Raw genomic sequence first — 1,153,433 nt, 5'->3', positions numbered from 1 at the left:
TTCTATATTTAGTTTTATGAGGTATTTCCATACTGGTTTCCATAGTGTTTGTACCAATTTACAATCCCACCAATGATAAAAAATGAAAAAAAAAGATGAATGGATAAAGAAGATATGGTATACCTATACAGTGGAATATTAGCCATAAAAAATAATGTGCTCTTGCCATGTACAGCCACAGACATGGTCCTGGAAGGTATTAGACTACATGTAATAAATTTACATTTAGGAAAAAAAACTGTATGACTTCACTTAAAACTGGAATCTTAAAAAAAAAAAAATGAACAAACAGGACTCAGAGTGGAGTTCCTGCTGTGGCCCAACAAGATTTGCTCCATCTCTGAAGCACTGGGATGCAGGTTCAATCTCCAGCCTAGCACAGTGGATCAAGGATCCAGTGTGATGTGGCTGCAGTGTAGCTCACAATGGTGGTTCATATCTGATCCCTGGCCTGGGAACTCCATATACTGTGGGACTCCCCCCCTCCTCCTGCAACCGGAAAAAAAAAAAAAAAAAAAAGGGACGGGGGAGAAATAGACTCATACATACAGAGAACTGGTGGTTACCAGAGGGTTGGGATTTAGGGGGGGCAGACAAAATAAGTGAAGGGGACTAAAAGGTACAAAGATCCAGCTAGAGAATAAATGTTATGGACATGTAGTGGATACATAGTGAATATTAGTCAATAATATTGTGGGAACTTTGTATGATGACGAATGGTTACCAGACTTATTGTGGTGATCATTTCACGATACATGAAAATATTAAATCACTATGTTGTATACTTGAAACTAATATAATATTGTTTGTTAATTATAGCTCAATTACAATTTTAAAATAAAAAATAAAATACCGATTCCCAGACCCCTCCTCCCCAGCATGCTCTGAACCAGGAGCTCTGGGACAAGTCATGGAAACGCATATTTTTCACAAGCCACTGGGTAATTTTATAACCAGGAGTGTTTAGGGATCATCACTTTAAAGTGTTCAAAGTGCTTATGTGTCCGCTATATAATGAAACCAGCGTAATGGGTGATTTATTGTCCCAGTTTTACAGGAAAGGTAACTATGGCCCAATAAAGCACAGCAGTATGTAGGAACCTGGCCACATTCAGAAGAGCTAATTGTTAAATATGCAAGGAATTTTCATTTCAGTTGTTAAACCAATCATAGCTTTAAACTGGCCAGGTAAGTAGTTGCAATACAGTTGTCTCTTGGCCAGAGAGCTCAGAGGTGCTCAGGTCTGTTTCCTCCAGAACAACGCAGGAATTGATTGACATGAACATTTTTTGACTGTTCTCTGGTTTGGGGTTTATGGCTCACTTTGCGAATTGTCTTTTTCTCTGTAAACTCTAAACAAGCAGGATTTTTTTTCTTTTTTTCCCCAGAGCTGGTTTACTAGCACAGCAGCAAATATAATGAATTTACCTTGCTATTTCTAACTGAACAGAGTTCACCTGTGTCTTCACTTCTAGTCCTCAGCTTTCTCTTAGTGCAGTGAACATCCTTTATTATCCCAGACCCTGCAGTCCAGGATAGATTTATTAAGGGCTCAAATTCTACAAAGGACCAACCAGGGTAGAGTTCATTCAGATATTCTAGTTAAAGAATCCAAGTGTTGACTTTACACAATAGGTTCATGTCTCCCTCTAGTGGATAGGACAGGATAAGACAAGTCAGATTTCTATTGGTTATTAGATCAGAAAACTTTGTATGATTTGTCTGCATCATGTGTGATACATGTAACATGTGTTGAAACAATATATAGTAGCTTATTCAGCTAAGGCTAAAGAGCAGCATGGAAGTGTCCTTTTTTTTCATTCATTCAATATTTGTCATTTATTTAACTATGTGCCAGATGTTGAAGTATAAAGATATAAATAACATCATGCAACGGCAAAAAAAAAAAAAAAAGAGAAAACTCACTATATACTGAGATGGAAAGATAACCAAATAAAGATAAAAAAGAATCATAGTACAGGATGGTATGAATAATATGCTACTATTAGTTTATAAAGGGGGAAGTAATAATACACACATACATGCTCATCTACTATTTCCTAAAAGATAGTTTTTAAAAACTCTTAATGTTATTTGATTCCCACCTAAAAGGGCAACAGTACATCTGGAAAAAAGAGTTTTCACAGTATTCCTTTTTGTATATTTTAAATTGTGAACCATGTGAAGATATGATCTAATCAAAACTAAACAAACTTTGAAAATTAATGACAGAAATGAATGAGGCAGGTCCTGCATTCAGTTACTTTAGAGGAAATTCACATACATGTACAAAAGAGGGAGTAAAAGCAGAAAAGGTCATTAGAGACCAGGTCCAGGAGGACCTTCTATGCCAAAGCTAAAGAGCTTTTTCTCCGGGAGTTCCTGTCATGGCGCAGTGGAAACGAATCTGACTAGAAACCATGAGGTTGCAGGTTCGATCCCTGGCCTTGCTCAGTGGCTTAAGGATCCAGTGTTGCTGTGAGCTGTCGTGTAGGTTGCAGACATGGCTCAGATCTAGCCTACACCACATCCCTGTGGTGTAGGGTGGCAGCTACAGCTCCGATTAGACCCCTAGCCTGGGAACCTCCATATGCCGCTGGTGCAACCCTAAAAAGACAAGAATGACAAAAAAAAAAAAGCTTTTGCTCTGTTTTAGAGACAACAAACCATTCAAAGACTTCATTCAAAAATAGGAAAGTAATGAGTAGATTCACATTTTAAAAGATCTGTCTGGTGGCAATGTTGAGAGGGAGATTCAAGGAGATTTAGACTAGAGCAGAGTAAAATCAAACTCCTTTTCGATAATAGGGTCAGAGCATCTCAAGGTAAGAACAGAAATAAGCTTGGTTTAGTTTAAAGATAATTTATGGAGTCTTTACTCAGATAACTTGTTCTTGATCTGGAGAGGAAATTATCCAGGAATTATACTTATCCAGGAGTGCCCTAGGCACATTAGCAAGTACATATCAAATGACACCTCATTAGTCTTCACAATAATCCTATAAAGTAGGTCCCATTATTCTGCTAAACTTTACAGATAAGAAGATTGAGACCCAAGCAGGTTGATCAACTCACCCAAGGTAAGATGGAAAGATAACCAAATAAAGATAAAAAAGAATGGATTTGAGCCCGCATCTGATTTAGAAGCCCATGTTTTCAAGTATCAGTATACACAAATCCCCCTTGAATTGTTCAACAGAAAGCCTTGCCCTCTCTCAGTGCCCAAACCTGCCTTCTAAAATATCCCCCTTCCTTTCAGCCCTAGGCAAAATAGCAGAAAGGGCAGTTGTACTTGTCCTCATTTCCTTTTCCAGCTCTATCCAACTCCCCTCATCTCCATTGTTCTTCCTTCATGTCCATCCATCTCCCCTCACATCCATCCCACCTCCCCAATTCTCTATCCTATCCTGCTCATCTCCATCCTATCCCACCTTCACCCCAGCTCCCCCATTCTCCATCCTACCCTCATCTCCATCCAGTTCCCTCATCTCCACCCCATCTCCCCTTATCTCCATCACTTCTCCCCTCATCTCCTTATAGTTCCCCCTTTTCCAGTACAGCTCCATTCATGTCTCTCTCATCTCCGCTATGCCCTGTGGTTCTTCCTCCCTGTTGCCCTGCAAACCTAAGTCTTTCTGCTCCTTGTCTAAATTTAAATCTTTTCTCAGGAAGTACCAAAACATGAAGATAGATTAGAATTGAAATTTAAGGTAAAGTTCTAAAAGTTAATTTCACGCATACTCCAGCACTGAGAACTGGGTGGGGACTGAAGTCAGTCAGTCCCAATACAGATTGACAGGACAAGTCCTCCCTGGTGCCTCTTCTGTCACCCCCAAGGCTCCTCACTCCATTTAACTATCTCTTAAAAAGGGAAAACATATAGACTGATGTCCATATGATTCTTTCCCCCCTTGCCTAGTTTTCAACAACAAAAACAAGAGGGAGAAGAGGAAGAGGAAATTAGCCAGGGATAGCTCAGATCAAATGTTTCTGCAGCGACCGCTAGAGCAGCCTCAAGAACTGAGAGCCCCTCCTTTTTTTTTAAATTACTCAATGAATTTTATTACATTTGTAGTTGTACAACAATTGTCACAACCAAATTTTATAGAATTTCCATCCCAAAACCTCAGTGCATCCCTCCACCCCACAACCTGTCTCATTTGGAAATCTTAAGTTTTTCAAAGTCTGTGAGTCAGTATCTGTTCTGCAAAGAAGTTCATTGTGTTCGTTTTTGAGATTCCACATGTAAGTGATAGCATTTGATGTTGGTGTCTCGTTGTCTGACTGACTTCACTTAGCATGGTAATTTCTGGGTCCATCCATGTTACTGCAAATGCTGTTGTTTCTTTCCTTTTAATGGCTGAGTAATATTCCATTGTGTATATGTACCACATCTTATTGATCCACTCCTCTGTCAATGGACATTTAGGTTGTTTCCATGTCTTGGCTAGTGTATATACTGCTGCAATGAACATTGAGTACATTTTTTGAGTCATGGTTTTCTCTGGATAGATGCCCAGGAGTGGGATGGCCGGATCAAATGGTAATTCTATTTTTATTTTCTAAGGCATTTCCATACTGTTTTTCTCCCATTCTGTGTGTTGTCTTTTTGTTTTGTTTAGGGTTTCCTTTGCTGTGCAGAAACTTTTGAGTTTAATTAAGTCCCACTGTTTATTTTTATTTTTATTGTCATTGCTGTAGGAGGTAGATCTGAGAAGATGTTGCTGTGGTTTATGTCAGAGTGTTTGGCCCATGTTTTCCTCCAAGAGTTTTATAGTGTCTGGTCTTATATCTAGGTCTTTAATCCATTTTGAGTTTTTTTTTTTGTGTGTGTGTGTATGGTGTTAAGAAGTGTTCTAATTTCATTCTTTTACATGTGGCTGTCCAGTTTTCCCAGCACCACTTATTGAAGGGGCTGTCTTTTCTCCATTGAATATTCTTGCCTCCTTTGTCATAGATCAGTTGACTGTAGGTGTGTGGGTTCAATTCTGGGTTTGTATCCTGTTCCACTGATCTATATTTCTGTCTTTGTGTCAATGCCATATAGTTTTGATAACTGTAGCTTTTTAGTATAGTCTGAAGTCAGGGAATCTGATTCCTCCAGTTCCATTTTTCTTTCTCAGGATATCTTTGGCTATTCTGAGTCTTTTGTGCTTCCAAACAAACTTTGAAATATTTTTTTCAAGTTCTGTGAAAAATGTCCTTGGTAATTTGATAGGGATTGCAGTGAATCTGTAGATTGCCTTGGGTAGTATAATCATTTTGATAATATTGATTCTTCCAATCCAAGAGCATGATATATCTTCCCATCTGTGTCATCTTTGATTTCCTTCATAGTGTCTTATAGTTTTTAGAGTACAGGTCTTTTGTCTCTTTAGATAGGCTTATTCCTAAGTATTTTATTCTTTTTGATGAGATGGTAAAAGGAATTTCTTCCCTAATTTCTCTTTCTAATCTTTCACTGATAGTATATAGAAATGCAGTCAGTTTCTGCATATTAATTTTGTACCCTGTGACTTTGTGAAATTCATTGATGGGCTCTAACAGTTTTCTGGTAGAGTCTTTAGGATTCTCTAGGTATAGTATCATGTCATCTGCAGATGCTGATAGTTTTTCTTCTTCCTTTCCAATCTGGATGGATTCATTTTATCTCTTTTACCTCTCTGATTGCTGTGGCTAGGACTTCCAAAATTATGTTGAGTAGTAGTGGTGAAAGTGGACATTCTTGTCTTATTCCTGATCTCAGCAGGAATTCTTTCAGCTTTTCACAATTGAGAATGATGTTAGCTCTGGGTTTGTCATATACAGCCTTTATTATGTTGAGGTAGCTTCCCTCTATCCCACTTTCTGATTATGCCCACTTTCTGTTTTTTTTTTTTTATCAGAAATGGGTGTTGGATTTTGTCAAAGGCTTTTCCTGCGTCTATTGAGAGGATCATATGATTTTTATTCTTCAGTTTGTTAATGTGGTGTATCACACTGATTGATTTATGGATATTGAAGAATCCTTACATCCCTGGGATAAATCCCACTTGATCATAATGTACAATCCTTTTAATGTATTGTTGGATGCAGTTTGTTAGTATTTTGTTGAGGATTTCTGCATTGATATTCATCAGTGAAATTGGCCTGTAATTTTCTTTTTTTTGTGGTATCTTTGTCTGGTTTTGGTATCAGGATGACAGTGGCCTCAAGAATGAATTTGGGGGTGTTCCTTCTGCAATTTTTTGGAATAGTTTCAGATGGAGAGGTGTTAGCTCTTCTCTGATAGAATTCGCCTGTGCAGCCATCTGGTCCTGGACTTTTGTTTGTTGGAAATTTTTAAATCACAGTTTCAATTTCAGTACTTGTGATTTGTCCATGCAGATTTTCTATTTCATCTTGGTTTAGTCTTAGAAGATTGTACTTTTCTAAGAATTAGTCCATTTCTTCTATGTTTTCCATTTTATTGGCATATAGTTGCATACAGTAGTCTCTTATGATCCTTTGTATTTCTGTGATGTCTGTTGTTATGTCTCCTTTTTCATTTCTAATTTGATTGATTTGAGTCCTCTTTTTTTCTTGATAAGTCTAAGGGTTTATCGATTTTGTTGGTCTTTTAAAAGAACCAGCTTTTCGTTTCCTTGATCTTTTCTATGGATTTCTTCGCTTTTATTTCATTGATTTCTGCTCTGATCTTTATGGTTTCTTTCCTTCTACTAACTTTAGCTCTTGTCTGTTCTTCTCTCTCTAGCTACTTTAGATGTAAATTTAGGTTGTTTATTTGAGCTTTTTCTTGCTTCCTGAGGTAGGCTTGTATTGCTATAAACTTTCCTCTTAGAATGGCTATTGCTGTATCCCATAGATTTTTGAGTATTGTGTCTTTGTTGTCATTTTCTTCTAGGTATTTTTAAATTTCCTCTTTGATTTCTTCCAGTGATCCATTGGTTGTTTAGTAGCATGTTGTTTAGTCTCCACGTGTTTGTGTTTTTTGCATTTTTTTTCTTGTTGTTGATTTCCAGTTGTATAGATAGCATTGTGGTTGGAAAAGATGCTTGATATGATTTCAACTTTCTTAAAGTTACTGAGGCTTGATTTGTAGCCCAGGATGTGATCTTAGAGAATGTTCCATGTACACTTGAGAAGAATGTGTATTCTGTTGCTTTTGGATGGAATGTCCTATAAATATCTATTACGTCCATCTGGTCTAATGCTTCATTCAGGGCCTGTGTTTCCTTGTTGAATTTCTGTCTGGATGATCTGTCCATTGCTATAAGTGGGGGGTTAAAGTCCCCCACTATTATTGTGTTATTGTCATTTCTCCTTTTAAGGTTATCAGTTGCCTTATATATGGTTGTGATCCTATGTTGGGTGCATAACTATATAAAATTGTTATATCTTCTTCTTGGATTGATCCTTTGATCATTATGTAATGTCCTTCCTTGTCTCTTAAAATATTCATTTTAAGGTCTATTTTATCTGATATGAGTATGGCTACTCCAACTTTCTTTTGATTCTTGTTTGCGTGGAATATTTTGTTCCACCCTCTCACTTTCAATTTCTATATGTCCTTAGAAGTGAAGTGGGTCTCTTGAGGACAGCATATTTATGGGTCTTGTTTTTGTATCCATTCAGCCAGTCTATGTCTTTTGGTTGGGGCATTTAGTCTATTAAAATTTAAGGTAATTATTTATATGTATGCTCTTATCACCATTTTATTAACTGTTTTGTATTTGGTTTTGCTGCTCTTTTTTCTTCCATTCTTCTCTTGTTCTCTCATCTTGTGGTTTGATGACTATCTTTAGTGTTGTATTTGAGTTGATTTTTCTTATTTGTGTATCAATTATAGATTTTTGGTTTGCAGTTACTCTGAAGTTTTAATAAGAGTCTATATGTATATGTGATTGTTTTAAGTTGTTGTTCTCTTAATTGCAAGTGCATCTCCAGTGTCCTGCATTTGTAACTTCCTCTTCTCATAATTTATAATTGTGCATAGATGATTTCCTATCTTCACTGTATATATGCCTTTATTGGTGAGCCTTGTCATTTGTGATATTTTTGTTTCTGGTTGTGGCCTTTTCTTTTCTGCCTAGAGAAAATTCTTTTAGTATTTGTTGTAGAGCTGGTTTAGTGTTGCTGAATTCTCTTAGCTTTTGCTTATCTGTAAATCTTTTGATTTCTCCTTCAAATCTGAGTGAGAGCCTGCTGGATAAAGTAGTCCTGGTTGGAGGATTTTCCTTTCATCATGTTAAGTACATCATGCCACTCCTTTCTGGCCTGCAGAGTTTCTGATGAAAAATCTGCCAGTAACCTTTTTGGGGTTCCCTTGTATGTTTTTTATTTCTTTCCCCTAGCTGCTTTCAGTATTTTCTCCTTGTCTTTAATTTTGGTCACTTTGATAAATATGTGTCTCAGGGTGTTCCTCCTTGGGTTTATTTTATATGGTACTCTTTGCACTTTCTGGATTTGAGTGAGTGGTTCCTTTTTCATGTTAGGAAAGTTTTCAGCTATTATCTCTTCAAATATTTTTTCTGTTCCTTTGTCTCTCTCTTCTCCTTCTGGCACCCCTATAACATGGATGTTGGTACATTTAATGTTATCCCAGGTTTCTCTGAGACTCTCTTCATTTGTTTTCAATATTTTTTTCTCTTTTCTGTTCCACATCAGTGATTTCCACTGGTCTGTCCTCCACCTCATTTATTCAGTCTTCTGCCTCCTGTACTCTGCTGTTGTTGCTTCTAATGAATTTTTTATTCCAGTTATTGTATTTGGCATCTCTGCTTAAGTTTTAAGTCTTGTATTTCTTTGCTCAATGTTTGCTTTAAATTATCAATCTTTGCCTCCAGTTTATTTCCAATGTCTTGCATCATATTCATCATCATTAGTCTAAAGTCTTTTTCCTGGAGGCTGAGAATCTCCAGATCACTTAGTAGTTTCTCTGGTTTTTTTTCTTTCTCCCTTATCTGAATTATAGTTCTCTGTCTTTTCATTTTTGTAGGTTTTTGGTATGGTGTCCTTTTTGCAGACAATAGAGTTGTAACCTCTCTTACTTCTGATGTCTATCCCCCTTGTGGCTGAAGTTGGTACAGGAGCTTGCTCTAGGCTTCCTCATGTGAGGGACTGGTGCCTGCCCACTGGTAGGTACAGTTGATTGCTATCCCTCTGGTTTCCCTTTGTTTCTGGGTGAGATTAGAGGTGGTTGTGTGCCTGGGGTGTCTTTAGGCAGCTTTTTTTGATGGATGGGGCTGTGATCCCCCCCTGGATTATTGTTTGGCCTGGGGCTTCTCAGCACTGATGGATGAGGCCAGATTTTCCCAAAATGGCCACCTACAGAGAAAAGTACACTGATGAATATTCCCGAGACTTCTACGTCCAATGTCCTTCCCCCACAGCGAGCCACAGTCACCTGCTGTTTTCCCAGGAAATCTTCCAAGAACTGCAGTCAGATTGACTCAGATTCCTATGGAGACTTTGCTTTGCCCTGGGACCCAGTGCACATGAAAGCCTGTGTGTGCCTTTCAAGAATGGGATCTCCATTTTCCCAATCCCGTGGAGCTCCTGTGCACAAGCTCCACTGGCCTTCAATACCAGATGCTCTGGGGCTCTTCCAATGCCAGATCCCCAGGCATAGGGACCTGACGTGGGGCTCAGAACTCTCACTCCTGTAGGTGAGTCTCTGTGATACAGTTATTTCCCAGTCTGTGGACTTCCCATCTGGGAGTTATGGTGTCACTTATATCATGTAATTTCCTCTCCTACTTCTTGATGTGGCCTCCTCTTTGTCTTCTGGAGTAGGATATCTTTTTGAAAGTTTCCAGTCCATTTGGTTGAAGGTTTCTCAGAATTTGGTTGTAATTTTGTTGTTTTTATGAGAAAAGTTGAGCTCCAGTCCTTCTATTTTGCCATCTTAATCCCTTCTCTGAGACTTTCTCCTTCATGCTGTCTCTAACTTTTCAGGGCCTCAGACAGCATGTGAATTAAGGCTCACTTGACACATTTCAAATTTTTAAACATGATAAATAAGCTAACAAATTGTTAAAGAAAATGTATTATATAAATATATTTTGCAAAAATGCTTTTGAAATTGCAAAATTGAAAATTATATGTAAAATCATGGTTTGCTAGCACTGGAAGTTGGAAAATATCAAAAGATAACTAAATTTAATTATTGTACACATTTGGGTTCTGCTGATGAGACAAAAAAAGATTGGATAAATAATAACATGTGAATGAGCAATAATATGAAAACATACGTAATTCACAATTGCTTCCTAAAAGTTATTGTTTTAGTCTTTTGGAGCTGCTATAACACAGTACCATAGACTGTGTAGCTTATAAACAAAAGAAATTTTTCCTCAGAGTTCTGGAGGCTAGAAATACAAGAGCAGGGTACAGCATGGTCAAATTTTAGTGAAAGCAGACTGGTGGCTTCTCATTGTGCCCTCACATGGTAAAAGGGGTGAGGCAGCTTTCTGGGGTGGGGTATTTGATAAGGGTGATAATCCCATTCTTGAGGGCTCCACCCTTCCTCATGATCAATCACCCCCCAAAGGCCCCACCCCCTAATACCATCACCTAGGACATTAGGTTTCAACACAGGACTTTTGAGGGGAACACAAACATGAGCCCATAGCCGTTATATTTCTTGCCTTTGTTTTAGAAATTCACCAATTATTTTGTTACAATTGAATTTATATATAATTTATTATCTAAAAAATAAAAACAAAATGTAATTTTTTTTTTTGCCGCATCTGTGGCATGCAGAAGTTCTCAGGCTGGGGATCAAACCCACACCACAGTAGTGACTGGAGCTACAGCAATGACAACATCAGATCTTTAACCCACTGAGCCACCAGAGAACTCCAAAAATGTAATTAATTTTTAAATAGTAACTTAAAAGTAAATAAAATGTGGATATAAATTTACCGAAAAAATAAATTAGTTAAAAGTGCTTTTAAATGCTTTCAAAGAGTTACTTTCTTCTAAAATATTAAAAACTGCTTATGAAAATAGGCAAAATACAAGTTAATTTTAAAAAAGTCAAGATTTTAATCTAAAACGATGTAAAGCTTAATTTAAAATTAATCATTTCACATGAAATATTGTATAGAAATAAAACTCATAATTCAAGTGTTTAATGTCTATCTGATTGATGCAGTAAAGAAGCATGTCAGTTATGTCTAGACCTACATATACAAATTTAAGAGCTAATTTGGGGAGATCAAGCTGGCAGAGTAGGATATTGTGCTCATCTTCCCCCACAAACATATCAACCTACATCTACTACATCAGTGGGACAATTCTCACTGAAAACAAACTGGAGACTTGCAGAAAGGCTGTTACACAACCAAGGATGTAAATAAAGATCCACACAGAATAGGGTAGGAAGAGAAGACGAATGATCAGGGTGGGACCTGTGAGGTGACACTTAAGTGGGGGGGGTGTTATTAGATGGGTTTAAAGATCCTTCCTGGGGGCTGAGTAGTTTGAACCACATATTGGTCATCCTAACCCTAGTCTCAGGCACTGGGAAGATGAATCCCTTTAACTGGTTTAGGAAACCAGTGGCACCAATAGGAGGGCCGTAAGAAATCTAGATTCAGTTCACGAAGCATGTGCACAAGCCTGATTACTGCCAGGAACAAGGGGGAGGAAGCAGATAGAAACTGCCTATGACTCTGGCTAGTTTCCCATGCTTGCTCCGGTGTACATCCTGGCCCATGCTCAGCTCCCACTCTGGTAGCTCTTGCTCCAGCGCAGCTCCCCACCAAGGCAAAGGCTGTGAGGGACCAAAGAAAGTGCTCATTTGTGGCAGACAGGGCAGGGGTGGACCTGGTACTGCATGTGGAGGGGGTGAGGGTAGCCATTACTGGTATTCACAGAGACAATGGATTAGGAATTGCCTTGGGAAATCAAAAAAACCCTCAAGACTAATGGAATTAAAAACACAACTTTACAAAGTCTATGGGACACAGCAAAAGCAGGTCTAAGATGGAACTTCATAGTGATGCAGGCCTACTTCAAGAAATAAAGAATCTCAAATAGGAGGTCCCGTTGTGGCTCAGTGTAAATGAACTTGACTAGTATACATGAGGATGTGGCTTTGATCCCTGAACTCACTCAGTGGGTTAAGGATCCAGTGTTGCCATGAGCTTTGGTGTAGGTTGCAGGTGCAGCTCAGATCCTGCATTGCTGTGGCTGTGGCATAGGCCGGCAGCTGCAGATCAAATTCGATCCCTAGCCTGGGAACTTCCATATGCTGCAGGTGTGGCCCTAAAATAAGAACAAAAACAAAAACTCAAACAACCTAACTTACCGTCTAAAGGAATGAGAAAAAGAACTCCATATCTGCGGGTGCAGCCATAAAAGATTTAAAAAAATGTACATATACCTAAAGCAACCTACAGATTTAATGCAATCCTTATTAAGAAAATGACATTTTTTATAGAACTAGGACAAATAATCCTAAAAGTTACATTTAGAACTATAGAGGAGCAAAGTAATCTTAGAAAATATACAGCTGGAGGAATCACACTTTCTGACTTCAGGCTATACCACAAATCTACAGTCATCAAAATGGTATGGTCTGGCACAAAAACAGACAAAGATCAAGGGAAGAGTCTAGAAAGCCAAGAAATAAACCCACATTTGTGGTCAATTCATCTATGACAAAGGAGGCAAGACAATCTCTTCAATCAATGTTGCCAGGAAAACTGGACAGCTACTTATAAAATAATGAAATTAGAACATTCCTTCACACTATACACAAAAATAAATTGAAAATGGGATTAAGATCTAAATGTAGTACCAGAAACCATAAAACTGCTAGAGGAAAATAGGCAGAACACTCTTTGACATAAATCATTGCAATATTTTTTTTGAATCTATTTCCCAAGACAAAGGAAACAAAAGCAAAAATAAACAAATAGGACATAATTAAACTTAAAATCTTTAGCACAGCAAAGTAAACCATGGACAAAACCAAAAGACAACCTACTAAATGGGAGAAAATATTTGAGATGATATGACCAATAAGGGCTTAATATCCAACATGCATAAACAGGTCATATAACTTAAAATTCAAAAAAAAAACCTGATTAAAAAATGGGCAGAAGACCCAAAAAGGATTGTTCCAAAAAGATATACAGGTGGCCAACAGGCACATGAAAAGATGCTCAACATCACTAATCATCAGAGAAATGCAAATCAAAACTACAATGAGATATGACCTCACACCTGTCAGAATAGCCATCATCAGAAAGATCACAAATAACAAATGTTAGTGAGGATGCGGAAAAAAGGGAACCTTGTTATACTCTTGGTAGGAATATAATTTGGTGCAGCCACTGTGGAAAACAGTATGGAGGTTTCTCAAAAAACTAAAAACTATCATATCATCCAGCAATTTCATTCCTAGGTATTTATCCAAAGAAAATGAAAACACTAATTCGAAAAGACTCATGAACCTTAGTGTCCATAGCAGCATTATTTATGATAGCCAAGATATGGAAGCGACTTAAGTACTCATGAGCAACAGATGAGTAGATAAAAAGGATACGTAAGAGTTCCCGTTGTCGTGCAGCAGAAAAAATCCGACTAGGAACCATGAGGTTTCGAGTCCAATCCTTGGCCTAACTCAGTGTGTTAAGGATCCAGCGTTGCTGTGATCTGTGGTGTAGGTCACAGACATGGCTCAGATCTGGCATTGCTGTGGCTGTGGCATAGGCCAGTGGCTACAGCTCCGATTAGACCCCTAGTCTGGGAACCTCCATATGCTGCAGGTGTGGCCCTAAAATAAAAAGGAGAAAAAGACGAAAAAAAAAGGGTATATATGTGTGTGTGTGTGCATATACACATACACACATATACACAATGGAATATTACTCAGTCATAAAAAGAACGAAATTTTATCATTTGCCTCAACATGGATGGACCTGGAAGGTATCGTGCTTAGTGAAATAAATCAGAGAAAGACAAATATTATTTGTTACTACTAGTATGTGGAATCTAGAAAATAAAACAAATAAATCTATATAGCAAAACAGATGCAGTCTCACAGACATAGAGAACAAACCAGTGTTGCCAGTGGAAAGACGGAAGAAGGGGGGGCAATGTTAAGTAGGGGATTTTTTTTTTTTGGCCGCATCTGCCCATAGCATAGACGTTCCCCAAGCAGGGGATGGAATCTGAGCCACAGCTGTGACCTATGCGAGAGCTGTGGCAATGCTAGATCCTTAAACCACTGTGCTGTGGCAGGAACTCTGAAGTAAGGGATTAAGAGGTACAAACTACTATGTCCATGACTTTGTTTCTGTTTCACAGATTCATTTGTGTCATATTTTAGACTCCACATATAAGTGATACCCACGGTATTTGCCTTTCTCTAACTTCACGTAATATGAGAATCTCTAGTTCCATTCATGTTGCTGCAGATGGCATTATTTTGTTCTTTTTATGCCTGAGTCATATTCCATTGTATATATGTACCACATTTGAAAATGATTTTTATTTTTCCAGTTATAGCTGGTTTACAATTTTCTACAGTATAGCAAGGTGACCCAGTGACACATACATATATACATTCTTTTTCTCAGATTATTCTCCATCATGCTCCACCATAAGTGACTAGAAATAGTTCCCAGTGCTATATGGCAGGATCTCTTGCTTATCCATTCCAAAAGCAATAGTTTGCATTTATTAACCCCAACTTCCCAGTCCATCCCACCCCCCATCTTCTTTGGCAATCACAAGTCTGTTCTCCATGTCCATGATTTTCTTTTCTGTGGAAAGATTCGTTTGTGCCTTATATTAGATTTCTGATATAAGTGATACCATATGGTATTTGGCTTTCTCTTTCTAAGTTCACCTAGTATGAGAGTCTCTAGTTCCATCCATGTTGCTGCAAATGGCATTATTTTATTCTTTTTTGTGGCTGAGTAGTGGTCCATCATGTATATATGCCACATCTTCTTAATCCATTCATCTGTTGATGGACATTTAGGTTGTTTCCACATCTTCGCTATTGTGAATTGTGCTGCAGTGAACATACAGGTACATGTGTTTATTTCAAGGAAAGTTTTGTTTGGATATATGCCCAAGGAATCATGAGGTAGTTCTATATTTACTTTTCTGAGGTACCTCCATACTGTTTTTCCATAGTAGTTGTATGTACCAGTCTTTATCCATTCATCTGTTTTTTTTTTTTTTGTCTTTTTGCCATTTCTTGGGCTGCTCCCATGGCACATGGTGGTTCCCAGGCTAAGGGTCGAATTGGAGCTATAGCCACTGGCTTACACCAGAGCCACAGCAACACCAGATCCGAGCCACATCTGCAACCTACACCACAGCTCATGGCAACGCTGGAACCTTAACCCACTGAGTGAGGCCAGGGCTCGAACCTGCAACCTAGTGGTTTCTAGTCAGATTCGTTAACCACTGAGCCACGGCAGGAACTCCTTTATCCATTAATTTGTTGATGAATATTTAGGTTATTTCCATGTCTTGACCATTTTGAATTGTGCTGCTATGAACATAGGGGTACATGTATTTCTGAATGAAAGCTTTGTCAGGATATATGCCCAGGAGTGGGATTACTGGATCATATGGTAAATCTATCCTTAGTTTTTTGAAGAACCTCCTTACTGTTTTCCACAGTGGTTGCACCAACAGTGTAGGAAGGTCCCTTTTTTTCCACATCCTCTTTAGCATTTATTTTTAGATTTTTAATGATGGCCATTCTGACTGGTTTGAAGTGATAACCCACTGTAGTTTTAATTTTCATTTCTCTAATAATTAGAGATGTTGGGCATTTTTTTCATGTGCCTGTTGGCCATCTGTATGTCTTTAGAGAAATGGCTATTTAGGTATTATGCCCATTTTTGACTGGATTATTATTGATTTTGATTTTGAGTTGTATGAGTTGTTTTATATTTTGGAAATTAAGCCTTGGTTGGTCACATAATTTATGAATATTTTCTCCCATTTTGCTTGTTGTCTTTTCATTTTGTTTATGGTTTCTTTTGATGTGAAAAAGCTTTTAAGTTTAATTAGCTCCAATTTTTATTTTCACTTTGTTTTCCATTACTCTAGGAGACAGATCCAAAAATAAAAATATTGCAGCAATTTATGTCAGAGTGTTCAGCCTATGTTTTCCTGTAGAAGTTTCATAGTATCTGGTCTTGAATTTAGGTCTTTAATCATTTTGAGTTTTCATTTATATATGGTATTAGAGAATGCTCTAATTTCATTATTTTACATATAGCTGTCCACTTTTCCCAGTACTACTTATTGAAAAGTCTTTCTCTATTGTTGAAGAATGACTGTAGGTGTTTGGGTTTTTTTCTGGGCTCCTATTTTGTGCCATGGATCCATATGTCTATTTTTGTGCCACTATCACATGTTTTTTACTACTGTACTTTGTAGTATTTTCTGAGGTCTGACAGGATTATGACTCTAGCTTTATTTCCTCAGAATTGCTTTGGTAATTCTGGATTTTTTGTGGTTCCATATACATTTTAGGATTATTTATTCTAGTTCTGTGAAAAATATCATGAGTAACTTGATAAGGATTGGATTAATTTGTAGATTGCTTTGTTTAGTATAGCCATTTTAACTAATTTTTCCAATTAAAGTGCATGGAATATATTTCAATTTCTTTGAATCATCTTTAGTTTCTTTTATCAATGTTTTATTGTTCTCAATGTGTAAGTGTTTCATCTCCTTGGTCAGTTTTATTAAATGTTTTTTGGATACAATTTTAAATTGTATTTTTTTCTTTCTGATATTTCATTGTTAAAGAAATGCAAGATAATTTTTTTTTTAATATTTTATCCTGTCATCTTGCTGAATTTTTTTTATCAGTTCTTATAGTTTTTGTGTGGAGTCTTTAGAGGCTTTCTCTATAGAGTATCCTGTCATATGCTTATAATGATAATTTTACCTATTCCCTTACAATTTGGATAATTTTTTTTGTATTTTTGCCATTTTCTTGGGCTGCGCCCATGGCATATTGAGGTTCCCAGGCTAGGGGTCAAATCGGAGCTGTAGCCACTGGCCTACACCAGAGCCACAGCAATACGGGATCCTAGCCACATCTGCAACCTACACCACAGCTCATGGCAATGCTGGATCGTTAACCCACTGAGCAAGGCCAGGGATTGAACTGCAACCTCATGGTTCCTAGTCAGATTCTTTAACCACTGAGCCATGATGGGAATTCCAATTTGGATAATTTTTAATTTCTTTTCCTAGTCTGATTGCTGTGGCTAGGACTTCTAATACTATATTGAATAGAATTGGTGAGAGTGGGTATCCTTTTCTTGTTCCAGAATTTAGTAGAAGGCTTTTACATTTTAAAATTCAGTATTCTGTTGGCTGTGGGTTTATCATAAATAGCTTTTATTATGTGGATATTTCCCTCTATACCCCTTTGGTGATAGCCTTTTATCATGAATTGATGTTGAATTTTATCAAATGCTTTTTCTGCATCTATTGATATGATCATGTAGTTTTTGTCTTTTGTTGATGTAGTATATCACATTGATTATTTTGTGTATGCTGAGCCATCCTTGTGATCCTGGATGAATCCAACTTGATTATGGTGTATCATCTCTTTTATGCATTGTTGGATTTGATTTGCTAATATTTTGTTAAAGATTTTTGCATCTATTTTCATCAAAGATATTGGCTGTAATTTTCTTTTTCTTGTAGTGTTTTTGTCTGGTTTTGGTATCAAGGTGATGGTGGCTTCATAGAATGACTAGGAGTATTCTCCCTGTCTTCAATCTTTTCCAAGATTTTAAAAAGAATCAGCATAAATTCTTTTTATATTTGATAAAATTCCCTAGTGAAGCCATCTGGTCCTGGAGTTTTGTTTGCAGGGAGTTTTTGGTTTCTGTTTTTTCCATCTTTCATTTCACTTTTATGATTAGTCTAGTAAAGTTATCTATTTCTTCTTCAGTTTTTCTGGGTTTTTGTTTTGTTTTGTTTTGTTTTTTGTTTTGTTTAGTTTTTGTCTTTGCCATTTCTAGGGCCGCTCTTGCAGCATATGGAGGCTGCCAGGCTAGGGGTCTAATTGGAGCTGTAGCTGCCGGCCTGCACCAGAGCCACAGCAACTCAGGATCCGAGCCGTGTCTGCAACCCACACCACAGGTCACAGCAAGGCCAGGAATCCAACCTGCAACCTCATGGCTCCTAGTCGGATTTGTTAACCACTGCGCCACGAGGGAACTCCATGGGTTGTTTTTAGAACTTGTTCAGTTCTTCTATGTTGTTCGATTTGTTGGCATATAGTTGTTCATACTATTACCTTATGATTTTTTTTATTTATGTGGTATTAGTTATTTCTCTACTTTCATGTCTTATTTAAAGTCTTCTCTTTTTTCTTCTTGGTAAGCCTGGCCAAAGGTTCATCAATTTTGTTTGTCCTTCACAAAACCAGCTCTTGATTTTGATTTTTTTCTCTTCTTTTTAAAATCTCTATTTTATTTATTTCCTCACTGATCTTCATAATTTCCTTCCTTCTGCTTACTTTAGGATGTTTTGGTTGTTCTTTTTTTAATTATTTTAGGTGGTTGGTTAGGTTATTTATGAGATTTTTCTTGCGTTTTAAGGAAGACCTGTATCACTGTCAATTTCCCTCTTAGGACTGATTTTGCTGCATCCCATCGATATGTGTTTGCTTGTGTTTTTGAAGAGATTCAAAATTTACCAAATTTACCCATGCAGTTACTATTTCTAGTATAGATATAGGTTCCTTTATAGATAAAGATTTCCATCTGGTATCCTTTTCCTTCTGCCTGTAAAACCTATATTTCAGAGAAGTGAGGTATTAAGCCTCAAAAAGACATGGAGGAACCTTAAATATATATTTTAAGTGAAAGAAGCCAGCCTGACAAGTCTACGTACTGTGTGTTTCCAACCATACAACAATCTGGAAAAGGCAAAATTATGAAGACAATATGATCAGTGTCGCCCAGGGCTTTAGGGAGAGGAAGGGGAGCAGAGAGCACTTTTAGAGCAGTGAAAATATTCCGCATTATACTGTAATAGTATATACATGAATATGCATTTGTTAAAAGCCATAAAGCTATGCAATAGAAAGAGTAAATCCTTACATAAACAATGGACTTTAATGTATTAATACAAGCTTATCAACTGTAATGAATGTACCACACTAATGCAAGATGTTAATAATAAGAGAAACTGTGAGGTAAGGGAGAAAATATAAAGGAACTCTGCACTTTCTGTGCAATTTTCTATAAACCTAAAACTGTAAATATTAAGGTCTATTAAAAAAACACACATGTATTTCTTAACAGTGCAGATCTGTGGTGATTTATTCTTTCAACTTTAGTATGTTTGAAAAATATTTATCTTACCTTTATTTTTGAAGGATATTTGTAGTGGTTATATATAATTTCTAGGTTGACAGATTTTTTTTTTGGTACTTTATAGGTGTTCCTCCACTATCTTCTCACTGAATGTTTTACAATGAAAAATCTACAGCCTTTCTTATCTTTATTTCTCCATGCATAATGTTCTTTCTTTCCTGACTGCTTTTTAAACTATTATTTTTGTCTTTTCTAGGGCCACACCTGTGGCATATGGAGGTTCCTAGGCTAGGGGTCTAATTGGAGCTGTAGCCGCTGGCCTACACCAGAGCCACAGCAACACCAGATCTGAGCCATGTCTGTGACCTATACCACAGCTCACAGCAACACCAGATCCTTAACCCACTGAGCGAGACCAGGGATAAAACCCGCAACCTCATAATTCCTAATTGGATTCGTTAACCACTGAGCCACAACTGGAACTCCCTTTCCTAACTGCTTTTAACAGTTTCTCTTATCACTGTGTATCATTAAAGGTTCAAGCAGAGAATCAGAACTGGTGAGAAATATATATTCAGAGAGTTATTGCATGTAATTGTCTTATGTGATTGTGGGGGCTGGCTAGACAAGTTCAAAACCATAGTTCAGGTCATTAGGAAGAACACTGAAACTCTCAGACCCATGCTGAAGCTGCTGTCCACAGGCAGAGTTTCATTTCTTCTAGGAACAAGCTACATCCAACACCTCCTTGGGAAGGCATTAGGTGTGGTGGACCACTTCTCTCCTGGACTGTGTACTTGACTTCCAGATCCCTTCTGATCTGTTTCAGATACTTTTTGCCTTTTGGCATTTTTAGTAGAGTCTGCAATTCTACCTCCATTCCCAGTATATTTTGTGGAAATAAGGTGGATGTGAGAAACATTAAGAAACATACATATAGTTTCAGCTGTTTCTAGTGTATCATGGTCCAGTATTTTGTTTCAGAACCTGGAAAGAAAGGGCCACTTCCACTAGCTTGTACTATGGGGATTTATCTCTTCTCTGACACAGGGCAGCAAAGAAAGGGAGAAACTAACATATGTGGGACTAGAGCAGCAATGAAAAAGGAAACGGACTGTTGGGTATGGAACCAAAAATATCTGCTACAAATAGGAAACCAATTTCTTGAGATATAATCAGCCTGCTTAGAATTCCTGCATTGAAATGTAGCATAATAAAGGACAGATTAACCTCACTAAGTTTGTGTCCAGCTAAAAGCTATTAAGGAAAACCCAGAATGGTAACAATAAGAAGACAGTAAGATGTTACAAGATGAAAATTAGCATCATGTGTATTTTTTTTTTTTGGTATTTTTAGGGCCACATCTATGGCATATAGAAGTTCACAGGCTAGGGGTTGAATCAGAGCTGTAGCTGCTGGCCTACACCACAGCCACAGCAATGCCAGATCAAAGCTACATCTGTGACCTACATGGCAGCTCATGGCAACACCAGATCCTTAACCCACTGAGCAAGGTCGGGGATTGAACCTTCATCCTCATGAATACTAGTTGGGTTTATTACAAATGAGCTACAATGGGAACTACAGTGTCATGTGTATTTAATGTACAATTATTTTATGTACAATTATAAACCCCTTGTTCTAAAGGCAAAATTAAGAGGGAGATCAAGATGGTGCAGGAATAAGACATGGCATTCACCTAATCCTGCAAACACATTAAAAAAATCTACATGTATACCTTAGAAATCTATACATAGAACTTCCATATGACCCCACAATCCCACTCTTGGGCATCTATCCGGACAAAACTCTACTTAAAAGAGACACATGCACCCGCAGTGTTCATTGCAGCACTATTCACAATAGCCAGGACATGGAAACAACCCAAATGTCCATCGAACAGATGATTGGATTCGGAAAATGTGGTATATATACACAATGGAATACTCCTCAGCCATAAAAAAGAATGATATAATGCCATTTGCAGCAACATGGATGGAACTAGAGACTCTCATACTGAGTGAAATGAGCCAGAAAAACAAAGACAATACCATATGATATCACTTATAACTGGAGTCTAATATCCAGCACAAATGAACATCTCCTCAGAAAAGAAAATCATGGATTTGGAGAAAAGACTTGTGGCTGCATGATGGGAGAGGGAGGGAGTGGGAGAGTGCAGGAGCTTGGGGTTATCAGATACAACTTAGAATAGATTTACAAGGAGATCCTGCTGAGTAGCATTGAGAACTGTCTAGGTACTCATTGCAACATAACAAAGGGTAGGGGAAAAAATGTATACATGTAAGGATAAGTTGATCCCCATGCTGTATAGTGGGAAAAAAATAGATAAAAAAGAAAAAAAAATCTAGATGTAGAACAATTCTCACAGAACATTTACTGAGCACTGGCAGAAGACCTTCAATCTCCCAAAAACAACAAGAAACCCTTATCTAACTGTGTAGAACAAAAAGAAAAAAGAGAGAGAGAGAGAGAAAAGCAATCAGGACAGGACTGGCACTCCTAAGAGGGAGCTGTGAAAGAGTAAAGGGACCCACACCCTGCGAAGCAACCTAGCTGACAAGGAACTCAACCAAGATGGAGAGACCTCAAAGTTTTGGAGAAAAGTGCAGCAGCCAGACTGAGGAAGGCAAAGCAGAGTGATATCTCCACAGATCATTGGTACCACTGACCCCAATGCCACAGCCTGAGATACTCAGACAGGAGCTGGGTGCTGAGACTCAGGCTCTGGGGGCTAGTTCCAGGGAGTGGACTAGGGTTGGCTGTGGGGATAAAGCCTAAGGGGCTAGGGAGCAGTGCACCAGAGGCTAGGCAGTTGAGCACCACAGATAAGGGAACCCAGGAGAAGCAAGCCAGCATTGTTGGGGAGGGCAAGAGGAGGAGAGGTGGACTGTTAAAGGAATACCTTTCCCTGTGCATGCATGGACTCTCAGAGGGTGGGGTGCCTCTGGCACAGGCTGCAGGTGTCAAGGCACCACTTGTGCTAGCTATGGGTGATGAGATGCCTCTTGTGCAGGCTATGGGTGGCTGGGCACCTCTTGTGTGGACTAAGGGCAGAGGTGGCCTAAGCATGATGCAGCACCTCTTGTGTGGTCTGCAGGAGGCGAGGACAAACCATAGCAGTCATCTCAAAAACTGGAGGGGGGGCATGGGATGCCAACACTAGGGGTCTATGAACAGGCACAACCTGCAGCCCCAGACACCTCAGAGGTTGGCAAAGAAGAGGGCACCACAACCGAGCACCACATGTTGCTCTCAATCCCCTGGGAATACACATGTTCTGCTGCTGCCACTGTCAAATGCTCCAGGCACTGCTGACACCTGCCTGAAGATCACTGTCACTTCCCAGGGCCCTACAACTAGGAGCAGCCTGTGGATCCTTGCCATTGTCAAGGGCCCAGCAACAAGGCACTGGCTTCTAGCCCTGCCCTATTGTCTCCATTTCCCTGGAGGCATGCACAGCAACCTAAAAATAAAGAGTAAGGCCTCACAAAATTCCCAGGGGTGCTCACGCATATATATTAGCCCTCCAAGATTACAGTAGTTTTTTTCTTAAGCTCACAGAATAAGAAAAATATAAGCAAAATGAAGATAATCACATATCATTCCCAGTTAAAAGCACAGAATTCACCTGAAAGAGCAAACAATGAAACAGAAGGCACCAAGTTCAAAAAGGAGATAGTGACAATACTAAAGGAATTGAGAGTAAATATGAAGGAATTAAGAGCAGTTATGAACAGTAATACAGATTACATTAGAAGGGAACTAGAAAATATGAGGATCCAAGAAAAACTAGAAAAGTCATTTGCAGAGACATAAGCTGAGTTAAAGGCTCTGAAGAGCAGATTGAAAAATGCAGAGGAATGAATTAGTTGGAAGAGAGAATTATGGAAATTACTCAATAAGGACAATAGACAGAAAACCAAATGAAAAAATATGAAAGCAATAGCAATATAAGAGATCTATGGGATAATATAAAGTGGGCCAACCTATGTATGATAGGGATTTCAGAAGAAGAAAAGAAAAAGGGATTGAAAATATATCTGAAGAAATTATGGCTGAAAACTTTCCAAATCTAAAGGAAACAGATATAAAGATACAGGAAGCACAGAGGACCTCAAACAAGGTGAACCCAAACAGGCCCACAACAAGACATAATCAAAATGGCAAAAATTGAAGAGAGAATTCTAAAGGCAGCAAGAGAGAAAGAGTTAATTACAAGGGAACCCCCCATAAGGCTATCTGCTGATTTCTCTACAAAAACACTGCATACCAGAACAGAGTGGCAAGATATACTCAAAATTCTAAAAGGGAAAAATTTGCAGCCTAGCATACTCTACCCAGCAATAATGTAATTTAAAATAGAAACAGAAATAAAGAATTTCTCCAACAAACAAAAACTAAAAGAGTGCAGGAATAGTAAACTAATTCTAAAAGAAATACTGAAAGGGCTCCTCTAAATAAAAAAGAAGTAAAAAGAAATAGGATGGAGGAAATCACAACTGGAAAGCAATCACTTAAATAAGCTAGTATACAGATCAAACAAGAAAAAAAAACCTATTGTCAAATTGAAAAAACACAAGGAATAGAAAAAGGACAAACATGAAGATGTTAAAAAGGATTTTTAAATCATAACGTGTGGGAAAGGAAAGTAAGAAAATCTAGATTCTTTTTTTTAATATATATGACTATAAGGCTAAAGCAAGCAGATACAGGAAGGGGTTAATATACTTGAAAAAACCACAAATCAAAACCAAACATTACATCCACAAAAATTACAAAGAGGACACAAGCATAAAATAAAAGGAAATTATCCAACCAAAAAAAAAAAAAAAAAAGAAGAAGAAGAAAGGAACAATGGAGAAACAGAATCAAATGGAAAACAAAGTTTAAAATGGCAATTAATACATATTTACCAGTAATTGCCTTAAATGTCAATGGACTGAATGCTCCAATCAAAAGACATAGAGTGGCAAACTGGATTAAAAAAACAAGAGCCTACCATATGCTATATATAAGGTACTCACTTTAGGTCAAGGGACACATATAAGTTGAAAGTGAGGGGATAGAAAAAGATATTTCCTGAGAATGGAAAAGAAAGGAAAGCAGGAGTTGCAATACTCATATCAGAAAAAAATAGACTTCAAAATGAAGGCCATAAAGAGAGACAAAGAAGGACACTATTTAATGGTTAAAAGATCCATTCAAGAAGAGGATATTACAATCATTGATATATATGCCCCTAATATAGGATCACCCAGATACATACAAAAAATACTAACACACATAAAAGGAGAAATCAATGGGAATACAATCATATTAGGAGACTTTAACACTCCATCCACATCAATGGACAGGTCCTCTAGACAGAAAATCAGTAAGGCAGAATCCTAGGAAGGAAACAATAAGAAAGTTAGACTTAATTGACATTTTTCAGTACACTGCATCCCAAAAAAATCAGAATATACATTCTTTTCAAGTGCACATGGAACATTATTAAGGATTGACCATGTACTGGGACACACAACTAACCTCAACAAATTTAAGAGTATAGAAATTATTTCAAGCATCTTCTCTGACCACAATGGTATAAAACAAGAAATCAACCACAGGAACAGAAATGACAAAAAACTCTGACTACATGGAGATTAAACAACATGCTACTAAAAAAACCAATGGGCCAACGAGGAAATCAAAAGGGAAATTAAAAAATACCTCAAGAAAAATGATAATGAAAACATGACCATTCAAAATCTATGGGAAGCTGCAAAAGTAGTTCTTAGAGGGAAGTTCATAGCAATACAGGCTTTCCTCAGAAAAGAAGGATAATCTCAAATCAACAACTTAACCTGCCACCTAAAAGAATTAGAAAAAGAAGAACAAACAAAACCTAAAGTCAGCAGAAGGAAGGAAATCAATAAATAGAGATTCAAAAAAAAAAAGGAAAAATTGATAAAGCCAAGAGCTGCTTCTTTGAAAGGGTAAACAAAACTGACACACCTCTGGCTAGACTCACCAAGAAGAGAAGGGAAAAAACTCAAAATAAATGAAAAAGGATAAATCTCAACAGATACTTCAGAAATATAAAAAACCAAAAGAGAATACTATGAACAATTATATGCCAACAAATTGGACAACCTAGAAAAAATGGACAACTTTACAGAGACATATAGCCTGCCAAAACTGAATCAAGAAGAAATAGTTGAGAGGAGACAAGATGGCAGAAGAGTAGGGGGACACACTTGCCCTCTCCCACAAACACAACAAAAAAACCCCACATCTACAGGATAAATGACTCACACAGAACAGCAACCAATCACTGGCAGAAGAACCTAAACTCCAATAACAGCAAGAAGTTTGTGACATTACTAGGTAAAACAAGAAAAAAGAGGAGAGTGAGAGAAGATGAATCTGAGCTGGACAGGTGCTCCCGAAAGGGAACTGCAGAGGAGAAAGGGATGTTACCCTGGAAAGTCACCTACTCAGGGGAAAGATCAAACGAACTGGAGGAATCTCCAGATACAGAGAAGAATGTAGCAGTAAGTCAGCTGGGAGGTTAGTCCCTGGGAAAGGGCTGGGGGGGTGGGATGGAGTGGAGACTGCTTAGGAGGTCTAGAAACCAGTCTGTCAAGTTTGACGGGGAAGAGACTGCCTGGGAGACTAGAAAACAAAGCTGTTGCAGAGGAAGGGAGCAATATTCTAGGGGCGGGGAAGTGGAAAGACACATCAGAGGAAATCTGGGAGAAGAGCCTGGTCTGTGCCCATGCTGGGGAGGGGAGAGAGAAGAAGGGGTGGGTCCCCATAGAATACTCCCAATGCCACAGGAAGCTTACCGGCCCACTAGCTAGCAGAAAGCTGTGCTTTCCAGTGCACCCCACCCCCGCCACCCCCTACGCACTCACTGGACCTGGGGCTGCTTGCCATCCGGGAGGGCTGACCTCAACAACTGCCTGAAGCCTACCACTGCAGGGCTGTCCCTGCACAGGCCTGCTTGCCCTTTGGAGGGGCTACACCCCCACAGAGCAGCACCAAACACCACCAGCCACCAAGAAAAGGCCTGCAGCCCAGAAAAGCTAGAACAAGCCTAGCCAGGCTGTGAAAAGATCTGCCTAATTCTTGGACAGTCTTTTCGAGTCGGCCTGCCCTGGGGAAGAGCCTCTTGGGTTGGCAGTGACCCGAGCTAGCAACCAAAGCCCTCAGTGGGGAGGGGGGGGGCCGAGCTCTCACGGATCAGCTACAAAGGACTGCCAGCTCCAGGCAGGACCCCCTGCAGCCCAGAAAAGCTGCAACAAGCCTGGCCGGGCTGTGAAAAGACCTGCCTAATTCTCGCATGGTCTTTCTGAGTCGGACTGCCCTGGGGAAGAGCCTCTTGGGTTTTCAGTGGCCCAGCTAGCAGCTCCAGCCCTCAGGGGGAGCCACACTCTTGTGGAACAGCTACAAAGGACTGCCAGCTCTCTGCAGGACCCCCTGCAGCCCAGAAAAGCTACAACAAGCTTGGCCAGGCTGTGAAAAGATCCGCCTACATTCTCAGGCCGTCCTTCTAGGTTGGGCTGCCCTAGGGAAGAGCTTCCTGGGTTCTCAGTGACCCAGATAGCTGCTATAGCCCTCAGGGGGTGCTGCACTCCTGAGGAACAGCTGCCCAACACCGCCAACCCCCTGCAAGAACCCCACAGCCTAAAAACACCAGAGCAAGCTCTGCATGACCAAGTGAAATCTGCTACCATCGTGGTGTGGACCTCCCAGTCCTGTCTGCCCTCAGGAAGTCCTCCTTTGCTTCAAAGAAACACTGTTAGCCCCATCAACACTCCAGAAAAGCCACACTGCCTCAAAAAAGACTGACCAACAACGCCAGCCCTCAGGAAATATTCCACGGCAGTGACAAGGCAAACACTGCCCGATAACGGAGAGTACAACTCCCTCAGGAGAAAGAAAACAACAAGCAAGATGAAGAAGCTGAGAAACCACCCCCAGTCAAACCAACAGGAGAACTCACCTAAAACAGTCAACAATGAAACAGATCTCGGCAGTCTGACAGACCTGGAGTTCAAAAGAGAACTAGTGAAAATACTGAAGGAATTAAGAGAAGATATGAACAGTAATGCAGATACCCTCAGAAAGGAACTAGAAAAGATAAGGAGGAGCCAAGAAAAACTAGAACATTCATTTGCAGAGATGCAAACTGAACTAAGGGCAGTAAAAACCAGAATGGATAATGCAGAAGAACGAATCAGTGATATGGAAGATAGAATAATGGAAATCACCCAATCAGGTCAACAGACAGAAAACCGAATCAAAAAACTGGAAAGCAATATAAGAGACCTATGGGATAATATAAAGCCGGCCAATCTACACATAATAGGAATTCCAGAAGGAGTAGAAAATATAAGGGAATGGAAAATATATTTGAAGAAATTATCGCTGGAAACTTCCCAAATCTAAAGGATACTGGGTTCAAGATACAAGAAGCACAGAGGGCCCCAAACAAACTGAACCCAAACAGACCCACACCAAGACACATCATACTAAAAATGGCAAAAGTTAGTGATAAAGAGAGGATCCTAAAGGCAGCAAGAGAAAAACAGAATGTTACCTACAAGGGAACCCCCATAAGATTATCAGCTGATTTCTCTACAGAAACACTACAGGCCAGGAGGGAATGGCAAGAGATATTTAAAGTGCTAAAAGGAAAAAATCTGCAACCTAGAATACTCTATCCAGCAAGAATATCATTAAAAATAGAAGGGGAAATACAAATTTTTTTCCAACAAACAAAAACTTAAAGAATACTGCAACACAAAACCCAGGTTAAAGGAAATATTGAAAGGGCTTCTCTAAACCAAAAAGAAAGGAAGGAAAGGGAGGAAAAAAGAAAAGAAAAAAAAAAAGAAGAGGAAGAACTAGGACTGAGGAAACCACAATCAGAGAGCAGTCACTCAAATAAGCCAGCATACAGATTTAATCATGAACATGCTTCAAACAAAATAAAATTAAAAAGAAAAAAATAAAAAAGAGTCATCAAAACCATAAAATGTGGGCAAGGGATGTTAGGAAGTAAATAACCCTTTTTGTTTGTTAGTTTGTATGTTTCTCTTCTTAATTTGAATATAGTAATGAAGTGTTTGAACTTACAGTTCAATCAGGCTAAAACACACAATTATGGGAAGGGGTTAGCATACTTAAAAAACAGGGCAACCACAAGCCAAAACCAAATATTGCATTTGCAAAAAATGAAAAAAAAATACACTCAAGCAGATAATAACAGGAGACCATCCAACCAAAAAAAAAAAAAAAAGAAAAAGAAAGGACGGAAGAATGGAGAACCATAGAATCAACTGGAACACGAGGTTCAAATGGCAATAAATAATCATCTATCAATTATCACCTTAAATGTCAATGGACTGAATGCCCCAATCAAAAGACACAGAGTGGCTGAGTGGATAAAAAGGCAACAACCTTCAATATGCTGCCTACAAGAAACTCACCTTAGGACAAAAGATACATATAGATTGAAAGTGAAAGGGTGGGGATAAATATTTCACGCCAATAGACATGACAGAAAAGCAGGAGTCGCAACACTCATATCAGACAAAATAGACTTTAAAACGAAAGACATAAAGAAAGACAAAGAAGGACACTACTTAATGATTAAGGGATCCATCCAAGGAGAGGATGTAACTATCGTCAACATATATGCCCCAAATACAGGAGCACCCAAATACATACAACAAATATTAACAGACATAAAGGGAGATATTGATGAGAATACAATCATAGTAGGAGACTTTAATACCCCCCTCACATCAATGGACAGATCCTCTAGACAGAAAACCAATAAAGCAACAGAGATCCTAAAGGAAACAATAGAAAAGTTAGACTTCATTGATATCTTCAGGACACTACATCCAAAAAAAGCAGAATACACATTCTTCTCAAATGCTCGTGGAACATTCTCAAGAATCGACCACATATTGGGACACATAGCTAACCTCAATAAATTTAGGAGCATAGAAATTATCTCAAGTATCTTCTCTGACCACAATGCCATGAAATTAGAAATCAACCATGGGAAAAGGAAAGAGAAAAAAACCTACTACATGGAGGCTGAACAACATGCTACTAAAAATCCAATGGGTCAATGAGGAAATCAAGAAGGAAATTAAAAACTACCTTGAAACAAATGATAATGAAGACACAACCGCTCAAAATCTATGGGATGCTGCGAAAGCAGTGCTCAGAGGGAAATTTATAGCACTACAGGCCTTTCTCAAAAAAGAAGAAAGAGCCCAAATTGTCAACTTAACCCTTCACCTAAACGAACTAAGAAAAGAACAAAAAAGTCCTAAAGTCAGCAGAAGGAAGGAAATTATAAAGATCAAAGAAGAAATCAATAAAATAGAGACTCAAAAAACAACAGAGAAAATTAATAAAACCAAGAGCTGGTTCTTTGAAAAGGTAAACAAAATTGACAAACCCCTGGCCAGACTCACTAAAAAGAGGAGAGAAAGAACCCAAATAACCAAAATTAGAAATGAAAAAGGAGAAATCACAACAGATACAGCAGAAATACAAAAAACCATAAGAGAATACTATGAACAACTATATGGCAACAAGTTTGACAATCTGGAAGACATGGACAGTTTTCTAGAATCTTACAGCCTGCCAAAACTGAATCAAGTAGAAACAGGGAGTTCCCATCATGGCGCAGTGGTTAACGAATCCGACTAGGAACCATGAGGTTGCGGGTTTGGTCCCTGGCCTTGCTCAGTGGGTTAACAATCCAGCGTTGCCGTGAGCTGTGGTGTAGGTTGCAGATGCGGCTCAGATCCCGCGTTGCTGTGGCTCTGGTGTAGGCCGGTGGCTACAGGTCCAATTCGACCCCTAGCCTGAGAACCTCCATATGCCACGGGAGCAGCCCAAGAAATAGCAAAAAGACAAAAAAAAAATGCAACATGGATGGAGCTAGAGAACCTCATACTGAGTGAAATGAGCCAGAAAGACAAAGACAAATACCATAGGATATCACTTATAACTGGAATCTAATATCCAGCACAAATGAACATCTCCTTAGAAAAGAAAATCATGGACTTGGAGAAGAGACTTGTGGCTGCCTGATGGGAGGGGGAGGGAGTGGGAGGGATCGGGAGCTTGGGCTTATCAGACACAAGTTAGAATAGATTTACAAGGAGATCCTGCTGAATAGCATTGAGAACTTTGTCTAGATACTCACGTTGCAACAGAAGAAAGGCTGGGGGAAAAATGTAATTGTAATGTATACATGTAAGGATAACCTGACCCCCTTGCTGTACAGTGGGAAAAAAATAATAAATAATTAAAAAAATAAAAATAAAAATTAGAAATACAAAAAAAAACTGAATCAAGTAGAAACAGACCAACTGAACAGACTGATCACTAGAAATGAAATGGAAGAGGTCATAAAATCACTCCCTACAAATAAAAGTCCAGGACCAGATGGCTTCACAGGTGAATTTTATCAAACATATAAAGAGGAATGGGTGCCCATCCTCCTTAAACTCTTTCAAAAGGTTGAAGAAGAAGGAATACTCCCAAAGACATTCTATGATGCCACCATCACCCTCATTCCAAAACCAGACAGAGATAACCACCAAAAAAGAAAACTATCGCCCAATATCATTGATGGATATAGATGCAAAAATTCTCAACAAAATCTTAGCCAACTGAATCCAACAACATATCAAAAAAATTATACACCATGACCAGGTGGGGTTCATCCCAGGTTCACAAGGATGGTTCAACATACGCAAATCAATCAGCATCATACACCACATTAACAAAAAAAAGTCAAAAATCATATGATCATCTCAATAGACGCAGAAAAAGCATTTGACAAAGTCCAACATCCATTCATGATCAAGACCCTCGCCAAAGTGGCTATAGAGGGAACACTCCTGAATATAATCAAAGCCATTTATGAGAAACCCACAGCAAATATAATCCTCAATGGGGAAAAACTGAAAGCCTTCTCACTCCAATCTGGAACAAGACAGGGATGCCCACTCTCACCACTGCTCTTCAACATCGTTTTGGAAGTCCTAGCCACAGCAATTAGACAAACCAAAGAAATCAAAGGCATCCATATAGGAAGAGAAGAGATCAAACTGTCACTGTATGCAGATGACATGATACTATACATAGAAAACCCTAAGGACTCCACCCCAAAACTCCTTGAACTGATTCATAAATTCAGCAAAGTAGCAGGATATAAGATTAACATTCAGAAGTCAGCTGCATTTCTGTATACCAGCAATGAAATATTAGAAAAGGAATACAAAAATACAATACCTTTTAAAATTGCACCTCACAAAATCAAATACCTCGGAATACACCTGACCAAGGAGGTAAAGGACCTATATGCCGAGAACTATAAAACTTTCATCAAAGAAATCAAAGAAGTTGTAAAGAAATGGAGAGATATTCCATGTTCCTGGATTGGGAAAATCAATATTGTAAAAATGGCCATCCTACCCAAAGCAATCTACAGATTCCATGCAATCCCTATCAAATTACCCATGACATTTTTCACAGAACTAGAACAAACAACCCAAACATTTATATGGAACAACAAAAGACCCAGAATCGCCAAAGCAATCCTGAGAAACAAAAACCAAGCAGGAGGCATCACTCTCCCAGACTTCAAGAAATACTACAAAGCCACAGTCATCAAAACAGTGTGGTAGTGATATCAAAACAGACAGACAGACGAATGGAACAGAATAGAGAACCTGGAAATAAGCCCTGACACCTATGGTCAATTAATCTTTGACAAGGGAGGCAAGAACATCAAATGGGAAAAAGAAAGTCTATTCAGCAAGCATTGCTGGGAAACCTGGACAGCTGCATGCAAAGCAATGAAACGAGAACACACCCTCACACCATGCACCAAAATAAACTCCAAATGGTGGAAAGACTTCAATATACGACAGGACACCATCAAACTCCTAGAAGAAAACATAGGCAAAACACTCTCTGACATCAACATCATGAATATTTTCTCAGGTCAGTCTCCCAAAGCAATAGAAATCAGAGCAAAAATAAACCCATGGGACCTCATCAAACTGAAAAGCTTTTGCACAGCAAAGGAAACCCAAAAGGAAACAAAAAGGCAACTTTCAGAATGGGAGAAAATAGTTTCAAATGATGCAACCGACAAGGGCTTAATCTCTAGAATATATAAACAACTTATACAACCCAACAGCAAAAAAGCCAATCAATCAATGGAAAAATGGGCAAAAGACCTGAATAGACTGTTCTCCAAAGAAGATATACAGATGGCCAACAAACACATGAAAAAATGCTCAACATCGCTGATTATAAGAGAAATGCAAATCAAGACTACCATGAGCTACCACCTCACACCAGTCAGAATGGCCATCATTAATAAATCCACAAAGAACAAGTGCTGGAGGGGGTGTGGAGAAAAGGGAACCCTCCTGCACTGTTGGTGGTAGTGTAAGCTGGTACAACCACTATGGAGAACAGTATGGAGGTACCTTAGAAAAGTATACATAGAACTACCATATGACCCAGCTATCCCTCTCTAAGGCATATATGCAGACAAAACTTTCCTTAGAAAAGACACATGCACCCTTATGTTCATTGCATTACTAGTCACAATAGCCAAGACATGGAAACAACCCAGATGTCCATCAATAGATGATTGGATTAGGAAGATGTTATATATATACACAATGGAATACTACTCAGCCATAAAAAAACCAAAATAATGCCATTTGCAGCAACATGGATGGAACTAGAGACTCTCATACTGAGTGAAGTAAGTCAGAAAGAGTAAGACAAAAACCACATGATATCACTTATACTGGAATCTAATATATGTCACAAATGAACCCTTCCACAGAAAATCATGAAGTTGGAGAACAGACTTGTGGTTGTCAAGGGGGAGGGAGTGGGGTGGATTGGGAGCTTGGGGTTAATGGATGCAAACTCTTGCTTTTGGAATGGATTAGCAATGAAATCCTGATGTGTAGCACTGAGAACTATGCCTAGTTACTTATGATGAAGCATGATAATGTGAGAAAAAAGATTGTATACATGTATGTGTAACTGGGTCATCATGCTTCACAGCAGAAAAAAATTGTATTGGGGAAATAACAATAATAATAATAAAAAACAAAACCAACCAACCAACCAAAAGACAAGGATGCCCCCTCTCACCACTTTTATTCAACATAGTATTGGAAACCCTAGCCACAGCAACTGGACTAATAAAAGAAATAAAATGTATCCAAATTGGAAGATAAGAGGTAAAATTGTCACTTTATTCGGATGACATGATATTTAATAGAGAAAACCCTAAGGACTCTACACAAAAATTACTCAAATTGGTCAAAAAATTCAGCAAAGTAGTAGGATATAAGATTAACATTCAGGAACCAGAGGCATTTCTGTACACTAACAATGAAATATTAGAAAAGGAATATAAAAATACCATACCTTGAAAATCACACCCCTCAAAAAATACTTAGGAATAAACCTAAGAAGGTGAAAGACATATGCTGAGAACTATAAAATGGTAATCAAGGAAATTAAAGAAGACTCAAAGAAATGGAAAGATATGGCATGTTCCTGGATTGGAAGAATCAATATTGTTAAAATGGCCATACTACCCAAAGCAATCTACAGATTCAGTGCAATTCCTATCAAATTACTGATGACATTTTTCAGAGAACTAGAACAAACAATCCAAAAATGTATATGGAACCACAAAAGACCCAGAATTGCCAAAGAAATCCTGAGGAAATAAAAAACATCAGGAGGCATAACTCTTCCAGACTTCAGACAATATCACAAAGCTACAGTAATCAAGACATTGTGATAGTGGTACAAATACAGGCATTAGACCAACAGAACAGAATAGAGAACCCAGTATAAACCCAGACACCTATGGTCAATTAACCTTTGACAAAGGAGGCAAGAATATAAAATGGGAATAAGACAGTCTCTTCAGCAAGTGGTACTGGGATAGCTGACCAGCTGCATGTAAATCAGTGAAACTAGAACATGCCCTCACAACATTCACAAAAATAAAATGGCTTAAAGACTTAAACATAAGATAAGAAACATAAAACTCATAGAAGAGAACATAGGGAAAACATTCTCTGACATCAATTTGCATTATTTTCCTAGGTTAGTCTCCCAAGGCAATAGAAATAAAAACAAAAATAACAAACGGGACCTAATAAAACTGATAAGATTTTGCACAGCAAAGGAAATCATAAAAAAAGACAAACTATGGAATGGGAGAAAATAGTTTCAAACAATGCAACTGACTGTTTAATCTCTAAAATGTACAAACAACTCAAAAGCAAAAAAACCAACAACCCAATTGAAAAATGGGCAGAAGACCTGAATAGACACTTCTCCAAAGAAGATGTACAGATGACGAACAGGCACATGAAGCTCAACATCACTAATTATTAGAGAAATGCAAATCAAAACTACAATGAAGTACCAGCGCACAGTGGTAAAAACCCTCCTTCACTATTGGTGGGAATGTAAATTGGTACAACCACTCTGCAAAAAATAATGGAGGTTCCTCAGAAAGCTAAATATAGAATTACCATATGAGCCAGCATTATCCCACTCCTGGGCATATATCTGGACAAAACTTGCATTGAAAAAGATACATGTGCCCCTATATTCATTGCAGCACTATTCACAGTAGCCAAGACATGGAAACAACCTAAATGTCCATTGACAGATGAATGGATTAAGAAGATGTGGTATATATATACACAATGGAATACTACTCAGCCATAAGAAAGAACAAAATAATGACATTTGTAGCAAAATGGATGGAACTAGAGACTCTACTATGTGAAGCAAGTAAGAAAGAGAAAGATCAATATTATATGGTATCACTTATATGTGCAATCTAAAATATGGCACAAATGAATGTATCTACAGGACAGAAGCAAACTCATGGACATGGAGAACAGACTTGTGGTTGCCAAGGGGGAGGGAAAGGAGAGGGATTGGGATGGACTGGGAGTTCACGATTAGTAGATGTAAACTATAGCATTTGGAATGGATAAGCAATGAGATCCTTCTGTATCACACAGGAAACTATGTTTAGTCACTTGTGATGGATCGTGATGGAGGATAATGTGAGAAAAATAATATATGTACATATATGTGTGTGTGTATATATATATATAATATATATATATATATGACTGGGTCGCTTTGCTGTACAGCAGAAATTGACAGAACAATGTAAATCAACTATAATAAAAATAAAATAAATTAAAAAAGACAAAATCAAATGAGTGCACTTTGCCTTTTTCAAGATATTCTGGGGGAACTTTTACATACAGCCCTTCCATTTGTGTTAGCAGGGCTAAACAAAGGAGTATTAGATCTTTCCATTCTGCCTCTATCCTTAAAAGTCTGTGTTAAATGCAACAAAAATGGCACATCGATTTCAAAATCTCATTTACAGTGCATTCAAAGTACTTAACAATTCAATCTGTCTGACTGACTCCCACATCCATGTTCATAGTCATTCTCTGTCATGTATGCCCTTCCCCACAAAATGATGCTTTTTTGGGGCATTAGATTTTTGCTCACAATTCCCCCAAATCATTTCAACTTGCATCTCTGCTTGGGAGACTGGAGGATGTTAAAATTACAGAGAAAGGACATTGACCTATGGATTGATTTTAAAATAATTATGGGGCACTACTGGTTTAGAGAATGTTAAGGCATGCTAAAGAAAATTATATTAAAATGGATTAAGAGAGAGCTTATATTACTTCTTAGAACACTAACTTAAAAGTCATGTTTAGGTCTCTTATCATTTCAAAACCTACTGTTTGATTCCCAGCTAGAATACGTTTACTTTGATTTAAAAATATACATTCTCTCTAGCTTTTATTTTCTCTACTAACTACTGCACAAAGATAACAATCAACACTGATTAATATTGAAGACTTCAAGAAGTCTCACACCTGTGCTATAAAACGTATACTGATTCGAGGTGTTGGACAATGCATTGTTTATAAAAACACTGCTATAAAAGCTAGGTGAACTCAAAGAAGGAAATTACTAGGGAAAAATAGAATATGGACTACTTCTTAGGCAGAATAGTCATATTTATTTCATAGAAGAAGTGTGTGTGTGTGCGTGCGTGTGTGTGCATGTGCGTGTGTGCGTGCTTGTGTGACATGGTCATTCCCTCTGACTAAATTGAAAGGATTTTAAAATACAAACTAACAATCTCAGACCATTTATTTCAGGTTATTGGACCAATCAATGTAGCTATGAGAAATAGATGTTACATTCTTGTCAGGAAGAATTAAGGGCATGATTTATTTATTAAAGTCATCATTTGAATGCACGCTTATACTTGATTGTTTGCAGTGTTTCTCTTCTATTTATTCATTTGTCTGTGAAGTCAAATACAGTGTTGAGACATTTATAATTATCCAAAAGCAGATCTGTCTGTAAACTGCCTTGGAATAATTAAATGACCATATTTTATTTGTCAAATAAAACTTCATGTACAAGTATCTACTTACAAATGAAATTGAGGGCAAGTATTTTGCTATTACAGAAATAGTCTGCTCTAAGTCAAATACTTAAAACATTTTTACATATTCAAAGTATGTATTCACCAAGCATCTCAGGCCACTGAATGCAATTAAGATTTGCCAAAAGGACAACAATGATCTTACAGTAATAGTGACACTTTATCATGTCAGAAATGATTTTGCCATAATACATCAGCAAGATATAAACCACATAGTAATATAAAAAACTTGGAGATTTGTACTCCTGAAACATAGAGTAGATATACTTTTCCCTACTGTTCCTACTACTTAGGTACAACTAAAAACTCTGGACATTGTGTATAAAACATAAGAGGACTCTGAAATGTGGAGGGAAGAAAGCAGACCAGCAAGGGAATGCAGGCCCTGAGGAACGAATTTAGATGCCTGGATTGTTTTTTTTTTTTTACTATCTCATATATCCCAGATTTTCAAAAGAAGAAATTGGCTGCCCAGAAGCACCCACATCTAAAAAACAACAAAGGAATATTATTCTCAGTTCATTTGGGTTGCTATAACAAAATACCACAAGCTGGGTAGCAATGCAGTTTTATTTCTCACAGCTCTAGAGGCTAGAAAGCGCAGGCTGTGTCCTCACATGGTGGAAGGAGATGAGGACTCTCTCCAGAGCCTCTTTTATAAGGGTAATAATTTAATTCATGAGGGATCTTCCCTCATGACCCAATCATCTCTCAAAGTCCCCATCTCCCAGTACCATCACATGGTATATTAGGGCTTTAACCCTAATGGTTTGGGTTGGGGGAAATGCCAATATTCAAACCAGAAGACATTACCAACAAACTCCACACATATAAACTTGACAACTTAGGTGAAATGGACCAATTCTTTGAAAAACAGAATCCACCACAACTCATCTAATATTAAGTAGATAATAGTAATTGCCCTCTACATCTTAAGGAAATTGGACTTATAATTTAAACCCCCTCTGAAAGCAAACAAAAACTCCAGGTCCAGATGACTTAATTTGAGAATTCTACCAAACATTTAAAGATGAGTTAATATCAATTCTGTATCTTCCAAGAGAAAGAAAAGGAAAGAATACTTTCAATTCATTTTAAAGTATTTTTGTCTTTTTAAAAAAATTGAGATGAAATTGACATATGCCATATGATTCAATGTTCACTAGATAATGTTTTTTGAACATTTTTATCTTAAAATATCATTTAAAAAATCCTGTGAGAATTTAAACCAAGGAATGAGTGTGGTTATTTCTGAGTTGTGCAAGGAGTTATGTTTTCTTTTATTTATCCATATATTCTGTTTCTACAATGCACATGTATTCATTTTTACAGATGAAGAAGGTTCTTTTTTAACTTTTAAAATTGTAGTCAACTATGCAAAGCAAAATTTGTCATTGTAACTATGTTGCAGTATACAATTCAGTTTTATAATGAACATTTACCCTCTTATAGAACCACTACCATCATCTATCTCCAGAACTTTTTCATCTTCCCAAACAGAAACTATGTGCTCATTAAACAGTAATTCCCTTTTTCTTCCTCTCCACGGCTGATGGTAACCATGCTTCTGCTTTCTATCTTGTGAATTTGACTACTCAAGGTATCTCATGTAAGCAAAATTACATAACATTTGCCCTTTGTATCTGGCTTAGTTCACTTAGCATGTCTTCACAGTTCATCCTTTGATATATATCACGTTTAAAATTTTTTGAAATTTAAAGAGATATTCATTTATTGACATTTGGGCTATTTCTGTAGTTTTTAAAAAGCCACCCTTTAATTATGCCCTTGGCTCTACAGTTGCAAAACCTCTTTGAATATCCATATTTTAGTTAAACCTTCAGAAAGCTCGGAAGGTGAGCAGAAGTCACAGGCCTCTTTTTTGCTGCTGTAGAAACTGATAAAGGCTGTAAGGTGACCCTGGCTCCTACTCCTTTCCCCTGCCCCCTTGTAGTTCTTTTGAACCATTAAGTTTAAAAGAGACCCCAAACAACCAGGCCAAGTAGAAGTAGAGTGGTATAGTGGGGAAAAAATTCTTTAGTCTCTATTCGTTTTTTCCTATAAAAATAGAACTTTTTTTTTAGGTGTACAACACAATGATTTGGCACAATTCATTTCATGAAGCTAGTATTATTCTGATACCAAAATACAAAATAATAGCAGGCCAATATACCTCATGAGTAACACAGAAGTTCTTAACAAAATGGTAGCATATCAAATTTAGCAATATGTAAAGAAGTATATACCATGACCAAGTTTAGTGAATTCTAAAGGTGCAAGAGTGGCTCAACATTCAATCAACATAACCCACCATGTTACACTGGTAATAAAATTCACTTATAATAAAAACTCAGAAAAATATAAATACAATCTGCCTGTAGTTCCACCATTTTCAGAATGTCATTTGAATGGGATCACACAGGAGGTAATTTTTGATCTGGCTTATTAGCTCAGCATAATCCCTTTGAGCTTCAGCCATGTCTTTTGTGAATCAAGAATTCATTCCTTTCTTCTGTTGAATAGTATTTCACCCAGTGGATGTAGATGGAAAGCAGATCATATATGCCAAGTGTTAAGGTTAAGGGAAGTCTTTAACTACAAAGGGAACTTGGAGGGGTCATGATGGAATTGCTGGAATTGTGATTGTTGTGGTGGCTGTATGACTCTATCATTTGTTAAATATCTTTAAACTGCATGCAGAAAACAGCTAACTTTGCTGAATGGAAAATACAAATAATTTTTTTTAAAGTTGTAAATGTGAAAAGAATACTTTTTTAGAGCAGTTTAAGGTTCACAGCAAAACTGAGGAGAAGAAAAAGAGATTTCTTATGTACTGCCTTCCCCACACCTGCATAGCTTCTTCCATTATCAACCTTCCCTATCAGAATGGTGCATTTATTACAATTGGTGAATCTACCCTGGCACATCATAATCATCCAAAGTCCATTTTACATTATAGTTCACTCTTTGTATTGTACCTAGAGCAGAATTTCCTAATTTTAATGAGATTCAACTTATCAATTTTTTTCTTTCATGAATTATACTTTTGGTGTTGTATCTATAAAGTCATCTCCAAAATAACCTGGATTTTTTCTATGTTATCTTTTAGGAGTTTCAGAGTTAATGTATTGTATTTGGGTCTGTGATCCATTTTGAGTTAATTTTTATGAAAAGTGTGAAGTTTGTGTCTAGATTTATCTACTTATTTTTGTATGTGGATATCAGATTGCTCCAGCACTGTTTTTGGAAAAGACTATCCTTTCTTCATTGAATTGCCTTTGTTCTTTTGTCAAAGATCAATTGACTACGGGTCCATTCTGGGCTCTCTATTCTGTTCCATCGATCTGTGTGTCCATTTTTCACCCCTACCATACTGTTTTGATGACTCTAACTTTATAGTAAATCTTGAGGTTGGTTAGTGGCAGTCCTACAACTTTGTTCTTAGTATTGTGTTGGCTATTCTGGGTCTTTTGCCTTTCAGTATAAACTTCACAATCAGTTTGTTGATATCCACAAAGGCAACATGCTGGGATTTTGATTGGGAGTGTGTTGTATCTATAGATTAAGTTGGAAAGAACTGACATTTAATAATATTGAGTGAGCTTTCCTATGCATGAGCATTGACTCTGCATTTATTTAGATCTTTGATTTCTTTCATAAAAGGACTTTAGTTTTCCTCATAGTGATCTTATACATATTTTGATAAATTTATACCTAAGTATTTCTCTTTGATTACTGCTAATTTAAATAGTATTGAGCTTTTAATTTCAAGTCATTCATTACTGGCACATAGAAAGCAACTGATTTTTTTGATGTTAACCTTGTATCCTATAACCTTGCTATAATTGCATATTAATTCCAGGAGTACTTTGTTGATTTCTTTGAGCTCCTCTATATAGACAGTTATATCATTTGCTAATGAATATATCTTTTTTTAACAATTTGTATTTATTTTATTTCCTTTTATTGCTTTATTGTACTGGCTAGATCTCCCAGCACTGTATTGAATAAGAATGATGAGCACAGACATCCTCATCCCAATCTTAGAGGAAATGCATTCAGTTTTCCACAATTAAGTATAACAGTAGATGTATATTTTTGGTAGCTATTTTTTTATTGAATTGGGGAAATTATCTTGTATTTCTACTTTTCTAAGTTTTTATTATAAGTGAGTGTTGCATTTGGTCAAATAGGTTTTCTGTGTCTCTTGATATGATCACATGATTTTTTTGTTCTAGCCTGTTAACATGGTGGGTTACACTGATGTTTGAATGTTGAACCACTCTTGCACCTTTAGAATTCACTAAACTTGGTCATGGTATATAGTTCTTTACATATTGCTAAATTTGATATGCTACCATTTTGTTAAGAACTTCTGTGTTATTCATGAGGTATATTGGCCTGCTATTATTTTGTATTTTGGTATCAGAATAATACTAGCTTCATGAAATGAATTGTGCCAAATCATTGTGTTGTACACCTAAAAAAAGTTCTATTTTTATAGGAAAAAAATTAAGTTAAAAATAGAAAACAGAATAAACAATGAATAGAGACTAAAGAATTTTTTCCCCACTACACCACTCTACTTCTACTTGCCTAGATGTTTGGGGTCTCTTTTAAACTTAATGGTCCAAAAGAACTACAAGAAGGAGGAAGAGAAGGAGTAACCTTAAATGTGTATTGCTAATATAAAATAATTTTATATTTTACATTTAGGCTTTTTCCACTTTTTAAAGTTTTAATGAAGTATAGTTGATTTACAATGTGATGAAAGTAAAATATTGATTAAACAAAATTCTGTTCAGTAAGAGACACTGGTAAGAAAATGAAAAGATAAAACACTAATTGGGGGATAATCTTTGCAAAATACATATCGTTAAAAGACTGGTATCCAAAAATACAAAGGAATCTTAAAACTTAACAATAAGAAAACATACAACATAATTTAAAAATGGGTAAAAGTTCTGAAGAGTACTTCACCAAAGAAGATATACAGATAGCAAAGGAGCGTATGCATATATGCTAAACATCGTATGTCCCCAGGGGATTAAAAATAAAATAATGAAATAACACTATACAACTATTAGAATGACTGAGATCCAAAACAGTGAGAACACCAAATGCTGATGAGGGTATGGAAAAATAGGAATTGTCATTCACTGCAGAGAATGCAAATAGCACAGCCACTTTGGAAAGCATTTTGAGAGTTTCTTAGAAAACTGAAAATACTCTTACTATATAATCTAGCAATAACATTCCTTGAAATTTACCCAAATGAGCTGAAAATTTATGTCCACACAAAAACCTGTACATGAATGTTTATTGTAGCTTATTCATAACTGCCAAAACTGGAAGCAACCAAGATTCACCAATGGGTGAATGAATAACCAAATTGGTATATCCACACAATAGAATATTATTCAGTGATAAAAAGCAATAAGCTATCCAGCCACAAAAAAGACATGAAGTAGCCTTAAATGCATATTGCTAAGTGAATGAAGCCAGTCTAAAAATGATACATGCTATATGATTCCAAATATATGACATTCTGGAAAAGTCAATACTATAGCAATAAATAAAAGATCACTCTCTGCTAAAGCTTTGTGGGGAGAGGAGGAATAAATAGATGGAACATGGGACATTATTAGAGCCTTAAGATTATTTTGTATGATACTTGAAAGGTGGCTAAATATCATTATACATTTGTCAAAACAACACCAAGAAAGGAGGCCGAGGGAAGATGGCAGAGTAGTAGGATGTGAGACTCATCTACTCACAGAAATACTTTCAAAATACATCTGCATGTGGAACTATTCCCACAGAAAATTTGTAAAAACTGACAAAAGACCTCAGGATTATGATAGAGTAAGAAAAACTTCACAAAACCAGATAGGATGAAATAAACAGAAAGAAGGTAAAGAAATGAAAGGAAGTGAGACAGGACCTGCACCCCTAGGAGGGAGCTGGAAAGAGGAAAAGCTCCTGCTCCCTGGAAAGTTCCCCCATCAGCTAGGAGATCAACCAAAACAGAGGAGGAACTCTAGACAATCAGCATGAAGCACTTAAAACAGAAACAATGTTCCATAAACTGTCAGTGCTACCTGCAACTCTAAGTGGGTGCCAGTAAGTGTTGGGAACTAAAACTCTGGCTTTAGAATTTAGACTCAAAGAGGTAGCTGGAGCTGGCTAGTGGGGAAAAACCAGGACTGGCTGCACAGAGCAGCCCGGAGGGACTAGAGTATAAGGTGACCACAATTGAGGGTGTGAAAGTGGAAGCACCCAGTCAGGTTTAGAGGCAAGATGCCATTGTTTAGGAGTTTGAAAGGGGCAGGATCCACCATTACACCCTTGGTTCACTGATGCGCTTTTTCAAGCTGCAGGTCTTCCTCAGCTCTGGAAGCCACTCTGCAGCAGTGGCTGCCTAACAATAGCTGGGAAGCAGCCCTGCTCTCAGGGCTACAGGGTTCTCAAAGCAGGTGGAATAAACCCCTGGGGGAATACACAGGCTTCTGACTCCTGCCAGTGGCCCCTGCTTACCTATACCAGAAGAGCTGTGGCAGTGGCACCCATTTCCTGTGAGAGCAGTAATCTGTATGACCAAGGAAAACACAAGCATAGCAGCTCTTCCTGGTGGTTTGGAAGGGCATCATGCTAGTGGCGCTCATTCCAAAAGACCCAAGAGAAGGTCACCAGCACCTGTTCCCCAAGGGATCTGTAAATTGCCCTACAGGGAAAAGCACAAGCCCTATGGCTCTGCCTTGTTGTCCTGCAGGGGCTTACACTAGCTGCTCCTGATCTGCACCAGAAAGAGCCAAGAGAGGACTGCAAGTTCATGTTCCCTGCTAAAGCCATGGGCTGCCCAGCTGTAGAAAGCACAACCTAAAGGGCTCCTGCTAGTGGTCCTGTGAAGGCCCATGTCAAGTAGCACTTGTTCCACATCAAAGGAGCCATGAGAGGCCCATTAACCTACATTCTGACCCACAGCAGCTACAGAGAGTACTCCTACCAACAACCAGAAGTGGGGAGGGGCCACCAGAAGTGTATGCCCTGCAGCTACAGAGATAGAATTTTAGAAACAGTTAGGAAGAAGCCCCCTGTCCTGGGGCTTTAGCGAGATCCCTAGAGTGGCCAATCAAGGGGAGTGATGGCATAATGGTGGCACCTCCCCCTACAGATACAGAGAGCAGTCCCTAGAGCCTTCCCAGCAAAAGGAGGGGCAGCAGGAGCAACTGCTGACATTGTAAGCTACAGGATATAGTCCTAAAATCTACCTGATAGCACGAAGTATTGCAGGAGATACTGATACCCCCTTGTGCTACAAAAGCCAGCCTGTGAACTGTGAATCACTGCCACCTGCCTCACAGACTCTATCCCTAGCAGCCTGAGCTCCAGGAAAGGGAGTGTGATTCTGCTGTTCCCAACACATGCTCTGGGTACATGTGAATCAATACCACCCCTGAGAACTCCAGGATTGGGTGCCTGCTGCTCCATCTATATACGTAATTTCAAGGGGACTATAAACAGAAAAGTAGACATTTGAGACAACAAAGAAGTATCTTTCAGACAAAGGATCAAGACTAAAACACACAAAACCCATAAAATGATGAGAAGATAGGCAATCTACCTGAAAAAGAATTTAGAGCGATGGTAATAAAAATGATTCAAGATCTTGGAAAAAGAATGGAGGCACAGATCAAGACCTTAGAAGAGATGTTTAACAAAGAGCTAGAGTATTTAAAAAGCAAGATGACTGGCATAATATCTGAGATGAAAAATACTCTAGAAGAAACCAAGAGTAGATTAACGGAAGCAGAAGAAAGAAGAAGGTGGTAGAAAGAGCGGTGGAAACTACTGCCACAGAAAAGAGTAAAGAAAAAAGAATGAAAAGAACTGAGGAAGAGTCTAAGAGACCTCTGGAACAACATTAAATAAACATTCACATCAGAGGGGTTCTAGATGGAGAAGAGAAAGGGCCAGAGAAAATATTTGAAGCGATTACAGCCAAAAAATTCCCTAATATGGGAAAGGAAACACTCACTCAAGTTGAGGAAGCACAAAGAATTCCATAGAAAATAAACCCAAGAAGAAACACAGTGAGATAACATACTAATCGAATGGGCAAAAATTAAGTACAAAGAAAAAATATTAAAAACCACAAGGGAAAAGCAACAAATCACATATAAGGGAACCAATGTAAGGATAACAGCTGTTTTTACAGCAGAAACTACAAGCCAGAGGGAGTGGCAAGATATATTTGAGGTGATGAAGAAGAGGAATCTAGAACCGAGAATACCCATCAAATCTCTCATTCATATTTGATAGAGAGATTTTGATGAGCAAAAGCTAAGAGAATTCAGTACCTCCAAACCAGCTCTACATCAACTCTAAAGGAAATTCTCTAAGCAGAAAAGGAAAAGCCACAATCAGAAACAAGAATATTACAAATGAAAAAGCTCACTGGTAAAAGCAAAGATAATATAAAAGTAGGAAATTGACCACTGACAAATATGATATAAAACTAGCAAGCATGAGGAGAGAAGAGGACAAAGGCAGAATGTTGAAAATACATTTAAATTTAGATACCAGCAACCAGAAACAATTCTGCACACATATAGATGGTTATATCAAAGTACAATGGGAACCACAAAACAAATAAGTATAATGGTCACACACATAAAATAGAAAAAGAAGGCCAAACATAACACTAAAGATAGCCAGCAAATCAAGAGAAGATAAAAAAGAGGAAGTGAAAAAATGACCAAAATAGCAATCCAAAAAAATTAAGAAAATGACAATAAGTACATACTTATGTAATAATTACATTGCATGTAAATGTATTAAATGCTCCAACTAACAGACACAGACTGGCTGAATGGATACAAAAACAAGACCCATATATCTGTTACTTTCAAGAGACCCACTTCAGTTCTAAGGACACATACAGACTGAAAGTGAGGGGATGCAACAAAATATTCCATGCAAATGGAAATTATAGAAAAGCAATGAGTTCCTTTCATGGTTCAATGGTTAATGATCCTGACTAGGATCCATGAGGATGCAGGTTCTATCCCTGGCCTTCCTCAGTGAATTAAGGATCTGGCCTTTTCATAAGCTGTGTAGGTTGCAGACACAGTTCAGATCCAGTGTTGCTGTGGCTGTTGCACAGGCTGGTATCTGCAGCTTAGATTTGACCTCTAGCCTGGGAACTTCCATATGCCATGAGTGCATGCCTAAAAAGCAAAAAGAAAAGAAAAGAAATTATAGAAAAGCAGGAGTAGAAATACTCATATAAGACAAAATGGATTTAAAAAAAAGGAAATAAGGAAGGTCACAAGAGACAAAGAAGAACATTACAAAATGATTAAAGGATCAATCCAAGAAGATATAACAATTGTAAATATATATATGCACCCAACATAGAAACAGCACAATTTATAAGATGACTACTAACTCCATAAAAGGAGAAATTGATAGTAACAAATAATAGTGGGGGACTTTATCACCCAACTTAAAGCAATGGACAGATTATCCAGACAGAAAATCCACAGGGTAACACAAGCTTTAAATGATATACTAGGTCAAATAGACTTAACTGATATCTACAGAACTTTTCGCCCCAAAGTAGCAGAATATACCTACTTCTCAAGTGCACATGGAACATTCTCCAGTACAGTTTACATCTTCAGACACAGATCAAGACTTGGTAAATTAAAAAAAATTTAAATTATTTCAAACATTTTCTCTGACCACAATGCTATGAGACTAGAAATCAACTACAAAAATAAAACAGCAAAAACCACAAACTCCTGTAAGCTAAACAGTATGCTGCTAAACAACCAATGGATCATTGAAGAAATCAAAGAGGAAATTAAATGATACTTAGGGACAAATGACAGTAAGATACAACAATCCAAAACCTATGGGACACAGAGAAAGCATTTCTGAGAGCAAAGTTTATAGCCATACAGTATTATTTCAGGAAAGAAGAAAAAACTCAAATAAACAACCTAACTTTATACCTTAAACATATAGAGTAGGAAGAACAAAGCCCAAAATTACTAGAAGGAAAGTAATCCTTAATATTAGAGAATAAATTAATAACATAGAGGCAAAAAGAAAAAAAAAAACAAGAGAAGATCAATGAAACCAAAAGTTTGTTCTTGGAAAAGATAAACAAAATTGATAAAACTTTAGCCAAACTCATCAAGAAAAAAATGGAGAAGGTTCAAATCAATAAAATTAGAAGTGCAAAAGTAGAAGTTACCACTGACATCACAGAAATACAAATGATCATGAGAAATTACTATGAACAATTGCATGCCAAAAAAAAGGGACAACCTAGAAGAAATGGATAGTTTCTTACAAATGTACAAGCTACAAAGACTGAACCAGGGAGAAATAGAGAATATGACTAGATTCATCACAAGTGCTGAAATTGAAAATGCGACTTAAAAACTTCCAAAAAACAAAAGTCCAGGACCTGTGTGGCTGCACAGGAGAATTCTAACGAACATTCAGAGAAGAGTTAATACCTCTTCTTCTTATATTTTTACAAAAAATTTCAGACTCCCAAGCTCATTCTATGAAGCCACTATCACCCTGATACCAAAATCAGACCAAGATACCACAAAAAAGGGAAAATTACAGGCAAATATCACTGATGAACACAGATGCAAAAATCCTCAACAAAATATTAGCAAACTGCGTGCAAATATATATTAAAAATGTCATATACCATAATCAAGTAGGATTTATCCCAGGGAAGCAAGTATTCTTCAATATCCACAAATCTATCAATGTGATACACCACATCAACAAAATGAAAAATAATAATCTTATGATCATCTCAATAGATACAGAACAAACTTTTGACAAAGTTCAACACCCATTCCTGGTAAAAACTCTCCAGAGAGTGGGCATAGAGGGGAACTACCTCAATATAATAAAAGTTGTTTATGACAAACCCACAGTCAACATCATTCTCAATGAAAAACTGAGAGAATTTCCACTAAGATCAGGAACAAGACAAGGATGTCTACTTTTACCACTACTATTCAATATGGTTTTGGATGTCCTAGCCATGGCAATCAGAGAAGAAGAAATAAAAGGAATCCAAATTGGAAAAGAAGAAGTAAAACTATCACTGTTTGCAGATGACATGATGCTATACCTAGTAAGTCCTAAAGACACTACTACCAGAAAACTATTAGAGCTCATAAATCAATTTGGCAAAGTTGCAGGATACAAAAATCAATACACAGAAGTTGATTGCATTTCTATATATCAACAATAAAAGATCAGAAAGAGAAATCAGAGAAACCATCCCACATACCATTGCATCGAAAAGAATAAAATACCTAGGAATAAAGCTACCTAAAGAGACAAAAAACCTATACTATGAAAACTATCAAATTCCAACAAAAGAAATAAGGATGACACAAAATAGATGGAAAGATATACCATGCTCTTGGATTGGAAGAAACAATACAGTCAAAATGACAATATTATCTAAGGCAATCTACAGAGTCAATGAAATTCCTATCAAATCACCAATGGCATTCTTCACAGAACCAGAACAATGTATCTTAAAATTTGTATGGAAACACAAAAGACCCTAAATAGCAAAAGCAATATTGAAAAGAAAAAAATGGACCTGGAGGAACCAGGCTCCCTGTCTTTAGACAATACTTACAAAGCTATAGTCATCAAAACAGTATGGTACTTTCACAAAAACAGAAATATAGATCAATGGAACAGGATAAAAAGCCTGGAAATAAACCAAAGCACCTATGGTCAACTAATATATGACAAAGGAGGAATGGACACACAGTGGAGGAAAGATAGTCTCTTAATAAATGGTGCTGGGATAACTGGAAAACTGCATGTAAGAGAATGAAATTAGAACATTTTCTAACATCATACACTAAAATAAATTCAAAATGGGTTAAAAACCTAAATGTAAGGTCAGATACTACAAAACTCCTAGAGGAAAACATAGGCAAAATGCTCTTTGACATAAATCACAGCAATATCTTGTTTGACCCACCTCTTAGAATAATGGCCATAAAAACAAAAATAAACCAATGGGACTTAATTAAACACAAAAACTTCTGCATAGCAAAGGAATCCATTAAAAAAATGAAAAGACAACACACAGAATGTGAGGAAATCTTTGCAAATGATTCAGACAATAGAGGTTTAATCTCCAAAATATAAAAACAACTCATAAAACTCAACAACAAAAAAACCAAACAACCCAATTGAAAAATGGGCAGAAGAACTAAATAGACATTTTTCCAAAGAAGACATACAGATGGCCAGCAGACACATGAAAAATGCTCAACATCACTTATTATTAGAGAAATGCAAAGCAAAACTATGATGAGGTACCACCTCACACCAGTTAGAGTGGCCATCATTAAAAAGTCAACAAGCAACAAATGCTACAGAGGATGTGGAGAATCGGGAACCCTTCTTCACTGTTGGTGAGAATGTAAATTGGTAGAACCTCTATGGAAAACAGCATGGAAGTACTTCAGAAAACTAAATATAGAACTACTATATGATCCAGCAATCCCACTCCTGAGCATATATCTGGACAAAACTTTCATTGAAAAAGATGCATGAACTTTATGTTCATGGCAGCACTATTTCACAATAGCCAAGACATGGAAACATCCTAAATGTCAATTGACGGATGAATGGATTATGAAGATGTGGTATATATACACACGATGGAATACTATTCAGCCATTAAAAGGAAAAATAATGCTATTTGAAGCAATATGGATGGAACTAGAGACTCTCATATTAAGTGAAGTAAGTCAGAAAGAGAAAGACAGACACCATAAGATATCACTTAAATGTGGAGTTTAAAATATGGCACAAGGAGTATCCATCATTGCTCAGTAGAAATGAAACTGACTAGTATCCATGAGGATACATGTTCGATCCTTTGTCTTGCTCAGTGGGTTAAGGATCCGGCGTTGCTGTGACTGTGGTGCAGAATGGCAGCTACAGCTCCAATTTGACCCCTAGCCTGGGAACCTCCATATGCCACAGGTGCAGCACTAAAAAGACCCCCCCCCCAAAAAAAAATGGCACAAATGATTTATCTACAAAACATAAACAGATCATGGACATGGAAGGCAGACTTGTGTTTGCCAGGGGAGAGGGGCAAGAGGGGAGGACTGATGGAGAATTTTGAGTTGGTAGATGCAGACTGTTACATTTAGAATGTATGGCTGATGGGGTCAGCACAGGGAACTGTATCCAGTCTCTTGGGTAAGAACCTGATGGAAAATGAAAAAATATGTGTGTGGGGGTGGGTGGCTAGATAATTTTGCTGTACAGGAGAAAGTGAAGGAACATTGTAAATCAACTATACTTTCACAAAAATTAAAACAAAACACCAATAACTTCAGTTAATAACAATGTATCAAAACAGACTCATCAATTATAACAAATATACCACACTAAAACAGATGTTACTAATAGGAGAAACTTCTGTGTATAGGGGAGGGAGTGTAAGGGAACTCTGTAATTTATATTTGTTTTTTTTCCTCTGAACCTAAAATGCTCTAAAAATTGCCTATTAATTTTTAAAAATGTGCATATTAATTTTAAAAAATGTGTTATTTTTCAAGATTGTTTCAACTACTCAAGGGTCCTTGAAATGTCATTACTATATGAAATAATTAAAAAAACAAAATAGTGATACATACTTCAACATGGAGGAACTTCAGAAATATGACCCTGAATAAAAGCAACTAGATGCAAAACCTACATACTGCAGTCATTTATTTCTATAAAATGTGCAGAAAATGAGATTCTATAGACAGAAAGCAGATTGGTGGTTGCCTGCACTAATGGTAGGAGGGGGAGGGGCAAGGACTGCATATGGTCAAAAGTGACCATTTGGGGGTGATGGAAATATTCTAAAACTTGACTGGGGTGGTGTTTGCACAACTCCATAAATATGCTAAAAAAATCACTGAATTGTGTATTTTAAAAAGTGAATATTATAATGTAAATTATAACTAAATTGAGCTGTTTAAAAAACACAAATAAATGGTTAGTCATTAAATACTTCTGACTTATTATAGGTGTAGGGAATAAAGCAAAAAAGGGTAAAAAATGAAATATCAGAATAAACACTTTTCATGGCCCAAATGATGAGACATGGACTAAGTAGTTTAATTCAAACTTCTACACCAAGAGTTTTATAGTTTTAGGTATTACATTTAGGTCTTTGATCCATCTTGAGTTAATTTTTGTATACAGTGTTAGGTAAGTGTCCAACTTCATTCTCTTACATGTGGATATCCAGATTTCCCAGCACCATTTGTTGAGAAGATTGTTCTTTCTCTATTGAAAGGTTTTGTTACTCTTGTCAAAAATCATTTGGTCATACATATGAAGGTTTATTTCAGGGTTCTCTATTCTATTTCATGGGTCTATATGTATGTCTTTATGCCAGTACCACACTATTCTGATTACTGTAGCTTTGCGATATGTTTTGAAGTCATTAAGTGTAAGGCTTTGTTATTTTTCAAGATTGTTCTAGCTACTCAAGTTTCCTTGAAATTACTATGAATTTTAGGACTTGTTTTTTCTCTTTCTGCCAAAAATGTGATTTGGATTTTGATAGGGATTATGTTGAATCTTAATAATATTAATCACTTCAATCCATGAACTTGTATGTATTTCCACTTATACGTCTTTTCTAATTTCAGCTGTTTCATAGTTTTCACTGTATAAGTTAATTATATAAGTTACAATTTATAAGTTAATCTTTGGTTAATTCCTAAGTATTTTATTGTTTGATGTTATTGTAAAAGGAATTGTCTTCATAATTTCCTTTTCAGACTGTTCAGGTGGTGTGCAGAAGTGCAGCTAATTTTTCCATATTAATTTTATATCCTACTACTTTACTGAATTCATTTATTAGTTCTAACAGCTTTTGGTAGGGGTGAATCTTTAGGATTTTCTACATAAAAGAGCATGCTGTCTGTAGACAAAGATGATTTTACTTCTTCCTTTTGGATTTAGATGCCTTTTACCTCTTTTTAAAATTTGTTTTTCTTGCCTAATTGCTGTAACTAGAACTTCCAGTACTATGTTGAATAGAAGTGGCAAAAGTATTAGTTTGTATCAATATATGTGTAACTGGGTCTCCATGCTGTACAGTGGGAAAAAAAAAGTGTGTAGGGGGAAATATCAATAAAAAATAAATTAAAAAAATTAAAAAAAAGAAGTGGCAAAAGTAGACATCCTTGTCTTTCACAAGGAAAGTGTAATTTTTTAAAATGGTCACTCAATAAATATCAAATGAATGAATAAATAGGCCACTGAAGAGCAAAACAAATGAGTGTGGTTGCTTGATCTAGGGAAAGCTAGCTGTCATGGTGTGAACAGGCCTATGAAGAGGTCTAGAACAAACCATTCAAGCATTCAGATGATTGCAGCTTCAGCCAATATTTTATTTTTAATTTTTAAAATTCATAGCGCATTATCAGCATCAGTTGTGCTGATAATGTTCTTGTTTTTCCTCCTTTTAAAAAACTTCTTTATATTTTTTCTACTGCACAGCATGGTGACCCAGTTACACATATATGTAAACATTATTTTTTCTCACATTACATATTCCATCATAATTAACTAGACAGAGTTCCCAGAGTTCCACAGGATCCCATTGCTAATCCATCCCAAAGTCAACATTCTGCATCTATTTACCCCAAGCTCCCAGTCCCTCCCCTTCCCCCTTTCAGCCAACATTTTAACTGCAACCTCACAAGAAATCCTTAGCCAGAACCCTCCAGGCCAACCAGTCGGCTCCTAGGTACAAACAGATTCTATGGTCAAAGAATTCCTGACTCTAGAATCTGTATGAGGTAATAAATATTTCTTGTTTTAAGCTGCTGGGTTTTAGGGTAATTTGTTATGCAGTAATAGGTAATATAGAGAGCGAATAAGTGAATGAACATGAAATGAGACTGCATGGCTATTGTCAAAACAGTATAACAGAGGAAGTTCCCCTGTGGCAGAGCAGGTTGAGGATCTGGCGTTGCCACAGCTGTGGCACAGGCCACAACTGTGGCACGGGTTTGACTTTGACCTGGGAATTTCTACATGGTGTGAGTGCAGCCAAAAACAAAAATAAAAATGCAACAGTATAATATAGGTTTAAGTGATGCAGTTTTCTGAGGAGGTAATGAAATAGTATCAGCTTATAAAAATAAATGATACCACATTTTACTTCCTATCCTGTTTTAGCAATGACTTGGTCTTTACAGATGAAAGGAAAGGAAAAGAATAAAAACAATGATCTACATGGTCGTTATTGAAATTTACCATCAAAGGACCTCTGACAATACCTAACATATCTAGGAAACACAGTGCCTGATATTCAGCTGTTAGGTCATTCCTTTGTGTTCCTTTTCCTATATCATTTTTTAAAGTACATTAAGAATTACATATAAATGATCTCACATCAAATATCAAATATGTACACAATGAAAAAGTATAAGATACAAAAAAGGGACGGATTTTTTGGTAAAGATGAAGGCATCACTTTAAGGATTTACAACTGTTTTCCTTCACTTTCCCAATCTTAGGTGAAATGTAAATATTTTTATCACTTTTCTATAATAATAAAAATTAAGTTATTAATGTTACAATGATATGTAATCATTTCTTTGCCCAAATTAACATTTACCATTTGGGGAAGTCTTTCATCTTTTTTTAGGGCTGCACCTGCAGCATTTGCAAGTTCCCAGGCTAGGGCTGAATGGGAGCTGTAGCCACTGGCCTATGCCACAGCAACACCAGACCTGAGCCATGTCTTTGACCTATACCACAGCTCATGGCAATGCCAAAGCCTTAACCCACTGAGGAAGGCCAGGGAATGAACCTGCGTCCTCATGGACACTAGTCAGATTCATTTCTGCTGAGCTGCTATGGGAACTCCTGGGAAAGTATTTTTTTTAAATCTAAGGTTCTTAGAAACGTTTTATTGAAGTATGGCTAATTTACAAGGCTGTGATAATTTTTTTTATAATTTTTTTTATTTTCCCACTGTACAGCAAGGGGTCAGGTTATCCTTACATGTATACATTACAATTACATTTTTTCCCCCAGCCTTTCTTCTGTTGCAACATGAATATCTAGACAAAGTTCTCAATGCTATTCAGCAGGATCTCCTTGTAAATCTATTCTAACTTGTGTCTGATAAGCTCAAGCTCCCGATCCCTCCCACTCCCTCCCCCTCCCATCAGGCAGCCACAAGTCTCTTCTCCAAGTCCATGATTTTCTTTTCTAAGGAGATGTTCATTTGTGCTGGATATTAGATTCCAGTTATAAGTGATATCATATGGTATTTGTCTTTGTCTTTCTGGCTCATTTCACTCAGTATGAGATTCTCTAGCTCCATCCATGTTGCTGCAAATGGCATTATGTCGTTCTTTTATATGGCTGAGTAGTATTCCATTGTGTATATATACCATGTCTTCCGAATCCAATCATCTGTCGATGGACATTTGGGTTGTTTCCATATCCTGGCTATTGTGAATAGTGCTGCCATGAACATGTGGGTGCACGGGTCTCTTTTAAGTAGAGTTTTGTGCGGATAGATGCCCAAGAGTGGGATTGCGGGGTCATGTGGAAGTTCTATGTATACTTTTCTAAGGTACCTCCATACTGTTCTCCATAGTGGCTGTACCAGTTGACATTCCCACCAACAGTGCAGGAGGGTTCCCTTTTCTCCACACCCCCTCCAGCACTTGTTATTTGTGGATTTATTAATGAGGGCCATTCTGACTGGTGTGAGGTGATATCTCATGGTAGTTTTGATTTGCCTTTCTCTTATAATCAGCGATGTTGAGCATTTTTTCATGTGTTTGTTGGCCATCTGTATATCTTCTTTGGAGAAATGTCTATTCAGGTCTTTTGCCCATTTTTCCATTGATTGATTGGCTTTTTTGCTGTTGGGTTGTATAAGTTGTTTATATATTCTAGAGATTAAGCCCTTGTCGGTTGCATCATTTGAAACTATTTTCTCCCATTCTGAAAGTTGCCTTTTTGTTTCCTTTTGGGTTTCCTTTGCTGTGCAAAAGCTTTTCAGTTTGATGAGGTCCCATGGGTTTATTTTTGCTCTGATTTCTATTGCTTTGGGAGACTGACCTGAGAAAATATTCATGATGTTGATGTCAGAGAGTGTTTTGCCTATGTTGTCTTCTAGGAGTTTGATGGTGTCCTGTCGTATATTGAAGTCTTTCCGCCATTTGAGTTATTTTGGTGCATGGTGTGAGGGTGTGTTCTCGTTTCATTGCTTTGCATGCAGCTGTCCAGGTTTGCCAGCAATGCTTGCTGAATAGACTTTCTTTTTCCCATTTGATGTTCTTGCCTCCCTTGTCAAAGATTAATTGACCATAGGTGTCAGGGCTTATTTCCGGATTCTCTATTCTGTTCCAATGGTCTGTCTGTCTGTTTTGATACCAGTACTGCACTGTTTTGATGACTGTGGCTTTGTAGTATTTCTTGAAGTCTGGGAGAGTGATGCCTCCTGCTTGGTTTTTGTTTCTCAGGATTGCTTTGGCGATTCTGGGTCTTTTGTTGTTCCATATAAATGTTTGGATTGTTTGTTCTAGTTCTGTGAAAATGTCATGGGTAATTTGATAGGGATTGCATGGAATCTGTAGATTGCTTTGGGTAGGATGGCCATTTTTACAATATTGATTTTCCCAATCCAGGAACATGGAATATCTTTCCATTTCTTTCTATTTTCTTTGATTTCTTTGATGAAAGTTTTATAGTTCTCGGCATATAGGTCCTTTCCTCCTTGGTCAGGTGTATTCGAGGTATTTGATTTGTGAGGTGCAATTTAAAAGGTATCGTATTTTTGTATTCCTTTTCTAATATTTCATTGCTGGTATACAGAAATGCAGCTGACTTCTGAATGTTAATCTTATCCTGCTACTTTGCTGCATTTATGAATCAGTTCAAGGAGTTTTGGGGTGGAGTCCTTAGGGTTTTCTATGTATATCATGTCATCTGCATACAGTGACAGTTTGATCTCTTCTCTTCCTATATGGATGCCTTTGATTTCTTTTTGTTTCTAATAGCTGTGGCTAGGACTTCCAAAATGATGTTGAAGAGCAGTGGTGAGAGTGGGCATCCCTGTCTTGTTCCAGATTGGAGTGAGAAGGCTTTCAGTTTTTCCCCATTGAGGATTATATTGCTGTGGGTTTCTCATAAATGGCTTGATTATATTCAGGAGTGTTCCCTCTATAGCCACTTTGGCGAGGGTCTTGATCATGAATGGATGTTGGACTTTGTCAAATGCTTTTTCTGCGTCTATTGAGATGATCATATGATTTTTGACTTTTTTTTTTGTTAATGTGGTATGATGCTGATTGATTTGCGTATGTGAACCATCCTGTGAACCTGGGATGAACCCAACCTGGGCATGGTGTATAATTTTTTTGATATGTTGTTGGATTCGTTGGCTAAGATTTTGTTGAGAATTTTTGCATCTATATTCATCAATGATATTGGGCGATAGTTTTCTTTTTTGGTGGTATCTCTGTCTGGTTTTGGAGTGAGGGTGATGGTGGCATCATAGAATGTCTTTGGGAGTATTCCTTCTTCTTCAACCTTTTGAAAGAGTTTAAGGAGGATGGGCACCCATTCCTCTTATAGTTTGATAGAATTCACACCTGTGAAGCCATCTGGTCCTGGACTTTTATTTGTAGGGAGTGATTTTATGACCTCTTCCATTTCATTTCTAGTGATGGGTCTGTTCAGTTGGTCTGTTTTTACTTGATTCAGTTTTTTTTTTGTCTTTTTGTCTTTTTGCTATTTCTTGGGCCGCTCCCGCAGCATATGGAGATTCCCAGGCTAGGGGTCTAATCGGAGCTGTAGCCACTGGCCTACACCAGAGCCACAGCAATGTGGGATCCGAGCCGCATCTGCAACCTACACCACAGCTCACGGCAACGCTGGATTGTTAACCCACTGAGCGAGGGCAGGGACCAAACCCGCAACCTCATGGTTCCTAGTCGGATTCGTTAACCAATGCGCCATGACGGGAACTCCCTGTTTCTACTTGATTCAGTTTTGGCAAGCTGTAAGATTTTAGAAAACTGTCTATTTCTTCCAGATTGTCAAACTTGTTGCCATATAGTTGTTCATAGTATTCGCTTATGGTTTTTTGTATTTCTGCTGTATCTGTTGTGATTTCTCTTTTTTCATTTCTAATTTTGGTTATTTGGGTTCTTTCTCTCCTCTTTTTAGTGAGTCTGGCCAGGGGTTTGTCAATTTTGTTTACCTTTTCAAAGAACCAGCTCTTGGTTTTATTAATTTTCTCTGTTGTTTTTTGAGTCACTATTTTATTGATTTCTTCTTTGATCTTTATAATTTCCTTCCTTCTGCTGACTTTAGGACTTTTTTGTTCTTTTTTTAGTTCATTTAGGTGAAGGGTTAAGTTGACAATTTGGGCTCTTTCTTCTTTTTTGAGAAAGGCCTGTAGTGCTATAAATTTCCCTCCGAGCACTGCTTTCGCAGCATCCCATAGATTTTGAGAGGTTGTGTCTTCATTATCATTTGTTTCAAGGTAGTTTTTAATTTCCTTCTTGATTTCCTCATTGACCCATTGGATTTTTAGTAGCCTGTTGTTCAGCCTCCATGTAGTAGGTTTTTTTCTCTTTCCTTTTCCCATGGTTGATTTCTAATTTCATGGCATTGTGGTCAGAGAAGATACTTGAGATAATTTCTATGCTCCTAAATTTATTGAGGTTAGCTATGTGTCCCAATATGTGGTCGATTCTTGAGAATGTTCCATGAGCATTTGAGAAGAATGTGTATTCTGCTTTTTTTGGATGTAGTGTCCTGAAGATATCAATGAAGTCTAACTTTTCTATTGTTTCCTTTAGGATCTCTGTTGCTTTATTGGTTTTCTGTCTAGAGGATCTGTCCATTGATGTGAGGGGGGTATTAAAGTCTCCTACTATGATTGCATTCTCATCAATATCTCCCTTTATGTCTGTCAATATTTGTTGTATGTATCTGGGTGCTCCTATATTTGGGGCATATATGTTGATGATAGTAACATCCTCTCCTTGGATGGATCCCTTAATCATCAAGTAGTGTCCTTCTTTGTCTTTCTTTATGTCTTTTGTTTTAAAGTCTATTTTGTCTGATATGAGTGTTGCGACTCCTGCTTTTCTGTCATGTCTATTGGCGTGAAATATTTTTCCCCACCTTTTCACTTTCAATCTATATGTATCCTTTGTCCTAAGGTGAGTTTCTTGTAGGCAGCATATTGAAGGTTGTTGCCTTTTTATCCACTCAGCCACTCTGTGTCTTTTGATTGGGGGCATTCAGTCCATTGACATTTAAGGTGATAATTGATAGATGATTATTTATTGCCATTTGAACCTCGTGTTCCAGTTGATTCTATGGTTCTTCATTCTTCCGTCCTTTTATTTTATTTTATTTTTTTTGGTTGGATGGTCTCCTGTTATTATCTGCTTGAGTGTATTTTTTTTTCATTTTTTGCAAATGCAATATTTGGTTTTGGCTTGTGGTTGCCCTGTTTTTTAAGTATGCTAACCCCTTCCCATAATTGTGTGTTTTAGCCTGATTGAACTGTAAGTTCAAACACTTCATTACTATATTCAAATTAAGAAGAGAAACATACAAACTAACAAACAAAAAGGGTTATTTACTTCCTAACATCCCTTGCCCACATTTTATGGTTTTGATGACTCTTTTTTATTTTTTTCTTTTTAATTTTATTTTGTTTGAAGCATGTTCATGATTAAATCTGTATGCTGGCTTATTTGAGTGACTGCTCTCTGACTGCGGTTTCCTCAGTCCTAGTTCTTCCTCTTCTTCTTTTTTTTTTCTTTTCTTTTTTCTTCCCTTTCCTTCCTTTCTTTTTGGTTTAGAGAAGCCCTTTCAATATTTCCTTTAACCTGGGTTTTTGTGTTGCTGTATTCTTTAAGTTTTTGTTTGTTGGAAAAAATTTTTATTTCCCCTTCTATTTTTAATGATATTCTTGCTGGATAGAGTATTCTAGGTTGCAGATTTTTTCCTTTTAGCACTTTAAATATCTCCTGCCATTCCCTCCTGGCCTGTAGTGTTTCTGTAGAGAAATCAGCTGATAATCTTATGGGGGTTCCCTTGTAGGTAACATTCTGTTTTTCTCTTGCTGCCTTTAGGATCCTCTCTTTATCACTAACTTTTGCCATTTTTAGTATGATGTGTCTTGGTGTGGGTCTGTTTGGGTTCAGTTTGTTTGGGGCCCTCTGTGCTTCTTGTATCTTGAACCCAGTATCCTTTAGATTTGGGAAGTTTCCAGCGATAATTTCTTCAAATATATTTTCCATCCCCTTATATTTTCTACTCCTTCTGGAATTCCTATTATGTGTAGATTGGCCAGCTTTATATTATCCCATAGGTCTCTTATATTGCTTTCCAGTTTTTTGATTCGGTTTTCTGTCTGCTGACCTGATTGGGTGATTTCCATTATTCTATCTTCCATATCACTGATTCGTTCTTCTGCATTATTCATTCTGGTTTTTACTGCCCTTAGTTCAGTTTGCATCTCTGCAAATGAATGTTCTAGTTTTTCTTGGCTCCTCCTTATCTTTTCTAGTTCCTTTCTGAGGGTATCTGCATTACTGTTCATATCTTCTCTTAATTCCTTCAGTATTTTCACTAGTTCTCTTTTGAACTCCAGGTCTGTCAGACTGCCGAGATCTGTTTCATTGTTGACTGTTTTAGGTGAGTTCTCCTGTTGGTTTGACTGGGGGTGGTTTCTCAGCTTCTTCATCTTGCTTGTTGTTTTCTTTCTCCTGAGGGAGTTGTACTCTCCGTTATCGGGCAGTGTTTGCCTTGTCACTGCCGTGGAATATTTCCTGAGGGCTGGCGTTGTTGGTCAGTCTTTTTTGAGGCAGTGTGGCTTTTCTGGAGTGTTATGGGGCTAACAGTGTTTCTTTGAAGCAAAGGAGGACTTCCTGAGGGCAGACAGGACTGGGAGGTCCACACCACGATGGTAGCAGATTTCACTTGGTCATGCAGAGCTTGCTCTGGTGTTTTTAGGCTGTGGGGTTCTTGCAGGGGGTTGGCGGTGTTGGGCAGCTGTTCCTCAGGAGTGCAGCACCCCCTGAGGGCTATAGCAGCTCTCTGGGTCAATGAGAACTAAGAGGCTCTTCCCTAGGGCAGCCCAACTCAGAAGGACGGCCTGAGAATGTAGGAGGATATTTTCACAGTCTGGCCAAGCTTGTTGTAGCTTTTCTGGGCTGCAGGTGGTCCTCCAGGTGGCTGGTGGTGCTGAGCAGCTATTCCGTGGAAGTGGGGCACCCCCTGGGTCTTGGGCGGGTAGCAGGGCCGTTGGAAACCCAAGAGGCTCCTCCCCGGGGCAGCTTGACTCAGAAAAACCGTCCGAGAATTAGGCAGATCTATTCACGTCCTGGCTCGGCTTTTTCTACCTTTTCTGGGCTGCAGGCCTTGATAATTTCTGTTGGACAACATAGTGACCCATTCATTATTTCACTCTTTTTATGGCTGAGTAATATTCCACTGCGTGTATATACCACATATTCTTTATTCTGTCCTCCACTGATGGACATTTAGGTTGCTTCCATGTCTTGGCTATTGTAAATAGTGTCACAATGAACATTGTGGTGAAAGTATCTTTTTGACTGAGAGTTTTGTCTGGATACATGCCCGAGAGTAGGATTGCTGGGTCATACGGTAGTTCTATGTATAGTTTTCTAAGGTACCTCCATACTGTTTTCCATAGTGGTTGTAAGAATTTACATTCCCACCAAGAGCGAAGGAGTGTTCCCTTTTCTCGACACCCTCTCCAGCATTTATTATTTTTGAATTTTTGATAATGGCCATTTTGGCTGGCATAAGGTGATATCTCATAGTAGATTTGATTTGCAGTTCTCTAATAATTAGTGATGCTGAGCATTGCTTTCATATGTTTTTAGGCCATCTATATGGCTTCTTTGGAGAAATGTTTATTTAGGTCTTCTAACTATTTTTGATTGGGTCGTTTGTTCTTTTTTATATTAAGCTGCAGGAGGTGTTAGTGTATTTTGGAGCTTAATCCCTTATCCATTGCTTCATTTGCAAATATTTTCTCCCATTCTATGTGTTATCTTTTAATTTGTTTAGGGCTTTCTTTGCTATGCAAAAACTTTTAATTAGGTCCCATTTATTTATTGTTGTTTTTATTGTCATTTCTCTAGGAGGTGCATCTGAGAATATTGCTGTAGTTTACATCAGACTGTGTTCAGCTTATGTTTTCCTCTAAGAGTTTTATATTATCAGGTCTTACATTTAGGTTTTTAATCCATTTTGAGTTTATTTTTGTGTATGGTGTTAAAGAATAATCTAATTTCAGTTTTCCAAGCACTGCTAATTGAAGAGACTGTCTTTCTCCATTGTATATTCTTGCCTTCTTTGTCATAGATTAATTGACCAAAGATGCTTGGGTTTATTTCTGGGCTTTCTATTCTGTTCCATTGATCTATGTGTCTGTCATTTAAGGTCTGTGTTTCTTTTGTTGATTTTTTGTCTGGATGATCTGTCACTTGATATAAGCTGGGGTGTTAAAGTTCCCTACTATTGTTATGTTATTGTTGATTTCTCCTTTTAGGGCTATTAGCAGTTATCTTATTATTGTAGTGTTCCTATGTTGGGTGCATATATATTTGCAATTGTTATATCTTCTTGGATTGATCTTTGGTCATTATGTAATGACCTTCTTTGTCTTTTATAACCTTATTGTGAAGTCTACTTTGATGTTGCTATCCCAGCTTTCTTTTGATTTCCATTTGCATGGAATGTTTTCTCCTATCCCCTCATTTTGTTTGAATGTGTCTTTAGAATTGAAGTGGGTCTCTTGTAAAGAGAACATACATTGATCTTGTTTTTGTATCCATTCAGCCAGTCTATGTCCTTTGGTTGGAGCATTTAGTCCATTTACATTTAAGGTTGTTATTGAGACATAAGTTCTTTTCACCATTTTGCTGTTTTGGATTTTTTTCTTTATCTTTTTTCCTCCCTTCTCCTGCTCTCTTAAGATTTGAGGACTATCCTTAGAGCTGTATATGGATTGGTTTTTCTTATTCATTCATGCATTTATTACAGGTTTTTGGTTTGTGGTTACCATAAAGTTTTGGTATGGGGTGTATACATATACAATATTGTTTTAAGTTGTTTTTTAATTGAAAATGCATCTCCCACATCCTACATTTGTATCCACATCTTCTCACAATTTCTGGCTTTGATATCATACTTGTGTGTGGGTTATTTCCTACCTTTTACTATATGATTGCCTTTACTTGTGAGCCCTCTCATTTATAATTTTCTTGCTGCTGGTTTTGGCCTTTTATTTTCCATCTAGAGAAGTTTCCTTAGCATTAGCTGTAAATCTGGTTTAGTGGTGCTGAATTCTCTTAGTTTTTGTTCATCTATAAAGCTTTTGATTTCTCCTTCAAGTCTGAATAAAAGCCTTGCTTGGTAGAGTATTCTTAGAAAATTTTCCCTTTTTTAAGTATATCATTTCCCTCCCTCTGGCCTGCAGGGTTTCTGCTGAAAAAGAAACTGATAACCTTGTCGGGGTTCCCTTGTATGTTGTTTCTTTTCCCTAGCTGCTTTCAGTATTTTCTCTTTGCCTTAAATTTTGGTCAGTGGGATTAATGTGTGTCTTGGGGTGTTCCTCCTTGGGTTTATTTTATGTGGTATTCACTGTGCTTCCTGGATTTGGGTGAGTGATTCCTTTTCCATGTTACAGAAGTTTTCAGCTATTACCAATGACTCTTTCTATCTTCACCTTCTGGCATCCCTATAATGTGAATGTTGGTGTGTTTAAGGTTGTCCCAGAGTTCCCTTAGATGGTCCTCATTTCTTTTTATTCTTTATTATTTCTTGCATAAGTGATTTCCAACAGTCTGTCTTTCACCTTGCTTATTCATTCTTCTGCCTCCTGTAATCTGCTATTTGTTCCTTCTAGTGAATTCTTTATTTTGGTTATTGAATTTTAGATCTCTGCTTATTTAATTTTTAAGATTTCTCTTTCTTTAATTTCTCATAATATATTAATTCTTGCCTCCAGTTTTTTTCCCCCAAGATCTTGGATCACCTTTACTATCATTACGCAAGATTTTTTTTCATGGAGGTTGCTAATATCAGGTTCACTTAGCTTTTTTTCTGGAGTTTTGTCTAGTTTCCTCATCCAGCTTATATTCCTCTGCCTTTTCATTTTGTATAGCTTTTATCTTGTCTCCTTTTTGCAGGTTAGAGGTTTGTAGCTTCTCTTCTGGTGTCTTCCCTCTTGTGGGGTAAGTTGGTACAGGGGCTTGTTAGAAGCTTCCTGATGGGAGGGACTGATGCCAGCTCACTGGTAGGTGGAGCCGATTCTTGTCCTTCTGGTGGATGGGGCTTTGTTTCTTGGTGTGATTAGGTGCAGCTGTGTGCCTAGGAGGACTTTAGGCAGTATGTTTGCTGATGGGTGGGGCTGTGTTCCCACCCTGTTTGTAGTTTGGCCTGGGGCTTCTCAGCCCTGATGGTGGTACCAGAATTTTCCAAAATGGCAACCTCCAGGGGAGCTCATGCTGATAATTACTCCAAAGACCACTGCCTCCAATGTCCTGCCCCCACAACAAGCCACAGCTGCCCCATTTTCCAAGGAGATCCTCCAAGACCTGCAGGTAGGTCTGATCCAGATTCTTATTGAGTCCCTGCTTTTCCCTGGGACCCAGTGAACATGGAATCCTGTGTGTGCCATTTAAGAATGGAATCTCTACTCCCCAGTCCCATGGAGGTCCTATGCTCACACCCTGCTGGCCTTCAATGCCAAATGCTCTGGGGGATCCTCCTCTCAAGGCCAGACCCCCAGGCTGGCAAACCTGATGTGGGGTTTATAATTCTCACTGCTGTGGGAGATCCTCTGTGTTATAGTTATTTTCCAGTCTGCAGGTCATCCACCTGTTGAGTATGGGATTGCTTATATTGAAAAAGCACTCTTTCCACCATCTTTATGTGGCTTCTTCTTGTCTTTGGGTGTGGGATATCTTCTTTTGGTAGTTTCAAGTCTATTTTATTGATGCTTGTTCAGCAGTTAGTTGTAATTTTTATGTTTTTTTGAGAGAAGGTGAAATTAAGTCCTTCTACTCTACCATCTTGTCCACCTTTTCCTTAAGTCTTTCTTGAAAAAAGTCACTGAAATCAATTTTTCCCTTCAGATATTTCAAGAGTCTTTTTGTTTCCTATGCTTTTCTTCAGCCTGAGATGATTCATAAACACTTAATTCATAAAGATGGTGCATCTGCACTGCACCATTTGCTGAGTGAGCATCTGAATTTCCTACTGAAGATCTTTTCTCTATAGCAAAAGAAAAAAAGCACTTCCTGATGGTTATCAGTTCTGTTTATAGTGGCTAAATCAAAATTAATATTCAGAGTTGCAGAGTTTACAAAATTGGCTAATATCAAAATCTAGATCTTTAAAAAGAAACAAATTTGAAAGAGTAACACATGTATCTGTCAATACATTTATAGACTTTAAAGATTGCTCATTTGCACCAGTTTCCATAATCTGCTCTTTCATAGATTCCCCATTGTTGGTATGGGTTTAACAGTTTTGCTGCTAAGAGCAGACTATTGACCATGGAATTTCTGATAGTGGGATCATGCAGTTTTAGTTTCCCAGCAGAATAAATATGGAAGTCCATCTAACTTAGGTATTTGTTTTTCCTTATGGATCAAATCCTGTTGACATTTATCGCAAATTTTCTGCCCATCTTTTGGTCCTTCAGAATGAAAAATGTCTCTTTTAAAGTTCTTGGCCAGAATAGTTTCATCTTTATCCAAAATATGCTGACACACATGTAAACTTCCCACTTAGATTTTAATATGAAGTTACCTATTTTCCTCCTTTTGAAATATAAATATAGTCGTAGCATGAAACCTCAGGACAGAAAACCCCACATAGAAAGACTTAAAGAGTCATCAAACTGGAATGGTAACAGGTGTTGAAATGAGGGTACTGGGAAACAATATGTAGAATTCAGTAACTGAGTATAGAGAAGGAAAATTTTTAAGGCTACCAATAAGATAAAAGAAGACAGTAGGTTTTAGCTTAATAAAAATAAGAATTTTCTTACAGTTAGAGCTGTCTGAAAATGTAATGGCTTTTGAAGGGAGGGACAGTAAGTTCCTTGTCACTAGAAATATCAAAATGGAGGAAGATAAATACCTGTAAGGAATGTTGATTGAGAAATTGGTATATGAGGGAGTTAACTTTGTGGCTCAGTGGTTAACAAATCTGACTAGGATCCATGAGGATGCGGGTTTGATCCCTGGTCTCATTAGGTGGGTTAAGGATCTGGCACTGTCATTAGCTGTGGTGTAGGTCACAGGTTCGGCTTGGATCCAGCATTGCTGTAGTGTAGGCTGGTGGCTACAGCTCCAATTTGACCCCTAGCCTGGGAATGTCCACATGCTGCAAGTGTGGTCCTAAAATAACAAAAAAGTAAAAATAAAAATAAAAAATAAAAAATAAAAAAGAGAGAAACTGGTGTATCAATTTTAGTATTACTTCTACTTCTAAGTTTTTGTGTTTCTGTGCTACAGTTAAAAACTTCTAGTTAGGATCAAAAATCACAGTTCATATTAGAGTTGAGAATTAGAATATAAGATTTCTACATCCTGACAATACTCTGATCCAGAGTTTGATAAATGTCATGTAGTTTAGCATAAGTATGACAAAGAAGCCAAAGAATTTTTGAAGCCTATGTCAAGTGAATAAGTGAGAGGACAATAAAAGTTCTCTAAGCAAGACAGGGTAGAAGAGGAAATCTCTAAAGAACAAAAATTAACAAAGCAAAATAATAAATTTACCATTATATTTGTATTTTAATTCAATACGTGTTTGGTGCACTCTGTAGCATATATAACATAGTGCTACATACTCCTGAGGATATAAATAAATTAGTGTCTTCACTACATTAATAAGTATAATAAGGCAAAATATATGTGCCATAATGAAGTAGAAATATTTTCTATGTGAATTGGAAAAAAAAAAGATCACTTGGAATAGAGATGACCCAAGGGACCAAAGTAAATTTCCAAAAACAGAGAGTACTTGAGATAGTTCTTGAAAAGTGGATTTATTCATTCAACCAACAAATTCACCACATTGCAGAGCAGGTTTGGTCATTCATTCATTCTGGCAAATGTCTAAATATTTTAGAAATATAACTAAATCTGAATCTCTGCTAAATTTCAAACATTGTTCTGGCTCCAAGTATTCATCAGTGAACAAAATAGATAAAAATCTTAGGAGAAAAATATGATGGTGGAGGAGTAGGATGTGAGGCTCACCTATTCCCACAAATATATTGAAAACTCCTCTATATGTGCAACTATTCACACAAAATTTGCTGAATGCTGACAAAAGCCCCCAGGATTCCAATAGAGCAAGAAAATATTCATGAAATTGGGTGGGACAAAAGAAGAAAAAGGGAGAGAGAAAAAAGAAATGAAGCAGGTCAGGATCTGCATCCCTAGGAGGGAGCTGGAAAGATGAAAAACTCCTGCCCCTGGGAAGTCCTCCTGCCAGTGAGGAGAACAGCCAGAAGAGAGGAGGGACTTTAAGTACTGGAGGAGAACACAGCAATCGGTGTAAAGCAGTTAAAATGGAAACGGCCCTCTACAAATGGCAATAACCATAGTTCTGGTGCTGTTAGGAGTTGGAAACTGAAGCTCCAGCTTTGGAGCTTAGATATAGAGAGAGAGCTGGGGCTGGCTATGTGGGAAAAGACTGGGGTTAGTACCACAGAGACAGCCTGGAGGGACTAGAGTCTGAAGTTACCACATTCGAGGTTGTAAACTGAGGAAACCCAGTCAGGCTTGGAGGCTTAGCACCACTGTTAGGGGGTGCTAGAGGAAAGGAGCAGGATCTACCACTATAGCCTTACCTCCTGCAAGCACCCCCAGGTTTTAAGGCACCAACAGTTCCAGCTCTAGGATATATCCTTGATCAGCTACTGCTTAGCAATAGTTGGGGAGCAGCCCTCTGCCCTTAAGGCTACAGAGAAAGTAGAACAAGAAGAGGGAATTATTGGAGCAGGTGGGGAGAACTCGGGAATAGCACAGGCCCCACAACCACAGCTAGCAGGCAGGTGGGGAATGCTGAAGTGTGCAGGCAAAGTGATTGCTGAAACAGTACAGAAGGCTTGGAGAGTCATGGATGGCCCAACGTTCATGTGAAGAGGCTCAATCTGCCTAGGGGGTGGATAAATTTATTTTGGAAACTGTGTGGATTGTCCCCATAGTAGCAAAGGGCCTATTGGGCTGTCTTAGAGTCAAGATTTGTCCAGAGGGTGGAAAGAGAATTAATAAACAGTTCGAATGGTCCCTCAAATCACAAAAAGCCTGGTGGGCAAGCAGAGAACTGCAGAAACCTATTGAATTTTATTTCAGAAACACCCTAGTCCTGGGACTCACAAAAGGCCTGGTGTGTTGGGAGAGAGCCACAAAGGGCCCAGTGAGGGGGCAAAGTGAATTTGGAAATAGCACATACTTCCCAGGAGTCATGAACAGCCTGGCAGGTCAGCAGAGTGATCTCAGGAATAGTACAACCTCCATTATCCTTGCTAACAACCAAGTAGGGGACCATGAAAGTCATGTATGTTGCATGGTTAGCCAAAGGAGCTGAGAGGGGCCCGCTGGCACAGGTTTACTTTGCAGTGACTACAGGGATTAGCCTGATAGGGGGAGGGACTGCAGGGACAGTGCAGGTCCTACAGCTACAGGGAGCACCTTTAAGCAACAGTTAGGGATCAGCCCCCATCCTTGGGGCTACAGAGAATGCTCTATAGACCAGCCAAACAAAGGGAGTGCCTACTCTACAGCTACAGAGAGCAGTCCCGAGAGCCTTCTGGACAAAGGGAGGAACTGCAGGAACAGCTGATGTTGTTGCCAGCTACAGGAAATCACCCTGAAAGCTACTTGGCAGCAGGATGGGTCACAGTAGCCAGTGCTGTTCCACCCCCTTTTGAAAAGGAGTCCTGTGAATCATGAACCACTGCCACCTTTCTCATGGACCCAATTCTTAGCAGCCCCACAGCTCCAGGGGATGTAGCATAATACCACTGCTCCCATCATGTGCTCTGGGTACACATGAGGTGCTAACACCTCTGAGAACTCTAGGACCAGGCACCAACTGCTACATCTACATACCTATTCTCAAGGGGGCAATAAACATACCAAGTCAGACAATATGAGGTAACAAAGAAATAGCTTTCTTACAAAGAAACAAGACAAAAAAAAAATAAAAACACCTAAATGAAGAGATAGGTAATCTACCTGAAAAAGAATTCAGAGTGATGATAGTAAAGATGATCCAAGATATTGGGAAAAAATGGAGGCACAGATAGGTAAGTTATAAGAAACGTTTAACAAAGAGTTAGGTGACTTAAAGAACAAGCAAATTAAGATGGGTAACAATATCTGAAATGAAAATACACTAGAAGGAATCAACAGCCAGATAACAGAGGCAAAGAATAAACAATTGAGGTGGAAGACAGAGTGGTGGAGGTTGCTGCCACAGGAAAAAAAAAAAAGAAGGAAAAGGACTAAGGAGAATATAAGAGATCTCTGGGGCAACACTAAAAGGACCAACATTCACATCATAGGGGTTCCAGAAGGAGAAGAGAGAGAAAAAGGGCCAGAGAAAATATTCCAAGAGATTATAGCTGAAAACTTTCCTAATATGTGAAGGGAGACAATGAAGTTGAGGAAGCACAGAGAATCCCACGTAGGATAAACCAAAGGAAAAACAAAGTGAGGCATGTAATAATCAAACTGACAAAAAAGAGAGAGAAAGAAAAAAAATATTAAAAGCACAAGAGAAGAGCAACAAATAACATACAAAAAAACTCCTGTAAGGATAATAGCTGATCTTTTAGCAGAAACCATGTAAGTTAGAAGGGAGTGGCAAGATATATTTAAGGTGATGAAGGGGAGGCAATCTAGAACCCAGAATACTATATCCAGCAAGGCACTCATTCAGATTCCATGGAGAGATCAAAATATTTTCAGGCAAGCAAAAGCTAAAAGAATTCAGCAGCTCCAAACTAGTCTACAACTACCAAAGGAACTTCTCTAGGCAGAAAAGAAAAAGCCGCAATTTGAAACAGGAAAATTAAAAATGAGAAAACTCCAGGACCAGATGGCTTCACAGGTGAATTTTATCAAACATATAAAGAGGAATGGGTGCCCATCCTCCTTAAACTCTTTCAAAAGGTTGAAGAAGAAGGAATACTCCCAAAGACATTCGATGATGCCACCATCACCCTAACTCCAAAACCAGACAGAGATACCACCAAAAAAGAAAACTATCGCCCAACATCATTGATGAATATAGATGCAAAAATTCTCAACAAAATCTTAGCCAACTGAATCCAACAACATATCAAAAAAATTATACACCATGACCAGGTTGGGTTCATCCCAGGTTCACAAGGATGGTTCAACATACGCAAATCAATCAGCATCATACACCACATTAACAAAAAAAAAGTCAAAAATCATATGATCATCTCAATAGACGCAGAAAAAGCATTTGACAAAGTCCAACATCCATTCATGATCAAGACCCTCGCCAAAGTGGCTATAGAGGGAACACTCCTGAATATAATCAAAGCCATTTATGAGAAACCCACAGCAAATATAATCCTCAATGGGGAAAAATTGAAAGCCTTCTCACTCCAATCTGGAACAAGACAGGGATGCCCACTCTCACCACTGCTCTTCAACATCGTTTTGGAAGTCCTAGCCACAGCAATTAGACAAACCAAAGAAATCAAAGGCATCCATATAGGAAGAGAAGAGATCAAACTGTCACTGTATGCAGATGACATGATACTATACATAGAAAACCCTAAGGACTCCACCCCAAAACTCCTTGAACTGATTCATAAATTCAGCAAAGTAGCAGGATATAAGATTAACATTCAGAAGTCAGCTGCATTTCTGTATACCAGCAATGAAATATTAGAAAAGGAATACAAAAATACGATACCTTTTAAAATTGCACCTCACAAAATCAAATACCTCGGAATACACCTGACCAAGGAGGTAAAGGACCTATATGCCAAGAACTATAAAACTTTCATCAAAGAAATCAAAGAAGTTGTAAAGAAATGGAAAGCTATTCCATGTTCCTGGATTGGGAAAATCAATATTGTAAAAATGGCCATCCTACCCAAAGCAATCTACAGATTCCATGCAATCCCTATCAAATTACCCATGACATTTTTCACAGAACTAGAACAAACAATCCAAACATTTATATGGAACAACAAAAGACCCAGAATCGCCAAAGCAATCCTGAGAAACAAAAACCAAGCAGGAGGCATCACTCTCCCAGACTTCAAGAAATACTACAAAGCCACAGTCATCAAAACAGTGCAGTACTGGTATCAAAACAGACAGACAGACCATTGGAACAGAATAGAGAATCCGGAAATAAGCCCTGACACCTATGGTCAATTAATCTTTGACAAGGGAGGCAAGAACATCAAATGGGAAAAAGAAAGTCTATTCAGCAAGCATTGCTGGGAAACCTGGACAGCTGCATGCAAAGCAATGAAACGAGAACACACCCTCACACCATGCACCAAAATAAACTCCAAATGGCGGAAAGACTTCAATATACGACAGGACACCATCAAACTCCTAGAAGACAACATAGGCAAAACACTCTCTGACATCAACATCATGAATATTTTCTCAGGTCAGTCTCCCAAAGCAATAGAAATCAGAGCAAAAATAAACCCATGGGACCTCATCAAACTGAAAAGCTTTTGCACAGCAAAGGAAACCCAAAAGGAAACAAAAAGGCAACTTTCAGAATGGGAGAAAATAGTTTCAAATGATGCAACCGACAAGGGCTTAATCTCTAGAATATATAAACAACTTATACAACCCAACAGCAAAAAAGCCAATCAATCAATGGAAAAATGGGCAAAAGACCTGAATAGACATTTCTCCAAAGAAGATATACAGATGGCCAACAAACACATGAAAAAATGCTCAACATCGCTGATTATAAGAGAAAGGCAAATCAAAACTACCATGAGATATCACCTCACACCAGTCAGAATGGCCCTCATTAATAAATCCACAAATAACAAGTGCTGGAGGGGGTGTGGAGAAAAGGGAACCCTCCTGCACTGTTGGTGGGAATGTAAACTGGTACAGCCACTATGGAGAACAGTTTGGAGAGACCTTAGAAAAGTATACATAGAACTTCCACATGACCCCGCAATCCCACTCTTGGGCATCTATCCGGACAAAACTCTACTTAAAAGAGACACGTGCACCCACATGTTCATGGCAGCACTATTCACAATAGCCAGGATATGGAAACAACCCAAATGTCCATCGACAGATGATTGGATTCAGAAGACATGGTATATATACACAATGGAATACTACTCAGCCATAAAAAGAACGACATAATGCCATTTGCAGCAACATGGATGGAGCTAGAGAATCTCATACTGAGTGAAATGAGCCAGAAAGACAAAGACAAATACCATAGGATATCACTTATAACTGGAATCTAATATCCAGCACAAATGAACATCTCCTTAGAAAAGAAAATCATGGACTTGGAGAAGAGACTTGTGGCTGCCTGATGGGAGGGGGAGGGAGTGGGAGGGATCGGGAGCTTGGGCTTATCAGACACAACTTAGAATAGATTTACAAGGAGATCCTGCTGAATAGCATTGAGAACTTTGTCTAGATACTCATGTTGCAACAGAAGAAAGGCTGGGGGAAAAGTGTAATTGTAACGTATACATGTAAGCATAACCTGACCCCCTTGCTGTACAGTGGGAAAATAAAAAAAAAAAAGGGAAAACTCAGTGCTAAAGAGAAAGATAATATAAAGGTAAAAAAATCACCCATTTGCAAATATGATATTAAAACTAGCAAGTATGAGAAATGGAGAAGAAAAATTCAGAACATTGAAAGTACATTGGAAAATAAGAAAACCACACCAAACAATTTTGAACATACATAGATGGTTATATCAAAATCTAATGGGAACCACAAAGCAAAAATCTATAATGGACAAACACACATAAAAAAAAAAAGGAATCTAAACACAACACTAAAGATAGTCAGCAAAACCCAAGAGAAGACAACAAAAGAGGAAGGAAAGAAAAAAGGCCCAAAGTAGCAATCCAAAGTAAGTAACAAAATGGCAATAAGTAATACTTCTGCATAATTACACTGAATGTAAATCATTAAATGCTCCAACCAAAAGACACAGAGGCTGGATGGATACAAAAACAAGACACACCTATATGCTGCTTACAAGAGACCCACTTCAGTCCTAAGGACACATACAGATTGAAAGCAAGGGGATGGAAGAAGGTAATACTTGCAAATGGAAGTCAAAGAAAAGTGTGAGTAGCAATACTCCTATTGGACAGAACAGACTTTAAAATAAAGGAAGTCACAAGAAACAAAGAAGGGCACTTCAAAATGATCAAAGGATCAATCTAAGAAAAAGATGTAACAATTGCAAATATATATACACCCAACATAGGAAAACCATAAGACAACTGCTGACAGTCATAAAAGGAGAAATTGACAACAACAACAATAATTGTGGGGGGATTTAACACAAAAAAGTGGGGGACTTTAACACACAACTTACAGCAATGGACAGATCATCCAGAAAGAAAATCCACAAGGGAACACAGGCCTTAAATGACACCCTAGAGCAGATAATATTAACAGATATTTATGGAAAATTCCATCCCAAAGCAGCAGAATATACATTCTTCTCATGTACACATGGAACATTCTCCAAGATAGATCACATCTTGGGACACAGATCAATCCTTGGGATATTCAAAAAGTTGAAATTATTACAAACACTTTCTCAGACCACAATGCTATTAGATTAGAAATCAACTACAAGAAAAAAAACAGCAAAAAATATAAACTCCTGGAACCTCAACAATATCATACTGAGCAACAAATATATCACAGAAGAAATCACAGAGGAAATCAAAAGATACTTGGATACAAATGACAATAAAGATACAATTATCTAAAACCTATGGGACACAGCAAAAGCAGTTCTGAAATGGAAGTTCATAGCAATAAAATCTTATCTCAGAAAAGAAAAAGCTCAAATAAATAACCTAAACTTACACCTAAAAGCAACTAGAGAAGGAATAACAAAGCCCAAATTTAGTAGAATGAAATAATAAAGATCAGAACAGAAATAAACAAAAGAGATAAAGAAAACAACAGAGAAGATCAATGAAGCTAAAAGTTGGTTCTTTGAAAGGATCAACAAAATTGATAAACCCTTAGCCAGACTCATCAAGGAAAAAAGGGAGATGGTTCAAATGAATAAAATTAGAAATGAGGGAGTTCCCATCGTGGCTCAGTGGTTAACAAATCTGACTAGGAACCATGAGGTTGAAGGTTCAATCCCTCTCCTCACTCAGTGGGTTAAGGATCTGGCATTGCCGTGAGCTGTGGTGTAGTTTGCAAACATGGCTCAGATCTGGTGTGTCTGTGGCTCTGGTATAGGCTGGTGGCTACAGCTCTGGTTTAGACCCCTAGCCTGGGAACCTCCATATGCCACGGGTGCAGCCCTAGAAGAGAAAAAAAGACAAAAAAAATTAGAAATGAAAAAGTGGAAGTTACAACTGGCTCCAAAGAAATACAAAGGATTTTAAGAGACTATTATAAACAAATATATGCTGATAAAATGGACAACATAGAAGCAATGGACAGATTCTTAGAAAAGTACGATCTTCCAAGACTAAATCAGGAAGAAATAGAAAAGATGAATGGACTAACTCTAAGACTAAATCAGGAAGAAATAGAAAAAATGAATGGACCAATCACAAGTACTGAAATTGAAAATGTGATTTAAAAACTTCCAACAAACAGAAGTTCAGGACCTGATGACTACATAGACAAATTCTAACAAACATTCAAGGAGGAGTTAACACCTATTCTTCTGAAACTCTTTCAAAAAATAGCAGAGGAAGGAATACTCCCCAGCTCATTCTGTGAGGCCACCATTGCCCTGATACCAAAACCAGAGAAGGATACCACAAAAAAATAAAATTACAGGCCAATATCACTGATGAACATAGATGCAAAAACCCTCAATAATATATTAGCAAACCACACACATGCATATATTAATAGGAACATATAATATAGTCAAGTGGGATTTATCCTAGGGATGAAAGTATTCTTCAATATCCACAAATCAATGTGATACACTACATCAGCAAAATGAAAAACAAAAATCATATGACCACCTCAATAGATGCAGAAAGTGCCTTTGACAAAATTCAACACCCATTCCTGATAAAAACTCTCAAGAGAGATGGCAGAGAGGGGAAATACCTCAATATAATAATGCCATTTAAGAAAAACCCACGGCTAACATCATTCTCAATGGTGAAGAACTGAAAGAATTTCCACTAAGATCAGGAACAAGACAAGGATATCTACTTTCACCACTGCTATTCAACATAGTTTTGGAAGTCCTAGCCCTGGCAATCAGAGAAAAAGAAATAAAAGGAATCCAAATTGGAAAAGAAGAAGTAAAACTATCACTGTCTGCAGATGCCATGATACTATACCTAGAAAATCCTAAACACACCACCAGAAAACTCTTAGAGCTCATCAATGAATTTGGCAAAGTTGCAGGATACAAAAATCAATACATAGAAATAGATTGCATTTCTATATACCAACTATGAAAAATCAGAGAAATTGGTTACCATCCCATTTACCATCACATCAAAAAGAATAAAATACCTGGGAATAAACCTACCTAAAGGGACAAAAGGCTTGTACTCTGAAAACTATAAGACATTGATGAAAGAAATCAAAGATGACACAAACAGAAAAATATACCATGTTCTTGGATTGGAAGAGTCAATATTGTCAAAATGACTACACAACTCATGGCCATCTACAGATTCAGTGTAATCTCTATAAAATTACCAATGGAATTTTTTGCAGAACCAGAACAAAATATTTTAAAATTTGTATGAAAACACAAAAGACCCCAAATAGCTAAAGCAATCCTGAGAAAGAAAAATGAACTGGAAGAATCAGGCTCCTTGATTTCAGATAATACTACAAAGCTATAGTTATCAAAACAATATGGTCCTGGCACAAAAACAGAAATATAGATCAAGGGAATAGGATAGAAAGCCTGGAAATATACCCAAGCACCTATGGTCAATTAATCTATGACAAAGGAGGCAAGAATATATAGTGGAAGGAAGATAATTTCTTCAATAAGTGGTGCTGAGAAAATTAGAAGATCTACATGTAAAAGAATGAAATTAGCATACTCTCTAATACCATACACAAAAGTAAACTTGAAATATATTAAAGATTATAACGCCAGATACCATAAAACTGCTATACCTAGAAAGGAAATCATAGGCAGATCACTCTGACATAAATCACAGCAACATCTTATTTGATCCACCTCCTAGAACAAGGTCAATAAAAACAAAAATAAATTAATGGAACCTAATTAAACTCAAAAACTTTTGCACAGCAAAGGAAACCATTAAAAAAACAAAAAGGCAGCCCACAGGATGGGCCAAGATCTTTGCGAAATATGCAACAGACAAGGGCCTAATCCAAAATATACAAACAACTCATGTAACTCAACCACCACCACAACAACAAAAAACCCAAATGACCCAATTGGAAAATGGTTGGAAGACCTAAATGGACATTTTTCCAAAGAAAACATACAGATAGCCAGCAGGCACATGGAAAATTCTCAACATCACTAATTATTAGAGAAATGCAAATCAAAATTACAATGATGTATCACTTCACACTGGTCAGAATGGCCATCATTAACAAGTCAACAAATAACAAATGCTGAAAAGGGTGTAGAGAAAAGGGAACTCTCCTACACTGTTGGTGGGGATGTATATTGGTTCCACCACTATGGAAAACAGTGTGGTGGTACCTCAGTAAACTAAATATAGAACTACTGTATGATCCAGCAATTCCACTCTTGGGCATATATCCAGACAAAACTTTCATTCAAAAATATACCATGCACTCCTATATTCATAGCAGCACTATTCACAATAGCCAAGACATGGAAACAACCTAAATGTCCATTGACAAAAAATGTATGGATTAAGAAGATGAGGTACATATATAGAATGGAATGCTACTCAGCCACAGAAAAGGACAAAATAATGCTATTTGCAGTAACAAGGATGGAACTAGAGACTCTCATGTGAAGTGAAGTAAGTCAGAAAGCAAAAGTCAAATACCGTATTATTTCATTTACATGTGGAATCTAAAATATGGCACAAATGATCCTATGCACAAAACAAAGACAGATCATGACCATGGAGATCAGACTTGTGGTTGCCAGGTGGGGGAGGGTAGAGGGAGTGGGATGGATGGGGAGTTGGGGGTTGGTGGATGCAAACTGTTACATTTGGAATGGATTGGCAATGGAGTCCTAGTGCAAAGCACAGGGAACTGTGTATGACTGGGTCACTTTGCTGTACAACAGAAATGAAAGAAACATTGTAAATCTGTTATACTTTAATAGAAAAATATATTTGTAACTTAAAAAAACAAATCTTTGTCATCATGGTACTTATACCCAACAGGAAGGAAGAGTGGAATAGAAACTAAGTTAAACCAATAAATCATATAGTGTATATTTGACAGAAATAAGTACTTTGGAGAAAAATAAAATAGGGAATGGGGACAGTGAGTGTGGGAAAGGTGAAGGAAGAATTGCAATTTCAAACTGAGTTGTCAGGGAAGGCCTCTCCAAGAACGTGACTTTGAGAAAATATTTGAAAGAGCTGGTGAGAGAGTAAGCCTTGCAGATAGCTGGAGGGAGAGCTGTAGAAAGTGGGAACAGCAAATGAAGAGGCTTGATGTGGAAGTGTGTATGTGTGTTTGAGGACTGGTGTGACTAGAGTGAGACAGAGAAAGCATAAGGAGGTAAGATCTGAGGAGACAGGAACCGTAGAGTGGTAAGACCTTGCAGACCAGTCTGAGGCCACTGTAAGGAGTTTAGCTAAAATTTCCACAGGAGTGAGCATAGTCTAAACAGATGGAAAAGCAAGAACAAAAACAGAGAAGAAGTAGTAAGCAGGGAAATTTTGAGAAGCACAAGAACTGTTTCCATGATCATAGTATATTGAGGAGTAGAGAGATAAATAAAGGTGGAAAACATAATAGTAAAGGTCTAGATATAACACTGAAGCATTGGAATTTAATTTGTGAGTCAATGTGGAACCATTAAAAGTATGAGTGATAACAGTGAACCTGTACATTACAACAGTTAGGATGGTAAGAATAATAGAGCCTAGGAGCTAAAAAGTACAGAACAAATAATTTTAAATATCAGTATTTTGCCGTTACTAATGAAATAATTCAGGCAAGGCTCCTCAATGAACGCTAAAGCCATTAAGTGAAAAACTGATGGGAAATGATTTCATAGTGATTTAATAATGGTTATAAAGTATCATATAAATGACAACCTCAATGATGCCAAAGTTTAAAATGAGAGAATCCAGGAAATAGAGAACAAAATGAAAGGGCAAAAACAATAAAATTCTCATTTTACTAAAGATCAGTAGGTATCATAGATGAGAGAACAAGAAGAGGGGATCAAAATGGCAGAGGAGTAGGATGCAGCAGTCACCTTCTTGCACAAACACATTAAAAAATAATCATCTACATTAGAACAATTCACACAGAACATCTACTGAACACTGAGAGAAGAGCTGAGACTTCCAAAAAGGGCATGAAACCCTCCACATGACTGGGTAGAACAAAGGGAAGAAAAAAGAGAAAGAGAGAAGATAAAAAGAGGAATCAGGATGGGACCAGCACTCCTGAGAGGGAGCTGTGAAAGAAGAAAAAAATATGCATCCTGGGAGGCCACTTAACTGATGGTGAGATCAACCAGGATGGAGTATAAGCCTTAAAGCCTCAGATAAAATCACAGTAGCTGGTGTGAAAGAGGGGAAAGCAGAGAGAGAGCTGCACAGACCATAAGTACCACTGCCTGAGGCACTACAGCCCAATACACATGGGCAGGGTATTGACACTTTGGACTTGACTTTGGAGGGCAGTTCCAAGGAAAGGAGTGGGATTGGCTGTGTGGAGACAGCCTGAAGGGGCTAAGGAGCAGTGTGCCACTGCTGAGGGAGTGCAGGAAGAGGTCTGGGCCTACCAAAGAAGCAAGGCAACATTCTTGGGGACTGTGAGAGGAGAGGGGGCAGGACTGTCATAGAAACTGCCTTCTCTGTGTACATGTGGGCTCTTGGGCAGTAGGGCACCTCTTGTGTGGGCTATGGTGGCAGGTACAAACTGTGGAAACCATCTCAGATTAGAGAGGTGGTCATGGCACAGGACCACCATGATCAGGCACTGCTTGCAGTTCCAGGTAGCTCAGGGGTTGGAGCAGAGGAAGGCCCTGCAACCGAGTGCCACCTGTTGCCCTCACCTCCATGGGAACACATATGCCCTTTCATTGCCAAGGCCAAGGGCTCTGGGCACCACCTCCACCTCCCTGAGGGTCACTGCCACTGCCCAGGGCCCTGCACAAGGAGTAGCCTGCTGCCCCCATCTCCTCATGGGACCCCCACCACTGCCAAGGGCCCGGTGATTAGGTGCTGCCTCCAGGTGCAACCCATTGTCCCTACCTCCCTGAAATTATGTGCAGGCCATATACCTTCACACCCTCTATCAAGGAAATAATGACCTGCACACACTGAGGAAAGAGACAGCATCCAAACAAAAAGCATCCCTCATGCCAGAAAAAAAAGTAGCCCTTACAAACTACCCAAGGATGCTCCCACATATAAATAGCACTTGAAAACTACAATAGATAATTATTTTCATCAAATTCATATAGTAAGAAAATATAAGCAAAATTAAGAAGCACAGGAACCATTCCCAGTGAAAAGAGCAAGATAATTCCCCTGAAGGATCAAACAATGAAACAGACCTTTGCAGTCTAACAGGCATAGAGTTCAAAAAAGAGGTAATGAAAATACTTAAGGAATTAAGAATTGATATCAAGAGTAACATAGATTACTTTAAAAAGGAACTAGAAACTATGAGGTGGAGCCAAGTAAAATTAGAAAATTCATTTGCAGATTTAAAGGCATTGAACAGCAGAATGAATAATGCAGAGGAACTAATAAGTGACTTGGAAGTTAAAATAATAGAAACCACCCAATCAGGACAACAGACAGAAAGCCAAATGAAAAAACAAAACAAAACAAAAAAAACAAAGAAAGAAAACAATTTAAGATATCTATGGGATAATATAAAGCATGTCAATCTAGGCATAATAGAGATTCCAAAAGGAGAAGAAAAGGGAGATTGAAAATGCATTTGAAGAAATTATGGTTGAAAAGTTTCCAAATCTAAAGAAGGGAACAGATATCCAGATTCAGGAAGCACAGAGGACCCCAAACAAGTTGAACCCAAACAGACCTACACTAAGACATAATAAAAATGGCAAAATTTAAAAATAAGGAGATGATTCTAAAGGCAGGAAGAGAAAAACAGAGTTAGTTATAAGGGAATCTTCATAAAGCTATCTGCTGACTTCTCTACAGAAATGCTATAGGCCAGAAGAGAGTGGCAAGATCTATTCAAAATTCTAAAAGGGAAAGACTTGAAACCTAGAATACCCTACCCAGCAAGATTATCATTAAAATAGAAGGAGAAATAAAGAATTTCTCAAACAAAACTAAAAGAATACAGCAATATTAAACCTATCCTAAAAGAAACATTGAAAGTTCTCTAAGTAGAAAAGAGTAAGAAGGTATAGGATGGAGGAACTCAAAATTGGAAAGTAATTACTTAACCCAGTGTATAGATCAAAAAGAAAAAAACAAAACCAAAAAACTTATTTGTGAAAATGATGATAAACACAAGGAATAGCTAAAGGATAAACATGAAGATGTAAAAATGGATATCAAAAATCATAAAATTTGGGGAAGGAGGGCAAGAAAATCTAGACTCTTTTTTAAAGAATGTGTTTGACCCTATTTGACTATTTGTCTAAAGTAAGCAGACATAGGAAGGAGTTAACATACTTGAAAAACAGGGCAACCACAAATCAAAACCAAACAACAGATTTACAAAAACCAAAAATAAGAGGATACAAGCAGAAAAAGAAGTCATCCAACCCAAAGAAAGAAAGAAAGAAGAAAAAAGGAACAAAGGAGAAACAGAGTCAACTGGAAAACTAGGTTTAAAATAGACTGAGTGCTCCAATCAAAAGACATAGAGTGGAATTCTGGATTAAAAAAAAACCAAAAGCCTATAATATGCTGCCTACAAGATACCCATCTTAGGGAAAGGATACTTATAAATTGAAAGTGAGGGAATGGAAAAAAGATATTTCATGCTAATGGAAATGACAGGAAAGCAGGAGTCACAATACTCATATAAGACAAAATAGGCTTTAAAACAAAGGCCATAGGAGTTCCCGTCACAGCTCTGAAGGTTTAATCCCTGGCCCTTCTCAGTGGGTTAAGGATCTGGTGTTGCTGTGAGTTGTGGTGTAGGTTGCAAATGCAGCATGGATCCTATGTTGCTATGTTATACACCGGCAGCTGCAGCTCTAATTCAACCCCTAGCATGGGAATTCCATATGCTGCATCTGTGGCTCTTAAAAAAAAGGCCATAAAAAGGAAGAAGGACACTATTTACTGGTAAAAGGATTAATTCAAGAATAGGATATTACACTGGTCAAAACACATGCCTCTAATATAGGAGGCACCGAAATACACAAAACAAATACTAACAGACACAAAAGGAGAAATTGATGGGAATACAATAATAGTATGAGAATTTAACACCCCACCTACATCAATGGACAGATCCTCTAGAAAGAAAATCAATAAAGCAACAGAGATTCTAAGTTACATTAATAGAACAATTAGACTTAATTGATATTTTCAGGACATTACATCCAAAAAACCCAGAATATACATTCTTTTCAAGTGCGTGTGAAACATTCCATAGGATTGACAACATACTAAGGCAGAAAACCAACCTCAAAAAATTTAAGAATATAGAGGAGTTCTGTCATGGCTCAGTGGAAATGTATCTGACTAGGAACCATGAGGTTTCAGGTTTGATCCCTGGCCTTGCTCAGTGGGTTAAGGATTCAGCATTGCTGTGAGCTCTGGTGTAGGTTGCAGATGTGGCTTGGATCCCATGTTGCTATGGCTCTGGTGTAGGCTGGCAGCTGCAGCTCCAATTGGACCCCTAGCCTGGGAACCTCCATATGCCACAGTTGTGGCCCTAAAAAGACAAAAAAAATTAAGAGTATAGAAATTATTTCAAGAATCTTCTCTGACTACAATGACATAAAACTAGAAATCAACCACAGGAAAAGAAATGAGGGAAAAAACCAACTACATGGAGACTAAACAACATGCTACTAAAAAACCAATGGGTCAACGAGGAAATAAAAAGGGAAATTAAAAAATACCTTGAGAAAAACAACAATGAAAACACAACCATACAATAACTATGGAATGCCACAAAAGCAGTTCCTAGAGGGAAGACCATAGCTATACAGGCCTTCTTCAAAAAAGAAGAAAAATCTCAAATCAACGACCTAAGCTGCCAGCTAAAAGAATTAGAATAAGAAGAAAAAACAAAAACCTAAAGTCAGCAAAAGAAAGGAAGTCATAAAGATCAAAGAGGAAATCAATAAAATAGAGATAAATAGGAAAAAAAATGAGTCAAACCAAGAGCTTGTCCTTTGAAAGGGTAAAGAAAATTGGAAAACCTCTGGCTAGACTCACCATGAAGAGAGACAGAACCTAAATAAAGAAATTAAGAAATGAAAAGGGACAAACCTCAACTGATACTGTAGAAATACAAAAAAAAAAAAAACCAAAAAAACAAAAGAGGAGTTCTCATCATGCCTCAGTGGTTAATGAATCTGACTAGCATCCATGAGGACACAGGTTTGATCCCTGGCCTTGCTCAGTGGGTTAAGGATCTGGCGTTGCCCTGAGCTCTGGTGTGGGTTGCAGACACAGCTTGGATCCCATGTTGCTGTGGCTGTTGCATAGGCTGGTGGCTACAGCTGCCAATTGGACACCTAGCCTGGGAACCTCCATATGCCATGGATGCAGTGCTAAAAATATTAAAAGAGAGAGAGAGAGAATAGTATGAACAAATATATGCCAACAAATTAGACAACCTAGAATAAATGGACAATTTTCTAGGAATATTCAGCCCACTAAAATTGAAGTAAGAAGAAATAAATTGAACAGACTCATTTTATCACTAGAAACAAAAATAAACAGACTGATTATTAGAAACTAGTGATAAAAACACTCTTTACAAACAAAAGTTCAGGACCAGATGGCTTTATAGGCAAATTCTACCAAAAATACTAAGAAGAACTTATATGCATTTTCTAAAAGTTTGAAGAAGGAGGAATAATCCAAAGACATTCAATGAGGTCATCATCACACTAATACCAAAACCAAAGATACTACAAAAAAGGAAAATTATAGGCCAATATCTTTGATGAATATAGATAGAAAAATTCTCAACAAAATTTTAGCCAACCAAATCCAACAACACATAAAAAAGATCATGCACCATGACCAAGTGGGATTCCTCCCAAGTTCACAAGGATGGTTCAACATATGCAAAATCAATGTAATATACCACATTAACAAAAGAAAAGTCAAAACCAAATTATCTACTCAATAGGTGCAGAAAAAGCATTCGATAAAATCCAACATCCGTTCATGATAAAAGCACTTACTAAAGTGGATATAGAGGGAACATATTTCAACATAATAAAAATCACTTATGACAAATCCACAGGGAATGTAATACTCAACAGTGAGTGAGTGAAAGTATTTCCACTCAAATCTGGAACAAGACAAGGATGCCCACTCTTACCAATTCTATTCAACATAATATTGGAAATACTAGCCATAGCAATCTGACAAAAGAAATAAATGGTATTGAAATTGGAAGACAGGAGGTATAATTGTCACTCTATGCAGATGACATGCTACACATAGTATCATTTCTCTATATAATAGAAAATCCCTAAAAAATAAATGTAAAACTAAATTAAAAAAAGAAAACCCTAAGGACTCAACATGAAAACTGCTAAAACTGGTGACCAAACTTAACACAGTAGCAAGATACAAGATTAACATTCAGAAATATTTTAGAAAGAATATAAAAATATTTTAGAAAGAATATAAAAAAGCCATAACTTTTAGAATCACACCCCCAAAATTAGATACCTGGAATAAACCTGACCTAGGAGGAGAAAGACTTATACACCAAGAACTATAAAACATTAATCAAAGAAGTTAAAGAGGATTTAAAAAAATGGAAAAATATTCCATACTCTTGGATTGGAAGAATTAATATTGATAAAATGGGCATAATACCCAAAGCAATCTACAGATCTAATGCAATCCATATCAAATTACCCATGACATTTTTCACAGAACTAGAACAAATGATCCAAAAATTTATAGGGAACTATAAAAGACCCAGAATTACCAAAGAAATCCTAGGGGAAAAAACAAAGCAGGAGGCATAAGTCTCCCAGACTTCAGACAGTATTACAAAGCTACGGTAATCAGGACAGTGTGTTACTGGTACCAAAACAGACATACAGGTCAATGGAACAGAATAGAGAACCCAGAAATAAATACAGACACCTAGGTCAATTGATCTTTGACCAAGGAGGCAAGAATATAAAATGGGAAAAATATAAATTGGGAAAAAGACAGTCTTTTCAGGAAATGATGCCAAGAAAACTGGACAGTCATGTAAATCAATGAAACTAGAGTTCATCTTTGCACCATTCACAAAAATAAACTCAAAATGGCTTAAAAACTCAAGCAGACATGAAACCATAAAACTCCTAGAAAAGAACATAGGCAAAATGTTCTCTGACATCAACTACATGAGTGTTTTCTTAGGTCAATTTCCCCAGGCAACAGAAATACAAACAAAAATAAATAAATGGGACCTAATCAAACTGAGAAGCCTTTGTACAGCAAAGAAAACCATAAGAAAAATGAAAAGACAGCCTAGGGAATGGGAGAAAGCAGTTACAAATGATGCAACCAACAAAAGCTTAATCTCCAAAATATAGAGACAACTCATGCAACTCAACAACAACAAAAAGAATGCAATCAAAAAATTCTGGCAGAAGACTTAAATAGACATTTCTCTGAAGAAGGCATATGGATAGCCAGTAGGCATGTGAAAAAAATTGCTCAATATCAGTAATTATTAGTGTAATGCATATCGAAAGTACTATGAGGTACCACTTCACACTGGTCAGAATGGCCCTCATTAATAAGCCAAAAAAATAAATGCTGGAAAGGGTGTGGAGAAGAGGGAACTCTCCTATTGTTAGTAGGAATGTAAATTGGTACAACCACTATGGGAAACCGTATGGAGGTACCTCAGAAAACTGAATGTTGAACGATCATATGATCCAGCAATCCCACTCCTAGGGATATATCCAGACAAAACTTTCATTGAAAAAGATACGTGCATCCCTATGTTCATAGCAGCACTATTCACAATAGCCAAGATCTGAAAACAACCTAAATGTCTATCAACAGACGAATGGATTAAGAAGATGTGGTATATATACACAATGGAATACTACTCAGACATGAAAAGGACAAAATAATGCTATTTACAGCTACATGGATGCAGGTAGAGATTCTTATACTAAGTGAAGTAAGTCAGAAAGAGACAAATACCATATGATAGCATTTATATGTGAAATCGAAAATATGGAACAAATGATCCAATATACAAAACAGATACAGACTCACAGACATAGAGAACAGATTCGTAGTTGCTGAGGGGGAGGAGGAGGGAGTGGTATGGACCAAGAGTTTGGGGTTAGTAGTTGCAAACTATTATATTTAGAATGGATAAGCAATGAGGTCCTACTGCATAGCACAGGGAACTCTATCCAGTCTCTTGGGATAGAACATTATGGAAGATAATATGAGAAAAAATGTGTACATATAAATAACTGGGTCATTTTTCTATACACCAGAAATTGCCACAGCACTGTAAATCAACAAAAAATTAAATAGGACCCGTGTACAGCACAGGGATATTTATTCAATACTGTGTAATAACTTATATGGGAAAAGAATCTGAAAAGGAATGGATATATGTCTAACTGATTCGCTTTGCTGTATGCCTAAAAAGAATACAACTTTGTAAGTCAACTAAATTTCAATAAAATAAAAAAAATAAAGAACACATGGGTTCTGGGACTCATGACCCCTGTAAGGAGGACACCCAACAGGAAAGCCTCTTGACACTTAGAGTGAAGTTGGGGGAAACTAGTGGCTGTACAGATGCTCTGGAAACTGGGCACAATATTCCGGATTGCTCTGCTGTCCAGGGCTCTTCCCCCCCAACCCCACTGGGGCATGTTGCTTGGCTGAGGAGAGAACCCAAGTCTGGCAAGGAAGCCAGAGAGAGTGGGAGGTGGAACAGGAAAAGAGGTTAAGGGTCCACTGGGCTCAGAGGGGCTGAATGGGAGCAGAATGTGGGAGAACCATCCACAGCCTCCAGCATGCTCTCAGGAGGATGTGCCCAGCCAGGGCTCAGTGAAGGGGTCCTCCAGCATCCTCGTGGGTGGGGGAGTTGGAATTGCCGCTGGCCCAGAGGAGACCTGTGTGAGTGCTTTCAATCTCCAGGAAGCTGCTGGCTGGCTGCCAAATGTGAATATGCTAGAAGAAGAGCTTCTGTCCCAGCTGCTTCCTACTTGCCACAGTTTGTGGGAGAAGAAATCATGGCACTGGGGTTACTGCTCCTGTGATCTGTGATTCCACCTGGGGTCTTTCTGGAGCAGCCTTGAAGGCTGTGTACTCAGAGTGTCATTCCCCAGAGAAAGGTCATGGGGATATTGAAGGTCAAGGGCAGACTGGTTACATAGAACTCTCCCATTGTTTGCTCTGAGGAAGAGAATATTCCTGTCTCACAGATGATACAACCTAGGCTCAGAGATGTCAAGTGACTTGTCCAAGGTTACACAGCTATAGGAATTTCAACTGAGTCTGGATGAAACCTAAGTCTGGGCTATTTTTCTTTCCTGGACACAGCCCAGCATTGGCTTCTCTCAGACCCACAGGTTTGGATTCTGTTTCTCAGGCTCTACCTTCATGGATATAGACCACTCACAGAGTGAACACAGATTCATTTCCTCCATTGTCATGGCCTGTTCTGGGGATCCCTTGGACTGTGTCCCCATGTGGTTTCTAGGAACTGAGCTCCTCAGCCCTGGGCAGAGGAGATTCAATGAAATACACAATATGTAGCCATGTGGTCCATCTGCCCATCTGTCCGTGACTGTGGATCGAGGTCGCATTTACAATGATGCCCAAATGATGAAGCTCCAGGCTACTTATCTCCCCCCAAAAGAACTTAGCCTCCCCTGGTCCCCTGCCTCATCCAAGTTCCTCCAGTCATTTTGGGGAGATCTCAAAGGGAGCCTACACACGTCCAGTGTGTTGGGGGCACCCCCACTCAGCACTCACACCTTTTTCCTTGACTGTTCCAGTTTCCCAGCCTTCCTGCTGTGAATTTTTAACCATGTTATGAATAGAATCACATTATTATTAACCATGACAGTGGACTGTCTGAAGAGTGATCTTTGTGCCATTGTCTGTGCCAGTGGGGCCTATCCAGTGCCCAGAAGACCCTTGTTCATTCGCAGAACCTCCCAATGGCTCTGATGAATTGACTTGGAGCTCTCACTTCAAAGGTCTCAATTCCTCTCCAGAGGCTAGGTGGGCACAGGTGCTTTGCCATTCTCCCTTGAACCTCCCACCTCCTGATAGCATCTGGTTACAACCACACAGCCTCCTTTCCCTGGCAGATCAGAGGATGCAAAGAACTCTTAGTGGACACATTACTAACGTCTACACAAGTCTCCAGAGTTTGTTTTTCTTATGGCCACACCTGTGCCATATGGAAATTCCCAGGCCAGGGATTGAATCTGAGCCACAGCTGAGATCTACCCCATAGCTGCAGCCACACCAGATCTTTAACCCTCTGTGCTGAGCACAGAATCCAGCCCTACAATAACTTGAGCCACTGCAGTCAGATTCTTAACCCACTGCACCACACCAAGAAGTTCTTCAGAGTTTTTTAAATTGCACATTCCTATCAGTACATCTAAAAGTCTTATATCCCTACTAGATGCAAATCTGTTTACTCATCATATACACACGTGGCACTGAACTTATATATAATGTGCACTAAATCATGCACAAAATAAAAGTGCACAAGGATTTTTTCATCAATTAGAAATATTTGTTTATTTATGTATTACATCCATGAAACCATATGTTAAAATAGGAATGTAAAGGAAAGGTGTGGGATAAATATGAGAATTTCTTTACTTCCTCCCCTCCAGTGTGTCTGCTCTCCTCCACATCCCATTTTAGAGATGACAACCCCTGTCCCCACCAGCACACTTACTAGATGTCATTTCACACACATGATTCACTCAAGCTGCATGGCTGCCCCAGGCGGTATGTGTTTCTCCCTCTGTTTTGTACATCGGATTGGGAGACAGGCTCATAGAGGGGGCCCCTGTCATGAGGTTTGGAGCCTGGGGTTGACTCCTGCTCAGGCTGCTAGAAAAAAACACCTTGGATCGGGCAGCTTGAACAACAGATATTTATTTCCCACAGTTGCAGAGGCTGCATGTCCAAGATCAAGCTGCCAGCACTGCCAGTTTCTCCTGAGGCCATTCTCCCATTATGTCCTTACATGATCTTTCCTCTGTGTTTGTGCATCACAGGTTTTCCCCTCCTCTCTCATCAGGACATAAATATGGTCAGGTGAGGGCCCCACCCTCATGACCTCATTTAACCCTATTAACTATTTAAAGGACTGTCTGTCTCCAAGTACTGTCACTGTCTAAGGTCCCAGGGTTAGGGCTTCACCGTGTGAATATGGGGGACAATTCAGTACAAAACAAGCCCCAAGCCTGTGCTCTTTGGGGTACTGGGCTTCCCTGCTTGACTGGTCTGGGGGTGTTACCTGGGAGCACTCACCTGGAAGGTCACCTTGTTATGGCCTCCCAGGAGACAGCTTCAGCAGCATCTCCATGCTCCCATGGGGAGCCCCTTCATGCCTGCTACCAGCATCTTGCTCAACCAACCCCTCTGCCCAGAATTCCCTACCCTCTGCTCTCAACAGCCCCCTTGCCCTCCCCCCAACCTCTACCCATCAAAGTCCTACCTGTTCTTCCTTCCAGCAGACTCAAACACTACCTTCTCCATGAAGCTGTTCACAGAGAAGCAGGCTGAACCCTGCATGGGGCTGCCCAGCTGAGCGGGTGAGGAGGTGGTGTGCTCAAAGCCAGCTTGCTCTTTGTTTCCCAAGCCTAGAGCCTGTTACCCAGTTCACGCTTGGACCAATTGCCGCACAACAGGCCAATAAACCGAGAGATGAGTTGCTGGGACAAGGAATCATGACTTTATGCGAAAACGAGCTGGCTGCGAAGATGGCACATTAATATCCCAAAAAACCATCTTCGCTGTATTGGCAATCAGGCTCCTTTTATACTAAAGGGGGCAGGGCGGGGCTTGCGGAGGAAGTCTGGGTTCTGACCAGACTCTGGAGGGGAAGAGGGATGCGTTAATCTTGCCTGCAGCCAATCAGGATGGGGCCTGCTCAGGATGTTTCCTGTGAGTGCAACAAATGTATTTTAGCTTAATATGTCTTACCTTGGAAGCAGGGTTCCCAGAGATGGGCCATTATGTATAATTTACCCTTATAGGTAACATCCCTTTAGTGATTAACTTGTAATAGAACACAGTTTCTTCCCTATCACAGGTCCAGGCACTGCGTCTGTCAAGGTGGACTTCTTCCAATTTGCACAGACTCCCAATGGTATCATAGCTACTTTTTTTTTTTTTTTGCCCCTGGACCACCTTCCTGCCTAGAAGCTGAGTCTGAGTGTGCAGAGGTTCTGTCTTATTTCTCTGAGTCTTTTCATAGTATCCAGTACTTCATCATTCATTCACTCAGTCCCTCACTCCCTCAGTCCCTCACTCCCTCACTCACTCCAGACTCAGTGGTGTAAATTCAAGTTTGTTGAATGAATGTGTGAGTGAAATATTCCCTTTGCCTGGGAGGCATGTTCTTCCAGCCATTCCTGAGGATCAAAGTCCCTGTAGAGCTGGCCTGGGGGTGTGTGGTCAGGAAGCATCAGCAGTGAGTGATACCTGACACGTCCATGGGTTCCTGCAGCCTCTTCATGTCTGCCTGGTGCTCTTTTTCCCAAAGTCCATCTGCCCTCCTTCTCCAGAGGCATTCCCCACCCCCACTCCACACACCCCTCCCACATCCTAGGATCGCTGTTCCAGCAGGTGATGTAGATAGAGCCCATACATTCCCATGTTCCCTCAAAGGGTGGGTGGAGGCCCTCAAAGAAATGAAAGACAGGGAGATGGACCTCAGTCCTGGGGTAGGATCCTAGCTCTGAGCAGATGCCCCCTAAGCTTTGCTTGGAGTTACTAGAAATTAACCACAGCTGATAACTTCTGGGAGAGTGAGGGAGAGGCAGAGAGAGAAAGGGACGGAGGGAGAAATGCACTTCAAATTAAGAGAATTGTGTCAGAGCACCCCCTAAAAAATAAACACCACACCAGTCAGGAAATTGATTTTGTTCAAACTATTGCAATAGGTAGTGTACCCAAGATCCAAAGATTCAAGAGTCTTGTGGGGCAGAGTAGGAATTCCCTTAGGAGTTCCTGCTGTGGCGCAATGGTGTCAGTGGCATTTCTGTAACGCTGGGAGGCAGGTTCAATCCCCTGCTGGGCACAGTGGGTTAAGAATCTGGCATTGCCACAGCTGCAGTGTGGGTTGCAACTGGGGCTTAGATCTGATCCCTAGCCCAGAAACTCCATATGCCAGAGGATGGCCAAAAAAGGAAAAAAGAAAAAAAAATCCTTAAACTTGTCTAGGGAGGAGCAGACAAGTTATCAGTGGGGTGACTGTGATCAGGAAGCATCTCAGGCAGCTGGAAAGGAAATGTTTATGTCTAGCTAGTTTCAGGGGCACCCACAGGGTATGCAATCATTTGTGAGACACACTTATGTGATTGGTTTCACCACAGGTAATTAGGGGGTGTGTCTGTGAGTCATGAGAGAGAGTGAACAGCAAGTCTTAGCTAAGTCACATGGGAAACATGATCCTTTGCAGAGCTGTTTCCCAGGAGGCAGAAGGGTGGGAGGGCTTTGGAACACACCAGTTTTGGGTGGGAGGAATTTCTTCACTGTCTTTGTTTTCTGGAAGAACAAGGTTTGGGTCAGTTCAGCATTGTCATATTCTCCCAGTGACCTTGCCTGATGGGTGTTATCAGATTAACTATATAACCTTCTGCTAGGATTGAATACAATGCCCTGGTCTCTGCTCAGAAGCACTGGGAAATCACTCCTAACTGGGAAGAAGGGTGGGAAAGCTCAGGTCTCAAGACGCTGATGCTCTGAGGGATTCTTCTCTTGTGCTTCTGAGGAGAGGGTGCTGGGGGCGGGGTCTGTGTGGTGTTGGAGACAGGGCGGGAGGGTGTTATTAGGAGCAGATTATGAAAGAGGGCAATTGCAGAAATGATGGCTCAGTTTGACTTATCTGCACATTTGTTTGACTGTTCCATCGACATCACACTCCGCTGACTCTTCTTTCATTAGCAAATCATTTTACCAAGAAGTGGAATTAAATTTCTGTGCAGTGCAAGGAATCTTTCTTTTTTTGCCAAAGGAACTGTAAAAAAATTAATAATGAAAATCGAGTTGAGGAGTTCCCATCGTGGTGCAGCAGAAATGAATCTGACTAGGAACCATAAGGTTGCGGGTTCAATCCCTGGCCTTGCTCAGTGGGTTGAGGATCCAGCGTTGCCGTGACCTGTGGTATAGGTTGCAGTTGCAGCTCGGATCTGGTGTTGCTGTGGCTGTGGCATAGGCCGGCGGCTACAGCTCTGATTAGACCCCTAGCCTGCGAACTTCCATATGCTGCAGGTGTGGCCCTAAAAAGAAAAAAAGACAAAAAAAGACCAAAAAAAAAATAGAGTTGAGAGACCAGAGGAGGGTAGCTCTCAGGCTTTGCAGAACCCGGTAGGAAGAAGAGAGACCCCCCTTTTTGCCTGTAGGAGCTCAGCCAATGAGAGATAGGCGCAACTCAGTCCATGCCCCTCTATAAAAGAATATTTCCTCTCCATGTTTTGCTCAGGACTTCCACATGGCTCATCATGGTGCACACCCCCAAACTGCAATTCTCTATGGATCCTGAATAAACCCATTTTGCTGGAGAAATAATTGGCAGTCTATTTGTTTAAGGTCAATGGAGCATACACTTTTTGAGTCTTAAATCACACTTGAGAAAGTTTGGACTTGAGGGAAGATTCAAAGTGGGTTAGAAATAAGCTTATAAAGGTCATTTCTCAACATGTATCAGACACCTCAGAAATGTGCACATCCTTCTACTTAGGACTTTCATTTCTAGGGATTAATTGGATAATGTCCAAAGATGTTCATAGTAAAGGAACTACTGTATTCTTTACACTGATGAAGAATTGGAAGTTCAATAACAGTTTGCTAAATAAATTATAGAGATATCAACGTGATAAAAACATGTGACCATTCATGGAGTTCCCATTGTGGCTCAGAGGAAACGAATCTGACTAGTATCCATGAGGACACAGGTTTGATCCCTGGCCTCCCTCAGTGGGTAAAGGATCTGGTGTTGCCGTGAGCTGTGGTGCAGGTTGAAGACGTGGATTGGATCTGGTGTTGCTGTGGCTGTGGGTAGGCTGGTGGCTACAGCTCCGATTTGACTCCTAGCCTGGGAATCTCCATATGCCGTGGGTGTGGCCTTAAAAAGACAAAAAAAAAAAAGTGATCATTCAAAAGAGAGCACAGAGGCATATAAACATTGTTTATACAGTGTAGGGGAAAATTTGTGCCTCAGTTGAAAATTAGGCATTGTGTGGAGTGCAGCCCCCTGGAGTAGCTGATTCTGACTCTATGGAGTTCCATGATCTTTTGGCCATTTTGTATCTCTGCAAATGATAGCAATGCAAGTAATTCTTAACAGATATGCTGATAAATTCTGTCCAGTGGAGGTTCGTTTGACTAGCCACACCCTAGTGGAAGAAATCACTTTTGTCTCCAATTGCAAATCCAATACTGATCCCTTATCTACAGGTGTCTGCTTTGTTGACTCCTCTTCTGTAACCTCTTAAGTGTTCCCTCATTTTTTTGACATTATGATTTTCTTTTTATTGTTAAATATACAATTATGTAAAAGGATAAGACTGTGAAGTTATTTCTCCAAGTAATGTACAAACTCTGAAATGCATTTTCACATAGCATAAGTACACTACAAACAGGATGAAAATAAAAATCTATGAATTTTTGAAGTTCAGCTCCTTAATATAAATATTTAATTATATTTTACTGATGGCTTAGAAGCAAAAATGGGGCCAGAAAGGCATAGGTATTTCAATAGTCCAAAACATGGTGGCAACCAGCAAAATTCAAATTAGAATAAAGAACCAACACAGAATTGTAAGGAATCTATGGGTAGCTGCTGCTGCTTTTTTTTTTTTTTTGGCCGCCCCTCGAATATGGAGTTCCTGGGCAAGGGATCAGATCTGAGCCATAGTTGCAACCTAAGCGGCTACTGCAATACCAGATCCTTAAAGCACTGTGCTGGGCTGGGGATCAAACCTGTGTCCCAGAGCTCCCAAGATGCTGCTGATCCAGTTGTGCCACAGCAGGATCTCCAATTGTGAGGAATCTAATTATCCCTTCCTACAGGTGTTTTGCAATTTCATAATCATGGTCATAATCTCTATAATTATCAGTATATAAAAAATACAATGTAATAGAATTACCAAGTTACTATGTCTACAAATGAATTTCTTAGCAGAACATATACTGACTCACAGACTTTGAAAAACTTATGGTTTCCAAATGAGACAGGTTGGGGATGGGGGGAAATACACTGGGGGTTTGGGATGGAAATGATATAAAATTGGGTTGTGATGATCATGGTACAACTATAAATGTAATAAAGTTCATTGAGTAATAAAAAAAAGAATTGCACGTGACAATTTTTATGGCATTCTTGGTATTTGTTCACTCAAAACTTTTAAAATGATAAACCATCAGTCACTTCATATAAAATGTGGATGAGCCCTTTATCAATACCAGAATTTAGTGCATAATACAAATAAGAAATGTACATGGCTGGTATCAGAATGTGTATTTCCCACTTAAACGCTTCCTTCGTTAATAATGACTTAAAATCTTTAACATGTGTTCAATTTGTATATGTAGGAGAGTCATAATTTTATCTTTAAAAAATTATCTTTTAACTATTGAAAGTTATTTGTGAACATTGTTAAATAATAAAACAGGTTACAAACAGTATATCTTATAATGCACAGAAATAAAAAGTTCAGTGCAGTATACACCAAAATGTAGGAGTGTTTATCTCAGGATAGTTTCATGGATGAAGAATTTAGTTGTCTTCATGCTTATCTTATTTCTTAGGCTCAACATATACTACTTGTGAATAAAAACATTTAAATACCAAAGAAGCACTAATCAAAATCCTTTCTAACCAAATTCCCATGGGGCTCATATCTCCCCTCCTCCCAGTCTGGCAGGTGGAAAGTCAGGAGGTGACTTCCCTTCTAGAGGAGAATAAGGTGGCTGACTTGTAAGAAGCCCTGAAGAGCCTTTATGGCTGGGGTTTCCCTCCGGCTGCAAGCCCAGAAGCTCTGGGTTGGTCTCTTGGGTGAGGAGATGGGGGTATGGAGTGGAGGCTTCTGAGGATAATATTTGAGACTCTTAGGCTGTGGCTGCACACACAAAAATTTGAGGAAACCACTGGTTTATATAACATGGATTGATAATTTATGCCTGACTCTCCAGAAAATGCTGTTGAGAAGTAAAATTTTGCCAACCATACCAGTAAACAAAGGATGTCACAGAAATGAGATTGCAGCCACCTTTGACTCTGGTGAGCCCTGAGGGAACTCAGGAAGGAAACAAAGAATACTTGCCTTGTAGCAGCCATCAGACTGCAGCCATTCCCTTGGTGAGCCCTCAGGATGTGAAAACACAGGATGCTGGCCCCAGGTAGCAGAGATGCATATCAAAGGAATGATTCTAGTGAGCCCAGACTTTGAATCTTCCCAAAAGTAGAAAAACACTCCATTCCTTAACTTGAGAAATCTGGTTTTCTTTGATTAACAGTAATCTTTTTTTCCTACCACCTTACTTTGTTGCAAATCTCCTATACATGCCAGCTCCCTCTCCCCACCTCTGAGCGATTTTCTCTGGTTACTAGAGATGCTGCCTCTCGGGCTTAAGTCCTCAGTTTTGTCCTTTGAATAAAACATAACTCTCAATTTCTAGGTTGTGCATATTTTTTTGAGTGAACACTTCCATCAGGGGAGATGTGGATACTCTGAGTTGAGGAAGGGTGCAAGGGTCACATACTCCACTAGCCCCACAGGGAGAAGCAGGTGGGCAGACCTGGCTGGGTGGGCAGGCTCCTTGAAGATGCTGAGTGAAGTCATCAGATGCCACTACCAGGTGCTATCTCAGCCCAGGGAATACAGGTACTCGGTCCCTTTGCTGGGGGGTAGGGGATGGGGGTGGGAGCGGGGATGGGGAGGAACGTTAGTGCCCAGAAAAGCTGCTTTGCCTTGGGAGAAACTGGTAACCCCTAATTGGGTAGTCTCTGCCAGAAATGAAATGTGTATCTTTTGCTCTCCAACTTCTGTTCTATTTTCAGGCTAATTCATAACTAATACATGAAATAAGCGATGGGAAGGCACTTAGCACTGACACTGGCTCAGCACAGTACTTTCCTCCTCCCTCCTTTTCTTCTTCATCAGACTCTGTGGGGCCAGAAGGTAGGCGCTGACTCTCAGAGCCTTGTTCAAAGGGCTATTTTCTGCAGGTAATTACCTGGGCAGCAGGTCACAGTAACGGTTCTGCCCTGGGGAAGAACCTGCCCAGCTCCTGGCTCCCTGCCACGCTGTCCCGAGCTTCTCGGAGCTCAAGACGCCACAAATGTGCCCTCTGGCGGCTACAGCCCCACATATTCTCAGGCTGCCAAGTCTCTGCCCTCGCAGGCAGCTTTGCGGTTTTTTTCACTGCCAAGCCATCCATGTCCGCCTAGTAGGATGTCCTGCTTTGGACAGAATCACTGGGCAAGACTGCAAGATGACTTGCTAATGCCATCAAACAAGAAAGGATGTCATGTGGAGCTTGAGAGGGAGGGGAGAAGCACTTTCATATACCCTTAAAATACAAGTGCACCTCTTCCTTGTTCCTCAAAATTTTATTATAAACTTTCTAAGATACCTAAAAGTTCAAAGAATTTTACAGTGGACAAGCATATATCTATCACCCAGATTTGCCCATTAGCATTTTTTTTGACTTGTTTCATTGCATACCTATCCATCACCCATCCCCTCCCCCCCATCAAAACATCTTATTTTTCTGATGCATTGCAAAGCAGGTTGCAGATTCTTCCTTCTAAACATCTCAGTCCTGTTTGCTTTTCATTTCCCTGACAACTAGTGGGGTTGAGTGTCTTTCAACGTTCATCAAATCCATTTGCATATCTTCCTTGGAGAAAGGTCTATTCAGATGCTTTGTCCAGTTTTTAACTGAGCTATTCATCTTTTTATTGTTGAGTTATTTCTCTGTGGGTTTCAGCGAGGTGAAATTGGGCTGGCTGAATTAGTTGAACCATTTGCAGATAGGTGGATCAGAGAACACACATCCCAGAAAATCAGATTTTCTGATTTTGAAAATCAGAAGTTCAAAGTATATGCAAGGGGAGGGATAGTAGATACTCATGTCCTGGAGGAAGAAGGGACAGAATATTTGTCTGACCCTTCCCCCTCAGGCTGCCTCTCCCCTCCAAGCACAGGTCTGTGGGGGATGTGGCTAGGGCAGTGGCAGGAATTGGGAAATGTACAAACTTGCCTTGGAAGCCGAGAGCCTTGCAAAAGGAGAAGGACTGACATTCCAACTGTTTCTGGAGTTCAAATATAGGGAGACTGGGGAGGAGGGGCTAAAGGGGGTCCTGACTAAGGCCTTGCGTAGAAAAAGATCCCAAGGGCATCAAAGTGGGAGCTCACTATGAGAGAAGTAGACGCAGTGCTGGGTGCTACCCCAGGCCCTCAGTGTCTGTGAGCTGGCTTGGGTCTGGCCCTGAACTCATGGTGTCTGTGAATCCAAACTCCCGGGTGTGTCTTTGTGTTTTGGGGGAGCAATGGCAGAGCCTGTGAATGTGAACTAGGACAGTATGACCTTGAAGTTCAAGTGTGGAATACCACTCTTGCTTGGATAGATCTGGGCTAACAAGACTCTTAGCTGGAAATAGACAAGTGTACCTTATAAGTGTGCACTGGGTCAGTGTTCAAGAGGGACAGCAAGTGACCATTCAGAAGCCACCATGCCAGTGGACCAGTTGGACTCTCCTCTCCTTAGCTCTTTTCCTTTGATACCCTTTCCTCTTCTCCTTGTCCTCCTCCTCTTCTTCTGCTACAATCACCCCTTTCTTCTTTTCTCTCTCTCTTTCCAACTGGTATTGGGAAGTAGAATTGATCCCTTTGGGCAATTTAAGCTGGGAATAGGGAAGAAGGGGGTAAGCCTCAAGAGGAGATGTTGAAATTCCAGCTAATAGGATAGGTGGATACTTAAATGGGTCACTGGACCATTTTCAATAGAAAAATGAAAAATAAAATATAAAAATTGTTCTTACCATCTGTGGAATGATCTTGACAGAAATTCAAGCCAATGATTGAATAACTTGACCACACTATTAGTTAGGAAATGCTAATTTCTTTAGCAAAAACCCCACAAATAGTGGGGTTTAAAATATATAGATATAGATAGGTATTGGTGGATATATAGAGATATAGATATATATATATAGATAGATAGATGTAATACATGACAACAGTGGTACAAATAACCCGGCATGTTAATGAAAGCATAATATTGCAAGTTTCTTACATTTTATGGGAAACCACTAAAAATGTTTGGCTCAAAAACCAATAGGGGAATTAAAACAGAATAAAAAAAAATTGATTAGCCCAAAATACAATAGAAAAGGAGGAACAGATGATCAACAAAGAGATAGGACAAATAGAAAACAAACAATAAGATGGTAAACCTAAACCCCAAATATCACTATTTGTATTAAATGCAAGTGGACAGAGCAGACCAGCTGAAAGGCAGAGATTGTCAAACTGATGGAAACATAATATAGGTATTCCTACTTTTTGAAAGTTACACCACTTTGCTTTTATAAAAGCCCTATATCAGTACATGTTTTTGCTAACAGAAATCTGAAGAGGATTTTTGCTTCAACAAAAAAAGGCAAAACATGAAAATGTGCTCAACATTAGTTCTATAACAAGCAGTTATAGAGGTATAATGCACCCTGAGCAATGAGAGGGGCGCCATGAGCTCCTTCCCTGGAAGCTACACTCAGCATCTCAGCATCAAGCCACCACAGCTTTGAACTGTGCCTGAAGCATCTGTGCTTTATCTCATTTTACCTTGTGCATCTGTAAGCAAGGTGTGTCCTAATCTTCTTTGCCTCAATTACTTCATAAAGCAAAGAATCCAGCATGGTTAATGAAATCATAATATTGCAAGTTTCTTACATTTTATGGGAAACCGCTAAAAATGTGTGACTTAAAAACCAATAGGGGAATTAAAACAGAATACCAAAAAAAAAAATTGATTAGCCCAAAATACATTTTTTCATTTTATGCCTTTCCAGCTTATAAAAGTTTTCATAGGAATGCCCTACTTTTGGATAGCAGGGAAAATCTTAATTCCTCTTCATGCTGAGTACAAGAGACACACTTTTATTATAAAGACACATATGAAAGAATTGGAAAAGATTGTGAAAACAGTAAGTATAAGAAAGCTGGAGGGACTATAATAATATTAGATAAAATAGATGTCAAAGCAAGGATTATTGCAAAAGATGACAAGGATCATTTCAAAATGATTAAAGGATGAATTCATCAGGAAATCTGTATGTGTATGTGCCTAATGACAGAGCTTCCAATGTATGAAACACAAATTGGGAAAACTGAAAGGAGAACTAGGCAGGTACACAGTGACAGTTGAAGATTTGTAACACCTCTTTCTCAGTAATTGATAGAACAACTAGACAAAAATAACTGTCATTGTGTAGAAAATTAGAACACAATTGCTTTGATCTCACTGATCTGAGAAAACACTATATTCAACAAGAGCAAAATACATATTTTTTTCAAATGTGCCTGGAATATTGGCCAACCCAGACCATATCCTGGGTCATAAAATAAATTTCAATAAAAGTCAGAAGACTAGGAAAAAAAAATAAAAGGTCAATAGTGCAGGTTGGTGGACTGATGGTCAAGCAACTCATTGAACCACAACCTCAAAGCCAAGTGGGAGAGATGTATGTCTAGAAGGGACATGTACAAGTCATGGGTTGATCCAGGCAGCACTTTGCATAAGGGATGAATGGACGTAGAAACTGGATTTGAAATAAATCCCTCCTATTGTCCAGTCTGCCTTTCACGGTGCCTGAGAATATTTGATGATTTACTTACCACTGATTTGGGAATAAAGGGAGATTAAACTGGCCTGACTCTCTAATTTCCATCTCCAGACTTTTCTGTTTTTTTTTTTTTCAGCACCTGAGAAGAATGCTAATTATTCATAATGGAATCAATCACATTGACACAATATTAAAAATATATATTTTTACTGAAGGGGCACATTGGGTCATAAAATGTGACATTCTATATCCCTGTATATTCAGATGTGACATCTTGTAACTTCTAGCCATGGAAAGCCTGCAAAGGCTAGTAATGGTTGATAATTTTTTCTCTTTCTCCCAAATTGGAATTTTTTGCCCCAATCCCTATCTATGTCCTCATCTTTCTGTGCTTTAATCATCATCATTGTGACTGTGAAAAGTGCTTTGGGTGTTTTAATAATAAAACTGTTCAGTGTGATGGATGCCATGGAAAGTAATTCTTAAGGTTATTGGAAATTCACAGGACCAGCTCCTTAGAGTAACTGAAATGAACAATTTTATTCTGACACTTAAGCATCATATTCTGTCTTATTTTCCTTCACATGTCTTTCTCCATCTTTGCCCTTGATATCCACACCAGAAGCAGACTCCTCAGTTACTGTAATAATGTGGGAAAATGATAGAAGGGAAAAGTAAAAGTTCAAAGTTAATCTCCCACATGGGAATCAGCCTGTCTAGTACCAGAGAGTTTTAAAAGGTTGGAAACAAAAGGAGGGTCTGAGTGTCTAATACTTTTTTTTTGTAAAAGGCTTTGGAATTTCCCAGTAGTGGGGGCAGGGTAAGCTCAGAATGTCAGCTCAGCTGTTCAACCTTGGATTTCTTTTAAAGCTACTTTTCCTTAAAGTGAGCCCACAAGAGGCTTATATTTGATTCTTTATCACTCATGGCATTGGTGTGGGAGGGGCACTTATCTCTTCCATGATCTTTCTAAGTCTTATTCGAAGTCATTTGCAGTAGCTATAATGTAACTTATGGACTATTTTTAAATGTGTATAACTGATATCATGGTGGCCAAAGAATGATTAGTGTTACCTGAATTGCTCCCTTTCCACTCGGACCATTACAGATTGTGCAGACTCTACCACTATTGCCATGTGAACCCACACTTCAAGACTAGCTCCCTTTTAGAGGCTCCAGTGACAGACAGATAGGAGACTCTCCTGTTATCACAAGGACCCCCCTCCCCAACCTAATGTCTTATTTAGGCAATTTCCTATTTATTGGCATATATCAAATGTACACAGGGCAAATTTCCATCATGTAAGTGAAGTATGTTGCAAATGGTACAAATTATTAAATAAACTTCTCTTACTATAATAAGAAAAAAGTAGCTTCTTTTTATTGAGTTCAGGGCCAGCTTCTTCAACTCAAACTGATAAGGTGGCATTGTCCTTATTTTAGAGATGAGAAAATGGAGAGTCAGTGAACTTAAGTGATTTGCCTAAACTCACCTAGTAAGTCATCTAGTCATACAGATTCTTTCCACCACACCGTGCTGTCTCAGAGTGGTAAAATGAGAGTCTGTAAGTTTGTTGATTACACAAGACTATTGACCTGGCCCTTGATGGATTGAATCATTAATGCTCACCTGGCCATGCAGGCTGTGAAATGTTCCAAGTTGAGATATGAATTTGTAAGGCTCTTACTTTGCATTTGTGAATTTGATCTTCACTGATGTATCCAGTACCATTAATCTCTTTGTGACAAATACAAAGAGCCCTATTCAGTTCATGAGCTCATGCTGCCCTGAACATCATTTTGATTGTTATCTGTAGCCAGGGTTTCTTAGGTGGAACAGTGCAAAGCCATGAAGATGTGTGTGATCTGACTTAACTGCTCCGTTAATGAAGGGAATCATCCGGAGGTACAGAGTTGTGCCTCTAAAGATTAATGGTTGTTCTTTTTTTTTTCTAAATTATTTTTTATTTTTATTTTTTGCTTTTTAGGGTCTCACCTGTGGGATATGAGGTTCCCAGGCTAGGGGTCGAATCGGAGCTACAGCTGCTGGCCTACACCACAGCCACAGCAACGTCAGATCCGAGCCACCTCTACAACCTACACCACAGCTCAAGGCAATGCTGGATTTTTAACCCACTGAGTAAGGCCAGGGATCAAATCCACAACCTCATGGTTCCTAGTGGGATTCATTTCCGCTGCGCTACAACGGGAACTCCAATGGTTGTTCTTTCACTCCTTTTGCCACCTGCTTTAAAGCCTCACAGACTTGATTCCATTTTAGCATTTAATCTTCCATCTTTCCTCATAAAAAAATGCAAGCCAACAGTGACTCCCCCTGACTTCCTGCCCACTTTGTCTCTACCCAAGACACATCTGCATCTCCACTCATTCTTGCCTCTTTCTCTCTAGTCAAAGCAGGAGAGGTAGCGCTCCTCCTGGATGTATTAGTCAGGGTCCAGACAGGAAATGACATTCAGGTGGTTTGAATGAGGAGATTTCTTTGCTTTTCTTTTTTTAAAATATAGTTGATTTAAAGTGTTGTGCCAGTTTCTGCTGTACAGCAAAGTGACCCAGTCATACATATATACACTCTATTTCTTAAATTATCTTCCATCATGTTTTATCCCAACAGATTGGATATAATTCTCTGTGATGTACAGTAGGACCTCACTGCTTATCTATTCTAAATGTTTGCATCTACTAACATCACATTTCCAGTCTATCCTCTTCCCTCCCCAACCTGAGCAACCACAAATCTGTTCTCCATGTCTGTGAGTCTGTTTCTGGTTTGTAGATAGGTTCATTTGTGTTATATTTTAGATTCTGCAAGGAAGTGATATCATATGGTATTTGTCTTTCTCGTTCTGACTGACTTCACTTAGTATGAGAATCTCTAGTTGCATCCATGTTGCTGCAAATGGCATTATTTTCTTCTTTTTTATGACTGAGTAGTATTCTAAATGAGGAGAATTTTTTTGATGGGCAAGGAATAGATTTTTTAAGATAGGATGCTTGTGAGAATGCAAGTGGGCAGGCAAGGAGGCTCTGCTTAAATGAGGAGATTTATAGAGCATGTTAAGGGTCTAATTATAGAGCATGTTAGTGGACAGGGTTTAGAGGAACAAACAAATATGCTAAACACCTAGACCTGGCAATCATGAACATCATCATCACCCTAGAGATGAAGACACCATGGGAAGAAATCTTGTTACCAGCACCTTTGAGATCTGGAGTCATGGGAGGGGTTATGGTCATGGGGAGATAGTAGTGCTGCCAGAGGGGTGGGGCAGAGCCCAATTGGAAGGTAGCTGTATTAGTCAGGGGTCAGCAGAGGAACAGAATATGTATGTATGTATGTGTGCATGACTGTGTTTACTGTGAAAGGAGGTTGAGAAGTCCCAAGATCTATAGTTGGGAAGCTGGAGGCCCAGGAAAGCTAATGGTGACAGTTTTAGTCTAAATGCAGGACACTGCTGTCCTGGCTAAAGCAGTCAAGCCAGAGAAGCTCCCTCTTAGTCAGCCTTTGGTTCTATTTAGGGTATCAATTGATTGGCTGAGACCCACTACATTGGGAAGGGCAATTGGCTTTACTTAGTCTGTTAATGCAAATGTTGATTTCATCCAAAAACACCCTCACAGACACACCCAGGATAATATTTGACCAAATATCTGGGCGTTTCCTGGCCCAATCAAGTTAACACCTCAAATTAAATCATCACAGTGGCCATCTTGGGAGCTGATATGCTGCAGTCTGTAGGAATCCATCTCCAGGAGCCCTGAGCAGGGCAAGGAGCCACAGAAACTGGATCAGGGTAGAGAATGAATGGAGAACAATCAGCAGAACAGTTTTACCAGATGGATGGAACTCTGTAGGAGGCAATTAGAGATTGGTTTGGTTTTTTCCTCATCACTATTTTCAATTATGTTCCAAGTGATCTTGGGCAAAGCCTATTCTTTTTTTAGCCACTATGGGACCCAATTAGTCTCTTTTAAAACATTAAAGAGATCCAATCCCATCTGAAACAAGGCATCAGTTTCTCAGGCTGTTCAAATATTTTTCTTTCATCAGCCTCCAGGGGCAAGTGAGTTCTTTCTCTCCTGTCCCACGTCACACCCTCTGCCTCAGGGCTGGCTTTCCTAGGCTGGATACCAGAGGGAACATGAATGGGACCTGGTTCAAGTTCTTTTGACTTAGCTAAGCTTGTGTTCCTGCTTCTTCTTTAGGCACTGAATGCCCCCTGCCAATCACAAGTCCTGGTGGGGCATGCTATTAGCTTCCTCTGAGACGCCCCACAGGAGTGGAAGGCCCAAGCTTCTCTGCCTCTGTGCCTGGGCCCACGCCTTGCCTACTGCTGGACTGCTTTCCTGAACTCTCCTCGGTCTTTGTGATGGTTATGTCACCTCCTCTGTGAGGCCTTGCATGGCCTCACAGAAGTATGGACCCTTGCCTTGATTGTACTCACTGAGTCACCCACATAGCTCTAGTCCAGCATCCCTGACCCTGGGGAGGGAGTGAGGGTATGTTACCCCAAACCCAGTGCCTTATGACAACACAAACTGATTCTCTTTTACAGTCTGGAGGGCAGAGAACTAAGATCAAGGTGTCAGCCAGGCTCCATTTCCTCTGGAGGCGTTAGGGGAGAGTCTATTTCCTTTCCTTTTGCAGCTGCCAGAGGGCGCCTGCCTTCTGTGGCTCATGGCCCCTTCCCCTCATTCCTCTAATCTCTCTGCTGTCATCACATCTTCTCCTACTGGCACCATCCCTCCTGCCACTTCTTGTGAGGACTGCTGGGATGATATGGGGCCTATCCTGATAATCCAGTGTCATGTCCCATCTCAGGATGCTTGGCTTTTATCCTGTTTGCAAAGTTCCTTTTGCCATGGAAGATCATGTGGCCACAGGTTCCAGGGATGACCTGTGAGCATCTTTGGGGGTCCTGGCCATACTGTCCAGGCCAGAGTTGCATGCACTGTTTCACCCTGACTGCTTAGCACGAGGCTGAACATGAAGTCAGCCCTTGAAGTGCTCTCGTTGCATTGAAGAGAATTCACAAGGCCAGAACTTACCTGCCTGGAAGCTTTGCTATTCGTGTTGGGGGTCAGTCCTGGGAGTGCTGCATGTCACATCCCAGTCCCTCTGCACTTGAGTAGATGCCAAGACAGAATCCTTCCGGGTGGAATGGTGAGGAGGGAAATGTTGCAGGTTGACCGACTTCCTCCTATCATTCCCTTTTCCTGAGTCTAATCACTTTCATTAAAATGCACCACATGTTTCCGGGGTATTAAAAATATATTTGGTTTTATGCAGCACATGTCTTCAAAACCCGAGAAAAAAACCCACGCTGCACAACTTTGAACCAGTAATGTGGCTTTACATTCCCACAGTTTGCAGGAAATAGAGATCTGAGCAGTTCAGGCTGATTTATCCAACCCCAGAGAACAGACAAATTCCAGAAATATCCCCACTCTGCTAGCCCTCCCCTGGCTCTCCCAGTTGCCTCAGCATCTATTTACAACATGTGGTGGTTTGCCTGCCATTTTTGGAGCAGGATGGGTGGTGGTGGGAGCCAGGGTCAGCCTGCCAGACTGCGCAGAGGGTGGCCTCCCTCTGAGTCCAGGCAGGTTCTTTTGGATCTTCTATTCTGGGTTTTGGATCCAGTCTTCCTGGGTAAATGCAGAAGAAATGCCTAAATGGAAGCTACATTTAGTAATGGGGGGTGATTAATGTTCATGGAAATGTTTGAGTGCAATGCCAAATTAATGTGTTTTAAAAGCTCTATGTATCAGCTAAATATTTTGACAGAGAAATAAAAATAACTGTGGAGACCCCTCCATCTGGCTCCCCCCTGTTTACTGCATGAATATTTACACTGATGCTTTGGAAATTTCACCGATTCAAGAATAATGGGCAAAAAAATATCTGCCTCCTGGCTAGAGTGGGAGACAAATTTTTGTCCCAAGAATTGAGGATAAGGAGAGAAAATGTAAGCATAGGCCACCCCTGAGGGATTCCGTCTACTCTTCCTTCCTTTTCACATCCGGGACAAATGTCAGCCCCTGTCCCTTTTTTTAAAAAAAATTATAATTGATTTACGATGTTGTGCCCATTTCTGTGGTACAGAGAAGTGACTCAGTTACACACATATATAACATTCCCTTTTATATGTTATCTTCCATCATCTTCTATCCCGAGAGACTGGATATAGTTCCCTGTGCTATACAGTAGGACCTCACTGCTTATCCATCCTAAATGTAGTAGTTCGCATCTACTAACTCCAAATTTCCCATCCATCCCACTCCAGATTCTTTACCAATGTTTTGCTGTTAGTATGGCTAGATGCAGATGTGGTTGTTACTTGTAGGGGTCTGAGTGGCAGTGATTAAAAAACCTTGAATAGATGTTAGTAGATAGGACCAAGGGGAGAAGATGTTGCTCATATTTAAGGAATTTCAGATCTATGGATCTGAGAAGAAACACACAGAACTTTTTTGGAATGTCTGTACAAGGTACTTAGGGGAGAGTTGGAAGTCAGGGATGGCTTCCTTCAAGAGTCAGTGTGGCTCAGAGCGGGGTGCTGTGAGACAGAGCTGAGTGTCCAAGAGTGAAGGGCCTGACTTAGCAGTCCCACTGAACTGAACCCTGAGGCTGCCCTGTCCTGGATCCCTGTATTTGGCCTCCTTCCATCTGCAAGGCTGCCATCTTGTTACCTGGCCAGCTTTCACTCTCCAGCCTCACCTCAAAAAAATGATGAGAAACCCACATTTTTCCTTTTTGGTGTTAAACCTCCTTTGGTGGCAAATCCTGAGCCACCACGTGGCTGTTGATTGTCTTTATTTCACTTTTACTCCTCTTGAGTTTTGCTGAAAAAGTATGGGTATGTTTGATGATAGGTGACATCTCAGACCCTGGTGGAAATAGTAGGAAATATCTAATACACAAGCTGGTTACTTTCCTAAAATCTATCAAATGCAGAATTCCAAACCCATCTGGACCAAGTAAACATTTTGATTAAGGGATCGGGGACCTGGGTCTTTGTCACAGTAACTGCCCCAAGCATTCCTGTACTTTGTTGAGAAGTCTGTCTCTCTAGGAGCTCATGAGCCTAAGAAAAGGAGCCCAGTTTCATCTTCATATACCAGGACCCTCAAATGGGTCAGGTCCGTTAGCATTATGAATATTGGTTGACAGATCACTCTTTAGAGATATTCACTGAGTGTGACACTCTTTTACTGTATCAGCAGGTAGGATGACAAGGCAGAAGTGTAGGGGGTGGCTGTGGCCACAAGATGCTGCACAGTTGGACCAGGCAGATGTGGCAAGCTCTGCCCGGGCATGGAGGGTGAGTGCAGGTCACAGCCTGAGACCAGCAGGCAGATGGTGGTATGGACCCTGAGGACCTGCCCCAAGAGGACCTGCACATGAGTCCTCTGGAACTTGGATAATGTGGGCAGAAGGCCCGGATTTACTGATACCAACTTTCTGCTCCTCAATGGAATGAGGAAGCTCATTTATGGAAAACCAAAGAAAACTTACTTCTCTCATCCCTACGTTTCACGCTGGCTGAACAAATGAGTAAAATGAGGTTTGTTCTCCTACATGTCAGGTGTTAGTTTATTTTTGTCATTGTATGTGACATCCAGGGGACCTCCACAGGAGTTCCTGACTTATTTAGAGCTAGGTATGGGTTAACAGGGCAGAACGTCGGAAAGTAAGATGGAACGCCAGCATCGAATCTGATGCGCGACTTGATTTCTCTATGTGGGAAGTAAAGATTTTCAAAAAACTTGGTTGAACCAACAAACAACTCAGAGAAAGAGGTGACCTTCGTGGTTACCAAAGACTGGGGTGGAGGAAGCAGGAAGCAGATGAGGGTGATCAAAACTCTTCCAGCTATAAGATAAGTAAGTACTAGGTGTGTAATGTATGACATGAGAAATATAATTAACATTGATATATGTTATATATGAAAGTGCTAAGGGAGTACATTCTGAGTTCTCATTATAAGGAAAAATACATTTTTTTCTTTTTCTCTTATTTTGAAACTATGTGAGATGATGGATGATCACTAACTAAACTTAGTGTGGTGATCATTTCACAACGTACGTAAGTTAGCATCTTGAACTTACACAGTGCTGTACAAATGTCAGTTATATCTCAGTGAAACTGGAAGAAAAAAACAAACCTTGGTTTAAGTAGATATTGGTGGAAGAGCCCTAGAAGTTTTGAAGGAGAACACCAGACATCTAAAAGAAAAAAAAAAAAAGAAAGAAAGAAAAAAGTAAAAAGAGAAAGAAAAATCCTCTCTTATCCAACATTGTGTAGTTGGGGGACTGCAGCATAACTCCTGCCTCACTAGATGGTACTGCTGATCCACGGTTGGAGTACCTGGGTCCTGTCTCTATGGTAACAAGTTTACAAATTGATGGGGAGAATCTGCCTTGTCCTCTGGGTGCAGGTCTGTGTGTATGAAGCAGTTTTGAGTGTTCAGAAAAGTCGCTCTGTGAAGCAGGGATGGTTGATATGTAGCTGTCAAAGAGAGAAAGCAAATTTGGAAAACGTTATCATATTGTGTGAGGCAATGAGGAATGCGCAATCAGAGAAATCTCTCCTTTTAATACAGTTACAGACTACCTCCCCTCATGTTCTTTAATGCATGCAGCTTGGAAGCAGGGATCCGAGGCATGCTGGGAGCCTGGGGGTGGACTGCAGGCTGGATTTGCTTTTGTGCAAGATAGCACCACGGGCTCTCAGCCTGGGGCGGGCGGGGGGGAGCTGGGGTTGCTTGAATTGTGGGTGTTCTAGGATGTTCTATTATGTAAAATACAACATAAGCCCAGACACCCAGTTCTGTGTGTTATTTTAAGTCTAGCTCTTTATGATGGTTCGATGGTGAATGTGGATACTCTATGCTCTCTGTGTAAAATGTGTTTCCAGAGTGCGGCTCTGCTAGCCCTCGAGACCCCTCTTGGCTTGATCAAAAGCCCAGCTTCATGATCTTTCTCTCCCTCATGCAGTGGTGTCTCACTGCAGGGTGCCAGGGTGCTCTGTATTCACTGCGTGCTGTAGTGACACCCTTGGACTCTGGACCAAGATTGGGTTGAGGGGGTGTCGCTCTCACACCTACTGGGATGAAGAGATGCTTTACATGCTGACAGTGAGTAAATGCTGCTCTGGAGGAAAACCACCCACCCCAAATACAGTTTCTCAGCAGTAAGGGAGCCTTTTGGTGTCTCCTGTGTGGGTCCTACCTGGTGCCCCACTGGTAAACAGGTTACAACTGCAGAGGGCTTGAGTGGATGTAGAATTTGTGTTGCTTTTCAGCAATACCAGCCTATTAGGTAGAGCCAAATCATTCTTTAGTTTTCCTGGAGAGAAGGGAAAGAAAAAAAGAATTATTAAAAAAAAAAAAAAGATTATAGTTGCTTTTTACTTGATGGTGGCTTGATTTTTTTTTTTTTCCTTTTCTTGCTATTGTGAGTCAGTGGCTTGCAGTTGAAAGTTTTTTTACTTCTGGGAATCATGACTGTTTCTTAAATGACTGGCAGATCTGATGATGGAAAAAATACATAAATCCACACAAACCTGGATTCAAAACCCAAACTTGCCAGTTCCTAGATGTGTGACCTGGAGGACATTAACTCACTTCTTTGAGCAACAGTTTCCTTTATAAAATGTGGATTATAATCTGAGTCTTGGAAAGTCAGTATGAGGATAAGTGAGATAGAAAATGTCCAAAAAAAGGCTTATCTACCACAGGGCCTGGTGGGAGTAGCTCTTTATGCAATTTCCCCCATTCCCAGGGGGAATTCTTTTATATTAAAAATATTCTCCACAAAGAACAAATGCTGGAGAGGGTGTGGAGAAAAAGGAACCCTTCTGCTCTGTTGGTGAGAATGTAAATTGGTACAAGCACTATGGAGAACAGTATGGAGCTACCTTAGAAAACTATACATAGAACTACCATATGACCCAGCAATCCCACTCTTGGGCATATATCCAGACAAAACTTTCCTTGAAAAAACACATGCACCTGCATGATCATTGCAGCACTATTCACAATAGCCAAGACATAGAAACAACCTAAATGTCCATTGACAGATGAATGGATTAATAAGATGTGGTATATATACACAGTGGAATACTATTCAGCCATAAAAAAGAACAAAATAATGCCATTTGCAGCAACACGGATGGAACTAGAGACTCTCATACTAAGTGAGTAAGTCAGAAAGAGAAAGACAAATATCATATGATATCACCTCTATCTGGAATCTAATATATGGCACAAATGAACCTTTCCACAGAAAAGAAACTCATGGACATGGAGAACAGACTTTTGATTGCCAAGGGGGAAGGGAAGGGAGTGGAATGGACTGGGAGTCTAGGGTTAATAGATACAAACTATTGCCTCTGGAACGGATAAGCAATGAGATTCTGCTATACAGCACTGGGAACTATATCTAGTCAATTATGATGGAGCATGATAATGTGAGAAAAAAGAATGTATATATGTATGTATGACTGGGTCACCTTGCTGTATACTAGAAAATTGACAGAACACTGTAAACCAGCTGTAATGGAAAAAAAATAAAAATATTCAAGAATATTCAAAATACTTGAAGATGTGTTTTTATTCTCTTAGATTTAAACCACAAAGTAGCTTAAGTAAACTTTTTTTTTTTTTTTTTTTTTGCTTTTTAGGGCTGGTCTTGTGGCACATGGAGGTTACCAGGCTCGGGGTCTAATTGGAGCTACAGCTTCTGGCCTACGTCACATCCATAGTAACACCAGGTCTGAGCCACATCTGCGACCTGTACCACAGCTCATGGCAAGGCGGGATCCTTAACCCACTGAGTGAGGTTAGGGATCGAACCTGCAAACTCATGGTTTCTAGTTTTCTCTGCGGATTTGTTTTCGCTGTGCCATGATGGGAACTCCTAAGTAAACTTTTAAAGACTGTTCATTACCTCAACTTTTTCAACCATTGTAAACATATAAAATATCTCTATAGCTTTTTATTTTTATATGTTAATCCCAAACTCCTAGTTTATCCAGCCCCTCTTCCCCTTTGGTAACCATAAGTTTGTTTTCTATGTCTGTGAGTCTGTTTCTCTTCTGTAAACAAGTTCATTTGTATCATTTTTTTGATTTCACATATGAGTAATATCATACGGTATTTGTCTTTCTAAATCTGGCTGACTTTGATAATCTCTAATCCATCCATGTTATTGCAAATTGCATGATTTCATTCGTTTTTATGGCTATTATTCCATTATACATACACCCAGACACACGCCACTTTTTAATCCATTCATCTGTCAGTGGATATGTAGGTTGCTTCCATATCTTGGCTACTTTAAATGGTGTTGCTATGAACATGAGAGTGCAACATCTTTTTGAATTAGGGTGTTCTCTGGATATATGTCCAGGAATGAGATTGCTGGATCATACAGCAACTCTACTTTTAATCCTTCCCCCTCCCCCCACACTGGCAGCATGTGGAATTACCTGGGCCAGGGATCAGGCCTGAGCCACAGCAATGGCAATGCTGGATCCTTAACCAGCTGGTTTCCTGGTGGCAACCAGGGAATTCCTATTTTTTTTAAAAGGAACCTCCATACTATTGTCCGAAGTGGTGCTTTTTTTTAAATCAAGGTTTTATTTTGAGGTCATCGTAGGTTCCTATGCAGTTATAAGACATAGCACAGGGAGATTTCATGAACCCTTTACACTGTTCCTCCATTGGTAGAATCTTGCAAAACACTAGTACATCACAGCCACGATACTGACATTAAGATAGCCAAGATGCAGAACGTTTCTGTCACCACAAGCATCCCTGCTCTTGTGTTTATAGTCACACCTACTTCTTTCCCTCCTCTATCTCCTCCTTAACCTCTGTCAACCATGAATCTTTTCTCCATTTCTATAATTACATCTTTTTGAAAATCTTATATATGTGGAATTGTACAGTATGTAACCTTTTGGGATTGGTTTTTTTCACTCGGCGTAATTCCCTGGAGATTCGTGTGGTATTGGGAAGGGTTTTTGCTTGTTGATGGCTGAGTAGTATTGATTCCAAGGTCTGCTACTCTCTGTAACTTTTGTGTTTCCACCAAAAGTGAATACTTGAGGAAAGAAATCTTTGAAAACCCTTTTAAAAATGAAAGTTCAGAAATGCTAAGATTTCATTATTTTCAAATATGAGGGAATTAAAAATAAAAACAATTCTCCAGAAATAAGATGTTGAAAGAGGAGAATTTCCCAACAAATGATGAAATATCATTTTAGAATGACATCTCTAATTATACATAACATTGAGGTGTAATTTTTCTCAAAACTGCTGATTCTGTAAAATGAAGAAAAACAAAACCAGGAAGAGTTGTTTGGTGAATCCCACAAATCTATCTTAGGTTTTTCCTTTTTTTTTTGCACTTATACTTTGCACTTCCTTCAGCTATAGAATCTAATAAAGACACCATCAACCCCAAGTAACTATAAAGGAAGCTGTGATTGGCAGACTTACCTGATAATACATGATGTAAAAACTCAAGTTATGTCGCTGCAGGACATTTAGCACCTAAGTGAATAAATGAACTCTTTTTTTTAAGTGGACGTTTGACTCTTCCTTCCACATCCCTAGAAATTGCATATTCATCTTGACTCCCAAACCTTTAAAAAATAACATATTCTCATTACAGAAGTGGGACATCACTTTGTACTTGGCTGTCAGGGAAAGGCTCCTGCCCCTCTCTGCTCTGGGGTAAGAATTTAAGTACTTATCCTATGGCCATTTAACATCTGATGCAGCAGAGGCAGAGCATAACAAAATAAATGTAGAAACAGGGCAGCAGGTTGGGAGCTGATTTGCATTAGAATTTCCCTGAACAATTCGAGTTTGCAATTTTTAGGATGCCCTGAGTTGGTCTGTAGGAAGGAAATTTGACTCTAGTTTGCTCCCCATTTCAACCTCAGGCATGTTTAAGCTATCCAGAAAAATCTCATCAGGGTTCTAACAATGTAATTTATTTTCTCCATTAGTATTTACTCCTGAATGCTGATTCGGATATTGCTTGCTCCGCCTTGGGAAGAGATGGGACCATTTGACATTATGGGTTTTGGCTTTGCCACTAGTTGAATTAGCGGCCCTGGGAATCTGACAGTCTTTCTGATCGTCACGTTTTCTCATTTGCACTAAGGAAGGTGACTGTACCCTTCAATATCACTTCAGGATAAGTGCATTGACCAACAGGTACGTCCTGGGCTTAAGCAGAGTTCCCCAAAGGCTGTTCACCTGTCCCGCAGACCTCTGACCCCACCAAGGCTTTGTCTATCCCTCCCTCCTGCTGAAATGGCAGGTGGAGAAAGAGCTTATGTTTCTTAGGCCAGCTCTTTCTGAGAACTCCCAGTAGGACACCTGTGTGCAGGAGTGTGTGTGTGTGTGTGTGTGTGTGTGTGCATGTCCCTAGTGGATGAGTCCCTTCCTTGGAACCCAGTCCTCTTCTTCCCAGACTGTCAGACACTGAGGGTGCAGGTGGGACAGTGACAGTTTAGGCAGTCTCTTGCTGCACTTGGCCTGCCTCCTACAGTGTCCTGGCCCTGGTTTCAGCTGGACATCTGGTGTACCTGGGCTCATTTTTGCCTTGGGCCCCAAGGTCAGTCTCACCTAGGGGACCCCCAGCCCAGCAGAAGATCTGTATGGGTCTGAACCCCAAATGTGAGACAGGCTCAAATCTTTTCTCATAGGATGCCCAAAACTCTGAGCGCATCAAGATAGCAGCCGTACCCAGGCTTTGTCTCCCATATTCAGTGACAGTCCTCAGTTGGCCTCCAGGGAGCAGTATTGTGGGTCTCTTCATGTAGCCCTGTCCCACCAGCCCAGGCCTATAAGACCTGGTGGGTGGGGCATGTTCAAGTTCAGAGCCACACACAACAGCTGGGATCCCAGCCCCTACAACTGCTGTGGCTACTATTTTCCTTCTTCTCCCTAGATCTCAACTACAGGTGGCAAAGGCCTTATATCTTCTAAGCCCAGGAAGTAACTCTCCTTCATGGGACTCCTTAGCACTAGCATCTGGAGATCTTGCTTTGCATTTGGCATATTCTGGCATTTATTGTGGTTTTTGTTTTTAGTGTAACTTATCTCTACATTTAGTTTTATGTTTCCGGAAAGAAGAAATGCATTTTCATTTTTCTTTGATTCATCACCATCTCTGCCAGCCAACAGCCTCCCACCTGCCAAACAATAGCTAACTTGGCACTAGGTTCAAACAGGGTCTCGGTGTTTTTGCTGATGATGGGGTGATGGTGGCAGGAGTGGAGTGTGGAAACCATGAGACCCAGGGGATTCTCTGGACCTAGTATTTGTGGGTACACCCAGGTATTCCTAAACCCATAGCCCTTCCATCCTGGCTCATTCCTCACTCTTCTGTTTCCTTATCTATGACATGGAGACAGTGCTGATTCATATTGGCCCCATTGTCCATAATTTGAAAAGGACATGCTTTACCTATAACTTCTTCAGTGGCTGTAGGATGAAAAGAAGAGTCAAAAGTGGCAGTTAAGATCTGAAGGCCTGTTTAGGAGGCGACCTGACACTGCTTTCGAAAGCCTCCTGTCTCAGGGCTGACCACCTTGATAGGGTCACGAGCATGGCTCTGTGGCCAGTGCGTGGGGCTTCTCTGGGTCACTGATGGTGCCTGACAATGTCCAGGGGCCTTGAAGCTGCTTATGAGAATGCAGCCTGGTGATGCTGCTGGCAGCACGTGACCCTAAGCCTTGGAGCTGGGTCGTGGTTCTTTGGGCTTGTGTCATGTCTCTGTTTTGTGTTTTTGGACACCCTCTCAGATCTTTTTCTGTTTGGTGTTACCCAGCCTGTTGTGGGAGCCGGAACGTTTGTCAGGGAGCCCCACCCAGAGTCACTGAGCTGATAGTGGAGGAATCAGGACAAGCCTCCTGGACCTTCCGTGCTCCTTTTCAGTTTCACTCCTGCTCAGTGGTAGAGATGGGGGGCTTCAGGTGGGCAGCCCTTGCTCTGAGTACAGGGGTCAGGTTCACTGCAGGAAACCTACCCCCCCACCCCAAGGGCCTCCTTAAGACCCTCAGGCTGACTTTAGGCCCGTAGCCCTTGGGCAATCTGTCTGCGCCTTTCCCCATTCACAAGGCCACCTCAAACCTTTTATTCTCCTGCTGACCCTGTCCTTTAAGTGCGCAGTCTTCCACAGCACTGATCCAAGCCAGACAATCAGCTGATAGTCTAGTCCTATCCCCTAATGCAAAGACAAAGGATCCTGCTTTATTAATAGCATAAATCCAAGAGTCATCTTCAGACTTAATTCCTAAGCCTCAAGGGCCCAAGTGTTCATGAACATGCTCTCAAGATGTGCCAGAAGCCCCTCTGCCATGGGGCACCTCCTCCTGTAAACACACATGCCCACACGTGGAAAGCATTGTCTTCAAGGGAATGGTGTCAATTTGGACCTAACTGAATTCAGCCTAATGCAAAATTCATGCTAGACGATGAAGATAGTTTATTAATGCAGCATAGTCAAGGCTCCTGAGAAATGCTCAGGCGGCAGCAGCCCATGAATATTCTTTATGCTAATTGGACTGTGTTTCAGGCTTCTGCTGGGCAGAGGCGGGAGGGGGTTCAAAATTCCCTTTGGAAGCAGAGGAGTTGTGCCTGGCCATGAGTGGCAGGCTTCCGTGTTGACCACCTCCTGGACTGTGGCCCAGATAAGGGAGCGGTGTCCTAGCCCCATCTGGACAGTCAGATCACCGCTCTCTTGGGCATATATCAGTCAGTCTGTCCCCTGTGTTCCCTCCTATAACTGCTCTCACATTGGGTCTGTATGGAGGCGTTGACTCCATAGGAGTCAGTGGCAGTGGTCAATGGCGTCCCAGCTCTGTACCCACCAGCCGGGTGGCTTCAAGGACATTATTTCCCCCTGCTGGCTTTAGATTCCTCCTTCGTCACAATATTCTTGGGACTACGGAGTTAATGTGTGCCGAATTCCTTGGTGAGTCCTCAGGACATGGTAGCTGTGTCACACTGACTCCCTGGTGGTCCCCGCTGATCCACCTCCTGTTAGTCACCCTCATGTATTAACCCTTCCCTCTGAGTGTGGCCCAGGCTAGTGACTTGCTTTAAAAGTGTTTTGCACTCTTTTTTTAGAATAGTTTTAAGGTCTTGGCCAAACTAAGAGGAAGGTGCAGAAATGTCCATAGACATATCCACCCCGACTGCACGCACAGCCCCTCCCCCACTATCAACATCCACCACCAGGGTGGTGTATTTGTTACAACTGATGAACATACACTGACACAACATTATCACCCAAAGTCTGTTGTTCACATTAGAATTCACTCTTGGTATTGCACGTTCTACATGTATCCATCATTATCATAGCACACATGATATTCTCACTGCCCTAAGAACCCTCTGTGCTTCCCCCACTCACCCTCCCTTCCTTCCAACTCCTCAAGACCACTGAAAGGATATTTTTACTCTCTCCATAGTTGTGCCTTTTTCTAGAATGTCATATACTTGGAATTATACAGTATGTAGCCTTTACAGATTGGCTTCTTTCGCTTAGTAATATGAATTTAAATTTTTTCCATGTCTTTTCATATCTTGATGGCTCATTTCTTTTTGGCATTGAATAATACTTCATTGTCTGCATATATCACAGTTTTTTTTTTAATCCACTCACCTACTGAAGGATATCTTAGTTGCTTCCAAGTTTTGACAGTTATGAATAAAGCTGCTATAAGCATCTGTATGCAGGTTTTTGTGTGGACATATGTTTTCAACTTCTCTGGATGAATGCCAAGGAGCATGATTGCTGAATTGTATGGTAAGAGTCTGTTTAATTTTATAAGAAATCACCAAACTGTCTTCCAAAGTGGCTGTACCATTTTGCATTCCCACCAGCAATGAACAAGAGTTCCTGCTGCTCCGAGTCCTCCCCAGCATTTGGTGTTGCCAGTGCTCTAGATGTGGATTATTCTAATGGGTGTGTAATGGTACCTCATGTTGTTTTAGTGACTTTATTTAATAAATAGAACACCACAAAAGAGATGGAGCACCCTTTCTGTGATTAGGTTACAAGACACAGTGACTCCCATCTTGTTGTCTCTCTCCCTCTCTTGCTGGCCTTCTGTCTGCTCGCTCTCATGCTGCCATGTGGTGAGCTGCCCCACAGAGAGGTCCACATGACAAGGACCAGGGGAAGGTCTCCAGGCAACAGCCATTGAGGAAAGAGTCCGTCAGAATCCTGCCACCAGTCACTCAAGTGAGCTTGGAGTCAGGTTCAACCCTTGGCCAAGCTTTAGGTCCTCGTAGCCCCAGGTGTACCTCCAGTATAGCCTGGGAGAGACCCAGACTTGGAGCAGCCAGTTGGATTCTGGACCCACAGAAACTGCTGAAGACAGTGAACTTGGGGATAGTTTGTCATACAGCCATAGGTAATTGACACCGTAGCCATTCTAGTAAGTTAATTATTTTAATTGTCCTAACCCAGGCTAATGATATTAACTGGGGGCACAACTGAATCACAGGGAAGTGGGACTTCTGGAATACTAATTCTCAGCCCCCAGGCTGACTTAGTACATCTGGGTTGAGCCCCTGGGGGAGGCTGATATGCATCCCCAGCAGAAAAATGTTGTTGTAGGTCACTGGCTGACTGTGGCAACGAAGCAAGCAACTTTGAAAAAGTGCTGAGTTCTGGGCCTCATTGAAGAAGATTCTGATTCAGTGGGCTAAGAGTCAAGGCAGGGATCTGAAGTTGAAAAAATGGCCTCAGAAGTTTCTGACCATCATTCTGAGTTGGGAACTCCTGAGTTAGGAGATGTTTGCACTATTTAGCTAATGGGCACATTTCCTGAATTGTCTGCCTGATACTCAAACAGTGGTTTTTCATTCCTGACTGCACATGATGACCACTGGGGGAGCTCTTAAAAAAATTTCTTTACCTGGGCCCCACCTCAACCCAATTAAGTCTCTGGGGCAGGGGGGGTCTGGTCTAGTATTTTTTTTTTAATAATTTTTTTATTTTCCCACTGTACAGCAAGGGGGTCAGGTTATCCTTACATGTATACATTACAATTACATTTTTTCCCCCACCCTTTGTTCTGTTGCAACATGAGTATCTAGAGAAAGTTCTCAATGCTATTCAGCAGGATCTCCATTTTTTAAAAGCTCCCCTGTTAAATCTAACGTGCAACCAGGTTTGAGAACCTCTATGCTAAACCTTTAGAGAACCCATAGAATTTACTCATCAGCTACAGTTGGAGGCTGCATTTGATTATTCTCTGTTTTTAGTAGAGTTAGTTTGTTATTCAAGATGTGAGTTTTCTACTGTGGCTTGCTTTGCTTAAAGTACATTGGGTCTGTATCTCTCTTTGTTTTGAAGGCTAGACTTCCAGAAAGGTGGTTAAAGAGGGCTCTTGGCTTTAAAAAAACAGTTTTTTTTTTGGGGGGGTACAGCTTCACCCATCATTTTGGCTGATTCATTGGGCTTCTGGAAGACCTGAGCCCTGGTATATTTTCCACACATACTGGTGTTGAAATGGTCTCCTCTATCAAGTGTTTTTATTTTTTTATTTTTATGGCCACACCCATGGCATATAGAAATTCCCCAGCCAGGGATTGAATCCAAGCCACAGCTACAACTTAGGCCACACCTGCAGCAATGACGGATCCTTTAACCTACTGCATTTGGTCAGGGATCAAACCCCACACCTCGCCGTGACCTGAGTTGCTGCAATTAGATTCCTAACCCACTGCACCACAGTGGGAACTCCTATCAAGTATTTTTGCTGGTGAATAATTTTGATGGTGGTGACCAGGGATACAGCAGGCCTGGGGCCTGGGGCCTGGAGAGCTGGTGGGGTGGTCCTTTAGGGCAGGTGAATAAAACAAGTGTACCTATCTCACTGGGCTTAAGCTGTGCTTGCTGGATCAGCAGAACCCAGCTAGATTCCAGTCCCCCAGTCCCTGGACACACCTCTGTCAGGGCATGAACTGTTTAACCCCATTGCAGCAATAGGGATAGAGTAGGCACAGGTGGCTGTAGAAGTCTCAATAGGGGATCATAGATAAAGAAGGAAACCTGGGGGAGATTGGGAGACCACTGTAAGTTCAAGAAAACCATCAGAACAAGGCTGCTTGCTTAACTAGTGGAGGTGCAAGAATTGCCTCAGGTCATTGGGTGGGGAATGGGATGAGGCATGCATTCAGATTCAGACCAAGAGCTAGAGTTTGAGGACTGCCCTTCAGCTGATTTGAATACACACCTTACTGGATACTAAGGAGGAGCTACTACTCCCAGAAAGGAAGGGGCAGGCCTTTCCAACCCCCACTCCCCTTGGATGATAAACTGTGGCCCACTGGATCCTCAGGCAGAGCTTCCTTGCCTGCCCACTTGCATCTCTTACAAGTGTCCTATCCTAATAAATCTGTTTCTGGCCTATCACTTTGTCTTTCGCTGAATTCCTTATGTGCTGAGGCATAAAGGACCTGAGCCTTGGTGAGTCCAGACACAGGGTGAGTACCTCGAATTTAAACTATGGGTTTAAGTTCCGGGATTTCCTGCCGTAGTGCAGTGGTTAATGAATCTGACTGGGAACCATGAGGTTGCGGGTTTGGTCCCTGGCCTCGCTCAGTGGATTAAGGATCTGGTGTTGCTGTGAGCTGTGGTGTGGTTCAAAAACTCGGCCCAGATCCTGCGTTGCTGTGGCTGTGGCATGGGCCGGCGGCTGCAGCTCTGATTAGACCCCTAGCCTGGGAAACCCATATGGCGAGAGTGTGGCCCTGGAAAAGGTGAAAAGACAAAAAACAAAACAAACAAACAAAAAAACCATGGGTTTAAGTTCCAATCTGGCTTTAGGCTGGGTTCAAGTCCTGGCACATGAGTTTAAGTCCTAATCTGGGTTTTGGCTGGGTTTAAGTCCTGGCATGTGGGTTCAAGTCCCAATCTGGGTTTTGGCTGAGTTCAAGTCCCATTTCGTGTTCTGGCTAGGTTCAGGTCATTAGTACTGTCAGTTTCAGCAGGAGTGAGGCCCACATGGACCACATGGACCAGGGTAGTGGGGAAGAGGGGATCCCCAAAGGGAAACTGAGATGCTTCTCTCCAGAGATGGGGATGGTTGGGTTGGCAAAACAGTGCTGCCCTCAGACCTGAACATGCATTTTGGGGGCGCTAATCTACCCACTACACGCTGTGACATGCCTTTAGGAAGAACTTTGCTGCCTGCTCTTAGAGGTGCCTCAGTCTCACACATGCTTGTGTCAGCTCCAAGGCTGGAGCGAGGAGTGTGTAGGGTGGAGTGGGGGATGTCAGGAAGGTATTTTCTCGCCTGTCAGTTACCTGCTAGGTGCTTCCCTGGTACTTATGGTGATTACTCCTTCAAACATTGGTTCCCAAAGTATGGTACCAAGACCAGCAGCATCAGCATCACCTAGGAACTTGTTAGAAATGCATATTCTCAGGTCGCCTGAGCTCTGCTGAATCAGAAACTCTGGGGCTGGTCCTCCAAAAGTCCATGTTTTAACCCTCCTGGTCTTCAAGTTTGAGAAACGCTTTCTAAAATATCCTTGATCTTTAACACCACCCTATGTATCATTATTGCTATGTGAATAATGAGCCCTTAGGAAGGTGATGAGTCCAAGTTGCCCCATGAGGAAAGCGCCACGAAAAGCTGAAATGCACACCCAAGCTGGCCTAGACCCGGAGTTCTGGAGCATGAACCACTTCCATCCTGCCTGCAAAGAAAATGTAGAATCTATTGTTTTTTTCTCTTCATGGTGGCACCTGCAGCACTTGGAGTTCCCACGTTAGGGGTCGGATCAGAGCTTCAGCTGAGGGCTATGCCACAGCCATAGTGACATCAGATCTGAGCTGCCTCTGCGACCTATGTGGCAGCTTGGAGCAACACCAAATCCTCAACCCACTGAGTGAGGCCAGGGATTGAATCTATATCCTCACGCACATTACTTCTGGTCCTTAACCTACTGAGTCACAAGCAGTACTCCCAGAATCTATTTTTATTTCCAGCTCCCCCTAGCATTCTCTTTTTCTGGCAAGGAGTCCACCCCTCCCCCCTCCTCATGGTTGCCTCCTCATTCCTCCTGCACCTGCTTCCTGAGTTTTGTCTGGGAACCAGTTAGAGGTTTGGAGAGGTGATATCATAAGTGCCCAGGATCATTTTTAGTAGACTTCTAGAATAAGAAAACGATGCCAACAAGTCAATCTGGTGTGCAAATTGCAGTGAAATCACATTAACTAGCTCCCCGTTTCCAGTTTTATAGAATAAATCAGTGACAGTTCTGCAAGGCCCGATAATTTTAAAGGTCAAAGATACTGGGTTTCCAGGGAGTGGGTTGAGGGATGGAGGCTGCGTTTCACCGGTGCTGCATCTGGAAGGAAGTGAACAGAAGGGCTTAAACCTTTCACCTCCAGTGTCTTAGCCCCCAGGAGAAGGAAGGCAGCTCATTAGCATAAGGTGACCCTGAGGGCCTTGCTTCCATCATTCTTAGATCCACGAGATGGCAGCAGCCACTAAATCATCACACACATTGTTCCTGCTGCTCCAGGAATGTCCAGCTTTAAAAATACCCGCAATCTGGCAATCTGGAGAAGACCATGGAAGATCATCCATTCTGGTCCTTCCTCCATCCTTCCAGAATTGTCCATGTCAGAATCTCTGTGAGCACACTGGGCATAAAGCTGTTAGGGAAAGGAGTTTCCCAAATCACTTTTTTTTTTAATCAATTGATTAACTTGTTTACTTATTTCCCATCCTCCCAGTTTTTTATGCTAAAAAATTCAAACCTATAGACAAGCAGGTAGATGAACCCTGGCTTGCTTTTTACTCTGATCCTTAGACTATTAACTACTGATCTCACCTCTCTCTTGCTCCCTTTTTTGGTTGAAATATTTGAAAAGTAAGTCACTTCCCAGTAATTCAACATGAATGAAGACATCATTTTTCCACAGGAGCATGACATCATTATCACTCTCAAAAAGTTTATCACTGACACATTAATATTATATAATACACAGTCCATATTTAAATAACACCAATCCCAGATATGTTCTATTTTTCTATTTTTTTTTTTTGGCCATGTCTACTGCATGTAGAAATTGACCTGTGCCATAGCCGTGACAACCAACCCCAAATCCTTAACCACTAGGCTACCAGGGAACTCCCCAGATATGTAGGGATTTTTCAATCCCCCTCCAGAATCCATTTGAGAATCTTAAATTGTATTTAGTGGTCACATCTCTTTAGTTACTTTTTTTTTTTTTTTAAGAGCTGTCCTTCCTCTTTTCTGGGAGGACTTTCCAGGTTTTGACCTTTTTTATACAGTCTAGTTGACTTGTTTTGTAGAATACCTGTTATTCCGGATCTGGATCTTGTGGTTTCTGTATGATTAGAGTCAAGTTCAATATTTTGGCACGAATGCTTCTGGGGTGAGCTGGTGTCCTTCCTTCTGTGCCACTGTGGCTGGTACATGGTGTTATGTGGTTCAGTTAGTGGAGATGCTGAGCTGGGCCTCCTGGCTAGGGTACTCACTTCATACGAGAACCTTTTCTGTGGCTCCTGTAGTGCTGAGCTGTAGGCGGGCCTCCTGCAGTCTGTTCTCTCCCCACAGGGCAGGGAGCTTAGTCTGTCACATCAGGATCTTCCTTCTTACCCCTGCCCCATGGCCTCCATTGTGCCCAGAGTAAATTCCAGATGCCTTGCCACAGCTCCAGCTGCTGGGCCATTTTCCTGTGTTTTTGGAGACACCACCCTCTGTGCAACCTTGGTTCTCTGTACTCTTGATGTTCTGGCAGGCTGGCTAATTCCCTCCTATCCTCAGATCTCAGTTCAGGTGTCATATTTCCATCCCTATTTTATTTTTCTCCTTTTTGTCCACGGAGAACCAGTCATCATTTGAAGTTATCTGTTAACTTATCCATTCACTTGACAAGTTTATCATTTGCCCCACATCCCACAGGCCCACAAGCCTCATGAAGGCCAACACCTGGCCTTGCCACCCCAGAATAAATACTGGCACATAGTAACTGCTCAATTAACATTTGTGAGTACATGGATGGATGAAGTCAGTGTGACATCATATTGGGGCATCGTTTTAGATTCTAAGATGGGCAAATAAAGAAGATATGGTTCCTGTCCACTATGGCTCCTGGTTTGGTGCAGACAGTTTCCTGGAAAAGGATAGCTGGAGTCCTTTCTATTAAGTGCTGTGTGCTCTGGGTGTACGGAGGACAAGGTGGCCAATGATCCTCGGAGGAAGGGAAGTTTTCCAATGGTGTTGACTGCAGAGATCATTGATGTGCTTGTCATGCAGATTTTCTCCATGGGTGCCATGGTGGCCCCGTTGGCACAGTGTCCTGGGAGGCAGAAGACGCAAATGCTGGGTCCAGCTGTGTGACCACAGACCAGACACTTAACCCCCTTGAGCCCTAGTTTGCTCTTTTGTAAGCAAAGGGTTTGGATGTCAGAATGTGTAGATTCCTTTGGTTCCAATATTATCTGAGACCAAGTTCTACTCTTTGTGAGCAGCTGCCCCTAAACATCTCTTCCTTTTGGGCCTCAATCGCTTCAGCTGTGAAATGGGACTATTAACATTCAATTCAGTTGCTACCTACCTCATTCAATTGCTATGAGGAACCGTGTGATAGTGAATCAAAAGTAAAGGTTAGTTCTTACTCAGGGACAGTTTTCCTGAAACAAAGGAATCTCAGAAATTTCTTCCTGCAGCTGCTCCAGCAAGAAAAACTAGTATTTTAGTCCAGACTGTTTCTCTGGAAGCCTTGGCATTTTGAGCTGAAGCATCATTAAAAGACCAGATGGTGGAAAAACCTTTTAGATTATGTTTCCAGAAGCTCCGTGGTTCAGTTAGAAACCCTGGTGCTCTGGCATTGCCCTCCAGAAATGAAGATCAATAATGCCATGTGCAGTCAATGAGTCTCCGCCTGTTCTAGCCACAGCTGCCCACCTGCTTTGGAGGCAAGGAGCAGAAACAAGGAGTGGACCTGTCACATGTCACCATGGCAACTGTAGTGATGTGTTCCCCTGCTGCCCACCAGCCAGCTGTGGGGAGGGGCAGTGCCCCAGAGCCTCTGGAGGGGCCAGTGGGGAAGTCAGGGGCAGGCATGGGAGGGTCTGTGTGGGAAACAGAATAGCAACTTTTCCTTCTCTCTCTCTATTTCTATTTTTATTGAGACAGAATTCAGGTAGTATAAAATCCACCCTTTTAAAGTGTACAATTCAATGGGTTTTCAGTATATTCAAAAATGATAAAACCATCACAACTACCTAATTCTAGGACATTTTTCTTCACCCCAATAGAAATCTTATACCTTTTATCAGCCACTATTCATGGATATCCCTATCCTGGGCATTTTGCATATGTGAAATCATGTAATCGTTGCCCTGTGTGCCTGCCCTCTTTCACTTAGTATAATGTTCCTAGATTTCATCCAGATTGTGGCATGTAGCAGCACCTCATTTCTTTTTTAGGGTTGAATAATATTCCATTGCTTGGATACACCACACTTTATTATCCATTCATCCACTGATGATCATTTGAGTTGTTTCTATTTTTTGATTCTTGTGAATACTGCTGCCATGAACATCTGTGTCCGAGTTTGTGTGTGAACACATTTTCATTTCTTTTGGGTATACACCCATGAGTGGAATTGTTGGGTTCTCTTCCATTATTTTTTGCTGACCCACAGTGTTCTCATGCTGTAGTCCAGTACATAGAGGGTCTGTGGGATTAGGGGGGCATGTGGACCCTCTGACCACTGAAGTTGTGCTTTTGTGACTAATGGGTTCTATAGGTAGAGGAGAGCTACCTATGTGGCAAATGACCCATTTCCAGTTCTGCTTTGCACACAGCTGTATTCTCCTGCTTCCCCAGGTCACATGTAGCCATGTGATTTCATTCCTGCCGGTGGCGGACACCATTTCCAGGCCTGGCACAGCTCTCTTTGCCTCTCCTCTCCTGTGTCTGTGAGTGAGCATGGAGGACCAGGGATTCTGTCCTGAGGGATGCAGAGCCACTACACAGAAGGGGCCCACAGCCCTGAATGTGGCACTGGACCCCTGCTAGCCCCTACTTGTCACATGAACAAAGAATCAGCCACTGAGATTTGGGGGCTGTTTCTTATCCCTGGGAGTCTGTCCTGCCTAGTATGGGTTCTTTATGTGAGAAGTGTCTATTCAGTTTCTAGAACTGTGTGCAGGTTCATCTGCTTCCAAATTGCAGCTCAGAATTAATTGCTATCCTGATCTGCCTCCTGGCCATGGGCTATTGGGTTGCATGAAATGATATTTTTTAGAAGCTGTCCAGTGGGGAAGAACAAAGCTGGGCTTGGTTTAGGAAGAGGATGGAGATAAGAGGAACAGCCCAGGGGGTGGGGCCAGCTGAAGGGATAGACATATGCACAGGGCTCTGTCTTGAGCCTTCATGGCTTTGGAGCCCCAGCCAGTGACAGTGTGGCAGAAACAGTGGAGAGGACTGGAAGGAGTAAGGAAGGGAGTCTGAGCCCCAGCTAAGCGAGTTCAGAGCTGGGATCCTTTCCAGTGGGAATCCTAATTGGGAAAGCAGGAGAGAAACTTGTGGCAATAGACTTGTCAGCAGGACAGGGCTTATTAAAGCTGAGAATCCTGGCTCCATGAGATGTCAGGGCTCCACCTGGGCTCCCCAGACAGTGGGTCTGTGGCTGTATGATTTGTTCCAGATAATCTCCAATTATCCCCCCTGCCTTGATGAGGCCAAGCGGGGGCCACATGGCTGGAGTCAGTGCTTGCTTTCTTCCCAATATATTGTGAACCAGAATCCCTGAGTTTGAGCAAGCTCTTCTGGACCTGCCTTAGACCTTCTGCCATAATCATGCTCTCCCTCTGTCTTCTGTGTGGAGCCCATGATCAGATCATGACCTTGGATCCATAACAGTAATTGGTGACTGAGCTGACTCTAACTCATACTAACTGTGTGACCTTGGGTAAGTCACAATCTCATCAGACTTGTTTATAGAAACTAACAAGCTGATTTTAAATGTATATGGAAGAGAAAAGGCACTGGAGAAGCCAAAATAATTTTGGAAAAAAAAAACACTCAAAAAACAAATTTGGAGGACTCCAACCATCTGATTTTGAGATGTACTATAAAACTACAGTAATCAAGACCATGCAATATTGGAAAAAGGATAGACACATGGATCAATGGAATAGAACACAGTTCAGAAATAGACAGCCCATATATGGCCAATTGGTTTCGACAAAGATGTCAAGGCAGTTCAATGGGGAAAGGATGGTCTCTTCAACAAATGAGGGGGGAAAATTGGATCTCCATTTGCCAAAAAATGAACTTTAAACTATACTTTGTACCCTATGCAGAAATTAACTCAAGATAAAATCACAGACCTAAATGTAAAATCTAAAGCTGTATAACTTGTTGATAAAGGCATAGGAGAAATATTTGTGACCTTGGGTTATACAAAGATTTCTTACATAGGACACTAAAAACATGACCCATAAAAGAAAAGAAAAGTTGGACTTAATCAGAATTAAAAACTCATGCTCTTCAAAAGACACTCTTTTTAAAGAAAAAAAGATAGACTTGGAGAAGATATTTGCAAAATATGTATCTGATAAAAGATTAGTATTCTGGTATTAACTTTGTGAGTAAAGAACTGGAATAAAGGACTCTCACAATTGAAAATAAGAAAGCAAGTAACCCAGTTTTTAGAAAAAAATGGGCAAAAGACTTAAGCAGATACTTCACTGAGGAAAATATATGGGTAGAAAATGAGACATGAAAAGATGCTCAGCGTTAGTAGTTATAAGAGAAGTGCAAATTAAAATCTCAATCAGATGCCACTCCATACCTGTTAGAATGGCTGACCATCCTCAGTTCCTGCCAGTCTGACCGATGTTGGCAAAAATGTGGGACCAGAGCTCTCATAAGCTTCTGCAGGGAACACAAAGTCAAACAGTCACTTTGGAAACTAGTTCAGCAATTTCTTATAAAGTTAAACACATTTATTTTACCACCCAGTGACCCCGCTAGGCATTTATCCAAGAGAAATGAAAATACGCACCTGCGTAAAAACCTATTTGAAAATGTTTATAGTAGCTTTATTAATAACCACCCAAAACTGGAAACGACCCAATTGTCTAACCACTGGTGAAGGAATAAAAAAAAGTGATGAATCCATACATTGGAATTCTGTTCACCAATAAATAGGAACAAAAAGCTTGTGCACACAAGACGTGGGTGCCTCTCAAGTGTATGATGACTAAGCGAAAGAAGCCAGACTTGGAAGATGACATCCTGTGTGATCCCACCCCTTTGGCATTCTAGAGAAATGTATAGGGGCAACAAATGGATCTGGGGTTGCAAGAGGCTGGGGGTTGGGCTAGGGGCTGACTACACAGGGCGTGAGGGGAACTTTTTGGCATTACATCGATGCTCTGTATCTTGGTGGTGGAGGTGGTTGTTGACTGTGCCTTTGCCAACACTCATAGAACTATATGTGAAAAAGTTTGAATTTCACTGCGTGTAAAAAACCTGACTATAAACTTAACACTTTCCTTGAAATTATAGTTTTCTGTCAATCAAAAGTGGTCAAATAGCTGCTGTTTCATGCGGTCTAATGTGTAACATGATAGATCGCATAGGGGTGATATAAATAACAAGGCTTAAGTCAACTGACAGGGAAGAGTGTTTTGTAGTCTATAGTATAAGAAGGATGACCCAGCAGGACCATCTGGCAGGAAGGGAATTCTCTGCTCATCAGGGTGACTGGGAAATGCCATCCAGAGCTCCGACTCTTCCTGAACTGAACCTCGTCATGCAAACACAACATCAAGCCCTTTCTCCGAAGTCAAGTCCTTCTTCTGGAGCAGGGGCCTGAGTGTATTCCGGACAACACTGCGCCCTGTGGACTCCAGGCTTTACGTCTCACTGCCCTTTTGTCCGCCAGCTGCCTCGGCTGCCAGTGCATCACATGGCTATTTCCTCTGAGCTGACAAGCAAAAAGCCAATACTTCTCTGTCAAGCCCAAGCTATTCTCACAGCAAACCACTGAATGGTCATTTTGGAGGGGATAAAGCATAGGAACTGTCCTTACAGCTTGCCTGACGGGAGAGATTTAGGAACACAGAAGGGTATTATTGGGCTGCACCTTTGCTAGAGGAACATTCAATGACAGGTATTACATGGTTAGAGATAAAATCCCTAATATCTTCATGCTTTACCTCCTCGTGGATTTGCTTCTTCCATGGCAGACAAAGTCCCTATCAAGAACTATTTCCTTTCATGAGGGTAAGCAGCTGCACAGAGTACACTTTTGTCTTCAGAAAAATAGGTCCATTTTTGAATGACTTGCTTCAACATTGGTAAAGAAAAAAGCCCTTTTATCTCCCTTGAAGCCCTTTTTGGCTTTGAGCTCAAGTTAGCTGGATTTGCAACATCCCCTGACCCCATCAGAACCAGGCTGGTTCTCAAAGAGTCTCCGCCAGACACTTAATAAAAGGTAAGTAACAGACGCAACCCCCAAAGCTCTCCCCAACCTTAAGGAGTCTTTCTAGACTCAAAAATGTATCTGACGGATGCAGTGTCAGGAAATAGAAATCTGTTTTGGAGGAACATCTATTTTATCATATTTTAGGGGAAAATCGAAGAAGGGAAGGCATTTGCATATTGCTTTACCTTCACATGGCTTCTGTTAATTTTCTATGAGGGATCCAGGACTTGAATGGATGTGTCATAGTTCTTCTTTCTACCAACCTGAACATTTCTCTGTATTCCCCGTGTACAGCACAGTGTTGGAAATGAAGTAAGGAGAGGGAAGGAGATGACTATTTATTGAGCATCTACTATATAGTTTGGTTCTACGGGAGATTCCTTAAGAGTGTGTGTGTATAGATACAGGTTATCTATTGGTTATTGGTTATCTATTGCAACAGTCCTGCTGTGTAACAAATAATCCCAAAGCTCAGTAGCCTAAAAAAAGCCTCGATCATTTATTATTATTTCTATTGTCCAGGGGTTGGCTGATCTCAGCTGAGTAGGGCTGGGCTTGGATAGGTGTTTCTTCTTGTAGGTCTGTGAGTTATCCAGGATAGCTTTGTTTTTGGCTCTGGTCATTGGGGTGGCTCTGCTCCACCTGTCTCTCATCCTCCCAGGCCAGTAGTCTAGCCAAGGCACACTCTTCCTTTGGCTATGATGAAGGGACAAGAGACCAGGTGGAAACAAGCTTAGCCTCTTGTCCACAGCCTCTGCTAGGAATAAGTACACCGTCCTGTTCACCTCATTTAATGTACCAACACAAGTGACGTGGCCAAACCCAAAGTCAAAGGGTGGGGAAGGGGTGGTGAATTGGGAGTGGGGAACTTCAAACTCACATGGCAAAACATGAGGGAGAAATGAAGGCAGAGGCCAAAGGTGCAATCCACAATAATGTTTAATCCTGCCAACCCTACATGTTAGAAATGATATTATTCCTATTTTACGATGAGGAGATTGAGCGAGAGGGAAGCCAGGCCCAGATTTCAGACTTGTTCTCTTTCTACCATACCGTTCTCTCTGCCTGGTATTATGATGTATAGACATACATTGCATATGGGTGAATACATAAAAAGCCACAAGTCCAGCTTAAAACAATTTGACCAAGAAACTCTTAGGAGGACCAAATTCTGGTTTGTCTGCAGTTTCCCGCATGCACTTATTTTGGGTCTCTGTCATCTCCACATCCTGGTACTGTTCAGAGTTTAACCAGCTGGGCTGTCCTAGATCTTGTGCCATGCCCTGCTCTGTCTGGAGCTATTAGATAGGAAGGCACACAGACCAGGGGCCCCAGTGTAGGAGGTGCCCTCTACTCCCCCCCCGCCTTTTTTTTTTTTTTTTTGCCAAAATGACCCTGTTTGCTGGAGAACAACTTCAAGGCTGCACTGGCTGGATTTCTTAATCAAAATGGGTTATGCCAACATAAAGGAATGTGTCCTTCTAGCTCAGCTGCCAAATGTCCCAATCATTTCACAGAATTAGGATGGTCAGAAGTTCTATTTACTTCACTTCTGTCAACACCAACTCAGCAGCTCCTGGTGGCCTCGGGTGGTCTCACACAAGAGCTTGGCAGAGTCCGAGGAGGAGATTTTGGAGAGAAGCAGGGCCTGCTGCTGGCCAGGGCAGCATTGGTGACTCAGGAGGGGACAGTCTCCTCTCTGAGTCATGGAAGAGCTCTGGGAAGTGCCCCGTGGGAGTCTCCGTTTTGCCAGATGCAGGCGTTGTGTTGTTCTTGTCAGCAAAATTGTTTCTTTGCCTCCATGGGGCCACGAGCAGGCTGCTCTCAGCGTAGATGCCCACAGAAAAGCCAATGGTCCATGTGACAACACTGAAGGCTGAAATCTCAGCTCAGCCCCATCAGGGAGAAGCACCCAGAAGTCAGGGGATGGAGGTTCCTTGGGGGTGCCTTGTTTGGGGACGTCTCACATGTGCCCCTAACCATTGGCCAGATTTTGAACCGTTGCCTCTGATACCCTGCCGATATCCCAGGCATCAATGTGATCTGCCTCTCCTGACCCTCTCTAATCCCTGTGGATGTAGCTCCCTACGAGGTCTCTGAGGCAGCTCTGTGGATGCTGTGTTTCTCATGGGGAGGATGGTGGAGACATCAGCCCACAGATGAGCAAAACGCTTGTTTCTTGGGAGAAGAATGAAATGCGGTTTTGGAAATATTTCTGAGCGACTTTGAAAATGTTGGTGGGTGAACGGGGCAGTGGTAACGTCCGTCATCTTTATGTACTCATTCCTCACCGCTGCTTGTAACAGCCCCTCGGAACCTGAGGAGGAAATTGGTTTCTCAGTGATTTCTCTTTTCACCCTGGATAGTTCCTATAGGATTATTTGCAAGTCCTCAAATCTTTGTCAGAGTTCATTGGTGAAGTGCTTTATTTAAATAATGTGGTTTTATTTCATTCCCAGGGTGCTGCCTTCTTGGAGCTGGTTCACTGGAATGAGGGAGGGGAAGGAGGTCTGCATGCAGACCATATAGCTGACACTTTCATGTCAATTACTGCATTTTATTCCTCTCACTAATCTGTGGGGTGGGCACCTGGATTCCCATTTCGCAGATGAGGAAGCTGAGATTACATACATGGGGCTAGCTAATAACCTGGAAACAAACAGGAGTTGGGATTCAAATCTGAGTCTTCCTGAATCCAAACCGGGCCCATGTTTGCTTCCACTTACAGAACCCATGTCCTTCTTACCAGTTAGCCTGGGAAGCGTTTTTCTTCCTTCCATCATTGAAACAACCACAGCATCGCCCCATCATCATCTGGACAAAGAGCTGTGACTTTGTCTTCAACTCATTTATGTTTTTCAATATTCTACTCCCCAGATTTCCCCTGGAGTTAGATTTGGGCTTAAACACAGGAAAAATAATGATTTCTCACTGCAGGTGCCCAAAGGATATTCTTAACTAGCATCTTCCCAGCCCTTTAGGTGGTTCCTTTGGCTGCTCCCAGGCCTTTATCAGCAAAATGTAAATGATGCCCTACAGTTCAGGGGCTAAAATGGGGCCACACCCACAGCAATTTAACCCATATGGTGGAGCACCTGAACTTGGAGAGATTTCCATCTGGGGCGGCCTGGGTCCTAAAGCACAGACCCCAGGTGGACGACCAAAGAAAAGCTGCATGGATATAGTTGGTAAATAAAACCTTTTCACCATGTTCAGGTGAAGGAGTGAACCAAGTGAAATTTATTCTGGAAATAAGATCCCAAATCTGGCTATTTATACAGCTTTTCATCTCAGGAGATTATAACCAGACAAAATGAAGGCATTTCATTAGAGAGCACAGATTTCATTCCCTTTGCAAACTGGCCTTTGACCTGGCTTATTTTTCCATATGTCCCACATCCGACAGCCATCCCTATTTGTTCTCTATCCCAGCTTTTTTCATAGTGAGAATGCCCAGAGGTCTGATTCTTGAGGTGACGCTCAGTGAGAATGATGGCCAAGGTGACTCCTCTATCTCTAAACTTTCTCCTGTGTATTCATGATCTTCATGACTGGCTCCCTGAGTCCTCCTACCCTGTGTGGACACCAGCTGGTGTGGGTGGGGAGGATGTGGAGGGACCAAATTGGGGACATCATTTGTGATGCTGTTGTAGGGACTGCAAAGGAGAGCAGAATTGCTGACAGAGCTCCTTTCCCTCTGCAGCTGACCAGAACCAATGTTCTCTTTCTTCCAGCTGCGATCAGGACCACTTTCTTGAGATTCCTCCCACTGGGCTTGTTTGAGATGTGTAAGCTAGACTCTGAATCAGCACTGCTCACACTTGAATGTGCCTCAAGCCTCTTGGTGGGCTCCTGCAGATGGCTTGCTGAGCTCCTCCCTCAGTCTGAGAATGGGGCCTGGAAACCTGCATTTCTCACTAGTTCTCAGCTGCTGGCCTGGGAACCCCCCTTCGAGAACTGCTGTCTTCGACCAGAGTGTCTCAAATTTAAGGTGCGTGGGAATCATCTATGGATCTTGTTAGAATACAGGTTCTGATTCAGGAGGTCTGGGGTGGGGCCTGAGAATCTGCATAGTGTCAAACCCCCTGGGTGATGCCGATGCTGTTCCAGTAAGGACCTCTTTGAGTAGCACTGCCCTATGTTGTGCTGCCTTTAGCCTCTGGCTGGCTGGAGGTCAAGGGTTCCTCTCTGCCGAGGAAGAAATACCCTTATTCTCTGCCCAGCCGTCATCACCCCACGTCCCAGCCTGGAGCCGAGCTGCCCAGTCAGCTGTGGGGGCACCTATAGCCACACGGCTAGAGGGACAGTTAAGCCTCATTGGGCTCCAGCCTTACTGGCTGCTGCAGGGCTGCGGTCAGACGCCTGTGCCCTCTCGGTCCCCAGGGCCTGCTCTGCCCTTCCCAGGCTGGCAGTGATTGCCTTGAGTACCAGCTGTTCCTTTGCCCTTGAAACCAGCCCCACTAGACTCCTCTCCTGGCTTTGCAGTTGTCCCTGGCCACTGGAATGACTCTATGCTCCAAAACGGGCTTGGGGCAGCCAGGCTGGCAGCTGCTCTGGCCAAGGGGTAGGAGGAACTGGGAAGGGGTTCAAATAAGGAGAGGCTTCAAAGACACAGGAGGGAGAAGGAAAGAGGAACGGGAGTCAGTGCACACAATGAGATTTGCTATTTTCAGGGTTGGAATTATGTAGGCTGTCAGCCGAATCAGCACCATGATGGACTTAGGGGAGGTTTCCTGTGGGGCGAGGTAGTGGGAAAGAAAATGATTTGGAATTCAGGAGTCCCGAGTTCTAGTCCTTATTATGGCACCAGTCAAGAACCCCCCTGGCCCCACTGTTCTCATTTATAAGAAGAGAGGAATGGATAAAACTAATTTTGAGGAAACACATATCTTAAAAAGTCACTTGTTTTTAGGAGGATTATCAAGCGGGGCTGGGAAAGCTCTGGGCTTTGTAATTAGAAGGATCTAAATTTCAATCCCTGCCTGTCTCCCTCCACGTCTGGGAGGCACTGGGCACATCTCAGCCACTCTGAGCTGCCTCTTTACCAGTGAGGATGAAATAAAACAACAAATAAAAAGAGCAGCTACAGAGTGAGTGTGCTCTCAAGAAACAGATGCTCATATTATGACAGTCACTAAAAATGGGGAAAATCTGTACCTTTTCACTGTAGTCCATTTAGTCAGACAGAAAGGCTCAAAAGTGTATTACTATTTCCCCTCTAAAAACACTCCAATTCTGTGCTTCCCACACTAACCCCTTAGGTGGTCTGTGTTTGCTCAACTCAGACTACAAGAAAACAGGTTCCAAAATCTTGGAACAAGAGGATAACAACAATCAAAGCAGCATGTTGCCTTACTTAGCATATTTTAGCGAATTATTTAAAACTAAATTGCAGGAAAACTGGCTGAAACATAACCTATGCCAGCAGCTCCTGTGGGCCCTATAACTCAGAGAAAATGTTTAAGAACAGGGCAAGGAGTACAGGACAAAATTTTTTTTTTTACTGTCTCTTTCTCTGGAGATGCTTGACAAGGAATGCTGAAGACACAGTGGGTGGTCATTCAATGGTTCTCTTTCTTTAATTTTATCAGAGTATAGTTGACTTTCAGTGTTATATTAATTTTGGGTGTACAGCAAAGTGAATCAGTTACACATGCATTTATACATTCTTTTTCAGATTCTTTTCCCATATAGGTTACTACAGAATAGTGAGTAGATTTCCCCTTGCTATACAGTAGGTTCTTGTTAGTTATCTATTTTATATATAGTAGTATGTATCTGCCAATCCCAAATGCCTAATTTATCCTTCCCTCCACATTTCCCCTTTGATAACCATAAATTTGATTTCAAAATCTCATTCAATGGTTCTTGATCAAAAGAAGGATGTTCTAGAAACTTAAATGTTTCATGCCCTTGAGATTATGGTATATCCTGAAGGTGACTGTCACATTCATTCATAGCCTGATGTTTATTTAGTTCTCCCCCTCCTTTTTGTTGGCCACCCTGAGGCATATGGAGTTCTCTAGCCAGGGTCAGAATCTGAGCTAGAGCTGCAACCTGTTTATTTAGTTCTAATTTAGGGCCCAAAGGAAGCAGGCATTTGTTTGTAAGCAACAGAGACTGAGTCTGGCTAATTTATATGGTTTTTTGGAGTTTACAGTTGCACAGAGAAGGCTGGAGAGTCAGGGTTGGTAAAGAACAGAAATCCAGGACTTACCTGACAGGCACTTCTGTAGGGATGAATCAGTTCTGATGAATCAAAGGTTCTGAATATTTCTGATCACTTAAGGGAATAGACCTGGCGTTTTTGAAGGGGCCACTCCCTCAGGCTCAGCTCCCAAATGTGAATGCCCCCATCAGGATTCTGATATCAGCTGCTGACAAGGTGACAGTGTCACGTCAGAGAGCTAGCCCATATATTACACTTATGCCCAGCAGTTACACTATGATGCTATTCCTTACAAGGTACAACAGACATGAGGACAATCCTGTGAGTCATATGTTCGATATTCAGCCCAATGGGTGATCTCTGGGTATTGGGTAGTTAATTTCCTATCTCACTGGTGGTGTTTAGTTGTTTTGTGCCTAATACGTTTGGGGTTTATGAATAAAAGCTTACTTAGCACAGTGTACCCACAAAGAACCACCTATGATCTGTATGATAACCTCAGGGGATTGCATTGGCTGAACAACCCCATCCACTGACAGAATTATTTCCATGGGACACTGCACTCATGTTTGAATCTGACTAGGGCACTGTGGTCTCCTGTGCCTCATCTCCCCAACTATATTCTTCTATATTCTTTTTTGTTTGTTTGTTTGGCCATGCCCACAGCATGTGGAAGTTCCCAGGCCAGGGATGGAACCTGATCTATAGCAGTGAAGATGCTGAATCCTTAACCACTAGGCCACCAGGGAACTCTCCCAATTATATTCTGAATTGGGCAAAAGAGAGCCTCCATGGTGGATTTATTGTATTATATTGTATAGTATATTCATCACACCTGATGTAGTAAGAAATGATATAAAAGACAAGGATTATAATTTTACATTCCTTCGATGACTTCCCCACCCCTGTGTAATAAGCAGTGATTAAATCTTTCGGCTTATAGCAAAAGATTTAAGGCAGGAGGAAGGTGAAAGAAGGGAAGGTGGCTGCATTCTTGGCCTGTAAATCTCTCACGGTACAGGACTGAGTTCTCACACCTGAGTCATTGGCGCTCCCTCACTCCCCATCCATGTTTTTGCCCTCTCAGTCCTCCTAACCATTCCCCTGCTGGCTCAAGAGTGATGTGTCTTCACTATTTTTTTAAAAAAAGAAATTATGTATTATTTTGTGTGAAAATGACAACATAGATATTATTTTTAATAAAGCCTAATAATTTATTTCTTTCCCCATACCCCTCTGCTGGATGCCAAGTCCCCAAAGAGAGAGAAATAGTTAATTTGTCTGGGCTTCAGCTAGGGGGAGGATGTCACTTGGTTTATGGTTCTACCAGGAAAATTAGGGCATGTTGATGTTCATAAAAGGAAACTGGGTCACAGCTGAAAAGAGTACAAAGAGGCAATGCAGTGGGTGTGCAAAACTTCTAAATCTCCAACACAGAGTTTGGAGCATATACACCTACAAAATGACAAAGCCCAGTAAAGAAATGACTCCAAGACAGCAGTTGAGATTTGGACCAAAAAAAAAAAAAAAAAAAGAAAGAAAGACTAAGAAATGGCATAGTTTAATCATTTTGTTACATATGTACCTATGTCATTACATACATGACATGCATATATACTGATCAGGTCTTTATTCAAAATTAGCTGTCCAAAATGATTTAACCTTTATGGAATTAATAAATTTAAGTTTATGCAGTAGCCTTCTTTTCTTCTGTGGCAGGCTTCTTTTCCACAGGCTTCTTTTCAGCTTCTGGTTTCTTGGTCACTACAGCCTTTTTCCCCACCAAAGGCTTCTTCTGCTTCTTAACGCCAACAGCCTTCTTGCCAGTAGCCTTCTTTCCTTTCTTCTCTACCACAGGCTTATTGTCTGGAACCTCCTCACCTGATTTGGCTTCCAGTGCTGCTGCTGCCTTATTCATCCAGATTTTGCGATCCCTGGCCTGGCGAAGAATGGTGTTTCAGCACATTGTCTGTGCATACAGGTTTAGCTTCAACATGATTCTGAGGTTTTTCAGTGGATTCTTCTTCAAAACTCTACGATAAATTTTCTTGCATGGTGCATGGAGGGCTCTTTGGATCTCCGGGCTTTTCAAGATTCTGCTAAGGTCTGTATTGAACATCTTATGCATGGGAAGGTTGTAGTTACTCTTGAGGGAAGTGGCTTTACTCCAAGTGCACATAGCTTATCTAACTTGTGGAAAACACTTTCAGTCCAAATGCAGAAACGTCCCACATGCCCACCAGGAGCAAGTTTCAAAATGTTCAGTTTGCTTACATTAAGCAGAGTAATTCCAGGGATGTTTCTGAAGGCCTTGATGATACCATTGTCATCATCATAGATGATGCAGGATCCCCTGCGCTGGATACGGTGATGGTTTCTCATTTTGCCTTTACCAGCTCTCATTTGCTGAGAGGCATAGACCTTTTTTGATATCATTCCAGACCTTAAGCTTCTTCAAAAGCAGAACAGCCTCCTTGGTCTTTTTGTAACTTTCAACTTTATCTTCAACCACCAAAGGTAGTTCAGGAACTTCTTCAATCCGATGACCTTTAGACATGACCAGCGCTGGTAAGGCCAAGGCAGCCAGTGCAGAGAAGATGGCATATCGCTTCTGTGTTGCCTTCACTCTGTGGTGCCAATGTCACCAGGTCTTGGTTGGTGCAAACATGTGGCCCCCACGACACATATTTCCAAAACACCCTGCCCAGAACAGTGAGTCCCGCCACCTTGAACCCTGGGAATTCGAGCCTCAGCTCTGCCAGTACCCCAAGTAGAGTGGAATATTTTGTACAGACATGATTTGTTGAGGTCACCCATTACTAACAGACACTTATCTGTTGGCATAATTTGTTTGAGGCTCTCACACTCCTGCCCAGCTCCCGCTGCTTGCTGCCTTTGTCGATCAGTCTGTCTGGCTTTTCTATTATGTAACAGTGCTGTGGAAGGGTCTGTCACCAAGATGAGTCCAGGAACCAACCTGGACTTGCCAGGGAGACTCAAGTCATTGAAGACAAACAGATGGGTGAGTGGCTAGGTTCCATGTGGCCTGCAACCTCAGGGATGCCAGAGCTGGATGTGGTGGTACACGGGTGGTGGGACAGCCTGTGGCGCCGGGACTCCAGGGACTAAGGCACTTACTCATCTCCTGCTGGCTTCCTAGGCTTTCCTCAGCCTCAGACCTTCACTTTCCTTCCTTTGGTATCCCACGTCTCACTTGCACAAACCCAATGCCAGCTGGCTGGGCGAGCTCAGTGCCAGGAGGTTGTGGTGGGCAGTGGAGACAGGCTGCGCTGCCCAGGGGACATGTGCACTGGCCAGGTTAGGATGGATCCAGGGCATCCAGGAGCGGGATGGGGCCATCTTTTGCCCCACTTCCTCTCTTATCTGTGCCCCACCCCCTCGCTTCGTCTGCAAGTCTTTGCCAGTCTTAGAGGATTCCAAAAGGCCAGTTCCTCACCCAGCTTTTTGGACAGCTCCCCTTCCTTCTGGGAGACACCAGGCACTCCTTGCTACCCATCAGGTGATCCAAGACCTGCCTTGGAAGCCCTGTGGGGTGGCTTGATTACTGTGCAGTGTAAGGGGGCAGATATTATCCAGGCTCCTTTTTGCATCTGCTCTTCTTGGAGAGAGGCCAACCAGAGGAATGTGGATAGATTTTATTTAATTTCACTTCTATTCATTTTCAAGCCTCCAAAGCAATGGGATTGACTCCTTTACTTTTGCATCAGGCTCAGGAGGATGATAGATGTCTCATTAACTCAGAAAATCTCTGAAGTATCTTCTTAAGCCCTGCTTTGATCCTGTCCCCCTCCTGCTCTGAACACTTTACTCTCCTTCCTGCATGAGGAGACAGCCCAAACCCTTCCTCCTGCCATTTGAGACCCATTACAGGAAGTGAGCCCCTAGCCAGTTACACCTCCTGGTCCATCCTTCCTCATCCTCTGTTCCAGCCACACTGGGCTCCACTCCATCGCCCAAACATGCCTCCTCTTTGCTCCTTTGGGCCCTTTACCCAGAGTGCCTTGCCTTCTTTTCTCACTGCTTCACATCCCACTCAGTTTTTGGGGCTCGGTTCAGATGCCACTTCTGTCAGGAAGCCTTGGCTTTCTCCAATTGGAGACTCTCTCTTTCCTTTGAGGGCATTGGCGTGCGCCTCTCTCTTACTCTTCCCATTCTAATTTGCATTCTGGATAACCTGCCCGTTTTCCTCACTATATCCCATTTCTTATTTAGGTTACCAGACACTCAGGACATTCAGTTCCCCTCTTAGCATTGCTTCACTCACCCATCAGTTCTGCTGATTTTATCTGCTCAATGTTTCTTGAGCTCACCCCATACTCTCTGTTGTAATTGTTGGCTCAGAGGCTGGGTCCTTGTCACTGCTACCAGAGGTCACTTCAGTCACCTTCCTGCTGGATTCGCTGCTGTGGCCTGCTGGGCTCAAATCCATCGTTCCCAAAGAACTGGTAGCTTTGGGTTTCTCTCCCGTGTTAGTCCAGCAACTTCCTCAGTAGCAACCACACTGTGGTTATGGGGGGGTCTGGTGCCTAATAGGTGCTTCATAAACACTGGGGTTTCTGACGTGGTGCAGTGGGTTAATGATCTGGCTTGTCTCTGAGGAAGCACTGGTTCGATCCCTAGCCTGGTGCAGTGGGTTAAGGATCTGGCATTGCTGCAGCTGTGGTATAGGTGGCAGCTCTGGCTGAGATTCAGCCCCTGGCCTGGGAACTTCCATATGCCCCAGGTGTGGCCAAAAAAGAAAAAAAAAAAAAGAAGAAGGATACAGCATTGAGTGAATGAAGGATGAATAAGTAATGTAATAAGTAATAGGTGATGTTGTTTGAGATTTGGGGGGGGCAAACCAGCCCGGATGAGGGGATATCACAGAATCCTGGGCCCTTTATTTACATGGGCATCCTCCCCTTCCTCTGTGGCTCCATTTACATCATCTATTACCTGACAGTGATGATCTTTTTTATGAGGTCCAATCAGGGACCCAGTTTTCCCCAGTTCATTTACCTTTGTCTCATAATTAGGCAAACACCTTAAATTATAGTGATTGGAGGGGTACTGTAAGAGATAACTTTTTTCTCATTAAAGAATGCTTCCTTCTCATTTTGGCTTGTTCCTTGGGTCAGCTAAGTGTTGATTCTCTTTTGAGGTGGACAGGTGCTCTTGCTGATGGGACAGAACACAAGGGAAAGTCTTGCTCATCAGGTGTGTGACTCTTCCCTCCTCTCCTCACCTGGCTGGATCTCTCAGATTCCATGACCCAGGGTCAAGTTAGAGGGTGTCAGGAAAATCTGCTTAGATATAAAAATCAACCAAGGAAAAGGAAGCAAGGCTGATTTTAAACTACAAATTATGTAATTCAGGGGGTGAATACACATGGCTCCCTCTTTTAAAGACCGTGGAAGGTGGAAATCTGAAGTGTTAATTCAACAGTTGAGGGGAATGACAATAATGATTATGCCAGGAAATATTTCCCTGTGTAATGACTGAGAAAATGTGCAGACAACAGGCACAGTAGTTACATGCTTTACCTTTAAATTTTTTACCCCGAATCCCCTTCCTGAATTCAAATATTCTGTCCTCTCACTTTCAGAAGTGTGTATTAGGCTCAGTTCAATTGGGATAATATGATCATTGCAGGAATAGATCTTGGAAAGTTTTTTTTTTAAAATTGTATCTATAAATAATCGCTTCTTGGCCTTTTGGCTAAGATCAAGTGTAAAATTATTTTCTTTATTTGTTTTATTAAAGTATAGTTGATTTACAATGTTGTGCATACCTATAAATTATTTATTTATTTATTTATTTAATTAAATACATATTATCTTCCATCATGTTCTATCCCAAGAGACTGGATATAGTTCCCTGTGCTATACAGCAGGACCTCAGTGCTTATCCATGCTAAATGTAATAGTTTGCATCTGCTAATCCCAAACTCCCAGTCCATCCTACTCCCTCCCCCCTCTGCCTTGGAAACCACAAATCTGTTCTCTATGTCTGTGAGTCTGTTTCTGTTTTGTAGATAGGTTCATTTGTGCCATATTTTAGATTCCACACATAATTTATACCATATGGTATTTGTCTTTCTCTTTCTGACATATTTCACTTAGTATAAGAATCTCTGGGAACTCCCTTAGGTGACTCTTGCTTTGGCTGCCTGCACTGTCACCACAGGTATTCTCCCTTGGGGCCAAGAAATGTTTGCATCCTTCCAATTCAGGAGGCATTTGGGAATGGCCATCCAGAGGCTCAGGAATGGAGACACTGCCCTCAGAGAAGCTGTATGTGTGTGTGTGTGTGTGTGTGTGTGTGTGTGTGTGTGTGACTTTGCAGCATTGTCTGTGAATTTATTTGCTGTCCATCCTTTGTGGTGGCCATATAAGAGGATGACAGTGGACACTTTCACCACCCTCAGCACATCGATCTGTCCCCAAGGGCTTTATCTTTGGAGAAAAACCTCATTGCATGTAAGGTGGAAAAGTATTTATGACACATGCTATGATAAAAATTCAATTTGGTATTTGGGGGACTGACACCAAAGAAAATGTCCTTCCCCTCTCCAGGTGTGTAGGAAGGACAGGGAAGAGGCCACAGTGGGAACCCCTTGTTCCATAATTAATTCTGACGGCTGAGGTTCTCACCCCAAAGGGAGGAGGAGGGCAAGGTGAGTGCTTAGGTGTCTGCAATGGTAGGGGAGACTCTGGACATGTATTCTGTAGCAGCTGCCTGTACTGCACATTTCCTATAAACTTCCTTTATTGACTGTCAGCCTAGGGATCAAAACCCTGGCCTGGGTCTCTGCTGCACAGCCTGCGTTTGGGTGTCTGGGCAGAAGTCGATCATGGGCTCATCCATGTGAGTGGCAATCTGCCTCCGCCTCTGAGCTGGTTATCAGATTGCACTGTTCTACTCCATCCAGGAGGCTGGAGTGTGCGGTGCATTTCATTCCAGCTCATCAGATGGACTCTATTTGGGGGCTCATCTATGGCCCCATCTTGCCACATAGGCCCCACAGTTCTCCAAATGTGCAGTTCGCAGCTGTCATAGGGTATTTTCCACACTGCTCTGTGCAGTACCTGAAATCCAGGGAGGGAGGCTACAGACAAACCTTTGGGGAACAACCGGGATGCACAGAGTTCTGCCCTTTCCAGGTGGGGTTGTGAGACTTTGGCTCTGGATCTGAGTGGAGCAGCACTAGGGACACAAATGGAATATCTGGTCTCTTGGAACCCTTCTAGCTTTGTGATGGTCTAAGTCTAACTCAGAAAGAGAATGGGAAGGGGAAGGCTGAACAGGTAGAGATTTGCTCCTGTTTATTAGAGAGAATGGACATTCAGAATCACTGCTGGGAGAAATGTTCTCCTTGTCCATGGAGAATGTTCATGGGTGACTATTTGTGTCTGTTGCTTGCATGCTCTATGGTCATAGCGGTTCGTGATGTGAGGGGCAAATTTTATTCCTTTGCTATTTTGCACAGCTTTAGTAGCTTTGCACAACAAAGAAAGTCTTAGAGAATTGATATCAAGGGGAACTGATGCAAAGACATCCCTGGAAATTCATATATGTCCTCACTAAGCTGCATTGCTGTAGTGAGGCACCATTCCTGCTGACTGTGGTGAAGAACATGGTGGGGAAATATATTATTTAATCACATCTGGGGTTAACTGGGGATAAGGCCGGCTGTGCATCACCTCAGGTACCCCAAGACATCCTGGCACTGTATCCAGCCCTCACTGTGTTCTGAGAGTCATAAGAACAAATGGACTCCAGTATTCAAATGGATGCGAAAGTGGCCCAGGACATATTTCTGCTCCAACAGTAGGAAAGCAACCTGTGACCTGTGAACTGAGGTCACAGGTGTCTTGAGGTGTCACTTCCTGCCCCTCAAGTGATTAAACATTATTTTCCATGTGTTTTCTATATTTTTGCATTCTTATACTACTCTTATTCCATGGGGCTGGTGTAATTTTGTATAATCCCTATACAATATGTGAGAGGTATAATTAGCCTTGCTTCCTACATTCAGAGACCGAGACTCAGAGCAGAAAAACAACTTTCTCAAGTCACACATTTCATGCTGGCAGAGTCTGAGGCATGATTTTCTATCTCCTGATTCTCAGGTACATGCTGTTTTTGCTGGACTCAGAGTATTAAAGAACAGAGGCACTTTATTTGGAAGTAATGAGGGATTCCAAAAATAGTCTTAGTGATGCTTAACAAATTGGAAAGACAAAAGGAACTGAGGCCAAAGAAGATTGAGATAGGTGAAATGTTTCATTGTATACATTTTCATTAACCTGGTTAATAATAATGGATGTGGCACTTATATGTGCCAATATCTTAAATTAAAATAGTGGAGATTTGATTCAAGATCAAATATGACACAATGAATTGTCTCTCAAATTGTGCTAACTTCAAATAAGAAGCTCACGGTGACTGAGATTTTGCAAAATTGATTTATTAAAAAGAAATGCATTCAACTGGCAAAGGCTACATTAGGAACAGTTGCTAATGAGCTGAACCTCTCAGAGTTGCCTGGCTGGGTGCACTGTAGGTGCATGATGAGTGATGTTGGATGGATGGACCAATGAAGTTCGCAGTTGGCCTCCATCCCAAGGACCATGGTGCTTTCATGTGTGAGCTGCCATGACATTCTAAAAGTGAATCAGCCTATACATTTAAACACTTATTTGGGAAAATTTCAAACTTATAAATGATATAGAGAATAGTATATTATTCCCCTAGGTATCCTTCCCCAGCTTCAAGACTTATCCATATCCTATTATTTTTGTTTATCTATCTCTTTCATACACACACACACACATTCTTTTTATTTGGAATACTATATGAGAAATTCCAAATATCATATTAATCACCCATGAAAAGGTCTGTGTGAATCTTCAATACATATACAATATCACCATCTAAACAAAAATAACAATCATTCTTTAATATTACAGAATACCTCTTTTCTGTTTAAGGTTCTATGATTATCTCAAAATGGTGCTCTTTTGGTTTGATTCTTCTAATCAAATTTCAAACATCTTCATGCTGTATTTGGTTGGTCCAGCTCTTAACATCTCTTTCAGTCTATGACTGTTTCTCTTCCCCTCTAGAAAGAAGAGTTAGGTCTAGAGGCTTGACTAGATTCAAGTAGATTTTAATTTTTTTTAAAATCACATAGATAAAATTTTATACTTTCTTTAACAAAAGAATTTTGAAAAATTCTAAGCTTCGTAAATATGCATTTATTTCAGGTCCTAATTCTTGGACAGAACTGATAATGTGAGGAATGTTTTGAGAAGATGACATGGAGACATGGTTCTTTATCACACCTGTGGGGTCTGCTTCCTAGAAATCACGGCCATCCAGGAGACGGCTACTGGGAATGGAAGTGGGCCACAGGATGCTGGATGCAGCCATCATGTTTGTCTCTCTGGAAGGATTTGAGGCAGAGAGGAGGCCTCAGTTCAGGGCCTGTTTTCTCTCACTTTACACACAATTCTTTTTTTTTTTTTCCCTTTGAGGGCCGCACCCGCAGCATATGGAAGTTCCCAGGGTAGGGGTTGAGCCACAGTCACAGCCATAGCAACTTGGGATCCAAGCCTACACATCTGTGACCTACACCACAGCTCACAGCATCCCTTACGGCATTGCTGGATCCTTGACCCACTAAGCGAGGCCAGGGATCAAACCTGCATCCTCTTGGATACTAGTTGGATTCATTTTCCACTGCTTCATGACAGGAACTCCCTACACACACTTCTAAGAAGCTTCATTTTTTTTGGCAACCCATAGTAAATTTGAAATGGAAAATTTAAAGGAGCATGTGGTCCAGAATGGCAGCTATATGATCAAGAAGAAAACAGAAGAAAAATGGGAAACAAAAACAAGAACTAGAGAAAGCTTGACATGAAGGATACATTGATACAGAGACCAGGAAACTTCCTCTTCCTATTAGTGGGTACATCATGCTTGTCTGTTTATTTGCACCATCTAATTAATCAATTAATTAATTAATTTTTTTATGGCCACACTGCAGCATATGGAAGTTCCAGGGCCAGGAATTGGATCTGAACCCAGCTGTGGCAATGCTGGATCCTTTAACCCACTACACTGGGCTGGGGATCAAATCCGTACCTTCACAGCAACCTGAGCCACTACAGTTGGATCCTTAACCCTCTGCACTGCGGTGGGAACTCCTGCATTATCTATTTTAATTGTCACATCAACCTTCTGAGGTAGGTACTGTTTTGTTCTGTATTTCATAGATTAAAAAAAAATTAAGAAATATTCCTAAAGGCACCCAGTTAGGAAGGAAATCCCAAAGAGCACTGTCTCATTGCTCTGTGTGCATAGGCATCGCTGTGACACTGAGAGAGGAAGACCCTGCATCTCTTGGTTAAGCAGGCAAAAAAACCACATGATGTGTTTTGGAATGTACTGACTCCCCCACAAAATGGGAAAAATAAAAATCGCTGTTATCACTTTAAATAGCTTCATGTTTCTGAAAAATTTATATACCTTGAAGTCCAGGTATAAATGTTTATAACTCTGTACTCTGAAAAAATTTTCAAACCAGAAACACAGAGATATTACGGCAATAGTTACATTCACAGATTTGCTTATCTTGAAGTGTTACCTGCTGACTTTTCAATGATATTGATGTTGCCTATTTTCTCTGTCAGCCTGGATTTTTCCTTTTGTTTTCTAGAATTTTCATTGAGATGTTTTCCTGCCAGAGCCAATATGCTCTCTTTGAGAATCTAATTTTGTCTTTTTTCCCTTGTAAGTCAAGTCTCTTTAGATCAGTAGGACTGGGTTTCCCCATCACACTCTATAAATGAATGTGACTATTAAAGAAGTGATCTCTGCTTTAGTCTCTTCTGAAGAAAGAAAAGACTGGTTCTCTCTTCAGAAGAGACTAAAGAGAGCCCTTTAGAGTGGATACATTCTATATGATGATCCATGTATGTCTTAACCAATTCTTACTGAAGATCAGGAATTTGGGGAAGATAAATGCTTCATCATCAGAAATGATACTTTGTAAGTCACCCTGGCATCAGGTAACCTGGGTGAGGCTCAGTCTTTTAGAGTCCACCTGAGAGTCCGGAAACAGAGAACTCAAGTTCAAGGTCATTATCAGGCATTATCGAGCACCATTAGAGGCAACTCAATGAAGAGACAGATAACCCTGTCCAGTTCAAGCTTCTAGGTCCTCAGTAAATAATTTTTGGCTTCCATAGTGATGATTCTGAATGAGCAAGCCACCTATGTTTAATGGGGAAATGGTAAGGTAAGCAAATAAAAAACTTTTGCTGCTTAACTTACCTTTAGTTCTCTGGAAAACTTAGCAATCCAGCAATGATTCATTTCCTGACCATTTCAGCTAACCAAAGTTTTATGTTGTGGTGCTTTTGGAAAAAAAAAAAAAGCGTCTTCTGTTTCACTGGAAGAGAAATTCTGAACTAGTCTCACCTGACATGACATTTCTTCTGTGCTTCTGACAATTTTCACAGCATATTGATTCTTCATTTCGCTCAGACATATCAGTTAATTAGCTAATTTGGGTTTTGATTCACACGTATTAAACACCATATTTTTTGAGCACACAAAAACCCCCTTATGTGAAATAAATGGCATTATGTCCAAAAGAATGGTGTTAGATTATCTTTTGCTTTGGAAGAAAAGGAGGTACTTAGTTTGATATATATTTTTTCGTTTGCAGATGTTAATGCCATTTTCACCACTGAAGGAAAGGTGGATGGCTGTGGCCAGTCTCTGCTCTTGGTTTTTGTGGCTCTGACATTATATGAAAGGAGTTTGGGGAAATGGAATGGAGTAAAAAGTCCTCAGTTGAATATGTGGATAAATAGTGTTCTTAAGATTTCAACAAAATCTAAAAGAGTTTGCAATTCATATAGCTTTTCTGAAAGGCTGCCAAGAAGGATATTTTCAATAGATTGGCGGAATGAGGAATTAAATGCAAATTATTCTGGAAAAGATTGGAATTTAATATAACATTTGAACAGGTTAAATTTATAACAGTAAAATACCAGGTGGAGGATGAGACTATTTAATTTCTAGCACACAGAACATTTCTAACATAACATTTCTAGAAAGGATGAATGCAGTGTAGGTTGCCACCATAGGCTTCTGTGTTCATTTTGAACACTTTTCAAAGGCAGCCTGAGAAATTTCTGCCATTCTTTGGAATTCAAGGCTGTGGCAAATCTGTGTTCAGATGTGATGGATTACGCAGCCAATTTGCTTGAAGTTTGTGGTTCATTAATCCAGCTCTTTAAATTTCAGAGAACTGCGGTGATGTCCTTTGGAACATACATTCACAGAAAATTAATGGGGTTCCTTGGTCAGAAGTGAGAACTAAGACAATGTGATAGGGAAAAGGGGGGTTAGTGTTACTAATGGCCGAGAAGTGGGGAGCCTGGCTTCCAAAGGGAAAGCCTGCCTAGCCATTCAGAACCCCCCCTCTCCCCAGATCCTATAGGCTCTGAGGGAGCCTCTTTGTGGGTCAGCCTCACCAGGAATGAGAAAATGCAAAGCGTTGCTTATTCAAGTAGTTCCCAAGAATTCAGCAGCATCAGAAGTGGTTAAAAGGTTTAGTCTATCTAATTCAATACAGCAGAGCCGACTGTTTCCTTATGTCTCCAGTTCCCCAGCCCACTACTCCATCTGGGTCACGTTGGTAGGGCTGGTGTGAGCCCTGCCCAGAAGCGTGCTTTGCTGATGTTGGATACTTCCCACGATTGACTGGGCTTTAAGGCCTGAGGCAGAGTGGCAGAAGGGACACTGAATCACTGCCAAAGAGGCAGGCTGGGAAAGTGGACCAAGAGGGGGTCTCAGGAAAGAGCCAATGAAATACGAGAACAGGAAGGGAATAGACATTTAAGGAGCTTGCACTCTGCCAAGCTGTGTGCAAGGTGCTATCACTGTTCAGTGGATCATTATAGCGACTTTCTGTGAGAGCAATAGAAATATAGCCCCTCGTGCAAAGTGGACATTTTTTTAAAATAAAGACAATAAAAAAGGCAACAAAACAAACCCCCAAACTCCAAAACCCTAAAAACTGTTCAGTTAGATGATAATATTGTCCTTCCTTTTCAAATGAGGAAACTGCTCATATAGTAAGAGAGTTCTATTCTTTGTACCTTGTAAACTGCAAATACGCTCTTCAAATGTTAGCTTTCCTTACTGCATCACTGAATAAGCCTATTTCCTTAAAGACTCTGCCTTGGGAAGTGCCTGAAACAGCTATCAATTCAATACCTATTTGTTGACTGAATGACTCATTGACCATTGGGCAAGAGGGGCTGATGGTATCTTAATGGGATTGTCACCTCATGAGAAGAGAGATGAGGATTTTGACACAGATACACAATCCACCACTATACAGGGTGAGTTGCCAATGTTGTGTAAGAAAGTCAAAGTTAGTCATCTATTAAAAAAGATGAGGTGGATTTTTTCAGGATGATTTTCCCCTTGGAAATCTTGACTTTGACTTAGATCCCTTGAAAACTCCATTAGGACTCAAAATGTAATAGTATTTTTACTGGTTAACAATACAGTCTGAAAGAATGAAAAATCTGTTTGATAGTGTTGATGAGGGCTTTATTTTGTATGAATGGTGGAATGTAATATGGACAGTAGTTGTTGGTGCCTATATGCTTATTAGTTCTTGAGTGTGATTCTAACTCTATAGTATTTTATTTCTTCCTTAAGCAGTAACTACTCTTTCATTTTAAATACATTTATGATATCACATGTATGCTTAATGACACGATAAAAATAAATTCATAAAAAAAATTCCAAAAAGTTTTATACATTCTTACTTCTAGACCTCATTTCCACTTAGAGTTGGATAGTCTTGGACGTAGCCACTAAAAGTTGGTCAATAAATGCAGTTTTAAAATCCAGGGAGAGAAATGGAGTTCCCATTGTGGCTCAGGGGAAACAAATCTGACTAGTAACCATGAGGTTCAAGGTTCGATCCCTGGCCTCTCTTAGTGGGTTAAGGATCCGGTGTTGCTGTGAGCTGTGGTGTAGGCTACAGACACATCTCGGAATCTGAGTTGCTGTGACTGTGGCATAGGCCGGCAGCTACAGCTGATTCAACCCCTAGCCTAGAAACCTCCATAAGCCACGTGTGCAGCTGTAAAAAGAAAAGAATCCAGGGAGAGAAAGCTTTAAATGAGAAGCCCAGATTCTGTGTTCATTCTCTCTGGGGGCTGTCTTTCTCTGTCCATGATTGGGCTTCGGTATCCTGACAGGAGTTGGATCCTCACTAGCAACTGATAAGGTAGAAACTCAGTTGTAGGTAGAAAGTCTCCATATGCTTTTCACAAATTAAAACAGAACATTTACATGGATTTGATCAGTACAAAATGTAGAGAGAATAGTTTTATGAACACTCCATGCCCTTGCCCAGATCCAACAATTATCACTGTTTTGCCCATCTTTTTTTATCTCTTTACTCCATTTATTTTTTTGTGCATTATTTTAAAACAGATCTCATGTCATTTCACCTATAAGTAGTTTGATGTAAATTTATATTAAGGACTTTTAAAAAACCGCATTGCAATGATCACACCCCAAAAAATTGTTTCTCTTAGTATCGTCTAATATGCTGCCTATATAAAAATTTCCCTGATTGTTTTAAAGGTGTCATTTGTGGTTGGTTGGTTGGTTTGAATCAGGATCCAATTATTGAATGTTTTTCCTGAAGCACAGATACCTCCCTGGAGCTACCTTAGGTGTCTTTGTATGTTCTGAGACTAGAACTAAGGCAACTAAGGTAAAAGGCTCTAAGGCATCATGGGTCCATCTGCTAGTTGGGACTGAGTGTAGGGAGAGTTAGCTAGGAGTTGGCTAAGAGAGTTAGCTAGGAGAGTTAGGAGTTAGCTAGGAGAGTTAATTAGGAGTTAGCCAGGAGACAATAAACACGGCCTCTTGGGCTGGATTGGGAGAGGGTATCTGAAAGGACCTGCCACAATGACCAATTGGCAGAGCAGTCTCATTCTTAATTAGCAGTGGACTATGCCGTGTTGTTCCATCCTGTGGTTGTAAAGACAGCAGTGGGATCCTCTAGAGCCTGATAGGAAATGGTGGTTACTCTAAGAGCTTCACCAGAAAAAGGCAGCAAAATGTCAGGTCTCGTGGGGTGGGGAGGATGACCCCAGCACCCCAGCCCAATAAGGAGTATTTGTAGGAAGTAGAACAGCAGGCAAAGCATGAGACAAAAGGGTCTGGACGGGAGATGGGGAGTCATCCCATGCTGGGGAGAATGTTGCTGGTTCTGATAGGGATAGAGTAGGCACAGGTGGCTGTAGAAATCCTAATATGGGATCTTAGATAAAGAAGGAAACCTGGGAGAAATTGGGAGAAAGTTCAAGAACACCATCAGAACAAGGCTGCTTGCTTAACTAGTGGAGGTGCAAGAATTGCCTCAGGTCATTGGGTGGGGAATGGGATGAGGCATGCATTCAGATTCAGACCAAGAGCTAGAGTTTGAGGACTGCCCTTCAGCTGATTTGAATACACACCTTACTGGATACTAAGGAGGAGCTACTACTCCCAAAAAGGGAGAGGCAGGCCTTTCCAACCCCCACTCCCCTTGGATGATAAACTGTGGCCCACTGGATCCTCAGGTAGAGAGAGCTTCCTTGCCTGCCCGCTTGTATCTCTTACAAGTGTCCTATCCTAATAAATCTGTTTCTGGCCTATCACTTTGTCTTTCGCTGAATTCCTTATGTGCTGAGGCATAAAGGACCTGAGCCTTGGTGAGTCCAGACACAGGGTGTGTAACTTGAATTTAAAACTGTGGGTTTAAGTTTCAGTCTGGCTTTCGGTTGGGTTCAAGTCCTGGCATGTGGGTCCAGGTCCCAATCTGTGTTCTGGCTAGGTTCAGGCTGTTAGTGCTGTCAGTTTCAGTTCTGTAGCTCTCCCAGGACACTAGCTCTCAGGGATGTTTGGTTTATAGGAGCCTAATACTGGGATCTGGCCATTGGGTCCCAGTTCAGAAAACACGACTTCATTTCAAGCCCCGCTGGAAGGGAGTGGAGGAGCGAGGTATTATTATTATTATTTCTTTCATCTTCACAAAAACCCTGTCCCTTAAAAACTGGCTGATGTTAACTGAACTTTGACTATGTGCCGAAGTCTGTGCTGGGTGCTTTGTTGTCTTGTGTGATACTCTCCCTTTTTCGAGGGGTTTTATCTTTAAAATCTCTTACTTCTTGTATTGGACAGGGTTCATCTCAAGAATTAGAATAAACTGGAATTCCCATCGTGGCTCAGTTGTAACGAATCTGACTACTATCCATTAGGATGTGGGTTTGATTCCTGGCTTCACTCAGTGGGTTAGGTATCCAGTGTTGTTGTGAGCTGTGGTGTAGGTCATAGACACTGCTTGGATCCCAGGTTGCTGTGGCTGTGGTACAGGCCGGCAGCTGTAGCTCTGATTCAGCCCCTAGCCTGGGAACTTCCATACACCCTGAGTGCGGCCCTAAAAAGAAAAGAAAAAAGGAGGGGAAAAAAAAGAATCAGAATAAATATATAATTCATTTTCTACAGGGAATTGGCTTGTGCTATTATGAACACTGGATGAGCAGTCCCTGCAAGCCTGTCTTAGTCCAGAGCTAGAGTGTGGAATCCCCGGACAGGTGGTTAGAAAGGGAAGATCACAAGCACAATTTCTGTGCTACAAAATAGCTGCCACCTCCCTTCTAATTTTCCCCAGAGAACCTCTCTTGGAGCCCGTGCTAACAGGAAACCCACAAGAAAATGGAATTCTGGGAAATATAGTTCAGGCTAACTGAGCAGGCACAGAGTCTGCACACCTGGTCTAGAGTGTGCACAAGGTGGGTGGGTCAGTGTGAGAGGCCAGGAGTAGGGTTTCTCTGCAGCACTCAGAGGGATGATGTTAAGTTAAACTAGACCTTAGTGACCACATTAAACCTTCCACTACCGCGAAAGGAACTTCACGCTGTAGGCCCCGCTTTCCTGATATATTCCACTGCACTGAAAGTTAGCAGGGAAGTTTGGAGTGCCAGCCTACGTAAGCTAGAGAGTTTTTCATTCGTTCAGTAACTATTTGCTGGCTCTGATGGGGTGGTGGTGCTCTGTTCCTTCTGCTTCTCAGGGGACATCCAACTTTACATGGAGGGACAACTGAATCCTTTGGTGTCCCAGTTGTAAGCAGCTGATTGTCACAGACTCCTTACCCCAGCAGGGCTGTCTGTGCCTAGCCGACTGTTTGCCTCAACTTGATGGGCCCCTGGCCTGTCACAGCATCTTCCCTCAGCCACCAAGTTTCCCACTTGGCTGTGGGAAATGTCTTTCTTAGCAAATTTGGGCTCAGGTAAAGAGCTTAACAGGGCCAGGCCAGCTCTCATCCACCTTGGCTCTGGGTGACATGCCTTTTGGGAATCTGTCCCCTGAAAGCTGAGGGGAGGGACTCTGTCTCAGCTGGTGTGAATGTACGTGGAGGAGGAAGCGGCTGGCATTTCCTCCTGGGTCTTAGAAGGGACAGGCGACTTGGAGTCACCTTTGAGATCAAGAGCAGAGATTAAGCAGCCTGGTCAGCATCCAGCTGACCCCTGAGGATGAGTGTGGGGACGTTTGCATCGCAGAGCTGATTCCACAGCCCAGGACGGCGAGCAGGTGCATGGTGCCTTCAGGTCTGAGGCAACTCTGAGCGCCTGGAGCAGGATTGCAGGTGCTGCCAGCACGCCAACATCAGTGTGTTCCCCAGGAGTTTCTTGCCATTAGTAATCTTTGTTCTTTGATCTTTGCTTAATGGAAAAGAAACCTTTGTGTGTTTGCTGGAGGATCTGCCTTCCTGGAGTGGGAATTGGAGCTCAGGCAGGCTGACTCGAGACTTGTCTAGGGCTGTAAATTCATGTATTTTACTTCGCTGGCAGGCCTTATTCATTGGCCCAGGGTAGGTGATGATTTTCTAGGGCTTTTAATATAAACAGATATAGATAATTGTATCTAACATCTCACTCTCTGGCCTTATCACAGAGGAAGGGAGTGGGGTTGCTCAGAGACATGTGCTTTGACTGCTGACAAATAGGCTGCATTTTGGTCCCGGTAAGAGGAGGCTCCAGACATAGACAGGGCTCTAGGGAGGCACAGATGTCATCTTGAAAGTAAGCTGGTTTCCTCTTCTGAGAGGATTTCGTTAGTTATTATATTCATTCCCTCTGAACTGATCAGCTGTGCCCCGAGGACCTGGAGTTTTCACTGAGCACCACTGGGGACATTTGAGAGAATGAGGTTTTTTGGGGGAGCTTGGGCAGAGGTATGCTTCCAGTTCATTTCTGACAGCTCCTGTGACATCAAAGATGCCCAGCCTGAGGGTTTTACATGTCCTGGCCTTTTATTTTTTATATTAAAACTTTTTCTTGGGGAGGCACACCTGTGGTTTACGGAAATTCCCTGTCCAGGGATATAATCCAGGACAGGGATCTAATCTAAGTTGCAGTTGGAAAAAAAAAAAAAAGGCAGTAAAGGCAAAGAAAAGATCTGATCTGTTCTCAAATTGTGATTTGTTTCTTCCAGTGGAAAGGTGCTTACAGATGGCCCCTACTGAGAGGGGCAGTAAAGAGGCGACCCCCTGCTCCCAGGGTTATTTGCAACAGTTGTAGAAGGACCATTAGCAGCCACTGGGCTCCTCTGCTTTGCTAAGCACCTCTCTGCTCTGCCCTTTTGCCAATCAACTTTCAGTCAACTCAGGAAAGTCCTTTGAGCAGTAGAGAAAGTCTGGGTGAGGTAGACTGGGCATTAAGAAAGGTGGTTCATTTGCTGGATGCGAGTCTCTCAGGAAATGCCTCAAGAAATGTCTAGAGAGTTTGAAAACTTTTGGACAGATGGACTAAAAAAATATCTAAAAGAACTGTATACCACTGTCTTGCTAGCCTTCCCCATTTGAAGGTACTTATAATTATTTCCCTGTGATTTTTCTTGACTTTTTTTGGGGGGGGGGGCGGTGGTTCTTACTTGGAACTAAATTTATTTTGAGAAGCATGGGGCTTAGTGTTGAAAAGACAGGTTTGCTCACCCCTTCAGACGTGGGTTCAAATCATGATGCTGTTACTCATTGCCTCGGACAAATTCATTTCCCTTTCTCTCTTCTAATCTGTAAAGTGATATAACGACACTTTCCTTGGAGCTTTGTGTGAGAGTGTGTGTGTGTGAATAAAACAAAGGAATGGGTAGAAAGCACAGGTCACTGAGCACAGCCCAGAGCAGCTGATGGACTTGTCATTGGCATTATTGCCAGATCTGGGCAGAGAGGGAAGAGCTCTTATTTAGGACTCAAAAGATTCCATTCTCCTACAGGCTGAATGAGCTCAGCGATCCCCAACCTCCCCATGCCCTGTGGGGTTAATAGTATCACTTTGCCTACCTTACCAAGTTGTTATGAAAATACACAGAGTAATGGAGAGAAAGGGCATGGTGAACTGTAAAGCATTATCCAAGTGGAAGATGACTTTTCTGGGGTCAGGTTTATTGAGAAATAATTAACATGCAGTAAAATCTGCCCTTTTAAGCTATAGAGTTAGATAAGTTTTGGCAAATGCCTTCAGTGGTATAGCCATGACTGTGGTCAAGATATGGGACAGTTCCGTCACTCCAAAAAAATTCCCTCTTGCTCTTTTGCAGTAAATCCCATTCGCCAACACCCAACCCTTGGCAACTGCTGAGAGGCTCTCTGTTCCTGTAGTTTTGCCTTTTGTAGAATGCTATATAAATGAAATCACAAAGTACATAGTCTTCTCTTTGGCATCTTTTACTTAGCATAATGTTTTGAGATTCACCCACATGGTAGTGTATATCAATCTGTTATTTTTATTATTGAGTGGTATCCCATTGTACCGTGCTAGAAACTGACTTCTGTCCTCTGCAAATTCATCTGTTGAAGCTCTAACTCCATAAGTGTGATAGTTTGCCAAGAAGTCACTGGGAGATAATTAGGTTTACACAAGACCATGAGGGTTGTGCCTTCATGATGGAATCAGTGCCCTTAAGAGAAACTAGTGAACTCTCTCTCATTCTGGGTCTCAGTCATGTGTGGACACAGGGAGAAGGTGGCCTTCTGCCAGGCAGGAAGAAAGTTCTCACCCAACCATGCTGATACCCTCATCTCAAATCCCCAGCCTCCAGAACTATGGGAAAATACATTTCTGACTTTTAAGCCACTCAGTCTATGAATTTTATTATGGCAGCCTAAACTGACGAAGACATATGGATAGAATTTTTTTAAAAAAGAAATTATGAAATATTTCAAATATTTACATTTTTCATATTAACACATATAAAAATATTTGATTATAAATATGCTGTTCACAAGATAATCACAACATGCAAAAATATGAATTCAGGGCTCTGGGTTGGAAGACATAAAATTTCAAGTGCTGCCACTGCCTTGATATCTTTGAGCCTTACAGGTCCCCAGTGCCTCACCAACTGTGCCCCCCACCCAGCAGGGAAGGTTCCCTACCAACCAGACCAGCTGTGCCCCATGGAGTCCTTTGCATTATGGTTTCACCTCACTGCCGACCCAGGGAGCTATTTCAGCAAGTCAACCACATCCTCCCATGGGAACCCATGGTCACTTCACCTTCTTGTTACTGCAAAGCCCTCCCCTCACAGTTCCTGGTGGCCCACTCTGCTCCCTAGTGCAATCACCTGAGGCTGTGCATGGGGCGGGTTCCTCCCCCCGGGCTCTGATTTTATAGGGATAAACTGCTGCCAGGCTCATCTGTCTGATGTAGGGAGTGTTGTCAGGATGTTGTGTGTTTACTTGGGCCTGGGGGTCCCTCCTTCCCCAGTGAGGAGATCAGAACAAGCTCATAGAAGATTCTGTGGTTTGGTAACAGGATTTTAAGGTTAATATCCTCACTGGTTATCTTTTTTTTTTTTTTGGTCTTTTTGCCTTTTCCAGGGCCACTCCTGTGGCATATGGAGGTTCCCAGGCTAGGGGTCTAATTGGAGCTGTAGCCGTCGGCCTATACCAGAGCCATGGCAACGTGGGATCTGAGCCGAGTCTGCAACCTACACCACAGCTCACGGCAATGCCGGATCCTTAACCCACTGAGCGAGGCCAGGGATCAAACCTGCAACCTCATGGTTCCTAGTTGGATTTGTTAACCACTGAGCCACGATGGGAACTCCTGCTTATCTTTCTTTAATCTTCGGCTGTGGTTCTATGAGGCTGTGCTTGGCCCCATTTGCAGATAAGGTTAAAAGGCTTAATTTGTAACCTTCTTGAACAGGGGACACATTCAAATGATACTGGGAAGGGTTGTCTTGAACCATTTTGTGACCCTGCCCTTTCCACAGGTCCAAAAAAATCTCCTGACCAGGGTTATCCGGGGGCTAGAAGATTGCTCCTGAGGAGAAAGGTGAAAGGCCTTCATGGTGAAAGGAACATCACCGGTGAAGAAAAACTGGTCCATTCTCCACTCAATACCAGCATACGATTCCAAACTGGCTTTACTTTTTCCAGGTCAGTGATCTCCGCACAGCAAGTCATGGTCCTTGTGAATCAGAGAGTGTGACCCGTGAATAGGGATTGTCTGCTCTAACAATCTGCTTGAAATTCTCAACTCCCTGTCCCTCACTCCCAGCTCTCGAATGGCCTTCATGAACCTCTTTGTGCCTGATTGGACAGGGTTCTCCAGAGAAATAGACTCAATTGGAAGATTTTATACACACACACTCACACACACACACACACACACACACACACACACACACACACGAAGGGAAAGAGAGAGACAGGGAGAGAAAGCAGAAAAATCGATTTTAAGGAATTGGCTGACATAATTATGGAAGTTATCAGGTCCAAAATCTGCAAAACACTAGGCTAGAGATCCATGAAAGAGCCAATGTTGCAGTTCAAGTCCAAAGACCTTCTGTTGCAGAATCCCTTTTTGCTCAAGGGAGGTCAGCCTTTGTTCTGTTAAGCACTTCAACTGATTGGGTCAGGCCCACCCACATTATGGAGAGCAGTCTGCTTTACTCAAAACCCACTGATTTAAATGTTAATGTTATCCAAGAAAACACCCTCCCAGAAACATCCAGAATAATGTTTGACCAAATATTTGGACACTGTGCCTTAGCCAGGTTGATACATAAGAGTAACCATTATAGTCCCCATGCTGGGCTGCTGAGCTTGGCCAGAGGAAGTCATACCACAGTACTGTCTGGATTGACTTAAATACATCATCTTAAAATGGCCTCTCTACAGCCTGTCCTATGTCCTGAGAGGAATGTAAACTCTCTTCTTGGACTGTCTACCTTCCCCTCTTCACTCTCTTTCTCCCCTGATGTGCCTACTTTGAATATCAGCTCAGCTGTGATCCTCCCTCTCTCTCTAGTGCCCACCTAAGTACCCACCTGTATCTGGACCAACCCTCTTGCTCTTGCAGGTGGTTACCATAAAGAAGTATCCCTCCTTCTACTAGAAGACAGCCCCTCCCACCAGGGCTCTCAATCTTTCCAGCCTCTGGATAATTCTGCCCTACCTCCTTCTCAAGGACCTCACTCTTTGGTTGGTTCCTTCCTCTCCTCCACCATCAAGCTCTCTTGCACCATCATTCTCAGCAGCATTCACATGCTCAGGGATCCCCCAACTTAACTAGCCCCACTGGAGCCAAGTTCTCCAGGTGTGCTCCATTTCTCCGCTCCCAGCATAACCAGACTTCTTGAAAAGCTTCCCTATCCCTGCTCTCTTCACTCATCAGCATATCCACTCTGGTTTTTGCCTTCAACCCCCAGCTGAAGAATTTTCCTGTCTGAATCTCCAGTCATCCCTATGTCCTTATGGTTGGTGGCCTCCTGCAGCATCCTGCATGACTCCCTATTCACACTTTCCTTGGAACATTCTGTTGTCCCAGTTTTGGACCATTTTGCCTTTCTCCTGTTTCACTGGCTGCTTCATATTTGTTAAAATTATCCTTTTTAATCATCATTAATCACAAGACACATAAAACTGATGGAAAGTTTTAGGGACAAGAGATCGGAAAAGCCAGAAGGACACCAAAAAATACCATTGCTTAGAGAAAAGGAAGGATAATCTTCAGAAGTCTCCAAGAGAGAGAATTAGGAATCAGAGAGAAAAAGACTTTGTGTGCTAAGGCAGATGATTTTAATTGAACCCTTTACTTCATATATTCTTATTTCTGCTGAATCTTATCATGCTAAAGCAAGATGTTAAGCACATTCTTTAAAGTTTATATAAGAGCTAAGCTTCCTCTTGGATGCTTTACTTGATGTCATTTAGGATGAGTCAAGGAAGGGAGGGGTCTGGCTGGAAAACATGGGAGAGAGAGGTGTGGTTGCCAAAAAAAAAAAAAAGAAAAAGAAAAAGAAAAAGAGGGGGATCAAATATTAGTCACACAAAAAATTTTCCAGAGAACCTCAGCCTAGAGTTAAAAATGGGGTCATTATTTTGTTATGAAACAGTATTTCACTGGGTCTGTCTCCCTCTGCTAAATGTGAAATCCAGTCTCTCTTAGAGTCTTGCAAGTGGTCAAATGAGTGTCCACACATGCCTGGGAGGGAAGTTGTTTGCTTGATTCCCTGAGGCATCTAGTATTTTCCTCTCCAGCTGAGGCATTCTGATGATTGTGGTGCCTAAGGAAGGCTTGGACCCAAAATTATCCATCCTGGGGAAGCCATTAGTTTTCCCAAGTCTTTCTTGCATCCAGGGTGGTTTGAAGTCTATATGTCCATGGTGTGGGGTTGCAGGAAAGGCACAGCTTTTGGAGACAGATAGACCTGAGTTCAGTCTTTCACCTGCCACCAATCAGTTGCATAATAACCTTGGATGAGTGACTTAGCCTCTATGAGACACCATCAAACCTTTCAGTGTCTTGTCACCTCTCCATCAAAAGGGGCCTCTCCATTTCATATTCTCAGAGAGATTGAAAGGAAACCACTCTCTCTGCTTTATGTCCTCCTAGATGGCAGTCCTTGTGTTCTAGGACTCAGGACTCCATGAGGGGCTGTCCCACTGCATTTTCTGTTTGCCCAAGTCTGAGGAATATTCAAAGCATGCCCTTCCTTTGCCTCTTTCAAGCCTGTGTGCCTGTCACTCTCTCGTCTGAGGACGGTTCTTCCTGGGAGGTCCCCAACTCCCTAGAGAGCTCTGGGGATGCTTCCACCATGGCTCCCACAGCTGCCGAGTTCTATTTGACATCCAGGTAAACACAGCACTGGTTCAAGCCAAGGCCCCCCTCAAAGTAGAACTTGCTTTCTTCTTTCATCCTTTCTAAGCATGTTTAAAGGCTTTATTGAGCAAAGAGCAACAGTGTTGGTATTGAATGGGCAGACAGCAGCTGTGGTCACCTGTGTTGGAGATTTACCTGCTCACGGCTGACTTCGGAGCTGATCTGAGGGGCAAATGAGGCCAGGGTCATGGCACTGTTGGCTTCTTCTTCAGCAATGCTCAAGTGCTGAGTCAGAATGAAACCCAAGAGGAAGAAGGAAATTGGAGAAAGGAAAGAGGAGATTTCATGTAAAATTTAAAAAACTTAATGGGACTTTAAGGCCACTCTTGCTGGACACTCACTGCTGAGCTGGACAGTCTCAAATTCTGTTGGATCTCCAGGCCAGGCACAGATGAACCTGGGAAAGTGGCAAGAGGACCTTTCTTGTCTCTGGGGTCTCACTGAGCTGGGTGACTGTACCACAGGAAAAAAGCAACATATTTCCCCCTTTGTTACAAACTGCACTGCAAACCTTTCACACATTCGATGTCCCTCTGCTGCCTGTGTGTTAGTGTAACCACTTCCCAGCCTGGCCTCAATTTCTACAGTCTTTGGCTCACCTGCCCTCTGCATATTCTCTCACTGCACACACAGCATCTGCAAAAGTGTCCTGCACCCCAGCCTCTGTTCCTCTTATAATTGCTCTGTTGTTCTCCCCTCATGCAGTGAATGCTCTCCTCACACCCACGTCTGTGAAAACCCTACTCATTCATCGGGTGGTCCAGATCAGGATCTTACATCACCTTTGTGTGCCTCTGCCCAGCTGAAAGTTGCCTGTTCTGGGTTCTTGCCCTTCCATAGTACACTGTCGTCTTGTTGGAGAATCAGAGAACCTGTTCCTACATGTCATAGTTATAACATAGCTTGTTTTATCCTCCAGTTGTAAAGTCCTTGTAAGTGGCTATTGATCCTACTCATTTTTTCCAAATTACCTTGTACTTTGTTCTGCTCATAATAGGTGCGTAAAACATTTTTTTAGTTGAATAGTTTGCCCCAGGCTGTGAAAACACACTGTTTAATGACTCTAGAAGGCTGGACCAGGCAGCACATCTGAAATTGTGCTGTCCCAAGGGGTGGCCAAAGTAGGATGGGGACTCAGATTCTAGGGGCAGTTTAGATAGCATCACAAAATGAGTCTGCTTTGTCATAGTCACTTAGAGTTAAGCTTGGATTCAATCCTTAAAAAGAAAATAAAACAGAGAAGAAGTAAATGAAAATTTAAAGTGTGTTTCAATTATTAATAGGAGTATTGGGGTTATGAATAATGAAATGCTAAATCGACTTGAATACTCATTATTCATTCAATCCAATAAGCATGCACTGGACAAGTACTTACCTCCAATGTGCTGTGCCCACTGTGTGTGGCATGCAGGGGTGACTGATATGGGCATAACCCCTGACCTCACAAGGCACATGTAGGAGAAGCTATGATGTCCCAGGCACTTGTTGCCTCTGGGCACATGACAATGATCAAAGCAACTTCCAGCCACCTCGTGCCCTTACTAACATAAGGGGCTGCTGGGAGAGGCAGATGGGTTAATCTTGGATTTCACTGCAGTGTGACAAGGACTGGGAGTGGGGTAAGCACAGTTCAATAAGGGGTGTTAAGGGCAGGAACTGAGCCCAGGCTGTGGAGGGACAGGAGCTCCTCCTAGACTTGAGGGAACAGAGGACATTCCTGGGGGTTAGTGAGCTCACAGACTGGGGAGCTGGAGGGAAAACATAGATATGGCTTACCTATCTGATGGGTCTGGGATATAAATCCCAGCTCTGCAAAAGTGGGTTGCTGTGACTAGTATGTCTATGACAACATGCCCAGGTATACGAGCAAGTGAGCAGGGCATGTTCAGGGAGTTCAGATCAGCATAGTCTGAGTGAAGAGTCTGAGGGGTCAGGTGCTCCTTTAAGAGCCCAGAACCAAGATCACCTTGAGCCCATGAGCTCCCAGTGGCTGTGACCTGGAGGAACAATTGCCTTGTTGACAAAAGGAGGCCTTGGTGAAAACACACCTTGTGTGCTTTTGCTTTGTAGGCGGACGTGATCTGTACTTGGTATGCCACCATGGCCATCCAGACCCGGGCTGTGACAGCCACACTCAGGTAGCCTTGAGGATGCTGGGTTTCTCTTCTTGGTCTTGTCCGTCTCCTGGCTTTTGCTCTAATCTTGAGAGAGCCAGTGCTAGGATCAGTGCAGGCTTCCCCTCCCATCACCATCTCCCAGCTCACAGGCGCTGCTCTTTCCTGCACATCAGAAACCTCTTGGGCCATTTGTTCCCTGGGGAGAGGCAGGGTGGCACTGGTATGTCAATGCCAGCCCAGGAGTAGCAAAACCACAAACTATTGTCATGGACTGAGAGGAGACCGTCTCCCCACCCACTTGAGTTGGAGGATGGAGTCAGGGATGGAAAGGGCGGGGGGGTGGTATTTGGCCCTAGCCATTGTAACAAAGTTCAATTTAGGCTTCTGATATGCACTCCAGAGGAGCTTGTACTCAGGATGGTATCTTTTCAATGAAAGTATAATCACTGTGTTGCCCTAGTTCTTGTTTTTTTCATAGGTTTGCTCTGACCCCTCTGGGCTCCAAATGGAGGTGGCCCAAGTCTCTCCCAACACATGTGTGGTTCTTTCAGGCTTACAGGTGGCTCTGATGGGTCTAATGCATTTCCAGGTTGGTCATCACCTGAGTGCATAGGGAAAACACCTGCAGGAACCTGATGTCAGGCTGAAAAGCTGGGTGAAGAAGAAAGCAAGAGCAGCTGGGATGAAGGGGCTATGAGGATGAATTTGCCCATGCAATTTTCTTCTGCTTTTTTTTGCTCTCTCTTGCATGTCTACCACTGCTGTTCTTAAAGGACAGTTCTTGGGGCATCTGGTCTTGGCAGAGACCTGCTCAAGCCTAACAGAGCATTTAGCTGTTCACTGGGCACTGGGAGTGGAGATCAGTGCATCTTTTGACCCTGCACGTTGCTGAGGTCCAGCCTTGACTATATAGAGGTGAAAGCTAAATATTTGAAATGGATACAAAAGTAACTATTCAACCAGCACCAGAAAGAAAATACAGTATATTGTTTTACACTGATGAACCCAGAATACAAGGCATTCATTTTAAAACAGTCAGTCTTGGGAGCAAGAAGCTAAGGAAATTTAGCTTCCTTGCTCTTTTACTTACAGAGGCTGCAGCTGGGAACGAGGATTGAGGAGCCCAGTTCCAGGATGAGAGGCCATTCACGGTCAGCCAGAACCTGTGCTGAGGAAGGGACCAGGTGACCACCTGTCCTGGCTTGTCTGGTCTGAGGGGTTCTCAAGGAGTAGGACTCTCAGGGTTAAAACCAGGGAAGTCCCAGGTAAACCAGGCCAATTTGGCCACCCAAAGGACTCATAGAGTCTCGTCAACTTCAGGGTGATGGGACCCATTACTTGGCCAAATTATGAGGCATCCATTGTGGATGTCAGATGTGCCTAGTGAAGAGTATGGCAAAGTCAACCCAATTTCCCAGAGCAAGCCATTTATGTCTCATCCTTAAACTGTTTCCCTTTGTTTATGAAATGTATCAACTTGCTTCCTTTGTGATTTCTTCCTCTGGGAGTCTTGTTTCCACTGAGGAGATGCCTTGCTGGGCATTTCTAAATAAGAATCACGGGAGTTCCCTGGTGGCTCAGTGGGTTAAGGATCCAGTGTTGTTATTGCAGGGGCTTGGGTCACTGCTGTGGCATGGGTTCAATCCCTGGCTGGGGAAATTCCACATGCTGTAGGTGAGGCAAAAAAAAAAAAAAAAAAACCCAAAAACAAAACAAAACTCCCTGTTGTTTTCCTGTTGAGACAGACTGTGGCCCATCATACCCTGGCTCTCTATCAGCCAGAGTATTTCTGACTCTATCTCCTCTGACTGCCAGGCTTCTACTGAGACGAACATCTACTTAAGCCTTGGAAATTAAAAAGAAAAAAATTCTTTAATTTGTTTTCCTTGCCTTCCAGAGTAAAAGGGGGTTTTGAGAGAAAAACTCCTGGGGGAGGGAGAGTGAGAGAGAGAAGTGAGGTCAAGTTCTTCTGATGAGAGAAGTGTGTACAGGGAACACACTGACAATGGAAGCAAACACAGGTGGAAGGAGGAGGCCTTTGGGAGATGGAGCCCACATTCACGTCCTGGAAAACATGACATCTTTTCTTTGCCCTAATTCTTTCTTTCTCTCCTCTTTTTTATAAAGCCTTTAACTTTGACACACTCCCTCTCCCTTCCCTTTTCTTTCATTTGTCAGTTGTGAGTGTTTTGGTTTGACTCAAGAGAAACAGACAGCTGGTGCAGCCTCATTGCTTCAATAACACCCGGCTGTTTATGTTCACACTTTCCATCCGACGAGGGAGTGGGTGTTCAGGAAAGCAGCTCCATGTTCCGAACTTTTGTGGTTTGGTTGGGGGTGTGCCATAGGGAGAATGGCCTCCTCCAAGTTCAAGGTCAGATTGGAGAGCCCTAGGGAGGTGTGTAAGAGAGGTGAATGGAGTGTGTGTGTGTATGCTTGGGGGGGGGGGGTGCGCATGGGAGAACATCGGAGTGGTGGACAACTGAAATCATTTGATATCTGGGATCATGCCAGATGGCAACTTTCAAAGGAGGCCAGGTCACCATGGTTGTGTAGGTGCTAATGGGGAGAGTAATGATTTTGGGGGGAAGCTTCCAGTAAGGATGGTGTCATCATGAATTTCACTCATCTCAGCAGCACATGGGGACCTGACTTCCCTCTCCTTACTATTCTCAGGACTGCCCATGGCTCCCAGAGCAGTGTTTGCAGCCTTGGTTGCACACTTGAGTTATCCAGAGGCTTAAACAGCTATGGATGCCTGAGGACAATCCTGGAGCTGCAGATTTATTTGGTGTGGGGTGAAGACTGGGCATCAGGATTCTTAAAAGTTCCCCAGGTGGCTATAATGTGCAGCAAAATTTGAGAACTGTTGTCTTAGAGTCTCAAAGGGAACGTATTAGAAATGCAGGATCTCAGGACCCACCCCAAACTGAATCAGAATCTGCGTTTTAATAAGGTCCCCAGGCACAGTTAAGATTGAGAAACAAATAAGATCCTGTGTCCCTAGGCAAGTGGGACTGGCCAATAATTTTGCTAAGTTGTATTAATTAAAAGGCATAGAATGGGTAAAACCATGGGTTTTGAGGTCCTCTGTGCCTGGATTCAAACCCTTGCTCTTCTGCTTATTAGCTGTGAGGTACTGAGCAAGTCAGCAACCTCTTGGTATTTCAGTTTCCTCACCTGTAAAATGGGGGCAATTTACACACCTGTCTCCCAGGATGGCTGTAAAGAAAAGTTACATGCTTTCCACAGTGCCTGGCAAGCAACAAGGGCTGTGTTAGTTACTCCTGCTAATATGAAGATGTGCCAATTTGATTGCTGAGATTGAGGATTTTAAATACACACACACACAAAAAATAATTCCTTGGGGAATTAAACAGTGACTGGATGGGAGAGAGGTTAATTTTAGTTAAGCTATAATATTTTGTTTTGATTTTCTGATAATTTCTACATTTCCAGCAAGTGTTATCTGAGACTAGCAGATACTAAAAAGGCAATCTTTTTTTTTTTTTTTCCCTTGATAGTTTCAGAGATGTATTCTGGGAACTGGGTGTTGAAACATCAGAGACAAATCACCCCCTGGATCTCTTCAGGTTATAGCCCCTGATGAACCCATTTCCCCATCCCCAGGGCCAGACAGCCTGCTTCTGGGAAGCTGCAGACATTCTTCTACTATATGTGAGGAGGCCCAGAGCCAACCGGAGGTTCTTGGCCCAGTAAAAAGAATACAATCCTCAGCAGGGCCTGGCCTCAATGACTCACTGTTCTAAAGAATATAATTCACATGTCTAGATGGGAGGCTCATATATTTGCTGGACACTGTTGCAATGAGTGGAGTGTTACTGATAGCCAATCAGGATCATTGGCCAAAAGTATGATCTCAATTCCAGCCAATCAGGCAGTTTGCTGAAGACCTGACCCTTCCACAGGTTTCCTGTCATTTGTAACTTACTTGGAGGACAAGGGTCAGGGACACAGGTAGAACAAACTGCTGGAGACCCTAGTTTCTTTTACTTTGTAAATCTAGGGACATAAGTGTTTGGAAAAAGAGTTTTATAAAGTGGAGCCAGGAGATGCTACTTGGAAAAAGTGTTTTGCAGTTGCAGAATTTGAGGACTGCTGCCTACTGCATCCTTCTCATGGTGACTTAGCCTGCAATTAGCATATGGCAGACTTGGAGTGGTCATGCTATAAAGAAAACTCTGCAGCTTTGTTTTACTCATGTTTTTATAAGAATCTGTGTGATGGATTTATATGTTAAAATAATGTCTAGTGAGCCTCTGGCTAAACTAGTTGGGAACTGCTTAGAGAATTCTGAACTCTGCAGCAAGCAATGCTTCTGCAATTTATATTACCTTCAATCAACTAATCAATTACTTAATTTAACTCTGGATTCTGGGGCTACTTTACAGAGTGTCATTTTGGGGGGGGGCAGTTTGAGGAGCTTCCATTTAAGCTGAACCTTGAAGGATGAGAAGAAACCAGCCTTATGAAGAGACAGGGAGGAGCATTGCAGCTGAAGGGAAGGAGTAACAGACAATAGCAGATATGTAGAAAGGAACTAGAATATGCAGGTCCTTCTGGGCTCTAGCACAATGCCTGGATTTCTCCCTCATTGGGATGAGAAGACATTTAAGGATTCCCAGCAAGAATGTAACATGACTTGGTTAATTTTAGAAATGAAATATTGCTTACTCAATAGAAATTTGTTTACAGAGAAACAAAATTAAAAGGGAGTAGGACAGGTTATGTTTTTCAAATATGGCCACAAACAATAAATTCCATCCCACATGCTCTTCTAGAAGCTTCAGAGGTTCCACCAGGAGAATGAAGTCTAACTGTCCCCTACCCCCTCCCTCTGGCCCCTGAACTTAGGCAAGGTTTGACTTGTCTGTAATCAACAGAAGGCTGCAGAGGAAGTTAGACTCTCCTTCCCTCCCAGGCTGCCATGCTGTGAGGAAATAAGAATAAGTAAGAGGCTCCATGGAGGTGCTCCGGTTGGCAGCCTCAGTCTTTGAGTTCTCCAGCCCAATGGCCAGACATATGAGTGAACAAGGTTTCAGATGATTTTAGCTTCCAGCTTTCAAGATATCACTGGCCTTTGCATCTTCCCAGCTGAGCCCCATACATCAGGGAGTAGAGACAAGCGTCCTTGCCATGCCCTTTCCAAATTCCTGATCAACAGAATCATGAGCAAATTAAAGTGGTTGCTTCAAGCTGCTGAGTCTTGAGCTAATTTGTTATGCAGCAATAGTAAGCAGAACAGGGGGCATAGGTGGGTGGCTGTGGCAATGGCTTGGACAGGAGAGATGCTATCTTGAATTTATTTGAGGACTGTCAATTCCTATCAACTATAGCTCAAACCAGGAATACAGATATATTAAAAAAAAGTTAGATGTACTACCTGCAGCAGCAAAGGAGCCTGCACACCATGGGAACAATGGAGTGTCTCAGAAGAGGTCAAGTAAGGAAGGGGTACTTAGAAGGTTTGGGGTGCTAGAATCTGTCATGAATGGTCTCGGTGGGAATTGACCAGAATATTGTTCTCTTGGTGAGTGGTTTTATATTGAAACTCATGAATCTGTGTACAGAACATGTTAGTTTGTCTCTAAGATCAGCATCTGGTCTTGCAACACGAGGGTCTGAGCGGACTGGAGTTAAGAAGGGTTTGTGCTTTACATAGTGTATGATGTACGTCATGGTTTGGTCTAGCACCGACTCTCTGTTTATAAGTCAGGGTACATTTTGCAAGTCGTGGCTTCTGTTTCAAATCTAAATTCTCCTCAGCAGCTTCGCCAACCAGCTGTTCATTTTAGGAGTGAAATTGAGATTAAGTTTTTTTAAAAAAAGACTCCTGATCTTTAAGAGATACAAATGGAAATATTGACAGTGTAAATCGTCAGTTCGCAAATGTTTTGGTCTCAGGATATGTATCTACTTAAAAAGTTATTGAAGAGTCCAAAGGGCATTTTTTATGTGGGTTATGGTGGTTGGTATTTCCTTATTGAAAATGAAAACAAAAAATTAATATTTAATTAATAACATTTATTTGCATTTATAACCCAACTGACATTTTAACTATAACTATTTTAAAATAGTTATATTAAAAGTTATTTTAACTATAAATAACTTATAAATAACTGTATTTTAAAAACTAGTGAATAGAGTGCCATTATTTTACATTTTTACAAAACTTTTGGTATTCTGGTTAATAGGAGGCAGCTGGATTCCCATATCTGCTTCTGAATTTAATGTGTTGCAATATGTTGCTTTGGTTGGAGTTTATGAAAAAATTTGACCTCATAAAATACATAGTTGGTAAAGGCAGGGGTAGATTAATAGTCTTTTTCAGATTATTGTGTGTATTCTTGATACCACACGAAAAGTGATATTTTCTATTTGTAATCATCTTAATGAAATTTTGTGCTCTGCTACCTTACAGTCCATTGGTCTATCTTGTACTTTAAATGGATCTTTTACCCATGTGAGATTTATATTATCATTCATTGGTCATTTACAAATATTGCTTTACTGAACATTCAGATATTCCAAATGATGGTACATTTCAGTATATAATATGCAAAAAAATCACTTTTGTTAATATCACTGGAAATCTGGAAGCTGTCAATCCATTGTTGGCAGACACAATTTTTCTAAATTTCTAATTTTCACTTCAAAGTTTGAATTTTACTTTGGCAACAAATGCTGTCAGTTGTTTCCCTTGAAATGTCAGTCTCATTTTATTTATTTTTAGAGGCTGTATGTCAAATGCCTGAGTATGAATAACCAGAGTTTGTCTGTTAGTTAAACTTTCAAGTAAAAATTGTATTCCTTGAAAAAAGTGGCTAGTTTAGCTGGTTGCTCAAATATTTGCACAAGTGGTTTTCCCTCACACTATTATACTTTGATGTGCAGCATAAGCACATTATGTGTACTTCCATTTTGTTGAACACAATATTAAAAAATGTGAACTCAAAGGCTAAGACTTAAACAATCATTATTACTACTTCATCAAGGACCTCTTAAGTGCATCTGGTGTTTTGTTTCAATGCAAGTGAGTACAGTAAAGAATAAAATGTCTCCACACTGCCTTGATTTATACTAAGGACCAGCAATTTACCCACCATTGCTTTTGCACCATTAGTGAGTGGTAATACAGTGAAAATGGCAGCTAATATTTTAATGCTGTAATAAGAAAAGATTTTTCTTTTTCTGAAAGGGTCTTAGGGACTTCTAGGAGTCCATGGACTGTACTTTGAGATCTGGGCTATGCTTCAAGATAATACAGGAGGAAGAAAAGGGATGAGAACCTAGATGAATTAAGAGTGACCTTGAGCTGATAACTGCTGATGTTGGGTCATGGGTATGTAGGGGTTCATTAAACTAATCTGTTTTTGTCCCTCTTTGAACTTTTCTGTAATATAAAGTGAAAAGAAAAAAATTGAATTTTAGGACTCTAGTTTTCATATCTGAGTGGACAATAGGGCTATTTATTAATGAGAAAGACTCAGAGAGTAGGGACAAGTTTGGATGGGGCAATTTAGGAATTCTGTTTAGGACATATTACCTTTAGGATTCCAATGAAATATCCACTTTAGGTATATGAGTTTGGAGCATCAAATCTTTAGCATATAATGCATAAGTCATGTTTTAAGGCATGGAAATGGCCCTTAGGGAAAAGTGTGGAGAGAGGGGAAAGCCCATTTAAAAAGCCTCCCTCTGATGGAGCCTGGGCTAAATCCCTCCAACTCTGAGAACCTGCCTAGGCTTTCCTCTGCTCTGGACACTTGGCACTGTTGCCTTGGAATTTAGCATCATCCTCTGGTGTTATGATTATCTCCTGGATTAGAGGGCATTAGGAAGGCAGAGGGAAAGAAGCCAGCTTTTGGATTTCCTTGAAAAGCTCTGAGATCTCACCCCCTCTCAATCTGCTATGATGAGAGTTATTGGGAGGGGCTGAGATCACCAGAAAGTATAAATTCACAGAAACACTTTAAGCCTAATTTTGGTTAATGTTTGCAAAGTCCATCCACCAAAATATTTGCTGGAACTGTCCAGAGTTTAGAAGTTGTCATGCTTGAGGCTAGTCTGGTGGTGAAGAGCTTAACATCTGGAATTCAATCAACCTGGATTCAAATCCCCATCCTCCCCCTTCCTGGCCATGTAACCTGGGGCCAGTTGCTAAACTTCAAGTCTTAATTTCCTCAAGTCTAATATAGACAGCAATACATAAAAAAAGAATACCAAAACATGGAGAATTTAAAAAGCACTTTCTTCATTGATATGGATGGAAGACCACTGAGGCAATGCATTCAGCTTTTTAGCACTTGGCAGTTATTGGCTGATATGGGTTTGCTTTTTCCCCTTTACTCTATCCTTGCCCCTTCCAAGAATGCACTTCAGGTCAAGCAGTAAGATGGAACCAAGAGGGGAAACCGTGACTCATGCAGGTGACCAGGTGGCTTTAGGAGTGGCCGTTTTTATTGCTCTTGGACCTTCCTTACCATCCTTTCAGCCAAGAGTTTCCAGACCCAGCTCTAAATGACTCATCAAAGAGGAAAACAGATCCATCTGGAGCCCAGCGAGGTCCTTCAGTCTGAAACATCTGGGAGCCCCTAGGGCCCTGAAGAGAACCCCTACCTCCCAGGGGCAAAATGAATGAGGCAAGGCAGCATAGGCTGCTCCTACTTTGCTTGGTTTGGCAGAGTCTTTGTGCTGAGGCAACCCTTGAAGTCCAAGTTTCTGCATGTTGTTAGAACTGCCTCATGCTCAGCATGTGCTCTCTGCTCTGAGTCACTATCTTTGGGTTGTTACCATTAAAAACTTGCCATTGAGAAGAATCAGACTCCTGTCCAGCATGTGTTGGAGAGACTTTTGCCAATTAAACTCTTAGTGCCACATGATCTCTTGTCTTGGCATCTTGGGAGCACCTGGTGTGCATCTTGGGGTTTGTTTGATTCAAAGTCTGTTGCCTTGCATTTATTTCTGATCGTTGTTCAGCAACAGATGTGTCCTTATTTTGTCTTTTCAAGATCTGAGTCCTATGGCATTCCTGATCCTAGGTGACATGTGAAGGTATGGACTGATCATTGAGAAAAGCATCAAGGAAGTAACTGCTTAGGTAACTATGTTTGGTCAGACATGGGAGGGTGTCAAGATGACTGAAGTTCAAGATCATCTGGGGTTACCTTCCCACAGTTGAACTAAGATCCCCTAAAAGTCTTCAAGTTATCCTTTTAATTTTTGATTGTGCCAACTCCTAGTGTCTTTCTACAGTTTTGTTTGCTAAGAACATGCTTTATGACAGACGCTAACATAATCATTGAGAATACAGAAATGCATGTCACTTTTCTGTCCTTGCTGTGTTCTCTCTCTAATGGGCTGGGCAGATAAGGGAGGGGGTGGAGTCGTACATGTTCCTTTTTAAATATCCACATGGGCCAATAAGTAACACAAAAGAGAGGTGGGGCTGGTGTGAGCAATACTGTTCTCTTAACCAAAAGGAAATACATAATGAGATCATGATGAATGCCGGCTGCTGCCGCTCCTTTGTGTCAGGTGACGATAGGGATGCTGGCCAGCATCTTCTGAAACAGCAAGGAATGGCTCTCTTTGTCTCCACTCCATTAACAGGACCCAGACAGGCTGGCCCATTGTAGGCACTCAGTAACTTTGATGGATAGATGATGGAACATTGGATGGTGATGAGAAGGAGAGCATATGCCCTGTTTAAAGGGATCCCCAGCAACTCAGTTCCAGTCTGTTTAGCAATGTAGGAATGTGGGGCCAGTGTTATCAAATCTTCTGACTTTTTTTTTTCCCCAAAGACAGACAGAAATCCTGATTTTTTAGGTGAAATCTCCAGGTTAAAAATATTGATAAACTTAAAATATACAAACCATCTGAGGGCAGGCCAAATAAATTTATCTGGAGGCCAAATATAGCTTTCAGGCTGTGTTTTTTGTTTTTTGTTTTTTTTTCAGCTGCATCTATGGCATATGGAAGTTCCTGGGTCAGGAACTGAATCTGAGCTGAAGTTGTGACCTATACCACAGCCCAGGAATGTGGGATCCTTAACCCATGGTGCCACAGCGGGAACTCTCAGGCTATTGTTTTCAGGCTCTGCAGAGACACTCCTGTAATAAAGCATCAACAAAAGAATTGAGATGAAGGGCCATATTGACAGAGGCAGGGTTGCTCCTGGCTTGGAGGTGGTGTGGGGGACTCTGATCAGTGCTGAAAGAAGCCAAGATAAGACCTGGGGCCTAGGTTGGGTGCAGAGACCACCCACAAGAAAATGGATCTTTTTTTTTTGTCTTTTCTAGGGCCGATCTTGCAGCATATGGAGGTTCCCAGGCTATGGATCTAATTGGAGCTGTAGCCACTGGCCTACACCAGGGCAATAGCAACTCAGGGTCTGAGCTGTGTCTGCGACCTACACCACAGCTCACACCAACACGGGATCCTTAACCCACTGAGCAAGGCCAGGGATCAAACCTGCAACCTCATGGTTCCTAGTCAGATTCATTAACCACTGCGCCAGGACGGGAACTCCGAGAAAATGAATCTTTTTTTGTATTATTTGCCTTTTCTGAGTTTTTACCTGAAGGCCCATTTTTCATGGCAAAAGACACCGAAGAAGCATTCAAAGTCATATTTTATTATGGGTTCAGTTTTAGGCTAAGATCTATCAAGCCTAGTGGGAGCTGAGGTGGCTTCAGTGAAGCTGGAAACATGCACATTCAGAAATGCATGCATACAGATGCATTTCTGTAGCCCTCCTCGTAGAGGGAGGAGATCCTTAGAGATGGTGCCTGCAGTGCCAAGGTGGCAGGAAGAAAATCATAAAACTGCAAGCTGGCCTTGCTTCTCAGAGACCTGAGTCCTGAGCCCAGAGTGGCAGGCCAGCTCCAAGTAGTGAAACCAAGTAGCGTGTGAAGAGCAGGCTGGTAAGAGGATGCTGGTTGGCTCGTGGGGCTCTGCATGTCTGCTCTGGGGAACTCTATTTATACCAGTGCTCACCAGCAACTTCTGCAGTGCCACAGGATGAGCTGACTGTGGAGGACATCTGAGGTTGTTGGTCCTTAGCTGGGTTCACAGGAGGAGGCACTGATGCTTTGCCCTCTGTACAGCCATTAACCACCCGTAGGAATGGAGGACATGGACTATGTGTCCAGTCTCCTTCCGGGTATGAGAGTGAAAATCAATGCAACTCCAGGATACCAGATCTGGGAAGACTGATGATTCTGCTGGGATTTTCATGAATGCTGTAGTGCTGTGTTCATCTCAGATAGCCTGTGGCTTAGAACCAATGCACAGACGGGGTGATGGACGTGTTCAAACTTGTCTCTGCTCCCTGACTAGAAAAGGGCTACAAAGAAGAGGCAGGAGATCTCCATGTTCTCAACAGGTCTGCAGGTGATTCAGAGTTCTCTTCATCCAGGGAGGCTAGAGGAGGGGACCTGGTGGCTCCCCTGACTGTGTTTGGTAAGGATGACAAGGTTGCAGCTGCAGTGCTCGTCCAACACCAGCAAGGGAGGCAAGACCATCACATTGATCCCCATTTTGATGAGAACTTCTTGGGGGCTAATCCTAAATACTCAGCTACTTCCGGCCTTTTTTGCCTTGGTGCTTCAGAATCTGCCACATGCTTTTCATCCCTGTGGAACTGAGCACAGTTCTCATTACCTAGTGGATATGCACCATTAAAAAAATAAATAACATTTAGTGTTCACTCTGGCTGGCATGTGACATCCTGTGTCTCCAAGCTGCTCAACAGATGTGGAAAGTAACTGTTATCCCATTTTACAGAGGAGGAAACAGAGGCTCACAGAGCTTGTGCACACTTTCATTGTAGTGACAGTGTTGATTTTTACCCATCCTGAAAAAGAGCAAAGATTCAAGAAAGCTCCCCTGCCTTGTCTCTGGTTTACTGTCAGATCAGGACAACTCCACACATTCACCCTGTTCATCTATTTCTCCCACTCCTGGTTCTTCTTAGCCTTGTTCTCTCCTCCGTATAAAAGCAGAGTTCCTGTCCCCTTAACCCTCAGGACATTTCCATATCTCATGGTTGGAATGTTCTTTCTATTGTAGTTGTCTTCCTCCTTCTGTTATAACAAGAGCATCTTCACCCCAACCCCCAAGTCCAGAGTTGTTTTTATTTTGACAGTAGCTTACATTTATTGTGTGCTTATTTTGGGCCAACCAGGCCCTCTACTAAACACTGAATAGACCATATGTCATTTATTTCTTAAAAGAAAACTCTATGCTTGTTTCCTTACTGTCCTTGCATTTTAAAGATGAAGACTAGAGCCCAACGTGGCTCACTGGGGATTTTAGAACCAATGTCAGTCTGGCTTTTATATTTGACTCCATCATGCCTGATGATAACCCAGAGTGCATTCTTGGGTCCCCACAAGGAGGCTGATAAAGAAAAGGATGTAACAAATAGGGGCAGAGGAGGTGGGTATCATCCAAAGTTAAATTATCACTGGAATAACTCAGATCCCTAGGTGAGAAGCCTGGCATTTGTTTAACACTCAGATGATTCTTTGATGGAACATGACCTTGGCTATAGGTTCAGCAGATGTCATGGAGAAGTACACCCATAGGACTGATGCTTTGTCTTTGGGTCCAATTACCTCCTGGGTCCATGTGTCATTTCTCCCTGCACCTGTGTCATGTGGGGAACCATCTCACCCATTTAGCATGTATCTGGGGAGAACCAGAAAATGGGAAATTTCTGCCATTAAGATGAATAACTGATCAGCAACCACACTTACTTGGTAGCCCTAGGATTTTGACTATAAAATTCCTGCAGAAGGGTTGGTAGTGTTTGTAGCTGAGCACAACAGCCCTCATTGCTATATTTCTGAGCCTCTCACATACCCTTCCTGCAGGGCTTCTTTAGAAGTCACTTGTACATGACTGATTTCTTCTCCTTGAATAAGATATCATTTGGCCTTAGCAGTGGCCTGCCTGATGAGACAATCATCCGACTGGACCATGGGAGGTGAAAGGATGAGTAGGCAAGCCTAACGGGTCTATCAGTCTCCTCAAGGGCCAATGTCAAGATCAAAGACTTTAAATACTAGAATCTGAGAGGGGGCTCTGACAGTTGTCAGAAAGGCATCTCTGTGGAAAATGCCAGGATGATTAAGTGTAGGTGAATTAAAGGAACAGAAATTTATATTTTTGAGCACTAAGTGCTATGATAGATCTTTCACACACATTCTCACAAAAGCATTATAAGTCAATAATGCATTATGGATCCTGAGACCCCCAAGCCCAGGCATTTTGTCCATAATTACTGTCTTGAATTTCACATCTCCCAGGATTTCATCTACTCATTCTAATCAAGTTCAATCCCCATTGCCCCCTTAAATAATTTTTATTAAGGTCACCAATGATGCGACTTGCCAAGCTAAGGCCCCTTCCTTATGTAATTCCATTTCTCAGCTGCATTGGACACAGCTGACAACTTCCTTCTTGAAACCCTTTCTTCCTATGCCTCTTGCTATCTTGCCAGATATTCCCTCTTAGTCTTTGTTGGCTCCTTCCTTTGGGCCAAACTCCTGAATGTTGGAAACAGACCTGGGTCCTCTTCTCTTCTGTAGTTTCATTCTCTCTACAGGGGATCCTGTTCAGCCCCACCTGTTTATTGGTGACAACAATTTCATTTTCTCTACCCAGACATTTCCCTTGAGCTGTGGTCTTATATATTCAATTGCTTACTTGACATTCCCACTTGGATGTTAAAATGATGTCTAACACTCAACATGGACAAAATAGAAGTATTGATCACCACCTTGTATGTGATACTCATCCAATAGGGAATAAGGGAGATGTTTTATCAGCCTTTACTCACTTCTCCCTGCTTCCCTTCTCCCTTTCTTTTCACTTAATTCAGTACCATGCACTATAAACTTTAGATCCTGAAATTGGAAGTGGTTTGGCGATTTGCTACTCAAATACCTTCATTTTACTGATGAGGAAACTGAGACATAGTGATGAGGTCAATGTCTTGCCATTATTTTACAGCAGAGCTGAGACTGAAACAAGGTTTCCTGACTTGTAGTTTTTATTTTACTGACACTATTTTTCACTTTCTCTTTTGAGCACTTGCATGTGAAGGAAAGAGTATCTTTGGCTGCTTACTTTTTTAGTTGTCTTCTGGCCTCACCTGTTAGCTTCTCAACAGCCCTGATCATTTTGAAACCTGACCTTATTTTGTAGAATCCTACAATCTAGATCAGAGATGGTAAAGACCTGGCCCATGTGCAGTCACTTCCTCAGAAGAGTCCATGGCAGACATCACTAATCAATCAGTATAATTTTTCCTGCTGAGCTACTGTAACCTCAGAAGGCTTCACAATACAGTGCTCTAAGCTGCTGCTATCAACTGATTGGGGTTGACTTTAGATAAGTCCTATTTGTTATTCACCAGTAAATCTTTTCCTCTATACAATTTCAAACTCAATCCATTGCCATCTGATCTCACTTTTTCTCCTGCATTTGTTTTGGAGGCTAGGTAACTTGATCTAGGCTGAGATGTTACATTTTAGCAGTAACATCTGGAAACAATGCTCACCCAAAGACCCAAAGACATACCAATTTTATAGGGAAAAAGTCAGGTTCTGAGGCAGGTAGTCTATTGCTTTCCAGTTACACCATTGAGACAAATGGCTTCTGAGCACAAATTCAAGCCTAAGCAATTTACCAGCAGTGTAACTTTGGACAAAACACTTAATCTCTCTGAGCTCCACTTCATCTTCTAAATGTGAATAACAGTAAACTATTGTGTTTACTATACATAAAGAAGGCTTGGACCCAAAAGTGATCCATCCCTGGAAAGCCATTATCTTTCCCAAGTCTTTCTTAGCATCCAGGGTGGTTTGAAGCTGTATGTGGCCATGATGTGGAGTTGTAGGAAGAGCACAGCTTTTGGAGTCAGACCTGAGTTCAGTCTTGTATCTGCCCCCAACTAGTTGCATAATGACCTTGGATGAGGGACTCAATCTTTCCAGGACTACATTGAACCTTATAGAATCCTTAAAATGTTTCAGCGCATGGTGCCTGGCATGTAGTAGATCCATACTAATAAATGAATAAATAAGTAATGCATGAATAAATATGGCCAAATAATATTAACTGAGCATCTACAATGGACCAGGAATGCTGTTGGTGATTAGGCGACCCATGAGGCAGATAGAAAAAGATCCTTACGGAACTTACGAAGCAGCTTATGCTTATATAGATAATTAGTGATGATCTCTCCTAGGCAGAAACAAACTTGTGCTTTACTCAGGGCTTCAAGCTCTCTCAGCACGCTGTGCCCCTGGCTTGGTACCATATCTGGGAGAGAAATATCATGATGTATATTGTCTCTCTGCAACATTTTCTCATAGAAGGATAGAGAAATTTGCCCAGATGCCCTAGTGTTGGACTGGAGCTGGGCTACAGTGGTGCTGCCCCAGACTGGCGAGAGGCCCAGGCCCAGGAGGCCATGTCACATCTGTGCCCAGCTTTGGCTGTTTCTTGACTCCTTTGGAGGCACATGGTGCCGAATGTTTCTGCCAACTCAAAAGCCATCCAAGCAAAGAGCAGAACTTCCCAGGAATGGCTGTAATTTCTTGGTGGGGAGTTTAATTGTGTGGCAACAGTGCAAGGTTCTGCGGAACGAATACATGTCAATGCTATTTAATAATACGGTAACCACTGACCATCTAATTACACGGTAATTGTCACTTAGTGGCTGGGTAATTGCATAGTAAGTGCCATCTAATTTCAGGGTAAAGGGTAAATACATGATTATTTCAGCCTCCTTAGGCACAATATAGGTCACTCAGGAATTAGGTTTAGATTGACTAAGTATAAATTACCTAGAAATCTGTTCTCAGATGACTACCCCTGTCATCCTTTCTCGACAAAGCCCCTAATGGTTACCGTACAATTAAAGAGAGATTTTGAGATTTTCAGTCTCAGGAACTTAAAGGGACACTGTTTCATTTAAAATCAATCATTACCTGTTGTGCAAGAGATGTTGCTTGAATAGGTAGGAGATGGAGAGAGAGGTGCTTAAAATTCCACGCTATTCTACGGGAGTTCCCTTTGTAACGCAGTGGTTAATGAACCCAACTAGGATCTGTGAGGATGTGGGTTCAATCCCTGGCCTCGCTCAGTGAGTTAAGGATCTGGCATTGCCATGAGCTGTGGTGTAGGTCGCAGATGCGGCTTGGGTCCCATGTTGTTGTGGCTGTGGTGTAGGCCAGCAGCTGTAGCTTTGATTCGACCCCCTAGCCTGGAAACTTCCACATGTCTCAGGTACAGCCCTTAAAAAAAAAAAAAAAAAACAGAATTGGCAGCAGAATTTTATTCATTTGTTGTGGTTGATTCAACACTTGGTGCGGAAAGTCGGGGCATATGGCATCACAAGATGTGACTCCATGGCCTGCATGGCCTCTTGTCATGATACCTGGGCTAGAAACAGGGATGGTCTTAACAGTAGACTAAATGGTAACTCTCCCCAAAAGGTATGTCTGCCTTTTTATCCCCAAAACCTGTGAATGTAGCTTACTTGGAAAAAGCATCTTTGTAGATGCACTTAAGGATTTTTTTTTGTCTTTGTAGGGCCATACCCATGGCATATGGAGGCTCCCAGTCTTCTGGTCCAATCAGAGCTGTAGCTGCTGGCCTACGCCAGAGCCACAGCAGTGTGGGATCCGAGCTGCGTCTACAACCTACACCAGAGCTCATGGCAATGCCGGATCCTTAACCCACTCACTGAGGCCAGGGATTGAACCTGCATCCTCATGGATGCTAGTTGGGTTCGCTAACTGCTGAGCCACGAAGGGAATTCCCTGCACTTAAAAATTTTACAAGAGATGGAGGAGGAGGCACAGACCAGAGAGGAGAAGGCAAAGCTTAGAGTGATGCAGTCACAAGCCAAAGGGAGCCTGGAGCCACCCAAATCTGGAAAAGGCAAAGAATGGAATCTCCCCTGGAGCCTCAGGAGGGACCATGGCCCTGGTGACATCTGGGTTTCAGACTTGTGGCTTCCAGAACACCAGAACTGTGAGAGAACAAATTTCTGTTTTTAATGCCACCTAGTTTGGTAAATTGAATCAGCAGCCTCAGGAAACACACATAGTCTCTAAGGGGCTGTGGGACAACAGGGCTCCTGGTCTCACCAGCATTAGTCCTTCCTCCAGGTGCTGGTTTGGTTGGAGATGGAAACTGACCAGAGATAGAAGAGAAGTCTGAGCAGCTCCAGTCTTGTCCCCAGAGTTCCTACCAGAGTGGAGCCACCAGAGAGACTCCAGGAAGGAAAGAGAGCCCAACATTGATCTGTTCGTGGCCTCCTATGTTTGCTGGGATGTTATGTGGAAGGCAATTTACAAAAACAGGTTTAATTTTCATCAGTATGAAATAAATTTACCACCCTCCTGGACCCATACAAAATGTTTTTAAAAAAATACCCAAACTCCCAGAATTCAGATATAATCCCACTAATTTATTTCCTTCTAATCATTTGTGTTGGACATCACTAATTGTTCTGCACAGCAGGAAGAATGAAAGTGCAAGTTTGGGGTCAGACAGGCAGGGATTTAAATCCTGGTGCTACCACTCAGAAACTGCACAAGTGACTTAATGTTTCTGTCTTTCAAGTTTAGATAATATAATTTACACTGTAGGGTGTTGGTTTACTGAGATTTATATATGTGCGTGTGTGTGTGTGTTCATGTGTGTATAAAATAGCTATTATCTCTATACTGAATATAGAGGGCAGCGTGGAATAAGCAATTCCCATGTTATTATAAACTCTCCATAGATGTTTGTAAATGACTGCATCACAGATCATCAAATATATGTGGCAGAGACAAAATTGATGTTGAGATTATGTATATATGTGTGTGTGTGTATAAAATAGCTATTATCTCTACACTGAATATACAGGGCAGCGTGAAATAAGCAATTCTCTTGTTATTATGAACTCTCCGTAGATGTTTGTAAATCACTGCATCACAGATCATCAAATAGATGTGGCAGAGACAAAATTGATCTTGACAGCTGCATCGTCTCCCCCAAGTCACTTAATGAGCTTGTGCTAATTGCATAGTTCTCTGCCTCTGCTACCTTCTTTCCCCACCCCTGCCATGAGCTCAAGGTTTTGGAAGGCATAGAAATCAGCTACCCTGCATCCATATTTTGGGTACTCTGGGCACTCAAGTTTAGACAAACAAGTGCTTGGAGGCAGAGAATAAGGCCCCCAAATAGCCCATCCGAGATTGCACCTAGCTTTATGATCCTGCAAGAAGAAACTATCCAGTCAATAGGAGGATTAACCAATAAAAGATTTAAAAGACCCTCACTAAATAAAAATAACATGAACCATTCTCCAGGAGGCCTCCCGAGTCCTCACTGCATTTAAGTGCTGCAAGTGAAGTCTGGTTTATTTTTATGGGTTTTTGAGTTATTTTCTCCCATAACCCTCCTTGTTCTTATAACAACTCTCTCTGCTTGGTTACCAGTGGTATTCTGCATACTTGTCAATCTGGACTATGTGGAAGGTGCTGTTATCAAGGGCTAGTGGTCACCCAGGGTACCTTGGTTGTCAGTTCTGATCTGTGGTCTAGCATCTCAATGTTTCATATTGTTATCAGGGAAGATGCTATCTTGGGGTAGAGTCAGGAAAAGAGTGTTGCTTAAAAGAAAAATAGCAAAGAGAAGCTTCCTTTACTGGATTTTTCTACCACACAGGCATTTGCTAGGATTTTCATATATACTTTCTTGTTTAATGATCACAACAAATTTATAAGGACGGCTTTGTCATCTCCATTTCTCTAGGCCATGTGACTCTGCTAAGGGCCACATGGCTAATAAAGGGAGAGGTAGGGATTCAGACAAACCACGAGCCCCACACTATTCCAGTCCTTTGGGCACGTGGATGGTGGGGGATGAGTCCTTTTAGCTTCAGAACACAATCTTTTTGGGGTGACAGGTTATGTGGTTCTCTGTGCACACTGAGGAGACCAGTAATTGGCTGGGGGTCTCATCTTGAGTCCTCTTCCATCCAAGAGTTTTCAAAATCTGTACTGAGGGGAATAATACTAATGTATCAGGAGGCTTGCCTGATGATATGCATGTTATGATATCCTCTAGGTGAGTAGTTTTAAAACTTGGCTTGGCACCAGAATTATCCAGTGAATCAGATTCCCAGGGATGGGGCCCAACCATCTGTATTTTTTTCATGGTGGTCCCCAGGTGATCCTGATATAGCTAGTCCATGGACTAGGATTTGGGGACCACTGCTTGAAATATTTCATATCTTATCTGTGGATTAAGTTTCATCATTAGAGAGCTGTAAACCAACTGACATCTGTTTAGCTTTGAAAATCACAGCTTTTACCATCCTGCGTAGCCACTGGTTAAAAATCAAGGATTTGTAAAATATAGCCCTCTATAATTCAGAACTAAACAGTTTGTTTATGGGATGAAGGACATTGCCAAGGATATAAATTCAGTAATCAGACAAGTCTCTTAATTAACTTTCTCTTCGGCTTTAGTATCAGCAATAGCATTGCTTATTCTTAAGAGCTCTTCCTTCTGTCCATGGGGAAATTGTGCTCTGTAACTGATGGGGTTTCTTTCTTTAAATTGGTTACTAGGAAGCCCAGAACAAAACCTCCCATTAGCAAACCATAAAGAATCTTATGTTTTGTTTCTTATTGACCTCTGGGTTCTTTTTCCTTCTGTGCTTTTCTTCTTTTCTTAACATTCCCACAATTGCCTCATCAAACACCATTTTTTTTTTGACTTATATTCTGTAGTTGTTCACTCATGACATGGAGCTTCCTTTCATACTTAAATTTTTCAGAAATTGGGATGGGACCTACAATTAATGCACGTATTGAATGTGACAGTGTGTTAGTTTCCTCGGGCTCTCATAATAAATGCATCCAACATGGGCTTGCTTAAAACCCGGAAGTTTATTGTCTCCCAGTTCTGGAGGCTAGAAGTCCAAGATTAAGGTGTTGGCAGGGCCATTCTCCTAGATGGCTCTGAAAGAAGCCTTCCTTATCTCTTCTAGCTTCTGGCATTTCCTGGAAATCGTTGGCACTTTTTGACTGGAAGAGGCAAGGAATGTTGCCTCTTCTCCCTGTGTAGTGACATTGCCTCCCTCTGTATGTGTCTAGTACCTCCCTCCTCACCACCCCCCATAAGCACACTGGACATTTTGGATTAAGACTCACCCTCAAGACCTCATTTTGACCACGGCTATAAATACCCAGTTTCCAAATAAGGTCACCTTCTTGTATATTAAAGATTAGGACTCCAACTTTTATTTTTATTTTTATATTTTGAGGGAGATACAATCTAACCCACACCATTGTATTTCCTTTCCTTGCCATCTTTTCATGACCATTTTCCTAGTGGTCACTTGGTAGGGTAAGAATATTGAGTGTCAATACCTTTTTTTTTTTCATTTTTTTTTTTTAAAGGCTGCACCCGAAGCCTATGGAAGTTCTCAGGCTAGGGGGAAAGTCAGAGCCTCATCTGCAACCTATACCATAGCTCATGGCAACTCCAGATCCTTAAGCTACTGAGCAAGGCCAGAGATTGAACTCACATCCTCATGGATACTAGTTGGGTTCTTAACCTGATGAGCTGCAACGGGAACTACTGAGCGTCAATACCATTTTAAAAATTAAAATGAGCTTAATTACCCTGACTTCCTGGTCCCTAATAGCCTGAATCATTGATTGGTAATTAACTGTCCACATATCAGAGACATATCAGAGATTGGAAAGAAACCGAGTGGGTCAACTTCTTGAAGATCATCCAGAAAGGGTGATGGGACAAAATCACCAACTGTTTTTGCTGCTCTTTCAGTTTTTATCTGGCTTAGACAGCTTGGGCTGAGGTAACAAAATACTAGAGACTGGGTGGCTTAAAGAGCATATATTTATTTTCTCATTGTCCTGGAGCCTAGGAAGTCTAAGATCAAGGTGCTGGCAGATTCCCTTCTTGATGAGGGCTCTCCTCCTGGCTGGCAGCAGCTACTTTCTCACCGAGTCTTCACACAGCCTTTCCTTTGTGTTTGGGCATGGAGGTATCGTTCTCTCTCCTTCTTATATGGACACTAAGCCCATCATGAGGGGCCCACCCTCATGACTCCATCTTTTCTTGATTACACCCCAAAGGCTCCACCTCCAAATACCACCACATTTTGGGGGTTAGGGCTTCAACAGATGAATTGGGCTGGGAGGAACACAAACATTCAACCCATAACTGTTATCCTTCCCATATTGCTTGCTGGGTGACTTCATGACTTTCACTGGAGAGCACCAATTATCCCTTGTACCATTTTTATAATAAATGCATAAGTAGTTTGAGTTTTTTTATTATTATTATTAGGCTGAAGAGCCAGGCAAGAAATTGGGTTGTTTGAAAATTTTAAGTTCCCCACCCTGCATATTTTATGATGGTAAATAAAAATTGCCTTCATTGCTGACTGTGGAATATAAACAAGCACCAGCCATCTTAGGAAAGAGGCACCATTTGATTTAATTGCAAATTAAAAAACATAAACCACCTTAAACAGGGAGCTAAGGTTGCCTCAAATCAATACAATAATTGCACCAGGGCATTTGAGAGACACCCAGAGTTTCCCATACCTTGAATACTAAAACTATTCACTAGGAGGGTTGGTGAGCTCTATTGAATGGCGGGCTGTCGTGGGACTAGACTGGCTGAGTTCTTCATTGCCTGTGGCAGCACAAAGGAAGGGTCTTTGTCCTTCAAAAGCAGTTAATAGCTCTTTTTGTGTGTTGGGCTGAAGAAGTCCTTGCAGTTTCATAGTCAGGGGAAGAAAGGGGTGCTCCTGGGTCTTGCAATGCCTTGTGTTGAGCGTTGATTCTCTCGAGACCCTGTAACTGTTCATTTACAGACCTGACACGTTGTGGGAGCTACATTATGCCAGTGGACTATGCCTGACTGACAGCTCCCGAGTCCGCTGTGCTCTGTTGAGCCACTCAGGTGACACCAGACTTTTGTTTAGGCCTGGAGTACAGAGCAGGCACTGGCAGGCTCCACTCCAGGTTGCTTTTATTCTCTTAAAGTGGTCCTCAGTTTTTTCCATAACTGACCTGTGATGAAAGATGGGCAAACCAGGTAATCCCATTTGTCATGGGGTTTGAAGGGTACAGAGAAGGTCTCCTGTCCCAAATGGCTCTCTTCAATCATCCTGTCACCATCCTGAAATAACTTCCTATAGACATGTATTCCTTTGAGTGTCTGAACCGCCAGTTAAAAGGAAATTGCCCCTGGGAAGGGTGAACAAATTAAACAATTAACAGCTATTCATACCACAATGTCAAGTTGATTCAAGAGGAAACATCCTCTGTGCCCCCATGAGGTGTTCATGAAGTAATGCCTGAGAGTGTGTCTCAGTTTATCAAATTAGCCAGTCACTTAGCCAGAACCTGAGGAAATGGGACATTTCACATGCATGGACTGGAGGAGGCTTCGGTCTCATCTCCCGGGCCTTCCCTGCTTCCTGGCCCTGAGGGTGGCGGGGAGGGGTGGGAGTGGGGGTGTTGCTCTCTACAGCCTGGCCACTGCGGCAGATGCTCAGGTGTACATGCTGGTGGGGGCTGAGTGCCCACAAGCCTTATTTATCTTCCCTAGGGCCCTGCCCCTGTGTGCCCCTGAAACTGCACACCTCAGATAGGACTCAAACACACACTCTCCCAGCTGAAATGGCACACCTGGTCTTAGGACTTACTGAAGCTCAGGTTCTTTATGTCTCAGCACAGAAGGAATTCAGCAAGAGGCCAAGCGATAGGTAAGAAGTAAATTTATTGAGAGAGATACACACTCCTTAGACAGAGTGTGGGCCATTTCACAAGGTGAGAGCAACTCAAAATATGGATGGTTAGTTCTTATTGGCTGGGTAATTCCTTAGGCTAATGAGTGGGGGGCTTATTCCACTTATTTTGGGGAAGGGATGGGGATTTCCAGGAATTGGGCCACCACCCACTTTTTTGCCTTTTCGTGGTTGGCCTCAGAACTGTCACGGCACCTGTGGGTGTGTTTTAGCTGATGTATTGCAATGAGAGCATAAGGAGGCTCAAGGTCCACTGGAAGTTGAACCTTCTGCCATGTTGGATCTAGTAGGTTCTAACGAGTATTGTAGTATCCCCAGTGATGATGTCATTCTTTATGGGCTGTGCCCTGCCCCTCCCCTCCTGTCTCATCCCCAGTGTGAGCTGGGCCTGTAGCCCATTCTCATCTGTGTCCCCCACTTTTTCTTGGGGCCTCTTCTGCTCTCAGCTCACATGGTTGCACCAACAGCTACGTCAGTAGCATTCACCATTCTTGTTTTTTGAGGGCCAGACCTGCTCTTTGTATTCCCAGCTCTGGTTAGTCTGAGCCCACATGAAGAAAACCAGGGCTGGCTTCACACTACCAGCTCCAGACATGCTTCCCCCTCCACAACCAGATTAGAACCCTCCCTTGGGTTCTTCAAGAATCTACACAGAGCCAAATTGGGTCCATTCCTTTGAAACCTATTACTTTTATTTAAAAATTTGATTTATTTATTGAATAGGTAATTTGTTTTTATAGTACATTAAATCAAAAGGCACCAAGAATATACAGTGAAATTATGTCTTCTGGCCCAGTGCTCTACTTCTGTTTTTGAGGCAACCACTATTGATACTTTTTAATATATCCTTCTGGAAATATGAAATGCATGTGTGCATGTGTGCATACAAGCATACATACGTGGGTAACTTCTCTCTTCCCCAACGTAAAAGAATATTATTCATATCTTACCTTTTTAAGACTTTATTTATTTATTCACTTATTTATTTAAAAATAGGCTTTGCTTTTTATTTATTTTTATTATTATTATTTTTTAATTAATTAATTTATTATTCCACTGTACAGCATGGGGGCCAAGATACACTTATACGTATACATTTTTTTTCCACCCTTCATTCTGTTACAGGGTAAGTATCTAGACATAGTTCTCAATGCTACTCAGCAGGATCTCATTGTAAATCTATTCCAAGTTGTATCTGATAACCCCAGGATCCCGATCCTTCCCATTCCCTCCCTCTCCCCCCAGGTGACCACAAGTCTATTCTCCAGGTCCATGATTTTCTTTTCTGTGGAAATGTTCATTTGTGCTGTATATTAGATTCCAGTTGTAAGTGAAATCATACGGCATTCGTCTTTCTCTTTCTGACCTATTTCACTGAGTATGAGATTCTCTAGTTCCACCCATGTTGCTGCAAGTGGCATTATGTCGTTCTTTTATATGGCTGAGGAGTATTCCATTGTGTATATATACCATGTCTTCCGAATCCAATCATCTGTCGATGGACATTTGGGTTGTTTCCATGTCTTGGCTATTGTGAATAGTGCTGCAATGAACATGAGGGTGCATGTGTCTCTTTTAAGTAGAGTTTTGTCCGGATAAATGCCCAAGAGTGGGATTGCGGGGTCATGTGGAAGTTCTATGTATAGATTTCTAAGGTATCTCCAAACTGTTCTCCATAGTGGCTGTACCAGTTTACATTCCCACCAACAGTGCAGGAGGGTTCCCTTTTCTCCACAGCCCCTCCAGCACTTGTTCTTTGTGTATTTATTAATGATGGCCATTCTGACTGGTGTGAGGTGATATCTCATGGTAGTTTTGATTTGCATTTCTCTTATAATCAGCGATGCTGAGCATTTTTTTCATGTGTTTGTTGGCCATCTGTATATCTTCCTTGGAGAACAGTCTATTCAGGTCTTTTGCCCGTTTTTCCATTGGTTTATTGGCTTTTTTGCTGTATATTCTAGAGATTAAGCCCTTGTCCGTTGCATCATTTGAAACTGTTTTCTCCCATTCTGAAAGTTGTCTTTTTGTTTTCTTTTGGGTTTCCTTTGCTGTGCAAAAGCTTTTCAGTTTGATGAGGTCCCATGGGTTTATTTTTGCTCTAATTTCTATTGCTTTGGGAGACTGACCTGAGAAAATATTCATGATGTTGATGTCAGAGAGTGTTTTGCCTATATGTTTTCTTCTAGGAGTTTGATGGTGTTCTGTCGTCTATTTAAGTCTTTCAGCCATTTGGAGTTTATTTTGGTGCATGGTGTGAGGGTGTGTTCTCGTTTCATTGCTTTGCATGCAGCTGTCCAGGTTTCCCAGAAAGTGCTGTATAGACTTTCTTTTTCCCATTTGATGTTCTTGCCTCCCTTGTCAAAGATTAATTGACCATAGGTGTCTGGGTTTATTTCTGGGTTCTCTATTCTGTTCCATTGGTCTGTCTGTCTGTTTTGATCCCAGTACCACACTGTTTTGATGACTGTGGCTTTGTAGTATTTCTTGAAGTCTGGGAGAGTTATGCCTCCTGCTTGGTTTTTGTTTCTCAGGATTGCTTTGGCGATTCTGGGTCTTTTGTGGTTCCATATAAATGTTTGGGTTGTTTGTTCTAGTTCTGTGAAAAATGTCCTGGGTAATTTGATAGGGATTGCATTGAATCTGTAGATTGCTTTGGGTAGTATGGCCATTTTTACAATATTGATTTTCCCAATCCAAGAACATGGAATAGCTTTCCATTTCTTTACATCTTCTTTGATTTCTTTGATGAAAGTTTTATAGTTCTCGGCATATAGGTCCTTTCCCTCCTTGGTCAGGTGTATTCCGAGGTATTTGATTTTGTGAGGTGCAATTTTAAAAGGTATCGTATTTTTGTATTCCTTTTCTAACATTTCATTGCTGGTATACAGAAATGCAACTGACTTCTGAATGTTAATCTTATATCCTGCTACTTTGCTGAATTTATGAATCAGTTCAAGGAGTTTTGGGGTTGAGTCCTTAGGGTTTTCTATGTATAGTATCATGTCATCTGCATACAGTGACAGTTTGATCTCTTCTCTTCCTATATGGATGCCTTTGATTTCTTTGGTTTGTCTAATTGCTGTGGCTAGGACTTCCAAAACGATGTTGAAGAGCAGTGGTGAGAGTGGGCATCCCTGTCTTGTTCCAGATTGGAGTGAGAAGGCTTTCAGTTTTTCCCCATTGAGGATTATATTTGCTGTGGGTTTCTCATAAATGGCTTTGATTATATTCAGGAGTGTTCCCTCTATACCCACTTTGGCGAGGGTCTTGATCATGAATGGATGTTGGACTTTGTCAAATGCTTTTTCTGCGTCTATTGAGATGATCATATGATTTTTGACTTTTTTTTTGTTAATGTGGTGTATGATGCTGATTGATTTGCGTATGTTGAACCATCCTTGTGAACCTGGGAGGAACCCAACCTGGTCATGGTGTATAATTTTTTTGATATGTTGTTGGATTCAGTTGGCTAAGATTTTGTTGAGAATTTTTGCATCTATATTCATCCATGATATTGGGCGATAGTTTTCTTTTTTGGTGGTATCTCTCTCTGGTTTTGGAATGAGGGTGATGGTGGCATCATAGAATGTCTTTGGGAGTATTCCTTCTTCTTCAACCTTTTGAAAAAGTTTAAGGAGGATGGGTACCAGATCCTTTTTATATGTTTGGTAGAATTCACCTGTGAAGCCATCTGGTCCTGGACTTTTATTTGTAGGGAGTGTTTTTATGATATCTTCAATTTCATTTCTTGTGATGGGTCTGTTCAGTTGGTCTGTTTCTTCTTGATTCAGTTTTGGCAGGCTGTAAGATTCTAGAAAACTGTCCGTTTCTTCCAGATTGTCAAACTTGTTGCCGTAGAGTTGTTCGTAGTATTCTCTTATAGTATTTTGCATTTCTGCAGAATCCGTTGTGATTTCTCCTTTTTCATTTCTAATTTTGTTTATTTGGGTTCTTTCTCTCCTCTTCTTAGTAAGTCTAGGCAGGGGTTTTGCCGGAGTCCAGCGCCAGTGGCCAGGGAGTGCACTTTTCCCGAAGGAGATGGACAGCATCAGCGGTTGCACATGGAGACAGCCTCCTTGTCCCTTCTTTCAGGGTGCTGGACTGCTCAAATTTTATTGGCATAAGTGGTTGATTATACAGATAGTTTTTTACTACAGATTAAATCATAGTGTTAAAAGTACATGGATTAACTATTAGACTTTGTTTTTTGATCACATGGTACAATAGCAATACATCATGTTCTAAAATCTTCAGTTTAACTAAATTTAATGTGTACAATTTAAGGACAAACAGGCACAACATATCATGTGGGAGAGAGGAGATGCAGTACACATCATCCTATGGCCAGCCAGTCTTTACAGGTTGAAGAGGTCACAGACACAAGAATTTGGCATTTACAAATCTTGTTTTTAGACTAATGTTTATCTTTAAAGCGTTATGGCAGGGAGACAGTATAAGAAAATATTAATGAACTTAACTAGCTACCGCTTAGAAGCTTCTAAAATCAAGGACAAAACTCACAGCTGGGTTTCTTTTGATCAAGAATAATATATTTCTAACTTCTATGAACCTCATTAAAATCCTAACTCTAAAGTTTACTGTATAACTAGTTAGTAGATAAACGCTATGTTTTTAATTAAGTTGGATTTGAATAGGGGAAAGTCCTTCAGGATGAAATTCTTATTATATTATTGTTATAATTTTGTTAAATCACAAATCACCACAGGAAAATAAGAATGGAAAATAATAATAAGTAAGTAATCAGGAAAGACTGAGGAAAAAAACTTAATAACAAATAAAACAACAGGAAAGACTAGGTCACCCGAGAAACAATCCATGTTCTCCAGTGCAAACATGGAAATTGTTTTCCCAGGAAAGCCCCAATTCTTCCCCATCAACATCAACATGAGAGCCATCTAACCTGAGGCCTGCCCTCGGATTGCACTGTACAGGCAGGTCTCAGGCTGTCCTTGGTTTTTCACTGTACAGGCAGGCCTAAGCCTGCCCTTCCTTGGTTTTTCACCGTACAGACAGGCTTCTATCCTGACCAGAAGCCCACCTTCAGCTTGCACTGTTCAGGTGAGCTCCCTTCCTTGGTTAGGAACCTGCCTTCAGGTTTTTCTGCCATCAGGCAAGGTCTCTTCCTTGAGTCCCTCCATCTCCTCGGCTCCCCGCAGGGTTTGTCAATTTTGTTTACCTTTTCAAAGAACCAACTCTTGGTTTTATTAATTTTCTCTATTGTTTTTTGAATCTCTATTTTATTGATTTCTTCTTTGATCTTTATAATTTCCTTCCTTCTGCTGACTTTAGGTCTTTTTTGTTCTTCTTTTTCTAATCCGTTTAGGTGGAGGGTTAATTTGTCAATTTGAGATTTTTGTTCTTTTTTTGCGAAAGGCCTGCATTGCTATGAATTTCCCTCTGAACACTGCTTTTGCAGTGTCCCATAGATTTTGAGAGGTCATGTCTTCATTATCATCTGTCTCCAGGTATTTTTTAATTTCCTTCTTGATTTCCTCATTGACCCATTGGATTTTTAGTAGCATGTTGTTTAGTCTCCATGTAGTAGGTTTTTTTTTTTTTCATTTCTTTTCCTATGGTTGATTTTTAGTTTCACGCCATTGTGGTCAGAGAAGATACTTGAAATAACTTCTATGCTTCTAAATTTGCTGAGGTTAGCTTTGTGTTCCAATATATGGTTGATTCTTGAGAATGTTCCATGTGCACTTGAGAGGAATGTGTATTCTGCTTTTTTTGGATGTAGTGTCCTGAAGATATCAATGAAGTCTAACTTTTCTATTGTTTCCTTTAGGATCTCTGTTGCTTTATTGGTTTTCTGTCTAGAGGATCTGTCCATTGGTGTGAGGGGGGTATTAAAATCTCCTACTATGATTGTATTCCCATCAATTTCTCCCTTTATGTCTGTTAATATTTGTTGTACGTATCTGGGTGCTCCTATATTTGGGCCCTATATGCTGACGATAGTAATATCCTCTTCTTGGATGGATCCCTTAATCATTAAATAGTGTCCTTCTTTGTCTTTCTTTATGTCTTTTGTTTTAAAGTCTATTTTGTCTGATATGAGTATTGCAACTCTTGCTTTCCTGTCATGTCTATTGGCATGAAATATTTTTTCCCACCACTTCACTTTCGATCTATATGTGTCCTTTATCCTAAAGTGGGTTTCTTGTAGGCAGCAGATTGAAGGTTTTTGATTTTTTTATCCACTCAGCCACTCTGTGTATTTTGATTGGAGCATTCAGTCCATTGACATTTAAGGTGATAATTGATAGATGATTATTTATTGCCATTTTAAACCTCGTGTTCCAGTTGATTCTATGATTCTCCATTCTTCCATTCTTTTTTTGGTTGGATGGTATCCAATTATTTTCTGCTTGAGTGTTTTTCTTTTCATTTTTTGCAAATGCAATGTTTGGTTTTGATTTGTGGTTTCCCTGTTTTTAAAGAATGCTAACCCCTTGCTATAATTATATGTTTTAGCCTGATGGTCCTGTAGGTTCAAACACTTCATTACTATATTAAAATTAAGAAGAGAAACAGACAAAAAAAAAGAGAAATAAATAAAGGAAAAAAATTTAAAAAAGGAGAATTTATTTCCCCATGTCTCTTGCCCACATTTTTTGAGTTTGATGACTCTTTTTTTTCTTTTTAATTTTATTTTGTTTGAAGCATGTTCATGATTAAATCTGTATGCTGGCTTATCTGAGTGACTGCTCCCTGATTGTGGTTCCTTGATCCTTTATTTTTGGTTTAGAGAAGCCCTTTCAATATTTCTTTTAGCCTGAGTTTTGTATTGCTGTATTCTTTTAGCTTTTGTTTGTTGGAAAAAATTTCTATTTCCCCTTCTATTTTAAATGATATTCTTGCTGGATAGAGTATTCTAGGTTGCATATTTTTTCCTTTTAGCACTTAAAATGTCTCTTGCCATTCCCTCCTGGCCTGTAGAGTTTCTGAAGAGAAATCAGCTGATAACCTTATGGGGGTTCACTTACAGGTAACATTCTGCTTTTCTCTTGCTGCCTTTAGGATCCTCTCTTTATCATTAACTTTTGCTATTTTTACTATAATGTGTCTTGGTGTGGTCCTATTTGGGTTCAACTTGTTTGGGGCCCTCTGTGCTTCCTGTATCTTGAAATCAGTATCCTTTAGCTTTGGGAAGTTTCCAGTGATAATTTCTTCAAATATATTTTCAATCCCCTTATCTTTTTATGCTCCTTCTGGAATTGCTATTATGCGTAGATTGGCCCGCTTTATATGATCCCATAGGTCTCTTATATTGCTTTCACGTTTTTTCATTTGGTTTTGTCTGCTGTCCCATTTGAGTGATTTCCATTATTCTATCTTCCACATCACTAATTCGTTCTTCTGCATTATTCATTCTGGTTTTTATTGCCCTTAGTTCAGTTTGCATCTCTGCAAATGAATGTTCTAGTTTTTCTTGGCTCCTCCTTATATTTTCTAGCTCCTTTCTGAGGGCATCTGCATTACTGTTCATATCTTCTCTTAATTACTTCAGTATTTTCACTATTTCTCTTTTGAGCTCCAAGTCTGTCAGACTGCATAGGTCTGTTTCATTGTTGACTGCTTTAGGTGAGATCTCCTGTTGGTTTAACTGGGGGTGGTTTCTCAGCTCCTTCATCTTGCTTGTTGTTTTATTTTTCTTGGTGGAGTTGTACTCCCCGTGGCCGGGCAGGGTTTGCATAGGCACTGCTGTGGAATGTTTCCCTGGGGGGCTGGCTTTGTTGGTCATCTACTTTGAGGCAATGTGGGTTTTCTTGGGGGTGGGAGGGGCTGACAGGGTCTCTCTGAAGCAAAGGAGGACTTCCTGAGGGCAGACAGGACTGCGAGGTCCGCACTGCGATGGAAGCAGATTTCATGTGGCTGGGCAGAGCTTTCTCTGGTGTTACTGGGCTGTGGAGCTCTTCTAGGGGGCTGGCGGTGCTGGTTAGCTGTTCCACGGGAGTGCAGCACCCCCCAAGGGCGGAGGCAGCCAGCTGGGTCCCTAAGAACCCAAGGGGCTCTTCCCCAGGGCAGCATATATTGGCAGGATCACTCCGCAATAGAGGCAGATTTACACAGCCAGGCCAAGGTTGTACTAGCTTTTCTGGGCTGCAGGCCTTTTCCTGGGGGCTGGCGGTGCTGGGTGCTGCTCTGCGGGGGTGTAGCCCCTCCAGAGTGCAGGCAGGCCAGGGCAGGGAAAGCCCCTTCAGTGGTCGGCTTCCTGCAAATGGTGAGGCCAGCCCTCTGGGATGGTAGGCAGCCTCAGGTCCGGAGCACTCGCACAGGGTAGGGGGAGGGGGCGATGCACTGGGAAGCACAGCTTTCTGATAGCTGGTGGGCAAGTGAGTTCACTGTAGTGTGGGGAGTATTCTCTGGTGGCCCACCTCTCCTCCTCTCCCCTCCCTGATACTGGTGCCTTGTCTCTCCTGCAGATCCAACTCTTCTTCCAGGTTCCCTCTGATGTGGCTTTCCACCCCCCAGCCCTTAGCATATTGCTCCCTGTACCTGCAATGCTCAGCTTCCTAGTCTCCCAGGCAGTCTCTCCTCTGAGAACTGGAAAGACCAGTTCTTGGTCCCCCAAGCAGTCTCAGCACCTCCCACCCCAGCCCGTTCCAGGGGACTAACCTCTGGAGCCAAGGTCTTGGTGCCCAGCCCCTACCCAAGCATCTCGGTTTTTGGTGACTGTGCCAGTAGTTCAGATGATCTGTTCTGTTCTCACTCTGATCTTCAGATCTCAGACTTACTACTGTGCTCTTCTCTGCATCTGGAGATCCCTCCGAATCAGTTGATCTTTCCATAGAGTAGATGACTTTCTAGGGTGTGGGATCCCTTTCTCCTCCATAGTTCCCTTTTGGGAGTGCCAGTCCAACCCCGATTCCCCTTCTCTCACTCTCCTCTTTTCTCTTGTTTTACCCAGTTATGTCATGAGATTCTTGCCATTATTGGAGTTTAGGTTCTTCTGCCAGTGATTAATTGCTGTTCTGTGCGAGTCGTTTAACCTGTAGATGTGTTTTTTTTCTTGTTGTGTTTGTGGGAGAGGATGAGCATGTCCCCGAGTCTTCTGCCATCTTGCCTTTCTCAGGCTTTGCTTTTTAGGGTAGTTTTAGGTTTGCAGCAAAATTGAGAGGCAGGTACAAAGATTTCCCATATATTTTCTGGACCTACTCATGCACAGCCTCCCTATGATCAATATCCTTCACCAGAGGGTGCCCTTGTTATAAGGAATGAACCTACATGGACATGTGATTATCATTCAGAGTCCATAGTTCACATTGGGGGTCAGTCTGCGTGTTATTCATTCAGTGGGTTTGGACAAATGTATAATGACATGTATCCATTTTATAGTATCATATGGAGTGTTTTTAGTGCCTTAAAAATCCTCTGTGTTCTACATGTTCATCCCTCCTTCCCTAAACCATGCTTTTTGCTAAAAATTTAATCTTGGGGATCATTCCATATCAGCATACAGCAAGCTGCGTCGTTGTTTTTTAATGACTACATAGTATTTCACTACATGGATGGACTATAAAGTATAGGCTGTTTTCAGTCTGTTGCTTTGATAAACAATGCTGCCATGAATGTCCTTTTCCCATAGACCAAATGTTTAGAATGAATACCTAGAAATAGAATTACTACCCAAAGAACATAGGCATCTTAACTTTTAATTGAAATATTGCCAAATTGTCCACTGCACCTTATGATTATTAATGCCCTGCACATCAAACCCATCCATTCCCAGATCGGATTCACATGCAGGTCATTTCCTGCTTCTTCACTTTTTTGGGGGGCTGTGATTGCATTATACTTGCGGCTGAATCTGTGGCTCAGCCAACAGATAATTGATATTTGAATAGAGGGCAAAATATCCCCCAAGTGGGAAAGAGGCAGGACAGGAAGGGGAGGTGGGAGGCCATGAAGGGAGAGGAGAGAAGGAGCTGATGTGCACTGAGCATCCAGCTGAAGCTTCCTGTGAATCTCATCAGAGTGTTAACAGCAGCTGCGTGAAGTAGGTCATAGGACCATTTCTTCTGGGCAAGGAAGCCGAGGCTCAGAGAGGTTAATCAAGTTAACTAAAGTCAGCATTCCCTTGTGGCTCAGCATGTTAAGAACCCGACATCATCTCCATGAGGATTCAGGTTTTGATCCCTGGCCCTGCTCAGTGGGTTAAAGATTCTGTGTTGCCATGAACTGTGGCATAGTTCGCAGAGGTAGCTTGGATCCTGCGTTGCTGTGGCTGTGGTGTCGGCTGACAGCTGCAGCTCCAATTTGACCCCTAGTCTGGGGCTCTAAAAAGAAAAAAAAAAAAAGAAAAATGTTAACAAAAGTCACTCAGCTAGGGTTATGGGTTGAATTTTATCCCCTCAAAAACACAGGCTCAAGCCTTAAGCCTGCTCCCCCATGTCCTCCAGTCCCTCAGAATGTCATTCTGTTTGGAAATAGGGTGGTTGAAGATATAATTAGTTAAGATGGGGCTCTATGGAGTAGAGTGTGCCCTAAATCCAATATGACTGCTGTCCTTATAAGAAAAGGGAGATTTGGGTACAGACACAGAGGGGAGCGGCCACGGGAAGATGGAGGCGGAGATTGGAATTATGCTTCCAGAGGCCAAAGAACCCTTGGCTAGCAGAAGCCTGAAGAGGCAATAGGAGGACCCTCCCCCCAGCGTTTGAAGGGGTCAAGATCTGTCAGAACCTTAGTATAGACCTCCAGGCTCCAGAACTATGAAGGAATGCAAGCCTGTATGCTGTTGGTGGGGTTTTGCTATGACACCTGGGAAACTAACAGAACTGGTACATGGCCAAGACAGAAATGCAACCTAAGCCAGTCTGGATTTAAGCCCCAAGCTCACTCCAGCCAGGTAACTTGGAGTTTCCTGCCCATGAAATTTCAGTGGACTTGGAAGTCAAGGCCTTCCTTACAGCCCTCTGTCTTCCATGACTCAGAAGTGGTGAAGCTGACATCCCATACTGGCCATTTGGTGGCTCCTCACCCTCTTGGAGGATATATCTTGTGCAGGCCCCCCGAGCAGTACTCTGTTTCAAATTCCCTCTCGGTCAGGACTGGACTCTCAATAAACAAATCCACCTGCTATGTGACGACGTCAGGATTATCAAAGCTAATCCAGGCCTTGCTAACATGATATGAGAGCAAGAGATGGGCCCTGATTCTCACTGCCCGCCCATCAGGGAGGCCATGCCCTTTAGGACGGGCCTGGGGCTGGCAAGGCTGCTCTGTTGCTGTTTCCAGGGTTGCCAGTGGAGGAAAACACTGCTGACTGTCTCGTTTCTGTGGCAACATGAAGTCAGACATGTTCCAACTTCAGAGGACGCTGCTGCCTGCAAACAGTCTCTGGGGCTGCAGGGAACAGCGAGGTGTCCTTGCTTGGGCTGCTTGTTGAGAGGCAGGACGCAGGACCCAACAGGGAAGGCAAAGAAACCAGCGTCCAAGTCCTGGCATCTGATTTCAGCTGACCTGGAGTTCACTGGCAAATCAGAAATCACCCCAGCTTTTAAAGGAAGGGAAAATGGGGAGTCTCAGCGGACAGGATCTGGGCTGGATGTGCCCATAGCAGTGTTTGCAATACAATCCTTGAGAGTGAAAAAGGAAATGATAGAACTTTGGATTAGATGTCTGCCCTATCTCCACTCAAGAGTTTTTACTTTGTGTATATTCTTTATAAAATTCATCATATATTAATAAACTCGGAATGTAGAAGACAAGTGATGTATTGGAACACATACTCAATTTTTGAAAACCGATAAAGGTGTATGATGAAAGGAATTTGGAGACATTATTTAGAAGATAAAGCCATCAATCCATAGCCTGACATTCAGGGTCCTTCCCCCCATCTTTCACACACATCTTCCTCCCCTGTTTAATTTCTCTGTCCACTGAACCTCAAACTGAGCCTCCGGGTTTTAATACATGCTATTGTCCATCTGCCCTGAATGTTGTATGTATGTGCACACAGTGTGAAGACTGGCTTTGGAGCATATACTTGAAGGAATGACTCTTGCCTCTACCACTTACCAGCTGTGGGGCCTATGGAATGTTTCTTCTTGGGCTAGAACTTGATGGGAGATGCTATGAGAAAAAGAATGTATATGTATGTATGATGGGGTCACTGCTGGACAGGAGAAACTGACACAACACTGTAAATAACTATACTTTAATAAAAAAAGAAAAAGTTTCCTAGTCGTATCTCTGAGCCTGTTTTCTCCTGTAAACATGGGCATAACGACCTTTACCTTGTAACGTGTTGTTAGGAGAAGGAGGTGTGATTGCAGCCAACACAAGGCAGGACTGAGTGCAAAAGGACTTTTGACATGCAGTGTTCTTCTCACTACAGTGTGAGTGCTATGTTTCCATTTGCATTGACCATTTTATTAGGGTGCCCATTCTGAGTGGCTCAGAAATGCATACTCCAAAATGTTTGATTCTCATCAGGGTGACTAAAGCCATGTGTGTATGCTTTCAAATAGTAGGAATAAGCAGAACTAAACCAGAACCATCACCAACAAACTCTTCTATACAATCATCCTTTTTTTTTTAATGTGCAAGTCCCTATACTAAGCATTTATCTATGTTAGCACCTTTATTGCTTATGAAATGGGGTATGTCCAGTTATTATCCCCATTTTATAGATGGGGATACTGAAGAACAGAGACTATCAGACTCCAAGATCAGTTTATAAATGCTGGACTCAGGAAAAATCCAGTCATTTGTCCAGGTGCTAAGGTGACAAATATCTAGACATTTGGAACTATTTGGAATTTCAGGTCCATGCAGCTGTATCCAGGAAATAAGAGTTATCCAGGTTGGTGAAGGTCAGGGCTACATCCCTTGGAGCAAAGTCAGATCCTACCATCATGCAGCAGAAACAGTTTAGTAATAACGCTTCTGTGAGGCTGAGGATTCTGAAGCATTGCTTCATTTAGCAGTTCTACCCAATCCTGGGTATTTTTGACTGAGAAAGCAACACAAGTTTTAGGGTCAAAAGTTATCTTGCTCTTTGTTCGAAATGGAGATTCAAGAGATGTCAGAACAGTGATCATACCTGACCCTGTTGCAACTTTTCTCCTCACATTAGTTTAAAGTTGCCTTCTCCCTTTGGGGCTGTGCTCACCTTCGCAGGTATGCCTGAGTTCTGTGAAAGACAAATGTTGGAGCTCAACAGTCTCTAAACCCAGGTTGAACTTCTCAATGATGGTGATATAAAAAAGGAAAGTTTTGATGCCAACTAGGAGGTCACTGTGCTGGACAGTAGAAATTGACACAACACTGTAAATAACTATACTTTAATAAAAAAGAAAGTTTTGCTGTACCCCAGGGGTACAGTCTGACTTTCAGACTTATTTTGTTTAGCCTGAATCATGTTTTATACTTTAGCAATTTCACATTAAAATCTGGACTTCTGGCTTCTTTTGGAAAATCACAAGAGCCAGAACTTGGATCTGGAGCTTTGAATGAATATATCCTGCTATCTGAAGATGAATAGAACTAACTCTTTTAGGTGGGATCCGTGCCCTCTGTTTTCTCAAATACCCCACCATGCCCTGCATTCTCTTATAGCTGGTATATGTCACTCCTTTGTGACAACTTCCTGACGCTATAAGAATTTATATTTCCAACTAGCTTTAAGGGATGTTTTGTGGATAGGAACTAGGCACTTGTTAGTGCCTCATTTCCCAAATGAGATTGGGTATGAACAATGGGGCTCTCTTAGTCAGCTTGGGCTGCTAAAACAAAAATATCATGGACTAGGTGGCTTATAAACAACAGGAATTTATTTCCCACAGTTACTGGAAGCCTGAGATCAGGTTGTCAGCGAGGTTGGATGGTTGCAAAAGCTTTCTTCTGAATTCCAAACTCACAGCTTCTTCTCCCAACCTTACACAGTAGAGAACAAAATTTTCTCATGACTCTTAAAAGGACATTAATCCCTTTCATCTCATCTTGATCACCTGGCCTGGCAAAGGCTCTACTTCTTAATCGCATGACCCTGGGGTGGGGGGTACAGTCTCAGGAGATGACATTAATCCCTTTCATCTCATCTTGATCACCTGGCCTGGCAAAGGCTCTACTTCTTAATTGCATGGCCCTGGGGTGGGGGGTACAGTCTCAGGAGATGAATTTTGGGGAGACACAAACATTTAGTTCCCAATAGGGAGAGTGGGAGCATTAATGAGAAAGTGGGGTGGATAAGGCAGGAAAGGGGGGAAGTGAGGGGAAAGTGGAGCTTCTGTTAAGTGAAGCTCCTTGACATGTTTTCTGCTTTAGACCGAAGGGGAGGGATTTTCCACTGGGCTGTCTCCTGATGGGGATGGTGGGTGAGAAGACAGATTCAAACACCAGGTTTGAACTGAGACATTCAGGGCCAGAGATGGGGAAGATGGTTAGGAGACGATGACCTGAATTTCCTTGTTTTGAGGAAAATACAATTCTGTTCCTGAATGTTGTGAAGGAAAGGCAATAGAGCGCCACCACAAAGTGACCCCTCTACCTCCACAGAGCTCTTGGTCTCTCTAGCAGGTTGAAATGAGAGTAGCTGCCTCCTCTGGTTGCTATAGAGACTGGGCAACCTCCTCGAAGCTGGTGAGCAGAGAGGGTGGAGGTTTGCTCTCCCTGTCCCTGGAATGAGAAGTGTTCCTCGGTACATGTGAAGGGTCTGCTCTAGGATTTATTTTGCTCTGTAAGACTCCCAAAGGTGATTACATCCTGAGAGGCCAAAGATACCATCTCTAAAGATACCACAGATGGAGATAAACTTCAGAACTTCATGGGTTTATTTCCATGAAAGTTTTATTTCCATTCCCATGACCTATCCATCAAAGATCAGCCCATACACGACAGGGAACATTCTTATTGTTACTGCTGAGAGTCCTTCATGATACTTATAGGGCCCCATCATAGGAGCTGGTGAACAAAGAAATTATAATATTAGAAAAAGCAATGGACTTTTTAATGTTACAGATCAGACAAAATTTTATCAGATAGGATTTTATCATCAGAAAACTATATCTTGGCTCAGGCTCCTGGTCCTTTTGGAACCTACTTAAATGAAGCTAAACTCCAACTTGGCTGCCTATCCATTTATTAGCACATTTTTCATGATTCCTTGCCATGGAACCTTTGCTTCTTGATGGTCCTCTGTAATTTGTGGGTGAAGTTGTGATTTCTGGCATCACATTACAGCTGCAAGGTCTTTTGCTTAAATCCTCAGGAGGGGGACATTCATTTCCCTGAAATGTGTGAGGGATTTTTTTCTATCCAGCTTCAGTGTCTCTGAGCACATCTGCAGCCACTTCCTCCGTGTTGCTTCAGGCTGACACCAATCTGTCCTTCCAAAGTCAGCCCAGGTGCTGCCTGCTCTATCAACCTTCCTGATGGCCCAGAACTTCACCTTTCCACCCTGGCTCCTATAGAACCATGTGTTCACTTCTCTTTTGTATTTATTAATTTCTACTTGTCTGAGTATCTCCCAACCCACCTGTCAGCCCTGAGGGCGGGGCTGTGTTTTGTTTTTCCGAGTAGATTTCTCTTGACCAGATACTTCTCTTTGCATCCACTCCTGCCTGGGTCAGATGCCTCTTCTCTGGGTTTTCCCTCAGCTTTCCTAAACCCATATCAATACCATCTGTTTGCGTGACTGCATCCAGACTGTTCTTCCTTGTTCCTCTTTGTAGCCGAACACCTGTGTCCTAAGTCTCCGCACGTTGTCAGTGACTGATGCGTCCTGGTTTGCTTGAGCCTTTCCTGGTTTGAAGTGTCACAGTTCCACTCCTGGGTGTACACCTGAAAAAGTGGAGTCTGGTGTTCAGGTATGGGCCTGTACACCCACAGTCATAGCAGCACTGCTCAACTTGGTCAAAAGATGGAAACAGCCCAAATGCCATCACTGGATGAATGGCTAAACAAAATGTGGTCTATCTATACCATGGAATAGTATTCCATCATAAAAAGGAGTGAAATACTGGAATTCCCTTCACGGCTCAGTTGCTAACAAACCCGACTAGGATTCATGAGGACGTGGGTTCAATCCCTGGCCTCGCTCAGTGGGTAAAGGATCTGGCATTGCTGTGAGCTGTGGTGCAGTTCCCAGAAGAGGCTCGGATCCCATGTTGCTGTGGCTGTGGTGTAGGTCAGCAGCTGTAGCTTCAATTTGACCCCTAGCCTGGGAACTTCCATATGCCAGGGGTGCAGCCCTAAAAAACAAACAAACAAAAACAAACAAACTAAGGAGTAAAATATATGCTAAGCATGGATGAACCTGCAAGATGTTGTGCTAACTCAAAGAAGTCAGACATGAAATGTCGCTTTCTGAATGATTCCATTTCCATGAAATGTTCAGAAGAGGCAAATCCTCAGAGATAGAACACAGTCTGGTGGCTGCTTGGGGCTGGGAGGAGGAGGGACAGTGGGAAGGGGCTGTTTACTGAGAACAGAATTTCCTTTTTCAGCGGTGAAAATATTCTGGATACAGCAGAAATTGGCACAACATTGTAATCCAACTATACTTTAATAAAAAATAAAAAATTAAAAAATATTTTGGAGGTAGATGGAGGTTTTAGTCACATAACATTGTGAATTTTCTAAAGGCCACTGAATTGCCCACTTTCTAATGATCGATTTTATGTTATGTGAATTTCATCTTATATAATAAAAGCCAGCCAACCAACCAACCAAACAAACAAGACTTGTAGACCCTCATTGTAGGGTCAATGCCTATCTCTTGAAAAAAAGACTAAGAGAAGGAAGGGAACCCCGTTTCCTTGGTGAGGTCAAACCCAAGACTTTTCAAGCCTTCTTAAGTAGCATTTGCTGGTGGGGGTGGAAGGCTTGGCACCCTGATGCTCCTATGGGGAGTTCTCCTGACCCCCTGTGGCCTCCACCCTGGATCCTGTGTGGCCTTAAGCCTCCTTTCATGGTCAGGCCCCAGCAGAGACAAAGCTCCCTCTGGTTCTGCTCAGCCCAGCCGGGCAGCTTGGATTTTCAAAGGCCGGCTTGAGAGGATATCAAAAGGAAACCAACACAGTGAGTAGGAGAGGAATTTCAAGTGCATAGGCTTCTGCTCTTAGAGTTACCTGCCTGGGGCTGATTTGCAGGCTCATACCTGCCTCATGTTATCCCAGGAAAATAAAGACAGGCCCCAGAAATGTCCAATACTTAATCCTATATTAGAATAAGTAAACTGGAAAAGCTTCCTCTTTCTGGCTGGATTTCCCCCACCTCCAAGAGGTGAGATACTGTGGAAGACCCCCAAGGCACTTGGCACATGTGGGGAGGTGGAAGCGGGCATTGATGGCTCTGAGGGCTTTGAGACCTCCAGGGAGTTTTGGTGGCAGAGCCTCAGGCTCTGGAAAGAGACTGTACTTTCCAGAATCTTACTTTGCAATTGGTTGGTTTGACTGGACTTGAGAGATAATGACCCTGGAGTGAGCTTGCCTGAGCCTGGTGGGTTCTGGGGGAAACCCGTCTGCAGGGAGCTGGGCCCACTCCTGCCTGCCTTTCTGTACCCGGTGGGAGTGAGGTCATGAGCAGCTTGAGAATTTCTGGCCTTGAGGCTGAACGAGTGCTGGTCTGGCTTTCCTTGTCGCTTGCTGGCTGGCAAGCTCAGCAGCGTCCATGCTGAACAGGGCCGGGTCCTCCCACGCTTTCAGGGCTGTCTCTGCTCAGGGCTCCTCAACAGCTGTGACTGAGCCCTGGCGAGCAGAGGAGGGGAAATAAAACCCATGCAAAGTCCTGTCATTCTGTACACCTCAGTGAGCATATGCCATTCCCAAACCCCCAGTCCATCCCTCCCACCCCCACCTGTGCCCTATGGTAACCATAAGTTTTTCAAAGTCTGTGAGTCTGTTTCTGTTCTGCAAATAAGTTCATTTGTATACTTTTTAGGATTCCACATATAAGTGATATCATATGATGTTTGTCTCTCACTGTCTATTTAGTATAATAATCTCTAGGTCCATCCATGTTGCTGCAGATGGAATTAACACACACACACATACACGTGCATACACACATGTGCATACACGCACACACACACACACACACACGCAAAGGAACCCAGGAGCTTTAGAGCCAACTGCAAAACAAAAGAAGAGGTGCCTGAAAGAGAAGAAGCTGGGAAAGACCATCTTAGCAAAAATAATATTTTGCTGTAATTTTGAGTCTTCGAGACGTGAAGTAACAAATCACCACAAAGGTGGTGGCTTGAAATCATAGAAATTCATTCTCTCAGAGCTCTGGAGGCCATAATTTTAAATTCAAGGTGTCAGCAAGCCCATGCTCCCTCGGAAGGATTAAGAGGAGAAAGCATCTTTGCCTCTTCAGCTTCTGGTGGCTTCTGGCACTCCTTGGTGAGTCTGGCTTATGGATGTGTAACACTCATCTGTCCTCCACTGTCCCATGGCCTTCTTCTCTGCTCCTCCTGCCCCTCTCCTTCTCTCTCAGACACCAGTTCTTGGATCAGGGCCCATCCTAATCCAGCATGACTGATCCAGACTAATTCTATGTGCAAAGACCCTCTTTCCAAGTAAGGTCACATTTCGAGGTTCTGGGTAGACATAATGTGGAGGACACGGTCAACCCACTATGTTGTGAAGGGAGACTTAGGCACAGCAGAAAAAGACTTTTGGTACTAAAAGGGTATAGTTTGCCAACTAAGAAACCCAAGAGATAAACTGAATGAGAGATTAGACCTGAATTAGTGGCCTGGGAGACCGAGAGGAAGACATAACTTGAACAGAGCAAAAATGCAAAACAAAAACAAAAACAAAAAACCAAGAAACATTCTCATGGAGCAAGATATGAGTCTAGGAGGATGGACTCAGGAAACTTGATGTTATTTATACAAAGTGAAGGAGAAACAGAAGGAGCAGAGTGAGAAGGAAAACAAATAATACAAAAATAAAACATTGCTTAAGCAAAAGAAAAATTTTTGAATCTTTGAATCAAGAGGTTTTGCTGAACTCCAGACAAGATTGTTAAAACTGAAACAGACTTATGCATAATCAGGGAAAATTTCTGGTAAACTTCAAGGATAAAGAAAAATCCCTCAATCTAAAAGACAGGCATTCAGCCCAAGGACCACTTCTTCTGATATTTTTCTATTTCTCAGTAGACTGGTTTGTTAGGCCATTGGTTATTATTTAACTTGCCATGTTTCCCTGACAAGTTTTCAAGTTCTTGATGGTAAAGACTATGTTTTATTCATATGTCTACCTGTCTTAATATCTGCCCATCCAAAAAATTGATGCATAAGACAGGAGAAATAGGATACCCTAAAATTCAGTTTACAGTCGTCCATGAGGTACATAGGCAATATTGAGAACTGCAGATGGGGCTAGGGGTCTGGGAAGTCCTGGTGCTTAGTGTTGAGATGGTGATAGAAAATAAGAAGGTCCTAAGTGGGCCAGAGCCCAGGGAAACCCACATGCCATCCTTCAGTCTACTCAAGACTGACTGGGAGGAGGAGATCCTGCTCTGGTGGAATGGAATTGGCGGTGTTTCTGGAACCCTGAAAAGTAGGTTCAATTCCCGGCCCAGCACAGAGGGTTAAGGATCTGTTGCAACTGATGCTTGGATCTGATCCCTGGCCTGGGAACTCCATATGCCATGGGGTGGCCAACAAAGGAAAAAAAAAAAGGATATTCCATTTTTGCTGTACAGCAGAAACTAGCACAACATTGTAAATCAACTATAGTTTTAAAAAAATATTGAAAAGATTGACTGGGTGGGGGGCAAGCCTCATTGTAAGATAATCACTCTCAGCATCACTCTCAAAATTGAGGCCTGAGAGAGAAGGTGCAGCCTCCTGGAAAGAGGGGTTTTCAAGAGCTAGGCAGGGAGGTTCAGCTTTCTACCTCTGAGGTATGGCCCCAGATCCTGGTATGACGTGAGCTAATCAGGAAATTAGCACAAGCCCAGGCACATAGATTTGATAAAACCTGTGAAAGGCAGAGTTTGGAAAAGACTGCAGTTCATTTGGCAAAGTTGGTACTCCAGGTCACCCCAGCTTGGGGTCAGGGCCTGGGGATCAGGTAGGTCTGAGTGCAATGCTGGGCAAGTGCTTACACTCTCCAAGAATTGTCAGAAGGATGAAAAGGCTCTTAAATAAATAGAACATAAAAATAAATCAAAGTGCTGGTGCAGTTTTAGGTACACGGTAAGGAGTCAACAAATGGTATTAGTTTATGAATGGTGTTGGTTTCTTTTTCTTTTCTTTTTCTCTCTCTTTTTTTTTTTTTAAATTAACAAATAGTGACCAGGCTGTTTCTGGATTTCAAACCCGATGGGCCGGGCTGGCTCCAGAATCCTCCATCCAGATTGGAGCTGACTTGTACTGCATCAGAGGTTGAGGTTTTGGGGGAGGGTTGGGGGAGGGTCAGCAGCATCTGACAATGGCCCATTCCCCTGAAGACACCTCATTTAGGTGTCACAGAGCAGAGAGAAGAGTTGCCACTCTTCATTTTTGGTTCTTTATTTTGCAGTCATGACACTGGTCATCACTGGCTCCAAAGTTTTTATTTCCTGGAGGCCTTAGAAAACAATTCTCTTATTGTCTCTCCTTTTTAAGAAAACAATTGCTCACAAGTGACATATAAATGTGCATGATTTTCCTAAGTAAAAACATTATTAAAGACACCAGGTACCATTTTAATGTTTATTTATTTTCTTTTTTTTAAAAAACCCCATCTATTAATGTAATAAGTACTGAGTTTTTGTTCAGTGAAATACACTGAAGTTAGTTTTGTGGAAGATGTCAAAATGAATAAGACCCAATCTTTACTCTCAAAGTATTCACTGATTAATAGGGGAAGATAAAAAGTACACAGAAAGAAAGTGATTATAGATAGATTGGTTGATAGATGATAGATAGGTAGATAGAAAGGCTCTGAAATATACAAATATGTTGTTAAGGGAGGCCAGAGGCGAAAGCAATCCCTTCCAGCTAAATATAATCAAGGAACTGTGTCTGATAATGATACCTGCCATATGCTAGCTGGGCTAGAGATTGAACTAGTGCTATGGAATGTACTTATCAGAGTAGCCCGAGGTCCAGAAACTAAGATGGAATATTACTCAGCCATAAAGAATGAAATACTACCATTTTCAGCAACATGGATGAACCTACAGATGGCTTTCTTATGAGTGCAGCAGGCTTTTCCTCTAGAAAGAGTCTTCCTTCTGAACTTAATTTGCATACACTTCTTCCAGGCTATGGCAGAAAAGATGGCAGCCCCGGCCTTGGAATTACTACCACTAAATCAGCATTTCTCAGACTTCCCATCAAAGTTGACTGGAAAGAACACAATTCAGTTTGCCCCAAGCATATAATTTCTTAGAATATTTTTATCTTTTATTTGAATTTTTAATTTTGTGTTCATCTCTCTGTCTCTCTCTTTTTTTCTTTTTTCTTTTTCTTTTTTAACATGACTGCACCTGTGTCATATAGGAGTTCCTGGGCTAGGGGTCTAATAGGAGCTGTAGCTGCAGGCCACAGCCACAGTCACAGATACAGCAACACCACATCTGAGCTGTGTTTGTGAGCTACACCACAGCTCACAGCAATGCTGGATCCTTAACCCACTGACTGAAGCTAGGCATTGAACCTGCATCCTCACAGAGACAATGTTGTGTTCTTAACCGACTGAGCCACAACAGGAATTCCTATTCATGTCTCTTTTAATATCAAATAATGCCTTAAATTATCATCAGGTAAAACATATAACTAGCTATTTTTTTCTAACCAAATCATTGAATAAATATGCTCTGTGTGTACAGAGACTTTATGACTCCATGAGAAGGGTTGGGATGGGCAGGAAGAAGAATGACTCCAGGCAGCTGTTGGCTCCGGAGATCCACAAAGCTGGGGGATTTATGTTGCTAGGACTTGTCCATTGTGTCCACTAGTGGACCGGAACTCTTCCCAGATAGAGAGAGCTCATTTCCTGGGAGTTGAGGGCTGTGAAATGGCAACGGGAGAAACACTGGACTAGGTTGACTCTCATCAGTTTTTGTTTATGGGTCTAGATGGTGCTGGCAGATGCCTTGCATTAGCATTATTTAGACATTAAGAGATTCTAATTGGAGACTAACATGTGTCTTCATCACAGTTGACCTTATTTATGGATTGGCTGACATCTGAATGTCAAATTTGCATCCGTGAATTCTCTCCTCTAATAACCACTTTAATATGTAAATAACTGATTTGCAGCAGGGACAAATATACATGATATTCTGATGATTGCTTGGAATGTGTGGCTTCCTTCCTTCCGTACACAGTGACTGAAGAGCTGGGAGGTTCCTCTCTTAATTATGAGACATTGGCTAAAAGCTTGAGACAGAAAGAAAGATATATTTTACCTCAAATCAGCAGATACATAGAGTTTCTACTTTGTTGACTTCCTTGGCTAAGTAAAGGGAGACCAAGCTGAGGGAGACAGGTTCTATCCCCAGAAAACTTGAAGCTCTTATCAGGTCGCCTAAAAAAGGTACACAAGTCAATACATTTCAGTGTCGTTATGATAAAGTCATAAGGGAGACACATAAACAATACAACTTTGCCATTCTCTCATTTTGCCAGAAAGGGGGTACTCAGAAGGTTGTATTAAATAGGGATGACTATATCCAAAACCCGGCAAGCCCTACTTAAGTGACTTAAGTGGATAGGCTGGAGTCATGTCATGCCAGAAGAGGTCTTGGGTAGGTAGTCCAGGGCAGGTAGAGACTCTTACTACCTTTTCTACTTCAGCACCCTTTGTGTGAAGGCTTTAATACTATGTTTATTTCTTCATGGTTGCACAATGGCTACGTCATCTCCAGCCCTTAGGTCCACATTCCAGGCAGTTAGAAGGAACTGGGAATGGTAAAGGGGAGAAAAAGGCCTTCTCTTCAAGAGGATTTTTTTTTTTAAAATTCTGGATGTTAAGCCCTTCTCAGCAGATTTGTAACTATGTCTAATTGACCAGAACTGTCATAGGCCAGCCCCAGTTGGAAGTTATTCAAGGAGGAGAGGATTGTGGATGAGGATTGGGATAAACGGTGTCCACACAGATACCTTGGAGGAAAAACTGATGCTACGGTGCAGGTAGAGACTTTGACAAATGTGTAGGTGTGTGGAGGATGAGCAGGAGGGAAAATAGAAAAATGTGACAGATATTTTAAAAAGAAGCTGGCAGAGATGGGGATGGAGTAGATGACAGAGCAAAGGCTAGCTGACTTTTACGTGCTTTTTTGGGCATAAAAGGAAGCAGGATTGCCCTCTTCTGTGTGTTGGTGGGGGGAGAGGAGATTTACAGAATGAGCTGTGGGTCTGGGTCAGAGGGCCCTGGCGTAGTCTGACCTGACCCCATCACAGGCAGTGCTGGGGTTCTAGAACTTCTCTGTTCAGAAGGATTGATTGAGCTTGTCTAGTCTGTATGCATGGTAGCTGGGTTCCAACCAAATTGTCACACTGCATGGAGAGAGAAAGCTCTCCCCAAATTCCATCTTAAAACATCTGCATTCCTAGAGAAATGGGATAAAGCTAAACAAAAAGCAATAAGAGAATAACTCACATAGATCCGGGCAAATTGACTGCTAACATATTTAGTTATTTGTTTAGCAATATTTCTGGAGTGCCTATTATACAGCACTGGGCTTGGTTCTAAATAAGTGCCACGCCAGGCAGGTCTCTGTCTGCCAAGGGCTGTCAGTCTGATAAAGAAGGCAAAGCAGAATTAGGAAGCATTTTGGGTAGCATGGGATAAATTCCTCAAATGGGTGGTTCAGACAGAACATTTACAGGTGGGAGCTTAAAAAATTAGATCATCATGTCCGGTGGTACAGTGAGAAAGGCCTTGTGGAGGAGGTGACATTTAATATGTGGATCTTGAAAAGATGGTAGAATTTGGATGAAAAGTGTGTAGATCACTCTGAGTCAGGGAAGAAGCTGAGAAAGGAGGTGATGGAGGGAGGGCTAGGCTATCACCCACATGGAGCAGTGGGAGGGACTGGATTGGTCCAGCTGAGTGCTGGGGAAGGATGGAGCCAAAGTAACATGGCTGTGGAGCTCTAAGTTAGGTCTTAAAGGAAAGAGGAACTGGGTGATGGGATGGCCCTGGGATTGAATCCTGGTTCCACTCACCACCCACCACTTGTGAGTCCTTGACAACCTAATTGATCTTTTCAGAAGCTCAGAAGTGCCTATACATAGAAGCAATACTACTGACATAGAGGGTAGCACCATGGTAAACTGTTGCAGTGCTTTAAAGTTAAAAGCTGATATTCTGGGGTGAAGGAGACCTAAGTCTTATCTTGATCATTACATGATCTTGGGCAAACAACCTTATTTCCCTGAGATTTTATGTTCTTTTTTAGAAAATGAGGATATAAATAGCCTATTATGTATTATAATAATTTCATCTGCATAACTGTCAGGATTCATATAGTACTTGAGACTCACAGAAATGTTATTCTTGAATTTCAGCCGAAGAAGAGTTTGTTAAAATGTTATGGAGCCCCTGACTTTCTCAGGAGGGCTGAAGAGCTGGGTCTGGAAGGCACACAGCCTACACTGAGGCCTTCCTTACACCTGAGCTGGGCAGCTTGTCCTGACAGGCAGGTACTAGGTACTATTACCTGTATCCCTGGCATTGAACATGGATGTTCCCCTGATGCCACCCTTTCCACAGTGGCTTTCATATTTTAACTGCTGCTTTGGGCCACTAGCTTCCCAAAGGAAATTTTTTGGGTCCATCTGACTGGCAGAGATTGAGTCACACACCTGTGCTCTAGTTGCACAGAAGGTTGGAAAGATGATGTCCAGGACTCTTGCTTGGGGAGAAGAGTTCTCCAAAGGTGGAAAGTCCCTGAACAAAGTTCAGGTGTTCAAAGAGGCTGGATACCAGAAGAAGAACAAGAATCCTTCCAAAGTAGATCACCAGCTTCTTGCAAGGACTAAACAATAGGATTCATGGCAAGCATTGGTGCCTGGCATGGAAAGCCAGCAGGAAATGCTAGTTATGAGTATCATTGATTGTTAACAACAAGTGCAGAATTGCTGAGATGAAGACACATGCAGTAAGTGTAGTTGTGAAAGCAGAGGCTGACAGTCAACCAAGCAGCCACTTAGAGCCAGGAATCCACCACAGCCCATGACCTGGCCTTTGCACCATAGACTTTGAAAGGTGACTCAACAGCACATGGGGCCTGAATTTGTCTCAGGAGCAGGCCTCTCCCTGCATGGGGTGATTTTAATTCATTGAATTACAGTGAGATATGTAACCATCCTTTTCCTCTATTTCTCCCCCAGTGGACCTGTCCATCACATGGACCATTCTCATGAGAAAGTTCCATGCAAAGCTGTTTGAGTCAGAAGTTTACTTGGTGAGCATGAACTCAGAGCCCAGAATTTAGACACGGGGGTTAGATGACTAAGGGTTCTTTGGACCCTTCATTCCCACACCAGGGATTCAGGGATACCTAGAGGCTGGACAGGTTCTGTAATTGGACCAACAAAACCTCTGGACCAGTAGCATACTGGTAAACAATTGAGGAAAGAGGTTCTCACTTTGCAGCATTTGCCAATTTCCATGTCATAAATAGTGCTGCTATGGTTAATTTCAAGCTGCCAACTTGACATGATGTCATGGAATGAAGAGTTGGGCAAAGCACCCAGCATGCTCTTATGATCCCGAGCTGGTTCCAACACATCACTCCCCAGGACTAAACTGGGATGGGCTCTACTGAGGGTAATCTCTAGAAATTTTTACTTTTTCTTCTTTTTAATTACGCATTTTTTTGGCTCTAATTGCAAAAGGCCTGTTGTAGAACATTGAACTAAGGAGAGATTAAAAAAAAAGAAAAAAGGAAAACAAGAAAAAGAAAGGTCAGCAAAGTAAACTACAACTTAAAATTTTAATTTTTTCATTTATGGTATTTTTTTCTCCTTTGACTTGTATCATATGAAATTGACGATATCCAACTGCTTTGACCTATAAAAAAGAAATTTTATATATGATCCAACAGAATGCATTACCCATTATATATAAAGTTTATGGCCTATTCTGCATATACTGTTATATCATAAACATTTCCTTATGTTATTAAATTTTCTTTGAAGGCATAGTGTTTAATGGCTGTCTTCTAGTAAATTGGATATGTGGGTATAATTTCTTTAACCATTTACTTTATTGTAGGATATTGGAATTTTTTTCTCCTCCTTTTCCCTTCCTCCCACCCTCTCTCTCTCCCTTTCTCCCTTCCTTTTTTCTTCCCTCCATCTACCCCTTCTTCTCTCTCTCTTTTTGTTGCTATTATAAATAATGCTGATATAACATTCTTGTAACCACGTTAATTTCTGTGCTTATCTTTGATTATTTCCTTAGGGTAAAAACTTAGAAGAGGGTCAAAGGGTTTGAGTAATTTAAAAAATCTCAATATGTTAAGGCCAGAAGGCTTTCCCTTAATTGTGCTAATTTTTCCTCTAAGCAGCAACATATGAAAGTTCAGGTTTCACTGTAAAATGTTCAGCAAAGAATGTTACCTTTTATTTATTTTGTTATTATCTTTTCCAGACACACTGGAGGAAAATGGTAGAGTTAGAGTAAGTTTGTTTAAGTGTAAAGTTTTGTAGCAATGAATAGAGAGGAAAGAGTGAGGGGAGATTTCTGTCTGAACCTGTATGCTGACCATCTGTCTTCAACTTCCATGCTGACTTCAAAAAGATGGGACAAAGCCCAAGTCATAGACCCATGGTCCAAAGCCATTTAGTGCCATCCCTCCATCCATGACCTCTACCCATCCAACTTGCATGCTCTTTCTGCCAACAGTGTGTCAATAGGTGGACCTAAGAGGTGAGTGAGCCTGTGACCAGATGGCTGCTCATTTTGTATCTTTGCCACCATTGAGCTGAATTATTATCATTTGGTGTAGGTGACTCAGCAGTGCAATCAGGACACATTGTCAGGAGTAGAAAGAACGGCTGTGGGTGGCTTGTAGGCCTTGGGCTCAGAGCCTTATCATGGTGCCGCAGCCTGCTGGTTTCCATGCATTTCCAAGTGTAACAAATAACCTCCAGCACTGCCAAATCTGACTTTTAATTTCCACCTGTGCCTTGGGGGTTGGGGTGAGGGGAAGGCAGGTAGAAGGGGAGGAATGGAACAGGAAGGTCTGGGTTGGCAGGAGCAGAGTGAGAACATGCCTGGGGGTGGAGGGAGGAATGAGCCTTGAGATGCTAATTTAATTCCTCTGATTTGGTTCTGATGATCAAATATGAAAACTCACATTGACTATGTGGGAGCCTTTGTTCTACCACCAGTGAAGGGTATTAGCAGCTGTTTGCGCATTTAAGCAAAAAAAAGGGTAGAACTGTGAGCTCTTACAGAGAAAGGGGTCATGCAAACCAGGTTTCCTAACCCAGATAGCTCACTGGATCCATGAGAGGAGTGTCTCTTTTTTGGCCATGGCCACTGCAGCTTGTGTCTTCTGCTGTCTGGTCTCTAGTAGAGAGTGCTTGGTGTTCGATGTCGTAATCTGGGGTGGGGAACAGTCTGGCTAGACCTTGCTGTGCTGAAATGAGCACTGGCTGGCAGGGTCAGTCACACTGGGTGACACTAGAGGCACTGGGTGGGTGGTTACATAATATCTCCATAAACAAAGGGTGAAAGTTATCTTATTTGGCTTCTGGGAGGATTAAGATATGATGCTTCTCTAAAGCCTTTTGGAAATAAGGTCTAAATATGTATTTTTTTTTAAGTTTATTTTCTTATTGTGGTAAAGTATATATTATATAAAATTTAAGCATCTTTATCATTCCTAAGTGTCCAGTTCAGTTGCATTCAGTCCATTCTCATTGTTGTGCAACCATTCATTTGTGGAACTTTTTTATCATCCCCAACTGGAACTCTGCACCCATTAAACACTAATGCCCTCTTTGCGTCCCCTTCTTGCATCCCACCCCCTAGCCTCTGGTAAAATTCTATTTTATATTCTATGTATTTGACTACTCGAGGTACTTCACGTAAATGAAATCAAATAATGTTTGTCCTTTTGTGCCTGGCTTATTTCATTTAGTTTAATGTTTTCAAGTTTCATCCATATGGTAGTGTGTTTCAGAATTTCTTTCCTTTTTAAAGGCTGAATAATGTTCCACCATATGTATACACCCCATTCTGCTGATCCATTCATCCATTGATGGACAAATGGTTGTTTCTATCTTTTAGCTATTATGGAGAATGCTGCCATGAACATGGGTGTAGAAATATCTATTTTGAGTTCCTGCTTTCAGTTCCTTTGGATATATGCCTAGGAGTGGAGTTGCTGAATCATGTGGAAATTATATGTTTGTAAATACATATGTTTTAAAAATGATTGGGTAGGGCAGTGTCTTAGCCTTTTTGGGCTTCTATCACACAAATAGCACAAAATGGGTGGCTTATAAACAAAGTATTTTTCATGGTTCTGAAGGCTGGGAAGCCCAAGATCAACATGCCAGTAGGTTCAGTGTCTGGTGAAAGCATGTTTCTTGGTTCAGATGGCTATCTTTTTGCTATGACTCACAAGGTGGAAAGGTCAAGCTGACTTTCTGGGGTCTCTCTCTCTCTTTTTTTCTTTTTTGGCCACCCCATGGTAGATGGAGTTCCTGGGTCAGGGATCAGATTCAAGCTGCAACTATGACCTAAGCTGCAGCTTTGGCAATGCGGGATCCTTAACCCACTGTACCTGGCTGGGGTTCGAATCTGTATCCTAGCATTGTTTCCGAGATGCTGCCAAACCCATTGCACCACAGAAGGAACTCTGGTGTCTCTTTTATAAAGCCACTGATCCCATTTATGAGGAATTTCTCTTCATGACCTAATCACCTCTCAAAGTCCTCATCTCCAAATGCCATCACATTGGGGATTGGGTTTCAACATACGAATTTTTGTGGGGCTCACAATCATTCTTCTTATTGAGGGCAGTGAAACTGATCTATATGACACCGTAAGGGAGGATATATGACATTACATATTTGTCCAAAACCAGAGAACTGTGCAACACAAGCGTTGTGAAGAGTGAGCCCTAATGTGAACTAAGGACTTTAGTTAATACTTCTGTCTCAATATTGGCTCATTGATCCTAGCAAATGTAGCACATGGGAAGCAAAGATGTTAATTACAGAGGAAACTTGGGGGATGGGGAGGGAGAGGGGGCATATAGGAACTCTCTGGACTTTGGGTTCAACTGTTCTGTAAACTCAAAGCTGCTCTGAAAATAAAGCCCATTACTTTGTGGGCTCCTTCCTTGAGCAGTTCCCATGTAGATGCTTCCCCTTTTCTCTTACTCTGTCCTCTGCAGGACCCCTGCCTTGCCTGGCCATCAGATGTCCCGGGCACTGTCCTCTTCCGAGAGCCTGTGAAAGGCATGCTAGGGAGAGGACGGCAATCCTGCTCCCCCCTCACACTTATGGGGTCCACTCTCTGGCACCCGGGGTCCAGTCTTGGTACAGCACTCCTAGTGTCAGACCCTTCCTCTTACTTGCAGGGACTTCTCTCCAGTCCTGCCTCATCCTTTCGTGTCAGAGAGGAGGTGCTTACTCATTAGGGAGGAGGACCTGGAGCTCGAGAGAACTCTAGTGAGCTCCTCAGGTCCCAGAGGGTATTCAGAGCAGCTCCAGGACCAGCCCCCATCTCCAGGATGCCACTGGAGTGCTGGTTTCAAAGCAGACATTTTTCAGTGACCAGCATTGTGAGTGAAAAGGGTCACTGTGGCATCTTTTAGGCCCCCTGCTTTTCCTTATGAAAAAAAATCAAAATGATTTACTGTGATTTCTAAATCTCTGCCTGGAGTTTCCAGCAACTCTGTGCTAGTTTGTTGGCTGCAAGACACTGATATTTTGTACAAGATGAAACAATACAAAGTGACTGAGCTTGAAAGAAAGGAAAGGGAACTTCCAGGTGTCATAACCCAAAAGGCAATTGAAGTCTGGTGAAAACATTTTACTGCCAGTGGCTGGCTGAGGTTTTAAACTGGATGGAGGTTCTGTGAATTAAAGTCTGAGGTGCTATTTCCTATTCAGTGATAAAAGGTCTGACTGGGGGCCTCTGAATGCAGGGAGGAATAGCGAGCAGAGACATTTTCCCTTCACAAAACCCAGAGCCTCAAAGAGCTCCTTAGCCCTGAGAACCAGGAAAGCTCTACCCACCAGCATAAAGGTTATTGAAGGAAAACAAAACTTCAGACCTCTATCCAAACTGGGTATGGAGTCCAGATTCGCTGAAAGGTAAGATATTAATATAAAAGTGGTCCAGACCACTGAAGTTCCCATAGCCAAAAAAGAGCAAACCCCACAGTACTTAGTAATGATGTTTTACAACCCAGAGTACATCAAAATCCTAGCAGGTATACAGTACTTACTGAAGATGAGCTAACAATAACAATATTAAAAGACAAGCTGCACAAGTAAACTACCAAGAGGACGAGTGCTGAAACAACTAACAAAGATTAGTACCCCAAGAGATAAAAGTGATAGAATAAGATGGAAAAAAACCCCAATTCTGTAAAATAAGTAAGTTTGGAATAATAAGCAAAGGAAAAGGAATAACAGGAAGAAGAGAATTCTAATAGGTGAAAAAACTTTCTATTTTTTCCTCACCAGACTTGAGCCCTTTGTGATAGAGTCTCATCTTATTTCATTTCCTCTCTCCAGTGAGAGCCCAGGATCCCATAAGGCTCCGTGGACATTTGAGCCCATGAGTGTCTCTTCCTCACTGCCCTTGGAGGAAGGAATCTGAGCGCATTTGTTATGTATCTAGATCCTGTGTCTTACTTTTCTGTGTGAGTCAAAGGTAGGACAGGCAAGTCGTCTACAGGAAATAGTTCTGGGGTCTTCTATCTGCAGACCCTTTGCCTTCAGGAGTGTAAGGGTGTTAACCACAGAACCCAGCACTCCCTCGTTTTATAAGTTGGCTCAAGGATAAATGAAATAGAGTAAAAGTAACTTTTTATTCAGACTGACCATTGGTACCAGGAAACCCAGTTTTCTTCTTAAAAGACAAAGCACCTTGCAAAACTCTGTGCCCATGTGCACACAGAGCTCCCAGCTGTCCATGTGTCCTTCCAGCCAATCCCCTGGGCAACCTGTTAAAGGAAAGCCTTGGACTTGCACCAGACGACTTGGGTTAGAGTTATGCCCCGGGCATCCTTAACCTGGTCCTTGTGTAAATCTCTCAACTTCTTGGGGCTTCAGTTCATTTGTTGGATGGGGTGGATGAGACATGATCCACCGATCTCTCAGGGTGGCTGGGAAGCAGGAATAAGGAGTGGAGACACTTTAAAAAGTTAAAGCTCAATAATCTCCAAGGGAGGCTCATCCCTGACATGGAGCACATGCTACACTCTGTAGTATCCAGCCTGTGGCAACAGAGGATTGCAGTGAGGGCCAATATGATGTGCAGACATGACTCCCTGGAGGAGGTCATGTCTACGGCAAGATTAGAAGGAAGACTAGAACTAGCCAAGAAAATGGGGAAGGGGAGAAAAACACTGGCTGAGGGAAGAGCAGGAACGAAGGTCTAGAGAAGAAACCACATGGCATTCTGGAGGGAAGACCAGTGTGGTGGGGTTACTTTCTGTTCTTCCTGCTGCCTCCCTCAGGTCTGTGCAGGGAACTTTCTAGGTTTTGTCAACTTCAGCGGTTGATCAATGAGTGCTCTCCCCTGCCCCACACACCCCATTGTCTTTCCAGGTATCCTCCCTCCTGCCCCAGCATTTCTGGTACTAAACGCTCTAATTTCACCTCAATCTTTGCCACCTTCTGTCATTAAATTCAGATGTACCTAGCCCCAGAGCTTTGTCTCTCCCCTCCCAATTCTGCCTCCTCTCCCCAGATACACCTGCAAACTTTCTATTCCTGCCTCTTTTTATGATCCTCTTCCCCATTCACTGATCATCTTCCCAGCTACCATTTTATTTTAAATGATTGGTGAGCAGATATTAAACAAGGTTAATTTCACAGCCAATCTGCATAACACATGTGCTGAAGGTTTATGAGAAAAAGCATCTTAGGAAAGTTCAATAAGGCTCAGAAGAGGTATTCCTAATATTAGGCTTGGAAGCATTGAATCTGGAAGGAGACAGAGATAAGGAAATCAAATCAGGATGAGCAAACAGTCCTCATTAGTTAGCTAAGCAACATGTTTTCTTATACATAAGGCATTGTATTGGATGTTGAGGGAGATACTAAAATGCCTAAGATATGGTCTCTGCCAGAAGGATGTTATAATTTATTTTGAAGCGATAAGAGGAAATTAGGAAGAAAATAGAAAGAGCAAACTGTCAACATTTCAGACAGTTTATTAAAGTCCTTTTTCATGCACTTAACTCCAAGCTAAAGAGATTATTTTCCTCAACCCTGCTGTTGAGTTTTGTTCTGGACATAGTTGACTAGCATGTCATGGGCTGTGCTGAGACTGCATGCTCACAGATGACACTGTGTCTGGTGCTCAGAATGTCAGGACAAGAGGGGGCTGGGTTTGCTGTGACTGGAGCAGCTGCTTCTTTGGGCTTTAGTGAGTGGACTCTCTTACAATCACCTGTGGGGAGATATTTACAATCACAGAAACAGAGCTTCAAGAGTCACCTGGTATAGGCTCCCAGCTAAGGATGGAATCCCTTCCATGGTAACCCTCTCAGGGAATCAATGGATTTCCAGACATAAAACTTTGGATTTGGAGTCACATGGATTTGATCCAGGACTCAGTTTTATCACTTATTAACTATATGACCAGTTACTAAAATTTTCTAAGGCTGGAATTCCTAAAAAATCAGGATTCTTGGTTGTAAGTGACAGAAAATCCCATTGGAATGGGTTTACAGGGTGTTTTCTTCTGACACCAAATGTGATGCTTTTTTTTCTATATCAATTGCCAATTCTCTGACACCAACCAGGTGTCCAGTGAGTCAGTTCAATTCAGTTCTGATATTGACTATTCAGAGTTAGGGCAGACCCCACAGGTTAAGGACTCAGCCCCACCAGACTGACATCCCACTTCAGATGCTGGTCTTAAGGCCCAGCGGCTACCTGGACCCCATGACTAACCAGCTATAAAAGATAAATACAAGGGTTCCCACAACTCTCTCCAATTCAGACTCGATAATTTGGTCAAAAGATTCACAGAACTCAGAAAAGCACTGTACTTACCGCTACCGGTTTAATATGAAGGTATAACTCAGGATACAGTGTGTGTGTATATGTGTGTGTGTGTGTGTGTGTGTGTGTGTGTGTGTGTGTGTGTGTAGCTTCCATGCCCTTTCAGGTATGTCACCCTCTCAGCACTAATGTATGATAGCTGATGTCCTCACTCACCCAGAAGCTCCCCAAATCTCATTCAAGAGTTTTTGGTGAGCTCAATCTCCAGCCATTCCTTCTTCCTGAAGGTCAGTCGCAGGGGCTAAAGGTTCCAATCCTCTAATCACTGGCTCTTTCTGGTGGCCAGTCCCACACTGAGGCCACTTAGAAGTCCTACTCTGAGTCATCTCATTAGCATAAAAGCAGGTGAGACTGAAAACGGCTCTGTATGGATAACCAAAGCCACTCCCATCTCTCAGGAAATTCCAAGAATTTTAGGGACTCCATGCCAGGAAGTAGGCACAAAGACCAAATGTATGCTATCATTATGCCACAGGGCTTAATTATGACAAAGGGTTTTGGGAATTTTGGGCTTACGTAATTGAGTTTACAGAATAGAAACAAACTCACAGATTTCAAAACCAATCTTATGGTTACCATAGATGAAACTGTTGGGGGGAGAGAAGAATTGGGAGGGTGGTAATAACATTTATACACTAATGTATAAAATAGAGCACAGGAAAATCTACTCAATTGTAATAACCTGTATGGGAAAAAGAACGGATATATTTATATATATGACTGATTCACTTTTCTCTACACCTGAAACTAATCAAACATTGGAAGTAAACTATCCTCCAATAAGATTAAATAAAAAATCTAACCTCTTACCAATGGAATAAAAAAGAAATATCCATTGTTCATTCCAGCTAGAGACCTGACTAGTTTTTCAGTTCATTTTCTTCTACTTCTCAGCCTCAGCATACTTTTGCGTTGGCTACATTCTTAGGTAGGGTCTCCACAAGAAAAAACTGACTGCTGAAAGTCTGAGACTTCTTAGAGCTTGGAAACTTATACAGACAGAAGATTTTTCTTCCCCAATTATTTCAGAAAAAAATCTCAGAATTGCTCTCTCTGGTCTAGCATGGGCTACATGTTCAGCCCTGAGCTAATCACGTGCCCAAAGAAAAAGGCGGATTCACTATAAATCCCTGACCTTAGGTGTGGCCTCCACCCAAACTGCAAGAACCAAGAGTGGTGGATGGGAGGTTTCTTGATGGAAAGTAGAGTTTGTCTCAGCAGCAGGAAGGGAGGAACAGGGTGGCTGCAAAAGAATTGCTGCTTAGTCTCTTTTCCCCATTTGTAACATCAGGATACCCATTTTTCCCTTGGCTCAGTCGTTTCCTCCAACTCCTCTTCTGCAATAATCTACACACCTAGGACCCTCTACTTCATGCATGGGGTGTGTTCTCTGAGTCTTTGTCCAGCTCTATGTGATAGAACTGCCAGCAATTCCTTCAGGAAGATGAAACCAAGGTTTAAGAAAATTTCTCGGAGTTTCCGTTGTGGTGCAGTGGTTAACGAATCCGACTAGGAACCATGAGGTGGTGGGTTCGATCCCTGCCCTTGCTCAGTGGGTTAATGATCCGGCGTTGCCGTGAGCTGTGGTGTAGGTTGCAGACTTGTCTCGGATCCTGCGTTGCTGTGGCTCTGGCGTAGGCTGGCAGCTATAGCTCCGATTCAACCCCTAGCCTGGGAACCTCCATGTGCCGTGGGAGCAGCCCAAGAAATGTCAAAGACAAAAAAAAAAAAAAAAAGGAAAAGAAAATTTCTCATTGGACAAAGTTTCCCCACATCTTTCTAGACTGAAATGTAGACAGCCCCCCTCCTGGTTCTACCCTGAGAATTTACAGAGTGCAAATATTCTTCCCCAGCCCATATCATTTCACTACTTGATGTATTTTTCATTTGAGCCTGTATTTCATTTGAAAATGTCAAAATACTGCCCACACATGGCCAGAACCCAGCAGAGAAGAGAGTCACTTTATAAGATCTGCCAAATAGGGCTTGGTACTTATTTGATCATGAATCATGAAAGCTTTTAGGACAGATGGTGTAATCATATCCAAGAACGATGCCCTTTCAGAGCAATGCTAATTGGATCATGTGGCATAAGAGTTTCACATCTGTTGCATGAGCAATCACACATGGCACAGACAAAGTTTTCTTAAACTTTGGTTGGTTTGTATCCTGGGAGTGGTTAGGGCTTACTTTAGTGTGTTCAGAAACACTTGCAGGGTGCTAACTTCATTGACTGATTGATTGATTGATTGATTGACCTATTCATCCATCCAGTACATGGATTCTCAGTTCCTTCTGTATGCTAGGCTCTATTCTATATGTTTTCACACCATGAACTTTTCCTTCTAGTTGGAGAGGATGAGTAATAAATAATAAGTAGAGTGATAAATAAATAATATGAATGCAGATAACGATAACCTGTATGAAGACACCAATAAGGTGGTCCTGAGTGTGTTTGAGTGTGGGTAGGAGATGGATGTGGGGAAGCTAATGGGGACAACGTAGTGACATTTCTGCAATGATGAGAAGGAACCAACTGGGAGGAGAGAACAGCAAAGGCTGAGCTCAAAGTGAACGTGGCCTGTTTAAAGATCCAGAGGTTCAGGTAGTTATTACCTGGTAAGTGAGGGCACAGTGGAGCAAAATGAAGACAGAGACATAATCAGGGGCCACAGTAATGAGACTGGATTTTATATTAATAAAACCTAGTATTTGTGAAGGTTTACCCTACACCACTTGACATGTAGGAACTCACTGAATCCTCATGAAAACAGTATGAAATAGGTACAATTAGGACCCTCATTTCACAGAACAGAAAAGGGAGGCACAGGGGAGTTAAGATTTGCACTCAGATCAGAACCTGGGACTTGGCTGCACAGCTGTGCTCTCAGCCACTGTGAATAAAAGGAATGCTAAGTGGTTTATAGTGGGATAACATATTTACTTCACACTTTTCAGAGGTCTCTGGCTGCAGTAGATGATAGAGGAGCAAGAGTGAACAGGAGGAGGAATTTCTGTCATGGCTCAGTGGTAATGAACCCAACTAGTATACAGGACTAACTTGGTGCTATTCTTGGCTTATTCCTCATGCATTCTTGGGAATAACTTATCCCACAAGGAGGGGGTGCATCTTCATCAGAGAGGGCTTTGAGTGGACACATACATGTTTGTTTTACCTGGTCCTTCCCACCCAGGACTCGGCATCTCCAAATAGCCAAGGAAGCCACATATATAAATATCCATCCAGCCCCAGTAACCCCAGAGATGGTGTCTGGGGGACTGCATTAGAGCCTTTAGCTGATGGCCCAAGTCCACAGAGGCCAGATGGCTTTATTCTCTGTGAGTCCTGGACTCCCCTGTCTCTTGAACACTCCAGGCTCCTGGCTCCTCCAGCCCTTTCACCTGTGCACTCCCCTTTCCCAAAGTCTGCTCTCCTCTGCTGCCTGCCCTCCTCCTCACCCTTTACATCTCAACTCAGCACCTGCCTCCTCTGTGGGGCCTCCTTGACTTCCCCCAGCAAACTAGCCCTTAGTCCTGCTCCTCCTCTGTGTTCCTACTTTACTTTGGAGATGATTCCAGGTTGGCAATTGTATCAGTGAATTCTAACAGTCCTCCTAGACTGCAGACTTCTCAAGAGTTGGGTGTGTGTGTGTGTGTGTGTGTGTTTGTGTGTACCTGTGTGATTGTGTACATACACATGCCCATGCGTGCATGTGTGTGACGGTGTGATTGTGTTTTTATACGTGTGTTGGTGTGCATTGGTGTATTTCGTGTTGATATCTCCATGTCTAGCAGAACAAGTGTCACGCAGGAGCAAGGAGGTGCCATGCTGCCGAAGGAGATTTTAGCTTAGGAACAAAGATGTCAAGGGAGATCAGCAAAGGGATAGAGAAGGAGCTGTAAAGGTAAAAGTTATACTTCAGCATCTGTAAAAGGACCTGGGATGACTTCATTGTGTCCTTGGCTCCCTGAGGAGGTAGATGTGTGGGAAACCAGAGGAGACATTAACCCTGATGGATCTGGCTCTTTCTCAGGGCAAACCCTGTATTCTGGCAGGTCAGGTTGGGAGGTCTTTTATTTTCATAGTAGCTTACTGTGAACTGGCTTTTCTAGTGAAATGTTCCATCATTTTGCCTCCATTAGTTTTCTTCCCTGGGGCCAATTTACCTGCACACAATAATTAACTTTATTCAGATTCTTCCAAAATGTCATTGGGTTTGATAGCAGCTGAGTTGAATTTGCACTTCCTCATGCCAGCAGCATTGAGTCCCTTCACCCGGGCAAACAGGAGGACTGTGCCAGGATTTACTCTCCATTATACAGAATGGGCAAAATGGAGAAAAATGAGGGGAAAGTAGGTAGGTTGGAGAAAAGAAAACTGGTTTCTGGGGGAAAAAAAGCTTTTTAAGAAAAGAAAAAATGAAAGATTGAGTACATTATTAATTATATTACTAAATTTTGTGCATTCAAATGCATTCTTTTTAGCTATCTTTAGTTCATTCATTCATTCATTTGTTTGTTCATCACTTTTCTCAATAGGCTTTCATGGTGCATAGCCCACAGGTTAAAGGAAAAAGGTCCATAGACTTAGGACTCAGAAGTAAGATTTTGCCATTTGTGAGAACTGCATTTTTGGAAAGGATGGGAGGTGTGCACATCAGCCAGCTCCTTCACACATAAAAAGGTCAGGGCCAACTTCAGAAAAAATATTTGGGGACTTGATTTGAAACACGGATTTGAATGTGGCCGCCATATTTGTCCCAACAAATATTTAGGGTCACAACAGCTTATAGTATTTGTAGAAAGAAATTCCCTAGAGGAGTCACTGCGTTTGTTCAGGGGAACAAAACATGACCTTCAGGATCTAATTTGCTGGGTAGGCTATTTTTGACTTTCTGTAGGTAACTCAAGGGTCTAAATTTACAGAGGGGCTGATTTTCTGGCCACATGCTCCAGCACCATGGGAACATCAAATATCACGTCCGTGGTCCCCATCCTATAGGTGTTCCTAGTCTGGTGGGGGAGACACATGAGCAAATGGACCATTACATGGTGGGTGGGGAGGTATGATAGGAGTGATAGAAATCACCCTGTGTTGGGAGTGTTTAGTGGGGAATAATTTACTTAGGCTGAGGGTATGGGGGTGTTTGCATAGAGGAGACCATGCCCAAGTTATGTTTTTATGGATGAGTGGATGTATTTCAGGCACAATGGGAAGGATCACAAAACATAAAAGGGTACTCCAGTGGAAGCAATAGCACATGGAAGGGCAAAGCATCATCTCTGGGCTGGTCTATCAGGGACCCATGAGAAGTTCAATGGTGCTGGCCCAGGAGGGCTTGATGAAGAGTTCTGGGAGGCCATGCTGGAGGAGGCGACGAGAGCCTTGGAGGCCAAGCTGGGGCACCTGAATCTACTTCCAAGCAATAGCATTCTAGAGCAGTTTGCTAGGGCTGCTGTAGCAAAGTACTGCTAACTCAGTGGCTTTTTAACTGTCTCACAGTTCTGGAAACAAGAAGTCAATGTGTTGGCAGGGTGGCTTCTAAGGAAACTTTTAAGCTTCTCTCTTAACTTCTGGTGGTTTTCTGGCAAACTTTGATACTCCTTGGCTTGTAGAAACAGCACCTCCATCACCGCTTTCATTTTCAAGCAGAGTTCCTTCTATGTGTGTCTGCCTTTATATGTCCCCTTTTATAATGACACCAGTGTCACTGGATTAGGACCCACTCTAATGACCTTGGTATCTCACTGGACTTAGTGCTCAAAAGCAGCAATGAAGGCTGTTGGTACATCAGACAGACCTGCACTTATATTTTGAGGATACCGAGTATACTTGTGGACATTTAGCTTATAGTCTATCTTCCTGTGAGATAACCAATATCCTTTAATAATTCCTTTTTCAATTTAAATTAGCCAAAGTGGACTCTGTTGTTTGCAGCTGAAAACCGTTACTGGTACACTTGTGCATGTAAAATACTTTGTGCTAAATAAAAGGATGAAAAATGGAAGGAAGAAAGGGAAAAATAAAAAGAAAGGCTGACCAGTGGACTGGGAATCTGGATGCTCTGGTTATTGGGCAGTGGCTTTGGGTAAGTTGTTTCCCATTCCTGATCTCTAGAGAATTCGTAGTATTATACATGGGTTTTAAAGGTCCCTTCTGGGGAGTTCCCATCATGGTGCAGTCGAAACAAATCCAACTAGGAGTCATGAGGTTGCGGGTTCGATCCCTGACCATGCTCAGCAGGTTGAGGATCTGGCGTTGCTGCAAGCTGTGGTGTAGGTCGCCTTAAGAGCAAAGACTGAAGTCTCCTGAAAACTAATATAGAAAACTGGCCCAAGTTTCCAGTCTGCTGCAACATGGAACTTTTACCTGAATTTCCAGCCTGCTCTAGAGATTTCAGACTCACCATCCCCCACAGTCTCATGAACCAATTCCTGACATCTCTGTTTTGCTCTGTACATATCTAATTTGTATCTATAGATTTCCCATTGGTTCCATTTCTCTGAAGAACCCTTCTGACTAATATACCAGCCTGGTTGTTTCCCCCACAGAGCTTGTTTTCTCCCCAGTGTATTGTCAGTTCTCTCATCTGTAAAATGGGTATAAGATAATATTCCTATTAGGTCCCTTAAGAGTTTTTGAAAATATGCTCCTTCATCTCCTGTGTTCGGATCTCTTCCCAGGCTGCACTTTGGAATCAGCTTTGCAGCCTTTCAGTAATATGAATGCCTGAGCTCTTCTCTGGAGATTCTGGGTCAGCAGGCTTGGGGTGGTCACTGTGTGTTCAGAGAACTTAGTATGCCCCCGGGGATTTTGATGTAACTGAAGTTGAGCACCATAGGCTTGGTAATGACATCCAACTTCCTTAGCATCCAAACACTGTCACAATCTGATATCTTTCACCATTTCACACTCCAGTCTAAACAAAAAGACCCCTCACACCCTCCTCTCCTTGGGATTTCACACACTCTTTCATTTCGTTGAAATCCACCCCACCATACATACATACCCCAGTTGGAAAAATCCTATTAATCCTTTAAGCCTCAATAGAAAGGTGACACTTTTCCAAACCTCCAGACCCCCTACCCGTACGTCTAATATCTCTGTTGTGATGTTGATCACGCTAAATTACCATCTAACCACACTTCTCTATTTGGCTGCAAACTTGAAAGTTGGGCATCACATCTTGTGTTCTCATTACCCAGCATGATCCTGACATATAAAGCTCAATAAATTTTTGCTGAATTTAAATTACAGAGCAAATGCCTCTTATATGGATTCCACGCTCACCAAGCAACCTTTTGATAATTTGACTTCCCCAGTAGCTGCCATGGATGGAGCAAATGCACATCCCGTCAGATAAATGTGAGCGTCTGGGCCACATGACAGTACATTCATTTTTTGCAGGAAATTAATAAATTGTGGTCCTGGTTTACACATACAAAGTTTGTTGAATAAATGGCTTGCTTATGGTCATAGCTCAATTATCTAAATACAGGTGATCCTCCTAGCCTATTATCTGCAGAACGTTTTTTATTTATGGTCTTGAATTTGAGCTCTTTCTGACACTAACTAGTCCCTTTCCCCTTCCTTGGGTGGATAATTGAAAACTGGCACTGAATGTGACCCTATCAGGGAGATGATTTTATGAAACATCAGTGTTATGTCATTATTAATGTCCCTGATGGTTTGGGCTACATATCAAGGGCAGAATCAACCAGATGTTGTCACACTGGGTTCCCCTATCCCATTCCTGATTGACTGAGGCTGCTGAAACAACATCTAGCTCAGAGCAGTGGCCGTGTGAGTCTGTCAGGAAGATAGCACTACCCCCACTCCCTTTCTCATCTCAAAGCTGAGTGATGGGAGTTCCTGCTGTGGTGTAATGGGATCAGTGGCATCTTGGGAGCCCTGGGATGCAGGTTCAATCCTGGCCCAGTCTCAGGGGGTTAAGGATCAGGCGTTGCCACATCTGTGGCATATGTCACAGTTGTGTCTTGGATATGATGCCTGGCTGGGGGACTCCATATGCTGTGGGGCAGCCAAAAAAGGAAAAAAAAAAAAAAAGAAGAAGAAAGCTGGATGATGGAGTGTAGGTCAGGCTGGCTTATAAGCAGACACTGGTCTTTCTTACATTTAGGTTTGACAGGCCATCTCGTGTATTTTGCTGTCGGAGGTAGCCCTGGCTGCTGATGTTTGCATTTTAGCAACAGAGCACAGAGCAGGCTCTTTCTGGTAGCTGGTGTGGCTACAGGGTGCTGGGTCTGGTTATGCCCCCACAGCCCAGTGAGGCTTCTGCACCATTGGAACATGTCTTGCTTCCATTCTTTCTCCCATGTGTAATTCTACAGCCCACTCCCCTTGCCCAGGCCACAGGCCTGCAGCCATGGCAAGCCCCCCTCATAGCCCATGCCTCTGCACCTCTTCTTTTCATGTGGCTGCCGCCCTGAGGAGTTATTGATCTTATGGTGGGATGAGGAGTAACCAGAGCTTCTGTTTTTAGGACTTGCTTAAGGCCACAGCTGCACTGGAAACCAAGGAACCCTTTTCTAATCCTCTGCCTTTTCTTTATGAACATTTGACTTTAGAGGTGGAGCTGGGGTGCTAAGGACTGGAGCAGGGTCCTTTAGAAGCTGAGCTTGGAGGGCTCTGCATCCTATAGGATGGCAAGAAGGTGAATTTGAGAAGCCAGAGGGGCTGAGAGTTATCAGGGAGAGTAGATGCAAAGCGAAGCCCAAAGTCTGGGGCAGGGGTATCAATGTGGGCAAAGGCCAGACTGGAGAGAGAACATGCCTGCAGCTGGTGACAGAAGGACAGGACACAAGGGAGTGGGTGGGCGGGCCATGGTGTAGAGCATGGTTACGAAGTCACCTGGACACTGTACTGGACAGTGAACCTGACAATCTACCATGAAGACTAGAGATGGCTCTTCTAGTCGCTCCCCCTCAGGCCTCAGCCAGGGGCTGCCTCATCCAGGAAGCTTCTATGACTCCCCATCACTCACAATCACAATGGAAGTGAAATAACCAGGGGAAACACTGGATCAGTGATTCATAACCAAAGAGCTTTATGAGGTACAGATACCTGGGGCCCCGTCCATATCTACTGAATTATAATCTGTAGGGGAGGGGCCCAGGCATAGGTATATTTTTTCAAAAAGCTTTCTAGGTAATGCTCACATATCTCTCCAAGGGACCATAAGAACAAGCATATTTTATAGTATGTTACAGCTTACCAAGTCCACGGACATAGCCTCAGTTTTTTCTGGCATCACTTTGAATGTAGTACATCCCCTTGCACCATATACTCTAACTAACTGCCTGGTTCTTCTGTTGTTTCACTCTTACCTGAGCCAGAGAAGCAGGCTCCATACTTTATTTACTTTTTAAATTTTATTTTAATTTTTTCTTTTTTTTAATTTTCCCAATTCATTTTTTTTCTACTGTACAGCATTGTTGACCCAGTTACACATACATGTATACATTCTTTTTTCTCGCATTATCACGCTCCATCATAAGTGACTAGACATAGTTCCCAGTGCTGCCCAGCAGGATCTCATTGCTAATCCATTCCAAAGGCAATATATTTTTTTCTCTCTCTTTTTTTTTTTGTTGTTGTTGTTGCTATTTCTTGGGCCGCTCCCGCTGCATATGGAAGTTCCCAGGCTAGGGGTTGAATCGGAGCTGTAGCCACCGGCCTACTCCAGAGCCACAGCAACGCGGGATCCGAGTCGCGTCTGTAACCTACACCACAGCTCACGGCAACGCCGGATAGTTAACCCACTGAGCAAGGGCAGGGACCAAACCCTCAACCTCATGGTTCCTAGTCGGATTCGTTAACCACTGCGCCACGACGGGAACTCCCCAAAGGCAATATTTTTTATGGCCACATCTGCCCCTGGCCAGGAAGTGAATCTGAGACACAACTGCAGCAATGCCAGATCCTCAACCTGCTATGCCGGGCTAGGGATTGAACTTGCGCCTCTGTGACCTAAGCTGCTGCAGTCAGATTCTTAACCCACTGCACCAGAGTGGGAACTTATTTACTTTTTATTGTTTATGGTACTTGCTTTTATGAACAGTGCTGGGGAAAGACCAAGAGCTCTGTAAATACTTAATGATAGGTGCCAGGCTGGGGGATTAAAGGCTACAGTGAACATATACACAGATGCACAGATGCTCACACAGTTTCTGTTACACAAGAGAGACATATACACTTCAGAAAAATGAAAAAGCACAAATAAGAGTAAAATGAAAATGAAAATTACCCGTATTCATATTCACTCCCTGTGTGAAAAAATATCAATTCCAGATGTAGGTGTGTATGTATGTGTGTGTGTGTTTGTGTGCGTGTGTGTGTGTGTGTATGTATGTACATCAAAATGGGATCATATCTGTGTGTGCTTTTTTATACCTATGTTTGAACTTTAATAGTAGATTATCATGAATTATATTTTTAAAAGTATTAACATAGCATTAGGTCCTAAGCAGATATTTCACCAGGAAATCATCACCAAAAATATCTCCAAGATGAGATCTCGGAATCCCAATTTAGATATTTTGAGTTTTCCCTTACCAATATATAATTGACTTTTATGTACTTCAGTGAACACTGTCAAAACACATCCTTGAAAGTTAAATGTTTAGTTTGAACACAGAGATCATAGGCACTTTACTATTTTCATTGTCATTTCTCTGCTCCATTTCATGACTCTTTCTTCTCTTTATGCCCTCCTTCTCTGCCTGTATAACTACCCCCTAATCCTAATGTAAACACTTTCCATGTCAATAAATAGGACACTGTTTCTGTTATGTGTTACTGTGTAACAAACTTCTGCACAATTTGATAGCTTAAAACAATTTTTCATTTCTCATGGTTCTTTAGATCAGCAATTCAGGCTAGCTTCTTTAGCTTCTGCTAAACTCACCTGTAGTATTTTTAGATTTAGCAGACAAAAATACAAGACACCCAGTTAAATTTGAATTCCAGATCCACAATGAATAATTTCAAAGTATAAGCATGTCCATGTGATAGTTGAGACACAATTATGTTAAAACATTACTCATTGTTTATCTGCAAAGAAAATTTAATTGGTTATCCTGTGTTTTAACTTGCACCATTATTCCCTTGGGGTCATTTGGCAGTAAGAGGGCTTTGGTTCTCCTCCATGTCGCCTCTGTCCCCCAGTAAGCTGGATGGTGACTTCACATGGTGCACTCAGGGCAGCATTTCAAAAGGGCAAAGATGGAAGCTGCTTTGGGGACCTAGCATTAGGTATCCTACGACATCACTTTCCTCTCATCTTATTGGTCAAACAAGTTACAAGGCCAGCTCACATTCAACTGACAGGAAACAGGGTTGGACATCTTATGGGAAGAACAGTAGCATGACATTGCAAAGGGTCATGTCTCCCTCCAGGGATGAGAGGATTTGCTGCAGCCCTTTTGGCAGACAGTCAACATCCTTCTCTAACAAGAAGAAAACACTACCTTTTATTCCACTGTGCCATAATTTTTACCCATTGTCCATATTTGCTATTTAGATTATTTCTTTCTATGCTATTATGAATCTAGTTGCATAAAATCCAGAGATTTTTGAACATTTGTCCAATTTTGCATATCTTTATCATGCGAGAGTTAGAAATCACTGCTAGTTCAGAACCCAGCTTTGTCACTTACCAGCTGTATGTCTAGGGAAAATCTCTTTGCTTCTCTGGGCCTCAGTTTCCTCATCTGCCAAATGGAGACAAAAAATAAGTCATTTCATCTCTTACTGGGAAGATAAGGTAGATTCTGAATGTAAAATGATCTATAACTATTGGTCATTATTAAATTCTGAGAAGTGAAATTATTAGATCAAAAGGTATAGAGGTATTTAACACATTTGCTACATAGTAATAAACTGAAGGGACCATGTTTCAAATTAAGAAAAACAAGTCCAAGTTCTAGAGCCCAGTGATTAACAACTAAGACTTTAGAAAAGGGCTCAGCAAGCAACTGGGGCTTGTTTTTGTGAAGAAGCTTTTACCGGGATATGACTCTGCCCTTTGGCTTATGTATCAGCTATTACCGCATTTGAACTACAACAGCAGAGTTGAGGAATGTGGCAGAGACCAATTGGCCCCCAAAATTACATTTTACCATCTGACTCTTTGGAGAAAGTTTTCCAACCTCTGCAAGAGAGGCCTGAGCAGGAATCTTCCCTCTGTCCTACACCCCCTGTATTGATGGCATGGTACTTAGTGAAAGACGACACCCGGATTTTGATCTACTACCTTGGTGGATCCTGACTTTATCTACAACCCATGAAATGGCCCTGTAGAGTTGCAGCTGCTTAAATACAAGGTTTTATGTGTGCATATGTGTATGTGTAACAGTGTGTTTATGTGTGCCTGTGTGTAGAGGTATATCTGTATGTATACGTATCCATGTGAATGTATATATATGTAAATATGTATACATGTGTGTGTTTATGTGTGCATGTGTGTGTAGCCAGAGGACAGGGGGGTAGTCATTCTCCATGAGCAGTTTGTACACTTTTTTGCATTTTGAATAGAACTATTGACAGGATGATTGCTGAGCATGGTTGAAAGCTGCCAGGGGAAGCAGTGTGAAAACCTGACATGGAAAAGAGGTAAACAAGGTCCCCCTTTTTTTGTTGTTGTTGTTGTTCTTTTAGGGCCACACCTGTGGCACATGAAATTTCCCAGGTTAGGGGTTGAATCGGAGCTGTAGTTGCTGGCATACACTACAGCCACAGCAATGAGGGATCCAAGCCACATCTGCAAACTACACCACAGCTCACAGCAATGCCAAATCATTAACCCACTGAGCAAGGCCAGGGGTCAAACCTGCATCCTTATGTATACTAGTCAGATTTGTTTCCACTGAGCCATGACGGGAACTCCAGGAGTCTTTTTGATGTGCCTACTTACCCAACAACCAGCAGCATCAGCCGTCCTTGCTGGTCCTGGCCCTGTCCAATAGAGAGCCTCCCCCTGCCTCCCCACTCCTAATGCTCCCCACTCCTGATCCTCTGTACCCCTCTCGCTGCCTAAGTGAAACTGTGTTGCTTTCTTACTGTTGACTCTCCAGTCCGTGGCCAGAGCAGGGGTATTTGGTAAGTTCCGAGCATTACACTCTAAGCTGAGCATGGATAAATGTGGACACTCCAGGTGTGCTAGTGCCTTTCATCTTTGCACCAACACTATCTTTATAGATTCAGAAGCAGAGGCTCAGAAAAGTCAAATAATTTTCATAAAGCCACACAGCCATGTAAGGATTGGAGCTAGGGGTGGAATCTATGTGATCCCAAAAGCTTGTTCTTTCTACTGGGATGGAAATCAACAGTCTTGCAGAAAAGAGGCTATGGTACAAACATAATGAAGTCAGCATAAGCTATATTCCTTATAAGAGGTAGATAAAAGGGTTCAAAAGAAAAAAGGGAAACTTTCTATAGATGGAAAAATTTGCACTTGATTGTAATTTCATATGACTAAGAAAATATGTTTTTCCTTCAAATCTGAGGTCTCAGGTAAAATGAAGGGGAAAAGATGAAATATTGGGTAAAGATTTGGGAAGTAGTTGACAATCTTTACTTACCTGGAGAAGTTGACTTCGGAGTATGTAAAGGGTTGGCCTTTGCTGCAGGCCTTCTGGAAGGACCCACATGTGACTGTCCCTAGTTGTGACTTTAGGAACAAGTCCATCCTGGATCCAAGGAAACGTTTTAGGCAGATCCATCAGGTCCTTTTTCTTGGTTTCCTAGTCACCTGGTGATCTTTGCTGCATTTGCTGATGGTGGAGCCCATCCTGTTGCCAGGGCTGGGTTCTGAGTGGACTAGTCCAGTCTTGTGAGGGAAGGATGGTAATTCTGCACCACTCTTCAGAGAGCAGTTGGGAACCAGGGCCAGCAGCACTGAGAGTTTACGATTTGTCTGTGGACACTGTTCCCCAACCCATACACCTGCTAACTGGGGTCTCCTGGACCCACTTCTCTGGTTTAAATAAAAGCTAAAGGGGCATTTCTCACTGAACATCATACAGGTGCTAAAATACAGGTACATGGGCCCAGCCCAGGATGCAGCAAGGAGAAGAGCTGGGGACCGGTCTGTTGAAAGAAGGAGAGAACATACATGTGAAAGCAGCTCAGTGTCTCTCACTAATTGCTGGGCTCACTGCTATGCACATCTGAAGCATTTTATTTTCAAATTAAGATTCCCTGCTTGGGTGTTCAAACCGGAACCTGATGAGATTATAGACGGTTCAGTTTAGCCTCAGACAGCCTGATTTCACTGCGCTGGGAAGGAGCCTGGCAATGGTTCTTTTAAAAGGCTCCCTCAGTGCTTCTGAAATGCTGTCAGGACTGAGAATCACTCAGATGTGATTCAGTTCGAATTCTCCCAATTTGCACATGAGGAAACTGAGGCCAGAGAAAGTCCTGCTATAGGAAGCAGCCTGCCATGACACAAAGTACAGAAAATCTGCTCCGCACACTGGGCATTTCTTTCATTTTTTTCCCCTTGCTCCTCCTTTCTCTGAATGTATGGGGAGGGACAGAATTGAATTTGACCCAGTGGTCAGGGCCTGTTATCTACCCCCTTCCTTCCCTGGACCCTCTGTGACCCTGTGGCTGTTCCTGCCCACTTTCTCTTTCCCAAGTGGCTTGGGTTCCGCTTTTGTTTTAACTGATACATGTCCCTCCTGGAATGTCATGTCTATTTCTTCTGTTCTGCCTCCTGGAAGCAAATGGAAAAGATTTATGATTCCTTGTAAAACCCCAGCCTTGTTTAGAAATTGCTTGTGATTGATTAAGTAATAAAAATGCTTTTAAGACAGGGAGGTAAATCTCCCTGCTAATTGCTCTGCGCTTTACATTAGAACCTTGTTACACTGCCTGATGGTCTCCAGGGCTGGACAACTTGGTAATTTCCATCACCCTGAAAAGTCACATTGGCATCATTGTCTGCAGCTTTTTTTTTTTTTTTTTCAGGACCAGTACTGTTAAAAGGCATAGACAAATAAGTAATTGGCTAATAAACACAACCAGCAAAGTGTTTGAAATGAGAGCAAATCCCTTCTTCCCTTGGCAGGTGAGTCCCAGTGCTCATCTGGGTATGTGGCCAGGATCCACAGCTGGAGGAAGGGGGGGTCCAGGTGGGATATGGAAGGACCTCATTTCCACCTTCCTCTCCCTCTATCTATCACAATAGTTTTGGGGACCCTAAATGATAGATAGATTACTTGCTGGCTTTGAGTCAGAAGGGTATGGAACTTGCACCCCAGTGGGGGGAGGGGTCATGTTTCAGGGCAGGGAAAAGGGCACAGAGCAGGTGCAGTGTTTGGTGTAGGGAGCCTGGATTAGATGGGTGACCATTTGGTCTCTGGAGGATACAATGATTCGGCCATTGCCAAGTTCACCCTTGGTTTCTGCCAGAGAGTCATTATACCTTTATATAGTCCTCTGCAGTTTTCCAAACTTATCAAACCCGCAGGTAAGTGGGTATGAGAGTTAAACGGTTCTTGTTCCTCTTCTGACCAAGCTGTTTTCAATCAGTCTGGGAGTCTGGGGAATGTTCCTTGTGGGAGGAGCGACACAGGTGTGATATATTAAGAAAGATATTTGGTCTTTGTCCCCAGTTCCTGGTACAGAGCTTCTAAAATCCTTGGAGTTTCTTGAGTGAAGGGTAAGAGAAGTGCTTTTTGTTCTAATGGAGGAATCAGGTTCTTAGAGAACTTCAGGATGTATAGTCAGGAATATCAAGCCTTGATTAGAAGCTTGTAACTTTCAGCCCTAACTCCCCATCTTCTAGAAGGGGAGAGGGGCTGGAGGTTAAGTTAATTGTCAATGGCCAGTAATTTAACCAATCATGCCTACTTAATAAAATCTGCAGAAAACACCCAAACACCAGGTTTGGAGAGCTTCAAAAGAGAACACAGCCGCATACGGGGAGGGTTGTGCACCCAGATCCAGGGGGACAGAAGCTCCGGTCCTTGGGAATCTCCTGACTTCATTCCACATACCCCTGCATCTGACTGTAAGTTGCATCCTTAATCATGAACAGGTACTAGTAAGGAAAATGTTTTCTGGAGTTTTATGAACCATTCTAGGAAAGCATCAAACCTGAAAAGAGGGATTGTAAGAACCCCCTGACTTTGTAGCCAAGTCAGACAGGGGTGTGGGTCACGTGGGGAGCCCAGACCTACCAGGGACATCTTAACTGAGGGCTGTCTTGGGGGCCAGAGCCCCTAAACCTGTGAGTTTATGCCCAACCTGGGAAGTTAGTGTTTGAACTGAACTGAGCTGTAGAAGTGACTGGTGTGAGACAAAAACTTCACACATTTGGTGTCAGAAGTGTTGTGAGTAAAACTTGCTCAGGGAGTTCCTGTTGCTGCTCACTGGTAAAGAACCTGACTAGTATCTATGAGGTGGCAGGCTTGATCCCTGGCCTAGCTCAGTGGGTTAAGGATCCAGTGTTGCTGTGAGCTGTGGTGTAGGTTGCAGGCTCAGCTCAGATTTTGCATTGCTGTGGCTGTGGCATAGGCTGGCATCTGCAGCTCTGATTCGACTCCTAGCCCAGGAACTTCCATATGCTGTAGGTGTGGCCCTAAAAAAGACAAAAAAAACAAAAACTAGCTCAGAAGCATGAGGGAAGTATAACTCAAGGGGTGCTTAGACCAGGAGACACTTCTTGTCTCACCCAGAGCCAAGGTCAGCTCACCCTCTCCCAGCCCCCATCCTGCTTCTAAACTTCAGCATTTTCAAAGCAGATTTGCCATGGGGAGATCCCATCACCCAGCATATTCTGCCTGGCATAGATGTTATGGATAGCAAGTGACTGAAAAAAAAAAAAAAAAAACAAGATGAAGAATTGGTAATGGGTCCATGGAGAACTGGGGAGATCCCCCAGTTAAGTAAAACTTGGAAAATTGTGTGTCATGTGAGCACCTTTCTGGAGAAGGTCCACTTCCTTCATCAAAGCCTAAGGATTCACCATCCAAACATGATTTTAAAACATCCCCGAGTTGAACTAAAGCCATTAGAAATGTGGTAGGAGAATTCATTCTGGCTCAGAGGCATCCCTGGTCTTTCTGGACTGGCTTCCATAGAAAGTTATTCTGCTCTGACAAGTGACTGAGGGACGATCCATTCCCGGGGAGGTTTTCAGGCTTTGATTGTCACCTTCTGGGGGCTTCTAACCTGTCTCAGGGACAGTCTGTGGGGCAACTGACCAGGACAGATCATGAGTATGGATATTTCACTATGCTTTTGTCAGTGTTTGTTAGCCTTTCCATTTTGTGATGGATAAGAGATACCCCAACTTTAAATTACAAGGAAGGGTGATTAGCTTCAGACAGGTGATGGTGGTTCCTATCAGGTGTCTCACATCCTGGAAAACTGGAGGTCAAAGGGCCAGAGCTCCTCGACCCCTCAGTGTGATAACAGGCTCATGATGAGGATACTCAGCCAAGGAAAGGGCTTGGTTTCTAGAGTGCTGCCCCTCGGATTATGGCTCAGGTTAAGTCTTGGGAGGAATGAGAGCCTTTAAGCTAATGGCATAATTGCAGACAGACAGAGAGCTCCCTACCACGACTGTTTTCCTTCTGACCCATTCTGCTCGACTGGCTTGTTCTGGTCCTAGGCAAGGCTTTGAGTTCTTTCCAGGTGGTGGGCCAAGTTGTCACTACTATGTCCTCCCACGCAAGGCAGAAATTGGGGAGCGTTAAAGAAACAGAAGGTCCCTGCCTCCCAGGGCTCAGCTCATGCAACAGTTCTTGTATAGGTTTTTTTGGCATCTAGTAGTGTGTCAGAAAGTAAAGACATCTCTCAAAAGTATCAACTCAGAGAAGTTTAAAAGACGTAATGTCATCCCTAAAAAGATAGGGACATACGTCAAAGGTATTTTTCTACTCTTTGTACGTGCAGCATGTGAAAGATGTGTCCTGAAATTGTGTCCACGGATTGAGTATCTGTAAACTTCGGTAGATGGGGGTGTATTGAAGGTGTGTGTAAGCAGGGAAATAATGTGATTTGATTTGTGAACTCTTGTTCAACAACTGACGATTATAATTAGCACTTTCTGCTTAATTGTGATGTCCTTGAGGAGAAAGAATGAAGCCTTCTTTGCTTTTGCATCCTTAGCTCCAAGCAAACAGGTGCCACACACTTTCTTGATACTTAGTAAATCTTGAATGAAGGAAGGAATGTGAAGGAAAGTGTCTGTAAGTGCAAGCAGGGGATCAGAGGCTGCGATTTGGAAGCTGGAATGGGCTACAGTCAGAAGAGGCCAGGGGACCTCAAACACAAGGCTGGGTATGTGCATGTGTGTGTTTTAGAAAAGGGCTGTGGGAAGGGAGAAAATTGGGTGGATGTAGGATGTGCTGTACAAGCAAAATGGGCACTTATGTCTATGGTCTAGAGGAGACCCATGTGGCAGAACAGTGCTATCCAATAGAAGCTTCTTTTTTTAAAAAAATTTTATTCTATTGAAGTTTAGTTGATTTACAATGCTATGTTAATTTCTGCTGCACAGCACAGTGATTCAGTTATGCATATATATCTATATATCTATATATTTTTTAAATCCAGTTTTTGCATGGATTTAAAAATATATATACACACATGCACTGATTTTAAAAATACACACACATACACATCTTTTTAAAAATTTAAGTATATCTTTTTTGTGTGTGTGTTTTTAGGGCCATAACTGTGGCATATGGAAGTTCCTAGGCCAGGGGCTGAATCAGAGCTGCAGCTGCTGGCCTACACCACAGCCACATCAGTGCTCTGCGACCTACACCACAGATCACGGCAATGTTGGGTCCTTTAGCCCACTGAGTGAAGCCAGGGATCAAACCCGCATCCTGATGGCTACTAACCAGGTTTGTTACCACTGAGCCACAACAGGAACTCCTGAAGTATAGCTGATTTACAAGGTTGTATTAGTTTTAGGTATACAGCAAAGTGACTCGGTTATACACATATGTATCTTTTTTGAGATCCTTTTCCCTTATAGGTTATTATAACATATTGAGTATAGTTCTCTCTGCTATATAGTAGATCCTTGTTTGCTACCTATTTTATACATAGTAGTGTATACATGTTAATCTTCAAATAATGATGGAAATGTCCTATATATACATTGACTAATATGGAAGCCATCAGCCTTATGTGGCTGTTGGGCACTTGAAGTATGTCTAAAGTAACTGAGGAACTGAATTTTTAGTTAAAAATGTTATAATTAAATATTCACATGGGGCTAGTAGCTATCATATATCATAGGACCATATATTTTATTATCCCCAAATCTCAAGGAAAGGCTTTGTGCTTTCAGAAAAAAAGGTGGGGGAGAAATTGGCCTACACCACAGCCACAGTATTTCCTATACTCAGTGATAGTTTTGAAGATAACTATAGTAGCAGGAACTTCTGCTGTGACATCCCAGGTTTGGGCTCTTCAGTGTAGGTGCAAACTTGGTGGAGAAGAAATAAAATTTGAGTCTCCCAAAGGTTGTCTATCATATCCTTGACATATTAGCTGACTTGTAGCCTGAGTCATTTATTCCTTAGTTTTATGATCTGAAATAGAAGTATTACAAATGCTCTGCTTCTCTGGCATCCATCCTGGTCCAGGTGAGGGCGCCATCCATCTCCTATTTCAATCTATCATGCAGGGGTGTGTGGATGAGGTATCACTGGGGAGGGATAATCCAAACCTGCCGAATTTAGCTGGGCTTTTCATGCACTTACAGAAAATGAACCCAAATTTTCTTTAGCAGGGGGAGGGTTTTATTTTGCTGGCATCATGTACTTGTAATAAAAGTGCTCCTTTTAATCAAAATCAATAACTCTAAATACATAGTAAATGCTGCAACATTAATAAAACACACTATACGTTAAATCCAACCTTACTATGCAATGCACACTATTTACAACTCACATTTCAGGCCTGATCATGTTTCCAATGGAGAATGAAATGGCCTAAAACATCCGTCAGATGGTGTGAGAGGAATGTAGATATGGGGGAAACAAAGCTCAGATGAACCCTGCATGTTCTTCCTCAGCCCTAGGTAACTCAGGTTGAGTGGATGACCTGGAGCCATTTGTGCTATGTCATTCACCTTTCTCCATCCATTTCTCTCTCTTTTCTTCTCTCATTTTCTCCTCCCTTCTTACTATGTAAGCAGAACTTAAGGAATACAAAAGAAAGTAACAGCATCTCTTGCTTTCTAGGGCTTAACGTATCATTAGATTAAATATTAACTATATACATGATACAATTTTTCAGTGGCTCTCTGACATTTAAAGGATATGGATTTCTAGTTTGTTCTAAGCGCTATTTCCTCTGCCTGTCACAATTGCCTTGCCATTCCTTCCTCACATGGAAAACTCCTACTCACCCTTTAAGACCCAAACCAAAGGGACTCTCCTCTATGAAGGCTTCCTTGACCCTCAGGCAAAGTCCATAACTATATCTTTTGTGCTCCCACGCTGTTTTTCCATTTTTCAATTATAGTGATTATGACCCACACTCTTTAGTGAAATTCCTTGTCTTCATTTCTTTTCTCTTTTTTTTTTTTTTTGTCTTTTTAGGGCAGCATCCTTGGTGGCATATGGAAGTTCCCAGGCTAGGGGTTGAGTCAGAGCTGTAGCTGCTGGCCTGTAGCCAGATCTGAGCCATGTCTGCAACCTACACCACAGCTCATGGCAATGCCCAATGCTTTTCCTGCTGAGCAAGGCCAGGGATCGAACCTGTGTCCTCATGGATACAGTCAGATTCCTTTCCCCTGAGCCAAGACAGGAACTCTCCTTGTCTTCATTTCTGTGACTTCCTTTCTGCAAACTTGAAAGGCATGTATTCAGATGTGCAGATTTTTTGCAACTTTGTCTCTTACTTTGCCTTGCCTATGGAAAGTCCACAAGAAATTCTTCTTTCATATGAGTTTGGTAACAAATACAAGGCAATGTCACTGTAGCTGAACTAGGTATGGGGGAATTTGGAGGAAATGATCTGGTCATTCTGTGTGACATATTGTTTAGTTAAGAACCTTAAAATGCCCTCATTACCCAAAGTGATGGGCCTCTGTCCTGTGGCTCCATCATTCTGAACATTGGGCTTCCAAGGTCACTGTACTTGACATTATCTAGCTGGTAGATGGGAAAGAAGCTGAGGTTTGTGAGGTGGTACTGGTGGGGTGGGCGGGGCAGGGGTGGTAAGGGATGATTCCATACCATTTGACTCATGTTCCCCTGCCTACAATGCAGTCATATGGCCACACCTGATTGTAAGAGGCTAGGATATGGAGTTCAGCTATGTGCCCAGAGGAAATGAGTTTGGTGCTCACATGACCAGTTTAGGGAGACATATAAGATCTCAAGTTCATGTCCAAACATTTTCGTCCTTATATATGATGCCCAGAACCACCGGCTATCTGGATTTTCTTTGGGAAAGTCAATATCCTCTTTACATTTTCTGTTCCCTCTGCCTGGGACCTTTTTTCCTCAGGTCCCCTTGATCTCAAGTAGTTTATACTGCCCTCCCACCAGGTCCCCTCTAGCCTGTTACCCTCTCTGTGGCCTTCACTGCACTCAGTACTCATTGCAGCTATACTGTCATTTACCTCCTGTGGCTTGTGAGTTCCAGGAAGGCACTGCCCTTCTTGCAGTAGGCCAGTGGGTGCGCAGGTGCATTCTGAGGTTCAATCCCTGGAGAAAGGCAGTGTTTCCTCTGGAGGGCAACCTGGTCATCTATTTTTCATCATATGGAAGGGTCTCCCATCTTCTCTTGTGTTTAAAGAACAACTGATATGGGGTATGGATAAGGAGATACAGATGTCAAAGGAGCAGCCCCACTCTAAATAGAAACTGAAGACATTACACATTCTATAGAAATGACTATGATAAGCTCTGCCCTGACTGGTCAAATTAAAAGTTGAGATTTTGGAGTCCAGCGCCTTTCTGGTTTATGTGACCTTGGGAAATTACTTAACCTCTTTAGATTCAGGTTTTGGTAAATGGAATAACAATGCAGATGTGGTGATACTTATGAAACATTGGGACTATGCCTCAGGTTGAATAGGAACTCAGTATGTAGCCCTCTTCCACGTCTCCTTCCTTCTCCTTTCCCTCTACTTTTTCTTCCTCCTCCATGTTTTTCCACAATGAGGGTCTTGCCTGAATATCTCATAGGTGCCTCCACTTGCTTCTCTCCACCTATAAGGACCCTCCCATGGCCTTGCTGAGTTGCCTTGTCTACCACTTGCAGTCCAGACAAACCTTCCCAGGAGACTGTGTAAAAGCAGATTTCTAACGCCATTAAAAATTTAGCAGGTGATAGGTTAAGAGGTTTCTGGGGACCCAACTTGGCCCATATTTAGAATGGAATAATGACTTGGGCTTTAATTGGTTTTCCCTCATTTGGTGGCCCTGGGAACATAATTTCCTCAAATTCTCAGTAGGACCTGTGATTAGAACAGTCACTGAAGGCAGCTTCAGCTGGAATGCATGTGAAAGGCCCTTTTAGGACAAAACCCAGAGCTCTGTTCTTTTCCACAACTGGGGGCACAAACGCAATGCCCTGCATGCCTGCTACATGACAAATCCAATCCTGAGAGAGGCTCTTTTAACTCAGCCATTGACCACTGCCTTTGCTCCATTAGTCAGGTGTCCATGACAATGTGGCTCTTTGGATAATGCAAGTACTATGCAGACGGTAGGATAAAAAAGTTTTAATCTGATTATTGGATCTTGGTTTCGATGAACAATAAAAAGATGATCTGAGAAGTGACATGAAGGCTGTCCGAGTTCCATCCAAATGGACGCAAACCCAAGGTTTGGTTCTCATGTGAGCATCTTCAGGGCTGGGTTGATGTCTTTTTTCCCTTTGCCTTGCAGAGCTGCCTATTACATAATAGATGCCTAATAGATACTTGATGAAATAAGATGAAAAAATTCCCAGGGCTTTAAGATTAGAAAGGGCTGCTTGATATAACAATACATTCAAATACATATTGAATGTATTTTCGTTATGTCTTGAAATATCTCCTCTCTTTTTCTGTGATGATTGTACCTAGAGGGCATTAACTAAATGAGATGGAGAAGGGGAGGGAGCTAGACGACTCAGACATTTTCTGTTGGTTTTGTTTTGGTTCTGAGGGCCTACTAGAAGCCAGCCAATTTTTACCAGGTACTTTTACAAATGTTGCTGTGGTTCTTCTCATTTATAGATGTGGAAAATAAGGCCTAGAGAGTTTAACAAACGTAGTAAGGCCATAGAGCAGAGCCAGCATTGAAATCACAGGTACCTCCTTCACAAATGGATGCTCTTCTCACTCGAGCCATACTCAGTGGAGCTGGGGAGGCAGGGAATGAGAAGTGGAGCGCCAAATACTCTGATCCTGTGGTCTCCCAGCCTGTGGAATCTGGAAATCCTTCCGGGCTGATCCTAAATGAGCTCTTCTCTCTCCTCCCACTTTCTCCTGGCAGCCTCTCTGTTCACAGCTCTGGTTATGTCCTGGGAGGTGCAGGGATTAAAAAGCTGATGTCTATTTGCACAGGTAATGGGTAGACCTGGGGATGGCCCCCCCTTACCTTTAGAAACTCAGGTCTTAGGAGGTCAGTGCAATTCTACTGGGACAAAGGAGGTAAGAGGTTTAGATCTTCACTCCCACTGTTGGCCAGTTGCTCAGAGGGGATGATGGTGATAAATGGAAGACACAGTCCAGTGGTGTGCAGTTGTGTGCAGCTCCTGGCTTCAGCTCCCCAGGCAGCTTGGGAATAGCTTCTCTTCTCGTGAGTTCCTCCAAACCTCTGGACCTGAGTTCTGACAGTCCTCAGCCACAGGAACTCCCGTAACCTGCAGCAACCTCCTCTATCCACCCTCTCTGGGCCATTAAGATCACATCAGGCCTGGGCTACATGAAGCTGTCTGGGTCTGAACTCTAGTCCCATTAGAGTGACCACTGTCTTTGAGAAGAGGCAGCGTGGTGGTTCATGAGGAAGCAGGAGGCTGAGGCTGAGCCTGAGGCTGGAACTGCAGCAGCATTGCACCTCGCCCCCACCCCCCACCCCTGACCCCGGCTCTGCTCTGCCCTGCCCTGCTTATCTCACCCTTACTCACATGGGACAAAAGTCCTTTCCTTGACTAAGCTCTAATCAGGCTCCTGTGAATCCTCTCTCCAAGTGGGCCTGGACCTTTGGACTTCTGTGTTCCCCTCTCTGTGGGGTCCAAGTTTGACAAGAATCCCTTAAGTCCAATTAGCAAGAATTCCCCCATTCCTTTGATGTCTGATCAGGTTGCTTACCCTCTGCCACCCCCCCAGTGATGTTTGAATATCCTGGCCTGCCTTTAGCAAGCATCCTGAGAGGTTGGTTCACCTGGAATCCCTCCCTCCCCCTTGTGTTTCTTCTGAGTAATTTTCCACCCACCAACCCCCACCTGCTCCGTCTTGATTCCCTCTTTTCCTGAACCCATCTCTTTCCTCCTACAAAACCCCATTATAATAGCCTGCTCACATAAGTCTGTCTTATGTTCCTTATCAAGCATCATGAATAATTTTTTCTTTAATAGTACTGTTTCTCTAGAGCACTTCCAATTCGACTTTTGCGTGAAAATCTCAGAATCCTTTTTTTTCCTCAAGACTTCTCCTATTTAATATTTGAATCTCCTTTTCAATAGGGTAAACCAACCTCCAAGCCCTCATGAGACAAGGAGCTTTCCCTACTTTCCATAAGATCCAAACTGCTTTGCAGACAGTTCTAATAACGAGAAAGCTTTAAAAAATAATATCTAACACTTATTTATTCTTTACAAAGTATTTCTATAGATCTTATTTCTCCTGAGCTAAGGCAAATCTTATTAATAGCCCTGTTTTACAGAAGAACAATTCCAGGAAAATCAAAGAAATTAAGCAACTGGCCCAAGATTACTTAAGAGATTGAAATTAGAGACATACATCTCCAAATTGGTGATAATGCTTTTTTTTTTTTTTTTTTTGCTAATTCCTTTTTAAAGAAAACTGGATTTGGATGACTTTAGTCTTGTGTATCATGTCATGACTGCTACCACGCCTTATTCTTTTAAGATGACGTCACACATTTAAGTCACCTATCTAGGTTCAGGAGACAATTTGAATTCAGGACACATCATTTATAAGTGGTGGAGACAGGGGTCAACCTCTGGCACCCTCACTTCGGAGCCAATTAATACTTTAGCATATCATGCCAACTGTTTTTAAATTCTTACTTTCTCTTATTTCCAGGTCACACTACAAGTAGAAAATCTATCTTGTGTGTGACAATCTTTTAGTTACTCCCTGAGCCTTCTTTCCCCTGGTTAGGCTCTCCACCCCCTCTATCATTCCTTATGGGCTGTTTATAATATTGTGATTTATAATAAGCAATATATATTTGGTCTTAGTCCCCTTTCTGGCACAGAGTTCCTTAAACCCTTGGAATTTCCTAAGAGATGAGAGCAATAAATATGTATTTTATTATGTTAATGAGGTGACCTTTAGACCTGCCTGAGGTGAGGGGCTGGTTGCCAGGAGAAACAACCAGGTGATTAAAAGATTGGAACTTTCAGAGGAGGACTGGTGGGGGTGGGCTGGAGGTTGAGTCAACTGTCAATGGCCAGTGATGTAATTAATCATGCTTAGGGAATGAAGCCTTCAAAAAACCCAAAGGACAGAGTTCAGAGAGCTTCTTGGGTGGTGAATACATGACGGTGCAAGGAGAGTGGACCATCTGGAGAACGTGGACACTGCCCACCTTTTCACTTACCTTGGCCTCTGCAGCTCTTCCATTTGGCTGTTTCTGAGTTATGTCCTTTTATAATAAACCAGTAATCTAATAAGTACAGTAAACTGTTTCTCTGAATTCTGTGAGGTTCTCTGGCCAAAAAATTGAAACCAAGGAGGGGATTGCTGGAATCTCTGTTTTCTAGACAGTTGGTCAAAAGCCCAGTTAACAACCTGGACCTGTGATTGGCATCTGGAGTGGGAACAGTCTCATGGGCTGAGCCTTGTGGCATCTGATGCTATGTTCAGGGAGAGAGTGTCAGAATTGAGATGATTGTTGGAGAATTGTTTGGTGTGGAAAAAAATCTCTGCACATTGGAATTTGGGGTCAGAATCACGTAATGGTTATGTGTTTGCATGCTACATTGGGTCCACTTACCTGGATGGACTATGGTTTGGTGATAACGCTCTCAAGTGGTTCTAGAACTTGCTAAGATAGTCTGGATGCAATCTGGTTAGTGCAGAGTAGTTTTGCTTTTTGTTTTTGCTTTTTGTGGCTATGCCTGCAGCATATGGAAATTCCCAGGCTAGGGGTTGAATCAGAGCTACAGTTGCTGGCCTATGCCACAGACACAGCAATGCAAGATCCAAGCCACATCTGTGACCTACATCACAGCTCATGGCAACTCAAACGAAGCCAGGGATCAAACCCTCATTCTCACGGATACTAGTCGGTTTCATTTCCATTGTGCCACAATGAGAACTCCAGAGTAGTTTAACTGAAGCTCACTGAATTCCAGATCACTGCAATCCAGGTTTTATGTTTGGTCACATAACTTCACAGATCTTGTAAGTATTTAAGTGCTCTGCTCAACCAGGAGAAATGAGCATCATGTGAGAGCGTGTCTCTACTTTATTATCTCTCTTAAAGTTTATGTGTTCAAATATGGTCTGGTGATGAGTTAACAATACAAGAACAATCAATACCAGTCTCTGAAAAGAACTCACAACATGTCCATAAAATGAAATTAGCGTCATAAAACAATTACGGATTCAAGTTTTATTTCTTACCTTGGCAAGGGGTGTGGTTGTCCCTGTGCTCCTAAATTAAAATGTTAATGCTTTCAAAATCCATATTGCTTTTTGGAGAGGTGTGTGCAGAATTCTACCTTTATCTGAGGTCAGCTGCACTGGCTCTATTTGCAGGAAAATAATAACAAGAGCTCACACATATTGGGGGCCATGTGTGCCAGTAACAGATAACTGTGCAAACAATGTTATAGGCATTTTCTCATTTCATCCTCAGGACACTCCCAGAAGAGGGAGGTAGAGTTGCTGTGTAACTCACCCCCTCACTCTTACGAGGGGCTGCCAGCACTTGATCCTGGTAGTGGCCTTTCTCTATAATAATTTGGATGTTCGCTCTTCCTCTGTCTGGTGTCTGAGCCTATCACACAATTGGTCTTGAACAAAGATAACCTTTATAGTTCACGGAAAACTTAAACTCTCAGCAGAAGAGCCTGGAGGGGACATGGCTTTATGGATCTAGTTCTGTTCTCTCCCCACCCCATACTTTCATGCTTCCTGCCTGGGATACACTCTAAATTCCCGATGGTAATGAACCCTCTCCACTCTAGCCTCAGAATAAACATTAGATGTTTTCAAAATTATAGGGAAAGAAGAGGAAGAAGGGGGGCAGACTAAGGAAAATGTTAGCAATTTAATTTTATAAGAATTATTTTGTCACTTCATTAAAAAATTTCCTTTAGAGGCACGAGTTCAAGAAATCTAGGCAGAGGCTCAAACTTCCAAAGGAAAATGGCAGGCCATTGATTTTTAATATCCCATATATTACCTCCATAAGGTAATGACCAATTTTATAAGCTGCCTGAGAGGATGTGGCTAGGCAGACTGTGAGTGAAACATGAAGTGATTCTTTCTGAGGTGCATTTCCAAACATCTTTTATAAATACCTGTCGAGGCTTTAGCGGGCTTGTCAATTGTAACTGCTGCCGGTGCCATTCCTATGGGAGATGCCTTTTTTTTTTTTTTTTTTAAACTGTCTCGTGGCCCTAATGGAGAACCATTTTGAGGGATTCTTTCCCACACCTTGACAACTTGGCTTGAGGAGGAAAGGCCAGAAACCATTTAAAGAGGTTGACGTAGTTCTTTTTATGGAAGCAATAATACTTGCTCTTGAAATGTCATTGCAGATGGTTTCCTTATATACTGATGATACATTTAGTATGTACACAGTGTGATCTGGGGTGAAAGTCTCCACAGTGCCTCCTTCAGAAGAAGGCCTACTTTCTTGGCCCCAGTGATGTTTCCAGAATGTTTGGATAGCTGTCTTCCACTCTTTGGTCGCTTACTTGTGAAGTGTGACTGGGCGGGTGAGAGTTCCCTTTTATGGAGCAGAAAGGCATGTTATTCCTTTGTGTCCTTGTCCCTGTGATCGTTGGTGACTCTGTAAGAAAGCAGAATATATCCTTGTTTCCCAAGGGGATTGGGGATGAAAGCAGAAGGTCCGGAATAAAGTTCAGGTGATGGAAAGAAATGCAATCTGATTGGGTCTCATTATGACTCTGCAGGAAACACATGACACCATTTCTCTGCCAAGAGCCTGATTTTTCCTGTTCCAACCAGTCTTATTTCCATGGTGAAAACATTTGGGAACATATGGCTCACTTGTCCCCGCCCATCAGTGTAGATGGGATGTAGGTATTTGATTTCCTCCTCTCACCTTGGCATGGCCAGTATGCCTGTGGACCCTGATGGTTCAGGTTCATATCCCATCTTCTACTTCTCCATCATGGGACTTCAGTCCATTCACCTTTCCTTGCAAAATACCAATAATAATAGGTCTAGTGTTAGAAAGTTCTAAGCAAGCAGTGAAGTGAAATCAAACAGATGAGAATTTGAATTTCTTCTTTGCCAGTTACTCATTTTCTGATCTTGAATTCATTTATCTGTAAAATGGGTGTATTAACACTATCATCTATTCACAGGACTTGGGGTGGGGATTGATGATGATAACATATGCTCTGTACTTAGGTACTTAGCATAAGAACACTCACCAAACAGTAATTTTATTTTATGATCAATATAATTGCTGTTTTATTTAAAAATTTTTTTAAATCTAGGAGCATGGTGGTGGCATCCAATTTGATACCGGGTTATTACAAGAGCCTAGGAGCTTAGGGGAGGCAGCAACACTAACCTCAGTGAAATAGAGGGTCTGCTGCCCATCTGGTGGAAAAGGGGACAGTATAGGGAGAGGAAGGGGAGGGGCCGGGGCTATGGAACTGAGCAGTTTCTGGGGAAGGTGCCACTGCCAGACTGTCTGCAAATAAGCACCTGTGTGCGCCACCTCCAGCCCAGTGACATTTTAAAAACATAGTTGATCATGGACCTCTGCTGTCACACGGTTCCAAGTTGAAACGTGAGCCTCTAGGTGCCAAGGGCATGTTCACAAGTCCCACTGGCCCCTGGCGCAGGCTGGAGGCCAGAGTCAGCACTGGTTTTGAGACCAATTCACAGGCTATAACAAAGGCAGCATTGAATCCCCTTCCAGGATTGATGCTTAAGAGCCTTTCCAGGGTCTGGGGAAAGGGAGTGTGAGCCCCTGCATTCGGCTATACATTGGCTATTTCACTTTTATAATGTGCCACCGTCATCTTTCCAGGAGGAATGGATTAATAATTTACATAAGGCATTTAATTAAAAATGTGTCATCACCTCATTAATGTCTCTTTGGAGGATGCATCATTTTTTTCTTCGGCTAATGGATGCGCTGTGCCAGCCTGCCCGCCCAGCCCACGAGGCCGCATGCCCGCCTGCAGCTGCAGGTGAAGGAAGGAGGGAACGTGGGAGAGGAAGGATGTGGAGGAGAGGAGGCCTGTCCTAGTCCTGCCTTTACAGGTTCTGCTCCAAGGTGCCAAAGAGGGCAACCTTTCTGGTCTGCTCTCCCAGTTGGGTTTCCTTCCGCTGCTCAGCCCTGCAGGGGTCTGACCCTGCCCTCGGTGGGGAGCCAGGATCCAGAGCATGTGAAGGCGGCTGGCCCTCCAGGGCAGTGTCTCTCAGACTAGATGGAGAGAGACGTGGAAGCCCCACAGAGCGGAAGTCCCCAGCCCCAAGCTTCCTTTCACAAGTAAGTACAAGGAAGCAGAAAGGAGCACAGAGGGGCCCCAGAGGAAGGTTCATGCATTATGGATCTCCTAGCCTGGGCTCACAGTGACCCCCTCCTTCCCTTTCCGACAGGCAGCCGGTGGGAAAGGCCCTTCACTCAGGGCTTGAATGACTGCATCTGAATGGCTGCGGGATCCATTTCAAAGCTGCACTTAGAATTTGCCTATTTAAAAAAAAAAAAAAAAAAAGGAGCAGCCCAATTTGTTTCAGAAGCTACACCAGAAATGAACGAGGGCTCTTCCAACTCTGTTGGCTATTTAAAAAAAAAAAAAAAAAAAAAAAAAGCTTCTCACAGAGCAACTCTTTTAATTAAATCAATAATTATGTTTTACTGGATTCACTACACTTCAGCAAAAAAATCAGCACAGAGCCTCTCTGCCTTTAGAAAACTTAATTTAAGCCAACAGTGGGTTGCAGGAGGGAGGGTGGCTGGGGAAGGGTGTGGCTTCAGGAGCGAACTGGAGAGAGAAGGGACCATTTCATCAGACCTGTTAGAATTTCTCCCCCAGCACGGAGAAGGGCCCCACTAGGAGTCTATCTTAGGTTTCCTGAGAAGCAGGTATATTTTGTGGGGAGTGGGGTAGGGTTAGTCCAGGTTCTGCTGCTCACCATGCAAAAGCCAATGATTTGAGAGGCAAGCGTCAATAGAAAGGAAAGGTGCTCCAGTCAGAAAAGCCAGTACTCTGGGGAGAAGGTAGATTCTTGTTTTGAGGCAAACTCTGAAGATTATTCTCTTCCTCCCTCCCTCCTTTCTTTCCTTCCTTTCTTCCTCCCTCTCTTCTTCCTTTGTTTTCTTTTCATATTCTTTGCCATTATGGCTTATTACAGGCTATTGAATATAGTCCCCTGTGTTGTACAATAGGACCTTGTTGTTTATCCATCCTCTGTATAATAGTTTGCATCTGCTGACCCCAAAGTCCTAATCCTTTCCTCCCCCCCACCCCTTTGGCAACCACAAGCCTGCTTTCCATGTCTGTGAGTCTATTTCTGTTTTATAGCTAAGTTCCTCTGTGTTGTATTTTAGATTCCACGTATAAGTGGTATCATATAGTACTTTAGGAGATAACTTTTTGAATCCAAGCTTCCCAATAGCAGTTTTTATTCTGGCTCCAGGAACCCTCCACGGCCTCAAGGCAGCTGATGGAAGTGTTCTTCTTTTTGCCTTTGCTGGCTGTTTCTAGCTGATGGCTCCACAGATAGGTAATAGTGGGTAGAGACTTTGGTCTCTCTCTCTCTCTCTCTTTTAATTGCAGTTTTAGGCTAGAATATGGATTATTGGCAGTAACCTCTTAACTGGTGTCCCTGGCTCCATTCTGAGGTCTCCTTCAACCTCAGACTCTCTCAAGTTAAACTGTATGAAAAGTAGATCTGATGCCATCACCTTCCTCCTTCCTCTCTTCTGTGACTACCTGTTGCTCCAATTTACCTACTCATTTGCTTAATCCCAGGTGGGCAGGTGACATTGATAACTGAGCAGGCAGTGTGGGGACTGTGACAAACTGGAGAGCAGCATTCCTTGGTCTAAAAGGTGTGGCCGAAGCTCAGCTCCAACTAATTGCTGCCCTGTGGAAACAGAGTCTCACATTGCCAGCTATTTTTTTTTTTCCAATAAAACCTAGAAATCTTGACTTCTCTGTGAAGTCTGTCATTTTAAATATTGGCTCCTGTGGCAAAGAAAGTATTTGTTCCAAATATCCACAATCCGTTCTTAGCAGCCCCAACTTGCCCAAGGCAATCTATTGACATGGGCTTAGTTATATGCCATGATTTGGCCAATGGAACAAGAGTGAAATTGATCTGTGCCATGGTTGAGCAGAAGCTGTAGGATCCATTTTCAGTCCTATCATCATTCTTTTCCCTCTGCTACAAGAATGCACACCCCAGACAGGCCCTGCTTCCTCGGCCTTTGCGTCAGAATGAACATGTTTCCAAACTCAGGTTCAGCTGCTCACTGTGCTAAAGCCGATGCTTTGAGAGGGAAGTGTCAGTAGAAAGGAAAAGTGCTCGAAACAGAAAAGCCAGCACTCTGGGGAGAAGGTGGATTCTTGTTTTGAGACCAACTCTGAAGATTCTGCTTAGCCCTGACTATATTTTAAAGGGGTAAAATGGGGAAGAATCTCGGTGAATGACTGGAGTTGGATTCTGCAGCATTTTCTAGTGTGTGCCTACTGGGTGACTCTTTGTTTCAGTTTATCTTGCCCACATACTCTGCCTGTAGGATTGCTAAGGGGGCCGATGCTTAATTCTTCATTCTTACTCCTTTTTATGTAGGAAAAGAACCAACAGGTTAGGCAAGGCATAGTGTGCCTTCAAGAGAGCATAAGTCAGGGGTTAGGTTAAATTGCCTAGTGATCTCATTCCTCTAATTAGGCTCTATTAAGATTAGAGGGGAACACAAATGGGCAAACAGCAAAGGGACAAAAGAGCTGCTTTCAAACAGATTGTGGAATAAAGCTGGGGTCAACCTTCAACAGACTTGAATGTTAGCAAGCAAGAAAGTACAATGATATTACAGGTCATTTGTTGCTGTACATACATTTACTAGTTAAATATTTTGGAAGCATATGGTGAAAACTAAAAACTGTAAATCTATGAGTCATCCATTTTCAACTTGTGCTCTGCAGGACAAAGCCTAGCTTTCTGATCATAACTTGTGGAGCCCTTTCCTAGCTGTGCATGCTCAAGTGTCTGGATCTCCACTCTGCACTAGCCATTTCATACTCTTTGCAGATTGCTTTGCACAATGAGTGTTTTGCACAAGCCTGCACATGTTGTAGCTTCTGCTTGAATATCCTCCCTCTCTTGGCTAAATCCTTACCCTCAAGATGCAGCTCATTTTCTACCCTCTTTGAATCTACTTTCTTGCCCTTATATTCCCTAATTTTTGGTGGGACTATTTCCCTACTAAACACCCTGTTCAGTCTTTGCTTTTCCATATCTCTTATGACCCGTTATTGTAATTATTTGCATGGATTTTTTTTAATCTGTCTTGACCCACTAGAATTTTGAACTCCTTGATGGTATGATCTATGCTGGACTTGTTCATTGCTGACACTCAACAAATGTTAAGTGAATGAGTTTCCCAAGAAGAAGAAAATGGACTACTAGAATTTCTGTCAGAGCTCTTGCCATAATTGCCTATGTTCCTGAATAAAATAGGTAGTACAAAACCCTCAAAAGAAATCTGATATGTTTTTAGGCATTGCAAGAATAGAACTTTACACCAACTCAGACACACTTCACGAGAGTATATAGAATTTTAATTCAAATGGGGTGCAGATGTATACTAAGAGTTTGAACTACATAGATCAAAATTATATGGCTTTTATAGCCCTTGAGAAGTTCAGAGGAGCATAATGAATAGATCTTTTAGTTAGGTCCATAAAGAACACGTTACTTTTCAGGAGAGAAATAAGGGTAGTTAGTGACCAGTGAGGCAGAATGAAAAATAATTTGAATTTAAAAAGTGGATACCCCAAATTAGGGGGCTCTCCTGGCTCCCATCCTGGATTTTAAATCTCCATTAGGCCAGCAAATGGGACACTTCATGGTCTAATAAAGGCTACCCCTTACAACACCTTCAGTGAGCAGAGCTGGTTCTGGAGGGTGATGAACAGGTATGTGTAGGAACCATGGATCCTCTAGGGAAGAAAGGGATCAGATGTGTGACTTTGCTCCTGGGAGGTTCCTCAACTCTAGGACATCTCTACTGGCTTGAGAAAGTTTCTATAGAGGAAGGAAAACACTCAGGGTCCCCATTGTGCCATTTATCCTGCTGGCAGGGGTCAGTATCAGGGTCTGGACATTTATTCCAGAAGGTTGGTCTCTGAAACTTGCAGCTCTTCTGGACTTAGCCATCCTGATGGAGTGATATCGTTTTGAGCTCAGTAGCTGAGCACTTATTTAAAAAGCTTTGTAGGGAGTTCCCATTGTGGTCCAGTGATAATGAATCCAGTTAGTATCCATGAGAATGCAGATTTATTTCTTGGCCTCGTTCAGTGGGTTAAGGATCCAGCTTTGCCTGAGCTGCGGTATAGGTCACAGATGCAGCTCCGATCCCATGTCGCTGTGGCTATGGGTGGTGTAGGCCAGCAGCTGCAGCTCTGATTTGACACCTACCCTGGGAACTTCCATGTGCTACAAATGCAGCCCTGAAAAGCAAAAAAAAAAAAAAAAAAAAAGTCGGGGGCTTTGTAATCTTGATCCCTTAGAAAGGGATCAAGTCTGGGGCTATCAGAGTCTGTGGAAGGACCCAAGGACATCATTACAACAGTAGATAAAAGCACATCTTCCTGGAGGGATCCAGTTTTCAATAGTGACACTGTTCAGAAACCATAGGAAAAATGGCCATGGAAGATCGACACCTTCTAGTGAATTGACCACTGATTACTTACTTCTGGATAGTAGGTAATGATTTGGAACAAGACATTTAAAACAAGAACTGACGAAATTCTCTGGACCAAATGTGCTCCTAGTTTCTTAATGTTTCACGGGCAGTGGCATGGGTATGTGTTATGAGATTGGTTTTCTTGTTAATATCTTCCAGGCATGATTCCAGACAGTTTACATACAAATCTTATCACAATTCTTTAAGGGAGGTACCGTCATAATTCTTATTTATCAGATGAGGGATTGGATTTACAGAGAGGTTAAGTATTTCCCCTAAGGTCATACAGCTGGTAATAAAGTCACCATACCTTGAGTAAGCAGAGCTGGTTCTGGAGGGTGATGGACAGGTATGCCTAGGAACCATGGATCCTCTAGGGAGGAAAAGGATCAAGCCTTCAAATCCAGGCAGACTGAAGTCAGACATTATAATGTTAACTGGGAAAATAAAAATAGCCATGTCTGTCCCTGAAGCTAATGACAAGGGTCATGTGGGTTACATTAGATGTGAAATGCAATTCAATAATTCATTTCAATTCAACCCAATTCAATGAACAAATTTGTACTGAGCGAAAATTCTTTTTAAATTATCACAACTCCTCTAGGGATTCAAATATCAAACTATTCCCTTTGATTTTTGGCCAAAAGTGATTCTGTGCTTTGTCTCTGTTCAGACAGCAACTTAAAACTGATGGTGAGACCACACTTTCTCAGGGAAAACATGCACTGAAAAAAAAGAGCAGCCATTAGAATGCCTACTGATGAGAAAACAAATAACGACCAAAGGAAGCACCTGACAGGGTGGGCCATGCACCCCTGCAGGGAAACACTCCACAGGGGCATGTTTTAAAAGCCCCTTCCATTACAATGTTGTCAAGCTGTGACCACTGCAGAGAGCTCTCCTGCAGCTCAGAAACTCCTTAGATGCCGAGGGGTGCTCAGGAAAATCAGATGTTTAGCTATCTTTATGGAGCACCTTGTATATGTGTATCTTTAATGGGATCCAGCTGCTCTGACAGAATATCAGAGACTGGGTGGCTTAGAAATAACAGCAGTTTACTTCCCACAGTTCTGGAGGCTGGGAAGCCCAAGATCAAGGTGCCAGTATACTCGGTATCTGGTTGAGGGCCGACTCCCTGGTCCTTAGACAGCTGCTTTTTCTCTGTGTCCTCACATGGCTGAAGGGGAGAGAAAGCTCAGGGTCCTTTATAAGAGCACTAATCCCATGCACAAGCACTCCACCCCAGAGCCTCCTCAATTCTCAAAGACCCTGCCTCCACTGGAGAAGGAACGGAAGTTCTGTGCCCATGCTCCCCTCCTCCAGTGCTTTACCCTGGCAGCTCTCCCACTGGCTGTTCCTGAGTTCTGTCCTTTATAGTAAACTGGTATTTGTAAGCAAAGAGCTTTCCTGAGTTTTGTGAGTCATTCTAGTGAATTATCAAACCTGAAGTGGGGTATTGTGGGACTCTTGAACCTGTAGTTTGTTGGATGAAGTTGGATAGCCTGGGGACCCCATATGTAGTTGGCATCTGAAGTGGGGGCTCTCTTGTAGGATCAAGCCTTTAACCTGCTGGGTCTGTACTAACTCTGAGTAGTTAGTGTCTAAATAGAATTGAATGATGGGTCACCTAGTTGGTGTTAGAGAAATGGTTGTTGTTTGGAAAAAAGCACATACAGTTATTATTAACTAAATTCCAGACTTTATTTAGATTTCACCAACTTTCCCACCAATATCCTCTTTATGTTCCGAGATCCAACTGATGATATTATATTGCATTTAGTTATCATACCTACCTGATATTCTCAGGTATTTGACAGTTTTCAACCTTGCTTTGTTTTCCATGAGAGTTTTGAGGAATTGAGTATTTTGTAGTATGTCCCTCTATTTTTTTTTTGCATTTTCTTTTTTTTTTTTTATTACTCAAATGAATTTATCACTTCTGTAGTTGTATAATGATCATAACAATCTAATTTCAGAGGATTTCCATCCCATAACCCAAGCACATACCTCCACCCACCAAACTGTCTCTTCCAGAGACCATAAGTTTTTCAATGTCTGTGAGTCAGCATTTGTTCTGCAAAGAAGATCAGTCTGTCCTTTTTTCAGATTCCACATGTCAGTGAAAGCATTTGATGTTGGTGTCTCATTGTATGGCTGACTTCACTTAGCATGATAATTTCTAGGTCTATCCATGTTGCTAAAAATGCCAGTATTTCATTTCTTTTCATGGCTGAGTAATATTCCATGGTGTATATGGACCATATCTTCTGGATCCACTCCTCTGTCGATGGACATTTAGGTTGTTTCCATGTCTTGGCTATTGCAAATAGTGCTGTAATGAACATCAGAGTACATGTGTCTTTGCAAGTCGTGGTTTTCTCTGGATAGATGTCCAGGAGTGGGATTTCTGGATCAAATGGTAGTTCTCTGTTTAGTTTTCTGAGGCATCTCCATAGTGTTTTCCACAGTGGTGTACCAATTTACAATCCCACAAACAGTGTAACAAGGTTCCTTTTTCTCCACACCCTCTCCAGCACTTTCTGTTTATAAACTTTTTGATGATGGCCATTCTGGCTGGTGTAAGGTGGTACCTCATTGTGGTTTTGATTTGCATTTCTCTACTAATGAGTGATGTTGAACATCTTTCATGTGTTTCTCAGCCATCTGTATGTCTTCTTTGGAGAACTGTCTGTTTAGATCTTCTGCCCATTTTTGGATGGGGTTGTTTATTTTTTTGGTATTGAGCTGCAGAAGGTATTTATAAATTTTGGAGATTAATCCCTTGCCAGTTGATTCACTTGCAAATATCTTTCCCATTCTGTGGGTTGTCTTTTTGTGTTGTTTAGGGTTTCCTTTGCTGTGCAGAAACTTTGAAGTTTGATTAGGTCCCATTTGTTTATTTTTATTTTAATTACTATAGGAGGTGGATCTGAGAAGATGTCCTTGTGGTTTATGTCGGAGAATGTTTTCCTCTAAGAGTTTTATAGTGTCTGGTCTTATATATAGGTCTTTAATCCATTTGGAGTTTATTTTTGTGTATGGTGTTAAGGAGTGTTCTAATCTCATTCTTTTCCATGTGGCTGTTCAGTTTTCCCAGCTCCACTTATTGAACAGTCTGTCTTTTCTCCATTGTATAGTCTTGCCTCCTTTGTCATAGATTGGTTGACTGTAGGTGCGTGGGTTTAATTCTGGGCTTTCTATCCTGTTCCACTGATCTATATTTCTGTCTTTGTGCCAGTACCATACAGTTTTGATGACTGTTGCTTTGTAGTATAGTCTGAAGTCCGGGAGCCTGATTCCTCCAGCTCCATTTTTCTTTTTCAGGATCTCTTTGGCTATTCTGGGTCTTTGTGCTTCCAAACAAACTTGAAAATATTTTGTTTGAGTTCTGTGAAAAATGTCCTTGGTACTTTGATAGGGATTGCATTGAATCTGTAGATTGCCTTGGGTAGTATAGTCATTTTGATAATATTGACTCCTCCAATCCAAGAGCATGGTATATCTTTCCATCTATTTGTGTCATCTTTGATTTCTTTCATCAGCCTCTTATAGTTTTCAGAGTAGAGTTCTTTTGAATTTGGCATAGTCACAGGATACAAAATTAATACACAGAAATCAACGGCATTTCTATATACTAACAATGAAAGACCAGAAAGAGAAATTAGGAAAGCAATCCCATTTACCATCACATCCAAAGGAATAAAATACCTAGGAGTAAATCTGCCTAAAGAGACAAAAGACCTGTACTCTGTCCTCAGTGTTTTTAACCAACTGTTCCTTTTACTGGTCAGCACTTCATGAACAAATCCTCTACTTTAGTAGGGTGTCTTCTAATGGGAGAAGCTTGTTTGGAATGTTTTTATATGGATTTCCATACCCTGCAAATCTTGTTTCCCTAAGGCTTTCTCAGAGGAGGGCAGAGAACCCCTATAACAATGAAGCCTGTGCTATGCTTTGATTGTCAATTTAGATTTCTGTTTTAAATAGAATCAAGCAAAGGAGGACCATCTCAGTGTCAGACTACTGGCAGTTTTAACAAGCATGGTGAAAGTGAGCTATATGGTTGCAGTGAGACCTATGGAAGAAGGCTCTTGATGTGTTGGGGAAAAAAGGGAGATGAATCTCTAATCCTAAGGGATTATGGACAGAAAGAGAGCAGTGGGAAAAGAAGGGCATGTGACCCTATGTTGGGATCACCCTCATGGGCATGAATTTTGAGTGGAAGAGGAGCTCTGGGGCAGCTTTGTGCATTCATGTTTGGGATTCTGAAAAGACATCACCTCCCAGGTTGCCCTGCAAGACTTTGTGAAGGACACTTCTATCCCAGTGTGCCTAGAGCTTTCTTGAGCTGCCCTAGGTTCCCATGTGTCATAGATGGATTCCTGAACTGCCATGCATGCTCTGGAATGAGGGGGTTGCAGGGTTTGTGTTGGCAGCAGCTGGACCTCCAGCTCATCATGGCAAAGAGTGAGCAGAGGTTTCTGGAGCCAAGGCCAGGGGCCAGGGAGCAGGTGAGGATGTGGCAGAGACTCATATTTTAATTCCCCCCGATGATTTATGATTGTTTCATTGATACCTAACTGAACAGCAATGAAAAAAATATTGAAGTGTGATTGATATGTAAAAAGCTGTACTTGTTCAATGCATACACCTTAATGAGTTTGGGGGTACCGATACACTCTTGAAACCACAACCAATATCAAGGCCATAAACATATCTGTCACCCATCAATGTTTTATTTCATCCCCTTTAACAATATCATTATTGTGTGTTTGTGGTCAGAAAGCTTAAGATCTACTTTGTTGGCAAATCTTGAGTGTATGATACAGTATTGTCAGCTCTAGGCACTATGCTATATAGTAGATCTACAGAACTTAATTATCTTGCATAATTAAAATCTGAAATTTTCTACCCTTTAACTATCACCTCCCAATTTCCCCCTCGGTGCCTCTTGTCCATAAAAACCCTTTCCTTCATAGGTCTCCTATCGTGATAGTAGTTCTCAAGCCTGGATGCATATTTGGGTTGACATTTTAAAAATTCCTATGCTACCATCCCATGCCCAACCAACTCAATCAGAAATTCCAAGGATGGGATCAGGCATCACCTAGGTGATTGGAATGTGCAGCCAGGTTTGTGGACCACTGGATTTGAAGGGTCTAAACTGCACAATCTACTTCCTGATTATGTTCTCTTGTGAATAGGTGCTGTATTTTTCCATCTGTGTAGACCTTACCATGTCAACAAGACAACTTAGACATTGAAGGCAGGAGTTTACTTTTTTTTTTTGTCTTTTTGCTTTTTAGGGTCTCATTTGTGGCATATGGAGGTTCCCAGACCAAGGGTCTAATCACAGCTACAGCTGCCAGCCTACGCCAGAGCCACAGCAATGCAGGATCTGAGCTGTGTCTGCAAGCTACATGACAGCTCATGGCAACGCTAGATCCTTAACCCACTGAGCAAGGCCAGAGATTGAACCTGCAATCTCATGTTTCCTAGTTGGATTCGTTTCTCCTGCGCCATGATGTTACTTTTACTGTGCATGATGGTGTCTACATTTCTGTTTATTGCATGGTATTTACTTGGATTTAAGCTCTGTTCCCAGGAAGGATTCTGTTGTATACTCTCTATGGAGAGAGGCATTGGCATAGCCAAGACATGGTATGGGTAAACCTGGGAAGTGGAGCATGGCTCTCTGGTCTCAAAGTCTATGAATGTACAACCTTGTAATGTGGTTGTAGATGTCTGTGACTAAACTTTGCATTATCCACCCTTTTGATGATAATGGCAACTTCAGGTCTACAGAATGAGGTTCGACTTTGTAATCTGGCCATTATGACCTGGTCTCAATTTACCTACTTGTTCCAGCCTTCCTTCTCTGAAGTACCACCCTACACCTTAGGTTATTGTTATAGTCACATAGTGTTTCTCTCTCTAAACCTCCCCCTCTGTACTTTCTTGAATTGTCCCATTTGTTTCAGAATTCCCTGTTCATCTCTTCTACTGAATTCTTTGCCAAGTTCTTTATGCATTGCTTCCAGGCTAGGAAGTCTTCCCATTTCCTCCCTGCCCACCTTCTACCCAAAGAATCTGCACACACAGTCTGAGTTCATTCCCATCAAGGCATAGCTACCTGGAACAGAATGAACAAGGTCAATGTGATTTGGTCTTTTGAGAGAAACAAAGTTGGAGGGAAAGGATTATGTGTAGAGAAAATGAGACTATCTTTTTTCTGATGGTTTTCAGATTTTCAGTTCTAGTCATTCATTCATCCATCTACCATTCACCCACCCACCTGCTCATTCATCCATCTTTCCTTCCCTCCCTCCCTCCTTCCTTCCATTGAACAATCATATACTGAGTAAATACTGTGGGCCAGGTCTTATTGTAGACAATGGAAATATAAAAAATAGAAGCAATAACATTTTTGCCCTCATGGATCTTACAAATGGAGCAAATAGTCAATAAATGAAATTGTCAGGTGTTGGTAAGTACAATGGAGAAGACTTAAGCTAAGTAAAGGTGATAATGAATCTTGGAACAAGAGCTATTTTATGGAAAGTGTCCAGAGAAGGATTCTTTAATAGGGTATTTCAGCAGTAGCCTGAAAAAAATAAGGAAGCCTGTGATGTACATATCTATGGGGGATGATGCTCCAGGAAGAAGTAGGGGCAAGTGGAAGAGCTCAAAGACAACTTTCGTGGTGTCTTGACAGAAGGCTGAGGAGGTGTTTGGGGCTGGAGCAGAGTGAACACATGGTACAGTGATGCAAAATTAGGACCAGGAGCATCAGGGCCTTGGAGGCTACAGTGTGGGCTTCAGCTTTTACTCTGAGTAAGATTGGGTGACATGGAAAGAGCATGGCCTGATGTTGGCTTAAAGGGATCATTTGAGCTGTTGAATGGAGGATAAACTTTGGGAAGGCAGGAGCAGAAGCAGGGAGGCCACAGGTGTGAAAGAGAGTTGGAGTCTGTGACTTTTCAGGTAGAGAATACATACATGCTGGTGGATTTGAATTAAGTGTGACTATGAGAGAAAGAGTGGGGTCTAGATGAGAAATGGGAAGAATGGAGTTTCAGTTTTTGAGATGGAGAAGAATGGAGAGGTCAGGTGTGTGGATAAGAATCAAGAGACTTGCCATGTCTGTGGTAAATGGGTGCTACTCTTCGACATCTAAATGGAGATGATGCAAAAGCTGTTGGATAAATTGGGTATGAGTCTGCAGTATCCTTGGTTTTTCCCCTTCTCTCACATGCCACATCTAATCATAGGACACCTGCTTTAAACCCTCCAAAAGGGTTTCCTTTCCTTCAAAGTCAAAGCCAAAAATCCTTGCCCTGATGTTGACGTCCAGCGACTGGCCTCCCTTTGCCTCTGGCCTTGTCTCCTATGGATGTCCCCTTGCCCACAGGTCTGGGCCTCCCTTGCCTCCTGGCTGTTCCTAAAGCAGGCCTGGTCAGTCCCTGGGACTGGACTTTGTGCTGGCTGGTCCTCTGACAGGAACGTTCTTTTCTTAGGCAGCAGTAATGCTTACTCCCTCACCTCCCTCAAGACTTTGCTGAAAAAAATACTTTCTGGGTGAAGTTCTCCATCATCACCCTGCTCATCTACACACTTGTCCATCTCTGCTGCATGGTCTCATCTCCTAATACGCTACACATCTTACTAATCTTGTTTGTTTGTTTATTTTTGGCCACACCCATAGCATGCAGTGGTTCCAGGGCCAAAGACTGAACCTGAGCCATGGCAGTGATCACACCAAATCCTCAACTGCTAGGCCATCAGGGAATTTCACTAATTTTATTTATTATCTGTCTCCTTCCACCAGGATAGGATGAAGTTTTGTCCCTATAGTTCATTACTATATTCTCAGTGCCTGGTGCACAGCAGGCACTCCATAACTGTTGAATAAATGAATGAACTTGACTCTCTTCTCACTTTGGAGGCTTGTGAAATACTTCAGTAGCTTTATAGCAAGTTCCTTTTCATTCAAGTTAGTGCGAGTGGGATTTTCTTTCTCTTCACAGAATGTTGTCTGTCTTCTAAGGAATCCTCCTCCTTCCTTGTTAGGTGGATCCATAACAGTTTGTAGCTCTGCCAGGGGTCTGGTACATTCTTTACCAAAGGGATTTTTGTCATTGGCCTGTGTCCTCATGAGACTGTAAGTGCACTAACCCCGAGGACTCCACAGAAGCCCAGCCCAGTACCTGCATCACAATCTTAGCAGCCATCATTTGCAAAATGAAATAATTTTAGGCTAAATTTATTTCCCTCTCACTCTAAAGGTGAGACAAATTGTAAGAGAAAAACATCTACCCAAAATGTTTAGGTAGACATTCTGCAGATAGGAAGCCAAATTTGTCCTTAATGGGAAGTCATGATGAGGGGGAAGGCTCAACTACTTGGGAAGAATATTTGGCTAAAACTGGACAAAAATAGCAATAATATTTACATGTTAGGAGCCATTCTAAGGACTTCGAACATACTGATTGATGTAATCCTCACAACAATTCTATTGGAATGGGTGTATCATGCTGGCTGTACAGGTGAGGATGCCAAGCCTCAGAGAAGTGAAGCATCTTGTTCAAGGTCATACACCTAGTTAGGCCAGTAAGTGGAGAGACAGAGTTGGGCTCAGATAGACTGGCTTCAGATCCCATCCTTTAAGAAAACCCATGGCTACAGAGGGGATGTGTGTCACCAGGGTAACCTTCCATGAAAGCTGGAATCAGAACAGTTTGAGATGGAAAATCACAGGGTGGAAGAAAGGAAGAACACAGACTGGACCCCCTTCAGTGCCTGGTTTTTCCTCACAGAGTACCAACCTCGTATCTCTCAAAACAGAACTTGCTGCTAGAAGTGGGGATGACCTGGCAGGTGGGCCAGACTTTCAGAGTTAACTCTTGAACCAGTTTCAGCCATGTTGACCAGACTGGTGGTACCTTTAGTTACTCTGCTTCTGGCTCCCTTTTCTTGTTGATCCATTAACCCTGTCAGCCCTTCTGCCTCATTTCTTGGATGTCAGCCAGCTTGCCCCTGTGGGCCCAGTGTGTCTACCCCCACGCAAAGCCCTGGACACCCGGGTACATAACTTTCCTTGTGGGGTCTAGCCTGGCTTATTTTATGGTCAGATTCTGGAAGGGATAACTTGACTTTTTCTCTTCTACACACCTTGCTCTTCTTCTGTCCTACAGGGTAATGATGGGGGACCACTGAGCGTAAGACCTTCTTGAACACAACCAACTAACTAATAGGCAGACACCTCTGAGCACCCAATGCTTCCTCATCATTAGGTGAAGTGCCATAGAGAAGAATTCAGAAACAAGCTCAGTGTCTTGTCTTTAAGCAGTCCCATATTTATTAGGGAGATAATACTGGTACAGTAAACAATTTTTGGGCAAGGAGACAGTGTGAGATGAATTATTAAATTGCACAGCAATGCTATACAGAGCTGGAGGTCTGAAAGTAGACACATCAGAATGGCCTGGAGCAAATCATAACATGTCACAATTGAGGGAGACCTTAAATATCACCGTTGCTTTCTGAAGTGGAAAAGGAAAGTGTGGTGAACTCAAGCCACATCAAAGGGCTGGCCAAGCTGGTGTGGGGCCCTGGTTCTCCTGAGCCTGAGCCTAATGCTCTTCTCATTCACCTGTGATGCCTTATCTTGAGAGGATAACAAGGAAAAGAGATAGCAAGTGAGAAAGACAGCAGGCTTGGGAGGACCCTGTGGTTAGAAGGATTTCCATAAGCCAGGAGATTGAAAGAGAGGGTACACAGGACAGAAAGGAGTAACCAAAACAAACATAAGAGGAGAAAAACCATCCATGAGGGAGACATGAATGAAGAAACCTACTCTTGACCAAGCCCAGTGGCTCAAATGCTGTGACAGTGGATCCTGCCTGGCCGTTAAAGTTATGTCATTAACTGAGTATCTTATCTTCTCAGAGTGCCACTTGCCCATCCTGAAGATGCTGCCAACCAAACAGCCCACCTCATGGGATGATGGATAGATGCTTACAGGCAGTAAAGCTACTGTGGAGAAAGGTGCAGCAGAGTCAGTGGATGGATAATTTCCCAAGGAATGCAGTGACAGTGCCACTACCGGCATCATTTAATTCTTTCAACTGGAGGCAGGTTTTGACAGGCTTCACAGAAGCTCACCCAAGCGTTCCTGCTCCTCCAGGAACAGACCTCCTCCAAGGGATGTTGGGGGGCAGCTAGTGGTCCATGGATCTGGCTACCTCCATCATGTGGTTCCCACGTGTATTTATTTATACAGCCACACTGCACTGGGGAGGCAGAATGTGCTTGCCTTCTTTCCCAAATATTTTGTTCTGTTTCTCAATGACAAGATTTGATAGGATAGTGTCACACATACTTATGGCTCTTCTGAGAGGCTGGGGGTGATGCCAAAAGCAATGGAATGGAAATTAGGTAAAACACATTCTGGGTTCTGCCATGGACCAGCTGGGTGACCTGTGACAAATGACTTACCCTCTCTGGGCCTCAGATGGTTCAGACTAGATTATCTTGAATGTCCATTTTGATCCTAATATTTTATGAGCCTAAGAAGGCAATATTATAAGAGAACATTCCACAATCAGATGGGCTGGGTTCTGAATTACAGTTCTGAGTCTTATTAACTGTATGCCCCTGGGAAAGTTGCTTAATTGTTCTGAGCCTAAGGTTTTTTTTCAATATATAAAATATAATGAGGGAAATAAAAGAAAGTGCTTATAATAATACCAGATACACACATATATTTAATAAGTGTTGGTTCTTTTCTTTCCTTTCTCTTTTATCTGTCTGTAGCAACCTAAGGAAGCCAGCTAACCTTCATGTAAAAGTAAGTCTTCTGCCTCCCTCCCGCCTCCATCCTTTCTTCTTTTCTTCCACATACATCTCCTGAGCATCTGTTTGTTTCAGGTCCCGAATTAGCACTGGAGATGCACAGATGAGTATGATCTTGTTCACGATGCTAAGCCTGGTCCAGGCTGGTTTGGGTGATTGTTGGTGAATAGTATAATGGAGATAAGGCACACTTCTGATGCTGCAGAGGTGAAACCATGGTCTCTTTCCCAGAGGGGGCTCTGGGATTGCTTTATATGAGAGGTAGATCTTTGGCTGGTTTCTGATGGAACTTTGCTGAAGTAGAGAAGATGGAGTGTGTGTGTCTGGGCATGTATATGTGCCAGTGAGGATGGAGACCTTTGTGATGTGGCTTTGGGCAAGGGATTGGTGGAGTGAGCACATACAGGTCTGCTGGGGTCAGAGTCTTTGCAAGAAGAGCTGGCAAGGGCAGCCTGGGGTTGAGACAGGACCTTCTTAAGTTTCTTAAGGCCCAGGTGGATTGTGCATATTTCCCAGGGAAGGCAATGGGGCTGAACGGTCAGAGATAGGTGTGTTGGTTTAGCTAGGCCAAGTGGGCTACGCAGGTCCCCAGAATCCCGAACCAGATCATGGCACCAGTGGTGCCACCTCTGCTTTGGGAAATGCCTGCCATTCCAAGAAGGACAATTTAGGGGCCTTCAGAACTAGTGTCTCAACATCTTGGCTTTGCCTCTGTCTGGCCCTGGCCACCCCACATAGCCTTGGGCCGTTGTAGAGGTGAACTGATGGTGTGTGTCCCCACCAAAGGTCAGTGGGCATTGCAACAAGCTTGTAACTCTATCCAGGCTGGAGTGACAGAACCTGAGCCCCTGGCTGAGCCAGCCCTTTCCCTTTTGTATGACATTCGAGCTACTGGCTCACTGCTAAGTAGTAGTAACCTAAGGATCCGAGAGGGTCCACCTAGTCCAAGTGTTTATTTTCTTCTGCTGACAACTTGCCTTGCCTCAGGGGTGGGCACTGTGAGCCATTCTTTTCCCTCAAATTTGTTAATTCTTTCCACAGTGATTTACACTGGGGCAGCCTCTGTTTTGGGGGGAAGCCTTTAAGTGGGAAGGTTAATGAGTTTGGATTTTTCTGCTATGAGTATGCTTTGTTACCTACTTGGATACAAGAGTCAATGACAACTAAGTCAAGTCCTTGACTTGAAGCCAGCACCCGTTCTGCTCATTTGCCTCTGTTTGCCATTTGCAACCAGGGAAGTAATTTCATTTCCTATATAGGAAACATTTCTTCTCTTCCTCCTCTTTTCTCTTCCTTGTGATAAGAGGAGATTTTCTTGCAGAATGGAAAGTATTTTCTTCATCTGCAAAGTATTTGCTTCATCTGAACTTAGAGCTGGTGGCTTTTGTGTTCTGAGCAGAAGGTCACTGGGAGAAGTGGGGAGGGGAGAGTAAGACCCAGGAAGTCCTTACCTGGAGCTGGAAGCCACATGAATGCCAAGGCCTCCATCTTGCTGTGGGGGTAGGAATTTGCCCCCTGGAGGGGACAACTAATCCCTCACAGGGCAGCGGCGCTTCTTATTTTCCTCTGAAAATTCATGCTGCAGAAATGGATAGTTTCTTACAGCTTTCCTGACAGGTACAATTGTTGCCAGAAACAGAATAAAGAGACAGTGCAAAATAGCTTCTACAAGCTGCCTTTAATTGGCTCTTAAAGTCACTTTCCTGAGATGGATTAATCACATCAAGACACTGTGTGCTAGCGTGGCTCATCAACCTTGCTTTTCCCGATCATTTTGGAGGGTGAGGAGATACTCTGGGCCACTCTTGGTCCTTATGTCAAGCCCTGTTATTAGATTTTATAGGGGCCAGCCGATGGAACACACCCATCCAGGTTCTGGCACTCAAAGTCCAGTGGACAGGTGTGGACTAATCCCACAGGCAGGCTTTCTTTCCATCGTAAAGAGCACATCAAATTCTCTTGACTCGTGGGAAATAACAGACTCCAAAGTCACCATTCTTCCAGCACTGGCAGGGGGTTTCAGGTATTAATGCAAACTTCTTCGAGCTTATCATTAAAATTCTATTTCTTATTCAAATATGTGTCTATGTGAGTATCGACGCTACCATCTTGGGGTTGAGGGTGCTTCCCAAGTGTAACTGGGCAGCTTCCTTCCCTAAAAGGAGTGAATCTAAAGAAATCCACTGGATGTGGCAGATCTTTGCATTTTTGTTTTAAAGCTCTGTTACTTGGGGCAGAAAACTATGGAGGCTCAGCTTCCATGAAGAATTTAAGGCTGAAATAAAAGAAAAACTTGTACAAGTTTAACCTTAAACACTTAATGGTATGCAAATTTGAGCTCCCATTCATGTAAATCACTGTAATGAGAATTGGTTTCCACCAGCCAGATCAGACATTGTGGTTTTTCTCTTTTGTTGGTATGAGTGATGGGCAGGCAAGTGCATCATTTCCCCTGGATTCATGTGCAGGGGAGTAGATTGCTGGAGGGGTAGGGACAGGGATGGGGCTGAAGGACAGATGGGAGACCAGCTGGGCTAGGATGGTCTGTTCACAGCCATGGTTTCCTCCACAGACTTCAGTTTAATCCTCCTCAGGCTGCCAGCATAGTGGTGAAGAGGGTGGGGGCTGGAGGGGCTGGATTCAGGCTTGTGGCTATGTAACAGAGGGCTCTGCTTCTTGCTGGCTATCTGCTGGAGGCTGCCCACAGTTCCTTGTCACATGGCTTTTCCAACTTGACCACTTACTTCCTCAGGCCATCACAGAGAGTCTCCATAGCTAACCTGCCAGCAAAGTGGAGTCATGGAATATAACACGATTGTGGGAGCTCCATCTTACCACTCTGTCATGTTCCGTTAGTTAGAAGCAAGTTCTAGGTCCTGCCCACATTCAAGAGAAGAGGATTTATTACATAAAGGTGTGATCATCAGGAGGTGTGAGGATCCTGGAGGGAGTGGGGATCTTAGAGTCTTTCCTTTCATTTCCTTATGGAGTCTACTCCCAAGTATTCTCAGGGGTTAGGCAATATCAACTTCCACATCACCTTAAAAGGACATCTGAAGTTATGTCAAGATTATTGAGGGTTGGTTCTCCTTACCTTTTAAATATTTCCACCTCTTACAGGTGATGAATAATTCTCTAAAATGAGTTGACATCTTTTGTTGCTATAGCTGACAGATGATAGAAGACTTACATCTAAAATCCTTCTCTGAGGTTATTCATGACTGAATTTAGTCATGCCAACTGGTCACCATGGTTTTCATGGCTAACATCAGATCATCATTTATCAGTATGGGAAAGGAAGTGGGTTAGACAAATTTCCATGGATGAAGGGTGGGTAAAACTAAGAAGGAGGTCAAGGGATTTTGTCATTTCCTTGGCTCTTGAATGAAACTAGAACACACCCTCAGGCCATGCACAAAAATAAACTCGAGATGGCTTAAAGACTTAAATGTAAGACAAGACACCATAAAACTCCTGCAAGAGGTTTTATGTCAGCAAAACATTCTCTGACATCAACTGTACAAATGTTTTCTTAGGTCAGTCTCCCAGGGCAACAGAAATAAAAACAAAAATAAACCAATGGAAACTAATCAAACTGACAAGCTTTTGCACAGCAAAGGAACCATTAAAAAAAAAAAAGACAAACTACAGAATGGGAGAAAATAGTTTTTTTTTGTTTTGTTTTTTTTTGGTGTTTTGTCTTTTTAGGGCCACATTTGTGGCATATGGAAGTTCCCAGGCTAGGGGTCTAATTGGAGCTATCGCTGCCTACAGCAATGCCAGATCCGAGCCGCGTCTGTGACTTACACCACAGCTCATGGCAATGCCAGATCCTTAACCCACTGCGCCAGGATGGGAACTCCTGAAAATAGTTTTCATTGATTCAACTGAAAAAGGCTTAATCTCTAAAATATACAAACAACTTATACAATTCAATGGCAAAAAAACCCAACAACCCAATTGAAAAATGGCCAGAAGACCTGAATAGACATTTCTCCAAAGAAGACATGCAGATGACCAATAGGCACATGAAAAAATGCTCAATGTCACTAATTATTAGAGAAATGCAAATCAAAACTACGATGAGGTACCACCTCATACCAGTCAGAATGGCCATCGTTAATAGATCTACAAATAACAAATGCTGGAGAGGGTGTGGAGAAAAGGGCACCCACCTTCACTATTGGTGGGAATGTAAATTTGTAAAATCACTGTGGAAAACAGTATAGAAGTACCTCAGAAAACTATACATAGAACTACCATATGACCCAGCTATTCCACTCCTGGGCATATATACATGGCGCTTGTTCCCTACTTACAGGCAATCAGGCTATGAATAATAGTATTATGGCTTTGAACTATTGCAAGTGCAGATAGCTCAGTGAAAGTGTTGGTCATAATGTCTCAAAAGGGAACTCCAGAGTCTCGAATATGTTCACAAAGTAATGGGTATCCCAAGTTAGCTCTATCAGAAGTTGTTGATCAATTGTTTAACTGATAAAGAGACCCTTTCATTGTAGTGACCTTATTAGGCACAATCTGTAAAGATGATAAAGAGGATTTGGGAAGATCCCTGGAAACTCAAAAGACTCCCTTCATCTCCTAGATAATACCCTGGATTTTAATTCTTCTTTGGTAAACTGTAAATTCTCCTGCTGAAGCCCTGCATCAGGCCTTCTCTCATTCACACTAGGCTGTGAATGACTGATAAGGGGGACATAAATTTGCCATCCTTCACTGCATGTGCAATAGGAGAAAGCTCACATTTCCGTGGAGGGAGAAGAACTTCAAACATGAAAATGATGTCCCGTCCCTTCTCTGCTCACAGACTTTCACTTGGATCTCATCTCACATTTTGGGAATCAAAGCTATTTTATTTGGCCTGGCTTATCTTGACAGCTTCATGGTGAGGTCTCTATCACTTGTATACCAACCCCTCATGATATCAAGTATCCTAAATTCCCTTACACAGATAGGCCTTTCACATACTCTTCTGCCTAGAATGACCCTCTGCTCTCTTCAACCTGGAAACTCTCTGATGTCCAGTGCTAGGACCATATTCTTTGGGGAAACTTTCCTCAACTTCTCCAAGCAGGAGAGGTTGCTTTTTCTGGGGGGCTCCCACTAGGTAGCTGCATGGTCAGATCACACTGGAAAAGCTTGTATGGAGGTCCATCTCTCCCACTAACCTAAGAGATCTTTGAGGCAGGAACTTAAAAATCTTTAATATAGTTTTTCACCTTAATCAATTTGATGCCATCTCAGGGCCCGATAATAACTAACACCTGTAAAGCATTTATTATATGTCAGACACTGACCTGAAAATTGTAAACGCATTACTCATTTGGTCATTGCAACCCTTTGTGTTACTATCACTGTCTTAGTAATGGGAAAATGAGGTATGGAAAATTTATATAACTTGTTAAGTCTTGCAACTAGAATTGGCTGAACCAGCATGTGAATCTAAACTGTCTTATTCTGGAGATTTTGCCCCTAGCTATCATGTTATGGTATGTTTCTGATTGTAGAACTAGGATGAATACATGTTAGTGGAGTAAACGGCTGAATGAATGTGTCACAAGCTGCAGCATGGCCTTGTCTTCATAACCCCTCCCCACCAAAGCCATGCCCCTGTCCAGTTTGGCATTTAGTTCTTATAGTCTTGGCTTGCAGTCTCCTGAGCCTTCATTGAAGCAGAAGGAAGCATCTGGACTGGTGGCCTTGATGGCTGATATCTCTATTTCTCCCCCACCCCACTCTGGGCAGCTTTACCTTAGGAGCCCTTGGTTCCAGCATGTGTGTGACCTGATACTTAAGCTTTGGGGCCCAGAAGCCACAAGCCTCTGGGCTGGCCCAGATGCAAGTGCCTGATGAACATTCCACACCTGTCAGCACTCCAGGTCTGGCCACTGATGGGACCGGATTGGGCAGGAGGATGGGGATTATCTTAGTATGCCGTGAAGAACTTCGTCAGGTGTCTATGGCAACAAAGCCTCAAATGGATGCTGAGCAGAGTGTTGGCTCTCTACCTCATTGGGCCAAGGATATAATGACCTTTGAGCTGCCACTTGCTGACAAGGCTGGAATACTGGCCTGTAGCTAGCCCAAAGGTGGGCTCTCTCCTTCATCAGAGGCTATGGGAACTATTTTCTGCCAACTATACACGCCTGGCACTGTGCTGGGTATTATGGATATAGAGGGCTTCCCTGGACACTGGAAGTCTTTAAGCCTAATGGCACAGGTGTCCACACAAACTAATTACTGTTAACATTATCATCAGTACTATGTTAAATATGTACGTGTTCTGGAGAAACAGAAAAGGGAGTATTTAATTTTGCCAGCAGACAGAATGGTGTTAGGGTAAGCTGCCCAAAGATGAGATGGTTTAGTATGAAATAAGTAAAACTCTTGCACAGTGGCTGGCACATAGTAGTGTAAGCACAATACTTGACAAATAGTAGGTGCTCAAGGATGACAGATGTTATTAGCAGCAGTAACAGTATCTCAAGATCTAGAAGAATGGGTGAGTGATTTTTCAGGCACAGAAATCAACAAAGGGATTAACACACATTTAAGAGGAGAAAATGTTATTCCCAAGGAAAAAATGTAGAAAAAGTATTGGAAAAACAATGCAGTTTCAAGTTAAAAAATTGGGAAGACACTAGCCTCTGCTCAGGGGATTTGGCTGTCATTTCAGTTGGCAATGACTATCCGTGTGCATTGAGTAAATTCTTCTTTCCCATGGATTCCTTTAAAAAATTTTTAAAGGCAAAAAAGTGGAACATGTGTTTTCCAAGTGTCCTTCTTGTAGAAGAATATATAATCTCCACAATACATCGATTAGAATGTCTTGCAATCAATAAAGCATTACTAGACATATATAGAAACTGGAAAATGTATTCCATAGCCAAGAGAAAAAGCAGCCAATAAAAACTAACTCTGAGATATTGGAATTAGCTGACTAGGACTTCAAAGATTTTATTTTAAATGTGCTCAAGAAATTAAAGAAAAACATGGTTGTAATGAACAAACAGATAGGCAATAGTAGAGAAATGAAAAGTATAAAGAACCTGATGGGTTCTATAAACTCTAATATTAAAACACTTGGAATTTAAAAATGACAGGCAAGTGAACTTGGAAAATTAATAGAAACCACTTAATGTGAAGAACAGAGAAAAAATGGAGTCTCAGGAAATTGTTGTACCACATTAAGTAATCTAAGATCTATTTGATTGGAATCCATGCTGGAGAGTAGAAAGAAGAAAGGAAGAAACAATATCTGGAAAGAAAGAAAAGCCAAAAGTGTCCAAAACTAGGTGGAAAACATGAACTTACAGATTTGAAGAACTCAAAGAAATCAAGCAGGATGTACATACAAAGGAAGCTGTATTTAGGTACTACATTGTAAATCTGCCAAAAGTCAAAGAGAAGAATTCTTTGAAAGCAGCCAAAGAAAAATGACATATTACAGACTGGGAACATTGATACAGATGATGACTAACTTTTCTTTAAAAAGAGAGGAGGCAAGAACACTGAATGACGTCCATAAAGGGCTGAAAGAAAAAAGAAAAACCATCAGTCAAGTATGCCAGAATTCCACATTCTTCAATAATGATAGAAAAATAAGTACATTTTCCGATAAGTGAAAACAAAGAGTGTTTTCCAATAGGTTACAACTTCAGAAATGCTGAAGAAATTTTTTCAAACTGAAGGAATATGATACCTGAAATAAAACCATATTGGTACGAAGGAATAATAAGCACTGGGAATAGTAAGTGCATGGGAAATTATAGAAGGCTATATACTTTATCTTTTCATAATTTCTTTAATAGACATATGCATGACTATCTTAAGCATAACATTGTGTGGGTTTCATAAGGTACTAGTTATTACAACAATATCAAAAGTATAGGTAGTGGAAGGCAAATGGAGCTATTCTGCTATATTGTTATCATATTTTACATGAAGTGGTACTATATAAACTCTAACCAGACTGTGATAGGTCAAGGATGCATAAAATAGTTCTTTGAGCAAGCACTAAAATACAGTGCACAGAGGTAGAGCTGAAAAAGCCAATCACAGAATTAAAATGGAATCCTAAAAAATTATTTGATTAGCCCAAAAGAATGCAGAAAAGGAGGGGGGAAGAATGAGACAAAGAGAAAAACAATGGCACAATGAAAAAACCATCCATATCAATAACTACATTAAATGTAAATAAAATTTTGTAATACCCAAATTAAAAGGCAGAGATTGTCATATTGAACAACAAAAAACAAAAAAGTATATATTTTTTCTATAAGAGGTAATGTTAAGTGTAGAATACAGATGAATTAAAAATAAAGGATGAAAAAAGATGTAACAAGTAAACAATAGCATAAAAAAGCTATCATTTACTTAAAAAATGCAGTGCAGGAGTACAGTGCAGGAATAACTATTCTAAGACAGTATGGGAGTAACTATATTGATATGAGACAAAATAGTCTTTGAGAGAGTATTTCCAAACATAGAGGGACATTTCATTATGATAAAAGCATACACTTATCAAAAGGACAATCATAAATGTGTATTTGCCTAATAACAGAACTTAAAAATACATGTAGCCAAAGTTTACGGAACTAAAGATAGAGATAAATCTCTATTCATAGTATATAGAATATCTGAGCAATACTGTACCTTGACCTAATTGACATTTAGAGTATGCTGTATCCAACAACTACAGAATAGACATTCTTTACATAAACACATAGAATTTTTTTCAAGATAGACCAAACACTGGGTCAAAATTGTGTTAATAAATTTGAAAAAAAGTTGAAAAGACTGAAAATTTATAACCTTTTAGAATACCTTCTCTGTCTATAATGGAATTAACTAGAAACTAAATTTACAACAGTAGAAACTCTGGTGAAGTTCCAATATTTGTATATTAACACATCTAACTAACTCATATGTCAAATACTAGAAATATTTTGAACTGAATGATAATGAATACATGGAAATTTATGGGAAGCAGCTAAAGCAGTACCTAGAGGGAGATTTATACCTTTCTATGCTTCTATAAGCAAAGAAGAAAAAAAATTAAAGGCAGTGATCTGAGTTTCCACATTAAGAAGCTAGAAAAATACAATCAATGTAAGTATAATGAAAGACATTATAAAGAACAGAAATTAATGAAGTAAAAAATAAACAATAGGGGCTATTACAGAGCCAACTGTCCTTCTGATATTCTTTAATAGAAATAACTCAATTGAACTACCATGTATTTGCTTCTAGAACAAATGATCCTTTTTGTGGCAATAACAATCCTTTAGAGTTGTAGAATAACTTAAGAAAAGTCTGAGAAAACTTTGGAAGATTTCAAAAATGCTTCTTATTATTTTCTAACAGAAAATATACTCTACATAAAAACAAGTTTTAAGAGCCTGTCTAAAAAAGAATACATTGCAAAGCAATGCTTTACTTGGTTCACAAGAAACTCCTTGTGGAAGCAAAATATTATATAGTCACCTTCCTGGGTTAGCTCCTCCTGATTGTAATTATAATCCTTATCACTCCACACCAAATAGCAAAGGGGGGGTACTTGGGAGTGAGGGCAGGACCAGCAATATTAAGAGAAGGAGGATAAATCAGCTGCCACTTCGGCCCCCTTCACTGTTCTAGAAAGGCCCAGCTTTTGCATTCCCCCCTCCCCCTCCCCCGGCCCCAATTCATCCTGAAGGACCTGGATTCTGTTTCACACAGAAAGAAGGGAAGGAGTTCCTGTCGTGGCTCGGTGGTTAATGAACCCAACTAGCATCCATGAGGACGTGGGTTTGGGTTTCTGGCCTCGCTCAGTGGGTTAAGGATCCGGCATTGCCATAAGCTGTGGTGAAGATTGCAGATGTGGCTCAGATCCCGCGTGGCCGTGTCTGGGGCTGGGGCTGGTGCCAGCGGCTACAGCTCCGATTAGACCCCTAGCCTGGGAACCTCTATGTGCTGTGGGGTGCAGCCCTAGAAAGAGATAAAAAAAAAAAGGAAGGGAAGAATATTCTAAGACAGTGCTGGATGGAGAATTCAGTTATCACCTGAATGCCTTTTAGTGGATCAGGGTTTATAGCTAAGAAAAGGCAGAGTGATGAGTGTCTCAGGCTTGGACAGATAGGACTAAAGATTCTGATAATGAAATTGGTGGAGGAGTGGTCAAGAATGTTCTCTCAATGCCAAGGAAAACCATCTTATTATAAGCTCCAAATTTATGCCAGACATTTTCAGCAAGGATGGTTTTTCCCCTGTTTTTTCAGCTCTGGCTCCCCGACTCTAATAGCTAGATAAGAAATGGTCCAGATATAATAATTTGAATAATTCTCTGAGTGTTTATGGGTTGGTGAAAAATGGTCAAATTCACTGTCATTTGAGAATAATACACAATTTTAAAGACATAGCTGAATATAACACACTGCATAGAGAATTGAGTAGATTCAATTTTTCTCCATTTCAAAGGGTAGTTTCTCCTCACAGTATACCTGGGGGAACAGTCTTGATTTTGGTGCTGCCTGGAGATGGTCTTTCTCCTCCCCTATGTCATGTCCTGTGCTCCTCTTGTCACCAAGTCTGGTGGTGGCTGAGATGGCTATATTGATTCAGACCCCTCACCTTTAATGTCTGAATTAGTCCTTGCTCAAAGGGCAAAATACCCAGTGTTGCTCAAGCTGTGTCTCCTGCAGGTCTGGCTTGCCTCGGGCCCCAGTCCATAGTAGGTGGTGCTGTGTCTCTTACCCTTCAACCAGAAGGATGCTGGGGTCTTATCTGCATCTCCTATGCATTGTCTGCTTTCTGAGCTCAGGCAGCTGCAGACTTTTATGGTGTTTGCAGTTGTGCAGGTTCCTTGTAGTTATGGGGATTCATTTCAGAGATGCTTTGGGATGTCGAGAGTTTTCTTCATTGGGCAGAAATATGGGTGACAAGTCATTTCCTCTATCCAGTGCCCTCTAATTTAGCAGGAGTCTAGGGAATTATGGCTCAATAATTTTATACCATTCACCACCTGAATCACTTCCACATATTTTTGCTCATTTAACCCTCCTACCAATTAGTTGAGGCAGGTTTTATTGAATCTGTAACAAAGGTATCATCATGATAACATCAATAACATCTGCATGCACTGAGGGCTTACTAGTTGGCAAAAACTGTGCTAAGAACATTGTGCTATTACATGGAATCCTCCTGGCAACCCTACAAGGTAGGTAGCCATTAACATCCCCCCATTGAACAGATGAAAACCTGAGGCCCGGAGAGTTTAGGTCACTTTCTCATAGTCACATTACTAATAGGCAAGGGAGCAGAAGTCTGATCCCAGGTTCTCTGGTGTAGAGAGGAGAGAGGCTTGTCAGAGGGCTGGTCTCCTGTGGAGTGATGGAGGAAGTCTGTTTGCACGCACCCTCTCTGCCTCAGATGCCTGCATTTGAGCCACCACATCTTTCTAGACCAGCTAAGACTCCTGGGGGCTGCACTCCCATCCTCACTACTATCTATACTCTCCTCTATTCTCAGGAAAGCATCTGCATTTGTCACTTATGAATGTAAATCCATTGAGAATTTCCCTTCCTGGGACTCCTGCACCTTCAGCCTCTCTTCTCATTGGAGGGCAAGGCCATGGTGCCTGACATATCCAGGATGAAATCCCTGCAAAATACCCTCAGGTGATATAACCTTAGTTTTCTCATCTGGAAGTGGGAATAAAGTCTGACTCAGAGGGATAGGACAAGGATTACTTTAGGTAATGTAACTAAAACAGCAGCTCTTGGACACACATTTCTTTCCCTCTGTTCTTCTGCTCCCAACACACTCCTTTTAGGAATTTGGTGCATTAGGAGAAGGTGAAGAAAATCTTTTGAGGGTCCGTAGGGAAAGCTTATTAACTCTGCTATATTGTCAAGGCAGCCTTGTTCTGATTGGCAGAAGGTTGCCAATGAGGTGTGTGTTCATGTGTGCAGGCACCAGTGTGTACGAACATTGTGTGCTGGAGTTGGGGCAGGGGACACCAGGAAAGTGAAAATGCAGAAAACCAGAGCATGAAATGGAGAGCTTAGAGACAGTAACATTGTATGTAAATCACCATGATAGGTACCCTGGTCACTTGGGGGGCATGGGTAAATCTTTACACCAATCAGCTTAAAATGCGTCTGAGGAAAGAGGGCATTAGCTATTATTTGAAAGAGATGTGGTCTCACTATAGGATAGGGAAAAGATCATCTGAGCTGAGTATTAGACAAGAAGCACAGAGCAACGTAACCCTGTTGTAATTGCAGCTGTTAACCTCCCTCCCTCCCTGGAGATTTTTGCCATGTCTGGGAGCCACATGTACTATTATTCCCTTAATGCTTTTCATCACCTTGACTCACTTTTATACTTTAACCTTTATCATGAGAATTAATACCTGAGAAAACATGGTTTTATTGCTAGGGAGATATTTTTTTCTAACAAGGCTGAGAGGCTGAGATATAGCTTATCTACTGAAATGTAAACCTATTTATCCAAGTTCCACCCAAATCATCACATATGCTGCCTGGCAGAGTGGGACACATTCTAGAGGGCAGATTAGAAGGGAGGATTCTTTCCAGCTTTGCTGTCTCCTGGTTGTGTGACCTGGAGCTAGGGAGCACCTCTCTAGGTCTTTCTCCTCACCCCATCAAGTCCGTGAACATAGGGCCTGTGAAAGTCACCCAGTCCTGGAATTCCCTCCAGAACCTTCTGACCAAATGGCCTTTTGGTTCCTGTTGGGCAGGGAAATAGTCCGAACCAGCTCAGGGTAGTTTGGCACCTGCCCCATGTCAGCTTCTGATAACCCTACCGTTTGCTTCTATTTCTTGCCTTCAGAACTCATGCCTCCTCCACATCCTTTCCAGTCTGGTGATAGCTATCATGCATCTAAAGGCTGTTGATCAGGACTGGGGTCACCTCTATTGTGGTTATGACTCTTCTAATGGTGATGTACATAATAATACTACTCCCTAACACCTATCATTGATGGGCAATTCCTCTGTGCCAGGCACCACGCTGAGCTTCTGCACAGGTGGGACCTCAGTGCAACTTCACTGCTGTCCTGGTTACAGACACAACATTTGCCCCCTTTTAAAGGTGATGGCATTAGATTGGAAAGACACTTTGGGATACGGGGACACGCGGATACTCACATGGTTCTTCCCTCTGGCTAAACCGCCAAGCCTTTTCATTTTCAGCTTTGTGTAGCCAAGTCTATTACCTTATTTTTGCACAGTTGGTGTTGAGGATCCAGGGGAAGAAGCTTCCAGCTGGCTCTGTTATGTTTCATCCTGTAGGATATGGTCCATTACTCAAGGCTGCTGAAATCTTTTTGGATCCCAACTATGTCATCTGACATATTTCCATCTTTCTCAATTGGGTGTCATCAGAAAATCTGATAAGCTACCAGTATTTATTTTCATCCAAGTCATTGATAAAAGTGTTGAATAGGAAGAACCAAGGAATTGAATTCTGTGAATGCTATTAGGAAACTCCCTCTGCATCAGCATCAATTTATTAATCACCACTCTTTGAGTACTGGCATTCTATTAGCTATTGTGTCCTCCTAATTATACAAGCCTGTGCTTATTTCTCCAGCTTATTTACAAGACATTATGAGATTTTTGGGCTTGAGATTATGGGACAAGAGGGCAGGTGTGCAGTAAAGATAATAGAGATCTGAAACAAGCCAGAAGCAAGCACTAATTTTTTTAAAGAAAATCAGAGGGCAAAACCAGCACTTTATTCCTTGTCTGGGATCCATGTGTATCCATATGCACAAGTGGGTGATGACTCCCCAGAGAACGGAGCTTTGTCAGGGGTGAAGGGGAAGTGCTTTCAACCTGAGTGTGTGTGGGACAGATTTGTTGCCAAAGAAATCCTTGCCTTACTTCTTACTGAAAATTAGGTTCATGGTGCTGCAGGGGAAAGGGCTTGCCGACTAGAAGAGAGTTACCCTTTTTAGGCATGAGGTTTTCACCTCAGCTCTGCCTTACACAATTCTAGCAAGCTGGACCAAGATACCTGTTTAAATGGGGCTGATTTTACATTAATGCTAACATAAGGGACTGTCACTGCAAAAAATATCTTTGGTTATGTCCTTAGAGGCTGTTTTTGTCTCTATGGAAGTGACTTTTTTCTTTGAACTATTTTTTAGCTGTATATTGGGAGGGAAGTTTTAGTTTGCCTTCTGCCCCTCTCAGAAGGTGGGAATACTTCAGGGCCTTTATTTCTTCCTTCCTGTCATCAGAGTTGGTGGGAAGTGTAGGGATAAACTCCCCTCCCCCTATCCCCATCCTCCATACATGTGAACTGTTGTAGTCTATTCCCAGCATGGAAGGTCTTCATATTTAAAGCCATTAAGAGTAGAAGTTTCTGAATAGCAGGAACCACATGAATTTCATCCTTGAATTTGAGGGCTTGGCCAGGCCTGGCAATGAGAGGGAATAACCTAGATGCTGTCTGTCTCCTGACTTGGGAACATTTTGGCCAAGTAGGATCAGGAAATGCAAGCTCCCTTTCCTCAGCCGCCACAAACGTGCTTGGGCAGCTTCCAGCTGGATGCTGCGATGCTCATGAAAGCTCCCCAAACTCTGCATGGGGTGTTGGCTGTGAGCCCAGGCCCTCCCGCCTAGCTGGTCGGTCATGAACTTCAGTGAGCTCACTCTCCAATTTCACACGTGAGAGTTGTGCTTGGAGCTGGCTGGGTGCTAGCGATGGGACAAAAATCTTCAGGCATCCAACACATGGGCAGTTTGTGGCCATGGCATCAATGTGTTCAAAATTGGGACACTTCCAATTTTAATCCTCCAGTAATTTTTGTAACCAGCTGTGGAATCCCCCAGGGATCTGGTGAACCAGCAGATGCTGATTCAGAATCTCTTGGTCCAGGCTAACAAGCTGCCAAGGGATGCTCCAACCACACTGTGAGAAACCAGAGCCTAAAGGACTGCGGACACAGAGGTGCTGAGTCGGGAGGGGGAGAAGGTGGCCATTTTAGCTACTAAAACTCTCCTGACACATTCTGAGTAGAAGCCAGAGAGAGATGGAGGAAATCAGCCAGGGCATCACCCTCCCTGAGGTGGGGGGCGGGGCTTCCGGCTGTCATTCCTTTGATGTCTGTGTCTGCATCAGCAAGGGGCAGGATGGGGCTCTGGTCAGTGCCTGTGCATTTGCGCCAGTTTGCCTGTCCGAGGCCTGGCATTTGCTGCTAACATCTCTGTGCCCAACATCGCTGGGCTTCGGTTCTCTCACTTGGAAAAAGGGGGTCGGGGGCTTGGTACTAATAACAGCACGTCTGTAATCTGTAGGGTTATTGTGAAGGGTAACAGGTGGTAGAAAGGACCTAGTGGCAGAAAATGTCCAGAGCAGCTCTCTTCCTTCTCAACCAGTCCCTAAGCCTGGGACCTCAGGGGGCCTGGGCTTCTCTGCCTGCAGATCCCGAGTTGTGCAAGCCCTCTCGGGTCTCTTGTTACCCGGGAGCCGGCAACAGACAAAAATAAAGGGGAGGGGGGGTGCAGCGGGGAGGGCCGAGCGAGCCTCGGCAGGGAGCCTGCCCAGGTCAGCTGGGAATGCCTGGCGGCCATCCAGGGTGGCTCCTGCGTGGCCTGGAGGTGGCGGAGTGACTCAACGCCGTTGCCCTCCCTGCCCCCATGCCCGAATGCTCAGCCCTCCCCTGCCGGGGCTCACCTAATCCCCGCAGTGGGAGTCGGGGGGCATCCGCGCAGGCCCAGGGCTAGGGTTGCAGCACGGTCACTTCACACTCGGCAGGCAGCATGTGCAGCTGAGGCCCCTCTCCGGGCTGCAGTCTCCCTCGAGGCGGGCAGCGAGGTCAGCCTGGCAGCCACTGCCTCTCTCCAGCCCAGATCTGGCCTCAGGCAGCCGATTCCCGGACCCGAGGAAGTGATGGCGGAACAGGAAGCCAGTGGGTTGCAGGTCCTGCTGCAAACACTCCAGGTAGGAAGGGGCAGAAGGTTGCAGGACCCCACCGGCTGGGGCTTTGTGGCCAGGCCTGCCTTGGAGCCCTGCTCCCTGCAGTCACCTCTGGCACCAGTGGTCGGGTTTGCTAACCAACAGTAAGGCCAGAGTCAGCAGCAGTTCTCACCTTGAAGCTAAGTGATGCTAGAGTGTTTAAATATTCAACCTGAGCATGTTGATGAGTGCTCTGCTTAAATTATTGAACCTGGCGGGGGTTAGAGGTTCAGGCTAAAAGATCCAGGTTTGTTAGAGATGGGAAAGATGGAGAAAAAGGCTATTTGGTAAATGCCTATTAAGTTTCTCCCTGAGCAGGGCAGAGGCCCCAGGGGAGAGTATGCAGAACTACCTAGGAGGAAAGGGGCTGCAGGGCAGAGGTCTCCTCTGGGCTTCAGCCAATGGCCATTACCAGGTTCCCAAGAGTGGTCTGTGTTATAATTACCTATAGTGTTTGCTAACAGTGCCTCTTAAGTGGATCTGGCTAGAAGGAATCGTAGTCACTGGGGGCAGGAGCCTGGGAACCTGCCTTGCCCTCTTCGTGATTCTTCCACTCCTAATTTTGAGAATTCTTGTTCCAGAGCACTGGTTTGCTTGTCTGGAGATGAAAAACCCTTGAGGATGTTAAAAAAAATACTGACACCCGAAACCTAACCACCAAAATTTGGATTTAATGGGTCTGGGGTGCAACCCAGCATTGGAATTTTGAAAATTCTCCAGGTGGTCTCAAAGTGTAGCGAAGGGCCCAAACCACTGCTCCTTAGATTTGGGTAGATGTCTGCACTTGACTGGATACAGGGCTGCCAGGAATCAAAGGGGCCTAAGAATTCTTCTACTCTGTGACCCCCATCCCAGCTCTGAAAAGCTTAGGATTCCTCAGATTTTTAAGGAAATCTATATCCCTAAAAAGTTGAAGAGCCAATAAAACCAACCTTCCAGTGTATGGATAAGGAAACTGAGTCTCAGAGGCAAAATAGTTTCCCCAAGATCAAGTGCGACTACTTAACAGGGGAACTGGGAACTAAAGAATTTCAATATCTGGTGGACCTAATGTCTGGCTCATTCTATCCTGTGCATCAAAGGCAAGAGTGCATCTGGGCTAGGAGTATTGGGGGTAGGAATGAACCTCAAAATAAATTTGCAGTTGACCTTGAAGTCACTGAAGGATGAATACAATCTCCTATCTTCCCATCAGTGAGGGTTTCTAATTGATATTTAGAATGAATGTTCCTGGGCATTGCAAGATTCTTCATCATCAAGGAAAGATTTAATTATGTTCAATATACTCTACTTAGTTCCCAATTAACCAGAAAGCTAAAATATTCAAAACAGGCTTCCCCTGTGCACCCTGGTTGATCAGAATCTGGTGGTGGAATTGACTTGGGTTCCCGACCTCACCCTGAGTCAGTCCTCTCCAAGTGCCCCCCTAAGCCCAGTTCCTATCTTGATAGCAGAAATCAGAACTCTGGCATACTTTAAAAAAAGAACCCCAAGCAGATATTGTGTGGGATGATGTTTCATGATGGGTTTGATGCCCTACCCCCATCCCTATTTCCCATGGACTAGAAGAGCCTGAAGAATTTTTGAGATGGGGTTAGGAAAAGCTTTTGATCAAGGATCCCAAAGGTCTTAGGGATTCAAGCCTGTCCTTCTTTCCTTGTGCAAAAAATGAGAAACCAAAAGCATTGTACCCAAACCTCTGGACAAGACAGTGGTGATTTCTGAACAGAATGTGAGCTCAGAATGTGAGTTCCCCATGCCTTTCTGGAGCACCCCAGAACATGGCCAAGGGAAGGGAGAAAGAGACCAGATGACCAGGAAGAACAAGCTCAGAGATGGCAATGACCCCATTATGTGACAGCAGAAGTCCCCTATCCCAGAGCATCACCACTTCTGCCGCTTTGGGGACACAATGACAAAATAAACTAGATCATTAAGAAATATCAGTTTGCTGCCTATTACATTTTCCTGTACAGATGGGATAGCAGAAAGTGATTTTTTTCCCCCTACCTCACTTAAGCACAGCCTTATCTCTGTCCTGAGAGCATAAAGATCAGATTTCTACCCAGACATTTTCCAAGTCCCTGACTTTTACCTTTTGAGTTTGAAGCAGAAGTCACATTGACTCATGAGGGCCTGGGTGAAAGGGGAGGAGCAAGAGCACAGGTGAAAGAGAGAAAGACCTAAATCCCACCCCGTTTCTGGCACCTACTAGCTGTATATCCTTTGGCAAATCCCTCACCCTCTGTGAGCCTTCATTTCCAGATCTGTAAAAGGGGGAAATAAAAATTCTTTCCTTAGCCCTTTGTGCCAGGATTAAGAGAACCCATTGAAAAGTGCTTGTAAAGTATAAACAGCTGTTCAGATGACTCTTGGTTTTTATGGTTTCCCCAGTTGAGTGCACAGGAGGAGAGGCTGGGAACACTTGCCTAGGCTTTCATCAAGCTGCCCTGCTTTTTTCCTGGGTGGACTCCAATACACTTGGAAAAAAAGGAAGGTGTCTCATTCGTCCCGCTGTCATTTCTCCATGTGGTTTGAGCTAATGGGGAAGATGGGGAGCTGCCAGGGTAGCAGGATGCGGGTTCCATGCCAGCCATGATGCCGGAAGCCCTCACCCAGCGGCGTCCCACAAAATGCCAATGAAATCCCTTATTGAGACATGAAAAATGTATAATTATTTGGTCAACTTTGGCACACTCTGAGCTGTGATATGGGCACCTTTTCGCTGTTTGCATTTGGACTGTATTATTTTCTGTTATAGCTGTTCGAACCAAATCCCAGGTCTGCATCTTGGCAAAATGTGCATAGCGAACTCTTTTTCTGGACTTGGGCTCCAGGAACATCATCTATTATGGATTGTGAATGTGGCTGAAGGATGTGGGGCTTCCTGTCTTAGAGTTACATTCAGCTTAGATAATAGAAAACCTGGAGGAGTGACAACTCTACTTTTCCCCTTGGACTTGTCCCTCTAAGGATTATTTCTAAGACAACTGGTGATTCCAGCCTCTGGGCTGCAAAGAGGGGATGGGTGGAGAAATGATGACTGATAAGTTTCATTCAAAGCACTTGGGAGTTTTGTTCCAAAACACGTGTTTAAAAATTTCCTTTCTAGAATTCTCCACAGAGAATGTAGAAATATCCATCCATTCTACATCCATAGGGCCAGGTGTAGCAGAAACTGAGCTTTCCCCTTGGGCACAAATAGAAAGGTCTGGAAAAATCAAGAGAAAAATTCACCTTTTAGATAGCAAACATTGTGTAGAAATTCTAAACATCACAGGATTTCTCTGTTTGGTGTATTTTAAGGCTTTCTGAGTTTTTTCTTTCTTTCTTTTTCTTTTTTTTTTTTTTTCCCGAGACTCTTGTCTCAACTTCAAGTCAAACATGGAAATACATTGAAATCTGTCTTAATTTCAAGCATCAGTGGAAATAAAGAAAAAGAACACCCTCTAGGACAGGTGCCAAATTGAAAAGGGACAAAACTGGCAAGAAATAGCATCTTTTAGTGTCTAAGAAATGACTTGGTGCCAAACTGGGAGATCAAAGGGGTTATGGAGCCATGGATCCATGTGCTGAGCTGGGAGTGGGGAGAAGACCTTATATGGTGTCTTGCTTTTTAAGGCCTTGTTGCTTTCAGTTTTTAAAATTCTTTGCCATTAGAAACTGAAAAAAAAACAAACATTGATTAAGTGTTCACTCTATGCCAACTGCTCACATTCATTACCTAGCATCACTGTGTCTGCCACCTATGAGGGAGTTGTGGCTGGTCTGTTTTACAGATGATGACACTGACCCTTGTGAAATATTCAAGGCTCAATGATTGAAATCAGTAAATCCCTAGAGAAGAGGTATGAAGCCGATCCTGTCCCTCCAAAGTCCTTCCACTGTTCTGCATTACTTACATGACGTAGGGGGATATCCATCTGCTCTTTATCTTGAGGCTATTACCTTGGCCTGACTGAACCTGAAGGTCATGGGATTATTGATTCTCTATAACAGAGGGAGGCTTATTTAGAACAAAAATAATCTTTTGCTTCCTATTTTGGTATGTGGTTTAATAACTGCTGACCTAGGAAGGCAACATTTTTGATTTGGGTCAATTGGATATTTAAAATGTCCATCCGTCCATCCATCCATAGCTTTCCATGTGCTAGAATAGATTCAGAGTAGACTATTGTGTAGGATGATATGTCAAAAAGAGCAAGGTCTTTGGATTTTGGTTCAATCACCCAAAACTTGTGTGACTTAGGACAAATTATTGAGCTGCTCTTTACTGAAATTTTTTCATCTGTGAAATGAGAATTATAATACCTACCATATTTAGAGAAAATGCAGGTAAAAGTAAACCACATCATGGTATGTGCCTGACAAACAGCAGTGATTATACTTCAACACAGTCCCTGCCTTCATGAAATTGCAACATTAAAAAGGAAAAGTAGAAGGATGAAAATATTTCTAGAGTGAGTTTGCATGTGATGGATGTCATAGTAAAGGTAAACATCAAAAGAAAACTTGATGTAAATTGGGAGAAGAAACTCCTCCTGGCTGGATATTCAGGGAAGACCTTGGAAAATGGGTCAGATTTCAGCAGGAGAAGCTGTGGTTAAGAGGGGAAGGAGGATGCCCAATGACATTCCTTGTGTCAGGAAGGTGTGGAGAATATTCAGGATTTGCCATAGCACTGAGTTTGATTAAAACAAAATTCATGAGGGGAGGAGATGGGAATTTGCCCAAATGCTAGGGAGTCTTGAGTGACAGACTTCAAATCCACCCATACTCTTGATAGTGGCTGCCTCCCTCTAAATGTAGGTGATGAAACTACAGGATATTCAGCCATGGGGAGGGTTTTGAAGATATATGGACTGGGGGACATTTGGCATGACTGTGTCTCTGCTTTTTGTTGTCAAGTAATGTGGTGTATCCCCCACAACCTCCCATCCTTATCTGCCTTTTGTCCTGGTTCTCTTCCTATCCCTTACCCACCCTCCAGTCCCCACCTTCAGCCCTTTCCTGTCACTTAACTCTGCATGTCACCCTCCCCTCAGCCACTGTCCAGCCCTAATCCCCCCTCCAGGGGGAAGGGCTGAGATGGATTAAGGCTCAGGGTTTGGAGAAGGAGAAATGTTTAAACTTTATTTTTTTAATATTAAATTTGGAAGAAACAAATTATTTCAGAGGCAGCATTAAAATGTCCTTGTATCAAAACAGCACTGATAATGTTGCTGCATTAAAACAAGCAGAGTTGAATCAAAAAGTCCCATCCTCATTTGGGAGTTGGGAACAGCCAGCATTTCCATCCTCTGAGCCCAGATTCTAGATCTGACTATCCCCCTGAACACCTGCCTCTGCAGGACAGCAGTTGATGGACAGAGAGCAGCCAGCATGGCTTTGAGGTATGATTGGAGATTTGGCATTGCTGGTGACATGTTGAAGCAAATGGCCAACAGGGAGACCCACACTCTCAGTGGAAATTCATAACCTAGCACCATTTACTCCATAATATGCTCAGTTACTCTAACGGGTACCACTCTTATGAAAGCCAAACATAGTCTGGGTTTGAGCCCTAGGAGCTGGGAAATATACTGGGGAAGAGCAGTTGGTCTGGATTAATAATCACTGTACTTATCAGTAAGCATGGGACAGGCAGCTATGAATCAAACAGACAAGGAACTTCTTTATTAGCAGAAGTGGGCACTTGGAAATGCATCCTCTTGGGTGGGACCTCTCCTTTTGCCAGACCTGATAAAGGAAGTGGAAGGTTTGTGGAATATGTGCTTTTTCACTTGAGCAAATACTATGTGAAGGGTCCACAAATCAGGTTCTCCTTAGAGAAAAAGATGTGCAGGGAGAGGGGGAGAGTGATAACAGAGATGCCAGGAATAAAATAATGAGTAGAACAAAGGGTGTGGAAGAAAATAGGATGCCACAGAGTATGTGCTCAAAAATATTTGTCTTTCCTCCTCCCTTCCTTCCTTCTTCTCTCTCCTTTTCTTTGAATACAATTTTGCAAACAGTTCACCCATGTAACCCACACTCAGATGAAGTAACAATGAACTCAGCATCTCAGGAGACCACTTACAGCCCATGTCTGGTCACTCCCCTAATGTAACCCCCACGCTGATTTCTGACACCACAGATTAGCCTTGCATGCCTTGTGCTTCATGTCGTTAGAACCCCACAGTCAATCCTCTTTTAGGTCTGCCTCCTCTCACTCAGTGTTGTGAGATTTCTCCCATGTTGTTGATGCAGTTGAAGATTGTTCTCATTTTAATTGCTGAAGAGTGTTCCATTGTATCAATGAACCAAGGTTTACACGTCCATTCTAGAACTCAGGATATTTGGGGTAGTTTACTTTTTTAGCTGTAAAAAATAGTGTGGCTAGAAACATTCTAGTACATGTTTTGTAAAGGTGAGTACACATATATCTAGAGTGGGTTTCAGGAGTCACAAGAATACACATATGGTCGGCTGTAGAAGATGATATTTTTCAAAAGTGATATATTTCAAAAACATATTTCTTCCATCCTGTTCTAGCCCAAGAGACTGGATATATAGTTCCCTGTGCTGTACAGTAGGACCTCGTTGCTTATCCATTCTAAATGTAATAGTTTGCATCTACTAACCCCAAACTCCCAGTCCACCCCACTCTCTCCTTTTCCCCCATGGCAACCACAAGTCGATTCTCCATGTCTGTGAGTCTGTTTCTGTTCTGTAGATAGGTTCATTGTGCCATATTTTAGATTCCATATAGAAGTGATATCATATGGTATTTGTCTCTTTATGCCTTGCTTCACTGTGTTGTACAACAGAAATGGACACAACACTGCAAATCAACTATATTTTAATAAAAATAAAATATTAAAAAATAAACTAAAATAAAAAGATGCATGCATTCCAGTGTTCATAGAAACATTATTCATAGTAGCCAAAAAAAAAAAAAAAGATTGCTCCAAAATAAATGCCTATTAGCCATGTTAATACCATTAGCTTATGAGAGTCCTGGATTCTCCACAGCCCTGCCCTAACTTGTTTAATTCATATGTATTCATTGAAAGTGGCTGGAGATGCTTTCCATGGAGGGACTTTGTCAGACTCGTATTTTATGTGTCTAAGTCCCTCTACTTGGTCCCTTTCATGATAATAGTAAAATAATAACTAATTTTTTTAAACAGTTTCTGCAGGTAAGGAGTGGGTGGAGTTCTTCCCATGTATCATCTCATTTAATCCTTACAACAACCCTATGAGGCGGGTGGTATTATTATCCTCATTGTCAAGCTCCCAAGTGGAGTGTTGGAGAGGTGAACACATTTCTCACGGTCACAGAGTGAGTGAGTGGCATAGCTGGAATTTGAGAGGAGGGAATCTGACACCAGTGGATGTGCTCTCGCCAGGTGTATTACTTCTCTGGGGGAGAGTCAGGCCATTGAGAAGATTCTGGACAGATATTCCCAGGTGGTAGGTGTCTGTTGAGGAGAATGGGGACCTCCTACCTGGCCCCTCTCAGAGGCTAGAGGCAAGGCTGGGGGAACTGGCCCAGTGGACAGAAAACAGGGCCTGGGAGCAGGGTCAACAAACTCTCAGGGCCTAATAGCAGTTTTTAGGTTTCTTGCCACAAGATCTTTGTTACAACTTCTTTTAAAAAAAAAAAATTTTATGAGTGTAGTTGATGTATAATGTTGTGCCAATTTCTGCTGTCAGCATAGTGACCCAGTCATGCATATATATATATATATACACACATTCCTTATTTGTCACAACTTCTCAACCCTGCAACAATATGCAAATGAGTGGGCATGGCTTTGTTCCAATAAAATTTATGTACAAAACCAGGTCCTGGGCTGGCCTTGGCTGTTGGCAGTAGACCACTGACCCCAGGCTGGAGCCGTAGGGGTGAGGAATGTGTGGAAAGAGAGTGATGGAGGGGTTGTCAGGTTCCAGTAGGAACCTCCCTCCTCTGCCAGTGGTGTCCTCAACTTCCAGGAAGTGCATTGAATGATCCCCTGAGTTCCTCTGGGGGCAAGTCTTACAGAATTTGAAATGCATAGTTCAGAATGTCCTTTCCAGTTGCTGCTGCCTCCGCTTTTCTCAATGCCTGTGGAAACAATGATTGGGTCCATCAATCCTTCATGGTGGGCTTTTAGGTTATTTTAGCAACACTTACCAGGGTAATAGGCACCTGTTCTGCAGAGAGTGTCCTCACTTAACAGCACTGTTAGAAAAAGCATGGTCAGTCCAATGCTTCTCAAACTGGGTTCCACAGAACACCGGTGTTTCCTGGGATGCCAGTGAGTGTCCCATTCAGAAAGGAGCCTGGTGATAGATGGATCTGAGATGTCAGGGTAAATAAATTACTAGATTTCCTTACTGAAAGATCATCAATCTTAAAATCTTTTCAAAAATTATGACCTACAACTCTCAGTTTAATATCTTTTACTCAGAGAGGACTACTCTGAAGTCCGATTAGCTACTCAGTCACTGTAAGTCCCACCTCCCTAGTTTGACTCTGCAGAGAACCTGCCACTTCCTGAAGCTTGTTTGTGTCTTCCCTCCCTTCTTCCACCAGGGTAGGAATCTCATCTGTTTTGTTCACATTTATCCCTACTACCAAATCATAATCTGAGACATAGTAGGTGTTCAATAAATATTTGTTGATTGAATAATAAAATGAATGGGCATGGTCTACCATCAAGTTAGGCATACAATAACTAGCATTTCCAAACCATCTTAGAGATGGGATAATTTGTGTGGCAAAAACTCACGAGGGTCCCACTGAACATTAGGACTCCATAGAGCTCATTTGGGAAACAATGTTTGGAGACCAATGCCATGTTACATCACTGCTGGCCTGTGAAGCTTGAATTTCTACTGGTTTGGAAACTGACCTCTGATATGTTGAAACTTTTCTGATCTGAGTTGATATGAAATTAATTCTGTTGGAGACCTAGGGTCATTCCTCTGCTTGGTGAATTCCACTAGCTGATGACTCTGCAAGCCATCTGTAGACCTTGAGTTGACATGAATTCCAATCCTTACTTGATTGGGAGAGAAAACACAAGTGACAGATGGGAAAGTTTAGAAAAAGGTTCTTCCTAGAGGCTCAAGAGAACTGTTCTGCTTCTGATCTTGAGGCCAGATGGTGATAAGGATGGGTGTTAGGCTCAGGTTTCAAGATGAAAGGCAGGGTCAGATTTCACAGTGGGGGTATCTGATGAAACTTTCCCTAGGGAATATGAAGAGAAGGCAGCTTCTTCAATAAATGGTTAGTAATGAATTCTCCCCTACCTTAAAAAAAAAAAATTACACCGAGCCCCAAACCCAATATGTGTTAACATCTCTAAGCTATGGATTCCACCAATCAATACAGCACAATGCCCTACATTTCTGACCTGCAGGCATCCTTAACCCATTTTGCTTACAACTCAAATTAATCCAAGAAACCCCCATGATAATGCAGCTATCTTTTACTTTTCACAATATGTAGATTAAGGAGAGGCTTTAAGAAAAATCCCATTTCCTCCTTGACTTTCATTATTAAATCATAAATTATGTATGTCCTAAAGGAAAAAAAATTCCCCAAATGACAGCTAAAATTTTAGACTATGGAAGGAGCTAAAATATTTGAATAGGTATTATTTGAAAATGGATATTAAAATTCAAGAAGTGTTTTTGTCAAGTTGCTCCCATTTAGTGAGCGCTTGCTATGTGCTGGGAAGCGTTCTGAGCATTTTACATATGTTAGCTCATGTCATTCTTACAGCAAGCCTATGAAGTATGTATGACTATTATCTCCATTTTACAGGTAGGGAACACAAGGTGTTTGCTCAGGATCACACAGCCTTTAAGTGGCAGACTATGAATTTAAACTCGGGCACAGTCTGACTCTAGCTTGCTTATTACTTGTTGCTATTACTCATCAGGCTACAGAGTCCCTTTTCCTTTTACCTGTATTTCTCACCTTTAAACACTTCATTTCTTGCTTAAAGAAGTAATACAAGCTCATGATTTTAAAAATTTAATTATTATATAGATATAAATTTTAGGGAGTCAAAATCCCCCTATCAAATCCTACTCCCTAAGACAACTGCACCAGGAGCTGCTGTGTATTATATGTTTTCATGCATACAGAAATATGTATATTTCTATAAACGATGTGTCTATGTCTAGGTGTGTATTTCATTTTTGTTTTTCAATTTTTGTTTGTTTTTGTCTTTTTAGGGCTGCACCTGCAGCATATGGAGATTCCCAGCCTAGGGGTCCAATCGGAGCTACAGCGGCTGGCCTACCTTACAGCCACAGGAATGTGGGATCCCAGCCATGTCTGTGACTTACACCACAGCTCACAGCAATGTCGGATCCTTAACCCACTGAGCGAGGCCAGGGATCGAACCCGCAACCTCATGGTTCCTAGTCGGATTAGTTTCTGCTGCACCTCAATAGGAAACCCATAGGTGTGTATCTCATTTTAACACACTGTCATTCAATTTGCTTTTCTTCTATATCAATATAATTGCTTATCTTTCAAGCCAGCACATATAGACTCCACTCAGTCTTTTGTGATAGTTATATAGTAGTTTAGTCTATGGATGTACCATAATTTAAATATATAGGAGTTTATTTTCTTCTAGTGTTTTACTTAAATTTGTCTTGGTTTGTGTTTATTTTCTTTTTGAATGTTTTATGTGTTCCATTTTAATAGTCTACTTTATCAAATTTTTCTTTTGGAGTTCCCGTTGTGGCGCAGTGGTTAACGAATCCGACTAGGAACCATGAGGTTGCGGGTTCGGTCCCTGCCCTTGCTCAGTGGGTTAACGATCCGGCGTTGCCGTAAGCTGTGGTGTAGGTTGCAGACGCGGCTTGGATCCTATGTTGCTGTGGCTCTGGCATAGACTGGTGGCTACAGCTCTGATTAGACCCCTAGCCCGGGAACCTCCATATGCCGCGGGAGTGGCCCAAGAAATAGCAAAGAGACAAAAAAAAAAAAAATTCTTTCATGGATTATTTTTGGCTATGATACACTTTCCCCAGGATCTAATTGTTACATTAATGATGCTTAAATTTAACTACATACCTTCTCTTTTTCTTAAGTATTGTTGTTTTCATAGAGCTTCTCTGCCCTACCACAATGTATGTGGTAATGTAAACAGTATGTTGCAATGTAAACAAATTTATACCTTTAAAATTTCTTTTACTGGGAAATCCCAGTTCTATAACATCTAATAGAGCTTGCTTGAGGATATTTGGAAATTTTACACTTGAAAAATATTTAAATTTGTTTATTTAAAATGAATATATACACATTTCTTGGCTGGGCTCTGAGAGGCCAGAGTTGATTTTTGGACACTGCCACTGTCTCTACTTTTGACTTGAATCCCCTGGGCCAGTATCCTCTGTTTTGATGGTTTGCAGACTTAGGTGCTAGGAGATATGCCCAGCAATATTGTCTGTTTCCTTGGTGTATTATAACTCTCTTGTTAATGGCTCATTCATTTATTGAATGCTTCCTTCACGCCAGAGGCTGTGCCAGGTAGTGGGTGGCAAGGTTCAAGAATCTTATTAGTCAGACACTTCCCTACTGAAATTCTTCCAAATGTTAATGACTCATGTCAGGAAGAAAGAGATCCAGGATGCTGTAGTCACATCTGCCCTGCATCTTTGCTCCACGGGTCATTTTATTTTGTGGCGACTTGCTGAGAACACAGTATTATTCAAATCCCTGGGGAGCCTCTGACATCACAGTAACTGTAATGTGTTCAGCTGCACCTATGTCATTTTTTTTTTTTAAACTCCAGGGCAGTGATTCTTAATCTTTTAATTCTTTTTTTTCCCCCTGGGAATGGGGCATCACAGATCTTCTTTTTTCATGCCTCTGAAAGCTAAAGACACTTTCCCCAGATAAGTGCTCATACAAATTTTGGGGAACAATTTCAGGGGAATAAGCCACACCATAATATTTCAGTCTCTCAAGGTGTTTACATGGGTTTTGTTTCATGGAATGGGGCTCCTTAATAGTGGAGTAGTAGGGCCAGTTCTGATCCCATACAGGAAAACCTAAAATTCTGCCCAATTGTGACATATCCCTTATGCCTCCAAACAGAATAAAAGACAATATTTTTTTTATCTCCACATTTCAACTTTGTCTTAAATATTTTTCGCATCTGATCTATGCTTGTGGAAATTATAAATAGCTTTGATGGATCAACTGTAATATTGCATTTCAAAAAAAACCTCTTGATAAATTGTGTACATGATATTTTTCTGTCTCTTCTCAAGTAACATCCAAGCATCTGTACCTCTCTCTTAAGTCATCTATGAATAGCTTTATTATAGTTCTTCATTTTCAGAAAGTCTTTATTGGGAAGTGAGAATCCCAAAATAAATGTGACATGGTCCTTGTCCTTCCAGAGCTCACTGTATTCGTGGAACCAGGTATACATTTGAGAATGTCGTGAAAGTTACAGACCTACTCCTTAGATAATCATAAACATGCACTTTAACTAAGAATTTAAATCTTATATTTGCCTATAGTTTAAAATAAACTGCCATGTGATTGCTTGGATTGACATATGAACAAGTAATTAAAAGGTTTTATTACAAATGAAAAGATAGCAACTGTGTATTCGTGGAAGAAGAGGCATCTCAAACAATCTCTAATCTTCCATGACCTTCTCTTTCTGAGAAATAAATTGATTAGATAATTCAGACTGACCTTTGATTTGGAGACAGTGAAAATTAGATACAATATAAATATATTTTTCTAAAAAACATCTATGTTCTAATGAGATAATGAACATTTAATGATGTGAGGTCAGGAGAGGTAGGAAATTGAGAGAGATGAGCAAAACTCTGGTACTTTGGCCTTGGAGGCATTTACTGTTTTGGAAGGTGTGGCTAGAAAGATAGGATAGCATGTTCTCTAGCCTTGCAAGTCTAGGAGAACAGGGGTTGGCATTTAGGGCTTTTCAAGAATGAGGACCCTGGTAAACTACTTACTGCTTTGGGGCTGAGACCTGAAGGGATGCTCTGTAGAAATAAAGGCAAACCATTCATAAGCCAGTCTTCATACTGAGCCATTCTTCAACTCACCTAGGTGGTCCAGAAAATCCTAAGACTTGAACAGGTGGTCTCAGATTCCTACAGCTCCTAGGTGCCTTGTGGTAGTAAATTAAAATCCCCATCAGTGGAATACAATGTCATGCTAGACTTTACATTAATTCTACAAATAATTTGAAAACCAGGGACAAGGAGAGATAAATCAAAATGAGTAAACACCAGCAGAAATAATAGATGACAGAATTAGACCCACTGGTACTCCAGAAAATGCAATTACCAGACACAGAATGTAAGAAGGCTTTGGTTAGTATGTTCAAAGGGGTTGAAGTCAAGTTTGAAAAATTTGGTGGTGAACTATAATCTATGTACTATGATATAGCAGATTTGAAAAGGAACCAAATATAAATTATTGAACAGAAAAATAACCACAATTAAGAACTGAATGGATAGGTTTAACTGCAGATTTACACTTAGCTGAAGAAAGAATTAAAAATCATATCATAAGAAGCTATTCAGAATGAAGCACTAATGGCTGAAATATGCAGCAGTGCAGGTAAGAGATTTAGGGGATAGAGAATGTATAACATACATTTGATTAGAGTTCTGGAAGGACAGAAGAGGATGAGGCTTCAACAGTGTTTCAAGAAATAATGAGAGTCCTAACCCTTTAATACACTGCTCACTCCTTGCTAATAGAGCTAGTATCTTTCTTAAGTCTGTGTTCCGTGAAATGCTTAACAGGAATTAAGTGTGTGTTGAATTTGTTATGTGAAGAAACGCCCCTATATGTTGTATTCCATTTTATATTTTTGTAATTATGTCAGAAGTTCTCTTAAAATAGTACTCTTTAAAACAATATTATAAAATCACTGTCTATTGTGCATATACATTCAAATATCCAAATTCCTCTATTTGCAGTTGTCACTTCAAAATTTGAGCTAAATCTACAACTGACACTACAGCTGAAGATTAAGTTCTTATTTGCAAATTGATAGTTCATTTTTGACAAAAAAATCTCCTCAAATTCATATATGCTGCCTATGGCTACACTCTTTTTTCTTTTCTTTCTTTTTAAACTTTATAGCATGCTCTGGTAATGAGTTATAAAATTTTAATCTTGTCATAACTAATTAGAATATTATATTTGCTTGCTTTTCCTCTGTTCTTTTTAATGATGTGGTATTTTGGTAAGTAACTTCATTTTTTTCCCTTAAAAATAGAGAGAAAACTTGATGTTTCATAGGTTCCCTGGGAAACAGCTTCTGAGATGAAGATGTGAATGTAGGAGGTGTACTGGGGAATGCCTCAGGTCCTCACACTGGGGAATGAAGGAAGCTGGCCTGGGCAGCAGGAGGTGTTGAAATACAGTGTAGTCATAGCAAAGGCCCAAGCCAATGCCACAGGGAGTTTCAGAACCTGGATGATACTTTAGCAGTTGTCTTGTCTTATGGCAGCTGTTGAACCTTTATACCTACCCCCCTGCACCATTGACAGTCATTGGTTACAGGTTGCCTCCTGTTAGGGGGCATGACTTTGGGGACTGTCCTTACCTGATAGCAATTCCTGGAGAGGGACCAAGTTGAGCACTGTCAACCACTAATATCCCCTTTGGCAGGGGCCTGAGAGCCTAAATCCTGAGGAGATGTAGGAGGCGCACCCGCAGCCTCCGCTATGGTGATAACTGGACTGGGCATCAGGAACCTAAGTTCAAATCCCGGCTTTGCTGCTAGTTGACTGTGCGATCTTGAGAAAGCCATGTAACTCCTTGGATCACAGTTTCCGCATATTTATTTTTTTATTTTTAATTAAAAAATTGTAGTTGATTTACAATGTATTTCAGGTGTACAGCAAAGTGATTGTTTTACACACACACAACACACACATGCATTCTTTTCAGATTCTCTTCCCCTCTAAATTATTACAAGATATTGAGTATAGTTGCCTGTGCTATAAAGTAGGTCTTTGTTGGTTATTTCTATATAGGAATGTGTATAAATTAATCCCAACCTCCTAATTTATCCATCCCTGTACCCCTTCCCCTTTGGTAACTGTAGATTTTTATCTATATTTGTGCATCTATTTCCATTGTGTAAATAATTTCATTTGTATCATTTTTATAGATTCCATATGTTTCCTCATCTTTAAAAAAAAAAAAGGAATGAGATGATATTTCCCTCAACTTTAATCATTTGTGTGCCACTTTATCATGATTTTTTTCATATTTTGGATCAACAATATTATTAACATGATATATTTTGGCAAATTTATTCATTTTAACTTTACAAAAGGTGGCACTTTACATACAACTATAAATATAGCACTTGTACATAGCAAAAATAGAGAGTAGCAGCAAAAATACATTTTTTTTTTTTTGGCTGCTCTTGCAGCATGTGGAAATTCCCAGGCCAGGGATGGAACCTGCACCATAGTAGTGACCTGAGCTGCTGCAGTGACAATGCTGATCCTTAACCACTAGGCCACCAGGGAATTTAATATAAACAAATTTAATATAAAATAGCAAATGCAATGCTATTAAAGTCCAGCTAGACACTGGCCTGGTGAGTCTCTGAGCTGAGGCTTCTCTCGTTTTCTAAAAAGATTAGCAACCATTGGAGAAAAATTGGAAATTTTTACTGATAACTAAGCTTTGAACAGACATTTCCCAAAGGAAGAATGAACACTTTACTGAGAATAAACATTTTTCTTCATGTGATTCTGTGAAATTTAATTTTGTGTCTCCTGTGACCCCTAAATCCATGTCAGACACTCTGTCGGAGATTTCTGACCTTTCAAGGAAATACTGGATGAGGTCATCTTTAGGGTAAAATTATATTATTCCACAATTCTCTCCTTAAGGGGGAAGAATATTAAAAGATATTTATGAGTTATATATATTTTTATGTCATACATCTGTTAGATTGAGGACCAGCCAGAAGCTTGGGGAATTAAATTGACTGGGTCAGGTTCCTAAATAGCAGGAGGCCTCTCTGAAGGGTAGGCATGATGACTAGTGATGAGAAGGCAATGCTTCAGTTCTCCAACAGTCTTGGGAGAAAGAGCCTCACACAGTAAGTCCATGCTCCTGCCCTGAGTAGCGCAGCCCAGGCCCATGCCCCAGCTTCTGCTCCTCTGTCCTAAGGATCTGAAGTAGCTCATTGTATGGGCCCCTCATCCTGACATCACCAGTTTCTTATTCAGAGGCTGTTTCCATGCCAACTGGGAGTTGGCCAATTTATCCCAGGACACTGAGACATTGATAAGAGGGGCCTAGAACATTCTTCCTGAATACCTTCTAGATATTAGACCCTATTCAGGGTTGCCCAAAATGCCTAAGCTGATTTCCGTGTTCAATCACCTCTGAATGGTGTTGATCACAACCAGGAGCAGAGCTCTGTCTTCTCGTGCACTTTAGCTGTTTCTAAGCCTAACCATGGTTACTGTGTCTGAGTCTTCACTCCGCTATGTTCATAGATATTTCATCCTAGTCTTGGCATCCTTTCTCCCCCCACCCACCCCCATGTTAGGATTTGGCCTCTTCTATGGAATTTGCCTGTACTAGCCAATTGGGATGGGCGGAATTCTATGTCAGTACCATTTCCCATAAACAAATCAAGAAAACTATCTTCTTTGAGGCAAGTAAAGGCATTCACCTAATGGAGCCACCACCCTACATTGTGCTAGTTCTGTGTTCTGAATATCCCCCGGGAATTGAGCCCATGAGACCTCCTTGTTTCTATCATAAAACCAATTTATGTCAATATGTAAATAGCGATGACAGTGACATTAGCATCTTAATAGCAGAGGAGGAAGAAGATGAAGAGAGTGAGGAGGAGATGCAAGAAGAGGAGAGAAGCATGGGAGTTCCCATTGTGACTTAGTGGGTTAAGACCTGACATAGCATTCGTGCGGATGCAGGTTTGACCCCTAGCCTCACTCAGTAGGTTAAGGATCTGGTGTTGCCACAGTCGCTGCTCAGTGTAGGCTGGCAGCTGCAGCTCAGATTTGACCCCTATCCTGGGAACTTCCATATGCCAGGGGTATGGCTGTTTAAAAAAAAAGAGAAGCAGAGGGGAGAGACTCTTTGAGTGTGTATTCAGCCTTTCCCAAAGGGAGGACCAATAGCCTTTGAATACAGATGCCTCAATGTGATGAAATAAACCCTCAAGTTTTAGAGCTCAGGTGTGACTGAACAAACTAGTGTGTCTTATTCTCTAATGGACCAACCCAGTCTTGGCTATTTAATGGCTCTTTCTGTCTCTTCTTGGTAGGCAGTCAGTCCTCTGACCCAATTCAATGAGGTTTGTGAAAGTAACTGGGTTTTATATATACAGTTTTTTTTTTTCATTTTTTTTATTACTCAAATGAATTTATCACATCTGTAGTTGTATAATGATCATCACAATCCAATTTCACAGGATTTCCATCCCACAGCCCAAGCACATCCCCTTACCCCCCAAACTGTCTCCTCCGGAGACCATAAGTTTTTCAATGTCTGTGAGTCAGCATCTGTTCTGCAAAGAAGATCCGTCTGTCCTTTTTTCAGGTTCCACATGTCAGTGAAAGCATTTGATGTTGGTGTCTCATTGTATGGCTGACTTCACTTAGCATGATAGTTTCTAGGTGCATTCGTGTTGCCAAAAATGCTGGTATTTCGTTCTTTTTGATGGCTGAGTAATATTCCATGGTGTATATGGACCACCTCTTCTTGATCCACTCCTTTGTCGATGGACATTTAGGTTGTTTCCATGTCTTGGCTATTGCAAATGGTGCTGCAATGAACATCAGAGTACGTGTGTCTTTGTGAGTTGTGGTTTTCTTTTTCTCTGGATAGATGCCCAGGAGTGGGGTTGCTAGATCAAATGGTAGTTCTCTGTTTAGTTTTCTGAGGAATCTCCATACTGCTTTCCACAGTGGTTGCACCAATTTACAATCCCACCAACAGTGTACTAAGGTTCCTTTTTCTCCACACCCTCTCCAGCACTTATTGTTCGTAGACGTTTTGAAGATGGCCATTCTGGCTGGTGTAAGGTGGTACCTCATTGTGGTTTTGATTTGCATTTCTCTACTAATGAGTGACGCTGAACATCTTTCATGTGTTTTTTGGCCATCTGTATGTCTTCTTTGGAGAATTGTCTGCCTAGATCTTCTGCCCATTTTTGGATGGGGTTGTTTGTTTTTTTGGTATTGAGCTGCAGAAGGTGTTTATAAATTTTGGAGATGAATCCCTTGTCAGTCGATTCATTTGCAAATATTTTCTCCCATTTTGTGGGTTGTCTTTTTGTGTTGTTTAGGGTTTCCTTTGCTGTGCAGAAACTTTGAAGTTTGATTAGGTCCCATTTGTTTATTTTTCTTTTTATTGTCAATACTCTGATAGGTGGATCTGAGTATATACAGTTTTTATTAGGTGTTACTTACGGGTCTCAAGGAGTGTCTGAAGCTCTGCTAGTATTCACAGGGTGACCTGCCAACTCAGCCTCTAGCTCTTCAATTCATATCTGAGAATCCCTTTTCTCTTCCAAACATCTTTCTCCCTATGCTGCTATTTAACTCTGAAAATGGCACAGGAACAAAATTTATATGAGCAGTATGTGCAAATAGATGTGTGTTCAGCCTTTGTATGGGTGGCTTCTCTGGTGTATTGTAATCCACTGCTCTGTTATATTTGTCAAGTGCTTGGATCTAAAGACAGAACATCATGGGTTCACTGTTCGGTGAACTTGGTGCTTATGTTACAAGTACTTGGTCTTGGTTAAGATTTGGTTCATAAAAGTGTTCTGGGGGAAAGCTAATTCCTTACCACTCAGGACAGAAATGCATTTGGGTGCACTCCAAGGTACCTGGGGTTAAGGCAGTTTTCATGCGTGACATTTCAGAGCTGCATGAGGATGGCGACATGTCAGGGGTGCATGAGGATGATGACATGTCAGGGATTCATGAAGATGTGCACTGGTATGATGCAGAAGACTCTGGACCTATCTTGAGTCCTGATCAGAACTAGGAAGCCTCCATTTGATTTTCAGGTAATACCTACTTTTCAGTTGATTCCAATAATTGTCAACTTGGGATAATTTTGCCCCCCCCCCCTGCCCCCGGGGACATTTGGCATTTGATTGTCACAATTGTGGGGGATACTGCTGGCTAAACGTCTCGTAATGCTTAGCATCCCAGTGCTGCTAATTGCCAAATGTCCCAGCATGCACAAAATATGCTCCCCCCAAATTACCCAGTCTAAAATGTTAGCATGCCAAGATTAGAGCCCTGCTCTAGTCAATCAGCCCTTTATTCATTTTACACATTGAGGCTGAAATTTAAGATGGCACAATACCAGATAGCACAGTGTAATTTGGTCCAAATGATACTTTCTCTGAGAAAGATTGTCATACCGTCCTTGCTGATTCTTGGATTTGCTCACAGAAGAATCAGGCTGGTGAATCTCAGGACATTTTCTCTGCCTCCTCCCCCTCACTCGCACTGCCAGTGTGCTTTTGAGCCCAGAGAATCAAATGGCAGTGATCAGTGCAATTTGTTTTGATGGATTCCTGGGGCCAGAAGGATTGTTGAACTACTGAGTGACACATGCCTGGAGGCCAAGTGTATTACAATTCACAAATGGGAGAAGGAGACCAATTAGAGTTGATTAAAAACAGAACACATGATGGGAAACATTTGGGGTCCAAAATCATCTGGAAAGCAAATTCATGCACATCAAGATCCAGGCATGGCCAAAAGGAGGATGCCCAGCATGCCCTATGGTTTACAAGTGCACAGGAGATCAGAGATGAAGGTAAGATACAAGAATTTTACAAACAACTACAGTCCTCCATGATTTTTATCCCCTTCTTATTTCTTCTGCAGCGTAGTTAAAGACTATAGAGCTTAATTTTGATCTATAGTGGCCAGACATGGGGTTTAGCTCCAGAGAGAGCTGAATTTCATACTAGTTCTACTACATGCAACCTGTGTGCTCTAGGCAAGGCATCTAACTTCCTTAAACCTCAGTTTCCTCCTCTATATCATGAGGAAAATGATATTTTACCTGTGGCGAAGATGTAAAGTGGTATTTGTGAACACGCTCTGATGGTCTTCGCACATACTACCGCTGGTCCCCAACGTACAATGATTTGATTTGTGATTTTTTGACTTTATGATAATGTGAAAGTAATATGCATCTTGCAGAAGCCCTACTTTGAGTTTATTTATTTATCTTTTGCTTTTTAGGGCCGCACTCATGGCATATGGAGGTTCCCAGGCTAGGGGTCAAATCTGAGCTACAGCCGCTGGATCCAAGCAACAGCAATGCAGGATCCAAGCCATGTCTGTGACCTACATACACCACAGCTCACAGCAACACCAGATTCTTAACCCACTGATTGAGGCCAGGGACCCAAAACCTCATGGTTCCTAGTCAGATTTGTTTCTGCTGCACCACGATGGGAACTCTCCTACTATGAATTTTGAATTGGGATCTTCCCTTGGCTAGTGGTGTATAAGATACTCTCTCTTGATGCTGGGTGTAATGAACCTCAGCTCCGAGTCAGCCATGTGATCACAAAGGGAAACAATCAATATGCTTAGAACCATTCTATACATAGACAACTCTGATGTTTTCCCCTCTCTGCACAGTATTCCAAAAACTGCATGAGATATTCAACACTTTGTTATAAAATAGCCTTTAGATTATTTTGCTCAATTGTGGGTGAATGTAAGTGTTCTGAGCATGTGGAAGGTAGGCTAGGCTAAGCGATGGTATTTGGTAGGTTATGTGTATTTAATGCATCTTGGACTTGTGATATTTTCAACTCAGAATGGGTTTATCAGGATGTAACTTCACTGTAAGCTGAGGAAGATCTGTAGATGTTCCATGAATATTCCGCTATCTTTTCCCTCCAGCACTTGAAGCAATGCCAGGTCTCCCACTCTACCAAAATGCTGAGCTTCTCAGAAGCTGTTTCTGGGAAGAATTTTGGATGTGCTTCAGAGTGGAAGGCACACTCCAGAGTTGCTCAGTGGACACAGGAGGATAGTTTTCTATCACTGCTTTATTCTTCACGTTTTACCGGCATTCTCTCTTCTTCTGTTATTGGTAGTTGGCAGGGAGGGAGAAATGGGAGGAAGAAGGATGGCAAACCCTTGGTTCAAGTCTCCTCTGTGGGTTAGAAAATGAGACTCTCTAGGAATGGATTGGCTACTGTTTTTTCCTCTCAGTGCTTCTCAGGGCCTCATGCATCCACATGGATTCCAGTTCTGATTACTAGTATAGCAACACCTCACTTTTCATAACTCACTTTTTCAGGATGGTCCAGTATTTTGAAAAATAATTGAGAATCAAGACAATGACCAATTAATGAATGGAAAGAACCCAGACTGATGCCATGATATAAAATCCATACACAGTGTTAGGAGACCTCCATGCTCCCATAAGCAAGTTGCCTTACTCTTATTTTACATGCAGTTAAACATACCTTTTGATCTAATGTTTGAATCCCTTATCTCACTGGGACCAGTAGATTAAAGATTAAAGAGGAAGGTACTATAGCTCCTTTGATAAAAAACAAGAAGTGGTAATTCTGTGCCTGAAAATAGACTTCAGATTACACATTGACCATAATAATTAATTTTCAGGATAATGAGCATGCATTCTCTTCAAGGCAAAACAATTTTGTGCGTCTTCTTTTAAAAGGGAGATGGGAAAATTTCAAAATTTATATATGTGATGAAATAAATGGAAATAAAATGATGAAATGAATTGAAAGGGATAATATACCCATTAGAGCTCCTGAGTGTGCTTAGATGTTACTTGTTAAACATTGCTATTCATATAAAATATTGTGATATTATCATCAGGAGTGGACCTAGGTTTTGAAGGACCTGAAGCTCATATAACTTTGGGATCCCTCATTGAGAAAAAGAATGCAAAATTACAAATACAAAATTGAATATGAATGGGACTATTTATTTAGAATAAGAAATCTTTACAAAGTAATGCTTTTTAAAAAGCAGACAAATACCACAAACATCACATAATCCAGAAAAATAATGTATTTTTTAATTGACTTCCTGGCATTTCTTTATAGTCCTTTTTATCATTACCTTTTTGGCTGAATATTTTTTGATTGCCCTACTCACAAGGCATTTTATAATACCCACTTCCAAGAATAAGAACAATTCAACCTCTTCCTAGCATGACTGATCAAAGTTAATTTTTTGCTACTGATAATTAAAAATTTCTTTTAGTGTCACAACTTGTTTGGGGCCATATCAGGTTAACTTTTAGGATTATGTCAACTTTGGGAAAACCTCTATTGAGTTTCTTTTAAAATAGCTGTAAGTTTTGAAAAGACGTGTCATCGAACAAATTCTGGCTCTGTCTACTGCATGCCTTGTTTCTCCTCCATTATCCACATCCAGGGCTGTATGCCATAGGCAACATCCCCATAGTGATGGAACCTTCATGTCATGATGTTGATGAGTCAGCCCAGGTGGGAACATTTCTGGAAGCCATTGCTGTGCCAGGATGACTAGCAGTAACTTAACTATACACATAGGAATAAATGCAGCTAAACCTGGATTAACTAGATCTTCTCAACTCAACTCCAGTGTTATTCCACAAGTGGGCAAAGTGTAGAAAGTTGAGGTTGAAGAGGAAAGAAATTTGGATCTAAACTGTGGTCAAAATATCTTCCTTCTGCAAATTATACAAAAACATATTACCATGTAAAAATGTAGCTAGGATACCTCTCAGGTTTTGAAAGAATCCAATGCAAGTGAAGGACTCTGAAGTTTAAGCTCCATAAGATTCATGGTCAATATACCTGTCTGAGAAGATAATGAGTAGACTTTGGCCACCAGTTTGCTTGGGAACTAGTTATCTTTTTTATAGGGCCACACCTATTGCATATGGAAATTCCCAGGCAAGGGGTTCAATCAGAGCTGCAGCTGCTGGCCTATGCCACAGCCACATCAATGCCAGATCCGAGCTGCAGCTGCTGGCCTATGCTGCACCTTGTGGCAATGCCGGATCCTTAACCCACTGAGCAAGGACATGGATCTAACTCATATCTTCATGGATACTAGTTGGGTTCATTTCCATGGAGCTACAAGGGAAACTCCATCAGAGAAATCATCCATTTTTAATGGACCTTCCTTCCCATTTTTAAAGTAAATATGATGAGGAATTCTGGATACTCAAAGCAGCCGGTGACTCTGAGAGCTGGTTTCTGAGCAAGCCTAGTGGGGTCAGGGAGGATGGAAAAGAGCCAGAAGAAGTAGTTATTGCATTAATACCATTCCTCCCTCCCTCTCTCCTTCAGCAGAGGTTTGCTTAGCAAATGGATCCTGAGTTTCCCCAGCACAGCAGAGCTATGGAAATTCTCTGTCACTGAGTATTGCTGCCATTACTGGCTATGGTAGACCTAATTTTTATTTTCCCAGGAGCAGGATGTAAGGAGTGAACTGGATTGTCCAAGTGACTAACTGAGGCATTCCTCTTTTGAAAGTTATCAAGGCAAAAGGAGAATTGTCATGAAGGCAGTAGGGCTCAGGCCACTTCCCTGGATGGTCTGGAGCAATTCTAGTGTATGAGGGAGCACCTGGAAGTCAGACCATAGTGTTAAGTTTGGGAGGCTTCCTTCTCTCTTTACCTCTTGATCTTTAATCGCTTTCCTTGGATGGATGGAGTGGGAGTGGGAGAAAAGTGGATGGTGACTGGTCTTTCTTGAACAATATGCCCTTTGAATGTACTTTAGTATTAAAAATCTTTTCTTAAAAACTTAAATCCATCCCAATCTTAGCCAGCTTGAACATACCTAAAATTATTTTCCCAAGATTCCTTTCCACAAATATACAACTTTTTTGTATCCATTTAATTTTTGCCCTGTGTTATTTCTCTTTTTTCATTCTGGAACAAGAAGTCATTTTATATACTTCTTGTACACACTTGTTTCCTTTCATATGTTTCTAAGTAGTTTTAATTACACATGTTGATTATACTTCTTAACTCTTAGAATTCTTTCTTCCTAGAAATAAGCAATTGTGGACTAGCAAATGTTTAAACATATTTTGTGATTTCTAGAAGTATATTCTTCCTCATAGTAAATTTTTCATGGTGGCACAAACATGTTTACTAAAAGACCCAAATATCCTTTGTTCCTCTATAAAAGGAAACTAAAAGTGGATGAATCTATGGTCAGTAAATAAAGTTTCAGAATTTTGTCTTATTTGGAAATAAACTAGATAGTCAGTGAACATTATTTATCTCAGTATAACTTGGTTATTTTTTTAAGGTTGTTTTTTAAGTAAACATACCATAAAGCAGAATTACTGTTGAAAAGTTAACATAAACCTTCTTCAAACCTACATCTATTTTATTTATTTTTTATTAAAAATTATGTTTAGTTTATTATTTGTTGTTACTCAAATGAATTTATCACATCTGTAGTTGTATAATGATCATCACAATCCAATTTCACAGGATTTCCATCCCATAACCCAAGCACATTCCCCTACCCCCAAACTGTCTCCTCCGGAGACCATAAGTTTTTCAATGTCTGTGAGTCAGCATCTGTTCTGCAAAGAAGATCCGTCTGTCCTTTTTTCAGGTTCCACATGTCAGTGAAAGCATTTGATGTTGGTGTCTCATTGTATGGCTGACTTCACTTAGCATGATAGTTTCTAGGTGCATTCGTGTTGCCAAAAATGCTGGTATTTCGTTCTTTTTGATGGCTGAGTAATATTCCATGGTGTATATGGACCACCTCTTCTTGATCCACTCCTTTGTCGATGGACATTTAGGTTGTTTCCATGTCTTGGCTATTGCAAATGGTGCTGCAATGAACATCAGAGTACGTGTGTCTTTGTGAGTTGTGGTTTTCTTTTTCTCTGGATAGATGCCCAGGAGTGGGGTTGCTAGATCAAATGGTAGTTCTCTGTTTAGTTTTCTGAGGAATCTCCATACTGCTTTCCACAGTGGTTGCACCAATTTACAATCCCACCAACAGTGTACTAAGGTTCCTTTTTCTCCACACCCTCTCCAGCACTTATTGTTCGTAGACGTTTTGAAGATGGCCATTCTGGCTGGTGTAAGGTGGTACCTCATTGTGGTTTTGATTTGCATTTCTCTACTAATGAGTGACGCTGAATATCTTTCATGTGTTTTTTGGCCATCTGTTTGTCTTTGGAGAATTGTCTGCCTAGATCTTCTGCCCATTTTTGGATGGGGTTGTTTGTTTTTTTGGTATTGAGCTGCAGAAGGTGTTTATAAATTTTGGAGATGAATCCCTTGTCAGTCGATTCATTTGCAAATATTTTCTCCCATTTTGTGGGTTGTCTTTTTGTGTTGTTTAGGGTTTCCTTTGCTGTGCAGAAACTTTGAAGTTTGATTAGGTCCCATTTGTTTATTTTTGTTTTTGTGGTCAGTACTCTGAGAGGTGGATCTGAGATGTTGCTGTCGTTTATGTCAGAGAGTTTGGCCTATGTTTTCCTCTAAGTTTTATAGTGTCTGGTCTTATATCTAGGTCTTTAATCCATTTGGAGTTTATTTTTGTGTATGGTGTTAGGGAGTGTTCTAATTTCATTCTTTTCTATGTGGCTGTCCAGTTTTCCCAGCTCCACTTATTGAACAAGCTGTCCTTTATCTATTGTATAGTCTTGCCTCCTTTGTCATAGATTAGTTGGCTGTAGGTGCGTGGGTTAATACTGGGCTTTCTATCCTGTGCGCTGATCTATATGTCTGGCTTTGTGCAAGTACCATGCGGTTTTGATGACTGTTGCTTTGTAGTATAGTCTGAAGTCAGGGAGCCTGATTCCTCCAGCTCCATTTTTCTTTTTCAGGATGTCTTTGGCTATTCTGGGTCTTTTGTGCTTCCAAACAAACTTTAAAATATTTTGTTCAAGTTCTTTGAAAACTGTCCTCGGTAATTTGATAGGGATTGCATTGAATCTGTAGATGGCCTTGGGTAGTATAGTCATTTTGATAATATTGACTCCTCCAATCCAAGAGCATGGTATATCTTTCCATCTATTTGTGTCATCTTTGATTTCTTTCATCAGTGTCTTATAGTTTTCAGAGCACAGGTCTTTTGTCTCTTTAGGTAGGTTTACTCCTAGGTATGTTATTGTTTTGGATGCAATGGTAAACGGGATTGCTTCCCTAATTTCTTTTTCTGTTCTTTCATTGTTAGGGTATAGAAATGCCATTGATTTCTGTGTATTGATTTTGTATCCTGTGACTTTGCCAAATTCGCGGATGAGCTCTAACAGTTTCCTGGTAGAGTCTTTAGGGTTCTCTAGGTATGGTATCATGTCATCTGCAAAAAGTGACAGTTTTATTTCTTCCTTTGTGATTTGGATTCCTTTTATTTCTTTTACTTCTCTGATTGCCGTGGCTAGGACTTCCAGACCTACGTTGAAGAGTAGTGGCGAGAGTGGACATCCTTGTCTTGTTCCTGATCTCAGCAGGAATTCTTTCAGATTTTCACTATTGAGAATGTTGTTCGCTGTGGGTTTGTCATATGTGTCCTTTATTATGTTGAGGTAGGTTCCCTCTATGCCCACTTTCTGAAGGGTTTTTATCAGAAATGGATATTGGATTTTGTCAAAGGCTTTTTCTGCATCTATCGAGAGGATCATATGGTTTTTATTCTTCAGATGTTAATGTGGTGTATCACACTGATGGATTTGCAGATATTGAAGAATCCTTGCATCGCTGGGATAAATCCTACCTGATCATGATGTACAATCCTTTTAATGTATTGTTGGATGCGGTTTGCTAGTATTTTGTTCAGGATTTTTGTGTCGATGTTCATTAGTGAAATTGGCTTGTAGTTTTCTTTTTGTGTGGCACGTTTGTCTGGTTTTGGTATCAGGGTGAGGGTGGCCTCATAGAATGAGTTTGGGAGTATCCCTTCCTCTGCAATTTTTTTGGAATAGTTCCAGAAGGAGTGGCATTAGCTCTTCTCTAAATGTCTGATAGAATTCACCTGTGAAGCCATCTGGTCCTGGACTTTTGTTTGTTGGAAGTTTTTTAATCACGGTTTCAATTTCAGTGCTTGTGATTGGTCCATTCATCTGTTCTATTTCCATCTTGGTTTAGTCTTGGGAGATTGTACTTTTGTAAGAATTTGTCCATTTCCTCTAGGTTTTTCATTTTATTGGCATATAGTTGCATATAGTAGTCTCTTATGATCCTTTGTATTTCTGTGATGTCTGTTGTTACTTCTCCTTTTTCATTTCTAATTTTATTGATTTGAGTCCTCTCTCTTTTTTTCTTGATAAGTCTGGCTAAGGATTTATCCATTTTGCTGATCCTGTCAAAGAACCAGCTTTTCATTTCATTGATCTTTTCGATGGTTTTCTTTGTTTCTATTTCACTGATTTCTGCTCTGAGCTCTATGATTTCTTTCCTTTTGCTAACTTTAGGTCTTGTCTGTTCTTCTCTCTTGAGCTGCTTTAGATGTAAAGTTAGGTTGTTTATTTGAGCTTTTTCTTGTTTTGTGAGGTGGGCTTGTATTGCTATGAACTTTCCTCTTAGAACGGCTTTTGCTGCATCCCATAGGTTTTGGAGTGTCATATCTTCATTGTCATTTGCTTCTAGGTGTTTTTTAATTTCCTCTTTGATTTCTTCAGTGATCCATTGGTTGTTTAGTAGCGTGTTGTTTAGTCTCCACATGTTTGTGTTTCTTGCAGTATTTTTCTTGCTGTTGATTTCTAGTCGTGTAGCGTTGTGGTCGGAAAAGATGCTTGATATGATTTCAATTTTCTTAAAGTGGCTGAGGTTGGATTTGTAGCCCAGGATGTGATCCATCTTAGAGAATGTTCCATGTGCACTTGAGAAGAATGTGTATTCTGTTGCTTTTGGATGGAATGTCCTATAAATATCTTTTAAGTCCATCTGGTCTAATGCTTCATTCGGGGCCTGTGATTCCTTATTGATTTTCTGTCTGGTTGATCTGTCCATTGCTATAAGTGGGGTGTTAAAGTATCCCACTATGATTGTGTTATTGTTGATTTGTCCTTTTAAGGTTGTTAGCAGTTGCCTCATATATTGTAGTGAACCTATGTTGGGTGTGTAGATATTTAAAATTGTTATATCTTCTTCTTGGATTGATCCTTTGATCATTAGGTAATGACCTTATCTGTCCCTTAAAATGTTCTTCATTTTAAGGTTTATTTTGTCTGATATGAGTATTGCTCCTCCAGCTTTCTTTTGATTCCCGTTTGCATGGAATATTTCCTTCCATCCTCTCACTTTCAATTTGTATGTGTCCCTAGAAGTGAAGTGGGTCTCTGGAAGACAGCATATATATGGGTCTTGTTTTTGATGCATTCAGCCAGTCTATGTCTTTTGGTTGGGGCGTTTAGTCCATTAACATTTCAGGTAATTATTGATATGTATGTTCTTATTGCCATTTTATTGATTGCTTCGGATTTGTCTTTGTTGCTCTTTTTTCTTTCCTTCTTCTCTTGTTCTCTCCTCTTCTGGTTTGATGACTATCTCTAGTGTTGTATTTGAGTTGATTTTTCTTATTTGTGTATCAGTTGTAGATTTTTGGTTTTTAGTTATTTGCCCTGAAGTTTTGATATAAGAGTCTGTATGTATATGAGGTTGTTTTAAGTTGTTGTTCTCTTAATTGCAAGTTCATCTCCAGTGTCCTGCATTTGTACTCACCTCTTCTTATGATTTCTGATTTTGGTATAATTGTGCATGGACGATTTCGTATCTTTACTGTCTATATACCTTTACTGGTGAGCCTTGTCATTTGCAGCATTTTTGTTTCCTGTTGCTGTCTTTTCTTTGCTGTCTAGAGAAGTTCCGTTAGTATTTGTTGTAAAGCTGGTTTAGTGTTGTGGAATTCTCTCAACTTTTATTTATCTGTGAAGGTTTTGATTTATCCTTCAAATCTGAATGAGGGCCTTGCTGGGTAAAGTAATCTTGGTTGGAGGTTTTTTCCTTTCATCACATTAAGTATATCATGCCACTCCCTTCTGGCCTGCAGAGTTTCTGTTGAAAACCTCCTGATAACCTTATTGGGGTTCCATTGTATGTTATTTGATTCTTTTCCGTAGCTGCTTTCAAGATTTTCTCTTTGTCTTTATTTTTGGTCAGTTTGATTAATATGTGTCTTGGTGTATTCCTCCTTGGGTTCATTTTATATGGTACTCGTTGTGCTTCCTGGATTTGAGTGACTGGTTCCTTTCCCATGTGAGGGAAATTTTCAGCTATTACCTCTTGGGATATATTTTCTGTCCCCCCTCTCTCTCTTCTCCTTCTGGCACCCCTATATTACAGATGTTGGTGCGTTTAACATTGTCCCAGAGTTTTCTGAGACTCTCTTCATTTTTTTTCAATCTTTTTTCTCTTTTCTGTTCTGCATCCATAATTTCTTCTAATCTGTCCTCCACCTCACTTATTCATTCTTCTTCCTCCTATATTCTGCCGTTAGCTGCTTCTAGTGAATTTTTTATTTCAGTTATTGTATTTTGCATCTGTTCTTGTTTAAGTTTTATATCTTGTATCTCTTTGCTCAGTGTTTTCTGTAAGTTGTCCTTCTTTGCCTCCAGTTTATTTCCAGTGTCTTGCCCATCATCTTTATCATCAACAATCTAAAGTCTTTTTCCTGGAGGCTGAGAATCTCCTCATCACTTAGCTGATTTTCTGGGGTTTTTCCTTTCTCCCTCATCCGAGTTATAGTTCTCTGTCTTTTCATTTTTATAGGTTTTTGGTGTGGTGACCTTTTTATAGATAATAGAGTTGTAGCCTCTCCTACTTCTGGTGTCTGCCCCACTTGTGGCTGAAGGTCGATATAGGGGCTTGCTGTAGGCTTCCTGATGGGAGGGGCTGATGCCTACCCACTGGTAGGTGGAGCTGATTCTAATCCCTCTGGTGGGTGGGGCTTAGTCTCTGGATGGGTTTATAGGCAGCTGTGTACCTGAGGCTCTTTAGGTAGCCTGTTTACTGAGGGGTGGGGCTGTGATCCCACCTGGATTGTTGTTTTCTCTAGAGCTTCTCAGTGCTGACTGACGGGTGGGGCCAGATTTTTCCAAAATGGCCACCTCCAGGGAAAGGCATGCTGCTGAATATTCCCAAGAGCTTTGCTTCCAATGTCCTTCCCTCACAACAAGCCACATTCACCCCTGTTTTCCAGGGGTGTCCTCCAAGAACTGCAGTCAGGTTTGACCCAGATTCCCATGGAGACTTTGCTTTGCCCTGGGACCCAGTGCAGGTGAAAGTCTGTGTGTGCCTTTTAAGAATGGGGTCTCTGTTTCCTCCAGTCCTGTGGAGCTCCTATGCACATGCCCCACTGGCCTTCAATGCCAGATTTTCCAGGGGCTCTTTCTCCCAGTGCCAGATCCCCACACGTGAGAGTTTGATGTGGGGCTTAGAACTCTCACTCTTGTAGGTGAGTCTCTGTGAACCAGTTAGTTTCCAGGCTGTGGGGCTTTCCACCTGGGAGGTATGGGGTTGTTTATATCATGAAATCACTACTCCTACCTCTTGATGTGGCCTCCTCTTTTTCTTCTGGAGTAGGGTATCTTTTTTAAGGTTTCCAGTCCATTTGGGTGGAGATTGCTTAGCCTTTAGTTGTGAATTTTGTTGTTTTTAGGAGAGAAGTTGAGCTCTAGTCCTTCTATTCTGCCATCTCAATCCCATCTCCTAGATTATTTATAAAAGTTTCATGAGGCATGAAACAGCTAACCACCATCTTATCTTTCTTGCTGACAAATTCTGTAACATAGGAAACATGAGATTATTTCACTTTTGGTAAACTTATGTAGAATAAAACTTTTATATTTAAAGCTGATAATTCCAAAGACATGCTTATTTTAATTAAACCAACTAACTTAAACTAACTTTTATTTACAAAAGATTATTCCAGACCAAATGAACTTGAAAAACATTTGGGTTGCTTTCTATATTTCTGAGAGTACCCTTGATTTTTATACTGCTGGTTTGTCTTTAAGCCAATTAAACAGAGCTCATTATAAATTAATTTTGGCCTTATGATCTGGAGGTGATAACAAAATCACACATCTATGACATACATACATGGACATCCACATAAATGCAAATGAAGATCTTATAGCTTCTTTTGAACATTTTAGCTATGACCCGTGACAGATTGACAATGCAAAACTCACTAATTTTTAAAAGAACAGTTGGATCAAAGCTATTTGTCTGGCCGATGGAGTAAGTTAAGGTTACCTACTCAAATGGCCAAAGCTTTTTACTAATATTTGTGGAAGAGACTTTTAAGATTTTTTGTCGGTCTATTTTTCAAAATAGGCTTTCCATTTTTTTTTCCTTCTGATAAGAACCTACCTTAGTTCATAGAGAAGGACCAAGTGGCTACTTGCCTTTCAAAAGGCACAGAGAAAGAAGACAAGTTTTACCAAGAAGAGTTTTTATTCCCTAAATCTATATCTTTTATACTATGTGCATGCCTTTTGAAAGATATAGGGATGGTTTGGGGATTGGTAGAGGGATAGGTGGGCTTCAACTTTTTCCAGAGCTACATTTCTGTTCTTGTTGAAATTTGAGCTATAAGACAAGTATAGTTGTTTTGAATTACTCAAAGAATCAGCTGCAATTCTTCTTCTTCCTCTTCCTCATCTTCTTAATGGCCACACTGCAGCATATGGAAGTTCCTGGGCTAGGAGTGGAATCAGAGCTGCAGTTGCAGGCCTACACCACAGCCACAGCAATGCTGGATCCAAGCCACATCTGTGACCTCTGCACATAGCAATGCTGTGTCCTTAATCTAATTAAGTGAGGCCAAGGGTCAAACCTTCATCCTCATGGACACTATGTCAGCTTCTTAACCCACTGAACCACAATGGGAACTCCTGCAATTCTTGAATAATATCAGTTGTCTTCTTCAATTTGCTTTTTAATATCAGGGAGAAGATCTTCAACTAAGGTGAAATAAAAAATTGTTATGTTCTAGATTAAGAATTTTGTGTTTTTGGAATGTGTCTTTGTGAATTCTTCCACAAAGCCTTCAGAATATTTTTCTTTCCCGTTGGGTACATAGTTTTATTTTGGTTTAGGGAAGGAGGCCTAAAATGTTCCTATCTGGCTGGGATGATCAGTTTCCAGTCAAAGAAACTGATAGAGCTATTTAAATACAAATTATTTCAAATATCTTGTCAGGTTTTGGCCAGGACAAAGAGTAAATCTTTTTAAATACAAATTATTTCAAATATCTTGTCAGGTTTTGGCAAGGACAAAGAGTAAATCTTTTTATCATTACTGAAAAATCCTGTGGATGCAAGAGGCATCTGCAAAGAGAGTGCAAAAGATACAACCATCCCAGGATAACTGAAACAAAGGCAATTCCCCTGAGAGCTGGAAAGAGTTGGCAGGAGCCCAGCCAGATGCAAATGGGGTGCAATCCGTATTTCTGTCTGGCTGTATTTTGGGGACCCCAACCTGATAGTTGCCAAGTTAAGTTCTCAGGATACAAAACGAGACAAACAAGAAGGCAATAGGTATCCCTAGGAGAGAAAGAATCAACTACCAGTGGATACTCTAAAGGAAATTTATAAGCCTCAATTGGAAGACCTAGTAATACACATATTTTTTTTCCACCCATCAGAATTTGGGGAGGAAGGAACAAAGCAAAATTTTACCGTCCTCTTTTGACCAGACCCACAGAGAGATCTGACTTTGGTAAGGATCTCCCCTGTTGCTAGCTTCTGCCAGTTTTCCCAGGATGTCATCTGTAGGTTCTGGAGCAAGTGCAGTGTCCTGGCAGTTCTCATCCTGCTCACCAGAAACCATAGAGGAGGAAAAATAATGTTCCCTCTACCTTTTATGGTGAGGGCTTGGCTGAGAACTCTTCTTCTAGAATGCTTCATAAATGGATAAAGTTGTTTAGGTCAAAAGCTCTTCATTGTGGCCACTATAACTCAAGATTATCTTTGTAAGGTTAACCACTTGCTCAGCCTCAAAACAAAATTTTATCCACCTGAGGCCTCACACTCAGCCCAGTCCAGATTAAGTTAAACCTGGTTTGACCCAGACTCAGTCTGACCTGCTCTAATCAGTTTCTAAGTCAGATCCAGGCCAACACTGGCCAGTTTCAAGACCCAGTCTGGAAAAAGAAGTGCTCAAATAAAGTCTGAAAGTTCAAAATGTGAAAGCTGGGGAGCTAGGATCTGAGAAAGACTTACCCATCACCTCCAGAGGCAGCAAGAAAGCAGTGAGCTGAAGGAGCTCAGCAGGTACCTACACCTGGTGTGTTGTTGCTCTTGGAGGCTGTCAGTTGTCTTCTTCAATTCCCATTTCTGATACCAAAACTGTTAAAACATAAACTAAGGTGGATTAAAAATTAGTTTATTTGAGGAAAGATTGATTTAAATGGGGCAGCATCCAATCTAGCAGATAGGCAGGAGCTCTGTGGAGCCATACGAAATGAAAGACTCATAGGCAGAAGGGAGCAGGGATGAGGAAGCTATTCTAGGTTAAAAAGCAGGTTGGTTATTGCAACATCATTTTCCTTTGGGGGATGACAGGGTCTACCAGGCAGATGACCTCACTAGTGCTAGATCAGATTATTCCTCATTGACTAGTTTAAGATTCCATTTCTGGGAGAGCTGAAAGTATAATTAAGTGAAGTCTTGGTTTAGTGACATGAGGCTTAGCATAAGCAACTCCATTTTGAGTCTATTGTCTTGTTTTTAACAAGTGACATTTTGAAGAGACAGTAGAAGTTTCATAGGAGATCAAGGCACAGTAGAAAGGCGAAGGTATGTACTGAATTGTCACGGACAAATAAAGACTGTCCTAGGCTGGAAAGGCTGAGAACAATCTATAGGTGTTTATATCATTCCAAACTTTGTTCTGTGTTCCATATATATGCATATTTAAACAAAAAACTGGACATGCTACAAATGTATACATTTATTAATACAACATGAATATCTTGCATTAATAAAATGTCCTACAACAACATCATTATCAATGATTGAATATCATTCCATTGTATTATGGCAATTTACTTAATGTTAGACATTCAGAGTGCTTTCATTTTTTCCATGACTAGCAACAGTGATGAAGTGATGAAGATCTTTGCAAATAGATGTTTATCTCCATCCCTTAGGAATAATTGCAGTGGAATTGTTGGGTCAAAGGGTCTGTACATTTTAAAGGTTTCTGATTAAGTATTTCTAAATTGCCCATGCTGAAAAGTTGGAACAATTTAAGCTCTCTTCAGCTCTGTAGAAGAATACCCATTTCCTTTCACCCTCACTAGGGCTAGATTTTATCATGCTTTTAAATCTTTGCCCAATTGAGAGGGGAAAGATGGTAATTTGTTTTAATTTGCATTTCTTTGATTACTAGTGTGATTGAGCAGTTTTTTTTTTTTAAATAAGCTTATTAGCCATTTGCATTTCTGCTTTTGTAAATTGCCAGTTTTTCTTTCAGGCAAGAAAATCTTCTCCTTTAGGAAACCTTCCCTAAGATACTAGGATCAGATTTATACTACATCGCCTTTTTTTCTCACACTTCAAAAACATGCTTCCTGTTGAAAAAAGGAAGAGACAGTCTATGGGCGAAAGGATGTTCTTCTTAGCAAGAGGTGAGTCCAGGAATGGGGTCGGGAGCAGAATTCTTGCCTTGACCCTTAGCTCTTGCCTCTGAGTTACCTCTCAGGGTAATTTATTTCTATTCATGGCTGTATATTACATCTCTGATGTACCCAGAGGTGGTAGCCAAACACTGTCTTATAGTCTAGATATTTGAGTATCTATATCAAATAGATATAGTATACTATATTGCATAGTTTATATCATGTAGTTTATATTAATTATCAAATTAATAATTGATGGGGCAGTATCCCACCCTATCCTATGTTATAAGCTCCTAAGAGGCAGGGAAAATTTCTTCTTCATCTTTTAATGTCCTGCCACACCCAACACAGTGGTGTGTCTATAATGGATATTCTCTAATGTGGGATGCATATGTATTACACCACCTCCCAATGATGCCATTTTAATTCTTATGAATTTTGACTTTTCTGGTCTTTCTTCAAACTTATGAGGTAGTCCTAGAAAAATTACCCAATTTTAGAGTACTTCTCATTCTCCAGGCCCCAAAGGAAAGACTGGTAATATTTGTTTACAAGTTTCTGTGTGTTCTACCGGTTCTTTGAAAATGCTGAGAATTATTAGACTGCTAAAAACAATTAAGAGAATTCTGCACATCAGTCATTAACTACACTTGAAATAAAATGCATGAGTTACTACTGACATTTCAAGGACTATATTTGCTAATAACCAAGGCTTGACAAATTGAAATTATTTACAAACTTGGCTGAAATGGGAATCCAATACTGTTTCTAGTCTTGTTGAACAATCCAATTAAGGAACTCTCTATATAGAATATGTGTGCCATTTTCTATTTGAAATAGTATGATGATGCTACATTGGAAATCTCAAACTGATTTTTTTTTCATTTTTTTAAATTTTTTTTTATTTTTTTATTTTCCCACTGTACAGCAAGGGGGTCAGGTTATCCTTACATGTATACATTACAATTACATTTTTTCCCCCAGCCTTTCTTCTGTTGCAACATGAGTATCTAGACAAAGTTCTCAATGCTATTCAGCAGGATCTCCTTGTAAATCTATTCTAAGTTGTGTCTGATAAGCCCAAGCTCCCGATCCCTCCCACTCCCTCCCCCTCCCATCAGGCAGCCACAAGTCTCTTCTCCAAGTCCATGATTTTCTTTTCTGAGGAGATGTTCATTTGTGCTGGATATTAGATTCCAGTTATAAGTGATATCATATGGTGTTTGTCTTTGTCTTTCTGGCTCATTTCACTCAGTGTGAGATTCTCTAGCTCCATCCATGTTGCTGCAAATGGCATGATGTCGTTCTTTTTATGGCTGAGGAGTATTCCATTGTGTATATATACCACTTCTTCCGAATCCAGTCATCTGTCGATGGACATTTGGGTTGTTTCCATGTCTTGGCTATTGTGAATAGTGCTGCAATGAGCATGCGGGTGCACGTGTCTCTTTTAAGTAGAGTTTTGTCCGGATAGATGCCCAAGAGTGGGATTGTGGCGTCATATGGAAGTTCTCTGTATAGATTTCTAAGGTCTCTCCAAACTGTTCTCCATAGTGGCTGTACCAGTTTACATTCCCACCAACAGTGTAGGAGGGTTCCCTTTTCTCCACACCCCCTCCAGCACTTATTATTTGTGGATTTATTAATGATGGCCATTCTGACTGGTGTGAGGTGATCAAACTGATTTTTGACAGCGGTTCGGTCTCTTCAGACTCGGGCTTTGTGGGGTTGGGGGCAGGTGGGGGGTGGGGGGTTAAGGAGCAAGTTGACACTCTCTTGGCCACTTGCATCTCTTCCATTGAAGAAGCAAGAGCTCAGAGATGCCATTTCCAATTGAACCTGTGGAAAGTCCCCTCCATCCTCCACCCTAGTCTCCTCATGTGTACTTGGCAGGCAGGAGCCACTCCCTGTTGATGATCCAGTGGGATTCCTGGAGCCTTGCTTTTGTGAAAAGTCATAGCAACTTGGCTCCTTATGGTCCAAATGTTGACTTGACCCCATCATAGCACAGATATATTACTTGCAATGGAGAATTTCTCTGCATGAGCTTGACCTCTGAAAAAAGAGGTTGGAAGTTTCCAGGAAGGGTCTGTTCTTTTCACTGATATCACAGTCAGTTTCATGCATCTGAATCTCGTCAAACTGCAGAACTTTCTGTCTTAAGGATTCTACATACTGAAATACGGCCAGTAAGATAACTGTGTGCTAGCTGAATTTGGTGCAAATGGCAAGTCATATCTTGCTTGCCTACTTTACAATTAAATGTCTGCTGGTTTATTCTGTCACCTATCCATACCAATGCTGGAGTCCTTCAAGAAGTTCCCTTCTTGGGAGTTCCCGTCATGGCGCAGTGGTTAACGAATCCGACTAGGAACCATGAGGTTGCGGGTTTGATCCGTGTCCTTGCTCAGTGGGTTAACGATCCGGCATTGCCATGAGCTGTGGTGTAGGTTGCAGACGTGGCTTGAATCCCGAGTTGCTGTGGCTCTGGCGTAGGCCGGCATCTACAGTTCCAATTAGACCCTGAGCCTGGGAACCTCCATATGCTGTGGGAGCAGCCCCAGAAAAGGCAAAAAAGACCAAAAAAAAAAAAAGTTCCCTTCTCAGTGAATTCACTTAGAATCTGGTGGGAGTGGCAGATTTCCATGAGTTTGTCTCTTTTGTTGAGCTCCATGATAATCTCTAATGTGAAAAGTGTAGAAAAATTGCTGCCACTTTTCTGCTAGTTGTTCATCATTGGGTTATGGGTAAGCACCTGCCTGACATATGGAATGAGGGGAATGAGGACAAGGTAATGTCCTGATGTCTAAAAAATAGCTACTACCATCTCAAAATGACACAAGGAAGTTACTTTTGCTTTCTTGAAAATATATGTCTTGAAAGATGCTTAAGTCCTTCTCTGGGTGGTGCTGTGATATCCACCTGACTGCTAATCCCATGACCCAGATGAGCTCTGTAAGGTCATAGTGGGGGACTGAGACTGTAAAGATGGAATTTGAACAGTGGCATGCATCCCTGTCTCATCTAGACCTGCCTGTTAAACACAGTGCCACTAGGTTGTGCTAGAGTATAAATGTAGCACTGATGTGCATTTCCTGGTTAATCTTCACTTCATTGGCTATTTCTTTCATTCTTTCATTAAAAAAGTAAAAAAACCCAGCTCTTCTTCAAGGCTTGGGAGAACATATCAGAAACACTGATCACTGTTCTTTGAAATGAAGGACCTTTGAATGGCTCTATTGTGAATTTGTAAAAGCCTGGAGTAGTGAGATGCTCACGCCTGGGTACCACTTAGTCACTTCATCTGGTGCCCTGGGGTGAGGACCACTGCTTTCTCCTCCATTTTCTTACCAGCTCCTCACTTTCGGCCTGACTTACCAACACTGAAAGCTCAAGGATCCTCTTGGCTACCTGTACCTTCTTTTCTCTATATACTATCCTAGATTTTCTTCCTCAGTCACATGACATCTATATGTTAGTAATGCCCCCAACTATATCTCTAATCCCCACTTTGCCACAAAACTCCAGATTACCATACCCAGGATGACCAAACATTCCAGCTTTCTGGGACAGTACCAATTTGTGCTTGTTGTCGTATTATAATTATTAGTAACATCCCATCTCTCAAAAGTTATCATTTATGTCATCCTATACATGTCTCTGCAAATTTGACATCTTCACTTGACTACCTTATAGACATCCCAATTGCTATGTCTGAAACTAAGCTCTTAAATTTCCGTCCAATTCCCTTATTTCTTCCCAGTTAATGGAATCGACATCTATCAGTTGTTTAAGCCAGTTATCTAGTACTTTTAGTAATTATTATATTTCCGCTGATCCAATCCATCAATAAACTCTGTAGGCTCTTCATTTAAAATACATCCCTATCTATCTAATTCTACTCCTCCTCCTCCACCACAATTCTAGTCTATCCACAAGCATCTCTTACTTGGATAGATCTTAAAATCCATTCCCCACATGGTAATCATTTTGGCATTAAATAAGATCATGTTGCTTTCTTGCCTAAAATCCTCTTACAAGAAGGGAAATAAATAATTGGGAACAACAATAGAATTTAATATGCCACCAAAGCAAGCAGAGAACCTAGAATTTATTGAGTATCATCGTGCTAGGTTATTTGTATTTATTCTGTCATTTAATTTCAGCTTCATCTCATCTCTATTTTGTGGGTATTATTTCAGTTTATTTCAGCTAAAACAAAGCAAAAATAAAATAAGCAACAAAAAAGGAAAGTGAGCCCCAGAAAGACAGAAATAACTTGCTTAATGTCACACAGCTAGTAAGTGTTAAAGCAAAATTTGAATCTTATTTCTCTCCAGTGCTCAAGTCCAGGAAATATCTGTTTGTTTCTCTCAGTCACTTTGTTGTCAACCAGTCATCATTCTTCATCTGGCCTCAGGAATACTTTGTTGGAGGTTTTTTATATTATGTGGGCCATTTGCCTAATAATTTATCAACTGTCATCATCACAGTCTTGTTGAAGTTTTTCCGTGGGTTATTGTATTAAGATTAGTTTTTTGACTGTGGATAATAAAAACTAAAAATCACTGTTTTATTCTATTTCAAATAAAGAAATTTAGAGGTAAGGAGGCCTGAGCTATCATGGGGCTCCATTCTCACGATGTCTCTGGCTTTCTTTCTGCCCTGATATTGCAGTGCATGGTTGCCTTCCTTACAATCACCCTACGTTTCAAGATGCTGGCTGGGAAGTCCCACTAAAATTGGTTCTGCTACCAAGGAAGAAGAGGAAAAACCAGCTGTCTCTGCTAGGGTGACTAACATTGCTTTCCTTATTTCTCATTATTTGGGATTTTTTTTTTCAATGGGAATCTGAGTATGTAAAAAATAAAGTGTAGAATAAGGTTGATTTGGCATCAGATTGGCCTGGCTATTGGGCAAGTTGTATAATTTCTATCAGCGTGGTGCTTTACACAATCACCTCATTTAACTCTTACTAAGGCCCCCAAAGTATATACTATATCTGTTTTATAGATGTGAAAACTAAGGCTCAGAATGTATTAGTATCTATCAAGTAATGATCAATGTGCAATGATGAACACTTCACCCTGGCATGCAAGGTATTCAAAACACTTGTTTACCTTGTTTAAATCCAGTTTTCTTTTTGATTATCAAATAGTACCCTTCATCCTTCATTTTTTCTATTTGTCAAGGTTTCTGTAGAAAAAAAAAAAGCTTAACATGATGAGAGATGATAGGACAATGTAATAGGGCTCTATAAAAATTCATGGGTCTGAAACCCAACCCTAGGGACTTCTGATTGAGTAGGCTTGTGATATCTGTAGTTTAAAAAGTTGATGTATATCTCCAAGGGTGAGATTCTGGCACAAGAAGAATAGCTTTCTGGAAACGCCTTGTTGGTCTTAATTTCATATCTTCTTCTTGGAGAGAAAAGTCTTTGCCTATTCCAATGTTTATGCTGTCCTATTAAACAGCAATCTCTAAATTTCTTGTCACACTGACATTCTTATTGCCCTCCAGGGGAGAGTCAGTATAATCTTTCTATTCAGATTCACCCTAGGATTTCTCTTTCCAAAGATGACTCTCACCTCTGCTGGGGTGGGCTCAGTTCTCCATTTGCAGATGCTGCCCAGACTGTGAGAGCTGCTAACATTTGGGGTGCCAGGAACCCTAAGTTCATCTTGCCCTTTCCCCTGTGCTTCTCTCTGGGGTTATTAAGGCTGGTAGGGGAGAATGAGAAAAAAACATAAACACTCCAAAAAGGAAGGTTGGATTTCAAAGAGCAAAAACCATATTCAAGGCATAGCTCCTCTCTGTTTATGCTGACAAAAGGCTGTCTTTGCAAGAACTCTGCAGCATCACGTACAGTGTTGGCCCTCTGCGAATCAGCACCAATGACAACATTATAATTACGCTTCAAAAACAAAGGCAGCGAGAAACTGCATTTTAAATATCCTTTATTTGGTTGCTCTGGGGGGGTGCCTGTGTAAGTTCAGTGCTGGAGAGCAGGTGCAAAGATTAAAAATATACTCAACAAAACCTAGAGCCCAGTGCCTCACTTTCTGCCATATCCATCATGAATGTGAATGCCTTCCTGGAGGCCTGGGCATGAGGGAGGCGGTGGGGCAGAAGGGGGTTCCTCTTCTCTTGGATTCTGTTCATAATACAGTAATGCAAGGATAAGGGAGACTAAAGCTTTAGGGGGGAAGGGTGGAGGGAGAAAGCAAATTTGTACCAGTAACTAATTATCCATTTCTCATGTACTCAGAGAGTTGAACAACTATGTTAGAAAGGGTTTCCTAGTGTGGTGTAATCAGAGCAATTCCATTTTAGCACCCACTCTTTGCAGGCTACTAGGGATTTCATTGCCATGATTTCTAGTTCCCACAACAAGATTGTGGGGACTACTGTATAATTCTCTGGGAGTCTTTGAGAGAGCACCCAAAGGGGTGCATAGCCAGTACATGGCGGATCACCATCCAAACCCACAGGAATCTGAAGTCTTTGCTATTTGCTTTAGGTGGCACTTTGCCTCTGGCTCCAGTAGAGCTCATTGGATTGCCAGCCACTGAAGCTCTGGTCTGGATTCCATCAAATCTCAATGAAACTATACTTTAATCAAATTCTTTAAACCCAACTCCAGTTTACATACACAAGGGAATTTAGCGCAGAGTTCCAGAGGCTTTCTAACCAGATGCTAAAGTAGTTCTGAGTCTCTGGAGTGAACTAGAACTGATGCTTAACTCTAGACAGGACTCATGCTGTTCTTTCTTTGTTTTTGCTCTTCTGTACCCCTCAGTTCACTCTTCCTTCTTCCTATCAATGGGCTTCTCCCGGCTCTTTCTGCTGACCCTCCTCATGTACTTCCAATAGTTCCTGAGTTTAACATGACATAGTCCTGGCACCAGAGGTAGATACCAGCTTCAACAGCCCAGAAAAATGGATTGACTTGTCCAGCTGGGCCAGAGAAAGGTTAAGTTGTATAGATATGGCTGAACCCATGGTGACCAGTGGCTAGGAATTCTGTAGAAAATTGGATGAGGCTAAAGCAGATCTCAGAGGACTGTGGGGTGTGTGTGTGTGTGTGTACATTGCATGTATATCTGTATGTAGAAACCAGACAGGCAAAAGTTGTCCAGTACATCTGTGCAGATTGAAGGTGTCTACTAGTTTTGTTGTCCTGATGGGGGTGCAGTTTGCCACACTACCACTTTTAATCCTGTCCCTGAGGATGGCTCCCCAAAGGAATGTGAGTGGAAGGATTTGCGTGGTAGTTGAAGGAAAGCCAGGCAAGAGAAGAATTTGTTCATAATCCTTTCTTAGCATCAATTCTAAATATACATTAACTCTTAATAAATCATTTTTCAGACCATTTTTACTTTCCCCCATATGTGCTTGGAGTTCTAGTACAAAATACAGTGCTCCTTTGTTTTGCTTACATGATAAGTGGGCATGATTTGACTTCAAGGCAGAGTTCCAGCATTATCTTCCTATCTTCTTGGCCATACACTCTCTTACCCCCAAAGCAGAGTTAAGTGATGTTCCCATAATACTTAGTGGGGCTGTCTTCAGAGTTGCCCCTAACTTGAGGGGTACCCATATACCAGTGAGGAAAAAAATGTCCCTTCCTGGACATACTGTATTATAAAATGCTGGAAAATTGTAGTGAGTATGTAAATCTGAGCTGATTATGATACAGTCATGCCATTTAGACCTGGAGCCATTGAGCACAGCACAAACAGCAGGATTGGAAGCAATGGCCATGATCCACCTCCACTGTGGAAGCAACAGCCTGAATCCATCTGCTTGCTTGATTGTCTCCACCCTTGTGCCATGAGCACAAATGATATGTCACTAATTGTGCATCCTTAGTGCCTCATTCTTGGCATATTGTGGGTTCTCAATAATGTGCTGAATCAGTGCAAAATGAGTAAAGTATAAGGCATGGATGACTGCAGGGCAGGAACAGTAAGTGCTATAGAGGTACCACTTCAGTAAAGATGTGCTTCTTACCCCAAGGAGAGTAGAAGCTTTGGGGACCACGTATTTCTCACTACCTACTTCCCTCTCCCCTTCCATCCTCATTTACTTTTGGCATTTTTTTTTTAATATGAGAGAACTCTAAGGTCATTTTAGAAAAATTAGAAAATTGGGTAAGAAAAGTAATTTGTAATCTCACTACTCAGGAATAACTGTCATTAATATCTGCATCCCCAGATATTTTTCTATGCAAATAGACATTGCTGTGGGATATTTTGAACACAAAAATTAATCATTCTTTTAAAAATAGAGATTAAAGAGATATGTAAATCCTAAAGAAATACCCCAAGCCTAAGGATGACCTTCTTTAAAATTAGAATTTCAAACCATGGTGTAAGCTGTATTGGGAGATACAGAGTTCCCTATTTCTGGATTTTTTTCTTTTAAACACGAGAAAATTTCTCATCTGATAATAGCCAGATTAAGGCAGGTGATAGATTGGCTCTAGGCTAGACACTGACAAACAGCCACCTGTTTATCCCATTTGAGGTAGGAGACATGTAGTCTTCAGGATAGCCATTTACAACCAGCCACCTGTTTATACTTTGAGATAGAAACAACAGCAGGACAAAGTAAATAACTGGACTGTACCTTCTGTGGACAGTTTAAACAATGGTTATGGTAGGGGTAGAGAGGGGCTAAGTCCTGCTTGGGCAGAAGATCAAGAGATCACATATTTCCCATCCTTGGGGTCAGGGAGAACCCAACTACACATGCACAGATGGGGCACCAGGCCGTAATAAGTCCTGCTAACCATCTCATAGGCCCTTGCTCTGGAATCCGTCTTGGCCAAAAGATGTGCACGCATACTGGGGAGGGCCTTGGGTTGAATCAGGTATGAGAGATAAATAAGATAATTCGCCAAAGGAAAACAACGACCTGTGGTTTCATTCACCTCTCTCGTGGGCTCCTCATTCAGGGGGATGCCCACACCTGTACTCCTCCTTTGGATGTGTGTTACTGCTTTGCTTCCGCCTAAGATAAATAGACTGCTTCTCTTTGTGCTCTCCCACTTGTTGACTGTATTTCTAACAATAAACTTTGTACCTGTTTTCACAGTCTTTGCTTCCTTGAAGCATTCCTGCTTTCAATGGGGGCAAGAATCAGGGTGACTCTGCTTTTAGCCTCTACCTGATCTAGTGACTAGGACTCCTGGTTTTCATCCAGGTTGCCCAGGTTCGATTCCTGAGGAGGGAATTAAGATCTAGCTTCAAGCCATCACTCATTGCTGTCTCTCTAATATCATGGTTAGAGAACTCCTAAAGTCAGAGAGTCTGATCTGTTTGGAGAATTCTCATGGATTTCAAGTGGAACCCTTGTTTTAAGAAGTGTGTGCTGCATTGAGAGCCAGGACACATAGTTTTCTGCCACCCTGTCTCGATCAGCTTAAAACTCAAAGGCAGCCTTTCACAGGCTAATCTTTGAACACATTCTTAGGCTGACCGACACTTTCCATGTTGGTGGAGGAATTTTTGTTTCATAGTGTGTCTAGGGATTCCTAATGTAGTCAATGCACAATTAGCATTAAATATGTTATAGGATAAAATGAAACAAATTTGACTTTTTGAAAATGGGGACTTTCATACAAGGTCCAACTTGAAAGAAAGTCAGAGAACATTTCAACTCAAAAAGTAATTTACTTTGCAAAAGAAAGTAGGAAAATTACCACCCATCATACCTAATTAGTGCATGCATTTGCATTTGAATGAGAGCTCTCTCTCCAAGGAACTGCCTCCAAGTTCCTTACATGTCACCTCTCAGCCACGAGAATCCACTGCTGATGGCAAAACAGTCATTGGAGCAACATGATATTGTCCATTTCCTGATACAGTCACGGGAGGTACTAACAGATTGAGTGTTGCAGAAAGTCCTGTCCCAAGGAAGTAATGGGCAGTGATTATGAAAAATAGGATGGAAGAGAATGCAGATACTCCCATGAAAGCTGAATGCCCTGAATGTATTTCTCCCTCAGTGTCAAGAATTTAAAGAATTCTTATAGATACTCCCCCTTCCAAGAGATGGGGCTTAATTTCACCCCTTCTGCTCCAGTGTAGAATAGACTTAATGACTTGCTTCCAAAACACAGAGTATAGAAAGGGAGCACTAGTAACTAGTCATTTTATCCCAGTGTTAAATCAAGTGATGATGTCATCAATGATATCATGTGGGTATTATGCACTCAATATATAACGGTAAGGGCACTTCCCTCTGAAGACTCATAAACCTGGTCAGAAATGAGAAAAGACTGAGCAAACCCAAATTGGAGGGGCCATTCTACAGGATACCTTTTCAGTACTCCTCAAGACTGTCAAGGTCATGGGAAAAAAGGAAAGACTGAGAAACTGTCATAGACCAGAAGAGACTAGATGTGACCGTGAAATGCAATGTGATACTCTCTCTAGTTGAGAACATAGAACAGAATGAAGACATTAGTGGAAGAATCGTCAAAATCCAAGATAGTCTAGAGTTTACTTAATAATAATGCACCACTGTCAGTGTCTTAGTCTTGACAAAGGTACCATGCTATTATAAGATGTAAGCAATGGGGAAGAAAGGTGATAGGTAACTTTGCAATATTTCTGCCAATTTAAAACTATGCTAAATTAAAACGTTTTATTAAAAATTTCCAAGTTTTTTTTTCCTCTGTGCTATTTCATTAGGGGACTTGGTCCTTCATCTGATACTGAACCATCTGATGGTTTTAAGAAAATCAGTATATTCTTCACAAGGGGTGACTGCATTTCTAAACATATGGCTCAAACTGTAATTGTTTTTTTTAAATTCCAGAATCATTTTCTTTCTTGAGTGAATCATCATGCTGCTATTTTGAACTAGAAGATAATTGGATCATATTCCCCTTGAGGCATCTCCTATGGCTTCATTTTTTAAAATTATTCATTGAATTTTATTACATTTATAGTGGCACAATGATCATCACAACCAAATTTTATAGCATTTCCATCGCAAATCCTCAGTGCGTCCTCCCATCCCAACCTGGCTCATTTGGAAACCATAAGTTTTTCAATGTCTGAGAGTCAGTATCTGTTGTGCAAAGAAGTTCATTGTGTCCTTTTTTTTAGATTTCCCCTGTAAGTGATAGCATTTGATGTTGGTATCTCATTGTCTGACTGACTTCACCTAGCATGATAATTTCTGTGTCCATCCATGTTCCTGCAAATGCCATTATTTCTTTCCTTTTAATGGATGAGTAATATTCCATTGTGTATATGTACCACATCTTCTTGATACACTCCTCTGTTGATGGGCATTTAGGTTGTTTCCATGTCTTGGCTATTGAAAATAGTGCTGCAATGAACATCAGAGTACATGCATCTTTGCAAGTTATGGTTTTCTCTGGATAGATGCCCAGGAGTGGGGTTGCTAGATCAAATGGTAGTTCTATTTTTAGCTTATGAGGCATCTCCATACTGTTTTCCACAGTGGTTGCACCAATTTACAATCCCACCAACAGTGTAATATGGTTCCTTTTTCTCCACACCCTCTCCAGCACTTATTGTTTGTAAACTTTTAGATGATGGCCATTCTGACTGGTGTAAGGTAGTACCTCATAGTGGTTTTGATTTGCATTTCTCTAATGATGAGTGATGTTGAACATCTTTTCATGTGTTTTTTTGGTCATCTGTATGTCTTTGGAGAATTGTCTGTTTAGATCTTCTGCCCATTTTTGGATGGGGTTGTTTGTTTTTTTGGTATTGAGCTGCAGAAGGTGTTTATAAATTTTGGAGATTAATCCCTTGTCATTGCTTCATTTGCAAAGATTTTTCTCCCATTTTGTGGGTTGTCTTTTCATTTAGTTTAGGGTTTCCTTTGCTGTGCAGAAACTTTTAAGTTTAATTAAGTCCCATTTGTTTATTTTTGTTTTTATCATCATTACTTTAGGAGGTGGATCCGAAAAGATGTTGCTGTCATTTATGTTGTAGAGTGTTTGGCCTATGTTTTCCCCTAAGAGTTTTATAGTATCTGGTCATATGTTTAGGTCTTTAATCCATTTTGAGTTTATTTTTGTGTATGGTGTTAGGGAGTGTTCTAATTTCACTCTTTTCCATGTGGCTGTCCAGTTTTCCCAGCACCACTTATTGAAGGGGCTGTTCCTGCCTCCTTTGTCGTCGATCAGTTGACTGTAGATGTGTGGGTTTAATTCTGGGCTTTCTACCCTGTTCCACTGATCTATATGTCTGTCTTCGTGCCAGTACCATAAGGTTTTGATTACTGTAGCTTTGTAGTACAGTCTGAAGTCAGGGAGCCTGATTCCTCCAGCTCCATTTTTCTTTCTAAGGATGGCTTTGGCTATTCTGGGTCTTTTGTGCTTCCAAACAAACTTTACAGAGTTCATGTCATGGCACAGTGGAAATGAATCTGACTAGGAACCATGAGGTTGTAGCCTCACTCAGTGGTTAAGGATCCAGAATTGCCATGAGCTGTTGTGTAGGTCGCAGATGTGGCTTGGATCTAGCATTGCTATGGCTGTGGCATAGGCCAGTGGCTACACCTCTGATTAGACCCCTAGCCTGGGAACCTCCATTACCCCAGTGAGGCCCTCAAAAGACAAAAAAAAAAAAAAAAACACCAGCAACAACTAAAAAAACCAAACTAACTTTACAATATTTTGTTTTAGTTTCTGTGAAAAATGTCCTTGGTAACTTGAGATGGATTGCATTGAATCTATAGATGGCCTTGAGTAGTATAGTCCTCTTGATAATATTGACTCTTCCAGTCTAAGAACATGGTATGTCTTTCCATCTGTTTGTGTCATTTTTGAATTCTTTCATCGATGTCTTATAGTTTTCAGAGTACAGGTCTTTTGTCTCTTTAGGTAGGTTTATTCCTAAGTATTTTATTCTTTTTGATGCGATAGTAAATGGGATTGTTTCCCTAATTTCTCTTTCTGATCTTTTGTATTTAGTATATAGAAATGCAACTGGTTTCTATGTATTCATTTTGTATCCTGTGACTTTGCCAAGTTCATTGATGAGCTCTACCAGTTTTCTGGTAGTGTTTAGGATTCTCTAGGTATAGTATCATGTCATCTGCAAAAAGTGACAGTTTTACTTCTTCCTTTCCAATTTGGGTGGATTCCTTTTATTTATTTATTTTCTACCCTGATTGCTGTGGTTAGGACTTCCAAAACTATGTTGAATAGCAGTGGCAAGAGCAGACATCCTTGTCTTGTTCCTGATCACAATGGGAAATCTTTCAGCTTTTCACCATTGAAAATGATATTCACTGTGGGTTTGTCATATATGGCCTTTATTATGATGAAGTAGGTTCCCGCTATGCCCACTTTCTGAAGGGTTTTTATCAGAAATGGATATTGGATTTTGTCAAAGGCTTTTTCTGCCTCTATTGAGGGGATCATATGGTTTTTATTCTTCAGTTGTTAATGTGGTATATCACACCGATTGACTTGCAGATATTGAAGAATCCTTGCATCCCTGGGATAAATCCTACCTGATCATGATGTACAATCCTTTTAATGTATTGTCAGATGCGATTTGCTAGTATTTTGTTCAGGATTTTTGCATCTATGTTTGTCAGTGAAATTGGCCTGTACATTATTTTTTGTGTGGTATCTTTGTCTGGTTTTGGTATCTGGGTGAGGGTGGCTTTATAAAATGTGTATGAGAATGTGTGGCTTCATAGAATGTGTTCCTTCCTCTGCAATGCTTTGGAATAGTTCCAGAAGGAGTGGCATTAGCTCTTCTCTAAATGTCTGATAGAATTCGCCTGTGAAGCCATCTGGTCCTGGACTTTTGTTTGTTGGAAGTTTTTTAATCACGGTTTCAATTTCAGTGCTTGTGATTGGTCCATTCATCTGTTCTATTTCCATCTTGGTTTAGTCTTGGGAGATTGTACTTTTGTAAGAATTTGTCCATTTCCTCTAGGTTTTTCATTTTATTGGCATATAGTTGCATATAGTAGTCTCTTATGATCCTTTGTATTTCTGTGATGTCTGTTGTTACTTCTCCTTTTTCATTTCTAATTTTATTGATTTGAGTCCTCTCTCTTTTTTTCTTGATAAGTCTGGCTAAGGATTTATCCATTTTGCTGATCCTGTCAAAGAACCAGCTTTTCATTTCATTGATCTTTTCGATGGTTTTCTTTGTTTCTATTTCACTGATTTCTGCTCTGAGCTCTATGATTTCTTTCCTTTTGCTAACTTTAGGTCTTGTCTGTTCTTCTCTCTTGAGCTGCTTTAGATGTAAAGTTAGGTTGTTTATTTGAGCTTTTTCTTGTTTTGTGAGGTGGGCTTGTATTGCTATGAACTTTCCTCTTAGAACGGCTTTTGCTGCATCCCATAGGTTTTGGAGTGTCATATCTTCATTGTCATTTGCTTCTAGGTGTTTTTTAATTTCCTCTTTGATTTCTTCAGTGATCCATTGGTTGTTTAGTAGCGTGTTGTTTAGTCTCCACATGTTTGTGTTTCTTGCAGTATTTTTCTTGCTGTTGATTTCTAGTCGTGTAGCGTTGTGGTCGGAAAAGATGCTTGATATGATTTCAATTTTCTTAAAGTGGCTGAGGTTGGATTTGTAGCCCAGGATGTGATCCATCTTAGAGAATGTTCCATGTGCACTTGAGAAGAATGTGTATTCTGTTGCTTTTGGATGGAATGTCCTATAAATATCTTTTAAGTCCATCTGGTCTAATGCTTCATTCGGGGCCTGTGATTCCTTATTGATTTTCTGTCTGGTTGATCTGTCCATTGCTATAAGTGGGGTGTTAAAGTATCCCACTATGATTGTGTTATTGTTGATTTGTCCTTTTAAGGTTGTTAGCAGTTGCCTCATATATTGTAGTGAACCTATGTTGGGTGTGTAGATATTTAAAATTGTTATATCTTCTTCTTGGATTGATCCTTTGATCATTAGGTAATGACCTTATCTGTCCCTTAAAATGTTCTTCATTTTAAGGTTTATTTTGTCTGATATGAGTATTGCTCCTCCAGCTTTCTTTTGATTCCCGTTTGCATGGAATATTTCCTTCCATCCTCTCACTTTCAATTTGTATGTGTCCCTAGAAGTGAAGTGGGTCTCTGGAAGACAGCATATATATGGGTCTTGTTTTTGATGCATTCAGCCAGTCTATGTCTTTTGGTTGGGGCGTTTAGTCCATTAACATTTCAGGTAATTATTGATATGTATGTTCTTATTGCCATTTTATTGATTGCTTCGGATTTGTCTTTGTTGCTCTTTTTTCTTTCCTTCTTCTCTTGTTCTCTCCTCTTCTGGTTTGATGACTATCTCTAGTGTTGTATTTGAGTTGATTTTTCTTATTTGTGTATCAGTTGTAGATTTTTGGTTTTTAGTTATTTGCCCTGAAGTTTTGATATAAGAGTCTGTATGTATATGAGGTTGTTTTAAGTTGTTGTTCTCTTAATTGCATGGGCATATCCAGTGTCCTGCATTTGTACTCTTCTCTTTCCCTGATTTCTTATTTTGGTAGCATAATTGTGCATGGATGATTTCCTATCTTTACTATCTATATGCCTTTACTCATGAGACTTGTCATTTGTGGTATTTTGGCCTTTTCTTTTCTGCCCAGGGAAGTTCCGTTAGTATTTGTTGTAAAGCTGGTTTAGTGGTGCTGAATTCTCTTAGCTTTTGCTTATCTGTAAAGCTTTCCATTTCTTCTTCAAATCTGAGTGACAGCCTTGCTTGGTAAAGTAATCTTGGTTGGAGGTTTTTTCCTTTCATCACGTAAAGTATATCATGCCACTCCTTTCTGGCCTGCAGTGTTTTTGCTGAAAAATCTGCTGACAACTTTATTTGGGTTCCCTTGTATGTTATTTTTTTTTCCCCTAGCTGCTTTCAGTATTTTCTCTTTTTCGTTAATTTTGGTCAGTTTGGTTAATATCTGTCTTGGTGTGTTCCTTCTTGGGTTTATTTTATATGGTACTCATTGTGTTTTCTGGATTTGAGTGAGGGGCTCCTTTCCCATGTTTGGGAATTTTTTGGCTATTATCTCTGAATATTTTTTCTGTCCCTTTCTCTTTCTCCTGGCACCCCTATAATATGGATATTGGTGTTCTAATGTTGTTCCAGAATTGTCTGAGACTCTCTTCATTTGTTTTCAATCTTTTTTCTCTTTTCTGTTCCGTATCTGTGATTTCCACTAGTACGTCCTCCCCCTCGCTTATTTGTTCTGCCTCCTGTATTCTGCTGTTGGTTGCTTCTAATGAATTTTTTATTTCAGTTATTGTATTTTGCATCTTGGCTTGCTTAAGTTTTAAAGCTTATATTTCTTTGCTCAGTGTTTCCTGTAAATTATCCATCTTTGCCTCTTGTTTATTTCCAATGTTCTTCACATTCTTCAGCATCATCAGTCTAAAGTCTTTTTCCTGGAGGCTGATAATCTCTAGATCACTTATCTGTTTTTCTTGAGTTTTCTATTTCTTCCTTATCTGAATTATAGTCCTCTACCTTTTCATTTTTGTAGGTTTTTGGTATCATGTCCTTTTTGCAGATAGTAGAGTTGTAGCCTCTATTACTTCTGATGTCTGCCCCCCTTGTGGCTAAATTTGGTAATGGGGCTTGCTGTAGGCTTCCTCATGGGAGGAACTGGTGCCTTCCCATCGGGAGATGGGGCTGATTCCTCTCCCTCTGATGGGTATGGCTTTATTTCTGGGTGAGATTAGATGTGGCTGTGTGCTGGGGGGTCTTTAGGCAGTCTGTTTACTGATGGGTGGGGCTGTGTTCCCACCCAGATTATTGTTTGACTTGGGACTTCTCAGCACTGATGTATGGGGCCAGATTTTCCCAACATGGCCACCTCCAGAGAAACCCATGCTGATGAATATCCCCGAGAGCTTTGCCTCCAATGTCCTTCCCCCACAATGAGTCACAGTCACCCCCTGTTTCCCCAGGAGATCTTCCAAGGACTGCAGTAAGGTCTGACCTGAATTCCTATGGAGCCTCTGCTTTGCCTTGGGACCCAGTGCACATGAAAGCCTGTGTGTGCCTTTCAAGAATCGAGTCTACATTTCTCCCAGTCCCATGGAGCTCTTGCACACCAGCCCCACTGGCCTTGAATAGCAGATGCTCCAGGGGAATCTTTCTCCCAATGCCAGATCCCTAGGCATGTGGACTTGATGTGGGGGCTCAGAACTCTCACTCCTGTAGGAAAGTCTCTGTGATAAAGTTACTTTCCAGTTTGTGGGCTTCCAATGCAGCATGTATGGGATTGCTTATATTGCATAACCGCCCCTTCTACCTCTTGATGTGACCTCCTTTTTGTCTTCTGGGTTAGGATATCTTTTTGAAAGTTTCCAATCCATTTGGTTGAAGGTTTTTTAGCGTTTGGTTGTAATTTTGTTGTTTTTATGATATAAGATGAGCTGCAGTCCTTCTATTCTGCCATTTTTTTAAAAATATTTTTTACGGCCACACCAGCAGCATATGGAGGTTCCGAGGCTAGGGGTCCAATTGGAGCTGTAGACACTGGCCTACACCACAGCCACAGCAACGTGGGGATCCAAGCCTCATCTGTGACCTATACCACAGCTCATGTCAATGCAGTATCCTTAACCCACTGAGCAAGGCCAGGCATCGAACCTGCATCTTCATGGATGCTAGTCAGATTCTTTTCCACTGAGCCACAATGAGAACTCCTATTCTGCCATCTTAATCCTGTCTCAAACACTAACTTTTTAATTGAATTTCTTAAGGGTAAAAGCTGAGAGTGATTGTTCATCATCTAATGCCTGACAATTGACCATGGAGACTGAAAAAACAGAAGAAGGACATGATGCTTAACCTAATTATGTATAAACTTACAATAGTTGGTAGAAAACAGCATGACACAATTATAATTACCCTTGGTCAATGTGTGTAAAACTGGTTGTTGTTAAAATGATGGGTTTTATTTTGTGGAGAAATGAATAAAAGAAACTTTATAACTAAATTGATCAAACATCCCTCCAATGTGCAACAATATCTTTATAGAAACTGACTGATTGAAGGCTCCCTGATTTTGCTTATCTAGCTAATTCATATCTTCATGATGAGAAAGAAAAACTGATTTACAATCATGGCAAATCTGGTGCTTTATTCACATTATTGGTTGACATTGTTCAAGAAAATGAAAGTCAAAACTTAAGTCAGAGACAGAATCAATTCATAAGGTTTTTAGAAGATGTTTTGATGCTAAAATTGGGATAGATGTGGCTAACCAAAACAACTGGTTGCCTTGATTTAGAAATAATTTCCATCTTCCTCATTGTACATCTCTATTCATTTTGTTTTCATAATGAAGATTCTGGCAGTTAGTTTCCCCCTCTTCTCACATACCTTTCTCTGAACTCCTGTTTATCATTCTCATATATTAAATTCAGTATGGACTAGATAACATGTCAGTATTTATGTATCATTTTGGGCTTGTTTTGAAGATGGGTTGAGAACTGCCATACTGGTGGCATTCTTTGAAACTTCCTCATCCATAGCTTGGTGTATTGTTTTACTTATTTTAATTTTATTTATTTATTTATTTATTTATTTATTTTTGCTTTTCAGGGCCATACCTGCGGCACATGGAAGTCCCCAGGCTAGGGGTTGAATCAGAGCTATAGCTGCCAGCCTACACCACAGCTATGGCAATGTGGGATCCAAGCTCCATCTGTGACCTACATCATAGCTCACAGCAATGCCAGATCCTTAACCGGCTGAGTCAGGCCAGGGATCAAACCCACATCCTCATGGATCCTGGTCGGATTTGTTAACCACTGAGCCATGACAGGAACTCCTATATCTTAGTGTATTAAGGAATATAAAATAATTTTAATAAACAGTTGATTGAATGGGTGTATGAAAGAACAGATCAGAGGACATTTTGTCAACTTATTGCTTATGAAGCCAGTCACAACTTGGTGAATGTAATTCTTGGTGACCTTCAATCAGTAAACTTCATTTCATCCCTCTTCACCCTACCCAGGGAATTGCCACCATATCTCTGAGTACTCATGTGCCAGCAGTGTCTCTCAGATTCATTCATGTCTCTCAGATTCTCAGATATTTATTTGATAGTTCAGCAGAAAGTTGAATTCCAGAAAGGTAAATTCAAACAGATTTGTCCCCCTTAAGTGGGAGCATTTAACTGAGAGCTTACTGAGTGTCTCCTTAGTTGTTGGAATTCAGCCCTGGTAATTAGAGGAGAGTTGCCTGATGTCCTCTTTATGGGTTATGTGATCCTACACAGCTGCAGACTCTTTTCCGGACTATTAAAATTGTGACTTAACTGGCTACTTGCCAAACATTCAGGGCTTGGTTGCTGAATCTTTTGATAGACTCTTTTCTCCCCACCATACCATTACAATCTCTGACCCTTGAAGCCTTGGTAGAGGAGCTGTCACTACTACCCTTTGAAGCTCTTTTTTTTTTTTTTCTTCTTACCTTCTCCACTTGTTTAACCTCTCAGCTCCCATCAATTTTATAACCCAGCTGACTAACATTGTTTTTCTGGAAACTTCTGGTTTCTTGGATATGAGCTGTGAAAAAACAAACCATTATTTTGTATTCCACATCATCTTTAACTCTCTCTCTCCCACCTGCTCCCTCTACTTCATGAAATAAAGTTTAAGTGCTCAAAAAATCCACAGTGAAATCATCAACAACCAAGAGGAATGTCCTTCAAGTCAGCACAATGTTCCTGGTAGAGTTCTAGGGTGACATCAGTGGGTCTGTATGTCTTCAGTGTGGGATTTCACATTTCCAGAGAGGCATCCAGGATATTCCACAAATAGATGGTAGAGTCTGTGTGAATTTAACAATGCATTAAACAGAAGTTCCTATTGGTGAGGAATCAGCCTTTTCTAGGAAGATGTGTTATAAAATAAGCTCGTCTGCCCAAGTTACCTAGTGATGATTAAATTTTGAATACCTTTATTCACCAAAGAAGAGATCAACAGGAATTGTAATAGAGATACAGATGAAAATTATGTTCTTAACTAAGTGTTTGGTCTTTGGGTGTCCTGGAAATGAAGCTATAAAGTATTTGGAAAGATAAGTAGGTTGCCTAATTAATTTCCAGACTGTTGTTTTTTGTTTAGCAGTTGCATTGTGATTATAATTCAACAAATCTTATAACTAATTCCCAACACAGCTGCCCACATAGCACTGAGATTCCTGGGTATATTTGGTTGGAAGCATTTTGCTTTGAAGATGAGAATCAACAGGATGGAGGTCACAGTTGAGGTACCTCCAGAGGTATTTGGTATGGGCCCTCAGGTCCAAAAGGCTTGTGGCGGGTTTGAAATACCTCTGAAATGTGCCTCATGAGATGCTATTCAGACAGCATGAATAATTACTTTTTACAGAACCTTAAAACTGAGTATTGACAAGTAATTTCCAAGGTGCTCACCTATATTCTGGCCTTCAAATAAGGAAAGAACTACAGGGATTCTTAATGTTCATTCCTGAGTATTTTTGCCCTTAGCTGTTGATGACTACTTTTTAAGAGGTAACTCATGCAGAAGTTTAGAGGCTTTGTGTTTTCAACCTTGGCTCTAGGATGTATTATATACCAAATCATTCTTGCAGTTTGTGTTTTCTTCTCATGTAACAATGTGCTTGTTATTGAGCTTGAAGTTTTGGTACTTCCCCAAGGGTGTACTTGATACCAGAGTAAATTTTTCTTGAATGGGGTGGGTCTTCATACAGGAAATGAGAACTTGAAAAATTGCCTCAAATGCAGGATGGTAACTCCAATGTCTCCTGATCTTGCTCACTTTGGCTTATAGTTTAGCGAGTCTCAGCATAATGGAGGGTGACCCCAGGTGGCAAGGAAAAGATGTCATCTGCCAGCAGGAGGCCAGCCAATGGCATGGTGGGAGATCATACCTCTTGGAAATCCTAAGTGGAAGATGAGGAAACTATACTATATAGTCAGAAACAACCTAACTATCTACCAAACCTGCTTTCCTCTCCTTTTAACACAACATCTGGAGTCATGTGCAGTTTATCTCCTGATTCTATAACTTGCTATTCTCACAGCTTTGGAGGAATATAAATGCCCAGGATCAGAGAGTTAATCTCTGAGTTGCAATGGTCCATGTGGTTTTCCCCTAACCCCATCCCCACACACAAGCCAGCCTTATAGTGTTTGGGCCTTATTTTATAAATGGAGGCAGGGCATTTCTAGGTAGTTCATGCTAACTCCTCCATATGCCTTTTTCTTATCTAAGTTAAAAGAGCTCATTTCCTGGAGCTGGGAAGCAGTAGATACTTATGCAGCAGGATGGCAGGAACTGGGGCGTATAATCATTAGGTCTACTCATCTTACTATTACCAAAGCTAGTTAAGCAAACACTTTGTGGACTGAGAACTAGGACATTACTGGTTTGTCTACAGCTACCTCTGTGACATGGTGTGGCTACTCCATACCTATCCTCCAGTTATGTTAGCTCAGTGCTTTCAATAACTGAGACAGTCATGGGTACATCAAGAAGAATATTGGAAATACAGCAAAGAAGAAATCTTAGTCTTTACCTTCTGGAATGTTCCTGGAGGTGCTCTTTCAATATAACAGAATCAATCACTCTATTCAAAAATAGATGGGATATTCCCAAGCTAGACCAAAGCCACATCCTTATTTTCATTCTTGGTTGTTGATTCACTCTCAAGCAGTTGAGTAGTTGGCAGAATTAAAAACAGAGTGAAATCTGCTAAATTAAAATACTTTGCTATTTGAAAGTTTGTGTGTGGGCAAGTATGTGTGTGTATGAATCTGATTGATCATATGTCTGGTCCAAAAAATCTAGTGCTGGATTTGAATGAAAGAAGAAAGTAGACAGTGGTCTGGGAAAAGTAATGTGTGGGATGACCAAAAAGATCCAGATGGAAGAAATATCTCTCACACTTGGCTTTTCACTGATCCCTGAAACAGGAAAGCTTTATTCCTTTGGTTTATGTCATTATTAAATACACTAGGAGGAATATGATGTTATATAAAAATTAGTCATTAATGCATAGTACAGTGGTTCTTGACCAGTGCCAGCTCTGAACTTGGCAGTGTTGTAGACATTTCTGGTTGTCACAGCTGGGCAGTAGGGTGAGCTACACACTGGCATCCATTGGCTAGAAACCAGAGATATTGCTAAACTCCTCCAAAGCACAAGAGAGCATCTCCCCACCCACCTCAGTAAATAATTATCTAGCCCCAAACATCAGCACTACTAAGGTGCCCAATCATTGCCAGATCATTCTGAGAAGACTGTTGGCAGAGCAGAAGGTTTTGTGAGAGAGTGGGTAATGTGGACAGAAAGGTATTCATAGAAAACAGTGAAGCTGGATGATGAATGCTGAGATATCTTTAGGCCTCAGAGTTACTGGTCAACATCTGTCAACTGAAAGTAAAGAATTCCTCCTTCCTGGAAAAAATGCAAAATGTAGAGCTGTTCTTTTCTTTTGTATTATTTCATTTTATATTTATTTATTTATTTGCGTTTTAGGGCCTCACTTGTGACATAAGGAAGTTCCTAGGCTAGGGGTCAAATTGGAGCCCCAGCTACAGTAATGTGGGATCTGAGCTGTGTCTGAGCTACACCATGGCTCACAGCAACTCTGGATCCTTAACCCACTGAGCAAGGCCAGAGATTGAACCTGCATCCTCAGGGACACTAGTCAGATTTGTTTCCACTGCACCACAATGGGAACTCCCTAATTTTTTTATTATAGTTGATTTACATTGTTCTGTCATAGTGCTATCTCCAGTAAACAAAGGTAAGGAGAGTTTGGGTTGTGGGGGCAAGTGTAGGGTTCATTGACCTGAAGTTAACACTGGCCTCTTTTACATGCCTCTCTGGTTTATTCTGGATCCTGGGGGATGTCTTTATAAGAGCATCATACCCTATCCTAGATCTCCAAGGGTCCATCTGTCTTCTGAGATTCTTGGGTGTATTTCCAGGCAATGAACAGATACCATCTCTCTCATATCCCTCATTTTCAGAGTCTGAACCACTTTTAAGCAGTCACTCTTGGCCCTCAATACCAAAATTAGACAACTGACCTCTTAGCACGAGGGTCTTCTCTTTACCTCAGTCTGACATCACTGAATGCCACAGGGTCATAAACTTGGAAGGAACCTGAGAAATCATCTCTTCTTATTCACTTAGTTGAAGCATGAGGAAAGCAAGTAAAGGCCACAGAAGGTAACTGCTTTATCTAAAGTCAATGGAAAAATTGCATTAGAACTAGGTTTACCGCCTCCAAGTCTGATCTTTTGTCTGTTCTCTACCATGTCATTTGTAAGAAATCTATAAAAGAAGCTTGGAAAAATCTCTGTAATATTTTGCAGTGTAAATGGTCCAGATCCTTGTTTGTTTATTTGTTTTTTAACTGCCATGCATTCCAAATTCAGTTTTTTAGAAATCAAATTTTCAGTGCTTTTTATTGATCTGCTTTTGAGATTGGTTTGCATTTCAGTTACTATTGTCATGTAACAAATTATCCCAGTCTCAGTGGCTTAAACATTTATTTTTCTCACAGTTTGGAAAGGACTCAGCAGAGTAGCTCTTGCTTGGGGTCTCTTGTGTGTTTAATTGGAAGTTGACCAGGGCTGCAATTATCTGAAGGTTCAACTCATCTGGGCATATAAGATTTCTTGCTCTTATGATTCAAAGCAGATGCTGAGTGATCCCAGTTGAGCTGAGAACTTAATCGAGGCTGTTTACTATCTACCAGTCACCATGTGGGTCCTTCCACATTGTCTGGGATTTCTTAGGGTGGGCAGTAAATTCACATGGTAGGTCAAGGCTCCAGATGCCAAGATCCCAGTGTCCTAGATATGAATTATGGCCTGGCCTTGGAAGTTAAGCAGTTTCACTTCCACTGCAGTCTATTTGGTAATGAGGGTCACCTGGCCAAGATTCAAAACTATGGGCCACAGGTTCCACCTCTTGGTGATACATAAGATAAAGCATCTGCAGACATGTTTTAAAATTGTCAATTTCGGAGTTCCTGTTGTGGCTCAGTGGTTAACGAATTCGACTAGGAACCATGAGGTTGCAGGTTCGATCCCTGGCCTTGCTCAATGGGTTAAGGATCCGGTGTTGCCGTGAGCTGTGGTGTAGTTCGCAGACGCGGCTCGGATCCCGCATTGCTGTGGCTCTGGCGTAGGTTGGTGGCTACAGCTCTGATTTGACCCCTAGCCTGGGAACCTCCATATGCCACGGGAGCGGCCCTAGAAAAGGCAAAAAAAGACAAAAATAAAAAAAAATTTAAAACTGTCAATTTCTTTTCTAGAATCAGAGAGTTTTCACCAAATAAATATTAATATAGTTACTTGAGAGTGTCCAAAATTTCTTTTTCAAACTTGCTAGCATTCAAAACTCAATGCAGAAAATATGAAGAAAAGCTACTCTTGCTCTTAAGCAAATTATTCCTTTTCTTTTGGTGTCAGCCTCCTCATCAGTACAGTCAGAATAAAGATCAAAATTGCATGATGGTTTTCAGGGTTAAGCAGTAAGTGATATCTGAAGCCAAATGGGCACTCCATGGTAACAGTCATAGTATTATGGGCTTTGTGGAATGCCCATTCATAATTTTATGCCTAATTTTTAACTCTCAGGCTGTACAGAATATCTCTGAGAAGCAGCTTTTCAGAGTGGGTGGGGAAGGCCATTACTTACCAGTTTAGAGAATGCCCAAGTGCTGCAGCAAGGCCGTGAGATGGCAGGGCCTCTGAAATAGAAGACAGTAGAGTCCAATGTTTTTTGCTTCATGATTGTGCTTTAGACCAGCTGTTTATGACTTGGGTGGATCACCTGGAAAGGAGCATCTTCTCAGTGTTTCTGGAAAATGCTTGGTTCAGTGGCCTTGCCAAGGCAGGATTAGGCCTCCCTACATGGGTGCTTCCAATTTTTCTTGTGTGTTTTGGAGGTTGATGGATTCAGAGAGCATCAAGGTGATGAAAGGCAGCTGCTGATTAAACAGGAAGGCAGCAACTCACTTCCTCGACATTGGTACTGAGCCTTGGTGGCAGGCACCTGGACGTGTTATTTACTTGCCGTGTTTGGAATCCATTCAGAAAAGCTGAACACTGTTTGGCACTTCTTTTCAGTAATCCTTAATTCTAACCTGCAAGTTTTGTGCTGTAATTTGTCAACTGTGCTTTGGAGAGACTTCATGGCCTTCCTAGAAATAGAGACAGAGTGCGCTTTCCAATGAGTGTCATCGAAAAGAAATCAGAGAGTATTTTAAGGATGTTATGATGTTGATTGCTGTCATTATTATTATGACTCAGAGTCTTCACTATTTACCCAGTGACACAAGTGTGCTAGACATTGACAAAGCACAGGATTCCAAATTGTTTCCACCCAGATGACATAACCTCATCATTTTCCTATGCTTTGTTTATGGTTCCCTCCTCCTTCAGAGTATTCTGCTAAATTGGGAACGTTGTGATCCGGGTGAAAGTTGATCCAGGAAGATGCATTTCTAAGACTTTTCAGATCTGTTTTTTGATCATTCACCTTGTGTTAGGCATGGTTATGGCCATATTTATTTAGCACAATATTTATTATAACAGAGGCAGAGACCTAATTGTTTTATCTGCATTATTGTATTTCCAACCCAATTGTACCCAAGAGCTAGGTACAATAATTAGTCCAATATTATGGGGAAGAAATTAAATCATACAGAGGCTATGGTAACCAACGTATGTCTGAATTAAAAGTACATCCCTTAAACATCCTCTCCCTTTCTCTATCTCAGCCTCACTGGCTTTCTTTATATCTGTCATCTTTGCCATGTTTCTACCAGCCATAGGATTCTGTATGCTACTATTCTCTTTTGCCCAGTTTGTCCTGGGCATTCTTCTCTCTGGTATTCTCCTACTTGAAGCTTGCTTATCCTTTACCTCTCAGCTTAAGTGTTACTTCTTTTTTTATTTTTGTCTTTTTCAGTTGCACCCACAGACTATGGAAATTCCTGGGCCAGGAATTGTATCCGATCCAGCTATGACCTAAGCCACAGCTGCAGTAACTCCATATCCTTAACCCAGTGCACCAGGCCAGGGATTGAACCAGGCTGCCACAGAGACAAGCCGGGTCATTAACTCCCTGCACCACAGCAGGAATTCCAAGTGTTACTTCTTAAAGGAATCCTTCTCTGACTCATGTCAAATAGCCTTATTTTATGGTCACATGATGTAATAAACTGGGCACTTATCTTCCATTGCATTATTATTCTCCTTTGAGTGACTGTAGATAATATCTGCATCTCCAGTGAGTCATGAGGACAGGGACTGTGTATATTTATGCTGCTTGTGGTGCTCCTGGCACGTAACCCAGTGCCTGGTACATAGTAAGTGCTCAACAATAATTTGCCAAATGAATAAAAAATGGATCACATTCTAACTTTACCCCATGGTAGGCCATGAATACCCTTTTACTCAGGAAGAAGAACATTGGCATTCTTAGCAATTAATTTTGTAAGACCCAATATATGCCTGGGACATTTATTAAAATCTGGGGTCAAGGATTCTGAGGAAAGATCCTGGTGGGATTGTTCTTTCTCGAGGTTCATCTAAGATGGAAAGCATTGCATACTATTTCCTTTTATTTATAATGCTTATTTTGTTTTGTAGTGTTATAAAACCACATCACCCAGCTTCAGTATGTCGTCAGACTTCTCATTTATATGCCTCACTAGTTCCACCCCAACCTCCATCATATTGAAACAAATCTTATTTCGTTTCATTCACAGATATTTTCAGTCTATACTCTTTCAAAACTCCTCTCTCTTTTGAACCCACTTTAACCCTAACGAGAACTTTTTCCTTCCACCTAAACTAAATTTCTGATGATGCAGCTTCTGCCAGTTTCCTCTTGTGTGAAGACAGAGAGCTGCTGGTCACTATTTTGATTGTTATAACCAGTTTTAGTAATTGAAGTTTGTGATTAGTACTCCCTTTTGTCATTCATTGCCAACTCCAAATTTAATAATGTCTTTTCTTTAGCCAATGGACCCTTTCTAGTGAGTGTTCAAACTGCATGACTGGAAGAACAAATTTATTTTTGGCAATATGATTTTCTTGGGCTATGAGCTGTGTCCTGCGCTCTTGGCTCCTGACTTTGGAAGAGATTCTGTCTTAGCCTTTAGAGACCAAGAATTAAAATTTCATGTGCTTGTCCTTTCCATCCGTGGGAATAGAGTAGCAGAGTATAGCACTCCATTTTTGTGATTTCAGGGCTGTTACACAAAGTGGGTCAGGGATGGACTTTTTCTCCCTGTTGAGTAAAATTGGTCCTACATTTGAGAAAACCGAGAGTGGCAAAGGATGCTTCTTTTTCCTCCACTTTGAGTCTGGGTTGATACTGATGTTTTCTATTCATTAACACAGTGCTTGACACATGATAGGCATCCTAAAAATGCCTGATCAGTTGCTGGATTGGTAGAAAAATTGAGCTGTGTACCTCAGAAACTTCTGTAACAATGGTCTCACTGGAATATACTTTGAGGTAAATCCTGTCATCAAAGAGGATATGGTAGCAAGCCTCCAGCAGATTGTGTATTAAGTTTCCTTCCACCCCATCCCATCCTATCCCATCCCAGTCCACAGTTTACCAAATGCCTACTCTGTGCAGGATCCTGGGCTAGTGTCTGGAAGTACCAAGGGGAACAAGACAGACACTTGCTCTAGAAGAGCTCACAGTCTAAAAGGAATATGGAAGATTAAAAATGGCTGAAAATTCTTTTCTATTTATCTAATTGAGAGATAGAGACAGTTTCTCTCCACTTGAATCTGGGCTGTCATTAGGAAACTGACTGACAGAAAAAATGCAGCAGAGGTGATGGTTGGTCTTTTGAAGTCAAGTCAAAATAGCCCTCGCAACTTCATCCTTGGAATGCTAGGTCTGCCATGTATGAAGTTCAAGTACCTTATGACTGTCATGCTAAAAAGGCTGCTTGAAGGCATTCAGATCAACAGTCCATGGTGATCCTAGCCCTTCACCCTATCAAGGTGACACCATCCCTGTTGAATTGTCAGATATCATAGACTCTCCAGGTCAGCCATCCCAATTGTCAGCTGAGTGCCACCCAATGACCTTAGTTGATACCATGGAAAGTAGAATATCCTAGCTAAGCACTGCCCAAATTCCCTATGCACAAGATCAAGAGATGTAATAAAAAGACTGTTGTTTTAACCCCTTAGATATTGAGATTGTTACTCTGCAATAGACAGAACAGAGAGGTAAGAAAATAACCAGGGTTTAGTAAGAATTCTAATAAAGGTATGTACAAAGTGGGTCATGGGAAAACAGATGATTAGAGCAAATGATTTTGTTTTGGAGAGCCTAGACCACTGTGTCACACCACTTTTGGAGGGCACTGATGATGCTGTGGTCCTTGTGAATGGCACCCCCTCGAGTTGTGCAGCACCAATATGTGCAGACATGGGGCAATTTGGAGAAGGCAGGTTGGCTGGGAAGGCTTTAAAAAAGGGAACTTGAGCTTGGAATTGAAATATGAGAAGGTTACATGGGCTAAGAAAGAGGGAGGAGAAATAATACTCCAGCAGTTGAAGCAATGTGAGCAGAACTTTGAAGGCACAGGAACCCATAATGGGCTTAAAGCATGGTGACTGGTGCAGTGTAGTAGTCAGTAGTGCTTGGGACTGGAGTGGGAGGAGTGGCTGCAGAAAAGCCTCCAAAGGCGGCTGAGTGATGTGAAGGGTCATATTTACATACCTTCATGTGGAGTCAGGAGGAGGAAGGTCAAAGGCAACATGTTTCAAAGCAAAGGAACAATGAATTCAAAACAGTGTTTGAGAAAATAGTAGTTCAAAACCCCCTAGACTGGGAAAGACACTGTTTGTTCTTCCAGCTGCCTGGCTCTCCCTGAAAGCTCTGCAGATCTACTTTTTATAGGAAAAGTCTTAAACAACAGGGGATTACTCATGATTCATTTAAAAAGATCATTAAAGGAAAATCAAGGCACGTGGCATCCTGCCTTCTTTAATTGCTCATTTATTATTACTGTGGGTGAGATAACGGCTTTTTGTTATTCTTCTAAATAGTGTAAAATATTTATCGGTAAATATAGCAGTGCATAAATTAATGCCAATCGAGATTTTGTGGCGCATTTTCCTCCCTCTACTGACACCAATAATTCCTACCTAAAGAAAAACAATGCTGTGCTGATGCATCCTGTCTCAGGGCAGTGTGAGAACGTTATGAACTCAACATCTGTATGGCAATACTGTCTCTGTCGATGGAATGGCAGGATTCTCTTGGTGAGCTGGCCCTATAGTTTGTGAAATCACTTTTCTTTCTTGTTAATTAAGACTCATACTTGGGAAGAGGGGAAGCAGAGGTGTAAAATTTTCTTTCTTTTTTTGGTTAAGTTTTATTGAAGTATAGTTGATTTACAATGTTGTGATAATTTCTTCTGTACACCAAAGTGATTCAGTTATACATATACATACATCCATTCCCTTTCAGATTCTTTTCCCACATAGATTATCATAGACTATTGGGTAGAGCTCTCTGTGCTGCACAGCAGGTCCCTGTTGGCCAGTCATTCCATAGACCTCAGTGTGCATATGCCAATCCTAAACCCCCTGTCAATCCCTCCCATCCCCCAAAACTTGTCCCCTTTAGTAACCATAACTTTTTCAGTCTGTGAGTCTGTTTCTGTTTTCCAAATAACTTATTTGTATCCCCCCCTTTTTTTAGATTCCACACATAAGTGATATCATATGATGTTTGTCTTTCACTGTCTGACTAACCTCACCTAATATGGTAATGTCTAGGTCCATCCATTTCATTAGTGTCCAGAATAACAGGATCTCTTGATGGGCTTGGTCTAGAGTTTGTGAAATCACTTTCTCTCCTGTTTATTAAGACTTATGCTTGAGGAGTTCCCATTGTGGTTCAGTGCAAAATGAATCTGACTTGTACCCATGAAGATGTGGGTTGTATCCCTGGCCTCACTCAGCGGGTTGGAGATCCTGTGTTGCCATGAGCTATGGTGTAGGTCGCAGACACACCTGGGATCCCACATTGCTGTGGCTCTGGTGTAGGCCGACAGCTGTAGCTCTGATTTGACCCCTAGCCTGGGAACTTCCATATGCCAAGTGTGCAGCCCTGAAAAAACAAAAAACAAACAAACAAAAAGACTTATGCTTGGGAAGAGGTGCAGTTAGAGGTGTAACATTTTCTTTTCTCCATCTTCATGACAAACTACCCAACTGAAAGTAGCCTTATTAAGGATACTTACTATGTCATGTACCTGAGAGTCTATGGGTAGGTGGTTCCACACAGTTGGCTTGGTGGCTTAACAATGTCACCAATGACCCAGGGTCATGCCTTCATACCACAATGTCCAAAATAGGAAAGAGAGAGGTTTTTTTTTTTGTTTTTTGGGTTTTTTTGACTTTGTTTTTGTTTTTAATGTTTTCTTTTTAATACCAGATAAAAATCTTTTCTGGCATCTCTTAGCAGACTTCTACTCAGGTTTCCTTATCCAGGTCTGGTCTCAGACTCAGCCCTAAACCACTCATAGGAAAGGGAGAAAGACTTGGAGGTGATGAACAGAGGCCCGTTCCATGGGCAGGGGAGAGTGGCAAGTGCTTGCTCTGTCAGCACACTGCTGTCTCATACTTGACACAAATGGGGTTTCTTAGAAGCAAGCAGAGAGGAGCAGCTCCTGTGTGTGCAGCCAACTGTGTTGGCCATGGGTCAAACCAATTGAGGGGTGGTGATGCAGTACATTCTGTATGCCCAGATCTAGAACCCTACTGCCAGGTACAGAAGCCTCCAAAAATAACACTCGTTCTCAGAAAACCTGAGTAGGCATTGTACCCAAAGCAGGCAATTCTCTAGCTTGAGAAATTAATTCAATATAATATACTGAATATCTATCACAACTTAGGAGGTGGGAGTGCTGCAACGAGTAAGACCTAGTTCTTGCCCACAGACATTCACAGTCCTTTTCACCATCTGCTTCATCCTAGAAGCAGTTTTTCCCCCCACCCCCAGTGTCACATGCTCTGTCATGCTTCCCTCTGAGCATGCAGTGGGGCTGCAATGCAACTGGGACCTTCCCCTGGCCCCTTCTGCCTGGGTTCTTAGATTTATCACCCATGGACCTGGCTGGGTTAAATGCTCCTTCCCTGGATTCTTCCAGCATTTATGCTTATCTCTGTCTCAGCCCTTAAGCATTCCGGTCCTAATTGTCTGCCAGTTGTTCACCTCCGCCAGGCCTGGAGTGCCATGAAGGAAGATTGCGTTTCCAGCAATTTGTGTCCCAGCCTGGTGACTGGAACACAAATGATTTCCAGTGAATGTTTGCGGGGTGAATGCATGAATAATTGAATAAAAGGAAATTAAATCTGCATCTTTTATACCTCTTCAATCAGTTTCTACTTTATGAGGTTTTCTCTCCCCCTTTTTTCTTTCCTCTTTTTCTCGTCTCTGTTTCCTCTCTTATTTTCCTTTTCTTTGCTCATTATTCACAGATAACTAATGAATCCTCCATTTTACAAGTTACACAATTTTGCACAGCCTTGCTTTTAGCTTGGGGGGTCCTGCAAGTGGATCCAGAAACCTCTGTGCTGACCGGTGACACTGTTACAGGAACTGTGTTGTCTACTGTGAGCCATCCTTGGGTCCATTTTCTTTCTTTTTGCTTTTTAGGGCTGCACCCGAGGCACGTGGAAGTTCCCAGATTAGAGGTTGATGGGAGCTATAGTGGCCAGCCACAGCAACGTGGGACCAAGCCATATTTGCGACTTACACCACAGCTCACGGCAACACTGGATCCCCAACCCACTGAGCAAGGCAAGGGATCAAACCTGCATCCACATGGACACTAGTCAGGTTTTTAACCTGCTGAGCCACAATGGGAACTCCTGGGTCCACTTTCAAAAGGCTGGAGCCCTGCTGTGATATTGTCATTTATAGTAAGGAATATATATTTGGTCTTCCTCTCGTTTCTGGCACAGAACTACCAAGACACTTTAAAGGTTCTAAGAGAAAAGAGCAATAGAGTTGTCTTTTGTTATGTTCATGAGGTGACTTTTGGACTGTGCCTGATGATGAGGACTAGTTGCCAAGAGACCCAACCAGGAGATTAGGGTTGAGACTTTCAGTGTGTTGTCTGGCTCCCCAGCAGGCACCCAATCCCCCACCTCTGGGGAAAGGAGAAAACTCAGAAGTTGAATCTATAGACTATGTAAGGAAACCTCCATGAGCCCTGGAAAGATGGGCCTAGAGAGATTCTGGGTGGGTGGGGTGCTGGGGGGACTGTTTCTGGAGAGGGTAGGCAGGTTCTGTGGACATTCCCACACCTTACCCTGGGCAGCTCCTCCACCTGGCTGTTTCTGAGTTGTATCTTTTTCCAATAAATGAGCAATCTAGAAAGCAAAATGATTCTCTGAGTTCTGTGAGTTGTTTTTACAAATGAATCAAACCCAAAGAGGAGGTCATGGGAGCCTTTCATTTATAGCCAGTCAGGTAACAATCTGGACTTGTGATTGGTGCCCTGAGTTAGAGGGGATCTTGGGAACATCAGATTTATACTGAGTTAGCCGGTCAGAAGTACAGCTAACAACTTGGGCCTGTCACTTGGGTCAGAAGTGAGGGAGGGCAGTCTTGCAGGGCTGAGTCCCGAACCCGTGGGATCCGATGTAATCTCTGAACGGAGCATGTCAGAACTGAGTTGCGGTTGCGGACAAGATGGCGGAAGAGTAGGGGGACACGCTCACCCTCTCCCACAAATACAACAAAAAAAGTACATCTACAAAACAAATAACTTGCACAGAACAGCAACCAATCGCTGGCAGAAGAAACTAAACTCCATAAAGGCAAGAAGTTCATGACATTACGGGGCAGAATGGGAGAAAAGAGGAGAGAGAAGGTGAATCCAGGGGGACGGGCGCTCCCGAAAGGGGAACTGAGGAGGAGAAAGGGATCCCGCACCCTGGAAAGTCACCTAGTCAGGGGAAAGATCAAGTGAACTGGAGGAATCTCCAGATGCAGAGAAGAGTGTAGCAGTAAGTTGGAGTGCTGAAAAGCTGATCAAGAACCGAACGGACCATCTGAACTATGGGCACAGTCACCAAAAATTGAGACGCCTGGGTGGGGGCTGGGCACCGAGTCCTCTGCTCCGAAGGGTAGTCCCCGAGAAAGGGCTGGGGGGGGGGCGGGGCGGAGCAGAGACTGCTTGGGAGGTCTAGAAACCAGTCTGTCAAGTTTGACGGGGCAGAGACTGCCTGGGAGACTAGAAAACAAAGCAGTTGCAGAGGAAGGGAGCAATACTCTAGGGGCAGGGAAGTGGAAAGCCGCATCAGAGGGAACCTGGGAGAAGAGCCTGGTCTGCAACCGTGCTGGGGAGGGGAGAGAAGAAGGGGTGGGTCCCCATAGAATACCCCCCACGCCACAGCAAGCTTACAGGCCCGCTAGCTAGCTGAAAGCTGTGCTTCCCAGTGCATCCCCACCCCCCACCCCCGCCACCCCCTACACTCTCACTGAAACTGGGGCTGCCTGCCATCCAGGAGGGCTGGCCTCAACAATTGCCTGAAGCCTACCACCAGGGGCTGTCCCTGCACAGGCCTGCTTGCCCTTTGGAGGAGCTGTGCCTCTGCAGAGCAGCACCAAACACCACCAGCCCCAGAGAAAAGGCCTGCAGCCCAGAAAAGCTAGAACAAGCCTAGCCAGGCCGTGAAAAGATCAGCCTAATTCTCAGATGGTATTTCTGAGTCGGGCTACCCTGGGGAGGAGCCTTTTGGGTATTCAGCGGCCCTGCTAGCCACCCAAGCCCCCCAGGGGGTGCTGAGCTGTAGCAGACCAGCTGCATAGGACTGCCAGCTCCAGGCAGGACCCCTGCAGCCCAGAAAAGCTGCAACAAGCCTGGCTGGGCTGTGAAAAGATCTGCCTACGTTCTCAGGTCACCCTTCTGAGTTGGGCTGCCCTAGGGAAGAGCCTCTTAGGTTCTCAGTGACCCAGATAGCTGCTCCAGCCCCCAGGGGGTGCTGCACTCCTGAGGAACAGCTGCCCAACACCACCAACCCCCTGCAAGAACCCCACAGCCTAAAAACACCAGAGCAAGCTCTGCATGACCAAGTGAAATCTACTACCATCGTGGTGTGGACCTCCCAGTCCTGTCTGCCCTCAGGAAGTCCTCCTTTGCTTCAAAGAAACACTGTTAGCCCCATCAACACTCCAGAAAAGCCACACTGCCTCAAAAAAGATTGACCAACAACACCAGCCCTCAGGAAATATTCCACGGCAGTGACAAGGCAAACACTGCCCGATAACGGAGAGTACAACTCCCTCAGGAGAAAGAAAACAACAAGCAAGATGAAGAAGCAGAGAAACCACCCCCAGTCAAACCAACAGGAGAACTCACCTAAAGCAGTCAACAATGAAACAGATCTCTGCAGTCTGACAGACCTGGAGTTCAAAAGAGAAGTAGTGAAAATACTGAAGGAATTAAGAGAAGATATGAACAGTAATGCAGACTCCCTCAGAAAGGAGCTAGAAAATATAAGGAGGAGCCAAGAAAAACTAGAACATTCATTTGCAGAGATGCAAACTGAACTAAGGGCAGTAAAAACCAGAATGAATAATGCAGAAGAACGAATCAGTGATATGGAAGATCGAATAATGGAAATCACCCAATCAGGTCAGCAGACAGAAAACCAAATGAAAAAAATTGAAAGCAATATAAGAGACCTATGGGATAATATAAAGCGGGCCACTCTACACATAATAGGAATTCCAGAAGGAGTAGAAAATATAAGGGGATGGAAAATATATTTGAAGAAATTATCGCTGGAAACTTCCCAAATCTAAAGGATACTGGGTTCAAGATACAAGAAGCACAGAGGGCCCCAAATAAATTGAACCCAAATAGACCCACACCAAGACACATCATAATAAAAATGGCAAAAGTTAATGATAAAGAGAGGATCCTAAAGGCAGCAAGAGAAAAGCAGAATGTTACCTACAAGTGAACCCCCATAAGATTATCAGCTGATTTCTCTACACAAACACTACAGGCCAGGAGGGAATGGCAAGAGATATTTAAAGTGCTCAAAGGAAAAAATCTGCAACCTAGAATACTCTATCCAGCAAGAATATCATTTAAAATAGAAGGGGAAATAAAAATTTTTTCCAACAAACAAAAACTTAAAGAATACTGCAACACAAAACCCAGGTTAAAGGAAATATTGAAAGGGCTTCTCTAAACCAAAAACAAAGGAAGGAAAGGGAAGAAAAAAGAAAAGAAAAAAAAAGAAGAAGAGGAAGAACTAGGACTGAGGAAACCACAATCAGAGAGCAGTCACTCAAATAAGCCAGCATACAGATTTAATCATGAACATGCTTCAAACAAAATAAAATTAAAAAGTAAAAATAACGAAGTCATCAAAACCATAAAATGTGGGCAAGGGATGTTAGGAAATAAATAACCCTTTTTGTTTGTTAGTTTGTATGTTTCTCTTCTTAATTTGAATATAGTAATGAAGTGTTTGAACTTACAGGACCATCAGGCTAAAACACACAATTATGGGAAGGGGTTAGCATACTTAAAAAACAGGGCAACCACAAGCCAAAACCAAATATTGCATTTGCAAAAAATGAAAAAAAAAAAAACCAAAACAATCAAACAGATAATAACAGGAGACCATCCAACCAAAAAAAAAAAAAAAAGGAAGAATGGAGAACCATAGAATCAACTGGAACATGAGATTCAAAATGGCAATAAATAATCATCTATCAATTATCACCTTAAATGTCAATGGACTGAATGCCCCAATCAAAAGACACAGAGTGGCTGAGTGGATAAAAAGGCAAAAACCTTCAATATGCTGCCTGCAAGAAACTCACCTTAGGACAAAGGATACATATAGATTGAAAGTGAAAGGGTGGGGAAAAATATTTCACGCCAATAGACATGACAGAAAAGCAGGAGTCACAACACTCATATCAGACAAAATAGACTTTAAAACAAAAGACATAAAGAAAGACAAAGAAGGACACTACTTAATGATTAAGGGATCCATCCAAGGAGAGGATATTACTATCGTCAACATATATGCCCCAAATATAGGAGCACCCAGATACATACAACAAATATTAACAGACATAAAGGGAGATATTGATGAGAATACAGTCATAGTAGGAGACCTTAATACCCCCCTCACATCAACGGACAGATCCTCTAGACAGAAAACCAATAAAGCAACAGAGATCCTAAAGGAAACAATAGAAAAGTTAGACTTCATTGATATCTTCAGGACACTACATCAAAAAAAGTGGAATACACATGCTTCTCAAATGCTCATGGAACATTCTCAAGAATCGACCACATATTGGGACACAAAGCGAATCTCAATAAATTTAGGAGCATAGAAATTACCTCAAGTATCTTCTCTGACCACAATGCCATGAAATTAGAAACCAACCATGGGAAAAGGAAAGAGAAAAAACCTACTGCATGGAGACTAAACAACATGATACTAAAAAACCAATGGGTCAATGAGGAAATCAAGAAGGAAATAAAAACTACCTTGAAACAAATGATAATGAAGACACAACCGCTCAAAATCTATGGGATGCTGCAAAAGCAGTGCTCAGAGGGAAATTTATAGCAATACAGGCCTTTCTCAAAAAAGAAGAAAGATCCCAAATTGACAACTTAACCACCCTCCACCTAAATGAAGTAGAAAAAGAAGAACAAAAAAGTCCTAAAGTCAGCAGAAAGAAGGAAATTATAAAGATCAAAGAAGAAATCAATAAAATAGAGACTCAAAAAACAATAGAGAAAATTAATACAACCAAGAGCTGGTTCTTTGAAAAGGTAAACAAAATGGACAAACCCCTGGCCAGACTCACTCAAAAGAGGAGAGAAAGAACCCAAATAACCAAAATTAAAAATGAAAAAGGAGAAATCACAACAGACACTGCAGAAATACAAAAAACCATAAGAGAATACTATGAACAACTCTACGGCAACAAGTTTGACAATCTGGAAGAAACGGACAGTTTTCTAGAATCTTACAGCCTGCCATAAACTGAATCAAAAAGAAACAGACCAACTGAACAAACCCATCACTAGAAATGAAATTGAAGAGGTCATAAAATCACTCCCTACAAATAAAAGTCCAGGACCAGATGGCTTCACAGGCGAATTCTACCAAACATATAAAGAGGAATTGGTGCCCATCCTCCTTAAACTCTTTCAAAAGGTTGAAGAAGAAGGAATACTCCCAAGGACATTCTATGATGCCACCACCACCCTCATTCCAAAACCAGACAGAGATATCACCAAAAAAGAAAACTATTGCCCAATATCATTGATGAATATAGATGCAAAAATTCTCAACAAAATCTTAGCCAACCGAATCCAACAACATATCAAAAAAATTATATACCATGACCAGGTAGGGTTCATCCCAGGTTCACAAGGATGGTTCAACATATGCAAATCAATCAGCATCATACACCACATTAACAAAAAAAAAGTCAAAAATCATATGATCATCTCAATAGACGCAGAAAAAGCATTTGACAAAGTCCAACATCCATTCATGATCAAGACCCTCGCCAAAGTGGGTATAGAGGGAACATTCCTGAATATAATCAAAGCCATTTATGAGAAACCCACAGCAAATATAATCCTCAATGGGGAAAAACTGAAAGCCTTCTCACGCAAATCTGGAACAAGACAGGGATGCCCACTCTCACCACTGCTCTTCAATATCGTTTTGGAAGTCCTAGCCACAGCAATTAGACAAACCAAAGAAATCAAAGGCATCCATATAGGAAGAGAAGAGATCAAACTGTCACTGTATGCAGATGACATGATACTATACATAGAAAACCCTAAGGACTCAACCCCAAAACTACTTGAACTGATTCATACATTCAGCAAAGTAGCAGGATATAAGATTAACATTCAGAAGTCAGCTGCATTTCTGTATACCAGCAATGAAATATTAGAAAAAGAATACAAAAATATGATACCTTTTAAAATTGCACCTCACAAAATCAAATACCTCGGAATACACCTGACCAAGGAGGTAAAGGACCTATATGCCGAGAACTATAAAACTCTCATCAAAGAAATCAAAGAAGATGTAAAGAAATGGAAAGCTATTCCATGTTCCTGGATTGGGAAAATCAATATTGTAAAAATGGCCATCCTACCCAAAGCAATCTACAGATTCAATGCAATCCCTATCAAATTACCCATGACATTTTTCACAGAACTAGAACAAACAATCCAAACATTTCTATGGAACCACAAAAGACCCAGAATCGCCAAAGCAATCCTGAGAAACAAAAACCAAGCAGGAGGCATAACTCTCCCAGACTTCAGGGAATACTACAAAGCCACAGTCATCAAAACAGTGCAGTACTGGTATCAAAACAGGCAGACATAACAATGGAGCAGAATAGAGAACCCAGAAATAAACCCTCACACCTATCTTTGACAAGGGAGGCAAGAGCATAAAATGGGAAAAAGAAAGTCTATTCAGCAAGCATTGCTGGGAAACCTGGACAGCTGCATGCAAAGCAAAGAAACTAGAACACACCCTCACACCATGCACCAAAATAAACTCCAAATGGCGGAAAGACTTAAATATACGACAGGATACCATCAAACTCCTAGAAGAAAACATAGGCAAAACACTCTCTGACATCAACATCATGAATATTTTCTCAGGTCAGTCTCCCAAAGCAATAGAAATTAGAGCAAAAATAAACCCATGGGACCTCATCAAACTGAAAAGCTTTTGCACAGCAAAGGAAACCAAAAAGAAACCCAAAAGACAACTTTCAGAATGGGAGAAAACAGTTTCAAATGATGCAACCAACAAGGGCTTAATCTCTAGAATATATAAGCAACTTATACAACCCAAGAGCAAAAAAAGCCAATCAATCAATGGAAAAATGGTCAAAAGACCTGAATAGACATTTCTCCAAAGAAGATATACAGATGGCCAACAAACACATGAAAAAATGCTCAACATCACTGATTATAAGAGAAATGCAAATCAAGACTACCATGAGATATCACCTCACACCAGTCAGAATGGCCATCATTAATAAATCCACAAAGAACAAGTGCTGGAGGGGCTGTGGAGAAAAGGGAACCCTCCTCCACTATTGGTGGGAATGTAAACTGGTACAGCCACTATGGAGAACAGTTTGGAGATACCTTAGAAATCTATCCATAGAACTTCCATATGACCCCGCAATCCCACTCTTGGGCATCTATCCGGACAAAACTCTACTTAAAAGAGACACGTGCACCCGCATGCTCATTGCAGCACTATTCACAATAGCCAAGACATGGAAACAACCCAAATGTCCATCGACAGATGACTGGATTCGGAAGAAGTGGTATATATACACAATGGAATACTCCTCAGCCATAAAAAGAACGACATCATGCCATTTGCAGCAACATGGATGGAGCTAGAGAATCTCACACTGAGTGAAATGAGCCAGAAAGACAAAGACAAATACCATATGATATCACATAACTGGAATCTAATATCCAGCACAAATGATCATCTCCTTAGAAAATAAAATCATGGACTTGGAGAAAAGACTTGTGGCTGCCTGATGGGAGGGGGAGGGAGTGGGAGGGATCGGGAGCTTGGGCTTATCAGACACAACTTAGAATAGATATACAATGAGATCCTGGTGAATAGCATTGAGAACTTTGTCTAGATACTCATGTTGCAACAGAACAAAGGGTGGGGGGGAAAATGTAAATGTAATGTATACATGTAAGGATAAACTGACCCCCTTGCTGTACAGTGGGAAAACAAAAAAAAATTAAAAATTAAAAAAAAAATAAAAAAGCTAGTTTGCCAAAAAAAAAAATTTAGTATAGTTTAAAGAAAAAAAAAAAGAACTGAGTTGTGTTGTAGAGCACCCAGCCGTTGTCCAGAGCATTGTTTGCTGGTGTGGGGAATCCTCCCCTACAGTGGAAATGATACCAGAAACTGAGGCTAACAAAAGTCTTGAAATGGTAGACCCGTTGTTGTGCTGCTCCTTGGCTCTGATACCCAGATTTGGGGAGGCTAAGGAGGGGCAGGTAGAACTGACATAGTGCATGGGTCACCTTTTCTGGAGGCTGGCTCAGCCCTGGGGAATTGAAGAATGGTGCCTTCTTTTAATGTGCAGTGGAGCTGATGGGAGGCATCAGACAAACATGTGACAAAGCTTTTAGTGGAGAAGATCTGAGGGCACACCCAAGTTCCTGGGTTTCCTTCCTGCCTCTTCCTACTTAAATATAGACATCAAATAACTGTCAATCCCCAGATGTCTCATCTCATCTGGAACAGGAGTTAAAGTGTTAAATTTTGGCATTTTGTTCATCATGGATTTTTTTTTGGGGGGGGCATTGTTTAATGTGAAAAAATATAACATTAAAATGTTATATTATTTACTGCATTTTAAATTTAAAAGTTTTTGCCCAAGGTAGTGCCTCCCTTGACTCACCTTAGGCTTGGCCCTGGCTTTTAAAGTGTGACCTCCTGGAATTGAAGAAAGCCAAGCCTGGCTTTGCCTTGGGTGTGATGTTGGACTTCATGGTTCCCTTGAATTTTTTATGGTTGCATTTGGTTTGATTCTGAAAAATATTTATTGCACCCATGCTCTGGAACAGCCTCTGTTCCAGGTGCTGGGAATACAATTGAGTCAAAACCTGGTCCCTTCTTTAAGGAGTAATATTGAATGGGGGGTGGCATGGGAAGCAAGATTACACACCCTGATGCCAACACCATGTGGTGCATACACTTGCTGTCAGAGCTGAGCACAGAGTGATATGGAGACAGAAGAGACCCCCAACCCAGCTCATGAGTGGGAAAGGAATCTTTCAGGAATGATAGTGCCCTTGAAGGAGGAGTTATCATTGACCAGGCTTCAGGAAGAGGGAATAGAATGATCAAAATATGGAGGCAAGAAATGACATGGTTTGAGCAGGAAATTATAAGCAGTTCCACGTTGCTGAAGCATGTATTTGGTCAGAGGTGTTGCGATGAATAATGAGCTGGAGAGAGAAGCAGAAAAGATCATGAGGAGCTTGAGAATTCCTATTAGTGAGCTGTGCCTTTATCTTCTATGTCATGGGGAGTTACTGAGGTCTTTGAAGCAGATGATGAACATGAGGCTTATTTATTGGAAGATTCAAGCTCTGCCTTAAATAATATACCTAAAAATAGCATATTAGGATTCCACTTTCTCCACGTCCTTGCTAACATTTACTATCTCTTATTTTTTTGATAAGAGCCATGTAGCAGGTATGGGGTCCTTATCTCACTCTAGTTTAGATTTGCATTTCCCTGATGATTAGTGATGTTGAGCATCTTTTCATTTATCTATTGACTATCTGTACATCTTCTCTGGAAAATGTCTCTTCAGGTCTGTTCCCTATTTTTAACTGGGTTATTTGTTTCTTTTTGTTGTTCTTGCATTGTATGGAGTTTTTAATATAGTTTGGGTATTAATCCCTTATCAGATACTTGGTTTTTGAATATTTCCTCTCATTCTGTCACCTTTTCAATTTGTTGTTATTTCCCTTGCTGTGCAAAAGCTCTTGAGTTTAACGTAGTCTCACTTGTTTATTTTAGTTTGTGTTGCCTGTGGTTTTGGTGTCTCACCAAAGAAATCATTGCTAAGATTAATCAGGGATTTTTTTCCCCCTATGATTTCTTTTAGGAATTTTATGGTTTTAGGTCTTAGATTTAAATCTTTGATCTCTTTTGAGTGAATTTTTGTGAGTGGTATAAAATAAGACTCTTGGTTATATCCAAAGGAACTGAAACCATTATCTCAAGATGGTATCTTCATGCTCATTCACTGCAGCATTTTTCATAATAGCTAAGGTATGGAAGCAACCTAATTGTCCATCAATAGATGAATGGATAAAGAAGATGTATATACACACAATGGAATATTATTCAGCCATGAGAAAAAGAATGCTGCCAACTTTAACAAGACAGATGGACCTTGAAGTCATTATGGGAAGTGAGATAAGTCAAAGAGAGAAAGATGAATACTGTATGTTATCACATATATGAAATCTGAAAAAGCTGAACTTGCAAAAATAGAGAGTAGAACAATGGTTCCAGTAGAATAATGGAAGTGGGGGATTTGGGGAGATGGTGTTTACAGATGCAACCTTGCAACTAGTAGATAAATAATGTATTGAGATCTAAAAATAAACAACACATCACAGTGCAAAGACCACTGGCTAACTTTTGGGAACAGCCTGGGCTGCACTTCTGGCCTCACTGTGGGGTCACCACAGGGGAATTGAAGTCCTCTCTTCTGCTAAATCTCAGTGTTCTCTTCTACATAACAAAGGGTGGAGAGTCAGGATTTACCAGGATCCCATGGAGCATCTACATAATGAGATTTGGTGATACCCTAGGTTTCTCTTGAGAAAATGAAAATTCATCCTTGTCAGTGAGGGAAGTTTTTACATCAGAGCCTTTGAGCGGACTTGTGTCCCTGCTCTCTGCTTTGCATTCAACAGTAATCCAAGCCTACTGAAATAGGTCAGAACTGTGCTACCTTGGCCCAAAAAGTCCCTTTTCATTTTCTGTTTCTGCAAAAACGACCAATGTTTATTCTTCTTCTCACCTTGCTTATGTTACTGTGACATGGCTCCCCAAAGAGGAGTCCTGAAGACTAAATATGGAGGCAGAACCCCAGAGACCCTTAACTCAGTGAGTCCCCTCACTGTCATTATTTAAGGAGCAACCCTTCAACCACTTTGTTTGCTCCTGTGGTATGTGGAAGTTTCCAGGCCAGAGACTTGAACCTGCACCACAGAAATTGCCCAAGCCACAGCAGTGACAATGGCTACCAGGGAACTCCTCGACCACTTTTTATGGAAGAAAGTCTTTCTTAGTGGAAGGAAACACAGCCTTACCATTTCCACATGGACCCCTGGCCCTGCCACCTCCCTTCTTTTGCATTCTTTCTAAAGATGGTGGCCTGTGTTTTCATTGCAGAGTTCCTCTGACAAGGAGTCAATCCTGACCATCCTCCAGGTCCTTGGAGATCTGCTTTCCGTTGGTGAGTAGGCCACACCCTCAGCCCTCAGGGCATGGGAACATGCAGCTCTGATGTCTCCCAGGAGCCTGTGTGGCCTGGGGATTTGCTCCAGCTCAGGTTTTCTGTGAGAGACAGAGTATCCTCAGGGTGGTTGTGCTTTGGGCTCCTCAGTCTTGTTGCCCACCCTGCAGTGATCCAAACTCAGGAAGGCATTAGACTCTGGGTGGTTATCCTCTGACAGCTTCACTCTGAGGCCAAGGACTCCCAGCCCTCAATGATTCTCTCTCCTCCCCTGCATCCCTCACTGTGGCCCATGTCAAGAACAAGGTATTGGCCTTTCCTTTATATCTGTCAGGTGGAGACAGGAATGAGGCCAGGGCTGGGCTTCCAGTGTGGTCAGCCATTGCATTTTCAGAGATAAGATGAGAGTTGACTGTATTAGGCATCAACTGAGTTAACTGGGCAGTGCCTCTATTAGCTCATTTCCACATGAGGGTCTTAGAAAACAGTTTCTTGGCCATTCCAACATTCACTCAGTTTTCATTTCTATGTTGTGAGCCACATTGCATTAAAAGACATTAGCACAAGATGGACAATATCAAACCTAATGTTTCTCCAAAGCCACATAATCTCAGGTCATACTTTTGGAAAGAAGGGTCAACTGGTGCTCAGATTTTCCTGTTGGTGCCCTGCCCTCCAATGGCAGCCTGACTTCCTCTCCTCCAAGTGAGGTACCTTCTGTAGGTGAAGCCCACTTGTCTTCTGGGCTAGTTCTGCCTTCAGTTTGGCCAGTGGTGTATGGAACTCTGAGCATGAAACCTTAGAGTTCTTCTGCTAAATGTATTGATTATCGCTCCTTTAGAAGAGGAGGAAAAATCAGAAGATCTTCTTTGGGGATGATCTCCCATCCTGCTGGCCACCTTGGTTGGGTGCCCCAGGTCCAGTGCGTAGAGAATCAGATGGGTCCCCTTCCAAGTTGTAATTGTTGCTTTTGAGCTTTTCATGGCCCAAATGGGGGAGGTTCCCACTCAAAACTAGTCTTAGGTAGAAAGACCAATATACTTTATACTAGCCCCAGAACCTATTTAAAACTCCCTACATACATGATTAGAAGTTTGTTTCTCAAGGGATTACTCTAGTTGTTTCCATCTTTTCCTCCCATCAGTTACTGAAGGCCAGCACCAAATAATCATTAATACCATCCATGAAATTATTCCAGATAAACTACCAACCCAATCCTTTTTATAGATGATTCAAACCTGTAGTGGAGGGATACTGATAGTCTGTCTTCTATTATATGATTATACAAAAGCCTATATGCATATTTCTTTCTTTCTTTCTTTCTTTTTTTTTTTCAGAGCCATGCCTGCAGCATATGGAAACTCCCAGGCTAGGGGTTAAATTGGAGCTACAGCTGCTGGCCTATGCTATAGCCACAGCAACGCCAGATCTGAGATGTGTCTGTGACCTACACCACAGCTCACGGCACCTCCTGATCCTTAACCCATTGAGTGAGGCCAGGGATCGAACCTGTGTCCTCATGGATACTAGTTAAGTCTGCAACCTGCTGAGCCACAATGGGAACACCCCTCCTTTTTTTTTAATAGGCGTATTTCTTAACATGCACACACAAGTCCACACATACAGTGCGACTCAGCAGGTTCTCAGTCCAGTAGATTCTAGACTTAGTTTATTTCAGCTCCTGTAAGTTTTTAAATATTCCATGACTTCTCCATTTCATACCCTCCTCCCACCTCTAACCTTGGATCCTTACCTATTAGCACAACTTTACACAAATTGCTTCAAACACTACACAGTTTTGGTTTCTGGGGTGCAGTGAACAGATCCTTGCTATATTTATAGCTAGGAGGTTCTTGCTCTGAGGAAATTCTGGTGGTTATTACAGACTCAGTGTAACTCTGCTTCCCCCTCAGGCACAGACCGGAGGATTCGCTACATGATCAGCAAGGGTGGCAGCGAAGCCCTTCTGCAGACCCTGGTGGACACTGCCCGGACGGCTTCTCCAGACTATGACATCCTGCTGCCCCTCCTCCGGCTGCTGGCCAAAGTTGGCCTGCGAGGTACCCACACCCCACCACCAGCTCTGAAGATGGCTGAAGGAGTATCTGGATATGCCGTCATGAGGGCCCCGGGGAGGCTTTTGTGGGGGAATCCAGAGAGGATGCATCAAGAAGGTCTAGACACCTCAGCAGAGATGGCAGGACCAGCCCTACTGGAGAGATGCTTGGATGTCAGCAAAGCCAGGGTCCCTAGGTGCTTGGGACAGGGCAAGGGTGGGCATGGGGCAGAGGGGGCTGGAGGGCTACTCTAAGGAGGTTTCCAGTCACTTTAACAATAAATGGAGCATCTCACACAGAAGTTCTTTATGTAAGTGCTTTACTTTCCTGGGGCTGCCATAAGGAATCACCACAAACTGGGTGGTTTAGGACAGCAGAAATTAATTTACTCCTAGTTCTGAAGGGCAGGTGTCTAGAATTCAGGGGTTGGATGGATTGGTTCCTTCTGGAGGCTCTGAGGGAGCATCTCCTAGATTCTCATTGTTTCCAGCCATTCTTGGTGTTTATTGTCTTATAGATACATCACCCCAATTTCTGCCTCCATCTTCACATGGTCTTCTACTCTAATGCCTTTCTTTGTGTCCTCTCTTCTTATAAGGATATTGGTCATTGGGTTTAGGGCCCAGCCAAATCTGTATGAGATTTTTCTTAACTAATAAAGTCTACAAACATTCTATTTTCAAATAAGATACATTCTGACGTTCCAGGCAGACAGGAATTTGAGGGGGACAGTTTTCAACTCACCACAATAAGCCACATGGAGGTGAAACTTTCCTGGTTGAAGGGAAGATGGGGCCTAGAATTCTTTCCATTTATGCTCCATATCTATTTCTCTTTCCTCATAGAAGACCCTAAAATACTCTCCCCATATTCGGGACCTTCTTGGAGCACAGTAGAAAAAGCCTGGGCACTTGGGGTGCATGCAAACATTGCAAATTAACCATAACAGTTAAGCTCTGATTTTACGTAGGTCATAGTCAAAAAGCTCAAGTCCTCTGAAACAGAACTTAGATTTTTGGTGCAGGGCTCTGGGGTGCTCTTTTCTCTCAGTGTGTAGAGCTATAGTTTGATTTCATTCAACAATCCACAAGTGACTGAGACCCAGGCATCAGCCAGCACCTGTATGAGCCTGTTCTAGACAAAACCAATAGAATTCATTCATTGAATATTCAACATATTACTCCATGTTTCCAAGGGCTGTGTGCTGTTCTAGGCATTGGGAACACCACAGTGACCAGGACAGATAAAGGGCCTACTCTAATGGCACTTATATTCAAGTGGGGAAGGGCATAAAGTAAATAATTAATGAGATAATCACAGACAATAATAATTAGATGATAACTGGAAGAGAAACTGGTATGGTCAGAGAGAGGTGACATTTGAGTCCAAACTGAAAGCATGAGAAGTCAGAAAAGCAAAGAATTGGCCAAGTGAACTCCAGGAAAAGACAGAGGAGATATGATATATACCCTGGTTGTAAATGGCATCAGCTGGGAAGTCAGATCTGGGTGTCAGGCCTGGCTCAGACACTTATTAGTGTGACCTTGGGCTAATTGCCATTGGGCTGTTGTTTGCAAAATGGAGGTATCAGTACATAATTCTTGGATTTCTGTAAGGATTAAGCACAGTTGTATGTTACCTGCTGGGCACACGGGGCCAGAGTCCTGACAAACACGAGTCATCTAAGTTTCGTAGGAGAAAGAGAGATGAGTCGTGCTCCAAGGCAGTGACTTCCGAGTTATGGACCTTGATATTACTATTGTCATAATCACATCGCCCTGCCTTCTGCCATCAAAGATTGTAGCCCTTGATGTTGAATTCAAACTGTCAGGGGCTGACCTGAACAGAACAGAAATGAGATTGGATGGAGCCATATAGATATCTTTTTTTTTTTTTTTTCTGATAAAAGGAATGGGTCCTATGAGTTCAGTCACAATCTCTTTGCCAGTGTCCTTTGATCCCAAGGTAAATATTGGTAAACCAGGTTTAGGATGTTTTCTCTGTTTTACTCATTTCCACCTATGATAAATCTGATAGTGATTATAAATTCTTGCAAAAAAAATGATGATTTGGGTATTAAACTTCGGAAGGGACACAAACAAATGTGACAGGTGACAGAGTCCCTGGCTATCCTAGTGGAAGCCAAGAACATAGAATAAAAAGTACTTTCCCCTTATTCTTATGCTTATTTATTAATAATTAAAATAATAATGACTTACAAGACTGAATATCAGATTATTTAGATCAATAATTTAAAGTTGGGGAGAACTTTTTATTTTCTGAAATTATGTTTTCACCTGTTATTACAAACTTCTCTTCCATAAAGAAGGATGACCTTTTAGATACCTCTTAGCTCTAACCATAACTAACATTTTGCTATATTTCCATCACTTACTTATTTTTATTTGAAATATTATAAGGAGAATTACAACATTTTCCTCTTAAATAGTTTTGAATGCATTTCTTTGGAGAGAGACATTTTCCTATATTATCACAATAGCATGAATACAAATCTAACAAAATTAACAATGCAAGCATAATTTATACTCATTCTAGTTTCTCCAGTGTTCCCAGCATGTCTTTTTCAGACAGGTTCAGAGAAAGATCCAATCAAGGTCCATTCACTGCATTGGAATGCTAGGTAACTTAAGTATCTTTAATTCCAGAACTGTCTAAAATGAAGAAATTTATTCCCAGCTGAACTCATGTTTGAGGACCACCAGAAACATCCTTACATCTAGGAGATGGGAGTCATACAACTCACAAGGCTTCATGTAAATACGACTTGAAGAATAATGGACCATATATGTACCCTCAATTAGCTCTTCAGAGCCATCTAGTCCCAAAGGGGACAGACTTAGTAGCATTTTCTACTAGATCTGAAAATTATCATTGGCTATGATTATCCTCTTCCCTCTACCATCTTTGCCTTCCTCTCTCCTGTGTATCACACAAGCTTCATAATTCATGTGAAACACAACTAAGATGGATTGATTTGTGTTCATAGATAAAAAGTTTGGACAGAAGGCACTGGAATTGGAAGCACTTGATGTGACATTGATTCTGGCCAGGAAAAACCTGTCCCATAGCCAGAACCTCCTGCACTGTCTCTGGGCTCTGCGTGTGTTCACTTCTAGTGGTAAGTACCTCCATTGTGGCTCTCTGGGCTGGCTTCCAGACCTGGGCCAGGACACCTGGAAACCATTTAGGGGTGTGGATGGAAGGAGGGCATGAGTGGAGGACACATGTCATCCCCAAAAGATAAATAAACTGTGAAGGACCTCATATTCTCAAGGCCGTAGAGGTGAGAAGTTATTTCCTCATTGCCTCCTCGGCCATGGGAAATTCTTGAGGCTGTTCCTGAAGTTAGAGGTTCATATTGTTTTCCCTGGAGCTAGAGATGGTAATATTCACATCTCTCTATTAGTACCACAAGGCGAGAAAGGTCTATGACAGGGGAGAGCAAGCTTTATTCAAGGCACAGGGTGATGTGTTACAGCTGTTAAGGGTGCCCTTCACATTACAGATCTCTCCACTGTGTCCCAGGGTCACAACATCCTTTACCAGATTTTATGTCACAATACTTCTCAACATAGTCCTTAAGGTAATTAGATCTGCCATGGCACATGGGTTGATGTTATTTGCCATCTCCTGCTTTGGATTATTTCTGATTATCAGAACCATCCTGTATGTACATGTAACATCTTGCAGCAAAGAAAAGGAAAGTGAAGCTTTGAAGAGAGAAAAAATTGCTCGAGTTCCTACAGATAAGTCATGAGGGCTGAGTTGCTAGCTGCAAAACCCATGTTTCTTCTACTCTCATATGGAGATAGTTTTTATTAATAGATTTGATTCTATACCACCTATTTCGGCTATAATGAACACAGACTTTTATTTCTCCTATCTGAGCCCCTTTCTTGCAGAATGAAAGTGGCAGTTACTTAGATTAAATGCTTTCTAGAGAAAGGAACATGAGCCGAAAGCCGGGAAGACTTGGGTTTGACTCTGACTTCATTTCCTAGGAGTCATATGACGTGGGTACTTAACCTATTTAAACTCAGTTTCTTCCTTTGTAAAATTAGAGTTATAATAAAAGCTCATTGACTTAGTGATGGGATAAGTAAGCTAATATTCATGGATAAGCTTGTCACATAGCAGTTGCTCAATAAGTGTTAGTTTTTCTCCTCTGCTCTATGCTTTCCCCTTAGCTCTTTGAAATAATAGGAAGAGCACATATATGGGAATAAATAAGTGACCTTTTCCCATAATTATGCTCAGAACTACCAAAATAGTAGGGACATATTTCATTGATTCATTCCATTAATGAGCATGTATTTCTAGGGAATAATGAGATAGAACCTTGAATGCATGTTCACAAACAGATTCTCTATTCAGACTCATATATGTTGACCAGACAATCAGAGAAGATTTGAGAGAGGCTGAAAGAATCTGTATATACCCATCTTTAATAAAGGAAACTCGACATGAGAAGCTGTGGCTTTGTGTAAAGGACAACTCTCATTAATGAGTAGCCAGAAATTGCATCACCCCCATTTGAGGCTTGTCACTTGAGGCTTGCCAGCAGCACAAGATTTGAAGTATCTTATCTTGGTTTCATAAAGAATAGTTAAGCTGAATATCTTACCTTCCTTATTATAGACTTTGATTATAGAGATCTTCAAGAATTCCTTCAAGAGGGAGCTCTGAAAATATGCTAAGATTTGTCTGTGAGATTGAGGAGGTGGCCATTCATCTAGTAGTCTAAGACAATTTTTATTGTATGAACTGTTTCACATGATATTAACAACTCTGCAATCACTCTCTATACATTGACTTTACTGATGCGAGATAAATAGAAGTCACAAAGCCCATGGGTTGCTGTCTCTTTGGTGAATTGTTAGCCACTGTTGAATGTTCCAGCAAGCTTTCTAAACAGTGCCTATCTACAGAGGGAGTTGGCTGGAACCATAATGCATCTGTGACAGCCAATGAAGCCTCCAGCAGCTCTCTGCTGGCCAATAGGGATGTTTGTGAGCTGCCAGAGGTCTAACCTTGGGTGGGTATCCAGCATAGAAGAATTCAGGGAGGATTTGTTTTATTGTTATCCTCTCTTGATTTCAAGTCCAAAATTGTCCATGCTTGAATTTGTGCTCTTAAAACTATTTCTTCCTTAACTCTACTTAATACTAGAATTTTGCAGAATTGTTTGCCAGGAATTTACTATGTTTTCCCAATTTAGAAATAAGGACTGAGTGAATATCTGTGAAGGGAAGATTGATGGGCAAGACTAGGATGCCCAGTTCCTGAATTTTGACTTAGGCCATGACCGCCTGTACCAGCATCAGTAGAAATGTATGCGTAGAGGGTGTTCTGGGAACACACACTCCTTGTGACAGCTAAAGCATCAGCCTCAGCCTCTCTGATGACTGGTGCTGGGATGAACTATATTAGAGACTCCAGTTTCACAGTTATCTTCCAAGCCAGTATAAGCCTCCCTTACTTCTCTCTTTGCTTACCCAAAACCCCCTTGTTTCCACTCATATTTCTGGAACAAGGCTGGCCCAAAGCAAAAGGCATCTCTAGGTCTCTGTTTTACAACAGTCCAGTGAGAGAAATAAAGAAGAGTCACACCCTGGAAGATAATCTTTCCTTCTCCCCTTGAGTGTTTTGTCCCTTGTCAAAGTGATTCCATTGTGTATCCTGTGGATGCCTCCTCTTCTTTTTTGACATAACCAGAGCTCTTCCTAAAGAGCAGAGCAGAGTGGGGTCCTAGGGATAATGCAGAGAGGCTAGGGCATCACTGGAGGTGAGAGTGACATCCAGAGGTCTGGGATCCAAAATGCTTGCCCAATACTCCCTAGAGTCTCTTTCTGTCATTCAGAACTATCGCTGTGTTTTTATTATCATCCAACTGATCAAAAAAGCAGACATTTCTGATAGTTACCCCTGAGCAGGACCAAATGATTCTTCCTTTGCCATTCTAATGGATAGTGGCATAGTCTGTTCTTAACCTCAGTGATAGGAGATCCAAGTGCAAAAGTAGGGGAGCTAGGAGCCAGGGTGGACAGAAAGAGCACTAACTTCTTTATGAGGCTGCCCCTTAAAGTTTTATTTTATTTTATTTATTTATTTTGTCTTTTTTGTCTTTTTAGGGCCACATCTACAGCATATGGAGGCTCTCAGGCTAGGGGTCTAATTGGAGCTGTTGCTGCCGGCCTACACCAGAGCCACAGCAATGCCAGATCCTGACCCAGTGTCTGCAACCTACACCACAGCTCACAGCAATGCCGGATCTTTAACCCACTGAGTGAGGCCAGGGATCAAACTGGAAACCTCATGGTTCCTAGTCGGATTTGTTTCCACTGTGCCATAATGGGAACGCCAGCTCCTTAAAGTTTTAAAGGAGTCAGTCCAAGTTGTATTGGACCTTAACCCACCCACTTATGGTTTTTTTTTCGTTGCGAGGTCTCCAAATAGGAAGATATGCCTAAAAAAGTGGTTTTAAGATGCAGTGTGCATGTGCCTCTGTGTGTGTGTGTGTGTATCTCTGTGTACACACATGTTTGTATCATATGAAAAGTTGGTGGTGAGTGAAACAGTTTGAATTGAAATTCATTGCTGGAAAACCAAAGATTTCCTTACAGGAAAATCTGCTCAGCAATCGACTTGACTCTTCTGATTAAAATAAGTGGAATAGGGCAATGGGCCATCCAAAAATGAAAAGTATAATTTTGCAGCTTGGGCCCTCTTTGAGAAGAAGATGGTGTGAGAAGACAATGTGTGTATTTACTTCCAAGCCAGGGATGAAAGACCATAGACTTTTTCTGCTTTTAAGCTGCCCTTGACAAGGAAGATGATGGACCTACCCTGTTGTTTAGGCTCATTCTATAATGCTGAAAATTACACTTGGTTCAGTTGGGTCAATAACTACTGTGCTTTTTCTTTCTCAGTCACCACAGGAGCCATGCTAGGAATTAATGGAGCAATGGAACTGCTTCTCAAGGTCATCACCCCTTACACCCAGAAGCACACCCAAGTAATCAGGTATCAAGTACTTTAGTACTTTTGCACTTTTTTTGTCGCATACAGAGATGGGAATGGTTTCATAGATATTCTTCTGGTACTTCCAGTTCACTTAGCAATGACATGCCCGCCCCCCTTGTAGATATGGTACAATGACTTTATCTTTTCTCAACCTGCATCCCTCCCCACCTAGGCATCATTTCTTCTTATCTCCATAACAGCCCTTAGTGGATATAATAGCTTCCTCATTTTCAGGTGAGGATACTAAAATGTGGAGGGGGTCTTATCCAAGGTCACAGTGTTAGGAAAAGGCAGAGGTGGGATTTGATTTCCGATCTGGTTGACCCCAAAGCCCTTGTTTTTGGCCTGAAGCCTTTGGGTATCTCTTTTCATCATAGTGATTCTGCCATAGTGATTACCATCCTTAAAAGAAAGTTTAGAAATTACAGAGAAAGGCGATGCTCTCACGGTCTCTGAAGAGTCAGCTAGCTAAATTTCTGATATGAAATTCTGGTTGCACGCTGGTTTTGAGATGTATTTTTACAATTGAAAAGTGAAACTCAGCCCATTCTCCCTGGCCCTGCCTGCTAGAGTGGAGTGAATCACAACCTTAAAAAGGGAGATGGTTAGATGTGAAGGCTTTAGAGATTTTTGGAACCATTAAGATCCATCATTTATGGGAGTCACTCAGTGAGGACCCTGAAAGAATATTAGAAAAAATTCAGCCAATTTCCAAGATATATGTGGTCGTTTGGCAAAGTAGCATTTCCATGCCTGGCCATGATATTTCCCACATCCCAGCATCAATCTTAGGCTCACGTTCCACCTGCTTATTTTTCTCTTGGGTCACCCCAGTAATGCCATTATCATCCATTCTCACCTGCAGCTCCCTACAACAGCATTTCCTAGAGTAAAAAACATTATACCTCAGTAAAAAACTCCTCGTCAGACATACTGAGAAGTCCTTGGTTAAACAAAGTTAGGTATATTTCTTTACTGTAAGATTTCTCAGGGCCTTGGTAAAGCCAACACATGTTCAGAATATTCAAGTCAGGTATCTAGCATGTAGTTTTCCAACATGTATTTGGGTAGGGAACGCTTTTTTTTTTTGGGTGGGGGAGACCACCATTTGGGAAGTTAGTGTTCCCTGAACCTCATTTGAGAAATCTCTTCTCTGAAGTGCAAATGCATTGCAAGATGGGATTCAAATAAATTCCATCAAGGGATCTTCATCTAGGAAGTACGAAAGTTCAGAGTCACAAAAGTTTGGTGACAAAAACATCAACTTTCCTGATTTTTCTGTAATTATGCTTTATTTCCCTCTTAAACTTCCATTTTTCTATTTGAATACATTTGACTCAGACATTTCTGGTTTTTTATCATGGTATAAAGGCCTTTGCTGCTGACATCTGCATTCTTAATGTGTCCTGTGGTCAACAATCCAGGAACTGTATCTTTTTGCCTTACTCACAAGGCCTCTCCTAAACTGAGGCTGTTTCCATGTGTCTCTTTGGCAGCTCAGGAGCATCTGATTGCTTCCCCTACATTGTGTGAAAGTCTAGCAGTGTCTCCTTGGCCCATCCATGTACTGGTCTCACTCAGTACTCATCCGGGTACTGTGCAGTTTGACGAGTTTCTCTAGGCAACCCCTTCCCAGCTCACCTCAGCACTAAGCACTAGGCCCTTCCCTTCTGGAGTTTTCTGTAGCTTTGTTCAGTGAGCAACAAAGCACAGAAGCCTCCTTCTCAGAGACTCATTCTGGTTGCCATCTCTACTTCTCTTTTTCTCCTGCAAAGCTAGCAGAATTCAGGCACAGGCCTGATCAAGGTGCTGTGGGAAAATGGGAAATTCACACCAGAGATCAACAGGAATGGATATTTCCAATGACAAAATGACCTTTCAGGGACCTCGGTCATATTTCTGCCTGTCTAGTCTGTTCCGTAAAAGTTAGTCAAGACGATTCCCCTTCTTGACCCAAATGACAAATTAAAACCAAACCTCCACAGAGGAGAGTCTTTTCCACTAACTATTTCAATAGTGCTGTCACTTCCATGGCATTTATTATGTGCTCTGCCTGTGCTAAGCTCTTAGCATGCATTATCTCATTCAATTCTCTCCACTCCTCTGTGAGGCAGGTGCTATTACTGTCCTCAGTTTTACAGGGGAAAAAAATAAGGAAGCTGAAGGAAGTTAAGAAACATGCTGGGATTTAAGTGAAAGAGCTGGAATTTAAACCCTGCCTGATGTATGAGCCTTTGCTCTTAAACCACCACTGGAGTATCTTACACAGTCTATTTCCAGCCTTTTATTTCTAAACCACCATATGTAAGACAATCATAAGCTGTTAAAGTTTGTTTAAATTTCTGTTGCTATCCAAATGCACATACTCATGGACCATTTTGCTTAATTATGGTGGGGGTCTTTCTCCTCCATCAAATGGTTATTTCCTCTCAAAGGCTACATAAATGTCTGTTCCCTCTGCTTCTGAATTTCTCCCAAAGCTGCCTCGTTTTCTATCTTGCCCCCTAACTGCCAGTATCAGGACAAGAACAAGGGTGATAGAATCAGAAGACCTGCATTGTCTTGGTGGGTCTGATTCCCTGACGAGTCATTTATCCTTTCATAACTGTCACATTTCTGAAAGTGTGAATATCAAGTCCTACCTCTTAGGTGTGTTGTGGGCATTAAGAAATAATGTGTGGAGTTCCTGCTGTGGCACAGTGGGTTAAGAATATGACTGCAGGGTGTCTCCGCTTCCCATTTTGACTCAGTAGTAATGAACCTGAACATGAGGATGTGGGTTTGATCTCTGGTCTTGATCAGTGGGTTAAGGATCTGGAGTTGCCGTGAGATGCAGTGTAGGCTGCAGGTGCCGCTCAGATCCCGAGCTGCTGTGACTGTGGAGTAGGCCAGCTGCTGCAGCTCTGATTAAATCCCTAGCCTGGGAACTTCCATATACCATGGTTATGGCTCAAAAAGCAAAAAAAAAAAAAAAAAAAAAGACAAACAAAAAGAATATGACTGCAGTGGCTTGGGTTGCTGCAGAAGTGCAGGTTCCATCCCAAGCTCAAGGCATTAGGTTAAATGATCTGTTGTTGCCCCAGCTGCTGTGTAGGTCTCAGCTGCGGCTCAGATTGAATCCCTGGTCTGGGAACTTCCATATGCCATGGGTGCGGCCATAAAGAAAGAAAGAAAGAGAGAGAATGTACAAAAATCTTGGAAGCTGTCATGATCTGTGCATGCAGGTCAGAAGAAGAATTTCTGGACTCTTAATCAGGGTGAAAAGAAGAGTTTATTGAGCATGACAAGGTAAAGAGAAAGTAGAGTTGAATAAGATAAGAGATGCTGCAAGCACAGCAGGATAATTTCCTGATGATCAGAGAGGTCTGATCACAAGTGCGTGGTCATGTCTGTTTTTATAGCCCAGGGAGAGAAGAGGTCTCAGGATACACCTGCTGACCTGCTGATTGGTTGGGGAAAGAGGGTTCTTACTATACACTTGGTGGTTGGTTGGGGGTGTATAAGGGCCCTATAGAAGCACAGTGAGGGCTGGACCATGTACTTTTCCTAGTAGGGGGCAGAAAGGAGTAGGGCAGGTTGCTCAAGACAGGGGAGGGGGCATTAGAGGTCTGGTAATTCTTGGCCAGAGGCTTTGAGTTCAATCTCCTTGAAGGGGCCTTGACACCCAACAGAAGCTTTGATGTGCTGCAATATTATTTGTCATGATGAATGTAAATGCTCTTGGATCCTTGGCTGCCTGCTTCAGATCAGTCAGCAGAGCTAGAGGAGAACGTGCATATGGAAGTTTTCTGCCACTGCTCACCTTCTTCCATGATCTCCTTCTCCCCAGCAGTAACTAAGACATACTCCAGGAAACCCAGTGGGTTTACTCAACTCCAGTTGGAAGCCATAACCTGTGGGTTTGCAGGTGTCTTTCAGGATGGGGATGAAGTAAGATGTCAACAGACATGAATAGCCCTACTGAATCTCATCCTCCAAATGCTAGCAGGCTCTGGGAGAGCTATTCTGGGAAGCCTTTGTAGGAGCAGATGCCCAGAGATGTGTCACTATGACTCCTCCCTGCCCTGGAGATGAAACCTGCTCTGTTTCTCTAGCACAAACCTAAAATTAGTTATGCAGCTGTCCTCCAATAAAACCCTGTCTCCAGAGAGTACTCAGGGTGAGATTTATGACAGAGGCACATACCACACACCTTCTAGAGGGAAGGGGCAGCAGGGGGCAATTTCACTCATCCTCTGTGGCCTTGGGCCAGCCCTCACTCCAGGGGAGGTAGCTCTTCCAGGTCTTCCTCACTTCCTAAACACCCACCAGGCTGGCACCATTTACTCCCATAGATGGGTGTTGACTTGTATCTGTTCCCCTATAACCATTGCTTTTGCCTGAGCAGTTTTTGTTGGACCCAAATAGCTCCTATAACCCTCCAACTGGTCCTCCCTGATTTCAAAGCAATCTCCATCTCCATCCTTGCCTTTTACTCCTTCTCTCACCTCTCTCTTGAGCCAGCTCTCTGTGCACAAGGGATGCCCTATCCTGTTCCATATATTTCTTCATGTGCTTCCCTCATTCTGGAAGGGCATCTATGTCTTATTGAATGGTAGAGGCTCCCCCTGTCCTTCAAGCCCCACTTTATGGTACATGCTCCACCTAAGTAGATAGAAGGCACTTCCCCTCCTCTAGCACTTTGCTCATATTTTCCTCTAACATAGATCAGATTTGATTCTGTCCTATGTTGGCCTATGTGTCTTCTCTCCCCTCTAAATTCTAAACCTCCTAAAGGTAGAAATCAAATTGTGTTTATCTTGCTTTTCTTCATTGGCTCTATCCAAGTGCCTGGACCATGGTGGGCTCTTAATTCAATTCAAAAGAAATTCTTAAATTAAAAAATATATATTTTGTGAATAACGATGAATAAACAGTTACTGAGAGTGTGCTATAATAGGCATGTTCTATTTATTATCTTACTCTTCTTTGGTCCCCAGTTGATTCCACATTAGAGGTTCTATCATGTCTAAACCTGTCTGGGAAATGATGCAGCGGGCCTGCCAAGATCTCTGTTGTGAGAGGGACTGAGGGGCCTTCTGGAAGAGAACTCATGCTAAGAGAATGAGAGGCCACAACCATCAGCATGAACAGGAAGAACAGAGGCGCACTCACTGGGGTGGGGAAGCAGGAGAACTTGACTGAAATTAGCAGAAGAGAAGGATCTGACTTTGAGGGGATGTAAGGACAGCATTCACGTTCAGACTTTGCTTACTATTTGAGATAGAGCCATGCTTCTAGTATTGGGTTTGATAATCCCTTCAGCTACAATTTATGGGGCTTTAGAATTTATGGGGGAGCTTTTTATAGAATGGGGGAGGGAGAAATGACACAGGGCCAGGGTCAGATAGCTCTTGCTAGATCGTTCTACTGTGAACAAATTTGTTTATGTCTACCAAAGCTGTCTTTCAGCTTTCCAAATTCACTAAGTAGGAAAATTTATTGAGGCAAAGATGGATTGCTTGTCTGTGACTGACTCATCTTGTGACCCTAGAGGAGCTCATGTTTGTTCCATGCCCCCACACCTTCTGTACCTCTGTCTCCTCATTTCTAGGGTGGACCTAAAGGTTTTGGGTAAAAATGGCAGTTTCCACTGTCTGTCCACGTGACTGTTTCCAAAGCATGGCCATATTTTCACGTGGTAATTGTTAACCTAACTCCTGAAGCTGAATTATCAGCTGTTATCATTGGTTTATCTCCCAGGATTTTAAACTCTGTTCTTTTGCCTCACAGACATCAGAGTCAGTCAGGAATAGGCTGAGTCTTCCTAACAGACTTTGGTCCTCATGCTCTATTGTATTCCCTGATCATTGCACCATCCTTGAGAAATGGAATCCGAAAGCTCATCCACGGGCTGAGACAGTTCCTTCATCCTTACTTGCAATTTCGCTGGAGATCTCCCAAGAAGACAGGAGGCCAGGAAATGTGCTATTCAGGACCCTTCTGGTCTAACCCTCACACACAATAGTATCTCCCATATCCAACCCTGTGAATGTCCTCTTGGTCTTGCAGCAGATTTTTCCTGCTGTGATTTATACTCTGCAGGGTCAGGAGCTTTGGGGGCCATGGGGCCATGGCCTTTGTGCTTCACCTGGGCTCAGACACTTTGGCAAGAGGAGAAGATGGATGTGTTGGGTCTTTAGCAAGCCTCATAAGCAAATTCTTCAGCTTAGTCTCTTGTTGTCTGTGCTTAGAATAGTTTGAAGTGATCTTCTCCTTTCAAAGCCCAGATCTCAGGGCATGTCTGGCATCTGAGCTTTGCCTGAGTGCAGGATTACTAGGCATTGCTTCATTGGCAGCTCTTTACAGTGATTTCATCTTCAACTTATGAGCTCTAAAAAATGTCCTGCTCCTCCTTTCCTTCCCTTAAAATTCCTATATTTTTTCAGAGCCAGACCTTCTGGGCTTTCTCCAACCATCATACCACCGCTTTATCTGATCATAACAGCTGATGGATGAGTGGAGACTCAACCAAAGCTAATGGGTTCCCTGAGACCATGAGCGATAGGGTGACTCAGCTACTTTATCACTGAGACAAAGAAGCAAATTTTCCTATTTCTCAAAATAGATACTGAACTTCTCCCTGGGCATTCATTTTCCCTTACCCTCCCCCCAATTAATGACTTTGTGACTTTTGTTGTTTAATATAATTAGACTCTGTGGTCTTCAGAGCATGGGCTCACACTGGTGTTTCAGAAGTTGTGTGCCTCAAATACCTTGGAACAGGAGCAAAAAAATTCCACCCCCTCCCCACAAGTGCTTCTACTGGGAGTGTACAAGGCAGACACAACTCTCTGACAGAGTGATTAGTGCGTCTGCCATCTGACTCTAAGCCTGTAGCTGATGGTGGAATGAATAGTTTCCTACATGTATTAAATCTTGGCGACTAGGTTTGTTGGTTTAAATCCTTCTCATCTTTTTGGGAAGCCAGTGATCTCTCCCTGATTAGGGCCAGTCTTGGATATTCAAGTCATAGCATCTAAATTTGGAAAGTCTTTAAGGATCTGCTGGTCCAGGTCCTTCATTTTAAGATGTGGTGACTGAAACCCAGAAGTGTTGAACAAAGCCTTCTATCTTAATTTTAAGACACTATTCATTTCTCTAAGATGCTCTATTGTATAATGAAAATCAAACTTGCCCTGAACTAGGACTTTTAACATTTAGTTGACAACATTCTAAGCATCTGTTTTGGTGCTAGTTATGGGTGTTTGAAAAGAATAGAAGGCAGACATGTCTTCAGGTTGGTGACAGTCTATGGCAACAACAATGCAGTGTGGGAGGAACCTTCTGACTGGTGTTGGGGGTGTGAAATACACTGACTTCCTGTTCTGTGGAAACATCCTCATCATGCCTTTGTCCAGAAATGCCCTTGGAGTTGTGCCAGAACGACCACTGTTGTGGGCCCCAAGGACTTAGGAGGCCCAGGACTTTGGAGATCCTTCCTGGACATGTTACATACTCTTCTGGATCTGAGCTGGGCTTGCGTTGGCAGTGCCATCTGCAGGGTTCCTAGTCTGTTTATCTTCCTCTGGAGTACTCTCTGATGACCTGACATCTTAGGGAGGTGGACTGGATACCTTGAGGAGGAGAAGTTCTGGAACCCATGTGTATGGGGTTGTCCTTAGATTCCATGGTCAGTCCTTCACTCAGAGGGGAATATCTGGCAAGATCATCACTCCTATCTGGAGCAGTGTTTTGTTCTTTGCATGCCATAAGATGGGGCAGACGGAATGTTGTTGACATGCTGATGTTGTGTGCATTGAATTGTTTGAATAGGAAGAGGCTCCAAAACAAAACAAGGAAACTTCCTGGGCCTGCACACCCTGGGACGGGCTGATCTGCCCCCTTTGCCCTGGGGAGGGTTCTCCACAGAAACTCCATTCCCATCTTCATCTGCTGAGGCCTGTTCTGCCCATATCTCTTCATGGATCTGCCTTCATTTTCCCTTCGTAGACTGGAGGCAGGCTTTCACTTTCACTTTCCCGGGAAGTGGGGCATGTAGAAGTTAATCTTCTAGCACAGCCTGACTCAGTAAAGAGCTTTTGCAAAGACGTTTGCGTCTTCCTGTAAATCATGCCCTCCTCACAGTACTGTAACTGCCCGCAAGTATGTGGGTGAGGGGATTTGAAGAACCAGAGGTAGGTACAGAAAGGCCCTTATTAGAAAGACTTTTATGACCTTCCCCCTTGCTGTGAAGGAAGAGATGTTTGTAATAGGTCATCACCAAATTCTTCAAGGGTTGATTCTCACTCAGATATCACGAATTATAAAGCTTGTGCATGAAGGAGATACACTCTGCTTTTCCTATGGGGCTGTGAGTATCTTCTGCGATGGGAATATACTTATTTAGCAGAGACAAGCCAACTCAATTTGTTGGAAAGGAAAGGGTCAAAGGGAAGCCATTAAGCAGATGGATAGCCATCTAGAGCCAGCTTCCTTAAAGAATTTAGACAGAGATTGCAGGGTGGAAACAGATTGGAGGCTTTCTAAGTTCAATTATAGGGCAGTTTTAATATTAGATAGCATGTGATAATTGATTATGTGCAAAAGAACCAATGAGGAAAATGACTAGAAAACAATGGTCTGCCATTTAAAACAAGTGAATCATTATAAATAAAGTTTGAATTTATTTCATGTGGTACATAGTAAGTATTTAATAGATGCCAGCTGAGTGAATGAATGCTATTGTTTTAGTTTGTCTGAATTGCACTCTTTTAATCACTTATCCATTCATTAAGTGTATGTGGACATTTATTATCAGCCTAGATGTGTGAGCTTTTAGATGAAGCTATGTAGTCCTTGCTTCCCTAGGATCTAACAGATCCATAAATATACTGACGTATAAACCATAAGATAAATACCATAATGGCAGGATCTTTGAAGAAGGAGAATCTTGGTCTACCCAGTAATTGGCAAGGAGGAATTCACTAAAAAGGCAGCTTTTTGTTTGAAATAGCAAAGGATTTTTGAAGATGTTAAGGTTATAAAAGAACCTTTCAGGCTGAGAAAGAAGCAAGTGGAAAGACAAGAAAAGCAAGAAAAAAAATAGTGTGTTCATATATGGCTGGAATATATTGGAGGAGAATAAGGGCAGGAAACTCACCAGAACTGATTTGGAACACTTTAATATCTTAACAGTCAATAAAAGACTGAATACATAATTCACAGAGAGGAAATAGAAAAACCAATAATCTCATGAAAATATTCACTTTACCAATAATCATGGAAACACAGTTTAGATCAAGATACCAGTTTCACAGACCAGGTAGCAAAGATTCTGACAATATTTTGGGGGAGGATTTAATAAGATGGGCACTCCTGTATGCTGCCAGGAGTATAGATAGATAAAACCTTCGTGAAATAATTGGATGACATATATAAAGTATTTTTTAAGTTCTAATTCTTTAACCTAATTTTTTTACTTCTTGAAATCTGTCCAAAAGAATCATTGAGAAAAGTGGATGAAGATTTTTACACAAAATTAACAATTATGATATTTTTTATAATTTGACTTATAACCAGAAAACAGTCTGATAACATGGGATGCATAGTAAAGGTGATATGTTTATACATTATTATATAGCAACATACAAAAATATATTAGGAATGATACTTGCCAGTGGTAATAGCCTATGATAAAATATGGAGTAGAAAAAATAAGGCTTAAAATTCAGAATGATCTAACTCTGTAAAAGATATGCACACATCTTCTTTTTCAGGCCAAGATGGAATAACTGGGATCAGATTTATCTTCTGACTTGAAACAAAATTACAGATAAAATATGTTTTTAAAGTGTTTTAAAAGGTACTAGACATCAGGCAATGAAGGACAGTGATCCCTGAAAGATGAACTTTAAACTATCCAGTTAATGTCTTAATCGAGTTTCTGGTTTGCAGTGCAGGGAGGGTGGCCCCAGGTACAGCCTGGTAGGTAGCCTGAGTTGAGGAGAGAGTTGAGGATATAGGTCTGGAAGTCTGGAGAGACCAAGGTGCCTAGAATCATAGGACAGAATGCTGGGAAGGAAGAGATCTGCATAAAAAAAAGAGAACTCTGGAGATCTTCAAAGTTTCTCCTTTAAGGATTCAGCTGGATATTGACCATTGTATACTTGTTAGGAAACTGCCCAATGCCAAGGAAAGGCTGCCTGAAGGGAATGGAGGAAACAGCGCCTGAAGCTCAAGCAGGGTGGGAAATAATACTCGGTTTTACAAGGCAGACTGGAGAACGTCAGGATTTATGGGGCACTGGGCAGAGTACACAGAAGGGTCTTACCTCATTAGTGAGGAAAAATTAGTTCTAAACTCAACTCTGCTTGGGCCTTACTTATCAAATTTGAAGATAAGACCTGAAAGGATAAAGCTGTTTCCAATAAACCTAACTGCACCTCAGGAGAAACCTTCAGAATATTTATCAGGATACAAAAATAATCAGCATTCAACAAAGTAAAGGTCACAATGTCTAGAATCCAATAAAAAGTTATCAGGCATGCAAAGAAACAGGAAAATACTACCCATGGTGAGGAGGTAAATCATTAAATCAGACAGTCTAGAACTGAGATAAATGTTAGAATTATCTGGCAAGAGCATTAAAAATTTATTCTAATTATATTCCACATGTTTAAGAAGTTAAATAAAAGATATAAAAAAAAGACCCAGATTGAGCTTCTAGAGAGAAAAGCTACAGTGTGCAAGAGGTAAATACACTGGATTGCATTAAGGCACATTGGGCATGGCAGAAGAAAAGATAAGTGAACTTGAATACATAACAAAAGAAAGTTTCCAAAATGATGCACAGAGAAAAAAAGAGAATTAGAAATAAAAGAGGATCAGTGAATCATGGGACACTTTCAAGCATCTTAATATACATACAATTGGAGTCTTTGGAGAAAGGAGGAAAATGTGGGGACAGAAAAAATATTTGAAGGAATCATGGCTTAAATTGTCTAAGTATCATGAAAACTACCAAGTCAGAGATTCAGAGTTCCCGTCGTGGCTCAGTGGTTAACGAATCAGACTAGGAACCATGAGGATGTGGGTTTGATCCCTGGCCTTGCTCAGCGGGTTAAGGATCTGGTGTTTCCAGGAGCTGTGGTATAGGTCACAGACATGATTCAGATCTGGCATTGCTGTGGCTCTGGCGTAGGCCCATGGCTACATCTCTAATTGGACCTCTAGCCTGGGAAGCTCCATATGCCATGGCTGCAGCCCTAGAAAAGGCAAAAAAAGAGACAAACCCCAAAAACAAACCCCCAAAACCAAAGTAAGAGATTCAATAAAACATAAGCAAAAGAAACTCAGTATAATACAAGAGAAGAAAAATACTCTAAGACAAATTATAATCAAGTTGCTCAAAACTAGTAATAAAGAAAAAAGTCTTAAAAGCAGTCAGAAAAAAGGAGACATATTATGCACATAGGAACAAAGATAAAGATGTAACTGATTTCTCTTTGGAAACAATGCAACTGAAAAAACAGTGGAGAAGCATCTTTAAAGTATGAAATTTTGTATGCCGTTAAAATATCTTTCAAAAATGCAGCTGAAATAAAGACTTTTCAATCGTAAAAAAAGGTTAAGAATTAATAGTGACTCTCATGACAAGAAGTGTTAAAAGAAAACCTCATGCTGAAAGAAAATAGTACCTGGTGGGAAGATGTATTTACTCAAAAACCTTAATAGCACTGGAAATAGTAACTATGTGAGTCAATATATTTGATTTTCAATTTGTTATTTTAACCTCTTTAAAACATGGTTAAGTTCTTCTGTCTTCTGTCTACAATCACAATGTAGTCTGGAGTTGATATACCAAATAAAGTTAAAATACACAGGTTAGGTTGGGATAAATGGATGTCTGATAATAATGATCTTGTACATGAAATGGGATAATAACACTTGAAAGACAGTGATAAGCAAAAAGTATATACTAAAACATGCCACAAATGTACCTGTCTTCAAAATAGAAATAGACTCACAGGCATAGAGAACAGACTTGTGGTTGCCAAGAGGGAGAGGGAGAGAGAATGACATAGACTGGGAGTTGGGATTAGTAGATACAAACTCTTATGTTTAAATATCCATCAACAGAGAAATGGATAACGAAGATGTGGTGCATATATGCAGTGGAATATTATTCAGCCATAAAAATAATAAAATAATGCCATTTGTAGCAACATGGATGGGCCTAGAAATTTTCATACTGAGTGAAGTTAGTCAAACAGTGAAAGATAAACATCATATGATACTGTTTATATGTGGAACCTAAAAAAAAGGGATACAAATGAACTTGGTGAATAGAACATACTGGCAGACTTTGAAAAATTTATGCTTACCGAAGGGGATGATGTGAAGGGGGAAGGATGGACTGGGGATTTTGGATTGGTGTATGCACACTGTGGTGTATGGAATGGTTGGCCACAGGACCTGCTCTATAGCACAGAGAGCTCTACCCAGTATTCTCTGATAATCTATGTGGGAAAAGAATGGGAGAGAGAATGGATATGTTTATATATATGACTGGGTTACTTTGTTGTACAGCAGAAATTATCACAGCCTTATAAATTAACTATACTTCAATAAAACTTAAAAAATATTACCAGGGATAAAGGTTATTTCATAATGATAAAGGGTCAGTTTATTGAGAGGAATTAAAAACCTTAAGTGTTTATGACCATATGACAGAGCTTTAAAATAAATGAAGTAAAAACTGATATAACTGAAGGGAAAAATAGACATACCCATGATTTTTGGTGGAGATTTTTGATAACCTTCTCTCAATTGTTGATAGAATAAAAAGACAGAAAACTCAGTAAGAATATAAAAAATTTGAGTATCACTGTGAACCAATGTGACCTAATGAATATTTATAGAATGATTTACCTACCAACAGCAGAATATACATTCTTTTCCAATGCACATGGAATATTTACAATGATAGACAATATTATGGGCCATTAAACACCAATAAGATTATAAGTCATATAAAGTATGTCCCTGACAACAGTGAAATTAAATTAGAAATCAATGAGAGAAAAGTCTTTTGAAGAGCTCCGAATTTTGGAAATTCTAAAGAAACGCGGGTTAAGGAAGAAGCTAAAAAATGAAAAATAGAAAATATTTGATCCAAATTAAAATGAAATACAGCATATTAAAATCTAAAGGATACTACCTTCTTGGAAGAAATTTAACCATAGGCATATATCAGAAAAGAGGAAAGGTAGAAATGTATCCAATTAATGGCCTCAGAGTCCATCTTTAAAAGGTGGGAAAATAAGATCAAAACTGAAAGTAAGTGAAAGAGAGTAACTATGAAAGACCAGAATAGAAATCAGGGAAATAGCAACAAAAACAAAAACAAAAACAAACACAAACAAACAAAACCCAAAAAAACAGTAGAGAAAAATCAATTTAATCAAAAGCTTATTCTTTAAGACTATTAATAAGATCGATAAAATTCCTCTGCTGACTGATTAGTAAAAAAGTGAAAGAAGACACAAGTTACCATTATCAGTAATGAGAGATAAATTTGCCATAAGTTCAATATATGCAAAAAAGATAATGAGGGAATATTATTAAAAACTTTATGGCAATGAATTTGACAACTTAAGTAAGATGGAAAATCATTTGACAGACATGGAGTTCCCATCATGGCACAGTGGAAACCACTAGGAACCATGAAGTTGTGGATTCGATCCCTGGCCTCACTCAGTGGGTTAAAGATCCGGTGTTGCTGTGAGCTGTGGTGTAGGTTGCAGATGCTGCTCAGATCTGGCGTTGCTGTGGCTCTGGCGTAGGCCTGCAGCTGTAGCTCCAGTTTGACCCCTAACCTGGGAACCTCCATGTGCTTTAGGTACGGCCCTACAAAGCCAAAAAAAAAAAAAAAAGAAAATTATTTGACAGAAACTACCAAAGCTCATTCAAGAAGATATAATCTATATAACCCTGTATTTATTAAAAGATTCGAATTCATAGTTAGAATCATCCCCACAAAGGAAAGCCCAGGTTCAGGCTGCTTCAGGCTTGGTGAATTACACCAAACATTGAAAGAATAAATATTAGTGGTTTCACACAAACTATTCTAGAACATTAAAGAAGAGGGAATACTTTTCAACTTATTCTCTGAGACCAGTATTACCCTGCTATTAAAAGCAGTTAAAGACATTACAAGAAAACTATTGGCCAATATCTCTTGTAAATAGAGATGCAAATATCCTTAACCCAATTTTAGAAAAATTGATATGAACAGTTATAAAAGCATCAAGACCAGTTAGGGTTTATTCCAGGAATGCAAGATTGGTGTGACATGCATAAATCATTGCCTATCATTTATGTTAAAAATAAAACTTAAAAAAGTCAACAACGTATTAGTATTATAATAGACATGGGAAAATTTTTGTATGAGAAAACATTCAGCATTGTTTCCTGATAAATATTCAATAAATTATAAATTGAAAGGAACTTCTTCAATAAGTCACAGGTATGAAAACCATTAGGTAGCATCATACCTAATGGTGAAAGATTGACCTTCCCCACTAAAATCAGAAGCAAGACTAGAACAACACTCTGAGCACTTCTGTGCAGCATTGAATTGGAGATGCTAGTCAAGCAAAGAGGCAAGACGATAAATAAGATAGAGACATCCAGATGGTAAGACAGATGTAAAACTCTTTATTTGCAGATGATATGATTATCTATGTAGGAATTCTGATGGAATCTACAGACACATGCACACGTGCGCACACACACACGGTACAAGAACTATTAATTGAGTTTACCAAACGTCCAGGAGGCAAAATCAATAGATAAAATAATTACATTTTCTATAGACTGCAACAAACCATTAGGAACTAAGATTTTTCAAAATACAATTTATAATAGTGTGAAAAAAATGGAATACTCAGGGATAAGCCTAACAAAAGATTCAAAAGATCTGTACACTGTACACTATAAAACATTGCTAAAACAAATTTAAGAACTAAATAAATAGAGTTCATGGCTCAGAAAACTATATACTGTTAAGATGTTAATTTTCCTTAAATTGATTTACAGATTGATTGTATTCCCAGTTAAAACTGTGAGGATTTTCTTTCGGGTAGAAATTGACTAATCATTTCTAAAGTTCATATGGAAGTGCAAAGAACCTGGAACACCCAACAGTTTTGAAAAAGAACGAAGTTGGAAGACTAACCATACTGTATTTCAAGACTTATTAAGCCACAGTAATCAATAAAGTGTGGTGTTGTTGTCCAGACTGACAGATTAGTGAAACAGAATAGATTGTTCAGAAATAAACCTATACATATGGAGACAATTGATTTTTGGCATGCACAAATTGCATGGAGAGTTAATAGTCTGTTCACTATATGGTCCTTGAAAAACCTTATATCTCTATGCAAAAAGTGAATTTCAGCTTATACTTCAAGCAGTAAACAAAAAGTTACATAAATGTATAATGTATCTAAACATGCAACCTTCAGCTATAAAATTTATGGAAGAAATTTTTCAAAGGAGTTTGATTTGTGGCTCACTGTGTTAAGAACCCAACATAGTGTTTGTGAGGATATGGGTTCAATCCCAGGCCTTGGGTTAAGGACTGTCATTGCTGCAGGCTGCAGATGTGGCTCAGATCTGGTGTTGGCTTGGTGGAATAAACAGCTCTGATTTGACTCCTAGCCTGGGAACTTCCATGTACCAGAGGTGCAGCTATAAAAAGAAAAAAAATAAAAAAATAAAAAATTTGGGTAAACATTTGTAACCTTTGGCTTAGGCAAAAATTCTTTAGATTCAGCATTGAAAGCACAATCCATGAAGTAACAAATATATAAATTGTACTTCATCAATATTAAAAATTTATGCACTCTAAAGGCACTGTTAAGAGAATGAAGATATATGTTACAGACTTGGAGATAATATTTGTCAGCGGTATATCTTATAAAAGAATTTTATCCTGTGTATATAAAGAACATTTAAAAATTAAATAGTAAGGAGTTCCCATCGTGACTCAGTGGTTAACGAATCCGACTAAGAACCATGAGGTTGCGGTTCGATCCCTGCCCTTGGTCAGTGGTTTAAGGATCTGGTGTTGTCGTGAGCTGTGGTGTAGATTGCAGATGCGGCTCGGATCCCGCGTTGCTGTGGCTCTGGCGTAGGCCGGTGGCTATAGCTCCGATTAGATCCCTAGCCTTGGAACCTCTATATGCTGCAGGAGTGGCCCTAGAAAAGGAAAAAAAGACAAAAAAAAAAATAGTAAGAAAATGAACAATCCAATTAAAAATGGGCAAAAGATCTGAAAAGATACATCACCAAAAAAGATATGGAGGCCAATATGCATGTAAAACACGATCAACTTTTAAAATTCATTAGGACAATGCATATTAAAACTATGATGTGATACCACTATACACCTGTTATAATAGTATGAAAAAGACTGACCATCACAAGAATTAGGGAAGATGTGGAACTGGAACTCAAGATACTTTACTGGTGGAAAAGTGAAAATGGTACAATCATTTTGGAAAACAGTCTGGCAGATTCTTAAAAATTGATCATACACCTAAAATTCGACTATTCAGTTTCTTGCATTTACTCGGTAGAAATGACAGTATATGTTTTTGCAAAGTCTTGTACAGTTGTTCACATCAGATTTATTTGTAGTAGGCCCAAAGTAGAAATAGTCCAAATATCCATCCCTAGTGAAGAGGTAAACAAACTCTAATATTTCCATACAATGCAATATTACTCAGCAGTAAAAATAATGAACCATTGATATATGCTGCAATATGAATAAATCTCAAAATAATTCTGATGAGTTAAAGAAGCTAGACCAAAAAGTTCATGCGGATGATTCCAATCACACACAGTTCTAGGAGATGCAAAGTAAACTACTGTGGCAGAAAGCAGATGAGTGACTATCTGAAGATAAGAGCTGGGATTAAAAGGAGTGTGAGGGAGGAATTACAAAGAAGCTTGAGGATATTTGGGGAGTTACAGACTTGTTCATTACCTTGATTGTGGGGATGTTTCAAAAGATTTTATTTGATTGGTTATGGACACGTGCATTGAAACTAAGAGCACCATTGCTGATCACCAAATTGTTCCTTTAATTGTTCATTTGAAAAGGAATAGAAGTTTTGAATAATGAGGAGGATTTAGCCATTAGTATTGGGGATGGAAATGGAGGGAACAAAGCAAAGTGTGTTTTTCCGGGTAGAGACAAAAGCATTAGAAAATGCACAGAAGCAAGAAACAGACTTGTTTAGGTAGGATGAACGATTAAATGGATATTATCAATACAGAGAATGCTTGAGATAGATGGTGATGGGAAAAAGAATATGAACCAAATGCAGGATCTTTTCTCTGTGTTGTCTTTGCTCTCATCCTCCTCCCACCTCCTCTTCTCTTTCTCATCTTAGCTTTTTTTTTTTTTTTTTTCATTTTAGGAAAATTCTTTGTGTTTGTTTTCAAATTGAATAATTCAGCTTTGCTATATCCTGTCTGCTTTTCACTGCCTCTGACAAGGTTTCAAATTCATAACCATGTGTTTAATATATAGATCCAGTTCTTTGTATCTTTAGATTTATGGCCTCATGTCAGTCTCCTCCAGGGTTATAGACACAAAGGCCCTCTACAATATTCGGAAGAACAGAAATCAGATATTTTAGAATTCATTTTCCTTTTCTAACTTACACAGACTTTGCATCACAGGGAGGTAACCTATTAAGAAAACATTACATTCTTCTTTTGAGCTTAAGAGTAGTTTTCTTTGCTGTTTCAGCCTTACAGAGACACTTGTATTCTCTCTCAGTATTAGTTTCTAAGCTAAAAACAGCTAAGTTGGATATGTTGGAATTTAGTATAGGTCTCTACTGGAATATTTCATAGAAAGATCTTTAGGGTCAGATTAAAGAAAAAGGGAGTTCCCATTGTGGCTTAGTGGGCTAGAACCCAGCTAGTATCTGTGAGGTGGCGGGTTTGATCCCTGGCATTGCTCAGTGAGTTAAGGATCCAATGTTGTTGTGAGCTGTGGTGTAGGTTGCAGATGTGGCTCAGTTCTGGCACTGCTGTGGTGTAGACCAGCAGCTGCAGTTCTGATTCGACCCCTAGCCTGGGAACATCCATGTGCCACTGGTGTGGCCCTAAAAAGCAAGAAAGAGAAAATATAAATAAAGAAAAAGAGAAGAAGGAAAAAAAGGAAAAAGGAATGCAGGGAGGGAAGAAGGAAGGAAGGAGAAGGATGAAAGAGAGAAAGAAAGAAACCCTCGTAATTACTATTTTGTCAGTTTATATATCTGGCAACCAAGAGAAAGGATGTGATGGAATAGCCCCAGAGCCAGAGCCATAGGTTTTGCTGTTTTATTTCATTACCACTGAGATGATGTCCCCCACCCCAACCCCAACCTATAGCCAAAATATCCAGTATATTTGATCAAGAGTAAGCTTTGGTGGCTTCTCACATGCAGGTGTGCTGGGAAGAAGGTGCTAGCACGCACTTGTCTGAAAGATTCTCATGCTGCTTTCACTTTAAGTTCTCATTTCTCTAAGAGTTTAATAGGGTCTCTTTCCATTTTCTTCTGGCACATCTATCAGAGATTTTCCTAAATGTTTTACTTGGGGATATTCTCATTCCTGTTTCTCAGAACTGCTCAAGTGTCTGCCATCTAAATATTTCTACAATATTTTTTAAAAGAGTAAAACAATTTTAGACTCTATGACAGCAGTGTTTTTAATTTCCATAGACTCTTTAAATGTTTTATGCAAAAGGGATGGTAAACGGTACTCATTCCAATACCTCAGCTTGAAAAATAAGAGCCTGAGTCCAAAATAGGTGCTTTCCTATCATTTACGCAGGTACTAGTTAGAAGAGGTAAGATAAAATTCCAGTTCTCTTGATAAGAATACCCAAGTCTATTTTCACCCTACTATGCTGCAGCACGATGACTTTTTTCCTCAATATTTAAAAGCAGAAATGATTAAATAACTAGAAAGAAATAAATAAAACATGTGCAGTGGGCACTTTCACTAGCGCCTGAAAGCTTTAAAAAGGAAACAGGCAGACTCAGGTCTCTGTTTCCTCATTGCTGAAATAATTTGTCTCTGAAAATCGCCCACATTAATCAGAGCAACCATCATCACATGTAATAAAATCCCATTTTAATGTGACATGTTTCAGACCAAATGAATCCCCCCCAAAAAAATGCTTTTCAGAATAACTATGAAGGTACCCCAATTATATGATGCTCTTAAGGAGTTAAGCAACACACTGGTAAAGTTATGATAATAAAGGGTAAGAGGGAAAGCAGGTAATGATCAGGCTATGGTGATGGAGCAAAGCAGTGTCTCAAAACAAGATCAAGAGTCAGTGAGGCAGAGAGACAGGAGAGGTGGTTCTGAATGTCGGGAGCCCACAAATCCTGAGCACAGGTAAAGCCTACCTCTATCTCGTGGTACCCACAGGAAATACAGCTCCAAATTGCTGCCTCTACAAGCTGGAGTACATTCCTTAAGATATTAGGAGTAAAAAGTGTTATAATGAAATGACTTCATATTTATAGAGATGTTGTTTCCAAGACACTGAAAGGAAATAGCTTTTTGAGAAATTCAATTCATAATTTTATTTTTTTCTGCTATTTGGACAAACCGAAATAATGCCTTCCTGAATTTTGTTTGTTATGGGGTAAGTGGTATGCTATTTTAAGTGGTATGCTATTAGTATTTTATTTTTTTCTGATCAGAGTTGCTAGTGAAGGCTGAAATGAGTTCATTGAGCAGTTAGTTATTAGATCAATATGAGTCTGTTTTTCAAAGCAGAAGTATAAAAGTGTATTTGGAAGCCAATTGTTGAATGGTTTTGATTTTCATGGAATTTTGTATGTATTTCATTTTTTGTTTTTTGTTTCAAAAGGGCAAACAACTTAAAAAGGAGTTCTAAAATAATTTTTGTTTTCTTAAAAGAGAGTTTCTAGGAGTTCTTGCCACACACAGTGTGTTAAGAATCTGAGTGCAGTGGCATGGGCTGCTGTGAAGGTGTGGATTGGATACCCATCCATGTGCCTTGGGTTAAAAGATCCTGGGTTGCCACAGTTGCAGGATAATTCTCAGCAGTGGCTGGGATTCAATCCCTGGCCTGGGAATTTCCGTATTTCCAGGAACATGAGCGGGTGCAGCTATAAAATTAAAAAGAAAAGAAAGAGAAAGTTTCTAAAATAAAACTATTCTCTCTCTCTCAAAATAAGCTTCTGACCCTGAAAATTATCCTTTAAGAAGTTCCTGTAGGGTAGCACTTCATGGCTAGAACAGGTTTATGGTGTTCATGCCTTGGATGGTCCAGTTTACTCAGATCTCAAACAATCAAATTTACTGAAAGTTGGTACATTTGACACATCTAAAGATGGGTCTGAAAATATTGTGCATTCCAACACAGCTCTCAACCTCACAACTTGAAAACTAAAAGGGAAAAATGGAGAAATGAATTTCAGTGTAAAGTTTGCTTTTTTTTGCTTTGGGCATTCCAAGCCTTTCTAATCTACCACATCAAGTATAGGGCCAAACTTGAGGGTGAACCTGCTGTGGGCACTTGTCAAAATGTTTGCTATAGAGCAGAATGTAATCTCAAGAGTCAATCTGGTGTGGAACCCTATGGCCTCCACCAAGACTTCCCCAAAGTAAATCTCACAGAGGATATCTTTACTACAGGCTTTCAGGAATTCGAATTATTAGTGTTAATAATAATAGAGCATTAATTGGGAACCTAAAACATGTTAGACATTTCATTATCTTATTTAACATTCACAAAATTACCATGAAGTTGGCATTTTGGCCTTCATTTCACAAATGCAGAAGCAGAGCCTGAGAGGTGTTTAGCATCATGTCCAAGGTCATAAAAAATGAAAAGTAAAGTCAGAGTATCTTACTTTAAATCCCAACTGTTTTCATCATACAATCAAAATGGCTTTTCAATTCATCGAGCCCCAGACTGTGCTTATTTCCATCTATGATTTGAGAATCCCTGGGCTATTATGATACTAATGCTATATCAAATAAAGCTAAAGCCACTTACATCTGCATCTAAATTTTTGTTGCTAAGAAAAAAGAAATCTGAACTGATCTGCAAACTCACATGTTCCTGTGAAAACCAACACCTATCCATATCCATAAATTAGTTATTGAGGTCTTACATAAGATCAGTTACAAGAATATATATCAGTTTTAAGAATATATATACAAGAGAAAATCATGGACTTGGAGAATAGACTTGTGGTTGCCTGGGGAGGTGAGGAGGGAGTGGGATGGATTGCGAGCTTGGGGTTAATTGATGTAAACTATTGCTTTTGGAATGGATTAACAATGAGATCCTGCTGTGTGGCACTAAGAACTATGTCTAGATACTTATGACAGAGCATGATGGGAGAAAAAAGTATGTATACATGTATGTGTAACTGGGTCCCCATACTATACAGTGGAAAAAAAAAACATGTGTTGGGCAAATAACAAAAAAAAAAAAAAAAAGAAAGAAAATGGATCTGAGAAGCAGAATGAAACAGCTGGAGTTGTTTCTCTTCTGTTTCCCTCCCTATTCTTTGTGGAAATAGGTTAACATAAAATTATTAAATAGTCTCATCAAAGAAAAAAAAGAGAATATATATGGAGAAAGGAAAGACAATGTTTTACATTTTTTAAAAGTCTGATTCCTTTATGAGATTTTTCTAAGTGGAAGAGTCCTGCCCCCCCTTCCAAATGAATTCTACAGACCGTCAAAATACAAATTAAGAGCGACCCTCCTCACAGTGGTTGAAAATCTGAAGTTCCGTTTCTCTTTGCACCTTAAATTTCTCTTCTTCATCACTTTCCTATGATTATGGAACCTAATAATAAAACCCGTAACTATTGAAAATAACATGAGGTCTGGGTCGTGGATTAGGTTACAAGAGTTCTTTTATTTTTTTGATAATGATTTTTATTTTTTCCATTATGGCTGGTTTACAGTGTTCTGTCGATTTTCTACTGTACAGCAAGGTGACCCAGTCACACATACATATATATATTCTTTTTTTCTCACATTATCCTCCATCATAAGTGACTAGACCTAGTTTCCAGTGCTATATAGCAGAATCTCATTGCTTATCTGTTCCAAAGGTAATCGTTTGCATCTATTAACCCCAAATTCCCAATCCAGCCCATGCCCTCCCCCACCCCCTTGGCAACCACAAGTCTATTCTCCAAGTCCATGATTTTCTTTTCTGTGGAAAGGTTCATTTGTGCCATATATTAGATTCCAGATATAAGTGATATCATGTGGTTTTTGTCTTTCTCTTTCTGACTTAATTCACTTAGTATGAGAGTCTCTAGTTCCATCTATGTTGATGCAAATGGCATTATTTTGTTCTTTTTTATGGCCGAGTAGTATTCCATTGTGCATATATACCACATCTTCTTAATCCAATCATCTGTTGATGGACATTTGGGTTGTTTCCATGTCTTGGCTATTGTGAATAGTGCTAGAGTGAACATGCGGGGTGCATGTGTCTTTTTTAAGGAAAGTTTTGTCCAAATATATGCCCAAGAGGGTAATTGCTGGGTCATGTGGTAGTTCTATATATAGTTAGCTAAGGTACCTCCATACTGTTTTCTATAGAGGTTGTACCAATTTACATTCCTACCAGCAGTGCAGGAGGGTTCTGTTTTCTCCAGCACCCCCTCCAGCATTGTTATTTGTGGACCTATTAATGATGGCCATTCTGACTGGTATGAGGTTGTATCTCATGGTAGTTTTGATTTTCTTTTCTCTAATAATCAGGGATGTTGAGAATTTTTTCATGTGCTTGCTGGCCATCTGTATATCTTCCATGGAGAAATGTCTCTTCAGGTCTTTTGACCATTTTTCCATTGGGTGGTTAGGTTTTTTGCTGTTGAGTTGCATAAGTTGCTTGTATATTCTAGAGATTAAGCCCTCGTCCATTGCATCATTTGAAACTATTTTCTCCCATTCTGTAAGTTTGCTTTTGTTTTTTTTTTTTGTGATTTTCTTTGCTGTGCAAAACTTGTCATTTTGGTTAGGTCTCATTGGTTTATTTTTGCTTTTAATTCTGTTGTTTTGGGAGGCTGACCTGAAAATACATTTGTAAGGTTTATATCAGAGAATGTTTTGCCTATATTCTCTTCTAGGGGTTTAATGGTTTCTTGTCTTACATTTAAGTCTTTAAGCGATTTTGAGTTTATTTTGGTGCATGGTGTGAGGGTATTTTTGCTTTTATTTCTCTTTCTTTGGGAGACTGACCTGAGAAACCATTTGTAAGTTTGATATCACAGAATGTTTAGCCTATGTTCTCTTCTAGGCGTTTGATAGTGTCTTGTACTATATTTAAGTCTTTAAGCCATTTTTGAGTTTATTTTTGTGCAAGGTGTGAGGGTGTGTTCCAGTTTCATTGATTTATAGGTGGCTGTCCAGTTTTGAAAACACCAATTGCTGAAAAAACTCTCTTTTTGCCATTTTATATTCTTGCCTCCTTTGTTAAAGTTTAATTGACCAAAGGTGTTTGGGTTAATTTGTTGGGTTCTCTATTCTGTTCCCTTGGTCTGTATGTTTGTTTTGGTACCAGTCCCACACTGTCTTGATGACTGTGGCTTTGTATTATTGCCTGAAGTCTGGGAGAGTTATGCCTCCTGCTTGGTTTTTGTTCCTCAGGATTGCTTTGGCAATTCTGGGACTTTTGTGGTTCTATATGAATTTTTGGATTGTTATAGTTCTGTGAAAAATGTCATTGGTAATTTGATAGGGATTACATTAAATCCATAAATTGCTTTGGGTAGTATGGTCATTTATACAATATTGATTTTTTCCAATCCAGGAGCATGGAATATTTTTCCATTTCTTTCAATCCTCTTTAATTTCCTTGATTGATGTTTTATAGTTCTTAGCATATGTCTTTCACCTCCTTGGTCAGATTTACTCCCAGGTATTTGATTTTTTGGGGGTGCAATTTTAAAAGTTATTGTATTTTTGTATTTCATTTCTAATGTTTCATTGTTAGTATACAGAAATCCCACCTATTTCTGAATGTTAATCTTATACCCTGCCACTTTGCTGAATTTGTTGATCAGTTTGAATAATTTTGGGGTTGAGTCCTTAGGGTTGTCTATGTATAGTATCATGTCATCTGTGTACAGTGACAGTTTTACCTCTTCTCTTCCTATTTGGATGCCTTTTATTTCTTTTGTTTGTCTAATTGCTGTGGCTAGGACTTCCAATACTGTGTTGAATAACAGTGATGAGAGTGGGCATCCTTGCCTTGTTCCAGATTTAGTGGGAAGGCTTTCAGCTTTTCTCCATTGGGTATTATATTTGCTATGGATTTGTCATAAATGGCTTTGATTATGTTAAAGTATGTTTCCTCTATACCCACTTTGGTAAGAGTTTTTATCATGAATGGATGTTGGACTTTGTTAAATGCTTTTACTGCATCTATTGAGATGATCACGTGGTTTTTGACTTTTCTTTTGTTAATGTTGTGTATAAAGTTGATTGATTTGCATACGTTGAACCATCCTTGTGTACCTGGGATGAATACCACCTGGTCGTGGATTATGATCTTTTTGATATGCTGTTGGATTCGGTTGGCTAAAATTTTTTGAGAATTTTTATGTCTATATTCCTCAAAGATATTGGCCCATAGTTTTCTTTTTTGGTGGTATCTTTGTCTGGTATTGGAATTAAGGTGATGGTGGCATCGTAGAATGAATTTGGGAGTGTCCTTCTTCAAACTTTTGAAAAAGTTTAAGGAGGATGGGTATGATTTCCTCTTTGTATGTTTGGTAGAATTCGCCTGTGAAGCCATCTGGTCCTGGACTTTTATTTGTAGGGAGTGTTTTTATGATCATTTTCATTTCTAGTGATCAGTCTGTTCAGTTGATTTATTTGTTCTTGATTCAGTTTTGGCAGGCTGTAAGATTCTAGAAAGTTGTCCATTTCTTCCAGATTGTCAAGGTTTTTGGCATATAATTGTTCTTAGTATTCTCTTATAGGTTTTTTTTTTTTTTGTATTTCTGTGGTATCTGTTGTGATTTCTCTTTTTTCATTTCTTATTTTGTTTGTCTGGGTTTTTTTCTCTCTTCTTCTTGGTGAGTCTTGGCCAGAGGTTTGTCAATTTTGTTTACCTTTTCAAAGAATCAGCTCTTGGTTTTATTGATTTTTTTCTACTGTTTTTTGAATCTCTATTTTATTGATTTCCTTTCTGATCTTTATGATTTCCTTCCTTCTGCTGACTTTAGGGGTTTTTTTTGTTCTTCTTTTTCTAGTTCATTTAGGTGGTGGGTTAAGTTGTCAACTTGAGATTTTTCTTCTTTTTTGAGGAAAGCATGTATTGCTATGAATTTCCCTCTGAGCACTGCTTTTGAGGCATCCCATTGATTTTGAGTGGTTGGGTTTTCATTATTATTTGTCTTGACATATTCTTAAATTTCCTTCTTGATTTCCTCATTGATCCATTGGTTTTTTAAATAGCATGTTGTTTCATCTCCATGTAGTCAGTTTTTTTCATTTCTTTTCCTGTGGTTGATTTCTAGTTTCATGCCATTGTGTTCAGAGAAGATACTTGAAATAATTTGTATACTCTTAAATTTGTTGAGATTAGCTTTGTGCCCCAGTATGTGATCGATCCTTGAGAATGTTCCATGTGCATTTGAGAAGAATGTATATTCTGGTTTTTTTTGGATGTAATGTCCTGAAAGGGTTGATTAAATCTAACTTTGCTATTATATCCTTTAGGATCTCTATTGCCTTATTGATTTTCTGTATAGACGATCTGTCCATTGATGTGAGTGGGGTGTTAAAGTCTCCTACTATGATTGTGTTCCCATCAATTTCTCCTTTTATGTCTGTTAGTATTTGTTGGAAGTATCTGGGTGCTCCTATATTAGGGGTATATATATTGGAAATTGTAATATCCCCTTCTTGAATGTATCCTTTTACCATTAAAGTGTCCTTCTTTTTCTTTATGGACTTCATTTTAAAGTCTATTTTGTCAGATATGAGTATTGCAACTCCTTCATTTCTGTCTTGTCTATTGGCTTGAAATAACTTTTCCCATCCCCTTACTTTCAATCTGTATGTGTCTCTTGTCCTAAGGTGAGTCTTTTATAGACAGAATATTGAAGATTTTTGCTTTTTAATCCAATCTAGCAATCTGTGTCTTTTGATTGGAGTATCCAGTCCATTGACATTTAAGGTAATTATGACAGATATGTATCTATTGCCATTTTTATTATTATTTAAAAAATTTTTTTTATTCCACTGTTCAGCATGGAGGCCAAGTTACACATACATGTGTGTACACTTTTTCTTCCCATTTTTGTGTTGCAGTGTAAGTATCTAGACATAGTTCTCAATGCTACACAGCAGGATCTCATTGTAAATCCATTCCAACAGCAATAGTTTGCATCCATTAACCCCAAGCCCTAACCCCCAACCCCTGGTCCCTCCCACTCCCTCCCTCTCCCCCTGGGCAGCCGCAAGTCTGTTCTCCAAGTCTACGATTTTCTATTCTGTGGGAATGTTCATTCATGCTGTATATTAGATTCCAGTTATAAGTGTTATCATATGGTATTTGTCTTTCTCTTTCTGACTTATCTCACTCAGTATGAGAGTCTCTAGTTCCATCCATGTTGCTGCAAATGGCATTATTTTGTTCTTTTTTATGACCGAGTAGTATTCCATTGTGTATATATACCACATCTTCCTAATCCAAACATCTGTTGATGGACATTTGGGTTGTTTCCATGTCTTGGCTATTGTGAATAGTGCTAGAGTGAACATGCGGGGTGCATGTGTCTTTTTTAAGGAAAGTTTTGTCCAGATATATGCTCAAGAGTGGTACTGCTGGGTCATGTGGTAGTTCTATATATAGATTTCTAAGGTATATCCATACTATTCTCCATAGTGGCTGTATCAGCTTACATTCCCACCAGCAGTGCAGGAGGGTTCTGTTTTCTCCAGCACCCCCTCCAGCATTTGTTATTTGTGGACCTATTAATGATGGCCATTCTGACTGGTATAAGGTGGTATCTCATGGTAGTTTTGATTTGCAATTTTCTAATAATCAGGGATGTTGAGAATTTTTTCATGTGCTTGCTGGCCATCTGTATATCTTCCATGGAGAAATGTCTCTTCAGGTCTTTTGACCATTTTTCCATTGGGTGGTTAGGTTTTTTGCTGTTGAGTTGCATAAGTTGCTTGTGTATTCTAGAGATTAAGCCCTTGTCAGTCGCATCATTTGAAACTGTTTTCTCCCATTCTGTGAGTAGGCTTTTTGTTTTTTTTTTTATGGTTCCTTTGCTGTGCAAAACTTGTCATTTTGGTTAGGTCTCATTGGTTTATTTTTGCTTTTAATTCTGTTGTTTTGGGAGGCTGACCTGAAAATACATTTGTAAGGTTTATATCAGAGAATGTTTTGCCTATATTCTCTTCTAGGGGTTTAATGGTTTCTTGTCTTACATTTAAGTCTTTAAGCGATTTTGAGTTTATTTTGGTGCATGGTGTGAGGTGTGTTCTATTTTCATTGCTTTGCAGGCAGCTGTCCAGGTTTCCCAGCAATTCTTGCTGAATAGACTTTCTTTTTCCCATTTTATGCTCTTGCCTCCTTTGTCAAAGCTTAGTTGACCATAGGTGTTGAGTATATTTCTGGATTCTCTATTCTGTTCCATTGGTCTGTCTGTCTGTTTTGATACCAGTACGACACTGTCCTGATGACTGTGGCTTTGTAATATTGCTTGAAGTCTGGAAGAGTTATGCCTCCTGCTTGGTTTTTGTTTCTCAGGATTGCTTTGGCAATTCTGGGTCTTTTGTGGTTCCATATAAATTTTTGGGTTGTTTGTTCTAGTTTTGTGGAAAATGTCATGGGTAATTTGACAGGGATTGCATTGAATCTGTAGATTGCTTTGGGTAGTATGGCCATTTTTACAATATTAATTTTTCCAATCCAGGAACATGGAATATCTTTCCATTTCTTTACATCTTCTTTAATTTCCTTGATTAATGTATTTATAGTTCTCAGCATATAAATCCTTTACCTCCTTGGTCAGGTATATTCCTAGGTATTTGATTTTTTGGGGGTGCAATTTTAAAAGGTATTGTATTTTTGTATTTCATTTCTAATATTTCATTGCTGGTATACAGAAATGCAACTGATTCCTGAATGTTAATCTTATATCCTGTTGCATTGCTGAATTTGCTAATCAGTTCAAGTAGTTTTTGGGTTGAGTCCTTAGGGTTTTCTATGTATAGTATCATATCATCTGCATACAGTGACAGTTTGATCTCTTCTCTTCCTATTTGGGTGCCTTTTATTTCTTTTGTTTGTCTAATTGCTGTGGCTAGGACTTCCAGTACTATGTTGAATAGCACAGGTCAGAGTAGGCATCCCTGTCTTGTTCCAGATTTGAATGAGAAGGCTTTCAGTTTTTCTCCGTTGAGTATTATATTGGCTGTGGGTTTGTCATAAATGGCTTTGATTCTGTTCAGGAATGTTCCCTCTATACCCACTTTGGTAAGAGTTTTTTTCATAAATGTATGTTGGACTTTGTTAAATGCTTTTTCTGCATCTCTTGAGATCATATGATTTTTGACTTTTCTTATGTTAATGTGGTGTATAATGTTGATTGACTTGCGTATGTTGAACCATCCTTGTGCACCTGGGATGAATCCCCCCCGGTCATGGTGTACGATCTTTTTGATGTGTTGTAGGATTTGGTTGGCTAGAATTTTGTTGAGAATTTTTGCACCTATTTTCATCAAAGATATTGGCCTATAGATTTCTTTTTTGGTGGTATCTTTGTCTGATTTTGGAATTAAGGTGATGGTGGTGTCATAGAATGTCTTTTGGTGTGTTCCTTCTTCTTCAATCTTTTGAAAAAGTTTAAGGAGGATGGGTATAATTTCCTCTTTGTATGTTTGGTAGAATTTGCCTGTGAAGCCATCTGGTCCTGGGCTTTTATTTGTAGGGAGTGTTTTTATGATGTATTCTATTTCATTTCTAGTGATCAGTCTGTTCAGTTGATTTACTTGTTATTGATTCAGTTTTGGCAGGCTGTAAGATTCTGGAAATTTGTCCATTTATTCCAGATTGTCAAATTTGTTGGCATATAGTTGTTCATAGTATTCTCTTATGTTTTTTTGTATTTCTGCAGTATCCATTGTGATTTCTCCTTTTTCATTTGTAATTTTTTTTTTATTTGGGTTCTTTCTCTCCTCTTCTCAGTGAGTCTACCAGGGGTTTGTCAGTTTTGTTTCCCTTTTCAAAGAACCAGCTCTTGGTTTTATTAATTTTCTCTACTGTTTCTTGAATCTCTATTTTATCGATTTCCTTTCTGATCTTTATGATTTCCTTCCTTCTTCTGACTTTAATGGGATTTTGTTCTTTTTTTCCTAATTCATTTAGGTGGTGGATTAAGTTGTCGATTTGAGATTTTTCTTCTTTTTGAGGAAGGTCTATATTGCTACGAATTTCCCTCTGAGCACTGCTTTTGCAGCATCCCATAGATTTTGAGATGTTGTGCCTTCATTATCATTTGTCTTGAGGTATTTTTTAATTTCCTTCTTGATTTTCTCATTGACCCATTGTTTTTTTAGGAGCATGTTGTTTAGTCTCCATGTAGTAGGTTTTTTTTCTCATTTCTTTTCCTGTGGTTGATTTCTAGTTTCATGCCATTGTGGTCACATAAGGTAGCTGAAATAATTTCTATGCTTCTAAATTTGTTGCGGTTAGCTTTGTGCCCCAATATGTGATCAATTCTTGAGAATGTTCCATGCGCACTTGAGGAGAATGTGTATTCTGATTTTTTTGGATGTAGTATCCTGAAGAAACTACAAGTAAGTTTAACTTTTCTGTTGTTTCCTTTAGGATTGCTGTTGTTTTATTGGTTTTCTGTCTAGAGGATCTGTCCATTGATGTGAGTGGGGTGTTAAAGTTTCCTCCTACAATTGTATTCCCATCAATTTCTCCCTTTATGTCTGTTAATATTTGTTGTATGTATCTGGGTGCACCTATATTTGGGGCATATATGTTGACAATAGTAGTATCCTCTTCTTCTTTTTTTTTTTTTGTCTTTTTGCTACTTCTTGGGCTGCTCCTGTGGCATATGGAGGTTCCCAGGCTAGGGGTCAAATCAGAGGTATAGCCACTGGCCTATGCCGGAGCCACAGCAATGTGGGATCCAAGCTGAGTCTGCAACCTACACCACAGCTCATGGCAATGCTGGATCCTTAACCCACTGAGCAAGGCCAGGGATCAAACACTCAACCTCGTGGTTCCTACTCAGATTTGTTAAGCACTGAGCCATGACAGGAACTCCCAGTATATCCTCTTCTTGAATGGATCCTTTAACCATTAAATAGTGTCCTTCTTTGTCTTTCTTTATGGCCTTCTTTTTAAAGTCTATTTCGTCTGATACGAGTATCACAACTCCTGCTTTCCTGTCATGTCCTTTGGCAGGAAATATTTTTTTCCCACCCCCTCACGTTCAATCTGTATGTGTCCTTTGTCCTAAGGTGAGTTTCTTATAGGCAGCAGATTGAAGAGTTTTGCTTTTTTATCCAATCAGCCACTCTGTGTCTTTTCATTGGAGGATTCATTCCATTGACATTTAAGGTTATAATTGATAGATGATTATTTATTGCCATTTTAAACCTTGTGTTCCAGTTGATTCTATGAGTGTCCATTCTTCCATTCTTTTTTTGGTTGGATGGTCTCCAATTATTTTCTGCTTGAGTATTTTACTTTTTCATTTCTTTGTGAATGTGATGTTTGGTTTTGATTTGTGCTTGTGCTGTTTTCTAAGTATGTGAACCCCTTCCTATAATTTTGTATTTTAGCCTGATAGTCCTGTAGGTTCAAACACTTCATTACCATGCTAAAATTAAAAAAAAGAATCTTTTTATTTCCTTACTTCCCTTGCCCAAATTTTATGATTCTTATGTCTCTTTTTTTTTCTTTTTAATTTTATTTTGTTTTAAGCATCTTCATGATTAGATCTGTATGCTGGCTTATTTGAGTGACTGCTCTCTGATTGTGGTTTCCTCCATCCTAGTTCTTCCTCTCCTTCTTCTTCTTCTTTTTTTTTTTTGATTTAGAGAAGCCCTTTCAATATTTATTTTAGAATGGCTTTTGTATTGCTGCATTCTGTTAGCTTTTGTTTGTTGGAAAAAAATCTTATTTCCCCTTCTATTTTAAATGATATTCTTGCTGGATAGTATATTCTGGGTTGCATATTTTTTCCTTTCAGCTCTTTATCTCTTGCCGTTCCCTCCTGGCCTGTAGAGTTTCTGTAGAGAAATCAGATGATAGCCTTATGGGGGTTCCCTTTTAAGTAACATTTTGCTTTTCTCTTGCTGCTTTTAGGATCCTCTCTTTATCATTGACTTTTGCCATTTTTATTATAATGTGTCTTGGTGTGTGTCTATTTGGGTTAACCTTGTTTGGGACCCTCTGTGCTTCCTGTATCTTGAAATCAGTATCCTTTAGATTTGGGAAGTTTCCAGTGATAATTTCTTCAACTATATTCTCAATCCCCTTATCTTTTTCTTCTCCTTCTGAAATTCCTATTATGCATAGATTGGCCTGCTTTATATTATACCATAGGTCTCTTATATTGCCTTCATGTTTTTTTTTTATTTGGTTTTCTGTCTGCTGTCCTGTTTGGGTGATTTCCATTATTCTATCTTCCACATCACTAATTTGTTCTTCTGCATTATTCATTATGGTTTTTACTGCCCTTAGTTCAGTCTGTATCTCTGAAAATGAATTTTCTAGTTTTTCTTGGCTCCTCATATTTTCTAGTTCCTTTCTGAGGGAGTCTGCATTCCTTCAGTATTTTCACTATCTCCCTCTTGAACTCCAAGTCTGTCAGACTGCAGAGGTCTGTGTCCTTGTTGACTGCTTTAGGTGAGTTCTTCCATTGGTTTAACTGTGAGTGGTTTCTGAGCTTCTTCATCTTGCTTGTTACTTTCTTTTTCATGGTGGAGGTGCATTCCCCATGGATGGGCAGGGTTTGCCCTGGCACTGCTGTGGACTGTTTCCCAAGGGCTAGCAGGGCATTGGATGAAGCAGGGCATTTCCTGGGGGTGGGCAACACTAGCAGGGTCACTCTGAAGCAAAGGTGGAGTTCCCAAATGCAGGCAGAACTGACAGGGTCACACAACGATGGAGGCAGACTTCCTGTGGCCGGGCAGAGCTTGCCCTGGCGTTTTTGGGCCTCAGAGCTCTTCCAGGGGGTGGGCATTGTTGGCCAGCTGTTCTGCAGGAGTACAGCACCTCTCAAGGGTGGGCAGGTGTAGCAGAGGCTTTGGGAGGCAAAGGAGTGCTTCCCTAGGGCAGATGGGACTGGCAGGACCACATCGCGATGGAGGCAGACTTCCTGTGGCCGGGCAGAGCCTGCCCTGGTGTTTCTGGGCCGCAGAGCTCTTCCAGGGGGTGGGCAGTGCTGGGCAGCTGCTCCTTGGGAGTGCAGCATCTCCCAAGGGCAGGCAAGGGTAGCTGGGCTGCTGTGAGGCAAAGGAGCACTTCCCCAGGACAGACGGGATTGTTTATTGCTATTTTAAAACTTGTTTTCCTGATGTTTCTATATTTCTCCTTCTTTTCCTTTTTTGGTTGGATGATTTCCACTTATTTTATGCTTGAGTACTTTTTAGTTTTTGCAAATGTAATGTTTGGTTTTGATTTGTGGGTGCCCTGTTTTTTAAGTATGTTAACCCCTTCCTGTATCTGCTTGCTTTCTCCTAATAGTCATATATGTTCAAACACATTCCAAAACAAAACAAAACAAAACTGTATTTTCATACTTTCCCTCCCCATATTCTATGATTTTGAAGTCCTTTGTTAATATCTTCATGTTTGTCCTTTTGCTGTTCCTTGTGATTATAATTGCTTTTACAAGAATTTGTTTTTATTTTTTCCTCTTTTAGATCTGTATGCGGGCTTATTTAAGTGATAGCTTTTCATTTGTGGTTTCCTCCATCCTAGTTCTCATTTCTTTCTTTATTTAGAGAAGCCTTTTCAGTATTTCTTTTAGAATGGGTTTAGTATTGCTGTACTCTTTTAGCTTTTGTTTGTTGGAGAAATTCTTTATTTCCCCTTCTATTTTATTTTATTTTTTTAAATTTTTTTTAATCTCAAGGATTTTCTATTTTTTATTTTTTTTACAGAATAAAATACATACATTTATACACATTTACATTCACACAGATTATTATAACATGGATCTTAAGAAAGAGATTAAGTGACTCCCACTAAAGAAGTGGAATGGAAAATATGCTGAGACAAATAGGAAATTTATTCTAAACTTTATCCCAATGTTATGGCTTTCATCTTTACTACTTAGTTTTATCTATTACATTTCAATTTTTCTTTAAAAATTAGCATTATATTAAATTGTTATATTATGCAACTAAAATTTATAAAGACAAAAGCCTTATATACCATTAAATATTTTATATAGCATAGTAAAAAGAATAACTTAACTGGTAAGCATAACAAAAATAATACACCCTCTGAAAATAAGTAAAATATAAAATGCATAAATAGTTTAAAAAACAGTGTAACTATATAAATATGTCCTCAGAGTTTGTTCCATCTCATTGATTCTTCAATAAAGGCATTACACCATTCTAGGTGATGTGATAAACAAGATATTATAGACTTTACATTTTACCATGGAGAGAAATGGTTATTAATAATACAATTATAGAACTGTATTATTTAATCGTACAGTGGCATTGTTTAATTATAATTATCATAAGTTCTTTGATGGAGAGGAAATCAGAATCAGATCTAAGAAGACTTCAGCATTCCAAGAATGATGTCAAATGACCCCTTTCATGGTGGATTATGCACTTATTTACTATGAGATATATTTCTTCTCCAGAGATTCCTTGTTTGTGTATCAATTGTAGATTTTTGGTTTGCAGTTATTCTGAAGTTTTGATGTAAGAGCCTATATGTATATGAGATTGTTTTAAGTTGTTGTTCTCTTAATTGCAAGTTCATCTCCATTGTCCTGCATTTGTACCCACCTCTTCTCATGATTTCTGATTTTGATGGTATAATTGTGCATGGATGATTTCGTATCTTTACTGTATATATACCTTTCCTGGTGAGCCTTGTCATTTGTGGAGTTTTTGTTTCCTGTTGCTGATCTTTTCTTTCCTGCCTAGAGAAGTTCCTTTAGTATTTGTTGTAAGGCTGGTTTAGTGTTGCTGAATTCTCTCAGCTTTTGCTTATCTGAGAAGGTTTTTATTTCTCCTTCAAATCTGAATGAGAGCCTTTCTGGGTAGAGTATTCTTGGTTGGAGGTTCTTTTCTTTCATCACGTTAAGTATATCATGCCACTCCCTTCTGGCCTGTGGAGTTTCTGTTGAAAAATCTGCCGATAACCTTATTGGGGTTCCCATATATGTTACTTGTTTCTTTTCCTAGCTGCTTTCAAGATTTTCTCTTTGTCTTTAATTTTGGTCAGTTTGATTATTATGTGTCTTGGTGTGTTCCTCCTTGGGTTTATTTTATATGGTGCTCGTTGTGCCTCCTGGATTTGAGTGACTGGTTCCTTTCCCATGTGAGGGAAATTTTTGGCTATTATCTCTTGGAATATTTTTTCTGTCGCCTTCTCTCTCTCTTCTCCTTCTGGCACTCCTATAATACGGATGTTGGTGCGTTTAACATTGTCCCAGAGTTCCCTGAGACTCTCTTCATTTTTTTTTCAATCTTTTTTCTCTGTTCTGCATCCATAATTTCTTCTAATCTGTCCTCCACCTCACTTATTTGTTCTTCTGCCTCTTGTATTCTGCTGTTAGCTGCTTCTAGTGAGTTTTTATTTCAGTTATTGTATTTTGCATCTCTTCTCATTTAAGTTTTCTATCTTGTATCTCTTTGGTCAGAGTTTCCTGTAAGTTATCCATCTTTGCCTCCAGTTTATTTCCAATATCTTGCATCATCTTCAGCATCAACAGTCTAAAGTCTTTTTCCTGGAGGCTGAGAATCTCCTCATCACTTAGCTGTTTTTCTGGGTTTTTTCCTTTCTCCCTCATCTGAGTTATAGTTCTCTGTCTTTTCATTTTTATAGGTTTTTGGTGTGGTGACCTTTTTATAGATAATAGAGCTGTAGCCTCTCCTACTTCTGGTGTCTGCCCCTCTTGTGGCTCAACGTCGGTATGGGGGGCTTGCTGTAGGCTTCCTGATGGGAGGGGCTGATGCCTGCCCACTGGTAGGTGGAGCTGATTCTAACCCCTCTGGTGGGTGGGGCTTAGTCTCTGGATGGGATTAGGGGCTGCTGTGTGCCTGAGGCTCTTTAGGTAGCCTGTTTACTGAGGGGTGGGGCTGTGATCCCACCTGGAATGTTGTTCCGCCTTGGGGCTTCTCAGTGCTGACTGACGGGTGGGGCCAGATTTTTCCAAAATGGCCACCTCCAGGGAAAGGCATGCTGCTGAATATTCCCAAGAGCTTTGCCTTCAATGTCCTTCCCTCACAACAAGCCACATTCACCCCTGTTTTCCCATGATGTCCTCCAAGAACTGCAGTCAGGTTTGACCTAGGTTCCTGTGGAGACCTCACTCTGCCCTGGGACCTAGTGCATGTGAAAGTCTGTGTGCGCTTTTTAAGAATGGGGTCTCTGTTTCCCCCAGTCCTGTGGAGCTCCTGCACACAAGCCCCGCTGGCTTTCAATGCCAGATGCTCCAGGGGCTCTTTCTCCCTGTGACAGATCCCACCATGTGAGGGTTTGACGTGGGGCTCAGAACTCTCACTCCTGTAGGTGAGTCTCTGTGAGCCAGTTAGTTTTCAGTCTGTGGAGCTTCCCACCCAGGAGGTATGGGGTTGTTTATATCACGAAATCACCCCTCCTACCTGTGGATGTGGCCTCCTCTTTTTCTTCTGGAGTAGGGTATGGGTTTCTGGTCCATTTGGGTGGAGATTGCTCAGTCTTTAGTTGTGAATTTTGTTGTTTTTAGGAAAGAGTTGAGCTCCAGTCCTTCTATTCTGCCATCTTAATCCCATTTCCCCTTCTATTTTAAATGATATTCTTGCTGCATAGAGTATTCTAGGCTGCACAATTTTTCCTTTCAGAACTTTGAATATATATTGTCACTCCCTTCTGGCCTGTAGTATTTCTATAAAGAAATCAGCTGATAGCCTTATGGGGGTTCCCTTATCTTTAAGCTTTGCCATTTTTATTATAATATGTCTTTGTATGGCCCTATTTTGGTTCAGCTTGTGCCTCCTGCATCTTGATATCAGTTTCCTTTAGATTTGGAAAATTTTCAGCCATAATTTCTTCAAATATATCTTCAATCCCCTTTTCTTTTACTTCTTCTTGAATTCCTATTATGCATAGACTGGCCCGCTTTATATTATCCCATAGATCTCTTATATTGCTTTCATGTTTTTTCATTTGGTTTTCTATCTGCTGTCCTGATTGGGTGATTTCCATTTTTCTATCTTCCAAGTCACTGATTCATTCCCCTGCATTATTCATTCTGCTCTTTATTGTCTTTAGCTCAGTTTGCATCTCTGCAAGTGAATTTTCTAATTTTTCTATGTTCCTCCTTATATTTTGTAGTTCCTTTCTCTAGGAATCTGTATTACTGTTCATATTTGCTCTTAATTCCTTAATATTCAGCCTTAATTCCTTCAGTATTTTCACTATCTCCATTTTGAACTCAATGTCTGTCAGGCTTCAGAGGTCTGTTTCATTGTTTTCTGCTTCATGTGATTTCTGTTCCTTTAACTGGGAATGATTTCTGAGCCTCTTCATCTTGCTTATGTTTTTCTTTTTCTGTGTGTTTAGGGAAGCCAGACTCATCTTGGAGGGCTACTTCTATGCAAAAGCACCCCTTTGTATTTTGTGAGGGATTACTATTTATTTTTGGCTTGGGAGTTTGAATATTTGCTCTCTCTTTCTTTGGTGTATGCAGGCTGTTATCCCCAGGGTGCTGAGTGTGTTTCCAGGGAGAAAGAGGCAATGGGTAGGGGTAGTAGTCAGTGCTTGGTTGCTGGGTTCTTAACAGCAGGAGGGACTTGCAGGAAGGTGATGCAGGATACTCATAGTTGCAGGGCCCTGGGAAGTAGTAATGAGCCTTAGACAGATTTACACAGTGCCCAGAGCATTTGGCAGAGGCAGAAGCAGGGTGTGTGAGTTCCCAGGGGAGTGACAGCAACAACAAGTAGTTTTGATTGCAATGCCCTCGTCTTAGGTGATTGGAGCTACAAGTGGTGCCTGTGCTGGGATCCAAAGTTGGTAGCAGGCCACATCCACCTCTGGAGTCAGTGATAACTTTTGTGGCTTGCCCCCAACACCTGCAGACCATGCAAGAAGCTCCTTGTATCCCTTAGCCCACACAGGAGGTGCTGCACAGGCTGCTCCTAGTTGCAGGATCCTGGGAAGTGACAGAGATCAAGCATGTGGGCACTGCCCAGAGCTTTCAGCAGTGGCAACAGGGCCAGTGTACTCCCAGGGGTGCGAGAGCAATAACAGGTGGTATTTGGTCACATTACCCTCCTCTGTGGTGCCCTTGAGGTGGTTGTGGCCACAAGTGGTGCTTGTTTATGGACCCACAGTGGTGGCAGGCCATGCCCACCTCTGGAGTCAGAGATAACTGTGGTGGTTTGCCCCTAGCACCTGTAGACCATTCAAGAAGCACCTTATCCCACTTAGCCTCCATAGGAGGTACTGCACCAGCTGCTTCTAGTTGTAGGTTCCTGGGAAGGGACAGTGATCAAGCATTTGGGCACTGCCCAGAACGTTTAGCAGTGGCAACAGCAGGGATGGTGTGCTCCCGGGGAAGCAAGATCAACAACAGGTGGTGTCTGTCGCAATGTCCTCCTCTGTGTTGCCCTCTGAGGTGGTTGGGGCTGCAAGTGGTTCTTGTCCAGGGATTCTTAATGGTGGTGGGCCACTCCCACCTCTTGAGTCAGAGATAACTGTGGTGGTTTGCCCCTGCCACCTGCAGACCACACAAGAAGTACCCTGCCCTGCTTAGCTCATGCAGGAGGTGCTGCACCAGCTGTTCCTAGTTGTAGGGTCTTGAGAAGGGACAGTTATCAAGTATCTGGGCACTTCCCAGAGCATTTGGCAGTGGAAGCTTCAGGGTGGGTATGTTCCCAGGGTGGGTGAGAGCAATAATGTATGGTGCTTGGTTGCAGTGCCCTCATTTTTTTTGCTGACCCCTGAGGTGACTGGGCCACAGGTAGAGTCCACTCACAGGCCCCCAGTGATGGCAGGCCATGTCTCCCTCTGGCCTTTGAGACAACTGCCACGGTCTGTCCCTGCCGCCTGTAGGTCATGCAAGAGGCACCACATCGCACTTAGCCCCCTGCTGCCCTTAGCCCACACAAGAGGTACCTAGCTACTGTAGCCTGCACAAGAAGCACCTGGTCTTCTATCACCCAAGGAATTTGCTTCTCGCCACCTGTAGTCTGCACCAGAGGCACCCCACCCTCTGAGAGCCTGTGCACGCATGCCCAGGGAGATTCCTATGGCTGTCCGCACCTCCTCCTCTCGCCCTCTACAGCAATGTTGCCTTTCTTCTCCTGCAGGCCCAGACCTTCTCATGGTTCCCTCTGCTGTAGCCTATAGCTCCCAAGCCCATAGCTCACTGCTCCCCTGCCCATGGCACAGTGCTCCTTAGCCCCTTAGGCTGTCCCCACACAGCTAGTTCTAGCCCTCTCCCTGGGACTGACCTCCAAAGCCTAAGTCTCAGTGCCCAGTCCCTGCCCAAGCATCTCAGGCTGTGGTGTGCAGGCCAGTGGTGCAGGTGATCTGTGCAGCTCTCACTCTTCTTTGCCCTTCTCAGTCCAGTTGTTATGCTTTTCTCAGTGACTTTGAGGTCCCTCTCGTGGCTGATCTCGTTGGTTAGGTGGCTTCCCAGGATGTGGGTTCCTTTTCTCTTTCACAGCTCCCTCTCAGGAGTGCTAGTCCCATCCTGATTCTTTCTCTCTCTCCCTCTCTTTCTTTCTTTTGTTCTACTCAGTTATGTCAAGGGTTTCTTTTCCTTTTTGGAGGTTTAAGTTCTTCTGCCAGCATTCAATAGATGTTCTGTGTGAGTCGTTTTTGCATGGAGATGTGTTTCTTTGATGTGTTTGTGGGAGAAGGTGAGCGTGACGTCTTACTCCTCCACCATCTTGATCCGCTCTCCAAAAGTTGCTGAAAGTCACCTTTTTTTTAGTGACTTTAAGCAAGTTTCTCAACTTGGTTGTGTCTCAATTTTCAGATTCTATGAATGGATATCATAGCCCTTTATCTCCTAAAATTGTTGAGAAATTTGCATGGGACAATATACATAAAGGCCCAGAACAATGGCTAGAGCATAACAAGGTTCAATAAAGAATAGTACCCTTCATTGTTCATTCTCAGTCATTCACAAATCCTTCTCTATAACTATCAAGACTATGTGCAAGACACATGCGACTAAATCATTCATTACTCAACAAAAGTACTACCCCAAAATACATCCAGTCCTGTCCTTTGGTTTGTGATGCAGCGTTTGTGTGATCATTTGGATTTTCCATCTCCCCAAAGCATTTACTCAAAAGCAACTTCGTTTTAGACTGTTCCACCTCCCTGTGACTTCAAGCATTCTTTTAGTAAGCAACTGTTAGTGGTGTTGGGATTTGGGGCATGATGACTGTTGGAGCCGGGGTGTAAAATTCTCCTGTTGCAGGATTTTTGTTGATGTGGGAAAGAAACAGATAGTTAAGGGAAGACCTTTAGTTAAGGGAAGACCTTGCCTCAGGGTTGGACATTCGGTAAGGCTATCATCCCCTGCTTAAAGGAATTGCTAATAAGTATAGTGCAGATGGGTCTGAACTGAGGAAAGGACACAGGGGCCATCTTCATTCCCATTCTCAGCGGCACTACTTCTGTCACTACTGTGGGTGGGTAGCTGCCGAAATGAAGGAGGATGTAGGACAAGCAGAAACTAAGTATTAAAAACAATTATTAATGGTGAAATTTTAAAAGCACACATGAAAGAAAGAGAACTGGGATGGACTGGTAGAATTTAAAGTCATGTTAACTTACTCATTTTTAATGTAGGAGCCATCAGTAATTTTTAAAAGTCTGTTACAAGTTTTCTGTTTTCTTCTAAAAAACATATTGCACATATAATGAATATTTCCTATAAACCTCCAGAGATAGCTTCTTTGAACATGCAAATACTTTCAAATTATTTTATGCATACATTAGCATGCATATATTTGTAATATATATTATTACTAGTATTATTTTACAAAAATAGAATTGTTCTAAAACAATTGTTTTTCACCTGGACTTTCAAAAAAATGAAACATTGTGAATGATTTCTGAGGTTATAAACATACTTTTTTGAGTTTAAAATTGACATAACCTAAAATTAACAATTTTAAAGTTTACAACTCATTGGAATTTAGTACATTCACAGTGTTGTGTAACTCTCTCACCAGTGTTTAGATCTAAAACATTTCCATCACCCCAAAAGGAAATCCCATCCCCATTAAGAAGTTAATCTCCATTTTGTCTAACTTCCCGGAACTTGGCCTCACTAATCTGCTTTCTATCTCTGTGGGTTTACCTCTTTGGGATATTTCGTGCAAATGAAATCATATTATAAGTAACATTTTGTGTCTGTCTTTTTTTCACTTAGTATAATATTTTCAAGGTTCACCCATATTGTAGCCTATATCAATACCTCCTTTTTATATGCAAATAATATTCCATTGTGTGGATATACCCCTCTTGTGTATTAATTCATCAGATGAGGGACATTTGGATTGTTTTAAGCTTATGACTGTAGTAAATAGTATGACTATGGACACATGCATTTATATATTTATTTGAATGTCCGTCTTCAGTTCTTTGGGACATATACCTGTGAGTGGAATTGCTGGATTATAAAGTAATTTCGTGTTTAACTTTTTGAGGAGGCACTAAACTCTTTCCCCTGGCAGTCGACCCCACCAACAATGTGAAAAGCTTCAATAATTTGTCTTTGTCCTCAGCAACACTTGTTATTTGCCACTTTCAAAAATTATTATTATGGCTATCTTAATCTATGTAAGTGGTATGTTTTTGTGACTTCGATTTGCATTTCTCTAATGGCTAGTGATGTTGATGATCTTTTTTATGTGCCTATTGGTCATTTATATATCTTCTTTGAAGAAAGGGCTATTCAAGTTTTTTTTAAACTATTCTTTAATTGGGTTGTTTGTCTTTTTTTGTTTTTGATTTTGCCAAACTTTTAAAATGTGTGCCCAGTATTCAATGATGGACCTCTATCCTATCTTTAGTCCAGTGTAAAATCAAGGCATTTTTTTATCATGAAAAGGAGGAATAGATATTGGGTATAAAAACCAACAAATGCCCACCATATTAGGAAAGATTCTCTGAGGAGCCAAAGAGGATGTTTTCCATAATCTTTCAGAGCAATAAGTCTGTAACTCAAACTCATCAGTTTTACTTCATATTTTTATTTATCTGGATGTAAAGTCTTTATAAGTGGCTGCTAGGGAGAAGCAGGTGAAGTGGGAAAAATGAACTCCTGGAGTTGATGATTTCTATTGGGTTCTATCCTCTAGCAAATGGATAATTAAAAGCTCAATGATTCTTTTTGCATAATTAATATATGCTCTTATTCAAGTGAAATGAACTGTGTCACCAGATTCTGAATAAATTTCAAAATAAAAGGTGACCAGTCAACCTAGTTTGACTGTGACAGTCTCTATTTTGGCACCAAGAATCTGAAAATCTTGTGTCCTGGGAAACATCTCAGTGTGATATGAAAGGTCATGATTTCTGGTGATGAGTGTGGTGGGTTGAGTGAAAACTGCAAAATTCATATGATAACTCTGAGATAGGGCCCAAAAGTAATATTGTTTTTCATGGCAAGTAAATATGACATGGATGGATAAATGGATACCATTTTTCTTCTGACTGCTAGTGTTGGCAATCACCATTTGTGGTTCACACAAAAGGGCTATCCGTCGTTGCACCACTCTGGGTAATGAGAATTGAGTGTAAATGTAAAGCCATTGCAACTGTGAACATTAATAGTCTGCGTCTGTCTGTTTAATTTTAAACATTGTGGACATTGCAACCAGGTTTTCTGAGAGGGAAACAAAGTGAGAATGACCACAATGCCAATGTCAGCATGATGCAGATATCACTGAAGAAGAAAACTAAAGGATTGTGTAATTTTAATGACTGATGGAAGAATCCATATAACTGGATCAGGAAGGTAAATAACCAAGCCAAAAATACTGCACCACATGTGGAAAAAAACGGGGTCCTGCATGCTGGGGAAGAAGTGTGAAGACACATATGGAGACTGAATCTCACAAGTCTGCGATGAGACGGTCAAGTACTTCTAAGTCAATTTAAAGGTTTTTCATCTCCCCAAAGGCATAATGCTCAGTTAAATTATGGCCTCTAAATTGGCTTGAGCATTCAATAAGAATGAATACACATTATTATATTGTATCCTTGAATGTTCTGTGAAACTAAGTAAAGTGACATTTCCTGATTCAGATGTTGCAATTAAATATTCTGTAGGGAGTTCCTGTCATGGCTCAGTGGTTATCGAATCCAACCAGGAACAATGAGGTTGTGGGTTCGATCCCTGGCCTCACTCAGTGGGTTAAGGATCCGGCGTTGCCGTGAGCTGTGGTGTAGGTTGCAGACGTGGCTTGGATCCCGTGTTGCTGCTGCTACAATTCCGATTCAACCCCTAGCCTGGGAAACTCCATGTGGTGTGTGAGCGGCCCTAGAAAAGGCAAAAAGATAAAAATAAAAATAAAAATTCTGTAGTTGAACAAAAGAGGACATTTGATAGTTGATCTGTTGGCCCTTAACACTGTAGGGCTGATTCTGTTAGTTCTTATAAATGATCAAGTTTTCTATAATATTGAGTAAGAAGAAAAATAACAGGAATAAAAAAAATTCTTAGCTTAGGTACTTTGTTTTGAAAAAATGAAGTGTCAAATCATCTTCCTCATTTCCAAAAAGATTCTAATGAAACCGCAGACAATATAAAACGAAGGATTCATTGATATCTTGTCCAGATGCAAACTAGACTTTACTCATCAATTGTGTATTTGGCAGAAAGGAGTAATGTAAATGTTGACAAGTTCTATTCAGTCTATAAACTTTTACCAAAGCAAATGGAAAGTTCCTACCTGTTAAGTACCCTGCACATCCTGTATACAACATTGTTTAAAAACGGATGTGATTTGGTTACTGGTGTTATTGAGGCTTTAAAATAAAAGTTTTTTTGGATACTTTTAAATTTCCTCAAAACCTACAGAAGAAATTAATAAAAACTTGACTTTATAGAAATGAAAAGGAGCTAACATCCTACAGCATGGCACATTTTGATTCACTTTTTGACCATAAAAATGGTTTTAAAATGTTGGCCTGCTATAAAATATTTTCAAATATAAGAAGAATCTCTAATTTGGAAATACTTTGAAGATAAAAATGGGGAAATGATTACCCTAAATGTAAGAGTTATATAATGTTTCTTCAAAGCTTTTTGTGATCTTTGAAGAGATAGTAAAGTGACTTAAAGGGGATAAACTGACTGCACTTCAATTGTTTTAGGTTCTGACAAATATATAGATGAAAATAGAAAATTCATTTTTTTGGGGGGGAGGAAGAATGCAGTTGCTTTAGAATTCATAAAAATATTAACAGAGAGGAGAGCCAAATTAAAGAAGATTTTCTCAATTTCTTGAATAAAACTGCAACTTATTTGGAATTCAACTTTGATTTCACAAATTCAAACTACTTCTTTAAAATAATTTTCTGTGAAAGAGGTTTAACTTTGGATTTTTTTTCAAAATTTGAACATTGTAGACATAGAAAAATCTGTTTGATGAATTTATTTTTTAAATTTCTTTTTGTGTGTCTTTTGCCTTTTCTTGGGCCGCACCCGTGGCATATAGAGGTTCCTAGGCTAGGGATCTAATTGGAGCTGTAGCTGCCAAGCCTATGCCAGAGCCACAGCAACGTGGTATCTGAGCTGTGTCTGTAACCTACGCCACAGCTCATGGCAACGCCAGATCCTTAACCCACTGAGCAAGGCCAGGGATCGAACCTGCAACTCATGGTTCTTAGTTGGATTTGTTAACCACTGAGTCACGACGGGAACTCCTGTTTGATGAATTTAAAGATAAAAAGATGTGGATGGACAGACAACTGGTCTACCATAACAAGCCTGTAGATATGATATGGATGGACATTTTTAGAGAACCAGAAACTAATTCCTATAGTTCTGAAAACCTGCTGTTCCTTATAAATAACATCTTAAGTATTCTATTCTCAAATGCTTTGTAGCGAGGATATTTAACTTGACATCGCCAAAACCAGAAACCAGTGTAATGTGGGTTTAATGAGAGCAGAGCTGCAAGATAAAATGAATTTTACATTGACTGTTTTCAGTATAAAAAGTACATTAAAAAAGAGAAGGATGTCCTAAAGGCTTCAGGAATTTCAGAGAAGTATTATTAGAGAAGGATTGAGAAAGATTACAACTATCCTACTATGTCATGGGAACAAAAGAAACATGTTATTGTTATTTTTATTAAATATAGATAATACCTCCTTAGTTAATCCCGTTATATGTCTTTTCTCTTGTTACTAAGCATTATATTTGGTATCCTAAGAATAGACATTAATATAGCATAATGTATGTATAGCATAATAGTTATATATAACATTTTTAAAGATTAAAATAATTGTTCCATCAGAGGGCAGAAAGAAATATTATGAAAAAATTACACAGTTCTCACACATATTTTTGTTTAGCCCCACTAGTAAGTACTACTAAGTGACACTTTGCCTTGTTTTTTTTTTAAATTAGCATTTGTATAGGATAATTACTTTTAAAAAACATACTTTTCATCTTTTTATATTAAAATGATAATATAAAATTATTTATTATGTATTATATTATTGTGATTTCTTTCTTGTTTGTTTGGCATGGCTGTGCCCTGATTTGACTTTCTATAAACTTGGTTATTCTATCCAGGTAAATGCATGACAACAGCTCCATTCCCACCTGGGCTCCCTCTTCCCCGTCCTGTAGGATACATGAAAGCAGGTATAACTTAATGAGCCTGTGTAAAAACAGATCTAACTTAACAACATTCAGCCTTCCAATTGAAACTCTGAAGGGAAGCTAATTAGGTATCAAATAATATGGGGATGGACTAATGGGTAATTCAATCCCATCTTTATAGAGCCAATACAATATAAAAAAAGGACTGTTCTAGTTAACATGGAAAGTAATAGGTGGAAGAAAAACCCTCTAAAAGATACAAGAAAACAGTCATTTAAAAAAAAAAAAAAACCTCCCAGAAGAATCTAAGCTAAAGAAAGCATTACCCAAGAAGCAAAAATTTCCTACAAGTGCTTTGCAGTGTAGAATTTAAAGCAAACATGAATTCAGTGACTCAAGAGCTCAAAGTTACTAAAACCACAGAATGAGTTGAAAAGGAAAATTACTGAGGAAAAAAATTAAGGGTACACATTCTCTTTTAAGTGAAAGAAACAGAATAAGAAAAGAAAAGGCACAGCGGAAGAGTGAATTAATTACAGAGCAAAGGCTTGTGATGATAACTCTGAATGCAGGAAAAAAAGAGGTTAATAGAATTCAAATGACAGTATTAGATGAAAAGGTAAGAGACAATTTTTTAAACTAAGAATAATGTACCCCAGTGTTCATTGCAGCACTATATACAATATCCAAGACATGGAAGCAACTTAAGTGTCCATTGACAGATGAAGTGATAAAGAAAATTTGGTACATATATAGTGGAATACTACTCAGCCATAAAAAGGAATGAGATCATGGCAGTTGCAGCAATATGGATGGACCTAGAGATTATCATATTAAGTTTAGGCAAACTTCACATGATATCACTTACATGTGGAATCTAAGAAAAGGATACAAATGAACTTATTTACAGAAAAGAAACAGACTCCCAGACTTTGAAAACAAATTTATGGTTAGCAAAGGGGATAGGTGGGGGCAAGGAAGGGGTGGCCTGTGGGTTTGGGATGGAAAAGTTCTAAAATTAGGTTATGATAATGTTTGTACAACTATAAATATAATAAAATCCACTGGATTATTTAAAAAAAAAAATGGTCTTCCGGAAGTAGAAGGTAAAACAAATAGAACTGGTGTGAGTGACAGAAAACTCTTCCAGAATGGCCTCAGAAATTCTGATGGAATGACAACCCCATGTCATCAGGAATCAGGCACTTTATTTCTGCTCCACCATCTTTAGTATTAAGCCACTGTGCCTTCATATTACTGCATCCATATTTCAAGTAGGAAGATGTATGGAGGACGTGGGCAAATTGTTTTGATTAGTGAGAGTTTATATTTTATTTAAGAAGGAGAATAAGCTCCTCCAGGGACATCTGACAGTATCTCATTGGCTAAAATGTGTCATATGACCACACCAAGCTTCAAGGGAGTCTGGGAAGGCATTCTAGCTTACCATAGTTGAGGAAGGCAGGACAGAGGTTAACTGTGGTTTGGGAAGCCAATCCAGAGCCATTTACCAAAACAGCAAGTCCATAGGCATTGTCTAAATCCAATAATTCAATTAGCAGCTTTATCAGAATATTCTTTAAAAGCTTGGTATTAAACACTAGAATAAACAGCAAAAGTGTTTGAAAAGTTTGCTTTAGGGAGGAGGATGTAAATATATGGAGAAATGCGACACTGTATTGCTGTTTTCATATAACTCCTTTAATTTTATTTGAATTTATACCCATGTATTTGTATTTCTATCGTTTAAAAATGCAAATATCTTTAGGAAAAATAGAAAAAGGAAAGAGAATCATTAGGTGACTTCCCTGGTCAATTCCCTATCCCTACCCCCAAGAAAATCAAAAGTATACATACAAAAATAATTAAAAGAAAAACATATTTATAATCAACATCCTTACATTGTTAGGATCTAATTATGTGTATTTAAAGTTCAAGAAAACTGCTGGAAAAATAGGCTAACTTTTAAGTTAAAGCATATAGGGAAAAAATGAAGCAAAGAAATTTTAATCAAATAAAAGGTAGGAAAAAATTAAAAAGAATAAAGGAGAAAGAATGCATGTGGGAAACAAAATAAGACAGCAGAAGACCATATCGCAACAAATGTGGATAAACTCAACAACTGCAACAGAGATTAAAATCCAGTTATATGTGCACACTCCTCTAGTGTATGGAATGGTTGGCCAACAGGGACGGGCTGTATAGCACAGGGAACTTTACTCAGTATTTGGTGATCATCTATATGGGAAAAGAAGCTGAAAAAGAAAAGATGTGTGTATATGTATAACTGAATCACTTTGTTTTACAGCAGAAATTATCACAACATTGTAAATCAACTATACTTCAATACTTTAAAAAATGAAACAAATCCAGCTATGTGATGTTTATAGGAGACATTCTTAACACAAGATGACATCAGAAACCTGAAAATAAACAGAAGAAAACAGGTAGATCAATGAAATTCAAATGGCGATGACTATAGGAACAGCATAGCAACAACAAAACCACATGCACACACAAAACACCAAACAAACAAAACCAACAAAACCCTCAACACTCTATATGAAGTACTTGCTGACCATTTGTATGCCTTCTTTGAGAAATGTCTATTTAGGTTCTTTGTACATGTAAAAAAAAAATTATTGGAGTATAGTTGACTTACAACGTTGTGTTCAGAATGTTCAGATTCTTTGCCCACATAGATTATCATAGAATATTGAATAAATGTTCATTGTAGTATTAATCACAATAGTCAAGATATGAAAATAACTTAAATGTCCATTGATGAACAAATAGATTAAAAATTTGTGTATATATATAAAGGAATATGATTCAGCCTCATAAAAGAATGAAATTTTGTAATTTGAGATAATATGAATGAAACTGGAAGGCACTGTGTGAAATGAAATAACAGACAGACAAAGACAGCAAATTCTCAGCTATATGTGGAATCTAAAAAAAGTGGAACTCAAAGAAGCAGAGGGGTAGATTGGTGGTGCCAGGGGCCAAGGGAGAGAGGGGATAAGGAGATGCTAGTCACAAGTACAGAGATTCAATTACATAAGGTGGATGAGGTTTGGGGGTCTAATGTGCAGAATGGAATGATAATTAATAACATTTCATTGCATACTTGAGATTTGCTAAGAGGATATATCTTAAATCTTCTCAGACATGTACACACACACACTTAAATATTCACAGAAACACAATTGTAACTGTCGAGGCAACATATAAGTTATTTATCTTGATTGTGGTGATCTTTTTTTTTTTCTTTTTAGGGCCACACCAGTGGCATATGGAGGTTCCCCAGGCTAGGGGTCGAATCAGAGCTGTAGCCAATGGCCTAAAACACAGCTACAGCAGCACGAGATCTGAGCTGCATCTGTGACCTACATCACGGATCATGACAACGCCAGATCCTTAACCCTCTGAGAGAGGCCAGGGATCAAACCCCCTTCCTCATGGATGCTAGTTGGGTTCATTAACTGCTGACCCATGATGGGAACTCCATGGTGATCATTTCACAGTGCAATATCAAAACATCATTGTACATCTTAAATATATACAGTTCTTGTATGTCAAAGGTATCTCAATAAAGTTGTCACAAAAGAAAAAAATAAAAATAGATAAATGTGACATTAATATCAGATAAAATAGAAATCCAGGAAAAAATCATTCAAAGAAAAATAATTTATACTGAAAATAAGACACTAAGAAAATATACCAGTTATTAATTTTCTACATCCTATAGTATAACTGCAAAATATGTAAGGCTAAAACTAGTAGACCTACCAAAAGAATATGACGACTTCATCAGATCTCTCTGAAATGCAATAGATTAAAAAAGACACAAAATAAGAGAAAGAGTACTTGAGAATATGATTAACAAGGTTAATATGTGTGTGTGTCTCTCTCTCTCGCTATATATATATATATATAGTGTGTATATATATATATATATACACACATATAATTTCCTTCTCAAAGAGCAGAAATTACATGATTTTCTTTTTCTTTTTTTTTTGTTTTTGTTTTTTTGCTTTCTTTTGTCTTTTTAGGGCCGCACCCCCAGCATATGGAGATTCCCAGGCTAGGGATCTAATCGGAACTGTTGCTGCCAGCCTGCACCACAGCCACAGCAATGCCAGATCCGAGCCACATCTGGGACCTACACCACAGCTCAGGGCAGTGCCAGATCCTCCACCCACTGAGCAAGGCTGGGATGGAAGCTGCAACCTCATGGTTCCTAGTCGGATTCGTTTCTACTGTGCCACAACGGGAACTCCAAGAAATTATACGTTTTTCAAACATACATAGATCACTGATAGGAACTAACCCTGTACATAAGTTCCTACTCTTACCAGTGGTATTAACCACTACATATGAAATTCAGGCCCGTATAGTATCATAAGTGAGTGCGTTAAAGTTATTGGTAATGGGGAGACAAATAATCATTTGCAGATGACACCATTATGTACCTGGGAAGTCCAATGTATGTGTGTTTACTGGATGAGTTGCTAAGATTAATAAGATATTAAGTGATATTTTGAGTTTTAAGATGAATATACGAATATTGATTGACTTTCTCGTTTACCAAAACTAATCACTTAGTAGTATTGGAAAAAGGGATTTAATTCCACTTATAATGAAATAGTAAAACATCATGCCTGCTCTCACCATCTCCCCAGTAGAGAGGTCCCCATCACGGGACAGAATGGGACTCATCCTTTGTTCAGTGTACCTTACCACTACACAGTTTTTCTGGGGGTGGTTCCCAATGTTTGCTGCAATTTTTTTTTTCTTTGATTACAACAATCTGTTAACAGGCAAATCCACTTACACTCAAATCTTGTTGGGCTAGAAACTATTCTCTTTTGAAGATCAATTTGGAAGCCTCTGCTCTGAGTTTTCTGTATAACTTTTAACATTTTTATACATTGGGTAATCTCTGCATTATTGCCTAATACTGGGGAAGTAACCTTAAATTTACAATAAAATATAAATATTATAAATTTATAATTTATAAATATATAGTAAATATTTTGCTATATAATTAATAAACATAAAGCATCTGATATCTTTATACAAAAAGACATACATCAATATATTTTAAATTAACATATATAAAATATATACTAGAATATAAATTCATAAATTTAATTTATACAATCTAATTTAAAAATTTGAGAAATAATGTACATGGATATGTGTGTATATAGGCACTATGATAGGGACTATTCTAAAAAAAAAAAAAGAACCTGAATTTTGTGGAGGGAAAATTTAAACAGATATGTTCATATACTGCAGTTGTACAGTTGTCATTATAAATTAAAAGCCATAACACTGTTTACTTCCTTTGATCTAGGTATTCCATTTTTAGAATTTTTCTTAAATGATCAGAGATATTGAGACAGTATTGTTTCTAGTAAGAAAATATTAGAAATAACTTAAAAATTGAACCACAGTGGTGATGAAGTAGGTAATGATATATTTACATATATGAAACACTAAAAATTATGTTTTAGGAGAAAATTATGCCACTAAAAATTATATTTTAGGAGAATGCCAAAAATGTATTACGTGAAAAATGTAGTGTGCATAGAATGATTAATAGTATGTAATATCTTGTTGAACAATCTGTTGATTCATCCTTCTATTCCATCTTTCTCTCTATTGAAAGCTGCCATAATAGACATCAAAAATAGATTTTACTTTACACTTGATTTTTTTTCACATTTCCTTTGGGTAAAATATTTTTTAGAAAATCTTTTAAAAAAACCTAATATGTATTGTTTAGAAAGATTAATAAATAATTATGAGCACAGAAATAATAACACCTTGCTTTATTTGTAAATTTGATCACACCAGCTACCATGATGGGTGTGTAGGGAATCTTTGGGATGGGAATTCTTTTCCGGGCTTATGTCCCTGAGAGGAAGGTGGACCTCCCTTAAGTACTGTTTAGCTTCCTCAAAGCATTTCTTTTCCAACAGAAGACATGACCAGGTGAAGGGCTAATGGGCTTGGTAGAGCTCAGGCTCAGGAATGGTGGCCAAAGAACAGGATCATAGAAAAGGGAGATCGTGGTCTCTTAGAGCAAGGTTCTTCTGCTTCACTAGAATTCAGGGGAGTGCGACAGAGCCATGGACCCATGTTTCCACATTAGAAGGTCATCACTCTGGTCTCTCATGGCTTCTAATCTTGACCGCTTGACTCTGAGGAGGGGCCACCGCTTCATCCTGAACAGTTTCGGCTTATCAGCAAAGTTGAGGCTCTCAGGACCCTCTCACAGGCCCAGCATGACTTGCGGGCTCTGTGAATCTCTCTTTCAGGGAGCTGGAAAAGCTTGACAACACAGAGTGGCTGGACATCAGGATCCATAAGTGGCTGTGTTTCTCAGCACAGTGGGAAGACCAGCATATAAAGAGTGGTGCCTGACATATTCTCTTAAGAATGTGGCTTAAGCCAGATTTTGCAGGCTTTTCAAGACCTATTAATTTCGGAGTATTTTTTCTCTTTGTTTTAACCACACCCCCATAGGAAACACAAAGCCTGTTTGCATTAAAGAGTCACACTAATTGGAAATGACTGGGACTTTCTGGCCAGCCCTCCAAGCCAGGGAGGGGCAGCATAGGGAGGAGCAGATCTGCTTCCAAGATCTCTATCTGGAGCTGGGACACCCTCAGGGCAGGCGTGGGAGCGATCTTTATGGAGTAACACATTCTCCTGTGAGGGACTTTGTCCTGACACTGGGTCTTGACTTCCCCTTTTTTATTTATTCCTTGCACTCCTACTCACATCCTGTTGGAAAAACTCATTTTGTTCCTAACCTGCACTAGGGTTTTTTTCGAAGCGTGCACCAGAAGTACATCTGCACTTTCTCAGCAAACTCATCATTTGGCTGGGTCACTCCATAATTAGATTTTTCAAAAGCCTCTCTCCTCGTATATCAATGATTCCACTCCCCTAATCATCCTCCTTAGTGTTCTCCAGGATCCTACTCATTTATCAAACTGTCGGGGTCTATGCGTCGGCATTTGCAGAAAAAGGAGTGATACATGTGAACAGGGTGCAGTGTCTACTTGGCTGTGGTCTTGGAATCTTTCTCCCATGTTTTTCCCCTTCTGCTCCCCACTTGCCCCATCAGATGATAGCATTGTTTCCCGTATCTGAAAGAGAACATCGTTCAATTTAATGTGCGTTTGAACTTTTGCGAAGATGCTTTTAGAAGCAGAGCATTCTGGAAATCCATGCTCCCTTTTTATTGTCCCCATGTCCCAGAAGACCTAACTTCTGAAGCACTAACTGATTTTACAACTAATTAGCCTGGGATAACCTAGGCTATAACCCAGGAGACAGGATGAATTATAGAGCAAATTCCTGGTGCCATATTGGGTAGTTAGTGTGAGGGGAAGATGTGCCAGTTCTTGGGCACAGAACGTGTAGCTCTCTGTTCTAACAGCAGTGCCAGAGCCCAGAAATTTATTCCATGGCATTTTGATCCTGGTTCCAACTCTGTCACAATAAGCATGAAAAGAACAAGCCAGCAAGATCATAGGCAAGAGACATATATCAGGAAAGATACATATTCCACAGTTTGTCATGGAGGTTTTTCTGCAGAACCTGATACTAGTGTTCTTTGACATGTTCTCTTCCACTTGTAGGTATTATTTTATGATGGGAATGAATTTGTTCTTTATTACAGTTGTAGGCTTGAGGGATTCACTTCTTGAATTGATCTACAAGGGTTTTTAAATATCTCATTCACTAATGGATTCATTCTTTTATTGCACATTTATTTAAATTTTTTTATTGAAATATAGTTGCTTTACAATGTGGTCTCAGTTTCAAGTGTATGGCAAAGTGATTCATATATATATATGTATGTACATATATATATTTATATTCCTTTTTAGACTTATTTCCATTATAGGTTATTGCAAGATATCAAATATAGTTCCCTATGTCCTCATTGATTATCTGCTCCATACATAATAGTATGTATATGTTAATTCCAAACTCCTAATTTATCCCTCCCTCCATTTCCCCTTTGGTAACTGACCATAAGTTTGTTTTCCATGTCTGTGAGTCTATTTTTATTCTGTAAATAAGTTCATTTGTATCATTTAAAAAAATTTTTACATATGTTATCATATAATATTTGTCTTTCTCTGCCTGACTTACTTCACGTAGTATGATAATCTCTTGCTCCATGTTGCTGCAAATGTTGCCCAAACTCGGCCTCTGTCTGCCGTTGCTGAACAGAAATGTGGAGACAGAGTTTTGGATGAAGAAGAAAAAGATAGCTTTATTGCTTTGCCAGGCAAAGGGGCCCACAGCAGGCTCATGCCTTAAAGACTGTGCCACCTTTGGAAGGGATTAGAAGGTGGTTTTATAGTTTGGGGGGTGGAAAACAGGGGCATAGATAAGGATCAGTGTAGACGCAAGCTTGAATGGTCTTTCAAAGTTGGTGTTCAGTGGCCCCAGGACTGGTTCTGATGGTCCTTCTTCTTCCCAGGAATGAAGAATGTTTCATCAAGAAGTTCTTCGGGGAGGTTTAAGTTCTGCAGAAAGGCTCAAAGATATTATTATGTATATTCCTTGAGGAGGAACCAGAACCCTGTCCCAAGGCTGCACTGTTGTCTTTGCACGCCCTCCCTTTCCTGATTAGCAACTGCCCCCTCAGGGAAGGTCGTGGAGACTGAGGCTTGTTCTCTAAAAACAAGAAATGGAGGACACAGAAAGGCCCAGAAGCCCTACAGGGCCCTGCCTGGTTACACAAAGGGCATTATTTCATTCTTTTTCATGGCCGAGTAAAATCTCATTGAATGTATGTATTCCTTATCCATTCATCTGTCACATAACACATTTATTGAGAACTTACTATAGGCTGAATAGAGTGTCCACACCTGAGATGGGATGGGGAGTAGAAATAGATATGGCCTCTGTCCTGATGGGTTTTATAAATGAATAGGGAAAGACAATGATAATATCCCACAAATACTTGTTAAATGACAGTGACGATAACTGGTCTGGAAGGGTACCTCTGTGATGGGTGTGCAGGTGGGGTATCCTGGGGTTCTGACTGGTCATCCTGTAAGGAATGAGACACACATCACATACACACCATTCTCTGACTGCTTTGAAGGTGGGGTCATGTTGCATTGTCTATTTTCCAGAGGATTTGATATTTAGCATTGCTTAGTTCCTCAGAATCATCAGAGGACTAGTATCCAAACACAATTCCCTCACCAAAACGATGCCTAGAAAAAAATTAAAAATAGTGAACTACATGGGCAGCTTCTTGAAGGTCTGAAAATCATCTTGCTTGCTGGAATCACATGTTCTTCAGATTAAAGTGAAATTTGACTCCAAATCTGGTGGGAAATCCAGCAGCCCTTTACTCCTAGCGTTCACCCCTAAATGTTCACTGGAGAGAGTGACCGTAGATGTGGGGCAAAAGGTGGTTGTGATGGTAATGACACCACAGGGCAAGAGAGCAGAGAAAAATTTGATATTGGACATTCCAGATTTTAAAGTCCCTCAAGTGTGTCCTTCCCTGGGGAATTTTTGCCACCTTTTTTCTTTAGCTCAGGCTCTGTCATTTTTCTCATATTGCTAAGTCTGTCCCAGTTATGGTGTGAGGGTGTCTTTCAACAACTATCTCCTTTTTTGAAGACAATAGGACTTACTGAAGAGAAAATAAAAGGATCCCATTATCAAATAAATTTAGGATGCACTGATTGAAATACAATAGGAATTTTTTTTTTAACCCTAGGATTTCATAGAGGGTTGTCAGTTGCTAAGAGGTGATTTTTGAGTTTTTAACAACATCTATTTTCATTATTTCTCAGGACTGTAGCATTTATGATGACTTTGGCTCTACATAACGCAAACTCTGACTTATAATGATTGAGCAACACGAAATTAGATTGCTTTTGGAATTCCTGCTATGGTGCAATGGGTTAAGAATCTGAATACAGCAGCTCAGATTACTTTGGAGGTGCAGTTGGTTAAGGATCTGGTGTTGCCACAACTGTGGGGTAGATAACAGACGCGGCTCAGAAATTCAGATATAGGATGGTTGTATCCATGGCTCAGGCAGCAAGCCCTCAGGTTTTTTTCCCTCTTTGCTCTGCTATCCTCAGTGTTGACTTTATGCTCAGACTAGCATCAGGATGGCTGCAGCAAGTATAGTCTTCAGAGCTATAGTGGTAGTGTCCTTAGAAAAAAGAGTCACCATTTCTTTTTAGGGCTTTTTCTTAGAGAGCAGAGACTTATTCCAAGATCCCCCAGTAGATGCGCTCTCACATGTCCTTGGCTGAAACTGGGAATTAGCCTTATTCCTAAACCCATAGCCCTCCCTTAAGGCTATGGAGGATGGTTGAGCCCTCCCTTAAGTACCTGGTAAAGGTAGATGCCTGCACGCAATGCAGTTGAAGTTCTTTTGGGAAGTCACTGGATGGAAACAAGTGCTGGTTGTCAAGCCGCTAATTACATCTGTTACATGGTATCTATAATCTGGAGGGAGAATGCCAAATGGAGGACATAAAGCAACCATACCATCAAAGATTCCTCCTAGGCTCCAGACGATTTTAGCTGACCAAACCAACAGGAAACAGACTCCAGCATGGATGAAGGCCCCAGGACCAAGATAGTTTAAGGAGCTGTTGCACCTCAAAATAAACATAGCCAAAAAGACTGTTAAAATTCACAATGACCTAAATCCTCCTTTGCTATTTCCCAAGCCTGCTTCCCCTTTCTCCCTGAGCCTATGTGACCTAATCACACAAACCCTAACTATAAAAAAGGCTTTGCCCGGAGTTCTTGTGGCACAGTGGAAACAAATCCGACTAGGAACCATGAGGTTTCAGGTTTGATCCCTGGCCTTGCTCAGTGGGTTAGGGATCCGGTGTTGCTGTGAGCTGTGGTGTAGGTCACAGACGCAGCTCGGATCTCGCTTTCCTGTGGCTGTGGCATAGGCCGGCAGCTGTAGCTCCAATTAGACCCCTGGCCTGGGAACCTTCATATGCCGCAGGTGCGGCCCTAAAAAGCAAAAAAGACAAAAAAAAAAAAAAAGGGCTTTGCCCTAAAAGCAGGGAGCCTGAGTTCTCTTTGCTCAGTGCTCCCGGCCACTCTGCCGGTCAATAAACTTGCTTGCGATTGTGCTGCTCCAGCCCATGTTTCTCTTGACTCTGACATCCTCACAATGTCCATTAAAGAAACACATTACTGTGGGCTGAGCTTTTCCTTTCCCAAATTCCTATGTTGAAGGTTTAACTCTTAATATGCCTGATTATATTTGGGGATAGGGTCTTTAGGAGTAATTCAGATTAAATGAGATCATAAGGGGAGAGCTGTGATCTGGTAAGACTGATGACTTTATAAGAAAAGGAAGAGAGAGGCAGAGAGAGTACATGTACCAAGGACAAGCCAGGTGAGGACGGTGCAAGAAGGTGGGTGTCTGCAAACCAGGAGAACTTTCACCAGAAACCAACCCCATTACACCTGCATCTGGGACTCCTGGTTTTCAGGACTGGAAGAAAATAAATTTCTGTTGTGTAAGCCACTCATTCTGTGGTATGTTGTTATGGCAGCTTGTGCTAACACACAACCAATGCGATAAGAAATTAAAGTACTACAGAAGTTTCTAGAAAAACAAGGAAATATTCCTCCTCTATGCAAACTCGGTTTGGAGATTGCTGGAGATTGCTGTTAAAAACAATTTTCCATTTACTTTTCTACTCTCTTTAATCCTTACCTAATGTATGTATATGTATGTATATGTTCATGTGCATAAGCATACATGTATCATTGCATACACAAATGTTTTTGTTGTTGAATTTTAATTTTATTTATTTATTTATTTATTTATTTATTTATTTTTTGTCTTTTTGCTATTTCTTTGGGCCGCTCCCGCAGCATATGGAGGTTCCCAGGCTAGGGGTCCAATTGGAGCTGTAGCCACTGGCCTACGCCAGAGCCACAGCAATGCGGGATCCGAGCCGCATCTGCAACCTACACCACAGCTCACGGCAATGCCGGATCGTTAACCCACTGAACAAGGGCAGGGACCGAACCCGCAACCTCATGGTTCCTAGTTGGATTCGTTAACCACTGCGCCACGACGGGAACTCCGAATTTTTATTTTTTAACACTGACATTTCACTTACAATTCTGAAAGCTTTTTGTTTTCACTCAACAAAATATATAGCACTATGTCATTCCATATAAGGATTGCATAGCTATATCCTATAGATATATCATCATTTTTTTTTTTTTTGCTTTTTAGGGTGCACTCGCAGCACATGGAGGTTCACAGGCTAGGGGTCTGATTGGAGCTACAGCTGCTGGCCTATGCCACAGTCACAGCAATGCCAGATATGAGCCATGTCTAGGACCCACACCAGAGTTCATGGCAATGTCAGATCCTTAACCCACTGAGCGAGGCCAGGGATCAAACCTGCAACCTCATGGTTCCCAGTTGGATTTGTCTCTGCTGTACCATGACGGGAACTTCTATCATCAATTTTTTTTTAACCATCCCAGTTCAGAAGAATGCTAAAGTGTGTCCCACATGTATCTGAACATGAAACATCTTCTGGGATTTGTAATCAGCACATCTGTGGACCTGCTGATCTAGAATTACAGGTTCCTTCTGTTGTCCTAAGAGAAGACAACATCTTGAGGCTTTATGACATTTGACCATGGCAGAATGTAGTTTGCTGGTGGTACCCAGAGGACATGATGAGAGAGGGTGCTAATGAATGACCGTGTGCTGGATAGTTATCCTCTGGCCCCTGCTCATCAAAACTGCTAACCTCTCATTCTTTAGGGCACCGGACACTTTGTTCTTTCACGTGCCACACTCTACTCTTATGGAAATTGTGACATTATTCAACCACTGACTTGTTCCATCTTGGATGAACCCTCCTTCCAGCTCTGTGGCTTGAATAGAGTAAATCTGCCTAATGCATTTGCAGACTGGATTTTAGCAACATAAAAGATTTTGGCCTCCCTAGAAAAGTTGTAAAAAATTGTCTAATGTTTATGAGGAAAATTATTCTCATTATGTATGTTATTTGAATCAAATTTGAGTGATGAACCAACACTGTAAATGTAAGAAACCCACCCCAGTGAAGTCATTTAATCTTAAACCCATTTAATCCTACCAGTGGGGTTGTTGAAATAAACATGGGCGTTTCTAACATGACTGGGAGTTTACACAACTGGCCTGTTTTCCAGAGCCAAGATATGATTGTGTTTATCATAGACAAAAGATGACCTTCCCTGGGGATTGGATTGATTTCCAACAGAAAGATTATTCTTGAAGCATAATTCCATATGAGAGTGGGTAATTGTTATACACATATCTCTGTTTGTTGATGCAGTCATTTGAAGTCCAGATGCAGTATTTTGGAAGGTTTGTCTAACAACTTAATTTTTCCTTTCTTCATTTTTAAAGCCTCATTTTGGCCTGGATTTATTTTAGGTGACAGCACATATAAGTAGAGGAAAAGAGAAAGAACCATAGTCATTAAATTGATGGATAAGAGACTTAAAAATTTTTTAATGAACTTTCTTTCTTGATTTCAAAAGAATCATAAGAAAAATATCTCTCCCAAATCCACTTAATATTTAACACCTCATTTATGTCATCTATGGTGTCTTTCTTTAGACAAGGGTGACTTACAAATGACCCAGATTTCAAACTATAGAGGCTGAGATGTTCCTCAGGTTTCATTGTTTAAAGGTGTTTATTTTATAGCATTTTTTCAGTACCATTATTATTTTTCTAGAGTAATAGCCACCACTTTTTTTTCATTAGTTTCCATCATGGTTTTGCCTCAAAGAATCATAGATTCTTTAAATTGAAAAAAGAATCATATTCTTATTCAAGTTCCCATGCAAACACTTTCATATATTAAAAGTGTGTTGCATATATAACAATGGTATAAGAAATATAATTAGACTACTACAAATAATCAGAAGTATATCAAGTATATATTCAATTATATACAGCATGTATGACTACTTATATATGATAAAAATGCACCACACTCTACTTGGCTAACATAACGTCAATAATACACAGGCATAGTCCAGTTTACAGGTCTCCTGGAATTACTATAGACTTGTCTATGGGTCAACCAGAACCAGGAAAGATATTGGGTAATTCTATGCAGGACATGATGACATTTTTCAAATCTTCATCTCTGCAGCCTTATGTAGAGGAAGAATTTCTTGTGCTCTCATATACAGGGAGGCTACCTTGGCTAGGGTGTTGATTACAGTTGATGATAGGGTGTTGATTTGGCCATTACCATAGTAACTAACAAGCATACACACTCTCCTGAAGCCTGTGTCTGAGATGTTTTACCACTGAGTAGGAGCTGCTTTGAGTGGAAAATGTTTTTTAGAAATCTTTCAGTATACAAAGATGATGCTAGCACAGAACATTTTGACTCAGAGGGTTGGCTCTCAATATGAAGCCCTGTTGTCCATTTTCACCAAGAAAGCTTTGTCAAGGGACTGGGTGCTGGCAGCTAGCATTCGTCTCTATCCCCACAGTGTACAGTGGGTGCTACCAAAGAAAACTCATGGCTGAAGGAGGAGAGAGAAGACTAATGATGAAATGAAGAATTAGAGAATATCAGGATTCCTATGTGCAAATGTAGAATGTGTCCAATCCGCTTTTTTGGCTGTACTTTTCATTGCTAAAAAAAAATCATTTATGACTACCAATCTACTTTCAAATCAGGGGAGAACCTCGTATTATGTTCAGATAATATTTTACGGTCCTTACAGTATCACAGGTTCTACGTCCTTATTCCCTGATGTGTTTCTGAGAACTCACATAGGGAGGCTGACCCATGATATTGGAAAAATTGATCTCCACACTACACATGTGGGACTTGTGGACAATTTTGATTCAGAGAACATCCTTAGAGACCTACCACATACAAGCCTTGATGCTATAGGTGTGGCAAAGATTACTGGGTTACATCCCTTCCTTGGAGAGGACTGAGATTGTATAAGGGTTCTGAGGCAAGTCCATAAATTACTGTTTAATTATCATCACAAAAGGTGTCAAAATGCTGAGGGAAGGATTCCTAAAAGCTCAAACCTGGATGTGAAAGTCAGGAAACACTTCATGGTATAGATCCATGTTGGTCAATCTCTGGTTACCATATTCTCAAGAGACTGAGAGCTTGACATTATGGTTACCAAAGGGGAAAGGTGGGGGTAGGGAGGGATATGTTAGGAGTTTGGAATTCATAGATACATAGCACTATCGATAAAACAGATAAACAACAAGGACCTGCTGTATGGCACAGGGAGCTATATTCAAAGTCTATATATAACTTTTGCTGTACACCTGAAACTTTCACAACATTGTAACTATACCTCAATTAAAAAAAGAAAGTGAGAAGACAACCTACATAATGAGGTCTGTAAATCACCTATCTATTAAGGAGTTCCTATCCAGAGTATGCAAAGATCTCCTACAATGGAACCCCCCCCAAAATAAAAACACAATTAGAAAAGGGAAACAAAGTGTTGTGCTTGCATTTGAAAATCATAGTGTACTGTCTTACCTCAGATGTGTACAAACCTTGTCTTTTAAGTGATAACTTACAGTTGAAAGTATTTTCATAAAACTGGTTTCTTAGGTCATTGTTGCCAAAACTGGCAGTCTGAATATTGCTCTTCTTTATAAGGCATTTGTATATTAATCAAGAATAAGAAACTGGCATTTCAGACAGGGGTAGAAGGTTGGATAGCGTCTGGACCCAAAGACTTTCTCGATTTCTTACAGACAGCTTGACCCTAACATCTACTTCGGCATCCTTTTCTTCCCCACCACAGCTATTTCTGGGCTATGCCTTCTTCTACTATGTTCGTCAATGGACTACCTCTATTTCTTATTTTCTAAAAACTTATTATAAATTTGGTTGGCTGAGTCCACCTCCTATTACCTACCCTGTTACGAAATTATTTGTTTTTATATTTCCACAATGGAATTAGTGGAGTTTAGGGAGAAAGGGAAACAAATTCTTGTTATAAGTTTCCCTTGAGTGGGAAGCCTATATCTCTCATGCTACTTTTCCTTCCTTCCACCATCCATCCATCCATCCACCTTATATGCAAAAACTTGCTTAGAATACAATATATAGGAAGTATTCAGTAATCCCAAATGGACAGAAACAAAATTGTGCAGTCAGAAGAACAATTTCTTCACCTTGCAATCTAGGAAAGCCGTGAACTTTTTTCATGGCACTTTTTGATGAAGATTGAAGGATGAGACTCAGAGTGAGTGAAAGTACTTGGAAAATAGCCAAGGTCTCCATAGGGACCTGAAAAAAAGCAGGTGGACTTTACTGATAGCTCTGGAAGCTTTACTACAGGCTCGTAGTAGAGACCCACCTTTACTGAAGACCCACCTGGAGACATCCTTGTGCCAATACCCTATTCTCCATGAAGCCGAGGAACTCGCCCAACACCGTATTCCTTTCCCTTCTTCCTTCCTTCCTTGCCCTCTTGCCCTCCCTCCCACCATTCCCTCCTAAGATTATTTTTAAAAGCCTCTTTTTTTGGGGTGATGCTGTGTGGTTTCTAGAGTTAGTGTAGGGTTAAGATTGAGGTATATTTTAGTTTAGCAGAAGATTGTTGCAACCTACTTGCTTATTAATTTATTTACCTGCCAAACATGTATTTAAAAATCACTGTGGAGCAGGTCCTGTATAAGTGCTCAAATGTCAAAGTTCATGATACATTTTCTGTCCTCAAAGAGTTTCTAGCCTAATGTGGAGTCAGATATATAACTAGGTAATGACCATGTTACTATGAAAATGATTTAAAAAGGGAAAGTAGAAAGTATAGTGGGAACTCAGAGAAAGAACTTTGTGGAAGCTGGAACTCAGGTAATAGGGGGCTGGAATTTCAGCTGGATTTTGGGTCGGAGTTTTGTTGATGGAAAAAGACAGAGGGGAAGCCTTCTGGAGAATGGTAAAACTTGTTCAAACCTGTAAAGGAACTCAAGACCATGATGTGTGGAGGGGAATTTCAGGTAGCATTATGTGTCTGGAGTTCATTGGGAGATCATGGCCAGTGTTGGACTGTATTGGTAGCAAATCCAATCCTTTAAAGAAGTGAGATTGACATTTCTTCTCATTTCCTCTCTCATCTGAGCTCTAATGAACACCCTGATTTCTAAGAGAGATAAACACTCCATGGATACTGGGAATCATAGGCATACATCCTGTCAATCAAAGAATGAGCACCAAGTCACTGTGAGGCTTTGAAGAATAACTGCTCTGCTGTCTGGAACCTCAGACTCTAGTTTGGAAAGAGTCCCTGAAACCTCAAGAGTCTGTTTTTAGGTAGTACTCTAAAATTTAGTTAAGGGAGAGGGATAATTAGGAAGTCCCACGTTGGAGGTCCAGCAACCATGGTGCTCTGAGGGAGTCATCACTGAGGGCCTTGAGAATTTGGCCTGAAGGAAAAATGGCTAGGAGTCCTCCCCACACCTATGACTAAGAAAGCCCTTCAGCCACATCTGCTGAGCACCTCCTGAGTGGGTCTGTGTCTTGCAAGTGTGATTCATAGACCAGCAGCACCTAAGAAGTTGTTAGATGTGAAACTTATGATGTCCCAACACAGACCTTCTACCTCAGGAGTTATGAGGGTGGCCTCAGCACTCTGTGTTTTAATGAGACTCTCTTGGGATCCTGAGGCACCCACCAGTCTGAGAATCACTGGTCTGGGTGGTTGGTAATGAAATTTTCTGATGATGAACTTTTCTTGTCCTTCCAAGCAAGCAGCAGTCTAAAGCCTCTTTCATACTACCCATCTTTCATAAAAGACCTAAGCATTTTTTTTTTGGCAAAGAGATCACTCAGATCTAATGATAATTTATTTTTTAGTAGTAAAAGACATATAACACAATTTATCATTTTAGGATAAAGAAGATGTGGTATATGTATATAATGAAATATTATTCAGCCATCAAAAGAATGAAATAGCCCATTTACAGTAACATGGATGGAACTAGAGATCATTGTAGTAAGTGAAGTAAGTTGGAGAAAGACAAATACTATATGTTATCACTTACATGTGGAATCTAAAAAGGTGATACAAAAGAACTTACAAAACGGAAATAGACTCACAGACATAGAAAACAAACTAATGGCTACTGAAGGGGAGGGATAAATTAGGAATCTAGGATTAACATATACACACTACTATATATAGAAAAGAGATAAAAAATGTAACTTACTGTACAGCACAGGAAATTATACTCAATATCTTGTAATAACCTATAATGGAAAATAATCTGAAAAAGAATATATGTGTGTATATATATATATATATATACACACTGAATATATATGTGTGTGTATATATACTGAGTGTATATGTGTGTATACATATATATATCAGATACATATATATCTGAATCACTTTGCTGTACACCTGAAGCATTGTAAATCAACTAAATTATACTTTATTAAAAAATTTACCATTTTAACCATTTTAGAGTGTGCAGTTCAGTGGCTTTAATTACCAGTGCTATGCAACCATTACCACTATTTATTTCCAAAACTTCCATTACTCTAAATAAAACTCTGTAACAATTAACCAGTAACTCCCCATTCCCCTTCCCCTCGGCCCCTGGTTACTTCTAATCTACTTATGTCTCTATGAATTTGCCTAGTGTAGGTACCTCATCTAAGTGGAAGAATCCTACAATATTTGGCTTTTCATGAATGAAAAACCTTGGAAGTACTGGCTGCATTAGTGCTGGGAACTCTTAAATCTTGGTACCAAGTGTGATGCTCTGTTACACCTCAGGCAATGGTCAGGCTCATCTTTGCTGTGTTCTTGAACTACAGCAAAATCAGATATATTTCTGGTCATTCACTGAGTCAGCAAATATCAGCCAGCTGCCTGCTCTGGGCTATGTAGTAAGATAGGGTATCACATCTTTCCTTTGTACTTCCAAATATTTAAGAGTTGATTGTATCATACATGCCTTTAACTTAGAAGAATTCAAGTAAATACAGCAATTATTCTACTATAGTAATAGAGCATTCTGTAACTTTTATATTCATATGCATAATTGTATACTGTACTCATTACGTATTTATATATACATATTATGGTTGAAGATTATAGTCACTCATCCACGTGTATTATACTTTATGAAAAACTGAAGGAAACTCAAGGGTAATTTTCACTTCAAGTTCTAACTCAAGAGTCACAGCCCTGCATGGAGAGACTCCCCAACTTGTGAGAGCTTATTGGAATCCTTACTGTTTCCTCCTCCCTCACATCAGCCTTTTGCATCCTGGTCTTGGGGAGACTCAAAAACTTTTGTCTGAGTCCTTGGCCCTGATGTCATTGTCCATGGATTTGGAAGCACATCAAAATCATTTCCCTTTTGCAGAGTTGCTGCCTATGACAAGCCGGGTGGGTGGGTCCTCCCAGCCTGATCACAGGACTGTTCTCCTGGTTCTCTGGCTCAGGCAGTAGCACCCCTCTGTTACTCCGTCACACTCCCTGCTGAGTGTTATTGACCAAACCAGTCTGAGCTCTGGTTTTCTTTTCTCTTGTAAAAATTTTTCCACCATAGGTAAAGGTTCCCACAGCTGTTTTTGACAGCATCTGGATAGAACTGGGGTAGGGGTGTGGGGGAGGTTTTTTCTTTTTTTATTCTTTTCTCCCAGAATAAAATGGTCAGGTTCCACTCTGGGCACAGGGATCTCATTCAACCTTTGCACCATATGTTTACAGTTTTTCTTTCCTTTCACCTTGTAGGAGACATCTCAGGTTTCATTTCTGTTTTCTCATCTATCCCTGGAAAACAGTGAATAGCAAGATCTGTTTGTCATCCATTCTCCTTGGTAACCCTGCTGTGTGTGTGTGTGTGTGTGTGTGTTTGTTTGCTTTTACCCTTCCTGCTATTCCCTCTCAAGCCAGGCAGGAGGCTGGGATGGTACCAGATGGTGTTCTGAGCACTTATGCTCTGCAGGCAACATGTTCTATCCCTTGTAAAGGTCCTCCTGTTTTATCCACCTGTTATTTGAATAACTCTCCCCCGCCACCCCACTTTCTGTTTCTGCTGCTACAGCCCTGCATCCCAAGGCCAAATCTAGAGAGGATCTAGGGTTCAGTTCTAGGTCTGCCCACATCTTTCTTTTTGAAAATGGTCTTATTTACAGATGGTTTGGTCTTGTATATAGAAAGTCTTAATGAATCCAATGAAAAAAACTATCAGAACTAATAAACAAGTTCTGCAGTGTGGCCATGATAAAAAGATCTGTCTTCAAAAATCAATTGTGTTTCTGTAAACTAGCAACGAATGAGGAAGATCGCTGGTCCCAATGCTCCCCGTGCTGCTGGATGACTGGGGTAAGTGCCAGATGTTGGGGTCAGACAAACTCGAGGCCAAGTTCCAGCTCTGCTGCTTTTTAATGTTATTCAAGTGGGCTAATTTACTTTGAATTTTCCCTTCATTTGTTATGGGAAATAAATGAGCTAATGTTACTTCTCATAGCAAGTTCTCAAGAAATCCTTGTAGCTCGAAATTCAAAACATATCCATGTTCTTCTTGAGAATATCACTGTGGTTATATCCTGAAGAACAGTTTGAAGGAGACCTAGAGTGAATATGCCTGCATCAGTTCTGGGTAATAGCAGTCGTTAGGTGACAGCTGACATTTAGGTGATTTCTATTCATTTAGAACTTTAATTTAAAAAAAATGTGTTTTCTAGCTTTCAGTGTAAAGCCTTGTGTTTATTTTGTTAAATTTATTACCAGGAATTTTATTTTTGCTGCCATTGTAAGTGAGATTTCTATTTTAAATTTCATTTTGAACTAGTCATTGCTAGTTTACAGAAATACAATTGAATGTTAAACATTAATCTTTTATCATAGTCACATTGCAGAACTTATTCTGATAGTTTTTCAGTGGATTCATTGATTTCTTGTATGTAAAACCAAACCACCTATAAGTAAGATAATTTGATTTCCGTTTTTCCAATCTGTATGCCCTTCCTGCCTTCCTTCCTTAATGCTTTGGCTAAAACCTCCAGTACAATGTTGAACAGAGGCAATAAGAATGGATATCTTTATCTTGTTCTTGATTATAGAGGGGAAGCATTCCATTGTCTTTTCCCATGAAGTATCATGTTAGCTACGGGTTTTAATTAGATCTCTTTACTAGGTAGAGGAAGTTATCTTCTATTGCTAGTGTCCTGAGCATTTTTATTATGAAAGTGTTATGGATTTTATCAAATGATTTTTCTGTAACTATTAAAGTGATACTTTTTTTTTTTTGGTCTTTTTAGGGCCACACCCATGGCATATGGAGGTTCCCAGGCTAGAGATCTAATCAGAGGTACAGCTGCTGGCCTACACCAGAGCCACAGCAACATCAGATCTGAGCTGCATCCTCATGGTTCCTAGTTAGATTCGTTTCTGCTGTGCCATGACAGGAACACTGATGATGTGGTTTTTATTCTTTATCCTGTTATTATGGTGAATTATTACATCAGTTGATTTTTAGAGGTTGAACCAACCCTGTATTCCTGGGAGAAATTTCACCTGACCATTGTATATAGTCTTTTTTATTTGTTGAGGTATTCGGTTTGCTCTATATAGCTCTCTATTGGTTTCTACTCTGGTCTGTCTCTGGTTTCTACTCTTATTTTCCTAGATTCCTTTTCTTTTTGAAAATAGAGTAGCTAGAGTAGCCAGAGAAATCTTCTTAAAACATGTTAGAGAGCGAAAACCATAATTCAAAAAGATACATACATCCCAATATTGCAGCACTATTTATAATAGGCCAGACATGGAAGTCGTCTAAGTGTCTGTTGACAGATGAATGGATAAAGATGATGTGTGTGTATGTGTGTATAAAATACATGTATATTATATACATATATATATATATATATATTACATCACACACACAAAATGGAATATTACTCAGCTATAACAAAGAATGAAACTGCCATTTGCAGCAACATGGATAGATAGACCTAGGATATTATACTAAGTGAAGTAAGAGAAAGACAAATCATATGATATCACTTATATGCAGAATCTAATAAAAAAAGGATACAAATGAACTTATTTATAAAACCCATAGCTGTAGAAAACAAACTTATAGTTACCAAAGGGGAAAGTATGGGGGAAGGATAAATTAGGAATTTGAGATTCACATACACATACTATTATACATAAAATAGATAACAAACAAGGAACTACTGTATAGCACAGGGAACTATACTCAATATTTTGAAATACTCTATAAGGGAAAATAATCTATCTTAAAAAGAACATATATGTGTGTATACACACACATATGTATATACAACTAAGTTACTTTCTATATACCTGAAATAAACACAACAGTGTGAATCAACTACACTTCAATAAAAAAGGAAATATTTAATAATTATACCATTAAAAAGAAGTCCAGCTAACTTCCAATCAAACACTATTTGGGGGAAAAAGACATGTTAGATCAGTCCTCAAATCCTGCTGTGAATCCTTCTCTTGGAGTGAAGTGAAAGCCTTTACCGTACTCACCGGGGTCTCCACCAAGAGTTGCCTGTCACTCGTCACCTCAGCTCCTACTCCTCTCTTATTTATTTTGGCTTGGGGAGTCCTGTTCAACTTGCTGTTCCTTGAGCAGTTTAGACCTGTTTTCACTTTAGAGGGTCTGCACAGCTTCCTTCTGATATTCATATGGCAACTTCTTTCCCCCTTCACGTCTTTGTTGAGGCTTCACCTTCTCCATGTGGCCCATTTGAACCAAACTTTTAAAATGTGCAACTCAGCCCTGGGCATCTGATCTCTTTACCCTGTTATTACTTTTTCCTTTTTCTCCCATAGCATTTATCACATTTTAGAATATTAATTTAATGTATTCTTCAAAAGTACTTAGTGTCTATTAACTATTTCCATCCCTTGAACCCTAACTCTTTTGAGTGTAAGAGTCTTTGGTTTATCAGTTTATCCCAGCACATAGTGAGTGCTCAATAACTGTTGAATGAATAGATAATGTATATAAAGCTCCTAGACCAAGGCTTGACTTTTGGAAAATGTTCAACAAGCATTCAATGGTGTTCTGCATTCAAATACTATTAAATAATGGGGGTAGATGATGCAAAACAAAACGTTTCTTGTTTTCTGGAGTTTGCAGACAGGAAGAGAAGACAGACGTTAATAAAATAATCATAAATTGAGTGAACGATTCAAACTTATTGTGCAATGAGAAAAGGGTTTGGGGGCAAATACACCTGTAAAGGGCCTGGACTTAAGCTAAGGGCCTAGGAAGTCTTTCCTGAAGAATTGGCTCCTGAGTTAGGATGTGAAAGGGGAGGGGAGGGCCTAGTGCATTTCATGCTATGCCATTAGCAAGGACAAAGACAAATTATGGGAACATGTTCCAAAGCTGGGCAAAAGGCCAGAGGGGTAAAAGCTTAGAGAGTGGAGAGGGAGGTATGAGGCTAGGCTGGAGGGGGCAGCAGAGCAGACCTGGTAGGGTCTCCTAGACCATGCTTCAGATTTGGATTTTTATCCAAGAGCAAAAATGGGCATTGAGGTAGCATGTGAGGGTACCCTATTCAGATGTCCTTGAGAAGATCACTCTAGCTGTAGCCAGAAGGACAATTTAAGGGGACCAAGAGTTGATATGGATAGATCTATCCTGGGGTTACTGCAGTAGTTAGGTAAGAGATATTTGGGTGATTTTAAGTTAGTCCATTCATTTATGTTTAATTATGTTGTACATCCAAATGATTATACAGTTCGTATACATTTATTATTTAGGAAATACAGTTTCAATTTCAATTTCAACCAAGGACTAATAACCCCAGAAATTACATTTATTGCTGAAGTATCACAGCCTAATGTGCTTGGACTAGGATGGAAAGAGCAGTGATCAAAAGGAATGGGCAACTTAAGAGCCCTCTAGAAGTTAAAATTGGGATGTTTGGGTGTGTGTTGAGATCTGGATAGTAATGCAAGTAAATGAGAAAGATGCATGTTCAGTTTTTTTTCTTTTTTTTTTTGGTCTTTTCGAGGGCTGCTTCCCCAGGCATATGGAGGTTCCTAGGCTAGGGGTCTAATCGGAGCTGCAGCCTCTGGCCTACGCCAGAGCCACAGCAAAGCTGGATCCGAGCCGTGTCTGCAACCTACACCACAGCTCACAGCAATGCCGGATCCTTAACTCACTGAACAAAGCCAGGGGTTGAACCCGCAACCTCATGGTTTCTAGTCAGATTCGTTAACCACTGTGCCACACGGGAACTCCGCATGTTCAGTTTTTGAGAAAGTAGTAGTTCCATTCTCTGGGAAGGGAAGAACGGGGTGTGGGGGGTCATGTCTTGGTGAGGAGGACATTAGGATCTTGGTGTCTGAATACTAAAGATTATAAGGAGTTTTGGGTGGTATGAAGCCTGTAAGGTGGCTCCCCTATGATTCCCAACTCCTGGTTCTTTTGCCTTTGTGTAATCTGTAATCTCTCCCCTTGCAAATGGGTAAGAGCTGGCACTTCCTCCTAACCAACAGAATATGGTAAAGTGAGGGCATGTTACCCTTACACTTGTGCTGTGTTCTGTAAGACTTTATCTTATTTACAGACTCACTATAGAAACTCTTCCTGCTGATACAGTCAGCAGTCATGTTGGGGAAGGCCATATCACAGGGAGCAGTGGGTGGGCTCCAGGAACTGCAGGTAGTCTCTAGGAGCTAAGATTAGTCTTAAACTGAAAGAAAGCAAGAAGCCAGGGTCTTCAGCCTTACCACTGCAAGGAAATGGATTGTGCCAACAGCATGTTTGAGTTAGGAAGTGGAACTTTCACCAGCTGAGCTTTCAGATGACACCAATGCATCTCTTCCTGACAGCCTGATTGCAGCCTTGAAAGACCATGAGCAGAGGATCTACCTAAATCATGTGATTCCTTCCCCAAAGAAGCTATGAGATAACAAATAACTATTGTTTTAAGCTGCTAAGTATGTGGTAATTTACTACCCAGAAATATATAACTAATATAGATCACAATTGCTATATCTAGACCATCTGAGAATATTGCACTTCCATGAGATAGTTTGGTCTTTTTGTTCCTTCAAGATGTATAAACCCATTTTTCTCCAGGGACCTCTCCTGATCAGCAAAGGACAATCTTGCCAGTTCACCTTCTGCAAACACATATGCAAAGGTGAATCCTCACTTCATTACTTGATACTGGTTCTACCAGTGATTCATGTTAATGATATGTTTCAGGGGCTGTGGTAGATTTGAATTTAATTTTTGCTTTAGCTCCTTCTTCACACCAGTGATTCAATTAGAACTAATTATATCCACTTTACAGACAAGGATGCTATGAGATTTGGAATGATAAAGTAAACCCAAAAGCAAAGACCATAAAAGTGGCAGTTCTAAGCTTCAAACCCAAGCCGTCTAACTGCCAATTCAGCAACTCAGCCCAGGCATTCAAAAACCTTTCTAGGTTGCTGTCAACTGAGTTCTCCATCCTTATCTCCATGACTACATCTCAATCTACTCAAGCTTTAGCTAAACTTTTCAACATGGAATGCTGAATTAAGCACTGGACTCAAGGCAGAGAAGCTGTTTCCTTGGCTCTGTCACATTTTAATCCTGTGACCTTGTACTGATCACCTAACCTCTTGCACTGTACAATCCTTATTTGAACCATAAGAAAATTGCACTGAGAGATATTCTAGATTCCTTCTAGAACCATGATAAAAGTCAAGGGAAGAGTTGTATCTGAATAGATCTGGAGAGATGTGGACTTTTATCTCAGTGATGTCTCTTGCAAGCTGCTGGAACTTGCATGGGTTGTTTAACCTCTGTGAACCTCATTGTTGCCATTTGTAAAATCAGACTAATCATTTCACCCTCCAGTATTCCTGTACAGATTACATGTGATGTACCATTGTGCACATAGGACACTTAGCAAAGCACTTGGCATTTATAGGGGCTCTCCAAATGGTGCCAATTATTAAAGACTATTATAAAGGCTCTTAAAATTTATTTCTATTTGGAGCAGTAAGTTAAATTGTTGAGATTCTGTGGTTTCTGGCTAAATTTTTGACAAGAGAATATTTTAAAATTTGCCAGTGGTTTAAGCTTAACTTTTTTTCCAGAAGAGAACTGGAGTGGCCTGTGACCTCTAGAATCCTGACCAAGCTATCCCTGCATGGTGAAGATGAATGGAGTGGCAGCTGTTCCACTTTGCCTTTGGATGTTATCGTAGTTCTCTTGGATTAGAATGTTCTGCAACGATTTATTAAGTGACCCATTCAGTGATTAAACTCAGGGAAAGTTGATGGAGGAAGAGATTTCGGTATTTCTACTTTCACTCTGGCAAGGACCGGGAAGCTCAAACCATGTGGAATGATAGTATGGGTTTAAGCTAAAAAAACAGTGCCATCTCAAAAAGTCTTCTGTTAATCAGTGAAACTTCCAGAGTGTCCATGTCCAGCAGGGGGAAGTCTAGAACCCCAAAGGCAATTATTGAGGCTCCAGTTCATTCATTCAATGCTGTGGGCTTGGTTTCTTGGAGTGGAAGTAATTGACTTCCACTCACTTTTTTGTTTAAACTTTCACTGCTTACATTTTTGGCTGTTGTCGGTTTAGCTATTAGCTGACAAAGTAGTTGCCTCAGTTCTGATGGGTTCTACATTCTTAGTTTTGTACTGGGGGAGCAGGGGAGACAAAAAATACAATGCTCAGACAGTGGGCCAGTATTCCAGACATTTATCCACCAAACCAATAAAAAATACAGAGCCTTTTGGTGACATTCACATGAGTACCTGGATCCCAATGCTTTCTGTTTGCTCATTAGTCCATTAGTTGATTCCACATATTTGCTCTCATTGAGATCTTATGTGAACAATATACTGCATCTTTATAAGCTTTTTTTATTCTTTTAAGGAATTTACATCACCTTCCCTGTAGCCACATGTGTGTGTACATGCATTGAAATAAAAGTTGCTCAGATCACTACTAAGCTTTGCTACATGAGATGACTCAGATATAGTTTATTCCATTCCAAATTATTTGATTTCATGAATGAAGCTAGTTAATACCTGTTGAATTGATTTTACAATCCACCATTGGGTCACAACCTACAGTTTGAAAAACACTGTGCCTGGAAAATCTAACAACTTTCAGTTTCAACCCTGAACATGCAACCCCCACCCCAGAAATTCCTTCTCCTTGGCAAAGTCTCCTACTTCCTGGACCACAATTCTCTGAATATTTAAGAATTTCCTTCTCTCTAGTGTGGATGTTTTCCTGGGCCAGCCCTCTGTTCAGCTTTTGATTGAATTTCTTCACAGATAGATGTCACCTATTTCTGTGGCTACAACTCTTATTGCTACTTCAGTGATTCCTACATATGCACAACAACTTGAATGCTCTTTGGAATTTCTCAATCGATGTTTCCAGAAGCACTTTGAATAGTCCTAGGTGGTTTTGTCCCCATCATCTTGAGCTCAGTAAGACCCAAATCAAACCCATTATCTTCTCTAAACATCTCAATGTTCCTCCTTCCTCGGTTAATTGTTCTCCCACTTACCTGGGCTAAAAATTTCAGGACGTCACTGACCCTTTCCTTTCCTTTGACCTTCATCACTGGCCTGTCATCACATCTTGTTGACTTTGCTCACAGCCCTCCTCTCACTTTTCTATCCTTGCCACCATACCCTCTTGATCAAAGAAATTGAATAGCTTCTTATTACCTATGAGATTGAACTTGAACTCCTTAGAATACCAGGCTTTAGCCTCAAACCTTAGGTCTACCATTGCTCTAAATGTGTGCCATGCTAAACGACAGGTGGGTCCCCCAATTAGGAGCTGCAAAGTATTTTCTGGCTGCTCAGGAGTCGGCCTCACATCTTTCACTAATAGGACACCTACCTTGTATTTTCTGCTCTATCATATCACTATTTGGATTCCTGTTTATTGATGGTGTTATCATGCTATTGAGTACTTTGGGGGGGGGGAATCTCTTGCAATATCAGAGAGTAACCAAATCAGATGGATGCTATCCTTCAAAGCAGTTATTCTTCAAGATTCATATGCATATGAATTACCTGCTAGAGTAAAAATTCCAACTCAGTAGGCCAGAGGTGGGGCTTAAGAGCCCACATTTCTCTTTGGCTCTTGAGAAATTCCAAGTGCAGCTGAGACCCATGCTTTGAGTAGCAAGACCGCCCACTTCTTAAGAACTGCCCTCTCTCCCTTCTTCCCGTGCCAGTCTTTGGGGTGAGACCTTGTTGCCTCAGGTCCTTCTTACTGGCCTGCCTACTGCCTGTCCCTCCCCACCATTAGTCAGTCCCTAATAAAACTACTATCTAATGTCTTGTTACCTCCATGGTGAATGCCTGCAAACAAATGTGCCATGCATATCAGACATGCAGGATTGCCCTAAGGCTTGGTCTGTGATGTAAGACCAGGCTAGGTATTGTCAGCATAAAAAAAAAAAACCCAAAAAACAAAACCAAAAAAGCTCAACATGAGAGTAGCGAGGACAATAACCCTAGAGGCAGCATTTCAGATAGTTCTGAGAAACGGCTCCAGAGAGGTGGGGGAAGGTCAGTGTTAAATATGACTTTAGTGGGTACTGCAGTCAAGCACACATTTTGGCAGAGGCTTGCTGCTTGTCATGAGGAGCAGATATTACTGCTATTGCTTGTAGTGCTTTTATATAGAGGAGAAGATGCAAGATTTTTGGGCTCATAAAATCTTCTCAAAATCTCTCAGTATCTGAAGGCCTGTTTTGCCAGTTTTTCCCATAGCACAGAGGGCCTCACTACTGATCTCCACCCTCAACTCCCTTCAGGTGGTATTGAAGGTCAGTGACTCCAGTGGCTGGTGACTTAATCCTTACAGAGGCCGGTGGCAAGTGCCAATTTTTAGTTGGCAGCATTTTGCTTGGAACATCCCTATTCTTTCTCTTCCTCTCTCCCTTTTTTCCTTCCTTCCTTCTTTTCACTGCACCCATGGCATATGCAAGTTACTAGGCTGGGGAGATCAAATCTGAGCCGCAGCTGCAATGTACACAATAGCCATGGCTGCTCTGACTCTTTACCCATTGCACCAAGCCAGGGATTGAACCAGAGCTACCACAGAGACAATTCCAGTTCTTAACCTGCTGCACCACAATGGGAACTCCCCCATTCTTTCTTTTTAGGCTTCTGTAGTTTCCTTCTTCCCCACTAACCCCCTTTAAGGAATTTAATGTGGCTACTCTGCTTTTCCCCAAATACTGATTTACCTTTTGCCTCAGCCCAAGCCAGGCCCTCTACAGCTCATAGACTTTCCACGTTGGCTTGGGCTTCCAGCAATACCTTTAAAATATCTTTTCCTAAATCCCCTGTTGCCTCACTCTCTAGACTTACAAAAGAGGATGGCTGTGGAAGCTGAAAGTCAATGAGAGGAAAACCTGGTTGGGAAGGGTAAATGAAGTCGTCCACCAGTGAGAACTAGCCTCGCCTTCTTAATGACTGCCCTGCAGTTGTGGTGGTCTCCCTGAGCTAGGGGCATCCCAGCCAGGGGGTTGCACTTGTGAGTTTCAGGCCGCTGCTACTTCGGGATTCCCTCTTAGGTTATGGGCAGTGATAATGTTTCAAGTCCCTAATTTCTATTTTAGTTTATTGTTATTCATTTCTTTGTGATTACTTTTTACTGGCTGTATTGCTCAATAGTAGATTAGATTATATTATAACATTGTATTGGAAAGAGAATTGTCTCTCATCACTGGGCCAAGGCCAGGGCAAGGCAGGTGCAGGATAGATTCTGGAACAGCAGATGGGGAAGAAGCAAATAAAGGAAATGAGATTCTTGAGATTGGGGTCCCAGCTCTGTTCACACATCTACATAATCTTGGAAGGGTGATCCAGCCTAGTTGGCCTATTTCCCCAGTTTTCAGAAGGATGCTAGGAATATACCTCTGTTTAACAGTCCTTAAGGATAAGTTAATCAGGCTGTGCAAGATACTTCTATTCTATTCTTTTTTTTTTTTTGGCTGTGCCCACGGCATGTGGAAGTTCCTGGGCCAGGGATCAAACATTTGCCACAGCAGCAATATGAGCCAATGCAGTGACAATGCTGGATCTTTAACCTACTGCACCACAAGGGAACTCCAGGATACATCTATTCTCAAAAACAAAGCAGACAAACTCTTCCTTCAGAATCACACCATAGTGTCCTCAGTGCCATCAGGTTTTTCTCTGCCCTTGAGTGGGTTTTTGTGTGACCTTCCCAGGCTGAGGAAACAGATGGAAGGGTCAAAGACATGGGCCAAAGGTATTTTCATTCTTCGATGCCTCCCCTTACTGCAAAGGCCGTCAAATTCCTCCAAGGAAGAAAACAGTAAATTTGGAAGAAAAATGCAATATAACCATTTTCCACCCTAAGGAACCAGGTCCACTCTCCAATGTGCAAATGTTTTCTAGTGTGTCCCCAGGGCCTGGAGTGTTTCCAGAAGTTCACAGTACACTGCCGTACTCACTCAGTCTCAAGTCTCACACCACTAACCCTTTCTCTATAGAGTCCCCAGGGTTTCCAGGTATAAATCAAGAAACTGTGAGAGCTCTGGCCAGGAAGGAGAAAGCGTGAAGAAGCTGGTGGAAGGTGGGAAGCGAGATGGGAGGGGAAGAGAATTTCCCCAGGAGAAAGGAATCTTTAGATCCATTTGCAAGACAGACACTTCACTCAGTGAGATTTCTACATTCCTCCCCCTTTAATGATTCTAGCAATAGAATCACTAGAGTGTCTGCTACCTGGTTAATAATGGGGCAGTTAGGTGGCAGCAATGAGCACACAGGGCTGTGGGATCCATTGGCTGACAAAAAGACCATTGAGCATTGACTTTTCCACTTTTCTTTCTCTTTCCCCAGGGCAGCCACTGAAGTTCTGGCAGCACTGCTGAAATCCAGTAAGCACCTCTTTTGAAACGTGGTTATTTCTTTCCCCTCTGAGTTCAGAGAGAGATGCTTCTCTGTCTCCAAGGCTCATTTTCAGCCTGGAAGGCAAGAGAGCACCTCCTGGATCTTTGGGGTGAGATGGAGAATCTTATGGCTGTTCCAAGCTTGGGGCTGCAAAAGGAGGGTTAATCCCTCTCTCTGTGTATGTGCCTGTCCTTAATGCTGCCAAGACAAGTGACTGTAAATGCAGCGTGTTGTCTATTGCAGACCTGAGGGGCTCTCCAGCTCCTTCTAATGGGACTGGTAGCCCTACTGACTGCTGGAATAAATCACAGATTCCAGTGGCATCACCCTATAGGAGAAAAGTTTAGGCAGTGGGTGGGAAATTGGATTCTTATATTTGATCCCAGCTCAGCTATCAACTGTGTTCTTGGGCCGATAGAGTATTGGAGTTGCTTGGGCCGTGTAGATGCTGATAACAAATTTATATTAAAAAGTTGGCTCTTTTCTCTGTTACTCGAGTGATTGCAAAAGAATAGCTCTGGGGTTCTGAATAATTTGAAATTTTTTTCTTTTTCTTTTTTTGCCTAGTAGCCCTGATCTAATTACATTGGGAGTCAATTTCACATGTGCAATATAGTTGAAGTCACCATGCACTTGGGAGTGAAGAAGTCTTAGCTTCACGTTTTTATTTTTTTTCCCCTCCTTACCTCTTCATCTGTTTTAATTTGGCACCTTGGAAAGCAGCTGCTTCAATTGTGATATTTGTTTCTCTGTAGGGAGCCTGAGGCATGTGGGTAATTGGTGAACTTTAATAAAACTTACAAATAAATAAATAAAAATACCTTCTCCCCCCAACCATACATCTCTGTCAACTCTAAGTGCAGGGAGTCATATCACACAGTGTCCCCTTCGTAGATGGAAAGAATATTGAAGCTTGAGTTCTCTTGGTTTATTGGGACTTTGGTACAACACAAAAGTCTGTCCACAGCTGCCTGCCCTGTGGGGAGAGAAAGTGCAGGTTGTTAGAGCAGATGGGGGGTGGGAAGGTGAAGAGTAAGAGGTTTTGAAGTCCTTGAGATAGGACAGGGTGGAAAAGTGTTACCCGCAGGTTACGGGGAGATAAGGCCCTTCGGACTGATCTTGCCTCATGTTTGACGTCTGGGTTCTCATTATTTACCTGCTCACACTGTCTGCTCACCTGATTATAACAGCAGGTGTTTGAGGAAGCAGAGGGAGGAAGCTCTTGGGTTGCAGGAAGGGAAGGTGCTGAGAATGGCAGGGTAAGCCAGACCATGACTGCCGTGTCTAGGAAAGTAGTCTCATCTTGCATCCCCCAGCCTGGCCTGGGCAGTAGAGGCCTTGATATTTCATGGGAAGAAAGCCCTGCTAGATGAAAAAGGCTGACGTCTTTCCTGATGCAGCATGTACAGCATATGTAAAAATCTGAAGATAGTCACATGTCAGTTATTAACTATTTTTTTTTCCATTTTTTTAATGGCTATACCTGAGGCATATGGAAATTCTCAGGCTAGGGGTTAAATCAGAGCTGTAGCTGCTGGCCTACACCACAGCCATAGCAATGAGGGATCCCAGCCACATCTTTGACCTATGCCTCAGCTTGTGGCAATGCCAGATCCTTAACCCACTGAGCAAGGCCTGGGATTGAACTGCATCCTCATGGACACTATGTTGGGTTCCTAACCCACTGAGACATAATGGGAACTCCTGACTAACTATTTCCATATGAATCATGATTCACAGGCCCAGGAGAAACCAATAGCCAGTGCAGATACTGACTGATTCAGGCTTAGAGTATCACCAGGTTTCCAACACTCTGGGCATGCTTAATGGAATGCACTGTGATAGAGGCTCAGCGTTTAGAGTGTCTAACTGCTCCTCTCCCTCCAGAGCTCTGCCCAGACATCACTCCCTCTTAAAACACTTTCCCTGACTCCCAAGCACAGGTCAGAGGCTCCTCCTTGCTGTACCCATGGGCTCTGCTCACTCAGCATTGATTGCACTATATACTGAGTTTGCTGCTGCCTGTCTCTTCCAGCTGCCTGCAGACTTTTGAAGGCAAGGGTCATTGTCCTTGATCTTTGTATTACTTGCATCAGCACAATAAAAAACCTAGAGTAAAGATTTGTGGACTGACCATTTAAATGAATGATTTCTAATATTTACTTGTATAAAGATGGCAATACTTCCCCTGTTACCTGAATCTGACAATCGATGCATAGATCCCAGATCTTAGTTCTCATCTCTATTTGACTACACAGGTAGACAGTCAGGGAAGTGGAAGCCTGCCATCTAGCACAGGGATGGTTTTCTTGTCCTGTGAGAGGCATGTAGAGGGTGCTTTGCTATTTCTGCTGTGCTGTCCATCCAGACTTTTGTCTGAACCTTAGCTTCATCCTAACATAAGAGAGTTGAATGAGAGCTTCTCTAATGTTCTTTTTGCAATGAAATACTCAGCCTTAATCTATATCAGGGTTTCTCAACATTGACACCCTTGAATTTTGGATTGTATAATTCTTAGTTGCTGAGCCCTTTCCTGTGCATTTCAGAATGTTTATCAGCATCCCTGGGCTTGACTTCCCAGATGCCAGTAATACTCCCAGTTATAAAGTAAAAAATTGTCTCTAGACACTGCCAGTGTCCCCGGGATGTCAAAACTGCCTTCTTTTGAGTATCGCTGATGCATTTTTGACCACACACATGAGCTGAATCTCCTTCAAGATTTCAAATGACCCCTCCCAAATACCTTTATTGGTATTTCATAGAAATATACTTCTTGCACAATTGGTCTTAAATTCCCCAGCGTTGGCATCACTCCTGTGGGTTCAAATGAGGGAAGAATACTGATGGCAGAAAGTCAGTATGAACATGCAGAAATTACTTAGGAGGGAGCAGGTTCTAGAGACTTAGAGGATCTTAAAACAAGGAGGCCAGAAAGTCCCATTACAAATTCCAAGTCCCATGTATGGGTAGAAAGATTCTGAGATCATATTTGAACTCGGAAGGAAAGAGGTCTGTGCTTTTATTTTTTAATATTTTTTACTGAAGTATCATTGATGTACAATATTATATAACTTACAGATGTATGATATAGTGATTCACAATATTTAAAGGCTATACCCCCTTTTAGGTATTATAAAATGTTGGCTATATTCCCCATGTTGTTTAACACATCCTTGTAACTTATTTTATATGTAATAGTTTGTACCTCTTATTGCTCTATCCCTGTTTCTCCTCCCCCATCCCTGTCTCCAATGGTAACCACTAGTTTGTTCTCTATGTCTGTGAGTCTGCTTCTTTTTTGTTATATTCACTAATTTGTTGTATTTTTTAGATTCCATATATAAGTGATATCATATACTATTTGTCTTTCTCTGACTTATTTCACTTTGCATAATGTTTTCTAGGTTCACCCACATTGCTGCAAATGGCATCATTTCATTCTTTTTAATGGCTGAGTAATATTCCAATAATATTCCAATATTATTCCAATACATATTCATATATACATATATTTATATATTATATGTATATATATATATATGCGCACATCTTCTTGATCCATTCATCTGTTAATGGATAGTTAATTTGCTTCAATATCTTTGGTAATTGCAAACAGTGCTGCTATGAACTTTGGGATGCATATATTTTTTTGGATTAGTGCTTTGTTTTTTTTTTTTTGGATATACTCTCAGGAGTAGAATTGCTGGGTAATACAGTAATTCTATGTCTTGGTTTTCTGAGTAAACTTCTCTCCACAGTGGCTGCACCAATTTCCACCAATAGTGTACAAGGGTTCTAGGGTGCTGTGTCTAAATGGCAAAGTCTGTCATGGATTTGGGGAGAAGCAGTTGTCACCTTTGTTCTGCCAGCCTAGCCACAGTCCTATGTGGCATGGAAGGTCTGGGTGTGGATGGTCCCATCCACTTCGTTGAGGTTGCTGTAGCAGAGATGAGTGTCATGGAATCCTCTAGTTGCTTTCAAATGCTTTCATGCATAGTTAAGACTTGACATGAAATGTCTGTCAATCTGGATCCCAGATGAGTTTCAGTCAATTGAACCTAAATGTAGGAAGTCAGTTTCTGTCTAAAATTTAAACCCTCAATGTCTGGCAGTGATACCTGGGGATATTTATCTCCTTAAAGTACAGTCCTTTTATTTTTGTTATTTTTTCATTTTTAAAGTTTTATTGAAGTATAGTTGATTTACAGGGTTGTGATAATTTCTGCTGTACAACCAAGTGATTTAGTTAAACACATACACACATCTATTCTTTTTCAGCTTCTTTGCCCATGCAGATGATCACTGAATATTGGGTAGTTTCCTGTGTTATATAGTAGATATACTTATCTCCTGAAAGCACACTCTTTTTAGCTGGTGATTATTCTGGCATTGATTCTTGCTTATCTGTATAAAAGTTGGCTGTTTCCTCATTTCTTTATAATTGTATCACAGAAGAAGACCATTCCCCAGTCAAAACAGAGCCAGAAGGACGTTTGTACTTCCTTGGGGGCAATCAGTGTTCCTGTGATAGTAAACCTGGGTGGCCTTGGGAATCTGAGGGCAATAAGCCCTAACCACGGTGGTCATCAGGAGAAAACCCCACTAGGAACAGGAAAAGCCAGTCCACTCAAGTAGCTACTGCACGAGAAGCCAACGCAGGATGCAGGATGGAGGAGAGGCAGGTGGTGGGCAGGGAGAAACAAACCAAAGGACTGCTCTCAGCAGCAGGCAAAATCAGCTGGGAAGTCCTATGCCTCCTTTCCAATCATTTCAGACATTTAGAAACCTAAAAATTAATTCATGGCTCTTTGAAATGTCCCTTTGGGGTGTCCATGGGCTAAGATGGTCTAATCCAGATTGCACCCCTTTTTGTATCAGTTTCTCCCCTCCATTCACACATGTACTAACACTGCTCAAATGTCCCTATATGGAAAGTTTTGCTATTTATGCTTCATCTTAGGCAGAACCATTTAGCTTTTTATTACCAAGATTTAATAAAGCTTTGATTAAGAGCTGCTGCCTCTGTTGCAGGCAATTTTGTTCTCTAATAAATCAAAATAGCACATGGTTCTTTGGTCTTGTTCTTTTCGCTAGCTGCCCCCACTCTGCCTTTCTCTCTCTGTGTCTCTACCTGGACCTCTGTCTCTTTTTCTTTTTCCCTCATCTTCTTTCCATTTTCTCATGGGCCCCTTTTCCTCTCCCTCTTTCTTCCTGCTCCCTAACACCCCTTCCATGAGCATTAGGTATAAATGCAATTTGGAGACATTGCAGGCCTTGCCACAGCCCTGGAGTGGGTGTGCCGCCCTGGGATTGTTCCTGATCTGAACTGGCTCCGGTGATGAATCACCCAGTGCCTCGGTATTAAGCTTGCTGCCCAGCTTTAAAGGTCATGGTCTCACAACAAGGCCACACCTGAGACACTTTCTGGTTCAGGCCCTACAGCTTTTTTTTTTTTTTTTTTTGTCTTTTTGCCTTTTCTAAGGCCACTCCCACGGCATATGGAGGTTCCCAGGCTAGGGGTCTAATCGGAGCTGTAGTCACTGGCCTACGCCAGAGCCATAGCCACTCAGGATCTGAGCCACATCTGCAATCTGCACCACAGCTCATGGCAACACCAGATCTTTAACCCACTGAGCGAGGCCAGGGATCGAACCCGCAACCTCATGATTCCTAGTCTGATTCGTTAACCACTGAGCCAGATAGGAACTCCAGGTCCTGCATCTTAATTAGAGGATGAAAGTCTACTTCAGACCACTCTCCCACTTTAGCATTAGCATTTAGAGGAGCCTGGAAGTTTGCAGAAGTTGGGACAATGGAGAGGCTGTTGGGAACAGGAAAGCGAGTTAGTAAAGGGAGAGAGGCAAGGGAGCTATTGGGAAGTTTGGTAGGAAGAAGCGGTCCTTTGTGGTCTTCCTAGTTAAGCTCTGGGTGGCTAGCTCATGGGTCAGTACAGCCTGTTGAGGGAGCGTCTAGGAAGCAGGGGTTTCTGGTGCCTAGAGTCCTGCTCACGGACAGATGCCCTTGTGCCCGCTCTCAACCATCCTCTACTGTAGCCTTGCCATCAGCAATGCAGTGACTGACCAGAGGGTGTGATGGCCAGACAGTTGCTCTACTCAAAATGCTTCAAATACTCCAACAGAGGCTTTTGTAGGAATTCTAGTAGCTCCAAGGTGGTCTCAGAATGGCTGTCGATGCTTTAGGATGGTTGGTATTGAGATCCCTTTGGACTTCTAACATACAGTGGTAGCCATGGGCAGCATAGCTTTTGCGGGGCTCATATGTACAACCCATGCTTCCATGGGATCTGGAATCTGTCATTCTGGCTCCAGGGCTGCCTGGACAGGCCTGCTGCTCCAGGGCTCTGTCCACAGAGTTTCTCCTTCAGTTTTCAGATGAGGGCTGTGGCATCAGGCCATCAGAGCTGGAGAGCACCTTCCAGGTTGCTTAGTGCCATCGTGTTCAAACTTTCTTTTTTTTTCTTTTTCTTTTTCTTTTTTTTTTTTTTAAAGTAGAGAACTCAAAGTGCAATGATTTTCCCCTCCAGGTGGCCTCTGAGACACTTTCACAAAAATGTAGGGCTCCCTGAGAATGCAGAAAACTATTCACCTTTTTTTTTTTTAATTGAAATATATTTGACACTTTGTATTGTGTAAATGTAACACAGGTTGATTTGCTACATCTATATATTATGATCTGATCGCCATTCTAGCAATAATTTACACCTCTATCACGTCACATAATTACCATTTCTTTTTAGTGGCTTGAATAATTATCTAGTCTCTTAGCACGTTTGGTGATTGTAATATAGTATTGTTGTCTAGAGCCTGGAAAACTTTCGGTCTTATGCTCCCCCCTCCTCATCTTCATACAGGGAAACTGAGGACCAAAAAAAGGAAGTGGCCCACGCAGGTCTTTGAGATTTGCAAGGCTTCCTGTCCAGCGAACACCAGTTCTTTCTTTTGTCTTAGCATAGATATCTTTGTCAAGGGTGTTGAAAAACCCCATCTCTGCCCAGGGTTAGGTTTCCAGTTAAATCTTTTCACTATATTTATAGTTCTAAGAAATATACTATACCGTATAACTATACTGTTATCAGTGACTCCTGTATTTTTGCATCTGTGTATGTCTATGCATTTTTGTGGATGTATGGACATATTTTTCCTGCAGGGTGTACACCTACAGGGTCTGGGGTCCCTATCATCATCCCCACATCTCTCATTGGGCTGAGCCCAGAGATGCTCCAATGCACTAATATTAACTAAAGAAGGATTCCACTTTCCTGACCTATCTCATGCCTTTGCTTTCAATATGCCTTGATGAAGAGGCTTGCCCAACTTCTGTCCCTGCAGAGTCAAATTTTGGTGTGATTATGGACCCGCTGTCCTTCGTGCCACCATAGCCTCTGGAGAAGAGTGCCATCTATTTCTGTGATGATCCAGAAATTTGCTTCAAGTGATATTGACAGAGTTTTGCATTTGCTACTCTGGGATGGACTGCTGTGATCGATTTTGTATGAATGCAAATCACATCTATCACACTGGAGGGTGGAAATGACAACACAGATATCTACCATTTATTGAGTGCTTAGTATGTCAACCACTGTGTATACCTGTCGTCTGGCAAGGAGGTATCATGCCATTTCACAGGTGTGGGAACTGAGGCTGGCAGAGCTTAAGTAATGTACACAAACTGTGGACTGCAGAGCTTAACCACTGTGGATCCCTGGGACCTGTGCCCTGTGCATACCAAGGAGAGATTAATGAAGGTAGGTTTATTTAGCTTAAAGAAGATAAGATCAAAAGGAGAAAGGAAGCTACATACTTTCTCAGTATTAGAATGATTTTTTTTTGGTGGGAGCCTCTGTCATTTGTTTTGGAAAAGAGCCCCACACACCAGCACAACTGTGTGAGGGGCCAAGGCTCTGCTGTGAGGCTGAGCTTCAGGACAGGGTGAGTGAGAGAAGGGAACAGGGCTGGGAAGGATTACAGACCCCTATTGTGTCAGACAGTGTTCAACTTGGTATTCTTCTTTTTTCTCTTGGCTCAAAGTTCAGTATTCTCTGCCAAATAATTTTGTCTTTTGCATGTGTACATAAAACGCTTTTAAAAGTTTAAGCTTTCCTTGCCGTCTTTGTCAGACCTCCTAGTTTGGGAGCTGGTGGGCACCGGCCCGACAGCAGCTCTTGTAGTTCCTCTTTCTGGCACGTGGTGGTGCTGTTCTTTTAGTTATCTCAGCTGCGCTAGTCCAATATTTATTTTCGGTGAGTAATTTGTTTATCAGAAGGTTATTTTAATCTAATTTTGGCCATATTTGCTATTCCACACTATCTGTGCTTCCCAGCGTTAGCAGCTTGCATGTCTTGAAGGAAATTAGCTGAAGATGGTCTCGGAGGCATTTGCTCAGCCATTATTTAAGGGAACTGGGGGGAGGCGGGGAAAGAGAGCTTGGGGTTGGAAAAGCTGCTGGAATTTGCTGCGCTCCCCGCTCCCGGCTCCCAGGGAGGTTAGCATGATTGAGAGGGACTTACTGAGGGCGGGAGCTGAGGGGGCAGCTCTTTTGAGGTCTGCCTGTGGTAAATAGCAGTAAATCCTGCAGTTACCTTTCCCCAGTTCTCTTGAACCCTGGTGTTAGCCTGTATCTTCCTCACCTTCGCTCCCAAGGCCAAAGACAGGACTTAAAGGAGATGCCCGTGTGCCTTCCCCTGGTCCAGAGGCATTGAAAATCCCATTTTGATGATGTGTTTCACGAACTGTTCACTGCAAGCCCTCAAGGAAGGGGGCAGGAAGGTGGGGAGTGGGGAGAGAATTACTGTTTATTAGAGTACCTTCAATGCATAATGAGTCTAGCTATTAATTACAGAGCACTGGACTTGCCAGGCACTTTACAGTTCCATTTTACAAACAAGGAAGTTGTAGTTAGCGGAGGGTAATGATTTTTCCCAAGTTCCCATGAATGGTAAGTGGAGAGCTAAAATTTGAACTTTGTGACTGTCTTCAAAGCAGAATGTCTTCCTCTTTCAGAGGTGATTTCTACTGTCCACACAGAGTCAGGAAGCCTGGACTCTGTTGGTGGGCATGTGACCTTACATTAGCTCTTTGTCACTGTACTCAACTTCAGTTTGACTTTCCAAGAATGGGAGGGGGCTATGCAAGTTGAGCGGTTTGAAAATGTTTTAGTAGAAGAAACTTTTTTTTTTTTTTTTTAAAGAAATCTTCTGAATTGATGACACATGGAAAGCAGACAAAATGGGAGAAGTATGAGAGCCCTGTGATTCACAGCCTTTCCCTTGTCACCTCCCTTCTCCTGGCTCCTGATTGACCCTGAGAAATTTCCAAGAAGGTTCCTAGGTGCTTGAAGGAATCAAGTTTGAAAACCTCTGAAATGAATATCCTTATGGGACACTTTCAGAGCTCAGTGAGTTGTCAGGGATTACAGTTTAAAGACAGGCAGATGCATCCTTGGGGATATCTGGAAGGCGGTATTTGTCCTCAGGAAGGGCCAGGGAAGGTTTGACCCAGAGAGAGAGACCCAGAGTTCTGTCTTCATTCTTGTGCTCCAAGTCAGTACCTTCAGAGTCTCTTGCTACTCAGAGGCCTAAGTAAACTGGACCTAATTAATGAGGAGGCTGGCTTCCAGTGGAAATTGCGGTGGAATGGGCAGGCTGCTGAATCACCTTCCCATTGCCCGAGGTGTTTCCAGGCACCCCCATAGGATCTAACAGACCTGTGGGTGGTGGTGGTGATGTGTTATCCATGCTTGATATACAACTATCGGCTGCAGTAAATATTTTTGTAATAAGATTGCTGCCAATCTTTGTTCCCATACCTGGGTAGGATGCTGTGCTTTAACCAGGCCATCCTGTTTTCTGGCACGAGTTGAAGACTCGGCTCTATCTCCAGGGCTTTCCCTCTGGCCTGATGAGCCACCTGTATGTTTGGGCCAGGATGATGCTTTGACAGCAGTGTGAACGTGTTCCAGCAGGCTTAGGGTCCTGTATGAAAGTGGTCTGTGTTTGCTAAAAGTTCACACCTCTCACTCTCTGGAAGGATGAGACGCAGTGGAGAAGAGTGTTTGCACAGCATTCACGAAACTGGTTCTGGTGAGACTGTGGGTTCAAATCATGGCCACCCTGGGTGGATTCCTTAAAGAAACTGTACTGCAGTTTCCCCATTGGTAAAGCGGGAAAGGTGGTACCCTCCATGGATAATTAGTCAATATTTAGACAAGGTGAGGTCCCCCAAGTGGGAGCACAGTGATCTTAGTACATCTCTGTAAAGATCAATTCTAATTTTATTTATAAGCACCATTGGAAAAAATACTGGGAGTCACAAGAATTGGTCATAGGAGGGCATAAAGCATGTTTCAGTGTAATTCCATCTCCTGACATCTCCCTGAGCATTGACTGATACATAGTCGTTTTCAGTGTCTGTCTTCTTTCTAGAAGTTTTTTTTGTTGTTGTTGTCTTTTGTCTTTTGTTATTGTTGTTGTTGCTATTTCTTGGGCCGCTCCCGAGGCATATGGAGGTTCCCAGGCTAGGGGTTGAATCGGAGCTGTAGCCACCGGCCTATGCCAGAGCCACAGCAAAGCAGGATCCGAGCCGCGTCTGCAACCTACACCACAGCTCACGGCAACGCCGGATCGTTAACCCACTGAGCAAGGGCAGGGACCGAACCTGCAACCTCATGGTTCCTAGTCGGATTCGTTAACCACTGCGCCATGACGGGAACTCCTAGAAGTTTTTTCAATATGAGGAGTAAGTAAACAGATGAATGGGATGGATTCAGCTGGCAGAGTTGATCCACACCCACTCACATACTTTGTCTTCATTCTGGGGCATCAGGGGTTCTCGCCTGGGTTGCTCTGAATGTCCTGGGTGTTAGAATTGGTGTCATGAATGACTGGCTATGGATTGACGGAGATAAAGTATCCAGAAGATTTAGAGAGTTAGACAGAGGTAAATATCCGGGGCTCTGATGGTGGATGGGTAGCTTCCTCATGCCACTCAGGACGGGCCATACATTTTTTATTTATGTCATGGTGTACGTTGGGTGTTTCCTCCTGACTTTAACAACAGCAGTTTACAAAGCACCTGTTCATATGGTATCCCATTTAATCCTCACCTCCTCCTCCTCCAAGACAGATAAAGATTTAATTTTTCTAGAGCAGCAATCTTAACAAGAGCAATTTTGTCCCAAAAGAATGTTTAGCAAAGCCTGGAGACCTTTTTTTTTTTTTCTTTTTAGGACCACACCTGTGGCATATGAAAGTTCCCAGGCTAGGGGGTGAGTCAGAACTGAAGCTGCTGGCCTATACCACAGCCACAGCAATACCAAATCTGAGCCTCATCTGTGACTTACACCCCAGCTTATGGCAAGGCCAGACCCGTAACCCACTGAGCAGGGCCAGGAATTGAACCTGCATCCTCAGAGACAGTGTGAGTTTCTTAACCCACTGAGCCACAGTGGGAACTCCATGGAGGCAGTTGTGGTTGTTAATCTGCAAGAGATGTGGTGGATGGAGGCCAGGATGCAGCTAACATCTTACAAGGCACAGGGCAGCTGCCTCCACCCCTCCCCCAAGGAACACCCTCCACTCCTCACCAGTGTGAGGCTGGGAAACTGTCTACAGAGAAAACAAGGAGGTTTGAAGAGGTTGATTGACTTGCCTAAGATGATGTGACATGTACTTGGCACACTGGGACTAAAACCCATCCCTTCATTTCACTACCTGAGGGTTTCAAACTTTAATTTTGAAGAAATAAAACTGTTGTAGTTTTTAAGTGGAAACCTTGGCAGAGCCATTGCATGCAAACAGCTGATGGTGGAGCTGCTCTGCTGGCAGTGGGGCATCAGAGATGCTGCTCAGCCTTTTCCATAGCCCCTCCCTCTAATCCCCAGAACACACGGACAGCCTGGCACCTGTAGCCTCCATACAGGGAGATCCAGAGAACACCAGGCCCCTGTTGGCATCCACAGACCTTCTGGATTTCCCTGGGTTTTAAGTAGATAATGACAGCATCTGAGTTGTGCATTTTAGTAAGATGGGTTGGGCAGTGTAATGAGCAGGAGGCATGGGGAACAAGTGGAAAACTGCTGGTGGCACATTTCAGATGGTAGGAAAGAAGTTTGGAAGGGTCACGGGTGATTGGAGTGGAGTTAGAAACAGGGAAGCACAGGGGTCACGCTTGCTTTGGGATCTTACAGCCATGCGCTCTTGGATGACATCAGGCCAAAGGCAGTGGGCCAGGAGCACAGAGGCCAGCTCCTTGCCTTCCTCCGCACACATGCAGAGCATGGAGGCATAATGCAGTGTGAACCAATTTTCATGGAATGTTTGCACCACCGTGCAGATTCACTTTCCTGCAGTCCACATTGCTTGTCTGTACTCTGGCCCAAAGCAGGCAAGGCCATAGACAGATAGGTGTCTCTCCTGTCCACTGACAGAAAAGGGAAGGTGGGAAGTGCTCTGATTTTCTCCTTTTTGGTATAAATCTTGGCTTTCTTCATTAAGTATCATCTTCTGATGAGCTGACAGTGGAAATGGCAGTGTGAAACCAGGAGGAAGTTTATCTACAATGAACCAGAGAGGAGAGAAGCTCATCTTGGGGCTTAAAAGGAGCTTCTTTCCCTACTGAGACTCTACACTCAAAGGGAAATTCTGGATGGATGGGAAAACTCCTGAGAAAATTTAGATCCTAACAAAGATGAGCCTTCCAAAGAATTTTCTTGAAGAGATGTCAAACACAGGTAACACAAAGGAAGAGTGAGAAAATCTCAGACTGACAGGTCTTCCCCCTACACCCCCAGTCTGATTTTACACAGCCTGCTGTGATGGATGCCAAAGTGTTGGGGGTCCCCAATTCTGATCCCTGCCTTCCTCTTCATTCATTTCCTACTGCTCTCCCCTCACTTTCTTCACCTGACTTTAGCTTCCAGATGTTTTGTTATTTATATTCCACTTGCTTGGCTCCCAAGATTTCTAGAATTTTCTGTCCCAGGATCTCCACATCATGATCCCTTCCAATATTCAGGTCTCAGCAGTAATGTACCCTCCTCAAAGAGTCTTTCCTGACCACCCCTTCTAAAGTAGCTGCCCCACCTGGTCATGCTTACATCACTGTTTTATTTTTACTTGTCTCATTTGTCATTATCTGAAGTGACCTCGTGGGTGAGTGTGTGTGTGTGCACACTCGTGTGGCATGTGTGTACCTATTTGGGTCTGGGAATGTCCCCTACTCCCCCTACCACTTAAGGGAATACAAGCCCCTAAGAATAGAGACCCTGTCCATCACATTTCCTGCTGTAATAACCCCCGTGCCAACCAGAGTGGCTGACACATAGTAATTGTTAAATGTGTTTGTTGAATGAATGAATGGTGGTAACTTGGGTTTTAGGGGTATAATTTTAGCTGATAATTTATTGTGTGCCTAGCCACAGCAAGATCTGGATGTCAGATCAGTCTGCCTCTGCTTATTCACATATGCTGAGCTGACCTCTCAAGTGATCAGCTCTCCTTGTAGAGAACTTTGCAAACTAAATATTGAAAAATTAATTCTATTTCCTCCAATCTAAGATGTCATTGACTATAAGATGCATCATTTTTTATGTGCCAGGGAGAGTGAAAAAAAATTCTGCCAGTTGTAATTGAAACACCATCATTGGGAAAAAGCACCTTAATTTTGGAAATGCTAAAATGTGAAAAATATTGATCAATACAAGATGAGATTGATTCAACATATGGGATACAGGGAAGTGGGGGGAATTTGAAGTCTGGAGCACATCATTGATAGTGACCCTGTCCCCTGTGGCCCTGCAGCGTAACATCATTTCTTAGACATGCACCCTCCAAGGACCAAAGGAAAAGCTGGGTATGTGGAGGGAGAGGCAGATGTGGCTTCTGAGGTTTTCCTGAGAGCAGTGGCATGCCTGTGGCTTGGGAATGTATCTGTGGAAAGGTATTACAAGGAGTTGGTGATTTAAAAAAAAACCATGAACAATAGGCAAATCTAGACTTAAAACAATGCTATGAAGAATCATTTCTTACCCTTCTCAGCCACTCTTTCTGGAGCTTAGGAAAAGCATCTTTAATTTTCAAAAGGCACTCAATGGGAAAACAAGATTTGCTTGAAACCCACATTTACTTTATAGCCAAGTTTACTGAAATGTATCTATTTTACAAAGAGAAAAAAGATACCTGCAAGCTAATTCAATATCATTATTCTTATTTGAGCTAATGATAATGGAGTGTAATTTCCATTACTGCTGGCATTAAGATTAGCTATGTTTCAGTACCTGTATCACTGCTTCTCCTCTGAGAGGAGCTTCTACTGAAGCTGCCAGGGCAGCTGAGAGCTGACTCCTTTTCTGCTTCTCAGCAGCACTGCACCCACATTCTGAGCCTGAATTCTGGGGGTCACTGAGCAGTGTCAGGGAGGCTCCCAAACATCTCCGTGACCCAGAGAGCCACTGGTTGGTTATTTGGATGTTTAAGCCTTCTTGAGTTTCCTATTAAAAATCAACTCTCACCATGGTTTAGGGCCTTGGAGGGAGCAGAGAAGGCAGAAGAGGGGGAGGGAGGAGGGGATCAGGTGGGGGGAATGGAGGAGGAGGATGGAAGAGGGTTGGGTGGGGGGATGGAGGAGAGGGATGGAGAAGGGGGATGGAGGAGGAGTTGGGGGAAGGAGGAGGGGGATGGGGAAGGAGGATGGAAGAGGGGTTGGTAAGGGGGAAGGAGGAGGGGGATGGTGGGGGGGATGGAGGAGGGTGGAAGGTGCAGGGGCTGAGCCAACAGGGGCTGAAAGCCACACCCTCAAGTACCTTAAGGGCTCCACTGGCCTTTTCTCCTTTAGCCTTTCAGAAACCTTTCTCCAGAAACTGGTTCTCCCTGGTATTAAAGGTCTTGATCTGAATGCAAAACAGTGTAATCTGTACAAGCCAGCATCAAGAGCTCTGGGATAACAATGTGGGGTGTCAGCTTTGGAGACAGATGGGGGATTCCATTTGAATCCTTGGTATGCCATTTATAAGCTTAAATAAGTTGTTTAACTTCTCTCAGCCTCTGTGTCTTCGTTCGTAAGAGGAAGCCAAGAAGTTCTTTTGTATCATTGTGTATTTGATTCCACATGTAAATGATATCATGAATTTGTCTTCTTTATGGAACAGAAGCAAACTCACAGATTTCAAAATCAAACTTATGATTACTAAAGGGGAAACCCTGTGGGGGGAGGGATAAATTGGGGGTTGTGAATTAGCATATACACACTACTATGTCTAGAATAGATAACTGGCAAGGACTGGCTGTAAAGAACAAGAAAATCTATTCAGTAGTCTTTAATAACCTATATAGGAAAAAGGAATGGAGATGTGTGTGTGTGTGTGCACGCGCATGTGTGTAAATGTAACTGATTTATTTTGCTGTACCTGAAACTAATACAATCTTGTAAGTCAACTATACTCCAATAAAATTTAAAAATTACAAAGAGGAGGCAAATAATGCTTATCTTCAGGCATTTCCTTGAGATAAATGAGATGATCATGTAAGATGATTAGCCTGGTACTGAGCACATAGGAAACATTCAGTAAATAAATACTCAGTAATTGTGACTTGTATTACGATGGCAGAACAGGCAGCTTCTTGTTCATGTGGTTTGGTTTAGAAGTCTTGGTAAAAGTCTACTTTGTCCAGAAATGTCTTCTAAACTGATGCCCTACAAAGACTGCTGAAGGCATCTGTTGCAAAGACAAGTGGACAGTTTGTTGCAGTTAAGGTCACAGTTACCTTGAATTGTAGGGCCATCTCCAAGCAGGGGCTCTTAGGTGGGATATTTTGAAGTGTGAGTTCTCTGGTTCAAGGTGGTCTTTCCAGGTGGGATCCTGACTGAGAGCAGGCAGCATTTGTGATATAATTGCTCAGGGGTGGGGAACATGGAGAGGACAGGGTTTGGAAGCAAACCTTAGGGCAGAAATGAGACTTTGATAAGCTCAACTGAGTGGTCTTCTGTTCTGAGAAGGGTACTGTGGTCCTGAAAAGAACCAGCTGAATTGTTAATGCTTGGTATGAATGACTTTCCATTGAGTTTCTGAAACAAAAGGACATAAAACTATTTAATAGAGCTATTTAATCTTCCTGGGCAAGACTTTCTTTGGAAAGAAATGTCATAATCTGCTATGTGGCTGAAAATGTTTTCTGTTCCCAAGAGGAATGGGGGCCCAGAATTCTTGTATTTATTCTTTCTCATGTATGCTTATCAAAAGCAGGGGTGCAGAAGTTCCTGTTGTGGCACAGTGGTAATGAACCTGAGTAGTATCCACGAGGATGCGGGTTTGATCCCTGGCTTTGCTCAGTGGGTTAAGGATCCAGTGTTTCCCTGAGCTGTGGTATAGGTCACAGACATGGTTTGGATCTTGCATTGTCATGGCTGTGGCCATGGCCAGCAGGTGCAGCTCCAATTTGACCCCTGGCCTGGGAACTTCCATATGCTGCATGTGTGGCCCTAAAAAGCAGAAATAAATAAATAAATAAATAATAAAGCAGGGTGGGCTATTAAGCATTAAACCATTATCAATCAAGAGAATCTCATGGCACTAAACAGTCTTCTAAAAAAGTTTTAGAGTAATGGGACCCAAATGAGGTAGATTTGGTCAGAGAGGGCAACTATAAATATCTACCTTATGGACATTGTCTGGGTACACATGGGATAAGACCCTCAGTGTGCAGTTTTGGGGTATCTAAGGACAGATATGCAGCTATGTAAAACAGGTGGCCATTTGGGGGTGGTATTTCAACTATATAACATGAGAATGGAAGGACTCTGGTTATACATTTTATTATTTGGAAACTTTTCCTTGGGCTGCTCTCACTGGTGACAGGTATGTGAAGTTTGAATGTCATCTGTGTGGGGAAGGGGAGTATCATTTATGGAGCACATATGTGGGGCTATGCTATGCTATGCACTCCTTCCTCATAATGAACATGTCTGGCTGATATTGTCATTGCCTTTTTTTTTTTTTATAGGATTTTTGTTTGTTTGTTTTTGTTTTTACTCTTTAGAGCCGCACCTGCGGCATATGGAGGTTCCCAGACTAGGAGTAGAATCAGAGCTGTAGCTTCTGCCCTACACCACAGCTCACAGCAGCGCCAGATCCTTAACCCACTGAGCAAGAACACCAGTTGGGTTTGTTAACCTCTGAGCCACAAAGGGAACTCCTATCTTTTTTTTTTAATCCTGCTTTAATATTTGCAGATGATGGAACTTTCGTCCAGAATGGCTAAGTAACTTAACCAAGATGACACAGCTAATAAAGGGCAGAGCCAAAATGCAAATCAGCAGCTCTGTGACCTGGAGCTCATGTTCTTGTGTGAGGCTGCCCAAAGGAATCTGTTCATGTCCTGAGCATTTGGTACCTTGTCCAAAATTATAAAGAAGAGGTTGGAGTAATAAGTAGATGGTGTTTATCATGATGGTGATGGCAGTTATGACAGGCCACAGGTATTGAGTACTTATTATGTTCCAGGCATCGAGCTACCTACTTTATATGTATATTATCTCATTTAATTTTCTCAACAGTTCCATGAGGAAAAGATTATTATTGTTTTTCAGATAAGACTTAGTGATAAGAGCTATGAAATAACACAGCTGGAAAGCAGTGGAGCTCCTGGCCTTTGCAAGGACTGCAGAAAGAAAGCCGAGAGTAGCAGGGTTTGCTCAGCAAGGAAGCGAAGGGCACACAGTATGGAAAAGATGAGTTTGGAGGGTGCACTTAGTTGTCTGACTCATTCCTAGAGCAGTGGTTATTAAAGCTTCCAGCTCATCACTTTGCTACAGGTTCCCATGTTTCCTCTGCTTTAACTCTTCACTTTACCCTATAAAGGGTGATAAAATTCTCAGAAATGGGAAACAAAGAACCACAATAGAAAGTTCCTCTGGTTTTGCCAGATAACAGTGGCAGAGTGTTGGGCTGCTTGCAGGTATAATAAGCTGGGTCACCAAGTGTTTTTCCACCAGCCTGTCATAGGGCTGAAAATTCCCCATGAGAAATCCAATCTTTGAGTCTTGAATGGGTCTGGGCTTTCCTGTTAAAAGACAAACGTCTTTATAGAAATGATCATGATCTCAAATGCCTTCAGGGGCGAGGTAGGTAATTCTCTTTCTAAAGGGATGGGGGGGGGAGGGAGTGAGTTGGTTGTTATGGCAACCTGGGCCCTGCTTATCCCGCCCACAGGCATTTACTACTTGGTGTGGCCTATAGTCTATGGACTTCCTGTCAAAGGGTAACCTTTTTCCTCCTGATTGTCAAAGTTTATTGTAGTCTGCGTGGAGAATAAAGATTATAGAAAAGTCTGAATTGAGTCTAAGGAGTCCAGAGCAAATGGAATCATCAATATCTTCCTCCCTCATAAGTACTATTGATATATCCTTCCTTTTTCTGTTCTTCCCACCTGAGTGTAAAAACCTGCTGCATCAACGAGGTCGGCACTAAAGAAAAACATTTGAAACTCTGCACAAATACCTGGAGTGAAAATAAAAAGAGCGCTAGATCACATTTTAGACTGAGAATTTGTTATACACACTTCAGGAGGAGAAAATCTGGAGATGAGGGTAGAAATAGTGGACCATAAGAGGGTAAATTGGAGGTGAGGACAAGGATGTGTTTGTGAATTTGTCACAGGGCAACTGGCCAAAAATGACCTTCAGCAAGAGGCCACCAGGGAAGAGCCAATGGAGCCCGGGTTGGGGGGCATTCCAAGAGCACCTTTGGCTGGGGTAGGAGTTGGGGCAGGTTTTTAAATTAAAGGTGTTTGGAAGTACTTTCTGTCCATTCCACCTCATCCTCCAACCAGTTGACAATAAGCCAATTAACGCAGACTTTTTTTTAAATTAAGTAACAGGAAACAGCATTTGAACGCCGCCCCCTCCCCCAACACACACATCTTCTCCTTGCTCTTTGGCCTCCCTGGGAAAGGTAGCGTCCTTCTCCTGAATATTTTCTAGCTCCTGCTGGCTACTGATCCCAGGGACCCTCATTCCCTTTTTCGCCTCTTCTCTCCATTTGCTCAGCTTGACGAATCTCCTCTTGTCGGATTTTAGATGTGTATTGACTTTTGCCAAACTCTCAAGACATTCTCGGAAAAAGATTGACTGATTTGGGGTTGGGAGGGGGAGGTGTGTCTATTTTAGATGTTAGTAAACATGACAGCTTGTTGAAGATTAACAGGAAATCATGAGTAATATCATTGGGTTTTGATAAGGGATTTTTCTGTCAGACAATTAAAGATTTTTTTCTCCTTTATCCTCTTCCCTCTCCCAACAAAGTGGAGGATGAAGGTCATAAGAATAATGCATGATTAGTCTCCAACCCTTAAAATAGATAAAAGACAAAAGTCTTTACCCTCCCACTGCCCACAGGGCCTCCGTGCACTGTTTTTGCTATTCTGTCATCTTTTCAGCAGGCGATACTTTCCTTTAATACCTCCTACTTAATCCTCAATTTTCTTTTAAACATCAGATATTGGATAGGCTGGAACCTCATTTAGGCAGTAAAGAGCTCCAGTGCTTTGTGGCCAGGACCAGCCAAGGAGAGAAATGTTTTTGATACAAAAGAATAATTCATTAAAGTTGGTAATGAAGATGATTTAAGCCTTCCACAAACACATCACTGAGTGAATAAAGCTCATCGCTCTCAGTTCAGGGTCATGGCTGAATGAAATGTTGTAAAAAGTTTAAAAAAATAAAACCAACTGTACAAATGGGTCAAAAAAATCTCAGTTGGGGCTCAGTCAAGCCTGACGATTTAGAATTTGACAAACAAGCAGAAAAAAAAAGGAGAATTCCATTAATATTATGAGAAAATCCTTCTGGAATAAAGCACTGAGTTTCCATGTTATTTTTTTCACTCATGTGCACTTACATGGATTTAGGGGAAAGTCTGACTTGGAGCTGAAATGTTGCTTATCCAATTACGGCTCAAGGGATCTCTCTCATATTCTTGGCCAGAAGCAGAGATTGTCTCATAAACCAGCATGAACAGTTTGGATAATGAAGAGATGAAATTGTGAGGGGGTGGAGATGAAATAGAAGACATTTGTGCTTGAGAGAGTCTGTTGCTTAGCTTCTGTAGTGTGCCTCATCCACAGGGGCAGAGAGGACCAGGATACAGAGAGGATCTGCCCATCTATGGAGTAGACCTGAACTGGTCCATGTCTGCTCACCAGCTCCATAGGTTGAGATGAGCTAGTCCACATCTGTCCACCAGCTCTGTGGCCTGAGAAGTTTAACATGAAAAGCAGTGTAGGTTAATCGCTGAGAGAGGTATCGGACTATTCTTCCCCTTAGCTTCCTTCAGAAAGAATTTAAACTATGTCTTGGAAAAATGAAGAAACCATTCGATGGGTCTCCTGGGAGACCTCATGCAGGGTCATTCAGCTCACAGAGAGTCCTGGTGTTGAAGAGGGGCAGGGGAGTGTAAGACCATGCTGTCACAGCTCTCCATCAAAGCAAGCCATCCTCACACCCCTGCTGGTGGACTTCCAAACTCTGCTTGTATGTTTTCAGCGCTGATTGGACATTACCACAGAGCCCAGTGTCCTGTTAGGTAGCCTTGATTCTGAGGGGCTCCTTTACTGTTCAGACCCAACCCCTTGATGATGCATAAACTGGCTTTCTTTTAAGGGGAAATACCCAACACCTCTGCTATGTGTACCAGCCTTCCAGACATTACACATCTCTCATGGTCTTCTCCTTCCAACCTAAACCTTAGAGTTTGCTTAACCCAGATGACAACATCCCGAGTTCACTGCGGCTTAGGAAGCAGGAAGGGAATCTGATGGACACTCTTGCTCCTTCTCTCTCCTCCACACATTATTATCCTTTTCTTCTGAACTGTTTGAAAATAACTTACAGACATTAACATACTCCAATTGTGATTTTCCTAAACACAAGAATATTCACTTACTTGAACATAGTTTGTCAAAATCTAGAACTGAACATTGACACAACACTATCAGGTAACTTACATAACTTTTTCAGATTTTACCAATTGCCTCACTAATGTCTTTTGTAGCAAAAGAAAAAATTGTTTTCTGGCCTGAGGTCTAAATAGTAATTATATACTGTACTTACATGTCGTGTCTTTTTAGTCTCTGTTAGCTCAGTTCTTCAGTCTTTTGTGTTTTGTTTTCATTTTGCCTTTCATGACCTTGACATTTTAGAAAGGTACAAATCAGATATTTTGCACCGTGTCCCTTTCAGGTTTCCTGATTTTCCTCATGATTATGTTCAGGTTATTTATTTGGGGCAGGAATACTATAGAAGTGATGCTGTGTCTTTCTCAGGGCATCTTATCTGCCGATGTTGAACAGCATCACTTGATTTAAGTGACATCTTCTAGTTTTCACCACTGGAAAGTTACTCTTAGGCCCTTTATAATGAATCAGTATCTCATGGGAGGTGTGGCCAGGAGAACCTGTGATTGATGTTGCCTTTTTTTCCATTGCTTTCAGAGTCTAACAGCCGCAGGGCGGTGAACAGAGGCTATGTCTCGGGCTTGCTCAGGCTGCATCAGGACTGGCACAGCCATGACACAGCCAATTCCTATGTATTGATCCGCCGGGCGCTTCTGCTCTGCCTCAAGCATATTGCCAACCTCCGGTCTGGCAGGGAGGCCTTCCTGGCAGCTCAGGGCATGGAGATCCTGTTCAGCACAACACAGGTAATCACCCTGGGGAGCCCTCTGCAGAATGACATCTGCATTATTCCTGAATGCTGTCATTGAGGAGTCACCCTCAACAGGGCTGGGGGAACATCAGTGCATTTCTTGGTTCCTGCTCTGGGCAGATGTTCTGGCTGCAAATCCTCATTCATTCACTCACTCATGTATTGATTGATTGACTTATTCAATACATATTTGTTGGGTACATGCTGTATGGTGAAGTGATGGAGAGTGCTGATTTTAAAGCTAGGGAACCTGGGTTCAAATCCCAGCCCTGGAACCTAGTCCTGTGAAATGTTGGCACCTAGGTCTATGAAACGTTGCAGAAATCACCTAACATCTCTGGGCCTCAAGTTTCTTCTGTTTCTTCAAATAAAGGACATGATAAAATCTAGGTTTTTGCGTGGCCCGAATAAGTTAACATTGACTTGCCTTGTTCGGCAGGGGGCCATGACTTAACTTCTTTATAAATGCGAGTAATTATTGGAATAATAATTGGTTATTGGGACTTAGTGGTGAATAGGCAAAACCCAAGTTCTTTGTGGACAAACGTTCTATTAAGAGTCAGACACTAAGGAAGCCAAGAATTTGGTGTGGAAGATAATTTCATGTTGCTGTGAAGTCGTTCAAGGAAGGGCAGGGTCTACAGTGACTCCTACAGATGCAGGGAAAAGGTGTTCTTTTTGAAGATCAGGTCTTCCCTGAGCAGCAGACACCTGAGCCAAGGCCCGAAATATTGAAGGAGCTGCTCAGGCCAAGATAAAGAGCATCCTGGGCAAAGGGAAGACCTGCAGAGGCTGTCACTTATCCATACCCCAGTGGGACGAGTGTCTAGGCTTTACTGGATTTCAACCCAAGTAACACATTCCTTAATTGTCCTTGATCAGGGCTAATAAAAATACTGTCGTGTGAGGCTACCTGTTCGTACTCCATGGATGATGGGAGTAGGTACAGGTAGCCTCCCCAGTACTGCTCACCCTCGTTCTCCTGGGGCCAAGGCAGCGTGTTTCGTACACAGGATGTTCCTTGCCATCTTCATATGAGTCCTTGCACTCCCTTCATTGGTCTCTGTTCTTCTCTCTGGACATCCTCCTGTTTCTCTTTACCGAGTACAGCTGAGGCAATGTAGCAGTCAACCAGAGTGCTGTTTTGCAGCCACGGTATCTGCCCATTCTCCCCATTAAAAAGAATTGCCTTTTCTCCCCTCCCCCTAAACAATAACACAATATTGCACTGCAATCCAATATCTAATTTTCTGTCTGCTCTCACCTCTGGGTTTCTCTCCATCATTACAGCTTTCAGTGCTTCTCAGTAAGGAAATAGCTACATTTTCCATTCTAGTCCTCTGGATGAGGAAGTGCTGTGAATTTTTCCAGGCTTCTCCATACTTTGTAAGCTTCTGTCCCCTATGTCTCTAATTCCTCCCAACCCTCATGATACAACACCTTGCATTGCTGATGCCTAACAACCCCACCCCCACCCCCGTTTCATTGCTTTAGCCTGTTCCTCTGCCTCTCTGCATTATTGGCTGTTTCTCTGCTCTGTGTAAAAAAAATTAAAAGAGGAGTTCTATCATGGCACAGTGGAAACAAATCCGACTAGGAACCATGAGGTTGTGGGTTTGATCTCTGGCCTCTCTCAGTGGGTTAAGGATCCAGTGTTGCTGTGAGCTGTGATGTAGGTCACGGACGTGGCTTGGATCTGACGTTGCTGTGTCTGTGGTGTAGGCTGGCAGCTACAGCTCCGATTCGACTTGTAGCCTGGAAACCTGTGTGCCGCGGGTGTGGCCCTAAAAAGGACAAAAGACAAAAAAAAAGTTAAAAGAGAAATAAAGGGAGAAGATGGTGACCACAGATGTCCATGTCTATGTTAAGCAGAAGGCAGAGAAAACATCCTGTGAAGCCCAGGACTGAAAGGGGCTGTGAGCTTGGAAACAGGCTCTTAGAAGCAGTTCCTCAGCAGGTCAATAAAGACCTCAACTGCTCAATTAAGCAGATTTACAACAAGCTCTCAGCCTCCAATTGCTGTTGGGAACAGAAGCAGGATATGAGCAGAGACACAATCTGAACTTTGTGACCAGGTTCTCTTGCCTGAAGAGCCTCCTGGCACCTGGGCTGAGCACTGTGAACACAAGTGCAGATGTGCTGGGGGTGGGGCTGCCCATCCATCTTCCCCTCACCTGCCAGAGAAGGCTCCTGAGTCACACGATGGCCAGCTTGGGAACCTCAGGTCTAGTGATGTCATTTCAGAAGTGATGGCAAATTATGCTGCTTCTGCTGCTGCTGGCAATGCTGCAGCTGATGGAAATGACAATGACAGCGAAGGAGAAGAGAAGGAAGGTGGAAGAAATGAAGCAAGAGGAGGAGGAGATGAGATTTGTATTAAGTGCTTATTATGGCCTAGGGCTGGCTTAGCAGTTTATACAGATCCTTTGATTTCAACATTTTAAAGGATTTGAAACCAGTGGTCTTGCTCAAGAGTCCATGCCTCTGGAAATTGGCACAATGTTGTAACTCAACTATTCTTTTTTCAAAAAAAAAAAAGGAGTTCATACTCTGTCCACTGCACCAGGGGTTCTCTGAGTTGAGTGGAATCAGAGCCACCAACTGGCTGCAATGGCCCATCCCCAGAATTTCTGATTCAGTAGGTCTGGAATGGAGCTTGAGAATTTGCATTTCTAACAAATTCCTCCATGATGCTGCGCTGCTGGTCTGGGGTTGGGGGGGGGGAGGAGGCCCCATGTTGAAATCCACCATCCTGTGGATACCACTTTTTTAAGTTGGTATTTATGATGCAATTACAAACCTACTGGGCATGAGAGTGACTGAGAAATAGCTATTTTGGGGTCCTTGCCTGTCATATCGTTCTTTGCCTTTCTGCTGAGGCCACTGCTTGCGCCGTTTCTCTCATAATAACCCTACCTCTTTGTTTCCTGGGTCCACATCCTTGCACAGATCCTCAGAGCATCCTTCAGACATTCAGAGGATCAGATTGTCCACATTGCTGTGGGGCTGCTGACATCCTTCTAGCTAACACTTGTCAAGTACTTACCATGAGGTATTCACTTTACCTATAACTCACTCAACTCAGATGCAACCTTATCAGAGAGGTGGTATGATGGCTCCTTTACAGATAAGGAAGCTGCAGCACGGGAGGTGTAGTATCTTGCCAGAGTTGTACAGTTAGTCATCGTCAGTCCAAGATTGGGATTCAGGTCATCTTGCTCTAGGATCTGAGCCATGTGCTCTACTCTGTCTTGCTTATGTATCGTGAAAGTAGGTATTTATCATTCCAAGGCTAACTCAAAGATGTCAAACATGAATTGAATATTTTAAACACTCTTATATTTCATCGTCTTTTCTGAGTAGCAAATGTATCATTGGGATGGATGGGAAAAGTAAGTCTACAGATCCTACCTTTGCCCCAAATTCTGAGACATTTGACCACAGGGATCCCATTTCTCAGAATTTTGGCATCTTATGTATGACACATAGCACAAGCGCCCACCCTAAACTTACAGGAGCATGAGAGTGAGTGTCTCCTTAAATATTGTGTTTTGGGCATCTCCTTGACTCACCTTAGTTCTGGTCCTGCACAGCGCAGATCCAGCAACAGTAGGGAAATTTTGGCAAATGGATCTAGGCATTTCTATTATCTTGGACTCAAGGATCATCTTAAATTCATAAATGTTCTGCCTAGCATATTGCAGATAGCAAAGACAGCGTTATTCCTGATACCTAGGTTTCTGTAGATATTACTACTCCTTCACCCACCCCAGTTCAGTTCATAATGGGGCCCAATCCAACTGGACACTTGGACTTGACTCATACTTTCACTCACTTTTCCCCTATGCCATCCCATGCAAAGTAAGACATTACCATCTTTACATCATCAGCAACACTACCAATGACAATCACAGGTAGACCTGCTTCCAAGATGCTGGCAGTCTTGATGGAGTTCCCTGGCTAGGAGTTGGCTCTGCCACCTCAGATGGACTCTCAGAGCGTTATCTCTGATCAGCCATCTACCTCACTTTTCTTCATCCTCCACACTCAGTTTCCTTTTTATAATACTCATACTTTTCCCTAAACACTTGAAACCATTTGATTAGTCCCAGAGATGAAACAGCCTCAACTAATTTATTTCCCATGGAGATCATTTCCTGCTGTTGGTTTACTATTTCAGTGCATGGAAGGGGAGTACATGGAAGGGTATAGACTACAGAATTACAGCATTTTTTTTAAGACACATTACTTTCATGCACTTTATACTATTTTAATTTGAAGGCAAAACTTTTTTTTTTTTTTTAACTAAGACCCCCTGAGGCATATGGAAATTCCTAGGGTAGGAGTCAAATTGGAGCTGCAGCTGCTGGCCTACACCACAGCCACAACAATGCAGGATTGAGCCATATCTTGCAACCTACACCACAGCTCACTGCAAAACCAGATCCTTAACCCACTGAATGAGGCCAGGGATCAGATCCATATCCTCACAGACTCCATGTCTTGTTCTTAACCCACTGAGCTAAAACAGGAACTCCAGATATAGCATTCTTGATTGTAGTAAAGCATTTTTGTTTTAAAAATGGGCTTATCTTTATTTTATTTTGGAGTCATTTGGGTCACTTGAATTCATGGCTTAAATTTTATTCAGTTTTTCATGTTCTTTCCTGTAGAGCTACCTATAATGTGGCCCTGGAGTTACCATTGCATCATTGTAGACAATCATTGCCCTGTGGCATGTTTGCAGCATCCTCCACATCTGCTATGACTTATTGGCCTCAAAACTTACTGGAAAGCCCTTAGGAATGTCAAACTGGAGGCTCACATTCGTCAACTTTCTGCACCAAGTCAGGAGACAAAGTATTTACTAAGAGATGGAAGAAAATGGTCATATTTTTTCCAAAGAGATACTGACTACTCCCAACTCTCTCTTTCAATTTAGTAAACTTGTTCTTACATTTTTCACAGTGTCTGAAAAGAAGGGTCTTGTCATGTTCCATCAGTAGCAAAATGTTACATCTGCAAACCCAATTTTTCTTTGCTTTGTGTGGGTACTGAGAGAGATCAACAGTGTGGGTTTTGAGAAGAAGCATATTGTTTAATTTAGGTACTTGGGATTCTCTTAGTCTTTTCTTCTGATTTCATATTTTATTTTTCTCCTTGATATTTTTCTCTTTGGATAATAGCTGAAAGAGAAAAGTAAGATTTCCATCAATTCAGCTGCTCATTCTCTAATTTGGGCAATAAGTCACAGTGGCACATGGATGGATGAAGGAAGATGCCATTATCTTCTTATCTCCACAGCTGTTCTGGACAATGTCCGACCTTAGGTGCAGCATCCCTTGAAAGGTGACCAAGTTCATTCCAATAATTTGGGCTGTGAAAGAGAAATAAAAATGCAGACTATACTCTGGATCAAAGCAGATTCTACACTAGAATATACATGAGCATGTCCAGATGAGGTGTTCCACATTCAGGATATTTCCTGTCCATCTGGGCTGGGGGTAATCTATCACTTGAAATAGTGTTGTAGCAAAGGGACTCTATGCAAGAGGCCCATGTCTGATATGATCTTCTCTTTGTTCAGAACTGCCTGGATGACAAAAGTCTGGAGCCTGTCATCTCCATTGTGCTTCAGATCCTGAGGCAATGCTACCCTAAGAGCCCGCTTCCCTTGGTCACAGCCGATAGCGCATACACCTTCCCAGGCACTAGGAGCATCACCTCTGACCCACCACGTGTTCTAACTGAAGGTAAAGTATGTGGGGTAGTTATTCTGTACTCATTTTGCTCCTAGGAATGAGCTTTGTGATGAATTTTTGCATTTTGATAATATTTCAGAGGAATGTGGATATATGTGGAATCAGTTCTTTTTCAGATCAACCATGACTATCTAATAAGCTAATTAGAGGTATGTATGAAAAAGAAAGCTTTGAATATATAGGGTGAACAAACATCAAGCTCATTAATTTTATCCTTAATTATTAACTGTTTACACTTGGCCTGATAGCTATTGAATGCCTGTGGGGTCATCCCAGCTGATTTAAACAACCTCTTCCCCATTCCATAATGGAGTCCCATCACTGCACAGACTGGCTCTGGGATTAGTTTGCCCGAAGGACAAAACTGAAATCAAACTTTTGCTGTTTACCACCCATGCTAGTCATATCAGAATACTTGAATGTGATTATCTAATCTCTAAGACAATTTTGTTGTCAGAAAATTCTAGTGTTTTTTAATCCTATCCTCCTTCTAGGGAACAGATTTTTCTGTAGGCATCATTTTGTCACAATGACCCTGATGCTTGCTATGGACTTTTGTTTGACATAAGTTCCTGCATGTCAAAATTAGGGATTCAACCAAAGCATGGTCTAAATTACAGCAGCTGTGGCATGTATGTGATCACTAAACTCTGGCAATGTTCCCTGAATAAATACATCTATGTTGGGTGGAGAAAGCCAGAATGGCACTTGTGTGCCATCCTGTTCTGCACTCCTTTTGCATTCAGCATAGGACAGCAGTCTAGACTTCATGACCCAGGGCTCTCATGTGCGTGCACCTGATTTACACACACTAGTAAGCATTAGCATGTTGGCTCTTGTGCACTTCATAATAGCCCCTCATTGGTGAGAGGAAGTACTAACCCTTATGTGGTGAGGATCCCAGTGCCAGGCAATTGGAAAGACTCATCCATTTCATCTCTTTTTTTTTCTCCCACTCAGAAGATTTTGAAGAGGATGGTGAGGAAGAGGAGGACAAAGACTCGGATTCTGAAGATGTGAAAGAGGAAGTAGGTACCCCAGCTCTTGCTTCTAATGCTCTCACATTCACAGTGCTATAAAAGAAAGGGCTCCTTTCTGTGTTGAGCTAAACCCAAGATGTATTTTAAGGACTTCCTTTTGTGCTGCATTCCAGAGCCTGGCAGATAGTGATGCTCTGTAAATGACAGCTATTGCTATTGATTTCCAAGTGGTCATTTTCATCCTGGTAGGTCCTGTACAATCTCATTGTCAAGTCAGAGACTATCTATTATTTAGGTGCTAATAGTCCATCAGGATGAGCCTGAGGTAGACACTTAGTCTTAGGGGTGGTAGATTTAATATGTGTGAATGGTATTCAGCCAAAGAGACCATGGAAAGATTTTTCAAGATTTTTTTCTATCAGAGATACCCCATCTTTGTCAGTCACTCTTTATCTACCCACTCTGTGCAGGACCTCTGAGCTGTACAAGTCCATTTACCTTGGTGTCCATGTGACAACTGTGCTCCTTTGGGTTGTGTGCCCCTTGCACATGGGGCAGTGATGTCTTTTGATCTCTGTCTCACAATGACCACAGAGAAGATGTCAGAAAACTTTCTATAAAAGGTCAGCTGTAATTACTCTAGGCATTGTGGGACCATACCATCTCTGTCACAACTATTCTACATTGCTGTTGTAGCACAAAAGCAACCACAGGCAATGTGTAAACAACAGGGCATAACTGTGCCACAAAGCTCTTTTTATAAAAACAGGCAGTGTGACACTGCCTGTTTTTATAAAAATTCAGACAGGGTACTGACTGCATTTTTATAATAACGCAGAAAGGGTACTGACTGCATTTCTACAAAACGGTCTCTAAACTTTTGCACCATTGGCATTTTGGCTGGATCGTTCTTTGTTGTGGTGGGGGGTGTGCTCTGCATTGTAGGATATTTAGCAGCATCCCCAACCATAGTCCCCTAGATGCTGGTGGCATCCACCCCTTTGCCCCCCAGCCATGAACCAACACTGTCTCCAGGACTTGCCAAATATCCCAGGTTTGGTAGGGGGAAAAATCACCTGTAGTTGAGAACCATTGCTCTAGAATAATGGTAATTTATCTATGAATTAAAATTTTGTCTCCATTTCTGTTGATTCAGACAAGCCCCTTCAAGTTACAGTTCCTTTATTTTGTCATCTGTAAAATAAAATGGAGAAGTAAATTTTACCTTTTATGTCATTGCTGGAGATAGAATCTGAATTTAAAAAATCTTTCATCTATCTGTCTCACCTCTATCTCTCTATATCTCTATCTATCCATCTATCCATCTATCATCTATATCTGTCTATCCATCTATCTCACCCCTATCTGTCTGTCTGCCTGCCTATTTATCCATCTATATATCATCTATCATCCATTCATCCATCTTCCTCTCTCTCTCCCCACTTCTTTTTATATTCCCTACCACCTTCATATCTACCTACAGAGAAAGAGATTTTTGCATTCTCTATTGTAATAATCACTTGCCTTGCTGATGGAAGTAGCAAATAAAGAGGGACTACCTCTTAGCCAGGGCTCCAGGTTAAGACTGTTATCGATACTCTGGTGTTCTCAGTGTTTTGTTGATAAATAGAATCATTTATAAAGTCATCAGTGGCAAATTGGCTCTTTGCTGTGGCTCGACGTGCAGGCCTAGGGAGGACTTGCTCAGTTATTTGAATAATTCTGTGCTGCTGGAGTCATCCATCAATGCCACTTCCCTCCCCTCTTGCTGGCTCTTCGATAACTGAACATTTGATGTGGAATATTTATCGCATCTTATATCTGATGTGGAGGGACAAGCTGCAAGCTGGTGTCTGACTTCACACAGCATGGGGTGGTGAAGAGCTTTCAGACCCTCCCCCCTGCTTCCACTCTGCAGATGATGGTGGGTTGGGATGGAGTGAAACCTAAACGCATAAACAAACCCAGCTGAGAGGGAAATATAAGACAAATGAGTTAGGGGCTGGAAATGATGAGTCCAGAGCCCTCAAACCAAGGGAAGATGAGAAGTTACAGTGTGAGCATGAGTTGTAGAGAAACAGGAGCATCGGAGTAAGGGCTTTATGCTGGGATTTTGCAGGAGCCAGAGCACTGGTGATTCAGCAAACTGGTTTTTCCCTGGTGAACACGTCACCATTATTTCTGGTCAGAGAACTGACCCAGGCCTTTAACTTGTGGACTTTTCATTTGGAATTCTTAGTTAATGACTGGGAGCAGCCTCTTAAAAAGAATGGTTGAAAAGTACTTATATCTATAAAGAGACCTGAGAGCGGATAGTCAGGTGCTGTCCTGTGACTGAAGACTGTCAATGTCATCGTAAGAAAAGAGAAACTTATGATGAATATAGACTAGAATTTGGCCATTTTTTTTTCTTCTTGATGAACACAAACATTAGATTTGGACAGACTATGGAGAAGAGGAGGGTGTACAGGGTGGATTCAAGCTTTTCCTTCCTTTATGCCCTCCTTTCCATTTCTTAACCTTTTATTTCTTTCAGGTATTTCTTGGATATTTTAGATATGATCCATGTGTGAGGCAGCATAATAAGTTCTTAGGGATGGTAATATGATCCAAAAGCAAAGAAGACATAGTTTTTGTTTTGTTTTGTTCTTCCTTTTTTTTTTTTTTTTTGGCCTTTTAGGGCCTCACCCATGGCATATGGAAGTTCCTAGGCGAGGGTTGAATTGGAGGATTCTGAAGACTCACATCTGTAGCTTGTTTTAATATTTCTCAGGATGACTCTCCTGATTGTACATCCTTTTTTAATATTCCATTGTAGGATGATGACTTGGAAACAGATGTGAACAAGCTGAGTTCCAAACCTGGTCTTGACCGACCTGCAGAGGAATTAATGCAGTACGAGGCGATGTGTCTTGAGCTCTCCTGCAACTTCAAGGTAGGACATAAGCTGTGGTTCTGTTACTTGTTGATTCATGATGGGTTCTTTGTAGACCCTGGGAGGTCAAAAAGGTCTCCAGATGGAAAGCACTGTGCCTTTTTAGCAATCTGCCTCTGGGATCTTTCTGAGAGAAGCAGAAGGCTAAAGAAAAGTGTGAGAAGGTGGCAGAGGTGGTGACCTTCACCTTCACCAGGAGAAGATCAGGACACACCTTCACCTGACACTCTGACCCCCAACACCTGGAAAGGGATTAGGATGAAGTTTCACACTGTTCCCTGTTATCTGGAAGGCTAGATGCCCTACACCCACACACTGAAAAAGCAGGTGAAAAATCTTGCTAATTTAATCATTCCCTTGTTAAGGTGGAAAGGTTGTACTACTTAGCTTTCTGAAGGGCACCAGCCTGATTCTAGGGTTTTCTTCTTGGTAGAAACAAATCGAGAACTTTGCAATTGGTGATGTTAATCTAGTTACTAGTTGCTGTGGCAACCATCCAAATTTTAGACCTGCCTTTTACCTCCATTATTTTCTTCTGCATCTCAATAAATCATGACTTTGGCCACATCTAAGGGTGCAAGCTAAGTCACTTATCAAAAAGAGTCAACATATTGTATTTCACTCTGGAAAACAGAAGGGGATTTGTGGGTAAAAGCTTCAGGGAAGGAAATTTTAATTCAGTGCAAAAAAAATTTTTTTAAAAACAGTCAGAATGATCTCCAAATAAAATTCACCACCTTGGGGCTCAGGGAAGCTTCTGTTGATGAGTTGCTCAACCAGACTAATTATTAGGGGTGTTGTAGAAGACATCTGACTGCTGCATGAAATTGTATTAGACCCACCACCTGCCCCTTCCAAGGGTGGGTTTCTATGATTCTTCCATTCTTTGACTCTTGAAGCTAAGTCTTTTCCTTGGCTGACCATGGAAAAACTTGCCAAGGAACAGGATTTATACTTAGCTCTGCACTAGGAGAGTGAGAACAGGGACTGGATTGTATCCTCTACCTAGAAGGAAACACTGATATATTTTTTTCCATTTTTAACCTGAAGGAACTGGAGTCTGAAGCTGGAGATGATCTGACGTTTGATGAGACTCAGTATACTAATCACCACCACATTCCGACCCCTGTCTCCCCCAAGGGGTGTTGCTTGAATAAGGACCAAGTTTCCTGGGGACATGAAAGAGAAGCCACAGCCCAAACCTCCCTTCTGAGCAGGGCGAAGATGGGGAGGTCCAACCTACATCTAACCTCCAAAAAAGGACCTGGAATGAGCCCACACCAAAATGTCCAATCCAAAGGTTTTGGGCTCAGTTCTTCTGGAAGTAAAAGCCCCAGTATCCAGCCACTCATCAAAGAGGACACTTGGGACATAGACATGATTTCCTGCCCAAGGATGAGTGCCTCCTTGACCAATTCCACTCAGCCTAAAGAAATTGCTGAATTAATGGATAAGCTTCTGCAGACACATCCCAAGAGTGTGGCCTTCCATGACCCCTATCTTTATATGGCCAAAGCTAGAAGAACCAGATCTGTTGCTGACTTCACAATGATGGCATTTCCTGATTTCTGGGGACACTGTCCACCTGCCTCTGCCCAGTCCATGTTGGAACGTAAATGTGGAGTTCAAAGGTGATGGTGCTGCTGACTTGGGGGCTATATACCGTATCTTTAAAATTTTTTAGGTGAAATGGTTTGTACAGGTAGTTCTGTTATCTTTAGAAACATGAACATCAGTCAGGAGCATGTTAAAACTTTTGTCAATATACAAGCTTATCTCCCCACCAGGACATTTCAGAACAAAGTGTAGGGTGGTGGAGACGTGTTTCCACAAAAATTCCGTAGATGATTCTAATGCAACCCCTTACCCCCTATCCATTGCAAATCACTACAGAGGGGAAAGATAATCCAGTTTCTCCAAATACTGGGATCATTCTTTAAGGGAAAGTTCTCAGGGGAAAAAAAAAAATATGGGTTGTTTGGGATCTCTTTTCTTATTCACTGCAAATTGAAATCTGATCTCTTGTGAATGAGAGGAGGTGGTGGACCTCCATCCCACAGTCCCAAACTAATGGGACTTGACTTTGCTTGGGGAGTAGTTTTGCTTACCACTGAAGATCATGAGGAAAAAAGTGCACCCTCCAGGGAAGAAATCCTGGGTGATGGATTATTCCTAGGATGTATGAAAATGAGTGTTGCCTTTGTGTAGGCATAGCGAGATTAAAAAGAAAATTGCTAAAGCCAAGGGGAAAAAAATAAACTCTATTTTCCTGGGAAAAAAATTGAGTATTCTTACACTAAGTGGAATAAAGGGGGAATAGCAATAAGTTTGATTAACTTATTTTCAAGTTCATCAGCAAATTGATGTGGCTCCTAAGAACTCCTCTCACTTAGGCATCGGACTGCCAGCTGGGACCTCAACCTCTGGCCTTTTCTTCATGCTCAAGCTCCTAAGAGACACACCAGAGGGGCTGGGCCAGCACCAGCCCCCCATCTCCTGCCAAGAGGACATCTCCCTCTGAGTCTAGGTCTCGTGTTGATCTTCCCTCCACTTCTCCCATCCCTCCCCACCGCTAAGAAACTCAAGGAGGGAATCTGAAAGATCCTTTGGGTATCCTTCCTCCTTCTTACTCAAATCTCCAAGCTATTGGTGTTTCTCAGAGAGAAGGTTGACCTTAGCCTTCTGGAGCAAACAGAACCATGGGATATGAATGACACAAGGGTTCAAAGGAGTTTTGGAGCCTCCTAAAATCCAGAGGACTATTGAGGATGCTAATAGTCAGCAAAATTTCTCCCTCAAAACTGCCTTAGTGCAAAGGACCCTCTTATTGTGCAAAGGACCCAACCGGAAACATTCAAAGTCCCTTAGCACAAATGCTCTTGATAAAATTCTCCTTCAGGTCAAGAATTCTAAAACTAAAACATGGCATCACTGTTTCCTACATTCCTACCACTCAATATAGTTTTATTTTTTGATAAAGAAAAGAAGGAAGGAGGGGCAGTGCCTTTTGTACTCATTTGGCTCAGTGAGATGGGGCACTATTAAAATTTTCTTTCATAATTCTCTGATGACTCCCAAGGCCCTTCATGACCATAGAATGAATAGGGTGAGGAGTGAGGGCCAACCTTTAAAATGTTTCCAATTTTCCTTCCCAGGATCAAGATATTTGAGGATGTCCGGAGGCTCATCCAGCCAAATGATGTTATAAATAAAGTTGTCTTCAGCTTAGATGAGTCTTGGTAGGTGGTCTTGAACGTTGGTGTGATGGGGGTGGGGAGGAGTATGGAATATACTTTTAATGGCATGAGAATAAGAATGTTTTATGTGAATAATCCATTCCTTCTCCTAAGAACAACAGTGGAAAATACAGGTTAAAGATCTGTAATAGAAAACTTTTCTCTAAGAAATGTCAAAGTTTGCCCAAGAATAACAGTCCCTCACGTTCACACATTTGCTGTTTCATTACAGGCCTTTGCATGACATTGCTTCTGACTGCTTACAATTCTTCTCCAAGTTTGAGTCAGGAAATCTTCGCAAAGCAATCCAAGTGCGTGAGTAAGTAAAGAAAGCTGTGGAGGTAGCTCCTGGCAGCTCAAGGGATCTCTGTATGACTGTCTTTCCCCTGCTCTGTTCTCAGGGGCCTCACATTGATGCTTTGAAATCTGCCATGGTGGGAGTGTTTACTCCATGAAATCTGGCAAACACAGCTAATGAAGGTTTTTCTCGAGGGTCAGTTGTTAAACATTTCCTGGCACAGCACCTAGGGGCTTGCTAGCTGATGTCAGCAAATGGAGGATGGGGTGAACTATTATCAATACTCATTATGTTCTGAATAATGGGTATGTATTTGGGTGTGAGAGCACTCTGGGAAGTTGACACTTCTGTGAGGCCAAGGCTGGTTTTGTTGTCATGGAAGAGTATAGGGATTCCCCAATCCTGAACTCCTCCATGTCTGTCACTCCCCTAGCTATATATTAGATTGGAAAAACCATGGTCGGTCTTGCCATGAGGAGGTGAGAGGTGCCCATCTTCACTCAAGGGGATGATCTCACTGCCACAACCTGCCAATGAGCACTTGTTAATACAGAAGGACTTCACAGGCAAAGGAAGTTTCCGGCTGCAACAAACTACAAGGAAGGACATAATCCAAACAAAAATGAATGCTAACTCTTTCCAGTGGCAGAAGAGATTGCTGTTCTTGCTATGGTATCTTTCCTTCTATAGCAGTATGGATGATATTTGCCACAGACCGTAATCCACTATCTGTGGGTGAATTTCTGAAAACCACAGTCCAGAACAGTTCATGGTGTGGTAGGCACAGACTGTGGAAACAAGACTTCCAGGGCAACTTCACCCCACTCTAACAAGGATGACTGAGTCAAGTTACCTAATTAAGTCTGTCCCTGATTTCCTCACCCACAAAATACGGATGGTAATAGCAGCCTGATCATTTTTTGAGTGTTAGATAACACACTTCAAGCTCTTAGGACACTACCTGACACATGATGAGCACTCAGCCAACATTCACTCTTATTCAGGGATGTCTATTCCCCATGGATAGAGCTCAGGACTCAGTCAGTACAAAACTGGGTCAGCCCTGTTTTGTATTCCCCCAAGGGGTCATTTTTGATGTTCTCCCTTTTGGGGGGAAGAGGTGAGTCATCATGTTTTTGTGTGTATACATGAAATATTTCAAAGAAGCCCAGCTTATAAAACAAATGAAAGTTGAACTCTTTGGGCTGAAGAAGGGAAAGGCAGTCATGTTAAGATTCCTTCTCAGCCTTCTTCTCTCTCTTGTTTGCTAGCTCAGCTTCCATTTATTCCTGTGCCTCCTGCTTTGATTATTCCTTCTCTCCATTTATTATGTTCCTAGGACCCAGGGGAGAAGATCTGGGAGTCTCCTGGTAGCACAATAAGCAGCCCTGGCTGTGCTCAAGCTCCTGGCCTTATTCAGGTCTCTTGCTTCTTATCTGTGTTTGGCCAGAGTGTAGTCTCCTAAACCAATCATTTATGGTCTGGGTAACAGAGTCAAATGACAGAAAGTAAACTTCCTTACAGGCCAGGGATTTTTATGATCTTGTTTTTGGGGAAAGCATTGTGGGCATTGCAGACAACTTGAGGGTCATAGACTTTCTAGAATTGTTCTCACAAGGACCACTCAGGGGGTTATGCTTCATTCATTGCATGGTGAGCTCAGTGGTTTGAGGGTAGTGCTTACAGCGATCATGTGAAGTTTGGGACTCCATCAATTAGTTCCACCCTTCTGCAGATCTCACTAAACACTGCCATCTATCAGGCGGCCGAGTAGGGGAGTCCAAATGAAGCAGGGCAAAAGCATTTCCCTTTCTAGAAGAGCAACTAAGAGCATACCAAGGAGATGGGATCAGAATATTTTTGAAAATGGAATATTCTGATGATAGTGTTTCAGTTAAAACTGCATTGCTGATTCTGCTGTTAAAGCTCCAAAAAGTAATATTGGTTACACAGTATTAGGGAGGGGACACACAAGGACTTCCTGGGGTGTTGAAACTGTCCTATATATTGATCTAGGGAATTGTCAAACAGGTGTATCCAGATGGATTTGTTTAAACTCATTGAGTTGTACATTTAAGATTTGTGTGCTTTACTTGCACGTAAGCTTAATCAGTTAAACAGGGGAAAAACAAACAGATAAATCCTTCATTGCTAGTCTAATTCATGTTTGTTGCCTTGCTGGGATTTACATATACTATACTACTTAATCTTTACAAACAGCACTGCAAATTTAGACACTATTGCTATTTTTCATAGATGAGACTGAGGCTCAAAAGTGATGTTTAGCACCAAATAGTAATGGTGTATCCAACCAGACATGATCACATTTTCTCTGGCCTATAACACGCTTGCATTTTTCTAGCTGGATAGATAATTTCATTGCATTTTAATACAAAGATATGCTATAATTGTGTAATGGTGTCCTTCTAATCCCAGGACACTGCTTCTCCCTCTTTGGATTTCCAGAGCTGAACTAATATCGTGATATTAGAGTGGTAGCCTACCAGCTACCTGAGATCTGCCATCCAGAACCCAAGACATGCAGATTTCTCAGCAGTGAAAGTTTTCTGAAAGGCTTTTAACACTCCAATCTTGCTTCTGACTTTGCAGGTTTGAGTACGACTTACTGGTCAATGCTGATGTGAATAGCGCCCAGCACCAGCAGTGGTTTTACTTCAGGGTGACAGGTATGAGGACTGCCATTCCTTACCGCTTCAACATCATCAACTGTGAGAAGCCCAACAGCCAGTTCAATTACGGTATGAGCTCCTGGGGAGTAGGGACTTTCTGGATGACATCAGGAATGTTGTTACTTCCTGAGTGTTTGAATTGTCCTCACAAGCCCTGCCTGGGATCCCAAAAGTTTTGAAGTTGGGCTGACGTGTTTTAGTTGCCAGATATGCAAGGACAGCTACCAATCTATGGCAAATTGCCACTGGGGAGGGGACACTGAAAACCATCCCTCTGCCATGGAGTGTTAATACCTCACATAACCTTCCACCACTTCCTGCCTCCCTTGCCCCACCATGAACTTTTTCAAGTCAGTGAACCCTCTCCTTAATTCCTTCTCTCCACCTCCCAAATCCCACAGTAGCAAATGTATTGATCTCTTTGTTACAGGATAGTAAACAGCCCCATTCAACTGGACAACACTGATTTATATACTCAGAAAACTCTGGAGAAAGTTTAAATTTTCCCAAACACCTGTGGTAATTTTACAGGAGACAATCAAGGGACAAAGACTAAGAGCCCATATTTATTTTGAATGTTTCTAGGAGTGGGAAATTCTGTGTGTTATTGCTGGCTCATAGACTAATTTATTGAGTGGGCTTTGAATAAGGAAAAAATATTCCCACATCTCCATGTCTAACCATAGGAAATCGCCTCTATTTTGTATGATTAATTAAATAGACTCTTGCTGGCCTATAAAGAGAAAAGGTGAGCCCTTGACTCTTGCTTGGCATGACTGCTAAAAAATTGTCACATATTTTGTGGCTTAAAAGAAGACAAGTGTATTCTCTTACAGTCCTGGAGTCCGCAACTCCAAAATCTGTTTCACTAGGCTTAAGTCAAGGTGTTGGAAAGGCCACACTTCCTCTGAATGTTCTAGGGGATTTTCTGTTTCTTGTCCTTTTCCAACTTGTAGAGCCATGCTCTGTGGATTCCCTGGCTCACAGCCCCTTCTTCCATCTTCAAAGGGAGCCGTGTAGCATCTTCAAATCTCGCTGCTTCAGCCACAGTCTCCTCTGTAGTCAAATCTCCCTCTGCCTCTGTGTTAAAAGGATATGTGTGATTGAATTTAGGGCCCTTGAGATGGTAACCTCCCCATCTCAAGACACTTAATGCAATTGTATCTCCAAAATCTCTTTTGTCATATAAGGTTGACATTCACATTTTGCAGGCGTTAAGACCTGGATATCTTTGAGGGCTGTTATTCAGCCTACCATAGCTCTCTTTTACTCTTTTCCCTCATGGATTAATCCTGTTCTTATTTTGTGTAGGGATGCAGCCCACACTGTATTCTGTGAAGGAGGCTCTTCTAGGCAGACCTGGCTGGGTACGGACAGGCTATGAAATCTGTTATTACAAGTAAGTTAGAATGTTTTTAGCTTCCTTTGCTCGTTCATTCTCCCTCAATTTCCTGCCTTTCCATGTTAACCTTATAAACCTGAGCATCTGTGTTTGTCTGCTTTATTCGTTGCTTTCCCAATGGCAAATGACCTGTCCTAAGCATGTCAAATGGTACCCAGAGTAGAATATAAAAACTATCTTTTGATTTTTTGAAAATTCATCTAGACTTATTTGAACATATTAGAACCTTTAGACTTTGTTGTTGGATATTAGAAGTTGCACAGCCTTGACCTGTGATTTGTGTATCAAGCGTCAGGCCTTTTCCTGTTTCTATTTGTCCCAGTGAACAACAACAACAAAAAATCTGAGATAGTCTAACCTATTCTTATCCATCCCATGCTTCAGTTTTCCAAAGTACATGAGCATGAAGATGTGACAAATATAACTACCTAACTGGTCCTCCATAGTGGTAACTTTTTGGAAAAAAATAAAAGAAAGTGATGTTTTCAGAATTCATCTTCAGCTCTTGGTGAGGAGACAGTTTCATCAATTTATCCTGTAAAGTTGTAATGAATTTAAGTTATCCATATCTTTTGATAAAAGAAATGCATTCCAGAACCATGAATTGCTTATTTGCACATTTTCTTTTGATAGAAAACAAAATACAAATTCATAAGTTTAACAAAAAAGGATAGAAATTGTGGAGAGGTAGAAAACATGTAATTAATTATGAGCTCATTGCTGGTTTCTTATAAAAACAGACAGGCTAGGACTTACTTTCTTAGATAAAGTAAATTGTATCTCTTTCTGAGATTAAGAAAGGCCTCTAAAACTATTATCAGGCATTCTTGAGTTTAGAATTGTTACAAACATCAAAAAGAAAGAGCGTATTATGCTTATGCCTCTTGGTTTTTGAAACTGTGAGGTCAGGAGCAGTGTCAGATACGAACGAAGGTCAAGAATTTTGTTGCTCTATCAGTCACAAGGGTAAACATCACCATACAGGGAAGGATAGTCTATAAAGCATGGAGCTGGTCTATCAACAGGTGGTAATAAAAGAGTTGGCAGTCTTTGGCCTTTGATGTATTAGGGCATGGAATTGGGTGGTATTTTCATTGTATTTTTTAGAACAATAGCAAAGCAATACAATTTTTTTGGTTTCCATTCACTTATATGGCAATTACTTTCTGGTCCACCTATCTACAGACTCTCAGGATTTTTTTTTTTTTTTTTTTTGTGGTCCAAAGTGATGTAGACTAAAATCACCTCAAGGCGATAGTGGCCACAAATGCAGGAGAAAATAATAAAAGCATAAATGTGGGCGTTGGTATGTCAAGACTAACTTTTAGTGCCCTCAAGAAATAGTAGTCCTAAATAAATGTGAAAGACCCAGCTCTTAGAGGGCTTGGATCTGGAGCTCAGTAAGAGATTGGACCAACATACTATTCAGCATCCTCTCCCAGTGGGAAATAGCTCTCCCTGGAGGGGGATAAGAAACAGCTTAAGGAGACTAAGCATCTGCCAAGAGAAGGAAGAAATCATACATCCCAAGCATAGCCTTGGCCTAAAGAATGCCAGTGCTAACGTTAATAGCTTTTAGATTCATTAACAAGACAATTGTTATGTGATTAAAGAGCAACCAAGGGGTAACATGAAAACCATGAATGTGTAATGTAATTCATTTTTCATGTTCCAGCCGTGAATACAATAGAGATGAATGGATAAGTGTGCTACATTGTAATGTAGTTTGTTTTACAATGATTCACCACATGTGTTAACATATTTCCAATAACATGGTCTAACAACAGGATAGATATGTGTATCTCTATTCAACTGCAAATCTGAGTACCTTTCCCTGTCATGAAATGCCTAGATTACACAATGTATTTCTCCCTTTTACCTGTCGCAATCTTCCAGTTGATCTGCTTTAGGAGATTTTTTTTTTCTTTGTCCATGCCTTTATTCTCTCTAATGTATTAATTTGGGAGAATTTTACCTCCTTATTTCCCTGTCTCCAAGATGTCATCAGGAACTCAGAAGGTCTATTTCTGTTACATTCTCAGATTTAGTGCAATGTTCTAAAGGGGGCGCCAGGGTGTTATTGCACAGGCAACCATGATCCATGGTACCTCAGTATACATATGAGAGAGTGAAAGGAAAAGGGGAGCTCAGAAAGAATGGGCTGTTCATTTCCTGTAAAAAATGATGACAATGATCAATTAAGGAGGTGGACTGATTGCTTTGTGAGTCCAACGTTATCTCTTAGAAGGTGGTCTCCAAGTATTCTGATAAGATATACCTAGACATGCATTTTTTTTTGTTTGTTTTCCCACTGTACAGCAAGGGGTCAGGTTATCCTTACATGTATACATTACAATTACATTTTTCCCCCAGCCTTTCTTCTGTTGCAACATGAGTATCTAGACAAAGTTCTCAATGCTATTCAGCAGGATGTCCTTCTAAATCTATTCTAAGTTGTGTCTGATAAGCCCAAGCTCCCGATCCCTCCCACTCCCTCCCCCTCCCATCAGGCAGCCACAAGTCTCTTCTCCAAGTCCATGATTTTCTTTTCTGAGGAGATGTTCATTTGTGCTGGATATTAGATTCCAGTTATAAGTGATATCGTATGGTATTTGTCTTTGTCTTTCTGGCTCATTTCACTCAGTATGAGATTCTCTAGCTCCATCCATGTTGCTGCAAATGGCATGATGTCATTCGTTTTTATGGCTGAGTAGTATTCCATTGTGTATATATACCATTTCTTCCCAATCCAATCATCTGTCGATGGACATTTGGGTTGTTTCCATGTCTTGGCTATTGTGAATAGTGCTGCCATGAACATGCGGGTGCACGTGTCTCTTTTAAGTAGAGTTTTGTCTGGATAGATGCCCAAGAGTGGGATTGCGGGGTCATATGGAAGTTCTATGGATAGATTTCTAAGGTCTCTCCAAACTGTTCTCCATAGTGGCTGTACCAGTTGACATTCCCACCAACAGTGCAGGAGGGTTCCCTTTTCTCCACACCCCCTCCAGCACTTATTTGTGGATTTATGAATGATGGCCATTCTGACTGGTGTGAGGTGATATCTCATGGTATTTTTGATATGCATTTCTCTTATAATCAGCGATGTTGAGCATTTTTTCATGTGTTTGTTGGCCATCTGTATATCTTCTTTGGAGAAATGTCTATTCAGGTCTTTTGCCCATTTTTCCATTGATTGATTGGCTTTTTTGCTGTTGGGTTGTATAAGTTGCTTATATATTTTAGAGATTAAGCCCTTGTCCGTTGCATCATTTGAAACTATTTTCTCCCATTCTGAGAGTTGTCTTTTTGTTTTCTTTTGGGTTTCCTTTGCTGTGCAAAAGCTTTTCAGTTTGATTAGGTTCCATGGGTTTATTTTTGCTCTGATTTCTATTGCTTTGGGAGACTGACCTGAGAAAATATTCATGATGTTGATGTCAGAGAGTGTTTTGCCTATGTTTTCTTCTAGGAGTTTGATGGTGTCCTGTCGCATATTTAAGTCTTTCAGCCATTTGGAGTTTATTTTGGTGCATGGTGTGAGGGTGTGTTCTAGTTTCCTTGCTTTGCATGCAGCTGTCCAGGTTTCCCATCAATGCTTGCTGTATAGACTTTCTTTTTCCCATTTGATGTTCTTGCCTCCCTTGTCAAAGATTAATTGACCATAGGTGTCAGGGTTTCTTTCTGGATTCTCTATTCTGTTCCATTGGTCGGTCTGTCTGTTTTGATACCAGTACCACACTGTTTTGATGACTGTGGCTTTGTAGTATTTCTTGAAGTCTGGGAGAGTTATGCCTCCTGCTTGGTTTTTGTTCCTCAGGATTGCTTTGGCGATTCTGGGTCTTTTGTTGTTCCATATAAATGTTTGGATTGTTTGTTCTAGTTCTGTGAGAAATGTCCTGGGCAATTTGATAGGGATTGCATTGAATCTGTAGATTGCTTTGGGTAGTATGGCCATTTTTACAATATTGATTTTCCCAATCCAGGAACATGGAATAGCTTTCCATTTCTTTACATCTTCTTTGATTTCTTTGATGAAAGTTTTATAGTTCTCGGCATATAGGTCCTTTACCTCCTTGGTCAGGTGTATTCTGAGGTATTTGATTTTGTGAGGTGCAATTTTAAAAGGTATTATATTTTTGTATTCTTTTTCTAATATTTCATTGCTGGTATACAGAAATGCAACTGACTTCTGAATGTTAATCTTATATCCTGCTACTTTGCTGAATGTATGAATCAGTTCAAGTAGTTTTGGGGTTGAGTCCTTAGGGTTTTCTATGTATAGTATCATGTCACCTGCATACAGTGACAGTTTGATCTCTTCTCTTCCTATATGGATGCCTTTGATTTCTTTGGTTTGTCTAATTGCTGTGGCTAGGACTTCCAAAACGATGTTGAAGAGCAGTGGTGAGAGTGGGCATCCCTGTCTTGTTCCAGATTTGAGTGAGAAGGCTTTCAGTTTTTCCCCATTGAGGATTATATTTGCTGTGGGTTTATCATAAATGGCTTTGATTATATTCAGGAATGTTCCCTCTATACCCACTTTGGCGAGGGTCTTGATCATGAATGGATGTTGGACTTTGTCAAATGCTTTTTCTGCGTCTATTGAGATGATCATATGATTTTTGACTTTTTTTTTTTTGTTAATGTGGTGTATGATGCTGATTGATTTGCGTATGTTGAACCATCCTTGTGAACCTGGGATGAACCCTACCTGGTCATGGTGTATAATTTTTTTGATATGTTGTTGGATTCGGTTGGCTAAGATTTTGTTGAGAATTTTTGCCCATCCATGATATTGGGCGATAGTGTTCTTTTTTGGTGGTATCTCTGTCTGGTTTTGGAATGAGGGTGGTGGTGGCATCATAGAATGTCTTTGGGAGTATTCCTTCTTCTTCAACCTTTTGAAAGAGTTTAAGGAGGATGGGCACCAATTCCTCTTTATATGTTTGATAGAATTCGCCTGTGAATCCATCTGGTCCTGGACTTTTATTTGTAGGGAGTGATTTTATGACCTCTTCCATTTCATTTCTAGTGATCGGTCTGTTCAGTTGGTCTGTTTCTACTTGATTCAGTTTTGGCAGGCTGTAAGATTCTAGAAAATTGTCCATTTCTTCCAGATTTTCAAACTTGTTGCCATATAGTTGTGACATGCATTTTTATTTTAGATTTTTAATTAAAAAATCAATTATATACACCTTACTATGCTATTATATACGTTAGAAAACATACAAGAAGTTAAGAGTTTTAAATGATGGGGAAGGGATCCCCATAGTGTTGCAGTGGAAATGAATCCTACTAGGAAACATGAGGTTGCAGGTTTGATCCCTGGCCTTGCTCAGTGTGTTAAGAATCTGGCATCGCCATGAGCTGTGGTTAGGTCGAAGACGTGGCTTGGAGCTAATGTTGCTGTGGCTGTGGTGTAGGCTGGAAACTGTAGCTCCAATTTGGTCCCTAGGCTGGGAACCTCCATATGCCGTGGGTGTGCCCCTAAATAGAAAAAGACAACGATGGGGAAAAGATTAAAAAATAATTTTAAATTTAAATCTTTACATTTTTAATATAAAATGGTTAAATTTGTATACTATTGAAAACTACTAAACCCTTAAGGTTTACTATAAAATATATAGTTGTAAATTATCTTTTGGATAATTTTGAAAATTTTTCATTACTTTCCCAGATCTGGTCAGATTTCTTTCATGCAAATAAGAATTCTTGAGAAAGAACCAGTATTAAAAGTAGCAATAGGAGTTTCCTGTCGTGGGGCAGTGGTTAACGAATCCAACTAGGAACGATGTTTCGGGTTCGACCCCTGGCCTTGCTCAATTGGTTAAGGATCCGGCGTTGCCGTGAGCTGTGGTGTGGGTCACAGATGCAGCTTGGATCCCACCTTGCTGTGGCTGTGGTATAGGCCGGTGGTTATAGCTCTGATCAACCTCAACCCCTAGCTTGGAAACCTCCATATGCCATGGGAGTGGCCTTAGAAAAGGCAAAAAGACAAAACAAAAACAAAAACAAAAAAAACAAAAAAAAACCCCAAACAAAATACGTAGAAATAGGCCATGTCTGTTCCTTCATTTTCTTGGTCATTAGGGCTTACAATATTATTATCAATCTCTGAATTCTAAACAGAATTTAGAAAAAAAGTTAATTGTATTGCAGGGTTTAGTTTAATTTAGATAATATAATTTGTAAATCCACTTGAGAAGGCTTTTGCAAACTCTAGCCTGAAGCTAAAATAAAAAAAAAAAAAAAGGATGAGAGGGATGGTGAGCTGTTCCCACCCCTCCCTCAGGGAGCCTCTGCTACAGAAGTGGATACACATGGGAAAACCAGAGATGTAATGTATTTTTTCATATTCCAGCCCTAGGAAATAACAGAGAAGAATAGAGAAAGTTTCTGTACTGTAATCCAGCTTGTTTCATAATTATTCATCATAGTAGGTTGACTTGGACAGTGTAAGGGCTGTGGTGTCAATCCCCATGTTAAACCTTAGACTGACTGCCTTCCTTCCTGCTTATTACCCAGATCTTAATACATTTAAAGAGAAATTCCAATGTTGTCTTCCTATGGTCAGTCGGATCCTCTTGCCCCTCCCCTGGAGGACCTCCCCCCCTTGGGTCCCATCCTCTGGCCCACCCAACTTGCAGCTCACTGAGCCAGAAAATCAAAAGGGAACCTCAGATGGTTTGAGTATCTGCTTTATTTACTTCCCTATGTTCTGCCTCTCCCTCTAAGGTACACAGCCTCACACTTTTTTGATTTCTCTCCCTGCTCTGGTCTACAGTAATTCCAGTGCTGAAGGGCAGAGGGAGGGAAGCTGAGTGTTCAGAGTGGCCATGTAATACAAAGAGGCTGATCTCTTCTGACATTTATCTTTGCTTGTGAGAGGAGATGGAACAGCTCACTCATGAAGATGAATGTCATACAAGAGCTCGGCCATCGTCCATCTTTTCCAGAGATCTCAGGAGAGAGATTTGCTGTTATAAAGAATATTGGAAATGCCACAGACACAAGGCAGCCCAGTGACTTGGCTGCCTTGCCTTATTAGATCCTGTTAACTGAAATGATGCCCCATGTTAAACAGAGCCATTGTCATTATAAGATTATCTAAGGCACACTCTATCTTGGCATTTGCTTCTTTCATGCATACACTGGAAAAAAAATAACTTCCTGGCATATTTTTAAGTACAAATGGAAATAGATTGAGTTCATAACTATGCACTTGTGTACTTTGCTCTTTGCTTCATTGATAGCTTTATGATTATAAAAGTGTAGTTCCTCCTGAGGGCAAATAGTTCAGGGCAGGGAAAAGCAGAGGGGAGACTTAACTATGGCATGGCTCATCTACCCATATCATCTTGGATCCAAGATGACCTCCCTAGGATCTGGCAGATTTGTGATCACCCTTGATTTTACCCAAGCTTCTTCTCCACCTAGAAGAGCAGATCGGGGAGAGAAAGTTCTTGCAATCAAACTTCTACCCCTTGTTAGTGATGTGATTCTGGGCAAATTATTCCAGCTTTGCTCAACTTTAGATTCCTCATCAATAAAAGGGGATAATAATGGTACCTACGTGATAGATCTGTGCTGAGGATAAATTAAATGAAATAAAGCACATGTAAAGTTTACAATAGTGTGTGGTGCATAGTGGATTTTCTGTGAATGTTAGCAATTATTAATAATTAGAAGAACCATCTTAGTGGTATCAGATATCAATGACATAAAGAATCATAGTGGTATGAAACATTTTCATTAGCTCTCATCTGGATTATTTTACATTCTTCCTGTTATTTTAGACTTTAATAGGCTATCTTGATTTATGAAGATCAAACTGTCAATTTCTTACTTGCTGAATTGGACCAAAAGACCTCCTGTCCTTTTATCCACTCCTATGAGACAGATGATATAATGAAAACATCTTTGTTTTGAAGAAAGCCCACACCTGGGGTTGAAACCTGTTTACTGTGCTTGTTGTGTGAGGTTGCTCAAGACACTTAGCATCTATGAGCCTCAGTTTCCCCATCTGTAGTGTGTGTATAATAAACTTTCCTTGAAAGGATATCATTAGGATTAGAGGTAAAATACGCTAAATATTCTAATGATTCCTTCTGGAGTCATAGGTCCACTTATTCTACAAACTTTAACTGAACAACTGCCAGGTTCAAGTACTGTGCCAAATATGAAGATATACAAGTGGGTAACTATAATCCCTGCCATAAAGCATGGGCAGTGAGGGAGAGACAGATTGTGATAAGAACTATGTAAAAGGGCAGATATCAGGGAAGACTTCCTGAAAGAGGAAACACTTGATTTGAGTTTGAAGGAACAAGAGGAGTTGGCTGAATGAGGCATAAGGAAAACATTTTCCATTCAAAGGAAGAACATGGGGGAGTTCCCTTAGTGGCTCAGTGGTTAACAAACCCGACCAGGATCCATGAGGTTGCGTGTTCAATCCCTGCCTTCGCTCAGTGGGTTAAGGATCCAGTGTTGCCATTAGCTGTCTTTTAGGTTGCAGATGCAGCTTGGATCCTGCATTGCTGTGGCTGTGGTGTAGGCCAGCGGCTGTAGCTCCTACTTGACCCCTAGCCAGGGAACTCCCATATGCCACATGTGTGGCCCTAACAATCAAAAAACAAACAAAAAACAAAAGAAGAGCATGGGAACCATTTGAAAGGATGAAAGTTACTGCCTTGCAAGTATCCCTAAATATTTTCATATCATAATTGGGAAACAAAAATAACTTGTTGATGGGATCTCACTTTATCACAGACAAATCTAATTGTCACACGCTAAGGGTTTCACTTTGGAGATGGATCCAACACTTGACTTTGAAGGTGATCTTGGGAAAGTTTAAAGATTTCTGAAGAGGAAACTTTTGCTAGAGGTGGAGTCATTCCTGAACCCTCCCTTTACAATGCTGCCAGGAGACTCCAGTGGGGAAGCTTGGTGTTTGCTTTAGTTTCAGCTGAGGCATAGAACCCCGATGAGGGTTGCAGCTGAAACTCCTTTAGCTGAAACTCATTCTAAATGAAGTGCTATTCATTTTTCTGAAATTTCAGCCATCAGCGACCATTCTAGAGAGGGCTGGCTTATCAGTGAGGAGCTGTTACTCTTGCCCACCAAGCCATAGCAGGGCTGTTGCGTATGTGTGTGTGTGTTGGGGGATTGGTGAGAAGGTATATTTTATAGCCCAAACTACCATTCCAAACTTCTCTTAAATCACTAGAACCTGGGCCCACAGAAGCTCAAAAGCTAAACATTATTCTCTTATTTCTCTTTACATTTCACTATAGCTGTTTCCCTGCCTGGAATCCAGTTTCAGTTTGAATGGTGGAAAGAGCCTTGAGATGGGAACTTTATATTCTTATTTTAACTCTTTCTTGTTCTATTCAGTGGCAGGTGGGACAGGTTTGAGTTTGCTTAAGGGTGAATGTGTCTGTGATATGATTTCATTGTACTAAATAACACAGTGGGAAACCTAAAAAAGAAGCCAGGCCCTGTCATATGAGAGCACCCCCACTAGCCTGAGGGGCATCTTATGAATCTTTTTTTGTTGTTGTCTTTTTAGGGAAGCACCCATGACATATGGAAATTCTCAGGCTAGGGCTGGCCTACGCCACAGCCACAGCAACATGGGATCTGAGCTGCGTCTGCTACCTACACCATAGCTCATGGCAACACTGGATCCTTAACCCACTGAGTGAGGCCAGGGATTGAACCCTCATCCTCATGGTTACTACCTGGGTTTGTCACTGCTGAGGCACGATGGGAACTCCAGCATTTTATGAATCCTGAAGAAAGACACAGGCTCTTCCCCACTGCATATAGGGAAGGAACTTGGGGATGGTGAGGCACTGGATATGTGTTTCCACCTGCCTTTACCTTCACGAATTTATATATCTGGTGTGTGTGTGTGTGTGTGTGTGTGTGTTTGCACACTTGTATAGGTACGCTTACAGGTGAGGCTCTCTTCCAGAATTTGATTGGTTGTCAAAATGTTAACCATGTCGGCTGGCTCATTTCACTTCCAAGGGAGGTGTAATTGACTAGGTTCAGCTAGGATAAACGGAGTGTGTGTTTGCAGTGGAGCACACATGAATGAAGTCAGAGAGAATAAAAGGTAGAGCATATGGGGTCTGCATGCTTTCTGAGTTACCATCTGCTTCTTTACATACTTGCTAATAATCAGAGTTTTAGCTCTGGAGAAACTACAGAACTTCAGGGAAATCTGGAGAAGGAGACCCGATTAGTTATCAAGATCCAGATGCTACCATGGGTGAAGATGTCTTTTTGAAGTTTCTAGTCCTGTAGTCACAGAGGAAATGGTTCCTATTATTTGTATGCTGAAAACCTGGACAGGATAGTCTTACATCATTGGGGATTTCCTGCTTTTCCTAGAATGACCAAGGATCTAGGGTTCCATGTTGGCAGAAACTAAGGCAAGAGAAATGTACAGCCTGACAGGTCATAGTCCATGGGACAACCAATTTCTCTTACTCCTAGTCCTAATTTTATGAATATTGGAAAACCATAACACCACAAGAAACAAGACAGTAGATTTTCTCTTTCTTCCTTTCTTGCTTTTTTTTTTCCTTTGGTGGGAGGTGTCCTGAAGGTAGCAAAAAATGCAGAAAAGAATAGCTGGTATTTGTTATATTTGCAAGAGCACACAGAATAACTATCTGCTATTTCTTCCCTCTCCCCACCCTCTTCCTCAATAAAACCCAAAGCACAACGGACAAGTAAGCCCACATTGTAAATGTTCAAAGGTGGAATTACATCTTTTGGTGTCCGGGTGTATTTTGCATTATAATGCAGCCTTGATGATAACATTTCTCAGGAAACCTGCACAGCTGTCTCAGCATCCACAGGCAAGGAGGGAGTGTAACTAGCAGCATGTAGGGAAAATATTGCTCAGAATGTACTTCTGGGTGCAATTTACTTTGATACTGTTCTCTGAAGTATCAAAATTGGTTCTTCATCTGTGACAAAGGAAAATGTGCACTCTCAAGCTGTAAGAAACTGAACCACATTTGGGGTGACACTTGTATTCCTTTGGGAATCAGGTTTTGTATAGTGGAAAGTACAAAGGCTTTGCAGGGAGATCTGGGTTCGAGTCCTGTGTTGGCCACTTACTAGCCTTTAGACCTTTGACAAATAGATCTTTCTAAGCTTTTGTTCCTTCATCCTCACAATAGGTGGCTGAAATGCTGGTATCTAGTTGAAGATCTGTAGGGTAGAGATTGCTAATAACCCACTCGGCAGGTGCAGGGGAAAAGAGGATGCTGTGTGATCCCTGGAGAGGCAGGGGTTGGGGAAACCCACATGTGGGTGAAAAAGTGTATGTTTATAATAAAATCCCTGGAAAACATAATTATTCACATTTTCCAGCTTCATTTTCAGACACAGCAAGGAAAGGCCCATGTAGCATAGAAACCACATTTCGGAAACAGATGCATTGGCCTAGATGTCACTGGTTGGGCTCGTGACCTGGCAGCGAACTCATTTCCATAGTTCTCAGTTTTCTAAACTTCGCTTACAAAGTGCTTGGGGGTGAAGAACATTTTGCCAGTGTGTAACATCAGAGGTCATGGTATCAAGAACCCTAAGTGACTGTGTGCTCAGCTTTCCCTCATTTCTGCTCTCTTCTCCTTTCTCTTGTAGAAATCATTATCTCCAGAGTGCAGCCATCACAGGGGGAGCATCTGGGAAGTACTATTACACCCTCACCTTTACCATCACCTTCCCGCATGATGAGGATGCCTGCTACCTGGCCTACCACTACCCCTACACCTACACCACCCTCATGGTAATACCCTCCTTAAAGCCTTGCCCTAGCAGGACCTCTTGGGGGTTTTCCTGGAAGCAATCAGGAGACCCTGCCACCCTTCAGTGGGGACCGTCAGACCTCCAAGGAAGCTGGGATTGATTGCCACTAATGTGATGGCTTTTTATTTGTCCCATTGCCTTCTTTGGCTGGAGCACAAAACTGCAGTCACGGCTAGTGACGTTCCGGAGGCTCCAGTGACAGGCAGTGTTCCTCAGCTACAGATTGAGTGTGGGTAGTGAGGGTCATTTCTTAAACAAGCCCTCAAATTAAACATGGAAAAATGAGGTAAGAGTAAGATTATTAGATCAAAATGGGGTAAAACTATGCAGGGAAGCTGAGATACAAATTTCAAGAACATGGATGTATGGAGAGTGAAGCAGAAGGTGAGAAAATGAAGGTTGGAAAAACAGGCTGAGTTCGCATTGTAACCACTTTCCCTTTTCTAGGGTTTCCCATGGCCAGGGGCTAGAGGCTTCTAGAAGGCTCTGGGGTAGACAGGAAGGGTAGAAGAATAAAACTGAATGAATTGCTGCAGATGAGGCCATGATCTTTTTCTGAGAGGAGTGTAGTATAAGCCAGCCAGGCTTGAAATCAGCATTCCTGCGTGCCATCAGACCCTGCACAGAGCTCCTTAGACCAATCTAAGCAAACTACTTAAAGTAGTTTCCTGTCATTTGAAAAAAGTTGGCAAACCATCCCTTTCTCCTAGCTATTTCATGGATATCCTGAGGATTAATGAGCTAAACTATCTCCTTTAAAGTACTTTCATCCTCTGTGTTAATGCAGAATGTTATTAGCATATTTCTAAAAATATATGTACATGTGAAAGTATAAATCACTTAGCCTGAAGGATGAGCATTTTCGTTTCAAGTCTGTGATAAGGAGTCGGAAAAGATGATAACCAAGAAAGTCTCTTCCCTTAAAAGGAAGGTTCAGAGATAAATACAGTTTTTTTCTCCATTGAGAAGGCGTACCTGAAACCACTTGGCTAACTGCTTCATAAAAGTACATCTGCCCTTCTCGCCATATGCTGGCTTGCCTAAAGAGAGATTTTTTTTTTTTACTGTTTCCCATATTGCAAAAGATACACAACTAGTATTATTTGTGTATTGCACTTAGCGATCTCAAGAATTTAATCCAAAAACTGTGCATCACAAGCTTTGCTGTAACAAGGCATGTTTGTTTTAAAACATGCTTGTTGCCTTTAGGGATTCAGAACAGGCAAGATTCATGATCCCCTTGAACAGCTGTTTTTATTGTTTTGCCTGTGAAACTTTGCACATGAAAAGTAATGGGGAAGAGGGTTCTTCTTTTCACTTTTACCTTCTGTTATAGTAATGATCTGTGGGTCCAGGACACTGTTCTTCTCGCTTGTTAGAATATCTTTGACCCCATTGAGATTCTCAGTGGTAGTTAGTATAAAACTTTAGAATTCAGAGGGGTTCAGGAAACTTTATTGATGCAAAAATTGAGGCCTAGAAATCTCACATTTAGGTAGAGGCCAAGCAGGGAACTGAGGACTGGCTTTTGCCATCTATTCCTTTTTTAATAGAAAGCCTGAAACTCCTTCAGCCAGCACTGGCTGCATCTGAATTCTTACTTTGAATTGCAGACTTTGAGTGAGCTTGTAGGTGCTTATCAAGGATCCATCATCAAAGCCTCTTGGAATAATAATGGGGTCATGTTTGGGAGACAGCTCAATTTTCAGCTGAACCACATCCATAGTGTTTAGCATTTTAGATGAATATTGTGGGTAGGTGACTTGAACTCAACCATCGGGGTTATACAATCACAAAACTTGGTGACTGCATGCACCTATAAAAGTGGGCTGCAGTTGTAGTGGTTATTGTATGTCACAGCTTGTGTCCCTGGGACCACTTGGTACTCTTGTCAGACCAAAGCACAAGGTCTAAAGTTCACAATCAACAAATAGTTTAGGAGCCATGGAGGTCATGTCGGGGATGATTTCATATTGAGGGGGGGACAGAAACTCAAAAAAAAGAGAAGACACTCCCATTACTTGGTCTCAGTGAGAGGAAGAGAGAGGTCTTCTTAATTGATGCCTGTTGGCTTGTTACCTAGCCTATTGACTGAATCTCTTCCCACTGGGGAAGTTTGAGAAGACTTAATGAGAAAGAAAGACAGGAAAAGGGATAGTTTTCTTTCCTTTTAAATGAGTAGAACAGAGTAAGAAAAACCAATTTGTTACTTGCAGTGAAAAACATATATTTTGATTTTAGGTTTTACATTTCCAATAATGCATGGTCTTTGTCCTCTCCAGGTTTAAGACAATAATTGACTTTGTGACTTCTCTTTAAAAACTCTTCCTCCCATCATGGCCAAAATGAGTACATTTTGTAATGCACACTAGTCATTTTTATTTTTGGACATGTCCTAAGGAGAAACAGTTTTCTTCCAATGGATTAGTGATAAATTAAATGTGAATGATACCCCAAGGGCAGAATTAACTAGATGTTACTTGGGGGTTATGCTGAGGGGTGGAAAATACATTTCTATGTGGAATTCACAATTTGTAAATCTCTTATAATATGAATTACATTTAATAATTACAGACATTTTTATAGCAGAGGACATGTATGCTGGATGCTTTTCAACATAAATTTTGCAACTTTAAAATTTTTGTTATTCTTTTATAATAAGAGAATTAGTATTTGGTTCTTCCAAATTGATATCTTCCAGATGCTTGCCAGGAACTCTGTTGGATAAATGTGCAAATTATAGTATTAATATAAAGCTAAAAGAAGAAAATTCAATATTATTGTAATTATGAAGTAAGAAAAGGAGTTCTATTTAATCATCCATCTCAAGTTATCAATAATTGCAATGATTGTTAAAGAGTTGTTAGCAATATTTGTTAAAGTATTTGGATTATGTAGTGGGTTGCCCCTAGGTAGCCAGTAGTATTGGTTGAAAATGTCACCCTGAGAGAGTTTCTGATGGACACTTTAGAGAATAAGAAAACGAGATCTCATTGAGAACTTGTAACTGTATGAGTTGGCAAGACACAAGAAAAGTGATCCTAAGTAGAATCTATGTGTTGGGAGTGGTTAAGGCCTTTAAAGGGTAGAGTAGGGCTTTTCACCAGTGACACGTACTACCACATTGCCTCTGGAGATGAAATGGAGTGTAGTGTAGGGAGAAGGTGGGGGGCGGGGAAGGAGAGAGAAAGAAAGAATTGAGACTTAGAATGCCATGTTCACAATCTCTTAGAAAGGACTCACATTTAAAACATGTCAAATGGGAGATATTGACTTATACGTGGTAGATCAAAGATGCAATGAACAAGTCATAAATCTGTGTTGTCAGGAAATCAATAGATAGACACCTATCTTTGTATGGGCCACAACAGAGGACAGGCACCAATAAGGGGCCCTGACACTGAGGAGTTGAACATGAAAGGTCATCTTCAAGGAAGGAGGTGTGCATGAATTGTGAAGTCATCCTCCAGAGGGACCCCTGAATTCCAGGGTTTTGAGCACAATGTTAAGAACAAGTTTTGGAGTCAGATGGGCCCAGATTTGGGCCTAAGCTCTGTGTTTTCTTGCAGTGCAAACATGGATGAGCTATTAAACTCTTCTCGGCCTCACTTTTCTCATTTGTGAAATTGGAAATAGAAGTGGTTTCTTTATGGGTTCTCAAGATTAAATGACTTAATGCGTGCAAAGTGTTAGCCAAGTGCCTCTATCTAGTAAACACTGTTAGATGGTGACCCTTAGAGCATTTATTCTTTTTTTTATGACAGTGTGTGATCACTTTCTCTGTTGGACTGATTGGAAGATACCCATTGCACAGTTTATAATACAATTAAAATTATGTAAGAAAATCCCAGTAAAGGACAAAAAAGAAAGAAATACAAAAGCTACCAATGATTTTCCTAGGGTGGCTGATTGTAATGATTTTTTTTTCTTTTTTACTCTCTTTTCCAAATCATCAGTAATATAATTTTGTTGATTTTTAACGGAAAAAGATATTCAAATCACCTTTTTCTTTCTAATTGGCAAATCTGTGAATACACACCTGGAAACTAATCCCTTCTCTCCATCTCACAGTGAATCTGTTTAACTTTGGAAGAGCATTATTGACAGGCCGGGGAAGTTTGAGAAAGCTCATTAGAACCTGCTTCCAGCGTCTTCTGTTGCTTTTTATTTAGCTTAAAGGTGTCATTTTTTCTTCTCTTGAGCCTTTAATTCCCTGATGAGTGTATTTAAGTGACAACTGAGAACTAGGCAGTACACAAATAAAATAGGCCATCTCCTTAGGGGTGGGCTTTCTTCTGAATTAGGGGGACAGTGAGTGTAACAGTTTAGGGGATAACAAGATGACAAACGATGTTTGAGTGCACAGTGCTTCTTACTTTCTCAGTAGCCATCAGCAGGGTAACCTGCTGAGGTCAAGAAATGACTTTTATGGAAGTTTTAAGGAAGTAGCTGATAAAACAGGGGGCAGAAAACTCCTGTAGAGAGGCCCTGAGAATGCTGAGGGCTAAGTTAGCAGCCTGATGATGTCTTTCATGGGTAGGGAGGATTTTCTGTTAAGAAGACAAACTCTCTGGGTATTTCTGTAATTGTCTTCAACTCATTCCCATTTTTATGAAGAAACCCACACCTGTGGCTTCTGCAAGACTGTTATTTCAGTTGGTGGTTGGCATATGTGTTCAGAAGCCCTGCTTGTCTTATCAGTGATCCCAACAATATCCAATTAGATGTGGCCTTGGTAGACTGGAGAGGGGAACATACACCTAAAAATCATTCTCAGGAGAACAAGGCAAAGCCATCATTTTTTGCAAAAGGTAATCCAATGGAAATTAGTGATTGGTTTACTTCTGGAAGTCTTCTGTGTGACTGGAGCCAGAATAGTGCGTGAAGAGCAGAAGTGTTACATATTTGGTAGCAAGTAGAATAGTTAGAGAGACAAAGATTTCATTGAGGGGCATGGGGAGAAGGGTGTGTGAATAATGACAGATAATGAGCTTAAGCTAAAAGATATTGGGCATTTGTTGAGTTGTAATATTGGTAATCATGACAAAGGTCATATAAAAAATTGAGAGAACTCGCAGAAGAAAACTCTCAAACTCTGCTTACTTTCACATTTGCCCCTAGGGAGCTTCTTAAAGTGATGCTGTTTTGAAGGACAACATATGTGGGCACAGGATGTCCTTTGTTTGTGTGACTGTTTTCTCTTATAGAAGCTTGATGTCTTCTAATAGACAAACCTGTTTCCAAACCTGCTTGCCCTATCTGATTCATAAAATCTAGATTTTAATTTTTTCAAGATTCAGCAAGAAGAGCTATGAGCTGTTTGTAACTTGGTGACATGACAGAATGATGGCCCGTACTTTTTTGACGAAGGGTCTCCATTTCTCCCCCATCTCCCCGACACCTTAAGAATCCTTGTAGCTGTAATGAAATGTGAGCCCAATAGCTTTGATGGCAAAAACCAACTAACCAACCAAATCAAACCAAACAAAAAACACTCATAGAAATAATTCTGTGACAGTGATTCCCAAAGCATATGGCATTCCTTGGTCCTGAGATCTTTATAGGGAAAAAGGATTGAAGGGTCATATACATTCATGAAGCACTGTTTGCTAGTTTGTCTTCTGAGTTCACAATGCATATTGCCACGTTAAAGAATTTTAATGGTTCTGCAGTCATGGGAACATTTTCATTTTTGTTAATTCACCATGCCCCAGGTGCCTTGGCTATGAATCTCCTGCACCTCCACCTCCCTGTCCACACACCTGCAATAACATCCTGCAGGTGACATTTTGGAAATACTATAGGAAAGAGGATTGATGTCCTAGTTTGGGGGCTTGGAATCTTGATAGAAATTGTGAGGCAGAATCTACTCAGTCTGGATTATAATAGGTAATATAGGGAGCCCCTTTCACCCAGAAATTTATGAAAGTGACTAAAATAATTTGTTAATGATCTCAGAACATCATCTAAATCTTGACTATTTATGAAGATGATAGACTTCCCTTGACTAGTGTGATGGAGACATGGACAACATTGTGGTCAGTCATGTCCACACCATCTCCCCTGGAATGTGAGATAAACACTTCTTCTATCAGGGCTCTAATTATACTGATTTAATATTGATTTTCTTTTTAATACATGAATTTCTGTTGTGAGCTTCTTCAGAGGATGTTTTTCTGTTCCTTAATCACTTTATTTTTGCTGTTTTTAAAACCATTTTACTTAAGTTTAATCTCATTTAATTGTTGTCAGAAAATGTGACTTGTATGATTTCTGCTTTTTTAAAAAAGAATTAGTGACTTTTTTTCTAGTCCTGCATTTGATTAATTTTTGTTACAGTTCCATGGATATTTGAGAGAAAAATAAAGGATGTTCTTTGTATAGACAATTTGACATATGTCTATAAAAAACAATATTGTTCAAAAAACTTCTATATAATTTTTGTATAATTGATTTATTCAAGACTGAGGTACTGTTTTAAAGTCTTCTATTCCCAGTACCATTTTTCCCCCTTCTGCTGTTTTTGTGTTTTATATTTCAGTTCTGCATTATTTGATTCTCAAGATTTATGAGTTTTATATGTTCATTGTGATTTGTGCCCTTTATCAAAATAAGATTTTTAAATCCCATTTAATGCACTTTGTCTTGAGTATGACTTTGTCATATATTACTATTGCCATGCCTGCTTTAATTTATGTTTGCTTATCCATTTAGTTTCAATATTTCTCTTTTAAAATATTTTAGTAGAGGCTAACTGAAAAAGAAGATAATTTAAGAGTGTTTTTCATACACATCATGGGTTTTTTTTTTCCCTTCTCTTTAAAAGTACCTTTTATATACAGTAGGGAATGGGGCTTTAAGAAATAATCTAAAAGTTTTTGTCATTTAATAAGGCTGTTTAACCTATTTATATTTATAACAATTTTGGTATAACTTCTATCATTTTGGTTTTTTTTGTGGTATTTTCCATGCTTCATTGCTTTTCTTTCTTTCTTTCATTCGTTGGTTCTTTCTGTCTGTCTTTTTGGAATTACCCCTTCTCCCCTCACTATCCCCTCTGCACTCTCTTTTTTTCTTTCTTTTTTATGCAACATGGAGTGACCATATTTTCTTTGATTTTTTTCCCCTATAGTATTTATAATTCTACTAGTGTTTCCCTTTTAGTTCTTAAAAAAACTTTAACCTACATTTCTCCATTGGTAATAACAGCTAAAATTGAATGTTTCCTATATGACAGGCACTTCTTATATGCAATATATGGCTAAATTATAGCAACCTGAAAGACATAGGTAATGCTATTTTATATACATTTTAAAAATGAGAAAACTCAATTGCAAAGATGTTAAACCCAGAATTTAAATAGCTTTTCTAGAATCCACAGCCGAAATTTGAACCCAGATAGTTTGACTCAAGAGTCTGTCCTCTTAATCATCTTGCTGTATTGTCTTTCCATTCAAAAAAATTAAATAATAGCTGTGCTCCCCATAGAGCAGACGCCCAGCACTGCTTGCCCCCTGGAAGAGCTCTGTGGCCCAGAAGCTCTAGGGAAAGCCCTGCCCAGCCACGGGAAGTCTGCCTCCATCGCGGTGTGGTCCTGCCAGTCTTGCCCACCCTGGGGAAGTGCTCTTTGCCTCCCAGTGACCCAGATAGCCCCGCCTGCCCTTGGGAGGTGCTGCACTCCTGCAGAACAGCCAGCCACCACTGCCCGCCCCCTGGAAGAGCTCTGCATCCCAGAAGTGCCAGGGCATGCCTTGCCCAGCCACGGGAAGTCAGTTCAGGAGTGCCAGGGCAAACCCTGCCCAGCTACAGGAAGTGCGCCACCATCATGGTAAAGTCCTGCCAGTCTTGCCTGCACTCAGGAAGTCGTCCTTTGCTTCAGAGTGACCCTGCTAGCCCTGCCCACCCCCAGGAAATGCCCTGATGCCTCACTGCCAACACTACCAGCCCTTGGGAAACACTCCACAGCAAACCCTGCCTGGCCACAAGGAGTGCACCTCCACCAAGAAAAAGAAAATAACAAGCAAGATGAAGAAGCTCAGAAACCATTTCCAGTTAAACCAACAGGAGAACTCACCTAAAGCAGTCAACAATGAAACAGACCTATGCAGTCTGACAGACTTGGAGTTCAAGAGGGAGATGGAGATAGTGAAAATACTGAAGGAATTAAGAGAGGATATGAACACTAATGCAGACTCCCTCAGAAAGGAGCTAGAAAATATAAGGAGGAGCCAAGAAAAACTAGAAAATTCATTTGCAGAGATACAGACTGAGCTAAGGGCAGTAAAAACCATAATGAATAATGCAGAAGAACGAATTAGTGATGTGGAAGATAGAACAATGGCAATCACCCAAACAAGACAGCAGACAGAAAACCAAATGAAGAGAACATGAAAGCAGTGTAATAGACCTATGGGATAATATAAAGCCGGCCAATCTATGCATAATAGGAATTCCAGAAGGAGCAGAAAAAGATAAGGGGATTGAAAATATATTTGAAGAAATTATTACTGGAAACTTCCCAAATCTAAAGGATACTGATTTCAAGATACAGGAAGCACAGAAGGCCCCAAATAGTTGAACCCAAATAGACCCACACCAAGACACGTTATAATAAAAATGGCAAAAGTCAACGATAAAGAGAGGATCCTTAAGGCAGCAAGAGAAAAGCAAAATGTTACTTAAAAGGGAACCCCCTTAAGGCTATCATCTGATTTCTCTACAGAAACTCTACAGGCCAGGAGGGAACGGCAAGAGACATTTAAAGCACTGGAAGGAAAAAATATGCAACCTAGAGTACTCTATCCAGCAAGAATATTATTTAAAATAGAAGGGGAAATAAAAATTTTTCCAACAAACAAAAGCTAACAGAATACAGCAATACAAAAGCCATTCTAAAAGAAATATTGAAAGGGCTTCTCTAAATCAATAAAAAAAAAAGAAGAAGAAGAAGAACTTGGATGGAGGAAACCACAGTCAGAGAGCAGTCACTCAAATAAGCCAGCATACAGATCTAATCATGAAGATGTTTAAAACAAAATAAAATTAAAAAGGAAAAGAGACATCAAAATTATAAAATGTGGGCAAGGGAAGTAAGGAAATAAATGGATTCTTTTTTTAATATTATTTTTTTTAAATTTTAGTATGGTAATGAAGTGTTTGAACCTACAGGATTATCAGGCTAAAGCACACAATTATAGGAAGGGGTTCTCATACTTAAAAAACAGGGCAAGCACAAATCAAAACCAAACACTACATTCACAAAAAGTGAAAAGAAAAATACTCAATCAGAAAATAATTGGAGACCATCCAACCAAAAAAAGAATGGAAGAATGGAGAATCATAGAATCAACTGGAAAATGAGGTTTAAAATGGCAATAAATAATCATCTATCAATTATCACCTTAAATGTCGATGGAACGAATCCTCCAATCAAAAGACACAGAGTAGCTGATTGGATAAAAAAGCAAAACCCTTCAATCGTCTGCCCGCAAGAAACACACCTTAGGACAAAGGACACATATAAATTGAAACTGAGGGGGTGGGAAAAAATACTTCATGCCAATGGACATGGCAGGAAAGCAGGAATTGCAATACTCATATCAGAAGAAACAGACTTTAAAACGAAGGCCATAAAGAAAGACAAAGAAGGACACTATTTAATGGTTAAAGGATCCATTCAAGAAGAGGCTATTACTATCATCAACATATATGTCCCAAATATAGGAGCACCCAGATACATACAACAAATATTAACAGACATAAAGGGAGAAACCAATGGGAATACAATCACAGTAGGAGACTTTAACACCCCACTCACATCAATGGACAGATCCTCTAGACAGAAAACCAATAAAGCAGCAGAAATCCTAAAGGAAACAACAGAAAAGTTAAACTAACTTACTGTAGTGTCTTCAGGATACTACATCCAAAAAAATCAGAATACACATTCTTCTCAAGTGTGCATGGAACATTCTCAAGAATTGATCACATATTGGGGCACAAAGCTAACCACAACAAATTTAGGAGCATAGAAATTATTTCAGCTACCTTATGTGACCACAATGGCATGAAACTAGAAATCAACCACAGGAAAAGAAATGAGAAAACCTACTACATGGAGACTAAACAACACGCTCCTAAAAAACCAATGGGTCAATGAGGAAATCAAGAAGGAAATTAAGAAATACCTTGAGACAAACAATAATGAAGGCATAATCTCTCAAAATCTATGGGACATTGCCAAAGCAGTGCTAAGAGGGCAATTCATAGCAACACGCTATCCTCAAAAAAGAAGAAAAATCTCAAATTGACAACTTAACCCACCACCTAAATGAATTAGAAGAACATAAAAGACCTAAAGTCAGCAGAAGGAAGGAAATCCTAAAGATCAAAGAGGAAATCAATAAAATAGAGATTCAAAAAAAAGTAGAGAAAATTAATAAAACCAAGAGCTGGTTCTTTGAAAAGGGAAACAAAATTGACAAACCTCTAGCTAGACTAAGCAGAGGAGAGAAAGAACCCAAATAAACAAAATTAGAAATGAAAAAGGAGAAATCACAATGGATACTGCAGAAATACAAAAAAACATAAGAGAATACTATGAACAACTATATGCCAACAACTTTGACAATCTGGAAGAAATTGACATCTTCTAGAATCTTACAGTCTGCCAAAACTGAATCAAGAAGAAATAGATCAACTGAACAGACTGATCACTAGAAATGAAATAGAATACATCATAAAAACACTCCCTACAAGTAAAAGCCCAAGACCAGATGGCTTCACAGGCAAATTGTACCAAACATATGAAGACGATCTGGTACCCATCCTCCTTAAACTTTTCTAAAAGGTTTAAGAAGAAGGACTTCAAAGACATTCTATGATGCCACCATCACCCTAATTCCAAAATCAGACAAAGATATCACCAGAAAAGAAAACTATCGGCCAATATCTTTGATGAATATAGACGCAAAAATTCTCAACAAAATTCTGGCTGACCGAATCCCACAACATCAAAAAGATCATACACCATGACCAGGGGGATTCATCCCAGGTGCACAAGGATGGTTCAACATTTGCAAATCAGTCAACATCATATACCACGTTAAGAAAAGTCAAAAATCATATGATCTCAAGAGATGCAGAAAAAGCATTTGAGAAAGTCCAACATACATTTATGATAAAAATTCTCACCAAAGTGTGTATAGAGGGAACATTCCTGAACAGAATCAAAGCCATTTATGATAAACCCACAGCAAATATAATACTCAGTGGAGAAAAGCTGAAAGCCTTCCCACTCAAATCTGGAACAAGACAGGGATGCCCACTCTGACCTGTGCTATTCAACATAGTACTGGAAGTCCTAGCCATAGCAATTAGACAAAAGAAATAAAAGGCATCCAAATAGGAAGAGAAGAGATAAAACGGTCACTGTATGCAGATGATATGATACTATACATTGAAAACCCTAAGGACTCAACCCAAAAACTACTTCAACTGATTAGCAAATTCAGCAAAGCAACAGGATATAAGATTAACATTCAGAAATCAGTTGCATTTCTATATACTAAAAATGAATATTAGAAAAGGAACACACAAAAAATACCTTTTAAAATTGCACCGCCCAAAAATCAAATACCTGGGAATACACCTGACCAAGGAGGTAAAGGACTTATATGCTGAGAACTATAAATACATTAATCAAGGAAATTAAAGAAGATGTAAAGAAATGGAAAGATATTCCATGTTCTTGGATTGGAAAAATTAATATTGTAAAAATGGCCATACTACCCAAAGCAATCTACAGATTCAATGCAATCCCTGTCAAATTACCCATGACATTTTCCACAAAACTAGAACAAACAACCCAAAAATTTATATGGAACCACAAAAGACCCAGAATTGCCAAAGCAATCCTGAGAAACAAAAAACAAGCAGGAGGCATAACTCTTCCATACTTTAAGCAATATTACAAAGCCGCAGTCATCAGGACAGTATTGTACTGGTACCAAAACAGACTTACAGACCAATGGAACAGAATAGAGAGCCCAGAAATAAACCCTGACACCTATAGTCAACTAAGCTTTGACAAAGGAGGCAAGAGCATAAAATGGGGAAGAGAGTCTATTCAGCAAGAATTTCTGGGAAACCTGGACAGCTGCCTACAAATCAGTGAAACTAGAACACACCCTCACACCATGCATGAAAATAAATTCAAAATGACTGAAAGACTTACATATAAGACAAGACATCATCAAACTCCTTGAAGAGTACATAGGCAAAACATTCTCTGACATCAATCTTATGAATATTTTCTCAGGCCAGTCTCCCAAAGCAACGGAAAGAAAAGCAAAAATAAACCAGTGGGACCTAATCAAACTGACAAGCTTTTGCACAGCAAAGGAAACCAAAAAGAAAACAAAAAGCCTACTTACAGAATGGGAGAAAATAGTTTCAAATGATGCGACTGACAAGGGCTTAATCTCTAGAATACACAAGCAACTTATGCAACTCAACAGCTAAAAACCTAACCACCCAATGGAAAAATGGTCAAAAGACCTGAAGAGACATTTCTCCACAGAAGATAAACAGATGGCCAGCAAGCACATGAAAAAGTGCTCAACATCCTTGATTATTAGGAAATTGCAAATCAAAACTACCATGAGATACCACCTCACACCAGTCAGAATGGCCATCATTAATATGTCCACAAATAACAAATGCTAGAGAGGGTGTGGCGAAAGGGAACCCTCCTGCGCTGTTGATGGGAATGTAAGCTGGTACAACCACTATGGAGAATAGTATAGATATACCTGAGAAATCTATACATAGAACTACCATATGACCCAGCAGTCCCACTCTTGGGCATCTATCCTTACAAAACTTTCCTTAAAAAAGACACATGCATCCGCATGTTCACCGCAGCTCTATTCACAATAGCCAAGACATGGAAACAACCCAAATGTCCATCAACAGATGATTGGATTAGGAAGATGTGGTATATGTACACAAAGGAATACTACTCAGCCATGAGGAAGAACAAAATAATGCCATTTGTAGCAACATGAATGGAACTAGAGACTCTCATACTGAGTGAAATAAGTCGGAAAGAGAAAGACAAATACCATATGATATCACTTATAACTAGAAACTAATATAGGGCATGAATGAAACTTTCCACAGAAGAGAAAATCATGAACTTGGAGAATAGTCTTGTGGCTGCCCGGGGCGGGGAGAGGGAGGGAGTGGGAAGGACTGGGAGCTTGGCATTAAGGGAGTCAAGGGATGCAAACTATTGCTCTTGGGATGGATTAGCAATGAGATCCTGCTGTGTAGCACTGAGAACTATGTCTAGATACTTACATCACAATGTGACAACGGGAAGAACAAGTATGTATACATGTATGTGTAACTTGGTCCCCATGCTGTACAGTGGAAGATAAATAAAATTTAAAAAAATTAAATGAAAAAAATTATTATGTCCATGTATGTTTAAAAGTTAATATTTTGTTTTACTTTATACCACTTCCACATTTCTTTTTAATTTCATTTTAGAACCAGATGATGGGATGAATATTTGATAATATGTACCTGCTCCCTAAAGATTCGTTATTTATGTTTGTATTATTAGTAACCATATTTTCCAATGATCAGTCAGACAAACCTTTTTTAACTCACGTGTCTCTCCCTTGACTTTTTTGGCTGCACCCATGGCACATGGAAGTTCCTGGGCCAGGGATTGAACCTATGCCACAGCAGAGACCCTAGCCACAGCAGTGACAATGCTGGATCCTTAACCACTAGACTATCAGGGAACTCCTGGAGAGTCTTTTTATATCATTCTTTAATTTGGTTTGGGGCAGCTGAAGTTTTTCTTGTAGTTATTATTGTCAATAAAGATAAGGTTATATGTTTTCTAAACTCTTACATAGCTGAGCATGTATGAGCAAGAAGCCCTGAGCAAAAGCTTGGCTGGTTAATAGGTTTACTAGACTATAATCCTTTTGTATGTTGAAGCTCTAAACAATACTCCATTTCCTCTGGTATCTAGCATTACAGAAAGAAGTATGGCCAAGAATGAATTTTTCCAATACATGTACATATATAGATATATTTACACACACAAATTTTAAAGTAAATTTATTTTAATTTTTTAAATTATACTTGATTTACAATGTTCTGTCAATTTCTGCTGTATAGAAAATGACAGTTATACATATATATATATATATATATATATATACACACACACACACACACACACATGTATACACATTCTTTTTTCTCATAATATCTTCCATCATGTTCCACACAAGTGACTGGATATAACTCCCTGTTCTATACAGCAGGGCCTCATTGCTTATTCATTCCAAATGCAATAGTTTACATCTACTAACCCCAAACTCCCCGTCCATCGTATACCCTTCCTCTGTCCCATTGGCAACCATATGTCTGTTCTCTATGTCCATGAGTTTGTTTCTGTTCTGTAGATAGGTTCATTGTGCCATACTTTAGATTCAGCATATAAGTGATATATGGTATTTTTCTTTCTCTTTCTGACTTACTTCACTTAGTATGAGACTCTCTAGTTCCATCCATGTTGCTGCAAATGGCATTATTTTGTTCTTTTTTATAGCTGAGTAGTATTCCATTGTGAATATGTAATGCAATTTATTAATCCATTTATCTGTCAGTGTACAGACTATTTCCATGTCTTGGCTATTGTGAATAGTGCTGCAATGAACATAGGGGTGCATGTATCTTTTTCAATCAAATTTTCTGCCAGATATATGCCCAGGAGTGGGATTTCTGGATTATATGGTAGTTTTATATTTAGTTTTCTGAGGTACCTCCATACTGTTTTCCATAGTGGTTGTAGTAATATACATTCTCACCAATGGTGTAGAAGGGTTCCCATTTCTCTACACCCTCTCCAGCATTTGTTATTTGTAGACTTATTAAGGATAGCCATTCTAACCAGTGCGAGGTGGTACCTCATTGTAGTTTTGATTTACTTTTCTTTAATAATTAGCAATGTTGATAATCTTTCCATGTGCCTGTTGGCCATCTATATATTTTCTTTGGAGAAATGTCTGTTTAGGTATTCTGCCCATTTTTCAATTGGGTGGTTTGTTTTTTGCTGTTGAGTTGTATGAGTAGTTTGCATATTTTGGAGATTAAGCCCTTGTTGGTTGCATCGTTTGCAACTATTTCTTCCATTTTGTTATGTTGTATTTTTGTTTTTTATGATTTCCTCTGCTGTTCAAAAGCTGTAAATTTGATTATGTCCCATTGGTTTATTTTTGTTTTTATTTCTCTTGCTTTGGGAGACTGACTTAAGAAAACATTTGTATGGTTGATGCCAGAGAATGTTTTGCCTAGGTTCTCTTCTAGGAGTTTGCTGGTATCTTGTCTTACATTTAAGTCTTTAAGCCATTTTGAATTAATTGTTATGCATGGTGTGAGGGTGTCTTCCAATTTTGTTGATTTACATGCGGCTATCCACTTTTGACAGCACCACTGGCTGAAAAGAATATTTCCCATTTTATATTCTTGTCTCCTTTTCGAAGATTAATTGACTGCATGTGTCTGGGTTTATTTCTGTGTTCTCTATTCTGTTCCACTGATCTGTATGTTTGTTTTTGTACCAGAACCAAACTGTCTAGATTACTGTAGCTTTGTAATATTGTCTAAAGTCTGGAAGAGTTATGCCTCTTGCCTCCTGCATTTTTTTCCCCTCAGGATTGCTTTGGCAATTCTAGATCTTTTATGGTTCCATATAAATTTTTGGATTGTATGTTTTATTTCTGTGAAAAATGTCATGACTAATTTGATATGGATTGTATTGAATCTGTAGATTGCTTTGGGTAGTATGGTCATTTTTATGATATTAATTTTTCCAACCCAGAAGCATGGAATATCTTTCCATTTATTTGAATGCTTTTTAATATCCTTGAATAATGTTTGATAGCTCTTAGCATATAAGTCTCTCACCTCCCTTGGTTAGCTTTATTCCTAGGTATTTAACTTTTTGGGTTGTGATTTTGAAAGATACAATATTTTTGTATTCCTTTTCTAATATTTCATTGTTAGTATACAGAAATGTGACTGATTGCTGAATGTTAATCTTGTATCCTGCTACTTTGCTGAATTTGTTGACCAGTTTGAATAGTTTCTGGGTTGAGTCCTTAGGATTTTCTGTATATAGTATCATGTCATCTGCATACAGTGATGCTTACCTCTTCTCTTCCAATTTGAATAGCTTTTATTTCTTTTGTTGGATTGCTGTGGCTAGGACATCCAATACTATGTTGAATAAAAGTGGTGAGAATAGGCATCCTCATCTTGTTCCACATTTTTGTGGGAAGGCTTTTAGCTTTTCTCCATTGAGTATTATATTGGCTGTGGGTTTGTCATAAATAGCTTTTATTATGTTAAGGCATGTTCCCTCTATATGCACTTTGGTAAGAATTTTGATCATGATTGGATGTTGGACTTTCTCAAATGCTTATCCTGAATCTATTGAGATGATCACGTGGCTTTTGACTTTTCTTTTGTTAGTGTTGTGTATGACATTGATTGATTTGCATACGTTGAACCATCCTTGTGAACCTGAGATGAATCCCACTTGGTTGTGGTGTATAATCTTTTTTATATGTTGTTGGATTTGGTTGGCTAAAATTTTGTTAAGAATTTTTGGGTCTATATTCCTCAAAGATATTGGCCTATGATTTTCACTTTTGTTGGTATCTTTGTCTGGTTTTTGTATTAGGATGCTGGTCACTTCATAGAATATCTTTGGGAGTGTTCCTTCTTTAACCTTTTGGAAAAGTTTAAGAAGGATGGTATAAGTTCCTCTTTGTACGTTTGACAGAATTTTCCTGTGAAGCCATCTGGTTGTAGGGAGTGTTTTTTATTACGTATTCAGTTTCATTTCTAGTTATCAGTTTTTTCAGTTGACCTATTTCTTCTTGATTCAGTTTTGACAAGCTGTAAATTTCTAGAAAGTTGTCCATTTCTTCTAGGTAGTCAAATTTGTTTCCATATAATTGTTCATAGTATTTTCTTATTTATTTATTTATTTATTTTTGTATTTCTGTGGTATCTGTTGAGAGTTCTCCTTTTTCATTTCTTATTTCGTGTATTTGGGTTCTTTTCTCTATTCTTCTCAGTGAGTCTGGTGGTTTTGTTGATTTTTTTATTGTTTTTTGAATCTCTATTTTACTGATTTCCTTGCTGATCTTTATGATTTCCTTCCATCTGCTGATTTCAGGCTTTGTTTGTTCTTTTTCTAATTCTTTGAGGTTGTAGGTTGTTGATCTGAGATTTTTCTTCAATTTTGAGGAAGGCCTATATGTCTATGAACTTCCCTCTAAGGACTGCCTTTGCGGCATCCATAGATTTTGAATAGTTTTGTTTTCATTATCATCTGTTTCAAAGTATTTTTTTAATTTCCCTTTTGATTTCCTTGTTGACCCATTGGTTTTTCTGTAGAATGTTGTTAAGTTGCCATGTAGTCATTTCTTTTTCTCATTTTTTTTCTTGTTGTTGATTATTATTATTATTATCATTATTATTTTGCTTTTTAGGGCTGCACTCATGGCAGGAGGTTCCAAGGCTAGGGGTCAAATTGGAGCTGTAGCTGCTGGCCTGCACCACAGCCAAATCAACTCAGAATCCTGGCCATATCTGCAACCTATGCCACAGTTCACAGCAATGCCAGATCCTTAACCTCCCGAGCAAGGCCAGAGATTTAACCCATAACCTCATGGTTCCTAGTCAGTTTTTTTTTGTTGTTGTTGCGCCATAACATGAACTCCATCCTGTGATTGATTTTTAGTTTTATGCCATTGTGGTCAGAGAAGATGCTTTAATTTCTGTACTCTTGAATTTGTTGAGATTAGTTTTGTGCCTCAGTATATGGTCAATACTTAAGAATGTTCTTTGTGCACTTGAAAAGAATGTGTATTCCATTTTTTTGCTTTTTTTTGGATGTAATGTCCTATAAATATCAATTAAATCTACCTTAAGTCTAAATGTTCTATTGTTTCATTTAGGATCTCTGTTGCATTATTGATTTTCTTTCTAGAGGAAATATTCATTGATGTGAGTAGGGTGTTAAAAACTCCTACTATTACTGTAGTCCCATCAATTTCTCCTTTTTATGTCTGTTAGTGTTTGTTGTATGTATTGCTGTGCTTCTATATTAGGGGCATATATATTGATTAGTGCATTACCCTCTTCTTGAATTTATCCTTTTATCATTAAATAGTGTCAAAAATGGTTTTTTTCCCCCCTTTTAGATCTATATACTGGCTTATCTAAGTGACTACTTGCCAATTGTGATTTCCTCCATCCTGTATTTTCTTACTTCTTTGCTATTTAGAGAAGACCTTTCAGTGTTTCCTTTAGAATGGATTTAGTATTTTTTTTGTCTTTTTGTCTTTTTGTCTTTTCTAGGGCTGCACCCATGGCATATGGAGGTTCCCAGGCTAGGGGTCCAATTGGAGCTGTAGCTGCAGGCCTACACCACAGCCACTGCAATGTGGGATTCGAGCCATGTCTGCAACCCACAACACAGCTCACAGCACTGCCAGATCCTTAACCCACTGAGTGAGGCAAGGGATTGAACCCGTTACCTTATGGTTCCTAGTCAGATTCATTAACCACTGAGTCATGACAGGAACTCCAGTATTCTGTATTCTTTTTTAGTTCTTGTTTGTTGGAGAAATTTGTTATTTCTCCCAATTTAAATTATAATCTTGCTGGTAGAATATTCTCGGTTGTAGTTTTTTCCCTTTTAGAATTTTGAATATATCTTCCCACTCTCTTCTGGCTTGTAGTGTTTCTATAGAAAAATCAGATGATAGCCTTATGGTGTTTCCCTTATAATTAACTCTTTGTTTTTCTCTTGCTGCATTAAGAATCCTCTCATTATCTTTAACTTTTGCCATTTTTATTATAATACGTGTTGTATGTCTGTTTGGGGCCCTCTCTCCTTCATGTACCTAGATATCAATTTCCTTTAGATTTGGAAAGTTTTCAACCATAATTTCCTCAAATATATTTTCAATCCTTTTTCTTTTTCTTTTCCTTCTGGAATCCCTGTAATATAGTGATCTGCTTTATATTATCCCATAGATCTCTTATATTACTTTCATGCTTTTTTTCTTTACATAATGATTTTTATTTTTTTCCATTATAGCTGGTTTACATTGTTTTGGCAATTTTCTACTGTGCAGCATGGTGACCCAGTTACACATACATGTATACATTCTTTTTTCTCACATTATCATTCTCCATCATAAGTGAATAGACATAGTTCCCAGGGCTACACAGCAGGATCTCATTGCTAATCCATCCCAAAGGCAATAGTCTGCATCTATTAACAGCAAGGTCCCAATCCATCCCGCTCCCTCCCCCTTCCCCTTGTCAACCAAAAGTCTATTCTCCAAGTTCATGATTTTCTTTTCTGTGGAAAGTTTCATTCATGCCCTATATTAGTTTCTAGTTATAAGTGATATCATATGGTATTTGTCTTTCTCTTTCCGACTTATTTCACTCAGTATGAGAGTCTCTAGTTCCATTCATGTTGCTACAAATGGCATTATTTTGTTCTTCCTCATGGCTGAGTAGTATTCCTTTGTGTACATATACCACATCTTCCTAATCCAATCATCTGTTGATGGACATTTGGGTTGTTTCCATGTCTTGGCTATTGTGAATAGAGCTGCGGTGAACATGCGGATGCATGTGTCTTTTTTAAGGAAAGTTTTGTAAGGATAGATGCCCAAGAGTGGGACTGCTGGGTCATATGGTAGTTCTATGTATAGATTTCTCAGGTATATCCATACTATTCTCCATAGTGGTTGTACCAGCTTACATTCCCATCAACAGCGCAGGAGGGTTCCCTTTCGCCACACCCTCTCTAGCATTTGTTATTTGTGGACTTATTAATTTTTTTTTCCAATTTGGTTTTCTCTCTGCTGTTCTGATTGAGTGATTTCCATTATTCTGTCTTCCAAGTCACTTACCCATTCCTCTGCATTATTCTTCCTGCTTACCAGTGTCTTTAACTCAGGCATTGCATCTCTGCAAATAAATTTTCTAATTTTCCTTGGCTCCTCCTTATATTTTCTAGTTCCTTTCTAAAGTAACCTGCATTACTGTTCATATTTGCCCTTAATTCCTTCATATCCACTCCATTTTTTCACTATCACCTTTTTGAACTCAGTATCTCTTAGACTGCAGGGGACTGTTTCATTGATAGCTCCTTTAGGGGAATTCTTCTGTTCTTTTAACTGGGAATGTTGCCTGAGCTTATTAATTTTGTTTATATTTTTCTTATTCTGTGCATTTAGGGAAAGCAACTACTGCAGTCTTGGAGGGCTATTTAAATGTGAGAGCACTGCCATGTAATTTGTGAAGACTTACTTTTATTTATTTATTTTTTGATGCGAAGTCTGCTTTTGGTTTGGACGCTTGGTCTCTCTCTTTCCTCAGTATATGCAGGCTATTATCCCCTTGATAGGCATTTTGCTGGTATCCAGCCTGTACATGCTTCTTGGGAGATTGAGGCAGTGGGCAGGGCCTGTAGCCAGTGCCTCATTGCTGGGCCCTTGATAGTGGCAAGGACCCACAGGAAAGTGATGCAAGATCCTCCTCGTTGCAGGGCCCTGAGAAGTGGCCATGAGCCTCAGGCAGGTTTAGGCAGAGCCCAGAGCCTTTGACAGTGGCAATGACTAGGCGATTGCATTCCTATGAAAGTAAGAGCAACTCGGTTGCAGTGCCTTCCTCTGTGTTGTGTCCAGAGCTGTCTGTGTCTGCAGGTGGTTCCTATTCATAGATGGCTAGTGGCAGCAGGCTCTGCCTCCTCTGGAGTCTGAGATGGCTGAAGTGGTTTTCCTCTGCCACCTGTAGCCCATGTGAGAGATGCTGTGCTGTCTGAGAGCCCGCACAAGAAGGGCCCTGCTTCCTGAGGGCCTGCACATGCACATATAAAGATATTCCTATGGTGGTCCTGCCCTTCCTACTCTTGCCCTCCCCAGCAATGGCACCTTGCTTCTCCTGTTGGTCTAGACCTACTCCCATGCTGTCTCAACTCTGGTGCTCTGCTCCCTAGCCCGTGGTGCACCACTCCCTAGCCCTTCAGGCTGTCTCCACACAGCCAAGCCAGTCCTCTCTCCCTAGAACTGACATCTGGAGCCTAAGTTTCAGGGCCCAACCTCCACCTGAGCATCTCAGTCTGTGGTGTCCGGTGATGGTGGTACCAATTGTCTGTGCAGCTCTCTTTATGCTTTGCCCTCCTCTATCTGTCTGTTGCACTTTTCCCCAGGACTTTGAGCTTCCCTCTCCATCTTGGCTCATCTCCTTGTCAGTTAGGTGAATTTCCAGGATGTACATTCCTTTTGTCTTTCACAGCTCCCTCTCAGGAGTGCTGTCTTAACCTAATTCCTGTTTTATTTTTTTTTTCTTATCTCTCTCATTTTTTACCTCTTTTGTTCCATGCAATTGTTTGGAGAGTTTCTTGCCCTTTTTGGATATTTGAGGTCTTCTGCCAGTGTCCACTGGTTGTTCTGTGTGAATTGTTCTACACGTAGATTTTTTTTTGTGTGTGTGTGTTTTGTGGAGAAGGTGATCACCACATCTTGCTCCTCTACCATTTTGATCCTGCCCCCTAAAGTCACTTTAAATGTATGGTGCAACCACAATTCTGTTCAACAGGGAGCAGTGATGTTCGGTTTAGCTTGGCAATAAACCACCTATGACTAGGCTTTACCTGGAACCAAATGAACTCATCCTTGAAAGGATGCAGGACAAACAACAGCACAGTATGCTGGAAAGGGCTTCCTGAATGTCTCTGGACTCCTAGGCACAGCTTCCTTGTTCCTAGTCACTATTCCCTAGGGAAGTGTGTGGTCTTGAGATATGAACAGAGCTCAGCCTAGAAAAGCCATCAGCCCTGAGATTTCTTCAGCTTTCATACTTAGCTAGTTATGTAGGTCCTTTGTGTTTGTGTATGTATAACTGGCTAGCCTCATCTCCTCAGGGATATAAAGCTATCTCCGAATCTCCAGTGCAGATGTATTGCAATAATACCTGGTATCCATATCGCCGAACAATCAGAAGAATGAGGTACAGAGATTTGGTCAGATACAAGGGCCTTAGCTGAATTCTTATCTTGAATCTAGGATTGTCATTGTCTTTCTAATTCCTTTTCTTAGTATTGTGTCAAACTCTGGATTCCAGAACTATCACCAGAACAACCCATTTCTAAGATGGACCTGAGTTTATTGCTTACCTTGATGTGGTAGGGAGAATAATGACACCTTCCCAAAGATGTCTCCCCCCACCCCATGAAACTTTGAAGATGTACCTTACATGGCACAAAGGACTTTGCAAGTGTGACTAAGTTAAGCCTCCTGAGATACAGAAATTATGCTGGACTATCAAATTGGGTCCAGTGTAATCACAAGGGTCCTTAACCATGAATGAATGAGACAGAAGAGTCAGGGTCAGAGGAGGAGATTTGACCATGGAAGCCAAAGTGGGAATGATGTGATTTCTGGCTTTGAGTGTGTAGGACCACATCATGGGCCAAGGAATATAGGCCATCTCCTACAGAAACTAGAAAAGGCAAGGAGAAGAATTACCCTCTTAGGCTTCCAAAAGGAGCACAGTCCTGCCAGTATCCTGCTTTTTTGCCCAGTAAAACTCATTTTGGAGTTTTGGCCTCCAGAACTGTAATACAGCAAATTTGTGTTGTCTTCATCTACTAAATTTGTGCTAATTTGTTACAGAAGTGATAGGAAAATAACATACTTGACAAGGGAGAATGTGAGAGAGTCTTCAGAATGTCTCAAAGGGGGAAGGACAAAACTGGGTCATTTATTAAGACTTTAAAGTCAGGTACCTAAAATTTTTTTAAATTCAAGTATAATTGATTTATAGTGTTGTGTTTCTGATGTACAGCAACGTGATTGACTTATATATATGCATTTAATGTAGCTAAAATGTGTATATATATGTGTGTATATATATATACATTTTCATATTCTTTTCCATTATGGTTTATTATAGGATATTGAATATAGTTCTCTGTGCTATACAGTAGGACTTTTTTGTTTATCTATTTATAGATAACAGTTTGTATCTGTTAGTCATAAACTCCTAATTTATCCCTCCCTGACCTTATTTCCTCTTTGGTAACTATAAATTTGTTCTCTATGTTTGTGATTCTGTTTCTGTCTCGTAAATAAGTTCATTTGTGTCATATTTTTATTTATTTTTTCATGAATTTACAGCACTTTATTTTGTCAGGTAGAGACTAACCTCACTGTTCATATTACTTTGATCTTGATAAATGCAGATATCTGTTTCTTCCTATATCCCCAGGACCTTACATCATGCTCACATTTAGTTGGTTTCATACAACTTCTAAATTGATGGATGGAAGACAGGACACAGGAAGATACTCTTTATTGCGATTACAGGGAAATTTTCTCCATGTACTTACTCCTCAATCAATGACTTTCCAGCTTATCTAAATGATTTTCCGTATTTGCCATGTTTTGAATGGGCAGTCAATGGAGTTTCCTCCTATGGCACAGTGTGTCAGGAATCTAACTGCAGAGGCTCTGGTTGCTGCAGAGGTATGGATTTGATCCATAGCCTGGAGTAATGGGTTTAAGGTTACAGCATTGCTGCAGCTGAGGCATAGATTGCTGCTGTGGTTCAGATTCAGTCCTTGGCGTGGGGACTACCATATGCAACAGGCACAGCCACACCAAAGAAGAAGAAATGATATTCTACACAAACACATACACACTGAAAGGAAGTCCAAGTGATTATTTATTTATTTATTTATTTATATTTTCATTCTTTTTAAAAAAGTTTTAATGAAGTATAGTTGATTTACAATGTTGTGATAATTTCTGCTGTACAATAAAGTGATTCAGTTATACATATACACACATATATTCTTTTTCATATTCTTTTCCCATATTGATGATCACAGAATATTGGGTAGAGTTTCCTGTGCTGTACAGCAGGTCCCTGTTGGCCAAAGATTCCATATACCTCAGTGTGCATTTGTCAACCCCAAACCCCCAATCCCTCCCTCTCCCACACCTGTCCCCTTTGGTAACCATAGTTTGTTTTAAAAATCTATGAGTCTGTCTCTGTTCTATAAATAAGTTCATTTGTATCCTTTTTTTTAAAAGAGTCCACATTTAAGTGATATCATATAATGTTTATCTTTCTCTGGTATCTTCACTTAGTATGATAATCTCTAGGTCCACCCATGTTGCTGCAAATGCCATTATTTCATCTTCTTAATGGCTGAGTATTATTCCATTACTAGTGATGTATATATATACCACATCTTTATCCATTCCTCTGTTGATGAACATTTAGGTTGTTTCCGTGACTTAGATATTGTAAATAGTGCTGCAGTGAACATTAGGGTGCATGTATCTTTTTCAATTATGGTTTTCTTTGTTAGATGCCCAAGAGTGGGATTGCTGGATCATATGGTAGTTCTATTTTTAGCTTTGAGAGAAGTCTTCATACTGTTTCCATAGCAGTTGTACCAATTTACATTCCTACCAAAAGAGTTAGTAGGGTTCCCTTTTCTCCACATCCTATCTGGGCATTTTTTGTTTGTAGACTTTTTGATTCTGACTGGAATAAGATGGTATATTATGGTAGTTTTGATTTGCATTTCCCTAATAATTAGCAATGTTGAGCATCTTTTCAAGCGTTTTTTGGCTGTATGTCTTTTTTTGAGAAATATCTATTTAGTCTTCTGCCTATTTTTTGATTGGGTTGTTTGCTTTTTGATTTTGAGCTATATGAGTTTTTTGTATATTTTGGAGATTAATCCCTTGTCTGCCACGTCGTTTGCAAATATTTTCTCCCATTCCATGAGTTGTCTTTTTGTTTTGCTTATGGTTTCCTTTGCTGTGTAAAAACCTTTAAGTTTATGGGTCCTGTTTGTTTATTTTATTTTCATTACTCTAGGAGGTGGATCTGAAAAGATATTGCTGCAGTTTATATCAGAGAGTATTCTGACTATGTTGTCTTCTAGGAGTTTTATAGTATCTTGTCATACATTTAGATCTTTAATCCATTTTTAATTTATTTAAGTGTATGGTTTTAAAGACTGTTCCAATTTCATTCTTTTACATGTAGCTGTCCACTTTTCCCAGCATCACTGATTGAAAGGACTGCCTTTTCTCATTGTATATTTTTGCCTCTTTTTGTCATAGATTAGTTGACCATAAATGTATGAGTTTATTTCTGGGCCTTCTATACTGTCCCATTGATCTATATTTCTATTTTGGTTCCAGAACCATACTGTTTTTATGGCTGTAGCTTTGTAGTATAGTCTGAAGTAAGGGATCCTGATTCCTCCAGCTCCATTTTTCTCTCTCAGGATGGCTTTTGTTATTCAAGGTCTTTTGTGTTTCCATACACATTTTAAAATTTTTTATCTATTTCTCTGAAAAGTGCTGTTGGTAATTTGAAAGGGATTGCTTTGAATCTGTAGATAACCTTGGGCAGTATAGTCATTTTGACAATATTTATTCTTCCAACTCAAGAGCATGGTATGTCTTTCCATCTATTTGTGTCGTCTTTGATTTTTTTTTTGTCTTTTTTTTTTTTGCTGTTTCTTGGGCTGCTCCTGCAGCATATGGAGGTTCCCAGGCTAGGGGTCCAATCGGAGCTGTAGCCACCGGCCTACGCCAGAGCCACAGCAACGCTGGATCCGAGCCGCGTCTGCAACCTACACCACAGCTCACAGCAACGCCGGATCATTAACCCACTGAGCAAGGGCAGGGACTGAACCCGCAACCTCATGGTTCCTAGTCGGATTCGTTAACCACTGCGCCACGACAGGAACTCCCATCTTTGATTTCTTTCATTATTGTCTTATAGTTTTCAGAGCACAGGTCTTTTGTCTCTTTAGGTAGGTTTACTCCTAGGTATTTTATTGTTTTGGAAGTGATGGTAAATGGGATTGCTTCCTTAATTTCTATTTCTTGATCTTTCATTGTTAGTATATGGAAATGTGAGAAATTTCTATGCATTAATTTTGTGTCCTGCAGCTTTACCAAGTTCATTGATGAGCTCTAGTAGTTTTCTGATAGCATCTTTAAGATTTTTATGCATAGTATGGTATCATCTGCAAACAATGACAGTTTTAGTTTTATTTCTTCTTTTCTAATTTAGATTTCTTTTATTTCTTTTTTTTTTCCTCTGATTGCTATGGCTCAGACTTCTAAAACTATGTTGACTAAGATGGTGAGAGTGGATATCCTTGTCTTGCTCCTGATTTTAGTGGAAACTCTTTCAGCTTTTCACCATTGAAAATGATATTAGCTGTGGGTTTGCTATATACGGTCTTTATTTTGATGAAGTAGGTTTCCTCTATACCTGCTTTCTGGAGGTTTTTTTTTTTAATCATAAATGGGTGTTAGATTTTTTAAAAAGCTTTTTTTGTCACCTGTTGAGATGATCATATAGTTTTTATTCTTTAATTTGTTAGTATTGTGTATCACAGTGGTTGATTTGTGGATACTGAAAAATCTTGCATCTCTGTCTGTGTCATAATTTAGATTCCATATGTAGGTGATATCATATGGTATTTTTCTTTCTATTTCTGACATACTTCACTTAGCCTCTATGTCCATCCATGTTGTTGCAAATGGAATTATTTCATAATTTTTTATGGTTGAGTAATATTCCATTATACATATGTACATATCTTCTATAACCATTCATTTGTCAAAAGACATTTAGGTTGCTTTCATATCTTGGCTATTGCAAATAATGCTGCTATGAACACTGGGATGCATGTATCTTTTTGAGTTATAGTTTTGTCCAGATATATGGCTGGGAGTGGGATTGCTGGATCATTTGGCAACTCTATTTTTAGTTTTTTAAGCAACCTCCCTACTATCCTCCATAGAGGCTGCACCAATTCACATTCCCAACAAGAATTTTAGGAGTATTTGCTTCTCTCCAAACCCTCTCCAGTATTTATTATTTGTTGGCCTTTTTAATTGTGTCTATTCTGAATGAAATATTACTCAACCATAAAAAAGAATGAAATAATTCCATTCCCATGTAGCTTTGATTTACTTTTCTCTAATAATTAGCAATTTGGAACATCTTTCCACATCCTATTGGCCATATGCATGTCCTTAAAATCAGATATTTTAATGTAGGGGCTTGATTAGCATTGGGTAAAGACCATGACATAATGGTTTGGGATTGGTGGACACTGTAAGGCAAGAATCTTGAAAACAGGTGTTCAAAGGTATTAGATCAAAGAGTCAGTTGACTCTTTCTATTGAAGTGTTGATGAGATATTTCTGAAAAATAATAAATTTGAGAAAAATAAATTCATTTGTTATTTCTATTTTCCTAGGTAAGAGTTTCCTAGAACAGCAAAGTTATTCTGATACAGACATGGAATAATATAATTGTATTAATGTAGGCAGTATTCTGTGTGGAGGCAGCTGTTTGGGGTCTCAGGTGTAAGGAGAATATAATTGAGGGTCATATTTTCATGTAGCCCTGAAGCTATAGGAAAGGCCACTGAATTATCTGGTAATCTTTTCTTTCCTTGGGACTTTTTTCTATTCCTTGGGACAAGTCACATGTTTCAAAAGAGTACACATAGATTTTAGTCTATTCCTACAAGTTTGCTGGAATTTTTATTTAGTTTAGAATATCTTTTTCTTAATCCCCAGTATAGTAGTTTTCTATTACTGTAACAAATTAGCTTAAACAATTTAAAAAGATTATTTTGCAGCTTTTTTAGTGAGAAGTTCAACATGGGTAAAAATCACTGGGCAAAATTCATGCTGTTGGGGCTGTGTTCCATGTGGAGGATGATGGAAGAGACGCCATCATTCTCTTGCCTTTTCCAGCTTTTAGTGGATACCACACTCAATTTTTTACCTCTTTCTTCCATCTTCAAAGGGGGCAGACTGCATTTTTCACTTGCAGTTCTGGTCCTCTGAGGCTGGGTAAAGTTCTCTGCTTTTAAGTACTTCTGATTAGATTGGCCCTGACTGGATAATATAGGATAATCTCATCTCACAAAGACCTTAATCTTAAACTGTACCCTTTTGCCATGCAAAGCAACATATTGACAGGGTCTGCAGATCAGGGCATGGCCATCTTTGGGTGAGCTATCATCCAGCCTACTACCTTTACAGTGAATCTTTTTTCACATGTAAACCCTTCCTGTACCTTTGGAGGGCACTACTCCCTTTTTCATAAAATATATCATGAATCATAAATATTTTCACCGCGTTCGTGTTTGTTTCATTTATCTAACAGACTTGTTATTTGTCAAAAGAAACAAGGTGGGCAGTTTTTCCTTGACCCTCTTAATACCTATTGATTGTGTTGATACCTATTTGATCTTCAGCCAGAAGGATGATTTTTGCACACTGACATTCTTGTATTAGAGAAGGGCAGCTTCCCTCTTACTGGGTACTGAAGTTACCATGTCCCTGTTATTAGGGTATGTAGTATGAGTGGGAGGCTGTCCCTTAATGTCTTTATGACTGAATCCATTGTTTGGGTTAATGAAAATATTTTCAGTCTTAAAGATTGTTGATCAAGAGCCCTGTGGATAGCCCATTTTTGTATCTTTCTGTGTTTTAAATGAATATTTAAATGGGATGGTAGGCGAGGGAAAATCAATTGCTCCTAGTTAGTTCTCTTCACTTAGCATTCTCCTGGGAGCAGTTGCTTTCCATTTTTCCTCAGTATGCTTCCAACTGTTCTCCTGTTGCTTGATTCTAAAGTACTTTTTGCTGCTGCAGCTCTGTCTCATGTTCCTGAGTGCCCAACATGTGCTCTGTCTTCATGATGACTGCATTCTTTACAGGACACTGTCATGGGAAGAATGCTGGACACCCCTGCCCTTTTGCTTTCAGTGTAACCTTGAAAACACTTATTTTATCATGCAGACATGTGCAGGAGTGGTGCTTCCTATTCAGCCATATTGAACTTCTCCCAGGTGGTAATAGGACTAATCCCCTTTTAATCACTTAATGCCCAATGTCAGGCATATTAATTAGGTTGACAAAAAAAAAACCTTTTAAACTATAAGGAGTTAGATGAATAAAAGATTTGTTGCTGCTTTTGCCTGTTATCATTAGTGAAAATATTAATATAAACTTTTGCTTCATCTCTGCTCCAGACTCACCTTGACATTCTGGAAAAAAGCGTGAACCCCAAGCAGGTCTATTTTCGGCATGAGGTTCTCTGCCAGACGCTTGGAGGGAATCCCTGTCCATTGGTGACCATCACCGCCAGGCCAGAGTCTAACAGCGCCGACCATTTGGAGCAGTTCCGTGAGTAAAAGGAGGACTCTCTTCTTTGAAGATTTGGCAGGAAGGGTGGGGGTCTTCACAGTCTTGGAAGCACTCTGTCCCTTTGGTATAAGATGCTCCATAAAGGGTTGGAGACTGGTCTACCTCTCTAGGAATTCACCCTCAGTTCTTCCTGATATGACACAAGGAAAATATTAATATCCCTCTGTAATCAAAGGGGGGAAAATAAATTGCAAACTGTTAGAGAGATGATGTGACTTGTTGGACCTGAGAGCAGTTTATAAGTGACAGTCGCTTCTCCTAAAATAGAACCAAGACTGGAACATGCATCATTTTCCAACCCCTAATCTAGAGACTTTTCTCGCCATGCTTACTGCCATTTATAGTACTCTCAGACAGTCAAATTTGGGAAAGGGAGGAAGTTGAGTCTTGGAGCCTGGGCTGAAGAATCCCCTTGATGACTTGGATGCAATTTGGATCTGAAAAGCTGATGGTATGGAGAAGGCTCTAGTCAAGAACTTAAAACCAAACCAAAACACAAACATACAGACACATGGGAACAGATACACAAATGCCCATTTAATATTAGAGCCCTGAGCACAAATGTAATTTGCCCTTAACCAACTAGTTTTGAAGTTGGCTCCTGACATAGTTTTTGACCTTAGAAACCCAACAGAATGAAGAATGGTTTCCAATACAGAAAAGTTAGGGAGACAAAAGAAAAGACTGGGGAATAAAAATCCAGCTAACTTATCCCCTGAAGATGCAGCCTTACCTGATGAAGTGCTAATTGCGTTGGGTGAGTCTTTGGTGGATAGGAAACATAATTTCTCACACCCCATCAGCATCTGACAATGGATGCTTAACAATCTGGCTAATCAACAACCAATTATCCCATCTGAATTAATAAGGCCTTAAAATGCTTTAATGAATAATAAGGGATATTCCAAAAATTCTCCTATGCATTTTATGCATTTAAGAGCAATTTCTGTAACAGTCGCAGAATCCTACCTTTGCAGATGAGCAGTTCTTGGAAGTTTAGAGATAATACTTTCCAGGGAAACTTTCATTGAATAATTATTTACTTAAGAAAGTGGATCTATGTATGGCTCATTTTACAGGCTCAGTTTCTAAATAAGACTGCTACCCAATAGTGCTTTATGACATGGAGCTGCCTTTGCTTTTGAATTTTTATTTATGTTGACAACAGTGCTTTTAATGATGTTATAACCACAAAGATCAGTCTTACTTTAAGGAGAGGATTTGAAACCCAGTAAAAGCCCCTAAATAATTTGTCAATCAGAAATAGTTCAGTTAAGAGTTCCTATTGTAGCTCAGCAGAAATAAACCCTACTGGTGTCCATGAAGACACAGGTTTGATCCCTGGCCTTGCTCAGTGTGTTAAGGATCTGGCATTGCCATGAGCTGTAGTGTAGGTCACAGATGTGGCTCAGATCTGTTGTGGCTGTGGTGTAGGCCAGCAGCTGCAGCTCCAATTCAACCCCTAGCCTGGGAACTTCCATATGCCATGGGTGCAACTATAAAAATGAAAAGAAGAAAAAAGAAATAGTTCAGTTAAAAAAAAGAGAAAATACCTCTTAGCACATTTTCCTGTGAATCAAAGGAGGCTGGTTTCTGCTGGTGATCTAAGATTAATAGTAATAACTGTATACTCTCATATGTAATTATAGTTTTCTTTCTTAAATGAGGGCTAATATGGCAGCTGTTGTTCACCTCAAGGTGACAGGCAGGCATGGAGAGGGCTCAGAGAAATGAGATGGAGTCTGTTAATTTTCTTTTTGTCATGACAGCCTGGAAAGTGACAATCCTTGGGCTGGCTCCTGGTGTGCCAACTGGACAGGTGCCCAGGTCTCATGCTTAGAAGGGGCTTGAACTTTGTTTAATACTCTTCTGTCACCATCTTGAAAAATTTTTTGAAGGAGGGGTTTTGCATATTCATTTTGCAGTGGGCTCTCACAGTTTGTAGCCAGTTCTAGGGCTAATCTAAAGTCATATAGCTAAAAAGTGAAAAAGCTGGTGCTCTTCCCATGCTATCATCCTTTATTTCTAAGTATAAGAGGAGTTCCAACCTAGTTGGCACATATGCTGAAAGTCTTATGTGTATGGGTTATGTAGCTGATTAGTGTCCTTCATAATGGGGCTGAATTGAGGACTCTCCATTTTTGCAGAGGAGTGGGGCTTGGAGAGGTTAAATACCATGGTCAGTGGGTTAGTGTTGGTACTAGATTTCTGATTTTCTTATTCTGGCAACAAATATGCTAACACAGGCATCAGGACAGGTGTTCAAGCATTACCATTCAGGCTCCAGGTGGCAAGCGAGAACTTCCTCTGCTCCCTACTTCTTGTCTTCACATTATTAGCAGCTAGCTTAGTTTCTAAAGCAACTCATGCTGAATTGACCACAAGTATATGCATTACCCTCTTCCTGCTAACAGTGAATTTTATTTTCCTCTCCTAACCCAATGGAAGCATTTTCATGGTAAGAAGATCCAGAGACCCCAGATGCCTGAGATCCCAATATAGAGCTGATATAGTATGGCCTGGGCCTCATGCTGGGAACATAACAGCCAGACAGGCTACAGAATAAAAAATTTGTCTAGCAAGTTGCAATATGTACATGAACACAGGCCATTGCTGTGTTTCTGGGAAAAAAAAAGAGAGAGAGAGAGAGAAACATACACAATATGAATACTATCTACCCTCTAAAGTGCAATTAACCCTGCCTGTAAATCAGAAATAAGACCATTTAACTTTCTTTGAACCGTAAAAAATGATGCATTGTTTGGGGGCAAGACAATAGCAAATGAACCAGCTGCTCTTCTGCCTCCAGGCTTCCCCACAGGAGAGCTTCAGTTGTCTTAGCTTCTTCCTCCCTCCCAGGGACAGGCCAGCTTCAGTCTGCAGTTGTATTTAGCTGTGGTTTGGCTATTTTCCACTTGAGTGGCTGCTACTTATCCCTTAGAAGGAGGTATTTGTGCACTAAAATGCTTACTTTCCACTGTGCAAGATTATCCCTTCAGTCTTATTTCCCCTTGGAATTCCCCTTGTGGCTCAGTGGGTTAAGGACCCAACATAGTCTCTGTGAGGATGCAGGTTCAATCCCTGGCCCCGCTCAGTGGGTTAAGGATCCAGCATTGCCATGGCTGTGGTGTAGGCTGGCACCTGCAGCTCTGATTCAACCCCTAGCCCAGGAACTTCTGCAGGTGCAGCCATAAAAAGAAAAAAAAAAGAAAAGAAAAAAGAAAGCAAAAAAAAGAAACCCAAGAAATAAGATCATGGCTATAGGGCCGAGGGAGAAGGCCCACTGGAGACTGGTTCCCTGGTGGTCTGGCCCAAGGTCCTGGACTTGGACATTATTGAGAAGGATTTATTGATTACTTTTAGTCCTTCCTAGGGACTAGGCTCCAGAGAGTCTCCTGGAAGGATTCATTTGGTTTGATTTAATTTTTCAAAAGCAGTTTCTAAAAAAATATTTTCCTGGAAACCTTTAGCTTTACGTTCTTGATAAATATCTTTTCAGTTCAGTTGTAGCCAGATTTGCTTGGTGTACCACTCTTCTGAGACCTGAGAGGCGGGGGGCGGGGGGGGGGCTCTCTCACATTCATCCCGAGAGAGAAGGCTCACTTTACCCCTGGAGATCTGAGCACTCAAAATGCTGGCAGGTCTCCAAGGACGAAGACACTCTTTATTTTTCCTTGGGCTAGTGAACAGGGAGGTTCTCTGAGAGGTTGTCATTGAGGCCCTTATTGAAGAGATGGGCTTGAAGAGAAATGGATAATAAAGGGAGCTGTAATAAAAGGATAAACAGCTCATTCTAGCATCAGAGATTCTCAGTGGATGAGGAATCAGGGAATTAGGAAGGCACGGCCCTCTTTAACTGCTAGGATTTCAGAAATCAATGTATGCCTGGCCATTTGGGATTCACAGAGCAAAGAGTGGGTGAAGAGTAAATAGAATCCAAGAGGATGGTATAGAGGCTCCAACAAGTTGGAATAGAAAGTATCAGATGAGCAAGTGGGGCTAGGTTTGGTAGGTAAGATCAATCCAGGACATGGATTCTAGGGCTTTTTATTCTCCAGTGGTTAATGGTGATCTGGCATAACTGCACTTAGCGTAGTTAGATTCTTTCATACTTTATAGGTTGATAGGTACTTTGATTAGCAGACCCTTTGAATATTCAAATTCCAAGTAGAGAGTTGAGAAGTCATATTTTCTTTACTGTACTCTTCACATGTGTTTGTACTTTTTGATTTGCACTGAGAGAAGGTACTGAATTTAAGCAGCGTGAGAGAGCAATTTGGAGGATAAAGAAGGTCTTGGCAAAGGCCGGTTTCCTCACCCCCTAGAGTGAGTGGAGGAAAAACCCAGATGGCAGAATGGTTCAGCTTTTTCAAAACTTCAGCCATTCCCCACCCCAGGCCTGCTTTCTGCTCCTTGCAGAAGTGCTCCTTTGCTGGCATTGGCCTTCCTGCACCTGCCATTATCTGCATTGTGCAGGTGCCAAGTTCAGCCTTGCTGGGGGTGACTTACCAGCCGGAGGCCCCATGCTAAGTGGCACTCAGAGAGGAGACCCCAGGTTTTACCACCATTGTTCCCCTCCTTAGGGTCTGCCCTCACAGGGAAATTCCCCAGAAATGTGGACAGTTGAAACACCCTGCTGATTAGAAACCATCACCATTTTGTTCACTTTTCCATCTTCTCCACATTTTCCCCACCACCTCATATTTTAAATGACCGTTTCAGTCTGGGGAAAATTGAGTTTGGGAAACAACATCTGTGATGGATGCTTCATTTTTTCCTTAGGAATTTCACTGCTGATCCCCTCCCCACTCTTTGGACATCTACCTATCCAGACCCTCAAGATCTGCCTGAGAGGAGCAGCACATTTGTGGGAATTTTCTGAAGGAGAATGCCATTCTCCTATTAGAAACTCTCATTCCCCAAATGAATAGTTGCTGACTGATTGACTGATTGGTGAGAAGTCAAGAAACCACAAAGGTGGATGGGAGAGATGGATCTGCTATTTTTGCCCTCAGAGACACCTCCACCTTGCACTTATTAAACCCTCCAAGAGCAGAGTGTAACCTTTCTATGTATCTGGAGGTGAGGTCGTATCACTGCAGGGCCTCAGCACCCCCATGGCTCACACACTGTTCTTTCCAGGGGGCCTGAGGTGGGGGAAGCCAGAGGCTGCGTTTGCTGTTGTTAAAGAATACCTTTCTCTTGTTCTTTTTCTTAAGAATATTCTTACAAAAGCGATGTTCTCTTCAGCCTGCCATTATGCTAAAAGCTTTTCCTTGGAAGACAATAGCTGTTCTCAGGAAAAAAAGATTTACACGGGGTCCCGAGGGTGTAATGAGCTACCACATGGCACCTGCCTTGGGTTGGGAGTTGTCACTTGTAAGTGGTTTTAAATTAGAGCAGAGTGGAAAAATACATACTTACAGAATTCCCCTTTTGGCTTCTTTGCAAATAATTTTCCATCTTCTCTGGCCTTTGTCTCTTTCTGAGACACCCGATCAGGTATGAAGAACTGAGCTTTGCTGTGGGGAGAGTGGGAAGTGACAGTGGGGGTCCAGGGAAAACAGAAACTCCCGTGAAGTGCAACCTCTCACTCCTGGAAATTTCTGGTTTTTTTTTTTTTTTTTTTTTTTTTTTTTGCCCCGCAGAGGCACATGGGGCCAAGTGTTACTAAGGGATCACTGAACACTGAATTTCAGAGCCTAAACATCCATAAAAGCTATGGAGGGCAGAGTCCCCAGTTGCTGATGAGGGACTGAAGGTCAGAAGCATGAACTGACCTGTCTTGGTCACCAGGCTGGTTGATGGCAGATGAGGTTACTAGATCTCACTTTTTGTCTGGTTAAATCATCCACCCCCCACCCCCGCTTTTTTTTTGGTAAAACATAGCTTCTGACAAATATTAGAACTAAAAACTGAACTACATGTGTATAAAAAGACTTCTCTCTATGGAAATTTTAAATAAAAGGAGTTAGAATTAGAAAAACTAAATTGTACCCTTTTCTTGTCTTGGGAGTTCTATCTTTTCAGGCAACCTGGGCAAGGAGCCATGGCAGAAATTATGAATATAGAGATGAATAGTATGTAATCCTACTCATTGAACTACTCAGGATAGACTCTGTGTGTGTGTGTGTGTGTGTGTGTGTGTGTGTGTGAGGCGTGTTAACAGGTCATTATGCTACAGCAAGTTCAGTAGAAGAACAGAATAGAGGGCATTTATCTTCATAGTAGAATCAAAGGGAGCCTAATACCCACAAGGGGAAGCTGTATAAGCCCCATGTGCAAGATGATCCTGTAGTGACACAGCTCTGCTTTCAAAGAAACCTCAGTCAAGAATCTGAAAACTATTTAAAGAACTGTTTGGGTCTTTCTTGAGAAGACATGAAAGGGGGAGTGTATAAAACACATCCAAACCATGGTAAATTTGTTTTTTTTTCTCATCTTTCTTACTGTTATCAATCTGTACACACAGATAGTGGTTCACAATAATCCAGCCTTTTTCCAGGATAAACCTTTTGAGCTCTATGACATTTAGACCAATTGAGTATTACCTTTCTGCTTCTCATTTTGGCCTGGTCACTCCAAGAAAAAGAAGGCTAAGAATTTTTTTTCTTCCAAGGCTGGTTGGAAGGAATTAGAAAAATTGTAAAACCTTACAGCTGAATAGTTTTACTTATACCTAGTCATGTATTTCATTCTTACAAAGTTTTCCTTAATATGCCACTCTGTCCTTATAGTTCACTCGTGAGTTGACGGAGAAAATACATATTATGCCATTTTGTAATGATAAAAATGAGATTCGGTCCCAATGCCATTTGATCTGGGTCTTGAAGTCAAACTGCTCCATGCATAGAAGTGGAGGAGTATATTTTCAAGTAGGAAAATAGCATTGCCAGAGGTAGGGAGGCCTGGGAATGATTCTCTGAATATCTCAGGGGTACTGGACCACAAGATGTGGGATTGATCATGGGGTCAGACAATAAAGTGGGAAAGTAAGTTGGGCTGAGTAATAAGGAACCTTCTTTTTCATGTTGTTTCTCCTGAAGGCAGCGAGGAGCTAATAGGATATTATTAAAATCAGAGAAATTACAAGATCACATTCATTTTGAAGGAAGATTTTGTGGCAGTAACATGGGGGAAGTATCTGGTAAGAACATTGTGTCCTGTTGCCTAGGACAGAGGAGTTCATAAGCACTTAGACCCTAGATTCAAACTCACTGAGGTTCTAATCTTGGTTCCTCCCCTTATCAGCTCCATGACCTTGGAAAAAAATGCTTCAGTGCTTCATTCCTAGGTGGCCTCACTGATCAATTGTAGATGAAAACAGTACCTTCATCATGGGGCAATCAGAGGCTTGTAAAGAGCTCAGAAGAGTGCCTGGTACATAGGGAGGGTTAAATAAATAATGGCAACTGTAGTTCTCTATCTGGATGATGAGGTTCCCAAGGAAGATGAGTCTATGGGAATGGGGGAAAGGGTCTAAATTTATAAGTGAGATGTCCTGGTGACTGACTGGGAGTAGGGATAAAGTAAAGGGGTTGAAATTTTTCTGCTTTGGGGGATGGGTGCATAGTTTAATGCCAACAAAGGAATATTTGAGAGAGTAAGACTGTTATGGATGGATATTGACTTCAATTTTGGAAATGTTAATTTCCAGAGGTCTGCAAATTATAAAGAGAATTCAGGCACACATAATTATAAAGCCAATATGCTATAAAATATAATCTATTTCAGAGGGAAATAAAACAAATTTTGCATTACCTGAGTAATTTCTCAATCAGCAAGGGCACTAAACGTTTACTCTATGTGGTTACTATAGCAGAAACATGTAATATATTTCATTAGAATCAATCCCAGAACTGTTTTATACTGTAAATATGTTCATGAGATACAACAATTTATATCTTCTTAAGGTAATTACTGTTTACAGAGTGTTTATATGTGATTTACTGTTCCTCACGATAGCTCTGTGAAGTAAAAAAGAATTACATTTATGGTCTCCATTTTTAGATGATAAAACTGAGTTCCTAAGAACTGGAGCTCATATTTATCCCCAAACTCTCTGAATCTTCATCCCAATAACCCTAACCGCCACATTCTACTGCATCTTCCAGCTGAACAAACACAAGAGAAAATCCCTTATCTTTAAAAATAGAATTCCCAGTATACTTGTAGTATAAAGAAATATTAATTAATGTGTTCTAGGCTTCCCTATTGTGTGAGTACATATACAGTCATCTTAACATTAAAAACCCTTGTAATTTTATTAAAATCAAAGTCTTACTGCCTCTACAAGACCTTCCATGCCCTTCTTGCCTGTATCTGACCACTTTACCACTCCGTACCCTTCAGCACACTCATCTTCTTTCTATCCCTTGAACACAGTGACTTAATTACCTTCCTTGGGCTTCTGCATCTGCTGTTCCCGTGGAGTGGAATACTTTTCCTCCATTGCTTGGTGTGGTTGGTTTCTTCTTGCCATGTATTATCCTGGCTCAGGTTGAGGAAGCCTTCCTGAGTTTCCATATGTATATTCCCCAACTCTGAAACTCATATCACATGACCTTATTCTATTTTCTTTATAGCCCCTATCACTGAGCTCCATGAGGACACAGAAACTCTGTGGTATTTTTTCACTGTTGTGTGGCATCCCTAGGAACTAACAGTTTCTACCCCAAAGTGGTACAGACAATATTTATTGAACAAATGAATGAAACCTTTGCATCTATTCTTGCTTCCACCCACAGTGCACAGCCCATAAACCTTGAAACATTACTTCTCCTCTAGGTATTTCTTGGGGTATCTAGGAGTATCCTCATATGTACTCATCAAACAGTCACCCCTATGGGGCATTCCATTCTTCTGTGATGCTTGGGCTTTTCTTGGCAGTTGTCTGCTGTCCTTATAGCTACTGAAAGGACTCTTGCCACTGCCATTGCTGGCGTTTCAGAGAGTTGGATGGATTCCCTGTAAAGTTAGGGGGATGACATTCTCCAGGACTCTGTACCACATCTCAGCCTTGCTTGGCAGTAAAGACTCTCTATGTTTCCTATGAAAAGTAGCTGCTTCTTCACAGGTTGGGCCAGATGGCAAACCATGTCTCCATTATCCAGCTCTTTTTCTCTCTCAGGAGTCCTTCATCTAAAACATGAAAACCTAACCCAAACTCCTCATTTGTCTTCCATATGTACCAATACATGCTCTTAACGGTGGGACATCATCAACCTGCCAGTTCCAAACATAGTCAAACTAAGATTACAAGGTTGTGCTAAGCAGATGGTACTCTGGTGGATTACAGAATCCATGAAAGACTCACCATATGATCATGAGTTTGTTATGAAAGTCCCCTAACGTTTTCATATAATAGGACAATACAGTTTGTTGTTTATGGATGCCTAAGTGTATAGAAAAAGTATAAAATCATACTAAGCAAAGATACACCAGATTCAAAGTAGTGATTCCATCTGAGGATGGAGGAGCAATGACGGGAGGGAAATAGGTCTATTGGGAGTTTATGAGTCTATTGGGTAATTTGTATTTCTTAAACAAAAAGTTCTAAGGAAAATATGACAAATTAACTTTTGAATCTGGATAGGTGGGTGCATGGGTGTCTTTCATATTATTTTCTGAGTGTCTCCAACTATAATTGTAGTCTATATTTAAAATTAAAATTTAATTTAAAAATTAAAAATGCCAAGTATTATCATTATACTAAAAATTAATATATTGAAGTAAAATGTGACCTTAATACCATATTTATCCTATTATTCCTTAAGCAATTGTTGTGAACAGTTTCATATTTTTCTTCAGTGAGCAAACACACGTACATACACAGAAATATACATTCAGACATAAACACATGAACTCTAATATACTGAGTCTTAAAATTTAGATGAAATAAATTAGTTTTGCAACTATTTCTTCCAGTCTGTGACTTGCCTTTAATGCACATTATCAATTATTTTGACCTTTTATAGTCTACTTTATTTTAGATCTAATCTTTCACTATGAATTTTTCTCTTTTTTTTTGGTCTGAAGAACTTTAATATTTCTTGTATTAGTGGTAAGTTTGCAGGTAATAGCTATGCTTTTATTTATTTATTTATTTATTTTTTATTAGTCAAATGAATTTATCGCATCTGTAGTTGTATAATGATCATCACAATCCAATTTCACAGGATTTCCATCCCATAACCCAAACATATCCCCCCACCACCCACACTGTCTCCTCCAGAGACCATAAGTTTTTCAATGTCTGTGAATCAGCATCTGTTCTGCAAAGAAGTTCAGTCATCCTTTTTTCAGATTCCACATGTCAGTGAAAGCATTTGATGTTGGTGTCTAATTGTATGGCTGACTTCACTTAGCATGATAGTTTCTAGGTCCATCCATGTTGCAAAAAATGATGTTATTTCGTTCTTTTTAATGGCTAATATTCCATTGTGTATATGTACCACTTCTTCTTGATCCACTCCTCTGTCGATGGACATTTAGGTTGTTTCCATGTCTTGGCTATTGTAAATAGTGCCGCAATGAACATCGGAGTACATGTGTCTTTGTGAGTTGTGGTTTTCTCTGGGTAGATGCCCAGGAGTGGGATTGCTGGATCAAATGGTAGTTCTATGTTTCGTTTTCTGAGGAACCTCCATACTGCTTTCCATAGTGGTTGCACCAATTTACAATCCCACCAACAGTGTACTAGGGTTCCTTTTTCTCCACACCCTCTCCAGCACTTATTGTTTGTAGACTTTTTGATGATAGTCATTCTGGCGATGTAAGGTGGTACCTCAGAGTGGTTTTGATTTGCATTTCTCTAATAATGAGTGACGTTGGAACATCTTTTCATGTGTTTTTTGGCCATCTGTATGTCTTCTTTGGAGTATTGTCTGTTTAGATCTTCTGCCCATTTTTGAATGGGGTTGTTTGGTTTTTTGGTATGGAGCTGCAGAAATTGTTTATAAATTTTGGAGATGAATCCCTTGTCAGTCGATTCACTTGCAAAGATTTTCTCCCATTCTGTGGGTTGTCTTTTTGTGTTGTTTAGGGTTTCCTTTGCTGTGCAGAAACTTTGAAGTTTGATTAGGTCCCATTTGTTTATTTTCATTTTTGTGGTCAATACACTGAGAGGTGGATCTGAGAAGATGTTGCTGTCGTTTTTGTCAGAGAGTTTGGCCTGTGTTTTCCTCTAAGAGTTTTATAGTGTCTGGTCTTATATCTAGGTCTTTAATCCACTTGGAGTTTATCTTTGTGTATGGTGTTAGGGAGTGTTCTAATTTTGTTCTTTTCCATGTGGCTGTTCAGTTTTCCCAGCACCACTTATTGAACAGATTGTCTTTTCTCCATTGTATATTCTTGCCTCCTTTGTCATAAATTAGTTGGCTGTAGGTGCATGGGTTTAATTCTGGGCTTTCTATCCTGTTCCACTGATCTATATATCTGTCTTTGTGCCAGTGCCATGTGGTTTTGATGATTGTTGCTTTGTAGTATAGTCTGAAGTCAGAGAACCTGATTCCTTCAGCTCCATTTTTCTTTTTCAGGATGTCTTTGGCTATTCTGGGTCTTTTGTGCTTCCAAACAAACTTTAAAATATTTTGTTCAAGTTCTGTGAAGAATATCCTTGATAATTTTATAGGGATTGCATTGGATCTGTAGATTGCCTTGGGTAGTATAGTCCTATTGATAATATTGACTCTTCCAATCCAAGAGTATGGTATATCTTTCCACCTATTTGTGTCATCTTTGATTTCTTTCATCAGTGTCTTACAGTTTTAAGAGTACAGGTCTTTTGTCTCTTGAGGTAGGTTTACTCCTAGGTATTTTATTGTTTTGGATACGATGGTAAGTGGGGTTGCTTCCCTAATTTCTTTTTCTGCTCTTTCATTGTTAGTGTATAGAAATGCTGTTGATTTCTGTGTATTGATTTTGTATGCTGCAACTTTGCCAAATTTGTGGATGAGCTCTAATAGTTTTCTGGTACTGTCTTTAGGATTCTCTACATATAGTATCATGTCATCTACAAATAGGGATAGTTTTACTTCTTCTATTCCAATTTGGATTCCTTTTATTTCTTTTACTTCTCTAATTGCTGTGGCTAGGACTTCCAGACCTATGTTGAAGAGTAGTGGCAAGAGTGGACATCCTTGTCTTGTTCCTTATCTCAGCAGGAATTCTTTCAGCTTTTCACCATTGAGAATGATGTTTGCTGTGGTTTGTCATATATGGTCTTCATCATGTTGAGGTAGGTTCCTGTTATGCCCACTTTCTGAAGGGTTTTTACCAGAAATGGGTGTTGGATTTTGTCAAAGGCTTTTCCGAGTCTATTGAGAGGATCATATGGTTTTTATTCTTCAGTTTGTTAATGTGGTGTATCACACTGATGGGTTTGTGGATATTGAAGAACCCTTGCATCCCTGGGATAAATCCCACTTGATCATGATGTACCATCCTTTTAACGTATTGTCGGATGTGGTTTGCTAGTATTTTGTTCAGGATTTTTCCATCCATGTTCATCAGTGAAATTGGCCTGTAGTTTTCTTTTTTTGTGGAATCTTTGTCTGGTTTTGGTATCAGGGTGATGGTGGCCTCATAGAATGAGTTTGGGAGTATCCCTTCCTCTGCGATTTTTTGAAATAGTTTCAGAAGGATAGGTGTTAGCTCTTCTCTAAATGTCTGATAGAATTTGCCTGTGAAGCCATCTGGTCCTGGACTTTTGTTTGTTGGAAGTTTTCTAATCACAGTTTCAATTTCAGTTCCTGTGATGGGTCTGTTCATCTTTTCTATTTCATCTTGGTTTAGTCTTGGAAGATGGTACTTTTCTAAGAATTTGTCCATCTCTTCTAGGTTTTCCATTTTATTGGCATATGGTTGCATATAGTAGTCTCTTATGATCCTTTGTATTTCTGTGATGTCCGTTGTTACTTCTCCTTTTTCATTTCTAATTTTATTGATTTGAGTCCTCTGTCTTTTTTTCTTGATAAGTCTGGCTAGGGGTTTATCAATTTTGTTGATCTTTTCAAAGAACCAGCTTTTCATTTCATTGATCTTTTCTATGGATTTCTTTGTCTCTATTTCATTGATTTCTGCTCTGATCTTTATGATGTCTTTCCTTCTACTAACTTTAGGTCTTGTCTGTTCTTCTTTCTTGAGCTGCTTTAGATGTAAAGTTAGCTTGTTTTTTTTTTTGAGCTTTTTCTTGTTTCATGGGGTGGGCTTGTACTGCTATAAACTTTCCTCTTAGAACGGCTTTTGCTGCATCCCATTGGTTTTGGAGTGTCATATCTTCATTGTCGTTTGCTGCTAGATATTTTTTAATTTCCTCTTTGATTTCTTCAGTGACCCACTTGTTGTTGAGTGGCATGTTGAGTCTCCACTTGTTTGTGTTTTTTGCAGGTTTTTTCTTGTCTTTGATTTCCAGTCATATAGTGTTGTGGTCGGAAAAGATGCTTGGTATGATTTCAATTTTCTTAAAGTTACCAAGGTTGGATTTGTAGCCCAGGATGTGATCCATCTTAGAGGATGTTCCATGTGCACTTGAGAAGAATGTGTATTCTGTTGCTTTTGGATGAAATGTCCCATAAATATCTATTAAGTCCATCTGGTTTAATGCTTCATTCAGGGCCTGTGTTTCCTTGTTGAGTTTCTGTCTGGATGATCTGTCCATTGCTGTAAGTGGGGTGTTAAAATCCCCCACTATGATTGTGTTTTTGTTGATTTCTCCTTTTAAGGTTGTTAGCAGTTGCCTTATATATTGTGGTGAAACTGCTTTGGGTGCATATAAATTTAAAATTGTTATATCATCTTCTTGGATTAATCCTTTGATCATTATGTAATGTCCTTCTTTGTCCCTTAAAATATTTTTCCTATTAAAGTCTATTTTGTCTGATATGAGTATTGCTCCTCCAGCTTTCTTTTGATCCCCATTTGCATGAAATATTTCCTTCCATCCTCTCACTTTCAATTTGTATGTGTCCCTAGAAGTGAAGTGGGTCTCTTGAAGACAGCATATATATGGGTCTTGTTTTTGTATCCATTCAGCCAGTCTATGTCTTTTGGTTGGGGCGTTTAAATGTAAATAATTCACATTTAAGGTAATTATTGATATGTATGTTCTTATTGCCATTTTATTAATTGCTTTGGATTCATTCTTGTTGCTCTTTTTGTCTTTCCTTCTTCTCTTGTTCTTTTCTGCCTAGAGAAGTTCCTTTAGTATTTGTTGTAAGGCTGGTTTAGTGTTGCTGAATTCTCTCAGCTTTTGCTTATCTGTGAAGGTTTTGATTTCTCCCTCAAATCTGAATGAGAGCCTTGCTGGGTAGAGTAATCTTGGTTGGAGGTTTTTCCCTTTCATCACATTAAGTATATCATGCCACTCCCTTCTGGCCTGTGGAGTTTCTGTTGAAAAATCTGCTGATAACCTTATTGGGGTTCCATTGTATGTTATTTGATTCTTTTCCTTAGCTGCTTTCAAGATTTTCTCTTTGTCTTTAATTTTGGACACTTTGATTAATATGTGTCAGTGTATTCGTCCTTGGGTTTATTTTATATGGTACTCATTGTGCTTCCTGGATTTGAGTGAGTGATTCATTCCCCATGATAGGGAAGTTTTCGGCTATTATCTCTTGGAGTATTTTTTCTGTCTCCTTCTCTCTCTCTCTCTCCTTCTGGCACCCCTATAATATGGATGTTGGTGCATTTAACGTTGTCCCAGAGTTCTCTGAGACTCTCTTCATTTGTTTTCAATCTTTTTTCTCTGTTCTGTTCTGCATCTATAATTTCCACTAATCTGTCCTCCACCTCACTTATTTGTTCTTCTGCCTCTTGTATTCTGCTGTTAGCTGCTTCTAGTGAATTTTTTATTTCAGTTATTGTATTTTGTATCTCTTCTTGTTTAAGTTTTCTATCTTGTATCTCTTTGGTCAGTGTTTCCTGTAAGTTATCCATCTTTGCCTCCAGTTTATTTCCAATATCTTGCATCATCTTCAGCATCAACAGTCTAAAGACTTTTCCTGGAGGCTGAGTATCTCCTCATGGCTCAGCTGTTTTTCTGGGGTTTTTCCTTTCTCCCTCATCCGAGTTATAGTTCTCTGTCTTTTCATTTTTATAGGTTTTTGGTGTGGTGACCTTTTTACAGATAATAGAGTTGTAGCCTCTCTTACTTCTGATGTCTGCCCCCCTGTGGCTGAGGTCAGTACGGGGGGGCTTGCTCTAGGCTTCCTGATGGGAGGGGCTGATGCCTGCCCACTGGTAGGTGGAGCTGATTCTAATCCCTGTGGTGGGTGGGGTTTAGTCTCTGGGTGGGATTAGAGGCAGCTGTGTGCTTGAGGGGTCTTTAGGTAGCCTGTTTACTGAGGGGTGGGGCTGTGATCACACCTGGAATGTTGTTTGCCCTGGGGCTTTTCAGCAGCTGACTGGGGCCAGATTTTCCAAAAATGGCCCCCTCCAGAGAAAGGCATGCTGCTGAATATTCCCAAGAGCTTTGCTTCCAATGTCCTTCCCTCACAACAAGCCACATTCACCCCTGTTTTCCCTGGATGTCCTCCAAGAACTGCAGTCAGGTTTGACCCAGATTCCCATGGAGACTGCTTTGCCCTGGGACCCAGTGCACGTGAAAATTTGTGTGTGCCTTTTAAGAATGGGGTCTCCATTTCCCCCAGTCCCATGCAGCTCCTATGCACATGCCCCACTGGCCTTCAATGCCAGATGCTCCAGGGGCTCTTTCCCCTAGTGCCAGATCCCCAGGTGTGGTGACTTGACGTGGGGCTCAGAACTCTCACTCCTGTAGGTGAGTCTCTGTGAATAAGTTAGTTTCCAGTCTGTGGAGCTTCCCAGCCAGGAGGTATGGGGTTGTTTATATCACAAAATCGCCCCTCCTACCTCTTGATATGTCCTCCTCTTTTTCTTCCAGAGTAGGATATCTTTTTTAAGGTTTCTGGTCCATTAGGGTGAAGAATGCTCAGTCTTTTCTTGTGAATTTTGTTGTTTTTAGGAGAGAAGTTAAGCTCCAATCCTTCTATCCTGCCATCTTAATCCCATCTACTATGCTTTTATTTTTATGAAAAAGTCTATTTTCTTTTATTTGGAAGACTTTTTTTTGCTGAGTATAGAATTCTAGGTTGACAGATTTTTTTTTTTTCCTTCAGTGTATTAAAAGATGTTTTTACAATGCCTTCTGGCTTTCATAGTTGCTTGGAAGAAGGGTGCTATAATTGTTACCTTTTCATTTCCTAATTAGGCAGTATTTTATTTGTTTCTGGTTGCCCTCGAGATTTTATCACTAAATCATTGGTTTTAAGCAGTTTGACTGTAATCTGTGTGGATGTGATGTGTGTATACATATACATATATGTGGATGTATGTATCATTTACCCTGCTTTGGATTCTCTGAGCTACTTGTACCTGGGACAATGTGTTCTTTTCCTTAATTTTTTGAAAAAATCCAGTATTTATGTCTTCAAATATTTATTCTCTCCTGTTCTCTTTTCTCATTCTAGGAACCCAATTATATGCATGTTAGAACTCTTCGTATTATCCCACAGCTCTTGAATGCTTTGTTCTGTTTTCCTTTCATTCTTTCTTACTGCTTGTTTAGTTTTGTATAATTTTATTGATCTTTCTTCAGATTCAGTGTTTATTTTGTTACTGGTTCAGCCTTCCAGTATGCCCACCAAGAGAATTCATATCTGATAAAATTTTAAAAAATTTATAGCATTTCCATTTTCTATTTTTATCTCTTTCTCATAGTTTCCTTCTCTTTACCAAAATTCCCCAGCTGTTCATTTATATTTTATTTCTTTTGCAATGGATTCTTTAACATATTAATCATATTTATTTGAAAGTCCCTATTTGGTCATTTCCACATTTAAATATGTTTTTTTTAAAATTAAATATTGGGTGATCAGTATGTATAGAAGAATTTTAGAGAATGAGATCAATACCATTAATATTTCTGCCCATGCGGGGTGTAGTGAGTGTGGTCAAGAGTGGGTTTTGTTCTCATGCTCTCAGTGTGCCACAGGCATCAATTCCCTCCAGTGGTTCCTCTATAATCATGTGCTTAGTATAGGCTCTAGGGTGTGTGTGTGTGTAGGGGAGCAATGGTTCTTGGTGTCCTGGCTCAACCATCAGCTTTCAGCAGTCCCTTCTTCCTCTTATTCTCCTCCAAAGGGGAAAAGCCTTTTCCTCTTACATTCTTTGGAATTCAGTTCATTCAGCTGCTTTGTAATCCTAACTTCTGATACACTCAAGGAAAATTAGATAGATTATTCAGCTCCTTTTTTTTTTTTCTTCTTGGTTAGGATGAGAGCAATGTTCTCCAGTGCTTTTTACATGTTTCCTCTGAGAAGGCTGTTAAGAGTATTTATACTATTATTCTATTAACAGAAATCTGGAGTTCCAGTTGTGGCTCAGAGGTTAATGGACCCGACTACGGTCTATGAGCATGAGGGTTTGATCCCTGGCCTTGATCAGTGGGTTAAGGATCCGGCTTTGCAGTGAGTTGCAGATGCGACTTAGATCCTGTGATGCTGTGGTTGTGTTGTAGGCCTGCAGCTACAGCTCTGATTTAATTCTTAACCTGCAAAACTCTGTATGCCACAGGTGCAGCCCTAAAAATATTTTAAAAAAAAAGAACAAAAGAAATTCTCACCTCTTTACCTCTGCATTAACATCCCATTCTCTATTGCCCTTTTAGTTTCAATTATTATATTTCTCACTTCCAGAAATTTATTTGATCCTTTTCCATATTAGTATTTTGCTTTTTGAGTCATTTCTTGCTCATATTTCAAATTTCTCCTTCATTTCTTTAAACATTGTTTTTTATATTGTTATTCTATATTGTTTTTCATGAATCTAATATCTTCTGTCTTTGCTGGAGTGGCTCAGCATGTTAAGGATCTGGCATTGTTACTGATGTGGCTTGGGTCACTGCTATGGCACAGATTGTATCCTGGGCCCAGGAATTTCTGCATGCTGCAGACTGAGCCAAACAACAACAACAACAACAAAATCCAATAAATCATGTTTTTGATACTCTAGTGCTCCTTTTTGTCTCTGCTGCCTCTTACTATAGCACCTGTTTATTGGTTTGCTTTCTAATTTTTGGCACTAAGTCCCTCATTTTATCTGGAATTTTGTCTCTGGGAAACCTTTGAGGTCAGAATCAAGGCTGCTTTATTTAAGAAAGCATTTGTGTTTGCTTCTGCTAGTTATCTGAAAATGCTAGCATATGGGGATGATGATATCACCTACCCTAAATTTGGGGAACCACATATAGATCATGAATTCAAATGTATGTGGAAATTTGCTTATAGTTTATGCACTCCTAGGGAAATTTTATAAGAGAAAGTTGTTCTGTCTCTCTCTTTCTTTGAATTGAGAGTGAAGACCTTTGGGGTCTCAGCTTTATGCAAGAATCTCCTAATCAATGCCCCACCATGGCTGAGTCCCATGCTTCATTTCTCTGTGTCTCCTGAAGCCTTCAAAGCAGAAGCTCAAGGTCTCCAAGGCTTCAGTAGAAACCCTCTGGTGAAGTGTAGGCTTTGATGCTTGCTTACCTTCCAATATTTCTTTGGTCTCACTTTGTTTTTGGCATCTAGAAATTTCCCTTTTTTTTTCAGACCAACTCAGCAATGCATTGAAAATGATTTTTGAAAAAAAATAGTTTATTTTAGTATTTGGTTGTTTCATTTGGGGAATTTCTCAGAATGTTTAGTCTATTATTCTGCTGGAAATTGAGGTTTTTACTCCTTGATCTTTCCACTTTACATTCTACTTCTTTCCATTAGAAAGAAAAATGAAAGTCTATTTTTTGTTTACTATAATGCATAATGTGAATTTGAAAGTCTGTTTGTGAATCTGCACTAGTATACCTGCTATTATATATTTGGAATTGACATTAGTCCTGCTAAAAGAATAATCTTTCCTTTCCGCTTCTTGGAATACTTCTTTTTACCTCTTAGCAGAATGTAGGGATTTTAGTAAAGAAATATTTTGAAAAACTTAAATTAAGAATCCATCTAAGGACCATGTATGCTCTTATGCTTCCTGCTTATTTTCTTGAATATCATGAATATCAGCAGAAGAGCGGGTTTTGTTTTGTTTTGTACTTCTCCTTTAAAATGACTGATTCACCTAGAGAGGCCCTCCTCTTTCTGATTTCAGTCACTCACATCAATACCAGAAACCTCCAAAAGACATGTTATTTAACCCACCCCAGCTGTTCTACCCTATGAAGCTTGCTTGAGGGTCTCTGGCTGTGGCAGGGTCTCCTCATTCCCTTTGCAGCTGGTACACAGTCTCTTGGTCACCATAGTGGAATTTCTAAAATGCAATGTGCAGGGCAGGTATATTTAATACAGTTGGGGCAGTGAATTATCTCAGCATAGCTGATCAATGTTCCCAAGTCTCTCAAATAGCCAAGATAGAGTGATACAGTAGTACCTGGAGATGGATCCCAGCTATTCTTTCATAAATCATGTTCATGGACCTACCAGGATCCTTCATTTCACTCTGTTAGAAGTGGGTGGTGAGTGATTGCGACAGCAGGGACTCCTTCCACCCCAAAACAAAACATACACAGTCACATTGCAAGGCTGACTTACAGAATGCTAAGATTGTGATATAATACTCTTTCTCTCTTCCTCTTTTTTAAATTTAACTTTAATTTTTTTTATATTTATTACTTAGGGTATAGTTTATTTATAGTGTTGAGTCAATTTCTTCTGTATAGCATAGTTACCCAGTCATACATATATAAGTATATTCTTTTTCTCATATTATCTTCCATTATGGTTTATCCCAAGAGACTGGATGTAGTTCCCTATGCTGTAGATTAGGACCTCATTGCTTATCTATTATAAATGTAATAGTTTGCATCTACCAAACCCAAACTCTCTGCCCATCCCACTTCCTCTCCATCCCCCTTGGCAACCACAAATCTGTTCTCTATGTACAAAATCCATTTCTGTTTTGTAGATAGGTTAATTTGTGACATATTTTAGACTCCACATATATGAGATATCATATGGTATTTGTCTTTTTCTTAGCGTGAGAGTCTCTAGTTTCACCCATGTTGCTGCAAATGGCATTATTTTGTTCTTTTTTATGGCTGAGTAGTATTATATTGGGTATATATATCACATCCTAATCCATTCATCAGTCAATGGACATTTAGGTTGTTTCCATGTCTTGGCTATTGTGGATAGTGCTTCTATGAACATCAGGATGCATCTATCTTTTTGGATGAAAGTTTTGTCCTGATAGATGCCCAGGAGTGGGATTGCTGGGTCATATGGTATTCCATATTTTCTTTTCTGAGGAACCTCTGCACTGTTTTCCATAGTAGTTGTACCAATTTACATTCCCACCAACATTGAAGGAGGGTACCCTTTTCTCCATACCTTCTCCAACATTTGTAATTTGTAGACTTGTTAATGATCACCATTTTGACCAGTGTGAGGTGATACCTCACTGCAGTTTTGATTTGCATTTCTCTAATAATTAGTGATGTTGAACATTTTTTTTTCATGTGCCTACTGGCCATCTCTATGTATTCTTTGGAGAAATGTCTGTTTTTTCACAAATGACATAACTGACAAGGACCTCCAAAATATATAAACAACTCCTACAGTGCAACAACAAAAAAATGCAACTCAATTGAAAAATGGGCAGAAGATCTCTTCTTCTTGAAAGTAGGTATTGAAATTAGTGGAGAAACAATGGTGGATGCAGATGATATGGCATTATCCAATTTGTTTGTGATGGTTTCCTACTCCCATTCTCCCACAATGAAGTTGGAAAATAAGAAGTAGTTTGGCCAGACAAGTTTTTGTAAACAAGAGCCTCTTGCAGCCATAGCTGGAAGATCATTCCACTGATTCCAGGTGCAGGAGAGATTCAAGAACACAGACTCTGTGCTGAGTCACTGAGCATATTAACTGCCTGAAATGTGATAATTGAAATGTATGGCCATAGCCACCTTGCTAATGATCTCTTGATGGAGCTCTGCCCTCAAGCTGGTGTGTGTGCCACTGCCTTTTCCCAGGAACAGATGAGCACATTAAGAGCTTATATGCCTCAACTCAGAGGCAATTGGTGGTGCCCCAGCATTCTATGTGCACCCTCTTTGTAGCTGACTTTCTGTGGCTCATTTAGCATTGAGTCCACGTGGCAGCTGTGGGTTTTGACGTCCTAGAATTTTATAAGGCAAGGGCGTCCTCAACACGTACTGATGCACACCTGGGTTGGAAGTGGCTATTCATGAAACTGACAGGGTAAAACCCTAATTAGAAAGACCAGCAGGTGCCCTGTACCCTGGGAGACTTCGACAGAGCTGTCATTGTCTCCCCTCAGGCAGGATCATTGGGCTGGAACACTGAGCAAAAAACATTTTGTTCAATGTTCAACATAAATAACTCCCATCATTAACAATGCGACAAGTGAAAGGAGGACCTGCATGTCAAGAGACAAGGGTTTATGCACTGTAGCTGTGATGTGTGCGTCTGGAAACTTTAAGCTGCTGGAGAAGGAGCTTTGACGTTCTGAAAGATGTTCCTGGAAACTCGAGTGAAATGGGTGTGCCCCGCTGGGCTTCAGCAGACTGAAGCTTAATTCCAGGTTTTGGACACAATTTAGGCTGGGAAAGGGATGTGGAGGGGGGAGCATGAATTTGAATCACAATTCATCTCAGTATTTTGCAGGGCTTTTTCATTTCTTTGAAGCTCTGTTTTTCAGTCATTAAAACGCAGGGTTTTAGGCAACTATCTTCTTTGTTTAGGTATATAATATAGTCATGTTTATCGAGATTCTGAACTCTTTAGAACAAATTCTATGTACCATATTGCACTCTGAGTAAACTTGTGCAAATAGTCTTTAATCATTTTTATAACCATTTTTAATTGAAATATAGTTAATTTACAATGTTGTATTAGCTTCAGGTATACAGCAAAGTCACTCAGTTTATATATACATAGCTATATGTATATAAATATGTATATACATACATAAAACTGTATATACTTTTCAGATTAATTTCTATTTTAGGTTATTATAAGACAATGAATATTGTTCCCTTTCCTATATAGTAGGTCCTTATTGTTTATTTTACGCATAGTAGTGCATATATGTTAAGCCCAAATTCCTAATTTATTTTATCCCCCACCCCCACTCCCCTCTGATATCCATAATTTTGTTTTCTATGTCTGTGAGTCAAACAGCCTTTGTTCTTATAATAGAAAAGAAATATAGATAGCCCGATCATATGTTAGTTTCTTAAGCTGTTATGAGAAGCAAAATCCTTGTCTTAATTTCTTTTCAGTCAATAGCAATTCCTATTTCAGAAGGAAGAGGGGTGGAATAGAAACTGTCCTCCTCTGAAGTAAGCTGCGATGTAATGATTTGGTGGGCAACTTACATAGTTTAATTAAGCACTCTGATTAAATCAATATGTATCCAACAGTTCAGCCTGGCAATCAGCTTAATCTCATTAAATGTTCAGGCCCCAATAATTGATTAATAATACATTATCGTTTATGAATTATTGACTTCAAGTTATTATAATCGAGCCTGCTTTGTTCACTGCACCTGCTGCCACATGTTAATTATGAAATACTTAAGCACTTTCCTTGGAATAACTTTAGAGATAAAGCTGATGGGGTTTTTAATGAAATAAGATTACCTTTAGTTCAGAGCTAGCCTTTTTTCAACCCTGTTTTGTTTAATAAAAGGGAGCAGACATGTGACTTTTAAGAGCCATGCTCTAAGAATTAAAAGACACAGTCAGAAGGCACTGTGCCTGAGTTGGAAGGTGACCCTTACTAAGTGAGGTGGATGATGCCATCCTCATAAACCAGTGGATTTTGCTTATTGAGCAAGACCTAGCCTTTCCCAGTAGGAAGTGGATCTCACCAGTCAGAGCTGGGTGCTCCTAGTGTCAGTAATCCTGGAGAAAAAACTGGATCTCAGAGAGGAAAATAGAATTGGCAGTGTTAAAGATGATCCTTAGACATTGGGAGAGGAACAACTCTTTGGAACTTCTAACATCTAGGACATGTAGTTAATCATTAATTGACATGGGGGACAACCTTCTTTTTCAGCTGAAATCATACCAAAATAATTTTTCCAAAAAAGGACACCTATTGTATGCTACTGACTTAAACAAACACTGGATATATATATAGGTATCATTCCTGCCTTCCTTGAGTTTCTGATTCTGCCTTTGAAGTTTGGATATGCCCAAGGATATTTGGTGATGCTAGAGGAAGGATAAGACCTTTCTTTCCTGGCTAGTGGTAGGAAGCATGGGAGTTATGAAGGGAGATGCCCTTTAGAGGAGAAAGAGGAGTTATCCCACTTAAATCAGGTCAGTCCTTTGCAGCCTAATTCTCTCTGCTTTTAGCACTTTTTTTTTTTTGGCTGGTTAGAAAAATCTTGACTCAGAGCCCCAGCCTGGTCTTGGCTCTTCCAGAGGAGTCAAGATAGGAGTTGGGAATGAGACCCTGCTTGAGATTGAGCGTAAAAGGAGAGGACAGTGCCCTGAAGGCCAACCTGATTATGGCTGCAGAATGCATTCATGGTTGTTGTTCAAGAGAAAAGTAACATTTGAGGGAGGGAAAGATCCAATTTGGAGAACTTCCATGACCCCTTCTGACATTTTGGTCTCTTTCCACAGCCATCCTTGAAGGACCTGAGCTTTATTTTATTTTATTTTTTAATGATTTTTATTTTTTCCATTATAGTTGGTTTACAGCATTCTGTCACTTTTCTACTGTACAGCAAAGTGACCCAGTCACACATACACACACACACACACATATATATATATATATTATTTTTCTCACATTATCCTCCATCACGCTCCATCACAAGTAACTAGATATAATTCCCAGTGCTATATAGCAAGATCTCATTGCTTATCCATTCCAAATGCAGAAGTTTACCTGTATTAACCCCATATTCCCAGTCCATCCCACTCCCTCCCCCTTCCCCTTGGCAACCACAAATCTTTTTTCTAAATCCATGAGTTTCTTTTCTGTGGAAAGATTTGTTTATGCCATATATTGTATTCCAGATATAAGTGAGATAATATGGTATTTGTCTTTCTCTTTCTGACTTACTTTACTTATCATGAAAGTCTCTAGTTCCATCCATGTTGCTACAAATGGCATTATTTTGTTCTTTTTATGGCTGAGTAGTATTCTGTTGTGTATATATACCACATCTTCTTAATCCATTCATCAGTCAATGGACATTTAGGTTGTTTCCATGTCTTGGCTATTGTGAATAGTGCTGCAGTGAACATACAGGTGCATGTGTTTTTTTAAGGAAAGTTTTGTCTGGATATATGCCCAAGAGTGGGATTGCTGTGTCATATGGTAGTTCTATTTATAGTTTTCTAAGGTACCTCCATACTGTTCTCCATAGTGGTTATACCAATTTAGATTCCTACCAATAGTGTAGAAGGGTTCCCTTTTCTCCACACCCCTCCAGCATTTGTTTTTTGTGGACTTATTAATGATGGCTATTCTGGCTGGTGTGAGGTGGTACCCTATAGTAGTTTTGATTTGCATTTCTCTAATGATCAGTGATGTTGAGCATTTTTTCATGGGCTTGTTGTCCATCTGTATATCTCCTTTGGAAAAATGTCTATTCAGGTCTTTTGCTCATTTTTCAAATGGGTTGTTGTTGTTTTTGCTGTTGAGTTGTATAAGCTGTTTGTATATTTTAGAGATTAAGCCATTGTCAGTTGCACCCTTTGAAACTATTTTTCTCCCATTCCATAGTTTGTCTTTTTTTTTAAATGTTTCCTTTTCTGTGCAAAACTTGTCAGTTTGATTAGGTCCTATTGGTTTATTTTTGCTTTTATTTCTGTTGTCTTGGGAGACTGACCTAAGAAAACATTTGTAAGGTTGATATCAGAGAATGTTTTGCCTATGTTCTCTTCAAGGAGTTTGATGGTGTCTTGTCTTACATTTAAATCTTTAAGCCATTTTGAGTTTATTTTTGTGCATGGTGTGAGGGTGTGTTCCAGTTTCATTGATTTACATCAGGATGTCCAGTTTCCCCAGCACTACTTCCAGAAAAGACTGTCTTTTCTCCATTTTATATTCTTGCTTCCTTTGTCAAATATTAATTGACCATATGTGTCTGGGTTTATTTCTGGGTTCTCCATTGGTCTGTATGTCTGTTTTGGTACCAATACCACACTGTCTTTATTACTGTGTGTAATATTGCCTTACATCTGGGAGGGTTATGCCTCTTGCTTGGTTTTGTTTCTCAGGATTGTTTTGGCATTTTTGGATCTTTTATGGTTCCATATAAATTTTTGGTAGTTCTGTGAAAAATGTCATGGGTAATTTGATAGGGATTCCACTGAACCTGTAGATTGTTTTGGGTAATTTGGCCATTTTTACAATATTAATTTTTCCAATCCAGGAACATGGAATATCTTTCCATTTATTTGAATGCTCTTTAATATCCTTGAATAATGTTTGATAGTTCTCAGCATCTAAGTCATTCACCTCCTTGGTCAGGTTTATTCCCAGGTATTTAATTTTTTCAGGTGTAATTTTAAAAGGTATTGTATTTTTTATTCCTTTTCTAATATTTCATTGTTATTATACAGAAATGCAACCGATTTCTGAATGTTAATTTTGTATCCTGCTGCTTTGCTGAATTTGCTGATCAGATCAAGTAGTTTTTGTGTGGAGTCCTTAGGGTTTTCTATATATAGTATAATGTTATCTACAAAGAGTGACAATTTTACCTCTTCTCTTCCAATTTGGATACCTTTTATTTCTTTTCTTTCTTTCTTTCTTTTTTTCTTTTCTTTTCTTTTTTGGATTGCTGTGGCCAGGACTTCCAATACTATGTTGAACAAAAGTAGTGAGAGTGGGCATCCTTGTCTTGTTACAGATTTTAGCTGGAAGGCTTTCAGCTTTTCTCCATTGAGTATTATATTGGCTGTGGGTTTATTATAAATGGCTTTTATTATGGTAAGGTGTGTTCCCTTTGTACCCAGTTTTGTAAGAGTTTTTATCATGAATGGATGTTGGACTTTGTCAAATTCTTTTTCTGCATCTACTATGATGTTCATGTGTTTTTTTACTTTTCCTTTGTTAATGTGGCATAGGATGTTTATTGATTTGCATATATTGAACCATCCTTGTGAACTTGGGATGAATCCCACTTGGTTATGGTGTATAATCTTTTTTATATGTTGCTGGTTTGGGCTTGATTTTATTGAAGGCATCCTGGGAGGCATCACTATTGCCACCTCTGGTTCTTAGCCCTACAGGAGACCTTCATTCCAGGGTGAATGGGAATAACCACTCAGAATAGCAGCTGGCTCTCTTGAGATGTTGCTTCCCCAGTGGGATGTCCCTTTGAACTCCAAAACCTAGCCCAGAAACCAGCCAAATAAGAAATGAGATCTGATATTCAGGCTCCCTTTGTTTTTTCCTTTTTGTGGATTCCATTAAAAGCAGTAAGTATATTTCAAGTGCACATTTTCCAGGAAGGAAAGTTTTGATGAATTGTAAAATATAGGTTCATCAGCATATTTGGGTTGGCAACCTGGATTTTCTGTGTGAATTTTGGAAAGTGGCTTAAATTCTCTGAGCTTCAGTTTCCCTCTCGGTAAAATGGGGATGATATTATGGCCCTTGTAAGGGTGGAGAGGATTAGTACAGTAATGTCTATTTCCTAAAACAATGTCTAAGAGAGGGTGCTTGCTAAATGTTCAAATATTTATGCTCTCACTCTGCCATCCTTGACTACTTCAAGGTGAATGGTCATCCATTTTACTTGGTGCCATATTATTTAGGTTAACCCATAGTCTTTTGAATGGAGGGGCATGAGATGAGACTCATGTGGAGAGACAAGTTACCCAAATGCAATGTCAAGAGTCATAGTCTAAGCCCAAGTTTTGGGGCCATTCTGATCTGTACTCAACTCTGAGCTTTCCTTCACAGGAGCTATGCAGATTGTGGTAAAACCATTGCCTGTTGGGCACCCTCTGTATGGAACCAGGCTCAGTTTCTTCATCTGTAAAAGGAAACTGACAATATTTTTTGTATGACTTTGATAAAGTTGAAAAGAATGTTTTCAAAGCACAATGCCAGGTATACATAGATGCTCAGTAAAATTAGTGTTCCACCCACTTACTTATTTCATATGACATTACTACAGCTAATATTTATCTTCAAAATGACACTGGTTAAAGAGGAGAATATAACATTTCTCATTTGTAATCTCAGACAGTACCAGTAGGCAGGAAGTAGCAGGCATTGCAAAGCATCCTGTCTCAAACAGCCTAAAACTCCCCATGAGGGAAAAATGTGTTTATTTTTGATTCACCAAGTTAAGAACCCCTTTCAACAGAGACTGAAACACTGTTACCCATGTTTTCTGTATGGACCCAAATGTATCCAATTTTAGGGTAGACAATGGATTCCCTTCTATCCCTTACCCCTTTCTTTATACCTAATTTGTCTACCCTGGGTGGGTGCATGGAGAGTGCCTGAACCAGTCCCATTATGCTAGCATAAAGAGTTCAGACAAAAGTACAGGGAGGAAGTGTCTTGAGAATACTGATTTTGTGGAAGTGATCCCTTATTCGATTCAGCTGTTGTTTCTGCATTGAAATGAACCCCAGTTCATCTTGGAGTGAAGTGCTCTCCAGAGACCCCAGGTAATTCCCTAGAGCTTCTCTCTCCTTTTTTCTTTTCAGAACATTCTCTTTTTTATGAGTCTTCCTTGATTCATTGTTGTTAGCTTCTCCTTCTTTCCCTCTCACACAGTTCTTACTAATCACACCTCTTTATGCTGCAGGCGCATGACCGCAAGGTCTAAGACGACTGCCCTGGTTCTCACACAGCTCTGCCACTTTGTAATTTGAGCATTTGTCAGAGGTGGGTCTTAGTGGAGGTGACCCCAATTCAGAGAATTTGGGAATTGGAAACCCTTGACTTTCTGCAGGCCCATATGCTCTTCCATATGACTAGATAGGAACTGCATCTGTGATGGTGGGAGCCTGATCTTGGACAGGCAGTAGCAGATCAGAAGATGTAGAGATGAAAACATCACACTGTCCACCTCGTCCTGATTTTTTTGTTGTTGTTGTCTTTTCTAGGGCCACACCCGCAGCATATGGAGGTTCCCAGCCTAGGGGTCCAATTGGAGCTGTAGCTCCTGGTCTACACCACAGCCATAGCAATGTGGGGCCCGAGCTGTGTCTGCGACCTACACTACAGCTCACAGCAATGCTGGATCCTTAACCTATTGGGCAAGGCCAGGGATCGAACCTGCAACCTCATTGTTCCTAGTCGGATTGGTTAAGCACTGAGCCACAACGGGAATTCCATCACATCCTGATTCTTGTCTTCCTTTGCTGACAGCAAGGCTCTACCTCGTGAATCTTTGGCCCAGGTACTCTCTGATCTCAGTTGGGTACTTGGTTCTGACCTCTGTCTTTTTCTTCTTCCTTTGGGAGGGAGCCATTGATGCTTGCCAGGATGATGCAGTCTCAAAAGAAGCAGCCCTATCATGGAGGGTGCTGGCAGAAGCTTCTACTGGGATTTGGGCTATGAGCTGTCCTGTGGACAAGCAGAAAATATCAGCCTCCATGCCTGCCAGCCTGGTATCCCTCACTATTGCATGTTTGTTCACAACATTTATAAACATGCACTTTGGTACCTCCTGCCTCTCATCTGTTTCCTGCTTCTTCTTCTCAATTCTTTCTTTCCAAAGAGATGTGCATGAAATTAGGCTCTCAGTACTTTTCTTAAGCAAAGTGTCCTGAAAATATGTTAAATCAACCTAGTTTCTAGCTTATCAGTTTCCACAGCAGCCAATTACACTGTCACAAACAAAAGGGGATGACCTGAGGGGGGAATGAGGTGGCAAAATTGCAGATAAGCTTTTGGAAAACAGAAAAAGAAAAGAGTATCTTCTCCACACAGAGTTTTTCTTTGTAGTAAAGAACAAGGGGGAGATGAATGGAGACACACTGAGAGGGAGAAACCATTTCTAAACAGTGTCAGAGAAATTAGGTGTGGAAATTAGAATAACTGTGAGCAGTGTTTGTTTTCTTTTAGGCATTAGGAATGATAGACCTGCGAATCTCTCTTGGGATGATGAACTATATGCAAGATGTAGAAATTACAATTTTGAGAGGTTAAGGAAATTTCTGGGGGCTAGGAAACACAGGGACAAGACTTGAGAGGAAGCTTAACTTGGCAATCAGAATGAAATAAGCAGAGACAGGCACACATTTTCCATATAGGATCAGGCAGTAAAATATTTTAGGCTTTGCCATGGTTTCTGTCTTAACTACTCTGATTTTGTGAAGAAAAAACAGTCATAGCCAATACATAAACAAATGGGTGTGGTTGTGTTCCAGTAAAACTTTATTTATTAAAAGAAATAGCATGTGGGGTAGATTTGGCCCAAGAAATTTTTGAAATAGAGGATTGTAGAATATGTGTGCCAAATTTAAGTGGAAAGGTCCTAATGGTAGTGTTGATATCAAACTTGTTCCTGAGACTTACCAGTTTATGCATTATGATGTCATGAGTGGAAAGAATAGCTGGGGACTGAATAGATGGGTCCCAGCTCCTCCATTTATTCCACAAACATTTGTTGCGGATGCGCTTCATGAAATATTCTGTGCTGGGCATTGGGGATACAGCAGTGCACAAATCTCTGTCATCCAAAATTTTTATGTTCTAATTAGCTGTGCTAGCTTGGGCAAATCATTTAACCAACGTCAGCCCCAGTTTTCTCATTTGGAAATCCAATTTTTTAAAATCATGAGCCATAATATATGTTCCATACAATCTATAATATGTACATGTAGCATATAAAAAATAAACACCTCTTTGCCCACCACCCAGGTTAAAAAAAATAGAATGTTTTCATTACTTAAGAAGGTTTCTGTGTGTCTTCTGATGTCTCATTAAGCTTCTCTTTCCCTCAGAATTTTGTACTAATCATTCCCTTGTAGTTTAGCCACATATGTGTGTTTCATTCGAAATTAGATAACCTAATTTTCACCTCTTCGATTTTTTAATTATTGGAAGCATACTCTTATACTCTTCTTTGACATGCATTTTATTGTGTTTTTGAATTTTAATTATTTATTTTTGCATTTTATTTATTTTTGCTTTTTAGGGCCGCACCCACAGCATATGGAAATTCCCAGGCTAGGTTTTGAATTGGAGGTGTAGCTGCCTGTTTACATCATAACCACAGCAACACAAGATCTGAGCTGCCTCTGTGACCTCACCATAGCTCATAGCAATGACGGATCCGTGACCCACTGAGCAAGGCCAGGGATCATACCTGCATCCTCATGGATACTAGTCAGATTTGTTTCTGCTGTACCACAATGGGAACACCAATATGTATTTTAAAATTGAGTATTTTTTTGGGCAGGAGTTATTCATTCACACAGATGTGTATAGCTATTGGTAAAACCTGAGGCCCAGAGACCAGAGGAGCCAGACCTATAGTCAAAGAATGTTAGGTTTATGAACTTGCTATAGTAGGGGAGAAGGGAGAACTATTGGGCATTTCCAAAAGGGATTTAGGGAGGGTTTTTATAGATTTTGGGGGCCAGAGTTGGTCATAGATGGTCTTGTTGGGGATCAGCCAAAATTTGTGAACTGTGTTGCTAATTGGGTGGGTGATTGTATCTTTGGAGCATGTGAGTTCATGTAATGGTTTTATTAGATCAGTCTGTCTGTCATTTTATCTTGGAATATATGGATCTGGGTAAATGGGTATGAAATGAGTTTGAGCTTAGGTGATCTGTGATGCATATCATGGCTCAGTTGGCACGGTTTGTCTTTCTTGTACCTGAGTGCATTCAGTAAGTGTTGGTTTCCAAATGATGTTTCCCCTTACAACCTTGATGCCAGAAAAGGCATTAAAATTTTTTTATCAGTGTAGTTGATTTTTATGTCTATATAATATCCCATAGTGATATTCTGCGTTTAGTTATCCACTCTATTCTTGATAACTTTGAATTGTTCCTGGACATTTGCAACTATAAGCAATGCTGCTGTGAACATTCTTGATGTGTATAAAAGTTTCCCCAGGCTGTGTGTATATCTGGAATGGGAAGCATTGGATGCATCCTTATATAGACGTTTACCTTTAATAGGAAATGCAAAATCGGTTTGCATGGAATGGTTACACAGTTCTCTTCCTGACAGTGTAGGTAAGAGTCGCTGTTGCTACACATCCTGTAATACTTGGAGTTGTCAAACTTCTGATTTTTGCCAATCTATTGAGTATTTGGTGACACCTTACTGTAGCTTTAATTGGTGTTTTCTTTTATTATTAACAAGGTGAAATATCTTTTCGAATGTTCCTTAGGCCCTTTGGATTTTCTCTTTCATGAAGTATCTGTTCATTTTTTTCCCCTCCATTTTGCTAGTGGTTTGTCTTTCTCTCACTTCTTGTATGGAATCTTACTTAAAGTAAATCTTGTTATCTAATAGATAAGTCTTGCACTTTGTTTTTCATCTTCAAGACTATATTAATCATTCTGAGCCTTTTTCATGTCTAAGTAATTTTAGTACCAGATCGTCTAATTTCAAAACAAAAATATAAAAATACCTACTGGAAAAAAATTAAAAAATTAAAAAAAAAACCTACTGGGATTTTTGTTGGAATTTTATTGAAATTATATACCTATCAGGAAAAATGATATAAAAAATGTAGCAAATGTTGCTATCCAAACAGTTTTCAAGAGCCTCTTGTATTTCTCCATTCATGTGAGGTAGGTAAGGTTCTTCAGTACTTTTCCTACAGTTTTATGTATTTCTTTTTTTTGTATAAAGAGCTTGCTTATATGTCATAATTTTATTCTTGAATACTTTACACACTTGTGGGCTATTATAAATGATATATTCTTCAAAAATTCCTTTAAAAACAATTGCTCATGGTAAAGAGAGATAAGATAGACTTTAACATGCCATTTTTATATTTAGAAAATGGATACTTTAAAATTTTTAACATTTTTTTCTTCACATTATTTAGAGTTTTCTATATGGATAATCATTAATTTGCAAATGATAGGATTTTTCCTTTCACTTTTAAGTGTTTTATCTTTTATCTATTTTCTCTTGTTTTTAGTGTATTGGCTTGAACTTTCAGAATAGTGTTAGTATAAATTGTGATAGTGAATATCTTTGTATTTTTCTTCATTCTTAAAGAAATGCTTTCAACATTTTACCATGAAGTATGACATTTACTGAAGGGTGTGGGGGTGTGTGTGTGTGCGTGCACACGTGCGTGTATATGTGATCATGTTTCTGTGTATTTCAGTTATAAGGTAGTTAAGAAAGTGCCTTTTAATTCTCCATTTGCTAAAATATTTTTAATATGAATGGATGTTGAATTGTATTAAATGTTTTTTTCCACATCTATTATGATTATCAGATAATTTTTCCTTTTAATCTGTTATTGAGATAAATCACATTAATTGATCTTCTAATATTAAACTAAACTTGCAGTCCTGAGATAAACCCTTTTGTCAAAATATATTACCTTTTTTATACATTGCTTGATTAAATTTGTTCTTGTTTTGGATTTGCATGTATGTCCACAGTTTGCAATTTTCCTCTTTTGCTGTCTTTGCTTTTGGTATTAAGGCTCTGCTTATTCCTTAAAGTGAGATGAGGACATATTCTTTTTTATCTGTTTGTTTTATTTTTTTAATTTTTCTATTCTCTGTAAGAGTTTGTATAACATTAGAATGCTCTCTTTCCTAAATGTTTAGGAGGATTTTCCTCTAGATTTCTCTAGGTCTGGTGCTTTCTTTCAAGAAGTTTTTAACATATACAATTCTTTTATTAATTCAGTAATATTTTTGGTTTCCCTATTGCTTTTTGATACAACTTTAGTAAGCTTTTTATCATTTTTTTATTCACTGCAATGTGTCTGTTTAATCTGTTTTAAAAATTGCCGCATCACTGTGATTATATGACCTTTTATTAATGTTTAAAATCTTAGCTTATGTAGTTGTGTCTTTATTTTCACTGTTTAGATTGTTTATATATTAGTTTTTTTTCTGATAGAAGCATTTAAAGCAACTAATTTCTTTTTAGGTAACACTTTAGCTCAGTACAGCTTGCATTTCTATGTTATATTTTCATTTTCTCTTAGTATTAAAATTTTTCTAATATGTATTATGATTAATTAACTCATGAATTGTTCAATTTTTTCAAATAGGAGTTTTTCTAGTTATGTGTTGATACTGATATTAAATTAACTTTACTATGAACAGAGAATGTCATTTACTTTAATTCATCATTTGTCAATTGTTGAGGCTATCTTTATGGCCTGATAGATGGTTGGGTTTTGTAAATATCCATATGAAAAGAATGTGTATTCTTTACCTGTTTGGTGCACTGTTCTATATGTGTATGCTTTAGATCAAAAATGTTTTTTTTTGTTTTGTTTTGTCTTAATCTCCTATATATTTAATAATTCCTGTTTTGACTACTTGACCTGCCAATATTTGAGAGAATTGTTAAGATTTCCAATTATGGTGATAAATTTGATAATATGTTGTTTAATTAACAAATTTTGCTTTAGCTATTTTTTTGAGGCTGTATTGATAGTTGCCTATAAATTTAGAATTTTATCTTCCTAATTAATTGAATAATTGGTCATTATGTAGTCATCTTTTTTATTTCAAGTTCCTTCAAGAGAGTTTTGTTTGATATTAACATTTCTACTTTAAATTTTCTAGGTTCATATTTGATTGGTATATCAATTTCAACTAGTGTATGTATATGGAGTTTATTTTTTTTAGTCAATTGCTTTACTGGTTTTCATCTATGGTATCTCATTTCTAGTATGCTTTATAAATATTGATTGTTAAGATAACTTCTTGCTTGGAACTGCAATTTGTAATTGGTTGAGGTTCCTCCTAAGAGAATTTCTTTTGCTAGTAACCCAGTACAGGTCCTGGACCTTTCAATATGGGTTCACTTTAAGTGAAATCCTTGACTTAATGGCTTTCAAATGACATAAGTAGTATGAATTTGAGATTAAAACCAGCTATACATAGACACTTTCCCAGAGTAGCACCAGAATCAAATCAGATAATTTTTTAGCTATCTCATTTGCAAAAGGACTTTGTTTCTGGTTAATTTTGATCTATGCATATAACCTTTTAGAGTACCAGCTTTTTGCAGTCCTCCTCTATCAAATTCCCTGCCTCAATCAGACTCTAGGCTTCTGTTTCCTGTGTCCTGTACAGTTTTCAAAACAGAAGCTCAAGTTCTTTAGAGGTTGACAGGAAACTTTCAGAATCAAAGATGTCTTTCTTTACTTATTCTCAAAGTTTTCTGGTTTTAGTTTGCTTTGGAGCATAGTACATATCTTTTCTCAGACCAGCATGGTGATGCTTTGTACATTTAGCCAGCATTTATTTTTTTCAAATCCACCATTTCAGTTGTTCCTATGGGGAAGTTGAATGAAGATATGTATCCCATCTATCATGTTGCCAGAAATGGAAGTATATTTGGCAAATATTTGCCATGTCTTATTTTCAGGTGGTTGTGGGGATCAATAAAGTAATGTGTGCCAAATAGCTTTAGAAACAGCATAGTGTTGGCTTTTCCACAGTTAGGTAACCCTGAATAATGTTAGCAATTGATATGAAACATATAAAGCAGACTTTATGCCTGGAAAATAATCAGATCAATTCACTTCATTGTAAGGTTTTATAGGAGCCCTAGTGTTGGCTATAGTTATGTAAAAGAGCTATATGACTAAGCTCCACCCACTGTCAGGAAAGAGAATCATTTGATTGGCAGATGGTGCTAAGGGTCATTTGATTAGAGGCAAGGGCATCAGAAGTTAAAAAACTGTCAGTGCAAAATCTTGCTTGGACCTTTGTGCTAAATGTGCTTGGTCTCTGGGTTTAATAGTGATACTCTTTATCCAAGCATAGAACCTAAAAGGCTAATGCCTCTGACTCCACCTTGCTTAGCAGTCTCTATATTCAACACTGTCAGTGCGACCTCTGAAACTATTTCTTTTACTTGACTAGGGTCATGGACCATTAGTGCTCAGTTTTGCACAGTATTTTGCAAACCTAATGGACCTCCTACTGACCTCTCTTCAGGGTGATTCTCTTTTTCTCTGCACAGTCTGACATATCTTGCTTTGGGGAAGGGATGTAATTTACTAGGTATTAACCTCTATGTTGCACTGTGGTGCATCTTAGTACTCCAGATAATAGATGGTGATATGCACAGAGAAGATTGTCTAATAATTGCTATGGTAGAATGTTTCATGTATTTTTAAAAAATAGAATCATAACACATCTCTTTCCATCATTCATTTCTAATTCAAAAATAATTACAAGAGAGCTTATTTACTATCAGGCACTGGGCTAGATATTAAGAATATAATGATGATTAAAACATAGTCCCTATCCTTAAAAATTAATGGGTTTTCTTAAGAGGAGCACACTAATAGTACATTTAAGTGCTACAGTCACTATGTTAGAAGTTTATGCAAATTCAAGGTAAGGTATAAAGAAGGGAGTTGGAAAGTATACCTGGGAGGAAAAAGAGGAAGTCAGATAAAATTCGATGATGCTAGTGCTAAGGCATAGATGTAGTGTGTGTTCCTCAGGATGCTGGCATGGACAAGGGGCCTTCTTTAGGGTGAGAGATGATTGTAGCAAAGATGTGCTGGCATGAGGCAGCTATGAACATCTCATAGGGTGTATTCATTCATTCATTATTGATTCAACCAATTGGTATTGGACATCTGCTAGGTGCCAGGGACTTTATCTGGTGTTAAATATATAGATGTGGTATTTGACCTTTTGGAGCTTTCATACGAAGGGGAGATAGTCAATATACCTGGAAACAAATAAGTGAATAGTCATATAATGTTGTAATAGCCATATGGAAAATAAGTAGTTGTGGTGATACTAAATAAAGTGGTGGTGGTGGTAAATGATTTAGATAAGGATAGCCTCTTTGAAGACATAACACTTAAGCCTGTACCCTAACAAGACCTTTCCATTTGAGAACAAGGATGGAGGTAGGAGGGAGTTTGGGGAAGAAGGTTAGAGGGTTACAGGCTGAGGGAACAGCCTGTGAGAAGCCATGTAGCAGGAATGAGCTTAGTGTGTTCCAGGAATGAAAAGGAAGCCTAGGTGACTGCAATAAAGGGGCTGGGGGAGAGTAGCAGTAGATAACATTGGACAAGTAGTCAGACGACAGATCTTGGATATTATTGTAGACCAGGCTAAGAAGTATTAGTGGGAAGCCTTTGAAGGGTTTTGGATAAATTAAGATTTAGAAATGCCCCTCTGCCACTCTGAACAGGGTAGGTTGGAGGGCTAGATTACCAGAGAGAGAGGTAGAAAAATCACCCAGTGATTTTTGTGAGGTTATACATAAGAAATGATGAGGATAAATGGGAAGAGAGTAAGAAATGTATATAAAATATTTGGGCTGGGAAAAGAAAAGGGATTACAGATGACATCCATGGGTAGATGGTGATGTCATTTTTAAAAAAATCTCTAAATTCAGCAGGCATTGCAAGTATTTGGAGGAAGGAAAATGGATTACTATTAGATGGGTAACCATTGAGGTCCTGAGAGTATTAGGAAGAGAATAGCATTCAGTGAACTTACAGATTTGTTTGGAGTTTGTGAGAGCAGCCAGGGCTTGTATAGGAGATGGATGCAGGTTGAAAAGGGTCCTCTTTTTCTGGAACTTGCCAACTGACATGGTGGGGACACAGGTTCCATCCCTGGGTAGTCCTTACCTCTGTTGCTAGTTTGGCATTGCTTTGTCACCAAGTTGGCCAGCCCCACAGTTCAATCTCTGCCTGCATAGCCATTGCCCAGCCTCCTGTCAAGACAAGCACAGGTTTGATAATGTCCTTTTTCTTGGTGTGTCCTGATTTGTTTCACCAGGCAAACCCTTGACTAGAGCGGACATTTAGGATACTTTTCTACTGGATTACATGGACCACACAGAGTGCTGCGAGGCATGTATTGGAGGAAGGGGGTGATGTTTTATCTGGTTTAGTTGCTCTCTTGCATCCAGATGGGAAGCCCTGGATATAGACTTATGTCTTCGAAAGGATGGCACCTTCAAATATCACTTCTTAATTCCTTCCAGTTTTCTCCTGAATCTTACACACTCAAGCCCCGAAAGGCAGTGCCCAATTTGGTCCTTGAGAAAATTCCAGGCCTTCCTGCATGAGCAGGAAGTTCTTTTTCCTGAACTCTTGCTGTGTCTTCCATACTTGATCACATAAGCCTTCAGACAGGTACTAAAGAGATTCTCTTAAACCCAAGTGAGAAAAGTGAGGTCTAATGGGTGAAAGCAGCTGGATGCTCTGGTCTTCATTCATCTTTGGCATCAGCGAGCTTTGTAATTGGCTTCCTCACTGTTAGGTAGGAAGCTAGCATACTTTATCAAGGTGAGCAATTTTACTTCTTTCTTTCTTTTTGTCAGGGCAATGCAGTTTAGTCTCATATGAACAATAGAAACCCCCCCCTCTTGAGAATATAATTTCCTGCCTCCTTCTGAAGCAAGAAGCATAAAATTATTGGGCTACCCCAGCTATGAAGTGTCTTTCTCTTAGATATTTAGGGCTAATGAAAAACAATTTCATGAAATTCTTATTTATTTATGTACTTTCTTCCAAGCCAAAGGGATAGGGGTATAGCAAAGGGTTTTGGTTTTACTCTTCAACATGAAGTTATCAAATATTGCAGTGAAATCAAATAAGTTGAAGATAAAAGAGAAGAAAAGATTTATTTCCTTGGCTAGAGAAGTTTGGCTGGTGGGAAAGAAGGCAATGGATATTATCTTGAGAAACTTGACTGTTAAAGGCAATAGTTAGAGAGGATTTAATTTTGAAGGAGGTATATATTGGCTTTTTGTTGTTGATTTTTCTTTTTTTACTTGTCATTTAAAGAAGGAAGTATTTGAGAGACTTCTAAAAACTTCTGACTGGAGCAAGAATTAGTTTTGAGATAAACAAGATTTCTTTTGTGTGTGTGTTTTTCAGGGCCACACTTGAGGCATATGGAAGTTCCCAGGCTAGAGGTCTAGTCAGAACTGCAGCTGTTGGCCAACACCATAGCCACAGTAACACAGGATCCATGCCACATCTGCAACCTACACCACAGCTCACAGCAAGGCCGAATCCTTAATTCACTGAACAAGGCCAGGGATCGAACCTGCATCCTCTTGGATTCTAGTCATGTTCATTACAGCTGAGTCACAATGGAAACTCCTAAGATAAAGCACAGCCCAAGCTGGGAATGACTGATGATAAAATGTTCCATTGGATCTAGAAGTGGATTAGAATGGAATAATTGTGAACAATTGAAAAGGAAGTTCTCCCTTTAGACTGAAGAGAAGAAGTTAGCTTTTTGAAGCAAAGAAAGATAAGTTTAAGGATATGAGAAGCAGGAATTTGAAGGAGGTCATTCTTCATTGCCTTGATATTCTGTGTGAGATTATCCACTATTAGGCTGTAGGATGGGAGAATAATTTGAGGAGAATAGTCAAAGTAGAAATGGTCATTCAGGGAATAGGAGAAAAGCCTGCCCAGTCATAGGGAGAGGGTGACACAGAGAGGTTTAAAGGCCAGTGATGAGGGATGGATTTGTGTGACTTCAATCTGTATAGAGGGGTACTGTTCCCCAGCAGTCCTCAGTGGGTCTACTGGAACTTATAAAGTCAAGGGATGGACTGACCCAACACCGAAGGTGGTAAAACAAGGACATGGAAAGACTGGAGGATAAAAAGAGACTTAGGTTATAAACTTTCTGTTTTATAGAGTTAGAACCAACAAGTCCTTATCTAACAATTTGTGACATTCCAAATCTCGATAACAGATTTGCCCTTAAAATGTGATAGCTAAATATATTGTCCTTTACTCAGGAAGTTGAAGGTTACAAAACCTCCGACCCATTCTCAGATGATAAATTCTTTACTCTTTGGTTGCAGAAATTCTGGTCTGAATGTAAATGTCACTGGAAATTAGTTTAGTTTTGCTTATTTATTCCGAGAAGTGATGGCATCCACATAAGAAAAGATAAATCTTAGACATATGTGCCCAGAAGAAATGTTTGTACATTTAATATTTGCTTATGTTTTCCTAGAGGCGTCAGCTGCTTTTTCTATACCAGTACCTTTATTGAACATATGGCATTTTGAGGTGAATCATAGAAAATTCATCTGAGTATGTTAATTGCCAAAAGAGACAGGTATAAAATTCAGAAAGGAGCCAGGATGTATCTACAAATGAACCCTGGGCAGGTGTGACTTGCCTAATTACTTGCTGTTGGAAAAAGCCCACTTATTCTTGTTTATGTACACTCTGGTCATATGACTTGGGGGGTCACTCACTACAACTCTCAGATAGTTTCAGATGGGGTGTGTTGTGATCTGGCTCCTTGAGTATTCAGGCAATATGTTTTAAAGGAATGAGGGACCTGGTTAGAATCTTGGCTTCATAACTACATGGACTTCATAGCTTTTTTGAACTTGAGCAAATGTTTGCTTTTAAGCCTAAATTTTTCTCTTTCTTAAAAATGAAGCTCATAATCCACAGGTTTTTATTATCCTGTGGACCATAGTTGAAGCACTGAGCTGAGTTCTTGGCCTGTAGATATTTATTTTCCTCATTTCTTCCCTCTGATTTCTACCCATAGAAGCTCTAGCCCTAAATATGAGAGGTCAAGTTAATACTTATTGTAGTTCTTCTCCAGAACAAGAACTAAAAAAATGAAAACAAAATATCACAATTTAATAATTACGTGTAGATAAAAAGAGTAAAAAAGCAAGTGTGATAAAATATTAAGAATTGGGGGCATCTAGGTGAAGAGTAGACAGGAATCCTTTGAACTACATGTGCAACTTTTCTATAAGTGTTTCAAAATAAAACTAAAAAAAAAATCACAAATTACAAAGAAAACACATTCAAGCATAAAAGAAGAGGAAAATGCCTGGGTTCCAGAAATGAAGAAACAGTTGACCTGTTTGTTTCAGAGTCAGTTCTTAAAGGACATATGGATATAAGAACAGGCATGGATTTACAAATGGAGATCTGTGGAGATGGGTAATGAACTTTGTGTTTATGGGCAGTTTGGATGAGAGTAGAGGTTGCTGTATAAATAAGATATGAGGCTGGTAGGAGTTTCCCCCTCACTGACAGCACAAGTAGAAGGACTTTCCCTCTAGCCTAGAGAAGCAAAAAGAAAGATTCTCTCCCCTAGGGATTAGGTGGGAAGAAAAAAATCTCCTGAGAGACATTGAAGCCCAGACTTGTGCCCCAAGTATATACTACTAGGCATAAATGAAGGAAGTAGATAAATTCATTTAAATAAAGGTCCTGGTGAAACTTAATTTCTACCCAAAAGAAGGCAATGCCAAAGAATTCTTTAGTAATACTTTTATAACCTAGGCACATAGGGCTTCTCCTGCTGATGATAAAATGTATACCCCACACAAGGAAATGACACACCATGAAGTAAAACCAAAATTCCAATAATCAGGACTCAGCCCATAATGACTTTGAGGTGATAGAATAATCTGAAAGATGCTCCAAATTATGCATCTTTAAAATGATCAACAAAATGAAAGAGAGTATAGAAATCATGAAAACTGAGTAGGAAACTATTAAAATCAACAGGCATATTTAAGAAAAGAAAGTAAGTACATCTTTTAGGGATTAAAAGAAAAACATATCCATTGAAATTAAAACCACACTAAACAAATTAAGCACCAGTTTTAAACACAGTTGATGGATTTAAGAAAATTAAAAACATACTTGAGGACCTAACATAACATCATGAAGGGACATGACCTAACAAGAGAGGTTGAGAGACATGGAAGATAAAAATGAAAAAGTCTAAGCAGGTTCCAAAAGCAAACAGAGAGTTGGAAGGGGCAAAATTCTAAACAAACTGGTTGATAACCTTCCAAAAGTATAGAAGAAATGAATCTTTATATTGAGAAGAGTAACTTTGTTCTTGAAGTTACTAAAATGAGTTGCACTTAATATCAAGGAAAGTTCTTAAAAACAGCCAAAGGAAAAAATTGTGTAAAATAGCATAGTATTCAGAGTTACCATTGTGGCGCAGCAGAAACGAATCTGACTAGGAACCGTGAGGATGCAGGTTCGATCCTTGGCCTCACTCAATGGGTTAAGGATCCGGCATTACTGTGAGCTGTGGTGTAGGCTGGCAGCTGTAGCTCTGATTAGGCCCATAGCCTGGGAACTTACATATGCTGTGGGTGTGGCCCAAAAAAACAAAAGACAAAAAAATAAAAAGAAAATTGATGCAGTGCTTGATGCTTGACAGGCTTGATAATTTTTTTTAACTCAAAAGTAAGTGTGTTATTATGAGAACATTGGAGAAGACTATAGATGAAAAGAACAAAAAATAGTGAGAAAAATGTGTGAGAAATAAAAGAGAGGGACAGCTATAGGGATATTAAAAAGAAGGAGGTCCACAGGACTTAGATTCGAGAGACTATTCCAGGTCTTTCGCTGTGAGAATGCAGCTAAGCAGCCTGGCTTCTCCGATTAAGAACATGCATGGAATATTTTCTGCTTTTGTTTTTGTTTCCACAAACCTCAGCTACCAGCCTTCAACTCATTTTGCACAGTTATTGTTATTTTCCACCACCTATATTGGGAAAGAAGGAGGGCCACTTGCTATATAGGGAAAGAAAGGGTAGAAAAATCCAGGAACCAGAGAAGAAGTTAAAAAAACAGCCTCCACCTGCTGTTTCCATGTGTGCCCTGGACATTAAGCTTTCAGATCAGTGAAGGAGTAGTTTTTTCAGAGCAGAGGTGCCCAGGTAATCGCTAACACCTAAAACTCTTGCTCCATCTGCTCCAGGCCCTTTCCTCAGAGCTGTGTTTTGCCTCATGAGGGTTAGTTTTGTTTCTGGAAGTCTTAAACATGCTTCTGGTGTTGAGCTGCTAATGATCACTCTCTGGAACTTGCAAGAGACACCCCTGAGGTTTTGCCGACTCAAGTAGAACAGAACATAAACTTATTATGGTGCATAAAACATGAGAGAATCAAACTGAAACAAGTTCTGAAAATAAATTGTATTTAGAGCTAAATGAATAATCTTTCCCACTTCTTGGGCTGACTGGAACGAGGCACTTGTCTGGAATAACAACTGTTGCGTGTGAGTTGGCATTTGATTGTGCTTTTATTACCCAGTGGTCTGGCTTCAGTATGAAGAGCAGTTAGGGGTATTTAGTTAGTGCAGGGTTGCTGGATTGGCTGGACACACTCCAGCTCTGATCCATGATTTATAGCAAGATGGAAACAGTAAGCAAGACTCTGCCCTTGCAGATGGGTGAAAACCTAGTCCCTAAAACCCCTTAGGGCAAAGCCTTATTGGGGGCATACATAGTTCTAAAAGCAAGCACCATCCTGGCCTCTGCCTTCAGAGAGAGACAGATGAAAGGAGTCCAAGAAAACTCCTCTTTTGATGAGTGGTGCAAACACATAACCTCAGTAAAAAATGACCCTGCCACCCACCTCTCCCTGTATAAATATTCTTTTAGCATAGACATACTGTCTGATGTGAGGGGGGCTTTATACTCTCCATTTCTAGGATATTAGGAGGCACTTCTAAGGACTCTGGCTGTTAGGGAAACAGAACAAGAATTCACATCAATCTCAAGAGTGAAGCATTAGGTGGACATATGGAGTAATTCATTTAGAAATCTTGGTAGCTTTTGTGTTCCTGACAACTTTTTGTTCCTTCCCTCTGCTCATTTGTATAGAAATTTGCAGATTTACCCTAGTGAAACTTTTGTAAACGGAGCTGCTTTCTGCTTCTTATGTGATAGTTTATTTACATGCCTGGATATCCACAGAGAGCAGATAGACCAATTCATTCATATTTTGTAAGAATCCAATGTACTACCTTATACAACCAGTAGGCATTTTTATGTTTGTTTAAAGAAGGAAAGAAAAAAGTACAGAAAAAAGAAGGAATGAAGGAAAGAAAGAAAGAATGGGGTAGAAAGACATATACAGGGATTTATTTTAAGTTATATGTTTATTTAGCAAATGTCTACAAGTGTTTGGTGTGTGCCTGGTACTCTTCTAGGTGGTAGAGACAGAGAAGTGACTAGGAAGCAAAATACATAAGGTCCTGCCCTTTGGGATCTTACATTTTTAGATAGGGGACACAGATGATAAGTATGTAGCCCGATAAATGATGTGTAAGGTGGTTCTAAGGGATGTGGATGAGAGAAAAGTGGACTGGGGCTGGGAAGTGCCAGGGAACATGGGCTCTGTATTGTAAGAGGTGGTCAGTGAAGGCTTCTTAAGAAGGTGCCAGGTGGAGACTTATGATCCATTCCTGGTAGAGGAAATAGCAAATGCAAAAGAGCCTTAGACAAAATATGTTTTAAAGCCCTGAGACAGAGTTTACTTGATGGGTTCTAATTAGGACAGAACAAGTGGGAGATCAGAGGTAAGGTCTAAGATATGGTGGGGGTTGGTTTCCACAGGTCACCATAGGAGTTATAAGAATCCTGGCTTGTCCTTTGAGTGATATGGCAACCACTGTAGAGCTGAATGATATGGTTTGAATGATAAGAGCCAAATGATATGAAATAGTGGTGAATTTGAACAGTGGAGGTACAGAGGTGGTTGTGTTTTGGATCCATTTTGAAGGCAGAGCAACAGATTTTGCTGTCAGATTGGATAAAGGCTGTGCAAAAAAAGAGATTCATCAAGGATAATTCTCCATAAACAATTCGGATTGACTGCCAAAGAGCAGAAGAAAGGCTGTTCTCAGACACTGAGGTAAAGCTAGAACTTCCAGTGCTGTTGAATAAGTGTGATTAGAGTGGATATTTTGCCTTGTTCCCAAACTTAGAAGGAAAGCAATTCAGTCTTTCACCATCACATACAGTGTTAGCTGTGAGTTTTGTGTACATTATTGTCAAGTTGAGGACTTGACACTCTATTATTATTTTTCTGAGCGGTTTTTTTTTGTCATGATTGAATGTTGAATTTTATCAAATGCTTTTCTTCCATGTGAATTTATTTTATCATGTGGTTTTTCTTTATCCTGTGAATGTGGTTAATTACATTGCTTGATCAATCCTTTCGTTTTAAAAGATATCTTCACTAGGTATAGGATTCCGGTTGATAGTCTTTTCTTTTAGCATTTGGAGAATATTGGGCTATTTCCTTTTGGTCTCTGTTTTTTTTTTTTAAGAGATCCACTATCATTCAAAATGTGTTCCCCCTATAGTGTTGTTTCTCTCTTGTTGCTGTCAAGTTTTTCTTTTTCCTTCAGTTTTCAGAATTTTGACTATGGAGTATCTCGCTATGGATTTCTTTGAGTTTATCCTGTTTGGAGTTTGCTAAGTTTCTCAAATCTGTAGATTGCTATCTATTGCCCAATTTAGAAAGTTTTAAGCCAGGATTTCTTCTCATATTTTTTCAGCCCTGCATTCTTTCTCTTCTAATTCTGGGCCTCCAATTATATGATTGTTAGAGCTAATAGTATTGTCCCACAGGTCTTTAAGGAGCTGTTCTTTTTTTTATGGTCTATTTTCTCTCTATTGTTCTGTTATCAAGATCATTGATTCTTTCCACGGCCCTTCCATTCTACTGTTTAGCTTATCCACTAATTACTTTTATTTTGATAATTGTATTTTTCAGTTCTAAAATTTCTATTTGGTTTTCTTTATATCTTGTTTGTTTATCCTTTGACTAGACCAAGCAGGTTTTTGTTGGGGCTTCTTTTGTCTGTGCCTGTTGGGCTTCCAGGTTGCTGACTTGTTTGGCTCCAAGATTGGGAAACATGAGGCCAAAGCAAAAACAACAACAGCAATAAAAGCTGAAACAACAAAATGAAAAACAACAATCAAAGAACTTACTCTTGTGTCATGCCTCAGGTCCTGAGGTCTCAGCTGGTTCACCTCCCTCTCTTTCTTTAGAGTCATCTTATGTTTATTTTAAACATCATGAACAGATGGGTGGAGTAAAGAAAGGTACATCTATTGTATATTCCCAGAAGTGGAAATTCTTACGTGCCTTATTAAGATTTCTCATACCTTTATCCCAATCAGATTGAAGAATTTATATCCTATGCCATTTCTGGGTGAGTATTATCCTCAGACCCTATGTGAATCTAGGGTGTCCTGTTAGATCAGAACTTTAGTTACGAGCCTATAGACCAATCAGGTCCCACAAACTTAGGAGGGCCATGAAGTTTACCTCGTTTAAGTAGGTACTCAGTTCATGTTGGTTATTAACAAATCACACCCCTCTGCCTCAAAAGAGCTTATATTATGGTCGAGAAGGAAGCATGTACTCAAAGAAATTAGAACATTTTTAGAATTTTCCATGAGAGCAGCATTTTGTGAATTCAAAGGAGAAAGCTCAGTTTAAACTGTCAATGAGTGAAGAACTTAAATTTAGTGTACTTCTGCACACCAATCAGACTGATGCATACAGTAAAATGGTCTTAACTGAATTAAGGGGAGCATTGTGGGTCTAGATAAAAGTGGGTTTTAAGGATTTTATTGTGTGTGTGTATGGGGGCTTCCTGTTGTGGCACAGCAGAAATGAACTCCACTATGGTATCCATGAGGATTAAGGTTCGATCCCTGACTTTGCTGGGTCAAGGAGCTAGCATTGCTATGAGCAGTGGTGTAGGTTGTAGACATGGCTTGGATCCTGCATTGCTGTGGCTGTGACATAGGCTGGCAGCTGTAGCTCTGATTGGACCCCTAGAATTTTCTTGGTATGCTGACATCTTGAAATTATAACATCTAGCACCCCATATCTAACCCCGAGCCCAGAAGAGTGAATTTAGGAATTGAGAGGTTAATCTTTATGATCTACACCAATGGGATGACTTTGGGTTGGCCAGTGGGGGACAATGCAAAGGGAGAAGAGTTGAATCAAACTATTTGTTCTCCCAGGTGCCTCCCTGGCTATGGATTGACAGCATCCCTCCTCTGAAAGTCACAGCTCCTTACCACTGCCCTTTATAGGTGCAAGTAATGATTTCCTCCCCTTTTGATTCAGGCCTAAAAGTGGCCTCAGCCAGCCCCAGGGTTCTGGACATACCTTTTGAATTCCCCCAGTGTCTTGTGTTGTGTCTTGCCTGTGCCCTGATTCCCTTGTCTTTTCAGAAATTATTCTTGTTTCTGCATCTCCTCACAGGACAGATGTCTCATGGTGGAGTCATCCACATCTCATTAAAGTCCTATCTGAGCTCAGCAAATCATGGATTAGAGGGGTTTTAATGAATTCTCATGGAAGAACAAAAGATGAGAAAAAAGAACTTTTTATTCTCAAATACATTCAAGGGGGAAATTTGCACCAACTTTTTCAGTGCCTGTGGGTTCTTAAGTTTCTCCCCTTTCAGAGAAATCCATCTCTCTCTCTAGAATGTGACCAGCAGGCCTCTCGTAGCTGCTGCTTGCAGGGCTTTTAATCACCTGTGTGAACGTCTGATAGGGCTATGAAATATAGCCCCGCCAGGCCTCCGAACTGCCTTTTCCCTTCCTCAAATGGTGAATAATCATTGAACTGCTCCACAGTTTCTGATATAAAGTTCAAATCAAGCCATGAAAAAACCCATATTTCACAAGGTAGCATGTTTTTGGTTCCTGGCAGTAAATTTCCCTCCATCTCACTGTGCCGTGGGATATATTTGGAAAGGTCAGTTTGGCACTGCGTAAATTAACCAGAGGACTATTGGAGTTGAATGGAATCTATTGTAAATGTGTATTGATGGGCATAGCATGAGGTGGGGGCCATGGCTCCAGTGCCAGAGTGATTTGGACAAAGAAGCAGAATTGTACCATGGGTCCTCGAATCACTGTAATTGTCACGCTGAGTAATGACTGGAGTGGTGTAGTGAGACAATGGTGAGAATACTCTTTGCAAAGCTTCCTCTGGGAAGTGGGTGTTTCCCTTCTGCCAAGCATTGAGCTGATTGCTTGGTGTCTTGTGGCTGCCTCACCTCAAGTGTGATGCCACTGCTTCCATGTCGCACAGACCTGGGGGGCGCTGTTCACATTGTCATCCAGGTGAATGGAGGGCCCTGGTACTGTGCAGTTGCAAGCTATGCATCTGTTCAGGGTGGCCCTGGGTCTATAACCCCCTGGGTCTAGAAGGAGGCAGCATGGTCTGTCCAGTGGCTAAGACCTGGAGGGAACCACAAATCTTTTACTTGCTAGCTGTCGGGTCTGGAGCCTATCATTTACATTTTCTGAGCCTCGGGGTCTTCATTTTAAAAATTGTGCTAATAACAACACCTCCATGTGTGGTTTGAATTATGAAATCAGATAATGTGTGTAAGGCACTTTGCTCAGCATGATAAGCAATTCTTAAGTGTTAGTTATTACTGCTCTTATTATTTAAAATATAGGCCCTGAGTGGGAGCCCGGATCCCCAAATGGCAAGAAATGATAATGATTCATGGGGAGAACACAGACGGGAAGCCCAGCTGCCAGGCCCTATTCAGAGTCCTTTGTTTCTACTTGACTCCTTTTCTTCCCTCAGTCACATAATGTCATTGGTGAGCAGAGAGGAGAAGAACTTTTCTACAACCAATTATTTAATCAATCTATTTGTTCATTTATTCAAAGTAAATTAATTGAGGGCCTCCTCTTTCTCAGCACCGTTTTAGGCTCTGGGGAGCAGCAGTGAGCAGAGAAGACAGTAAATATGTCATGTCCAAAGCCCTTGGCACACCTTCTGCTGGTCTGCCTGAGCATCTTATTAACTGTCTCAATGTCTCTGCTCTCATTTTACCTGCAGGGAGACAGCTGATTAGGGGAGAGAGAGAGAGAAGGAAAGACAGAGGGAGGGGAAAAGAAGAAAGAGGAGGGGGAAGGGGCAGCAACTAGAGAAGATACTTTCTGGATAGTTAAGGTAGAACTATTAATCAAAGGCCTTGGCTCTCCTCCCTTTCAGAAGACTGCTGCTGACAAGCCATCCTGTTAGTGGTTGCCTCCTCTAGTTTGTAGTTCCAACACTCAACCAATCGGCCACAATTAATGGCGTACTGACTATGCACTAGGCGCTGTGCTAGGCACAGGGAATGCTGTGGTGAACACGTCTGAAATGTATGGTTTAGTACTGAATACAGGTACCAAAAAGAGTTTGAAAGTAAGTACTTAAATTATAGCAAATGTGCAAAGATATACAGAAGGCTATGACACTTCTAACTAGGAGGAAGCAGTCAGAAATAAGGTTTCTGAGGAAGTGGGTTTTTGGCTGAGACTTGAAGGATGACTTTGAGTAGACAGTGAAAGACACATGCAGGGAGAGAAGCATCTGAAATCTTTATAAACATTCCTAAAAGAACCCTAAGATCATAATGATGTAGGGCTATTCTTCAAAGTGGTCTTTTCCCATCCAAGGTTCTATCATGGACCCTGATAATTAGTTGCTCATTAAATAATTGTCAAGTGACAGAATAAATGGAGAGATAAGTCACTGAATAAATGACCACATAAATGAATAAAATCCCGTAGTAGAAAAACCCTAAAAGATCCTCTGGATTATGGTAATTGAAATCTTAATATATTGAGAGCAGGAAGTTATTCACTCTTACTCCTTGACCTTCTTCTGGCTGCTTTTTTGGCTGCTGTAATATTTCTCTTCAATCCTTCTTTCCATTTGCATAAAGAGCCCTTCTTTTTTTTCTTTCTTTTTTTTTTTAGGGCCACACATGCAGCATGTGGAGGTTCCCAGGCTAGGGGTTGAATCAGACCTACAGCTGCCAGTGTACACCACAGCCATAGCAACTCGAGGTCCAAACTGCATCTGCAACCTACACCACAGCTCATGGCAACACTGGATCCTTAACCCACTGAGAGAGGTTGGGGATTGAACCTGCATTTTCATGGATACTAGTCAGGTTCATTAACTGCTGAGCTGAAAAGGTAACTCCCATAGTTCTTCCTTTTAAAAAGCACTTAGTAGATGCAGGATGTGATCTCATTCTTTACGATCCTGTGAATAGTAACATCACTGACCTGGCAATCTTCCACATTGAAGAGGAGGAAGCTGGAACTCCTGAAAAATGGACCTCTTTCAGTTAGTTGTGTCTCACCTGACCACAAGAAGAGGGTTGTGTAAATGGCACTGCTTATGGACACTTTGAGAGTCAGTGCTCATAATGGGCCATACAGTGAAACTCTGCCTTTCGCTCCAGGCAGTTGCTGGTTTGTGTTGATCTATTGCCGGCCAAGTTAGAAGGCGATGAAAAATTACCCTATTTGGTACCTTGTTTACACAATATGGATCCTGGTGGAGCTTCGAGAGCTTTATTAATAATAGCATCAGAAGGTTTATTGGACATGTGGTGCCCAATTACTGAATTTGACAGTACAAGGTATATATTAATGACTTATTAGGGTGGACCTGGCTGGTAATTGATCACTAATGAGGCAGACTTGCTTGCATCTAGGCAAAATAAGATTTTGAAAAGTCTTTTAGTAAACCCTACTTGAATGCCTTTGGAGAAGTGATCTACTAAATGGGAGATAAGCATTTCATGGAGAACATTTTATAGCACCCATTTTACTAAATTTTTTTTAAGAATAACTAGATGGTTACTGGAAAGTCCCAGTTGGCAGTTGCCTTTGGTGTTCAAAATTCTTGATGTGTGGGATTGGCAAGGAGTAATTGCAGTCATTACTGGTTTATCTTGCTACCTATGATGACAAGGCCATGTTTAAATGACTGAGAGTATTTTGCTGTGAAGAGTAAGTTACTGGCAAGCTTTGTTTTGGGTTTATGAAGACAAAGCATAGTTTATGCATGTTTCTCAAATGTCATAAGAAATGAACCATTTCAAACTACAAATATGATTGCTCACAGTTGTGCAGGTGAAATATTTTCTTTCCTTTTAGACACTGAATTAAATAAATGCATGCTTTCCTAAAGATGTTGTATGTATGTTTTTGATAAAAAAAATGCTCTGGATTTGTTTTACAAATTTCCATTTTCCATCTGACCCTTTTCCTCTTTATATTAATGAATTTCACTTAATTGAATCAGATGCCACAACTGACAAGTGCTCATTGTGCATTTGAGCTTCATATCCCCAAGAAAGCATTTTTTTCAGTAACACTTAGCAAAATGATATCTATCAAATCACTGGTGCAGTTAGAATTTAATTTGCTCTATCAGCCGCCATTGTCATGCTACTTAACCTTAAAAAAAAAGTAATTTTCCTCAAGACTTCATAATTCCTTTTACATTTCTTCTTTTTCTCACTGAATGGGTTTAATAAACTCCTGAAAGAGAAAAGACTGGGTAAAAACTATGCTTCACAAGGTGACAGGGGACAGGAACCTGTTATGTTCCTTTTACTTCCAAGTTACCCTACCTATTTTTCCCCTATCAGCTGCATCGGATGTTTCCCATGGTACTTTTCCTCCTGATGCCAGCCTGTAAGAGTCCCCTTAAGGAAAGGAAAACAAAGTTCTGTCTGGGAATGGGAGAAAGGAGGGAAAAAGGAGAAAAATACAGTTACTCTTTGCAGCTTGTCTATAGACAACTCTCATGCTGAGTAACCCATTCTAGCTGTTCATGGAAGGCTGTGAGTCGTCATGGTTGTTGTGAACTGAATTGTGTCCTCCAAGCCCCACCACCATGGTTCATATGTTGAAGCCCTAATTGTCCATGTGACTGTGCTTGGAAATAGGTGCTTTAGGAAAGTGGTTAGGATTAAATTAAAAACATAAGGGAGTATCTCTAATCCAGAGAGATTGATGCCCTTATTAGAAGAGAAAGATACACCAGATCTCTGTCTCTCTTTCTCCCTCCCTCTCTCCCTGTCTCTCTCCCCCTTCCTTCCTCTCTCCCTCCCTATATCCCCCCCTCTCTCTGCATGAACACAGAGGAAAGGCCACTTGTGGACACAGTGAGGGTAGCCATCCACAATCCAGGAAGAGAGTTCTCATCAGAAAGTGAATTTGTAGGCACCTCGATTAGGGACTTCTAGCCTCCAGAATAGTAAGAAAATAAATGTCTATTTTGTAATCTACTGAATCTTTGTTATTTTGCTATGGTAGACCAAGCAGACTAATACAATGGTATTACACTATTCTCATTGCTTTGCAGCTTTCCTGATGAAAGGAGCTTTGGCTCTTATCTAAGGTTCTGTTTTTTGGACTTCAGGCTAAGACAAGCATCTCACGTTGGAAAGAAAGTGGTTCAATAGTCATAAGAAGATGATGCATTGAATGATGTTCTATAAATATGTCAGAAAAATGCAAAAATTTTTAATTATAAATAAGAGATGTTGAAAATCTTCTCTTGGGGAGTATGTCATTCTTTTAATGGAGCATCTGTTGTAGTATATGCCAGTTGAAAGAAACTCAGGGAGATGGAGAGATGGTTGGCCAAAAAGGTTCAGATATGATTTTTCAGTTATTGCTCCTTGCTCCAACAATATGTTATTCATTGCAACTTTCTACCATGCTCTGCAGAAGAGCTGAGGGGGGAAATCAATTGGCTTGGCAATGGGTATTTGAAAATATTCAGGCTGTTGCCAGGAAAAGAGTAAGACAGAGTTTCGAAAAACTATTTGTGAAATTAAATTGGCCAGGATCAGGACAGTCTTGCAGTTTCAATCTGGTTGACTGCCTTTAAACAAAGACCATCAATACAAAGCTATGTTCTTTGCTGTGAGGACATGTCTAATGGGCCACCACTGAGGCTGCCTCGAGGTCAAGCTTCATTTACTAATGAAAGAGAGAGAGAACTGTGGAGAACATTAAGGAAACCCATTCTGGTTCTAAAGTGGAAGACCCTGCTTTGCCAGGAGAGTGAAATAAATGTCAGTCTTATTTCCTCACATTTAGCAAGCATTGCCAATTATTTTGCAGTGTATATGATTTTATGGTAAAATCATTTGAAGGATCAGTGAAATAATGAAAGTGGTAGAGAAAAGTGCAGGTAGAAGAGAGGTTTATCTTGGAAATGACAAGACAGATCATTTGGATGAAAGCCATTGAAATTTGATTTTGAGTGGGAGGGAGAAATATATAAACAGCAAACAGAGGAAAGATTTGATAGAATATCCAACAACTCCAAGTCTAGATTTTTAGCACAGTGTGGAAGTAAAATTATAAATGAGGGGCCAGAAGTCCCCAAATACACCTGAAAGACGACAGTCGCATGAGAACCAGACCATGAAGTTGAATTGCATGATGAGGTACTGCAGCCATGGTACTTGTTATAATAAACTTGTTGCACCCTTGACAAAGCAGCTGTTTGGTTTTTGTTTTTTTTTCTTTCTTTCATGCATGACTCGAGACAGAGTATACTGATTATATCACAGAGTGATACTTTAATTCCAGAGACTGTAGCTTTGTGGAGGACTCTAATGAGGCAGATGATCTGCATTTAACTTCTCCATAGAGCCAGATGCTAAACAAGATGGCTGTCACAACTTCCATATGCTTGGGTAGGGGGTATGCCTGGACCTGGTAGGTAGAACAACCAAATCTGTCCTTTATCCCAGAAGGTGGTCCCCCTGGGGCATCCGAGTAGACAGAGTTAAGGTAAAATTACTCTGTGGTGTCATTCGGGTAGGCCTGAGTGAGATGGAGATTCATTTGGTAATTTGGAAAAGGCATAGGGAATGCCCAAGGAAGGGCCAACACAGCCATCTGATTGACTGTATGATGGTTCCGAGGCATTAGATAGTTCGTGGTTGGATCCTTCATAGTGGATGAGGTACAAGGATAGGTTTTCAACGTCCTGGGTGGGAGATAGACCAATGGCTGCAGCTCATTCCTACTGTTTAGATGGTTGAATTGGTCTGCAGTCTTTGCCATTGTAAAAAATGGTTCAAGAATTGGATTGGGGGGGAGTTTCCATCATGGCTCCACAGAAACAAATCTGACTAGCATCCGTGAGGATGCAGATTCAATCTCTGGCCTCACTTAGTGGGTTAAAGATCCAGCCTTGTCGTGAGCTTTGGTGTAGTTTGCAGAGGTGACTTAGATCTTACATTGCTGTGGTTGTGGTATAGACCAGTAGCTATAGCTCTGATTATACCCCTAGCCTGAGAACTTCCATATGCCATGGGGGCATCCCTAAAAAGCAAAAAAAAAAAAAAATGTATGGGGCTGAGGGAAAGTTATCACTAGGTGGGATAACCTAAGCTGAGTTAAAATGTGAAAGGTGATAACAGAGAAGAGAGACATTATAGAGTGATATGTATAGCTCTGGACAATAGCTGATATTCCTGCAATCTCAGTGGAAGTTTAGCATAAACAGGATTGAGATGCTATATTCACTGTGGAAGGGCAGATAGTGACACCTCCAAAATGCCCTGGTACTAATCACTTGATCCTGTGACTAGATGCCTTCCTTTACATGGCAAATGAATCCTGCAGATATAATTAAGATTATATACCTTAAAGTGGGAGATTATCCTAGATTATGAAAGTGGGCCCAAGCTAGTCATATGAATCCTTAAAAACAGAGAACTTTCTGAGGCTGGGATCAGATGTGGTGGAAAAACAGGCAGAAGAGATGTGGCATGTGGGTTGATCAGGAAGACTGGAAAAGAACTTGATGTTCTGTTGCTGACTTTGAAGATGGAGGAGGGAGGTTGAGAGGGTTCTAGATGTCAGCCAGCAAGGAAATGGGGATCTTTGCCATAAAACCAAGAGGAACTGAATTGTGCCAACAACCTGAATAAACATGGAAGCAGGTTCTCCTTCCAAGCCTCCAGATAAGAGCCCTGGACAGGTGACACCTTGATTTTTGCCTGGTGAGACTTGAGTTGGGTTTCTAACCTGTGAAACTATGGGATAAATGGTTTTTCTTTAAGCCTCTAAATTTGTGGTAATTTGTTATGGTAGCAATAGAAAAGTAGTACGTTCTTATATCTATGTTTACATAGATTATATATCATTATTTGTTTTTTTTGTCTTTTTAGTGCTGCACCCATTGTATATAGAAGTTCCCAAGATAGGTGTCAAATCAGAGCTGTAGCTGCCAGCCTTTTCCACAGCCATAGCAATGCCAGATCTATAACTCACTGAGCGAGGCAAGGTGTGGAACCTGCATCCTCATGGGTACTAGTTGGCTTTGTTACCGCTGAGCCATGAAGGGAACACCTAAGTATCATTATTATAATATGTGGTCACACACATATCTGAGGAAAAGCACCATATGCTACATAGCATAGTGGAATGAGTAGACTCATAGAATATGCAGCCTTATGGTCAGTGCTTCTGGCACTCTGCACTGAGGGCTGGTCTGGGGGCATGTTGTACTTTGACCATATTTAATATCTTCAATGGTTAATTTAAGAGAGGGACTCCCAGTGTGAGATTATGGTACTCACTGCTTTTGAGAGCTGCTGGTTCACAAAGATTGTCATAAGTTCAATCTCAGCTCCTGCCTTCCCCCACCCCTTTGCCAAAATTGATAACATTTCCAGCCAATACACGTTTTTGTGTGCCTACGATGTATATACGGCTATATAACTCTCATTTCCCAAACAGTTTTCCAATGTGTTGAGAATAAAACTAGAAACCAGTCCTGCTGAAGCTCACAGATCTTTACAGGATGTGGACTGGGGCAGAGCAGATAACGGAGGGTGGTGAGATTTACTTTCAGTCAAGACTTGAATCTACCCTTTTCTGCAAGGAATCTTACAGGATTCCTTTATTTGTGCTTCCCTGGGTTTTTAAATCTCACCCACATGTTTATGCAGAAAGAACAGCTCATGTTTCTTTGTTCTCATACACCCCATCATAAGAGTTTAATGGAGCTCTCAGTGGAGGCCCCTCTCTACTCTCCTGTCTTCTCTTCAGCACCAGCCTGGGATGGACAGCTTCCCTAGGAGGCTGGGCAGTTTGTGTGCACTTCTTACACAGGCAGCAGATCTGTCCTCTGTGTTTTAAATCTAAGTGTGGATACTGAAAAATGGTAATTTATGATAAGCAAGAGCTGGATTGACAGAAGCATAACAGCAGAGGGAGAGGCTCTTTGGTGCGGCTGGGAAGAGAGAAAGGGAAGGGAGTGAAAAATACAGAGACTGACTGGGAATACAACCAGAGGTTAAAACAGAATTTTTTTAGAGTTAACCCAGAGTAGGGCTTCAACAAAATAGCTTGGAGGAGAAACATGTAAATTTACATCTATAAAAGTAGATTAGGCATATTTTTCTTAGATAATCACGATACGGAAAACATATATTCAGGGAGTCACATGCCTTCCTGGAAGATCAATTAATGCCAAAACCTTGAGTTTATGTCTTCAGAAACGATAAGGGTAGCCCTTGTCTTTCTGAAGGTGAGCAGCTGAAGAGGCCAATTTGCTGGCTCTAGGCTAGGATCTGGGTGGAACTAAGAAGTGAACCCAGATTATCTCATAGGGTGAGTCAGGTGAACTCCTTACACTTCCTCTACTGGGTACCATTATTTTGATGATTGCAAAGGCTTTTTACGCTGAGCATTTCCCTAGAAGGATGTGACAAGCAAGGCTGCAGTTCTCATGAGCAAGGATTTCAGTTGGAGCAAGAGTTAGGGATGACTTTACCCCAGGTCACATGAGGAGATATTCCTTTTGTTGAGACCTCTGGCATTTCGCTTTGAAGCCTCTTTTGTGGAGCATGACAGAGAAGTAAGGTGAAATAGATTTGCACTTTACATTTGAGGTAGCCAAGTCCCAGCTGGGTACCACGTTTCCCAGCATCACACAGCAGAATCCACCCCAGCTCATCAAAATACTCTTAATTTTTCTTGAATACTAAAAGCTATTTCTACCCTGATATTCTATGAGGAATTTCCTGGTTTTTTGTTTTGTTTGTTTGTTTGTTTTTCTTTTTCCCCAGAGAAACGTTGAAATTATCAATGTAGAGCTTATTCATGACTGAGAGAATATTTGGGGACATAGATATTCTAGTTAGAACCAGGTAACTCTGTTGGGACATGATTTTTATCTTCAGATATTTGTCAGAGTATCATGTAAAAGAGAGACTTATCTAAACCCCTTCTGGTCCCAGAGGGCAGATGAAGGAGTGAGGTGTAGTAGTTACAAGATAGCAGATTTCAGTCTAGGATAAAGAAGAACTTCCAATTTGAAATGTCCCAAAACGGAATTGACTAATTTAGGTAATAATGAGTTCTCTGTCTCCCAAGGTAATTAAGTCAAAGCTGAATTTTGCCAGGGATGCTGTACAGAAAATTATAGAACTGGTGTGAGAATAGCCTGGGCTCGTGCTTCATAACTCCTGTCTTTTATTCAGTGTGTCCATCAAAATTAAAACTACTCTCCCTGAGCTTCTTTACCTTCCTTTCTTTTTTTTAACTTTATTTTTAAAAATTTTATTATTTTTAAATTTTTATTGAGGTATAGTTGATGTATATTATATAAGTTGCAGGTGTACAACATAGTGATTCACGATTTTTAAGGGTTATATTCCATTTAAATGTATTCTTGATTTTCACTCTTCATCGGAACTCTTGTTCCCATGCAGGCTTAGCAAAGTCCATCTCCCCTTCCTGTGCTCACTCCTCTCTTCCATTTCCTTCTCAATGTTCTCTTTAATTTCTCCCTTTCTCTACTTTAGTTGTCTATTTTCTTGGCCAGTGGCACATTTATTGCCTTAACATACTGCATGCTTCTTTACCCTAAAACGGTATTTCCTCAGCTGTGCTATCCTTTGCATTTCCATTCTGAATCTTTTCATGAAACAATATTTTGTTTCCAGTTGGTGCCAATTAACTTACCAACTCATGCTCATAACATAAACTCTCAATATATGACCCTTATTTTATTTAGTGGTGTATATGGAGGGTTTTGTTCCATTTTTTTCTAACTTTTTTTTTTCTTTTTACTGCCACACCTGCAGCATATGGAAGTTCCCAGGCTAGGGGTCAAATCGGAGCTGTAACTGCAGGCCTACGCCACAGCTGCAGCAATGCAGGATCCAAACCACATCTGCAAACTACACCACACCTCACAGCAACACCAGATCCTTAACCCACTGAGTGAGGCCAGTGATTGAACCTACATCCTCATGGATACTAGTCAGGTTCTTAGCCCACTGATCCACAGTGGGAACTCCAACTTCTTGTGTTTTTTAAAAAATTATCAAACTGATAAAAAGATCCCCCCTATTCCCAGACCTCCTAATTGCCAATCTGGGAGCATCTTTGTCCTCCTGGAATTCTTCATGACCCTTTGGCACTGGGATTCATCCCCTCACCTCTGGAAGCCCTCTCTTCTCTGGAATTCTGTGGCAGGATTATGCTGATTGTCTTTCTATTACTGTCCCCCTGTCCTCACTGTGGATTCTCCAGGGAAGAGTCTTTACCCATATTTCCTCTCATTTCTCCCCTCAGCTATGTCATCTGCTCACTCAGGTTCAGCCATAGACCTGTCTGCAAATGGCTCTCAAATTCATTAACCTAAGCTCTGACTTCTCTTCCAGATTACTGACACTCATTTCCAAATGCATTGCTAGAGAGCCTCCCTGGCTCCTTTAAGTACCTCAGAGCAGCATGGTGAACACCAAGTTGATGACCTCTTCCCACCCCCTAATTAGCTCCTCAGGCCCACTCCTTAATTGCTCTTTGTGATACGACCATTATCTAAGCCATTCAGGTCCACAATTTTGTAATCAGAGATGATTCTTCTTTCTCTCACTCTGTAATCAGTGGCCAGCCTATGTACTCTACCTATGATTCCCTCCAAGTGAGTTCCCTCCTTTTCTATTCCCACCATCTCTATGCCAGAGCTTATTGCCTTTCATTGGAAACTTTGTAGCGTCTTAATTCATCATCTCCACACCTGCAGGCTCCATTGTCTCCAGTTATAACCTACCTACTCAGCAATGATCGTTCTCTTCTTCAGACACCATTATTGGCTTCCTCTCACTGACAAAATTCAAAACACTTTGAAATTCGAGGTTCTCCACAATGTTAGACCCAAATCTATGTATTTTAGCCATTGTAATAATTAATATGTGTGAGTGTTTACTCTGGCTTAGCCATTGTGTTAAATGATTTTAATAACCCTATGAAGTAGGAACTCACATTATCATTTTAGTAATTTGCCAGTGGTCACAGTTGGTAAGTGTTTGAGCCTGGGAGGGGGGATTCTAGAACCTTTAAACATTCTGATGTCCTTTCTTATCCTCTACTTATATCATATGCAGCCTTCATCTGAAATTCTAATGCACTACCTCCTTCTGTATGATATATTTTTCTACATATTTTTTAGAAACTATTCTCCTAAGAACTCTTTACTGATTCTTGCCTCTGACTTGAAGCCCTACATTATTTACTTTGTACTTTTATAGAAAACTTCATTAAAAAATTTTATAGTAATGTATATTCTTAGCTTCTTAGCTCAGATGTTTATCACCTCCTTAAAGACAGGGACCTTTTTTCAATCATTTTTTTCTTCTTTTTTTTCTTTTTTAGGGCCACACGCATGGCATATGGAAGTTCCCAGGGCTAGGGGTTGAATGGGAGCTCCAGCTGCTGGCCTCTGTCACAGCCACAGCAATGCTGGATCCAAGCCACATCTGAACCTATACCACAGCTCACAGCAACGCTGGATCCTTTAACCCACTGAGCAAGGCCAGGGATTGAACCCACATCCTCATGGATCCTAGGTGGTTCATTAACTGCTGAGCCATGAAGGGAACTCCTCATTTTTTATTCTTTAAGTTGCTTAGCAGATCACACCTTCCCTACTACATAGTAGGGTCTTCATTTAAATTGATTGGACTTGTAACACATTAATCAGACATAAGACCTGCCCTAATTCAGTACAGTGTCCCTTTCATGCTTTTATGATTATTACTCCTAGCACTAGTGTTTAGACAACCTGAAGTAACCTAATTGATTTATATGTCACTGATTATATGCATATATATATATACAGAGAGAGAGAGAGAGCGTGAGAGCACGCATTGATTTATTTACACTTCAAAACGGCCCTTCTAAGTGAGGAAAAGGCTCATTTCGACAAGAGACAAGAGATAATACCTGAAACAAGAACAACATCAATGTCCAAATGGATGGAAACTTTAAAAAAATTATTAATTAGAATCAATAGTCTAATTCTGATCTCTTACATCAGGCAGAAGAGATCCAGCTAAGCTATTCTAGTTGATATAAAATGGTCTGAACTTTTTAGCAGAGGAGTTCATTTTGAGGAACTAATTTTGAATTTCCTGAATCCCTCTGACCCCCGTTACTGGGGAACCCTGGGAAGGATGATCTGATGAGCACTTGGTACCTACCATGGTTCTGTGGCTCAGTTACCCAGAATGGAGGGTTCAGTTGTCTTAGCAACCTCTGTAAGAATAAATTGACATTGACTATTTGGGCAGCCCTGTTTCAGAGAGTGGATGATGGAATTTTTGCCTCTCATATGTGAACCTCATCCTTGCAGTCTCTCTCCACACCCATTTTTCTTTTTGCAGAGTTGCCTGAGATTATTCATATTACTGATTTTTTTCTTTATCCTTTTTTTTTTCACTCAACCCTTTGATTTTCTCTCAATCACACCTGTTATTTGTCAGTTCTGCTTTCTAAGAGCCTTTAAGTTTGTTTGGTGTGTGATGAATACATTTTTTTTAATGTTTTGTGACAGAACATTTCTGGGGTAAAGGAGTGATAAATATCAAATCAAGTGGAGGCCAGAAATTTAATTTTCCCTATCAGGGCCAATCTGTGCTTCATTTTATCCTGACAAAAATTGATATTTTATCCCTCTGATAATGGAAGACTCTGATTGCAGTGCCTTTTTATAATTTTTTTAAACCCGTTTTCTTCCCCCAGAGAAGTTTGAATCAAAGCAAAGCAGATTCTGTGCACATTGTGAAGAAAGTCACCTTACATTCCTTTAGCCCTTTGTGTCCCCCACCCTGGCAGCAAAGTATTTCCATAAAGTTGCTCAAGTCTTTGATGTAATGTGTTGCTTTCAGATTTTCTCTCTGGTTCTTCTCAAGAAACTTATCTAGCCAGGGCAGGGACACAAGCCTCCCCCACGTTCTTTATCCAGCCCCATTTCATAAATGCATGAGTACTTGAAAACTCTGAAATTATGTCTATGAATTGTCCATTGCAGTAACTCAATAGAAGTTGCTTAAGGAAGGCTAGCGTGGGACAAGTAAGTACTTATTTAACAAACTCTTGTATGGCTGAGGGAGACAGCATTCCAAGGACTCTTTAAATATTCATTTGATCATCATAACAACCCTATGATGCTGAACCATTTTTATACCCATTTTGCAGATGGGGAAATCAAGGTACAGGGAAGTGAGTCAGCATGACTAAAGTTACTAGCAGGTAATAGAGCCAGGATGCAAATCCAGCAGGCTGACAGGATCCATGTTCTCGCTTTACCGTGCTACCTCCATGTTAAAATTGTTCAATATCTTCCCTAGCACCATCTGTCTCTTACAAACACCTTTCCTGTTCTTCTGTGGTAGTCTTTGGACTACTGTTGCAAGCCATGTTCCTCACATTCTCCGAAGTATTCTGGAAGTATTCAGGAAACATCTAGATTCCCAAATCCTAGAATAACGTCTTCCAGAAAGATGCAGTCTCAGTTCTGTCAGAAACTAACTATGTGGTCTTAGGGAAAAGGCCTACTCTACTGTCTTATCCATCTGTAAAATAAAGCAAGGCTGGGCTACACAATTGCTTCTATTCTAGCAATAAAGTGTTAGAAACCTCAGCTTAACTCATACTCTTCAAAGTTCTTTAGATGTATGTTGGGGCTTCTTAATATGTCCTCCATGTCTCTACCTATTCTTTAACTCATTCTATCTTTGTACTCCTCTCTGAGTGAATTTCTTCTAATTCATTAATTCTCTGTGTGCACTATTCTTAGAGGTCTATCTCAGTTTCAGAACCTGTCTTTGGTGTGGAGTGGTGGTGGAGTCAGATTAAACTTTCCCCTAAGTCTAATCTACTAGTACTAATTAGTATTAGTATTAGAACATTGTCTGCCCTGGTTCTATGACTATTAGGCTATTCCCTATGTTCTTCGACAGCCTCTGTTATGATGTATAGATATACATAGTAATATATTCCATGAGGACAAAGAGATAAATGCTTTATGCTGTCATCAGTGTGAGATTTGGCTATCTTTTGGGGGAAGTCACTAATAAGTTTTTTTTTTTTTTAATTTCCTAATTAGGACAAAATACATAGTATGAAGTATGATCCTGAAATAGCCCACCTTTAATGAGTACTTAAAAGTGCTTTTTATGTGAGAACCACGTAGGTCTGAGACTCATATAACTGATGTTATGCCCTTGGTGGCATTTTTTGAGGAATCTCCCCCTAGGTAACTTTGTATTTATAACCTTTATAATCTAGAGTAGGACCTATGAAGCAAAAATATGTTCTTAAGTCTCATGACTTCTCATTTCTGATTACTGTGACACATTCTCATAGATCTAAGCATCCTTATGCTTGATATTTGAGATCAATGGGATCTACAGATGGGTCTCATTCATCTGTGAATGCCTGGAAATTACATACATATAAAATACACACACACACACACACACACACACACACACACACACGCTCTGTGCCTTTTAAATGTCCTCTTATTCTATGTATGTTTAGATGTATGTTGGGGCCTCTTAATATGTCCTCCATGTCTCTACCTGTTCTTTAAGGGAGATATTTTAACTCTTTCCATCTTTGTACTCCTCTCTGAGTGAAGTGCCTTTTAAATGTCATCTTATTCTATGAAAATCTGAGAATTAGTTAAGAACACTTTTGGCGCTAAGTGACAAAACTCAATGCCAACTGACTTTAGCAAAGTAGAAAATGTATGGGCTCATGAAATACACAAGTCCAGGGAAGGGAGTTTTCAGGCATGGTTTTATCCAGGGGCTGAGCAATGTCATTAGGTTTTGGTCCATTGCTTTAGTCCTCCAGCTGTGCTTCTCTCTGAATGGGATTCACTTTAGGGAGGCCATTTCTACTTTGTGATCTTCCTTCACTCCTATTGCTCCTGATTTACATTCCAAAATTAGCAATTCCTGCCAAGAGAGAGTGTCTTTCCCAGAAGGTCGGGTGCAAGATCAAGAGTTACTTCTTTGTGAACTGACTTAGTGCCCGTTTTATCTAGTCACTCTGGAGAGGAGGGGGGATAAAAGTATATGCACGTTTCCCATGCTTGCAACCCAGATGTGAGGTCATTCTCACCTAAACCATGTGGACTGAAACTGGGCAAGAAATGGTTCCCAGAGAAATCAAGTTTCCATTAGTAGAAGAAAGAAAAACCAAGATAGGTCATCTATAGGATATGAAGCCAAGCTTCTTCCTCCTATATTTACAAGGACTATCTAAGAAAAAGAATTTTAGGATAATTTTTTCATGCTCCAAACATGTGATATTGATCAATTAAATCAATCAATGTGTTATAATTAGAAATCTTGTACATGAAAAAATAGTTTGTTGGGAGTTCCCGTCGTGGCGCAGTGGTTAACGAATCCGACTAGGAACCATGAGGTTGCGGGTTCGATCCCTGCCCTTGCTCAGTGGGTTAACGATCCGGCATTGCCTTGAGCTGTGGTGTAGGTTGCAGAGGCGGCTCAGATCCCGCGTTGCTGTGGCTCTGGCGTAGGCCGGTGGCTGCGGCTCCGATTAGACCCCTAGCCTGGGAACCTCCATATGCCGCGGGAGCGGCCCAAGAAATAGCAACAACAACAACAACAAAAAAGACAAAAAAAAATATACAAAAAATAGTTTGTTAAAAAGTGAATGGGGTTAATTTAGTTGTAGGCACAGATGAAGAGAGAATAAATGAATTAGAATAAATTCACTCAGAGAGGAGTACAAAGATAGAAAGAATTAAAATATCTCCCTTAAAGAACAGGTAGAGACATGGAGGACATAGTAAGAGGCCCCAACATACATCTAAAGAACTTCAAGAAGAAAATGGAAGAGATGGTGGAGTAATAATATTTGAAGAAGAAATAGCTTAGACTTTTGCAGAATAGATGAAAGACTTGAGCCTTTCAAAAGCACATTATGAACACCAAAAAGGAGAAATAAAGATAAACCCACATGTAGGAACACTATGTTCCAAGAACAGAGCAACAGAATAAAGAGAAATTTTTAAAGCTATCCAAGGAAAAATGCAAATAACTTTCCAAAAGACTACAGTCAGACTAAAAGAAATGGATCAGTAACAAGACCCAATATAATATAAGAGAATGGAAGTAAATGCAGCTATTGTAAACCATAAAAGATGAAGAGAATGTAACAAGACTCTCAATAAGAGGGCAATTAACAAATTGACTTCAGTAAGAATGCTAAACAAGAGATAGGAGTCATGGTGTATGAGAAATGGTGATCACTGAAATTGATATATTTTATAAGAAAACGACAATATGGATTGGCCACAATAAAAGCCAATTTGTTGTTTAATATTATAAACTCTAGACAGCAATAACAAGAAGGGAGACAGTATTTAATGGATTCTTAAAATATGTTAAAATTCCTGTCATGTTTAGGGGGAGGGAATACATGGTGAATAGCTAAATTTTGTTCAGAAGATTCATAGTATAGAGATAACTAAAAGAAAGATATAAAATCCATAATTTTGAAACTAATAGAGGAAAAGAGAGCAGAATATATTAAATTTCATCAATCTAAGGGGAGTCTAGAATGCAGAGGAAAAAAAAAGCAGCAAAGAAAAAAAAGACATGAACACAAAATAGGTTGGTTAAAATGAGCACATATTCATATCAGCAATACTAATAAATATAATTGGGTTAAAGTTATTTTGACTGTAATTATCAGATTTAGAAAAAGGAAATTAATTTCCATCCTACTAATAAGAGACATACTTAAGATGACCCTCAGAGGAAGTCTGAAACTATACATCAAAAGCAAGCTTGAGTGGTATTATCAATGGCAGATGAGAGGAAATTTAAAGAAACTTATTTATAGAGACAAACAGGGCTACCCCTTTATATGAGTGCATAAATATAACCATTGTGTACTACCATGTCTCTACCAACAGAGCAAAACCAAACAGAATTATAAGGAGACATGAGCTGATCCTTATTGTGGATGATTTCAAAAAAAATGTCTCATTGGCATAGAATTCCACATCCAACAAAAAAAAATTATGAAATCTAACCATACTCTAGGTCACAGAAGAAGAATTCTCAGGCAATTGCAAAGAATCAGTTACAAACAGACCAGGTTTTACGAGTGGATGGCAATTTAATTGCATATCAATCATAAAAATATTTAGTAACTGAATTCTTCATTAAGAAAAATCACCTTGGAATTTCAAAATGTCTTTAACTGAAAAATAATGAATATATGACATATCAGAACATATGAGGTATAGCTAACATGTTAATTAGAATAAGCTGCTCACTAAGCTGGTATTGGACACTGTGGGTGACATTCGCTGGGTCTCTCTGCAGCTACTCAGAAGGTCTCATGAATCTGGTACTTTCCATTTCTCAGGCTGATGCTCATCTTTCTACTATTTCCATCCTTTAAGGACAGGTAAGTGACAACTGCTCAGTATGCACTCTCTGGTCCCCAGGCTAAGCTGATTTATCCTGATTTCTACCTCTCTGCTCTCCAGGCATATCTCAGTCTGCTTTAGTGACTTTGCTTGACCTAACTCTCCTCAACACTAGTGGTAAGGTCTCCTTTAACCACCCCCCCATGCCTATATCAGGGACTTGCACATAGGAGGTGTACATAGAGCAGGCTTTACAAACTTGAGCTGAGTACCACGTCAGTCATGGAAGGCATACATACATCATGCCTCTAGCAAAAGCTGTTGGGTCTGTTGGTCTGGAATTCAGAGCAGAAGTCAAGGCCGGAGACATGAGCTTATCATCATCAGCATTTAGATGGTATTGAAAGCCTTGTGATGGGATAAGGTCATTTTGGCATTGACTACTGTGGTAGAGAGGAGACAGCCTAAATGGTGTGTGGCGCTGTGGGGATTAGGAGGACCTGAAGAGGAGCAGCCAGATAGGCAGGAGGAAAATGAGTGTGGTATCTGCAAACTGGAAAAGAGCATGTCCTATGGGGAGGTAAATTATTCCAGGTGCAGCTGTCATGTAAAGGACAATGAGGCCTAAGAGGATTCCACTGGAGTTACAACAGTGGTTGTCACTGGGGACTTTAGCAAAGTCAGGTTTCAGGAAGTGGTGGAGCAGGATGCTAGATAGGAGTGCGCTGTCGGCATGACTTCTACCTGGAGTCCACTCTACCTGGAGGGCCTTTTCCTCCACCTCAAGACCAGTATTATTATAGCCCATCCTCTGTAAGTACTTTGTATACTAAATGTTTGTGTACATTACATTAGGGTTCACAAACTTGAGCTGAATATCAAGTCAATTGTGGAAGGTTTATGTACATCGTGCCTCTAGCAAAAGCTGTTGGGTCTGTTGGTCTGGAATTGAGAGCAGAGGATAATGTGAATTCCAGCCTCACATGTTTAATATCATATATATTATATATATAACATCCATATGTGTATACTTAATCTTTATTGCATTGCACATCTGATATATACAATTTATAGGATACACTCCCTATGTATGAGTGTTTGTGTAGGGTTACTACACATTCCACCATAATTATTTATATATTTAACTCCAGTGCATCATCCTTGCCAGGAATCTGAGGATTTGGGTCAAGGACTTTTTTCCCCCCTCTGTATCCCAAGTTCCAATATCATGTGGCATCATCTGGCTCTGCAATGTGTTACCTTTCCTCCAATTGTGGAAAATCTTTTTGTGCAGGTGATGTCATTCTAGGCACAGGACACAGAAGGGAGGTAGGGCAGAATGGAGGACAGTTTGAGGCAATGGGTGCTGCCTCTCCCTATGCTTCCCGGCTCCACTACATAAATCTGATTTAGTGCAACCTTATTTGGGTGTGTTGGAAAAGCAGGCAGACTGAGTGTATGTGGGTGGTAAGAGGAGGAGCAAGGACCCTCCTGGTTGGAGGATCACCTGCCTGCACACCTGGAAGTGACCCCTTTCCATTAAGGGAAAGGGTCCTGAGCATCCTTCAGACAGTGCTTATGCTATTCTGCCTCCCACCTCCCAACACTTCCAGGAAGAGTACAGGGCTAAAGGATCCATAGCCACTGGAATTCTCAACAGAGTGGATCTTTCCTTCCTAATCTACAGTGACCTGGGGTCAAGGGCTGGCTGTGGAACCCATCCTCATCTTCAGCTCCTGCCTAGCCACTATGTGAATGTGGGTTCTGTGCACACTCCATGTTGTGGGTTCTCAAGGTTTAAATAACAGCATATCCATCAGTTCAGTTAAGAGTGGCACCCACTTTATTCACCTGCCTTTTGGCCTCAAATGTAACATAAGCTAAGGGGAAATGTAGAAAATTTTTTTTCTTCTTTCCTTCCTGCCCTCCTGCCCTCCTTCATTCTTTCAATTCATTTCTCTGACTGTATCTTTGCTTTCCTTGAGTGTCTGTATCTCTTTCTCTTTCATTCATTTTCTCACCATTTCTCCTCATTTACACATGTGCACACATTTTATAAAGGCAAATATATGCAGAAGGAGTTCACTCAGGTTTAGAAGTGCGGACTTTTGGCCCTTTTTCTCATGCTTGTAATTTGTCTGGCTGCCCCTGCACTGTCAGCTGGGACCAGATCTAAGACCCTGTCTCCACGGAGGAATCTGCTGTCTGTGTGCCATCCCCAGACTGGCTGACTAGCTTCTATATGCTGCAGTCTTCTCTGGAGAAATCAAAAAACCTAGGACTAGGGATCACAGGGTTCTGAGCAGAGTGTAGCAAAACAGTCATGGTGAGAGGGATCCCTCCTGTCCTAGTGCCCCCACAGACCCAGGAATCCATTTGCTACTGGGTGGTGAGAGTGAGGTTGCAATCCCAGAAGAGCAGATTTTTTCTTATGAATTAAAGGAGTTTATTAAACTTTTTTTCTCTTTTAAAATATTTTTATTTTTTCTGTTGTAGTCGATTTACAATGTTCTGTCAATTTCTGCTGCACAGCAAAGTGACCCAGTCATATATATATATTCTTTTCTCACATCATCCTCCATTATGTTCCATTACAGGTGACTAGATATAATTCCCTGTGCTATACAGCAGAAGAGTAGATTTTTTATTTTATTTTATTTTGTTTCTTTTATTTTCCCACTGTAGGGCAAGGGGGTCAGGTTATCCTTACATGTATACATTACAATTACATTTTTCCCCCACCCTTTCTTCTGTTGCAACATGAGTATCTAGACAAAGTTCTCAATGCTATTCAGCAGGATCTCCTTGTATATCTATTCTAAGTTGTGTCTGATAAGCCCAAGCTCCCGATCCCTCCCACTCCCTCCCCCTCCCATCAGGCAGCCACAAGTCTCTTCTCCAAGTCCATGATTTTCTTTTCTGAGGAGATGTTCATTTGTGCTGGATATTAGATTCCAGTTATGAGTGATATCATATGGTATTTGTCTTTGTCTTTCTGGCTCATTTCACTCAGTATGAGATTCTCTAGTTCCATCCATGTTGCTGCAAATGGCATGATGTCATTCTTTTTTTATGGCTGAGTAGTAGTCCATTGTGTATATATACCATTTCTTCCCAATCCAATCATCTGTCGATGGACATTTGGGTTGTTTCCATGTCCTGGCTATTGTGAATAGTGCTGCCATGAACATGCGGGTGCACGTGTCTCTTTTAAGTAGAGTTTTGTCTGGATAGATGCCCAAGAGTGGGATTGTGGGGTCATATGGAAGTTCTATGGATAGATTTCTAAGGTCTCTCCAAACTGTTCTCCATAGTGGCTGTACCAGGTAACATTCTCACCAAGAGTGCAGGAGGGTTCCCTTTTCTCCACAGCCCCTCCAGCACTTGTTATTTGTGGATTTATTAATGATGGCCATTCTGACTGGTGTGAGGTGATATCTCATGGTAGTTTTGATTTGCATTTCTCTTATAATCAGCGATGTTGAGCATTTTTTCATGTGTTTGTTGGCCATCTGTATATCTTCTTTGGAGAAATGTCTATTCAGGTCTTTTGCCCATTTTTCCATTGATTGGTTGGTTTTTTTGCTGTTGGGTTGTATAAGTTGCTTATATATTCTAGAGATTAAGCCCTTGTCAGTTGCATCATTTGAAACTATTTTCTCCCATTCTGAGAGTTGTCTTTTTGTTTTCTTTTGGGTTTCCTTTGCTGTGCAAAAGCTTGTCAGTTTGATGAGGTCCCATGGGTTTATTTTTGCTCTGATTTCTATTGCTGTGGGAGACTGACCTGAGAAAATATTCATGATGTTGATGTCAGAGAGTGTTTTGCCTATGTTTTCTTCTAGGAGTTTGATGGTGTCCTGTCACATATTTAAGTCTTTCAGCCATTTGGAGTTTATTTTTGTGCATGGTGTGAGGGTTTGTTCTAGTTTCATTGCTTTGCATGCAGCTGTCCAGGTTTCCCAGCAATGCTTGCTGAATAGACTTTCTTTTTCCCATTTTATGTTCTTGCCTCCCTTGTCAAAGATTAATTGACCATAGGTGTCAGGGTTTATTTCCGGATTCTCTATTCTGTTCCATTGGTCCGTCTGTCTGTTTTGATACCAGTACCACACTGTTTTGATGACTGTGGCTTTGTAGTATTTCTCGAAGTCTGGGAGAGTTATGCCTCCTGCTTGGTTTTTGTTTCTCAGGATTGCTTTGGCGATTCTGGGTCTTTTGTTGTTCCATATAAATGTTTGGATTGTTTGTTCTAGTTCTGTGAAAAATGTCCTGGGCAATTTGATAGGGATTGCATTGAATCTGTCGATTGCTTTGGGGAGTATGGCCATTTTTACAATATTGATTTTCCCAATCCAGGAACATGGACTATCTTTCCATTGCTTTACATCTTCTTTGATTTCTTTGATTAAAGTTGTATAGTTCTCAGCATATAGGTCCTTTACCTCCTTGGTCAGGTGTATTCTGAGGTATTTGATTTTGTGAGGTGCAATTTTAAAAGGTATTATATTTTTGTATTCCTTTTCTAATATTTCATTGCTGGTATACAGAAATGCAACTGACTTCTGAATGTTAATCTTATATCCTGCTACTTTGCTGAATGTATGAATCAGTTCAAGTAGTTTTTGGGTAGAGTCCTTAGGGTTTTCTATGTATAGTATCATGTCATCTGCATACAGTGACAGTTTGATCTCTTCTCTTCCTATATGGATGCCTTTGATTTCTTTGGTTTGTCTAATTGCTGTGGCTAGGACTTCCAAAACGATGTTGAAGAGCAGTGGTGAGAGTGGGCATCCCTGTCTTGTTCCAGATTTGAGTGAAGAAGAGTAGATTTTGATCAATGTACTGGCATAACTGACCTAACCCTTCTAAATCCTCCTCCCTTCTCCTCCAAATCCTTCCCTCCTTCTCTTTCTTCTTCCTCTTCCTCCTCTTCCTCCTCTTCCTCTCCTTCTCCTTCTTCTGCCATCCTTCCTCTTCCTCTTCTTTTTCTTCTTCTCGTCCTCAATATTATTATTATATAATGTATTTTTGTTTCAAGTATGTAATATAATAGTACAAGCAATATGAAGTTTTGAAACTCGTCCCACATACTTTTCAAATAACACACAGCCAAAAAGATGATTACCTTTATAAATATACCCCATCCACCCTTATCTAATTAACTCATTGTGGTTTAACCCACACATCCCAAGGAAAAGTTTGGTGATGCTCTACTTAAAATTATCTGGGATTAAGTTTCATGTGCAGTTTGGTTTGAGAATGTGTGCCTCTTATAATGCGATTAATTATTCTCCCCAGAGAGGCCTTGGCACCATGCCTATGCTTGGAAGCTCTGCTCCTATGTACAGAGGAAGTAACCTTGACATGCTGGGGCATGAACAGTGACAGAGCAGAAATGGCCAAGAGGGGAGATGGTCGTGGGCTTACCCTGGAAGGCCAGGACTCGTGCTTTAGTTGTGTGGGTGGGGGTGCCAGGAAGTGCAATATGTCAAAAATGAACCATAAGATACATAGCTCTGCAGACAGGCAGTTGGATGGTAGTAGCCCAGGTTTTGCAGTGAGCAGAATGGGATTTCAGGCCAGAAGATCAGGCCTCAAAATTCAAGACCCAGGCACAGATTTGGGGCATCACAGGGTCAGGGGCCTTGAGTCAAACATATTGGTGACAGAGGAAAAGCCGTAAGCGAGACACAGTATAGCACGGAAGGGCCAGGGGCTGCTAGGTCTCACAGTCAGGTCTGGATTTAAGAGCTTGTGCTGTTTACATGAAGTCTGTCCGTGAACATAATTAATATCTGTCAGCCATTTATTTTACTTAAAGTGGAGCCAATAAAACCCTTTGCTTTGTTATGGTGGGAATTAAGTGAAATTATGTGTGCAAAGTGCTTAGTGTGGGGCTTGCTGCAGAGAAGCTCTGAATAACTGAACTAGTCCAGGTCCTCTGGTGGGAGCTGTAAGAATGCGACTTGACTCCACAGCAGAGGTCTGCTCAGAATTCTTATGGATTTCCTATCCAAGTTGACTTGATTTCAGGTTAGGACAGAGACAAAAACTCTGGATATTTACTTGACTTGGTGAAGGTCCCAATAGTCATGAGAAGCAAAGACAGAAACATACGTAACTCAGCTTTTCTAAATCCTAACCCAGAGGCATCTCCAAATAAGCATGTAAACACTTACGGATATCAATTGGAATTTGGGGTGAAAAAAGATTTGTTTCTTGGCAAGGAAATTTTTGTTGATTTATTACAAAGCCCACAAAGATAAGTGTTATTTTATGTTTCATAGATCCATTTTTATGAATACCCTAGGGGGTCTGCATATCTGACTTTAATGCTTGTACTTATCTAAATATCCTAAAAATAATAGAGAAAACATATGAAGGAGAGAGTATGATCCAGGAAGCACCTTCTTCAGGGCATGTGACTTGTCTTGTTTATACACTGGTGGTGATGGATTGTTCTGATTTACCCACTTTTCCACCCTAGTCCCTCTGGCAATGACAATAATGCTTGGCATTAGAGAACATTCTGACTGTGGAATGAAGTGAGCCCGGTAGTCTTAAACCTCTAAGATGGGGTCACTAGTCAAAAGCAGTTGCCCTGTGCATGTGTCTGGTCAAAAAGGAGACCTTTAGAGTCCTTGAATCCTCTTACAATTCCCACCTTTCTCCCATGTCAGACTGCCCTCGATCATAGATATACCTGTTCTGAGACTATTCCTTTGGAGCTGACCTTGACCTAACAGGTAGCAAAACTCAATTAAGAATGTGAGCTTAGGAGCCAGTCTGCTCGAGTTGAAATCCAACCTCTATTCTGTGCTCTCTGAATGACCTTGGGCCCATCACTTAACTATCCTAATTGTGGAATAGTGATTTATAAGGGCACCTTTGTTATGAGCTGCTTTTTGAGGAAAATGTGTATTGACTGAGCAAAGTGCTGAGTCAGCTGTGGGCACAGAGTAAATGCTTTTTAATCTATGGTGATCATTTTCTGACTCTAAATCTCCTGATTCTTGGCTTCCCTTTATGGAGTCATCCGTAGCCTCCTGCTATTCAGCCCCTGGGGATTCAACTCTTGCCCTGACTGACTCCTGAGGAGATAGAAGCTGGGCAAGGGTTTGCCTTGGAAAGTTTAGAACTTGTGATGATAGCTTATGGAATCATGTTGTGTTCCCTGAACTCAACACTTCCCAGGTTGTGTCAACCTTTTCATTAATCATCTTCAGTGCCCTGCACAGTGCCTGACGCAGAGAGAGTACTTAGCAAGTAGGGGTTGACCACATGAAGGAGTACATTTGGTTCACTATTCAATAAAGAAATTCAGTTTTTGTGCAGCCCTGAGCTGGTCCTAAGACAGTGTCCTCAGCATTGTGGTTTATTTTCTGTTATACCCCCTCCCCAGTTCATATCTTACAATGTGACAAAAAGAGTAGATTTAGTGGTGGAGGGGTCATGGGAGAGGCGGAAATAGAAGAACGCCATAATCAACAAGGACATGTGCTAGTTTGAGCCCTGGCCAATGGTGAGGCCAGGTGCATGCTGGGAACAGCAGGGCAGAGCCTTCTCCATGCCACGAAAAACTCATCACATCTGAGTCTGATCACATCAGGCGGCCACCCTGCCTGGGACAAAGTGATGGATCTTGTCTCAGATTGGATCTGAGCAGGTTTCCATCTAAGGTGACCAATGGCTATGTGAGCAGATAGAGAATAGAGTCATGCTTAGAGAGGTGCCAAGGTTTTAGCTGAGGATATGGAATGTGCTTTAAACGTGGATGCTGAGCTAGGAACTCAGCAGGACAAAGGAGAAGGAGAATTGATGTTAGCATCAGGAAGGATTATAAGGAGGATGAGAAATGGGTCAGTGCTCGGTGAATGTTATCACTCAGAGTCCGTGAAACTTCCAAGTCTGGTGAAACAGCTCCACAGAGCTGCTCTCACTTCTGACACCATCTGCAAGTTTGAGGGGGTTCCCCAAGCCACCCTCACTTTGGATCATTTGCCCAGAGGGCTGAAAGAAGTCACTGAAAGCTATTATACTTACTGTGATAGTTTATTATAGGGAAAGGATACAAGTTGGAACCTCCCAGGGGGGAGGGAGGGTTTGAAATTCAGAGACTGCTAAATCTCCCAAACTTCCTCCCTGCCAAAATCTATGACAATGCACAGGAAGGATCACCCACCCACCCACGGGGAAGCTCACACAGGACTTTGGTGTCCAGAGTTTTTCATGAGGTTTATTATTTGCCCTACATGTGGCTGACCTATAATCTCAGCTTTCCTCTGAAAGTCACAAGTGATACAGCGTGGCCCAAAGCCCCCATCCTATATCACATTGTCAGACAGTGCAAAGGGTAAAGTCCCTAGACAAACAAAAGCCCTCTTACCAGAAAGGGCATTCCAGGAGTCTAGGACTGACCTCCATGTAGCCCCGGGGAAAGACCATTCTTCTCTTTGGGTAAAGTTAATTCTTCATTTCATGGTTATTAAGTCTTGAGTTGCCATTTTCTGAAATCATCCTGTGGATGGTGACAAAAGGATAGGAACCAATTAGGGGCGATATAGAACTAGACCATCTTAACTTGTAACTTTCTAAATATGGGAAAGCCAGGAAACATGGGCCCGATCCTTAGAGTAAGAATTCTAATTATTATGTTATGCTGAATCATGCAGAATTATGCTGGCTAGGTTTTTCATGTTGAGTTTAATGGGGCCAGAACCACCATGAGGCCAGCCCTAGCCTTTGCTTTACAGTCTGAGAACTCAACTTTATCCACTTGTCCAGGTGGATTGGATTAGATGGACCAAAGTTCCAAGAAAGGGATTTATAAATCACTACCAAATGTATTAATTTATAATTAAATACACACTCATTCATATGTGCATACTTTTTACTAAGAACTGAAAGAGGTCAGCCTATCCACCCCTCCCTGGGGGTCCCCAGAGCTGGTGAGTCATTCCCTCAAGACACCAAAATATACCCTCGAAGGCAGCTGGGTGAGCACAGAATTAGAGCAAACAGAGCTGGGTCTTAAGGTATGGCATGCCTCACAACTTAAGGAACTGCCTTCTCTTCAGCACATTTTCATTCTAATTACTGTGCCAGACTCCTGAAATGGGAGCACAGTTTCTCATGGTCAGTGCTGACAAGTCCTGAATTTCCGAGTCTCCATTTTCATTATTTCTTATCGGGTCCCAAAGGCTTCCCTCATTACATTATTTTCTGTTACAATTTACAGGCTTATTTTATATAAGTGACATTTCAGAGTAACTGGTTCCTGGCATGTTAATCTCACTGATGAGCTAGCTCTAAATCACCACGTCAAGTGTGTTTGTACTGCCTTTCATCCAGTGGGGGCTGCCCTGCTCCCTCTTTCCAAGGAACTCCTCCCCCCATTCTGGACTTGGAGATTTAGGGTCCAACCTTGAGCCCTCCATCCTCATCCTCTTTAGATATATTGGCAGGTGAGCACTTTGTATAATTGCCTGGGGAAGAAACTCACGCTCAAAACCCTTCTGATCCTTCCTATAGTAGAAAAGAGACCATGAAAAAATAGTAATGGTAGGAAAAAATAGATGGTTATTTGTGGGTGGGAATTTCAAGTTCTCAGTTATATCCAGACTTTCCATACCTAGGCTTCACACTTCACTTTGCCTATGGGGAGACTTTGCATTTAAATGGAGCTCCTGCCACAGTGTGTACATATGTATGTATAATATAAATACATAGCGCTCTACATAATACAGCAAAGAAACAGTGGGGCAAATCTCAGAGTTTAAAATACAGTATTGTCATATTTTTAGAGCCAGAGTCACCTTAATGTGCTGTCTGCCTCACTCAGGCAAACTTTAAAATAATATCATATTTCACAAAACCCTATTAAACTGTCACATAAATTCCCCTTATTTCCTTTTCCCGTCAATGCTGATTACCATGGAAGATATTTCTGTGTCAGTGGAAATTCTTTCTTTTCCTATCAGCCTCTTCCTCTTACCTTGATCTTTTGGGGTTCTATCTCCAGGGAGCAGTGTCTTAGGGACCCCTTTGCTTCTCCAGAACGCAGGGGGATGCAACCTGGTGACCCAGTGCTGGGTTTCTCATAAGCTGTGAGCAGCATTGACCTTCCACCTGGGCTCCTTGAGAGAAAAGCTGACTGTGCAGGGGATCAGGACTTACCTAAGGGTCTGGCTCAGGTTAGTTGTTTATGGTACCTTCTTTAATTCCCTTGACAATGTAATGAGATGGGATTATTATTATTCTCCCTATTTGACAGCTGAAGAAATTGAAGCTGGTTGTAAATAACTTACCCAAGGTCAAGTTGCAAGTGACCTTGGGCAAGACTAGAATTTAGGGTGACCTATTGTCCTGGTTTGCCAAGGGCTGAGGGGTACCAGGGAACCCCTGACTTTCATTGCTTAAACAGGGACAGTCCTGGGCAAATCAGGTTGGTTGGTCACCTTAGTATAGATCCCAGTCCATCTGACTGGCTGAAAGTTTTTCGTCTTAACCCTTATGGACACTGTCCTACTTGCATAGGGCAAAATATCATATAATAATATCACAAGAGTTTATATGATACTCACTCTTCTCTATTCCCATCTTTCTACATTGTGTTTTAGACAAAAGGTTTTAAAGTCAAATCTGAATGGTTCTCATTCAAACTAGACATGGCTGCCCCAATAATCCATTTGTTCTTTCAGTTTACTATAGTCTGCATAATACTAGAATCCTCCTTCATTAATAATTCTACAGCTTAAAAATACTCACTGAGCATCTAACATGTGCCTTTTACTTTCCAAAAATGCTTTACTTGATTTATACATATTTAATTTGGACAACAACCCTGTGAGATAGGTATGATTTTTTCCCAGCTTTATTGAGATATAATTGACACATAATATTGTGTGAGTTTAAAGTATGCAACATGGTGATTTGATGCATGTTGCAAAATGATTACCACAATTAGGATAGTTAACACATCCATCATGCAGTACTATTTTTTCCCCCAGTTTTGCATGCAAGGTCCAAGAGAATTTAAGTAACTGACTGCAAAGAGCAGGCAGACCTGGGAGGCTAACCCAGGTCTGAGGCCAGAGAGCTGGCTGAGTCGGAATATTTAGGAGCACAGTTAATCTGCCCTGCCCCACAGAGCCTCAGCACTGTCTTCCTGGGCTTTGAAGCACTCCAATTTCACCCGTGTAGCTGTGTCTCACTTCAAAAAATAACTGCAGGAATTCTAACTTTTCAAAAAGATTCATAGCAGGGAGCTTGAAAATTGAGAGCCCTTCAAGTAAATTTAAATGATGACTTTATTTTTTAAATATCCATTTACATGCAATCTGTAAGGCCCACCTCTGACACAATTCTTTGTTATGGCCTAGAGGATTGTTTTAAAGCCCAGCACTAGTGGGATGTCATTGGGCTTGTATTAAATGGCTTTCTGGGGAACTTTAAATCTATATATTGCTCATAACTGATGACCAAAGATTCTCACATGATAGAATCTTTATATCATAGGCAAATAGTGCCCTCATTTTCTCTTATCCATCTGGCTACATCTCTCTCTCTGTGTGTCTTTGAGTGTTTGTCTTTCTCTCTGATTCTAAACCCTGAAAGAGAAAGACAGGGATTTCATTAACTTTTTTTTTTTTGCTTTTTAGGGCTACACCCATGCCATATGTAAGTTCCCAGGTGAGGGGTCAAATCAGAGCTACCACAGCCACAGCAATGCAGGATCCAAGCCAAGTCTGCGACCTACACCACAGCTGAGGCCAACACCAGATCCCTAATTCACTGAGCAAGGCCAGGGACTGAACCTGTATCCTTGTGGATACTAGTTGGATTCATTTCCATTGCTCCACAACGGGAACTCCCTCATTAACTGCCTCTTAATTTACAAGGCCAGCCATGTACACGCATGGTTTAGAAATCTATTTTATAAGCCCTACTTTCAAACTGTGTCCTTTTAAGGCTGCTCATCATCACATATATCTACTTCAAAGTCATGTCTCAAAGGATGCCCAATAGAACTTTCAGCATTCCTGCTTTTAGTACTTATATGATTTTCAGACAGGGTGATATTCCTGTCACTAGGCTTTGTTTTTCTATTTCATATTTTTCAAGTGTGTGTATGTGTGTACATGCATGTGTATGTGTACACACTCTAGTCACTATACAGATTCCTAGCTTCCAAGGAAAGAAAATGGAATGATATATGTGTGTGTATATAAAGTGTATGTACGTACATTTTGGGTTATTTTAAAATCTTTCTAGGCCAGAAGCACTTAAGAAGTTTGAGGCCCCATCGCCATATATCATATTAAACATAATAAAATGCCCTTGTATTCCATATTATCTTTTTAAATTGAATTTTAAATAATTTCATGTTTGGTTTTGTACTTATTTGGCTATGGATGATACTTAATTTATGATTGACTGTGACTGCTTAGACATCACTATCTGTAATCAGGAATTTCTGCAAAGTGCATAAATCTTACCTACCAATTACTTGCAAAGATAATAAAGTTTTTATGAATACTAAATTTAACCATTAATGAAGTTGACCTAATATTCTATTTTTTGGGTAATTAAACATTTATTTCACTTTAATTCTTTTCCTATTTTGGAGCCAATATATACATTGTTTTCAGGTCTCAAATACTTTTCTGAGTTTTTCAAAGCCCGTTGGCTTCAGGCAATGTGGCTCGGGGCCCAAGGGGCAAAGGGTTCTGCACATCTTCCCTGCCTTGCAGTGTGTTCCAGCTCGAGACAGAGAAGAAAAATAAGAAGTTCAAGGCAGAGTGGATTCCAAACTTTGATGCCACAATGGGAATATGAGCCACATAGCAGGGGAGCACAGGCTTGGGAGTGTTTGATTCAGACTCTGAAGGAGGTAAGGAGGGAGGTTACCCTGAAATGAGTGAAACTTGAGCTAAACTTGAAGTCCAATGGGGGCGGTCAAGCAGAGAGGGTGTGAGAGGAGATTCCTTCAGAAGAAAGAGCCTGGACAAAGTTGTGCAGCAGGATAGAGCTTATTGAACCAGGAAGCTCCAGGCTGTGCTCTGTGGGTGTGAGCAGAGTGACAATGCAGGTGTCACAAGGGGTGGACATCCCTCCCTTGGAAAGGCCCATCGTGAAAGGCCTTGTACCCCAGAAAGAAGTCTTTTTTTTTTCTTTTCTTTTTTTTAGTCTGATGGTTTATTTTTAAATTTTTATTTTGAAGTATAATTGATTTACAGTATTGTGTTACTCTCAGGTGTACAATAAAGTGATTACGTTTTATATGCATATATACACACATAGATATATATGTGTGTGTGTGTATATATATATGTGTGTATATACTTTTTTCCCCCTCTTTTTTTTCTGAATCTTTTCCACTATAGGAAAAGAATATTGCAGGATATCGAATGAATAAAGTTCCCTGTGCTATACAGTAAATCCTTGTGGTTTAAAAAGTCTTAATTTTATCCTAAATGCAATAAGGAAGGGGCACTGAATATTTTGACTGAACAGGCTGGGGAGGGTGGATAAAAGCCCAGAAGGAATTGTGGAGGAAGAAATGACAGGACTTGGTTATGTGGGGTAGCTCTCCAATGCGGGTGTCTGGTGAGACCTCCCGTTTCCAGATGAGCTGACTGTAGGGACAGTGACGCCCTGTGCCTTTTCCACTTCAGGCCACACAGGGTGGCTGGGACCTGGGACAGCAGCTGCCCATGCCACAAGAACTGGCTGGAGGATGTCAGGAAAACAGAAGGAAACACCAAAAAGAGAGGCCAGAAATAGGTCTTTAATCCTAACAGAGGCCCAGTTTGGAAGCAGTGAAAGATTTTGGTATGCTGATCTCAATTTCTCATTTTCAGGCCTAAATGTGTCACTAATATTCTCTGAGGCTCTCTGACCAGACTCCCACACACTGTTGATTCCACATGTGCTAGGAGCTCTGGGCCTGCCAGGGGCGCTTTCTTGTTGCCCGGTCATCTGTGAATATACCTAATTCAGAAGGTGAATACATTTAAATGGCTTAAACATCAAAGGCAGGTTGCCAAGCAACTGGAAATCCGAAATACCCTTGTCAGGTTATGTAAGTGAAGAACTGGCAGGTCACCACTGTAGCTGTTTTGGTTGGAACAGCAGCAATAATAATCCTCTTTCTCTTTCTTTTCCTCTTGTTTCTTTTCTCACTCCTTCCTTTCATCTCTTACTGTAAATCAGCAGCTCAAGCTTCATTTTAAAATGTAATAGCTCCATTTCGACCAAGGTGTGCTCAGAATAGCTCCCGGTTCTGTTTGTGGAGTAACTAAGCGGTAAGGTTACTTTCCAATTGCTGACCTCCCCCCATTCCTTAAACATCACCGTGTTCTTGAAACAACCTGTGCCACGCCAACCCTTACAAGAGTAAAAATTTCCACATCTCAGGGCAAGTAATGCGGCCATTGAAATTTCCTGGCACGATTTCAGTTTTAAACGGCTCCGTTCCAGTGTCAGGTGGTGACATATGTTTGGGGCTTAAGACTCTTAAATTTTCTCCTCCTGCCTTATTGGTTCCTATGACTCGGGCCTGTAATTTATTCATCGTGCAGTTTTCACTTGGTGGTTTTTCAGCTGTCTTAAGTAGCTGGGACTGGAAAGGGTTGGGTGGTGAGGGGGATCTGAGACTCTTGGAAGATCCTGCAGGGAAGAGAGTGGGCTTTCAGTTTACAATTTGTAATTGAGAAAGAGAATCATCCTATGTGTCTGTTTAAAAATGTCCGCTACACAGGAGATCACATTTTTCCTCTTACTCTTCTCATCGTGTCCCTTTCCTTCTTCATGGATGCCTAGTAATATCCTGAAATAAGATTACCGTGTCTGTGTTAACACAGGGACAGGCACTTTGCTTCCAGAGGACTTTGTCTTTGGAACAGAGAGCCTGTGCCCTTAGGGAATTTGGATTCTTTTCTCGTTCCAGTACATTCATGTGGGAAAGAGCAAAGTGAGAGACCTTTGTATGTGATCTGGGAGCAGAATTACTCAGTAGGATCTTTCAGAGTTTTCCAAGCCAAGCCAATAGCAATTTAATCTCTTTCTTCAAGATCCTTATCTGTATCTTTCAGTGCCTTATAATATACCTGAACCTGGTGAAATGTAATCTAGCATAATAAAGTGGGCTGTGTGGGACCAGTGTTCCTGGAGCCTGAAAATGTCTCCTTCCCAATTCATCATGGTTATTTATGTTTCCTGAGGTTACTGTGATGCACAGTTCTATCGAGATTGTGCTCAGTCCAGGCCCTCTGGTAAGAGATTGCTGGAGCCTGGGCTGTGTCTTTGTGAGACAGCTGTTGAGAAACAGCTGGTAGGGATTTGGCCCCATCCTAGTGGTGTGCAGGTGACAGAGCCTTCCTAGGACCTTCTGGAGCTTGAAGGGATTATAATGCTTTCCTCTGGGCAGGATCAATTCTACCAGGGAAGCCAGGGGCAAAGAGAGCCAGTGCCCCCGGGGACCAGTGAGCCAGCAGATCCCAGGCAGAACTGCAAGCATCTCTAACTGAGACCAGCTGATGGGTATGTAGGGGGTATGGTGGGGAGGAGTGCAGCAGCATCTGTCTGCAATTTTCTTGATGCGATTACACTTTTCTCCCAAGTGACTGTCGTTTCTGTGTGTAGTAAATTTCTCAAACCCAATCCAAATACTATATTACGATACTGTATATATTATGTATCATTATACCACAGATGTATTATTTTTATTTCCAGCATATTATAACAAAATCTCCAGAAGAATCTTGTACAGTTTGACGCAGATGAGGAAATGCAGATGAATTTGCTCGTGTTTATGCAAGAGTCTAAAATTGTTATCTCAGTCTCGATTACACCACTTCCTCTTGGTTATCTGAAAATTGCCCAGGAATAGATCTCTTGATTTTCCTTTCATTTATACCCATTATCCAAACACACTTTCTTATGGTCAGATATAGAAAGGTACAAAATAAGCAGGCAAGATTGCCCTTTGCAAAGAAATATGAGTTTGTAATATTTCAAAATTGGATTATTTCATGAGAAAGAAGGCACTGAAGCAGAATGTTTTGCTTATGGGTTGGGGGAGGAGCCTTATTCTTTTGTTCATTTTCTCAATATCTCAACTGTATTTCACTGGACTATAATAAATTTTTACCACTAGTGAAGGGTTTTAGTTAGAGAGTTGAAAGAGGGTCGAGGGCATGGTGTTCAGTTTAGTAGTCATGGGTCAAATGAGGTTATCGAGTGGCTGAAAGAGTCCAAGTTGAGGTGTGCTGAAAGTGCAAAATACACATCAGACTTGTAATGACTCAGTACAAAAAAAAAGTGAAGTATCTGATTAATCATTTTTTAGTATTGATTACATATTGAACTGGTAATGTTTTGAATCTTTGGGGTTAAATGCTGTTTATTATTAAAATTAATTCTATTTTTAAAATTAAAACTGTAGCTTCTAGAAAAAATAAAATTTCTGTGGCTTGCATTATATTTCAGTGGGACAGGGAGAACTTTGCTGCTAAAAGTTTGATCTTTGGACCAACAATTGTGGAATCACTTGGAAGCTTGGTAGAAATGCAGGGTCTCAGGCCCCATCCCAGAGTTACTAAAACAGAATCTGCATGATAACAAGGTCTCCAGAGGACCCACATGTCCAACACAATCTGAGAAATACTGTTCTAGTTGAGGGAAGTTCCTAAAAGGTCAAAAATTTTAAATTCCCAATAAATATCTATTTCCCTGGGGTTTTTGTTTTGTATTTTTTTCCTCCTTTTAGGGCTGCATCTGTGGCACATGCAAGTTCCCAGGCTTGGGGTCGAATCTGAGCAATAGCTGCCAGCCTACATCCCATTCTTTGAGGGTGGGGACCCTACCTGAAACTCCTTGGTCACACTCAGTGTTCGATATGTCCTTAGTACACAGGAGATAGTCAACAAATGTTGACTAAATGAATGGGCACATCCTTCTGTCTACTACATCGTGGGTAGAAACTTTCATAATGGTCATAGAAAGTGAAAACACCTGGTGGGTGACGGCTGTTGAGGAGTGAGAACTCCATAGCAGGTAGACCCTATTGAAGCTTATTATGTGGAAGGTGATACAGTCAGATTGTCTTATTTCTGTTTGTTTTTAGACCACTTGGGGTGCTCTGTGTGGCTGGACAGGATGTTGAGGAAGAGGTTGTATGCATGTGGTGAAGAAGCAGGAGGGTTGAATGAGGGAGAGAGGAGGAAGTAGAGAGGGTGGGGCCTTGCTGGTCCTGGGCATCAGTGGGAAACACTTTTTACTTAACATTTCCCTCCCTGTTTTGTGTATGACTTCCATCTCATGAAGAAGTTTAAAAGAGTTAAGAAAATGATTCATGGGCTGCCAATACAAGATCATGATCTGCCAATTAATTTCTAAAGCCCATTAGCTGTGCAGGACCTAAGGTCAGTCTTTGTTCCATGGCTGCCTCCCTGCTGCCCCCATGGATCCTCAGGGGAGGCAAGTGGGGTGTGGGAGCATCCTGTCAGTGCAGGAGCCCCTATATCTCAGGTGAAAATTCAGAAATCTCTTCACAGAAATAATTTAGAGCTTCTCAGGCTGTATGTCCTTCACCAGGGGTATGGGGTCATTCCTCAGGCAAAGAGAGGAAGGCAGAGTGTAAAGTTTTGAGAGGGACATGATCTGAAGCCACTTCTTGCCAGTGGAGGTGAGTGGGAGTGAAGATGAGCAATTGGGAGTAAAGTGAAGATTTTACCTCAGCATTTGGAGCAACTCCAGATGAGAATAGTTTGGAAACTGTGATCTGGTCAATTTCTTAATTCTCATGGCATATGGGCCCAGAAAGCTCATAGCTTAAGAGTCTGTAAAAGAGGGCATGTAAATGGAAGACCATACTCATCTGAGAAGCGGTTGTGCCCAGGTTGTTTGGAGCAGCAAGTGAGATCCAGCCCACACTTGATTGTTCCGAAGCTGATTAGTAGCCATGATTACCTGCACTGTTTTCTTCTGCCGCTACCTGACTTGACTTTGCTACTTATTAGCACTTTCATCCGGATATTTGCAAAAGAGAAAAAAGGAGATAAAGTCCCATGTAATTTTGCTTCTTGTTAGGCTCTATATTAAAAGAATACAGAAGGATATAATAGAATCAAAGGGGGTTGAAACCACTGGCCAGAAAAATTTTATTTTCATCTACCATATTTCACATTGCCATTGATAATCATTGAATTTAGTGCTTCAAAGGCCTAAGAGAGCCTTATTTTATAGGTCAGGAACTGAGATTTCCAAATAGTTTAATTCCCCCAAATCCACTCAATTAGTATGAGATAGAACTGGGCCTCAAACCTGGCTTGCCTGATTCAAAATTTACATGGTACTTGTTTTCCCCTCAGTATATCATTATGTTTTATCTCAAGAGGATTCATTTCAGTCTTACTCTTAAGGATATTTACAGAATAACACATGGAAAAAGAAAAGAACATTGCATTTTGATTCAGAGCACCTGAATTTTTCTCTTGCTTTCTCTCCTTTTTAGCTTTATGAATGAGAATAGAATAATGCTTGTCACCATTTACTCTGAGAACTAAAGGGATATGGTAATGTCACTGCCTTCTCAGCTGCAAGTTTCTATAGAAATGTCATGGACTGCTTACATACAACCCCACACATTTTAACAGAGGTGGCCCAAATTATCAATTAGTCTGTCAGAGAGCCACCAGTTGTGAATTGATTTTATTTCAATTATTGAGGAAATTCTAAGACATTAGAAATGTAGGAAGAATAACTGCCATAACCTTTGGAGAGAAAGAAATGTTTCATTCTTTGCAGATGTTAGGATTGTCTACCTGGAAATTTCAATACAATCAACAGAGAAGTTTTTTAAAAAGAGCATAAGAAAGTTCAAGAACTTGGAATTTCCATTGAAAACATCCCCCCTTCTTTTGGAAACCACAAAAAAAGAACATGTATAGTAGAAAACAAAAACACATATTCCCATTTCTGTAAAATGAGGAGACAACCTTTTGAGTATTTGTAAGAGGTGTGAAAAGCAGCCAAGTTCTTGTAGGATCTGATGGAAGTAACATGGAAAGAAATAGAAAACAGAGTTTAGAACCAGGGGTAAGATATAATCTACTACTCAGCAAAAAATTTTCAAACATGAAGTTGGGATGAATTCATTTTTAGACAAATGAAGAAAACACAGAGAGAATATTCACTGTTAGCAGACCTGTATCAGAAAATAATGATGGGTGATTTTTCAGGCAGAAGAAAAGTAAAACCTGATGGCACTTGTCTCAAGGAATGAAGAATAACTAAAAGGGAAAAATATACCATTTAAATTAACACTGGCTTTATGACCCAACACATATGTTTTGTCTGTTTTAAGATTTATAGTATGGTAGATTATATTATACTATGATAAATCAAAGGTGCATATTGTAATCTCTAACTAAAGAAGAAAAAAAGGATGTATAGCTACTAGACTAATAGACAGGAAAAACGAATAATGGGGAAAAATACCCAATCAACCACAACAGAGACAAGATGGGAAAGAAAATAGATTATACAAAAGATGAATGAGGAGCAAATAATAAAGTGACAGAGTTAAATACACATATATGATTATTGTATTAAATGTAAACTGACTAAATATTCCATTTAAGGGAAGTAAAAATGGCTAGACTGAATAAAATGTAATATTTGACTATGTGATATGGCTAAGAAATAAATACCTACTGAAAGATTATAGAAAGTTTGAAATCAAGGAGATGGGAAATGATACACATTGTCAATACTAACCAAAAGAAATACAGCATAGCTGTACTAATATAGACAAAGGAGAAGCTAAGTTGAAATGCTTTAGTAGGAATAGAGGAATATCTTATGACAATAAAATGTCCAGTTAGGACAACACGACAATGATAAATCTGTTTTCACTTAAAACATAGCTTCAAAATAAACAAAAATTGACAACCTTTTAAGGAGAAACAGACAAACCTAAAAGGGTCTTTGGAGATATTTAACATACTTCTCTCAGTATCTCATAGAATAAGAGACGTAATATCAAGTAAGAATATTGAAAATATGAATGATATGACTAGATATCAGATATGATCATCCGATCTAATCGGTGTAAATGGAGTATTGCTCTCAACAGGATTCTTTTAAATACATGGATTACATTTATAAAATTCCATCATACACTGGGACAATGATCTAAATACCATTTCAAGTTCTTTGTAGAAGAACAAAAATATTGATACCAAGGAGAGTAGAAGGAAAAAGAAAATTGAGCAGAAATAAATGAAAGAGAAAGCAACTGTAAAATAAAGATGTAATTTTTTTTTTTTGGAAAAGACTAAAGGTGATATGTTCTCTTTGAGAATGATTAAGAATAAAAAGCTCTAGGTCACAAATAAAAATAAGGACCTCCACCAAAGATTCTTAAATATAATAATTATTTAAAAACAACTTGACAGCAACAAATTTGAAAATACAACTTTCAATTACATTGAAATGTATAGTTATGAAACTGGTGAAGAAATAAATAGTTGAATTTTTATTACATAATTTTAATGCTTTTTAATAATTTGGTTGTATTATTATATAATTTGTGTTATTAAAATATTCAGAGAAAAAAATTCTAGGCTTAAATGTCTTCACTGAGAAATTTTACCATAAATTTAAAGAAGAAAGATTTCTAATGTTCAAAAATCTTCGACAGAAAAGAAAAACGTGGCAATTCCTTCCAACTTATCATGCCCTTGATATTTAAGTCTAAAAAAGACATTACAAGAAAGAAAAATTATCAGCCAGTCTCTCTCATCTATAGGAACATGGATGTAAAAATCCCGAGAAAACAACTGAATCCTGAATTACATAAAATAATAATATATCTTAATCAAATTGATTTATTTCAGAAATGGTAGACTGATACAACCTGAAAAAAATGTAAAAGAAAGTTCTGCCTAAGATTTGTTTCAAAATAATCTTGTGAGAGCTAGAGTGGGCGTATAAATGAAACAAAAAATAGGTGGGAACTCATAGTGGTTGTAGCTGGGCAGTAAATATCTTTATGTGTATTCAAAGTTTTCTATAAAGGGAATAAAAGTAAATATATCAATGCAATTCATCGCATTAACAGAATAAGTGAGAAGATTATGTATCCATTTCAATAGAAGCTAAAAAATCACTTGAAATAATTTGACATAATTTAAGATCAAAAACTCTTAGCGAGAAGAACTAGAAGGAAACTTTTGTAATTTGATAAGGGATAATTTCAAAAGCCTTCATGGGGGAATGTTGCAAGCTTTCCTTCTGAGACTGGAAACAAGAAAAGCATTGCCACTCTTACCAGTTCTATTTAATATAGTCTATTTAGTGTAATAAAATAGAGTTTTCCCATTCTCATCTCTAGTGACACCTGGGCCAGATAATTTTTTGTTATGGGAGTCTGTCCTGTACATTATAGAATGTTTAGTAACATCCTTGGCATAATACAACCCAACAGAGGCCAGCAGATGCCAGTAGCATCCCACCCTCCAGTTGAAATAAATTCCTTAAGATTTGGAGAAGAAAAAATAAAAGTGTTATTGTTTACAGAAGATAAGACTGAATGTATAGACAATCCTAAAGGATATCATGGAGAGAAAACATGAATCTCAACCTTCACATCATATCATAATCCAAAATTAACCCACTAGACCTAATATAGATAGATTTAAATGTTAAACATGGACTATAAATCTTTCAGAAGAAAATCGGGGTCACATTGAGTTAGGCAAAGATTTCTTAAATGGAACACCAAATATCCAAACCATGAAAGAGAGAAGAAAGGATAAATTTGATTTTGTCAAATTAACAAATCGTGCTTCAAAATACTTTGTCAAGAAAATGAAAAGATAAGCCAAAGACTTGGAGAAGAATTTATAATCATCTGTTAAAAGATTCTATTTAGAATATATAGGAACACTTCAAACTCAATCATAAGACAACCCAATTTTAAAATGGGAAAAATATCTGAACAGACATTTCCCTTAAGAAAATATGACAGTGGCTAAAAAGTACACATGAAGATTCTCAACATCATGAGTCATCAGGGCAATGGAAAATTAAACAACAATTAGACCCTACTACCTTCACATTAGAATGACTGCAGTGAAAAAGCCTGACAATATTAAGAGCTGGTCATTATTTCCATCAACTGGAACTCTCAAAATCTGCTGATGGGCATGCAGAGTGGTACAGACTCTTAAGGAAACAGTTTGGCAACACTTCTTAATACCCTACCATAATATTCTTACCATAATATGCAGAAATTCTACTTCCAGGTATTCACCTCAAAGCAAAATGTATCCATGATGATTTATAACAGCTTGTTTCATATTAGCCCTAAACTGGAAATAACACAGATGCTTATCAACAGGTGAAGGGATATACAAATTGGACATGTCCATTGCTACATAGTATATTGGAATATGAATCAGTGGCTAACAGGAAAAAATATTGATAGCTGTAACAATATGAATGACTCAAAAGCATTATGCTAAGAAAATAAGACAGAAAGGTAATACGCTGTATGAATCAATTATGAAATTCTAGAGAAGACAATGCTATAGAGACAAAAAGCCAGAGAGTGGGGATGGGTTGATGTGCAAAGGAAATGAGGGGGATTTTTGTGATGATAATAATGGTCTATATCATGGTCATAATGGTTTTACAGCACTGCATACATTTGTCAAAATTCATTGAATTGGAAAATTAAAATTGATAAAATTTATTGTATGTAAATGATGCCATAAATACATGCTGATTAAAATAGAGGGATGGAAGAATCATTATATACTGATGCAGAATAATCTCCAAGACATATTAGTTAATGAAAAACACACAGTGCAAAAAATGCTCATAGCATGCTACCTTTGATAGGAAACATTAGCATTATGTATATTAATGAATAAAATTTCTTCCCACCACACCTCTTTTCCAGTCTTCTCTTTCCCCAAATCTTCTTTCATAGACATTTCTTTTCCATTTCTGTTTTCTCGCCTCCCTCCCCAACCCCTTGCCCTTTAGTCAGGGCATTTTTATCCCTCTCTTCTGGAGCTAAGGTCAAGTTAACTGACTTGGCTTTTGAAGTCATGACATGCTCTTTTGGCCATTTCTCCTACCATCTTCAGCTCCAACAAGAACTCTCTTTTGATCACAACCTTGCAGAATGATTTTCCATGGTGCTTCCACAGCTTATAAGATTGTTTCCAAACTCCTTAGCGTGTGCTAAAAGGCCTGTTTAAAAGAAGGAAGTACAGACTTAGATTTGTAGCATCACTCCCCTTTCACCCACCATATAGCTAGTGTTTCAGTCACATAAAATCACATCACTCTTCTTTAGAGACTATGTGCTTTACAACCTTGTTATTTTCCAAATACATCTGCTTAGCCCTTTTCTCTCATCTCCCTCCTTTCTTTTCTTCATCTGGCAAACTCTAACTCAAACTGGATGAACCAGATCAAATGTCACCTCTTCTGTGGAAATCCATTAAAATTTTTTTTCTCTTCTGTGGTTTACTACTATTGGACAATACTTTGCCTTTATGAAAACTGACAATGATTGTTATTTTCTGAAGAGACAAAAATTCTAGATTGGAATAAAGAGGACATAAAAATGACTCAAGTGGGCTCCACTGGCAGATGTGCCTCTGTGTATAGATACTTTTAAGTATCTACAATTAAACACAAATGGGATCCATTACGATGCAAAGCTCTCCCTTATATTTTTTCACTTATCATTATGTGACATATATCTTATTGTGTCATCAGAAAGAAATCTATGTGCCATTTTAATAGTTGCATAGTATTCTGTTTTATGTATCATTTCCTTAACTAATTTCCTGTGGATGCACATTTAAGTTATTTTCGGTTGCTTGCATTACCATAAATAATGTCATAATGAGCATTCCACTGTGCTTTGAAAATGTCTTGACATATGTCCTTGATCACATTGGATCATAATTATCTGTGGGCCTGTCTTCCCCACCAGAGTATTATTAGGTCCCTGAGGGCAAAAATCCTCATTTCTTTTGGAATCTCCAGAACCTTACAGAGTGCCAGGAGGAGCTTAATATATATTGTTGAAAGAAAGAAGGAATAAATGAATGGATGTTTATATAGTTGGATACACATGTGTATCATCACATGTGTCTTCAGTTCTTACTCAGTTTTCCATTGGCCTTGAGCCTATTATCTCTCAGGCATTATACAATCCTGTACTTGTTTCTAACAAGTGTCATTACCACTAACATAAATCCAATATGTAGCTTTAAGAATTAGAATATTGCTAAACCCTGACTCCCCCCATACATTTTGGTGGCCTCTGGAATAGATTTTATAAATGGCTGAGAAAGAAAAGGCAGATACCTGACACTCTTTGCCCTACCCTGAGCAAAAATGAGTTATTAAAACTGAAATTGTCAGGTACAAGAAAGAACACATAGTATGTATGTTGCATATTCTTTACAGCTGTTGTCTATTATGGGTTCTCTGGAGCACAATTTGCTGCTACAATTGAGTGGTCCCCTAAGTTTAACTCAGCAATATGACTGCAAAATTGCCTTAAATCACAGAGAGGAAGTGAGGAAATCAACTAGAAATGGCTAAAATGCTGCTTCTGCTTATGTCTTCATGAGAACCAACAGTTTTCCCTCTTTGCTTCTTCAGAATGCTCAGAACAGCATATTGGGTCTTGTGGTATATTACAGTCTAGCAGATTATCAACCTGAGTCTCCAATGGGAAGAAGAATGTCATTGATATCTCTTTGCAAAGGCTGCATTAGGCATATTGGCTAATGCACTGCATTTCACTGGCTATCAGGCAATGCAACTCAACTGGCCCAGACAATGAAGAGTGTTCAGTTGATGTTGAACATTTATAAGAGCTTAAGCTATTTTTTAATTTTTTCTTGCTGGACCCGAAGCACTTCCTATTGTTGTTCAATATGCTATAAATGAACATAGTTCAAAAAACACAAAGAGAGTGATAGGGAATTATAGAACTGAAAATAGGCTACTGATTGGGTACAGATTCATCAGGCCTCTTTCTTTCTCAACAAGCTTTTTTTTGGAATGCCAATAGAGCTTGCTTTGGAGGGAGTGAAAGTGACTGTGAGCAAATGACAAAGCGGTTAAATCGACCTTCGACTAACTTCAATTGTGCTCAGCTAGCTATCTGTACATCTCTCCACCCCTCCCTGATATGCTTACTTAGTAAAGTCCAGTTAGTAAACTGTCTTATATACAGATACCCAATCTAATACTCAGATTCTTCAGAAACTTACATAGTTCATCTCAGGGAGCAAATGATGGGGCTAGAATTTGAACTCTGGAAATAGAACTCTAAAAGTTGTTCTCTACTCCAGTAGGTCATGTTGCCTCTGATTAAACAAATGTTATCTACATAAATGTTAGAATTATTTTTTGAAGCAATCTTTGGTATGTCTTTCTTCTGCTGAAAAGCCATCATTCTCTATTTCTTAAAATAGTTGTTCTCAACTGTGGTTTGTATTTTTTTTCCTCTGGGACACACATAACAAATATTCTCATTACAATTATCTCTTTCACTCTTTTCTCCACTATCCAGAAAGCATACTTTGATGCATGCTATTCGAGATAACCTTATTATAAGAATGACTTTTACCTGATCTTATATTTACATAATTTAGACTAGAGTCTAAGAAGATATAGCAGAATGTGACTGCATTTGCCTAGCCAAATTGTGGGTTTTTGGTCTCAAATATCCAGAGGCACTGAAGAAGCTAGTGAAAGTGCAGGGTAGCTGCTTAAGAGATTTTTTTTCAAGAACCCAGGCTCTTTCTACCTTTCTGGTCACCATCTTATCATGTGACTTTGATTCTCAAATTGGCTTCTTCTCCTGAAAGTATCATGTCTATGTTCCAGGGAGGAAGAAAGGAGATACAAGAATACGAGACAAGAGACAAAAACCATGAAGGCATTTGTTGGGTGAAACTGTGCCTTTTAATCACTTTTCAGGAAAGATTCACCCTCTGCTACCATTTGCATCTCATTGTCCACAACTCCCTGTCATGTGGCTACTCCTACCTACAAGAAAATACACAAAGCTAGGTGTTTTGATTTGGACACTTTTTAAACCCCCCAAATCAGGAGTCTGGTAGTAGGAAAGAAGGCCAGCAACCAGCATTTTGTATGATATGTATATGTGTATATTTCTGTGTATATCTATGTAATGTATATTTATAAATGTTTATAAATATATATATCCACAGAGCAAACATTTACACACTTTTATTAGTAACCAATAATTCTGTAATAGATCTCATCGCAGGTCATAGCATCCCATGAAGACATTGACTCCATAGTTGAGAACTATTCTGATCTGCAGAATAAAGTGCAAACCCCTAAACAAAATATATAAGGAAGGATTTTACCAGTTTTACACCAGCCCATTTTTCTACAATGAGCTCCCACTTCCAGTCCTTTGCTTCAGCCACTCATAGCTTTTCTTTATGCTTGAACACACTGGCTTTTCACTCCTCTGTGTTCTTTGTGGGTATCTTTTTCTTTGCTTGGAAGACCCTTCCTCACCTTCTCTCTCTGGGTAGATGATACTTACTCTGCAGCACTCTGTCTAAATAGCATCACATCTCTGGAAATGTCCTTCCCTCTCTTAGTCAGATCTACTTTTGGTGCTTTATATACACCTCCACTAGCTCACTTATTATTTGCGTGCATGTTTGTCACTACCAACAAATGCTTTGGCCTTTTACAGAACAAGGGCTATAATAGATTCAATTTTTTTCTCTCCAGTGCCTCCTACAATTCTTGGAATACATTCAAGACACCTGCTTAAGAAAAAATATAACTGAATACTATCCCCAATATATAAAGGAACTACAAGGGGAAGTAACTTGCTCTCACTATAGTCAGTAAAAATACATGAATATATATGCCCCTTAAACCTGAATCTCATTGGCTGTTGACAGAGGGTTTTTTTTTTGTTTGTTTTGTTTTAATTGATGACAATAGTAATATAATTCAGTAACTAAAAGCTTATTTCTCTTTATCTTCTATTACTTATACTTTATGTGTTATTGAGAGTTATTCAGTTTTGTCCTCCTTTGTACACAAATAAAGACACCATTTTTTCCCTCAGAAAGAATGCTGTTTAAGGGAAACAAGACATATTTATCTCATGGTTAAATATTTAACTCATATGATTTGAATGGCCAGGAATAAAATTTCTAGTCTAACTCTTAGGCTGTTTATTAGCTAAGATATTTATTCTTGGAAAAATTCAATTCTTATCAGCAGAGCTGGTTTAGAAGCTATTAGGAATTGAGTGAGGGTACAGAGGAAAAGAGTCCAAATTGGACAGAGGGTTAGAGCAGACAACGTCTAGCTTGTTTGATGCCGTATTTGTTTAATATTACTAACTTGTTTGTTTAATGTACTAACACATTTGTTTAATGATACTAACTTGTTTAATAGCTTGTTTGATACCATATATCCCCCCTTCTTCTCCAAATGTATGGGGACCAACCTCACTAATCAATCAAATGAACCCAGATGTAGTCTAAGAATAGGTCTCAACACAACAATGCTCCATGTGTCTTTTATCAGCAAAGAAAGGCTGATAAGTCTATCTTTCTCTTATCAATGCATTCTTCATAAGATCTCTTCATGTCAGTATACTCCCTGTGATTGGAAGAGAGTGCTCTCTTGATTTCTTCTGCAAAATGAAGGAAGTATTGCAACTCCAAGTTTGAGCTTCCAGGACCTTTCCTCTTCTGTGAAATCGCTGGAGGATTGGGTCCAGTGTCATAAAGTCAATCATAAAGTTCACAATACAGTTTCAGTACTTGACTCCTCTTTCTCTGGGGAATGAGAGGGTCCATTCTAACCCCAGACTTTATAATTGAGAAAGCTAGGAGCTAACAGGTACATACTGAATAGCAAGCAATGCACCCAATATTTTATAATTACATCCTTTTTGTTTTTATAATAGCTGCAGGAGGTCAATACCATTGCCCTCATTTTACAGATGAGGAAACAGCCTTGGGAGAATTCAGACATTTGGAAGATAAGATCCAATCTCAGATCTGTGACATCCAGCATCTTGCTATTGGGCTTGAAGATTAAATTGTTTCTTTGATGATCTTGCTAAAATCTGATTCCTGGATTCTTTTTATGCCACTAGGTGCTTATGCTTTTGATAACAGCCTCAAGCTTTACCTTTACACTCTCTTGAGTCTTGCAGACCATAGAGGCAGATGGAACTTGGGCAAATGTACATTAGATATGTATTAAACAATCAACCCACTTTAGACTTCATGCCATTCAGGTGTAATTCTGGATTCCTGGAGATTTTTTTGGTAAAAATGGAAGGTATATTTAGGTTTAATTGTCTCATGTCTCTTCTTCTTTAGAGCGGCGCCCATACCAGGTGATTACTGCTCGAGTTCATCCAGGGGAGAGCAATGCCAGCTGGATGATGAAGGGGACCTTGGAGTTCCTGGTCAGCAGTGACCCTGTGGCTCAGCTCTTGAGAGAAAGCTTCATTTTCAAGATCATCCCCATGCTCAACCCAGATGGTGTCATCAACGGCAAGTATGTCAGGCACCAGCTCAGCCTAACCTGTGTTTATGTTATCGTAGTAACACATTGTTTTTTGGCCCCATGGGTTTGATTGAAGAGGTCTTGTTACTGTGGCAGGGATCAATTCTCTTGGGTTCTGCTACCTCATACAAACAACAATATAATCTTCATACACATTGATGTTAATCTCAGAGTTTCTTTGAATAGAAAGGTATAGACTCACAGGCAATAAATAACAGAGGGATACTTAGAAATAATCTAATTTAACACTCCACTTTTAAAAAAGAGGGGGGTTGGTGTCCATGATAATCAAATAACTTCTGTCGATTACTTGGTGGGTTAGTGTCAAAGGGCTCATACTGTGATTTCCTTGACCTGAAGACCAATGCTTTTATTTGCTTACTTATATTTACTACAGATAAATCTTTATTCTTGTTGTATTTTACTGGATTCTGGTTACAGTTATAATAAGGTGTCACTTTATTTAAATCGAGTGGCTGAAATTGTTTAAAAAAAAATGGCTGTGGAATGACCAGAAGTGGAATGCCTGAAAAATGGTTAACTAAAAAGAGAGAAGATTGGGGTAGTGTTTCTCCCGGCCCAGCTCCTACATGACCTGAGAATTTTTAAAGGGAAAGATGAATTCCAGTGTTGGAAGGGGTCAGGGTGTTCAGAGTTTGTGAGCTGAGGCCCAGACATCAGAGCAGGTTCCCAAAGTCACACAGCCAGAAGGTTGAGGGTGAGAGTGACAGAATTAACATTCCCAAATATCTGCCTTGATCTGTGGAAAAGAACAGAGACCCTTCCTATGGTAATAAATGATTCTTTTTTACTGTGGGATTGGACATTGGTATCCTATGGAAAAAAAAAATAAGATTGAAAGGAAAAATAATTTCAAAAGCTTAAAATACAAAAGAAGTTACCATTTAAAATATCAGTATTAAAGAGGCAAAGGCACATGCTTAGAAAACTGAGAAAATAAAACAGTATTAAAAACATGAAACAGGGAGTTCCTGTCATGGCTCAGTGGCTGACGAATCCGACTAGGAACCATGAGGCTGTGGTTTCAATCCCTGGTCTTGCTCAGTGGGTTAAGGATCTGGTGTTGCTGTGAGCTGTGGTGTAGGTCGCAGATGTGGCTTGGATCCTGCATTGCTGTGGCTGTGGTGTAGGCTGGCAGCTACAGCTCCGATTGGACCCCTGGCCTGGGAACCTTCACATGCCACGGGAGCAGCCCTAGAAAAGGCAAAAAAAAACCCAAAAAATAAAAAAATAATAAAAAAGATGAAACAGAAGAGATAAAATTAGAATTATTAAGAAATACAAAAAAGAAAAGAAAAATTTCAGAGACAAAATTACTTAAAAGATAAATAAGAAAATGTTTTAAGAAATATGAAATAGAAATTTCTTTCATTAAAACTAAATGTTAAATGACTGAGAATAGACTAGCTTCAAAGGATAAACACAAGAAGAATATTGATAAGGTTAAAAGTTAAAAAATGTGAAGATAATAAAATATAAAAGAGGATCAGAATAAATCTCAAATGATAAATATGTTAAACTATGCCAAAATGCAAATGAGTTAAAGCTGAACACTGTAAAAATAAAATTTCAATAGATATATTAACAAAATGGAACAGATAAGTTGGTAAGGAGGGCGTCTAAGAGTTCTAACAGTTGCCTGGTTCTGTAGCTCCCAGACCTCTTTTTTTTCCTGATGGAACTTATTGGTGGGCAGAGAGCAGGGTCCTTCCTCTTTGCATATGGTGATTTGTGGGTCTCCAAGCACATGTAATTGGGGGAGGCCAGGTCCTTCAGCAGGTGCCATCAATCAGGTCTCTGGCAGAAATCATGCTTCTTAGATCTCAAGCTGGACAAAGCCTTAAATCAATGTCCTTTCCTTGTCCTCAGAACTAAGCTGGCTCATACCGTGCATTTCCTCAGTTCTGGAGATCAGCTCCAGGGCATCAGTGAATGGCTCCCCTCTGCCTGAGGGGGCAAGGATTTTATCAGCAAGCTTACTTAGCCTAAATGGATGGAAAACAGTTATGCAAGCCATCATGGGGGGCATGGCCCTGTCTTACCATTTTCTCATCCAGCTGGCTCTTTTCTGAAGCTATGTGTTCCATGGAATTGTCTGGGTCTGGTAGAGAATGGAAAGAGCACTGGGTTCAAAGGCATACTGGCTTGGAGTATTGGCAATTCCCCTGACCTACTCAATTTTCTCTTCTGTTAGAAGACAAAGCTCCCCATTGACCTGCCTGGGTAAAGGTCTTATAAGCCCAAGGTAATAGTCAAGGTCTGGGATAAATACTGTAGTTTCTTCAATGTCAAATTCTCACACCTCTGGATCAGAGGGTTGATCCAGGTCTTTGGTTGAAAGGTTAATGTGGTCTTAGTCACTGAGTATTCTTCTGGCCAGCACACACATTATTTCCAGCTCACAGCTGGTTGCTTTGGGTTCCCTAACGGCAGGCCAGCTTCTTCTCTGTGACACCACCATTCATCATCATTATCATTATTTATTATGACTAAATTACCCTTTTTATTTATATAGCGTATTTCATCATGGAGCTCAAGGCACTTCATAGGTTACTTGGATCACCCAAACAATTTTGGCTTAAAGGGATTTGGATATCATAGCGTTATTCTACTGAAAGGGAAAATCTACAGGTCATAGCACATCATTACCAAAAGGCCAGACTGCTATGGAATCATAACATCTCACAATAAAAGGGCTTAGAAGTCTCAGCTCATGAACCCATCTTAGAACATACCTAACACATTGTTTATCTAACTTCTCCTTAGGTCCTTCCTTGGCATTTCATTCCAGGATATGCCCATTGCATAGTGTACAATTGACTAGATTTTTTTTTCTGTGTTTTGATCTTTGCCTTGTGATTTACTCACTTTGCCTACAATGTGCAAAAAACAAGGGTAAGATCTAACCCGTTTTATATATCTTGACCTCTCCTTTAGGAATTCCTTTCCAAGTTCAATGCAGTTCACCTAAATATTGCTCATGTGATTTCATTTTTGGTGTTATGATTGTCATTAATCTTCTTTGGACACATTCCTGTTCTTAAAGTTAACAGAACTGCACTGTGTGTGGTCTGGCCAGCAAAGAGACAAGCTTCGCCTAAAGATTAGAGAGCCTAAACCTGAACTTGGCACTTAACCTTAAAGCAAGAAAACCTGCGCTTTTCTTTAATAAGAAATCTGGGTCCCCCACGGAGTGTGCAAAACTGTGTAAAGAGAAGTTTCCTTGTGTGGCGATGGTAATGGAGCCTTTGAGGATGGCTGGGAGGTTTTTATAGCAGTAATCGGGGAAACAAAGCCAGAATTTTTGAGCAAAAATAGAGTGTCTTGCCAAACCAAAGATCTCTTAGCAACATATGGCTACAACAGGAAAACAAAATGCAAAGATGATTTCCAAAAGAAACAATCTACCCTCTTGTTGGCCTGGTGGCTTGTATTGACTGGGCTGAGTTCTGAGTAATCTAGGAGGACGGATGCAGTGATCCCCTGACTCTTGTAATTCTTTCCAACACAGGATAAAAGAATAGGCGGACAACTGGCAGACTGATAATGGCAACTGGATTAGAGTGGGGAGTGGGGAGAAGACAGGTGATACCAAAAATGATGAAAAGGTCGACATGACAAATAAGTGAAGGAGAGGAAGAAATCTAGGATGATTCCCAATTTGGGGACTTTGGTTGTTGGGTGGATGGTAGTGACAAAATAATGTTTATAAAGTCAGCACTTGGGCCAATATTTTTATTCCCAAGAGAATCAGAGTATATTTATTCTTATTCTGTATACAACTCTACAAACTTGATTACCTTCTTCTAAGGCCATTGTGAAATAAGTAAACAACAGTAAAGAGAAAAGGGCATACTACAACTAAACACACCAAGGTATTAAGAAGTACTAAGTGAATGCTCTAAGGGAAACACATGACACTATAAAAATCAGATAAAAATCTTGACAGTTTTAACTATCTGAGACCATTTAAATTTAGTATCAATAATGTTTTACTGGTGGGTTGATGAATGCTTCTTTTTACTACAGTAAGAACACTCACAGACTTTATCTGAAAAAAAAATTAGCAATTTTTATGAGCCAAAAAACAACCTTATTCTTTTTTTTTTCATTTTTCAAGTCTTATTGAAGTCTAATTGATTTACAATGTTGTGATAATTTCTGCTATAAAACAAAGTGATTCAGTTACACATGTACATAAGCCTCATTCCTTTACATATATTTTCTTATTGAATAGTAACCATGACCAACAGAAGTAGATCTTCTGTATAATTTCTATACATGAAAACTTGAGTGAACCTGGGTGAATTACAGTTTAAGCAGCTGGTATTACAGAGCCAGGACTAAAACTTCTATTTTACATCCGTTTCCCATTAGAGATTTCAGGGCATTAGAATAAAAGCACCTTAAAATGTTCTATCTGGGTGGGGTCTTATATATTATTTAGTTCCAGTCTTCAAATGATAGTGAAATTCAGACTAAAAAGACAAAATGAGTTATCCAAGATCACATAATCCAGTTTAAGGCATAAATGGCATGACATATTGTCTAGATAATTAAAACACTCAAACTCACATGCGCAAGCGCACACACACACACACACACACTCAGGCACACATGTATAGGCTCAGTGTTGTATAGCTACCTTGTGACAGAGCTGGAGTCTGGACACAGTCTCTCTACCTATCAGCTCTTCCCAGCCTAAGATGGAGGTAAAAGTGAAGTCTCCACCTATCAGCAGACAGTCTCTGAAATCAGGACCTGGACATTCACACCCAGTGTGCCAGGAGGAACCGTGGCACAACCTTCCCTGCTTTCTGTAGTTTGGTCCAGGATGAAGGAATTAGTTCATCCTCAGTTTTCCTTCAGGGAATCTGAATTCCCACTTGGCTTGTACTTCAACACTCTATACCGTGTTCTGTCAGCATTCTCTATAGAAGACATCCTTTCTGTAGCAACACCCAAATGACATTGAATTATTATTATTATTTTTTGTCACGGGGCTCCCATTTTCACTAACCATTCTATGGTTTATTTTCACGCAAGGGCCTCTTCAGGATCACAAAGTGCTTAAATTATCAGCACAGGGCTCACTTCATCTTTGGGCTGTGCTGTGCCTCTTCCTTCCTTTATGGGTATGTTCAGGGCTTCACTCTAATGTGACTTCAGCTCTGACTTTTAATGAATATCAAATATCTTCAACATAAAAACATGTAACAATGACTCCCAGACTTTTGGATTTCATATATCAGTTAGTTACATTTGAAAAAAAATGGGCTATAATTTTTTTTCTTTGAATTTTTTTAATTACTCAAATGAATTTATCACATCTGTAGTTGTATAATGATCATAACAATCCAATTGCACAGGATTTCCATCCCACAGCCCGGGCACCTCCCCCCACGTCCCAAACTGTCTCCTCCAGAGACCATAAGTGTTTTTTCAATGTCTGTGAGTCAGCATCTGTTCTTCAAAGAAATTCAGTTTGTCCTTCTTTCAGATTCCACATGTCAGTGAAAGCATTTGATGTTGGTGTCTCATTGTATGGCTGACTTCACTTAGCATGATAGTTTCTAGGTCCACCCATGTTGCTAAAAATGCTGGTATTTCGTTCCTTTTAATGACTGAGTAAATTTCCATTGTATATATGTACCACATCTCCTTGATCCATGCCTCTGTCGACGGACATTTAGGTTGTTTCCATGTCTTGCCTATTGCAAATAGTGCCGCGATGAATATCGGAGTACATGTGTCTTTGCGAGTCGTGGTTTTCTCTGGATAGATGCTGGATCAAATGGTAGTTCTATGTTTCGTTTTCTGAGGAACCTCCATACTGTTTTCCACAGTGGTTGCACCAATTTACAATCCCACCAACAGTGTACTAGGGTTCCTTTTTCTCCACACCCTCTCCAGCACTTACTGTTTGTCGACTTTTTGATTATGGCCATTCTGGCTGGTATAAGGTGGTACCTCATAGTGGTTTTGGTTTGCATTTCTCTGATAGTGATGTTGAACATCTTTTCATGTGTTTTTTTGGCCATCTGTATGAAAATTGACTATAATTAAACAAAAAAATTTTGTGCAAATAAAAATGGAAGATTTTCTCTGAGATCCCAGAAACAGACTGGTAAGAAATTCAACATTAGATGTTTCTCAGGTTGCCTCTGTACCTACATGCAATCATACAAGTAACTCAGTGGTTTGTGCTGCTGGATCTTTAGATAACTACAGAGATCATACCTACTCTTCATCCTGTGATGCACATGGTGCTACTGGCCCTGACGACTTCCATGCGGGTAGAGAGCAATATGGTCATTGAATGGATTCGTTATTCCCATTGTCAATCTTTCCAGAAAGAAGATGATCCTGGAACAAGAAAAGATGCCTGAAATATGGGGAAAGAGGTTATTCCCTTGAGCTTGAAATTAGATAAACCAGAGGGTCCCCCAGGTCACAGAGGAAAAATGGTATGTGGAGGAGGCCAGAAGAGGCAATCCCTCAAGTGGCCACTTGAGAATGAGAACAGCTATACCAATAATCAGTTTTAAATTTTCCATGAGTAGTTATCATCTGTTATATCATTTATTCTCAGTAAAGTGTTAATAAGCCTTTCTGTCTTGTTTCAGCTGTGCTATTGAGATTGAAAGAAAATGTCTATGCCTCAGATTGGTGAAGGGGATAAGTGGAAGTTAGAGGAATTCCTAAAGGAACAGTGAATAATAAGTACAATGGCTAATATGTTTTAAGAGTCGTGCTCAGTACAATTGGGACATTTAAAGATATAATAGCTTTATTGTTTTCTAATTATAAAAATGATACATGGTACAGTAGATAATAGGTGTTTCAAAAGATGAGATTTGATTCACACAGGTGGTAGAAGTCTGAAAGTTAAAAAAGGGGATGCAGAAGAAACCAGGAGCTTAACATCTGCAGAGGCAGACACTGCCTATAAGGCTGGGGAAACAAAAGGAAGAGGTGGCGTTCAGAGCCCAGGGGCTGAAAAGACTCTGTGATGTTGGTGTTTGGATCTCTGAGAAGGGAGGCTGACTTGGCAAGGGCTTCAGTGGACCAAGAGGCATGGTTGAGAGAGTGAGGAGGTATAGAACATCCAAATGGCATCTGGATGCATCCTACCTGCTGTTGGTACCCATGAGAGAGTGCAGTGATGCTGGTGCTGTGTATCTTAAGAGGCAGAGGTTCAGCCAATCGCCTTCTGCTGCTCAATTCTCATTAACTAGAACTGGCAAACAGAAAGGGTGTCCTTTTCTTTTTCCTCCTGCCTTCCTATCTCCCTCCAGTGCCTCTTGTTGGCAGAAACTAGCAGGATAGCAACTGGCCAAGGGAGTCTGAGTGTTGTGATTTGCACTTTTAGCTTCAGTGTGACAGAGCAGAGGATAGCATTGTGGACTGAGAGCTCAGAAGCAATTGATGAAAAACAAGCACAAAGCATCCATTTACTGAGTGCCCAGCATGCCCTTGAAACAGGTTTATTACTGTTTATATGTGACTTCTTTGTTTTCAAAAAATAAAATGGTTTTATTGTTTCCAGTGGGGAAAAAATGAGACATCATTCTTGTAGAAAAACCCAGTGTAGAGAAAAAACTTAAAGAAGAAATTAAAAAAACACCCAAATTCCAGGCTAATGCATTGCAGTACTCCAAGATGCATCATTCACATCATAATCTATGATAATTGCATTGTGCATGTAGAATTTTGTACCATGGAGGCCCTTCCTGAATCAGGCTGTTCAGAGATTTAACACTATTAGCTAGTTGAAGAAGATCTATTAGCCATTTGTTTATAAATTGACAACTTCGAGTGAGTAGCTATTTCCTTAAAAATATATTTCTATATTCATATCCATATTAATTTTCATGAAATAATGTATTTTGTAGTAGAGTTTATAAACAAATAGCATCTTCCTATGGCAAAGAATACAAATGGCAGTATTAGTTTTTAAAACAGCAATCTCATAGCATTGATGGGCTATAATTAATTTTAACAATTCTCCATTATAAACCGTAGACAGGTGAAGAGTCTTATTAGTCTCTTGGTGAATTTCTCCAGTCATTTCCTTAAGATAAATTCTTACAAGTAGTCTGCTGAGTCAAATGTTATTCATATTTTATATCTGATACATATTATTGCCAGGTTACTCCATATAGAAGACACACATATGTATATTCCTACCACTGAGGGAGGAAAGAACCTGGGCCCCATACCTTGTTAAGACTGCACATTTTCCGTCTTTTTATTCTTTGTCAATCAGATAGGATTAAAATATGATTTTAATTTTAATTTTTTATACTTATAGGAAAAGTAAATATTTTACTCCTATTTTACAGATAGATGGAAAAGAAATATGAGGCAAAAGATTGTTTTATATATGCAAGGTCAGCCATGTAACTTATATTTTAGAATCTGGAATTAAACTCAGGTCTGTTGGGTTGCAAATCTCATGTTCTTTCTGCTTGGCTGTGCAGCCCCACTTATGTCAAAGCTTCCAGACAGTCATCTGTGACTCTCCTTTTGAATGTTTTTAGCCTGTAACTTGGGAAGTGATGAGTGCCTAATATATATTTTTTGAGTCTAATTCAGGTCGAGCTCAACATTTCCAAAGTCCCTCAACACATGGCCCTCTGGATAGGACTTTATAGAACAGAGCAAGAGCTCTAATGGGCTTTGAGTTACTTCTGTGAGAAATGAACTTTTGGATACATCTTCAGTTAAATATTAGCACTTAAGTATTGGTGTACCATCGACATGATGCACTACTTCAAGTTAGATTGGAAGGGAAAATCTGTATCCTACCCATTTGAACCTGTGGGCATGATCATTACTTAACCTTTGCTTCCTTTTTGTCCCCATTCATTTTCTTGATAGAATGACAGAGGACATATCAGGGAGCCTGGTTCCAGGTCTAAGCCTCTAGGCTAGGGTTTAATTTGCTGCTTCCAAGATTTGTGCCCTGAGCTATCCTGCTGGATCACGGAGGGGAGTGATTGTCTTTTCTATGGAGTCACTGTCCACGTTTGGCTTATGGAACATAGATGTTCTGTATCCCTGTGTATGTGAGTTCTGAAGTAGTCCCTGTAAAGCAGGTACAACAGAGCACAATCCTTTGTAAGAGGGAGAAGGAAAAGCAGGAAAAAGCAGGGTAGACCAGTAAATGTAGGCAGATACTGGCTGTCAGATGCTCAGCCTCCCATTGGGTGCCTCTCTCCCTCTCTTTCTCTCTGGGTAAGGCACTGTGTCTCCCTGTCCAAAGGCCAAAATGATCACATGCTGAAGAGCCCATCAGGAAAAAGTTCTACATTCTCTCTGGCCTCTGGAAGATGAATGATTGAGTCCATACTGTTTATAGAAATGATGCTGGTGGTCATGATGACGCAACAGGAGAATAATTTTCCCCTTTGAACTCTCATTCCCAAGTTTCAGCTCCAAATTCTCCTTTTGGTGTGGCCAGGAGAATCCAGCACTCATGCTCTGGACCTTCCCTGTGGAATGTTTGCTGGCCAAAGATCTCATTTCTTAGCAGGTAAAGCATAGCCTGTGCCAATCATCTGTTTCTTCAACATAGAGCCCAACTGCTCTTTGGGGAGCAGACAAAGGAATTTAAACTTGCAATCACGGACTTTTAAAAATTAGATGGTTCTGCTCTTCTGTATTCTTTGGGACAGTTACCAGTGAATGGATATTTTTGCTTTATTTGTTTTTTAGGGAGATTTAACAATTTTTGGACATGGAGCAAATGTTGGCTATTTGGATGGAAATGTCAGTCTGGGTATGATTCTATGCTCTCAGGGGGTCTCTGTGTTAAGGGACTCTGGGGCAACGTGAGCAAATTGTATTTAATCTAAAGAGGTTGCTTAACTTTCCGCTTAACTATTCTTATATTCGAAGATGGGGGAAGTGTTATTCTAATCTAGAGGGGATAATTTGGTCTCAAGAACCATGATTTTCTCCAGGTACCTCCTCCTCTCACTGGGGAAGAATGGAAGTCTCAGTCCATTTTGAATATTAAGATTTTCTCCTTAACACGATAAGGGAACATTTATAGGAATATTTTAATCTCACAGGTTTTCAAAAATATAACTTTACAAAATGAAAGAAAAACATGTATTTTTAAACTATCTTAAAAGGTGCAAACATTTTTCTGCCTTAAATTCTTTCCTTGCAAATGTCTGCCTGTAATTTTCAGATCATGGTCTACAGAGATTTTATAGGACGTGCATGATTTTCCTTCTAGGAGATGGAAAGAGGTAAAGAGATCCAGGAAGAATGTGGCATTTGGTGCAACTGTTCAAACTTCTGTGTGTACTCCATAGGGATAGTGTGGGCTAAGGGGATATTTGAGGGTCTTGGGAAAGGAAGGAAAGAAGGAAATGTGACACACTCAGTCTTGCTGATGAACTTCTTAGAGATCAAAATGAAAATGATTCACTCTGGAAACTTTTAAGGTCCTGCTGCTAAGTCATTTGCATAGTGTTAAATGATGCATAGTGCCGGGTGCAGAGTTCTGGGAGTGTGCTCTCAAGGCTTCCTTGCTCACACCCATTCCTACCACAGCCTGCTCACAGAGAGGGAATCAGGAGCCTGACTACTCCATTTGCCTTCCTCTGACATCACTGTTCTGAATAAATATTACCATTTATTATTCCTAAATTTAGGGTTATTAATTATATCAGCATAAACCTAATTTATGCCATCATAAACAGTGATAATAAATGCTGCCAAATGCTAATACCCAGCTCTTGCCAACTGTGCCTGTAGTTGATGGGTTCCCCGCTCTCTTCCCAGAAGCATTAAATTAAAAATGATTCAATGTTGCAGAATCATTGATCAAGTTGGAGCTAAGGCTCTTGGGGAAATGCGCTTGTTTTGTTAAAGGCTTTTCTCCCTCATTGGCTGAGCAACTTCTGATATCTGTCTGCACTCTAGTTTTTTCTCCATTTTTTCCTCTTTAGGAAGGCAGGGAGGCAGGCGAGGAGGAAGGCAGATAGGCGTGTGTTCTTTTTGGATTTCCCATTTAGACAACTCTCTACTTAGGGTCCTCACTCCTAACACCAACACCTTCTTTCAACATGTACTTAGAAGTTTTAATAAAGCAAACCCTTGGGTGTAATATAGACATGTTATTCCTTAATTCCCATCACACCTACTGTGTATTTAATGATGTATGTCACATGGCTCCCTAAAATACGTGACAGCCTATAACTGGAAAATAGGAAACACAGCCTTAGCAGCCCCTGCTGATACTAAGGGTGTTTTGCGTTTTGCCATTTACCCTCAGGGAGGCTCTGCTTTTATGGAAAAGTGAGGTCCTGTCCCCTCGCTATCAAAACTATAATAAGAGTTCATTGCCTTTCTCAAAGGAAGCTATTTTCACTCTTCCTACTTATTCATGGCTTCTTGTATTTCCATCTGGGATGGCTGTGATGGTGGTATAGTACAGAGATCCCATTGGGTGCTTAGTAGACTCTGGTTTAGGTCAGAGTTGTATTCTTCCTACCTATAGAGCTTTGGACAAGTTACTTAACCTCTCTACTCCTGTTTCTTCAATGTATTAAGGAAACTCTAACCACTGCACCTCCCCTAATTAGTATCATGATCAAATACCATAGTACTGGAGTTCCCGTCGTGGCTCAGTGGTATCGAACCTGACTAGCAACCTTGAAGACACAGGTTTGATCCCTGGCCTCACTCAGTAGATTTAGGATCTAGTGTTGCCGTGAGCTGTGGTGTAGGTCTCAGAAGAGGCTCAGATCTGGTGTTTCTATGCCTGTGGTGTAGGCCAACAGCTACAGCTCGCATTCCACCCCTAGCCTGGGAAATTCCATGTGCCATGGGTGCGGCCTTAAAAAAAAAGTTGTAAAAAATAAAATACTGTAGTACTTTGACATTGTTAAGCATCGTATAACATTATAAAAGTTAGGATTCCTCTGATGGTATTCTTTATTTTTCTTAACTGGAGAAAGGATCCTTTTTTTTCATTTTTAAATTTTTTATTGAAGAACAGTTGATAAGCAATACTATACTAGTATACTATATACTAGTTGCAGGTGTGCAACACAGTGATTTGACATTTATATACACTACTAATTGAGCATCGTAAGTCTAGTAACCATCTATATCCATACAAAGTTATTAAAATGTTATTGTCACTACTCCCTATGTTGTACATTGTATCCCTATGACATTTATTTTATAATTTTAAGTTTGTAACTCTTAATCTCCTTCACCGAAATTTTGCTTAATCCTCCCATCTCCCTCTTCTCTGGCAGTCAATCACCAGGTTGCTCTCTGTATCTATGAATCTGTTTTGTTTTGTTTGTTTTGTTTTTAGATTCCGTATTTAAGTATAAATATTTTTCATTTGTGGTTACCATGAAGCACCACATTTTTACTCCCTCCAGAACTTATTATGTTTTTAATGTCATATTTTACATCTTGTTATTTCATGTATTTCTTGACTAATTATTTTAGGTATAGATGATTTTATTACCTTCATCTTTTAACTTTCATACTATCTTTATAGGTGATTGATCCATTACCTTTACTATATGTTTGCCTTTACCAGTGAGTTTTTTTTTTTCCTTTCATGATTTTTTTTTCTAGTTATGCCCTTTTCTTTTTCATTTAAATAAGTCCCTTTAACATTTCTTATAAGACTGGATTCATGTGATAAACACTTTTAGCTTTTGTTTGTCTGGGAAACTCTATCTCTCCACCAATTCCACATGATAACTTTGCAAGGGTAGAGTATTTTTGGTTTTTAAGGTTTTGCTTTGTTTTGTTTTTTTCCTTTCATCACTTTGAATACATTGTGCCATTTACTTCTGACCTATGAGGTTTCTGCTGAAAAATCAGCTGATAGTCTTCTGGGGTCTCTTCTCTAGGTGTTTATTTTTATCTTAGTTGTTTTTATCTTGGTGCTTTTAAGATTCTTTCTTTATGTTAAACATTTGGCATTTTAATTATAGTGTGTCTTGGTGTGGGTCTCTGTGGTTTCATCTTGTTAGGGATTCTTTGTGTTTCCTAGGGATTCTTTGTGCCCGGTTAGGGAGGTTTTCAGCCATTATTTCTTAACAAATGTTTTCTGTCTCTTTCTTGTTTCTTTTTCTGGGACCCCTATAATATAAATGCTACTACACTTGATGTTATCTCATAGGTCCCTTAAACTGTTCTCATTTTTCAAAATTCTTTTTGCTATTCCAAGTGGGTGATACATACCAGGCTGTCTTTCAGATCACTGACCTCTTCTGCATCTTCTCATACACTATCAATTCCCTATAGTGTATTTTTTGTCTCAGTTATTGTAGTTTTCAGTTATGATTTTTTTTTAATTTTTTTTACCTTACTCTTTGTTGAAGTTCTCTCTTGGTTCATCCATTCTTCTCCAGAGTTCAAGACCATCTTTTTTAAAAATTTTATTTTTTTTAGAGTATATTTGATTAATAGCGTTGTGTCAATTTCTGCTGTATAGCAAAATAACCCATCATATATATATATATACATTCTTTTTCTCATATTATCTTCCATTGTGGTTTATCCCAAGAGACTGGATATAGTTCCCAGTGCTCTACCACAGGACCTCATTGCTTATCCACTCTAAACATAGTAGTTTGCATCTATTAACCTCAAACTCCTTGTCCATCCCACTTCCTTCCCCTCACCATTAGCAATCACAAGTTTTTTCTCTGTGTCTTGAAGTCTGTTTCTGTTTTGTAGATAGGTAGGTTTGTGCCATATTTTAGATTCCACATGTAAGTGATATATTATTTGTCTTCCTCTTTCTGACTTAATTCTTAGAATGAGAATCTCTATTTGCATCCATGTTGCTGCAAATGGCATTATTTTGTCCTTTGTTATGGCTGAGTTATTCCACTGTATAGATGTACCACATCTTCTTAACCCATTCATCAACCGTGAACATTTACATTGTTTCCATGTCTTAGCTATTATGAACAGTGCTGCAGTGAACATAGGGGCACATGCATCTTTTTAAAAGAAAAACTTTTGTTGGGATATATGCCCAGGAGTGAGATTGCTGGACCACATGGTAGTTCTATATTTAGTTTTCTGAGGTACTTCCATACTGTTTTCTATAGTGATTGTACCAATTTACATTCCCACTAAGAGTGAAGGAGGGTTCCCTTTTCTCCACACCCATTCCAGCATTTGTTATTTGTAGACTTTTTAATAGTGGCCATTCTGCCTGGCATGAGGTGATACCTCATTATAGTTTTGATATGTATTTCTCTAATAATTATTGATTTTGAGCATTTTTTTTATGTGCCTACTGGCCATTTATATATCTTTGGAGAAATATCTGTTTAGGTCTTCTGCCCATTTTTAGATTGGGTTGGTTTTTGTTGTTGTCGTAGAGTTGTAAGAGTTGGTTGCATATTTTGGAGTTAGGCCTTTGTAGGCTGCATCATTTGCAAAGATTTTATCCCATTCTGTGGATTGTATTTCTTTTTTTTTAGTGGTTTCCTTTGCTGTGAAAAAGTTTTGAGTTTAATTAGTACCCATTGGTTTATTTTTGCTTTTTATTGTCATTATTCCAGGAGGCAGATTAAACAAGATGTTGCTGTGATTTATGTTAAAGAGTGTCCTGCCTATGTTTTCCACTAGGAGTTTTATAATATCTGGCCTTTCATTTAGGTCTTTAATCCATTTTGAGTTTATTTTTTTTATGGTATTAGAGAATATTCTAATTTCATTCATTTACATGTAGCTGTCCAGTTTTCCCATTACCACTTATTGAAGATACTGTTTTTCTTCAACTGTATATTCTTACCTCCTTTGTCATAGATTAGTTGACCATAGGTACCTGAGTTTATTTCATATTTAAAATTATTTCTTTAAACTCTTCATCTGATAGATTGCATCTCTCATTTTTTTTAGTTCTTTTTCTGAGGTTTCATCTTGTTCTTTCACTTGAAAGGTGTCCCTTTGTCTCTTTGCTTTGCCCAACTCTCTGTTTGTTTCTATGTGTTAGGTATATTGGCTGCATCTCCTGGTTTTGAAAGAATGGCCTTATGTAGAGGTGATCATTACATGGGTGTTTTTGTGTGGATGGTATGTGCCCTTCTGTCATGGTTGGGCTGCAAGCACACTGATGTGCAGGACAGGCCCCCAGCCCAGCTGTTTGCAAGGACCAGCTGTGACTATTGCGGGTGCCTGATGGTCCTTGGAAAGGCTGTCTCTGAGGCCCAGCCAAGACTGCTGCAGGTATGCCGGTGGACAGGTTTATTCCCCCAGAATGGGAACTGCTTTGGAGGGGCTGGACTACTTGGGTGCATTGGATGTGGAGGTCCTCAGGGGAATGCCAGGGTGAGGTGCTAACTAGGTTGATGTAGAGGGATAGAAATGGTGCCTACTAGCACTAGGCCAGCTACATGAAAGGATAGTAAAATATATATATCCACCAGTCCAGTGCTTCTTTCCCCAGAGAAAGTTCTATTAGATTTTAACCACATACCATGAAATTAGTCAGTGAATCTCCTTCTATGACTGAGGTCCTGGCTTTTCAAGCTGCCTCCTCTGCACTAGGACTCAGAGTGGGCAAGTTTTTGCAAGCTCTTCAAGAGTGGAATCTTGTTTTCCCACAGCCCCCTGGCTCTCCCTAATGTAAGCGAGCCTGATTTTCAATAGCAGCATTATGGGGACTCATCTTGTGCAGGTCCCACGGTCTGGAAAGCCTGATGTTGGCCTTAGACCCCTCACGTCTCAGGGAGGATCTCCATGGTTGTGAGACTCCTCGCATTTGTGGGTCACCATACAGGGATCGTGGGCTCTGACAAGACAGCATTTCTGCCCCTCCTGCCTCTTGTGGTGGTCTTTTCTTTATAACCTTAGGTGTAGAAAATCTGTTATGCTTATCTTCAGGTCATTCTCAAACATAGTTGCTCATATGTAATTATGGTTTTGATGTGTCTGTTGGGGAGAAGTGAGCTCAGGATCTTCCTACTCTGCTATCTTGATCCGAGATTGTTTTCTCTTGCCTGAATTTCAGTGGCAGGACATGCAGAGTTCTTCTCAATGGCCAAGCCAAGCAGACTCTCTCCTGCTTCTATTTCTTAGTTTCTCAAAGAAATCCAGGATAATGTTTGTTAGGGATAGATATTCTGCAGAGGAAGGGATAAGGTCAAAGGTGAGAAAGGCTGGAAGTTCCCCTGTGGCGCAGCAGATTGAGGATCTAGCATTGTCACTGCAGCAATTTGGATCGCTGCTGTAGTGCATTTTCGATCCCTGGGAACTTCTGCATGTCATAGGCATGGCCTCAAAAAAAAAAAAAAAAGGTGAGAAAGGCTTCTTTATAATACATATATTTTAAGAGCTTTTGTTGTCCTTGTGATTGTGATCTTAAAATTATGGAGCGTGTGTATGGTTGAATAAATTATGTAAAATATACAGCAGTAGATAAAGCTTGGGACTGGAGGAATTCAGCTAATGCCTTTTTTAATCCTTGTATTTACTCTTTAAATAGATTTAGTTGTCCCATTGGAATTGACAAAAACTCAGCTTCTTGTCTTTTAGAAGCCAGCCTATAATCAGCCTCAACATCCATCAGAGCATCTTTCAAGTGTGTTTCAGGATGTCTGTAATGAGCAGTGTCTGTGGATGGTGGAGTCTGTCTCCCCCAGCCTAGGAACTGCTTCCCAACTGTGTCCAGTCTCAGCATCATAACATTGCCCAAACTTCGAAGCAGGGTTCCTAGGAAAGTGTGCCCCATCAGGAAGCATAAGGAATTTCACCTTTAATTCTGGCATTGAGGAATTGCCTGGGAACCTTATGCTTTCAAATTCTGGGTCCTTCTGCCTGACTGGCCAGAGTTTATAAACAGGAAAGTTAAAGAAAGCACATAAACCTTGGCAACGCAGGTCCACATGCCCTGCCCTGACTTCCAGGCTGCCTTTTCCTTGGAAAAGTTTATTTATCTCTCTGAGCCACCTAGCTCTTTTGAATTATTAGCTTTATCCATTTATTGCTTTGCTTCCTTCTTGCAAATATGCTTCTATACATCTTCACTGTGCAGGAAACTCTTTTCTATTTATGGCTTCTCCTTACCCCTCCCTTTGGCCCAATAACAGCCAAGGAGATAAATAAGAAACATAAGTCTTTGTAGCCATTATTTTTTTTCTTACTTTGCACAGTAATATATATAATAACAAGAAAACAAATCTTATTACTAAAGTAATTACAATAAATAAGAAATAACCAAGAGTGGAGCTTAAGGAAGGGGACATGTCAGGGGAGTGATTGCAGAAGGATTTAAAAAATTTAATTTACTAGCACCAGTCTCACTGCTCTGATGATGCTTTGCTTAGGAGATTGTGTCTAATTAGAGAGTGTTGTTACTGCTCTTTGGCTAGACCTGCCCCTAGCTGACTTGCACCTTGGGTATTTAAAGGGGAAATTTGACTCAAGGAATCCCTTGAGAAATTTCTTTGTAGGCAGCCCTATGTTGAGAACAGTCACATTTTGCATGCTAAATTGTATAATCTTCAAAGCTTAGGGACTGCAAAGAATTTCATGGCAGCCTTCCCTCTGACTGTAGATAATCTCTGCCTTAATCATCCAGATAAATGGGTATTTGTGGATTTCTGAGGAGAGGTCACAGTGTGTCCCTTAGTAAAATGTGAATTTCTGAGGAGAGGTCACAGTGTGTCCCTTAGTAAAATATGGATTTCTGAGTTGAGGTCACAATGTGTCCCTTAGTAAAACATGCAGGGCTGACCGATCCTTAGAGATCAAATGTTTTTCCTTGTAGCCAATCTAATTTTATCTGAAAGTAATTTATGTCCCTTTGTTCTTGCATAGTCCAGAGTGGAGATGGGGAACGGTTACTTTTCTTCATTAATTATGACTATTATTCCCTTTATGATAGGAATCTTCCCAAGTCCTTTTGGTATTTAAGTAACTTCTCTAACCTAGATCATCTTATGATCTGTGTTTTGTATTTCTTAACTGTAATATAACTGTCACTGCTTCATTTCCTTAACCTTCTCCAAGTTACTCTTGGGTGTGGAAAGCGGATTAGGCGTGGCATAATAGCTTTATCGTGCCTCTTGGTATCATTCTTCAGCATCAGTATCATAACACCAAATGCATTTATTAATTCATCATGTGGGCATGTGATCTTCTAACTTATTATGGTTGATTGGCCTTAGTCATCCACACATTTGAAATCTAGGACAAATACACAATTTAAACATACTATAGCACCTCCTTTCTCAACCATCATTGCTACCACCATCTCTACAAACATGACCAACATCAATGATGAGAAAATGGCAGATATTGAGCATTTAATGTACTTGGTTATGCTTAACATTTTACATGCATAATATCTTTTAATCATCACAACTCTCTATGGTATTACTAATATGACTTAACCATGAGAAAACTAATATTTTAGGAACAAATTAAGTGTTTAAGGACATATAGAACACAGATAGTAACTGAATGAAGAGGGTGTTGAATCTAGGTTTTCATGAGTTTGTGTGTGTGTGTGGAGGGGAGGTTCTAGAACCTGCTCACTTACCACTGCATTATACATGAAATCAAAAGTTAATAGAATCCCATAATGTTAGCATTGAAAGAACTCTTGCATTTCCACAAAGCTAGCCCTACCTGCTCTTTACAGAAGAGAAAAACAACATTTAGTAAGGTTCAGTAGGTTTTTAAATCCTTACAATTTTAGAGCTGAGGTTAGAAGCTAAGCCTTAAAATTCCTCTATTGAATGACCATTTTATACAAGGATGGTGTATTTGCAATTTATGCAGATGTTTATTAATAATCTTATCCATAACAATATGACACTTAGGCATGTAAAGCAAAGGTAAATACTTTGTTAAGACAGAGGATGCAAAGAGTTTTGCACAGGAAAAAAAAATGTTAGGAATACTTCAGCCTAGTGAAACAGCAAATGGAGTTTAAAGGAAGTATACAAAATACTCTGTGTAAAGTAGATAATGAACAAGGACCCACTGTATAGCACAGGGAACTCTACTCAATATTCTATGAAAACCTATATGGGAAAAGAATCTGAAAAAGAATGAATATATGCATTTGTATAACTGAATCACTTTGCTGTACACCTGAAACTAACATAGCATTGTAAAGCAACTCTATTCCAATAATAATGTAGAAAAAAGAAAGAAATTTAATATAAATTACCTCTTTCCTATTTATGTTTAAGAATCAACCCAAGGGAAAATAACCAAATTCCAATCAGGAATTATAAATCATTTGTTTTTAAATCTCTCTAAAAACTTTTAAGATGGTTATGTCATTTATGCTACTACTTTAAATGCTTCTTAATATTAGGATAAGATCTGATAACTAATATTATACACATAAGAATGATAAATATTGTATTTTTAGAAATTAGTCAAAAATATAGTATATTTAATGAGAAAGTTATGAAAGTTTCATATTTAATGTAGATAAAGATTAGATAAATAATATTTTCAATCAGCAACAAAAAGTGTGGGTGGGTAGCTGAAGTTTTTAGATGAAAAGTAGAAGTTTCTCAGGAAAACATTTCCCAAACTAGGTCTGAAGGACACTAGAAGATTGGTGTTAATAGATGTTTCATAAAATAAAGTTCTATGGTTAGAAAACATACAGCAAATTTCATATCAAAATATTTTTTGTTGCAGAACATACCAGTTCTATTGGAATATTAACATGCATGGATACTCTCCAATAGGGGATAAAATATGTGGCATTTACTGAACTTATTTGAATGGGGTCACATTTGTTGATGTATATATAGAAGAGCATGATCCTTCAATGTGGGAAGTGTGGCTCTAGGCTTTTAAGTGAGAGACAGACAAAAAATGAAGCTGATTACTTATAAGGTAGCGTATTAGCAGAGTGGCTGAGAACATGGATTCTGGAGATGGATTGCTTGGGTTCGCCACTTATTGGCTGTGTGACCTTGGACAAGAAACTTTCATAGGTCAGATTGTGTGGGAAACATGTTCTGAGATGGAGATTTGCTGCAGGAGGTTTATTGACAGGTGTTCTTGGAAATAACACCTATGAGGGGATGGAGGTAGCTGGACCAGGAATAGAGCTGAATTCTGCCACAGTTACTACAGAAGACTCAGGTGGTGAAGGGGAAACTGCAGCTTGGGGTAGCTTTGAATATCTTGAGTTAAAGCAAGTGAACTGCAACTCAGGATACCTCATGACCAGTTGTTGCATGTGGGCTGCCTCTGGGGAGAGGATGCAAGCTTCGGCAAGGAAGACCCCTTTGGCTGAGAACTGTTGTCACAGGAGATAGTCAGCATGCACCTCAGTAGCCAACGGCAGCTGAGGAATGAGTTCTTCAGTCCTAAAGGGGTGCTCTGGGGACCTGCTGCATCATTGACTGTGCTTCCCTTTTCTCAGCTTTAAAATGGGCATAATGGATGTACCTTCTTAATAAGGTCATTATGAGTTAAATGAGTTATTTTACAGTGTTCCTAATATTTACTAGTACTATGTATGTGTTAAGCTAATTAAGATAACAGGTAATACTTAAGATCCATACCAGTTGTTCATCATGGAATTCAAAGCTAGAGTTAAGCTAATGAAAACTGAAAGAAAAAAGACAAGATATTTTTCACTCCTGGTGAATTAAAAACAATGTTAGTCCCTCTGTATTATCATATATTCACATCAGAGAGCCCCTTTATGGTTTCCTCAGATTGGGACCAATGTCTGTAACTGCATCTTCTGCCGTGTCCTTTACCTGATAATGTAGGTCTCTGTGATGGGAGCCATCTACTCCTGCAGAAGACATTCTCTTAGATAGTTCATGTATTAGGCAACAAACAAACAAAACCTACAAAATTTAATACAGGCCAAGATCTAAATCAAATAGAGATTACTAGATATTGACTAATAGTTAGGAAGTTGAATACAGTGTTGACCTGATCTAAAAGGAATTTTATCCATGGAAGAGGCGACCTATCCTAAAAGGATGTTCAGATATTTCATACTAGATAAGCTGATATCTTCCTCTAAGTGCAGTGTTAAGTGAAAATGTCTAAAGCTTGGGCTATACCTTCCAGTGTCAGGGCACGGAATTCCAGTGTTTGAGGTTTTGACTAGGCTGGGCCTCTCTCCAGAAGGAGTCTGCAGCACATAAATGCCCATCATTTGCAGTAGTGATTCCGCAAATTCAGACAGCAGGACTCTCTTCAAAAGTAATCAAGGCCATTGAAGTCCAACTGACCTAATGTGGGGCAGACTGTTTAAAAAATGGGATTCAACATTTAGGTATTAGTCTAGCTTTCTTGACGGTGATTTATTGGGTGTTCTAACTCAGTGGATTTAGTCAGTGAGAGAATGAGCACATAATCCATGTAATATAATGCATATTCTCTGGAAAAAAAACCTTTTCTCCTTGAGTAGGTCATTTAAAGGCATTAAATGGCATAAGATAAACTATATCTATACATCTATATATTTGGAAGAGTATTCAGAATTATTGGTCCAACCATTTAAAGGCATTGAGTATAATAAAATAGATTATATATTGGGAAAGTATTCAGAATTATTTTGTTCAAGCCAGTATTCCAATATACAGATAAAGAAATAAGCTTGAAGACTATGCTACTTATAAAAGTTTACCCAGTTCCCCAGCATAGGTAAGATCAAGTCAAGAGACAATTGACTCTTCAATTCTACTGATATTTCCATAAATGTAATTTCTCTTACACAAACATTTTATTTCTAATGGACTATTCCCCAAATGAAGATGGTGTGAAGACCTATAGATGAATATATTTCTTTGACTTAATTATTCAACCATGGGATATTAGGGAATTAGTGTTTAGTTCAACTTCTCATCTTGTGCTTGAAATTCCTTTATAGCATTTCTGCCATGAGGCCAAACATTCTGTGTATGAACTTATCTCATGGGATTTTATTTCATTGTCTATATTCTCATTAGAGAGTCATCTCTTGAACCACATTAAAATAGCTCTCCTTGAAACTTCTATCCTTGATGCCATGTAGAATAAGTTGAATCAGTCCTCTTTGGATCTTTATCTAATTGAAAACTGCTCTCACATAACTCTCATGAGGCTTCCTTTCTCCACAGTAAGCATCTCTAGTGCCTTCCACTTCTCTTGTGATTTTTTTTCTTCCACTATCCTGGTTACTCTCTGAATTATCTTACTCATTAATTCACTATAAGTTGATTGTACTTAAACCTGTGGATGTAACAATGAACTGAGTAAGCTGTTCACAGTACAGATGTGGAAAAAGACAATAAAATACAGCATAATTCAATGTTAGAAGTGAATTATATTGTATTCACTGTTAGCTGTAGAGATCCTCAGAGGAAGGATGCCCAACTTAATTTTGAGGTCAAGGACAACTTCCTTTGGTGTCTATTTTGAAAGTTGAAGGAAGAGTTAGCTAGGAGCAAACATGTGTGGGACAGTTGAGGTAGGGAGACATGAGAGCTTTCTGTAGGAGAAGACAGCATGCTTATCAGATCAGTAATATCTAGGTCTCTGTTACAGTGGGATTCGCAGATGACCACCATTATCATTCTTGAAAATCCAGCTCCCATTCATGACATCTGAAGCATGAAGCTTTAAAGTATTTTGATAGTCTGATCATATTGCTAACTCATTTTCAATTTAATGTCAAGTAAAGTCCCCAACTCCTCTTTATACTAATTGCCCTTAGCATGAAGGTTTCATTATGTAGTTGATCTGGATGGACCAAGTGCTCAAATTCCCTCTTATTCCAATTTCATTCAATTTGATTCCATTCTTATGAGACCACTTCGGGTCTTGAAGCTGCCATCCATTTCATTTAGCTAGCTCCTAATTTACATGGAGCCTTTGGTGCTGACAAAAACTTATATCTTTTTACCATGGCATTGATACATTTGTTGAACTTGAGTGAATCAAGGACAATATGCTTGAATACGTATCACCCAAAACAAAGATCCATTTAGTTATGATCATCCAAATCCTTCCTAATCTATTTGAGTGATGCCATTGAACTTATCTTTCTTTATATAACATGCAAGGATATCTTGAGAGACTCTTGCAAATTCCTCACTAAAGGCCTGTTAAACTCTGCCTCCTTATCTAATAACCTGTCAATGTGTAAAATGAAGTTGGGCTGGCACAGCTGGAATAATTCTCTAAGTTGTTCTTGGTGATAGGTTCTGGTATCTATGATTTTTGCTTCCTTTTCTGGGCAGCCACAAACTTCCCTATTACTATGTTCCAGAGTTTTACTGAAGATCACTGTCAAACCCACTGATTTTATCTGCCATTTTCTCCTTTTTACAAATGGAGGGGAACGTGTCCATTTTGGGCCTTGTTCAAATTTCTCCACTGATGTTGTCTCAGCCAGAACCTTTGAAAAGTGAAAAGGAGACCTCAGCTCCTGAATTAGGGTAACTAAGATTTCCTAGAGGCATCTCTACGGGCTGTAGTTATTAATTTTTCCTGTCCCCAGAACAGACCATGCACTCTTCTTGTCATGATCATTTAGTCTAAGGGCATGAGAACTGCAATTCACTGAAGTGCATAGGTCACTGAACTGAATGATACACATGGGTCAAAATTGTAGCTTTAGACAGCTGCAATCTGGAAAATTGTAGCTTTAATCTGGAAAATTCCTTATTTTACTTCTATTGACCTAATAGTACCAATACAGCTCCTTCTTGGACGTGACTAGATAATAGATTGTAACCATTATCTGAACATTTTTTGATGTGTGACATATTATGAAATATATGTCCTGCATATCTTAGGCACTTTTTAATGGGAAAACATTGTCCATGTGTGATAAGCTTGAGGGAGGCAAACAGCAAAATTCCAGACTATTAATATAACTTGGGAGGTGACTTAAAATCAATGACTAAAGTCATGGTGTGAAAGACTTTTTCTATAAAAAGTATTTGCTTCTCTAGTTAAAATTCTGGTAATTTATATCGGTGATTTTCAAATATGAAAAAATGCCTTGAGGAGCCTTCTACAAGTATGGAATCCAAGGTCACCTCCTTAGAGTTTATGATTTCTGATTCAGGAGGTATAGGTGGGGCCTGGGAGTCTGTGTTTTTAATATATTAAATAATTCTGAAAATAAGACATCATATGCTACTTGTTTATATAATGTTTCTGACAGTCACACTGTTAAAGGATTATGGAGAGGGGTTGTGAGTATGGGCATAAATACGTGTGTGTGTGTGTGTGTGTGTGTGTGTGGAGGGGTGGTGTAAAAATAATGAATAAGAAGAGAACTCACCAAGAGAAATAGCAAGCAGTCATCTCCATGTGAGAGGCTTCAGATGTTTATTTCAGAGCATCCACTAGAGATGAGTTTGGCCACATCTCTGCTATTCAGTAGAACATATGTAGCAAAACACATGTATTAGAAAATAGGAGCCAATATAGAAATAAAGCTAAGAGCTTGGATATTGACAATTTGTAAAGAGAAAGCCTGAGAAATCTCTGAAGTTAATGTCAAAGACCTCATGTAAGGGAATATCAGTTTTGCCATAGGCAGGGAGGAGGCAAATCAGCATGGAGTCCAAAAAGTTTAGTAGAAAACTTAGCACAACTTCAACTTCATGAAAGAAGGGGATTCTGAAAGATCCAGGACAAAGAAAATCTCCTTAGTCAGATCCATCAAAGAATTTTACCTATTCCTTTGCTAAACTGTATGACCATCTTAATTTAAGAATTATATCATTGTATATACATATATATACACATATACGTACTTAAGCTACAAATATATATATATGCACGTATATGTATTAGATCATAGATTGTAATGGTTGGATATTTTTTGACAATGACACATGAAAAATATATCTTGTATATCTTAGTTTTTGGCTAATATCTATATCTATATATGATTTCATATATATATGAAATCAGCCATTTGCTTAAGTAAACCCCAAAGTAAATTATATACAGTTCCACAGTGTAAGTTCATTCATACGTGAAAAACATTGTCCACTTTCTTTTGGTACCAATTAAAAGGATTCCTTCATGTAATTGCCACCTCAGCCAGGTAGGCCAGCTGACAACTGAAGCCTCAAATATGGTGTCCAGAGAAAGCAGTGAAAATGGGCAAGGCCCCTGCTAAGTGTGTCCTGAAGGAGGCTTGTTCTATTCTGATAATGCAATGTATAAATGCCCACATAAGTTAAAATCTTCCATAGACCCTGTAAAGCTGCCCAAGTGGGATGACCCGGTTAGTTATTTTGTCTGTTTTCCTGTGTACTTTGTATATATTTTATTTACTCCAGGTCAAATGGTGATCACTTAAGGAAACAAATTTACTCCATATCTTCTTTGTCACTGTATTACTCTGTTTCGGGCTGAACTGATAAATCCTTCCTGGGGTGGATACTGAATAGAAATATTTTTCATGGGAGGAAGGAAAGAAAGGAACAGTTCATGGAATGAAATTATAAAAGCTTCATTTTATAATGATGATGACAAATGTGTTAGACCTTTTTGTAATACCCATAACCAAGAAACAGAAATTGCATAGAGATGAATATTAGTGTCTTTCATAAGATATTTTAGTACATACTGAGAGTCATTAATTAGGCAATATTTCTATGAGTTTGAAACTAGGATATCTCCAGAGCCCTAAATGACATTTCCAGCTTTATACTGCCATTCAATGTCTTTTATGTTGTTTTATTTTTTTAACACACTTTAAGCACTTAGACCCATAATTTATTGTAAAGTATGTTCTGCAGTTCTTGTGCATGGTTTTAAGAAAACCCCTATTGGTATTTATCAAGAGTGACCATTTATATCGTTTTGACAATTTATTATCAGTTTTCCAGGGCAAGCCCAGTTTATATCTGCTTTTCCAGTGTGATTATTTAATAGTATACCCTTTTCTTCTCAAAAGTGTGGATCACATATTTTATAGCCACCTAAAAGGTGTTAATAGAGTCATGCCTTATTAGACTTCAGCATTAGCAGCTTCTGCACTTGATTGGACCTATTCTTCCCAGCTGCGTCTTCTCTAAGACTTGAAACTCATGTTCCCAAATATTTCTTGGGATCCAAATATGGTGAACATAGTAATAGAAGTTGCCAAAGCATAAGAACAAAGACCTTCTAACTTTTTCTTTCTTTTTCCTGACCTTGTGAGGAGAAGTAAAATACAAAATAGAAGGGGTCTAAAATATTCTGGGGACCTCTGTCCTCCATTTTATAGATGATGTAACTGGGACTCAGTGTTGCCTACAGCCAGTAGGTGACTTGTCCCCTAGATCAGCATGGTTTTCATTTCTATCAGCATACAAAGGAGTCCGGAACAAACTTGTTAAAATGTAGGGATCTGAAAAATTGAGCCAACATGAAGATAGACTTGGCCACAAATCCAAAGGGAACTCTGGGCATTTTGAACCCTCATCAGGGCAGTTTGGGGTAGAAAACTGTAAAATAAAGAGTTAGATAAAGAGGAAGATCCTGGTGTTCCTAGGTGCCAACAGCAGCATCTTGGTGTGAGGAAACATATCCATTAAGATTAAGGACCCCAAAGTAGGAGAAATAAATATTCTAGGGAATGTCAGATCCAAATCTTCCTTTTGATATTCTCCATTTCCTTCTCATCTTTTTATCTATATACACTGAGTTATTTAACTGCTGTAATTAGAATATAAACCTCTTAATGTCCTGTTCAGGGAAAACATTGAGTAGAAGACATACTTTGTGTTTTTAATATGTGCTTGTTATTTTATGAGTTGATTTGAGTTCCCCCTTTTCTTTGAGAAAACCAAACAAAATAAAATCTGAAATGGGGAAGTTCATGACTAGAATTAAGGACTCATATATTGACCATAGGCGTTGCCATTCATGAGGATGGATCAACAGTAGAGTTCATAGAATAACATCTGAAGGTCTTTAATAGGACTTTGGATTCCTACCTGCCTGGCGTGTTAGGGATGAATTAAATCTTTCTAAAAGCAGCAAGCTGCATGAAATCTGTTGGGGTTTTTTTAAATTATTTTTATTTTTTATTAAAGTATAGTTGATTTACAGTGTTTCAGATGTACAGCAAAGTGATTCACTTGTATGTATACATCTATTTTTTTTTCATACTCTCTTCCATTAAGCTTATTATAAGGTATCGAATATAGTTCCCTATGCTATACAGTAGGTCTTTATTGGTTATCTATTTTATATATAGTAGTGTGTATCTATTAATCCCAGATGGCTGAGATATCCCTCTCCCCCTTTCTCCTCTGGCAACAAGAGGAGTTTATTTCTGTCTGTGAGTTTATTTCTGTTTTGTAAATAAGTTTATTTGTATCTTTTTATATTCCACATATAATATCCTATGATATTTGTCTTTCTCTGTCTGACTTACTTCACTTTGTATGATAATCTCCAAGTCCATCCATGCTACTGCATATGTTGCACAAGGCATCATTTCATTCTTTTTCATGGCTAAGTGTATATATATATATGTGTGTGCATGTGTGTGTATTTTATATACATATGCCAGTTCTTTATCCATTCATCTGTCGATGGATATTTAGATTGCATGAAGCTCTTTGTTGCCTTGTGATTAAATGACTTTGCCCATTTGGAGGCCCAGGTTCTCAGTGATCACTGAAAGAAAATAAGCGTAATTGAAAAGTTTATCTTGCAGGAGTTTCTTATTTCTTAGTGCATTCCAGAGTAGGTAGTCCCAGAGAACAAAGCCACAGAGAAGTGAAGACTGAGAAACAGAACAGACTGGGGAGGGGAGGGCAGTATGGCTGCTGACCTCACAGAAGGCAAAGTGTCCTTCTGCTTCACTGTGCTCCCTCACAAAGGCATTGCCAAGGGTACTTGTTCCCTGAGTCACTAGGTCATGAGAACCCTGTGTCTGGTGCAGAAAACAAGGTGGTGTCTCTGTTGGGAGGTTTCGGTCTTACTCCAGGGCAATGGGAAAACATATGTTTGCTTATATATCTAGTATAGGCTTAAAACATGTCAAACATGAGCTTTGCCTCGGCCTCCTCCAGGGTCAGCCTTGCGGCAGAGCTATATGGAGTGGGTCTATTCTACTCCACTGAAAAAAAGAAAAAAAAAGAAAACTTCTAAAACTTCACCTTTGTAACACACGTACAATGAATAGAAAAGAATAGGAAAGCTGTGATTTTTCTTTGAAAGTAAAACTTTAAAAAAAAATGCATTGAGCATAATTGACTGTCAACCACACTATCAAACTGAAAATTATAGCTGGGCCCAGCAGACTTACAATGTAAATTTGACAGATAGGGCAACAGCCAAGTTGCGCAAATGCTGCCTGGGATCATAGCTTCAATTCATCTTTGAGGAATCAACATGAAAGGTCTACTCTCCCGGATACTCATAGCCCTATAATTTCAGGCTCTGTTCTCACCATGGGGTGAATACAACCTTGAACCATGTCTACATTTTTCACTTTATTTCAAGCAAATGAATTCCTCACAGGGCATGTTGTTTGTGAAATCAGGCAGCCTTCTTATCATTGCTTTTGAGCTTTGCTGTGAATAATGCCGAAATAGCCAGAGACATAAATAAAATGGAACTTGAGAAAAATCCATGCTGCAACAAATAGCAACAATATATTGACTTTGATGAATATTCTTTACTCTTGCCCACACTGGCCTGGAGATCGGTAAGCCCTTTAGCCTTCAATGACTGAGTTTGGGGGCTGCTTTTCTTGGAGATTAGTACAGTGAAACCTAGCTTATTTTTTTATTCCAGCCTTTCCCCCCTCCCCCTTGAAAACAGAGTGTCTGCTTTGACTTATCCAATCTTACAATGTTGAAGACTCTTGAAATGAAAACATGATGTTAATTTTATTGTATGTTGGGAGAGTACTACAGAATGCAAGTCATTATTTCAGTGCATAGGTTTTAGTTGTGATATATTGGATTGTCTTGACTCAGGATATGCTCAACACCCCAAGGCAGAATTCACAGTTTAAATTCATATATATATATTCAAATATATATACACACACACACACACACACACACACACACACACACGTGTATATATAATATATATATATATATATATATATATATATATATATGCACATGCCAAGTGCTGGATGCTATTCTAGGTCTCAGAAAAGCAGAGATATGATCTTGACCTAAAAACAAAAAAACAAAAATAACAACAAGAACAAGAAACACTCAGTCTTGAGAGATAGACCCAGAAGAGCTTATCATTTATAACTGGGGTTATACCTGTTTTAATGAATGCATTAGTAGGTTGTTGTGGAAGCAAAGAAGAGGCGCACAGAATTAATTTTTCTTCAGAGAAATAACAGAAGTATCAGTTTATAGGCAGTGATTAGAGTTGTATGCTGGACTTTGAAAGAATAAAGACTTTATCAGACTTGTGAGAAAGTAAGGTTAGATTATAGTTTGATTTATATACTTCTAAAAAGGGATTCTTAAAGTTGGTGTTTATTATGCGATGGGAATGGTGCTAGGCACTTGATATTATAAAAGCCTGTTTAATTTTTGTGACAACCCTATGGGAGAGGTAATCTTAAAATCTTTTATTTAGGTTAGGAAAATGAGACCCAGGAAGGTTAAATAACCTAATTTGAGGTCACACCCCTACAGGGTAGTGAAGTTGGGGTTTGAACGTGGTCTGTCTGACAGCTCTGCAATGAAGACAGAGTTATTTCACTTGACATGTTTAAATTATCAACATTTTAATGGCACTTATTTGCTTAGAAACCGTAAGACCCCACTCTGAACCCACTTGCCAGAACTGGACCTGACATTGTGTCAGGACACTGCCATGCTTGACTTGGGATCTGAGACTCTCATTTTCAAGGTTAGCTTTTTCTTTATTTTTTTTCCTTTTTTCTTTTTTTTTTTTAATTCCCCAATACATTATTTTTTTTTCTACTGTACAGCATGGTGACACAGTTATACACACATGTATACATTCTTTTTTCTCACATTATCATGCTCCATCATAAGTGACTAGACATAGTTCCCAGGGCTACACAGCAGGATCTCATTGATAATCCATTCCAAAGGCAATAGTCTGCATCTATTAATCCCAACATCCCAATCTGTCCCACTTCCTCCCTTGTGGCAACCACAAGTCTATTCTCCAACTCCATGATTTTATTTTCTGTGGAAAGGCTCATTTATGCCATATATTAGATTCCAGATATAAGTGATTTCATATGGTATTTGACTTTCTTGATACTCAAGTGATCTTGGAAAAGTTACATGAAATCAAATAGCCCTGTCTCTTTGTTTGTTAAACGAATATAACAATTCTTCCATAATGCAGTATTTGGTGGGATTAAAGCAAATGACATATGTGGATGGCTTAGCACAGTGCTAGACTTAATAAGAAATTTATGAAGGTATTGGTTACCTTATAAATTTCTGAGTAATTTGCACTTTAGCAATTCAAACTTTCCCAACCTTTATTTAAAGCCATGCTCAAAGTTTGCATTTTTCTTAGTACTAGAAAGTAAAATAACTACATGTAAAACTTTTCTATAACTCGGACTGATCTTCATCCTAATTAGTATCAGTTAATAAGATTTTATTTTACTTTATTACTAATAGTGGCTCTTTATGTGGTGTCTGAGAAGCCATAGGGATCTACATGAATTTTATTTTTTATTCCATATGCGTATAGCTAAAAAAAAAATCAATTAAAAAAAGCAATTCTCTCATTTTTCCTGCTCCCCCTCCCTCACCTATAGCAGCCACCAATCTTTTCTCTGTGTCTATGAGCTTAGTTGTTTTTGTTTTGTTCTTTTGTTTTATTTTGTTTTTAGAGTATACATACAAGAGATATCACATGATATTTTTTCTTTCTCTGAACTATTTCATTTAGCATAATTCCCTTGATGTCCAACTATGTTTTTATGAATGGCAAAATTTCATTATTTTTTAGTGGCTGAATAATATTTCATTACGTATATAAATTTCTTCATTCATCCATCAATGGACACAATTAGGTTGTTTCCACATCTTAGCTGTTGTAAATAATGATGCATTGAATATAGAGATGAACAAATCTTTTGGAATTAATGTTGCTATATTCTTTGAATTAATACTGAGAAGTGGGATTACTGGATCATATAGTTATTTTATTATTAATTTTTTGATGAAAGTCAATACTGTTTTACATGATAGTTACACCAATTTATATTCCCACCAATAGTACACACTTTTTTCCACAATCCTCACCAACACTTGTTATTTGTCATCTTTTTGATAATAGCCTTTCTAACAGGTACAAAGGGTTATCTCACTTTGGTTTTGGTTTGCATTTTTCTGATGATTAATGATGTTGAACATCTTTTCATGTACCTGTTGGCCATTTGTATGTATTTTTTTCTTTTCTGTGAAAGGTTCATTTGTGCCCTATATTAGATTCCAGATATAAGTGATATCATATGGTATTTGTCTTTCTCTTTCTGACTTACTTCACTCAGTAGGAGAGTCTCTAGTTCCATCCATGTTGCTGCAAATGGCATTATTTCATTCAGTTTTATGGCTGAGTAGCATTCCGTTGTGTATAAATCCCATGTCTTCTTAATCCAATCATCTATTGGTGGACATTTAGGTTGTTTTCATGTCTTGGCTATTGTGAATAGTGCTGCAGTGAACATGAGGGTGTATGTGTCTTTTTCAAGGAAAGTTTTGTTCAGGTGTATGCCCAAGAGTGGGATTGCTGGGTCATATGGTAGTTCTATGTATACTTTTCTAAGGTACCTCCATACTGTTTTCCATAGTGGTTGTACCAGATTACATGCTCATGAGCAGTGCAGGAGGGTTCCCTTTTCTCCACACCCTCTCCAACATATGTTATTTGTGCACCTATTAATCATGGCCATTCTGACCAGTGTGAGGTGGTATCTCATGGTAGTTTTGATTTGCATTTCTCTAATAATAAGGGATGTTGAGCATTTTTTCATATGCTTATTGGCCATCTGTATATCTTTGGAGAAATGTCTATTCAGGTCTTTTGCCCATTTTTCCATTGGGTTGTTGGCTTTTTTGCTGTTGAGTTGTATAAGTTGTTTCTATATTTTAGAGATTAAGCCCTTGACAAGCATTTTTTTTTAATTATAGTTGATTTACAGTGTTGAGTCAATTTCTAGATAGATAGATAGATAGATAGATATAGATATCTATCTATCTATCCATTCATTCCTTTTCTCCTACTATCTTCCATCATGTTCTATGTTCTATTACAAGAGACTGGATATAGTTCCCTGTGCTGTACAGTAGGACCTCTTTGCCTTTGCTTTTGGTGATAGATTCAAATAATCGCCACCAAGATCTATGTCATGGAGTTTACTACATTTTGTTGTTTAAGGCTTATATTCAAATTTTTAATATATTTTGAGTTAATGTTAGTGTATTATGTAGGATAGTGGTCTGATTTCATTCTTTTGGTTATAGTCAATTTTCACTTTGAAAACTGAAGAGACTGTTCTTTCCCCATTGCATATTTTTGGCTCTTTCATCATAAATTAATTGACAGGGGATTTACTTCTGAACTCTCTCTTGTGTTTCATTAGTCTATGTGTCAGTTTTTATGCCAATACCATACACTTTTAATTATGAAAGCCTTGTAATATAGTTTGAAATCAGGGGGCTTGATGCCTCTAGCTTTGTTCATCTTTCTCAAAATTGCTTTTATGGTTCCATGAAAATATTGATTGTTCTATTTCCATGAAAAATGCCATTGGAATTTTAATAGGGATTCCACTCAATCCATATATTGCTTTGGATAGTATGCACATTTTAACAATATTAATTCTTCTAATCAGTGAGCATGGACTTAGCTTTCCATTTATTTGTGTCCTTTGGTTTCTTTCATTGATGTCATATAGTTTCAATATGCACATTTTTCACCTCTTTATTCCTAGGTATTTTATTCTTTTTGATGCAGTTGTAAATGAATTTTTCTTAATTTCTCTTTTTGATAATTTGTTAATAGTGTAAAGAAACACAACAGATTGTCTACTGATTTGTATCCTGTAAATTTACTGCATTTGTTTATTAGTTTTAACAGTTTTTTGATGGAATATTTAAGATTTTCTTACTGCATTTGTTTATTAGTTTTAACAGTTTTTTGATGGAATATTTAAGATTTTCTAAGTCCAATACCATTTCATCTGCAAATAGTGACAGTTTTACTTCTTCACTTCCAATACATTTTCCACATGCATTTTAAAATATTACTGCTTACTTAATAGACTATATCTGCTTGAATCTTTAATTCAAGTCTTCTATGGTACTGGGGTGTGCTCTCCCTCTGTGACTTCCTGGAGACTGTCTTCTATGATGCCTTCAGGTGAGAATCCTGGTTGCCCTGACATGGGTCAGGCAGTGTAAAATAACTTCACATGTTCCACCTACCTGAATAACCTGGGGCTCTATTCATAATATCCACAATTACTCTGAATCCTTTCTTATCATCCAGCCCCGGAGCCCAGGGACTCACCTCTTAACCTCCCCACCTTCCCCCAAGTCAGGATCTTCAGTGCTACTCAGCGCCCAGAACATAGCTTCAGCTTGTGGCACAGGATTCTCTTTGTCTAGGACTCAGCTGGAGGGCTTGAATGAAGCTTGCCCTGGCATCCAACTTCATGAGAAACAACTGCACATGTGCCAAATTGCAATTAATATTACCCAATATTGCTATGTTATTATTAAAAAACCCTACTTTATTCAGGTGTCCTTAGCTTTTACCTAATGTACTTTTTCTTTTCTTTTCTTTTCTTTTCTTTTCTTTTCTTTTCTTTTCTTTTCTTTTCTTTTCTTTTCTTTTCTTTTCCTTTCCTTTCCTTTCCTTTCCTTTCCTTTCCTTTCCATTATTTTAGGACCCTATCCATAACATCACCTTACATTTAGTTCTGATATTTCCTATGAGTTTCTTGAACTTTGTTTTGTTTTTTTTTTTTTTTGTCTTTTTGACTTTTCTAGAGCCGCATCTGCGGCATATGGAGGTTCCCAGGCTAGGGGTCTAATCAGAGCTGTAGCTGCCAAGCCTACGCTAGAGCCACAGCAACACGGGATCCGAACTGTGTCTGCAACCTACACCACAGCTCACAGCAATGCTGAATTCTTAACCCACTGAGCAAGGCCAGGGATCGAACCCACAACCTCATGGTTGCTAGTCGGATTCATTAACCACTGAGCCACAATGGGAACTCCTGAACTTTGTTTTTGATGACATTGGTAGCTGTAAAGAGTATTGCTCAGGTATTTTGTAGAATGTCCCTTAATTGGGATTAGTCTGGTATTTTTCTTGTGATTAGATGGGGTTTGGGGTTTTATTTATCACAGAGGCAAAGAGCTATTTTCATCACATCATATTAAAGGTAATACTATTAACTTAACTTACTGCTATTGATGTTGACCTGACTGAGCTGGTGTTTGTCATTTCTCCACTGTCGAGTTACTTTTTTTCCCACCTATTTCTCTACTGTGCTCTTTCCCACCAACTTTTTTTGCTTAAATAACATCAGGTCACCATCAAGGATTGCAGAGATAAAGAGGAGCTTAGATAAAAGCCTGAAGGAGGTCAGGAGATCTAAAGCCTGAGGCTGTTCTCCTTTGGGTTTAATTTGATCCTGGGTTCAGTAGTTGGAAAAACTGATAGAATTTTCTTTGAAATAATGAGGAGTGGATCCCTGGCGGGTGGCTGCAAGCCAGAATGTCAGCTTAGGGACAGGCCCCAGTAACTGGAGTGATCCCCATTCCCTATACAACTCCAGGATGCTGGTGGGGTGCCAGGCTGCAGGGCCACCAGGCGCCTCACTGGAGATCAATCCTGGCTACTTCCTTAGGGCTGACTTTCACCTTGATGAGGTATGAGGGACAAAGTGGCCAATGGTGACACAGCTGTGGCTCAAGCCAGGGGAGTCTGACATGCACAATCTAAAGCTGATGGTCAGCAGCCTGGTAGCACTGAGGAGGAGTGACCCAGCTGGCTTTGGGGGTAGGGGGGGTGAGGATTCTGAGCGAATTCCTTGAGAGAAGTTCCTTTCACTTTATTTCGGACCATCAACCACATATTTAATGGATGGGTAGAAGAGTTTTATACAGTCAGAAGGATGGCATCATTCTAAACGGCCTTATTTAGCTCTTTCCAGAAGGTCAGGAGGGAGATCCTGTCCAGGGATGCTCTGTGGAAATTAAGTCAGTGATTATAGTGGAGGGGGAGCCTCCAGGAAACATTAAATGGAATATGTTTATCTGAGGAAACCAGTTATTCCAAAATCCTCCCCTTGACACAGAGATATGTGTGGCACTTTTCCTAGAGGAAGAATTTTCACTGTGTGGAGGGCTCTGTCCTGTGAGAACTCTGGTATATGCTGTATGGTCATTGGCACCTCCAGGAAGACACCCTTCAGCCTAAGCTGCCAGGGACAACATATACTCAGTCTCTGAGTTTCAGCCAGTCTGTTAGATTGGACGAATTCACTAATGTACCCACCAGGACAATCCAGAAACCAATACTGAGTGAGAGAGGGAGGAGAGGGTGGGAAAATACAGAGTGTTTTTCCTGGACAGCTCTCTTTCCTTCCCCAACTCGGATTTATCTATGTAGCCTTTGCCTCTAAGACACCATGATTTACTTAAACCTAAGTTATGGGATCCAGTTTTTAAGGTTTTCCTGACTGTTCCATCATCCAAGGTGGAGCAAATGCTAAGAATTCTAGTTGTCCCAGACAGTGGAGGCATCTTAAGACGTGTTGACATCCAGCCCTTATATCGTAGCTGAAATATTTGATCCTTCACTTACTTAGTCGTTTCAGCTTTGAAACAAAATGCAGTCTAGTTACTTGACCAAATTAATTTTTTCTTTTTTCAAATTAACCTTTTTTGGTGACTGTACTAACCATCTGGGTTAATCACCCCTGTGAAACCAGTTGTCCACACAAGCAGGCTTTTATGAATCTTATTTCCTTTGACCTTTATTCTAACTGCCCAGTTATCTGACAACATGTCTAAAAAGTGAAAAAGGTCCACTTGCTCTACATAGAGTTCGATATCTGACCTTGCTCCTCAGCTGTAGAGTATATTGTTTAGATCATGAAATTGATGAGGCGAGGAGAAAGATGCTGAGAGGAAAATAAGCCAAGTGCCTGCCGTAGGAGTATAGGAGAGACGGCACAGTGCAGTTTGCTTACATTTAAATTAACTGATGCTAATTTATTTTCTTATTATATTTATGGGATGCACCCATTGCTTATTAGCCCCTGGATACATTTTAAGAGGATCATAAAAAGAGACACTCCTTGTCATTATGGCCAATTAACATTCAAATTGACTAACTAACTTACATTTAAGGGCTAAGAATAAAATCAGTCATGGGCCAGTCAACATTTTCATCAAATGTCCTTAAATAGAATCCATTAGTTAATCCCCTCTTGTCTACTTTTCTATATGCTGGCAAAATATCTGGCATCAGAGAATGTCAGCATTGATCGGGAACACTGTATTGTTACCTCTGTGACAATTAATACGTGATGTATTTCTGGGCTCATGGCAAGGTAGCATGCGAAGGTTGATTAAATGGACACAGCCTCCTCCTGGAAGTGGTTTACAGTCCAGCTGTAATTGATGCAGAAGAAATGAATACATAACACTCAGGGTTTATATGTCCTATTGTTCCAGATTTGTTTTGCTCACATAGCCACAACATTTAATTTACTTATAAATTAAAGTAGGTGTCCAATAGCAAGTTTTCTTTATTGAATATATACACTAGAAGGTCCTTGAGCTACTGTAAATCCATTCAGTTGAAACATATGAAGGATGAGGAGAAATACTAATTGGACAATTCAGGTGGTTATTCTCATAATTTCTAGGAGAAGGGGAAGAGAAAGGGAAGAAAATTCATTTTCAATCATTAACTTACCCAAGTAAATCTTTATATAAGCACAGACGTGTCTCACATTAAAATATGTTCATATTAGAGAGAGGACAAGATGGTGGAGGAGTAGGAGGACACGCTCGCCCTCTCCCACAAACACAACAAAAAAAGCACATCTACAGAATAAATGACTCGCACAGAACAGCAACCAATCACTGGCAGAAGAACCTAAACTCCAATAACGGCAAGAAGTTCGTGACATTACTGGGCAGAACAGGAGAAAAGAGGAGAGTGAGAGAAGGTGAATCCAAGTGGGACGGGCGCTCCCGAAAGGGAACTGTGGAGGAGAAAGGGATCCCGCACCCTGGAAAGTCACCTACACGGGGGAAAGATCAAACAAACCAGATCAATCCCCAGATGCAGAGAAGAGTGTAGCAGTAAGTTGGAGTACAGAAAAGCCGATCAGGAACCAAACGGACCATCTGAACTATGGGCACAGTCACCAAAAATTGAGACGCCTGGGTGGGGGCTGGGCACCGAGACATAGGCTCCAGAGGTTAGTCCCCGGGCTGGGGGGACGGGGTGGAGCGGAAACTGCTTGGGAGGTCTAGAAACCATTTGACTGGGCAGAGACTGCCTGGGAGACTAGAAAACAAAGCTGTCCCAGAGGAAGGGAGCAATACTCTAGGGGCGGGGAAGTGGAAAGCCGCATCAGAGGGAACCTGGGAGAAGAGCCTGGTCTGCAACCGTGCTGGGGAGGGGAGAGAAGAAGGGGTGGGTCCCCATAGAATACCCCCCACGCCACAGCAAGCTTACAGGCCCGCTAGCTAGCTGAAAGCTGTGCTTCCCAGTGCATCCCCTCCCCCCCACCCCCACCACCGCCTACACTCGCCGAACCTGGGGCTGCCTGCCATCCAGGAGGGCTGGCCTCAACAATTGCCTGAAGCCTACCACCACAGGGGCTGTCCCTGCACAGGTCTGCTTGCCCTTTGGAGGGGCTACACTTCCGCAGAGCAGCACCAAACACCACCAGCCCCCGAGAAAAGGTCTGCAGCCCAGAAAAGCTAGAACAAGCCTAGCCAGGCAGTGAATAGATCTGCCTAATTCCTGGACAGTTTTTCTGAGTCGGGCTGCCCCAGGGAGGAGCCTCTTCAGTTTCCAACGGCCCAAGCCCCCAGGGGGTGCCCTAGTGGATCAGCTGCATAGGACTGCCAGCTCCAGGCAGGACCCCCTGCAGCCCAGAAAAGCTGCAACAAGCCTGGCCGAGTCGGGAGAAGATCTCAGACGGTCTTTCTGAGTTAGGCTGCCCTGGGGAGGAGCCTTTAGGGTTTCCAGCAGCCCTGCTACCCGCCCAAGGCCCTAGGGGGTGCCCCACTCCTGTGGAATAGCTGCTCAGCACCGCCAGCCCCCTAGAAGAGCCCCTGCAGACCAGAAAAGCTGCAACAAGCTTGGCCAGACTGTGAAAAGATCCGCCTACATTCTCAGGCCGTCCTTCTGAGTTGGGCTGCCCTAGGGAAGAGCCTCTTAGGTTCTCAGTGACCCAGATAGCTGCTCCAGCCCCCAGGGTGTGCTGCACTCCTGAGGAACAGCTGCCCAACACCGCCAACCCCCTGCAAGAACCCCACAGCCTAAAAACACCAGAGCAAGCTCTGCATGACCAAGTGAAATCTGCTACCATCGTGGTGTGGACCTCCCAGTCCTGTCTGCCCTCAGGAAGTCCTCCTTTGCTTCAAAGAAACACTGTTAGCCCCATCAACACTCCAGAAAAGCCACACTGCCTCAAAAAAGGTTGACCAACAACGCCAGCCCTCAGGAAATATTCCACGGCAGTGACAAGGCAAACACTGCCCGATAACGGAGAGTACAACTCCCTCAGGAGAAAGAAAACAACAAGCAAGATGAAGAAGCAGAGAAACCACCCCCAGTCAAACCAACAGGAAAACTCACCTAAAGCAGTCAACAATGAAACAGATCTCTGCAGTCTGACAGACCTGGAGTTCAAAGAGAAACTAGTGAAAATACTGAAGGAATTAAGAGAAGATATGAACAGTAATGCAGATACCCTCAGAAAAGAACCAGAAAATATAAGGAGGAGCCAAGAAAAACTAGAACATTCATTTGCAGAGATACAAACTAAACTAAGGGCAGTAAAAACCAGAATGAATAATGCAGAAGAACGAATCAGTGATATGGAAGATAGAATAATGGAAATCACTCAATCCAGTCAACAGACAGAAAACCGAATCAAAAAACTGGAAAGCAATATAAGAGACCTATGGGATAATATAAAGCAGGCCAATCTACGCATAATAGGAATTCCAGAAGGAGTAGAAAAAGATAAGGGAATGGAAAATATATTTGAAGAAATTATCGCTGGAAACTTCCCAAATCTAAAGGATGCTGAGTTCAAGATACAAGAAGCACAGAGGGCCCCAAACAAACTGAACCCAAATAGACCCACACCAAGACACATCATAGTAAAAATGGCAAAAGTTAGTGATTAAGGGAGGATCCTAAAGGCAGCAAGAGAAAAACAGAATGTTACCTACAAGGGAACCCCCATAAGATTATCAGCTGACTTCTCTACAGAAACACTACAGGCCAGGAGGGAATGGCAAGAGATATTTAAAGTGCTAAAAGGAAAAAATATGCAACCTAGAATACTCTATCCAGCAAGAATATCATTTCAAATAGAAGGGGAAATAAAAGTTTTTTCCAACAAACAAAAACTTAAAGAATACTGCAACACAAAACCCAGGTTAAGGAAATATTGAAAGGGCTTCTCTAAACCAAAACGAAAGGAAGGAAAGGGAAGAAAAAAGAAAAGAATAAAAAAAGAAAAAAAAAAAAGAAGAAGAGGAAGAACTAGGACTGAGGAAACCACAGTCAGAGAGCAGTCACTCAAATAAGCCAGCATACAGATTTAATCATGAACAGGCCTCAAACAAAATAAAATTAAAAAGAAAAAAATAAAAAAGAGTCATCAAAACCATAAAATGTGGGTAAGGGATGTTAGGAAGTAAATAACCCTTTTTGTTTGTTTGTTTGTATGTTTCTCTTCTTAATTTTAATGTAGTAATGAAGTGTTTGAACTTACAGGACCATCAGGCTAAAACACACAATTATGGGAAGGGGTTAGCATACCTAAAAAATAGGGCAACCACAGGCCAAAAGCAAATATTGCGTTTGCAAAAAATGAAAAAAAAAACTACGCTCAAGCAGATAATAACAGGAGACCATCCAACCAAAAAAAAAAAAAAAAAGAAAGGAAGAATGGAGAACCATAGAATCAACTGGAACACGAGATTCAAAATGGCAATAAATAATCATCTATCAATTATCACCTTAAATGTCAATGGACTGAATGCCCCAATCAAAAGACACAGAGTGGCTGAGTGGATAAAAAGGCAAAAACCTTCAATATGCTGCCTGCAAGAAACTCATCTTAGGACAAAGGATACATATAGATTGAAAGTGAAAGGGTGGGGAAAAATATTTCACGCCAATAGACATGACAGAAAAGCAGGAGTCGCAATGCTCATATCAGACAAAATAGACTTTAAAACAAAAGACACAAAGAAAGACAAAGAAGGGCACTACTTAATGATTAAGGGATCCATCCAAGGAGAGGATGTTACTATCGTCAATATATATGCCCCAAATACAGGAGCACCCAGATACATACAACAAATATTAACAGACATAAAGGGAGATATTGATGAGAATACAATCATAGTAGGAGACCTTAATACCCCCCTCACATCAATGGACAGATCTTCTAGACAGAAAACCAATAAAGCAACAGAGATCCTAAAGGAAACAATAGAAAAGTTAGACTTCATTGATATCTTCAGGACACTACATCCAAAAAAAGCAGAATACACATTCTTCTCAAATGCTCATGGAACATTCTCAAGAATCGACCACATATTGGGACACAAAGCTAATCTCAATAAATTTAGGAGCATAGAAATTACCTCAAGTATCTTCTCTGACCACAATGCCATGAAATTAGAAACCAACCATGGGAAAAGGAAAGAGAAAAAACCTACTACATGGAGACTAAACAACATGCTACTAAAAAACCAATGGGTCAATGAGGAAATCAAGAAGAAAAGTAAAAACTACCTTGAAACAAATGATAATGAAGACACAACCGCTCAAAATCTATGGGATGCTGCGAAAGCAGTGCTCAGAGGGAAATTTATAGCAATACAGGCCTTTCTCAAAAAAGAAGATCCCAAATGGACAACTTAACCCTCCACCTAAATGAAGTAGAAAAAGAAGAACAAAAAAGTCCTAAAGTCAGCAGAAGGAAGGAAATTATAAAGATCAAAGAAGAAATCAATAAAATAGAGACTCAAAAAACAATAGAGAAAATTAATAAAACCAAGAGCTGGTTCTTTGAAAAGGTGAACAAAATTGACAAACCCCTGGCCAGACTCACTAAAAAGAGGAGAGAAAGAACCCAAATAACCAAAATTAAAAATGAAAAAGGAGAAATCACAACGGATACAGCAGAAATACAAAAAACCATAAGAGAATACTATGAACAACTCTACGGCAACAATCTGGAAGAAATGGACAATTTTCTAGAATCTTACAGCCTGCCAAAACTGAATCAAGTAGAAACAGACCAACTGAACAGACTGATCACTAGAAATGAAATTGAAGAGGTCATAAAATCACTCCCTACAAATAAAAGTCCAGGACCAGATGGCTTCACAGGCGAATTCTATCAAACATATAAAGAGGAATTGGTGCCCATCCTCCTGAAACTCTTTCAAAAGGTTGAAGAAGAAGGAATACTCCCAAAGACATTCTATGATGCCACCATAACCCTCATTCCAAAACCAGGCAGAGATACCACCAAAAAAGAAAACTATCGCCCAACATCATTGATGAATATAGATGCAAAAATTCTCAACAAAATCTTAGCCAACCGAATCCAACAACATACCAAAAAAATTATACACCATGACCAGGTTGGGTTCCTCCCAGGTTCACAAGGATGGTTCAACATACGCAAATCCATCAGCATCATACACCACATTAACAAAAGAAAAGTCAAAAATCATATGATCATCTCAATAGACACAGAAAAAGCATTTGACAAAGTCCAACATCCATTCATGATCAAGACCCTCACCAAAGTGGGTATAGAGGGAACATTCCTGAATATAATCAAAGCCATTTATGATAAACCCACAGCAAATATAATCCTCAATGGGGAAAAACTGAAAGCCTTCTCACTCAAATCTGGAACAAGACAGGGATGCCCACTCTCACCACGGCTCTTCAACATCGTTTTGGAAGTCCTAGCCACAGCAATTAGACAAACCAAAGAAATCAAAGGCATCCATCTAGGAAGAGAAGAGATCAAACTGTCACTGTATGCAGATGACATGATACTATACATAGAAAACCCTAAGGACTCCACCCCAAAACTCCTTGAACTGATTTATAAATTCAGCAAAGTAGCAGGATATAAGATTAACATTCAGAAGTCAGTTGCATTTCTGTATACCAGCAATGAAATATTAGAAAAGGAATACAAAAATATGATACCTTTTAAAATTGCACCTCACAAAATCAAATGCCTCGGAATACACCTGACCAAGGAGGTAAAGGACCTATATGCTGAGAACTATAAAACTTTAATCAAAGAAATCAAAGAAGATGTAAAGCAATGGAAAGCTATTCCATGTTCCTGGATTGGGAAAATCAATATTGTAAAAATGGCCATCCTACCCAAAGCAATCGACAGATTCAATGCAATCCCTATCAAATTACCCATGACATTTTTCACAGAACTAGAACAAACAATCCAAACATTTATATGGAACAACAAAAGACCCAGAATCGCCAAAGCAATCCTGAGAAACAAAAACCAAGCAGGAGGCATAACTCTCCCAGACTTCAAGAAATACTACAAAGCCACAGTCATCAAAACAGTGCAGTACTGGTATCAAAACAGACAGACAGACCATTGGAACAGAATAGAAAACCCGGAAATAAGCCCTGACACCTATGGTCAATTAATCTTTGACAAGGGAGGCAAGAACATGAAATGGGAAAAAGAAAGTCTATTCAGCAAGCATTGCTGGGAAACCTGGACAGCTGCATGCAAAGCAATGAAACTAGAACACACCCTCACACCATGCACAAAAATAAACTCCAAATGGCTGAAAGACTTAAATATGCGACAGGACACCATCAAACTCCTAGAAGAAAACATAGGCAAAACACTCTCTGACATCAACATCAGGAATATTTTCTCAGGTCAGTCTCCCAAAGCAATAGAAATCAGAGCAAAAATAAACCCATGGGACCTCATCAAACTGAAAAGCTTTTGCACAGCAAAGGAAACCCAAAAGAAAACAAAAAGACAACTTACAGAATGGGAGAAAATAGTTTCAAATGATGCAACGGACAAGGGCTTAATCTCTAGAATATATAAGCAACTTATACAACCCAACAGCAAAAAAGCCAATCAATCAATGGAAAAATGGGCAAAAGACCTGAATAGACATTTCTCCACAGAAGATATACAGATGGCCAGCAAACACATGAAAAAATGCTCAACATCGCTGATTATAAGAGAAATGCAAATCAAAACTACCATGAGATATCACCTCACACCAGTCAGAATGGCCATCATTAATAAATCCACAAATAACAAGTGCTAGAGGGGCTGTGGAGAAAAGGGAACCCTCCTGCACTGTTGGTGGGAATGTCACCTGGTACAGCCACTATGGAGAACAGTTTGGAGAGACCTTAGAAATCTATCCATAGAACTTCCATATGACCCCGCAATCCCACTCTTGGGCATCTACCCGGACAAAACTCTACTTAAAAGAGATACGTGCACCCGCATGTTCATGGCAGCACTATTCACAATAGCCAGGACATGGAAACAACCCAAATGTCCATCGACAGATGATTGGATTTGGAAGAAGTGGTATATATACACAATGGAATACTACTCAGCCATAAAAAAAGAACGACATAATGCCATTTGCAGCAACATGGATGGAGCTAGAGAATCTCATACTGAGTGAAATGAGCCAGAAAGACAAAGACAAATACCACATGATATCACTTATAACTGGAATCTAATATCCAGCACAAATGAACATCTCCCCAGAAAAGAAAATCATGGACTTGGAGAAGAGACTTGTGGCTGCCTGATGGGAGGGGGAGGGAGTGGGAGGGATCGGGAGCTTGGGCTTATCAGACACAAGTTAGAATAGATTTACAAGGAGATCCTGCGGAATAGCATTGAGAACTTTGTCTAGATACTCATGTTGCAACAGAAGAAAGGCTGGGGGAAAAATGTAATTGTAATGTATACATGTAAGGATAACCTGACCCCCTTGCTGTACAGTGGGAAAATAAAAAAAAAAATATGTTCATATTAAATTTTTTTACCCCTGTTTTCTATTTATGTTCTTCATCCTCCCCCTGCCCCACTGTTTCAGCTCCGTGTTGATGTTACACTGAATATACTGAAAGTAATTGGAGAAGATCAAGAGCAGACAGGTGGAGATAAACTCTGAACTATGAAGGTTTCCCACTAAATATGGTGGGAGGCTTATTTATTCTTGCTAGGTGAGGACCAGGCTGATATCACCAGTTCACAACTAATATTTTTACTTTAATCAGATCTGATATATTCATATTTTTTAAGAATCCTAAATTTTAAGCCACAAAAGATACTCCATGTAGGCTAATTTTTCAATAATAATTTCCATGTGAATCCGAGGTTTAACCCAAATTTAAAGATTTATGTCCCTGTGTTATGTCATTAAGGCCCAGAATGCTTCTTTAGAATTAGGAACATCTGATGTTAATATTCAGGTTGGTCATTAACCTTGAGTAGTAGACAGGAGCAGAGGATCTGGGATCAGGATCCTGAATGCTTAAATTCCCAGTCTGGTTGGGCACATGGCTAGCTCTCTGAGGCTCAGATTCTTTACCTATAAGGTGGGGGAGGCAACTGAACTTTTCTGTTACACGATATAATTAAATAAAGTGCTTCACCTGATCCCTGGCACATCATAAATGCTCAATAAATCCTAAGCTATTGTTATTATGATTAATTATAAATATCATAACAATAAAATATGAATTATTAACAACTATATTGGCTTCTTAGCTAAAAATTTATTCTTATGGCATTCAGCAGGGTCTAAGGAAACATTTGAATTAAGTTTCTTTCTCTAAGATGATAACTGTGTTTGTCTCATTGAAAGCAACAAAAGCTTCTTAAATTTTTATTCTAATCCTTTCTTCTCTCCCCTTTGCTGGCCCATTTCTTACTGAACTCCTGAGCTTTGCATGCATATGGACAACTCTTGACTTATCCCTTTCTGTGGTGGCAGGAAGAGGGGGGGTTGGGGAGGGTGGGGGATCTAGTGTCATCCTATTGTGACTAAGCTTGGTGGAAGTTCCTATTCTGGCCCAAACTATGCATTCCTACAGTCTGATGTAGTGAAGGAAAAAGGGGGGGGGGGTGCCAGACATGACAAGCCAAAGAAGGGACTCAAAATAAGTAATAAAATAGGCAAATATGTAGAACTGTAAGCTCAAGGAAGAAAAGTGGACATAAAATGGGATACATGCATCCACTTGGTTTGTGGAGGCAAGTTTCTTGTTGAGAAATGTGGGCTTGTCCAGGGTTGGCTTTCTGTGCTAGAAGAGAATGGAAGCAAGAAAGTTCTAGCTATTTTCTATTCAAGCACTAGATAATTAATGTGTTCCTATTAAGTGACAGCCACTGTGCTAAGCCTTGTACAGAGTGACACATACCAGAGGCATGGCCTTTGCTGCAATGGCAGTTACATTAAGTTAGTAGGAAGAATTATATTAGTAAATTAATATTAGTTGACAACCATGATCTCAAAATTATTATTTTACAAATAAAGCAGATCATCAGCTGTTAATAAGGAGTAGGTATCCAAAGTTAATTATTTTTAATGAAGCAGCTAAAGAAAAACTGAGGAGGGAAGGCATGAATAACTTCAGAAAGAGTGCTTGAGGCCCTGCTTATGGTTCTGGAAAAATAACTATGAGGGAATAAATAATCACCAAAATTAGGACTTTTCAAAATCTTTTTTAAGACTCTGCAACTCCACCAAAATAAAACAAATTGGTCTTTCCAAATCTTGAAAAAACCATCAATCTGCAGAGAGATCCAAAGTTTTTTTTTTTTTAATTTATGTCAAATGACTCTGGACTTAGACATTTTCCATTGAAACTGTCTTTTTTTTTTTTCCCTGTAGTTACTCTCACCAGAAAGGGGGATTCTGAGCAGACTATTGTTTTCATAATTTTATAAATTATCTCAACTTAAGGACAGTGAGCATGTGTGTTAAGTTGTGTTCTAGAGAGGTTAAATGAGAAATATATGTTGATGATATATATTGCTTTCAAGTAAAAAACTCTGTCTCAGTGCTTAGACCTCAGCCTTCCTCCCCAAGGCTGGTGTTCATAGAAACAATATTGGCTTTTCATGGAGCACTAGCCCAGTGATGTGCTACTGCCTTCCTCCAACAGTTCAGGAAACCGCAGCATTGTTCCTGACCCAGGGCTACATTGGATCGTTAAGAGGCATGTATCAAGCACCATCATTTCAAGAAATGAAGCGAGATATGGTCCCTTCTCCACAGTCCCCTGCCTTTGTGGAACCACCTTATCCTGTCCTTTCAATTCCTTTTGCCTCCCCATATTCATGTAATTCCCCCAACTTAGCTGGGTCCTGCCACCTATTCTGGAACAAGCTGAGATAGTCCCAGTCCTGGTAAGTGACTTGTACGGCTGCTCATTTTACAAGAACATCAATAATAATTTCAGTTATTACTAACTGAGCACAGTGGGGTAGAGTTTAGGGGTCTGGGGATGATAAGCTAGAAAAAAAGTGCAAATCTCACTCTTAAGAACTTTGTCTCTCCATCTGTCTCCTTTCACTGTCCATGCTTATCATGGGTGGCTCTATCTAGTGGAGGTTAAGAGTAGGAGCTTAAGACACCTGTGGCCAAATCCAGCCTCTCCCAATCATCAACTGTCATTGCACAAAGAATATAATCCAGCCAAGTCCCAGATTCCTCACTTAATAAACTAGGGAATATAATGCTAGATGGATTGTGAGAAAAAAAGTAAGCTAATCTAGGTAAACTGTTTTGCATGGCATCTAGCCCAAAATACCCAATATAACTAAGGTCTTATTGTTCTTATCCAATTATTTCCCAGTACTCCCTACGCACATGTTTTGAGCAGAGTGGGTCACCCATTCACTCAGGAATTTGCATTGTCCCTTTCCCTATTTTTTTGTACCATTCACTTTATCAAGAATGATCTTCCTATCCCCCCTCACTCAAGCCAAATTGTTCACAGTTAGTAGATTTTGCAAGTAAAAATACAGGACACTCCATTAAATTTGAATTTCAGAAAAGCAGCAGACAGAGAGAATAGATTTACAGTTACTGAGTAGGAGGGGAGAGGTAGTGGGATGGACTGGGAATTTGAGGTTGGTAGATGTAAACTATGATATTTAGAATGGATAAGCAATGAGGTCCTGCTGTACAGCACAGGGAACTATATCCAGTCTCTTGGGATAGAACTTGATGGAAAGTAGTATGAGAAAAAAATGTATATGTGTGTGTGTGTGTAACTGGATCACTATGCTGTATAGCAGAAATTGGAACTACACTGTAAATCAACTTATACTAAATAAATAAATAAATAAATAAATAGAAAAGTGACAGAAAATGTTTTTGAATAAGTATTTCCCATGCAACATCTAATGGGATATACTTCTAAAATTTTATCTATTTGCCTAAAAGTCAAGATTTATCCAATGATTCTCTCCCTCCCTCACAGCCTTTTGCCTACCAAACCCTGTATGTGATTTAAGTCTTGCTTGGGAGTGGCATGCAGAAATATCTGTAGTAGCCAGGCTGGCATGCTGATAGTTGAAAAGGGCCTACTGAGGATGTTGTAACTGGAAAAGGTAATAGGGCAGTGGTACCTCTTCTCTGGCTGGTTGTTTCTGTGTGCAAATTTGGAACTCATGTTGGCTAGATGTCACTAGTTTCCAAGAGTAGTTATAAACTCTAAAAAAAAGCATATATGAGTTAAAGCAATATTTAAATATTGGAACTAGTAAAATATCTTAAAAATCATCCATTTTTCACAAATTTAACACTGGCCAGGATAATTACCTTTTGCTTCTCCCATGTAGACTTTGTGTGAAAACTCCAATAAAACACAGTGCATGCTTCAGGTAATCTCCATTGGTGGCTCTGTTCTGATGGATCAGTATTTATGGCTCTTATGTTTGATCTTGACTATTTCCAAGAAGACTATTAACTCCAAGATTGTAGGAAAATGTCTTATCTTTGCTTCTTCAGGGTTTGGTATTTAATGCATTATCAATGAAAGAATGAATGAGTGAATAGATAAATGATACATAAATTTTTGTTTAGCCACAGTCACTGAAATTTTCAATGGGCATGAGGATAAGAATTAAAAAGGGTACCAGTGAACAAAGCACAGAAGTCTATAGATTTTCAAACCATGACCATTATTTACTTCATACGTGTTCTTTTCTGACATCATGAAATGACTGAATTCCTCCCATTATAAAAGCCATATTCCTTATGGCTCATTCATTCAGGCAGCCATGTCAGAGAGGTCGTATAAATAGAAAAATGTTCGGTTTACTTAGGAAGGATTTTTACATCAATGCATACAGCCCAGGTGAGAACAGCCAATGTGATACTGATGGGGCCTCTAGTAGATGCCCTAGCCAGCTTTATCTCTAGAGTTTCAGCAGTAAATCTTGCTCTAGAAAGAACTTAATTTTAAGTTCCTCAATATTAATAAAAGCATTAAGGACTGGTATAATAAAAGTTTATTGACTAATTTTCTACCATAATTTGTCTGTGATTCCTGTGCAGCCATATTATATTTTTATGAAATGGAAACAGTGTGTTCATAGGCTGCATAATAATGACAGTAAAAGAGCAAAAGATATTTTCAAAATCATTCATCAGGATCTAAGACATTTTGGGTGAGAAAATTTAATACTATTTTCATGGGGGATGCATCTAGTAATTTAAAAAAATAACAAGGGAATTTGCCCAACTGGGAAAATGCTAGGATACACATAAAACACTCATGATTGGGTCATATATTATTTTGTTATTCTCAAAAGTTGATCTCTTTCTAAAAGTCTTCTTGATCATTAATGAAGGAGTTGAGATTATGGTCAATAACCTGTCATCAAGGGCTAAACTGACATGTGTGATTGTCTTACCCCTGCTATGGGATGGAGAATTATAACACTAATGATAACAGGACTCATTATAGTGAATGGGTGTTAACCATTCTGTATGCAGCATTTTGTAGACCATGATCTCATTTACTCCTCATGACCACCTCTAATATTGGGTTTCTTATTAGAGGAGGAGGAAATGGGCCCAGTATTTTGCCCTAGGGCACATAACTAGTGAACAGCATTATTAATATTCTAAAGCAAGATGGAGCACTTACCATGCATTTAACATGACCTCTTGGTATAACATCACAGCATGGATGCATTAGGAATGGAGCTGGAGAGCAGAAACCAGCCTCCAAAGCACTATCATAAGTGAGAGTGAAACCAAGGGGTTTGGAAGTAAAGTATCTTTCATCAGCACATGAAATGCCAAGAGTTAAGTGGAACAATCAGATGTGGGAAACAAATTCAAGAAACATGATCAATAAATACAGCAGAGTCAGAGTCATACATTAGAGTGAGGGTCAGGGACAGATGGAGTAAAGCCGTAAGCTTTACAATTAGAGACAGAGTTGATGGCCAAAGCCAGCGACCTTCTGACTACATGACCTCAAGAAAGACCACGTGCTCAAATCCAGCAGATGGAGGCTAGCAGATGGGTTTGTTTTGTAAAGGGCTGTCAGTGTGGTCACTTTGTCATGTGACCATCTGTATGAAGTAGACTTGAGATTGATGGTTGTTCATATAATAAATTGGAATGTCTAGATATGATTGTCACTGATTGTTGAAAAATCTTTTGAACTACTGAAGTTCAAATCTGACTTTTTAAAAAATATTGACCTAGTGTTTGGTCTTTGGAATGAAAATCTTTAACATCTCATGGTACAGAAAGGAAAGAAAAAAAAATTCCGGTAGCACTCTCCAATTCTTGCTCAAAGTTTATGGCCTTGTGAGCAGAGATGAGCACATAGAATAGACTGCTTCTAATGGCTAATTCTGTTTAATTGATGACTTTGAGAACCATAGAAGATGATGGGAGGGCAGGTGTTCCAATAATAGAGCAAGCTTCTGGGAGACCATCCAGACACCTGTGCCAAAAGGCCCATGGTTCCACTCTAACCCCTGAAAGAGACTAAATGGCTAAGTGGCAGGATCCACACGTGTACAGAAGACATTGTATCTCTGTAACTGGAAGAAATTGGGTAGCTTCCTTTCTCCAGAATACAAACATAGCAGCTTTTCAGCCAATGGGTGAGCTCACTGGGTTGAATGTAATTATGGTGGACTTGGCAGGGCAAGTTAAGCCAGCCTCTGCTTATGGAGAGACTCACCCAGCAGGAACTAACCCTCAGGCCAGTGTCAGGCAGACGGGGTGAGGTAGGTCTTTGGAGAGGGCACTATCAGAAGAGGTTAAGGAGAAGTTCAGGTCATGCTCTGAAGAGCTTTGTGCATCAAAAGGAATATAGTCAAATGCATAGAAGCAGGGGCAGATGGTGATACAACAGACTGATGAAGTTTGGAACATTAGGAGCCCAGCAGCCTCAGGAAGTAAGGAGAAAGCAAAGGGCAGAGTAGGAGGGAGCGCAACCTGGTTTAAGTCAACTGTTACCATGGAGCCAGGAGGCTGTGCTTGATTGTCATTGGGTGCCAGCCATGTGGTGTGTATTACTCAGCAGACACATGGCTAGGTCAATAAAAAAGAAACTCATCTTTGAATAGGCAGGAGCAACTGGGCCAGCACCAGAGCCACCTGCTTTAATAGATACCAACAGCCCACAACCATGGATAAAGCCAGCCATCTGCAGCCCAAGGACTGAAACAAAACCAGAGCACCCCCCCCCACCCCTGTTCCCTATGCCTTCATGGTCCCTATAAACAGGTGCCATCCTGGGGCAAGGAGAGGGGAGGGAGAAAGCTCTAACAGAGACTTACATTATGAATTGACTGAAGTTTTCCCCCACAGAGTTGTTTTTAAACCTCCAAAAGAAAATTTAGATCAGAAAAAAAAATGAGTTACCCAAACTGAAAATGTTAAATTTTCCTTATCCTATGGGATGGCAGGGAGGTGGCGAGGTAGGGGTGGGGTGCTGATGTTGTTTTTGGAGCACTGAGCTGGAGCATGAACAAATTTGTGGTTCTGCTCTGTGAGTGTTCTTGTTAAGGTGGGCCTCATCCTCTGTGCTTCCCAGGGGAACAGTGTGAATCAAAGGCCTGGGGGATGAGAATAGTCACACTGGTCCTCTCCCTGACTTGAAGATCATCACTCTGGGGAGATATGACCTTCTGGCAAGCCAGCAGACTAGCAAGCCTGCCATGAGATCTGGAGAGAAAGAAATCTATAAAGTGTGTGAACTTGTGATAGCCTTTATTGCTTACCGAGATGTGACTTGTTGCCATGGTGATACTTTTGCGATGAAAGGGCTATAACAGGAAATACCTTGAAACCCTTTTGCTTCAGCCAAAGCAAGAACAGTCGTAAGTGGAGGCTTGGTTGGGGAGAACTTTCCTTCCTTCTGGCTGATGCAGTGAACTGTCTTCCCTTTGGGGATGCAGCAGTGCACTCCAGAGTCAATTCGGATTGAAAGATCTTCACCACTGAATGCTCCTCATTGTCAAGCATGGCAGACAACTTACTCCACAGAAAGTAAGCAAGAGCCTGCCAGGGAGTGTGGTAATATATAGCAGGTTGCATTTTCTGCCTCCCGCTCGAGACCGACTTGTGTTTTTCTTTCAACCTGGCCCACAGTTTGGTGGTCAGTTTCCCCCTCCACCTGGCTTCAGGTGAGTCTGCTCTTCCATTTGCCAGGAATGGGAGCCAGTTGGAACAATTGAATAAGGTGGAAGGGAAAGGAAACTCAGCATCCCGTACCCCTCCATTGAGCTGTGACTCAGGAATTACAGCATATTGTATTAAACCATTTCTTCTTGATGCATTGAGGCCGCGCAAAAGCCGACAGTGACATATGGGAAAGGCCCTGCTAGCGGGATTGGGGCTGTTGTGTGATAAATGACACAATATGTCAAAGAACATCTGTTATCCATCATGCCGGCTTCTTCAGAACACTTGGATAGAGAGAAAGAGGCCGATGGGGAGGGGGCTGAGTGGTGGGTGAATTAAGAGGAAACAGGACTATACACAGCTGGAAGAAGATAGGAAACGAGCCCTAACCTTAGGAGAGCAAAAGCGATTTAGGAAGATGAACTCACCAGTGAGTCCCTCCAGCACCCTGCCTATCCTTGTCCCTTTCATCCCCTTTCCCTTGATTTTACGTTTAAAAATTTAATCAGTTGAGGGTTGAGTGTATTAAACCATCATACAGACCAATGGATGAGGGATTAAAGCCGGCTGTACCGGCTCTTCTGTTCCTTTCATTCTCTAGACACCCTGCACACTGTGCTAGAGGTGTGTTGGATCTCTCCAGGGCCAGGCAGACTCAATGAAGCATTCTACAACTTCCTTGGCATGACAAGCTGCATTAGAATTGTCCCAGTGAATGCTCTGAAGCCCTCATTTGAGAGCAGGTTTTGTGCCAGGAGAGAAATTTCATTTTGGATTTCTTAGCGTCTCATCCTTCTAACATTCCTATCATACTAATGCAAATGCTGCTCTTCCCTATCTGGATGCAAAGTTTCTGATTATTTTGTGTCAGGAGAGAAAACCTCCATTTGTTTTGAATTTCTCTTTGTGATATTATGTATGCAGCTTTTCCAGGATGAGGCCAAGGGTACCCAGGAGGATAAATGGCTTTCTCACTCCCTTCAAAGATGTACCAGCTCATCATGTTATCTAAAAGAATAAATCTGTATTGGTGAGTCAGATAGATCAGAACTATATATCTCAAGAGCTCCTCTGCTTTTATTTGTGATGAGATTGGAGACAGAAATGTTTATTGGAAATAATTACTTTCATCTTTACAGAGTTGCTTTTTTGATGCTCATATTTCTTTCTAGGTATTACTTCATAGCTTTTAATATATATCTGGATTACTTTCCTGTGTGTTAGAAGTAAAGAAAGGCATAGAGAAGACTAAAATGCTTTGACCCCTCACCTGGGATCACCTGTAGAGGTTTCTTAAAATTTATTTCCCAGACTCCATAGCAAGACTCTGGTTTGGAAGTTTTTAGATAAGGTCCATAAATCTAAAGTTGAAAAAGTAGATCCAGTTGAGTCTGATGATCAATAGAGTGAACAAATTGGTTGCAATCAATTTCCCCCTTTTCCTATTATGAGAATCCAGATTTTCTTCCATGTATTTGTCTCAGCCACATCACCACCAGGCACTAATTTTGTGAGATGGACCTGTCCTTACACCACTCAGACCAATGGGAGAAAATGAATCTTAAGATCTAGAACTATTACACACTCTTGGTTCTAATAATACTTATTGAGTGCCTGTCAGGGCCAAGCACTGTGCATGTAAGTCTCAGGATGGAATATCGAGAGTGGTGAAGCTAAGTTCTTATCTTCAAGAGGCTGACTGAAGGGACAAGAAGAAGACATGCCTTCAGAAAGAGCTATAAGACAACATAAAGACATCAAAAGAAAAGCACAGTCAATCAATATAAGGATGTCCTAGGAGGACGAGTGATGTAGGAACCAGAGAGATCAAAGCTGCACACAGAAAGTACCATTTGAACTTGTTTTTCTTACCTTACAAGGCCCATTCAGCCATCATTGTTTACTAAAAAGAGTTTCTGTCTCCTTTTTTGACCACACTTGGGTAACTTCTCTGACTAAAAAGAGGATAGATCAGAACTCAACTCTATTTAAGCAGGTGCCACCACTCTTGAGTTAAGCAAGCTGACACAATTGAGGGCCTGGCTGGGTAGATAACTGGTGTAAAGATAAGGGTAAGTTAATTACTCATCTGAATTACTGAATTTGAGCACTCAACTTCCCTATCTTTGGCAGTTAAGGAGCAGCACTGAAGATACTTAATCCTGGAGTGATGTCCTAGTGTTTCTGGAAATGAGAATGTGACAGGTTTGTCTATAGCATATTAGAGAAAGGTGAATCTTTTGAAGAAAGGAATTTCCAACAACTGTCTAGGCTAAAATGTCTTCAGTATCTGATTATACATGGGAGACATCCCATATAACTCAATAATAGAAAGACAAACAATCCAACTTAAAAAAGTGGGCAGAAGCCCTAAATAGACATTTCTCTGAAGAACTTACAGATGGCCAATAGGCATGTGAAAATGCTCAACATTGCTAATGATTAGAGAAATACAAATCAGAACTACAATGAATTTCTGAGGAGTTTCCATCATGGTACAGGGGAAACGAATCTGACTAGGAACTGTGAGGTTGTGGGTTCGATGCCTGGCCTCGCTCAGTGGGTTGGGGATCCAGTGCTGCCATGAGCTGTGGTGTAGGTTGCAGATGTGGCTTGGATCTGGTGTTGCTGTGGCTCTGACGTAGGCCTGCAGCTCTGATTAGACCCCTAGCCTTGGAACCTCCATGTGCCACGGGTGTGGCCCTAAAAAGACAAAAAGACAAAAAAAAAAAAAAAACTACAGTGAAGAGCCATCTCACACCACTCAGAAAGACAATCATTAAAAAGTCTACAAATAAATGTTGGAGAGGGCATGGTAGTGAAAAGGGGATCCTCCTGCACTGTTGGTAGGAGTGTAAATTGATGGAAAACAGTATGAAGATTACTTGAAAAACTAAAAATAGAATTACCGTAGCATCAGGAATCCCATTCCTGGGGATATATCCTGAGAAAACTCTAATTTGAAAAGATACATGCACTTTATTGTTCATAGCAGCACTGTGTATAGACAAGACATGGAAGAAACCTGAAATGCCCATTGACTGATGAATAGATAAAGAAGATATGGTACATACATACAATGGAATATTACTCAGCCATAAAAAATGATGTAATAATGCTGTTTACAGCAACATAGATGGACCTAGAGATTATTATATAATGTGAGGTAAGTCAGAATGAGAAAGAAAAATGTCAAATGTGGGAGCAATCAGATTTGCAGGGAGGGGCCTGAGGCCAAGTAGATACAAGAATAGTTAGCAATTGATTGGTTGTGGAGGGTAAAGGAAGAGAAGAGAGCCAGATGCTATTTTGCAGTTTTTAATTTAAGTAACTAGGAAGCTTACTGTTTAAAACTTAACTGGAAAGCAAACACAAAAGTTAAGAGATGCTGATTTTTGGAGGATTAGAGTACTTTCAATTTCAAATATTTTAAATATAATTGGCTGGCAAGTTATTTGTGTGAATCTATTTCGGGCAGGTACATGGGCAATGATGGGATAGCAAAGCAAAGGGAAGTTGAGCCTACAGATGCAGTTTTTGATGTAACACACAAAGTTAAAACTGTGGGAATAGATTTAAAGCCCAATGCAGAGACTCTAGAGAGAGAAGAAATAAAGATCAGGGACAATATATGAGCAAATTTCTGGGATAAAAGGAATAAATGGATTCAAAAAATAGATATGAGTTGGTCAATGTAGTAGTAGTAATAATAATAGAAATAACAACCACAATGATAATAAACTAGGTGACAGATTCTATGCTGTAAACTCTACACATATTTATTTTGAATGATCAATAGCATCTTTCATTCAAGCAAAGAAGAAAGGGTCAGAGGACAGACAGAATTATAGACAGATCTGAGGCAACTATATGGTCTGTCTTTGAAGGAGGGGTGAGATTTTTGACTGGTAGAATAGAGATTCTGCATTCAGAAGCCTGTGCTTTGGAGCCAGAAAGACCTGGGGTTGAATCTCAGCTCTGCATTTTCTAGCTGCATGTTCTTGGCCAAGTGGCATAGTTGTTTCCTCTATAAAAGTATGGAGAATATTGACTGTTATCAACTGAATGTTTGTGTACCCTCTCCCTCAAATTCCTGTTTTGAAGCTTCAGCCCTCCATGTGATGGTACTAGGTTGGGAGATGGGGTCTTCCTTAGGGAGATAATTAGGTTTAGATGACATCATGAGGGTAGAGCCCCCATGATGGGATTAGTGCCCTTGAAAGAAGAGGAAGTGACCACCAGAAACACCTCTCTGCCATGTAAGGACACTGTAAGAAGGCAGCTGTCTGCAAGCCAGGAAGAGAGGCCTCACCAGACACTCAGTCTACAGACACCTTGATCTTGGACTGTCCAGCTTGCACGACTGTGAAAAATTAATATCTATTGTTTAAGCCATCCAATCTACAGTACTTTGTTTAAGCAGCCCAAACAGACCAAGGCATGTACGCAACTCACAGGCTCATTGCAAGGATTAAATAATGAATAATTGGTTGATACTCAATATAATGTGCCTATTGAGAGTGTAGAGAAGGTGGGAGCCACAGCTGAAATTAGGCAGAGTGGTTGTGTTGTGCATACAGGTAGGGCAGCCTCCCCATCTTTGAGATGTAAATTCCTGGATGCCGTGAGTGGAGCTGCACATGCATGTGAGTGGAGCTGCCAAGAAATGTCATGCCTGATCCTCACAAGGAGAGTCATACTTTGGTTTGTGCCATGGTCAGGAGTATCCGTGGCTTTGTCTGTAGAATGTTAAGCTGCAGATAACTCCCTTTCTCTTTCATTGGCCCATTCCACAAATCAACAGGGGAATTGTGGCATACAGACTGCCTTTTAGGCACCATTAAGATTAAACACATTTAGGGAGTTCCCGTTGTGGTGCAGTGGAAATGAACCTGACTAAGAACCATGAGGTCGTGGGTTCTATCCCTGGCCTTGCTCAGTGGGTTAAGGATCTGGCACTGCTGAGACTTGTGATGCAGGTCACAGACGTGACTAAGATCCCGTGTTGCTGTGGTTATAGTGTAGGCCGGCAGCTGTAGCTCTCATTCGACCCCTAGCCTGGGAACCTCCTTTTGCCCTGGGTGCAATCTTAAAAAAAAAAAAAAAAAAGATTAAACACATTTATTTACCATGTATCGAAACCTTCAATGACTTCTCTTTTTATTTTTTATTTTATTTCCCCAATATGCTATTTTTTTTCCTACTGTATAGCAAGGTGACCCAGTTACACATACATGTATACATTCCTTTTTCTCACATTATCATGCTCCATCATAAGTGACTAGACATAGTTCCCAGTGCTACACAGCAGGATCTTATTGCTAATCCATTCCAAAGGCAATAGTCTGCATCTATTAACAGCAAGCTCCCAATCCATCCCACTTTCTCCCCCTCCCCCTTGGCAACCACAAGTCTATTCTCCAAGTCCATATATATGTATACACATACACACACAGACAGAGGTATTTCAGATTCTTTTCTATTGTAGGTTATTACAAGATATTGAATATAATTCCCTGTGCTATACAGTAGATCCTTACTATTTATCTGTTTTATATATAGTAGTGTGTATATGTTAATCACAAATTTACGCCTCCCCCTGCCTCCTCTCACCTTGGTAGCCATAAATTTTTCTTCTTTAACTGTGAGTCTGTTCCTGTTTTGTAAATGAGTTCATTTGTATCTTTTTTTTTTAGATTCCATATATAAGTGATATCATGTAGCATATGTCTTACTCAGCCTGACTTACTTCACTTAGTATGATAATCTCTAGTTGCAACCATATTGCTGTGAATGGCATTATTTTGTTCTTTTTATGTTTGAGTAATGTTCCAAAGTGTGCATGGTGTGTGTGTATACATATATATATATGAAACTGAATCAACTTTGCTATATACCTGTAACATTGCAAATCAACTATATTTCATTTTTTTAAAAAAAGACGCGTGTGTGTGTGTGTGTGTGTGTATATATATATATACATATATATATATACACATATACACACATATACTACATCTTATTTATCCATTCATCTGTTGTTGGACATTTAGGTTGCTTCCATGTCTTGGCTATTGTGAATAGTGCTGCTATGAACAGTGGGGTAGATGTGTCTTTTCAAATTATATTCTTTGTCTTTTCTGGATATATACCCAGGAGTGGGATTACTGGATCATATGGTATTTCTATTTTTAGTTTTTTAAGGAAACTTCACACTTTTCTCCAATGGCTGCACCCATTTACATTCCACCAACAGTGTAGGTGGATTCCCTTTTCTCCACATCCTCTCCAGCATTTATTGTTGTTTTTAATTTCACACTTTAAGAAAATGGTTTTTTTTATTTTTTTATTTTATTTGTTTATTTATTTTTTTGTCTTTTGTCCTTTTAGGGCTGCACCAGCAGCATATGGAGGTTCCCAGGCTAGGGGTCCAAACAGAGCTGTTGCTGCCAGCCTATGCCAGAGCCACAGCAATACCAGATCTGAGCCACATCTGCGACCTACACCACAGCTAAAGGCAATGCCGGATCCTTAACCCACTGAGCAAGGCCAGGGATGGAATCCACAACCTCATGGTTCCTAGTCCGATTCGCTTCCACTGTGCAACGATGGGAACTCCCAAGAAAAGGAATCTTTTAAACAAAAGTTTTAAATGTCTGTGTAGTCAAATTTGTCAATCTTTACTGATGTCTGAGTTTTGATCTTTTATTTTTTGTATTTTTATTATTTATTTATTTAATTATTTTTATTTCCCCAATACCATTATTAGGACTCCACACAAAAAATGAATTCAGCATTTATTATTTGCAGACTTTTTGATTATGGCCATTCTGACCCATATGAGGTGATACATCATTGTAGTTTTTTAAAAAATATTTCTCTAATAATTACAGGTGTTGAATATCTTTTTATGTGTGTTTTGACCATCTGTATGTCTTCCTTAGAGAAATGTCTGTTTAGGTATTCTGCCCATTTTTTGATTGGGTTGTCTTTTTTTTATATGGAGCTGTACAAGCTGTTTGTGTACATTGGAAATTAGTCTGTTGTTGGTCCCATCCTGCAAATATTTTCTACCATCTCATAGGTTGTCTTTTCATTTTGTTTATGGTTAATACTCAATGGCTTGTAATCCTCAATGTATAAATTTTGAACTCTCCTCTGCCTGACATTCAAGGCCCTATGAAATCTGTCTTACTTATATTTATTATATTATTATTTATAATTCTCTACCTGAACTAGCCTCTTACTGAATCCATTCCTTCCTCCTGAAAGAGGGCCTCTTCCCGTTGGTGGAGGAGCCTCTCCCAGCCAGGTTAGCTCTGCCCGCGGAGTTATTGGATATCTTAGGAATGATCTGAGCATAAGCTCCAGACTCATCTCCTACCATTCCTGGAATTCTCCACTTCCCTTCATCCTCACTTTATACACCCATCATGCTGAAAATCTTGTTTTCAGGTCTCTGGGCTGGCTGAGTTGTCATTCTTTTGTTCCTCTGTTTGTGCTGCTTCCATCCCCATCCTAGAGCATCTTTCTAGTCTCTCTCCCAGACTGTCATCTGTTCAGCTGCATTGGGGGAACTTTCCTTATCTCTCCTAGTGAGTGTGAGGTACCCCACAGTGACTGTGCATTCCCTTAGGATCCTGCAGTGTAAACATCTATTTACTTTTCCTGTCTCCCCAACTACACCAGGAACTCTTTTGTGGCAGGACTGTGCCTTTCAGGTCTTTGCCTCCTGTACCTGGGATGCACTTAGCCAGTGTAGAAGTTCAAGGACAGCATGAACCTCACCTGTCCTGTTATATACCCTTTGTCACATCCTAGTGTGTAGAGGAAAGGCAGGCAAAAGTAGATACTCAATAAATAAATCCTTTGATGGTTCCACCTAAATCACAATAAAAGCCAGTGTTCTTACTGAATGAAACAACACATTCTTCAAGATGTGAGCCTACTACCTTTCTGACCCTCCATACCTTTTCTGCCATGCTGGCCTCCTTGATTTTTTGGGGATATACACAGAGCAAGTCACAGACTTATTCCCTTTGCACTGGCCATTCCTTCTGCTGGAAGTGCTCTTCTCCCTGATATCTACATATTGCTTCTGCTTGAATGTCATCTTATTTGAGGGGGCTGCCCTGACCAATGGATATCATAAAGCCTGCCCCACATGGCACCCTCTATCAGCTTTGCCTTGCTTAATTGTTTCTGCAGCACTTAGCACCATCTGACATGGTACATGTTCAATGGTGTGTTTATTACATGTCTTCCCCTCTCTAAGGTAGTTTCTTGATATTAGAAACTTTGTCATGTCCATTCACTATCTCCAGCTTCTGAAAGAGTACCTAGGGATTCAATTACTATTTGTTGAATGAATATGCACTCAAGATATGAAAAGGTGTAGGGGAGCACAAAACTTGTAAAATTACAGTGTTCAGTGTGGTAGAATATACAGAGCTATTCCCCCTAAACATACATTTTCCCCTCTCCACATCAACAGGCAGAAACCTAAATTAAATATAGATGCATGTACCAGAATCTTCAAATCCAATACAGGCACAATGGTATTAATAATACAGAATCCATCTTGTCTGGCATCACTTTATGAAGGAGGTAGGGAGAGGAGAAGAGAAGGCCTTCTCCCTACAGCAAAATCCCATACCCCTCTTAATAATATTTTGGTAGCTTGATAGAGGCATTTTATCCCAGAAAGCAGCCTGACATTTATCCCAGATTGCCTGAATTTACTACTGCAGCTACCAGCAAAAAGCCGTCAGGTTTTAGAGTTTTCTCATCCGTGGGAAGCTGGTCAATTTATTTTATTAGAATCTTTTCCAGTACCTGACCCTAAAATAACTGATTTCAGTGTTTACATTCTTAGTGGCAAGCTAATGAAGAGCCCTTGGCACTACGGTCAAGCCCTAGATATCTGAACAAAACCCAGGAATAACAGCAACAAAAAACCTCCCATGGAACCCAATGAAAAATATTTCTTATCTAGTACTTGTAAAAATCTTATTGTTCTGTGAATAGACAATTAAAGAAAATTACTCTAAACTTTCCACTCTCTGCTGCACATTGGTACCTGATAGATAGAACTTGCCTTTTTTAGGATAGTCTATTTTTCACTCTTTCCTCACTTCCTCAATGTCTCCCACACAACCATGTGTCATTCACTTGCTTTCTTTACTCAGGGATGAATGCTTTTTGTGGTTTTTAAGTCTATGGGGAAAACCTTAGAAAAGTTCCCTTTCAGGTGCACAGAGAAAAAAGATGCTGAAGGCTTCTAAGAGTCTTATGCCCATGAAGATCCCTTCAGCCTTGGCACTAACAGTTCTTCCCACTGAAATGGAACCAAAGTGTGGGCAAGTGTGTAGAGCAATTAGGACTCGCCTGAACACATGATGTGGGTGACACTTTGGAAGACATTTTTGAACTTTTTTTTGAAGTTATAAAATATACTTCTATTATTTAGCAATTCTACTCCTAGGTATATACCAAATAAATGAAAATCCATGTGCACATGATTGCTCATAGTGGCTCTAGTCATGAGCACCCCAAACTGAAAATCATACAAATGTTACCAACAGATAAATAGTGAAGTAAGGCATATCCATACAATGGAATACTATTGAGCAATAAAAAAGAAGAGAACCTAATACATGCTGTAATATGGATGAATTTCAAAAATATGCCTAGTGAAAGAATCCAGACACAAGAAGACTGTGTGTTTCTATTTTACGAAATTAGTGAAACAAACAAAAATAATAATAATTTAAAATGAACAAAAGTAGATTGGTAGTTGCCTGGGGAGAGTGGTGGGGCTGTTGACTGTAGGCAGGCATGAGGGGACATTTTTGGGGGATGAATATATTTTATATTTTGATTGAAATGGTGATTATGTGAGTGTGTACACTTGTGAAAATGCATCAAGCTCTTTCCTTCAAACTGGTGCATTTTGTTGATTTAAAATAACAACAAAACAAAGTGAACTCACATTGAAAATCTGTTCTCATCCAATTCTTGCACCTGCCAAGGCTTCTGCCCCCGTGAAGAACTCTTGCCTCCTAAAAACCCTATTAACTATTTACCCGTTAGGAGAGTTTTACCCACTATGAGAGTTTTGCCCATTAGGAGAGTTTTGATACACTTCATTATGTTGTTATAAGAAGCAAGCTCTGAATTCAAGATCTGGTTCTGCTAGCTTGTTCCTCTGAGGTCTTAGGAATAGCAATTAATGACTAAGGCAATGAAAATGATGAATATTTATTGATTACTTGAAATGCCTTTCATTTGTAATGCTTTACTTCATTGTATCAAGGTTTTAGCACAGTACCTGGTGGATAAGAGGAACATCATAAATATTTGTTGAATAACAGGACAAACCTTATAACAATGTTATAAATATGTCATCATTTTATCATCATTTTATAGATAAGGGAACTGAGGTGAGCAAGGTTAAGTGACTTTCTCAAAATCTCTGAGCTAGTTAATTGGCAAAGCCAAGTTTCAAGTCCAAGTTTCTAGCATTTGTTTTTCCATTAAATTAGTTTGATTTAATACAAGGTATATCACTTCCAAGTTGGTTTCTCTTATGTAAATTTGTTACTATACCTATATCTTATATCTGAGTCATGTGTCTGTACAAGTGATTGAATACTTTAAAATATATGAACAATATTTGTAAACTATAAAGCTTTGTAGAAGTACAAGAAATAAGCAATATGGTTTAATGTGGGATCTGGCTTATCACAAGAAAGGCTAACATTTTTTGAGTGCTTACAAGGTACAATATGTTACTGTAGGTGGCATGTAGCATATTTAATCGGTCATTTCTCACCAAAACTCTATTGAGTATCATGATGATGATCATGATCATTATCATTATCTTCATTTTATAGATGAGAAAACTGAGGTTCATGTAGGTTTTTCCAGTTGCAGAGGCAGCAAGTGACAGAGTTAGAATTTGCATCCAGGCTGTGTACAGATATCTCATAATAATTACCTCATAATTTCTCATCCATCCATCCATCCATCTCCAAAGCAATAGTTTTCAGGTTTTCCCTCAAAAAAACCTGACAAATAATGTTCATTCAGTGATATGACACCCTCCCATCATTGCCATTCATGTCTATTGACCACATAGATTAACAGACTATAAATTATGCAGTTTTCTGTGTATCAGTTGAAAATTTCACCTTTTTTTTTCTTATTTGGGATAAAAAAAAATGATGCTCTAGAGTAAATTACCACCAACAAAAATAAAAAAATCAAAACAGTGATGTCGCTTGGTTTGACTTTCATTATTGCCAGCATGAGTTAGATAAATGTAACATTAGAAATTTGTTAACACATTTATCTGGATAATGTCATTTTAAATGGGAAAAAAAAAAACCCACAAAGAGTTAACTCCTCCAAAAAGCCTTCCTGCTTACTCCATCTATAATTTCTTTTTTTCCCCTTCTATTGAAAATCAATTGGCCAAGTCTATCATGAGATGGCTGAATTTTGACTTTTCAACTGTTTGGTTAAATGGTTCATGACCAGCAGTTCATTAGCATCCTTCCCAAGGACAGTACAGGGCTGGCACCGTAGGTGTTAATGCCCTCCAGAGCAATTGAGAAGAAGAAGCTCTGACCATGTGGTATTCAGAGAAGCCCTCAAAGGGCTGAGTGTTTTATTCTTCAGTGTGGTGTTCAAGACTGTAGGTTGGATCTAACATTTGGGACAAGAGTCTTGGGTAAGAATAATTTCAGAGGAGGTCTGGCCAATGCCGCAGCTTGATTAAGATGTTCCAGGGAGGAATCTGTGATTAATCATGCCTCTAGAGCAAATAGAATTTAATCTATTTCATAAGAGTTTTGATGCTTCAACTTAAGAAAGTAATTGCCTCATTTTAAAATTAATGTTAGTTTTACCTGATAAATTTTATAAAAGAGTATATCTATAATATTTTCAGCCTTTATAACCTTTGTTTTTGTATTGACTGAGGTGGTACAGCCAACATTTGAACATCTCCAAAAAGTACTGCCTGCACTATGCACTATATTATAATTATTAGCTATTCATTACTGATTCATTAAAGCCTGTCAATCAACCTATCCATCTACAGAACGAGCACAGACTATATTTTGTCTGGTTAGTAAACTGAATTGACAAAATCCTTGCCATCATGGAGCCTAGCCAAATTTACGTTATTTTTCTGGAAAGATGTGCAAAAGGATAGAATGAAATATCTCTCTGTAGCTCTATTTTTATTTATTTTTACTTAATACATTTTATTAATTTTTCCATGACAAAATAACTTCTTCCTTAAAGGCTAAAAACCAGAATAATTGTTTGATCTTTGAGATATGCAACAAATTTTGATCTTTCATGGGTGTGCATAGAGAGCTTTTTATTTGAAAAGGGGCTGTAATTGACACACTAGGTTTTTTGATTCTATCAGTTAAAGAGGAGAGTTGGTCACAGGTTTGTAGCAGTTTCCTTACTTAAGATCCTTCTGGGAACAATTCCAACAGCTGAAGTTTTTGCTTTCTGAAGTAAATGGGAGATACTCCAAAACACTCAACATACAAGAGATCATTATAAAGATTTGTTTTAACTCATTCAGGAGAATGCTAGAATCAGGAATGTATGATTATAGTGTCATGTCTAGGGGACAGTATCTCTACTATGCTTCAAACTTCATATCTTATGGAAAGATTTAAGACCAATGTTGAAACCAAAATTAGCTGCCCTCTGAGGACCACCTGCAGGATATGTCTGCCCGATAGTCGTATTGTGTAGGATTGTCAGGCTCACTGGCTTAAAGGGTGTAAAAGGCTTGTGTAATTTATCCTCTCTCATCAAGTTCAAAATAAAACTGTATTTTCTTCCAGTAGAGTAGAAAAATGGGTAATGTTAGAAACACATAATACAGTTATCAGTTCTTCTAAACCCTCTGAGACTTCTCTGGGCCTGGAATGAATGAGATGCCAGATACTTCCATTTGGGTCCTTGGTCTCTGTTAATTTGCATTGCCTTCTATCACATGAATAGTTTGTTGTAAAGGGAACCCTGATGGAATAAATGTGGAAAGAATAGAGATGAAGAGTATAAAAAAGTCTTACTATTTTGTTGGAAATCAAATTGACATCTCCCTTATTAAAAATTAGTTAATAAACCCAATAGGAAGGGTCAGAATCTTAGCTGAAATGAGGTCAATTAGTACTGCTAGATACCAATCTGAAGAAACATGAAGATTGTGCCAGTTTTCCCCAACATTTAGTGGATGTGTTTCTTTTTTTTTTTTTTTTGTCTTTTTGCCTTTTCTAGGGCCTCTGCTGCAGTACATGGAGGTTCCCAGGCCAGGGGTATAATTGGAGCTGTAGCCGCTGGCTTATGCCAGAGCCACAACAACATGGAATCCGAGCTGCGTCTGCAACCTACACCACAGCTCACGGCAATGCCAGATCCTTAACCCACTGAGCAAGGCCAGGGATCAAACCCACAACGTCATGGTTTCTAGTCAGATTCGTTAATGACTGCGCCACGATGGGGACTCCTGGATGTGTTTCTTTAAAAAAGTTGAAAGTACAAGAAGTAGATGACACAATAAAAATAATTATAATTGCCTTTAATATATGAAACACAATGTTATAATTAATATATTATGTCCTATATAATATTCTGCATTATGCTGTATGATAATATATTGCATTTATGTACCAGGAACTGAAGAATTCATTTTACATCAGTCTCCTATTTCTCCCAATAACTGTATGTGAGTAATTGTTTCATTGTCCCTTTAAGAAATGAGAACAACATTTAAACATAAAGAGGTTGAAGAGCCCACCCAAGGGTGCACCGGAACTAAGGGCCTGTGGCAGTTTGATTACCTCAGGTTGAATACTATGGGGAGAATTTTTGGGTTTAGAGTAGGCTGACATATGTAGTTAGGCTTTATAAGGAAAATGAGATTGGTAAGAAAATAGATGGGAAATTGTAGTTTATTTGCAGTAGAGGCAAATAGACATATCAAGGTTACATGGAGCACTCCTTAGTCAAAACTTTTTATGAATTACTTATACATTACAGGATTAGTTAAATATGAACTAAAAATATATTTTGCCTTAAAGTCTCACGGTTCCCATTGTGGGTCAGCAGGTTAAGAACCTCATTGGTTTCCATGAGGATGCAAGTTCGATACCTGGTCCCTCTCAACAGGTTAAGGATCCATAATTGCCGTGAGCTGTGGCATAGGTCACAGATGTGGCTCAGATCCTGTGTTGCTGTGGCTATAGTGTAGCTGGCAGCTGCAGCTCCAATTTGACCCCTAGCTGGGAATTTCCATATGCTGCAGGTGTGGCCTTAAAAAAAAAAGAAAAAAAAAAAAAGCTTAGTAAAGTCATCTCATACATATCCGCAAGTGAACTATCACTCCTCAGGATGCTTTCTCACAAGTTATAGTTTGACCCTAGAAAAGAGGAATTTTCTACTATTCTCTGAGTTGTATTTGGTTATTTTGCCTTGTAGCTTGGCTTTTGTATGTGCAATAATGGTGTGAGTATAACAGGCACATTCTAATAGTGCCTGACTCAAAGAGGTGTTCTCAAAGAAAGATCAGACCTATTGTTATTTTCACTGAAGGTTCACATGTTTGGAGCTTGTTGCCAATTTGGTAGGATGAATAGAAACTGCATTTCTTCTTTTCTAATCTTCTTCTCTCATTTCATTCTGACTAGGAAACATGCCCTCAAATGCATGAGAGAAACAGAAACCACAATTGGTGCAATATTCATTTGTTCCCAAGATCTTTTCTCCATAGCCTCAGCTTGCTTGAAAATGTGTAGCAATGGAATCTTCATTCACAATGTATATTAAACTTTGAAAGTAAATTACTCAATTCTCATTCTTTTTTTATTTTTTTAAATTTTTTAATTTTTATCTTTTTATAATTTTTTTTTAATTTTTTCCCACTGTATAGCATGGGATCAAGTTATTCTTACATGTATACATTTTTCCCCCACCCTTTGCTCTGTTGCAGTATGAGTATCTAGACATAGTTCTCAATGCTACTCAGCAGGATCTCCTTGTAAATCTATTCTAAGTTGTATCTGATAACCCCAAGCCCCCTATCCCTCCCACTCAATTCTCATTCTTATACATAGTTGAGGTGAGAAGTGAGATGTGTTGATATAAATTTGAGATTATATGAAATTTTTCCCAATTTAAGCCTTGATTATATTATATAATTGTGTTGAAATAAGCTACATTATCTAGTGAGTTGCTACATGTTGTAACCCCAGAGGATTCCAAAATGAGGAAAGAATTTAGAATCAAGGCTTGAGCATAAATTGATGACAAAAGATTCCTGCTTTTGCAAAAGGTAGAGAAAAGAACTCAAAAGTTGGACTATTTTTGTGTCAAGACCAGGCCAGATTGACCTAGAGAAAGAGGAGCATTTTGACACTCAGCTCAACTTGGTCTCTGGGTCTTGGGTTGCAGCTGTTTAGACATAAGTGGGCAAATTGTGCTTTAAAAAACAATGGGGGAGTTCCCATTGCGGCTCAGTGGTTAATGAATCTGACTAGGAACCATGAGGTTCCGGGTTCGATCCCTGGCCTCTCTCAGTGGGTTAAGGATCCAGTGTTGCCATGAGCTGTGGTGTAGGTCACAGACATAGCTCGGATCCTGCGTTGCTGTGGCTCTGGCGTAGGCTGGCAGCTACAGCTCTGATTAGACCCCTAGCCTGGGAACCTCCATATGTCGTGGGTGCAGCCCTAGAAAAGACAAAAAAAAAAATAAATAATGGGTGCTTTTGAACATAGAGCTTCCCAGGTACCTCCAACAGACACTGGGATTCTGGGGTTCTGAGACAGCATTTTGGAATTAACTTGCTTAACAAATACCCCAGCAGATCCTTACCATCAGATAAGTTGAGATATTCTGCTATGGGAAGGAAGATGTGTCCTGGCCGAAGTAACTGGACTACCTACAACTTTTCCTGTCTCTTCCCTGAATTTTCTGAGTCCTTACAGCTAGTTCTGCATCACTGACTCTTTAGCTCAGCTCTGCCTTCACTGGGGTCATAGTATCTTCTTGGGCTCCAGCCTGTCCACCATCCTGCCTCTTATATCGTCATCATTTGCTGTATCTGCCATTAATCCTGAGTTGTATTTCTGTCATTGTGACCAAGTGAGAGATTTGGTGGTTTAGTGCCCAGACAAGCCATTTCTAGCCCAAAAGGGTAAAAGATGATATGATCTTATTTTCTTATTTGTTTGTTTTTAGATAGTGTGTAAGTAAATGTATTACAGGTGTGAGGACCTCAGTCTTAAATATGATTCTCTGGAGACCTTTATATATCATAGCCCTCCCTTGTATCTTTAATGTGCCCCAGAGTAGAAACTCACTGCTCTAAGAAGTCTTGCAACTCTTGCATTGGTCCACAGGAGAGTGGAACTAGGTTCCATACAGACTTTGCTATAATGACAGCAACCTCTGAAGGGATCAGCTAAAAGAGTGTTATTGCTCACCCAGACTCTTCTGGGAGGGAAGAATTTGCAATGAACTCTTTTCATGCCTCGCCACATTCCTCCCCAAGTCCCATCTGAGAAGAACTTGTTATAATATCTGGTATTTATATAGCACTTGTCTCCCTGGAGCACACATACCATGCAGATTTGTTTTAAGATCTTATTAATCCTCACAGGTTTTTTATTTAAGATTTCACAAGAGTATCACACCGATACGTAAATATTGAAAACACTATTTTAAATTATATATATTAAATGCCATATGATTTTTGAGCTTAATATTTACATCCCATAACCACTTATGCATATATTGTGGCTGCCTATATGTGTATATAAATACATTAAATATATATGGCATGTGCTTGCATTTATCAACATTTCTTTTCAAAGCCTTCTATTAATCTTTAGTGCCCCATTTTTTTCTTTCCTTTTCCTTTTGCAGGAATTTCCATCTCTTTTTATTGCTAAAATTCCCATGGCAACACTTCTGGTAGCTCACTCACTGTGGATGCTTATTTCTTATGTGCTCTTGGTAGCAGTTGTTTCATAGTGATCAAATGATTGCAGCATCCACTGCTTGAATTCTCCCATCTAGTCCCTCCCTGCCCCACACAGTCCTTACAAAGTCTTCCTGTTTGGGATTCTTTGTCCTTAGTCAATTGATTACAAAGTCTGAGTTTCTCCATCAGTTGAGCGATAGATAATGGCAACCCTCCCCCCCTTGCCAGCATCTATTTCAAAAGGTAGTGCCATGTAGAGGTTAAGAATATACAATTAGGGGTCACACAGATCTGGGTTCAAATTCTACCGTATTCTAATTATCTAACCCTTCTGAACCTCTTTCGTTGGGTTGTTGTGAGGAGAAATTGAGATAATCATGCACCATGTACAGTACAATGTGTCTGGTGAATAAGAAGTGATGGATAAATGATGATGCTCATATGATCAGCATTGATTATGCCAAGCTTTCAAGTTTCAGCTCAAGCTTTTCCTCTTTTTTAAGATATTTTATGACTCCTGCAGGGAGACTTCATGATTTGTTTATCGTATTATTTCCACTTGTTTGTAATCTTTTTATGAACATTTTATTTATTTATTTATTTATTTATTTATTTATTTATTTATTTATTTATTTATTTATTATGGTAGCATTCCTCTACTCCCTAGGTTGTAAACTCTTTTTTTATTTTTTAAATTATTATTATTGTATTTAATAGATGTTTCCCCAATGCATTTTTTTCTACTGTTCATCATGGTGACCTAGTTACACATACATGTACACATTCTATTTTCACACATTATCATGCTCCATCATAAGTGACTAGACATAGTTCCCAGTGCTACACAGCAGGATTTCATTGCTAATCCATTCCAAAGGCAATAGTTTGTATCTATTAACCCCAAGCTCCCCAGCACCTCACTCCTTCCCCATTCCCCTCCCCCTTGGCAACGACAAGTCTATTCTGCAATAGACTGTAAACTCTTGAGGGTAAGGATGTGACTTAAATCATTGTATTCCTACTTCCAGTTACATAGTATATCATGAGGGTATGGGGATAGGCAAGTCACTTGCTATCTAGAAATACTTGGATATTTCACACGGAGGCCTTTGATGAAAACTGGATGTGAGTTTCTTCCCTTGCTGTGTGGGAAGAAAGCATTAGACAAGACATTTGGAGACTTAGCCACCTTTTTCTAACTGGTCCTAAATTGGACCTTTACATAAACCTTACTAGTTCTGGCTTTTAGAATGGAAATCTAGAAATTCTGTTCATTGCAAAAATGTTGGTAAACTGAAGCTCAAATAACTGAGTTCCTCTAGAGAGTGAGCAGTACAGTTAAGCAGAGGGTGTAGTTTTTCAGACCCCACTGCCAGAATCTGCATTGCAGGCCCTTGGCCTTCCTGTTTTGGTTCCGGTTAATTCTAGGGCCAGGTCAACTTCCCCACAAAGGGACTTGGAAACATATGTATGGACATTGCTGCAGGTCTGCTTGTTGTTGCTCTGCTGAGGAAAGAATCATTTCATGTATCCAACAGAGTCCTAAGCCATCTCATTATCAGCCCCTGAAGGACCTTCAGTACCAAAGCTGCCATTCTGATGGGATCTAAATTGGGTTGAAACTCACTAATAAGATTCCTGTCTTTATTTCTTCCAAATTGCAGGTTCATGTTTATGGCAGTTTCCTTCATCACCAAGGAATAACGAAGAGGGTTTGTAATTTTTTTTTTTGTCTTTTTAGGGCTGCACTGTGCATATGGAAGTTCCCAGGCTAGGGGTCTATTGGAACTACAGCTGCTGGCATATGCCGCAGCCACAGCAATGTTGGACCTGAGCTGCATCTGTGACCTATGCCAGAACTCATGATAACGCCAGACCCTTAACCCACTGAGCAGGGCCAGGGATTGAACCCAAGTCCTCATGGCTACTAGTTGGCTTCGTTACTGCTGAGCCACAGCAGGAACTCCCTGGGGATTTTTAATTCTTTAGCTAATAATTCAGTGATCATGGATATTAAAGGAGCATTGTATACAATAGAGGTAAGAGAGACATGCGGGAATTAAGAGAGATGGACTATCAGTTTTGACACTGAATGGGAGCAGAATTTTCTGTCTCCTCTCCTTGAATCTAATTTGGTTCAATAAAGTGGAAAGGGCAGAGTGGATTGTGACTGATGATTTAAAATGATGTTTACAGTTCTTGGTGAGGACAGAGGGTTACAGCAGTAGTCTCTTCTCTGTGTAATCTTTGCCCTTTTCTGGGCATCCCATTGCTTCTATTTCAAAAGGAAGATGTGTGCCAGAGTAGAACACAGAAGGAACTAGGGGTCATTTTAAAGGTGGTATGATGTGGGAGTTCCCGTCGTGGCGCAGTGGTTAACGAGTCCGACTAGGAACCATGAGGTTGCGGGTTCGATCCCTGCCCTTGCTAGGTGGGTTAATGATCCGGCGTTGCCGTGAGCTGTGGTGTAGGTTGCAGATGCGGCTCAGATCCCCCGTTGCTGTGGCTCTGGCATAGGTTGGCAGCTACAGCTCCGATTCGACCCCTAGCCTGGGAACCTCCATATGCCGCAGGAGCGGCCCAAAGAAATAGCAAAGAGACAAAAAAATAAAAAATAAAAAAAAAATTGGTATGATGTGTTGAATGGTGACACCCCCCCACCCCCCACAAAGAGATATGTATGCGTCTTAACCTTAGGAACCTGGGATTGTTTAGAAAGAGGGTCTTTGCAGACATAATGAAGGATCTCATGAGGAGATCATATTGGATTATCTAAGGGTGCCCAAAATGTAATGATAAGTGTCTGTATAAGAGACAGAAGAGAAAAAGATGCACAGAAATAGAGGCCCTGTGAGGAGAGAGGCAAGGACTGGGGTGATGCAGCCACAAGCCCAAGGATGCCAGGAGTCACCAGGAGCTGGAAGAGGCGAGGAGGGATTCTCCCCTGGAGCCTCCAGAAGGAACACAGCTCTGCTTACACCTTGGAGTTGTGGCCTCTGGAACTATGAGAGAATTTTTTTTTTCTTTTTTTTTGTCTTTCTGGGGCCGTACCTGTGGCACATGGAGGGTCCCAGGCTAGCAGTCTAATCGGAGCTGTAGCCACAAGCCTACGCCAGAGCTGGAACAACGCAGGACCAGAGTTGTGTCTGCAACCTACACCACAGCTCATGGCAACACTGGATCCTTAACCCACTGAGCTAGGCCAGGGATCAAACCCGCAACCTCATGGTTCCTAGTTAGATTTGTTAACCACTGAGCCACAACAGGAACTCCTGTTTTGTTGTTTTAAGTCACCAAGTTTGTAGTAATTCATTCTGGCAGCCACAGAAAATGAATATAGGTGACTAGGATTTATATCGGGGAGGCAGATTGAAAGACTTTGTTAAGGTGTAAGTTCTCCTCCAACTTTTATCTTACACGGCATTGGGCAAAGATATTCTCTCTCATGTCTGATGGGTTAATTCATCGATAGATTCATTTTTACATTCATCACATACTCAGTAATCTATTCAATATATACATATTGACTTCTTTCTGTGCTCTAGCCCCAGTGGTAAGCATTGTGGTGGGTAGATGAATTTCCTAACCTTGAACTATTTAGCAGCTGATGAAAAGAGACTGATTATAAATATTATAAATATTATAAATATTCTAATTGGAGAAAATGCTAATTGGAGAACATTTAGAAAACATAGATAGGGAAAAATAATAAAATAAAAGTAACCTATTACCCCGATACCAAGGAATTAATCACAGTTAACGTTTTAATAGATTTCCTTCTACCTATTTTATAAATAGTTGTACTTTAATGAAAATTTCAATAGCATAGTCTGCTTTAACACTGTATTATTTCTACAATTAAATGAATAATTACTTTAAAATATCATTGAAACATCTTTACAAAATCCTTTTTACTGTCCCTTGATTGGGTAGCATTTACATTTCACCCAGTTTTTTTTAGATGCATGAAGATAGATTGTGCCCTGGGAGTTTGCTCTAGGAGCCCAGAAAAGGGGCCCTTGACCCAGCTTGAAGGACATCGAGGAAAGGCTGAATGTAATGAGGATTGTAAAGCCATATCACAGGGTCTGTCTAAGTATCCAGTGAGATAATCCAGGCCAAACTTTCCTGTTTGGTGTTTAGTTATTTGATTAATTTCTGTCTCTCTCTTAGCTTTGATTTTCAATAACTACAAATTAAAGTAAAAAGAAAACCAGATTGCCTATAGTTTTACTCTTGTGAGATAACCACTGTTAATATTTTGGTGGATAAACTTTCATTTTATATGTGTATCCAATACATATACACACACACACACACATATATATACTATATATCAAGGAAGCAAATATATATGGAATAGTGCAATATATATTTTTATAGATAAAACAAATCTATTCTCATAATAGAAGCCTAATGAATATTTAACTGAATTTAATGAAATCATTGCTGCCACAAGTTCTGCTACAAATATATATTATATTATAATATGCTTATATATATTTTCTTCCATGCTTTTTTAAAAAATAGATCTTGTATTAACACTTTGTGTTCCTGTTCCTTTTCCTCATGCCAAAACTATTCCTCTGAAACATCATTTTTAATGACCCAATAGTAACTATTTTGTCACAAAGATGTAATAGAATTTATTTGACCACTATGCTGTTGTTGGAATTTCAGTTAGCTCCATGAATGGTATTGCAGCCAATCTTTGCCCACACCACTGATTATGACTGAAGGCCTAATTCGCATAATGGAACAGCTGGGTCAAGCCTCTTAACATTTTCCTGGCTTTTAGTAAGTTGTGCCAAATTGCCCTTGGAGAAGTGTCCTGACTTGTATTTGTACTTGAAGTGTGCTAAAGTGCTGAAAGTCTGTTCTGAATGTCACGAGAAAGATCATGTATTGCTAACATTCAAAGTTGTTTTCCTCTTTGAATGCTTATGTCAGAGTTCAGGTTGGTGGTCATCTTTTTCAGACTAATGGACATTTATAAAGAAAAATCTCATCAAGAGAACTTGTGGCAGAAATGATGCCATTAAATTCTGTTAAATAAACATTCATTAGTCTCCTCTTAGGAGCATCAACTTTTGTTGTGTCTGGTACTATGCAAAGATGAATGAGATGTCCATTTAAAGAGCACATAGTATTATAGAAGGTTAAAACCTACAGACCTAGAAATGAATATACATGCATTTAAGGAATACAGGGCTGATATATACACTCATGTTAACTCAGGCAAAAGGGGAAATGAGGTCAAGTTTTCTTGGAAGATACAGTGATAGTGATAAACTACCAAGGTAGGGCACATTTTTAAAGGATAGAGAGTAGAAGGCCATGAGAATAGCGTGAACAAAAGACATAAGGTCAGAAGAGCTAATAATATTTAAATAATGCTGAGCAGTCTAGACTGCTTGGAGCCTAGAAAGAATGTGAAGGACTTTGACTGACATGCTAAGAACTTTGAAACTTATTCTAATGGCAAAAGTATTATCTGGGTATTCCATTTTTTTTTTCCTTGCTATGAACTACTGGAGATTATTTCAATGGGCAGGACTTATCCATCCAAAGGAAGGCATATTATGAAAGCTGAGGAAGAAGTAAAAAGACTCTAACATTTTTGGTGAAATGGAACTTGAACATAAAAGCTGAAGGACAGAGAGAACAAAGAAAAGCTATTCTCCCGTCTTGGTCCTTTGACATTTAGAGAACTTCTTGATGGTTTTGTGACAGTGGTGATAACCTTTGTTCACTGGGTACTTACTATGTGCCACATACATTTTAGGCATTGATCAAATGTCCATAAAACTTCAGGTAGATATTTCAAACCACATTTATGGATAAGGAAGCCAAAATCTAGTGAGGTCACATGCCTTATCCAAGATCACACAATCTGTAAATTGTAAGACTGGGAATAAGAGTTACATTGTTTCCAGATCCCATGCTCTTACTTGTTTCCTATACTAAACATGCAGACCTTCATGGGAAAGTCTTCCTTGTTTCTCTTATTAATTCATATATCTGCTCCCAAGGGCATGAAGGACTTAGGTTAACACATGCAGTGAATATCCAACAGAGTTCCCTGCTTTCACACTATTTTCTGCAGATTCTGCCAAACAATCATCTTAGAAGTGCAGATCTTATGATGGTGTTACATCTGATTGTTGAAAATATAGTTTGGCCGAAAATGCACTTAATACACCTAACCTTCTAAACATCAAAGCTTAGCCTAGACTACCTTGAATGTGTTCAGAATACTTAGCCCACAGTTGGACAAAAATCTAAAATGAAGACTATTTTCTAATAAAGTGCTGGCTATCTTATGTAATTTATTGAATACTGTGCTGAAAGTGAAAAACAGCATGGCTATCTAGATGCAGAATTGTTGTAAGCATATCAGTTGTTTCTCATCGTGATCACATCACTGACCAGGAGCTGAGACTCATTGCCACTGCCCATCCTCATGAGAGAGTATTGTTCTGCATATCACTAGCTCAGGGTAAGATTGCAATTTGAAATTTGAAGCACCCTTTTTACTGAGCATATATTGCTTTCCCACTGTTGTAAAGTCAAAAAATTGTAAGACAGAACTTTGTAAGTTGGAGACAACCTGTAAGTGGAAATTCAGTGGTCATTTGGTTCATTGTCCACTCTACTGAAATCCCCATTTGGCATCTCAGATAGATATTTTCTGCTTCAAATCTTTACTAAATTACACTGGAAGGACCCATGTAATATAGCTGAGAAGTGGAATGAAAGAGGGGAAGTCACGTTTACTTCTAGAGAGGTTAAACATTGAATAGAGAAAGTAATGGATAGATGCCGCTAGAGATACATCCAAGAGTCTGCTGTGTTGTTTTCCCTTCGTCTTTCATAGCTTAGATATTCCCATGCTAACAAGAAAAAAGAGACGCATTCCTGACCCATAACCGTGATGAGTTAACCTACTTTGGTACTATATTTATAATCCTTTTGAGCTCCTTGGAGGAAGGATGCAGTATGAATATCAAATAATAACAGAGCTAACCTTCAAGCACTTCCTGAATGCCCAGGTGTGGTTTGAAGCTTAATGAATTTGTGTTAGTAAGATATTTTGAGGTCCCAGTTGAAGGGAGCAAGTGAACACAAGTGGTTATTAATTATTATTATTATCAACTCCTGTCCAAAGTCACAGAGATTGATGGTCTCTGACATGTTTTATTCCCAGGAGTGTAGCTGCAGGTGTCAGTCCAGTGAACAATAAATGTCTAATCCCTAAGAAGGATTAACTGTACATTGGATTAAAAAAATAATGATTCCTCATAATCTATTCTGAGTGAATTGCTTCTTTTCCCTCCTATTTCATCTTGTGACTGTTGGTATCTATAATGAAAACAAACTACACTAAAACCCAGGCTAGACTCTTTGTGTTTTATATTGGGTAGCACGGCAAGGAAACTCTGTGGACATGTAATACCTCTGTAATATGAGAAGAGGGAAAAGGGGGAAGAAGTTTTATTTTATCTATGGCATATATTGCATACCTTGTGTCATAGGGGTCAGCTCTTGCCCCCCAGAACATCTGTACTAGGTCTGTTAACAATCCACCTTGACCAGAATTTTTCATCTGTTAATTTTCTTATTTTAAGTGGTCTTAACCATTCCATGAACTTCCAGCCACCAAGCCAATATTTTTTTCCACGGTTTCACACTTGCCCCAAGGAGGCACGGGGAAAAGTTTGTGGCTGAGTCAGTCTATTGACATTGATGGAGAAACACAATGAAAAGATTTGGGCAGATGGAATGGTTCAAGTACATCTCAAAAATGATTACAGAAAGTTTCACTGGTTTTCCAGATACAAACATTTAGCTGTTAAAATAAACAAACTTCTACATCCCTACAATTATTGCTTGGCAGTGCAAATACAGATTAAATGAACCCCAGCTCATCTTGAATGCTGTGAATGATGTCTCAAAATGAAGCTTCTTGCTATTTTAGCCGGAGAGGGAACAGTCGATTTTCAACTGAATGAGCTCGTGACGATGACCTCCTTGTTCACCATAGACATTTGAAGGACACTTCCAATCAGGTTAACAAGGACCTGCTGGTTCATTGCTGAAATGGGTTTGTTTGCATCTTTCTACTTATCTGTCCACGAAGAACCATTCTCCTTTATCTGCCAGCCAATCACAGCCTGCCAGTGTAACATCTGGCTTGAGCAGCTGCCAAGAGAGGAAGCATACTTTCTGTCCCCTCCAGCAAGTAGCAAGTGTGCGTAATTGAGAACCTGTAATTGCAAGAATTCACAGACTTTGCAGAAACCAGGAGGGTGAGGTAAGAGAGGAAATGGAAGCTGCAGGACCAGCCTCTGTGTAACTTTCAAGGGAGTTTGAGGTAGAAAGAACTAAATGGGGAATTAACAATGAATTTCATCTACGCATCTGTCCAGAATTATTGTTAAGATGCATCTGATGACATCTGTGCTGTTTTTTGATTAGACGTAAGTATCTTTATTTTTCCTAAACTGGAAATGCAAAGGATCATTTATAAATCTGGGAGGCATTATTTTGCCCAGTGACTAAGTCTCCCCTGAGCCCAAATTTATTCTTAAGGAGGCATGTGGCAAGTTAAGATAGATACTGATTTGCTTCCACATTTTCTTGCAAGCTCACTTCCTGTGGCATGCTGAAATGCCTGAGTAGGAGATGCATTGAAAGGACAGCCTATTCTCAATTTATTCTATATCTTGTCAAGAACTGTCAAAGCTTTTCTCCCCTCTTTTTGGGGTCGATTTCCTCACAACTCTATGACTGTGCTACTCAATCAAAATGTATGCTATGAAGTTGTTCTGAGAACATTTTCAAAGCTTTGCATGAGACCAGATAAGAATCATTGGAGGTAATTGAAAAAGTTGGAGAAGTTTTCTAGATTATTCTAATCGGCCTTCCCTTCTCCACACCCCCGCACCTTACTTAGAGCCACTGTGGTTGTGAGTGTCCCCCTGCTTATGGCTTGTAAAGCTCTTGAGTGACTAAATTTAAACCACATCGATTTCTGAGAATTACTGACAAAGGACAGAGCAGAGCACAGGTGAGGCCAAATTCAGAGTATCAGGCAAAATGGAGACTGTGCCAAGTACTACACTCAAAGCATCCTGCACAAGGTGTTGGCCAATATATTGATGATCCTGCCAAACACTCATCTGTGCCTGATGACAACATGCATAGGACAAGCACAATAAAATAATATTTTTCGAGAAAACTGAGATTGCAGTTTAGCATTTCATGGTACATTGTTTTGAATGTGGTAATTACAGGAGGTATTATATCCAACACACGTTTCCTAAATGCCAGGGGCTTTGCCATGAATTGAGGATACAATGACAAATAAGGCAGGGGTAGTATTCATCAAAAATAAAGTTGTTTTCTGAAGTTAATAGCAATGGTTTCTGATGGAGAATAACTTCTCTCGGAGGAAGGAATATGCGAACTGACATGTGGAGGATGAGAAGGAGACAGTGATGGGATAGGGGAAGTCCTGCTGGATAGAATAGCATGTTCAAAGCCCTGAGGTGGGAAGAGAATATGGCATGTTTGAAGAACCAAAGAAAATAAGAGTAGCAGGTGTCTTAGGTTGGGTTCCCTGTGAAATGGACTCCGGGAGAAAGCTTTGTGGGCAGGACGTTTACTGGTGAATGTGCTCAGAATCAACACCTGTGGGGACGTAAAGGCAGCAGGATTGGGCAGAAGGAGAAATGGAATGAACTGTGAGGCACTAGCGACAGAGGCCTCAGCTAGTTCTTGAGGTTGATCTACCACTGAGATGCTCTTCAGAGCCCTAAGGCTAGGTGGGCAAACTTTATGCTCCTGCATGGTCTGATCTTGTAGGTTGCTCCCAGGGAAAAGATGTGACCTTGGGTAAGGTAGATTTTTTATTTTTATTTATTTAAAAAAAAAAGTTTAAATTATTTGGATTACGGTGTTGTCAATTTCTGCTGTATAGCATAGTTACCCAGTCATAAATGCATATACTTTCTGTTTCTTATATATCTTCCATTATGGTCTATCCCAGGAGATTGGATATAGTTCCCTGTGCTATACAGCAGGATCTCATTACTTATCCATTCCAAAGGCAATGGTTTGCATCTACTAACTCCGAACTGACAGTGCATCCCCCTCCCTCCCCTTCCCCCTTGGGAACCACAGTCTGTTTTCTATGTCTGCGAGTCTGTTTCTGTTTGTGGATAGGTTCATTTGTGTCATATTTTAGATTCCACACATGAATTATATCATATGGTGTTTGTCTTTCTCTTTCTGACTTACCTCACTTAGTATGAGACTCTCTAGCTGCATCCATGTTGCTGCAAATAACATTATTTCATTCTTTTTTATGGCTGTATAGTATTCCACAGTGTATATGTATCACATCTTAATCCATTCTTCTCTTGATAGACATTTAGGTCATTTCCATGTCTTGGCTATTGTGAACAGCGCTGCTATGAATATAGGGGTGCATGTATGTTTTTGAATGAAAGTTTAGTTGGATATATGCCTAGGAGTGGGGTTGCTGGATCATATGGGAGTTCTATGTTTAGTTTCTGAGGAACCTTCTTATTGTTTTCCATAGTGGTTGTACCAATTTACATTCCCACCAATAGTGTAGGAGGGTTCCCCTTTCTCTACATGGGTCAGGTAGATTTTTTAGATAAAAAGTAATTCCCAGAGAAGAATTCATCTAAGGGCTATCAGCCACCAGGTCTCCTATAAGTTGGGGTCATCATGGCCTCAGTGCTGAAAGGGGCATCTGGGTGCAGTACCACAGGATGCACTTGAGCAGGAGAAAGAGAAAAGAGCATGATCTGCAGTGGAAGTGGGAGGCAAGGGCTGCTGTGCAGAAGCTTGTAGGTCTTGGGAGCGAATTTGAGTTTTATTCTAAGGGCACTGGAAAGAAATTAGATGTGGTTTAACTAGGGTTTTAATGAGTCGCTGTGGCTTTTCAATGTGTTCTCCTTTGATATTTATACACAACAGAAAAAACATAAAAAAGAGGGGATGACATTCTGTTGCCATATTTAGAATAGAATCTTAGGACTTATAAGTGTTCTCTTTGCCAAGGTTACATAGTTAATAAGTGAGAAAGGATTCAGTTCCAAGTCTGCTTGGGTCTTAAATTTAAAATCTTCCCAGCACATCATGCTAAAGGTTTACTCAATATGCTTTATTAAAACAAACTCTGGAGCATGCATAGTTTTTCTTCCCTGTATGTTCATGTGTGTGTGTGCGTGTGTGTGTGTGTGTGTGTGTGTGTAGGTGTGAGACGATGACTCTAGAAAATTTCACCTTTAATCTGCAAGCACTAGAGGAGGCTATCTTCTCTGCTAACAAATTAATAAGAACACAGGAAGACAGAGCTTCAGGGGAGAAAGAGTGATTTTGTGCTCAAACCTTTGAAACCATTCCCTCTTCTTATCCATATTCTGAGGTCTACATGTCTTGATTTCCGTGGCTTTTGGCTGGGGTTGATGAAGGGTTTTAGGAGAAAGGACATATTAGTCAATAGAAGGCTCAGGAGTAGCAAGGCCAAGATTACCCCCTCTTCTCCATCACAAAGCAAAAATTACAGGTGACTCACCTGCAAAAAAGAAGAGGTGCAGGCTCTTTGGGGGAGGTCTACTTAGCTTCCTGGATAAAGGAGCCCAGATAAAGGAATCTCTCCACCGTTCTTGGTTTAAGTGGTTTGTGCCCTATAAAGCTATCTGAAGTGATTGTTGAATTCTCTACTATAAAGATAAAGTAAGAATCAATTTTGAATGAATGAATCTGCATATGGAATGAAAATTAAATAGTTTATTATGTAGCATACAATTTCATTGTGTAGGGCTGATAAACTGTGGTTTAGGGCCAAATCTGACCCATAATCTGTTTTTGTGCAGTCCACAAGCTGAGAATAGTTTTTACACTTTTATAGGGTTGAAAAGAATTGGAAGAAGATTTTGTGATATGTAAAAATTACAAGAAGTTTTAAATTTTACTGTTCATAACTCTAGTTTTATTGGAACATTAGCCGTACCCATTTGTTTAGACATTGTCTGTGGTTTCTTTTGCACTGCAATAGCAGAGTTGAATAGTTGTAACAGAGACTGTATGGCCCTCAAATCTTAAAATATTTACTATCTTGCTCTTGACAGAAACAGTTTGTTTAACTCCTGACATGGATGGGGAAAAATACAATTTTTATATGCAAACACTAAATAATCATATGTTGAATGTTCTGGTATGGGTTGTTTATGTTTTCTTATCCAGATATGGCTTTGAGTAGCACTTTGCACAAAGGTGGGATTTTGGTAAAAAGGGAGCTTTGAATTCAGCAGGTCTGGGGCAAGACCTAAGTGTGTGCATTTTTAATAAACTCCAAGTGATGCTGATGCTATTGGTCCACAGTCTGCATTCTAAGCTGTGACAACTTCTAGGACACTCTCTGACCTTTTGTCCTGGTATCATTTGGATGGGTAATGGATTGATGCTGCTTTGTCCTAGGGCTTGCAGTACAGGGATGTGACTGTGCAAAGGTAGGATCTGGAGCCATAATTTCGGTACAAATCCTAGTTATAGCACTTCCTAGCTGGATAACTTTCAGCATGTTCTTCAAAACATTTGTGCCTCAGTGTTCTCTTTGAGAATATTGAAAAAAATTAAGTTCTTATCTTCAAGTGTTGCTATGAGGATTTAGAGAGGAATCCAGGTAAACTGCTAGCAATAGCACCAGAAATAGAAGTACTTAATAATTTACTACTACTGTATTTGAGCAATATTAATACTCAAAAAATATAATTCCTTTGATAACCCAAAATATAATTCCCACTCCCTTAATTTGCAATTGCTAAAACATATGATTTTTAAGTTCTATCTTTTATATTCAAAGACAGTTTCTTTCTGTTTGTCTTTCATTTTTCTCTGTAAAATTTCCATCACATTCTTTATAGAGTCGTCTTTCTGTTTTCCCATCATTTCTATGTAGCTCTGTTTTGGTTCTTGGTTTCATTTGCCTCTTTTCTACTGCTTTGCCAGAGATGGTTTGTAATTTACTATTTTGAATGAAGATGTAACTTCCAGGTTAGAACAAAACTGGAAGAATACGTTTTTTGAGTAGCAATCAAGGTGATATGGTGCTCCTTCAGTAGCTTTGCTGAAATCACAGATTTTGCTCCATAATACTTGACATTCATTTTCATGCAGGATGGCACAAACAGGTCACAAGTATGTGTGACATTTTTCATAATCCATTATGATACATGCACAAGAAATATATATTACTATTTTTTACACTGCCAGGTCTTAAATCTGTGGTCCTTAATTTTTTTTGAATCTTGGCTGTCTTGAGTATCTGATGAAATCAATGGTCCCATTCCATAAAAAATGCACACATGCAAACATTTTTCATACACAAAACTTCTGGAACCAATGACCCAACGTGGAGGGTCCATGACCTTCAAGTTAAGAACTCCTGACTTGTTACTTTTCATTGTTGGAGATTGGACCTTATCTATAAACCTCTATCACATCTCTATAGTGCCTGGCACATAGATACTCAATTAATGCTTGGCTATTTGAACTCGACTTATGTGAAGGTGACTTTGAAAGGTCTATCTTCAGCTGTGAGCTTTACTGTAAATACTAGATACATGTACCCAACTATCTTTCCACATCTGCCCTCTTCCCTCTTCCCTAGCTCTACCTCAAAATATCTAAAATGCAAATTTACTTTCTCACTGAGATTATGACTTTGTAGATAGAAGTCAGTTCATCTAACTCAGCTGACATTGGTTAGGTATTACTCATGCGTCTCTGTTTCTGTTTCCTTGTCTGTAAATCAATAGTAGTAATGTCTTTCCCAAGGGAGTGTTGGGAACCAGGATTTCCTGCTCAAGACCTATCCATCTGATACTGCTATCCCTAAACTTGTCAGAGCAGATTTCCTCACCTTTATAAGGCTCAGAATAATATTAAGGATATTTTCCTCTAGAAACACGCCGTGAACCTCCAGGCTGGCCCAGTCTCTTCTTCTGAGCACCCATTGTACCAAAGACACATGGATCTCACTTGTTTATTGGTGTATCTTCCTTCTCCTTAAGCAAGGAGAGTAGGAACTATTCATCTTTGTACTCTCAAGGGCTTGCATGATTCCTTGTTCACAACAAATATCTATTGAATTTAAAATAGCATTTGTGAAATGGCTTACCCCACCTGGCTGCTACTGACTATGTTCCACTGTCCTGATGGCATTAGCTTATATCCATGAATCCAGTTTGGAAATCTTCATGTCATTTTTAACTCCTCTCCATTACCCCTATTTTAATTAATTATCAAGGCTTAGGGATTCCACCTCTTTAATTAATTAATTAATTTTTCTTTTTAAGGCTGCACCTGAGGCATGTGGAAGTTCCCATGTTAGGTGTCGAATTGGGGGTGTAGTTACAGCCTATAACACAGCCACAGCAATACCAGATCCTAGCTGTGGCATGACCTACACTGCAGCTTGGGGCAACACTGCATCCTTAACCCACTGAGGCCAGGGAACAAATCCACATCCTCACAGGCACTATGTTGGGTTCTTAACACACTGAGCCACAATGAGAACTCCTCTACGTCTTTAGTATCCTTCCTTTCATTTTCACTCTTGCATTGTTTAAATTTTACCATCTCTTTGGAATGAATAAGCAATGAGATCCTTCTTCATAGCACTGGGAACTATATCTAGTCACTTATGATAGAGTATGATAATGTGAAAAAAAGAATGTATACATGTATTTTCACCTTGTAGAAAATAGATAGTAGAAAATTGACAGAACACTGTAAGCCAGCTATAATGGAAAAAAAAAATAAAAATCACTATAAATGAAAAAAATATTTATCATCTCTTATTTATTTATTTATTTATTTATTTATTTATTTTTTGCTTTATAGGGTCGCATCTGCAGCATATAGAGGTTCCCAGGCTAGTGGTTGAATCAGAGCTGTAACTGCCGAACTACACCACAGCCACAGCAACACGAGATCTGAGCCATGTCTGTGACCTTCACCACAGCTCACAGCAACACTGGACCCTTAACCCACTAAGCGAGACCAGGGATTGAACCCTCATCCTTGTGGATACTAGTCGGGTTCATTACCTCTGAGCCATGACTGGAATCCCTCTTGTTTAAATTTTAATACCAGTCTGGTAATCAACTGGATTACTTTTTGCCTCTTGTTCTCCATTGTCTTTCTACCAAAGGTTATTTTTTTTGCTCCTAAAACACAAATATGAATGCATTACTCCCTTATTTAATATGAGCCCAACCCAGACCTATTGAAAGAATCTGATCCCAGGACTTTACATATTTAACAAGTTTCCTGGGTGGTTCTGTATATTATCAGATTAGGCACCTGGCTTAGTCCGTTTCCCAGAGTGGGCATGCACGAACTGTTTGCTGCATGAATGAAAGTGATAAATATATGGTGAATATAGTGGTTATGAGTAAAGAACTTGAGGATAGCTAGGAGGATACATTTGTAATATTATTTAGAATCTTTATTTTTTTTCCTCAACTTCATTCCTATAAGTAGGGTATTGGTCAGTACAATTAATTTCCATGTGTCTTTGGGTATTAAACAGTCTTTCTCCTCCTTATGTCTCCCTGCTTGTGGGTATTTGGACTTTAGCTCTGCCTGTCTCTATTGACCCTACTCCTGCCTGTGCCATTTTATTCAGCTTGGATATCTGCACATTGAATGGACAGTATCTTGGACAATATCTTTCCCTGGTGGCCAAGTTCCCAGCTCAACCTTGAGACCCTCCCTGTATAGCTGTCTACACTTTCTCTTCACATAACCTGCTATATATCTTCATTTTGTTTCAGCCTGTAGGACTCAAGCAATACTGTGCACCTATTTCATGGAATTAGCCAGGATCTATAGCTGCCCAGCACTCTTTTGTTTTAACACTCCAGCAGCCCCTGGGCCTGTCTGCTCTTTTTTGCTTTGATCTGAAGTCCTGCCTAACATTCTAGAACTGTCACGAGAGGGTATTCTATAATCGGAAATGAAAGGGTGAAAAGGTTAGGTCACAAGGGGATGGCAACAAGATGCAACATTTCCCCAGAAACATTCACTTCCTCTGGAATTTTCTCCCTTCCCACTGTAGCTCTTTGCTTGGAAAAGGGGATCCTTTCTCCAAAGGCAGCTGTTCCTCAGCCTCATGATGACTGAAGTGAAGTTCTAGTCCAGTGGTGCTGACAGTTCAGTGGACACTTTTGCCAGTGAAGAGAATGATGGTGGAAATAATAATTAATCAATGATGTGACATTACAGAGTCATCAGGGACACTTTTTACTGAGCTGGGTTGATGAAGAATGTGGGCCCCATAAAGACTTCTTAGAAACTCAGACGCCCTTGGTAATGGCCTAAGCTAAAAATTTAAAAAGAAAAGGCCCCTTATTTTCTCTTTGAGGGAAGTGGCTTCAGTCTAAAGGGAGATGAAGGCTCAGTTGTCAAGGAAGCCAGGACCCATGCAAGATAGTGAAGCTGATGCATTTAGGTAGCCCTTCCATCTTGTCAGTAAGGACCTACTGAAGGACTAATGTGATTGTCTCTGTAGCCATCCAAAGGCTCATCCAACCACACATGCTACCTCCATGTCATACACTGAGTCCATTCTTTCTCTAAGCAGCCAAACTTATTTATTTGGAATTAAGTCTCTGAACTGGTAACCCCCAGAAAGTGAGAAAACCCAGAAACGTGTCCAATGGGATGGCACATGTTGGACCTGAATATCCATTCAGAGAACACTGGTGTGCAGGGTGAGTCCGTTTCTTAGAAAGGATTCTCAAAATTATCTGGATGAGTTTCAGCTTTCCCTCCTCTGCTTTCTTGTTAATGAGTGGGTTTCACCTGGTCAAAGCAAAGAATAAGAGCACTAAACATTGTTAACTAATCCTGAACATTTTTATTCAGCTCCCAATTTGGTTTCCGGTCATATTGGCCCACAATTTTAGCTGTGGTGTTTCAGCTAAACAACAGCTGGGAGTTGACAGCAAGCCAGCTGCAGCCTGCTAGAGCAAACACTTGAGCTCCTAAATGTATAAAAATGATAAAATGACTAGACATATAGGTTTCTAATTGCAGCCAGGAGTCTGCAGCTGGGAAGTCACCAGAAGATGCATATTCTGCACTGTGATCCAGCAATCATGCACGCCACCCCAACACCAAAGCACTTCCCTTTTCCCCGCCCCCAAGATTGCAGTCAAAATGTGAAGTCAGTTCCAGCTTGCAAATTACAATCGCTTCTTTATTAAGGAGCTGACCCAGCTCCAGGCTTGTAAAACCAGGCAAAAATTGAGCCAGGGTGATAGATCGGTTGAAGTTTGAGTGGGATGTGGTGTTAAGGTGATGCCAGAAAAAAAGACTAAGATGCAGTCCTAAGATGAGATCTGTGGGGGTCACAAAGTAGGCCCCAATCCAACAGGACCTGCAACAAACATCTTATAAAGATGCAGAGCATAGCCTCTTGCTTCTTCTCTTGGACTTTCCATCTCATCCCCCTCCTTCTCTTCCATTCCTCCTCTCTCTCCCCCCTGGTGCCTGGTCTCCACATACATACCCTCCTTTTTTCAAACAACTGCAATAATTCATCACCCTTCTTCATCAGGCCTATTCCAATGACAGAGGGACATTCTTCTTACTTGAACTTCTCTGCCAGGCATCGAGAAGGCAGACATTTCCTTTAGGTCAGATCTTCATCCCTCCATCCCTAGAGTTCACCTTTCAAGCATTTGCTTGATTTGGGGAGAAAATACCCAAACTTGAATAGTTAATTTGCTTCTGGTTGAAATTTGGCTTGCAAGACACTCATTTCACCATAGATTTAAAAAAAGGGAGATTTCTTTGTTCTCTCATTCCCTGGAGTACTGACATTCAGCCTGTTAGACTAACTAGTCTTACTGGCAGGAAGGCTGCAAGGCAGGGGGAAGAGGACATGTGACAAAGAGGCCAAGAGGGGAAAAAATACCTGGGAGAATCTGGAACACCATCTGTCTCTGTTGTTGGGCCCATGCCTCTGCACTGTCCTGGCTCCACTGCTTTTTGTACAAGAGCAAAAGCTCTTTAAAATAAGGGGACATCGGGGAGTTCCCGTCGTGGCGCAGTGGTTAACGAATCCGATTAGGAACCATGAGGTTGCGGGTTCGGTCCCTGCCCTTGCTCAGTGGGTTAACGATCCGGCGTTGCTGTGAGCTGTGGTGTAGATTGCAGACGCGGCTCAGATCCCGCGTTGCTGTGGCTCTGGCGTAGGCCTGTGGCTACAGCTCCGCTTTGACCCCTAGCCTGGGAACCTCCATATGCCGTGGGAACGGCCCAAGAAATAGCAACAACAACAACAACAAAAAGACAAAAGACAAAACAAACAAACAAATAAAATAAGGGGACATCTATTTCCCTTTGTATCTTTGGGGGTCTTGCACATTTCCTGGCATCTGACATATACTTAAAAAGGATGCTTATGGATCGTACAGTGAAGGGATGAACTTCATTCACATCTACTGTGATCTGTTTGCGTTAGTAGTAATGCCCTCTGTTTGTAAGATTTTCCAAAGTGTTTCCACATATATCATTATCCTTGATGTGACTATTAGCAAGTTGTCACTTTTTTCTGCACTGTTGTGAATGAACCAGGCAACATACAAATAAGAAACCAATTTGAAGCTGAGAATTTAACCAGAAGCAGCTGTGGCAGAACGGAGTGGATATATCACCTCCTATCTAGCCTTAGAGTTTAGATCAGAGGTCAGCAAACCATGACCTGTGAGCCAAATCTGGCCTGTGGCCCATTTTTATACATAAAATGTTCTCAGAACCACAGCTCTGTTCCCTGATTTCCTCGTGTCTGTGGCTGCTTTCTCACACCAGACAGGGCTGGGTAGCGTGAGAGAAGGCCAGGCCCTTGAGGATTATGATATTTACTCTCTGAGACTTGACAGAAAAATAAATGTGATGACCTCTGGCCTAAATTTTAATAATAACAGGTGTACAAGTCACCTTTAAGGATGTCAGAGAAGGTAGGGGGATTCTGTCCACCTTTGGAACCTCTCTTGAATGCTGGGTGGTATTTTCTGATTAATGATCTGAGTAATATACTTAAAGAGAAAAATCAGAGAGTCAGGTGGGAAAATAAAGAAAGAACAGCACAGGCCCATCCTCTTCAGCCATCACTCATGTTCAGGTGCTCTGGAATGACCAGAGGTGTCACTCAAGTTTGGTGAGATCTCAGAAAGTTCAGTGTAAGTCACTTCTGAGGGCCCGATGCTCCACACAACAGCTGTGGACATCCCTGCCTCCCTCTTTATCTCCCACTTTCTGTGATCTTTACACCTGAGAAGTCACTCCAGATGCAGCTTTGCTGAAAGCAAGGTACATAATCACAGACACCTGCTCTCCTCTCTGTGCAGTGGGTGCAGGTTGCCTTCACTCTGAGAACTTCATCTTTTCCCAGTGGATTCATGACCAGAAGGAATATACAGGGCCTCTCTCACCTGCAGGCATTAGAGCCATTTCCTCTGATGAATCCATTTGTAACTTTCTGCTCAGTTATACCAAAGGGTTACTCTTCTTTTGCAGCTTCTGAAAGATCTGGCTACTTCCAGGGCTGGGAAGTCTTGAGCTACCTGACTAGCTGAGGAGAAACTTAGGTATTTGGATGATTTTTTTATTTTTTTACTTTGATAAATCATGGTGGATTTTTCTATAGGCAGATGAGTTTTATTTATCTGTATGACAACACCAGTATTCTAGAACAAATACAACCGGAGACTTTGCAATTTACCTCTTTATCTTGGCAGCTATCATTTAGCCTTACTGGATTTTTTTTAAGACATAATCACTGAGTTATAGATAAAGAAACTGATTGACTTCCAGATTAGAGTGAAATCCTGCAAAAAGAGAAAATTCTGAAATAGCCCTTCTTTCAGAGGCATTTGCTCTATTAAAATGACATAGGCTTTGGAATAAAAGGACCTGGGTTCTAAACACAAGCTCCAAGACTGTGGTTGATTTGCTCTGTAACTTCTCTAAGACTCAGTCTCCTCTTGTATGAGATCTGGGCTATGACAGCGTCCTGCTCCTCTATGCTGAATTTAACTCCATTCCATGCAGCGTGACAATATTTTATTGAGCATTTACTCTTTCTGGGTTCTTTGCCTAGCACTGTGGTTATGCATAAATATAAGCCTCTATCCTTAAGAGTTTACAGGGTACTGAGGAGTCAGCTACATCCAAGGTTTCAATATAATTTGGTAAGTATCATATGGGATATGATCTGGCTTCTATAAGGATCTTTTGTTCAATCTCATTGTCTAGGATGTCATCCTCTGAGATGTACCTGAACTGTGATTGAATTAGTGTTGTCATGCTAAGATAGAAGAGTTATTTAGATGGTGATACTAGCATGAGAGAAAACAGGAGAACATGAAACAACCTTGTTTATATGGAAAACTTCAAGATGTTTGGCAGCGTATGGTCATGGAAAGATCATTTGTGGCAGGGCATATTACTGGAGGTAGGTACATTTAGGAGACAGGGCATGAAAGGGTTTGTAAGCCTTGCTAAGTCCCCACTTTATCCAGACAGCTCTGGGGATCCAGCAAAGCACTCAGGAAATGATGTGACACAACAGTACAGATTTTGATTAAACACTTTAGTTATTGTGTGGGGGCACTACTCCAAGGGGGCAAGTTTTACAGCTAAGAGATGACATTTTTAGTGTCCAGTGAAGGGATATACTGTATCTATGGCCAAAGGTACAGAAAGAAGGGGCATGGCTTCTAGAAGTTGTAAATATAATCATTAAGGGGAGAGGTTGATCGGATGTGGCAGGTTAAGAATAGAGCAGGAGGGAAAGAATATTTGCAAAAATTATTATATTCTAGGTTCTGGCCAAATGCCACATAGTCACAAATTTTCCTTGTTTTCATCATAGCCCTTTGATGTGGAATTTACTTCCATTTATGCATGGAGACTTAGAGGTAATACATTCTCTGTCCTCAAAATGCTCATAGAAATTTGCATGAGTGGAATTATACCCCCCTGTGAGGGAAGCCAAGACAAGGACGTACATGGAGTGATGCACGCATATAGAAGAAAAGTGCTGAACAGTATTTGGAGAAACTTCACAAAGGAGGTCATGTCTGTAAGAGAAACAAATATTGTCCACAAGTCCAGAGAGGGCAGCCAAAGAAACCTCAAGTAGAAAATGTGAAGGAATACATACTGGGACCTGCAAAGGGTTCAGTCTGACTGGTGAAGAGTGGAGGGGAGTGGCAGTTGAGGAGGCTGTATAACACGCTAAAGCAGGGCTCTATGATCAAAACAATGCAAAACCATCCATGAAGTTTAAGCAAGTGTGGATTAAAATAAAATATTTATTTTAGAAAAATCATTTTGATGGCACTGTAGAGAGGATGAAGAAGACTGAAAGAAGGCATGTTCTAGGTTAAGAGGTGGTGGAAGCTTGGACTAGTGTGGTAGATGTAGAGGTGAAGCAGGGTGAACATTTAGGTGGTAGAATAGAGTCAACATGCTGACCAGGGTTATAGGGGGAGAAGGATATAAGGAGTCACTTAATTTTCTCCCTGAGGGTTGGATAGAAAGTAGAACCAAAGATGGAGACTATAAGAAGAGGAGTTTTAGGAGAGGAAAGAACTAGAGGGAAAGACATTGAGAGACATTTACAAGGCACATAGAAGAATATAAATGGGAAGAATGAATGGTGAGCAAGAGAGAAATTGAGAATGCTTTGAGCATGCGAAAGGATGATAGCACAATGTATAGAGGGGCATAAGCTTTCATCAAGTGTAGTCTCCTGGTCCTTGAGAACCAGAAGAGTGCCTTGAGCCCATCCTCCTAACTTGTGGAAGTTTAAAGAGTTCCCCTTCCCCTGATACTTCCAAGCTTCTGTGAAGCTTAGGCTTCATGATTTCTTGAGTCTACACACTTTTCTTCCAGAATGCTGTGGATTTTTACACAATATTTATCCATCTGTGAAACTGTTCCTTTCACTCTTTCTTGCAAAACACACAAACCTCCAACCACTTCTTGCCCCCTACACAGGCAGAGTGGTTGTTCCTTATTCTCAGAACACTTGGTGCTCACTGACACCCCAGCCCCTTGTGACCTTGGGGCATGGGGGTGAGGAGTGAGGGAAGCATCACCTTTTACTCTGTTTATCAAGTATTTCCTTCCACAAATAGTTTAGGTACTGGCTGTAAAATGATTATAGTTTACCCACTTCATTGTGTGGTCAATAAAGGACAAGGGTGGGGGAGGGGTCATGGTTGTAACAGGATGACTGGTTTCATTTGACCTGCTTCTGGGGATACCAAGGTTGCTTTTAGGGTTGCAGCTAATCTCACTCCTCCTGGAAGATGCTTCCTGTAAAGAGTAGAGTTTTGTAGGCCATTCTGTCCTTTCCTTTATATTCACACCTAAAGAAAGTTGACAGTTGAGTATGGTCATTTCCCCCTGCCCCACCTCACCCTGACTCCGTTGGTTGTTCCCATGCTGGCTTTATAGGTTCTGCAGGACAATGGTATGCCAGAAGATTTGTATCTCAGTTCTGTGATGAGGATCTCAGTTTGTCCTAGGAAGCTATTAGTGAAAATGGAACATGGGTCTTAAATGCAAGGTAGGTAGTTCACACAATTAAAATGCCAGGTTCTTTTGCCACTTTGGTCCTGCTTGCTGTCTCAATGGTCTATACCATTGATCACAAAGTTAAACAGGTGTGACCCTGAAAAATCTATCATCGCCATGACAATGACAGTCTGCTTCTACATTGGCACATTCAATAGCCATGAAAATTCTTGAGTTTTTGCTTGATTCTTACGGCTGACATAACAGGGTCAGGAACTTTTACTTGTAATAAAAACTCATGAAAACTAGCTTAAGTCAGAAAGAGATTCAGTGCGCATTTATCAGAAAAGTACAAGGGGATATTGGGCTTCCTCTCCTCTCCTACCCCTCTTTTTAATCATCTCCCCCTTTCTTTCCTAGTTATGCTTCCTGGATGGTAGAAAAGATGGTCACCAGAAGCTTCATCCTTAGGTAGACTTTTAGTACTCATGATTTCCAGATAGGAATCCTCTTCCTTGACAATTGCAACAGCAGCCCTGGGGAAAGCTTTGATTGACACAGCTTGAGTCATCTGAATATCCATGAACCAAACAGTGTGTCGGAGGGAACATGACACTCTGATTGGCTATGCTAAGGTGATGTGTTCAGCTCTGGAGCTGAATGTGAGATGGGCCTCTGCTGAGGTACTGAGATTGACCATGGAAAAATAATTGTTCACCCAACACATGCTGGATTTATGCTTGGTATTCTGATAAGCAAAAAAGAGTCTGGTAGAGGTATGGTTCAGTAGTTATACCCTCTCAGCTTCTGTAAAGCCTTGTCTCAGGCACTGAGCCCTGATACAATATCCCAGGTAGCAGAATGGGATCCAGCAATGAGTTTTTGCTTGATTCTTACGGCTGACATAACAGGGTCAGGAACTTTTAGATACTGCAGATACTGCAGTGCCACAAATACCCAAGTATAGACAGCAATACTGCATGGCTGTTGCTGAAGTATCTCATCCTTCTTCACAGTTAATTGTTTTATTTGGAACTGCCCTTGCTTTAAATAAAAAAAAAAATACATGTTTTATCCTTCACTTTGGAGTACAGATCTTTAAAGAATGTCTCAATAATTCTTATTTCATGTAAATATACTGGAAGCCATAATTGTGTGTGTGTGTGTTTATAAACTAATTCAAACATACACTAACGCACAGAGAATAGTATAAGGAACACAGTTACAGCTATTACTACTGTTCAACAAATCTTGGCACTTTTACATATTGGCTTCATAGTTTTATTTTCGAATAAAGACAGTATTGTGGATAAGGGTCGAAGCCCTCTTGTATCCATTCAAACTCCAATTTCCATTCTTTCCAAATTACAAGTATCTCAAATCTAGTGTTGGTTATCTGCCTATCTCTCTGTCTGTCTGTCTGTCTGTCTGTCTATCTGGCTGTTTCTGTTTTAGAACTTTACTTTGCTTTCTTTAGTTCATTATTCCATGCCTGTGTATGGCTAATCTATAGTGTTTTTATAGAAAGTGTTAATTAAAGTTCCCCATTAATTAAAAACAAACACTCTGAGGGAGTAATTCTTTAATATTTATAGAGTCTTCTTTGTGACATTGTCTCCGGCAAAGTTTTATGAATGTTCAATATATGGTATAAAGATGGGTGTCTTCTCTGTTAGGAACATAATTATTTAAAATCAAGGTTTTTGATCATGCTATTTAAATGTTATCCAGCTTCCTACTTTCTCTTTTTCTATTTGACCTAAAGTTTTGTTTTGTTTTGTTTTTTAATATTTACTTTAAAAAAGCAATGTTGGATTTCCCACTGTGGTGCACAGGCTTAAGAATCTGATTATGGAGGCTCATTTTTCTACAGCCTGTCATAGTGAGTTAAAGGATCTGGCACTGCCACAGCTGTAGGGTAGCTTGCAGGGATTAATCCCTGGCCCAGGAACTTCCATATACCAAGGGTTTGGCCATAATCAACAATAGCAACCACAAAAACAAGATTAATTGTCCTTGAAACTGTTTTATCCTATCCAATGTTTTTGCCTTAAATTCTATTCCCCTAATATTAGTATTACTAAATCAGATACAAGTATTTCTTACAGTTTTTTCACTAAATTTTGTTTTTAATCTTTCTCTGGTAATTTGTATTAAGTATTCATCTTCTGATGATTACACATCTTTTTTTTTTGGTTTTAGTTTTTTAGAAAATTCAGTGCATATTACTGTATTTTAATAGATTACTTAATTTTATATGTCTAAATATATTTATACTTAATTTTATACATGGTGAGCACTGACCAATTTGGATGATTCTTTCCATCTTACTTTGTGCCATTTATTAAATGTGTTTTTCTTTGCTTCCTTTGTTAAAATCCCATCTTTCCTACCTCTGTTGGTTTGTAAGTTTTAAAATAGTCCTTTGTTTTTCCCCTTCACCAATGTGGAAACTACGAATTTTATTTTTATTGTTTTGATATTTTCCACTAATTAAAAAATATTGAAGTACAATATACACACAGAAAATTGCACACAACAAAAATGAATTTATCACAAAATTATCATTCATGTAACTGCCATGCAAGAAATAAAATATTTCCAATATTTCAGAAGCACAAAGCATTAATGCATTTCAAAAATAAATCTTCAAAGTTAATTAAGTTTCTTAAATTAGCCACATTATGCAGTACTTTGTCAAATGAAGTGAGGACATTAGAAAACTTGTCATTAAATACTCTTTCCTACATTTCTTTAATTTTACTTATTTGAGACAGAGAAAGTCAGCTATTTTATATCTGGCAGTTATATAAATTTTCAAGTTGTATCTCAGTTCCTATCAGTGTGCTTATTTGTTTTTTTTTTATTGTTTTGTCTTGTTTCTTTGTTTTATACTAAAATACATCCTTTAGTAGTTCTTTCAGTACTGATTTCTGAGAAGTAAACTGTAAACTTCATTTTATGTCTCTAAATGTCTTCATTTCTTCTTCACTAAAATGATACTTTATCTAGATATAAAATTCTAATTTGACAAATGTTTTCCCTCAGCATTTTGACATTTTTTTCTCTTTTGCTTTCTGTTTTTTATTATTAGTAATGTTAAATTTACTCAGAATATGATTACCATTCCTTTGGTGGAAATTTGTCTTTTCCACTGGATAGTTTCAAAAACACTTCTTTTCTGTAATGTAGGTAAGAACATTACTTTCACTGTAGCATATCCCCTAGCTTTTAGTATGGCATCTCACCCTAACCCTCATTGGGGCTGGTGTCCCTGTATTTGGGGCCTGTGTAGTTGAATCATTTGAGGATAAATCTCTAGTCTTCAGAGGTAAAGGAAGAGAGCAGATTACTCAGTCATGTAACCTGGTGCCTGGGTCTGAATGTCTGATTACCTTTCCTAAAGACTTTTCAGCAAATACTATGTTTGCATATTTTCTGTATATATCACAGTCAGAAATACTTTTTTGTGCACCCAATTTCTAACTTTTTCTCTTGTAAATTGGCTTGCTTCCTTTTGGCATATAAATTTGGGGGATCTGTGATCTGTTAAATCACATACCCCTAGATCATCTGTTTTCCATCTCTCAATATTTAGATATTTCTTATCTATTGTCATCTCCTCTCCTGTTTTCTGTATGTTTGAAGATTATAAATATTTTTAAATCCTTTACAGTGTTTTCTTTTGGAGGGGGGGAGTTTCCTGGAGATATAATGGATAAGTACTTAGATTCAATCTTCTGTGTTTAAACAAAAATTCTTTCCATTAAGATTTTACAGACAGTGGAAATTCTATTAACAGAAGACAGAGTCCTTCATTTCATAATTAGAAATATCCCAGGGAGACATAGCACATTAACTTATAATTATAAATGGCTGTTATGCTTTCCTCTTTATAATTGACCCCTAATTCAGAATTAATTGCTTCCATATCCCCATTATATCTCCTTTACATACTTACTGTTTTTGGTAGGCAGTCTTCAGTAACTAAACTATGAACTAGTTGGGTTTATTGTTAAGGCACTTTTGCATTTGAGTATCCTTAGTACCTAATCACAGTGCTTGGTACAAAGAAGTCACTTCTTTAATAACATTGAATAATTTAGAAGCAGAATTAACATAAAAACGTTCAGCTATGACAAGAGTATTTCTCACCCATTGGCAAGAAATTTGAACCAGATGTTCCCAGACTTTTCTCCCAGATTTCTCCCACAATTTGATTGATTATTAGGTTTAGAAACTGGCATGGTGAGATTAAAACTTCAAGTAGTGATAAGATAACAGCATTATTTTATGTTCATATAATTCATTTATTGTTTAAGGTATTTCCAAGGTATTATTTTATGTTCATATAATTCATTTATTGTTTAAGGTATTGTATGTATTTTTCTAATCCTTGTACATCCCTGCAATATTGGACAATTAGAAGGTGTATTTTATTTCGTTGTCATTCTTTCAAAGAGTATAAGATATTGTTGGGAATAATCATCATTAATTGGGGAAAATCCAAGAATATTCTCTTGTTTAGCATTGTTTTCTGTAATGTAATGAAAAATAAAGGTCAGAAGCCAGGAAGGGCTTCTTAAAGAGAAAATAAAATATGGGTCAAATGCCACTTGCCAGAGTACAAACCTGTATTTTTTTTTCTTTCCATTTTACTCCGTCCCTAAGGAGCACTGTTAAACAGTAATCATTATCAAGGCGGAAAAGAACAAAGAGCTTTATTTGGGGTCTTAAGAATTGCAATTCAGGCGACATAGATTCAAGTAAAGAGTATTCTAGGAAGAGAAAGAATCAGGGGCTTATAAAGGCAAAACTCACAAAGTTGTGCTCTTGACACAAGAAAGGAAGTATGTGTCCTTAAAGGACAAGCTGTCAAAGGTTACTTTGGCTTATGGATCCAATTAATACCTGGAGTTTCTGGAGCAAAAAGTAAATGTTCTGGATGTCTGCACTAAGACAAGAAGTGGTCAAAAGGTGAGAGTCCATCTGGACTGAGGTGTGCATGAGGACACTTCCTCAATGGCCTTCTGATTCCACTTTAGAGAGTTCCTTTAACAATACAGACTCCATTATTATTTTCCTATTGCAACACCACCATAGGGCAGTTCACACTCTCTGTGTTTTGAATGGGAATAGGAAGGGACTGAAGCCAGCACATCTCCATTCTCAGAGAGCACCAGTTTCCTAGAGCCCTGACCACATAGACACAGACACACCTCTCCACCCAAGCTCATCATTCGCACAAGAAAATGACTCCAACTTTGAGCTTATCTTCTCTATTTTTTTAACAGAGACATTAAATGAACTACTATTTATTTATTTATACATGGAAAACAGTCCTTATTTAGTATACATGGTTAGACAAAGTTAAAGGTATCGTAGAAATTCTTGCCCACAGAATAAGTTGACTGTAAAAAGGAGTAATTTTTCCCTGGTATAGAAACTTACCAGTATGAGTTCCTAAAATTATCTAATCTATTCTAAAAGAAGCAGGAGATCTAGGGATTTGGGGTGAGCTAGGATTCCACAGGATTCCACAAGAAAAGAATGGAATGGGTTTGAGAAGGGTTGGAGTCTGTAGCTATACAATTTGGAACAAAGTGAAATGGAAGCAGTAAGACTGAGATTAGACAAAGGAATGTTTTAAAAATTGAGTTTTTTAAAACTCTGAGGAAGAGTTCTCAGCAATATTTCTGGGTAGGAGCTTTAAAAAGTACTGATTCAGACTAAAAAGAAGGAGTGTACATTGAATGGAAGCCCATTTATTGTGAAATGTCAAACCTAAAATGCAGCCTGCCCTAATTTGTATTACTGTTCATTTCTCAACTGATCCCACAGAATGAGTTTTTGAGCTTGGATTTAACTAGGAAGAGTGGATTTTAAATGCATCGAAGGAAGGTAAAATTGTAAATAAATCATTCTGCCATCTTAAACTGACAACAATGTGTTCAGTGAAAGTGGTGACTTGGTTAGCATCCAGGAGGTTTAAGTTTCAAGTTAGCTTTAGAAACATTCAATTGTTATGTAAATGGTGGGGACCAGAGGAATGTTCCTTCCTCTTCAGAGAGATCAAATTAATTAACATCCTATAACAAAGCCAGGGATGCTAATGCCTGGCAGCTTTTCAGGTGTAACTCCCTTGATTATCTAAAAAGCTTGTCACTCACCACTGTGAGTTGTTTATTGCCTTAAGAAAGAGGGATAATTAAGGTGTTTGTGGCCATGCAGACTTGCCAGGCAAAATGGACGACTCAAGAAAGTGCCACTATTTTCTACTGAAGAATAAACAGATAAAGTCCATCATGCAGGTGGGACCTTTCTTTATGGAAGTGGCTTAAGGAAATTCCTTTTATGATGTATAGGTTTGTGGAAGGAGGCTTTGTCTTTGTCTCATGGCTTCCTGATTGTCATTAAGTTCCAAAAAACTTACCAACAAATTGTAATTGACCTCTGAAAATGAAAGTTGGAGAGTCATATAACAGGCAAGAGAGTTTAGGACAAGTCAAAACACTTGATATAATTTAAGCAAGATCTTTAATGAACAAATAGAAACAAGATATGTAAAATTGATGTAGTTCTTAACTGTATTCCGTGTATTAGATGTATTTAAGTGCATCATCACTATGACTTTGGTATATACAAGAAAATTTGGAAAGCAAGCTATACTTAAAAATTCCTAACATTATTCATAAGGCACCTCTACATTTTGTTTTCAAATTGATTATTAATAAATGTAAAAAGTTGAGAACACGTTATTCCAAGTTTTGGCATGTAAATACATAGATATATGCTGATCAAGTAAAATCTCAGTAATTAAGGAATTAATTAATTATCTAGAGTACATGGTGTATTTTTTCACAATTTTTATACCTGTGTTTAAAAATTGAGATATAATTCACATATCATGCAATTTAGCTGTTGCAGGTGTACAATTAAGTGGTTTTTAATATATTTACAAAGTTGTATGACCATTATCACTATCTTATACCAGTACATTTTCATTACCCTAATAGAAACCCTGCATCCATTAGCAGTCACTCCCCAGTCTTCCTTTCCCCTTTCCCATGGTATCTGGAAATTACTAACATACTTTCTGTCTCAGTGAATTTGCCTATTCTAGACACTTCATGAAAATGGTGTCTCATATATATATATATATCTGCACACCTGCTGCATATAAATGTTCCCAGGCCAGGGATCAAACCTGAATCACAGCAGCAACCCAAGTCACTGCAGTGACAATACTGGATCCTTAACCTACTGTGCCATAAGAGAACTCCATAAACAGTGTCATATAATGTGTGGTCTTTTATATATGGCTGCTTTCACTTAACAGTGTTATCAAGATTCATTTTTTCATTCCTTTTTAGCACTTCATTCCTTTTTATGGCTCAATATTATTCTATTTATGGATATATTACATTTGTGTATCCATTCATTCATTCATTGATGGACTTTTTGGCTATTATTAATAATGCCACTATAAATATCCATTGACAAGATATCATGTAGAGATTTTTTTTTTCAGTTCCCTTGGGTATATATGTAGAAGTGAAACTACTAGGTCATATGGGGAAATCTATGCTTGATATTTTAAGTAACTGCAAAACAACTCCAAAAGAGGCAAAACCTTTTTATTCCACTAGGATGTATAAGAGTTTCAATTTGTACACATTATCTAATGTTTATTTAACTTTTTAATTTTAGCTATCATTTTAATTTTAGTGTGTGAAATGGTTTTGAATTGCATTTACCTAATGACTGATGATGGTGAATATCTTTTAATGTACTGACTGGTTATTTGTATATTTGCTTTGGAGAAAAGTCTATTCAAATACTTTGCCCAGGTTTTAATTAGATTATTTGTTTTATCAGATATATATGATTTGTGAATATTTTCTCCTGTTCTTTGAGTTGTTTTCCTCTAAGCAAAGCTTTCGCTTTGTCCCATACTTTTAGTATATTTTGTTTTCTTTCTGTTTCTCTCAATAATTTTTCTGATTTCCACTGTAATTCCTGCTTTGGCCTATCAATTATGTAGGAGTATATTGATTAATTTCTACATACTCGTGGGTTTTTTCTAATTTCCCTTGGCTGTTGATTTCTAATATCTTTTACTTTTGATCATAGAACATAGTTTGTATGATTTGAATCTTTAAAATTTATTTAGACTTGTTTTGTGGCCTATCCTGTGATCTATCTTGGAGTATACTCCATGTGCACTTCCATAGAATATGTGGACCTTGCTGTGTTGGACCAAGTGTTCTATAGTTGCCTGTTAGTCTAATTGGTTTATAGTATTATGCAAATCTTATGTTTCCTTCTTGATCTTCTGTATAGTTACTTGTCTTATCCATTACTAAAAGAAAGACATTGAAATCTCTGAGTATTATTATTGAATTATCTATTTCTCACTTTATTTCTGTCAGTCTTTACTATGTATATTATGGCATTCTGTTATTAGGTGCATATATGTTTACAATTTTATTTTATATCTTAATGATGAATTAAATTTTGTTATGTAATATCCCTTTTTGTCTCTTGCAATTGTTTTTAAGTTAAAGTCTATTTGGTTTGTTTCTAGTATAGTCACTCAGTTTCTTTTTTGATAATTATTTCCATGGTGTCTCTTCTTTTTCTGTGCTTTTAACCCACTGTGTTTTTTAATCTAAAGTATATCTCTTGTAGACAACTTAGAGCTGTAACACTTATTAAAAAATCCACTCTGCTCATCTTTACCTTTAGATTGAATTGCTTAATCCATTTACTATTAATGCAGTTACTGATAGGGAGAATTTATATCTGTGATGTTGTTATTTGTTTTTATATTTTCTAAGTCCTTTTTTTTTCCAGTTCTTCCATTCTTAAATTACCACCACCCTTTTTGTTAAACAAATGCTATCTACTGTAACATTTAAATTAATCTGTCATTGCTTTTACTTTTTTTATTTTCTAAGTGTTTGCTCTGGTGATTATAATTAATATCTTGATTATTAACAATCTAGTTCAGATTAATACAAACTGAATTACAATATTGTATAAAATTTTGCTCTTATGTAGTTTTATTTCTTCCTCCTTCCCTTGTGCTCTTATCATACTCATATCTTTTTCATTTTATGCACATTAGTGCAGTTTGTAGTTATGATGCAATTGTATTTTAAATAAAATAGAATAATATAGTTATAATAAAATGTGCCTGTACTGTTTTTTACATTTACTTATGTAGTTACCTTTAAAAAGTGTACTTTTCATTTTTTTAATGTGTGTTTATTCTTTTTATTATCTAGTTCCCTTTCATTTCAGCTTGAAGGTCTTCCTTTAGAATTTTAGAATTTCTGATAGTCATATCAGTTAGCAATTAATTCTCTCAGTTTTTATTTATCTAGAACTGTCTTAATTTTTCCTTTTTGAAAAAGCATAGTTTTGTTAAAATTTAGGATTCTTGAATATCTTTTTCTTTAAGCACTTTGAGTATATTATCTCATTGCCCTCTGGCCTTCATTGTTTCTAATAAGAATAGTCGATTTTTAATCTCTTGTACAGAATTAGTCACTTCTCTATTGCTGCTTGCAAAAGTTTGTCTTTTGATTTTTTTTAATTATAAAGTGTCTAGATATGGACTCTGAGTTGTCTGTCCTGGAGTTTGATGAGTCTCTTAAATATGTAGATTAATGTTTTTCCTCAAATTTAAGAAGGTTTTGGTCACTTTATTTTTTAACTATTCTTTCTGCTTGTCTTTTCTCTCTTTCTGTGTGCATATTGTTTTGATTGCGGTGTCCTAATTGTTTCTGAGACTGTTCATTTTTTAAATTATTTTTTCTTTTTGTTTCTGAGGTTAGATAATTTCAATTGAACTATCTTCAATTTCACTCAAGACTCTTTATTGAACACCTCTAGTGATTTTTTTCATATCAGTTATACTTTTCAATTCCAGACATTTTATTTCGTTATTTTATGTAGTTTCTATTTTGTATTGATAATATCTCTTTGTTGAGACCTGGCTCTCATATTTTCCTTTAGGTCTTCAGACCCAGTTTTCTATTTAGTCCTTTGAACTTATAGTTGATTTAATTTTTCTCATTAAGTACAATATCTGGGCTTCCATTTGGACTGTTTCTATTAAATGCATTATTTCCTACATTTGAGTCATACTTTCTTTATTTCTTTTTTACATGATTCATAAAAAGTTGAAATATTAAATAGCATAATGCTGCAATTCTGGAAATCATGTTCATCCTCTGTGCCAGGATTTAGTGTTGTTTATTTAGCAACTTTTTTGAACTAATTTTGTAAAGTCTGTATTATTTGTCATATGTGGCCACTAAAGTCTCTACTTGGCTAGCTTAAAGGTGTTTTAACTATTAGATAGAGATTTTCTTAGTTTCCTGGAATTAGTAAGTCACATAGCCTCTGCCAGAGGGCTTGTCATCAGGCTGGGGCATGCCATCAATACTCAGGTAGCTAACCTGATTTGGTCTTTATTTCCTCTTTATGCGGAACTTCAAATTTAGTCACTTTCAGGTCTTTTCTGAGCATGTACACAGGACTGAGCATGCACACAATTCTTTGTATGTATATTTTCAAGAATGTGTTGGAGACTTTTTCAAATCCCCCTACAGACATTTCTTTCCCCAGCTTTTAATTTTGAATTTTGTGGTTAGTCCATTGTTTGCTCAACTGCTGTCCACTGCCTCAGACAGCCATGGTGTTCAGCAATTGCCTCTGTTTGTTGAAAAATGACCCTGGGAATAAGGCTGTTTCCACTTGGCAAGCTCTAGGTTAGGTAAAATAAAAACCAGTGCTTCTTATTCTTTTTGCCTATCATCAGGAAACAGAACTAACACTCTCTAATAGCTTTTCAACAAAACAACCTTATTGAAGAGTCTTGACACAACTTGCAAGATATCACTAATTAGATTTCACTTGCCATCTGCTACACTATCCTTGTCAGAGACCAGTAAAATGTAAATTAAGAACAGATGACAGAATGAAAGGAAAAATAACACCTTTTTGATGATTGTAGTTACCCAATCTGGATCCCCAGGAAGGGATGCAATATTATCTAAGTGATTGCTTCTGGTATTAGGCTAAAAGGATTAGCATTGAATGAATAAATGTATACATTTTATTTAAGTTTTACTTGATACTTTCTCACCTTGGAGAAGGAGTGAGGAAGAAGAGCAGGTATTATCTTATATGGGATAATTTTTTCTATAAAATATAATTTGGATAATGATTCTCTTTGATAAAGAGATAAAAGAGTCATATTAATGATGTTTAGCTTTAGTGTATATTTTATTTTAAAATATAGAGTAGATCAAAGATAACTCATTTTTCCTGGCCTGTGAGACCTAGGTAGAAGGATATTTTGAAGTATCATATTGCTGAAGTACTCCCTGAATAAAAGGGTAAAGCTAGACTACTAATAATAAACCTATCTGATTTTATTCTGGGTCTCAATGGAAATAAGCTCAAATAAAGTGACTTCAGAATTTTTATGCAATATTTGAGGGAGCTAGACTATTGAAAAGGATTAACCTTACTTCTTCATCATTAAAGAGCTGGGGATCTGACCATTGCAGGGGGGAACCATTAATACTTCATCCTTACTCCATCATACCTTTTCTGAAAGTAAAATATCCTCAGGCCATAAAAATACATTTCCCAGAAAATAGAGCTTAGAGAATTCATTCTTTTTTTTTTTCATTCTTTCATTCATTCACTATTGATAAATTGTCTAATATATACCAGCAATTGTTCTTGGTGCTGAAGATATAGTAATTGAGAAAAACAAGAAAGGTCCATGGGAGTTCTCTGGTGGTACACTGGGTCCAACATTATCACTGCAGCAGCTCAGATCACTGCTGTGGTTAGGCTTTGATTCCTGGTCCCAGTAGCTTCCATATACCATGGGTGTGGCCAAATCAAAACAAAACAAAACAAAAAGATAGGTAAGGTCCATATTATCATTGAGCCTATATACTAATTGGAGGATAGAACACAATCAAAACGGAAGGTAGATATGTACTAGACTGACAGATAGTGTTAAGTGCAACAAAAAATAAGAGAGAATAGAGGGTAACAGAGTTGGGTGGGCTGAGGTGAGAATCTTCTCTCTAAAAAGATAGTGTTAAGTACAAATCTGAGTGGGGTGGGGGAACATAGATATCTGGGACAAGTGCCTGTCAGGTAGATGGAACAGTAAATGAAGATGCCCTGAGGGTGGAGTGTGTCTAGAACACCAAAAACTAGTATAGATTCAGTGAAGTGTGACAGGGAAGGGAAAAAATAGTAAAACATGCCAATAGGACCTTCTAGGATAGATATTATTTAGAATGAGTTTGGGAATCACTGGATGGTTTTTAGCAGAGAAATGACAGGAGTCTCAGGTTGTTGTAAGCAGAATAAACTTCTAGAAAGGTGGTTAAGGTGGTTAAGAGTAGAGGCACTTAGGAGGCTCTTGCAGGAAAGAGTCTAGTATGGGAATGACAGTGGTGTGAGCAAGGAGGTAGTAGCAAAGAAGGTAGGTTGTAGTCAGTTTCTGTGTATGTATTTTTATGGCACAGTCTTTACCATTTGCTAAAAAGTGGGATTAAGGACATGAAATAAGGAGTCCTTGAAGATGACTGTAAGATATTTGGTCTGAGAAGCCAAAGAAACGGGGGAAACACTTACTAAGAATAGTGAGAAGGCAGTCGGTGCCTCCTCCTTCTTCTTATCTATTATAATTCTTTTGCTTTTTTAAATTCCTGGAGGTATATGTGTGTGTAATTCACCTGAACAATCTGCATCAGTCCGCCCTTATCTGCGGTTTTGTTTTCCACAGTTTCACTTACCTGAGGTTAACCATGGTTGGAAAATATAAAATATAGAATTTCAGACATAAACAATTCATAAACTTTAAATTGTGTGCTATTCCGAGCAGTGTGATGAAATCTCAAGCACCCCCACTCCTATCCTCCTGGGATATGAATCATCACTTTGTGTTCAGCTTCTCCAAGCTGCATAGGCTACCTGTCTATTGGTTGTTTAATAGGCATATTGGTAGTCAGATCAACCACTGCAGTATTGCAGTGCTCTGCTCAAATAACCTTTATTTTGGAGTTCCCTTCTGGCTCAGTGTGTTAAGAACCCAACATCATATCCATGAAGATGCAGATTCAATCTTTGGCCTTACTCAATGGGTTAAGGATCAGGCATTGCTGCAAGCTATGGCTAGGTTGCAGATACAGCTCTATTTTGACCCCTAGCCCAGGAACGTCCATGTGCCTCAGGTGAAGCCATAAAAATAATAATAATAACAATAAAATTTATTTTACTTAATAATTGCCCCAGAGCACAAGAGCAGTGATGCTAGAATAAACCTAGTATATATAGGATTTTGTACCATCCATGGATTCAGGCATCCGCTGGAGGTCTTGGAACATATGCCCTATGGAGAAGGGAAAACTACTGTAAGTGGGCTGCAGAGGAGCAGGATAAGAGTCAAGGTAACATAAAACCTTCCTGCAAGAAAATATGGAGTATGCCAAGAGAAAATGAGGACAAATAATAAAGAATATATTAGAACATTGTGTTTTAGATAAATGTATTTCCAGACTTTCTTCCAGCCAGCCACCTCTTTTCAATTTGGTGAAAAATCTGAGTTCAAATTCTAGCTTGAAGTATGTGACTATGGATGCTTATATAAACCTTATGAACTACAATTTCTTCAGATATGAAATAGAGACTGTCTTGAGGATTAAGTGAAAAATACAGTCTTTCCTGTTAGTTTTATTTTCTTCTCATGCTTTATTGAAAACTGCAAAGATGAAAGAAAGAAAACAGTCCTGTATTTATGGTCTAAGACATCTCTCAGCTTTTATTTAGCAAATGGTTATTGAGATGCATTGAATGTAGGGCCTGATGGAGTTCCCATCGTGGCTCAGCAGTTAATGTATCTGACTAGCATCCATGAGGATGCAGGTTCTATCCCTGGCCTCATTCAGTGGGTTAAGGATCTGGTGTTGCCATGAGCTGTGGTGTAGGTCACAAATGTGGCTCAGATTCTGAGTTGCTGTGCCTGTGGCATAGGCCAGCAACTATAGCTCCAATTTGACCCCTAGCCTGGAAAATTCCATATGCCATGGGTGTGGCCCTAAAAACCAAAAAATAAAAATAAAAAAATAATGTAGTGCCTGATGATATGGATTGAGGCAGATGTAATAAACATACCAGGTATAGTTTATCCTCCAATGATTTATAATCTGGGTATATAGTTAAATGAAACTGTACAACATCATTTGATGGTGATACAAACGTGAATGCTCCCCAAGAGTTGGATCAGTGAACTGAGACCATATTACTCCTTTAGGTAATGGTAAGCCACTGGCGGGATTTGAATATCAGATTGGAATTATGTCAGATGGGAAGAGAAACATTATGAGAAATAGAAGATGAGAAATCCAGTGAGGGGACAATTGCTGAGATTTAGGTATGAGGTGATATATCATGGGCAATTTTTCTCTTTATAAATCTGTTTCAAAGAGTAAAACCGTATAGCCCACCCCTCCACCCTCCTCTCCCCTTGTGTGTCTATTTTCCTCTCTCTTTTCCTTTAGGAGTTTTACTTAGGATAATGGGTTTATTTTTATTTATTTATTTATTTTAGGGCCACACCAACGGCATATGCAAGTTCCCAGGCTAGGGGTCCAATTGGAGCTGCAGCTGCTATCCCACACCACAGCCACAGAAACATGGGATCTGAACCACATCTGCAACCTACACCACAGCTCAGGGCAACAGCAGATACTTTACCCACTGAGTAAGGCCAGGTTTCGAACCCTCATCCTTGTGGATACTAGTCAGGTTTGTTTCTGCTGAACCACAACAAAAACTCCAGATAATGGATTTTTAAAAGAGAGTTGTCTTGACTAGACATCATGAGATCATGTGTCCTGCTTTTTTTTTTTTAAACAAATAGCAACTCTGATTCAAGCAAAATCAAGAACTTACCTAAGATCACAGGGAGGCAAATGTCAAAGCCAAAACTAAAACTCAGTTTGCTTTCTGACCTTGTCTTTAGCATTGTAAATGGTATCATTCCTATGCCTGTACTTTTTCCTGTCAGGGCTTCAAGAAGAAGGGACACCAGGCTTCTTGGATGATGGTCTTCCTTCCCTTCTCGGATAGTATTGACAGTCAGTATTGCTTTCAGAGGATGGGGGTGAAGGTTTCTGAGCTACTGAGACTCCCAATCAGCAGAAATTATTTTTTGACATCTCTGTTCCTTTCCCCAAGACACCCATCTGGATTTTATTATCTACCAGATTTAAACACATTGCCATACTCTAGAGAAAGTGGAGAATCACCTTCCTTGCCATCCCTACAGGTTAGCTGGAGAGGGAAGAGTTGTGCTCTCTGGAGACACTTTTAGGCTTACAGCTCATCAGGGAGTTGTAAGTGTCCAGTATGCTTTCTGGGCCATAAGGCAAAATTACCTTCATGTAAAAGAAACCTCTGAGGTATAGAAATAGAGAACAAGTAAAGAGCCATGGATTTTTTTCCATTCAGCAAGGAAAACATGAGGTGTCATTTAGTCTTAGGATCCAATAAAGGATCCTGATCTTTGGACTTCTTTGGGAAATCTCAGCTGTAAGCTTTTCTATGAATTCTTTCTTAAGGATAAGAGAATGAAACTCTCATTGTAATTTTATAAAAACAATTATTTTTCTCAATGGTAATAGTTTTGAGCTTTACATGGCATTTTTTTCATCAAGGGGTTTCCCTCTAACAAGGAAGGTACAGAGACTTTTAATCCAAAGCATCTAGTGGTATGGAGATCCCTGCCAAGACAGAGATAACCAGGAAAGAAATCAGGGGACGGATCAAGATGGTGGAGGAGTAAGACATGACACTCACCTTCTCCCACAAAAGAGAACATATCTACATGTAGAACGATTCTCACAGCAAAGAAATCAATATCCCATAATTAAATCCATTAATTAATAGTAAAAAACAAAAATTTGCAGTTTTAAATAATTTAGACAGTGGCTGCCCAGAGAAGGAATATTCTGGCAGAAGTAGAATTGGGAATTCCTTAGATAATGATGAACTGGTTGGCTGCATGTTCTTGTCAGTGTGCTGAGTTGGTGCTGAGAAATTAACAAAGCAAGATGGACATATGTCTGTCTTGAATTACTGCTCTACGATCATCCCCAGAATGTAAATTCTCAGCAGGGCTTGTTCACTGCTGTGTTCCTCAGAATAAGAATAGCACCTAACACCTAGTAGATGTTATAACAATAAATATTTGGCAAATTGATGAATAATGTATGTTTTTTATACAATGCTTTTGTCTTTTGAATATAATTTTATACCTCACACCAACTTGTCAGGTATGAAAGGGATTATTAAGTTTTACATATGAGAAAATTGGAGACTAAGGTATCAAAAGACTTCTAAGGCTAGATCTAGTAATGGCATTGGAACTACATGCTATCACTTAAATGTTGTAATCCTTTCTTCAAACAAAGTTGACTCTATAGTTTAATGTGTACATCAGATAGAAGCTGAAACATGCTGGTTCATAGGTGGTGTGCAGGGACTGTTTATTTCTGAAGCTTTCTTCCCCATCTTTCATCCCTTGAGGACATCGGGTTTATGGCTGATACAGTGGTTAAGACTTTTAGGCATCTTATAAATAATTTGCTTCTATATTTTGTATTTATTGTGGTTTTAGAAGCTAATCTATTTAGGCAAGTTACTTAACCTCTCTAAACCTCAGTTTCCTCATCTGCAAAGTGGAAATTGTTATAACAAATGGATGTAGGGTTATAGCAAAGATTAGTGGTGATGCTGCATATAAGCAGTTAACAAAAGACTAGTACAAAACAAGCACCCAACGAGCGTTAGTTATAATGTGGAAAAACGGCTTTGATAATCAACTGGTCTGATGTAAAAAGATGACATGTGCCTTATTTATTTTTCATGTGGTGATGGGATCTTTCGATATTCAGTGAAATATAAGTATTCATTTTACTTTATATCAAAACATAGTAACTAAGATAAAAATAAACATTGGGAATAAAGTGTTTTTGCCCTTGTGGATTTAGAAAGCATTTGAAGTTCTTAAAACAATTTTGCTTTGTAATTGCTTTTGCTTTAATAAACATTTATTAAGCACACTTCATTTAGGACATTTAAACTAGAAATTTTAAATTAAATTCCATTTTAGTCACTTTAATATACATTCGTAGAATAATTTCTGGGAGCCAGGTGCTCTTCCGGGCTCTGGAGACTCTGAGATGTGGCAAGAATCAATCTTATCTTCAAAGGGCTAAACTTCTGGTAAAGAGAACTATTATAATAATGTAAAACAAATACTGTGGCATCAATAGACACAGGTTACTTTTATAAAAATTGAAAATGTCCATCTCTTTCTGGTTGTTTTGCTTGACTGAGTAGTTGTCTGATATATTTCTAAGGACAGGCTCATGGGGATAATATTCCCTGGATTCTTGAATATTGATAACATTGTGTCTTTGTATTTGAAGATCAGTTTTGATGGATACAAAAATCTTCATCTCATATTTTCTTTCCTTAAATGTCTTATTCAACTATTTGAATATCACAATTCAATTTTCTTCTGAGGCATTGCTGTCAAAAAGGGATAAGCTAATTTTCATTTTTAAAGTCACCTGCCTTTAATGCCTATATCTCCAGTAAGTTAAAACCAGTAATATTGCCCAATTATGTCTTGATGTTGGTTATTCTGGAATAACATCTTCAGATACATAATAAGCTATTTTAATATATAATTTTAATTTTTTTAATTATTTCATAAGGTTTTTTTCAATGTAGGTTTTAGTTATTGTTTTGATCATTAGCTTTGTTTTGTTTCTTAGGTGTTTTTATTATGTTGGTCATCGACTATCTCTAATATGTATTACTATGCATCATTTTCTCTTGAATCCTTTTTGTTTCTCACTCTTTGTTTCCTGAGGATTAATTTTTTTCATATTTTCTCATAAGGCATTATTTGTTGTATTTATTCACTCATATTCTTTCTGCTCTAGGTTTCATTTACAAAATTATATTTTTAACCATTTATCGAGTTACCTCATTTTTGAGTTTTTTAAATTGTTACATGTATTGTTTCCCATGAATTATAGATTTCTTTTTTTGTAATTTAACTTTTAAAATCCTCTTAACTGTTTATTTTGAAATAATAGGTATTGGACAGAAAAGTTGTAATAATTATACCAGAAATGCTGCTATATCTTTTACCTATTTTCCTCAAATGCCATCTCACATATCCATGGTATAATGATGAAACGCAGGAAATTAATATCAAGGCACTAATATTAATTACTCTACAGACATTACTCAGATTTCGCCGTTTGTGCCAACAATGTACTTTTTCCAGGATCACAGCAATACAGTTAGTAGTTGTGTCCTCTTAATCTGTTCCAATCTAAAATAATTTCTCAGTCTTTTTTAAAGTCTGGATTTTTTATGAATTCTGTTCTGTCTTTTGGAGAATATACCTTGATATGAATTTGATGATTAGACTCATATTTTGTATTTTTGGCAAGAGCATAGCATAGGTGATGTTGTGCCCTTCTTATTTATTGTACCTTATCAACAAATGTATGATGTTTCTACTTATCACTAATGCTGATATTTCCTTTGACCAGTTGGTTAAGGCTGTTTTACCATAAAGTTACTATACTTTTCCCTTTAAAATAATAAGTATCTTGTGGGGATATTCTCTGACTCTATGTAAATATTCTGTTGTTCATACTTTCACTCACTAATTTTAGCATCCATTGATGATTCTTGCTTGCAACAATTAGTAATGTGATATGTATCAAGTTATAATTTTATTTTACTTCTATTTTGCCAATTCAAATTCTACTAAAATAAAGAGCTATTCCTTCCTTCTCTTTCTTTTTTTTTGTCTTTATTTATTTATTTTATTTATTTATTTTTTTTTTGCCATTTCTTGGGCCCTTCCCACTGGCATATGGAAGTTCCCAAGCTAGGGGTCTAATCAGAGCTACAGCTGCCAGTCTACAGCAGAGCCACAGCAACGCCAGATCCAAGCCGCATCTGTTACCTACACCATAGCTCACGGCAACGCCAGATCCTTAACCCACTGAGTGAGGCCAGGGATCGAACCTGAAACCTCATGGTTCCTAGTTGGCTTCGTTTTTGCTGCATCACGATGGGAACTCCTTTCTTCTGTTTTTCTTTGTTAGTACAGACTTATGAATAATTATTTATGGGTAATAATATGTTACTATTATTATAGTTTTACTGTTTAAATCTTAGCATATTTGATCATTGGAATTCCCCTAAACTGATTCCTCTGTCATTTCAACATGTTCCTATTATTTTTGAGTTCTTTTTTTACTTTCCAGCATCATAATATATTCTAGACTGATATTCTCTTTTCCCAACCCCATTTCTTCAAGAATCACTGACCTCTTTGATTAAATAATGGGACTTGGAAACTGTGATCTGGGAATTTCATATGTTCATTGCTACTAGGGTATTATTTTTTCTAGGTTCTTCCAGTAGACAGAGCTAGGCAGTAAATGCATGAACACACACATACACATACACAACAATACACATGCATTTGTATCTATTTATTTACCTATCTATATGAAACGATGAGTTCATGCTGATACTTCTGATTCCAATACAATATCCCAGAGTTAATCCTTTATTTGTAACTCTTCTCCATGACTATGATAAACCTGGTTGTCATTTCTCATAATTGATTTACTTATTTACTTAATTCAAGGATACATCCAAAGTAGTTTCATTTATTTATTTATTTGTCTTTTTAGGGCCCCACCCATGGCATATGGAGGTTTCCAGGTTAGGGGCCAAATTGGAGTGTAGCTGCTGGCCTACACCACAGCCACAGCAATGCAAGATCTGAGCTGTGTCTGCGACCTACACCACAGCTCATGGCATCCCCAGATCCTTAACCCACTGAGCAAGGCCAGGGATCGAACCTGCAACCTCATGGTTCCTAGTTGGATCCGTTTCCACTGTGCCATAATGGGAACTCCCAAAGTAGTTTTAGAATTCCTAGCTCCGAATTGCATACTGCTATGAAAAATACATTTGTGTAATCCTTGTTTTATCTTTATCTTTAGAGTATATAGCAACAAATTTTTTCTAAAGTTACTTGGGTCAGTTACTTCTTATTTCGCTCAGTGTTATTTATTTGCCACCGAGTTAAGTTCATTTGTAACTGTAATCCATGCGGGGTTCTATTCACGGTTTTCTTATAGTTGATTATATTTGTTTATTTAATGAGTATATGAAACATTAACATGGTTCTTAAAGGTGGAGCAATACAAAAAGTTATGATCAGGGAAATGTCACCTGTCATTTATTCCTCCTACCCAATTCCCATTCATCCATACTTTATATCCTATTTCCATCTGCCTTCCGTAAGTAATCAGTTTTATTAGTTTTTGATTTGTCTTGTATTTCTTTGTTCAAATGATATATGTATGTGTTTTGTCTTATGTCTCCTTCATTCCTAAATATGCTTTGATATTTATATAACTTTTTATCACTTAACTTTATATCATGAAAATCACCATACTGCATTATTTCACAGATACCTTCCTTTTTTCTAACAGCTGCACAATACCTCAGTTTTTAAGTGCACCAAATTATTCAACCACTCTCTTACATGAGCATTTTCTTCTGTATTGTGATATCATATCATGTTACCTTACTGAATTATTTATTGTTTGAGTTAATCATTGGTTTTCTATCACTGGCAATATCATTGGAAAATAGATATGATTTTATATGTTCTTTACCAATTTGTATGTTTTTAACTGATTTTTCTTGTCCAAGTTCTTTGGAAAATACTTCTAGTTATATGTTTAATAGTAGTAGTGATAATGGTCTTCATTACTTTGATCCTGATTTTAAGGAGAAATTCCTATAATGTTTCTCCATTAAGTGAAATTCTTTCTTTAAGACTTCTGGCTTAAAAAAAATATATATATATATATATATATACACACATACATACACATACATATATATATATATACACATTATATACACACGCATAAATATGTGTATATATATTTAATCGGAATTGATGTATACTTTTTAAACACATACACATGACTAGAAAGTATCCACCCATTCTTATTTTCCAGATTGTCTTTGTCAGAGATGAGTACTGAATTTTTTTTCAAAAGACAATTTTTTTTAACATTATAATCATTAGTTCTTTTTGAAAATCTCTTTTACAGTTTCCCATTCTGACAACTTTTTGTGAGAATTATTGATGGATTTAAAATCTCAGAAATTAAATAATGCTCATATCTGGTAAATAATAGTACATAGTGCAAAATGTCAGCCAGTTATATTATATGACTTCAAGTGATTACTTGCTAGCTGGTCTCAGAATTGGTGGCACAAAAATTTCATTGTTTACTTAAATGTGTTCGGCAAGTCCTTCACAGATAGTTATTGGTCTTAAGACATAGCTTTAGAAACTTTAACTTGAGAATATTAAGTGTTTCAAAAGGAGTGATATCTATTTTATGGAGGCAGTTATATGTGGGGTCAAGTGTGATGCAGAACTGTGAATTAATGGGTTACATATTTTTTATATGTAAAAGTGATATCTTAGGGTCCACCCCTTAATCTAGTCTGACCTGATTTCAGCTTGTCCTCACCTTATTATCTTTTGAATTACTCTGTAGGATGTTTGAATGATATCATGAAACTAGGCTTTTTAAAATAACTTAGAGGAAACACATTTTCATTTTAATTCCACATCAGTTTTTAAATTAAACCATACAAGAGACTAAGATAGTAATGGGGGAAATGGGTTGAGGAGGTAGGGGGAGGGCTGTCCAAACTTTTGTAGGTGGTGCTCCTCTGGGTGAGAAGCTTGGGATTTTAAATAGCACATGCTCTATATTCCTGGAAGTGTGGTGGCAATAAAGTCTCTATAAAGTCCATGGTTGCTTTGTAAGTGTTAACCTTCTTTCTTTACTTAAGGTATAGTGTAAGGCACTGCTTCTCATATTAAGCGTGCATCCACATTCTCTGGGCATCTTGTTAAAATGTAGGTTCTGGGCTAGGACCAGGTTTCTACATATCTAACAATCTCCCACAGGATGCTGATGCTGTGGATTGGTGACTGTACTTTGAGGAACAAGAACATAAAGATAATCAGTTTAGGTTTGGATTGACCTATGTTCAAGTGTTAACTAGGGGTAATTGATTTAACAAAGTTGACATCTGAATTCTGGTCAGTTCTTTGGGCCCATCGTTTAAAGACCATGGCTTTCTAGACCTAGGTTCTGGGGTAATCAGACCTCTGGCGCCACATTGCAGGGTTCCTGGAGGTGTTGAAGGACCTCTGTTATTCCCCTTTGACCTGGCTTTGGCCTCTTTTATTCCCTAGCTTTGATCTATTTTATTTCCTTTCTCTCTAGATTATTGCCTCTCTGAGCATTTTGCATGATGAAAATACATTGAACATGATAATATGTCTCTGACAACCCTGATTGTTTGAGCTATGCAACAACCATGGCCTTAAAATAAGCTGCCTTTTGTTTTCCCCTCTTTCCTCCCTTTCCTCATCCATGCAATCTTTATTTGGAAAGCTCTGTGAGGAGTGTCTGGAGCACAGTGCCCTGTGCTGCTGTGTTTCTGAAGATTCCGTGCATCCCTTTACCTTCATAAACATTCTCCTCCTGCACCCATGTTGCCTCCTGTTACTAGGATGTGCAGTGAATGGTGAATCGCTTGCTAAATCTCAAACATGCTGCCTCTCTTTAGACTTTGGAGCTTGCTGTGCCACAGACATTAAGATTATCAAGCTTGGCATCACTCATTCAGTCTGATGGGTTCCATCTCTCCTTTAATCAGTCACGGATGGATGGGAGCTTTTTGAATCATTTTATTGTTTGACTGTAGCTTTATAGATTCTCTTTTAGGAAGTGACTCACTTTTGATTTTTTTTCTTCCTCGACACGTGGTTCTTTCTTTGCTTCAGAGATCGTGGTAGTTCAGGATCTGCTTGTCAAGGTCCTTGGTTATATTATTTCCCATTTTCCAGTCAGGGCAAGCCCTGTTCTTAACAGATACATAAAATCCACAATTAATGTTTTAAAAAAGTGGTTTCTAGTGACATAATTTCCCTTTAGGCTGTCTGGCCTTGAAGGCTATCCTTAGGTTGTCATGAAGTTTATGGCTTTTATTCAGTGACCTCTTGGGATTGCCCTACTGATTAATTTTTTTAAAAAAAATAATTTCTGCTGAGATGTTTTTGTTTGGTCATAAAATGACCATATTTTCTGGAGATCTAAAGTCTTTTTTTTTTTTTTTTTAAGGTGAGGAATTTGTCCTACCAGAAACTGTAGGTTTAATGGTTAGAGAAACATCCTAGACACAGGCTGCAAATACCTAAAAAAATAGCAAGTTCAGGGAGTTTCCGTCGTGGCGCAGTGGTTAACGAATCCGACTAGGAACCATGAGGTTGCGGGTTCGGTCCCTGCCCTTGCTCAGTGGGTTAACAATCCAGCGTTGCGGTGAGCTGTGGTGTAGGTTGCAGACGCGGCTGGGATCCCGCGTTGCTGTGGCTCTGGCGTAGGCCTGTGGCTACAGCTCCGATTCAACCCCTAGCCTGGGAACCTCCATATGCCGCGGGAGTGGCCCAAGAAATAGCAACAACAACAACAACAACAAAAACACAAAAGACAAAAAAAAATAGCAAGTTCATAATATGTACGTAAAGCACCCAGAGGTAAAAATAGGGAGTGAAGGTGCCTGAGGTGGTGGGGAGGATATACCCCAAATAAAACATTTGAGGTGTTCCCATCATGGCTCAGAGGTTAAGGAGACCAACTTGTATCCATGAGGATGTGGGATTGATCCCTGGCCTTGCTAAGTGGGTTAAGAATCTGGCTTTGCCATGAGCTACAGTGTAGGTCACAGATGTGGCTCGGATCCCTCCCTCATTGCTGTGGCTGTGGCGTGGGTGGCAGCAGTAGTTCCAATTCAACCCCTAGCCTGGGAACCTCCATGTGACTTGAGTGTGGCCCTAATAAAAAGACTAAATAAATAAGTAAATAAGTCATTTGAAGTCAATAAAAAAAAGACCCAATTCTGATCAGGGATCCTACTTTTGAAATACCTCCTATAATGTGAATCTTGCATTTGGGAGAACAACGTTCTCAGTTCAACAAGAATTCTTGGGATATAGGAATTTCAAGACTAAAACTGCAACATTCCAGGACACAAAGGATGTTTGGTATCCCTAGATCTAACACACTTTGTGCATCTAAGCTTTTTCTTAACTGGACTATAGTTAAAACATGCTTTTCTTCTAAAAAAATGAGGAGGACTATTTGGATTGAAACACTTACCCTGTGAAAACCCAAAGGAAAACTTCCCCCTCTCCCTCCACTCTGTAAGTCTGCAGTTTTCAGTGGGGAAAAAAATTAGCCATGCTCACTCTTTTACTCTTCTTACAAGCAAAGCAGGACTTCAAACTCTATTTGAGGGATGACCCCTTTTCAGAAATTAGAGACACTGAATTTATTGCCAGCCAGTCATAGCTGTCCATCTGCTAATTCTCTCCACATAGAGGGAGCAGCTGTCATTTCAGAAATGCTACAGTAGATAATAAGATGGGGTACATTTCATCTTCAAATGCTTAAAACAAATCCCCGGGAAGAGCAGCAGTGGTTCTTCTGACTGCATGAATCTCTGATATTATTAACACAAAATGCCAAATGGATTTGGAGACTGGAAGAAAATGGATTTGCTTTAAAAGGAAAAGCACTCAAGTTAGGTGTGGTACATATTGTAATAATCTGCAATTGCAGAGACATAGGGGCTGCTGAAGCCATAGGCACACAGAGAGATGCTCTCAAAATCAAAGCCACACAAAGAACATTGAATACAAATACACACGTATGGGTTTCTCAAGTTCACACAAACTTCTTATACTGCTGTCTCCACCTCTGCAAAACAAGCACAGTTTATTCCCAACTAATAGGTTGCCTAAGTCTTGCACTGGCTCAATTTCTCTCTAAATCCGCATATTGGAATTTAATTGATCTTAGACACCATCCTCCCCTTGATACTATTTAATGACCCACTTGGTACTATTAAATAGTCATATCAGCAATTTATATTGTTATTTCCTTGCATTCTTCCTTAGGTAAATTCTTTTCAATTTCATTGCTTCCACCCTTAGGTGTGCTCACATCAATTTGAACTTAAAACTAACCACAGCCTCTTGTCTGTGTTCCTAGCTAAGGCTTTTCTCCCTACCAATCAACTTGTATATAACTCCCCAATTATTCTTCATATGGAAAAAATGTTAGTATAAGATAAGGAACGAATGAACACTGATCAGGTGATGCCTTGCATCCCTGAGCATATAGATATAGATGAGGATGTGGATACAGACAGAGATAGGGATGTGCATGTGGGTCTAAGTGGGGATATGACCTGAACATAGGCAATGGTGAAGATAGAGTTACATAGGTATTTAGTCAGGTAAATGTGTAAAATAGATATCAGTTCATTTGATCCTCAAAATAATCCTGGAAGCTAGGTAGAGCATACCTATATTATTTTGCATATGATAATATTGACTCTCAGAGAGACGCTAAACCCCATAGCTGCTGGCAGAGCTGAGAGTCTGGAACTGACCTTCTTTTTTTTATTATATATAATGATTTTTTTCCATTATAGCTGGTTTACAGTGTTCTGTCAATTTTCTACTGTACACAGTGGTGACCCAATTACAAATATATGTATACATTCTTTTTCTCACATTACCAAGCTCCATCATAAGTGACTAGACAGAGTTCCCAGTGCTACACAGCAGGATATCATCACTAATCCATTCCAAATGCAATAGTCCACATCTATTAACCCCAAGCTTCCAATCCATCACACTCCCTCCCCCTCCCCTCCCCCTTGGCAACCACAGGTCTATTCTCTAAGTCCATGATTTTCTTTTCTATGGAAAGGTTCATTTGTGCCCTATATTAGATTCCAGATCTAAGTGATATCACATGGTATTTGTCTTTCTCTTTCTGACTTACTTCACTCAGGATGAGAGTCTCTAGTTCCATCCGTGTTGCTGAAAATGGCATTATTTTGTTCTTTTTTTTATAGCTTTGTAGTATTCCATTGTGTATATATACCACCTCTTCCTAATCCAATCATCTGTTGATGGACATTTAGGTTGTTTCCATGTCTTGGCTATTGTGAATAGTGCTGCAATGAACATATAGGTGCATGTGTCTTTTTTAAGGAAAGTTTTGTCTGGATATATGCCCAGGAGTGGTATTACTGGGTTATATGGTAGTTCTCCGTATAGTTTTCTAAGCTATTTCATACTGTTCTCCATAGTTGTTGTACCAGCTTGCATTCTCACCAACAGTGCAGGAGGGTACCCTTTTATCCACACCACCTCTAGCAATTTGTGGACTTACTAATGATGGCCATCCTGACTGGTGTGAAGTGGTAAATCATGGTAGTTTTGATTTGCATTTCTCTAATAGTCAGTGATGTTGAGCATTTTTTCATGTGCTTATTGGCCATCTGTATATCTTCCTTGGAGAAATGTCTATTCAGGTATTTTGCCCATTTTTCCATGGGTTTGTTGGCTTTTTTGCTGTTGAGTTGTATAAGTTGTTTCTATATTTTAGAGATTAACCCCTTGTCAGTTGCATCATTTGAAACTATTTTCTCCCATTCTGTAAAATGTCTTTTTGTTTTCTTTTTTGTTTCCTTTGCTGTGCCAAAGCTTGTCAGTTTGATTAGGTCCCATTGGCTTATTTTTCCTTTTATTTCTGTTGCTCTGGGAGACTGACCTGAAAAAAAACATTTGTAAGGCTGATGTCAGAGAATGTTTTACCTATGTTCTCTTCTAGGAGTTTAATGGTGTCTTGTCTTACATTTAAGTCTTTCAGCCATTTTGAGTTTATTTTGCTGCATGGTGTGAGGGTGTGTTCTAATTTCATTGATTTACATGAAGCTGTCCAGATTTCCCAGCAATACTTGCTGAAAAGACTGTCTTTTCCTCATTTTATGTTCTTGCCTCCTTTGTCAAAGATTAATTGACCATATGTGTCTGGGTTTATTTCTGGGTTCTCTATTCTCTTCCATTGGTCTGTATGTCTGTTTTAATACCAGTACCACACCCTTATTACTGTGGTTTTGTGATATTGCCTAAAGTCTGGAAAAGTTATACCCCTTCTTGGTTTTTGTTCCTGAGGATTGCTTTGGCAATTCTGGGTCTTTAGTGGTTCCATATAAATTTTTGGATTGTTTGTTGTAGTTCTGTGAGAAATGCCATGGGTAATTTGATAGGGATTGCATTGAATTTGTTGATTGCTTTGGTTATGGCCATTTTTACAATATTAAATTTTCCAACCCAGGAGCATGGAATATCTTTCCATTTTTTAACATCTTCTTTAATTTCCTTGAATAATATTTTATAGTTCTCAGCATATGTCTTTCACCTCAGTCAGGTATATTCCCATGTATTTGATTTTTTGGGGTACAATTTTAAAAGGTATTGTATTTTTGTATTCCTTTTCTAATATTTCATTGTTAGTATACATAAATGTGACTGATTTCTGAATGTTAATCTTATATCCTGCTATTTTGCTGAATTTGTTGATCAGTTCAAGTAGTTTTTGGGTTGAGTCCTTAGGGTTTTGTATATATAGTTTCATGTCATCTGCATCCAGTGACAATTTTACGTCTTCTCTTCCCATTTGGATGCCTTTTATTTCTTTGGTTTGTTTGATCACTGTGGCTCGGACTTCCAGTACTATGTTGAATAACAGTGGTGAGAGTGGGTGGGCATCCTTGTCTTGTTCCAGATTTTAGTGGGAAAGATTTTAGCTTTTCTCCATTGAGTGTTATATTTGCTGTGGGTTTGTCATAAATGGCTTTTATTATGTTAAGCCCTCTATACCCACTTTGGTAAGAGTTTTTATCATGAATGTATGTTAGACTTTGCCAAATGCTTTTTCTGCATCTATTGAGATGATCATGTAGTTTTTGACTTTTTTTGTGTGAATGTGGTCTATGGTGTTGATTGATTTGTGTATGTTGAACCAACCTTGTGAATCTGAGATGGAGTATGATCTTTTTTATATGTTGTTGGATTCAGTTGACTAGAAGTTTGTTGAGAGTTTTTGCATCTGTATTCATCAAAGGTATTGGCCTATGGTTTTCTTCTTTGGTGGTATCTTTGTCTGGTATTGGAATTAGGGTAACGGTGGCATCATAGAATGTCTTTGGGAGTGTACCTTCTTCTTCAACCTTTTGAAAAAGTTTAAGGAGGATGGGTATGATTTCCTCTTTGTATGTTTGGTAGAATTCACCTGTGAAGCCATCTGGTCCTGGACTTTTATTTGTAGGGAGTGTTTTGATGACATATTCAATTTCATTTCTAGTGATCAATCTGTTCAGATGATCTGTTTCTTCTTGATTCAGTTTTGGCAGGCTGTGAGTCTCTAGAAAGTTGTCCATTTCTTCTAGGTTGTCAAATTTGTTAGCATACAAATTTGTTCATAGTATTCTCTTGTGGTTTTTTGTAATTCTGTAGTATCTGCTATGACTTCTCCTTTTTTCATTTCTTATTGTTTTTATTTGGGTTTTTTCTCTCCTCTTATTGGTGAGTCTGGCCAAAGGTTTGTCAATTTTGTTTACCTTTTCAAATAACCATCTCTTATTTTATTGATTTTTTCTATTGTTCTTTTTATCTCTATTTTATTGATTTCCTCTTTGATCTTTATGTATTCCTTCTTTCTGCTGACTTTAGATTTTGTTTGTTCTTCTTTTCTAATTCATTTAGGTAGTGGGTTAAGTTTTCAATTTGAGATTTTTCTTCTTTTTGGAGGAAGGCCTGTATCACTATGAATTTTCCTCTGAATACTGCTTTTGCAGCATCCCATAGATTTTGGGGGGTTTTGTCTTCATTATTATTTGTCTCTAGATATTTTTTAATTTCCTTCTTGATTTCCTTATTGACCCATTGATTTTTTAGGAGTATGTTGTTTAGTCTCCATGTAGTGTGTTCTTTCTCATTTGGTTGATTTCTAGTTTCATGCCATTGTGGTCAGAGAAGATACTTGAAATAATTTCTATACTCTTAAGTTTGTTGAGGTTAGCTTTGTGCCCCAGTATGTGATCAATTCTTGAGAATGTCCCATGTGCACCTGAGAAGAATGTATATTCTGATTTTTTTGGATGTGATGTCCTGAAAATGTTAATTCTAACTTTTCTATTGTGTCCTTTAGGATCTATGTTGCCTTATTGATCTTCTGTCTAGATGATCTGTCCATTGATGTGAGTGGGGTGTTAAAGTCTCCTACTGTGATTGTATTCCCATCAATTTCTCCTTTTATGTCTGTTAGTATTTGTGGTAGGTATCTAAGTGCTCCTATATTAGGGGCATATATATTGATGATTGTAATAACGTGTTCTTGAATGGATCCTTTAACCATTAAATAGTGTCCTTCTTTGTCTTTCTTTATGGCTTTCATTTTATAGTCTATTTTGTCTTATATGAGTATCACAACTCTTGCTTTCCTGTCTTGTCCATTGGCATGAGATATCTTTTCCTATCCCCTTACTTTCAATCTATATATGACCTTTGCCCTACAGTGAGTTTCTTGTAGGCAGCAGATTGAAAGTTTTTGTTTTTTTTATCCAATCTGCCACTATGTGTCTTTTGATTGGCTCATTCAGTCCATTGACACTTAAGGTGATTATTGATAGATATGTATTTATTGCCATTTAAAACCTTGTTTTCCAGTTGAGTCTATGTTTCTGTTTTCTTTTTCTTTTTTTTTTTTTTGTTTGGATGGTTTCCATTTATTTTATGTTTCAGTACTTTTCAGTTTTTGCGAATATAATGTTCGGTTTTGATTTGTGGTTGCCCTGTTTTTTAAGTATGTTAACCCCTTCCTGTATCTGCTTGCTTTAGCCTGATAGTCATATAGGCTCAAACACATCATTAAAATAAAAAAGAATCTGTATTTTCTTCCTTTCCTACCCCACATTGTATGATTATGATTTTGATGTCCTTTTTTTTTTAACATCTTCATGTTTATTTAGTTCTGTATACTGGCTTATTTAAGTGATTGCTTTCCAGCTGTGGTTTCCTCTATCCTAATTTTTCTCTTTTTTTTAACTTAGAGAAGCCTTTTCAATGTTTCTTTTAGAATGGGTTTAGTATTGCTGTACTCCTTTAGATTTTATTAGAAAATTCTTTATTTCCCCTTCTATTTTAAATGATATTCTTGCTGGATAGAGTATTCTAGGCTGAAAAATTTTTCCTTTCAGCACTTTAAATGTATCTTGCCACTCCCTTCTGGCCTGTAGTGTTTCTGTAAAGAAATCAGCTGATAGCTTTATGGGGGTTCCCTTATAATTAACACTTTGCTTTTCTCTTGGTTCCTTTAGAATCCTCTCTTTATCTTTAACTTTTGCCATTTTTATTATAATATGTCTTGGTGTGGGCCTGTTTGGGTTCAACTTGTTTGGGGCCCTCTGTGCTTCTTATATCTTGAAATCAGTATCCTTTAGATTTGGAAAGATTTTAGCCATAATTTCTTCAAATATATTTTCAATCCCCTTTTCTTTTTCTTCTCCTTCTGGAATTCATATTATGCCTAGATTGGCCCACTTTATATTATCCCATAGGTCTCTTACATTGCTTTCATGTTTTTTCATTTGGTTTTCTGTCTGCTGTCCTAATTGGATAATTTCCATTATTCTGTCTTCCACGTCACTAATTCATTCCTCTGAATTATTCATTCTGGTCATTATTGCCTCTAGCTCAGTTTGCATCACTGCAAATGAATTTTCTACTTTTTCTTGGCTCCTCATATTTTCTTGTTCCTTTCTAAAGGAATCTGCATTACTGTTCATATCCTTAATTCCTTCAGTATTTTCACTATCTCCCTTTTGAACTCAATGTCTCTCTGACTGCAGAGGTCTATTTCACTGTTGACTGCTATAGGTGAATTCTCCTGTTGCTTTAACTGGGAATGGTTTCTAATTTTCTTCATCTCACTTGTGTTTTTCTTTTTCTGTGAGTTTGGGGAAGCCAAACTGTAGTCTTGTAAGGCTACTTCCTTCGTATTTTTTGGGAGGGAGTTACTATTTATTTTTGGTGTGGGAGTTTGAATATTTTCTGTCTTTTTCTTCAGCTTGAGTAGGCTGTTATCCCTAGGATGCTCAGTATGCTTTCAGGGAGAAAGAGGCAGTGGATAGGGCCAGCAGTCAGTACTGGTCATTGGGTTCTCAACAGCAGCAAGTACCTACAGGAACATAGCACAGGCTACTCCTAGTTGCAGGGCACTGAGAGGTTGTAATGAGTTTTAGGCAGATCTACAAGGTGACCAGAGCATTTGGCAGTAGCAGCAGCATGGTGTGTGAGTTCCCAGGAGAGTGAGAGCAACAACAGCTTGTGTTTGATTGCAGTGCCCTCCTCTGAGGTGATTGGAACTGCAGGTCATGCCTGTTCAGGAACCTTTAGTGGTGGCAGGCCACAACTACCTCTGGAGACAGTGATAACTATGGTGGTTTGCACCTGCCACCTGTAGACCTTACATGAAGCAACCCATCTCACTTAGCCCACATAGGAGGAGCTGTAAAATCTGCTCCTAGTTGCAGGATCCTGGGAAGTGATATGTGCATGTGGGTACTGCCCAGAGTGTATGGCAAGGGCAGCAGCAGGGCTGGTGTGTTCCCAGGGGTGTGAGAGCACCAACAGGTGATGTTTGGTCACAATGCCCTCCTCTGTGGTGCCCTTGAGGTGATTGGGGCTGCAAGTGGTGTCTGTTCATGTGGTCATGGACCCCTAGTGGTGGCAAGCCACTCCCACCTCTGGAGCCAGAGATAACTGCGGTGGTTTGCCCCCTCTTCCTGTAGACAATGCAAGAAACACCCCACAGGAGGTGCTGCACAAGCTACTTCTAGTTGTAGGTTCCTGGGAAGGGACAGTAATCAACCATCTGGGCACTGCTCAGAGCATTTGGCAGGGGCAGCAGCAGGGTGGGTGTGCTCCCAGGGGAGTGAAAGCAACAACAGGTGGTGTTCTGTCACAATGTCCTTCTCTGTGGTGCCCTCTAAGGTGGTTGGGGCTGCAAGTGATTTTTGTTCAGGTATCCCCAGTGGTGGTGGGCCACACCCACCTCTGGAATCAGAGATAACTGAGGCAGTTTGCCCCCTGCCAACTGCAGACTACAGAAGAGGCACCTTGTCCCACTTAGCCCATTGAGGAGGTGCTGCCCCAGCTGCTCCTAGTTGTAGGGTCTTGGAAGGGGACAGTGACCAAGTGTCTGGATGCTTCCCAGAGAATTTGGCAGTGGCAGCTGCATGGCAGATGTGTTCCCAGGGGATTGAGAGCAACAGCATAGGGTGCTTGGTTGCAGTGCCCTCTTTTTTTCTATTTTGCCAAACCCTGAGGTGACTGGGGTCATAGGTGGAGCCCACTCATAGACCCCTAGTGGTGGCAAGTCACACCTCCCTCTGGCCTCTGAGATGAACACTGCATTTTGTCCCTGCCACCTGTAGATCGTGCAAGAAATACCATGTCGCACTTAGACCCCTGATGCAGTTAGCCCACTCAAGAGATGCCTGGCCACAGGTAGCCTGTACAAGAAACTCTCAGTCTCCCCTAAACAATCAGGAGGCTTCTTGCTGCCCACCACTTGTGCCATAGCCACCCAGCCCTCTGAGAGCCCATGGCATGTGCACACACCCAGATGCAGGAACATTCCTATGGTGGTCCGCCCCTCCTCCTCTCGCCCTCCCCAAAAATGGTGCCTTGCCTGTCATGTGGGCCTGGGCTTTCTCAGGTTCCCTCTGTTGTGGTGTTCCCCTCCACAGCCCGTGGCCTACTGCTCCCCCGCCCCTCAGACTGTACCGTCCGAACACAGTCAACCCGTCCTCTCCCCGGGACTGACCTCCAGAGCCTAAGTCTCAGTACCCAGCCCCCGCCTGAGTGCCTCAGGCTGTGGAGTCCAGGCAGGTGGATCAGATGATCTGTGCAGCTCTCACTCTGCTTTACTGTTCTCAGTCCAGCTGCTGCACTTTTCTTGGCGATTTTGAGGTCCCTCTGACTCGGCTGATCTTTCCGTCCATTAGGTAGCTTCCCAGGATGTGGGTTCCTTTTCTCCTTCACAGCTCCCTCTTAGGATGCTAGTCCCATCCTGATTCCTTTTCACTCTCTTCTTTTTCTTTTTTTCTACCCAGTTATGTCAAGGGTTTCTTGCCCTTTTTGGAAGTTTAAGTTCTTCTGCCAGCATTCAGTTGATGTTCTGTGGGAGTCGTTTTACATGCACATGTGTTTTTTCAATGGCGTTTGTGGGAGAAGGTGAGCATGACATCCTACTCCTACACCATCTTGATCCACCTTGAAACTGTACTTGACCTTCTTAACCAACACAGGTTTATTCTGATTACAACACACACACAAAGTTTGTGGATTTTGGGGGGGGTTGATTTTTTTGAATTGTAATCTAGAGTGTTACATATGCTCTTTGGTAACCTCTGGGTCTTTTCTGTGTGGATATTGTCCTGATCTCATGTGAAAAGTAGAGGTAGAGAGCGCTGCATGGAATTGCTGGCTACTGGACACATATGATGCTTGCATCTTCATTTTTACAAACAGAAATGCTTTTAAGGGCCCTCCACTGATTTCATTACTTGTGATGTTCTGAAGAAAAAACAAATCCCCAGTGTTGCTGAGAATCCAGGTCAAGGCAAGACAAATCACAGAGCAGTTAAAGAAAATCCCGAGTCTCTGGGATGTTGTGCCTGCAAGTACCTAGATTTGAGAAAAGAAATTCATTTGAACATAGCAGATATGCTCAGGAGAAAGTCTTGGACACCAGCTTCATTCTATTGGTATTTGCTTCTTTCCAAAGATCTGCTTCATATTTTACCTTCCTCCTTGGTCACAAGGTGGAAACCCTAGTTCTAGATGTCACTGCTATTACAAAGAGGAAGGAAGGGGAAAAAGTAAGAAAAAGTGCAAAAAAGTCAGAGTGGAAGATGCAAAACCCCACCATTTCTCAAGTCAAAATATTTGAATGGTGAAGTTGGAATAAATGATTAGAGATTTTCAGTTTCTAGTGAGCTGTAAGGGGCACTGACAAGCAGAAGGAAACTAATATTTAAAGATTAATTTCAAAAATATGAGATGAAAAACTGGTGAAAGGAAGAGACTGAACCTTTTTCCTTCCTCTTCTAAGATTTATTGAAAACAGTGTTTTTTCTTTATACAGAAAACATACCTGATTCTACATTTAAAATAAATCATGCAGAACAGACTATGGTTGCCCGGGGGGACAGGGAGGGAGCGAGATGGAATGGGAATTTGGGTTTAATAGATGTAAACTATTGCCTTTGGAATGGATAATCAATGATATCCTGCTGTATAGCACTGGGAACTATGTCTAGTCACTTGTCATGGAGCATAGATAATGTGAGAAAAAGGAATGTATACATGTATGTGTAACTGGGTCATCTTGCAGTACAGTTGAAAACTAACAGAACACTGTAAACCAGCTATAATGGGAAAAAAATTAAAATCATTTAAAAATAATAATAAAATAAATGCTAGCAAATTTTTTCATTCCAAATTATTTACTGAATACCAACTGATGCAGTTACTATATTAGAGTTTTAATGGTAACAAAGAAATTTTTCTGCCCCCAGGAAGCTTACCGTCTAAAGACAAAGGCAGGAGAAATAAAAATAAATTATAGGATTTAAAAAAATCCAAAAAATTTTATCAGAACTCTAATCAAAAGCAAACTTATGGTTACCAAAGGGGAAAGGAAGTGGGGGAGGGAATACATTAGGAGGTTGGGATTAGCAAATGCAAACTACAATAAATAAAATAGATAAACAACAAGATCCTACTGTATATCACAGGGAATTTTATCCCATCACCTGGGATAGACTATGATAGAAAAATAATATTTAAAAAAGGATTCTTTTTTGAATATTATTTTCCATCATATATAACTGAGTCACTTTGCAGTATAGCAGAAACTGGCACAACACTTTAAATCAACTATAATAAAAAATAAATTAAAAAAAGACTCTGATTAAAGATGTCTCAAGATGCTATTGCAACAAATAGCAGAATGCAGTGCCCTGGGGATCAGGGAAACTTTCCCTGTGGGGCTGATCCCTGAAAGTTGAATAGGTAGGAAGGCATGGAATTTTAAGGAGTCCTGGGGTATCCTGGCAATGAGACAAGCAGGCACAATTCCTTAGAGGGAACTGTGTGCAGTTTGATCAAGCTGAAGTATAGAAGGACAAGGGCAGCAAGGGGCAGCAGTGGGACTGGGTTTAGAAGGACTAGGCAGTGAAGATGCTGCCCTGCTTCTTCCTAATCTGTGGTACCTTGCTTGTTAGCTCCATTGAGTAAATAACATCTTAGCAGGGCTTCCAATGGCCCCTCTGGAGAATGGGTTGTGCTTAGCCATCTCTGATAGTTATGGGCTTTTAGGATGACCTTACTAGCCACTCAGCATCTTCGTTTCCGTCCCTCTGAACTGCAGTCACTATTCAGACTAACCAGCTGGAGCACCTTTGTAAAGTGACTTTATACTTTCAAATGTGAACATCCCCTTTTCCCAAATGAGGACATGTATGATTTTGAGCTCATTTCTAGCACTAATATTCCATGATGATGTCTTTAAAAAAGATACTCTGGTTCTCTGGGTAAATGTCAAACTTTCTGTGTCATTTATATGGACAGGGAGGAAGCAATGGAATAGGAGAAAGAGCCTTATGCTTTATTCAGAGACAAACAGACTTGGATGTAAAGCCTAGCTTTAAGTTAAGTAATCTTGGGCCATTTAACCATTTATAAGCTTCAGTCTCTTCACTGGGATACAGTAATATCCACCTGGCAGAGTTATTGGGCCAGTTAGAAATATATGTAATACACCCAGAATGATAGATTGAGCTCAACTCAATTATTTGTAGAACTGAAAGTCCCCAAACAGGGAAATTTATTGAATTTGTTCTCCATGGATGTATTCAGCAGGGAACAACATTTCCCAAACTTGGCCTTAAAAGTCTGGTTACCCAAAATCAAGTTAAATATGGTTTCCAGTTCTTTCGGGGGCTGTGTATAATCACAACACAGGCATTTAAAGGACAGATCTGCAGCTTTCTGATTGTCTTCAATTGATGCCAATTGAGCAGAAGTCAGAGGGAAGTTGGATTCATTAGTTTAATTGTTTGTCTTATGGAGCCTTATTTTCTCAAGTTATTTCCTTCTAAATGTGTATTTATTTGCTTGTTGCTTGTTCCCACAGTCACAGATGCTCACTGAGAGGGGAAGATTTGAATAGACAGTGGCTCTCCCCCAAGGCTCATCTCCAGCCTACAATCTACCATACCAAAGGGCTCCTCCACTACCTATGCAGCATCGGCCGGAGGCCCATGGTGAGTCACTTCCTTCTGCTTCCACACTCTTGCCCTGTTCTTTTCACCTTCCAGGAGGCAGAAGATTTCCTGCCCAGGCAAGAAAACCAGGCACAAGCCAAAGACCTGTGTGTGACAAGCTCTAATGGTAGTGAGGTATGGGGTGGCATTCATTTCCTAAGGCTACCATAACAAAGTATCACCAACTGGGTAGCTTAAAACCACAGAATCATATTCTTTCACATTTCTGGAGGCTAAAAGTCAAATCCATAAAGACAGCAAGTAGACGTTATCAGAAGGGTTGGTGGAAAGACAATTGAGGAGTTACTGCTCAGTGGTTATAGAGTTTCTTCTTAGGGCTAAGAAAAAGTTTTAGAAATGAAAGTGGTGATGATTACACAACATTGTGTATGTAATTAAATGTCATTGACTTTTGTACTTAAAAAAATAAAAAGTCTGGAAATTAAGCTATCAGCAGGCCCTGACCTCTCTAAAGGCTCTAGGAAAGAACCCTTCATTGCTTTTTCCAAACTACTGGTGATTGCCAGGAATTCGTGGCATTTTTTGGCTTGTGGGAGGATAACTGCAATGTCTGCTCTGTTTTCACAGGGCTATCTCTGCTCTGTGTGTGTCTGTGTACAAATTTCTCTCCTATCAGGACAGCATTAAGTGGACTAGGGCCCACCCTAGTTCAATATGTTCTATCTTGATTACGTCTGCAAAGAATCTATTTCCAGAGAAGGTCACATTCACAGGTACTAAGAATTAAAGCTTCCATATATCTTTTAGGGAAACTAACCATGAACAGGAGCAAACCATTAGTTCAATACTTACTCATGAAAACTGGGCAAAACATTGCATTTCTTCTTTTTTTATGATTTTTTTTCCATTAGAGTTGATTTACAGTGTTCTGTCAACTTCTACTGTACAGCAAAGTGACCCAGTCATATATATGTATTCTTTTTTCTTACATTATCCTCCATCATGTTTCCTGAGTCTTTATTTTCCTGTTTTATTTTTTTTTTCTTTTTCACCTATTGGTCAAGAAAAGAAAATGAATATGTATATTAAATAATATTTGGAAAAAATTCTTTAGGTATTCAGATTCACACTCAATTAGTACTTATTAAATTCCAAAGATGATTCTAGCACTGTTCTAGGCAATTTCATGTATAGGCTTTTCTCCTGAGCCTATAGTAACTTTGCAATTGATAAAAAAAAATAGACTATTGTAATCCAGAGGCTGAGGCTCAAGATAAATTAGGGTGCAATGCTAGCCAAGTAACTATATGAAAATAATCATGTATTGACTACAAACCATGAGCATATATGTCTGCAAAAGTGCAGAGGGACATATGTCCAAATTTAGAGTTCTTCCCTAACCTAAGGAACTTAATGTGGAGAAGCTCACAGATGGGCCAACTCAAAACAATCACCTCTACTATGAACCACTTTCGATCAAACATGATCTGACCAAGACAGTGACACATTCAATGAATATCTAGTGAAACAATGGGTGCCTATCTAACAGACTCTTCTTTAAATCTCAAAAAGATTAAGAGGTAGACTGATTTCCTTCAGATCACCCAGAAGTGACATAGTAGAGTTGTGGTTCAGTTCTGTCTGATACATGCCCCCCTATGTTCATTGCAGTACTAGTCACAATAGCTAAGACATGGAAACAACCTAAATATCTATCAGCAGATGAATGGATTAAGAAGATATGGTATGTATACACAATGGAATACTACTAAGCCATAAAAAGAATAAAATAATGCCATTTGCAGCCACATGGATGGAACCAGAGATTCTCATACTAAGTGAAGTAAGACAGAGAAAGACAAATACTATATGATATCACTTATATGTGGAATCCAAAATATGGCACAAATCAACCTATGTACAGAACAGAAACAGACTCACGCACAAAGAGAACAGACCTGTGGTTGCCAAGGGGGAGGGAGAGGGCATGGGATGGACTGGGAGTTTGGGGTTAGTAGATGCAAACTATTGCATTTAGAATGGATAAACAATGAGGTCCTGCTGTACAGCACAGGGAACTCTATCCAATAACTTGTGATAGAACATGATGGAAGATATTATGAGAAAAATAATATATATATGTGTGTGTGTGTGTGTGTATAAATAACCAGGTCACTTTGCTGTACAGAAGAAATTGACAGAACATTGTAAATCAACTATAATAATAACAATTAAAGGAAAGAGATTCAGTTCTGATCTCGGTTTCTGCTCTGAAACCTCATTTCTCCTCATCACTTATTCTTTGAGAGGTTTTGTTGGGGTATGTCCAGGATTAACTTCAGCTCCCTGGAAAGACTCACAGAACCCAGGATAGTTGTCATTATTACAGTGAAAGGATATTGATTAAAATAAGCAAAGGTAAAAAAGTATCCACGGCAGAGTCCAGGAGAGACAGGTGAAAGTCCAGGTGCCTGCTCCCAGTGCAGCTGTATGGACAGGGCTTAATTCTCCAACAATGATGAGTGGTAATATGTAGAGTGTTGCCAACCAGGAACTCCCCTGAGCCTCAGTGTCCAGGATTTTGTTAGGGGTCTTTTTGTAGCCAAGGTGCCACATGTGACTGATCTTAGTTACTTAGTCTCCAGGCCCTGAAGAAGTCAAATTGATACTCTGTGGCACAAGAACCTCACCATATATCACACTGTCAGCATCAACTTCCTCACATGGCCCAAGGCCCCAAGTAAAGAAAGACACTCTTTTCTGGAAGAATATTCCAAATATGTCAAGGTAATCTCCCAGAAGCCAGTCAAGCAGCAGACCTTTCTTTGGAATGTATAAGGTTTAAACACTCCAGACTTACCCAGTCAATGCTTTACTGCAAATAGGACAAAGTACATCCTTTTCCCTTAAGAATGCTTCCTCTACACTGGTGCAATATTTTCATGCTAATCTCCATGCACCCATCTGAAGATATCTATGCTGCCTACTCTATAGAAGCAAGTTCATGTCCTGCAAGGCAGAGTGCCAGTTTTGCAGTCAAGATTTTGATAAGCATGACTCTCTGATTAGGAAGCCTTAGCCTCTGGGACAAAAGAGAGAGATTTACAGGGAAAGAAGTTTCTACCTGATACGCATTTAAACATATACACATTCAGCCCATAACAAACAGGATTCCAATCTGCTCTGACAACCTCTAACTGAACATTTATTTTAAAGTGTGACAGGTGAAAGGCTTGTTTAAAAATATAAATAAACATTAATTAACTGTAAACCTGACAGCCACAGACTTGTTTCCTGCTGGGACCATCTGAGAGGTGGGTGAGAAACAGCTGAGCACTAGATGCAATTCACAGTGTTACAAAGCTCTCTAATAGGCTCAACATCACCTTCTAGTTACCTATGCGACTATATTTAACCAACCTCCTGCTGAATGAAGAACTGTCACTCATTTATTACCCAGGCCTGTCCTGTATTGGAAAAATTTCCACTGAGCAAAGATTGCCTCTTGGGCTACATGGCTGCAGATTAACTGCGACTCCACCCAATCTCTGACTCTTATGAAAATATTCCTTAGAGCATCAGGAAGCCACTTTCTGGTGGATAGGAAGTTCTGCCTGTTCTAGACAGTACTGAGACATTTGCCTATTGGCAGATAGAATAATATGAACTCCCAGAATCAAAGAGATTGCAAAACAGTGAGAGAACTAAGTGCCACGGTATTTCTAGGGGTTGCTAAAGACCAGACAATTCATTCAGTTTATAATCAATATGGCACTATTCACATATTGTTTCATCCATCCACACATCCTCCATTCATCCATCCATCCTCCATCCATCTGGGCAGTTATCCATTTGTCTGCTCATTTACCCATGTTTGTAATCATTGTGTGAGATGCCAAAGGTACCTTTTCTTTGAGAAGTCCATAGTTTCTTTGGTCAGAAGTGGAATAAGGTCATCAAAGAAACCAATGTAATAAAAAAATGGTGAGAGTTGTAACCACTTTCCATAAAGATTATGGAAACATTGGAGACTGGAGACACCACTTGAGCTGGACTTAAATTATAAGTAAAAGTTTTTTTTTTCCTTGATTTTAATTATAATAGCAAAATATTCTTTCTTCAGAGGTCTGTAGGCCTGACTATGGACTCTTAGATCCTGTGCATTGTGAAATTGGAGGCAGTGAGTTTTCTGTGTTTAGGGGGGTCACCACACAGAGCAAAAGAAATAAAACTCTTTATTAACTAATGACATCCATTCATCTCACATCACACTGATCTTATGCTCCCTTTCCTATTTTCTTAAACTTCCCATTTTCTGTCTCTCTTGTTTGTTAGAAGATCAGGAATTCTACTCCAGACGTTGGATGCAAAAGCCCAGAAACATACAAAATACTGGCATATTCAACCATTGGAATATTACTCAGCAATACAAAATTAAAGACAAGAACAATGAACTGTGGATCTAATCAGCAACATGGATGAATTGCAGAAACATGTTGAATGATATAAGCTAGAACTAAGGAGTACATATTCTACTTTCCTATTTATGCAAAGTTTAAGTTCAATAAATCAGAACAGTGGTTACCTCTAGAAGGGGGTTAAATGATAGGGCCAGCAGGAAACTTTCTAGGTTAGTGGCAGTGTTCTGTATTTTGATTAAAGAGTCAGTTATACCAAAATTCACTGACTCAAAACTCATTCAAGCTCTGTGCATGTATACATTTCCGTTTCCATTTATTGAGAATTAAAGACAAATCAAAGCAAAGTCATAGAGGTTTAAAATGCAGCTAAGAGAGCCAGGGGGCTATCCTGCATAAAACGGACCAGCATAGAAGCATGCAAGTCAAGCCAAGGAGATTATCTTTGCTAGAACAGAGTAGTAAAGCTGAGAAGAAATTAGAAATCAGAGAGCTCAAGCCACAGCAAATGTATGGAAGAAGAGAAGCGCAGATGAGCAGACAGGCTTAACAGTCAGCTAGTAGAAGGGATTGCAGCATCTTCCTTGTGGAGCTTCCCATAGGCAGTAGGAGTCCCATGGCCCTGGGCAGTGGGGCATGGCCTGGGGAGTGGAGCAGAGCTTTCAGGCTCTAGCAGGCTTCTTCCAAGCTGCCTGGCCCCTTGCCACTGCAGAGGATCTGTGCTTCAGAATTAAGAGAGGCATCGATTCCCATCTCCTGGGCTCTTGCTATGGGCCTGTGTGTTGGTAAAGGGATTGCAGGGCTCTCTGAGCAGCTCATTGATTTCCGTTTACCACTCACACATATTCGGCAGCTTCTGCCAGGGGACAGGGAGGCTGTGCTTTGGTTTTATCTTTCTCTGGGGCCTGTGGAACAGAACTTTTAGCTACTTAAATGATTTTCCTGGCCTTATTTTGTCCCTCTGGCACATGTTTTTAGTTAATCTGCTTCCTTTTTTAAAAAAAGGCGTGAAAGGAAAGGGCAAAAAGGGATAGCATGTCCCTTCCTTAAACCTTGTCTCCAAGGACCCTACACAATTTATTTTATCTCTGCTTTATTCCTCAGAAGTATCAGGAGAACAAGGGTTATTGCTGCTTATTTTCATTGATTCAGGCTAAGGTACTTAATCTGGAATTTTCCTTTTTTTATATTTGAGGATATAGGAGGGGGAAGAAAAAACAACAACAACAAAAAAACCATGAAGGTCCTAGGTAGAATGATGATAATAATGATGATAATTTTATTCCATATTTTATTTAGAATAGTTCTCATGCTATCAGAATAGAGATTAAACAATGTTTCTTTAGCATGTTTTGTAGGTGTTTTACAGATGTAAATACCCTACATTTAAGCAAATTGCTGAAGTTTCTTGGATAAACTTATGCTGGAAAGCAAAGGAAAAGTTTCCTCTCTCTCCCTCACTGGTATTTACAATGAACCTTCTATATCACAGGGGTGGGAATCTGGGGTCCTCCAAAGGCTTCAGGGAGGGCCAGTCAGATTTTTCAAAGAAATCTGAAAGTTCCCTATTTTTCATTTTTGATTTTATTTATTTATTTATTTATTTATTTTACAAAATGGAGAGGGGTTAGGAGGTGGGGTGGAGGGGAAATAGGAGAGCATTTGCCTGGATCAGTGTTTCCCTTTAGCTTATCTGAAGGTGTCTCTGCACAGAGCTGGTGGGAAAGGGAAGAAAGGAAGAGATGGGACCATATGGGTCCCTAAGGCTATTCCCTATGAAGGCAGCCATAAGTCAAAGAAGGCTTAAATAAAGACATGTGGAGACCTGTGCTTCATCTGCTCAATCTCCATGCCTGAGGACATCTGATCTAATGATGATCAGGCAGCGATGACCATGGCCATTGGCACTGGCCACAGAGCTGCAAGGGCCTGTCCCAGAAAGTAGAGTTTGGTGACATCAAAGCACAATCCTGCCTAGGGTCCAGGAAGCCAACAACCCTCCCAGAGAGAAATGCACATTGGGAAACTGAGGCAAGCTTCCCTTATTGACTGGGTAGGCATGGGGGTGAGACAATATTCACACTCCATCCCTTAGGTTTACCCAGACAATTTGGAAATCTGCTGTTGCTTGGAGACAAGTCTAGATCCCACCTTCTGATGAAGATAGGTTTTCCAATAACCTATCTGCCCTAAACATCACCCAAACACCATCCCACACAGTGGGAAAGTTAATGCCTGAAACTTGGGAGCTTTGGAACCTGCAGCTGAGGAAGGTGAAAGGCAGCTGCTGATAGGTCCCAGGCACTGTGCCCAGGACAGCAGTCAGATTGCTGTTTCTCTCTCTTCAGTGTCTAAAACTGAAGAAAAAGAGCAGATTTAACTGCTGACGAGCCGGCCAAGGTCTCACTGACTGTGGAGGGACTGCTGGCCAGAAATGAGCTTAGAAAACTGCACATAGAAATCAGCTTAGGAAAGACCTCAGGGGAAGACTGGTCATTCACTCTTAATTTTGCTAGTTGCCAGACTTGTTATATTGTCCTTCATCATCAGTAAATCCAACATTTGAAAATATTTTGGTTTGGAAACTCTTTGGGGCCAGACTGATCAGAGTTTGAGATAAAACATGTAGGTTTTCAATGGATTGTCATGTGCAAATCACTTAACCTCCTTTAACCTTAGTAGTTTCACTTCATTTATGAATTTTTAAAATAATTTTTTAATTAAAGTGTAGTTGATTTACAGTGTTGTGCCAATTTTTGCTCTGCAGCAAAATGACCCAGTCACATGTGTATGTATGTATATGTATATATATATATATATATATATATATATATATATATATATAGAGAGAGAGAGAGAGAGAGAGAGAGAGAGAGATAGAGATAGATAGATAGATCTTTTTTCACACTATCTTCCATCATGGTCTATCCCAAGAGACTTAAATAATTCCCTGTGCTATACAGCAGGACCTCATTCTTATCCACTCTAAATATAGTTTGCATCTACTAACCTCAAACTCCCAGTACCTCCCACTCCCTCCCCCTCCCCCTTGGCAACCTCAACCACAAGTCTGTTCTCTATGTCTGTGAGTCTGCTTCTGTTTTGTAGATAGGTTCATTTGTGCCATGTTTTAGATTCTACATATAAGTGCTATCATTTGTAAATTTGAATCATAGCTTCCTTTCAGGAATTTTAGATTGATTATATGTGTGTAAAACCTGAGCACTGTGGCACATATCAAGCATACAAACAAATAGCATTATTTTAGCAAAATTAATAGCTTAAAATTATTATTACTTCCCAGAAGGATGCCATATGAAAACAAAGCGACATATTTGCATAATTTTTCAGTCATTTACATGAGCTCTTTCTTTGCTTTTTTCTTTTCTTTTCTTTTCTTTTCTCTTTCTTTTTCCTTTTCCTTTTTAGGGCTAAATCTGAAGCATATGGAAGTTCCCAAGCTAGTGGTCAAATGGTAGCTGCAGCTGAGGCATATGCCACAGCCAGAGCAGAGTGGGATCCAAGCTACATCTGCAACCTGTACTGCAGTTTGCAGCAACACAAGATCCTTAACCTACTGAGCCAGGCCAGGGATCAAACCTGCATCCTCATGGATACTAGGTGAGTTCTTAACCTGATGAGCCACAACAGAAACTCCTACATGGGCTTTTTCAATGTAACTGAAACATTTTGGAAGAGACATTATAAGACATAAGACCGAGGTGGCAGAAAACCTCATCCAGTATTTTATAACATGTAATAGAGGGTTCCACCATGAGGAATCTTATAACCAGTTAATTACTGATGCCTTCTTCTGAGTTTAATGTGAAAATTTTCACCCCGAACTAGCTATCAGAGGGGGCCAAAACTGATTTGTCAGTAAAGGTTGCTCTTCTAAGGCCATGTTGGAACTTTGGCCCATAATGGATCAATTTAAGTGAAAGTCTCTCATTTAAGGAAGGGGAAAGGAGCATAACATCCCTTTTTAGTTAGTTATAGGAATAAATTCTGTACATGCTCCCTGTGGTTATCCTCAGCCATGACTGGTGTTGGCAATAACTCAGATAAAACACTCACCAAGGAGAGAGCATGAGTGCTAATAAAAGGAAATATGCTCTTGCAAACAGGGCTCTTGGATAATTGAACATACCACCAATAGCATTTCCCTCATAGAAAGGTTTACTTTTACTCAGGAGCTTGGACTGAGTGCCATCTGCAAAATATTGTGCCCAGGCTGGAATCTCCAGGGATTTAATGAGCCTTGGTTGGCTTAATTGAAAGCATCACTGTTTTGGCTTTCTATCACATTCCTCAGAATTAGCTTCCTCCTAGCTCCAGCTTCCCTTCGTTTTCTTATGGCAATGTTATCAATAATGCAGAGGTCTTGCTGCTATGAAGCAGGAACAAGACCCAGATGTCATGAATGGAAAACATAGCAGCTTAAAGCTGGTAAAGCAGAGCAGTAAACAGAGTCAGGAATAGGTGAGCCGTGGGGAGATGGGGAATGGCTAGATGATGTGTATTTGAGATGGGGGGGTGGATAACTTCTTGAACAAGGTGCCCAATTAGCTTACAGGGGAACAAGTATGGGACCAAGAAATGGAGGAGAAAGATGGGGAAGGCATGTGAGTAGCATAGCAATGTAGCCCTGAACAGCCTCTTTGCTGAGCAAGAAATGATGGAACTCACATTTGCATGAATTAAATTAACCTTGCAATTTATCTCAGACAAGAATTCATTGGAAAAGTTTCTAGAAAGATTCATAAGAGCCTGATTTCAAAATCCTGATTCACCCACACTTTGCTGATGAAGAAAGTGAGACACAAGAGAATCCTTTAGCTCAGGGTGAACAAGTTCAAAGCTAACCACTCCATCTCCAGCAAAACAAACCTTAACAAAACATTCATGTCTGGATCTCATCCTCTGTTCCTTGACTTGAGGAAAAGAACAATCATATTGCCTCTTCACTTAGTCTGGAAATCTAGTTATTATTTTTAACCTCTTCCTCACTGAGCCTCTAAATCCATTTAGTCTCCAATTCTTACAGATTTTACTTTCCTACCCTCTCACCCTACGTCCTTTCCCCCCGTATTTACACCTGCTACCCTAAACTAGGCCTTTGTCATCTGTCCTGGCTGATCTGGTCTCTGAAATTCATTCTTAACACTCCTGTTCTAGGAGTTCCAGTTGTGGTGCAGAGGAAACGAATCCTGACTAGGAACCATGAGGTTGCAGGTTCAGTCCCTGGCCTTACTCAGTGGGTTAAGGATCTGGCATTGCCGTGAGCTGTGGTGTAGGCTGGCAGCTACAGCTCTGACTAGACCCCTCACCTGGGACCCTCCATATGCCACAGGTGTGGCCCTAAAAAGACAAAAGACCCCCCCCCAAAAAAGAAAGAAATGAAGAAAAACATTCCTGTTCTAGTGACCTGTCCATGCTGCTCCTCTTTGCTCCAATCTTTGATGGTTCCTTCACCACATTCAGGAAAATGTCCAGACATGCTGAAATGGTCTGCAAGCAAATTAATCATATGATCACTGCCCATGTCTGCATATCCCTAGGATCCAGTTTCCTTTACCCTAGATTCTTGTTCTTGATTTTAATTCTTCAACCTCATAGCCCCTCTTCCTCATTTTTCTATTACTGATTAGTGAGAGCAATGACTGCAATTCAGAGGGAAGGAAACTGAGATGGCTAGTAAGATCTTCCTAAAAGCCCAGGACTATCAGAGATTACCAAACACAGTCCAATCTCCAGGGAGGCCACCAGAAGTCCTCACTTGGCAGGACCATCTTAGGCATGACATTCTGAGGGGACTCCAGGACCAGCTTGTTGCACACCTTTAGGGCTGCTAGTCTTTGGGGTGCCAGCGGGTATGGTGCCTCACGAGTTGCGCAGTGTGACCTTCCTTGGGTTTGCAGAGAACACTGTGTTTCTCCTACCTCCTCTCACTGCAGTATGATCCCCTATTCACTGGTGAGTTCATCCCAGCAAAACAGCTCCTGGAAGATGCAATATAGACCTGAGGAGTTTTTTTTTTTTTAATGCTTTTTAGGACCACACCTGCAGCATATGGAAGTTCCCAGGCTAGGGGTCAAATTGGAGCTACAGTTGCTGGCCCACGCCACAGCCACAGACACTTGGGATCCTAGCCACATCTGTGACCTATACCACAGCTCACAGCAATGTCAGATCTTTAACCCACTGAGCAAGGCCAGGGATTGAACCCACAACCTCATGGTTACTAGTCAGATTCCTTTCCGCTGAGCCACTGTGGGAACTCCTGACCTGAGAAGTGTTTTAAAATATGAAGTGTGCATTAGTGCAAACTGGGGCTCAGTTACTTGCTCACATACCCAATATCCATGCAAACCTGAGCAAGCCTAGGCAAGTGACTTATTTCTTTCTGCAATTAAGTTTTCTTAGTGGCAAAAGGGGGATAATTATAGCACCTGCTTTATCATGAGATAATCTATATTAAGTGTTCAGCACAGCATCTGAAACATCATGTCGTCAATAAATTAACTACTGTTCTTCTTGTCATTGTTATTGAGGGCAGTACCATCTTATATTAAAATTTTAATTTCTTCTGCCACACTGCAAGCATCCAGCAGATATTGGTTAAATCAACTGATACACAAGAAAGATAGGGCCATTGGTTAACCCAGGGATGTTAGACTGTCACCGCTGGGCACACTTCCCACCGACCTATTATAGAATCTCACTGAAAGGGAGTAGAGGAGTGTTCAGTCTTCCAGTAGGAAAGAAAAAGCCTCTTTAACTGAAATAACTTGATCCTTTGTCTTGTAATTGCCCCCCACCCCCGCAATTTCCAGGAACACATCTTTTATAATTAATAAGCATTTATTTTTAGGGATGTCCTTTGAGCAACAAGTGGAAGGACATCTCCATCTCTTGTTTTGAATCTTCAGAGGCCACTAGAACTCCCAGGGATGAACTGTGCTCCTTCCTCCACATGAAGAACTCTCTCATTTGTCATTTTCCTCAGCTTTCAGAGTCTGGAAGGATCAGAAGAAAATGAAACTCTTTTTTCCTGTTGAATTCAGCAGTTAAGGAGTGCCTGTCAGCACAGAGGCATAGCTTCTGGAGTTATTGAGAAATCTGTTGCTAGGACACAGTCTTAATTTGTTTGTACACTTTTCAGGAGAGCAGTGGGTATACTTTCACAGAGAGAAACTGAGGCTTAAGAGAGAAAAGTCAGTGGAACATTCGTGATGTAGAGGATTAAACCTCAAGCAATTATCTGATTGGTTCCTTTAGACTAGAAGCTTTCAAAGCATGGTCCCCAGACCAAGGGCATCAGTGTTACCTGAGAATCGTTAGACATGCACATTCCTGGGCCTCACCCAGCCTTGCTTGAATGGCAGAATTGCTGGGAAGTGGCCCACAATCCATGCTTTAACATGTTCTCCATGTTATTTTGATGCTTGATAACATATCAGATCCACTGCTCTAGACTCTAGACTTGTCCAGTGGGTCTCAACCTTGGCTGCACATTGAGAATAACCTGGAAGACTTTTAAAAATCCCATGATGCCCTGGTATCACTGCAGACCAATTAAATCAAAATCTCTGGAGGTGGGCCCCAGGCATTGATATTTTTAAAATCCCCTCAGGAGATTCCATTGCACAGACAGGGTGGAGAATACTAGCAGAGAGGATGTTGTTGTTGCAAATAACAGAAACCTGCTAAAGTAACTCAAGGTGGAAGTTTTGAAGGGAAAAAAGTCCAATAAGGTCTTATCAGAACCGGAAAGCATTGAAACCCCAGTGCTTCTTCTTTCCATCTCTCATGTTCTCTTTCTGTGGCCACATTTTCTGTTTTCTGCTTTTCTCTTCACATTTGCTTTACGAATATTCATTCTTTCTGCCTCTTCATTATTTGTCTTGTCCTTTGACCAACTCCTTCCTCCGAACCCTGCATGAGCTTTTGGTTTGAACACCCAAAGCTCAGTGACATCTAGAAGCTGGGGAGATATATTTTTTCATAAGATTTTAAGTTGAAACTATGAATTAAGGATTCCACAAATAATAAAATAATTCTTTATTCTTTTCTTTTCTTTTTTGGCTGGACCCAGGGCAGGTGGAAGTTCTCAGGCCAGGGATCAAACCTGAGCCACAGCAGTAACATTGCCAAATCCTTCACTGCTAGTCTACCAGGGAACTCCATGATTTTTTTTAAAGAAAAAAAAATACTCTTCTGCTAACAGAGAATTTATAGTGTAATTTAAAAATCCCCCTGCCCAAATAAAATAGTAGCTTTCTATTATTGACAATTAAGAGAGAGGGGGAGGAAAAGAAATTAAACATGGAGAACAGCTTCAAGTGCTTTAGCTCTTAAAACTCTCATCTCATAGATAACTTGTTCTGTCCAGAAATCTGCCTCTTGCCTCCTGATCAAGCATGCTTTCCTTGTCTGGCAGCCACCTGCTTCCAAAAATCAGTCTTGACATTGCTGAATTCTTCTTGCCTTCATGGCTCACCAACTAAGCAACACACCTTATCAGTTCTAGCTTGCCATCAGAGAGTTAGTTTTCATCTCCTATTATGACCAGACAGACCATCTACCTAAGTGCTCTTTTATATTCTCTTATATGTATCTGTTTATTTATGACTCCATACATGCATCCTGAGTGTTCTGGGCCATTCCTGCTATCAACAGCTTCCTGTTCAACATATGAACTATAGCACTTGATCTTCTTTCAGATGGTAGGTGTAATCATCATCTCTTCTGACTGCTCAACCAGTAACATTGTTGATAGCAATTTATCCAGCTTTTGCTGAAATTTTTCCAAAGAAAGGAAGTTTTTAAAATTGTGACACAGCATTGCAAGGCAGCTATAACCATAGAGAGTTGTTTCCTGCTGGTAATAAATATTCAAGAACGAAATTTAATATTGGAGCTAGAATCTATGTCCCTAGTCCATATTCTCCCTTCCTTTTACTTTCATATGCTCGTTGAAATGATAGCAAGTGCACTTATTCATGTTTCAAATGGGAGCATTTATAAATTTGGAGGACTGCTATTGAGACTCCACTGAGTCTTCTTTTTTCCTGCAGTAGGCATCTCCAATGTCTATAGCCGTTCTATGTTTGCAAACATTCCCATTTCCTTTGGCTTTCCTCTCTACAGATGTATCCCAGGTGGTTTCAAAACACTGTATTAGATATAAATTGACCAGTATGAGGTACACTGGACTGATTGTTCTCCTAATGTATGGCCACTTTCCTTCTTCAGAAGCAATTTGTGATGAGATTAATTTTTCATATCCATGGCTACTGATTCATTCTGAGCAAACTGTCACCCTAAACCTCCAAATTGCTCATTCAAAACCTGCTTCTTAGCTAAATGTCTCTTTTACTTGTGCCACAATGTGAGTCTAATTCTAGGAGCTGTATTTATTCCAATTTAAGTATTTCTGTTTCTGGTAATTCTGCTCTCTTTGCCACTTACAATTTCTGCTTGTGTCTACTCTGCTATCAGTTGTCTTTAATTCTGTATTGTTAGCAAATTTGACAAACACCTTAAGTTACCTATTCTGTCTCCTTATGACACAGACTACATCAAATGTGAGGAACTGCCCCCATTAAAATATCAGAACTTCTATCTTTTGAAACACACAAATGTGTATGTATCAGGTGTTAATTTTAAGCATACAGATCACACTATGACAGGTTGATAAACAAAATGAACACGCCATATAACCACTAAACAAATCAAGAGATAGAACATCACCCACAACCCTAGATACTAAACAAAAATATAATGTTCCCCTACCTCCAAACATAGATGTTACTCTAATTTCTATCACCATATTTTGTTTGGTTTTGAAGGTTATATGTGTGTACCATTTTGTATCTTGCTTATTCTTTCATCCTCAATGCTGGACAGTATTCTATTGAAGAATTATATCCTAATTAATTAATCCATTCCACTGTTTACAGATTTAGCCTACTGGAAATAGTGCTGCTATGTATAGTTTTGATAACTGTGGTGCCCAATGTCTGCATTTCTGTTGGGAGAGTTCTAGAATATGTGCATATTCAGCTTCGGACGATACTCCCGGATTGTTTTCCACAGTAGTGGTACAGATTTACAGTCAGACAAGCTGGGTTAGAAAGTTCCAGTTGCTCTGTGTCTTGGCCAAAGCTAGGTCTTTTCATGATGTTAGCAGTCCTAATAACCTATTAGATACAGTGGCATTTCATTGTGGTGTTTACACTACATTTCCTTGATATTAATGAGGTTGAGTATAGTTTTCTGTGCCTAATAGCCATTTAGGTATTCTCTTCTGTGAAATCTCAATTCCAGGCTTCTTGCCCATTTAAAAACTGGGTTGCCTCTTTTTTTTTATTTTTCTTATTGACATATATGCATTTTCTATATGAATTATTTGTTGGATATAGGTACTACCACTATGTTATTTCACTCTTTGGTCTCTGCCTTTTCACATTGTTCATGGTGCCTTTGGATCAACAGAAGTTCTTAATAGAATAGATCTAATTTTGAAATATTTTCGTTTATGTTGAGTTCTAATTCATGTCCTCGATAAGAACTCTTTTCCAACTCCAAGGTCATACATGGTAGCCTGTTATTATTTTATCTTCCATGTTAAGTTCTGTAATCCATATAGATACTTTTCAACATATTGTGAGGATAAATATTTTTATTTTCTCCAGTTTTACATGGGAATCCACATCTCCTATGATCACCCTTTCCTCAGTGCACCAGTGTCAACTTTGTCATGAATCTAGTGACCACATATGAGAGTCCCTCCTTGGAATATCTACTTTCCTCCACTGATCCATTTATATATTCATTCACTAACAGTACTGTCTGAAGTACGGCAATTTTAAAAGAAGTTTTGATACCTATATGCAATTTGTCTGATTTTCTTATCCTTTTTCAAGACTGTCTCAGTTATTCTTGGCTCCTTGCATTCCCGTATTGGTTTAGGATCAACTTGCAAGTTTCTCCAAAATAAAAAACAAAGCAAAACATATACCCTCTGTAGATTTTGATTGATATTGAATTGAACTTAAGTAGATAAATTTGCTAAGAATTTAATTTTTTTCATTTTTCTCAATGTGTCTTGTACCTCTTTATATTTACTATGAGTTAGTACTTCTCTACTATTTTAAGTACTATTTTAATTTTATTTTTTCCAAGAACTTGGCAATTATTTTATTCATTGCACAAGGTGATTTTTTTTTGCTTTTTTTTAAAAAAATTGTTGTAGTATAGTTGACTTACAATGTTGTATTAATTTCAGGTGTACAACAAAGTGATTCAGTCATACATCTAAAATATCCATTCTTTTTCCCATGTGGATTATTACAGACTATTGAGTAGGTTTTCCTGTGCTATACAGTAGTTCTTATTAATCATTGATTTTATAGGGTAGTGTGTATATGTTTTTCCCACCCTCCCAATTCCTCCCTACCCTGAAGGATTCACCTATGGTTACCATAAAATTGGTTCTGAAATCTGTGAGTTTGTTTCTGTTTTATAAATAAATTACTTTGAATAACTTTTATTAGAATCCATATATGTGATATCATATGATACTTGTCTTTCTCTGTCTGACTTACTTCACTCAGTGTGAGAGTCTCCAGGTCCATTCTTGTTGCTACAAATGGAATTTTTTTCATTAAAAACATTTCGCAGAGTTCCCATCGTGAAGCAGCAGACACGAATCTGACTAGGAACCATGATGGTGCAGGTTCGATCCCTGACATTGCTCAGTGGGTTAAGGATCCAGCATTGCCGTAAGCTGTTGTCACAGATGCATCTCGGATCTGGCGTGGCTGTGGCTGTGGCATAGGCCAGCGGCTACAGCTCCGATTCAACCCCTAGCCTGGGAATTACATATGCCACAGGTGCAGCCCTAAAAAGACCAAAAAAAAAAAAAAATCACTGTTTTTAACGGTCGAATAATATTCTGTTGTATGTATGTACCACATCTTCTTTATCTATTCCACTGTCATTGGACATTTAGGTTGCTTCCTTCTCTTGGGTATTGTAAATAGTGTTTCAGTGAACATTGGGGTACATATATCTTTCTGAATTATTTTTTTAATTTAGACTTTGATTTGTACATTGATAGTACATGTAAATTCACTTGATTTTTATATGTTGACATTTTAGCCTATGATTTTGTAATAATTTGCAGATTTTTGACGTTCTACATTTTACAATGTTTATGTAGGAAAATAAAGATAATTTTATTTACTTCTTTCAAATCTTGTACTTTCTTTTTTTCTTCTGTTTTTTTTTTTTTTTCTAAATTGTGTCATCAAATGCAATTGATGATACTCAGGACTAGGTCTTGTGTTGACTTCATGGAGAAAGTGTGATATTGCATCAAATATTGTACTACTGGCTATTTTGTAGTTAGTATTTATTTAGGTTAAGGAAATCCCTTCTGTTCATAGATGCTAAGAGATTGTTTATTATTTTTTAATCCTTTAGTATTTATCTAGGTTAAGGAAATCCCTTCTGTTCATAGATGCTAAGAGATTGTTTATTATTTTTTAATCCTTTAGTATTTATCTAGGTTAAGGAAATCCCTTCTGTTCATAGACGCTAAAAAATTGTTTATTATTGAAGTTTATCAAATGTTTTAGGAATCTGTTATTTAGTTCTTTATTTTGTAAATGTACTGAATTACACTGAATTATTTTTGAATGTTGAAACAACCGAACATTGTATTCCAGATTTTAACTAAATGTTATGATGAGTATTTTTTCCTTTTTTTTATTTTGAAACAACTTTAGACTTACAGAAAATTTCCAAAAATAGCATAGAGAGTATGCGTATATGCTTCATCCAGTTTTCCCAATGCTAAAGTTTTGCACAATCTTGTTACAATTCACAAAACTGAAAACTAATGTTAAAACAATGCTATTAATAAAATTACAGACTTTATATGAATTTCACTAGTTTTTGCACAATGTTTTTTGTTTGTTTCAAGATCTAATCCAGAATCCCTACTATATTTAGATTTTATGTTTCCTTCATCTTGTCTGTGAGATCCCCTCTGACTTTCCTGTCTTTTATGACATCAAAAACTTTGAAGTGTATTGGTTATTTTTTTGCTTGTATTCATATGACTTTATTGTGAGTGTATCTATTATTGGTAATTTTTACCCTGATCACTTGGGTATGGTAGTGTATGCCAGGTATCTCCATCATAAAGTTATTGCATTTCCCTTTGTGACTAATAATATCTTGGAGGAGATAGCTTTGACACTATGCAAATAATCTTTTTTCTCTAAACATTTTTCCTACTAGTTTTAGCTTCCATCGATGAATCTTGCCCATTATTACAGAGATATTCTAGTGGTGATTTTCTATTTATTTTACTCCTTTTATATTTATTAATTGGAATTTGTCTGTAAGGAAGACTTGTCCCTTCGCCTGTATGTACGTATGTATGTTTGTATGTATGTATGTGTGTATGTATTCAATGAGTTTTTTATATCAGTATGGACTCATAGGTACTAGTTTTATTCTGTGGGCTATAATTCTTTCCTACCATAATCTATTCTATTGATCAAATTATTCACATTTTATCATTTGGAGTGATTTTGCCTTGGCTCGTGCGCCCTTCCCTTTGAAATATTTCTTCCTTTTTTGGTATCACAAGATGTGTGATTCTTATAATTTTTTTTTTTTTGCTTCAGCCCTGGGGCAAATTGATTATTTGTGCCAAAATAATTTTTTCTTTTCCTGGTTCCTCTTATTAGAGAGTGGTGTTAAAAACCAAGATCTGGGCACTAGGTGTGCTCATTATTATTGAGGTGAATTCATTTCAAGACCTTCTCAAAGACCAGTTTATATTAAACTCACATTTAATATATATAACTCATATTTAATATATATAGATACTAGCTCATGTGTTAAAACATTAGTTTTTATTTCTGTATTTATCTATCTGGAGATAAATTTAAAAAGCCAAGGGTTCTTAGTGATACCTCTAATTTAAATCCACTGCCAGAGGGTTTATTCTAATCCTCATGGTACCACTGTCTATAACTTCTTTCTATAACAATAAGAGCACTGGTTCTCATAATATATAATTTGTACTCTTATTTGTTCATCCCTGGGCTACATGTAGTGTAGTTTCAATATTAAGAATTCATACTCCTGTAATAAATTATCAATAAGACCAGAATGTTTGTGTACAGATTTTTTGTCTTTATTCTTACAATGCTATTTGGAAAATATTTTCCAAAATAACTTAGGTTAGTTCTTTTCTACTCTACCCTTTTTATATGATTGTTATTAATTTGTAATGCAGATAGGTTCATTTGTTATAGTTTCTATTTCATTTTAGATTTTCCCCACTCCAGCATCCTAGTTAATTTTTTGAAAATTTATATCCAGTAAAATTCAGCCTTTATAGTATACAGTTGTGTGAGTTTTGACAAATGCTTGTAGTTATGTGTGTCCACCACCACAGTTATGATATAGTATGGGTCCATCATCCCAAAAATTCCCTGTGCTACATCTTTGAGGCTAACCTCTTCCCCCATTTCCTACCCTTAACAATCTTCTTTCCATACTATAGTTCCCCTTTTCCATAATGTCATATAAATGAAAATATACAATATGTAATTTTTTTTGTTCTGTATTCTTTCACTTAGCAAAATGTATGTACAATTTATCCAAGTTGCCTTGTGAATCCTTGCTTTCTTCCTACTTTGATTTGCTAAGTAGTATTCCATTATTAGAATATGTTGCAGTTTTGTTTATACACCCCCTGGTTGAGAGAGATCTGGGTTAGTGGTTTTTGAAGATTTTAGTGGCTATGAGTGAGGCTGCTATAATCATTTACATAAAGGTTTTTAATGTGAACATACATTTTCATTCCTCTTGGGTAAATACCAAAGAGGGGGACTGATTATAAAATAAGTGTATGTTTAACTTTGTAAGAGACCTCAGACAGACCAACGATGAGATTTGGTCAGTAGTTTGCTTATTTATCTAATCTTACAGTCTTTAATTTTTTAATTAGTGTGTTTTGACCATTTAAACTTAATGAGATTGTTGATACATGTGATTTGAGATCTACCATCTTCTCTCTGTTTACTTGTTTCATCTATTTTCTACTTCCGATTTTCTAAATTTTTCTGATTTTTCTTGTGTTAATTGAGTATTTTTGTATCCATGAGTGAATATTATTTATACTCCTTAAATTTCTTTTAAGCCTTATCATTTACAGTATCTGTATTTAATTAATTACAATCTACCTTCAGATAATATTATGCTGCTCCATGTGTAGAATAATTACCTTACAACAGAATATTCACAATTTCTTTCTACCTAACTTTGTGCTATCATTGTGGACTATTTGATTTTACATATGCTGTAAACATATACTACACTGCCTCTATTTTACTTTAGACCCTCAGTTACATTTAAGAGAAATTGAAAACAAAGGAGAAAAAAGATCTTACCTTCATATGTTTCATTTCTACTGCTTTTCCAGTACTTTGATTCAAAGAAACTGTAACTTTTTGACACCAAAATAATCAATAGGTTCCCAAACTTTTACATCAGGAATCAGAAAAGATAGCTGCTTTGCATCAAAAGGGGCCTTATTCTCCAATGCCCTTTTCATAAGTGGCCAAGTCAGATAATGGAAAAATAAACACCTCTCAAGGACAGAGCATAGATTTACAGAGGAAAAAAAAATGCCCAGAGATCCTCTGACCAGAGCAGAACTAGGCCCTAATCAACCAACTGGCCCTGCTCACAATGTATAGAAACCTCTGCCATTTCAGAATTTTTATGGACAAGAAGCTGCCTTGCTCATCCTATTCATGTTCTTTCAAACACAAGTGTTTATTGGGGATGATGTTTACTCTTTCAAACATGGATGTACGTTAGTAGAAGGAAGATGACTTGCCTTTTTTGTTCATGGATCAGAAGGAGACCCATGAGAGGTATAGAAACTGTCTTGGGACCTTGAACTGAGAGTCTAATACTTTGATAAGATGACCAGTTCAGAGTGTCTTCCTTTGGTGAAAAAGTAAGTGCATTTTTTATGTGGGAGGAAAGGAAGCAAATATTTAGAACAAGAGAAAAAATTACTGGAGCGCTTAGCTTTTGCTGGATAATAAACCACCTCAAAACTTAGTGGCTTAAACAAAAATTATGCATTATTTCTAAAGGTATTTCATGGAAATCTTCTAGGTAAACTGGGTGATTATTCTGGTCTGAGCCAGCTTGGCTAAGGCTAGATCTCGATGGTCTAGGATAGACTGATTCACAGGTCCAGTAGTTGGCTTGATAGCACCTAGGTCAATGGATAGGAGTGAGGAGAGTGACTTTGTGGTGGGGGTGAGTTTGAATCATTTCTCTGATTACCTAGCAGGTAGTCTGTGTTCCTTCCCATGGCAGTTATGTTATAAGCATAATATTTGCTAATGCTATTGGCCAAGAGATGTAACATGGCTGAGTCCAGCTGAAAGGGCTGATAAAATATACTTTACCTCTTGATGTAGGTGAAACACAATCCATTGCAAAAGGACATGCATACAGGGAAGGGGAGAATTTAAGGTCACTTTTTAGATTTACTTAATGTTTCTCAATTATTAGCCTCTTTCCCTGTAATGGAATTTCATGTCATTGCCCTCGGTCATGTGACTTGCAGAGCCCCCTTTTAGGAGGAATATACTTTCCCATCCCATTTCCAGTAGGATTGACCATGTGACTTGCTTTGGCTAATGAAATGAGAGCAGGCATGCTATTTGTCATGCCTCAATAGAAGCTTTCCGAGTTACAGCATGATTCTCTCTTTGATCTTTATTCCCTTTGCCACAATATTAGTATGTTCCAAGCTGGCACTTCTTTAGCCTGGATCCTAAAACAAAGAAGATATGCTGAAAAATAAACCTTTGTTTCCTAAGCCATTGAGTTTGATGGTTATTTATTTATGTATTTTTTACCACATCAGACCTGACAGAAAAGAAATTATGGTGATTTATTAGCTCCACTTTTTTATATTTAATCTGTTACTTTTAAATGGACATTTATATACTGACTTTCAAAATTATATAAAACTCACATTTTTTGAAGTCTATTTCTATTTTGACCCTGTCTCCTCCCCTGTCACAAGTAAAACTCTCAAAAGAGCACTACATGACATATTTCCTTATATCCTGCTCAGTTCCAAGCCCCTTCCAATCTACCTTCCTCTGTGACAACCCTACCAATGGAACTCCTGCTGAAGTCACCAGTGGTCCCCTGTGCCTGGTTTTATTAAATGAACAGTATCTATCAAAGAAAGTTGACATTTTAAACATTTAAGAAATGAAGAGATTTAGTTTCTCCTTTGTTTGGCCCTTGTAGGTGTTCTGTGATTTCCATGGTCACTCCCAAAAGAAGAATGTGTTTCTTTATGGTTGTAGCATCAAGGAGACCTTGTGGCAAGCAGAGTCCACTGTGGGCACATCAGACCTCTCAGAAGATGTCAGCTACAGGGTGAGTCATTAGAGGGAATGGCCCCAGATATTTCATGTCCATATACTTGCCTTTGAGACATGATCAAACCATTATTTTCTTAAATAAGCATTTTGATTATTTTAACTATAGGATTATAGTACAAGCAGGTTGAAGGCATGTGTAACCTCTCCACATTTTTGATGAATAATGCTTCCTGCCTGGTCACTCTGAATTTGTTTTTTTCTACATGATACAATACAGCACATAAGATATTAGGATTGGAGACAGGAAACCTCATTTTAATCCCTGGCTTCATAATTATTCCCTGAATGACTATGAGTCATTAACATCACCTCTCTGAACTCCCATTCTGTCACCTGTAAAGCAAGGATAGAGGAAATACTGTCCCTGTTATATATTTATGGAAGAAAACAAAACAATACTGAATTTGAAAGGCTCTTAAGTATATACGAAGGGATGAACAAATTTAGGGCTTTAGGCCACCTTCATTCCTCTGCGTGGGCATACTATAAAAAGTAGAACAGCAGTCTGCGAACCTAATTCTATTTTTCTGGGTTCCAGTGCTTCGAGTTTGCCTATGCCCCCGCCCTATACTGAATCAAAGAGGAGGTTAAGGAGGGGTAAAGAAGGAAAGACTTCTTTCTGTCAGGTTAAAGTTAATAGGGTATTGCTTACTGGAAATTAGGAAGAAGTGGAAGAGGCCAAATTATCTAAACATAAAATAGAAACAGGACTTTGTTTCAAATTTATATAAGAAAAAGATAAAAAAATTATACCAGAAAAGCCTACAGTTCTCCTTCACTTTTACACAGAACACTTCATTTCTGGCACTTTTGGAGACTAAGTGTTTGGATTTTTCCCTCCCCCAAGCAATTCTGCAACATTCATGGTGTCCTACAATTCAACTCAATACTAACACTGTCTACCTGGAGATGGATCTGTCAGATCCCTCAGGTTAAGGGCTCAGTCCTAGGATACTCTCCCACCTCACCCCCACTTCAGACGCCATTTGCAAGAAGCAAGTTCCTAGGTTACCCACAACTTCTTGGCTACAAATCAGAGGTTCCATAACCTCCTCCCAGTTGAATTCGATTATTGCTGGAAAAGCTCACAGAACTCAAAACAAACACTTAAATTTAACCGTTTATTAGAGGGTATGATAAAGGGTACAGGTGAACAGCCAGATAAAGAGATAATGTAGCATGGAGTCTGGGATGGTCCTGAGCTTCTGTCCCTGTGGAGTTTGTGGGGTGCACCACTTCCTGGTATATGGAGTTCTACCAGCCTTGGAGGTCCCAGAACCCACAGTATTTGGGTCTTATGGTGGCTTCCTCACTTCACTAGGCATGCTCACTTATAAACTCCATTTCCAGTCCCTCTCTTCTTCCTAGAGAAGTGGCCATCAGCCTTGATCCAGGACCCATTCAGGAGCCCACTCAGAGCCACCTTATCAGAACCAAAGATGCTCCTGTTTCTCTCATCTCATAGGCATTTTCAAAGGTTTTAGGAATCTCGTGTCAGGATAAGGACGAAGAACTAATATATGTTTCTTACTGTAAATCATGATATCACAATTATGATAGTACCAACCCTTTCTAAATCCCTTATCGTTTTGAATATAGGAACTTTGTGTGAAATAACCTTCATTTACAGTGTTAATGAATATTAAAAGAGGTTAAAATGCCATTTCATCTAGAAATGGTTTCCCCATTTCCTAAATTTTTCTTAACCCTCTTCATGCATGTCTTTTAGAAGCATGAATTCTGTTGATCTGTAGAATTTTCCCAAGGCTATTAGAGCAGAATCAATAGCTTATCCTCAATGTCCTATTTACTCTAAGGCTCAGCCAGAGTACTGGTGATAAACCTCAAGAAGCTTAAATCTTACTCAGGAAACTAGTTTAGTCAATCAATACATTCATCTGGGCAGGTTATGCTGACTTTAATAAAATTATCTTTTATGCATTATATATCCTAAAATGAAAGAATCTGTACTATACAATCTTAAACACAGAATCACCATGAATTTTAGCTCTCTTTTTTCCAAGAGAAAGTTAACAATTTTCATAGATAATAATAAAACTTCCCGCAACGACTCATGATGATTAAATAAGTAAATGCATGTAAAATACACACATTCTGGGGAAAGATATCTATAATAATCTTAATGTTTGGGAAACTGAAATTAAGTTTAAAGGCACAATACAAAGATTCAGGGGAAGAATTGAATGTTCCCAGCCTTCTTTCCCCACCTAAGCTGGGAGATCCCAGGAAACATTGAAATAAGACTCCAAAGGATCAATTCATGTGTAGAGTTAATCAGTTTCCTATTCATTTACAAAATAACACATAACAAACAAATAACCCCCAGTTATCATAGCTATCAACATCTTCATTGCTCACTCTAACATAGATCCATTTGTGGGAAATCAAAAGGAAATGAAATAAGGACTTTGCTGTAAATGAGATCGTTTGAAGCCCATTATTTAGTGAATGGATAAACTGTCCCTGTGGAGGTGTAAGAGGGTACTCCCACTGCACTTTGTAAATCTCACATCCTCCAGGCTCCAGTGTAAGGATATAGTTTATAGAGCTCTCCAAGATATATGCCATTAACTCGAGTGTTCATTTGGAGAGAGGCTGTACTAGCTAAGAAAACAAGGTTCACTTAAGTAAGAAATGAGAGATCATTTAAGTGATGTCAGATTAAACTTTTTTGCAACAAGATAAAACACTGATAAATTGAAACTATATTCAAATTTCTCAATCACCTTAGTTGCCCTAAAGTGTACACGCACACACACATATATATATGTATATATTATATTAATGTCCATGTAAGCCATCTTCTAAAGGTCTGGACTAGCAAATTCAGTAAATAGTTCTGAAGGACCTTATAGCAATATGGTTTTGTTTGCAGAGATTTATTTCCCTGTGAACAAGACAGAAACCTGCCATCATGGAACTTCTAGGCTGCAGAGAAGATAGGAAATAAACAGCTAATTACACATACAATACTTTAGCTTGTGATGAACACTTTGAAGAAAAAATTTGGGTTGAGGGATCCCAGGGTGAGAGGGACAAGCATAGATACATGAACACAATCAGGAGGCAATTGGAGAAAGTCAAGGGAGGGTGACCTTAGCATTTCATTTCCCTTAAAACATGATGCTGTAGGTCTGGAGCCTAATAGGAAATTAGAGATCATGGTAGATTTAATAATAATTGCATGAATATATTCTTATGTTTTATAATATAATTAATAATTACATGCAATTATATATAATTATATTAATATAATTGTTATGTTAAAAATGGAGGCAATAGTCAGAGATATAAAGAAACTGGTTCAGTGTTCTATAAATGAACAAAGCTGCATTTCTCCAAAAATAATTCCTTAATTTACATTCTAATCAATGTGTTCTGCTTCTCTACCTTCTCCCTACACCTTGTCCAAAGGCCTGATGTTTTGCTGTTTGTTATCTAAGGTATATAATCGTATATTATGTGCTAGTTTGTGGAGATTCTGTCAACACTGAAGTGAAAGAACCCTTCTTATTCAGAACAAAAGTTCTGAGCTAAGTGCAGTGTTCCTGTTTTCCCCAAGACTTGGCATCGATCAACTATGAGACATCACATTGGAAGATGGAAAGGTCCAGTGACTAGAAGTCCCCTCTCTGTCAATCTAAGTGGCAAGGCTGTACCGGTGCCATGCGATGGAGATTAAGTTATCTCACATAATGCTTTTCTCCCCTAGGAAAATATGGTATATATGAATTAAGACAGTATGGGTTTTAAAAGTTTAACAGTTGGTCCAGTTTCAGATTTATGGATCGTAGGGTGAGACTGAAAAGTTCATTTGGCAGTTACACTTTCTCAGGAAACATGTGAATTTTCTATGTACTTTTGCTCAAGAATCCTCAGTGGCCTGTATGTCTGAGATAAGTGATAGCTGGTAAGGCTGGATGGAATCACTCTCTAAATTTCAGGTCCCTATAAGTCTGTGGCTTTCTGTGGGGATCAACTGAGCAAGGAATGAGGCTGAAGGTGTGTTGCAGCATTGTTCCACCTTGATATAAGATGTAGTTGAAAGATCATAGACTTTGGAGTTGGCCACATTGACATTCGGAGCCTATTCCAGACACTTTGTAATTGGATTTAATCTAATTCTTTCTAGCTTTTCTAAGCCTCAGTTTCCTCATCATTAAAATGATTTTTTAAATGGCTATCCATTAATTACAATTTATATAAGATTTGTAGCAGCATTCATTAAGTGCTTGATATATTGGTAATACTTAATAAATGTTAAGAATTTTTTTTCATTTTTTCAGCCATACCCACAGAATATGAAAGCTCCTGGGCCAGGGATGAAATCCCAGCTGGAGTTTTGACCTATGCCACAGATATGGCAATGCTGGATCTTTAACTCACTGAACTATGGCAGGAACTCCAAGAAGTTATTTTTTATGATGCATATTCCCAATCACCTGCAACTCATCATAATTTGATTTTTTTTAATTGTAGACTCTTCCCAAAATCCTTGATAAACTAGCACCAGCATTCACAATGAGCAGTTGCAGCTTCCTCGTGGAGAAGTCTCGAGCCTCCACAGCCCGGGTTGTGGTGTGGAAAGAGATGGGAGTGCCCAGAAGCTACACCATGGAGAGCAGCTACTGCGGCTGCAACCAGGGCCCCTATCAGGTATGTGAGGCTGCAGGATACGCTTGCATTCTGTCCAGCAGCAATACCCTATTCTCGGGGGCTATCACACATCTCTTGTTCCTGCTTTCTAGCCTGAAAGAGAAAGAAGTCTCCAGGTAGAGTCTGGCCCAGCTCCCCGATCTTGCAGAACTAGTTCAATGATTGCCTTCACTGGCGGCACAATCTGTGTTGATCCTGGGAGCAATTCGTGCATGATTTGGTTTCTCAATCATCTTCTCTTGCATGCAGGCAGAAGGGAGCCTCCTTTAGAAAGGCATCCCCGGCTTTTATGGAGCCTCTGTCTGACCCTGTTTTATGTATGACACCATTTTCTTTTCTTTCACAACAAGTGGACGAATCCCCATATGCATCATAGAAGGCAGGGGTCAGTGTGCAGATATTGTCAAGACATATGTGGATTGTGTTTCCCTGTCTTCTGTGCCTATCTAATTCAGCAGCTCTCTGTTATCCTGCCATCACCAGAGCAGACAGAAGTGTGTGCATGACATGGTCTCCCCAAGATGACTGGGTCCAGGAATCATGCTCTCACATCAAAGGAAAGGGCTCAAATAAATCATATGTTTTTCACAGCTATATTAACTGTATGGCAGCTGGACAGCTGTTAGAGCTGACTGTTCTAGCTGCTTGTCCCACTAGAAGAGCATAAATAAGGGACCGTGTAACAGTGCCAGGGTAATAGACTCCTTTAAATTTGTTAGGCAAGCTGACAGACTACTCCTTGGTGACTTCTCTTCAACCTGAAGAACACCCGGACCTCACCAGCATTAAAGTTTATTGTGTGGGCTTTGATACTTTCCTAGAACTGCCAGGAAGCACTTGGCATCTACACAATCTGGTGCTTGTAGAAATCTGTTAACTTTTAAAGGCAGTCCAGGGAATGACAAGTGATGAACATTATCTAACTTCCCACCTGGTCAAAGAGATTTTCTTATACAGGGATACTGAACCTCCCATTTTGGCTTATTAATGCTGAATAGTCATTTAGTGTGAACAGTAGCTTGAAAGAATTGCTTTTATTACTGAATTAATAAACTATTGGACCAAATTAATCCTTATTTATCCACATTAATCTGGTGCAGAATGAAAAGAGTCAGCGTGCTGGAGAGGCATGGGATTGGGCATTAAAGACCTCCATCATCTACTTGCCCCATGCAGCAAGCTGCTTCCTGTATGTTTCATATACTGAATGCAGATACTAATAAGGATTCTTCTCCTTCCCACTATACAAAATTTTTGTAAAAACCAAAACAAAATACATATGCAAATATCCGAAGATTATATAATCAGGAATCTGTTCACTCTCTTGACATTCAAAACCCATAGGATTGGGGAAAAAAAAAAAACAAGCCTGGAATACTGTGGCTCTAAGACCTTCTTGTTATAGACTTGTGCCTCTCTTGCTGTATGCTTCCTTATGGAAATGGGACAGTCACTTGTTTAAAAGACAACTTCATGCATTCTTCACAGATTTATTGGATTGGTGACTTTCATTGACTTTGTTTCTCCAAGCACCAATTCAGGCTAACAGCTTCTAGTCACATAAGTATCAGTGCCATTCACAATAAATCTACTGGACACTCAAAGTCCCTTGGAGCTACTGTTTGAAAACTAAATGACTCGTAGACTCAGGCCCTCACCAACTCTCCATCTTCCATGCAGCATGCAAGTGGCTGTTGGAAATGACAAACAATGAAAGAGTTTGCCCACTGGGACAGCTTTCAGATATGGGCTCGACATTTGCCCTGTGGAGTTTTCCACATGCCCTTTGCATGGAGTGTCTACAAAAAAGAATGGAGAAGAAACTGGCTAGAGAAAAGCCCAAATAGTACCAGATCTGGCTTTGCTTTAAAAACCCCATCCTTTATATGAAACACCTCTCCAAATGGATTGGTTTTCTCCTTCCCTTTGTTTTTCTGTGTTTCAAACATTGTTGAGTAACTGAGCAGAATTGCAGACAGTGAGCAAGGGAGTGGTGAGTAATTTTACATATGGGGGTGGGGTGCCCTAGGGGAAGGAAACCAGCCCAGCATTGGGTGTTTTGGTGATTTTTGTTGGAGGTATATAATGAAATCTATGAGCTATAAAGCAGTATAGAAATTTCCATCCTGAACATATTGCAAATGATTTTTGTACATTGAGAAGCTGAGTCCCAGTTGGGTCCTGAGGTTATTATTCTAAGGTCATCTTTCCGTTTTTTGTTTAGCATTACCATTTATCCAAAAGATGGAGGACACTTAAATACACCCACGAGGGGCATTCCTTCCTTCCTTCATAAGAATATAAATATTTTTGCAGTTTCTCTGGTTAACATGGCTTTAAAGTAGTTCCAATCATTTCTCCCCCAGCACACTAAGTACCTGATTTGTTACCATTGAAATGAAACATCATTTCTTACAGTGACACTTATGTTGGAACTGCATTAAAGAATATAAGCTATTACCTTCAAATAATTATTATTAATATATGTTTCTCTTCTATATTGCAGCCTATAGTTGGTTAATTTAAAAAAAAAATTCTCTTGCTTTTGTTTTTTGGGAATATTGTCTCTACTGCTAGGTTATATGCTTTGATACATACTTTGCATTGAATGTGGAGGGCCCACCCTCTGAGAAATTTACTTTCCATACCAGTATTAGGGACCGGCCTAAAACTGCTGAGGCTATTAAGGGGAAAAGCCAAAATGGAATGATGCTTCCTTTGGGGGGCTCATTCTTTAGCATGATCTGGTCTATGAGGACAGCGACAGCTGTGTGCTTCACATTGAGCATTTGCAACCTGGAGTCACATGCATGGTGTGTTTGCACATCTAAAGGTGTGTGATTGTGTCTCCTGAGCTGCCTGTGGCTTAGGAGGATAGTGTGAATGCTCCCACCCAAGCAGGCTGCTGATGTGCTCCTCGGCAGCAGTTCTGACTAGTGAGATGATGGAGAGGATCTTAGTCCGAGAAGGGATGGAAGATGAATGACTCAGCTGAGGTCTGGAAGACTGACTCAACTGGGTGTTTATATCCCCATCTGCAAACAGTTTCCTTGTATTGTGGCCCCTCCAGAAATCCACCCTCCTTACCACCAACACAAGGATCTTTCAGTAATACAAACCTACTCAAATTATAGTACTTCCCATAACCCTCCATTGCGCTATAGAAAATCCACCTCCTCATTATGATATGTAGGCCTTTTATAATCTCCTTGTTCTTTTTTTTTTTTTGGTCTTTTTAGGGGCTCACCAGCAGCATACGGAGGTTCCCAGGCTAGGGGCCCAGTTGGATCTGTAGCCGCCAGCCTATGCCAGAGCCACAGGAACAAGGGATCTGAGCTGCGTCTGCAACCTGCACCACAGCTCATGGCAATGCCGGATCCTCAACCCAATGAGTGAGGTCAGAGATAGAACCTGCATCCTCATGGATGCTAGTCAGGTTCCTTAATCACTGAGTCACAATGGGAACTCCTCCTTGTTATTTTTTTATACTCAATCCCTTCTTTAGTATAGAATAGGTATTATGTGTGTGTGACTGATGAATTAATAAGTGAACAAATGAATGGTGATTTCCACATAGGGTTGGATGATTTTCCTCTTTCATGGATAACTAGAAAAAAAGAAATAATCACCCTAATCCAAATGTGATTAGAAGAGTTGCTGCAAGCTGCAGTGTAGGTTGCACATGTGGCTTGGATCTGGAGTTGCCCTGGCTGTGGCATAGACCAGCAGCTGCAGTTCCAATTCGACTCATCCCCAAGCCTGGGAACTTCCATATATCACAAGTGGGCTGTAAAAAGAAAAAAAGAAAAAGAAAAACAAATGTGATTAGAAGCCATTCTAAAATGGTGATTTTAAGTGTTGCAATGGGTGAAGATGGAAAATGTATGGGTGAGAGAGGGAAATGTAAGAATGCAATTCTAAGACCTCTCAGGCCTGTCATTATATACATGATTTGAAAGCATCTAATGGCTTCTTTCCCAGAGAAAGGCGAGTCTAGTGCAGGTGTGGAATCTCACATGGCCACATTCTAATAACAGATGATGATTAGACAGGAAGACATCCACCCATACATGTGGGAGATGCTGTGATACACCTCCTAGCTCCCCCTGAAGAGATGCTCATTTCCCAAGGGGCTCACAGCTATGTCCACCACCAGAAATTGCTTGTAGCTGGTGGAAGCTGCCTTGCGTAAGGCCATGGCTCCTCTGTGTCAGTAGCCTATGTTCTATGGCTGATCTCTGTGGAGGTACAATGGCCTGGTCTCCTACCCCAGTTGGGGAAACTCCAAAAGGGGGCCATTCCAGCCCCAGAACTCCTTGTAGGATTGGCTGGGGCCTCTATTACAATTTCACTGAGGTTCACCTTCCACTTCTGACCAATTCTGTTTTCCTCACCACTCACAGGTGTTGCTAGGGAGAGTGCTCTCCCAATCCTTCTGCCAAACAACTTGAAAAAGTGATTTAAAAAAGGCTTAAATGAGAAAACATAAATGTTGGAGCTAAGAACTCCAGCTTTTGAAGATGGTTTGATAGGAATGAATTTTACATAAGAAATTCAATCCTCTTGCAAACTGTAGCATTTGGAATGGATGGGCAGTGGGACCCTACTGTACAGCATGGGGAACTCTGTGTGACTGGGTCACCTTGCTGTCCAACAGAAATTGAAGAAACATTATAAATCAACTATAATTTTAAAAAATCAAGTATATAAATATTTTTTAAAAAATAAATTCAGTTATTTCAACTTGGCTTTCAATGCTTGCAGGCTCTTTTACTCACACTCTTCTGCTCTTAGTTGTTTGGAGACACAGAATGAGAGATTGCAGCTTAATACAGGTCCTCCCATGCTGCTGTGGTCCAGAAGGGAGCTTGAGTTTATTAGTTTCCCATGGCTACTCTACAAGTCTGGTGGCTTGAAACAGAACACACTTATTCTATAACACTTCTGGGGGCTAGAAGCTGACATTAAGGGGTTGGTAACACCCAATTCCTTCTGAAGGCTCTGGGGGAGAATCTGGTGCATGACTCTCTTAGCTTCTGGTATGTCTTAGCTTGTAGATGCATCGCTCCAATCTCTGCCTTAGTCATCACATGGCCCTCTCCACTTATCTGCCTCTGTCTCTGTGTCTTCCATTCTCTTCTCATAAGGACGGAAGTCCTTATAAGGAACTGCAACTTCTTATAAGGAAGTCATTTTGCATCTGGGGCCCACACTACTCCAGCAGGACTTCATTGTAAATAACTACATAGCAGTGGCCTTATTTCCAAATAAGCTCACTTTGTGAAGGTCTTGAAGGAGACTAATCTGGGGGAGATGCTCTTCAACTTAGTACACAGGGTCAAGAAAGAAGAGACAGAATAGTTAGATCCAACAATCCCAAAGAGGTTTCTTATTTCTTTCTTCATATTGTCGTAATGTAAAGTCCCACACAAATTATAACCACTATTGTTTTCTCTTTACATTATGACTGAGAAAATGAGAAGTTTTAGATTTTCTTAGAACATCTTGGAAGATAAATTTGAGAGTCATGCCGTGGTTGACGAATGCTGATTAATACTACTTGAGTATTATAATATACAGTGCCTTTCAATAAGAAATAATAACCAACCCATGTATGGTATTTACTGCATGTTGAGCCCTTTGCATCTAAAGTTACTCCATTTTTGGAGCTTCTCATCATGGTGCAGCAGAAACGAATCCAACGGGGTTGTGGGTTCGATCCCTGGCCTTGCTCAGTGGGTTAAGGATCTGCCATTGCTGTGAGCTGTGGTGTAGGTTGCAGATATGGCTCAGATCCCACCATTGCTATAGCTATGGTGTAGACTGGCAGCTGTAGCTCCAATTGGACCTGTAGCCTGGGAACCTCCATATGCCCTGGGTGCAGCCCTAAAAAGCAAAAAAATAAAATAAAGATACTTCATTTTTGCTACAACACATCAAAAGACTGCAAAGCTGCTTTTATCATCATTATCATCATCATCATTGCGGTTGTTGTCATCATCATGCTTACGAATTTGTATTCTCAGGCAGAGAGGTTAATTGACTTAATGCTATGAAGCTAGTTAATTTTAGAACTAGTGTTTGAGTGCAGGAACGTCTGGCCCTGGGATCTTTGCTTTAACCTCGCCACTCCCCCTACCCTGCCCTGCTTTCTGCATAGCAGTATGTCATTGGTGAAAGGAGCCCTAGACCTAGGAAACAGGACACCCAGCATCTGCTCTTGGTGACCACTAAGTAAGTCTGCAACAACCGATTTCTTATCTATAATAAGAAGACATACTTAGAGCTAAGAAATGGGCATGGCCTCTGATAAAATATACTTGAAATAGGCTGCCTTTGCTGGGTATCCATGGGACCTTTGGTTACCTAGACCAGGGTGACCCAGTGTGATTCTTAAACCTCTAAAAATCTTCTGCAGCCAGTGCTGGGCATGTGATTTTTCCAAGGAGAAAATGTTCTGCTTTTAGCACCAATTAGCTCATTGTCAGGAGACTTTGTTCATTCATCCCATCCCTTCACACCCCTTCATCCAACTTGACTTGTGTCTTTCCTGGCCTTTCCAGAGTAAACAAAGTGGATTGGAAGAATGTGATACTATGATGTGGCAGCTTTCTATTCACAAGGAAAATGGGGGGAGCAGAGCTAGTCTTTAGTGAACCAACAGTTCAACTTAAGTTTCTACATTTTTGCCTAGACTCACTTCACTTCCTCGTGACTTCTCTCCTTTTCCCATTAAAGAACTATTGTTCTCACATAGCCCTTTGGACTTGCCCAGTCTTTCAGTGAGGGGACCTCACTTGCTCAAGTGTCCTGAGCTACAGAATTGCCCCCCCTGCCAGGGTATACACACAGTTCTCTACCACACACAAATTTATATGTGCATATCACATAGGTACACACATATTTATACACAATGGGTCTGCATTGATTCATACAGGAAGTATAGCTTATAGTTTAGTGCAGGCATCTCTGTCAGCCTTAGAATTGTGAAGGGAGCTATGCACTTGGAAGTCATGACTTTGAGATAGTTATCTGACCTCTGTGAATTTTAGTTTTAAAAGTGGTTTCCTCATGAGTCATATCTACAGAGATGTTATTAAGACTGAATTAGTGATTACCTGTAAAACATTTATGATGGAGTTCCCATTATAGCTCAGCAGTAACAAACATGACTAGTATCCATGAGAATACAGGTTCAATCCTTGGCCTAGCTCAGTGGGTTAAGGATCTGACATTTCCATGAACTATGGTGTAGGTCGCAGACTTGGCTCAGATCCAGAATTGCTATGGCTGTGGCGTAGACCAGGAGCTATAGCACTGATTCAATCTCTAGCCTGGGAATTTCTATAAGCTTCAGGTGTGGCCCTAAAAAGAAAAAAAAATCATTATTTTCATAGGAAAAACTCAATACATACTTATGGTTTGTATTATTGTTCCTGGTATATAATAATTTTTTTTTGTCTTTTTTAGGGCCACATCCAGGGGGCGTATGGAAATTCCCAGGCTAGCAGATGAATCAGACCTGTAGCCACTGGCCTACACCACAGCCATAGCAAAACCAAATCCGAGCCACATCTTCTACCTATACCACAGCTCAAGGCATCATGAGATCCTTAACACACTGAACAAGGCCAGGGATTAAACCTGTGTCCTCATGGATACTAGTCAGATTCTTTTCCTCTGAGCCAAGATGGGAACTCTGTAATAATTTTTAATAGTTTTTTTCTTTTTTTGTTTTAAATAGACAGTTAGCCTCCAATACTTATCCATAATTATCTTAGATCTTCTTCATTAGAACCTTTGAGGTTGAAGATTAAGTGTCTATGATTTTATTAACTTTTCTATCAAGTCAGGGTTGAGACTCATAGATTTTGACTTTTACTGAGACCGATATCCATGTGTCTAATATATTTATAGATTTAGCAATATCAAAACAACTTCTGTATGCATTATCTAGACATTTTCTCTTTTATCTCCCCTTTATTTTATCAAATTTAATGTGCAGTCTAATCTGTATAATAACCAATTTATATGTGAGATTCTAGAAAAGGAAAGAGGAAGAGTGAGGAAGGAGTGAGCAGTAGAGGGCAGGACAGGAAACAGATATAAATTCCTCTAAAATTGCTGAATTTAAAAGCCTATTCTAATCACATGTAAAACTAAAGAATATATTTTGGATTACTATTCCCTTGGAAGTCATTTACCTGTTCTAAGGGCAGCCTCATATTGGAATATAACTCTTTTTGAGCTCTGAGTGGGAGTTGGGGGTATCTTAATTTCTTTGTACTCTGAGGAATAGTATTTCTCAAACTTTAATATGCAGAAGAATTACTCAGGAGTCCTATAGAATGCAGATTTCTGAACCATGTCTCCATTTGATCTGGGGTATGGACAGGAATATGCATTTTATCAAGCACCCCAGGAGATTCAGATTTTTCAGGCACTGAGATGAGGCAGTGGTAAAAGGCAAAATGGTTTTGTTTTGTTTTGCTTTATCTAGGGCCACTCCCACGGCATGTGGAGGTTCCCAGGCTAGAGGTTGAATCAGAGCTGTAGCCACTGGCCTACACCAGAGCCACAGCAACGTAGGATCCGAGCCATGTCTGCAGCCTACACCACAGCTCAGGGAAACACCGGATCCTTTAACCCACTGAGCAAGGCCAGGGATCGAACCTGCAACCTCATGGTTCCTAGTCGGATTCGTTAACCACTGCGCCACGAAGGGAACTCCCAAAATGGTTTTGAAACTCCACGGCATATGGAGGTTCCCAGGCTAGGGGTCTAATCGGAGCTGTAGCCACCGGCCTACGCCAGAGCCACAGCAACTCAGGATCTAAGCTATGTCTGCGACCTACACCACAGCTAGGGCAACGCCAGATCCTTAACCCACTGAGCAAGGCCAGGGATCGAACCCGGAACCTCATGGTTCCTAGTCAGATTTGTTAACCACTGAGCCATGATGGGAACTCCTAAAGACTTTTTTTCTTAATTACTCAATGAATTTTATTACACTTATAGTTGTACAGTAATCATCACAACCAAATTTTATAGCATTTCCATCCTAAACCCTCAATACATCCCCTTCCCCCCAACCTGTCTCATTTGGAAACCATAAGTTTTTCAAAGTCTGTGAGTTAGTATCTGTTCTGCAAAGAAGTTCAATGGGTCCTTTTTTCAGATTCCACATATAAATGATAGCGTTTGATGTTGGTGTCTCATTGTCTGACAGACTTCACTTAGCATGATAATTTCTAGGTCCATCCATGTTGCTACAAATGCTGTTATTTCTTCCTTTTAATGTCTGAGTGATATTCCATTGTGTATATGTAACACATCTTCTTGATCCACTCCTCTGTCAATGGACATTTAGGTTGTCTCCATGTCTTGGCTATTGTATATACTGCTACAATGAACACTGGAGTACATGTGTCTTTTCAAGCCATGGTTTTCTCTGGATAGATGCCCAGGAATGGGGTTGCTGGATCAAATGGTAGTGCTATTTTTAGTTTTCTGAGGACTCTCCATCCTATTTTCCACAGTGATTGCACCAATTTACAATCCCACCAACAGTGTACTAGGGTTCCTTTTTCTCCACACCCTCTCTAGCACTTATTGTTTGTAGACTTTTTGATGATGGCCATTCTGACTGGTATAAGATGGTACCTCATAGTCCTTTTTATTTGCATTTCTCTAATAATCAGTGATGTTGAACATATTTTCCTGTGTTTTTGGCCAACTGTTTGTCTTCTTTGGAAAATTGTCTGTTTAGATCTTCTGCCCATTTTTGAATGGGGTTGTTTGTTCCTTTTTTTTTTTTTTTTGGTATTGAGCTGCCGAAGGTGTTGATAAATTTTGAAGATTAATCCCTTGTCAGTCTCTTCATTTGCAAAGATTTTCTCCCATTCTGGGCTGTCTTTTCATTTTGTTTAGGGTTTCCTTTGCTGTGCAGTAACTTTTAAGTTTAATTAAGTCCCATTTGTTTATTTTCATTACTGTAGGAGGTGGATCTGAGAAGATGTTGCTGTGGTTTATGTTGGAGAGTGTTTGGCCTATGTTTTTCTCTAAAAGTTTATAGTATCTGGTCTTATGTTTAGGTCTTTAATCCATTTTGAGTTTATTTTTGTGTATGGCATTAGGAAGTGTTCTAATTTCATTCTTTTATGTGTGGCTGTCCAGTTTTCCCAGAACCACTTATTGAACAGGCTGTCTTTTCTCCGTTGTATTTTCTTGCCTCCTTTGTCATCAATGAGTTGACTGTAGGTGTGTGGGTTTAATTCTGGGCTTTCTATCCTGTTCCACTTATCTATATTCCTGTCTTTGTGCCAGTACCATATGGTTTTGATGACTGTAGCTTTGTAGTATAGTCTGAAGTCAGAGAGCCTGATTTCTCCAGCTCCCTTTTTCTTTTTCAGGATGTCTTCAGCTATTCTGGGTCTTTTATGCTTCCAAACAAACTTTACATATTTTTTTCTGGTTCTGTGAAAAATGTCCTTGTTAATTTGATAGGGATTGCTTTGAATCTGTAGATTGCCTTGGGTAGTATAGTCATTTTGATAATTTCAACTCTTCCAATTCAAGAGCATGGTATGAGAAGACATTTTTGTTTTTGTTGGTTGTTTTTCTAGCTCCTGGGAAAAGTTTCTTAAATTGCCCGAGAATCAAAGCATCTAGGAACTAACATAATTATATACAAAATTGTTTACCTATGTGTACATTTTTCTGGGGCGAGTGTTTACAATTTTTAGTGTGTATATATATATATGTATTAAATATATATACATATATATATGTATTAAATATATATATATATATATATATATATATATTAAAGCCTGGAAGTTCCCAGGCTAGGAGTTTTCCTTTTCTAGGGCCACTTCCCACGGCATATGGAGGTTCCCAGGCTAGGGACCTAATCGCAGCCATAGCCACCAGCCTACACTACAGCCACAGCAACACAGGATCTGAGCCGTGTCTGCAACCTACACCACAGCTCACAGCAACGCCGGATCCTTAACCCACTGAGCAAGGCCAGGGATCGAACCCACAACCTCATGGTTCCTAGTCGGATTCGTTAACCACTGCGCCACAACGGGAACTCCTTTTAGTATATTTTTAATGTATGGACAATCTTCCAAAAGATGGAGAGCTCAAGCTTTAGTTTATTGAATCCAAGAACTCCAAAGGGCCCATCACAGCATCATAGTGTTGTTCTCGCTGTTAAACAAGCTCTAGAAGTGCTTAGCTTGACTATGTGGAAATAAAACGGAGTCTGTAAATTTCTGACTATTTCTGCCTGACTTATCAATTAGCACAAGAGCAGTGCTGCATCTCATTAAGGTGGCTTGGAGTAACTTCAGTCTAAATCTTCTGGGATTACATAGGACACTAATCTTTTCAGGATGCTACTTCTCACAGGTGGTCGGTGAGGCTGAAGGTGAATCAGCTGCCTCAGCTTCACCTGGGATCGATCAGAAAGGCATATTCTCAGGCCCCACCTTCTGCTTCATGATCTGCATTTTAATAAGAACCCCAGGTGATCCACGTTCCCTGGAAAGCACTGGTTTAGAGCATCCTTGATCAGCAGGGAAATGAGAAAGGATGAGGGATCAAGAAAGGGAAGAGTTGAGGAGCTCTATCTAACCTTTCTGATAGGCAAGGACATTGTCCCCAGAATTTTTGTGAGGTAGAATGAGATGTTGTGTCTGGGTGTGATTTAAAAGGTGAAATTCATCCCCAATATGTGACCTTTGGTTGATCAGTGACAACATTTTAACACTAGATGAGTTTGTTACTTTCCCCCCCCTACATCCCTATTCTCTGACACCCTCTTCCAGAGCTTAGAAAAGAGGACCATTTTCCAAATGCTCACTTTGCCAGTGGGGTGCCGCTTCATTGCTTTGTAGGTGCAAATGTGAAATCCAGATGATGATCTATACCTTAAAAAATATATTGCTTTTTCTTTTTAGGGCTACACCTGCAACATATGGAAGTTCCCAGGCTAGGAGTTGAATTGGAGCTGCAGCTGCCAGCCTACACCACAGCAACAGCAACCTGGTATCTGAGCCGCATCTGTGACCTACCCCATAGCTCACAGCAACATTGGATCCTAATCCACTGATCGAGGCCAGGGATGGAACCCTTCTCCTCATGGATACTAGTTGGATTCTTTACTGCTGAGCCACAGTGGGAATTCCTAATCTCTAGTTTTGGAATGATGACTGTGTCACTTTGCTGTATAGCAGAACCTCTATTTGAATCATTCAACCTCCTTTTCTTCTCTTATTAACTGTGATTCAACAAGTATTGCCTTGGTGTTCTGTTTTTGTTTTTTACCCTTTGTACATAATCTCAAAGAACATTATGAGGCATTTATTAACTCACTGCAGGCTTAATGATGTAGTGAAATATTGTCCTCCTTCTGTAGCCTTCCATTCCATGTCTGTCAGCATTATGACAGAATATTAAACGGAATTAAATAAAAATCAAGAGGCAGAGATGCTAATAAGGTTGCCAGCAGGGGCCTGAGAGCTGTAAATTTTAAATACCCATTGTAGAAAATGGTTCATTGTATCAAAAATAAGGACAAACCTGGCACGTAGGATAATTCAATGAGCCTCAGATGACCTCTGATCCATTAAAAATAATTTGGCTTCAAAGGACCAGGAAATAATTAATCTAGTTATTTTATTTTTTATTTTTTAGCTTATAGCATAGAGAAAAGGACTGGCCATTTCTTGGATTTCTTTGGTTCTTGGTGCATGATTGAGTTCCTTGGAGTAGCATCTCCTTACAAATGTGCTGGTAAAGGCAGGGTTCAGGCTTTGAAAGAGTTATGGAGGGGGTATTCTCTCTATGAAATGGAGTGGATCCCAGACCACAATACCTGCCTTGACCAGAAGGGGGAGGTGATGTTTCCATTCCTCCAGCCAGTTTTTCAATATTCTTTTCCATGCCTTCACTCCAATAGAGCAGCCTCAAAGAGTTCTATTTTTAAAATTAAGCATTTATTCTCTTTATACACCTGTGTCCCCTGAATAAAAATGAGAACCATTTAGAATACTTTGAACCCTGTTGTTAGAAGGTAGGCATTAGATATTTTTATACAAATGTATAACTGCTTCATCAATTAACATATTTATTTGACATCTCCTTTGTTTTAAGCTGAAGTATGAGACTTGGGGATACATATATAGAAAACTAAAAACACTTAGTCAAGCCAGATACATGGTCAATTCATTTTTATTCTTCATTCATTTTTCTTTTCATTCATCATGCTATAAGCATCTTTTAAAAACCAGACAATATGTTAGGTGCCAAGAATATGACAGAAAGTGGAATTGACAGCTTCCTATTCTCCCAGAGTTTATAGTCCAGCCAGAAAGGAAGTTAATTAAGTAAGCAACAACAAGAGAGAGTGATACAAAAGAACTGGTGCTATAACAGAACACAGGAGATGATTTAGGCCTTCCTGAGATGTTAGTTGAGTTGAAGACACATTTTCTGCAAATTAAGTTTTTTTGTGAAATGGGCGAAGGTAACTTATCTGACAAAGTAGAAGGTAATTGTTTGAAAGTAGGATAAGGCCAGGGAGCTCATAATTTTTCTTTCATCCTAGTTTCCTTTCATGCTACCTTTTACTCATTTCATATTTATAATGCTCATCATGGAATGCCATACTAGGGGTGTGCATTATGCTGAATCTGGGTACACCAGAAGACTCAGATGCAATATCCTACTGCTTATTCCAGCACGGCTCCTTAGGAACAAGTGGAAATATTCTGCAGGTGTTTCAGTGGAGTTTATGGTTTACTACACCTCCCTGAAGGCAAACATCAAATCAGAAAGATCAAAAATGTTTCAGAATCCTTTGAAGACTGATAATAAATGATGAAACATAAATTAGGGTAATCTTGATCATTCTATGAAATGGATTTCTATCCACCCCCCAGGTATTCCTAAAAGCAACAGAAATCACAGCAATAAAAATAACTTCTCTTCACATAGTGGTTTATAATTTATAAAACACTTTCATAAACTTTATTATCTCAGATGAGCTAGAAAACCACCATAAACAAGTGAGAGAGAAAGTGAAAGTGAGAGATAAGGAAAGTGAGCCAGAGATGAGATGGAAAGCAATGCAGTGTTGTATTGCTGGTCAAAGCAGACAGGGAGGTTTGCTCAGCAATGTGGGATGTATCTGGATAGGCTATGTGGAACCATTTCCTGGAGAGGTTGTTGAGAAAGAAAGACAGACTTATCTGCTGCACACAGCTCCCATGACTGTTTCCCATTAGTCAGTGTGTCCCCAGAGATTTGAACCATCAGGCACCCTTTGCATCCACTCATCCAAGTCCAGAAATGGTGGGAGAATCCAGAAACTCGGGCTGTGAGGCTGGTTGGCCTGGCTCTATAATAGCCCTGAAGAAACTTCTCCTAAGTGTACAACTAGTCCAGCACAGGGTGTGGAACCGTGAGAGTCCAAGTAGAACTGGGGGAACCTAAGGCAAAGTTCTCTACCAAGGGTCCAGCAGCTGAAGTCACCAGTGGGACCTGAAGAGGCAACTAAGATATGGTCCATACAGTTCCCCAAAAAATTTTTTCATATTTTTAATCATAAAGTTATAAAACACAAATGCACAGTACGTAATGAAACAATATTCATGATCTTTGATCTTGAATGTTCACTTCTAGAAACTTAATTCCAGAAGCGCATAAAGATATATACACCAGGATATCATTACTACTTAATAGTGAAAAAATAGAAACAGCCTTAATTTCTATCAGCAGAGGATTGGTGAAATAAACAACTGTCTGTCTAATAATGGATGGCTTAGAAAGAAGGAAGAAAATTATATTTGCATGGCAATAAGCATTGCTATACACCAGCTGTATCACATATTGGGCTGTTTCAGGTAAGTTTTTATTCCTTTTAACCTTAAGTGTACTCATCAGAAAAATGGGGATGATGATTGTACCATCTTCAGCATATTTGTATATAAAACACTAGTAGACACAAAATACTAACTAATCTTTGTTTTCACCATTGTCATCCTCTTTTTTTTTCTTTTTTCTTTTAATTTTTTGTCTTTTTAAGGCTGTAGCCACAGCATATGGAGGTTCCCAGGCTAGGGCTGGAATCAGAACTGTAGCTGCCAGCCTACACCACAGCCACAGCAATGTGGGATCTGTGCCACATCTGCAGCCTACACCACAGCTCACAGCAACGCCAGATCCTTAACCCACTGAGCAAGGCTAGTGATTGAACCCACATCCTCATGGATACTGGTTGGGTTCATTAACCGCTGAGCCACAATGGGAACTTTGTCTGCTGTCATCCTCTTAACTCAATATATATCATCTCCTATACGTGCATGTGTGTGTGTGTGTATACACATACATACATATATATGCAGATAAAGATTTATTGCAGGAGCCAAGCAAGGAAAATGGATGGCTCATGCTCAAAAGACTTTTAACTCCATGATGGGTCCCAGGGAAGTTTTCAAGGGAAATGTAAGGGCATCTGCCTTATATATTTCTAGACTCAACCTACTGATGTGAAAACCGAGATAAAGGAAATTTAAGTGGCATTCCAAATGCTTGCTAACTTGTCAGTGGTGGGATTAGAACTGTGTTCTAAATAGAGTTAGGACACACTAACTCCTGTGTTCCTCAGTTACACCATGTTGTCCATGTTTATGAAATTTTTAGATGTCACAAAGCTGGGATAAACAGTTATTGAGTTACATGGAAAAAATTGTGTCTAAAAAGATCTTAGCACAGTGGAATTCTGGGCAAAATATCAAAAGAAGAAGTTAATATGGATAATTGAGAAATCCAACATTTGGTTAAAACCAAAAGATATCACTCTAGTACAAGAAGTTTTACTTTTTTTTAAAAAATTAGGTATTTTACGTACCAGTAATGTAATATGATTAAAATGTGGGCTATGTTAGAAAATGTCAATGTGAAAATGTGTTAGAAAATGTTAGGAATGTGAATATGATATTCAATTGCATTAAAATTATCATAATGCTTAGAATGATAAACCCGATATTTTTGCTTTCTCTAACTGGGTTGAATTATGCCAAGAAAAATGTCTTCCACTCAGTAATATGACTCAATTTTCAGTCACTTAAGGGAGAATTGTACTAGAAGTGTGCAGTGGTAAGGTAAAAAGAGTCTTTTGAGCCATCCTAAGGAAGATAGAGTTTATTTTCAAACATCCATATGTTTTAAGGAGACATAACGGGATCACATCTATGCTTTAACAGTTGTGTGCTGAATGGGACGGAGGTTCTGGAAGCCAGTTAGGCTTTTGTGATAGCCCACGGTTAGAAGGAGGACAGAAGTCTTAGAAATACACAGAAATTACAAACTCAAGAAAGAGTTAGGAGGTGGAATTGACCCAGGATGATAATGGGTTGAATGGAGTAGTAAGGGGTGAAGAAGAGGGAAGAGTCTAGGGTGACTCCCAGGTTTCTGGACTGGATTCAAGGTAAGAAATGTAAGAAGGGAAACCACCTTGTAGGCACGTGTAAGAGAGAAAGGGTGATTGTATTGCTCATGAAGTGAAGGTGAGAAAATTCACTATTACTGTGTATATTACAGAAGAAACTAAAGAAGCAGTTTGGCTTGTTTAATAAACTCTACAGCCAATTCCCTCTGTAAAGTTCTTGATTTTGTGATCAGACCATTAATGCACGAGGATGTGAAATTGCTGTATTAACCTTATGAGGGACTTTCTAACATACACTCGTTACTGCTTCAACACCACTGACCTTAACCCCATTGCAGCTTAATTTAAATTCTAATGCTTATTCCTCTATATACTCCAAAACTCTTACTAGAGGTTTCTTTATTGCTACCAACTTTCTAAAGCAAATCTATATGTTTGGTACTATTTTGACTGACGAAAAGGGCCCTGGGTCAAATTTAACACTATACATATACATTTTTTTCTAAACTTGTAGAAATGTTTAGAGAAACAAAATAAGTAAAGCAATATGTTTCATAAATATATGACCTATGTCGCTGTCTATGATTGCTTTAGTCATTTTGCTATTTCTTTCTAGACTTTGATCAAATGCATATATTTACAGACTTGTTAGTAAAAGGGTACAAGTATTTTTTAATTATTTACTTTTTAATTAACATTGTATTATATGAATTTCCTACGTTTCTCCAAAGACTTCATGCTTTTAACAACTGCATGTTTTTTTCCAAAATTACATTTATTACACTACAACTTATCTAAATTGTTAGACATTTAGGCTGTTTCCAAACTTTTGGCTCTTTTATGCAACTCTAAGAAGAATATCTTAACCTATAAACTTTTCCCCACTCACCACCAATATTTTCAACTAATAGATGAGAGTTCTGAAGGGGTTTTTCTAGGTCAAAGTGTTTTAAAAATATATGGAATTTCATATTACAAGATATCATTTACCAAATTAAAACCTTGCTTGGCCTTGACTCCTTGCTTATGGTTAGTGTGAGAAGTTGTATTTCCACTTAGACTTTTTAATTTAACTATATATATACATATATGTAAATATATATATATATATATTTATATTTATATGGCACATTTAAGCTGAATGAATGATCAACTCAGCATAAAAAGGAAGCCAGAATAGACAAATAATGACCACTTTTCTTTTTAAAAAAAACATTACGGCATCTCATAATTTTGAAAGGTTCCTTCTTACATTTTTTTTCCTCAGACCAGCTAAATGGCAAGATCTAGTGGCACCATTTCTTATATTTCTTCGTTCAGTTATAGTGTCACCAAAAGGAATTCATGGGTTTTTTTCCAATTTATTTTTTAGCTTTTGTGAAATGACGTCCTAAAAGAGGCCATTGAAATAACCATCAGGTTGACTTCCAAATTGGATCATCATTTTATCATTCATTTGAAATTTCATTTACCACTGAAAATCATTGCCAGTTACCATAACAAATCAATTTTTTGTGTCCTAACACTCCTCAGGCTCTCCTCAGTCACCCATGAATGGGATAAGTACAGCTGTTCGTGATCAACCCCAAAATATAATCTAGAAATTAAATCTTCCTCCCCTCAAATCTCCCTGATATAGACGCTTCCTCTCTGGCTCCACACTGGCACAGAAATAAGACCATTTGTAGTCTCTGTGATGAAACATTAAAGAGATTGCCAAGCAAAGTGATAAAATGGAAACCAGCAGACTTCTCTTCATCATGGACACAGGATATAAATTTAATTAGGAGGTTCTTATGCAATGATTATGGATATATGTTGGCATGAGATGGTAGAAAGATTTCTGAAGCGAGGATGAGCCCTTTAGGTCAGAGTTTCTGGGTGCTATTGACATTTTGACCTCGGTCATCCTTTATTGAGGGTTCTGCTCTGTGCATTGTTGGATGTTTAGCAGCATCCCAGGCCTTTACCGCTAGAGGCCAGTAACAGATGCTAGTCAGTACAACCAAAAAATTTATCCAGACATTGCCAGTTGTCCTCTTGTGGGTTAAAAGTGCCCGTTATTGAAAACTAACGCTTACCTGCAGTTGTTGACATTTCACAGATCCCCTCTTTGAGTCTGGGATTCCTACCTAAAAACGCAGAAATTTGAACTGGATGATATCCAGTTATCCTCCAACTTTAAAGGCATCTGAACATGCTGCAACAGATTTGCTGTCTATATGATCTCTCAAACCCTAGACTTTTGTGATCCCTGAAGTTGCAACAATGTTTTGAAAGTGTTTTAAAAGAAACACCATGGTGTTATCAGCTGGAGAATGTAAACAAGATGGGCTACTAATTACTCCAAGAAAAAAGATAATCTTTAGAGACCATAACTAGACATTTTATTTGTGCTACTTCCCTAAAGTTTCAAGATTGGAAGCAAGCTAGAGTATGATGGAGTCAGAGAAAGGTGACCAAATCTAAAAAAAAAAAAAAAATAGGAGCAAAGGCAAAACCAATAGATTTCAAGTCTGAAAATTCAGACATCACTTCTTTTAAACATAAAATTGTCAATTGATAGAGGGGGAAAAAAAGGTTCAAAGAATCCTGGAACTGATTTTCTAAGAGCACATGTTTCCATCACAAGCTGCTTCTTTCATCATGAAGTTACATAAGTTTCACAAAGATAAGTGACTGGGTGTGAAACCCATGAAGAGTTTTCAGAGTACATTGAAAGGAATGACTAGTAAATTCAGAACTCTAGTGAAAAATAGGAGCTCAGACATTCTAGAATTGCTGTGAGGGTAGAGAAGGAAGGAGGTGATTAAGAATAGCAAGCCATGCTCCACACTCCACTACCATCACCATGGAAAGAGATTTGTGATGCTCAGTGTCTATTTGGACACACAGGCAGGCTGTCAGCATGCCCTGTGCACCAAATAGAACCAATGGATTTGGGTTCGGCTTCACAGGCAAGAACATCCTCATCTGAGAGATAACACTTGAGAAAATTCAATCAGAAAAGAGAAGAGGAAGGGATATTAAATCTCCCTTTTGCTTGGTATATCTCCCCCCCACACCCCGTCTCTCTCTCTACCGCCCTCCCCCTCTCCCCCTCTTTCTCTTCCCCTAACCCTGCACTTCTAAGGTATCCAGGCAGGGCAACTTTCAGGGTCGTACAGTAAGGTTTCATGACTGTGAATGATAACTAGTAATACTATTTGGATATTTGCCATGAACTTGAAACCTGGCTTTGCTTTGACCTCATAATACATGATGATGCTTGTTAGACCTTACTCTGTGCTTTTATGTTGGCATGTGTTAGATTAACTGTCAATATAAACCTTTAAGGTAGTTAATGTTTTTCACCTAACTCTTTGGATAAGGAAATTTGAGCAGAGAGTAGTTAGGTAACATGTCCAAAGTCACACAGAAAGTAAGTTGAAAGAGCTGGAATCTGAACCAAGTTAGACTCACTTCTTGAGTCTCTGCTCCTTGCTGCTAGAAGTGCAGGGTTAAGTGAGATATAGATATAGATATAGATATAGGTATAGGTATAGGTATATATATAGATATATAGATAGATATAGAGAAACCAAGCAAAAGAGAGATTTAATATCCTTTCCTCTTCTTTCTGATTGAACTTTTATAGTCTTACTTAGCCCTAACCACCACCTTTTGAGTAGCACTATTTTTGACTTTTTGCCACAGATGAGAAAACTAAGATGCAGAGAGGTTGGATCATTTGTTAAAAGTTGGATAGAAATGAAGTAAGGATTCAGGGATTCCAATCCAGTTGGCTGTCTCTCATTCTTTGCCCTTGCCTCTGAGGTCTTTGCCCTCTCTGGGGGAGCTACAGGACTTGTGCTAAGTGTGCTCACAGGGAAGTTAATGTCATTGTAGTCACACATAGGATGGCATACTTTCCTTGTTCAGAGAAGGGGGGTGTTTACATCTGGTTGCGTGGAAGCACATATCCAAAAAGGTGCCATGAGGGGCTGGTATTAGCCAGGGTTTGGGGAAATGGGATAATTTTATAGGTAGAAGTTAAAGGGAAGGATTTCCAGGGAGATAAAAGAGCATAAGCAAAAGAATGAATGCTGAGTGGTGCAGGGTGTTCCTGAAAATATTCTGTTGGTTATGGAAATGTTTTCAACAGTAAGAGAGGTAGCCTTTCCTGAAATATAGAAGCTATGACTTTCTTGAAGTTCTTGAAAGCACAACAGTTCAGGGAAATTCAGAATTTAGAGAAAAAAAAATGGGTTAGAAGGAGATATGGGCACACTGACCAAAGCCAGTACCAGAGGACAATCTTAGCAAGTGACCTAGAACAAGGAAGACACTACCCTGGGTACTTGTAGGGTAATCACCCAGTGGTTACCAACTCCCAAAGTGGCAATCTTTAAGATAAAAATCACAAGATGATTTTCTTTTCTGAGGAGATGTTCATTTGTGCTGGATATTAGATTCCAGTTATAAGTGATATCATATGGTATTTATCTTTGTCTTTCTGGCTCATTTCACTCAGTATGAGATTCTCTAGCTCCATCCATGTTGCTGCAAATGGCATTATGTCATTCTTTTTTATGGCTGAGTGGTATTCCATTGTGTATATATACCACATCTTCCGAATCCAATCATCTGTCGATGAACATCTCCTCAGAAAAGAAAATCATGGACTTGGAGAAGAGACTTGTGGCTGCCTGATGGGAGGGGGAGGGAGTGGGAGGGATCGGGAGCTTGGGCTTATCAGACACAACTTAGAATAGATATACAAGGAGATCCTGCTGAATAGCATTGAGAACTTTGTCTAGATACTCATGTTGCAACTGAAGAAAGGGTGGGGGGAAAAATGTAATTGTAATGTATACATGTAAGGATAACCTGACCCCCTTGCTGTACAGTGGGAAAATTTAAAAAAAAATCACAAGATGAGAGTTACAGCCCAGTAGGAAATGTCTTACAGGCCCTGAGGACTCACTACAAAGCGAGTTTTCTTTCAACACCATCCTTTTTCTGAAACTAGCATGTAAATGTACTTAGAAAGTATTACTAGTAACTAGTACACATGTGCTGGGCACTGTTGTCAATGATTCTAAATATTAACTCATTTAAAGGTATCAATAGTGTTTAATTGAACAATTGGCAAGTTATCCTTATAGGTAAGTAAGAATAAAGTTAATGGAGAGAATTTTAAAAGTCTTTATTAGGAGTTTCCACTGTGGCACAATGAGACTGGTGGCATCTCTGCAGTGCCAGGACTCTGGTTAGATACCTGTCAGCACAGTGGGTTAAAGGATCCAATGCTGGTGCAGCTGTGGCATAGGTTGCAACTGTGACTCAGATCTGATCCCTGGCCTGTGAACTCCATATGCCATAGGGTGGCCAAAAAAGAAAAATAAGTAAATAAATAAATAAAACTAATAAAAAGTCTTCATTACATCTTCATTAATAGGATATTGTGATAGTTGAAATCAGAGTGAGTCTGGGTTCACTGTTATACTGACCAGGAATATATTCTCTTCAATAAAGGTAAGTAAAGAACCTAAGCTCTGGGAATCCCAGTCTCTTAAACATGTTATCAGAGACTCCAATACAGTAGGTCTCCTCCAGTTATCACTGTTGGAAAGTGATGCACCAGCAGGAATCCTGCAGCCCACAGAGCAGGGCATGTCCTGGTAGAACACTGACAGCCATAACTATTGAGGACAAGCCTGCCATATGTGCTCCGAAGGGGAGGTGACTGCACAAAGTGCTGGCATCTGTCAGATTTGGCTTTTCAACATTTAAAATAATATTTTATTATAGTTAGTTTACAATGTTCTATACAGCCAAGTGACCCAGTTATATGGGTCTTTTTCTCACATTATCCTCCATCATGTTCCATCACAAGTGATTAGATATAGTTCCCTGTGCTACACAGCAGGATCTCATTGCTTATCCACTCCAAATGCAATAGTTTGCATCTACTAACCCCAAACTCCCAGTACATCCCACTCCCTCTCCCTCTCCCTTGGCAACCACAAGTCTGTTCTCCATAAGTAAATACAGAACTACCTTATGATCCAGAAATCCCACTCCTGCTCTACCCAGACAAAACTTTCATTGAAAAGATATGTGCACCCCTGTGTTCATTGCAGCACTATTCACAATAGCCAAGACATGGAATCAACGTTTTTAATGAGGCTGAAGTTCACATATACCTAGATCTCATCTGCCTGGGGTCAGACCACATGGTAAGCAAATATGATTAAACCCAGACTCCAGAGCATGTGTCAGCCCCTCTGAGATGGAGCAGAGTAGGCTCACCTCACAGCAGAGCTTGACTCTTGGAGTCTTGTTGCAGTCCAGATACCTTTGCTTTTTGTTCTCCCTCTCAGGCAAGAATGCGTCCTGACCCTATGAGGAGGCAGCAATAATTGAACAGAGGTTCATATTTGATAAGAGTGGTTCTTCTCCGAGAAAACTAGAGCAAGTGTTCAGCTTTGGGTTAAACCTTTATTAATTTTTGGCTGCAAGTAATATGCTTGCAATGTTCACTGAGATAACTGAGAAATACTGGTTGGGAAATGATACAAAAAAGATTAAACATCCCCCATGCACTTTTAGCATTTTCATATACATCTTTCCAGAATCTTTATGCAGATGTCTGTATGCTAAGTATAAGGCACGTATAAATAAGTCCTTTACAAATGAGAATAAGCTGTAATTGTTGTTTTGAATCTATCATGTGGGGCTTTCTTTTTCTATTTTGAAACTATTTGAAACTTACATAAATGTTGCAAGAACAGTATGTACTGGTACACGGATTCCCCAAGAGTTTGCATTTTGCACCTTTTTAATTATAGTTGTTTTTCCTTCTTTTCTTCCTCCCATCCATCGATCAATCCACCTCTTTATCTAATCTATCCTCTATTCATCCACATATTTTTATGAATCATTTGAGAGTAATTTGGAGATATCTTGACCTTTTCGTGTGTGTTCCCTAAAAACAAGGACATTCTCTTATATAGCTACAGTAAAATATTATCTTACATATTATAGTAAAATTATGAAATCAAATGATAAACCTTGATGTAGTACTATATCTAATTGGAGTCCATGCTCAAATTTCATCAAGTATCCCAATATAATGTACTTTATAACTCTTTTTCTCTTGTTTTGGATCAAGTCCAGGATCACACATTCCATTTAGCTGTCATGTTTCTTACATTTACTTTAATCTGGAACAGTATCTTATCCTTTCTCTCTCTTAACCTTGACATTTTTGAAAGAAATGTCCCTCATGTGAATCTGTCTGATTGCTCTCTCATTGTTAGGTTCAGTGTATGCATCTTTGGAAAGCCTATCACAAAACTGATGCTCCATCCTTCTCGGTGTGTATCGGGAGGTACAGCATTTGTCCCAAAGTCAATGATGCTCAATGTGATCACTTGATTAAGTTGTTTTCTTCCAGGTTTATCCATTATAAAGTTACCGTTTTTGAATATTTTTCCCACGGGGGATATTTTGGGACCTAGGAATATCCCCAAATGGGACATGTCTCATCAAACAACTAGCTTAACATCTACTTAGCTTTTTCTCACTCCATTTTTTTTTTACTAGTTAGCTTTCTATGACAAGAGAGAACATTCCCTTCCTATCTGTGTTTATATCTATGTATCTATCAAGTCAGTATGGATTTGTGGATTATTCAATGAGATATAGGCCATCCGTGTCATTTATTTTACTGCTCAAATTTCCCAAGATGTGGTCACAGGGGGCCCCTTCATACTATCTTCTTGCTTCTTTCAACATATCTTCATTATCTGAGCACTTCTTTTGTTTCTGCACTACAAAATATTCCTTGCTAATTTTGTACTTTATTCATTCTAGCTGTGAAATCAGCTTTTCCTCCAAGAAAGAGGCTAATTTCATTGAAAAAAAAGTATTTAGAAACCAAAATCTGTGAACTAAGTGTGCTTGTGGCTTCTGATGTTTTTCATCAGAGAGACCTTGGAGATAGGAGACAAGAGATATGCATGTATAAACAGGAGGGCATATAGATTTCTCTAGTCCAACACCAAAGAGTACCTTCTAATTTTTCACTTTTTCATATTTTTAGTTGTTCTTCCAACAGTGAGAAACCTGGTGGGATAACTGGAGACATTTCAGCATTGTTCAGCTAACAGATGAATTGTGTTGACTAATTTTTAATTCAACCTTATCGATAATTTATATACAATAAAATGCACTCATTTGCCTATACTATTTGATGAGTTTTGTCAAAGTATATACCACTGAAATCATGAACCATAATCAGAATATAGAATATTTCTTACAAAATTTCCTCTTACTGCTTTGTAGTTAATCCTCCGGTAGAGATCACCTCTAGGTAACCATTGAGCAACTTTTTGTCACTGAAGATTATATTTCCCATTTCTAGAATTTTATATAAATGGAATCATGAAATAGGTGCCCTTGTTTCTGTTTCTTTTACTCAATATAATGCTGTTGAGATTCTTTATCTCTGTGACACTGATTTTTGAAAAAGCCAAACTTGCATTCCTGGGATGAGCAATATTTGTTTATAATTTACTATCTTTTTATATGACTCTACAGTCATTTTGTAAATATTTTGTTAAAGATATGTGCATCTGTCTTTAGAGGTACATTTGCTTTGAATTTTGTTTCTTTTTTATTAGAGTATAGTTGATTTACATCATTGTATCAATTTCTGCTGTACAGTATAGTGACCCAGTCATACATACACATATACATATATATATATATATATATATACACATATATATATACACATTCTTTTTCTCATACTCTCTTCCATCATGTACTATGCCAAGAGACTGGATATATTTCCCTGTGCTTTACAGTATAACCTCATTGCTTATCCAATCTGAATGTAATAGTTTGTAATTACCAACCCCAAACTCCCTGTCCCACTATCTCCCTTCTCTCCCACCCCACCTTCCCCTGACAAACACAAGTATGCTTTCCATGTCTATGAGTCTTTTTCTGTTTTGTAAGTAGGTTCATTCGTGCTATATTTCAGATTCCACATGTAAGTGATATCATATGGTATTTGTCTTTCTCTTTCTGACTTAACTTCACTTAGTATGAGAATCTTTAGTTTTATCCGTGTTGCTGCAATGGAATTATTTTGTTCCTTTTCTGTGGCTGAGTAGTATTCCATTGCGTGTGTACTACATTTTCTTAATCCATTCATCTGTCGATGGACATTTAGGTTTTTCCACATCTTGGCTATTGTGAATAGTGCTGCAAATGAGCATAGAGGTGCAATGTATCTTCCGACTTTAAAGCTATTCTCAATACATTCATAATAGGATCACATTAATAACTAGACTCTTAAAACCTAAGTTTGGTTGTTTCATTCCTCTGCTGAAAAACACTCTAGTGTTTCCCCAGTTTAATATTTATACAATCTGAAGCCCTTACAACCGTTTACAGTTTCCTACATGACCTGCTCCCTGGCGCTTCTCTTCCTCACATACTGCTCTAGTCTTTGGTTTCCTTGCAATTCCTTGAAAACTCTTGCGGAACTCCCACCCTCAGACTTTGCCCTAATCACTCCCTCTTCTCAGAGATCTACACAATTAACTACCATCTTTAAGTCATCACTCAACTCTCATCTTTTCAATGCTGTCTACCTTGACCATCCTGATGAAATCCGTAAATGTCTACCTCCTCTGCCTAGAGCTTCCAGTGCCACTTGGACAGTTTTCCTTTTTCTCTTTCCCATATCACTCATATCACATCACCTCAAATACATCATTTACTTATTTGTTATATTTACTGTTTATTGTCTGTACCCTGTTAAAAACTAATCATCTGAAAAGCATGGATCTTTGTTTTGTTCACTAATATATCATGCACCAAAACCAAAAATCAACACATAGTAGATATTTAAATACTTCATCATGAATGAGTGATTTGGACAGGTTGTTCCTGTTTTCCAAAACAAGGTGGATCTATCAGGTTTTTATCTGTCTACTGTCCATTCAATCAATAAGTCATCTATCATATATAGATGTATAGAGATCTTTGTTTTTATCTATACTATTTTCTATCCATTTGTTGTTGTTGTTTTTTTTTTTTTTCTTTGAGTATTTACCTATGTTAGACTATGGGAGAAAATAGAGAAATATGGGGCAATGTACTAGAGCCACTCCGATTAGCTTGCTAGAACTGAAAGTTAAGTATTCAGGAATTTTACATCCCAGGTGTTAAACCAGTGGTAGCTTGAAATTGGCCATGGTAACAGCTTTCATATTATATAAATTGGAAAATACTACAAACCAGAGCTTTTTTCATCACCCTGCCAACCCCAGAGTCTGTTTATCATTGTCATTGGAAGTATAAACTATTCTTTGTTATCAAGCAGTTAAATTTCTAAGCAAACAATTCTTAAATATAGTGTCATAGGATGTAATATAATACTTTAAATGGACTTTTGCAGTAGTTGTGTTTTGTGGAAATAAATGAGAATAGGGAGGTAATTATTCACAGCTTTCTATAGCAAGGGAATCACACACCATCACTTGTGTTTGGCAGAGACTCAGAGGCAGCCAGGTAGTTAGGAAGGCTTTATAGTGCAAAAAGGGGAAAGCTTCAGTTTGAAGGTTGCTGTATTAGGGAAAGTGGATAAATAGTAGTGGGTCACCTGAATCAACTTATGTGATTGGTTTGGGAAGAAAAATTGTCCTTCTCTAGTTTTTTTTCTGATTTGGATGAGAGAGAGGAGTGATAATTGAGAAGCTGATCATCATAGACCTAGTCCTGACCATTCTGGCCAATTGCTGCAGAGGTTGAAGTTTGGCTTTCTGGGTTTCTTGTATGAATCACAGTCTTACTATTATATATGGTCTGTCCATTGTCTGTATATTTAGTCTCCTGGGCTTCTGTTTTGGTCCTTCTCTTGTTTGTGAGGGATTGACCAATTCAGAGAAGGCTCAAATCCCAGGTCTTCATTTCTCAGTGATTGTCACCACTCTCATCTGAATTGTGAGATCTTCTTGACCTTATTGTTGTTGTAACATGACAGTGATTGGTGAGAGAGTATTTTTTCAGAAGCATTTAAAATTCTGGATAGAATGCATTGGACCAATGTTTATTATCATTGTATCAAAAACAGTAATTAATGGTTCCTGTAAGATGCTTTTGATTCAAGAACACCAATTCCAAGAGTACAGATCCAAGAGGACATGGAGATCAACCTTGTAGATCTAAGCAGCCTTTTCCATAATGCAAGGTATAGCCTGTTCTACCTTGCTGACTTGATCCAAGTACAAAAAAAATAGCAATGACACAGATGCCGCCATGACTAGCCCCTAAGAAATGTAGAGCAAGGTGATTGTATATCACTATCCATGTCAATGAGTGAGACTGATCTATATTTCACCTAAGGCAGAGCAGTATCCTTAATGACCTCTGCCAGAGTCAGTGATAAGTTCTTTCGTACAGTTTTTATTGCCACTGTTTGGAATACTCCTCTGATTGTTCTCATAAATGATCAGTCAATTTAAAACATGGTAGCATTAAATCTAAGGATATATATTGAGATTATTTAAACACATTAATGGAATTTAAATATAAAAATTCAACTTAGATTTTGTTGCTCTTTTGGCAGTAAAACTATAGTCTGTTGTGGAATGTCAATACAAGGAGAATTTGGTATTAATAAAAACCACGAAAATGGAGCAAACCGCCTTAAGAATGTAGTAGGCTTCTTGCTATTTAATGCTTTCAAGCGATGATTCTAGCTTTGAATGGGAGGTTGAAATAGATTAACTTGAATGTTCTTTCAATGCTAAAAATCCTTGACTCAGAATGATTCATGAGAGATGCTGATTAATGACTAACGCTATAAGAAAAAGAGAAAGACTGATTTTAGAGTAATCACATAGAGGAAATAGAGATTGGTTTCACACTGAACTGAGTTTTGCTTAGTTTCTGAGCCACAGTTATAAAGGGAAATTTACTAGCCTTATGTTGTTTCATCTGACACACTGAGTATTCTATAGTCATAAATTCTGCCCCTAATAATTTGGTGTATTTTCTCCTTAAAGACTATGTGAATTGTGCAACTGAAGATGTTCCCATTTTTTACTTGAGTGGCATTAAACCCAGGGGCAAATTTTTAGTTAAACATTTTAACTGCATAGGTTCAGATTGGCTCTACGTTTTTCTTCCTGTTCTTAATCTTCTATTCTAAATGACATTATGTTGGCTCTTTATTTTTATGCTTTGCCTTTATGTATATTATGAATCCTTCTAAGTACCTTAAATCCTTGTGAAATAAAATGGAAAATGGATGGATAAGTGGATGTAAGTATAATGACTTGGCAACTCAGTGTTCTTTCTGGTAAGTGCCAATAAGTAGTGATGTCATCATATTCCATGATGACGGAGTAAGGCTCAATCACTATCATTGCCAGCAATTTCCTCCATCACCCAGCATCCAAATATCTCTTCCCCCAAATTTTCCCATTTTGATAACCATCAGCCCTAATCCAGCATTCATTTAGATCATGGATGATAAACAATAGGGTGCAATTGGTTTACTGTCCTAGGATTTGTTTTGCATGGCACCGCTAGGGTTCAGCATTTCTAGATACAAATGAGAATGGTTCTCACAATATACGTCCCATATTGAAAGTAAAATATAAAATTCCAGCTGAATTTTATATAAGCTATTTTAAGTGGCTTCATTTTGGGTTTCAAAATGGTTGTGAAATTAATTTATCATCATTGTTAGACTGAACTTTGCTTACACAGTAGGAAGAAGCGATTTCTTCTCTCCCATTATGACTTATCTGAGCAGATCTAGAATGCTGTGTTCAATTCTGGAACACATCCTAGGGAAAGGACACCAAATCCCTGAAATAGGTTCATAGGAAGTTAACAAATTGATGAGGGGTTTTGAAAACATGTCACATATCACTGCCCCAACTGTGAATACTTAACCTGGAAACATGGTTCCTCTAAATTGGCATGGTTACTTCTTTCAGATATCAGACCTAAATTTGTCCACTGTTTAGTAGACTTTGTACATAAATGAAGTCTTCCATAAATACACCTATCCATCTGACATATGTCTCACTGTACCAAAATATACTTCTTGAAGTACCCAAAAGATTCTAAAAGCTCTTGTAATGGACTGTGTGATGTGGTTTGATGCTTATTGCCATGTGACAACCTATATGTCAAGACCTCTCTTTACATACCTCCTAGATGGTGTTTTGGGGAAAGTCACCCCTTGGAAGTGCCGGGGGGGATTTCTTCTGTCACTCAGTTTGTGTTTTCTTTTCCTGCTGAAGGCATCTAAGATGGATAGATTGAGAGAGATTCCTGCAGCATGGGAACTGGTTCCAAGGACAGGAAGCTGAATCCAAAAGAGCCTTGGTAGCGAGCACTCATTCTTTCATCTTTGCCTTCACCCCCAAAGTAACTTGTGAATCTACTTTTATCACTAAGCAGTATCATACGAGGGGAGGTAAAAGAGATACAAATTGGGTTGTCTTGCTCTTTCAGTGGTATAGGCCCAAGGAATTTTACATCTTAAACATTCTGGACACTCCTGTAGTAGAGCAAGGTGACTGATGCTAATTTAATCATAGCAGAAAAGGAAGCCCCTAATAGTATTTCCTTCAAGCTCTGATACTCTTCAAGGGTCCAGATCCTCCTTGACCTCATTTATAATTTCTGCAGACTTCTCCTTTATTGAAACTCTACTAGATATTAAAATGTCCTAAGATTGTGATGACCGAATCCATTTTTCCCCATCTGCCTATTTGCATTAACCTTCAGACAGATTCCTTGGAGCAAAGAGTCTAACAGAAAGACCCACAGTCGAAGGAGATGGTGGGGCTAATATGTGGGCCAGGTCTGACCACTGACAGTCATTTAGTTAAAAGAAAGATTGCATAGATTTGATTAAAAATAAACAGATTCAGACTTTTTGTTGTGGCTCAGAGGGTTAAGGACCTGATATTGTCTCTGTGAGGATGTAGATTCCATTCCTGGCCTCTCTCAGTTAAGGATCCGGTGTTGCAGTATAGGTTGCAGATGCAGCTTGGATTCAGTGTTGCTGTGGTTGTGGTATAGACCACAGCTGCAGCTCTGATTCAACCCCTGGCCTGGGAACTTTCATATGCCACGGGTACAGCACTAAAAAGAGAAAAAAAGAAAAGAATGAACAGATTCTTCTAGAGACAGCCAGCACTCAGATGAGGGATATCAAATCCTTAATCCAGGTTTTGTGGAAATAGCTGGGCAATACATTATTTGATTTTGTTTTTAGTTTGTTTACCTTTCCAATTATGCCTGCTTATACTAATAAAACAATTAATTTTCATTTATTGACATTTGCATTTCTTGAATTAGAATTGAGAGATTGAAAACGTGAAATACATTGGACAAAAATTTGACTGTAACATTAAGCATCAATCATGCTTCAGTTGGGCACAAGTGGGTTAATTAATCCAATGGAAGAATAAATAAATGATCAAAGGAATCTTCTTTTTTTTGAAAAAGCGTGATTAAGATTATTTCCATCTCTGGAAAGATAGACAAACTCTTGCTAGGCCAATTAGGAAGAAGGCATGAATGGGATGCCACGAGAACAAAAGGAAAGATGGGAATTTTAACTGGTATTTTAAGCAGAATCATCAGTAATAACACATTCCACTTAATAGCAGTTTTAATTTCCCTAAGCCCTCTGCATTCATCATATCATTTTATTTTGAGTTGATTTAGGCAAATTATCATTATTATCCCATTCTATAGGTAAAGAAAGGGAGATAGCCAAGGTAAATAATGTGCATAAAATCCCACAGCTGGTTAATAAATGGATTGAAGCCAGGGCCCAAGTCTCTTAGCCATTTACTCTCATACTAGATCACCTTATCCCTCAGAATTTACTAATGTTCTCCATCCATTTTAAGCCACCAGTAACTAACTGTATCTTGATTATTTTTTTCCTTCTTTTCTTCCTTCCATCTTTCCTTCTTTTCCCTTCTTTCCTCATCCCTCCCTCCCTTCCCTTCTGTTTTTCTTTCTTTGCAATACCATGGTATTAGCAGACATTAGCAATCTCTTTATCAAGGAAAGCTTAGGACTTATGAAATGTTTTCATCTCTCCTTTCTCATTCTGAATGGCAGCATGGCAACTTTAGCATGGGCTTTAAATTATTTACATGTATACATACACACACATATTTGGCTTTGAATACCAAACTCCCAAACCCACACTTACACATAGTAACCCTGAGCTTTACATTCTTAACTCATCACATGTGATGTGGTGGGAGCAGGGTTGTTAAAAACATTACTCGTTTATGGAATTATTCTGAGGATTCAACTTAATCATTATATGAAGTACTTAGCTTTGCTTCTAGCACATCGTGAGATGTACTCACTAATAGCTGTTGCTGCTGGGTTAGTTGCTCACAAGCAAACACGAATCTTGAAATTTTCAAAAAAAGACAAAAATTTATCCTCAATTCAAAGAGTGGGCATGGAGTCACAGACTATACAGAACTGATTTGAGATCCAACCCAGGTATTGTATCAGTTGGTTTGGGGCCCTTTCTAGTCAACTCCCAGTCAATTTTCATATCTTCCCTGCAAATGAAAAGATTTGTAATAGAAAAAATGCCCAGCCAGTGGGGAACATATGAATTATGTAGTTGGCAGTTTATAGTATCATAATCAGGATTTACCAGAATGCGTGGTCTCTATTTTGTCAATAGGGTGGGAAGTTTCTTAAAGATCAGGCCTTGACTAGAGAAAGTGTCCTCAGAATTTGAAAGGGAGAGTGCTGAAGTTAAATACATTAGTTAGAAAAATAAATAAGGTCTTGAGGGGGTGGGAGATTTTCTTAGGTAATGGTTTTGGGCTCTGGGAGTCAACATCAAAAGTATTCCTTCTGAGAGGAATTCTAGGCTCTCTGCTTCTCCAGCAATGGACCACTGGAGGCCCCATTCACAGCAGTGACACATATTAAATCAGGCCTCTCACCTGGGCTGTTGACACAATGCTGGGTGTGGACTGGAGGAGTAATTGGATAGGAAGCTCCATGCCAAAGGGTTCCATTCCAGTTCAGTAAAAAGCAAAGGCAGGGTGAACACAGGAGAGATTGACATCCATTTGAAATGTGCAGCCATTTCTGACATCACTCAGTCAGAGGAGCTGGTTGCAGACCTTCTCAGAACTGGAAGGTCTCTTTACGACATTCAACCATCCCTGGCATCCATTTCTCCGCATTGCAATATAGACTATTTGTTTTCTTTCTTTCTTCCCAAATACAAGTTTCCTAAGTCACAGCATAAACCCTCCCCTCTAAAAGTCCCAATAGCTGATGTGCATTTTAACATCCTACTCCTATATGTTAATTATCATATTTAAGAAATAGTTGGAAGCTGACATGGGAATAAGGATATAAAATCCATTTAAGGTCTTTCTTAAGGTTGTCATCCCCCCCCCACCACCCCACCTGCCTCCAGAATCTGGGCACTTGGCTGAAAGCTTAGTGTAATATTGCAGTGATGCGTGCTTCCTCTCTTCTCTAGCCCCCTACTTTCTCATACCCAACCATTTTGCTTCGAAGATGGGCATCATGCCTAAGAATAGGTTCAGGCTGGTACAACACCTACCAGAGCAGAAATCACTACTTTCAGAGGGAAGCGTTGAATCAAATCTCTCACAATGGGAGCCTGACCCCTTCCGTTTCTTCCCACCCCTCCATCTGGAAGCAAAGAGAAACAGAGAGATTTGGAAGTTGCCAAAGTTTAATTACTTCTACTGAAAGTGCCAAAAAAAAAGTGAAAGCTTATCCTTTTGTGGAAGGAACCCAGAGGGCCCTATGGACATTTGCAGCAGCCTGTTTGCCATTTGTTTTTTCTCTTTTCTTCTTTAGCCCCTGAGCAGCAAATTTCCACTTTTCCTTTCCAAGAAGAAAGAGGACAGACTGTCCCTTAGAGACTTTAAAAGGGCGTTTCAGATTCTGCCACCGGAAACAAAACATCAAGGCATCCTCAAATACTTCTGCCTTAAGATCCACACAACCTAAAATTTCAGGAGAGCAGTTACTGACACCTGCTGATTTTGTCAACCACCCGCCCATATAAATTGTATTAAAAAATGACACCCATCTCTAACCCATAGAAGTCCACTTCAACAGATTTTAAAAGGTGATTTTTATTTCGGGGGGGCCAACAAAAACCTAAACAACACAGAAATATAAATTAGAAAATTGTAATATGAAAGGGTAGGCAGTTAGATGACAATTAACATTCTCATTAAATAACAGTTACCAAGTGTTTACCATATGTCCAAGTCTACACACTTTCATGGGTATTACAATTATTTCTCACAACTCTGTGGAAAAAAGCTAATATTTTCATTTAATAGATTCAAAGAAAGGTAAATTTTCAGTGACGGTATTTGGCCAAAGTCACCCAGCTAATAAGAAGCAGCCTTGAAATTTCAATTTACGTCTTCTGATCCCAAGACCAGATGATTAGGCCTCAATTAAGTCTTAATTAGGCAAAGGCTGATCAAGCTTGCAGATTGCCTATACCTGATCTGGCATATTTTCTGTATGTTTACCTTTTAGCAATACCTGTACACTTTATTGATATTTACCAACCCAAAGGAAGATGCAAAAGTCTCTCTGCAACTTGTAGGTTTTTTTTTGGGGGGGGAGGATAGGTGAGAGTATCAACTAATTAAAATTGTGTAAAACTAATCAGTGAATCACAGCGACTGCTATTTTCTAGTTTTCATATCAAACAGTCAAAACTGGTGTCATGTAGAGAAGTTTATGTCAAAGAACAAATTTGGAGATTGAAGATAGTAAACAGCATCCCTTGAAAGAAATAAAACTAGGGCTCTTTCAGCTTTTAGCAATGTCTTTTCTTATGAAGGAATGTCCTTTTCATTACAAATAGGGCATTGTATTTCTGTCTTGTTGGTGACCCTTTAAAGAGCCAAAGGAAGATCTCACATCTTTATGTTTACTGTGAAATCAGTGTGGTTTGCTTTTTGATTTCCTCTGCTTTTTTCTTATAAATCTTTTTTTTCTTCCTGGATTTAGTGCACAAATCCATGTAGCAGTTAAAAAAAATCATCCTTTAATACAGTGCAGGCACTAAGCATTAACTTTTGCATTGGAGGAAATTTGTATGGAAGATGATGGTGCAACCGGGGACTGGAAACTAGTGGACTTGATATTTCAAGTCTATTTTTCTTTGCAAATCTTTGATGTACCTGATCCCTTCTGAACATCACATGGAATATAGAAATTGCCTTCAGAAGTTAAGACATTGGTTTTGCTAGTCCAGCATTAGTCTCTAGTTGAAGCTCAGGTTTTCATTTTTCAGCATGTGTCAATTAATTCATAATGTATTGAACTGGGCTCAGAGGTTACATGTATGATGGCTGGGGGTTGGGGAAACAACAAGAATGGTAAGAATAAGAGAAAAGAAGCCTGGATGAGAAAAACTTTGTAATTACTGAGTGAGTCACCTTATATTCTAAAGACTAAGGTCAAGATTTGATTACTGGAGTTCCCGTCGTGGCGCAGTGGTTAACGAATCCGACTAGGAACCATGAGGTTGCGGGTTCGGTCCCTGCCCTTGCTCAGTGGGTTAATGATCCGGCGTTGCCCTGAGCTGTGGTGTAGGTTGCAGACGCGGCTCGGATCCGGCGTTGCTGTGGCTCTGGCATAGGCCAGCGGCTACAGCTCCGATTCGATCCCTAGCCTGGGAACCTCCATATGCCGCGGGAGTGGCCCAAGAAATAGCAACAACAACAACAACAAAAAAGATTTTATTACTGTAGTTCTGCTTAAACAAAATACTATACTTGGAAGAGTAGTACCGTTCCTTCTAGCACCTCCTTAGAAATAGAGCTATGGTGCATTTGACAAAGGAATCCAACTGAACAGATAGTGGGTTTTCTTTGCAAATGAGTTTGGGTATACAGTAAAGACATAGAGACAGCCAAAATTATCTTCATCTAATTAAGACTTGGGAAAGGGGGTGCAAAAAGGCTGTTTATTTGTGTCTGACATATATTAGACACCTAATAATTGCTGAATGACTCACTTCTAACTAGCATTTATCTGGTTTTCGTCCTTAGCTCTTGTTGAGAATGAGAGTAAAATAGTATTTGGGGACAAGACTCAGAACCAGTCCTAGACTCTTGTTCTCTAATCTCCATGAAATTAGCATGCTTTGTATTTAAAAAAATAATATAAGAAAAAGAATATGTATGTGTGAGAGAGAGGTTGTGTCATTTTGCCAAACAGCAGAAATTGGCACAATACTGTAATTCAACTATACTTAATACATTTTTTAAAAGTAATATATTTTTAAGCAGTTTAGATTTATTTTAAAAATGAGCAGGAAGAGGAGTTCCTACTCTCTCACCTCCTCTGCTAGTTTCTCCTATTATCAGTATCTTTCATTATGTGGTACATCGGTAACAACTGATAGGTCGATATTAATACATTTTTATGAACTAAGACCCATAGTGTATTAGAGTTCATTCTCCGGTTTGTACATTTGGACAAATGTATGCAACATTCTGGTATCATACAGAATAGTTTCACTGTCCTAAAAATCCTCTGTGCTCTGTGTATTCATCCTTCCCCTGGCAACTACTGATCTTTTTTTCACTGTTTCCATAGTTTTGCCTTTTTCAGAATGTTATATAGTTGGAATCATACAGTATGTATTCCTTTCAAGGCAGTTTTTTTTTTTTCTTTTTTTCACTTAGAAATATGCATTTAAGTTTCCTCCATGTCTTTTCATGGCTTGGTAGCTCTTTTCTTTTTAGCACTGAATAATATTCCATTGTCTGGATTTACCACAGTTTGTTATGCTCACCTACTGAAGAATGTCTTGGTTGCATCCAAGTTTTAGCAGTTATGAATATAGCTGCTATAAACATCCATGTGAGGCTTCTTTTCTGGACCTAAGTATTCAACTCCATTGGGTAAATACCAAGTTTGTGATTGATGGGTTGTATGTTAAGACTGTGTTTAATTTTGTAAGAAATCACCAGACTTTCTTCCAAAGTAGACATGAATAATAATGAACAGTAGTTCACATTGCTCCACATCCTTGTTAGCCTTTTGTCTTGTCAGTACTTTGAATTTTGGTAGGTGAAAAGTAGTATCTCTCTTTTTTTTTGTCTTTTTTTTTAGGGCCACACTCATGACGTATGGACATTCCCAGGCTAGGTATCAAATTGGAGCCATAGCCACCAGCCTACACCACAACCACAGCGACACGAGATCCATGCTACATCTGCAGCCTAAACGGCAGTTTGCAGCAATGCCAGATCCTTAACCCACTGAGCAAGGCTAGGGATCAAACTGAATCCTCAAGGATATTAGGTGGGTTATTAACTTGCTGAGCCACAAAGGGAACTCAGCGTATCTCACTGTTTTAATTGCAACTCCCTGGTGTCATAATATGTAGAGCATCCTTCCATATGCTTATTTGCTACCTGTATATTTTCTTCAGTTGGTGTCTGTTAGATCTCTTGCTCCCCTCCTTTTGAAAATTGGATTGTTTGTTTTCTTTGTTTATGATATGCTTTGCTTTTGATTTCTGATGTCTCAAAAGGGAAGTCATATAGGGAAATCATTGCTATTATACAAATTACATGTTTCTCCAACTGAGGTAAGTAAAATCTAGGTGGTATATGGATATATTGTCAGAAGTTTACAAATAATTATGCAATTTGAGATTATGTCTATAAAGAGAAGCGCTGGATCAGCTGGAGGACCAATTTATAACCAATGCTATCATCCACATTAGGTATGTGAATTTCCATTGATATTTACTTATTGCTTTGATAGTTGATTGATAGTTGCTTTAGCAGCAGTGACACAGCAGTGACATAATCCATTTTTAATGCAGCATTTTTAAAACCAAGGTCAATAAATGCCTGCTAATTTGTGGGTATATTATTTGGAATCCAGAAGACTTGTATCCCTTTATTCACTAGTGAGGAACACCAGAAATATTCCTACATGTCTTTGATCCCAATCCATAATAATTTCCACTGTGCTGGGGGAGACTTTCCTCACTCTGGCTGGAGAAAAGTTTCAACAAGTGAGGGGGCCTGCTCCTTGTCCTCTCCTCCTAATTCACTTCTCAATCTCAGACTTTTGAAATCAGGGGGATGCAAAAGCAAGGGGAAGTGTCTGAACACAGCCCTGTCTCTTTCCCTGTTGCCAACACACCACACCTAGAGATGTTGCTCAGACTCTACTGTCTTACCTTCTCATTGAGAAGTAAAAAGTTTGGGTGTGGAGAACTACAAATGAGGTAGAGGAGTAGCAAAGAAGACCTCTAGCTGCCTTCCCTAGGAGTCTATGCATATGACATGAGGCTGACCTGCAGGACAGACAGCAGGGAATTTGCAGGTACCCAAGCAGGTGATGGCAGCAAACTGGATAGCATTGCCTACTGGAAAGAGCAGCTGAGTCATTGCATGCTGGAAGGAGGACTTGAGTCAAACCTGATTTTTCAAGAGAAGCTGCAAATCTGATTTTAATGTCAGATCTAATTTTCAAATATTGATCATGATTTCATATCTTTTTAAAATAAAATATATCTGTGGATGAGTTCCCGTCTACTTGAGGGCTTCCAGCTGGTGACTTCTGCTATGTGTGGATTCACATTGCTGATGATTTGCTGATGAGAAATTGCACTTTGACAAATACAAGGTAGCTATTTGAAAAAATACATGGGAAACACCCTCAGTTTAATGTCATAAGCTCAATACTTCGTTATTTTCAAATATTTCACACTAAAACATCTTAGTTGGCTCTTGTGAATACATAAAGTTACACTCCCTTTCTGCATAATGCCTGATCCAGCACCCACCCACGTGAAGAGATGCATTCTTGAAGGGGTTGCAACCTTTACTCAGGTAAAGATTTCTAAAACCAGCCTTCCTTTTGTGGAGGACTAAATCTCAGGTTCTGCACAGCAGGAGCAGATAAAAGGAGAATGATTACAAAGAGAGCAGCATGGAGGAGGGACTCAGAACAGAAATCCCAGGAAGCAGAGTTGCTAGGTTGCCGAGGCCCAAAGGTTAGCCATCAAATACATGTTACAGATCTTCAAAGCTCCATGGAAGATGAACACAGTCACCTGGCCAGCAAAATCTGGTACCTATGCCTACACACAGTTCATGCATATGGAAGGAGCTGTGGTAGGGAGTGTGCATACTTATGCACACCTATGGAGCAGGGTATGTGGAGTTAAGGAGTTGATGTCTGTTTACCTACTCTTGGGCTTAATGCTGTCTCAGTGGACCCAGGTTACAGAATGTGATCATGGAGCATGTTGTACTATCTCCTCCAGACACCTCATCCTCATGCAAAAACTGTTTTTTTTTTTTTTTAAATCCATGTATTCTAATAAATGACTTGGCATACATAGTAAATTGGGCTCATATGAAAATCTTCACCACAAAACCATGTGAACAAATCATACTCTCTTAACAAGATAATAGGAAAGAGAATTTTTAGGGAATCTACGTTTGTAGGGGGGAAAAAAGGCAAGACAAAACAGCAATAACCTAGGCATGTAGTACGGATCCTAATAACTCACCTAGATTTTCCCCAACTGCTTATTAAATGCCAACAATATACTGGCATCTAGGTTCTCTTTTAAAAACCTTATTTCAAATTTTCATTTTCATTTTCATTGTACCCATTTTATGGGTGAGACCAAGAATCAGTGAGCATGTCATTTACACAAGTGCACAGAGCCAGTAAGTGACAGAGCTATGAATCACAGAAGACCACACGTGCCCCTCCATCCTCCAATGCCACACCAAATCTCTATGTCCTATTGGGGCACACAGATTTTTTTTTTTGCTTTTTGTTTTTTTAGGGCTGCACCTGTGGCCTATGGAAGTTCCCAGTCTAGGGATTGAAATGGAGCTACTGCTGCCAGACTGTATACCACAGCCACAGCAACATGGGATCTGAGCCATGTCTGTAACCTACACTGCAGTTTGTAGCAGTGCGAGATCTTTAACTGAGCGAGGTCAGGGATCAGACCTGCATCCTCATGGATACTAGTCAGGTTCTTAACCCACTGAGCCACAATGGGAATTCCCAGGTATATGTATATATGGAACTTAATTAAAGTACTGGTTTAATAACCAGGTGATCTCTCCTTTCTATAGCATAGTCAACTAACTGCACATAGTCATTGCCTCTCTCTTACCATGATGGAACTGTGGTTGTGAAGAGTGGGCTAACAAGTTTCACCAGGGCCATACTGTTGGATTAATGCTGTGTGAAAAGCAGTCCAGCACAACTTCCAGGAAAGAATCTACCGACTGGTTCTTTGGTCCACATGATACTTCACAAAAGTTTAAGATCGAGCAGCACTGATTACTTAAAGAAAAATGAAAATGTTCAGTACGTAGCAGATGGGTTTCAAATGTCTACCTTGGGTCCTTAGTTATGAAGACACTTTCTTGGATGAGAATGAAGCATGCAGCCTGGTGATAGCTAAGAAAATTAGCTCGTTCTGCCCCAGAGAGAAATAGATGAACTAACAAAGTTTCCTAGACTAAGTAATGTAGTTCTTGAAAACTTCAGCCTCTAAGAGTGAAATTTTTCCACTCTCCCCCATCCCAACTTACTGTCAGTCAGTGTTTAAAACAGGAAACACTAGAATCTGGTTCCTAAATCATTTCCAGCAAATCTGCGAGAGAAGGAAAAGGATCTCTGATTTAGACTTTGAAAGTAAAGCTCCATTTCACACTCTTTTGAGACTTTCCAAGAGGCCTCCAAAATCAGCTCTCACCTCATTTCCATAAAGCACATTTTTTCATTCTAATTCCTTCTCTTCCCTCCAATCTTTTGCTTTTGCCTTTCTTTAAATGTTGGTAGTAATCACGATACAAAAGAACACTGTACTATGCTTTAGGCCAGTGGTTCTCAAAGTGTAGCCCCTGGACCAGAGCATCTGTATCACCTGGGACCTTGTTAGAAATGCAGATTCTCAGGTCCACTCCAGACCTGCTGAGTCAGAAACTCAAGGGTGGGGTCCAGCCATCTGTGTTCTAACAAGTCCTCAGGTGATGCTGATGAACACTCACATTTAAGTGAGTGGGATGGATGGGAATTTGGGGTTAATAGATGCAAACTATTGCCTTTGGAATGGATAAGCAAAGAGATCCTGCTGTATTGCACTGGGAACTATATCTAGTCACTTATGATGGAACATGATAGTGTGAGAAAAAGAATGTATATATGTATGTGTGACTGGGTCACCTTGCTATATAGTAGAAAATTGACAAAATATAAACCAGCTATGATGGAAAAAAATAAAAATCATTAAAAAAAATAAACTACTTGCCTGGAAAAAAAAAAAAAAGAAAGAACGACTGCTAGTCTAGGCTACAAAATTGAATGAGACTGTTATCTACCCTTGGCAGTTTACAGTTTAGCAATAGAAACAGCATGAAAATTAATGATATATGATAAATTATGTGATATAGATATACCGAGTGTGTGGGAGAAAAAAGGAATGCAAAATCTAAATCAGTATTTTCAAGAACTTGTAGAACATTTTAAATTCATTCTCTTTATTGTCTAAAGATTGTCATCTCTACATTCACATATTGGCAGTGTGGGTTCCCTCCTAAATTAGCAGGCACCCAGCCATTGCTTATCTGTTACACCAAAACAGGAGGAAAACACTAACTCCCTTTTGAGGATTTTTCAGTATACAGTATGAAACACACTTTCAGCATTTGTATCCATTTGGAAGCCATTCAATTTTTCTAGGGCAGAGAATTTGAACCCAGCTAAAAATCAAAAGAGGGATAGAGAGAGGAATCTTCAACAGCATGGGAAGGTATGGGCAAAGAGCTAATCTCAGATTCTACCAGAGCAGTATACAAGAGGAAGTGGAAACCTCTGCAGATTTGTTGCAGCCCCTTCTGCCCAAGAGTTCCTACCACCACCCGAAATCTAATCATAAAGCAGAAAGCCAATTTACATTTCTGTGAGATTTTTATTATCATATTATTATTTTTAAAGCATGTTATTCAGCAAGCTACAGTGGCCAAAGAAGTGGTTCTTATTAAGAGAATAAACTCATTTGTATGATACTGTGAAAGCAGAAGCATAAAAAAAAGGCTTAGAGGTGGGAGTTTACTGTAAACTCCGGGGTGAGTCAACAGAATGACAAGATTGCCAAGAAATTTAATTTGCTCTTGTGCTGCCTTTGTTCATATTGGTATTTAGAACAAGGGCCAGGCTGGTGGTGCTGTCCTTTGCAGGGGTCAGAACACACCTGGAGGTGTTGTGTTTTGTTGTGAGCCTTGTTCTTTAAAGGAATATACCAAATAAACCCCAAATTTAAAACCTAAATTAGTTTCTTCCCTGATCTTCTGGCTAAATTGAGGGATAAAGTCTTCATCTTGCTTCTTACCTCTTGGAAGAAGAGGGGGGAGAAAGGAGAAATTCTGAATTGATTGTATATATATTTTTTAATTTTATTGGAGTAGCACAGGGAAATTTCCTCAATATTCTGTAATAAGTTAAATTGGAAAAGAAGAGAATGTATCCTGACCAGGAGACCTAATCAGCTGCCTGGGTCTCTGAATATGCAAATGGAAGCCACTAAAACTGAGTCTGAGAGGAGGAGCTGAAATATTCTTTGTTCAAGACTCTGCCCAGACATCCCTCCCCAGGAGATCTTCCCAGATTTTCTGACTTTAAGGGGTACCCCCCCTCACTCTCTCCTCACTTTTTTTTTTATTGAGATGTATACCTTTCTATAAGTTTCATGGGTACAACATTATATTTCCACTTCTACATAACCCACAATGTGCTCACCACCAAAACTTTAGTTTGCACCTGTCACTGTACATTTTGCCCTCCCTCCTGCCTCTTCCCCTCCAGGAATCACTACTCCTTTCTTGGCATCTATATGTTTGTTTTTGTCTGGTTTGGTTTGTTTATTCATTTTGATTTTGTTTGTTTATATTATTCCACATGAGTGAAACCATGCTTTGTCTTTCTCCATCTGAAATAACTCTACCCCTTTACCAGCTTTAGTTTTCTTCCTAACCCACAATAGTACTCTACAACATGTTACGTTTGCTGCCTGTTCATCTCCTCACCTGGGAAGCGTATGGCCTATCCCATCCTCCCATTGCTGTATTTTCTCCTAGAGCATGTTTGACATATCCTGTGGACCTGGAAGCTGAATCATGGAAGAACTTCAGGAAGTGGGAACAAGGAAGACCACATTGATTAGATTATCGATTATTTCAATACAGTATGAGGAAAGTGAAAAGTAGTCCTTGTATGGAATCAGTGGTCATTGGGAAATGCACAGATTGCAGAAGGTTGAGTAATAAATGGGAGATGAGGCAGGAGCGGCCAGGTAGAGGACGTTGTCTCAAAAACTCCAGACCAGGATTTCCTGTCATAGCTCAGTGGAAACCAAACTGACTAGCATCCATGAGGAGGCAGATTCTATCCCTGGCCTTGCTCAGTGTGTTAAGGATCCATTGGTGCTTTGGTGTAGGTTCCAGATGAGGTTCAGATCCCACATTGCTTTGGCTGTGGCATAGGTTGGCAGCTACAACTCTAATTTGGCCCATAGACTGGGAACTTCCATATGCCATGGGTGTGGCCCTAAAAAGACAAAAAAAAAAAAAAAGCCTGACCACTGGGTGGACACAGAACTTCATACCTCTTGTCTCAATTTGTTATTGATTTGACTTGCTGCTGACCCTGGCAAAGCTATATCCTATGTTTCCATAATGCCATAACATGTACTATTTCTCCAAATTCATAGATTGGGAATATGATCATACTTGACTTTATATAGAGAAAACTATTCAGTCGATCAATAAATTTCTACCATTTACTCATAAGTGTGTCATATTTTAGACATTTACATTGTCTGTCTACCTCTACCTCAATTTTCCCTCTTTTGGTAAATTATACTTAAATAAAGTTGACTTAACAAGGAGAAAAAGAAATCTGAAGGGCGACTTACATATCTTAGTAAGTATTATAAAAAGAGACTGCCTCTTCTGCTTCCTCTGTCACCAGGAATAATTGCTCACTAGTAGGAAAGAATTTGTAATACTTCACTTTTAATAAACATTATAATCACTTTCCGATTTAAGTTGTTGCTGCCTTTAAACTCTCTCTGCTCAAACGTGAGAATTATCTTAGTCCCTTCTTAGCCTTGACAAGCTACCTTTGGCCTGCCCTGAACTTTGATCTGTGATTTCTAATTGCATTTCATAAGGGGTCCTGCTTTTACACCATTTATTGACCCTTTGACAGGAATTTGGGCTAGTGTCATTTGACAGAATTGATGTTTCCTGCAATCTGACAGCTGTTTGGATTTCGGAGTCAATGGCTGAGAACAATATTCCCGTGACCTTTTAGAGCCACTGTTTTCTTCTGCTTTGAGGACCAGACACAAGAGATTTGAAAGAACTGTCCAAACTGACTCTGACAGTTGGAAAAATGATGCCTCTGACTAAAGTACAAAGGGCTTTGTGTTCAAAATCTAAAACTCTCTAGAAGACAGTTAAGGATGAGAAATTGCATGGAATCATCTACTAATTAATTGTATAAATGTTAATACCCTGTAATTTATGATAAAGTTTGACCATTGAAGCTTCAACTAATATTGTTAAATTTTAGTTTGGTTGATGTGAATATGGTATCATCAAAATCATATAAATCAGGTGAAACTGTATGAAATTTCCATTTTCATAGATTGAAAATGGTTGATGACATCAGTTACCTATGGCTCAACTTTAGATCACACAGATGAGAACCTCAGGCAAGGAGGGGGAACAGAGGGAGAGACAGAGACACTGTGGGGAAAATTAAGTTAGTCTCAAAATGCAAGTACTTGGCAACAGAACTTTGATTGCAAAGTGTTGTTTTGCCACTTAAGAAACAAATCATGTTACTGCCATTGCATCCATGATTATATAATATCAGTGGAATGAATAATTATTGAGGACTTTCATGGGTCAAATGTTTTAAACATCTTATTTAATCATAATATTTCTATGGGGTGGGCCTTTTTATTCCCATTCTGAAGATGCAGCTCAAAGAGAGGGAAAAAGTATCATAAAGCTAAAAATTGATTAAACAGGGCTTACCCTATGGTGTACTTCCACCTAAGACTGACTCTCACTCAAGCATATCTTGGAAACTGAAGTCTTGATGGAGTATTCAATAAAGGGAGCATATTATAAACCACAGAATTACTCTTTAATTCCAAATCCATGCAGGAAGCTAAGTTTGATGCCAGAGAAAAGAATTTAAATACAGAAGCAAGGGGGTAAAGACAAGGTGTAGTCTTGTCTTTAAATAACTACAGTTGGTTAAAAAAAGCGAACTTCTTTGTACCAAGGTTTTCTCATTTGTAAACAATTAGGATCTAAGGTGATTTAAAAGACCTTTTCCCACTCTCAATATGGCTCTTTAAATTCAAGATGGCACAGGCAGATCCATTAAGGACATGACGCAAAAGGAGCTAAGACTCAAACATCTTTCTCCAGGTTTAGTTCCAGGACCCACCCTCATCAGAGTCACTTGGGACCTTTATTCAAAGTATAGATTTCTGGGTTTGAGCTCCAAACTTACTGAATGAGAATCCTTAGGGAATCTATATTTTAACTATCTTTTACGAAGTCCTCGCAATTGAGTAACTGCCATATAAATGAATATTAATACTATAATATGAACACTACTAACCATTCTCAGATGCTTTACATTTGAGAATCACTAAAGAGTATGGTATAAAGAATACATTCAGGCATATTTGATGCTGCACACCTGTTCTTGATCAGAAAATGGGGACTTGGATCTATCTTAATCTACTGAAACCTATGGGAAAGAGTTTGTAGTTTATTCTAAGAGCTCTTATTCTCCTCTCCATGGATCCTGCTGCATCTTACACATCTCTACTTCTCTAAACTTCTGACATTCACCTGTTCCCTTGGGCCACAAGCACTGCCCTTATTTCATAATTGTTCCTCCCCTAGGTATTGAGAACAAATGCAGGCAGTAAATAATTGTTAGGAATGATTTAGGTTCCAAAAGATTTAAAAAACATGACTTTAAGAGTCAAATTTTATGGACACTTCTGTAATTAGGGCCCCAGGTATGTGTGGCCAGGGAAGCACTGATCAGACCCCTTCATTCATTCATTTAGTCCCAAAACTAATATATATTGTGTTGACAAGGGCAAGGCACCATGTTAGGACCAAGGGAGCACACAATGTTGCTGAAACCTCTGTCTACAGGTGCTGAATACAAATGCAGAGACAGGGTGTTGGGTGAAGGAGAAAAAGATAGCTTTATTGTTTCTCCAAGCAAAGGGGGCTGTTGCAGGCTAATGCCTTAAAGACTGTGCTCCCATTGGGAAAGAATGGAGGTGATTTTATAGTTTGGGAGTGAAAAATAGGGCCACAGATGAGGATCAGGGTAGATGAGAGCTTGCATCGTTTTTCAAAGCTGGTGTTTAGGTGGTCTCAGGATTGGTTCTGATGATCCTTCTTTTGGAATAAACAATGCTTCATTAGCATCTTCCATTTGTCAGGGGATTTTAGTTCTACAAAAGAACTCAAAAGTATTGTTATCTGTATTCCTTGAGGAGGAACCAGGACCCTGCCCCAAGTTTGCACTATTGCTTCTTGACTGCTCCTCCCTTGTTTCTGCATCCCCTCCCTTCCCTGATTAGCAACCATTTGAACCTACCCTTTGGAACTCAGGGAAGGTCATGGAGCCTGAAGCTTATTCCCTAAAAATAAGAAATGGAGGACAGGGCCTTGCTCAGTAAAAATAGTAGGTACTCAATACATCTTTTAAAATAGATGTGATATCCATGTCTTGGCTATTGTGAATGGTGTTGCAATGGAACATAAAGGTGCATGTATCTTTTTTAATGAAAATTTTGTCTGGATATATGCCCAGGAGTGGGATTACTGGGTCATATGGCAGTTCTATATATAGTTTTCTGAGGTACCTACATACTGTTTTCCATAGTGGTTGTAACAATTTACATTCCTACCAACAGTGAAAGAGGGTTCCCTTTTCTCCACACTGTCTCCAGCATTTGTTATTTGTAGTCTTATTAATTACCGCTATTCTGACTTGTGTGACGTGGTACCTCATTGCAGTTTTGATTTGTATTTCTCTAATAATTAGGTTGAGCATTTTTTTCATATGCCTGTTGGCCATCCATATGTCTTCTTTGGAGAAATGTCTATTTAGGTCTTCTGCCCATTTTTTTAAATTGGGTTCTTTGTTTTTTTGCTATTTAGTTGCATGAGTTGTTTGTATATTTTGGAGATTAGGCCCTTGTCTGTTGCATCACTGGCAAAGACAGATGAATGGATTAAGAAGATGTGGTACTTATATACAATGGAATATTAGCCATAGAAAAAGACAAACTAATGCCATTTGCAGCAATATGAATGGAACTACAGATTCTCATACTAAGTGAAGAAAGCCAGAAGGAAAAAGACAAATACCATATGATGTCACTTATTTGTGGGATTTACAATATGGAACAGATGATCCTATCTAAAAAAAAAAAAAAAAACAGATCATGGCCATGGAGAGCAGATTTGGGGTTACCATGGGAGAGAGGGGCATGGACAGGCATTTGGGGTTTTTTTTTTGGATGCAAATGCTATATTTGGAATGGATGGGCAATGGGGCCCTACTGTATAGCAGAGGGAACTGTGAGTGATTGGGTCACTTTGCTGTACAACAGAACTTGAAGAAGCATTGCAAATCAACTATACTTTAATAATAAAAAAAATAGATGTGACATTGATTTTTAGTAAGCCTGTAGCACCTTCCATATGTAGTTCACCTATATTGTGGTTTAATATCAAAGATATCTCTGAATGGAAGAGCCATTTAAGATCTAGCTCCCGACTTCCCATTTTTGCCTTTTTTTGATGCTTCTCTCTCTTTTAATATCCTAAAACAAAATGAAAAGTTCAGTGGAAAATGACAAAGTTCAGATTTCATTAGCTTTTGATATCACTTTTCCTTGGGGAAAAAAGACACATTTTGGGGTGACCTTTTTAGTTAATCCACAGCCTGGAGAAACTCATCATCAGTGTTTTTTCTTTTTATAGATAATTAGCCTCTGCTGGTAAGCATGGTCCTACAGAGGGGTAGTCTGTGCCATGGGGGAGAATAGAGGCAAAACATGGCTCTCATCCTCTTGTGCTTGATTCCTAGACCCTGGGCTACAGTAGCTAATAGAAGAATGATGTCTGACTGTGACAAGCCCTGACATAGCACACATTGAAGGGAGCCCACTGCTGACCTGAGAATCAGGGATAGCTTCTCAGGAGAGGATGCATTTGAATAAATCCTTATTTTGTACATGATTAGGACTTTGACGAATAGGGCAAAAGAGGCCATTTCAGGTGGCAGATGCTGCACATGCAAGGGAACTGAGGTGTAGATGCAGATGCACATGCAGAAAAAATGGGCAAACTCTTGATTTCTACAAGACTCTTGAGTCTACTGAGCAGTTCTGGAGAGAGTTAAGTCACATTTATTGGATCAGAAGCCAGTCTTTCCTGATTGAGGGTTTTCCAGACTCACCAGTCTTAGCCACATAAATATTCTTCCAGACAAGCTGGGTCACATCTGACCTCCAAGGGTTTTTATTAAAACAATGTTGTTTCTAATAATATCACTTATTTGTGAATTTCCCAGGTGGAAGGAGGACACCAAAGTGGTGGTGTTAGGTGCAATTCCCATCAATAGAAGATGAAGAGAAAGGTCCATGAGGTCATATGCAGTCTGTCTCTTGAGGTCCAGGGCAGGAGGATTCTGGGATGTATTTATTTTCTCACACTCTGTCCAGCACAGACTTACATGTTTACACTTGTATAGCCCCTTTCCTCAAAGGAAATGACTTCACTCCAGGAGCAGTGAAAGGTCACTGGAAATCTGTGTTATGCGGAGAAGCAATAAACTTCACACTGTCAGGAAGTTTGCACTGAGGCTCCTCTGAGGTTTCCTCCCACTCACTCGCTTGCCTGTGTGTGATTCTCTAAGCTCTTCCACCCTTGCTGCCTCCACGATGGCCTCCCCCATCTCCTCCCAGGGCTTCCCTGGTGACCTTAATTATCACCTCCTCAAGTGTACGTATTTATTGCTTTTCATCTGTCCCCAGAAATCAATCCAGCCTCAGGGAGCATCCCCTTTGTTTAACCCTTTCATAGTTTCCTACCTGGCTCAGGTGCATTTCCATGTCCTAGTTTGAAATGACTCTCATTAGAGCCTTAGAGAAAAAGACTTTGCAAGCTGCCAGCAGTGTGATTTTTCCACCTCTGAAGCCGAACTTCGGAATAATAGCTCTTTTTCCCCGCTGGCTACAGCATTGCATGACCGGTCTAAATCCCACTTGTCCCCCCCACCCCCATCTCTTTTCACAATTCTTTTTCAAGTTTGATCTGTGCTTTGAATATTTCTCTTCAAAGGGAGTAGCTGCTCTTTCCCTCCAGTTAAGTCTCCTTTCATTATTCTCTGCTCTCTCTTTTCCATAGCTGCTAAGTTCCCCTGGCTCTCTCTTCTCTCCTTCCCTGCATTTGCAGTCCTTTCAGTTTGGAATCGCCTGAGAATTTCCTTCGTGTGAGGTCTTCTTTTGCAACTGTTAGGTGTGAATATAGATGATAATATGACCAAAGGTAACAACCTTGCTTGCAGATTTCATTTGGTTAAGGGGCTCTGCTTTTAAATCTTTCTGTATTGTTATTCTGTATTGAGCAAGGATGGCTCCCTGCTGGAGGATTCAGGGGAGCAGCTAGGATGGATCCAACAGATCTAGATTAGAATCCTTGTTTTGCCACTTGGCATACAGGATTTTGTGTTAGTTAAATAGGTTACAAACAACTGGTAAACTGGGTGGCTTAAAACAACAGAAATGTATTCTGTCATGGGTTCTCCAGGCTGGAAGTCCAATATCAAGGGTTAGCTCCTTCTGGGGTCTGGGAGGGGAATCTGTGCAATGCGTCTCTCCTGACTTCCAGTGATGGCCACAATCCTTGGCTTTCTTTGGCTCTTAGTCACATCACGCCAGTGTCTACCTTCATCTTTCCATGCTCATCTCCTCTGTATATCTTTGTGTCTTATCTGCTTATTATAAGAACATCAGTCATTTGGAGTTCCCCTTGTGTCTCAGCTGGTTAAGGACACAACATTGTGTCTGTAAGGATGTGGGTTCAATCCCTGGCCTCGCTTAGTGGGTTAAGGATCTGGCGTTGCCATGAGCTGTGGTGTAGGTTGCAGATCCTGTGTTGCTGTAGCTGTGGTGTAGGCTGGGAGCTACAGCTCTGATTCAGCCCCTAGCCTGGGAACTTCCATATGCCGCAGGTACAGCCCTAAAATAAAAAAAATAAAGAGCATCAGTCATTGGATTTAGATCCCACCCTAAATCTGTTTTGTTATAATCTTGAGATTAACTTAATTACATTTGACAGGACAGAATTTCCAAATAAGATTACATTATATAACCTTATATAATGGTTGTATAAGGCATATATATAGTGATTATAAGTGGCTATAACTGAAGCATATCTTTTTAGAGAACATGACTCAACCCAACTTAACATTTGTAGAGTTTTTAATTCTATTTGAGCCTGTTTCCTCATCTATAAAATTGAGGTATTACTACAACCAGAATAGTCATTCAGGGAAATAACTCCCAAAATGTTTGGAAATGCCCTAGCACTGTAATGGGCAGACAGAAAGTCATCAGTAAGTAGTAATTCCTTTCTCCAAAATTCCAGCTACTCCTTTGTTTTGACACTTTAGAAAATATGTGATTTTATATTACAGGTTGAAAAATTGTCACAGGTCTAATGCTATATGACTATAAAAAATTAAGAAATAAGTTTCCCTCCCATAATTCATGTGCAAGACAGAGTTGGAAATTTTGGAGAAGGGGTTCAGATAAAAGCTAGGCAGGCCTAATTCCTTCCATCAATAAATATTTATGGAGCGCCTACAAAGTACTAAACACCAAGTAAAAGAGACCAGAGCCCAGGCCTCATGGAAAAAGAGATAATAAAGAAGAATTCAATAAATATTAAATACAACACACATGACTTTGTAAGTAAAATAGGGGAAAATAAAACAGAATAATGTGATGGAATATGATAGCAGGCAGGGAGAAGAGTGAACTTCGAAAAGGTAACAGCGAAGGCCAGTTCTGAATGAAGTGACGGGTCATTCCAGGCAAGGGGCTGGGGGACACACATTCTGGGCAGGGGGAATAGCAAGTGCAAAGGACCTGTGGCAGAAGGAGGAGAAGCAGAAGAACCAGGATGTCTAACACAGTGGGATGTGGGGCAGAATTTGGAGGAGCCAGATTTTATAGAGCCTGGTAGGCCAAGGCTGAGATTATACCTGTCATGGTGCTGGTAAGACCCAACGTGGCTCAAAACAGTGTCCATGGACAACAGCTACCACTGGCTGCAGTTTGGAAAGGCAGCCAGTAGTGTTGATGGAAACCACCGGAGCTGATTCTCCCGACCCTGGGCAATTGTCTCAGTTACATAGAACTTGGCTCTCATTTTCCAACTCCGGTCTCTGTCTCCTGTCCAAACTGTTCTCTGACCATGGGAACAATCACCATCTCTGGGTGCTTATTCTTTTTATTTTATTTTGTTTAAATCTGATCAACATAGAAGGCAATACTCTGAGTCACTTCTAGAAACCAGCCTAGCACCAAAGATGCACATCAGTCTGTCAGTTCCTCCAGTGCAAGCAGCATGAGAATACTTTTCTAAATAATTTCCTAAAATTACAAATCCTGTTAAGTGAGTTTACACATGCTAGCAGCTATTGGCTCATTACCTGAAACTGCACTCTGTTGTGTACTTCACCTAGAAGAGGCCATAGTTAGATTTAATCCCATTCTAGCCTCACGTTCTGCGGTACTCATTTATTTCATAAAAAATACTTTCTCAAACAATAAAAGCAAGCATGAAAAGATAAAACTAGAAGTAGAAGCCTTTGCAAAAGAGAAAGAAAATTTTGTGAGTATTGGGATGAAAGACAGAGAGTGAAAGAAAGTTGAACACAGGCAAGACAAGTCCAGGAAAGCACACAGGTACGTGGATAGTGACTGGCATCATCACCTTGTGGTAGAATGAATTTTCCTACATCAGTGCACACAGGTGAAATCCTATCTTCTAAACTTCTCTTGGAAGACAGTGAGAGGCGAGTTTCCTTGTTCTTGCTGTTGGAGACTCACTGTATATCAAGAACAAGTCAAACTGAAGTTGTATGTTAAATGTAAGAGATTAACTTATATTGATAGATCTGATTCAATTCAAAAGTGTGTGGCAATTATCAGCCGTTGCTCAAGCTGATGAGCATGGGCACCTTCAACATTCACTAACATTTATAGAGTGCCTAAAGTATACAGTAAGCTTGATGGGTTGGGTAGGGTGCTGTGGAGAAAAAGACACAGCCCCTGCTCCCCTTAGGCATTAAGTACTGATTCTGAGTCATTTCCTGTGTCTTTTTGCTTCTTTGGTTCTTTTCACCTCCTCTCTCTTGAGGGTATTCTGGAATAACCAAAACCAAAAAGGCAACAAATAAACCTAGTTGAGGTGGAATTGAGGCTGGGAATTGAAAGAATACAGAGCATGAGCTGAAGTCAAAAGGCTGAATATTCCACAAACTCAGACAAGCAGTTCTCTTCACCTGCACCTGTTCCCACACACTTTTGATTCTACTAAGGGGCATTCTGCTGTGATGTGCCAACCTGGCCACAGGGTGTCACAACTGCCCTAGAGACTCCCAGACACACTGGGGAGCGAAGATCTGAAAGGTCAGACGCCAGCTGCTTAGAGCCACCACACCTGTCTGCATGGCTGCATGAGTCACCCAGCCACGTAGGAATCCTCCAGAATGTCACTGCTGCCAGGGTCCTGCAAAACAGCTCCAATATAGCTCCCTGGGCCTGGAGAGGCACCCCGTCTAACAAGAGGAGGGCATCTAAATGCTGGCTGTCCATATGGGCAGGGTGAGGGCCTGGGAACAGCCCCAGGCTGCTTAGGACTGGTTCCCTCTTAGGCCTTCAGTTAATCAGACCCAGTGGGAGGGATTTGTGTCACTTACCTGGAGAAGGATCTGGTGGGGAGTCAGAGAGGATGATTTTGGTCTTGGCTCTGCTTCTTTCAAGCTGGTGATTGCATCTTCGGACCTTGGTTTCTTTATTTGTAAAATGAAAGCAAATCTCTTCAACTCCACAATTAGAGAGTCATCTGGCCTGTGTTATTTTGTTAGACATTTCCATTTCATTGTCTTATTTGGCCTTCACAGCCTCTAAGGTAGGAGGAATTTGGCTAGCCTCCCTTTTCAGACAGAGAAACTGAATTTCTAAGAGACTGGAGAAAGGTAATGAAAAGGTCACATAGGGGAGACATTTCATTCAGACCTGCCTGGGTTAATTCCACCATAATTAAGATATGAATTGACAAACCACACCCCAACTTCTTATGAGAGTTCTAGAAGCCAAATGTAAGACGTGATGAGACAAAAGTCACCAGAGAATATATTTGAATTAGGCTCTGTAAAAGGCAAGTTCTGGATCTTTGGGATTGAAGCTAAATTTGATTTGTGAATCAAATGCTAAGAACAAAACAGGATTATGGTATGTAAAGATGAACTGAGTGAAAGGAAACTAATTTTGATTGCATCCAACAATGTGAAGGTGTGTCTCTCCTGAGAGAGTTCCTGGTTAGGGTGGCAGAAGGCATGCATCTCTTGAGGTCAAGTGATAATCTAGCTATACCAATATCCAAATGCAAAGGAGAATGACAGAGCTCTGGGGAAGAACAAGCAAGGCACTGCCAGAATTCAACATCAAGGAAACCATATTCCATCAGTGGAACTTGGTCAGCACCATGGAGAAGATGTTTTGTCAATTGGATCTTAAAGAAGGGTAGGATATTGCAGGTACAAAGGATGAACTAACTGAAAGATAGAAATACATGAACAGAAGTTAGAGGGAAAAAACCTTACATTTGGAAAAGTTTTACTGGTGGTGTTTTATTGACATTACGGAAGTTAACATAGTGGAAATGGATCTGGAAAAGTCAATTTGGAATCATACCATAGGAAGCCTTCTTAAAAGACTGTTTTAAGTTTAGTGGACAAGGAGGAACCAATAAGGGTTTTGAGGCAAGTCAGTTATGTAGGGTTTTTTCTTTTCTTTTCTTTTCTTTTCTTTTTTTTTTTTTTGGTCTTTTTGTCTTTTTAGGTCTGCATCTGTGGCATATGGAGGTTCCCAGGCTAGGGGTCCAATCAGAGATGTAGCTGCCAGCCTACATCAGAGCCACAGCAACAAAGGATCCAAGCCTAGTCTGCCACCCACACCACAGCTCACAGCAACACCAGATCCTTAACCCACTGAGTGAAGCCAGGAATCAAACCCGCATCCTCATGGATTTAACTTGGGTTTGCTAACTGCTGAGCCACAATGGGAACTCTGATGTAGTTTTTACTGGAGTCCCCTGGGGGCTCAGCAGAGTTAAAGACCCAGCATTGTCACTGCTGTGGCTCCGTTACTTCTGTGATGTCATTTCTGCCCCGGGTCCAGGATCTTCTGCATGTCACAGGAGTTGCTAAAACAAAAAACAAACAACCAAAAACACAATCACAACAACAAAAAAAGACTTCTTTTTCAGTGAAATAGTCTTCATTAGAAATGATGAGGGGTTAAATTATTTTGGTGGCAATGGGAGTAAAAATGAAATGTCAGAGACACCACGGTATGACTTTGAGGACTTGGCCCCTGATTAAAGAAAGACAGGTTGGGGGATGGGAGAAAGGGCAAAGAGAGGCAGAGCTTTTGAGCCTCCGTGGAAAATGAAAGTGCTCTTAAGTGAAGCTGAAAAATCAGGTGGTGTCAGAAGCTTTGAGAAAACTAACAAGAGAAAGTATATAAAGAGAAGATGGACACAAATGAAATGCTGGGGAAGACTTATAGGGTGAAATGAACAGGATTCAGTAAAGCTAATGGAAAAGACAGAGAAACCACCAGCTGAGGCACAGAATTACCAAAGAAGAGAGTTCCTAAAAAGAAGCAAGGTCTGTATCATTATGTGCTTTGGGGATTAAGGAGGGCTGAGGCGAAGCCCCTGAAGGGGCTCATGAGAAAATCAGGTGGACTTTGATGAGGGTTGTCCTAGCACCAGCACCGCTGCTATTCTCTCTGAACATAGAGGACGTCTGTCCACCTGCGCTTTTCCATTCATAGCACCCAACCCGCATCCCGCCCCTGGACTGCACTCAGTGAGTGTTTGCTGAATGGAGAAAGGAAAACACACAACCCTAGTGCTGTGTAAGAAAGCTGTAGGCCTGGGAACAACGTTGTTAAGGAGGGAGGGCTTCTGAGTAAGAGGGGGTGATGGACATCCTCTGTCTTTCCAAATAGTTCTGAAGGGAGAGGCAGAAGGCAGCCGGCGAGCACAGTCCTCAAACCTGACGGTGAAGCCCCTGTGAGGTTGTTAGGGCCTCTGGATCCCACTGTAGCCAAACCTCAGCCTCTGTTTACCGGTGGTGAATAGAAATGCAGAGATGGAATTTTAGGTGAAGGAGAAAAATATAGCTTTTATTGCTTTGCTAGGCAAAGGAGGCCACAGCAGGCTAATGCCTTAAAGACTGTACCCTCCATGGGGAAGAATTGTGGGGAGTTTTATAATAAAGAAGAGAAAAACAGGTTTTCAGGTAGAAATCAGGATTGGGGCAGACATACATTCTTCTTTCTTTGGGGGAATCTTAGTCATCAAACCTGGAGTCAGGAGATCATAGTATGATTATGATGGTGGTCTTCTGGGTTATTGCCTAGAATAACAGTACTTACAAAAAGGGCATAGTGATCAGAGATTAGAACGAACGAGGAAAGTTCCTGAAAAACATCATGTGCTAATAATCTTTAACCCACAGGCAATTGTGCTGAAGATGCCTAATATTTTCCTTATGGGTGATTGTGTTTAGGGTGCAATTAAGCCAAGGATAAGGACAAGGAAGAACTCAAAGTTGCTCAGGTTTAAAATATTCATTTCTAAAAGAAGCATAAGGAATAGAACTTTTCTCTTAGGTGTATAAGATGCCTATGTCATTATGTGTATCCCTTGAGAGGATACACCAGGATCCTGTCCCGTGGCTGTACTCTTGTTTCTTGACTGTTGCTCCCTCATCCTTGCATTCCCTTCCTCTCCTGATCAGCAACTGTCTGAACCTGCCCCTTCGAACTCAGGGAAGGCCATGGAGGCTGAATGAGGCCCATTTCCTACAAACAAGAAATGTAGAACACAGAAAGGCTTTTGTGCGCAGGAGCCGCACAGGGCCCTGCTCAGTTACACCACCTCGAGTTTCTGATTCAAAAGGTCTGGGATGAGTCCACCAAATTTTCGTTCTAACAAATTTCCAGATAATGTTGATGCTGCTGGTCCAGCGACCACACTTTGAAAAGCACTGACCTACTGAAAATGTCCCTAGATATTTAGTTAGAAGATATAGAGTGATCCCAACTCTTTCTCTTATTTGACGTTTGAGGTTAGACACGTCTCTGTGCTACTTTCCTCATATGCAAGATGAGGATCTTACTGCAGCTTAGGTGTGAAAGGAGTGTTAAGTGAGTACTCACAGTATGTACTTAAAACAGATTTGCTGGACCCAAATAACAATTTTTAATAAGACAGAGATTTCTTGGAGTTTAGGAAGGTAGCACAGGGGAGAAAAATATTTGTATTTTGCTTATTTAAGAAATGGAAAGATCTGTGCATGTTTGTGGGCAAAAGATTTGTCTGAACAAACTGATCTCTGTGAAACAGCGCATGATTTCAGAGCTGGCATGACTGTGGCATAGCCTATCAGTCTGTCTGTCTGAGGAAGCCTGAAGGCAAGCTTTGTCATTTTGCTTGTGCACAGTTAACTGAAGCACCCAAATTACATATGTTCAGAAGGGGAAGGATCAAAGAAGGCACCTTTTGAAATCATACATAGATGTGTGATTTGCTTCCAATAAAAATGGAGATGAGGCTGGAGCTAGCTAAGCATCAGCTTGGTCCAAGGTACAAAGGTTTAATTTTTAATGTTTGTATTTAGTCATTTTTATGGTAGTGACTTCCCAACTCATTTCTGAATAAATCCATGTAGTGCTGAAACAAATGCCAAAGAAACAGAAAAAACTCTCACAGAATTTCCCGTCCATATTTATAGTGAGTTGACAGATATTGCATTTCCTTCATTTCAGGCCCTAATCAATTCATTGCTAAAAGGAAAAAAAAGGGGGGGGGGAGAGAGAGATAAAGGGAAAATAAAGCAGATGAAGAATAATTTGTATGGGGCTTCTGGTCATTACCCTCCTGTTATAACTCTCATTAGTAGAACGAATTAGAATGACACTAATACATACTGGAATAGAGGATGCTGCCGCCAAAGAAGATGCTTCTTATGATTGCAGATACATTGCTATCATTTGCTTGCTAATTCAGCATCTTTAATTTTTTAATTTAGTGCTTTTAAGAGACTAAAAGGCTCTCCTTTGATGGATCATCCTTCTATGTGGTTAGGATGCGTGTCATGGGGTGAGAGAGTAGCTGTCTCTCCAGCTACCTCTGTGTGTAAGGAATATACTGTGGCTGCTTGTGTACCTTGGGAATTATAAATCCAGATCCTTCACACCCTTACCTTGTTCTTCTCTTGGCTGTTGGCAAGATGTTGGCCCAAGCACTGCCAGAGAGAACCAGCCTGTTGCATGATAGTTTTTGTGGAATTCAGTTCAGATGGACAGTGTTACTGAATGACCAGAGCCTCCTCAATGGCTCAGCCATGGACAATGGATTGAAATGGAGACAGCATGCAAAATAAAACTTCTGCATACTCCATCTCAGACTTAGAGCAGGGAAATTAGGGGCACTACTGTCAAGGTGGAAGTAAAGGAGTGCTGTGCCTCTCAAACATTAATCTGTATACACCTGGCCTTTTGTTACAAAGCAGATGTGATTCCACAGGCTCCCATGGATGCAGATGCTGTTGGTCCATGAACCTGGCCTGTGATGGATTTCAGCTTCTTTAATTTAACCATCTGGCTTCTATGTCAAAAACAACTAGAGTTTTTCTCAGATAGCTCCAGAGGGCCATGTAGTTTTTCTTTAAAGTAAGAGAAAATGAATCGACAGAATAGGAATCATAGAAAAACCCCCTTGATAATTTTCCCTCATAGTGTAGAGTCAAGAAGGAGTATGAAGTAGTGAGAATTGTGTGGAGATAACAGCAGAGTTTGCCTCACTTTTCATTCTAACCCTAGTTATTAATTTTTAGGAGTAGTGCCTTTATGTCATGGGTTCCTGAAAGGAAGCAGGGGGAGACCTGGGCTTTGGAAAAGAAGAAAGTTGCATTTATCAGCACTCTTTGTGCTCATCTTAACAAACGTTTCAAGTTTTAATCTTAGCAGCAGCCTTAAGGGGTTGGTAATGCCATATATCAAAGATAAAGGAATTCAGAGGGGCTTAGAGAGATTCAGAGAGATTGAGTGACTTGCCCAGAACCAAGTTACTAGGAAGACCTATAGCCCACATGCCTTTATTTATAAATAAATACTGCTCAGACTTCCTCATTCTTTGAGACCTGTTGTTTCATTTGAGGCCGACTATTATCTTTTATTTAGCTCCAGCATCATTTCCCATGAGATATGTGCGGCAGCCTGAATACTAAAACTTCCTGGAAACATAAGCTCACATCCCTCACAGGATGTTGGGAGGTTTCCTGGTCTCATGAGAGCCCCCAGGGAGATGTAAGAAAAGGCTACTGGGAAGCAAAGGGGTCACGTGGCTTCTCCCAGCAGCCCCTGGGTCCTAGATCTCTGCCATTCTGAACAGTTGTTCTTCCACAGAGTCAATAGCCTCCTTCCATTGCTTCTGCTTCTACCCACCCTTGTTCCTTCTTTTGCTAAGGATTCTCAGAAAGGAGCAGTTTTCCCTTGTTTCCAGTGGGTTCCCTACCTTTCAAGTAGTTTTGAAAGTTCATTGGGTCCATTCGAACTGCATAGCCACCACTCAGGACAAAGGAAGGAATTTATGTGGACCACAAAAACTGTTCAGATTGCTCAGATTTTGCTCCTGGATGTTAAGATTCCCCCATGTCCATCCTCACAACCATGACAATAATTAAATTTCATCATATTTGTTTGCACAAGGGCTGCCTTCACTGTGAGCTCAATTGGCCTGTGATATTTTTTTATTGTTACTATTATAAAATTCTGTTTTTGTCTATACCTACAAATTTTAATGAATGTTAAAACATAACCTTATTTAATATAACATTTTTCCTGTATGCAATTTTTATTTATTTTATTTTTTTCTAATTTTGTCAGAATAGAGTTGACTTAAAAAGTTGTGTTAATTTCAGGTGTACAGCAAAGTAAAGCAATTACATATAGTTGTGATATTCTTTACATGAGGTTGCCTAGGTGTAAAGGAACCTGAACAAGTGTATTAATCACCACTGCTATTAAGATGCACATATAGGAGTTCTTGTCATGGCTTAGTGCGTTAATGATCCAGCATTGGCATAAGCTTCAGAGTAGGTTGTAGATGCAGTTTGGATCTAGTATTGCTGTGGCATAGGCTGCAGCTGCAGTTCTTGTTCAACCCCATGTGTCACAGGTGTGGCTATAAAAAGACAAAAAAGAGATGCTCCTATAGCATTGGAGGTATTTTCCATCAGCATCATTTTTTTTTCACAGTTACTTTAAATTTACTTATTTTATTTTATTTGTTAATGTTATTGCCAATTTCTTTTTTTTCCTTGTCATTATGGAGATTTTTTTGCCTCAAACTAACCATTCTTTGCTCACTTGCATTGTTCAATTATCAAGCAAAAAACATACAAAAAACTAAAAGCAACATTAAAAGACAATGCATGAGAACTTTCTAGATTTGATGAACATTGTAAAACTTAACAGTAGGTAAATATAATCATTTCTTTGCATGATAAATATAAATTTACACTTAAATACATTGTGGTAAAAATTCAGAACAATTAAGAAGAAGAAAATATCTTAAGGACAGCTAGATAGAAAGGAGAGCAAATTGCAGTTATACTTATGAAGAAGAGGTACACATGTGCAAAGGAAAGCTGGGTTGTATAACACTGAGTTGATGAAAACTTATGTGAATCATTAGCTTTCTTGTTTTCTTATACACCCATTAATTATTGTCTATATTATTAAGATATGCCAGAATAATTTCACTGTGTTTGATTGCACCATGAATTATCATTTATGTAATCTGGTGACATGCTCCAATTTTAAAAGATAAAAATATATATTGGTTATTAAATAAATTAGACTGTGACATCTGACATCATGAGCATTCTTTTATGTACTTTATATACTGAAAATCACCTAGCAGAATGCTTTACATGTAGTGAGATCTCAATAAAGAAATGTTGCTTAAAGACTATTTGAATCCTTTATTTTCAGCAAAATTCTTATTTTAAATTTCCTTGGTCTTTCAGATGTATAGTTTCAAGTGGGCTGTATTAACCTCAGGCAAATAAAAAGAACCATTCTGGGACATGTTGGAAGAAAGTAAAAGAAAGTCTTCCTTGTATTTAAACATATTTTTGTGGCTGTTTTATATAATATATCCTATATTTGTACTGTAATATATATATATGACTTTATAAACAATCCATGGCTCATAAACTAGGTGAAAGCTCAAATGCTACTAGGTATGCAAAAATCAAAAGTGTTTGGAATGCAAATCAATACCACCAAGAGGTTCCACTTCAAACTCATTAAAATAATTAAGTGTCTGAAAAAAGACAGACAATAGCAAATGTTGACAGGGATGTGGAGAAATTGGAGCCTTGATATTGTTGGTGAAAATGTAAAATGGTGCAGCCACTTTTGAAAACAGTCTGATAATTCTTTAAATTGTGAAAAATAGAGTTACCATATAACCCAATGATTCTGCCCCTGGGGATATATGGATATGGTGAAAACATATGTCCACACAAACACTTGTACATGGATATTCATAGCAGCATTGTTCATAAGAGCCAAAATGTAGAAACAACCTTAAAGTCCAACAGCTGATCAAAGGATGAGTAAATCGTGATATGTCCCTCCATAGAATGGATATTATGACAATGCATGAGGTATTGACACATTCTACAACATAGATACCCTTTGAAAATGTTATGTTGATGACAGAAGCTAGATGTGGAAGGTTATATATTTTGTTATTCTATTGTTTATATCCAGAACAGTCAGCTCCATAAATACAAAAAGAAGAGTGGTTGCCTATATCTAGAAGAATGGAAAATGGGTAGTGGTTGCTAATGGTTATGAAGTTTCTTTTGGGGATGATGAAAATGTTCTAATGTTAGAAAATGAAGGTTGTACAACTTAGTGAAAAAACTAAAATCCGTGTTTTAAAAAAGAGAGAAAATGTGTTTGAAAACCACTGCTATAGAAAAACTCACACAAAGTAGTTGAAGCCAGTATAACCTAGAAGACCATGAGAGTAAACATGTTCAATTAAATTTACATTAAATTGCCATATTTTTTCTTTTTAAATAGCACAGTCTCTAAAAGATGTTTTCCTTTAAATTATTCTTATAAGCATTGACTCAACTAGAGGTGTCATGTTCCATTTTGTGTACTCTCATGGTGGTGTTAAAGGGACCCCATCAGATGTATACTGAGGAACTGAGGAACCAGGACATGCTGCCTGAAAGTGTTCTATGAATTGGAAGAAAAACAATTTTACTAGATTTGTAGTTTGTTCTTCTTAAAGGGACTGTAGAGAATAGAGAAGAATGGGTTATTCGCATTTTCTGCTATTTAAGCCTGAAAGGCTCAGAATTTACCCATAATTTCATTTCTTGCCGTACTTTTAGATGGCAGGGAATTTGCCTCTCCTCCCTCCTTTTTTTTTTCTCATTTCTGAGTAATTGTCTACCCTTTACTTGAATTGCCCAGCAGGTTGTTGCGGAGACAATTTAAAGAAACAGCAGGTAGATGGCGCTGTTTTAGCTTCCTGGTTGGAGGCTAATCTAACAGATTCTAATATATGGTGTTCTTTCCAGAGAGATTATTTAAGAATCCTGATGTGTTTGACATTTACCCTGAATGCTTACTCTGGGAAAAGTAGGTCTATAGATGTGCTGGTTCTGGGAGTAAATCCAGCTTTTGTGGGGACTTCAGTTGAATTTGGGGGTCTTCTATAAGGAAACAGATTACAAATTTTAAATAGAAAAATCCTTGTAAAAATGAATATCTATTTAGAGAAACAAACGATGTAACAAATCGCACAGGTAAAATGCTGTGAAACACCACAAACGTGAAATCTAAAATAATAATAATAATAATAATTCACTTCCAACTTTATATCTAACCCCTCCTCCCCCACCCCCAGTGCCAGGTGCTGAAGGATGTATTTAGAACACAGCAAGATTCCTGGCCCCAACTTTCCTGTCCCATCAGGTGGTAAATTAGCACAGTTGGAAGAAGGAGAGTTACTGAAGCTCTTTCTACACTGGGATTGTAGCAATGACTTAACTATATGTGGATTTCACTGTGGACCTTATAAATGGGTACTACTAACCAGAAACTAAATACATCCCAACTTGACTCCTCCTGAGTGTGATGTTCAGAATGCCCTGGATACCACCTTAAGACACCCAGGAAGGGGGATGTGATAGAGGGGGGTGTGAATTGTCATTATCAGAGAGGAGATAGACAGAGGGTAGGGCTAACTCATTCCTATTAGAACTCCCACTTCTGGGGAATTCTCTGGTGGCCTAGCCTTTAAGGATCCAGTGTTGTTTCTGCTGTGGTGTGATCTCTGGCCAGGGAACTTCTGAATGCTGTGGGCACAGCCAGATAATTAATAAATAAATAAATAAGTAAATAAATGTTTTAAATGGTTCACTAAAAACAAAAAAAACCACCTCCCACTTCCGTAATTTTTACCATAGGGCTGTGGAAGTAGTCTGTGAGTGAGGGGTCTTTAAGCTCAGGTTTCTTTAGCTTCATGGTGAATATGTCTCTGTCTACCTGACTTCTTTTCAGAGACATTTTTCAGATATCCGTTTAGGTGAATCTGTTTTCCCCGTTTTATCTGGAATAATGAATTTATAGGACATTTAAAAACATTCTAGTTTAAAATGGATGAACTACAGAAGATGAGGCCACATGAGAAAAGTATTCCTTAATTTATCAATACATCTTTCTAGGATATCTTCCACTTGCAGTACAGAGATAAAATAAAATTTTCCTCATAAAATATACTTAAAAAAATCCATTGTAATGCCACCACTGTGGGGATGTTATTAGATTACTGAGTCATTATGAGTCAGTGAATTTAAATCTTATCATATTGGCTTAAGCATTCTATGGAACCATCACTATTATATATCTAAAAAGGCAAGAAAAGATTACAGTCTTTAATGTATTTAACCAGAATACTGTACAACCATCTCTAATGACTCATAAGGCACAATTCAGCTATTTCATCCATTTAATACATGTATTGGTAGCAACTACATGCAGGGCTCTTTTTAGAACCAAGATAAATGTAGAGATTTATAAGACACAGACCCTGTCCTCAAGGAGCTCATAATGTTTTAAACGTGAAACAAGACATATATTTTAAGTAGAACAAGGAATGCAACTATAATAAAAATGCTGGGTAGCAAATAGACATTAAAAAAAAAACCAAAAAAACAAAACTGTGGACATTCCTAAGAGGGAGAATATTATCCATTTATTTGAAGAGAGACAAATTGTTCCTTCCCTCATAGAGTTTATAATCTCATAGAGAAGACATGCATTAAGTCCACACACTTACGAATATATAATTGTAAATTGTCATGTGTCATGAAAAGTATATTTGGGAAGCAATGGAAGTGGACCCTAATTGAGACTAAAGGGTTATAAAGACTGAGAAGGTGACATGTCAGGGAGAGCAGAATGCTAAGTGTGAGTGACTTAGATAGATGAGGTAAGATGTTTCCGGCAGGGAGATGCACAAGTGTGAAAGGTTAAAGCAGGGAGGGCTTGGTTAGTTTAAAGAACTGAAAGAAGGTGAGCTAGTTGGATTACAGTGGGTGGGTGATGGCATACGGTGGTTCCCAGAGGAGGGAAAGAAGCTAAATTCTTTTTTTTTTTTTTGTCTTATCTTGAGCCGCTCCTGTGGCATATGGAGGTTCCCAGGCTAGGGATCTAATCAGAGCTGTAGCCGCCAGCCTACACCACAGCCACAGCCACGTGGGATCCGAGCCTTGTCTGAGACCCACACCACAGCTCACAGCAACGCTGGATCCTTAACCCACTGGGCAAGGCCAGGGATCGAACTCACAACCTCATGGTTCCTAGTTGGATTTGTTAACCACTGTGCCACGACGGGAACTCCAAGAAGCTAAATTCTGAAGTGACTTGTAGGCATGTTAATGATTCTGTGCTATGGGAATCATTTAGAGATATTAAATATATATATATGTATCTTGTATGATGTAGAGTGTGGCGGATTGGAAGCAGACAATAAGTACTGACAAAAGGTTACAGGAACCATTCAGGGGAGAGTTTATGGTGACTGGGACTAGTGTAGAAGCAATGAGGGTAGAAGGTAAAAAATAACTAGATTTTGCATGTGAAATTGATAAGGTTTAGGTGTGGATTGGGTGGGGAGAATGAAAGAGAAGCACCATGCTAGGCTCCCTGCTTTTACATTACAATCTTTTTAAAAATTGAAAAAAAATTATTGAAGTATAGTTAGTTTACAGTGTATTAGTTTCAAGTGTAGAGCAAAGTGATTCAGTTTATGTATGTGTATATATATATATATATATATATATATATATATATAGTTTTTCAGATTCTTTTCTCTTATACACTATTAGAAGATACTTCATATAGTTCCCTGTGCTATATAGTAGGTCCTCATTGGTTATCTATTTTCCATATAGTAATGTTTGTATGTTAATCCCAAACTCCTAATTTATCCCCGATCCTCACTCCTTTCCCCATTGGTAACCATAAATTTGTTTTCTAGGTCTGTGGTAAGTCAGTTTATTTGTATCATTTTTTTAGATTCCATATAGAAGTGATGTCATATTTGTCTTTCTCTGTCTTATTCCACTTAGTATGATCATCTCTAGGTCCGTCCATGTTCCTTCAAATGTTGTTACTTCAAATAGCATTATTTCATTTCTTATGACTGGGTAATATTCAATTTTGTGTATTTTGTGTCTATACATATCACTTACTTATCCATTCATCTATCCATGGACATTTAGGGTGTTTCCATGTCTTGACAATTATAAATAATGCTGCAATAGACACTGAGGTGCAGTCCTCCTTTTGAGTTAAAGTTTTTGCCTTTTCTGGATAAATGCCCAGGAATGGGATTGCAGGATCATATGGCATATATTATAATCTTAACCTGTGACAAGACTGTAAGCTCTTTGAGGCAGTAGGCATGCTTTCTGCCTGATTTGTTCTCTCTACAGTGTTAATATTATAGAAGGTGATTGATAAATATTGATTTTCAATTTGTTATTCTAGATAGGGAATCCAGTTTCTGTTGCCTTCTGCTCCTTAGGGTTTTCTTGTCTTCTTTTCATTACTGTGTGCTTTCTTCCTGATCAGGACCTTGGAGGAAGAATAGGAAAATGCATCTTTCACACCTTGTACTACCATCCTCATTCAGCTTAGCATTGGCTAGAGACACATAGCTATTCTTTCTCTTTGGGATAAATCCTTCTGGGGTGGCCCCCCTAAAAGGACTGTCCAACATGGTTAGCACTTGGTAGCCCAGCTGAGACAATGAAACATGATGCTGCGGTCAGTACTTATCCTATTTTGCAAAGTTATCAGAGAAACTTGGTTTTAAACTGTCCTTGTATGGGGAGTTCTATGATGGCACAGCTGGTAAAGGATATGGCATTGTTACTGCTGTGGCTTGGTTCCCAGATGGGGCATGGGTTCAATCCCTAGCCCCAGAACTTCTGCATCCTGTGGGCATGGCCCAAAAGGTCCTTATATACATCTTGATAATTACCATGAATAATTCAATAAAGATGATATGAGATCTGGCACTTTTTAACCATCTTCAAAGAGAGTGATGTTCTGGATTTTCCGTGCCATCTGCATCTCCTGGCCTGTCCTGGAATCAGGAGGGTCGAAATAGAGTCACAATTATTTTGTTTCTTCATCTTATGGAGAAGCAGGTGTGAGTAATGAGCTCTGAGGGCAAAGCAGTTGTTCTGGCATGTTTGTCCCACTTGGTGGATGGCAATGACCAAAGCAGCCTTTTCCTCCAACTTGGAGTCCCATTTCACACATTAGCCTTCACATTCAGCTTCAGTGTCTAAATATGGGTCACTTGCATTAGAAAGAGTGTCAGGGGAGTTCCTGTTGAGGCTCAGCGGGTTAAGTACCCAACATAATGTCCCTGAGGCCTAAAGTTTGATCCCTGGCCTTGTTCAGAGGGCTAGGGATCCAAGGTTGCATGAGCAGTGGTGTAGGTCACAGATGCAGTTCAGATCTGGTATTGTTGTGGCTGTGGTGTAGGCCAGCTGCTGCCGCTCCAATTTGACTCCTAGCATGAGAATTTTCATATGGTGCTGATGTGGCCACAAAAACAAAAATAAATAAATAAATAAATGGCAAGGAAAGAAAGAAGGTCAGTATTTGGACATTTAATTTGCATGAGAGATGAGAAACATCTGAAAGAAAGAAGAAAATGAAGGCAGAGGTAAAATATGATTGGGTTAGTCATCTATGGCTGAATTACAAATGCTCACCAAATTTAGAGGCTTAAAACAATGCAAAGATATTGCCTTAGTTTCTGTAGGTAAGAGTATGGACATGGCTAACTTAGTCCAAGGCTTCAGAAGTCCCTCACAGGCTGCAATCAAGGGGTGACCTAGTCCATAGCCATCCTGGGGTTCAACTTGGTAAAGAGACACCTCCCAGCTCACCTCCTCATTGTTGGCAGGATTTAATTTCTCACTGTGGTTGGCTGCCCTGTATTCCTTGCCACATGGGTCTTTTGCTTTATGGGTGTTGCAGCTCACTTCATCCACCTGTGTAAGTGAGAAGGCAGTCGAGAGAATGCAAGCAAGGTAGGAATCAAAGTCTTTTGTAACCTAATCATAGAATTGTTATCTTATCACATTTGCTGTATTTTTTATCAGTGAGAAGCAAGTCACTGGTTACAACTTGCACACAAGGGTCTTACATAAGGGCATAAATACAGAAGATGGAGATCATCATTCATCATTGGAGGTCATTGGGGGTCATCTCAGAATCCCATCTACCTTTTTTTTTTTTTTTTTTTTTTTGCTTTTGAGAGCCAAACCAGGGGCACATGGACATGGAAGTTGCCAGACTAGGGGTTAATCAGAGCTGCAGCTGCCAGCCTACACCACAGCCATGGCAACATGGGATCTGAGCCATGTCTGTGACCTACACCACAGCTCACTGCAACTCAGGATTCCCAAACCACTGAGCAAGGCCAGGGATAGAACCCAAGTCCTCATGGATACTATTTGAGTTTATGTCCCCTGAGCCACACTGGGAACTCCCCATCAGCCTTCCTAACCTCTAAGTAGATTTAGTTGCAATTACTGAAATTGTCATGGCACGGGGAAGGAGGAGGAATTTCTTAGGTAAGTATCTTCTCCTCCACATAGAAAGGATTCCAAAGTGCTATTTTGGAATTGAGTGCAGGTCTGGGCTCAGATTAATGTGGTGGTCAAAGAAAGAGTCTGGTAATCCAAAGTGATTCACCCTTGACTCAAGTTATTTATTACTGTCTCTCAAACATCACAGAGGCTAGGCATTTTTGACACTACACCATCTCCTCTGAAAGTCCCATTTTTCCTCCCACTTAACTCATACAACAAATTGTAGTTGTACTAAACCTGCTGTCTTCCTACTCCCCAAACAACCTCTCTGATGGCTTATCCTTCCTTCCAGTTCTAGATAACAAAAGTCCAGAGAAAAGTCCAGAATTACAGAAATGGTCTGGCAGTCATTGAACACTCTTTGGAGTGGAGAAGGGAGATGAACAGAGCAGGCAAAGCAAGTTCTCTTTAGCAGGCAGGGAAGAAAACCTGGAAAACCCACATATATTAGTATTTTCGGTTTCATCACATAGCATTCATTGGGTTGCACATTTTATCTCTTGAACCAGACTGCAAATTCCTTGAAAGCATGTTCTAATCTTCTACTTTCTCATATTCGCCCCTACAGCAAATGTTAGGCTGGGGTGGAATAAATGGATGGCATGTGTGCTGGGCTGTGACAGTTTTTTCCATTAGACTGAGTGATTAAAAGAGATAATGTGCCTGGAAGTGCTATGTAAATTATAACACTCTGTATACATGTCACAGTTATTATCGTTACTATTGTCACCATCCTCATCATTCTCTAGCACATCTTTTATGCACCATCTGCAAAAGTAGACCCTCTCCTGGATAGAGGCTCCATCCTGATCATTAGGATCTGGCTCAGCTGAATAAACAATCTCTCACAAAGAAACATTTGTACATCGATTCTTTGTGTTAGAGTGTTGGATTATAAATACTGGAGCCTGGGACTATGGCATATAATGACAATCAGGTTTCTTTCTTTTTTCTCTCTCTCTCTCTCTCTTTTTTTTTTTTTTTTTTTGCTTTTTAGGGCCACACTTGTGGCATATGGAAATTCCCAGGCTAGGGGTCAAATCAGAGCTGCAGCTGCCAGCCTCCATCACAGCCACACCAATGCTAGATCCAAGCCACATCTGTGACCTACACCTCAACTCATGGCAATGCCAGACCTGAACCCACAGAGCAAGGCCAGGGATTGAACCCATGTTCTCATGGATACTAGTCAGTTTCATTACCACTGAGCCACGACAGGAACTCTAACAATCGGGTTTCTGAATGTTATAATTTTCTGATTATAGCAGTCGGGTTTATTGTATAGAATTTAGAAATAAAATGAGAGCAAAAGTCGAAGGCACCACTGTTAGCATTTTACCATATTTCTTTTCAGCCTTTTATATAATGTGTATAATGTATATATATGCACATCCAGATACATGTGCATAGCTTCATATCTATTTATATACCAAAAGTCTTTACATAAATAATGTAATGAATTATAAAGTATCTATATATATACAGACTTTCTATCTTGCTGAATTTATAGTCTATTATGAGTAATTTCTTATGTTATTAAATATACTTCTAAATATTAATTTATTGGTGACATATTATTCCATTCAAATATAGGTGATAATGTGTAACCATTTCTCTGCTTTTCGGAGATTTACACTTCTTCCCTAATTTGAATAATGTCCAGTTAATATTTGAAGATAAGCCATCATCTAAAGCTCTAGTTGTTTCCTTTGGAGTCTTAGAGTTTAATTATTGGGCCAATGGAATGACCTTTTAAAATATATTTATAAATTTGTTAAAGCATTCTTCTGAGAGAATTTACTTGTTTACATTCCTCCAGAGGTCTAGAGTATTTACATCTTCAAATATATTTAAATAATATCATTTAAAAGTTTCTGCTGGAGTTCCTGCTGTAGCACAGCAGGTTAAGGAACCAGCATTGTCTCTGCAGTGCCTCAAGTCATTGCTGAGGTGTGGATTCAATCCCTGGCCCAGCACTCTGGGTTAAAGATCTGGTGTTGCCACAACTGTGTAGGTCACAGCTGCACCTTGGATTTGATCACTGACCTGGGAACCTCCATATGCCGTGGGTGGGGCCAAAAATTAAAAAAAATAAAAAAATAAATAAAAATTCCTGCTGAAAAAAAAAAGATTTCCCTCGTGGTTAAGGATATAGCATATGACATTGTCCCTGCTGTGGCACAGGTTCGATCCCTGGCTCCGGAAATTCCATATGCCGCAAGTACAGCCAAAAATTTTTTTTTCTACTAAATTGATAGAAATATACCTGCACTTTGCTTTAATTATATTTATCACCAGGGTTGGTGTTTTCCATGTTTTTGATATTTATTCTTACATGAATGCTTTATTCATGACTTTTTGCCCACTTGACTTTGGACAGGTCTTAATGTTTTCCTTTTTGATTGATAAAGTTTCTGTGATAGCTTATTTTAACCCTTTGACTATTTTATTGTAACCATTTATAAGCTGTTGCTTGCTGTTAAGATTTTATATGTTTTTTGATATCTATATTAATGCATTCCTTCTATAGACTTAGTGTGCCATGTTCCACTATTTTTCCAACGTTATGAATCATGTTTATTTTTCTTTTAAAATATTTCCTATGCATACAAGAATATATAAAATATATGCACAAAGAATGCATAAAAATATATGTGAGCTGTTTAAGGAGTAATGATAAACATTCTAGTTTCTACCACTCAATTTAAGAAAAGGGACCAGAGCCAGTACTTGTGTGCCCCCTGTGTGCCCTCTACAGTCTCACGACTCCTCCCATTCTCCATGGTAACCACCTTCCTGACTCTTGTGATCATTGCTTTCTTCCTCTTCTTCGCAAGATTGCAAATATGTGTGTATTCCTAATAAACATGTTGCTTAGTATTTTAATGCATGTGAACTTTACGTAAGTGTAAAACCACACTGTGCTTTTTTTTCACTTATTTCTTTAACTCAACAATATGTAGTTTTAGTAGTGCTCATTGTGGCTTAGTGGTAATGAACCTGACTAGTATCCATGAGGATGTGGGTTCAATCCCTGGCTTCCTCGCTCATTGAATTAAGGATCTGGCATTGCCGGGAGCTGTGGTGTAGGTTGCAGATGTGACTCAGATGCCTCATTGCTGTGACTATGGTGTAGGCTGACAGCTGCAGCTCCAATTCCACCCCTAGCCTGGGAACTTGCATATGCTACACCTGCGGCCCTAAAAAAAAATGTAGTTTTAAATTATAATGACATGTGGATACATGTCATAATTCTTTTGCTTTGCCAAATAGTGAATATTCCATACATTATCTACTCATTATATTATTAATGGCTATTTGGGGGTTTTATGGTTTTTGTGTTGTTGTTTTACAATTATAGACAATATCAGTTTGTAAATTTTTGTATGTGGTATGTCTCCTAGTGAAAATTTGCAAAAATATCTCTAGAGAATGTATGGAGGAGTCAAGTTGCTGAATACTGGGAAATGAATATGTTCTGTTTTGCTGGATAAATTCCAAAATATTTTCCAAAGTAGTTATTCTAACTTTCTTTCCTTCTAGTAGTGAACAAAGTTTTCCACTTCTTTTCCTGGACAACATTAAGATTTCTGACTTTGTGAGTTTTACTTATAGAGTGAATACAAAATATTATTTCAACGTGATTTTTATTATAATTTTGTTCATTACTAAATGCGCTAAAGCACTTTTCACATGGTTAGGTGTTATTCATGTTTTTTAAAGCAATATTCTTTGCCCATTTTTCTGTTTTTTTTTTTTTTTAGAAAAGCTTATTCTAATTGAATCACAGGTGCTCTTTTTTTATTCTAATTTTTTGTCATTATAAGTGTTGCAAATATATTCTTCCTATTTATGGCATGACTTTTCATGCTCTTTATGATACATTTTGGTTGATGAACTGGAGTTCTTAACTTTACCCAGGTCTATCAATCTTTGCCTTTATGATCAGTTCTTTGGGTGTTTTATTTTTAAAAATCTTTCATTACCTTCTGAAAGGAAAAATTCTTCTCATACACTGAATACCTCACTTCTGACACCAGATATGTGGGGTTTTTTCCTCATACTGACTAATTCTCTGACACCAGCTGGGTGTCCTACAATTTAGTTCAATTCTGGCACACTCTACCTGGAAGTAGCATTAGATCCCAGAGGTCAGGGTTCAGTTCCACAAGACTGTCCCCACTTCAGATGTCAGTTCTAAGTCTGGGTCTCCAGTACTTCTAATTGACCAGCTGTCAATCAGGAGTTTCCACAACCCCCTCATCAGGTTTGATAATTTGTCATGATGGCACACAATTTTCAGGAAAATGTTTACATTTGCAGTTTATCACATAATAAAGCATATGATAAAAGATACAGATGAATGAGCAACCACATGAAGAACTACATATGCTGAGGTCCAGAAGGGTCCTGACCCTGTGGAGTTGGGGTGCACCATCCTCCTGGTGTATAGATGTGTTCACCAGTAGATCAAGAGATTTAACAAGCATTTGATTTTTGTCTTTAAAGTTATTGTGCTGATTATTTTTTAAAAATTGTATTTATTGTCCTGAAATATTATATTAATAGATTAGTAAAATTAAACCATCTTTGTAATCTTAGCATAGATCTTACATAGCCTTGGTGAATTATCCTTTAAATCATATTGAATTCTATTTGCTAAAACTTTATTTAGGATTTTACAGTCTACATTATCAATTTCAACTTGTTTTCTTCGAACAGTTTTATAATTACGGTTGTACTACCTTCACCAGAAGTTCTAAATAGCCACTCTCTTTCTCTGCGCTCTAGAATGATTTATTTTATTTTATTTACATTACACACAACAGAAAACCAACTGGCAGTGGTGGGGTTTTGTTTGCTTGTTTGTCTAATAGGTGTGTATATGTGCTTATATGCCAGAATAGTAAAGAGGTTGTGTGGGTTTTGAGGTTGGTTCGATTCAGTGACCATCTGACATCAATAATGTGGTTGCTTTTCACTTCACTCTGCATTCTGGGGTGCAGTAACTTGGGCCATCACATCCTTACAGTACATAGTTCAGAAGAGAGAGAGTGGCTTCCATAAGTTCTTGAAAGAGAGGTATCTTCTTTTGAGACGTTCATAGAGAATCTTCTGCTTTATGTTTCATTGTCTTGAATTGAGTCATGCATATTTTCTGGCTCTGCAAGTGCCATGAACTGATGGGCCTAGATATGGGTCACCAGATACAGTCAAGATAATAAAGGAACTTTTTCTGAGACTAGTTAAAACAGTATAGTCCCACCATAAATATACTGGTGGGGCCACTTCTCAGGGTTATTGACAGTAAGGAAGGGATAGGTAAGATGTTGGAGAGACAACCTCAATAGTCACTAAAAAGATGTCTTTTAATAATTGAAAGTATCTACCTTTAAAACTGTATAATCTTCCACTATGTTTTGAACATATTTTCCTGTTTCTTTGTTGATCTATTTTGGTTTCCATGTCTTATTGAGTCTGTTTTGTAATTTATATCTATTCTGAGGGTGTTGTTAATTTTTCCTATTTTAAAAATGTTAGCCAAAGTTTTGTATACTGTTGTCATATTTTCAATCTTGTATGTACCCCATATCTATTATCATAACCTTGGCTTTATTTTTTAATAATAATAATAATTATATTGAGAGATTAATTTGGCTTAGGTAATGTGCAAGTAGTTTGACATATCTTATTCCTAATTGCTCTCTTTTTCTTAATTAGATTGATGGCTTATAAAAATTCCTTGTTTTTATTTTTTTTAAGGAACTAGCTCAGATTTGCTTATGTCTACTGGTTCTCACATTTTTCAATAATTAATTTTCCCTGCATGTTATCATTTCTTATTTTCCTTTGGGCTGCTTTTTCTAAATTCTTGACAGTTAAAAAAAGTTTTTCATTATTTAATAATAAATATGCTTATATTTTTATGAAGATTTTTAATATTTTCATTTAAGATAGTTTCTATGTAGTTTAGTATTTTAATATGCATTTAATCATTGACTCAATAGGCTCTTAGAATAGCAGCTTTCAATTTCTGTGGTTAGGTCTTTATAAAATTATTTTTGAAACTTTTACTCTCACTGAATCTTGAACAAATAATGTTGGCCTGTACAATTTGGGAAACAGATTTGTGTCACTGTAGACAGAATTTTTAAGCCATTCCTTTAAGGTTTTAAAAAGAATAATTTTTCAATTTGTGTTATTTAAAATTAAACATGTGTATTCACACATTTTTGTTAATTATGTTAATCCAATCATCAATGTTCATATATATTTTTGACTACTTCATTCATTGTACAGTGGAGGTATGGAATTAAAGCAACTCCATTATATTTCTTTCAATTTCTTAACTTTATTTTGACAAATAATTGCTTATTAAATAATTGATTTCCTGAGTCATATGTGAACACTCACTTATATAATTAGCATCCAGGTCAAGAAATTGAACGTCAATAACTCAGTGTCATGTTCTTTTTTTGTCTCTAACCCTGAAAGGTTACATCTTAATACTAAAAACAGAGATAGGTTTTGTCTGTTTTTGTAATGTTTCATGTCTGGCATCTTTCACTCAACACTATTTGTAAGCTTTGTTGAAATTTTTTGTGTGGAATGTTTTATAAACTCATTGGCTTGAATGGTAACAAAACAAAACAAATTCAATATCATAGCCACCAGGAAGCAAACAAAGCTGAAGGACAATTTCATTTTATTTAAAAAAAAAAATTATTGGTGTGTAGTTGACTTACAATATTGTATTTATTTCAGGTGTACAGCAAAGTGAATTCGTTACACACATATATATATATAGCCATTCTTTTTTCCCATATATATTATCATAAAATATTGAGTAGATTTCTCTGTGCTTTATAGTAAGTTCTTGTTAGTTATCTGATATATATAGGACCTGGTAATGGTATATACACACACACACACACACACACACACACACATATATATATATATATATATATATATATATATGGATGTTAATCCCAACCTCCTAATTTATCCCTCCCTCTACCCTATGTTCTCTCCTTTGGTAACCATTACCAAAGGTTTGATTTTGAAATCTGTGAGTTTGTTTCTATTTCATAAATAAGTTCCTTTGTATTATTTTCATTAGATTCCACATATCAGTGATCTCATGTAGTATTTGTTTTTCTCTGTCTGACTTACTTAGTATGAGAATCTCTAGGTCCATCCATGAGGACTATTTTAGAATAAAGGAGAAGCAGCAGCTATGGCAACCAAATGTATATTTCAATTGAAGAGTTTTGAATATGCATTGTATATTCGTTATATATTATTTTATCAACATTAAAGTTTTTGAGTGTTCAGTGGTCTTGTGGTTCTATAGAAGAATGTTTCCTTGCTCCTCAGACATGACATGATAATGTATTTAAGAGTCAAGTATTATAGTCTGCAAGTTACTTTAAAATAGTTCAGTAAAAGTAATATTCACACATATATTTGTGTGTGTGTGTGTGTGTGTGTGTGTAAATAGAAAGGACCTGGGAGTTCCCATTGTGGCTCAGTGGTTAACGAATCCGACTAGGAACCATGAGGTTGCGGGTTCTATCCCTGGCCCTGATCAGTGGATTAAGGATCCAGCATTGCCGTGAGCTGTGGTGTAGGTCACAGACATGGCTTGGATCCCGTGTTGCTGTGGCTGTGGTGTAGGCTGGCAGCTATACCTCCAGTTGGACCCCTAGCCTAGGAACCTCCATATGCTGTGGGTACAGCCTTAGAAAAAGACAAAAAAAAATAGTAAGGACTTGGTAAAATGTTAAATATTGGTAAAGGACATTATCAGTGTCATTGTTATTCTTTCAATTTTTCTATGAGGTTGAAATTTCAAAACTTAAAAAAAATGTGGAAAATAAGTATGGATTTGTCATTTAATCCCAACTTTTAAAATCTGAGAAATGCCTTTTCTATTGTGATTCCATTTCACATATGAGGAAGGTGAGGCTCAGGAGAGTTTGTAAATTGCCTCAAGTATGCTCCTTCCACGAAAGCCACAAGGATACTGTTGAGTAAAGTTCAGAAAGGTAAAAACTACAAAACATCTTGGGGTTTCATAGTAGATATGAACCTAGCTAATTGGATATTCTAATCTTAGAAATGAGGTCAAGAGGGGTCAAGTATTCAGTTCAGGGTCACACAGTGAACAAGGGATATCAGAGCCTGCACTGTGGTCTTGTTCTGATTTTTAGGTCAATATTATTTTCACTGTACCATCAAAACTCTGAAAGTTTTTGCAGGAAGAATTCTGGACCATGAAACATTAGGACAACAGTTTCAGGTTTCAGTTTGACATCTGACCACACATCAGTCAGGTACTGTTTATTGCCTGAGTCAGGAACATTTTGTTTCAGTCCTCTGAACATGGAGGAAACTTGCTTTCTTTCCCCAGCCAGGTTGGGAGTGTATCTTGGCATGTAGCAGAATTTCTGGATGTTTATTTCCCTGTCTTGAATCAACAGTGTGCTGAATCATTTACTTTTTCCCTTTAACAGAATTTCAATGCTGTCAGTAGAATATGCATCAGGGCAGAAGGGAATTAGCGTGGTGTCAGGCATTATGGGTAATTCCATGTAAAAAGTTCTGCAGAGAGCCAGGCTGACTTGCCTGGAGGCAGTAAAAACTCCAAATGGAAGGCTTCCTTCTGTCTGGTTTTATTAATTTCAGTTTAGCGGCTATTAGCAGGCTTCTTGGAAAAAGTATGTTGGGCCCTTGACAGTCCTCTTGAACTTGAGAGTACCATCCTGTCTTGTTTATCCTCTTCTCACAGAAAAGTTTTTCTTTTCAATTTCTGTATTTCCATTATCCATATCTTTCTGTTTACTTTTCCTTGGCCCCCAGCCTGAGAGGAATGATATGCTTCTGGTGTCCCTTCCCACACTCAGACTCTGAATTGGGGTTAGTCTTTTTTTCTTTTTTTTAAGTTAATGAAAGACCTTCCACAAAAGTACATCTAATCTCACTGAAGAGCACTTTTCCTCATAAAATACTGTGTGATGTTATGGGAAGAGCTCCGGATGGGAATGAGGGGTTACCATCTCAGTTTTGCCATTAGTCAGTGCTATGATCTGAGCATATAATTTTTCATCACTAAATAAGTAAAAGTGAAAAAATTAAAAAATCTTAATGTGTGCTTGATAGGTGGTGAGAAATTTGGTTTTACTTGTTCTTTCTTAAATTAAAACATAAACGTACATTCTAAAAGATGTTATTTTCAACATAAACCCTTAATTATCCAGTAGTTGGAGACACACAAATTATACAGATTATAAGAAGGTGATAAATTATTAAAATAATGGAAGGGAAAGAGGGCTTGAGTTTATCTAGAGTAGTGGGTGAAGATATTGTTGAGAAGGTGATGTTTGGGTGAAGATTTGATGATGTGAGATAGTGAGCCATGCGGATATGTGATGAAAGAACATTCTAGAATGAAGGAGAGTGAGTGCATTGGTGGGAGTATGTCTGAAATTTCTGAAGAATGTTCAGGTGGCCAGTGAGGTTGGAGGAGTTTGGGTAGAATGATGGGAGTGATAGAATAAAATAGGAATTGGAGTCTTTTTTGCAAAGAGGAACGGAGAAATGGGACCATAGTTGGGGGCCTTTTTTTTAATGGTGACATCAAGAAACCTTTTATTTCTTAAGATAAAGTAATAAAATCATTTTTATGCTGATATGAGTGATCTAGTAAGGAGGAAAACTTGATGATGTGGAAGAGAGGGACAAGAATTGCTAGATGGATGTCCTTGAGTGGGGACAAGGACAAGGAATCTAAGGCATTCACAGAGGGATTAGCTTTAGATAGGGTCATGGAGACTCTATTCATAGTAACGGGAGGAAGGCAGCAGGTATGAAAATAGATTTCTGTAGATGGGTAGAAGCGACCCTGAGAAATTTTGGAAAATACCTTTTTGTTTTTGTTTTTGTTTTTGTTTTGGTGGCATATAGAAATTCCTGGGGTAGAGATCAAATCCGAGCCACAGTTACAACCTATGCATCCTTTAACCCATGGCACTGGGCCAGGAATCAAACCCACATCTCCAGTTACCTGAGCTGGTGCAGTGACAACACCAGATCCTTAACCCAGTACACCACAAGGCAGTTCTTGAAATCTCACCTGTGATTATTTCAGTTTTGCCAGATAAATTGGTAGAAAGTTTTTCAACTGAGAATGAGGATGAGGGAGGAACTGTTAGAGGTTTCTGAAGAAAGGAAAAGGCAAGAAATGGTTCAATGAGAGTCTGAAAGAATAAATGGGCAAGAGAAACATGTTATAATCACTTGACAGCAATCAGGGTCTGCTAGAAAATTTTAGTCATGAGTTGAAAGTGATACCAGTAAGAAGGGTGGTGTGTTTTCCCTTCTACATTCAGTGACTTGGAAGGAAGCAGGTGTGGACTAGATGATAGGACAGGAGCTGAAAACATATCTTAGTGTGTGATTATAACAGTTCATCATAGAATTTAGATTAGGTAAGGAAAACCAGATATATTCAGAATTAACACTGTGTTGCATTTTGTTCTACTTTTTTTTTTTGTCTTTTTAGGGCCACACCAGCAGCCTAGCCTAGAAGTTTCCAGGCTAGGAGTCGAATTGGAGCTGCAGCTGCCAGCCTATGCCACAGCCACAGCAATGCCAGATCCTTAACCCCCTGAGTGAGGCCAGGGATCGAATCTGCATCCTCATTGATACTAGTTAGTTTCCTTACCACTGAGCCTCTTCAGGAACCCCTCCTTCTATCTTTTTAATGCACAATATTTGTTGGATTTAAAAGAAAAATTTTTAAATTATTCTGGTTTGTGTTTTTTCAACATATTTTCATGGACATTTTAACATACTCTTGTTTCCCAAAAGGCTAGAATATATGTATCCATTTCTCTTTGGGGACATTTAATTTTGTGAAGAAGACTGCTAGTTTTCTTCAAATATGCTCCCATTCTTTCACAGTAATAGAGTTCCTTCTACCATGTTTGGCTTGGTACATAGCCACAGAAAAAAAGACTGTCTGCCAGCTTCCTTGTAGTTAAGGATGGCCCTGTGACCATCTTTGGACAATCAAATGAAGGGACAAAGCGAGTGTCAATCAACTGGGATCACCATCTTGACCGTGGACACTATGCACATTTATGTTATCAAGAACCTGGGCCTCTGACACTATAGAGGTAATACCTTTAGCCAAAATAATGATGAAAGATCATTAATTTTTTAGAAACCAATGTCATTGTGAGAAATTAGGGAACTCAGATGAATTGCAGCCTACCCAGGGTATGAAAGGGCAACATATCTTTCTCCCAGGTTGAGCATTCTATTTCTTGTTTCTCTGGATTCCACATGAAATAATCTGAAAATAAAAACGAAACAAAAAGGCATTACTTTAAAAAGAACCAAGAAAAAAAAAACCTGAATTTAAAAATTCCAAGGCAAGATAACTATAAAGTTCAGATTTGTGTCCTTAGAATGAATAACTCACATTGACTTAGATTGGCAGGCAGACAGATCAGCGCTCTGTCTAGATTCTTCTTTCCCATGTTCCTGCATCTTTCATACTCATGGATTCTGAATAGAGACGTCTATATTTCTGAATCCATAGCTCATCTTACTCATACTGTTCTCTGCCAAGGACAAATTCCAAATAAGTTTGATTTGGAGATTTCCTTGACTTCACAGTTCATTGGCAGAGCAGTGATTCTTGAAAAACCTTGTAGTTAGGTGAATCCCCTAGCACTTCTTCTTTCAAATCCTCAAATTATCTTATTTCTGAGAAGGAAATTCTGATATTACTCACACAAGTTCTTCATGATTTCTTTTCCAGAATTCCCTGGTGGCACAGTAGGTTAAGGATCTTCTGGTGTGTGGGTTTGATCTCTGGCATGGGAACTTCTGAATGCCTCAGGGGCAGAAAAAAAAAAGAAGAAGAAGAAGAAGAAAAGATTCCCTTTCCTACGTTTCCTGTGTCCCTCCAAACATACAACTCAATTAGTAGCTTTCAAATTTTAATAAGAGTAACATCATCTTGATAAAATAAATCTCATCGGGTCTCAGCCTCAGGGTGCCTTGGTTTGGTGGACCTGGTGGTGGGGCCCAGTATCCTTGTGGTTTTTCGTTTTTTCGGTTTTTTGTTTTATGGCCATACCTGCAACGTATGGAAGTTGCTAGGGCCAGGATCTTTAACCCACTGCATGGGACCAGGATAGATACCTGAGCTTATAAATTCAGTTCTTAACCCCTTGCTCTATAGTGGGAACTCTTCAGGATCATTGTTTTTAACCAGTGTCAGCCCATGGTTCTGATGTAGGTGCTGCATGGATCACATTTTGAGAAATTTCCTCAATACATTGTAGAAATTGACATTCTCTGATTCAATTCTGTACTCTAATTGCTTGGAACAGTTTCATTGTGTGAGATAGTCTAACAAATAAATGATCTTCACAATCTTTCCCCATTTTTCCCCAATATAATGAGAAACTTTTGCCATAAGATTAACGTGGATACCTGTGCTTAAACTGAAGTGATCTTCCAATTTAAATGTTATCTTGTGATCAAAAGATTGGCAGAAAATATTTAGAAGAAACCAGTTACCCCCCATGTCTCTTGTTCAACTCAAGCAACACAGGAGATGTTAGTAGCTCTGACATGACTCCCATTTAATGAAAATGGGGACAAAATCAATGTCCATTTCTGTGGTTTCTTACAGAGAAGCATAGGTCCCAGCTTCTTAATTTTGTGATGGTTGTTGAAGATCTAAAGATAAGAACCAAACTTTAGTGTTAGATGGCGGGATAAAACAAAAACAAATTGTTTTTCTGGCTAATGGAGGTTTTTATCCCTCTTGGCTTAGAACTTCTCAAAAGATATTGTCTCAAGATCAATAGAAACACACTGGGATGCAGTGTAAGTACTTCATATTTCATAGCTGAGGTTATAGGTGGAAGCCCTTTTGGGGGTAAAATCTACCTAAAACTACTACTTATTTGCTTTCCTTTCTTAAAAATCTCCCAACTTTAATTTCTGGGACCCCATTCCAAGACTTTTTTTGTTGGAATTAATTATAATTATTCTGTTTGGAGTTTTCTTTCTGAATTTTATGAATAACTGCCATTAAAGCTTCCCAACATGTGCACGCGCACAAGCACGCACACACACACACACACACACACACACACACACACACACTTACTTTAGTTTGTGTGAAGCAAAGTCTAAATGGGGAAATTTTGGCCCTCACCCCCACTCCCCAACTCCAAGGACATGTGGCCCTATCTAGAGACATTTGGGGTCATGATAACTATGCAGGTGTATTGCTTACATCCTGTGGGTGTAGATCAGAGAGATTTCTAAATATCTTGCAATATACAGCACAGTCCCTAGTGAAGATTTTTCTAGCCCAAATGTCAAAAGTTGAGAATCCTTGGTGTAGAGCCTACAAAGAATTTATACATGAAAATATGTGTTCATTTTATTTTCATGAAAATCTAGTTCACTCATTGACTGATTGGAATATTGCCAAGGAGTCTCTTCACACGGTTCTCCCAATTTCCCAACAATTGCAAACCAAAATGAGTTAAATCAGCCCAGATTTCCCAGGAGATCATGAATCACAAATAACGACTAGTTAGCTCTGGCCTTCTGGGCTTCCTCCACATCTATTCAGTGACCTCATCTTAAATTATGGTCCATGCACAGTGCTCATCAGTGCCTGCTCATTTCCCTTTGCCCGACGCCCAGAGCGTTGCCACCCACCACTTGTTCCCAAATTCTGTAATACGGCAAAACCCTTTATCTTATTCTCAAGGGCTAGCAGAGCTCTTTGTGTTCAGGCAAATAAACACACCACCAATAATCCAATAAAACCTTTATAGGCATCAGATATAAACCATAGTGAGGAGTGATGCACAATCTATACCTGCTTGCTTCTTTTTTATAAACCCTGCACTTGAGCCCTGAAAGCAACACAAATCAAAGCTAATAAAAGCGCCAAGGTTTTACCCTTATCGTTCCTAATGTGTTGATTCACCCTACCTGTGCCACTCCCCTAGCGACCACAGGCTATCTAGGCTCTGGATGGAAGAGAAGCAAGCTGGCAGATCAGTGCAATGGAGGAGGGGCTCATTTCAAACACTTCTTTAATCATGACTTTCCCTTTTGGTGATCAACAGCTGCAGACAAATAAGGGCCATCACCTTGGGCTGATGACTCAGGCTCCCAGAGGCTGAACACAAAACAAGACTACATCCAGGAACTCATTTTTTTCTCAGATGCATTTCCTAACTCTTACTTTAGGAGGGAGCTGCAATTAGTCTATGCTATAAATGAAAACAGATTAGCACTGATAAATGTGAGTTTGATAAACAGCTTGCCCCAAAGCAGAGGTAAGAGTAAACTGCAGATAGAATTCTGTTAGTCCTTTCTTAGGGAAAACTTTATCTTTGACTGCCGGGTTTTGCTGATAATCAGAACACCAACATATTTTTCTGAGCTGGCTCAGAGCTCTCCAGGGGCCAAGGAGATGACATGAATGAATGAAAAGGAGGGGATAAGGGGAAATGTTGTGGAGGGGGTCTTTAGTCATCTAGAAATGCATTTCCTGCAGTCGCCACCTCTCTCCCAATGACTACCAAATTGTTGGCAAGTGGACATATGTCTTCAGGTCTGCCCATTTTTTAAACATATAAGATAAAATATTTATTTTAATGTAAAAGATTCACATTTTTAATACATGGATAAGTAATTTCATTTAGGAAGAAAAAAATATGTGGGCCAGAAAACACACTAAAATATATATGTGGGCTGGCTTCAGCTGGCGACTGCCAGGCCAGGCTGTAGTCTTCCCATGATCTTGTGTTCAATGTTTTTTCCCTGAAAAGAAATAGCTTGATGTCCCTTAGTCCCAGGACCCTGATCAAAGCTTTATAGCATACATCATAATGTTTCTTCAACTTTCACCATAGCACCCATATTCCTAGAGTGTAGCTGATGGGAGTGACAGGGTAACTTGTGGGTGGTCCCTTTCATGTCAAGCCTTCTCCTCTAGATGTCACTGCAGCTTCCCTTTAAGAAGACAGTGGTCTGTGCCCTCCCTGTCACCTTCACGGTAAGGCTTTCCTGATGACCTGGCTTTGCTAAGTCAGCCAGCCATGGAGAAGCAGAGATTACACACAGCCTGCCCTTGGCTAAAGATGCCAGTAACCATCACAATCAGACAGGGGCTTCAAACAGCCATGGGCGCTAAGAGATTGCCACTCTGGAAATCTCTTTCATCTGGTTGTGTTATGTTGGAATGCAATGTCTTCTCAACAGCTTCTACTTTTCTGAGTAGCATTACAGTAAAGCCCTTGAGGATGGTTTGAGTTAACCAAAACTCACACTCACAGCCTGCCAGGAAAGGGGAGCATTCATCTGTCAGGAGGGTGATGTGGGAAGGGCTTGTTGGATCAATTGACACAATCATTCCAAATGCACCTGGCAGGGATAAATCTGGGGCTGATCCCAACTTCTGGAATGCATTCTTCCCTGGGAAAATTATTAGCCTGGAGGGACAGGTGTTCAGGGAATGTAAACAAACCTTCCTCGCATATTTTGTTGAATTGTGAACACCTATGAGTAACCTGCCCTCACACTGTTTTCCAGCAGTTAGAGCCTGAGTGCACTATTGGAATATAGAAACTGGACTAGTCAACTAACTCTGGATTCTGTTAAGTACCAATATATGCAATTATATCTTCACTAATAAGTGTTCAATGGAAAATATACAAATATATAAAGAATATTTTGTGTTCTCCAAACTAACATTGGTGATCAGTATTTTCCCTTTATTTTCCTTTCCATTTTTCCCCTTTTCCCTCTTCTTCTTCTTCCAATATTTAAGCATCTTTTATTATATACTATTCTGGACACATCTAAATTCTAAGAGGTTCTCTTACCATTAGATCCATATGTGTTGACAAAAAGAACATTCACCATTCAGAAAATTAGAAGTGGCCCTTGTGTTACTAGATATTCAGTCAGTGTTTTGCTACTGTTGCTGTTATTGTCATGACTGTTCCCAGGGAGGCGGGGAAGTCAGTGTTAGTCTGCAGGGGCCAGGAAATACTTCAAGAAGGTGTACCATTAAGACAGTTAGGAGAAGAGGTAATTGAGTTGGGTTATGGCTGGGGTAAACATTCTGAGGAACATCTGGCTGTGGCCTTAGGCATGATGTGGCTGAAGCAACAGATTCCTATAGATACTAAGTGTGATATGGCAGAAAGTCTTGCAAGCAATTCAAATATTGGTCAAGTTGGTTCATCTCCCTGAGCACCTATAAAATGGGGATAATAATGCTTACCCCCATTGAGCTGCTATAAATATTATGTATTATATGTATTTATTTTATAATGTATCATATACCATAAATATTGTGTATATATAAAATATGATTAAGTAAAATAAATAATGGAATAATGTCCAGAGTATGAAGCATGATGCCTAGCCCTTTTTTGCATGCTCAGTATAATAGAGCAAATCATGGAAGTCTTTGATGAGTTTGGGTATTTTTTTGCTAGTTTTGGTTGATTCTCTGACCACTAACATTTCTTTTGAATATAACCTTTCAGACCAACTGTGCTCTTCTGGGACTCTCACCATCCTTATTTATCAGTTTTATTTCTTTTGCTAATGTGCTCAAATATCCATTCTAGTGCTTCCACTAAGGCCTAAGCAGACTTTTCTCTCATTCCCAGAAGTGTTTTGAAAAGGGGAAGCTTAGCTAGGGCACAGGCAAGTACAAGCCCCAAAGACCAATGAAGTTCCTCCTGGCCAATTGGTTTTCTAGATTCAGTAAATGCTAGTTTCCTCCTGCTTCTCAACACAAGATTTCTCTGTTTCATGAGACTTCTGATTAGTATTCAGCAAGAGCCTTCTCTGACTGTATTCCTGGGAAACTGGACTGTCAATTTATTTATACCCAGCCTTGGGGCAGAACCACTACGCCTGTGTAAAACTATTGAGATGCATAAAATACAGTGTGTGTGTATATATACACATATTGACTAGATGTGACGTTTAGAGTGGAAATCCATTGCCCAATGGGTTGGAAAAGTGACTAACAGTAGGATATAAAAATGCCAAAGAAAGACTTGATGTCATGGCTAAATGGAGGTCACTTTTTTTTTCAAAATTCATGGTTTATAGTTTCCTCCAGAAATTTTCTGTTCTATATGGGTCATTGCAGTGTCATCTGTGTGGGCACTTGTTCTGCCCAAACTTAAGGTGGCAACATGGCCCTCATATCATAGGGAAAAACATAACATTATTAAATCTCCTACTCCTGGGATTATAAAGTGGACCAGTGGCCTGGGGCATCTCGCAAAAGGAAATAGGGAGCGAAGGCCTCCAGTGGGCTAGCACCTATGAGGTCTGGATGGGAGACTCCTGAGCATAGAGTTCTTATCTCTGAAACTTATCTTAACCTCCTGAATGTTATCTTAACCTTCTCTCAACCTCTTCTTTAGGATTGTTTAGGATTAAACTATATCTCTGTCTCTGTCTCCATCATCTTTATCTAGCCTGTCTGTCTGTCTGTCCATCCATCCATCTTAGTTTATCAACGTAGATAGCATATATTATATATATATGAATATGATTAGCATAATTATCCAGGTTTGGTTATCATTCCTTTAATATATTATTCCAACATTCAGGGTTTTTTTCTTTGTCATAGCATTTTCAAAACTATATTAAAGCAATTATTAATTAATAGAACTTCTTTACACTGGGTTCCATGAGGGGGCAGGGGCTGTGTCCTCAGCCTGAGAACTATGCAACAACGCCTGTCAGTTGGAGGGAATTTACTATGTATTTTTCAATGAGAGACGGTTAAGTCTTAGTGTTTGTTAAGTCTGAGTATAAATGAGATGGATGAGCCTTATTGTTGTTTTTTTCTTTGTGTGTGTGTATGAAAGAGAGAGAGGGAGAGAGAGAGAGGCAAGTGGACACTATTGACATCTCTATTGGTCTGTTTTGATCCTGGACTAAATAATATGATTCAATAATATCACAGATGCTTATATTACTAATTAGTGTTATCTCATTTGAGTTTTTTTTTTTTTACAGCTATCTCATGAAATGAAATTGTAAGTCCCAATTTATAACTGTAACTCTTGAGGCCACCTGGAATTTGGTTCCAGCCAATGTTTTTCATTTGTAGATTTATTATTACCTTGAAACATAAGTCTTGAGCTCATCCAGGATTGTCTAATTTAAAGTTTATGGGGGTGTGTGGATGTAGAAACTCCATAGCTAGGGTTCGTAGACTAGAGCATATTTCTCATATTTGCCCCATTACCCTTACTAATAATCTAACAATCAGTTGGCCATGTGTTTTGGGGTTGCTTTTTTAAATGTGGTCATAGGAACACCAAGGAGTGCAACTTTCCTTGTAAGCAGGGTGAGATGAGTTGTGGAATGTTAGAATGGGGGGAGTATTAGAATTGGCCATTAGAACTTGCTTCCAACTGTACCTTACAGGTGTGGTAAATGAAGTCTAGAGAGAAAATAGAAAGTCCCCAGATGACACACAAAGGCTTTGATGAGACCAGGATTATAATCCAGGTCTTCTTGTTGCTACTGTAACAGAATTTTTTTGAGACTTACCACAGGAAGGAAGGAAGGAAGAAAGAAAGGAAGAAAGATAAAGAAAAAGAAAAGGAAAAAAAAAAGCCACCATTGAGCAGATAACTTTGAGGGCTTCCTAAGAGGAGTCAGATTTGAGCCTACTACACCTTACACCCACCCCACTTCAACATACAGAAAGGAAGACTGGAGCCAGAGATGGGGAAATAGTCATCAATATATAGTCTCATGCAAAGCTAGGCTCATGATGAGAATGCTTTCTGCCTCCTTTGTGCTCAGAAGCTAAGGTAGCTTAGAGTTCCAAAGTAGCTGGTGGTAGACACTGAAGATGAATATCGCTCTAAGAAGGAAAATCAGCTTTTTTTTTTCGTCATCTCGATGGACATTTGCTGAGGTGTAGAACCTTTAGATCCAAGCTGCAGTGAGGGAGCTGGGATCCGAGAGTTGGATAGTTGGTGGAAGCTGGGCTGGCTGAAAAATGATGCTATGCTCTCCTTCTCCCTTAACCCTCTCTCCATAGAGAGGATAAACATCTCTTGCCTTGTCTTGACATCAAATTCTTACTCTATTAGGCATAAATTTCTATTTAGCCTCAGAATTACATTTCCTACAATTAACACCATTTCATAGGAAGACTGATGTTTTTTCTCTGCCTATTTTTAGCATTTTTGTCATTATATCTAGATATAGCAATATCTAGGTGGGAAGGGATATTTTAGGGTTATGGACATTCCAGTAAAAGAGATACCAAGACCGTGCCTAAGCTGACAATAAATGTCTTTATTTTATGGAATTGGACTCTAAATAATCTTCCACAGTGCTTGCTAACAGTATGTTGAAGATCTAAAATAATAAACAATGAATGAATGAATGAATGAACAGACCCTAAGAGGAACACATCTTGTTACTGAACTCAGATTTATTTGCTTGCCACTCAAAAGCCAGAAAGAACTCAAGAGTCAAGTGTTGGTAGGAAAGGGTAGGAAAGAAAAGGTTGCTTAATTCAGGTCAGCACCCTGGGGAGAAGGTGGACTTGTGTCCAAGAACCAACTCACAATAAGTGGTAAGAGCTTTTAAAAGGGAGTATTAGGTGTGTGTAGGTGGAGGGAGGGGGCTGTATGCAAAAGAGCACAGTCAGTTCCAACATCACCTTGAAGTTGGTCATGCAGCGACTGATCAGTGTTGTCTGATTGTTTTATGTCCAGTTGATCTTCAGTTCCAGGGTCAGTTTGTTCCCATTTCCTTTAGGCCAGTTCTAGGAATTGTGCAAGACAGAGTAGCTTATGTCATGGCCACAGGTTGGTTCATGTAGTTACCTTTGTCCACGTGCTGGGGGTTTCAGTATCTGAAAATCAGCTCAAAGATATGGCTCGGAACAGTATCTATAGCCCTTAAGGAGGAACTAAAGGGCCTTGATTTTTGTTTAATGACTATTCTACTATTACTTTGACTTATTTAACTATTTCTTTTGCTTCTGCATTTTATCACTTCCCTGACTGAATTTTTCCTTTGGCCAAAGTTTTTTCTATAGCCAAGAGGCAGCTGGAGGATGGGGGGAGATCTATCCTAGGAAGGCCCCCTAGGGTCCTGCTCTGCAGTTTTTCTTTCATTGAAGAACCTAACATCTACATTAACTATAAAAGGTCCACATATTGTTGTTATTATACTAAATGGCTTCAAAACCAGACAATTATGTGTTCAAACCCCAGGTTTGCTGCTATCAACTACATGATGTTTGTTTCCATATGTGATGACTCTATGCTCTGGTCTTCTTGATAGTGAAGTGGAGATGTTAACACCATCCTTTACAGGGTTCTGATGAGCACTGGTGATAATCCATAGAAGGTTCTTATTAAAATGCCAAATTGAAGATGTTCAATAGAAGCCTCACTATTTATTCAGCAAATATTGATCAATGTCTAATCAATCTCAGAGTTTGAGGGAGGGGGCAGCATAGACACATTCATCAGGCAAAACCCCTTTCTTCAAGAAGGTCACAATTTATCTATGAGAGAAAGAGCTTTTCCTACAAACCAAACTTAGTTTGGAAACCAAGGGAATGGTTAATAAGGCTTTCCCTTTGAAGTGACCAGAATGCTCTATATTGTTATTGCATGTAGGCTTTGAAATGTAACATTTAAACATACATTTGTCCACATACTTATCATCATTTTTAAAAAAGAACTCAGACCTTTATTATATGAGATAGAAAAAATATAATTAAAATGGACTATAGCTACAAGCACTTTTGTGGACTGTGGGCTGTCAGTACAATGATTTACTCAATGGCTAGAGGAACAAAGAAAAGCAATTTTTCATTCAGTCATCCTGAAAATCAAAATATTGCTTCCATTTGATCAGAGACTGATTAGTTACTACATTTTTTTTTTAAATAAAGTTGTGCAAGAGACTGGGCAAATCAGTGCAAACCCCTTAACGCTTGTATAGAAAAGACAAAGTGTTAGAGTGGATCCATTGTGTAATTAGGTGTGAGAAATCACCATTGAAGTTCCAAAGGTGTATATCTGCTGAATACTAAAAAGAGTTGCTGAGAAAAATAGGAAGTTTTCAAGGACATATTTACTGCCAAATACATGACCTTTGACTCCATTAGCCAGATCAAGAATGTAGAAAGACTGATGGGAGGTGATACCTCATGGTAGTTTTGATTTGCAGTTCTCTAATAATTAGTGATGCTGAGCATTTTTTCATGTGCCTACTAACCATCTATATGTCTTCTTTGGAGAAATACCTATTTAGGACTTCTGCCCATTTTTTGATTGGATTTTTTTGTTTTTTGTTATTGTTGAGTTGTATGAGCTGTTTGCATATTTTGGAGATTAGGCTCTTGTATGTTGCATTTTTTTGCAAAGATTTTCTCTCATTCTGTGGGTGACACATATGTGGAACCTAAATTATGGCACAAATAATCTTGTCTACAAAACAGAAACAGACTCACAGACATGGAGAACAGATTTGTGTTTGCCAAGGGGGAGGGGGGAGAAAGTGGGATGGAATGAGCATTTAGGGTTGGTAGATGCAAACTATTACATTTAGAATGGATAAGCAATGAGGTCCTCTGTACAGCACAGGGAAGTATACCCAGTCTCTTGGGGAATAGAACAAGATGGAATATAGTATGAGAAAAAGAACATGTGTATATATATATATATATATATATATATATATATTGCTGGAAACACCAGCAACCACCTGGAATAGAAATCTACCTGCCCCTGTCACAAAAGTGAGAAATCCCCTTGAGAGGAAATTCCAAAAAACACCCTTGTCCATCTCCCCCCAGGTGGCCTCCACATCAGAGGATAACTGCAACCCCCCATGTGAGACTGGATCTTTCCTCTGTACAACCTCTACTTGAGTTTAACGCTGGAGGCACCCAAAATAGCAATATGGGAATTGGAAGGAAGCAAGGCTGGATACCTCCCTCTCTAAATCCAAGCCTCCTTTGAGTTTCCAGTCCATTACTAACCTCAACTAAGAGATGCCTTCCATTTGAATAAAGATTAAAATATCTATTTACATGTTTTACAAGATATTTCTAATTTGTATTCTATCACGCAAGATCTTGAAGGCATGGGCTTTGCCTCATTCATTACATTCAATGAATAAATCTGGAGGGCAGGATATTATCCCAAGTACAGATTCAATGAATGAGTTATGTAGCATTCCTTTTATACAAGCAGGACAGGTTTGTATTTGTACTACACAGAAAGCAAACGGGAATGCTTACCAAGACAGAAGGAAGTCTGGATTTTTTTTTTAATTAAGAAAATTCCCTGCCTCATTTATTCCCAATCCTTCCCACCCACACTTGCCCTCAAGAGGGTCAGAGAAACCTGAAGATTTCCAGATTTCAGATTCTTTTCCCAGAATTTACTTGCTCTGTGTCTCATTTCTTCTAGCCGCAAACCTGGACTGAATGGCCAGGTAGCAGTGATGCATGAATAAGCAATATAAGACTCGGTGCTGCTTTATTTATTGATGGCAATTACTTTAAAGATATTAATAAGAGGTATTTGAGTAATTGCTAGATTGATGAAGGAGATGACTTGAAGCAGGGGTACCTTTAGTTCTCTTAAAATAAGCCTCTGCCTAAGTCCAGGACAGGTGCTGAGATACAATCCTTCAGATGGATTTGGTACAGCCTCAGTTCCCTGCCTAATCTCTGGCTTCTCTCTCCTGTGTATCGCATACTCTGCCTTCTCTATGGAATTTTAGCAGCACATTTCTATCCTGCTACCTGCTGCATCCTTGAACTTCTAAGTCTCTCTCACTGAAAACACACCTCCCTTCTGTTGCCATCAACAGACTCTAACATGAACTCCCGCTTACGTAAGAAAGAGACGGCTATAGGGATACAGGAGGTTGGAGGCAGGAAGGAAGAAGCCAGGACTGATTGGAAAGTGTTCCATTAAAAAATAAAACACTTATCCCCCTTTGAAGTGAACAAAGTCTGTTAACGTGGATCCTGCTTGCTGGGGTTTCCAGCTGTTCCCTCCTGAGCAGTTGGGTATCAAAGCTGCATGGGCTGAGGGGGAGACTGTTTGCTCTGATGCCAGAGCAATTACAGCCTGACGGCACTCAGCTCAGTTACTGGTTTTATTACTGTTATTATTACTCCTCTGCTCATGGATTCCGAAGGCCTCTCTACACAGATGCGACCCCTGGGGAATCACAAAGCAGCAGGCACACAGTTTGCAGTCACCGCTCCATAGCCCTTGGATTGATGTGGATTTAGCATCTTCGCTTTATCTGGTGAGCAGAACCAGAGATGTTTAGACTTATACCTACAGGAAAAAGAGGGTTCCCTACAGGACATATCAGTCTTTGCTCTAGGTAGCGAGTGGGATGGAAGTAAAGAGGCCTCTTCATTTTCTTTTTTAGATCTCCCTGTGTCACTGGACCAGGGCCTCCTGCCTGCATCTGGTCTGAGAGGCATATTCAAGGCCAAACTCTTTGAGGCCTAGACTTGAAGCTCAGAAAGATGGATTCTGTTAACGCTTTGCACACAGAAAAAAGAATTTTCCTGGCATTCCTGCTGAGGCACAGTGGGTTAAGGATCATATGCTACTGAGCTGAAGGTCGCAGCTGTGGCTCAGATTCAATTTCTGGCCAGGAAACTCCATATGCCATGGGAATAAACGAAAAAGAAAAAAAAAAGAATTTTCTCGAATAAATTTACCAAACAAATACATCTCTTCTTGCATTCTCATTATGTGTGTGTTTTAAAACACATTTACACATATCAACTTTTTAAATCTATTAGCAACTGGGTGGATGTCATGACAGAAAAAAAGAGCAAAGTTTTGGAAGGATTAAGATATAATCTTATTTTTTTTTTCCCTTAAGGCAAATTATCTTAATAATCCAATGTTGTCAATAAAATTTTCTTACTGATTTTTCAGTTCAAACATTTTAAAATTAACCATTAATTCTTAATTTACTTATCAACGCAGCGTGAGAGTTTTACACAGCAATCTCATTGCATTTAAGCCCTGAATGATGATTTTTCTCTGCATTAGGTCAGGCCTCATTTGCTGAACTGAATATAAAGTTGTTATATTACGTTTGGTCAGATGATATCTTTGGGATCCTAACATCAACTCCTGGTCACATATAAATCACAGGTCCTAGTGGATAGTAGCCCCTCTTCCTGTTTGTAATGGTTTCCCCTTCTATCCCTCTCTGAAGTATTCAATCAAGCAAAACTTAAAGGGAAATAATAAAACATATCAAAGAAAGTATATTAGTGACTAGAAAATTGCTCAAACTGAGTGTCTGCAGCGGCCAAGCTGGTAACATAAATGTATAGGGCTGGGAAAGTGTAAAACTATATATATAGCTGCTTATTTGCTACACTTGCTTTGTTAGACCACCTTTAAAACACTGTATAGGGGCAAGAAAGGTGGCTAAACCAGATATATTCATAGGTACACAAGTTTCAATGTCCAGCCAAAGAGATAGTTGTTCTTTTCTCTCTGAGCATCCAAAATGTTTCCCAAATGCTCCACATCACTGATTATTAGAGAAATGCAAATCAAAACCACCATGAGATACCACCTCACACCAGTCAAAATGGCCATCATTAATAAGCCCACAAATAACAAATGCTGGAGAGGGCGTGGAGAAAAGGGAACCCTCCTGCACTCTTGGTGGAAATGTAAGCTGGTATAACCACTATGAAGAATAGTATGTAGGTACCTTAGAAATCCATACATAGAACTACCATATGACACAGCAATCCCACTCTTGGGCATATATCAGGACAAAACTTTCCTTAAAAAAACATATACACCCTCATGTTCATTGTAGAATTATTCATAATAGCCAAGACATGGAAACAACCCAAATGTCCATTGACAGATGACTGCATTAGGAGGAGGTGGTAGGCATACACAATGGAATACTACTAAGCCTTAAAAAAGCATAAAATAATGCCATCTGCAGCAACATGGATGGAACTAGAGACTCTCATCCTGACTGAAGTAAGTCAGAAAGAGAAAGACAAATACCATATGATATCACTTATATCCAGAATCTAATATAGGGCACAAATGAACCTTTCCACAGAAAAGAAAATCATGGACTTGGAGAATAGACTTGTGGTTGCCAAGGGGGAAGGAGAGGGATGGATGGGGAGCTTGGGGTTAATAGATGCAGACTATTGCCTTGGAATGGATTAGCAATGAGATCCTACTGTGTAGTACTGGGAACTATGTCTGGTCACTTATGATGGAGCATGATAATGTTAGAAAAAACATGTACATGCATGTGTAACTGGGTCACCACGGAGTACAGTAGGAAAAAAAATGTATTGGGGAAATAAATAAAATTTTAAAAATGTTTCCCATTTTACTCTAAGTTGTGCCTTTTCTGATAGGTGGTATGATCCTTGAGGATTAACATCTTCTTTGAACTCTTTTGATGATCTTCTGAATGCCCACCCTGTACCTAAAATACACCCTCTGCCATGTTCTCTGCTAGAGATATAGAAATGGAGGTGGTCTTTTGGAGGCAAGAGACACAGAAGTCACTGCTGAGAGCTGGGACCATCTTCTTCCCAGCTAGCACAGCATCACGCACATCCTGAGAGCTAAATAAATGTTCACTACATGTGTGAGTAAAAGTCAACTCTCCTAATTACTTACTGGTAGTGAACACTGACCCAGCTCAGTTTCCAATCCCAGAAAACCTGTAATTCTTCCTGAAGTCAGCAACACCTTCTAAAGGATCCCTCTGTACAAATTTACATGTAAATTGAGGGGAATAATCAACAGACCCTGATCCCTATTGGCCAGTGAAAGCCAGTTAGCAACGTCTTGGCTAGAACAAGCAGCCAGTCTTCACATAAACAGAGATCTCGGGTTCTAGGAGATGTTGGCTGAAATGGTGAATGTGCTAAGATCTTATCAGGATACAGGGCTCCCCAAGAAGTCACTCTGCCTCCCTAGTCTGTCACATTTGTTCCAGATCACTTTCTGACCAACTTACTTGATGCGTCAAATGAAGCTTTCTTTGGGGATGTTTTCTCTCTTTTCTGCTCAAGCTCTGAATTTTCTTTCTTTAATTCAGCCTCCACTTTCCATAAAAATTGTATACAAGCATGCCTGGTTTTATGGGACTTTGCTGATATTGTTTTTTTTTTTTTTTTTTTAACAAATTGAAGGTTTGTGGCAACCCTGTGTCAGGCAAATATGTCACAGCTATTTTCCTAACAGCATTTATTCACTTTTCTCTGTCTCACATTTTGTTCATTCTCAAACTATTTCAACCTTTTCATTATTATATTTGTTATCTTTGTGATCAGAAATCTTTGTCGTTACTTTTGCAAAAAGCTTATGAGTCTCTTGAAGGCTCAGAGGACAGTTAGCATATTTGAGCAAAAAGTATGTTTATATTAAGGTATACATATTGTTTTTTCAGACCTATGCTCTTGTACACTGTTAGGGCCCAGAGAAGGCCAATTGAAAATATGACTCGGGAGTTCCCATAGTAGCACAGCAGAAATAAATCTGACTAGGAAGCATGAGTTTGCAGGTTTGATCCCTGGCTTGCTCAGTGGGTTGAGGATCCAGCGTTGCTGTGAGCTGTGGTGTAGGTCACAGACACGGCTCGGATCCTGTGTTGCTGTGGCTCTGGCGCAGGCCGGCAGCTACAGCTCCAATTAGACCCCTAGCCTGGAAACCTCCATATGTCACGGGTGCGGCCCTAGAAAAGCCAAAAAAAAAAAAAACAAAAACAAAACCCCAAAACATGACTCTATGGCATATTGATTATTTTTGGATTAAAGTAATTTGAGAAACAGCCTAAGGGAAGGAAAGATATTTAAAAAACACTCTATAACTCTCTCTTCTTCCCTAAGAGCAGGAAGTGAATATCCCATGTGAAGGTACTCTCCCTGTACCAGGAGGATAGAAAGCATCTTTTATCAACAGAGTTAGGAATGTCAAAGCTAAGAAAGCTGTATAAACAAATTTTGCTACATCTTTATTAGTCTAATACCCCAAGTACAAGCCCCTTTGTTTTGTAAAATCTTAACAAATAATTGTTTCTTTGTCTAAAAATGATATATAAACAGCCCACTTTGGTCTATTCAGAGGCCCCATTTCTATAAGACCTCTGAGTATACAAATTTTTTTTCTCCTGTTAATCTGCCTTTTGTCAATTTAATTATTAGACCAGCCTAAAGAACTCAGGAGATGTAAGGGGAGAATCCTCGTCCTCCAAAATATTTAATAGACTGCTGTGGAGTATAAATACAACTTTGATATGCAGTGAGATATCAAATAATTTGTATGACAAACTTCATCTCCATATTTATTTTATTGATGGTGATCTGGAACTGGACCTGCAATATCTCTGAGGTGTGCTGTGTACCAGGTATACAATTCTTCCTTCTCAGTTTATTCAAAACTTGATTTATATAGGGGATAAAAGCTCTAGCTTCCTTGAATATCAGTGCTCAGTACTCTGCCTCTTTGTGTTTTACCTACATCAAATTGACCAGGTTAAATTGGAAAAAAATAAAGAAGAAAGTGGATGAAAACTGATCAAAGATGAGTGACATTTATATATGCATACATACACATTTTTAAGAATTGAAGTGTAATTGATTTACAATGCTATGTTTGTTTCAGATACAATAAAGTGATTCAGATATATATATATATGAATATTTGTGTATTATTTTGCAGATTCTGTTCTATTATAGATTATTATAGGATACTGAATGTACTATACATCAGGTCTTTCGTTGGGTATCTATTTTGTATATAGTAGTATGTATATATTAATCCAAAACTCTTAATTTATCCCTCCTCTGCCTTTCCCCTTTGGTAACAAGTTTGTTTTCTATGTTCGTGACTCTGTTTCAACTTTGTAAATAAGTTATTTGTATCATTTTTTTAGATTCCACATATAAGCAATATTATATATTTGTCTTTCTCTGCTTGGCTTACTTCGCCTAGTATGATAATCTAAGTCCATGTTCCTGCAAATGGCATTATTTCATTCTTTTTTATAGCTGAGTAATATTCCACTATATGTAATACATATACATATATATATATATATATACACACACATACATGCAGAAGATAAAGAATATATATATATCTTTATCCATTCTTCTGTCAATGGACCAATGGACCTTTATGTTGTTTCCATGTCTTGGAAATTGTAAATATTGCTGCTGTGAACATTGGGGTGCATGTATCTTTTCAATTTAGAGTCTTCTCTGGATATACACCCAGGAGTAGGGTTGCTGGGTCATATGGCAACTCTATTTTAATATATATAAATGCAATCTGTACAGATTCTGCTATGCCCTTGTGTAATAGTGCATGTAGGGAAACATGCCTGAAATTCACACTATGGAGTACCTACTCTATGCATCTGTGTCATAATATGCATATTATATTTCACTTAGTCTTCATAGAAACATTTAAGTGCCAGGTAATATCTTCTTATTTTAAGGAAGAAGACTGAGTTCGAAGAAGTTATGAACTTGAACATGATCACTGGTATGGGAAGTGGCAGCATTGAGATTCACATAACATACAACTGAGTCCCCCAGAATTCTTTGTGCTACTCAAAGTAGAGGCTTTGTTGGGGAGTTTATTCTGGAGCGGTACTGCTCAAACTATCTGGTCCCTGAACTGTTGATCCATCTATTGCTGCAAAGATATTAAGGAGCTTGTACCAGAATATAAATAAACACAATCACAGGGCTTTCTTCCTTAAAAAAAAAAAAAATCAGATGAACTAAACATTTGTGCTTAGTTACATGACTGATTTATATTCAGGAACAGGTGAGTGTACACAAACATTTCATAGGCAAACACTAATCTGGGGGCCATTCTTTGAGAAATGCTGGACTTGAATATCATCAAGCTGCTCTCACTGTCCCAAAGCCACTGCCATCCTCCTGGGAGGTCGCATGTGCCTGGGAAAGTTGGCAGCTGCAGCTTCACGTTATTCCATGTTTTAAAAGTAGTTTTGGTTTGTTTCCCACCCCCACCCCGCTCCTCTTACAAGGAGACTGGGTGCACCTGGATGGGCTGCTGTGGAGCCTGGAGGCCTGGGTAAGTGTTAGTATTGGTATTCCTCTGGGGTGTGCCAGCATAGCCAGGCTGCCTCTTAGTGAGTTCAGATGCTTTCACACCTGTGGGTTAAAGCCACTGCTTATGCTCTCCAAGTGAAAACCCTGCCCACCACGTCACTCACCTGTTCTCCCACACTCCTCTTCCATGTTCCTCCAGGACCATATCAAGATTCAGAGACTAGAGAATGCAGACCTGGCAAAGCAGAACTCTGCTCCATTGGTATGACCAGCACTGTATTTTTTCAGAGTCATTGTCATTTTCAGTTGAATTTCTCAATATGTTCTATATAATTCACGGGCAGAGGCAGGAGCACCTTCCCTCTTACCAGCCCTCCAGTCAATGATGCCAGAAGGAAAGTTTAAAACTAGATCCAAGTGCACCCCTAGACATCCACTGCTCTGGCTCATCATCATGAGGTTTCAGGAACCAAAGACAGAGCTAAGGGGTCAAGGGCCAGGGCCAGTGGGTAGAAATAGTGAAGGGAGGTGACAACCTAACTGCCTAAGATTGGGCTTGTGCATTTTCTTATCTCCATATTAGGTGAGTTTTTGGTTTCTTGGGGAGAAAGGGGATAGGGAATTTGGAAAGGTAGGACTTTTGGGAGCACATAGCCTCTAAGAAAAAATGAGCTCCAAATCTCAAAAAGCTTTTATTAAACAGGTATGTGAAGTTTAAAGCCTTTCGTGTTGACATGGACATTTGATTAATGTCAGGGGAACATTTATTATAATGCTGGTTCTACTGGTATTTAGCTACATAACCATGTATAAGGCATTACCAGTTTATTCATCTATAAAATGGGGAATTAAGCTTCCTAAGATTCCTCTCTTTGCTCAAATTCTAGGCTATCTAAGATACAGTCTCTCATTCACATTTACTCTCATATGTGTGGTCCAGAAAGACATGGAAAGGCAATCACAGAGGACTTAGCTGTGTGCTGTGTCATTCATGGCTTAAGTACAAATTCATCAATAAAAAACCCAGGAAAAGTCCAGCATAGAAATAAAGGACACATTTGAAATCTAGCCCACACCTTCAGCTCTGCTGTTTTCTGTGAATATAAGGTCTTTTGGCAGTTACTAAGGAAACAATTGTCAGTAATGGATTAGGAAGTCCGAGATGAAAGGACAGACACAGAGGGGCTTTGTACATGGGAGCCCATCAGATGGAGTCTGGCTGAGACACCAACATGCCTCTCGATTGATTCAGTCCTCAGCATAAAAGCATTAGAGTCCATTTGATGAGGTCGATAAGCAAGGAAGCCAAGGAGTCCATCCACCGGCCTTTGTGCTTTCTTCTCTGCCTCCTATTAGGGTTCATGGATCTGCATGGCTGGATTGGCTCAGTTTTAACTTCTCTGCTGGGTGCGTGTCAAGACAAAGGCTGCACAAACTTAATTCAGCTCACAGCCTCTCCAAACTCATTTTGAAAACTCTGAAAGTCACTGTCTCTCAATTCACACTGGCATTTTGTAAAGATTCTGAAAATGTTTCTAGAGACAATACCAAGGGAATAGATTTCTTGTTGCTATCTCTTTACTAGACCTTAACTGGCAAGATGATTAACCCCAGAAGGCAGAGGCTCGGTGACTCAAGCAATTAAGGAGAAAAAGAATCTAGAGGATACCAGGTGATGCTTGGCAAGGAGCAGGTATTCAAGAAAGTCAATATGCCTAGCCAACATTTTTCTTTGCCTTTTATATTTTTATTAAATATTTAAATTCAAATTTTAAATTTAACTAATGGTTTATTAAAATGAATTTTAAATTTAATTCTACTTATAAATTTAAAATCACATATTATATAAAATAACATAGTCATTTAGATATACTGCCCTTCCCAGGCTTACATGCATTTCTTAAGGAAATATGAGTGAAAAAGCAATTACTTATCTTTCATGACTAAAAAAATAAGGAAGACAAAGAAAATAGATTAAAGCAGGTACTCTCAAAATTATGCATTTCTACCTACTTTTAACATTTTAGGATATATTAATCATAACATTTTAAATAAAATCAGTATCATGATGGGTATCATGATGGGTATACTTTAATATACTGTAATCAACTCATTATAAAACTGTATTGTGAAGATATCCCCATGATGTTGCCTTTTCAAAAGACATTGTGATATTAATACTACACTATGTGAATATATTCAAGCTTATTTGATTAGTAATATACTGGATTCAGTGTCAGGCCAAACCTAGGTCGGTGTCAGGTTGGTTTAGACGCACTTAAGATGGGGAAGCTGCCGAAGCCAAATGACATCCCATCTTGGGCAGGAGCTCCCAAAGACTTCACAGAGCTCAAGGTGTTCCAGCTCCAGATGCGGCTGCTGGAAGCCTTATTTGGCCCGGAGGGATCTCAAATCCCCATGTCGAAAAGGTGAGCAAGGTTATGCTTGAGATGAGGGCTCTGGAATCTTTGGACCTCACCGAAGTCATGGTTTACAGTCCTTATTTGTACAAATTCTGGACCAAGTGGCACCACCAGTGTCAGGAATGAGGGATGCTCACACTTGAGGAAGCCTTCAATTCACTTGACTAGGTCCTCCAATGAAGTGAAGCAACCAAACAAACCTGGGACCAGGATGTAAAGAGTACTGGCCAGAGCTGGAGTGGATCTACTCCAGCCTAACAAGGAAAAACCAGTTACTTTCCAGTCTCTGCCTCCTGATGTGACTCCCTGACCCAAGGTTGCTAATTAAAGAATAAAATTTTAAATAGTTTAAAAAAATTTTTTTCTGATTCATTCTTATGATTTTGTCATTCATTGTATGATTTTTTTTTTCTGAGATTGATTTCTGGAATTTGAATTGTTAACTCTTAAAAGCTTAAGTATTTTATTTATTTTATTTTATTATTTTATTTTATTTTATTTTTTTATTTTATTTTATTTTATTTTATTTTATTTTATTTTATTTTATTTTATTTTATTTTATTTTATTTTATTTTATTTTATTTTTGGTCTTTTTTAGGGCCGCACCCATAGCATACGGAAGTTTCCAGTCTAGCAGTCAAATTGGAACTGCAGCAGCTGGCCTATGCCACAGCCACAGCAATGTGGGATCTGAGCCTCATCTGTGAACTATACCACAGCTCATGGCAATGCCAAATCTTTAACCCACTGAGCAAGGCCTGGCATCAAACCCACATCCTCATGGTTACTAATTGGTTTCATTATTGCTGTGCTATTATGAGAACTCCAAAGAGTTTAAGCATTCTTAAGGCTTTTGAAATGTATTTTCTTTTTTTTTTCATTTATAATGATTTTTATTTTTTCCACTGTAGTTGGTTTACAGTGTTCTGGCAATTTTCTACTGTACTTCAGCATGACCCAGTTACCCATACATGTATACATTCTTTTTTTCTCACATTATCATGCTCCATCATAAGTGACTAGACATAGTCCCCCCAGTGTTATACAGCAGGATCTCATTGCTTATCTTTTCCAGAGGCAATAGTTTGCATCTATTAACCCCGAATTCCCTACCCATCCCACTCCTTTCACCTCCCCTTTGGAAAGCACAAGTCTTTTCTCCATGTCCATGATTTTCTTTTCTGTGGAAAGGTTCATTTGTGCCCTATATTAGATTCTGGATATAAGTGATATCATATGGTATTTGTCTTTCTCTTTCTGACTTACTTCAGTCAGTATGAGAGTCTCTAGTTCCATCCATGTTGCTGCAGATGGCATTATTTTATGCTTTTTTAAGGCTTAGTAGTATTCCATTGTGTATGCCTACCACCTCCTCCTAATGCAGTCATCTGTCAATGGACATTTGGGTTGTTTCCATGTCTTGGCTATTATGAATAATTCTACAATGAACATGAGGGTGTATATGTTTTTTAAGGAAAGTTTTGTCCTGATATATGCCCAAGAGTGGGATTGCTGTGTCATATGGTAGTTCTATGTATGGATTTCTAAGGTACCTACATACTATTCTTCATAGTGGTTATACCAGCTTACATTTCCACCAAGAGTGCAGGAGGGTTCCCTTTTCTCCACGCCCTCTCCAGCATTTGTTATTTGTGGGCTTATTAATGATGGCCATTTTGACTGGTGTGAGGTGGTATCTCATGGTGGTTTTGATTTGCATTTCTCTAATAATCAGTGATGTGGAGCATTTTTTCATGTGCTTGTTGGCCATCTGTACATCTTTTTTGGAAAAATGTCTATTAAGGTCTTTTGCCCATTTTTCAATTGGGTTTTTGGCTTTTTTGCTGTTGAGTTGTAGAAGTTGCTTGTATATTCTAGAGATTAAGCCCTTGTCAGTTGCATCATTCGAAATTATTTTCTCCCATTCTGTAAGTTGTCTTTTTGGTTTCCTTTGCTGTACAAAATCTTGTCAGTTTGATTAGGTCCCATTGGTTTATTTTTGTTCTTATTTCTGTTGCTTTGACCTGAGAAAATATTCATAAGGTTGATGTCAGAGAATGTTTTGCCTATGTTCTCTTCCAGGAGTTTGATGGTGTCTTGTCTTATATTTATATTTGTCTTTCAGCCATTTTGAGTTTATTTTGCTACATGGTGTGAGGGTGTGTTCTAGTTTCATTGATTTGCATGCAGCTGTCCAGATTTCCCAGCAATGCTTGCTGAAAAGACTGTCTCTTCCCCATTTTATGTTCTTGCCTCCTTTGTCAAAGATTAATTGACCATAGGTGTGTCTGGGTTTATTTGTGAGTTCTCTATTCTGTTCCATTGGTCTGTATGTCTGTTTTGGTACCAGGATCACTCTGTCGTGATGACTATGGCTTTGTAATATTGCCTGAAGTCTGGAAAAGTTATGCCTCTGCTTGGTTTTTGTTCCTGAGGATTGCTTTGGCAATTCTGGGTCTCTAGTGGTTACATATAAATTTTTGGATTGTTTGTTGTAGTTCTGTGAGAAATGCCATGGGTAATTTGATAGGGATTGCATTGAATCTATAGATTACTTTGGGTAGTATAGCCATTTTTACAATATCAATTCTTCCAACCCAGGAGCATGGAGTGTCTTTCCATTTCTTTGAATCCTCTTTAATTTCCTGGATTAATGTTTTATAGTTTTCAGCATTTAAGTCTTTCACCTCCTTGGTCAGGTATATGCCCAGGTACTTGATTTTTTGGGGGTACAATTTGGAAAAGGTATTTTATTTTTTATTCACTTTCTAATATTTCATTGTTAGTATACATAAATGCAACTGATTTCTGAATGTTAATTTTATATCCTGCTATTTTGCTGAATTTGTTGATCAGTTCAAGCAGTTTTTGGGTTGAGTCCTTAGGGTTTTGTATATATAGTTTCATGTCATCTGCATCCAGTGACAATTTTACCTCTTCTCTTCCAGTTTGGATACCTTTTATTTCTTTTGTTTGTCTGATTGCTGTGGCTAGAACTTACAGTACTGTGTTGAATAACAGTGGTAAAAGTGGGCATCCTTGTCTTGTTCCAGATTTTAGCTGGAAGGCTTTTAGCTTTCCTCCATTGAGTATTACATTTGCTGTGGGTTTGTTGTAAATGGCTTTTATTTTGTTAGACTGAAATGTATTTTCAAATTATCCTTTAGAAACACTGCCACTCTGTATTTCCATTGGTAGGCTACTATGATAGTGCCTGTTTGTAAGCATGTACCAGTACATTTTGGGGATCAAGGGTAAAGGTGATTGAGAAGCAAGTCACGCTATTTTATTGTTAAATTAATTTACATTTCGTATCAAGTGAAGTTAGCTTTTTCTTTATTAAAATTATGTTTATTGTTTCATTTGTAATATTTGTCTATTTAGATTTTTTTTCAGTCATTAATATTTTCCTTTATGGTTTTTTTCTTTGAGGATATTCATTGAAAGATCTTCTTTTGACTTTTTTTAAAAATTTTATTTGAGTATAGTTGATTTCCATTTTAGGTGTATAGCAAAATGAAAGACCTTCTTTGTGTTTGAAAGTAATAAAACATATAAATCTATATTTTAGTGTTTATTATTTTTTCATTTTTTAACATTTAAATCCGTAATCAAAATTAAATACTTTTTATTTGCAGTAATATTTTTGCCTCAAATATTAACTGATTGTTTTTGTTTTAGCTCCATCATAATCATTTCCTGGTGCCTTAAAAGGCATCTGTATCATATGCAGACTTTTCACATATTCCAGGTTTTCGGTGCTTTCTGTATTCCCTTGATCTGCCATGTTATGCATCAATACCATAACATTAAATTATTGTAAATGTATGAGATTTTTGCCTATCTGTAAAGGTAAACCCTCATTATTATTTTTCACTCTTTACTTCACAATTATTCTTGGGTGTTTTTGCCATGTATTCTTCTAAAGTGGAATTAGTTTGCCAAGTCTGAAAATCCCTTTTGCTGTTTGATTTTCTATGCTTTTGTGGACTAATATGAGGATAATTGATATTGCATGCTATTTGTCCTTGCTTTCCCAGAATTCAGCATATTTCTTCATTTACTTAAGTTTTTCTTGTTGTCTTTTGGTAAAGTATTGAGATTTATCATATAACCCTTGGGGTATTTATTATTAATTCAATTCCTAGATATTTTATAGTTGTGTTGCCATTGTGAATGGAATTTTTATTATACTTAATAATTTATTTTGCTAGTTTATAGAGAGAAAATTGATTTTTGTATATTTAATTTGTTACCTGTCTATTTACTCAATTCTTGCCTTATATCTAATAGATTTTCTGTTTCAGTTGATTCCCTTGGTTTGTTTTAGTATATAATCAGTTTCAAATAATGATAATGTGATTCCTTCCTTTCTAATATGTATAACTCAGTTAATTTCTTATCTTATTGAATTGTTTGGAACTTGTTAAATAATGGTAAATAACAGTAGTGAAAGTAGGTCTCAATTTTAATAAGGACTGTGTGTGACAGGTGAAATTTAGATTATTGATTTTATATAAGCCTTTGGTATTATTATTGATAATAATAAATAATCGTATCATGTGAAATGGGCCAAGTAGTAATTTCATTTTTTCCTATGTATTAACTCACTGAATTTTCTCAGCAGATAGTTAGTGGTATTATCATTATTGTTATTCCCATTCTACAGATAAGAAAATTGAGGCACTTCCCAATGACTTCCCAATGACCATATAGTTAGCACATATCAGCACTGGGGCTGATCTCCAGAAATCTGGGCTCCAGGGCCTATGTTTACACCCCATGGCATGCTGCCCTTTCAGGTTTAGAATGTGCCCTGAGAGGCTCATATACCAAGGTCAGTATCAGAGATGGATGCATATATCCAGAAGCTCCCTTCTGCCTTTTGACCTCTATGCAATACTATCTGTGTTAGTATATTTCCTAAGGGCACCAGCCTCATGTCATCCTTAGAAAAATACTCTCCAGATCATGCTGTGTAATTATTTGGCTTGCTGCTTGATTTATGTGCTATAATGATTAGGTTTTTTAGTACTAAGTTTATGCTAATATTTTTCCATTTTTATTGTTATAATTGACATATAACATTATTAGTTTCAGCTATACAACATTATGATTTGATATGTTTATATTGCTAAATGATGATCACAATGCCTTGTTAATATTCACCACCACACATAGTTACAATCTTCTTTGTGATGAGAACTTTTAAGGTTTACTCTCTTAGCAATTGTCAAATACATGCTATAGTATTATTTATATAGTTACCATGCTATACAATATATCTCCAGGACTTATTTATTTTATAATGAGAAGCCTGTAACTTCTGTACATTTTGCCCACCCTCCATCCCTTTCCTCTAGCAAAAAACAATCTGTTCTCTGTATCTATAAGTTTGTTTGGTTATTTCAGATTCCACATATAAGTGAGACAGTATTTGTCTTTCTCTGATTTATTTCACTTAGCATAATGCCCTCAAGGTCCATTCACATTGCTACAAATGGCAGGATTTCCTTCTATTTTACGGTTGACTAATATTCTGATATATCTATATATTTCATTCTTTCTTTATCCATTCATTCACTGATGGATACTTCACTTGTTTCATGTATTGGCTACTATAAATAATAAGGTTATAACAATACTTTAAAAGAAATTCTGAAACATTTCCTTATCAATGTGTGGTTTGTGTTCAGCTCTTTCTCTTTTTTTACTTTCCTGGGGCCCCCATGCCTAAACAATATTTTTGGGGCACAATATTTTTTCCTCCTATCTGTGCATTGTTGCTTCATTTTCTTTGATATTTAGTGGTGCAAGCAAAGTTTACTAGTTTTGATTATTTATAGGAATCTTTTTTTAATTTCTTTTTATATATGTTTTTCTGCTGCACAGCATGGTGATCTTGATCTTTATTTTGTTTATTTTCATTAATTATAACATGTATTCGGTGAATCTGTTTTTTATCTGCATGGTGTTTACTTTTTTAATGAAAGGAGGTTATTTCTTCTTTCTCTGCATTCTTTTTTCCTCTTTTTCTTTTTCTTGGCATCTGTTATGACTACCATACTATTTAATCTGAAAGTCCAAGATCACTTTTCCTGAATCTGTTCTACAATTCTTATTTATATATTCAACTCATCATTTTTATCTAGTTTTTCCTTGAAATTTTGGAAAAATTCCTTGAGGTTGTCTTATACAAAACAAATTTTATTTTCTGCAATGAACAGTCAGTTAAGTATTTCCATTTGGCTTTTAGTTTAGAAATTGTATTTTCCATCTCAATTTTACAGTTTATTCTGAGCTCTTATTCCCTCATCATGCCTTTTGCTATACCTTCTTTAATGCAATATACTTTGTGATTTCTCTCCAAAAATATAAAGGAAAAATCTCCCAGATTTGCCCCATTTCTGGCAGTAAATATATTTCCCAAAAGGACATTTTTTTGGTGTCTTCTAAGTGTCACCCCCTTAACTATATTATTTCTATATAGGTGTAACATATTCCTTCTATGTATTTTCATAGAGGGTGTTCAGTTATGCTTACTTTTATAAAAAAGATAGGCTTTTCTAGAAATTTTGTAGGTATTGGGGGCAGATTGTAATGCCTATCCACTTATAACTTGGGTTTGGGACACAAACAGAGGCCCATGCAAGAACTAAGGACTGATGGACAACTTACCACACAAAGCCAGGACTGTAAAGATGGCAACTGATGTCAGTAAACTACAATCTGTGAAGCAAAAATGGGTTTACTTGACTCCCTTGACCATGGCTTTGGGTAAAGTAGGAAAAGAACAGAAAAATCTTTATGCATAATTTCTCAACACAGACTCTCCTTGAAGCAGATTGGAGTCATAATTCTGTTGTACACAGTAGCCCCAAAAGACCTCAAGCTGAAAATTCTGCCTGTAACGATCCCTGTTTGGTTGTCCCCATGTGCCCTAGGGGAGGAAAACACAAGTCTTTCTGAGCTAAGGGCATTAAAACAATCCACCCTCAGGTTACTGCTGTGGTGTGGGTTCAGCACCTGGCCCAGGAAACTTTTTGCATGATGCAGGTCCTGTCACAAAAGAAGAAAAAAAAATCCACAAAGGCTTTCTTTGAATTAAAAAAAAATCAATTTAGAATTTTAAAGAATCATAAAATAGTTGAGCATGCCTACACTGTTATTGACATCAAACAGAAAAATAAAACCAAGAAATGATGCATACAAAGGCCATATACAGGAATAATCAGAGAATATAAAATAACTGAGTCTACAGAGTTTCAGAGACAGTTTTTTTATTAATTTTTTAACAAATATATTTATGTTTATTGTTACAAAATAAACTATTAAGATTTGGTGACAAAAATTTTCTAAGCAATGCAATATGGTTTATCTGTTTCAGTAACTTTATTTTTTTAATAGTTATTTCCCCAATACTGTTTTTTCCTACTGTACTCCATGGTGACCCAGTTACACATGCATGTACACATTCTATTTTCTCACATTATCATGCTCCATCATAAGTGACTAGACATAATTCCCAGTGCTACACATCAGGATTTCATTGCTAATCCATTCCAAAGGCAATAGTTTGTATCTATTAACCCCAAGCTCCCCAACCACCCCACTCCCAACCCCTCCCCCTTGGAAACCACAAGTCTATTCTGCAAGTCCATGATTTTCTTTTCTGTGGAAAGGTTCATTTGTGCCTTATACTAGATTCCAGATATAAGTGATATCATATGGTATTTGTCTTTCTCTTTCTGACTTACTTCACTCAGTATGCGAGTCTCTAGTTCCATCCATGTTGTTGCAGATGGCATTATTTCATTCTTCTTTATGGCTGAGTAGTATTCCATTGTGAATATATACCACCTCTTCCTAATCCAATCATCTTTCAGTGGACATTAGGGTTGTTTCCATGTCTTGGCTATTGTGAATAGTGCTGCAATGAACATGCGGCTGCATGTGTAGAGACAGTTTTTGAGATGGGTGAGTTAAAGAGAAGAGTCAATAAAGCTGTGGAGATAATTATTAAAATGGAATATTGATGTTAAAAATGTTCAGAATCACAGTGTTAGATATAAAAAATATAAAGTTAAGAGACATGGAGAAAAAAAAAAAAATGAGTTCCTGTCGTGGTGCAGTGGTTAACGAATCCAGCTAGGAACCATGAGGTTGTGGGTTCGATCCCTGGCCTTGCTCAGTGGGTTAACGATCCGGCGTTGCCGTGAGCTGTGGTGTAGGTTGCAGACTCGGCTCAGATCCCGTGTTGCTATGGCTCTGGCATAGGCCGGTGGCTACAGCTCCGATTCAACCCCTAGCTTGGGAACCTCCATATGCTGCGGGAGCGGCCCAAGAAATAGCCAAAAAAGACAAAAAAAAAAAAAGAGAGAGACATGGAGGACAGAGTAAAAAGGTATAAGTTTAATAGAAATGTTAGGCTCATCACTGATTTTCTTGATTTTTTCTACTTTCCAAGAGATAATGAGTGACATTTTTAAACGAACAAATGAAAGACACCAAATGAAAGACACCAATCTGTAGGGTCACCAAATTACACATAAAGGAAAGAAAAATCTGAAAGTACTTCTGATTATGAAAGATAGAACATCCTATGAACCACAAAATGGGAATTATATAGATTTTTTGGCATGCTATATAGATTTTTTAAACATAATTCTAGGGAGCAATAATTTTAAAAGTATTTTGTACATGAATATTTTCTTCATAATATTATAGAGACCCCCACAAATGTTTATGTATTATTGGCAAATCATAGCAATACTATCTAAAAGTATATTTGAGGGGTCTTCATTTCTAAATCTTCACCAGAAATCACAGAATTATGTGCTTTGTATTTTGCTTTATCCTTCTATCAATAAATCATAAACATTTTCCATGTTAAATTTATATTATAATTATCACTTTAATGACTTTACTATAGCTCATAAAATATATCCCACTATAATTTCCTTATTAAATATTTAGAGCTTTATTTCTCTCAAATATTAATTATTGTATATAATCTTGACATACTGTGCATTTTATGCATATAGCCTCCCTTTTATTTAGAGTAAATTCCTTAGGAAAATTTCCCAGAAGTGGTGTTATCATGTCAAATAGTCATTGTACTTTGATATGTGCCAGGTTTTACTACAAGAGTCATCACTAAGCATTATAAATTTGAATATACACATATATATGTATATAGATACATGTATGTATATATATGTATATATACATTATATGTATATATAAAGTTTGTTGAGTATAAGAGGCATTTTTATTTTAGTGATAAAATAAAATTATGTTTGCCTTTTGATTATTTTTCCTCTTTTGCTCACCAATTTTTCAGTACTTATTGTTTATAAACTTATCTTTTGTGGATCTTATATTTGTCTTACCAATATATACTTTTCTGCAATAACACCAATATTAAAATATGTAATTTTCTGTCATAACACAAATATTTTTCACATATTGATATTTTAAAATTATGTGAGGATGAGGGTAGTAGCCAATTTTAGTATCAAATATACTTAGGAATTTAACTTATATGGGGCAGATTGTCAAGGAAAGTTAAACAAAAAATTGCAAAGGATTATGCCAGTGACTCTCACTACCAATGTGGTGAACAGATGGAGGCTTATACTTTCTAATAGTGTTGTTATCTGAACATTAGTGTGATAGACATTGTTCATTGGCTCACCCAGTGCCTGTTTCCAACACTCTTCTGTGTCTCTTTTAAAAGGGATGAATAAGCTAAAATATTCAGTTACCAGATGAATATAAAGCTGAAGTGCATTTATTACATAGTTCTGGCCAATTCAGTGTAAGCAAGAGTATGCTGGTACCTCCTCCCCGCTCTGTCTCTCTCTCCTTTTCCTTCCTTGAATGGTGATGTGCTGGTCAGATCTGCAGCAGTCACCTTACAATCATGATGAGAAAACCAGAAGAATGGCTGAATAAAGTGGCACTAATTTTATTAAAACACTGAAATAATGCCACAAACTTCCTATCCCCTAGAAATTGTGACATGCAAAAAATAAAACCCCATTTTATGTTTAAGCCACTATAGTTAGGCTTTCTGTTAATGTCTGTGGAAAACAAATCCCAGTTAACACAATTAAGCTGAGGGAGAGGAAAACTGGGTCTCTGTTTTACTGACACACTTTTAAACTAGCCTAAAGCCAGATTTATTTATAAACTTGCTGCTATGAGTCCATGGTAACTGGCCAAAGCATATAACAGAATTTCTAAATTTTATCTACCATTTCTTGGATCATATCAAGAGAGTGAATACATCTCCTGGAGCAAAAATTAAATAATTTAAATGCTCATGGCAAACAATAGGAGAACATAATTTATAGACTTTCTTACACTCGCTACCCAGAGAAATAAAGTCCTATCCATTTAACAAATACAGTAAGTATCCAAGAGACACTCCATCCATGTTTCTCCATATCCATGAATTTATAGCCATTACTTACCTATTTATAACATACTGAGGACATGTCATATAAGAGGCTGTGTGTTCTTTACATCCAGGGATGTAAAGAAACAGATACTGCTCAGTGCTTGCCTTTGAGTACCTCACTCTGGGGTGGAGGTAGGAGGTAAGAATAGGCCGTTTGGATAAACAGATTTTTTTGTTGTTGTTGTTAGGTTTTTTTGTTTGTTTTTGTTTTTGTCTTTTCTGGGGCCGCTCCCATGGCATATGGAGGTTCCCAGGCTAGGGGTCTAATCAGAGCTGTAGCCGCCGGCGTATGCCACAGCCACAGCAACACAGGATCTGAGCCACGTCTGCAACCTACACCACAGCTCACGGCAATGCCGGGTCCTTAACCCACTGAGCAAGGCCAGGGATCGAACCCGCAACCTCATGGTTCCTAGTCGGATTCGTTAACCACTGTGTCATGACGGGAACTCCTAAACAGATATTTTTGATACTGTGTGAGAATAAAAACCATAGAGTCATAAAGTGAGATTCACTGAAGAGGGCAAAATGGGCTGAATATTCCCCAAGACCCCATGGTCAAATAAGTGTTATAAGTTCCTTTATTCAAGGTCTTCTCGACTCGTTGTTTCATATATTTATTCATTTGTTCATTTATTTCTTTAATTTTCTTTATACAGCTGCATCTGTGGCATATGGAAGTTCCCAGGCTGGGGGTCAAGTCGGACCTGCCGCCGCAGGCCTATGACACAGCCACAGCAACACCAGATCCAAGCTGCATCTGTAACCTACACCACAGCTCATGGCAACATGGGGTCCTTAACCCACTGAGCGAGGCCAGGGATTGAACCCACATCCTCGTGGACACTGTATTGGGTCCTTAACCCATTGAGCCACAACAGGAACTGAACTAGTCATTTTATGATAGCAATCACTAGCTGAAATAAATGAACCAATATCTGAAATCTGAGACTATTTTTGCATTATTTAAAAGTTATTATTCTGTCTGTTGCTGTGCAGAAGTCAGCTGTTATGAAGGAATTGCCTCGGCCCCATCAATCTGGCCTATGCTCTGAGATTAATTTCCCCCAGGACTTTTCCTTCCTTTGAGCTGTAATCTGCTCTACTGGATACTGGGTAACAGGTGTGCTGCTTGTCCCCCGGCGCTGTATTCTTCTTCACATCCTCCTTGTTTACCCACCTTGGCCACAAGGTGGGCACTGACCAAGGATGAATGTGTGACCTCCACTTCATTTCTCTCCCTTTCAAGCCAGGCATTCTAGAATAAAGAAAAGCAGCCAGGATGAGGGATTGAGGAAAAGTATCAGACCTCAGAGCTGTCTCTTGGAAGAGACTGAGATGTTTTTCTCTCTTTAAAAAGTGATCTTTTCGATTGACTTAAGGAAAATAACTTGTTAAATATCTGTCTTTCCCCTCCCACTGCTGTTGTTTACAGAGGAACAGATTTCCCTTAACTCTGAAATAACATCTCCTTTCTTTAGGAAAACAGGTGTCCAAACATAGAACAAATCACATTTTTTTTTTGTCTTTTTAGGGCCACATTCGTGGCATATGGAGGTTCCCAGGCTAGGGGTCTAATTGGAGCCGTAGCTACCAGCCTACGCCAGAGCCACAGCAGTGCCATATCCAAGCTGCATCTGCAACCTACACCGCAGCTCATGGTAATGCCGGATCCTTAACCCACTGAGCAAGGCCAGGGATCAAACCCACAACCTCATGGTTCCTAGTTAGATTCATTAACCACTGAGACATGATGGGAACTCCCGCAAATCACATTTTTAAGCAGTTGAAATAAGTTGAGGACTTTACACATTGCTTTATTCTTTTGCTTGTAAATTCTTTTGTGACACAATTTCCCTTTTTGGAACTTTGTTTTTCCTTGGGACCCTATGGCCAGTCTTTTAAAATTTGTATTATCACATCCCTCTCTGCTATATCATTATTCTCTGGATGGAAAAATCTATTTTTTAAAAAATGTAATATTCAACTATTCTTTTTCATTTATGTGAAATGTGCTTTATAAACATGAAAATCTCAGGACCACATAAATTCTGTGATATTAATCATCTTTTATAAGAAGAAAGAAAGAGAAATTGAACTGATGTTGATTAATATTGTGGGGACTTTGACATGTGCCTTATTGTGACATATCTGAGTATATGGAGAGGAGAATTATTATCCTTTTATGAATGAGAAAATCAAGGCTAGTGGAGTTCATCTATCTAGGATCACACATTCAGAAAATAGTAAAATCAGTATTCAAACCAAACTTTTATCTAACTTCTCAAACCATGCACTCTACCTCCATGTAATAAAGTCCCTCCTAGTCCAGATATAGTACTTTGTTGAGTAGTTAAGTCAGAATCAACTTATGAGTCTCTCTTACTTACCAGCCGGGAGGCCATGGCTAAAATATCAGTTCTGAGGGTCTAAAGCGCCTTTTGTGTGGAATGGAGACACTAACTTTACCCACCTCACAGGACTTTGATAAAGATTCACTGAGTTGATGCATGTAAAAGGGCTCAGAACAGACTGGCACATGTAAGTGCTCAATGATGTCATTCATTGTTACTATCATCTGTTACTTTGTGAATAGCATAGAGTAAATGTCATGGCTTTGCTCGCATGTGTTCTCTCAGTACAGCTGAATAGGTGGTTCTAAATAAATGGTATTTTTGTCTATTTCATTATTTATTTATTTATTTTCAAGTTTTAGTATTTGTACCTGAAGGATCTCCCTCGCTCTTCTCCATTGGCTGGTAAATTTATGGGAGAGAAAGGGTATCTTTTTGTAAAATTGTTTTCAAACTTCTGTTTCAGCTGTGAAACCCTTTTGTAACATACAGATAGAAGCTCCACTGCATTATCTAAAGTGGAGGGAGGTGACTCCTATATCTCCATGCACCTGCTGCCCTTTAGTACCACTACCCTCTCATTATGTCTTAGAGGTACTTCTGGGAAAACCTGAAGGTCGATGTAATGCAGGCTGAGAACTACTAATCCACAAGCACACAACAGAACACAGTGGACTGCAACTGCATACTATTATTAATTAATAGAATTAAAATACAATTAATTCATAATTTCTGTGATAGGTCCATGTCCAGGAGTCCTTCCTCCTAAACTCAAATGGTCTTCATTTCGTTTCCATCCCACACTCACCGTGGACTGCTTTGTTTAACTGACAGGGTCTACAGTTTGGTACCCGTGAACTGGAAGAGATGGGAGCCATGTTCTGCTTGGGCCTCCTCATCTTGGAACTCAAGTCTGTAAGCTGCAGCCATCAGCTCCTGACCCGTGCAACAACTCTACTGAATGCCACGGAGGAATCTCTGGACCACCACCTCCAACGGTAAGATGCTTACAGTTTGAACCTTTGTGTTTCCATCAGAGAATATCTCAGAAATGAAAGTTGCATGGACCTGTAGGTCTTTGACAAAGAGAAAATATGGAGGAGCTGTCAAAGTTGAAGGTAGGGCAGCAGGGCTCTGCTGGAACCAGACTCGGGACTTTCGCACTTCTGGGTGAAAACGAGGGTGTTGCTTACCTGTGCAAATAGATGCAAATATAAAACTGCATACATTTCTAAATAAGTCTTTTATTAAGTTTTGCTCATGTCTAAGATGATGCAGCTTAGCGACACACATGCATGTTGACTTACGTTTGCCAGTTATGTGTCTATCTGTGTATAATAGGTATCATTTTGGAGTCAAAAAAAAAAAAAAAGGCTATCTCACGACTAATCGCTAGACTCTTGGGGACAAGAAATGTTTTAATCTTTCCATCCTTTGATAGCAGCATTCCATGTCAGTATTCGTGGTGATAATTGATGCATTGGCCTGGAGAAGCTGACTCACAGCCGTACAGGAAAACTGGGGTGTCTTGGTGAGGGTCTTTAGTGAACCAGGAGAGGGAGAACTGTTGTTTACTTAAGCCCTTTGGATGGCCTGTGCTGGGGACAAGTTTTATTCAGGAGGCAAGAAGGGAAGCTGTAAGGGTCATGGGAGAAAAGAGAGTATCGAGTATCGAGAAACTTCAGAGGACAGCAAGAAGACTAAGTGGTTGTCTACACTTTGAGGAAAGGAATGGAGGGGGAATTGAGCTGTTGCAGGAGGAAGTGCTCGATAGTAAATGAGGAAGCATCCTCATCATAAACTTCATGTCCAAAGGCAGGGAAAACAGTGTTAATACCAGGGCCTCTTCTTTCTAGCGCATTTTCACTGATTTTCCTCCTGCTACATTTAGACTGCCATTCCAATGTAGCTTCTCACCAAATGCCTAGTCTAGCTGAGAAAGATCTAGCAGCTTAAATTAATACTACTTTGGAAGGCTCTGGTTTCTCTGAGACTTAATACCTAAGTGCAGAATTTACTTGCTTATCACATGGTGCTATAGATCATAGACTACCGAGACTTAAGTCAATCCAGATCTCTTTCCTCACTAGAGACATTGCATCCAGGTCTTTTGTTTTTATTTCAGGGCCACGTGATCTGCCCCTGCTCCCTTCAACTCCCCTCAGCCCCCAAAGCCTGGGCATGCTTGGCATCCTGGTTGTGTTTCAGTCTCTCCTCCTGACAGCAAGTGCTTCCATCTGCCAGGATGGATATATCAACTTGTCTTTTCATCTCTGGCTTTGCTAAGCTATCCTGGGTGCAGGCATGCTTGCATTTTCTTTCTTTCTATTACCCCCCCCCCCTTTCCTCAACTCCTCATTGAGGGAAGATTGAGCAGACCTGGCATTGCTTGCTTTCCCTGAATTGATTGTTCCCATCTCTTTGATCCAACGCAGTGAGGATTAGTTGCCTGTAAACTGGAACAAGAAGAAATCTATCAAAAAGTGCCTTTTCTAATTCGAGTCTAAAGAATTTGGTGTCAGCCTGCAAACACCATGGTTGCTGTGTGGGTTATCATAAGAACATGGTGTTTGTTACATCCAAACTATCCCACACAGCAGACTATTAATTTTTCAGTTGCAACCTGTCCAAGGGCACTAGAGGCTGAAGTCCTCCCATGACGTGTGACCCTTCTTAGGTGCATGCAGATTCTTTAAGGGCAGGATACCTACACATAGGATGCGATTAATACTTTTGAATAATACCTGTATACTCTTTGAATAGAGTTCAGTTAAGTTTGAAAGGCATGGAGAGCAGCAGGATGAAAACTGCCTGTTTCAAGCGCATACTTATATCATAATACATTTTTCTATTCATGGAGGCAGTCGATCAAAACAAATGGTGATTTTTGCCTAAAGGCCTTGAGAACTACATGGTTGAGGGGAAAATCACACTGAGAATGTCTTGACCCAGAAAACATTCCTGCCAGTAAGTGTATGTTCATTAAAGGATGGCAGAGGGAAACTTAATAAAATAATATTTATTGGTCTGAAACCGGCAGCAAGCTGTTTGAGTACCTTTGATTCATTTCTGATGAACAGGAGATATAAGAATAAGCAGAGTAAATCCTAGGAATTGTGTTAACAACAGGGTTCTTATTATAATACAAAGGGTGTAACTAATGTTTGTCAATACAATGGTCCATATGCTTTAAAGAGAAGACCTCTATTCCCCTGCCCCCCACCCCTGCCTCTTTTCCTTGGTGTGTTGGTCTCTTTTGGTATAACAGGGGTATATACTTCAGGAATATTCTTCTTTTCTTGCCTAGAAAGAAACATTACAGACAAAGGGTCGGGGAGGGCTCTTACCTGAAAGTCTGCCTTAAAGAAATGTGAGAAAAAACATGGTATTTTGAGACTCCTGGATCCAGAAGGCAGCATTAACCCCTGGGAGTGATCTACTGGGAAGATAAAGCATGGCTCTATGCCCTGGACATCATGTTTTTTGACAATAGGTTTCATGCCTCATTTACCACAAAAACAATTAGAATGTAGTCAACATCCACAGCACAACTCACCATTTTTCATGAGTGGAGAAAGGGAAGAATGGTGGATGTTTTTGCCCAGTGGCTGAAGCTTAAAATGAAGTACATGCACTCTTTGTTTTGGTTTTTCTTTTACAGCTCTCTTCTTCCCACTTACTCATCTAAGCAATGTCTGCAGACTCATTAAAGCATCTTTTGATCTGTCCTTTCCTCTTTCTTTCTCCTTCATGTCTCAATCTCATCCCTGGAAATAATTGCATGTGCACTGCAGGAATGCTAAACTGCTTCTTCAGGAGGGGCCATTTATCCATTGTGACAAATCTTTTGCAAAGTCATTTAACGGTTTTGCCAAGTCAGCCACTGTTCATCTGGATTTGTATCCCTCCATTGCCTTTCTCTTCTCAGCTGGGCTCTTTCTCTCCATTTGTCCCTCCATTAATAATGACAGAAAGCTCAGAGTCTCCAAGCCAAGCCTCAGCAATAGCTCTACATCTCGCTTATTCTCCCAAATTACAGTCCCATTGCATTAACTGGGGCTCCCCCTTAGCATCAAGAGAAGATGGTTTAATTCTCTCTTTGCCTTTAATGGGACAATATGGAAAAAATAAAATTCTTTCATAGACTTTAGAAAACCTGATTATACTTTTTAATAATTAAATAACTTGATTTTCATTGACAACAAATATAGTTTTGTCTTGCTGAATATTTTCTTGCTGAATAAGAAAGAAGAATTTGGAAATCAAACAAACATAAAAGGACAACCATACTCCTGTCTTCAATCACTCGTAATCCAGCTACCTATAGATAACCATTGCCAATATTTTGGTGAGATTAGTTTACTTTTCCACCTATAAATAAATAGATAAAAAAAACCTCAACAACAATATATAGGTGTCCCTTTACTTGTGACTTTACAACAACTGTTTCTTTTTTTAATAGCTTTGACTTTTTAGAGGATTTTTAGTTCACAGAAAGACTGAGAGGCAGGAACAATGATTTTCCATATGAACCTGCCCCCACACATGCACAGCTTTCCCCATGATCCACTAGAGTGGTGAATTTGTGACAATTGATGAGCTGACATTGACACATTATTATTACCTTGAGTCCAGAATTTACATTAGGGTCCACTCATGGTGTTAATCATTTAATACATTTACATTTGGACAAATGTAAAATGATATGTGTCCATCATTACAGTACTGTTCAGAGTAGTTCTACATCCCTAAAAATCCACTATGCTCCCTCTATCCACCCCTTTCTCCCTGCAAACCTTTGTTAGCCACTGATTTTTTATGCTGTCTCCATAGTTTTGCCTTTTCCAAAATGTCATAGAGTTGGAATCATATAGTATGTACAGTACGTATCCTTTACAGGTTGTTTTTCTCTTGGAAATATATATTTAAGTTTCTTCTATGTCTTTTCACAGATCATTTCCTTTTAGCACTGAATAATACTCTGTGGTCTGGATATATCTTAGTTTATCCACCCACCTACTGAGGGACATCTTGGTTGCTCCCAAGTTTTGGCAGTTATGAATAAAACTGCTATAAGCATCTGCATGCAGATTTTTGTGGGGACATAAATATCCAGCTCACTGGGTAAATGCCAAGAGAGTGATTACTGGGTTATATGGTATGAGTATGTTTAGTTTTGTAAGGAAGTGCCAAAAAACTGGCTGTACCATTTTGCATTACCACCAGCAATGCATGAGAGTTCGTGTTGCTGCGTATCCTTGTCAGCATTTGATGTGGTCAGTGTTCTGGGTTTTGGCCCTTCTAGTATGTGTGTAGGAGTATCTTATTTTTTTCCTTTCCTTCCTTCCTTCCTTCCTTCCTTCCTTCCTTCCTTCCTTCCTTCCTTCCTTCCTTCCTTCCTTCCTTCTCTCTTTCTCTCTTTCTCTCTTTCTTTCTTTTTGTCCTTTTTAGAGCCACACCAGAGGCACATGGAGGTTCCCAGGCTAGGGGTCAAATCACAGCTGTGGCTGCTGGCCTATGCCATAGCCACAGCAATACCAGATCCGAGCCACATTTGTGATCTACACTACAGCTTGCGGAAATGCCAGATCCATAACCCACTGAGGAAGGCCAGGGATTGAACCTACATCCTCATGGATACTAGTCAGATTCGTTTCCACTGAGCCACGATGGGAACTCCGTCTTATTATTGCTTTAATTTACATTTCCCTGATGACACAGAATGTAGAGCATCTTTTCATATACCTATCTGCCATTTGTATATTTTCCTTAGTGAGGTGTCTTAAGGTCATTGATCCATTTTTTACTTAAGTTGTTTTCTTATTTTGAGTGTTAAAAGATCTTTGTATATTTTGGATAATAGTCTTTTATTAGATATGATTTTTGCCAATATTTACTTCCAGTCTGTGGCTTGTCTTTCATTCTCTTTGCAGTATCTTTCACAAAACAGAAATCTTTAATTTTAATAAAGTATAACTTAAAAATTCTTTCTTTCATGGATCATGCCTTTGGTGTTATATCTAAAAAAAAAAAAAATAATTGCCAAAACCAAGGTTGTCTAGATTTTCTCCTACCTCATTTTCTAGATACTCAGTTTGTTCCTACATTAAAATTTCTGAGTGAAAATGGTGCTCTTTTAATTTACAGTTTGATCTTTTCTGATACAGATTACATGCTTCTTTATCATCAGTATTCCCTTTTACAATACATTTCCAAATAATATCCTTTGTTCTTTATTCTTTTAATAATCATTTTATAATTTATATTTATACTTAATTTCAATTTCTGTATTAAAGATATTTAAATTCTGTTTGTCATGGATATTTCAAATATTTTCCCATTTACCTTTCATGTTTTTTATGTAGTTTATTTGGCTTTGGATGTATTTGTTTTTACATAGATGTGTTTTTCAATCTTTTCCTTTGTTTCTTTTACTTTTGGTAAACTTACCTGCCTCAGTCTAATAAGAAATAATTCACATGCACTGTAAGAATGTGTTCATTTATCTGTAATTAAACTGAGGTAGATAAGTTTATAATTAGTATACTTATATATTATCATTTATTTTCCATTTTTTACTATTGAATAAATCTGTATTTCTAAATTGTTAACTACCTGCCCTACTAATTACTTAGTAATCCATCATTTAACATTGATTAATAATGTCAGCTTATTATATAGTATTGTATAGTATTTACATGTGCATATTACCTGGTATATTCTTTTGGTTTTATATTCTGTTCCATTAATCCATGTACTAGGACCACATAGTTTTAGTGTAGCTGTATAATTTAAACATACAGTGCTGCAGGCACCACCTCAATAATATCATTTAACATACATACACATTTACACATGCTTATAATTGCCAGTTATGTATTTATATGTGTATTTGTTTAAATATGTGCTTTACTGTTTTTCTTTTTAAACTTTCACCTAAAAAACTCTATAAAGGGTTAGCTGCCAACTATTGGGATCTCAACTCGAATTGTATTAAAATTATAGATTTTTTCATCTATTCACTATTTACCTACATAATGTTTTCAAAATCTCGTATTTTTTTTCATTTATTCAGATCTTCTTTGATATTCACAAAATATTATAGAGGTTCTTTTGTACCTTTTTTCATGCACCTCCTGGATATATTACTATACACTTTCAATGTTAATATTTTAAATTTTCTTTTTACTCTAAAAAGGATCTTTTTCATCACATTTTTGTGTGTCAATTATAATGGAAAATTTTTGATTATTTGTTCATTTATAATGTCACTGAACTCTGTAGTTATACTGGGACATGTTTCCCTAGATTTTTTTGTTTTTCTAGATCAATCGTATTATCATTTATACATTTTGACAATTAGGTTTGCTTACTTTAAAAAATTAATTAAATTACAGTTGATTTATAATGTTCTGTCAATTTGTACTTTATAGAAAATTGACCCATTCATATATATGTGTGTATATATATATATATATATATATATATATGTGTGTAAACACACACACATATTCTTCTTCTCATATTATTTTCAATCATGTTCTGCCCCAAGTGATTGGATATAGTTCTCTGTGCTATAGAGTAGAACCTCATTGCTTATCCATTTTAATGTAGTTTGCATCTGCTAACCCCAAACTTCCATCCCTCCCATTCCCTCCTGCTTACTTTTTTGTTTGTTTATTTGTTTTTAATTTTATGGCCACACCCCCAGCATATGGAAGGTCCTAGGCCAGAGATTAAATCTGAGCTCCAGCTGTGACCTATGCTGCAGCTGTGGCAACACCGGATCCTTAATCCACTCTGCTGGAACCAGAGTTTTAACCTGCACCTCTCCAGCAACCTGAGATGCTGCAGTCTCATTCCTAACCCATTGCACCATAGCAGGAATTCCCTGCTTACTCTTTATTCTTATCTAAAACCTTGTCCAGTTTTGAGAACAGAGTTTAAAGACTATGATTCTATGGGCATCTTAATGACTATGAACCTCATGTCAAAATGAGTTTGACTCCAAGAAATGTCTGTTCACTTGATATTAATGTTCAATGACTTCTTTATTAATTGTTATTTTTTCTTAGCTTAATAATTAAAAAATCATGATTGGATAGTGATTTTTATCTTTTTTTGTATCTAGAAAAATGATTATTACTTTGAATTAATAATTTTAAATTATGTTAATTTATTTTAAAATATATACTCATCCTTGAAAATCAAAGGAAAAGGCATTTGACTGTGGTCTCAAATATTATTTATCATAAATATTGATGTTATTTACTGTGAATTGAAGAGTTTTGTGCCCATAGTTGTGAGTAAAGTGTATATCATTCAATCATTTGAAATACTTTAAATTTCCTAAAATATTTCCTGGAACATATACATTTTAAACATACACATACTGCTTGTCTAGCCATCTGTATCTCATTTGTTTGAAACAAAAATATTATTTTTTCACTTTTTTATTTTCCCACATAAGACATATCTGTGGCATTTGTATTATTTTATAGTCATACACAGATCACTTTAAATTTCAATTTTATGTTTAATTACTTGCATTGTTTATCCCTATCCATTCTATTTAATCACACCCTCATTCTTGTTTCTATATTAATTCATCTCACATTTTTGCTACAGAACACTTTAATATTTTTTGGTAAGTAAATTAATAGTATGCTTTTGGTATATTAGTATATATGTGAATATCTTCTTTCCTTTTCATAGGAGTTCCACTTTGCCTACCTAGAAATTCCATTAAAACAATAAATGGTTTAGTTTACCCTGATATTTAGTTTACAACAATGGTTCAGTTTACTCTGATAATAGTTTACAACAGTGGTTCAGTTTACTCTGATATTTAATCCTATATGTGGTCAGATAAAATGACATTTTCTTTGTATATATACCCTATTGATCTCTGCCTTAATAGTTCACTAACTAAAATTTCTTTTCCTACTACATCAAAAATATTTCATTCCTTTTCATTCCTTTTTAGGTTTAAGTCCTTTTGATTCATTTTGAATTCAAACACCCCGTCTTTTTCTAACATGTCTTTAACTTATAAGGTAGCAGTGTTTTCATGCTAAATCTTTGTTTTCTCTCTCTGGAGTTTTTGATAACTGCTCTCCAACCTATGTATCTGTCATCTCTTCTCCTCTCATCATTTTTACCTTCTCTTAATACCAAATTCTGGAAGCACATCTAAAGTTTGTCCTCATAGATTGTTTTCTGCAGCATTGTCTATCCTCGTTTCTGGTATTTTTTATTTTCAGTCATTTTACATTTAGGTTTCATTGCACCTATTTCTTTCATCAGTTTCTCTTTTTTTTCATGCTTGCAATATAGCCAGCTGTCTTTCTGTTTGAATTATCGTTTCACTTAATGTTTCATGGATTTCATTTTTCTTGAATTTTCCTGATACCTGAACAGTAACTACCTAATTCTGGTTTCTGTTTCCTGTGGCTAATCACTTTCCATAGTTCTCTTTTGCTCTGTGGGTTGAGTAAGATATTCATCTCCGTGTACATGGCAGAAGTTTCACCCTCGGGATTGTTATGATTCTTCCCTCCTCCTTTTTCAGCTTATACTTTATTATTTTTTTATTTACTCATCTTTGAATCATGAGAGCTCTGTTAGTGTTTAAATTTGCTTAAACCTATTTATAGTCTGGCTGGCTCCGGATAGTTTCTCCTATTTTAGTATGAAGTAACTAGTTTTAGACAGTGCTTTTTCTTTGGGAATTTGTGGTCTTTTGGCTTTGACCTGAAAGTATAGATTTGAGGTGATTGAAAGTATAGTTTGGAAAAGTTAAGGAGAAAAGAAGAGTTATATCTGTATGTCTGGAGATTCTCTGACTCTCTCAAGTTGGTTATAAAACTTACGGAATTATTGTGAATCAATGTTAATTAATTGAGATTTAATATTATCAATGTACTTGAATTCAAACTAAAATATTAGACTCTTATAGGGGAAATTAATGACAGTTACCATGATGGTGGTAGTGGTGATAACAGCAACTGTTTTATTAGTGACATGCAATCTTTTAAGTAATTTACATGTATAACCTCATTTAAGCCTCTCAATAACCCAGTGTGCTAGATATTATCTTCATGTTATAGATGAGTACATCGTGATTCAGAAAATATGTGTAGTTTGCCTAAGATGTTAAGTTGGTAAGCTGTGTAGCTGAGATTTGAACCTAGACAGATTTGCTAAAAAATAAGTACTTTTAATCACTATGATATACTACCTCTTAATAGATAATAATACTAATAATAGCTAACACATAATAAGCATTTACTCTGTCATGTCTTGTGCTATATGTTTTGTGTGCATACCTCATTTCTTGTTTAATCTTTTAAACAAGGGGTTGATTGACTTTTCTGTAAAGGGACAGATAGAAAATATTTTAGGTTCTGTGGACTATATGGTCTCTCTTGCAAATGCTTAACTCTGCGGTTATAACATGGAAGTAGCTATAGTCAGTATGTAAATATATGGGCATGGCTACATTTCAAAAAATTTTTATTTGTAATAGTAAATAATAGACTGTATTTGTCCCAGTTGGCCATAGGTTGCCAACTCCTGCTTCAGACAATTCTGTGAAGTATTCACTATTGTTCTCTCTCTTATACTAATGAAGAAATTGGAGCTCAGAGAAGCCATATAACTTGTATTTCCCCCAGCTTGTAAGAATCACTTAGGAATCAAACAAGGCAGTATGACTCTGTATCTTTGATGTTTAATAAGCTATGTGGGGTTTTATATAACCAATGAATGACACTTTTGTCTTCTCTCATAAATTCCAAACCAGATAAGAAATAGAACAAGAGCTAGATAGGCTGAAATAAAAGATATCTGATTATTACAGCTAATAAAGAATTAGATAACATGGCTCTACCAGAATTGAACCTTCTTATCGAGAACTGTAGGAGTAGAGGCTGCCACACTAAATATATCATTCAGAGGAACAACAGAGCATCTTGGTTCAGGGAGAGAATGAACACAGGGGCCACCAGTGGCTCATGTTCACTCAGCATCTCCCCACCATGTAAATCATCAACTTCATAGCACTCTTCCTCCCTTAAGGTGAAATAAGTGAGACCAGGAAGTGGAGTACCAATGTCTGTGGGCCAAACTGGAATTTATGGGAATGGTTCCCCCAAAGGTGCATGGTATCAAAACAAAGATGGAAGCTCAGTGCCCTGATCGCAAATTACACTCTGTTTCCATCAATTCCAATTGCTGCTACATGGTGATTATGAGAGCATTTCTTTTTCCTTGTCTTCTGTCACCTTAATTTTATTTAAATTAAAAAAAGCCCGTAATATATATTTGAGAATAGTCTTAGCTTTATTCCATAGTTGCAGGCCAAGAAATGTCCAATGGCTGCTAGAAGGGAAATGTTGGGATGAAACTCAGCCTGGAGATCTTTTGAGACTATGAGTAAACACGTCTTTCTTTAAAATATTAGATGGTTCCCTAATGGGTCTAGGAAAACGAATTGATAACCCAGGACAAAGTGCTAATCTTAGTGCGGGAAAACAATAACCACAAAAAACCTCAGCTCCATTAGTAGTTAAAGAAAGGCCATTTTAAATATTTTTGGTATGATCCTATGCTGATTTTTCAAATAATGAAAGCCCACTGTTAGTGTGCCTCTGAAGGAGGTTTAATAATATCTGTAAATTGGTTTACTTTCCCCTGGAGAAGAATTTGGCAACTAAGAAAGTCCATAAAAACCTTCTGTTTAACCCTCTTTCCAACTTGAATGTTTCTCAAGAAAATAAACTTATCAGAAAACAGTATTTAACATGTAGATGTTTACAGCAGTGAGACTTAGATCCCCAAATAAATTTAATCCACATTCCTAACAGTAGTAAAAAGATAAAAAAGGAGAACATGGTGGATTAATTTTCTAGAATACCATGAAGCCATGAAAATAATGACCGTGTCAATGTATATATAAATGATAGTAAGAACGAACATTCCTTAGAACCTTACCATGAACTAGATGCTATGCTAAGCATTTTATTAGTATTATCTCACTTTATCATATAAACAATCTTGTGTGATAGATGCTATTATCAGCATACCCTTTTACAAACAAAGAAATTGTTTTATAGAGGTTAAGAAGTTTTGCCAAATACCATGAATCCTATAAAAGGACTACTAGCTTTTGAATTCAATTCTGTTTCATTAAAAGGCTATCCCTGGTCATATTCAGACTTTCAAATAATATATGGAAAAAAAAAGGATAATTAGCACTGTATACATGCTGATTTGACTTCAGCAATGTGCGGAACCACTGACAGAGGTAGAGGCCATTGAATATATAATCTAAAATGAATTTTAATTAGTTTTTTTCTCTCTTCAGTTCCTAAAAGTATTTGTTAGGTGAATATTTATCTGAGTGTGTTTCTGTGTAAAGTTTGAAATCCGAATGTCTTGAACTTATGTTAGGCCAGAAATATCCTTTGATTGTTTTTGTACTATTCAGGGAAGATTAATGTATATCAGCGTGGGTGGAATGTATGTTACCATGGGTTGAGTGCATTGCAACTTGTGGAGATAAGAATGCAAAAGAGAAAGATGAGAGATCACAGACAGAGAGGAGTTAAAGTGAATTTTCTTCCTATTGTATGTGTTATTTGCAAAACATTACCACCTAATAACAACCATGAAAGTTAACCTAAAAGAATTCCTACTTTACAAGTGATTCCATGGGAGCCCGAGGAATCTAAGTGACTCACTAAATGTAGTTACGTGATTTACCCATTACCAGTCAATACTGGGGATCTCCTTCACCGCTGCCTCAGGCTCAACCTAATTAAAGGCTGGTCTCTTGCCTATGAATCCATAAATACCTGAAAATAGAATAGGCTACCAACCCCTGGAAAGAATTTCAATCAAGAAACTCATTCTCCCCAGTCTCTAGATCAACAACAGCCTTTTGCAGCCTTGTTTTTTGTTGTTAATTCTAAAAATGGAAGGCAAATAAAATTTGGAAAGTTTTCTCAAACAGCAGAGGAAGGCTGAAAATAGCCTTGTATGAGTGGTCTAAGTTAATTCAGTAGTATTCCATGAATTTTTAGAGTAGTACATTTTTCTCTTTATTTCTTAATATTGGCTTTCTCTTTAGTAAGAAACTCCATGAGCCCGTGTGGCTCTTATAAAGAACTAGCCCTTCAAACCATTTTACGTATAAGAATTAGTCTACTAGATATATAGAGGAAGGCAAAACTATGGCTATGGCGATAAAGGCAAAAGAAGGAAGGAAGGAGGAAAGGAAGGGAGGGGAGGGAAGCTGTTGCACAGAGAACTCCAGGTCATGGTATTCAAACTAGAATATCCTTATGAGGATAAAAAGAATCATGGGAAGTTTATATTTTTGGTTTGTAAGATACTGAATTTAGACGACTCTGATGTTGAAGAAAAATACTGTTTTTAAGTTTCTATGAGCATTTCCATGTTTTGCCCTTTTGCTTTATCCTAGCCACTTGTCCCATTCTCTTCCCTTGGAAGGGAATCAAGTAAAGAAATCTAGGTGCATCCACAGCATCCAAGATGAAATAATCTATGAAGGTTTTTGCTGTTCCACAAATTCCCATGAAGCCTCACTTTAGTCCCCAGGAAAGTGTTAACCTTGGCTTAGTTTCATGGAAGCCCAGTTCTGGTTCAGAATATTGCTGCTGATAACTGGCTCTGTGACTGTGGGGAGAGGGAGTTGGCTTAACTGGTTTACTCTCAGATTTTTTTTTTTGCTTTAAAGTGAAAAATATTTAAATTCCTCTCATCTTGAATATCCTACATTTATTCTCAAGGCTACAGCCATTGACATACTCCCATCCCAACATGAGCAGTAAGGTTGAAACCCCACATTCAAGGTATAAAAGGAAAGGCAGTTGAATTATGCTAAGTGGCATAAAGCTTGTATTTGGTTGAATGAAATTAAATTTTATCTCCAAGCCTACTGAGTAGATAATAAAGGGACAAAAGCTTTACAGTACTCAGGTAACAGAAAGGAATTACAAATAAATGAGGAGAAAGGGAGAGAATAAAATAAAGAGGTGTGTTCAGAAGTGGATATCACACATTTGGGGGCAATAACTTGGTGAGAGAGGATGTCCAACCACCACCCAACATTAAAAGTAGTATCAGATACAAGATGATCCTTTAAAGAGGTCTCAGCCAAAATCTTAATGTGCACAGCATTCCATTCTTAGAGGTGGATGCTTTTGGGGAAAGGAGTTGTAATTCGCTTCTGCTTGATCACTTTGATTTCTTCAGATGACTTTGTCCAACTCAAATCTAAAGTGTGTCCCAGTAAGACAAAAAAATAAAATCTTCAGTTGTGTGATGGTTCATCACGGGCTTACTAATTTTGTTTGTGATAGGAGATAGAGTCTATCGGAAATATGAAAATAAATTAGCATAAGCCAATATTGTTTCAATACAATGGGAATGGAAACTAAATTAGAGCTAATGTGTTTATGATGACTTGCTATTCATCATTTTGTTGGGTGGCTTTGAATCAGGGAAACTGATGAGTCCCTTGTGCTTTGCCAGTGTGTAAAATAAATACAAAAAGAATAGAATGATAATAGGTCATAGGCCTGGAAATGTGATAACAATTTGACATGTTATCTTAAATTAAGCTAGCCCTAGAGAACCTTTATTATTATTGCTACCTTATATATGAATAAATGGAGGCTTAGAATGCTAAATGTTTCCTAAAAGCCAAGCCACTAATATGTGGCTAATCCGTGATTCAAACACAGATCACTGATTTCAACTTTCTCTTTTGTTTCCTGAAATATATTGCAAAAATTCTTTAAAAATTTATTTATAAAGTAGGTTCCAATACCAAGGGGAAACTTAGGCCATGAAACATGATCTATATAGATCGATGTTCTTACCAAAGGATTGGCTCCTCTACATTCAGTAGGGAGATTACGCCATCCTCCATGAAAAGGAAACATACATGCAAATAAGTTTCAACATTCTAAATTTTTCACTCACTTCATGTTCAAGGCCATGAAGCAAAACCAGCCAACCTAACTTAATTGCTGTTCTTGTTGTTCATGTACTGATTTACTTGGGGATAACCTAGTAAATGTCAAAGGAACAGCTCCTCATTCTAAGGAAAGAATGTGCAATTATCTTGTCGGTCTACCTACGTTTTGAGGTTTGCCTTAGAAAGGATGGCTCTACCTTTTGGGGAAGAGGGCCTGAGGAAGTTGAATTGACTCTGTCTCCAATGAAGCACTGAGGTTGTAGGGATGACTTGCATTCTGGTCTGAGCTGTCGTTTAGTCACTCAGCCACTAGTATATTGTGGGAAAACAGACACCAGGGATTTGAATGTATTCATCAGAAAAGTAGATGTTAATGGCACCACCGATGATAATAACCAGTGTTTACTTATTACTTATCAAAGGCCAATCCTTATTCTAATTTTTTATTCATATAAGCTTTTTAAATTCCCATATATACTCCCAAAAGGTAAAAAAAAATAGTTTGCCCCCATTTTAAAGAGATTAAACTGGGGCACAGGGGGTTTAAATATCTTGCCTAAAGTTACTGGTAAGGGATGGAACAGGAATTTGAACCCTGGAAGTCAATTCTAGGACCAGCATATTTAACCTCTATACTAGTTAGAGCGGCAATAGTAAAATGGCAATTTTGTAAAATCACAAATCTCTTGTTTCTCACTGGATCAGATGTGTGTCTGTACCCATTTACCTTGTCCAGAAAACAAGCTTGTCTTTATGAATTCCAGGTTGGGAGGTTGTGCAAAGGGAAGAGAGGCTTATTAAACCATTGGAAAGGCTGTGGGGTAAAGCCAAGGGCTCTGTGGCCAGTTAAGGTTCAGTGTCAAAGGTAGCGGTTTAAAAGAGTCCACCCAGAAGCTACTTTGAATCTCAAGATGTTCCAGGATACCTCTCCATCTGCAGGCTCTACTGCCTTGTTCCTAAAGGAATTACCCTCCTCTACCTCTGTGGTCTGTAGCCACAAAGGAGGTGGCTGGCTAAGGCTTGCCTGAAAGCTGATGAGACCCTCATGTCTTTTCTTGACCCATTCACCTACCTCAAATGCCCCCAAGGGATAATGGTCTTTACCCTGCTGCTTCCAAATCTGATAAACAGATTGGTAGACCCTAACCCAGAACCTATAAGAACCAGAGAGAAATGATAGAATTACTATATGGCTGAATCCTAGGTGATATTTTTAATACAATTATGAGTGATTTCAGAAAACTGTGGCCTGAAAGTGGACAACCCTATGGCTTCAAAGAAGTTTGAGTGCCATCAGAATAAAGCCTAAGCTAAGTTGGTCTCCCAAGTTTCTATGGAGTAGAATAATGGTCGTTCTTAAATCTGCACATTTGTATTGAGGTCCCAGTGTGTACATAATGTTTATAATAATTTTAGTTTGTTAAACTATTCACTATTTCAGGTGTTTCTCTTTATGCTTATAACAACTCTACAAAGGCCTTTAGATGGAAACTGGAATGGTGAGAAGGTGAAAAATGCATGCACCTAGGCAGGCATGTCTGCAAAATCACCTCTTGGGCTTTGTAACAGATGTCCTAGACAGATTTTTCTTATATCCAAAGGGATAGTTGCTACTAATTCCATCAAAAACACAGATTTTTGTGTCTTCCATTAAGAACCCATTTTTTTCTTAGCAGTGCAAGTGAGCATAGGATCAAGAACATTAAGTTTCCTAAAGAAGTTGGAATTTATAAAATCAAAGGTGAAACAAGAAAGCATATCTAGTTGCATTTCAGGTAGGAACATAGCTAAAGGGAAGGCACAACACTTGGTGTTTCAGGTGACTGATGCCTGAGGAGGGAGATCGTTGACCCATGGCATGTTTCTGTCTTCACTGCATAAAGAATGACACACAGGTTGAAAAGGAGGAAGAAGAGAGGGAGGGAGGGAAGGAAATTAGAATAAAATTTACCAAGAAGGAACAGATGCCAAAGGTGGGGGAGGGAATTTAAAAGGACAGGTATTACCTTAGATGAGTTCAAAGTATCTGGATTGGCTGCACTCAAGGGCAGTTCTGAAATAATGTGTGCATTATATGGTCCAACTCCTGTCCAAGATCTTTGAGAAGGCACGTTTACAAACTGAAGTTGAGAAGACAGTCTTTTATTCTCCCAAACGGAGAAAGATGTTGAGTCTCTTAAATTTAGGCAAATGGGTGTGATGTAGATATCAAGAGAGGGTAGATTGAATTTTTGAGGGAGGTTTCTTAAAAATTTAGAAAATGAACTGGGCATAACTGGAAACTACCAAATATTCCCTGTCAAAGGAAATGCTCAAATAAATCTGACTTATTATATCTGAGGTTATTATTGATGGAAAACAAACTGCACATACTTAGAAGATGCAGTTCAATCAGTTGTGGCATATATTTATATACTCATGAAACCATTACCACAGCAAAAATTACAATTATTCCCATAAACCTCCAAAATATTCTCAAGTCCCTTGGTAATCCACTTCTCACTAAGACAACTATTGATTTGCTTTATATGCCTAAATTGTAGTCTGTATTTTTTAATTTTATGTAAATTAAATCATAGAGTATATACTACCCCCCTTTGACTTTTTCTACTCACTATATATTTTGAGATTTATCCATGCCCTAATCTTATTATATTTTTTATATGGTTACTAGCTAGTGTATCAAATAATTGTAGAAGAAATTGTTGACCTGGCCTTTGATCACAGATTCTCTTTCTCTAACAGCCTGTTGTGGATCAGTCCTAACTTAAACTTTGTTCACTGGTTGTTCCCTCAGCCTGGCGTGCTCTTCCTATAGATCACTGCATAGCACGCTTCTTCTTAACATTCAAGTCTCAGCTTCAATGTCATAATCTCAGCTTAAATTTCACCATATCAGGAAGATTTCTCATGATCACCTTGTCTGGAGTAGCATTCCTAGTTACTGTGGCTATGACACCTTTAATTTGGTATCATTTGTCTCTTCCAGCTAGAATGTATAATCCATGAGACAAAAAATTTTATCTATCTTCTTTGAAGCTATATTCCTAGCATCTAGAAAAATGTCTGATGCATAGGAGGTAATCAATATATAAATGAACAAATAAATATTTGCCAAGTCCTTCATCTTATGTTTATGGGAAATTATGGAGACCTGTGGGCTGTATCATGGCATACTTCAATGCAGTTGTTATTAGTTGAAGGAATATATTCTAAGTATGCTGATTAATGGAGATTTTTCAGTCTGAATGGGGATTTATATTCACGGCTCTGCCTTAAGTTTTAGCCTATTCTATAATTTTTACACTTAAAATTAAGCACTTAGCTGTAACTATGGAAACAATGATTATTTCTTTCTGAATAATATGAAGCTACAACATGGAATAATGATATAATTGGTATTCTAAAATATGTTTACAGATGAAAATAATGAATGGCACTCAGAAGATGAAACTAGATAAGGATAAACTCTATACCTAATCAAGGAAACATCTCCTTGGAAGAGTACACAGTTGTCTACATTGGGTTGTAATAAACCATGAGCTTAATAAGGCTCGGTGTGCTAAACCTGCCAAAGTTCTAAACTCAGTGACTTTGGTAGATTTATAAAACACAGAATTAGATGGATCTGAGTTTCTTTCTGCTTTGCTCTTGCAAACACAAAACAAACCGAGAGTATTATAGATTGTTTCTGAACCACAAACATTAAAATGGGTTCAAAGGATTGCATACATAGTGACAAGAGTCATGTGACAATAAGGCATGTAAGGAATAGTGGAAGAAACTGACAGTGTTTATTTTGTTAGCTGTTTTAAGATACTTCCCTAATGAAAAAGAAATCACAGCTAGTTTTGGTTTGGCATGAGCAGAGAATTAATATCTATTAATATCTGATACTGCCTCATTTATTCAGTCAGAGATGCCTAGAGATAGAATAATTTCAGGTACTTATAGCCCTTGAAAAAGCTTTGTAGGACAGACTTAAGATTGTGAATTGATATCCGGATGGTAGCACATTTAGATCCTATACCAACTCTGACATATGAATTAAAATGTATCATATTATTGATAAATCTGTTCATTTTTATTTAATTTACTTGGTATAAGATATAGTCCATTTACTTCTTAAAGATATGTGAAACCATGAGTTCCTCATTGGTATGAATAATCCACTGCAGAGTCTGAAGTTTGAAGAATGGCTGCTTGGCACTCTTTGAAATTTTGTTGCACTATTAGGGGACAAAAAAATGCTTGTTTTTGTGTTTTTCTTGAACCAGAGAATAGAAGTTTTAATAGGGTGTAGGGAGGGGATAGTGAAGGCCTTGGTTTATAGAGGTCTTAGTCAACACAGAAAATAATCTTGTGTTCTTGAATTTCCATTCAGTTGGGTGGTTTTGTGTAGATGCTTGCTGAGATGGTGCTGTCCAGCGGCATTGGTGCTGAATTGTAGGGCTCTCGAGGGGAAATTTTCTCAGCAATATCATTAGTAAAATGAAACTGCAGGCGATAAGATAAGCTTGCTCAATTTATTTACTTAGGCATTCTATTTTTCAAAATTGTATTATTATCCAGGGAAATGCATTAGCTATTGCTGTATCTTTCTTTTATGTAGACATTTATTTCAAAATGTAAAAAGTACGAAACATAGTAATCCTTATTAAGTTGCAGGTTGCATTTTTCCTGGGCAATTTCCTCTATTAACAAGAAGTGGAGACAAAGGAAGAACAAAGACGTATTTGTTACGTGATATGGAAGCAAAACTGTTTCTGAATAATACTGTTGTGTGGTATATTCCTGGAGGTACTGACAGCTCCTTATAAGGCAAATGAACATTTCAGCTAAAGTTTGTAAGCAAAACACAAGTCTAATTACAAAATATTCTTCTGTCTCTCAGCAAGCTGCAGGGGGCAAGAGTGAGCTTGTGTAAAATCACTAAGAACTTAGATTTCCTGGGTGCTCTCTTTTCACATGTGTTTTTAAATCTTCCAACTTGTGATTATTATTTTTCAGCACTGAATTAGTGAATCATTTTACATAGTGTCATTATGTAAAATAAAATTATACTTTGTTTCTCTGCATTGGCCAATTATTGGGTGGGGAAAATTGGACTCCTGAAAGACGCATGTGTGCGTAGTTTGACAGATTACAGGAAAGCCTTGTAAAATGTTTCCAGATGTTTGAAGCAAGAGAGGGAAAATACCAGGAACAAGGAGCAAAATGAGGTCGATTTCAAATATTATACAATCTATTGAAGTAAAAGCTAAGAAGACAAAAAATCATAGACACAAAATCCCTCTGGAAGGCCAGAAATCATAGAATTTTTACTATATTTGCTCATTTCCTTTCCTTGCTTTTGCCTAAGGTTGTTGTAGAAAATATTAAGGAACATTATTGTTAATCCTTAATAAATAGTACATTAAACATGAATAACTTCATCTTTTCAGTACATGGGCCACAGGACTACAAATGAACAAAATCTGTAATTTTTTTTTTTTTTTTTTGGAGAGGAGCTGACCCAATAATACAGTCCTCGAGATTGCCTGTCATTTAAGGATTGGAAAGGTAGTTATTGATAAGAATTCTGTTTTTGAAAAGCAGAAGCATCATAACTAGAGTCTTCTTCTAACTTTGAAGAGAAAATAAAGATCCCATCCCTTCTTTGGTATCAATTATCATTGATTTTTTTTTAATGGCCACACACATGGCATGTGGACATTCCCAAGGCCAGGGATTGAATGTGAGCCACAGTTTCAATCTATTGGGATCCTTAATCCACTGAACCAAGCCAGGGATCAAACCTAAAACTTTGCAGTGAACTGAGCCTCTGCGGTCGGATTCTTAACCCATGGTGCCACAGCAGGAACCCCATCACTGATTTTTATAATTGTGGTTATATACAGAAATACCCTTGATTTTAGAAAGTGTACACTGAGATATTTAGAAGTAAGTTTACACATATCTGTAAGTTATTCTCCAGTTGCTCAGAAAAAAATAATAGTGTGTATCCGTGAGCATGTGTGTGTGTGAGAGAGGGAGGGAGGGCAAGAGAGAGCAGATGTGAAAATATTAATTGATACTATAAAAATAATCAACAGATCTTATTAAAAATATTTAATTGTTCCAGTGCCCTTTTTAGCAAAAGGAAAAAAAATCTTGATTATAGGATCTAATTCAGAATATGTTTCATTTAGTTGTCAAATTTCTTTCATTTTCTTTTCTTTTCATCCTCACTGGTGGCATAGGGAAATTCCTGGCCCAGGAATTGAATCTGCGCCTCAGCTGCGACCTATACCACAGCTGTAACGATGTGGAATCCTTAACCCACTGCACCCAGCCAGAGATCAAACCCATGTCTCAGCAGTGATGCAAGCTGCTGCACAGACAATGCTGGATCCTTAACCCGCTATGCCGTGGTGGGAACTCCAGTTGTGAAATTTCTCGAGTCTCCTTTAATCTAGAGCAATTTCTTGACCTTGCTTTATGTTTCATGACCTTTACATTTTTCAAAAAATTTAGGCCAGTTATTTTGGACAATGTCTCTAAATCGAAGTTTGCCTGATGTATTCTCATGATTAAATTTAGGTTAGGTTCTTTTGACAAGAATATCACAGAAACAGTGTTTTTTATTTCTTAGTGCTTCATTTTAAGAACTATGTTGTATGTATTTATCCCATTATTAATGTTACACTTGAATCGTTTGTTTAAGGTGGTGTCCATCAAGTTTCTCCACTATAAAGTTACTATTTTTCCTTTTTAATTAGTAAGTATCTATTGAAAAGATGTCCTGAGACTATATGTATCCCATTTTTCATCAAATATTCAAATATTCACCCATCAATTTTAACATTTGAGGAATCTTAATGAGGGTATATGAATAGTTTTGCAACTTTTTTATAAGGCTGAAATTATTTAAATATAAAATATAAATTTGAGACAGATGAACTAGTGTGTTTATACCGCTTCTCATCATTCAATTCCTTCTCTCTTTTACAGAATTGTAATGGACTTCACTTCCTCCTTTGCCATACACTCCTTAACTCACACTACCATCACTCGTGGGAGCATCTTTCAATAGGGAAAATCCACTTTCTCCCTTTAAATCTGCATTGCATTTTCTGCTTTTCCTCAAGTGCACTAGTTCATTGCTTTATCTACTTTTAGATTCTCCTCTCCCTTTACTTTTCTCCCACACTTTTTTTTTTGCATCTCCTCTGAATTTCCTCCTGTCAATCTGTGCAGTCATGGATATTATTCATTTGGTCTTTTTTATGTTAAAGTTTATCGGAATCATAGATATTAGAGGTGTACAACATGATTTGATACACCATACCATATACATGGTAAAATGATTACTGTAGTCAAGCTAATTAATGAGGGTATTACACAGATTTCAGGAGCTCTTTATATCATACATACATACATACACACACATCGTTTGGTTTTCTTCATCTGCTTTTTTTCCCAGCTCTTTAGCTGCCTTTTCCTTTCTTTCTCTGCCCATACTTCTGAGGTGATCACATCAAGATCCATGACTTGGACTTCCTTAAAAAAAAAAGAAAAAAAAAAAAGAAAACCTTTAAGGAGGTCAGTGTAGAAAAGAAATGGAACCCAAGATTGAAAGCTGGAGCATTCCAACTTTTAAAAAGCAGTGAAATGAGGAACAATTACCAAACAAGAGGGAGAATTTGTGTCCATAGAATTTGGAGGAAAATCAGATGATTGCCATGTCCTGGAAGCCAACAGAAGTAAGTGTTTTAAAGAGGGACGTTGAAAGACTCTTACCAGCTGAGTAGAGCAGTGACAATGGATTAGGTTTTCCAACCATGGTGTAGGGTTCTGGTAAGTTCACACTAGTATAAGTAGCAATGGTATTTTTGTTTCATTTGTGATTTTTTTAAATGCATATATAAATGTATAGATAGATACCAAGTTTTGGGTAGACTTTTGAATATTGGTTCTGCCTTTTATGAACATAGCATGGAGGGAAGAACTTGGATTCTGCAGACAGATGACCCGACTAACTCTATATCTCTTTATGTCAGTGATGAACAGTGATTTTTAGATGAACTCTTTACACTACATAGGTCTCAATTTTCTTACTCATAAAGTAGAATGATAATAATTATACTTCTTTCCTTAGGTTATCCTAAGGATTAAATGAGAAAATATATTTTAAAAACTTAGAAGACTAACACACAGTACAGCACTATGACTATTGTTCCACGAGCTTATGTTCCTTGTTTGTTGCATGTGCTTCATACATAGTCACAAGCTCATAGAACTCTCGTGAAAATCAAATTAGATTATCCATGTAAAGTGCTCCTTGCATAGTAAGCTCTCCATACATGTTGATAGAATTACTGATCAATATGTTCATCATTTGGTATGAATTAAATCGCCAATCACCCAGTTTATCGCTCACTTAGCACTGCTACTGGTTATGAGGAAGGAAGCATTACAGAGCTTTAAGTTATTTTATTCTAAGTCATGTATTATTTAATTTATGCTTATAAAGTGCTATTGGTTGAAGCCAGGAAGCATAAGGGGCACTGATGTGCATGCAGTTTCACAGGATCTTTAAGATGCATTCATCTGATCAAAATTCTCCCTGAGCACATCAAGGTGTCTCTAGTGCTTTGAAAACCAATGTTAAAAAAGAAAAAACTTAGTGATGATTCAATCCAATTTGACTTTCATCTTGGGGGAATAAACAATATCCTCATGAACAATATGTGAAGTGCTTGCAATTGGAAACTTGAAACCACCTTTTAATCTCATCTTTTAGAAACAAATTTGAAAATAAATATTTCTAAGTATGAAATGCAATAGTTCCACACATTAGGTCTAAAAATCAATGTTTAATTCTGTGGCTCCATTTCAATCTAAAATCAAATATTAAATAACCCATGTCAGTTACTAAATGGGAAAGTAAAATTTGTCTATAGGGTTTATGAATATTCTTGAAGGCTATGATAAATTAACTTTATATTATAGTATATCATACATCACTGATCAAATATAAAATGCTGTTTTTACCTCAATCCAATTTTATTACTGCAATTAAAAAAGTATAAAATATTTTGAAAAATCTTGAGTTTTTACAAAATTGTATATGATTATGAAATGAGTGTATGATGATAAAAGCTCCTGGGCAAAGCTCTATTTGATCAATAATCATAGAGGAAGAACTCAGATTCTTAACTTGGGGGAAAGGTTAGAATATAGATTTTCTAGATTTGATTATAGCACTTAATTATGAAAGCCACTAACCCTTTCCCTCCACCCATGCTCATCAAAACCTGGAGTTTGTTATGCAAACTTACAACTACAGGCTATTAATCTTAAGTTCTTATTGCTCATAATTTATTCTATATTAAAGAGCCTTAAAACTTCAACATGTGGCTCACATAGGGAGTTAATGCGCTTACTACCTCCCTATGGTTAGCCCAATTCCTTGCTTTTCTCCTTTCGGACAAACACATCTCATCTCACTGTTTGTTCCAGATTTTTTTGGTATATTTTGTCACAATCTGTGTTTTGAAGATTTTACAAAATAAGTATATTCAGTGGAATATGCATTTCAACTAGCCCCCATTCAAATCCAAGCACGTACACTAATTCGTTGTGGGACATTAGAAAAACCTTCTTAATGTACTTGACTTATTGCAACCTCAGTTACTTAATTTATATGATCTTGTATTTCCTATGGAGAGAAAAAGGGGATAAGAGTGGAAACTGGAGTGAAAGGGATACCTGAGGAGATGCAAAAGAGAGGGATCTTGCAGTAATGATAATAATGCACCGTGAAGCAAGGAATATGGTTAACCCACTTATCTGTCCTTGAGCTTTAAATCTCTCCATCTGCCTATCTCTCTAGCTTTGCTACCTATCTGCTAGAGCTTAGAAGGCCAATTCACCGAGTAGGTACTGTATGGGAGTTACTTTTTCTCCTTTCCCAGCTCCATCTTTCTGCTCATTGCACACACCACCTTTGTATCTGCATAAAGCACTATAATAGGGAGCAGAGACTCACTCCCACCAGTGAATTAAGAAATGATAATAAAAATTAATTCAGATGTACAGCAATTTCTTACTTTCTAAATTGTGTTGTGGAAATGATTCCTTCTTTATCAGTTGGCAGTGTTTCTAAAAGTATTCTCAGTTAATCAAAGACTATGTTTCTAAGAAATCACATAACTCTACCCTTGGTTTCTACCTGCTCTGAATGGAGGAATCATTAAAGTGTATGCAAGCACTCATGCACATGCACACACATATGCACATACCCTTGTAAGCTCTAAACATAATATGTTGTAGAAATGTAATATACTAGTACATGCCTTCCTGCAACAGCTTTTTCAAAATTTGGAAAAGATGCAAAACCAAATGAATAGAATTTATAGGACCTCACTAAAGAAAAGAGAATCCCTATTAGGGAAATAACTATTTAAAAGTAATAATAACAAAAAAATAAAAGAGAATCCCAAGAGGTCAATAAAAATCCCTTTTCTGGACATTTTTTTGTATAAAATGTGGAGGAGTTATTGAATGAGAAAATAAGAAGAATGGCAAATTTTTTTCATGACAAAAATGTATGACCTGAAAGGATATGGTGAGATCCTCTGAGAATTCTCCTTGAAATAGAAGACAAAATTGAGGGTTTTTTTTTTTTTTGGTCTTTTTGCTATTTATTTGGGCTGCTCCCGTGGCATATGGAGGTTCCCAGGCTAGGGGTTGAATCAGAGCTGTAGCCGCCAGCCTACGCCTGAGCCACAGCAACGCGGGATCCGAGCCGCATCTGCAACCTACACCACAGCTCACGGCAACGCCAGATCGTTAACCCACTGAGCAAGCGCAGGGACCGAACCCACAACCTCATGGTTCCCAGTCGGATTCGTTAACCACTGCGCCATGATGGGAACTCCGGGTTTTTTGTTTTTTTTTTTAATGGAAATCAAAACCTAGATATGTGTGATCAATTTTAAAGTGTCATACTTGATGAGACCATGGATGATTATTCCTTTAGAAACTGAAGTTAGAAGAGGAGGGTTAATAGACAGAAGTAAGATGCATTGTGCTGACATAGACCACAAGTCTTTCAGCCACTCATGTCCAAAACTTTGACATTCTATTTAATTTGTCCTCTTTCTTCATTTCCCTTCTCTGGTTAGTGGCTACATCTGGCCAATTTCCATTCTCAATATTTTCCGTGACAGTCTTTTCAGCATCACAGGCACTAACGCCTGTATGCTGCTCTGGTCTGAATTGTGTCCCTCCAAACATCATATGTGGATGCCCTGTCTGTCTCTCAATGTGATTTTATTTGGAGACAGGGAATTTAGGAAAGTAATTACGATTGAACAAGAACCCTAAGGGTAGGGCCCTGATTTGTTAGGATTAGTGTCCTTAGAAGAAGAGACACAAGAAAGCTCATTCTGTCTCACACAAATGCACCTAGGAAATGCAATGTGAGGACACAGTAAGAAGGAAGATGTCTACAAACCAGAAAGAGATCCATCAGCAGAAGCTGAACACTGTCCCACCTTGATCTTGGACTTCCCATCCTCCAGAATTGTCAGAAAATAAATTTATATTGATTGAGTCTTTTAGTCTATGACATTTGTTATGGCAGCCCAAGACATAGGCTAATTACAATATTCCAGAATCAGCACTATTACAGATTGTCCCAGATTTAAATAAATATTCACAAAAATCTTATGGATGAGATTTTATCACAGACGAGCACTTTAGTTTTCTAAGATGTTAAATTATTTTCCACAAATATGCAGAGCTAAAGAGCATATAACATGATTGGAGCCCTTTTTTATTTTAAATGTGTGTTTCTTCCATGCTAGTACCCACATTTGTATCCTAGTCCAGGCCTTCTGTGTTTAGGTTTCTAGCATCTCCCAGAGTTATCCAGGACTCTTGCTAATTCTGTATACTTATCAAGTAAAAAAAAAACATTTTGTTACTTTACCTTCACTGCTCATGAACACTTAATGCACCTCTAAGAGTTACCAGAACAAGGCCCAAATCCTTAACCTGTCTTCCAAGGTGTATTCAAAATCAGAGCCTGCTTAACTAAAATGTTTTAACATTTTCAAGCATACACTGCATTCAACTTTATCTTTGTACTCTTACTATCTATGGCATTCCCTCTCCTGGAAAATAGTTTCCTCTCCCATCTACGTACAAAAGTTCTACTCCTCATCTGCAGCTAAATTTAATCCAACTAGTTGTATGTATTTTCCTTATGCCAGTCTATATTGATCCTTCTGCTTAAAACCCTTCCATTTTTGTGTGTGTGTGTGTACGCTTTGCAAAACAGTGTTTTTTTTTCCTCTTTGATTATGTTTTCTTCCATCATTGTCTTATGTTTATGAGAATTGTTTTCAAAAAAAGAAGAAGAAAATTCTTTATATGCTTGGTTCAAACCAACCAGTAAATCTACTAACCAAGAAGTAATTACCAATCACTTATCATGATCAAGGCTTTGCAAAATTAAGATAAGAATGGATAAGAATATTCTTTATTCTTCCTCTTTACAATGAATGGTACATTGATTTGTCAAATGAGTGATGGTATTACTGCTGCATGCTCAAAAACTCAAAGAATATCCAAAACATTTTCATCTTTGTTCACCAAAAATACTGAAAAGGGATCATGAACAGAGTGGCTGTTTAGTGCATAGAAACACTGCATGGTGTGATGGAAGCCATATGGACTTTGTACAGAACTGAGTTTGAATTCTATCTCCATCTACTTCCTCTCCATCCATTCCTCCATCACTTCCACTTTTATACCCAAGGAAATCACTTAACTTTTCTCAGCTGTGCTTTCCATTCATAAAGCTCCCATCACAGAACCTGGCTCAAGGTAATTCTCCTAATTACTGTTTGTGGCCATTGAAGATCACTGTGTCGAGAATTCTGTTAGTCTTTCATCCATACTCTTTCTATGTCTATTACTGCTCCAACATTTCCCTGCTCCAGAGATAAGCAGCATGCATAACTGGATCTAAGACATAGCCAGGTTCCTGGCCTTGTTTTGAATGGGGGCAAAGAGAAACAGATTTAGAGGAGCTGTACTACAGCAAAGGTCTTAGTGAGGAGAAATGGTTAAGCAAATCATTTTTTAATCATAGTCCTCTTCCCTTATCGGAAGCTACAGCTTAAAAAGAAACCATAAGACAGCCAATTCTAAGATGTTTTACAATGCTTTAGAAAGGATATAATTAGAAAAAACATGTAGCATCAATGGATTGCATCTTAGGGTCCTGCACCTGATTAAGAGAATCCATTGTTTTACTAAGTAACACCTATTACATCTGTTTTGAAAGTGAGTTGGAAGATATAATGATTATAAAATTCAAAACACCATTCCATTATTTTTTGATAAAGAATGGATGTCTGTAGGCCAGCATAAATCTGTTATTTCCAGTGGGAGGATAATTTGAGCTTATACTTAAGGTTTTGCTCAGCATTACATTCGGAAAAGTGCAGTTTAATTGATATGAGACAGTATAGATTTGTGAAAATAAATCATGTCAAACACAAAATTGCTATTGGACTAGACAGACGAGGAAACAAGTAAATTCAATACATCTGGGTGTTTGTAAAAACTGCCTGGCAGTATTCTTTCTCAGTGTTGAGCATTCAGACTGGTTTCAGGTAGGTTTATGAGTAAATAGTCAAGGAAAAATAGCCAGTAGATACTACAGTTGAAGATCAAGAAAGAAACATAGCTATTCTTTGGAACGGCTGGAAAAGCACAAAATGCCAGCAGTAGAGGGGTTTAGCAGCTGACAGACTTGAGGTCAAATATTGGCACTCACAATTATTGGCTTTGTGATAAGTCACAACTTTTCTGAACTTCAATTTTCTCATCTAGAAATAAAAATTATAATAGCTACCTTCCAGGCCTGTTGAGAAGAGCAAATTAGATGATTTTTAGAGAGTGCAGCTCAGGGCCTGGCATTTAGCAGATATTCATGTGATATTTCCCACCTAATTCAAGAATCTTTATGCCACAATGGCTTTCCCTAATTACACAGAAATCTAGGAAGTTTAGGGAAGGGGCAGCTTTAATAATCAGTCAAGACTCTGGGTAATATCAAGGTCCAAGCTCCATTATACCCTTGATCTCTTGGTACCTGATATATGTTTCAAGCATTTCCCTCTCTGTAAACACCTGTTCAAGAGATCAGTCTTACAAAGCCCAGCTTAGGGCTCTGGAAATAAGAACTAGAGAAACTTGAAAATCTTTGGAAAGACCCTAAGATAAAAGCTTCAACAAGGTCAATGAAAGCCTTTTAGGAAAGGCCTTTTGAGTACTTTATGCTCCATGGTGAGATGTGGGAGAAGCCTCACGTATCCATTCTGCCACTTTCTTCTGTTAATAATTCTCTGTATGGTATACATAGCATTGGAGGCTTTTTCCATTTTCCCTTTTGTGTTCTTGCTTATTCATTGCCTCCTCCCCCAGGAATGTAGGCAGGTCATATGAAAATAACATTTTTTTTCTATCCTGTTTATTGTTATACTCTGTGAGTTGAAAGGGCTTTTAGTTGCTAGGCCAGATATAGTTGCTAACCCATTGTAGGCACCCAAATAAATATTTTTCAATGAATTAATAGTTGATGGCAAGAATAGGAATCAGCAAACTAGGGCCTGCCAGTCAAGTCCAGCCTGCCACCTGATTTGAATAGCCTACCAAAAAACACAGCTATACTTATTCATTTATATGTTGCCTTTGTCTGCTTTTATGCTATAGTTGCAGAATGTGTGTCTGGGGGACTCACAATGTCTGCATAGCTACCATCTGGAACTTTGGTAGTACCTTTAGTAGTTCCAAAAGATTGTCACGCCTGGTTTAGAAGATAGGAAGAAGCAATATTATATCACCATCACCTCCACCACTGCTACCACCATCATCATCATCATAGCTCACAAAAATGAGCTAGACACTTTAGGTGCTTTTATTTGGTGTCTTAACAGCCTTTGCAAGATGGGTCTTATTTCCCCTATCTTGCAAATGAGGAAACTGACACACAGAAACCACTGCCATAAGGATGGGGAGCTCAACAGTGTTTGAGCTCGGTTTCACCCCTCCTCAGTCTCAACCTGTCTGACTCCAAAGCCTTTGATCTTCACACTCTACTAAGCTACTCACATTTTACCATGGGCATTTTAAGTGACCATGAGAAAGTCCTTTAAATTCTCAATGTATCCATTTCCTTTTCTTTCATGGATTTAGGGTAGAAATGATTTTTTTAAAAAGAACAGAAAAAAACAAAGCAAATAAAAATTAAACAAAAGTGTCCCAGGCCTTGTTTTACAAGTTCATTTTCCATGAATTGTCACTTACTCTTTATTATATTTTTTCTTAGTTTGCTTGATTTTAATGGAAGGCATTACAGAGGTGGTATGAACATTTTTTTTTACACTAAACATTGATGGTAAAGTAGAAGGAATTTTAAGAAACCAAGATAGAACCATTTCACAGGATAAACCCTGAGATATTAGGCAAATGGTCTTCAAAGTGGAATATGAAATTTAATGTGGCTAAGTGATACACTTGGGTAGAAATAATGCCCAGGCTAAGTACAATTTAAATGGTGCTTAATTAGTTAATATGGCAGAGAAAAAAGATCCGTGTGTACTGAGAGAATGAACATTTGCATTTTGGGTTCAGTGTGCGGCAGTGATGGAGAGTGTTAATGTGCTGTCAGCTTGTGTTCAGGGGTTTATTCTATGAGTATTGGGATACTGGGCCTTTTGTAAGGCACTGATTAGTACACACCAAGACATCTGGTCTACTTCTGGACTCATTAGGTAGCAAAAGAGATGGGAAGTCTATATGCAGGAACTAGAAATGACTGCCAAGAGTTTGAAGACTGTATGGTAGTGAAAAGAGTGGCAACGGCCAGAGCTGAAGCTAAGCCTCCTGGACCCAATGATATGTAGTAAAGGTGTGTGTTACCCATCATGCAAAGGCACACTTATGCCTGAGCTTCTCTGTCTCCACTAGAAAGTCAGCTTGTTGAGTTCATGGGCTTTGTCTTACTGACCTGTGCATTACGAGGCTCTACACTTACCTTCCTGCTCTACAGTCTCTTATTTTTGTCCTCTGCTTCCTCCTTTTCTTTCTCTTTGGGAGGGAGGGAGGCTAAGTATAGCTACATCATTAATTATGAAAGAGATGGTGGAAGGACAAAGAAAATTTAGGCAGCATATTGATAGAGAGTTTTACTGGGGAAAATGTGTCAGGGAAGCAGTGGAAGAGAGAATTGGAATGAGAGAAAAGTGTATGTGATGAAGCCGTGGATTATGAATGGGGCCCTCTTAACTTCTTAGCTATATAAACACATAGGTTAAGTTGTTTTTTACTTAATTACAGCTATTGAACTGCATTTCTTTAAACATTATCCCACTCTTGGTGTGCACTGGATGGATTATTAGAATTATAAATGTTACACGGGTATCCCCGTACCCAGTAAGGGTGCTAGATAAGTTGTTAAAAGACACTAACAATATGAATGAGAGGGGGGGTGAAGCCAGCCTCAGAGTGATCTGATAGGAAATAGGACTGTGTTACGATACTCTTCAAAGTGTTTTAGGTCAGCATAATATATTCTTTGCATCTGCGTAAAGCACTGCTCCTTCAGGGCACATAACTCACCAGGACACTATTTGGAAGCTCCTTCAGCCCTATAACTAAGGAAAACACTAAGGTAAACAGCATAGAGAGTGAATTTTTCTTTTTCTTTCTTTCTTTACCATGAGATTACTACAAGAAATATACTAGAATTAAGTTAATCATGAAAGAGCTATAAAGTAGATACAGACTACTGGAGAGTTTACTAATTAATTAGTATTTGTCCCGTTGAGCATGCCATTATTAGAGCAAATCATGCAACGTCGGTATACCTGTGTCTCTGCTTGGGAACACATACAAAAGCTGGAGGCATAGACAACAGAGAAGAATAACCTATGCCAAAAGCTGAATCTGTACTCTTTATAGTCATAGAATTTATATTGAACACTGGGTAGAAGGCATAGGTGTTAATAAATATTGCTATGACCTCCTCAGAGGCACATCTAGTGTTGGGTAAGGGATGTATGCAAACACTGTATTAATTATGAGGCGATGGTAAGAGGCCCAAGAAAAACCACCCATGTGCCATGGAGTTTCAGAGGTGGGTAAAGGTGCATTTCATTGGTGACAGGGATAAAGGAGTTCAAGATTTAGGTGATATTTGAATCAGACCCTGAAGTGTAGTTGAGTGTCAGTGAGCCTGAAATTAGGTGGGGGGAGCAGCATAAAGCAGAATATGGGGTAGGAAGCACAACACAGATTTCAACCCATAACATGTGGCAGATTAGGAAAAGAAAAGTTGAAATAGTATAAGCTCTGGGGAATTAGACACAATGAATGCCTTGTGTGGATTTAAAAAATATGCACAGCTTGGAGTTCCTGCTGTGGCCCAGTGGGTTAAGACCCACTAGTATCCATGAGGATGTGGGTTCAATCCCTGGCCTTGCTCATTGGGTCAAGGGTCTGGCATTGCCACAAGCTGCAGTGTAGGTCACAGATGTGACTCAGATCCCACATTGCTGTGACTGTGAAGTAGGCTTGCAGATTTGGCTCTGATTCCAGCCCTAGCCCAGGAACTTTCATATGCCACAGGTGCAGCCATGAAAAGAGGGAAAAAAAATTTTAATGCACAACTTAAAAGTTGAGAGTTAATTTTTATTTGGGGCAAAATGAGGACTGTAGCCTGGGAAGCAGCATTTCAAATAACTCTAAAATATCCCTCTAAAGCGGTAGGGGGAAGGTCAGTATATATGTGATTTTGGTGAAAGGGGAGGTACATGAAACTATGAACACATTTTGACTGAGTTAGCTGCTAGTCTTCTGAAGGCCATTGCTAGTTATGAGGAGAAGACATCACCATGAAGGATTTTAGTGCTTTTCTAGATATGAGGAGATGCAAGAATTGGGCTCATGAAATCTCCTAAAAATATCTAACTCTCTGAAGATCTGTTCTGTCAGTTTTCCCATAGCACAGAGGGCCTCACTCCTGATCTCTACCCTGAGCTCCTTTCAGGGGATGTTGGGGGTCAGCAGATTCAGTGGCTCATGATTCACTCTTTGTAGAGGGAGACAGTCAGAAGCTTCAGTGGCAGTCAGTAAGAAGCCTCTTCTCTTTTTGTAAACTGTGCTGAGTTTAAGACCCCTCTTGACAACAGCTGTGACCTGTGTCTATATTAGAGGATTTTGAAAGCTGAACCATGCCTGTTCTGAGGGTTAAAATGGGCATCCAGGCTCTGCAGGTTATGGTTTTTAAACATTTGAATATTAGCAGTTTTAATTTCTTACAGACCCTGCCACTACCTAATGTCTCACACCAATTGAGATCCACCATGTTTTTCTTAACTGTCAGGGCCCTGTTATCTACACACACTGATGGATTTTATAAGCGTGAACTGAAATTTGGCATATGCCATTTGTCTCATGATTCAATCCATGTAGAGGCAAGACATAATAAGCAGGAATCTTTGAGTGAGGGACACCTCAGGATGCTTTCTCCATGGGAGCATCCTTGTCTGATGTTTCCCAGCGGGCATGCAGTCAGCCTGCATGCCAAGTGTTCTAAGGTGTGTGCTCACTACTTGAAACTTTTAGGTTAGATTTGGGGTCACTCAGATAAAGTAAAGTACTTTAATGATCTTCTCTATGGCCTTGCCTCCTGATCCTGCTATGCATCTGCCCTCCCCACAATCTGTCTGCTGGTCCAGAATTGTGAATTTAATTTGCATTTAGAAAAGGAGACGAGGAACTTGACCAGACCTGGTAACTTGACCAAGTTAAGCCTGAAAAACAGATGCTCAGAATTGAGTTGTCCTGTGAATTCTTAAGTCAGAAAATGGGGGCACGGGGGAATAATCTAAATCCTGAGCAGTGAACTAGTGGTGGAGACCTGTGATCCTGTTATTTTTTCCATTCATGGTCCCTATAACAGCAGGTATCCTTATCACACATAGAATGGAGAAGCTGAACCATGCTTGGCAGCTTGTACACCTCACAGCTCTCATCTGGGGTCTCCTCATAGAAGAAGAGCTTAAACCTGACTATGGAATACCAAGGAATGGGAATGCCCAGTTCTCTCCCTCATAATCGACCTGACACCATTTTCTTTGTGATTTGTTTTCACTGCACCCTTCTTTGGGTCTTCAGCACCCAGAATAGTTGACGTGGAGCTGATGATTAGCAATGGAAACTGTGTTCATCTTATTCTCTGAAGTCTTTTGGAAGCGAGGGATGGCTTTGTGAATTTGTTGTCTTATTTGCAATTGTTATTAGTGAGTTATACCTGTTCATGGGGATTTACGAGAACAGAAAGGAACAAGAAAGTAAATCACAGGAAAAACGTATATATGAGAAGTTTTAAGTGATCATTTTGTGTTTTTTTTTTAAATGGGGAAGACATAAGTTATTTTCTTGATTGCTTCCTAGTTTGCTAGCCTATTGGTAATAATAATCTCTGCTCTGAAGCACTGACTACTTAACACATAATTTTAGAGTAATTTTTAAAATGTCACCTAGTCTTCTGAAATATTCTATTTCAAAATATTTTCTCTGATGGTGATGTCTATAAACATATTGCCCATGAAAGCTAATTTATATCCCCTATGGTATTAATGGGACAAACAGTGGTGTTTCCTCTTTACAGATCTGTCAGGAATTTCCTCTCCATTTCTGGAACCTCCCTATTATTCCAATCCAGATCTTTCTCAAGAGGACTGGATGGACATTACTATAAGGATTGCCAAACACATGGCCTAGTCCTCATTTCTAGTTACCATGGCTGCACAGGGAGGTCCTGAAGGGCTGCCCAAGTGCAGTGGGGTTCTGTGGGGGCTTCAGTTTATGGTGTGTAGGTTACTGTCTCTCCCAGGACTGAGTAGAGTTCATGTCATCTCCATTCCATGTGACATTTTGCCTGTTCTGATTTACTGTGGAGCTGAATACATCATTGAAAAACCACTGTTTGTATTTTCTATATCTTGGAAGATCCCAGACAGATTAAAAACAAAGAAACAACTCATCAAGACTTGGAAAAGTTTCACTTATGCAAGATGAATAAGTTCTTGAAATCTGTGCTACACCATAGGGCCTATAGTTAATGAACTGTATTGGACACCTAGAAAATGTGTTAAGAGGGTAAGTCTCATGTAAGTGCTCTTACTGCAAACAAACAAAAACAAAAGGGCACAAGGAAACTTTTGGAGGTAATGCATATGTTTATTACCATGATTGTGGCGATGGTTTCATGGGTGTGTGCGTATGTCCAAACTCTTCAAATTGTACACATTAAGCATGTGCAGGTTTTTTTAGTATTTCAATTATTCTTCAATAAAGATATAGAAATGGTTGTGGGAAATGTTGCAGAAATAAATGTCCATGGATACCCCCAGAAAATATACAGCTTTCTGATAAAAGAGTAGGAAAACCTTTCAAACCTGAAGAAAGCAAGAAATTTGGTTAAGGAGCTATAACTTGGATCTCAACCACCTCTAAACCATTATGGCTAATATTTGGAATAGAGGCATAAACCAAATTGATTTTGTCTACACCTTGTTAAATTTGAGATAAAACATCAAGACCTCATGGATAGAATTGGAATCTAATTGAAGCAGGTAGATTAAGAGGCTAAGATAGTCAGTCAGAGGGCCTGGGTTGGAATTCTAGTTATGCTCTTTGCTAGGTATGTGACTTGGGATTAGTTATTTTATCATTATGTTCTTTGAGGGGTTTTGTTTTGTTTTGGTCTATAATACAGAGATAGTAATATTACCCAACTCAAAGAATCTTTTATGAAGTAATCCCTGTAATCTTTAGGCAATTTCTTTGCATCTGGTGAGTGCTGAAATAGTAATTATTAGTATTAAAGCAAGATGACAGAATGGCCAAGGTAACCAAATGGTTATGAGGGGAGACTGAAGACATCGCAAAGGAAGAGGAAGCAGGGCAAGGAGAATTTGAGATGAAATGTGAGAAGAACAGAGGACCAATGGGAATGAGATAGCACTTCATAATGAGAACCATTAGTTGCTATTCCGTAACCTCCATTGTTTCAGGTTAATGTAGCAAGGCCAAAGCAATGAGCTAATATGGGTAACAGGAAACCTGACAGATTCTTGTCTTTTACCTACTCACCCCAGGGGAGAATGCAAAGGGATTTTGTAGGCTGAGGAAAAGGGCACTTTAATATCCAACTAGAAGGAGTGCCAACGAAACCAGAAACCATGATCCTACAGGCATTGTAAACATAAAGTGTACATAGCAATCAATAGCAATCCTTATATAGCCCTTGTGTATCCCCTCATTTTGAGGTTCTCAACCTGTTTGGCAGACTTTTACAGAACCTTCCTATTTCACTAATGACCACTTGCTCCGGACGACAGACATGGGCTCAGCCATGTTGGAAAACTAAGACCTGACTCTTTGGGAAGCATGTCTGAACTTCTCATCAACCTGTGCTTCAGGGATCCTATCCCTCTTCCAGAACCATACCCCCAACCTCACCCCAAGAAATTGGATTATAGCATCATACTTTGCAAGAATTAAGAACCCCGTTCATTATAGAAAACAACCAGAAATATTAAATTTTCTGTGTGTGTGAGCAATGCAGCTGGTGACGCTATCACTGAAATAAGGCTGATATAAATTCAGCTAGAATCCATCCTGCGATCATAACAGAGGCAGGCAAACAGTGCAGCTTAACAAAGGGCATTCAGAAGAACAAATTGCCCCCCAAACCAAGGGAAAATGAGGAGAAAGACGAGAAAGGGTTTGGCCAGTTAGAGTTGCAAGGGAAAACAGAGCTTGAAAAATCTGCAGTGATGTTTATGGGTGGAAAGGGGCAGGGAGCCATGGAACTGCAGGAGGCCAGGAAATGAAGAAGAAATATTTTCTTTGTAAATTGTATTTTTAAAATCTGTCTTTTGAACAGAAAAATAAATGGAGAAAAGCTTTGGGAGAAAAACTAGGAAAACATGATGATCCTACAAACATAACCATTATCCTGACCCCCTTAGATCTAAGCATTTTGGAGTAAATAGAACCAGAATCCCTGCATCTGGTACTCTTATTAGATGTGGCTTCTAAGCTAATTGCCTAATGAAATAAACCATCTATCCCCCAATACTCCCTTGCTCTACCAATAGTTTCCCTTCTCTCCAAAGAGAAACATATTAATGGGAATGCTTACTGGGGAATCTAACATTGGTGTTTGGTAAGTAATGGAACAAAAATAATGGAAAAAAATGTATAAGCATTAGCAAATAGAGGAATAATGATCAGAAAATCAAACTGTAAATCCGTAAGGGAGAAATCAAGCCCCCCGACATGTGATAGCCTTTTCTTTTTTTCCATCAAATGGCCAGAACCATGGTGTGTAGCTAGAAAATGAATCTTTTTTTTTTTAGACCAATGCAGTTCCAGTTCTTAGCTACCCTTCAATCACTTTACATAAATTAAATGATATCAGCCCTGAGTAGGCACATGTGCTAAAGATGGGACAAGAAAAAATCTACCAATCTTAAAAAAAAATAGTATTTGTCTTTCTCTTCTGACTTACTTCACTCAGTATGAGAGTCTAATTCCATCCATGTTGCTACAAATGGCATTATTTTGTTCTTTTTTATGGCTGAGTAGTGTTCCATTGTGTATATATACCATGTCTTCCTAATCCAATCATCTGTCAACATTTGGGTTGTTTCCACGTCTTGGCTATTGTGACTAGTGCTGCAATGAACATGTGGGTGCCTGTGTCTTTTTCAAGGAAAGTTTTGTATGGATATATGCCCAAGAGTGAGATTGCTGGGTCATATGGGAGTCCTAGCACTGGTAACTCTGTCTGGTCACTTATGATGGGGCATAATAATGTGAGAAAAAAGAATGTATACATGTATGTGTAACTGGGTCACCATGCTGTACAGTAGAAAAATTGACAGAACACTGTAAACCAGCTATAATGGAAAAAATTAACATCATTATATACAAAAAATAAATAAAATAAAAAAATAAATTTTAAAAACCCAAAAAGCATCCTACAATAGGTATTGAAATTTATCGTGAGCAGTGATACCTTTTTTTCCTTTTTTTCAGTGCTTGTAAAGATTGGCAAATTTCACAGTAAAGCCAGACCCCATCTGGAAACTTTTTTCCCTGAATAAGGATTCATTTATTCACCCCCACCTTCCCATTTTAGTTTTTTTCCCCCCTCTCCCCTTTATTTATTTATTTTTAATCTTCAGTGATGATAGTAAGGTATAATGGAAGACGTGGGAATTTTGAAGTTAGCAGACTTCAGTTTGATTACCCATGCCAAAATACAATACTCCTGTGAACTCAGATGTGGTCATCAGTCTTTCTACTTCTTGATGTACTCCCTTGTTAGGTGGAAATACTTATATCTATCCATTAAGGTGTGAAGATCAGGAAAACTTGTGTTAAATGTCTGGTGCACACTCTTAGTTTCCATCACACCCCTTCCCTGCCTTTATTGTTTCTGATTCTCAAATTGCTTATTTCTTCACTCTCTCATCCAGTAGCTAAATGTTTGGCTACTTTATAGCTTAATTCTTAGTCCTCCACTTTTGTTTATTTTTATTCTATCCATAGGGACCCTATTATGTTCAATAATAAATATATACAAATAATAGTCAAATCCCTATCTCTAGCCCTGATTTCTCCCCAGAGCCCCATACTTACATGGCCAACCACACAATATGAGGCCCAGCCTGAGAGTGGTGGCTGCCTCTTTTACCAGCGCTGTATTAAGAGACAGAGGCGTGGGGTGAATCTCTAGGTAGGCATTGCTGTGCATTATCTTCATATGCATGTATCTATGTGTGTGCCTATGTGAGCATCTGTGATAATTTTCCCTGTGGCATCCTTTTTCTTATACTGATGCACACTTCTACACTTTATAAAGTGAGTTTCCTCCTTCCTGTCAGGGCATAGAGTGATGTGCGTACCACTAAGTAAGACCAAGGTGACATATTGAATTGTGCTCTGGTGCCACCAGTGGGTATATACCACATGCATGCATTGAAATGAATCAGCCTTAAGAGCAAAGGCACACGCACATACTTGCAGATTTCACTAAAGCCCTTCTAAGTAGAGCTACAGTTGAAGGAACCATCCACGGGACTGTGATCTCTTAAAGGGTTGATCCACATCTTATCCATCACTCTGGTCCCCACACATAGCTTAGTATCCGGCATAGAGCGTGGACTGAAAAATGTTTTGATGGTGTTTCATTTAACCTTAACCAATGAAGTCAAGGAGCTGGGAACTATGAGGAAGAGGTCATTCAGCAATATTATAATGGGATGTAATTTTATTAGCTAATATTGCAATGGGATGTAATACTCTCAGCTTCAGAGTTCATTGTGCTTTGTAAATTTTAAGACATCTAAATATGCATTGGCTTCTTGGTGCACCGAGTTATATGACATGCTTATCAACTTCTGCTTTACATAGCAAGAAACAGTCTCTCAAATGAGATAGTCAAGGCCACAGAATATTATTCAGAGGAACTAGGACTAGATCTCTGGTTTTCTGATCCATGGGTCAGTGCTAGATGCAAGATCTGGAAAATGTGTTTTGCTGTACCAATAAGAAAGCCAGGGCTAATTTTGGCTACATCAGACAGTTGGGTTCCTGAGATGGATCAGTTGAGGGAGAATAGATTTGTGATCTACATCTCATCTCTCGTTACTTGAGCTGTGTGACCTTGAGCAAGTTTGCACACTTCTTCAAGGATCAGTTCCTCCATTTATATCAAAAGGAAAATTACAACCAATGCATGAAACTTTAACATTCAAGATGACATGGATAGCATTAAGCACAAGAGTAGGTACTCAGAATTGGTAGTTACTACATATTATTATCATTTGATGCACCGTGTTTGATGGCAGTTAATTTGTGACAGTGCTACCAAAATAAAAAGTGGGAATATGTTTTGCTTTCATTGGTCACATGCACATGGGGGCATTTTTACTTTCTATTCTTTGGCACAATTAAGCATGTTCTTGGAGAAAAAGGACATGAAAATGTCGACCATGTTTTCCCTCCCTTCTTGATTGTGTTGAGTCAAAGAAAAGGAAGGGGAGAGTCCTGTGGGAAGGGCTCCAGATGATAGGTATACTAGGAATAATGACACTAAACTGAAGGTGCAACATTGATGAAACAGTGGCCTGAGATGGAGTATGATTGCACTCTTCAAGTATGTACTATGCAGAAACATGGGAAAATGTGAGGCATGCTGCCATACTCAGGGGCCTCCATGCCACAGCAGGGACATGGAAGTTAAGGTTTAGGAAGACTGTCATGGCCCTGAGCCTGGCTGAATGTGTGAATTCATAAGTGTCAGGTGAGGTGTCACAGTAACAACTGGGATAGCAAAGGTTATGTTGTCCTGCAGGGGATACCTTGAGAAGGAGATGTCATTTAAAAACCATTTTAAATTTTAGCTTAGTTCCCATGTGTTAAGGCTCTGAAAATAGACTATCCATTAGGGAGAATGGTCTTTACTGACGAAGAGGAAAGCCACAAGATAGGACTTTCCAAAACCTTGTTTTCATTTCTCATGACAAAGAAACCAACTGTATCATCATATCAAAGTTTCCAGGCTAGGGGACAATCCCACAGGACCTTGTTGGATTGCCTATGCCAAAACCACAGCAATACAGGATCCTAGCCACATCCTCGACCTACACCACAGCCACAGCATCTCCAGATCTGAGCCATACGTGCAATCTACACCACAGCTCATGGCAATACCAGATTCTTAGCCCACTGACCGAGGCCAGGGATCAAGCCTGTGTCCTCACAGACACTAGTTGGGTTCTCAACCCACTAGGAACAAAAATAGAACTCCTGAAACTAGCTGTCTTTAGATTCATTGTCTCTCAAACTAAATTGTCAAGAAAGATCATCAGAGCCAAGTGGAAAATATATGACTGAAAAATATATTTAAAAAGAATATATCTAATAATAATGGGATATTTTCCATGGGAAGAAGCTTAATTCTGATTTCCTGGAGCAATCGACGGCTATGCTTGGAGAATCATTGAACCTTAAAGCTGAAAAGACCCTACAGACCATCATGTTTAAACTCTTATTGTGTAAATGAGAAAACCAAGGTCCAGAGAGGTTCAGTGACTTGCCCAAGTTTATCTAGTGAATACATTGGGTAACAGCGGAACAGATGTCCTTGGGATGGGAATTCCTGGATGTGGACTTAGCCCCTACACATACTTATTCTGTATTCATAAGGAAAACTTTCATGACAAGTAACTTCTTCATTTTCCTTCATTTATGAAAATGAAATACAGGGAAATTTTGCTTAGACTTGACAGCAAAAAACATGCACTGAACCTGGACAAAATTGACTGTGTTCTTGGTTCCAAACACATTACATAAAGCACATAGATATCCCTTCCCTTTCTGGGAAACCTCAACTGAGCAAGTTTTTCAGGATCTGACAGAGGTACTGAGCTGGAAAGGATGTGCCTCTTTTACAGATGTGATAAGTTAGGACCCAAAAAAGTGAGGAACCACACCACATTACACAGGAAGTAAATGGCATTGAGGACCCAGGCCCTTGACTTTTTGCTGTGTCTGTAGGGTTCCTTTCAGTCTGTCATCTGACATCATTAAACTATAAGCACACCAGACTGGACAAAATTGGCTCTGCTTTCCATTTGCATGAGGAGCTGCCCTTTTTTTTTTTTTTTTTTTTTTGGCTGCACTTGTGGCATGTGGAAGTTCCCAGGCTAGGGGTCAAATCAGAGCTGCAGCTGCAGCCACAGCAATGCAGGATCTGAAGTGTATCTATGACCTGTGCTGCAGCTTGCAGCAATGCTGGACCCTTAACCCACTGAGCAAGGCCAGGGATCAAACCTTCATTATCGTGGATACTAGTTGGATTCTTAATCTGCTGAGTCACAACAGGAACTCCTGAAGCCGCACTTCTAAAGCAATTCCATTTTGCAAGCGTCAGCGTGGTTCTAGCTGGTGGCTTATTTAAAACTACCAAGGGTTAGGGTAGGAGTGCATTCAGGGACCTCAGCCAGACAAGTGGCCTTATAAGCTCTGGCAGAGCCTACCTTCTCACCTTTAGCCTCTTTTCATCTGCTTTGTTCCATTTCAGAGCATTGTGGAGCCATACAAAGCTAAAAAGAACTCCTTGCCTTTATTCAAAAATTTGACACTATGATCATGATGGACTTTTGGGATTAATTTTGATTTAAAAAAATACTGCAATAAAATGTTATTTGTTCTGATTACTGAGTTTGATTTGAATGCCCCCCCTCCACGCCCTTAAATTTTGTGCCTGGGATTCTTCAAGGGAATATTTCCATGCTTCCCTTGACTTAATGCAGCCTTTGTCTTCAGTGTGTCAAAATTAAGATGAAAATGGGTAGGTTCCACCCATTTTTCCAGAGAACTCTAACCTACACATTCAGATTTATTTTGCCTTAAAAAATAGACTCATGCAGTCATAGAATGTGAGTTCCATGCAGGCAGGAATTTTGTGCATTTTGTTCTCTGATATACCCACAAAGTTTAATATAGCATTTAGTAAAATGCAGGAGTGCAATTAATATTTGTTGATCAGAGAAGTAAATGCAGTAAAACTCTCTAGTTCTTAGTGTTTTTAATCTGTTAACATTTTATTTCAGTTGCCTCCAACATAGTCTTAAAGGGCCATTACCAAGTTCTGGCAGTTATTCTGAGACCTGAACTCTCCTTCTTGGCTGGCCACTTGTATACTCAAGGCAGACAATGCTGATTTTAAAGAAGTTCACTAGGAATGCTAGATTTTAACTACTCAGTGGCTCACAAGCTGTCATTTGCTCAGTTGGTAGCCTTACCCATGTCTCCCCATGTTTCTGAATGTAAAATCCGTCCCTTGTCATTTGGCAATAATAAAAAGTTATCACAAACAATTTGGTAAGAATTAAACAAGGAGAGGTGGAAGTGGGTTTTATACGTTATAAAGGCAATGTGAATTTAAGAATGTATTGTTACTAATTCCTGGCAAAAGCAAAACTCTTTTGATTTGTGCTTGTATCTGAACAAAATTGTACTTATATACACAAAGAGAGAAAACTCCAAATTGCTGCATTATGCTCATGGCCTTTCTGGACTGATACTGGGCTCAGCTGGGCTTTTCTTTGCTGCAACTGACTGACCTAGAAAGGAGATCCACCTCCCTGAGGAATCACTTCACGTGAGGGGCAGGTTGGGGCACCGTCTGACTCTCTCTACATTCACATTATGCTTTCTCAGATCCTAAGGCGAGAGATTTCACTTCCATTGCTGAAAGTATCAGTGCCACCAGGGATCCCCAAATCATGCTGTGATCTTTCTGCCTCTTACATTATCACCAGCAATACATATTCTGCAGCAAAATTTGAACTGACAGCTGAGGTGATGATTTATCAAGCCACATAGTCTCCAGCTTTGATCTTCTGGGGTTCGATAAGATCCTGCAGGGCTAACAGGAAGGGACTTGTGCTGGTTTTCTTTCCCCCTTCTGTTATGTTGGCAGATGAAATTTGAAAGAAGCAAAGAGGTAGAGGAGGAAGTTATCAATGTCACATAAAACATTTTCCCCCAACCAGACTGACTTTGGAGTCACAGGGTAAGTTATCTGCCTGAGGCAACCTAGAGGAGCAGAGGTGTTTCTGGATGCCTCTGAAGTAAAGGTTGTTGTGGGTAAGGCAGCAGGCTTAGAAACCAGAGACCTGGGAATTTTGAGGCATAGGAGGCTTAGAAACATGTACAGGGCACACTAGCTTAGCAATTTGAACTGAATAAGGAAAAATTCTAGCCCATGAGCATCTTATTTTCAGCTCATTCTCCCTTCTGGCATTTGCTCAAATGGCATTTGTCAAGGACATTGGTTTGTACCCACTCTGCTTGGCCTGATTCTCAGATGAAGCTTGAGAGAAAGGTTTTCATAAGTCTTATGAGGCAGGTCTTGTTATTATCTCCATTTTACAGGTGCAACTACTGAGGCATAACAAGGCTAATTTCCTTGATTGAAACCATGCAGCCAGTAAATGGTAGAGTCAAGTTTTGGATGCAGGTAATGGGGCCCCAGAGCCTATGGGTGTGTGTGTGTGTGTGTGTGTGTGTGTCAGAGAGAGAGAGGGAGAGAAAGAGAGTGTGTTTATCCAGACTTATAGCTGTTCTCAGCAAGAGGTTGATCTGATACAATCTACTCCATCAGAGCTGGAGATCGAGATTTCATGTGTTATGATTTTCAAGCATCTTTAACTGTGTAGGTGCATTGTCAATACCTCTTTTCTGATTCTGGTTCTCCAGTATTTCTGTTCATGCTGTGGACTCCTTCATATTTCTTCTATGTATGCCTAAATCTGGATGATTTGGTTTCAGTTCCTTGCACTTAAAAATCATGATTGATAAGAAATATTATAGAGATTATGAAAAGTAGTACTCTCTTGAAAAGTATGTTCTCAAATACAGGGTATGCAGCCAGGAGTTCATTTTTCTGAATTTTCAGGACGGTATAGTGGAGTCCTTAGTGGAACAAACTCTTAAGTTAGACAGCTTGGAAATGAGGGTGGGTTTCAGGTTTTGCCACATATTAGCATATTAGTGTGCCTTAGGCAAGTCAGGAAATAGATCAATGTCAATTTCCTCATCTTAACATAGAAAAATGATAGGCATAGTTGACCCTTGAACAATGTAGAGGTTAGGGGCACTGACTCTTCATGAAGCTTAAAGTCTTCTTATAGCTTGTTGTTGCCTCTCCAAATACACAGTTCACTTTACATGATTCCTTCTTATCTACAGATTCAACAAACCTCGTATTGCACAGTACTATAGTATTTACTATTGAAAAATGATTTGCAAATAAGTGGACGCACACAGTTCAAACTGTGTTGTTCAAGGATGGTATATCAACTGTATATCTCATTTTTTGTGTGTTTTTGATGAGAAATTTAATCACTGCTTAGAATACTGCCTGAAGCATATTAACGACAATATAACCATTAGCTACTATTATTTAAAGCCCAACCTTTTTCTTTTTTTTGAAATATAACTAGCATGTATTGGCTGCTTCCTATGTAGAAGGCGGTGCTAGTCATTCAATGTGAGTTCACAACAGTCTTACAGGGGGGCTGTGTTAGCAGAATTTCATAGGTGTAGAAGCTGATGCTCAGAAAGGTCAAAGATCTTTTTTAGAATCTCACACCCAGAAGTTGACAAATTTAGTGTTTTGATCTGTGTCTAATTGCAAGGCTCTTTCTCCTCTGTGTCTTTGAGATCTCACTCTCAGGGAAAGCAAGTGGTCATTTGCATGGGACACACAAATCTAGAATATTTTGCATCAAACACTTACTAGTAATGAGAATAGGCATTTCTCATCATCTGTAACTAAACTCGTGCCATCCTCCCTGGGTCTGTGACACTTCCGATGACTCCTTACATGGGTTGAGTTTGATCATCTCCAATGTCATAGAAAGACATTCATTAAAGCCAAGCTTAGTGCAAGATACTATTCTAAACAGTTTGTGTATGACTTTTTTTTTCTTTTTTCAGATCTTTGAGCCATAAGCAACCCTGGGACATACATATAGTATATAAATTTTTTGACCCAAGAAACTTAACTTCTCAAAGGTTAAGAAACTTCTTCAAGGTCACACTGTTATCTGGAAGTATGGTTAGTATTGAACACCAGGCCTGCTTGACTCTATAAAGTATATATTTCTGATGCAGTATGACCATGAGCAAGGTTCTCCATGAAAAAAGATGATGCAAGTGGTAATAACAATTATAGCTCAGGTTGTAGGAAGAAGTGTTTGTGCAGTTTATGGCAGGAGTGACAAGGAGCTCTGTAGTTGGAAAAGGACATGTTGTAGGAGAAGAGGTGATGAGTAAGACAATTTAAGCACGTAAAGAGAAGAGTGAACCCTGTCTCAGATCCTCAGGGGGTCGGAGCTGAGAGATAGAAGGAAAGCTGTGTAAAAATGGACACTGTTGGTTCGCAAAAGCCAAACCTTGATGCTGACTCTCCTGCCTGCTCAGAGCCACAGCTAGTACGTCCATCTGAGAAGTCAGTGTCACTATTGGTCTCTTTGCTTCCTCATTGCCACAAAGCCATGATGTCACCACAGAAAGTGGGGCAGACACAACCCTGGCTCTCTCCATGACGGGCTTAGGCAACTCCTTCCATTGGCCGCTTCCTGGGGTCTCTCGTATTTAGATGATTCTCTGTAGACAAAAATGAAGACCAAAGAACAAAACTTCCCTCCCACCTCTGCCATTTCTCTGCAGGTGAGCTAATGTGGCCTGTGCTCCTGGGGAGTGAGGTGACCACTCAGGAGAGGTAAGAGACCTGCTAGCACCCCCTCACAGGCTCAGGATGTATTTCCATCCAGGTTTCCTTTTTCTTTGCTCTGTCTGCAGTTACCACATTCCATGTGAAATCAGAACACTGTTCCTTGGATTATAATTGTAAAGCTGTTTAACATACACAACTTAAAAAAAAACTCATGCTGAATGGACACGCTTAAAGGGAAAATGCACATATGTATTGAAAACACTTAGGACACAATAATATATATTTTATCTAATATATGTAAAATATATATCTGCCTCTTTAATATTTCTCCATAAGGGAAAGTATAATTCCATGTTTAACTCCATGGGGTTTTCTGGTTCTGCACACTAAGGCTGTGTATGGCATACATCATTGTCCAAATATGTCCCTGGCAATAGGATGCTGTGAAATGAAGTCAAAAGAATTTGGGAATTTGAGTTATGTCAGAAAAGCGGGTATCACTCCTGCAGACTTTCTCAGCACCTTGAACATTCTAGAGTGCATTCTGAAGCTTCAAAAGGTAGAAGTCCTAGGCAGATAATTTGACCATGAAGTCCCCTTTCCTGCCTTTTCTAATAAGTTCCTGTGGGATCAATCAAGATCAGTGTTCCTTGGGGAGGAGAGATTAGACATGTCAGAGAAACGGTTTAAAATCATGGTTTGCACACTTTAAAAGACCTAGGTTCAAATCCCAGCTCTGCCACTAACTTGCAGTGTCATTTCCCATATGTAACTTCTCCACCCTTAGGATGATAGACTCGCCCTTATACTTGGAAAGTGGCAGGAAATGGCTATTACCATTATTATTTTTATCATCATCACTTTCATAACCCTCATGTGCTTGGGGTAAGGAAGGACAGAGACACTCTTCACCTCTTAAACTATTCATCTGTAAAGCAGGATACCCAGAGGGCTGGACACCTCAAGGGTTCTGTGACACTAAGTTTATAAATACACCCCCTGCCCCCCGAAGCAGGGTGGTCTGATGAATAACTGAGCTCTGCTAGGAAGGGGGAGTTTTATGATTTTCTCATACGGTATGCCTTTGCAGCTGGCTCGTTCTGATAACACTCTTAAATAACCCCTTTCACCTTTAAGCCTGATACATTCACCTCCTGTTTACTGTTCCACGAGTTCTATTGCTATAAAAATAACCTAGCTTTTAAAAAAAGGCAATACTATTTTTTAAAAAAGAGAATAAAAGTGCCCTGGCTAGAGCCTCAGTAATTTAAAGACTAGAAGCCCAGTTGGTATGTTTTACTGTGGCCTAGATAGTCTTCTCTCTGTAGAAAGCTGGGTAATTTTGACTCTTTCATTTTGAAATATAAAGAATAAAACTCTCCGTATGGATCCTGCATATTTGGATTACCCCAGATATTCCATGTGGGAGAGCTTACACTGAATCTTATGAGCTGACTGACCATCAACTTGCAATTTCCACATATGCAAATTAAAGAGGTGAATGTATTTATCAATGCAGCATGCCCACTGCAGGAAGTCCTGTGATTCTGTGTAGAAGTGTTGCTAGATGTAATCCACACTATTTCTTCTTTTACTCTGAGGATCTGATGGAAGGAATAAGGTCCAGGATTCTGCTAATATTCAAGTTGAGCCAAACTTGTTCCTAAATTTTAGGAGGTTACTGTCTAACTAGGGACATAAAACTAAAATAGAAAAACATTCAGTCAGTATAAAGTTGAATATTGATTACGAACACAATTACAATTACGATATTGCGAATGCACATAGGAGATTAGTGGACAGAGAGAGGTTGCATTAGTTTAGGAATGGCTTCCTGGGAAGGTGGGTAGGCAGATGGGTTAAGAACAAGAAAGTTTCTAACAGGGTTCTTTGATTTGCAAGGAAAAAAGAGTTGGCTTAAGGTATCCCATGACAAAAATGCAGTTTTAATAAAGGATGAGGTAAGTTTGCAGATCCAGATAGGAAAGGAAATACAACCAAATTTTTACATGAGTAGAAACTAAGAAATAAAACACTTTAGGATCCAGAGGTGACATTCTTTCCAGCCCTCGGAGGACACTCAGAGGCTTATTTTTAGATCCTTAAGAATGTCTGCTCAATCTCTTTCCTCTCGAAGGACAGGTGCTTATTTTTCATCTTGCCCAGGGTTCCACCCAAATTCAATGTCCACTTTCCATTGGCAAAGGTCTTTTCTCTGTGGGCTGAACCCTACACATCATTCGCCACCAGCCAGCCTATTGATTTCTTCCATCCGGGTGAGGGCTTATGATAGTCTAAATCAGCCACACCCAGGGTTTGGGTCATTCAGTATACAGAACTTTTTTTCCCCAAGTCTGGGGGCAGGAGTGTTTACAAGCAAGGAAAGCTTCCCTAACAAGGATAATAAGGGACACAGCTAATGCAAAATATGCCAGGTTAAGGAAAATGAGGGACAGAAACATTGATATTATGAAGAGAATTGCCCAGCTTAAGTGGAGAGGGGTCTAAGGCAAAACTAAAAAGGAAGAATTCAGCCAGAGTAGGCATGACTGTGAAATTCAATAAATTTATGGGAAAGAAAATAAGCACAGAAAATATAAAAGAAAGAGGATAATGAATTGTTGGCCATTGTGAAGGAGACAATGCTGAAGTTTTGAAGTGTGATAAAACCTCACAGTTCTGCACGTTGATGGAGCTTCTTAAATTTTAGATTGGCAGGCAATCAAGCAGAAATGTGAAAAAAGCTTTATATATTGTACTAATTGACCTACAAGAAAAGAATTTGGTTCTTTATTGAATTTTGAAACACCATAGCTTGATGGAAAAGAGGCCAGGCTCAAATTTCAAAGTTGGCTTTAATGTTTGCTAGAAGGCATTTGTATTTAACTTCTTGCTTTAGTTACTCAATCTATAGAACTGAGGGGGCAATGTTTACATCTAAGATTTGTTTTGAGGATTAATACAAAGTGGGTCATATAGTATTCAGCACAAGGTAGATGTTTTATAAATGTTAATTCCCTTTTCCCCTCTGATCTTCTTACGTCTAGGTCCATATTAGTTCTCTTTATATACTGAGGATTTTTTTTAACTATAGGTGGTTTAAAACTCATGTCAGGCTAAATATGATGAAAGACAAAGTTAGGCTCTTTGAATAGAGAGGAGGGCTGAGAAGCTGGTTATGACTTAGCATTGGCAGTAAAGCATCTGGCTCCCTGATGACATATGCATCCTTTTTATTGGGCAGAAATAAAGAGAAGTGACCCAGGCCACACAGGACCGATTGTCAGAGTTCCTTTCTTTGAGGATTTCCATTCTGCACTTGTTAGGACTTCCTAAAAGTGGAATTAGACTGCATTACTTTCTCTAGACACCTCAAAAGGGAAGACTGATTCTGAGTTACAAATGAAACAATGTTCTCTGCTTTTTCCTAGTCCCTTTGTAAAGAAATAAATAGCAGGCATGACCAGACCCTTCTTTACTTAAACTTTTGCAGAAGCCTCAAGTCGTTACTCTGGTAATCTAATCTTACACTTATTTGCCAATGATTATTCCTTTGGCTTGTTGTTCCCAGGGTTTTAGAGGATCATGTTATCCAATTATGGAATGCAGGGAAAGAGAAACACCTACTCCTCATTGTCTGCTTGTTCTTAGGTGCTAACACCAGCCCCTGCCAGTCCAAGGCATATCCCTCCAACTCGGTCACTCTTGGAGCTGTGTCCTCCTCGGGGATCTGCCTCGCTGGTCGCAGAGAGGAAGCTATTGGCAGTGTCATAGAAAAGAAGCCCTTTCTGCAGGGCTCCTTCTGTTCCACTGGTAGATGGAATCATGGTAAATACAAGTCTCCTTATGCAGATTAAATGGTCCCTGCTGCTCTCTCTGCTTTGGTCTGTTAGTCACCAAATTAAATTCTACACGGGAAAGAGTCAAAACCCTACAGGTAACTTAGTTCAGCCAATAATGAGGAAATCAAACTGAAAATCAATCTACTTCCATGCTTGTTATATGGACACATTCCCTGGAAACTGAAAGGGGGCAAGAGATGGTACCTACAATTCATTCAAAGATTTTAAAATTTTATTTTGTAGCATCTAGTCTTAAACTGGGCCTAGAACAGGACTCAGTAATTTTAGCCGAGTGAACTGGTGCATTCTGAAGGGCCCCAAAGCATTTTGCTATGGAGAGAGTAAAGGCTTGAACACGTTGGCTCTAAAGACACTCACACACAAGTAATGTTCATTTTTAAAAAGAAAATGTTTTATTAATTTAGTTATTTTAATAGCTTTATGGAGGTTTAATTTATATATCATAAAATCCACCCACTTAAGTACATTATCATTGATATTTCATTTATTTCTTGACCCAACTTTTGTTAAAATGAAAGGAAGGAAGAGTGCTTCTTTGATTGAGTCTTTAGGGGAAACTAAGGAGGTTCAAGGTTATCATCAAAACTGTAACTCCCCAAGAGCTACAGTGCTTTCTTGTAAACTCACATAGTCTCAGAACTCTGGAGCTAGTTTTCATCTACAAAGCCCTGGCTTCTGGCAGGAGAGCTCCCCCTACTGTCAGGTTGTGGGATGAGGGAATTGCTGCCACAGTGGATGCACGCCCCACACCTGCCTACACATTTGAGCGTTATCTGAATAGCCTAGTGGGTTCAATCAAGAGTGTTTAAAATGCAGATTCCTGGGTTCTACTTCTAAAAGGCCTGTCTCATGAGGACTGGTGTGGGCGCAAGGAAACTACCTTTTTTTTTTAAAATTTATCAAGTATAGTGTATTTACAATGTTAGGTTTATTGCTGCTCTACATCACAGTGATTCAGTTATACATATACACATATACATTCTCTTTCATATTCTTTTTCTATATAGGTTATTACAGAATATTGAGTATAGAGTTCCCTGTGCTATACAGCAGGTCCTCATTGATCATCCATTCTGTATACCATAGTGTGCATATGCCAGTCCCAAACCTCTCTCCCAAGGAAACTGTATTTTAAACCATCTCTCAAGGCAAATCATGTGTAGGTCCCAAAGACTGTTCTATTCTGAGACTATTTTGAGAGAGACTCTGAATGAATGTATAGCAACATCAAAATGGTTATGGGTTGGAAATATTGACTTTGTTGATCTAAGCAGTTCTAGTTTTGTCTACTCAGCATGGCCCTACTAGTATCTAACTAAAGACATACTTTCACACATGCACAAAAGAAAAGGCAGTCTGCTAATCTGGATACATAAGGAAAAGTAATCAAAAAGTAAAATACATATAATTTTCTTGTGAAAATCATTTTTTGTATGATGTCACATCTTGTTTAAATATATCTTGAAAAATATTAGCTGAGCCTAGGTCCCTGCTGGGAAATGACTAGAATGGGAAATTCAAGCCTAGTCTAAAATACAAAAACATTTCCAGTGACTCGTGGTCTCCGGCCATCTTTGTTAAGGCAGGACTTCCTAGTAACAGGAATAATTAGCTTTGGAAATAACAGTTGAAATAGAAATCAAGGATGCTAGCTAATGAGCCTGCTTTGCGTATTTATGTATCCTGCCAGGTCCTTCCACTGAGCTTCCTGCCTAGGAACAAATGTGCTTTTATTGTTTGTCCTGGCCTCCCCTTATTCTCACAGAGCTCCTGCTGTGCCAAGAGAGATATGAAAAAAAGGCCAAGTGATCTGCTATTGAAGCTGGAAGAAATATCTCCCTTCCAGTGACCTTCCCAGATAATGAGCAGATATGGTTTTCTAATATAAAGGGAATAAATCAAGGGACCTTTCAGGGAACTGGGGCAATAACAGTGGAGTCCAGGACCATCAATCCGAGCAACAAAGGGCAGAGGCACCTTTCCCTATAGATCAACATTAGAGGATGACAAGATGGGAGACATTCCACCCCAAAGTGGGGGGGGGGCTCAAATAGATCCCCCCTCCCCTCCCCAACATACTCGGAGTCCTGGAACTAATCTGGGAGAAAATCACACCTTTGCAGGTTGTTTCACTGGCTGTTATTTTCTGTCAATTTAGCTAATACATAGTTTTGAGAGATGAGCTCTTTGTCTTTGTCTTTAGCGTATTCTAATTTTTCCTGTGAAGTCATTGCTAGACACAGGTGCCAGATCGGTGTCACTTTGAAGGCTTCCATTGATCTGTGGAGCCTCTCTGTCCTGCTCCTGGTCTTTATCTGCAACTATTGGTCTCTCTGCAGAGGCACATATTAGGGTCAGGGCTGAAAGTGGAGCCACCAAGGGTCAAAGGCCTGGTATACCTTTGAGTGGAGACAATTTCATGGGAAACCTCTGCCCTAGACCTAATGCTACACACATGATACATTTGTTATTTCAGTTTAGGAGCAATGCCTGGTATATTAATGTTATCACATAGGTAATTTTGATAATATAACTGCTGTTTACTGATATCTCTGTTGGGCCTTGTGCCACGTGTTTCTTCTTTCTTTCTTTCTTAAATTTTGTGGCTGTACCCAGGGCATATGGAAGTTCCCAGGCCAGAGATTGAACCTGAGCCACAGCCACAACCTATGAAGCAGCTGTGACAATGCCAAATCATTTTAACCTACTGTACTGGGCCAGGAATTGAACCTATGCTTCCTCAGAGACCCAAATTGCTGCAGTTGGATTCTTAACCCACTGTGCCACAGTGGGTACTCCTTTCTAAATACATCAACTCTTAAAGAGTGTCGGTTATTAGGCCCATATTAAAAATGGTGAAATAAAGGTTCTATACATTTAAGTGGCCTGCTCTGGGTCGCATAAGGTGGAAGATAGTAATTGAAGCCTATATTACTCAGGTCTGTCTGTCTGACCCAAAGTCTATTCTTTTACACATGCTTTCATGCCATAGGAAAATACATCCATAAATGGTCTCTAAAAAGAACTCTGGAGAATCAGAAACCACCCTTCTGAGGAGGCTCAGTTTTTTTCTGGCAATAGTTTGGATAATATCTTGTTCCAAGTACTAAGCCTAGAAACCTTAGTGTTGATATGTGGTGCATATCAGATATGTGGTCCATATCAGATTTCAGAAATCATACTAGGTATCACCTCCCTGCCTCCCATTTTATCTGTGAGAAAACTGAGATCTAAAAAGGCAAGTGATGTGTTCAGGGCTGAGCCAAAGCTGTAATTCAGGTGTGGGACCTTTCTAAGCCTCTTCCTCTAACTGATGGCCACTCATTCTTTATTTGGGTGGTTAAAGCATCTTGTTGAAGACAAGAAGATCCACTCAGGTCATCTTTCCCATAAGACTTGCAGGACTCCAGGCTCCTTTGCCTCATCCTGGTAGCAATCAGCATCAGGTTTAGGACGGGAGCCCTTGGTCCAGGCTAGGCACGAGAACATGTCCCCTTACTTCTCTCCCAGATACTCTGCCATTTCTTTTTTGATTTGAGTATAGGCCCCATACTCAAAGTTGGAGTGCTAACAAGCCCGGGTAGCGCAGAACAATCATCAGTTTGGTGCTAATCAGGGCTTCCTGTAGTTACCCTTCTCACCCAGTATTTTATCTCCATTAAGGCCTCTCCTCTGCTTCTTTTCTCTTCCCTAAAGTTTATCCTCTATGTTATGGACAAAGCTAGCTTTTGAAAACACACCCAACTACATTCACCTCTCCTTAAAACCTAAAATCGGGGAGTTCCCGTCATGGTACAGCAGAAATGAATCTGACTAAGAACCATGAGGTTGCGGGTTCTATCCCTGGCTTCTCTCAGTGGGTTAAGGAGCTCACCTTGCTGTGAGCTGTGGTATAGGTCACAGACACAGCTCAGATCCTGTGTTGCTGCGGCTGTGGTGTAGTCCAGCAGCTATAGCTCTGATTGGATCTCTCGCCTGGGAGCCTCCATATGCCACAGGTGCAGACCTAAAAAGAAAAAAAAAAAAAAGATAAAAGCGAATCTTCTTCCATATCCTTTTTAATGTGACTTATGCAGGAAATTGCAAGATATGGCTGCTCCTTGATGTATAAACCCCATCTGTATTGAAGTGGTCTTTTTTTCACACATATGCTACAGTTTGTCTTGCCTTCACACTTCACACTTGCTGAGCCTTCACACTTGCTGTTCCCATTGCCTAAACCTTCTTTGTAAGTCTAAGTCCCTCCTACTTATTTGTGAGGTCTCAGTATAAGCATCACTTTTCTCCAGGATCTCACACGTTATCCCTTATTAGGTGCTCAGAACATACCTTGCAGTTACCCCAGTGATAACACTCATTGCCTGCATTGTAACTCCCTGAATGTGCACATCCGCCTCCACCTACAGACCAGGAGCCCCATGGTGCTGGGAACTGTGCTTATCTGATTCATGACTATGCACCAGGCCTAGCACAAACATGTACCAAACAGGTATTTGTTAAACAAAGGCATACCTCATGGATATTTCGCAAACACGTCTTCCCTTCTCTTCAGTGTTCTTTATGTCGGCCACTACACCTAGTGCTAGTAATAAAATAGAGAAAACTGGTATGAGGCTGACTTTATGGAACCTCTGGTCTACTGGTAGAAAAACATACCCGCCAGACCACACACACACACACACACACACACACACACACATATACATGCACACACATTACAATTACAAATTCTGATAAGTCTTACATGAAAACATTACAATAGACCATATCACATGATGACCTAAACTTTTCCAGTCACAGACTTACATCGTTTAACTATCATGAAGGAAATTAAGTCTCATGAAATTTTAACATTCAGTGTTCTCAATAGTTGAGTGGCATGTTCATTGGCATAATGGAAATTGGGGATGGATACAATATGACACTGACCAGTGTCCCAACCTATCAAGCAAATGTGTCCAAGTACTCTGGGGGCAGGGAGGCACTTTTATCTTTCCTCTTACAGGAAAGTGTGTGTTCCAAACATAGGCTGTGACTTCATGCCTTCAAGCTGCTTTCACTTGGAGTCCACAGTCATACAAGAGGCACATGGAAGTATTTTCCTACTTAAGAATATGTATTAAAGACTTTATAAAAAGTATGGAGGAGTTACTTTGTGGTGCAGCTGGTTAGGGATCCACCGTTGTCACTGCTGCAGCTCAAGTTCGACCCCTGTCCCAAGAATTTCCAATGCCATGGGTAGGGCCAAAAAAATATATGGAAAATAAAGCAATAATGATCCATGTCCCCATGTCCAGAGAATTACTAATTATATCATATAAAGTATTACCTATACATAGCCAGAAAATATAAATAAAAATGAAATGTATAATATTTCTAAAATGTATAAAGATTACAAAATATGTAAAAGCTGTAAAAGCATCAAAAATGTTAAACCAAACTTCTTGTTAATGGTCATGATTCTTATTATTCTCTTAAGATTCCCCACAAATGAAATTTTCAGTCACATAACAGAGTGTGTATATTTACTTTTAATCCAAAAAGGGATCATACCATATGCATATTTTTGTATGTACTTTTTCACTGAGCGATTTGTCCTGATAACTTCTCTTTAATAACATACAGGGAACAGCTTTATTATTTTTATCATCTGTGTAATATTTCACTGAATGGCTATGCCATTATTTATTTAATCTGCGCTGATGGACCTTCAGATGGTTTCCCAGCTGTGTTTACTGTTTCAGCTGTTGTTTTTCTTTTCAGAATCAATGTCGTCAGGGGTATTCATTGTCATTCTCCTTCTAGTATAGCTCCAAAATAAGTATGAAGTTATAAGATTGCTGGTAAGGCATATGAGCATTTTACATTTGGGAAGAGTTTGCTAAATTATCCTCCAAGTCACATTGATCTGTATAAGAGCAGATTCCTTTCCTGCAGCCACCCCAGCAATGTTCAGTGTTTCTTAATCTGATGGGTGAAAAAGTATATATCAGATTTGTATTTAAATACTGTTTTTATATGTGAGATGGAACATTTTTATTGTTAATGTGGTATGCAAATGTCTTGAGATGGGTGCCTTAAAATCAGTTAGAAACAATAGCTTTGTCTTAAGCAAGTCATAAACAGACAGGGTTACATGGACCCTTTTGAAGAAAAACATGTTTTAATCACAGGTCTTAAAATTTTGGAAATGCTTATTTGACATTAAAGGCCTCATCTTCTATTTACAAACTGTCCTCACCTATATAATCTATTTGTCTTTCCTAGGCAACACTTTATTACTTTGGTTCAATTTGTGATCTCTCTGGAATCAAGGACTTTCACCTTACACTATTCTGTGAACCACACTCCCCTCCCAGTGGCTCATCTTAGGGAGGATTTCATGTACCAGAGGCAGACATTCTGGAAGCACCACTAATCTCTGTGTATAGTGTTGCCATGATGGAGACCAAAAAGCTAAATGACGCCTGCAGATTTTGTAACAGTTATTCCATTAGCTCGGAGCCCTGTCCCCATCACCTTATCTATTCTAATTTCCGGGTTTTCTGCTTAGCCATCTTTTCAGCCACATTGGAACCAGCCTGTGCAGCCTGTGGGTTTGTGGTATGCTAGGTGCTGAAGCAAAACAGTTGCATTTCTGAAATATGTCCTAATCCATCCAGGTGTTTAGTACAAGGTCATTCATCTTGTGTCTGTTATAAAGGGATCTCTAGGTACTTCCCCAGGTAATGAGTTTGATCCAAATGATGTGATGATAGGTGGGCTAGAAGGATCATTCCCTTGTCTCCACCTCAAAGAGCCCATGCTCTGGGGAGAATGTAGTTGCTCAGCACCTCAGCCTTGTTCTTCCTTGCATGTCCAGGGTCAGAGACCAGACAGAAAGGGTCCCCATGCGATGCCCGCTTTACGGTTATATTTGGTTTTAAGACTGACTTACTCCACCCTCCCAGGAATAGATACATCGGGAACTATATTTGGGGAGAAAGGAAATGACATGAAACCAAACTCTCTGTGGCCAACCCCTTTTGTATTTTATGAGGAGTGGTTATGTTGGGGCTATTTTTATTCAGTATGTGCATTTTGAGAACAAACAATTTAGATAAGGGACAGTGAATTAGCAGAATTAATGAACCAGAATGTTGCAATATTCACATACGAAAATTTGCAGTATTCTCATATAAAATCTCCTAAGTACAGAATAGCCAATCTATCCTCCCTTTCTTCCTCTCTCCTCTCCTTTTCTTTCTCTTTCCCTCTTTCCTTCAGTCCTTCCATCATCAAGGCACTGCTTACAAGAGACTATCCTATATTCCTCCCTGACAGCACTTTCCTTTTAAAATCACATTGTTTGGTGAGCTTGTTGCTTTCTGTGCACATATGTTAAGAGCAGAGACTAAACACATCTAAAGAATGCATATCAATATTATAGAGATAATATATTATGTATATTATAATATCTGTGGCTCTGGGTAACCCCAAAACAGGACTCTTCCTTCTCAATCTCCAGTCTAGCTGTGCTTGCCAAGGAGTCTGACCAATGATGAGGCACCAGATAAATGTTTAGGTCAGTGCCAAGGAGTTTCATTTTCCACAAATTTCCTTAGAGACACAAAAGAGTATTCCAAGGCAGGAATAAAGGCTTTTTCTTTTCTAAAAAATATTTTATTGTAGTTGATTTACAGTGTTCTGTCAATTTCTGCTATATAGCAAAGTGACTCAGTTATACACCTATACACACACACACACACACACACACACACACAGTCTTTTTCTCATGTTATCTTCCATTCTGTTCTATCACAAGAGATTGGATATAGGTCCCTATGCTATACAGCAGGATCTCATTGCTTATCCATTCTAAATGTAATAGTTCTCATATATTAACTCCAAACTCCTCCCAGTCCATCCTACTCCCTCCTCTTTCCCCTCCCCCTTGGCAACCATAAGTCTGTTCTCTGTATCTGTGAGTCTGTTTCTGTTCTGTGGATAGGTTCTTCTGTGCCATATTTTAGATTCCACATATAAGTGATATCATATGGTATTTGTCTTTCTCTTTCTGACTTATTTCACTTAGTATGAGAATCTCTAGTTCCATCCATGTTGCTGCAAATGGCATTTTTTGTTCTTTTTATGACTGAGTAGTATTCCACTGTAAGGCTGTCTTTCTAATTATAGATCCTATCTGGTGAGAAGGGGAAAGATCCCCTTTGTCTTCTGACAACACTTGTCCAGGTTAAATGCAGTGTTGGAACACTCAATGCTGTATGCCTGAAGCAGAGGTCTGTCCCTTGCTAGATGCAGGTGTCTTGTTCAGGGTTGGGGACAGAGGGCACTCACTTTCCTCTCTGTGCTGATACGTAAACATCCTGAGAGCAAGAATGTCTGTCTTTCCATCTCATCTGGGCTCTAAACTCCTTGCTTTTGCTAATGTCTCCTGGAGAATCATACTAATCACACTGTGCTCTGACTACTGTCATTCACTTCAACACATGGGAAACTTCATCAGGAAAACAATATCACACATTCAGTTTTTACGAAACAACATCTATGGCACTAAATTACAATGATGCATTCAAATTTTATTAGTTTTAGAGTGTAAGAGCTCTAAATACAATATTATGATTTCATATTTGTGCAGACTTAAACACTATTCTTTTTAAAATTTATTTAACAGCTTGAAGAGAACATGTGTTTTTGAAGGGATGTGTGCTTACTTCAAGTCTGAGAAACAACCTTAATTAATATCACCATCCTTTATTTTCCATGTACGTATGATTCGTGTGCCCAGCTAGATTACAAGATTCTTGAAGGCAGGTCCCAAGAATAACTTGGTTTTTGAAATCCCTGGGTCCTGTGAGCTGGAGATGGGCTCTCACCTCTGCAAGGATTGAATCATGAGCCACTGAAGCTGCTGACCTTCAACACCCCCTGAAGGGAACTCAGGGTGGAGAGCAGGAGTGAGGCCCTCTGTGCTCTGGGAAAACTGGCAGAAAAGGCCTTCAGATAGATATTTTCAGAAGAAGATTTTAGGAGCCTAATTCTTTCATCTCCTTATATCTAGAAAAGCACTAAAATCTTTAATGGTTATGTCTGCTCCTCATGACTAGCTATAACCTTCATGATACTAGCAGTAATCTTGTGCATTTTTTAAAAAGTCAACAGTCCCAAGGAATTTAAGTGATGCTCAAGTGACATTAAGTGGTTAATGGTACTCTCTCCAGGTGTGTGCCAAGGTCTGTGTTTTCTCTTTACTCTGCAGTGGTTCAAGGTTGAGGGAGCTGTGTAAGGAGTGTCAGGAAGAGGACATATATATCAGTTCTGTTGTCCCTTCGTGGGTCCAAGGGTGCCTCACGGAGCTTCCAGGGGCTTTGATGTCCACATCTCTCCCTACTGGATGAGCACCCTGAGCATCTTGAAAGCACCAGGCAGCCCCCCCTAATGTCATCTTCTATTCTGCCCTTCGATTGTGGTTATGCAGCTTTATTGCTGCTGATAGCACTAATCTCTCTGCATCAAGTGCTTTCTTTGTTCCCATTCTTTCATCCTTCCAGCAGTGCTGACCTTTCAGCTTTCATGCTTTTCCAAGCTCTAGAGAAAAACCCAATTTGTCCCTCTTTTTACCTGGCAATGGTGGCTCTCTCCCATTTCTCTCCTTTGCTCCCTTCTCTTTTATATGCTTCTTCTCTTTTAGGCTTTTGATTTTATTTTCTTCCATGTAGCTTATTTGGAGACTTACTAGACAAAGAAAACATGACACTAAGTTTGTGATTTATCAGAAAACTTTCATTGCAAAATAATGGCATGGGAAAAATGCATCATCCACATAATTGTCTGGGGAAGAGACAACAGATGGAGTAAATATTTATGTATTGATGGATTTTTATATTGGTGTCTGCTATAAGGAAAAGACAAAAGTGAAAAAGCAAAGGATGAAGAAAGATGAAGGGAGGCAAATTAAAGTGAGGATGGATTACCTAAGGCTTCTGGCTGCCTCTCTAGGAAATATAGAAGCCAGTGCCTCCTCCCCTGTTCAAAATAGAATGAAAACACTCCATATACTACAGAGTGAAAAGTACAGAAAATTTGACCCAATGTTTCATTTCAAGTTCAGGTTATTGTTATGGCTGAGTAGCAGGGAAACTGGTAGCACTGAGAGTCTCTGAGAAGGCAAGCCTTTTCTTTTGGAGTGAGAATGAGCAAAAAATACAGGAAAACGACACAGAAAAGGTGACATTCCCAGAACAAATAAGATTCCCTGCCTTCTTCAAGGGTCAGTGGGCACCAATGCCATTTCTTAAAGATCTTTTTATTTTTTTCAGGGGTAAAATACCAATTAATTTATTTTTTTATTTTTAAAAGTTTTATTGAAATAGAGTTGTTTTTTGAGGTTGTAATAATCTCTGCTGTACAACAAAGTGACTTACATGTACACACATTCTATTCTCTCTCCGATTCTTTTCCCACATAGATTATCACAGAATATTGGGTAGAGTTCTCTGTGCTCTACATCAGGTCCCCATTGGCTGCTGGTCATTCCATCTACCTCATGTGCATGTGCCAATCCCAAACCCATTTGGGGGCCAAACTAAAGCAAATGGTCTGGAAAGACCAGATTCTCCTCTCCTGGGTTTTCTTCCCTGATTGACTGCCTTCCCTCTATACACTGCTGTGCTTTCTTGACCCCTTACCTTACTTTTGTGCGCATGTCAACGTCCCCTCTCCTGACTCTATTTCCTTATGGGCTTTCTCACCTGGCTCTTGAAGGTAGACCCTTAAGCCTTGATTTTAGCTTTTCAGCTCTCACCTCCTCCCAGCTACTGTTTGACTCCTTTTGTACACGCTGGCTTTTCAGTGTTGCTTGGCTTCTCTCCAGCACAGAACTTCTTGCTTTGCCCTGACCAAGGAAGGGAGAGACAGAAGGAAGGGAGAAGGACCTACCAGGGTGATCAGCCAGCCCTGACACACCTGAACTTGTTTCCCAAGAGATGACCTCTACAAACAGATAACCAGTAAATCAACAGTGAGAGGTGGTGCCTGAGGCTGGGGTTTCCCCACACCATTAAGCCTGGAGTCCACATGCCTTGGATGCTCTGCTCTTGTTTCTCATTTGGGAGCATTGCCTCTTCCAAAGTCATCTGGAAACTTAGTGATGGAAGTAAGGTCAGTTGTAAGCTTTTGTGAAGACTAGAGGATTGAACGAATAATATTAATATTTAATGCCAGGGTCCAGGAACAACAAACACTCTGGAATATGCAGAAAAAAGCTCAAAAATGAGATATGTCACTCACAAAAGTCCATTAGTGCCCCCACTGAATACACACACACACACACACACACACACACACACACACAAATAGGACCACATAGCCATTTTCTCACAAAAATCCCAGGCTCCAGGTAAGATTTGCTCTTAATACTTCAAATCCCTCTTCTAGAGTCCATTCATTCATTTATGGACTTTCTAGAGGAACCACTATGCACTGAGCCATGGGGATGAGGTTGTTAGTAAAATGGATAAAGTTTTCTGCCTTTCTAGGTTCATGTCCAGGTGTGAGGATGTGAAGGAAACAGAGGCATGGCAGTTCCACATTTCAAGTGTTTTAAGAAGGAAAGCTGAGGGTTCTATGGGAAGGTATGAGAAGGATTTGGCCTGGATTAGGGTAATCAAGGAAGGTTTCCCCTAAAAATTGCTTCCTAAATGAGTTTGTACGGATGAGCAGGAGTTCCGAGAGTGAGAGATGGAGGACACAGGCCATATCTCCATGTGGATGAGCTCTGGAGGAGGCAGAGGGAAGAGCACATGTGAAAACCTGGAGGTAACTGATCTCAAGGGGCTTTGAGAAGAGCTATTCAGTATGGCTGGATCTTGGAGGGTGGACAGAAGAAGGGAAGGGCATTGTTGAGACAGGACAAATAGACTGAGCCTATCTTATAAATAATGGTACAGAGTTTAGACTTTATCAAGAGGGTAATGAGAAGTCATTTAAGGGTTTCAAGCAAGAAAGTGGGCAATTCAGATAGGTCCCTCAGTTCGTAGTTTGGTCCAAGGTAAATTGGCCAAATTTGAATCCAGTTAGCATGTGTTTAAGCAACACTTGCAACTAATCATCCAACAGGAGCTTCCCAGCGTTCTGTGCCTTATCTTGGGGTTTTGAAATTTGTTCATTAGGCAGAGAAATTATTGATAACTATTAACAGTATCAGTTTCCCCAACATTTGTAAATTCATATACTCTCTAGTTGTCTAGGCAAGTTTATTCATGATTCACCTTAGAAGCTTCCTTCTGAAGCTCCATAGAGGAAGCATAATCCTCTTTGCAGATTTCTTGTACAAGCTTGATGCTGCTGTTCTTGATGAATCTGAGCAACCAAAGTTTCTTCACACTCTTTTGCTTTCATCCCAGGAAAGATACAAGGACATGAGTGGGTAGTATTGGTATTGTTCTTCTCACACGTGAAGAAATGGATTACTTCCTTGGCCATCAGCCCTAACGCCCTGTTATGAACAAGAAGAGTGACCTAATTTTTACTGAGCAACTATTAAAGTGAAAAGTGCTTTTCATGGCCATTTCTTTATTATTATTATTTTTTATTTTCCCACTGTTCAGCAAGGGGGTCAGGTTATCCTTACATGTATACATTACAATTACATTTTTCCCCCAGCCTTTCTTCTGTTGCAACATGAGTTTTGACCCCCCAAATGACACTGTTAGGAAGAATTTATTAACTGTGATTTTACAAAAGGAAAACCACAGCTCAGTGGGGTTGAGTGACCTGTCTAGTGTCCACATAGTTTTGGAATACCCTTGGAAAACAAACAAACGAAAAATAGCTGTTTTGGGTTTCAGTGACAAATTGTCTGGTCTCTCCACACATGTTTTTGGTCACTTTCTCCATTCCTGAGAGTTGTTGGAGCTGTGTCTCCTAGTCCCTCAGCATTTTCATTTGTTTTTTCTCCCCTCATTCTTCTTATTTGGCTCATTGCCTCTCTCATTTGTACTTTCTGGTCTTAAACTGCAAGTGCTTCTGCCACCAATGGCCCTTTGCGCTTTTACTGTAGTGTAGCAGGAAACAAACGCAGATCTGAATTTCAGAAACCCAGATTCACTCCCTGAATCTGATCTTGAAATGTAAGATGAATGATTCTGGGTATTTCATTCCACTTCCTGGAGGCTTTCATGGCCTCATCTCTGATGCAGGGATTAGTGTTCCTCCCCTTACTTAAAACAAGGGGAGAACTCCTTCTTTTTTTTTATGGCCACACCCACAGCATATGGAAGTTCCTGGGCCAGGGATTGAATAGGAGCCATAGCTGTGACCTATACCACAGCTGCAGAAACATCAAATCTTTTAGCCTGCTGTGCAGGGCCAGAGATCAAACCCACTCCTCCACAGTGACCCCTGAGCTGCTGCAGTTGGATTCTTAACCTACTGCACCACAGTGGGAACTCCAAGGGGGTATCTTAAACAGTCATTGGGGCTTCTGAAGTGCTATCCCTGAGTTTATTTTGACTCTGAATTAGCATTCCCCTGGCTTCCCAGTGCTCTTATGATTAAAACCAGAAACTGTGCTATGGCTTCCAAGGCCCATCATTGTACACACCCCTGCACACCCACCCCCTTGTCTTTTCTGGTATCCAAGATCCTTTGTTTCTTGAGCTGCAATCTTACTGTTTCCTCTTGTTTCTCAAACACTCCAAGCTCCCCCCCACAACTAAAAAGTTTTCACATAGTCTCTCTTTGCCTGGAAATTTCTTACCACTCTGTAGTTAACATCTACTCATTCTTCTTTCAATCAATGGCTACTTCCTCAAGAAAGCATTTCTTAGCCCCTAGAACAGTTTGGGCTACTATATGCTCCTATAGTACCATGTATCCTTCCTTTACAACAGAGGTCATAGTTATTTGAATTTAGTATTGTTATTAACTGATTCATGTCTCATTCACTGGATTATAAACCTCCTGATGGAGACCAAGTCTGCTTTTGTGCACCGTTGTAATCACAGTAGCTGTCACTTAGGTGCTCAGTGGTATCTGCTGAAAGTTTAAATGAGTGTTCCAGGTTGTATTGTGAGTGGTTCAGTTGCCTTTGAGTTGTTCTGATTCTGTTGTCAAGGATCCACTTTTGTTAGAATTTAAACTAATACTGCATAAGGGTAGAATATGATCAGATTTGATACATATTTATTTGAACTGAAGGAGTTTTGAATTGCATCTTCATATGGAAATCTGCTCCATTCAGATAAATTCAGAATTCTGTATTTAATCTAAAACATTGCAGAATTCATCTTTAGTTCAGAACTTCTGAATGCTGTGAGATTAATGTGTGTTTATTGAAGCTAGTTGGCCAGTAGAAGGTGACTGTCACAGGACAAAGGGTGCAGGGGATTAGTTTACTGTAGTAGCTATAAGCCCAGGTTCCAGCATTGGACCTCTTCGGATCAAACTCTGCATAGTGGCATGTGACCTTGTTTTTATTTAGTTTTATTTATTTATTATTTAGCTTCACTCTGTTTCATTACTTGCAAAATAGAAATAATAATAGCAAATTCTACCTAAGATTGATAAGGACAAAACAAAATAGTCTTTGCAAACTGCAGAACACAGGGCTGGCCATCAAGTAAGGGTCCAGTAAATGTTAGCTCTTATGTAATTAAGGGATTAATATGTACTATACATTATTAAGGAATTAGTAAATATTAAGTGATGTACTTTGGTTTTCTTCTGAAAATCCAGACCCCATCTCCTTTTGCAATACTCCCATTAGAAAGCCATGATTTTAGATGACATCCAGACATTCATTTGAAAACATTGACATATAACCTTGAGAGATGTTAACATGAAAACAAGCAAGCAGATTCTTTCAGAGAGGAAAGGATGACACCACAATCTTTTTTGTGATCTTCACATGATTCTCATTTCCCTTTGCCCACAATGGGAACATTTTTTTGTCATCACTTTTTAAAATCAAAAACACTCCCACATTATGTCTATGGTAACCTTATAACCTTTCCTAAAGAAGTAAAGGCAAGTACTCTGACATTTGGAAAAATGAAGTGTGCAGTTATTTTTAGACTGACTGAAATAGTAGCAGCAGGTTTCCATTTATGGGAACTGTAGGGACCTTCCTTTATGCCTGAGACAGAGTAATGACTTCTATGGAGTAATGACTTTGCCGTCATAAACTTTATCCCACCAATGATTACTGACCTCTTTAGTGGTCTTTGTATTATGCTCGCTTGTCTTTTCGGTCTTGAGAGAATGAGGCCCTTGTTGTTCCCCACATTTTATCATTTTTTTTCCTCGTTGGGCTGGAAGAAAATGAGAAGCAGAGGCTGGCTACTTCTCCTGGCTAAATTGTTCCTGCTTATAAAACTGCAGGACCTGTATATTAGGGCAACATCCATAAATCAGCTGTGGGGAGAATTAGGTGTGGAGAGATGGAGGAACCATGTTTAATCATCACTTGTAGGAAATCATTAGCTGCACACCCTCATTCCTCTCCTTGCCCATCCGTCATTCCCCAATCGCTAGTTTCCCCCTAGACCATTAACAATTCTCAATGACTTTCTAAATGCAGAGAAAAACCACAGAAGGGGTGAAGGATGGGGGAGCATTTTGGAAACACACAACTGAGAGATGTCTTTGCCGCTTGCCTCCTGCTCCTATGAATGTAAATGGACCCACAGCAGAGGAAAATGATCAATACCTTGGCCAGCCAGATGCTGCGCTGAGCGTGAAAGAGGATTTTGTCTCCTGTTCTTCTCTTCCCTCAGTACAAATAAATAACCTTGATGCCTTTCTTTTGGCGATGTGGAAGACAGCTCTGCCTTTTCTTCGCTATCATCTCGTGATGGACCAGGAAAGTGAAGAGGTTGGGTAGGTGGTGGAGGAGTGCCAGTTTGCCTCCCCAAGCCTAGCGAGGGAAAGCCACAAATGAAGATGCTATAGGGTCTACAAATGAGTGAATAAAATTGAACTGGCTCATTGAATGAAGGATCGAGGTGGTCCTTAAAAGAAGGACCCACTCAAGATGCATATAGACAGACAACTCTGTTTAGGAATATTTTAGGAGGAAACAGTATCCTAGCCTTGTCTTCTACTCCTGGCACACACTTTTTGATGCTGATGCATGTACACAAAGTGATTTTAGGAATCTTTTTCTGAGAAAAGTACTCTAGGTCTTTATTTCTAATTGTTCCTCTGATTAATTCTGAACATAGATCTCAGAAGCTCTCAGCTACCACTTACCGTCTTTACTTAGAAGAGACTAAAAGTTCAATAATAAGAATACATTAATTGAGGACTTACCATATGCCAACAGTAAAATAATAACCCAGCACACACTGAAAGAGTTAATCTGCACAACCGCACCACAGAGTAAGGATTATTATTATTGTTGTTATTTTGTTGGTAAAAAACCTGATGTTAGTGATGATAATTTTCCTAAGTTCATGAAGCTTAGGAAACATCCAGCTTCTTGGGGGGCCTAAATATTATACTATTTTAAGAGTTCTTTAAGGAAAAAAAATGACTGCAAATTTAGGTTTAGGGCTGTAGAAAGGTCCTGTGCAAGAGAGGAACACTGGGACTGCAGCTTTATCAGCTCTGAGGGAGTTCTGCTTCCACTCAGCTGGTGGAAGAAAAGGCTGATATGATGCATGTCCATCTGAGATCACAGATGACATGATTGTCTGTATATGGAAAAGATGAGTGCCCTAAGAAAATAAATCTAAGAGCGAGTTGAGCAGTAAGAGGGATTTGAACATCCCAACAGTATCTGGAGCCAAGGGAGATTTTGGAAGGCCGAGGGTGAAAACTTAATACTGGAGATGCCCTTTGGCTCAAGAAACATGACTGGTTATCTTAAAACTCTGAGAAAGGAAACCATGACTGGTGGGCCCCGAACAACACTAAGTCCATGGAGAAGTCATAGAAATGGGAGTCAGCAGGTCTGGGTTCCAGTCCTGGTACTATCATTCTTGAGCCACGTGATTTTAGGGAAATTAAGTTTGGTTTCTTCAGGTGAGAATCCAGACTTTGCCCATAGCTTTGGAATTTTGTGATTCAGACTCAGAATAATGTGTTGACTTGAGCATTTATTTAGTGTTCTTTTTTGTTGAATATTTCTGGCAGAGTTGAGCGTGTTTTAAAGGGAATGTGTCCAACAGCCAAGACATGGAAACAATCTAAATGTCCATCAGTAGATGAATGGATACAAATATATGGAATAGAAAGATATATGTATATATGTAGATAGATTATGAAATATAGCTCAGCCTTAAAAAAAGAATTGAAATAATGGACTTAGAGGTTATCATACTAAGTGAAGTAAGCCAAAGAAAAATATAATGTCATATTGCTTATATGTGGAACCTAAAAAAAAAAAAAATGAATTGATTTACAAAACAGAAATAGAGGAGTTCCCATTGTGGTACAGTGGAAATGAATCCAACTAAGAACTATGAGGTTGTGGGTTTGATCCCTGGCCTCGCTCAGTGGGCTGAGGATCCAGTGTTGCCGTGAACTATGGTATAGGTTGCAGACACGACTCAGATCTGATGTGACTGTGGCTGTGGTGCAGGTCAACAGCTATAGCTCCGATTAGACCCCTAGCCTGGGAACCTCCATATGCCACTGGTGCTGTCCTGAAAAACAAAAAATAGGCCCACAGACATAGAAAAAAACCTTATGGTTACCAAAAGTTTGGAGGAAAGATAAGTTAGGAGTTTGGAATTAACATATACACACTACTATATATAAAATAGATAACTACCAAGGAGCTACAGTGTAGCATAGGGAACTATACAAACAATGTTTTGTAATAAGCTATAAGGGAAAATATTCTGAAAAAGAGTATATATTAGTGAATCATTATGTACACCTGAAACTAAGACAACATTGTAAATCCACTATACTTCAGTTGAAAACAAAACAGAAAAAAAAGAGTATATCTAGGTCAAGTGCAAAAGTGGGGAGAAAGGGTAAAATTTATTTTGGTTATGATTGGTAGAAACAGAAACAGAGTACAATAAAAAAATACTAAAGTGCTAAAAAGTGGGTCCAGTATATAATCACATCGAATTCAGCTTTGCATAACTGTGAATAAATGAGAAGCTGGGTTACTGAGCAGCCAGAGATGGGAATAATAACTGCTCACATCATGTTGAATCTGCATTAGTGTGGGTGCTTTTTGTCTTGTATCATACTCCCTTGCCTGCATCCTGCTAATAATAACAACAGCAACAAGTTATCTATAATAACTCTATAGATACTCATTGATTGTATGATCTATGTTTCATGTGTTTGGACACTTAGGAGGTGGTGCACTTATGCAATCTCCCAAATATTTTCCCATAAGAAAAATGTTCTGGATTACTTGCAGATTCTCAGGATATGTCACTAGAGAACTATTTAACTCCCAAAGTGGCTAAGGATTTTTTTATCTGCAATAAAGAGCAGCAGGAAATGTTGCTAATGTTGATAATTTGTGCTCAACAAATTAGAAAATAAAAGTATATTAAAATTATGTTCATCTTAATGAAAAAAACATGTATATTTAAAGAGTATGGAGGGAACAGATGAAGTGACTAGAATTTTAAGGTAATTTCTAGGAAGTCTATAGAACTTTAGATATTGTGATTCTTCTTCTAAGCCTATGAAGTTCTTTTTTTTTTTTTTTGGTTGGAGGTAAATGTCTACTCTAACTCTTCCTTTATTGACCAGGATGATTGTCACTTATCAGGAGATAGATCAAAAAATTAAATGAAGTGAGGGACAGATATTTTTGATGAATTGATGAATAGGAAATGAGCAGCCAAAAAAGATGGAGCAACATATGTGAGTACATGTGAAAGAACTTGTCTGATGAGGAGAGGTGAAGGGAAAAAGAGAAGCTTGACGTGCTTGTGTGCTCTCTCTGAGGAGCAAGAATGCGGACTGCATTGGAAAATAAGTCCAATATTTAAAAACACTGACAAGATAGAAACATGCTATTATCAGATGGAGTTTAAGGGGGGTAAGATAGGGAGAAGATCTGGACATTGGCTGAAGTATTTATCTGAGTGTGTGCAGTGCTGCGTGTGTGTGTTTAAGAAAGATCTGCAACACATATGTAAAATGTTAAAATGGGTTAAATCTAAACAGTGGTACAATGGGTACGTGGATTCTTGTTATAAATCCTCCATACTCTTGTGTTTATTTAAGTTGTATTTTAGGATAAACATTTAAAAATAAAAGTAAAAGGATCATTTATAATCAGCAAGAATACTGATCATGTTATAAATTGGAAAATCTATCCTATGCATACGCAATTTTCTAACAAAATGTCATCAAGGTTACTTTGCCTCAGTTGCCGAAGTCATGAAGAGAGGAAATGTCTAACCCATTTTGATAGTAAAGTTTTTTAAAGTCTTGCAGGTGAACATTAAAGTATCTTTTCCCATGTTAATTTGGGCCACCCTTGAGCTGGGTAGATGTAGATTATACGGAAAACACCTGATTAATCAATCTCCACTCTAATGAACCTATTTCCAGACAATGATAAAGAGCAGGGAATCTCTGCAATCAGCTCCTCTAGGATGCCTTTGATTCCCAAGAGAGGTGTTTCCATTACAGGTGAGAAGACAAGAAGATGGTGGGCTTGTGTTCTTAGGAGAAATTAGAGGGATAATAAGCTTGGCAAGACCCACAGGGAGTATCTTATGATGGGGAAGGAATTTAATCTGTTGAACCCCATACCATGACACAGGACCACATAAGGATTGCATGTGTGGTTTTCTGTATTTGAAAACTATATAGATCATGGAATTCCTGTTGTAGCACAGAAGAAATGAATCCAACAGGTATCCATGAAGATGTGGGTTCTATTCCTGGCCTTGCTCAGTGGGTCAGAGATCCGGTGTTGCCATGAGCTGTGATGTAGGTTGCGGATGTGGCTAGGATCCCATATTGCTGTGGCTGTGGTATAGGCTGGCAGCTGTAGCTCCCATTTGACCCCTAGCCTGGGAACTTCCATATGCCAAGGATGTGGCCCAAGAAAAAAAAGGAAGGAAGGAAGAGAGAGAGAATATTATATAGAACCAGAAGCAGAAATACCTAACTTGTATTTTTTTTTCTGATGGTTGGTATTCTCTGTTTCTAGTCCCCTTGACTTATTCTCCTTACAATAAATGAGTTTTTTAAACAAATAATTATTGTGTCCTAGTAGGTAATATGCATTGTGACAGAAACTTGATACAGGTAACCCAGATGGTTTCATCAGAGTCCTCACCATCTAGTGATAAAGAGAAACAGATTAGAGACAACTGCGACCCCAATTCAGTAAGCTCTGCTGTTAAAGACAGGGTCCTAGAAATGAGCAGGAAGGGTACCCAGGTTATACCTGGTTTATCAGAGGAAACATCCTGGAAAAAGTAACACCTGTGGCTAAATGAAAAAGATTAGGAAGTGTGTCAGCCCGGGCAAGCCAGAAATCTGCATCAATAGAATATGTAGAGATATATGTAAAAGGAGATTTACTATAGGAAGTGGTTCTTGCTGTCATGGAAGCCAAGAAATCCCACTATTTGTCTTAAGCAAGATGTAGACCCAGGAAAGCCGGTGGTATAGTTCTATCCAATAATCAGGAGTGCTAATGCATAATGGCAGCACAAAATGATGTCCCAGCTCATGCAACAAGAGCTAATTCTCCATTTCTCCACTTTTGTTCTCTCCATTTCTCCAAGTGTTGGAGGAGCTGGCATGCACTGGTGAGGATGATCTTTACTTGGTCCACCTATCCAAATGCCACCTCTTCTGGAAACACTCCCATAGATATACCCGGAAGTAATGTTTTACCGGCTATCTGGGCATCCCTTAGCCAAGTCAGGATGACATATAACCAACATGGAGTATACTCTGCACAGCAGGAGCAGTACTTTCAAATCCCTACATATTAGGAGTAGTATTTTCAAATCCCCTGGAGCTATAAGGGGACTGTATGATATTTAGAAATCTCTAAGTACCAACTATGGTTATGGCATGATGTATTTTGAGGTGATAGTGACTGGACTTCTGTTTTAAAAATAAGACCTTTAGATTAGAAGCTGCCCTGTTAGAGTCTGAAGACAAAACTGTATCTATGTCTGGGAAGTAATTTGTAGCCAAGGGAAATATAAATAAAGGTGACCACAATTATAGGGATCTGGCATGCCCCTCTGGCTTCATGGTATTTCCAATAGACTGAACTAGGTAGAGTCTCTAGGCTTTTTTTAAGAAAGAATGAGTAGAACCTAGCTTAGGGAACAATTATTTGCTTTAAAGTACTTTTAGCTCTTTAGCCCTCAGGTTTGTTATAACATCTTATAATAGTAATAATAACATAAACAACAAATACTTACCGAATTCTTTCTATGTGCCAATCTTTGTTCTAAGAGTTCATGTGCAGCAACTCACTTAATTCTCACAATGATGAAATGAAACCAGTGGAACAGGTCATAGTTTTTTTCTCATTTGGCAAATAGAGCCCAGACAGGTTAGATTATTTGTCCAGTATCATATAGCTAGCCAGTGAGCATAGCCAGGGGTCAAACACAAATGGTCTGGCTCTAGACACCATAATCCCCTGCTATACCACCTCCTATAGTGAAAATATTTCATCTTTACATTTATAAAACCATTCCGCTATTTTTGCTTATTTGATGGTTTACATGTTATTTAGAATATGTTTTCTTTAGACTAGACACTGGTCTTTGGTTAGAGATGGAATAACCTGATGATTCTGTACATCTAACCCTGTGTCCTAGACAAGTTAATAATTGATGTCATCATTAAACTCATTGATAATGAAGTTATTTCATTTAACATTTTTATTTCATTCTAGACCCATCAATTATAAGAGATACAAAATTTATATGAAAAGATAGATGGTCATATAAAAATGTTTCTAATATAGAAGAACAAGTCATGGTGATTTATATTCCAATGTGGAGATTCCCTTATTCATCCATCCATCCATTCATTTGTCAAGTATTTATTGAGTGCTAACCATATACTGAATGCTGCTCATGTACTAGGGATATAAAGTAAAAAAAGATGTGGTCCTAACCATCCAAGAACTCTCAGCCAACAGGGTCTAATCAAATTCCTATTTCTGGTTTATAATGAGAGAGACAGGACAGAACAAATCAGGAAGCCTAGACAGCAAAGCCTTTTAGTTGGTGAAGCCAAGAATCAAATGAAAGCAAATGATCAGAACAGACAAGAATTTTTTTAAATAAATAATTTTTTAAGAAAAGCCTTGGTAAGAGCATCTGAACACACACACACACACACACACACACACACACACACACACCCCCTCAGCTCTGAGAATCTATTTAGACAATCTACAGAGCCCTTAAAAAAAATGGCTGGGTAGAGTCAAAACAGAAGCAATAGCCCTGACATAATGATTTAGAGTAAATTGGTAAAAAGTGTTGTATTAAAATTTAAGTAGCAAATTTATGTTGTATTGAATAGTAATCTTTTTAAGAATTAATGACAAAGTATTCAGTTGTGTCTAATGCTTACTTCCCTTGACTATTGTTTAAAGAACTATCAGTCTTTTAAAAACATCACTAGCCATATGTGAAGTTCAGATTGTTAAATGTATTTTTAAAGGGCGATTTATTGCAAAGAGATGAGTCTTGAAAATTTAGGGAAATAGAGATCCCCAGATTAACCTTTGGTCATCAAGTATAGAAACAAGGCAGGCATTCTGGTGACACATCTATGGAAGCAGTGTCATGGACAAATGAGCCTTCGTCTTATGTGATTATAAATTATCCTAAAATAAGTAGAGTTAAGCCAGGGAAAGGTAGCTTTGTGCCTCCAGTTTGCTTCTTTGTATTCCTCTTACTACAAGGGCTTTACGGTGCTTGTTGTCATTATTAGACTCCCTATTGATAAATGCAGAGGAGACTTGTTACCAAAACATGATTTTAGGTTCAGAGGATAGTAAATATTCCAGAAGCCAACAGGCAAAGAGTCTCATATCTTTAACTGAAGGAAATAATATAGCATTTGTTGAGGTCGAGACAGCTTTATATTTGTTACGTCATTTGGCTTATAGCACTCAACAACTTGTCATGGATTTATTAACATTCCCATTTTAGAGTTGAGAAAAATTGATCCCTGCTCTGAGGTTTCCAAGGTCAGACAGTTCGTTAGAGTAAGAACAGAGGTTTTGAGATCAGATCTTCTGTCACAGCCAGTGCTATTTCCTCTTCTTGACGTTCTTTACCAGTAGTGGTAGTGTTCTATAAAATATGCCACTGGGAGTTCCCGTCATGGTGCAGCAGAAACGAATCCGACTAGGAAGCATGGAGTTGCAGGTTTGATCCCTGGCCTCACTCAGTGGGTTAAGGATCTGGCATTGCCTTGAGCTGTGGTGTAGGTTGCAGACATGGCTAGGATCTGGTGGTGTTATGCCTTTGGCGTAGGCTAGCAGCTACAGCTCCAATTGGACCCCTAGCCTGGGAACCTCCATATGCTGCAGGTGTGGCCCTAAAAAAAAAAAAAAGCCACTGTCTCTGATGACATGGATGCAAAGTTGAGAAGTTAAGCAAACTGGTATTCTATTCAAATATGAGGCTTTGCAGACCTGGAGCCCACGTTAGTAAAGATACAGACCCTTTCCTCTCCTCACCAGAGAATATTTGCTTATATTCTAGAGTGAAAATGGGATTTCTCTCCCTGCCCCTGCCCCCAGCCCAAATCTCCTTCTCTCTCTTTGGAGGGGAGGGTGGACAGGTCACCAGAAGCTCTGCTGTGATGTACCTGTTGCATGTGTGGGAGCCATCAAGCTCTTTCTGAATCTGGGGATTGGACATGGGGACCAATGCAACATATTGATCTGCCAGCTGCTTTGGTTGTGGGTAATAAACTATCTTTATCTCTAACCTAGAGGTCTCATGTTTTCTGGCAAGTGGGTTATGGTCCCATACTCTTCACAATGCCTGTCATAGTACCGTTTTTAATGTTTAATCTCTCCAGCCATTCACGCATCCAATGGCTTTTTTTTTTTAGGGCATATGGAGGTTCCCAGGCTAGGGGTCTAATCGGAGCTACAGCTGCCAGCCTACACCACAGCCACAACAATGCCAGATTCTTAACCCACTGATCGAGGCCAGGGATCAAACCTGTAACCTCATGGTTCCTAGTCAAATTCATTAACCACTGCACCACAATGGGAACTCCCCAAAGGCTTTTTTTTTTTTTTTAAAGAGCACCTGCTATGTATGAGAAATGTCTCTAAGCCCTTGGGACACAGCAGCAAGTTACATAGAAGAAGCCCCTGACCTATGGGGCTTACATTCCAGGGCCTGGGAAAACAGTATACAGGTAAACAGAGGAAACAGCTAATTTTTATCTGGTTATAAGTTTTGTGAAGGAAATCTAACAGTGCAGTGTGGCAGAGAAGTGACTAGACAGGTTGTCAGGCATGGCTTCTCTAGATTGGTGAGATAATTGTAATAAGAGATAATGATCCTTACAAGGGGTTGATTTTGTCCCTGCAGGAGATGTTTGGCAATGTCTGGACACCCTCATGTTTCTCATGACTGGTGGAAGCTGGAATTACTAACAGCATCTACTGGACTGAGGCCAGGGATGCTGCTAAACATTCTACAATTCACAAGGCCATCTTCCACAACAAAGAATTATCCAATCCAAAATGTCAATAGGACTGAGATTTAGAAGCCCTATAATAGGGTAACAGCACTGCACCAGAAGTAAGAAAGACACTACTACTGTACGTGTAGGGGCTTAATAACTCACTGAAGGATGGCAGAATCAGTCAGATTTGACTTGACTGAAGAACTGTACTTAGAGCCGAGTTGTAAAAATATTTAGGGGTTTTCCAAGTAGATGTAATGGGTATTATAGCAGTAGGTTCTCTTAAAGGCTAGGATATATGGCCCTGTTTTCCTACCAAAGAACCTCCTAATCCCCAATGATATTGGGGCCTCATTTTAGTAGGATGCAGGAAGTAGTCGGGTAAGAGTAGGGAATCTGTTCTCTCTTGAAATTTTGAAAGCCCTTGATCTGAAATCCACTGTGGGCGTATGTTTGTACAGAACTAGAACACACCTATCCTGTCAAACATCTTCTCTGTGTTAGGGACCAGGGGGCAAGATGGGCAGCTCTTCTCAATTCTATTTTCTGTTCACCTGGGGCACACAACTAGATTACCTGTCTCACCTGCACTGTCAGTTAGATGGAGCCATGTGACTAGGTGCAGGTATGAGGAGGGAGATGTCCACCTCCAGGCTCTACTCATAAAGCCTCGCTCTTTCCCATCCTGTGGCTGTAAACACAGGACTGTAAGGCTCCAAGGATGAAGGTCTCACAAGATGGAAAGAGTCTGAACCCTGAATCATTGTGTTTAAAGACATTGTACTGGACTTGAGCAAAAACTAAGCTCTACTGGTACTAAACCACTAGAATTTCAGGGTTGACGTATGGAATCAGGAAGTTGTACTGTAATTCGTGTAGATGTAGTGGTAAGAGGTACTTTAAGTTCATTCTCCCTAATCTTTTCAATGATATTGCAATGCAGGTATCATTACCCATATTTTAGACATAGGAAAAAGGGCTCCAAGTGGTTAAGGAACATAAGCTACTAAGTGGAGAGAATTAGGAATCAAATGCAAGAGCTTTCCAATATGCAAAATAGCTATGTACTTGCCCTCTGCAAGAGGTAGCTTTGCATGACTCTGGGTAACTTTTTGGAGGAAGAGCTTCTTTATAGAGATTTATATCCTTTCCTATGCTTCCCTATTTCTTCTGGTTTGGAAGGGGAATAATTAGCTTTTTTTTCCAAGTTTCCATGCATGATGTAGTAAATCAACGTGGCATTCTCATCCCCTAAAATATTTCTCACCCAGTATAACAGACAATATGATTGGTGAATAGAAACTGGTCTTGCATAAGTGATACTTCACTTGTTAGACACCCACAGATGAAAACAAAACCTTCACAAAGAAAGTTGCTTGTAATTTTCCTTATTTTTTCTTCAATGAACTGAGAATGCACTTGAACCAAAGACCTTTTGCCTCTCTCTGCTGCTGGAAGTAGCGTTTCATTTTCCAGTAAGAGAGTTTATAGGTCCCCAAGGCTGCTGGAAGGAGGAGTGACCAGTAATTAGATAGAGTCATATCTGAGAAGGGTGTTTACCTGAACCAGCTCTAGGAAGTTCTAGGAGCATTTATATAGATAGGGATGAGGTCAAGGCATGAGAGGGGCAGCCTTTATATCTTTTATGTGACACATCTGAAAAACAAAAACAAGAGAAGCATAGCTGGGTCTCAGTGTGTAAGAAATGAGGCTGGGTGAAACACTCGTGGCCTTGGATTTTCCGTCTGTCAAGCATCTTTGGAAACCTACCACTCTTCCATTCCCAGTCCTCAAAATTTAGCTGGGGTTAAGCACTGCTTTCTACTTCCAGGATTGGGCAGCTGACCCATACTTGACCCATTGCTTACTTCTGTCTCCATCTCCCACCTCTGTCTCCATCTCCCACCTCTGTCTCCAGCCACGCTGACCATTATAGGAACAGCCATGTCACCTGAGCAGCACCAGCAGGCATTGTCCCTGGAATGGTTCCAGTGCTTTCATGGGAAAGTTCTCTCTGATTACAGACAAACCTAATTGGTTTGGCCCTACCTAGCCGGGCTAGGTAATGCTTAGAGTATTAGGGATGAGCCTTAAGGAGAACCTAAGAACCTGTGAACGATGAGCCTCACAGAAGAAAGAAATATTAGAAGATTCTGGATAAAAAAAAAAAAACACACACACCCAGATGATTTTATTAGAAAGTGTATCTAGGGATATAGTCAAAAAGGAAATCAACAAAATTCAATTTAAGTTTTCAGTTTTATGAGCCTTGCATCATCTTGTTTTGCCTGAGTTAGTCTGAGTGGGACTGTTCCCATTTGAAACCTAAAGGAATACATATAGGGCATGTTCTTCCAGGCCAGAATAAGGATTTGAACCTTTATTCCCCACAGGAATGAGAAGTTATTGAAGGATTCAAGCAAGATTCATGCTCCAGTTTGTGTGTAAGAGAGAGCACATTGGCTGTACTGTGGAGTGTATAGCTCAGAGGCCAGCAATGCTGTGATGAGGGTGATCCAGATAAGAGAGGGACTTAGCATGGATTTGAGTAGAGGGGCTCAGAATGGAGAAAATCACACATGTTAGAGAGATATTTAGGGTATAGAATTAAGTGAATATGTTAATGAACTACAGATGAAAATTAAGGAGAGAGTTGTTAAGTATCACTGCTAAGTCTGGCTTGGGAGAATGATTGACTTAGAGAGTGCTCAAGGAAAAATAGAGAAACTTAGAAGAATAACAAGCACTGAAGGGGCATAAAGATCATGAGTTCATTTTTTTAGTGCACTATGTTTGTGGTGACTTTGTCACAGTCACATGGGAATTTCAGTTAGGAAGGTGGAAAGTTGGACCCAACTTTCAGAAAAGAGCTCTGGATGGGTGATATACATTTGCAAGTCATTTGTGAATTGATAGTGATTTAATTCATGGGCATGCATAAGATCAGAGTGAAAGGGTAAGAGTGTTAGAGAAGAGGCCTGGGGCTGGCCTGGGGGATGTATTGGGCTCAATATTTAATAGCTAAGTAGGAAATAATAAGTCTGCAAATGAATGCAGAGAAAGGGCCACCAAAGAGGTAGGAGGAAATCAAAGAGGCCACTGTATCAACTAAGGCAGGGGAAAAGTGTTTGAGGATCTTGTGATCAGCATTGCTGACAGGTCTAATAAGCTGAGGACTGAGAAATCCTAATCAAATTTAGCAACATGCATGCCATTGGTGACCTTAAGATTCATTTCAGTAGTGTGATTGGAGCCAGAGTCAGCTGGAGTGGGTTGAGGAGTGAGAAAATGGAGGCAGTTTATAATGCGTAATGCCTTCAAGCCAGTAAGCCCTTCACATGCAAAAGCAGACCACCAGAAGCTAAAGATGAGCTTGTCAACTCCAAGTTTGGTGTTAGATTTGCCTAGATTTCTAGGAATCAAGAGCATGTATGTGCTTGGCTCTATCCACAGTTAACTTACGTTCAATCCACATTTATTAAGCAGATGCTCTGTGTTAGGCTCTGGGTTATAAAGTTGCACAAGTCTTGGTTCTTGGCTTTGAAGAACTGTCATCTAGATGTAAGGATAGACTTGTAAAGACAGTGGTCTAATTCAACACAGTAACAAGGAGAAGGAATTCAAAGGCAATATTCCTATGGGGACAGCAAAGTCCTCCTGAAGGAGGTGATAGCCGAATCAAGTCTGTCTTGAAGTCTATGTAGGGTTTATTTCTGTAGAAATATAACTCGTCCATACATGGGCCCAATCCATAAAACATGGACATCAGTACTGTTAGCCTTCTAGCACCCAAAGGAATAAATGTACAGAAAACCAGAAGCCACTTACACATCACATGGCCTGACCACCACTCATTGGCTTTGTATAAATTGAAAGAAGAAAAGGCAGAGCTGTTAGGTGAGTATTGAAAAGAATCCCTCCTAGACTTCTTATCTCCATGGGGTTTCAGAATGAAATATATCAGCTCCACAGGGAAACCTCTGACAGATGGGAACCTATTTAACAACCATGGAAAATGAATAGTTTGGCTCTGAGAGGGACTACACAGTCACAGAAAAATCTATTCTCAGAGATGTGGGTGTTGGCAGGACCCAATGACCCACATTCAGAAAAATTTGTCTATTAATTAGGGCAGGTGGTTCCATCCCAGAAGGCTCTGCCTAGCAACTGTAACCAAGAGCATCTGCAACTTCAGTCCTGTGAAAGAACTTCAGTGTGCAAAATCAGAGTGCCCTGTATAGTAGCAAGAGAAGTCTCTGGACAAGAGCCCAATTGCTCTGTGTGTGCCCCTCTTTTTTGCTTCCCCTACATGAGTAGTTTCTGAAAGCCCAACAGATTACTAAGACAGAACCACTCCCCACCAGCCCCCCAACAAACTTAAACTCTGCATGGGCTTTCCATCTTGTACTTGAATACCAGTGGTAAATAATTTCAAATAAATATATTAAACCACTGTTTGAGGGTTCTTACAGGATGATTGGGACATGGAACACATACAATGGAGCTTTTCATACACTCCTGGTTTGCCATTTGTTTCATTCAATTCATTCATTGAACAAATGATTATTTAGCATTTTTCATAGCTGAGGGGCACAAAATTGAACAAAACAGAGTATGTGCACGCAAAAACTTAAAATCTATGGGAGGAGAGCAACAAAGTCATTTTAGTGCAGTGAGATAATTGCTATAATAGGGAGCCTCAAGGTTAGGGAGTTTTAAGTGCAGGGATCCAGATCTTTGAAGAATCCTGGAAGGCTGATGGAGGAATTAATGTGTGAGGCCAATTAAGATTCATTAAGGAAAAAGGAGAGGATGATGCTCTGTGAAGTGTTAGGAGTAGGTATCAAGGCAGGAGACATGAGCAGAGCATGTTCATTGAATGATCAATGGTTTGGGTTATAGAGGGTTAGGACAAAAGTAAGAGAATTGAGATTGGTGGAGAGTTAAACAGGAGCTAGTTCATGTAGGGTCTCTGATGCCTTGCTAAGGATCTACGGTGTTATTGTTTAGGGAGCCATGGACCAGTTTTGACTGGAAATGAGATGTGCTCATCTTTATACTTTGGAAAAATAGTCTCTCATTACTGGCTTATTCATATTAAGAAAATGAGTATTAAGCCTGTTCTTATGCCAAGCACTGTGCTGAACCCTGGCACTACAGTGGTATGCAAAGCAGACATGAGCCCTGCTCTTGTAGCAATTATCCGTAAGATAGGCATTACACAGATGGTTTTGATTAAAGGGTTGTTGGGCTATTGGTATGAGACATGAAGTGATGGAGACTTGAGGTATGGAGGCAACTTAGAGTCCTATGGCAATAAACCAGACAGAAAATGATGGTGGCTTACTCCAAGGCAGAGCTGGGTTGGGAGGAATGGATTGATTCCAGAGACAGTATAGAGGTAGAGGCCATATGACACTATGACCAAATAGATGAAGAATGCAAGAGGCACCTGGGGTCTCCTTGTGACCACGAACTTCTCTTGGTAGAATGATATGGCAGGGCTCAGTCTGTTGCATGGAGAGGAAGGAATTCACTCAAATTTTGCAACTCAACTGGTGCATCTTAGAATTAAATCCTGCAATGGTGACAGATGACATGCAAATCCAGGACTACACTGCTATTTGGAGAGAGCAGTCAAGATCTCATACCCTCAGCAGAAGATTCCTAGGCATAACCACTTTCTGGGCAGCTAACATAAAAGGGGATTCATACAAGTTGAGATGCAAAAGTCTATTTAAAATTTAATATTTGGGCGCTTTCATGGGTCAAAGCGCCTGCATTTACAGATTTTTCTTCTATTTTTAACTCATGGCAGGAGGTTTTCTTTTCCCCAAGATGGTGCTGTATTTTAAATTAGATATTTAATTATGGATATTTCAAACACATAAAAACATGCAGAAAATAATGTAACATACAACTATGGAGCCATCACTAATATTTTAAGAAGCTAACTTTGTATCATATTTGCTTCACATATCTTAAGATATAATTAAATTGAAATCTCCCTCTCTTCTTCATCATCCTGAATATCTCAGAAAGCCATCACTGCAGGCTGGTGAATGTCATTCTGTATACTTATACACTTATTTGACATGTATGTATCCACAAATAACACATAGTTTATTTTAAAATCTTATAGAAATTGTATCATACTTGATCATTTTCTGTCATCTGTTTCTCTTATTTTTTTTATCTTCAATCAAAATGTCGTTCTTGTTAGCAACTCTGTTGATAAAAGTAGATTCAGTTTATTTATTCTAATAGAAGTATATATCTCATTGCATTGATAATCAGAGTTTATAGACCCGTTTCTTTTGCTGAGACACAGTCACTTTCTTTTCTTTCACTTCAATAAATGTTTCCCTATGTTAGCTACTGAGAATCAGATTTGCTGGGCTGCATCCTCATCAACACTTGGTGATCCAAGTAGTTACCTTTTGACAGTCTGAAAGTTAAATAGTATCTCATTGTTGTTTTAATATCTACTTTTCTAATTATTAGTGAGGTGGAGCTTTTTCCATAATTCATTAGCCTTTTGAGTTTCCTCTGCTGTGAGTCACCTATTTATATGCTTTCTCCATTTTTCTAGTTACTGCTTCTCTGTATGTTATATTCTTTTTCTTAATTTATTTGGAGAAATTTGTTCTATATCCTAAACACTTGGTTCTTTGTTCAGTCCAAGGGTTAAAATTATTTTCATGATTTTTATCATAAATAGCATCCTTTAAAATAGACTTGTTAGGATGCAAACTATTGCCTTTGGAATGGATAAGCAATGAGATCCTGCTGTATAGCACTGGGAACTATATCTAGTCACTTATGATGGAGCATGAAGGAGGATAATGTGAGAAAAAGAATATATATATTTATATATATATTCTATATATATTATTTTTCTTATATTCAAATACTCCTGAACATATATATATATATATATATATATATATATATATATATATATCTGTGTCACTTTCTGTACAATAGTAATTGACAGAATACTGTAAACCACCTATAACGGAAAAACATTTGAAAAATTTAAAAATAGACTTTTTTTAAATGCTGTATTATGTTTCATATCTCTTTTAAATAACAAAGTTGATTTTGTTCAAGCTGACCATTTCTGTATTTACTGGCACATTTAGTCCACTTACGTTATGATGTGTCTTAATTTATTTCCTCTCATCTGGTCTGATTATTTTACTTATCATATTTGTCTTTACTTTTATCTCCATATTTTATGCCTTCCATGAGATTGATCAATTTCATTTATTCCCAGTTTCCTCCTTACTGTTTTGCAAGATACACATTATGCTTTTATTCTTTTATTGGTTTCTCTTAATATTTCAATGTAACATCTCCTTTGTGGGAGTTGATAGGAGGATTTAGTAGCAGTAATGAAGCAGCGTATTCAGAGTGCATGGCCCATGATATGTGCTCAAAAAATGGTAATTATCATTATGAGTATTCCTCTGACTCTTAGAAATACTATCAAGATACAAAAATCATCATCTTCCCTCATTCCCTCTCCTCCTATATCTCTCTATATTATTCTCTCCATATCTTTCTAGGACTGGATGCTAAACTTAAAATAACTACAGGGCTTTGATGTCTGAGTTACTTCATCCTAAGAATGAAATTGAGTCATTTAAAGCACCGGGGATGGCTCTACACAGAAAGGCTCCCAAAGACAGTACAAGTCTGGACAGTGGAGTCTTAACTTGAGGGTTATGAGACTAGAAGATAACACATGCTTTTTCTGCCCATTCTGACTTGAATGTAGAAACAATGACACTCTGACCATCTGCTGGAAGGAACAAACACAAAGGGTTTCTGCCCTAAGGAAACATGCTTTTAACCGGGACACTTTATTTAATGAACAGAATTCTGCCTTTTCATTCGCCTTGAAGAATTTCTCTGGCTCTCGGTGAAATGTCTAAATCGTGATCCGTCTAAATCGCAATCTGTGGGCCCTCTGGCTCTCAGGCTCACTTCCCGATCTTGGGCTTCAGGATCTTTCTAGTCTGTAAAAATTCTGGCTCTAAAGTCACCATCTTGCAACCCCATTTATTCAATTCCCAATCCTGACATAATATGGGAATATATCTTTCAAAGAGCCTTGACTCGTTTCAGAATTTTTCATTATATTTTTTTAAATTTGAGAATTACCTGAGAATAGCACCTATATACCTTTTCTATTTCATATCCGACTCATTATTAGACCTAGTGCTAACTGATAGATATTTTTCACTCCAAGCTCTATATTATTTTCCTTCAAAGGCAGGCAGGACAATACAGGTGTAAACACTATAAGAGAGACAATAGGATTTATTGCTTCCCATTTTTAAAAAACTGTATGAAATCCTACCCAGTCCATTCTGACTGAGGAATTGGAAGCAAGATCCAGCAACAACCATTTCTTACTTTGGTGTGGGCTTTTGAAAGATGGGATGAGACTGGTGTTTAGAAAGTAATCTATGAGTGAAAAGTGAAGTTGATCTTGGATACTAGAATTAATCTCTGCTTCACGTTATAGTTTGAGTATATCAAGCTATTTCAGGGCTGACCAAGAGAGGGAGATGGGGCAGTGGGGAAAAAAAAAGAGCTAACCTTTTGCCAGGAAAACATATTTATAAATGTTGAGATCACCTGAAACATTTCCTCACAACAGTAAAGCAGACATTTAATTCTCTTGAAGGTCAGCAGTGAAATGTTTTAGGAATTAAAGACAGCAGAGATATTTTTGCTAAATTTACTAAAAGCCCAAAGCTAAGTACTTACCATGTCTGCTTTTGATTGAAATGAAATTAGTTTCAACGTGCGGTAACCAAGCTCTTTGGCCACTTTTTGCTTGTTTGTTTCTTTTAAGCGAAGCTCTATCTCTCCAGTGGCATGCATAATTAGTTAAAAGGCTGAGAAAAACAGCAGATCTCAGGGGACTCCACATCCATGAAATTGCTTTATTCCTCCCAAATTGCTTATACTTTCCAGTTGTTTCAAGGAACTTCTTCCACTGAATGAAAGTGTTACTTTAATTGTTATACCCCCTGCCCTTCCATTACATACTCACCTCTACCTTCTCTTGTTAATTAATCCATTTGAATGCATGGACATTCCCCCACTATTGGCCGGTAGATTGAATTTCGGTCCTCTGTTATCCTCTGTTATTGCTTTCTCCTCATCTTCACAGACATGTCCCTGCTTTTTGTTCATGTTGATCAGTTATTATGTAACTTTCTAATGCCTGTAGCTCTCTGGACATGAATTGCTGCATCATTTGAAACAAAGGTTTCTATTTATTTTTACCTTCTCTTCTGCTTTCAGAGCAGGAATAGTCTTGCTTTCCTTAGCATCATACTAGCAGGTGGTGTGATGTCTATGTGCCTGAGTGTGTCTATGTCCTTGCACCTGGTCCAAGGTGCAAGTCTCCAAGCCTACAGCTTTCTCAGCATCTCTGGTTTTAAATCACATTAGAGAGGTTATGGGGAGATGTTGGTCAAAGGGTATAAAGTTTCAGTTATGCAGGATGAACAAGTTCTGAAGTTCTTATGTACAGCATGGCGGCTGTAGTTAACAACAGTGTAACTTGAAAAGTGCTGAGAGACTAGATCTTAAGTGCTCTTAACCACACAAAGAAAATTCTAACTATGTGAGGTGATGGATATGGTAATTAGCTGGATTGGGATAATGATTTCACTATGGCTACTGATGTCAAAACATTATGTTACAATGGACTACTACTCAGCCATAAAAAAGAATGACATAATGCCATTTGCAGCAACATGGATGGAGCTAGAGAATCTCATACTGAGTGAAATGAGCCAGAAAGACAAAGACAAATACCATATGATATCACTTATAACTGGAATCTAATATCCAGCACAAATGAACATCTCCTTAGAAAAGAAAATCATGGACTTGGAGGAGAGACTTGTGGCTGCCTGATGGGAGGGGGAGGGGGAGGGGGAGGGGGGAGGGGGAGGGGGAGGGGGGAGGGGGGTGTGAGGGGGAGGGGGAGGGGGGAGGGGGAGGGGGGGAGGGGGAGGGGGGAGGGGGGAGGGGGGAGGGAGAGGGAGCTTGGGCTTGTCAGACACTACTTAGAATAGATTTACAAGGAGATCCTGCTGAATAGCATTGAGAACTTTGTCCAAATACTCATGTTGCAACAGAAGAAAGGGTGGGGGAAAAATGCAATTGTAATGTATACATGTAAGGATAACCTGACCCCCTTGCTGTACAGTGGGAAAATAAAAAAAAAATTATAAAAATAATAAAAAGAAACATGGTGTTATATATCTACAATATATACAACATTTTTATTTGTTAATTATACCTTACAGCTGTTCTTTTAATACAATTTTATCAACTTAAACATTTAATATCACCTATACCTCATTAAAGCTTTTTTTTTAAGCTGATAAAATTGTATTAAAAGAACAACTGTAAGGTTCAATGGGGCTCTGACCTATTCACTAAGAAAATTATTCTTCTGCTTTGTTGCAAGGACAGTGTTGGACTACAGATGAAACTACAGATTTTGAGGGCTGAGTGACATTTAAACACCTGACCCAATCTTTACTTACTGTGTACCTTTGCATTATCTCTTAACCTAAATTCTTCATCTGTTATTTGTGAGTGATAATACTACTTTCCATAAAGGGGAGTTGTTAATTTTAAATGAGATAACTTATATAAAGTGTTTATCACATTAGAAGCTCCTATATTCCATGTTAAATATTAATAATGATATTAATAATGTTGGTGCATAGAGAGGACAGTTCCCCACAGAGGCAACCTACTGATAGAATTCAGGAAAAATATAGCCAGAAAGTTAATTCTCTTTGTGAACTGGCTGACTGAGAACAGGAGGTGTGGTTATGCAAATTTCAGAAATAATACCTAAAATTTATTCAGTTTGCTTGAGTATATTCATATATGCTCACAAACTTGTACCATGTACCAGGCTGGGTACCAGTTTCCTAGTGGTATACAAACACTGTGTGCAGTGTATGAAGGTGATACAGACCTTGGCCTTCAGGAGCTCTCAGTACTATTAGAGGGACCAATGTCTAAGGAAGCCATTGACAGAGCTTAGTTCAGGCACCATTGATTTCTTCATTCATGTGTGATATATTTATGGAGCCTCTACTATGGGAAAGAGGGATACTGCAGTGAACAAAGGAGGTGGGAACTCAAGGAGCATATATTTTGAAGGTATGAGATGATCAATAAGTAATCTGCACATGAATCAGCAAATCACTGCTGCAAATGAGTCATCATTAAATAAATAAGCTCAAAGCAAGAACATTCAGGCAATGATTCATGTCATGCTGAATATATCTTTAAAAGGATAATAGGATGAGAAGTGTTGGCATGTGGATCTACCCAGCTGGTATGGCCAGCGAAGGCCTCTCCGAGGAGCAAGCATTTGAGCTGAGAGGATGTGGGCAGGAGTTAGCCACAGGAAAAATAGAGCAAGTGCAAGTCTGCAAGGCAGGAATGAGCTTGGGGTTCACAAATAAACAGAAATCACAGAAAAGGGAATAATGGAATCTGCTGGCAGTCAGGGGACTTTGAGGTTGAAGGCAAGTTTTGCAGAGGAGGTTGTATTAGGGCAAAGTCCAGAAAAATGGAGAATGAGCTAAAGAATATTTTGGACACAGGAAATAACATGAACAGGGATTAGGAGGGTAAATATACTGTGTAAGGCCAACGCTTCAGCATCTAAATCCATTAACCTATGCAATTAGAGAGTCAGACACAAGGCCCAACAGGCCACTGCACGCAGCTCTTTGAAAGCCTGGGCTCAGCACAATTGCCAGCACATTTGCGTCTCCTAAACTAGCATCCTGGAACTTCCACAGGCTCCATCTTTAGGTGAAACCTATCAGGTGACCTGGCAAAGGATGATTTTTCTCCCAGGGAAGTGAATGTCGAAGAATTCAGATTTCAATTTGTAGCTAGGGATGAGAGGAGTATATAGGGATCATCTAAGGCATATTTTTATCAAATTCCCATCACAGAAGCTTCTGCTTTGGCCGTGGTCATTGCTGCTGGGTTGTTTCAGTTTTCTTTGCCAGTTATTTCATGTAGGTTTATAGATGGCCCCATTGTTTGGGACAAACACCTGAATACAAATGGACCTGACTCAGTCCTCTCAGAAAGATGAGAGGGAGCAAGCAATGAGCCTTTAAATTATACATCCTGGCCAATGATCCAGGTCTATGTGAAACTAATCCAGCCCCTACTACCTGAATTTCCACAGTGCCCATCTTAGCAGTTCTCAACATCCTTCACTGCAAGAGGTAGTTTTAAAACACGTGCAAGTTTTAGCAGTCTCCATAAGACTTCGAGACCCCCCCCACACACTTGTTTTGGAAAGAATAGAAATATTCATTTGACCAAGTCAATGCAGCTCAATGACAGGGCACATAGGCTAGGTCATCTTTTCCTGGAGACAGCCCTGGAAATTCTTCTCAGATCTCTCTCTCTGGCTCTTAGTTCTGGCAAATGACTCCAATCACTTGAATAGTCTCTGGTGATGAAAATAGTCGCTGAGACACCACAACTTTTCATCAGGACCACTTTTGATTTTCACCATCTTCACTTCTTTTATCTGATTTCTTAGATGTTAGTTACAAGTAAGGGTGTTTCACTGTTGTTTCTGCTACACACTGATGCAGTCTTACTTTTTAAGAATAAGCATTCCCAGAGAATGCAAAACATTCTGGAAAGACACATAGAGCTACATTTTGTGCTTGTAGATTATTTTCTAATCACAAAGCTAAAAACAAACAAACAAACAAACCTCATGAGTTGGTCATTAGAGGACACCATTTCCCTAAAAGAAAGATGCCATAGGTATTATCCCATCAAGGCATTTGAGTAACACTGCCAACCTAGGAAGGGAACTCACATGGTATATTAATTTCACCAGATGAATAGAAAAAGAGAGAGAGCTGCATTTTGTACAGGTGTTTGCTGGTCTCTATAGTCTTTCAGCCTCTGTTTTCTACATTTTTCTCAGGGCTTGGTGGACAGCTGCAAGGTCTGCAAACTAATGCCTTGGGGCAAACTTGCCTTTTTTTCTAAAATATCGAGCCATAAAAGATGACTATTTGGACTCATTTTTTTTTGGATCCAGTTATTTTTATTGTATGGCTTTGAGAAATGGTTTCCATTGGAATGACAGTAGGACAGGGCAGCAAGAAATACATGGCAGAACCTAGGAATTTAGCAATTCATTTTCATGATGGCTCCCTCTTAACCTTAAACAGCTAAAAGTCTTTCCTGTAAAGAGAGACATAAAGACCCAACATGATTTCAGTTTAATTCAACAAGTATTTGGGAAATGTGTAACAATTCCATGTGCTGCTCCTTTTGTAACATACTCTATGGCCTCTGTGACCCACAGGAAGCAATTTCATGAATGGAGTAATAAGTCTCAAAGCTAAAAAAAAATTTTAAATATAGAAAAACAGGTAAATTGTAAATCTAAATCTACAATATACAAAATAATTAAAGAATCCATGTTGCAAGGTAACAGGAAGGAGAAAGATCAATCTCCTTCAGAATTTTCAGGTGATCAGTGATCACTGAGAGAGAGGTAGCCCTGCATACGGAGAATATTTGGAAATATATAAAGACCCAGCCTTTGGGCTGAGATCATCACCCTAGTCCGGAAGTCTGGGCAAAACATGAACCCAACATGAATTTCTACTGGGGATGAACCCCTCCAATGAGCTGCCATTTGACTGGATGACCTGGTCACTCTAGTGGACTTATTGAGGTCTGAATATGGAGTCCTGACAAAGCTGAAGACAAAGTTTCTAAGTATGGGGAAGATGATTTCAGAGATGAGGAAATCCAAGACCTATGTTAGCAACTATGGATGGTGAATCTCTGGCCTTCCATTTATGATTTTCATGTTTAGTGTAATCATACTCCCGATTTTCCACTTTTGTCAGTTAGGGATGCTTTCAATTCAAATGATTAGTTTAAAAATTAAAATAATCCATGCTAAACACCTCACCCATAGCTAGTGCTTGGTAAATGCTAGCTTATGTTCTTAGGCAGGAAGGATGGTTGTGACAGCCTTGGCATTTTTCAAGCTAAGTCTTCCTTAGAGGAGTAAAGTCAGCTGGAACTTTGAATGAGACATGTTCTCTGCCTTTATATTGCTTTCCAGCAGAGGTAGTGTCACCAAAGATCTCCTGGGCACCTGCTTTTCTCACCTGAATCTTTAATACAACCAGCAGACATTGAACTTTTCCTCTGATCTTTGCCATAATAGTGGCTGCATTCCAAACTCAGCTTTCCTAGTTTTATATAATTTCTGACAGAATCATTTGCCCCAATCCATGACTTGTTTTATATGGCTAACATTCTGTGGTTCTACACCTGATTCCTTCCTATGCCTGAACCTACTCCAAAATAAGCCTGCTCTAAATTTGAGTACTACCTACATTTACCACCAGTCCTCTGATTACTAGATCAGAGAGTCCTTTACCTTGGCTGTGCGTCAGAATTACATGGGGTGTTTTTTCATTTCTTTCCTCTCCAGCCCTCTTCCCCTTTTCATTTCCTGATTTGATTGAGCTGAGTAGATTTTTGTAAAATTGTATTTATAGCAAGGAGTAGCCAGGTGATTTTGATGTAACCTGTCCATTAACTACCATTTAAGAAGCATCATTCTAGATTGAAAATTGTCCAGAAGGTGGGAGAAATACTATGAATGAGGATGTCATGCTAGGAACATGTTCTGTACATTGTCTTATCAGGGTTGGAGCTATCAAGAGTGGCTAATAAGATTTTTCTTGAGAGTGCCATGTGAGTTGTGGGTTTTGTAAAGGTCCACATTATGAAGAAATCTAGGCCAGAATAAATCAATTAAGCAGGCTTTATAGTCATTATATTCAATCCTAGATCTTTGAAATAATTTCCATAAAATTACAGATATTGTGAAATTTGGAAAGTTCAGGGATATTTCTAGTAGTGTTATCAACAAAATATGGATAGTCATCCCTTCATCTCCAAATCAGCCCCATTTCTTATGTATTTTAAAAATAGTGAGTCACTCTGTACTTTTGTGTCACTTTATACTTTAAAAATGAAAACCATTTCTATACTTAATGTTTTATTTCTTTCCATCCTCAAAGGAATTGAAATTAGTCAATAGAATTAATAGTAGTAAAATCTCATAATAAAACATTTGTTGTGGGTATTATAGAAGCAGTTTTGAATGTTATTCCTGCTCCTGCCTTCCCTCAACCTACCCATTTTAGAGATGAAGAAATCGAGACACAGAGAAAGAATTAGCTTAACTAAAAGAATATCAGGGGTGACTAGCATAAGGCTAGACATAGGATAAATTAAATAGGACTGAAAGTTCAAATGTAAGCCCGTTTGTTTATGGTAAATTTATTTTTGACAGCAGTACCAAGACCATTCAGTGAGAAATGAATACTCTTTTCAAAAAATGACGTTGAGACAACTAGATATCTACATTCAAAAGAATGAAGTTTGATCCCTACCTCACATCATATATAAAATTTAATACAAAATGGATCATAGATTTAAATGTAGGAGCAAAGATTATAAGACTTAGAAGAAAACATAGGTATAAATCCTCCAAATCTTTGATTTGAGAAGTTCCCATCATGGCTCAGCAGTTAACGAACCTGACTAGCATCCATGAGGATGCAGGTTTGATCCCTGGCCTCGCTCAGTGGGTTGAGGATCTGGCGTTGCTGTGAACTGTGGTGTAGGTCGCAGCCTTGGCTCAGATATCGCATTGCTGTGGCTGTGGCGTGGGTCGGCAGGTACAGCTCCAGTTCGACCTGAAGCCTGGGAACCTCCATATACCTTGGTGCAGCCCTAAAAAGACAAAAAGGCAAAAAAAAACAAAACAAAACAATAACTTTGATTTGACATTGGTTTCTTAAGTATGGCATTAAAAGCAGTGGCAAAAAAAAATTGTCGAGTTCTAAGCTTTTGTGCTTTAAAATATACTATCAAGAAAGAAAGAAGAATGTGAGAAAGTATTTGCCTATCATATATCTGATTATGGTCTAGTATCCAGAATATATAAAAATTCAACAACAAAAAAACAAACAACTCATTTTTAATGGTAAAAAAATGCATGAATAGGCATTTATTTTATATATAAAATAATATATATAATATATAATTATATATATAATATATACACATATACATCTCTAATATACTAATATGGGTATAGGTATATATTAGTGTATTCAATTATATATATTAATACTGAACAACTACAGGAAAAGATACTCAAAGTCATTAGATAAATGCAAATAAAAACCACAATGAAATTTCATACCCACTGAGATACCTATAATCTAAAACGCTGAAAGTAACAAATGTTGGTAAAGCAATGAAGAAACTGGCACCCTCCCATATTGTTGGTGGGGAAGTAAAATGGTGTATTCACTGTAAAAAAGAAATTTTCTGGTACCTCAAACACTTAAACATAAAATCATATAGCATGGTGATTCTAGTAGACATATACTTAAAGAATTAAAAACACAGCTCACAGCAATGCCGGATCTTTAACCCACTGAGTGAGGCCAGGGATCAAACCTGCACCTGTACAAAAACTTGTACATGAGCATTGATAGCAGTGCTGTTTAAAATAGTGAAACAGTGAAATCATCCTAATTGTCCATCAACTAATAGCAGATAAACCAACTATAGTATATTCATACAATGGAATATTATTCAGCCATAAAGATGAATAAAATATTGATACATCCACAACATGGGTAAACTTTTGAAACATTATGCTGTGAAAGAAGTCAAGTCACAAAACCCCACATAATGTATGACTCCATTTTCAGGAGTCATTCAGAATAGGCAACTAACTCTATAGAGACAGAAATTATATTTGTGATTGTCAGGGGAGAAGAAAATTGGGAGTGACTGCTTAATGGCTGTGGGATTTCTTCATGGGGTGATGTTCCGGAATTAGATGGTGGTGATGGTTGCACAGCATTGTGAATGTACTAAAAGCAATCAAATTGATACTTTATTATTTTTTATTGAAGTGCAGTTGATTTACAATGTAGTGTTAGTTTTTGGTGTTGTATACTTTAAAATGATTAAAATAGTGAATTTTATATTATTATTAAATTTTACCTCAGTGGGAAATAAAAACAAGGGAGGTCTCATGTTTAGTACTTTCACATCAGTGCACTTTCCCCTACCCTGTGCTCATTGGTCTTCTGAAACTGGACAGCCCTTAGACTTAGACTTAGACCTGGTGATTTTCCATATAGCAGAAATATTTTGCATATCCCCTGAGCTGCTGGATGGGGGTAGCACTAGTCTTTCAATCCAGTACATGGGGCTGTACACAGACATTTTAATAGGTAGTCTTGTAGTTTTGCTGGTTTTGTAGTGAGAGTCCCAAAGTGGACATGATGAGTTGCGTCATCACATCGTAAAAAGTTCCTAATTAGAGGAGCACCTGTAATGCATCTGCTAAAAAGCAAGAAAATTGCCACAGGAGGAAAAAATAATGGTAGACTTCATACCCCAGGGAAATTGATGAATCAGTTGTAGGTCCTGGTGCTGAAAGCCACCTATTAAAAGATGGCTGAAGAAGATGCTATTAGAATGTAAAATATTGCTTCCATAACTCTGACAGCTGCAGTGTCCAGCTCTGGTATTTCCACTACAATTGGAATCCTCAGATTTAATTGCCAGATCATCAGTTCCCCTTGATTACCTGTTCTTGCCTGGATCCCTGGGTGGTGAAAAGGAGAAATGGGGAGAGAAAAATTGTTGCCCAGAAGGAAGTTGATTGGCAGATCCCTGTTGTTATGTTTGACAGCCAATCTTTTATAAAGGCTTCTGGGCTTTAGGAGAGGGACCAGAATTTTTTGGATCACTTGGAGATGCTCATCCTTCCTAAATGTTCCCTGATGTGTCCATTACCTGGGCTGGAGAGCATGACTCTGCAATTGCTTGTTGGAGAGGCAGCTCTGATGCCATGGGTGGGGGCTTATCTTTCTCATCTGAAGGGCACTGTCTCCCTCCACCCAGCCAAGCACAATATCAGATGGGTAAACAGCCTGCCTCCTCCTTGGTCTTATAGTCCAAAGAGAAGCTCACTGGTCCATGGGAAGACTCCTTTCCTGAATATGTGGCCTTTGCATTTCCCTGGGGTAAGGACATGTCCTGTGTCTACTGCCTGCCCAGGATGATGTGGTCATCTTCTAAAATGTGTCAATCAATTAAATTGTCACACCAACTTTGTGAGGCACCCACTGGTTTCATTAATTCCAAGTTAAGACACATATGTTCAGACTCAGGGGAATAGATGATTTGCCCAAGGTCATACCAAAAAGAAACTGCTGGAACTAGCATTCTCTTCTCCTCTCATTCTTTCTTATCTGAAAGGCCACATTGGTTCTACCTCACATTGGGAAAAGTGAAGAGACAAGTTGGCCGACAGGACATTTGGTCTGTCAGAAAAGTAAATGTCATTGGACTTTGAACATAATACACTCTGTCCTTTCATTTCTGTCATAAAGGATCGCCTCTAAGCCCCCAAAGCACACATGTGAACTCTCTTCAACCTGAAGTAGCTGGTCTCAATTTATCCTTTGGCATCAAATAAGTAAGGGTCAAAGATAAAAATCCTATCACTTGCCTCCTGAGCACCACCATCCAAAATGCCTCTCACCACCTGCAGCTCATACCCAGGATATGATTAGATCTTTAAGAATGGCCAAGGATTTAGCCAAGGCTTCAGCACTATAAAGTCATCTGCTTCATACCACTTAGCAGCTCATGGAACACAGAAAGTATTTGTTTGCTTTTGGAGCAAAAATCATCAAACTGGTGGATCAAGGGCAAAGTCCAGTCCTCTGACAGCCTTTTTGTAAACAAAGTTTATTGGTACACTACTGCACCCACTCATTTATAAGTTTTCTATGTCTGCTTGCGCTCCAAGGCTGAGTTGAGTAGGTGCGTCAGAAATTTCATGGTATACAAAGCCTGAAATAATTTGCTATTTGGCGCTTTACAGAGTAAGGTTTTCAAACTGTGTTTTATGGATCAGGAGGATAGGGCTTTCTAGGACTTTCTCACTACAAAGTATAATTCCTGATGTTAATGAAAGTGAACCATGCAGGGCTGAGCTAGCTGTGACATCTCTGAAAGGCAGTGCAGAGGTACAAAACATGAACTCTGGAAAGCAGCAAACTCTGACTACAAATTTAAAAACTTTTTGGCTGTACTGTCTTAGGGAAGTCACTCCACTACTGAATTTCCTCATCTGTGAAATGTACATAATCATTCTCATCTTGTAGGTTGAAGATTGAATTAGTTTGGGCTATTCGTAAAACTGAGCCCAGTGCCAGGCACAAATGCCTCAATAAATGATATCTCCTACGACTCTCAAAAGACTGTACCTCCACACGGTGAAGGCCTCAGTTAAATTGGCCTTTTGCAGGTATACACATTAGCTCCTACCGTCCCTGGGCTGTTCCATGATGGCAGGTTGCTTAGTTCACCCCAATGATGCATGGCCTAGAGGAGGCTGAGTGCCTCGAAGCTCTCAGAATGGAATGCAAAAAAGCAGAGTCATTTCAAAAAAGTAGCAGAACTGTTTCTCTTTTCCTTCCTTCGTCTTTCTCCTGCCAGAGACCTGTTATCCCTCAGGCATCTCAACTTGCCCACTCTGATGAATAAAAAATGCACCAGGCAATTGCTAATTGCTGATAGCTCCCTTCCAATTGATCTCTCGCTTTGGCTCAACCATGTCAGGTTACTGAATGACCCTTCTAGCTAATTACTGTTGAGAGGGGTCAGGACAATGAGGCCCTGTTTAAATCTTTCTATGGGAGAATGGCAGAGTGTTTGTTTTCAGGACACACACACACACACACACACACACACACACACACACACGCCCCACCAGTACAGATGCATTTTCAGAGACAGGGACCTTAAAGTTGAAGTTTCACATATTTAAGCAGAGGAAGGGGGAAAATCCATCGGCAAAATGAGTAGAGCAAAACCTGAGCCAACCTGTAAAGGGAAGAAGTAAACGATGGAGGTGGAAAACTCAGGATAAGATCAAAAGTTAGATATGAGAGATTTTTTTTTAAAGATCTTGTCAAAAGATGTTCTGCTAATGTATCAGTCAGGATTTTAGTTTACGAAGGGCTTTATTAGGCATAGTTAATTATTATAATGAGTTTCTTGAGGGTTCACATAGCTAGGCTTGTGTGCTACCCAGCATTCAGCAGTGCAGCCAGAAGAAATGCCCTGTCACTGGTAAGACTGGCTCAGCAGAAGTTCTGAGGCTGTCACTGCAGTCCTTTGGTAGCCATTAGCCTGCCAGTCATAAAATTGAACTTTCACTCTTTCTACAGAAAAGAAAAAAAAAGAAAAGGCAATTACCTCAACTCCATGCTTGTCAAAAGAGCCAGGCAGCTGTTGCCTCATCATGCCTCCCTCTGACTTCAAAGTCCTGAGTGATACTCCTGGTATGGTGGAAGCCAGATTACTCCTGAAATACTAATGTGGACCTAGTCAGGGAAATTAGACTAATTTAGACTCTAGCTGTCAGCATTATGTAAACTGTGGTGCATGCTATCAGGTAGCTGAAATAGAGTTCAGTGAGTCAATCTATAATGTCCGTAAAACCAGAATTACATTTGTGTGTGTTTGTGTGTGTGTCCACATGCAGTATTTTTTTAAAATTTTTTCTGTTTATGCTAGTTGACACACAATATTATATTAATTTCAGGTGTACAACCTAGTGATTTGACGTTTATACACATTAATTACACATTGGTTACAATAGTCTAGTAACCATCTCTCACCACACAAAGTGACTGCAGTATGACTGCCTGTATTCCCTACGTTGTACACTACATCCCCATGACATATAGTTTATAACTGGAAGTTTGTACCTCTTGATCCTCTTCACTTATTCTTCCCAACGCTCCAGGCCCCTTTCCTCTGGGGACCACTAGTTTGGTCTCTGTATCTATGAGTCTGTTTGATTTTCTTTGTTCATTTGTTTTTTAGATTCCACGGGTAAATGAACTCATACAGTGTTTGTCTGTCTCTACTTTACTTAGCATAACGCCCTTAAGGTCCATCCATGTTGTCCCACATGGAAAGAGTTCATTCTTTTTATGACTGAGTAATATTCCTTTGCATAAATATACCTCATCTTCTTTAACCATTCATCTACTAATGGACACTTAGGTTGCTTCCAAATCTTGGCTATTGTAAATAATGCTGCAGTCAACATATGGGTGCATATATCCTTTCAAACTACATGAGATATTTTTTGTTTTATTAAATTCTAGTTGATTTATAGTGTTATGATAATTTCTGGTGTACAACAAAGTGATTTAATTATACCTATGCACATACCCATTTTTTCACAGATTCTTTCCCCATATAGCTTATTACAGAATAATGGGTAGGGTTCCCTGTGCTATAGAGCAGGCCCCCAATGAATTACATTTTAGATTGCATGAAAAAAATAGATGGGATGCTCAGTCTTGTTCTTCATCCCAGGAGAATTCTTAATCCCCAGGCATTCTTAGAAATTTGAATCCAAAGACCCTGCTTTCTTTCGTTACTGAGGTTACTTACAACCCATTGGATGGACCACTACTCTGTAGTAGCAATAAGTTAGACACTTTGCATGGTGTACTTTAATGCCGTAATAACCAGAGGAGGTAAGTTTTTTTTTTTTTTTTTTTTTTTACAATTTATCCCTTGGAAGTTTAGAGGATAGCCAATTTAAGTAACTTGTCTTGTTCACACTATATATATGCTAGATAATATATCCAGATGTGCAAATCATGTACTTTGATTGCCAGGTTGTGAAGCTGAGAATCTCATATTTTTGGGGGAATTGAAAGAAACAGCACTTTGGACACCAGCTATTCCATTGTTGTTGGTGGTACTTTTTCATTTGTCATGGTGTTCCTTTTTTATTATTGTTGTTTTAAGTAAACTTCCAGAATAGGAAGACTTTGAGGAGTTTATAAGGAGTTGGGGAAGAAGCTCCTTTGCTTGGCAATCTTCAAATTTGGGGCCCTGGGGAAAAGTAAAAAATAAATGTCTTTCAGGTGAATCTTCCTTTTGGGAAATCTTTCTTTGTACATAAGGGTTCTTTCCTAGCACTTGGTGTCTGGATAGTAGCCAGACTGTGGGTTCAAAACTAGAGTCTTGTCTAGTTTGAATGTTATCTCTGATTCCTTTTGTTTGTATCTGACTGCACTTATAACTTTCTAGGGCTCCTTGTTATGGGCAGAAATCCATAGAGAGGTTTTTTTTTTTTTTCTTCTTACATATTAAATAAATCCAACTCTACTTTCTTCAAAAATGCACAAATGTACACAATGGAATATTACTCAGCCATTAAAATTAAAAAAAAATACCAGCATTTTTAGCAACATGGATGGACCTAGAAATTATCATACTAAGTGAAATCAGCCATAAAATGAGACACCAACATCAAATGCTTTCACTGACATGTGGAATTTGAAAAAAGGACAGACTGAACTTCTTTACAGAACAGATGCTGACTCACAGACATTGTAAAACTTATGGTCTCCAGAGGAGACAGTTTTGGCGGTGGGGGGATGTGCTTGGGTTATGGGATGGAAATCCTGTGAAATTGGATTATTATGATCATTGTATAACTACAGATGTGATAAATTCATTTGAGTAATAAAACAAAAAAAAATGCAAAAGCATGTGGAAATTGGCCAGTCCAAAGGAGAAGTGTCAAGAGAGTATTCCAGCCTATGCAATCACACAAAAGGTAACATTCTCTCCTCTTTACATGAGGATGGTTTGTACTTGGTCATTCCACGAACATGGATGTCTTAACACTTTCATTTGCTTTGGGAGTAGCTCATCCTGATTAAAAAAAAATGTCTTCAGATGTTGATTGAATTGGCTAAGTTCTAGAGTTCTTGATCTAGGGGAACCCTTCAGGCTCACGGCAGTTGAGCAAATGGAATAAGACCTTTGACATTCACTTCTATTTTTTGTTGATTTTGGACAGAAAAATGAAGCCCCAACATTTTTATCTTGAATCTGTAAGCCATTTTGAAATTCTTAGCTGAAAAGTGCTAGGGAATTGCATATAAAACTAATCATTACCTTATAATGAAATGGTTCTGCAAATTGCTGCTTAATAATACTTGAAGTCATCAGAAAGCTCAAAGATTAATTACCGTGTAACTGGCTATGTTTAGATCAGAAAATTAAGGTCCCAGTGAAGAACAGAAAAATACCTACATAATTAACCAGGTATAAAAGGAAGTTTAATGCATGCATGTATATGGACTTCTCAAAATAGCAGATTCCTTTTGAGGACATCAAGTAATTTTTCATTATTCTTGTTTCTCATCATATAGTAACAAATAGCATGCTTGTTTAGTAATATGCATTTGGACAGTTTCTCTTTAGCAAACATCTGCACCACCATGAAACAATTGGAATGACATAATTTGGTAGAATATTACTGGTTTTGTCATGGATCCTGTCAATTAATAGGCATATAATATATACACATATTAATTTGGGACTTTTTATGAGCAGTAGGTAGCAAAAAAGTATGCCACAGAACTATAAAATATTTTAACCATGTAAAGAGCCTTTTGAATTTATTGGTATGTCATTTGAATCAAGGATTTTTAAACATTTTAATTTTATGTTTCTATCCTTTCTATATCTTCGCAAACAGTATACTCTTAAGATGAGCGATTAGATAGGGTCAATATGTCCTTTAACAGCTTCTAGGACAGAGAGAGAGCTGAAATCTGGAACCCAAGAACATGCCTTCCATATGTGTATTTGGTATTCTGAGCTTTTCCTCGTATATCAGACACATCATTTTCATCCCACTTACCTCATTTAAGCTTGGCTTAGCAAACTGGCCTCTTATGTTTTTAGGGAATTTTTAAGAAATGAGACATAATTTAAAAATGGAATTTGGCAGGCTGTGCCAGGTTCAAGCAGGAGCCATATGCTAACAACCACTGCCTGGCAAGCTTGTTTCAGAACACGTTTGGCATGCTGTCTACCCTATTTGAAAATATTTGCTCTACAGCTACCTGGCTGATGGGGAAAAAAGAAGGTCACTTGCAAAGAGAGAAGTGGAATATGAGGGAATGGAGGGAGGAAAACTGGCCAGAGAGAACTGAGGGATCTGATGAGAAAGGATAACTTTTTATCAGGAGCCGTAGTTGCTGAATTAGGTTAGAGCAGATGACATGTTAAGGGGCAAGGGAAGTGAAATACCAAATAAAGCTTACTGCTGGGGAGATTTTCTTAAGCAAATTTCTCCAACAAAGGGCCACTGGGTCTCTTCTTGGTACTTGTTTATCTTCAGACCAAAAAAAGAAAAAGAAAATACTAGAACTTTTCTGTGTAATGCTTCTTTGGGATCCATCCTCATAGAGACCCTCCCATTTACCACCTCACATCTTCAGAGATTACTTCCCATGTACTCGTAACCATCATGACTCTCTTAGTTCTCCTAAATTTCTTTTCTCAATTATACCTGGGAGCAAAACTCTTTCTTGGAAAAATGTTGGAGAAAAGGAAAAAAGAAAAGAAATAAGTGGCTTTATTTTTTTCTGGCTTAAAACCATTAATTATTTCCTCTTAGTTACAGATTCAAAACCTATCATAACCCTCCCAAATTAACTCACATTATGCTATTCTGAATCTACTACCATGTTGCTTCAGGGTGAACCATTTCTAGTTTATTTGATCTGCCTATGATGCCAGTACCCGTGAACATTATGCTATGCCTTATTTCCTTTCAAAGACATTCTTCTCTTCTGCAGCTCTCATAATTGAAGGTCTACATTTCTAGGAACATTTCCACATACACATATACACACATTTTTTAAAAGATATATATGTATACACAGCAAATTATGCCACAGCTCATGGCAATGCCAGATCCTTAACCCACTGAGTGGGGCCAGGGAGTGAACCCACATCATCAAGGATACTAGTCTGGTTCTTAACTCACTGAGCCACAATGGGAACTCCCAAAGAAGTGATTTCTGGGGCACCTCCCAAGGCAGAAAGGCTTACCAAGGCACCCCACAAAGCAGGAAACCCAACATTTAGCTAATGGAACACTTACAAAACCTGCTAAATTTGCCTGGCCTTGAGTAATTCAGACGGAGCCAGGCCAATGCATTATTAAAAAAAAAAAAAAAAAAAAAAAAGACATGCATCTCCCTACTAAAGCACTGAAGTGTAACATAAATTGTTAGTGGTGGTTTCATGGGAACATGAAGGAGGCATTTATGCAACACATCATGTAACATGTATATATATGTATATATATATATATATACACACATCTTTTTACCTCTATTATCTATCTATCTCTCCACAGAAATATATTTTAAAAATCTTCATTATGGGAGGTCTCTCATCACAGCCAAAATTTAAAGTCTCTACCAATACATGTCAGATAAGATCTGATGGATTTACGATTGAAGTAGTTGAAGCGTTCTGTGGTGGGGGAAGGCAAGAACCACCTCATACCAGTTAGAATGGCCGTCATTAATATGTCCACAAATAACAAATGCTGGAGGGGGTGTGGAGAAAAGGGAACCCTCCTGCACTGTTGGTGGGAATGTAAGCTGGTACAGCCACTAGGGAGAACGGTATGGAGGTACCTAAGAAATCTATACATACAATTATCATTTGTCACAGCAATCCCACTCTTGGGCATATATCTGGACAAAGCTTTCCTTAAAAAAGACATATGCACCCACATGCTCATTGCATTACTATTCACAACAACCCAAATGTCCATCGACAGATGATTGGATTAGGAAGATGTGGTATATATACAGAATGGAATACTACTCAACCATAAAAAAGCACAAAATAATGCCATTTGCAGCAACATGGATGGAACTAGAAACTTTAATACTGAGTGAAGTAAGTCAGAAAAAGAAAGACAAATACCATATGATATCACTTACATCTGGAATCTAGTATATGGCACAAATGAATATTTACACAGAAAAGAAAACCATGGACTTGGAGAAGAGACTTGTGGTTGACAAGGGGAAGGGGAGGGAGTGGGGTGGATTGGGAGCTTGGGGTTAATAGATGCAAACTGTTGCCTTTGGAATGTGTGTAAAGAGATCCTGCTGTGTAACCCTTGGAACTCTGTCTAGTCACTTATGATGGAGCATGATAATGTGTGAAAATAGAACGTATACATGTATTTGTAACTGGGTTACCATGCTGTACGAAGAAAAAAATTGTATTGGGGAAAAAACAATAAATAAATAAATAAATAAATAATAAAATGAATGGCCAAAAAAAAGAAAAGGCAAAAACCATTACAAAGAAGGATTATTGCTGTTGTTATTCCATATGGCCTCTGGAAAGAGACAAAGGGGAACCTAGTGATTCTAGATACTTAAAGGGAATAAGACTTGAAATCTGGTCCATTTATGCCGAAGACGAGAAATATTTAAGCCCTGTCAACAAGGCATGGATACTAGTAAGCTTTGGAATAATTAAGCTTTATTTCCTTTGGAGATTAAGCAGCTCCATTGATGGTGGAAATACAACCTGAAATTATTTTTGATGATAGAGAATTGTATAAATATGTTGAGTTTCTTTTTTGTTGTTGTTTAAGGGTACTAAGTTTATGAATCTCTTTGAGTGGTTTCATTTACAGAGCCAGTGGGCAGCACTTTTTTCCCAGACTCAACTGACTAATTCTCAACCTCAAATCATATATATATATATATATATATATATATATATATATATATATATATATGTATGTATATAAATATATAATAAGTGTGTATCATGTGTATGTGTATATTTATATATATATGTTTGGCTTGGGATGATGACTACTCCCATTCTCAGATTAATCAGGGGATTTTCTCATCTTTTTAAAAATCTTTCAATGTTCAGTAAACAGAAATTCATGATGGCAAAAGCTATGTCTACTAATTCACCCTTGTATCCCAGCTCCTAGCACAGAGCCTGGCACTTGACAGGGCCTCAGTAATATCTCTTGCTTGACATACTATCAGTGAGTAAATTTCCAGGTTCAGCCACACATCTGTGGCATCTAATCCTTAAATCATGAAGTAAAACCATACTTCAGAGTTAGAGAACTCAATGTAGTGATATACTTCTAACTGCTCTATCTTAAGTCCAGTATACACTCAGCACTAAATATGTCAACTTAGCACATGAAAACAAATCAAGGGATTTGGTTTCTTTAACTAAGGTAGGACCTGGGAATGTACATATCATTGTTCCTGGCTTCATGTTGCTCACGGTCTAATGGGGAAGGTGGATAGATAAGCAGATTATCTCAATGCTGTGCTATAAATATCAATCATGGAGCTACCATACATGTAGGCTGATGGAGGATTAAACACAAGCATTTGTAGCAAGACAGCCTTGGGTTTCACTTGCAGCTCAGTCACTTACTAATTATGATACATTGCAGTTATCACCTAATGTTTCTGTGCTCTGACTTCTTCATCTGTAAAAAGGATAGAATAAAGCACATAGCATAGGGATATTGTAAGCATTTGATATAAGGTGTTTACAACTGTCTTTAACAAATTATATGAGTATCCAAATCAAAGGAAGTTTCCCTAGTTAAATTTCTCTGTTTGCTTTGTAGGAAACTCCTGACAATGAGGTGGTAATATGATGGCAGGGAATTTAGATCTATTAAACATAATAAGCATCACATGTAACACTCATGTACATTGATTAATCTTACCCCACTTAATTTCAGATAAACATTTAGAGGCAGCTCTGGCATTTTGTGGGTGATCCACTTGAACTGTGTAAGGCCACTGGCATCTCTCTTTTGAGTTTTCCTTTTTCTTTCAGTTATTTGGGATTTGGCAGTCAATATGGTCATATGGCTTCTGCTTCTTGGTAAAGAGTATATTTATTTTAGAAACCTTGAAAGACAGAGCATAGAAAGGGTGTGGTACAGGGAATCTCAGCCTGGGGAGACTGTGGCCTCCAAGAGGCATTTGGCAACGTGTAGGAAGATTCTGGACTGTCACAGCTGGGGAGGGAGGGAGATGCCACTGGCATCCAGTGGACAGAGATAGGGACTCTGTTAACAACCTTACAATGTGCAAGACAGACCCCATGGCAAAAAAATTATCTGACCCAACCTGTCGACAGTATGACAGTTGAGGACCGTGGGCTTCTGGAAAGAGAGTATGATCCAGTATTGGTCTGTCACCCAGTGGTTTGTTGGGGACATCTCAGGGAAAGACACAGGAAAGAGGCCACTCCTAAGAAAAAATGCCAACTGTGAGCTAGAAAACAAAGGGGTTTATTCAAAGAGAAGGGCCAGAAAACTCAGCACTATAAGTTTTTAATTCATTTTGTGAATTCAAAATCAGTCAGAAGTATTAAGGGACAAAGTTCCTGTCGTGGCTTAGCAGAAATGAATCTGACTAGCATCCATGAGGACATAAATTCAATCCCTGGCCTCGCTCAGTGGGTTCAGGATCAGGCATTGCCATGAGCTGTGGTGTAGGCCAGCAGCTACAGCTCTGAATCGACCCCTAGCCTGGGAATCTCCATATGCCATGGGTGCAGCCCTAAAATAATAATAATAATAATAAAAGACCATAAATTTAAAAAAAAGAAATATTAAGGGACTTAAAAGAATCACCATAGTTTCCAAAATGAGTAATTTACATATGAGTGAAAGGGGCAAGGAGGCAGCCATATGTTGCATGTTCTAACAAGCTTTAGGTATATCTCATGTGCATTATCACAACAAAAAAAACAACTTCTGGTTAGTAGCCTTGTTTACCATTTTGAAATTGGATTCACAGTCACACAACCAGTTAATGACATAGTAAAAATTTAATACAGAACACTCTGACCCATTTCTAACTCACATTTTCCCCTTTTGCTGGTTTCCTGCACCAAGCCAATGGTGGAGGCAGGAACAGAACAACAGCAACAACAAAATAAAAGAAAAATAACAACAACCACCATAGCCACCACAAATCTGGCCTCAGGAATGGATGCAAAACTAAAGTCAGCAAAGCCAAACATGGAGGCCGTGCTTGTGTCCTGATTGCAGTTTAATTTCCTTAAAACTGGATCCCAAGCAATCCCAGGTCTCTCGGCTGTGGCCCAAGACATACTTGAGATAACCTGAGTCGTGCTGTGCTCTCTTGCACTGTTCCTGAGGAAGGCATTATCGAGGACATGTCAGGAACATAAAGGAGTGGAGGCATGGTTCCAAGGTTTTCCATCCACATGGAAAGAAAGTCCTGGAGGATCTTGGTATCTAGGGACCAAAGCCACTTTGGAAGGATTATTTTCCAAGCTCACAATCCATAGAGCAAAAATGCATTGGCAGCCAGAAGTTGTGGAATGTGAGACGGGCTCTAAGCTAAAGCAGTAAAAGTTTAGATCAGCTAGGGAGGGAAGTGTTGTTGAAACAGAGCCATAGGGGAGTGAGCAATGTCCCACGGGAAGGGGCTGGGGGCCTCACAGTGCCAAGCTGCCAGATCACGTTAGACGTAATGATCGCAAAGGCTCCAGTGGTCTTTGCTGGCCCCGGGACATAATTGGTGAACTGAGCAGAACTGTCTCACCCATGGCCAATGACAAATTATAATAATCCATTACTTTTACAAAAAAAGGAAAAAGAATGAATGTTCTGAAAATGAATGTTATATCTGTAAGGAGCATCAGATAGAAAGAACCCTGAGGCTGAAGTTTTCTATTAACTCCCAGGAGAGTGATTTAACTGAGCAAAAGCAGAGCCTGAAACTCCTCTGTGAATTCTCCAGCAGCCCTCAAACCTGACTTCAGGAGCCCAGTTACTCTGCTCACCTCACCCCTGTACAACACCATTTGGCTTGAGAAGAGAGTGCCTCAATCTGAGGGCCCCTCAGCATCTGCCCTTTTCGGCTGAATCTGCCAATGAGCTGGTTAAAATGGATAGGACTCTGACATGGATACATGCTCGTTAGGAGGCAGGCTGCACATGGACCTCACAGAAGACAAAATTAGGAATTTCTCAGGATAAATGGTAGCTGTTATGAAGACCTCGAGAACCCAGTATGGCCCCTTGGGGTTGATGTGCCACACTCATTGGTTTTCTCACAATTCTCTGAAGTGCCTAGCCCTTACCCCACTTCCACACAATATTTCAAAGGAAAAAGGTATGTTCTTCTTAATGAAATGCTAATTTTGCTCTAAATGCAGAGGGAAGGCATTGAAAGACTTTCTATAACCAACTATAACACTGAGCCTTTTATAACCCATTTGCAATTCCCCAAGGTCCATTCACACTATACTCATCCTAATTAGTTCTTGACAGGCACATCAGCTGGGAAAATCAAAACAGCGTGTGATGCTGGAGTTAGGGCTCAGCAGTCTTTTAAACTCTGGAAAACACCACTAGGGTCTACATTGACTTCAGGGCCTCCTTCCCCAGAGAATTCTTCCTGCCAAGAACTCTTCAGAGCTCAAGGCCCAGCATATTTGTAGCTTGACTTGATTCTGCTGATTGGGAGCCTGATGGGAGTTAGGAGTTAGAAAGAAGGCTGAGAGTCTTCTGGAAACACAAAGACATATCCCAGAGACTTGGAACCAGTAATTTCTCCCAAAGACAACACGCTATAGTACCATGTGGTATTCCATGACTCAGGCGATGAGAAAGTAGCGGTGCTGTTCATCAAGGGTATCACATTGGAGCCTGGAGCCATCTCAACACCCCAGGTGGACCCTACCAAATCAATCTTAAGCAGGCTGGGAGGACACAGCACACTAAACAAGAAGGGGAACATGACCTTGGAGAGAAAAATTAGGGAGAGATTTCACTTAAGTGAAACTAAAGCTCCCCAAAGGAGGATCAAGTTGTTAATACCATAAAAAGTACATATCCTAGGCCTGGAAGCCCCAAAAGATGCACCTCAGCATTGGTGGTATAGTGGGGAGCATAGCTGCCTTCCAAGTGATTCACCTCAGATTAGTATCATGTGCCATGATGATGTGACAATTAAAGATAAGGACTCAAGCTGGCTGTGTTCAAATTCTGGTTCTGCTACTTGCTAGCTATGTGGAGTTAAGCAAGTTACATACCCTCTCTATTCCTCTCCTTCTCTATTTATAAAATGGGAGCAAGAGTATCTATCATATAGGATTGTTGTGAGGATGAATTGAGTTGAATACATTTAAAAACACTTATAACAATACTGATGTATAGAAAGTAATACATGTTGCTCATTATGATTATATTTTTATTCTATATTTATTATATTATATAATTAATTTATGACATTTAATTATATGCATTATAATTTATAACAGATTTTAATTAATGACTATATATAACCATAGATTATATTATTCTGTAATATGTTATATTACTTACTGTATGTTATATATCTATAGCATATATTCTATATTATTCTTTGATGTCTACATCTGCTTTGTATCTCTCAGGATAAATTTGTGTCCATTTTTTCTTAAAATTTGTAATTACTTTCTATATTTTCTGAAAAAAATACCATATAATCTGCCTCAAAACCAGCTCTAACATGTGCTAGCTGTGAAAACTTGAAAAATCCTTCCTAAGTTCCTGTTTCTTGAACTTGAAAATAGGGCTGGGTGAGGGTTTTAAATAAAACAGAGCAGAGTAGTCCAGCCAGTATCCTCTGCACAGTTCACAACTGGGTCAAAGAGTGAGCCCTTTAGCCTTGCAGATGAGCAGCAGGGTCTGGGGACATGGGAACACATGGCTGGTTGTTTCTGATAACAAGTGTCCTTTTATTTCAGTGTACCCTACAGATATTATCATTTTATCTGAGTTCATAATAGCAAACCTATTGGGGAGAACTGAGAAGGATGTTGCATTTGGGGTATTGAGTATCAGACCTGATATAATAGTAGTTGCATCAAAAATGTTAACTCCCGTGGTTGTGCTCATGGTAAGGGTGACAGAAGGAGGAGAGGAGGAAGGAGAACTATGCTTGTTGTCATTATATGCTCCTGTTAAGAGTGAATTTGGAGCCTCCCATCATTTTGCCACTTCAAGCCAAGAGGCCACAGTCTACCAATGTTGTCCATGTACCTTGAAAATCTGAGTAATATGAAATCTATATTGACCTTATGAGCCATGGATGGTAGAGTGACCAACCATCCCAATTTGGTTGGAATGAGAGGGTGTCCAGGACATGGAATTTCCAGTGCTTTTAAGTGAATCCTAAATTTGAATATTTGAGTTGGACTTTCTGAATTACTTTTTTTCATATTGTCACATGGGGAAAATAAAGCCTGACTGGTAGGGTTTTTGTCATCAAATAAGAATCTGTATATGAAGTATGTGTGATAGAGTAGAAGACAACTGTTGCAGCTGTTTTGCTCCACACCACCCACCCTCTAGTTAGAGACATCAGAGTGTAAATATAGATAGGATCTACAACTCAGTAGCTGTGTAAAACTACATAAACCATGGATATTTTCAGAGCCTCAATTTAAATCATCTATAAAATAATAATATATATGGACCTTGATAGGTTAGAGCGTAATTAAATGAAAAAAGTATTACAAGGAAAAACTTACTAGCTGGGATTTCTCTTCTTCCCCTCCTCATTTCTTTTCTTTCTCTCAGTGGATTTTCAATCCACAAATCTTATACAGAATGACCATCTCGAGAAGTCAGGCTTCCAAACACTGATTGATCCATGGTACTATTGTCATTTCTCAGTTGAGACAACCCAGAAGTGATGCTTTTCTGTGCCTCCCTTGCCCTTCCCATGGAGAAGATGGTGTTCTCTGTCAAGCATTGGTGGGGGGTGCTTCAAATCACAAACCAGCTTTCAGAATCACTGAGGAGCTGGCCAAGACTTGAAGAGCAAGACACTGACTTGGTGTAGCAGACAAGTGTTTTTAAATCCCATTGGTCTTCGCTCATCCTTAATATGCTCTGTATGAACTGAATGAGGAATACAGAAAAAGGCTATAAACCTACTCCACATCTTCTGAGATGAAAAACTGATTATTAAGACTCAATTGCATGATTTCCCCTTCCTTCTTTCTATCCTTTCTTCTTTTCTTCCTTCCTTCCTTCTTTACAACTTTCCATTGTTTCTTTAGTTGCTTCCTTTCTCATCTGAACCATAGTTTCTCTCTCTTAATTATTCTTGACTTCAGTTTTAGTTGTCTATATAATTTACTTATTGTAAATTATCATGGATGAATCTTCTCTTTTTCTTTGGATAATTCATTCAATAATATACTCAATAAATATTTACCGATCACTTCTGGTTGGTCCAGACACTGCATGAGACACAAATAAGGTGAATAGTGGTGTAATCTTATCTTTTTTAAAAAACAATTCACTGTTTTCTACTCAAAAAATTATATGAATATATAGAGAAGGGGAGGCTTATTATATACATTTTCTCATTTCATTCTTATCCATGAAAAGATTAGAGGAAATAATTAACTTCCCTAAGGTCACTAGCTAGGAAGTAATAGATTCATGATTCAATCTAAGATCTGCTTCACTAAAGAATAATGTTTCATTCTAATTTGGATGTGTGTGAAATAATTCATGTGGGTCTTCTCATTTTTCTCCTTTTAGAACTGGTACTTGAAAGTTTTTACAACTAAGGTCTTCCCCAGACAAAATATGAGATTCAGAAAGTTTTACTTTGGTGATTCCTTCCACCCCAAACAGTCCCTGTGCTCATCAAGTCAAAGGTTACCACCTTTAAAATTGACCTGCTTCCTTAAATGCATTCTCTGAGCCACTGCAGAACCAAGATTCTTTTTTTTCCCCTATTAAACTGTGTTTGTCCCATTCTCCTACATTATTCTCTGAAACTAGCTAATTTACACCAGCTCTGTGTGCTAACTTGCAAGTAGCCATTAGGGTTAGTGCTACTTTATTTGGCTGGAACATCCTGGAGACATTGCAACTCACAAGAGTGGTGACTGAGCAAGTCAGGCATTCCCGGGGCATTCAGCAAACACTGTGAACTTGGGGCACTTCCAGTCACACTGAGTCATTTTCTAAGGACATTTGGGTCTGTTTGACTTATATTAGTAGTACTTAACAGGCTCCTCTCAGCAATCTACAGCAGTTTGGTAGGCCACAAATTCTCAATGTAATATTGAAATTTGGGCCACCCAGGCTGGAAAATTTCTAAAAGGACAAATCATTATGAGTCTAGCTTTGTGTTTTCTGGGTATGAATTTTGCATGCTGCTTGATTGGTCATGTCTCTGTTGGATCAGTAGATTTTTAACAAGAAGAATAAATGATCACCTCTAACAAAAATTACTTGGAATGGTAACATTGGGTTCCAGGTTTTGTATTTTGCTTTTTTCTCTCTCTCTTTATTTTTTTTTGCCCATGAAAACATAACATTTGTTCAGCTCTGGGGTTTGCCCCATTGTGAAATGGGAGATTTGGCAGCTCTTCTGGATGTGTCTCAGATGAGTTCAAACTCGGGAAATTTTTATAAAAATATGTCAGTTCTCCTTTCTTTAGGATCAAGTTGATCTTTAGTGCTGCTGCAATGAGTGAGAAAGCAGGAGAGAAAATACACACCACCTATAGTAAAATCTTTTTGAGCATTTGAATCATAGCTATTCCTTTTGAGTGAGTAGAGATTTTCTCATCTGTCATTTAACCATAATACAGCCAAAGGTTTTCTTGCCTGTCCCCAGTACACACAGCCTAGAAGGAGTGACAGGTTCACCTTCTAGACTCAAAGACATCAGATGGCCCATCTCTCCCTCTCTTTGTCATCAGCTTTCCTCCTGCCGTCTTTCTTTAAACCCTATTAATCAGCATCTCTGAAAGGCCCCATTATTGAGAATATTTAAAGTGTGACAGGATAATACACTAGGAAATATACTGTAGGGAACATTATAGTTCTGGCAGGACTAAATGACCTAAAGTCATCTCATTCTCCAGTGTTGCTCTGATTAATTAGCCCCATTTCTCAGAATCCTTAAGAGTCCTGATTCCCCTGTACTAAAGCTTGTGAATAGCCAGCTCAGAAGAAGTTTTTTTTTCCCCTTCCACTAGTGTTCTTTCTTTGCTGGAGAAGTGTCTGTAGTCTTAAAATCCAACTTGTCTCTAAAATGTTCTTTTGATCAGCAAATATGATTATATTTCTGATATGTGTTAGATATGGTACCTGGGATTGGTGAGGACCAAGCTGAGTGTTACCTTGACCTCATTGCAGGAAGCTCTCCATCTCAAAAGGGAAATTGATAAAAATGAAATGAGGCCTTTTGGATTCACAAAGGAGAAAATGCTTAACTTTGTCTCCATTACCAGGGAAAGCAATGCAGGAACCAAATCTTAAGAGACTGGTTGTTGTTTGCCAAGTAGATGGACCAAGGAAGGTTATTATAAGCAAAGAAGACGATAACGTGCAAGTGTATGGAAAATTATTGCAGCATGAATTAAATCTGAAGTGGTCTGATCTTTCTAGAGTGTGAGAGTCAGGTGGAGTGATAGAAAAGGGTGAGCATAAAGAGCAGCTAAATAAAGAAATGTCATATATGCTATGCCCAGGAGTTTGTCCTTGACATATAGGTAGTGGGGGACAATTGAAAAGGCTTCAGGGAGTTCCCATTGTGGCTCAGCAAAAATGAATCCAACTAGTATCCATGAGGATGCAGGTTCAATCTCTGGCCTCGCTCAGTGGGTTGGGGATCTGGCGGTGCCATGAGCTGTGGTATAGGTCGCAGATGCAGCTCTGCTCTGGAATTCCTGTGGCTGTGGTGTAGGCCGGCAGCTATAGCTCTGATTAAACCCCTAGCCTGGGAACTTTCATATGTTGTACCTGTGACCGAAAGAAAGAAAAGAAAAAGTTTCAAAAGATACTATTTTTAAAAAATTACTCTTGGTAGGATAAAAGTATGGAACTCAAGGGGGAATAAAGGATGGGAAGAAGAGTTGGGAGGCTACTGGAAAGTTTAGATAGGAGATAACCAACTGGAGTGGTGGGATATAGGGCTATAAATGTGACCGTGTTTCTTTCTCCAGATACATTTCTGTCTCACAGCCCTGTAACATTTTCTTTCATTTGAAGGTAAAATCAACTCTATGTGGTGGACAAGTCTATTCTCTATGTTCTAAGAGGCTTTATGTATTCTTTTAGGCCCTTTATTAAAAAAAAAACCTCCAAATTCTTTTTTTGTGTTTTATTTAAATATTGATGAATATTTAAATGTATAGCACTTCTGTCAGTCAATAGTCATGGGATAATCTTAATCTCCTATGATTTTAATGATGTTGGGTTCCATGATGTTGGAAATACCTGTTGGAAGAACAATAGCAGAAAGAAATTTATAGGTCCATATAGGATGTGACAACTATTCTAAGTGAGTCTTTTTAAATGAACACAGTAATACCTGTCACTGAGCTTGGAAGGAGTTATAGAAAATGTAGGTTTCTGATTTGAAGTTGATTTCATCTCTATCATGTGTACTAATTTATATTAATTGGCTATACCCATGTTCAAGCTATGTATCCACTCCAAGACTCATTATTCTTCAACTCTGAAAGCAGGGGAAAATAGCTCTGTTAGCTTGCTTCTCAGATCAATCCACATATGGTAAAACACTTTGTAAACTTTAATGTACTCACGGAATAAATGGCTTCAATTATAATGTCTAAGGGCAAATAGCTAATTAGTGACAGAGCCAAGATGAAAACCAGGGTCTCCTGACTTCTAGCCTAGCCATATGACAATTTGTTCACTTTTATATTTAATTATTTTTCTCTATATACCTCATTCAGTTTCACAGAGAATGTAGTCCAGATGCTTTATTTTCCCATAGCAGATTAACTTTGTCATATATAATACACACACACACACACACACATACACACATACACACACACAACCCATTGTACTCGCTTCCTAATTTGAACCACTCTGTTTGGTACTTAGAACAATCCATTCAAGCAGTGGGCTGAAACTTTCCTTAGAAGAATCTACAAAGAGAAAAAGGTGTCATTAAGCTGCTTCTTTGAAATGACTAATAGCTTTCTCAACTTTGCTTTGGCATAGGGAGCACCCATGGGGTTCTTAAATTTTTGATGTCTAAGCCCCATCAAGGACCTCCAAAATCAGGATTTCAGAATTGTCTTGAGTGATTCAACCCAAACCCTGCATTTAGCTAATCATCCAGAGGTGATTCTGATATGCACTTCAGTCAGTTTGTTCCCTTACTCTCAGATATATGAATTCATTCATCACCATTGAACTTCATGTGTAAATATATACCCTTGACTCACATTCTGGCTCACAGCCACTCCATGCTATGTTGTTGGAAATGCACAACATGCAAACCCATTTGGATCCACAGTTATTGCACAATCCAGGCACTGTGCCGTATACATAGATAAATGAACACAACTGCTGCTGTGAGGCATCCTAGGGGTGGGCATGGTCCAGAAAGAAGTAAACCTAACAAGAGTGTGATATTTTCAGTGGCATGCATATGTGCAAATACAGAAGTATTAAAGATCAGGGAGCACTTTGTTGGAAAGGGGAAACAGAAAGAAAAGGCTTTATAGGGGAGGCGGCTTTGGGGCAGGACTTGAAGGATACATGAGAAATCCCCAAAGAGACAAACCATTGGAAACAGAGAGCAGAAGCTGGTGGGAGAGGGGAGGAAGAAAGGAGAGATTCTTAAAATAATGGGCATGTTTAGGTAGTCACAGATAACCTTGAGCATGGTGGGATCTTCAGGGAGATAGGATTGATGGTATGTAGGTCTGAGGATGTGGAAGCCCCTAGTGGATGAGGATGGAGAGGCCTGTAGGGGCCAGTTAAAATGGCTTTAGATGCCTTGCTGTGGAACTTTATGCTGCTGTTCTCAAAACGCAACATGGCTTTCCATTCTACTTTTTCAAACATTGTAAACTCAACTAAAGAGCTATTCCTAATAGCGTTTTTGAACCAGAAGTGTTCTGAAGAAAATGGTTCTGTCTCCTTTCTGTAGAAGAATCACAGATGCTCTTTGGAAACTCTGTCCATTTCTCTGCTGTCTTCCAGAGTAGATGAACCCAAAGAGCTCTATTCTAATGACCCTCTGTCCCCCATTTCTTCCACACCAACACACAAGGCCTCTGGAATCCTCACCCAGCCCTCATGTTTTGTGGGTGACAGCATCTTTGTTCCAGGAGATCTGTTGAGATTGAAATAGGCTCTTAACCAGGTATTGGACAAGATACAGCATTCCAGAGAAAGAGAGGGGGCTTGGGATAAATAGGAAGAGGTTTCAAGTTTAGTCAAACCCAGAAGACTCAGGACTGAGCTCCAGGTGCAGAGAAAACTAATGAACTGAGTTGATATCATCAACCCAGCCCAATGCTATGAACAGTGCACCTGCTGAAAGAGATGGGGAGAAACAGCTTCCCTTTCTGTCTGTGATTGGCCCTGGGCTCTGATTGCAAGTGGATGAATAACCAGAGTAGAGTTGTGGACCTGGGTCCAGATCCCCATCTGACCTGACAACTATAGCCTGCCTTGGATTAAGATCTGAGAAGACCCAACACCCACCATGGGAAACAATCAATTTTTTGTTAACTTATTTTCTCTTATTGAAATATAGTTTATTTAGTTTCAGGTGTACAGCAAAGTGATTCAGTAATATATACGCATGTATATTTATTATTTTTAGATTGTTTTCCATTATAGATTATTACAAAATATTGAATATAGTTCCATGTGCTATACATTAGGTCCTTGTTGGCTATCTATTTTATATATAGCAGTGTGTATATTTTTATCCCAAACTCCTAATTTAGTTCTCCACTCCCTTTTCTCTTTGGTAAACCACAAGTTTGTTTTCTACGTCTTTGAGTCTATTTTGTTTTGTAAATAAGTTCATTTGTATCATTTTCTTTAGCTTCCACATATAAGCAATATCATATGATATTTTCATTTTGTCTGACTTGCTACACTTAGTATGATGATCTCCAAGTCCATCTATGTTGGTGCAGTGTCGACTTATTTTAGAGGTCAATTCTTTGGGCTTTTTAATGTCTTTGAATGTTACTTTCCTCCTCTGTGAAATTCAAGTGGAAAACACTTGCCACACTCTTGTGAAGATTACCTGATTAAATGCATTAACGTCCCTAACAGTGCCTACCCCATAGTAGTTGTAATTTGCAAACAAATGTTGTTTGACTTCTCTCTCTCACCTTCTTGTATTTCTGTGTAATTTATGAACAGTCAGAGAATCAGGTTGTTTGCATATGAGAGCTGACTGTCAGTGTATGTCCTAGGAAAGATTATAGGACAGCGTAATATAATGTTTTGTGTACTGGTTAAAAAAAAACCTGACATTTATTTGTAAAGTAATTGACTGAGAAAATGCCTTATACTTTAATGTCTACACAGTAATGATCTAAGTATTGTGCACTCAGCAGAGACTCCAGAAATTTGTATTGATTGAATGGTTCAGGAGATCTTTGTAATTTTTACTCTTTTATTTTTAGAATTGGATATATTTGAGTAAAAGAGTTTGTAAGTGTTAGGTGAGCTGGACTAGATCAGTGTACAGGAATTAATAGGGCTCACTGAATTATTTCTGCATGGTGTTGGGATTCTTTTTTGCAAAACTTTCTAAGTTATTCCTTCTGACTCCAAGGATTTGGCTGGGGGGGAGTCCGTTGTAAGAGAGATTAAAGAAACCAATCATTTCTGACAAAGTGTTCATGTCTAAAAAGTCATGAAAAAACTTAAGATTACACATTGATGAAAACTGCTAGTTATCAGGAGTTACTGAAGCAGGGAGATGCCTAATTGCACTTTTAGGAAAAATATTTGGAGCAAAGAGAAAAGACTATCCCAGGAGAAAAATGTTAAAATTTGGGTTTTGGTGGGTGTGCTCTTTGGACTGAAGAGGGGATACCAAATCTCAAAGCTCTGGGAAAGATTTAGAGAAAGAATATGGAATAGTCAAAGATGATTCCTGAGATCTGAGGCTAAAAGAACATCTATAGTGATGAGACATTTAGTAAAGAATGCTTCAGTGAAGGGAAGGGTGAGGAAGCGAAAAGGAAGTTTGGCCTTATGTCTTAGACCTATGTGGAGTCTTAGGTCATTGTAGAGGCAAGATACAAATTATTTCAAGTACTGGTGAGTAGTGTCCATTATCAGCCAGAGATATGAGATGGGTACCTAGTAAGACGGTAACTGGGGATATGAATATTAGGTTTTAGTCAAAGCCATAAAAAAATCTTCCAGAGGAATTAAAAAATTGCACATTATGAAAGTTGGAACTGAGGAGCACACATCTCCAGGACAGAGAGAAAAACCTGTCTGTGTAGAAGAAAGCAGAACTGAGGGGTCTCGTTCACAGAGGCAAAAGGACTGAGTTTTCTGTCATATCACAGAAGTCAAGATAAAGCCCAGGAGGAAGGCTGGCCAGCCGGGATATACAGCAGAACTGTGTAGGGACCTGGAGACCAAGAAAAGACATGTTTGTACCCAGCCACCTGCTTTCCTTGCCAAGATTCTTCAATGCCATTGTGACTTTCATAAAGGCAGTTCCATTGACAGGTGACATGGACGGAGGATCAGTTGAAAGGAAATGGGAGCACCCTTAAAAACAGTCATCTGGAAGTTTGTCTGTGAAGGGCAGGAAACAAACAAAAGTAGTGAACAGAGTCACATACACATCATTTGAAAATTAGAAAAAGCAACATATTGGAAGGCAATTTAGTTGAGGGAAAAATCCAAAGATACTAAAATTGAGAAGTATTATAAAATGCAGAATCCTTAAAGAGGCAGAGAATAGACTGACAGCAAGGGGAAAACTGTCCCCTTCCTGAGATCAATGACCAGAAAAGGTGAATGTATATAAATAAAAGTCATATGATTTTACCTGTGAAAATACCTTACATATGATTCTATCTATAAAATGGAAACAGACTCATAGACATGGAGACCTGTGGTTGCCAAGGAGGATGGGGTGGGCAGTGGGATGGAATGGATGGGGAGTGTGGGGTTGGTAGATGCAAACCATGACATTTAGAATGGATAAGCAATTAGGTCCTGCTGTATAGCACAGGGAACTATATCCAGTCTCTTGTGTTAGAACATGATAGAAGATAGTGTGCAAAAAAAAAAAAGATTGTATGTAAATATACTAGGTCACTTTACTATACAGCAGAAATTACAGGAACATTTTAATTCAACCATACTTTAATTTTTGAAAAGTTTTAAAAAATAAAGGAAATACCTTACAGCCTTCAGGTTCTATATATACAGTTTTTCATTTACATATTTTTCCTTGGGTTGTTAGGCCTTTGTAGGGATTTTGTAAGCAAAGCATTATTATCTCCATCTTACATTGTATAAACAAAGCCTTAGATCAGATCAGATAAGTAAATTGATCAAGATCCCAGACCTGGAAAGCAGTGAGGTTAGGCAAAAATCTCAGATCTCCTAATCTTAGACAGGAGGCAAAAGAGCCGAGTTTTCTTACTCCTCACATGTGTCTGCCTGCACTTGTGTTACAGTGCACATCAAAGATGAGAAATGCAGTCGGGTGGCCTCAAGGTGTTCTATAAGAGTGTGGTATGTGAGTGTATGAGTGTGTGTGGTGTGTGTATGTGAATGTCTGTGTGTGGGTGTGCCTGCAAGAGATTACATAGATTGAATTGTGTCCTCCCAAAAGATGTGTTGAGACCCTCACCCCTTGCCACTTGGCATGTGAACTTATTTGGAAATAGGATCATTGTACATGTAACTAATAAGCAAGTTAAATGAGATTTTAGTAGAGTAGGCGCCTAATCTAATCTAAACAGAGTCCTTGCAAGAGGAGAAGGGACACAGGGACAGACACACAGGAAAAAGAAGCCATGTGATAATGGAGGCAGAGATCAGGCGGATGCATCTACCAACCAAGGGATGCCAAGGACTTAAAGCAGATAAGAGAAGCTAGAATAAGCTAGGGGTAATAATTCTCTACTGGTTTATGAGGGACTCTGGCCCTGCTGACACCGTAATCTCAGACTTGCATCCTCCAAAAGTATGAGGCAAGAAATTTCAGACACTCAGTTTATGATACTTTGATATAGCACCCCTAAGAAACTAATAAGGAGGGATGTAATTTAGATGGGTTTGGTGAAAACTTGAGCGGAAAAGAAATGGTATTGGGAGTTCCCATCATGGCTCAGTGGGTTAAGGACACGACATTGTCTCAGTGAGGATGCAGGTTTGATCCCTGGCCTCATTCAGTGGGCTAAGTTTCTGGCATTGCTACAGCTGCAATGTAATCTTCAGGTGTAGATCATATCCCATGTTGCAGTGGATGTAGTGTATGCTGGTAGCTGCAGCTCTGATTGAACCCCTAGCCCAGGAACTTCCACATGCTATAGGTGAGGCCTTAAAAAGACAAAAAAAAAAAAAAAAAAAGAGAGAGAGAGAGAGAGAGAGAGAGAAAGAAAGAGAATGTATGAGTGCCTGAAGTGGAGAGTAAGTGCAGGTGTTCAGAAAGAAAGAAGTAAAGATAGTCCTGGAGTAAGTATTTGCTGTGGGACAGACCTGCCCATCAAGCACTGTAGCTGAGCCTAGTGACTGTGAAACTGGATATAAATGGATTGAAATCATTACTCTGCCTTTCTTGAGCTGGGAGACACAGAGAATGTTATTTAAAGTTTATAAGGCTCTGTTTGCTTATTTACAAAACAGATATAATAATCCCTACCCCATGGAATTATTATGAAGAATAAATGGCATGAGACATGTAAAGTGTTCACCACAATGCCTTTTAGTGCCCAATAAATCTAGGTGAGTTGGTAGTGGCTGTAATAGAGTTGTTGTTTATGTTGTTATTGTTATACACCTTTTTCTAGCAGCATTTTTATCTGAAACTACAGAGAGTAGAGGCAGAAAATGATGAGGACAAAATCCAGCATTGAAGCATACATCAAAGGTGCTATGATGCTAAGGACAGTGGTCCTGGCAGAAGCAGCAGTAGTAATACAAGGAAGAAGATGAGGAGGAGGATAAGGGTGGTTTAAGATGACTACGTGCCAGACATGTTCCCTGCACTTCGTATATATTAGCAACAATTTGAAATGTAGCAGAGAGGAGAACATTGATGTTTGGAATTCAAGACTGAGAATAAATTCAGTTGAAACAGAGGACACTGTTTTGGTCTCAAGTGGAGAAACTGAAAGTAATTCCAGGTAACAGAAATGAGATGGAAGACAAGATCAAACATAACAAAATGGTAATAGATAAAAAAGATAATTGTTGAAGACAAGGTGCTCAAAGTGAAACATTTGTGTGACATGGCTGCATGTTATGTTGCTGATTACTTCCCATGTAGGTGATGGCTGTGGATGCCTGTGGATGGTGTAAAAATGTCAATTGTATCATTATTACTAATGATTATAGACATAGGTGCAATTTATTGAGCACTGACTGTTTTATTCCCATAGTATTAAGGGTATTATGATATTAACTCATACAATTCTTTTTTTTTCTTGGCTTTTTGCCATTTCTAAGGCCGCTCCTGTGGTGTACGGAGGTTCCCAGGGTAGGGGTCCAATTGGCGCTGTTGCTGTCAGCCTATGCCAGAGCCACAGCAATGCGGGATCCGAGCCACGTCTGCAACCTACACCACAGCTCAGGGCAACACCAGATCCTTAACCCACCGAGCAAGGCCAGGAATTGAACCCACAACCTCATGGTTCCTAATTGGATTCATTAACCACTGAGCCACAACGGGAACTCCATAACTCATACAATTCTTAAATCAGCCCTCTGAGCTAGTGTTTTTGTACCTCTAAAATGTTGCTTTGGATCTGCTCAGCCCCAGTCATCTCCAGAGCCCTCTCATACTGATTTCACTCTAGTTGCCTCTGCAATGAGTAACTGCACTGGCTCCAACCAACATCACAGTGGCACGGTGCAACACCACCTTAGCTTGTACCTGTGTTGCTCATCTTTTACCTCCCATCCCAGAGCTTCCTAATAATCACTGGGCTATTTGGTATCATAGGACCTGATCAGGGTCCAGGTGCGACAGTCCTGAAATATAGGGAATTTAATGCCACATAGAATGAGCCTATGACCATTTAGGAATGAGAGTCAGTGAATTTGTCCTCCTCCCTCTCACTTGGTTGATTTTCCTGTGATACAGTCATTTTATAAGATTTCTCAGTAGTCTTCTTGGAAAATAAGAGTCTCCCAACTTAGAGAAGTCAGTTGCTTTTGATGGCAAGTAGTGGTCAGTGATACGCCCTCATATGGCTTCTCCATCCTTCTCTGTCACACAACATTTTCCGTCACTTCCCTCCTTCTCCCCTGATATTTATCTTCCCAATAAATTAGTGGCACATAGGCATTCACCTTTCTAGAGAACTCACACTAAGATAATGGTACCAGGATGGGATGGGTATGCTCTCTGTTGTGGCACCATTATCTCCATGGCCTTCACCTGTGCATAGTTCAGATGTGATGCAGGTGGAAGGTGAAACATGAGTTATGCAGTGGCTGAAGTGATGGATCAGAATGAATACAATGGCAATTATAAGGATTGTAGAGTATTATGGCTTTTGTTAACACTGGTAGCCTTGACAACAGAAAATGATAAAGGCAGTTTACTGCTACCTTAATTCATTTCATGAGACCTGGAATGCCTTTATAACAGTTTTTAATGAAACTTGCATCTTCTGTAACTATAAGGCATACGATACTGAAAATTAGACAGAATCTACTAAAAGGATAGCAGAGCTGTAAATAAACATGAATGTTCCCCTTCAATAAATCCCCTTTGAGATTCAGGGCCTTGATAGAAGAAGATTTGACCATGAAAGATGGGATATGGACATTTGCATGGACATGCCTGAGAATCTTTAATCCTCAAAGTCCCCTGGATTCTTCAAACTAACAGAAGTAACCCTCCTTCCACTTGCCTCAAGAGAACAGACTCTTCTCGCCTAGAAACTTGCAACTCTTATTGACCAAAGAAAAAGCCTTGCAAGATATCACATATCCTCCCCAAGGCCTCCTCCTTACTCTCCATTGCCTCCAGACCAATAGCCACAGTTAGGTTTTAACACAGCTGGACTAGGAAACTACCACCTTTCTCCAGGACAACATACCCTACATGTGAAAGGATTTGCAGGACCATCCTGATATGTTTGAGTAAGAACCGAAAGAATCTCTATGGAAGTCCATCTTGACTAGGTAAGATTGGGGTAGAGACAATATTTAAAACCCATCATGGGAGCATTTTATTAACATAGAAGCACCTACACAAGACCCTGAGTTGAATGTTCTGTTAAAGACACCAGGAGACGGTTCTAAAAGTTTTATGTATGCACCCACCCTGTCAACAAGTCAAATGTGAAAAGTCATAGGAATACATACAATTGATACAGAAGCATTTGACACAATCCTACATCCATTCATACTAAAAACTCTGAGGAAGTTAGAAATGGAGAATTAGTTCAACTTGATAAAGGGCATCTACCAAAAATGTATAATTAATATCATACTTAATGATGAAAGACTGAAGTCTTTCCCCTAAGACTGAAGATAAGACATGGATATCTGCTTTCACCTTTACTGTTTTACATAGCCCCAGAAGCTCTGGCAAACAAAATAAGGCAAGAAGGACAATAATAGACATATAGATAAGAAAGTTGTTCCTATTTGCAGCTGCATGATTGTCTACATAGAAAAACTGTATAATCTGCCACTCCCTAATAAATCCTACAAGAACTAACAAATTAGGTCAACAAGACTGCAGGATACAAGATTAACATGTGAAAAGAATTCACATCTTCAATATACTAAAATGAATGTGCTAAAATGAAATTAAAAATATAGTGCCATTTATGATTACTCCAAAGAAAACAAAACACCCAGATAGACACTTACCAAAACATGTATAAGACCTGAATTGTAAATTATAATATGCTGATGATAGAAATCAAAGAAGATATAAAATGGAGAGACATATTGTGTTCATGGATTGGAAGACAATTCCAGTTGTAAAGATGACAGTTCTCCACAAATTGATTTATAGGTTTAATTAAATGCCCATCAAAATCTTAGCAAAGGTTTTTTGTGGGTACAGAAAAAAAAACTATTGTATTAATTTATGTGAAAAGGCATAGGTCCTAGAATAGCTCAACCAATCTTAATGAAAATAATAAACCACTTTAAGACTTATGGTTACAGTAATCAAGACAGTGTAATACCGGCGTAGATCAACGGTATGGAACAAAGAACCCAGAAATAGACCCACAAAAATAAGCTTAACTGATTTTGACAAGGTGCAAAAGCAATTCATTGTAGGAAGTCTTTTTAACAGGTGGTGCCAGAACATTTGGATATGCATAGGCAAGAAAATGAACCTTAACCTATACCTCATACCTTATTCAAAAATTAACTGAGTTTTTAGACTTGACACCAAAAGCATGATCCATAAAAGAAAAGATGACAAACTAGACTGCACTGAAATTAAAAATGTTTGCTCTGGAAAAGTCTATCCGAAGGGTATGACAAGACAAAATACAAACTGGGAGAAAATACTTGCAAAGGATATACCTGACAAAGGATTTGTATTTAGAAGAACATTCACAACTCAGAGTAAAAAATTAAACTATCCAAATTAGAAAATTTTCAAAAGACATGAAAAGACAATTAATTGAATGGGTATTCATATGTTAAACAAGGACATGAATTTATTTTCAACTTCATTAGCCATCAGGGAAATGCAAAATAAACAAACAAAACCCCACAATAGGATATCTGTATATACTGAATGGCTAAAATAAAAAATAGTGACAACATCAAGTGCTGATGAAGATAAAAAGAAACTGGATCACTTGTTTAATGCTGGTAAGAATACAAAATATAGATAAATAGGTAGATAGATAGATAGATAGATAGATAGATAGATAGATAGATAGATAGATAGCCAGCCAGCCAGCCAGCCAGCCAAATAGACAGACATACAGATATATAGACAGATGATAGGGAGATAATTGTAACTAGGTTCACATGCAGTTGTAAGAAATAATACAGAGTGGTCCCATATATGCTTTTCCCAATTACCCTAGTGGTAACTACTTGCAAAACAATAATGCTAAAATAAAAAAATTGATATTAATGTGACCCGTTGATCTCAGATTTATTGTTTCACTTGTACTCATTTTTGTGTGTATGTGTGTGTGTGCAAATAAAAAGTAAAAATTTGAAGAGTAGCTCCTTAAAGCTTCTGCACACTAATGAGATAGAGATGCCTTTGTTGAATATTAAGGATGGAATCAGAAGACTCAGGGCAGTGGAAATATTGGAACGAATCACGTCCCAGAGGATACTCCTTTCATTAAGTCAGTGGTTTTCAAACTTAACCCTGCACAGAATCTTTAGCAGGACCTGTTAAACTTCAATTTCTGGGGGCCATAACCAAAGTCTGATTAAGTATACCATCAAATTAAGGGGTGTAAAATTTACATTTCTATTAGGTTCCCAGGTACTATCAATGTGACTGCTCTGAGTTTTGCACATTGAGAAATCTCTGCACTAAGGCAGTATGAAATGCATTGTGGAAGAGCAGCTCCTGCATGTTGGAGAAGTTCAGTGGCAGTTGTCCTCTCTAAGCTAGACTTGACAGTGGGAGATGTTAACATCCAAATGAATTCCCCAGTATCAATGCTGATGATGTGATTCCAGAATGACTGAGGCTATGTGGCAGCACTTGACCATCAAAGGCAAGGATTGAGTACCTGATATAATTATTATGATAGGTAGGAAGGCTGGAGTAGCAATCAGAGTGTCTTTGCCTGCAGGTTGAACCCATGCCACAGAAGCCACCTGAGTCACAGCAGTAACAACACTGGGGAACTCCAATCATGTGGCTTTTTGATTAAAGGAAAAGTTCTGCCCCACCAGTAAGGACCCATCAACATCATTGCAAGAGATGGGGTAAATACCCCTCTGATCCTTCCCACAGAGACCTAAGATAGGGTCATGATGCATGCAAGGACAAGGAGATGCCTAGAACCTGTGAGGATTATTAAATAAGGGTTCTAACACTAATATCAGGAGAACTGAAATGTCTTCACACTCTTCCAGTTAGAGTTGGGTTGTGAAAAAGCCAGATATTAAATAGAATTTGATTCAAGTCTATCTCATATTAGGTTCTGGTTTATGGTTATTTTCTTATATTCTGAATGTATAACTGACATAGATTTACTTAGTAGCTGCCCCAATTGGTTACTTTTTCTGGTGAGCAAGGGCTGCTATGGTAAGAAAGGCTTGGTGGAAGACCCCGAAACTGTCTACCCTCCCAGCCAAGATGGTATATCAAATGAAACATCACCTTCTATGAAGAATCTCACAGATTTCTACTGTCCTTAGATATTTTAATTATGCTGAGGTACTATAATTCCTTTCCATTGTGAATACTTCTGGGCCCTGCAAAGCCAGGTGAATTTTACTAGGTTATGGTGGCTACCATACATATAGCAATATCTGCATCTGCCCTACCATCAGTAGAGTGTCTGGTACTTGGTGCGCAGCATTTTTATATGGCATTTTATTCAATCCTCAGGTAGGCTGAATAATGTCCCTTGGATATGTCCATGCCCTAATCTCAGAAATCTGTGAATGTTCATGTATATATGGAAAAATGAATTTTCTAATGTAATTAAGTGAAGGTATTGAGATAGAAAGATTACCCTGGATTATCCAGGCCTAATCATGACTGTCCTTATAATAAGAATGCAGGAGGAATTGGAGTCAGAAAAGAAGGCCTTGTGAAAACTGACACAGAGATTGGAATTTGATGGTTGGAAGATGGAGGAAGTGACCACATGCTAAGAAACACTGGGGTCCTCTAGAAGCTGGAAGCTAAAATTCTAGAAAATGCAAAGAAACATATTGTCCTCTAAAGCCCCTCAAAGAATTAGCCCTTCTGGAGTTCCCGTAGTATCACAGCACAAACAAATCCAACTAGGAACCATGTGGTTGTGGGTTCGATCCCTGGCAAGGCTCAGTGGGATAAGGATCTGGTGTTTCCTTGAGCTGTGGTGTAGGTCACAGATGTGACCTGGATCCCATGTGGCTGTGGCCTAGGCCAACAGCTGTAGCTCCAATTAGACCCCTAGCCTGGGAACTTCCATATGCCATGGAAGCAGCCCTAAAAAAAAAAAAAAAAAAAGCAAAAACAAATAAGAAAAATAGCCCTTCTGACAACTTATTTTTAGCCCATGAATCTAATTATAGACTTCTGGTCTCCAGAACTATGAGAGAATAAATTTGTATTATTTTAAGCCACCAACTTGTTACAGCAGCCACAAGAAACTAACACAGTCCCTATTAGCAGGAAAGATTATAGTGGCATAAATTATCCATTGTCTTGCTCCAGGGCTGTGATAAATCTTTTGCCCTTGGTAATAAAGTCCAAAATTATAGGTAGATAGATAGATAGATGGGAATAGAAATATAAATAATTGAATATAGTATTGCCTGAAATTTTCCTTACATTGAAGATATGATTTCTAAAAAAAATTGTTTTGGAGCAGAGTTGACTTACAATGTTGGATTAGTTTCAGGTGTACAGCAAAGTTATTCAGTCATACATATAAATATATACATTCTTTTTTTCTCATATAGGTTATTACAAACTATTGAGTAGATTTTCTTGTGCTACAATAGGTTATTATTAATCATCTATTTTATACAGTAGTGTGTGTACATTATTCCCTCCCTCCCAATTACTCCCTCCCCCAAGCAGTTTCCCCTTTGGAAACCATAAGATTGGTTTTGAAATCTGTGAGTTTGTTTCTGTTTTATAAATAAGTTCTAGTTTATAATTTTTATTAGATTCCACACATAAGTGGTATCATGATATTCGTCTTTCTTTTTCTGACTTACTTCATTCAGTGTGATAAACTCTAGGTCCATCCATGTTGCTGCAAATGGCATTATTTCATTTTTTATAGCTGAATAATATTCTATTTCATATATGTATCACATCTTCTTTATTCATTCCTCTGTCAATGGACATTTAGATTGCTTGTATGTCTTGGATATTGTAAATAGTGTTTCCCTGAACATTGGGGTGCACGTATCTTTTTGAATCTTTTTTATCTGGATATATGCCCAGGAGTTGGATCACATGGTAGTTTTGTATTTAATTTTTTAAGGAACCTCCATACTGTCCTCCGTAGTGTTTGTACCAATTTAAATTCTTACCAACAGTGTAGGATGGTCCTCTTTTCTCCACACCCTCTCCAGCATTTACTGTTTGTAGAATTTTTGGTGGTGACCATTCTGACTGGTGTGAGGTGGTACCTCATTGTAGTTTTGACTTGCATTTCTCTAATAGTTAGTGATGTTGAGCATCTTTTAATATGTTTTTTGACTGTCTGTCTGTGAATACATAATGTTGATTAGAAATAGTGAGTGGAAACAGCAAATATTCTTGATGTTGTAGAGAGTTAAGTATGTGACAGTGTGGGAGATAGTGGAGCTTTGAAGGGTGAGGCATCAGTGAAGTTTAGGGGAATCAAGTGCTCTTCCAGATGCCAGGACACCCTTCTAATTAGGGTCAAAGGTAAGTTGTTGGAAGCTCTCACCTTCTATCACTGAAAGGCACAATGCTTAGTCAGTTTTATAGGATTTTGGAAGCAGCATAATTCCAAATGCGTGAAAATAATGCTCTGTTTGGGAATCTGCAAGATTCAAGGGGAGACCTGATAAAGCAAAAGTTCTGCAGGAGGTTTCCCTGTAGCCCACATCTCCTTCCCACTCAGGCCATTTAACCCCACAAGTTTGATGGTATCAGATGATTCTATGATAAGGAATGAAGCAGCATTGTTTCTGTGGCAAGCCATAATAGTCACAGTTCACATCCCAGGATTCCAAAAAAAGATCAGACCTTCTATGGCAGAGAAATACTTGTCATTTGTAAAGTTCCTTCCATGTGACCAAGACCTAGGCAAGACTGAGCATCTGATTACAGGGCACCAAGTGAGGTGTACCTGGAGCTGCCCATTATGAGCTAGAAATTGTCAGATACATCAGCTCATATCATTGGTAGGAATCATTTACATGGTACAAATGGCACATTTGAGATTGGGGATTAGCTGGTTCAGAAAGTCTGAGTAAATTATATAAGTCTCTGGATCAGAGGCACAGTCCTGTATCACTAGTTCATGTTGGAGATTGGGGGTTGGCTGGTCCAGAAAGTCTGAGTAAATTACATAAATCTCTGGATCACAGTCACAGTCCCATATCACTAGCTCCTGTTGCCTTAACACCTCTCCCTGACTCACACTCACACCTCTCCTACCCCAGCCAGCAGAAAATAATAGGACATGGGCCTTGTTCACAGATAGGTAAGCACAGCATGTTGGTACTGCTGAAAATGGACTGATGTCCCACGATAGCCCCACTACAAAAGATCAGGAGCAGCAAGATGATAGTTAGTTACTGTATTAAATGAATGACCAGTGCCTTCTCATGTGGCACAGACCAGTGTAGGAACTATATTCTGCAAAATGGGAATAATGTAGAATAGAAAAAGCATTCTGCAAGAGAAATGGAAGGCATCATTGGTAAGCAGGTTTAAAAAAAGTGAGAAGAAAGAAGATAGGGAGGAAGACAAGGAAGGAAAAATTTAAGAAATGGCTACTTAGAATCTTCAGGAATTTCCCTTTGTGTTGGGTAACATATACAGGGAGGGTAGAAGCTGTGAATAGGCTGGGAGTGAACTGAAAGTTTGTAAAGACTGGGGTGTAAATGACTACAGTGAGAGACCTGGGTACAGAATTAACATTAGCTTGCAAAGACATACATGTACAGCTGATATCAGAAGCTGGAAATTCATGAACAGATGTATGTCTTATCTAGCTGGTATCCTGATCATATCAGGAAAAATCTACCTTCTCCCATCAGGCTTATAGGCTAGATCCTACCTATACAGTGAAAGAATAACTATTTCTTGTCTTTGAATCTGCTGTTGAGCAGAAACATGCTGCTTCTAGCTTATTTCTTGGCTAAACTATATTCATTTTATTCTACTGTCTTCCAGAAGAAACTGCTCATACCCTTAAATACTTGAGACAGGAGTTCAATTTTATGCTTCTAAACAAATTTCTTGTTAAAAATTAAAAAAAAAAAAAACTGTGAAGTGGTACTAGATTAAAAGTATATTTACCGGGAGTTCCCGTCGTGGCGCAGTGGTTAACGGGTCCGACAGGAACCATGAGGTTGAGGGTTCGGTCCCTGCCCTTGCTCAGTGGGTTAACGATCCGGCGTTGCCGTGAGCTGTGGTGTAGGTTGCAGACGCGGCTCGGATCCCTCATTGCTGTGGCTCTGGTGTAGGCCGGTGGCTACACCTCCGATTCAACCCCTATCCTTGGAACCTCCATATGCCGCGGGAGCTGCCCAAGAAATAGCAACAACAACAACAACAACAACAAAAAGACAAAAAAAAAAGTATATTTACCAAATAAAATATCGGAGATTGTGTTATGAAATTCAATAGCTGATTTGTCCAGTAGGTCACATAGTTGACCCTTAAAATAGAAACGGATGAAATCATGGGTATTTATATAAAACGTTAGTGATTTAAGAGTTTTGATAACAAAAGGAGCAGTTACTAAGAGACCTAGTACTTCATTCTTTTGGAGGAATTAACTTTGAAGTGAAAGAGATCAAAGGAACAATTTCTACCAAGATCTCAATTATAAGTAAGTTAACACAATGAGAAAGAAAGAAAAAAAAAAAAAACCCTCTAAACCAAGCCACCATCATGCAAGAGCTCCTCATTTATTTTCCTGTTACCATTCCCCCCCACTCCCTCCAGTTCACTGTCCCTTCCCAGTAAGAGTTATCTTTTAAAGAATCCAGTTAGCTTATGTATTGTCTCCTTCAAACCATGTGATAACTTCCCCTCATATCAGAAATACCATTCAAAATGAAGGGAGTTATTGTATGCTAGTCATTTATTTTAATTATTACTATCCTTTACATGTTATTTTAATTATCATTGTATATATGGAACAAAGGTCACCAAACTGTAACCCCCAGGCCACATTTGACCACCACCTATTTTTTTTTTTGTGGATAAAGTTTTATTTGAACACAGCCACTCATTTGTTTGTATATTTTCTGTTGTTGCTTTTGAAACACAACAGCATGCTTGAAGAGCTGCCAGATAGTGTGACCATTAAAGCTATAAACATTGGGTCTCTGGCCCTTGATGCAAAGTAGCATGTGTTCAAAGATAGAAATTGTATGAGAAGATCTGCAAAACATCAGGGGAAAACTCAGAGCACTAACTATTTGCTTTCAATAACATCCAGGAAATTTGATAGTGATCACATTAGAAATGTATCCTCAACATGGTCTTGGATTAGAGTGTGAGAGAAAAGCCTGCATTTCAGTTGTTGGGTCAGAAATCAGAACTTTACTGGATGAAGACCAAACTCCCTATTCAGTCTAGTTCTGCATTTTCTTATTAAGAGATGTATACTCTGATTTGTATCAGACCCCTGATTCCTACCTTTGTTAGTATCTGCTCTGTGCAATCTGGAATGTAGGAACTTTGCCATATCCATGATGAATGGTTTCCCCCATTGAATTGCTATTACAGTTTTTAATCAGTTCATTATTCTACCTAGTTTTTGGTCCTGACAGTTTTGTTACAGAAACTAATTGAATTGGCTTTATCTCAAGGCAGTCCCACAAGACCTTACCTTACCATTTGGGAATTTTTATTTTTATTTTTATTTTTTTATTTTTATTTTTTGGCTGATCGACCAACTTAGCCCTAATTTCCCTGTTCTAACCTTAAAAATTACTTTCATATTTCCCTTTTTAAACATTTCACCTTTTTTCCTACTCTGAACAAGATACTCTTCAAAAAGACTAATAACTGGCCTATAAGTAATGTAGCATGTACAGCGCTTCCTATATAAGAAGCTATAGAGTTAACCTTTATTATTTCCTGTAGCCTCTATTTAGATCAACTAGGGAGGAAAAGTATGGGAGATATTGGATATTACATTAGCAGCTTTCAGTCCTTTGGTCTCCCTGGTCCTACAGTTTTTAGGCTCTGAAGGCAATATTGCTCAGGGATAACATTTGGCTGGCTGTCCATGATGGCATTATCTCGGTAAGTTCACCATGGTCTATGCCTAGGAGCACAGGTTTTTGGATGCCTCCCATAGGCCTGACCCACCAAATTCTCAAGATTTTATCTGATGAAGTAATCAAAATGCCAATTCACGAAATCAGGATGAGAGATGTAACAGCCCAAGAGACCCAGATAACTTTATCTCTTTGGTCAGCACATTATCTTCCTATAGGATGAGCTCAATGAGAAGCCAAATTATAATCAGAAGATTATTTGGTGAGTGTAGGATTCAAGCAGCAAGAGGAGAGGTACTGGTTGAAAGATTATACAGTAGGCAGTGGATGCCCAACTGCATCCATCTACCCCTGGGAGCTGCATTATCAAAAGCCAAGAAAACCACATCATGGATCAGAGGAGCTTATCCTTTGAAAAGCCCTGGATGGATACCTCCAGTAACAGTCTCTAGAAACCTGAGTAGTTCTACACATATTTGATTGAAATATTCTTGCTTTGGCTGTTGTCAATTAATTACTTCGTTCAGTCCTACTCTTTCTGCCATGGGGATGATCATCCTCGGAAAGTGATGTCTGTGTATTTCTTATTTGATCCATTGTGTGTTAAATTTATCAGCTTGACCCACATTGTTCATGGGTGTAATCCCATTGTGGTCTTTTTATACTCTCAATATATATCATATAGCAGGTTCCCTCAATTTAGCACTGCTGATACTTTAGGCTGGGTAACATTTTGTTGTGGGTGTCTGTTCTGCATATTATAGGAAGTTTAGAAGCATCTGCTGGTTGAGAACCACTGGTAAATAGGATAGATGGGTGAAAGAAAAACAAGCCCACTCCTAATTCTTTTCAGTAATCCAGGGCAAAAAAGCACTCAACCCAGTCAAGCCAGATTTCAGCTTCATACAATTGACCATCCTACTTTATTCCTCTGAAATTCCCCTTACCATAACCAAAGTGTTTATAAAAAGCAAATCTTAAGTCACACTTTTTTCTACAAAATTACTATGTTTATCTTTCTAGGCAAGTCATAATTTTCTCATATTTTTGGTGGCAGACAATTTATGGTATTTTAGTAGACTTTTACTCAGTTATATGATCATCATATATTTATTGGGAGAGAACAGTATTTCAGAATGTGAGATCTGTACAGTATCTATCAAAACCCACAACTGATTCAACTCTGAAACCTAATTAATGTGCATTTTAATTTCTTTTTATTGGAAATCGGGGTCATAGAGCTTAAAGAGATCTTCTAGTGCAACAACTTCCTTTTCAAATGAGGAAAATAAATCTCAGAGAAGTGAATTGATGTACCTCAAAAAATAGAAAATAAAAAAGGAATGTTAACTCAGGTTTTTCTCACCACAGTATATAATTCTGCACTCCCACATATGTACATTGAAGATTTGTTTGGGTTTCTACTTCAAGCAAACTAGACGTGATTGTTCATATATTATGTATAAGCCTCCTACACTTCTGCCCCATAACCGAACATGGTTGTGCTTTTATAATATAATTCAGTACACTTTTCCCTGCCCATGATCCGTCCTAAGTCTGTATCTGCTATGAGCATGGAGTATATAGGATTTGGACCAGGATGTTAAAAGTTTTCTGGTTCATCTTAGTACATGAAGACCATCTCATCAACTTAGTGGAATTCTACCCTCACCATTAAAGAACTATTTATTTGGCTTATTCCTTTGCAACTTGTTAAAATGTGAGCTATTTCTTACTAAAGTTGGACTACAAAGCTTAAGTTCCTAAAGGATACATTGCCAAAACGTCCTACCCAAATACATGATTTAGTCTTAGATATATTATCTCATTCTCATCCTCTATTTTATTTTATTTTATTTCAATTTTTGGCCACCCTGTGGCATATGAGTTTCCCAGGCCAGGAATCGTATTCTAGCTGCAGTTGTGACCTATGCTTCAGCTGCAGCAATGCTGGATTCTTAATCCACTGTGCCAGGCCAGGGAGCAAACCTGCATCCTAGTGCTCAAGAGACAGCACTAATCCAACTGTGCCACAGGAGGAACTTCTTATCTTCTGTTTTAAAATATATCTCCCCACCTATTTCTCCATCATATTTGAAACATCTATGTCCCTTTTCCCCCCTCTCTGGGATATGCTCCAACTCTGCTAATACAGAGATACAAAATACTAGTCTTGCCAACAGAAGGTATACATTATTTTCACTGCAATTTACCAATAGAGCCAGAGCCCTTTGCCAAAAAAAAATCTCTCCTCTGAAAGTAAGACTGAAAGATCATTTTTTTTCCAGAAATGACTAAAACTTTTGTGCCAATGAAAAGGTCCTAAAATAAGTCCCATGATGCTTATACTTGGGGAGAATGGAGCAACCTAGATGGGGGATGGTGTTTATCTACATGCAACCCCTAGGAGCAGTACTGCATTGCTATGGCAGTTCCCCTTTTACAAGAAGGAAGAGAGCAATTGGCCAGATGAAATATAATTATTGCTGAGGTATATATCATTCATTTTGAGATAATGAGATCATTTCCAGAAATACTGTGTAGCAAAAGTGAGAAAAGGGAAGGACTGTAAGGAGTTAGGGCAGAAAAGAAAAATAATGCAGTTAGTGGAAAACTCATTGTGGAGAGATGCATGCCCTGTAGACACAATGCTGAATTCAGGTAAGAATTTCAGAGAATGTTTTGTTCTGATGTTAGCATCTTAAAGGGCTATGATGCTCTTTTAAACTGTGTTTTTAATTTATTATTTAAAATTTTATTTTAAATCAATCTGACCTTAAAACTTGGCATTTCCACCATCTGTACCAGGATTTGGACTCTAGAGTCAGAAATAACAGGCTTTTAAATACCAGCTCCACAACTATTAGATAAGGGACTGGAACAGTTTCTTTAATTTTTCTAAAGCTGAATTTCCTCACTTATAAAGTGGAACGTACCAATTAACAGAATCTGGCTCATATTAAATACTCAATAAATGTGAGTCAAGATGGATGAATGGATATGTGGGTGGAAGAATCTGAAACTCTAGCTTCATCAGAAGAAAAAATATAATAGAGTTCCCATCTTGGCTCAGTGGAAATGAAACTAACTAGCATCCATGAGGACACAGGTTCAATCCCTGGCTTTGCTCAGTGAGTTAAGGATCTGGCATTGCCCTGAGCTGTGGTGTAGTTCACAGATGCAGCACGGACCCTGCGTTGCTGTGGCTGTGGTGCAGGCTGTCAGCTACAGCTGATTCGACCCCTAGCCTGAGAACTTCCATATGCCCTGGGAGCAGCCCTAAAAAGACAAAAAAAAAAAAAAAAAGGAAAGAAAAAGCAGAAGAAAAGATATAATCTGAATTCTTACATAAAGGAAACAGCTTTGTTTTGTTTGATCTCATCAACAGTAAGAAAGAATTAAGTGTTCATTCTTCAGGAAGGCCCTAAGACCTTACCCATCAATATTGAAGACAGTATAAACTCCACCTGCCTTGAGTGTTTTTGCTCTTAGGAATTGGAGGCTTTTATTGAAGTGGTGGCACAGGAATTGCCTAAGAACTTTGTTTTGAACTCAAAGCTCTTCAGATAGATCGATTTCTCTCTAATGAATCAACCCTTGAAACTTTCTCTGTGATCGTGCCAGCACCTCTGTCTGAGCTCAGGAGCCAGGCAGAGCCTAGGCTAGCCACAGAACTGGTCTTCCATTTCCATTTCAAAGAAATTAGAAGGCCTTCTTCTTCTGAATTTGTAGCCAGATTGTGGAAGAGATGGCACAGGAACATCCCCCAGAGTACTCTGGTGCAGCAGACAATCTGTTGATGAAGGGGCCATAGGGGCTCATTAAGTAAAGAAATTCTCCTCCCTGAGCAGGAAGTGAAGGAGTTGTGCTTCATGCTGCTGAGCTGATTATTTGGCTCATTCCAATTAGCACTGGATCCAAATGGAATAATGTATTTTTCCTTAATTCTCCCAATTATCCAAATACTCAATGGGAGAATGCATTCTTTCCTTCCAAATGGAAGCACAGAACCCCTCTCTGCTGTGAGGCCGAGTGATTAGTGCTACCAGATTAGCACTGCCTGCAGTTTTGCTGGAGGTGCAGCCTGCTTTGCCAGCATGCAATTGCCCATTAGTATTGCTGATTAAAGAGGGGCTACACTCCTCTCCTTTGGTTCCCTAACCACTTCACTACACAGTAGAAAATGCTTGGTCCCCAACACATGTAATTGTACCCAGGATAGGATTTAGGACTCCTGCCAAAGGTCAGATGTCACACCTTGGGGGCAGAGAGGGCACCCTGATCAGGAGGGAGGTAGGAAGAGTAGATTTGGAAGCAGTTTTCCTAGCAAAGAGGAAGTACTGACTGTGTGCCTTAACTCAGATGAGTGAACAATAACATTGTCCTTAACGGGCAACAACAAAAAAAGGAAATCACGCAAAGAGCATACATCTGTATCCATTACAGTGCAGTGCTTCTGACAGGGATCTCCGAAGGAGGAGTACATTGAATCAGCAAAACTTCACTTAGCCCTGACAGTGCGATGGCCCTGCTGTGGAGAGAATGACAGATGTTGCCACAGCAAGAGCAGTGTACTTTAAATGTAGGCAACAGGGGGCTGGGCTATTCTTTTTGTGTTTGTTTGTTTGTTTTCAACATCAAGTTGCAAATTCTAAGGCAAAAGAGGCAGGGCTGGGTGTGAGCAAAACAGACAGCAGTTAGATTTGGAGAGTTTCCATAGTAAAAATATTTGATGAGCATTTAACACTGGAAAATTAACCAAACCAAAAAAACCAACAACCAAGCAGGTTTTTTTTTTTTGTTTTTTCCCTTGTATGAAGTGATCTATAGAGGAGCTTTGCAGGGAAGGAGGGACTTAAACATAGTCCCCAAGGCAGGGGAAGGAGGCAACCTAGAATGGTTAAGTGTTTAACTTTTGCTTTTAACCCTAACTACTGGAGTGAATTAAAGTCTTCTAACTGAATTCTACAGATGGACCCCTGACCTCAAGAATCTTACACTGAAGAGGTGGGTTTTTTTTGTTGTTGTTGTTTTTTGGGGGGTTCTTTTGGACAGATTTATTGAGATATAATTTATATCCCATGAATTTAATTCATGGTAGATGTAAGTTTCAATGATTTTTAATAAATGGATACAGGTATGCATTCATCACCACAATCCAGCTTCGGAATATTACTATCATCCCAAATGTCCCTCTGCCCACCTAGAATCAGTCTTTCAACAGTTCCTCCCAGCTATAGCCCAGGCAACTGCTAATCTTTCTTCTTTCTATATATTTTTTTTTAATAGATTTGGAGTTGGGGGGCAGTTAATATAAATAGTGTCATATAATATGTAATCCTTAACATTTTGTTTATTTCACTCATTGTAGTGTTTTTGAGGTCCATTCCTCTTATAGTAGGTATCAGGAATTTGTCTTTGGAGAATAGTGTCCCATTGTATGAATATACTACACTTTGTTTATCCATTCACCAGCTGATACACATTGAGGTTGCTTTCAATTTGATGATATGTATAAAGTCACCACCCTCTGATCTGCAATTCCCAGGGGCCATTCACAGCTTCTCGCCACATGGGTCATTATTATATTTTTCAACTCCAAAACTTTTAATAATAGCTCTTTTTAATAATTTCCATTGCTTTGTTGAGATTTTCTTTTTTTGTTGACTCACTGTCATCATGTTTCCCTTTAATTCTTTACTCATAATTTGCAATAGTATTTTGAATATATTTATAATACCTACTTTGAAATCTTTGTCTGCTAAATCCAATATATGGACCCACTCAATTTTCTATTGAGTTTCTATTGACTTGCTTTTTAAAATTTTTCTGAGTATGCTTTAAATTTCCCTGGGTTTTTTTTTTGCATGTTTCATAATTTTTATTGAAAATGGTAATATTTTAGATAATGGAATACAGGAACCGAATTCTGTGTCCCATCTATACAGAGATTTTTGTTTCTCTTATCTCTGTTTTGTTTTTTAAATTTTGTTTTGTATTTTAGTAACTTGCTGTGAATGAATCTATGAAATCTAGTTCCCCTGTGGTATGTGACTGCTACTGTTTCTACTCAGTTTTTGCTTAAATTTTTATTATATGCATGGCTTCCTAACAGTCACACTATTTATGCTACATAACATGATGCAAACAACGGTATTTGAAAAACAATGCTAAATACCTCAATTCAGTGAGTCTGTACCCTCTGCCAATGGATCTGCATATATGTTGGGGAGCACATTCAGATTCATACAGTTTTCATGGCAGCTCCAGATTTTACTTCCTGCAAGTCCTGTTGCTCATGTGAAGACAGAGTCAGATACCAATAGGTGGACAATTTCAATTCTCTTTGGTCTGCTTTGCAAGTATGCACAGCTTTCTAGTCAGCTAGGGATAAGTGGGAAAGAGATCAAGACCCCTTATTGCTGTGTCATTTCTCAGATTTCTCTGCTAAGTTGCTGGCTATTCAGCCACTTTATTAGTTGCCCAACTAGTTCCACACCTCTGACTAACTAAGCAAGTTAATCATTCATTCAAGAATGGATGAATCATTCATTCATTTGTGAAAGAGATAACTAACATTACTGACAATGCTGTTAGTGTTGGGTATTTTTTTTTCCCTTTATGCTGCAAATAAAGTCAACCTTTTCCATCAGTGAAGTCTCTGGTCTTTATGAAATGGCCCTTCTTGGTAGAACTACCATGTCAGTTGAAGAGGGGAATAGGAGCAGCCTAAAGCAAAAATGACACAGACTTCCACTTGCCTTAGCCTAAATTCAGTGTTTTTTTCTGTGAATAATTGCTTCTCAACTTGGTATATGCAGTTAGTTAATTTCTAAAGCCTGAAATTGTGGGTGGGTGTATTTTACAGTGTTGTCCAATTTCCATAGGATATTTCTGGGGAGAAGATTTGCTGAGAGAATTTTCCAATCTTGTCTCAAAAAGTTATCTTTAAAAGAAGGAAGAATTGAATCAATCATTGAGAATATAGTTATCATAGATCCCCCTTTTAAAAAAATTGACATGATATTCCCATGCTCATCCTTTTATTATGTCATATAAAGTCTCCTCATGATTTTAATTCACATCTTAGATTACTAATATCCCTTTTAATACATAGTCCTCAGAACTGGATGCAGAATTTGCCAGCACAGTCTCACTTATTTAGGAAATTGTAAGTTACCTGTATAGAATAGATTCACTGAGAATCTATCATTCTATGGTATTAAATAGGAAACAATACAAATTCATCTTTTCAGTAGACTTTTCTTGGACTCACACTGAGGATCCATAATGGGAAACTAGTTAACCACTAGATTAAGCTTCCACAGGAAAAATTGGGGATTGATACTATAGCTATCGTTATCCTCCACTCTTTAATGGTGGCGATAGAAGTTCCTACAGGGAAAATGGAGAGTGTAGTCATATTAATGAGTGATTTCTTGAGAACTTTTCATGTCCTAGATGTGATTTTAGGTGTTTTGCATGTTATTATTTTTTTAATCTTTGCAACCCTACTCATGAGGAAACTGAAATCTGATGGAGTAATCAGTGTGGTTGAAATCACAGAGCCAGTAGAGTTTGTGTGGATGCTCTAGAAACAGAACTGGGCACTTTCTGAGTATGAATGTTGCTCTCCACCCTGTGAGAGGAGCTTTCTCATTGGAAGCTAATCTGGGGATGCCATGCTTTACCATTGCCAGTTCTGAAGGAGATTGAGAGATTACTGGTGTAAAAATGTAAATCAGTCTGACTTACAGCACATTTTAGTGGTTCAGGTTTTCAGTTTATGCAGATCTCTCTGTCGTGCCTTCACAAATTGCAAGTCCCTAGGAAAAGTCACTAAGAAGCCCCACCCCACTGGCTGCTAAAGTATCTGGACTGCTATGCACATCAGGGGCATATTCTGCATAATAAGTATCCTTCCCTTCTACTAGAACAGTTGCACACAAATCAAGACTGGGGAATTCAAATGAGAATTGCTGGCAGCCACTGAATCTGAGGGCATTAGGTAGTGGAACAAGAGCTTCTGAAAATAGGATTGTAGCATCTTTTTTGTTGATGGTGTTTTTTTTTTTTGTTTTGTTTTGTTTTTTACCAATCTCATGCAAACCATAAGAAAAGAATCAGAATAGCAAGTCATAGGAAAATAATGTTGCTGAAATCCTGATAGACCTTATAACAGATGACACTGGAAACATGTCTGGAATGGTCAGCATTTTTGACCAGTTTTATCTACAAGTCCCCAAAGTGACAGAAATGGCACAGGTTAGGTCTGGCTTAGCCTCTAGGACCTGCTGGCGGGCGGGCAGGAGGGGGGAATATTTCCATTAGCTCTGAAGCTAAATCCTCATCCTAGGAAAGCAAAGCTTCTCCTGCCTTAACAGCACCATGTTGGCCTTTTAAGCAGAATAGGGCCTCTGTCAACAATATGCTTGAATTTTAATGGGAGATCATAGAATGAGCCTCTCTTGTCAATCTGTTTCTAGTTTTGAAAATATAGAAGGATTTGTCACTCTTCCCATTGTTTCTCCAGCCAATCACATTGGTCTAGGAGATATCAATGTTATAGCTTTGTGGTTTCCACAGCATAAACCTATCTATGTGGTGGTGTGATACTCAGTCTCTCTCAACCCAACTGAGTTCAAGTGGGAAGAATAAGACTTTGTTAGGCTGAAATGCACTGATGACTGGATTCAAAAGGACCGTCATTTCAGTCGTTTTCAAGGTTTGAGAAGTAAGAAGATATCACCATACATGGTGCCTTGGGCTATGGACATTACTTATTCATTCCTTCATCCATAATTTTATTGAGTAGTGTCTGTACGTGGCATGGATCAAATGTTGGAGGAATTACTAATATGCAGAGGATATGCTCATTGTCTTATTTGACTTCCCTCACCTATCTCTGTCAGTTCCACTCCCTGCCCCCATCCTCATTTCATGCTCTACCACACCTATGACATGCCATTTTTGTGAATAGAACTGAACTGAACTTTACCTAAGAACCAAATATCCAATTGCCCCCATGACACAGGTGCCTCACCTGCCATGGATGCCTCTGACTATTTTGTTTATTCTGTTTCAGATTAGTCTTTCTCCATCAAAACCCATATATATTTTTTCTCTCTTATTTCCTCTGGACTCTTCCAAAAATTTTATCAACCCATAGAATACTTATTGGTATGACCACTTAAATTCTCCATGTTGAATTTCCCTCAGTTATAAAGTGAAAGTATAAGAATATGTATTTGATATTTTGTTGTAAGGCTTAAATGAGTTAATAAGTAGTGTGCCTGTAATAGTATATTCCACATGGAAAATGCTTATTAATTACTCTTCTTATCAAATGCTCATTACAAAAACTTTTTTAAAAATTACACAGAAATTTCCTTCTCATCACCAACAAAATAAATAATAATAGTTAACATTTGTAAATTAGATACTAGATGAAGCATCTTATCACATTGATTATTGCAATGTCTATTTTATCAATAAGGGTACCAACCGTATAGAAAAATCAGTCATTCTCTGACATCACCTCTAAAATATATTGGGAGTTTTTGATGAATTGTTGAATGGACTAGATTTATAAGGTACTTGAGATCATCTGATTAAAGGGTGAGTTAGGCCACAAGTCACAGTGGTAGAAAGATCACACACTCTTATCCCCTCTAATTGCTTTCCTGATAACATCACTGTCATTCACTATTTTGGAAAAAAGGGCAAGATGTGGAAGAAAGAAGGAAAGATATAAAGCCTGGAGAGAAAATTGGGAGCTAGTCTACAAATCACCAGGATTTGGGGAAGATGCTGATCCTATCTCACAGCTAGGTCTACAGGTATAGACTCACTCTGCCAACCCTGACCCTGTAGGCAGGGGCCACAAATGACTGAGTGGGGCAAACAGTGAAGACAGAAAGGCATCATCATGGTCAAGGACAAGACATTTTTGCCCTTCTCTTCAACCACTGGAAATGTGGTTAAGTGATGAAATACAGGTTTCACCTTTTCAGGGAGTGAAACTTTCTGTTTTCCCAGGATTTTCTGAAAAACCTTTTATAAGGGCAAGCATTTCTGACCAAATGTGTCAGTCTTAGTTATTCACAATTCTCCCATCCTCAAGATCTCTAGTGGTAACTGGATTGATAAGGAAAGAATTTGAGTTTGCATAGGGACAGTAGCCTAGAAAGAAAGGCAAGGCACCAGCCTGAGCCTGATTCAGGAAGGCATGAGAACAGTGATCTTTAGAGTCAGCAACACAGAATGTGGGATTTGAGAACCATTCTGGAAGAGTGACTAGGTGGCCAACAGAGTACAAGAAGCAGTAAGCTTGGGCTCACTTTAGTGAATGGTCTGACAACAGCAGAGGTAGGTTTTTATTTTTATTGTTAAATTCTGAAATGGCTGCCATGACTATCTTGCTCACTGTTGTTACAGCACTTAACGTAGTGGAGACATTCTGCTCACATTTGTTGACTGGGTGGCCAGTCTTTTTCTAAAAATCTCCCAGGCACCTCATGACACTTCCTGGAACTAACTTTCTTCTCTTCTTTCTTTCTTTCTTTCTTTCTTTCTTTCTTTCTTTCTTTCTTTCTTTCTTTCTTTCTTTCTTTCTTTCTTTCTTTCTTTCTTTTTTCAGTTTGTGGGGTAAGTTTTGGAGATTATTCTACAGCATGGTGACATAGTGAATTCTTTTTTTTTAATTAGAGTATAGTTGATTTACAGTGTTATGCCAATGTCTGCTGTATAGCAGAGTGACCCCAGTCATATGTATATACATATTCTTTTTTTCATATCATCTTCTATCATGTGCTACCCCAAGTGACTGAACATAGTTCCCTGTGCTGTACAGCAGGGTCTAATGGCTTATCAATTCTAAATGCAATAGTTTGCATCTACTAACCACAAACTCCCAGTCCATCGTCCATCCCACTTCCTCTTCTCCCCTGCCAACCCCCCCTCCCCCGGTAACCACAAGTCTGCTGTCCTCATCCCATGATCTGTGGAAACTCTATTCTGATTCATTTCCTATCCCTTACACTATGTGGACCATATGACTTGAAGAACACTTAGCTACTCTGCTAATGCCCCTTTTGAATGGGCATCAGTTTTCTCCTCTAATGATATGCATCCTATTCCTGGGATTACTAAAAAGCCCAGGGCTTGCTTACCACAGCAGGTCTGAGATCTGAGTTCACAGACTAACAGGCAACAGGAAGCTGCCTGGAATGCCATGCTGTGAACTCTTTCGCTGGAAGCAAGAGAGAGAAATAAGGTGAGTAGCTATGGAGTAGAGCCCCTACCTATAGACATCCTGCTTATTGAGGTTTGGCATGGGGGTTCTCAGTATGAATTGCACATGAGTATCACCTGGAGAACATTTAACATGCCCACACCCTACCCTACCCTGGACAGAGTATATCAGAATCTCAGGGTTGAGGCTCAGGCATGTTTTTTGTTTGTTTGTTTTTATTGTTTGTTTGTCAGGGCTGCACCCACAGCATATGTAAGTTCCCAGGCTAGGGGTCGAATCAGAGCTGTAGCTGCCAATCTACACCACAGCCACAGCAACATAGGATCTGAGCCACTGTCTGTGACCTACACCACAAGCTCAGGGCAATGCCGGATCCTTAACCCACTGAGCAAGACCAGGGATCGAACCAGAATCCTCATGGATACTAGTTGGATTCATTACCACTGAGCCACAACAGGAATTCCCAGCATGTTTGTTTTTAAGCTCCCCAGGAGGGTTGTATGATAGTCAGAACTGAAAGCCAATGAAGTTGTGATTCTCTAAATTTTCAGGCAGTTGGAATCACACAGGGATTATTTCCATGTTTTTGTTATTACATTTAGAATAGATAAGTAATGAGGTCCTACTGTACAGCACAGGAAACTATATCCAATCTCTTGGGATAGAACATGATGGAAGATAGTATGAGAAGAAGAATGTATATGTATGTATTATGACTGGGTCACTATGCTATTGACACAGCACTTTAATTAAAAAAAAAAAAAAAAGAATCACAGAGATTTCAAAATCCCGAATGCCAAGGCCACACCCAGACAAGATTTAAATTAGATTCTCTCAGGTGGGGCCTGGGCTTCTGCATTCTTACCACTCCCCAGATTATCCCAATGAGCAGTCAGGTTTGAGCACAAAAACCTTGGGAGAAAATGCAGAGGTATGTGTTTGTTATGCTGAGCCCCTGTTATTTGCTAGTTGAGCACCAGTGAAAAGTACTGATTTGGGGCTTTGATCAAAACAGTATCATATGATACAGGGTTCTGCCTTAACATGAATAAGAATTATTCATTAACCAAGTAGTGAAGAGCTAATTCTTTTATTTTTTATATCATGATTTCTAGGCATCAGAAAAAAACAGAAATAAAATTAGCTTTCATTGTTTGAGCGCCAGATCCTCACAGCAAGCTTGAGAAGTAGGTAATATTACTTCTGATTGTAGAGATGAAGAAATGGATGTGTAAAGAAGTGAAGGAACTTGTCCAAGATTGCTAAGGGCTTCGGAGCTGGAATCAGGATCTGAAACATATCATGACATCAAAGCCCAGGCCCCACTTACTATACTTGGTCGCCTTTATGTTTTAAGAGCTTATTGAAATATAATTTACATACCATAAAGGTCATCTATTTGAAGTGTACAATGATTTCTACAAAATGTGCAGAGTTGTACAACCGTTACCACTTCCAGTTTTAAAACATTTCCAACCATAAAGATCCCTTGTGCCCATTTACTTGACTGACTTTTAAAGAGCATTGGACTGGAAAGCTGAGTTCCTGCATTTTACTCCCAGCTCTCTCATTTATATTGTCTTCTGACCTTGAAGAATTCCTTAACCTCTCTGTCTCCTTTTTTTTTTTAATTAGTCTCTTAGAGATAATAATCCCTGCCATAGGATAAATGTCAATTAAATATCACACAGAGAAGCACTCGGTAATTAGGAAGAACTAAAAAAGTGGAAAGTACTGGTATTGTTTTTTAATATGCTGAAAACCATTTTGTATCTTCCAAGTGCCTGAGATTTGAAACTGACCTCAGAGAGTTGCAGTAACTCGTGACCAGCTATTTTTCCCTCTTCCTCATTCTTCTCCTCTACCAACACTCTCACTCCACTGAGGTTTGCCTCACTACACTCCTTCACAGAGTCTTAACCCTGCACCAGTCATGGTAGCTGGCTCTTGAGCACCAGTGTGACTCAGAGCTCTGTTTGGGGTCTTCAGGGGGCTTACCTGTCCCTGGCAGAAGCCTGGGGTGCTCATGTGCTCCTTAATGACTAGCTGTCAGGGAGATGCATGGTGTCCTTTTAGCAGCAGAACACAAACAGATGAGGCGGATGGTGGTATTTCTCTGGCCCCTTAATTAGCACACTGATGAGTGAAGAAAGGCCCCTCTGAGATGTGTTCCATCACCGTTGCTGGGGAGAAAGGCTAAAGGTTTACGATATCCGTCTAAGTCCCAAATAAGCAGTCAGTCAATGTTGAGCTTAACGTTAATGCACCCAACCTTCTTCTTTTTTTTTAATTACTTAATGAATTTTATTACATTTATAGGTGTACAACAATCATCACAACTAAATTTTACAGCATTTCCTTCCCAACCTTCTTATTTACATTGCTTTAATTCTTTGCCTAAGCTGTTTTCCTTCTTTCTTATCACTTAGACTATGAACATCCTGGGGCCATATCTTCTTTAGCCTTATGATTTCTTTTAGCTACTAGCATTGATAAAGGTTCACTGAACTATAAATGGAGCTTGAATCTTTATGCCATTTCTTACCTGTCCCTCTTCCTCCACCTTGCAATATTTGGGTCTTATCTTCCTTTTACCTAAAACATTCAGACATTCACAGACTTTCCACCTGCATCTTGAAGATCTTCATCACTGCTTTTTGATGACTCCCATTATATTTTACATCATTGTGATTTTCTACCCATTTCCCAGTCTGTGTCCATTTCAATGGCCCTTTTATCACATAGAGAAAAGAAGAAGCTTATGGGGTCAGAAAGATTGATAGTTGGGATGCTAGCCCCCTAACTCTTTTGGAAAGGCCAGTTGAGAAGACCTATATGTATCCTTCAGGCCCTAGAGTACTGTCACATTTCTAAGACACCCCAGAGCTCCTGCTATACCTCTGGGATCAGGCCCTCATGTGAGAGAAGTAGTGGTTCCTCCTCCTAAGCATCAGGCAGATTTCAGTGTCCCCAGCCACAATGAGAAGCAGGAACAGACAGCTGCACAGGGAAAGGCAATGGTGATATAAATACATGTTTAATTGCACATCAATTACAATTACTAGGCTGCATTTATTTAAATGCAGTATAATTAGAGCAAAAGCCTTGATTTAATCATAACCTTATCAAACACAGATTCCCATCATCTTCTTGTACTTACACAGCCTGTGTTTCCCTCTGTGCCAACTGCCAAGGGGAGGGGTGAGGGCAGCCCCCATTTGGGGCAGGAGGCTCTTGCCCAGTATTCTTGCCTCGCTTGCCACCCCTGCTCAGAAGCTGCAGAATGGTTGATCTTGTCGCTTCTTTAGTAGCTCACCATGAGAAGGCCTGATTAGCTAGAATGACTTATTGAAAATATAACTCATCCCTGATGGCAGACTTCATAACCCAGGAGCCTAAGATTAGCAAGGACATTACATAGGTTCAGCCTCCAGAGATGAATTATTCCTTGAAACGTTCGCTCTCACAGTCTCTGTATCTGATTTCTCATCAACGCTGATGGGCCCTGACTTGACATTGCCGCAGAGGGTGGACAGCAGGCAGGCAGTGTGTCTTTCACGGTTAGCTCCAGGCTATGTCTTTGTCCACCCCTATCTCTTTTTCATTATCTCTGGGCTTTTCTGTCCCTGGCTCTCTAGAGGCTGAGGTGCTATCTGTAAGTTTTCCAAAGGAGAATGCCCTTTCTGTGAGTGTGATTAAAAGCAGTGCTCTGTTGTATACTGCCCAGCACAACCATCCCCAGATGCCTGGGGTCCTCTCTTTAATGGACTTCTCCACGGTGACCAGGAGGGGAAATGGAGGCAAGCTTAACCTCCACTTTATAGATCACAAAGTGAAGGTCTAGTTCCAAAAGACAACCCTCGCGAAGACAGACTCTAACAAAAACAGGCGAATGTCTTAATGTGGGCTCTTGGCTAGTTTTCTCCTTTGTGCATGCATTTCCTACTCTTCCAACCCAGGAGAAAGCAGGTACCTTTGTAGAACCTTAATATTAATAAATAATGTGTATTGAGCACCTACTCTTCGATAGACACTGTTTATGCCTTATCCTTCATAGCAAAGTGCACGATAGCCACTATTGTTATTTCCACTCCACAGAGGAGAAAAGAGGTTAATTGCCTGGCTTGAGATCACAAAGTTAGTAATGCAGCAACCACTGTTGTCTATGGAACACAAGATGAGAGCCAGCACTGTCTTCATGCTTTATGTATTTTATCTCATCTTACTCTTGCAATTCTATGAACTAGGCATCATTCTCACTTTGCAGATAAGGAAAATGGGCTCTGAGGTAAATCTAGTGTAGGAATTTTCAGGACTAGAGTGTGATGAAGCCAAGTTTCAGACCCAACCATGGGATCTTCACACAGTGGCCCTATTTTCCAGCAGGCCATCTAGCTGCACAATCCAGAAACCTGGAAACCATGCTGGAAACGTCCCTTACCTTCTACATTGTAACCATTATCAATTCCTGTCAATTTTATATTCTCAGGACATCTCAGATACACCCCTATCCATCCTCCACCTATGGTCGACATGCTAATCCAAACCATCTCAATCTTTTATTTGGACTTCTGCAATCATTGTTCATCTGGGCATCCTATTTCTATTGTTTTTTCCAGCCAGGCCATTTCCAACATATTACCCAGAGTCAACATGAAAAGTGCAAATGCGACCTATCACTCTTTGGCATAAATCCTTCTAATGGCTGCTTGTTCTTCCTGTGGTAAAGGTCACAATCCCTTCGTGGCCTTTGTTTCTCTTCAGTTGGGGGTTTCTACCCCTCTCTTTGATCTCTTCTCAGATGGACCTCCTTACTCCCTTTCTCTGGCCATTTGGCTTCCTTTCACCTCCTCTTATATCTTCTCTCCTGAAACAGAAACTCTGCATATATTATTCCTCTACTATAGATCCTCTTCAACTCTCCTCACCTTCCTTTGCCTGGTTAACTGTTCCCCACTTTTGAGCCTCAACTTAAAAAATGACATCTTTGGGAAAAGCTTTCCTGACCCTTCTGGAAAGATAGAGAAGAGCCTGCTAAGACACTCAGAGTGCTCCTCAGCTACGCATTACATACCTATGAGCCACCTCATCCAGGCCTGGATCCTCACTACGGTCTGAGATGTGACAGGGCAGGGACTGTGTCCATCTTGTCAGGATGCCCCTGGCACCCAGTATGGCAGAAGATGCCTAGAAATCATACAGTGGGTATTGGTTGAAATCCTGAATATGTTCAATTTAATCTAGACTCTATTTCTTTATTTTGATCAGGCTTCCTCTTCATTCCATGACTTCTTTACTACATCCCAGAGCTGAATCTCTTCATTCATACATTTTATTTCATTTCATTTTATTTGAATATTTTATTTTATTTTATTTTATTTTATTTTATTTTATTTTATTTTATTTTATTTTATTTTATTTTATTTTATTTTTTGCCCGTGTGGTCTTGGGCTCATGCCTTTACTATGAGTCCTAGGTAGGCAGAATTATTCTTTCTTTCCAGAATCATCTTTCCAGCTCCCCTTCTTCATTTGGCCCAAGTATCACCTTATAGTCACTTGGCAAAGGCTGGTGATTGTTTTGGAAGCCCATGCTGGTAACACAGTATCTGTAGCACAAATTCCCACATAAATCCTCAGGAGGGAGTAGTGTTTAGTGGCAGATGAGGGTAGAGCAAGGAAAAAAGGCAAAAACTCAGAATGAAAATGGATAAATTGCTCAGATGGAAACATTAGAGTGAGGAAAAGCATTGTGCATTCAGATTTAACAGAGCCTCTTAAAACACAGTGGCGAGCTTCCTTGGGAGAGTTTACCAACCCAAACCACTGTTCCTTTAAGGCTGTGCTAGGCCAGTTCTAAATCCTGAAGCCAAAGAGAAACAAAACAGACTCTGACCATAAGGAGTTCTCAGGTCAAAGCCTGAGATGTGTATTTTCATGGATATGTATACGTGTGTATGTGTGTGTGTATGTATACGTGTGTGTGTGACGGAGGTGGAGACTGATTAACTACAATGTGGTAGGAACTATTCATTCATCCATTCACCACACATTCATTGAGAAACTACTGTGTGCAGGACACTCTTTGAGGCCCTTGAGAACAACAGTCAACACAGAGATGAAGGCCCCTGTGGTCTGAGAGCTTGGGTGCTTAGGTGGGAGTTAATGTGACATGGGTGGGCTATGTAACAATCATCAGTAAAGTCAATGGGAGTTAGGGAGGTAGTAAGTGCCATGAAGAACAGGGAAATGTGAATGTGGCAGGGGTGTTCTGAGTTCCTGGGATGGAGTGTGTGTGTGTATGTGTGTGTGTAATAAAAGGGTCCCATTTGTAATGAAAGACAATCTCCTGCCACACATCAGACCTGCTGCTCAGTTGTATTATCTTCAATTTTTTAAACAATTCTGAAATCTAAATGATGTTATACCTGTTTCACAAAGAAGAATTAGAACCTCAGAGAGATTATTTATCTTTCCTAAAGTCACACAGCTCCTGAGTGGTAGAACAGACTAAGACCAGGCACAACTGCTGCCAAAGCTTGTCACAGTCCCACTTTTCTGTGTGGCTATATTATTAGTGAAGGCAAGTTCTAAGGCACATGGAAGAGGCAGAAGTCAACATTTAATGCACTAGAGAATATTTCTCAGATGAGCTGATATAGGGACTTAGGTCTGACAACTCCATAAATAGATGTTTCTAGCCCTACCAGTCACCCTGGATGCCTGAAGCAGCACTGGTCATGCCATAGACCAGGTTCTTTATGGGCAGTGGTAGCTTAGACATCCCCACCCATACAAAGAACATTTGTGGGCATTAATTGAGCATACTGTGCAAGACACTAGGGGACAAAAATGAATAGGACAGGTATTCTGTGTTGAAGGAAAATCCCTCTTTTTATGAAAGAGTGTTGTCCTTAAACCGAAGTGGTGTTGGAGTAAGAGGGACCTTTAGCCCCTTCCCCCATATCCCTCTCACATGAACTGCTACTATGTCATAAATGTATACTGCTTAGATACAGTAATTTGGGTTCCAGAGATTTTTAGTTTTGGTAAAATATTCTGAAATCTAGACAAGTTCTATTCTGTGAGAGTGCTGAGGGCATTGGACTTGTCCTGAAAGGCTTGGCCAACCATACCAATTCTGGAGAAAGTCAACCTAGAAGGTGTTAAGGCATAGGACACTTGGCATAAAATGTGCAGGAAAGGTGCATTTGTCATGGGGCACATTTGAAAACATGGGTACTAGTGAAGAAGAAAACTGGCATTTTCCCCTTCTTGATGTTCTAGGGCAGATAAGTCTTTGGAGTCAAACACACTTGATTCCAAATTCTACCCCAAAACTTAAGAGATGTGACCTTAGATGTGTAACAGACACTCTCTGAGATCAGTTTTGCTGTCTGTAAAATGAGATGATAGGCTTTCCATCCAGGATTATAAGAGAGAGAATTAAATCTTGACTAGACCCTAGTAGCACATGACCATGCATCTGCTTCTGAGTTTTGACTAGATCTGGTCTTTTTTGCTGTACCTTAATGAATGTTTTGGGTGCTAGATATCCCAAAGTCCTACAGACCAACTGTGAACTCTGAGCAAATTACTAAGCCTCTCTGAACCTCAGTTTAGCATCCTTCAAGGGAAAACGATGAAGCCCATGCCTGTGCCACATTTTAGAATTATAGGTGATAGATATACAGTTCTGAACTCACTATCCTGAACATAGTGAGTCCTCAATGCACTGTGGTGTTACTTTTAATTATCACAACTACAGTAACACAGCCGCTCTCCTCTCAGTCTCTTTTTTTTGCAAGCAAAATTGTTAGGAATATGTTTTTTTCTCTTTCTTCCTAGTATAGTTTTTATGTATTCCTGTCTCCTACCAGTGGAGAAGTGAGAAAGAGTTAATCATAGTTATAAAGTACAGTGGCTATTCATTAGGGCCTGATTTATAAATGTTTGTGCTGCCATCAGGCATATTGGCACTACATGATTCTAAATTATCCTTTGATACCTGGTTCTACAACAGGAATTGCTGTTCAAAAACCATGTCCAGGGAGCTTAATTTTGGGTAGTCTCCACCATCACTGATCATTCTTTTCCTCTATGAGTGTGTGTTCATTAATGCATATGTAGATATGCAACATCATGGTGAACACACTCTGAAGATGTTAATAGGCCCTCTACCTGCTACAGGTAAATCTATACTCTGCTTATGCCTCTTGTGGGCAGAAGGCACTAGTTAGGTAGAAGAGATTGATAAGGCTCTTTGATTACCAGTTCCTTGGCATTGGTCAGGGGGCAGAGGGGATGGGAAACTGTTTCGCTCTTACACCTGCCCTTAGAGAAGTCAATGGATTCCAAGAGATGGGGCTTCTTAAAAAGGTTGTAGGGGGTTAATTGATTTTATTGCAGGGATATAGAGGGTCTTAACCCTACTTTTCCTCAGGCTCCTAGAAACTCCTGAAGGCTGCTACTCTTGAATTCCTGGGAAGTTCTGATCTCTGTTGATTGATTCCTATTCTCTATTCAGTTTCATTCAAAAGCATTTTTTTAATGCAACAACCATAGACAACAAAATACTCTCTGGGTGCTGTGCAGGAAATGAAAATGGACTAGAAATGATATCTGTACACTGGGGGCTTGATATCTAGTAGCTACTAATGATAATGCTTTATATATGTATATATCGAGTCACTCTTCAAAATGACAAAGACTGTCTCCAGAACACAGTATCTCATTTAATTCTCATAATCTTGTGCATTATCTAACATTACTATCCACATTATACTGGTACCTACAGATGAAGAGAATTAAATAGTTTAAAAAATTAGCCTAAAGTGGCACAGCCATAAAATTGAGTACTTGATCTAAATTCACATCTTTTAATCCAAAGCAGATTTTCTTTTCACCATTTTGGCCACAAGCATTAAGTAACAATAATCGTTCCTGCTGAGAAAGTGATACACACAAACATTCATGAAATGGTCAGAAGAAGCAAGTAAAAAAGCGAATGTGGAAAAGCACCGCATAGGGAAACCAACCTCACATCAATTAGGCCAGACGTTATAGGCAGAAACAAATGTAGTTGCTGACTGATGTGGTGAGTAACTATGAACAAATGATTTGCCGATCGGTTTGATGTGGGTAGAATTAGAAGTCATAGAGAAGCACGTGCCGCCATCTGGCAGGAGGTGAATTACTGTACCCACTAGTTAGAGATTTGAGAACAATTAGAGAGATAGATTTCATGCACATAAATAGAAAGAGTGTGTGGATATACGGGTACTAGGCAGTGATAGATAATGCCACAGATAAATACTGGTGCTGGAAAGGCACATAGTGACTCTGGATAAATGATTCCTATAAATAAGTATTGCTCATAGATATTTCAGATGCTTTTCTATTTATGAACATTTGACATTCATCCCTAAGGAAATGCACATTTCCTCATCAAAAGAAAAAGCAACTGTGCGGCCAATGACTGGATGTCTGATTAGAGCTTTAAACATTTACATTGTGCTAGCTGCTGCAACCACTGCTCAGGCTCTAGCTCCAAGCTCTTGGAGTATAATAGATATCTCATTTCTTACAGGACTTCTGGGGAAAGCTCACCACTAATGCCTGTTCATGAAAAAAAAAAGTCCTTATTTTCCCTTCCTATGATAAGTAAAGGAAGTCACCATCCTCCTCTCAAGGCCAAGGGTTTGGTCTGTGAGGTGTTGGGAAGTGTTCATGTTGTTTATTAGCCGTGGGTCCTCTTGAATGGCAAGACTTTGGCATTTTCAATTTTAGAAAGCTCTGTATGGATCAAGGCAATGCACAATAATAATCTTAGGAATGTTGTGATATCTGTGCAATGCTTTCTAGAGATCAGACAGACCCAAACTCACTGTGTGATATGCAGCAAATTATACAACTGCTCTTCCTCAAACATAAAATGTGGATGAGGACAATTTCATATTTTTGTTATGAGACTTCAGTGTTATATATAAACTGCTTAGCCTAGGGCCTGGTATATGGTAGGGTTTCAATAAAAGGTAATTGCTAAGATTATTCCCAATAATCAGAACAGCAAATAACTACCTGTTTCTTCCTAATGTGGACATCTTGGCATGGAGAGCATTTCTCACTAGCTGGATTACACTGCTTTACATGAAGACAGAAACCAATGTATCCAGGAAATAGCTGCCGAGGTTCAGAAGTTCTTTCCTCTTGAGTGGTGAATAGGGAGGAAGGTCTGCATGCTCTCTAGCCTGATCCAATTGAAGAACATAACCCAAGCCCAGAGGGGCACCTAAGCCTATGGCTGTGAGTTGTAGGAGAAGTAAATACCAAAGAGCACATTGATTTCTGTTTTTCTACTAACTTGCTTTGACTTCTGGCAAAGTAACCTGAGGCCTTTACTTTTCCCATCTACCAAAGAAAGAAAAGGGGGAAGAGTGGTAAGGAGGAAGGAAGGAAGGAAAACTATAACAGCCAGCATGTATTGAAGTTTCAATGCACTCAGAACCATTGCAAATAATTGGTTTATATCACACTGTCAACAACCCTATGAGCTAAGGTCTCTTACTACCCCCTTTTGTTGATGAGACAGTGGATATGAAAATAATTTAGGTAACTTGGCCATGGTAATGGGTATGAGCTGAGAGTAAGTTCTAGGCCATCTTAAACAGGAGTTTGCCTTCATGCTACTGCATTAACCTATCTCCACTAAAGTCAAAATACTGAACTCACTGAAGCCTATGTTACCTTTTAATTCAAAAGCCGTACCTCCTTTATGACTATATCATGGCAAGAGGACGTCAGGAAGTTATCGGTCATGGCTATCCACTTAGTGAAGCACTCAGCACACATGTGTTCAGTGTTCTCCTTGGGTGTCAGGCATCAGGGATTACAGTAGGCTCTCAACAGTGCAGCAAATCACCCTGGGTTTGATATCACTGTGGGAGGGATGTTTAGCAAGGACAGTTTATAATACTAATTTTTCCACAGTCAGTTGATGCTAGTGTTTGGAATACAGTAAAGCAAAAATAACTGAAGACATCTTCATATTTTGATTTTTTATAGCTCTTCTCAGATTCTCAAATGATTGTATTTGTTTACTTGTTTATTGCTAGTCTCCCCTTTACTACCCCATAGGAATCTTTGTTCTCTCTGGAGCAGAGGACTTGTTCACTTCCTCACTGTAGGATCCCCAGCATGCATAAAACAATTGGTGCGCTATGAGAGTTACTTAAACAGCTGTTGAGTGAATAGTGAATGAACACAATGATAGACTCTGGTATAACACTTTATACCATATCCCTGAAGTTTAGGAAATGCTTGCTGCTATAATATTTCATTTGATATTCATCAACAGCCGCAAGAGAGAGCTAAGATTGTGCTCCTCATTTTACAGATGAGAAATCAGAGAATCAAAAGGATTGTTTGAATTATCCAAAGTCATACAACCTGTAAGACTCCAACTCCTTTGACTCAGAGTTCCACAGTTTTTATTATGCCACATTGCAAATGAACCTATGGTAAGATTTTGTGCACCACTTAACTAAACTGAACATTTTACCAATAGGCACTTGATATCATTGGACCAGATATGTGAATATAGGCAAACAAAATCAATTTCTACCTTCTCAGTTCCATGATGGTCCTAAAGAAAATGTTGAGTGCAAAGGGTTGAGGCAGACAAGCAAAGTTAGACAAGCTGTGTTTAGTTTTCTCGGTTCAATATAACTAAAAGAAAAATCCCATGTACCTAGAGCTAATTATTGCATTTCTTTCCCAAAGCAAAACTTTAGCTTCATTCATTAAAACCTTATATTAGGACATGCCGTGGTCATCATAGTGTTTTACTCTGTATTTGTTTGTATCTCCCTTTCCCTCAGTCTCTCATGTACAGTAAATGGAGGTTATAGTTAACCTGTCCCGCCTAGCTCTGTCTCCTTTCTATGCAGCTTTAGGGTGAGTTATTTGGGTTACTTTGAGTTAGTCTAGGTTACTGGGGTTACTTTGGGATGAGTTGCCTCCCTGTGCTTCAAGCCTTCTCATGTTTTTGAAATTAAATGAGTTAATATATGTGAATTGCTTAGTTCTAGGCCTGGCATGTAACCAAGTGTTTAGTGATGCTTAGCTGTTATCCTTTTTATTTTCTTAGTTGTTGTTCTGACAGCCAGATGACCTTGCCTCACCATCTTTCCCTCCCCCAAGGTTGCACTGTGAGAAATATTTCTTCTTGCACTGCCATTCTCTTTGCCTCCCTTCTAAACTTTCAAACCACAATTTCCTTTTGTTATTAAAGCTCTAAATATATGAACAAGACCATTTGCGTTTGCATAGCCAGAATATGACTCAAAATACACATTCCATTAAACAACTTAGAAGAATCATCTTGTCCAGTGAAGGACAATAGATTCTTGTAGAGTGACAACGATCGATGCCTATCTGTCACTTCCTCGGATATTACTTCTGAATGCTTTGTTGAACCTCAGTCCCAGATGCTGGCCCAATACCCCAAGTGATGCTCATTTCATGTAAATTGTTCACACACTTCAAGTAGGTGTGTAAATTTGGCTCTTGTTTCTGAGAGCAAAACCAGGTAGGAGGAATTGTGGTTAATACAACAGTCAATCCTTTCTTTCATGAGTTTTTTGGCCAACAATTATTGAACATGTACTGTTCGTCAAAGAAGACATGATGCTAAACACTGGTGAATCAACCATAAATTGGATGTTATATCTAGTATAAAGGAACTCATTGATAAAGATTTTATTACAGAGAAGAAAGCTACAGAGCATTATTTTTATTACAGTATAATTGATTTACACTGTTGTGTCAATTTTAGCTTTCCAACATAGTGACCCAGTCATACATATGTGTGTGTGTGTGTGTGTGTGTGTGTGTGTGTGTGTGTATTCTTTTTCTCATACTGTCTTCCATTATGTTCGATCCAAAGAGACTGGATAGAATTCCCTGTGCTACACGATAGGGCCTCATTGCTTATCCATTCTAAATGTAATAGTTTGCATCTACCAAATCTAAATTCCCAGTCCATTTTTCAAAGCAAAAAATTAATAATAGAATTATCCTTGTTCCAGTAAGTTCCCTTGAAGCTAAGGCTGTAGAATCAGGAAAGCTTCTCAGAGAAGGGATACTAGAAGAGAATTTTAAAGATGAATACAAGTTAGGCAAAATGAATAATAGGACTGTCATTTGATGATGAAATAACATCTAAAAATATGAAGATATATTCATAATGTACAAGTATGTGAATATCTACACATGTAAAGGCATGAGGTGAGAAGGCAAAGCACTCTTGGGAGATACCTGCCATGTCAGAGTGGCTGTGACATGGAGTTTTGGAGGGGGAGGAGTTGTAATTTGGGAGAATAGTTAGGTTATAAAAATGCTTCCATCTCATGGTGTAAGGATTTAGGTTTTGTCCATTTCTTAGGAGTAGGCAAATGCCACTCCAGAGTGACAAATGGTCATTAAAATTGTAGAATCAATTGAAGTTTTCCTCAGCCCTCAATTTTTCTTTGCCCATATTGGTCATAGTCTGAATAACCTTAGCATAGCACTTCTTTCCAGGCCATGCTAAAGTGCTGGCACTTCAATTTCCCTCTCACCCAGAGTTGGCAGTCTGATAACTCTACATTTCACAAATCAACTCTCCTACTAGGTAGGTGAGAATAACTTTCTGAATTTTGTGGTACACATTTCAACTTACTGGCCACCCCAGGAATGAGAATTTCTGTATGTGGCAGTTGTAAAAATGATAGTTAAAAAAAGAAGAAAGTGTCAAATTGCATTTGATACATTAATTTTATTTTCAGTAATGGTCTTTGATATTTTAGTGGAGGAATATGGTGCTTTACTTGAGATAGTACTACTGCATGTGAGGAAACATGAAGGGAGGCCAGACACTGAAAACCAAGAGAGAAATAAAATGGGAAAATGTATATAGGCTAGGTGGAGATTTGGTACCAGGTATTTTAGGTTCCATTTTATTACTTACAGTATTAAACAAAAATACATATAATAGACATTCAAAAGAAACAAGATAAACATTGAAAAAAAGCAAAGGAAAATGTAAATTAAAACAGAGGAAATGGGTTGGCTTGAGCTTAAAGATTTGGGGCCCTGGAACTCCCTGGTGACTCAATGGGTTAAGGATCCAGCGTTACCACTGCTGTAGCTTGGGTTGTTGCTATGGCCCAATTTGATCTTTGGCCTGGGAACTTCTGAATTCTGTGGGATTGTCCAAAAAAAATTTGATACACTTAATCTATTCCTTACACACAAATTTCTAAGCTTTGTAGCTAATGCCAAATATACAGATCCCAATAAATCTAGAGCTGTTTATAATGGGGAGAAAGGAAAATCACAGCCATCACAGAAAGATAAGCACATACCTTGGTATTTCATAGTGTCTGGATCTAGATGGTTCTGCTAAGGCACTATCCAAGAGAGGTAAGATAGCATAAGTTTCACAGTTTGTAAGGACAATGATTTGTCAATGTGGCTAATCCAGTATATGATCAAAAATGAAAGTCAGGATGTAACACCAAATAAAGTAAAAAAAAAATTCAGGAATCAGATGAGGTTGAAAAAATAAACACACACACAACGCACACGGTCAAAAAGCAAAGGAACAAGTATAGAAGTGGAGTGCAAATGGTTTTGTTCAATGAGTCATAAGAGCAGCTTCAAGAACTATGAGATCACCAGAGGGCATGTGTATGGGGCAATAACTACAGCTAACAAGGCTGCACTAGACTGCAACCTCTTGGGTCTTTCCAGGTAAGAAGGCTTGTGTGTAAAGCAACTAGCAAACCCCTTATGACTTTCCTTCAGAGCCCTGAGCCAAGGGAATTCTTTCAGATCTAGTAGCTAGAAGCCATGGAAGAAAAGTTCAGTTTCCCCAAAGTGTACACATGGTACATATTCAGCAGTGACCAAATTCTAAGTACTTTAAGACCTAGTAAGCATTAATGTTTAAGAAATACAGATGCATAAAGGAATCATGAAGAGGATCTTGTAAGGCAACAAGACTATCTTGAACCATATTAAATAGTTTTTATGCTCACTCTTGGAGTTTATTTAAAAGAGAAGAGCTTCATTTTGTGACATAATACTGCCTGTATCTGAGCATATATTCAATACTGCCTGTATCTGAGCATGCTAAAAAGTAGGGTCTGTGAACTATTGATAGATATGTGGGTGTCACAAATTAATGGAATGGTGACAGGAGAGAGGTGTTGAGAAAATAAGAAGCAATCTCAAAAGCAAAGGAGGATGGAAAATATTAATATTAATTAAATACCCTGTGCTTTTAATAGAAGATAATGAAAGGAAGTGGCATGCCTACCTTGGCCCACGGTTTAGAATGTTCCAAGCTCAAAGTCTTTAAAATCACACAGTTCCAAGGACCAAGCAAGCAAGGCATCATTTTGAATGAATTTTTAGAGCATTTATATCTTAGCTGTCAAATGCCTTGGTGGCAGGGTGACAAATGTTTCTGGATTTAAGTTAAGCAGACTAAACTCTATGAAACTGTACTTGAATGACTGCTGGGCTTTCTGACAGTCAGTTCCCCAAACTTCCTACTGGGGAAAGCAGAGAGGTGTGGAGACCAGAGAAGTGGGGGATCAGGTCGCAACTATCAAAAACCCACCCACCACATCTTCCCAGTGTAATGATCTGCCTGAAGCCATGGCAGTGCTGCTGCACCAGCTCAGCATCAAGCTTCTAAAATCAAATCTCTTCTCCTCCTGCCAGAGCCTCTGAACATCCTTGAATAATAAATCATGGCCATTTTTTTCCTGGGCTTCAGCTTCCTTCTTTAGAAGTGAATCAGTAAATATTTGGCATTGTCCAAAAATCACTAGGGAACATTTCATAGGATGTTTACTTAGACCTTTGTAGATTGGATATGAAGGTAGAGCCTGGAGACAGAAAAAAAGTGCTACCAAACTTTGCCTTGACTTGATTCCAAATAAATACTTCTAACAATAGCAACAACCTCCTCTTCTACCTCTATTACAGGTTCTAATTATTACAGATGCTGAGCAGAATTGCCATGTACTAAGCACTTTGCATATTTTATCTCAGTTAGCCATAGTCTAAGCTCAATCATCTCTTGAGATCTTTCCAAGCTCTAGATCCATATCAAATTGATTTCTCACTGTCTCAGGGAATTCATAAAGAAAAGACCAGTATCAATTTTTTTTTTTGACTTGGCAGTCCCTGGATGCTTATCTGGGCTTATATCCAGAATATCTGGAAAACAAGCCATCCCACTGCCTACAAGTTCCTGCTTTGAGACAAAGGCAGCAAAATAACATCTCCTGGCTTCCTTGTGCTGTGTTCACCCATTCCTAAGATTGCAGTGCTTTTGAGACCCCCCCCCCATGTGAACACAGAGACATCTTTGATTATTAAGAATTTCATGTTGATAATTGAACAACATGAGTTTAAGTTGTCTTAAAAGAGTCTAATCGAAAAGGAAGGGAAAGGGAATCAATTTATAGCCACTTATATCCAGTGTTTTTTTTAAGGACTAAATGCAATACTCTTGATCTATCTTATTTTTCATCCTCAGTGTACAAGGAAGAAATCAGAGGCTTATAAAATTTAAGTCACATGTTGAAGGTCAAATAGGCAGAGCCAGTATTTAAGCCTTTCCATTACCTATTTCTGCCTCAGAACGGACCCTGAAAAGAGGATTCACAGCCTGCATCTCACTGTGGTAAGAAAGAACTAGAGCATATATGCCCCCTGTCAAAAAGAAGAAAACAAAGCACAATGAAAGTCCTTTTTCCCTTTGGCATTTAAACACTGCTTGTGTGAAAGCATGAGGATGGAAGTTATACACATGCTTACATGAGCAGAAATATTCCTAGGGGCCTTGGGATTTATTTCAGACATATTTCAAATGGACATATTGAATGTAAGAAAGGAGAGGAGGCAAAAACAAAAAAGCATCCGATGAATAAGCGAATAGGAGATGCAGTGTAATCCTAGCCCAACTCCTTCTGGGGTAAACTAGCATGCTGGTGCTGTCTGCACTCTAGGGAATGGATCAGATGTTCTGAGATTACTGTTTCATCAAAAATGATATTGGATTTGATCTTTCAATTTGGCCAGTTGGCTGCAGAAACAACATTGGAAGTTTCCAAACAAAGTTTTTAGCGCAAGTGAATGTTAAAATATGGATTGCCTTAGTTGCCTTGACAGAGACTGGATCAGCTGCCTTTGGACCCAGCAGCTCATTGGCTATGTGCAGTGATTTATGTCTGCTACACCTACCAAACTATATGATGTTTTCCTGTTGGAATCTTTTCATTAAATCGGACGAACTTCCCTGACTGACCTTACCAGGAAATCAGCTCAAGAAACTAAAAGAAAAGCCATAGTTTTGTTTTGTTTTATTTTGTTTTTTTTGATGACCTGTGAATAGGAATTGGGAACAGACAATTAAGTCCCCTCAGTGTCCATGGTTATCAAAGATACCCATCTTTCAGGTGTATTGTAAGGACCTCAAAAGCACATCTATTTGGATGTCTATTTATACTCAGAATCATCCACCTTAACCTCAACCTATCCACCTGACAATTCTTCTGATAGGAAACCCAGCTATTGGAATGTCACACATTCATAAGACAAGGCTTCATGAACTGTTTGGCTTGCCCTGTCTAGTGGAGTTATGAAATCTCTGCAGCCTAAATAAACTGACTCTCCACATTCCTTTCGTCCTTTCCACGGGGCTCCTCGGAAAGAGGCCGCTGTGTTGGAGGTCTGGCTTCTCAGGACCTCCTTGCCTTCTATCCAGTATTCTACTTCCTCACCTGTTGACTCAATGCGAGAATCTCTAACTGCCTCAGTGATCACTTTTAGTACAGCTTGGCCCCTTTCGGGGGTTGGTTCTTTGGTCTACATTTAGGTTTTCACTGTATTACCTAGGACTGTTGGGTACTCTTTATCTTCATGGTCTTCAAAATATCCACCAGCTCTGACCTTCTAGCTTGCCTAAGATCCTAGCTCCCAGAACTCATTCCCCAGTTTGAGCTCCAGAACCCCCACCCTCACCCCTTAGTGTCAAAAGAGAGTTTGAACACCTATACTTTATTTTTCTATTGGAAAAACTTTCTATTTTCTATGGAAAAATGATTGGCCAGAGTGATTATTTGAATGATTGCTCTATGACACATTTATCTTTAAAATGAATCTATAGTTATTAAGCAATTTGGTGCATATTTTTCACATATGATACAACGTGGGGGTAGTTGTATCCTTATGTCCACATTCAGAGGAGAAAATGGTTTAAGTGATATGGAAATGGATTTCTGAAATTAATATTGATCAACAGAGGCATATCTAGAATGCTAAGAGCAGATGCATATACCAGAGCTGTCATACAATCCAAAACTCACTCTGACACTCAATTAGGACAATTGCAATAATGAAATCCCTGGGACAGAAAAGCACCTATGAATTCCTATGAAGTCCCTTGGTATGCCATGTCTCTTTTTAATAGATTTTCTGAAGTCAAAGAAGGAAAGTATCCCTGTGTTCTACTTTTTCAAATGGAGAAACTGATACACAAACTAATGGACTGATTTGACTAAAACAACTAAATCAGAGAACTGAAAAATGAAGCCCCAAGTTCAGAACCCTAAGTCAACAGTAACCACTAGGTCATTTACCTCACTCATAAATTAACATATTTGATTCTGCTACTAATGGTATTATAAGCTTGCCTCCCATCATTAAAGATTTTAAAGTAGAGAAAGAGATACATGGAAGGGCTTCCTATGTAAGTTACAAATCCATAGCCTTATGATCAGCAAGTCTTATTTATTTAATTTTCTATATTCAACTTAGCAGTTCAATAGGCAGACCTAGTTATATAAATGCAGACTGTGTGAGGATAATCATTCTCAAACATACAAATATTATACACCTCCTCTCTTTTCCCATCTACCTATGGTCATCCTTTGACCACAATGTCTAACAGACTATCTGCTTCCTAATTAGGAAGGGATCTGGTATTTGGCTTTGTGACTGTTATGTGTAAGCTCCAATTTGCTGCTAAACCCTCCATAGGTAGGATCAGAAGGGAAAAAGTATTTTGTACTGGTTTCTTTTCAAGTGTAAAGTTTTCATCTCTGCAGGAAAAAATAATTTTCCCTGCTTAAAATGACAGAGAAAAGTCTTATCTTTTGCTTTTCATTCTAAGAGCTTGGTGGATGCAATGTGGGGGCAAAGACACATTGGTCTTTCCTGTGTTTCCCTGCTGAGTCAGAAGAGTTGATTCTGAACAAAACTCTCAGTGTTCTATAATGGATTTAGTAATCTGGTTAGTTTTCACTGAGTGCTGGAAGATATTCATAAAGGGAATAAAATTTTTAAAAATCTGCTTGTGTTCAGTGCATTTAAAGATGTTTCAAAAAGTTCCACACCATAGTTTTAATAATGATGGATTGGTTTTCCTCCCTCTTTTTGTGATGTTATTTTCTTTGCTTCCAGAATAATGAAAATTATAAATACAACTCAAAATACAAAGGTCTTTATGATATCATAACAATAGCAGTTATGGTTCAAAGAACAGTAGACTTGAAAGCAAGACTTGAGTTCAAGATTTGGTTCAATCTTCTATTAAGCTTGTGACTCATTTGCCATCTCTGTTTTAGTTTCCCAAACTCTACAGAGGGAAGAATAGTCCCCAAATCCATCTGACAGCTATGTGATGAGGGTCAAGTCAGACAAGACATCAGTAAGCCTGATGTACCACATGCATTATTTCCTCTAAAGTAATGGAATGTGCCTTTAGGAAGAGCTATAATTTTGCCAGTATTTCCCAATCATTTTCACATGGAATGGTAATAGTCCTGGGGGTTATTTTAAATAAAAGGAAAATAATTTAAAATAATTTGTTTTTCTACAATTTTAAAGGTTTCTTTCCATTTACAGTTATTATAAAATGTTGGCTATATTCCCCACATGGTACAATACATCCTTAAGCCTGTTTTACACCCAATGGTTTGTATCTTCCTTCCCTCCACCCTTATGTTGCCCCCTACCTCCACTGATAACTACTAGCTTATTCTTTTCTGAGGGGGAATCGGAGTGGATGAATGGGCCCCTGTTAGAGGAGCTGGAAATACCAGCTGTCAATTAAAATTGAGTTGAATCAGAATCAGGAAAATCCATCTATGTGGAATAAACCACAGGGAGAAGGAACAGGGCATTTTGCCCCCTTTACTGACCTAGAGTTAACCTTTAGTACAGAGTTTTTGTTTTACTCTTTTTAAATTATAGTTGATTGCAATGTTGTACCAATTTCTGCTATATAGCAAAGTGGCCCAATCATGCCTATCACATTCTTTTTCTCACATTGTCTTCCATCATGTTCTCAATTTCTGCCATATAGCAAAGTGGCCCAGTCATACATATGTATATATACACATTCTTTTTCTCATACTATATTCCATCATGTTCTATCCCATGAGATTGGATAGATTTCCCTGTGCTATACTGTAGTACTTCATTGCTTATCCATTCTAAATGTAATAGTTTGCATCTATTTACTCGGAACTCCCCATCCATCCCACTCTCTTCCCCTCCCTCTTGGCAACCACAAGCCTGTTCTCTTTGTCTATGAATCTGTTTGTGTTTTATAGATAGAATAGAATTTTTCTTTATTTTTTTTAAATGCAACTCCTTGTGTAGTACATCTTATGCAGTGACCAAGTGTAAACATATATACACAATCAGACAAAACTTATTGAAACAATATCTACTATTACTTTTATTGGCAATATGTGCTACTTTCTGGTCGATTCATTCCATAATTTTTAAAAATAAGATTTTGTGACACCCTAATTGGTAGAAATTTAGCAGTTTAAAGGTTCTTCTTAGGCTGTCTCCAAGTGTGACCTCTAACAACATAACTGCATTTTTCATTCCCTAAGTCGTTCCTATCTAATAAGTAACAAAGCCAGTTATTGTTTTGCAAATCAGGGCAGTTAATTTAGAAGCGATAAAAATTACAAAACAATATCTATATACATATAGATAATATATACCTTTTTTCTTTCTTGGACATTTTGTTCATTACTCCCACAATTTCCCTCAACCTAAATGCTAAGAATCTTTTAATATCAATAAACGCACGAAATCAATCTTGGGCCTCCCCAGTCTCTGCTCAGGGCAGGCACTCCATCAGGTTCTGTCACTGCCACCATCAATAAGATCTAGATCTTCTAAGTGTGCCTGCTTCTGGGACAAGCCCAGAGCCAAATCACATCCCTGTATCCAGATCACTGTTGACACACAGCATGCCCTTTGGCACCATTCAACTGGAGTTGATTATTTTGCTTTTTAATAGAAGATTCCACAGAGGGGAAGGGGATGAATTAGTGGTTAGGATTAGCACTGAGCCTCATAGCTTTCTCTTTAGTGTGACTTGCATCTGTGCAAGTCAGTTTGTTTTATTAATGCCTGCTGGCCTAAAGCTATTGCCATGATGTTAAAGATGCAATGTTAGCACAGCACTGACATAAAGATTTGTTTTCTATGAGAAAGAAATGAACGATCGCATAAGATATTGAACTCCTGGGTTTCCTCCAACTTTCTGGCATCTATGTTCAAAGGCTGGATTAAAGGTAGAGATTAGAAAGGGGCTCCCACAGGGGTTGCCATTAAGAACTGGGTGGAATACTTTAAAATAATAAAAAAAAAAGGAACTTGCTGGAGATCAGGGAAATCCAGGCTGGAGGATCAATTTTGAGATATCACCATACTGCTACATGAGACCTGACTTTGTTCTCATCATTCATCCTCCACCAGCATAAAATTCACATGGACCATCAGGCAACTGGTAAAAAAAGAAAACAAAGTGGTCCCTTAGTTACTGAAGCATCCTAGCAGCTTTGTCAAACAGAATACAGTATTTTATTTGCCATCAATACTGGGGGCCCTTCAGTGACCAAGTATAAGAGAGTGTAGTTAAATCTAGTTTGATCCTGGCCAGCATTTATACTCAAGATCTTGAAAAGGGACACGTGTAGGTTCAGTTTTTAGAGAATTTCCATCTTGGATTAAAGTCATAACCAGGCTCATCCAAGCAGATGAGAACAATCAGGGAGGCTGGGCTCAACTGCCCAGTAGGCACTGTGGGAAATAGGTAGAGATTGCATCTAGTAACCTGGCCCATCATACAAGGCAGAACACTCATCATACCAGGCATTACAGGGTATCAGAGTGGGTCTTGGAGACCAGGCATAGCTGGGAGTCTAGAGATGCTCCTGCTGTGGGCTCCCAGGTTGTGGTCAGACAAGGTACTCCAGATATAAAAAAACTGACTCCTTCGGAACCCTCCTTTCCCTCTTGTCAATGGTTGATGTTGGTTCTAGGCCAGAAAGAGAGTAAGTCTGTGGCTAACCACTTGCTACTTCATATGAGTTTGCTTTGGGCTCCCTGAGCTTCAGTTCCTCTGTTTTGTTTTGTTTTGTTTGCTTGCTTTTTAGGGTCATACCCATGGCATATGGAAGTTCCCAGGCTAGGGGTCAAAACAGAGCTGTAGCTGCTGACCTACACCACAACCACAGCAACGCCAAATCTGAGCCCCATCTGCCACCTACACTTCAGCTCACATAATGCCAGATCCTTAACTCACTGAGCGAGGCCAGGGATCAAACCTGCATCCTCATGGATACTAGTCGGATTTGTTTCCACTGCACCATGAAGGGAAGCCCCAGTTCCCCTCTTTCTAAGCTGCAATAATAACACCCATCTCTAGGCTCTAGGGTTTTTGAGATGTTTGAATGCATGCTGATCACGGGTGTAATGCCAGGCATAATGGTAAAAATAGCAGTAGTGACACCACTCTTTGTTGTCAATATTAATGTTTATCTTCAGTTTCTGGAGAGGAAGAAGCATTCAAGATCTAATTCTATCTGCTTATCTCACTTGCTGGGCTTAATTCAATCTTCTCAGGACCATATGGGTACATGGGTCAATTATCAAATCTCAAACTTTTATCTGTTCAAATATAGGAGAGTCCATAACGAATCTCCACCCCCACCTCCCTATGTTCACTGAGGCCTCACCTAGCTTATTGCACATCCGTGCCACCCAGCAGTGGACTAGCCAAGAAAACCAGTCACAACGCCTGGAAACTATGTGGCAGGTGCCCAGCTCTGAGGCATTTTCTAAGTGAATAGCACAAAAGTTGCTCATTCTTAACTGAAGAGATTGCTAAAAAGTTTCACCAGACCTGCTGATGTGTACTTCCTGACAGGAAGAAGAGACTAAGCAGGAGTTCCCGTTGTGGTTCAGTGGTTAATGAACCTGACTAGCAACCATAAGGACTCGGGTTCGATCCCTGGCCTTGCTTAGTGGGTTATGGGTCCAGCATTGCCATGAGCTGTGATATAGGTCACAGATGTGATTCGGATCCCAAGTTGCTGTGGCTGTGGTGTAGGCTGGCGGCTACAGCTCTGATTTGACCCCTAGCCAGAGAACCTCCATATGCCTCTGGTGCAGCCCTAAAAAGGACAAAAGACACACACACACAAAGAAGAGAATAGACAGATAATACCTCTTCTGTAGGAAATTAGAGAGTATTCTTCTTGGAGCTTTGGGACAAATCTAGTGACCTCTTCTTGTTAAAAGATACTTGGAGACTTCCCATTGTGGCTCAGTGGTAATGAACCTGACTAGTATCCACAATGATGCGGGCTCAATTCCTGGCCTCACTCAGTGGGTTAAGGACCTGGTGTTGCTGTGAGCTGCGGTGTAGGTTGCAGACATGGCTTGGATCCCGAGTTGCTGTGGCTGTGGTGTAGGCTGTCAGCTACAGCTCCAATTTGACCCCTAGACTAGGAACTTCCATATACCCATGTAAGGCCCTAAAAAGCCAAAAGCAAGCAAACAAACAAACAAAAAACTTGGAAACTCATCTTCCTGTCAGTACTGAGGAAGAGAGAAGTAGAGCCCTTGTATTGAGGAAGAGTCAAGGTTGAGGCCCATCCAACCTTGTTGAAAAGACAGCATGGGTCTTTGCATCTCTAAGTACAGTTAAACATGTGCCATACTTATTGGGTGGGTGTGTGCTTTCAACCCAGAAAACTATAAGACTATAAGTACTTATTTATCCTCCGTAACTGTCAGATATTGGAAATGTACCCAAGCAAAGAGACATGAGGTCCACTTGTGCTCTACAGTTTAGCAACTTTTCTCTGCTCACTTTTTTGGATTACCTATTCAGCAATATTTATTCCATGATACCTACCCCCTCTATTGTATGCAGTGTGGTTATCAACCGGTGCCTCTCTTCTTACATTCTTCCTCCTCAAGGTCAATTAAAAATGGAGACACTTCTAATGACATGTTGTCTGTATTTTAAAACAGAGTCATCCCCATCATGGTGAGCTCTTCCATCTCCAGTCCATGCTGATGGAGAAAAACACTGGGAAGGGTAAACTGTTTTTCTCCTACATCAGAAAATAGCCCCCAATAGGACTGATTTCAACATGGAGCTCAGTAGCTCAGCCCACAAATCATATTTTCATGAAACCCACATGAAAGAATGAACCCATGTTCTGGTGCATAGGGTATGCTTCGTGATTAGGGTTTCATTCTAGAGCAAGACTTGGCAAAACTTTTCTGTCCGTAAAGATCTATGGTTTTGCATATGCTCTCTAGGACCTGTTCAACTGTGCTGTTGTAGCACAAAAACACCCACATATAATGCTTAATACATAGAAAGTGTTTGATAAATGTTAACTAATAAGTCTATTAAAGATACAGATACCTATGGGGTATCTTTCTCATTATTTTCCTGAGGCTCCATATGTGGTCTTCTAGCCACAACCTCCACAGCACTATTTATCAGAATCACCTCATCGGCTCATAGTTGGACCTCTTAGCATGGAGGGGGCAGCCTCCGTGGGATGATAGGATGTTCAGTCCCAGAGATGGGATGTCTGAGTCCTGGGACCTTCAACAGCCAGGCCCACTCAAAGAGCCATCGTGCAGCTCCAGCTCACAGAGTCCCATGGGTTGTGGCAGGGGAACAAGGGAGGCTGAGGCATGAATAGGACAGAGAAGGGGCAGGAGTTTTGTCCACAGTCCTTAAGTGCAGGAAGCTGTCTGCCAGGCTCCAGAGGGACGTGTTCAGCCAGAGGGTACGTCTGACAGGAGGCAGTTTCCTTTCTACATCCTTGCCCAGTTCTACATCCTTGCCTATCTCTACTCCTCAACCTTCCTGGAGAAGAACCCCTTCCACCTATTTGGCAAAGTGAGTGCTTTTTATTTATTTGTTTGTTTGTTTGTTTAGGGATGCACCTGTGTCATATATGGAAGTTCCAAGGCTAGGGGTAGAATTGGAGCTGTAGCTGTTGGCCTATACCACAGCTACAGCAATGCCAGATCTGAGCCACATCTGTGACCTGCACCACAGCTGGTGGCAATGCCAAAGTCTTTTTTTTTTTTTTTTGTCATTTTTTGCTATTTCTTGGGCCACTCCTGCGGCATATGAAGGTTCCCAGGCTAGGGGTTGAATCGGAGCTATGGCCACCGGCCTCCTCCAGAGCCACAGCAACGCTGGATCCGAGCTACGTCTGCAACCTACACCACAGCTCACGGCAATGCCGGATCGTTAACCCACTGAGCAAGGGTAGGGACCGAACCCGCAACCTCATGGTTCCTAGTCGGATTCGTTAACCACTGCGCCATGACGGGAACTCCAACTGAATCTTAACCCACTGAGTAGAGCCAGGCATAGAACCTGCATTCTTATGGATACTAGTCAGGTTCCTAACCCGCTGAGATACAATAGGAACTCCCCCAAAAGAGTGATTTTTCATCATGCCAGGCTTATTGGACTGACCAGTGTCAAGATGGTATTGAGGTAGGTGTCTGACTTCACATGACCCTGGGGGGGGGAGCCCTCCTCTAATTGTTAAAGAGCTGCTCAGGTGACATTTGACCTCCCACCCCTTATGGTCTTTTGGGGGAAAGAACATTCCTGCTGAGTGTACAGTCTTGGATGCCTGCTGAAATTTTGGCTCCAGGGAAGGTGTCATCTGAGGATTGGGCTGAGGCCAACCTGCTCCTCATCTCTTAGGTGAGACACTTCCTCCTCTCACTTCTCCCTGGCCTCTTGTTAATTTCACGGATGCACCAAAGCATCCATTTTTAATCTGGCCAAATCCATTACAAATGTTACAGGTTGTAATTACCCAAGGAACTTCTGAAAACTAATTAATACACAATCCCCACAATAAATCACCCCTTTCCTTTGGCTTCATGTTCCAGAAAATGCTTTTTTTGAGGATGCAAAGGAGTATTTTTCAGCCCTGCCAAGGGCAATCATTAAGATGCTCTTTATTTGGCTCTGCTGTATTTTCACATATTTGTCAGAGGTGGCCCCAGGAGTGGCTCTGGATGGCAGCCACATCACTTTTTGCATGTGGGGGGAAGTTATTGAGTTATCCATGCACTCTATGCTGTCCTTCCACCAGAAGGAGGAATTCAGTCTACCTGGGACAAACCTGGGGATCAGGCAACAGAAAGAAAACAGCAGATACAGGGGGATTTAAAAGGAAGAATAGAGCAACATGGTTCTCATGGCCCCAGAAGTAATCAGAGCCTCCTTCAGCGAGGGAGCTGGTCAGAAGTGACTCAAAGTAGAATTGCTTTTTTCTTTTCTTTTATTTTATTTTTCTGTAACAGCAGACACCAGAATCTCAGAGTGTGCTGAATCTCAGCTTGACGTACCAAAAAGTCTGACTGAAGTGACAATGGAAAGCAGACTCTAGAAGTATGATCATAATACAAACAGAAAAAAAAATGGAGTTCCCATCATGGCACAGCGAAAATGAATCCAACTAGGAACCATGAGGTTGCAGGTTCAATCCCTGGCCTTGTTCAGTGGGTGAAGGATCAGGTGTTGCCCTGAGCTGTGGTGTAGGTCACAGACACCACTCAGACATGGCATTGCTTTGGCTGTGACGTAGGCCATCAGCTATAGCTCCGATTTGACCCCTAGCCTGGGAACCTCCATATGCCATGGATGCAGCCCTAAAAAGACAAAAGACAAAATGATGATGATGATGATAATAATATTATTATTAAAACAGGAAATCAGCCAATTTACAGGGCTCACTCACATCCTTCCAGTTGAAGATCCTTCACCTGGAACTGCCATTCCTGGGAATTTTTGCTCAGAACTGTTAAGATAATTATCAGGGCAAAAAGAGAAAAAAGGAAGCAAAGTTATAAACATTCTAAGAATGCAGTCAAAGGATGGAGAAAAAGAATTTTAGGAGTGATTTTTATGCATCAAGAGGGCCAAGAATGACCAATAGAAGGAAAAAGTTCTTTGACTCAGAACAGAAGTGATAAGGTCCCTCTTCAGGGTTCCCTGGAAGTGGTGGTTGCTCCTGTGTGTTTCTGTGGCCACAAACAGGACATGTGTGCAGCTGTGTGTGTGTGTGTGTGGATATGGGTATACATATAAGTGTATGTGAATGAGTGGGTATAAACATGCATTTGCATGTGTGATGTGTGTATCTGGATGTTCATGTGTGCATTTGTACATCTGTGTTGGGGATGGGTATGTGCATACATTAGAGCGTACATATATGCATGTGCCTGTGTGTATGTGTGTGTAAAGAACACACATTAGCTCAGAGAGGCCCCCTCTCACTGTCTTCCCCCCTACGCCCCTCCCCTCCTTGCCCATCCCAGTGAACTGATGTCCTTCCCTATGATGTTCTTCTCCCTACAGAGGAGAAGAGAGAGGAGAAATGGTGTGTGCTTCACCCCACACACAGCACCTGGCCCTGAGCCCAGCTCCCGGTAGGAGCTGATTAAACATCTGCTGAGTGGAGGGATTGCACACCAACTAAATGCACTGATAGGCCTGGGGGAGGGTGTGTGTGTGTGACAGGCAGGCTCATTTTATTCCTTCCTCACCAGAAGTGCTAAATTCAATTTTACAACTTTGGGAATCTGGGTTTTGTCACTTTTTCTTTGCATGTTTACTTTTAAAACAGAAATGTATTTCTTGAATTAGTATGCACTCAAACACGAGGTATAGAATAAACTCTGCAGAAATAGGAAGAAAATGTCTTGTAAAATAACTCTTTGTGGTATGGTGGGAGAAATCTTTGCTCATATCATGTTCCCAGCTTCTTTTACTGAAAATCTTAGAGTTATCCTGCTGCTTCCCACTTTCTCACTCTTTGTCTCCACTTGGTTATCCATTAGTTTAGTTTGTAAAGGATTCTAGAGCCTACTAACCTCTCCCTTAGACACTGCTTCTATGAAGACAGTCATTCTTTCTCACCAGTATCATTGGAAGATCATTTCAACTTGTCTTCCTGTTCCATTTCCCTCTCTCTACCCTGCACACCTGGCAAAGGTGACCTTTCGATGGAAAGATCTAATAGTGTTAAGTTAAAACATATGAAATTTCCAATACTGGCTCACAAATCTGTGTGGACATCCCATGAACAACAGCTTTTTTGAGAGGAACTTGCTGTGCTTCATTTCCTAATCACTTTCCCAGAATTAAATAAGCCAGAATGGTATTCCAGAACTTCATTTCCCAGAGATGTTATTTGCTAGATAACAGACAGCGAAGAACAGCCATGTACTATCCAAATGCAATGTTCAAATCAAATAATAAAATATGTCCACGTCCACATTTAATGACTTCCTTATTAGCAACTGAACTGTACCCTTTCTGATGTCAGTACACAATGTCTCCCAGTACAGAATTGTCAGTAAAACCTCAGTGCCAGTTCTGACACTATTAATTATGAGCTGAATGACCTTGGCCCAAATCACCTAATCTTGTCACTTTTTTCATATAAAAATAAGGCAAATTAATAATACTTACACCATTGGGATTTTCTGAAAATTAAAAGAATCATGTATATAATGGACTAAATGTGGTGACTGGCACCTACTGTGTGGTCCCTAATGTTGATCCATCATTAACTTCTAGATGAATACAAGGCCAACTCTTTTAAGATCAGACTTGTCTTAGTACCTTTTGATGCTCTAACAGCTGAATGTCAAGTCTCTGTGGAATTGTTGCTAAGTCCCACTAAGTCCTAGAGGAGGGAGGGTCTTTTTGAAATGTACGTGTATATAATGGGAATCTCTCCCTCCCATTTTAAAATCTATTCCTCATGAAAATGTCCTTCCATTTTTCCTTTACTTACCTGAGTTCGTATGGAGAACTTTTAAGTCGGTTTTCTAAATCTGAGTAGTGATTTCCCAGAATATACATTCCAAAATGAATTTCGTCAAGTAGCTAAGGTGCTTTGTAGTTAATTTTTGCTTCATTTTATGAGACAATATTGGTATTGCACTGTTTTAAAATCACAGCATAATTATACCCTCATTAATGATGTCAAATATTAGTATTTAATACATTGATCCAATTAATTATGTTTTTTAAATTAACCAGCTAATCTCTAACAAGTTATGTTTAAATAATTCTATCTAAGGCTGATGGGATAGACAGTGTGTTCCAGCATCTTCTTTACAAACACAAAATGAAATGACCTATAAAATTTTCTGATTTCTTTCTCTTGGCTAACCATCCCCTTAGCTTTGTGTCCCACCACTAACCATACAGAGTTTATGCTTCCAAATCCCTAAAAGGCTCATGGTGGCTGTAGGTCCTACATTTTTCCAGGATTCTGGGGTTTTGTATCTGTTATGTTTCACCCCCAGGTGTCCTTTCCTCTTGTCTTTGGTTGAATCAAAGCTCATATGTCCCTCACTTGAGGATGCCTTCTTTGTCCCTCTGGCTGAGTTACTTGTTTCACCACTGAGCTCCCAGGGTTCACTGCTCCCTTCTCTGCTAGAACATTCTGTGAACAGCACTGCAATTGATCTTTGAGTATGTCTGCCCCCAACTCCACTCCCCAGCCCTCTGTATCCCTTCCTCAGCAATACCCCCAGCACATGGAAGGTGGATGAAAAGCTGCTTTACATTCCTTTTCATCCTCTAAATTAATAGAGAGATAGATGAAGAAAAGAAAATCCGTAGACAATCAATAAAAGGCTATTGAATGAATGAATGCATTAAATGAGTTAGTAACTCTAAGAATTTTGATGAGTTTGATATTTGTATGGCCAAAGCACAAGGAAAAACAAATCAGAAACAGAATATTTTTATTTCAATATCAAAAATGAAAAAAATATATAAAGCAATGCCATGGAGTTAAATGAGATAATTTATTAAAATCTCTACAGGTAATTTATTAAAATCTCTAGCAAAATGCCTCTCAGTAAGCTTTCAGATACAGTAGGTATATTGTATTGTGCTTCTTATTATTGGTATCGCTGTGTTATTCAATAATTAGTAAATGGAAAAAGCTACCTAATATAAACAGATGCCTCCAGATGATACTAAATCATCTATTTAATAATGCTATTTTCATTTATATTAAAAATGCTTTTGAAATAAATTATAGTAATAAAAACATAGTTTAATATGGTAGTATAGGTATTATGGTAGTTTATATCACTATGTATAGAGTATATATAGTTTAATACATGTAAAATAATTTTACATATATATAAATTTCCATTTGTTATAATCCTTATAATATAGTCTCATGGCCTTGTTAAGTGATACTTATTTACTCCTGCCTTAGGTCAAGTTGCGGTGGCATGTTTTACATCATATCAATTGTTATTATAGTATATTGCATAATGTATTTTATTATGGTACTTATAACAAATTATCCCAGCCGCTATAGCCGCTGGCCTATGCCAGGTCCACAGCAACGCAGGATCCGAGCTGTGTCTGCGACCTACACCACAGTTCACAGCAATGCCAGATCCTTAACCCATTGAGCAAGGCCAGGGATCAAACCCGCAACCTCATGGTTCCTAGTCAGATTTATTTCCTCTGCGCCACAATGGGAACTCCAATATTTCTTTTTTGACTCCTTGTAACAAACTATCTCAGACCTGCTTCTGAGAGGATATTTGCAGAATATGTCCTGTCACACAGTTATGATCCTCAGAGGCTGTCTTTATTGAGTTAATATTTTCATATTTTTTTTAAAAAGGCCATAATTTTCACTGACAATTACGACTTTTTTTCATTAACCCAGCTCAAGCTGTGCCTAGTTAACTGCTCAAATCAAAATGCTTCCTTGAAGGTCAATAGTCATGTTTATAGTCAAATTGATTCTATACTTTAATACCCTATTAATTAAATTCCCTGAGAATTGAGCATGGGCTAAATTAAAATTGGCTGGTTGGGGTTGGGGTAACCTCCCTTGGAAGGTACTAACAGCTTTCTCTCCCACACTTTGTTAAATGACCTGACTTTTCAGTAGTCTGTAGAGCATGGGAGTCTATTCTCAACACTTCACATTTCTTCAAATGCCATCTGTCAATTATTTATCTACTTAAAGGCAGAAAGGGTCACCACACCCCTCAATATATAGTATCTGATAAATATACCGACATCATTCTTATTCCCCTTATCCAGTAGTTTCTACCAATGATGTTTATGGTCCTCCAATCATGGCCAGTCTGCCTGGCTCTCATGGAGCTTCATTGCCAGGAAAAACATGTGTGAGAAGAAGTGATAATTCAGGGAGTTCCTGTTGTGGCACAGCAAAAACTGATCTGACTAACATCCATGAGGATGGCGGTTCAGTCACTGGGCTTGCTCAGTGGGTTGGGGATATGGCATTTCCATGAGCTGAGGTGTAGGTCACAGATGTGGCTTGGATCCCACATTTCTATGGCTGTGGTGTAGTGTAGGATGGCAGCTGAAGCTCCGATTCGACCCCTATTCGACCCCTGGACTAGGAACTTCCCTATGCTGCACCTGTGGCCCTAAAGAGCAAAAAAAAAAAAAAAAAGAAGAAGAAGAAAAAGTGATAATCCATAGATTAAATGTATTAACTTTTAACCAAAGTAGACTAAGATATCCAAAAACTGGTGAGTTTTGCCCCAAACTTGGTGGTAGGTCGTGTTGTATATAGACCTGTGGTCTGAAGCTGAGAGCCATCTGGTTTTCTTCCTACACCTAAGATCAGAATTCATTGCTCTGTAAACTCTTTGGAATCCCTGGGTGTTTCAAAAGGCAAGGAGATTTGATTTTGTTCTTACAACAAAAAGGCCTGTGTAAAGAATTCTTTTAGCCGGTAACAATAGCAACACAAAATCCTTTTATCTGAAACCTGAAAGCCCGATAGAAACATAGAATTTGGGAGACAGTTCCCAAGATAACAAAACAGAGGCTTTAAATAACAGTCCTGATTTTGTTTTTTCGTATCAGCTCTCCAACATATTACCCTCATGCTGCAAATTTTGGACGTCTATCTATCTCTGCCTTTTTCATCTTGGCTGTAAACATCTTATTCTGGCACTTCTTATTTTCCTAGGATTTGTGCCTAGGAATATCTGCCTATGACAAACAAACTAGAAACTCACATAAAAACTCTAACTGGAAGTTTTAACAAATGTTCTTATTTTTAAAAATGGCCCTTTCTAGCACAGTCACTTCTGTAGTTAAAATTTTAAATTATGGATTCTCCCGAATATCTTGTCTCTTTAATTTTCGTGTGTAGAAATCAGGAGACACATAAGGGTATCCCGAATCTGGAGGAAGAGTATAGTTTTCTTGTATAAAAAAAGTTACTTTTTCCTGCCATTTCTTAACTAGTGTAATGTTTTGAGCATTTTCTATGTATAAGGCAAGGGCAGAGAACTAGGAAAGTTCCAAGGTAATCTGAAACATGTCTCTAAACTGTAAAGGAAAATACAGTGAATCAGCGCCTTAAAATCAGCTGAGTAATTATTTCTAGTCTGCAAAATCATGGACACTGTCTAAGAAAGAAATAACTTTTGAGCTTGATCTTAAGACATGTGAGGGGTTTCAATTACCAGCACTGAGGCAGATAACATTGCACTTAGTGTAAGAGTAAGCCAAGTCAGAGAAAAAGCAAAGCCCCAAGAGTATGTGAAGAGAGGTGAAAGATCAAGTTAACTTTACTGCAGGGATGACATAGGAGAATATCGCTGGAAAACACGGATGAAGAAATAAGCCAGATTGTGGAAGCTCCTTTTTCTCCCCAGGTATGCAATAACAAGTCTCTGTGTTGGAAGATGGTATACACCAAAATGCTATTAAGTTAGCAGGTGAGGAAGGCAGCTCAGGTTTGCTGCGACCTCACCAAATTTCCATTGTCAAAGGACTTTGCTTAAAATATGTGTTTAAGGTATTGAGGCTAAGTACATTTAAATTAAACTGTTTATGTGAAGATCCTGCTGCATAAAAGTAATTTATTAGATAAATAGAAATATTGAGTTACATCCATAGACAGATATCTATTTGCATAAAATATTTATTACAATAAGTAGAAATAATAATTTACATCTACGAAAGGGAATATATGTCTCCCTCCCCCCACACACACACCCTTAGTTCTTACTTTTAAATGTTTCCATCCTTTGAACTATAAATCTGAGGGTTTTTTTAATTGAACAGTCTTTGACATATGACATTATGCGACTTTAAGGTACACAATCTGTTAATTTGATACATCTATGTATTGTAATATTCTTGAAACATCACCTTTAACACTCTTCTACCTAACCACTTAAAGCCACTTGCCTGACGTCAAACTTCACCTTCACTGAAACTTTGAATCAGTTAATATTTGCTCCTTCAATAAGCATCCCCCACAGTATTCTACTGTGTCCCCATATTACGTTTTTAGTCCCTAATAGGGACTAAAGGGTGTCTGTGGAAATGAGTATACAATTTGAGTCACAGCTGTGCAAGCCCTCAGACCTCAGTTCTCATGGAGTTGGGGTCCTGACAGTGTACTTTACAACTTCTGTTCCTTTTACTTTTAATTCCCTACTGTCCCAGGTGACCACTGCCGATTCTTCCAGCTATAGATCGCAATTTAGAGTAGGTATCTCAGAAGATACAGTGAGTTTTATGAAGTTCTTTATAATATTAGAGGACTTCCACAAATCTCCAATTGAGTTAGCATAAATGGGGTGGTGGGGTGGGAAACTTAACAAAAAAGAAAATATCCCTTCCTTCTGGATAACGAGATCTTAACAGAGAGACCTAGATTCACAAGGATGTATGTAAACCCCAGCAAGCTATCATTTTCCTCCCATTTATTCTAATCCTGTGGAAGGATGGGAAGGAAATGTGATAGAGAAGAGGAGTTTAGGGTTGCAACCTTCCACCACTCACTCCCACTGTCTCTGCCTACCAAAGATAGGAAGATAGGGGGCATCTTTGTGAGAGCCTCCAGGTTTGGAAAGTGGATTCTGTTTCTCTTGGTCCAAGGAGTTACAGGGTTTCTTCCCTGAGACCAGCAGGGAAAGGGGACAACAAGGATCATGACCCATTCTACTGTCCCAGACTTTACCAGAGATGCAGCCTCAGTGCTCCCTATTGTAACAAGCCACGTGGACACATCTGCTTGTCTCAGATGTGCCCTGGCCAGTGGCCACTTTGGGGCCACCTCATAAAAAGGGACTGGGCTGTCCAGTGGAAACTGAACATTCAGGAGACTAAAATTTTCTTTAAAAACAAAACAAACCAAAAAAAACCCAAAGCACAAACTCACTAACCCATCTAAAATATAGAGCTAAAAATTAATCATATATTTACTTTTTAGGGCTGTACCTGTGGCATAAGGAACTTCTCAAACTAGGGGTCAATTCAGAGCTGCAGCTGCCAGCCTACACCACAGTCACAGCAACGCCAGATCCAAGCCATGTCTGCGATCTCTACCACAGACACAGCAGTGCCAGATCCAAGCCATGTCTGTGACCTACACCACAGCTCATGGCAATGCTGGGTCCTTAACCCACTGAGCAAGGCCAGGGATCAAACCCGCATCCTCATGGGTACTAGTCGGGCTCGTTTCCACTGAGCCACAACGGGAATTCCAAATCATGTATTTATATTCTAAAGATAACATTAATGCTGGAATTCAAACTGTTGGTTCTTTGTAAGTTCCATCATCTTATAGATGTCAACAATTTGAGGCAAGAGGGTCATAAGCAAAGAAGGCCTAGATACAAATGCTGTTTTCTGGGAATGGGAGGGAGTGGCTTGCTTCTAAATCCCAGTAAAGAGAGGTTTTTCCCTTGACCTCCATGGGGACAGCAACTGGCTTTGGACATTTACCATCCATTTTCCTTTTATATTTACCAACCACCTTCATTTCCTTAAATGTATTCATGGCCTCAAGCTGCTTTAAAACTAGCATTCACTGTCTGTACCTCCAGCACTACTATTTGCATATCTTTTGTGAGCCACTATGAGTCAAAACTGTTCACCAGAACGTAAAATCATGTCAGAAAGAGAAAACTGTGGAGGAGGTAAAAAATGAATACTTTCTGAAATAAGGAAATCACAGAATGTCATGCCCCATTCATTGACTGAGCAATAGATGGTTTTCATTTCTGATGTGAGACTAATATTACACATTTATAACATTAAGAGTTCTATAACAAGTGCAGAGCAGTGCTTAAGGAGATATGTCTATAAATTGTGAGTCAGAAAAGAAATGTATAGATTGATTATCCCTTAAGTTTTCAAAGTATCAAAACCTATGTCTATATTTTTACTTTTTTAAATTTGTTTTATTGTCACTGAGAACTTACTCCTGATCCTTCCCCTGATATAGTTCATCTTCATGTTACTTCTTTATTTGCAGTAACTAAATTTATTTCTTTGTGGTTTTGAAGCATGTAAGAAAGGATATTCCTTATGATATAAAATTGGAGTCGCGATACCACTTAGCATCAAGGTGGACCAAAAGTTAACCAAAAATCTAAGGATTTTCAACAAATACATACTTCTCTCAGATGCTCTGACTTTGCCAGACAATGAGAAATTGTTCTTTTGCATGTTTTTGAAAGATGATACATTTTACATTAGTGTATTTGAGTGAGACAATCACAGTTTTTTTTGGTATCACTGTAAAGTGTTTTTGTTTTTGTTTGTTGGTTTTTTGATCCATTGCACTTACATTGCACCATGTGTTCTGCTGTTCAAGGGGCTGTATCAAATGATCAAGTACATTTTTAAATGTACTTACTTAATTATGCTGCAGCTAAAGAGTGATGACCCGTAGATATTTAACAGAATGGGATTTCATTGACCCATTGAAGCTGTTCAATGAAAAAACATGATGAGGGATGAGGATGGTGGGAAGCAGACATAGGAGTGGGTATCTTTTGGACACCGTAACAGTTGTAGCCCGAGCAAGTCAATCATCACTCATTTCTAAAGTGACAAACTGACTTGCCCCAAAAAACCTGTCTAGTCAGTTGACACTGAGTAGGTCATTATGATCCTTACTTGGATGCCTATATGAATTAAGTTAGCTTCTCTAGTTTCATTGGTTATTGAGTATAACCAACCACATGCCCCAGAGCCCAGCTCTATTTTTACAGCCCATGAGTCTCTAAAGAGAAGGACTGAGAAAGTCACTAAGATTTGGCTGAGTGGTATTTTATCAGCAACACTAAGTAAATGATTTGTAGTACATGTGTGAAATATTAGTGGACTATTCAAAGATCTCTCATACAATTGCCATTTTCCTAGTCATTGATTATCCTCCATAATGAACCAGTATCTTGTCATCGTGTACCTTTTCCTTCAAGCCACTTAAGTCAACTCATTTATCATATAAATTATGAGAACTTAAGGGTAAAGCTCTTGTGGACAAATTGGTTGGGCAAGTTTCACTAACCTTCTCTCTCTCTCTCTCACTTTCACTCTCTCCCCTTCTCCCTCTTCCACCTTCTCTTTCTCTCCTCCTCCCTTTCTCTTTTGTTCTCATTCTTTTCCCAATAACTTCCTTCCTCCCACCCTCACCCTCCTTTATTCTATATTTGTATTTTCATGAAGAGTTTGGACCATGACCTTCATACCATTGTAGATTAACTTGTTCAATAAGAAGTGAGACATTTATTGCCATGTCTTTTTTTTTTTTGATTAGAGTATCGTTGGTTTTGCTATGTCTTTCTGAGTGAGAATGGCATTGAACTTTTTATAGACTTCTAAACCACATGACAGAGTTCATGACTTTGATCTTGGCTGAATTAATACTTCATTCCAGAAATGCCATGGTGCCTCAGCAGGCTAGGAATTCGGTATTGTCATTTCTGTAGCTCTGGTGGTTGCTGTGGTGCAGGTTCTTTCCAGAGTGCTGGATGTTCTACATTCTGTCCAGCTCTTCCTCATAAAAAGTAGATTTTATATATCAATATTTGTTGAAATAATTGATTCATTCCTCTCAGTCAGGACACAGATGCCCTTGGTCTTATCTGAGTATCACACGTCTTCTACGCCATATACAACTTTACAATACTGAGAAAATTATTTTAAAAATCAAGGTCTCTCTTTTCCCACCCAACTGTTAAATAGGATTAATAATATCACCCTATAGATTTGTTTGTTTTATATTTTTGTTTTTTATTAGAGTATAGTTGATTTACAGTATTGTGTCAATTTATTATACAGCATAGTGACCCAGTCTTACATATATATATGTATATATATATGTATGTATATATATTCTTTTTCTCATACTATCTTCCATCATGTTCTACCCCGAGTGATTGAATATAGCTCCTTGTGCTATACAGTAGGACTTCATTGTTTATTGATTCTAAATGTAATAGTGTGCATCTACCAACCCCAAACTCCCTGTCCATCCCATTTCCTTCCCCATGCCCGCTTGGCAACCACAAGTCTGCAAAGCAAAAACAGATCACAGACATGGACAACAGACTTATGTTTTTGTTTGGGGGCGGGGGTTTGCCCTACACTCCAGCTGCTTAACTCACTCTGCCATAGCAGGCCCTCCTGTTTGTTTATGTTTTAAATGAAATAAGCAAATGATAAGCACCTGACACACAGTAGGTAATTAACAATGTTATTGATTTATATTTTGCTTTAACAGTATGCCTAATTCTCTTCTCTGTACACAAGAAATGCTCCACTACTGGAGTTAACTAAGAACAAGACCAAAAAAAAAAAAAAAACTCAGGGAAATAATAAATTATGCCCTTCTTAAAAATATTGAATCAGTGACAGACTTTGTGATATGAAGAACTTGTCAAGTAGAAAACACTAGGGAACAATGCTAATTGTTTTGGGTGATGGTGATGAGATATTCATAGTAGGAATAATTTGTATGTCTTTAGATGTTTATAAGTTGTCTAATAAGCTTTTGGTACCTCTTCAATGGGACACAGCATCCACAGAGCTCCTAATAGAGAGGAATAGCTTGGTGTGAACGACATGTCCAAATGTTCCCCTGGGATGCAATTAACCAGGGAATTCAGACTTGTTTTTTCTCTCCTACAAAAGGCAGGATGCATCAGGGCTGTATTTCACTGGGAAGAGGCATTTGGTGGGGCTCAGCCTTTTCAGGAGGGAGACTGGTGATTGGTAGGCTGAGGAGAACATGTTGGATGAGTATAAGTGTCTAGAATTTAAAGTGTATTCTGTTGCTTCTCAGTAGGTGGCTGCCTCTTGAAGTCTGGCAGGCATCCAAGTCTTGAGCATTACCTCAGCATTTAAAGAGAAAACAAGTGAAAAGAGAATCCACAAAGCTGTGTTTTAAGCAGCATCAACATCAAGGAATGCCACAGGCTAGGTTTTGTTCACCCTGTTAGCATGCAGAATTATTTCACACTATGGAAAGCTGTCTTTTCCCAACCAAGAAAACAAACAAACACAAAAAAGCAGAACTAATTAAGATCGTCATATCTCAATAAATATGCAAATGAAAAATCAAAACAAAGAAATCCTATTTATCACATCATAAAGTTGCAAATTGCTGTATAGGCTGTCTTGGAAGAATTGCAAGGGATAGAGTCTTCATGGCTTTGCTTAGAAACTGTGTTTGAACCCTGCAGTTAGGGGTTTGTATTTGAGGATGAAGACGATGAACTTGCCAGAATAAAATTATCTTCATGCTTTAGTTCTAATGCTATGGAAAAGGAAATAAAGAAGCAATTGAGTAACTATGTGTCGGGTTTTATGCTATGAATTGTTCTTCCCTTTATATGATTTAAAGAAGAAAACTAGTAAGATACCCATTTCACAGATAAAGACAGTGAAACTCAAAGAGGGTAGATTCCTATGTTTCACTTCATCTTTGAAACCAGGATTCTTATCTCATCACTTTTGTGACTCCAACTTTATGTTTTGTTTCTCATTTACATTTTTTTTCATTGCACCACATAAATTTCTAACACTACTCAAGGAGACTTTTTAATATGTTTTTACAGGATATCAAAGCATCCAGGAAGGAATGAGATAAATTTTCTGATATTTTTCTCCATGCATTTTCCACATCTGAGTATTAAGGGCCACCCTATCAATGGAAGTGTGGTTTGATTTCTACATAATGTTATTTCCTTTTATTTATATTTCATGCAATTTGCATATGATGATGTCTTGATGAATTTATTGAGTTTGAAAATGAGAGAGAGAGAGAGAATCATGGACACTATAATATTGCTGACATTACTCTTACTCTGCTTTACCATATGTACTTCATTTTGTGGGAGCTAAATGTTTAAGTTGCAGAGAGCGCAACTCTTAATGATATCAGCACCCTTATTTTAGGAACTTAACCCTGCCCTTTGCCAGGCAGAGGCTGCACTTAGAAGAAGGCTCCCCCTGGATCCCAGGGCTACATTTGCTCTTCTGGTCTGCTGAGCTAGCAGGAGGGTAACACTCTTTATGAGGATGGGGGGTTACCTGGAATAAGCAAACAGGTAATGAGATGGAGCCAGCCTGGTACCTAGTAGGTATTTCTCACTGCCTAGTCATGGAGCCAGCACAACCAGCAGTCTTGCAACTAGCAGAAGGTCAACATACATGAAAGTGCTTATTACTCTGACATAGTGTTAGACAGCAGTATAAGCACAATGTCAAAGAGAGCCGTCAAGCAAAGTGCTTGAACAGGTGAAAGCAGGGAGGAGGGTGACTTGCTACTGTTCTCAGGGAGATTTCAAAGAAGAGATGCCATGCAAGCTTTGCCTTCAAGATGGCATACATTGGCAAGAGTATCAAGGACAATTTTATTACATTTTGTTAGACTTGAGCAATTTTGTTAACAGAAAATAATATAATGCACTATATGGTGGCAGGGTACATATATAGCAACCCTGTCCCCTAGCCAGGGACAACTGCTACCAGCAATTTATCTTCTGTATCCATTCCCTTTGCTTCCTTCTTCAGAGTATATACTTTACTTTAGTAATAAAAAAATAAATCTTTTGTTTTTGTTTTAATATGTAATTCTAGCTTGGGTTTTTTTTCCCTTAGCATCTCCAAGATATACATTCTTTTTTTTTTTTTTTTGACTAGGTTTAACATTTAAATATTTAAATTAAACTTCTGATTTGGGTAATTTTTAATGATTTTTATTTTTTTCAATTATAGTTGGTTTACAGTGTTCTGTCAATTTTCTACTGTACAGCAAAGTGACCCAGTCTCTCTCTCTCTCTCTCTCTCTCTCTCTCTCTCTCTCTCACACACACACACACACACACACACACACACACACACACATACACACACATTCTTTTTCTCACATTATCCTCCACCATGCCATCATGTTGCATCAGAAGTGACTGGATATAGTTCCCTGTGCTATACAACAGGATCTCATTGTTTATCCACTCCAAATGCTATAGTTTGCATCTGTTAACCTGAGACTCCCAGTCCATCCCACCCCTTTAGCCACCTTTTTAAGGAAGGTATGGTGACAGCAAATCTTGAAAATTTTATTTCCTAGGTGAGTGTTTTTATTTTCCCTTCATTCTTGAAGGCAGTTTTTTTCTGGCTTTACAGTCCTAGGTTGGTAGGTTTTTTTGTTTTTGTTTTTGTTTTTTTTTTCAACACCTGAAAAATGGTGTTCCGTTTTATTTTGTTTCCTATGGTTTCTGATGAGATCTTTTCTGCCATTCAAATTATTTTTCCATTATAGTGATGTTACCCTAAAGTTTCTCTATCATTGGTCTCAGAAAACTTGTTATGTTCTGTCCTGATAGATTTCTTTGGGTTTATCTATTTGGATATTGTTCAGCTTATTGTATTTGTAGCTTTATGTCTTTTGCAAAGAATAGGGCGTTTTCAGCCAGTATTTCTTTGAGTAATTTTTCAGCTTCTCTTTGTTTGGGACTCTGCTGAAATGAATATTAGACCCTTTACTGTAGTTTCACAGGGTCTTGATATTCTGTTCATTGTTTTACTCTATTTTCACTTTGTGCTCTTCTTTACATGTTCTGTTTTCCTGCTGAAATGTTATGTTTCTTTGCCACATTTTATATTTCAGTGATTGTATCTCTCATTTCTCCAATTGCCTTTGAGTCTTCTTTATACTCCATATATTTTTTGCTGAGACTTTCTATTTCTTTATTGAGATATTCAGTTTTTTTATATATGTCCATAGTTATTCAGAGGAACTTATATGATGTCTGTTTTCAAATCCTTGTCAGATAATTCTAAATTTGCATCATTTTGCTGTTGGCGTCTATTGATTGTCTTGGTTCTTGGTAGAATCAGTGATTATCTATTGAAATCTGAACATTTGCGGTATGCTACAAGACTGTGGATCTTATTAATATCTTCTGTTTGAACTGGGCTCCCACGGCAGCACTCAGACAGGAGAAGGTGAGAATGAAAGTCTAGGATCTGCATTAGGCTCCATTGACAACCAGGGTGCTGAGGGCCTTTTTACTCCTGGGCATTGGCAAGTATTCTAGCTTCCTACCAGACCTTCACTAGTACTGCTCTGGATAGAAGTGGGAGCACCTGGTTACTGCTCTCCACTAAAACTAGTAGAGAATGGTCTTGTTTCCATTGGTCTTGTTGGCATTCCAGGCTCCAAACATGGCCCTCTCTGGTATCAGTGGGTAGGAGACCTCATTGTTGTACATCAGAGATAAAAATGTCTGGCTCTATTCTGCCTAATCTAATACCCCTCAGCATTAGGGAGAGAGGGGGATTTTGGACACCTCAATGAAGTCTGATGAGAGTAGAAGCCCAGATTTCTCACTTTTGTTGGCAATATGGGACAGAGCCATTATTTTTCCATGGAGTTTGGTTGGAATAGAGCTATTATAATTCAAAATGTGTCTTTATTTTTTTGTAAGATTGCTCCTTTTCTCATCATTTGGCTAAAAAGAACATGCTCTTATTTGGGCCCTTTTTGTCTGTACTTAGCATTTCAGACTTCTGGCTTTTCCAATCCCAAGGCTAGAGAATATGAGGCCGAAAGAAAACCCAGGGAGCATACCACCATATTGGCCTTTGGATCCCAGCCTGGTTTGCCTTCTCTCCATATTTCACCCACATTTCAATTATCTTATGTTTGTTAATAGATAATATCCAGGGAGAATTAATTCTTTGTTCAGAAGTGGAAGTTTCTGACTATGCATTTTGATTCTCTATCTCATCAGAATACTTACACTCATTCAGTCAAATAAGTGAGAGACATAATTAGGCTATTGTAGGGAGTTCCCATTGTGGGTCAGTGGGTTATGGACCTGACTAGTATCTATGAGGGTGTGGGTTTGATCCCTGGCCTCTCTCAGTGTGTTAAGGATCTGGCATTGCCAGGAGGTGTGGTGTAGGCTTCAGATGCAGCTCAGATCCGGTGTTGGTATGGCTGTGGTGTAGGCCTGCAGCTACAGTTCTGTTTTGAGCCCTAGCCTGGGAATTTCCATATGCCATGGGTACAACTCTAAAAAGACAAAAAAGGAGACCATTAAAAAAAGATAACTTAATGAATGGGAGAAAATAGTTTCAAACAATGCAACTGACAAGGGCTTAATCTCTAATATATACAAACTCACACAACTCAACAACCTAAATGTCCATCGACAGAGGAGTGGATCCAGAAGATGTGATACATATACACAATGGAATGTTACTCAGCCATTAAAAGGAAAGAAATACTGGCATTTTTAGCAACATGGATGGACCTAGAAATTATCATGCTAAGTGAAGTTAGTCAGACAGTGAGACACCAACATCAAATGCTATCACTTACATGTGGAATCTAAAATAAAAGGACACAATGAACTTCTTTGCAGAACAGAAACTGTCTCACAGACTTTGAAAAACCTATGGTTTCCAGAGGAGACTGGTTGGAGGTGGGGGATTGGGCTGGAGGTTTAAGATGGAAGTGTTAAAAAAATTGAGTTGTGATGATCATTGTACAACTATAAATGTAATAAAATTCATTGAGTTAAAACAACAAAACAACAACAACAGTAACAACAACAAAAGAACAGCCTAATAACTTGAATGGAGTAGGAAAGGGCCAAATCTCTGAGTGGCTGGAGTGCACTCTGATGTGGAAGGAAGGCAGGGTTTTGTTAGGGGAAAACTCACGGTCACCTGCCAGCCAGACCCTTTAAGAATGTCCTGCCCACCAGTACTCACATTGCATTAGTAAGCCAGCAAGTGATTGCAAGTTCCTGAATTTGAAAAGATGTAATGAAAATTATGTTTTAGAGAAACTACTAGCAGTGCCAGTCTGGATGGCATTGCAATAGCTATTGCAGTAACCCAGGTGTGAAGCAACAAATCTCAGTGCGCACTCCTCTTCAACATCATGTTTCACCATTTTTTTAAGTACCCATGGTAGAGAGTGGTATTATAATTTGTTGATTGCTTTTATTTCAGAGTACTCTGCTAGATTACATCTGTGTTTTTTCTCATTTGGTAATCACAACAACTCATGAGGCATTATTATTGCCATTCTGGGAGGTGAAGGAATTCTTTTTTCCAAGATCCCCCCACCAGGATTAAAACTCAGTCTGTTGACATTGCACAACATCGTCACCTCAGTACCTACCATGGTGACAGTTGAGTCACAGACACTCAGTGATCTTGCTGACTTGAGTTTGTATTGTGACTGGGCAAATCTTACCTTCCTTTATTCAACTACTTTATCACCCCCAATTCAGCCCATAAAATATGATAACAATTCCATGCTGTGATGCCGTGGAAATAGGATTCAAATTTCTTCCCTTTCCTCTCCATTCAGGCAATGTCCCACCAGACCTTCAACTTAGGGTACTGAGAGCATGCAGAGCAAAGAGCAGCTCCTAACAGCTAGTGGACAATTAAGAAACAAGCCTCTGATTCATTTCCTGAGCTAAAATGTAACCATGCTGCTGATTACCCATTTTCATTGTTTATGGTGAGGCAGGTAGATGAACAGCTCTTCCTGATTTATGAAGTGCTTGCCTTCTATAAATCACAGAGTAGAAACCCAGCACGCTGCTAATCCTAATTCGTTAAGTCCTAAGTAGGGAGTGATTAGGAAGTCTTCAGGAAAGAAGGCACCTCATGCTAATGAGGAAGATATACATTTCCTCAGGAGGAAGTTTCTGCTGCTTACAATATATGGTCCAAGCTTGTTCTTCATTCTTATTGCCTCCTCTGTCTCTTTCTAGTCAACTCCTGTGCTCTTCCACTTGTTAATTAACTGGAGGAAGGGAGGCAAGAAGATGAGGAAACACAAACATAGTTGAAAGAGGGTACCATTCCCCACTTTTTCTCCTCTTTAATTTTAACTTGGATTCATTTTTTTAATTCCAGTAGGCCATTCATCCTGGTGAAGTGTAGCTATGTAACATGACTTACAGTGCTATTAGAATGGGGAATGTTAGGAATTTTGAATCTCACCTTCCTGAATTCTAGGCCCACTCTTTCTGGGCATTAGTGACATGACGGCCTCAGATACTCATTGATTGCCTTCTCTGATTTTTCTCTATGAATGCAAAGGACACTGATGATGTTAAATACGTAAATGAGGATGCCCATATCTCATGATTAAAAATCTGCTGAGTCCACCTAGAAATGCAGACTCTGCTGGCTGAAGAAGAAGGGATCCCACAGATTTAAGAGATTGTCTTCCTCCATCTCAAGGTAGTGGTAGAGAACCCAGGGTACTGAGCATGCAACACAATGAAAAGAGCAGGGACTCCTGATACTAAAAGTAAGCGAAGATAATCCCCACCCTTCTTTTCGAATCAGTTATAAGTGTTCCTTTCTTTGGGTAACTTCTCTTTTCATCTCCCTCTCCTTTCTTTCCATCTCCCTGTTTCTACTTCCCTTTCCCTTTTTTTTTACCCTTTTCCCTTCCCTCCTTTCCTCTCCTTCCTTTCTTCTCCATGTTTTATGGGACCTCATGGCAGATGCAGCAGCAGTAGCAGCACCACTTCAGAACTGGATGATGAACCTCCCTGCCTGGAGGAGATTGATTACGGTACCGACAGCAGCTCAGACCAGGAAGGGAACTTCTCCGAGCTGGACCGCCAAATCCAGGAGTGCGCTTTCAAGAAGGATGAGGGAGAGGAAGAAGAGAAGGGGCCAGGGCAGGAAAGAAAAGCCATCTCATAACCCCAAGCCTCATCAAGTGTTGTGCCTCTAACTATTGGATTAGCTGCTATGTTGTTGCTTTACCATCAGACACAAAATTTTGGCCATGTGAGGTCAACCACTTTACATCCAGATTTTGTCCTAGTTTTGCTATGCCTAGAGAGTGGCTGCTTCTTAATTACAGCACTTTGCATATATAGTTAGGTGGCTTTTTGGGCCCATGCATGTTGTCATTATGCTATAATGGAAGACTTTTCAAGATGACTATGGATCCTCTGAAGACTGTTCGGAGCTCTTTTCCATTCCTGTGCTTGAAACTGGAGGAGTAGGAATTGGACTTTCTTCATATTTTCTCAGCCAGAATTCTAAGTGATTAAGTTGTTCTATAGATGAGTGTTACCCCCCTGTTGTTTCCTTACTCTACCATTGGAGCAACTCATCCCAAACCCTGAGCCCCACAGAGACATCAGGAGTCCTCAGAGGGTTTTCAGTTGCTTGGTGATTGATCATGAAAGACTGTATTATCAAGTAATCACCTCTAGTTGGTTTTAATAGTATACATTTTGCAGATCCAGTATAAGCCAGGAGCTGTCCTAGATTCTAAGGGAAGGGGCACAATGGTGAATAACATATGGCCATTGGCCTTAATACATTTGAAAATCCTATGAAATTCAGACCACTAGCCATGATCCTAAGAGGCCACAAGGCATGGTGGGCAATTCATTCATTTTAAAATCAGATATATGTGGCCCATATCTTGATTCTGGCAGTTACTTGTTATGAGAACTCAGGCAAGTAATTAAATCTCCCTAAACCACAGTTCAATGAAGATAAGTGTATCTATATCATAGAGTTATTGTGAAGATGAAATGAGATAATATGTAAAGTATACAGTTTGGCACATGGTAGACACTCAACAACATTGGCTTGTTTTCTGCCTAACACAGGCAGAGCATTCTGTGGATGTATTCTCACCATTAAAAAAAAAATCTATGGAGTCATATGGTTGGGAAGCACTCTCTTCCTGGAGGGGATCAGACAGAGAGGTTGCATAGGAGCAGAGCCGAAGAGGTTGGCATTGCTTAGAACAAGTGAAAATGGAGCCACATCCTTCAACATACAGATAGAAACAGTTTAAAAATTTGAAAGATGAGATATCCAGGGCCAATGCAGAAAGAATGAGAGGAGGCATGGAAGGCGGATTAGAATGGAAGATAAAATGGAGAGAAGATGTTAGATCAAATTTATGTTCATCCAGATACCTGATGTATTGAGTTAGAATTAAGCTTGGCTATGAGAGATGGAAAATCCAGAACAGCAGTAGCTTTTGTAAAATTAAAGTCTATTTATTGCTCATGTGGAATCTAGATATAAGCAGGCCAAAGCTGGTATCTTGAGTGCATGGTGTCATGTACTCAGTTTCAGCAGCTTTCTACCCTTTCAGGTGTTGCTTTTCCTCTTGGTCTAAGATAGCTGCTGAAGCATCAGACTTTGCATCTGCATCCCAGTCAGCAGTAAGAAGGACAGAAAAAGAACATATTCTCTGTATTTCCAAAACTATGCATTATGCTTCTGCTCAATCTCACCATGCAGATAGTGGTCGTGTGAATACAGGTAGCTGAAAAAGAGGTTGAAAAATGTAGTCTTTATTTGAGGTAGCAAGGCTAGAATTTTTAAATTTTAATATTAAGGGAAAAGGAAAAAATGCATATTGGGGATCAAATCAAAGACTTTCCCTGATACACCTATCACCAACAAGAGATTTTAGAAAAAGAATAATTTCAGGGAAAACTCATAGTCCACAGTTCTAGACCAGCAAAGAGCCTCAGGAAAAAAAAATGCTGTAATGTAGCCCTGAGGCATACAAGAAACTTATGGTTGTGCTGTGATTTTTGAAATATTTATTATTATTATCCCTTATTTTTCCAACTCCCTTTCAAGTTTCTTTGCCATCATTCAGAAATCACAACTCATTCTTTGTATCAAGGCATTCAGGTTTCTGTAAGATGCACAAAAGGATTAAGGGAAATAGTAAGATACTGGACTCAAATCCAAGCTGGAAGCATCTCTTAACTTTACCGACATTCAATATTTCCACTCTTAGAGGATGGCATAATGCTTCTGTTTTTTTCATTGCTTTGAGGTCAAGAAGATAATATTGTTGAAAATGTAAATGGTGACAGGGATGGAAATCATACTAATTCAACATCACCAAATCACATCTCTGCTCAAAATTGCTTATTTATAATGTTTCTGAGAATATGACCAGGGCAGATAAATTCTATGTGGTATGTTCAGGAAAAGCCAGAAACATAAACTATTGATTCATCTACATAAAATATATATTAATTACCTGGACTCACTCTGTTTCAAGTTACTGAAAGCTTAGAGGAGAGATGGACAGTAAACATTTTATTTTCATTCAGTGGCACATGGCATTATGGAGCTATGCAAAGGTGGATTGAGAATCACTTCATCTAACAGAGGCAGTGGTGGTGCAAAAAGTCTACCCAAAGCGATGATAATTTAGTGACTTTTTTGAGGATGTGTAAGAGTTCCTGGTTAAAAAGAAGAGGAAGGATACACTAAAAAGTGGGAAGAGCTTGTTCAAAGGCCCTGTGGTAGGTTTGGCACTAGGAATAAAATATCCATTGTAACTGATTTAAAAGATGTACTTCTATGTGGGCAAAGGAGATGAGTGACAAGACAGAAAATCAAAAAGATATACATGGATCAGATCAAGCAACATTTGTCATTCCTTTATGAAAAGGTCAGATTTTATTCAGAATGTGCTGGAGGGAGACAAAGAATTTTCAGCAGAGGCATGGCCAGGATAGATGTCTCCATGTATACATCATCCTTCTGCACCACTTATGACTGATTGACTGTCACCCTCACTGTGCTGGTTGCTCAGTGGTCTGAGAAGTACACTGCGTGTGACATTATCATATTTGAAGAGCAGCAGGTTTTGGATAAGGTGAAAGATAAGGAGTGCAGTTTGGGGCCATGTTGAGTATTGGGTTCTATGAGATGTTCAATTGGAAAAAGACTTCTCCAGAAGTATATCAGAAAAATATGTATAAAATGAGGTATATCCAGTGAGCTTGAGGACTTGGGTGGAAGTCTTGAGCAAATGAGCCCAGTTGCCAGCCAGTTGGAGGAGTTTGCTTGGAGGGAACGAGAAAGTGGGAAGGAAAGCAGACTTTCCTCCATTCCTGCTGGGATGGAAGGCCATTCTGTGTCACACCTCACCCATCTTCAGTCTACGGGTTGGGAAGGCTCATCATAGGTCAAGCGCAGATAGCCCTAGGAGTGGCTTTTCCAGCCTGGCCAGATATGTGTCTTGCTGGCCAAACCACTATGGTAAATTGTGCTGAAAAATGTTCTATCGAACTCGGAGCCAAATGAGATTATGCAAGAATTCCGATGAGTTGTAAGCTCTAATAGGAAGCATATGAGGTTCAAAATGTGCAGAGAAAATGTATCAAAAGAGGTGATGTGGGGTCCAGGCCATATGCATGGCAGTTGCTGTCTGGGGCTCTGCACGGCTGAGCTAGAACAGGGGACCTTCTTCACCCCCAGGATAGTCATCAAGGGTAGAGAAACATAAGACTTCTTGTGATCTCCTAAGGGTCATATTTCCAGGATCCCCTAAGCGTGGAATCTGCTGTCTCTTCATTACACTTCCCTATAAGAGTCCTTTTGGCTACTTTATAGACTCAGGTTCTGCCATTCTCCATCTTCAGGTTACCATGGCCTCATCTTATCTCATCATAGTTGTCTAAGCACATGAACATACATAAAAATACATGTACACACACACACACACACACATTCTTCTTGAGCCACATATCTACCTAAATGCTCTCTTTGAGTTTTTAATTTTTTTCTCATTTTCCCTCTCTCTGATAATCATCTTTCATTATTTCATCAAGGTATCAAGACCTAGTTCAAATATCACTTTTCTTTCCTCTCCTAGTCACCCTGAGTCAAGTTAAATAATTTCTTTTCTGTGCCCCAATGCACTGTTTATACATTCATTTTATACCATGCTTGCCATTTACAACCTTATTCATGTGTTTTTTTACAGCTCCTGGCCTGTTTTTTTATAGCTATTCCCACTGGCCAATGAATAGAGACCTCTAAGATGCATAGACGACCTGCAATTATCTTTATATTTCTCCCCACACCTGTCATATTTCCTGAAACATTAAACTTTCTCGAAAATGTATCTCGCCCCAGCCTCAAAACAGGACATCCAATGTCTCCTTGAAACCCCATACATTTCCCTTAAATTCCTCCATTTTCCATCTCAAACCAGAGGTTGTGTTATAAGAAGGGGAAGTGGTTTCATTAAAACATCATCGAGTACAAGTACAGCCCAGCCCCTCAAGCTGATTGTTGTCATGGAAGACTGTTCCCCATGTGAGGTGAGCATCATAAGGGCAGGGTGGCCTTGTCTTTCCTGGATTGTACAAATATTTAGAGAGAGCAGTGAGAACAGAGGAATAGAATCTCTGCCATTTTCACCAAGGTGCTCTGGAGCATAGGCTCACTGTTGAGAACTGGCACTTGATTCCACGTGCATTGTGCCAACTTGGCTGTCTGGGTGCTTCTTTCAGTCCCATCCACTGGCTCCAATTTCTTCTGGGTTTCCAGTAAAAGGACACAGAGCCACAAAGAACATTCAAATGTAACCTGATGGTTGAGTTACAAGCTTGCATCGCGTGTTGCCAACACAAGTAAGGTCACGTTACTCCCGAGGGAGGGGGAATTCTCAGCACAGCTTCCATTGCCTGGCCTGAGCAACTGAGCTCCAGAGTCAGTGTCATATTCCCAGGGGAGCCTCTGCCTTCTGGCAAGAAAAGGTTCTTCCATGAAATGCCTGGCACTAATCAGCCTTGTTAGAGACTCAGAATAGAAACCTGTGGAGGGGATCTGGGTATTTGCATCCTCAGCAGAGTGATGGATTTGTTTGACCCTGTTGGTACAACCCAGCCCTGCCCCCTAAAGGCTCTAGTCCTGGAAAGATACATGGTTGTGCAGCCTGCGTACTAACTGTGCACGCTTTTTTTGGACAAAATAACTCATAAGGTCTGGAGTCTGCTGCTGTCTTCCCAACAGATGTCCTCCTCTGTTTGTGTTGTAGTTTGGCTCCATGTGTGCTTGCGTGCCCGAATGATTCTTGATAAAAAGTGCTGTTTAGAAAAAAGGAACTGCTAAAAGGAAATTTTTAGATAAAAATGGATTGTGTTACAGCCTTTCTATGCCTAATAATGAAAAAAGATTCAACTGTATACAGCTTAAAATGATCTGTTACACACATTCCAACACAAAAGAGCTGAAATTGAGTTTGATTCCCTAAATACAGACAGACATACACACACACACATAGATAGATGGATAGATAGATAGATAGATAGACAGACAGACAGACAGACCAGCCCAGGACTTTCAGAAAGAAAACAAAGCAGATGAGGAAATGTGTCTCCTCAGATACATCTTTTAAAGATGGGGTCGGGTCGCCAGGTGATGATTTTTTGCTGTTCTGTCACACAGAAATTGAAGCTGAGGCCTTTGGGGTAGAATGTGAGACCCTCTCTCATCAGTATATGACATGATCTGGCCTTCTAGCATGTATATATTTTGAGCCTGTTCAGGTCATGATGAAAATGCATCCAGTTCTCTTTGGAAAAGAATGCATATTTGTCAGAAAAACACCGATTTAATCACATTCTCTTATCAAAGCAATGAACTATTAAAATCCATGGAGCAAACTGGTTATTCTCTTTTTTTTTTTTTTTTTAGGGCCATACGCAAGGCATTTGGAGGTTCCAAGGCTAGGGGTCTAATCAGAGCTACAGCTGCCAGCCTACACCACAGCCACAGTAGTGCACATCTAAGCCGCATCTGCAACCTACACCTCAGCTCACAGCAACACTGGATCCTTAACCCACTGAGTGAGGCCAGGGATCGAACCCAAAACCTCATGGTTCCTAGTCAGAATCATTTCCACTGCTCTACGAGAGGAACTCCCAAACTGGTTATTCTGATTAAGAGCTTCTGGGAATCTTTGTTGTCTTTTGTAGAGCCTCATAGGATCAAAATGATTTCTCATGAGCAGGCTTGTATCGTGAGACCCCCTTGACAAAATAACATTAACTAAGCACAGTTCTTTGGAGCAATTCAGTGAACGTGGCTGAGTGTGACCTTGGTCTTTGGAGGTCATGGGGAGAAATAGCATTGACATCAGTGTTGGACCAGCTATGGGACAGAGTGAGGAAGCTGAAAGCCTGAGAGCCCTGTCCTCAAGGGTTTGGAACCTAAATGAATGCATGCTCTTGGTCAGAATACTATCAACCAGGCCCCACCCACATTTAATTCTGAAGAAGTTATTATAGAAGGTGTCAGGAAATACTAGCCTGTGCTCTGACTCTGCTCATAGTCACTCATTTAAATTCTCGTGACAATTCTGTACGATCAACGGGCATTATTAATGCCATTTTCCCAAAGAAGCTCAGCACTATATAAAGGGACACTGTTAGTGAGGGATGGAGATAGAATATACTCCCAGAGGGTAGATTCCCAAGACAAGCTCCTTTTTCTTCCTTGGAGGAGACAGACAGGGATAGTATATAACAGCCAACAGTTACAACTAACGTGGGTTCCACACGAATACTTGTCACATAAAATAGTCTGATTCCATTGCATTTGTCATATGTAAACCTCACAAACCACCCAACTCTGTAAGATAAGCCCTCTTCTTATACTCATTCTATAGGTGAGTTTGCTGAGGGCAAAAAGTCAGGACTTGTCCAAGATTATACAGCTGCTAAGTAGCCAGATGATGATTTTAACCCAGGCAGCCTGATAGCTAAGCCTGCACTCCAAGGAAAAGGGATTCTTCCAAAACCCTTAAGGGGCTTTCAGAGGCCATGGAGAGATTCTTTGTCTTTAGAAAGATGTATCATTGGGTTTTTTGCTGGTTTCAATACTTGACTCAAATAGAAAAAAGCCTGTACTACTAGTATGCTATTATTATATGATAGTACCACTAGTGTTATACCGGACATCCCTGTGTAATACTCTACTTTAACCTCAAACTCAGCAGGTTCAGTGTCAGAGGCTCATTATCTCCTCCCTGCAAAGCCTCTTCCTTCCCTTCATAAACTTGACCATTTTGATGAGAATCTGCTTCTTTGTGTGCCTGAAGCACAGGCCAGTGTCTGACCAAGGCAGGCACTTAATGCTTCACTAAATGGATGGATTTGCCAGTCTTGTCAAGCTTTTCTGAGAATCTACTAGTCTTTCTTCCTGGTTCATATTCACCTGGGGTTCAGCAACAGTTTCCTCACTCTGCTCCTCATCTTTTGGCTTTGCCTCCTCTCCAGCCTTTTATTCTCATGTAGACAGATGATACTTGGAATGAAAACCCGTTTCTATTTCTGCTGCTCCCAACCTTTCAGTGGCTTCCCATTTCCTAAGGATACAGTGCTAATGGAACTTGGCCCTTGAGCCCTTCCTGATCCAGCCACTGACTTGCTATCTGGTCTCCTTTCTTAACAACAAGCCCCTGCTGAGGTCCTAAAAAAAATTTCTTCTGATTTCCAGAAAGCACTTTGCCATTTCACACTCTCTGCCTCACCTATGTGCCCAGTTTCATTCACTGTATTGCTTAGGTCTCTTCCAGGTAGTCTACCTTAATCTGATTCTGAGTTCCCATAGCACCTTGAAGAAACCCTATCAGAGCTTTTGTTGCAAGGTTTGTTTGTGGACTTTTCTGTTTCCACCACCAGACTGTAGATTCTTGGACAACAAAGGTGATTTTGCTCGCTGCTGTATACATAGGGCCTGGCACTGTGCTCAAGACATGGTGGGCCTTCATTAATTACGTGTTGAAGGATGGAGATCTTCATTTCCAGTCCAAAAGACTCCCGAGAATAACCTCCTACCCGTTGCCTCAGTAACCTATTAAACATGGATAGCAGAGCAGCAGGAAACTGGGGCTCACATGTGGCTGGCACACTCAAAGCAAGGAAACATCCAGGAAAAATTCTCATCCCCTGGTCGGCCCAGCCTCCAGCTCTGTGATTTTCCAGAAGCGGTTCCTTTTTTCCTCCAAATGGCCTGTAGAGGTCAGAAAAGGGCCTTGGTTTCTAATCACAGACTGTCCTCTGCCTCTATTAGCATTCACCCCGGGTATCTATAATTAAGCAAACCTAGGCGCTGCACATAGGAACGGAAATGCATTGACTTTAATAAAACAGAGTGTAAGACAACTTTAGATTGACTCCAGCCTTGTTTATTCGCACACTTGTAATTCTGCTTTGGTATATTCCCAGTCAAAGAGACCATTGTCCTGGGAACTGAAGCGTGGCCCTCTTCATTGCTACTGCAGCCTGTCCAAGGAGGCAAGCCGTACCAGCTTACTGCCCCTGGTTCTCGGCAAAAAAAAAAAACAAAAAAAAACCTGTTTTCTGTATTTCTTAAAGAAAAACAGTAACAAGTAGGATATATGGGTACTGTGAAAGGAGCTCCCACTGATATTCTAGCTTTTTTTGTTTTTCATGAAAGTAAGTGCTTTTAGAGCCTAGAACTATGTATATATGCATATATGGAGAAGGCACTCTGATCGCTACTCATATTTTAGGAATTTCATTCCATAAATGATTCCCTAGCACATAGGAAAGCGCATAAGACTGAAAAGAGACTGGGGTTTTAGGTTCACCATTTGAGATCTGACTCTGTCACTCTAAGGGGATGATTCTGTCACTTTGGGGATGATTCTTTAATTTTCTGGGTCTCAGATTGCCTACTGGAGAGGAAGGGGCTGAGCCAGGTGAGGGCCAATGTCATGTCTATTTCTAATATCCGTTGCTGCTGTGCTGGCCACTATGGGGAATGCCAGCAGCCCCTGGGCTCACCAGGAGGGTGAAGAGGCAGCGTGAGGCAGCTCACACTAGCTCTCTGTCCCCAAGGGCCCTGGGCCAGGCTTGCACAATGATCTTTTCAGAGCCTAGAATGATGCTGTTGATACCCTGCCAATGCCCATCAGAATAAAAGCTTCCGAAATCAGGGCTAAAAATAAAAAATAATGAAACAAAGTGACAACATAAACAGGAAGACCTAAAAGTGGGGGAGGATGAATTGAGTCAGCAAACAGGGTGGGGGAAGAATCTAATTTTTTCTCCTTTGCAGCGGTTGGCCTGCTAGAGGCTCCAGAGATGAAAGTGTTCTTAAGAATGGGAGCGTGATGCCACCTGGGACCTCTCCGCGGGCAGGCGGTGGAGCAGAGAGCCAAGGTGTGGCTACTTTCTCAGGCTCCTTTCCTCTCTGCTGCACAGTCATCCGCCCACTAGTCCCTGACTCTTTGTTGGGTATTCAAAGATGGGGCCTTTTAACAGTGCCCCTCCTGTCACTGGATCCCTGCGTGGGCCAGTGCCAGCTGCCCTCACCGACCTTGTCTCTCAGCCTTTGGGGCCCAGCTTCCTCTTTGCACACCCTCAGGATTTCAATCAAAATGACCTTTGGATCTGGTGACTGGGGGAGAGATTGTGTAAGAGGGTTAGGTAGGGGAAGGGTGCTCGTAGTTCTTGAGGACATTTCATGTCCCAGCCACTGGGCTGGGGGAGGTGCACTCATGCAACATGCAAGGAGACAGAGAGGGGTCTCAGATTATCTACTGAGGGAGTTAGTGCATGAAAATCTCTGCATACCCTGTCTGGACACTTCTAGTTCTCACTGTTGCTAAGGGTAGAGGTCCAGAGCAGAGGGGACTTTTATCTAGGAAGGTGGCTTAATGAATGGGGGAGATATGCAAATGGGAGTATTGTCAGGTGAAGGATAGAAGCTGCTTCTTCTGAGCATTAGATAACAACAGAGATCTGGGGCTTGCATGCTGGCAGAAAAAGAGAAGAGGGAGAAAGAAGACTTCCCAACATGGCCAGATGCCCAAATCCATGGGGAAAAAAAAAAAAAAGAGGGCTGGTGGGAAATTATGACTTATAAAAATATTGACATCTGGTGTTTAACCCATTTCCTGTTCTGTGGGGTCTAATTTCACCCCATCCCTAGGCCCTCAAAACTTTAGTGGAAGTTAACCATCCCAAACAGCAACATTTTGAATAAGGAAAATGAGATGATTCATTTTTTTTTTTGTCTTTTGTTGTTGTTGTTATTGTTGTTGTTGTTGCTATTTCTTGGGCCGCTCCCGCAGCATATGGAGGTTCCCAGGCTAGGGGTCGAATCGGAGCTGTAGCCACCGGCCTACGCCAGAGCCACAGCAACGCGGGATCCGAGCCGCGTCTGCAACCTTCACCACAGCTCACGGCAACGCCGGATCGTTAACCCACTGAGCAAGGGCAGGGACCGAACCCGCAACCTCATGGTTCCTAGTCGGATTCGTTAACCACTGCGCCACGACAGGAACTCCAAGATGATTCATTTTTGATTAAAAAAAAGACTCTGGGTAGAGGTTGTCAAGGAGAATTCAAGGAAAGCAGGAAATCAGAAAAATTTGTTTCTAGGGCATTCCAGTTCCCACACTCTAGCTTGGAAGCTTCACTATTTTGTCTATGAAAATGGTGATAATAATCATGATCATAATAAAATCCAAATTACCATGGTCCCTTACGGTGCACCATTTCTTAGTCACACCATCCCTGTGAGGTCAGTAATAATCATTGTCCCTATTTTGTAGATGAAGAAACAAAGTCCTAGAGAGTGTGTGGGGAGGAAGTACCTCGGACAGAGGCAGGGTTAGGACGTGAGCTGCATCTCCTCTCCTCCCATGTTCTCTGTGGTCCAAAACCTCCATAAAAAGAAGTGATCTTCTCTGGCAGTGAAGCTTCTTTCTTCTTTTACCATCTTGAGGCAAACTTGTCTTCGTGCTTTCTTGCTCAAATTCAGTTAGACATCCATCTGAATTTCAGCATCTTAACTTCAAATTTTGTCAAAACTTACACTTTTCCCATGTACCTGTTCACCTTAATTTTGCTCAGCCTCCTTCCATATTCTTAGGTGCACATGCTGTGTGACTTTCTGAAGGAACCTCCCACTGGGTTGATTGTGGCAGGTGCCAGTGTGTGTGTGAAATATGTAAAGAAGACTCCAATGTTGAGGGCAACATTTTAAAAGTAAACAACATGAATTGCAAATAGAGATTAAGTGAACATCATTGAGGAATATGGCCCCATACAAATAAAATTAGGTTTGAGTTGGAATTAGCAGGATTGTCATTAACGGGTTTGCCGTGGGTCAGGAAATGATTGTTCAGGTCTCCATGAGTGTTCTGAACAATATAAGGTGTTCCCAGTGGCTATATTTTTGTCAGAGTTCTATTTTGTAACCACCCTGTAATAAAGGTGTTAGAGTTCATTGTGAGCTTACGTTCAGTGATCTTTGAGCACCATATAACCACTACTTCAGTTCAAGAGATACTCAATTTACTTTAATCCAGGATCTCTGATCTCCAAATCTTAAATTATCACTGCTTCTTAACTTCACTTAAATTCTATTTAGCAATGCTATAAGGGAACCAGCCCCCTTAACAAGATGACTCAGCAAAGAGCAATGGGAGAAACAATCCTTGCCCTGCTAACTTCTCCCATATCCCCTGGAAATGGGTTTCCATGTTGTTTGGCATAAGTCAATGGTATTCCATAAAGACAGTTTACCTGAACCTTGCTAATCTTCTGAATGTTATTGTTCTTGTTGGTTGACTTTTTTTCATAACTGAAATGACTGTATGATGACAGAACCAGAGGTAACATTAAAAAAAAAAAAGGCAAGAAAAGTCAGGACTCTGAAAGTTAAAAGAAAGTCAACACTCAGATCCCAGGATGTTCAGTGATTAGCTGTCCACCCCCTTACACACACACAAATTGCACATGCACACTTTGCTTCCTAAGGGAAAAAATACTCATATAGATCAAGAACAAGATGGTAACTTCAAGGACTCTAATTTGGCAACCATTGCAGGTGGTAGAGTTTTCGTGGTAAGAGGAAGCAGATTATACATAGAAGTAATCAAGGCAACTTCTCTCACAGTGCTTTATAATTAATGTCACAATACTTTTTGCCAGGTAATACTGCAAAGATAATATGGCAGGGATGTCTCCAAATTAGGAAGTGCCCTCACTGTCAGAAGTCCCAGTGGAATCAGAATGGGACAAAGGAGAAGGGCCAGTAGGGACTGCCTTACCCAACTCTGCTATGGGTCTCAGGAGTAAAGGGAAGTGTCATGGGTGATGTCAATGACTGTTCCTTAGCTTTATGTTGTTTAAAAATACATAAACACAAATTTACTGGTGTAAATCAACACTCATTCATCATTTCACGGTTCTGTAGGTCAAATTACAGGAAAACTCTACTGGATTCTCTGCTAAAGGTGCCTCAAAGCTGAAAACCCAAGTGTCAGCCAGCTTGGGGGTTCTTACCTGGAGGCTCAGGAAAAAAAAAACAAAACAAAAAACCCCCACAAATTTGCTTCCAAATCAGGTGGTTGGCTGATTCTAGTTCCTATGGTGTAGGATTGAAGTGCCCATTTGCTTGCTGGCTGTCAGCCAGGGCTATTCTCAATGAGGCTGCCTTCACGCCTTGGAACATGGAACCTCAAAGCCAGTAACAGTGTGTAGAATCCCATTCATGCTTGGATTCTCTGATGTCTTCTGCAACCAACTGGAGGAAACTCTAGGCTTTTAAAAAAGCTTCTGTGATTAAGGTAGGTCCACCCTGGTCATCTCCTTTTTGTCTTATGGCAGAATGATCAGACAAATGAAATTTTATCATGGTTACAATGGGAGAGAATTATACAAGGCAGATCCATTGGGGTTCATTTTATTTCTTTTTATGGCTACACCTGCAGCATATGAAAATTCCCGGGCTAAGGGTCGAATCAGAGCTAAAGCTTACAGCCTACACCACAGCCACAGCAACACAGGATCAAGCCATATCTGCAACCTATGCCACAGTTTGCGGGGAATGCCAGGTGAGGTGAGGGGTTGAACATGCATCCTCACAGACACTATGTCAGGTTCTTAACCTGATGAGCCACAATAGGAACTCCTGCGAAAGATTTCTTAACCATGACTCGATGATCCTATTTAAAAATGTGCTCTCTTGGGAGTTCCCGTTGTGGCAAAGGGGAAACAAATCAGACTAGTATCCATGAGGATACAGGTTCCATCTCTGGCCTTGTTCAGTGAATCAGGAATCTGGCATTGACATGAGGTGTGGTATAGGTCACAGACACAGCTCAGACCCCACATTATGGTAGCTATGGCGTAGGCTGGCAGCTAGATCTCCAATTGGACCCCTAGCCTGGGAACTTCCATATGCTGCAGGTGCGGCCTTAAAAAGAAAAAAAAAATTAGACCTAGCTTTATTCTTCTTGCATCCAGGCTGGGTTATGAACATGGGACCTAGAGGTGTTTAGGGCAATGGGATAGGATACAGGTAGAAGGAGGCATGGCATGCTTAGTTCAGCATGGTTCTGACTGTCCATGACCTAGTCTTCTGTGAAGCCTTACAGGCAGTGTGCTCTCCTGAGGTTTCCATCTTGTAGTCAATGCCTTATCCAGTTACAAAAAGTATCTTCCTAGTGTGCTCCGTCCCAATATACCTTTCCAGACCAGTTGATTAGCAATAACTGCTGAAGGGATTGAGTTCAGTGAAATCTTCACGAAGTAGACTTACCACTCTCATGTTCCTGAAGTTCCTCTTCTCACCCAAACTGAAGGCTGTCCTGTGCAAATGCTCAGGTCTATGTGATAAAGTAACTTAATAAACTCATGCTTATGCCATACAGGCTTATTTAAAAGCATCTATGCTCAGCCACAAGGGGAAACAGAGGTAATTTTATAAGTTTTCAATCTTCCACTAACTGGGTTACATGATTTTGGCTTAGATGAGATAAGTCCTTAACTATGAAATTAGTTTATAATCATAAATTAGTAAGGTTAATAAATATGAAGTAAAGTTGATTTTATAGTAGCATTTTATTTTGGAATGCCTTAATATAATAAATAATGGTATTAATATTGGAAATCCACCAATAAAATCATAGTGAAAGAATATAGTTCATAAAACAAAAGGCATAACAAGAAAGTCAAAACAAGAAATAAAAAAAACAACTAAACATAAAGCAGAAGACTGATAACATCTAATAATTGTAGTTATAAATGTAAATACTATAAATTATACCACTAAGTGGCACAGAATATTAACTATGATCAAAAAGGGAATCTAAAACTATTTTTCATTCATTATACAAAACTAAATAAAAAGATCCATAATGAAACAATCTAGAGTGAAAAAGAGATAATGAGCAAAGACTTCTAGGGAGCCTTTACCAATGAGAAGAATTTTAAGTGCAAAAATGGAAGTTTGGAATAAACATTTGAGCCAGAGAACTAGGTTTAGGGGGTTGAGAGAAATATTCTTCAGTTTATTATCAGAGCCATGATAGAAGGCCTGAATGGAAATGAGGAGACTTTCCAATCTGACTGGGGAAATTTTCCCAAATCCTGTGAAAAATAAAAAGACAGAAAATGCAAAAGGACTGGCACCCAGACCACTGCAGCAGGAAAGAGCCATGGGCTTAAGGCCTGTGGGAGATGAACACAGTAACATGATCACTAGAGCTAAACATCAGTCATGAGGTGATGTATCCATAGCTTATCTCTGGCCCCTTGTTTCCCTCTTATACAAGGTAACTTTGAAAACATGATAAATAGGCAGAAGGGATAACTAGATCTGTTGAATTATGTGGATTTAGAACAGATTAAAATGAATTGGAAAGACAGTCTCCTTCAGTTGTCCATATGATGCATTAGCTTGACATTCAAAGGCCTCTTAGCCCACCCCAGCCAGCCTTTCTAGGCTTATCTTCAAATACACAAGGCCCCAGAGCCAGCTTTCCAGCCAAAGTGGGCTATCCACTGTCTTCTCTGTCTGTACTGCATGTTATCACCTGCTCACCTTTTCTTGCCCTTCCCCGCCCTTCAAGGTCCAGTTCAAGTTGGCCCTGATCTGAATATCTTCTCCTATAATCCTGCTCACTCTGTTCTTCCATCTATAACCTCTTAAAACATTTATTATGCAATTAGTCATATTCTTTCATGCTCTGCTGATTGGCTATTTATCTCTTTCACCATGGTTTGATGCTTCATGTGTGTCTGTCATTTCTCTGCAAGTACACTATTGTATTCCTGAGAACCAGGCCACATCTTTTTATAATATCATTCATTATTCAGCACTCTCTCATTTCAATTTGTTTATCAACATTATCTCACAAAATGCTCACTATAAAACTTAAGGTTAAGTATGATTTCCCTTGTTGTACAGACTGGATCATTGAGGCTTAGAGAAGTTCTAAAACCTACCCTATATTACACAGCTAATAACTGGCAGAATCAAAGTTTGAAATCATGTGAGTTGGGACAAAAATATTCGACTTTCCCCAATAAGGGAAATATCATTATATCTTTATGGAGCTATCACTCCAGCTGATGCCTTAAAATAAAATATGCATTACATTTACACATACAAAAGAGATTTTCTATAAGTATCTTCCACTTATTTTACATGCTTAGCATGAAGTTTGTATGATTGTAGCAGGAGTATCGAATTCCCAGATTAAATCTAATGCCTAGACAGATGTCTTTTCACATGTGCTTACACACATATGCCCCCACACACCTGCACACACATACATGGATGAACACACATACACAGATGTTTGTACCAGGATAGATTCGCTAATAAGTGCTGCTGTCCCAGTGGCACAATGGATGGTCTTCATTGGCAAGGGTGTGGAAGACTTTTAATCCCATTTAAGCTAGAAGGTGTGTAATCTTAGAAGGATATTTCAAGGCTCAATTTTATTTCAAGAGTACCCAGAGCTTATTGATTAGGCTTGTGGCTAGCATATTACTCTGAAGTAGAGGCCTGTTCCTTGTGATATTAACTTTGAAGGGCTCCTCTATTAAAAAGCTCTGTGTCGGAGTTCCCGTCGTGGCGCAGTGGTTAGCGAATCCGACTAGGAACCATAAGGTTGCGGGTTCGGTCCCTGCCCTTGCTCAGTGGGTTAACGATCCGGCGTTGCCGTGAGCTGTGGTGTAGGTCGCAGACGCGGCTCGGATCCCGCGTTGCTGTGGCTCTGATGTAGGCCTGTGGCTACAGCTCCAATTGGACCCCTAGCCTGGGAATCTCCATATGCCGTGGGAGTGGCCCAAAGAAATAGCAAAAAGACAAAAAAAAAAAAAAAAAAAAGCTCTGTGTTAATTCATTGGTTAATCATGATCCCAGAAAGTCTAATGAATGGAAAGATTGCTTAGCAGAAGGGTTATATGTTCAGGTTCCCATTTTTTTTCCCCTACTTTGGAGAGAGAGAGAGGCAGAACATCTCTGAAACCTGTCAGCTTTCAGAAGTGGGAAGAAGCCTGACAAATAGAGAGGCGACTGTGGAGGGGAAGAAACCAGAGCCCACTTTCTCATAGGTTCCCTGAATACTTGACCTCACCTCTTGGCACCAGATATTCTACAAGTGGATAATAAAAATAATAGCATTTCCCTCTTGTATGGACCTCACACTTCAGGTGCATAAAGGTCATCTGGATGGCTTGTTGAAACAAAGTTCTGAATCCTATTTCTGGAGATTCTGACTCAGTTGATATGTGCTGGGGCACAATAATTTGCATTTCTAACAAGTTTCCAGATGATGCTGGTACTGCTGGTCCAGGGAACACATTTTGGTAACCACTCTCCCAACAAATATGAGCATAGGGCACACCAGGTGAGCATAGGAATATTAGGTCCCTTCGAGGAAATATATTATAAGGCTAAGAGTTAGGAAAATTTTCCTTACACCAAACCTAAATATTTTCTCTACTCCAATGTCAGTATTCTCTTTTTTTATCTCAGAATGTCTATATATTCTACACATGCTCATGCTATTACATGCCTTGTTCTTAACAAGGCTAAGTTGCTGTCCACTAAATAGGTGGTGATAGGCTTGCTATCACTGATGAGAGCTTTTCTTCATTTCTTGATAGAAGAGTCAGTTGTCACTGGACCAGAGAGAAGAGTAGAACTCTAATCTATAAAGGAGGAAAACATTAATATTTGCTTCTTCTCTCCTCTGTTCATTCTATTTATATTTTCCTGTACTTTCCTCTCCCTTAATTTTCCTTTCACGCTTCTCTTCTGTTACATTGTTCCCTTCCACTTCCTCTAGGTTTGTGAGTCTTTCTCTATCCTCCTCGTTCTCCTTCAGAAGTGAGTATGGGTGAGTTCATCACAGTCTGCCTTGCCAACTTCCATATCCATGACTTTATTTCCTCTAACTTTATTCTTGGTATGTATATCTTTTATTCTGAGCAAAATGAATATCACTAGTTCTGAACCTAGAAAGCTTGGCTTGAAACTTTCAGGCCAAGCAAGAGGTTTGACAATTATAACGACCTTTTCTGAATAGTTTAGTAACCTGCCTTATACACAACCTCTTTTGAAGATCCTCAATGCTCATAGCTTGCTGTATCTGTGCCCAGTGACATCATGACCCTGAGTACAATAGATTTGACTCCTGATCCAAAAGACCCTATTTACAGGCATTCCTTAGACTCATGAAGTGACCTTGTGGGAAAGCTCTATCTAAAGCCAATGAGAGTACCCTCTGCTGGATGGTGACTTTCTAAGCCAATAAGATTTTTCCTTGTTGCAGAGTTTGACTTTGAGACACATACAGGATACTCATACAAAAGCAATACCAACAATAGAATTTGAGGTGAAGAATTGCCAAGACAAAAAAAAAATTTTTTTCAAGATACCAAGGCAAAAATCTGAAGGAGCATATGCCATGGGGCAACCACTATAATTTCTATGCAGCATTACTTTCTGAACTAGTGCCAAGACCTGAGTAAAGTTTCTCTCTCTAGGAAGCCTGGTTGTATATTATTATAACAAACTGAGATAAGCTAAGAATCTATGTTCTTATGCCTCAAAATGAGCTGAATTTATAAACACCAGGAAAAATTACTTTAGACTAAGATCTAGACAGAAAGCTATAATAAGTAGAAGAGCTGTCGATAATAGAATCCAGGGCTGATAATGATAATCAGTAACAGCCATTGGAAACAGTAATTCAAAGTCCCAGTGTACTAGAAACTTCAATCATTGTGTCTATCTGCCTATGACAGACCTTGAGGGCAACTGCTCCTCTCAAAGCCACTGAAGAAAAGACAAACATAAATGTGTATCACACGACCTCATTTGAGGCCTCCCATTGACATTGTTAGACCAAAGATGAGCAACTACTTCAAGACCTGCATATAAAGAGAGTTCCTGTCTTGGCGCAGTGGTTAACAAATCCGACTAGGAATCATGAGGTTGTGGGTTCAATCCCTGGCCTTGCTCGGTGAGTTAAGGATCCGGTATTGCCATGAGCTGTGGTGTAGGTCGCAGACGCAGCTCAGATCCCACCCCACGTTGCTGTGGCTGTGGTGTAGGCCCGCAGCTGTAGCTCTGACTGGACCCTTAGCCTGGGAACCTCCATATGCTGTGGGAGCAGCCCTGGAAAAGGCAAAAAGAGCCAAAAAAAAAGAAAAAAAGAAAAGCAGCATATAAGGATATGTGGATTATATAGATATCAAATTTTATGCACTTTATGTAATTATAGCTCATGAAATGAAAATAAATCATAACAAAAAATAAACTGGGCTAATCAGATCCCTGTATTTAAACTAAGGGTATTGAGATAATGCTTTAATTGGCTCAAGGAACAGCAGTTTTTGAAAAGTCGCAAAGCAAAACTGAAGCCAGGATGGATGTTATGCAAACTGGTGGTGTAAAGACATTGAGCCTCTGTGTTGGCAGCATCTGCAATGCAGAAGAGAAGTGGAACAGAGAGACAGAGAGAAGTAAAGACAAAGCACATAGCTCATGCAGGAGGATGAGAGAGAACTTGGTCCAAGAGATGTCTTGTTTGTAGAAAGATCTTTCTGGCCCGGTTGTAATCCATGTCAATCCTGACAATAGATCTGGTTTTCCTTGAGACTCAAAAGTCCCAAGCTGCTTGACTGAGATTACTCAGTGAATGAGGAGAGGAGCAGGTATTTCAATCCAGGCTGGCTTGATCCACTACTTTTGCTTTTTCCAGGAGACAATCAATGCGTTCTGGAGTCTTTATAAATGTGGAATAAGGTATGAGTCTTAACAAGCAGTGTGCTATGTCACTCAATCTTTTTTTTTTTTCATGTTTCATGATGTGTGCTTGTGCATATGAATTAGAGGTTTCTTTTTACAATTTAGAGTGTGCACCTCTGTCTCATATCCCAACCTCTTCTAATCACAAAGTTTCTGGCAATAAAATATTTCATTGGAATAGATGAACATAAAAAAGTTTGTGCTTATATTTTATCTAAATAGTTTTAAATTAGAAGTCGATGGATGTTAATTTGAGCTGTATTAATTTAGAATTTCTTACAGCCCCCCTCCACAATGTCTGCCATTTCCTCTTCCCCTTTCCACAATTCATGTATATTCTTTCTTATTTCATTTTCACTTATCACTATTCAGTCTTCTCAGTTCAGTTCTTAAACCATCTTCTTAATAAGAAAATATCTGATGTAAATGGTAAAATTAGGAAAACACAGCCCAGCATTTTTGAGTGGGGAAGATAAAATTTTGACACACTCAAGGTCTGCCCTTTGTGGCTCCAGACAAAAAGAATGTTAGCATCAGATCAAAGAAGGAGTTTTTATACTACCTTTTCATAGGATAGTGGACAATGTGCAAAATGGGATAGTTGAATGTCATAATCCTGGCAACTGATCACCTTCTTAAAATACTAACTCAGATGTCTGCCTCCATCCATACATTTCCATCGTCTTTGCCTGCGTGTTACCCACCAACACACAGGAATGAAGAGATTCCCAACCCAAAAGTCTCAAAATTATGTGAGAGCAGAGTCCAGTCCAGAGTCCAGAGGTTCCTTTCAGATAACCAGTTCAACACTCAGGAGCTTCTGAAATCCAAAAACTACCTGGTATTCCCACTCAGGATGGTGAACTTTGAAGGAATCCAGAATGCCAGTATATCACCTTTAAATAAAATTGGCAAACTCCTCAAAATAGCCATCTTTATGGTTATCCACATTCATCTCTGTGTTCAACCAAAGCCCTATATATTATATTCACAGATATACAAAATATTGTCTCTGAACTCTGTACACTGGGAGATGCCTCTGCCTTGAGATCACTACATGTGTATCCTCAATTTCATAAACAACCTCTCGCTGGATAATACTTTGGCAAGGGTGTGTGTAATTTGGTTGTCATGAATTGGAGCAATCTATTATGTTCTGCACTTTACTCTTCTCTATCATGCTTGCAAGGACACATACCATCAACCTTCTATTTGTCTTTTCCCAAAATCTAATAAAAAGATCACGAATAAATAACAAAACATAATATAATCAATGGCTCACTCCTTCCCATCTCATAGAACATAGTGCAGACCTTGCTGGGATGTGAATTAGGAGATGTAGTTTCTTGTTCCAGTTTAATTGCTGAGGGTGTGACTTTAGGCAAGTCATTTAATCTCTGAAAAACCCTCTAGAGAGAAAATAAAAACCCTGCCTTGGCTTTCACTTAGAACAACTCTAAACAGATGAAACAATGCATGTGGTAACGTAGTTAACTACTTAATGGTATTATATAAGCATAAGGGGTCAGCCTGGGAATAAATGTTTACTTAGAGATAATCAGTTCAGTTTGACCTCTTTTTTTAACAAATATTTTCTCTTGTAGATAAATCTCTTCAAAAAAATAAATGATTATTGCTGCATAATTTTTGGCATCTTAGTGACATCAAATTTGTATTAGCTTTGCATTTCAGGATATTGGAATCTAAGAAATAATATGCTAACAAAGGAATTACCCAAGATAATAATTCAACAATTATTTTCATAGCACTTTTCTATGTGGATGTCTAAGTTCTTTAATGGAAAAAATACACCAACAAAATGAATAGCAGTGTTTTTTGATGTTGTTGTTTTGCTGTATTCTCTCCATGTTAACATGACTTTTTTTACATGCTTTGAAATTTTAACGTGTGTGTGTGTGTGTATTATGTGTGTGTGTGGGTGGTTGAGGGGGAGGACTCTGGTTGGAAACACTTTGAATTCTATTGGGACACATTTTCCTGGAGTTATTTGCTTCTTAAAACAAGTCAATACCATCATTTATAACCATAACCCTGAAGGCATCATAGTTGCCTAAATATACAAACAAAATGAAATGTGCAATTTGCAGAATCTCTAGCTTAGTACTTTAAAATATGGGAGTTTCAGGGAAGACATATAAGTAAAAAAAAAATCATATGTGATGTTTTCTAGTAATGTTTATGAAATGCCTATTTGTGGTTGTGTTTGGTATTTTAAAGGACAAGATAAATGTAATTGTGGGATCATGGAAATATATAGCTGGAAGGAATTTTGAATGAGTCTTATCTAGCTCATATAGGTTAGTAATGGAGAAAGTGAGGTTAAGGAGGATGAGTCCTGAGGTCACCCAGCTGGCAATCATTAGGACTCACACACAGTTTCCCTGAGACCTAGTTCAAACTCCTTCCAATAAATTCCCCTTAAGAGCCCTTTTATATCCACTATTGCTTGTGTATCATGTAAATTTCTCTAACATGCCTATGAATAACCAAGTAATATTCTAAACATGATGTTACAGCAAGAACAGACCTGACCGTTAACTTTAGCCTCTGTTGACACATTTAAAAGTAGTTAGGGGATAGTTGGCCATTATCAAATCATTTGATGAATGCCAGCAATTCAGATCTTTCAGGTTCTGAAATGGATGGCTGTGTGGACACGTAGCTGATTGGACAGTATACAGGGCCTATGTGAAAGCTTGTAAAGAAACCTGTCCATTTCCTTCTTTCTGTATAGATCTGCATGGGAGTCAAGGCTAGAGAATTGTTACAAAAGGGAATTTCCGAGAATAACTCAAATCACAAGTCCTTAGACAAAAACAATCAATTAGGTCACATATAGTTCACCTCAAGTGGCAAGGGTAGGACAACTCTTCAGGGGCTGGACCTGAGTGTTGTATTTTCTTCCAAAATTGCTTTGCAGTGACATCAACTATAACCACTCCCCATTCTTCCGTTCTACTGTTTACCATAGAATGGCCCATTAGGAAGGTTTTGCTGAAGGCAGAAATTAACCTTTGGGAGAAACTTCCTTCCATTAAGTCTAGTTACATGAATCCAGACTGATTTTTCTTTCTGATGGGAAGATATTTTCTGCCAGTGTTTAAGTGCTCTGGGCTTGACTGTCTATGAGAGACTTCCTGGTGGAAATGAAATTGTTAGTCAGCTATGGTCTCCATGGTGATTTTTTTTTAAGGCCAAGTTTGAATCAGTCTTCTAAATATTGAAGCATAATTTGTGAATGCAGTTGAATGAATAATAATAGAATTATTGACAATATAACATTACCTTTTAATTCTGGTATTTGAAACTTTCCACAAACTAGCTCATAACTGGCCTTCAAAATGGTCTCTAAACATGACCTTAAGAGTTGCCTTTTCTTAATCATGATGTTCTATCCAGACAGCTGTGTTTTGTTTTGTTTTGTTTTTCCACTGTATTTTATATCTGCTTCCTCTAAAGAGCAGCTCTATTTCCACCCGTTCCCTCCTGAATTCTTAATACTATCTCATTGTAATCCCTATTATTTTATGCAATTCATAGAACATAGGATCACTTGCTCTGGGAACTGATATGCTAGAAAGAACTCTAATTTGGGAGTTCCCATCATGGCTCAGTGGTAACAAATCCAGCTACCATCCATGAGGACACAGGTTCAATCCCTGGCCTTGCTCAGTGGGTTAAGGATCTGGCATTGCTGTGAGCTATGGTGTAGGTCACACATGCAGCTTGGATTGTGTATTGCTGTGGCTGTAGCATAAGCCAGCAGCTGCAGCTCTGATTCTACCCCTAGCCTGGAAACTTCCATATGCTGCAGGTGCAGCCCTAAGAAGACAAAGGAAAAAAAAAAAAAAGAAAGTACTCTGATTTGAATATCAGGAGACCTCAGTTTTAGTGGTCAAAGCAAGTTATGTGTCCTTATTTAAGTTTCTTGATCTAAAAATTGACCAAGTTGGCCAAGATTGTTGCCAGTGTTCTTTGTCTACAGATTCTATGATGAATCTCAGTGATGGCAACAAAATAGCACAGTCATCAGACAGCACTCTTTTCCTGCTCTATTTTTTTAATAGAAGGTTTTTCATCCATTATCTTTTTAAATCTTGTTCTTAAAGTTCAGAGATATGAAATGCAACTAAAAACTCCCATGAGCTAATGAAGGGAAGAAGTAAATTCACCTGTCCAAGGAGACTCATGTTCTGATAAACCTGCAGGATGCGTCTACTGGTTGGCAGTGCTGTTAACCAGATGTTTCCAGTGGCAATGTGGAGGCATCGCATGATCTATTCTTGATTATCTTTCTTTAAATGACCAGAAGTCTGTTAAAACAAGAAAATATTGCAGAGTTCCCATTTTGGTTCAGTGGGCTAAGAACCCGGCATAGTGTCCATGAAGATGTGAGTTTGATCCCTGGTCCTGCTCAGTGGGTTAAGGATCTGCCATTCCTGTAGCTGTGGTGTAGGTCACAGATGCAAGTCAGATATAGTGTTGCTGTGGCTGTGGTGTAGGCCAGCAGCTGCAGCTCCAATTCTACCCCTAGCCTGGGAACTTCCATATGCCCTCAGTGTGGCCCTAAAAAGAAAAGGAAAAAGAAAAAAATTCTAATAGCACATCATTGGCCAAGAACAAGTAAGTTTTGGGGGTCATTCACTTAGGACAGTAAACCAGAGGGTGTGAATCCTCAAATGGGCCAAGGAAAGGGAAAATAAAGCAGACAGAGTTTTTTGTGCTTTTAATAGGTTTTCTTCCCTTCCAGCATGCAATCCTCTATGTTAAGATGTACATAAGTAAAAGGGAAGTAACAGAAGAAGCAAACTACTCTAAAATCTCTTGTAATTTGTTCCCTCAAGTCACACATAGCTAAAATAAGTATTAGTTAAGTCTCTGCTATATTATATCTATATGTTATGAAGTTAATATAGTGCAGTGGATAAGACTACAGCCCCTGGAACCAGATGATATAGCACTTAGAGCAGACACACACCTCATAAGTAGCTCACAGTAAATGTTTAATAGTGTTAGTAGTTGTTGTTGGTAGTTGCTAGATACTAGATGCAAAGGGGGGAAATAATAATGTATCCGCCTTCATGGACAACCAGAATAAACCCTGCATACATTAATGAATACTTTTAAAACATTGTGTTTGAGAAAATTTTGGCTCGAAGAATAAAATGTGCTTGAATATTCTGGACTGTTCTTCCCTTGCTTACACCCCACCACATTTCCCAAGCTTATGTTATAACAAATTGGACAACCAAAGGGTTTAAGTTAAAAAATACAAGGCATAGAATAAAGGCATAGTGCAAATTTATCACACATTGGGCCCCATTGGTCTTGCCCTATTTTATTTCTTTATACAATGGGTATGAAAATGAACTCAGCAGGTTTTGTCCTGGACTCCTCTCCCTTCCCACTTTCTAGATTTTTCCATCCTGACCTTTTGTCTCTGAGCCCCCTCCTCATGTCTTGTGTGACACCAGTGAAGAATCAGAGGGTCTTTCAGGGTCTTACAAGTTACTTGGCTTAGATGATAATATGGGTACTATGATTTACCTTGAGGGGAGAATGTGGTTCAAAAAGATACATGCACCCCCATGTCATAGCAGCACTATTTACAATAGCCAAGACCTGGAAACAACCTAAATATCCAATGACAAATGAGTGAATTAAGAAGATGTGGTGCATATACACAATGGAATACTACTCAGCCATAAAAAGAATGAAATAATTCCATTTGCAACAACATGGATGAAGCTAGGGATCTTCATACTAAGTGAAGTAAGTCAGAGAAAGACACATATGATACCACTTTTATGTGGAATCCAAAATATGTCACAAATGGACTATAGAACAGAAACAGACTCACAGACATGGAGAACAGACTTGTGGTTTTCAAGGGGGAGAGGGAGGAAGGGAGATGGACTGGGAGTTTTGAGCTAGGACATGCAAACTATTATACATTTAGAATGGATAAGCAATGAGGTCCTGCTGTACAGCACAGGGAACTCTATCCAATCAATTGTGATGGAACATGATGGAAGATGACATGAGAAAAAGAATGTGTGTGTGTATATATATATATATATATATATATATATATATATGAACACTGTGTGTGTATATATATATATATATATATATCCACAATTGATATATATATATATGACTCAGTCATTTTGCTGTACAGCAGAAACTGACAGAACACTGTAAATAAACTACTTTAATATAAAATTAAAAATAAAATTTTAAAATTCATCGTATTCTTGAATCCATTGGCTGTGCTGTAAGGCAGCACATCTACTCAGAGAAGCTGGCTTGGGAGAAGACATTGAGGGCAGGGCAAATTCTTGGCCTGGAGGCAAGCCAGCTGATGGGAGAAATTTCTGGACTACTACCCTAAGGCTGGTAGCAGAGACACTGGACTCCAGGGCCAATCTGGGTCTCTACCCAGACCATGTTTCTCAGTTGCCAATGCTCCATCAACAGCTCTGTAAGGAGAGAGTTTATGGAAACATAAAAGTGCATGTTAGTGTTTAGCGGTGTCAGGTCTGACTGAAAATGAAATCTTGTTCCTGTCATTCTGTGGGATTGCAGACAGCCACACGGAGACTAGAAAGCAGAGGAACTTATGGCGATGATTTTATGTGGGTTTTAAAGGGCAGGTATGATTAGAAATGTGCCTGTAAAAACAGTATTTCAATGTTCCAGATTTATTCCACCTTGGTGACTCACATGTCACAGCCACTTAGTTTACAAATATAGAGAAAAGAGTTGGAACTGCAGCTGTGGGAATCTCAGAAGTAGACTTGGCTAAAGCAGCACCAAGTCCTGTCCTTTTTGGCGTTTGAAGAGCCCTGGCCACTGGCTGGCAGAAGCTGCCTGTGCAGGCTGAGGAGGCAGTGATGGATGGTGATGGATGCGTCTAACCCGCCGTAGCTCCACTAAGCAGGTGCTCTGCCTCGGGTTCCTGCAGTGCTGATTAATCCAGAGCACCTTGGCCACCCTCGCTGTAGCCTCACCCTGTCAGAAAGCACTGCCGACAAGACAACACGAGACTTTCCAAACTGTAAACAGAACAATTTGTTTTTTAAAAATGACTATAAAGGGGGCAGGGATAGAAAGGCCGGGTGGGGGGTGAGCAAAGTGTTTGTGTGCCAAGCCTTGATCAGGTGGCAGAAATTCTAGATATCTTTTTGTTCCCATGGCAAATTGGCCATTACCTGGTACATTCTAGCAAGTCCTGATCTGAATGTCGAAGGAATCTAGACTCAGCACCATACCATACCATATGCTAGGCTTTATGTCAGCACTTTCACATAACTACTGGAGGAATGTTAGCAACACTATTCACAATTATTATTTTTTTTAACCTGTAAAGTGTTACCTGTAAAGTGTATACAACCCGTTATACAGCTCTGTGATGTAGTAGGTAGGGAGCAATCTCTTCCACAGCATGGTGCCTGGACACAAAGCCAAAGCAGACAGGGGCCTTGAAGTCAGATTGCAAGACGGGAGGCTATAGAGCTAAAAGGGGCTGATTAGGGTCTGATGAAGTGAATTAATCAGGAGGTGCAGCCAATTCAGTCCATTGCCCAATGCAGTACCCAGCATCCCTTGAGAAACCCAACTTTTGAGGGTGCCAACTAAAGGCAAGGTTGCTCAAAGACAATCCTGATAAACCTGATTCACAATTTCCTAGCATCTATGGAAAGACTTCCAACCAAATCTGGTCAATAAAATTGAAGTGGAAGTCTGCTGGGAAGAGGTGGTCTATAAAATATATGCTTTCCTTATTAAATAAAGTGGTTGTTTCTGAAACACCTTTTCCTCCTTCCACAGACTTCCTAATTTGTATTCAGATATGATAGCTGGAGCTGCAGCAGCCTTTCTGTGATTGGAAGAGGCTATAAGAATGACAGAGACACTAGATCTAATATGGATGAGTTAGTAAAATGATAGTAATTGAACACTTCTGCTGCTGTTATGAGAGAAAAGCAAAGCCTTTTTCTTTAAAGCTTCTATAATCAGATTTTCTATTATAAACACTTGACCTTGTTCCAAACTGATATGGTGGAATGAATGGGACTCTTCCATCTCTCTCAAGGGAGATTCAGCAATTGTAAGCACCTAGTCTAAGGTGCATAACAAAATTGAGATTGACCCAAGGGCGTATCACTATGTAGGGTTTTGGAAAAAGGTTGTGAGTCTTGAAGCAGTAGCTAGAGTTCTCAAGATGGGTGGAGATCAAAGTTGAAGTACTAAAAAGCCTTTGGGAGATATTCTGACAAGTTAGGTCAGGATATGTATATATATATATGTATATATAAACAGCGGACTCTCTCCCTGGTAGAGATTAACAGATCCAAGGAAAAAAGATTGGATTTCATTTCTTTGAGGAACTGCACTAAAGAAAAAATGCTATAAAACAAAATTAAAAAAAAAAAACTGCCTTCCCTCAGGACCTTATGGCATGAGTCATTTTCATGCAAAAAAGGAACTCCAGTGTTGTCCTGCCATAAGAAGCCTGAGTGTAATGCACACTCCCAGTGCTATTCTTCGTCCCTCTCTTTCCATCCTGCTCATGCTTCTTTCCACTTCTGACATTAACATATTTTCCTATTTTTATTCCTACATAGCCTTACCATAAGTTTATTTCTCCCCTCAAGCTTTATTTAGCATCTCCCTGTGATGTGCTGCCCCAGTGCTTTTGGTCAGCATTTTTCTTTACCTGAGTGGGGAAACAAACTGAAGCCTAGAACAAGGAAGAAAGCCAGCCAAACACACTGGTCATTCAGGCTGAATCCTGATGGCCATGGGGAGAAAGTAGGTGCAGCCTTTCTAATGGAGGGCTTTGGATTTGGTCTTTCTTGTTTTGAAATGCATTTTCCTTTATAGAAACTCACTTAACTTTCAGAGCTCCCTAATTTGCTGATCTGTAAATTGGGGATAATAATAATATGGATCTCATAGGATGGTTGTTTCACCAGAGATGATTTATCAAAGCATTTAGAATAGTGCCTGATACATAGTCAGTATCCAAGAAACCTAACCTACCTGAGCGAGGAGAGTGTCCTATCAACAGATATTTATTAAGTGTGGTCTATAAGGTGGGCACCTAGAGTACAATACTGACCACTAAACTTTAGTCTCTACCTTCTTTATATGTAAATACATCAGAAGGTCAATAGATTCTCCCCATTCTTTTGTGTCACAAGTGCTATGATACGGAGCCAAAAAAAAAAAAAGGTACTAAATAAGTTATCTTCAAAGAAGACTGGTAAACATACAGGGTCCTGAAATATATTTGAGGAGCACAAACCCTCTTTGCCACAGAAAGTGCTTTCCATCACTAAATCTCCAGATGGTCCATTCTCCCAAGTGTGGAATATATTTGCACCTCCCAAGGGAGACAACCTAGGATTCGACCCAGTCAATTCATTGTATTTTCTAGTCCAAGCAGGAGAAAGAAACCACATTGTAATTGGAACAGAGAAACTTTCATATGACAAACTGTTTGTTGAGACAAGGGATTGGATTAATAAAGGATTTGCTAGTTAGAAATCAAGAGAACTGTAAAGGATATAGGAACAGAAGACATAAGGAGCAGTCAGGACTTGGGGCTGAGATGGCACATGCAAGGTGGAGTCAGTGCCCACTCCCAACCCGGAAAGCCAGGGCTGAGATCTAACCTGACTGGAGAGGCATTGCATCACTCTCTGATGGCAGAGAAGTCACTATGGTGCTCTGTTGGGAGACCTTTTTGGAAATCTACCTTCTGAAATTTGCTGGAAAATTGTCTTCTAAGAAAGTTGTTTCAAAGTGGTGTCTCCTTGAAGGTACTCTACGGCAATCAACTCACAGAGGGGATGACAAGCAAGCTATCGACCTCTAAGAGGTGCTGGCCACCATGCAGTGCAGAAGCCTGATGGTAGTGAAGCTGCAGGAACTGAGGGATCATGCCTCAAGAACACAGCAGAAGCAGGGAGCAAACTTCTTCTCCTGGAAGCTCCCTCCATTGCTGTGTACTGCAGAAGTGCAAGCTGGCAAAGGAAAAACAGCAAAGAGTGAAGATCCATTTATCACAGGATAGTCATGAAGGGTGAATTTGTAGCCATTCCATTCCTGGGAATTTACCTAAAAGAAAAAAAAGTACATATTCATAAAAATGTAAATGTTCAAAGCCACTTTGTTTGTAATAGTCAAAAAATGGAAACAACCCAAATACTCATGAACAGATGAATGATAAGCTAAGGTATATGCAGATACACTATTACTAAGCCATTTTTTAAAAAGAGTAAGCTGTCGATATATGCCTCTGCAACATGAATAAATGAGCAAATAGTTATGATGAGTGAATGAAGCAAGATGAAAAAAAAGGATGTGCTTTATAATTCCATACATATAAAGTCTAGAAAATAAAAACTAACCTAAAGTAACAGAAAGCAGGCCAGTAGTTGTTAAAGGATGGGGGTTTGTGGGGAAGGTTAAGCAGGAGGATTACAAAGCAACTTGAGGAATTGTTTGGGAATGATGGGTATGTTCGTTACCCTGATTGTGGTGAAGACTTGACAGGTGTATACTTATGTCAAAACAGATTAAATTGTACACTTTAATTATATTGTTTATTGTATGCCAATTATAATGTAATAGAGCTGTCTTTTAAAAATGAAGAAAAAAGGTGAATTTGGAGTGTTGTTGGATTCTCATACAGAGAGACAGGACAACTAGGCTTTTTGCCAGGAAGCAGCATTTATTCATGCCAGCACTGGCTCAGCGGATTCATATTCAAAGGCTGAGCCCCAGACACAGCGAGGTGCTGTCTTATATACTCTGTTATTTTCCCTTTTACATTTTGGTCCCTCTGTCCCCCTTATAAGGTAACATACATTCTGTAAATTCTGGGTGGATAGTCTATGTTACAATGTTACACATGCATACTGATTATGTCATGCTCCTGCAGATTTACACATGTGCACACAGATGCTGGTTATGCCACATTGCCTTCCCTTTGTTCTGGCAAATGATTAGTAAATAACACAAATATTTAACTCAAATGAAGCAACATATCAGAGTTCTCCTTGTAGCTCAGTAGGTTAAGTTTTTCTCTGTGAGGATATGGGTTTGATCTCTGGCCTCACTCACTGGATTAAGGATCTAGCATTGCCCCAAGCTGGTGTGTAGGTTGCAGATGCAGCTGAGATCCTGAGTTGCCATGGCTGTGGTGTAGGTCCCAGCTACAGCTCCATTTGACCCCTAGCCCAGGAATTTCCATATTCTCCAGGAAAAAAAGCAAAAACAAAGAAACAGAAAACTAGTCAACTTTTGGTAGTCTCTTCATTAATACAGCAGTGTAAACTCTGAGGCCAGAGAATTGGGAACTAAAATGCTGCTCTCTTACCTAAACCCTTCCCCACTAAACACACACACACACACACACACACACACACACACACACACCACACTACATAATGGTATAACCAGAATAGAATGACTGTAGTGAACATTCTCACTTGGAAAATGGAAGGTGCGGGAGACAGCAGGTATTGATTAAAGTGACTCTACTTGGAAAACTGAAGCTTTTTAATGCCAGGTGGAGTTTAATTCTAGATCAGGCCCTGCCTGTGCTATCTGAAAGGGCTCGTGTGTGCATGACCTCTATATTCTCTATCTCTGCTGTCTAAGGGGTTCACCAAAGGTCCTAGCATTGTCTAAAATCTCAGACAGGCAAAGATGTTTCTAGGCTTGTGGCTTCTTAGGCTCATTTCTTTGAAAACTGGGCTGGATTCTGATTCATTGTCTTTCAATCAGCATCATGTGCTAATAATCATGTCCAGATATCTTCAGAGATATTATATATTAGAACCATTATATTACTTCTTATTTTTGCCTTCACACTTCCCTCTCAACTTAATTAAAACTACCTTCAAGCTCTCAGAGATAATCTGATCTTTGCCATGAATCACTTTATCCTTCTGTGAGGTTGTTTTGGACATTTGTCATTCAGAGCCTTGTCCATTTTCTTCTCTTACTGTTCGGACTATAGAAGCAGTTTTCCAACATTGCAAAGCTCCAGATTTGCAGACTTTTTCTGTTTCATTCCAATTCATTTCTGCTTGTATACAGGTTAATTTATTCAGCTCATCTTTTTCTTGTAAGACCTTCCTAAGTCCAGGGTAGTCGCTAATATATCACTAATAACTCTTTTAATTTTTTTCTCTAGCACTACAAATATATTACACATGTTCTCACTGTTTTCACTGTTAAAAATGGATCATCTTTTCAGCTCGAGAACCAAGTTCTCCGTAGCTTACTGCTCAACCCCTTATTCAATGACTCATACATCAGGTTTTTGTAATATGAGTATCCCATTTTCGGACCTGACATTCACTTTAATAGGATGATTAAGTCTTGTTCTTGAAGCATACCAACCCTAAAATCTCCATGACTTACCAGAATAAAGGATTGTTGCTCATTTAATCCAAGTCTGATAGATATTAAACAGCTTTCTTCTATCCCCAAACTAGACTTTAGGAATGTATGACTTTCAGGATCAGCATGCAGAATGGATAAGAAATGAGCTCCTACTGTATATATAGCACAGGGAACTATATCCAGTCTCTTGAGATAGAACATGATGGAAGATAATATGAGAAAAATAATGTGTATTTATTATATATATATATAATATGCATGTCATATATATATATATATGCATGTCTGGGTCATTTTGCTATACAGCAGAAACTGACATGATGTTATAAATCAACTATAATTTTTACAAAAAGATGAGGAGTTCTCATTATGGCTCAGCAGTAATGTACCAGACTAGCATCCATGAGGATGAGGTTTCAATCCCTGGCCTTGCTCAGTGGGTTAAGGATTCAGCATTGCTGTGAGCTGTGGTGTAAATCATAGATGCAGCTCAGATCATGCATTGTTGTGGTTGTGGTGTAGACCTGCAGCTGTAGCTCTGATTTGAACCCTGGCCTTGGAACTTCCATATGCTGCACTTGCAGCCCTAAAAAGAAAAAAAAAAGTTCAGCATGGCAGGAGAAGAAATATTTTGTCAAAAGTGGCTTCTCAAAAAAAGGAATCCTCCCACACTGTTGGTAGGAATGTAAATTGGTGCAGCCACTACAGAGAACAATACAGAAGTTCCTTAAAAAATAAAAAATGGGGTTACCACATGACCCTGTAAACTCATGTCTGGGCATATATCCAGAGAAAACTGCAATTCAAAAAGACGTGTGCACCCTAATGTTCATAGCAGCACTATTTATAATAGCCATGACATGAAAACAACCTAAATGTCCGTCTACAGAGGAATAAAGGTACACACACACACACACACACACACACACACATAATGGGATATTACTTAGCCATAAAACGATTGAAATGATGCCATTTGCAGCAACATGGGTGGACTTAGAGATTATCATACTAAGTGAGGTAAGAAAGAGAAAGTCAAATACCATATGTGGAATCCAAAAAATGATACAAGCAAACTTATTTACAAAACAGAAACACTCACAGTCATAGGATACAAACTAATGGTTACCAAAGGGAAAAGGGGGATGGTAGGAGGGATAAATTAGGAGTTTGGAATTAGTGGATACAAGCTAATATATATATAAAATAAACAGCAAGGTCCTATTGTATAGCGTAAGGAGCTATAGTCAATATCTTGTAATAAATGGAAAATTATCTGGAAAAGAATATATATATTCATATATATGTATGAATCAATATATATATACATATTCATATATCTGTATATATATGAATCACTTTACTGCCCATCAGAAAATAACACAGAATTGTAAATCAACTAAAACAGCAGTGACAATAAAAGTGGATTCTCAAAATACTCAAGGCAAATATGTTCTAGACTGAAGGATGTGCAAGTGTGGAGAAAGCATGATGCCACACTGGAAATATACTAGGCTGAGAGGCAAGGGGCTAACACAATCTTTCTGATGATAGGGAGATACAGGCCATGATATTTTTAAAGCAGACTTCTTTTTGCTCAGGCTTTTAGCTATTGAGGACATATGGAATTCATGGGAGGAAGGGAATGGGAGGGCAGAGATATAATATTTGAAGTCTTCCAGGAGTATGTAGTACCTACATGTGGAAAGAGAGTATTTTTAATGCCTTCATTTTCAGAGATGGATATATGTTTCACATTACTTAAGAAACATTTAATTAATCATTATCTTTCACTTATCAATTCCACCTTCAGGAGCTGTTCTAAGGGCAATAATTACAGATCACTAAGATAGAATGACAATATAATTTATTGCCTAAACTGGACACTTTTGCCAGTGAAATGGTCTTCTATAAATCCAGTAGGACAACAAATGTTAACTGGTCCTCTCCTAGACAAACAGGGTTATATGCTGTCTTGAAATTTCTTAATAAATATCACAGAATGTGTCATATTGCTATTTATAATGTAAAAGCAAATATGCAAATGATATTAAGAAACACATAGTACTGTAATTCTCATAAAATGATATAATGAGTGATAAAATTATATTATAAATAAAATATTTGGTACTATGGAAAGAGATCACAATATATCAAAATATGAAGAAAAACAGGTTAGAAACCTATTTCCCTTCATTATATGGGAGGAAAAATAGTGAAAATTTTATAGCTTATTAAAATTGTTTTACTTGAATGGCTGATGAGCAAGAATGGCATTTGTGTGTGTGTGTTTACTCATGTTTTCCAGCTTGATTCATTCTCACTAGTCATCAGTCTGGGATGGCTATACTTTACAAAAGTTACTTTTGGACTTTACCAAAGTTTTTAACTAGTAGATTTAGCTGAAGGGCAGCTCAGAGTCAAAGAATAAAAATTCTTCCCAAATGTATAGCACTTTCACATTAAAGTGCTTTCATGTGCATTATCTGATTTGATCTACTCAACAGTAGACAGGTATTATAATTCTCAACTTACAGTTTCAGAACTAAAATTTCTGAAAGATTAACTTAATTGCCCAATGTCAAACAGATATTTGGAAGTAAAGTGGAAATATACCTCACATCTCTTAACTCTGAGCTCAAATTTCTTTCAAAGGTAGCTTTTTGGGGTCCTCCTGGGTTACTAGTTGTGACCCTAAAATCATTATGTACATTATTAAGGGGCCACTATTTGGTTAGAAGAGGTTTAGGGAAAGTTTGTCTTGAAACTTCATACCCACGAGCATAAGTGATGTACTTAGCCGACTGGGGCTAGACCTATCACCAGAAAATTAAAACACTGAATTTAATAAAAATTCAAACTCCATTCACATGATCTGAAGACTTGACTCAGTTCTAAAGATTAAGGATGTAATGTTTGGGATTTTCTTTTTCTTCCTGGTGGAATTTATTCCAGTGCTATTTTATATAGGTTTAAGCATTGACTTAATTTCTTTTTCCCACAAATAAAGACACAAGACCATAAGCCTTCTATTCATTTATTCATAGGTTTGCTATCATTATTAATATATCTTGGTGGATGTTAATAGAGATCATAGGGATGGTTGAAGGAAGTTAAGCATTAATTCAACCTTTGCATGCCTTCTGCTTATGACTCAGATATCAGTGTGCATCTTCATTTGGGCTTTAAATTCTTTCAGGGTCTGCTTGAGGAGGTGAGCAATACATCCTGTCAGGGATTACATCTCTCCAGAGGTATTAAATTAATCAGCTAGAAACATACAGATCTCAGATCTACCATTACTGTTTCTTTGAAAATTTTATGCTAAATTTGGGAAGAGGGATGGGAAAGAGTTACAGGATAAATCCCTAATAGATGTTTCCCATTGTTTCTTCTAATGAATAGAAAGCTGACTGGCTCCTGTTGACTATGCATATTCTTGAGTTTGATCAATCATTTAATTTCATATGTAAATAATTTCTTTGAATGATCACAGAATTGAAGGACAGTCATTCACATCTGCATAATTCCTAGTCCTGAAATCTCACAACCTTGCCTTAGAGACCTGGCCTCAGTTAATGTTGTTGATGTTTAATATTTAGTATTCCTTTAAAATTTACATCAGGTATTTCATTAGTTATTTTCGGTAGACTTTATGTCATATACCTCATAGTTGATGCTGTTTTGAGACTCAGTGATTTGCAGATAACTTGCAGAAGTTGAAAATGATTGACCATGTGTTCAGATAGGAAGGGAGAGGACATGGTGGGCTACTTCTAGGGATGATTTTTCTATTGATTTAATTATTTTGAATATTTTCTTGTTTTTTCAGATAGTAAAAAAAAAAGTTTTTGTTTTACAACACAAAGCAAGGAAATGTGGATGAAGCAGTCCAAAAGGCGTAAACATTGAGTGAGCACCACGGTTCAAATCCCAGCCTCACCAGTTAGCAGCTGAATGAGTTAGGGCAAGTTAGACTTACAGTTCTCATTTTATTTACTAATTTTAAAACTATCTAATTTGTGAAGTTGTGAAACATATTAAATAATGTATATAGCATATCTGTTAGAGAAGAGGTATGTGTTTTCTTTCTTTAGGTTTTATAGTTTAAAAAATATTGGATCTGTTATGCCTGATAGTAATAGACTTTAGGGGAAACATGTAATTAATCTGGTTGAGCTTAAATTTTTCTCTTTATGAATTTCCTATGATTTTTTTCCCATTAATATGATGCTAATTTTGGCATTTCCCTCAAAAGATGAAATAAGGACATTTAAATTGGTAGCATGGTGGGATATCTAGTGAGGGAATACCCAGAGTGACAGATACTATAGAGAAATAGTAGCCATAAGGGTAAGTGTGTGGGATGACACCATGGCACCTTGCAGTGGGGAAATACGGTATTGATTTAGATCAAATAAGACCAAATAGACACCCAAAAATTAAAGAGATTAAATACCTAAGTGAAGATTGAAGGGTGGATTTGAAAAAAAGAATCATATATAAACATATAGCAGTCATTAAATTAAAATTTAAATGGACACTGAAAATTAGAAACATCAATATATCTGAGTCACGGATTGGTAAAAAAGAAAATAGACCTAATAATATTAATATCAGAATGAAAAATAAATGAAAGCTATGAAAGATAGGTTAAAACCCATTGAAGTAGGTGTTAACGTCACTCATTAAATGTCTTTGACTGATATATTCGTGCACAAACGGTTGCATTTCCTGATTGCTTTATACATGGGTTGCAGCAATTTTTTTGGTCTTTTATTTTTTTTATTTTCATTTTTCTTTGTTTTCTTTTTTGTCTTTTTTTTTTTTTTGCCATTTCTTGAGCCACTCCTGCAGCATATGGAGGTTCCCAGGCTAGGGGTTGAATCGGAGCTGTAGCTGCCAGCCTATGCCAGAGCCACAGCAACGCAGAATCCGAGCCACGTCTGCGACCTACACCACAGCTCACGGCGACACGGGATCGTTAACCCACTGAGCAAGGGCAGGGACGGAACCCGCAACCTCATGGTTCCTAGTCGGATTCGTTAACCACTGCGCCACGACTGGAACTCCTGGTCTTTTATTTTTAAATTAAAGAATAGTTGATTTATAAAGTGCCAATTTCTGCTGTATAGCAAAGTGACCCAGTAATACACACACACACATTATTTTTCTTATACTGTATTCCATCATAGTCTATCCCAAGAGATTGGATGTAGTTCCCTTTACTCTACAGCAGGACCTCATTGCATATCCATCCTAAATGTGATAGTTTGCATCTACCAACCCTAAACTCCCAGTCTATCCCATTCCCTCTCCTCTCTCCAGTTCTGGCTAATGAGTAATGAATGGAAGTGATGAGTATCTCTTCTAAGGCAAACACTTAATAACCAGAGTATTCTTTTCTATTTGAATGGTAACAAGTTCACTTAGCTTGGGTCTCTGAGTAACTAAGATGAGTAGAAGACCTCTGATAAATCTAAAATTAACATGTAACATGAAAAAGGAAATGACTGAAATAAATCTTTGATGTTTTGGATCACTGAGATTTGGGGAATGTTTGTTACACAAGTCAACATAGCTCAGGAATTGATAAACTAAGGTCTACAGGCCCCAGCCTCCTCTTTTTGCAAATAAAATGTCATTGGAACACAGCCAAACCCATTCATTTATGTAATATCTATGGCTTCTATTATACTATAACAGCAGAGCTGAACAGCTCTAACAGCTAATATGTGGCCCACCCAGCCTGAAAAACTTGTTTCTTTAAGAAAAAAAAAAAAAAAAATATATATATATATATATATATATATATATATATATATGGCGTTCCTGTCATGGCTCAGCAGAAACGAATCTGACTAGCATCCATTAGGATGCAGGATTGATCTCTGGCCTTTCACAGTGGGTTAAGGATCTGGCATTGCCAAGAGCTGTGGTATAGGTCACAGACATGGTTTGGATCTTGCATTGCTGTAGTTATGTTGTAGGTTGGCAGCTACAGCTCTGATTCAACCCCTAGCCTGGAAACTTTCATATCCCACAGGTACAGCCTAAAAAGACAAAAAAAGAAAAGAAAAGAAATATATATATAAATGTTGTATCACTATGTTTTATACCTGAAACTAAGATAGAATTGACATAAATTAAACTTCAATAAGGAAGGAAGAAAGAGAGAGAGAAAAAAAGAAAGAAAATGTTTTCTGATCTCTGACCCGAACTAAATTCTGATAAAGAAATAGGGGAGTTCCCATTGTGGCCAGTATCCATGAGAACATGTGCTCAATCCCTGGCCTCGCTTAGTGGGTTAAGTATCTAGTGTTGCCAGGAGCTGCCATGTAAGTTGAAGACACAGCTTGGATCTGGCTTTGCTGTGGCTGTGGTGTAGGCTGGCAGCTGCAGCTCTGATTCAACCCCTATCCTGGGAACTCCCATATGCTGTGGGTGCAGACCTAAAAGCAAACAAACAAGAAATAGAGAGAACCAAAAAACTATCAAAAACCTTGTAAAAGTTCCAACAGGTGATGATTTGGAAGAAAAGGAAAATATATATTATAGAAATAATGGCAAATAATTTTATTCAATTAAAAAATCAAAAGATAACTCACTGAGAATTATGTTTCCTCCTTTATGATAGAGTACATTGTAGCCAACCAATGTTCCTGTTGGAGAAATTAGAAAATTAAAATGAAATTTTACATGTGTGTGTGAAGGCTCAGAGAAGTGCCAAGAAAACAATATTCAAAGGGCTGAAATTGTGGAAGGAAAGGAATTGCAGAGAGGTATGTCCCCATTCTGTAATAGCTTCATTTTTTAGGGAATGTGCAGATTTGGGATGGCACTTCAGGCAGATGGCCACTGCTAAGACCCAAATAAGCTAGCAAACATTTTGGAACTCATGGGATTAGAGAGCCAAATACAGGTGTTTCAAGCAGTGAAATAACAGAAGCCCTAGGGAACCATAATCCTGCTGAGGAAATAGGCTCAGGGTAGTAACTCCAACATTTTGCTGGTTTTTTTTTCCTCAGGCATTTGCAGTGCAAATGTAGGATATGATAAACTACTAAGTAGAAAACAAAGAAACAAATAAACAAAAGACAGAGAGAAAGGCTTAAAAACACCCCAAGACCGGAAGGGCTAAATACTAGGAGTGGGTAAAACGTCCAGTAAATAGAGTTTACTTGTAACCCAGAATTAAATAGGCTCCCTCTCTGATTGAATTTGCTTAACAAGGGAGGAGCCTACACTGGAGAAAGATCAGGCAGAAGCTCTAAAATTTATCATACAGGATGTCTAGCATTTAATATAAAAATTACAAAAAAAGGGGAAGAAAAGGGAATACAAAATAGCAGAAACAGAAGTAATATAGTAGCTGTACATCAAAGTATAATTATAATTATAGTGCATTAAATGGTCCAGATACTCAAATTAAAATACAAAAATATTACAGCTGGATTAAAGAAAACAAGAAACACGTATTGTTTATAAGACATGCTTTTAAAATGTGAAAATACAAAACATTGTAATTTAATGGTTGAAAAACAATATGCCAGGCACTAACCAAAAGAAAATTGCTTTAAAAATAATTTTTTTCTTTTTTTTTATTATTATTTCCCCAGCACAATTTTTTTTTCCACTGTGCAGCATGGGGACCCAATTACACATACATGTATACATACTTTTATCTCCCATTATCATGCTCCATGCTAAGAAACTAGAGGTAGTTCTCAGTGCTACACAGCAGGATCTCATTGCTAATCCATTCCAAAGGCAATAGTTTGCATCCGTTAACCCCAAGCTCCCAATTCATCCCACTCACTCCCCCTCCCCCTGGGCAACCACAAGTCTATTCTCCAAGAACATGATTTTCTCTTCTGTGGAAAGGTTCATTTGTGCCCTATACTAGATTCCTGATATAAGCAATATATGGTATTTGTCTTTCTCTTTCTGACTTACTTCACTCAGTATGAGAGTCTCTAGTTCCATCCATGTTGCTGCAAATGGCATTATTTTGTTCTTTTTTATGGCTGAGTAATATTCCATTGTGTATATATACACCAAGTTTTCCTAATCCAATCATCTGTCGGTGGACATTTGGGCTGTTTCCATGTCTTGGCTATTGCAAATAGAGATGAAATAAACAGGCGAATGCATGTGTCTTTCTCAAAGGAAATTTTGTCTGGATATATGCCCAAGAGTGGGATTGCTCTGTATAGATTTCTATGGTACCTCCAAACTGTTGTCCACAGTGGTTGTACCAGCTTACATTCCCACCAGGCAGTGCAGGAGGGTTCCCTTTTCTCTCCACCCCCTCCAGCTTTTGTTATTTGTGGACTTATTAATGATGGCCATTCTGACTGGTGTGAGTTGGTACCTCATTGTAGTTTTGATTTGCATTTCTCTAATAATCAGCGATGTTGAGTGTTTTTTCATGTGCTTGTTGGCCATCTGTACATCTTTTTTGGAGAAATGTCTATTCAGGTCTTTTGCCCATTTTTCCATTGAATTGTTGGATTTTTTGCTATTGAGTTGTATAAATTGTTTGTTATATTTATAAATAAGGATCTAAGAAAAAAATGATTGGTATAGAAAAAGAGGAAGCTTAATAAGAACAAACGGGGTAATCCACCAAGATCACATAAAATGTCCACATTTTTATATATATAACAATCTTGTTTCGAAATACTATAATCAAAATTATGAGAAATCAAAGAGAAAGAAAAATACATGATTGTAGTAGGAGATTATTAATATACTTTATTGACTAAATGATAGACCAAGTAAACACAAAGCAGCAAGGATATGGTCAGTCAAAATGACAAGATGTACAAACTTGAGTTAATTGACACATACAGAACCCTACATATACCCAGTGATAAAAAATGGATATTTGTTGAAGAGAATCATATGTTGGGCCTTAAAGCAATCAAAGGATTGATTGTACTCAGTATATTCTCTGATTACAGTGGAATCAAGCCAGGAATCAAGAACAACATGCACATTTTCAGCTCTTTGGAAAAAAGGATACACTTCCAAATAAGCCAGGTGTTAAAGAAATCACCCTAGAAACAAGAAAATATTTTGAGCTAAATAATAGTAAAAATATGCCCTATCAAAAATGTGTGGGAGTTCCTGTCATGGCTCAGTGCAAACGAACCTGACTAGTGTCCATGAGGACGCAGGTTCTATTCCTGTCCTCCCTCAGTGGGTGAAGGATCTGGCATTGCTGCGGCTGTGGCATAGGCCAGCAGATGCAGCTCTGATTCGACCCCTAACTTGGGAACCTCCGTATGTGGCAGGTTCCTAAAAAAAAAACAAACAAAAATGTGCAATAATATTAAATCTCTTTTTAGACAAGAAATAATATTAAATGAATACACTTAAGCAGTAAAAATTAATAACCTAGTAATGACAAGTTGCTTTTAGTAATCTTTGAATAGATAGTAAATTCCATCATTTGATATATAGCATCTAAAAAATACTAAGTGTATTTGTAGCAAATATACTTAATAGTGAAATCTTGAAAGCTTCCCCCAGAGATTGAGTCAGAAAAAGAAATCTATCACCGCTATTGAAGCTACTTGCCAGTGCAATGAATCAAGGGAAAGAAATTCAAAGCACAGGGAATGGATATAGAAACTCAAATTTTATGTACAATTGACATACTTGTTTATGTATTTTTTTAAACACCTAAAAGATTTTAAAACTATAAGTAAATGTATCAAGGTTGCTTGATGCAAGGATATCATAAAATGTTAATTGTGTTTCTGTGTACCAGTAACAAATAAAAAGGAAATACCATTTTAATAATTTTATTTATCATAAAATATTAATCTTTCATGATAACATCAAAACATCAAATACTTAGTAATTATTCTAATAAGCGATCTCAAGATTCCTTTGAAATCTAGAAAACATCATTTAAAAATTAAATAAATGGGGAGTTCCCGTCGTGGCGCAGTGGTTAACGAATCCGACTAGGAACCATGAGGTTGCGGGTTCCATCCCTGCCCTTGCTCAGTGGGTTAACGATCCGGCGTTGCCCTGAGCTGTGGTGTAGATTGCAGATGCGGCTTGGATCCCGCATTGCTGTGGCTCTGGCGTAGGCCAGTGGCTACAGCTCCGATTAGACCCCTAGCCTGGGAACCTCCATATGCCGCGGGAGCAGCCCAAGAAATAGCAAAAAGACAAAAAAAAATTAAATAAATGGAATCATGTTATGTTGATAAGTTGTGATAATGAATATTGTATAGCTATCAGTTCTCCCCAAATTGATCTATAGATTAAATACATTTAATCAGAATGCCAAAAGGGAGTGTGTGTGTGTGTGTGTGTGTGTGTGTGTGTGTGTGTTTGGTGGTGAGGGTAGAGAGTGAGGAAATTTTACAGATTGATTTTAAAATTTATATGGAAATGACAGGGACAGGATATTCAAAACAATCTTGAGGAAAAACAGAACTAGAGAAACTGCAAAACCAGAAAGCAAAACATTACAATGCCATAGAAATTAATAATAGAGCTTTTAGAAACAGACCACTGGAACAGATTAGAGAGATCATAGTCATAAGTTCACCTCATATGAGACAAGATGACACTATAGAATAGGGAGAGCATGATAATTTTAATAAATGATGGTGAGCTACCTGATATCCATATATAAAAAGTGTAATGTTGACCTTATCTCACATTAAGCACTACCATCATTTCCAAGTAAATCGCAGATCTAACTGTGAAAGACAAAACAATAAAGCTTTTAAATAGAAACAGAATGAATTAGTGACCTTGTAATAGGACAGAAAAGCAGTAACCAAGAAGGAAAAATATTAACAAATTAATCTCAATTAAAATTAAGGAAATGTATTTATTAGAATAAATTATTCAAGAGTAAAAAGAAAAGTCAAAGTAAGAGAAGATGTTTGCAATAGAAAAACAAACCAACAAAGATCCAGGCAGAATATATAAAAACACTTCAAATCATTATTAATAGGATATATAGCCTATTCAATTTAAATTAGACAAAATACTTGAATAGACAATTCACAAAAGAGTACATCAAAATGGTCTATAAATATGAAAAATTACTCAACAGCACTAATTGTCAGGGAAATGTAAATAAAACCACAACACAATATCACTACATATCCACAGAAAAAAAAAAAAAAAAAGAGTTCCGGTAGTGGCTCAGTGATTAAGGAACCTGTCATCCATGAGGACCCAGGTTCAATCTCTGGCCTCACTCAGTAAGTTAAAGATCCGGCATTGCTTTGAGCTGTGGTGTAGGTTGCAGACACAGCTCAGATCCTGCATTGCTGTGGCCCTGGAGTAGGCTGGTGGCTACAGCTCCGATTGGACCCCTAGCCTGGGAACTTCCATATGGCGCAGGTGCAGCCCTAAAAAGACAGAAAGACAAAAAGAAAAAAAAAAACTGAAAATGAGTAAGTATCCAGCAAGGTTGCAAGTAGAAGTGAGGTGAGTGAGGCTAGAGGCAAAATTAGATAGGTGAAAAATTTAAAAAGTAGATTTACCCTTAAAATTGATTAAGTGCACAGTTCTTCACAAATATGAAGGTGAGTGCATACTTGCATTTTGCACCCCAGGCAGCAAAATCTTGAGAAACCCTTTCAGGTTCATGCAAGAGACCACAGTACAGAACTCAATGAGAATGAGTGCTTTCTTAAGTTTTCAATCCTAGTTGCCTCTACCCCCTTGTGGCTCAAATGTTGAGTGTTGGTGAGGATAGGAACTAGTGGAAGTATTAACTGGCACTATCTTGATAAATATAATATAGTTCCAAATACTCTCTGACACAGCTGTTCTACTCTTTGTTATTATACTCAAGACAAATCAATACATGTGTTTCTCAAATGTCAAATGTGAGAATACTCACAAGAGCACAATTCCTGGGTTTCCCTCAAAGAAAACAATGATGATGTCCATCAAAAAAAAAAAAAAAAAAAGAATATATAGGACTTTCTACTATGGCTCAGGGGTTAAGAACCCAACACTGTCTGGGAGGATGTGTGCTCAATCCCTGATCTCACTCAGTGGGTTAAGGACCTGGCGTTGCTGCAAGCTGCAGGGTAGGTCACAGACACAGTTCAGATCTGGTGTTGCTGTGGCTATGATGAAGGCCAGCAGCTGCAGTTCTGATTTGACCCCTAGCCTTGGAACTTGCATATGTTGCAGGTGTGCATTAAAAAGATTCAAACTATTACATTTAAAATGGATAAGCAATGAGATCCTACTGTACAGTACAGGGAACTATATCCAATCACTTGTGATAGAACATGATAGAAAATAATGAGACAAAAAATGTATGTGTATATATATGGCTGCATCATTCTGCTGTATAGCAGAAATTGACAGAATATTGTAAATCAACTATATTTTGATAAAATTTTTAAAAACTGTATAAATATACTTTCCTATGATAATTCAACAGAATTGTACATAACAAAAAAGTGAACAAAGTACAACTATATGCATCATTTGTAGAGTTAATCTCATAAATATAATGTTGCATGAAAGCAGGCAAACACAATGCATTATATTTATTGATTTAGAATAATTTTAAAAGTAGGTGCAATGTATCTATGGGACTAGAATTCAAAAAAGTGGTTACTTTGGGAAAATAATTTACTGAGAAAAGGCACAAAGAGGTAGTTCTGGAATGCCAATCATGTCACTCCCCTTGATGTGAAGATTCAGAAAATTATGAACATGTAGTCATCTGTGCAGTTATTTTTTTAAATTTTTCATTGAAATATAGTTGCTGTATAATGTATTAATTTCTGCTGTATAGCAATGTGATTCAGTTATATATATATTTTACATTTTTCATATTTTCTTTTTTATTATGGTTTATTATAGAATATTAAATATAGTTCCATGTGCTATATAGTATGACCTTGTTTTACCCACTCTATTATACTAGTTTACATCTGCTAACCCCAAACTACCCAATCCATCTCTCTCCCAACCCTTCCTTGGCAACCATAAGTCTGTTCTCTATGTCTCTGAATCTGTTCTATTTCATAAAAGTTCATTTGTTTCATATCTTAGATTCTACATAGAAGCAATATCATATAGTAATTGTCTTTCTCTTTCAGACTTTCTTCACTTAGTATGATAATCTCTACTTCCATCCATGTTACTGCATATGGCATTATTTTGTTATTTTTAATGACTGAGTAGTATTCTGTTGTACATGTGTACCACATCTTTATCAATTCATTTGTTGATGGACATTGAGGGTATTTCCATGCCTTGGCTATTGTGAGTAGTACTGCTATGAACATAGGGATGCACGTATCTGTTTGAATATATTTTCCCAGGTATATGCCCAGGAGTGGGATTGATGGATCATATGGCAGCTCTATTTTTTGTATTTTGAGGACCCTCTATACTGTTTTCCCTAGCAGTTTCGCCAACTTACTTCCCCACCAACAGCTCTCTTTTCTCCCCACCCTTTCTAGCATTTGTTATTTGTAGACATTTTGCTTTATTTATTAATTTTATTTATTTATTTATTTATTTATTTATAGGGCTGCACCTGTGGCATATGGAAGTTTCCAGGCTAGGGGTCGAATTGGAACTGCAGCTATTAGCTTATGAAACAGCCACAACAACACCAGATCTGAGTCACATGTGTGACCTGTGCTGCAGCTTGTGGCAATTCTGGATCCTTAACACATTGAGCAAGGCCAGGTATTGAACTTGCATCCTTGTGGATACTGCTAGTTGGGTTCTTAACCCACTGAGCCGCAACTGGAATTCCTTTGAGACTTTTTAATGATGTCCATTCTGACCAGTGTGAAGTGGTATCTTATAGTTTGATTTGCATTTCTCTAATAATTAGTGATGTTGAACACCTTTTCATTGACCATCTGTATGTCTTTTTGGAGAAATGTCTATTTAATTCTGCCCATTTTTGATTGGGTTCTTTTTCTGTTGCTGAACTGAATAAGCTGTTTGTATATTTTGGAAATTTAGCTCTTGTCAGTCACATTTATGGCTTTCCTTTGCTGTGTGCACTTCTTATTGGGGTAATTTTTTTTTTTTTTTTTTGCTCCTTACAGATCTATCGGTTCTGGTTTCTTACATTTGAAACTATTTCTAGATGCATAAGGTTTTAGGATTGTTATGTCTTCATTATGAAATGATGTTCTCTACAGTAACTTTCTTTGCTTTGACATTTACTTTGATATTAAGAGATAGACATTCTTGATTTCATTTGATTACTATTAGTATCATACATCTTTTTCCATCATTTTACTTTCAACCTATTTACTTCTTTATATTTAAACTATATTTATTATAAGCAGCATATAGTAAGGTCTTGATATGTTGTTAATCTAACAATTTCTGATTTCTAATTGAATTATTAAATGATTTACACTTAATGTAATTATTGATATGATTGTGTTTACCATCTTGCTATTTTCTTTCTATTTTATTCCTTTGTTTATTCTGTTCTTCCTCTATTTCTCACTCTTTGGGGGTGAATTGAGAATTATTTCATGTTTTTGTTATATCCCTTTTTTATTTATGAGTTAATTTAACTAATATCAACATATTACTTATTGATGTTAGTATTTTAGTGGCTCTTTATGGTTTATATAGCTTTACTCACATGCCTTTAACTTAGAGTCTAAACTATACTAATATAACTTCTTGTGTAAGAATCTTTCAAAATTATATTGCCAGTTTTCTTCTCCTGGTCTTTATGTCATTGCTGTCATACATTTTACTGCTACATATTTTATAAACACAACAATTCTGTTTTATTGTTTTGCTTTAATATTTGTCAAAATTTTATAAATGTTTAGTTCAGTAAAATGTTTACTAAAATGAAAGTTTTAATATAACACCTATCTAAAGTTAAAATCAATTTTGTTACATATCCATTTTGGTTAAAATATTTTAAAATCCTATGGAAAATTAGCAAATACCTGAAATTGAGTCACAAAATCAAATGAAAACCCTACAGGTTAAAACAAATGGGTTTCTAACAAAACAACACTTAAAGGGAAATATGCAGCTATAACTACACTTTCCAGAAAACAAATCAATAGTAAGAATGATAGAAACTAAAAACTTAGTTCAAGGAGTAAGAAATAAAAATGAGTAAAATCAAACAAAGAAGCAGAAATTAGTGATAAACAATGAGAAAAAATGAAAACTTTTGGAAAAAGAAAATATTTGAAAACAAAACTAAAGGTTAGTTTCTGAAAGGACGATATAGACAAAACTCTGACAAGCCTGATTAAGCAAACCAAAGAGGAAACTAAATATTGAAAGTAAAGTAGATATAATGTCAAAATTAACAGATGTTTTTAAAGTATTGAAAGGTTCTATGAAATATATATGATTAAATGCATACAATTATTTTTTCAAAATATATTAACCACTAGATTTTGAAGAGGAAAACTTAAAAATCTATTGCATTATATTTTAAAATATTCAAATGGAATTCTTAGCCTTTTCCCCATCCCAGCAAAAAAGGTAAAACTTTAAACTTCAATAATATACACTTTACTGTGGCTGTGAAGAAACAGATAACTTCATGTTTTGCTGGTAGAAGTGAGACCTGGAATTTAGGTTTTATAAAACAATCTAGAAATCATGGGTTTGAATTAAGTACCATGTAGTTATAAGTATGGAGAGAGAGAGGGATTTTAAGGAACTGGCTAAGGTGACTGCATGGGTAGCAAGTGCAAAATCCATAAGGCAAGGCAGCAGGTGGAGTTTCGGGTAAGTGTTGATGTTAATGAGTGGAGTGAAAAGGCTGGAGACCCAGGCAGAAATTCTGGAGGCAGTATTCTTTCTTATTCTGGAAACCTCAGTCTGTGCTCTTCAACTGATTGTATGAGGCCTATCCACACCCACATTTTGGAGCATAATCTATTCCATGCCAACTAATTTTCAGTGTTAATCACATCCAAAAAATACCTTTATGGCAGCATCTAGACTGATGCATGGCCAAACAGGTGATCACCATTTTCCAGCCAAGTGGACACATAAAATTAATGATCGCATATTCGGAGATGAATTACTATTTAACAATATGAAGTTATGTCCTGCATTTTCAAAGAGCATTGCAGTGCTATCTCAAAAATATCATTAGTGAAATAAATAAGAAACTGAATGGAATAACTATGTAAGTCAAACATATGCAACATATAACATCATAGACATACATACACATAAAATGGCTTGGAGTGGCATAGATTGTTCAAAACAACCTAGATGTCTAGGAGAGAGGGTGTAAACATGACAGAGCATGAAAGGAAAACAATGATATGAAATACTAGCAGTACCCTACATGGTCTGGTGATGAGTACCCATTAATGACAAAACAAGGATTATGATTAGCTCAATACAGTGCATATGAGATCTGAACACATGTGTACTACCTTAATTCAACATGGTAACAGGTTAAACTAGTTTTAAAGTTCATATATAAATATTCTCTAGCACCTTGAAATTAAAGGACATGTATTGAACCTGGTAAATATATCAATGAAAATCCTACATAAAATGTGTCTCTTTAGGTTTGAGATCAGCCATCACCTCTGGCATCACATGGTAAGAAGGAGGAAAGCACTTCCATAGGACAAGAAATTAAATACAAGATGGAATGATTGGAAGAGAGTTAAATACTCCTTGTTATTCTAGGATGATAGATTGATACGTAGAAAGAAAAATATCAAAGAGTTTATGGAAAATTACTTAGAGATATGAAAGTGCCCAAAAAGTATACTGGATTAATATATAACACAATGTAAAAGTATCAATACATAAAAATATGAGTCTTTTATAGCAGCAAAAACAATAACATATGCAATTAGAAAGATTATTTATGGGAGTTCCCGTCATGGCGCAGTGGTTAGCGAATCCGACTAGGAACCATGAGGTTGTGGGTTCGGTCCCTGCCCTTGCTCAGTGGGTTAAGGATCCGGCATTGCGGTGAGCTGTGGTGTAGGTTACAGATGCAGCTCAGATCCCGCGTTGCTGTGGCTCTGGTGTAGGCCGGTGGCTACAGCTCCGATTCAACCCCTAGCCTGGGAACCTCCATATGCCGTGGGAGCGGCCCAAAGAAATAGCAAAAAGACAAAAAAAAAAAAAGAAAGAAAGAAAGAAAGAAAGATTATTTACGAAACAGCATAAAGAAAGCAGGTACTATTCTTATAATATATCTAACAAAACTATGAATGACCTTTCAGGGTAAAAATATAAAATTTAACTAAAGGGCCTTTAAAAAGACAAAAATAAGCATAGGTCTATAGCATAGTAAATTGGAAGAATTAATATAATAAAACTGTTGATTCTTGTCATATTATTCCAGAAGTTAAATGCAAATATAATTAATGTTAAACGTCAAAAAGATTTTTATAGAATTTAAGAAACCAACTCTAAAATTCATAAAGGAATTTTTAAAAAGGCATGCACATCTAATATACCTCTGGAAAAAACAAAAAGGTTAAAAGGCAGTGGGGTGAGGGATAGTTAAGATTTCAAATGTTCATGATGCTCATTCTCTCAACTTATGATTAGGTTACACTAGGGTTTTTCAACATTGGTACTACCAACATTGCACCAGATAATTCTTTGTTATGAGCAACTGTTCTGGGCAGTTATGGCAAACAAAATGTCCCCAGACATTGCCAAATGTCCCCTGTGTGGAAAGTCACCCCTGGTTGAAGACCACTGAGTTAAAATAATTATAACCATTTGATACTAGCATAGGTGTGGACAAAAAGACTAGTTACAAAGAGGAAAGAAATAAGACTCACCTGCATGGGAATTTGGCATATACAGAAGTGCTATTACAAATCAATGGGGGAAAATTTAGTAAAGAATCTTGCAACAAGTAGTTATTTATAGAAAATAATAAATCACATAGATTTCTACCTTTTATTATACACAAAAATAAATCTTCAATTGATTAAAAAAGTAAATGTGAAGATATGGATGCAAAATTAAATCAGTATACAATCTTTAACCAGCATTTTCATTTCTATAATTCAATCCTAGAAAAACTGTAGATACGTTCAAGAAGATATTTAAAAAGATATTTCTTCTGGCACATTCCCCATAATAGCAAAAAGATGCAAACAATTTCACTATCCATTATTAAAATAAACTTTAATTTAATATTATGTATCTGTTAAACTAACTGGATCTAAAAATAACAACATGGATAAACCACAAAAATGTAATATGGAGAATAGAAAGCAGGTTGTAAAATAAGACTTAAAGTAAGACACTATATATTTAAAGTGTTAAAACACTCAAAATAATAATATATATTGTTTACAGTTGTCTACCATTGTATTAAATATATAGAGCCCCATCAGGGAAATTTCCTACCTTTCTGAGAAAGAATGGAGGGCAATGGGTGGTGTCAGATTTTAATCACAGGTTTATGTCAATCTGTTTATTTATTTGTTTTTTAGGACCACACCTGCAGCATATGGAAGCTCCCAGGCTAGGGGGTCTAATCAGAACTACAGCTGCTGGCCTACTCCACAGCCATAGCAATGCCGGATCTGAGCCACATCTGTGACCTATGCCACAAGCTCATGGCAAAGCCAGATCCTTAACCAACTGAGGAAGGCCAGGGATAGAACCCAGGTCCTCATGGATACTAGTTATATTCCTTTCTGCTGAGCTACAACAGGAACTCCCATAAATCTGTAATTAAAAAAAAAAGAGTTCTGAAGAAAATATAGCCACAATTTAACAGTTGTTTGTACATGATCATCAAGCATAAAATATATTTTCCTATATATGCAAATGTGCTATTAATAAAAATACAAGGCAATCTTGATTATATCTATCCTATTGATTAAAGATATTTTTAATGTCTAGGGATAAAATTAAATCAACCTATAAATATAAAAATTCATTTAAAATGGATGATTCAAAGGCCATTCTTTTTCTTTTTATGGCCACACCTGCAGCATATGGAAGTTTCCAAGCTAGGGATCAAATTGGAGCTGCAGCTGCTGGCCTACATCACAGCCTGAACAATACCAGATCCTATCCTGCATCTGTGACCTACACCACAGCTGATGGCAACACTGGATTCTTAACCTACTGAGCGATGCCAGGGATTGAGCCCATATCCTCAGGGATACTATGAGAAGAATATGTAGAGTACTGTTTATCCCAGTGAGCCAAAAAGGAAACTCCCAAAGGGCCATTCTTGACCTCCAATGCAGGCTTTCTATCTTCATTCTTCATCTATTAAAGTGTCCCTGCAAAGAAAACAGTATGTTCTCTGGCTTTACCACTAGAGTTTCCATATTCCTCAATGTGGACAGCCTTGACATATGGATTTTCTCTTTCTTGCTTTGAAGACATTTGCTTATGAGGTCATTATTACAACATATGCACTCAAAGCCTTTCTCTGTTTTGCTTTGTGACTTTTTAGCAGGGATGAATTAAAATTTAAGTTCTGTTTCACAGATAACTGATGAATCAACACTGGTTTTCTTCCCTGTTTATTAATGAGCTTCCCCTCTCTTCTCTTTCTCCTCACTCTTTCCTTCTTTTTCTCACCTCAACACATTCATCTCTGTTCTCATTTGCTTTAATGTCCTTTCACCAGCTTTATCTTTTTCTTCCAAAGCCAGAATAATGATACACATTATTCTTATCTGGGTCATTCTCCACTTCTCTATTTCCAGAACAGATTTAGTTTAACCAGTGGATCATTGATTAAATGTTTACACAGCCACACTGGATCTTTATTGCTCTGGTCATTTATCTTATTTAGGGCGAATGGGATCAGCTCTATTTTAATTGTCTCATCAAACTCTTTTAAAATTTGGGAGAAATAGTGGATAATATTTCAAAATATTTTTTAGAATAATTCAACAGGTGACCTCCTTCCATACTTTAAATTTTCTATGTTGAATTGAAAACAAAATAAATCAAAAGAAGAATATGTAGAGTACTGTTTATCTTGGGTTGAGTCAGACTCTGTGGAAAGCAAGACAACGCCTCCTTATTCATACAGCAGACACTGGACTCAAGTTCATGTTCCTGTTAATGTTTTTTGGTTTTGTTTTGTTTTTCTTTCTATTCAGGCACCTCTTCTAAATCTCACACCCACTCAAATTGTTGTCACTCTGTTTCTTAGCTTCTCTTTCCTTATATTACTTACTCAGCTCTATAAACAATAGGCAGACGCATATCATAAGTGTGAATTATCTGATTGAAATGAACCAAATTCACCACCCTCTTAGGAAATAAGAGGTGCTTTGTTTCCACAGCACAGATCAGTGTGTACAGATCAATTTCGAGTTGGGTTTGAGAATGAGAGCATCATTGCCATGACCTTTGTGAAAGTACTTGTAAATCCACCCAGATTTTGAATTCCCTTTGTCTGTCTCAGAAGCAGAAAGGAACCAATGAGCGACCACCCTGCATCTCTACTATAGGATTCCTGGCAAATAGAGCTCTATCACTATGGAGACCAAGGTCTCAACCTAGCCCTCCTAGAGTTGGCAGCATCGTCAGCAGAAGAGCCATGACCATTGAGAACGATCTGATGCCAGCTTTACAGTGGAATGTCCAGAAAGCCTGGATATGAGGATAAATCAATCTTGTGCTTTAGGTCCCCACATAAAACAGGGAACAAACCTCCTCTGATGTGTTGGTGAGTCCTTATTTGCAGTCAGATGATGTTACCTTTTCTATTACAAATTGCAAAATTCAATTTTCAAATTCAATTATCCAGGAGACAGCCAACCAATAAGCTCAGCAGTGTTTGAAAAGAAAGACAAGTAGCACCCAGGATTATAAATAAATATATAAATACAAAACTGTTTAACATAAGCCTCAGCAAAACTGAAAATGGACAACTTTGAGCACAGGACTGGGGTAGAAGTTGGGAAGAGGATTTTGGGTCATAAGATGTATGACAGACTTCTGGATCTGTGTGTTCTCTGGAACAGTATCCCAAAAGGATCTTGCATGAAGAACACTTTTCAAAAATGGCCAGTTAGGTGTAGGAAACACTGCATGATGCATCTCATTTCTACAGATTCATAAAGCATATTGACACATCTAAGATTCCAAAAATAATTGAATCTTTTACTTTGTTTACTTAGCACTCCTCATATTTGTTTGATCACAAAACATTTTTCTTAAGAATCCTTATTAATTTTTTTTTCACACAGCCCGCTCTGGTAAACAACAATGCAGAATAAACATATATAAAACTGTGCAAAATATAGCACTGAAGATAAGACAGATCTTAAGATAGTCTATCCCCGTGGAAATGCACAGACATTTACAAACATATTTGGAGTAAGGTCTGTTTAGGCCTTTGATATTCCAAGTATGGTTCTTAGAACAGCAACATGGGCACTGCCCTTAAGCTTGTTAGAAATGCAGAACTCTGGCCTGTCCCCTAGTTATTGATCAGAATCTTACATCATCCACAGGAGCCCAAGGTGCTTCTTGTTCACAAAAACATTTGAGGAAGGCTATTTTAGGAAACCTCCTTCCTTTTTTTAAATTATTTTTGTATTTTTTAATTTTTTTATAATTTTTATTTTTTCATTATAGTTGATTTAGTGTTCTGTCAATTTCTGTTGTATAGAAAGTGACCCATTCATATATGTGTGTGTGTGTGTCTGTATATATATATATATACAGACACACACACATATGCTCAGCAGTATTTGAAAAATACATATATATATTCTTTTTCTCACATTATCTTCTATCATGTTCCATCACAAGTGATTAGATATAGTTCACAGTGCTATACAGCAGGATCTCATTGCTTATCCATTCCAAAGGCAATAGTTTGCATTTATTAACCCCAAATTCCAAGTCCATCCCACTCCCTCCCCCTCCCCCTCAGAAACCACAAGTCTGTTCTCCAAGTCCATGAGTTTCTTTTCTGTGGAAAGGTTCATTTGTACTTTGTATTGGATTCCAGGTATAAGTGATATCATACGGTATTTGTCTTTCTCTTTCTGACTTACTTCACTTAGTATGAGAGTCTCTATTTCCATCCATGTTGCTGCAAATGACATTATTTTGTTCTTTTTTATAGTTGAGTATATTCCATTGCTTGTATATACCACATCTTCTTAATCCATTCATCTATCCATGGGCATTTATGTTGTTTTCATGTCTTGGCTACTGTAAATAGTGCTGCTATGAACATAGGGGTGCATGTGTCTTTTTCAATGAAAGTTTTGTCCACATACATGCCTAAGAGTGGGACTGCAGGGTCATATGGTAGTTTTATATTTAGTTTTCTGAGGTACCTCCATACTGTTTTCCACAGTGGATGTAACAAATTTACATTCCCATCAACAGTGTAGCAGGGTACACTTTGCTCCACATGCTCTCCAGCATTTGTTATTTGTTGATTTGTTAATGGTGGCCTTTCTGACTAATGTGAGGTGGTACCTCATAGTACTTTTGATTTGCATTTCTCTAATAATTAGTGATGTTGAGCATATTTTCATGTGCTTGTTGGCCATCTGTACATCTTCCTTAGAAAAATGTCTATTCAGGTCTTTTGCCCATTTTTCCTTTGGGTTGTTGGCTTTTTTGCTGTTGAATTGTATAAGATGCTTGTAAATTCTAAAGATTAAGCCCTTGTCGGTTGCATCATTTGAAACTATTTTCTCCCATTCTGTAAGTTGTCTTTTTGTTTTCTTTTTGGTTTCCTTTGCTGTGCAAAAGCTTGTCAGTTTGATTAGGTTCCATTGGCTTATTTTTGTTCTTATTTTTATTGCTTTGGGAGACTGACCTGAGAAAATATTCATAAGTTGATGTCAGAGAATGTTTTGCCTATGTTCTCTCCTAGGAGTTTGATGGTGTCTTGTCTTATATTTAAGTTTTTCAGCCATTTTGAGTTTATTTCGTGCATGGTGTGAGGGTGTGTTCTAATTTCATTGATTTGCCTGCAGCTGTCCAGGTTTCCCAGAAATACTTGCTGAAAAGACTGCCTTTTTCCCATTTTATATTCTTGCCTTCTTTGTCAAAGATTAATTGACCATAGGTGTCTGGGTTTATTTCTGGGTTCTCTATTCCATTCCACTGGTCTATATGTCTGTTTTGGTACCAGTACCACACTGTCTTGATGACTGTGGCTTTGTAATATTGCCTGAAGTCTGGGAGAGATACGCCTCCCCCTTGGATTTTGTTCGTCACAATTTCTTTGGCAATTCTGGGTCTTTTGTGGATCCATATAAATTTTTGGGTGGTTTGTTCTAGTTCTGTGAAAAAATGTCATGGGTAATTTGATAGGGAGTGCATTGAATCTGTAGATTACTTTGGGTAGGATAGCCATTTTTACAGTGTTAATTTTTCCAACCCAGGAGCATGGAGTATCTTTCCATCTCTTTACATCTTATTTAATTTCCTTGATTAATGTTTTATAGTTCTTGGCATATAAGTCCTTTACCTCCTTGGTCAGGTGTATTCCCAGGTATTTGATTTTTTGGGATGCAATTTTAAAAGGTATTATATTTTTGGAGTTCCCGTCGTGGCGCAGTGGTTAACGAATCCGACTAGGAACCATGAGGTTGCGGGTTCCATCCCTGCCCTTGCTCAGTGGGTTAACGATCCGACGTTGCCGTGAGCTGTGGTGTAGGTTGCAGACGTGGCTCGGATCCTGTGTTGCTGTGGCTCTGGCGTAGGCCAGTGGCTACAGCTCCGATTCAACCCCTAGCCTGGGAACCTCCATATGCCGCGGGAGCAGCCCAAGAAATAGCAACAACAACAACAACAACAACAATAACAACAACAACAACAACAAGACAAAAAAAAAAGGTATTATATTTTTGTATTCCTTTTCTAATATTTCATTGTTAGTATACAGAAATGTGACTGATTTCTGAATGTTAATCTTATATCCTGCTATTTTGCTGAATTTGTTGATCAGTTCAAGTAGTTTTTGGGTTGAGTCTTTAGGGTTTTCAATATATAGTATCATGTCATCTGCATACAGTGACACTTTTACCTCTTTTCTCCTATTTGGATGCCTATTATTTATTTTGTTTGTCCGATTGCTGTGGCTAGGACTTCCAGTACTATGTTGAATAACAGTGGTGAGAGAGGACATCCTTGTCTTGTTCCAGATTTTAGTGGGAAGGCTTTCAGCTTTTCTCCATTGAGTATTACATTTGCTGTGGTTTTGTCATAAATGGCTTTGATTATGTTAAGGAATATTCCCTTTATACCCACTTTGGTAAAAGTTTTTATCATGAATGGATGTTTGGACTTTGTCAAATGCTTTTTCTGCATCTATTGAGATGATCATGTGGTTTTTTACTTTTCTGTTGTTAATGTGGTGTATGATGTTGATTGATGTATGTTGAACCATCCTTGTGAACCTGGGATGAATCCCACCTGGTCATGGTGTATGATCTTTTTTAAATGTTGTTGGGTTCAGTTGGCTAAAATTTTGTTGATAATTTTTACATCTATACTCATCAAAGATATTGGCCTATAGTTTTCTTTTTTGTTAGTATCTTTGTCTGCTTTTGGTATTAGGATGATAGTCACTTCATAGAATGTCTTTAGGAGTGTTCCTTCTTCAACCTTTCGGAAAATTTTAAGAAAGATGGGTATTAGTTCTTATTTGTATGTTAGATAGAATTTTCCTGTGAAGAGATCTAGTCCTAGACTTTTGTTCTTAGGGATTTTTTTTATTACATATTGAATTTAATTTCTAGTGATTGCTCAGTTCAGTTAATCTATTTCTTCTTGATTCAGTTTTGGTGGGCTCTAAACTCTAGAAAGTTGTCCATTTCTTCTAGGTTGTATATTTGTTGGCATACAATTGTTCATAGTATTCTCTCTCTCTCTTTTTTTTTTGTATTTCTGTGTTATCTGTTGAGATTTCTTCTTCATTTCTTATTTTGCCTATTTGGATTTTTTTCTCTCCTCTTTGTAAGTCTGGCCAGAGGTTTGTCAATTTCGTTTACCTTTTCAAAGAACCACCTCTTGGTTTTACTGATTTTTTTTCTATTGTTTTTGAATCTATTTTATTGATTTCCTCTCCGATCTTTGTGATTTCCTTCTTTCTGATGAATTTGGGCTTTGATTGTTTTCCCTTTTCTAATTCTTTGAGGTGGTGTGTTAAGTTGTCAATTTGAGATTTGTCTTCTTTTTTGAGGAAGGACTGTATCGCTATGAACTTCCTTCTAAGCACTGCTTTTGCAGCATCCTATTGATTTTGAATGGTTGTGTCTTCATTAATATTTGTCTCAAGCTATTTTGTAATTTCCTTTTTGATCTCCTCATTGGTTTTTTAGGAGCATGTTGTTTAGTCTCCACATAGTCAGTTTTTTCTCATTTCTTTTCCTGTGGGTGATTTCTAGTTTCATGTCATTGTGGTACGAGAAGATACTTGAAATAATATTTATACCCTTAACTTTGTTGAGGTTAATTTTGTGCTCCAGTGTGTGGTCAATCATTGAAAATGTCCCATGTGCACTTGAGAAGGGTGTATCTTCTGATTTTTTTGGATGTACTATTCTGAAAATGTCAATTAAGTCTGACTTTTCTATTGTGTCATTGAGGATCTCTGTTGCCTTATTGATTTTCTGTCTAGAGTCTCTGTCCACTTATGTACATGGGGTATTAAATTCTCCTAATATTATTGTACTCTCATTAATTTCTCCTTTCATGTTTGTTATTATTTGTTGTATGTATCTGAGTTCTCCGATATTAGGGGCATATATCTTGACAATTGTAATATCCTTAGTTTTCCACTGCCCTGAGCCCACACAAGTGGTGCCTGGCCACCTGTAGCCTGCATAAGAGGCACCGAGTCTCCTGTAGCCAAGTGGCCTTCCCCCACCCCCACAGCCTGTGCCAGAGGTGCCCTGCCCTCTGAGGGTCCAGACGTATGCAGAAAATTCCTGTGGCAGTCCTCCCCTCCACCTCTTGCCCTTCCCAACAATTTCACCTTGCTTCTCCTCTGGCACCAGACCTCCTCCTGGGTTCCCTCAGCTGTGGTGTTCTGCTCCCCAACCCATGGCACACCACTCCCTAACCCCTAAGGGTGTCTTTGCACAACCAACCCTAGTACTCTCATTGGAACTGACTTCCAGAGCTTGAGTCTCACTGCTCAGCACCTGCCCTAGTGTCTCAGGCTATGGTGTCCAGAGCAGTAGTGCAGATGATCTGTGTGGCTCTTGCTCTACTTTATCCTCCTCTGTCCAGTTACTGTGCTTTTCTCAGCGATGTTGAAGTCCCTCCGTCTTGGTTGATCTTCCCATGGATAAGGTGGCGTCTCAGAGGGTGGGTTCCTTTTCTCTTTAGTAGCTCCCTCTCAGGAGCTATTCTCTCTCTCTCTCTCTTTTTTTCCTTTTGTTGTACCCAGTTATGTGGAGGGTTTCTTGCCCTTGATAGAGGTTTCAGTTTTTATGCCAGTGTTCAGTAGATGTTCTGTGAAAATGGTTCTATATGTAGATGTGTTTTTTTTATGTGTGTGGGGAGAAGGTGAGCACGATGTCTCCCTCCTCTGCCATCTTGACCCTGTCCTCCATAACGGTTTTTTATTCATCTTGAATAAGACCGCAGACCCTTTCCTAATACAGTATGTCATAAAACTGCTATAGATAGATGATTATCACTGTATGAACCCTACTTGTTAATTCTTTCACATTGAGGAGAGAAGAAGAAAGAAGTGTTCACAGATATAATCGTAGGTATCCTTAAAATAGGCTGATTTGGCCTATCCCATGATAAAGAGGTAAAATTCTGGCAGCTCCCACAAAGTAATGATGTATTTTGGTATAGTTCCAGAGCAGGACTTAAGAGTTCAACCAGACTTAGATGATTAATGGTCTATCAGAAAGAAAGACACTTCAATTAAAGCATTTTTAGAGTTCTCTGATGGCCTAGTGGTTAAAGATTTGGCATTGTCACTGCTGTGGCTCAGGTTAGATCTTGGGCCTGGAAACCATCACATGCTGCAGGTGTGTAAAAAAAAAAAAAAAGCATTTTTGCTTACATGATTATGCACATAATCTCTGATTTAAAATAGGGAGATTTGTCCAATGTACTTTTACCACATAGTGTCATTGTTGAGGCTATCCTCATATCCTCATTTTATACATGGATGCATGGAGCTTTTGGTAACATGCCATAGAATATATGAATTATAAGTCCCATTTGCATTTCTCTGATTCTACATTTGTTTTCTTCTGCTTTCTCTATAGGGAAAAAGATGCCTTGATGATGCTAATATAAAATTTATAGAAGCTAGGCTTCTCACTTGTATTCTACACTGATAAATTGCAATTCTAATTCTTTTAATTCCCTTAAAACTTATTGTGCACATCCCTACCAGTAGTTTTCCTGATTTGCTTTTTTTTCCCTTATAATGGAAGACCCAGTGTCTCAATAAACTCTACCCAGAACCAACTTTCTGGAGTAGTCATCTGTTCCTTTCATTAACATCTAGGGATAAACAGAATAGCTAAGTGATTAAGCAAATAATTTGGATCATACAAACTGAAGTTTGCAACTTTCTGGTTGTGTGACCTTTGGTGAACTGAAGTTTTCAAAGGCTTTGAAAAGCCTTTCTAAACCAGTTTTGTACTTGAGAAATAGTAATAATAGTATTTATTAATACCATAAGCTTCTTGTAAAGGTTAAATAAAATGAGGAAGAGATGTGCTCAGCAGTCCCATTAGTTGGTACTCAGTGTGTTTTAGCTTTTGTCATTATACCTTCTTTGTCGTTCCAATGCATTACATCACCACGTGGAGTACATGACAACATGTGAACAGCATCAGGTCCCTAATAGTTTTATACCCGTGAGAACTAAACACACTTTTGTGACTTAATCAACTATTGTTAGTTACTATCCCATCAATAGTTGAAGCCCCTTGATGGTGAGAAATCTATTTTACATGTAATTACTTAAAAGGACATTTTAACTATGGTAGCAATTTTGACTGACTTCATGTCATTTCTATGTCACTCAGTGTCAGAAAGCCTGCCTGCTCTTCAGGGAGCTTGTTGCTTCCAAGATTGCTCATGTCACGTTGGCCTACATAATCAGGAAAAAATCACAGTTTGGCTATCAATCATCCACAGGCATTTCTTATGCACCTAAAAGAATGTAATGCTTTGCTAACTGTGCAAAGTGAATTTCACAGACATAGCCCCAGCGATATAGTGTCTTATATTGAAGAAAGCACTTCTCCAGAAAGAATGAGAGGGTCCTGGAACATAATGAGACGTGTGTTGTACCGGAAGAGGTTTTCAAGTGTCCAGAGACATACCTTTCCCAGGTTTGTCCTTCAGCAATCCACCTTACATTTATGAATCCGTCTCCCTGTTGAAAATGTAATTATAAAATCAACCTACCTCCTAGGGTTCTTAATACTTTGAAAACATCTGCAATGTGCCATGAATATCTATATAACACTTTTCTGCAAAAGTAGAACAATAACACACTGATCAGAACATAGATGAGATGAGAGCTGTATATACATACATATATATATATATATATGCATCTTTTTTTATTTCCCCAAGACATTATTTTTTTTCTACTGTACAGCATGGTGACCCAGTTGCATATACATGTATACATTCTTTTTTCTCACATTATCATGCTCCATCATAAGTGACTAGACATAGTTCCCACTGCTACACAGCAGGGTATCATTGCTAATCCATTCAAAAGGCAATAGTCTGCATCTATTAACCCCAAGCTCCCAATCCATCCCATTCCCTTTCCCTCCCCTTTGGCAACCACAGTTCTATTCTCCAAGTCCATGATTTTCTTTTCTGTGGATAGTTTCATTTGTGCCATATATTGGCTCTGGGCCAGATCAAAAACAGAATCTTGAGCAAGTGAGTTGGGATTTGGGTGGAAATTAGTCCATGTTGGTTAGCAGTAACAGTCTAGTGAGTTGAAAACTGAGTAATCATATTCCTAGGTATTGGTTTGTATTAACCAGAGATCTGAAACACAAAAAAAATTATGGGAAAATTGGGCCTTTTCATGGCATTAGGTAGCTCTGACAAGGGAGTAAGAGTTTCTTCAAAGCCTCCACATATTCATTTCTCACCATCTCTGAGGATCTTGAGGCAGGAATAAGTACGTATGACCCTCCCCTCCCCAGGAACTTTTGACAGGAGTCCTAAGATAAGAATCCCCAATGGCTTCCCCTTGCCCTTTAGATAAAGACTCAGTCGATCTTGCTTTGTACCTGGAGACCCTGTAAATATCCCCATTGTTCTCCATGCTCCAGCCTCAACAACAGCATTTTCATAATTTTTCTTATATACCAGGATCTCCCCCTGCCACAGAGAGGCTTTGCAAATGATGTTTAAGACCCTCCTTTTTACCTCTTTGCTTGGTTAAGTCACCCTCAGCTTTTAGGCTTTAGCATCAGGAAAACATCCTGAGTCTCCAGACCAACTCAGAGCCATGTCACAAGTTCTCCAGGGTGCCTCGTCAGTTCTTTTCCTCTATAGTCAAAGTATTGGAAATTGTGAAAGTTTCTGTACAGTTAGTTGGCCTGGCTCCTCATTGAGCTGCAAGCCCCACAGAAGAGGGAATTTTACTTGGTACCTTTGGTCAGTAATAAAAGGTTTGCAGCTGTTCAATAATAATTGCTAAATGTGTTAATGAATAAGTAAATAAATGAAGAACCAAACTACACACTTTAAAGTTATAAAAGATTTTATTGTTACATTGTTTGCATATATACAATATAGAAAATTTCAAAAATAAAATTATATATAGGACAAAATATATTATTTCTATCATACATGACTGATAATTTAGTACAGTTTTATTTTTTACCTATCATTTATTGATGTATTAATAAAGTATATTATTTAATTATTATAATTCCTTCTGGTTAAATATGAATGCATATACGTAATATATATATGTGTGTGTATACACATATAATTTTTTATTAGGCATTCATTATTTATAACTTAGCAATACCATGAAAATGTTTCAAAACTATTAAATATTTTCTACCAAAATCATTTTTTGATAGTTAAATAGCATTGTGGCTGTTTGTCAAGCAGTTTATAACTTATTGTTGGCTTTTAGATTATTTTAAATATTTTATTCCAAGAAGTGGTGGAAAAAGTCATTTTGATAATTTTCTCATGCTTTTTTCTAGGATAAGTTTCTCAATATGGAATTATTTAATCTAATATTTTGATGTCTACTGCCGAATTGTTTTAAAAGGAAAATGATTACAAAGCTCTCTCACATAAGTGGGATGTAAAAATACCTAGTCAGAGTCATCTCAACAGTGTTATTTCTATTCTCCTTTTAAACTCTTCCAAGTTAAAGATGAAATTTGTATTTTATTTTAATTTATATCTCTTTGATTACAAATAGGATTAATGTATTCATAAACACATGCATACATCCATATATATACATATATACATATTTACCATTTATAAACATATTTTATTCATTTTACAAGCATCTGTTAAATTTAAACATATACATTTAGACATATATTTACCATTTTCTATCTTATTTTGTTCATACTTTGTGCATATATGTTGATTTTCACACTCAAGATGTTTATCTTTTTTCTAAGAAATATATATATACATTTCAAGATTCTTACACTACATTTGTAGTGTGGTATAGTGATTTTCTCAATTGGTTGATGCTTTTTGATTTGTGTTACGGGTTTACTGTATGTGAAACATTTTAATATATTGGAAGTTACATCTTCCTTTATTATTTTCTTCAAATATTTATGCTGTGTGTATATACATGTGCATCTTTTTATATTTCAAATGCCTGTGTATATAAATTATGAGGTAAGTTTTATCCATATTTTTTTCCAAATAAATTTCAAATTGCTCGATCGGCTATCACACAAAAATTCATTCTTTTCTTGACATGCCATTTTTAACACATAACAATTTTGATATGTATTTGATTTTGACATTTGATTTTTTATGCAGTTTCAGTGATCTGCTATTCTAATACTAGAAAACTACTTTTATCAATATAACTGTAAAATGTGTTATGATATGTGGTAAGTCCTCTTCTTTTTTTTATAACATTTAAAAATTTTGAGTATTGTGATGCATTTCTTTTTTATAGATTACAAAGGAGAATTTGTCTCTTTTCCTTGGGTTATCATTGCATGTTAAAATTAGACACTATTATTATTCCTTTATTCATACATTCCTCTTCATCTTTCAAAAAAGCTTTTCATTTTCCTTCTTAGTCCTTACACATTGTCTGTCAAGTCTGCTCCTAAGAATTTAATCTTTGATGTTGCAATTATGAATGAGACTTTTAGGTGTCATTATATTTCTCTAACTGCTTATACAGTGATAGGACAATGGCTGGCTTTTATGAATTTAGTATGTAACCAATTAACTCAATTAATTCTATGAGATCTTTATTGTCAATAGATTGTTTCTATCCTATTTTCTACAATTATTTCTTGTGTTATTTTCTTATTTTTTGCTTAAGAATCCTCAGATCAGGAGTTCCTGTCATGGCACAGTGGTTAACGAATCCGACTAGGAACCATGAGGTTGTGGGTTCAATCCCTGGCCTCCTTCAGTGGGTTAAGAATCTGGCATTGCTGTGAGCTGTGTAGGTCACAGACACAGCTCAGATCCCGCGTTGCTGGGGCTGTGGCATAGGCCGTTGGCTACAGCTCCATTTCAACCCCTAGCCTAGGAACCTCTACATGCTGCAGGTGAAGCCCTAAAAAAAAGAAAAGAAAAAAGAATTCTCAGATCAGTATGATTAATAAATGAGCAAATACATACTAATCTTCACATTTGAGGGGAATGCCTCTTATGCATCTCTTTTAAGTTTTGCTTGTACCCTCAAATATATGTATATTTTTTATAATGATTTAGAAGCATCATTGTATTCCTGATTTACTTTGAAAAACTGAAATTAGAAAAAGATGTTAAATCTTAAATTAGAAATAGATGTTAAATCTTATCAAAATTATTTTCTAGGTTTTGAGGACTATAATGTCTCATTTTATAAAATTATTTTTCTAAAAAAAAAAGCTGTTTTTAAAAAATAACTTTTCTGTTTCAGTGGAATATGTCTACAAGTAATTCCATTGGCCAAATTAATAAACTATTACCAACTCACTTTTGGATTTGCTGATAACACAGAGAAGGAAATGTACCTATGTGAAATGCCACAGTGTAGTAAAATGGGCTGAAGTTCTGAGAAGAGAGGTCGAAACTCTCCCTAGAGTAAAAGAGTAGTGTCAAAAGAATTGACTATGTAGTTCCCATTGTGGGTCAGTGGAAATGAATCCAGCTAGAATCTATGAGGATGCAAATTTGATCCCTGGCTTCACTTGTGGGTTAAGGATCCGGCATTGCCATGAGCTGCAGTGTAGGTCACAGACATGGCTGGGATTTGGCATTGCTGTGTTTGTGGCATAGGCTGGCAGCTGCGGGTCCATTTCAACCCTTAGCCTGGGAATTTCCATATGTGTGTCCCTAAAAAGAAAAAAAAAATCTACTATAAAGTGAGAACAAAGGGATTGTAAATTTCAGTTATGGCATACATATCAATGGCAGTTATAAATGTCAGCAAGTCCTAGAATTAGGAAATAGGCCAAACTTAGCAATGAGGATTTCAGACAAACACTTTCTGGGAGGTAGCTGTGAGCAGCAGAGCCTTACTTTTTAGGTTGAAGGTTTAAGGTCCATGTTCAGTCCCTAGAAATAGGTAATATAGGGAAATACTCCTTAAAGGAATGTGAATAACTCAAAAGTTACTGACCTAGAACCATAATATGGACAAAGCAGAAACCAAGCACTGAGGGGGGGATCCCGGGTGAGGCATAGACAAGAGCATCTTTAGGATCAAGCCGTCACTCAGGTATCAAAGAAGGACTCAGTAATTAGCTCTGGGTTACTGCTGGTCACCTCAAATAATAGATTTTAATAAGAGTTTGGGGGCTAGCAGGGACATCATGCCTCTTAACATTTCCAGTCTTCAACCTGTTTTCTCCTTGCAAACAAATCTGAACTTGCACAGACCAACAGATTCAGTAAGGGGGAAACCACAAGAGATGGAAAATTGAGGCATAAGCCTGATAGAAATAATCTAACGAGTTCTTACTTTCAAATTCACATCAAACTGAGAGGCAGTATTGCAGACTCTGTGCTGAACATTCTGGAATTGGTAAAGGAGACTACTTTATCTTACTCATTGGCATAAAATACCATGAGTAGTAAAACCTTACTTGTAATGGGTGGTGTCACTTTCATCTAACCTGTCATTAAAACCAAACAATTTATATAAATTTTGGCCACTTTGGCCTTGAACTGTCAAATGCTAAGACATATCTACCTGAGTAATTAAAATATGAATCATGAAGAACAAGTCTCTCTTTAAGAATTCCATTTTGACAACACAGAAAATGCAGGACAGTGTTCAAAATGCAAAAATAGATACAGATGTACCTATGTCAAATATAATAATATGAGTATCCACAATCATAAAGCATATGAATTTCCACCAAATATCCTCATATTACAGAGTCACCTTAGTATATTTAATATACTAAGCAATATTAGAGCAATTGTAGGCCCATGATTATTCACAAACACACGGGTAAGTGAGCCAATAACTAAAAGCAATAACATAGTGGCACATTGTTGAGGAAGTTGAATCTTAGGGAGAAGGACATCCTATCCCCATTTCCTCCAACCACACCTTTCTTTTCCCCCTTCCATCCCATTCACCAGCGATCACCACTAAGGAATTTTTGCTAGCATCTATTCAGAGATTTTCTAACAGCTGAGAGTATTTCTCACTTTCTCCTTTCTCTCTCTTAAAGCCCATATCCTCAAATAAGGCTTGAGAAATTGCTGGAATTGAAGTCCCGAAAGAGCTTTCTTAAAAGAAAGGAACCTTTATCATGTTAACTGTCTAACCTTACATCTTGAATTTTTTTACCCTCTTAGAGCAGCTCAACTCAGTAATGAGGCTGTAGTCTTAAACCAGAAGTGGGACTTTAATCAATATCTTTTGATGAATTGGTTGGTGCAAAAAGTTAACCACTGGCATACAGAGGGTGACTAGGAGTTAGAGCATCAGGCTGATTGCTCTTTTCTGTGTTACTGTGATTTTAAACTATATTTAAAGGATTATTCGAATGGGAGATTTTGCCACCCAGGGGCACATTCCAGAAAACTGCATAGGTCCCTATGTACAGGAATGTCAAAGTCAGTTTTACACTGCCAACAAGTTGCAAAAATTGTGAAATGGAGATGACCCAGAAAACCCAGCTATGGCAGCTTCCCGCGAGGACTAACCCTCTGACAATGATACTTAAAAACCAACTGGCATGTCTTCTCTAAGGTCACAAACCTCTCATACACTTGAAATGAAACACATATTAGAGTGATTTCTTGAGAAAACATGCCTCCTTTATTTCTTTCATATATAGACAAAGATTCATATTCCACCACTCACATGCAATACTACATTAATAGCATACTATATGGAGGTTCTTATGATTTTTTTCATCAAATATTTTGTATCTTCACTTACTATCCTTGCAATTGATATTATTTTAAAATGCAAAACTATGTAACATACTATTTTAACAACCTGACTGTATAAATATAATTTATTTTTCTGATGAACATTTAAGCTTTCTCTAATGATTAACTGCAAATCAGTTTTCAAAAATATCTTCATAAATATATGTTCTCTGTTTCTTTGTGACTATTTACCTGCAAAGTGGGAGCCCTTTTTGAATATCTTTGCTCATCCTCATTTAGCTTTCTTCTGAGTTTTCCTAAACATTTCCTTCAAATATAATCAGGGTTGTTTCCTTACAACCTATACCATGTCAGTTAGACTCAAAAGCAAATAAGGCTTTATTCATACCTCTTACAATCTCTTTAGGGTATATTACACAGATTACCTAACGAGAACACATGAAAAAATTTAAACTATTAATAAATTTTAACAAAGTATTGTGCTTTCTGGAAATTTTTATAATTTTTTATTCTCCTTAGCTTTATAGAGTTTGTCATTCTAACTACACTCTGTGCAACAATATATTCTTTTATTTAAACATTTTCCCGTTTGGACAAAAAAGCTATCTTTTTGTTTAATTTGCAATTCATGAACTATTTATAATCAATGTTTCTCATGTATTTCTCAGCTCTTTGAGTCTATATTATGAGTATTTTGTTCATGAATTTTTTGTCTATGTTTCTTCTTGGCATTAGTTTTCTCTCTATAACATGTAAAGTTCTTTATATAGTTATAGTATAAACCTTTGAGATGGATTTCAGTTCTGTTTTACTGGGCACATTATGTTAGATACTTTTAAAACTTTCAGCTGAGCTATACTGTGAATTTGATATAATTATCCTTAGGTGATTTAACAGTTTTTATTTGAATCCCTGTATAGTGTACCTGCTTCCCATGAAGATAAGCTTCTGTTCCCAGGAGAAATGAAATTGTCTTGGGACAAAACAGGATCCATCACCATTCCAAACTTTTGGTCTTAGAACAGTTTCATTGAACTTTATGTTTTGAAATTCACTAACGTGGACATTTGTTTTACTGTAGTGTTCCATTTGCAAAGAGTGTTGATAGATACTTGGCTTGTTTTTTTCCTTTTTTACTCATATTTCCCTTATATTTTGGTATTGTACACATTGATAATAGGAAAATTTATACATCTCTCTCTGATATAGACAGTTTCTCTTTCTCAGCTTGACTTGGATTTTGCTTTTCTATGAATTCGAATTCACATTACCTATCAGAATTTACTGTTATCCCACCTTTTTATTATCGATGCTCTCGTTGTGATAGTCAGTGTCTTATTATGGCTTTAATGTGTATTTCCATGATTATTATTGAGTGAAACTTCTCTTTATATGTATATCAAACTTTTATTTTCTCCTGTTTGAACTGCCTACTCATTACATCTTGCCTAATTTTTCTTGGGCTGTTTATCTTTTGTCCTTGATTTTCAGAGATTTTTAATATAGTTGGTATATCAATATTTGTCATTATATGCATGGCCACTATTACCTCCCAGACCATGGCTAATCTATTTTTCATTGTAAAGAATTTCATCTAACAAAGAATAGATATATAAGGCTTAAAGATAATAAAACAAAAACCCTTATACCAAACATATATCATATCACCTGGTAATAACAATACTACCAATGCCTTTGAGGTCCTCTGGACAATGTTTACTCTTTTCCTCTATTAATCCACCTTTTAAACTCAACATTACTAGGGTATAGTTACATAAAATAAAATGCACACATTTTAAGTGTACAGTTTGATATCCTTTCACAAGTATAATGACAAGTCCATAATCAAGATACAGATCACATTCATTACCTACAAAATGTTCCCTTGTGCTCTTTCATAATCAGTAGCCATCTCCTCACCCCATACCACAAATATCAATATAAACTGTCACTAAAGATTAGTCTTGAATGTTCTAGAATTTCATACGAGTATAATCCTACATTTCATATGTGTGCTTGGTGTCTCTGGATTTTTTTGAATGGCAATGTTTTTAAGATTTATCTATGTTGTCGCATGTATACGTAGGAAGTTACTTTCTAGTTCTGTGTAGTATTCCATTTATATCACAATTTGCACACCCACTTTCCTGTTGAGAGACAATTAAGCTGTTTCTGTTATATTTAGTTATTATTAACATAGCCACTATAAATATTTATACACAAGTGCGGGCATATGATTTTTGTGGACATATGCTTTTATTTCTCTTAGATATACACATAAAGGATAAATTGTCGGGTTGTGTGTAAAAATTGGTGTGTATAATTGTTTGTTTGTGTTTTATTTAACATTGCCTAGGTGTTAGCTCTATGTTACATTTATACCTGAAATGCCTGAATGTTTCAGTTAATCCATATTCACTAGATTTAGTTTAGTTTAGTGGTTTTATTTGTGTTTGCTTATTTTTATTTTATATAGTGCAATTTTAATATGTATTCCTTGAGAACTCATGCTGTTGAACATATTTTCTTGTGCTTATTGGTAATTTCTATCTTTTTTTTTTTTTTTCGGCTCTTCCCATGGCATGTGGAAGTTGCCAGGCCAGGGACTGAACCTAAGCCACAGCAGCAACCCAAGCCACTGCAGTGACAATGCTGGATCTTTAACATACTGCACCACAGGAGAACTCCAGTCATTCCTATATCATTTTTTGTAATGGGTCTATTGACATCTTTTGTCTTTTTTAAATCTGAATTAATTTGCCTAAATTAGTTTTTTTTTAATTTTTTTGTTTTGGGGGCCACATGTGCAGTATATGGAAACTCCCAGGCTAGGGGTCGAATTGGAGCTGCAGCTGCTGGCCTACATCACAGCCACAGCAACGCAGGATCCAAGCCATGTCTACAACCTACACCACAGCTCATGGCAATACTGGATCCTTAACCCATTGATTGAGGCCAGGGATTGATGCCTCATCCTCATGGATACTGGTCAGGTTCATTACCACTGAGCCACAACAGGAACTCCCATCATCTCTTAATTATTGAGCTAAAATTGTTTTCCACATATTTTGGATACAATAATTTTTTTTGTTGTTGTTCTTTTTAGGACTGCACCCATGGCATATGGAGGTTCCCAGGCTAGGAGCCGAATAGGAGCTGTAGCCACTGGCCTATGCTATAGCCATAGCAACACCTGATCCAAGCCACGCCTGCAACCTACACCACAGCTCACCACAATGCCAAATCCTTAACCTACTGAGTCAGGCCAGGGATCAAACCTGAGTCCTTATGGATGCCAGTCAGATTCATTTCTGCTAAGCCACAATGGGAAATCCTGGATACAAGAATTTTGTATATATATATATATATATATATATATATATATATATAGTACCATTCCTATATATCTAATAAATGTATATTATAATATTTTTATTATATAATAATTATATTTACATATTAGAAATATTTTTAGAAGTCGGTTGTGTGCCTTTCCATTTTTTTAGTGATGTTTTTGTCATATTTACTACAGTATAATTTATGTACCATAAGCAGCATTCAAAGTACATGTGTTATCTCCTTTGAAGATGCATACCACAATAAACATACAGAACACTTCCATCATGCCAAAAAGTTGTCTTTTCCCCTTTGCAATCCATCTCTGCCCCCACTACTGGCTGATCACAGACAGCTGCTGATCAGCCTTCTGCCAAAACAGGTTTGTTTGCATTTTCTAGATTCTATATAAATGGAAATATAAGGTTTTTAATATCTGACTGCTTTCACTCAGCATCATGATTCATTCATGGAGATTTTTCCAGTTGCTACATATTTCAGTAGTTACTACCTTTTATTATGAAGTAGTACTCCACTGGGTAGAAAAGCTATATTGTATTTATCCATTTTCTTGTTGATGGACATTTAGAATGCATCTGGTTTTTGCTTCTTGTGAATAAAGCCTTTATGAACATACGTGTATGAATTTTGGGGAGACCATCAATTTTTATTCCCCTTGGGTAAATATATAGGAATGGAATTGCTGGTTCATATGGTTTTTTATGGCTAACTCAGAAACTGCCTAATGATTTTCTAATAACTGCGTCATTTTACAGTCCTAACAGCAATATATGTGAGGATTTAAGTTGCTACATATCTTGCAAGCATTTGCCCTTATCAGCCATTTTAATTTAGTGTGTATACTGTGACATCTTATTGTGATTTTAATTTGGTTTTCCCTGATAACTAATGCTACTAGACATATTTTCATATACTTACTTTCCATTTCTAAAACTTCTTTGGTGATGTGTCCTTTCAAGATTTTGCCCAATTTATATTGAGCAAGTGTGTTCTCATTTTGGGTTTGTAAAGTTTTTCTCATTATTTTGGATACAACTACTTTGAAGTTCATTTTATTGGGGTACAGATGATTTACAATGTTGTATTAGCTTTTGGTTCATAGAAAAGTGAATAAGTTATACAAATGCATGTATCCATTCTTTTTTCCCATATAGGTTATTACAGAGCATTGAGTAGACCTCCCTGGGCTGTAGAGTAGGTCCTTGTTAGTTATCCCATATATGTAGTACTGTGCCTGTGCCAACCCCATACACCCAATTTATCCTTTCCTCCCACAGTTTTATCAGGTATGTCTTTTGCCAGTATTTGCTCCTATTCTATGGCTTGCTTTTTAATTTCGGAAGTGATGTCATTCAAAGATGAAAAATTTTTGTTCACTCTTTTTAATTCAACGAATTTTATTACATTTATAGTTGTACAGTGATCATTACGACCAAATTTTATAGCATTTCCATCTCAAACCCCTAGCTCATCCTCCCACCTCCTAATCGGTCTCCTTTGAAAACTATAAGTTTTTCAAAGTCTGTGAATCAGTATCTGTTCTGCAAAGTTCACTGTGCCCTTTTTTTAGATTCCACATGTAAGTGATAGCATTTGATGTTGGTACCTCACTGTCTAACTAACTTCACTTAGCATGATAATTTGTAGGTCCATCCATGTTGCAGCAAATGCCATCATTTATTTCTTTTAAATGGCTGAGTAATATTTCATCATGTATATGTACCACATCTTCTTTATCCAGTCCACTGTCAATGGACATTTAGGTTGGTTCCATGTCTTGGCTATTATATATAATGCTGCAATGAACACTGGAGTACATGAAAATTTTTGAGTCATGGTTTTCACTGGATAGATGCCCAGGAGTGGGGTTGTTAGATCAGACGGTAATTCTATTTTTAGTTTTCTGAGGAATCTCCATACTGTTTTCCACAGTGGTTGCACCAATTTACATTCCCACCAACAGTGTAATAGGGTTCCCTTTTCTCCACACCCTCTCCAGCATTTATTGTTTGTAGATTTTTTGATGATGGCCATTCTGGCTGGTGTAAGGTAGTACCTCATAGTGGTTTTGATTTTCATTTCTCTAATAATGAGTGATGTTGAACATCTTTTCATGTGTTTTTTGGCCATCTGTATGTCTTCTTTGGAGAATAGTCTGTTTAGATCTTCTGCCCATTTTTCAACGGGTTTGTTTTTTTTTTTTGTTTTTTTGGTATTGAGCTGTTTATAAATTTTTGAGATTAATCCCTTCTCAGTCACTTCATTTGCAAATTTTTTCTCCCATTCTGTGGGTTGTCCTTTTGTTTTGTTTAGGGTTTCCTTTTCTGTGCGGAAACATTAAGTTTAATTAGGTCCCATTTATTTATTTTTGTTTTTATTGTCATTACTCTAGAAGGTGGATCTGAGAAGATATTGTGGTTTATTTCAGAGAGTGTTTGGCCTATATTTTCCTCTAAGAGTTTTATAGTATCCAGTCTTATATTTATGTCTTTAGTCTATTTTGAGTTTATTTTTGTGAATGGTGTTAGGAAGTGTTCTAATTTCATTATTTTACATGTAGCTGTCCAGTTTTCCCAGCACCACTGATTGAAGGGACTATTTTTTCTCCATTGTATTTTCATGCCTCCTTTGTCATAGGTTAATTGACTGTAGGTGTGTGGGATTAATTCTGGGCTTTCTGTCCTGATACACTGGTTGATATTTCTGTTTTTGTGCCAGTTCCATATGGTTTTGATTATTGTAACTTTGTAGTATAGTCTGAAGTCAGGGAGCCTGATTCCTCCAGCTCTATTTTTCTTTCTCAGAATGGCTTTGGCTCTTCTGGGTCTTTTGTGTCTCCAAACTTTAAAATATTTTGTTCTAGTTCTGTGGAAATTGTCCTTGGTAATTTGATAGGGATTCCATTGAATCTGTAGATTGCCTTGGTTAATATAGTCATTTTGACAATATTGCTTCTTCCTATTCAAGAGCATTGTATGTCTTTGTTTGTCTGTTTTGTTACTTTGTTTGTTTGTTTTTTATTTTCCCACTGTACAGCAAGGAGATCAAGTTATCCTTACATGTATACATTACAATTACATTTTTTTTCCCCCACCGTTTGTTCTGTTGCAACATGAGTATCTAGACAAAGTTCTCAATGCTACTCAGCAGGATCTCCTTGTAAGTCTATTCTAAGTTGTGTCTGATAAGCCCAAGCTCCCGATCCCTCCCACTCCCTCCCCCTCCCATCAGGCAGCCACAAGTCTCTTCTCCAAGTCCATGATTTTCTTTTCTGAGGAGATGTTCATTTGTGCTGGATATTAGATTCCAGTTATAAGTGATATCATATGGTATTTGTCTTTGTCTTTCTGGCTCATTTCACTCAGTATGAGAGTCTCTAGTTCCATCCATGTTGCTGCAAATGGCATGATGTCATTCTTTTTTATGGCTGAGTAGTATTCCATTGTGTATATATACCACTTCTTCCCAATCCAATCATCTGTTGATGGACATTTGGGTTGTTTCCATGTCTTGGCTATTGTGAATAGTGCTGCAATGAACATGCGGGTGCACGTGTCTCTTTTAAGTAGAGTTTTGTCCAGATAGATGCCCAAGAGTGGGATTGTGGGGTCATATGGAAGTTCTATGGATAGATTTCTAAGGTATGTCCAAACTGTTCTCCATAGTGGCTGTACCAGTTTACATTCCCACCAACAGTGCAGGAGGGTTCCCTTTTCTCCACAGCCCCTCCAACACTTGTTATTTGTGGATTTCTTAATGATGACCATTCTGACTGGTGTGAGGTGATATCTCATGGTAGTTTTGATTGGCATTTCTCTTATAATCAATGATGTTGAGCATTTTTTCATGTGTTTGTTGGCCATCTGTATATCTTCTTTGGAGAAATGTCTATTCAGGTCTTTTGCCCATTTTAATAAATCCAGCAAAGTAGCAGGATATAAGATTAACATTCAGAAGTCAGTTGCATTTCTGTATACCAGCAATGAAATATTAGAAAAGGAATACAAAAATACCATACCTTTTAAAATTGCACCTCACAAAATCAAATACCTCGGAATACACCTGACCAAGGAGGTAAAGGACCTATATGCTAAGAACTATAAAACTTTAATCAAAGAAATCAAAGAAGATGTAAAAAAATGGAAAGATATTCCATGCTCCTGGATTGGGAAAATCAATATTGTAAAAATGGCCATACTACCCAAAGCATGGGTTTGATAGATTCAAAGCAATCCCTATCAAATTACCCATGACATTTTTCACAGAAGTAGAACAAACAATCAAAACATTTATATGGAACAACAAAAGACCCAGAATCGCCAAAGCAATCCTGAGAAACAAAAACCAAGCAGGAGGCATCACTCTCCCAGACTTCAAGAAATACTACAAAGCCACAGTCATCAAAACAGTGTGGTACTTGTATCAAAACAGACAGACAGACCAGTGGAACAGAATAGAGAACCCGGAAATAAACCCTGACACCTATGGTCAATTAATCTTTGACAAGGGTGGCAAGAACATAAAATGGGAAAAAGAAAGTCTATTCAGCAAGCATTGCTGGGAAACCTGGACAGCTGCATGCAAAGCAATGAAATTAGAACACGCCCTCACACCATGCACAAAAATAAACTCAAAATTGCTGAAAGACTTAAATATATGACAGGACACCATCAAACTCCTAGAAGAAAACATAGGCAAAACACTCTCTGACATCAACATCATGAATATTTTCTCAGGTCAGTCTCCCAAAGCAATAGAAATTAGAGCAAAAATAAACCCATGGGACCTCATCACACTGAAAAGCTTTTGCACAGCAAAGGAAACCCAAAAGAAAACAAAAAGACAACTTTCAGAATGGGAGAAAATAGTTTCAAATGATGCAACCGACAAGGACTTAATCTCTAAAATATATAAACAACTTATACAACCTAACAGCAAAAAAGCATTGTATGTCTTTCCATCTGTTTTTATCATCTTTGATTTCTTTCATCAGTGTGTTATAGTTTTCAGAGTTCAGGTTTTTGTCTCAAAGAGGAGAAGTTTTTAATTCAAATGAAATCTAACCTAAATTTTTGTTCTTTTATGGTTAATACTGTTGATATATGTAAGCTGTAAAAATTTCCTCCTATATTTAGGAGTTTATAATTTTATGCAAAATTATATCTGGAAGATTTATAATTTTAGCTTATACATTTTGTCCTATCTTTCATTTAGAGTTAATTTCCATATAAAAGTATATTTTGAGTTTCATATTACTCCATGTGGATATCAATTGTTCCAGCACCATTTGCTTAAAAACAACAACAACAAAATTTCAATGTCTTCTATTTTCCTAGGTACATTACATGAGAATCAGTTGACCATGTATGTTTGGATCTGTTTCTGGAATCCCTCTTCTGTCCCATTGATCTATATGACTATACTTTTACTAATACCATTCTTGATTACTTTATAACAAGTTTATCCTTAAATATTTTATGTTTTGTTCATGCCATTTTCAATTGTGTTATTTACATTACATTTACAATTATTGTTGCTAGTATATAAAATACAATTTATTTTTATATATTGATTTCATATCTTAACCACACAGATAAATTCACTAATTTCAGTAGCTATTTTGTCAATGTATTAGGATTTTCTATATTTATGATTTTATTTTCTGCAAATGACAGGTTAACATTTTCAAAATTGTATGCCTTTTGATTTTTTCTTTATTTATTACACTTGTTCAGTTTTTTCAATATATGTTAAGTAGAAATGGTAGGATTTGGTTAGATTTTCATCCTTTTATTCAGTTGAGAAAGTTCCCCTTTTATTTCTAGTTTGTTGATAGAATTTATCATGAATGGGTGATAAAATTTATCATATGTGGTGTTTCCTTGTGATGCAGTGAGTTAAGGATCCAGCCTTGTCACTTTGGCCACTCAGGTCTCTGCTGTGGTGTGGGTTCAATCCATGGCATGGGTTTGATCACATGCCACAGGAATAGCCAAAAACAAAACAAAACATAAAATTTATCAAATCCTATTTCTGTATCTATTGATATATCATATTTTCCATTCCTTTCTTCTACAAATTTGGTGAGATACATTGTTGCCAATCATAAGCACTAATTTTTTTTTATTTTTTGGACCATTATATTTTTATCATACATTTTTTCATATTTCTATAAACAGTATATTATGAGCATGTGTATGTGATTTTATATTATTAGTATCAAGCCATATACACTTTATTGAAATTTTTTTTTCTCACTCAACAATATATTTTTAAGATCTGTCTCTTTATAAATGATGATATGACTTGTTTAGTCTCACTGATCAGTACTATTCCCTTATGTAAAATTACACATTTAAATAATCCAGTCTCCTGTCAAACCATATTTGGTTTGGTTACCAATTTTTCTAGTACAGACTTTCACTATGGACTTTTTTTAAATCTATTTTTTAGGGGCGTGCTTGCAGCATATGGAGGTTCCCGGGCTAGGTGTTGAATCAGACCTGTAGCCGCTGACCTACACCACAGCCACAGCAACGGGAGATCCAACCCACGCCTGGGAACTACAGCAGAGCTCAAGGCAACGCTGGATCCATAACCCACTGAGAGAGGCCAGGGATTGAACCTGCATCCTCATGGATGCTAGTCAGATTCATTTCTGCTGAGCTACAATGGGAACTCCTTAATATTTTTTTTGACATTTTTATGCGTATCTTCTTATGCAGATGTGAACAAGATTTCTGACTGTATCCTTCTAGGAATGGGATTGTTGGATAAAATACCTTGCTTATATCTAAATTGGGACTGGACAGAGAGAGAGAAAGTAAATGAGAAGCTCATGGACAACAAGAAGATAACCCCCTCAGCTTTGTAAGACAATGCCAAATTCTTTTCCAAAGTAGTTGCAATAATTTACATTCATGCAGCTGCCTAAGATGAGTGGTCCATATGCATAAAAACTTCCAGTAGCATCTGCCTTTGTAAGTTATTCTCAATGTGGTCCGTGCATACCGGTATCTCTTCTGGCTTTATTTGTTGGTAAACAAACACTAAAATTTCCTTGGTACACTTTTTGCTTACACTTGATTCTTGTTTCTCTTTGAAATACCTACTCATATTTGCTTAATGCAGGCTCCAAGGGCATTAAGTTTTATGGACTAATTTGGAGAAAATTATATTTTTAAAATATTGAGACTACCTTTTAAAAATATTTTTTATCTTCCTAATGCCCTCAAAACTTATTTCCTCCATTTACCTCTTTTTCTATATCCATCCCAAGATTAATAGTATTTTATTGCTTTGGCAGTGCAACTAGTACATTACAACTATACTTTATGTATTGCTGGTGTATAAGAATTCACTTTATTTTTATTTGGTCTTATATACACAAACCTAGCTATACTTTTAAAATTATTAATTTAGGAAACTGTGGATTCTCATGATTCTTTTATGGAGATGTTAATATTCTCCTTTATGTCCAGTATTTTTGTTTTTATTCCTTACTGTATGAGTCAAAACATCCAGTAGGGAGTTCCTGTTGTGGCTCAGCAGGTTATGAACCTGAGTAGTGTCCGTGAGGATACAGGTTGGATCCCTGGCCTCTCTCAGTGGGTTGGGAATCCTGCATTGCCATGAGCTGTGGCATAGACCACTGATACAGCTTAGATCCTGCATTGCTGTGGCTGTGGTGTAGGCTGGCAGCTGCAGCTCCGATTCAACCCCTAGCCTGGGAACTTCCATATGCTACTGGTGCATCCCCCCCAAAAAAATATCCAATTAAAATTGAAAAGAAGTGGTGATTATCAACATGATTTTTGGTTTTTGATTTCTGATTTTAAAATAAGTGCTTCTAAGAATGTATTGGCTTTTGGTAGATACTTTTGTTAGGATAAGAGACTTTCCCTTAAGTTTGAAGAGAATTTTGCTTTTGTCATTTTAAACAGATGCTGAAACTTATTAAATATTTTTCCCTTCTATTGAAGAGATTATAAAGATTTCCATCTCTAATCTGCTCACATGGGAAACTATTGAAATATTTTCTAAAATTAACCAATATTAAATTTGCTTCTTCCACTCAAAAAATATTCATTAAGTCCTACTCTGTGCCTGGTGTTCTGCTAGGATTTGGAGATAAATATGTAACAATGCAGAAAGAATAATGATAAAAGCTTTCATTATATATTTTTAAAAAGCACATAAGCAATATAATATGACAAGTGTTTTAAATACAGATAAAACAAGATAGACATTGGAAGGATTCCCTTACTGAAGCTAGTGCAGAGAAGAGTTAAATAACTTATTTTTTTGTTACTGTTTCCACTACATTTTTAAAAGGATGTCTAGTTCCCCTGAGTCTGAGAGTCGCAGTGAACTTTTGTGTTAACAGACAAAAGGATAAAGTAGAGGGTCTGGGATTCTCACTGTATTCTATTCTGCTTACACTCAACGGCCATACCTTAATACTCAAGAGCAGAATCTTGAGTATTAATTTTCTTGGCTGAAAGGTAGAAAATCCTTTTCTGATTTTTTTTATTTTTTTAAATATAGCTCTGTGTATTGTTTGTTAGTGTGATGGCACAGAAGACCACGTTAGTATTCCTTGCAGAAACCTTGTAGAAAATCGTCAATCTTATGCCCTAGAGCCCTCAGCATCCTAGCTGATTACATATGCTTGGTCATTTCCATCATTCCCCAAGAGCGAAGTCCTCTAGGCTCCGTCAGTACTTTTTGGTCATCTCAGATTTATCTTTTGTTAGTTTTTTAAAATTTGGTTTTACAAATGCTTAGGAAACCACAGTTTAAGAAAGAGTAAGAGAACAGGAAGTATAGAATAAAACATTGCATGTATATGAAATGTACATGTGTATAAAATGAATGTACATGTGAATGAAAATATTGTATTTGTTTACAAAACATATATTCTTATTTTTTATTTTTTAAAGACTGCTAGAAACAAGCTGATTTTTTAATTTAGATGACACATTATTTTTTATTGAAATGTGGTTGATTTACAATGTTATGTTAATCTCTTCTGTACAGCTAAGTGACTCAGATATATATATATATATATATATATATATATATATATATATACCCACACGCATATACATTTCTTATATAATTTTCCATTATGCTTTATCATAGGATATTGAATATAGTTCCCTATGCTATACAGTAGGACTTTGTTTATCCATTCTGTATAAAATAGTTTGCATCTAGTAACCCCAATGTCCCAGTTCATCCCACTCCACCCCCCTCCCTCTTGGCAACCACAAGTCAATTCTCTGTGGCTGTGAATCTATTTCAGTTTCGTAGATAGGTTCATTTGTGTTATATTTTAGATTCTACATATAAGTGATGTCATATGGTATTTGTCTCTCTCTTTTTGACCAAACAAAACTCATATTTGTATATGCAAAACATATATTTGCTTATAGTTACATATAAATGTATGCATATGCCAGATATAAATATACTACAGATGTGTACATGCGTGTATATACATATGCATGCATTTATATAATATAGAGTATTTGTATATTTCAAATGCTTATATATAATCTAGCATGTGTTGCAATATATAATATATATGAAGGTTGAGCATTTTTCAAAAACCAAAAGAACATATATTAGGTAGCCATATCTCTGAACCTTGGTATATAATTATGATTTATGGGACTTAGATCCAGTTGGTAGCCTGGAAATTCAAGTCTAAATTATCTTAAAGGACTAAGTCAGAATGTGGAACAGACAAATCCAGGCATTAAGGCATCAGATTAACAAATTTATAAATATTTATAGAACACCTGTTATGAGTAGAGAACTATGTTATGTGCTGTGAGCAGTAACTAGTGTTATAATAAATAACCCCTGATTTATAGTTTACATAAGATTAGTGAGATATGAGACACATACAGTGGCAGACCAAGGCAGTCTAGCACATGTTCCATTAAGAATGATCTAGGCAATAAGATTATTTTAGAGGAGGGAAAAATGACTTTTGACCCAAAGACCAGGGAAGACTTTGGGGGAAGAAGTAAGATTTGAATTTGAATAACAATATTGTATATGAGGGTTTTTTTGTTTTTACATGAAAGAATCTTTATTTTATTTTCAAAATTTCATATTGAAGTAGTTAATTTACCATATTGTGTTAGTTTCTGGTATACAGAAAAATAATTCAATTATTCTGAAATATTCAAAATATTTCATATTCTTTTCCATTACAGTCTATTACAGGATATTGAATGTAGTTCTCTATGCTATACAGTAGGACTTTGTTGCTAATCTGTTTTATATATAGTGCTTTGCATCTGCTAATCCCAAACTCCTAGTTTACCCCTGCCCCCACCTTTCCTCTTTGGTAACCATGAGTTTGTTTTCTATGTATGTGAGTCTGTATCTGTTTTGTAAATAAATTCATTTGTATCATACTTTAGGTTCCACATATATTTATAGACAAGGATGAGGATGCATGCCTGTTTAGATTTGCATCAGTTCTCTGCCCTTAGCTCACAATTTTGTTTACTTATTGTTCCTCCATACATTCTGATCCATAGCAAGCCCATAATAATTATCAAGGAGATCCAGAATTCCAATCTCAGCTTTACTTGCCCAAGAAGTTGGAATCAACTCTTAATTGAAAAAAAAAAAATCTTATGAACTGAGTTTATATAGGCCAAGACTATCAACTTTGTTTTTCTCTGCATCTTCTCTATACCAGGAATATATTAGATACTCAGCAAATGTTAGTTAATGCAAGGATGATTTCCTACTTAATTTTAAATCTTTTGAATTCCGTTCCCCATCTCCCAAAAAACCACAGTTGATCTGTTATGCTAAACATAAAGATTTATTCCCCACTGACCAACAACTTGCTTAAAATGTAGTCTTTTAGTAAATTCCAACCTATTGGAGAGGTATGCATACCACACCTAAGTATCACCTCCATCATCCAGGGTCTGCCATGAATGGCCAAATTACGATGGGGACAGAGCTGCTGTCTCAGTCTGAATACTCCTTTTCAACCAGGCTTGCCTTCTCTTGTGCTCTGCATAGTGATTTTCACTGTCATCCCTAATTCCAAACCTGTCCAATATCAACAACAGCCTGAACCATGCCTAAACTGCTAAATATTGTACAATGGCTGTCTGACACACATTTCAGGAAAACTTCTGTCCTGGCTTTCTTTTTCAAATATGTTATTATTGAGTCATAGTTTCTCCTTCCTGATCATTACAAATGGAAGTCATGGCTTGGGCAATGCAAAGAGGCATGAACATTCCAAAAGCATTCCAAGCAAGGTGAATGGGTAGAGAAATGTAAATAGAACAGCAGTCCTCAGTCCAGTGAGAACAATCATTCATTTTTTAATGATAAATACTTGTAATATCTTCTTTATCACCCTGAGATAAAAAGCAAAGGTGGTGTAACACCCTATACAGTTAGTTTCAAAATATCAACATGATGCCCTAACTGTAATATAAAGCAGAAGTATGTTAAAATACTGTTAATTAAAAATGTAAATGATCAGACAGGATTCCCTGAATACAAACTATCTTACTTAGCCTGGTCTCTATTTTCCCTCCTCCGAATCACAGTTTACTCCCAAGATGTTTTGTTTATCAATTCTTATTTTCCCTTTAAGTCTAAATTCCAAATCTTTATTGAGCACCACCAAGGTACCAGGCACTATACTAGGCAATAACCTGGGTATTAAACACCTCCACATGGCAGATGAAGAAACAAGTTAACCAAATTTTCTTAAGCCTAATTGTTGGGAAGCAAAGGAACAAAGTTTCAAAAGCAAAGCTGCCTGCCACCTCTGCTACCTCAAGCAGGAGAACTGTGGTACATTGGATGGTGTAGTCATTTGAAGGCAGCATGGAGTTTTGTGTCTGGCTTCTTTCATCCAATCTTGTGTTTGGAAATCATCCATGCCTTTGCAAGCATCTGTGCTTTATTTGTTCTCACTGGTGTATATAATACCACGGTGCAACTATTAACAAATTTATCTATGCTTTCTATTGCTGCTGGAAATTTGGATGTTGTCTAGTTCTGAATTATTATAAGTAGGGCTGCTGTGGACTTACTAAGGTTATATGCTGGAAGTTTTGTTAGGTGTATACCAAGGAGTAGAATTGCTGGGTTTGCTCTCTTTTACTATTCAATATCTGTTGTCATGTCAATAGATTTTAAAATGGATGAAAGTAAATTCATTGCATCACTCTGCCATCTTTTACTTGAAAGACGAGTGCATGATTTTGATTGATAAGAATCACTTACAATCCTATATTAATTATATTCCTCACACTTCTTATAATTTATATAAACCAGAATAGGAAACTCTGAGTTAACCCAAACTTCTAAACACTGAATATTCTCTTTTATGGTTCTAATACTTCAATGTACATTTAGCTTTCGGCATTATTTAAGAAAGTCATGTTCAGAAAATATCCATTGTTAAACTTGTTTTTTGTTTCTTTGTTTCTTTGTTTTCTAGGACCACTCCTGCAACATATGGAAGTTCCCAGGCTAGGGGTCTAATTGGAGCTGCACCGGCCAGCTTATGCCACAGCCACAGCAATGCGAGATTCGAGCCACATCTGCAACCTGAGCAAGGCCAGGGATGGAACCCGTATCCTCATGGATACTAGTTGGGTTTGCTTTTGCTGAGCCACAAAAGGAACTCCCAAACTTTTTTTTTAATTGTGAACTTATCATCACTATAAAGCTAGAATTGAAAACAAAAAGAAAAAAAAATCCCACAGCCATTTTTTGGCTTGTTGTTTTGATTCATATTTGTTCAATTATGCATCTCTGCATGAACTGAGTCCCTCCTCCACTAACCCTCTTCTGAACTTAAATGGTGTGTCTGTGGTCTAATCATATTTCCTGGTCCCATGGTACTCCAGAGTCTAACTGTGCATGCCTGTTGCTCATTTCCATATATTGTATCTCAGAGATAACCAAATGCATGGCCAGCTTCCCTAATTAGAGTCCTCAGGTCCTGGAGACCTCCCAGAAATACTCTCTCTTCCCTTCATTCTTTCAGGGTTCTTTTTGTGTGTATTTTCTTTTTTTTTTTTCTCTTTCTCTCCCTGAAGTATCCTGTCCTTCAATTTCCCCTCTCCCTAAGGAGCCTGCTTCAACATTTGTTTATGTATCAAAATAATTGAAAACTAAATTAATTCTGAGCTTCAATTTATCAAGCTCTTTTTCAATTGTCGTAGCCTTTTTTTTTCCCCTTTAAGAATCTGGACTTTGGCAACTAGCAAAGGCTTTGAAAACAGAAAGCACACAATAGATATTGATTGATCAGTTAATAGACTGTCTCCTTCAGGCCTGGAGTCTATGATTTTATGATTGACTGACTTGCTGGATTTTTTTTCTCATGGGTTCTTAATACCTGATTATTAAATTATACAGAGAGAGCCACTAAGGAAGTTTATAAAGCCCATGCTCTTAATATCTTTGTTCCTTTTGTTTAAAAAAAAGGCTTTAGGAAGAAACCAAAACAAAACTTAAAACTAATTTAAACCCCTGGGCTATAAGTTCTTTAATGGCAGGGAAATATATTTCATATATCTTTATATACTAAAAATATTGGCTAAATCATAATGGAATCTCAATATGGACCCCTTACTATCATTTAGGGGAACTTGTGATTGGAAAATATGTCAGGCAGCTTCTATGTTGGCTCCCAATGATCTGTTCCTCCTGATGTTCATACTCATGTCATCTCCTTCTCTTGAGGGTATGTTCACCTAGTGACTTGCTTTTAAGTAACATAATATACAGCAAAGGTGGTGGAATGTTGTCTCAGTGATTGGTTAGAAGAAAATTCTGTATGTCTAGCAGATTCTCTTGATTGATAGTGTCCCATGCTGGCTTTGATAAGCAAACTGTCATCTTGAGGAGGCAAGGAATTGAGGGTAGCTTCTAGCAGTCAACTAGGAACTGAGGCCATCAAGGCAACAGTCCTTGAAAAATGAAATTCTGCCAATAACAACCTCAGCTTGGAAGTGGGTCCTTTCCCAGTCAGGACTTCAGGTGAGATTCCAGCCCTGATTAGCTCCTTAATTATGGCCTCCTAGAGACCCTGAAAGATCACCCAGTTAAGCCGTGCCTGGACTCTTATTCACAGAAATTATAATAGTAAACCTATTTTAATTTAAGCCACTGCTTGTTATAAACTGTTATGTAGCAATAGATGATTAATACAGGGAGGTCATAGCTGTGAATCTGGAATGCCAACTCAGTCCTGGACATTGAGAGAGAAGGGCCAGATGCAAAGAACCTCACTTGGTTTTAAAAAAACATTTGGCAGGCTATGTCATTGGATGGTTATAGAGGCAACATGATTCTGTTTATTTATTTATTTGGGCTATACCCTAATAAAAAATAATAATTTTTCACCCTAATAAATAATATTATTTATTATTTATTTCTTAGGGCTGCACCTGCAGCATATGGAAGTTCTCAGGCTAGGGGTCAAATTGGAGCTATAGCTGCTGGCTGACACCATAGCTGCAGCAATGCTGGATCCTTAACCCACTGAGCAAAGCCAGGGATCGAACCCGTGTCCTCATGGGTAATAGCCAGGTTCATTCTGCTGAGCCACGAAGGGAATTCCTGAGGCAGCATGATTTTAAATTGCAAAGTTATTAAAAAAAAAAGTTCAGAGAATTTAACACAACCTGCTCAAGATCTCACAGAGCCAAGACTCCAAAACTCAGTGTAGACCTTGTGAAGAATGGGAATGGGGAAAATAGGAAAGGGCTAGACACGAATCTTGATTTCATGGGTCAGGAATGAGATAGGAAAGTAAGCTTGAAGGAGACCCCAAAATATAAGAGAAAATGAATCAAAGTAAGGAAGAACTAAGTCGTGATCTATATAAATAAAACTCTGGGAAGACAGAATATGAGTTTAAATCCTCCTGAATTGAGTAAGAATCAGTTGACAAATGAAATACAAAAAGGATAATTCAAAAAAGTGCCATGGAGATGATGCCTATCAAAAAAAGGAGGAGGGGGGAGGGAATAACGCAGGAACTATTTTTGGTAGTGGTTTGAAAATGAATAGAATTTTTTTCCAGGAATGCCATATTTTACATTGCCACCACATTTAAGACTAGCTAGAAATGCATATGACTGTAATGCAGCCGAAACACTACATATTTGTTATGAAAATACAGAATGCCAGACTCTAGAAATGATAACATATCAGATTATAACAGCAGATGAACCCCAATAAGGTAGAAATATAAGTTGCTTAACTAAATTATTTCCCAAAGAAAAATCAGTTTTAATGTAAATTTTGTAGAGCTTCTGGGCTTTTGGAAAAGCTTTAAAACTTGAATCCACTAACTCTATAGTAGTATTTCTAATTTTTTTAAAAAATGACATATTTTTTGATATATATATACTGCTAGCACTAGTCTTGTTCATAACAGATATGAATAGGGCACAGAGAGAATGAGATGCTTTTGTTTAGAAAAAATGGCTAGATAAGAAGTTGGAAAGGTGAGTACAAACAACAAAGGCGTTGAGAAAATTATTGGATAAAAAAAAAGTATAATGCTTGCTGTTAAAAGAATCAGCTCAAATGTATAAAAAATTCATCCCAGGAGCAAGCAAAAATGCTGACTCAACAAATTACTTCTTATGTATGCACAGTCAATTTCAGGGCCTCAAATTTCTCATCTTAAAACAAATTATAATGCTTGTTTCTATATCAAATGGCCTAATGCAGACCGTAATTCCTTGCCTTATGCTTGCCATGTAGTAGTCTCTGAATGGTGTTTATGGAATCTGAAAGTGAATGTGTTGCCTTCATCAGGGGAAGAAGGGAAGTCATAAGGAAGAAAATTTAGATGATCACCTCCCCGTGATAGATTAATTTGGCAAAGAAAGAAGAGTTGGAAAGGTAGAAAAGAAGATCAAACAAAGGCAAAGCCTAGAAAATGTTGCAGAGGCTGGCTGGATGCCCACTAAACCCTTCCATCCTCCTATATGTGCAGAAAACTAAGTTTTCTGGCCCCCTTGCACATAAGAGAGACCACGTGAGCAGTTCTTGCCAGTGGATAGTGAGTGGAAGTAATTTATGCTTTCTATTAATCCCCAACTTAATAGAAGTTGTCCATAAATATGCTTTCCTGGTACCTTTTCCCTGGCCCTGTCTGCTGGCTGGATTATGCCTGGGCAATCCTGAGCTGTGATTGAAGAAGAGCCATCACAGTAGGAGCCTGAGTCCCAGAATGAATGCATGACACAGAAGCCCATCCCGTATTGACTCAATCGGGCTGGAAATCAAAGAAATCTATGCTGTATTAGTCCACTAAGAATACTATATTGCCAATGTAGCTATCATTATTTACAAATAGAGCCCAAATGGGAGCAAAATGGGTGGTGTTATGTAACCAAAGCTGACTTTCTGTATGTTTAGGAAGTGAAAGTCCATATCTAGAGAGAAGACAAATGACTCGGTAATTCTTGGCATCCCAGAAATATCCCCCTTAGATTTCTGTCCGTGGCCAAAGTCCCCTGTCCATTTACAGGGATTATGTTTCCAGTGTAATATTGTGTGTATAGCCATCAGATATGAAATGAATACCAATATGCTATCTGAGCTGAATGAATTGTAATGGACTCCCAAGGGAGATGAGGCTCCTTTGCACTGGAGAGGCATTTATTTTGAAGCCAACACAGTGCAAGAGTGAAAATATCTGAGATATTTGTTTAGAAGTTCAGAATTTAAACTTGCAACATTGGCTTAGCCACATGGTTAAGGTAATAAAAGTTGCTTTCTTGTAGATATAATATTCAGCATACCCATTGTGTATATTTTTCCAATTAACTGGACTTTAATTACTTTGCAGAAAATCTATAAAAGAGTCATCAAAGTTTCCAAGATGAGAACAAGCTGGTACATATTCCATTTACTTTCCACAGCGCTATCTCAGCATGGAACTTAAAAAAAAAAAAAAACAATAGCCAATTTAATTTTCTTCTGTTGAAGTTTATAAAAGACCCAATAGAGGCTACTATCTCTAATTTTTACAGAGATAGCTCTATTTAGAAATAATAATGAGAAAGAAAACAGGCTCAGGAATGCTGTTTTAAATCATGGTGACCCTTAATATTAGTTTCTTGCAGTGCCTGTGTGTGTGTGTGCGTGTGTGTGTGTGTGTTTGTATGTGTGTGAACTTTTATGACTGCATTTGTATTCAGCCCAAGCAAGGTAAAAAAAAATTCCAACAAGAATGTAGTAATGTAAAGCTAATTTCTTGATTTTTCTCATTTCCATACTAACTGTTTTTCTGAAGTACTTTATTCCCATTGTAGGGGGTTAAGTGGTTAAGCTGGTGAAAAATATTTAGTAAAATATATTTAACCTCAATTTCTGAATATATGCTTACTGGGATCAAGGGCAGAGATACAACTTTGAATAAGACATATGGCTTAACTTGAAGAAAATTGTTTACAGACTGTCAGTAAGAAGGATTTATATATTAATGACACACAAAGGAAGGATGGGGGATGGAGAAGCAAGGGAAGCAATGTTGAATGTGAGTTGAGGCTGTATCTTACCATTTCTACAATTACAGTATTGGTGTTAAAACGGGGAGGAGCCACTTTTGAATCTTATCCCAAACATGTCCAGTTTGGTCAATGAAAAAAAAAATTTTTTTTGTTATTTTCAGCGTAAGAACAGACTAGATGAGAAGCTAAAATATAAATAAAAAAGTGAAATATGAAATTAAAAACACGTCGAAATCCATCAGTTCAGTGAGGCAGAAATATAGTCTTACCTAAAGGGAGCCGATTACCCCTGAAGTTGTCTCAAATCTCTTCCCAGCCCTGCACTTTGATGCTATAAGATTCTGAGCTGGGAGATAATTGGCTGAATATTTTGCCTTTGATTTTGGAATTTCTAATCTTCAACCCCAGTTTTGGATGCTGTTGCTACACTTTTTATTTTCTAACTAGGGCCAGGAATATCTTCTTCATGATACTGTTGGGTACTTTCCTATAGCCTGAATTAGTTTAATGTTTCTGACAATGAATTTCCAAGTAATTGCAATGGCTTCACTCCATGATGTGTCTCTAAGGGCATTCATGGAAATTAAATGTTAGTTCTCAACAGTTATTTTCTGACTCCATTCTCATTTTATTAAATAACTTTTTTTAAAAAAAATCATTTCAAGTTTAAATACACATGCTCTATTATCTGAAAGGATTAGCAAGAGGGAGAGTCTATGTGAAACTAAGCCAACTCCAGTGCTCTCTTCCCTCTTTCTAAATGGATTTTCCATCAGCAAGCAGTGCATCTAGGTTGTGGATTTTATGG

General features: G+C 39.5%; 1 protein-coding gene, 1 long non-coding RNA gene and 1 pseudogene across 2 annotated transcripts; 1 reads left to right on the top strand and 2 right to left on the bottom strand.

Annotated features, from left to right (window-relative positions):
• Positions 1-135,088: 135,088 nt before the first annotated feature.
• Positions 135,089-136,034, bottom strand: LOC125121245 (60S ribosomal protein L4-like; annotated as a pseudogene).
• A 132,414-nt stretch (positions 136,035-268,448) lies between these two features.
• Positions 268,449-277,119, bottom strand: LOC125119922 (uncharacterized). The gene is made up of 3 exons (XR_007133212.1): positions 276,754-277,119; positions 274,218-274,355; positions 268,449-268,598 (listed from the first exon to the last, which is right to left on the bottom strand). It is a non-coding gene; the product is annotated as an uncharacterized LOC125119922 (long non-coding RNA).
• AGBL1 (AGBL carboxypeptidase 1) lies at positions 276,727-1,070,829 on the top strand. Its single transcript, XM_047767507.1, has 23 exons — positions 276,727-277,020; positions 354,687-354,750; positions 356,664-356,810; positions 359,815-359,946; positions 363,758-363,851; positions 439,890-439,927; positions 461,440-461,648; positions 467,241-467,406; positions 468,376-468,443; positions 471,214-471,330; positions 472,381-472,961; positions 474,486-474,569; positions 474,799-474,885; positions 477,475-477,623; positions 478,866-478,953; positions 490,621-490,765; positions 520,010-520,163; positions 613,155-613,335; positions 741,336-741,465; positions 763,224-763,355; positions 767,861-768,037; positions 880,581-880,744; positions 1,065,383-1,070,829. Exons 1-23 carry the CDS (start codon positions 276,970-276,972, stop codon positions 1,065,585-1,065,587), a joined length of 3,363 nt encoding a protein of 1,120 aa, XP_047623463.1. The 5' UTR covers positions 276,727-276,969; the 3' UTR covers positions 1,065,588-1,070,829.
• Positions 1,070,830-1,153,433: the final 82,604 nt, after the last annotated feature.

This window comes from Phacochoerus africanus, chromosome 2 (genome assembly GCF_016906955.1).
Source record: "Phacochoerus africanus isolate WHEZ1 chromosome 2, ROS_Pafr_v1, whole genome shotgun sequence".
In the NCBI taxonomy this organism is placed as follows: Eukaryota; Metazoa; Chordata; class Mammalia; order Artiodactyla; family Suidae; genus Phacochoerus; species Phacochoerus africanus.
This window is presented reverse-complemented; position numbering and strand designations above follow the sequence as displayed.

Coding starts and splice junctions, on each gene's coding strand:
- AGBL1 (XM_047767507.1), top strand. CDS start 276,970: ATGGCGGAACAGGAAGCCAGTGGGTTGCAGGTCCTGCTGCAAACACTC. Junction 439,928..461,439: donor GGCAGCACTGCTGAAATCCA/GTAAGCACCTCT, acceptor CATTGCTTTCAG/AGTCTAACAGCCGCAGGGCG. Junction 472,962..474,485: donor CGTAAATGTGGAGTTCAAAG/GTGATGGTGCTG, acceptor TTTCCTTCCCAG/GATCAAGATATTTGAGGATG.